This window comes from Prionailurus viverrinus, chromosome B4 (genome assembly GCF_022837055.1).
Source record: "Prionailurus viverrinus isolate Anna chromosome B4, UM_Priviv_1.0, whole genome shotgun sequence".
In the NCBI taxonomy this organism is placed as follows: Eukaryota; Metazoa; Chordata; class Mammalia; order Carnivora; family Felidae; genus Prionailurus; species Prionailurus viverrinus.
The window spans coordinates 56,218,802-57,372,234 of record NC_062567.1 but is presented as its reverse complement, the minus strand read 5'-3'; the positions used below and the strand labels follow the sequence as shown (position 1 = coordinate 57,372,234).

The 1,153,433-nt window shown below is 38.7% G+C and overlaps 8 protein-coding genes, 1 long non-coding RNA gene, 1 other non-coding gene and 3 pseudogenes across 27 annotated transcripts; 5 read left to right on the top strand and 8 right to left on the bottom strand.

Annotated features, from left to right (window-relative positions):
* Positions 1–39,499: 39,499 nt before the first annotated feature.
* Positions 39,500–39,611, bottom strand: LOC125171390 (U6 spliceosomal RNA). Its single transcript, XR_007154307.1, has one exon. It is a non-coding gene; the product is annotated as a U6 spliceosomal RNA (small nuclear RNA).
* Positions 39,612–40,022: 411 nt separating this feature from the next.
* On the bottom strand, positions 40,023–49,218 carry MED21 (mediator complex subunit 21). Of its 2 annotated transcripts, XM_047867821.1 has the most exons (4): positions 49,134–49,218; positions 44,523–44,637; positions 43,873–43,973; positions 40,023–42,961 (listed from the first exon to the last, which is right to left on the bottom strand). In XM_047867821.1, exons 1-4 carry the CDS (start codon positions 49,173–49,175, stop codon positions 42,785–42,787), a joined length of 435 nt encoding a protein of 144 aa, XP_047723777.1. In that variant the 5' UTR covers positions 49,176–49,218; the 3' UTR covers positions 40,023–42,784. The 2 variants fall into 2 exon arrangements, with proteins under 2 accessions (XP_047723777.1, XP_047723778.1); XM_047867822.1 differs by lacking the exon at positions 40,023–42,961 and having other exon boundaries at positions 43,922–43,989.
* Positions 49,219–56,330: 7,112 nt separating this feature from the next.
* Positions 56,331–106,688, top strand: TM7SF3 (transmembrane 7 superfamily member 3). Of its 3 annotated transcripts, none has more exons than XM_047864801.1 (14): positions 56,331–56,576; positions 65,857–66,011; positions 69,269–69,419; positions 71,878–71,998; positions 72,760–72,931; positions 77,162–77,339; positions 83,112–83,198; positions 84,989–85,069; positions 85,699–85,851; positions 88,802–88,899; positions 89,483–89,645; positions 90,925–91,248; positions 93,194–93,308; positions 105,872–106,688. In XM_047864801.1, exons 1-12 carry the CDS (start codon positions 56,486–56,488, stop codon positions 91,185–91,187), a joined length of 1,713 nt encoding a protein of 570 aa, XP_047720757.1. In that variant the 5' UTR covers positions 56,331–56,485; the 3' UTR covers positions 91,188–91,248; positions 93,194–93,308; positions 105,872–106,688. The 3 variants fall into 3 exon arrangements, with proteins under 3 accessions (XP_047720757.1, XP_047720756.1, XP_047720754.1); XM_047864800.1 differs by having other exon boundaries at positions 90,925–91,306; XM_047864798.1 differs by having other exon boundaries at positions 90,925–92,622.
* FGFR1OP2 (FGFR1 oncogene partner 2) lies at positions 99,874–135,208 on the bottom strand. 4 transcript variants are annotated; one of them, XM_047864803.1, is made up of 7 exons: positions 135,011–135,208; positions 112,448–112,596; positions 109,817–109,934; positions 108,346–108,488; positions 105,853–105,966; positions 103,241–103,354; positions 99,874–101,872 (listed from the first exon to the last, which is right to left on the bottom strand). In XM_047864803.1, exons 2-7 carry the CDS (start codon positions 112,580–112,582, stop codon positions 101,735–101,737), a joined length of 762 nt encoding a protein of 253 aa, XP_047720759.1. In that variant the 5' UTR covers positions 112,583–112,596; positions 135,011–135,208; the 3' UTR covers positions 99,874–101,734. The 4 variants fall into 4 exon arrangements, 3 of the variants coding, with proteins under 3 accessions (XP_047720759.1, XP_047720758.1, XP_047720760.1); XM_047864802.1 differs by having other exon boundaries at positions 134,937–135,206; XM_047864804.1 differs by lacking the exon at positions 105,853–105,966 and having other exon boundaries at positions 134,937–135,202.
* A 113-nt stretch (positions 135,209–135,321) lies between these two features.
* INTS13 (integrator complex subunit 13) lies at positions 135,322–161,869 on the top strand. Of its 3 annotated transcripts, XM_047864795.1 has the most exons (18): positions 135,325–135,508; positions 135,793–135,898; positions 136,857–137,092; positions 139,017–139,091; positions 142,701–142,903; positions 143,270–143,350; positions 144,083–144,173; positions 145,630–145,758; positions 147,157–147,241; positions 149,730–149,819; positions 150,232–150,339; positions 151,415–151,593; positions 152,696–152,866; positions 153,108–153,262; positions 153,622–153,852; positions 155,635–155,774; positions 160,663–160,798; positions 161,568–161,868. In XM_047864795.1, exons 3-18 carry the CDS (start codon positions 136,868–136,870, stop codon positions 161,605–161,607), a joined length of 2,139 nt encoding a protein of 712 aa, XP_047720751.1. In that variant the 5' UTR covers positions 135,325–135,508; positions 135,793–135,898; positions 136,857–136,867; the 3' UTR covers positions 161,608–161,868. The 3 variants fall into 3 exon arrangements, with proteins under 3 accessions (XP_047720753.1, XP_047720751.1, XP_047720752.1); XM_047864796.1 differs by having other exon boundaries at positions 135,327–135,898; positions 150,250–150,339; positions 161,568–161,867; XM_047864797.1 differs by lacking the exon at positions 160,663–160,798 and having other exon boundaries at positions 135,322–135,898; positions 161,568–161,869.
* A 30,741-nt stretch (positions 161,870–192,610) lies between these two features.
* On the bottom strand, positions 192,611–234,358 carry LOC125169553 (uncharacterized). Its single transcript, XR_007153724.1, has 3 exons — positions 233,931–234,358; positions 233,684–233,820; positions 192,611–192,691 (listed from the first exon to the last, which is right to left on the bottom strand). It is a non-coding gene; the product is annotated as an uncharacterized LOC125169553 (long non-coding RNA).
* LOC125169551 (60S ribosomal protein L26-like) lies at positions 208,198–208,625 on the top strand (annotated as a pseudogene).
* ITPR2 (inositol 1,4,5-trisphosphate receptor type 2) lies at positions 231,655–747,325 on the top strand. 4 transcript variants are annotated; one of them, XM_047864958.1, is made up of 57 exons: positions 231,655–231,745; positions 281,780–281,850; positions 345,954–346,069; positions 346,860–346,946; positions 348,913–349,071; positions 354,961–355,059; positions 355,342–355,425; positions 355,725–355,871; positions 358,881–358,976; positions 374,953–374,997; positions 385,228–385,379; positions 388,735–388,834; positions 389,801–389,961; positions 398,197–398,338; positions 400,608–400,769; positions 405,394–405,566; positions 406,550–406,669; positions 407,028–407,213; positions 408,337–408,588; positions 409,816–409,960; positions 411,414–411,564; positions 432,832–433,025; positions 436,838–436,967; positions 439,184–439,241; positions 440,741–440,906; positions 441,905–442,078; positions 462,932–463,021; positions 463,139–463,264; positions 467,365–467,487; positions 468,118–468,318; positions 470,416–470,667; positions 474,304–474,429; positions 487,680–487,808; positions 489,260–489,380; positions 505,624–505,814; positions 511,485–511,627; positions 516,903–517,011; positions 576,753–576,861; positions 577,589–577,776; positions 583,618–583,801; positions 584,484–584,740; positions 587,327–587,527; positions 590,475–590,585; positions 595,232–595,327; positions 597,623–597,745; positions 631,358–631,465; positions 638,810–639,002; positions 642,551–642,676; positions 655,925–656,100; positions 664,073–664,237; positions 667,660–667,855; positions 672,778–672,870; positions 683,427–683,557; positions 684,881–685,046; positions 697,380–697,540; positions 742,461–742,622; positions 743,358–747,325. In XM_047864958.1, the coding sequence occupies exons 3-57, from the start codon at positions 345,977–345,979 to the stop codon at positions 743,442–743,444; spliced, it is 7,920 nt and encodes a 2,639-aa protein (XP_047720914.1). In that variant the 5' UTR covers positions 231,655–231,745; positions 281,780–281,850; positions 345,954–345,976; the 3' UTR covers positions 743,445–747,325. The 4 variants fall into 4 exon arrangements, with proteins under 4 accessions (XP_047720914.1, XP_047720913.1, XP_047720912.1 ...); XM_047864957.1 differs by lacking the exon at positions 231,655–231,745 and adding an exon at positions 236,457–236,977 and having other exon boundaries at positions 683,430–683,557; XM_047864956.1 differs by lacking the exon at positions 231,655–231,745 and adding an exon at positions 236,457–236,977.
* LOC125169552 (non-histone chromosomal protein HMG-14-like) lies at positions 287,984–288,291 on the bottom strand (annotated as a pseudogene).
* A 75,315-nt stretch (positions 747,326–822,640) lies between the features above and the next one.
* On the bottom strand, positions 822,641–897,537 carry SSPN (sarcospan). 5 transcript variants are annotated; one of them, XM_047868104.1, is made up of 3 exons: positions 897,400–897,537; positions 833,992–834,078; positions 822,641–827,092 (listed from the first exon to the last, which is right to left on the bottom strand). In XM_047868104.1, the coding sequence occupies exons 2-3, from the start codon at positions 834,046–834,048 to the stop codon at positions 826,727–826,729; spliced, it is 423 nt and encodes a 140-aa protein (XP_047724060.1). In that variant the 5' UTR covers positions 834,049–834,078; positions 897,400–897,537; the 3' UTR covers positions 822,641–826,726. The 5 variants fall into 5 exon arrangements, with proteins under 5 accessions (XP_047724060.1, XP_047724056.1, XP_047724059.1 ...); XM_047868100.1 differs by lacking the exon at positions 897,400–897,537 and adding an exon at positions 860,385–860,898; XM_047868103.1 differs by lacking the exon at positions 897,400–897,537 and adding an exon at positions 860,006–860,260.
* A 36,412-nt stretch (positions 897,538–933,949) lies between these two features.
* On the top strand, positions 933,950–939,127 carry BHLHE41 (basic helix-loop-helix family member e41). Its single transcript, XM_047865732.1, has 5 exons — positions 933,950–934,843; positions 934,988–935,051; positions 935,373–935,480; positions 935,809–935,920; positions 936,359–939,127. The coding sequence occupies exons 1-5, from the start codon at positions 934,782–934,784 to the stop codon at positions 937,465–937,467; spliced, it is 1,455 nt and encodes a 484-aa protein (XP_047721688.1). The 5' UTR covers positions 933,950–934,781; the 3' UTR covers positions 937,468–939,127.
* A 39,869-nt stretch (positions 939,128–978,996) lies between these two features.
* Positions 978,997–1,097,526, bottom strand: RASSF8 (Ras association domain family member 8). 3 transcript variants are annotated; one of them, XM_047865738.1, is made up of 5 exons: positions 1,097,402–1,097,526; positions 996,965–997,171; positions 985,940–986,829; positions 983,702–983,846; positions 978,997–983,093 (listed from the first exon to the last, which is right to left on the bottom strand). In XM_047865738.1, exons 2-5 carry the CDS (start codon positions 997,065–997,067, stop codon positions 982,972–982,974), a joined length of 1,260 nt encoding a protein of 419 aa, XP_047721694.1. In that variant the 5' UTR covers positions 997,068–997,171; positions 1,097,402–1,097,526; the 3' UTR covers positions 978,997–982,971. The 3 variants fall into 3 exon arrangements, with proteins under 3 accessions (XP_047721694.1, XP_047721693.1, XP_047721695.1); XM_047865737.1 differs by lacking the exon at positions 1,097,402–1,097,526 and adding an exon at positions 1,000,278–1,000,352; XM_047865739.1 differs by lacking the exon at positions 1,097,402–1,097,526 and adding an exon at positions 987,325–987,412 and having other exon boundaries at positions 996,965–997,061.
* Positions 1,047,169–1,048,751, bottom strand: LOC125169882 (SIN3-HDAC complex-associated factor-like; annotated as a pseudogene).
* Positions 1,097,527–1,153,433: the final 55,907 nt, after the last annotated feature.

Here is a 1,153,433-nt window from a genome sequence, read left to right as displayed (position 1 = left end):
ATGCTCCAATACTGCCATGAAATAGAGGAGCCAAAATATTGATACTTATCTAACTTATTCCATTTTTAGCAGAATTCTTAAAAACAGCGCCATGTCTTTCTGCCTCCAAGATAGGCCACCTGCAAATATTTCCTTTAAATTGCCAGGTTCTTATGTTCCTGGCATGATCGGTTTGTTCCTGAAAGAGATAGCTTCCTACATTGTATCTCCAAGAATAAATGTTCTTCTCTCAAACAAATCAGGTTGAGGCTATCATTTAAAATAGAATTTAATAATTATTAAATCAATAATTAATGCATTATATTAGCTAAGCCTGATTTTTTTTTAAATCTTAGATGAATTATTAACAATCATTAACAATGATGATGTGGCAAAACACAAAACACACACTATACGCTGAGGGTGTGGGAAAACAGACATTTTCATATGTTGCTGGTAGAAATATCAATCGATGAAACTTTTCACAGACAGCAATCTGGCAATATCTACAGAAATTAAAATGCATTTCCGGATGACTCAGGTGATTCGCTGCAGCATTGTTTTGTAACAGCAAAAGATTGCAGTCTAGCTATCCATCAATAAGATACACACAAGGCAAACTTTTAAAAGATTGAGAAAGCTCTATCAGTGACATGGAATGGTATCTAAACTACATGTGTGAGTGTGTGTGTGTGTGTGTGTGTGTGTGTGTGTGTGTGTGCGTGCACTGCGGTGGGCTGGTTGCTGTTCAACCGCCAGTTCTCCAAGTGTGGTTCCATGAACATCAGTTGACAAGGAAGATGAAAGTCAAACAATGAAGATGAATTCTGAAGCTTCACTGGTTTATCAATGAAGTGAGTGACTTTTTTTTTTTCAAATTGGAAGATAGTTTCAAATACTGAAAGAATATTTCCTCAATTTTTTGTTGTATTCACAAGGATAAACTTTTAGGTTTCATTAACATTTTATCATCATTTTCTATCTGAATTCTAGACAATCAATGAAATAAAAAATTAAGTCCTGATTTGTATCAGTTGCTGATTTCTATGGGGGGAAATGCTCCCCCAATGGCCAACTCCAAGCCAGAAATGGGACATCACTGAATACACGGTGGGAAGAGATGAACATGCCTATGTGAACATCATTATGTAGTATTTCCGCCACATAGATTACCTTTTTTTTTATTACCTTTATTACCTTTTTTTTTTCAGTAGTGGCCCTGTTTAGTAACCAGCTCGCAAAATTCCTGAAAAATGTAACAATTGGCTCTCATTTACTTATGAGATGGCACCATACCAATTAGGTGTACAAATGCACACAATTAGGCTGTCCCACCAGGAAGAAAAAAAACACATTTGGATGAAAATCTGAAGAAAATGCAATGTAGAGACTTTTTAAAAGGTATGAGCAAGGTTAAGGAACACAAAAAGATGCTGATAAATCTGTGAGTATACCAAAAGATGTTGAATTTTACACTTCAAGTGGGTGAAGTACATGGTATATAAATTATATCTCAATCAAGCTGTTTCTAAAAAAGAGAGAGGTGCTGAGGCTCCCAGGGACTAGAGGTGGCAGGAAGCCATTACCATTCCCATGTCTTATGGGGCAAGAGAAGGGGATAGTTTTACCAGAGCCCTGTGAGAGATAAGGACCCAGCAGAAGGGCTTCCAGCAAGAGCTATAGTTTTGGAGGGACTCAGCCACCACCTCAGCTGTACCTCAAAAACAGAGGAAACTGGGGGTATGGAGAATAGCCCAACTTTCCACTTACCTGTCCTTCAGTCTCCTACTGGTGCCTCACATTGGCCAAACTCAACTGGGAGTCAGAGAGTTAGGGAACATGGCTGATCTATTCATAGGGGTCAATTCCCTAGAGCTCAGAGCAGATCCATAAGGGTTAGACAATGGATCTGAGGGCAAATGGGAAATGGACACACACACACACACACATTTACTAACAAAGTATATTTGTTAATATTGGTTGGCTTCAGTGAAGGAGAAATATAGAAAGACATAGACTTTTCACTCTAACATTTGTAGCTTTTGAATTTTGGGCCATGTGACTATATTACCTATTTTGAAAAGTAAATAACATGTAAGTTAACAATGACAATAAACGAAAAAGCGAGTAAGTCTGTTAGTCATTCAGGCAGTTCACAAGTCACTTGATTCTTCTATCCTTCTGAGCGCACGATGGGATGGCAGTACCCTATCCCTGCTGAAGTTGGATGTGGCTACATGCCTTGCTTGAAGAATGGAATATGAGCACAACCAATGTGTGTCACACTCAGGCAGGAGCTTTAAGAGCCAGAGTATGTATTGCCACCTTCTCTTTCTCCCACCTCATAAGTCATGGAAGCAGCTACCAAGACAGAACCAGCACTAGCCAGAGTCCATAATGTGTAGGAGGTAGACACCCTTCCTTCTGCCACCACCACACTGGCTTTGGACATGTAGCATGAGTGAGAATTTGTTACTTTGAATTACCAAGATTATGGGATTGTTTTTTGGCATAGCATAAACTTAGTCTATCTTCACTGACACAAGATGGAACCAGATGGCTCCTGGCATTATTTCCAAATCAAAAATATGTGATTTTTAAAAATAGTTGCATTTACCCTCTTGTATTAAAAACAACACACATATTTATACACATGAAAATACCACTGTTTGCAATGACAATATGTATATTAATTTGGGAATATTGATGCTAAGCTTACATTTGGCAATTTATATACCAAAACCTCAAAAGTACATACGGTTAGGCCAAACAATTCTAACTTTATGAATTAATGTGAATGTAATAAAAATAACAATGGCTAAATTTTATTGAACAGTTATGCACAAGGCACTATTCTAAGTACTCTGCATAAACGGATTGAGAATGCTCATAGTAATCCTGTGATGTATGACCTATTATTATTACTCCACTTTTACACAAAGAGACTGAGCCTGGGAGAAGTTGAACAACTTGTTAAAAATTATATAACTAATGAGTAGAGTATCGAGGATTTAAATTCATCAGCCTGACTCTGATGCCTGTGCTTTCAACCATTATGATATACAGCTACTTCTTTTTTTTTAATTTAATTTATTTTTTTAATTTACATTCAAGTAAGTTAGCATATAGTGCAACAATTTCAGGAGTAGATTCCTTAATGCCCCTTACCCATTTGGCCCCCCTCCCTCCCACAACCCCTCCAGTAACCCTCTGTTTGTTCTCCATATTTAGAGTCTCTTATGTTTTGTCCCCCTCCCTGTATTCATATTATTTTTGCTTCCCTTCCCTTATGTTCATCTGCTTTGTATCTTAAAGTCCTCATATGAGTGAAGTCATATGATGATTACTTCTTCTTTTTTTTTAAAAAAATTTCCCCTTTATTTCTTCTTTGACCTACATATTTCTTAATTTCCAAACGTATGTCTTTTTCTAGTAATCTTTATTTCCAACTTTCTTGAGGAATAACTGACATACATATTGTACATATTTTAAGTGGACAACATGATGATTTTATATATATATATATATATATATATATATATATATATATATCATAGAATGATTGCCAAGATTGAGATAATTAACACTTCCATCACCTCACACAGTTAACACTTTTTTTTTTTTAACGGTGACAATGCTTAAGATCTACTCTCAGCAACTTTCAAATACAGATCATCATCAGCTTATAATGGGATTATGTCCTGATAAACCCATTGTAAGTTGAAAATACCACACAACTCAAAACTGCATTTAATACACCTAACTTATCGAACATCACAACTTAGCCTAGCCTACCTTAAATGTGCTCAGAACACTTACACTAGCCTGCAGTTGGACTAATCATCTAACACAAAGCCTATTTGATAACAAAGCGTTGAATATCTCATGAAATGTATTGATACTGTACTGAAAGTGAAAAACAGAAAGGTTGTACGGATGCTGATCATCAGTGTATCGGCTGCTGCTGCCCAGCATCACGAGAGAGGATCATACTGCATATCACTAACCTAGGAAAAGGGAAAAGATCCAAATGCAAACTCTGAAGTGTGGTTTCCACTGACTATGTATGGCTGTCACACCACCATAAAGTCGAAAAATCATAGGTCGAACCATACTAAGTTGGGGACGATCTGTACACAATACCACGTTATTAACTGTAGTCACCATGCTACAGAACTTCAGAACTTCGTCGTTTTATAACTGAAAGTTTGTGCCCTTTGACTTACATCTCCCCATTTTTCCCCTCTCCCCAACTCCTGGCAACCTGTTTCTGTGAAATCAACTTTCTCTTTACAGTCCGCATGTAAGTGATACCATACCTATTGCTACTTCGTAAATAGCTTTAAGGATGTAAAGTATAGCACTGCTTTAGAATAACAAAACGGGGAAACAAATCTAATGTCCAAATGTGAGAGGGTATTGAATCAATTGTGGTAGGTCTATGTGATAGAATGCCATCCTCCTACAGCCATTCTTTTTTAAATCACAAAGAGGAAAAGACATCTGCAATATATAAAATAAGAATGAATTTCAAAATCGTGTTCTTTTTTTTAATCTTTATTTTGAGAGAGAGAGAGTGTGCACACACACACATGTGTGAGTGGGGGAGGGACAGAGAGAGAGGGGGACAGAGAATCCCAAAGAGTTTCCACGCTGTGAGTGTGGAGCCCAACATGGGGCTCAAACCCACAAATCATGAGAACGTGACCTGAGCCGAAATCAAGAGTTGGACACTTAACTGACTGAGGCACCCAGGTACCACTGTGCTATTTTTTTTTAAGTATATGCATAGAGAACAATCTAGAAAGCTTAGTAGTAGATCTGGGTAGTAGCTCTTAACATGAGTTTTCCTAAGCGCCTACATGTATTTTATGATTTTCCACACCATGATAAAGCCTAACATTAAAAGTACCACACTGAGCTCACACAGTAGATCCTGAAACAAGAGCTTGCATGCAGTTACTTCAGTTAGTAAGCGACCCCAGGGAACAGGAGTAGGGATGTGGAAGAGTGAAATTGGATGGAAGGAAAGCCAAATCAAAGATGTGTTTGTGTCATAAAGCTGACCACCACTGTGGGAAACTACAGTGTTTTCTCTAGAAATCTCTCTAAAGAGCCAGGTACAATAGACCTCACCAGAAGGACACAAGGCAGGAGGATTTATCCACAGTTCCCTCCCCCATTGTTCAAGGGCATGGGGTCCCTCCTATACCCAGTCTGCACATTTGCCAGAAGGCATCCCACCGGCCACAGCAGAGGAGCGTGGGGCAGAAAGCCAGTGCTAAGCCCAACAGCTGGATGAGGTGCTAGAAGGACACTCAAGTGGAAAAAGGTAAATTGAGATGATGAACACTGGGGTAAAAAAGAGGAGGACCTTACATAGCCTTGTATAAAGTGTAGAGATTGAAACACCAGCTTCAAGTCATGACTCTCCTTAATTAGAATGTGGTGAGACCCAGGGCGCCTTGGTGGCTCAGTCAGTTAAGTGTCTGACTCTGGCTCAGTTCATGATCTCACAGTTGAGCTAAAGTAAAGGGTAGGTTACGCCTCATTCACTTCCTACCTGTAAGAAAGAAGTACAATGGGGCACCTGGGTGGCTCAGTCAGTTAAACATCTGACTTCAGTTCAGGTCATGATCTCACAGTCTGTGGGTTCGAGCCCCGTGTCAGGTTCTGTGCTGACAGCTCAGAGCCTGGAGCCTGCTTCGGATTCTGTGTCACCTTCTCTCTCTGCCCCTCCCCTGCTCTCTCTCTCTCTCTCTCTCTCTCTCCCCCTGTCTCTCAAAAATAGATAAACATTAAAAAATTAAAAAAAAAAAAAAAAAGAAGAAGCACATTGGGGCACCTGGGTGGCTCAGTCAGTTAAGCATCCGACTTTGGCTCAGGGCATGATCTCATGTTTTGTGAGTTCAAGTTCTATGTGGGGCTCTGTGCTGACAGTGCGGAGCCTGCTTGGGATTCTTGCTCTCTGCCTCTCTCTGCCCCTTCCCTGCTCGTGCTTTCTCTCTTTCTCAAAATAAATATAGACAAAAACAAACAAACAAATAAACGAAGCGCATCCCTTTCTAGGCCTCTTTAGGCTCTGCTTGCAGAATATTCCATGCTGAGGCACACTGCTTCAAGCCACTTATAAGGTGGCTGGAAACTGGAAAGTTTCTAGCTTTAGAGTAGAGCTCAGGACAAGAGAGGGCCCTGCAGCTGGTCCAGTTTTCAGGAGAAGCAGCCTTGCTGCTTGGGTCATAAGAACCAGCGGGTCCTATGGTGGCGGGGATACCTGTGGAAGAAGGGAGGTCATGTCAGCTGTTTGGCAAGTCGCAGCGGGAGGACTGCGGCACAGACATCTAGGGTTCTCAAAGCAGAGCTGTGCCATTTGTCGCAAAGAAACATAGATCACTGAAAGTGCAGCTCCTGGAAGGCTACCCCGCCTTGATGTAGTTCAAGTACCTCCCTTTAGGTCATCAAGTGACCGTGGGGCTGCAAGTGCCCATCACGAGCTGGATGCTCTCAGATCCCCAAGTTATAAGGTGAGGTGGGCCTGGTGACAATATATCAAAGGGGAGCTGGAGACTGTGCTTGAGGAAATACAGAAAACACAGATCAGCTGCATGAAAGATGACCCCCCGGATCTCAGGATCCCCGTGCTGTGTACTGACTGACATCTCTCCCTCGTGGTGGTTTCCCAAGACCGCCTAACAAAAGAAGAATAACCCAAACTTGGTTCACAGATGGATCTGCTTGGTGAGGTGGGTACAGGTTGACAATGGACTGCCCACATTTTCATTCAGGGGTGGCCTTAAAAGACAGCAGCGAAGGCAAACCCTCCGAATGGGCAGACCGCTTGAAAAAAAAATTAAATTGTCTTTGTACACATTCACTTATTAACTCATAAATGTGTATTACTTCCACCCACAAGATACATAGAGGGCTTAAAAATAACACTTGTCTGTTTCAATTAGCTGGATTTAAACTGCATCGCCAACCATAAAAATTGAGTATTTAGCTATTATTACAGGTTGCGCCTACTATTCAAAAGTAGAGCATTCCTAGGATACCTAGGATACCTAGGAATGCTAGGTAAGCCGAAAAGGCAGAAAGCAAAGAACCAATTACCATTAACTCCTATGGAAAATTTTTTGAGCATTCTCAGACCCCCAAAATAACCTCCCTTACACGTTTCTGATACCCTAAGACACATCCTGCTAACAGATGCACAAAACAAATCAAGATAAAGGCTCATGCTCCCAGACACCGTTCAAAGCTCTGGCAGCTTGATGCTGAGTGTCGTTCCAGGGAAGGAGCCTGGTGGACTCCCTGCTGCTGGCTGCAAAACAAATGCCAAACACGATATTTGCTTTTTGCCTTTTTTCATAAAAGCAAAACTCATCTTCGGCTTTTTTTCAGTAAGCAAAAACAGGTGCCAATGTAGGTCTTTTGCAAAAGTGAAGGAATGTAATGCGAACTTTCAAAAAGCAAAGGATACCTATATGAACATTGTTAATAAGACAGAATAGAAGGGGAAGATTTCCAAGACCATATGGAGAAGATGCATGGGAAATAATTGGCTTTTTGAAAATTCTATTCTTATTGCATCAGCAGTGGGAGATCTGGTAAACGTTAGCAAAAGAACAAGGAGGCAAATTGAAAGAGCAGAAGGATAACGGGATTTTAAAACCAGACAAACGTGGCTTTGAGTCAAGGCTCTGCCAATGACTGAATGATTTTGGATAGGTTATTTAATCTCTCTGAACCTCTGTTTCCTTTTTTGTGAAACAAGGTTGATGATACTTTAACTAGGCTTTAACTATATTTCTGCCAAGTACTGTCGTGCAGCCTGTGAACTGCACAAAAGTATCTAGGGAAGAGGTGACAAGGGGCTGACATCCCACTTGGGTTCAGATCACCAGGAACGTCGTACCATGCTCAGGTGCCTATTTCTAATTTTCACATCGCCCCCTGTAGGCTACCTCATCCCTGCCTGTTGTCAGGATTTAAATGAGATAACATATACACAACGGGTAGTAAGTAGTAATCAATGATACCTGGTATTGTATTCTGTTGTCTCCAAGTCCATCGGTTACTGAAAGCCTAAAGTAAAGATAGAAGTCAGAACCTAATCCACGCATGATCAAGATGGTCACAAAAGGAAGGCCACATCTCTGACAAAACTTGTTTCCTCCCATAGACTCTATTTTTTTTTCCTTTTTAAAATTTTTTATTTATTTTTGAGAGAGAGCACAAGCTGGGAAGGGGCAGAGAGAGCGAGAGACAGAGGATCCAAAGCAGACCCCACGCTGACAGTGCCGATGCGGGACTCAAACTCACAAACCACAAGATCACGACCTGAGCTGGAGTTGGATGCTCAACTGACTGAGCCACCCAGGAGCCCTTTCCTCCAATAGACTCTAAAAGCCACAAGGGCTGGAACCTATCCTACTCACCCCTAGATGTTGTAGATGTTTCCGGCACCTGAGAGAAGACTGTGTTTTCTATCAGTTTTGAGGCCATGTGCAGAATAAATCTAGGTTGACATTCAGAGTATGTTGCTTCAACTGTCTCAAATTTAGAGAGAGAATCCTGAAGTAATGACAAACCAAGCAAGTGACAGCCCCATGAATTCTCTAAGCTCATCTCTTTGTCATGTTTACCATGTAATCAACCTGTCTTCTGGCCGGGTAGAAATGAAACTAAACCACACATTTATGTTATGTTGATCAGGCTTACATCTGATCGTTTAGAGTTTTCCAGCTGACTCTTGCTGTCACTTCACTTTCTCTGAAGCTTGCTGAACTATTTGGTTGGTGAAGGCAACTGCAAGAATGGGTAAAACTGCCTGTAGAAATGTTTCTGTTGGGGAAGAACCCTCTTCTGGTCCTATCCAGACTGCTCCCCCTTCTTGGCTCTGCGAAGGAGAACAGTGTGGCACTGTTAGCCGCACAGTGAGGTTCCAGGAAGTCCTCTTGGGTGATAAAGAGGAGATGCAGTAAGATAGTATGGAAACCAAGTCTTCCCCTAAATAAAACTTCCAGTAGAATCCAGCAAAATATTTTCAGGTCATCAAATGTATTTTTCCTGCAGGTGCCTCTGATTTAGTGTAAGTGATCTGAAATAGCTCTAAAATATGATTTGGGGACACCTGGGTGGGTGGCTCAGTAGGTTAAGCACCAACATTGGCTCAGGTCATGATCTCACGGTTCATGGGTTCAAGCCCTGCACTGGGCCCTGTGATGACAGCTCAGAGCCTGGAGCCTGCTTCCAATTCTGTGTCTCCCTCTCTCTCTGCCCCTCCCCAGCTTGTGCTCTCTCAAAAATAAATAAATTAACTTTAAAAATTTTTTAAAAATGCATGGTATGATGCGATTTATTCTGTTTGTGCTCCCTCCACGGTTCCACAGCCTGGTTGAATTCCTCTCTTCCTCCTACTTCACCACTGGCTAGCCTTATTAACTTGTCAGAATTAAATTTTACACATTGTGCTGACAGTTTTAAACATCATTGAGAACTCCAGGCCCTGTAGCTATAATAGCAAAAAGGAGCTGCCACAAGCTTCCCCATAGAAGGGCAGAGTCGGTGAAGATCAGAAGGAGTCTTTGTTCTTCCTAGAACAACTAATCCCTCGTGCTAAATTTGCCTTGCATGCAATCCAAGAGACTTGAAAAATTCTGTTCTTTGAGCATTTCTTCAGTTGCTTCTCACATGTTTCACTGTCACAGTGGGCCAAGCCTGTTATTGATTTTAGTTGCCTGTTTTGAGGTGCTTTTAGGATAGACTATTTTTAATTAATTAATTTTTTAATGTTTATTTATTTTTGAGAGAGAGAGAGAGAGAGAGAGAGAGTGGGGGAGGGGCAGAGAGAGAGGGAGACACAGAATCCAAAGCAGGCTCCAGGCTCTGAGCTGTCAGCACAGAGCCTGATGCAAGACTCGAACCCACGACCATGAGATCATGACCTGAGCTGAAGTCGGACGCTTAAGTGACTGAGCCATCCAGGCGGCCCTAGGATAGACGACTTTTAAGTTAATCTTCATATTCACTAACTTTGATGGAAAACAAGCAGTATGATGTTGTCATTTCTCTATGAGGACAGGATTTCTTAGAATTGATTATATTAAAGCCTAAAATAGCCAAGTTTGGGGGCATTTAAAAGAGCACATCTCTATAAATGCAGTTGAAAAGTCTTTTCTCATTAAATTATATTAACTCGATTTACTTCGCGGCAAAATGGTGAAAGGATGAAGGAAAAAGTTACATTCTGCATAACTGTTTTGGAAAGCTGCATTATAAAATCATGAAAGATTTAAAGAAAGGGTGATACAAATTTTTTTCAGATAAGCTTTTCCACTTTTGGTCCTAACAAAATAAGTGAGGCCTGTCGTTCTGGTCCTGATCCAAGAAGTTCTAGGTTCCTTCAATTACAAAAATATTGAGCAACATTCACCCCACTTTCAGATCCTTCCCAATGCTCACCAATTCTCTCTCTGGGAGATTCCCGTGCTAATTAACCCTTTAAACTCCGTTTCTCAGATAACCCAAATGACAACAGAGGGAGGCCTTGTAAGGGGACAGTTCACAGCACACACCCCGGGGCCAGATTAGCTCTACCATTTACTACCTGTGTAACACTGGACAAGTTGCTTAAGCTCTCTGGGCCTCATGTTCCCACCTGTAAAATGCAGACAGTAACTGTATGTACCGAATAGAACTATTAGAGGGATTCAAATGAGGTCATCATTTAGAATAGGACCTGCAGTACCATATGAGTGTTGCTAACTAAAATGTTATCTAACAAAGTCTAATCCTGACTTAATTTTAGCTCTAAAATCAGAAGTATTTTTACCCATAAATCCAGTGGAAAAAAATTGTTAGTAATTTTTAATGTCTTTTATATAAAACACACATACATATAACATATCTAATAAGTATCTGCATCATGGATTATAAACAAACTAGATGTCTAACAATAAGCAAGTTGTTAAAATATCAAAATAATTTTTAATTTTTGATGAAATACAAATTTATTTTCAATATGTGCTTAAGTATAAAAGAATGGTTACATAAAAATAATATGTATTATGATTCTACTTTTTAACTGAAACAATACATATCATATAAGAATGCAAAAAAAAAAGTCTGAACAGAACACACACCAAAATGTTCATAGTGGTTATTTCTGGGTGATGAAATGATGTTTTTTTTTTTTTTTCAAAATCTGTATCTTCTAAGTTATCTCCAAGAATATTCATTACTTATGAACAAAGGGAAACTAAAAATTAATAAAAATACAGTCTTATGGTTGTGGAAATTTATATTTTCTGTGTGAGAGCCTCTATGAAAAATGAAGAAATGTATTAAATTCTTCTAATTCAATATAATCACAGCTTCCATAAACATCAAATTTAGTGAGGAGATTTTTTTTTTTATCCCATTCCCTTAGATACCTTAAGGCAATGAAAGGTATTTTCAACAATCTTGCATTTTATCAGCTTGGATATTTTAATCATTTATTCTCACTTTTATCTTCATTAGTTATAGATAACTAGTTTTATATTAGCTTATTTAGTATAACCAAACCTTTAAAACAACTCATGATGCTAAATTTGGGGACCGAAGTAGAAATCCTATGAATAATATAATTTTAATTAAGTTTCTACAATCTAGCAGAAAACAGAAATGAAAAGTTTCTAGGCATTATTAAGGAGGCAAGATCGATGACTACTTAATTGGCTACATTTTCCAAGAGCCAGAGAGGAAGTTAAATATACCACCTTACCGGTACTATCATTAGGGAGATTTTGTTAAATCACTTTTGATTTGCCCTTCTTCAAGTGTGACTTTGCTTCTCAATCTCAGTTGTTTTTTCCAGATTCATCTGTGATCCTTGTGTTTCTTCCTCCAATCTCCTTTCTAAAGTGTTCAACAGATTCTTAAGTCAAATCCTTGTGAAAATGCCAACTGCTTGTTTGTCTTTACCCACATAGGGATTGTCTTTCTCTCTCACACCAAGAACCTAAAACCTAAAAGTCACAATAAATCAGTACCTTGGGGAACTTATAAGTCAATATATTTTAATTTGAGGGAAGTCAGACTTAAGGAATATGAGTTGATTTTTGTTCTTTGACAAAACTGTGAAACCAATTTGTGCCTCACTGAATCAACCCACTAATTCACACACTTTTTTTAAAGTGTATTTATTTATATTGAGAGGGAAAGAGAGCGAGAGAGAGAGGGAGGGAGCACAAGGTATGGGGGAAAGAAAGAGAATCCCATACAAGCTCCACATGGTCAGCGCAGAACCCGATGCGGGGTCCAAACTCATGAACCATGAGATCATGACCTGAGCTGAAATTAAGAGTCGGACACTAAGCCAACTGAGCCACCCAGGCACCCCTACCTAATTTGCACACCTTTTTAAAACACCAGAAAGTTATTCCAACCTTGCTAACTCAGCAACTAACCTCTCTAGCTATCTTACTTCTTTTGTCCCTCTGGGGAATTCCCCACTGGACTGTTGAAAACTTTCTACCTTACTTCTTCCCTCGAATATGTTCTCAGATTTAGGAAGAAAAGACAATTTCTGAAAAGAAGATGACCCAGTTTTCCAGAGTGAATAAAAATTTTCATCTGCAGTGGAAATCTTATAGTATTTTCCCCCAAAGCTATAAGATGGTGGGACTAGGAGTACTTTTTTTTTTTAATTTAGAAAGTATAAAAAATGTCAAAACTCTTACTTAGAATATCTACCAAGGGGCACCTGGCAGGCTCAGTTGGTAGAACATGCAACTCTTGATCTTGGGGCTATAGTTTCGAGCTGCACATTGGGTATAGACTACTTAAAAATAAAATTTAAAAAAATCTATCAAGAATCAATAAAGAGGGGTGCCTGGGTACTTCAGTCGGTAAGCATGCGACTTCCGCTCAGATAGCGGTCTCACAGTTTGTGGGTTCCAGCCGATGTCGGGCTCTGTGCTGACAGCTCAGAGCCTGGAGCCTGCTTCAGATTCTGACCCTCCTCTGCTCACACTCTGTCTCTCTCTCTCTCTCAAAAATAAATAAACGTTAAAAAAATTTTTTTTAAAGAATCAATAAAGAAAGCACAGAAAACTACAAAGAATTTTTTAAAAAATTAAGGCAGGGGTGCCTGGGCGGCTCAGTCAGTTAAGCATCCAACTTTTGACTGCAACTCAGGTCATGATCTCAAGGTGGGTCCTGAGATCAAGCCCCACAATGGGCTCCATGCTGAGTGTGGATTCTCTCCCTCCCCCTCCCTTTGCCCTTTCCCTACTTGCATATGTGCTTGCTCTCTCAAAACATAAATAAAAATAAATTAAAAAAAATTAAAGCAAAGCCTCTTTCTCTTATCTAATTTCTCTATTTACTGAAAGTTTCAATAAGCCTTTCTATTTCAAAGCTTATAGTATAGTAAAGACAGTGTGTTAACCTGTGATAGTAAGTTAGGAAAATATTTTACTCAATAAAGCAGATAGAAAAACACTTAAAGCTCAAAATAGAAAGTTTTAAACTTCTTTAATCTATATAAGAAATTTATCAGATTTTTCTGGAAAGCTAAGAGTTTTTCATATTCATTTGAATATGCTGTTATCCTCAAATTTATTGGCTCTTTATCTCCTGCTGCTAAATCTACAAGAAATATCTTTAAAATAATTTTTATAGTGCCTAAAAAGTTGACTCCAACTTTCCTCCTGCCTCCTCCTGTCTGCCACTCCCAGGAATCCATTCTAATTGCTTATGTGACCGGTTGTTCATTTATGCATTTATTTATTTATTCAGTAAACATTTGAGTGCTTACTATGTTTTAGTCACTTAGTTTGGTTCTCAGATGCCACAGTGAACACAAGTAGACACAGCCTCTGTTCTGACAGAGCTGAGGCTCAAATGAGACATTCAGATATTAGTCAGATAATCACACTAATGGAGGTATAATTATGAACTGAGGTTCATGTTCTAAGCGGAAAAAAAAAGAACACAATCCTACAGAGTGCAAACTAGGATCCTCACCTAGACTGGAGGAACAGGTAAAGCTTCTGAGGAAACAAACAACACATCAAGAACCGAAATTGGCTGGACCTATAACCCAAGATTTAATCTCTTTTCATAGTAACCTTGTGGTAAGTCACACAAACAGCCTATCTATTAATTATAAGATGAGCAGAACAAAATTTCATCTTGACCCTTTCCCCACCAAAAAGTATTCCTTCACATCTGATAAGAAATACTTATCATTGCTCATCTAAACATATATTTTAGAGGTCTGTTCCCACCCCCGGGTATTTCCATAAATCATCTAAGTGAGAAAAAAGAGTGGAAAAAGAACCCAGCATTTCCCCACCATTTTGCTTCTCTGTCATGTGAATTATCCTTTTGAAATATTTTTCATATAAACAAAGATGTTTCATGGAATATTATTTGAAATCTCTTCCATAAATATTGCTTTTATAGAGTCCTAATTTATTCTTTTTAGCTCCCCTTCAGAAATCTGTAACTCTAGATCAAACTACTCCTTGCCTATGTTTCATTTAATGGAGCATTGCTAGATAATTTTTATTTCCAATTGTTGCTTTGTCATTTATTTTGAATCATTGTAAAGAAGATATGTCTTATATCAAACCTTCCCGTGGGTGCCTGGGTGGCTCAGTCAGTTGAACATCCAACTCTTGATTTCAGCTCAAGTTCATGAGTTCAAGCCCCAGGCTTTGTCAGAGCAGAGCCTGCTTGAGATTCTCTCTCTCCTTCTCTCCCTGTCTCTCTCTCTCTTTCAAAATAAATAAGTAAACTTTTAAAAAAAAATTCCTAAAACTCCAAATATATTTGGTCACTTTCCATTTGGTTGTTTTTATATGTTGCTTTTTTCAGTTTGCTCTTATTACAAAGTTAACACATGAACAGTAGAGAAGAGATAGTTTTTCAGTAGTAAAATAAAATGAAAATTGACCAGCCCTGAGCCAGAGATAATTTCTATTAATATTTTGCCACATGTCTACATCTATTCATATACAATTCACCATATTTCCTCAAAATTTTCATAAAGTGGTTAAGGAAAATGACAGAATTTCCCCCTCAACTATAATTAATGATCTATTTCCATCTTTTGTCAAATACAAATTGTATAAACATTTATGGAGTAGCCACTGTGTGCCTATTACAGAAATGGTATGATTCCTTCCTAAAGCTGCCAAAGGAGTAGTATTGACACCAGGTTAAAAAATATACAAAGGTTTGTCTTTATTTCAATTATTTTACTCTATTTCTACTAAATTCTATTAGGGTTTTCCTCTAACTCACAAATTTCATCTTTTTGCTATTAACACAGCATTTCAATCTACAGAAATCACTAGGAATCCTGGTTTGATTATCTGTCATTTTAGCTAACCACCCCCCCCCCCACTTTTGTGTCACCAATGAATTTGAAAGTAATTTCATCTAAGCCTTAAATTGTTAATAAAAATATCAAACCATTGACAGGATATAAGAAGACTGACTATAAGAGAAAGGACAAGGGGCGCCTGGGTGTCGCAGTCGGTTAAGCGTCCGACTTCAGCCAGGTCACGATCTCACGGTCCGTGAGTTCGAGCCCCGCGTCAGGCTCTGGGCTGATGGCTCAGAGCCTGGAGCCTGTTTCCGATTCTGTGTCTCCCTCTCTCTCTGCCCCTCCCCCGTTCATGCTCTGTCTCTCTCTGTCCCAAAAATAAATAAACGTTGAAAAAAAAATTTTTTTTTTAAAGAGAAAGGACAAGAGCAAAATGGCTCACCAACCCCCCCCCCCCCCACACACACACACACTCCAGTGAAAAAGACAACAGGAGAAAAAATATAAGGAGACCATGGATGCAGAAAAGCCTCTTTCTGGATGCACAGCTAGAGTCCAGCATAAGAGAACGGAGGGAACCAAAGCCACATCGCCTATCAAAAGCAGTATATACACATGGTGAGAAAAGGTGGAAGAATAGGGAACCCACTTCAAACAAATCTGCACAAATCTTTGACAGTATTCAAGGGAGGGCTATGTAGGACTGTAAAAAGTTGCATGCAAGTTTGCCTGGAACCCTACGATAAAAATACATTCTTTTCACGGCCAGTTAGAAGATAGAAGACTGGTTGCTAACGTTTGAATCTGTGTGTGCACTAGCTTCCATGGCACCTGTGTGCAAATTAGAAAAGATGACACAGGCCCACGCAGGGGCTTAGCGCTTGGCGAGGAGAGCACAGGTTGGACTCACACTCATCCTGTTAGCCAAGTGTGTCCCTGTGCACCCCTCACAGTGTGGTTTGCTGGGGCTCTACAAACCCCATTTCAGCTTTGCCGGAGGAGTCTTTGCTAGGCTCCGACAACAGGGGGCGCTGGAGGGAGACTGAAAGGCTGGAGGAGGAAGAGACTTGTTCCTTCTTGTGTGCTTCCTGTTTGCTGTGGTTCTTGCTGTATGAACGCTTCCTCACCAAGAGGAAATTAGATCTAGTTTGCGGTTTTCGCAACATTAGCAGAGCTGGTTGAATCGTGCCGTCTCAGGGACGCCACGCACGAGACCCTAACTCAGAGGTCAGTCCCAGCCCCATGAGGCACCTCTTCCAAACTCGCCACCTGAGCAGCACCTGCGTCTTCACAGGACTGGGTTTCGGCTCCACAGGGCCTCTCCTCCAAGTGTCTATGTTTTAGTAATTGCAACCTCTTGACTTTGTTCCCTCAACCCCGAGGTAATTAACAGTTTATTGCAGTTGCTACCACAGTGATACGTTAGATTCCTTTTTACCTTTATAGTTACCAAGGACAATTTTACACTAGTTGTCAGTACTTTCTATTAAATTCTTTCTGTCAAATACCAGAACCCTGTCTGGTACAAAGAGGAAGATGAATTAGAGTAATAAACCTTCACAATCTACAGTATGGTGTCCTTCAGGCATTATCATGAACTGTCCTAACAGCCAAAGTACACAAAAAAGGGGGAAACTTTCCATCAGCCTCTTAAATTGGGAATTATTATCATAATTAAAGCTATAATGCAAGAAAGAACTAGCTGGCTTAGTTGACAGGCCTTTCTCAGGGACTCCTGGTTGGAGAGTGATAAAACCCACCCTACATGTTTTTATTTTATTTTTTTATTTTTTAGATTAAATACAACTTATTGTCAAATTGGTTTCCATACGACACCCAGTGCTCATCCCAACAGATGCCCTCCTCAATGCCCATCTCCCACTTTCCCCTCTCCCTCCCACCCCCCATCCACCCTCAGTTTGTTCTCAGTATTTAAGAGTCTCTTATGGTTTGCCTCCCACCCTACATCTTTTTAAAGGGAATACATTCCACAGGGTATTTACCGCCCCCCCCCAAAAAAAGAAAACACTAATTTGAAAAGATATATGCACTCCTATGCTTATTGAAATGTTATTTACAAGAGCCAAATTATGGAAGCAGCCCAAGTGTCCATCACAAATGGATGGATAAAGAAGAGGTGGTGTGTATGTGTGTGTCATGGAATATTATTCAGCCTTGAAGAATGAAATCTGCCGTTTGCAACAACATGGTTGGATCTAGAGAGTGTGATGCTAAGCACAATAAGACACAGAAAGACAACTACCATATGATTCACTCATATGTAGAATCTAAGAAAGAAAACAAACAAAGGGAGGGAAAGAGACAAACCAAAAAATACACTCTTAAATATGGAGAACAATGACAACAAAACATAGAGAACAGATGGTCACCAGAGGGGAGGGAGGGGGGGGATGGGTGAAATAGGTGTAGGGGATTAAGAGTACACTTATCTGATGAGCAGAGAGTAATATATAAAACTGTTGAAGCGCTATAGTGTACACCTGAAACTAATATAACACTGTTAACCATGCTGAATTACAATTTTAAAAATGAAAAATAAAGGGGATATATTCATCACACATAGGTCACTCTGCAGTAACAAACAGCTCTTCAATTAGCAATGGCTTACAACAATAAATCTTTACCTATCTTGGAGGTTTTCTGGCAGCTGCTGCTCTGTTCCATGGCTGTGCTCCAAATGTCTCCTTCATCTGGGGACGTGGGCCAAAGGTGTTGCCCCTATCCTTGTCTCTTGGCAGAGTGAAGAGGGCAAAAGTGGAACCATGCAATGGCTGGTAAGGCTGCCGCTTGGAAAGGGCGAAAGTCACCCCACTTACATTCTGCTGGTCGGAGCAAGGCATAGGATCAAACCCGCTCTCAGGTGTGGCAATTCGGGTAAACGGTTAACAAAATGTTTTCCCTGCTGCTTAAGAATTTGACCTTTATTCAACTCACTAGCTCTGTTCCCCTGGAGCTCCAGATTAGACCACTGTATTAACAGTATTGCTCAGCAACATCGCTCATGATAAAAATGATCTCTGAGTAGAAGTTGCATCTGTGCTGGGAGGAACTGTAAATGCCCTATAGATACCTGCTGGCGGCTGTCTAGCGTCCAGCTTCCCTGAGTGTGGTGACTGTTTCACTGGGCATGACTTTGTGGTGACTTAGAAGCTCTGTTTCTGAAGTCGTTACAAGAGATTGACTCCTGTGGGGAACAAGACTCTAAGAGTGATTCCTGCACCTGCCCCAGATGGAGCTTGTCAGCATTTGAGCTGTTCCTGGGCAGCTGTGTGATTTGATGTCCCACAGAAGAGGGACATCTGATGTGCATATTCTCTCATAGTGAAGCACTACAAAGATGTTATGTTCTTCTTAGTGGGAGAGAGGCAAATGAATAGAAGCAATAATAAAATCTACATAGGGGATTCTCCTACAGGCCCCTGGTACGTTTCTGCAGACAGTAGAGAGATCGAGAACTACTCATCAACAGAGGAAAAAGGAAAGAAATAGGTGTGTGGCTGAGATGCCTGAATCTGCTGTTTACTTCTTATAACTTAAGTGAGTGAGCACCAAAATCCTCATCTATGAACTTATTATTTTTCAGTCCTTTTTACTAAAAAGAAAAAAAAAAACAACTGGAACTCAAGCAAAAACAGTGGACTTATTTGTTCATGTAATTGAAAAGGGCAGGGATGGAGCTGTAATCTAATGAACTTGAGTCTCCAGGACTCTCTCTTAGTCCCTATCTCTAATTTTTTCAGCTTCTCGGCTTCATTCTATCCTACTCCAGAAAGGATTTCTTCACATGACAGAGCTGATGACAACTCTGGCTCACTTTCTTACAGTGAGCATGTATCTTTTTTTAAGTTAATGATTTCATTTAAAAATACAGTGGGGTGATCTAGTTATCTTGTCTTTTTTTTTCATTTTTTAAAAATGTTTTTTTATTTTATCACAGAGTGTGAGCAGGGGGTGTGGTAGAGAAAGAGGGAGACACAGAATCCAAAGCAGGCTCCAGGCTCTGAATTGTCAGTACAGAGCCCAGCACAAGGCTTAAACCCACGAACCGTGAGATCATGACCTGAGCCAAAGTTGGCACTTAACCTACTGAGCCACCCAGGCACCCCGTATCTTACCTGCCTTAATTGGATTGAGCTTTCTTTGTAGGCTGATTGTTTTTCAATTTACAGATCAAAGACAATCCTTCTTGCTAGAGAAGCCAGAGGGAAAGTAGAAATTGTGTAAACTGATAGTCATAAAGTTCTACATATGGTAGGGACCATAATGATCATGTCGTCCACAAGTTCTGCCTTAATCTAACATTATATTGTCCTTCCCAGGATCTGGCCTATCTTTCACTTGTTCTTGTTCAGATCATGACTTAAAAGTCTCTTTTTATTAAGAATATTCACAAACTAATTCTTATTCTGGACTTTAATCTCTGCCTTGGATTGGGTTTTCTGGAAATAGTTTCTGAGGATTTTCATACAGGTTGTTGCCGAACAGTGATCTCAGGAGATACAGCTGTAAGGAAGTAAAGAAAGAAGGATTAGGCAGTGAGAGAAGTGGTCATAACTGAAGCCTCAGGATTCTACAGGCTGCTCTGGAGCTGGACTGGTTCTTAGAATTATTCCAAACTGGAGCAAGGTGTTTTGTTTTGTTTTGTTTTGTTTTGTTTTGTTTTGTTTTTTATTCCTGCATCACCCACACCTGGGAGGGCTGTAAACTTGGGTCCCATCAGTCCCCTGCAGCCAAGGGCAATTTCAAATGAGGGATACACCTGTGAACCAAAGCAGCCAGTATTCCCAGCTGCTTGGAAAGAAGTACATTGGCCCCAAAGATGGGGTCCTGGTGGGGAACATAATACCTACATTCTTTCTTTTTAAATTTTTTAATGTCTGTTTATTTTTGAGAGAGGGGAGAGGGGCAATGGGAGAAGGGGTCAGAGGATCCAAAACAGGCTCCGTGCTGACAGCAAAGAGCCCGATGCAGGGCTCGAACTCATGAACCATGAAATCATGACCGGAGCCAAAGTCTGATACTTGATGTACTGAGCCACCCAGGTGCCCCAATACCTACATTCTTCTTACAGATACATTTACTGGGACAGGGTCCCTTCTTTTTATTCTTCTACTTGTTCTTCTACTTTAGGGAGCACCTTATCCCAGCCATCCCTTTATACGTCTCTCCTACTTTTTTTTAATTACTCACATTTATGCAATTATTAGTTTTGAATTTTCTTTTTTTTCCCCCTTTACATATCGTGTTTCTTTGAATCTTTGTAAACCTGTTTTTCTAAACATATCAATTCTTATAGAATGTAATTATGTCATATAACTTTCTCCCACATAACCAATCTTTCCTTTCTTGCTTGTTAGAAACAAGTTAGAATATTAGTTTTCCCTTTGATTTTCTCTGCTTTTAAAGAATATTTCAGAGTTCTTGGCTACAAACAGAGAAAATACATCTAATCCAGTTAAGGAGAAAAAGAATTCTTGGAAGGGTTAAAGGTCACACAGTAGGCAAGAAGGCTAGAAAGACAGACGTGGGCAGGAATGGAGGTGGACAAAGCACAGCCAAGATCCTGCAATAAGAGTCATCTGTGTAGAATCCTCTTCTGGCACTGACCCTGCTGGAGAGTCACAGCTGTGCTGCTGGCACCTGCCACCTCTGGACACTTACCCTCATCCCTGGAATTCATGGCACCTCTGTAGATAAAGTGACTACGCTGACATTACTAGAATTAACTGTTAACCAGAAAGACTATCGTTCCCTTTCAGCTTCCATGTTATGAATCAGAGCCCTCCATTCCTTATTTCTTCCTTGTGATTCTCCCCACCAAAAAAGATGTCCATGTACTGGGGGACCAAAACAATAAATGACCTATAGAACAATATCCAAGAAAGGTAAGGATTTGTCAGTGCTATTCCTTGAGTACAATTTTCAGAATGTTGGTGTATTTTTTTTTAATGTTTATTTATTTTTGAGAGAGAGAGAGAGAGAGTAGGGAGGGAGAGAGAGAGAGTAGGGAGGGAGAGAGAGAGAGAGGGAGAGAGTCCCAAGCAGGATCCCTGCTGTCAGCACAGAGCTGGACATGGGACTCAAACCCAAGATCTGTGAGATCATGACCTGAGCCGGTATCAAGAGTCGGACGCTTAACTGACTGAGCCACCCAGGCACCCCACCCAGAATGTTGGTATATTTGTACTGTTACTTACCACTCTAATTCGTCCCTCTGCATGTTTATATTAGGAAAGCATCTTTTATGTAGTCTACCTTCCTATGTCCTCGGTATACTCCAACAACAATAGCATTTTTGTTTGTCCCTGTTTTTCATCCTAGTCTGAGGTCCTCGTTTTAGATGTGAAAAATATGTTCGGGGTGGGAGGGAACAGACTAAGGTCTTTAGTCATGTAAAATTGAGAAGCACTGCAAACCTTAATTCCCTTTTGAAAAATGTCAAAGCACAGTAACATATTAAAGGTTTGGGGAAATTCTGTAAAGAAATGGATTTAATTATAAGTCAGCTTCAACCACTGTTACCAGAGTATTGTTATAATTGTTTGTTGGCTCAACTCCACGCCATCCTCCTTTCTGTATCTCAGGGGCTGGGAACCTAGACACCACATTTCCCAGACTCTCTCATCAGCTGGTTTCTGATTAGGGGTGACCCTGGAGGTCCTGGCCAGAGCTTAGAAAGCAGGAGGATGAGAGGAGCCCTTACTTTCCTTCTTCTGCCCTGGCGTGGGCGGCCGCAGTGGCAAGCCATTCCAGCCAGCTGCAGATCACTGTAATGGTGGCTCAGTTGTGGCAACAGTGGCAGGGGACAATTACCAGCTCAGCGGCAGCCTCAGCAAGTCTATCAGTACAGGCGGACCGTGGCTTCCGGGATCCTGAACCACCAGTGGGACTCCTGGCTTCCTGCAAGGTAGAGGCTGCAGTGATTCCAGCACAGCGGTGGGGACAGCGGTGCTCCAGAAGCCTCAGCAGCACAGCACTCAGGGGAGCTGGGCAGCACCTCTTTCCCTTTCGCTCCTCTGACCTTAGGGGTTGGCAGCTTCCCGTGGTTCTGTGGTTCTTGTTATCCGGGTAGCATCCTTTCCCCTCTGCCCCTGCAGCCCCTCTAACACTTGTGCAAACAATTCTCTGCGTTCAAGACTAAAGGTTGGAAACGCCTAGAGTTGTTTCTATTGTGATGAGTAGACACAGAAAGATACACACATGGGATTTTCCTCCCAGAAAGCATAACAGCTTTTATGACTATAGTATTCCCCCTGACATAGTTTAGAAAATGCAAACAGCCCAAATCCTCTCTACCTTTCTTCTTCCATTTTCTAGTTGTTGCTTTTTTCTGTAAATACTTTGTTGATGCTGTTATTCCTTATATTTTTTTATGTGTACTTCTGACCCAAGAATTACTTAAATCCCATATTGCATTCCCATGTTTCACCAAAGAATTCTTATTGATACCTATAAGATCAAATGTCAAGTTTGTTTTGTTCACCATCATTCTGTTTACTGAATCAGATACAACTCTCAACCAACTTATTCATTTACTTTTGAGATAACTCACATACAGTTAAGTGCATGTTTAATCTTATATAATATTAATATATTATTAATATACTTGTAAGTGTAATCTTAAATGTACAGCTTGATGTTTATATAAATATGTATATATACATGCATATATATACATACAACCCATTCTTTTTTTTATATGAAATTTATTGTCAAATTGGTTTCCATACAACACCCAGTGCTCATCCCAAAAGTACAACCCATTCTTAAACATATGAACTTAAGATTTAGAACATTTCCAGCATCCCAGAAGGCTTCCTCATGCCACGGTAAATACTCCATTAAAAATAATGAGCATTCTGAACTCTATCACAGATTAGTTCTGCTTGTTTTGAATTTCATATAGATATTATATAGTACATATTCCTTTATCTCTGGCTTCTTTCAGTATTTTATATGTGAGTTTCATGCATTTAATGGATATAGTAGTTTGTTCATTTTTATTGGCTTATTATTATTATTGTACCACTTTACCATTCATTCACAATTTATTCATCCATTCAACTCACAACGGACATTTGAGTTCTTACCAGGTTGGAGCTATTACAAATAATGCTTCTATGAACATTCTTATTATACACATCTTTTGATGGTTATAAGTACTCTTGTCTGTTGGGTCATATTCAAAAGTGAAACTGCTGGATCACAATGTTTGCCTTTAAAAAATACTGCCAAAAGAATTTTCAAAGTGGTTGTACAAATTTGCATTCCATTCAGCAATATATGAGAGTTCCATTTGTTTCACATTCTCACCAAACCTTGGTGTTGACATTCTGGAATTTCATCCTTGGTATTTCATTATAGTTTATATTTGCTTTCTTCATATTTAAGCATGAGTAGCCTTTACACTTACTGGCTATGTGGCTACCTTCTTTCTGTGAGGTATAAATTTCTGCTAATTTTCAAATATTGGAGGGTTTTTTGGTTTTTTTTTTTAAATCATTGTGGGAGTTTTTATATAATCTAGGATGAGTCCTTTGTCAGATACATGTACTGGAAATATCTTTTCCTAGTCTATCGTTTATATTTCCACTTGATTCCATATTTTGATAAATAGAAATTCTTCATTTTAATGATATAACTTGTTAATCTTCTCTATTATGGACAGTATATTTTCTGTCCTGTCCTGTTTGAGGGATTTTTGTCTACACCAAAGTCGTGAGGATATTTTCTTATATTTTCTTGAAAAGCTTTATTTGGGACACATTCAGGTCTTTGATCATTTCAAAGTCATATTTTAGGTAGAGATGAGAGCTAATTTTTTCTATATAGATATCCAGTGGTTCTGGCACCATTTATTGAAATGACCATCCTTTCCCCTACAGAATGAATTGCAATGGGCTCTTGATTGTAAACCATGTGACTATATATACATAGATCTATTCTAAATCCAGCAATTTGCCTACTTACCCCAATATTACACTGTCTTATTTTAGCTTTAAAGTCATTCCTGAGGGATGCCTAGGTGCCTTGGTCTGTTGGGTATCTGGCTTCGGTTGGGGTCCGTGGGTTCGAGCCCCATGTCGGGCTCTGTGCTGACAGCTCAGGGCCTGGAGCTTGCTTTGGATTCTGTGTCTCCCTCTCTCTCTGCCCCTCCCCCACTCACACTCTGTCTCTCAAAATGAATAAATGTTTATATATATATAATTAAAATAAATAATGTTATTCTTGATATATGATAGTTTTAAGTTCCAGTCTTTCACCTCCATGATTGACTTCTACATTCTTGGCCCACTGCATTTCCATATATGTTTTTTCAGAGAAAGTCTCCAGTCCAAATTAACATAATTATTGAAATGCTCAGATTTAACTGTACCTTGTTTCCACTGTTTTTTTTATTTGTCCATCGGTTTTTATTGCTTTATTTCTCCTTTCTTGCCTTGTCTTGTATCATACTATTATTATTCCATTTTTTCCCTTCTGTTAGCTTTTTTTAAAACAGCTTCATTGAGATAACAATTTATACACTATGCAATTGACCTACTGAAAGTATACAATTTAGTGGCTGTTAGTATATTCAAAAAGATGTGCATCTATCACTACAATCAATCTTACATTTTCATTACCTCAAAAAGAAATCCTATACCCCTCAGCCATCACCTTCCAATCACCATATCCTCCTGCCCTAGGCGACCACTAATCTACTTTCTGTCTCTATAGATTTGCCTATTTTGGACAGTTCATATAAATGTTTGGGAACATGCACCCAATGGGTATCAATGTGGTATTATCTGAGTGTAAGTATGTGTGTTAATATGTGTGTTTGCATATGTGTGTAAGAGACTAAGAAGGAAAAGGGAGATGTTCTGAAAAACACATAAAGTGAGGAAAAAATGGGAAGAAATTAAAAATGAGGAAAGAGTAAGATTTAATATATATATTTTTCATTTATTCATTTAAATTCAAGTTAGTTAACATACAGTGTAGTATTGGTTTCAGGAGCAGAACCCAGTGATTCATCCACTTACATATAACATCCGGTACTCATCCCAACAAGTACCCTCCTTAATGTCCATCACCCATCTCGCCCATTCCCCAACTCATCTCCCTCCAGCAACCCTCCGTTTGTTCTCTGTATTTAAGAGTCTCCTATGGTTTGCCTCCCTCTCTGTTTTTATCTTATTTTATTCTGTCTTCCCTTCCCTCTGTTCATCTGTTTTGTTTTTTAAATTCCATATATGAGTGAAATTATATGATATTTGTCTTTCTCTGACTGAACTACTTCACTTAGCATTAATACCCTCTACTTCCATCCACATCGTTGCAAATGGCAAGATTTCATTCTTTTTGATGGCCAAGTAATATTTTATTGTATATATACACCACATCTTCTAGATCCATTCATCAGTCAGTGGACATTTGGTCTCTTTCCTTTATTTGGCTATTGTTGATAGTGCTGCTGTAAACATAGGGGTGCATGTGCCCCCTTCAAATCAGCATTTTTTTTATCCTTCAGATAAATACTTAGTAGTGGAATTTCTGGGTCATAAGACTTTATTTTATTTTTTTGAGCATGGATCTTAAAGATCAGATTTATAAGTAAGGATACTGAGTTACATGTCCTTGGTGAAGCCCATTAAGAGAAACTAACATTTCACCAATGAACCAACACTCCTAAGTGTAGAAGTTTTGGTTCTCAAATATGCACTGATGAAAGACTATACATAGTTTAGCACTGTAATAAGAGTCAACAAGCTGAAACCAGTTTATCCCTTCAGAGCACTTCAAAGGAAAGGTGTACCTCAGACACTCCTATTCTTTTTTCTAGAAGGTAAATAAAAATGACTAATGTAACTGGTGATACAAAGCCTATATTTTTCTTAAACGAACAAAAAAAGACTTCATAAGAATTTTGAGTGTTAATATAAATGCTACATTTATTATTCATATCAACCACATCATTCTGTAAGGTAGGTCGTTATTCTTATTTTATAGAGATAGTATCTGAGACACAGAGTAGCAATGTAACTTAATCAAAGTCACATGGCTTGTAAGCGATATAACCAGGGTTCAAAATCCCTAGGCTAGGGATTATGTCTAGACTGGAGCCTAGGCTCCAAATCATTATGTCTTGTGTCTTCCAAATAGTAAAGAGTTTTTCAAAGGTCTTTCAACCAGGAAGTTCTTGCAGCAATAATCAGGAAACTACCTAGTAAGATTCTACCTTTCCTAAACTCAACTTAGGCCTATTGAACCTAAAGCCCATGCTTCTGATAGTTTCAGTGGCTGCATCTAATTTCCAGCAAAATCGTGGGAGTAAAATTCAATGCTCAGTCACCATATAAGTCCTGCATTCTGCATGGTATGCTTTAGCTGGCAACCTAATTCCTTTGTTTTGATTTAGCCAAACTGAAAAAAAGGCTGACATTGAACTTGCATCTCAAATCTGAGAAAGTCTTTCTGAATTCCTATGTATCAACCATTGTTAGAAATACTAAGGACAAATCAAGGGAATTAAATTTAATCCCTCTTATAAATATAGAGAGCCTCAGCCAGGGTTAGGGAGAAATCTCTCCCAGCAGGGCTCTGAGGAAGGATAGAAATTTACTGTACTGTTCTACATTATTTGCTGAAGCATGGACAATAAGCCATCATCTGAAAGGGCATACTATGTCAGGGTTAAGCTTAACTCACTACTAAAATTAAAGTACATATTCAGTCTCTTACTGGATCTTTTCTTTGGAAAGCACTTGTTTTCAATAAGCAATTTCTTCATTGTGGGTTGGGAACCATAACTTCAACATCATAGATATGACCATGGTATCTAGGTATTTTCTTAAGTTTCTAGCTGTGGAAAAAGAAAATTGTAATGTAAGATGAATTTTCCAATTTTAGCCAGTTCTGGGTCTGAAACCATAAACATGATGAATATAAATAGTATGTATAACTGATAAGGAAATGCTTCACTTTCACCCACAGCAGGGTTACGTGACTTAGAATGTTTATCCATATTGTCAGAAAATAGCAAGCCATAACAGACCTCAACTACAAGAGAAGAGGGTAAAAAGAAAAATGTAACCACTAATTGTTGTTATCTATCCCATCACTATCTGATGTGAGCATTTTCTCTTTTTACCTCTACCCTTAACCAATCATAGCAAACTAAAGGAAAGCATGCTGTCTTATCTTTCTTTGGAGACTGCAGTTCTCACACTTTTGGGTCACAAGTCTCCTTTATGCTCTGAAAAATTATTGGGGATTTATGGGGCATCTGGCTGGCTCAGTCCATTAAGCATCCGACTTCGGCTCAGGTCATGATCTCACGGTTTGTGGGTACATGCCCCGCATCGGGCTCAGTGTGGATAGCTCAGAGCCTGGAGCTTGCTTCAGATTCTGTGTCTTCTCTCTCTCTGTCCCTCCCCCACTCATGCTCTGTCTCTCTCTCAAAATATAAATAAACATTAAGAAGAGTTTAAAAAAAATATATTAGTGAGGATTCCAAAGAACTCTTGGTCATGTAGATTATATCCATTAAAACTGAGAAATTGGTAAAGTATGGATTTATTATGCAATAAAAATAATAAACTCATATGTAAATATGAATAGAGATTTTATGGAAATTAACCATATTTTCCAAGACAAAAAAATAATTAGAACAGAAAGATTTTGAAATCTGGATTGTCATAGCTGTTTCTGCATTCAAACTATTCTGGTATGCCATTTTGATTGAAATATGTGAAGAAAATCTGGATATGCAATTTGAACAAGGAAGAGTATGTTAATTGCCTTTTCAGATAATTATGGATATTCTTCTTTGAGACTGTACTAAGAATCAATAAGTGGCAGTTTATTAAAAGTCAGTTTCCATGTGGAATCCAAAATCATTATCAATGAACTTTGTTAACCGCCTTACTTTAAAATCCATTGCATTTCAAATGATATTTTACCCACAGATTATTTTGTAACATCAAACTTTGGCCATTTGGGGGAAATTCGGTTTGCTGAGCTACTCGGATCTTCCATATATTAACACATTTCATTAAACAGTCTTTTAAAAGTCACAATGGTTAAATCACCACTGATCTCATCAGAAAGACATCAGAAAAATATTTAAGTATTGGGAGGCTGTCAAGCACATGGGGAAGATACAAGCTTTCCAGAATTCTTTCTGGATTTTCACTGGAAAATCCAGATTTTATCATTGGTAACAAATGCTGTCAGTTGTGTTCCTTGAAGTGACAGGATTCCTTGATTCATTTTTGGGACACTCTCTCAAGTTACCTAAGTCTGAAAAACCATCGTTTGTCTCTCGGTCATCAGTAAGTGATGTTCCCTGGAAAAAGCAGCTAGTAGAGCTCACGAGTCAAAAAAATTGCACAAGTTCTTTTTCCTTGATACAACCTTAGTATTTGGATATGTGGCAGAAGTGTTGTATGTGTGCTTTGAGATTTTTTTGTCCTACAGAATAATAAAAAGATATACGCTCGAGGGTCAAGATTTAATGAAATTAATTTTTACTGCTTCGTGAAGGGCATTCTTACATGAAATAGGCTTATTTGTGTTCCTGTGAGTGTAAGACAGTAAAGAACATCATGACCAGTTTGATTCATGCTAAGGCTCCGGCAGTTTTATCCACCATTTCTTTTGCCCCGTCAGTACAAATGCCAATAGAGTGGAAAAGCAAGTAATGTCAGCATTATTATGAAAACAGTTTCGACTTTTCAGACCCAGGGGTCCGTGGGTCACACTTTAAAAACTGTTCTCTAATAATAATATAGTAGATTAACTCCTGGATTAAAAATACCACTTTCTAGGTTTTTGTCTTGAGAGGAGGACTGCCCTAGAAAAATAATTTGACTAAACGTTGCCATTGAGATGACCTGATATTTACTTAAGTATATGGGTTGTTTCATCATCACATAGGTCTGTGATCCCCAAACTTTTTATTTTATTTTTTTTAATGCTTATTTTTTTGAGGGAGAAAGAAAGAGAGACAGAGAGACAGAGCATGAGTGGGAGAGGGGCAGAGAGAGGGAGACACAGAATCCGAAGCAGGCCCCAGGCTCTGAGCTGTCAGCACAGAGCCCGACGTGAGGCTCGAACCCATGACTGTGATATCATGACCTGAGCTGAAGTCGGACGCTTAACCGACCGAGCCATCCAGGTGCTCTTATGATCCACAAACTTTTTAATTGGACACCCCATCCAAGCAATAATGAGCTGATATCCCTGGTATAAGCATATTTATTTCTTTATAAAGTACATAGATAGTACCATAGTAATACATTTTATACATTATAGGTCACACCTCCAAAGATAGATATTTTGAAAGGATGAGATACAAATTAAACACTGTTCTTAAATGTTTTATTTTATTGTAAATAAAACACTTCTTTGCCTTCACCAAAGAGATTTTAGTAAGAGAAATGTAACTGAATAGCTTTGTTTCTGTAAAATTTGGTTTGGTACTGTGGGATAAAGTGATATGAAGTTCCGGTTACAAATTTTGACTCAAAGAATTATGAGTCAAATTGAAGGGTTAGCTACATTTACTAAATCAGTCCATCAACCTATTATAAAAATATTTTTACATTTGTGTAGTAGATTTATCTCCCTAGATATCAATAAGTTGTTCTTGCAAACATTAAGTTTGTTAATGTCATATTTGAAACAACTGGGTCCAAAAGGAACCTTTTGGAAGATTTAAAAATAGACTGAATAGTTTTTTTTTTAGAGATATTTTAAGTGTTTAGGTAGCATTATTTTATAGATGACAAAGATCATTTTTTGGCAAAAAAAGAATCCTATAATGATATAAATATTTTCAAACATCTATTATCAAAATGTCTTACACGTTTGCACAATGTCTTAATGTATACAAATGTCTTATATAGAGGAGTTTCTTTGAAAATGCAGATACATATTTTTACTCATTGTTAAATGTTCCAATGACAGATTAAATGTGGTTTTCTGTGTGTTTATTTTGTTTCTCATTCTTATTTCCACACAACCACTTTGAAAGCAGTTTTGCAGATTGTTTTAAAAAGTTAAATATACCCTTGTTAAATGATCCATCCATTGTTATCCTAGGTATTTACCCAAGAGAAATGAAAGCATATGTCCATACAACCACTTGTACATAAATGTTCATAGCACTATTTGTGTTGGACAAAAATTGGAAAAAATCTAAATGTCCATCAACAGAAGCATTGGTAAACTGTGGTATATCCATACAATAGAATAAGATGCAGCAGTAAAAAGGAATGAACTGTTGATACATGCTGCAACACGGATGTATCTCAAAGTAATCATGCTAAGTGAAAGAAACCATCCAAAATACATACTGTATGATTCCATTTAGATAAAACTGTAGGAAATACAAACTAATCTATAGTGACAGAAAACAGATTAGTGGTTGCCTGGGCACAGGAAATAGTAACAGGGAGGCGATGAAGGAAGGAATCTTGAAGGGGCATGAGGAAACTTTTGGGAGTTATTACTACCATACATCTACTAGAATAGCTAAAGTTAAAAGACTTTGCTAAGTGTTGGTGAAGGTGTGGAACAACTGGAATTCTCATACATTGCCTTGAAAAATAGTTTGGCAGCTTCTTAAGAAGTTAGATATATACCTAACAAATACTCCAGCCATTCCATTCCTAGATATTTACTCAAGAAAAATAAAAACATGTTGTACAGGGTTGCCTGCGTGGCTCAGTCGGTTAAGCATCCCACCTCAGCTCAGGTCATGATCTTGCAGTTCATGAGTTGAGCCCCACGTCCGGCTCTGACAGCTCAGAGCTTGGAGTCCACTTTGGATTCTGTGTCTCCCTCTCTCTCTCTGTCCTTCCCCCACTCATGGTCTGCCTGTCTGTCTCTCTCTTTCTCTCAAAAAAATAAATATTAAAAATAAATTTAAATAAATAAATAAATAAATAAAACATGTCCATACAAAGATTTGTATATAGCAGCTGCGTTCATAAAAACCCAAACCTAGAAACAGCCCAAATATTCATCAGCAGGTGAGAGAATAAACACATTTGGTATATCCATTAAATGGAATACTATCCAACAGTAAAAAAGAATGGATTACTGATAAACTCAGCAACCTGTGCAATCTCAAAATCATTATACCGAATGAAAGAAACCAGAGAAAAAAGAGTACATACTGTATGATTCCATTTATATAAACTTCTAGAAAATACAAACTAATCTATAGTGACTAAAAACAGATCAAAAGTCACCTGAGGATAGAGGTAGAAGGAGGGATAGATTGAAAAGATGCAGGAGAAAACTTCTGGAGCTTATGGAAATCTTATCTTGACTTGGATAATGGTTTTATGAGTGTATGTGTATGTGAACACTTATCATCCTCCCCAAGTACAGTTTATTATCATCAATTGTGCGTGAATAACTTTGTAAAAAAAATAATAGAAGAAGAAGAAGAAGAAGAAGAAGAAGAAGAAGAAGAAGAAGAAAAAGAAGAACTGGAATATGATGGTTGTTGCTAAGTGCTATCGATCAATGCATTGAGAGAAAAAATGAAAGGCTAAAGGTATTAATTACCAATATAAGGCAAAGCGTGAAAGCCAGAAGGCTTCCTTGGTAGTGGACACTCAGCTCTTATATTCTAAAGGCAGAAAAAGATAAGAATTGATTTCTTATTTGATTCTTGACTCAGGCAAGTCAGGGCATTGATGGGGAAGGAATGACCCTAAGATTTGGAATGGGGGCTTTGTGGTCAAAGCACTCGAAAATCTTAAATCCTCAGATTCTTCTGGGTCTGCACACAAGGGACCTACTCCTCCCTATTGAAGGCCAGCTCTACCTACTCCCTGGAAAATGATGCAGAATGTCTGCTTTGCAAGACACATGCCATCCCCATCCACATCTGTCCAGTATATACCCATACCTCATGTCCCAGCTACCATATAATAAACTAGAGTCAATGACAATATAACACCTGAGGAGGTGCTAGGCCTGCTGAGGAGGAAAAAGTGCTGTAGGACCTAACTAAGGTGTACTGGCGGGAGCCGAGAAAATATGTATTGAACTGGGACATGACAGGAGGGTACAGGATCAAGAACATAAACATAGGGGCACCTGAGTGGCTGAGTCATTTAAGCGTCTGACTCCTGATTTCATCTCAGGTTATGATCTCACAGTTTGTGAGTTCAAGCCCTGCATCTGGATCTGCGCTGACAGTGCGGAGCCTGCCTGGGATTCTCCTTCTCTCCCTCTCTCTCTCTCTGCCCCTCCCCCTCACACGCGCTCTGTCAAAATAAATGAATAAAACTAAAAAAAGAAGATAGAACATAAAGTTGGACAAGAAAGGATTTATCAATATAGGATCATTCTCCTGTCCTAGAACATTTAACATCTGTTTAACAACTGTCTCATAAAATTCCTAAAAATATAACAGTCAGTTCTTATAAGAGCTGATAAAAGTGAGCACGTCACAGCTAGCACGCTGGTGGCTAAGGATGATGGTAGGGACACTAGCACCAAACTGGGCTACCTGTTAGAATGGGAATGAAATGATCTCTACAAAGTAGGGGCCATGTGACAGTGCTTAACTCTCAGAAGCAAGATGAGCTCAATTATAATGAGCTGCAAAGTCAGGGTAGCTCACAATGGGGACCCTGACTCAGAGAGCTATGGAGGTCTTTAAGGGCAAGAAAAATGGTCAGCAATGCTCAATCAATAAAATCAAAAGAAACCAAGATGGATGATGAAACTCCTGAGAGCATCTGCCTCAATAGAAAGTCCTGGTCTCTCCCCTATTTCCAAACCTGAGCCCCCTTTTAGGTTCACAATACCACAGCAAATGTTTATGATAATTCTCCCAGACTTACCCAAAGGGACCCGTGGGCATTTTCTCAGGTCACTGTATACAAGGGAAAGAGAAATACCAAGGCATTTTGAGGAACATTGGCTCTAGGATCTAATTTGACATTAATACCAGAGGATCCAAAACATTATTATGGTTCCCCTCTTGGGGAAGTTAATAATAAGTAATAAATGGTGTCCTGGCCAAGATCTCATAGTAGGTCCATTGGTTCCATGACTCATCCAGTGATCATTTTCCGGGTCACTAAACTTTACAGTTAGCAGAATTCCCACATTAGTTTCTTTCTTTTTTTTTTTTTTAATATTATTTATTTTGGGGAGAGTGCAAGTGGGGGAGGGGCAGAGAGAGGGAAACAGAGGATCTGAAGCGGGCTCTGCACTGACAGGCTGACAGCAGCAAGCCCGACGCGGGGCTCAAACTCATGAACTGCAATATCATGACCTGACACTGACTGAGCCACCCAGGTGTCCTCCATGTTAGTTTTTAGCCCATAGCATAAGAGCTATGGAAGTGGAAAAAGCCAAGTGGAAGCTCTGAAACTGTCCCTCTCACTCCACCTTGGCCAAGATAATACATTTTTTTAAATTCAATATTATGAATAAAAGCATATATTGTGAAAATTTGAAAAAATATTATGTCACTATAAATATTGTAAATAAAATACAGTGTTGCCTGGAACAATGGCAGAAATTGAAGCTACCCTGAAAGACATAAAAGATACAGGGACTGTGATTCCCATTATATCCCTATATAATTCACTAGTCTGGCTCCTACAAACACCATAAATGTCCTAGAGGATGATGCTGACTACTGAACATGTATAAACTCATTTACTCTTGATGACAATCCCATGAGGTAATTAGTAATATTACCCCTGTTTTACAGTTGTGCTGAGACACAGGTAACGTGCCTAAGATCACACAACTGATGAGTGGCCATGTTTAAGCAGTTTTTACATTGCTTTTCCATACAGCGTTGCCCTTCAGGTATCATGTAAAAGATTTCTGATGTGTGGCCTGTCTAACACACACACACACACACACACACACACACACAAACATGCACATAAAAGATAATTTACCATCCAGAATAAGTGCTCAAGTACCTTCCTTTGTGGTTAAAGCTAGTACTTAATCCATGATGAGCCATGAAGTTGTGTCCCTGCCCTTTTGTTTTCAGGTGAAAATAAACAACATTTGTTCATCACATTCAAATTATTAACACCAGGAGGACACTAGCTTTGAGTGGATTCCAGGGGAATCCTAATTTGTGGCTACCGCTACCCAACTAGTTAATCCCCATATATCCCTCTGGGTCACAAAACATCCCATCCAACTACTTCATGAATAGAACCAAAAGTCAGGGTCAAACTGCCCTCTTGTGGTGAAAGATTGCTATCTGTTTGGTCTCAGAAGATCCAACCTGCAGCATCAGTGCCTTAATGGAGTTTTCCTACCACCTGAGGCCTTTCTTGAGCAACCAGAAGGGAAAAGAAAAGAAAATCCCAAATAGGCAGAGACAGGATGAGAAGCAGGGACATGGTAACAGGAAGCTCATCTCTCTAAAGTCTACCTACTGTTGAACTTTTGAGGAATATGGAGGACAGAACGTTAGTCCTTCCACGTGGAGGAAGATTGAACAGCCTCTTCCAGCAATAGGTAAGAGCAAACCGGTTTTGCCTAAATTCAAACACAGATGAAACAATATACTATTTTGCTTAAAACTGGGCTGATTTATACCCTATTATTGAAAACATGACCTTTAAATATAGTTTGCATTATTGTTTTATTAAATACATATCTCCCAGTTCAAGAATACTATTACATTACCTTAAGAGTTCCTCTGTGCCCTTCCAAACGGCATTCCTTTCCCACCAGAGAGTAATCACTGTCCTAAATTTTACCTTTGGAATCTCCTTTTCTTTAGGTTATATAAACATACATTTATAGGCTTGCCCTGAACGTGTAGCTCTGGTCAAGAATACATGGAAACCCATGGACCACATATCCAAATGTATAACATTTATAAATCAAGCTAGCAAAGCATTAAATTAAAAAATAAGTATGTTTTGTCTTTCTGCCTTGAAAAGTGAACCTTCCTAAAGACCTAGAAAGCCAGATGCAAATTTCTCTGATTACTAATGAGGTGGAGCATTTTTTACTTCTTTATTGGCCATTTATCTACTATGAAATGACTGTTTTGTAGTTTTTCTAATGCATTATTCATCTTTTTCCAATTGATTCTTATTAATTCATAGGAGGGCTTTACATAGTCTAGATACTAACCCTTTGTGCAGTTACAGATTATGCAAATAACTGCTTCCAAGTTGGGCTTGCATTTTCTCTTTATGGAGTCTTCTGATGAACAGAAGTTCTAAATTTTAATGCAGTTGAGTTTAACCTTTCCTAAATGAGTTAATATTTGTAAGTTTGAAACAGTGTCTGACACATATTGCTTACTGTAATTTTTGTGTTATTTTCCTTTATGATGTGAACTTTTCATATCTATTTTTAAAAATTCCTATCTTGACATCATAAAAATATTTTCCTTATAATGTCTTCAAAAAATTTTGTCCTTCACAAATGTTTTCAATCTACCTGACATGGATTTTTTTAAATAATGGTTTTATTAACATATAATTCACATACTATAAAATTAATCTTTTTACAGTATACAATTCAGTGTCTTTAGTATATTCACAGAGCTGTCATGACTATTTAACTCTAGACCATTTTCATCACCCCAAAAAGAAACCCCATAGGCAATGACTTTAATATACGGCATACATATAACCAATGTTCTACACCAGTTTATTCTTTCCTCCAGTGATTTGTAACATTACCTTTGTCACAAATCAGATTTTCCTATGTGTGTGGATTTCTGTTAGATATCTCTGTTCTCTTCCATTGGTCTGTTTGTCCATCCCTGTACTAATATATGCTGTCTTAATTATTATTAAAGCAAGCTCTGTCCTTATGTTATCTTTTCTCATAAGTATCTTGATTTCTGTTGACATTTTGTACTTCCACATAAATTTTAGAAATAACTTGTCAATTTCTGCAGAAATCTCAATTGAAAACCTAGTTAAAATTGTATTAAACCTATAAACCTGTTGAGGAAAATTGACATATTTACAATATTGACTCTTCTGTTCCATAAAGATGGTATTACTTTATTTCTTTAGGTTTTTAAAAAATACTTTAAAATTGTTTTCAATTTTTTCCTTAATTTTTGTTCTATTTCTCCCAAATGTCTTACATTTTAGTTGTATCTTATTCCTTGAAACATCATTTTTTATACTATGGAAAAAATGTTATGTTTATTTCTGAGAGAGTGGGCGCGTGTGCATGCATGCAAGCAAGTGGGGAGGGGCAGAAAGAGAGGGAGAGAGAGAGAGAGAATCCCAAGCAGGCCCCATGCTGTCAATGCAGAGCATGACTCGGGTCTCAGACTCATGAATTGTGAGATCATGACCTGAGCCGAAATCAAGAGTTGGATGCTTAACCAAGTGAGCCACCCAGGCACCCTGGAAGATGGTATCAGAAGGTATTTTTTTCTACCATTTGTTGCTGTTGTATTGCACATCGTTTTCATGTCTAACAACCCTTCCAAAATACATCTATGGAATCTTCTTGGGTTTTCTACAGGTATTATTTTATCTTTAAATAAGAGTTTTGTTTCCTTTTCTCCCCATCTTATAATTTTTATTTCCTTTTCATGCTTAGATGCATTGATTAGGACTATCAGCACAAAGATGAGTAGTTATGTTTATAGCAATCATCCTTGTCTTGTTCTCAAACTTAAAGAGAATGCATCTGACCTTTCAATATGATGTTCACTGTATTTTGTACCCTTTATATTTTAAAATTCTTTTGTGAGGATCTCTTCTGCACCGCTGGTGGGAATGCAAACTGGTGTAACCACTCTGGAAAAAAGTATGACGTTTTAATAAAAAATCAAAAATAGAACTACCCTATAACCCAGCAGTTGCATTACTAGGTATTTATCCAAGGGATACAGGTATGCTGTTTTGAAAGCGCACATGCACCCCAATGTTTATAACATCGACAATAGCCAAAGTATGGAAAGAGCCCAAATGTCCACTGACAGATGAATAGGTAAAGAAGATGTGGTATATACACATACAATAGAGTATTACTCAGCAATCAAAAAGAATGAAATCTTGCCATTTGCAACTACATAGATGGAACTAGAGGGTATTATGCTAAACAAAATTAGTCAGAGCAAGACAAGTATCATATGACTTCACTCATATGAGGAATTTAAGATACAAAACAGATGAACATAAGGGAAGGGAACCAAAAATAATATAAAAACAGGGAGGTGGACAAAACATAAGAGACTCTTAAATACAGAGAACAAACAGAGGGTTGCTGGAGGGATTGTGGGAGGATGGATGGGCTAAATGGGTAAGGAGCATTAAGGAAGACACTTGGGATGAGCACTGGGTGAGCGGATGAATCACTGGAATCCACTCCTGAAATCATTGTTGCACTATATGCTAACTTGGATGCAAATTTTTAAAATAAATAAAATAAATAAATAAATAAATAAATATTCTTTTGTTTCTCCTTTGCAAAAAGTTTTTTCATAAATAGATGTTGGATTTTATCAAATGCTTTTCCCGTGTCAAGTTACACGATCATACAATTCTGATTTTAATCTACTGTGACAAATTACAATTTTTGATCAAATCAAAGATTTCACCAATTATAAAGCATACCATTACGTGTTCCAATAAGGAAGGAAAAAACAACTATCCATTGAATATTCCAATTTAAGATACAATTAAGAAAAACAATGGTGGGCATTTTAGAATTCATAAAAATACAAAGTAATTTATAAAGATAAAACTGCCATGTATCCCTGGGGTTAAACATAGATGTGTGATACGTTCAATTTTTTAATATCTAATGGCTTTTAATTTGCTAATATTTTTGCATATTCATGATTGAGATTGGTTTTAATTTTTACTTCTGTACTTTCCATGAGATTTTGGTGATGAGCTTTTATGTGAAACTGGCATTTTTCTCACTGAATGTTTAACAAAACCCACTAATAAAACTCTCTGGGCTTGGTGCTTTATTCATGGGGAAGAGTTTTGACTATTAACTGAATTTTTTAAAGGTTATATGACCATGATTTATATATCTCGCTGAGCCTATTTGCTACACTACTTTTTTCTAGGTCCTTTTATCAAAACTTTTCAAATTCATTAGCACATAACATTATTCAAATTTTTTCAATATTTTAAAATCAAGGCATAGGACTTTAACAGTTCTTATTGTTTACATCATCTTTTTTTCTAATCAAACTTGCCTAAGTTGTCAATTTTATTACTCTTTTTAAAAAAATGTTTATTATTTTGAGAGAGATAGGGCTAGCAGGGAAGGGAAAGAGAGGAAGAGAGAGAATCCCAGGCAGGCACCATGCTGTCAGCCTAGAGCCTGATGTGGGGCCTGATCTCACAAACTGTGAGATAATGACATGAGCTCAAGAGTTGGTTGCTTAACTAACTGAGCCACCCAGGTGCCCTGATTTTATCACTCTTTGAAGCCCAACTTTGGGCTTTCCTTATTTTCTCATGGTATGGTTCTTAATTTCTTCTGTTGCCTTTATTATGTCCTTCTTTCAGTTGGAAGCTTAGCTCATGAATTTTCAGCCTCTTCTTTCCTAATATAAGCAAGGAAGGTAATACTTGCATTTTCTCCTAAATGCTTAGAAGATGCCACAAGTTTTTTTTTCTTTCTCTTCCTTTTCTTTTTAACAGCACTAAGTACTTTTTTTTTATATATATATAGAACTTAATAATTAACGAAAAATGACTTCCATTCTCATGGCATGGCACTTTTATACAAGAACTTAATAAAAGAAAAAAATTGAGAAGCTCTTGCTGTGAAAAAAGAATAATGCTGCTGCTCTGAAGGGATGAAATGTACTCTAGCGGCCTGGTTCCAACTGCTAACCGCTTTCCTCATTGACATTTTCTAGAATGAGAAGCATGATGCTGTGCATACACTCATTCAAAGATGTTGGAGTCCTTAACAAAGCTCCTTCGGTATCCATCACTATTAACCCCATTTCCCATTACACGATGTTTTCCTCCTCCTGTAACTGTGCCTATCAATAGCTTCCTAGAGTTTCTTTGTATTCTCTAGTGTCACACTGTAGATAACCAGTCCAAATTGCCCAAAGCGAAAGGGTTATCAGTGCAAAAGCCATTATAGGTTTGTCAGGTTTACGAAGACCTCTGGATTCACAGCTCCTATTAAGGTTGCTGTGCAGACCCCTGAGCCTTGGGTTTCGAAAGTCTTTCTCTTTGGGTGGTTCCTTTTTACGCGTCATCCTTGCACAGGGGCCGTGCTGATCTTCTCTGTATCATTCCAATGTTAGTATATGTGCTGCCAAAGTGAGCACTGGGTGGTTCCTTTTTAAAGCAGGGAGGCTCAGGTGCTAAAGAACATCTTGACTAATGATGATTCATTACCTGCCATGAGGTCACCTCCCCTGTGTGCCTGCTCCGCTCCCCACAAGTTTCTATATGTAATATTTTCATTAAGTTCCGAATTATGTCCTAACCTCCGCTATAATTTCCTCTTTCATCTGAGTTATTTACACCTCACAGGGTTGGGTTTTTAATATTTATTATTTTCTTTATATTTTTTATCCTAACTATACACATAGATGTTCTGATAGCTTTTTTATTACTTCACAGTGAATGAGTGCCTCAGTCCCCTTTGCCCCAGCCTTAGTCTCCAGGGCTGTTATGAGAGTAGATGAGGTTTTGTCCTACACAGGTGAGTGGTGTTAAGTAAAAACAAATCCAGATTTAGGTACAGAAAGACTTTATTGGAAAAGATTATCGAAATAAGGAGAATGCTCTGACCATAAGATCTGCAATTGTCTCAAAGATCAGGTGGAACAGAGCTTTTTATAGAAAGGAGTATATAAACAATGAATGAAGGAGATAAGCAGGTGACATAATGGGACAGTTGATCAGGGAAAGTCTTTTAGTGATCACTTAATTTGTGCGAGGTGTCACTCAGGAGAGACTATTCCACATCCAGTGCAGGCTCAAGCTGAGGGTGGATTAAAATTCAGGGGCTTATGCGGGGAGAAGCCTAAAGTTTGATCAAGTCATTAGAGGGTATTTTGTCCAGATTGGTCTTTGGGAACAAAGAGATCAACTAACCATTTATGAGACAAAGAATGGGAATTTGGAGATCTGGGTCTAGCTTCGTCACAGGTGAACAAAGTCATATGGGAAAAGATGGTTCTTTGCAATAAGCCATTGCCTGGAATAAAATAGGAAGGAGGAACCAAGCTGCTAACTGTTTTCTAGGAGCACAGCGTTCATTAAATTGTCGGTAGCCAGGTTACCCACAGGCAAAAGACAGGGAGATGGGTTGGGCACTGTTTTACATGTCACACAACTACCTCTCTACCTTTAGCCATGTCCTGAATGGGAGTATCTTTTCTGGCATTGGTGTGGGGAATGACAAGTGTACAGGGTGTCTACTCCAATAATACATTCATAGAAGCCGTGACCACAGTGTTACCAGGACAGCCTCAAAGTTATATTTAGCCCTAAAGTTATATTTAACTTCCTCACTGGTTACTTTGCCTAGACCCAAGGTTGAACTTGTGTGTCCCTTCTCCCCAGTAGACCAGGTATGACAGTAACTTGGGCACCCATATCCAACAAAGCCATGAAAGTTTGTGTCCCTCCTTTCCTTTAGTTCTCCGGAAAATTCCAACAGGGATATTGGGTCTAAGGTCCTTTTGGAAGAGAGAGACCATGGCCCCATCTTTAAGAATTTTTCTCCTTAAAACAACTTAGATCTGGGTAGAAGGGAAAGGTAGGCAGGAACCAGGAGATGAAAGACACAGACACCCATTGTTTTTTGTCCTCCCAAAGCCATGTGCTGGACAGCAAAATCATCACTGCCCATACCCCCATTTCAACTTCGAGGACTTCTTATCCAACAGCCATGTCCACAAAATGATGGCCAAGAGAAGCTGCTATATACAGTCTTTATGAATTATTCCATACATTCTTTATAAATAGTTCAATACGTGCATTGTCATTTTTCTATAACACCTTAAATGGTAAAAACAGGCAATTTCAAAAAAAAATTTCTCTCAGGTAAGGATAAATAATAGTCTACCAGCTTACGGCTAGAACTTTTCATACTTCTCTCTCTGGGTTAATTGTATTGAATAGGGTTCAGTACTTTGAATATTACTTTGTGAGTTCCTTATCTTCTATCTCATGCTAGTGTCTAAAAGTAAAATGATTTTAAGTGATGCCAGAGAGAATAAACCTAACATTTTATATATTTATTAGTATGGAGAACATTTAACTTTAAAAATTAATGACTCTATAAATTTTACTTTAGAGTTAAAATGTGCCTCTAAGCAGTATTTTTCAAGAACTGTGGAAGAGCTTGATTATGATGGGAATGACAAGCAGAATCTGAGACTACTGTTCTTGCACTTTCTTAAACTCAGGATAGTAACGGACTGTAGGAAATGGAGCTCAGGATATTCTGAAAAATGTAGCCTCAGGAGACAGAACCAGTTACAATGTGGAAACATTTCAACTCCAGCTTTCTAGTAGAAATAATCAGTAGGTTCAAGGAGAACCAAAAGTTGGATGCATCATCATACTTGGTAATACTGACACAAATGTTAGCAATAACAAAGTAAGGTGGGATGCATAAAATGATAAAGTAACTAATGTAGTAGAATTATGTTCTTGTCAGATTAGAACACAGGAATAAAGGTTGACAGGTTAACAAGTCAGAACCAGGACCTTCAGATACATAAAAAGGAAGAGAAGGAACTGATGACTCAGGGAACATACTTCACCACACAAATTAGGAAGGAAAAAGCAGGTCAAAAGCTATGAAAAAGGATAGTTCAGGATGAAGAAAAATGTTGTCATAATAGCATGGGAATTCTACAGAGAAGACAATTTCTTAGTAGAAACACATGTGGAGATGAACTAGAATGGGTATGAGGTTCCAGAAAATGAGGAATGTTTCCATAAAAGTGATCTAATCTCTCATCCAGCCACATGCTTCTTAAAAGAAACATGGCTTCAGAAACTTTCCTGGCCCAAGCTCCAAATGTATATAATGTCATCTCTGAAGAGGCAGAAGGGCATCAGTTTAAATTGAAATGTCCCATATCTCTGCACTTACCACCTCTCCTCTGGCTTAAGGGATATTTTGATTTGTAAAAAGACTGTAGAAATTTGATAAGAATAAAGATAGAAATGTCACAATAGAATTTTAAAGTACATCTGTTTAATTATAACCATTAATGCAATATCTGCCTCAATAATTTAATTCTGATAATAAAAAAATGATAGTATAATGATGGTTTAAAGCTGGTTCAATTCCAATTTTTAGAGGCTTATTTATCAAGAGTGAAAATAGAAGACTATTAAAAAATAGCTAAAAAGTTAACGTGTCCTAGTGCTTAATGTTTCTGTAACTGTTGGTAAGGCTTACATCTAAATTTGATGCAAAATTCTTAATGGCACTGAAATAGTTCTTTTCTCAGACACAGGGTACATACTGGTACTATGAGTCTGGAAGAGACTGGCTATGGGTACCACTCCTTGTCTTCAGCTGTGACTGCGCAATATCAGCAAGTGCACTTTGTATCTTTTCCAGAAGCATGTCCCCTCGATAAACAACATCCTCCAGACATGTAGCAGCTTCGTGGTTTTCTTCTTCCAGCTTATACAAGCTAGCAGCCTTTGTAAGACACAAATTTAAAATCTTTTGAGAGAAAAACTTGTAGTGAAAGCTAAGAAGGTAAAAAAAACAACAACAACAACAACAAAACTGTAGAAGTATTTACATTTAAATCTGGATGACTCTGCAACCATTATGATAGATTTTTTTGGTGGCAGAAATTCTAAAATCAGATAACTTTTAAGAGTTTTCCCTGTATGAATTATTTAAGAGAATGAAATTTTCAAATCTCCAGATGTCTACATGTGACTCTCTCCCATACTGCTTTGGGACACTACTATGCTATTCCACACCCAGAATGCCACCCTCCTCTTATTCTCTGCTAGGAAAAGAGCCAAATAGAGGAAAACAGGAAGTTTCCTTACAACTCAAAATTAGACAACTATATGTATTCAGCAAGGTCTTTAACAGACTGCAATACTTCACAATCAACAAAAGTTCCATTTTAAAATTTAATCTCGGGGCACAGGTGGCTGAGCTCATCCAAACTTCGGCTCAGGTCATGATCTCATGGTTTGTGGGTTCGAGCCCTGCATCAGCTCTCTGCTGTGTCAGCACACAGCACAGCTTGCTTCAGACCCTCTGTCTCCCTCCCTCTCTCTGCCCCTCCCCTGATCATGCTCTCTCTCTCTCTCCCTCTCTTGAAAATAAACATTAAAAAACATAAATAAACATAAAAAAAAATTAATCTTAAGGAAACTTTGAATATTATAACAAAAAATGTTAAATCTCCTTTGGGGCACTTGGTTGGATCAGTCAGAGCAGCATGTGACTCTTGATCTCAGGGTCATGAGTTCAAGCCCCACACTGGGTACAGAGGTTACTTTAAAAAATAAATCTTAAAAAAAAATCTATCACCTTTAATTGAAATTCTCTACTAGCAAATTTCTGAAAGGAAAAGAGATTTTTACCTGTAATGCAGCTGTAGATTCTTCACTGGGTAATGAATCTATCAAAACATCAATGTCTTTTGCTGTTCGTGCAATCAGTGCCGCAAAAAGCTGGGCATATTCTAAAGAAAGATATTACTAATTTAGAGTATTAGGGAATCTCAAGTTTTCAGACACAGAAACTAAATTCAAGGCTAATAAAACCAGGAAATTTCATAAACTTTTTCTGTACTGGGCTTCAAATGATTAAATTTTAACACACCAATCCTGTTACATATTTGAGAATTAGCTTTACTATTAACTCAAATTGGCAATTAAACATAATCATTTCATTTTTTAGGACAATATGCCAGTCACTTGAATGAAGGAATCTGTAAGTGGGATGCCTTCTTTATGAAGGTCCCTCAAGTGAAATCCAGGTAAAATCACACACATTCATTTCTAAAGGAGTAACCATCTGTTATTTGACATGAACAGAAATATGAGATGTAATATAAATCGACTCTAACAAATTCATTTATTTTATAACAAAATTTGCAGTAATATTCTCAAACAACCAGATTTTAAGAAAGCCATAATGAAGCTATATTTCTCAATAAGTTTAACTTTAAAGGATCACAATATATGAGGGTCAAACTAAGAGAAGCCAAGAAAATCTATAATCTATTTACCTTCTGTAGGATTAGCTGGCTGATCTTTGTTAATTGCTGTCTGAATATTACTAAAAGAGGCAGGAGGGCCACACTGCTGCAACACTCCAATGGCATTACAAAACTGATCTGCAAGCTTGAAGCCAAAGAAAATGTATCAGCGTTAGAAAGGATTTATCAGTTTTAAAGACTGTGACTGGTAATAGCAACAAAAATAAGTTTCTATAATAACGATCTCTAAACAAGGGAATAAAACAGGAACAATTTTGGATAAAATTAGCCAGTTATTTACAATGATTCAATGTTTTAATCACACAAAGAAACTAGGTTTGGTGTCAATGTAGTTGAAACAGATAAAAAGAAACACAAAATAATCTTTCTTTTCTTCCCAAGGTAGTAGAATGATAAGAGAAATATACACCAATATTTGTTACAAGCATAAATAAGGACTTTCTTGGGCAGTGGTGGGAAACAGCAAATTTGACTGGCAAATATCTAAGTATGGCCGTAGGACAAATTTTAAAATGTGTGACTCATATAAAGTATATGATCCCTTTTTTGAGACTAAAGTAGGTACAAGTATAAAGAAATAGCAGGAAAAATACTTCACCTTAAGAAGTCTTAAGGTCATTGATGGATGAATGGATAAAGAAATTGTGGTACACACACAAACAGGAACACTATTTGTTCATTAAAAAAAAAAGGGAAATCTTGCCATTTGCAACATGAATTGACCTTGAGGGCACTACGCTAAGTGAAATAAGTCAGAGAAAAAAAAATATTACATGATCTTAGTTATATATGGAATCTAAACAAAGCAAAAACTGAGCTCATACACAGAGGACAGACGGAGGTGGGGGTGAAGGTGAGCAAAATAAGGGAAGGGGGTCAAAAGGTATGAACTTCCAGTTATAAAATAAGTTAAGATGTATAGTATGGTGACTACAGTTAATACTGTACTGTATATTTGAAAGTTGCTAATCTTAGAAATTCTCATCACAAGAAAAAAATTTAACTTTGTAACTACATATGGTGACATGTTAACTAAACTAATTGTGATCATTTCACAATACACACAAATACCATTATGTTGTACACCTGAAGCTAATGTTGTATGTCAATTATACCTCAATTAAAAAAAAAAAAAAAAAGGCTATCCCTTAAGTATTCAGAAATGTTTTTCTCCATGACTCAAGTTGTAAACTCCCAGTGTTCTAAAAGTATTCCTCAACTTTTCAGGACCAAGAATACCAATTCCTCACTATCTCCAAACTTAAGACTCCTATCTTCCCCCACCAACTTCCCTCAATAGTCCTGACCTTTTGAACCTCAATTCCTTTTTTTGTTAATGTTTATTTGAGAAAGCGCGTAAGCGGGGGAGGGGCAGACAGAGGGGGGAACAGAGGATCCAAAGCCGCCTCTGTGCTGACAAGCAGGGAGCTGATGCGGGGCTCTAACTCCCCAACCGTGAGGTTATCACCTGAGCTCAACAGACTAAGCCACACAGGTGCCACCTGAACCTCAATTCCTTACTTCCAATCAGCGAATGGCCATTTCCACTAAGTTTCTCTACCATTATTTAAATGACCAAATCTAGGGCGCCTGGGTGGCGCAGTCGGTTAAGCGTCCGACTGCAGCCAGGTCACGATCTCGCGGTCCGGGAGTTCGAGCCCCGCGTCGGGCTCTGGGCTGATGGCTCAGAGCCTGGAGCCTGTTTCCGATTCTGTGTCTCCCTCTCTCTCTGCCCCTCCCCCGTTCATGCTCTGTCTCTCTCTGTCCCAAAAATAAATAAACGTTGAAAAAAAAAATTTTAAATAAATAAATGACCAAACTTGGGGTGCCTGGGTGGCTCAGTCAGTTGAGTGTCTGACTTCAGCTCAGGTCATGATCTCCGGGTACATGAGTTCGAACCCCGCATCGGGCTCACTGCTGTCAGTACACAGCCTGCTTCTAATCTTTGGTTCCCCTTTCTCTCTGCCCCTCCCCAGCTTGTGCACTCCCAAAAATAAATAAAAATCAAAAAAAAAAAAAAAAAGAAAAAAAGAAAGAAAGCATTAAAAAAAAAAAGGCCAGAGCCCCAAATCAACTGTTTCCTTTGTTTAATATCTAATTTGCATTAAGAATCTCCTAGTTAGCCAGTCTAATTTCAGACTCTTAGGTTCCCTTCATCTTCAAGTCTTTCTGTTACTATTTCCCTTTTCCTTCTATCATTGCTGCTGCCTTAGTTCAGTCAATTATCTCACATCAGTACTGTTACAACAGTCTCATTGTTTTCTGCTTCACTATGTTATTTTACCCTGCTTAAAAATTTTGAGCTCATCCCAGCATGGCCTTTAAGATTCATCTCCAACGATTCAGGCTGTTTCAAAGCTTTCAATAATCGAAGTCATCTCTACTTATTCATTTTCTACTACTCCTTCATATATGCCTAACTAGTGATAAATTCACTCCGGACTATACTGTTTTTCTCACGTTTTACTACTTGTAATGGAGCCATAGTAAGGGCTCAGAAACTGTACAAATGTGGATTCTAATTCTGGTTCTAGCAACCTGAATAGGGCTTATTTTCCATTTTTAAATTAGGGACATTCTCACATTACAACACTGTTTTGCAGAATAGAGAAGATGCACCTACACAAAATTATTCAACACAGTGGCTATCTCTTCTGTCCGTCAAAAGCTCTCAAGATCCACTGATTAAACAAATTTTTGTCAAAAATCCACTCTATGACAACCGCTGTATATAAACATTGTAGCGATACAGTAAACAAGAGACGTAGTTTCTGCCCTCACAGAGTTCTCAGAGTGTAAAACATATGTTATTTTAATAATAATTATTGGGGCGCCTGGGTGGCTCGGTCGGTTAAGCATCCGACTTCGGCTCAGGTCACGATCTCGCGGTCCGTGGGTTCGAGCCCCGCGTCGGGCTCTGTGCTGACAGCTCAGAGCCTGGAGCCTGTTTCGGATTCTGTGTCTCGCTCTCTCTGTGACCCTCCCCTGTTCATGCTCTGTCTCCCTCTGTCTCAAAAATAAATAAACGTTAAAAAATTTAAAAAAAAAATAATTATTATTCAGATCAATGCTAATCTCTTAGCTATTTAGCTCATATCACTCTTCCAACTTTCAGCTTAAGACACTTGATTCATTATAAATACCTAATCACATGCTACTTTTGCATTATCTAAATGTCTCTTGAGTATCTGACATCTTTCTAATTAGGCTGTAAACTCCTTAAGGAGTCTTTCTTTGTAAACAAGTGCTTGCATACATAGTAGGCGTTCACACTAGTTAACCTAGAGGTTTCTCTCCAAAATCCAATTATCAGCATGCCTACCCTGGAGTTAAGGCCATATTCACTTTGCCCTATCATCTTTCCAGTTATAAGACATGCATGAATATGCAACATTTCTCCTAAAATAACATTTCTACCCAGCAGCATCGTTGCAATTGGGTTTTCAAAAGCTTCAGAGTAATATCTCCCAGAGGGACGCTGGCCGGCAGCCCAGACAAGTCACCGTAAAGTAGAATTTATCCTGGTGAATTCATCAACATTTAGGGGCTGGCCCTCTCAGTCCTAAAAGGTCTCATTTTACGCACTAGTAGACCAGTTCCTCACAAGCAGATTCACACCCCTGACGTGTACAAAGATTGATGGAGTTAAGAATAATCCCAAGTTCTTAGCTTCCAGTGTGGACAAAACTGGCAAAGGACCAGACACTTTGAAAATCCAGTCAACATATCATCTCTACACAGACAGTTTACCTGGGACATCAAATTATAAATAGAATGCCAATGAGAAATAGAACTACCGATGAGAAATTGTTTAACTCTTAACGGCAACGAGTATACGAATCCTGTAGTTTGCATATTCAGTACTTGCCAGTTAGGCACAATAGGAAAAATAATCAGAAGGATCAAAGTAAAGGGGATGATTTGGCCCTTAACAGGAAGTAGGCTTTTTGAGACACATTAAAGATGACTTAAATAAATCGGAACCTATCCAAGGACTAGAAGATTCACTTTCATAAAGATGTCAGTTTCCCCCAAACTAATTTACGCTAGGGAGTCGCCAAGAGATGGAATCAGACTCTTTGTCCATAGGAAGCAACTAAGATAAAACAAAACTTCTCACGTCACCATCACTCCCCCTTCAATCTGAAAAGTCCTCGCGAAGGAATACTCTTGGCTGACATTTAACGAAAAAGATCCATAAATCAAGAGCACTGGTTTTCCTCCGCGGCTCAAAACTGGTAAGAGAAAAAGAAGCTTCTGCGGCTTTGTCCCCTTTCCCCCGAAAGACAAGTGATCTCGTAAGCAGTGCTGACAATAAAAGAAAACTGCTCCCAGAGAACAGGACAGGGCCGTGACGCCTAAGTGTCCTGGTACAGAGATGCTCTACTTTTCAGGCGAAAGAGGCTGCTTGCTTCCTCCCTCAGCCCTCCGCAACGCCGGCAGCCGCCCTCAAACCTCCCAGAACGCCTCGCCGCCTCACGCCGTCGCCACCGGCGCTTTTTGCGGAAGCCCTGCCTCAGTTCGCTCCCCACTAGCGGGGTTGTTTTTCAGGCCCCTTTTGCTCTCTTGCTTCACCTTAGGAAAGGAGAAGACAGAGACTAAGAGACCCAAATTGCTCACCGAGTTCACCGCGTCCTGCAGCTGTGTGAGGCGATCCGCCATGTTCCTCCCGTGAGCTAAGGAGGCTAATGCAGCTGCTCGTCCGCGATTGGGCAACTTCAGGACGCGTCGGGCCAATCACGGGGCAGAATTCTTGGAAGGGGTGGAGTCGAGAGGAACCCCACGCCCCACGAAGAGGGAGGGCGGGACTTTCCTGAGACTTTAGTTAGGCTACCTCCAGCCGCGGAGGAGCTCTGCCCCGAGCGGTTTGAGTAATTTCATCATTGTTCCGAGTCCGTTCGTTTTTGGGTCCAACATACTGTTCTCGAGGCTTTGGGGTTTTAGACACTTTGGAGAGATTGTTAGATTCTGCGGTTTTAAAAGTAATTTTCCTTATCCTCCCTTGTGTTCATTTTAAGGCATTGCCTTGAATACTTGCGTTAAGTTGCTTTGGTTTTCCAGGTGGACCACACAATACATGTACACAGCAGGCAACTCAAAAATATTTGGGGGGTCGCGATACCGATTTTAACTTCAAAAAAATCCAAATTAAAATTCACCAGGCCATCTTGGCTGCGTTAGGGTGCCTTCTCTGTTGCTTTGGGGGGGGGGGGGGGAGCGAGCGCTACCTAAGTTGGAGACTGGGTGCGTGCTTTAATTCTCAGTGTGGGTGTGCTGGGTGAGCTGACACACATGGGCTGGAAAGCGTCCGAAACAATTAAATACTAAATCGAGCTGTATTGACTGTGTTGGAAGAGTATGGATGGAAAGGGAAGGTTTCCATGGGCAAAGGTGAGGCGGAAGAGGAGCATTTGGAGTTAAGAGGTAAGGTTTGACTGTAGATAACTAATAAGCACCTCGTTCGTGTGACAGAGAGAAACAGAAGGTTAGTAGAGTGGAGAGTGGAGGTTCCTGGAAAACAAGCCTTACGTGTAGGTAGAGCAGGGGCAATTTTTAAACAGATACGGTATGCAATTTAGACTTAGCCTCGACATCTATTGAGGGTTTAGGTGTGAAGGAAGGTAGTAGAAACTTGGTATCTGGGAAGCCTGGCTGGCTGAGTCCGAGTGTGTGTGACTCTTTATTTTTGTTTTTTAATGTTTATTAAGTTTTGAGAGAGAGGCACACACAGTGCAAGCCTGGGAGGGGCAGAGAGAGAGGGAGACACAGGTTCCGAAGAAGGCTCCAGGCTCTGAGCTCTCCGCACAGCTGACACCACCAACCCTGAGATCACTACTTGAGCCAAAGTCCAACGCTTAACCGACTGAGCCCCCAGGGGGCCCCATGTGTGACTCTTAATATCCGGGTTCTGAATTTGAACCCCATGTTGGGTGTAGAGATTACTTAAAGAAAGACAGAGAGAAACTTGGTATCTAAGAAAAGTTGTAGCCTGAGGATAGTCTGGCAACAAGTGAGCCTGGAATCAGCAAATGACTGGTATGTGGACTTGAGACAACCTCATACACCTTCCTTCTTGGGCTGATTGTTCCTGATTACCCTACTGGAGTTGGGAGAGGGTAGGGGAAATTATACGTTGAGAACTCAGCTTGTTGGATTTACCCCAACCCTAGCTGGGATGCTCTACTTCTGCTTCACCACTACTTCTCCTCAATCCCCAATCTACATACCTGCTGGGACCTAATTAGGAACCTCTCCAGGTAAGGCACTTCCCCCCATAATGGGATTACAAGAGATAACTCTAATTTGTTTTAATTGTAATGTAGGATATTCTTGTGACTGAACTTTTCTTCTCACCCTCAGTTGAGAGTGTACCTTATTGAATGCTTGCCATGTACCAAGAAGTATGTTAGGTGCTAGGTTTGAATAAGCCAGGGGCTCATTAGGAGGAGGGCTTTGAAATTACAATAATGAAATGGGTTGGACCTAGACTAGGTTATTAACTCTGATGAGAGAAGAAGAAAGGCTCGTTTTGAAGGAAATATTAACATGGGTTGGTGCCTGGTTAGATAATAGAGGGATGAATGAAAGAGCCCATAAAGGAGAATACTGTTTTGTGGCCTGATTGAAGAAAACCTGGGCACCCACGGCAGAGGAACCACTTCAAGACAACTCATGTTGTGACTCAGTTATTGTCCTGTCATTATCTTCCTTACAGATTTTCAGTAGCTCCATAGAGACCTCAGGTTGATGTACAGCCATCTTGGCTTGGTTTTCAAGGTTCACTGTAATCTGTCTTTAGCAAACAAATCCAGCCTCCTCTCCCAATAATATTGTGTGAAGTAATCAGATTATTCATCCACAGTCCCTGAACCCTTGGCTTTCCTGGACTCTGTAAGCCTTTTCCGGCCATGGACACCTTTAAGAATCAGATGAAAGCTATGGACCCTTTCCTCAGACCAGGCTCGAAATTTTTCATACATTTTAAAGGGGTTTATGAATCCCTTGAAGCTGTGGACTTCAGGGAAAAAAAAAAACCCACCTTCCAAAAGCACTCCTTTGTATCTAGTTCAGGATTGCTCAACAGCAGCACTATTGACATTTTAGGCTGGAATATTTTTTCTGGAATGCTATCCTGCCCATTGTAGAATGTTTAGCATCATCACTGTCCTCTACCCATGAAGTGACAACAGCAAACTCCCCTTCCAATTGTGACAATACAAAATATCTCCAGATATTCCCAAATGTCTCCTGTGGGGCAAAATTTCCGCCAGTTGAGAGCTACTAGTCTACCTCTTTCCTTGTTGTTTACCTTTGTCAAAACAATTTCTTTGCCATCATTTAATTTATACTCTATCTTTTAAAGTTTTACCATTTTCATGTACAATTTAAGAATTACTGGAGTTCACATGGATGTCTCCTTTTTCCATTTTATGATTTTTACACTTTTTCATATGCTTTTTCATTTGCTTTTCTTGCATCCCCAACTGATTATATGGTTTGAAGAGTAGAAACCCAGTATTACATATTAAGTTTATTTATTTATTTTTTTAGTAATCTCTACACCCAATATGGGGCCCAAACTCACAACCCCAGGATCAAGAGTCCATGCTCTTCCAACTTAGCCAGGCACCCCAAGCTTCATATTATTAAAAGTTTCAAACCTATACAAAAGTAGGATAGTAAGGTGGACACGAATGTACTCATCACCCAGCTTCAATTATCAACTCATAGCCAGTCTTGCGGTAAGTACTTTGATTTTTTTTTAAATCTGTAGTGACTCCCTATTTTTTCAGAAAAAAAAATCTTTAACAACTCTTTAACTTAACATACTAGACTCTTAACTACCTTCATTACCTACTCAGTCACAATTTATTAAACATCTAAAACATTCCAAGCACTGGGCTGAAATACTATCAATAAACATTTAGTATACTAGACTCCCTTCGTCCCCTTGTTGACCATCCACTCACCTTGTTTTAAACATTTCTGTTTTTTTAGAAAAACTTTCTGGAAACCTACACTAAGTTAATTGCTCCCAATCTTCATCACAATTGTTCCTTATACTTTTGTTATTGCACATGGCATATTGAGGTGTAATTATTCATTTTTTAAAAGTTTATTTATTTATTTATTTATTTATTTATTTATTTAGAGAGCCGTGTGTGCACCTGTGTGTGTGTGTGTGTGTGTGTGTGTGTGCATGAATGCATGCATGCATGCCTGAGTGGGGGAGGGACAGAAAGAGAGGAGAGAGAGAATCCTAAGCAGGCTCCATATTATCATAGCAGAGCCCAGTTTGGGGCTTGAACTCACGAACCATGAGATCATGACCTGAGCCAAAACCAAGAGTCAGACTGAGCCCTCTAAGCCACTCAGGTGCCCCGAGGTGTGATTATTCATACATCACTAACTCACTACCATGAGCTCCTTGTGAACAGGAAGCATTTTAATTTTCTCTGTGTTTCCAATACCTAGCACCCAGCATTTAGCATGGCACATAGAAGCCAATGAATGCATATTTGCAGACTAAATGAATAAATTTTCTAGCATAATAATTTCCATGTAATAGTTACTAAGTAAACATTTATTGGATTATATTTAATAAACACTGTCAAAACAATGTAACCCACAGAAACAAAAAAGTTGTTAAAAGAGTTGAGCAAGTTTCACAGAATGCCTTTTCTGCCTTTCCCCTGGAGCCCTGTTCCCATCTCTATCCAAGATCTTGGGTTTTCTAAAAAAAAAATCTAGGATAAGTTGCTTTTCTTCCTTCCTTTTCTAAATTTTAAGCAGACTTTAAGGCTCTAGTTATCTGTATTTGGGGTTTGGGAATCTTCTCAGTTTTTGCATTTTCTTTCAATTCGTGGCATGAGAATCTTACCTGCAAAGCTCCTGAGCCAATTTGATTCATAGCTTTCCAGTGGAACTCTGACAAGAGCAAGGAACCTCAGCCAATATTTTTCTCAAGCTGTCACAGTATTTCAGGGCCAAGGTAATAAAGCCCTCTTCTGATTGCTGACACATCTGTCATCAGCTGTCCTCTGCAGGCAAAGGGAACTGCTATGCAAAGGTATGAAGGGGAGACAATGAATGGGGTTAGTTCAGGAAACTGAAATTAATTCAGTGGCTAACATAGAGGAATTAAATGTAATTGCAGCACGAACCTGGAGAGGTGGACAGGAACTACATCATGAAAACCATTGTGTCCTACTCAGGAAGGTGGACTGTTATCCCGAATGCTTTTATAAGAAAATCTTTAAAATTATACATATCTTTTAAAAATTAAAATTTTTTATTCAAAGCAATACCTGTTCAATGTTGAATTTTTTACAAAGTGCAGAAATGTGGAAAAATTATTCTTAATCCATTCACTCAGAGATAACTATTTTAAACATTTAGATATGTTGGGGTGCCTGGGTGGCTCAGTCAGTTAAGTGTCTGACTCGTGAGTTAGGCTACGGTCATGGCCTCACAGTTCATGGGTTCAAACCCCAAATCGGGCTCTGCACTGACAATATGGAGCCTGCTTGGGATTCTTTCTCTCTCCCTCTCTCTCTCTTCTTCTCCCTGTTCGTTCATGTTCTCTCTCTCTCAAGATAAATAAATAAATTTAAGAATAGTAAACAGATACGTTTTTATAAACATTTAGATATGTGTATATAAACATGAATAAAAAGAAAACAAGACAAAGCTCATACTACATATATTTATTGCTTTGTAACTTGCATTTTCATAAATACTTCACAATCAGTTGTCTTCTAAAACATGATTTTTGAGAAACATTTTTTTTTTCTTTGAGAGAGAGCACATGCTTTCGTGTGGGAAAGGGGTAGAGGGAGAGAGAGAATCCCAAGCAGGCTCCATGCTCAGTAGGGAGCCTGACACAGGTCCATCTCACAATAGTGAGATCATGACCTGGGCCAAAATCAAGAGTCAGACACTCAAGTGACTGAGCCACCCCAGGGACTTTTTTGTTGTTGTTGTTTATTTAACTTTTTTTTAACTTAACTTTTTTTAACTTTTAACTTTTTTTAAATTTAACTTTTTTTAAATGTTTATTTATTTTGGGGAGAGCATGAGCAGGGGAGGAGGAGAGAGAGAGGGAGACACAGGCTCCAAAGCAGGCTCCAGGCTTCTAGCCATCTGCACAGAGCCCAGGGGCAGGGCTTGAACTCACAAACCGCAAAATCATGACCTGAGCCCAAGAGGTCGGAGGCTAACTAACTGAGCCACCCAGGTGCCTCCCCCTCTCCAATTTAAATTTTTAAGTAGCCAAATCTACCAGTCTTTTCCTTTATTGTTTCCTCCTTTGCTTTTTTTTTGTTTGTTTGTTTAGAAAGTTCCTCCCCTGAGGAGGCACCTGGGTGGTGACCCAGTCCATTGAGCATCTGACTCTTGATTTTGGCTCAGGTCAAGATTTCACGGTTTGTGAGTTAAGCCAGGCTTTGCACTCAGAATGCTGAGCCTGCTAGGGATTCTCCCTCTCCCCTCTCTCTCTGCTCCTCTCCTCACTTTTGCGCACGAGTGCTCCTTCTCTCTCTCAAAATAAATAAATACACTTAAAAAAATTTCCTCCCCTGAATGCTTCTAACCACTTCCTGTTTGGTGCCTTCAGATTCAAATAGATTCTTGCTTAAATAAACTCTTTGGGAAAAAAAAAAGGTTCCCTCCATTCTGAGATCAAGTTTTTTTGTTTTTGTTTTTGTTTTTTTTAAAGCATTTTTTTCTTCTAACTCCCTTATGGTTTTATTTAATACTTCAGGATTTCATTTTGATAGGGTGAGAGAGGGTTCTAATCCTGCCTCCCCAATAGGGTGCAGTTAATAAATTATCAGTTTATTAAATCCATCCTTTGATTCAAATGCTACCCTTATAATAATTATCATCCTGAGATTTCATCTGTTGAGGGTTACAGGAATGAGAGCGTTTGGGGCAGTGAACAAACACCATAGGGATAGACAGTGCCACCAAAGTTATGAACATTTGGACCAGGAAGAGGGAAAACGGGAAAAAATGTTGTGCCTGTTTGGATTATGGTGATTGCTGTAGGTTTTTAATTTAGTAGTGGAATAATCGAATATGTATTTTTCAAGAAAGTTGCCCATTAAAATATCTAAATGAAAAATTTGAAGAGCAGGCAAGAGAAAACAGAGCAATCTTCCCCCAAATAACTGCGTCTATAAACGTAATTCCACAATCAGCTCACGAGCCATCTGTCACATGGACTACTGTACTTTAAACATTGCTCATATATAAAATTTGGGAGAGGAAGTTGGGTTATTTCGAGGATATTTCGCTTAGAGAAAATGAAACTTTATTTTTAAATGTGGTGCTCATCACTAATGTACTAATCCGTGCACAAATTCAAGTCCTTCCTGCATTTTCATACTAACGTCAGCCTGAACAACTAAGGGAAACCCCATTGTTTGTGCGTCTTGAGCACCGGATTCCTTCCTGTTTTCCCTTTTTGGAAACGGCAGTTAAACACGGGAACAGGAGCCCGGAGACGTTAGCCCGCAACAGAAAGTTATTTTTTACTCTAACGGCGGTTTTCGTAACCGGGAAAGATACAAAAGTGCGAAGTGCAGGTTACACCACAGAACTTCCCCGGGTTTCCTCTACTCCCCACTCGCGCGCGGGCAAGTCGGGACTCGCGGGGTGCGCGGCGCTCAGCGACGCCGCCGGGCGCCGGGAGGAGGCGCGCGCCGGCTGGAAACGCCCCTCGGTCTCCGCCGGCCGTGGAGGGTACCCGCGGCGGTGACGTAAGGGGGGCGGGGAGAGGCGCTGTATGGGGCTGCGAGGTTTTTGCCGGAACAGGAAACCTCTCCGCGGGTGGAGGCGTGCGGCTGGCGTTGCACGCAGGCGCTACGGGGCTGGCAGGTGTGCGGCGTGTGCACCTCGAAAGTGATGGAACTCGGCGCGAGCGCCCCCGGGTAGCGCCGGTGAGGCTGCGGGGCCTGGCCCGGGCAGCCATGGGTCTCCTTCGCCTGCTGGTTCTGGCGATGCTGGCGTCCAAACCCGGTGTGACCGGTGGAGCCGAGGCCGTCGGGAACGCCAGCGAGGGTAAGGTCATGGGCGCCTCACTTCTGCAACCCAAAGTTGGGTTTGCATTTCTTGCAAGGTCGCAGCCCTCTTCGTGGTCTGTCCGTCTAGCAGGGCAGTTGGTGAGTTCAGACCCGGTGGGAATGGATCAGGGTCCTTTCCTGCAGAAGGAAACTCGATGCGATGCTAAGGAGGCCTCACCGTTAACCTCCTAATTTAGGCTGGGCAAATGGGGAGAGGTAAGTAACTCTCCTGTTCAGACACGTTTTTATCTCCCTTTGAGAGAAGCCATGTTTGTAAGTTTAATTTAATACATTAAAACACCTCTGCTCTCCAGTGGTATATCTGAGCCCTTGGACAGCGAGGTTTGGTGCAGAACTAAGGGCTCTATGAATGATGTTCCTCCAAGCTGCAGAGGTTTTTTACACTCCAAAATCTGGATGCTTTCACATTGGTTAGGCTCTGCGGAGTGTGAAAGGAAAAGTAAACCCAGAATGGGACTTTGGATGGTAGGGCATGTGTTTGGTGAATAGCTCGTGGTTTGTTAATATAAACCGTAAAAAAAGCACTAATTGTGCTAGGCTGATGGTAATCATGTGCTTTTCCGTGAGGTTAATCACATTCTTTTATTTTGAGCTTAAGAGACCAGTTGCAGTTTTGAACCAGTGTATTTTCTGAATAGTGTGGTTGTGTTCCTCACTGCTCATGTTTGGAAAGCTCTTGTGCAAACTGAATCGTAGAATCGCTGCAGAGGACTTAAGGCCAGAGCTGAAAAGGGCCGTTATATTTTTGCAGAAAAAATAGCCTTGTTAATAATACGGCACTAGCGTTCACCACGTGCTGTATGTGCCAGGTGCTTTCCATGGCATTGTAATTTAATCCTCACAACCCCAGGAGGTAAATTACTCCTCCTTGCTTGGCAGAGGATGAAGCTGAGGCCCTGGGTTTTGCTTAATACACAGGTGAACAATTGCTAGGGGCACAGGTGATATTTGAACCCAAGTGTGTCTTGCTGCAGTTTTAATTTGCATGGCCCTTCCACTTCAACAAAGCTGCCCTCCAATAAGAATATTCTGTTTAGTATGGTACTTTACCCTTAATTCTGTGAATTCTCATTCCTCAGAATAGCCTTATGAGGCAGGTAATGGAGATGGTATCTCCATTTTAACAGGTGGAGAATTTGAGAGATTGAATTTGTACTTGATCAAGGCTCCTGAGTCAGGAGGGCTGTGATCCACATCTTTTTCTAGTTCTGTACTTTTGTATTTAATACCTATGTTTGTGTTATCCGTAGTGCTAAATTTAAGGTAGCAGGCCATTTGTATACTTAGTTGAAAATGATCTCTTTTAAAAGGTGTGAAAGGTAGTATGTACATTTCTGTGTGTCCTTTCAGCTTCTGGGGCTAATGAAAATTCATAAGACATAAATGAAAAATGGCGAGGGGCAGTTGAATGCCAACCAACTTAAGTATCTGAACTGGTTTTTTTTTTTTTTTTTTAATAGTTCATCTGAAGAGAATTATGACAACTAAGCTTTCACAGATCTAGAATTTGTGTCAAAGCACAGAGAGGTAAATTTTAGTAAAAAAAAAAAATAGAGTTGGATAACTTTAAGGTTTGAGTTTAGGATCTGATTGGGAAAGGAAAGGAGAAGATTAGGATTAGGCAGCTATTTTTAGAAAGAAATTATTAGAAAGAAGAATTACCCTGGGTAAGAATGGAGGGGGCATATGAACAATAGAAAAGAGTGCCTGACTGTGGGTTAGTTAGATGGCAGAAAACATCTTTGGCAGAAAAAGCCGAGCCATTGTTTTTGAGAGGAGAGCCTTGGCCTGAGTGCTCTGTCTCCATGTTAGCCATTTGTCTGTAATATCGTTTGATGTGCTGTCTTTTTCCTTCCCACTCCCAAAGTCATAAGATCTAATTATGCCTCATAAAATGTTGCTAGCGAATCCTTTTCCAGATGGCTTAGAGGAGAAGTTAAGTTCCTGTTAACTTATTCAGGATATATTTTGGATACATGTCTGTCTTTGAGTAGAAATTAAATGCATTTTCTGCCAGACTGTATTGTTAAAGTCTTGATTTTCAGTATTTTTCTTTGTCACTCCGTGGAAGTCTCTTTCTCACTTTGATGCTTACGCTGGACATGTATAGTTTATTGGTAGGGCCAAATTGAATGTCTGATGTCTTTTTCTTTTTTTTCTAAATAAGATGAGCTTCTGAAATACTGGAAAGCTTATGGAAGTTAATAACAATATTTTATTGTGTAGCATTGGACAGCTTGAAATTGTTTTCCCTATGTGTTTTATACTTTCAGCAGCCAAATGATGTATGCAGTATGTGACCTCCATTTTGCCATGGGGAAACTGAGGCCCAGAGGAAGTAAATTACTTTCCTGAGGACATAAATCATATGCCATTTATTGTGTGCCAAATATGTGACTGGTACTGTACTAGGCACAAGAATGTCAAATAAAACAAAGCCCTGCATAGCCAAGAATCAAACCACAAATGGTTTGGTGAATATGCAATCTTCTATAAAAATTGTGAAATGGCAATTAGATTGCCAAGGTAACACAAAGGATTTTCACACAGAAGTTAGGTTAAAGATAACTAAGAATAGGAAAAAAAAAATTATCTTTTCCTAATTCATCAAACATTGTGTTAGGAGTCCTCAGACCTGAATGAACATTAGAATCACTTGGAGAACTTTTTAAAAAGGCAGATTGGTGATTAGGCAACTAGAAATTAAAATTTAAAAGAAAAAATGAATTTCCAGTAGCATCAGGAAATATGGGGATATTTAGGGATAGTTATAATGGAATATGTAAAGATCTCTACAGAAAAAAACCATACAACATTCTTGAGATAAATTGAGAAGCTAAGTAGAGGGATATCTCAGATTCATAAATTAGAAAATTTTGTGTTATAAAGGTATCATTTCTCCTTAATACCTTCGTTGCCATCCCAAATTCCCAGCAATTTTTTTTTTGTGTGTGGAAATTGACAAACTGCTTTCTGAAATTTATATGGAAATGAAAAATGGCCAAAAATAGTCAAGATAATCTTGAAGAGAAAGAACAAATTTGGGGGCAGAAATTAAAACAAGGTAATATTGGTGTTAGGAGAAACAAATAGACCACTGGAATACAAGTCAGAGTCCAGAAACAAACCAACAAATGTGGTGACTTATGTGAAAAGTCGGATTGCAGAGTAGTAGGGAAATGCCGGTATTTTCAGTAAAGGTTGCTGTGTCAACTGGGTATACATATCGAAACATGAACCTGTTAACCCCCTGCCTTATACCACATATAAAAATCAATTTTAGACTTATTTTTTAAATTTTAGATTGATTTTAGACTTAAATATCAAAGGTAAAACAAAGGTGTAGAAGTTAACATGGGGAATATAGCTTTACAGTCTTAGAATATGTTGGCAAAGATTGGGTTAGAATGACACAAAAAGGACTAAGCATAAGAGAAAAACCCAAGAAATTGGACTACATTAAAATTAAATCTCCTGTTAATGTAAAGGTAGCAACTTACAAGAATGGGAGCTTTACCCATGATGTATAAAGAACTAAAATTCAATCAGGACAGTCTGATTTTTAAAATGGACAAAAGTCTTGGGGTGCCTGTGTGGCTCAGTCGGTTGAGCCTCCAACTTCAGCTCAGGTCATGATCTCACGGTTTGTGGGTTCAAGCCCCACGTTGGGCTCTGTGCTGACAGCTTGGAGCCTGGACCCTGCTTTGGATTCTGTGTCTCCCTCTTTTTCTGCCCTCCCCTGTATGCTCTCTCTCTCTCTCTCAAAAATAAATAAAACGTTAAAAAAATTGTTTTACATAAATAAAACGGACGAAAGTCTTGAACACAGACCCTTTTACAAAGAGAATATCTAATGGCCAATAAGCAAACCAAAATGTTCTTAACCTCTTTAGTAGGAAAATGCAAATTGAAATCACAGTGATATACCACTGTGCACCCAGAAGAGATACAGATGATACCAAGTGTTGGTGAGACTATTGGGCAGCCAGAATACTCTTCCACAGGTTGATGGAGTGTGAATTGGCAAAACCATGCGGTGTAACTCTTTGGTAGTATCTACTAAAGCAGAGCATAAGTATACCCTATTACCTGATGATTCTACTCTTATGATCTACCCAATAGAAATATGATCTACCCAATAGAAATGCGTACATATGTGTACCAAAAGACATACAAAAAAATGTATGGAGTTCATTTTATAATTCATAACTCCAAACTAGAAATAATCCAAATGTTGATTACAGAAAAATAGATAAGTAAATTGTGGTTTATTCCTTTCAAGAAGTATATAACAATGAGAATGAATAAATCGTGGTTACTTGTAGTAGCTTAGATGAATTTCACAGATGGTATTGATTTTTAAAAAGCTAGAAAGAAAAGAATTCATCCTGTATGATTCCACCTAATTTCAGAAACAGACAAAGCCCATCAATTTGTTTGAAGTTAGGATCACAGTACCTCTGGGCCGGAGGGAAGGCTTAGTGATAGAAACGGGCCACAAGACCTCTAAGATGGTAGAATGCTGTTTCTTCACCTGGCAGTGTAAACTATGTGCGCTTCTCTTTATGTTATTTCTTTTCTTTCTTTTTTTTTTTTTAATGTTTATTATTTTGAGAGAGAGAGAACACACACACACATGCAGGGGAGGGGCAGAGAGAGAGGGAGAGAGAATCCTAAGCAGGCTCTGAACTGTCAGTACAGAGCCTGACATGGGGCTTGAACCCATGAACTGAACCCTGAGATCATGACCTGAGCCAGTATCAAGAGTCAGACACTTAACCAGCTGAGCAGCCCAGGTGCCCCTGTATGTATATTATTTCAATAAATGTTTTTTAACTGACACTTGGACCCTAATCCCTTGGATTTTTATTTAACTGGTCTGGATAGGGGCTTAGGCAGCAATAGTTTTTAAAAAGCACCTCCAGATGATTGTAATACACAGCCAGGGTGGATAACCACTGTATGAGAATTTCCTTCTAATAAGGACACCTTAGGAGTGCTATAGAAAATTTGAGAGCGTGCAAAGAAAAAATTATTTACAATACACCCTCAGAGGCACCTCCTTTTAATACCCCTACGTATTTTGTCAAGTGATCAGTTATTTAAATTATGAATGCAGTGTCTCCTTTGTTATCTGGCATCTGCCTGGTTCTTGCTACCGGTATTTGATTAGGGAAAGAGGGTGAGTGAGATGTCATCTTTTCATAACTTTTGGAAATCCAGGAAGTAATATATGAAAGTTGTAACCAGGTGTTTTTATTGAAGTCAGAAGCAGAGACTGTAACTTAATGTTATGGTCCTGATCATTATATATTTTCACATGGGCTGTTTGTTTTCTTTCTGATTTTCTTAATGAGAACAAGACTTCTTAGGTAATTTAACCATTGAAGATCAAAGGCGATCTGTTAACACTGTCACAGCAAAAACCTCAAATAGGTTTTACTGCCTGATATGTGTATATGCTTTCTAGAAGACTCTTTCACAAAAACAACTATTATTTTCTATTTATGCTGGAATGGTAACAGCCTATATGTTCATCAGTAGGGGATTTGTTGAATAATTAATGGTTACATACAGAATGGAATATTATATAACTTTTAAAATGGTAAAGCTAGTGGGAATGCCTGCTGGTACAGCCACTCTGGAAAACAGTATGGAGGTTCCTCAAAAAACTAAAAATAGAACTATCCTATGACCCAGCAATTGCACTCCTAGGCATTTATCCAAGGGATACAGGTGTGCTGTTTCAAAGAAACACATGCACCCCAGTGTTTATAGCAGAGCTATCCACAATAGCCAAAGTATGGAAAGAGCCCAAATGTCCATCAATGGATGAATGGATAAAGAAGGTATGGTATATATATACTATGGAGTATTACTCAGCAATCAAAAAGAACGAAATCTTGTCATTTGCAACTACGTGGATGGAATTAGAGGGTATTATGCTAAGTGAAATTAGAGAAAAGTATCATATGACTTCACTTATATGAGGACTTGAAGAAACAAAACAGATGAACATAAGGAAAGGGAAACAAAAATAATATAAAAACAGGGAGGGGGACAAAACAGAAGAGACTCAAAAATATAGAGAACGACAGAGGGTTACTGGAGGGGTTGTGGGAGGGGGAATAGGCTAAATGCGAAGGGGCACTAAGGAATCTCCTGGCATCATTGTTGCACCATATGCTAGCTAATTTGGATGTAAATTAAAAATAAAAATAAAATGGTAAAACTAGAATTATTTGTATTGATGTTCAGAGATAAGTATGTCCTATTAAATGGGCTGTATCAGACATATTTATATTTCTTCTTCCATCTATGTAGATAGAAAGATTACATGATATCTAAGTCCTAAAAGATGTATATCAGTGTGTTAATAGTGATTATTTTTGCACAGTATACTTGGATGGAGGTATTGATTTTCTCTACATTTCTTACCTTTCTATAATAAGGGTTATATATTGTCTGGACAAATATTACCAATTTACAGGAAAAACAAAATGAGTGACAAGAGTGTTGAGAGTGTCATCATTTTGTCTGGGGTGTGTTCCTGTTTTATAAATTTGAGATGAAGTGTTGAGGTAGAACCTGTGTTTTGAGTGCCATCAAGAATGGAAATTTAAAAAAAAAAAAAAGGAAGTTTTTCAAATTGTGCAGTTTCTTTCTGATAAGAACCTCTCACTGTCACTACAGAAATTTGATAAACAGTGATATGTGTGAAGAAACGAAAAATCACTTAATATGTATTCATATACTCACAAGGATACCTACTTTCAATACCCCTATTTACTTTAAGTTACCAACTGTTTAATTATGTATTTCAATTTCTGTGGTCCTGTCTTTCCTTACTGCCTTTTAAAGCACTGAAAACTTTGGTTTTCCAAGTCTTTCTGAGTTGTGATTTATTTTCACCCCTGTGTGATAGGTTAAGGGAAGGCTAAGAAAAGCTTGACACAGGACTTCACTAGGTGGTATCTTTAATCTCTTCCAGGGCTTCTAAAGGTTCTGCATAGAGTCTTGATTCAAGGCCTGTGTAAGGGGAGATAGACACAGATTATCAAAACCATTTCTAAGATATACTTAGGGGCAAATTTAGTGACAATTACAGAAATCTTGGGTAACCTTTACAAATTTACTTGTACCAGTTTTGGTCACAGTACCAAGTAGGTGAGCAGGTAGTCCATAAGTACTTCATAAATATTTGTCAGAGAAAATGGGGAAGAAAAGGGAAAAACTAAAACAAAACAAATACAAAGACTGGAAATATTACTAGAAGAGGCAGGATGGTAAATGAGCTGAGTGCTACACCTGACGCTACTATAACACTGTTATGTTAACCACACTGGAGTTAAAAGAAATGCAAAGTGAAAAATGAATTGAGTGCTTTGGACAGATAGTTAAATGATGGAAATCCAATTAATTCCTGGGAAAACAAACGTACTGTTTTTAGTTTGACAGGCTAGAATTTGTGGACATTTTTAAGACTTGGAAGACAGGATAGATGGGACCAAAATACATTACATGCAATGTTTTTAGGGCCACTTACTGAGATCCGCTTAATTTTATGTATAATTTGGTTTCCTGATAAAATAATCATGATGATGGGAAGGCCTGGAAAATGTAAAAAATTTTTTCTTGTTTCCCTTTATAAAAAGGAAAACAAAAAACTCTCTCACATTTTCTAGACTTTCCTACCCAGATTTTGTTAAATACGTCCTGATATTTTTACCTGTATTCTGGCTGGAGTTTTGTTCTACATAAAATGTAAAATGTGTTTCTAGTAACATAAATAGAAGGAAATATACCATCTTCATTTGTCATTGTTACCAGTATTAAAATTTTCTCTGGGGTTTTAGAAATTAAATCATAACTACAAATAGCTTTTTTTCTATCACTTATAAAAATTTATGAAGGTAGGGGCGCCTGGGTGGCGCAGTCGGTTAAGTGTCCGACTTCAGCCAGGTCACGATCTCACGGTCTGCGAGTTCGAGCCCCGCGTCAGGCTCTGGGCTGATGGCTCAGAGCCTGGAGCCTGTTTCCGATTCTGTGTCTCCCTCTCTCTCTGCCCCTCCCCCGTTCATGCTCTGTCTCTCTCTGTCCCAAAAATAAATAAACGTTGAAAAAAAAAATTAAAAAAAAAAGTTATGAAGGTAATATAATGGCATCAGTGGAATTTGGGGAATTTATGGAGAGTAACCTTTGATCTCATCGTAGGATTCTTTGTATGTTCTGTTCAGCTTTTTTGGTTAGCCATTGTTAGTCTTTTTTTTTAATCATCCAGAAGTAGTACTTGTATTAAAAAAAAAAATGTTGAAAATTAGCCCATTTGGGAAATGGTACATAAAAATGGGTTTGAAGTTATTTAATGTCTGGGGTATTCTCCTTTGCCACCCACTGACTTTAATTTCCTTTTAAAATAAAACCGTTCCACTATGGAATGCTAGTGACCTATAATCTGTCTCACCAACTCTTTCATCTTTATTAAATTTAAATCTTTTTTTCTACTTTATTTATTTTTATAGTTTATTTTTTTGAGAGAGAGAGCACAAGTGGGGGGAAGGACAGAGGGAGAGTGAGGGAGAGTCACAAGCAGGGTCCCTGCTCAGCACAGAGCCCAACACAGGGCTCAATCCTAAGACCCTGGGATCATGATCTGAGTTGAAATCAGGAGTCGGATGCTTGGCCGACTGACTGAGCCACCCAGGCATTCCAAGTTCTGTTTTTAACCTCAGTGTATTCATAGTTGTTAGTACCTCCTCAAGGTTAAACCTTAAATTCGGGGGCCCTTGTTTTTTAATTTTTTAGTTTTTTGAATTTTTTTAAAAGTAAACTCTGTACCACAAAAGGCTTGATCAGGACAATCAGAAGTCTCATGCTTTACTGACTGAGCCAGCCAGGTGCCCCCCAGGGCTCTATTTTGAATAATTATTATCGCTGCTGCAGTGGGAGATTTTTCTGGGTTCGAGGAGCTGGACACCTTGGGCATTCTTGAACTCCTCAGACATCCTAAGCACTCTAAGTATTGCTCACATCTTTTGAAACACCTCTCTTCCATTTTCTCAGTTCCACCATTTACTAGCTGCTTCCCCTCTTTAAGCCAATTTGTCCTCATCGGTAAAATAGGAGTAGTAATATTATTTATCTCCCCAGGTTTTTTGAGAATTAAAATAAGCAATGCATGTATGTTTACGTATGTGATTTCTACAAATTGATATTACAGGTTCAGATGTTACAATGAAATGTTTCTCCCATTGCAGGTCTTCTTGAATTTTCTGTAGGGAAGTTTAGATACTTCGAGCTCAACAGGCCCTTTCCAGAGGATGCCATTTTGCGTCATATTTCCAGCAATGTGTCTTTTCTTATTTTCCAAATACACTCACAGTATCAGAATACAACAATTTCTTTTTCTAAGGTAAGTACAGAGAGTTATTTCTTAAACACCATATTTGAGGGTATTGTATTTAGTATAAAGAGAATTGCATTCCTCTTTATGTTTAACTTTATGCCCTTAAAAGAAAAAAATCAAGATTGGATCCAGTCAACTTAGTGATTTAGACTGGCTAAGAGGCATGTGTCTGTGTGTCTTGGGCCTTTTTTTTTTTTAAAAATTTTTTTTTAATGTTTATTTATCTTTGAGAGATAGAGACAGAGTACAAGAGGGGGAGAGGCAGAGAGGGAGAGAGGGACACAGAATCCAAAGCAGGCGCCAGGCTCTGAGCTGTCAGCACAGAGCCCGATGCGGGGCTTGAACTCATGAACTGTGAGATCGTGACCTGAACTGAATTCAGAGGCTTAACCGACTGAGCCACCTAGGGGCCCCATCTTGGGCCTTTCTTGAGTGTGGTGACCTCTGACTTAAAGAGGGTGTGGGAGAGTGCTGAATTTGGGGGGAAGGGTGGGCTCTGCCAGATGTCTCCTATCTGCATGTGATTTCTCACCTTTTCTTATGCTCTTGGGTCCTTGATGATTTTTACCTCTGAATACGTTTTAATGGGTTTCCGTCATTGTGCAGCCATTTAGTGTTTACTAAGATTACTAAGACACTTGTAGGTTCAACTTTATTCTTTGGAATCTCACAGAAACAAAAGAAGCCCAACACCCAGGTCATCTAGCCTAGTGCTGTGCTTCCAGGAGCATTTAAGACTCTATTTCAGAGATCATCACTAAACCCTTTAACCTCAGCCTCACCTTTGGGAAGTGTTTCAGATGCCCTAGATTAGCTTAACTCATTAAGGAACTGCCATTTACATTAACCTTTTATAAATCTATTTTTATTCAGCCTATATGATCCCCTTGCGCTAATAAATGCATTTCAGCGTGTATGAAGTCATGCTGCTTTTTATTCGTCCTAAGCCTATCTATTGTTATAAGCCTATCTTTTAATATTCTGAAATTTGCTAAACTAAGTGGTCTTAGTCCAATTCATATATATTCTGTAGGCATTGGTCATACTACCTTTCATACTAAATATTTGGTATACTTGCATTCTTTTCCCTGCCATAAAGGTTTTGAGATAGTGCATTTGGTAGTTTAATAGACTAGAAATGAAAGAGTTTGATCAAGGAGAAGAAGGAATAAACTATATAAATTGCAAGAGTTAATGGTGTTTATGACCCCCACTCAGATTTTGCCAGAGCAGAGATCAGAGCTTGTTAAATGTTTTAACTTTCTTAGAAGGAAAAATCACGCCAGTTCCTCAGGGAAACCAAGTTTTTTTTTCTGGCACTAAAATCCAAAGGAAACTTCCTATTCAGGCCCTTTCATAGGAGACATAGTAAAATGCTACACAGATGATTTCTTTAATAACATCAGAGCAAAGACAACATTTGAAAGAAGAGAAAGGATTGAGAAAAAAGGGATTTACTTTTTTTTGCATGCTTACTAGGGGCTAAGTTGATGATTCTTAAGCCCTTCTGGGGCCATGGACTTTGAATCCACTGAAATCTCTGGACCCTCTACCCAGCAAAACATGGATACATTTGTATAATTTCATGGGCACCTCTGGAAATTCATTGGGCCTCTGCGGCTCCTAGTTAGGAACCCCTGTGTTTGGTTTCCGTGTAATTAATTCTCACAACAGCTCAACAAAGTAGTCTTAATGCATGTTTTTACGTTTGAGGAAACAGCTTGGACAAAGGAATATCCACATAACTATGTGACTGAAGTGGCCTGAATGAACAGCATGTTGGGCCTCCGTTTTTATGTAGTGCAGATTTTAGTTATCCTGAATTATAATCATCTTCCTTTCTTGGATGGGCCATAGTTGTCACTCTATTTATACTCCTGAGAAACTGATGACCAGAATTGCACATAGCACTAAAGATGAGTGGTCCGTGTGAAGAGAATAGTGTCTGTTTCCAATACCCTTCCAGAGGAATTGTGGCACTTTGGGTTGTGTTAGGTCATCAGAGCAGGTGGTTCTTTGAAACTGTTGACTCTGCAGTTCCTCAATTAGTATTTGAGTCATTTTCCCTTAGGCTTGTCAAGCTGAAACCCATCTGACGCTTTTTCCTCGCTTTTTCTTAGCTTTAAGAAAACACTCTGAATCTACTACCTCTTAACTTAGTATTTTGTTATTCAAAAAGCTTTCCAGATTGTTGGGGTGAAGGGATGGAGTTAGGGATTGGTTGAGTGGAAGAATAAGGAGGATAATCCTGATTGTGATGATGGTTCCACAAGTGTCTATGTATATCAGTACTTACATAGCATTTTATTTACTTATTTAGGCTTATTTATTTTGAGAGAGAGATAGCATGAGTAGATGAGGGGCAGAGAGAGATAGACGGAGAATCCCAGACAGGCTCCGCTCTATCAGCACAGAGACTGAAGCAGGACTTGAACTCCTGAAATCATGACCTGAGATCATGACCTGATCCAAAGTCGGATGCTTAACCAACTGAGCCACCCAGGCGTCCCTATAGTATTCTTTATGTGTAGTTTATAATATATCAGTTATAGCTCATTTTATTTAAAAAACTTTCCAGTTTAGGGACAGTGCTCATCTTTTTGTCTTTGTAGTGATAGTTAATTTGTATATTGGACCTACGAGATGGAGGCTGGCTCACTGGCCCGCTTCATATCACAAATCTAAACCTGAGTCCACTTGCACTTCTCCTGTCAGATAAACCTAGCATGCTAGTCACAGTGCTACAACTCTGCTTTAGCTAGCTAGCTTTAGGAAATAGGACCTGCTAGCCTTTATAAGGAAATCCCTGACGTCCTAGCCAAAGTGAGCTATAAAACTCACTTTTGCCCCCAGTGCCTCAGGAACAGTGCTCCACTGCTTGTAAGGCACTGTTCTCCCCCAGTCTGTGGGTTGTTTTTCCTTGAATAAAGGACAGCAAACTCTCTACTGAATTGTTTTTTCTTTTGACAGTAGTCTTAGTACTTCACATAGGAAATCTTAATTTGGGGAATTGAAAAACTTGAGAATTTCACTGTGCATCTGCTATTCCTATCAAAGGTCATATACTTCAATAGTTCTTCCATGTGTACGTGTGTGCACCCATATATAGACATGAAAAGAATTCTTTAATTATATAAGGAAGGTCTGTGTTTGTTCTCGTTTTGAGAAAGTTTGAAATAGGACATGCATACTAGATCAAGTCTGGAATTTAAATATTTTGCTCAACTCCTTATTCATGATGATTCTTTTTTACCTTATTGCAGACTCTCCTTCCCAATACCTCAGGGACAGGCACTGACAAAGGACTGGTTTTCATTCTTAGACCAGAGCAGAGTATGTGCACTTTGTATTTGCAGACTTTAGATGCTGAGCCTGTCCAAAACATGGCCATTCCACTCTCCTATTCAGAAAGAGGTAACCTTCCTGTTTTCGACTTTCTATTTACTCTCCAGATTGTGGAACTTTTTCATGAAAATTCAGGGGAAACTATAATCCTTTTAAAAGTGTTTATTGCAAGTACAGTATATTGGATCAAAGATTTTAACAGCAAAGGAATCAGAGCATGATGATTGAAAGCCCAGGTAGGGGCATAGGAGAATGTAGTCATTAATTAAAAAAAAAAAAAAAATTTAAGGAGCCCTTGAAAAAGCATTAACAGAAAGGCAAGGTACAGTCCTTAACACTTTACCTGATTATTCCAGGCAGAGGAAGGCATGGGAGAAGAATGGAGAGTATTTAGAGAATGGCAGAATATTGGGTGTGGCTGGAGCCAGAGTGTGAAGGGCTTTGTGTACAATTTAAGGTTTACATTCTATTCTGAAGGAGCATTGCGCTTTTAAGCAGAGGAATGATCTGTATTTCAGCTATCAGAAAATTAACTCTAGAAGCAGTGTGGGGAGTATTTGGAGAGGGCATAGCAGAGTCAAGACTCAGCATACCTTTAAGCGCTCAAAGTGAGAAGGTGTTTGGAAAGTAGCACTGATAAGACACAATGACCAGTGGTTATGGATTATGAAAAGGAGGAACATAGGCGTCCCATTTGGCTAGCTGGGAGATAGTGATGCAAAATAGGTAGGGTTGAGATAGAGTTGTGATGCTGGATTGGTTTAGGTGATAAGGATGGGGTAGTTGTGACTACAGTTAGGGACACTGTGAATCTGAGATGCTTACAGGACATCTGGATGGAAGGGCATAGTAGGGAGTTTAAGGGTATGGAGTGGAGCGCTGAGGTTAGATGTCCAACTAAAAGGTTCTTAGTAAAAGCCAGAGAAGTGAGTAAGATTGTCTAGGCATGTACTTAGAGACTTATCTGGAAAACATAATAGCAGATACTTTCAAGGTGCCTACCACATGTCGGGCACTGTTTCGGGAGATGCTCACTGCTGAGGAATAAGCATAAGACTAAAGAGGAGTCAAGGAAGTGACTGAAAGTGTCCATATGATAGCGCAGTGAAGAGTCAGCAGTGGCCTTTAATGACACTCATTTTAGTGGCACAATGGGGATGAAAACTAGATTACAGTGCTTGAGGAGTGAAGGTGAGGTGAGGAAATTTCGACCACTCCTTGTGTTATATGTAGCAAAGGGTAATTTATTTAGAAAAGGAAAACCAGAGCCTTTGACTTTTTATCGAGGACAGCGTATAAAGAAAAATCACGAACAGTACGGCTTCAGTTCCAATCCGTATCCTTTTCTCGGGTGTGGTAAGGATTTGTAAACGCAGGAAAAGGAGAGTATGAAAGAAGAGCAATGTTGAAACATAGGCACACGTTCAGTTTCTCCATTACAGAACTGGCCAGGGGAAGTCAACCACCAGAATTCCATCAGTTTACGGAAACCAGGACCCAACCATGGGAGTGATTGATCGGATGAGTGTGTGAAATTGAGATCTTGTAGATCTTGAACTTGGTTTACCTTGATCTGTCTTTTCTCAACTTTTCCATTTGAGTCCACCATATACAGTTCTTCGTATAGAGTTGAGCTCATCAAGTGACTTGTTTAAGTTTTGTCATGCTTAAGGGCATGAATAGGATTCCTAATGAGAAAAAAAGAGCTGTTTTAGCCACATTATTAATGTAAATGGAATACCCAAAATTTGTATTTAATTAAATATCCAAATGCTATTCTGATATGTGATCTTGTGAGTCTTTTATTTTTACTACTTTATATACACAGACTGTTTCAGCACTGAGGATGACATCATCTTTCTTCCTGTTGAAAGAAGCATGTGAAAAGTGGACACCCCTTTCTTTATTACCGTGGAGTTCCTTTTCTCTTTGGCAGTGTTTTTTCCCCTTTATCCCTGGGTTCTTAAGCTCTTTTTGTGGATTCGTAGATTCTCAAAATCTAACAAAAACCTCTCTCCTTAGGACATGCACACATTCGACACTTGGCATACAATTTCAGGGTGTTCTTGGGACCTCTGGGGCCCATTCTTGGATACCAGCTCAAGAATATCTGTTTCCAGACCTTTTCAACTCTAGAGCAGGGGTTGGCAAACATAGACCATGAGCCAAATCCAGCGTCTGCATGTTTTGTACATAAAGTCTTACTAGAAATGGCCGTGTTTACCTACGTTACTGCCTATGGCTGCTTTCGTGCCATGAGGGCAGGGTTCAGTAGTTGCCACAGAAACTGCCAGGTGTGTGAAACCTGAAATGTTCCCAATCACACCCTTTACAGAAATTGCTTGCTAACCTCAATTAACTTTTCCTTCTTTAATCTCAGTTCATGTGGTAGTGTAAAACCAGAAGCTCTATTATATTTATTTAGCTTCTATATGGGAAGTCCTTATAAGAGTAGAGTTCTGGTTTTCTGAGTATGATTTGAATATATAAGAATTCTATGTTGAGTAACTTACTTTTTTTCATCCAGATCCTATCCCTGGAGGCTGTAATTTGGAGTTTGATTTAGACATTGATCCCAACATTTACTTGGAGTATAATTTCTTTGAGACAACTATTAAATTTGCCCCAGCAAACCTTGGCTATGCAAGGTATGTCTATTTCCTGTCTCCTAAAACTGCTTTTAGGACATACATGGTCAGCTACTATGTAGATTCGGTAAACTCTCAAAATTCATGGTTCTCTTTAGTAAACTTGAATTGTTCACTTTTTCTTTTTTCAGAATGGAGGTAATTTAAGCATTGTAAGTAATACTTCAAGCTGTCACAATTAACATTGGCCCCTTCCATTCTTAGGAAGAGCCAGGTGTTGAGTCTCTATTGTGAGCTTAGACGTACATTTAGTTTCTGTAAAGAGTTTTGAATATGGAAAGCATTCTGAAGCCATGAAACACCCGTATCTTTTTGTAAAGATTTTATTATTTTAATTAAAACTCTGCCTTAGTTTGTACTTTAATAGTAATGATAGCTAACATTGAGTAACATTTGAATGCTGTTTGTGCATCATCCATAGTGCTGAATGCTGTATCTTCTTGTCCATTTAATCCTAACAGTTTTATTAAGAAGAGGTGGTGTTTTTATTTTATAGAGTGGTTCCCTAAGGGTTATGTAGATTTAGTGACATGCCCACATACACATAGCTAACAAGTGGCGAAGCTGACATTTCACTCCAGGCCTGACTGACATTATTAGCATCTGGTTATTTAGCCATACTGCCTCTCAGTATGTTACTTTTCTTCACAATGCCAAAATTGGAATCGATGCAGAAGTTTGAAATTTGAGCTTTTGGTTCCTTTTATAAATGGGACATGCACCACAAGAGATTGATGTTCAATTTTGTTGGTTGACTTTAGAGGCACAAATCCTCCGCCATGTGACATTGGGATGGAACGGGACTCTAGGTGGAGGTTGCTGTATGATGTCTATCAGTATTTTCTGCCTGAGAATGACCTCACCGAAGAGGGGTTGCTGAAGCATCTGCAGAGGATGGCCGAGGTGCCTCAGGTGAAGGCCAATGCTATCAAGGTAAATCTGGTTCTTAATTTGTGTGGGCCAGATTTGTAAGAGCTGGGAAGGGGAGAAGCTTCCTGGAGCTTACTTCTTTACTGTGTCCTTGGTCTTTCTGGGATTCTCACTTTATTATCTTTTATTTCATTATTGTCTTGTTAGTGATATCCCAGAGTAATGTTGGCTTTTGAGGAAGTGCTTTAAATTGTATTACATTTTGGGGCGCCTGGGTGGCTCAGCCGGTTAAGCCTCTGACTTCGGCTCAGGTCATCATCTCAGGGTTCGTGAGTTAGAGACCCACGTTGGGCTCTGTACTGACAGCTCACAGCCTGGAGCCTGCTTTAGATTATGTGTCTCCATCTCTCTCTGCCCCTCTCCCACTCACATTCTGTCTCTCAAAAATGAATGTTAAAAAACTTTTGGCAAGTGTAAAAGTTACAGTGTTTTGGCAAAAGACAATGAGAAACTGTTTAAGGGTGTACATATTGTCATTAATATATATATATATTTTTTTTTAAGGTTTATTTATTTATTTTGAGAGAGTGTGAAAGCATGAGTAGAGGAGGGGCAGAGAGAATTCCAAGCAGGCTCCGCACTGTCAGCACAGAGCCTGACTCAGGGCTCGAACCCTCGCAGACTGAGATAATGACGTGAGCTGAAACCAAGAGTTGCACCCTTAACTGACTGAGCCACCTGGGTGCCCACACGTTGTCATTAATATTTAAACCCAAACTCAAAGCCTCTAACTTGGAGCAAAAGTTTTCTCTGACCTTTTGAACCCCTGTAAACTCTTGGTATACCAAGTGTAGGGTACCGACCCCCAGCAGCATTGGCATCACCTGGGAGTTTGTTAGAATTACAGACTCCTCAGCTCTACCCAGGACCGACTGAATCAAAATTTGAGTTTTGAGGTCCCGAGGTGATTCCTATGCATATTAAAATTTGAGATTCATGCTATAGATCATTTTTGTGGAGGGCAGGATTTATGTCTTAAAAGGTACCTGAAAGCAGTGTAACCTACAGGTTCATCCTTCAGTCTAATGGTTAATGGGTAGAGTTTTTATAGACTGCTCTGATTCTTCCCAGAGGGCTGATAGGTTACAGATTAGGTAGAAAGAAGTGACTGAAACAGAGAATACGTGATTAGCCCAGGGGCCTCAGTCTGTTGAAGAGCAAGATCTCATTTTGTTGCCATGTCACCTAGGATGTCATGGTCGCATGCTAAGAAGGAGCCTTATACAAGAAAACTCACTGTGCTTATTCACAAATTTGGAAGGTCTTTTGGATAAGTTTACCAGTTGTCTTTTTACATAGAAAATTTTGAAGATTGTTTGTATTCTCATGAAGAATACAAGAATTCATGTAAGAGGAGCTTTTTAGGTTACTTTTTAACTTTAAGTTAAGAGTTAGAATATTGTATGCCAGAGTTGAAGGAAACCCTCTGTGACTAATGAGGACATGTGTGAAAAACTGGAGACTTTGAAGAGGTTTATACTGGCCAACTTTGGGACAATTCAGTCATCAAAAAGAATAATGATTGCTTATAAGTTTTGAATAAAAACAAGACCACACTGATATTAAGAAAGAAAAAAAAAAGAGGGGCACCTGGGTGGCTCAGTCGGTTAAGCCTCTGACTTTGGCTCAGGTCATGAACTTGTGGTTTACGGGTTTGAGCCTTGCTTCGGGCTCTGTGCTGACAGTTCAGAGCCTGGAGCCTGCTTCGGATTCTGTGTCTCCCTCTCTCTCTGCCCCTCCCTCCTCATGCTCTGTCTCTCTCTCCTTCAAAAATAAATAAACATCAAAAAAACTATTTTTTTTTAAAAGAAAAAAAGGAAAGAAAAAGAAAACTCGTCAGTTGCTATCATTGGAGAAGATTCTTCTACCAAATTACTCTGGAAATTGATACAGGGAAGGAATTTACACTGCCTTTTGTAAAAGAGGAACTGAAATTCATCCTAGTTGATGAGAGAAAGCTCTTTACTGAATAATGCTGGCCAATATATGTAGAAGGAGTATTAGGATTAGAAAATCACCTTTCTTTGAACCCTAGTGAAATAATTCAGGCAAGGATCATCAGATGAAAGATTGTTGGGGAACAGGATATTCTCAGGATGCCTAAATAGCATGCTGAGATTAATTCTAATTGCCAAAGGGAAAAGTACTTTTGAAATGGAATGATCTGAGGGTCTCCATCTTATCCATGTGGTCAGTTAGATTCACTGATGGCAGGTTGGCTTGCGTTATATGCTCATACGGCACAGTCTGACATCATCACCATCATCTATAAAGTATTCTAGCAAAATATGTTTAACTGAATTCAGTCCATTGTAATTCCTGCTTGCAGAAAATACATGGGATAAAAGAATAAGTGGGATACTTTGAGCACAATCTGACAAATCCAGATTGTGGAATGTTCAGTAAGACAACTGTTCTTGTTTCGTTTTTTTTTTTTTTTTTTTTTTTTTTTTTTTTTTTTTTTTTTTAGATTTTATTTTTAAGTAATCTCTACACCCAATGTAGGACTTGAATTTACAATACTGAGGTCAAGAGTCGCATGCTGGGGCACCTGGACAGCTCAGTCCATTGAGCATTCAACTCTTGGTTTCTGCTTAGGTCATGATCTCACAGTTCGTGAGTTCGAGCTCTGTATTGGGCTCTGCGCTGACAACATAGAGGCTTCTTGGGATTCTCTCTCTCCTTCTCTCTCTGACTCTCTCTCTCTGTTTCAAAATGGATAAATAAACTTAAAAAAAACAAAAAAAGGAGTCGCATGCTTTACCAACTGAGCCAGTCAGATGCCCCTATAAGACAACTGTTCTTAGATCTCCTTAAAGGTCATTGGATGGGTGGGAGGGAGTGATGGGAAGGATGATCCTAGATTGGAGATAAACACCATGCATAAAATGGTTGGATTTTGGTTAAGCGGTGGGGAACAGCTTTAAAAGACATATGGGGAAATCTGAATATGGACTGTGCATTAGATTATAAGAGATTATTGATTTTCTTAGGTGAGCAAAGGCATTAGGGATTTATAGAATACCCTCGCACTTAGTGCCTTGCTACTCAGAGTGTAGATGAATGGGTAGCATTGACATCACCTGAAGAGTGCTAGAAAAGTGGGCCCTCTCTCGGGTGCCTCCTCTGACCAACAGAATCAGAATCTGAATTATAGCAAGTTCTACCAGTGATTTACAGGCACATTAGGTTTGAGAAACACTGTTTTAGAGTGTGCACATTGAAGCATTTAGGAGTGAAATGTTGTATCTGTAACTTACTGTAAAATGGTTCAGCAGGAAAAAGAGGAAGAAGGAGGGAGGAATAAAAAAAGAAATACAAAACATTAACAATTGTTAAATATAAGTGGTGGTATATATAGTTCATTCATTTTATTCTTTCAACATTTCTATAAGGTTGAATTATTCATAATAAAAAATTTGGGGGTAGGAGGTAATGTTAACATTTTGTTGAACTTGACCAGTCCTTTGCCAGAAACATATTTTTGAAGGCTAAGCAATATTTTTAAACAGAAGTTTTCTAAGAGGCTTGTAATTATTCCTGAAACTCTAATATTAAATGTTTTAACTTTTATTAGCAGGAACATATTTGTGTATTCTGGCCATGTAGGGCCTTTGTTTCTTCTGTTACATATATCTAAAAACATATATCTTCTGTTACCTATCTAAAAATTAACAAGCTTTAAAAGGGAGTTTTTGAAGTGAAAGACTACTGCATAATACAACTATGTGGAATGCTTTCTTACTGCAGAGTCCGTTAGACAAAAATAATTGGTCCTGTGAGATGTTAGTAAACACTTGTCTATGACAGTTCTATAGCTAGTAGCAATAGCTAACATTTGTTGAACACTAACTCTGTGTCAAGCATTGTGCTGAGTATGAAGAGAAGAAGGACTAGTGAGCAGAATAAATCTGGCTCTTGCCCTTGTGTTTATAATCTAGCATATGAGAAAAAAATTTTCAGTTTTGTCCTAGTGTTTACACTTTTACTTACATCGTTGACATTTGATGCTATACAAAAACTTTAGAAGCATTTTGTGTAAGAACTTCCTTATAGTAGCATGTATATAAACTGTGTAGGACAATCTTTTGACAGAGCTAAATGGGTCGGTATGTATTTTAAGCAAGAATTATAACTTAATATTACAATTTAATATCACATGTAGGTGGGATTATAATAGCACAGCTTTTTTAAAAAATCTGAACACTAATCACAGATTATTTTTGGCTTCAGGTGGTTACCCTCACAGCTAATGATAAGACAACTGTTTCCTTCTCCTCCCTCCGAGGACAAGGTGTCATTTATAACGTTGTTGTTCGGGATCCATTTCTAAATACATCTGCTGCTTATGTTCCTGCTCATACATATGCTTGCAGCTTTGTGGCCGTGGAGGGTAATTGTTCTTCCCTTGGTGAGTATATGGATTTAAACTTTGAAATTTCTTCTTCGACTTTGCAGGTTTATGTCAACCAATACAGAACATAAGAATATTAAAAAGTGCTTTTGTCTAGTCTTCATTCAGTAGATGCCTTTTGAGCCCCTACATTATTCCATCTGTTTCTAGGCACAGGTATATATACAGCAGTGAACAAAACAGACAAGACACCTGCTCTTTCGGAGCTTATGTTCCAGCAGGGGAGATGAGCCAGACAAGATAAATTTGTAAAATACACATCATGTGAGAAACTGATGAGCACTAAGAAGTGAAAATTACATAGGGAAGGTAGATAACAAGTGGCAGTGAGGGGGGAATTTTGAGAGAGATGGCCAGGGAAGCCCATGGTGGGGAGCTAACCATGGAGTAGAGACCCGAGGCGAGGCAGGGAACCACACATATGTCTGAGCAATACTGCCAGGCAGAGGGAACAAAGGTCCTCAGATAGGAGCCTTCTCGGTGTGTTTGAAGAACTTCTGTGAGAACAGTGGCTGGAGGAGACTGGGGAGGGTGAAAGGTGCAGCCACGTAGGTCACAGTACGGGAGTCAGCTTCTGTTCAGAGTGAAATGGAAAGGCTTTGGAGGTTTTGAGCAGGGAATGCCATGATCCGACTCCTATTTTGACGGTATCACTCGGCTGCTTTTTTGAGAAAAGTCAGGGCAAGATCAGAAATGGAGATTGATTAGCAGGCCATGGTAATACAGATGAGAGAGGATGGTGGTTTAAGATAGAATGGTGGCATTGAGGGGTTGCAAGATCGTGCGTGTGTGTATTTAACATTTTATTCTGAAATAGTTTCACAGAAAAGATGAAGAAATACTAAGAATTACTGCATAATCTTCACCCAGATTCCTCAGAATGTTAACGTTGTCATGCTATTTGCTTTGTAACTCTCTGTAGTGCGCTCATGTGCACATACATTACCTTTCCCTGTGAGCTGTTTGAGAGGAAATTGCAGACATGAATACCTTTTTCCCTTAAATTTTATTTTCTTATGTAAGCATAGTAAAAAGATCAAATTCACAAAATTGACAGTAATTCACATCACTGTTATTTAATATTACAGACGCTACCAAATTTCACTAGTCATTCCACTAATTGCCTTTATTTTAAAAAATGTGATCACATGTTGCATTTAACTGATATGTCTCTTTAGTCTTCTGTAATCTGGAATGATTACTTAGTCTCATTTTGTCTTTCAAGACCTTGACCTATGTGATCTTGCGGTTCGTGAGTTCAAGCCCTACATCAGGCTCTGCACTGACAGTACGGAGCCTATTTGGGTTCTCCCTCTCCCTCGCTCTCTGTTCCTCCCCTGCTTGCGCGCACTCTCTTTTTCTCTCTTTCAAAATAAGTAACCTAAAAAAAAAAAAAAAAGTCCTTGACCTTTTTGAGGAGTAGGTGCTATTTTTTTCTTTTTTTAGAAGATCATCAGTTGGGGTTTGTCTCATGTTTCCTCGTGATTAAATTCACAGTTTGCATTTTTGGCAGGAATACAAAGAAGTGATGTTGTGTCCCACTCAGGAGGCACTTTATATCTATTTGTCCCATTACCGGTGGTGGTAACATTGAATATTTGGTTAGTGGTGTCTGCCAGGTTTCTCCTTTGTAAAGTAACTGTTTTCCTTTTAAGTATTTTTAGGCAGGACTCTGAATGCAGCTAGATATCCCCTTCTTCAATTCTCCCTTGCTAGGTTTAGCATCCCATGATCTTTGCCTGAAACGTTCATTACTCAGTGGTTGCCAAATGGCAATTTTCTAATTTCATCAATTTTCATAGTTATTAGTTGGCATTCTGTTGTAAGGAAAAGCTTTCTTTTCTCCCCTATTTAATTTATGTATTTGTATACAAGAACCCATGGATTCTTAATTCTCTGGATTATAATCTATCACTATCGTTATTTTCATGTTCAGATTGTCCCAGAGTTGACCCATGAGTGGCTGCATGTAGTTTGAAATAGTGAGTTAGTAGTAGTTGCTGGTGGGTTAGATGAGGCGGTTGAAGAGAGGTGAAAAGGATGACTGCCGTTTTAACCCCGAGCAACTAGAGAGCTAGGGCTGCCATTCACGGAGGCAGGAAAGACTGTTGGAGGAGCAGGTTTGGGAGGATGTATCAGGAGTTCAGTTTTGGACACGTTCAGTTTGAGAACCTTAGGAGGCATTCAAATGGACATGTTGGATTGACAGTTGGTTATATGTATGCTGGAATTCAGGGGAGAGGTTTGGGCTGGAGATTACCTTGGAAGTCATCAGCTTAATAGATGGCATTTAAGGCCATGGACTAAGTGGCATTACCTGTGGAGTGAGAATGTAGAAAAGGAACGGAGTCTAAGGATACTAGGCACTCCAGTGTTTGGAGGTCGGGAAATTAGGAACTGAAAAATGACCGTTGGATTTAGCAATGTGGAGGCTGTTGGTTGGAGCTGTTTCATTGGAGTGCTAGGGTAAGCCTTACCAGAGTATGCTCAAGAACAAATAGGAGGAAAGAAATTGGAGAAGAGTCCAAATAGCACTATCAAAGAATTTTGCTCTAAAGAATGAAGTCTCTCCACTGTGTTTGGGGATCAGGGCTTCCTCTCCTCTGCTGGAGCTGTATCACATCCCACCCAGTCTTCCACAACCATGCTCAGGATCCTGGAGAGATACAGTGTCGGAGACCCAGGCAGATGTAAATTTTGTGTTTTCACTGATAGACTTAATCTCATCTGCATTCCTCTACTCCCCTTCCCTTGAGCCCTTCCATACTAGAGGCCCTCCTAATCAGAGCCTCTCTCTCCTGGGTCTCAGTCTGTTGTGTTAGCCTAAGAAGGAGAGCTCTGATCCTATTACTCCAACCTAGGGTTGACCCCTCCTAGTAACATTGGTCCAGTTGTTGCTTTCATTTTCAAGCTCCATGTATGTGAGGATGTCCTTCCTGAGCTTGAATAGGGAGGAAGTATCCACATTGCCTTTTTTTTTTTTTTTAATGTTTGTTTATTTTTGAGAGAGATAGAGTGCAAGTGGAGGGGCAGAGAGAGTGAGACATAGAATCTGAAGTGGGCTTTGCGCTGATGGCAGAGAGTCCGATGTGGGACTCAAACTTGCAAACCATCAGATCATGACTTGAGCCCAAGTCAGATACTCAACCGCCCGAGACACCCAGGTGCCCCCACATTGCCTTTTAATTAAGACCTTGGCCTGTGTATCATAACCTAGAGTGATACTGTGATGATTGAAGACCCTCTACACTTGGACTGTCTTCCATTCTCCCCATCCATTCACTCCTTTGTCTGCACTGCCCCCAAAAGTGCCCATTTCGCCTCTCGTGTTGTTTCTAGGGTCTACCTGTTATGAAACCTTCTGCTGTCTGGTTTTACCTGGATGTTTTTTTCTGTCCTTTCCTGGTACTGTGTGATAGGGGGTTCTGTTTAGTTTCTCTCTGCTGCCTAATATCGTGGAGGAATATCTAACTGTGGGTGTCAGGTTTTATTGGGGAAGCAGATCTTTCTAACCTTGATGATTATACTTACTGGAAACTGCCACTACATTTTATTTAAAAAAGAATTATCCCAGCAATCTCCATGTTTGTGGTATAAAAATTAAGTCATAGAACAGCATTCAACCACGGGTCTGAAATAAGCAGAACAGGGCATTTTATCTTTTGTTTCATCTCTTTTGGGTGCTTTGTTCTCAGAAACACTGCTGTGTGGGTATGTATCATACCCTGCAAATTCTGGCTTGTGTTTCTTTCTTAAATGTAGCTCTTCATGGTATTTGCATCTGAGCACCCTTAAGTGTTTTATGTGTTTTGATCTGTGGCAGGTTAAAACATTTTTCACATGAAATTGTACAGGTGTTTTCATCTTTAGTTCAGGGGTTATTTTCTTGTGTTTATCTCACAAGGAGTCATGACGGTGAATTTAGTGAGTGCATTTTTCTGTTTAGTAAGCTGTATCTTTCAGTTCATGTTATTTATAAGTTGGTGCCTATTAAGGACCATGAGATTTGGGATTCTTTGGCATCATGAAGCATATTGTGCTTTATTGTTAGAGTGCTTCAATTTTTTTCAAAAGCGGTATGTGTAATGAAGATGGGCAGTAATTTGTTCATGTGCGATATATAGTGTAATGCCTGTTCTTTTATTTTAATGTGAGTTTTGGTTAAATTTTTTTGTTACGATGAGCTTCAAAGAACCTTCCTATACCACTTTTTCAGCCTTAACAGTTTTGATTCATGGCTATTATTTTGTTTCAGCTATATGCACACCTGGGTCTCCGTCTCCCAGCCCTCCGTTATTATTTTTTTAAAGATTTTATTTTTTAGTTTAATTTGCTATTATTATTTTCTAATGTTTTTATGTTTTAAGAGAGTGGAAGTGGGGGAATGGCAGAGAGAGGGGAACAGAGGATCCGAAGTGGGCTGTATGCTGACAGGCTGACAATACAGTGCTCCATGTGGGGCTTGAAATCTCGAACCACTTGATCATGACCTGAGCTGAAGTCAGGTGCTCAACCTATTGAGCCACCAAGGCACCCCAAAGGTTTTTTTTTAAGTAATCTCTACACCGAATGTAGGGCCTGAACTCACAACTCTGAGATCAAGAGTCACATGCTCTACTGACTGAGCCAGCCAGGCACCCCTGGCCCTCCTTTATTATTGGATTTTCTTTTAATAGCAAATTCCTGGCTGTCCTTTTCCTCACAGAATTTCTGTGTGTGTGTATGTGTGTCTCTTCAAGATAAGTGCCGTTTTTGGGGCGCCTGGGTGACTCAGTCGGATTGGCGTTCGACTTCAGCTCAGGTCACGATCTCACGGTCCGCGAGTTCGAGCCCCGCATCGGGCTGTGGGCTGATGGCTCAAAGCCTGGAGCCTGCTTCCGATTCTGTGTCTCCCTCTCTCTCTGCCCCTCCCCCGTTCATGCTGTGTCTCTCTCTGTCTCAAAAAAAAAAAAAAAAAAAAGTGCCCTTTTTAAAAAGTAATAGCCACAGTATCACCAACATAAGTTTCAGTGAAAAATTTTGAAGATAATTTTTTAATAGCATCAGATTAACAGCCAGTATTTGCATTTTCCCAATCATCCCAATTGTTTTTCAGGTTTTTTAAAATTTAAATTAGGTTTCACATGAGGCCTATATATCATATTTAGTTGATGTGTCTTAAAAAAATTTTATTTTATTTTACATTTATTTATTTTTGAGAGACAGAGCACAAGTTGGGGAGGGACTGAGAGAGAAGGAGACACAGAATCCTAAGCAGGCTCCCCAGGCTCTGAGCCGTCAGCACAGAGCCTGATGTGGGGCTCGAACCCACAAACCGCGAGATCATGACCTGAGCCGAAGTCGGACGCTTACCTGACTGAGCCACCCAGGCGCCCCTTGAAGTGTCTTTTAAATCTCTTTTTATCCCTAGTTCTCCCCCTTGTTGCCCTCCTTTTTTCTTGTAGTTTGTGAAGAAACAGAACTATTAGTTGCGTGTGTGCGTGCACGCTCACACACAAGAGCCCAAGAATATGTCACAATAGAGCTTACATACCTCGTCAGGAAGCATGTATTGTCTGGTTCCTCTTTTGGTTATAGCAGTAGCATTGGTCTTCATTGCCCACATAAAATAATTGGTTAGGGCTGGCAAGGGTATTTTTAAAGTAAGTTTATAATATATATATGTGTGAAATAAATTATTGTCAGTTCACTTTGCTTTTTTCGTGATGCTTTGTCCTAATACCAGGATCAAACTGGATCTATTATCCACTAAATTTTTGTTTCTTTTAGGAAGAGTGTCAACCAAAGTGTTCTTCACCCTTTTTGCCCTGCTTGGTCTCTTCATTTGTTTCTTTGGACACAGATTCTGGAAAACAGGTATTTTGCTATAGTTGCTAATTTTCAGGCGCTGTGGTCTTTTTTGCTTAAATTCTGCTAGGAGATTTATGACCTCTAAGTAGATTAAGTAACTGCTTATCTCCAACTGTCTTCATAGATTTGTGACTGGGGTTCTTTCAGTAAAGATTTTACTTAGTTGCTGTGCTTTTTAATTTTTTCTCTTAATGATGGAGTATAACTTCCTCTTCTTAGGAGAGAAACAAGATTGGATTTGCGCAGCAAACTTCTTCAATTGCTAGCTAGGTCAGATAGCCAACTAAAAATAACTGGTTGGAAATCAGGACATCTGTGTAAGAATATGTGGATTTTGGTATTGGTGGTTGACGATGTTTCCTATGAATCATGCTGCAGGTCTGTGGTATATTATATGTAGATTGAAATGTCTGCTTAGTCCAGGAGGTTGAGACTGCAAACAGGAACTCCCACAATCTCCTCGGTGAAAACCATTCAGGGAGCGAAATACCATAGTTCCTCCCCTTCCCCCATCTGTGGGGCATACTTTCCAAGACCCCTACTGGATGCCTGAAACTACTGACAGTACTTGGACCCTATATATACTATGTTTCTTCCTGTAATACATACCTATGATAAAGGTTAATTTATAAATCGGGCACAGTAAGAAATTAACAACAATAATGCAATAGAATAATTATGGCAATATGCTGTAATAAAAGTTATGTCAGTGTGGTCCCCCTCTCTCAAAATATCTTCTTGTCCTGCACTCACCTTCTTGTGCTGATGTGAGATGATAAAATGCCTGTACGATGAGATGATGTGAGTTGTATGATGTAGGTAGGAATTGGCACACAGTGAGCTTTAGGCTACTGTTGACCTTTTGGTGAACCTCAGGAGGAGGATCATCTGTTTCCGGACCACGGGGTAACCGAAGCCGTGAAAAGAGTATCCACGGATAAGGGGGGAATGACTGTATACGTTATGCTTGCTGAATTGATTTGAATTTTTGGGCTGCCTTTTATGTAACAATGTTTTCAATTACTAAAAAAAAAAATCCTAATTTAATTCATTAACAAGGGGTATACTGGAGCATCAAGGGAAGAGTGAAAATAATCCTGATCTCAAACTCTTTAAACTTGCTTTAATAAATTACCAATTAAAATATGCATTTCTTTCTCAATTACTATATTTTTTCTTGATTGAGAAGAAAATATTGTGAAGAATGTTTCATTCCTCAAAGTATAGAATGCTTCTGTAACAAAGAATTTAATTTTTAAGCCCCAGGCAAGGTCCCAGATATATTACTAGGTATTTTAGTGGGTGAAGACAGTGATTAATTATTCATCCTGGACAAAAAAGGATGAATTAAAGGAAGGTATAAAGGTCACTTTTTGCTTTAGAAGAGTTTGTTATTTTGCTTTATCTTTTTATTTTTGCTCATGTAACAAATTGAGTGTGATGAGATTCAGATCAGATACAATGACAAAAGTATACTGTTCTTGTTTTCAGTGGGAACTATGAGGATGTTAGAATGAGCTATGAAATTAACAGTTAACAACTTACCAGCTGAAACTGACCTCTATGCAAGAGCGTATCCAATAGTTAGTACTTTAATATCGCATTCATTTTAATATGATTTCTAAATTTTTCTTATCTTTCAGGTAATTATTTCTTTCCTCTAAATGTCCTAATATCTGTAAATTCTGGGAGCTGAAGCATATATTTGTAGGTTAGAAATTTAAATTGCACTGTAAAAAAAAATACGTAACCATAGCTTGTATTTTTTTTTTTTTTTTCTGGTGGTTTGCTACTAGAATTGTTTTTCATAGGCTTTATCTTCATGGGACTCTTCTTCTACATACTGATTACAAGACTGACACTTGTTAAATATGATGGTAAGTGAAAATAATACAGTTTCATTGGAAAGGTGTTGTGTTCACACTCCCCCTTTCTTTGTGTAGTTTGACCAGTATTGTGTGTGCTATTACGTGTGTAAATAATGGGCCACCCATAATGGAGACATCTTTTCTAAACTACTTATTTAGACCTTCTCCTCTGGGTTTTTAATCTGCATGGTGAATTCCTTGGTACTTAGGGAAATGAAGGGCCATGTTGATTATAAACCTGTGTTCTAGCTCTGTAGTGTATTGAAGATACGAGATTTATAACCATCAAAAATATTAAGATTTTCTTTACCTTAAAACAAAACCCGGCCATGTCTCATTGAACAGAATGCTTGTCCCCCGTTCTTCCTTAGCCCCTGTTTATAGATTGTGCCAAGCCACACCTGTCACGTGTCCTGGGAGGTATAGTTCACCTGCTGGTTCCCATGGCTCAGGCCAGCCCCTCCCTGGACAACAACATCCCCCCCGCCCCCCCGCCGCCATGCTGGTGTCATGTCACCCCCTCAGTACCTGGCCTACAGGAAGGCTAAGGTTGGCTCTGGTGATGGTGTTGTGTATTTGAAGCATGTGGTAGGAAAAGTCACCTCTGGTCAAACAGTTCATCTTCTTCTTCTGTGCAGTTCGTCTGATTCTGACAGCCGTCGCTGGAAGCGTTGGTGGGATTTTCTTGGTAGCTGCTTGGTGGCGATTTGGAATCCTCCTGCTCTGCATGCTGTGTGTTGGATTAGTGTTGGGCTTCCTCGTCTCCTCAGTGATGTTCTTCGCTTTCCTGGGTAGGAGATATGTAATGTTTTGTGTGTTCAGTTTTTTGTTTGAAAGACCTTTATTTGGGCTCTCTAGGTACAACTACTGCATCTCAGGGACTCGGGGCCTTACCTGTAGAGCTCTGGAAATTTGTTTTGTTTTAATGTTTTTATTTTTGAGAAAGAGACCGAGCATGAGCAGGGGAGGTACAGAGAGAGAGAGAGGGAGACACAGAATCCGAGGCAGGCTCCAGGCTCTGAGCTGTCCGCACAGAGCCTGATGTGGGGCTTAAACTCAAGAACCATGAGCTCATGACCTGAGCCGAAGTCGGACGCTTAAGCGACTCAGCCACCCAGGCACCCTGAGTTCTGGAAATTTGTATCTGTGATGTGGCACTCTAGGGAGTACCAGTACACCGTGAATCTTAAGGAGAAGCTCCGTTTATCCCACAGATGAATTGGGCGTGGCTCTGTTGGAGCTGAGTTGGGAACCTGGTGCTTTGTTCCTGGTTTTCATTTCCACCGTCTGCCAAACCCCAGATATTCTAATGTACCTACTGTCCTCTAGGTCAGTAGCACAGGGATGGTGTCGGAGATTTTTTTTTCTTAAAGTAATTCAGTTTCTGTCAATTTTTAGAATGTGGTTAACTTTTCTAAGTTAACTTTCTTTTGTAGGGGAGGAAAAATTTCCTTTTTATCCTTCTAAGGTTCTTTGGCTGGTAAAATAATTAAATTGACATAAGATAGATTAATAAGAGAAAAACAAATTTAATTTTGTATATACAGGAGACCCAGAAAAATATGAGACCCAAAGGCAGGCAGTTTCAGACCTCTGTGTCATATGGAGCTAAGAAATGGGGTAAGCGTGCAGGGTTTCAGATGGTGGGGGTTGGGGGTGCAATTCAGCAAGAAGACAAGAAGATAAGAGGAGCAGACATTTGGTAATCAGAGGTTTGCCCTGCTAGGCAGTTAAGTCTTTCAGAGAAAATAGTTATCTCTGTTAATTGTTCTCTCCCTGGGCCAGGATCCATATTTACATTCTTTTAGGCAGTTAAGGAAGCAATAAAAGTTTTTCCTGACCCTGCTGGGTCTTGAGTGCCTTCAGCTCAAAATAATCCACATGCCTGAGTGGCACATTCTACTGCCCTTTGTGGTTGCATAATAACTTACATTTCCTGATTGTTGTCAAAAATGCAGAAAAAAAAAAGGAGTATTTATATTTTAAGGTACTCTTTTAGGCTATTTCCTTCTTGTGATAATGTTCTTATATATATCAACCTCAGCTTAAAGTTAATTTAGTTCTTGTGTATATCTTATATATATCAACCTCAGATTAAAGTTGATGGAAATGTTAGATATAAGAATATAAGAGGCTGTCACCTCTTAAGAATGCATGATATGACAGAGTGTGGTTGCTCTCTGAAGACTTTTTTTCCCCCGAGACCAGAAAGAATTGACAACCTGTGTGTTTACTGACTATTCCAAGTCCCTTTGTTCTGATTTTAGCAAACCTATGAGTTCATTCCCACAGGCCCCCTTGCAGGTAGCAATATATGTAAAAAAACTAGATACCTTTATATATAAAAACTAGATAGTCTGATGCTCAATAGCAATGTTTAGATTTGCCTAAAGGACAGATTCACAGGGAGGTTTGTTGAAAATGCGTATTCAGGGCCCTATTCTAAAGCACTAAATCAACTACTTAATAAGCTCCCTTCCCTTGTTTTGTTAATGGTTGGAGGGATGATTGGTTAGAATTTTTAATAGTTAATGTGTTTGTTTATGAACTGACTCATTGCTGAAAGACAAGATCAGTGTCTCCAGTGGATGCAAAGTCCTATTTTTAAGCATTAAAATTTTAAACATTTCTAAGCATTAAAATTTAAAAAATTTTTAGGCATTAAAATTTTAGTTGGCGGCTAACTTCTCAGATCTAATTAAATTGCTACTGTTTTCACCTTATTATGTAGCCAGCAAAGAGCTTATACTCTGAAAGGGTCAGTCTTCACATACTGGCATCACGACTACTGTTTTCAATCCCTGGATTCCTTGACTTTTTTTTTTTTTAAGCTGCATGTGTATTTTGTGAAGGTTAATAGTGTTAAACTACAGAATATGACCCATAAATCCACCTCACTGCAGCACGTTACAGTTCGCTTTCTCAGAATGTATGGTCCCAAGGTCCGATCTTACTATGGAACTCCCCCTCTCCTGGGATTTATGGGTCTTAAGATATGGGGCCACTTCCAGTTGGGCTGAATGATGGTGTCAGTATCAGTATCAGATAATTGTCCAGCTTATATCCTCGCCTCTAAACTTAATTTATAAATAGGAGTTCTAATATATTCTTCCTGGGTCACCCCAGGTGTGCTGCATGTTGGAGAAGGGTTCAGTAGGAGTGCGGTCAGTGGTTAGCTCCTATCTTTCCTGATACGTGAGGAGTCACATCTTCTAGTCTGCAGTGGCTGGACAGGAAATGCATTGATGGTAAAAATCTAGTAAAAGGATTTTGCTGTTCATTTTGGGTGGGATTTCATACAGTTATCTCTGAATGCCATTTACTTGCACTTTTTACTTTGCAGTACAAAATCACAGAATGATAGAAGCATAGAGCAAGAGAGGATGGTTTGAACTACAAAATAGTTCAATCTTCTTATCTTATGGGTTAGGAATGTGAGGCCCAGCATCACAGCTAGTGAATGGAAGAGTTTAGACTCATCCAGCCTCTTCTGCATTTCCCTGGGAATAAATGCATAGCATTTACCTGCTTGATCCCACCCCTTGACCTTCTAAGACACATCCTTCAAAGGAGATTGTATTGGCCATTAAATCAAAAAAGTCAGAATTCATTTCAAAATGCCAGCCTATGCCTTGGTTGTTACAATAAACTTTCCTTGTGTGTCTGTGTTCAGATGTTGAGAAGATGAAATTGAACTTGGTAAACCTGTTGTTAACTCTTGATTTCTTCTTGCTTTTTCAGGGAACCTAAAGATTTTTCATGATGATGGTGTGTTCTGGGTGACCTTCTCCTGCATAGCTGTCCTCATTCCAGTAGTTTTCATGGGCTGCTTAAGAATAGTGAGTGTTTCATCAATGAGATTCATTCACTATATTGTCCCGGGCCTTCACTTGCTCACGTGTTGCATCATTTTGCATGTTTTATTTACTGGGGAGAGCTGTAGGACAATCTTCATGAGATGATTAATTTTAAATAGCCTCATTACTGTGAAAGCAGGAGAAGTTCTGATTATAATGATCACAGAGTGTTTTTCATCAAGTGGAGTAGGCAGGTCCCCACCGTCCATATGCTTTGGACAGTGGGAGCAGAGAGGTTGGGCTCACTATAATTCACAACCTGGTGGGTGCTTAGTTTCAGCGGTCTCTCCAAAGAAGCATTCTTTGTGTAATTAGACTTTGTTGCTGAGGTTCTTTCACAGGGAAGACATTTTCTATAAGGTTCTGTTTTGAGAACTCACTATGGGTTTCGAAGGTGGTTTTCAGTTTAACCTGCCAGGTAGCCTTTATTCAGCTCTGAGACTTGATCCCATTTCATGGGCCCTGAGGGAGAAGTGATTCCCTGTGATTGAGGCCAGTAATGAGGCATAGAAACAATTTCTTGTTCTACCAGTGGCCATGCCTAAACTCTTGCACTCTTCCACAGCTGAACATACTGACTTGTGGACTCATTGGCTCCTACTCGGTGGTCTTGGCCTTTGACAGTTACTTGTACACAAGCCTTTCTCATATCACTCTGAATGTACTCAAGAGAGCACTCAACATGGATTTCCACAGAGCTTTCACAAATGTGCCTTTTCAAACTAATGGTAAGACTAAATCCAAGAACTGGAGTGACAGTCAAATAAGAATATTGGCCTGCCTGTGCCAACAAGGGCACTTGGTAACTCAATTGAAAGAAGGCTAACTAGACAAAAGGAGGAAACCCACGCCCTACAAATGCTATTAGAGCCTTCCGTTAATGATAACTTATGATCCACAGGAGCAAATCATTTAAATTTGTAAGTGGTGGAAGTTCACACTTCTAAAAATCTACTGAGTGAATTTTGTTAAGAAATTTCCCAACCAGGATTACTTGGTTACCTGGTCAGATTCCCAGTTGGGAGAAAAATTCTGAGAACAAAACTGTTTGGCACCTTACAGATTGGGGTGGGATGAGGGATGAGAACGACAGCCTGATTTTTAAAGTTATTCCCTTGTTTCCCTCCTTTAAAGAAGCATGTAATTTGCTAATTGAAAGTGAAAAAGTGATTTTCAGTCTAGAAGTGTTACCATTTCCACAGTTGTAAGATTCTATCTGTTAAAGGTTTTCCATTAACTTTTTGAGGAAGAGAAAATGACTAAACTAAGTATTCATAGTGAGTGTAAGATATATTGGTTTCAGAAATGTTAAAATATGGAAGATGGAAAAGCATATCTTAGCGTTGGAAAATATTTAAGCACAATCGTGATTGCAATATCTTTACCTCTATTATGCTGAGCCTGCCCTCATTGGATAGGAGGTTGATGGTTAGAGACCTCAAAATCCATGTTGTCTTGGAAATTTTACATACAAGATGGTATTTTGCCAAGCCTTGTACTGGAAGCTCAGTTACAGTGTGTTGACTCTCTCCATGCATTTCTAAATCCACCCTATGAGTGTGGTGGGGCCCAATATTGAGTGGAATGGGAAAAAAGAGAGCAAGGTGGCATCTCCTGTTCCATGGTGTATGTTCGTGAGGTGTATCTTGATGACTGCCTTCTCCCCACCCCACCTGCAGAAAAACACAACAAACAACTATGCCTGTGGACATTGGTCATAAAATGTTGGAGTTCCAAGGATCCAAGCAACTGATTCCTTTACAGCCTGTCTGGACTTTGAAATGCCATCATAGAAATTCCTATTTTAAAATGTAAAACCGTAGCTTCCTTATTTATTCCTTGGTTTGTAAATGAGGAGATAATACATGTTTGGTCGAACTCACCAAAAAGTCTTAATTGTACTGAGAAAGAATGGCACAGATTTAAACTATGAGAAGTTAAATGTTAAGAGCTGTGTTAGGTATTTAAGAGACAAGAGTTCAAACTGCTTTTCTGTTGTTCTTTTAGACTTTATTATCCTGGCAGTATGGGGGATGCTTGCTGTGAGTGGAATCACGTTACAGATTCGAAGAGAAAGAGGGCGACCATTTTTTCCTCCCCACCCATACAAGTTATGGAAGCGAGAGAGAGAGCGCAGAGTAACAAACATCCTGGACCCTAGCTACCACATCCCTCCATTGAGAGAGAGGCTTTATGGCCGAATAGCCCAGATCAAAGAGCTCTTCCAGAAGGAACAGCCAGCCGGAGAGAGAACACCCCTGCTTCTGTAGATGCCAAAGGGGGTTGGTCATTGTGGTCTCAAAGCACTGCCCAGGCGTTGCCTCAGCTTTGGTGTGTATGCCCAGCCTGCTGCAGCAGTCTCCGGTGCAACTCTGATAAGAACAGAGGCGTATGTATGTGTGCTTTGCACAGTTTCACGGTGTCCTTATTGATGTGTTATCAAAAGGTACCCTTCTTTTGTTTAATTGTGGTAAAACACACATTTACGATCTCAATCATAAAGTATATAAGTTCAGTAGGCACTTTGTTTTTGTCCTTTATTGCTTACAATGCTAATTTAAATACTAAATTATGTACGTTATTTGAAAATAGGGTGATTTACATAGATCAGATATGGATATAACGGCCTCGGGTTTTTTCTTTAAAGGCCTTTTAAAATAGTGTTGACCTCTGATCTCTAAAATGTGTTTGAATTTTTTTTTTTAAGGAAACCAATTGGCACCTACCTTAATCTGTAGTCCCTTTAGTAAGGAAACCTTTTAACATTTGCATTTTTTAGTTGTTTCTGCTAAATTGGTTGTTATTAGGATTGATGTAAAAATAGTGTCAAAAATTTTCTCTTTTGTGTGAAGACTTTGTACCATCTGTATTTTAGTGATGAGGAGGGAGGGGGTCAAAAAGGATTAAAGAATTTAAAGGAGCTACTTTTAATCAGGTTCTTGGATTCTGTAAGGAAAGTTCCTTCCATTTTGACCCTCCCCCCGCCCCGCCCCAAGCAAGCACCTCGATGCCCTGGGCTGCGTACCCACTCCTCATGGCATCTGGTTCTGCCTTGGATCGGAAGCTGGTGACTCTGACACAATGAGTAACGGTGAGGGTAGTTGTGGTGGTTGCATACGCATTTGTGAGTTAACCACTATTTAAACGATGCTGCTTTTAAGAGTTTTTTCACAGCACGACAGATTTTTGGAGTTTTAGGTAACGAAAATTTTCAGCTTTTGCATTTGTTTTGGAAAGGCTGAAACATAAAACTAAACATACAGAAAGCGAAAACATACAAAGCTAATCATTTTTGCATTGCAGAATTACACACAGGTGTTTACTATTATGTAACCCTCACTGTTTATATAACTTCAGTAACACTTGAATTTTTTTTTTAATTACTGTAGGGATTGTGGCTTCTGCCATATCTTTGTACATTCTGACAAGTTATATGGAATGTTTGGGAGTTATTTTCTGTACCATCAAAATGTACTGCCACTGAAGACTGTAAAGACAGAGGACACTTTTTTGGAGGATTGAGACAAATTACTTAAAAAATTTTCTTAATTTGTGAGTCATAAAATGCCAGTTTGTATCATTTTTTTAAATAATAAATACCTATTTTGAAGAAAAATGCTAAAAAGTCTCATGATTAACAGATTTTTTTTTTCTCACCAACTGTATTTGTACTGTAGCAGTGAAGACATGACAGAAGTGTCATAGGTATAAAATTACTTAATCTGGAGAATTAAATCTTTATTTAAAAAATTTGGTTTAAGCCTAAGCGAAATACTAGGAAATGAAGGAAATCTGCAGCAGTGTGTTAAATTTATATCCCTTGTTAGGAGGAAAGCTGACGTCTTTGGTAGGCTGATTTGTGTTGGTTATTAGCACTTCAGGTTTGTGTAACTGAAGAAAGGTAGTAGTATTACCAGAAAATTAGTTACACTATTCCTTAAATGTTTTGGTTCTGACCAGTCTGTTAGAGGTTAGCTACCAGGTTGCTAAATCACAGCAGCTAACTCGTGTGATGGATCAGTAGATCTATAGAAGGTTGGGATAGAAAATTGATTCTTCCAAGGAAATTGCTATACTGTTAGACCAGAAACAGACTTTAGAGATCATCTTACTTGGTCCCTTATTTTATAACTGAGTAAATTCTTGACCAAGGAGTCAATTATATGGATATTTATCAATAACTGTGCCCAGATCAAAATTTGGGATACCTGATTCCCTATACAAATGTGCTTTATGCCCTATCATGATGAAAATGTAAGTCACTAATTATTTTCAGCTCTCTTCTGCTGGTGGATTGGTGACAACACAGTGAGAAGGCAGCCTTCTGCAAGAAGAGGAAAAAGGCCTCAGTGGAACCCAACCTTGAACTTGGACTTCCAGCCTCCAGAATGGTGAGAAAATAAATTTCTGTTGTTTATGGCACCCAGTCCGTGATATGTTATGGCAGCCCTAGCAAACTAATACCCTTTATAAATCATTTCACCCTGAATGTTGATTGGAAGACCTCTGGGCAGTTTGGCCACTGTGTTTGTGAGGACCATTCTATGAAACTGAGATACAGAGGGGCTCAAGTTAGTGGAAATTTGGGCTTACCGAGGGACTACCATATAGTCATTACATGGGAGGTTGGCAGGTCTGGATCAAGCTACATCAGTATTAATAGGCAAAATAAAGAAAATACGTACAATGATAGTCGTTTTTACTTGGCTCTCACCCTTTACTCATTTAAATAAATATGAGTTAAATTCCTAAATGTCAGGCCTTGCCTTGGGCACTAGGAAGAAGATGGCAAAATATTCCGGCATGGTGCCTATCTCAGGGCTTAGAGTGTGAGGAGACAGGTATACTTCAATAGTTATACAGAGGAGGTATGGTAGGCAGTGAAATTTTTGATGGAGTAGGGGGTAGAATCGGGATGCCAGGGAAGAATTCCTTGAAATGACATTTAAGCTGAGACTTGGAGGATGAGTAGGAGTAACAAAACCACAAGGAGGCAGAGTGCATTCCATGTACTGTGGTTAAAGGCATAAAGAAAAGCTTCAAGGCCTTCTCTTCTCTACGGAGAGCCTCCAGTGGAGTCTCTCCCCGCTGTATGCCCAGCCAGTCCTTACAGCCCTTCACATTGGTGCTTGGTGAGGTGGGTGCTTGGTGGGGTCAGCTCTCCCATTCTCAGCTTTTGGCATTTTGATCCAGGAAGGAGGTTGTCAGTGTTGTTGTTTTTTTGTTTTTTAAAATTTTTTTAAATGTTTGTTTATTTTTGAGAGACAGAGACAGAGCATGAGCAGGGGAGGAGCAGAGAGAGAGGGAGACACAGAATCTGAAGCAGGTTCCAGGCTCTGAGCTGTCAGCACAGAGCCCAACGCGGGGCTCAAATTCATGAATTGTGAGATGAGCCCAAGTCAGACACTTAACCCACTGAGCCACCCAGGTGCCCCAGTGTTGTGTTTTTTTTTAAATTCAGATATAATTGACATAATGTGTAAGTTTAAGGTACAGTATGTTGATTTGATACAATTATTTATTAAATATTACTCTATGATTATTCCTACAATATGATTACCCTATGATTAATATCGTAGAGTTAGTTTGCATCTCTATTGTGTCACATAATTATTCTTTTTGTGAAAGCAATTAAAATCTAGTCTCTTGGCAACCTTGAAGTTCATAATACAGTATTGATGACTATAATCCCTAGTGCACTTGGGCTCCAGAATTTGTCTACTAATTTCCTTAAATAACGTTTCTCCAATTCTCCCACGCCCACCTGCTGGTATCCACCATCCTCTGTTACTAGGAATTTGGGTTTTTTGGATTTCACATATAAGTGTTATCATCTAGTGTTTGTCGTTCTCTGACTTCCCTCACTTGGTATAATGTCCTCCAAGTCTATCCTTGTTGTTGCACATGGCAGGATTTCTTTCTTTTTTTTTTTTACCACCGAATAATATTCAATTGTATATATAAGCCACATCTTTATCCATTCATCCGTTGATGGCCACTTAGGATGTTTCCCTGTCTTCGCTGTTGTGAATAATGCTGCAATAAGCATGGGAGTTACATTTTTTCAAGATCCTGCTTTTCATTTCCTTTGGATATATACCCAGGAGTGGGATTATTGGATCATATGGTAGTTGTTTTCATTGTCCATCTTCCTCGTTAAATTTGGACTATACTACAAAACTGCCCAGAGCATACCTTGTCTTTTTATTTACCTTTCTTATTTCCTTCCAAGACCCTAGAATTTAGCAATTGTTCCCTGGCAGGTGGGTCAGAACACTTGGGTGACCCACAAAAGCCATAGTCCTCAAAATCTTTCCTTCTGTTTCCAGAGTCTTATTAACGTACCTGTATACAAGTATAATATACCTGACTCCATTGCTCCCCAAGGGTGAATTCCTTCTTTTGGAAGGAGATTGAAGAATGGCCACAATTACTTTTTTACTTTGAAGTTTTTAAGGGCTAAACAGCTTATTCACCTGAGGTTCACGGCTCCTTCTGCTAATAGATTTTCTACTGTCCAGAGTGGCTTGTACGTGCTCTGCCCTGCCTGAACTTGTGGTGGGCGCACTGGGAAAAGCATGGATGAGTGTTTGGGAGCTTTAAGGAAGGAGATAGAAGATCCAAAAAGGATGCAGACGGAAGAAGCAATTGAGACACATTAAGTGTGCTTTTGCTCCCCAGTTCTCCATGGGCTGTGTTTTCAGCAATTGAACTGGACCTCAACATGTTTTTTAAACTAGCTGTCTCCTTTGGAGAGACCATCCATATATCAAAATTCCTGAAAACTGAAATACATTGTATTGCTAGGGCTGGGCCTGGGGTTCTAGAGGACTGTTTTCATGGACAGGATTAAAGGCTTTTTTCTGAAAAAAGTCTCTCATCCTATTAATGCCTGAAGGTTTTTCAACATAGGACAGTCTTCCATTTCACCAGTAGAGCTACTCTTCTTCCAGATCAGCTCTCCCTCCTGAATTACTTCAATTGTATATCCCAGTGACTTTCCACTGAATGTTGTTAACCTCTTGTATTCTGTATGTCTAGAGTCTACATGACTGGATATAAAAACCTTATAATCTTTGAGATAGGTCTTTTTTTACCCTTCAAATTTTTATTTAAATTTCAGTTAGAGATAGGTCTTAAACATATTCTAGAAGAAGTTCACATTTGAGGAATGCATTCACTTGATCTCACATCAGCTTTTGATTTGATAGCACTGTGCACTTGCCCACTGAGTGGTCCTGAAATTGGAGATGCAGCTGATAAATCCTTGGCATTTTAAAGTAGCCAAGGGCCAGCCCTATTCATCTTGAAATGTATATACAGACAAAAGCAGTGTGCTGAGGCTTGGGGTTATTGCAGAAACACTGATTCTAACCAGCTTTGTTACTTTAAAAAAAAAATTTTTTTTTTAACGTTTATTTATTTTTGAAACAGAGACAGAGCATGAACAGGGGAGGGTCAGAGAGAGAGGGAGACACAGAATCTGAAACAGGCTCCAGGCTCTGAGCTGTCAGCACAGAGCCTGACGCGGGGCTCGAACTCACGGACCGCAAGATCACGACCTGAGCCGAAGTCGGCTGCTTAACGGACTGAGCCACCCAGATGCCCCAGCTTTGTTAGTTTTATAGAAAGCCCAAATGTAGCCTTCCTAGCAGTATCTGATACTCAAGAAGTGTATATCCTGTGTTTCAAGATCAGGATATTTTTATTCCGGGTCCAGTTCTACCTACTGATACTGATTTCAGTATAGTGAATTTTCTGCAGGCTTTAGTTTTTCCAAAGCAGTGGGTTTACTCTTTTCCTTTTGCTCATATGGGAAAAAAAACTTGTGAGGGATAGCATTAAATGAAAAAAAATTGAGGAACCAAGGTGTAAGATTCCAATTATGTGTATTTGTGTGTAAATATGTTTAAAAACATTTATAGGGAAGTTTTTCTGATTCAGAAGAAACTTCTAATTACCCCTGGGAAGACACAGATTGTAGGAAGAAGTTGACTTACTTTAAACTGTAATATTTTCTGTATGGTAGATTTTTAACCGTCTACATTTTTTCCTTTATGTGAAAGATCTCAAAAAGGAACATAACCTAACCAACTTCTGAGAATTTATACACCAGAAATCACAGTACATAAATTATGCACATGAGTTAATGAAGCATTTTAATTTTATTTTTGAGAGAGAGAGAGCACAAATGGGGGAGGGACAGAGAGAGAGGGAGACACAGAATCCGAAGCAGGCTCCAGGCTCCGAGCTGTCAGCACAGAGCCTGTCTTGGGGCTCGAACCCACAGACTATGAGATCATGACCTTAGCCAAAGTTGGATGCTATACCGACTGAGCCACCCAAGCGCCCCTGGGTGCATTGTTTTAACAGAAATTTCAAACAGTCTGAATATCCATCAGAAGAAAGAGTTGAGTAAATTATGATACATCTATACAAAGATAGTCACAAAAAAACTGGTTTGCAGGCAACAGAAAACTAACTGGCTAGTGTATGTAAAACAGAGTTAGTTGGAAGTATACTGATGTTATTTGCTTCTGGACATTTCCCCCTATGCATTTTATTTATTTATTTTTTAAATGTTTACTTTTTGTGAGAGAGCACAAGCAAGAGAGGGGCAGAGAGAGGAGACATAGAATCCGAAGTAGGCTCCAGGCCCTGAGCTCTTAGCACAGAGCCTGATGCAGGGCTCAAACTCAAGAACTGCGAGATCATGACCTGAACCGAAGTTGGATGCTTAACCGACTGAGCCACCCAGGCACCCCACCCGCTATGCAGTTTTTACATGGTTGTAATTACATCTGCAGTATAGCATTCAGGTTTTTATTATGTAAATTTAGTTATTTTTTTGTTCCTGTTGCTAGAATCTTTAAGCCACAGTATATATAAACTGCTTTGGGTAGATATTGATAGTAAATTAGTAATCTGGAAGTAAATTATTTCCTTATTGTATGATACTTAGGTTTAATTTGCTCACTCTAACACTATCATAATGTGGCTTTAACCAGGGGAAGCAGTAGAGATGGTGAGAGATGATAGGATTCTGATATATTTAGAAGGGAGGGGGGTCAATAGGATTTGCTGATGAATTGGATGCAAGATAGAAAAAGTGGAGTCAAAGATGCCAGGAAGGTTTTTGGCCTTGGCAGCTGAAAAGATGGAGTTGTCACCATCTCAGATAGGGAAGCATATGGAGAGGCCTGGGGGGAAGACTGCTTGGAGCATGTTAAGTCTGAGATCTCTGATAGTTATAGTTGGAAGAGTCCAGAGTTCATGAGAGCTGTAAATTTGGGAGTCATCAGCAATACAGGTGGTATTTAAAGTCATGAGACTGGGTGAGATCACCAAGGAACTGAGCAGGAATAAGGACTGAGCCCTGGGGCTTAAAGTCAGAAGAAAGGGACAGAGGAGGCTGAGAGGCAGCCACTGATGTAAAAAGAAAGCCCCTTCAAATTTCAATTAGAGATTATTCTTCATTGATATTTCACTAAAAAATGAACTCCTATTTTACTCTGTCAAAAAAGGTAGTGATCACCAAAAAGCGAGTTACGGATCTGTGATCTTCCGGTCATTGAGGCAGTTTAGAAATAGAAAATTTTGGAAGTCACCTTGATATTAAAGAATACCAATATGAGCAGAAAACACTCTGTGAGGTTGTGTAGAACTGATTTTTTAGAGTTGTATTTCCACTATAAAAAGCATGTAGTGGATAGATGATAAATAGATCATTGTTTTCTAGGGCTGCTGTAACAAATTACTACAGGTAGGGTGGCTTAGCAGAAATTTATTCTCTCACAGTTCTGAAAAATCAGGAAGGCCAGAAGTCTAATGTCACGCAGGGCTGGCCCCTTCTGGAGGTTCTGAGGGATGATTCAATTCATACCCCTCTCCTAGCTTCTGTTGGCACCTTAGGGCTCTGCAGCTTGCATAACTCTCTGCCTCTGTCTTCATATAGCTTTCTCCTTATGCCTGTTTCAAATATCCTTCTCTCTTATAAGGACACCGGTCACTGGATATAGGGCCCATCCTAAATTCAAGATGATCTAATTCCAAGATCCTTAAATCTGCAAAAACTATTAAAAATGTGGTCAGTATGGGACACCTGGGTGGCTCAGTCCGTTAAGTCTCTGACTCTTGATTTCGGCTCAGGTCATGATTTCATGGTTCCTGAGTTTGAGCCCCGTGTCGGGTTCTGCCCTGGCAGCCTGGAGTCTGCTTAAGATTATCTCTCCCTGTCTCTCTGCCCCTCCCTGCCTCACAGGCACATGCACTCTCCCTCTTTCTCTCCAATAAACTTAAAAAAAATATATGGTTGGGGTGCCTGGGTGGCTTAGTTAAGTATCTGACTTCAGCTCAGTTTGTGAGTTTGAGCCCCGCATTGGGCTCTATGCTGACAGTGCAGAGCCTGCTTGGAATTCTCTCTCTCCTTCTCTATCTGCCCCTACCTCCCCCACTTCTCTCTCAAAAATAAAAATAAACTTTGAAAAGATATATATATATATATATATATATATATATATATATATATATATGCCACATTCACAGGTACAGGAGGTTAGCACTTGGATGTGCCTTTGCAGGGACACTTTGTAAAAAAAAATTTTATACTGATTTTTGACAGGGAGGGGCATAGAGAGGGGGAGAGAATCCCAAGCAGGCTCGATGCCCAGTGTGGAGCCTGACTCGAGGCTCAATTCTCTTGACTGTGAGACCATGACCTGAGCCCATATCAAGAGTTGGATGCTGAGCCACCCAGGTGCCCCTGCAGCAGGGACACTCTTAAATCCACCACATATGATTATAAAAAGGTTTGCTGGATCAGCAATAAGTTGCTGGCCAATTCCTAAGAAATACAGATAGAAGTTGTTGCTAAGTACTAGTTTTGTGGTAAGAGATGAAATGCCAGAAAAATAAACTGTATGTAAGCATTGTTCTCACATTAACTTGGAGACCATATCAATTTCAACCACTCATCTTTATTGATAAAATAGGCTCCTATGCAGTATACACACTCAGACATAAATTTAAGGTTCTGCTTAAAAACAAAAAATAGATGGAAAACTGTTGCTATGTAACAAAGTAAATGTCTTTAAACGCCAAGATCTTAAAATTATATCCAAGTAAGAAGACCAAGAATAAATTAACTTGTTTATAAAAAAATAGTTATCAAGAAACATTTTATAATAGAGCTGCCTCAATGAATTGCCTCAGACTTCATCTCAACTGTGTATTTTTTTTAATTCTGACTTGGGCTAAAAACTGTATGAATGAATGTGCCACCAAATTAACAGATTCTTTACCCCAAACCAACAGAAAAGGTTAAAAATAAAAACTGTCATTTATAAAATATCAATTAAGGCCTCTGAAAGAAGGAATCTATTCAGTGTTTGGGCCATTAGCCCTTTTCAATCAGCCACATCAGCCCCACTTACTCCAAACTTAATATACAAAAATTCCAAAGTGAAAAGTAGTTTTGAATTTTACCAATATATGAAATTATACACAAAAGCTACCATGTGAATATTTCTTTAACAAATTACATACCCAAAAGTAGAATTTTCTATTGTGCTAATTTTAATATAAATTAGTATATTTAATCATATTTGATATTTTTATCCTTCTATAATCATAAAATAAGAAAAATTTAGATTTCAATTGATGTTAAAGTACATTTCTTTTTCTAGTGGCTTTTAAAAATTTACATACTGGATATAGATTTTGTAAAAAAAAAAAAAACAAAAAACAAAAAACAAATACTTATAAATCTACAGATTTCCTCTCACCCCCACCCCCACCCTTTGACTGATAGAGTATAAGAAAAATCTTACAGGTTATGAGGACCAGAAAACAAATTTTATTTTGAAATTTTAATTTACTTTCTGTATTTCTTAAGAATACTTTTAAAAAAGGGTTCAATGAGGCAGAGGAATCCCCAATTTACTTTGACATTACCATACCTAGCTTGCTATATCAAACATTGCAACTCTGTTAGCTAAAAGAACTACCTAATATCCTTAAAGATCAACCAGAGAAGAGAAAAATCTCATCTTCATTATTTAGAACCAAAACTTAAATCTCTCAAAGGAGTAGTTTAACCTACTAATATGTCTCTTATAAGATCTTTCTTAGAAAGTAATATTCTTTCTCTTTCATTCCTGAAATGATATTTCATATACTTAAACTTATGGATAATTGTTAGTGGAGTATTTTAATTATGGCAAATCAGCTAAAATTAAATTAACTTTTGTTTATGGTGCATTTGAAACATTCCTACAGTCTTGCAAACTGAATTTTCTTTGACCAAAATTTACAGTAATGGGAAGGTAGACAGGCGACCATTAAAGCTGAAATCTCACAGTACATAAGCTATTTGTTATATCTGACACCAAACAGGGAGGAGAAATAACATTTAATATGACAGTCTTCCATTCACAAAACTGTGCCAAGATGTGTATTTTAAAATTTGGATAATGTTATGAATTCCCGAACATTTATTGGGAATATTCATGTTTATCCAAGTATCAGCCAGAATAGCAACAGTACTACTATTAGGTTCAGCAGTCACTCAAAAAATCTTTAGTTTGTTCCCCAATTAACAAAGTTTCTATTTTTTAATTATATTTTGGAATAAAATCTACAACCATTAATTCTGCATTTTTGCCAGCGTAAGAATGTCATTGCCAGTGCACTGTACATACTATAGAAAAAAAATAAAGGGTTGCTTGAGATGGATTTTTCTGTTAATTCACTCATGTCAGTAGGCCAGTCCCAGTGACCATTTGGAGCCTTGCAGGAAGCTCACAGACTTACAGGGTCTTCAGCTCTTCCTCAGACTCAGGTCACTATTGGTCACTAATGCTGACAAAGATGAACTTTCAGACACATCATCTTTCCTAAGGTTCAGAAATGATTCTCGAGTTATTTGCAGGATCTCTCTCAAGCCTTTGTTTTCTTGCTAAAAGAAGGCAAACAAAAAGATGTAGTCACCAAGATAGCTACAAAAATACAAACCTATCTTAAGCCAAACGTAAGAAGGTATGACAAAAAGTTTTATAATTGGCAGAGCAGAAATAGACTAAATGAATATACAAAGTTGAAAACTTGAATCCAGAGAACACTTTTTTAAAGAGGTAGGAACTGTGCTCCTTTTCCATCAGGTCAAAGCCGCCTTATTTATGCAGCTGTAACTGTAAATGGAACCTCAGAAACGGCCTCATTTTATAATCACAGTATAGACGAGGAAAAGTAACATCTAGATTTATATCGATATAAACACAAGGCCAATGATGAGAACCTCTTAGGACTTTAGTTAGTACCTTTACTACTTTCCATGTTAGCATGGAATACAGGAAAGGTTTGGTTTTCCTCACTGGAATTTGAAAGCAGTGGGGCTGGTTGAGTAGATCTGAGATTTTTCAAGAAGGATAGTTAGGTGGGCAAATGGAGCACTGATAAACAACTCTTTTTCTTCTAGATTAGTTACTGTAAGAATTTGCAGACATTTAACAACTACTTTGTTCTCAGTCTTACTTTCTACGTTTCAATGGTATAAAGCAAGGATCAGCAAACTACAGCCTGGCTTGAGGCCTGTTATTGTAAATTAAACTTCACTGAACATAGGTAAACTGAATATTTTTTTGTGTGTATGGCTGCTTTTGTGTTACAATGACAGAGTTGAGTAGCACAGAGTTGAGTAACACAGAATGTCTGGTTTGCAAAAAAATATTTTCTGTCTGGTCCTTTACTGAAAAAGTTTGCTAAGCCCTGTTTTAAAGAATGAGAGAACACTATGCTTAGAGACTGAAATCACTTTTGGCCCTCTATAACCAGTATCTCCACCATCATTTCAAAAAGAAGCTTTTAAAGTATAAAAGTCTACTGATTTGAACTATTCAACAATAACTTATGCTTTCACTACCACACAATAAAAGACAGAAAAGCTTTTATATTCCACAGAAAAATACGAATGCCCAAAGAATATTTGTAGATTAAAATAATTGTCCCTGCATCACCATGATCTCCAATAGAAATAAAGAAATTTTTTAAATTACTAAGTTAAAAGGCATATTCACCCAGTAACAGGAACACATAGGATCAAAAAATGTCAATTTGCTCAAATACTGCTATAAGTTATACTGATCCTAGACTCTTGTATTACTATTGAAATAGTCTTGCATTATATACCCATATAACCAATATCCAGGTTAAGAAAGAGAACATTACTAGTTTTCCCGAGATGTATGTATTTATTTAAATGGGATGTATTTTCTGGCATAAATCTTCATGTGGACAGTTTTCACCCAATTTACAATTTAAAACTTACTTCAAGTTGAAATATTCGTTCCTGTTCCTTGCAGCCCTGTTGCTCATCAATTTCAATGGCTTTCCTCATTACTGCTGCCATTTCTGTTATCTGATCAACATGTGCTTGTAATTCCTGAAAAAAAGATGGGAGTTGCAAATCAGTGAAATAACTGTTTTTACTTTTGGATACTCTCTTTAAAAAAAAAAAAATCTGCTTTGCCACTTAATATGAATGTAATATTCTTACATTGCCATTTAACATGAATGTAATATATCAAACACATTTATAAGAAAGTTGACTGACCATGAATGTGCTTTTGAAATCAGATTTCTGTTAGGACTATAAATAAGGATAAGCAGCATAATTACAACTAAACCCACTAGCAAGAAGAGTGCTATTTCACATTCCTCTTACCACAAATGATCAACAACCTTTCCTTTTTTTGTACCTACACCTACTAAAGTAATGGGAAAGACAAAAATTTTTGACACATTCAATCTCTTTATCTCTAAAGTCTTGATGATTTATAAATCTTTATTATCTATGCCTAAACATTGATCTCAATCCAACCTACACTTGATCTTAGCCAAAAGGCCAAGAAGCGATGATCTCAATCCAACCTAAAACTTTTCCAGGTAATAATCCTCCTTGAGAGCAGGAACTGTATCTTGTTTATATTTGCCTGTGTTTGGTACATAACAGATCAGATAATAAATACTAAGTAAAATGAACATAAGTCTGCTTTTAAGTATTAAAATATTAAATGGCCTTCTTTGCAAACTGTTCAAAATATAATTTAGGTATAAAATAGATATCCACATTTATTTGGTACAGCAAGTAGATAAGTTTTTTCCAATCTTGTGGTATTCATTTTTGCACACCCATGATGTGCCAGGCACTGTGCTAGGCAATAGGAATACGAAGCCTATTAAGACATGTTTCCTGCTTTCAAGGAGCTTCTAGTCAGGTGAAAGAGACAGACACAAGGTTTAAAAACCAGCAGAAACTTAAGAATAATCATTTCTCAACAAACAGCTTCTATAGACCATTGTTCACTGGCAGTTGAGGGTGACTTTATTATATTAAGGTCAAAACTCAAGTATAAGAACTCAAAAGTGCCTTGAAAGCTTGTCTCTTAAATAGCCGTATATACCCTATTTGTAAAAAGGATTTGAAGGCGACCCCCAAAACCTATAAAACTAGTAAACTGTGAAAGAAATATGGAGAACAAACAGTATCTTTAGCAAACCACACAATATCTTCTAGCCAACAAAAATGCAAGTCCTTGTATTATTTTAATGGAAAAACCTATACAATGCTAGTATGCAAAAGGCGGCAAAATAAAAGGACTAACCTACCCTATCCAATATGATGCTACATAAATGTCAATTAAAATTAAACACCTTTTAAAAAGTTAACAATTCAGCTCCTCAGTTGCATTAGTGACACTTCAAGTGCTCACTAGCCACATGTGGCTGGTGGCTTCCATACTGAACAGCACAGATAACATTTCCATCATTTCAGAAAGTGCTATTGGACAGTCCTGGATTAGATTATGGTAGGAAGAATAGTGTCAAGACAAACATTTGTCATATTCTGAAACAGTTTTTTGAAAACGATTAAATCCCCTCCCTCTGGAAAGGGAGCATAATGTTTAAAAGCAAGTTAAATACAGATAACTACAGCAGCAGATTAAGGATAATGAAAAAATTCTGAACACCAACACTTTTTTCAGCTTATCATTTACTGTCCTTTTAGGTTAAAAGACGGTACAGGAAGGAAATAATTCTTTGCCTTTAAAATGGAAGAAAACAAGATTCCACTAATTTTTTCAGGACAGAGCCTGTTCTAATAAAATCATGAAACAAAACAAAATCCCAAGACTTCAAACAGAGTAGTATTTTTCTAGACCCAGTTCATGGATAGCTCATTTATTACAATAAAATTTTTAGGGAAGCATCATAGACCTTTTAATGAACACAAGAGGCTAAGACCTGTGTTTTCGAAACAGTCTTAAAGGCACAAAGTGTCAGTAACATAATCCTTGAATTGTCAGTGATATAATCCTTGAAATGCTCATTTTTAACTCTTGTTTAGGTTTATTCAACTTTGCTCAGTCAAGACTTGCCACAATTAAAACAAAGTTAAGACAAGATAGTGTATGCTATTAAATCATTAACACCTAAACAAAGGCATGTTTAGGTAACTGTGACCTCAAACTGAAGGACTACTAACCATCAGAAATCTGAATTAAAATAGTTTGAGCAAAATTTTTATGGAATTAGATTAAAATGACTGCCAAGAAAACATCTTTGATGTTCCCAAAGAGGGTAATTGTTTAAAGACTACTAAAATTTTGCAGCGATAAAATGAAAAGCTGGCTTGAACAACCTTTAAAGCCTGCAATTACCTAACAGGCTGTGTATGATACAATACACAGAGAAATGACAGATTTAAAGTTTCTACACTGAATGTTTTTGCGTGGCTATCAAAAGCACAGCATTTTTAAAAAGCAAGTTCATTTATTTGTTGATTTAAACTGGCAGGAAAATTCAATGTAAAAGAACGTTTTAAATGGACCTCCCCCCTTCCATCCACACCCCAAAAGTTGACTGTTTTATTTAGTGTACATTCTGATTTGCTTCCAAGTGCCTCCTCTCCAGTCCATGTTGAGATGCTTCAAAGATGTGTCGAGATGCATCAAGGAAGAATCCTTCGGAGCTGTTACGATGTACCATGTCAATCTGTAGTATAGAGTCATTATAATGTTAATACGGATATTATCCGTAATTTAAAAACTGATGAGTGTTAGTTCATGCGTGTTAGCCAACTGTTTGAAATGTTTGTTTTTTTAAGATTTCCAAAAAGGCATCTGTTCAAAAATAACGTAAAAATGAGTATTTGGATAAAAATGAGTTCTTCTCAAACCTTTTACTGATTTTTAAATCTGTGCTCAAAAACTTCTAAGTGAGGGAGAAATTCTGTATCACGGTGGTTTCAAAATGGTCTCACGCCAAAATGCTGTTATGTGTAACTCTGTTAATCTAAATGTGTTATAAAATTTTTTTGTGTTTAGGCTTATCAGAGTGTCAATACCTAAACACATCCTGGAATCTTTTATTTCTGCACCTTTATCACACAAGTGTCTCTGCTCACCCACTTCTGCTTGTTGACACTTCCCCCCCTCTAATAATTAACTCAAGGCTGGATTTAGATGGGATTTTTCTTCCTTTCTTGACACCTTTCCAGATTCTCCTCATGAGAACTAATCTTACTTCCACTCATATTCCCATATTAAATGATATCTCTATTTTAGGATTCATCACATCCTATCTTATATTCAATATGTTTCTATCTATCTCCCTTTACACTGTAAGCTCCTATGGCAAAGTAATGGAACATATGTATTTATTCATCTTATGATTAATAACTAAGCCAGTGCAAGTGTTAATAAATGTTTATTTGAGTTGAAGTGTCTCCTTTTTGGGAAAAATCAAAATCACAAACATTAATATGTATTAGTTAGAATTAACAACAAGTAACTGAACAGTCATTTTATGGAAGGTAAGGATCAGCACTTAGATGAATTCAATCTCCATAGTAAAAAAGGATGGTTTACAGCTATCTTAAGAAATGTTTAACTTCACGGATTAATGAAATTGCTCCAGTGAATGGCAAAATCTTACGTGTTTTAGAAAACATTTGCTTCTGGCATAGTTGCTACCAGACAACTTAGCAACCTGCAGTATCTTATGCTAAACACTTTTTGGTCAGAGTATTCCCTTTAGATCTTAAAAAATTTCTTAGGTTTTAAACACTAGGGGCTTTTGGAATTTCTCAAGATTATACCAATAATTTAAATCAATTTAAATTTATTTTACCAATAATTTAAATCAATTCATCTTTGTACCTTTAAAAGAAACAGTCAAGTTATACAATTAAATTTAAATGTTTTTATAATGATCTCTAACAATAGATAAATTTATGTTCAAAAGATTGCCACTTAAACATCCAAGGTTATTCCCCTTCAGTTAGAAGATGAATAGTGTAATTAGATAACATTAAACGCTTATTTATTAATCTATTTTACTATTGACACAAGAAGTATCTATTACTAACTTCCTTAATAATGTAAAGTTGTCACACAAAGATTTACTAGATATTTAATTTTAATAGAATAATAACTTAAAAATACCCACAAGCACTAAGATGGAAGAATTAAGAATTATCTTAAGGACTCTAAAATGTATTTCAATAATTGAGAAAGATGAAAACATGTCTTAAAACAGTATTTCTTAAATGTTAGTTATAACTAATAGTTAGCTCACCATTATCCAATACAGATAATAGCTAGAAATCACAGTATTCTAATATTTTTATTTCACACCAGCAGTTAAAACTCAGTTTAAAATGTAAAATGTAAATAGGAAAGGATTATTCTACTTGTCTTTATAGCAGTTGCTAACAAACACAGGGACATACAAAAAGGAAACACACAGGGATGTCAATAAGTAAAATGAGCAGAGGGAAGACACAAATTCTAACCAGCTGGGCTCTGTCTCTAAAAATGGTGCTAACTGATCTGCGCCTCGGGGCAGCAGGGGGCAAAATTTTAAGATGCTGGTTCTTTTCCTCCCCAGCCGCCCAGGTTTTTTTCCATCATACTCAGTATTATTTATAATCTGGATGAAGTAGCCTCATTCAGTAAATAGTGTTAAGAAATCTACCTTTAGCTGGTTTCAGATTTCTGAAATGTTTTCAACATTTCAATTTTTGTTTTTGCAACAAATGTCAACACACATATTAGAAGAAATATTTCTTAAAAGCAGATAACCTTACAGAATAATTTTGAATTGAATACACTTACCTTTAACTTCCCAAATAAAATTTATTTTTGAAAGTATGTTAAAGCTATTAGGGGACAAAAGGAGTTAGGAGGATAATCAAAATATGTAACAAGTAATGAAAAAAATAAGGAAAAGCAGAAAATTTCAGAAAGATGAAGTATTCAGTATCATGTTAGATACCTGTGATTTAACAACAGCAAAAAAAAAAAAATCTCACCACAAGTTAACTGATTTGTGCTTCTTTTCATTTCAAATTATGTTTATAAAATGGATTACCTTGGAGTGCTGCTCTTTTAACTTCGTTATTATACCTGGATCATCTTTTTTGCTAGCCATTAGCAGTCTAAACATTTGCTCTCGATACTTGCTCATTATAAGTTCCAAGGCAGACTGATGTTCTTCCAGAGATGTACGCAATTCTATCAAGAACAACAAGAATAACAGTATATTTTACTGAAACTTGAGTTAAAGATGTACAAAATAGTCTCTTCCCAATTACATTTATCAAAAAAGCAACTTTATAAAGAGGGTATTTTGGCAAGAAAACATATGAAAAAATCCTGCCATAAAGAAATAAAGGATACCAAATAGAGTCCTTTATTAGTTTTTTGAATAACCATTTAAAACTAATTTTTATAGAATCATTTCAACAAACATTTACTGAATAACAAATACCAGATAATGCTGTATATTAGGAACTCCCAAAAGGCCATGGAGTGCACAGTCTAGTCGAGAAAGCCAATACATAAATAATTATAATACAGTGTATAAAGTACAGAATAGAGCTGTACCCAAATATATATGAGAGAAGTCTGTGAGGAAAAAGTGGTGAAAGCTTTACATTACTGAGATTAATTTGCATTTCTTAGCTGAAAAATAAAGGAAAAGACATTCTGAATAGGGAGGCATGACAGTGGATGCTGTGTTGAGGGACTAGTTCAGGATGGCAAGAAAAAAGGTTTCATGGAGAAGAGAGGTATGGGAAAAATAAAAAAAGGCTTAGAGTTAATTTTGAAGGCTTTTGGATAAGGAAATAAGTATACAGTGAAGGTTCTAAAGCAAAAGAATAGCATGATCAGATATATCTTTGAAAAATTAATCTGATGCCTGTGTTGAAGATAGACTGAAGGGGAAAAGAGACTGCAATCAGGGAGACCAATGAGGACAGTTCAGGGACGTGATTATGAACGCCTAAGCAAGAAGCCAAAGCAGTGGGACCACAGAGAAAGAAAGGGAATTATTTCATAGGTAACAACAATGGTACAAACTGGATATTGAGGGTGAAAACCTAAGATGACTCCAAGCAAGGTAGACACTCATATATAGGAAAGGGATAAAAACTAATACATAGATTTTAGACATATGGACCAGAAATAAGATTAGTAACAGAGAGTAAATTTAGCTGGCCATTGCCCCACTGGTTCCAAATTAATAGTCCAATTGTAAATTAAAGCTCTCTTTTAACTAAATGTAACTAATTTTAACTATAATCCAATGCACTATCCTCTTCAAAGTGTAGATTTTATGGTATGTGGATGAGAGTAACAAATAATAGTAAACAGTAACAAAAGAACTTGTGCAAAAGAAATGAAAAAAATTTTTTAAACTCCTTTATTTTCAAGGCATTTGATGAGCCACTTAGTAACTTAATTCATTATAACATTCCTGGTTCTTAACTCTAGTGGTCAAACTCCGTTGTTTTTACAATCATATGTTCACTGGAATGAAGTGATTATATATATCTTACCTTTGTTCTCTTGTTGCAATTCTCTGATTTGTCTGTTTTCTTGCTGGATTCCCATAACTAATGTGGACCGTGGCCGATGCCTTGCAACTTCATTAAGTTCTTGAATTTCTTCCTGATACTAATGAAAAGATTAAAAAAGAACATGTGGGGAGAAAATATTTGAAAATATATTTCTGAGATATATATCTGATGAGGGTTTAATATCCAGAATATATAAAGAACTCTTAAAACTCTCAACAATAAGAAGACCACCCAATTAAGAGATGGGCAAATAAGATAAGTTCTGGGGATCTGATGTATAGCATGGTGACTATAGTTAATAATATTGTATTCTATGGTTAGAAATTAATAAGAGTAGATCTTAAATGTTCTCATCACACACACATACATGGTAATTATGTGAGGCGATGGAGGTGTTAACCTTACTGTGGTAATCACTTTGCAATACATATGTGTATCAAATCATCTTGTACACCCTAAGCTTACACAATGTTGTATGTCAATTCTATCTCAGTAAAGCTGGGGAAAAAATGGGCAAGGGGTCTGAAGAGACAATTCTCTAAAGAAGGTATACAAATGGCCAATAAGCACATAAAAAGATGCTTAATATTATTAGTCATTAGAGAAATGCAATTCAATATAACAGTGAGATACAACTTCACAACCACTAGGATGATCTTAATCAAAAAGTCAAATAACAAGTGTTAGAATGTGGAGAAACTATTATATTGTTGATTGGAATGTAAAATGGTGTAGCTGCTTTGGAAAACAGTCTGGCAGATCTTCAAAAAGTTAAACACAGCTATTATATGACCCATCCATTCTACCCCCAGGTATATACCCAAGATAACTAGAAATATATGTTTATACAGAAACATACACAAATATTCATAGCAGTATTATTTATAATAGCCCCGAAATAGAAACAATCCAAATGTCCATCAACTGATGGACACAATACACTATATCCTTATATGATGGAATATTAAGTCAGCAATTAAAAGGAAAAAAAAACTGATATATGCTACAACATGAACTACAAAAACATTTTAAAAAGTCACAAAAAAGCCACATATAGAACATTTACATGAAATGTCCCAAATAGACAAATCCATAGAGATAGAAAGATTAGTTGCCAGAGGAAAGGGAAAGCCAAGGGAGTGGCTGCTAACAGAGGTGGACTTTGGGGGGTGATGGGAAGTTCTGGAATTAGACAGTGATCATGGTAGCACAACCTGTGAATGTACTAAAATCCAATGAACTATACCTTTGAAAAGGGTACCTTTTATTTACGGGTATTGTGAATTATATCTCAATAATAATAGTAAAAGAACATGGGCAAAAGAAATGAAAAAATTTTTAATGTGAATCTAACTTTAAAACTGTACTCCTTTATATTCAAGGCATTTTATTCTTTTTAATTTTTTAAGTTTATTTATTTTCTTAATAAAGAAACAGTGACAGAGACAGAGACTGTGTGAGTGCGGGGAGGGGCAGAGAGAGGGAGAGGGAGACAGAGAATCCCAAATAGGCTCCACACTGTCAGCGCAGAGCCCCATGTGGGGCTCAAACTCTCAAAACCATGAGATCATGACCTGAGCCGAAACCTAGAGTCAGACACTTAACGGACTGAGCCACCCAGGCGCCCCTATATTCAAGGCATTTTAATGTTCCACTTAGTAATGTATTAATTATAACATTCTTGGTTTTTAACTTTAGTTGTCAAACTCTTTTGTTTTTACAGCTCAATACCAGATATGTTTACTGGAATGCATGAGTCAAACTGGATAGTTAGGGAGATAGGTAATCTGTTTAGGGCAACAAAACAAGTAAATTTGCTCCATTATTTCTAGTAGCTTTGTTAAAAGCATACTCCCAGGATTGCTTCCTTTTACAAAGTGGATGAGTTTCACAAGAGTAGGCTATGAATATACATCTCCCCTGATTTCCATCATAATAGCAGAGATTTTATATTTCTCTTAGAGTTGAAAATTTTTATCATAAGGCTTAAAATGATAGTTGAACTCCATGGACCACTGGAAAATTCTTATATGCAAGTTCTTATATAAAAGAATAAGAAGTGAAGCCCTTTTCATTTCTTCTTTTATTGATAGCATTAAATGAAAAACAAGGTAGTAAGTACAAATTCAACAACTGCCTAATGTATAAATCAGATACTGCCTTACATCATTTTCAAAAACTATTTCATTGTTAAATAACATCACTAAGTACTTTTACAGAGAAGAATATGAACATTACATTATAAAAATATGAGAGAGAAAAGTATGTGTCACTATTAGTAAAAGTTATTATTTGGTGTTTGTCATATATATATGAACCTAATATATTCATATATTTTCTAAACTCCAATGTGCAACTCTGTCAGAAAAACAAGTGATCAAATCTACAGTTTTTAGAGTATACATGCATATATCCTGTCACCTGGATGTGACAAAATTATATGATAATGTAAAGTAAAATTAAAACAGAAGTCAAGCTACTTTTAAATTCTATTGAACATTAAAAAATACCTAAATACTAATTAGGCAGAAATTTATGATTCAAGCAATACATAAATGTCTAGGACTGCTTTTTAAAAAAAGAATCAACAAGAAAGAAGAAAAATCAAACCTGCTTCATTGCTTCTACCCGCTTGTTAAGAGCTGTGGTTTGCTCAATCAGAGATTCTGCTGCATCATCATGATCTCTCAATCTTTCAACAAGAGCTTTAGCATCAGCAAGTGCCTTCTCAATTGTGCAACTCATTTCTAAAGGAATACCTATAAAATTAAAATCAAGATTCAAAACAAAGCCAGCATACCATTTTATTATTTTAGGTTCATGTTAACATAGATATGCTTCTTAAGCTACAATTGTTATAGGACTGTTCATGGGGAGAAAAAAACATCTAAGAACCCTTGCAGTTTTGCTTCTGTTAGGATGGCATAAGCTTGAAAGTGAATTTATAATAGTAAAAAAATTGAAGCATATATAAATGATTTGCAGAAATAATCAGAATGTATTTAAAACACCCTGAATCTATGGTGGGGAAAAGCAGCACAAATCAAGTGAATACATTTTATATTGTATAAAAATTGTGCTTTTGGGGCACCTGGCTGGCTCAGCTGGTAGAGCATGCGACTCTTGATCTTGGGGTTTTTTTTATTTTTTTTATTTTTTATTTTTTTTAAATTTTTTTTTTTTCAACGTTTATTTATTTTTGGGACAGAGAGAGACAGAGCATGAACGGGGGAGGGGCAGAGAGAGAGGGAGACACAGAATCGGAAACAGGCTCCAGGCTCTGAGCCATCAGCCCAGAGCCTGACGCGGGGCTCGAACTCACGGACTGCGAGATCATGACCTGGCTGAAGTCGGACGCTTAACCGACTGCGCCACCCAGGCGCCCCGATCTTGGGGTTTTAAGTTCAAGTTCCATGTTTAGGTGTAGAGATTACTGAAAAATAAAATCTTTTTATTTTTATTTTTTTAAATGTTTTTATTTATTTTTGAGAGAGAGAGAGCATGAGCAGGGGAGGAACAGAGAGAGAAGGAGACACAGGCTCCAGGCTCTGAGCTGTCAGCACAGAGCCCGACGGGGGGCTCGAACTCATAAACAGCGAGATTCTGACCTGAGCCGAGGTCAGATGCTTAACCAACCCAGGTGCCCCAAAATAAAATCTTTAATAAAAAAAAATTTGTGCTCTTCATGAGGGCGCTCTCTCATCTTGTTATTTGTGAAAAAGGTCACTTTATTAGTCTATATTCTGTGGTTCATGATTCTCAGTCACTAACTAGGAGATCCTTCCTAGCCTCTGCTTAGTTAGGTGACCTGAGACCCCATTCACAACACACACTGACCAGCCAAAGTTGTCTCTTATGTGTCATGCTACGTCAAAGTGTCCTTCTTTTGGAGGAACTACTTCTTATAGGAACTATTATAATGCTAACTCTTGCACTTTCCTTAGTAATTAAAAAAAATGTATTACTTAGAGCACCAGCCATTATCAGAAATTTTTGATATGTTAAAATCAATAAATATTTAAGAGGAGCTCAAAATATTAGGAGACAAAATATGAAACAGTTAGTTAGCTTCATCATTTGGTATGCAGTGACCTCAAAACAAATTTTAATTCTAAAATAATCTCTCTCAAAAATGTAAACATTCTGAAACTTACCATCTTTTTGTTTGTTTGTTTATTTGTTTTGAGAATGACAGAGACAGACAGGCCACAAACTGGGGGTGGGCAGAGAGAGGGAGAGAGAGAATCCCAGGCAGGCTCTGTGCTGATCTCATGAACTGTGAGATCATGATCTGCGCTGAAATCAAGAGTTGGGCACACAACCAACTAAGCTACCCAGGTGCCCCTGAAACTTACTATCTTCAAATTTTCTCTTTATACTAAGTTTTACCTTACCTTCTATATGAGCCATACTCTCTTCAGGGTTTTCTCAAAAAGTAAAATCACACTATAAAATTACTAGGCCAGAAGCCAGCTCTATAAGTTAAAACTCTCATATGGATCCCAGTTAACGGCTATAATTAAGGATTTCATCAACTTTAGGAAGACAGAAATTTGCTACAGAATGTGACTGTTAGAGTCTACTGTACTAGTTCAAACCTGAATAATAGGATTCAATTAGAATAAATTAAAGGGTAAAACTGCCAATTTACAAAATCTTCAATATGTGACTAGACATTTCTAGAGAGCTTCCAAAATTAAACAAGCTGGAAATTAATACAACTTCTAGCTCCCCAGATAAAACAACCAAAAGATTTGTCTTCTAAGATTTGAGAGGTTTAGCAAAAGGTACTTGAAAAAATGAGAAGCAAAAGGGTCATTAGTTATCAATGTCCCATACTAGCTAAAACACAGAAGGACAACTATCCAGTGTCTATCTAAGATACTGCTTCTAGGAAAACATTAGCATCCAACAATGTCCTGTCGTTTCTCCAAACTTTTTAAGAGAATTACCAAATGCTATAGATGGATAATAATACAGATTTCCTGGGGCGCCTGGGTGGCGCAGTCGGTTAAGCGTCCGACTTCAGCCAGGTCACGATCTCGCGGTGAGTTCGAGCCCTGCGTCAGGCTCTGGGCTGATGGCTTGGAGCCTGGAGCCTGGAGCCTGTTTCCGATTCTGTGCCTCCCTCTCTCTCTCTGCCCCTCCCCCGTTCATGCTCTGTCTCTCTCTGTCCCAAAAATAAATAAAAAACGTTGAAAAAAAAATAACACAGATTTCCTTTCATATTTAAGTCACCATATCTGCCATTAACTCCACTACCATGAAACACTAGATCCTTCAGAGTAAAAGTTTCAAGTTATTTAAACCTTTAAACCTTACCAATAAACCCACAAAAATAAACAGAACAAAACAAACAGGGAGGGAGAAGAGGGGACAAACTGACTTATATTTGATAGCTTGACACTACCTAAAATAGACAACACACAATAAAAATACTATACAACCTAACATTCTATGTATGTACTAGTATACATACATATGTAAGTATAGAACTACTTTAAAGTGTGTTATAAGCTAAGTTCTTTGACCACAAGTCCTTATGCAGGGGCCTCAGATAAAACAATAAAATCATAAATCTATGGAGAAGTTCAAAGATTCCATCACAGACACGCAAAATCTGGTCTGACATTCCAAAAAGAAACATGGGATGATCAAGGTGTAAAATCTATAAAGATAAGAGCTGCCACAATCAGAATGGTGACTTGATAGCACCAGATGAAACCTCAAATGGACTCTAGAAACTCCATGAAACATCTCATTCCAATAGGAAAAAACTGGCCACAGTATTCAGAACATGGATAGAAAATTTTTTTGGATAGCATAAGATATGGCCCAGTGCATGCTTTATTTGTAGATAAATCTGGAAGATTTTTATTTTTTTTTAATTAAAAAAATTATTTTAGGTTTATTTATTTTTGGGAGAGAGACAGAAAGAGTGGGAGAGGGGCAGAGAGAGAGAGGGAGAGAGAGAATCCCAAGCAGGCTCTGCACTGTCAGCACAGAGTCTGATGTGGGGTTTGAACTCACAAAGCATGAGATCATGACCTGACCTGAAACCAATAGATGGACGCTTAACCGACTGAGCCACCCAGGTGCCCCTGGAAAAATATTAAAGACGAAATGAGGACTAAAACCATTCCTAAAGGATTTTGTTTTTAACATCTCCCAGTGGATTTTATAAGGTTGTCTCTCTATGCTCTAGGAATATGTAACATTCATTAATATACTAGAATATTTATTTTATGAGTGGATTGAAAAAGCTCTCTGCTGAAAAGACATAATAGTAACAGAAGTTAAAATACTATTATAGTTTGTATTTCCTATCAACTACATTCTAACTTGTCAATCAAGTAATATGGAAACAAAAGCAAAAAGTAACATGGAAACATTTAGCTGGAACAGTTATTTATGAGCTTAAATTATGCAACACTTTGTCTCTTCCTCAGAAATCTTCCTGTCTTCATCATTTTCAGGCCTCAGCAAAACACAAACAGGATAAATCCAAGTAGGTCTAAGCTGAGACACATCATAATCAAATTTCTGAAAACTAAAAACAAAAAAAAATTCTTGAAAACAGTAAGAGACAGATGATACTTATAAAGAACCAACAATTTGAAGGACTATCAATCTTTCATCAGAATCAGGATGGCCAGAAGCCAAAATGATTGAAACTGAAAGTGGAACACTTAAAATACAGAAAGAACAGAACTGTCACCCCAGAATTCTATACCCAGCAAAAATACCATTCACATATGAAAGTGAGATAAAAACCATTTTCAGAAGAGAACAAATTCATTTCTAATAGATTTGTTCTAAAGGAAATTCTTCAGAGAGAAGCAAAATGGTATCAGAAGGCAAATTAGAGCATCAGGAAAAAAGGAGAACAGAAATAGGCAAATACAGTGATCTATTTCTGAGTGTTTTAAATGTCTTATGTTTGAGGGGGCGCCTGGGTGGCTCAGTCAGTTGAGCGTCCGACTTTGGCTCAGGTCATGATCTACTGGTTCCTGAGTTTGAGTCCCACATCGGGCTCTGTGCTGACAGCTCAGAGCCTGGAGGCTGCTTCAGATTCTGCATCTCCCTCTCTCTCTCTCTGCCCCTCCCCCGCTCATGCTCTGTCTCTCTCTGCCTCTCAAAAAATAAACGTAATAAAAAAAATTTTTTTTTTTTTTAACGTTTATTTATTTTTGGGACAGAGAGAGACAGAGCATGAACGGGGGAGGGGCAGAGAGAGAGGGAGACACAGAATCGGAAACAGGCTCCAGGCTCTGAGCCATCAGCCCAGAGCCCGATGCGGGGCTCGAACTCACGGACCGCGAGATCGTGACCTGGCTGAAGTCGGACGCTCAACCGACTGCGCCACCCAGGCGCCCCCCAAAAAAAAATTTTTTTTAAATAAAATGTCTTATGTTTGAAAACAAGAACTATGACTTTTACCTGATAGAATTTTCAATTTATGTAGATATAATATATAACTATGACATAAAAGTGGAAGGGTAAATGGACCTATAAAGTGAAAAGATTTCAACATGTCACTTGAAATTATTAAATGTTGGGGTGCTTGGGTGGCTCAGCTGGCTAATCATCCAACTCTTAATTTCGGCTCAGGTCACAATCTCATGATTCATGGGACTGAGCCCCGCACTTGACAATGTGGGCCTGCTAGTATGTTATTAGTTATATGTGTATGTATGTGTGTATATGTGTATATATATATATATATAAATATATATATATATACATACACGTATATATGTATAGATACATATATATGTATACGTATGTGTACATACATATACACACATACATACACACACACACACATATATACATACATATATATACACACACATATATATAAAATTCCTAGCAAAACCTCTTGAAAAACTGTACAGAGATAATAGTCAAAATCACAAGAGATGAATTAAAATAAAGGAACAAAATATTGAAGGAACAAACAAAATAAATCATAAGATGTTGGATCTAAATCCAACCATATTTATAATTACACTACATGTAAATGTTATAAACACACTAATTAAAGACATTATCAGAATGAATTAAAAAACAGGACCCAGGGTGGGGAACCAAGATGGTGGAGTACGAGAATCTTCAGCTCACCCTGTCCCCTGAGCACACCAAGACAACAGTCACATCTGTACAACTAACTCTAAAAACAACCTGAAGACTGGCAGAACACACCTTACACAGTTAATGGTAGAGAGGTAGGAAAGGTAGGAGAGCTCTGGTTGGGAACCAACCCCCTGACAAGACAAACCACAAATGGGAGGGACACCACAAGCATGGAAGAGTATCAGACCCCACCCCAGGCATCTCAGGCACTGGGGACATGCACTGTGAAGACAAATTCCCATTAACATCTGGCTATGAGAACCAATGGGGCTTAACTTCTGGAGCTTTTAAAATCAGTAGAGTTTAACTCTGGGGACTTTAAAAATCAGTTGGCTTAACAAAAGAGGTGGAGGGCAATAGGAAACTGGTCCCTGCCCTTAAAGAGCAAGCATCACAAATAATTCAGGCACAGGAGCAACAGTTTGAAAAGTGCCTGGGGTATATGTGAAGGAGACTTATTTACTAATTTCAGGACATGTGCTGAAAGAGCAGGAATCTTCAGAGATTACTCCAAGAAAAAATTGATGGTGGGGGCCACTTCCCTTCCCTTGCCTAGCCTAGATAGCCAGACACCTGCGGGAACCAGCACCAACACTCTCCACACTTGCTAGCACTGCATGCCCTGCCCCCACATTCCCCTGCCACCTACCTGTTCCAACCCACCCATCTTGGCACACATCCCTCTAAAGAGACTCCCGCTCCTCCATATCCTGCAAGCAGCCCGGGCAGGGAATGGTGCCATTCCAAAGAAACTCCTGCACTGTGGAGGGGAAAGATAATCTCACATACCAGCTGGCTCTAAGAGTTCTAGAGCCGAACCTCTTAGCAGGCTGTACAGGAAGAGTACTCTGCCATATGGTGCACCTGCAAGTGCAGCCAGAGGTGGAATATAGACACCTAGTCTTGACTGCTGGCCCCAGGCCCCCCAAAAAGCTGCTGTGGGCTCTGCAGGGAGAAGGCCCTGCCTTTTGCTGTACCAACATAGAGAGGCTAATTGCAGACAGGTAGCCTGACTGCTGACCCTGCCACCCATGAGCCAACTGGGCCTCACACAGGCTCCTCAACAACTCAGGGACTAAACCCTGCCCAGTGTGCCCACAGTAGGCTTTGCAGTCAACTGGGCTGAAGGCTCAGTCACAACAGGAAGACATATACAGCCCATATAGGACACTGCTGGAATACCTGATTCTGTTGACCTGGGGGCATTATACTATAGGGCACCACAGGACCTCTTTGACACAAGGTCACTACTTTCAAGAAGTCGTAGCTGACCTAATACACAGAAACAATCACGGAGAGTTAGACAAAACATAGTCAGAGGACTATGTCTCAGATGAAAGAACGGGACAAAATCACAGCAGAAGAGCTAAATGAAACTGAGATAAGCAATATGCCTGATAAAGAATTCCAAGTAATGGTCATAAAGATACTCACTGAACTTAAGAAAGAGTGAATGAATTCATGAGAACTTTAAGGAAGAGATGAAGAACCAGCAAGGGATGAATAATTCAGTAAGAGAAACAAAAAAACACACTTGAGGTAATCAAGGGATTAGGGGAGGCAGAAGAATGGATTAGTGATCTAGGAGACACAGTAATGGAAAGCAACCAAGCTGAACATCAAAAAGAAAAAGGAATAAAAAATGAGAATAGGTTAAGGGAATGCAGTGACACCATCAAGCATAATAACCTTTGCAATACAGAGATCCCAGAAGGGGAAAAGAAAAAAGGAGAGAAAACCTATTTGAAGAACTAATAGCTGAAAACTTCCCTAATCTGGGAAGTAAACAGACTTGCAAATCCACGAAGCACCAAGAGCCTCCAACAATATTAGTTCAAGGAGGTCCACACAGACAGGTAATGATTAAAATGGCTAAAAGTAATGATAAAGAATTTTAAAAACAGCAAGAGAAAAGAAAGCAGCTACATACAAGGGAAGCCCTCTTGTAAGACCATAAGCTGATTTTTCAGCAGAAACTTTGCAGGTCAGAAGGGGGTGGTATGATATATTCAAAGTGCTGAAAGGAAAAAACCCTGCAAACAAGTATACTCCACTCAGTAAAGTTATCTTTAGAATAGAGAGGTAAAGTTTCCCAACAAAAGTTCAAGGAATACATCGCCACCAAACCAGCCTTACAAAGTATGCTAAAGGGAATTCTGAGTGGAAGAGAAAGCCCTAACTAGAAATAAGAAAATTAAGAAAGGAAATTATTTCACAGGTGAAAACAAGTATGCAATAAAGGTAGTAGATAAATCACTTATAAAACAAGTATGGAGGTTAAAATACAGTAATAGAAAAATCAATTATGTCTATAAAAATCCAAAGATACACAAAATAAAAAGATGCAAAATATGACATCATATACATAAAACGTGATGGGGAAGTAACAATTTAGTGCTTTTAATGTGTTTAAACTTAAGTGACCATTAACTTACAACTGACTGCTACACACATAAATTTTATATGTGGACTTAATGGTAACCACAAATCAAAAACGTATTAATACACACACACAATAAAGAGAAAAGAATCCAAGCATAACACCAAAGAAAGCCACCAAGCCATAAGGGATGAGAGCAAGAGACAAAGAAAGGAACAAAGAAGAACTACAAAAATAACTAAAAAACAATTAACAAAATGGCATTAAATACATACCTATCAATAATTACTTTAAACATAAATAAACTCCAATAAAAAAAAAATTGGGGCAACTTAATGGATAAAGAAACAAGACCCATCTAAATGCTGCCTACAAGAGACTTACTTCAGACCTAAAGACATATACAGACTGAAAGGACTGGAAAAACACATACCATACAAATAGAAGCCAAAAACAAAACCAAAAACAAGCCAGGGTGGGGCACCTGGGTGGCTCAGTCACTTAAGAGTTTGACTTTGGCTCAGGTCATTATCTCGCAGCTTGTGAGTCTGAGCCCCAAGTGGGGCTCTCTGCTGTTGGTGCAGAGCCCACTTCAGATCCTCTGTCTCCCTCTCTCTGCCCCTCCCTCACTTGCAAATTCTCTCAAAAATAAACAAACATTAAAAAAAAAAAAAAACCAAAAAACAAAAAAAGCAAGCCAGGGTGGCAATCCTACAAGACAAAATACTTTATTTTTAATTTTTTTTAAGATTTTAAGTAATCTCTACACCCAACATGGGGCTCAACCCTGAGATCAAAATTCTCATGCTCTACTGACTGAGACAGCCAGGCACCCCAGACAAGATAGATATTGAAGCACAGACTGTAGCAAGAAACAAAGAAAAGCACTATATAAAAATAAAGAGATCAATCCATCAGGAGAATATAACAACAGTAAATATCTCTGCGTCCAACACAGGAGTACCAAAATACATAAAACAATTATTAATAAACATAAAGGGAGAAATGGACAGCAATACAATAATAGTAGGGGACTCTAACACCCCACCTATATCAATTGATAAATAATCTAGACAGAAAATCAACAAGGAAACAATGGCTTTGCATGACATATTAGACCAGACAAACCTAACAGATACATATAGAACACTGTAATCCAAAAGAGCAGAATACACATTCTTTTCAAGTGCACACAGAACATACTCCAGTATAGATCACATATTAAGCAGTAAAACAAGTCTCAATAAATTTAAGAAGACTGAAATCATATCGAGCATCTTTTTTCAACCACAACTGTGTATGAAACTAGAAGAAATTTGGAAATGCCACAAATATATGGATGCTAAACAACATGCTACTACAAATGACTGGGTCAACCAAGAAATCAGAGAGGAAATAAGAAAATACATGGAGACAAACGAAAATGAAAACACAATGGTTCAAAATATTTGGGATGCAGCAAAAGCAGTTTTAAGAGGGAAATTTATTGTGATACAGCTCTACCATAAGAAACAAGAAAAATCTCAAACAACCTAACTTTACACCTTAAAGAGCTAGAAAAAGAACAAACTAGCAGAAGCCTATCTGCACTGCAAAGGAAACAATCCACAAAACTAAAAGGCAACCGACAGAATGGGAAAAGATATTTGCAAACGACATATCAGACAAAGGGCTAGTATCCAAAATCTATAAAGAACTCACCAAACTCCACACCTGAGAAACAAATAATCCAGTGAAGAAATGGGCAGAAGACATGAATAGACACGTCTCTAAAAAAGACATCCAGATGGCCAACAGGCACATGAAAAGATGCTCAATGTCACTCCTCACCAGGGAAATACAAATCAAAACCACATTCAGATATCACCTCACGCCTGTCAGAGTGGCCAAAATGAACAAATCATGAGACTATAGATGCTGGAGAGGATGTGGAGAAACGGGAACCCTCTTGCACTGTTGGTGGGAATGCAAACTGGTGCAGCCACTCTGGAAAACAGTGTGGAGGTTCCTCAAAAAATTAAAAATAGACCTACCCTATGACCCAGCAATAGCATTGCTAGGAATTTACCCAAGGGATACAGGAGTGCTGATGCATAGGGGCACTTGTACCCCAATGTTTATAGCAGCACTTTCAACAATAGCCAAATTATGGAAAGAGCCTAAATGTCCACCAACTGATGAATGGATAGAGAAGTTGTGGTTTATATACACAATGGAATACTACTTGGCAATGAGAAAGAATGAAATATGGCCTTTGGTAGCAACATGGATAGAACTGGAGGGTGTTATGCTAAGTGAAATAAGTCATACAGAGAAAGACAGATACCATAACCATATGTTTTTACTCTTATGTGGATCCTGAGAAACTTAATAGAAGACCATGGGGGAGGGGAAGGGGGAAAAAAGTTACAGAGAGGGAAGGAGGCAAACCATAAGAGACTCTTAAAAACTGAGAATAAACTGAGGGTTGATGGGGGGGGGGGGGGAAGTGGGTGATGGGCATTGAGGAGGGCACCTGTTGGGATGAGCACTGGGTGTTGTATGGAAACCAATTTGACAATAAATTTCATATAAAAAAAAAAACTAGCAGAAACCTTAAGCTAGCAGAAGGGAGAAAATAATAAAGATTAGAGCAGAAATAAATGAAATAAAAGTTAAAAAAAATAAATAAGATCAAGGAAACCAGAAACTGGTTCTTTGGAAAGATCAATAAAACTGATAAATCTCTGGCCAGACTCATCAAGAGAAAAAAGAAGACTCAAAAAAAAAAAAAAAAATCAGAAATGAAGGAGGAGAAACAACCAACACCATAGAAATACAAAAGATTCTAAGAGAAAATTATGAAAAATCATGTGCCAACAAATTGGACAACCTATAAGAAATGGATAAATTCTTAGAAACGTAAAATCATCCAAAAGTGAACCAGGAAGAAATAGAAAATCTGAACAGACCAATTATTAGTAATGAAATTGAATCAGTAATCAAAAAACTCCCAACAAAGTCCAGAACCAGAAGGCTCCACAGGTGAATTCTACCAAACATTTAAAGAGTTAATACCTATTCTTCTTAAACTATTCAAAAAAAAAATGGAAGATGAAGGAAAACTTTGAGATTTATTCTAGGATGCCAGCATTACCCTGATACCAAAACCAAAGACCCCACAAAAAAAGAAAACTACAGGTCAATATTTCTGTTGAACAGAGAGATGCAAGAACCCTCAATAAACTATTAGCAGACCTCATTCAATAATATACTTAAAAAAAAATCATTCAACAGGATCAAGTAGAATTTATTCAAAGGATGCAAGGGTGGTTCAATATTTGCAAGTCAATCAATATGATACTTCACATTAAATAAGAAAAATGATAAAAACGATATGATCATCTCAATGGATGCAGAAAAAGCATTTGACAAAATACATCAATTCATGATAAAAAGTGTCAACGAAGTAATTTTAGAGAAAACATGCTTCAACATAATAAAGGTCATATATGAGAAACCCATAGCTAACATTAAATGATGAAAAACAGAGCTTTTCTTTAAGATCCGGAACAAGACCAGGATATCCACTGTCACCATTTTTATTCAACACGGTACTAAAAGCTCCAGATGAAACAGTCAGATAAGAAAAAGAAATAGGGTGCCTGGGTGGCTCAGTTGATTGAGTGTCTGGCTTCGGCTCAGGTCATGATCTCGCAGTTTGTGGGTTCAAGCCCACATCGGGCTCTGTGCTGACATCTCAGACCCTGGAGTCTGCTTCAGATTCTGTGTCTCCCTCTTTCTGCCCCTCCCCTGCTCACACTCTCTCTCTCAAAAATAAATAAACATTTAAAAAAGTTAAAAAAAAAAAAGAAAAAGAAATAAAAGGCATCCGAATTGGTAAGGAAAAAGTAAAACTGTCACTATGCACAGATGACATGATACTATATACAGAAAACCCTAATGACTCCACCAAAAAACTATTAGAATAAATGAATTCAGTAAAGTTGCAGGATACAAAATTAATACATAGAAATCTGTTACATTACTATACACTGATGAGGAGCAGAAAGAGAAATCAAGAAAACAATCCCATTTATAATTACAGTAGCAACAGTAAAATACCTAGGAATGAAATTAACCAAGGAGGTGAAAGATCTGTACTCTGAAAATTATAAAATATTGATGAAATAAATTAAAGATGACACAAACAAATGAAAAGATATTCCATACTCATGGATTGGAAAAATTAATATTGTTAAAATGTCCATACTACCCAAAGCAATCTACAGATTCAAAGCAATCCCTAACAAAATACTAACAACATTTGTCACAGAACTAAAATAAACCTAAAATTTATATAGAACTGCAAAAGACACTGAATAGCTAAGGCAATCTTGAGAAAGAACAAAGCAGGAGGTATCACAATCCCAGATTTCAAGATAGAATACAAAGTTCTAGTAATCAAAACAGTATGGTACTGGCACAAAACAAGACACAGAACAACAGAACAAAATAGCCCAGAAACAAGTCCATTATTTACATACCAATTAATTTATGGCAAAGGAGGCAAAAATATACAATGGGGGAAAAGAAAGTCTCTTCAATAAACGGTACTGGGAAAACTGGACAGCTATATGCAAAAGAATGAAATTGGACCATTTTATTAACACCATGCACAAAAATAAACTCAAACTGGATTAATAACTTAAACGTGAGACCCAAAACCATAAAACTCCTACAAGAAAACACAGGTAGCAATCTCTTTCACATCAGCCATAGCCACGTTCTTCTAGATGGGTCTCCTCACGCAAGATAAACAAAAGGAAAATTAAGCTACTGGGGTTAACACCAAACTAAAAAGCTTTTGCTTACTGGATGAAACCATCAACAAAACAAAAAGACAACCTACTGAATGAGAGAAGATATTTGTAATGACATATCTGATAGGGGGTTAATATATCCAAAATATAAAGAACTTACACAACACCAAAAAACCCACAAATACTCCAATTTGAAAATGGCAAAGAACCTCAGTGAACATTTTGCCAAAGACGACATAAAGATGGCCAACAGACCCATGAAAAAGTGCTCAAAACCACTATCATCAAGGCAATGCAAATCAAAACCACAGTAAGTAATCACTTCACATGTCACAATGGCTAGGAAAAAAAAAAAAAGACACAAAATAAGAAGTGTTGGGAAGGATGTGGAGAAAAAGTACATGCATTGTTGGTGAGAATGTAAATTAGTGCAGCCACTGTATAAAACAGTATACAAGTTCCTCAAAAAATTAAAAACAGATCTATTATATGATCCATTAATCCTCCTATTGGGTATTTACCCAAAGAAAACAAAAATATTAATTTGAAAATGTATGTGCAGCCCTATGTTTCTAGTAGCACGTTTCTAATAACCAGGAGATGGAAGCAACCTAAGTGTCCATCAACAGAAGAATGGATAAAGATGTGGTATATACATAAAATGGAGTATTACTCAGCCATAAGAATGAGATCTTGCCATTTGTGACAACATGGATGGACATACAGAATATTATGCTGAGTGAAGTAAGTCACATAGAGAATGACAAATATTGTATGATTTCACTTACATGTGGAATCTAAAAAAACAAAAGAAAAACTAACAAAACAAATTAAAAAAAACCAGACTCTTAAATACAGAGAACTGGTGGTTGCCAGAGGGAAGATGGGTTGGGGGATGGGTAAAATAGATAAGATTAAGACGGACAAGCTTCCACTTATAAGTCACAGAGACAAAAACTACAGCATAGGGAATATATTCAATATTGTAATAATATATGGTGACAGATGGGGACTATATTTTTCATGGTAAGCACTGAGTAATGTACGGAATTGTCAAATCAGTATGCTGTACACCAGAAACTAATATAACGTTGCAAATTAATTATAATTCAATAAAAAAAATAAAGAAAAAGGGAAAAGAAAAAGCAGAAGATAGAAATTAAAAAAACAAAATCAGAACCCAACTGTAAATAGTCTATAGAAACTTACTTCCAATATGATATAGGTAAGTTAAAAGTAAAAGTACAGAAAAAGGTATACTATTCAAACACTAATCAAAATAAAGTCAGAGTGTTAATAAGCACAGGAAAAGACGCTCAACATGATTGGCTATCAGGCAAATGCAAATCAAAACTACAATGAGATGTTTCACACCCACTAGGATGGTTGTAATAAACAAGACAAATAATAAGATTTTGCTAGCATATAGAGAATTTCTTTCTCAGTAATCGATAGAATTTGTACACAGAAAATCAGCAAGCATACAAAAGACATGAACAAACACCATCAATGGGGTGGACTGAATTAATATTTATAAAATAAGTATCAACAGAATACATATTATTTTTAAGTGTGCACAGGATCTTCACTAGGATAGATCTTATCCTAGATAACAAAACAAACCTTAACAAATGAAAAAGAACTGCAATCATATAAATTATGTTCCATGGCCATAATGAAATTAAACTAAAATAAATAACAAAGAGATAAGAAAATCCAAAATTAACACACAAGTAACTCAGGGGGAAAAAAAAAAAACTTTGGAAATCAGAAACTTTCATCTAAATAAACATGAAAATACAAGGTATCAAAAAATTTTTCATGTATGTGTAACAGTATTTTGAAGGAAATTTGTAGCATTAAATTCTTTTATTAGAAAATTGAAAATATCTCAGGGGCGTCTGGGTGGCCCAGTCAGTTTAGTGTCTGACTTCGGCTCAGGTCATGATCCCACAGTCTGTGAGTTTGAGCCCCATGTCAGGCTTTGTGCTGACAGCTCAGAGCCTGGAACCTGCTTTGGATTCTGGGTCTCCCTCTCTCTTCTCCCCTCCTTCTCTCATGCTCTGTCTTGCTCTCTCTCAAAATTCAACATTAAAAAAACAAAAAACAATTTAAAAATAGCTCAAATCAACTACCTAAGCCTCAAACTATGAAACCAGGAAAAGAGCAAAATCAACTCTAAAGTAAATAGAAAGAAGGAAATAATAAAAGAGCAGAAATCAATGAAATTGAAAACAGGAAAGCAATAGAGAAAAACCAATGAAACCAAAACCTAGTTCTTTGAAAAAGCAAATGAAGTGGATAAACCTCCAGCAAAACTGATGAAGGGACAAATAAAAATAAAAGAGAAGATATAAATTACTGATGTCAGGAATGAAAAAAAGGGTATCAGGTCAGATTCCTAACTCATTAAAAGGACAGGTGAATACAATAATAAATTCTGCACACATGAATTGGATAATTTAGACAAAATGGATTAATTCCCTAAAACCACAAACTACATAGTCACACAAGAGGAAACAGGTAACTATTAATAGTCCTGTAACTATTCCATAATAGTCCTATAACTATTAAAGAAATTAAATTTGTAGTTAAAAATATTCTACAAAAAATCACTATTTGGATGGTTTTAATGGCAAATTCTACCAAACATATAAAGAAATAATACCAATGTTATGCGACCTCTTTGAGAAAATGTAAGAAAATAGTTCCAAACTCATAAAATGATGCCAGCAGTACTTTGAAACCAACACCAGACTCACTTCAGAGAGAGAGAGACAGAGAACCACAAACCAATGTCCCTCATAAACATAAATGTAAAAATTCTCAAGAAAATACTGGCAGATCAAATCAGCAACATATAGAAAGAATAATACACCATAAGCAAGTAAGGTTTATCCCTGAAATCAAGTTTGTTTCTACATTTCAATATTAACCAATGTAATCCACCATTAATAAACAAAAACAAGGGGCGCCTGGGTGGCTCAGTCGGTTAAGCGGCCGACTTCGGCTCAGGTCATGATCTCGTGGTCCGTGAGTTCGAGCCCCGCGTGGGGCTCTGTGCTGACAGCTCAGAGCCCGGAGCCTGTTTCAGATTCTGTGTCTCCCTCTCTCTGACCCTCCCCTGTTCATGCTCTGTCGCTCTCTGTCTCAAAAAAATAAACGTTAAAAAAAATTTAAAAAAAAAAACAAAAAAAACACTTCTTCATACTAATTGGTGCATTTGAAAAAAAACAAAAAAACAAAACAACAAATTCTCTGCAATAAAAACTCTCTGCAAATAGAAATAGAAGGGGATTGCTTCAAATTGACAAAGGCGTTTTCTTTCTTTTTTTTTTTTTTAATTTTTTTTTAATTTTTGAGATAGAGACAGAGAGAGACAGAACACCAGCAGTGAAGGGGCAGAGAGAAAGGGAGACACAGAATCTGAAACAAGCTCCAGGCTCTGAGCTATCAGCACAGAGCCTGAAATGGGGGCTCAAACTCAGGAACTGTGAGATCATGACCTGAGCCGAAGCTGACACTTAACCAACTGAGTCACCAAGGCACCCGCCCCCTTTATTTGAATTTTTTAATGTTTATTTAAGGGGCATTTTCAATATAGCCAATATCATACTTAAGTGAAAGACTGAATGTTTTCTGTAAAGTCAGGAACAAGGATGTCCCCAAACACCACTCCTATTCAATATCATACTGGTGTCATTAAGAAATAAAAGACATATAGATTGGAAAAAAATAAAACTGTTATTAGCAGCCAACATGTAGTCTATGTAAAAAAAACCCCAAAGAATCCAAAAAAGAACTCCTGTATCTAACATGTGACTTTAGCAATGTCACAAGATACAAGATCAATGTGCAAAAAAAAAAAAAAAAAAAAGAAAAGAAAATCCATGGTTTTTCTATTTGTTAGCACTGAACAAGTCGAAACCAAAATTTAAAAAATACATTTATAATAGTTCAAAAAATGAAAGTTTGGGGTATAAATCTAAAAAAACATACAGAGTAAGTACACTGATAACTACAAAACGCTAATGAAAGAAACCAAAAAGGGCCTAAATAAGTGGAGACACACTGTGTTCATAAACTGGAAACTCAACATACTAGGATGTCAATTTTCCCCAACTGATCTGTAGATTTAATGCAATCTCCAATCAAAATCACAGTAGGCCTTTTGGTAGAAATTGACAAGCTAATTCTAAGATTTCTATGAAAATGCAAAGAAACTAGAATAGCCAAAATAATTCTGAAAACAAAGTTGGAGAAATCATACCACCAAATTTTAGGACTTACTATAAAGTTACAGCAATCAAGACAGCATGGTATTGGCAGAGACAGAACAGAGGTCGGAAATAAGCCCACAGAAACATGGTCAACTGATTTTAGAAAAAGGTACACAGATACTTCAAAGGGACAGTCTTGTCAACAAATGGTGTTAGAAGACCGGACAGCCATATGCCAAAAAATTAATCCCAACATAATTCTTACACTTTACCCAAAAATCAACTCAAAGTGGACCACAGATGTAAATGTAAAATGAAAAGCAGAGAAAAATCACTGTGACCTGGGTTAGGCAAAGATTTTTCACACATGATACCAAATGATTGATTCATAAAAGAAAAATTTAATAAACTAGACTTCATCAAAACTAGAAACGTTTGCTCCGGGAAACGCACTGTTAGGACAGTCTGAAAAGACAAGCTACAGAATGTGAGGCAAAATTTGCAAATCACATATCTGACAAAGGACTTTATCCAGAATACTTTAAAAAGTCTCAAAACTAACAGTAAGAATATGATCCATTTTTTAAAAAGTTTATTTATTTTGAGAGAGAGGGAGAGAAACAGACTGCGGGAACAGGTAGGTGAGGGGCAGAGAGAGAAGTGCAGAGCCTGACATGGGACTCGATTCCATGAACCGTCAGATCATGACCTGAGCTGAAATCAAGAGTCGGACGCTTAACTGACTGAGCAACTCAGGCGCCCTGAAAATGATCCAATTTTTAAAATGAGCAAAAGACTTTAACACTTAATCAAAAGATATATAAATGGCAAATAAGCACATGAAAATATATTCAAAGTCATTAGCCGTTAGAGAAATGCAATTAAGACTACAATGAGATCCACTACACCCCAAATAAAATGGCTAAGATAAGTACTGACATTCCAAGTGCTGACAAGGATGCGGTGTGACTGGAACTATCCTATAATGCTGGTGAAAATGCAAAATGATATGGCTAGTTCAGAAAATGGTTTGGCAGTTTCTTACCAAGTTAACCATATAGCTGCCACATGACCTAACAGTACTACTTCTGGGTATTTAGTGTAGAGAAATGAGTGGAAAAACTGTACTGTAGTACAGCAGTCATATGAAATGAGGTACTGATACAATACAGATGAATCTCAAAGGCGTTATGCTGACTGAAAGAAGATAGTCTCAACAGGTTATATAATGTTTCCAATTATCTGGCACTGCCTAAAGGACAAAGCTATCGTGCATTCCCTGTCCCCAAGGTTTTGTCTTTGTCATGAATTCTTCTGGTGGCTATATGCATGTGTGGCAGAAGGAAGGTATCTGTTTATATTTCCTTTTTCTTATGGGGACAACTAGTTGTCCCAGTCTCATTTATTGTATTGTACATTCTTCCGCCACTGAATTTTTTTCTATTGAAATATATTTGACATATAACGTTATGTAAGTTTAAGGTGTACAACATGTTGACTTGATACATTTATATACTGTAATATGATTGCCATTATAATGATAATTAGCATCTCTATGTCACATAATCACTTCTTTCTTGTGGAAAGAAGTACCCCCACTCATTTTAATGCCACACATATTGTATGTTTTCTCAATAAATGTATGGGTATGTTTCTGAGTTCTCTATTCTACCTCTGGGTCTTTTTCTTTATCTATCTCTACCACAATACCACGCTGCCTATACTGTTAACAGTTGTAAAATACACCCTTACTATCTGATATAGAAAGTTACCCTTTTCTTCTTCAAAACTGTTTACCTATTCTTAGCCTTCTCTTCAACCTAATTCAACCTTCTCTCCAACTAAATGGACATCCAGAGCACTCTAGATCAAATTCAAACCATTGGTAGATGTCTGAACTCAAAGAATCCTACCTTATCTTCTTTCGGTCACCAGGACAAATGTTATTCCCATTTCATCAATGAGGAAACGCAAGGAGCCAAGCTAGTACCAGAAATAGAATTTCTGATCCTGAGTTTAGTGCTTTACACAGGAGCCAACGTGGATCCTCAGGACTCTGTTTACTTTTAGCCATGTAAAAACCACCTGTCTCCCCGGGTGGAAAAACAATGCAAATTCCCTGACCATGCTTCACCAATGGGACTTCCAAGATATTACAAAAACTGAGTATCAAGCCAGCAATAGAAAATAAACTAGGCTGTAAGTGAAGAAAAGACCAAAAAAAAAAAAAAAACCCAAAAACCAAAACCCACAAAATTTCAACTATTTTCCCTTATGATTAATAAAAGCCTAGCATCCATTTTAATTGGGCATCACAGTTAATTATAAAATCAATTAATGTTTACTGACAGGTTTTTCAAAATTAAAATTAACATCCACTTTAAAAAAATCTCTAGGTTGCATAATGAAATACTGTCAAAATCAGTTATAGTTAAAATATGTTTTATAACTACAAAAATATACCTATTCAGAGAAAGGAATTATAAACATCAGATAATTGAAAGCATAATTTTATTAACACTTTAGAAAAATAGTGACACAGGGTTTCTAAGAATCCGCATGTTCATTTCCTGTATGTGAAACAACAGAAGTTTAAAATAGTTTATAACATGCATTTACTTTGCCAACTTTTTTGAAAATCATTGTGCTTTCTCCCCCTCTTTTGGCTGGTAAGTGGAGTGGGAAGAAGATTGTTTTTCCAAACTCTCTAACAAGTTTTAAATATTTAAAAATAGACTCCAGTAAAAAAAGAGAGTATTTTCAATTTATCTGCCTATCTTTATAGTGCTTGTCATAACTGGTCACAGTGCACTTACATTATTTTCCATAGGTAGGCCCAATTTACAGGTGGAATTTTTCTAAAGTGTGTTTTTCCCTGCCTGCATTAGCCACATTCTCGCCCACTTTGCCACCCAAAGATGTTGGCAGACTCCTGGCAGAGGTTTCGGAACATTCTGCTGCTGATAAAAAAGAAACCACCACCCACTCAAAATACCAACTGCCAGCTGTTCAGTTTTACATTTTGGTTAAGAAAAATTTAAAGAAATTCAAGTCACTCTTCTTTCTCTTTCATCCACAAATCCACTATCCCATAGCTGGACCTACACAGAAATATCATGACTACTGACACACCATAAATTTCTTTAAATATGCTTTTTTTAATGTTTGTTTATTTTTGAGAGACAAAGAGACAGAGACAGAGATAGAGAGAGACCGTATGCACATGCAAGTGGGGCAGGGGCAGAGAGAGAGGGGGCAGAGGATCCGAAGTGGGCTCTGTGCTGACAACAGTGAACGTACATGGGGCTCGAACTCATGAACCGTGAGATCATGACCTGAGCTGAAGTGGGACACTCAACTGACTAAGCCACCCAGGTGCCTCTGTCCTTAAATATTAACAACCTAGTTTAAATTTTATTGGATTGTTCAGGCATACTAACTGTATTAATTAGTACATAATGTTAACAGATACATATGAAACCAGAAAAATAAAAAAGCATAGTTGTGGCTTCCTTAGAAACTTTTAATCTAAAGAAATCAAGAAAGAGTGCATGTAAATTACATATAAAAATAAGCATCTTTTATCGACAATATATTTCTGCATTTGAAAGAGTAGAAAATTTTTTATGGTCTTTGAAAATGATGGAATGAACACGTTTGAAGCTTTATGAAGAAGATAAATTTGTTTTTAATGTTTATTTAATTTGAGAGAGAGAGCGCAAGCAGTGGGGGAGCCAGAGAGAGAGGGAAACAGAGAATCCCAAGCAGGTTCTGTGATAGCAGTGCAGAACCTGACACAGGGCTGGAACTCACGACCACGAGATCTCATGATCTCATGATCACGAGATCATGACCTGAGTCGAAATCAAGAGTCTGACGCTTAACCAACTGAGCAACCCAGGCACCCCTGAAGAAGATAAAATTTTAAAATTGGAAGAACAGGATTTAAAAGGACATAGGAGAATTTTTTTTACCTTAGAATTGTAGCTAAATATAAGTTGCATATACGTGGAGGTTCAAACAGGTATGACAAGTCAAGGAACTAACCTAATCTAAACTGGTTATTTATAACCTATGGGCCAAGGAGTCATTGGAAGTTACATGGATGTACACGCACCCAGTACAATCTGTGGTCTAAAATAATTTGCTCACCCACTTATTTCTCTATTTTTCAAATATAGACAGATACTAGTAAAATAAAATAGCAAATCACTTAAAAGGTTAGTTTTTTTTTCCCATTATGCATAATCTCAACCAACAAATACTAAAAGTACAATTACTTCTGTGTTAGGAGTACAGTTTCTCATGTTCAAAACGGATCAGGGGCCTTTAACATACAAGGTTCCTTCTGGCTATTTAAGGGCACTAAGGACTTCTATGATTAATTTTTAGAACTTGTATTTACAAGTATACATATTTACAAATGTGTACACACATGATGCCTGCTATGTACATCCAAATAATGCCTGCTATACCCCCAGGCATTGGACCAGCTTTTGTTACAAAGATGAATAAGACAGGATTCCAGACTCAAGCTCAAATTGATACAGATACATGAACAAATAATACAACCTAATAAATACTGCAGAGCTGTTTCAAGTGCCCTGGGAGCACAATGGCATTATTAATGTCACCTGGGGGAGTATGAGAAAGCAAGGATCTATGAATTCGGTCTTGACAGGTGGGGCATGGGGTGGAGAAGAAGAGTTAGCATTCTAAACAGATGGTACAGCACACACAAAGGCAGAGTTGTGAAAAGTGCATGACATGTTTGGGGAAAAACAGTTCTCTAGTATGAGTGGATATCGAGGAATTTGGAGGAGAAGTAAGAGGAGAGGAAAAAGATAAAATGAATTGGGATAGATAGTAAAAGGCCCTAAATGATATGCCTCACAATTAAGACTTAATTCCATCAGCAATATGGTTACTGACAAAGTTTAAGGACTGACATAAACGGATTTCAGAATAACTGTATGGAAGGATGAAGGTGGAGAAACTACTGGGGGAGGGTGGGTAACTGCAATAATTCTGGAGGAAGAAATAATACAGTTCAGTGCAAGTGGAAATGCAGAATCAGGGACAAAGGTTTCTAGTTTGGACAGAGGGATGGATACTGGTACCATTATGAGAGATGGGATACATTGGAAAGGAAGAAAACCAGGAAAAGAGTAGTATTCCTGAGAGGGCAGTTTTTCAAGAGACAAGAAATGGTTATAGGCATGATATATCCTGCAAAGCGGTAAACTCAAAACCGAAAGGGTCCCTCTTCCCTCCTCTCAATGGTCAGCACCCAGGTGGGTTTAGGCAGGAAGAAAAAAGAAACGGAAGATGCGTCCACACAGGGTTAGGGCCAAAGCTTCAAGAAACTTTCCGCACCTGAGACCCGGAAAGAGGAGCTCACAACTGAGGCCGGGAAAAGGAAGGAGCGGGTAACCAGCGCAGGGAAGCGGCTAGGGACAGGGGGCAAGCAGTTCAAGAGGTGGAAAGCACCAGAGCGGCCCAGGGGAAGGAAACTTCCGACTCCCTTTGCCCGCTCATGTCCCTGGATTTATTCCACTTACTCTGGTCTCAATCCCTCGCAGCCGTCAACAGTGGCGTTAGGACTCAAAGCCTCTGCTAACAGGGACCTACGCACCCAAGGGAAGAGACTCCGCTCGTCTGTTCACCTTCTTCAGCGAGCAGACTCAGGACCCAGCAGAGACCATCAGTGGAGATGCGGATGGAGGGGTCAGCGGAGCTCAGCCCCATCACTGGCCGGAGGTAAACCTCCGCGGACCGCCTCGGACCTGCACGCTCAGAGGACCCAAACCTCGCGAGATTTCCTTCCTCACGTTACGGTGGGGGCAAAGCCAGAGATTTATTTGCGGGTCTTTGCAGACATGCGCGAGAGGTGGAGGCGGTTCCCTTCTACGTCCCTCCCTATTAATCTACTCAGGCTTTCGCTTGGCTTCTCGCAAAGTGTCGCGAGTTTTGACAGGGGAAGCCGGCCTGGGTGGAGAAACCGAGAAAGGGAGGCCGGGTGGAGGCCTGGTGGGAGGGCCTTGCTTTAAGAGAGCGTGGCTGGCTTAGGCGGTGCTGTGGTTGGTACTTCGCTGTTGTGGAGTCTCTATGGTCGCCCGGATCAATCTTCCCAGTGGGTTATTGGGAAAATTAGCCGGTAGAAAATCTTGAGCGTCGGAGGCATATTTTTCTTGGCTCCGCCCTCTTCCTGTTCTGCGAGCTGGGCGTCTGGCCCACCGAGGGGGAAGGGCAGCTTGGCGGGGCTGTGGAAGAGGGCTTTGCGCACGCGCGAGTCCGAGTGTGTGAGTGTTTGTGTTCACGCGCACGCGCGCGCGTTCTTGCATTTAGGAAGCCTGGGAAGGACCGGTGTGCTAGGAGATGAGCGGGGAAAGCATAGTTCCCTGTCTTTGGTACTAGACACTCCTGACTGTGCGCTGACCCTCCCCACCCAGCCAGCAGCCTTTTCCAGAGAGGCTGTGGTCCATAGCCTCTGTTCGTTTTCACTGCAGGACCAGGCACGAAAGTAAGCAAACCTCGATCCTGAGGTCTTCCCTATTCACTCACCTTGTACTTTCCACCCCCCACTCTCCAGCAGAATGTGACTAGGTTTCTCAAAGAAGAGTTTGCATGAAGGGGAAATGTGTTTGAAAGCAGAAGAAAATAGCTAGATCGTAAAAAGTCAGTTCGGTTTGATGAACACTTTGCTTACCATGTGCTTTTTGAATGTGGATTGTCTATTCAGTATAAGGTTTTATTTAGCGAAGCAAGGGAGTTTTTATAAGAAAAAGTTTAAAAGTTTCTCCTCTCCAGCTCTGTGAATGGTAGCAACTAAGTTTTCTGTTCTACATGGTAAATTACCATGGTGTTTCAAATACTAAGGGGGAAGAGTTTGAATTTGGGGTCTTTATCCTAATGCGAAGACCCGATATGCAGTTGTCTTAGGAGATGTTTTTTATATTTGGGGCTTTCCTTTTGCTGTCACTCCCCTTTCCTGTTAATTCTGGCTCCCCTCATCCTTTTTCAGAAGTCTTAAGACTTTTTGGAGGGAAGCCCAAAACTACTGACTTGGGTTAGTTTGGGGGGTTGTGTGTGATGTGAATTAGGAAGAATCATTAGAAGTGTATTTGAAGAGGATTTATCATTTGTTATGTTTGGTATTATGGAAGGCAGTCGACCACAGTTATTTGTAAGCATTTTTTCCTGACAATTTTAAGTTCATTCAAAAAGCAAAATTTTGTATGGACTGCAATTTTGCCTGTGACTGATAGAGTGACAGCTTAATATGGTGTAGCTTATCCCTCGAATTGATAGCTACTTTCTAGTCATGACCTCATTAAATCTTGTTGGATAAATTTCTTTGAATACTGATTATTCATGTTCCCTACCAAATCTTTTTGAGGAAAAGACACTAATTAGGAACAATTTAAGGATATTAAATGTCATGTATAAGACATTTGGCTAATATATTTTATCCCTTACAGGTTAAAACAAAATGAAGATTTTTTCTGAATCTCATAAAACAGTATTTGTTGTAGATCACTGCCCTTACATGGCAGAATCATGCAGACAGCATGTCGAGTTTGATATGCTGGTGAAGAATAGGACCCAAGGAATCATCCCTTTGGCCCCCATATCTAAATCCTTGTGGACTTGCTCAGTAGAATCTTCCATGGAATATTGTAGAATAATGTATGATATATTTCCTTTCAAAAAGCTGGTGAGTGTGAAGTACAAGAAAAATCATGATTTGGGGGGATGGACTTAACTGCCTGTTACATTTTTTAATATAAGAATTTACTATAGATTTAACTTGAAACTGTTTACTACTTTAAAAATGTGGTATTTAGAACTCTTCTTTGCAGTTAATATGTTATGTATGTTTAATTAGGGCCAATAACCATCGTAACAGCTAACAGTTATGGTGCGTTTACACATACCAGTCATATCCAAAGTATTTCATATATATTAATTCCATTAATTCTCACAACAGTCCTATAAGGTAGCTACTCTAATTACTGGGACAATATTCGAAGTATATAATAACCCGAATAGAACAGGCACTGACCATTGAGAGCTATTGCTGGCCTAAGCAGAAAGGATGTGGGCTGTGGGCAATGTCAGATTGTGTTGGTGTGTACGATCTGAATATCAGCCGTGTTTATTATTGCCATGTTGGAGATGTAGAAACTGAGGTAAAGACAGGAAAGTTGTCCTGAGTCACACAGCTAGTTAGACACAGAACCAGAATTTGAACCTAAACAGGCTGGCTGCTCATAGTGTTAGTGAATGCACACTAAACTGCTGCAGGATTTGGCTGTTAGAAAGAAATGCTCTTAAGAATGCTAAGAGGAATTTGTTTTTATCCACAAGAAGAGAGATTGAAGATTGATAGATTCCAGATATGAAAATTACCTTCAGGTTTCATCATTTCAGCTATTTTATTTTGGGAGAGTCATTTGGTTAGCCACAAGTGGATGATTTGCTTTGTCTCATTTGGAGCAGCCTAGGCTGGGACCTAGCCAGTTCTTAGACTGGCACAGGCAGGGCAGTAACAGTAAGGCTGAACATAGAGAATCTATATATTCAGATATATTCCAAATTAAATGTAAGTTGTTTTTAGTCCTTCAGTAAATTGTGCATCATGTAGGGTAAAAAAATACGAAAGGGAGGATAACTAGTCATTTAGGGTGCAGGCTTTGGTTCAAATTCTGGCTTCATCAGCTACCACAGTGTGACCTTGATCATATTGCTTAATTTCTCCAAGTCTGGTTCTTCCCATGTAAGCATAACACCTACTTCCTATGATGTAAGATTTCAATGAGATAATGTAACTGAAGTGGCTAGTAAAGTGTCCCTGTCAGGTAAGGCTTAGGAGAGAAGGCTACTTATCACATTTATTAGGGGTGCAAAACTAGTATTTCATGGATGGTAGGAAAAAAGATCATGGATTAGATGATATAGTCCAGAGGAAAGAAAGAATCTCACCCTCCTCCAAAAGAACATTCGTCATTTTATGTATTTTCTAATATATCCTTACTAGCATTATCATCTTCTGTGGTAGTGTTTTTTTGGTTTGCATTGAAGTCCAAATGCACTATTTTGACTTTCAATGCCTTTTGTGATATGGCTACTGCTTATTTCTCTGAGCTTTCCCCCCACCCCTTTGCCTGTTCTGACCTTTTCATCCTTTTGAGGCCTTTGCGTTTTCTGTACCAGGAATTCTCTATCCCCAGCTCTATTGATGGCTGTTTTCTTTTGGTCATTTTGGATTCCCCCCAATTGCCACTATAGACCACCCAACCTAAAGTATCTAACCAATTTCTTTTTCATAGCATTTGTCACTCCCTGAAATAATCTTGTGCATTTGTTTGTTTGTATTCTTCCCATACTGCCCTCTGTCTTACCACTACCCACAAACCCCTGACTTTCCCCACATTGTGAGTGATACAACTTTCATTCTTCACTGTATTTCCAAATCCCCAGTGCCGAGGATAGCACCTGGCAGATACTAGGCATTCTAGAACTATAAAGTGAATGAATGAATCAGCAAACCAGTTCTAGGAACTGCATATTATTTTAAATATGATGTGATTTCAGTGGAATTGGATGTGAATACTAATTCTGTCTTTGAAATCTATCAGGTGAATTTCATTGTGAGTGACTCTGGAGCACATGTTTTAAATTCTTGGACTCAAGAAGACCAAAATTTGCAGGAGGTATGGTTAGGTTTTGAGCTGTGGCCATTTTTGAAAATTATCTGAATGTGGTAATACTTTCTTGAAAGATGATTTAAAAGATTTTTTTTTATCACTATAGTATTTGCACATAGTTTTAAAACAACTACTACTAAAGTAAAGCCAGCTATCTTCATTCCAGTCTTTCCCCAATTCCTAGAAGCAAACTTTCAACTCTAACTCATCTAGTATTTACTTCCATATTTCAAAATAACAAATTTTTACTGCTATTGATAGAATTCTCAATTTAAACTTTATTTTTTTATCATTATTGTTAGTGAGGAATTAACTTTTATATTCTCTGCCACCCATGCCCCTCTACCTCCCTTCTGCCGTTCCTTCATTTTCTCAGTGTTGTTATGTCAGAATTTTTGTTAATTTAAAATTGCATATTTGCATTATAATATCTATATAAAGTGTTACTGCTAAGCTAAGTAGTATATGTGGTTATTTCATTTCTCTCTCTTTTTAGGTTTTATTGAGGTATCATATAGCACTGTATAAGTTTAAGGTCTGAAACATAATGATTTGTCTTACATATTATTTCCTTTCTTGTGTGACTCTTTGTTTATTCTTACAATTTATCATTTCCTTCTTAATTGCTCAATTTTATGTATATCTGTTGCTGCTTTTCCTCATGTTTCTACAAAACTTCCCAATATTTTGATCAGAAATGTAACAGCTTCGTTTTTTTGTCTTGAAAAACTTCTTGGAGCAGTCTTTTGCTCCAGTTTTAGCTGGCCACTTAATAGGCCTGGTGCTTCTTAAACATTATTTGTCTAAGGATATTGGGTTTGTGGTAGCTTATGTTCTTTGCTATTGTTGGTTGGATGGAAGACTTCAGTTTACTGGTTTCTTTACTGATGAAGATGTATCTGAGAGACAGACATTAGTGAAATTTTTGAATACATTGTTTGAATTATTTCATGTTAAAATTCTTTGTTAATGGATGGTCTTCAGTGGAGATAATCCCATGTTGTAAATGTGTTTTAAGCGGAACATTTTTAAAGAAAATGTGTTTATCCCAGTGTTTGGTCTTAAAATGTTGTGATTAGTATCATCATGTATGTAAACATATCTAACCCTTTATTCTTTTGAGGTAACTCACTCAAGCAGCAGGCTTTTATTGGTTTGGCTTTGCATTTATATCACTCCAGAATGTTCTTTATTCTTTTTTTTTTTAACTTGAAAAAGTAATATTAAGGATTCTGTACATTCTCCTTGCATTTTCTTTTTGAAATGGCATGTGTTTTGCTTTACTTCTTTCAAGAGGTACTGTGAAAGAAGCTTGAAGTCTCTCTGTCATGTATGAAAAAAAAATCAGTACAAATTGGCATAGGTTTTCCTTACTTCACCTCTGCAGTGCAGTAAAAGTTGTGCATCTCATAATGGAACATATACCAATTATAAGAGAATTGCTACTTCTCTCTGCTTTCTGAATGTGAAGACACATTGTATCACACTGATTGTTTTTAAGTCCTGAACAGAAGGGGAAACTCCAGTCTAGTTCGGAAGGCAACTGTATAGCAGCTCACTGGTGTTTAAGATTATATGAAATAATTGACATGTTGTATAAATTATATATAAGCTTGCTTGTGTTAACACATTTAATGTTTAGCTTTGGTTATCCATGTCACACCTTTCCCTAGTTATTGTCAACAATCATGAGTAACAAGTGGAAGAGATCAAAGACAAATTTGGGGGCTAGAAGGATTTTAGATGTCTTTTGCTTCGACTCCTTCATTGTGCAGGTGAAGGAATGGAGCCCACAGGGGCTATATGTTGTTTGACTTCTATACCTGGGTCCAGGGCTCTTTCTGTTATAGCACATAACTCTATCCTACACATCTTAAATTTTATCACCAAAAATTGTCAGATTTCAGGAGTTTGGGTCTGATTTTTGTTGGCTAAATTAAATCAAGTTTGCAAGTATTATACTAATGTGGGACAGGTTATATTAGTATTTTCACTTTTAGGTTAGGAGGAATTGACCAGGGTCACACAGCATTAAAAGGCAGAGCCAGAGTTTTAACCCATCTCTGTCTGACCTTAAAAGTTAAACTTGCTTTCTGCTACTTTCTTCAGGACCACAGAATTCCTCCCCTATAAAGCTACTTTTTATTGAGCTTCTCCTATGTACCAGAGACTTTATATAGTCGTTTATACACAGTCTTTTTTCTTTCTTTTCTGGTTACTTATTATGAATAGGTAATACCTATATAGTTTAGAAGTAAAATTTACATACATACACATGTACATATGTACACTTCCACATACATGTTTGTGTTAGTAAACGGGAAAACTTTCCAACTCATCCCCTGTCTCAATGAGTGTGCTGGACCCTGCTTACACCAACTTTGCATTCGGTGAATCTTGACATCTCCCATGGTGGGGGTATTTTATGTAACCATAGATACTGGCAAACACTACAGATTAGGGCTTTCCCCACACTTTGGGGAACTGATTTACTAGCACATCACTATTTATCTCCACCACTATTAGTTTTTCATGGCTCATTCCAGAGTGTCTTTATGCATATACAAAGCAAAGTCCTTCCATTTTGTTCCTTTTCAAGATTGTTTCGGTCATTTTCAGTCCCTTGCAATTCCATATGAATTTTAGAACCACCTTGTCCATTTCTACAAAGCAGTCGGCTGGGATTGTGACACAGATTATGTTTAATCTGTAGTTCAGTTTGAGTAATGTTGCAATTTTAACAATATTATGTCTTCCAACTCATGAACATGGGATGTTTTATATCATTTAGATCTTTAATTTCTTTCAGTGATGTTTTGTAGTTCTCAAGAGTTATAAAATTTGCATTTCTTTTGTTGATTTTATTCCAAAGTATTTTATTTTTTTGATGCTATTATATTAGAATTGTTTCCTTTATTTTTGGATTGTCCATTGCAAGTGTGTAGCAATACAATTTGTGTTTGTGTATTGATCATGTATCCTGCAACTTGCTGGACTTATTATTTCTAACAGTTTTTTAGTGGATTCCATTTGACTTTCTACATACAACATCACGTCATCTGTGATATAGAGATAATTTTACTTCTGGCTCCTTCTATTTCTTTTTCTTAATTGCCCTGGCTAGACCCACCAATACAGTGTAAAATAGAAGTGATGAGAGTGGACATCCTTCTTCTGTTCCTAATCTTAGAGAGAACATGTACAGGCTTTACTATGAAGCATGGTGTTATCTGTAGGTTTTCTTAGATGCTATTTTCTGCTTGAGGAGTTTCCTTCTATTTGTAGTTTGTTGAGTATTTTCATCATAAAAGGGTCTTGGATTTTATGAAATGCTTTTTCTGTGTTTATGGAGATGACCGTGTGATTTTTAAAAATTGTGTTGGTATTGACATTAATTAATTTTTGGATGTTAAGTCAACTTTGCATTCCTGGGATAAGTCCCACTTTGTCATGGTGTATAATTCTTTTCATATGTTGCTGGATTTGGTTTGCTAGTATTTGTTGAGGATATTTGTGTCCATATTTTTAAGGTACGCTGGTCTGTAGTTTTCCTGTGATGTCTTTGTCTGACTTGTACATACTCTTGTCAACATAATTATTTTCCCTTTTACTTAGCTAATGGCAGCATTAGCTGCTGTTGGGCCTCCTAATCCACGAGCAGATCCAGAATGCTGCAGCATTCTGCATGGTCTCGTTGCAGCAGTGGAAACCCTGTGTAAAATTACAGAATACCAACATGAGGCTCGTACTCTACTAATGGAAAATGCAGAACGTGTTGGAAATAGAGGACGAATAATTTGCATTACTAATGCAAAAAGGTGAGACATTAATCACAGTAATTCTTTCACTGAGGGAATTTTAATGTCTTGTTGCAGTTTTTACTTAAAAAAACAGGACAGCATGTTAGCGGTTAAGCATATCTCAGGTGGTCTAATACTGAAGCTGTATTTATCCAGTTCTTAAATAGTCATTTCAGTGAAAGCTGCTTAGATTGTCATCATATGGGTTAATCTGACTTTTTCTCACTAGTTTTTCAGCTGGCTGTTTGGTATTGTGAATGAGCATACTGAAGACTGTCCTCACTGAAGTAATTTTAAGTGCCTATAACAAGATACTAGAGCTAAATAGTGTGTTTAATTTTTTCTCTTACTGTTTATTTAAGTTTGTTCTTTTTTATGCCATAGTGATAGTCATGTGCGAATGCTTGAGGACTGTGTCCAGGAAACAATTCACGAGCATAACAAGCTTGCTGCAAATTCAGATCAGTGAGTATAATCATAAGTGAAATACATATTCCATTTTATAGTCATGTATTTCATTATAATTACTCCAATAATTTCAATAGTAATTGGTAGTATTCCCTTTAATTCTCTACTGGCTCTACTAGGTAGTCAAAAAATGTTTATTTGATATTTATGTAGGGAAAACAAAAATAGCTAACAGTTAATGAATCTAGGTTAAGGGTGTATGGGTATTCATTGCATAGTACTTTTCCTTTAGCTTTTCTGTAGGTTTGGAAGTTTCAAAATAAAAATTTTTCAAAAATTAAAAACATTTTCAAAATAAAAGACTTCTAGCATTGAAAATCCTATGTTCTTAGAAATAACCATTTATAGGTAATGGTTAGGATTGCCTGATTTTGTCCTTAAGAATCATTAGTAAAAAAAAAAAAAGGGAAACAAATGTGTAATATATTCATTTTATCTGTGGTAGTATGGAAAATTTTCCTGATTATAGGACATTTTCCTTTATTCTGTTTTTCAAACATACAAGAAAGTATCATGTGCATTTGAATTAAATTCATATATTTACTAAATGTCCATACAAGTACAGCAATTAAACAGTTTTTCTAAATATTTAGCTTTTGTGTTAGTTAACAATAGTATCTGATTATAGAGATGCACTGTTTTAGTATATTAAACTCTTAATAGTCTACCTACCTGGTTTCTTTACATACTATGTGTTTTTAGATTCTAAGTGAAAAGTTTCTCTTTAAGTCTCATGCAGATTCAGAAGTGTGAACTGGTCTTGATCCATACTTACGCAGTTGGTGAAGACAGCCTTGTGTCTGATCGTCCTAAAAAGGAGGTAAGTGCAGAAGTAATGGAAGAAAAGATCATTGTCATTTATTAATAATAAATGCTGAGAAGGGTTAGCATAAAAATAATCACATTGCCAACATTTTCTGCCAAGAAGATATTTAGAGTTCGCAAAGCCATCTCTGTGGCAAAACACCTAGTTGTGTTCTTCATGTTATAATTGTAGATTTTAAAGTGTTTTCTGTTTTGCTTGCCTATTGAAGTTTAATTAAATGTGTTGCAAAACCATACATAGTGTGTATTGATGCTAAAATTTCAATTACTGTAATGGATTTCATTTGCTTTAATAACTTTTTATTGTATAAAAATCTTTTTTTCCTCATTAGAGGAGTAATACACTTCTTAACAAAAATAGACTCTAATAACAAATTAATTTTACCTATCCAGAGGATAAAAAGCTAAAGCTAACTTTTAATCTTGCTTTTACTTTTTAAATAAATTTGAACAATTTTAAAGGAAAAAATGGGTCTGTTGATTTTCAAATGGATTTGCATCATGTAGTATTCTCCCATCAGTGGTCTGTGTTTAGAAATATAGATGTGTATATTTATATAATTAAATATGTATGTTCTTACGTTCTGTTTTTTCTCTTAGCCTTAGTTAATATAAACAGGTGAAGTATTACCTTAGTCTGAATGTTTTGTAGTTAACTGGTATTTTTAGGTCTTTAGCTCTTTCATTGTGTTTTTAGGTGGTTTCCAGTGTAAACCCCTTTTCTGTTAACTTTTTTCTGCCTCTTTCGATAACATGGCAGTATGTTGGCTTTCTTTGTAATAACTAAACATTTATTTGTGACAGATGTTATAATAAGTATGATAGGTAGTATATACAAATTATATATAAGATATATGTGTACATACACTTTATCTTGCCATAAAGTAACTTTTGGCTGCCTGATCGCATTTATTCGTGATGAAATATGTTTGTGGCAGTTCTCGTATTCTTTATAATAAGCAGTTTTATCTGCAGGTGTTTTTCCTCTCCATAAAATTACTTATTTACTACAGTATTTCTGTGGGCCATTTCAAATCCATTTTGCATATAGATAAATAGAAGTAAAAATTCTAAGTTAAAATAAATATTTGAATCGAAGACTTGCACTCTGAGTGTCAAGAGGAAAAGGACTTTGCCTGTTTACTGCTGTATCCTCTAATAGCTCATGTAGTTTCTGGCATACAATGTAGTAAGGTCTGCTTAGTACCTGTCTGTTGAATGAATAAATACATGAACATTTCTTGCTAAAGTAATAATCATAGTTAATTTATGGGCTTTTTTACTTGTTCCAAATTCCAAAAACTAAAAATATTTAATATTTATAGACTGAAGTAAAATATTTGACACCAGGTCACAATGTATTAACGTTGGTTTTTTTTTTCTTCATATATATATACATATATATATATATATATATATGTATATACATATGTATATTTTTTTTTTGGTAGTTATCCCCTGTTTTAACCAGTGAAGTTCATAGTGTTCGTGCAGGACGGCATCTTGCTACCAAGTTAAATATTTTGGTACAGCAACATTTTGACTTGGCTTCAACTACTATTACAAATATTCCAATGAAGGTAGGCAGTACTTTTTCTTGCTATTTTGAAAGTTCTGGTATGCTTTTTAAATATTTGTTTGACATGTATTATTTATTTTGATTGGACCTTAACTTTTTCTCCCCATATCATATTTTCTGTTTTGCTAGCCCACATTCAGTGTCTTTGACCAGGTCAGTACATAGTGAAAAGCAACAAAAAGGATCACAGAACAAAATTCTGTAGTTTTCTTTCTCGTAAGAGTACTATATATCAGCTTTTTGTTTTTAATTATGTTCTCATTATTTTCATCAAAATACAATCTCTATCTTAAATGATTATTTTTTCTGTGATTCTTTTCCTGATGGTTATGTTATTAGATTTTACTTTGTGCATTCTAGTGGATCTTTTATTTCCTGTATTTTTGTTCTTGCTCATCTAGTATGAAGGTGTTTGTAACTAATAGGCCTGACTATAGAAAAAATAGCTCATAGTTTTTAAAAAGTTTATTATACTCTAGCTGAAAAACCAAAGATGTAAGTTTTATGATTTTACTAATGGGTTTTCTTAGGAATCTGTTGGTACCTGTTTATTTCCATTATGTCATCATTAAGTTGTCTAGGACAAGCACAGTTTTAAGTCCAATTTCATTGTTTTGCCACCATATGATGAACACTGAATTTCATGAGAAGTATAATCTATTCATTATTAATTACCTCCTTATAAAATGGCTGGCTCTTTAATAGAAATTGTAGCCTTATCTAATAGAACGGTTTGGATGCAGAAATTATCAAGTAAAATAGCGTAATATATTTTAATATGTGTAATTTCATGAGGTACAAGAAAAATACTCTGAGGGTGACAGATACCTCGTTTTTTAAATTTGATCATATTTGTGTGCGACTGGTGTGACCCTTTCTTCAATCTTTGTCTTTTCCCTGTAAACTGATGTTATTGAAGTTCTTATTTACTATTTAGTGAAAACAAGTTACTAAACTTGTTTATTAGTCTGTATTTACTATTTTATATAACTGGTGTTGCTAATGTCCTGTAGGTATTTAAAGATGCTATTTCCTCCTTTAAACAACTATTTCACTTTGAGTTTGTATAAGCTACTTCAGTTGTATTTATAAAATGTATTGGCAAGACAATGCATTTAGAGAAAAAAAACTCTAAAATTCTGGAAGAGTCATTTATGTTAATTCTGATGTAAGAAAAATCATTAAATACTTTATTACTTCTATATAGCTAGTAGTTTTATAGAGTTCATATTGCGTTGGAAAATTATTGCATCTTTAAATAGATTACTGAGCAAACTGTCCCAATATTATAGCTAATTATTGTTGGGTATATTTTATCTCACTTTAAGCAAAAAGCAAAGTGAATAATAACTTCATTATTTTGAAAATAAAACTAAATTATTTTAAATTTTACTTTAAGGAAGAACAACATGCTAATACATCTGCCAATTATGATGTGGAACTACTTCATCACAAAGATGCACATGTGGATTTCCTGAAAAGTGGTAAGAAAAGGACATTGAAAAGTTTTATTCTGTAAGATCTAACCTATGAAAGCATACTAACAACTTTCAGAAGTTTGTCAGTAAACAGACCTGATTGGCTGTAGTCCACCTCTTTCCACACTGATTCCACAATACTGTCTACTAATGGCCATGGAACTAGTGTTCTGTAGAATTTACTTTGGGAAACACTAGCCTCCTGGAACAAATACTGAGATAGCCGGTACAGTCATGTCATAGTTTCTCTTTTGCAAGCAAATCACCTTGGGAAAGCAAGAGGAACAAGAACTGACTTGAAAGAGTGATAGAGTTCCAACTTTCTTGCCAACTGATAAAGATCAGTTGTTCTGAAATCTAAATTTGTTGTTTTCTTCTAAAAATTATTCGAGTCAGTAGGTCTCATCACCAATATCATGATTTCTGCAACTCTATTAGCATAACTTGGGAGAAGGCTCTGGAGTTAGTAGATCAGAGTTTTAGCTAAAGCTTTGCCACCAGTTAGCAAGATCTGTATGTTTCTAGACTTGAGTTTGCACACTTTAATAAAATAAAGATGCTGGATTAGATGAACTAATAATCCATCCATTCCTAAAAAATTCAGTGAAATTGCCTTTAAGTTTTGACATTTGATTAAATCCTTTCTGATGTTTTCTCTGTAAGTTGATGCTATCAGAGAATTAAATGGTTAACTTTGATAATGTTTTATACATCTTTTTTGAAGTTAGTATCCATCAACCAGTCGTAACATTTGTTCAGTGTATAAGAAATCTTGAAATTAATCTAATACAAATTTGTAATGTGAAAAAAACTATTAAGATAAACAGATGTATTAATGTTTAACAAAGGAATGTAAAGAACTTGTTTTTGAAAATATGGTGTGTGGAAATTATATCACTAACTGAGTTAATACCAACTTTTAAAATATTTTAAAACAAAAAAATGTTAAGAATATCCTTTGTGACACAAAATATTTCTCTAAGATAGTAATTGACATGTTGTCTATGTGACACAAGAGAACCATTTGTAAATGCTGTAGTAGCACTATGAATAGGGTGCTGTGGGATCACGAGGGTTGCATGTGATTATGCCTCCGTGACTTAGGCAAGCTTTACAGAGATGACATTAGAGCTGGACTTGGATGAGTAGGCTTACGCTTTAGCTCAGATAGCTTCTGTAAACTGTAGACCTGTATCCTCTACTGCCTAATTATATCTGTTAGGTGTCTCTCCGGCAGAGACATTCCCAGAACAACTCTCAACATTCCCTCTCAACATTCCCAGAACAACTTAGGAGCCTGCCCCCCGAACTGGTCTTCTACTGTCCCCTCTCTTAGTGAATGGCCCTATTGTCTACCCAGTTGTTTAAGGCAGAAACCTCAGTCATCTTTGAGACATCTCTGTATCATTCTTCATATCTAGGCCATCATCACATTTTCTTGATTTTACCTATTAAGTGTCTCCCAAATACATTCATACAACTGCATCTCTACTGCCGTTACCATCTCCCTGATCCAGCCTATTATTTTCTTATCTACTATTCCTTAGTAGCCCCTTAAAATGGTGTGTCTCCTCTTGACCTGTGAGCTAGAATAGCTTTCAGAATGCTAATCCTGACCATGTTCCCTTAGCTTAAAACCCTTTATTGTTTTTGTTACCCTTTGGATAAAGACCCAACTGTTTAAATGTCTTACCAGTCCCTGCATTGCCTGGCCTGTCCTCCTTTCCATTTTCCTCTCACAACGTACTCCTGTTTCAGTGCATAGGCCAGAAACTTCATGCTCCTTCCTGTCACAGTATCTTGACATTTGCTGTTTTTTCCTTGCTCAAATGTTCTTTCCTTCATTTCTTTAATTTCTCCTTATCCTTTGACAACTGAAACTAGTTTTTTCACTTCTCAAAGAAACCTTTCCTGGTGTTGTAGATTAGGTCAGATCTCTGTGTATAGATGCTCATGGTACTGTACACATCTCCTTCTTGTCAACTTTATAGTCCTCACTTATTCATTATTATTTTCTTAACATCTGTTCACTCTGTTTTACTATAGACTCCATTGAGGCAAAACATGCCCATTGTTACATCTTTTTATATTTATTTTCTAGATCCCTCATTTTATGGTTCTCCTCATAAATTCATTAGGATTCAGTTCATTTTAGATTCCTGACACTTTCTTTGAGTATTTGACCATATTATGATTTCATGGTGTCAGAGGAGAACAGTTGTATATTATTAAAATAAACAAAAATTTTTGCTGTTGACTTTCAGTGCAGTGACTGAAATGATTAATGAGAAATTTGAAGATAATTGAATATTTGTTTTAATCAGAGCAAATATCTAAACTCCTTTTGGTATTATTCTAGGATACTTTATAGAATTGATGTTCTCCCAGAGGTGTTTTCTCCTATAGAGTTTAAACTGTTTTGGAAGTCTTACTTAAGTAAATGATTTGAAGTTTGTGATCTATTTTGTAATGTCTCTCTGGCTTATTTTTAAAGGTGATACTCACATAGGTGGCAGCAGTAGAGAAGGCTCGTTTAAAGAAACGATAACATTAAAGTGGTGCACACCCAGGACAAATAACATTGGTAGGTATTTTAAGGAAATTGAAATAGGGGTGCCTGGGTGACACAGTTGGTGAAGTGTCCAACTCTTGGTTTCGGCTCAGGTCGTGGTTTCACGGTTTGTGAGTTCGAGCCCCTCATTGGACTCTGCACTGGCAGTGCGGATCCTGCTTGGGATTCTCTGTCTCCCCTTGTTCTCTTTCCCTCCCTAACTCATGGTCTCTCTCTCTCTCTCTCTCAAAATAAACTTAAAAAAAGAAGAAAAGAAAGGAAAAAAGAAAAAGGAAAGGTTAAATCAAGAGGTTCTAAAAGTGGGTATATGTAGGGATCATTAGTTTATTTTTGAATTTATGTTTTTCATTGTTTTAGGGGCTCAATGAACATTTTCCCCCTCTTTTAATTGTGGAAATAATTCCTTTATATTCTTTCAAATCAGTGTTTTCTCCCATTTCAGAATTACACTATTGCACTGGCGCTTATCGAATTTCACCTGTAGACGTAAATAGCAGACCTTCCTCCTGCCTTACTAATTTTCTTCTAAATGGTAATTTTCAACATTTAATTGTTTGGGCTGAAAATATTACAAGTGAAGTTATTAGTAAGGATATGTGAAAATCTGTACTCTGGAAAGCTCTTTTAAGATAACCCAGAACTGTTTTATCTTCGAAAACTCTTCTAAAGTTACCTAATTGTAAATACCCCTTTAGCAATTTTATTAATGTTTAAAAAAAATAAGATAACTTTATGTTTTCCATATTGTCATAAAAAGTTTTATTTAAATATTTTTAAGTATTTTTAATTTTAAAATTTGGCTGTTAGAGTCTAAGTTGATTTTTTTGGTAGAATAATACAGACTATTTACCCTGGCCTGTTAAATTTTAAATTGCAAAGTATATATAGACCTCTTTTTGCACACTGTACCTTAATCATAAATAAACATTGCATTTTCAGTATTATGCCATATGATTCTTACCTATATGACTCTTAAGTCTGTGGTTTCCTTGTGTGAAAATTACAAAAAAAACCACATTGGAGTCCATTTACTAAATTTAAATTCTTAATAGCTTCTCCAGTTGATTCTTCTGATTAGGTTTGAAACCACTGATGTGATGGGTCAAATTTAAGCAAAATTTGATTTTAAGACTGTGTAACGTGTAGATTAAATAACCTTTGGTCATGTGAAATAGAAAGTAGTTATGGTAACTGTGCTGATAAGGAGGTATTGTGCAAGTACATTGAGACTTTGCTTTCTCCCCCAAATGTTGTGTAGCTTTGATAGCTAGAGAGTTATCCAGCAGTTGTCTCACTGTTCTTCTTGATGTCCAGGAGAAAGATTGTATGTACTTGTAATGTATAAAGAATGTAACCAAACATTGTACCAGAGACCACTATACTTACTTTGGAAAACTGTACAACTATGTAAGCTTTGAGTGACCAAGAGAAAGCTAAGGCTAGAATTCAGACTTTTAGGACTTGAAATGCAGATATACTGAATTAGCTATGCTGCTTAAAATATGAGGTTTAATAAATAAAATGAAAAATTTAGACATAAATAATGAGGAAAAAAATAACAGCCTATATGAGCTTCATCACTGATAGAGTAATCTTGCTTTTGACAGGTCGTTCTGTTTTATTGGAGCAACCACGAAAGTCAGGTTCCAAAGTCATTAGTCATATGCTTAGTAGCCATGGAGGAGAGATTTTTTTGCATGTCCTTAGCAGTTCTCGATCCATTCTAGAAGATCCACCTTCAATTAGTGAGGGATGTGGAGGCAGAGTTACAGACTACCGGATCACAGTAAGATTCTAATACTTATAAATTTTATGTTTTGAGCCTGCCACCATTCAGTAAATATTTATTAAATGCTTATTACATGCTAAGCTCTGTGACAAAATGGGGTTTGGAGAAGTTCATGACTTATTATTTTAATTAGGTGACTTTCCGGCAATACTTGCTCAAAAGAACTATTTATCACTATGTGGTCTTCATTATGTATTCAGTGTATATCGAGAAGTATATGGGTAGCATTGACACCTGGAATTATAGGAAAGAATGGAAATTGACTTGAATATTTCAGGTGGAAGTTTACCTTGTAGTAACTTAATGGCAAATAAAAATGGTTCAATGTTTGGATTGCTACTTTGAAATAATACTGAATTTTTGTTATTTAAAGATATATACAAAGAAATTGTGTCTATTTTGGGTAGAAATCCTGTTCTCATTTTAATTTTTCAGTTCCCCTCCTCTTTTATATATTTAGTACTTTATGGTTGTCTACTTTGAGGTGGTGGTGGAAATTAAATGTGATTGATATATAGGAATGTACTTGGTAAATCACAGAAGTGTTACAGACTGTAGGTAATTATTTTTGATTAGGCTTTTCTTTATTATTTTTATATCTTTTTAATAAGGAGAAAATAAGTATTCTTTGCAGAAAATTTAGAGAATATAGATATCTTTTTTTAATCAAAAACAATAGCTGTAAATTACCTATAATTCCATCATTCATAGATAACCACTGTTAACATTTTGATGTTATGTCAAGGTAATTTTTAAATAAGCATTGGTATTCTAAGATGATTAACTTCTTCCTTTATCTGTAGATGATATAAAAGAGTTAAATTATAGAAGTGAAGAAAAATGAGTGTTCTTGGTTTTTAAAAAGTAGAAAGAACCATGAATGCATTGATGTTTGAGCCTTTCTTCCATCTCCATTGTAATAAAGGCTGATAGACTTCATGTTCAAAAAGATGGGGAGAATTAGTAAGGGAACTGTTAGAGAAAATACTTTGTTGCATATCACAGGAGAGAAGGCATCAGGGCAACAGACTATTACATGTAATCCATACTGAAACATTAGAAAATAGTTTCTAATTTTATTTTATTTGGTTATCATTAGGATTTTGGTGAATTTATGAGGGAAAACAGATTAACTCCTTTTCTAGACCCCAGATATAAAATCGATGGAAGTCTTGAGATCCCTTTGGAACGAGCAAAAGATCAGTTAGAAAAACACACCCGTTACTGGCCTATGATTATTTCACAAACCACCATTTTTAACATGCAAGCGGTAAGTATTAAATAGTTTTCAACCTTTCTTTTTGATTAGTTCTATGTTTTTTACAGATAATCATTTCTCAAGCAAAGAATGAAATATATGAGTTTGCTACAGTTAAATAGAAAATTGAAATGATGAATATAGGTTATCTCAGTATGGTGATGTTTAAAATCAATTGAAGTTCTCCCTAGATGCTTTGATATTTGTTTTTCAAGACAGATTTTCTTTTTATTTCTTAAAAAAATTCTAACAGGTAGTTCCATTAGCCAGTGTTATTGTGAAAGAATCTTTGACAGAAGAAGATGTGTTAAACTGTCAAAAAACAATATACAACTTAGTTGATATGGAAAGAAAAAATGATCCTCTACCTATTTCCACAGTTGGTACGAGAGGAAAAGGGCCTAAAAGGTAGCTTTTTTCCCTTGCTTTCTCTATATATCACATTCACTTGATGCAGACTGTTTTTTAAGCTAACTTATTTCATATTGTAATTTATATGATTGAAGGTATATGTGTGTGTGTGTGTGTGTGTGTGTGTGTGTGTGTGTGTGTATACATAAGTGTTCATATGTATGTGATTGAGATGAAATGATATAAAATCTAAAATAGCAGAATCGGGTACATTATAACTTAGAATTACACCACTGTCTAAGAAGAAAGAGTCTGTGTTTAATGATTCCTTTTACTTTATTTTACCAGTAGCAAGTGATACTTCAATATTATTTAAAGAGTATTTCTAAAAACGTCATTTTCAATATTTACTTCAGAGATGAACAGTACCGTATCATGTGGAATGAGTTAGAAACCCTTGTCAGAGCTCATATCAACAACTCAGAGAAACATCAAAGAGTGTTGGAATGTCTGATGGCATGTAGAAGCAAACCCCCAGAAGAAGAAGAACGAAAGAAACGAGGAAGAAAGAGAGAGGACAAAGAGGACAAATCAGAGAAAGCAGTGAAAGATTATGAACAGGAGAAATCTTGGCAAGATTCGGAGAGGTGACTTGTTGATAATGTAGGACCGTGGTGCCTTTTGGCACATCACATGCTGCACGTAGCACATTCAAACATTCATGTAATAGTAGTTCACTTAATGTGTATTTGTTTCATTATCTAACTGTAATTTTTTCATTCTTAAAATCTGAAATATCCTGGGCTTAAGAATTACAGGGATTTTTTTTGTTTGTTTTTTTGCTCTTAGGGGCAAAGGTAGTGTTGAATTTTTTAACGAACTTCTGCAAATCATAACATACCATATTTGATATCAGTATTTGCTTTATGTGTTATGAATATCAAAGACATGGTTTCATTTGTTCAATAAATACTGAGTGCCTGTGATGTGTCAGGCATTTGGTATTAGATCCTTGCCCTGGAAGAACGTACAGTGGTTGTGATAGAGACAGGCATGTAGGTCATGGGTTACAGCAAAGGGTGGAAGAGCTGCTATAAAAATAGGCACAGGATATCCTTGGGAGCACAGAGGAAGAACATAGTCTTACTTCTGAAACCCTTCCTCAGTAATACACTCTTTCCTTAGTTTGTGATTTGTACGGTTATATCATAAAAAGTAGGAAAGTCTTCGAAATGAAAGAATCATAACATTTCAGCTGGCTTTGTCTTCTACCTCTTTGCCAGTAATCAGCAAAAAACCAGGTAAATATTATAATGGCAATGTTAGTAAGGTCCTTAGAAACAAAACAGTTTACTGTGGAAAATTTCAAACATATACAGTAACAGAACAAATGGCTACTCATTTATTTTTAACAGTTCATGGCAGATCTCATTTCATATCTGTCCACAACCACTCACCTCACCAGCACCACCGCTATGCCTCCCACATGGGAATATTTTGAAGCTAATTCTAGAAATCCTATCATTTCATCCAAAAATAAGTAGAACATTTTATTCTCTTTGACAGTAGAAGTTCATTTCTTTCTGAGGGCTACTGAACTTCTGAAACAGAATCAGCTCACTTTAAGAAGAGTGGGGGGAAATATTCTCTTTCAGACACCACCGATCTTTATATATGTTGAAAGTGTTTCTGTTCTCTGATGAAACTCAAAATGAGCTTGGAGTTAAGTTCTTAATTTGTGGAATGTAAATACATTTCCACAGCACATAAATTAGGGCACAAATAGTACATTTTTTAATCTTATCTGTAATTTGAAAGAGTATTTTGTCCATATTTGTAAAAATTAAAACTGACATTTCTTCCAAAGATCACATTTCTGACCTCTTTAATTTTAACTTCTTAAATTTTCTCCCATTTTTTTCATATTTTACAGCCAACTATATTACTGAATTATTAAATTATGATGATGAAGGAAAAGGGAAATCTGTGTTTAATTCAGTCAGTTCTCTTACCTGATTTTAGGTTGAGATTTGTATTTTCATTAGTTTCTAGGTTTACTTTGTGAGAGCAGCTATCTTTTACTAAAAGCAATATACGAAGTCTAATTATTGAGCCATTTAGAGTTCTAAAAATTTAAACTATGGAGCGTCTGTCTGGGTGGCTCAGTCGGTTAAGCATCTGACTTCAGCTCAGGTCATGATCTCGTGGTTTGTGAGTTCGAGCCCTGCATTGGGTTCTGTGCTGACAGTTCAGAGCCTGGAGCCTGCTTCAGATTCTGTGTCTCCCTCTCTCTCTTGTCCCTCCCCTGCTTGTGCTCTCTCTCTTGTCTCTTAAAAAAATGAATAAACGTTAAAAAATTTAAAAAACATAAAAAATAATAAAACCAGTAAAATTTAAACTTTAGATTTTATTGTGTGTCCCTCTAACAGATTAAAAGGAATCTTGGAACGTGGAAAAGAAGAGTTGGCTGAAGCTGAGATCATTAAAGATTCACCCGATTCCCCAGAACCTCCAAACAAAAAGCCCCTTGTGGAGATGGATGAAGCTCCACCAGTAGAAAAATCAAAAGGTAGGGTAGAGCTGTGGGGGTAGCTGTGTTTATAAACAGTTTTCCAGTTTAGTTCTGTTTTCTGCGGTGTCATTTAATGTTGTTGCCTATATGAGGAAGAGCTACTAACTGTTCCCGGATGTTGTTGAGGAGGTTCTGTTTACAGCCTTGGAAAATGCAGGCAGTGAATTTATTTCTTGACATTAATGAAAAAATAGTGTCATACCTTCATTAATGAAGCCTGTGGAAAATAAGTACTTTCACTACAAAGTCTGTGTTTTAAGAAATTTTAATTCTGTAAACTTGAATTCATTTATGTTCCTGACTCTATACTAAGTGTGCTGGGTTTAATGAAGACAGATTTCTTTTCCCTAAACTGCTTACTGAACTTAAGGAAAGCTCTTACATTACCCATCTATAAAGTGGTATCAGTGAGTTTCAGTAAAGGTATTATAAATAATATTTTCACTGTAAAAAAAAAACTCATAATGTTTTCATTTCATTTTATCTCTTATTTATAGACTGAAATGCTTCATTTCTTCTTGAAGGAATTTTGGGTAGCAGAGCTGTGAATTGGGTTTGGGAGCTCCTGAAATCATTGTAGGCTTTAGTTGTCTTGAAGATAAACTAGATTTAGGCCTTTTAGGATAAATGGCAAATAGATAAAAGGATTGTTTGGTTTCTTGCCACTATGCCTCTCCTAAGCAGTAAGACCCAGGGGCTGGCCATATTGCACTTATTGGCATTTCATCCTAGAGAGAAGCCTTGTTTGTTTTTATATACTCCTTCTGGGGGGAGGGAGGGAGGGAGAGAGGGGGAGAGAAAGAGAGAGAGAGAGAGAGAGAGAGAGAGAGAGAGAGAGAGAGACAGACAGTGTGTGTATGTGTGTGTATGTATGTATGTGTATATATATACACACGCTATATATATAGTGATACATGTAAAATATTCTCCTTTCACTGATTTCTTTGGAGCCAGAGATAAGAGCGATCTTATCATATTTGCTTTCAAGCATTTGCCAGGGTTCCTGGAAAGTAAATAAATGTCTTGATAAATTGTTCTATTTTTCATAGGCCAAAATATGCCACTGTTGATTAGGATGAGAGATTTAGGTTTAATCTAAACAATGCATTAATGTTGCTTGTAAAATAGAACTCCAGAAATTATTTATTAGTGGCAAAAAGTTGCAAGCAACCAAAACACTGTTAGGAAGAAAATAACTAAATGATGGTGTGTCCATAGGGCAGAATTTATATAGCCCAAGAATAATTATTGCTACAAATGCCCACTGTTTCCTCTTGCTAATGCTAATGTTCCCTCTTTCCCCTTTATTCCAGTGTATCATTCAGATTTCAGCTTAAGCAAGTCTTTTTTCAGGAAGGACTTCCTTGATCTCTGTTCACAATTAAGTTAGGTGCTTCCATTGCACCCCAGGATTGCACTGGAGTAGCACTTAGAGTCCTGCATTGACATTGCTTATTGACATCTTGCCTCAGCTACTAATTGGAAACATTTTAAAGGATGGGCTTTTTATTTTTTAAGTAGGCTCCATATCCAGCCTGGAGTTTGAACTCATGACCCCGAGCTCAAAAGTCTCATGCTCTACTGGGGTACCTGGGTGGCCTCAGTCGGTTGAGCTTCTGACTTTGGCTCAGGTCACAATCTCGTGGTTCGTAGGTTTGAGCCCTGTGTCAGGATCTGTGCTGACAGCTCAGAGCCTGGAGCCTGCTTCGGATTCTGTGTCTACCTCTCAGTCTGCCCCTCCCCTGCTCACGAGCTCTCTCTCAAAAAAAAAAAAAAAAAAAAAAAAAAAAGCTCATGCTCTACCAACAAAGCTAGCCAAGTGCCCCAATGCTGGGATTTTTAAAAATTTACTCTTAATATCACTACCACTCAATGCAGTCCTGGCCCATAGTAGAAGTTCAATTATTATTTGTTGAATGAATAAATGAACGAATGAGGTAAAGAAAAAAAAACAGGCTACAAAACCATATATACCATTATCTCCATTTTGTTTAAAAAAAAAAGTTCATATCCACGCATACACTTGCTTGTCACTTTAAATTAAATAGATCCCTGATGCTTCACACACTGGAAACACTATATAGAGTGGCCCAGATGAAAAGCAACTTGGTTTCAAACAGAAACCATGTCTCTTTTGAGCAGCAGCTTATACAGGCCTTTTATTATATACTTCAGTTTCATCTGTTTTGGAAAATGACTTCCCAGGACTGTCCAAAGTGAATTTTGTGCCTGATACATACTCTACATATAAGGTTGGGCTATTCCAAACATGCTTTCTGGATTGGATGAAAATCTGTTCAGCTTTTTGTACAATGCAATAGCAGAAAAACCAAAGTATAGTTTTATTGATATAGATTGCCATTGGAAAAAAACTAGAATATTTATAGGTGTTAGAGCAGTGGTATTATGGATGATTTTATTTTCTCCTTTATGTGTTGTCTAAATTTTAACTAATGAACATGTATTAGTTTTATAGTGAGAAAAAGTATTTTTGTTCATTCAGTTTTGGAAAATGTATATGCAGTAATTTTAACTTTTTTTGGCGTGCAATTCTGTGAATTTAGACAATGTATATAGTTGTATGTCAGTTGCACCACAGTCACGGTATAAAACCATTCTGACACCCCCAGAGATTCTCTAGTACTGCTCCTTTGTAAGCACCCTATACTTCCCTTGTCCCCAATCCCTCATAATGGTTGATGTGTTTTCCTTCCTATGATCTTGCCTTTTTCAGAATGCCATTTAAAGTGAAATCTTAAAGTATGCTGCCTTTTGAGGTGGACTTATTTGATAAAGCATAATGCATTTGCGATTCATCTGTGTTGTGTGTTTGTCCATAGTTTTTTTTATTCCATTGTATGTGACTAGCTTTATTAGAATCTCATTTTTCCAAACTGGCTGATCATTGTGCACCAGAAATTAGTGAGAGTTCTGGTGGTTCTGTATCCCCAACAGTACTTGCTGGATTTTTTTCTTCTCTGATAGGTATAAAGTCGTTTTTCAGTGTGGGTTTAATTTCTATTTCCCTTATGACTGATGATGGTAAGCTTTTTTTCATTTGCTTATTTTCCATCTGTATATATTTTTCTGCTAGAAGGTTCATTCAGGTATTGTAGTTATATCTAAATTGGACTGTTTAAGAGTTTTTTCCTTAGATTTTGAGAATTCTTTATTTTTTCTGGATATAAATGCTTTGTTGGATATGTGGTTTGCAAATGTTTTCTCCTAGTCTGGTTTGTGTTTCTAACAGTGACTTGCAGAACAGAAGTTTCTAATTTTGATGAGGTCCAATATATCAAAACTTTTTTTATGGTTGTACTTTTGGTGTTATCTATAAGAAATCTCTGCATTCCCCAAACTCACAGAGGTTTTTTCCTACATATTCTTTTATAAGTTCTGTACTTAGATTTTACATTTAGGCCATGAACCATTTTGAGTTCATTTTTTTATTTTTTCCATATGGTAGAAGATATGAGTCAGTGTTCCCTTTTTTTTGTGTATGCAGTGTCCCAATTGTTCTGGCAGCATTTGTTGAAAAGACTGTTTTTTCTTCATTGAATTGCCTTTGTATCTTTATCAGAAATCAATTAATTTGATAAGTGGAAGTCTATTTCTGTTTTTGCTTTAATTGTTTTAATTTTATTTATTTTTAAGAGAGAGAGAGAGGAGGAGGAGGGGCAGAGATAGAGGGAGACACAGAATCTGAAGCAGGGACCAGGCTCTGAGCTGTCAGCACAGAGCCCGATGCAGGGTTTGAACTCATGAACTGTGAGATCATAACCTGAGCTGAAGTCAGATGCTTAACTGACTGAGCCACCCAGGCACCCGTTTTTGTTTTTTTAATGTTCTATTGATCTGTGTATCTGTTGTTTTGCCAATACAATACTGTCATGATCACTATAAGCAGAATCTTAAAATGAGGTAGTAAGTCTTCTTTTTTCTACTTTTCAAAATTGTTTTAGCTGTGCCAGTGCTTTCTCTTTTCATACTGTGCTGAAGAGATAACATAGCAAGCTTGAAGCTGTTATCTTTAACAGAGCCTGCTTGCAAGTTTGGCCCTTGTTTGGCATCTGACAACTTGGCTTTTAAAACATTCCCTAAATGATGAAGTTATTTTGTCTTACATCTGAGGTGAACACTTACTTTCCACCTAGGAGTATGGAATTTTGGTAATTGTAGTTTGGCAGAGGATGCATTTGTGACCAGTTCTTAATAAAAACCCAGGACTCTGAGTCTCAAATGGGCTTTCCTGGAAGAAATATTGTATATCCATGGCTGCATGTTTGCTGCTGGAGGGAGTATGCACTTGGGGTTACCCCTCACTCTAGGGAGAGAGCATGGAAAGCCTGCAAGTGGATTCTTTTGCCCTTTGCTTAGTGTATCTTTTGCTCTTACTGATCTGGCTGTGTATCCTTATTGTGTTGCTGCAGTGATTCTTGGTTGTGACTATAACTTGGCTTAGTTAATTGAATCCTTCCAGCAAATCACCAAACTAGTAGCTGGTCTTGGGGACCCCTAAACATTTAGAATAAGGAAAAGATTATATTGCTTTAATGATATAAAATTAGCGATGGTAAATTAAAGGTAAAATTTTTTAATTTGTAAATTTGGGGGCTGCCTGAGTGGCTCAGTCAGTTAAGCATCTGACTTCGGCTCAGGTCATGATCTCATGGTTCATGGGTTCAAGCCCCACATCGGGCTCTGTGCTGACAGTTCAGAGCCCACTACAGACCTTCTGTTTCCCTCTCTCTCTGCCCCTCCCCTGCTCACACTTTGTCTCTCTCTCTCTCTCTCTCTCTCTCAAATACATTTTTTTTTTAATTTGTAAATTTTGAGGTAATGAATTATTACACCTTTTTCCTCTTCTTTCACACTGTAACACCAGGGCCAGTGTCCTTATTATCCCTGTGGAGTAATAGAATCAATACTGCCAATTCCAGAAAACATCAGGAGTTTGCTGGACGTTTGAACTCTGTTAATAACAGAGCTGAATTGTATCAACATCTTAAAGAGGAAAATGGGTTTGTATTATTTATTGTAGAAATTGGTTTTGTGAATTGCTTTAAGTTAAAAGTAATAAACGTTGCTTGTTTGTCGTGTTCAGTAATTTTTTATTACTAATGTAATGAGTTGATATGTGTTACCTCTAAAGAGAAAACATCTACTTCCTTCGGTTCTTGGTACTTAATAAAAGACTTGATTACGTTGATCATAACCTTGAAAATATATATTCCTCAGAGCATTTCATTGCTCAGTAAGCATCATAGAGGGAAAATTGGGGAACACTTGATATACAACACTGAACCTGTATAAAATAATGGGGGAGAAAAACTTTCCTGTTAAGTAATACAGTATTAGGAATATTGACTTTAATTGAACAAGTCTCAAGTCTGATTATTTTAATATCCTTTTTGGAAGACCTCTTGAAAATGTATTGGTAAAGGAGTTTCTTTACTAGAATAGGGGAAAAGGAAGTAAATTTTTGACTAAATGGTAGAGGTTTTTTTCCTTAGCTTTAAGTTTGAGGAGGTATCATGAAAAAAGTAGCCTTTGAAATGAAACCTTGGGAAGGGGACTTACTTCCTCTAAGCTTCAGTGCGCATCCGTCTGTGGAACCAGGAACGTAAGAGTAGCAGAAGAATCCTAACTGTAGTCCTTTTCTAAAGGACGGATGTTCTTTTGTCCTGTGAATATATAAACAGTTTAATTTTGTGTGAAAGTTGGAGAAAAAATATGGGCAATTATTGAATGTTTTATTTTAGCAACTCATTTTTCTCTTCTGTTTTTCAGAATGGAGACAACAGAAAATGGCAAAGCCAGCCGGCAGTGAAGAATGACTTGAGGAACTAAAATTTACTATATTGCATACATATTTTGGGCAGAATTTGATATAAGTACTTTTACAGCAAGATTGTATAGTTATAGTTGCCTGGACTGGTTTTTACATTTTTAAAATATTTCAACTGACTTTATCTTTTTTGTATTAATTGTAAAATTGGCACATATATCAAAAATATACATTTGAAATTTGTCCTCCCAAATCACACAAATTTATTTTATGGTAAACAATGTTCCCTCTGGAAATGTTTTTTAAAAAATTCTTAGGCTTCTCTTTGCCAAATAAAAACTATTAAAATTTCTGAAATGTAAAATATTGGAGTATTCTTTTAGAAAAGAGTTGATTTAATGACTAACGATTTTTAGAAATTAAAATTATCAGGATTTAGGTGAGATTTGCAATGTTTAACATAAAATATTTCCTATTAGTTTGCAACATATACAGTGCTTTCCCAAAAAACAATGTTGTTTTTATTTTATATTTTACTTTAAATTATTTTGTGTATGCATTGACCATTTAAAGGCAGAACTTTTAGGTAGTTGGTATAAATTTATATTTACCCATTTAAATAATGTTGCATTTTTTTTCTGCTAAAAAGTGTACTGTCCATTGGCTTTTCGTATTGAAAGAGAAGCATAAAGATTACTTCATAGACTTAGAAGAAAGGAAAGTTACTGGGTTATTGGTGTTTACCCCTGAATAGCATCTTGGTCTCCTTACATCTCAGAAGTGTCATGGTTATATGGCATATGTTTGGTGAGTCTTCTTGTGCTTCTTCACCTGGAGGCTTATAACATGCTACAAGAAACATGTTATTCCAGTGTTAAATGCTAATTCTAGGCTTGTCATTTTTCCCTGAGTGTTGAGTAGAGGACGGAGAAAGCTTTATTTAAACCTACAGGTCAGTATTTTCTGTTAAAATGACTGGTGTTTAAACAAGGGTTAGGTGGGCTCCCTTGTCAAGGCAGTGAAATTTATATCGCTCTCTTTTGTCAACTACTGTCTTGGTCTCAGCCCTTCCATAGGTCCTCTCCTCTAGACTCGAGCTGTCTTTATCCTTACCATTGTGTGTAAATACACACTTACACAAATCCTACACAAACATGACCAGGCCTGGTTAGCACTTCAAAGATTTAAGGAGCTGTAAACCCAATCCTGAATACATTCTGTTTGGGTTCTGATCTTTTTGTGTTTTATTCTTGATACCCAGATTTCAACTTGTACCCACTTGGGGACCCTGGTTTCTTTCTTTCTTTCTTTTTTTTTTAAATTTTTAAATGTTTATTATTTATTTTTGAGAGAGAGCATGAGTGGGGGAGGAGCAGAGAGAGACACACACACAGAATCTAAAGCAGGCTCCAGGCTCTGAGCTGTCAGCACAGAGCCTGACACTGGGCTCAAACCTGTGAACCGTGAGATCATGATCCAAGCTGAAGTTAGATGCTTAATTGACTGAGCCACCCAGGTGCCCCACAAAGAGATTTTTTTTTTCTTTTTTTTTTTCAACGTTTATTTATTTTTGGGACAGAGAGAGACAGAGCATGAACGGGCGAGGGGCAGAGAGAGAGGGAGACACAGAATCGGAAACAGGCTCCAGGCTCTGAGCCATCAGCCCAGAGCCTGACGCGGGGCTCGAACTCACAGACCGCAAGATCATGACCTGGCTGAAGTCGGACGCTTAACCGACTGCGCCACCCAGGCGCCCCGAGATTTTTTAATGTTTGTTTATTTTTGAGAGAGAGAGACAGAGATAGAGCATGAGTGGGGGAGGGGCCAAGAGAGATGGAGACACAGAATCCAAAGCAGGCTCCAGGTCCTGAGCTGTCAGCACAGAGCCCAACAGGGGGCTTGAACTCATGAGCCGTGAGATCATGACCTGAGCAGAAGTCAGACGCTTAACTGACTGAGCCACCCAGGTGACCCCCTGGTTTATTTCTTGATCCTAAAATCTTTCTCCACAATGTACCCTCAAAGACTGGGATCCTTTTTTACTCTCAATTTATGCTTCTCCCTTTCCAATGTGCAAAGGCCATGCTACCTGTTGACACTCTTATCTATATTGCAGTCTCCTTTTTTTTTTTTTTAATTATTTATTTTGAGAGACTATAATCAAGGGAGAGAGAGATTGGAGCATTGAGTCCATTGACATTTAGAGTGAGTACTGAAAGATATGAATTTATTGCCATTATGATGCTTGTAGAGTTGGAGTTTCTGGTGGTGTTCTCTGGTCCTTTCTATCTTTTCTCCCCTCAGAGAGTTCCCCTTAAAATTTCTTGCAGGGCTGGTTTAGTGGTCACAAACTCCTTTAATTTTTGTTTGTCTGGGAAACTTTTTATCTCTATTTTGAATGACAGACTTGCTGGATAAAGATTTCTTGGCTGCGTATTTTTCTGATTCAGCACATTGAATATATCCTGCCACTCCTTTTTGGCCTGCCAAGTTTCTGTGGATGGGTCTGCTGCTAACCTGATCTGTCTTCCCTTGCAGGTTAGGGACTTTTTTTCCCTTGATGCTTTCATGATTCTCTCCTTGCCTGAGTATTTTGTGAATTTGACGATGATATGCCTTGTTGATGGTCGGTTTTTGTTGAATCTAATGGGAGTTCTCTGTGCTTCCTGGATTTTGATGTCTGTGTCTTTCCCCAGGTTAGGAAAGTTTTCCACTATGATTTGCTCACATAACCCTTCTACTTCTATTTCTCTCTCTTCCTCTTCTGGGACCCCTATGATTCTGATGTTGTTCCTTTTTAATGAGTCACTGATTTCTCTAATTCTTAAATCATGCTCTTTTGCCTTAATCTCCCTCTTTTTTTTCTGTTTCATTATTCTCTATAAGTTTGTCCTCTATATCACTGATCCTCTGCCTCATCCATCCTTGCCACTGTGGCATCCATCCGTGATTTCAGCCCAGTTATAGCATTTTTTATATCATTCTGACTAGTTTTTACTTCTTTTTTCTCTGCAGAAAGGGATTCTAATCTACTTTTGACCCCAGCTAGTATTCTTATTACCGTGATTCTAAATTCTGGTTCAGAAATCTTGCTTGTATCTGTGTTGGTTAAATCCCTGGCTGTCATTTCTTTGTGCTCTTTCTTTTGGGGTGAATTCCTTTGTTTTGTCATTTTGAAGGGATAAAAGGAATTAATGAGGTAGAAAAATTAAAATTAAATTTAAAAAAGTTAAAAATTAAAAATTAAACACACAAATCGAATAAATGATGCTAGAACCTAGGTGTGTTTTGTTCTGGGTGTTGGAAGTGGTTTGACAGATTAGAGAAAAAAAGGGTGGGGGGGAATCATTTGAGAGTTTGAAAAAATGAATACACTGAAGTAGACTAAAATGAGATGATGGGAGTAAAATAGAATTTGGAAAAATTTACACAAAAGTAAAGAATATAGAAAAAAATTAAAAATGTTTGTAATAGAAATTTAAAGTAAAAATGAAGTTTTTCTGCATTCAAGAAAGAAAAGAAATGAAAAAAAGGAAATCGTTTGAAAATTTGAAAAAGTGAATACGCTGAAGTAGACTAAAATAAAATGATGGAAGTAAAATAGAATTTGAAAAAATTTACACAAAAGTAAAACCATAGTAAAAAAATTAAAATATTTTTAATAAAAATTGAAAATAAAAATGAATTTTCTGTTTTCAAGAAAAAGTGAAAAAGAAAAAAAAAAGAAAATTGAATAGATGGACCTGCTAATAGATTGAAATAGGACTGAAATTACTTTGTTTTCCCCTAGAAGTCAGACTATGAAGCACTCTATAGTACATAAACTAAGTAGGCAGTGAGACTTGTGTTCTTGAAGAGTGAGGTTGGCCTAGTTGGGTGGGGCTCAGTGTAACATCTCCGCTCTCCACTAGATGGCGCTGCTCGCCTACTGAGGTGGATTGTTGTGTCGCTCATAGGTGTGTATGTGCATGCTCAGGAGCAGTGAAAATGGTGTCACCCAGTCTCTAGTATCGGAACTCTGTTCTCCCTGATCAAAAATCATGCACCTGTCCTCTGTCTTCAGCTTTCGTCCACTCCCTGCTTTTTCACTGTGTGTGACCAGGCCCCAGGCAGTACCTCTCTCCTGAGTTTTGTCTCAAATGTGGCTGTTTTCCCCATCCCCTTACTTCTGAAGGACTGCGGCTTTGACCTGTTCTTCCCCTCTGTGGGAGGGTCTTACCGACCAATGGCCGAATAAACAATGGCCAAATGTTGGCTGCACCCGGGAACGCTTGCTGGACCCTGCTGCTGCCGGTGCCTGAGACCACGGCCATGTGCCAGCCTGCCCCAGAAAAAATTCCCAAGATAGTGTAGCAGCAGCATTTCAGGGATTATGGAAAATCACAACACACATCTGGCACCTGGCTTCACCCTTAACGACCTTGTTCCAGCACCAGTGAATGTGGCCGTTTTCTGGGGTCTACTGGGACCAGGTGGCTTCAACAGTCTCTACCAAATGGCCTTCCAGCAGTGGAACCGCTTTTTCCCGTGTGGCCCGAGAACCTCCTGGACCCCACTCTGTTCCTGGGGATTCGCCCTTCCCACCAGAGCACCGCCAGGTATCGAGCTGTGGAGTTGCAGACTTTGCACTCCCCTTGTTTACAGTCTTAATGGAATTTAAACCCTCTCCTTTCTCCTTTCTCCCTTGTTAGTTTAGTTCCTGCAGCTGTTTCCAATATTCCACTTTCTCTCCAGCTGCTTTTGGGGAGGGGTGCTTTTCCCGTATTCTACCCCTCTCCCCAGTCTCCATCCTCTCTCTGCTTGCAAAAGTGGGTCCCTGTCTGCTGCAGCTTCTTACTCCCCAAGTTCACCTCTCTGTGCTGCATACCTGCTGAATTCTGTGGTTCAGGTTGTGCAGATTGTTGTGTTAATTCTCCAATCAGTTTTCTAGGTGTATAGGATGGTTTAGTGATGGTCTGGCTGTATTTCATGGACGCAAGACACACAAAAAACTTCCATGCTATTCTGCCATCTTGACTCCTCGAGAAGGGGAGAGAGAGAATCCCAAACAGGTTCTGTGCTGTCAGCGAGGAGCCTGATGTGGGGCTCAGACTCATGAGTTGCAAGATCATGACCTGAGCTGAAATCAAAAGTCAGACGCTTAACTGATTGAGCCACCCAGGTGCCCCTGCCATTTCCATTTTTAGATACTACATATGAACTGTTGTTATGCTCTACTATGGTGGGTGGGGGGATATTTCTATGGCTGCATTTAGAACTACTCTGCCAGTAGCTTTCTATAGATAGCTAGTGAATACATGCAAAAAGTTGGCTCAAATGTGGAGGCCAAAGAGAGATCACAAACAAGCTTTCAAGCCACTTCTGGAAAAATGAGAGAGACTGACAGCACTCTGCCTGGTGCATTGCAGGATCCAGAGAAGGCATGCAAGCTTAAAATTTTTGCCACAAGAGGGAGCAAGAAGTGTGGAACAGATGTACCATAGAAGGTCTGAAATAGCCTCAGAATCTGGGAAGGCTGACAGTATCTATCACTCTTTTAAAGGCAGTTAGTAAAGATTGGAGGAGTTGACAGCTACTTCAACAGCAAACAAAGTCAGCAATGCAAAAGTTTAAGGCACATGAACAATCAAAGTAAGATGACCATAATCTTTCAGTAACTGAACCCAAAGACATATGATTTACCCAACAAAGAATTCAAAATGGCTATTTTAAGAAAACTCCATGAGTTGTAAGAAAACAGACAATTCAACAATATCAGAAAAACCATATATGAACAAAATGAGAAGTATAACAAAGAAAAATCATTAATGAAACATTCTGGAGATACAGAATTCAATAGATGAAAATGTGATAGCATCAACAACAGGAGATCAATCAGAAGAAAGTGTCTAAGAGAGAAGACAGGGACTTTGAAATTATCCAGTCAGCGGAGAATGAAGAAAAAAGAATGAAAGGGTGAAGAAAGCCTAGGTGGTCTGTGGGATGCCATCTAAAGAATCAATTTGTGAATTATTGGAATTCCAGAAAGAGGAGAGGGAGGGGGACAACAAGCTTATTTAAAAATATAATGGCTGACATACAGAGAAAGACAGATACCATATGGTTTCACTCTTATGTGGATCCTGAGAAACTTAACAGAAACCCATGGGGGAGGGGAAGGAAAAAAAAAAAAAAAGAGGTTACAGTGGGAGAGAGCCAAAGCATAAGAGACTCTTAAAAACTGAGAACAAACTGAGGGTTGATGGGGGGTGGGAGGGAGGAGAGGGTGGGTGATGGGTATTGAGGAGGGCACCTTTTGGGATGAGCACTGGGTGTTGTATGGAAACTAATTTGACAATAAATTTCATATATTAAAAAAAATAAAATAAAAATAAAAATATAATGGCTGAGAACTTCCCAAACCTGATAGGAAATTTGGATATGCAAGTTCATGATGCTCATAAGTCACCAAGCAAAATTAACTTAAAGAGATCTTCTCCAAGATACATTATACTAAAACTCTAAAAAAGTCAAAAACAGAAACTGAAAAGGAGCAAGAGAAAAAAAAAAAAGGCTTGTAACTTTCAAGTTAACTCCCATAAGTCTTTCTCAGCAGAAACCTTATAGGCTGGAAGAGAGTGAGATCTATCAGGAGTGCTGAAAGAAAAAACAAAAATTGCCAAACAGGAATACACTGTGGCAAAGCTGTCCTTCAGAAATGAAGGAGAAGTAAAGAATTTTCCCAAACAAAAGTTGAGGGAATTCATCACAAAGTTGAGGGAATTCATAAGGCACTAGACCTGCCTTATGAAAAATGCTGAAAGGAGTTCTTCAAGCTGAAATGAAAGGATGCTAATTAGTAACATGAAAATATGTAACACTGGGAAAGGAAAGTATATAATCAAATTCAGAATATTCTAATACTATAATATGATGGAGTGTTAACATTAGTATAAAACTTAAAGGTCAAGAATATTAAAAATAACTATAGCTACAATAATATGTTAATGAATACAAAAAGAGGTAAATTGTGTCATCAAAACCAAAAGGGGGAGGAGTAAAAGCATAGAGATGTATGTGATTGGAGTTATTGTCAGTGTAAAATACACTGATATACATATATTTTATGTAAGCTTCATAATACCCACAAAGTGAAAACCTATGGTACATTCACAAAAGAGAAGAGAATCAAAGCAAACCACTACAGAAAATCATCATTTCTCAAAGGAAGGCAGCAAGAGAGGAAGAAAAGAATGCAAAAACTACGAAACAGCCAGAAAACAATAGTATGACATTAGTAAGTCCTTACCTATCAACACTCTAAATGTAAATGGATTGAATTCTCCAATCAGAAGACATAGAGTGGCTAGATGGATTAAAAAACAAGACCCAATTATATGTTGCCTAACAGAGACTTACTTCAGCTTTAAAGACACACAAAGGTTCATCAGTGAAAGGATGGAAAGAGATATCCGATACAAATAGAAACCAAAAGAGAGCAGGTAGCGATACTTATATCAGACAAAATAGACTAAGCCAAAAACAGTACCAAAAGACAAGGGAGTTTATTGCATAATGATAAAGGGGTCAATTCATCAAGAAGATATAACAATCTTAAATACATATGCACTCCAAATCAACCTAAACATATTAAGCACGTACTAAGTGGCCAGAAGGGAGAAATAACAATACAATAACAGTAGGGTATTTCAATTTCCAAATTTCAACAATGGACAAAACTGACTGGATGGAAAGGAAACATTTGACTGGAACTATATTCTAAACCAAATGCACCAGCAGACATATATAGAACATTACATCCAAGAGCAGCAGAATATACATTCTTCTTAAGCCACATGGAACATTCTCTGGGATAGAGCACATGATAGGTCACAAAACAAATCTTAACAAATTTGAGAAGGTTGAAATCATGCAACATGTATTATTTTGACCACCATGTTGTGAAACTGAAATCAATATCAAAAGGAATATTGGAAAATTTACAAATATGTGGAAATTAACACATCCCTGAACAACCAATGGGTCAAAGACGTCAAAAGAGAAATAAAACAATATCTTGAAACAAATGAAAATGTAAACACAACATACACAAACTTATGCTATTATGCAAAAGAGGGAAGTTTGCAGTGATAAACATCTGCATTAAGAAAAAAAAGATGTCAAAAAAACAATCTAATTTTACACCTCATGGAACTAGAAAAAGGAGAACAATTGTAGTCCAAAGTTAGCAGAAAGATCAGAGCAGAAATAAGTGAAATAGAGGTGAGAAAAACAATAGAATCAACAAAACTCAAAACTGGTTTATTAAAAACAAAAAATGGACAAATCTTTAGCTACATTAAGAAAATAAGACTCAAATAAAATTATAAATGAAAGGAGACATTACAGTTGATATTACAGAAATACAAAGGATAAATAAGAGACTACTATGAACAATTATATGCCAATAAATTGGATGACCTAGAAGAGATGGGTAGATCCCTAGAACCATATAATGTACCAAGACTGAATCATGAAAAAATAGAAAATCCGAGCAGACCAGTAACAAGGAAATTGAATCAGTAATAAAAAACCTCCCAACAAAGAAAAGCCCAGAACTAGATGGTTTCACTAGTGAATTCTACCAAAGGTTTAAAGAAGTAATGCAAATCCTTCTCAAACTCTTCCAAAAAAATGAAGAAGAGAGAACACTCCCAAACTCTTTCTATGAGGCCCCCTTATCCTCATGCTAAGGCCAGATAAAAACACTATAAAAAAAAACTACATCTGATGAATATAGATAGAAATTCTCAACAAAATATTAACACAATATTAGCCAATAAAATACAACAGTATATTCAGAAAAGGATTATTTTTACACGATGATCAAGTCAGGTTTATCCCTGGGATGCAAAAATGGTTCGATATACACAAATCAATAAATGTGATACATGACCTTAATAGTGTGAAAGATAAAAATCACCTCAATAGATGTAAAATAGCATTTGACAAAATAAAACATCGTTTCATGACAAAAATGCTCAACAAATTGTGTATAGAAGGAATGTATCTCAACATAGTTAAGGCCATATATGACAAACCCACCACTAACGTATTTAATGGTGAAAGGTCCAGAGCTTTTCCTTTAAGTTAGGACCAAGATAAGTGTACCCACTCTCATCACTCATTCAACATAGTACTGGAAGTCCTAGCCAGATAAATCAAGCAAGAAAAAGAGATAAAAGGTACCCAAATCAGAAAAGAAAGAAGCAAAATTGTCTTTGTTTGCAGACGATATTATCTTATATATAGAAAATCCTGAAGATTCCACCCAAAATCTTGCTGGAACTAATCAAGAATTCAGTAAAGTTTCAGGATAAAAAAATCAACATACAGAAATCAGTTACATTTCTGTACACTAACAGTAAAATGTCTGAAAAGTAAATAAAACAACCCCATTTACTGTAGCATCAAAAAGAATACAATACTTAGGAATAAATTAACCTAGGAGGTGAAAGTTCTATGCACTGAAAACTATAATACATTGATGAAAGAAATTGAAAAAGATACAAAAAATGGAAACATATCTCGTGTTCATGGGTTGGAAGAATTAACAATTTTAATATGTCCATACTACATAAAGCCATCTATGGATTCAATGCAATCCCTACGAAATTCCAATGGTGAAAAGTTTATTTTCACCGAAATAAAACAGTTTGTATTATTTGTATGGAACCACAAAAGATCTTGAGTAGCCAAATCAATCTTGAGGAAGAACAGAACTGGAGACCTCACGTTTCCTGATTTCAAACTACACTACAAACCTATTTAGTCAAAACAGTATAGTTGTTGCCATAAAAATAGACACATGGACCAATAGAACAGAATTGAGAGCTCAGAAATAAATCCTCACAGATATGGTCAACTAATATTGTAAAAGGGAGCCAAGAGTACTCAATGGGGAAAGCCTAGTCTCTTTAATAAATGATGTTTAGAAAAAGTGGATATCCACGTGCAGAAGAATGACATTGGCCCCCTACCTCATGAAATCTAACTTGTAATGGATTTCAGACTTAAACATAAACCTGAAGCCATAGAACACCACACAAAAGAAGGGAAAAAATTCCTTGACATTAGTCTTAGCAATGATTTTTTTGATATGATCACCAAAGCACAAGCAATAAACACAAAAATACAAATACAAAAACAAACAAAAAAAACCAAACAAGTGGGATTGTATCAATCTAAAAAAGCTTCTACACAGCAAAAGAAACAATAAAATGCAAAGGCACCTTACAGAATGGGAAAAAAATATTTGCAAACCATAGATTTGATAAGGAGTTAATAAGAAATATAAAGACCTCAGAAAAATAGCAAAGAGAGACTGAACAGATATTTTTCCACAGAAGACATACGTATGACCAACAGTACATGAAAAGGTGCTCAACATCGCTAATCACCAGGGAAATGCAAGCCAAAACCTCAATCAGACATCACTCACAACTGTTAGAATGCCTATCCTTAAAAAGACAAAAGTTAGTAAGTATTGAAGAAGATGTGGAGAAAATGCAACCCTTATAAATCTGTTGGTGGGAGTGTAAATTGGTGCAGCCATGGTAGAAAACAATATGGAGGTTCTAAAACATTAAAAATATAGCTACCATATGATCCAGCAATCCAATTCTGGGTATGTATCCAAAAGAAATAAAAACCTAATCTTGAAGAGATATCTGCACTCCCATGTTCAGTGCAGCATTATTCACAATAGCAAAGATATGGAAACAACCTAAGTGTCCATCAATGGATGAATGGATAAAGTAGATATGTTATTTATATATAATAAAATATTAGTCGTGAGAATGAAGGAAATTCTGCCATTTGAGATAACATGGATGGGCCTTGTGGGCATTATGCTAAGTGAAATAAGTAGGACAGAGAATGGTAAATACTGCATGATATGTTTTACATCTCCATAGAGAATGGAAGGGCTGGGGCTTGGTGGGAAATAGGGAAATGCTGGTCAAAGGATACAGACTTTTCAAGTTATAAGACTGGAATAAGTTCTGGGAATCTAATGCACAGCATTGTGATTATAATTAGTAATACTGTGTATTATATACTTGAAAGTTGCTGAGAGAGTAGATATTAAATGTTCTCACCACAAAAGAGAAATGGTATTTATGTGATGTGATAGAGATGATAGCTAATGCTATGGTGGTAATCATTTTGCAATATATATATATGCATTAAATCAAGTGTACACTTTAAATTTACCCAATATTTTATGTCAATTATATTTCCTTTTTTAAATAATATTTTAAAAATGTTTATTTATTTTTGAGAGAGAAAGAGAGAGAGACAGAGCACGGGTGTGGGAGGGGCAGAGAGAGATGGAGACACAGAATCAGAAGCAGGCTCCAGGCTCTAAGCTGTCAGCACAGAGCCCGACATGGGACTGGAACTCATGAGCTGCGAGATCATGACCTGGGCCAAAGTCAGATGCTTAACCCACTGAGTCACCCAGGCGTCCCTATGTCAAATATATTTCAATAAAGGTGGGAAAAAGATGCTACCAACTTAAATCTCCCTTAGTTTTGTAATCATAGTGTAAGACACAATATTCACAATCCTCTTATCACATGATATGTTTGACAAAAATATTACAGTCATAAATATTGTGAGATTTTACCCCACAAAGTTCCATTTTATTTGAATATTGTTCAAAATCACCATATGGCTATGCACAAACATCATTATAACTTAATATAGCATAGACTTTTTAATGTGTGGATTGCTTGACATTGATGCTTCATGTAAGTGTTAAGAATCAACCTGAACAATACAACAGCTTAGTTTTGGAGGAAGGTCACCAAGTGTTTGAATTCTTGAATATCGCTCTGTATTCCTGACTTTATGGTACACTTAGGTGCCCTTAGTTGAGGAAAAAACAGTCTATGGTATTTTGTTCAAGATTGTTTTATGAAGCACTGAGTTATTTGCCTTGTTATTACTGGCACATTTCAATTAAAGTTACTAGTACAATTGCACCTATGTAGAGAACAAAAGTGTCCAGATGCTAATTTTGTTATGGACATGTTGCTAACGTGAGCAAATCTAGAAATTTCCATAATATTGTGAAGATTTGAAGGATTAGATTTAATTTAGGAGACTCTGGGATCTCCATTTATACTTATCAAGTTTTATTCCATTTATCTCTATTTCCATAATTAAAATGAACATATTCTACTGAACCATATGAAATTGCCATTTTTATTTAAAAAACATAACTGAATATTGGCAATTTAATATGCTTCACTACATATATTTGTCTTTATATCTTGTCTGAATATTCAACAGAAACTATAAATGTAGGAAGTTGTGAATACTGAAATAATTTCCTTCTAGTGAAAGGTGAAAACTTAATTTAGTGTCTGCTTAGAAGTGTTATTTGTAACATTTTATTTTTTTTAATGCTTATTTATTTTTGAGACAGGGAGAGGGAGACAGAGCATGAGCAAGAGAGGGAGGGCAGAGAGAGGGAGACACAGAATCCAAAGCAGGATCCAGGCTCTGAGCTGTCAGCACAGACGAGGGACTCAAACTCACAAACTGTGAGGTTGTGACTTGAACCCAAGTCTGACACTTAACTGTCTGAGCCACCCAGGCGCCCCTTATTTGTAACATTTTAAATTAATTCCATTGTTGCTCTGAGTCAATTGAAAATGAAAAGCTCTAAGGGAGAAAAAGTGATATTGAGTTAAAATGCCCCTATAATTTCTTCCTTTGTAAGAAATGGGATAATAGTGAACTTATTTAAATTAGAATATTAAAAGGAGGGGGGAAATATTGTCCTTATTTAAAAACTGGCATCATATTACATTTATGTACTTACCAAGTTCAAGGACAGTCATTGTGGATCATGTTTAAAGGGGTAGAAGAGAAGGAAAAATAAAGGTCAGCGTGGTAGAAATAAAGAAATGTCATAGGACCTGTAGAGATGTTCAGAAGGCTGAAGTCTAAGAGAAGGTCAGCCAAAGGATACGTCAGCCAAGATGCTGACAATTACTTCCAAAAAACCATTTCCATGGAATGGTAGAAGTAGAAAGTACATTGCAGCTATTGAGTTATTACTTGAAGGAAGTTAGAAGTAGGGGATGTAAGTGTGGTCAGCTGTTTCAGAGGCATTGTAACAAAAGTATCCTTGCCTGTTATGAGAGAACAGAATTGAGGGAAGGTTTGTTATTTTTTGGTAGACTTAAAATCAATATGATGAGTTTGTTAGCATGCTAAAGGTAAAAATAAAATGGAGAAATAAATATTTAATAATTCTTTGCTCATATATAGTAAAACTTTAACCTATTATAGAATTTATTATTTAGTGTTAAATTATTTGTGTCTTTGTGCTGAAGATTGTAATGATTGACTTGAGTTGGCAATCGATGGCATTTTTCACATTGGGAGATGCTGTTGCCACTGGTGCAATTTCTTTTCTTAATGGATGAGTCCTTACATGATTTGTTTATGGCAGTGGTGGCCTGGGGAGATAAATTTGCAATTGGCCATCAAAGCTTGCAAGGCAAAATAAGTGATTAGAGTGAACTGGTAGTGTGTTAATACAATTAACACAGAGGATAAAATTATTTATTGCTCATTCTCTGGCAATTTGATTCATCAATTGTTTATTTTACCTAATTTCTGTATCAATTAGCCCTGTTTCTTATGCAGTTGTTGATGTGTGTGGATTTCTCATAACATTACTTACTTTTCCTCTGGCTAATGATTCCATTTCATAATGTAACAGGAGCTGATATTTTGGAGGCTGGGAGAATGGTGACTCTTGTTTCTGTGGCCGGGATTACATTTTCTCTGTAAGGCTGACTCTGGGAAGACAGTGGTACCCCTCTCCCTCACTGAGGGGAAGGCAGAGCTTCATACCCATTAGAGGTGGCTTTCAAGGCCTTAATACCTTGAAGATATCTTAAGGCCTTAGTATCACTTACTAAATTTCCCCCTTGAAATACCTGGGACAGAGGTAAAAGAAAAGTCTTCTATTTCTTACAGGAATGGTAAGCTACACTTTCTGCTGTTACCAGTCAGTATACATACACTTACCAACAGAGCCAGAAAGATATTTCTAATCTAGGGGCTATTTTCTATGCTAATTGAAGCAAGAATGCTGTTTTCAATTAATGACCCACTGCCTCCAGAATCAGGCAGATCCCACTATATGTCATGTTCTCTGTTGTGCTAATTTTGTATTCTGGTAACATACCATATGCAAAGTTTGGATGGACATTTCTATCAGGCCTCCCTCTGTAGGTTAAAGGTCACTTCCTGGATTTTTCTGTTAGGACACCATTTCAGAACACTGCCATTGGCTAAACATAAAGCACTGTTATACCAGGATGTAATAGTAGACCCTGGTCTCAGGGTCATTAATACAATTTGTTCAGGGTCAGTGCAATTTAGATAGTCAGTGAGTTTAGCCAAAACAAAAAACCCCCCAAAAAACCCAAAAAAAACCCCAAAAAACCAAAAACACCCCAACCAAACAAACAAAAAACAAAAAACCAACCCTCTCTCTTTTCTTTACAAATGGGTAGAAACTGTTTTTTGTGCATGGAGTGTTTAACTGTGGCAGGGAGTATTTCTGGGCAGGTTCAGTTCAATGGTGAAAAGCATCTGAGCAGCCAGGGCCCCAGAATCTGGCATGAAGAATCAATTCCTGAGGGAAACAATGAAAATCCATTCAAAGGGGGGTATCCATGTAGTATTTGATGAGAAGCATTAAATTGCAGCCAGCTGTCTGGGCCTGAAGGATATTCATTTGCTGATTTTATGGCAAGTATCAAGTGAGCTGAGTTGCCATCTTCCAGATCATAAGATCATAAAATGTGTCATGAAGGATTGGGAAATGAAGTCTGTGCCCAATAGTTGATGTTATCAATTGAATTGGATGAACAACTTTTGGAAATGTGTTGGTTTGACCTAGAAGGAGCACACAAGAACCCAATTTCAACAAATATCAACAAATACCAGTCTTCATTTAAATGTTGAAGGATGTCTTGATGATTGACTTGCTTCACCATATTCATTTTTGACCTGCTTTGCATAGGAAAGTGGGAATGCATCTATTGATATTCAGTAGATATATGTGTGCATTAGTAGGCCACCTTGTGTTTGGGTACCACATAAGTAGCCCCAGAGATGAGTGAAAGAGACTGACTTCTTTCATCTCTGTTTTTAGCCTTTGATTTGGGATACTGCCTCCATCTATTTTTTTTTTTCAACGTTTATTTATTTTTGGGACAGAGAGAGACAGAGCATGAACGGGGGAGGGGCAGAGAGAGAGGGAGACACAGAATCGGAAACAGGCTCCAGGCTCCCAGCCATCAGCCCAGAGCCTGACGCGGGGCTCGAACTCACGGACCGCGAGATCGTGACCTGGCTGAAGTCAGACGCTTAACGGACTGCGCCACCCAGGCGCCCCTGCCTCCATCTATTCAAGACTCAGTTTCATTCATCTCAAGCTCGGTCAGACCTTCTTCTACCATTTTCTTTCTCCCTCTTCTCTTCCCTCTTCTTTCCTTCTTAATCTTTCCTCATAATCAGTTAATAGATTTTGCATTTTGGCTTGAGGCTGCTTTAATATATTCATAGAATTTGTTAGTTTCCAAATTTCTTAATTCTTTCAGTCTTAAATTAAGTATGAAGAAAATCTTGAAATTAGTTCATCAAGTAACCAAATCTGGGCTGGGGGCAGCGGGCCCAAATTCCCAAACTGATTTTGTGTGTGTGTGTGTGTGTGTGTGTGTGTGGTTAAGAGCTCAATGGGGAAATTTTTTTTTAATGTTTATTTATTTTTGGAGAGAGAGAGAGAGACAGAGTGTAAGCAGGGGAGGCGCAGAGAGGGAGACACAAAACCTGAAGCAGGCTCCAGGCTCTGAGCTGTCAGCACAGAGCCTAATGTGAGGCTCGAACCAATGAACCATGAGATCATGACCTGAGCAGAAGTCAGACACTTAACCAACTGAGTCATCCAGGCTCCCCTAAATGGGCAATTTTTTTAAAGTTCAGCATATAAAAGTCATATAATTGAACAAAGATGTAGAAATGAGCTAGTGCTTGCTGTAATTAACTAAATTAAGACATTTAATTTCAAAGAAGCTGGAGAGAAACTGAAGCTCAGCATTGACATGGTGTGGGGTTGTCTGAGAAGGAAGTTGGAGTGACTTATTATCAGAAAAATGGGGATATGCTGCAATACAACAAGGGTAGGTTGCTTTAGATACTGTGGGTAGCTGAGGTGCCTGGGTGGCTCAGTTGGTTGAGCATCCAACTTTGGCTCAGGTCATGATCTCACAGCTCGTGAGTTCGAGCCCTGCACAGGCTTCTGTGCCTGGATCCTGCTTTGGATTCTGTGTCTCCTTCTCTCTCTCTGCCCCTCCCCTGCTTGCTCTCTGTCTCTCTCTGTCTCTCAGATAATGAAATAAAATAAAAAATGTTAGATATTGTGGGTAGCACCAAGTTGGCAAGATGCGGAGTGTCATGCTACCAGAAAAAGAATACTGAATCTAGAAGAGAGAATAGGGCACTCACTTGATGAACAAAAAGACTTTTTTTAAAGTGAGACCTGAGCATTGCTGCATGTTTCATGAGACTAGTTAACAGTATATGTTCTGACTCCTAGGGAGATGACTTCAAACAGGCTCAGGTTTCATTAGCCTTACCATTCCTTGATAATAGAAATGCTTACCTGGGTGTGACATGTCCTCAGGTTTTTGAGATTCAGAGTGGAGAGCACATGTTGCCAGAATCTTTCTTGCTTGAAGCAATTCATATTTATTGAAAGACAAACTGGTTGCACCTTGTCTAAATAATGTTTCTGGAAACTCTGTAGTGAATCCAGATAAAATGGTGAGCATCTATTTAATTGAGATGCTTACTTCAAACATAGTAAATCCCCCAGAATTAAATATTGCCCATGAAAGTTACCATACAAGTAGGTTTTCATATGAAACAAGTTCTAAGAAAATCATTCTGATGTGGATTATCTTAATCCAGGGATAACAGCTTGTATATCATAAACATTCACCATATACTAGGCATTCTGCTAAGTGAATATTTTATTTTATCTTCACAATAAAGATACTAGTATAACTGTTATCCTCACTGTATAAATGATTAAAATGAAATAATAAAATTAAGTAACTATCCAAGGTCATACACATAGTATATTATAGAGCTAGATTTTGAACTCCTGTCTGACTATATATACTGAATTCTTAATCACAGTACTGCAGGTGTTAACAGTATTTCATGAGACAGAAGCTAAATGAAAAATGATGGTCTTAACTTTACCAATAGAAATTGAGTTTGTTAGCAAGGATTTATCTGTGATGGACCATAAGGTTGCAATGTCTTATGATTAGTGTCTTTCTGAAATAATTTAGGAATGATAATAAGTAGACAGAGCATAGTGTAAGTGATAGCTTGAAGTTCCTTACAGGATTGTGAAACTTTGATATATCTGAATATTGTATTTAATTTGTATAGGGCATAAGATAATACTGTATTTGTTTGTTGATTTCTTATGTAGTATATTCTTATTTTTTTTCCTCCTGAAAATGCCTATGTTCCTTGTAGAAATATTGGACAATACAGAAAATATATGGAAAAGGACGTTAAAAACTCATAATTTCACTGCAGTTAACATTTAGGTACTCTATTTTAATCTTAATATTTTAACCAACATTTGCTGGTTACTGCTTGTTACTATAAAGATTCACTGAAAAATAGAGCAAATAGAAAATTAACCAACTGCTACAAACTTGCCTTGTATACTGTTAATGTCATAAGAGGTCTCATATCTTTTTTAATGTTTATTTATTTTTGGGAGAGAGCACAACTGGGGGAAGGGCAGAGAGAGGGAGACAGAGGATCCAAAGCAGGCTCCGTGCTGACAGCAAAGAACCTGATGTGGGACTCCAACTCAGGAACTACAAGATCATGACCTGAGCCAAAGTTGGACACTTAACAGACTGGCCACCCAGGTGCCCCAGTAGTCCCATATCTTGCTGTCAATACGTTTTTGGAGTTGTGTGGGTGATTTAACACCATTTCAGTAGAATCCAGGTTAAACACCATGTTGCCTGGCAAAGGTTTGCTAGTTCTTAAAAATTTGCTGTGAGCTAAATATTCTCTGCCTGAGTACCAGTGAGTAAGAACATGCATTATAATCTTTGAGCTCATACCTTCTGGTACCTAGAGGACTTTGCAAGTTTGGGAAGCTCAGAAAGGAAGGAAACAGATAAATCATGTAACTGAGTAAATGATGAGGTCTCCTTAGAATAAGGTTGGGTTTTCATAATCACATCACATGTCGAGTCAGATGTGCCATCCCCTACAAAGTTTGTGTTTACGCTCATGCCAAGAGGTAAAATTGTTTCCATAGGAATGGGGAATGAATGAATCTGGTGACAAACTGTAGGAGTCTCAGACATATGTTTATGCTCATGAAGATGCTTTTTGTTTTAGCTGACTTGACAGGTGCAACTGGCTGAACTCAAGGGGAAAATGCGAGGCTGCCAATGTCTCCCTTGCTGATGCTGAAAGAGTCAAGAAACTAAGATGACTGTACAGATCTTTCCAGGTAGGCTGGAACAGGGCCACTCCAGTTGCTGAGAAATGTTGTCATTGAAGATAGTCCTTCTGAAAGTGTGGCTCTATTTTGCATTACTTCCTGAGAGATAGAGGACCCAAGAAAAATGAGGGTACTTGGAGAAGGCAAATAGGGCTTGTGAATGCCAAGCTTGATTAATCGATTCTGAGACAAGGTCAGATAAAACAGGAGGCTTTTGTACTTTTATTCTGTGGATCAGGGTGTGCTCCTTTATTGCCTATTCTATAAAGTCTAGTTTTTTTTTTTAAAATAACATTGACACTGTGGAAGTTCTACTCTGAAGGAAGTCGACATTTGTGAGTGAAGTAGCTATTAATAGAAGGAATAACCTTCTAGGTTTGTTGTCAAGGTCATTTCCTTTAAGAGATTTTGTGACACCAACATGTGTAGTGGGCTTTTAATCTCCACGTACCTTAGTGTATTTAGAATAAGGTCAGGATCAGGGTTAGGAGCAAACTGTCTTAAGGGAGCAAATAAACTAGGAATTGATGATGCCTCATCTTCAGGGATCTAGTGAAGCAGAGAAAGGTGGATAATAAAACAGAAAGGCTTGCTTAGTTTTGTTGACATTTCAGTTGACCCCACTGATGTGATTGAGATAGCCCCTGTCTCAGTCTTCTTTGAGATTTGTAAAGTAATATCCAGACTTCTATCTTAAAATATAAGATACTTAGAGGAAGCATGATATTGAAAAACTTGTATTAGCTCAGGCAGTAATGTAGAAACCTCATATTCCACAGTCTCTGCTAACCAGTGGAATTCTAAAGAGTGACCTTATAAAGGAAAGGCATGCCTACGATCTTCAGCCAAGACTGGAGGTTTCCACAGGTGCTTGTTTATCTTGCTTGTGAATGGGCTCATAGTCACTAAGGAAAGATCCAAGTGAAATAGTCTGCCAGTGCGTATACCAAAAAAGAGACGCTCTTGAACACCAAGACTTTCAGTAGCTGGTTTAACAGTAATTTCAGCTATAATGGTGGAAAACTCCCTTGAGTCTCCTTGAGTCCTAACGCTGAAGATTTAAAAGAATAACACAGCATGGGTTATTGCTTTATTAGCAATCCCTTAATTTTATGTAGTTCTTCAGAGTATCCATAGTATTCTCACATACATCATCTCATTGCTACCTCCGATAACGAGGAGGGAAGGAATGGCAATTATTATAATCCTTAGTTTGTGGTTGAAGAACTCATTCAAAGTGGCTAATTAAAATGCCCAAAGACACAGAGTAAGAGCCTGATCCACATTTCAGGTGTTCTGACTTCAAACTGGAAGGTAGGGATTTTAGTGGAAAAGTTGTGGGTTTTGGAGTTAGAAAGTTTATAAGTTCAGTTTGTCACTTAGACTAGTTATATGCTTTTGAGTTATTTAACTGATCTGAGCCTCAGTTTTTTTTCAATATATGAAATTTATTGTCAAATTGGTTTCCATACAACACCCAGTGCTCATCCCAAAAGGTGCCCTCCTCACTACCCATCACCCACCCTGAGCCTCAGTTTTTAAAAATAAAATAGGTAAAATAACATTTTCCTTGCAGACATATTTTGAATGTTAATTGATATAAGGTAATTTGCCAGTTTCCTGGCACCCAGATAAGACCTTTACTTTACTGTGCCTTTCCTGTTCCTTTCTTTCCTTTTCCCTTTCCCGGGACCTTTCTTATCTTTCTCCTCCCTGTTTTCTTCCCTGTGTCCTTCTCTTCACCTGACTTGTGTCTTTTCTCCCTTGCACCCTTCCTTTTAGCTTTCTGTATCCTCTTCTTTCCATCCTTCCCTTCACTTTGCTTTGCTATATTTCTTTTCATTTTTATTAAAATTTTTTTTTCAAGTTTGTTTTTGGGGGTGGGGGGGTGGGGAGAGGGCGCAGAGAGAGAGGGAGACACAGAATCTGAAACAGGCTCCAGGCTCTGAGCTGTCAGCACAGAGCCTGATGTGAGGCTCAAACTCTAAACGGTGAGATCATGACCTGGGCTGAAGTTGGACACCCAACTGACTGAGCCACCCAGGTGCCCCTATGTTATATTTCTTTATCTCATATTTTTTGCATCTAGACCAACAGGGGATCTCCTTTTAGATGGCAGTACTGGTTAGTGGTCACTGAAGTTACTAAATGTGTTGTCTCTCTCTCTTTTTTTTAATGTTTATTTATTTATTTTGAGAGAGACAGAGACAGAGACAGAGACAGAGAGAGAGAGTATGTGCATGCATGTGAGCGGGAGGAGGGGCAGAGAGAGAATCCCATGGACTGTGAGATCATGACCTCAGCTGAAATCAAGAGTCAGATGCTTAACCACTCTAGCCAACCAGATGCTTCGCTCAGTGTGGTTTTTTAAGTAGAAGCGCCCATGGTTGGGTTTCAGTTCAGAGTTGAGTCATGATGCTGACGTCTAGAAGATCTTGGCTATGCTGAGTGGAAATTCAAGCAATGACTCTCACAGATCCCAAAAGCCTTTGAGGGGGGGATAGCACCAGTTTAATACTGAAATGAGCAGGCTTGCTAAACCAAAAGATTAAGTATAAAAAAGTGTAAAAATTATTCTAGATCTTTTAAGAATAGGAACATGTTATTTATTTTTAGAGTCGAATGAATGGATTACATTTGTGATGCATTCTTAAGGCTTCCATTTCCTCCCTTCATCTCCAAGACTTACAAACATGGTAACTGTTATGGAGCCCACAAACCTTGTAAGGTCCAGGCTCTGCTAACCTCTCCAGCCTCATTTCCTGCCACTCCCCAACTTGTGCTGTGTTCCAGCAATACCAAAGTTTATGTGGTTTCCTAAACACACAAGGTTTGTTGTAACTGTTGGTTTTTGTACCGATTCAACAGGTCCATACCTGTAAATCATCCCAGTGGTTTTTGTAACCATGAAACAAGTCCTTCTTTGAACCTAGAGTGTCTTTCCTCCTTTTCCAGTTAGCTAGCTGCTTCAACTTTAAAAATCCATCATGGGCATTACTTCATCCAAAAAGTTTTTGCCAGAATCCTTCCCCAAATTGAACTAAGCTACTAACTTAGCCTCTATATCTAATATATGGTGCTGTAACTGCACGCATTACTCTATATTCTAATTTTTTAGTTATCATTTTTTACATTTTTGCATACCCTTCTGGACTATTAGACTGAGTTCCTTAGTGGCAGTTTATTCATATTATCTCCTACTCCTAGTTCAGGGATCTGGCAAATAGTGGGCACTCACCAAATCCTTATCTAATGAATGAATAAATAAATGAAAAAAAAAACAATGAAAAAAAGATGCAATAATATATGTGGAAGCACTTTACAAATTGTGAGTTGCTATGTCGGAGTTAGTGTTATTGGCCTGAACTATAATCTTCATAGTTTTGCATAAAAATCCTTTTAGAAATTAAAAGCAACTTTGCAGAGATAAGCTTCAAAAATTTAGATTAAGTGGAATAGCAAATGACATGGTTATTTCCACATTGGAAAATTATTTGAAGAAAATAAAAAATAATTGAAATGTAGAACTTTTTTAAATCTATTTTTCATAGATACTGCATGAGCACAATATAAAATTCACAGTGTATTTTAAAAAAATGTTTATTTTTGAGAGGGTCAGGGAGGGACAGAAAGAGAGGCAGACAGAAGATCTGAAGTGGGTTCTTTGCTGACGGCAGCAACTCCAATTTGGGGCCCGAACTCACGAACCATGAAATCATGACTCGAGCTGAAGTCGGGCACTTAACTGACTGAGCCACCCAGGCGCTCCTCATAGTGTACTTTTTTAACCCCCTCACATTGGTTGCCCAACTTCCAGTTTCTCTCCCTTACTGCTACCATAATATTGAGACATATTCTGTGCTTATAAGGCATGCATGTATACAGGACACTGCCTTTTGAAAGAGAAAAAGAGAAATGACTGCTTTCAATTAATGCATGGTTCCTGAGTGTAAAGTGAAATGACATGAAAAATAAAAGTTAAGTTCTCAAGATTTCATTTATTTCAGGAGGTTGTTTTCCAATTCCATAAATTTCCACAATAAACTTTGCTTTAAGATTCCAGTGAAATGTCTCTTCTTCTTCTCATTTGTGATGGTCTTCTGTTCCTCACTCTTTCTCTAATCTAAGATTTTACTTCTCCAAAGCCTGCCTGGTTCTTTTGACTAAGTCCATAAGGTGAGCACCACATGGAGCTGCCCTGCTACTTTTGAATGAAGACACTTGCCCATTTGGAGAAGAAAACAAGCTTTCTCCCCCTACTTCATTCCTAGCCAGCACATGAAGGGTAAAGATGATGGGGGCTATTTATGTTCACTAGAAACAAAGATCTCCAGACACCAGCACCACTATTTGATGATCTCTTCCGTCATCTTCTAAAGGCAGTCCTTGCAAGGTCTCCGTAGGAGAACCAAATTCCAGCCATCTTGGAAGTTCGATGCTATGAACGAGTGTAACCTGTTCAATTACACGTGAAACAGTGTCTGAACTTCCCAATAGGAAGAGGTTTTAAACTTGCTTGCTCTGTCCCTCTGGCAGAGCCTTGGTACCAAGAGTTAAAGGTCTATATTGAGGTCTTTGTCAAGTTTAATCATAAACACAGTTTTTTTAAACCCTAAAAACAAACATTCTTTCATCTTAGGCTTATAAAGTCCTTAAGAAAAAACACAAACTTTGAGTACAAATCACAAAATAATCATCAAACTCATTAAAATACTTTGCTAAAGGGGTGCCTGGGTGGCTCATCAGTGAAGCGTCTGACTTTGGCTCAGGTCATGATCTCAAAGTTTGTAGGTTCAATCCCCCTGTTGGGCTCTGTGCTGACAGCTCAGAGTCTGGAGCCTGCTTCGGATTCTGTGTCATCCTCTCTCTCTGTGCCTCCTCTGCTTGCACTCTCTCTCTCAAAAATAAATAAATATTTAAAAAAATTAAAAAAAAAATCTTGGCTAAGTATTTCACCAAAAAAAGTTTTTAAAATTACCATATATATATATATATATAATACAATATAGTAATTATATATATAACTATATATTATATGTAATATATATGACATATATAACTATATATAGTTAACTAGCAACTAGTTAATATGACTAACAATTAAGATGTGTCAAAAAATGCTGTATTCTATTAAATTAGAATGTTGAATTATTTTTCTTCTCAGACTGGTTTCCTCATAGTAGATTGTTATTTATCAGCCTTTAAAAATAGTTTAATTTTCTTAGTGCTCTGAGACACCTACATATAAATTATTAAAGGGATCAAGTTGGAAAATTTTTGCCCTATTTATTTTTAGTATCTATAAAGAAACAATGCTGAGCAGATAAGTAAGAGCTACTTAGATGCTTACCTGAAATTGACTCGTTTTCCCTTGGAAGGCATATGGAGAAATTGGATGATTATCCAATAATAGCAACTGCATCTGGCATGCCAAGAAGAACTCAGATCTCTTCATATGAAGGGTGCCCAGTCACAGTCAGCATATTCATGGACACAGATGTCACAACCGGCACAAGATTTGGTATCACTGAAACTCTTCTGATCCAACCGAGGAACAAATGGGTACCGGCATTGTTTTCCACACCTTTCTTGCTGGTGTCCATTGCCTTGGTATAGTTAACTCCAGTTGGGTAACTGGATTTCACTGTACTGAACTTCAGACCATTGCAAAACAAAAGCAGCAACATTGGAGTTCAACCCATGCATACTTCTTGGGAAGGGGGAAATAGATTTTATCTATCTTCAGAGAAATATTTAAGGTTTAGAATCGCTTTGTTTTTATATATCATTCACATCAATTAATGGAGAATTAAAATAAAAATTCTACTATCTCAAAACATTGACTGCTCTGTGGTGACTGTCAGAGGAGTAAGAGAGGGAGACTACTGACGCATTCTGATGTAGCATTCACTTTGCACTGCTTCCTGTCATGACCTCCATCCAGCTCTGCCCTAAGATTAATACGGGACTCTTAAAAGAATGAATTAATGTAACAATACAGTAAAAACAAAACAAAACAAAACAAAACAGAAACACAAAACAACAACAACAACAAAAATCCCTTTTTAGAGACAGCTTTATCCCATTTTCATCCCTGTAATAGACACCAGCATCTCCGTCCCTCTTTTGGTCATAACACTCTCCCTTTGGGAAAATTTCCCTCTCCCACCTTATGATGATCTGATATAGCTGTCAATCAGAGTGACTCAGCTCTGTGGCCAAAGGGGTGAGCGACTGACTCAGGCTTGGTCAATCATGATACTCAGTGCCTCTTGCCACAGGGAAAGACCAGGTTTGGGTAGGAGACCTGGGCTTGGTTTACCAGAATCTTTTCCTGTTTTCTGGGATTTTATACGGAAATGCTGGGACATAAAACCTCTCACTTTGCTCTAGAGTTGCTATGTCAACCTTCAGCTACCTACCCTACTCCTTCCACTCCCCCTCCCTCTCAATCCTCTCTCAGCACCCCAGTCCAGCTCAGAACAGCTCAGTTGTATACAGGCACTCTTGAAAATGTCAAAGAATCCATGGTGCAAGCCACCAATTTATTCCTCTTCAGTTCCTATATCTATTCTGTGCTAATGGATTGCTGTTTATAGCATTTCTTTATTATGGTGAGCACAATGCCAGTAGAGGGTATGGGAGAGATGCTGCAGGAAGAAGGAGGCTTCTGGTGTCAGTGCGCTATGATTTTCTTTGTTAAACTCCTGCTTAAAGGTGCATCAATGTTGTGTAGAGGGGGATATCTGGAGACACTCTGCACCAGCCATACACCATCCCTTGGTGATCTTGCAGTGAGGTCCAGGCCAAATTGACCACTTCACGACTCTTTGACATCAACACTGGATTGTTCCAGACCTCCTGTCAGCAGTGGCAGCTGGACTCTCTCTGTGCACCATCCGACCAGCCTTGGCTCATCTGTGCCCTAGAGGGTTGTTGCCCACAGTCTAGTAGCTGTGGACCAGCTTTGGCTCAGGCAACCCAGCAAACTTCCTTGCTATTCCATGGGGGTAACCATACCTTCTCTAATGAGGTCTAAAACCCAGGCTTGGGAGTGGGCCTTCCTCCAAGTTTTCCCTTCCTTGGACACTCTCCAACAGCCTAGGTATCCTTTTGAGTTCTCTCTACATCTTTTTTTTTTTAAACTTAGTTTTTAACTTATTACTTTTTATTTTCTTAGAGAGAGAGCATGCGAAGACAAGAGGGAGAGAAGGGTGGAGGGAGAGAGAGAGAGGGAGAATCTCAAGCAGGCTCCATGCTCAGCGAGGAGCCCAACGGAAGGCTTGATTCCAGGCCCCTGAGGTCACGACCTGAGCCAAATCAAGAATTGGATACTCAACCGAGTCACCCAGACTCCCCTCTTTTTACATCTTTTAAAGTAGTTACTCTCCTATTCTAGTTTAATAATAACTCTTTATATATAACCTCCTCTGTTCAAATTAGTGTGTTTTCTATTTCCCGATTAGATCCAGACTGATTAACCTGTACTTTGTTTTTTAATTTTTACTGAATCCAGTTGATTTTTTTTTAAAGCAAGTTTTATACCCAACATGGGGCTTGAACTCACAACCCCGAGATCAAGAGTTGCATGCTATATTGACTGAGCCAGGCAGGCACTCCCTAGCCTGTTATTCCTTTTTTTTTTTTTTTAATTTTTTTAATATTTATTTATTTTTGAGAGAAAGGGCCAAGTGTGTGCAGGGGAGGGGCAGAGAGAGAGAGGGAGATACAAAATCTGAAGCAGGCCCCAACCCCAAGCTGTCAGCAGAGCCTGAAGCGAAGCTCGAACTCACGAACTGTGAGATCATGACCTGAGCCCAGGCTCAACCGACTGAGCCACCCAGGCGTCCCTAGCCGGTTATTCTTAGTACTACTTTTAGTTTCTGTAATTGGTTTGGCTCTTTTTTTTTTTACCTCTACTTTGTTAATGTTTATATTATTATTCTACCTCTGTAAAATGGGAGAAGCATTGCCTGCCCTACGTGTTATCATGCATAAGAGAGAGTTTGTAAATTATAAAGTGATATTTTATGTTTGTTTTGTTTATTATCTAACAGTGCTTCTTTATCTTCCTGGGTTTTCTTTCTCCTCACCCTCTGTCTGAACATTTTTAGGAGTTCTTAACTTTTGCCTTCCCCCTATACCCTTGCTTCCTATAGCTTCATCTCCATCTCCTGCTGGAACTCTGGGTGCGTATCTCCATTAATACCACCAGTTATTCTCCACTGTCTAGATGCTGGAAGATAATGTCCTAAATGTTAAATTTGACATTCAAGGCCTCGTTCATTCAACATACACGAAGGCCTGTAATATGCAAGGCACTGTTCCAGATGCTGGACATACAGAAGTAAATAAGGTAGACAAAATGCCTAATTTATGGAGTTCATATTCCACGATTTCACCATAATCTATCCTTTCAGACTTATCTCCCTTCCTTAACTTGTGCCCCACAGGAATGTGAACATCTCGTGGTTAATTTCCTGCCCCTCTATCAAGTATCATACTTGAAATTATTTCCATCTTCTCTGTCCATCCAAACCCTATGCTTTCTTCAAGACCGGTTTAAACCTATCCATGAATCACTAGACACTTCTTATAATAGTTCGTGACTTTTCCCCATAGCAACTTATCTGAGAGATCAAATATGTTCTTTTGTAACAGTGGCTCAGTATGCATCTATTCTCAATGGGTGAAGAAAGAGTTTGTACCAGAACCTCAGCATATGGATGTGGGGACCTGTATACTCTGAAGAATCTCCTTAGCCATAGAGGAATATAATTCCTTTCCAAAGGAGAATGACTGGTCTAACCTTATGCTTCTCCATTAAATGTGTGCTGTTTTTAAACCATTTCATTATTCAAATTATTTTCTTTTAATTTTATTTTCTTTAATTTACATCCAAATTAGTTAGCATATAGTGCAACAATGATTTCAGGAGTAGATTCCTTAGTGCCCCTTACGTATTTAGCCCATCCCTCCTCCCACAACCCCTCCAGTAACCCTCAGTTTGTTCTCCATATTTATGAGTCTCTAATGCTTTGTCTCCCTCCCTGTTTTTATATTGTTTTTGCTTCCCTTGCTTTATGTTCATCTGTTTTGTCTCTTAAAGTCCTCATATGAATGAAGTCATATGATATTTGTCTTTCTCTGACTGACTCATTTCACTTAGCATAATACCCTCCAGTTCCATTGGCGTAGTTGCAAATGGCAAGATTTCATTGTTTTTGATTGCCAAGTAATACTCCATTGTATATATATATACTGCTTCTTCTTTATCCATTCATCCATCAATGGACATTTGGGCTCTTTCCATACTTTGGCTGTTGTCGATAGTGCTGCTATAAACATTGGGGTGCATGTGTCCCTTCAAAACAGCACACCTGTATCCCTTGGATAAATACCTAGTAGTGCAATTGCTGGGTCGTATGTAGGGTAGTTCTATTTTTAGTTTTTTGAGGAATCTTTATACTGTTTTCCAGAGTGGCTGTACCAGCTTGCATTCCCACCAACAATACAAAAGAGAACCTCTTTCTCCGCATCCTCCCCAACATCTGTTGTTGCCTGAGTTGTTAATGTGAGCCATTCTGACAGGTATGAGGTGGTATCTCATTGTGGTTTTGATTTGTGCTTCCCTGATGATGAGTGAAGTTGAGCATTTTTTCATGTGTCCTTTGGCCATCTGGATGTCTTCTTTGGAGAAGTGTCTATTCATGTCTTTTGCCCATTTCTTCACTGGATTATTTGTTTTTTGGATGTTGAGTTTGATAAGTTCTTTATAGATTTTGGATACTAACCCTTTATCTGATATGTCGTTTGCAAATATCTTCTCCCACTCCATCGGTTGCCTTTTAGTTTTGCTGATTGTTTCCTTTGCCGTGCAGAAGCTTTTTATTTTGATGAGGTCCCAGTAGTTTATTTTTGCTTTTGTTTCCCTTGCCTCTGGAGATGTGTTGAGTAAGAAGTTCCTGTGGCCAATATCAAAGAGGTTTTTGCCTGCTTTCTCCTCAAGGATTTTGATGGCTTCCTGTCTTACGTTTAGATCTTTCATCCATTTTGAGTTTATTTTTGTGTATGGTGTAAGAAAGTGGTCCAGGTTCATTCTTCTGCATGTCGCTGTCCCGTTTCCCCAGCACCACTTGCTGAAGAGACTGTCTTTATTCCATTGGATATGCTTTCCTGCTTTGTCAAAGATTAGTTGCCCGTACATTTTGTAGGTCCATTTCTGCATTCTCTATTTTTTCCCATTGATCTGAGTGTCTGTTCTTGTGCCAGTACCATACTGTCTTGATGATTACAGCTTTGCAGTATAGCTTGAAGCCTGGGATTGTGATGACTCCCGCTTTGGTTTTATTTTTCAAGAGTGCTTTGGCTATTCGGGGTCTTTTCTGGTTCCGTACAAATTTTAGGATTAATTGTTTTAGCTCTGTGAAGAATGCTGGTCTTATTTTGATAGGGATTGCATTGAATATGTAGATCACTTTTGGGTAGTATCGACATTTGAACAAGATTTGTTCTTCCTATCCAGGAGCATGGAATCTTTTTCCATTTTTTTATGCCTTCCTCAATTTCTTTCATAAGCCTTCTATAGTTTTCAGTGTATAGATTTTTCATCTCTTTGGTTAGATTTATTCCTAGGTATTTTATGGTTTTTGGTGCAACTGTAAATGGGATTGATTCCTTGATTTCTCTTTCTGTTGCTTCATTGTCAGTGTATAGGAATGCAACCAATTTCTGTGCATTGATTTTATATCCTGCCACTTTGCTGTAGTCATGAATCAATTCTAGCAGTTTTTTGGTGGAATCTTTTGGGCTTTCCATATAGAATATCATGTCATCTGCGATGAGTGAAAGTTTGATTTCCTCCTGGCTGATTTGGATGCCTTTTATTTCTTTGTGTTGTCTGATTGCAGAGGCTAAGACTTCCAAGACTATGTTGAATAACAGTGGTGAGAGTGGACATCTCTGTCTTGTTCCTGACCTTAGGGGGAAAGCTCTCAGTTTTTCCCCATTGAGAATGATATTAGTGTTGGATCGTTCATATATGGCTTTTATGATCTTGAGGTTTGATCGTTCTACCCCTACTTTCTTGAGGGTTTTTATCAAGAAATGATGCTGTATTTTGTCAAATGCTTTCTCTGCATCTGTTGAGAGGATCATATGGTTCTTGTCCTTTCTTTTATTGATGTGATGAATCACATTATTTGTTTTGCGGATATTGAACCAGCCCTGCTTCCCAGGTATAAATCCGACTTGGTCGTGGTGAATAATTTTCTTAATGTATTGTTGGAGCCAGTTGGCTAATATCTTGTTGAGGATTTTTGCCACCGTGTTCATCAGGGAAATTGGTCTATAGTTCTCCTTTTTAGTGGGGTCTCTGTCTGGTTTTGGAATCGAGGTAATGCTGGTTTCATAGAAAGAGTTTGGAAGTTTTCCTTCCATTTTTATTTTTTGGAACAGCTTCAAGAGAACAGGTGTTAACTCTTCCTTAAATGTTTGGTAGAATTCCCCTGGAATCAGTATTCAAATTCTTTTGCCTCATCTCTTTAAATAAATGGTAACGCATGAGAAAGAAGTCAGTGGGTCTACTACTTCTTGACAGTCGTCCTTGCCCACAATTCATGGTTGTGTGTACAGATGGTCCCCAACTTACGATGGTTTGACTTACAATGGTTCAACTTTATGAAGGTTTGAAAGCCATATGCAGTCAGTAGAAACCATACTTTGAGGGGCTCCTGGGTGGCTCAGTTGGTTAAGCGTCTGACTCTTGATTTCAGCTCAGGTGGTGATCACATGATTTATGAGTTTGAGCCCAGCATTGGGGTCTGTGCTAATGGTGTGGAGCCTGCTTGGGATCCCCTCTCTCCCTCTCTCTCTGCCCTTCCCCTGCTTGTGCGCTATCTCTGTCTCTCTCAAAATAAATAAATAAACTTAAAAAAAAAAAAAAAAGAAACCATAGTTTGAATTTAGAATCTGGATCTTTTCCCAGGCTATGCAGTGTGACCCTGTCTCATGATTTCAGAAAGCAGCAGCCGCAGGTCCCAGTCATGAGGGTAAACAACTGCTTCACTTATGCAACCACTCATACCCGTACAACCATTTCAGTGCAAGACACAATACATTACATGAGACAGTCAACACTTTATTATGAAATGGGCTTTGTATTAGATGATTTTGCCCAACTGTAGGTTAATGTAAGTGTTCCAATCACGTTTAAGGTGGGCTAGGCTAAGCTACGACGTAAGGCAGGTTAAATGTATTAAATGCACTTTTGACGTATAATCTTTTCAAGTTACAATGGGTTTGTCAGGTCATAACCCCATTATAAATCGAGGAAAATCTGTATTACACACAGAATGTCAAGAAATGTTGAAATGATTATTGGTTTTATTTATAAATTGCAAATACATATATGTTTGTATATTACTCACCTTAACAACTATTGCCAATGCTCTCCATATTTCCTCCAAAGGATTCCTGGGCCCATTCCTTCCTTGGTCTTGTGCACTAAATTTCAGAGGAAAAAATCAAGGTTACACTTGAGTATAAGAGTTAAAGCTATAAAACTTCTAGAGAAAACTTAGGGAACACCTTTATGACCTTGCATTAGGCAAAGAATTTTTAAATAGGATACAAAAAGCACATAATTACTAAAATGGCTAAAAAAATTTAAGTTGACAATACCAAGTGCTGACAATGATGTGGCAAAATTGGAACTCTCATACATTGCTCATGGAGTTGCAAAATGGCACAGGCAATTTGAAAAATACACTGACAGTTTCTTACAAAGCTAATCACATACTTACAGAATTTTTCAAGCATATAGCTTATTATTATTATTAGTGGCAATATAATAATACAGAACTCTGAATTTGAAGCTACCTTAAAGATTAACATGTTGCTTTTCAATGAGACAATCTTACAGTACCTCTTACTGTATTTTTTCTGCATTTAAATCGCCACCTAGCTGTCTCTTTTTCACCTCATTTGTCTCCTGTAAAGAAACATTCCCATTCTTTAAGCCTTTTAGTTACTTATCTTATATCCTCTTTAATTTCTCCTACATTCTTTCAGATGAGGAGAGAAAAAGTCGACACTAAGGAAAGGTTTCATCTTGTCTAAATATAAAAAGACCATTTCAGTAAGATGATTACTAGGGAAAGAATGTAATAAAGTACTAGCAACATGTTTGAAGCTGCCTTTGGAAAATTAGCCACCCCTGCCCTTTCCCCCTGTCTGCTGGGGCTCTGAGGTTCGTCTTTGAACTCCCTGTGAATACAATGATGGTGCCAGGAAGGAATGAAAGGGAATGTGCATCTGGAAAAATTGCCATTTGCTTCACTGTAGCATCTTGGAGATAATGACCCAAGAAAGTCAGAATCCATCATTCTGATGAGTCTGGGAAATAGAAATCTCCCTCCAGTCGACAGTTTGTACTCTTCTCGTTAGGTATTTAAAATTGTAATACAGAATAGGTCAGTCAGAGAAAGACAAATACCATATGATTTCATTCAGATGTGGAGTTTAAGAAACAAAACAAATGAGCAAAGGGAGAGAGAGAGAGAGAGAGAGACAAACCAAGAAATAGACTCTTATTTTTTTAATGTTTATTTATTCTTGAGACAGAGACAGAGTGTGAACGGGGGAGGGGCAGAGAGAGAGGGAGACACAGAATCTGAAACAGGCTCCAGGCTCTGAGCTGTCAGCACAGAGCCTAACGCAGGGCTCGAAGGCACGAACTGTGAGATCATGACCTGAGCCGAAGTCGGACACTTAACCGACTGAGCCACCCAGGCGCCCCGTCCAAGAAACAGACTCTTAATTACAGAGAACAAACTGATGGTTACCAGAGGGGAGGGGGTGGGGGGATGGGTGAAATTGGTGATGGGGATTAAGGCATGCACTTGATGAGCCCCGGATGATGTATGCAATTGTCAAATCACTATATTGTACACCTGAAACAAACATAACACTGTGTGTTAAATATACCAGATTCAAAATTTTTAAAAAATTAGGTTTTACCCAAAGAATGGTAAATGGAAAGTGGTAGAACATTTTCAAATTGGAGGGAGTTAGATCTGGGTTCTTGTCCCTAATGCAATTAACCAGCTGGGACACCTAGGGAAAATCATTTCATTTCTCCGGGTTTCAGATTTTCAGTTGTTAAGTGAAGAAGGGTCAGACTCAAAACTCCCTATGGTCCCTTTCAGGTCTTGCATTTCATGAGTTAGAGATGTCATGAACATTACTAGAGTGAATTGTTCTCCTTTGTGGCAATCTTAAGAGCATTAACAGAAGTAACTACTCTTGCTTACTTGGGTCTCAAGAGGGAAGCACTTCAGTGACTCAAGAGGGTTGAAGAGATGGAACACTTCAAATTCCATTTTATCACACACACTCTTAAAGAAATCCTGAAACGGGGCACCTGGGTGGCTCGGTTGAGCGACTGACTTTGGCTCAGGTTATGATCTCACGGTCCGTGAGTTCGAGCCCTGGGTCAGGCTCTGTGCTGACAGCTCAGAGTCTGGAGCCTGCTTTGGATTCTTTGTCTCCCTCTTTCTCTACCCCTCCCCAACTCATGCTCTGTCTCTCTGTGTCTCAGAAATAAATAAATATTAAAAAAAATTATATCAAGAAATCTTGAAACAGATTAGTGGATAGCTTGTGAATATGCAATTGGGTCACTTACAAAGTTACTGTCCATTTAAATATGTAGGAACTTCGGTGGGTTCCCCCCCCCCCACCTCTATTTTCTGAAACAAGTGATAGTAATTATAATTTAAGAAAGGTAGGTGTTGCCAGAGTTTAAGATTCTGTATTCTTTTTGGTGAACAAGATGATCAAAGAAGTAAACAATAGGGTCACCTGGGTGGCTCAGTCGGTTAGACATCCAACTTCGGCTCAGGTCATGATCTCACAGTTCATGAGTTCAAGCCCCACATCAGGCTCTGTGCTGACAGCTCAGAGCCTGGAACTTCAGATTCTGTGTCTCCCTCTTCTCTGCCCCTCCCTCACTCATGCTCTATCTCTCAAAAATAAATAAACATTAAAATTTTTTTAATATTAAAAAAATTAAAAAAAAAACAGAAGTAAACAATAGAAGATGATCCCATACTTCCAAAATCTTGATCTTAAGGTACTTTTTCCAAAAGAAAAGGACACTTTCTATGCAAGATATAAAAACCATGCCATTACAAAATCTATGGCTAGAGAATTCATGATGTTTTGAACTTCTAAAGTTTAGAGTTTGCTTCTTTTTCTTCCCTGAGTGCCTCAGCAGCACATACCTGCATGCAGCATTGCCTAGTAACTGTTTATTTATGGTGACTGTGGGGGTCATTTCTTTCTAGCTTAATCTCAAAACTAGAAAATTCGGAGACAAGACAGTGAATGATTTATTTCATTGATTATCAGTTTGGTTTCCATTGATTTTCAAACTTTCTGCATTCTTACATTTTTGGAGTACCAGCTTTAAGCAGCTGAAGTTTTATTTTTATTTTTTTAAGGTAGGCACCACACCAGGTTTGAGCTCACCACCCTGAGATCAAGAGTCGCATGCTCTCTTGAGTCAGCCAGGTGCCCCTAGATAGCTGGATTTTTAAAAATCTAGTCTGACATTTGCCTTCTTTTAATGGAAAAAATCAATACATTTTCATTTATTGTGGTTATTGAAATATTCGGATTATAGCTCTTTGTGTGACCTTTTCTGCCTCCCCTCCTCATATTGTTGCCTTTCAAATTCATGCAGTTTTCCTTTCCTCTTATTTGATTTTTTTCACGTATACTAACTCAAAAGTAATATACTCTGTGTTTTTTTTTAATATACTCTGTTTTTTATTTTTGTGGTTATTCCGACTATTTTAATGGAATAGTCATCAGAGTTTAGTTATTCAGTATTTTTACTTTAAAAAAATGCAAGGCCCTTAGAATGTTTTAATTCTGACCACCCTTCACTATTTATAAGTTACTATCACAGTGTTTGAGGCCAATTATTACCACTGACTTTTATTACATTACGACCAATGTTATCAGTTATTACAAACAGTCACTGATGTCCTGATGTCTTTGAGCACCATTTCTTTTGCAACTGAGTCCTTCCTCTGAAACTCCTTCAGTGAGTTCTTTTGGTAGCAAAGTGTTTCGGTTTTTATTTGTCTGAAAATGTATTTTAATTCTCCCTAGTTCTTCAAGGGTATAGACTAATAGATTGACAGCTGTTTTATCAAAGCCTATCAAAGATATTATTCCACTATTTTCTGGCCTCCATCATTGCTGTTGAAAAGTTGGGTGTTGGCCTAATTGGTATTTCATTGTGAGTAATTATTATTCCATTGTGGGTAATGTGTCTTCTCTCTGCATGTCTTTTTATCTTTTGCTGTTTGCAGCTGTAACTAGGTACAGACTTTTTTCCCTCTCATTTTGCTTTTTAGTTTGGTTTATTTTTACCAGACCTGTGTCTTTTAACAATTCTGTGAAGTTAGAGAGAGAGAACGAGAGAGAGAGAGAAAGAGAAAGAGAGAGAGAGAGAGAGAGAGAGAGAGAGAGAGAGAATCCCAAGCAGGCTCCATGCTCAGCTCAGAGACCCATGCGGGGCTGAATCCCATGGCCCTGGGATCATGACCTGAGCTGAAATCAAGAGTCACACGCTCAGCCAACTGAGCCATCCAGGTGCCTCTCTTTTGATCTTTTTATCAATTCAATTTTTGACTTCTAGAAATTTTATTTGCTTCCTTTAAAAATCTTTTCGTGCATCTCTAGAGTCTCATGTTCTTTCCTCATATTTTGAGTCTTCACTTCTATTCCTTTAAACATATTAGATATAGTTATTTTATATTCTGTGCCTGATAGTTCCAACATCAGAAGACTTTTGGGATCTTTTTTCCCTGTTGTTTCTGCCATCTCTTATTCATGGCGCCTTGCTTCCTTATATTTTGCAATATTCAACTGAGTTATTCCTTTTCCTTGGATATTTATCTATGCAAATTTTTGAGGCCTGGATTTTATTTTCTTTTGCTAGACATCTAAGGAACAATATCACCAGTATGAATAACATTTTTTGCTTAACTTTGTTTTTTTTGTTTGTTTGTTTTGTTTTTTGTATTTTTGGATCACAGTGACAATATGAATTCAGGCTGGAGGTCCCAGGGAGAGTCAGTCTGTTACTTGCTGTCAGAGAGTGCTTTGACTTGGTTTAAAGGTCTGAATATTTCTTACTTTCCTGCATCTCAGGAGTTTTAAAAGATATTTTTATCCAACATTTTATTTATTTTATTGGGAGAGTCATTTACAGCATCTAATCTGCCATATGGGATAGTCTGGATATGGAATAGTCTTATAAAATTCCAAGTTGATGCAATTTATTTTTGTCAGTAGCATTTCTTTTTTAAGACGAGGAGCCAAATGAAGAAAAAGCCACACAATTTGGACCAAGTTTTGCAGAATGAATAACTGAGAATTTATCACCAGGTAAAAGAGACTGTGGCTCTAACTCTGTGACCTCCATGGCACATAGAATATGACACTTGCCAGCTTTCAGGATTCACTATCCTTAAGGTCTATAACCATTGACTTTGAAATGTGAAATGTGAGTTTTAAAAGAGACTTGGATGAAATTCCTCATAGTAACTTAATGTTAATAAACAAGTTGTGTTGACTTCAGTGTAAGATCTACTCTGGGAGTGGTTCCTACCTGATATTGGATAGAAAGGAAGGCATAAAGTCCCACTGATGGATGTAACCAGCTGTGCTGTGCTGACCCCCAGAGAAAACATTTCTCTTTGCCTTCTTTTTTTCCCTTTTGACTTGATCAGTTACCCTGTAGTCAGAAACAGGTATTGTTTTCTGAGAATATTTCTAGAAAATAGTTCTTAATGCCAATAGCAAGATGGTAAACACTGTGTCCTAGAAAAAGATAGAGGACTGTATCCTGTTTCTCCCTCCATGCAACACAATGAAACCTGCTGTAGTAAGAGTTCCTTGACCAAAGGAATTAAAAGAAGTAAGCCCTATACTCAGCTGATGCTTTATGTAGCCAATGTAGATCATGATTTCTTCCAGCTTAAAAATGTTTCATGTCTTTGATTTACTGCAGGCTGCTAAAGGAAATTTCCATTATCTCTGACAAAGCAGTAGCTGAATGTGGCCTCCTCACTATAGGGAGGGTAGCTCATGGGCAGTGATGGCACCCTGCCTCCCCCAGGTCCTGATCAGGAAATCTAGAATGCTGGTCAGAGAGACCACTCACGCCGTTCAGAGTGCCGGTATAAAAATCTCACAAGCAGCAAATGGGTGAAGGGGAATGGGAGATACAGGCTTCAGGTTGTAGAATGAATAAGTCATAGGAATAAGAGGCACCATATAAGGAGTATAGTCAATGATATTGTAATAACAATGTATTGGCTAGAGGGTAGCCACCCTTGTGGTGAGCTTAGCATGAAGTCTAAACTTGTGCAATCACCATGTAGTATACCTGAAACTAATGTTACATTGTGCGTCAACTATGCTCAAAGACAAAATCTCAAGTAGCAGCTTATTCACTGACTGAGTTCCCACTGTGGTCTGGCATTGTTGCCACGGATGCGAGAGTGAGCAAAACAATCCCATCTGTGCCATCCGTAGGGACAGTTCACCGTCGTCCTCTGGTGGGGGACAGATGAAAAAAGACAATTCCATTATTAGAGTTTAATGAGGGCCTGCATAGGAGAGGTAGAAACTGCTATCTAAAGTGTCTCTATGTCCACTTTGTTGGTTTCACATTGAGCTTTTCAGCCCGAATTGTAATACATGTCACAACAGAGCATATAAAATGGCACACTGGAAATTATCTCCCTAACATAAAAGAGACATGGGTGGTGGGGGAGGGTGGGGTGGGAAAGGGAGCAAGGAATGATGTGATGATGAAAATACTATAATCACTTGACCCTTTTTGACCTTTCAGAGAAGTCTTAAATATGTTAACATCAAGGGAGGCCGCTCAATAAGTGAAACATTGGTACATTTGTCTGACATAAAGTGGGAAAAGGAAGTAAAGAAAACTTTTAGTTTGGAACTAAGGAATCAAATTTTAGTATATTTCCATGTTCACAAAAGTCTTATTTTTAAAATTAATTCCTTATGTAAAGAATATTTTTAAGGCGATGAAAATAACCCTGTATGATATCATAATGCTGAACACATGTAATGCTGAACACATGTCATTATACATTTGTCCAAACCCAGAGAATATGCAACACCAACAGTGAACCCTAATGTAAATGAGGGACTTTGGGTGACTATGATGTGTCAATATTGGCTCATCAATATAACGAATGCATCGCTCTGAGAGGGGAGGGGCTGTTGTGATGGGGCACACTATGCATGTGTAGGTGCCGGAAGTATATGTGAAATCTGTACCTCCCTCTCAATTTTGCTGCAAACCTAAAGCTGTTTTAAAAATAAAGTTTTGATTCAAAAAAAGGATACTTTCCATCTTGGATGTGAGCTCTGAGCACCCCCTCTTTATAATACAGCCATGTAAGGAAATATACACTACAGACTAAAAAGCGCATCAATACACAGGCTCCTTAGCACTCAAGAATGTTGGGAGTTTTCTTAGGGATAATAGTTAGGTAAAGCTTAGCAGTCTTGCTGGAGCATTAAGACCATTTTATCTCCTTCAGAAGCCAACCCTGAGTGCTGGCTTATGGCACCAGAGGCCCCCCTACACGCACCTTGTAATTGGGTTCTTGCTGCTTGCCAGTACCTGGACTTCCCTGTGTTCTCTCTGCTTGAGCTCTGGGCATAAAACCAGAGTTTGATAGTTAAGTATTTTGGCGACTGTCTCCCTGGTGACTGTGGTTGGAAATAATCTTTGACCTTTCCTCTATTGTTTATAGTGAAAACCTGACTCCAGGCTTACAAGCTTTCTTCTGCACTTTCCTGGAAAAGCAAGGTTGCCATATTTTCTCTTGGGCCCTGGCCATCTGGCCCACTCGCCATGCATTGTTTTCTTGGAGCAGGAGATCAGGGCAACCACCATTCTCCGGAGGGGAAGCAGGTGAAGGGAGGTGGGGGAGTGGGAAAGCCTAGTTAAGGAATATTGTGAGCACAATGCTTGCCAGGATAGCCTGGTATGATGAGAAATCTTTACTTTTTCATATCTTCTACCATATTCTTCTGCTCTGTGTGCCTTTCTCATCACTAGTCCTATCTAAAATTTTGACACTTAATTTCTCTTACTGAGAAAACAAGTCTGTATTTAGTTAAAATCATCACATTATTGAGAGACCTAAGTTTCAAGTACCTGGCCCTTTGCTTCACACTGTCAGGTCACAAGGTTAAGTTGTCTTAACAAATGGGACATAAAAGAGGGTTTTCATGAGTCCTAGGAAAATGAAATGTTATTTCTTAGGATACAGACTTAGGATATTTCTTAGGATATGGGATGTTGTGTGCAAACTCTGGGTGCTGGTGATAGTCGATGTGAGTGGAAGTGAGTTAGGCATCAAGGAAAGGAGGGATATTACATAAAAGGACATACTCAGCCTATCTCATACATTTTGCTTAGGGCAAAATTAGCACCCATCACTTCGCATACATTTACCCAGAGGTAATTTTCCTACTTACCAGCAGGAGAGTGTAGCATATGGTAGTCAGGTGATTGCAGTTTTTTTTTTTTTTTAATTTATTTATTTGTTTTTAAAGAGACAGTGTGAGCTAGGTTAGGGGCAGAGAGAGAGGGGAGAGAGAATCCCGAGCAGGCTCCACCCTGTCAGTGCAGAGCTTGACATGGGGCTCGGTCTCACGAACCGTGAAATCATGACCTGAGCCAAAATCAAGAGTTGGATGCTTAGCTGACTGAGCCGCTCAGGAACCCCAGGTGATTGCATTTTGAAGTCTCCTTATTAAGTAGGAAAACCAACTGGCTGTTCAGCATTAATTTGGGGACCTTCGTTTTGCACGTAACCTTTGAACAAGATGAAACTTCATGCGGATTTTTATTGGTAGTTTAAATAGCTTGTTAGACTTTTATTTTTTTTTAAAGTAAACTCTACCCCCAAAATGGGGCTTGAACCCACGATCCCAAGATCAAGAGTTGCAAGTTCTATTGACTGAGCCAGCTAGGCACCTCAAGATTTTTATGGTTGTTGTTGATTCCATGACAGGTTCAATTTTCACTAAGTTAAAAAGGTATTCATTCCTGATTTCCCCCCCCCCCCTTTTTTTTTTCTGTTTGGTTTCTAGTTGGCTGGTTTCAGTTTTTAAACTTACCTTCAGGCACATTTGTCCAGTCATGTGAAGTTCCAGGTAAGCATGGCTTCTTCCACAGGAATCAAATCTGGCCCTTTTCTGTATCCCTACATCCAAATCCTACTGGTTCTACTTTCAAAATATAATATATTCCTGAATCAAGTATGTCAACATTACCATCTTAGTCCAAAACGCCATACCTATTTCCTAGACCATTGAACTAACCTTGAAACAGGTTTCTTGTCCTTTGCTTCCCACCCACCCAGCTGTCAGGTTGAGCTACTGAGTCTCCAAAGGTTCAAATGATAATTTTTTTTTCAAAGCACTCATCTTGGTGGTCATCCCCCTTCCCCCAATTACTTTTTGCCTTATCTGGATGGTCATCCTTGGGTCATCCCCTGACAAGTGATGCATGGAAACTAGAGATTGCATCATGTAAGAACAAATTGCTGCTGTGGAGTGTAGAGTTATGAAAAGAATATTCTAGTTCATGTTTTTTTGCAAAGGATTTTTGCAAAGGATTTCACCAATAAGGGACTCTCCCCTTAAAAACTTATGCTTCAAAATAAACAAATTCCAGGACAAAAGTTTAAGGTGATCAAAGACTCCCAAGGGTATAAGCAGAAGGTCACATAACTTATGAGGAAGAAGGTCCAGGAATTATCAGGCAAAGATAGACTTGGGGCTATATAAACTAATACGATGACTTCAATAAATATGGTAGCATTAAATACAGGGTCAGGTTGAAAAGAACATTTGTCTTAAAGGAATTTCTTTTCTTCCTCTAGATTTCTTTTTGCAGGCTTCAAGTGCTGTTCCCTTCTCCAGCCGATCTCAAGTATGACTGTATGCATTACATCTATAACTGTAGCAAAATGAATGCCAGTCTGCAAACTCCACTGTGTCAGAAATCTACATTTATTTTTTTTTTATAATCTAATTTCTGTTTTCAGCCCTCATTCCTCCAATGCAGCAGAAGTTAATCTCTGCTAAATTGGGCTAAACTGAGGATTTCCTACCACCCTTCCTAGAGTTGCCTCTAATTTCTGGAGGATGTTCCAAGTGACAAGAAGTGGGGCATGGGGGATGTCGGTCGGGTTTGAAGCTGGCCTCTGGCCATCATCTGTCCATGCTGGCTGGCATCCACTGTGATGGCCAACAAGGGGAACATAATACCTCCACCCCCTGCGGCTCCCACAGGGACTACACCCTCTTAGCTATCTGTTGGCCACACCTGATGGTCGTTTCTCTTTTAGGCCATTCTTGCTCTTTCCCTTTGATCTGAGAACACACAAACCCATCTGGAGCTTCAGTAATTCCCCCCACTTGAGTGGGTGGGGGAGAAGGGGAGGGGACAGCCCCTGTTCAGAGGCTACATTAGCACTATGCTCTGACTTCTTTCTAGCATGTCTCCTTTCCCCACACCTGGGAAAGCTTTGTGTAATCTTGGGTGAGAACTCATTCTCTAAATTACCAAGTAAACTTCTATATCTTATTTATGCCCTGCATATTTTCCCATTGTCCTTGGGGCCTGAAGTTTGAAGACTTAAAAGCCAAAAGAAAATCATTTTTCCTCTGCTGTTAACCTCTTCTGCCTGGGGGTAACAAAACTCAGAATAATCTATCTGCTGTTTGAAAGAGGGTAAGAATGAAGAAGTGGAGAAAATATTAGGGGAAAACATTGACTAATACTTTAGTATTAGTGGTATCCTACCTCATACTGATCAATTCCCTAAACAGAGGTAGCTGGAATAGCCTCTGAAACAAAGACTAAATGTTTGGATGTATGCTGATACATATAAGCTCTAATAAAATACATAGGAGCTCGTAAGAAAAAATATTATTTGTAACAAATGGAAATTATTGAGGATATAATTAGATTACATGGGGTCCATCTGCTATCATCTGACCTTGGAACCTTAGGTTAATTGCTTTACCTTTTAAAAAAATTTTTTTAAATGTTTATTTATTTTTGAGAAACACACAGAGAGAGCAAGAGAGAGAGAGAGAGCATGAGTCAGGGAGGGGCAGAGAGAGAGGGAGACACAGAATCTGAAGCAGGCTCCAGGCTCTGTCAGCACAGAGCCTGATATGGCGCTCAAACTCATGAACCGTGAAATCATGACCTGAACCGAAGTCAGAGGCTTAACCGACTGAGCCACCCAGGTGCCCCGATTGCTTCAACTTCTAAGCATGGCTTTTCTCATTTGTAAAGTGGAATAATAACTCTACTTCACAAGTTTTTAGTAAGATTTAAATTACATTAAATAACCAAGATGATGCATGATAGTCACTCAGTAAATGCTTGTTCTTTCATTCATCCATCCATTCGTGTGTTCATCCTTTCTTTCATCAGGTATACATGCCTTACTCCTGTAATAGTAAGGCTATAGACACTGTTAAAAACTTTTTGCAATATGAACAAACACCTGTTGGGTAAAGGGTGTGACTCTGACCTGGCCATTTGTCTCGACCGTAATAGACATATGCCCCAAGTAAGATCAGTGAAGGTAAGCCATAAATTCACTATTCCCACGGGTCTGATGCACAATACTCATGACCAGGATCTTCTATTGCCCCTAATGGTTTCTAGTAAATGAGCTTTGTGCAGAAATAATACCTTTCATGACCAAGAGCCTTTAACTGTGCTATTGTAGACAATAGCATCCCCCTCACCTCTTCTCTGAGTGTTACCAATGACATTTTCCTGGCTTCACGTAAAGAGTTGAATAGGATAAAATCTTACGCACAGAGCAGAATTCATAACTATTATTTTTGTTTTAATTGACGTATAGTTTTCATACAATAAAATGAACAGATCTTAAGTATTCAATTCAGTGAGTTTGGCAATTCCATACACCCATTCAGCGACCACCCAAAATAAGAAGTTAACATTTTCATCACCCCCAAAATGACCCTCATGCTCCTTTCTAGTCAATCCCCATTATGGCAGAATTTTTAATTGTAAAATCTCCCAAATGTTCTTAGGGATGTCTTCTACTTAACATTTGTACTCTCACAACTCTCTTCCATTGGAAGTAAACTAATGAGAGGCTTGCATGCATCCTATCAATATTCAGAACTATTCTATGTGGTAGGAACTATTACTTCTTCTATTTTACACATGAGAAAACTGAAGCTTAATGAGATAGAATAATTTACCCAAAGGCCAAACAGCTCTTACTTCCTCAAGGTCTCCACATCTCTTACTCTCAGATCTGGGACTTGAACTCAGATTGGGCTGATTCTAGAACCTGACTTGTAAATCACTATGCTAAAGAGCAGATCCGTCCTGAGGTGTAGCTAACAATTGCAACTTTCCTGGATTGGGATTCTGTGCATCTGTTATTTTGACAAAAGGAGAAAAAGTAAGTTGGTTGATTTAATACTTTCCATTTCTTTCATGAGATCCTTATAAGCTCTGTTACTCTTTCATTAACTTGTGCCTGCAAGATTTGTACCAGTTGACTGTTAAGAACCATGATAGAGATCATCATGATGATGACGGTTATGAAGGAAAACATTTTTGAACACTGACTATGTGGCAGGTGCTATGTAAAACACTGCCTCTAAATTTCTTGATTTAGTTCTCCTAATGACTTTCAGGGTAGGATCTGTTATTAGCAGTTTTACAAACTAAAAATTTGCAGCTTAGAGAGCCTGAGTGACTTTGCCCAGTCCTGCACAGTGAGAAAGGGGTAGAGCTCACTCTGAATCTTGTCAGGCTGGCCTGAATGCCTGTATCTCATCCACTGCTGAAAACAGCCTGTTAATCCTCTATGTATGTCCTCAGTCTTGTTAATAAAGAATGGTCTTGGTTCCTGCCTGAACTGGATTTCACCAGTATAAATATGTGAGTGTGAACTCTGCCAGCTGGCTCGCTTTTAGATAAGATTCTGTTAGTCCCAAACACTTAGCTCCACCTGTCTTCAGAAACTTGGAAAACAGCTGGCCGTTGGCCAAATTGTGAGGTAGATGAAATTTATCTTAGGCATTTGATCCTCCTCTGCACTCTGCCCATCCCCTCTGAGTATCCTGTCAAACAAAGACTCTTCTTTCAATTCCTGGAGCCCAAGTCTTTCCAGAATTACTGAGTCCTTCAGCCTCTGTCTGTTAATGTGTTCAGACCCTCTGATATGCCTCTGACTCCTCCCCTGCCCCAGCCTGTTGATTTTCCCGTCCGTAGCTGAACAAATTTTATTCAAGCTTTCCCACCCAAGCCTGTGCTAATGTCCTCCTGGAGGGTTGGTGAAGGACCTCCAGATGCCTGAGGCTTTCTAGAGCTAGGACCCCTATTTATTTTGGCAACCTTGGTGGTGTGGCTCCCAGGACTGATTGGAAAGGAAGACAAGGCAGCTTTAGTGGTAACAACAGCCAATCATATAGCATTGAATCTAAATACTTAATATGTTGTAATTTATTTAATCCTTACAAGAGTCCTATGAGGTCTTAGTCAAGGCTCCAGCAAGAAAGAGGAGGCACACACAGATGGAATTCTGAAGAGAATTGAAAGCAGAAACTATTTGCAGATGTGTAGGCAGATTTAAGGGAATCAGTCAGGGATATTGAAGCACCCAGAAAACTAGCTGCCTTCAGAAGCTGTTCCCACTCACGGGCTGAAAAGGGGAGCAAGGAAATGGTGTAACTAGGGCCTGATGAGGAGCTATTCTAGGAAGAGCTATTTTGAGAAACTGTCTGCAGTCATGGAGAGATGTGGCCAGAGCCTTGGTGGTGTGACCAAGGTGGTGTGGCCTTGGTGGCCATCTCTTGGGGTGAGATGGCAGGTGAAGTGAATAGTTTGGGGTCGATGAGGTGTTGAGGTAACAAACACTCTCATGTTCCCTTCCATCTTCCAATTTCCCTGTGGCTGAAACAACTAGAAGCCTGACATCAAGGGAATCTCAGTGATATAGGATTGAAGTATCAGTCACCATGGGGCTCAGTATGGGGCAAAAGGACAGAGAATAACACGTCCATGAAGAAGCTGTGGCACAGAGAGATTAAGCAACCTGTCTTAAGTCACACAATTAGGAAGTGGCAGAACCAGGATCTGAACTGAGGTTGTCACATCTGATCTGGTGTGGAGGGGTTCTCCCACACTTACATAGTGTCTTACAGTTTTCCCAAATGCCTCCGGGAAAGAAAGATTTTAGAAGGCTTATGCAGAAGTTATTTTGGAGCAGGTACCCCAATCATATTATTCCTACTGAATTGGGATCAATTCTAGGATCAGGCATTTGGTACTCAATAATGGATGGCACTGTTGGAATGAATCTGGGCCAACCATGGAAACTCACATGGGTCTTATGTCACTGGCCACAGAGAGGAGCCCCTATTACAGAGAAAAAGTTCCATTCATCTGTTCAAAATGTCCCTGTACACAACAGACCTCTGGAAGAAATGACTTCATGACAGATACAGGTAACACTAGTAGGCCTTGACCAGTTCAGTGGGTTAATGACAACTAACATGGTCAAGTTTATGAAACAGAAAGATCATGAAATAGTAAGTTTGTGAGAAAACCGCTGATAAGATGGGGAGAATCATTCTGCCTCAACATAGGAGAAACTGAGACTTGTGGTTTCTGTGTGAGAGAAGCCAGTACTCAATTTGAACTTCTGAAAAAAAAAGAAAGAAAGAAAGAAAGAAAGAAAGAAAGAAAGAAAGAAAGAAAGAAAGAAAAAGCCACCCACCTGGGTTGAACCCAATCAAGGCAGACCAAATGATAGAAAATACAATCATTGTGTGGAGATATTTCCTGTGAAATGAGAGGACGAGGTATGGAAAAGCACTCTTGTGAAAAAGAAAAGTCAAAGAAATGAAATGATTAGAACACATCTTTTCATATTAAAGAAGGAAAGCTCTAATGATAGCCTTTTATAGTTTATTATCTTATTTCTAATTAAGTTTTTGTTTTCTCCTTTGTAAAATTAGGCAGTGAGCTGACACTTTTTATATAAACCAGACAACGGCTTCTGTGAAGGAAAATGGTGAGGCTGGAAAGAGAGTGGAGGCCCAAGATGATGCACCAGAGAGTAAGAAAAATACCATACCAATATTTCTTGTGTAATTTAGCAACAAAAATGTGTAGCATGTAATAGGATACTGAGGCTTCGCATTATTGCTGTAATTTGAGAAGCAAAGTGGTCTTACCAACCTAGCAGTCCTATGATAGGACTTACTGTGAAAAGTAAGTGACGTGCACTCAGCTTTTGATCAACTGAATATTATATGCCTAGAGAATGCTCTTTTCTACTAGACATTTTTCTCTCCTACCCTTTGTTCAAAGAGTGTTCTCTTAAAATTCTTTCCTATTAAATTATTTCAAATGTGGACATTGGCTTTAGGGAAGAAATTTTCATTATTTGTCAAAAGGGTATAATTTAATTGGCTTAACAGTCTTTCTAGAAGTTAGCAATTTCCAGGAGTTGGTTATTAACAATGTTTATTATACAGTAGGGTTTCAGATTACAGTTGGTTTGTTACAAGCCGTAAATACTGGAGGCATACTATATATAAATAGACATGCATACATGAGGAATGCACTCCCTATCTTCCTTTCCTCTGGACTCCAGATTTGTTGGGATTCTGTGGGACTGACCACGTGGGGGTAGAGACCATAAAAATTTGTCAGAAGGGATCCATTTGAGCAATGATATCAGGAAAGGAGAGTCAAAAAGGTATATAGTCTAATGTACATGTATCTAATCCTCCCAAGGGCTGGGAGTTTACTTTTGCATTTAAAAGTAAAGAAAGTAAAAATTAAGGAAGTGCTGGAGGCTCAAATGAAGTTCAATCCCTTTGTGGCTTCTGACCAGAGCAAGAACTATAAAAGGCATTTCGACATACCTTCCCACATGCACAGGAAGATTATGCCTTCCCCTCTCTCCAAAGAGCTGAGACAGAAGTACAACATTTGATCCATGCCCATCTGAAAGGATGATGAAGTACAGGTTGAGTGAGGACACTACAAAGGTCAGCAAATTGGCAAAGTAGTCCAGGCTTACAGGAGGAAATAGGTCATCTACCCTGGTGAGAGAAGGTGAATGTCACAGCTGTCCATGTGGACATTCACCCTGGCAAGGTAGTTATCACTAGACCAAAACTGGACAAAGATGCCAAAAAGATCCTTGAACGTGAAGCCAAATCTCACCATGTAGGAAAGGGAAAGGGCAACTATGAGGAAGAAACAATTGAGAAGATGCAGGAATAAAGTAATGTGATATATGACTTTAAATAAAAACTTAAAATGAAAAAAAATTTAAGAATGTGATAAGAATACCACCATCCAATTTGTAAAATAAAAGATTAAATTGAATAATGTCCTTAATGATCCTAGAACTGGTTTACCTTTAAAATACTATTTAAGCCAAGGGCATTTGTTCACAATTAATACATACAGGAAGTGGCCATGAGTATGGTCTGTTACCATTCAGAAATAAAGTATGATCAACATCGTTTTCCTATCAGATTTATATATAGTGGTGTGGTTAATGGGATAGAGAAGAAAAAAAAAGGAGATTAAAAGTAAGCTTTGTCTCTCCTCTTTCATACTTTGGGAGGGAGGGAAAAAATAGTTTGCTGAGCTTTCACAATACATCATCTACCTGTTAACTGTCCTCAAGTTAGGGTGGAAAGGCAGTTATCCTTCATGGGGGAGGGGTGGATAACTGCTAACCTACAGACTGTAATTTTACAATAGCATTCCCCTGTAGGACTTCTTTGCTTGCTAGTAAAACTGGGTTTCCACAAGGCGCACCCACTCTTTTCATTCACCCAGTATCCTCTGCTAGAATCTGGGACCCATCATTGGGAACCACATGTCTCCTGGCACCAACCCATCCTCAACAGATAGCTGCCTTCCCACCCTGCAGTCCACACTCCTTCCTGTGCTCTCTGTGCTCCGCTTGCCTGAGTCCTCTTTGACCTAGATAACCGGACTCTTCAGAGAAGATGACACCCAGCATGAGGGATGAATGTTGCCAAATGTAGGCAATTTTAAAATATGTCAGTGTTAGATTAAAGACACTAATACTAGAAAATCAACATTTGCACTTCTCAATTCAGTATTAACTTCTCATTTATCTCTACATATCATGATTTCAATGAATGTAACTTCAGCCAAGTCAGGATGCTGAGCAAATGACATATTTAACAGAGAATAAAATGTTATAAGCAGCTTCATGACTGTCTTGATATGGAATCCCATCTGTCAAATGAAAATATTGTAATTACATTTGCAAGTCATTGTATTTTGCTCTATCTAGTCATCTCATTTTTATTTATTTTTATTTTAGAGAGAGGAAGAGAGAGTGGGAGAGAGAGAGAGAGAGAGAGAGAGAGAGAGAGAGAGAGAATGAATCTCAAGCAGGCTCCATGCCCCGTTTTATTCCATGACCCTGGGATCATGACCTGATCTGAAATCAAGAGTTGGATGCTTAACTGACTGAGCCACCCAGGCACCCCTTATCTAGTCATCTCCTTATTACTCTCTGCTTTCCCTCTCACCTCCACAAACCCTTCAAAAATAATGGTTACTTTTATTGAGTCTTTTATTTGCCAGAAGCTATGTACTCACTTTGTACATGTACTGCCTCGTGTAATCCTCACAACAAACCTAGGAGATGATAACTCTTTTCCTCCCATTTTGTAGGTGACAAAAATGAGTTAGGGAGGTCCACTTTCCTAAGGGCACACGACTGGTAAGAAGAGAAGAGGGCTTAGGTCTCAGAGGATCAGGTTCTACAGCCCAGGTCCTCAATCATTCACCTGAAGTATTTCTCTGCAGAGTGTGCACTAGGTTGTGCTGCAAGAATGGTTTGGCTTGTTCTCATCTTTGCTCCCATGCATGCTGACTTATAAATAGGGCTGTTGGCCTAAGGGTTCATACCCGTGTCTTCTTCTCTTGCCTGCTTTATGTCCCGATTCCTGTCTATAGCCCTTGTCTTCTCCCTGTGGGCACACCATCTGATTCCACGGTATTCTGAGCTCTATATGAGAGGAAGCCCAGCTAGCTGGTGAGTGCACCACTCACCGTCCCCACCTGTCCAGATATTTGAATCTGTAGGAAATCTCATGTCAGCCAGAGGTACAGGGAAAAAGAAAAGACTGGGTCTTCTGGATCCAAGTATTCTCTGTAGATATTGGAAAAGGGGCTAGCTCTCTAAGTTACAAGGCCCCTTTGGATTGTCTATGATGTGTGGCTTTCAAAATTCTTGACCACAGCTTACCATAAGGGATATATTTCTATTGCAAATCACAACATGTAAATTTACATACAGAAAACTGAAACAAAATGTCGTAAAAACACTTTACTATATGGGATGTGCTCTGAAAGTTTCTATTCTGTTTATTTTTTTAAACGATGCCGGTCCAGATCCAGCAAACTGATTTATAACCCATTAAAAAGTTATCACTGGCAGCTTGAAACATAGCACAATAAAGAAGTATCTTTAACTCAACGTACACGGAGTATTCACTAATAATAGATTTAGGCTAAAAATGATTAATTCCCTGATTATCCACAATAAATTTTGCAAGTTATTTGTGTTCTCCTCTGTTTCCTATCCTTGCTGGAGATTAAAATGCCAGGAAGGGGAGCATCATGGGAGAAACATGTGAAGTTAGACCTATGGGCACTGAGAAGGTGTTTGTACACAAAAAAGATAATGGCCTTTTCTGAATGCCAGCTAAGATTACCTCTACACAGTTACCATCCTTTAAAATACTAATATTTGGTCAGTTGCATGTTGGGAACAATTGAAAAAAATTTAATGTGGTCTAGGTCTTAGGGAATTATTGTTAATTGTATTAGGCTGTGCTAATGGTATTGTGTTCATGTAGAAAAATATCCTTTCTAAATGTTTATAGTAACAGATTTATATATGTCATGATGTCTATCATTTATCTTTTTAAAAAATATATTTATTTATTTATTTTTGAGAGAGAGCGAGTGAGAGAGCGAGTGTGAGTGGGGGAGGGGCAGAGGGCGAGAAAGAATCCCAAGCGGGCTCCATGCCAGCACGGAACTCAAAGACCTGGGTCCCACGACCCTGGGATCATGACCTGAGCCAAAATCAAGAATAGGATGCTCAACCAACTGAGTTACCCAGCCACCCCAGAGTTTTTAAAAATAGGTACATTCACTGCCATTTTCGTGTTACTTCAAATTCTGGCTTTCTTCCCCAATCTGCCTGTTCCTACTTACTTTTCAGAATCCTCGGGTAGCTGTTCCATGCCTGCTTTTCAGGTTTTATAGCTGCACACAGTGGGAGACACGGGTTGCATGCTAGCTCCATCTATCCCAGAACCAGAACCATGATGCTAATTTTTTTTTTTGACATCTAACTCTTGGTAGGTCCGTGGGGGTTTCTCTCTGCCTCTTCTTTCTTCTTCATTCTCAGCAACTGGAGTTTTAATTGCAGAGGGGACTGGAGAAGTGGGCGTGACAAAGGTAGCATCTGCTGCAGCTGCCACTGGCTGAGGTATATTGCTACTTCTCTCCCTGCCCATCCCCAGGCTTTTTTTTGGTGTTCAAGTTTTTGTGAAGATAAATGATAGGGGTGCCTGGGTGGCTCAGTTGGTGGAGCGTCATGCTTGGTTTTGGCTCAGGTCGTGATCTCATGGTTCATGAGTTCGAGCCCCCCCATCTGGCTCTGTGCTGACAGTGTGGAGCCTGCTTGGGAGTCTCTCTCTCTCCCTCTCTTTTTCTCTCCCCTTCACCACCACTTGCACTCACTCTCTCTCTAAAATAAAATTTAAAAAAAAAGCAAAAAAACAAAACAAACAAACAAACAAACAAACAAAAACAACAACTCTGCACTGCCCAGGCATGATTCAAGTCTATTTGAAACTGGGATGTGGACATCGTTGTGGACAGAGTGAGAGCTCCAGAAGTCTCTAGTTCAGGCACAAGGAGCAAGAGAGAGGATAGGCAAAGAGTTTCTAGTTGCAAAACCAAAAGCACCATCTTTAAAAGAAAAGCTTTGCTAATTGTATTTTATCAAATGTAAAAGGTTTGCTTTGTGAAAGACATTTTTAAGGAATGAAAAGACAAGGAACAGACAGGGGAAAATTTTGTAAATCACGTATGTATCTAGAACATTAGAAAGAACTCTGAAAATTAATCATAAGGAAATAAACGGTCCCTTTCCAAAAAAATTGGACAAAAGACTTGAACAGATACTTCATCTAATATGTATATGGGTATCGTTTTTAAAAGATAAGCAATGTGCAGACATTTTGTTATCTTTCTTAATATTAAGAAAGAATTTTTAAGTATTTACACCCATCAAACCGAGGTCTATAAATGCATTGTTGTCCAGGCAAAATTCTTGATTACATTAGGAAACTAGTGACTTATGAGCACCTAGAAAAGAAAGCTGGGGTCACCAGAAACCAGCACAGATACACAAAGAGCAAGTTCGTGGGACTTCATCTTTGATAGAATTACTGTCAGAAGGGTATGAATCAATTCAAGGTTTGTGAAAGTCTCATGAATTGGATACAATTGAAAAATGTAGGTGGAGGGAAATATAACAAAGTCATTGATAAATGATGATTTCTAAAATCTGGAGGGAGGTACATCTCTCTTGCCCTTTTCCTTTGTCCTCCCCTAATAGATATTTTGATTGGTGATTTGATTAATGATAGAGAAAAAAATGATAATAAAACCATCAGTACATTCCATGATGATAGAAGGATTATGGGCACTTGGGTATCACGGTCAGGTTTTGATACATTTTTTAAAAATGTTTATTTATTTTTGAGAGAGAGAGAGAGAGAGAGAGAGAGAGAGAGAGAGAGAGCGAGCATGAGCAGGGGACGGGCAGAGAGAGATGGAGATACAGAATCCGAAGCAGGCTCCAGGCTCTGAGCTGTCAGCACAGAGCCTGACACGGAGCTCGAGCTTGGGAATGGTGAGATCGTGACCTGAGCCGAACTCGGACGCTTAAATGACTGAGCCACCCAGGTGCTCCTTAATACATTTTTGATAGTTGAAAGGAAGAGATGAAGCAAGCAAAATAAAATTGATGTAAACAATTGCTAAGGTTTTGTTTTTATATTCATAAAATCAATCATATAAATGTAACATGGAGTTTTGCTATAGTATTTATGAACAAGACCTATATTAACTTAAGCTAAATATGAGTGTATTGGTTTCCTATTTCTGTTCTATAATATTGTCACAAATTGAGTGGCTTAAAAGAATGCAAATTTATTCTCTTATAGTTACGGAGGTCCGCAGTCTAAAATGATTCAGCAGGGCCACATTTCTTTTGGGGGCTCTAGGAGAGAATTTGTTCCCTTGCCTATTTTAGCTCTTTAGAGGCTGCCCACACTACTTGGTCTGTGGCCCTGCGTCACTCTGACCACTGCTTCTCTTGTCATATCTTCTTCTCTTACTCTGGCCCTCCTGCCTCCTTCTTGTAAGAACGCTTGATATTACATTGAACCACCCAGATAATCCAGAATAATTTCCCCTTTTCAAGATCCTTAACTAATGGCACCTGCAAAGTTCTTTGGCCATGTAAGGTAACGTATTCACAGACTCCAGGGGTAGGACATGGATATCTTTAAAGAACCATTATTCAGCATGCCGCAATGAGTCAATAGTGTGACATTATCACCAAAAGTTTTGGATCATTAGATGCATTAACATTTTGAATAGAATATCATTCTGATAATATGTAATAAATATATTAGTTATATAGCAAGCAATAAACATAATACTTCAAAGGAAAAATTATAGGTTCACTCTACTCTTCCTTATCAGAAAAGATCCTTGGATAATTGTATCCAGCTCTGAACAGCACACTTGAAAATATAATCAAACAGGGCACAATCAAAGAGATATTCTGAAAGAACATAAGAAGGAGGAAATAGAAATAAGAACAAGAATTATTTACTAGAGAAAAGAAGTCAGGACAGTGTATGATCTCTGTCTTCTCTCTTTGAGGGGATACCATACAGAATAAACATCAGAGTTGTGAAAACCTTTAAAAGGGCAAACTCAGGGGTTTACCCCTGGGTGGCTCAGTTGGTTAAGCATCCAACTTTGGCTCATGTCATGATCTCGCAGTTCTGGAGTTTGAGCCCTGCATCCGGCTCTGTGCTGACAGCTTGGAGCCTGCTTCAGGTTTTGTGTCTTCCTCTCTTTCTGCCCCTCCCCTGCTTGCATTCTCTCTCTCTCTCTCTCTCTCTCTCTCTCTCTCTCTCTCTCTCAGAAATAAATAAAATCAAAAAAATTAAAAATAAATAAAAGGGCAAACTCAGAGGCACATCAGGGAAATGAGTTAAGTTCAATAGAAGGAAGAGCTGTCCAGCATGCAATGGGTGCCCTACAGAGCTACTGAGTTCTTTCACTGGAGACTTCCATGCGTAAAATCCTGATGATTTATATAAAAGCAATGCAAACATATGGAGAGTCCTGAGCCAGAAGAATTGCAATGCCCCTCCCACATATCAAGTTCCTGTGATTCCAATGACTAAACGTCTGTCCCTTCTTGAGGAAAGAAAAGAGAAATAGCAGGAGCAGGAGAACCAGTGAGCAGATAAGGGCTTTGTAAGGGTCTGAATGGCCTGTTTTCATGACTGACAGATTTATGATGGAATAATTTCCTCTGTTTGTCCTGTAATGAGTGTTTGTACCTTGGGTTGGCGGCAAACGCCTTGCCCTGTGAACATTTCCAGCTGGATTTCAAAGAAAGGAAATGGTTTTGCTTAAGTGACAGTTAACAGAATTCCTGTTGATTAATTTTTTTCCTTATTGTTTTCAGTGCAGCAAATAGGTAGCTATTTGTTTCAAAGTAATAAACCTAAAGTCTTATAATTTTAAAAGTTTACATTTAGTTTATTTACACAGCATATGATTTCCTTGATGCCTGAACCTTACATAGATTTTTAAAAAATGTTTATTTATTTATTTTTTGGGAGGGAGAGGGAGGGGCAGGGGCTGAGAGAGAGAGTGAGAGAGAGAATCCCAAGCAGGCTCCATGCTGTCAGCACAGAGTCTATCGTGGGGCTGGATCCCACAAACAGCAACGTCATGACCTGAGCCAAAATGAAGAGTTGGACACTTAGCGACTGAGCCATTCAGGCGTTCCTTCCTACATAGATTTTTACATTATGAACAGAGAAAAATGAAATATGAACCCAGCTGCATCCTAGCAACCCTCTCATAGCAAGCGTTACATCCTGTCAATCTTTTCATTTTCCATTCTGCAAATAAGAATTTTCTTGGTAAGCGCCTCTCTCGCCCTCTCACTCTCTTGGTTTCACACATTTCCCTGTGTCTTTTAGCTTCTCCTTTTCTTCTGCTTCTCCCTCTTCCTCACCCCAGTTTGCTAAGAAAAAAGGAATCAGATGGTGTTCCCTCATCTTCCTGTGAGCAAACCAATGACACTCCTATTTCTGTGCCCAACACCTTCCTCTTTCCTTCCGTGTCAATGAAAGTGTCCTTCCTCCTCCCCCTGCTCCTTCTCCTCCACATCCTGATTATTTTATTTGAAAAGGACTTTTCAGTAAAGATAAAAGGAGAGCTAAATTCTGTGTTTATGAAGAATTAGGGGCTGTCATGGTAGAAAGGAACAGGCCATATACGAACAATAAATGTGAGCTAGGCTTATTTTCGCTCCCATAAAAAGAGAAAAATAAAACGATTTCAGAATTCTTACTGTGCCCTCTAAAAATTGGTTGCATTCAGCTTGAGACAATCAGTGCACGAGCATTTATTGCCCTTTTACCTCATGTACAATAAACAGTTTCATTTTTTTTTAACAAAATTAAAAAAAAATTTTTCTACTATTTATTTATGAGAGAGAGAGAGAGGGAGAGCAGGGGAGGGGCAGAGAGAGAGAGAGAGAGAGGGAGACACAGAATCAAAGCAGGCTCCAGGCTCCACGCTGTCAGCTCAGAGCCTGACATCAGGCTCAAACTCACAGACGGCAAGATCATGACCTGAGCCCAAGGTGGATGCTTAACCCACTGAGTCACCCAGGCACCCCTAAACAGTTTCATGTTTAAAGGCAGATGTCTTGGAACTTGGGTACAGTGATCACAAGCGCTCAATTGTGCCTTCATGACAGTCATGAGCTTATCCATTTCCTGAGTCTCCTCAGAGTTCTTTTCATTTTTTTAATCAGATATTTACATATTTGTATGTGAAACTTTTCTCCTGAGATGAAGTTCTGCATTTGTTACTGGCTGGATAAGCAATTAGTGGGCATTACATGAAAAAATATTACTGTGTTATGTTCTTTAAGAGATTGTTAGGAAATAACTGGCCTTAGAGAGTATCATTCTACTACCTTTCTGACATACCTTCCCACAGGACAATTTGGTTTATTTTTCTGAGAGTTTGTCACGACCTTGAACATTAGGAGATAATGTCTCTTATAGCAATTTTTTCTCTTCCTCCCCACCTCTCTCCAATCCATCATCAAGTCCTTTGACTCCACCTTTAATCTAATTTTAAATGATTCCACTTTTCTTCATGTCTACCACAACTAGAGGTCACACCAATATTGCTTTTTACCTGGACCTTACTTTTTACCTTAGCCTTCTCACTAGTGTTCCTATATCATTTCTTGATCCCCTTGACTCCTTTTTTCATACAGCAGCCTGAGCAATCTTGTGTCAAATGCTGCTGGCCAGTCAACTGAAAGTTGTCTATTAGACAAACAAGTCTGGATGTCTAGGCAGATGGATGTAGACTTTGGAATCCATCTTGGAGTGGAAAACTTGTGAGTAAAGGTAGACTGATAAGAGGTTCAATGTCTGTGCCCTGGGGTCCTCCTTTGTTTAGCTGTTCGGGATACAAGAAGGAGCCAATAAAGTTTGAGAAGCAGGCGATGAAATGTAAGGTACGTCAGGAGAGTATGGTGTCCTGGAAGCCAAATGGAAAAAATATATCAAACAGAAGGGAGTGATTAACTGTGTACAATGCTGCTGATAGGGCAAGAAAGATGAAGACAGAAGATCATTGATTTAGCATCATGGAGGTCACAGGTGATTTTGACAAGAGTGGCTTCAGTGGATTAATGGGGAAAAGCCAAAGGGCTCCAGGAATTAATGGGAGGAGAAAAATTTAAGGCGGAAAATATGCACAACTGTTCGGAAGATTTTCTGTAAGGAGTGAGTTCATAACAAGAGGACAGAAGGCACAGGAAATGACATAGATGCGTTGGCAGGTGCTTTCGGAAGCTTTGTTTATTTATTTATTTTTATTTTTTATTATTTTTTTTAAAGTTTTTATTTATTTTTGGGACAGAGAGAGACAGAGCATGAACGGGGGAGGGGCAGAGAGAGAGGGAGACACAGAATCGGAAACAGGCTCCAGGCTCTGAGCCATCAGCCCAGAGCCCGACGCGGGGCTCGAACTCACGGACCGCGAGATCGTGACCTGGCTGAAGTCGGACGCTTAACCGACTGTGCCACCCAGGCGCCCCTCGGAAGCTTTGTTTAAATTGCTTCTATTCTCTCATTGAAATAAGTGGCAAGGCTATCAGCAGGATGGAAGTAAGGTTTGGGCAGGAGCTGTTGGCATTTGGAGAAAGAGCAGAAGGTTTGAAGTAGTCATCTAGAAGACTGGAGGAACGAACGGATTCAGAGAGCATGTTATGACTGCCACATTCCCTCAAGGTCCAGTAGTTATGTATTTAGAATGAGACGGTCAGTGTAGTCTTACGTTTTTCTCTTGTACTGTACATCAGCAGTGCAGGTAGAGAGCAAGCTGAGCGTTGGCTTTGGCCAGGATTGGAGTTTTACTAGGTGAATAACACAAAAAGAGATGATGAGGAGAGTTGAGAATAGTGCATGGAAATGGTTATAACGATCAGTTCTGATCCAACTGAGTAAGACAGGAAAGTAGGACCGGTGAGAGGCAGGTTACCATGGATTCGTGGTGGGTCAGTGTGATTATGGGGATTTAAAGCTGTAGTTAGTTAGAAAGATAGGAAGTAGATGGCAGTAAGGGAGTAAGCTGCTTAAGAGTGATATTGTGGGGGGCACCTGGGTGGGTCAGTTGGTTAAGCATCCGACTTCGGCTCAGGTCATGATCTCATGGCTTGTGAGCTCAAGCCCCACATTGGGCTCTGTGCTGACAGCTGAGAGCCCGGGGCCTGCTTCAGATTGTGTATCCTTCTCTCTCTGTCCCTCCCCCACTCATGCACTATCTCTCTCTCTCTCTCTCTCTCTCTCTCTCTCAAATAGAAATAAAAACATTAAAAAACATTAAAAAAGGAATGATATTGTAGGTTGTAATCATTGGTAATGATAGGACTGATGGCATGCTTATAGAGTGAGCAGTTGAAGCGAAGAAGAGGACTTGGGGTGAATTAAGTTGGAAGCCAGGATGTGAGAAAGACCATTTACATACATATTGAAAGTATTATGAGTTATGACCAGAGAAGTGTTAGCAAAAGTAACAATGAGCCCAGAGGTAAATCTGCAAGGAATTGAGAAGTATAACTCAGGGGCTTGGTAATGACTGTGACAAGGATGATTAATGCATATTTATGGCCTGATGAGATAGAATATTCTAACCTGGGAGCCACAGGACAGTAAAACTAAAACCATAATGCTAGAATGTAATAGATCTCATAAAAGAGGTACAAAGTGCTGACAGTCGTTCTCAAATGTTAGCAAATATTCTGATACTTGTTAAATGATTTGTTAAAATACAGATTGCTGCCTCCCCTCCCCAAGTTCCTGCTGCAATAGATCTGGGATAGGGTCCAACAATTTGCATTTCTAACAAGTTCCGATGTCTAGGGGCCACATTTCAAGAACTGATCTGCTATGAAAATTCAGAAGAGGGATGGATTGCTTCTGGCTGCAGAGATCAAAGGTTCATGAAGCATATTCTTTATTTCTCTGCAAATGCTCAGAAACAACAGAGTTTGGCATCATCAAATACCGTACATTGACTAATAAGCAGAGAAGTCATATTTTGGGGGCCCCCATATTTACTTACGCTGCAAATCAGAGATGCAGAGGAAATGTAGTTCCTTTATTTCTCTAAAACTTCACTGTATCATATCATTGTACATCTTAAACTTATACAATGTTTTATGTCAATTATATCTCAAAAAAAAAAAAAAAAAAAAAAAAAAAGCTAAAAAGAGCAGCTCCTGGCTGGCTCAGTTGGTAGAATAGGTGACTCTTGGTCTCAGGGTCACGAGTTCAACTCCACACTGGGGATAGAGGTTACTTGTAAAATAAAAATAAAAAAAGCTAAAAAGAAAAATAAAACTTAATTGTCTAAAGCTGATCTGATCTTCATCAACACTCCACCTGCTGGATGACTAGGACAAAGCTGACTTCTGTCCATTTCTGTTGAAAATTTGATCCAGTTACATACATTTAAATAATCTCTTTAGGTACATGTCAAATGTTTGGCCTTTTAGATTTCACCTGGCAGGATGTGGTTTTGTGACCTTGTGGCTTTGGGGGGAGGGTTTCCTTGTTCTGTATTCTGGCTTCTCTGTTCTCTGTGGTAATGTTTCTTGTCTGCCAGGTTGCTGCTGGCTCTGTTGGCATTCTTGACTGAGGTCTGTAACTCATCGTAACTCACTTAGCTTGACTGGATCTCATTGGTTCTCCTTGACTGACTTGGCATCATCTTGCTCACTACAGTTCCCTCCGAGTTTCTGCCCTGTTCTCTATCTGGCCACTAGCCTAGTGGATTATGGATCATCTCACCCTTCACCAGAGCGGAAAGTGATTTGTACAGTGGCCCTGTAGCAGCCCCACTGCATCTCAGCTCACATGCCTTCACATTCTTACCTTTAGAATCAGCACTTTGGGCTTCCATCTATACCACATGGACTAGAAACTCTGGGACCTGCTCTCAAACTTTCTTCTCTGTCCATTTCCACGGGATTGCTATTTTTTCTCTGCCATGACATACTGCTCTCCCATTAGTGTGGCTGACAATTGCTTGAGAGACAGCCTCCTTTTGGAGCCCTAACTGGAAGCAGGGCAAAACCCCTTGTCTGTCCTCAGTGCCACCCTCAAACTGGCCAGTGAGACTTCTTCCCTCCTCCAGTTTCTAAACAGTGAGATTCAGAGTATATCACCTCCCTCGTCTCCTTTCTTTTCCATCCCTGTATTTCTTGCATCCTGAGATACATTGTCTTCCTCCCTCCATTATTACCCCTCTTAAAGTCTCCTCTTTCTTTCCCTTATATTCCTTTTGCATTTCTTTCTCTTTCTATAAGTTTTAAGTGTATGTAATTTAAAAAATTTCCGCTTTTGTCTTCTTTAGAACTGATAAAACACATCTGTTAAGTATCAAGATATATCATCAGAATAGTATTTAATTGTAAGAAATTCACACACAGAAAACATTATGAATCTATTTCAATTTGGGATAAATGATGGAAACAGATAATAAAACATGTTTGGCTTTTATATATAGAAAATACTGTTTATACAGATGTTCAACTTTTTTGGTTAGCCACTTTATTGACCTAATATTTACATGTAAATATATATAAACATATACATTATATATACATATGTATTCATATATAATATATATAATATTTATATATTATATATAATGTATATATATGTGTGTGTGTGTATATATATATATATATATATTTTTTTTTTTTTTTGTAGTAAGCTCTATGCTGAACATGGGGCTTGAACTCATGACCCCAAGATTGAATCACACGTTCCATCGACTGAGCCAGCCAAGCACCCCTAATATATTTTTAATGTAAAAATATTTGACATCCCTTAATTGTAATTTAAACTATGACATCTGCCTTTTTATCCTTGAGAGTCTCTATAATTAATAATTATCTTAACAATATATGTTTCTAGGATTTTTTAAATGTATGCTTTGGCGGGCACGTGCCATTATGCATATTGTTCATGGGTGACAATATATGGTTTGATTTTTCTCCCTCAGAGCACCAATTTTCTAAACTCTCATCCTTCTGTCAAATGATTTCTTTCTTTCTTTTTTTAATGTTTATTCATTTTTCAGAGAGAGAGAAAGAGAGAGAGACACACACACACAGGGAGTGGGGGAGGAACAAAGGGAGAGGGAGATACAGAATCCAAAGCAGGTTCCAGGCTCTGAGCTGTCAGCACAGAGCCTGACTCAGGGCTCAAACTCACAAATTGTGAGATCATGACCTGAGCTGAAGTCGGGATGTTTAACCAATTGAGCCACCCAGGCAACCCCCTTAAATTATTTCTTAATAACATACGTGACAAAATATCCCTATCAGAGGTAAGTGACAGTCGAAGAAGCTCACGAGCTTAGTTTTTATTGTGAAGTTAAAATATAATCCAGTTTAACTGAAAATTTAACATTTTGTCCAGAAAATAAAGAGGAAAATAGCAACTTGTGTGGGGGAGATTTCATCTGCCTCTCAGTGGGTGTAGTTCCTGAGAAGGGAATTGTTCATATACTCCTCCCTCTGTTTGACTGACCTCATAACTTGGACGCTGAGTGTATGACAGTTCTTGATTAGATTCTAATGTTTAAAGGGTAATTTTTTCCTACTTCATTCAAATTTTACCTTGATTCTGATTTTAGAATTCCATCTGCAAGCATGATGAACTGGAGCATAAAATTCACAAGATATTTAATATCAGTGTTTTCCTTTTTCTTAATGCCTATCCAATTTTATATGGCTTACAAAAACAGGTGGCACTTTCTAATGGATATTTACGTCAAAGTTTTTGAGGGCAGAAACAGTTTCTGGAATAACTACGTGCATAGTTCCTGGCACATAGTAGGTGGTTAATAAAGATTTGTGGAATAAATAAAATGCTAGTATGTCCCTTTAACTTTGAATAAATGGTTATATTTAAAGCATTTAAGGGGCACCTGGGTGTCTCAAGTGGTTAAGCATCTGATCATAACTCAGGTCATGATTTTGTGGTTCATGAGTTTGAGCCCCACGTCCGGTTCTGTGCTGACAGCCCAGAGCCTGGAGTCTGCTTCAGATTCTGTGTCTCCCTCTCTCTTTCTCTACCCCACTCGTGCTCTGGCTCTTGCTGTCTCAAAAATAAATAAACATTAAAAAAAATAAAGCATCTAAAGTGTTCATGTCTACTTGCTTTTTAAGGATATTTTTAGGTGAATACAACACAATTAGTTTGTTTCCAAACCCTGTCTTATTGGTTCCAGGTTGACCTAGTCGTGGATGACAAGAGCACAGAGAGACTGAGTTTGGGGGAAAAAAAAAAGAGGCTGATATTTCCATCAATTTGGTGGAAGAAATGGGTAATTACCCAGAAGTGGAGCAACATGAAAGCATCTAATGCAACGTAAACCTTCACAGGGCTCTTGAGAAAGGACAAAAGCTCTATTGGAAATAAACATGAATGGTGCTGGTGGATGATGTCACTTGGATTGGTGGGCTATGTTGCAGCAGGGGTCAGAGTAGAGAAAATGAGATCTCCTCTCTCCCCATATCCCTGTCTTTGGTCTAAGAATAGGGCTGACAACACGAAAGTCTGTGAAGGAAAAAAAGGTCATGTAAATGTTAAGTCGGAAGAAAATTCTAATGACTGCAAGACAGATGATAAAACCCTAAGAATGTAAACTTAATGTAGACTTGTAATACAGCTGCTGAAAAACCAACATGGTACAAATTTTCATGGGCATGTGTATGCCTGTGTATTTGAGGAGACGGCATAATATTAAAATACTAAGGTATTAGTATTAGACATATGGGAAGGATATTTCAAATGCTGTGGGAATGGAAGAATTGTAACCTGTGAGTAAATTAGCATGTTCATCAGAAGTAAACAGAACAGATGCTGTTAACAAATTTTCCTAAACTTTCTACCACTGCTCCTTGGCCAGCCTCTGGTCCTACCCACTGCCATTTATACATTCTCTCAGAAATTCTATAATGCAAAGACAGACTCTTAAACAGTCTACAAGGAAGTGAGCATGTGTTCAAAACTTGGTGTTGTGATAGCATAGTTTACATACAAACATGGGTAAGAAGTGACGTCTTAGGCAGGTGTCCATCCTTTCCAGGAAATGAAAGTCAGAGTGAAGCAGCTGTGATGGGTTAGTATTTGAAGGCAAACAGTGTTCTGTAGTGTAAACTTCACTTCTACAGGAAAGATACTAGATTAGATTAGTTCAAGTGTCTTAAAGCATTCTTAAGAGCGATACAATCTGATTGAGCTGAGTTTAGGCCCACATATTTGAATATCTGTACGAGGTTCCCATTGAAAAGAGTTTAGCATTTTATCTATCAATATTTCTGTGTCATTTATTGCAAGGTGTATTCAATATCATGCCTGTTCCAGTTTGATAAGCAGAGATTGCAGTGGAGATCATGGCTTAGCCCAAGGCCCATAGCTAAGGCAAAAAAATGGGAACAAGTTTAGTGGCAATACTTTCCTGGAACATGGTACCCAGAAATAAGCAGACTCCAAACACTGATAAGGTTGTTATGGACAACGGCATTCCGGTCTTAAATCCATTTCTGCCAAGAAGGGTGGATTAAAATTCTACAGGCTTCTTGAATTTTCACTTGGCACCTTTCTCTACTGAGATGTTCAGAAAGATGACAGAAGACTGGCCCAGCAAAAACTGAGTTACTTAAATGCTTTGAAGCTATGTGCTCTACTAATGACCTCACTACATAGAACATGATCAACATTTTCTTGAAAGTGTGCATTAATAGGAAAAGATTAATTAAAACACCACAATCAAAAGTTTCCAAGCATGTATGCTGCACAACCGAATCTGATAATTTCATCTTCTACTGTCCTGCCTTCACTCTGCTGTGTTAACTTAGACTTTGTTTGAAAAATCTTTCTCATGAGGCACCTGGGTGGCTCAGTTGGTTAAGCATTCGACTTTGCCTCAGATCATGATCTCACAGTTGGTGAGTTTGAGCCCCATGTCGGGCTCTGTGCTGACAGCTGAGCCTGGAGCCTGTTTTGGATTCTGTGTCTCCCTCTCTCTGCCCCTCCCCCGCTCACACTCTGTCTCTCTCTCTCTCTCAAAAATAAATGAACATTAAAAAATTTAAAAAAAAGAAAAATCTTTCTCATAATTTCTTCTTTCGAATTTTTCAACTTAAAAGCAGATGTCATTTATTTCTGTGTTTTTATTTTCCATTTAAAAGGTAACATATACTCTCTAAAACATTAGAAAAGTAAAAAAATATTACCCATAGTTTTATCATGCAAGTCTTTTTTGTTGTTGTTTATTTTTCCTACATTTTAGTGACCATACTCAGTATGAACTTTTATCTTGCTTTTATTTTTTATTTATTTTTATTTATTTTTAATTTTTTTTAATGTTTATTTTTGAGAGAGAGAGAGACAGAGTGCAAGCTGGGGAGGGGCAGAGAGAGGGAGACACAGAATCTGAAGCAGGCTCCAGCTGTGAGTTTTCAGCACAGAGCCTGACGCAGGACTCGAACTCACAAACTGTGAGATCATGACCTGAGCTGAAGTCGGACACTTAACTTACTGAGCCACCCAGGCGCCCTTATTTTTTTTTAAATGTTTATATATTTATTGAGAGAGAGAGAGAGCAGGGGCGGGGCAGAGAGAAAAGGAGAGAGAATCTCAAACAGGTTCTGTGCTATCAGTGCAGAGTCTGACCCAGGGCTTGATCTCATGAATCATGAGATCATAACCTGAGCAGAAATTAAGAATCAGATACTCAACTGACTGAGCCACCCAGGTGCCTTTATCCTGCTTTTAAAGTCATGATATAAGTCGTTTTATATATTATTACATATTCTTAATAAGAATTATTGGCTACATATTATGTCAGCTGCTACAGCTTACATTTGCTATTGTGCAATATTTACCACCAAGGTTTATTATTATTCATATTATGATAAACACAATTGTGAATAAAGTATGTTTCAAATATAGGATTATACCCTTAGGATATATTCAGTAGTTCCATTTTTCCATTTAAAATGGTTGTAGAAGATATGAGATTGGCTGTTTCAATATCAGCATTGGTTACTATAATAAAAAATATTTTGCTAATCTGATACATGAGAAATGATATCTCACTATTATATTACTTTAATTTCTTTCCTATAATCAATCTTTTGCATATAACAATTGTTGCAAAGTTTTCTCATTTTGTTGTCTACTTTTTAATTTTATTAGAGTTTTGACATAAAAATTAAAAGTTGTATGACGCACTTACTTGATATATTGCTTTATATTTTTATATTAAGGCATATGTATTTCTAAATTAAGAAATCACTTATTCATAGAGTGCTAAATTTAAATTAAATTTTGGGGGGATATTTTAGAAATATTGAGTAATAATATATTCACCTGAACAATTACTTATTTACTTAATTGATTTAGAGACAGAGAGAGAGAGAGAGAGCAGGGGAGAGGCAGAGAGGAAGAAAGAGAATCCCAATTTGGAACCCAATGTGGCCTCTATCTCAGGAACTGTGAGATCATGACCTGAGCCCAAACCAAGGGTTGGTTGCTTAACCCACTGAGTCACCCAGGCACCCGCACCTAAATTTATTTTTATCTTAACATATTATGTGATATCCTAAAACTGTACGAAACTGGTATTCTCCATATAAGTAAATAATCACCTCAACATTATTTCTTGAGTAATCTTATGCTTTCTCATTGCTTTTTGATGCTTCCTTTATCATATATCTAATTCTTACAAATAATCAGGCCTGAAGACTGTGGCCATGTGCCTGCCTGCACACGTAGCTGGTACAGCACTGCCACCCCAGCCTACCCCCCTCCCTTTCCCCATCTTCTAAGGAGTCTGCTCTGAGACTGGTTAAGTGCAAGTCACATTTCCAGAAGCAGGCCTCAGGAGGCCCAAGCTTCTGACCTCTCTGAAGTTTACTCCTTTGGTGCTTTGTAAATGTGCCTATCATTTAAATAAACACTCATCTTGCTCCTCTTAGTCCTTCAGATATTTACTTGGCCCACATACCACCAAATGACTTAAAAACACTGAAAAGCCCATGGAAAGATCCCATTTCCAGAGCATTTGCCCTAAGCAGATCATGGAATGGAGTCAGCATGACCGGGATTCAAGAGTATTTCCTGCACTAATGACTTCAGCACTGTATGTGGGTGTGAGGGGATATGCAAGAGAAGTACAGGACAGAGCTCTTGCCTTGAGCAAACCAATGTTTTGGTGGGGTAACCAGGAGGTATATGCCTGAAATAATGCACACAGCAAGCCCACAGAACTACAATTCCTACCATATACACTTAAGAGAGGAAACCAAGGCAAACTTGGGGAAGAGGCCAGGGGTGGGAAAAAAGACTTCTGAGTATCTTCCCTGGTTTTGCCCTTATCTGAATTATGGTGCTATCTTCTCTTTTCTCTCCATGCATCTTAATAATTGGGGGATCTTGGATAGATTCCTTAGTTTCTCTAAGTCTCAGTTTCTTCAGCTATAAAATGGGGATGGGGAGCCTGGGTGGCTCAGTCGGTTAAGCATCCGACTTCAGCTCAAGTCATGATCTTGAGATTTGTGGGTTTGAGCCCCATGTCAGGCTCTCTGCTACCTGTGCAGACCCCACTGTTGATTCTCTGCCCCCTCTCTCTCAAAAATAAACATTTAAAAAATGGGGTTAATAATAGCGATTATCTCCTGGAGGTTATTACATATTGTATGAAGAGTGCTCCGCACAGAGATTCAAACATGAATGTTGTTAATATATGTTAGTTTCCTTCCTCACAGTCTATATCTTTCCCCTCTACCAAGACTTGTTCTCAAATCTTTTATTCCCATGGACATTTACTATTGGTGAGTTTAGCCTTATTTGTCTGTTGCCCTTCATCAAGACAGTTTAAAATACTGAAGTAATCATTTAAGAGCAACTGCTCAGAAATCCTGGGGGATCTTAGCACCTGGACTACAGTTTAAGAAGTCTCTCTTAATTTGCATGTTAGGACCTTAACAGGGCAAGCTGCCCTTCTTATGATCACCAGAAGTTTGTAAGAGGTGAGGGATGGTCAAAGTTTGGAGTATATCTTCCCCATTATCACCCAGGGGACTGCAAGCATGACAGCGTTCTCTGGTGTCAGATGGCTGTTTTCCGTATGGGTTTTATCTGCTCCCTTCCGTGAAGAGATAAAAGCTGTCAGCTTGTAGAAGGCAGAGGTCCCATGTGACATTTTTGGGTGGTTTTGTAACACCAGGCTGGAAATTTAGCCACTTCTCTTTCTTTTGGTCTCAAAACTTGTTTTCCCTATTATGTCTGAAATTTTCCTGTTAAAAATTAGATTTTTTTCTCTTATAGACTTTAAAAAAAATCCAAATCTCCCTGAAAGAGATCAAAATTTCAATAGTTATCAAGCATTTACTACTGTTTACTGAAGGGACTGATGTGTAAATGAAAGAGCTGTTGACTCAGAGTCTCTGGAGACAGGCTAGTGCTGGCTCAGTCACTAGTGCGTCCTCTTGAATGGGTCACAATATCTCTGGTACTTGGTTTTCTTATGACCTTCAGTATTGCTTTTCTCTCAGATAATGATAATCACAAAAATAATTAGCATTTATTGAGCACTTACTTTGTGGCAGGTAATGTGCCAAGCCCTTTAAGTGTATTTTCTAATTTAAACCTCACAAGGAGTATAGGAGGTGGGCACCATTATTTCCCTCATTTTATAGTTAAGGAAAATGAAACCTTGGTGATTATTCTTTTGGTAAAGACTGGCAAAAGGCTAATTAAAACTAAAATCAGTTCTATGTGATGTTGCATTCTTAAAAATTTTGGTATAGAGGTATGAGATCCTTTGAAGTGATTGATAAATGCTATCCTGATATATAGATGGAAGCATGAAATTATATTTAGGAAGAATCATTGTAAATTGAAGTAGGCAAGATTTGAAATATCCATATATTTTTCTTTAAAATTTCCATTCTTCTTTGTTATCAGAACGAGGCCATGAGCAATTCAACGGCAAGTAGTGTAAATACCTCTAAGAGCTATGACCCTATCAAATAAGTTGGAAGTTTAATAGGATGCTAATTTGGGAGTCTCATTGGAGGCATCAAAATACAATGAGACCAAGATGCAAATTTTAAAAGAAAATATTTGAAAACTGGGGCTATAATGCTTAAAAACCCTGCCCCCAGACCAAAGATATAAAACAGTTGAGCTGTTGGAGATAAGAGAGAATTTTGTGATGGCAAGTGCTTTGTAGTGAGTTGTGTCTGTGTTCTGTCCTGCCCCACCTCAGTGCATGGGAGAGGACCTGGGTGTGGAGGGGAGAAGGTGGTGGTTGACACTCACATCTAGTCTAGTGGGAGGAACTTCAAAGGCTCCACTTGGGGAGCTTGCTGTTTGGCCTCTGCAGGTAGGGAAATAAAGTAGACTGATGTCACACTCCAGCTTTGGAAACAGAGAGGTTAAGGGTCAGGAGATGGGCTGGACGGCATTCTTGGCAGGAAAATCAGACTTGCTGCTGCTTTGAGTTTGGCCTGCATTTCCAGAGTTTTCCCAGGCTAACAGATTGTTTCTTATGAACCATACCTTAAAAAGAGATCTGGTTTGAGATTATTCCTAAACTCCTATCCTACACACTGTCTTTGACAGTGGTTAAAATTAATATCATCACAAGGGTGGCAGATGGTACCTGGGGAAGAAGACATCATCACTTATATAGTATTCTGACTGAAAATGCTTAACTTCATCTAATTATGAAGACATGCAAGACAAATCCAAATTTAGGAATATCCTACAAATAAAGGGCCTGTATTCTTAAAAAATGGCAATGTCACTAAAGACAAAGGATGGCTGAGGAATTGGTACAGATGAAAAGAGACTAAGGAGATTTGACAACTAAATGCTGCATGTGATTCCGAATGGGGTTCTGTGCCGGAGGAATAAACTGCTTTAAAGAACACCATTTGGACAATGGATACATTGGAATATGGGTAAAAGATTAAAGTTTTAGATCAATGTTACATTTTCTGAACTTGATTGTTGTACTCTGAATATACAGTAGTTCCCCCCTTATCCCTGGTTTCATTTTCCATGATGATTTCAGTTACCCATGGTCAACTGTAGTTTAGAAGCAGATGGTCTTCCTGAAAAATCACCAGAAGGTCAGTAGCCCGACACTACATCACTATGCCTATGTCATTCACCTCACTTCATCTCATCACATAGGCATTTGTCATGTCACATCATCACAAGAAGAAAAAGTGTAAGTATGGTATGATAAGGTATTTTGTGAGAAAGATGCCATATTCACATAAATTTATTACAATATATTATTATAATTGGTCTTTTATTATTAGTCATTGTTCATGTCTCACTGTGCCTAACTTATAAATTAAACTTTATCATAGGTATGTATGTATGTATGTATATGGAAAAACATAGCATATATAGGGTGTGGTAATATCTGTGGCTTTAAGCATCCACTGGGGGTCTTGGAATGTATAAGGGGGGACTAGTGTGTAAGAGAATCTCTTTGTTCTTAGAAATACATGAATTATTAAGATGTACATGGGTATGATGTATTCAACCTACATTCAAATAATTCTGAAAATAAATTGTGTGTGTGTGTGTGTGTGTGTGTGTGTGTGTGTAGAGCACGACAATGATAAACAGACATGACAAATTATAAAAATGCTGATTTGGGGTCAAAGTTGTGTACTCTCCGTGTAACTTTTCTGTGTTTGAGATTCTTTTGAAATAAAAATGAGGGGCTCCTGGGTGGCTCAGTTGGTTGAGTGTCTGACTTTGGCTCAGGTCATGATCTCACAGTTTGTGGGTTTGAGCCCCACGTTGGGCTCTCTGCTGTCAGCATGGAGCCTGCTTCAGATCCTCTGTTCCCCTCTCTCTCTGCCCCTCCCAGCTCACTTCCTCTCTCTCTCAAAAATAATAAACATTAAAAAAAAAAAAAGAAAGAAAAATAAGACATTTTTTTCAGCAAGGCCTCCCATTAGTGAATGCTTGTTTCAACCTTGCCTCCTACCTGTGGCCACATACAGTTCCCCTTTCAGAAATGCTAGTAAGCTCCACCCCAGACCTGCTAAATCAGAATCTCTGGGGATGAGGCCCAGGGATCTGTGTTTTAACTCTCCAGATGGTTATACACACTAAAGTTTGAGAAACACTGGTTTAGACTACTCAGGAACCATGTTTGGAATTGGGGTGTGGTGTTAATTCAGGCTGTTGGACATGGGAGAAAGGTGATAGATATTTGGATGGTGACCACAGGATCTAGCTCACAACAGTGGGTGAGGATAGTTATGAGATTCTCTTTCTATATTCTCCCCAATACCATCCACTATCGTTTTCCAGCTTATATCTGGAGATCTCAAGTACACAAGCATTTTTTAGCCCCAAATTTCCCAGCAGGAAGTATAAATGCCTAATTTATATTTATTAGAGAATAAATCCATAGATTCTCCATAGAAAATATAATTGATTATGGTGAGCTGGAAGAGTTGCCCATTTTCAGCTTAGTGAGGTAGTGAGGGGTCATAGAGCTTTTTTCTTGTCTCCGTGGAGGATATTTTGGAAGGGAACGAGTAAGGAGTGGTAGTACTCATGAGACAAGGAGCTCTGACCATGAATCTCCTAATTGGAGGCAGCTTGGTACTTGGTATGTCAGACTTGTTGATCTGTCTGAAAAAGGAAAGGGGATTGGAAAGAAATGGAAAAATTGATGGGATGGGGGGGGGACAGTGGAGCATCTTATATGGCCACTCTGGTGCAGTAAGGATGCCTGCCTGAGTCTGGGGCTGGCAGGGCCCAGTGCCAAAGAAAATGTGGAACCTCTTGTTCAAAAATAAGAATTTCAAGATGGTGCCAGCAAAACATCAAACCAAGCTTGGGACCCTTCTAAGTACTGGACAACGTGCTACAGCACAGCTCGTACAACCATAAGGCAGACCCTGCCTGAATCTCCCCTGGTCAAAAGGAGGCCACACTTGCTATAATTCCACCCAAGAGTGTGGTCTCCCTTTGGGTATACTGTCAGTGATGGAGCTAAGGGGGTTTGCAAGAAGTCAGGCCAGGGACAGCACTCCCACTTCAAAGAAGTGTGCACTGAAGAAATCCTTCAGAGCTACTAAAAACATCACTCATGTGCCCAACAGAGAGCTAACATTTGACATCTACCTAAGTGCAACCAGTCAGTGTTGACCAGACAAACAATAGTCAAGAGGATCTGAGATCACGCACCCAGGTCAGAATGATATGTTTGCCCATTTCATCCTGATCCTGCTTCCCTATCCCAACAGGGAAGGAGCTCCAATGCACGGACAGGAGTAAAGGAATTAATGGCTGCCTCATTTATCTAAGGAAGTCTGGAAGAGATGAGACCAACATTTTAAACTGATCTGGAGTGGGGTATGTGTGTAATGTTTAATAACTGAAAATAACTAAATCCAAGGACTGTCCTTGAAATATCATTAAGGAATAGAACATATAGATTTGATTGTTGCAAGGGAGTTATTTAAAAACCAATATTTTATTTGTACCTCATTGAGGCGACTGCTCAATAAACGGTTACATATTAAAAATTATATTTAGGGGCGCCTGAGTGGCTCAGTAGGTTAAGTGTCCAACTTTGGCTCAGGTCATGATCTTGGAATCTGTGAGTTTGAGCCCTGCATGGAGCTCTTTGCTGACAGCTCTGAGCCTACAGCCTGCTTCAGATTCTGTGTCTCCATCTCTCTCTGCCCCTGCCTCTCTTTCTCTCTTTCTCTCTCAATCCCTCTCAAAAATAAATAAACATTTTAAAAAATTAAAAATAATTATATTTAGTACAAGACAGGGGAATGAAGAAAGCTATTCATGAAAGACTCAGTTGATGGATCATGGATAATAATCCCTTTCACTTCTAGTCTTGAACTGAGGATATCCATGTGAAGAGTGAATATAAATCACCCTGAAAAGATCTCTGATGGAAGAACATTATACTGGACACTTATTTTTTAATACAATCAATCTTTTGGGAGTAAACATTTTAAATATTATACTATGCTCTCTTTATGACCTCTCCTATAGATTTTTTAGGGCAGTGATGACTGGGCCTTTGCTAAAGTGATTCACAGTCTTAGCACAGGAGACTCTTTGAATGCCATTTGGCTGAATTGATGTTTGTGACATCTACTATTGATCCTATCAGGGGTAATAAAAATACTTAAGCATTACAAAAATTCCACATCAATTATTTATTGCTACATTTATGTATCTACTATTTATTGAAGCTCTAAATGAGGACTGCTAAGCCCCATAAAGGCTAAAGCATGAATTAGACACTGATCTCATTCTCAAGATGCTTCTAGTTTGGTAAGGCTCAAGTGTATGGAAATAACAAGAAGGCAAGGTGGAAAGTGTTGAATGGTACCTTAAAAAGGATGTGACCTTAGACTCCTGCCCTGAGCTCTGAGTTCTAGAAGGCCCTATTCTGGACCAAGGAGACATGCCCACCAGCAGCCTGAGATTCCTCCCACTTTTAGAATATGTTCTGGGTATCTGACATCCCAGCCCTTATTGATCTTCCCAAGTGTAGACTGCACATCTGGGGTGTGCTGGGGTGGCCCAAGGAGTGGCCAAGGAATGACTACCTGTAGGGACTATCGGTGGGAAGACTTGGAAATGTGGGCCAATTCTCCCTGTACCACCTGTAACAGTTTATTACCTTAAATTGCAACTTTTAATGTTTAGACTATGTTGCAAGGGTCTCCAATTACTCTTGCCCTGGAGGCCCACAAATGTTATGGGTAGGGTGGCCTGGCTATGGAAATTCATGAAGAGCAAGAACTTGACCTTGGAAGTATCTGGGAAGTTTCACTGGGGAGGTAGAGCTTGAACAGGCAGAGCTGGGAGAAGGGAAGGAGGAAGAGGAATTTCTGACAGAGGGGAACATCACACTCAAAGACATGGAACTGAAAGTGTCAGTTTGTATGTGGGGAATCTAGCTTTCCATGAGGACATCAGGAGTGGAAGAGTAGAAACAAAGGAGACCAGATCATACACTACCCAGAATGCTAGGACATGGTGAAGTGTCTCGTATTCTCAGCACAGGAGATCCATTTACATGGATTGATGTTCATGACATCTAATATTCACTCCAGTAGGGTTAGGGTCTTTGAAAATCTTTATGTAGACAATGGGGTGTCATTGTAAGTGTGAAAAGTTTTGATCAGATCAACTTTGTAAAGAGAGAGTGCTGGCTTGCCATGAGGTTGGTGAGCAAGGATGGGGGCAAGATAAAAAGAAAATGTATTTGAGATAATGGAAGAGGAAGAAAGAGGTAGAGAAAGGAATAAGACTTGGTACCTGGATTCTAAAGAGGTTGGTGAAGCCATTTGATGAAAAAGATGATTTCTACAGGTGCCTCGCTGGCTCAGTCAGTACAGCATGCAACTCCTGATCTCTGGTGGGGAGTTCCAGTCCCACATTGGGGGTAGAGTTTACTTTAAAAAAAAGAAAAGAAAAAGGTGATTTCTATTTGAAGCTGGACATTTTTTACTTTGCATAGTTAGTCAGATGGTAGTAAGGAATTAAGTATTGTGTATTACCCTACCTGGGATTTCACTGAATTCTTTTTAGTCATACGCTGACACCTTTTTTCCAGTCCGGGCAGTTAGATATGAGGATACCCTTGCCCAAAGTAGGTGTCTGGTGGGACCAAGAGGACAAGGTCAAGTTAAAGAAAAGAAACACTGAACACAAGTGTAAGTGTGAAGAATGATTTTTCAGTGAGTCTCTTTTAAACTTATCTGGTTTTCCTCTCCGTTCCCCCCAACCTGCGACATTTTTTCCCACTGACTTTTGTAACAGCTTTATTGAGATATAATTCATATACCACAACTCACGCATTTAAAGTGCACAATTCAATAGGTTTTAATAGTCATAGAGTTGTGCAACCATCACCACAATCTATTTTAGAACATTTTCGTCTCCCCAAAAAGAAATCCTGTGCCCTTTACTTACCTACTCCAAGCCCTAGGTAACCACTAACCTACTTTTTATCTCCACAGATTTGTGTACTCTGGACATTTTGTATAAACAGAATAATATATGATCCCAATGTCTGGTTTTTTTCACTTAGCAAAATCTTCTTAAGGTTCATTTATGTTGTAGCATGAATCACTACTTCATTCCTTTTCATGGCCAAATAATGTTCCCTTGTGTTTATCTACTCATCGGTTGATGGTCATTTGGGAAATTTCCTCTTTGGGGTTTTATCAATAAAACCACTATGAGTATTTGGGTAAAGGTTTTGTGTACATATAAGTTTTCATTTCTCTTGGATATATACTTAGAGATGGAAATGTTGGGTTAAATAGAAACTCTGTGTTCAACTTTTTGAGGAAGTCCTAAACTGTTTTTCAAAGTGTTGCGCCATTTTACATTTGCACTAGGAGTGTCTGAAGGTTCCAAAATCCAAGGAAAAACATTTGTGACTTTGACCAATAATTGAACATCCATTAAATGTATGGCAGAGGGCTGTGCAACATAGAGAGTGATAGATAGATTGTCATATACAAATCCCCTGGATAAACAGAAACCTCTGTTTCTTTTAATAGTTCATGTTTAATGCCTTGGAGGCCCCAAACAGTAACATCATTTGTGTAGACAGAGGAGGATTTCTATCATATAGGAGGCATTTCTAAGTTGCTAAGTACCCTTTTCCAAAGGAGAACGCAGACATAAAGAGATCTGTCAGCTGCATGGTAGGACAATGACTGGGTCCAGTTTATCTCAACACTTACAGGCCTTGTGCTAGCATTTCCTGGATTCTGGGTCTAACACTCTATTGTCTTCTTTCCTGCAGGCTTTCTAAACACACATATTTGAACATTAAGCTTATTTTTCTTTCATATTCCATTGTATGACCATAAGTCTCAACCAAAACCATCCATGAATTGTAAGACATCTCTGACCTATAATTTAAGCTTTGGTCAGTTGCACAGTTTGAAATACACCACTCTGCATGTCCTGAGCTCCTCTGCCTTTCTGTAAACCCGGCTCTGTGAAGATTCCTCGGGTTGCAGTTCTTTGATTGGGTTGCTAGTGTCCTAAACGAATTTGCCTTCTCCAGGTCTCCCAGAAAAATAGAGCAAAAGGCTTCTAAAATGATATGATGAGGGGTACAAACACAACAGAGGAGTGGAAAGGCGTCCGGACACCACTTTCATTTGTCACCGCTGGAGCTTTAAGGGTCAGCAGACGTCGTCTGGGAGATGGTGACGGTGGGCTCCCGAGGTGGAAGGTTAAACCTTGGGTTGGGGTTAACGAAGTGCAGGAGGCGTGGCTTGGAGACTTAAGAGAAGGTTCACCTCCACAGGTTGGCCATAAAAACTGCTAGCTCCTCAAGTGATGTTTACGTCCATTGAAGTTCGCACCCACCTGGACATCAGCTGACAGGTCAGGTTTCACTAACTCCGTATACTTGAGACAAAAACCCAAACTACATACTCCAAATAGAGACAGAGCCTCCCTTCCCTCCCTCCATCCTTCCCTTTCCTCCTTCCCTGCTTCCTTCCTTCCTTCTCCTTCTCTTTCCTCTATTTTCTTTATTATGTATTTATTTTCTATTTCTATTCCACACCCTCCACCCCCCACTTCACCTTCTTCTCCCTACGTCGGCAAATTACCCTCCCCCACCCCACCGACCCGACCCCGGCTCCACCTTTTCATCTCCTGGCGTTTAGCAGGCTCACTCCACCGCGCGCGACCCCCGCGCCGGTCAGGCCAATTCTCACCCTCCCTGCTCCCTTAAAAGCCCAGGGAAAACGTCTTGGCCCCACCATCATGCACTTTCCCGGGAGGGGACTGTCGCACCCCAGGCCCATAAGCTCCAGGGCGGCTATGCACCTCCCTTTTCCTCGCTCTGGAGGCCCCCGCCGCCCCTCTAGCGCCAGAGGCTCACCGCAGCGCGCCGCTTCCCGGGCGGCCCGGCCTCCCCAGATTCGCCCCGCCCCGTTCCAGCTCCGCCCCCGGCCGCAGCTCGCTGATTGGCCTTCCACCTCCTTTCCCCGGGCTCCTCTCCTCCCCTCAGCCCAATGGGCATCGCCACCTGGTCCAAAAATTCCCCCAAGGGGACCGAGGGGCTCTGCCACCACTAGCTCCTGCAGGGCGGCGGGGACCGCCGCGGTGGGGCGCAGAACGAGGAGGGGACCCGGAGCGGGGGAGCGGAGGAGGCGGGAGGAGGAGCAGAGGTGTTGGAGAGAAAAGTTCTGAAAGGAACAGGAAACCTGCCGGGGAAGCGGCGGCTGCGGCTCTCGGGCCCCTCCGCCCCCCAGGGCTGCGCACGTCGCGGGGCGTCCGCCGCAGCGGCTTCGCTCCGGGCCGGCTTCCCCGGCGCGGGGGCAGGGCTGAGCCACGACACTCGGTCACTCAGGCCGTGCCCTTCGCTGCCGCTGTCGGCGCTGCAGCTGTGCGCTCCGTTCCGCCTCTGCCGCGGCGGCTCCCCGGAGAGGGCGGCGAGGGCGCAGGGAAGAGGAGGGACGTCTACTTTGGAGCATGAAGCAGCATGTCTGATAAAATGTCCAGCTTCCTCTACATAGGGGACATCGTGTCCCTGTACGCGGAGGGCTCGGTCAACGGCTTCATCAGCACCCTGGGGTAAGCCGGGGACGCGGGCTGCGCAGCGTCCGCGCTCTCTCTCCTGAACCATCCCCGCCCCTGCTCGCGCCGCCGCGTCCCCCTGCTCCCGCCCGGGGGGTGGCCGGGCCGTGCGGCTGGGTCTGTGCGCCCGCGGACAGCGCCGGGCGCTCGGCTCGCTCGCAGGAAGCTGCCCGGAGAGGCAAGACTTTCTCAGCAACTTCGTAATCTCAAGCTCAGAGACGCATCAAAAAAGGAGGAAGTGATTCAAAAGCCCCGAGACAGGCCCTGCGAAGAAGTCTTCCCTAGCTTCTCCAAGGGTTGTTTTCGTTAAATGTGTTTGTTTTTCCGAAAAGGTAGAACAATACTGCACCTCTCCCGGTCTTGGCGAGCGACCACCCCCAAGCCCCTGTCTCTCAGGGCAGTCGATAAAAGTCCGTGGCCTTGGACATGAAACTCAGGCGACGTGGTGAGCCAAAGTGTGGCTTTGCCCCTGCGGGGGTTGCTCACCGTCTCGTCTTCTCTGAAGTAATTTCCTTTCGGCTTTGCCAAACCGGGACTTGCCGTCAGGGGTAGCCCAGGGATGATGACTGCAGCTCTGTGACCCTTAGACGTCTCTGAGGGCCTCCTGGTTCTAGAACGCAGACCTGCTTTTCCCCTGTCCCGGGCCTTGGCCCACTGAAATCCTGAACTTCTCCTGGAACTCAGCCAAGTGCAGGGCTCTTGAGATTCGAGCTGACTTATGAATGGGGGAAATAGCTATATAAACATAACATGTGCTAGTTGGTTAAATAGGACTTCCTTGATGACTAGTATTTTCTCTCTGTCCTGATTGTGAATACCAGTTAGCAGTTTAAATATGCACGCGGCAATGTGTTTTCATGCGCACGCATTTTTTTTTTTTTTTAAATTTTTATTACCTTGCGGCCTCAGTACTTCAGACTGCCCACTCTTTAGGATTTCAGGCTGCAGAACTGGTGTTTCCACTCCTGGCCGGTCACTGTTAGGTTTTAGGGCACATGACTTAACATGCAGTGTCCTTGGACCGTGACTGTGAGCCATATTATAACGGAGTGGGTGCCTACTCGACCGAGGTCGTGGAAGTCACCAGTACTTACACAGTTTGTGTTGTGCATCTCCCCCGTAGGTGAAGGAAGGGAGGTAGATATAATTGATTCCCTTTTAGGTCAATGTTAATCGTGAAACTGAAATGGGTAAGAAAAAGTATCAGTGGCCAGTGTGTATGTTGGGTTTGTAACTCATGAGCTACCATTTGTTCCTGACAGAATTCACAGTACAAGGACATTTTTGTGCCCCAGCACCATTTTGCAGATGAACTCTGTTGCACTTCACCTTTCCCCACCATAGACTCACTCTCTGGGTGGTGGGTAAGCAGGAAGGGCTCCAGGGCCAAAATGCTTAGGGTCAAATCCTGGCTTCTCCATGTGTGAATCTTATGTCTGTGGGATGGGCAAGTTACAAAATTGCTCTGTATCTCAGTTTCCTCATGTCTAAAGTTGGGAAGAATGATGGTTTCTACCTCACAGGGCTTTGGTGAGGAAGAAGTGAGTTAATATATGTAAAGTGCTTAGCACAGTACCTGGCACATAGTGAGCACTTATGTGTCAGCTATTGTAATTAGCACTACCTTGGTTCCTGTGAACAATAGTTAACACTGGTAGACAAAATGATAAAAAAAAAAAGGAGTAGGAATAGAGTATAAAGCCTAGACAAACAAAAGGCCATGTGTTTGTAGTGTCTCATTCAGCAAAGGTATGTGTTTATGTATCTATACACATAAAGAGTTATAGGTGGTAAATCAGGAAGCTGCTGCTTCAGCAGTTGTGGACTCTGTCCTGCTCATTATAGAGATCAGGGAACTCAGGGGAAGAGAAATGAGGTGACTTACCTAAGAAACAGAGGATATTAATGCCAAAAGCTGGAACTGTAACCCCGTCTCCAGATTCCCAGCCGAGTGTGTGTTTCTTTGGCGACATATCATAATCTTTAAGCCTTGAGAAAAAGAAAGCTCTCGACCTTTAATGTAGTGTATGTTTGTGAAAATATTTATTTGTATCCAAATTTCTCGCTGGTGTTTTGAAAGTTGCATTTCTACAGAACATGTGTAGTATTATTTTTCTGTTAACAAATTGAGTCTTGTTGAGGTTAATATGACAAGACCTCTGTGTAGCTCGATTCTGAGGTGAAGAAGGATCTTCAGAAAAGCTGCCCTTGGTGCAGCTTGGTGCTTTGATTGGATATTCTTTTTCTCTAACCTGTGGAGCTAAAAATTTGGCTTAAAGTTTCTGATTTCTGTTTTAGCCCTTTATCCATTTGACACTTTCGATAGCATGATGGCTTTTCAAATTCAGCTTAAGAGAGTAGTTAATGAGAATTTAGTGGATAAGCATTTCAAGGTAATTCTTGGTAAAGATAGTCATCTGCAAACAGATTTTGTCTGATTTGAACATTTAGTGTGTAAGGAAGTTTTGGAGGATATGCATTATTATCATTTTGCTTTGGGGAAGTTTTGCAATAAGGTAATGAATTTTTCTGTTAAAAAACCGATCAGTTTCATTCTCGAAGAGTTTAGCAGGCTCCTCTTAGAGATACTTCCTACTGGAAATGTGGGAGGAATTTTCTTAGGCTCTGTGACTGAGCTTCCAAGTTTGATTTCTCAGTGTGAGAAATTAGAATGCCCCAGTTGCAAAGATTTGCATTTCCTCTTTTTTCTCCAGTTATCCTTTAACCAGTACGTACCTGATGTTTCTGAATCCCAAATTTTTGCTGACTGAGGTATTTTTCTCCCAGCTTGTGTAGGTGCAAAAGGGGCCAGTTTGTATTTTGTAACTTAATTTTTCATCTAAACATCTATTTAAGAAACACTTATATTGATTTAAGGAAAACTGCTTTAAATCCTGTAGAATGAAGATGGTGAATATATTTTAAACAAACAAATTTCTGGCTAATGGTACATTTTAGGGTTATAGTTTTTTTTTTTTAAAGGAAGGGAGGGAATTTTGGGACCTTTTCTATTTTCTTTATCCTGAGCCTCACTTCCCTGGTTATTGCCACATCTGACACTTCATATTTCTGAATATGATATCACCTTGAGTATGATATCAAGGTCAATATCACCTTGACCAGTGATTAGGTACCATCCAGTGGGAATGAGCATAGCAGGACTTCCAGGGTGGGTGGGATAGAATCAGTAAAAAGGTATTTAACTCCTTCATTGTCTATTCTCCATATGGTTGAAAGGTTAGTAAATGACACATGTGCATATGAGTGTGTGTGTGTGTGTGTGTGTGTGTGTGTGTGTGTGTGTCTATATATGTATAAGTGATTGCTGCTTTTGGCTTGAGGTTTCTTCGCAGGATCTACCAAGAGTCAACACCCACTAGTTAAAGTCTCAGCAAACTATCAGATGACACTCATTGATGCCGTGACTACAGAGCATCATAATAATCTCTTAACCAGAGTGACAAAAAACTGGGGCCCTTATCTTTACTTGCTGCTTGATTTTTGGCCAATTCAGTGAACTTTTCAGTACCTTTGTTTCCATGTTCAATGATGGACGTTAGGTAGGGTGATGGCATGTCACACAGTTTATAATTCTACCTTAATTCCTTGGATGAATAAAACTGTAAATGCATACCTTTTATTGTTCCCAATTATAGTCCCTTGACTTTCCCTTCCTGATCTTTTTCTCTGTTTAATGTTTTTGGTATTTAAATATTTGCAGATTTGTTTTATTATTATCTTTTCTTCTGTCATTGAATTATGCTACTTTTATTACAGTTTTAAGATTGTTTCCCTTACTAGGACTGTCTGATCAGTGAAGAAAGAGTCAAGTAGATGAAGCAAGGCATGGTTACAGTCAACTTCTATTTTAGAATAATTTGCAGATTATCTTTACTCTTTCCAACAGAACCCTTCCAAGTTAACAGCCAGTATTTCCTGCTGTAACTAGCTGTATAAACTTAGCTTTGTTTTGGGTGAGGCATATGCTATTTTGATAAAAAACATCTAAAAATCCATTGAATATTTGCATGCATGTTCAGTGGAGAGGAAGAAGACAGTATAATCTTGAAAACTTAGCTGTTTTGGAAAATCTAAGGGTTAGTAGTGTCATGTTATGGAACTTGAAATCTGCTCAGGTACAAAGACAGTTTCTCAAGTGGTGAACATAAAGTCTATTTTAAGCTAAAGTGGACTGTTTCTTAAACTTAGAAGTCATTCCATAAATGACTTCTCTTTTAGCTTTTAGACCCTCTCTTGTGGATAGCTCAGTCAGGTAAACAACCATCCCTCCTCAAATGCCTGGCTTGGCTCTGATAGACTGAAACTCACAGCCAACTGCTTGATCTTTTTCTAGGTTTAACAGAAGCTTATTTTATTTTATTTTATTTTATTTTATTTTATTTTATTTTTTGCATAGGTAACACATTTCATAATCACTTTGTCCTCTTGGAACTGTCCTTGTACAGATGGTACAAGGGTAACTTATAGAATATAGACAGAATACTATAGACTCATAATTTAAAACTGAAATTCCAGGCAATGGGTGTGTCTTCATATACAAATATAGAAGAAGAAGTAACAGTGGACATCTATGACAAATTTATGGCATAGTAACAGAATGAATTTTACTCCTTTTTTATTAACACCGGATCTTGGTAACCGATCATCAGATTATAATGAGAAGTGTAACTTTAATGATCATTCATTCATTCATTCATTCAATGGATAAAACTCTGCTTTTCAAATGTATTGATGCCTTTTTTTTTTTTTTGTGGTTATCTTTCCACTCCCATGCAGATTTAGACTGGAAAGTTTTCAATATATGCCTTCAGAAAACCATAATTCTACTTGAAAAATACAAAACAACATACATGGGAAATAGTGACAGAAAATAGAACAGCATATTAGCAGTTATGGCACCACATGGTGAATGGATAGGTGATTTCCATTTTCATTTTTGTATCTCCTATGTTTCCCAGGTTCTATATATGTTTCTGTAATTAAACATCTATTACTGATACAGTTGGGAAAGCTAGCCAAAGTGAAAGTGATGTTTTGAAAGAGTCTTCAGTTTCTTATTACTGTTAGTCGACAGTATTTATCTTAAAAAGCATAAATAAAGCATTGTACTGGTCATGGTCTGCAAGAAAACTACAGACGAGGAAACTGCATGCTACTGAAATAGATGGTCTTATGTTTACTGTAAACCCAACTTGTTCCTAGCTATTATTGGTATTTTAAAATGTATTATGGGAAAATGTTTGACCAGTAATGCTGAGCAGTTATGAATGATTGATTTAACTTATACAGTAAATAAATAGTTTGTTTTATTTTAGAAGTCTGTTTATACATGTAAGAAGTAAGTACTTTAGCATGGCCGACTTGTTCATGTTCATAATCTTAGTAGTCACAATGAAACTTTTATTTCCTGAGTCAGCTTCTATAGGTGATAGTTTGTGAAGGATTTCTTTTTGTGTAGGTATGATTGAAATATTTTTCTTAAGTATCTTTGAAATGGATGATTAGCTCTCTCAAAATTCAAATCACTCATTGGTTAACAATGGCTGTTTTATAGTTTATACTAACACACACCCACAGAAATCCAACCTTGAATAAGAATAAATTAAATTAGGAGGCTATTTACAAAAAAGTTTAATCATAAAATTGAAAATGTGTCTACATCACGCATCAAGTCCATGTAACTTTCCTTGTGAGGTGGTTTATGCTGGAACATGCTGCAGATGGAATCATTAATTCACTCAACAAATATTTAATGAGCCCTGACTATGTGCTTGGGATACAGTGTGAAGATATGCTGGATCTTATGTAGTTTGTGGATTCCTTTGAGAAGTTGGCTAAGACCTATGAGAGAGTATATGTATTTGACATCTTCTTTGCTCTCAGTGCTATAAATGCCACAGGGTAAAGAACTGTCATTTTAATCTTTGTATGCTTAGCACCTCAAACAGTTCCTGTTTAATAAATGTTTGTGAAGTCAGCGTAGTAACTATTTAGTGATGGAGGTGAGACTGATATTGAATAACCACAACATAAGGCAATTCTTTTCAAATGTCATAAAGATGATTAAAAACAGTATTGTAAAGAAGTCAGAAGAAGATTCTGTTGCTTCTTGCTGGTATGATCTCGGTGCGGGGAGGGGGCGCTTCGAGGAGGAGGTCGTATTTAAGCTGAACTTTGAAAGATCATTAGGATGGATATTTGTCTCAAATCTGTACCCATAATTTGAGCACATATTATTTTTTTATTTTAGAGAGAAAGAGAGAGAGAGGGCACGGGTGGGGGAGAGGGGCAGCCGGAGAGAGAGAATCTTAAGCAGGCTCCGCACTGAGCGTGGAGCCAGACACGGGGCTCAGTCCTATAACCCTGGGATCATGGCCTGAGCTGAAATCAAGAGTTGGATGCTTAACTGACTGAGCCACCCAGGTGCCCCTTGATATATATTTCTGATGTTTTTTTTTTCTTCATTTAAAAAGAGGCTTGGTGAAATTTTACTGTCAATTTTTGATAGCTCCAAAAAAGGAAGCAAACAATTGGATATTTTTGAGATATGAAAAGATAGAAGACATGATCTAAGAAGATATTTTGTGCTAATTTCCAAATATGAGAAGTTTAAGTTTGGCTCAGATCCTCTGAGTTGTTTAGACTGCCTTCAATCTTTGTCACATACACTGAATTTACTGAGACCCGAGATAATGAGGGCATGTTATAAAGAAGAAACTTGGGAATTATTTGGGGGAATTTATACAATGCTTCCAGCTTCTTAGGATATTATATATTGTGCTCGCTTCGGCAGCACATATACTAAAAATAGGATATTATATATTTACTCCTTTCCCCTTATTTTTCCTTGTCCCCACTGTTTCATAGTTTTTCTTCAGGAATCATGAACCTAATTAGAGTCTTACAGATCCCTGGAAATTTAGGCAATAAGGACAACTTTTTATCTAACATAGTTCTAAATTTCTTGGGATGCAAAAAAAAATAGTTTTGTTTTTTGTTTTTTGTTTTTTTGCTTCATACTGCCTATGACTGTTCAATACACACACAGACACACATTCACACTTGGTATAGAATACCTTTCTGGTAGGTATGAAGCCCTCTTTTTTTTGATGCATTTATAGATAACCATGAATGTGGGGAAAGGCTTAGGAAGTGAGCAAAGCATACTCTGAATACATGTCTAAATTCTTAGAATTCAAATGTGTTATTGAGATTCTATTAGTAAGATATTTGATCTCCTATTAAAATATCCTCATAAAAATTTCTTTGTGAAAATTACAAAATGCTAGACTTTTATTATATATTAGTTACCCAAAACAATTCCTCAACAGAGTCCTAGAGAAAACTGAAGTTTTTAATTAAGTAATTTCCTGGATATCTAGCCCTCTAAGACCTTGTGGTAGTGACTAATTTTGAAACAATCACTAAAGGCAGACACTGCTACTCTCCACATGTTATTGAAAAGAGGATTCATCAAATTATGTAGGGAATTACATGGATCATCAGAGCTAAATAGAGCACAAACAGAACCGACAGAAACAAAAAAATAAAACTGGACCATAAAGTCATTGATTGACTTTTCTACTGGCAAATCAAAGCGTATTCAGGTTTTTCCTGCTATTTGAAAGTTTACTTTATGCCATTTTGCTTTACAAACGACCTACATTAATAGCTAATTTTCATTAATTGAAAGAAATCCGAAGAGAATTTTTGCTTTTGTGTTATGGTAATTGCTTCTTTGTTTTCTGCCATTTTGGCTTGCAAAAGCTTTCATAGGAATGCTCTACTTTCCAATAGTGGGGTGGGGAGGAGACCTGTTTTTGTACACATTTCTGAGCCTAAAGTGATCTCCAATTCATGTTCCAACTCACATTTAGTTAAATTATTTACAAACCTTGTATTGAATTGTCTTGGATCCTCTTGAAAAGAATCTATCGGTATCCTTTGCTATTCTCATTCTTATGATCTGATCTCAAAAGCCCAAAAGATTTGGAAAGCAAAAGATACTTGCATATCATTTTCCCACATGGATAAAGCTTAGGAATCAAAAGTCTATATTATATTAGAAGTAAGGTTCTTTTGTTTGTGAGGAACAGAAACCATCTCTGGCTAGCTTAAGCAAAGAAGGAAATGTTAATTATAAGGATACTGGAGGAGCTCCAAGAAATTGAATGATGAGCTCAACAACTGAGCAGTAAGCAGGCAAAAACCCAGGGCTGCTGTGGGAATCTTAATAGCAGAAACTTCTCTCTGGGTTCTCCGTTTACATGACCTGGATCCACCAGCAATTCCTATACTTTGCATCTTCTTAAATTTCAGAATGTTGAGTGATGGAGTTTGTCTCCACTCAGATTATTCATTAAGGTGCATGAACAATGCCAGGTTTGATTATCACGGAAATCACTGAGCAGAGGTGTCTGATTTCTGCTGGCTTCTGGGCAGTGTGGTATGGGGAGAGAGCTAAGGGGATTGTGAGCTTAGATCACTACTTTGTAGGTAAATAGTAACTTCCTAAGTGCCTTTCTAAATAAATTGTGGTAAAATACATATAACATAAAACTTGCCATGGTAACCATTTTAAGTATAAAATTCAGTGGCGTTAATCATATTTACAATGTTGTGCAGCCATCACCACTATCCATTTTCAGATTTTTCATCATCCCAGACAGAAAGTCTGTACTCTTTAGATAATCACTTTCCCCACTTCCCCTCTGTGACTCCTAGTCTACTTTCTGTCTCTATGAATTTACCTATTCCAGGTGCCTCACATAAATGGAATCATACAATATTTGTCCTTTTGTGTCTGGGCTTATTTTACTAACTATAATGTCTTCAAGCATCATCCATATTGTAGCATGTACCAGTACTCCGTTCCATTTTATCACCGAATAATATCCTATTGGAAGGATTTAGCATGTGTGTTTATCTCTTCATCCGTTGATGGTTATTTGGGGTTGATTCCATTTTTAATTGTTATGAATGACACTGCCATGAATATTCATGCACATGTTTTTGTGTGGATATATATATATTTTGTGTGGATATATATTTTTCATTCTTTTGGGTATATATCTAACAATGGAATTGGGGGGTCATATGGTAACCTCTTTCACATTTTGCCTCAGCCTTTCCTATTCTTATCTTGCTCTACCCTTTTACCTCCCTACTATCTTATTATATACAATATAATTTACTATTTAATGTACCCATTGTTTATCATATGTCTATGAACTCTTTGAAGGTGGGGATCTTTTTGTTTTGTCAATGAGTATCTCAAGTGCTTGGCTCAATAAATATTTATTGAATTAGAATATATATATTCTCAGGGTACCTGGGTGGTTCAGCTGGTCAAGCATCTGACTCTTGAATTGGGCTCAGGTCATGATCTCAGTGTTGTGGGATTGAGACTGCATCAGGCTCCGTGCTGAGTGTGGACCCTTCTTAAGATTCTCTCTCCTTCTCTCTCTGTTTCCTCTCTCCACCCCTCCTTCCCTGTCCCAAGCCGCTTGTGTGCACACTCTCTCTAGAATAATAAAAAAAGAGAATGTATGTATTGTCAAATCTCTAAGTAGCTGTTAACATCAGTCCTTCTCTGGAAAGAAATCAATATAATTGTTCTTATTAAATGTTTTGAGAATCTATATAGGTAATTCTTTTGAAACACATGAAAGTTGCCATTAGTTTTATGGTGCCATTAAACCTCACTATAATAGGGAGTTCAATAATCTCTTGGGTTATATCTCTGCACCTACTTAGCCCAACATGTGATAAATCCTATAGTCTAGAAAAAGTAATGTGTATAGCCTTGTTTAATAGCCACATGAAAGAAAAGTTGATATTTCAGAAAGTTCGATTTTGTTTTTAATGTGTGCAAAGGGTGAATTTATCATCTCTTTCTCTTTGTGGATAGTATATGATATATCCAGGGAGACATTTTGGCAAAAAAAGTTTAGTTGGGAATAATTTGCTAATGTGAAACTGGAGAATAGTTGGAGAATTTATAGAACTTAAGAAAAATAGAATGACAACTTGTAATTTTTATTTTTGAAATTTAAGGATAAGTGTCTGGAAAATTTAAAAAGTAAGACAATGTCATTCTATTTCCTTTAGTTCTAATGTGCCATGATCTTCTATGATAGGTGTTTAAAATGTAATATTTTTAGAAAAGTACATTTGAGATGAAAGATACAAAACATGATCAGTTTTGCTTCATTTCTGTGACATCCACATTAATTCAGTGGAAGTACATCACACCAATTAAAGACAGTGACTTAAAAAATATATTATACAAATCATCAACACAGTTACATTAGGTATCCAAAAGAAGTTAATGATTTAAGGACTAGCTACTTGTGTTTGGCTAAAGTGTTCAAGGTCATTGCTGATATCAGGGACAAAACTACTTAAACATTTGCATTTCAAGTAGATTTTTGGCTTCAACCATGTTTTCAAAGAGGGTAATTTCAAACCTGGTTTGTTAAAATAGGCAGGAAATGTAAAGAAAGGAATTTTGTTGTTTTAAGGACTCTATGCTTGTGGCTAGGAATGGTAAATATTATGACACTTTTAAATCAAATTAAGCCTCATTGTCAATGAAAGTGTTATTTATTTAAAACTTTACCAAATTAATCCATTTCTAGGATTAAGAACAAATGAAAATAGAGCCTCTATTTACCTTTCTTCACTATTTACCTGGCAGGACGTGATTTAATACTTGAGTTCTAATTCTAAATTCATGTGAAGAATGAGCCTCCTTTCCCAATCAGTACAAATGAAGTCATTGTTATCTGTTAGGGTGAAACCAAGTGCTTATTTCCAGTCTTAGCTGCTAAAGAATCTCTCAGAAAGGCTTTTAAAAATATTATCAAATTGCAAGTATAATAACACTTTGTTAATTATTGAAGAATCTGAATAAAGAATTGTTTAGATAAATTGTCATGTAGGACCTTTGAGAGGCAGTAATTACCTTGGCATATAAAGTTATACTATGACAGTTTTCTAAAGAGTGTGGGGCACCTGGGTGGCTCAGTCAGTTGAGCATCTGACTTCAGCTCAGGTCATGATCTCACGGTTTGTGGATTTGAGCCCCGTGTCGGGCTCTTTGCTGACAGCTCAGAGCCTGGAGCCTGCTTCGGATTCTGTGTCAGTCTCTCTGCTCCTTCCCCACTCATGCTCTGCCTCTCTCTCCTTCAAAAATAAATAAACATTAAAACAATTTTTTTAAAGAGAAGATCAACATTCATATTGCACTTTTTTTTTCAAAATGGAATTATAATTAATATGATAAACTCTAAAGAATTGATGCCAACTGCATCATTTAGTTTGAGACCAATTTAACTTAGCAAAATACATTTTAATTTCAGTTTCAATGTCAGAGACTGCTAGTTATTCTCTCAAATTCATTTTTCCTTTCTTCCTTTTTATTTATTTATTTAATAGAATTTATTGTGAAATTGGTTTCCATACTATTTTCTTTTCTTCCATACTAACAGAAGTATTTTAGTTTGTGGGTGCCTAGAGTAAAGACCATATTTCCCAGCCTCCCTTTCAGCCAGGGTGGTGATGGACTATACTTGGAGGTCGGGCCTTTAAAGAAGGCTTTTATTGGCCTCCTCCCCACCCCACCGCCTTCAGTTAATTGCAATATGAGCAGGTAAGAAACCATCTTGAATCATGGTGATAGAGCATCTATAAATGAACCTGTTCTCTGGATATCCTCAAATCCTGGCTTGACTATATTCTAACAGATGATGAAACTGGATAGGCACACAAAGGCCAGATCATATTCCCCGTTAGGTAATGTGAAGCCATTGAAGGATTTTTAAGCAGGATAGTGAAATGATCAGGTTTTGCTGTAGGGGGATCAGACAGTGGTAAAGAGCAAGAATAGAATAAGGTTGGAAATGGTAGACATGGGAGGAATCAGGGTCATATGTAAGGCAGCCTGAGCCAGGCAGCTGTGCTGGGGATGAAAAGTAGCTTATCATAGAATCACTGAAGGGACAGTATCTCTGGTTAGTGTTTCACTTACCAGACCTAAAAAGTTTCATAGATTAAAATATTCATTGTGACTTTTGAGGCTTTATTTTAAGAATGAAACACATGGGGTGCTGGGTGGCTCAGTCAGTTAGGCGTCCGACTTCAGCTCAGGTAATGATCTCAAGCCTTGTTGAGTTCAAGCCCTGTGTCTGGCTCTGTGCTGACAGCTGAGAGCCTGGAACCTTCTTCGGATTGTGTTTCCCTCGCTCTCAGCCCTTCCCCTGCTCCCCCTGCCCATGCTCTGTGTCTCTTTGTCTCTCAAAAATAAATAAACATTGAAAAAAAAATTTAGAAATTTCTTTAAAAAAAAAAAACGAAACATATAGAAAGAAGTTTCTGTTTCATTTGCTTATGTTTGGATAAAATGTCATGAAGCCCAGCACAACCTCACGCTTTTTGGGGCTCTGAGATCCAAGCCTCATCTTGTTCCATGCTTTCCTCTGCTGGCTCTCTGCTTCAGGCACAATGCTTCCCTCCTCCTCCCCCTTTTTTTAGGTGCACAAACATTCTGAGCTTCCTCTTACCACAGGGCCTTTTCACACATTTTCTTCTCTGTCTGGTAGGTTTCTTCACTTAACCTCATGCCTTTCACCTAATTTATACCTATTCATTATTCAGATTTCAGCTCAGTGACCCATCTGCAGTAAACTTTTCCTGATCTCCCAGACTGTGTGAGTTCCCTTTCTATATGCTCATACAGCACCATACTTTTTTTTTTTTCTTTTTTCCTTCAGAGAGTTTATCACAGCTATAGTTTTAATTTTACTTAAGGTTACTCTGTAAGGGCAGAGACCATGTCTGGTTTTGTTCACAATCATGTTCCTAATGCTTCACACAGTATTTGTCGGATAGTAGGTACTCAGGAAATTTTGTGTTTGATTCAGACAAACGTGGTTTCAAATCACACTGTACCTCTTGGTATTACCTTAAGAAGGACTTAACACCTGAAACCTCAATTTCTTTATCTGTAGAGTGGGATTATTGCCTAGTTTATACTATTGTGATAAGATTAATGGCAATTAACATATGTGGAACACTTAGTAAGAATCAAACCCTTAGCATCAGGTGCCTAAATTAAATAGGGTAGAAACCATAAATATTCAAAAAATCAACATGAGTCTCCTTTTGGAAGCTTGGTTGACTTCAGAGTACATCGATGTTGAAAGTTCTGCTGTATTATGTTTATAAAATTTTGCAGTAAAACAATTTAAGCTGGTGTTTGTTTAGTAGGCTGTTCAAAGGCACGATGCCTTATCTATTATTTATTTTGGTTTTGGCTTTTTTTTCTTCCTTACTTTGATAATGCACGTCACTAAATTGCAAGCACCTACATTTATCTTTTATTAGTGATTTGATGCCTGCTATCTTTTTGATGTAATGGGAACACCTGAAGTGTACCAACATTAGTAATAACCTTAGAATTGCTTGGCATATATATGTGTACATATATATGCCATATATATGTATATATATATATGGCATATATATGTATATATAGATGGCATATATATGTATATATAGATGGCATATATATGTATATATATGGCATATATATGTATATATATATGGCATATGTATGGCATATATATGGCATATATATGGCATATATATATATATATATATATACACCCTGTCTTCCTTGACTAGAATTTTCAAGTCTTGTTACATTTTATTTGTTTGTTTGTTTATTTATTTATTTATTTATTTATTTATTTATTTATTTATTTTTAAATTCTTAATTTAAGTAGGCTCCACACCCAACGTGGAGCTTGAACTCACCAACCTGAGATCAAGAGTCCTAGGCTCCACCAACTGAGCCAGCCAGGCACCCCAAGTCTTGTTACATTTTAAAGACAACATATTATTTTAGTTGCTAATATTTCTTCCCTGGTAGAACATAGTGGTAAAAGGAAACAATTTTGTTTAATTTATTGAAACAAAAACAAATGTTTGCTTTGGAGCCATGAGAATAGAGGTTTTGCACAACTTTTCTCTGGACAGCTGGTGCTACTATACTTCTCTAGTCTCCTATGGGCCAAGATCTCCTAATGAACTTCCATGAATGGTTGAGGGATTAGCAAAAACTGCTATCTAATTTGGATAATTAATCAATTCACAAATAAACAAATATGCCTAGGATAATCTTGTTAAATTTTGAACAGTGACTAATCAAATTTTGATGGCCTCTTATCTTGGGAATACTAACGATTTTTAGACAAAATCATGGGGGTCTGAAAGGCATAGAGAGTGTCTCTTATATATACCAAACAAACAAAAAAAATGATGCAGACTGTAGCCTTCTTTTAGATATGCCATAAAAGGAGATTTTACTATTTACTGGAATCAATATATATATATACACACACAAACTATTGAAGAATCCTTATAAATTAAAGCATTAAAAAACACTTATACCCTCCACTTTATTTTTTTTAACTTTTAAAATATTTATTTATTTTTGAGAGAGAGAGAGAGAGAGAGAGAGAGAGAGAGAGAGCATGAGCAGTGGAGGGGCAGAGAGAGAGGGAGACACAGAATCCAAAGCAGGCTCCAGGCTGTGAGCTGTCAGCACAGAGCCTGATGTGGGGCTCGAACTCACGAGCTGTGAGATCATGACCTGATCTAAAGTCGAACAGTGAACCAACTGGGCAGGTGCCCCATACCCTCCCACTTTATAAACTCTTGTTTGAAAGTTTCTCCCCGATGCTTCCTTGTAGCTAACATAAATTCCTTATGTTGCAGTTTGTATTCGTTTGCTATTTCTAGACTAGAGTCATGGCTGAGAGCTCAAAAATGTCACATTCCTTGTTATGATAGAACTAGTGAGTTTGAAGACGCTTTATTAATCAGGCTGGTTTTTTATTGAAAGAAACAGAAGACCTGGTTGGAACAATTGTCAGCAGAGAACTTTGTAATCAAGGTAACTGAAGGGTCTAGTCATAGGTTTGTTACAGACTCCTTCCCTTGATTCCATTGTGTCTGGAGTGTTCCATCCTCAGGCAAGCCTCTACCTATGGTGACTGCCTGGCTGCTAGTAGCTTCTGCCTCACAGTACCCTATCCTCTTAGCCCAGAGCTGAAAAGAGTGCCTCATTTCCATGAACTCCAGAAGTGTGCAGTTGTCACTGTTGCAGGGACTAGGATAATGGTCCCATCTTTGGCCAAACACTGTGGCCAGGGAATGAGATGCTCTGCTTACAGGGATGATACCATCATGCCCTGGGTGGGAGAAGAGCCCATCTCTGTTATTCTGTCAGGGTTCTGTTGCCAGAGAAAGGCAGTGGGTCCTGGAAAGGCAAAGACAACACGTGTCCACTGCAGCCAAATAGGATTCTCTTACCCTCCAGGAAGCCACATTTCCTATGTCCTTCCAATCAGGTTTTCAACTGTGAAGACTTTAATTATGTTTGGTGTTGATAGAAGACTATTTCTGTTTCCAGTTTATTACTTTGGGATTTAAACAATTTTTTTTAAATGTTTGTTTATTTTTGAGAGAGAGAGAGGGAGAGACAGACACAGAGACACAGAGACACAGAGCATGAGCAGGGAAGGGGCAGAGAGAGAGAGGGAAACACAGAATCCGAAACAGGCTCCAGGCTCTGAGCTGTTAGCACAGAGCTCAATGCAGGGCTCAAACGCTGGGACAGTGAGATCATGCCCTGAGCTGAAGTCGGAGGCTTAACTGACCGAACCACTCAGGTGCCTCAACTTTGGGGCTTTTTAATGCTAGCACTGTTTCAGATGGAGTTTACTTTCTGATGAAAAGGAGAATTACGTGAGTACTTTTACATGCCATACTAAAGCCTCAGGTCTGGTCTGGTCTAAACTTCCTTGGCATCAGCTCTTGAAGGAAAGAACTCTGAGGAAATCAAGTGTCACGGTGAGAGGTCAAAGAGGGAAGACAGCAGTTTATTGTATCTAAATGTACCTAAATGTACCTAAATGATACCTTAACAATGTTGTTACAAAATAAAGAGGGAGTTTATGAAGCAGACTTTTCAAAGTAAGTACCTTATTCACAAGCACATGAATCAACATGCTTTGATAAATGAATCTCATCATGAAAGTATATGCATTAGAATCTCTATTTCTTAAAGTGAATTTTATTGTGAGTGTATCTGCTTTTAATGTAGGTAGTATTTGTTTAGGTACAAGTAGCTTATCCGCTTTATGAAATAATTGCATCACGTCATGTATACACACATTAATTATTATGGTGGAGATGTATACAGAGCAGGGTGTAATATAGGCAGGATTTAAAATACAAATTTTGAAGGGTGCCTGGGTGCCTTTGTCGGTTAAGCATCAGACTCTTGATTTTTGGCTCAGGTCATGATCTCATGGGTTTGTGAGTTTGACCCCCTGTCCGAGCCTGCTTGGGATTCCCTCTCTCCCTTTTTCTCTCCCACTCTCTCTGCCCCTCCCCAACTTGTGCTTGCTCTCTCGTGCTCTCTCTGTCTCTAAAAATAAAAATAAACTTAAAAATAAAATACAAAGTTTGAAATTAAAAAATCATTAGCTTAGATCTCAAAAATTAGAAAATTTTGTTGTTAAAATACTTTCAAATAAAAATTTCTCCTGTAAAACCAATATATTTTGTGCCAGAGCTAGATATGAATTATGACTCTTAATTGATATGTAATATTGAAATGTGCTCTTTGGGTAATCTTTTCAGAAATAGCACAGTAAAATTTTCTAACTTTTTAAAAAAATGTTTTTTACATTTATTTATTTATTTTTGAGAGATGGAGAGAGAGCACAAGTGGGGGAGGGGCAGAGAAAGGGGGGCACAGAATCTGAAGCAAGCTCCAGGCTCTGAGCTGTCAGCATAGAGCCCGACACGGGACTCGAACTCACAAACTGTGAGATCATGACCTGAGCTGAAGTCGGATGCTCAACTGACGGAACCACCCAGGTGCCCCCCCAAATTTTCTAACTCTTAAAAGTTAGTGTCTTCAACTCATTTTTTCCTTCCTATTTTAATATTTAAAATTGGGGTCCACTTTGAACTCCTGAAGAAATTGGTTGGTTATGATATAATTATCTAGAAATCATGTTTAATTTCAAAGTTGAGTCAAACCATTAAATAGATGTTTGACAATGAACTTTTAAAGGCAATGTGTGTTTTGGAAAGAGCTGTTTAAATGCTTAGGTTTGAATTCTAGTCTACCTTGAAGAGGTTCTGAGAACTTGGGCAAATTATTTAATGTCTGAATTTACTTCTCCATCTTTAAATGAGGAGAACTAATTATACTTGTCCTCTGTTCCTCAGTGGTTCTTTGGGGGGTACGAAATGATGTTATACCTGTGTGAATATTTGAAAAGCTATACTGATACATGCCAGATGTTTTAAAAATTTGTACTAAAATTTTTTTCAATTTATTATTTATTTATTATTTTGAGCCAAACAAAAGCCATCTGGTGCTGGATTTATTTATTTATTTGTCTGTCTACTTAAAATTTTATTTAAACCCAAGTTAGTTAACATATAATGTAATAATGGTTTCAAGAGTAGAATTTTGTATTTTTTTAAAATGATAAACTCATAAGGACATCACCTAAACCTACTTACTGAATTGAATCATATTACACATTTAAATATCAGTGGCTTCTTTTTCCAGATTTGCTATAATTTAAGAAGACACAAAACATTTCCCCTGTAGGAGTGATACAAAAAAAAATAATGTTGAGTTAGTTACATAATCTAGTAATTTCTTGATTTATTTTGTGTTTATTGATGAGGGAACATATTCAGAGAAGAGAAATAATTTATTTTAGTTATGTGTGTGTGTGTGTGTGTGTATAATTACATATATGTAATATGTGTGTGTATACATGCCATATACATATGCCATATATATAATTACATATCTTGTTTTAGGCAGTGGTTTTAAAAATTTTTTTTTAACGTTTATTTATTTTTGAGACAGAGAGAGACAGAGCATGAACGGGGGAGGGTCAGAGAGAGAGAGGGAGACACAGAATGTGAAGCAGGCTCCAGGCTCTGAGCTGTCAGCACAGAGCCTGATGCGGGGCTCGAACTCACAGACCGCGAGATCATGACCTGAGCCGAAGTCGGAGGCTTAACCGACTGAGCCACCCAGGCGCCCCTAGGCAGTGGTTTTAAAACTACACTCCAAACATCATCTGACTATGATTCAACAGTCATGGTTTTTGGAGTGTCATTAAGGTATACCTTTTTTTTTTTTTTTTTTTTTTTGAACAAAACATGAGAGAGGGAGAGCAGATGCGGATTTAGGGTTTGTTGATTGTTAAAAAAAAAAAAAATACTTGGTCAGGCTGTTTCTTCTAGCTCCAGCATTCAGTGAAGTTTAAAGGGTGACATACTCCACACAATTATGTGTGTAAATTAAAGTATCCATAAATTAAAAGCAATGTAATATTGAAGGAGGGAAAATAAAACACTTCCTATCACATCCTTTCTTTTCCTGTTTTTAAATTCCAAGCTCTTTAGAGAAAACTTTTGCTACTTAGCAGTTGGTTCTTCAGGCCATGTTTGGAATGCTAATGAGTCTGGCCTAGTAACAGCCCCAGCACTGCCAAGTTGTTGGAATTTAGATGTTTTTCCAGTCATGGAAGAGGCTTTTGATTGGTGTATGAAAGGAAGGGAAGACTGAACATCCCTTGGTGCTGTGCTTGGAGAAGGGGAGAATTAAAGAGGGTGGACAAGGGGAAAATGGCGTTCCGGCTCTCTTAAATGTAGAGAGAACTCAGTGGTTTAGAATATTGAATAAAGCAAGTGACCAAAGAGATGTCATTTCACTAATTTCAAGTTGAAATATAGGACACCGTGGGGGAAAGAAAGCTCTAAGGATTTCTGGAGACCATTTACTGTAGGGACTATCCATAAAAATTGCTTCGTGAGAGGAAACTGAAAAAGGAACAGGGGTTCTTTTGGTAATACTAAATCTCGGTTCAGAGTGAATCCTGTGCCTTTCACAGACCTTCTTCTGACAGGCTAAGTGAGACCATGAAGGTTTTTTATTCTTTATGATTTAGGATAATTTCTTCTTATCCTAGCAGGAGATGACACCATCCTGCATGGATGTGGCCTCTCAGTGACAAAGCCCTCTGTGTACAACCCAGCAACAACACACAGTTGAAGAATTGTTTGTCTCCTAATGGATGTATTTATTTTTTTCATGTAATTTGTTATTATGTACAGCATTATGACTTAATGTGCAAATTTAGAAGAGCTTTAAAAATGAAAAGCTGAAAGCTTGTATTGGTTTGTGGGAGAGAGTGAGTATATTACTAAATCTACATGTGTTCCGGGGCGCCTGGGTGGCGCAGTCGGTTAAGCGTCCGACTTCAGCCAGGTTACGATCTCGCGGTCCGTGAGTTCGAGCCCTGTGTCAGGCTCTGGGCTGATGGCTTGGAGCCTGGAGCCAGTTTCCGATTCTGTGTCTCCCTCTCTCTCTGCCCCTCCCCCGTTCATGCTCTGTCTTTCTCTGTCCCCAAAATAAATAAAAAACGTTGAAAAAAAAAATCTACATGTGTTCCTTATAGCATGTCCCATAAGTTTGGTTGACCCTGGAGGTTTGTCTTTTTCTTCTTGATTAGGAGTTTGGGTGGAAGCCATAAGTTTGACAAGATAATTGGACCCTAAACACAGTTCCTCAAAAAGACAACCTAAAAAATATTTTGGGTAAGTTTAAAGCTCAACATTGTAGAAGAGAAAGGATGAGATAAACATATGTAGATTAATAAGAGCACGTGCTACCAAAAGACAAATACCTGGTTTTATTCCTGGGGCAAAATGGCTGCTGCTGACATTGCTCTTCTCTCATCTCTCCCAGGAGGCAAGGAAGTCGTGCTATCTGGGAGGGAGTTGGGAAGACTTTACCAAAATGTAAAGTCTTACGAAAATACACATGAGATTGTGTATCCCCAGGGAGATACCTTTTGTTGAAGAGTGAAGGTAGTGGGTACATGGTAAATATGAATCAGTGAATATCTGGGCAGGATAAAAAAAAATCATTGCAGACATTTGATTACTTGGTCTTTAGTTTCACTCACCAAAATGGCGGGAGCTTGAGAAAGAAGTTGTTTTGCCTTGAAAAGGAATCTGCTTTTGGTAGTCTAGGAGTAGGAGAGGCCAGAATAAAAGCTACCAAATCACATTCTTAGGGGAAGTTTTTGTGAGAAAATAGTCACAATGAGCCAACTGCTGTTTAAACATCTTCAGAAGACCATTTTTGAGTAAGGGAAAGCAGTGACCCTGGTTCCTGTTTTTCTTTTCTTTTCTTTCTTAACCAGACAAGAATCTGATCAATATCAGTTTAGTAAAAATCAATTTTGCAGATGAAAAGGATATACCTTTCCTTTTGGGTCCAGGAAGAGCAAGGGTGAAACAGCCTATATATATGCTTCAAAAGGAATTAGAAAGTAGGTACTGAGATACTCCCATCCATTCAAATGATGGGCAGAATGTAGAAGATGATAGCTTTCTTGAGCTTGTCTTTGTTGGTTTTTTTCATTCATACTATTATTTGTTCTTATTTTTTAAATATAATTCATTGTCTAATTGGCTAACATACAGTGTGTAAAGTGTGCTCTTGGTTTTTGGGGTAGATTCCTGCGATTCATCACTTATATACAACACCCAGTGCTCATCCCAACAAGTGTCCTCCTCAATGCCCATCACCCATCCTCCCCTCTCCCCCACCTCCCCATCAACCTTCAGTTTGTTCTCTGTATTTAAAGTGTCTTATGGTTTGCCTCCCTCCCTTTCTGTTTGTAACTAGTTTTTTTTCCCTTCCCTTCCCCCATGCTTCTGTTAAGTTTCTCAGGATCCACATATGAGTGAAAACATTATATCTGTTCTTCTCTTGAGCTTGTCTTTGTAAAATTATTTTCCTCTGATTTAAAATTATAAAGATGAAGATTATAACTTCAAGAGAATATTTTTCATATTAATTTCCCCTATGACTTTTCAGAGTTATTGACATTTTGCATGTTGCAACTTGATTGCTCTTTACTTCTATTAAATTATAATATAGAAACTTTCAAATTACATTGCTAAGGGAAAAAAATAAAGTTGGCTATTGATAGCAACATTTGTAAGCTGGGCCCTTTAAAACTTCATGGTAGGGGGAAATCCTCCTTTTGAGGAGTTCTTTGCTTCCCATTAATTTAAAAAAAAATCACTGAACTATATGTTGACCACAAACAGCATCCTAAGAAGATAAGACTATATGTGTTATATATAGGAGAGTCTCTAAATCCTCTTCTCTATTCAGCCCTTGAAGTGCTAATATTTGAGATGCTCTCCAGCATATTAGGGGTTAAGGCAGTCAGCTATTAGCTATTAGTTTTGTTTCCATAGAAAAAAGGAATTATTAAAGGAGTTAGCTTCATAATATATTTTAAAGGATAGTGATATTTCTGGGAAATGTCTGTTAAATAATGTGTGTCTTCTTTGAACAAAACTATGTAAGGTTAAAGGATAAGAATTTCCATAAAAACTTCAAGACATCTTGACTCTAAGGTATGCTTATGTTCTAAGAGTTTTCCTTAATCTTTGGGAATCGTATGTCACTTTGAGAATCTGAGGAAATTTATGTTGCAACTTTAATGTTTATTTTTGAGAGAGAAGGTGAGAGAGAGAGAGAGCGAGAGCGAGCACGAGAGGGGCAGGGGCAGAGAGAGAGGAAAACACAGAATCTGAAGCAGGCTCCAGGCTCTGAGCTGTCAGCACAGAGCCTGATACGGGGCTCGAACTCATGAACCGTGAGATCATGACCTGAGCTGAAGTCAGATGCTGTACTGACTGAGCCACTCAGGTGCCCCTATGTTGCAACTTTAAATGAGTATACAAAGACACAAGAGTTTACCCATGTTTGAGGGCATTCAAGACTCCCTGAAGATCACCCGTTGGATTGTTGGACCCAAGTTTGGCAGCCCTTGTCCTAATGTGCAATAATGGCTCTTACATTAAACTGTAAGCTTTGCGTTTGGTTTGTATAACACTCTGTTATTTCCTCAGTGCCCAAAACAGTGCCTGGCTCAAAGTCAATGAATATTTGTTGAATGAATCAGTGACAAAATGGACATTTTAAATTTTGGACTTATTTGGTATGTGGCTAACATAATTTGGATTTTCTGGTTGCTTATACTTTACCAGTTCTGTACTCTATGAGACCTTCATTTACTTCTTTTGCAAGGGATATAAACCCATTTAGTTTAAGTGCAATAGGAGCTTTTGGTTTGCATTACTGGGGAGTCCACGAGGAGGGTCTGGCTTCAGGTTCAGCTGGGACCAAGTGTTCAGTTGAAGGGACCAAGGAGTCAATTGAGGAGACCAGGATTTTATTTTTCTTTCTTAACTTCTTCCCTTCTTGTAGGACTTACTCTCTGGCAGACTTTTTCTTTTCTTTCTTTCAAGTTTATTTATTTTGAGAGAGAGAGAGAGAGAGAGAGAGAGAGAGAGAGAGAGAGAGAGAGAGAGAGAAGCTCATGTGGGGAAAGGGCAAAGAGGGAGAGAAAATCCCAAGCAGGCTCCATGCTGTCAGCGCAGAGCTCAATGCAGGGCTCGAACCCAGGAACTGAGAGAGCATGACCTGAGCTGAAATCAAGAGTTGGATTTTTAACTGGCTGAGCCACCCAGGTGCCCCTGGAAGAATTTTTCCATTCATAGTGAGGAAAAATGATTTCTGGCAGTTCTAGGCCTACACTTTCTCTCATAATGCTTGATTTTAGAAGGAGGTAGAACCCTCCCTTTTCCTTTCATTGTTCATATCTGCTTCTGTAGAGGCACTTTGGCCTTGCTTGGGCTGTCTCATACCCTAGGTCTCATACCCTCCCTTGGGTGGTAGAGGGATCCCATTGTTACTTAACTGTACCATGTTAAGAATTACTAGGTGGGAAAGGGAAGTTTCTAAAAGGTTAAGAGGCAGAATAAAACATAACAGATGTCTAAGGCACACTTCATATATGATAGTTTAATTTAAGGTGGATATTGTGGTCTTAGGATGTCAGTGGTTCATTGAGTGTCTTTTACTGAGCAGCTGGCTTTCTGGATGTTATCATCGAAGACACTTATGCCCTCAAAGGAATCGCTTCTGCAAGCACTTCTCTTGCAGAATTTTTGATAATTAAGAGAATAAATACCAACATTTGTGTAAAAGGAGGAAAAACTTGGAGAGCATAATAGGAATCTAGTGAAACCTATCATAAGGCTGCTTTCTTCAGACTGCAGAGGCTGAATTTGGATTTACCAGATGTGATATCAAGTCTGGCTTTGGCTTTTCACTTTCCCTGTGGTCCCTCCAGCAGGACATTAGTATGGACTGGGCATACTGTGCTTGGCAGGGCTCATAAATGGCACCAGTGCAGGTTGACTTTGAGTAGGAAGGACATACTTTGAAATGTACAGATATTGGGGCGCCTGGGTGGTGCAGTCGGTTAGGCGTCCGACTTCAGCCAGGTCACGGTCTCGCGGTCCGTGAGTTCGAGCCCCGCGACAGGCTCTGGGCTGATGGCTCAGAGCCTGGAGCCTGTTTCCGATTCTGTGTCTCCCTCTCTCTCTGCCCCTCCCCCGTTCATGTTCTGTCTCTCTCTGTCCCAAAAATAAATAAACGTTGAAAAAAAAAATTGAAATGTACAGGTATTGTTGAAATAGTTTTCTAAGTATTTTATCACAGGAGAAAGCATTCAATATCAATGACCAAGATTCCAAGTGACTGCAATTTCAAGTATTCTTTACTATGTATTTCATTTGATATTGGTTTTCTGATAATTCATATATTTTTTTCTTTGAAAAGAAGATGAATATTTTTTTGATGATTATCATGAAAGTTTGAGAATATCACTTAAGATTTAAATACATTCAAAACTTAAAGACATATTAGGGGCGCCTGGGTGGCGCAGTCGGTTAAGCGTCCGACTTCAGCCAGGTCACGATCTCGCCGTCCGTGAGTTCGAGCCCCGCATCGGGCTCTGGGATGGCTCAGAGCCTGGAGCCTGTTTCCGATTCTGTGTCTCCCTCTCTCTCTGCCCCTCCCCCGTTCATGCTCTGTCTCTCTCTGTCCCAAAAATAAATAAACGTTGAAAAAAAAAATTAAAAAAAAAACAAAAAAACAAAACTTAAAGACATATTAGGGTAAGTTAAGATGGCTTAATATTTATTTATTTATTTATTTATTTATTTATTTTTGTTTATTTATTTTTGGGACAGAGAGAGACAGAACATGAACGGGGGAGGGGCAGAGAGAGAGGGAGACACAGAATCGGAAACAGGCTCCAGGCTCTGAGCCATCAGCCCAGAGCCTGACGTGGGGCTCGAACTCACGGACCGCGAGATCGTGACCTGGCTGAAGTCGGATGCTTAACTGACTGCGCCACCCAGGCACCCCAAGATGGCTTAATATTTAAAGGCATAATGTCCTTGGGGCACCTGGGTGGCTCCATCAGGTAAGGGTTTGACTCTTGGTTTTGGCACAGTTGGTGGGATCAAGCCCTGTATCAGGCTATGTAATGACAGTGTGGAGCTTGCTTGAGATTCTGTCTCTCCCTCTGGCCTCTGCCTCTTCCCTGCTCACACTCTTTCTCTCTCTCTCTCAAAATAAATAAAAAACATAAAAAAAATAAAGGCATAATGCTCTTAATTTTTTTGTTTGGTCCATTGTGGACCCATGCTAAGCAGGAGACCATTAGTTTCTTGACAGAGTGGTAATTTTTGAAACTTAGATCTCTAATATGCTCAGATTCTCACCCTGGACTGTTTTTCATGTTCAGTAACTAAATGTGAACTTTTTGGCGAATATTTCCACAACTTTCTTCCTTTTTTTTTTTTCTTGAAGTCCCAGTTAGATTTGGTTAGAATCTCGTGTGATACCTGACACACAGTAAGTGGTCAGTTTTATGTGTTTAATGAAAGGATGAGTGAATATAAATTAATGTGTAACCGTGTGCCTCATGAGCAACAGGTCTATGTTATTTTTCCCATTAAAGATCATATTTGAATAACAAGAAGTTGGGTAGATTTTAGATTTACTGAATTAAATTTGTAATAATTATGTGTTTGCTCTGTGCCAGACGCTGCTAGTTTTTTAGCTTTGAAGGTCTTAACTGCACCTTATTTATGCAAATACTATATTACCATGTGTACTTCCACTGTAAAACCAATATGGTAGGCCTTAAAGAGAGAATAGCTATTTACATCTCTTTTGAATTTCCCTGCTGTTCTTTTTAGTCAGAGTATTGATAGTTTGTATGGAACACATTTATGGCTCTTTAATTTTCTCACCAGGATTGCTGTGCTAGTCTCTAAAGCGGGCTCCCTACTATCTTCCTTATTCCTACTAGTCTGTGCTGAACTCAGCCACCAGTGAGATCTTTTCAGAATCAAGTCAGATTACACTGGCCTTTCTCCGCCCCAAACCTTCGAGTGGCTTCTGTGTCACTTGGAGAAAAAGTTGGAGACTACCATGATGTAGGAGGCCTTATGAGAACTGGCCTTCCATTCCTTGGCCTTTCTGACCTTTCCAATAGCTCACTTTCCTCCTCACGGCCATCAGCCACATTGTCTTCCTTGCAGCCCTTGAACACCCCAAACATACTCCCACTGGAAAGTGTGAACTGGCTGCTCCCTCTGCCTGGAATGCTGCTCTCCTAGATACCTTCCTCGTGTCTTTTTTTTTTTTTTTATGTTTATTTATTTTTGAGAGAGAGAGGGAGAGAGAGAGAGAGAGAGAGAGAGAGTGCAGGGGAGGGGCAGAGAGAGAGAGAGAGGGAGACACAGAATCCGAAGCAGGCTCCAGGGTCTGAGCTGTCAGCCAAGAGCCCAACACGGGGCTCGAACTCATGAACAACAAGATCATGACCTGAGCTGAAGTCAGATGCTCAACTGACTGAGCCACCCAGGTGCCCCTCTCATGTCCTTCAAGGCTTTTAGCATGTTTTACCTTTCCTCTTTTTCTATCACATGTATCCATTAGCACATTATAAAATTTATGTATTTGTTACTGTTTATTGTTTATTATTGGTCCACTCCCCACTACCCCCTGTGAGAGTGCTGGTTTTGTTTGCTCTCAGAACGGTGCTTGGCATGTACTAGCTACTAAATATTTGTAGAATGAATGAATGAAGAGATTTCCTGATGATGGGATTTAAATAAATTTTTTCTGAAGTGATTACTGGTGAACTTCTTTCAACAGTTGGTGGTAATAATAGTAATGATGATGAAAGCAAATAATTATTGAGTGTATACTCTGTGCTGGATGTTTATAATAAATATCGTTAATGGTGATGATGATGATGATGATGATGATGATGATGGTTGCTAACCTTTATTAAATGTTAACTTTGTACCAGGTATTTTGCATTATCAGCTCAGTTAATTTTCAAATCAATTCTATGAAATTAATACTAATATTATCTAAATTTTATACTTAGGCCAGAGGAATAACTTTCCAACATCACATGGTATGAAATAGATATAACTGTGATAGTAGAATCTCAAAAGAAAACATATATTGTTAAATTTATCATTACCCCATTTTTGTCCTGTTCCAGCAGAAGTCAATATGTCTCTGGGAACTTTTATTTGTGGTTATGATGATCGCTGTCTGAAGAATTAGTATTAGAGTTAAAAATATACTTGTATTTAGAGATAAGCTCATTGCCTAGGATTGATTACAATTTTTTAAAAATTATAATTTATTGGGGCACCTGGGTGGCTCAGTCAGTTGAGCCCGACTTCGGCTCAGGTCATGATCTCACCGTTTGTGAGTTCAAGCCCCCGCGTCGGGCTATGTGCTGACAGCTCGGAGCCTGGAGCCTGCTTTGGATTTTTTATCTCCATCTCTCAGCCCCTCCACTGCTCATGCTCTGTGTCTCTCTGTCTCTCAACAATAAACAAATGTTAAAAAATATTAAAAAGAATATAATTTACTGTACAAATTTTAACTTAAGAGTACTACTATTTTTGCCTCCAGGGATTGGATTTTTTTTTTTTTTTTTTGGTCTAACCTGGAAACAAGGTAAATAATTTAACAATGCATGTATGTATAACTTTCTTTTTTTCTGGCTATCAGACTTTTCTGCTGGTTTTTGTTTACCTTTGATTTTGTCCTCAGTTGGTTCTGCTTTCAGAGGTCCTGTGGGTTGCTTCATTATTTTCAGGTTAAGGATTCATTTACTCTCTCCCACTGAGTCTCTGCCTTTTAATTAAAACACTCCAGAAGAGGGGCTATCTATCATTTCAGCCACAATTAGACCCTTGCCAGTAACACATGTAAGTCTAGGATTATTTTCTTCCTGCACAGAAATGGCTTAAAAGAGAGTCTTATATCCATTGATTCCATCCATACTAATTATAAGTGTTTTAAAATGACATCTGTGTTTTGGGGCACCTGGGTGGCTCAGTCAGTTCAGTTTCCAACTCTTGATTTCAGCTCATGTCATGATCTCACGGTTCTTGGGGTTGAGCCCCACATCACACTCTGTGCTAACATCTAGGAGCTTGTTTGGGACTCTGTCTCTCTCTCTTTCTCTCCCTCTCTCTCTCTCTTTGCCTCTCCCCCACTGGTGTGCTCTTTCTCCCTCTCAAAATAAATAAACTTAAAAAAAATCAAATGACATCTGTGTTTTTTAAAAAACTCATATTTATTCACATTTGGCTACCATTAATGAAATGTTGGAAGCTATGTCTCTGGGAGTTTTTTTTTTTTTTTTTAAGAGTTTTGAACTCTTCCCTTTTCTGGTAGTTCTTAGAAATGTACTGGTTCCTTATTGACTCAAAACAAGAGTCATGTGCTGGTAATTTTAACAAGGTAATTGTTATACTCTCCAACTTTCTGGAAAAAAAAATCTAGTTTCTCATGCCGGAATCATTGTGGGAATTGGTTTACAGTTGCCAGAGGTTTTTCCGGCCAGGGAACTTCTCTTGCCAACTGTTTCTTCCTAGGTATATTTCTCTTTTATGTGTGATTAGCCAGGAAGTGGTAGTTGGATCCCATAGTCCTCTCCTTTTGGAGAAGGTGGCATACGTAAAGGAACAGGGAAGAGGCATGTCCTTGCAGCAGTAAAGCTTAATCACCAATTGCATTGCGCTCTGAAGATTTCCAAGGAAATACTTTTGGCTTACTTATGTTCTTATGTTTTGCTTAGGAGTTCTTACTGATTGGCTTACTTTTTAGGTCTCTTTTAGCCATCCACTTTTAGAATGTATAATTAAATGTTACTTTATGATTTTCTGAGGGGGTGAGCCAAGGATAAACAGTTAGTTGTATCATCACATATTTATTTCATCTTTCCTCTCTGTGATCTTTCTGCTATATCATCATCAGCCTCATCCATCTTTTGCAATTTGGTTTATTCACCTGCTTGATTCATTAAAGTATCCATTCATTCATTCAATTGTTTTTTTGTGTACTGACTACATGCTAGTCCCTGTGCTAGTATTGAGGATATAAAGATTAAAAATCGACTGCATGGGTGCCTGGCTAGCTTAGTAAGTGGAGCATGCAACTCTTGATCTCGGGGTCATGAGTTCGAGCCTCATGTTGGGTGGAGATTACTTATACAAACAAACAAACAAACAAATAAACAAACTTAAAAGTATATATTCCTGTAATCCTCGAAGAGCTCATTGTTTATAGCAATAAATATCATCTTGAAAGGGTGCATATCAAATGTGGTGGGACAATAGAAGGAGACCCCAAGCCTCTGGAGGACAGGTGAGTATGGACTTTTTAGCTAAACATAAGTGCAATATGAACCAAGAGAATAATATTTTTAAAAACCTGTAAATTTAGGGTGTATTTTAGAAATATAGGAGAAATATGAAAACTACATATAGTAATATGAAAACAGTTGAGGGACCTGGTATAATAATGTTCCATATATTTTTAAAAGAAAATACTTCAGTTACTGGGTTTTATATATTTCCACGAGTAGTTATATGTTTTATATATGCCCATTAGATTGGCTTGTTATTTATCAGTTTCAAGGCATATATTCTTACCAAATTTTGTCTGTTGGCCCTATCAGTAATTGAGAAGTGTGTTGAAATCTCTCACTATAATAATGTCTTTGTTAATTGCTGCCTGTAGTCTATAAATTTTGTTTTATATAATTTGAGGCAATTACATATAAATTTAGAATTGTTATACCTTCTTAGCGAACTGAAACCATTATCTAATGTCCCTATTTATCCTGAATAAGCTTTTTTTTAAAATTCTATTTTTCCGATGGCATCACTGCGACCACAGCTTTCTTTTGATTAGCATTTTTCTGTTATGTCTTTTTCTATCCTTATGTTTCAGGATGACTCTTATAATTATGTAGGATTTGGTTGGATTTTTTCCATCCAATCTGAAAATCTGCTTTTTGGGGGGAATATATGACTTTTAAACAATAAGTTAAAGTTTTAAATTTATTATGATTATTGTTGACTTATTTCTACCCTCTTACTTTGTGCCTTGTAGTAATCATAACTTTTCCCTGATTTTTCCTTTTCTTAATTTTTTGGGATGGATTGAAGTTTTGCTTCTTTTTCTTTTTATTCCATTCTTCCCTTTCTATTCCTTCTATTTATGTGCTCTGTTTCTGTTGTTTCAGTAGTTTTTATTTTTAAAAATTATACATAATTAAGGAAGTGTAAAGTTAATTGATATTTTAACTTTTAACTGTGTACAATTCAGAACCATGGGACTGACTTTTCAATTTTGATCACTTGCTTTCTGCTTATATGCAGTTGTTCAGTATTTTAGTGCTGTTCTTTTTTAAACTCACATGTTGGTCATTATTATTCTTTTATACCAATGATTTTTGTGTAGATTTGTTCATGTTTAACAGTTTTTTCTTTATTCTAATGAGTTGTATTTTTTTTTAATAAGACAATATTCCTTCTCCCTGAAGTATAAACCCAATAGCTTTTTAAGTGAAAGTCTGTTAGTAGTAAATTCTTAGTTTTTGTCTATATAGTAATGCTTTGATATTACCCTTGTTCTCAAAAGTTAACTTTGCTGGATACACACAGTTTTTTTTTTTAAGTTTTATTTATTTTCAAGAGAGGGAGAGAGACAGAGCATGAGCAGGGGAGGGGCAGAGAGAGGGGGAGACACAGCACCTGAAGTAGACTCCAGACTCCGAGATTTCAGCCCGGAGCCCGATGAGGGACTCAAACTCATGAACCATGAGATCATGACCTGAGCTGAAGTCACATGCTCGACTGACTGAACCACCCAGATGCCCATGGGTACACACAGTTTTAACTTGAGAGCTAAATTTTCTCATAGCATTTGAAGAAATGATTCAAGTCTTCTGGCTTGTAGTGTAGATTCTGAGAAGCTTGCAGGCTAACAGGTTGTGTTTTCTGCATCTGTGGATTCATATCTTTGACTAGCTCTGGACGTTTTCTCAGCCATTGTCTCTTTGAATATTGCTTCCCTTTCATTCTCTATAGCCTCTCCTTCCCGGATGTGAATTATATATGCATGATAAGATTCTCATCCTACTTTTATGTTTCTTAACCCCTCTTTCATACCTTCTCTGTCCATCTTGCCCTCTGTTTCATTTTGAGCAATTCTTATGATTTATCTTCCAATCTTCCAGGTTATTCATTGGCTGTGTCTAATTTACTGTTTTAAACTCGCCTACTTATTTCAACAATTATGTTTCATTAAAAAAATTTTTTTTTAATGTTTATTTACTTTTGAGAGAGAAAGAGAAACAGAGCACGAGTAGGGAAGGAGCAGAGAGAGAGGGAGACACAGAATCTGAAGCAGGCTCCAGGCTCTGAGCTGTCAGCACAGAGCCTGATGTGGGGCTCGAACTCATGAACCATGAGAGAATGACCTGAGCCAAAGTCGGACACTTAGCCGACTGAGCCACCCAGGTGCCCCATGCTTCATTTTTAGACATTCTTTATCAGATCTGTCTAGTCATTTTTGATTGCCCTTACTCTTTTCTCTCTCTCCTTTTAAATATCTTTTTGTCTTAAAATGTTCATAATAGTTATCTTCTATTTTTTAGTTGATAATTATAATACCTATTGTTTTTGCTGATGCATGTATAACAATTTTTGCCCTGTCTTATTAGTGATTTTTAAAATATTTGATTTGAATCATATTTTAAAATATTTAAAAATATTTCTTTGAATTTAATCTGCAGTATAACAACTATAAACTCTGGACAAACCAGGTGGCAAAAACTCAGAAAGGAATGTCAATCTGGTAAAAGTAAACATCTGGACCTGAATTTTGCCTCATGAGCCGCTTTTATCAGTGCCAATGATTTTCTAGCTCTTGGCAGATGATTGAGAACTGATAGTATTAAGGTCAACTCAGCATCACTAAATAATTGACCTCAATTGGTAGAGATGCTCATCCATATCCTGAGAAAGGCATTTTGCAAATGCTTTGATTTCTATGAGAACAGTAATAGGCAGACTAGGAGAAAATGCTGCATAAACTGACTGATGATATTACTGAATTCGAACAGGGCAAGGAGGCAGGGTAGAGAGGATCAAGAAAAGGAACTTATTAGATGCAGAAGGAAGATCTGAAAAGAAAAAGTCATGATTTCTTTCTTTGCTGGATTAGGGCTTTAAGCTTTCAAAATATATGGAGAAATCCTTTCTGAAATCATGGTCAGATAGATACACATGTTTCTCTTTGAAAGGCAACGTGTAACCTAGTATTTCCCCATTCTCTCCCCCACCCCCATTTCATCAGCCATCTATACTCTGAAAATGATGGCTTCTTGCAGTGATTTCTAAAAAGGTTAATATGTGCAAGACATTATTGCCTTTGAAGTCCACATGATACCTTTTTAAAAGGTCTGTAAGCCACTCAGGCTGTGATGGCACTGATCAAAAAATTTAAGCACAAGGTTTCCATGTGCTTTTTAGGGTTTCCATGCAGTAGTACTTCAAAATCTAGTGTTTATGCTATAATTTATATGTGATTTAGTTTGATTTAATCTTTCATGGAAAAATAACTGTAAACATTTTAAAGACGTAAGAGCAAGCACAATTTCAACTTTGGAAGGAACCAGTTTTAGAAATATCAGCAGCAACGAACCTATGTATGATGGAAGCGTTGCTATATAAAATTAAACATTCTTAAAATATTTGTGTCAGTAGAAAATGTTATTGTAGTAAGTCCTCTGAAAGGGGAAAATAAAGAAATAAAAGGGGAAGACAATGTTAAATTTTCTTGGTTTAATTTTTAGCAACCTCACATTTCAAATGGCAAACAAAAGTAAAATCAGTTCTTGTCATCATAGACAGGCAAAATAGGAATATAGCTGTGAGTGCATTTGGTATGTTGCATATGTTTTGCATTTACAAGGTAGAACACTTTTTGAAAAATATTTATTTTTGAGAGAGACAGACAGGGCAGAGAGGATGCAGAGAGAAGGAGACAGGATCCTAAGTGGGCCCTGCGCCAACAGCAGAGAGCCCAAGGTAGGGTTCAAACTCATGAACCTTGAAATTGATAGGGAAAAATTATGTTATAAGATGGCCGATGGGACTGATAAGGAAATTCCAGTCGCCGCCTGAAGATTCTCCTTCCAGGTTCTTCTTCCTGCCCCGCTTGCCGTGTGCCCCAAATTGCCACTAATGCAGAAGTAACAGACTATAAATTGTCCCCCATGCTTACGCTCCGGGGCTCAGAACTCTGGAGAGCGATCTCCTCGGAGCCTGCTGGTGTGAAATAAACCTCCGGACTTCCAAGATGTCCCAGTGCCCTTGGTTCTTCTGCTGGGTGATCCAGGCCAGGTTCTGTAACAAGATCATGACCTGAGCAGAAGTCAGATGCTTAACTGACTCAGGTGTCCCCAGGTAGAACACTTTTTGGCAGAAAGTTTTGGCAATGTTTTTTTCCCCTCTTTGCATGATTTTAATTGTTTATGGCTTTGTGCAGGGATAAGTCCGCAGGACCTATCAGATATAAGGTATTGGACATTTGTAGAATTTCCTTTTCATTTTCCCTGATTTATGAGACAAATTAATAGGCATACAAACAAGAATAGGTTGGTTCCTTACTTGAGCAACTTGAGTACTGTAAGTAAAAAATGTCCATATTACTAATGATAAGTCTTAAGATTTTATGATACCGAGCTCAGTATGATATGGCTCAGTTGTTTAAGTGTTGGACTGTTGATATCTGCTCAGGTCATGATCTCATGGTTTGTGAGATCCAACCTCATGTTGGGCAGAGCCTGCTTGGGATTCTCTCTCTCTCCCCCTCCCCTGCTCTGTCTCTTCCCCCCCCCCCCCCAAAAAAAAAAGAGTTTACAATACCATGTTCTAAGACAATGAGTGAACAGAACAAGATTGCATACTGGTACTTTGCTTGGAATGAGAAAATAATGCATAAGCTTAAAAAAATTGATACTAAACAGCTAAATGTTCACATTACAGTTTGTAAAACATTAAACATGGCAGAATTTGCTATTGAAGAATGATACCACAAGCCAAACCTAGTTACAAAATAGGAGGAATGAAAAAGCTACAGGAATGGAAGGAACTTGTGAGGTCACAACTGCTCCATTTAAAAAGTAAGGCCCAGAGAGGTTAAATGACCAGTGTAAACACAGCTGCTTTTGTACTGGCAGACCAAGTATTAAAACTTAGTTGTTTGTTTTTGTTTTTTTTTTTAATCCCCTTCTGTTCTAGTGCTGCTTCTAAATGAAGGTGAAAGAGGCAGGTGAATGTGTGCTGGCATTAGGGGGCTGTGGTGATGGCTGGTGGTGGGAAGGTGTGGAAAGGGGGGACAGTTTAGGTAAGAAGCCAGAGGATTACATAATTTAAGAGAGAAATTGATATGGCCAGCAAAGTGAATCCAGAGTTGGGGATAAAGTTATTTGTGGTAAAGTTCTCGAAGTACTTTAAGGGCAATTCCATCATGCTTATGAACCTAGCCACAATCCTAACCCCCATTCTTAGTAAACATTTAAAATAATATCCATTGTGGATTCCCCACTTCCCCTTTCTCCCCTAAATTCATTTTGTTTAAATGTGCTTCAGAGTCATTTCATTAGAAATGAACTGTATCACTTAGTGGTATAAGGATCAGATATTTGTGGTAGGCAAATATCAGGAAAATAAAAAACTTATTTTACTAAGTTTCAAACTAGGAATAGTTTCTTTCATGGTTTCTAAAGGAAAAAGATAGTGACTATTAACTTTAAAAATTAAGACAATTATCAGCAAAATTGAGTTTATTTGAGAATTGAGATTTGGATCATGCAAGCTGTGGCAGAGCCCTAGGCAAGTCCAACAAACGAAGGGGAGGACCATTATTTTATGGAGAAGGAGGAGGAAGTTGGGAGGGGTTGTCTTGATGAAAGTCCAGTGGAGAAAAGTATGAATCCAGGGTGATGATGGTTTCTCATTAGCTGAGTTGAAGGGTAGTTGATTTCTTACAGGAGATGCAGTGTCTTTCCTTGCTGGGGCCTGTAACTGATGATTCTTCCTATTGATGGTTTTATGTTGGGGTCTATAATTGACAATTCTTCGTGTAATTGACCTTGAGTGTCCCCTTCCTATCCTCCTTCCTATCCTCCCTACTCCACTTTTGTGAGATTTCCCTTTACTCACATGACTAACATATTTTACCCATTATGTGGCATTTTCTTTGCAGTTGGAATAACAAGGGACTGGAGATCAAAGAATAATTTGCTTTCTTTTGGAAATCTTTAAAAAGATTTGATAGCATGTATTTTTATACAATAATTTACTTATACCCCATGCATGTTTCTCAAATATCTGTTGTTTAGTATTGCCTATTTATGCCTTCTATACAAATGGAAATAATATGGCATTCATTAGTTTGGGACTTGCTTTTTCTTAAGCTCAACTTTATGTCTTTGAGATATTCAATGTTGTTGCATACAGCTGCAGTTTATTCACTTTTAAAATAGGTTATCTATTGTATGAAATTGTTCATTTAGTCATAATTTATTTATCCATGCTACTGTTGATGGACATGTTTTTCTCCACTTTTTGCTATCACAAACAATGCTGCCTCAAACACATTTGTACATATCTTCAGATGCATGTTTGCAAGGTTTCTCTAGGGGGATATATATATCCAATTAAAATTTAGCTCACATATATTTTTGATTCACATTTATATGTAAAATCATTCAAAGTAGCTATTGAAATCTCTTTACAGAGATATCTTGAAAGGTCTAATAGTTGAGTAATTTTTTTTTTTATGAATTAGAATGAACAAATAACTTACAGTTAAGATCTTTTGAAGAGAAGATATGAAGGATAATGGGTTTTATGATAGATGAGTTTCAGTGACAGGTTGAGCATTTTGTTTTTTTTTTGTTTTTTTGCTTTTGTTTTTTTGTTTGTTTGTTTATTTATTTATTTATTTTTTTTGTGTGTGAAATTTATTGACAAATTGGTTTCCATACAACACCCAGTGCTCATCCCAAAAGGTGCCCTCCTCAATACCCATCACCCACCCTCTCCTCCCTCCCACCCCCCATCAACCCTCAGTTTGTTCTCAGTTTTTAACAGTCTCTTATGCTTTGGCTCTCTCCCACTCTAACCTCTTTTTTTTTTTTTTTTCCTTCCCCTCCCCCATGGGTTCCTGTTAAGTTTCTCATGATCCACATAAGAGTGAAACCATATGGTATCTGTCTTTCTCTGTATGGCTTATTTCACTTAGCATCACACTCTCCAGTTCCACCCATGTTGCTACAAAAGGCCATATTTCATTTTTTCTCATTGCCACGTAATATTCCATTGTGTATATAAACCACAATTTCTTTATCCATTCATCAGTTGATGGACATTTAGGCTCTTTCCATAATTTGGCTATTGTTGAGAGTGCTGCTATAAACATTGGGGTACAAGTGGCCTTATGCATCAGTACTCCTGTATCCCTTGGATAAATTCCTAGCAGTGCTATTGCTGGGTCATAGGGTAGGTCTATTTTTAATTTTCTGAGGAACCTCCACACTGCTTTCCAGAGCGGCTGCACCAATTTGCATTCCCACCAACAGTGCAAGAGGGTTCCCGTTTCTCCACATCCTCTCCAGCATCTATAGTCTCCTGATTTGTTCATTTTGGCCACTCTGACTGGCGTGAGGTGATACCTGAGTGTGGTTTTGATTTGCATTTCCCTGATAAGGAGCGACGCTGAACATCTTTTCATGTGCCTGTTGGCCATCCGGATGTCTTCTTTAGAGAAGTGTCTATTCATGTTTTCTGCCCATTTCTTCACTGGGTTGTTTGTTTTTCGGGTGTGGAGTTTGGTGAGCTCTTTATAGATTTTGGATACTAGCCCTTTGTCCGATATGTCATTTGCAAATATCTTTTCCCATTCCGTTGGTTGCCTTTTAGTTTTGTTGGTTGTTTCCTTTGCTGTGCAGAAGCTTTTTATCTTCATAAGGTCCCAGTAATTCACTTTTGCTTTTAATTCCCTTGCCTTTGGGGATGTGTCGAGGAAGAGATTGCTACGGCTGAGGTCAGAGAGGTCTTTTCCTGCTTTCTCCTCTAAAGTTTTGATGGTTTCCTGTCTCACATTCAGGTCCTTTATCCATTTTGAGTTTATTTTTGTGAATGGTGTGAGAAAGTGGTCTAGTTTCAACCTTCTGCATGTTGCTGTCCAGTTCTCCCAGCACCATTTGTTAAAGAGGCTGTCTTTTTTCCATTGGATGTTCTTTCCTGCTTTGTCAAAGATGAGTTGGCCATACGTTTGTGGGTCTAGTTCTGGGGTTTCTATTCTATTCCATTGGTCTGTGTGTCTGTTTTGGTGCCAATACCATGCTGTTTTGATGATGACAGCTTTGTAGTAGAGGCTAAAGTCTGGGATTATGATGCCTCCTGCTTTGGTCTTCTTCTTCAAAATTCCTTTGGCTATTCGGGGCCTTTTGTGGTTCCATATGAATTTTAGGATTGCTTGTTCTAGTTTCGAGAAGAATGCTGGTGCAATTTTGATTGGGATTGCATTGAATGTGTAGATAGCTTTGGGTAGTATTGACATTTTGACAATATTTATTTTTCCAATCCATGAGCAGGGAATGTCTTTCCATTTCTTTAAATCTTCTTCAATTTCCTTCATAAGCTTTCTATAGTTTTCAGCATACAGATCGTTTACATCTTTGGTTAGATTTATTCCTAGGTATTTTATGCTGCTTGGTGCAAATGTGAATGGGATCAGTTTCTTTATTTGTCTTTCTGTTGCTTCATTGTTAGTGTATAAGAATGCAACTGATTTCTGTACATTGATTTTGTATCCTGCAACTTTGCTGAATTCCTGTATCAGTTCTAGCAGACTTTTGGTGGAGTCTATCGGAATTTCCATGTATAATATCATGTCATCTGCAAAAAGCGAAAGCTTGACTTCATCTTTGCCAATTTTGATGCCTTTGATTTCCTTTTGTTGTCTGATTGCTGATGCTAGAACTTCCAGCACTATGTTAAACAACAGCGGTGAGAGTGGGCATCCCTGACGTGTTCCTGATCTCAGGGAAAAAGCTCTCAGTTTTTCCCCGTTGAGGATGATGTTAGCTGTGGGCTTTTCATAAATGGCTTTTATGATCTTTAAGTATGTTCCTTCTATCCCGACTTTCTCAAGGATTTTTATTAAGAAAGGGTGCTGGGTTTTGTCAAAGGCCTTTTCTGCATCGAGTGACAGGATCATATGGTTCTTCTCTTTTTTTTTTGTTAATGTGATGTATCACGTTGATTGATTTGCGAATGTTGAACCAGCCCTGCATCCCAGGAATGAATCCCACTTGATCATGGTGAATAATTCTTTTTATATGCCATTGAATTCGATTTGCTAGTATCTTATTGAGAATTTTTGCATCCATATTCATCAGGGATATTGGCCCGTAGTTCTCTTTTTTTACTGGGTCTCTGTCTGGTTTAGGAATCAAAGTAATCCTGGCTTCATAGAATGAGTCTGGAAGTTTTCCTTCCCTTTCTATTTCTTGGAATAGCTTGAGAAGGATAGGTATTATCTCTGCTTTAAACGTCTGGTAGAACTCCCCTGGGAAGCCATCTGGTCCTGGACTCTTATTTGTTGGGAGATTTTTGATAACCGATTCAATTTCTTCGCTGGTTATGGGTCTGTTCAAGCTTTCTATTTCCTCCTGATTGAGTTTTGGAAGAGTGTGGGTGTTCAGGAATTTGTCCATTTCTTCCAGGTTGTCCAATTTGTTGGCATATAAGTTTTCATAGTATTCCCTGATAATTGTTTGTATCTCTGAGGGATTGGTTGTAATAATTCCATTTTCATTCATGATTTTATCTATTTGGGTCATCTCCCTTTTCTTTTTGAGAAGCCTGGCTAGAGGTTTGTCAATTTTGTTTATTTTTTCAAAAAACCAACTCTTGGTTTCGTTGATCTGCTCTACAGTTTTTTTAGATTCTATATTGTTTATTTCTGCTCTGATCTTTATTATTTCTCTTCTTCTGCTGGGTTTAGGCTGCCTTTGCTGTTCTGCTTCTAGTTCCTTTAGGTGTGCTGTTAGATTTTCTATTTGGGATTTTTCTTGTTTCTTGAGATAGGCCTGGATTGCAATGTATTTTCCTCTCAGGACTGCCTTTGCTGCGTCCCAAAGCATTTGGATTGTTGTATTTTCATTTTCGTTTGTTTCCATATATTTTTTAATTTCTTCTCTAATTGCCTGGTTGACCCACTCATTCGTTAGTAGGGTGTTCTTTAGCCTCCATGCTTTTGGAGGTTTTCCAGACTTTTTTCTGTGGTTGATTTCAAGCTTCATAGCATTGTGGTCTGAAAGTATGCATGGTATAATTTCAATTCTTGTAAACTTATGAAGGGCTGTTTTGTGACCCAGTATATGATTTATCTTGGAGAATGTTCCATGTGCACTCGAGAAGAAAGTATATTCTGTTGCTTTGGGATGCAGAGTTCTAAATATATCTGTCAAGTCCACCTGATCCAATGTCTCATTCAGGGCCCTTGTTTCTTTATTGACCGTGTGTCTAGATGATCTATCCATTTCTGTAAGTGGGGTGTTAAAGTCCCCTGCAATGACCACATTCTTATCAATAAGGTTGCTTATGTTTATGAGTAATTGTTTTATATATTTGGGGGCTCCGGTATACGGCGCATAGACATTTATAATTGTTAGCTCTTCCTGATGGATAGACCCTGTAACTATTATATAATGTCCTTCTTCATCTCTTGTTACAGCCTTTAATTTAAAGTCTAGTTTGTCTGATATAAGTATGGCTACTCCAGCTTTCTTTTGGCTTCCAGTCGCATGATAAATAGTTCTCCATCCCCTCACTCTCAATCTAAAGGTGTCCTCAGGTCTAAAATGAGTCTCTTGTAGACAGCAAATAGATGGGTCTTGTTTTTTTATCCATTCTGATACCCTATGTCTTTTGGTTGGCGCATTTAATCCATTTACATTCAGTGTTATTATAGAAAGATACAGGTTTAGAGTCATTGTGATGTCTGTATGTTTTATGCTTGTAGTGATGTCTCTGGGACTTTGTCTCACAGGGTCCCCCTTAGGATCTCTTGTAGGGCTGGTTTAGTGGTGACAAATTCCTTCAGTTTTTGTTTGTTTGGGAAGACCTTAATCTCTCCTTCTATTCTAAATGACAGACTTGCTGGATAAAGGATTCTCAGCTGCATATTTTTTCTGTCTAGCACCCTAAAAATCTCGTGCCAATTCTTTCTGGCCTGCCAAGTTTCAAAAGAGAGATCAGTCACGAGTCTTATAGGTCTCCCTTTATATGTGAGGGCACGTTTACCCCTTGCTGCTTTCAGAATTTTCTCTTTATCCTTGTATTTTGCCAGTTTCACTATGATATGTCGTGCAGAAGATCGATTCAAGTTACGTCTGAAGGGAGTTCTCTGTGCCTCTTGGATTTCAATGCCTTTTTCCTTCCCCAGTTCAGGGAAGTTCTCAGCTATGATTTCTTCAAGTACCCCTTCAGCACCTTTCCCTCTCTCTTCCTCCTCTGGGATACCAATTATGCGTATATTATTTCTTTTTAGTGTATCACTTAGTTCTCTAATTTTCCCCTCATACTCCTGGATTTTTTTATCTCTCTTTTTCTCAGCTTCCTCTTTTTCCATAACTTTATCTTCTAGTTCACCTATTCTCTCCTCTGCCTCTTCCATCCGAGCCGTGGTGGTTTCCATTTTGTTATGCATTTCGTTTAAAGCGTTTTTCAGCTCCTCGTGACTGTTCCTTAGTCCCTTGATCTCTGTAGCAAGAGATTCTCTGCTGTCCTGTATACTGTTTTCAAGCCCAGCGATTAATTTTATGACTATTATTCTAAATTCACTTTCTGTTATATTATTTAAATCCTTTTTGATCAGCTCATTAGCTGTTGTTATTTCCTGGAGATTCTTCTGAGGGGAATTCTTCCGCTTGGTCATTTTGGATAGTCCCTGGCGTGGTGAGAACCTGCAGGGCACTTCCCCTGTGCTGTGGTGTATAACTGGAGTTGGTGGGCGGGGCCACAGTCCGATCTGATGTCTGCCCCCAGCCCACCGCTGGGGCCACAGTCAGACTGGTGTGTGCCTTCTCTTCCCCTCTCCTAGGGGCGGGATTCACTGTGGGGTGGTGTGGCTCGTCTGGGCTACTTGCACCCTGCCAGGCTTGTGATGCTGGGGATCTGGCGTATTAGCTGGGGTGGGTAGGCAAGGTGCACGGGGGCAGGAGGGGCAGGCTTAGATGGCTTCTCCTTAGGTGATTCACTTCAGGAGGGGCCCTGTGGCAGCGGGAGGGAGTCAGATCCGCTGCCGGAGGTTTGGCCCCGCGAAGCGCAGAGTTGGGTGTTTGCGCGGAGCGAGCAAGTTCCTTGGCAGGAAGTGGTTCTCTTTGGGATTTTGGCTGGGGGATGGGCGGGGAGATGGCGCTGGCGAGCGCCTTTGTTCCCCACCAAACTGAGCTCTGTTGTCAGGGGGCTCAGCAGCTCTCCCTCTGGTTGTCCTCCAGCCTTCCCGCTTTCCGAGCAGAGCTGTTAACTTATGACCTCCCAGACGCTAAGTCGCGCTTGCTGTCGGAACACAGTCCGCCTGGCCCCTCCGCTTTTGCAAGCCAGACTCGGGGGCTCTGCTTGGCCGGCGAGCCGCCCCTCCGCCCCGGCTCCCTCCCGCCAGTCCGTGGAGCGCGCACAGCCTCGCCGCCCTTCCTACCCTCTTCTGTGGGCCTCTCGTCTGCGTTTGCCTCCGGCGACTCCTTTCTGCTAATCCTCTGGCGGTTTTCTGGGTTATTTAGGCAGGTGTAGATGGAATCTAAGTGATCAGCAGGACGTGCGGTGAGCCCAGCGTCCTCCTAAGCCACCATCTTCAACTTATCCTCCAGGTTGAGCATTTTGGACTAGCTCTGTAATTGCCTGATTTGGACATGAGGAGAATTAATACAGCCCACTGAAAAGTACACTGATATATTGGGTTGGAAGGGGCTATATGAGATATAGTTTTTCAGAACAGGCTATCTTGGCCCTTTTCAGGATTTGGTATTTTCGATAATTTTCAGAAACACATCTGGATGGGAAATGTTTCCCACCCTTCCTTACATCTACTTTTAGGCAACTGTTTGTTGGTTCCAGTTAAATTTGACATACCAAAAATAACGTCATTGACTTATTCGGTGATTCAAAAAGTCATCCAGTCATCTACTCAATTAATAATTATTTAGCACCTTTCACATTTGAGGTCTAATGCTTAAAGTTGGGCATATTATGGTGAGCAAAACAGATGGACCGACTCTCTTGGGACTTATAATTTATAGCATTAGAGACATATATATAAGTAAAAAATTATGATGGAGTGTGATAAGTTTTATTGACAGAGGGTAGCCTAGACTACTATGAGAGTGAAGAATAGGTACTCCTGACCCATTTAAGGAAGGTGAGAGTTTTTTTTTTAAGTTTATTCATTTATTTTGAGAGAGAGAACTAAAGAGTTGGGCGGGGGGAGGAGCAGAGAGGGAGGAGAGAGAGAATCTCAAGCAAGCTCTGCTGTCAGCATCAGCACAGAGCCCACTGTGGGTCTTGAACTCACAAACCGTGAGATCGTGGCCTGAGTAGAAACAAGAGTCAGACGCTTAACTGACTGGGCCACCCAGATGCCCTGAGAGATTTTTTTAAAAGTATAGATTCTTGGTCCTGATCCCCAGAAATTTGGTTCTGTAGATCTGGACCAAAGAAACTTGTTGTTGTATTATGTTGTATTATGATGATGAAGATGATGATGATTTAACTCCACACACAATCCAGCCAATTAGCCAAATTTAGAAAATACTGTGTGTGAGTGATTAAAATGGGCACTGATCATGGCAGGGTCTCTTAAATGAACTAGCTAAGGATGGAATGGATGGTTTTTAGATAATTTCTGCTCAGAGGCCAAAGGTTGATCTTTGTATTTATCCCTATTCAGTTGTAAATTCCTGTCTTAGGTTGTAAAAGTTAACTGCCCCAGTGGTGGGTGGGAGGGACTACCTGTACTGATAGTACACACACGGAAAGGACCTGGAATTGTTGGTTAGCTATAAACCCAATGAGAGTCAAAGGTGGGCCTGTCTGCCATGGAAGCTGCCAGGATTTTAGGACACATAACTAACTGTAAGCTTAGTATTAGAGAGAAGTGGGGAAGGGTCCTCTAGGGAGGATTCGTTGGAGAACACATCTGGACTCATGTGGGTAGTTTCTAGGTTCATGTGTAAGGGGCATGTTGACAGTTGAGGTGTATGAGAGGATATTGATCTCCTTGATAAATATCCCTACGGAAAAGAATTAGAGAGAAATAGTTTCATTCATCCCAGAATAAGAAAACTTAGTCTACATCATTCCAGAAGAAAGAACTGGGACTAAAAAGGGAAAGTTATTTGGGAAGTAAGTCTCATTTATTCATCGACTCATTTATTCATATAACAAATATTTAGTATCTACTGTAACTCATTCCCAAAGTTGCCAAAGATATACTAGTAAACAAGATGGATTCAGTTCCTGACTTCATGAAGTTGCAATTTATTAGAAGATCCAGACAATTAAGCAAGCAGTTTAATGAAAATGTGATGAAAAGTATGGTAATGGGAAAGCCAGGATGCTATTTCCCCTCCATGTAAAACACCTTTGTGATATTAATACTATCAGAAAGATGGTAAATGATGAATACTCTGACCTTGGAGATAACTTAAGAAGAGGCTGTTGGGGGGTAATGAAGAAGTTTTGCCAATAGCTACCATTAAAATCCTGTGTAACTTTTAGCATCAATGATTGTATATGGCTTTGTAACAGATTCACACTTCCTTGCTTTTTCCCCCATTCCTATCCTGTCCTTCCCTTTCTTCCATTCTCACTTGCAGTTATTTAAGTCTGTATGATGAAATGATTTTGTGATTTTCACAGATGTTTGTATATAAGGAACAGGGCCAATTCTTAGAACTGAAATCATTCATAATTATTATGTTTTAATCTGGGCTATCATGTAATGGATAGGCATAGTGTTTATGTAAATGCACTGTGATCTGATTTATAGCTTCAGTTTTTCCCATTCCTCTTGATGATTAATGAATGCAGATGGGGACTCTTAGTGGGCATTATAGTGGAAGCCTATATATCTGGGGAATCGGGTGTGCACAAAGAATGAGTAGAATGTCAATGCTGTTTTTCATAGAACTTTTATGTGTTCTAGATAAGATTATGGTTGTTTTGATCATTATGTTTTGAATTCTTAACATGTCTTAAGTAATTAGAAAAGCTGACCTTTAATTCACAGCATTAAAAAAAATTAAATATTATGTTGTGACATTCTCAGGACTCTATGAGCCTTTCATATTTAGTGTTATAGGCTGAACTTGGATACTGTGAAGGTTTGGGTTTGCTTTCTCTTGACCCAATGTGACTTCCTGTTTCTAAGAAAAACAGTTTTAAAGACTTTTAAAAGGAATATCTTGCATGCTTGGCAGCTCTTGTAAAACCACATGTTAGTATACCAGTGTAAATGAAGTATATTATTTAAAGAAAGAAATATCAAAGAACCATATTGCTCGACCAAATTGGCATTTTGTTTTGTGGAAATTGGATGCCATAGAACAATCTGGTGATTTAGGAAGTGTCTGCTTTTGGTAACCAGATAAATCAGGAACCAAAAGTTTCATTTTGATTTGGTTAATCATCCTAAGTCAAGGGGACACGAGTCACAAATTGGGGTTTACTCTGTGCTGGAGTTGATGCAAAGTAGTGATTCTGGTTATAATGGTTTTTTGTTTGTTGCAACTTGGTCACCTACTTTGAAATGAATTCATAAATTTAGTAAATTACATGCATTCTCACAATATCCTGGAAAAAATCCAGTTATTCCTACCACTTAGTCAATGAAGAAAATGAACGTTCGTGAAGAAGCTTTGATAGTTAGATAATTCTCTTTGATCAGGATGTTCATGTCTCCTGGCTTTCAAGTCCTGTGCCTGAGAGCTTCTTTCTCTTGGTATTGTCCTAGAAGTTGGCTTCTCATAAATATTTAATAGGCATTAAGTATGATTTTGTAACTACAAAGATGATTTATTCATTTGGTTAATATTCATCGAGTACCTAGTATGTATCAAGGTCTCTTCTAGAAGCAGTCTGTATGGTAAGGAATAAGGCCGGCAAGGCCTAAATCTTTTTATAAATTTATGATTGTAAAAAACCTTCATGGTGGAAAATGGTATTAAAACTCTTTGTAAATATTTATACAATGGCCACATGCAGTCTGTGCTGTATGAACATGACGATGTTAACGATGTAAACACGCTTTTCTTCTAGGTTGGTGGATGACAGATGTGTGGTGCACCCGGAGGCGGGAGACCTTGCCAACCCTCCCAAGAAATTCAGAGGTAAGAAATAAATTTTTAACATATTTAAGATATATATATTTATAAAAATATATTTTGATTATGTGGCCAAAGGGCATGGGATCATTTTTTTTGTCTTAAAATAAATCATGCTAAAACTTTATTTAATGTGAAACTGTCATATATAAATATGTCCACTGAAAATTTTTTCAAAAATTTCTTCATTGTTTCTCTTCTTTTATACGTAGGAGGATTTACATTGGAAGAAGAGTTTCAATTTTTGTTTTGCTGGACAGTAGTTTATCTGTTGAAAGGAAATCTTGGTAATTAACTCTGAAAGGCTACTTTTCAAACCAATAAATACAGCCGAATATTTATTTGTGAGACATGCTGTAAATGTTAGCGTTTCATGATCAACTCTTCAGTGTAGCTTTGTAAAGTCTATAGCTGGGTGACAGTGATTTGTTAGCTCAGCTTTTAAAATGTCACTTTGGATGGCATGTAATAACTCATGATTGTCTTAGAACTCCTTTCTAAGTATAATTTTTGTGTTAGCTTGGTAATATATCAACTGAGACATTGGTCATAATAGGAGACCAGTTGTAACTTGACTGTTATGAGGGAAGGATTAATGGAATCTGCAGAGAATCATAGACAAACCAAAACCAATAATTACAAGCTTCTCAAATCAACTTCATAGTTTGTGTGTACTTACAATAATAAAAATAACTTTGAAGGACCACTCACTTTGAACACACTGTGTAAGCATTCCTTCTCATAATGGTGAAAAGCAGCTTTCATAGGGGATAAAAATCTGGAGAGAGAGAGAGTGGAAGGGATTCCCCAGATCCCCAGACCCAAGTCAGGGTGTGCTGCTTCCTACGCTGGGGAAGGATGTGTTTAACATTTGACAGGTATTTCCCTTGTTTCACTCCTTGTGATAGACACTTTACATCCAAGTCTCATTATAAGAATATATATTTCATTTTATCCAAACTCAGAATGTTGTGGGGGGCACCTGGGTGGCTCAGTTGGTTGAGCATCCCACTTTGGCTCCGGTCGTGATCTCATGGTTCATGGGTTCGAGCCCCGTGTTGGGCTCTGGGCTGACAGTTCAGAGCCCGGAGCCTGCTTCAGATTCTGTGTCTCCCTCTCTCTCTGCCCCTCCCCTGTTTGCACTTTGTATCTCTCTCAAAAATAAATAAACGTTAAACTCAGAATGTTGTGGAGAGAGTGACAAAAACAATAGATAATTTTTGAGTTAAATTGGTCACTTTGAATAAGAAATCCAGACTTTTCTCTATGTGGAGATATTAACATAAAACAGGCTGTGGAAGATACACTGCCCATTGGAAGCACCATAAAACTACGTACTAGGGACCCTCCCCTAGCCCTGGGCAGCGGACGTGTTCTCTCCACCGTCCTCACTGAGGATGGACTTATGATAAAACTACGCTGAAGGAGAGTCAGCAGTGCATCAGGTGAGTAGAGTGGTAGCACATTAAAGATAAAAAGAAAAATTTTCAGGGCAAACTGGGACAACAAATCTGTGTTTGTAACAGGAAAAAGCATGGGGTTCAGGTTTTGACTGTACTGCTCACTGGCTGTGTCATTGTAAGTAGGTCACCTAACCGCTTTGAGCCTCAAAGGACATTTGTCATTGGCTGATGGGAGCAGGGGTGGGTAATAACAAGAACAATGCCCACCACACAGAGCTTTCTGAGGCCTAAATCTTTCCAGAGAATAAATGTAAAGTGTTTTAAATCATTACAGAAATGAGAGCTAACTTGTAATAGAAAGGCATCATGTATTTCCTTTTAACGTATTTGACTCTGCTCTTAGATTGTAACCTCTTTAGGGACAGGATTCTACTCTTTTCTTTTTGTGTTTTCCAGACATTTGTCCATACTAGACATCCAAAAAATAGCCATTAGATGCTTTTGGATGAGACACCCAAACTCTCCCTGGGGCCAAGTGACAAAACTTGGTTCCTGGGACTGCTCCACACTTCACTGCCACGAGATTGGATAGTCTTACTCCTCTGTTGGTAAGGGGGTGGGGGATTCCTCTTTCACAGATAACCTTCAGGGTTTGTGGCCACCTTTTTTTTCTTTTCCTTTTTCCCAGTGAAGTGAATTGCTTTAAAGCATTAAGATTATTTTAGTGTATGTGAAGGAACACCATGGTAACACTCTGTACCCGGTAGGTAATTATATACAGATGCTTGGTGTCATTATTCAGCGGGCGCTGGCTCAAAGTATGAATCACTCAGGTGCTCTAGCCCGCCCCTGGAAGGCTGGCTTTTCCCGTAATCTGATACTTTAGGTCATTGTCCTTACTAGTTTGCTCTTATTTTCTATCTTATTCCATTCATCATTGGAGAAGGAGGCCCCCCCCCCCTTTTTTTTATTGGGGATTTAGGGTTTCCTTTTATCTTAAAGCTCTGACTCTTTTCCGATGATTCTTGGAACTCTGTCATGGCAGAGCCGTGGAGGAGAATTCCGAGTTGGGCTTGCCTCTGCCTTGGTCTCCAGACTACTCAGAAGCTACAAGTAGGCCTTGTTGTCCCAGATGTCATGTTTTTCGGCATAACTTGTCCTCTTATAGCTCTTGCATTTCACCGTTCTCTGCCTGTGGTGTATTTCCCTGTGCCCTCTGGCTTTAAAAACTATCGCTTTTTCATAGATTTGCCGCCCAGCATCACCACCCCTGCATTTCCAGACTCCTCTGCCAAGTTTCCAGAGCACCCTCCCTTATTGTTACTTTTTAGATAAGGCGAAGAAACAATAGCATATCACAGTTCCGCTACACCTCAGTTCCTCTCGCCTCAGCCACACAAATGATATTCTCAAATTAATTTGGAAAGATTTTTGTTTTTCACAGTCTGTTATTTGTTCAAGTGAATCATATGGTTTTAGAGCTTCTAGGCAATTAGAAGTTAATCTACTGCAACTCCCCCAGTGTTTGGAATGAGGAGGCAAAGTTCCAAAAAGGTTAAAATGATTCTCTCCAATACACACAATTATACAATGAAATATTCTTTTGACTATGTCACATTGCCTCACATATGAACAGAGGAAGCTGAATTTTAGCAAATAACTTCCCAAGGGCTATTTAAAACCCGATTGATAGCTATTTTTCAGTACACCACACAATCAGACTAATACTAACAGAAGCACAGTGGCTTTCTCTTGTGAGTGCAAAATTCCTTTCATGGTCAAATATTGTCTATTTTCTTAAAAGATAAACTTTAAACTTTGGAATAAATTCAGAAGTACAGAGGAGTTGTAAAAGCAGCATAGAGAGTTCCTTTTCATCCAGTTTCCCCTTAGGTTAGCATCTTACATCACCAGGGTGCATTTGGTTATGCTAAGAAATTACTATTTGTACATTATTATTGACTAAATTTGAGACTTCCTTTGGATTTCACGAGTTTTTTGGCTACTTTCCTCTCCTCATTCGTGATTGCATTCAAGATCCCACAGGGTATTTAGTTATCATGCTCTTTAATCTAATCTGGTCTGTGACATTTTCTGTCTTTCCTCATTTTTCATGACCTTGATACTTTTGAAGAATGCTGGCCAGGTATTTTGTAGAATGTCCCTCATTTGGGGTCTGCCTAATGTTTTTGTCATGATTAGACTGGCGTCAAGTTTGAGAAGAATACCACTGAGCTTCACTGCCCTTCTTGCAACATATCAGGGACACAAAATATCAACATGTTTGATCACTGGTCCTGGTTTTTTGATATACAATTTAATCCTCCTTTATACTAAATTATGGCAGTTATTTTTGTTGAATTTATATTCTTTTGGTTTTCCTTTTTTTTTTTTTTTTCCTAGTTCTTTTATATACTTCTGTCCCTACCCCTAACCCCTACTCTGTAGAAAGCTCTTCTCTGATGTGGATTTTTCTTAAAGTCTTTGCTCTACTGATACATGTACATTTTATTTTGGAAGGAGAAGCTAATATAAATCAAGGCAAAAGAGGCTGTGTGTCCTTTTATTACCATCAGGGTGATAAGATATAGAAGTAATAGAGGGGTGCCTGGGTGGCTCAGTCGGTTAAGTGTCTGACTTCACCTCAGGTCATGATTCCATGGTCTGTGACTTTGAGCCCTGCATCAGGCTCTGTGCTGACAGCTCAGAGCCTGGAGCCTGCTTTGGATTCTGTGTCTCCCGCTCACTGCTCCCCACCCCCTCTCGCTCACATTCTCTCTCTCTCTCTCAAAGATAAATAAACATTAAAAAAATTGAAAAAAAAAGAAGTAATAGAGAACCCAGGAAGCCACCCCCTTCCCCAGAGGGACTGAGGGAAGAGAAGATGGCCCCTTCTTCTGGTTGATTAGATACTCCCCAGGGTTGGCCTTGGCCCACTTGGTCTTGCAATTTTCAGCTCTTGAGATCTGTGCTCATTTGACATGTGACTGTTTCATAATCTACCATGCCTATCAAGTGGACACATCTAGCAAGCACAAAGTCATTCTGAAGCAGTCAGAATGCTTCCGGAATTAGAGCTAAAATAGAGAAATCTGCTCTGTTGTGCAACACTAACATAGGTAGTGAAAAGTCAGGGACTTGGGAGAAGATCGACAAGATTATTTCTTCAACTCAATTCCTTTTCTTCACATAATTCAAGGAAGTCTCTTTGAAGGCTGGGACTGTCACCTTTTGCCTCCAGTCATGGAGGTTACACACACAAGTGCTTAAGTGAGAAAGCCATCTTGCAAGGAAGTATCTTTGGATTTTTGTGTAGTTGACCATGTCAGCCTTGCGTAACACAGTGATTCACCAGTGTGAGCCAGTTTAACGATTGCTGTGTTGGATTTCTTCAGAATTAGGGTTAGTGTAATTACTTGATGATGACTGAAACAATTTCAGATTTGAAATAACATTGGTTGAGCATTTAAACCATGCTACGCTGTGCTTGGGGCTTCCTATGCATGATTATGTGGTAATTACAATAACCCTATAAAGTGGAAATTGTTGCTCTTCCCAGTTTTGCAGTTGACAGAGTCAAGTACAAAGAAGTTATGCTGCTGTCTTAATGTCACTGATTCCAGAGCTGTTTGTTTTGAATCACTATACCATACCGTGTACTGAACTATGCCCTCCTATAAGTTTTAGTTGTTGGTTCTAAAAAGCCACACAGATTAAATCTAATTCCTCTTCCACAGAACAGCCCTTTTAAATATTTGTTTAGAATGATCATGTTTCTGCAGATTTTTCCTCCTGCAGGCTTAATTTTTAAAAAATCTTTCGCCTGTGGCCAGTCACAAAGTCTTCAGTCATTTCTCCAGTTTTCATTATACTGTCTTGTTCGTTTTCTGGTTGGGCTTCTATTTGTCGGTGTAATTCTTTTTTTTTTTTTTTTCTTTCATAAGTGAGTTTTTATTGGTTGTTCTGAGGATCAGTACAGATGATTCAATTTGTACACAATGCTTAATGTATGTACCAAAAATCTAAAAAATCATGTAGTTGTGATTCTTTTCCAAAAGTTATTCCAGTGACCTTCCAGCTTAAAATTTGGAGGCAGATTTTCCTTAGCAGTACATCAAGTACCAATATCTTCAAATGTTGATATGCTGTTGCATTGTTAAGCCCCCTTGATTCACAATTTAATATCATATATACTACATACTCAATGTTCAATCTTGCACAACATATTAACAAAGTTGCTAGGAAATTGGACTACCACCACCAAGATGTTACAGAATGCACAAAATTCTGACAGGAGAGAGCTAAGATCAAGGAAACAATTCTACCAAAAACAACATGGGAATACAAGTAATTTAAAATGTTCAAGACATTAAACGCACAACCGACTCTAAATTGCCTTTTAGTATGTTTGGTATTATAGGATATAAAAACTACCCCATATGTGGAATGTTAAGCTGGCACCTAAGACGATCACAGCCTCCGTATTTTCTATTTTCTGGTTGTACAACCCCACTATTTTCTGGTTGTACCAAAAAATAAACACCCGGCAAGTGATTTCACCTCTTCAAAAAAAGCATTTACACTTAAAAAAATGGGATGAGGTGGGATCTCCTCCTTCTTAAAAATGTTTCTAGAGCTACTAAAAAACTTGTATTTACAAAATAACTGATAAAAATATTCCTCTGGGTTGTACAAGAAGGGAGACAGTGAACACCGATAAGACCTGGGATATGATATTAATCAGACTTGGCTTCTCTCTCTCCTGCTTCCTCAGAGGCTGCACTCTCCTCGTTTTCAGTTTCTCTGTTTTCTGCAGGCAAGTCTTCTTTCGTGTCTTGGTGAGCCCCTTCAGCCTGTTTTCCCTTTGCTCCCCCTTTCCCCTTTGTTTGCACTTATTGTCTGAAGATTTATCCTTTCCCCGCTGCCGCCTTTTTCGGCTTCGCTTCCACTTTTGTAGGAGCAGGTTGAGCTGACAACCTCGCCCACCTCCTCTTGGGCTCCTCCTTCCCGCCCCCTTGTCGGAGCTGACCTCCCTCTTGGGCATCCTGGTGGTGAGACTGGCGTGCGCAGGTGCCTGCTGGCTGCCCGTGCCCAGAGTTCAGGAAGCCCAGCTGCCTGGCCACTGCCAGAGGTGCTGCAACCCCCGGTCAGTGTAATTCTTGGTGGTTGTAGAAAGAAGAGAACGTAGTACATTTGGGTGCAGTATTATGCGACTCTTATTTTGGGATACTGTGCTTGTGGCCCAAGAGTCCTGGGCAGGATCCCTAACTCACCTCCAGCTGTTAGTCAACCTAGATTCCTGATGTGTTTTCATTTGCATCTCTAATCCTCATTTTCCTCCTCCTGTGCTGTATAATTGGTACTTTGGTACCAAGCAGAGAATCTGTTACATTTCATCTTATTAGCATTGATTGGCTCATTATTCTAGCCTGCCACTCATTCTGACTCCCTCTCTCTCTCTCTCTGATCTTAACTCTTATCCAAATTATTTATTCAAACTCCCAGGCTTATGACACCTGGAAATTCGTTAAGTTGGTTCAAGGTAAATGTGTGATCCATGTGTTATTCCAGTATTTTTGAATATCTCTGAGAAGTAGATTAGGAATGTGTATGTCAGCGTCCCTACAAATCAGACCTTGGAAGGCGTGGATGGAGGTAGTCATTTTGGGAGGTGATCTCTTGAAGCACGGATAATGGAGTGGGGGAGAGTGAGCCTAAAGAAAGAAAAGGCAACAAATTGTTCATGAATGTCCACCACTGTGGCAACCAGAGCTCAGTGCTTCTGGGGTCCTCTGAGACTCCATGGGGACCATGCCTCAGAATCTCCTACCCACGACAGAAAGTCTGGGGCCAACTTCTATCCTCTGTGGGTTACGGGTTGGCCCTCTTCCACAGCACACTTCTGGGCTGCTCCTCTTTGAAGCTGAGCAAGGTCTCCAAGTATCAGGGAAAGCTCTCAGAAAGGAGATGGAGGGGTTCGAGGTTGGAGGCTGCTGGCATGCTGGGAACTGTCCACTGCAGTTGTCAGTGAGCTTGGGCCTGAAGACAGTCACATCACTTGTGCCTGCTCGGAAGTTGCACCCGTTTCCTTACTTGAAAGACCCGCAGTTAGACTATAAACTGTATGAGGGTAAATACTATGTTAGCCTTGCATTCTGGGGAATTGCCAAGATCAAGAACAGTGCTTTGCATATTGTCAGTGCCGAATGAATTTTCGTTGAATTAATGAATGAAGTTCTAAAAAAAATTATAATTCTTAAAAGCAATATAATTTCAGATGCTGGTTTTGGGGTCTTAACGCTACCCAGTGTGCAACAAAATTGCTGGCTGATGAGTTGTTTTAAAATAAAACCATGGGCAGCATCTGGATAGCTCAGTCGGTTAAGCCCCTAACTCTTGGTTTTGGCTCAGGTCATGATCTCATGGTTCTGGAGTTCAAGTCCTGCATTTGACTCTGCACTGACAGTGTGGAACCTGCTTGGGATTCTCTCTCTCTGTCCCTCCCCCACTTGTGCACTCTCTCAAAATAAATAAATAAAAACTTTACATAAAATATGTAAAGCAATGTGTAGACCTGTTGTCTTTTTTTTTTTTTTTTTTTTTTTACCATTTATTCATTTTTGAGAGATAGAGAAAGAAAGAGTCCGAGCGGGGTAAGGGCAGAGAGAGAGGGAGACACAGAATCCGAAGCAGGCTCCAGGCTCTGAGCTGTCAGCACAGAGCCTGATGCAGGCTTGACCGCAAGACCATGACCTGAGCCAAAGTCGGATGCTTAACCAGCTGAACTACTCAAGCACCCCTATTTCGTTATAGTCTTAAATTCTACTCTAAATTTAAGTTCATTGGTATCAAGTGTGCATTCTAACATATAAATCTGTAGGGTGAATAGCAGAAGATGAAAACTTCTATGTGTATCGAGTGACTTTTTTAGCATTTTATACTTTCCTGCTACACAAAGAAGTTTAGAAAAGTCCAATGGATTTCCAAACCAACATTACATGCTTTATACAAAAAAATCTTTAAAATTCTCTAGTCGAATGTTACTGTTGTGCTGATCATGTGTCATTATGGTATGTCATCATAGTAAGAACCTTCTGCGGATAATATTAAACTCCAGGAGGCAGTGGAAATTGGATACTAAGTTTACTCTTCTCAGGGAGGTTTCGGAGAAAGCCTAAAGGGTGAAATGAAAAGAGACTGCCTCTTTGCTTCTTCTGTTGGAGCTAGTCAGGGTTGTAAAAGTGTTCACACTTTAAAATCCTTCAGTCTCTGTTGGAGGAATTTGCTGTGGTTCTGAATGGTCAAACCAGATGCTTTGGAAGCCTCACAAATTGGTATGTAGGGCAGCACTCCCACAATTATTGTATATCTAAGATATATACGGTACGTGAGCTTTGATTTGTGGCTTTATGTTGTGAAGTTTAATTCCCTCCCTTCAGAAGTGAGGGACAGACAATGAACACTTGTAATGTGTGTGTTTAATGGCGTTAGGACCACTGTCTTTCTAGTGGGACTCGCCCACTTGCTAATCGTGTATTGATGGGCCAATTTCCTGTGCTGCTAGCTCTTGTGTAAAAATCTCTCTTCTAATATTGGGTATGCAGTTGGTTGTGTGTCTAACTTCCTTATAAATACTGAATAAATGCCCTTTGTGAGAATTTTAATAGCCACGACTATACTCTTTCTAAGAATAGGAAGTCCTAAATGTTGGATTTCTTACCTTTGAGGGCTTAAGGTAGCCGTTATCCATGTTACCTTGTTTAATTCTTTTTTTTTTCTTTTTTTCAATATTTATTTATTTTTGGGACAGAGAGAGACAGAGCATGAACGGGGGAGGGGCAGAGAGAGAGGGAGACACAGAATCGGAAACAGGCTCCAGGCTCTGAGCCATCAGCTCAGAGCCCGACGCGGGGCTCGAACTCACGGACCGCGAGATCGTGACCTGAGCTGAAGTCGGACGCTTAACCGACTGCGCCACCCAGGCGCCCCAACCTTGTTTAATTCTTAATAGTGCCATTCTACAAACGTGGAAGCCACTCTTCAGAGAAGTAAAGTCACCTGCTCAAGGTCACACAGTTACTAGGTGGTGAGGCAAGTTTCTTTGAAGCTAGTATTCTTCAATACTGTCAGATCTTGGGATATGTTTGGTAGAGATTTATTCAATATCCACTGTGCTCAGTGCAGTGTGTGAACTTGTTGCTACAGTTCAAGCCAGTCAGAAATGAATGCTGCTCTCAAGGAATTTATAATCTAATGAGGGAGATAAGATGTATTGGTAAACAATTATAGCACAAGGTAGAAAGTGATAAAGGCTAAATAAAAAGGTGTGGTGATGGTATTGCAGGAGGATGGAAATTGTAATTTCCTGTTTTGAGAGGTGAGGAAAGCTTCTTAATTAAGATAGCATTTGACTTGTAGGTTAAAAAATGGGTACCCATGGGGGAGGCACATCCAGGTTTTCAGGCTGAGTATGAACCTCTTCATGAAAGTAGTTCCTGGGTAATAATAGTTGGTATGCAAAGCTAAATTGCATGTCTTCTTAAAACAGTGACGGAATGCTTGGCATTCTTTCAAATATAATGCCGAGATGAAAGCACTAAGCCATTATCCCAGTAAATGTGGTTTTCTAGAAGATAAGCTAATGATAATTACATGTGACCAAGCCTATTGTACTGCCACCCCGGCTGCTGATCACAAACATTTATTTAGTTTTTACTCTATATTAGGTAATGTTCGAAATGCTTCACATTCTACAAATCCATTTAATCTTTACACAACCCTAAGAGATAAGTATGATTATTGAAATATTATTACCTGCATGAGTTAGGTAGGTGCTAGGCCAGAAATAAAACAACAGCAGCAGCAACAACACCAAAAACCAATGGCTTACCTAAGATAGAAGTAATTGGAGAAGGCCATGTGAAGACAGAGACAGAGCATGCAGTTACGTTGCTACAAGCCAAGGAATACCTTGGGCCACCAGAAGCTGGAAGAGACAAGACAGTATTATTTCCTAGAGCCCTCAGAGGGAATATGGCTCTGTCGACACCTTGACTTTGGACTTATGGCCTTCAGAACTCCACGAGAATAAATTTCTGTTTTAGCCACCAAGTTTGTAGTCATTTATGGCAACCACAGGAAGCTTATACATATGGCCACATCTTGCCACAAGGAGACTGAGGAATGTGGTGGTTAGTGGGCTGGCCCCATGCCTACCTAAACTCAAGAGTTCTATTACCAAAAGGAAGAAGAGAGGGTTGCCTGGGTGGCTCAGTCGGTTAAGCATCCGACTTCGGCTCAGGTCATGATCTCGCAGTTTGTGAGTTCGAGCCCCGCATCGGGCTCTGTGCTGACAGCTCAGAGCCTGGAGCCTGCTTTGGATTCTGTGTCTCCCACTCTCTGCTCCTCCCCCACTCATGTTTGCACTCTCTCTCTCTCAGAAATAAACATTAAAACAAAATTTTAAAAAGGAAGAAGAAAATGGGTATTGGGGGTGAGGGGTAATATTCTCTGGCACATCTCATTTTATAGCTGAGGAAATTGAAGTATGGAGAAGTTATGTAACTTGTTCAAGGTTTTCCAATGGAAAGGAAGCAAAGCTTTGATTGAAATCCTGACCCTTCACCATTAACTACATTGCTTTGAAGCCCAAGGGGCTTCAGAAGCACAGAGAAGAGGATTTTAAGTGGCTTAGGAATTCAGAGGAAGAATGGAGGTGAGCTAGAGCTGTGGAAGAATGGGTGGTTGTTAGCTAGCTGGAAAGGAGGGGGTTTGAGGAGAAAGAGGCATTTCTGGCTGAGGTGCAGAGGTGTGCAGCGGCATGACCCATTTGTGTTTGTGGCTTTTAAGAATGTTTAAAGCTTAGGAGAATGTGGAAGAGTGGCAGAGATGAGCCGGGAGGAAGGTCAGATGCCTCACGGCCTTGTATGTCGCACTGAGGCATTTGATATTTATGTTAAGACAGTGGAGGACTATTAAAGAATTTTAAGCCAGCCTGAGACGTGATCAGAATTGAAATTTTGAAAGACTCTTCTTTTACATGGGGAGGTTGGAAATACAGGATGGGATATCAACCAGGAGACTGTTAAAATAGTTCAGAAAATTTGATAATGGACTAAGCTCGTGGCTATGGATGGCAAGAAAGAGATGTTTTTGACCATATTAGGACTTGATAACCTATTATATGTGGGAGTGGGGTAGGAGGTGGTGAGGGAGAGCATGTGTCCCAGAATTCTCCGAGGCTTCAGATTTTGGCAGTGTGGTAGATATTAGTAGCATGTATTGAGATATGGAATACAAAATAAATTACCTGATAGAGGAGGGTAATTATGTAAGTTCTTTCCTTCTTACTTCAAAACACCCACAAACCGAGTAGCTCACACAGCATCCATTTGTTTAACGCATGAATCTGCAGGTTCGTTGGCTGATTCTTTTGCTCTGAGCTGGCATGGCTGGTTTCTGCTGAACTGGCTCGTGTATCTGCAGGTATTTGACATCTGGATGGTCCAGAATGGCTTCCTTCACATATCTGCCAGTGGATAGGTTGTTGATGGGGGTGGCTGAACCCCCATCTTATTACCTGGAGAGACAGTTCAGATTCTTCACCTAGGGATAGTGTGACAACAGCAAGAAAGGGAAAACATCAGTGCTCATCAGTGTTCAAACCTCTGCTTGTGTTACATTTGCTAATGTGATACGGCTAAGTTCAGATGCAAAGAATGGAGACATTGGCTGTGCCTTTTGAGAGGTGGAGGTGCAAAGTCACCTGCAACGGGACCCGCATATAGGGATGGGAAGAATGTAGGACCTTTTTGCAGTTTACCACAGTACTGAACTTGGTTCTGGAATCCTTTCTGCCAGAGAGGTAGATTTAGAAGATTGCTGGATATATTGATCTGAAGGCTCAGGAGACAAATCTTGATGGAAAAATAGAGATTTGAAATTTATTAAGATATGGATAGCATTTTAAAGCTGTGGGAGTGAAAAGCAAAGGGGACCCTAACTGGAATCTCTGGCAATAGCAACATATAAGGTGCCACAAGAAAACATCACAGTATCGAGAGCCACCATGAAATACCACTATAAAAATGGCTAAAATTAAAAAAAAATACAGAAAATACCAAGTGTTGACAAGGATGCAGATCAACTAGGACTGTTGTACATTGCTGGTGGTGTATAAGACACTACAGCCATTTTGAGGGTTTATTTATTTTTGGGAGAGAGAGAGAGAGAGAATGAATGAATAAGCAGGGCATGGGAAGAGAGAGAAGGGGAGACAGAGAATCCAAAGCAGGTTTTGTGCTCAGTGCAGAAGGTCAGATGTGGGACTTGAACTCAATGAACCGCAAGGTCATGATCTGAGCCAAAGTCGGTCGTTTAACCATCTGAGCCAACCAGGCTCGCCTAGCCATTTTGGAAAAGAGTTTGGCAGTTTCTTATAAGGTTAAACGTGTACATACCATATGACCTCCAACTTTCACTCTTGAGTATGAACTAAAAGCAATGACAAATTAAGTTCACACGAAGATTTGTACATGAATGTTTGTAGCAAAAACCGGAAACAATAAAAATGACAACTGGTCTTGGATAACCAATACATGCAATGGTATATCCACATAATGGAACATTATTCAGTAGTAAAACGGAATGAAGGACTGATATGCCCAACAACACAGATGAATCTCAAAAGTGTTATCTAAATAAAAGAAGCCAGTTTCAAATGGCTACATAATATATGACTGCATTAATATGCCATTCTGCAAAAGGCTGAGTCAGGAGGGATGGATTTAGCCAGTTAAAGATAGGATGGACCTGAGGTAGTTAAAAGTTCTGTTGACCCAGAAGTACTCTCTTGACTTCACTGAAAAAAAAAAAAAAGTCTCCCCATTCAACACTTGTGTGACTTTTTTTTTTTTTAACCTCTAAGGTTGGCTGTGTGGGAAGATAGAGAAAGATCTTATTCATTCAGAACTCTTTGTCCTTGGTGAGGTCTTCAGATATTCATATGATACAGTATTAATTTGGGGGAAATGAATGATCTTTACGATAATTTATTTTAATCACTTTTATAGGATGTTTGCTCTTCTAAATGATATGGAGGGTTGGAGGTTTTCTACCTGTGCTATACCTACTATAAACTTTGTATTCCTGAGGAAAATAATCCAATTTTATTATTCTAGTGGAGTTCCCTATGGGAAATGCTTGCTTTCTTTCTTTCTTTCTTTCTTTCTTTCTTTCTTTCTTTTATGTTTATTTTTGAGAGAGAGAGAGACAGAATGTGGGTGGGGGAGGGACAGAGAGAGAGGGAGACACAGACTCTGAAGCAGGCTCCAGGCTCTGAGCTGTCAGCATAGAGCTCAATGAGGGGCTCAAGCTCAGGAACCATGAGATCATGACCAGAGTCGAAGTCAGATGCTTAACTGACTCGGCTACCCAGGTGCCCCGGGAAATGCTTTCTTTTTATAATGTAGTTTCCAGGAATACATTATGGTAAGAAGCATGGGCTGTTTGTAGAACTGAAACCATGGCCACTCAAAAACTCTTCAGTGAAGTAAATGGTGGTGACTTTTAAACCATTTCTCTTATTTTTTCTCATCTTGTCATGTAGTAGGCATATAGAAAGTCATGTTAAAAAGTCAAATCACTTCAATTTTCTCATGCTCTATAGCATAAAGTATCTACATGTGGGAGAATGTTGTACACATATTTATCAAGTGGAAATATGTGTGAATTAAGATTGTACGTCTATGGTTAATGGTAGGTGGGCCTTGTTTCATCTCTGATGAGTATTAAATAAATTAATAGAAGTTATATTTTGTTTATGAAAGTCTCTGTGTATCTTCACAAAACTCACTAATCATTAACCTATTCAAGCTACTACTCAGATAAAAGATTGATTTGTACATTGTGTATTCAAGTTCAAGTAAACTGCCTTTCCTTCCCAGGTGTTGATTTAGTGAGTGAGCCATTTAAAGATCTTTTCTGATCAGGTGCGGTTGTTTACATTTTGTGGTTTTCAAAGTAAATACAGTAATTTCAGAATAAAGCAAAGAGGTGCTGGCGGGTGGCATTGTTTGTTTTACAAATACTTGGAAGTAGTTTGGAAACTTGGTGTTTTAGAGGATAAAGTAGGTAAAAATCTAAGAAAACAGCCCTCCACAGTAGAGATCCAGCCTCGCTTGGCAATGCACCACTCACTCACCCTTGTTCTTCCTGAGCCTTGCTTGCCCTTTTACAACTGGAGACCCCTACAAAGAGAGATACATGCCCTGAAAAGGAAAGTGGTGGGTCCCCAGGAACTCACTGAGGCTTGGTACTTGTTTAATGTCTTGCTACATGACTGACTGCTGTGTGTGTGCACATATGTGTGTGTGTGTGTGTGTGTGTGTGTGTGTGTGTGTGTGTGTGAATCTTCCACTGGATGGATTTAGAAGTGGTTAAACTTAAATTCACACAGGCTCTCAAGGGCCATGCGGAACTGGAAGATAATAGGCTTATCTAGAGAGTGTCCTATCTTGAAAGCATAGATAGCTTTCTATGATAGCATAGATACCTTGAAAGCTTTTAAACTAGCATTTTCTAAATGCTAGAAGTTTCAGCTCCTGTTCAGAAACAGGACTGTGGAACTTGTCCTTTTGAGTCTATATAGATGTATTGCATAAAGCACAAGTGCAGCTATCATTGTTGTAAGAAGCTTCATAGTTATGCAACTTTCTTTCTGATTGTATCTGCGTAATTAAATACCTGCATGTGGGCAAATATTGGAAGGAAGGGAGTTAAACAAAGTTAATTGTGTGGCAAGGTTGGGAGTTACGTTCTGTAATGTTATCATATGAAAGAAAAAAATCCCATACACAAATGTCATGTTGAAAAAAAGTGTGATTGTCCAGTGGGAAAATGCAATATTTTGACTTAAGACATTAACAATGGAAGTCCTTTAAGCCCTATTTCTTTCTCACCTTAGTTTCTTTCTATATATTTGGCCAGCATTGTTAGTAAAATTAAAGGCTGGTATCGCTATTGGTTGGCTTACACATACGTAAGCCACGAGAACAAGATAGTTCCCTGCTTTCTTCCTAACCCAACAGATGGACAGCACTGTTCTAGAGGCTTCTTTGGCTGTATTGTCAATCCTTCCTTGCCCTCCTAAATAAAATTTCTTAACAATCTGAAATTCAGGGTTTCATCATTTAAATAGCCTAGAAACACTTAGTTGAATAAAACCTTTGGGACTTGGAAACTGATCACTTTTTACAGAGAAAGCAAAGGCAATCAGGAGCACTTCCTGCATGTGCGCTGTGAGTCGTGCCATCATGGTGTATGGCAACCAGACAAGCTGAAGACAGTCCCCTGTGGTTGCCACAGGCCATAAGAGATGGTCAACGCACTGTGTGCATCGGGTAACACAAGAAGTTGAAAGACAAAGGCCTTCTTGTGGTTCTGTAGGTTAGGGGTCCCCCAGATCCTTTCAGGATGGTCTGCAGGATCAAACTTTTTTCATAATGAGGCTACACACTATTTGCCTTTTTCATTCTTACTCTTTCTTGAGTGTGTAGTGGAGTTTTCTGGAAGCTACATGAAGTGTGGTGGTGTCACGTCTTGGTTGGCTAATGACATATGTGTTTGTGTTTTATTGTGTTGTGAGTTGCTCAGTTTTAATTTGTCATATGGTGAATATAGGCAGAAAAAGGAAATATCTTTGGGGTTCTCCATAATTTTTGAGTGTAAAGAGGTCTCGGTACCAACACGTTTGAGAACTCTGCTAAAAGAACAATCAGGTAGCATAAGTTGGAGTAAATATCACTGAGCTGTGGGAAAAGGCATGTGTTAAAAGCAGTGGATCTGCAGGGAATAGGCAAGAACTGTGGTCAGGAAAAGTAATTAGAAATGAGGATGCCCGCAGGTGTACCAAAGAGGCAGAACAAAATGAGGGGATGGGAGAAATAGCTATTTTCTGTGAGCTTTTCCAGGTTCAGCTTTGTGTCCCTAGCACTGTGCTTACAGGAGGATAGGCCTGTGATGAATATCTGTGAAAGGGTGAACTTTTCAGTATAAAGATGTAGAACCAAATAAAAATTTGAGAAACATATGAGGCACAGTGTTTATCACAGTAATACTTTTAGTAGAGGGAAGAATATACAAAAGGAGGAAAAAGATTTACACATCATATGTGTCCTAAGTGGGAATTTAATGTTTTCAAGTAGTATTTAATGACATTAGAGGATATGAACTGGGAAAAAGGCTTATTGTGAAACTGTATATGTATATATACACAGTTCATATAAATACATTTCTAGTTACCTAAAATATGATATGACTGTATAAGTGTATATTTTGGTGAATGTATCTGTGTACCTGTCTCTGTAAGGATATACACCAAAATGATAAACATGGTTAACCTTGGGGCATGAAAAGAGGTGGGTTTTTTTCCTTTATGCTCTTTAGATTTTTCCAATTTTTTTTCAGTGATCATATATCAGTTTTATATTCAGAAAAACCCAAGTTAAAAAAATTTTTTTTAATGTTTATTTATTTTGAGGGAGAGAGAGACAGTGTGTGAACAGGGGAGGGTCAGAGAGAGAGGGAGATACAGAATCTGAAGAAGGCTCCAGGCTCCGAGCCGACAGCACAGAGCCCGATGTGGGGCTCGAACTCGTGAACCACGAGATCATGACCTGAGCCAAAGTTAGATGCTTAACCAACTGAGCCACCCAGGTGCCCCAGAAAAACCCAAGTTTTTTATACACAAACATATACACACAGTTTTTTAGGCCACTAGGAAAGAAAAAACTAGAGTTTCATATCACGATAGCTTTCTGTCCCAGGCTTAGAACTTTTTAAATTTCTTCACTGGTTATGTGAATTCAAGCAATCACTTCAAAACTGAATCCAACAATAAATGAAAAAAGTCATTCACCGCGATCAAGTGGGATTTATTCCTGGGATACAAGCATGGAATTTACAAATCAATCAGTATGATACATCACATTAACAAGAGAAAGGGTAAAAAACCATATGGTCATTTCAATAGATGCAGAAAAGGCATTTGACAAAGTTCAACATCCATTCATGATAAAAACCCTCAACAAAGTAGGTTTAGAGAGAACACTCCTCAATATAATAAAGGCCATATGTGAAAAACTCACACCCAACATCATACTCAGTGGTGAAAAACTGAGAACTTTCCTCTTAAGATCAGGAATGAGACAAAGATATTCACTGTCACCACTTTTATTCCACATAGTAGTAGAAGTCTAACCAAAGCACTCAGACAGGAAAAAGAAATAAAAGCATCCAAATTGGTAAGGAAGAAGTAAACTTTCACTATTTGCTGATAATGTGATACTATATATAGAAAACCCTAAAGACTCCACCAAAAAAATACTAGAACTGACAAAAAGAATTCAGTAAAAAAATACAAAATCAATGTACAGAAATTCATTGTATTTCTATATACTAATAGTGAAGTAGCAGAAAGAAATTAATAAAACAATCCCATTTATAATTGCATCAAAATAATAAAATACCTAGAAATAAACTTAACCAAAGGTGAAAGATCTGTACTTTGAAAACTACAAAACACTGATGGAAGAAATGGAAGATGACACAAACAAATAGAAAGATATTCCATGCTCATGGGTTGGAAGAACCAATATTATCAAAATATCATACTACCCAAAGTAATCTACAGATTTAATGCAATCCCTATCAAAATACCAACAGCATTTTTTCACAGAACTAGAACAAATCATCTTAAAATTTGTATGGAATCGTAGAAGACCTCAAATGGCCAAAGCAATCTTGAAAAAGATGAATAAAACTAGAGGTATCACAATCTCAAATTTCAAGTTATACTATAAAGCTGTAGTAATCAAAACAGAATGGTACTGGCACAAAGAGAGACACATAGATTAATGGAACAGAATAGAGAGCCCAGAAAAACCCCACAATTATATTGTCAATTAGTCTTCAACAAAGGAGGCAAGAATGTGCAATTGGAAAGAGTCTCTTCAACAAGTGGTGCTGGGAAAACTGGAAAGCTGCACGCAAAAGAATGAAACCAGACCACTTTCTCACACTATACACAAAAATAAACTCAAAATGGATTAAAGACCTAAATGTGAGACCTGAAATCATAAAAATCTTAGAAGAGAGCACAAGCAGTAATTTTTCTGGCATCAGCTGTAGTGACATTTTTTCTAGATATATCTCCTGAGGCAAGGGAAACAAAAGCAAAAATAAACTCTTGGGACATCAAAATAGAAAGCTGCAAAGCAAAGGAAATGGTCGACAAAACTAAAAGAGAACCTACTGAATGGGAGAAGATATTGGCAAACAACATATCCAATAAAGGGTTAGTATCCAAAGTCTGTAAATACCTTAAACAACTCAACACCAAAAAGACCCCCCCCAAAAAAAAAAATGGGCAGGAGACATAAACAGACATTTTTCCAAAGAAAACATACAGTTGGCCACCAGACACATGAAAAGATGCTCTGCATCACTCATCATTAGGGAAATGAAAATCAAAACCACAATGAGATATCAGCTCACATCTGTCAGAATGGCTAAAATCAAAAACACAAGAAATAACAAGCATTGGTGCAGATGTGGAGAAAAAGGAACTCTCTTTCATTGTTGGTGGGAATGCAAATTGGTGGAGCCATTGTGGAAAAAAGTATGGAGGTTCCTTAAAAATTAAAAATAGAACCCCCCTATGGCTCAGTAATTGTCCTACTAGGTATTTACTTCAAAAATACACAAACACTGATTCAAAGGGATACAGGCACCCCCTATGTTTATTGCAGCATTATTTATAAATAGTCAAGATGTGGAAGCAACCTAAGTGTCCATTGATAGATGGATGGATAAAGAAGATGTGGTATATGTGTGTATATACATACATATAATAAGATACTATTCAGCCATAAAAAAAAGAATGAAATCTTGTCATTTACTGCATGGAGAGAGCTAAAGAATATAATGCTAAGCAAAATAAGTCAGTCAGAGAAAAGTAAATACCATATGATTTCACTCAGATGTGAAATTTAAGAAACAAAGGAACAAAGGAAAAAAGAGAAAGAAAAACCAAGAAACAGATTCTTTTTCTTTTTTGGAGTTTATTTATTTTAAGAGAGAGAGAGGGGGAGAGAGAGAGAGCGCCCGTGGGAAAGGGGTAAGGGGCAGAGAGAAAAATCCCAAGCAGGCTCCATGCTGTCAGCACAGAGCTTAACGTAGGGTTCGATCTCACAAACTGTGAGATTATGACCTGAGTCGACTAAGAGTCAGATGCTTAAACCAGCTGAACCACCCAGGTGCCCCATGATTCTTAACTATAAAGAACAAAGTGATGGTTACCAGAGGGGAGGTGGGTGGGGAGATAGGGGAGATAGGGGATGGAGATTAAAGAATGCACTTACTTATCATGGTAAAACAAATAAAATAAAATAAAATGATAAAAAAGTGAAAGGACCATACACAAAAACTAACTCAAAGAGCATCATAGAGTTAAATTAAACTTTTAGAGGCAAACATAGGAGTAAACTTTTGTGACCTTGGGTTATTTACTGATTTCTTAGTTATTGGACCAAAAGCACAAGCAACAAAAGAAAAAAATAGATAAACTGGACTTCATCAAAATTAGAAACTTTTGTGCCTCAAAGGACAATCAAGGAAGTGAAAAGACAACTCACAGCCTGGGAGAAAATATTTGCACATCATGTATCTGAAAAGGGACTTGTATGTAGAATATATAAAGAACACTTTCAACTCAATAATAAAAAGATAAATAACCCAATTAAAAAATAGACAAAGAATATGAATAGATATTTCTTCAAAAAAAAAAGGTTTAAAAATGGTCAGAAGCACAGGAAAAGGTGCTAAACATCATTAGTCATCAGGGAAATGCAAATAAAACCCACAACTATCAGTTCACACTTGCAAGGATGGCTGTAATAAAAAATGCAGATAATAACATGTGCTGGTGAGGATGTGGAGATATTTGAACCCTCATCCACTGCTGGTGGGAATATGAAATGGTGCCTGACTTTGGAAAACAATCCAGAAATTCCCCAGAAATCTAAAATAGAGTTAGTATGTGACCTAGCCAAACCCTCTACTGTCTACCATCTACCACCTAGGTATATGCCCAAGAGACATGACAACATGTCCACATAAAAAACTGGCACACCAATGTTCGTAGCAGCATTATTTATAATAGCCCAAAGTGGAAACAACCCAAATGCCCATCAAGTGATGAATGGGTAAACACAACATGATATATCCCTTCAGTGGAACATTATTTAGCCATAAATGTAATGAAGTACTTATCCATGTTATAACACGGGTCAATTTTGAAAGCATTATGCTAAATGAAATAAGCCAGTCACCAAAGAACACATACTGTAGCATTCTATTTATATGAAATGTCTAGAATAGGACAAATATGTAGAGACAGGAAGTAGATCAGTGATTGCCTAGGGATAGGGGAAGAGGACATAAGGTTGATGGTGTTGAGTGCAAGATTACTTCTTGAGGTGATAAAAATGTTCTAAAATTAGTTTATGGGGATGTTAACCCAACTTTATGAATATACCAAAACCACTGAATTACAGACTTTAAAGGAATGAACTTAATGGTATGTAAATTATATATCAATAAAACTGTTATAAAGGCAAATGGTATGGAGTCAACCTGTGATAAAGTGCTAAAATTCACAAATAATTACCAAGTTGAAACAACTTGGTGTTTCATTATGTCTGTCTAGCCAGCCAAAATATGTAAAAATTACAAGCTCTAAGAAAGGCTATGTCCAAAAAAAGAGAGAGGAGCTTTGTGGAAATAGGTACTGAAGGAGAATGTATAAAGTGATGCAGACTTTCTGAAACACTGTCAAATGAACCAGATATACTTTATAAGGCTTTGCCAAGGGAGGAGAATAGGGAATAACCAGGAAGCAAAGAGTTCTGATCTTAAATGTTAAATAATAAAGTACCATCTCTACCTGCTCATGAATGAGTACAAGTTCAATGATGAACTATCTCATAAAAAGTATTACCAACTCATAAAATGTATAATTTAACTTTGTTGAGTCTGTACAGGATGGGGAAAATTTGAAGCCAATTTTAACGTGTGTCCCATAGAAGATACTGGCTATTTTGTTGCATTTTCACACAACATTCTTGGGTATTGCTTAAGTTCTACTTACATAAAAATTGTTGCAGGTTAGTTCAGTCAGTTTCCTTATGGTCTGATTTGACAGCAGATCTAGATGGAAAGGCATGATAATCTTAGTCAAAACTTCTGTTCCCCTTGGGTCTTAAGAGTAGTCCAGAAGTGGCCAAAGAATTTGCAGAAAAAATTTAAAATGATACTCCTCATGATAGCTACAAAGGGAAAACAGTATGCAGCAATTTAGGAATGGGTTAGTAAATGGCGAAATGTCAACGTCATTGCAAAGAAATAGGTGTACTTTTCAATACATGTTCATGGGTATACATTTCCCCTACTAAAGTAAAAGCTTTACAAAGGGAGAAAGTCTAACTGTGTTGTTCGTCTTTCATCCCTAGCAAATATCTTAGTGCTTGGCATATACTGGGTACTCAGTAACTGATTAATATGTAAGTCTGGAATACTTTATTTTTTGTTAATAGTTTTTCTATATGTGTGAAGTAGTTCATCATTAAAAATTAAAAGCAAAGCAAAAAACAATGTGCCTACCCTTATTGTTACTATGTAACATTTTGTTTTGAATAAGGATTCAAAGAGGATACATTGCCTTATGTTTTGAAATATTTTCCTTTATGTTTGTTAGTAGATCTCAAGTAAAAAAAAAGTGTTAGTATTATGGGAAAAATAAGAGCCACACATCCTTTCTGTCATCCTAGAATATTAGCGGCTACTATTTGGTGCAGATCTTTGCTGTTCAGTCAGAGTATCCCAATCCAGAATCCACAATCCAGGGCCCATGATTAGTTTTTCTGCTTTCTGTTGGAAGGGCCGATTGATTGTGTTAGGATCATTTTACAGTTGAAACAAATGTTCCTGAGGAGGAAGAAAGCAAGAGGACAAAGGTAACTGCTTCTCCTGCTTGATAATCATCACTTGTTGGAGAAGCAGAAAGGAAAGGAGAAAGACAGGAGCTGCCAGTCTTAGACCGGCCATCACTTTTCCTCCTGTTTGTCTCCTACCTGCAATTGTTTTTGCCACACTTTGGGCTTTGCCACCTACAAAGGACTCACTTCAGACCCTGGGAACGTTTTCCAAGGACTGTTTAGGCTAATTCCATTTTTCTTAAGGCTTAATAAGTTTGTGTTCTGCTTTTTTCATTTAATTTTATGAGTACTTTCCCATATTGCTGGAAATTCTTAGAAGTATCATTTATCTTTGAAGTCACCATACCCTTACTTAAAAAAAAAAAAAAAAACTTCTATTGTGAAGTAAAGCATGCATTCAAAAATGTAATGTATATACCTTTTTGTGTATGTATATAGATACATGCGTGTGTATTAGGATATAAATTATATAGATATAGTAATAGAACTAACTGGGCAGAGTCCCCAAAGTAGCCCTGCTCTTTTTTTTTCTTTTTAATTTTTTTTTTCTCGACGTTTTTATTTATTTTTGAGACAGAGAGAGACAGAGCATGAACGGGGGAGGGGCAGAGAGAGAGGGAGACACAGAATCGGAAGCAGGCTCCAGGCTCTGAGCCATCAGCCCAGAGCCTGACGCGGGGCTCGAACTCCCGGACCGCGAGATCGTGACCTGGCTGAAGTCAGACGCTTAACCGACTGTGCCACCCAGGCGCCCCTCTTTTTTTTTTTTAATAGGTACCATTTTCAGAGCAGTTTTAGCTTCATAGCAAAATTGAAAGCAAAGTACAGAGATGTCCCACATATGCATATCCTCCCCCATTGTCAACACCCGCTACCAAGAGTGATACATTTATTACAATTCATGAACCTACATTGACACATCATTATCACAAGGTCCACACTTTACACTAAGGTTCACTGTTGCTGGTGTGTGTTCTTTATACATTTATATACAAATGTATAAATGTGTATCTACCAGTATAGTATCACACAGAGTAGTTTCAGTGCCCTAAAAAATCTTCTGTGCTCCACCTGTTCATCCTTCCCTCCTTTCTAATCCATCAACCCCTGATACTTTTCCACCTAGTTTTATTGAGATATAATTGACACACAACATTGTATTAGTTTAAGGTGTACAATATAATGAACTGATATAAATATGTATATATATCTAAACTAATTAGTATATATATATGTGTGTGTGTGTGTGTATAACTAATTAGTTTAGTTAACATCCATTACCTCACAGAGTTGCAATTTTTTTTTTCTTATGGTGAGACCTTTTTTTGTGAAGATTTTATTGTTTTAGGTAATCTCGACATCCAAAGTGGGGTTCGAACTTATAACCCTGAGATAAAGGGTCACGTACTCCACCAACTGAGCCAGTCAGGTGCCCCTCTTGTGACGAGAACCTTTTTTTAAAATATTTTTTTTAAAGTTTATTTATTTTTAGAGAGGCAGAGAGTGAGCAGGGGTGGGTCAGAGAGAGTGAGGGAGAGAGAAAATCACAAGCAGATTCTGCAGGGTCAGTGCAGAGCCTGATGTGGGGCTTGAAGCCACGATCTGAAACCAGATCATGACCTGAGCTGAAATCAAGAGTCATATGCTAACTGACTGAGCCACGAGGCACCCCATGATGAGAACTTTTAAGATTTACTTTTTTAACAACTTTCAAAAATACAATGGAGTATTGTTAACTTTGGTCATCATGCTGTACATTACACTTACAGAACTTATTTATCTTATTACTGGAAGTTTGTATCTGTATTCTTCTTTCCCCCATGCCCCTAACCCAGCCACCACTAATCTGTTTTTTGTTTCTGTGGGCTCAAGTTTTTTAGATTCCACATGTAAGTGAGATCATACAGCATTTGTTTTTCTCTGGCTGATTTACTTCACTTAGTGTAATGTCCTCAAGGTCCATCCTTGCTATCACAAATGGCAAGATTTCCTTCCTTTTTAATGGCTTAATAATATTCCATTATGCTCCATTTCTTTTTTTTAATATATATATGAAATTTATTGACAAATTGGTTTCCATACAACACCCAGTGCTCATCCCAAAGGTGCCCTCCTCAATACCCAGCACCCACCCTCTCCTCCCTCCCACCCCCCATCAACCCTCAGTTTGTTCTCAGTTAAAAAAAATTTTTTTTTCAACGTTTATTTATTTTCTTTGGGACAGAGAGAGACAGAGCATGAACGGGGGAGGGGCAGAGAGAGAGGGAGACACAGAATCGGAAGCAGGCTCCAGGCTCTGAGCCATCAGCCCAGACCCTGACGCGCGGCTGGAACTCACGGAGCGCGAGATCGTGACCTGGCTGAAGTCGGACGCTCAACCGACTGCGCCACCCAGGCGCCCCTGTTCTCAGTTTTTAACAGTCTCTTATGCTTTGGCTCTCTCCCACTCTAACCTCTTTTTTTTTTTTTTCTTCCCCTCCCCCATGGGTTCCTGTTAAGTTTCTCAGGATCCACATAAGAGTGAAAACATATGGTATCTGTCTTTCTCTGTATGGCTTATTTCACTTAGCATCACACTCTCTAGTTCCATCCACGTTGCTACAAAAGGCCATATTTCATTTTTTCTCATTGCCACGTAGTATTCCATTGTGTATATAAACCACAATTTCTTTATCCATTCATCAGTTGATGGACATTTAGGCTCTTTCCATAATTTGGCTATTGTTGAGAGTGCTGCTATGAACATAGGGGTACAAGTGCCCCTATGCATCTGTACTCCTGTATCCCTTGGATAAATTCCTAGCAGTGCTATTGCTCGGTCATAGGGTAGGTCTACTTTTAATTTTCTGAGGAACCTCCACACTGCTTTCCAGAGCGGCTGCACCAATTTGCATTCCCACCAACAGTGCAGGAGGGTTCCCGTTTCTCCACATCCTCTCCAGCATCTATAGTCTCCTGATTTGTTCATTTTGGCCACTCTGACTGGCATGAGGTGATACCTGAGTGTGGTTTTGATTTGTATTTCCCTGATAAGGAGCGACGCTGAACATCTTTTCATGTGCCTGTTGGCCATCCGGATGTCTTCTTTAGAGAAGTGTCTATTCATGTTTTCTGCCCATTTCTTCACTGGGTTATTTGTTTTTCGGGTGTGGAGTTTGGTGAGCTCTTTATAGATTTTGGATACTAGCCCTTTGTCCGATATGTCATTTGCGAATATCTTTTCCCATTCCGTTGGTTGCCTTTTAGTTTTGTTGGTTGTTTCCTTTTCTGTGCAGAAGCTTTTTATCTTCATAAGGTCCCAGTAATTCACTTTTGCTTTTAATTCCCTTGCCTTTGGGGATGTGTCGAGGAAGAGATTGCTACGGCTGAGGTCAGAGAGGTCTTTTCCTGCTTTCTCCTCTAAGGTTTTGATGGTTTCCTGTCTCACATTCAGGTCCTTTATCCATTTTGAGTTTATTTTTGTGAATGGTGTGAGAAAGTGGTCTAGTTTCAACCTTCTGCATGTTGCTGTCCAGTTCTCCCAGCACCATTTGTTAAAGAGGCTGTCTTTTTTCCATTGGATGTTCTTTCCTGCTTTGTCAAAGATGAGTTGGCCATACGTTTGTGGGTCTAGTTCTGGGGTTTCTATTCTATTCCATTGGTCTATGTGTCTGTTTTGGTGCCAATACCATGCTGTCTTGATGATGACAGCTTTGTAGTAGAGGCTAAAGTCTGGGATTGTGATGCCTCCTGCTTTGGTCTTCTTCTTCAAAATTCCTTTGGCTATTCGGGGCCTTTTGTGGTTCCATATGAATTTTAGGATTGCTTGTTCTAGTTTCGAGAAGAATGCTGGTGCAATTTTGATTGGGATTGCATTGAATGTGTAGATAGCTTTGGGTAGTATTGACATTTTGACAATATTTATTTTTCCAATCCATGAGCAGGGAATGTCTTTCCATTTCTTTAAATCTTCTTCAATTTCCTTCATAAGCTTTCTATAGTTTTCAGCATACAGATCCTTTACATCTTTGGTTAGATTTATTCCTAGGTATTTTATGCTGCTTGGTGCAATTGTGAATGGGATCAGTTTCTTTATTTGTCTTTCTGTTGCTTCATTGTTAGTGTATAAGAATGCAACTGATTTCTGTACATTGATTTTGTATCCTGCAACCTTGCTGAATTCCTGTATCAGTTCTAGCAGACTTTTGGTGGAGTCTATCGGATTTTCCATGTATAATATCATGTCATCTGCAAAAAGCGAAAGCTTGACTTCATCTTTGCCAATTTTGATGCCTTTGATTTCCTTTTGTTGTCTGATTGCTGATGTTAGAACTTCCAGCACTATGTTAAACAACAGCGGTGAGAGTGGGCATCCCTGTTGTGTTCCTGATCTCAGGGAAAAAGCTCTCAGTTTTTCCCCGTTGAGTATGATGTTAGCTGTGGGCTTTTCATAAATGGCTTTTATGATCTTTAAGTATGTTCCTTCTATCCCGACTTTCTCAAGGGTTTTTATTAAGAAAGGGTGCTGGATTTTGTCAAAGGCCTTTTCTGCATCGAGTGACAGGATCATATGGTTCTTCTCTTTTTTTTTTTTTGTTAATGTGATGTATCACGTTGATTGATTTGCGAATGTTGAACCAGCCCTGCATCCCAGGAATGAATCCCACTTGATCATGGTGAATAATTCTTTTTATATGCCGTTGAATTCGATTTGCTAGTATCTTATTGAGAATTTTTGCATCCATATTCATCAGGCATATTGGCCTGTAGTTCTCTTTTTTTACTGGGTCTCTGTCTGGTTTAGGGATCAAAGTAATACTGGCTTCATAGAATGAGTCTGGAAGTTTTCCTTCCCTTTCTATTTCTTGGAATAGCTTGAGAAGGATAGGTATTATCTCTGCTTTAAACGTCTGGTAGAACTCCCCTGGGAAGCCATCTGGTCCTGGACTCTTATTTGTTGGGAGATTTTTGATAACCGATTCAATTTCTTCGCTGGTTATGGGTCTGTTCAAGCTTTCTATTTCCTCCTGATTGAGTTTTGGAAGCATGTGGGTGTTCAGGAATTTGTCCATTTCTTCCAGGTTGTCCAATTTGTTGGCATATAAGTTTTCATAGTATTCCCTGATAATTGTTTGTATCTCTGAGGGATTGGTTGTAATAATTCCATTTTCATTCATGATTTTATCTATTTGGGTCATCTCCCTTTTCTTTTTGAGAAGCCTGGCTAGAGGTTTGTCAATTTTGTTTATTTTTTCAAAAAACCAACTCTTGGTTTCGTTGATCTGCTCTACAGTTTTTTTAGATTCTATATTGTTTATTTCTGCTCTGATCTTTATTATTTCTCTTCTTCTGCTGGGTTTAGGCTGCCTTTGCTGTTCTGCTTCTAGTTCCTTTAGGTGTGCTGTTAGATTTTCTATTTGGGATTTTTCTTGTTTCTTGAGATAGGCCTGGATGGCAATGTATTTTCCTCTCAGGACTGCCTTTACTGCGTCCCAAAGCGTTTGGATTGTTGTATTTTCATTTTCGTTTGTTTCCATATATTTTTTAATTTCTTCTCTAATTGCCTGGTTGACCCACTCATTGTTTAGTAGGGTATTCTTTAACCTCCATGCTTTTGGAGGTTTTCCAGACTTTTTTCTGTGGTTGATTTCAAGCTTCATAGCATTGTGGTCTGAAAGTATGCATGGTATAATTTCAATTCTTGTAAACTTATGAAGGGCTGTTTTGTGACCCAGTATATGATCTATCTTGGAGAATGTTCCATGTGCACTCGAGAAGAAAGTATATTCTGTTGCTTTGGGATGCAGAGTTCTAAATATATCTGTCAAGTCCATCTGATCCAATGTCTCATTCAGGGCCCTTGTTTCTTTATTGACCGTGTGTCTAGATGATCTATCCATTTCTGTAAGTGGGGTGTTAAAGTCCCCTGCAATGACCACATTCTTATCAATAAGGTTGCTTATGTTTATGAGTAATTGTTTTATATATTTGGGGGCTCCGGTATTCGGCGCATAGACATTTATAATTGTTAGCTCTTCCTGATGGATAGACCCTGTAACTATTATATAATGTCCTTCTTCATCTCTTGTTACAGCCTTTAATTGAAAGTCTAGTTTGTCTGATATAAGTATGGCTACTCCAGCTTTCTTTTGGCTTCCAGTCGCATGATAAATAGTTCTCCATCCCCTCACTCTCAATCTAAAGGTGTCCTCAGGTCTAAAATGAGTCTCTTGTAGACAGCAAATAGATGGGTCTTGTTTTTTTATCCATTCTGATACCCTATGTCTTTTGGTTGGCGCATTTAATCCATTTACATTCAGTGTTATTATAGAAAGATACGGGTTTAGAGTCATTGTGATGTCTGTATGTTTTATGCTTGTAGTGATGTCTCTGGGACTTTGTCTCACAGGGTCCCCCTTAGGATCTCTTGTAGGGCTGGTTTAGTGGTGACAAATTCGTTCAGTTTTTGTTTGGGAAGACCTTTATCTCTCCTTCTATTCTAAATGACAGACTTGCTGGATAAAGGATTCTTGGCTGCATATTTTTTCTGTCTAGCACCCTGAAAATCTCGTGCCAATTCTTTCTGGCCTGCCAAGTTTCAAAAGAGAGATCAGTCACGAGTCTTATAGGTCTCCCTTTATATATGAGGGCACGTTTACCCCTTGCTGCTTTCAGAATTTTCTCTTTATCCTTGTATTTTGCCAGTTTCACTATGATATGTCGTGCAGAAGATCGATTCAAGTTACGTCTGAAGGGAGTTCTCTGTGCCTTTGGATTTCAATGCTTTTTTCCTTCCCCAGTTCAGGGAAGTTCTCAGCTATGATTTCTTCAAGTACCCCTTCAGCACCTTTCCCTCTCTCTTCCTCCTCTGGGATACCAATTATGCGTATATTATTTCTTTTTAGTGTATCACTTAGTTCTCTAATTTTCCCCTCATACTCCTGGGTTTTTTTATCTCTCTTTTTCTCAGCTTCCTCTTTTTCCATAACTTTATCTTCTAGTTCACCTATTCTCTCCTCTGCCTCTTCCATCCGAGCCGTGGTGGTTTCCATTTTGTTATGCATTTCGTTTAAAGCGTTTTTCAGCTCCTCGTGACTGTTCCTTAGTCCCTTGATCTCTGTAGCAAGAGATTCTCTGCTGTCCTGTATACTGTTTTCAAGCCCAGAGATTAATTTTATGACTATTATTCTAAATTCACCTTCTGTTATATTATTTAAATCCTTTTTGATCAGCTCATTAGCTGTTGTTATTTCCTGGAGATTCTTCTGAGGGGAATTCTTCCGCTTGGTCATTTTGGATAGTCCCTGGTGTGGTGAGGACCTGCAGGGCACTTCCCCTGTGCTGTGGTGTATAACTGGAGTTGGTGGGCGGGGCCGCAGTGAGACCTGATGTCTGCCCCCAGCCCACCGCTGGGGCCACAGTCAGACTGGTGTGTGCCTTCTCTTCCCCTCTCCTAGGGGCGGGATTCACTGTGGGGTGGCATGGCCCGTCTGGGCTACTTGCACACTGCCAGGCTTGTGATGCTGGGGATCTGGCGTATTAGCTGGGGTGGGTAGGCAAGGTGCACGGCGGCAGGGGGGGCAGGCTTAGCTCGCTTCTCCTTAGGTGATCCACTTCAGGAGGGGCCCCTCTTCTGTGGGCCTCTCGTCTGCGCTTGGGTCTGGCGACTCCGTTCTGCTAATCCTCTGGGGGTTTTCTGGGTTATTTAGGCAGGTGTAGGTGGAATCTAAGTGATCAGCAGGACATGCGGTGAGCCCAGCGTCCTCCTACGCCGCCATCTTCCCCGCTCCATTTCAATAATACTCCATTGTATGTGATATATACCACATTTTTAATCCATTCATCTGTTGACAGACACATAGGTTGTTTCCATTTCTTGAATATTATAAATAATGCAGTGCCTGGGAGTGCAGATATCTCTTAAAGATAGTGATTTTGTTTCCTACACATATATATCCAGAAGTGGGATTGTTGGATCACAAATGGTAGTTGTATTTGTAATTTTTTGAGGTACCTACACACTTTTTTACAGAGTGGCTGCACCACTTTACATTCCCAGCAATGGTGCACAGTGGTTCCCTTATGTCATCATCCTCACCAGCACTTGTCATTGTTTATGTTTTTCATGATAGCCATTCTAACAGGTGTGAGGTGATATCTCGCTGTGGTTTTGATTTGCATTTCCCTGATGACTAGTGATGTGGAGCACCTTTTCATGTACCTGCTGGCCATTCACATGTCTTCTGTGGGAAAATGCCTATTCAGATTCTCTGCTCATTTTTTTAATCAGGTTGATTTTTTTTCTCTTTATTTTTGCTATGGAGTTATATGAGTTTTTTAAATATAGTTTGGATATTCATCTCTTGTCAGGTATGTGATTTGCAAATTTTTCTCTCATTCTAGCCTTTTATCCTTTACTTTTTCCAGTTTTGCCTTTTCCAGAATGCCATGTAATTGAAATCATGCAGTATATAGCCTTTTCAGACTGACTTCTTTTGCTTAGTATGTCTGCATTTAAGGTTCCTCCATGTCTTTACATGGCTTGAGGGCTTATTTCTTTTTAGTGCTGAATAATAGTCCATTGTCTGGATGTCCCAGTTTCTTTATCCATTCATCTACTGAAGGACATATTGGTTACTTCTAAATGTTGGCAATTATGAACAGAGCTGCCATAGACAGGGTGCAGGTTTTATGTGGGCAAAGATTTTTGGCTCATTTGGATAAATACCAAGGAGCATGATTTCTGGATCAGATGTTAAGAGTACATTTAGTTTTGTAAGAAACCACCAGATGGTCTTTTAAAGTGGCTGTACTGTTTTGCATTCTCACCAGCAGTGAATGAAGAGTTCCTGTTGCTCCACAGTCTTGCCAGCATTGGATTTTGGGTGTTTTCATAGGCATGTAGTTGTATCTCGTTGTTTTAATTTGCACTTCCTTAATTTCATAAAATGTTGACCATCCTTTCATTTGGTTATAATGTGAATCTTTTTTGGTGAGGTGTCTGTTTAGGTCTTTTGCCCAGTTTTTGATTGGGTTGTTTGCTTTCTTATTGTTGAGTTTTATGAGTTCTTTGTGTACTTTGGATAGTAGTCCCTTACCAGGTATGCTTTTTTTTTTTTTTTTTTGCAATACTTTCTTTTACTCTGTAGTTTGTCTCCCATTCTCCTGACAGTATCTTTTGCACAGCAGAAGTTTTTATTTATTTAAAAAAATTTTTTTTAATGTTTATTTATTTTTGAGACAGAGACAGAGCATGAACAGGAGAGGGGCAGAGAGAGAGGGAGACACAGAATTTGAAACAGGCTCCAGGCTCTGAGCTGTCAGCACAGAGCCCGATGCGGGGCTCGAACTCACGGACCGTGAGATCATGACCTGAGCCGAAGTCGGACGCTTAACCAACTGAGCCACCCAGGCGCCCCAGAAGTTTTTATTTTCATGAATTTTGGCTTATCAATTCTTTGTTTCATGGATTGTGCCTTTGGTATTGTACCTAAAAAGTTATCACTTATCACTATACCCAATGTCATCTGAGTTTTCTCCTACACTGTCTTCTAGGAGTTTTAAAGTTTTGCGTTTTACATTTAGGTCTGTGTTCCATTTTTGTGAAGGGTGTAACTTTTGTGAAGGATGTAGGGTCTGTGTCTGGATGTTTTCCCCCTGCATGTGGATCTTCCAGCACCATTTGTTGAAAAGACTGTCTTTTCTCCTTGTATTGCTTCTGCTCCCTTGTCAAAGATACAATGGACTGTAATCGTGTGGGTCTATTTCTGGGCTTTCTAGTTTGTTCCATTGATCAATTTTTCTTTTTCTTTTTTAAATTTGTTTTGTTATGTTTATTTCTTTTGAGAAAGAGAGAGAGTGTGTGAGCAGGGGAGGGGCAGAGAGAGAGGGAGACACAGAATCTGAAGCAGGCTCTAGGCTCTGAGATGTCAGCACAGAGCCCGATGGGGCTCGAACTCACAAGTGTGAGGTCATGACCTGAGCCGAAGTCGGATGCCCAACCACCTGAGCCACCCAGGTGCCCCCATTGATCGATTTTTCTGTTTTTCACGAATATACTGTCTTGATTATGTAGTTTTATAATAAGTCTTGAAAGTTGGTTAGCCCCCCCCCCCCTTTTTTTTTCACTAAGGACAAATTGAGCTGAAGGAGGGAAGGTGGACACCAAAATTTCACCTTTTGTATAGTAGAGGCTAGGTATGGAGGTTAGGCTTTAAATATTTTGGCCCAGTGGGTGTGCCAATTCTGAATTTAGAATCAGGCAGAACTCTCTACCCAGTCAGAGGCAGCATTCAGGTAATCAGGAAGCCTCTTTGCTTCCCCAGGCACATGTAAACACAAGGGTGGAAAAATGCCACAGTTTCACTGTCCAACTTGGAAGCAGTCCAAGTGGGGAGGATAGTCTTTACTAATGGTGCTATTAGAAAAACAGCAATACCAGTGCTTTGCAGCGAGTTTAAGAACTAGAACCTACCAGTACCTCAGAAACTCCCTTTGTGCCCCTGACTTTACTGTGCCCCCTTTTTTTCTCCCTCAAAGGCAACTGCTATCCTGACTTCTGTGTTAACCATTCCTGCTCTTTTGTCCTGTTATTTATGATGTATGCATGCATTTCTGAGTTAAATGTACATGTCTCATTGTTTTCTGGGTCCATGAACTTGGATGTAAAACATTTACATGTTTATTTTCACTTGCCTTTTTTTGTCATGAGTTGCATTATTTTTGCTGGTTCATTGCCTTTAATTATGAGTGGAGGTAATCAAACATTAGTCTGAGAAAAGGTCCAAGGGCTTTACTAGATTGCCAGAGGCCCATAGCACCTTCTTGCTAGGGTATTTCCCTAGGAATAGGATTGCCGGATCTCAGAAAACATGTTTTTACACCATTGCTAGGAAACCGGCAGACTCCACATTCTGTTCTTTCTCACCCAGATTCCTCATCTATCACAGAACACAGATAATGTGAGTGACTGTTTTCTCAGTTCTCTAAAAGATGTGATGTAATTAGTCCATTCTAGATGCAGAGGAGAGAGGTTAAAGTGTTATATACGATGAATTCCTTAGAGTGTTAGGGCTCACTTCTCTCCTGGAACCGCAGTTGTGGCATTCTGTTTTTGATGGGCATCTTCTTTTTCCTGCGTTGGTGTAATGTAGTCAGACTAATTGAGGGTTTGACCCTGGCTCTGCCACTTACTGGGAACGTGACTTTGGGGTTTACTTAATCCCACTCTGTCTCACTATACACCCTGTAAAATGACGGTGATATAGACATCCTGGGGTTATTTGAAAATTAAATAAAATCGTTTGTGTAAAGTAACTAGCATGGTTACTGGCAAAGGTGGGATCACGGAGGGTTGTTTTCTTCCTCACCTCATCCCCTAATATTATATTATAAGGAATCAGAGATGCAGATATTAAGATAAAGTCAAGATTGCCTTCTTTTCTTCCTTGAGGTGCTGACAATTAATTTCATATTTGATATTTCGATGTAATCATATTTGATTCTGGTGACTTCCATCTTGTTATGGGTTTCCTTAGCTCAGACTTTGCGTGGGCTTGGTGGAAGTTAACAGTAGCAGAGATTAACAGTAATCTCGGGAAGCTCTAGAAAAGATGGTGTGGAAGTCACATACTTTGCCTCTGGGCTTGCCAAAAGCTGCTGTTCCCGTGTCTTGTGCACTGTCCTTTAGTCTTGCTTCACTACCCGTAATTATGCGCTAGTCTTTGAAGGCATTGTTCTCACCTTTCATTAGGTCGCTTGTGTGTGCCAACTCATAGTATCAGTAATTTTGTACTTCATTTGTCTAGATTTGGTTGATGTTTGCAAAGCTAGTGTAATTTCCTTAGGTAAGATATAATTTGCAACAGAATGGCACCTCATGATTTAAATAGCAGCTGTTGAGGGAAGGCAGACAGTTACAAACTACTGTTTCTGTCCCTTTGACAAAGAGCTGTGCTGTGATGAAATGAATAATGTATTTTAGAACATACCTGGGTTTGCTACTGTGTCTTGATTTTACACGGACAAAAGGTAAAAAACCCTCCTCATTTGAATTTGTTTTCAAATGTAATACAAGTTAGATTTCTGTGAGGGGATTTTGAAAGAATATCTGTCTTGTCACTAAGAGAAGGAAGTTCTTTCTGCTAGTTCATGTAATGGATATGGCCCATTACCTACTTCTTAGGATGGGTATTTCATTCAAAAGGTGAGAATTTATATGCCTGCATCATTCATTGACTTGTCAAGTATTTACTGAACCTTTTTAAGTAGTAGGTACTTTGATAGACATTGGAGATGTTATTACAAAATAATACAGATACTGTTTCTGCCTTCATGGTGCAAATGGCCTACGATGCCCAGAGTTTAAGTCTGGCCTCTGAGCCTCGATCCCAGAGAAGACCATGTGTAGAGTTGGAGGTGGTCCATAGAGTATAAATAACCTGTTGTTGGAAAAACTATAGATTTTGTAAATATTTCCTTTGATATTTTCCTTGGCATTTAATAAGAAAGTTAAAAAGAATGTTGACTGAGGGGTGCCTGGGTGACTCAGTCAGTTAAGCGTCCGACTTCGGCTCAGGTCATGATCTCGTGGCTTGTGAGTTTGAGCCCCACATCAGGCTCTGTGCTGACAGCTCGGAGCCTGAGCCTGCTTCGAATTCTGTGTCTCCCTCTCTCTCTGCCCCTCTCCCACTCATGCTGTGTGTCTCTCTCAAAAATAAATAAACATAAAAAAAATGTTGGCTGATTTCATTTGAGCTCAGGAGAATATAGAAAATCCATGTGTCCAGTTCAAAAGATGGGTATGTAGGTTCAGTGGAACCTGAAACTCAAAAGGATAGTCCAGCTACTGGATCAGATATCCTGCTATCCCTGGAGCTCTTCTTCACAGTCTGGTCTGTGAGGACTTAGACATCCTCTTTTCCAACAAGAGGCTTTATACTCTGGACTTGTGTCTTTTAACAGAAACGTTACAGAGCTGGATTTTTTAAGAGCCATCGTGGCTAGAAAGACTGGGAAAAGGCTAGTGTTAAGGTGGGGAATACTTTTTTCTTCATTAAGGGTAATTGATCTGGACAAATTAATCAAGTAAGGGCTAATTGCAAGGCAAAAACAACAAGCAAAGGGGGGAATATAATGTGGACTAACGTTAGTAATCATCTATTATGTACTAGATGGTATTTGGTTATTTCTAAATTTTCATGGTCAATTTATGTATATTTTTTAATTTTTTAAATGTTTACTTGAGAGACAGAGAGAGAGCAAGTGCGGGGGGTGGGGGGGAGACAGAGACAGAGACACGGAATCCGAATCAGGCTTCAGGCTCTGAGCTGTCAGCACAGAGCCCAATGTGGGGCTCGAACTCACAAACTGTGCATGAGATCATGACGTGAGCCGAAGTCAGATGTTTAACTGACTGAGCCACCCAGGTGCCCACATGTTTTTTTTTAAAAAAATTAATGTTTATTTATTTTTGAGAGAGAGAGAGTGGTCAGCTGGTATTTTTAAATTGAGAAAAGAAGGTATCAATGTATATTTATGGATATTTAAAATATAGATTTACATATTGTGTGTAGTTAATGAAGAAAGAAGATTAGAAGTGGGAGATAAAAAGTAAGGAAGGTAGGAAGAGGATGAAGAAAAGACTGACTCTCCATGACGTAAGGAAAGAGATGGAACAGAAAGCCATATGGAAGGGAAAGGAGACAATAGGAGAGGTTCTCACCTGGGCTGTTAATTTGGGCAGTTTTCTTCAGAATCAAATTTTAGTAACTGCCATTGTCCTTTGGATTCTGATTAAGACACAAGCAATTATTCTTAATACTTCCAGAACTGTCTTTGAATTTCTACAAATTCTCAAGTAGGAGAGTCTAAGCAGCCGGCTCCTACCCTCACTTTCCCATCTTCCACATTCTAAAGAAGTATTTAAAATTTTTTTTTAACGTTTATTTATTATTTTTGAGAGAGAGAGAGGGAGAGCGCAAGTAGGGAAGGTTCAGAGAGACGGAGACACAGAATCTGAAGCAGGCTCCAGGCTCCGAGCTGTCAGCACAGAGCCCAACATGGGGCTGAAACCCATGAACTATGAGATCATAACCCGAGCTGAAGTCGGATGCTTAACCAACTGAGCCACCCAGGCGCCCCTCAAAGAAGTATTTTTTTTAAGGACTCTGCCTAAAGCATTATCACAACATAGTGTACTTCCTGAGGGTCTCATAAAATCAGAGATGAATTTGGATCAGATAGAGAAAGAAGAACAGTTGAATTAAAGAAATATTTTCATGTATTTGGAAAGTTATTATGCATATAATAACTAGTCACTATCTCAAATGAGGCTGTAATAGGAGAAAGTAGCTTAGCCATTGTAGGCAAAAAGCACTTTATTACTAAAAAAAGAGTGCTGTTGAAATTAAAATGAGTTTTTAGATGTCTAAATTGAAATCTTTTAAACTATTTTTAAAAAGGAGACTATTCACCCATCGTAGTTAATTATTAATCCTGCTTATGCCTCCAGACTGTTAGAAGGTAAACTGAGGCACATTAAAAATTTGAAGTTTATATGGGCAAATATCAATTGGAATTGGGCAGTAGTAAACCAGGAGTGTTCCAACGACAGAAGCTAGGGGTGAGGTTTTTATAGAGAAGGTGCAGAAGCAAAGCAATGATTTGATTGTTTAATATTTTACAGTGTTGTGCAATTTGGGAAAGCCTGGTTGGCTGTTTGTGATTGGTTTCACTTTCTTGGATTCCCAGGCATTGACTCTGACTTGGGTATTGGTTTGCTTCTGTAGGCTACCAAGACACTGGAGCCCACTCAGTCTCATGGCCTCCCTGTCTGTGTCAAGACTATAGACACATAACTCTGTAATTCAGTGGGATTATGCATGTGGTAAAAATAATTTCATGTCTGGCTTTAAAATCATGTTATTTTGTAGTGTTGGTTGAGGACCTTTAGAGCTTCTAGTATAAGATGATGCTTTTGATATTTCACACTCAGCTTATTTGAGCTGATGGGAGTTTGTTGTTAGAGCGTGTAATAGAGGAGTGAGGGACAACGTGAATCAGTCTGGGTCACCACCACCTGTGCCTCATGGCTGCAACCTTGGCTATAGTAGCTTGAAATTAGTCCTCATGATGCCAGTGACTGTGGGAAATGTCCCCTCAGAAGTGGGTGTCTGTTGCTCTGAATTCTAGGGCAGTGGTCTCTCAACAGTTTGATCGTATGTCGCATCAGAAAAAAGTGAGTGAAATGGATCTGTGTTGACTTACAGATTATGTGTTTATTACTCTAATACAGATTTGTATATACTATTGAACCTACACAAAAATAAAATTTAAAATAGAAGATAAAAAAATGTAAATTTTATTTCTAGCATTTTCTTCCACACTCTACTACTCTCTTTGGGTGATCTTCTGGAATGTGCATACCATTTCTGGAACCTTCTGCTCTGGTGTTTAGCCATTAAGATGACTCAGCTATTTTCGTTGCCTGGAAGATATTAACTAGCTGCATGATCTTGAGCAGATATCCAAACTTAACTTATTTGTAAAGTGGGAAGCGATTATAGCCGTCTCATAGAATTGCTTTGGAGATTAAAGGCAACAAGGTATCTAAAGTTGTTGGCGCAGTGTCTGAAATATTAACTACTTTTCCTGATGTCATTGACAAGTTGTTTTTCCAATTCTGTCTTACCTCTTCTGTTCATTCATGATTACCTACCAACTTTCCTTTTGCCTCAGGATTTTTGCTTACTGCATTCACTCTATGTGTTTCTGCTGGCTTTCTTCTCTCATGTGCAGAGACAGGATCTGTTTGGGCTCATTGTTTATAACCACATGTCCCATTTTTTTCAGAGGCAATCCTGGTTTTCACCTATTGTCCCAGTGTAATTACAGGGGTTCTTTTAACTTTAAAGGTGTCCTGGTTTGGAAATAAAATAAAACACATGGTCACCCTATTTATTAATCAGTCACCATCAAGTATAGTGGACCTCTGTGAGGCAGATCTCTTAAATGAAGGCCACCTAGTTGGCACTGTACAGCCTAGAGATGGTTCTCTTCAGATGAGGTGTAAATCTCTAGTTTACTCTAGATGTTACCCAAAGAGAAGGGTTCCATAATTTACTGTCTATGAGGAGATGACAAGGGGAGTGGTGAATGTGACATACCCTTAGAGAGATGTCTAGTGTCAGAGCTAACTATAAATATATTTAAAGATATATTACTTTATGGAAGGGCAGGGATGTTGGAGTCTATAGCCATGATGACTGTCTACCCAGATTGCAAAATGAAAATCAAGCATTTATTGGGTATTGAGCTTGGAAATCTAACTGTGCAACCTAAAGCTCAACATTATGGTAAATATTTTCCAAACTGAGATTAAGTTCTTTTGATTTGGAATGAAACGTGCTATTATGTAAGGTCACTCTCAAGTTCATAATAGGAGTTAGAAATAGGTTATCTTATTCTTCACCAGGCTCTCTAGGAGGAGCAGGATCGTTTCTTGTTTTCTAATGGTTCATGTTGTCTCGCTCCATATTTTACCCCTGTTGGACATCCAGCAGGTATTAATTAGCAATTGTGAAGGTTATTCTAGCAGTGCAGGGTGGGGGAGAAGATACATGATTAATAAATTATGTACATCTTGGGGTGCTTGGGTGGCTCAGTTGGTTGAGCATCTGACTTTAGCTCAGGTCATGATCTCGTGGCTGGTGAGTTTGAGCCCTGCATCGGGCTCTGTGCTGACAGCACAGAGTCTGGAGCCTGCTTCAGATACTGTGTCTCCCTCTCTCTGTGCTCCTTCTTGGCTCACACTCTGTCTCTCTTTCTCTCTCTCTCTAAAATAAACATTAAAAAAATAAATTATGTACATCTTCATCTTCAAGTGATTCCTATAACTGTGTTTCTGAGTCATAGTACTTAAAATGATTAGTGATTTAGGGAGTCATAGAGGACAGATGTCATAATAAAGAAAATGAGATTTTTGGTGTTTATTCCTTCTTTGATGACATATATGGGAATTGATAACATATGAAGCTGATGGACAAATTAACTTTGGCATTCCCTGAGATCTGTAGGCTTGGTTTCCAAAAATGAACATAATACTTGGTTGTGATTCTTAGAATCCTTAAAATCCTGGTACAATATTTAAAAGCAAGGGCCTTTATTTTCTCTCATAGAATCAAGAGCAGGCCGTGAATGTAGTGGGATGTAATCAGTATCTCATTGTTTCTTGAGGAGGAAAAAAAACAGGGATTGTAACTGTGTGATTACTACACTTAGAAAATCTGTTATGACTAAAATATGGCTCTAATTCAGATTTTTCCACCAATGCTTGACATCTTAAATAATGAAATAAACCGTAACTTTTCCTTCAGAAATCTTTATGCATACTATGCCTGAATGATCGCTGCTTTGGATCACAGTCCATTTTTAATTTCCTGACCAGGACATTTATAAGTCAATGCCAGCTAGTCATGAGTTCAGTTTCTTCCTCAAGTTTCCTATCTTTAAACTGAGGAGTAGACATAATTACCCATAAAAACCTTATAGGGAATCAAGCTAATACTGTTGGAGAAGGGCTGGGTTTATGTGAGTGCTGTGTTATACCCTACAGTCAGATCCCAGCAATGAATTTCACTTCTTTTTGTACCTCAACATGTACTTAAAAGAATGAATTTCCCCAGGTTTTGCCCCTTCCCTTCACATTCCTTTACTTCAATTTTTTGAATTTCATCTGTTCCTGTGGTTTAAATAATTATCTTTGTGCTAATAGTGTCTAAAATTTGTATTTTGAGCTACTTACGATTTTCCCGGCCTATGCAGTGACTCATCACACACATGGATTTCCCGAGGAAAATGATATTTCAGAATCCCAAGCATTCTTTTGCAATTTAAAAAATAACTTACCTAAATATCAAGGAATGGCCATCATTATTACCACTAAAATTAAAAGGAAGGTCTTCTCTCCTGTGGAAAATGGGATACCCCAGTGGATATGTTCTGCAGGCAGTTTGGAAGTCATGCTACTGAAGTTTTAGTGAGAAGATGGTTTGGAGATAATACATCTAAAATTCAGGTCGGAACAAATGTGAAAACAATGAGAAATGATGATCTCTTTGTAATATTATAGCATTAATTGAGTGTTTTAATTAGGGAAGGCTTCCCAGAGAAGGTATTTTCTTCAGCGACTCGAACTGGTGGAAAGCTGATATGCTGAATTATTCAGATGATAGACTAACACACATAAGTCTCTTATGAAGGCAAAAGAAGCTATGGGTTTGTGGCAGGTGTTTTCTGGCCTGGAATAGGCAATCTTCTGGAGGATAATAAGGAAGGTTGGTGAAGTAATGACACGAGACAGGCGACTTGATGGAAGACACTCAAGCAGAGGTAAATACATTTCCATTTGATGCAGAGTTCTTGAACAGGAGAGTATGTTAAAAGCAGCGTTGGAAGAAATTCACCCAGTGGTCTTGAGACTGAACTGGAAGAGGAGATGTGAATGATGGAGAGTCCGGCACAAACATGGTTGGTAGGTTGTCCTCCCGAGAGGTGGTGAGCTGTGCATTTCAGCGCAATTTAGAAAATGGACAATGGTCGCTATGAAAGTGAAACAAGAGACATATCCAAAAAACCTTATGGAATTTGATTAGTCAAAACTGCATACTATTTGAATGAATAGCATTCATTCAAACAGAGGAGTTGAAGATGTTTTAAAGCATATATTAGGTTTGAGATGTATTAAATTACCAAATTTGAACTTCTTTTTTTTAGACTTAAAAATTTTTAGTTTTAAAAAAGTTAACATGTGCACAAAAGGAAACTGAAAAACACAAGAAGTAAAGAACAAAGTCATCCATAATCACAAGCAGTTTACAGTTTGATTTCTAGGTCCCATGTGTGTATCTACACAACTAAGCATTTTAATGTAATTAAGCTCATATGTTTATGTATCATGCTTTTTTACACACCATGAATATTTACCATTTCAAAGTCCCAAAACTATGAGTATTTTGATAACCAAGAATACACTACGCCAACTCCATCTGAAAGAAAAAAAATGTAATCCTGCCTTTCTTGGTGACAAAAATTTCATAGAAGACAACAGGCCTCTAGATAAAGATTTTGGCAGAGTTACAGTTAAAATACTGCATTCCCGGGGTGCCTGGGTGGCTCAGTTGGTGAGGTGTCCTACTTTGGCCCAGGTCATGATCTCGCAGTTCATGAGCTCAAGCCCCACATTGGGCTCTGAGCTGTCAGCACCAGGCTTTCGTGTAGTGGGCATTTAGTTAATATGTAAAATGATCAATCATCAATATCACAATAATAAAGGCAGTTTAGCATTTAAATTCTCTTGCAGGAAATGCATATGGATTTATGGTAGAGGATGTGAGTCTAAATCACATGGATTTTTATTCATTATAACAATGCTATTGAGTTCAGCTAAACACGTATTTGAGGAGATATTTGAAAAGTTGACTAAGCTTTCAAGGCATTAAAGCAGTAGCAGAAGTTGGGGCACCTGGGTGGCTCAGTCATTTGAGTGTCTGAGTTCAGCTCAGGTCATGATCTCACAGTTCATGAGCTCGAGCCCTGCGCAGGGCTCTGTGCTGACAGCTCAGAGCCTGGAGCCTGCTTCGGATTCTGTGTCTGCCCCTCCCCTGCTTCCACTCTGTCTCCCCAGAATAAATAAATATTTTAAAATGATACTGCATTCCCTACTGTTCAACTAAAAATGAGACATAAAGTAACTGAGTACACAAAGTACAATGCTTCTAATAGAATTCATTATCCAAACTATAAAATATAAGCAAGGAGGTATGTTTCCACTGAATCACTTCATGTATTCCTATGGCACTGACAAAGAGATGCACATACATACATTAGCGGTTATTATTATTGGAATGTAGACATGAACACACCTGCATGCATCTCTCCCATCGTACTTCCTCCTGCCCCTCTGCTAGCAGGCTAATGCGAAAGTCCTGACGTATGTTTCTCAGAGACAGCTTAACACTTCCATGCCCAAGATGCTTCCTTCCTATCAATTAAAACAAAAAGAAACTTATAAATTGGTTAATTCACTAGCTATGCATTGTATGATACATTGTCACTTTAGGACATCCAGAAAGCTTAGGTGTTACAAAATAATGGACCTTTGGGCGCCTGGGTGGCTCATCTGTTGAGCGTCTGACTTTGGCTCAGGTCAAGATCTCGCCGTATGTGGGTTTGAGTCTCCTGGCTTGTGAGTTTGAGCCCCACATCGGGCTCTGTGCTGACAGCTCAGAGCCTGGAGCCTGCTTTGGATTCTCTGCCCCTCCCCTGCTCAAGTTCTGTCTGTCTCTCTCAAAAATAAATAAACATTAAAAAAATTTACAAAATAATGAACCTTGTCCACAGCAAACGCAGGTACTTCATAAAAGTGCACATACAGACCTCTAGTTATTACATAAAACTGTCTTCTAGATGTGGAGATACTAACAGAAAGAAAGCCCTTCCCTCACCCCTCCTCTGCTCCCTCCACCATTTCAGTGACTAAGTAAGTACAGGACTACATCCAGCTCCAAGAAGTGGTTTAACAGACACTCCCAGTACAGCCCTTCCTAGAAACTAACAAAAGGGCTTTTATAAAGGGATTATTTTACTACCTCTACTTTTAATATACTTTGGGCATTAGGACTTGTTTCTCCTTTAACACACAGTATTATTAACTAAAATGCACCTACAGAACAATGATTAGACAATCTAAATTTGTCTAAAGACTCATGGGCACAGAACCCTTCTCTCCTCACTTCCCCCGCCCCAAGTGAACAGTCACCACACTCTTTAGCACATCAGGTTCTACACATCCATTCCCCAAATACAACCATTCCTGTAAGTTAACAGAATAGTTAAGGGGGTTGTTATTTTAATTCTCTACTTCTAACACGTTCTTCACTTTCAAACATCTAGAAGACTAGACATTTCAAGTAAGGATTTACCAAATTTGAACTTCTTAAATCTACCAAAGTGGTAGTTTTATATGGTTTCTTGTATACACAACTAGTTGGAGGTGACTACTCTAAAAATGGGTAATGGCATCAGTAAGGAACCAAGAATTGGAAGGGTAGCAATATTACCAATTATGTGAAGACAAAGATTTCAAGTGATTGTAGGTGTTTTTAGAGCTCTGAGCTGGGAGTGGGGTAAATTGTAGAATCAAGAACTAACTAAATGCAAATTTCATGAATAATTTTTCTTTGGAATTTTAAATTTACTAACTGAAATTTACTAACTGAAAATTTAGTAGAGAAACTTTGGAAGATTGGTTACCTCTTTGGACAGTTTGGTCCTGACCTGGGCAACTGCTCAGTTTTGAATTATTTGGCTATTTAGCAAGAAAAAGTAATTTTGTGAATTTGAAAGGGAGCCTGGAAACATGTTTTTCTCACTTTTATAATTTTCCAATGTAGCCACAAAGATAATTAGACATAAGTTAACTAAGAAACTAAAAGTAATTCTGTCTCTGTCTCTGTCTGTCTGTCAGTTGGTCTCACACACACACACACACACACACACACACTCACACACACACACACACACACACACACACACACACACTCTGAGAAGAAAACACTTGAAATCTTTGAAGAAAAAGGCAGGTACATACAACAATGCACTGTTTGTTTATTGAGATATAATTGGCATACAACATTATATTGGTTTAAGATGTGCAACGTAATGATTTGGAATTTGTATATATTGTGAAATGATCACCCCAATAAGTCTAGTTAACATAAGTCACCATATTTTTTTGTTGTGATGAGAGCTTTTAAGGTCTACTCTCTTCGCAACCCGCAAGTATACAATACAGTATTGTGTCACCATGCTGTAGATTATATCCCAATGACTTATTTATTTTAAATTGGAAGTTGGTACCTTTTGACTCCTTCACTTGTTTTGCCCAGCCCCAGCCCCCTGCCTCTGACAACTACCAATCTGTTCTTTGTATCTATGAGCCTGTTTTTTTTTTATTTTGTTTTAGATTCCACATATATAAGAGATAATATGGTATTTGTCTTTTTTCTGTCTGATTTAGTTCCCTTCTCATAATGCCCTCAAAATCCATCCATGTTGTTACAAAAGGCAAGATTTCATTCTTTTTTGTGGCTAACTAATATTCCACTGTGTGTGTGTGTATGTGTGTGTGTGTGTGTGTGTGTACCACATTTTATTTATCCATTCATCTGTTGATGGACACTTAAGTTGTTTCCATACTTTGGCTCTTGTAAATAATGTTGCAATGAACATGGGGGTACGTGTATCTTTTTGAGTTAGTGTTTTTGGTTCTTTGGATAAATACTCAGAAGTGGAAATGCTGGATTATACAATAGCTCTATCTTTACTTTTTTGTGGAAACTCCATGCTGTTTTACATAGTGGCTGCACCAATATACATTCCTACCAGCAGTGCACAAGGGTGCCCTTTACTCCATGTCCTCGCCAACTCTTATTTCTTGTCTTTTTGAAGTAGCCATTCTAACAGGTGTGAGGTGATATCTCGGTGAACAATGCACTGTTTTGAAATACTCAACTTGGCTGAATTGCCTTGACAGTCCTCTTCTTTTCTCCATGTAGATCTTATTGGTGAGTGTAAATTCATAAATGGCCCATGTTTACTCCAGTAATAAAGAATGTAACAGCATTGCCAGATTAAGTTTGTGACGTTCTCAGCAAACCAAGGTAGTGTGAGTCTGGAGGAAATCTCCTATAGACTGCTTTGAAAAGGATGTGTCACTAGCCCAGCCAGCTCTCCAAGGAGGCATGCCACGCTAAATAGGACCAAATAGCAGTGAAGGAAAGGTTACATGTTTTTGAGTGGCAAATTGTCAGGTTATTTCTTCCCATTTCCTATTCAAACTCACGTCCAGTGCTTCCTAAATAGCACAGAAACACTAGCCCTGTCTTCTCTAAGCTCAGCCAATGTGGGGTATGGGGCTAAGTAGAATGAGCTCATTCTCCAGGTTCCCTCCATTTGCATGCATATTTTATTGGGTCTTCAAAGAAGCAGCTCATGAAAAGCCATGCAAGTGTGTGTGTGTGTGTGTGTGTGTGTGTGTGTGTGTGTGTGTGTGACAGAGAGGAGAGAGGGGAGAGGGAGAGAGAGAGAGAGAGAGAGAGATAGATTCTATTTTGAGCGGTTTGTGCTCACTTAGGGTGAATGGGGTGTGATGTTTCATATTTAATCCCACTCTGTGTTTCCCCATGGTTAGGTATTATTAGTTTTTTCAGAAGAAATGTAATGCCCAGTCTCTGATTTTGAGGGAGTTGGGAAATAAGTTGGGGAGATAAGCATCTATGTACAAAATAAAGAACAGCAAAAACCAGCTGTAATCATTATTGGGTAGTAAGTATTCTAGGGGTCTGAGGAGGAATTTTTTTTGTGTGTGTGATGTGATTTAGTCATGAAGCCTTCTTGGAAGAATGAGGTTTATGTTTTAGAATTAAATTTCAATTAAGTTAGCATTTATTGAATATCTACTGTGGCAGTCTCAGTAATGGAACTAAATTGTGAATTATGAGTGAAAAAAACAGTCGAGTGTGATTGTTTTTGTATAGTTCAGGTAGAAGCATCTAAATGCTTTTTTCTAATTGTGTTCCACAAAACAACATTATGATGGCCATATTATTGTTATTTCCCCCCTTCTTAAAGCAAATATTTCTTAATTTTTGCTTGGTTCACTTGTGTTTTTCCTGTAGACTTCTCCACCTTCTCTAAGTGAAGATTTTGTGACTGCATTTCTTCTTTCTCGAGCCCTGGCAAGTCCCTCACGGGTGATTCTTCAAGCAGTGTGAGTCAGCTGTCTTGGTAGCAATTGTTCTAACGAGCCGATAGTTCAACTTTGCAGTTTTGGGCTCTCGAAAAATAATCCTGTACCATTTTCCGGATCATTAGCCTATCCAGAATTTCTGCCTCAAATACACTTTTATGTCTGTGGTGCCGAGGATTGCTTTCACCTTCTGCCTGGATTCAGTCACACAGAGTGGGAACATCACGATGTGTGATCCTTAGAAGTGCAATCAAAACTGTGCATCAGTGGAACCAGCTCATATTTAGTGAAGTCACATCTGCTTTGTGTCTGTGTTTGTTCAGGGATAAAAGGAAAGAAGCACCAAGGCTCCTTTATGCTCTCATGTTTTCATCTAGCAGGCAGGGAGCGCGGGAGGTCTGTTGTTCGTCATTCCTGGATAAGATCAAAGCCCGCCTGTTCTGGCAAAGCCGTTGCTAATCTGCAGGCAGGATAGGCCTCTATGACCCTTGAGAACGTTTATAATGCTGCTACCTGGGAAACATCTCTCCCTGCTTGCGAAACAGTCTAGCTGAAAAAAGTTGCACCTACCATCGTTTGCCTGATTTTCACAGACAACTTATTCTGATAATTTATAAGTGAATAACATTTTGCCTGAAAATGATTTTTCTCCATACTCACATTTTCCTTTTGAAAGATCGTAGTAACCACTTTCTTAATAAAGCCAAGGAGATGGTAAGATACTCAAGAAAGAACATATTTCCTTTTGCTTTATTGCTTTTCTCATACTTTTTAGGCATCTCATGAATAGGACCCAGTAAACTGCGGGCTCCTGTGACTGTGTCCTATACCTCCTATTCGGTCAAAATAATTCATATTTAGGACAAAAAAATGCAGATTGTACCAAAGTTTGTGGGATTTTATTCAACATCCAGGAATGAATGTAACTAACATCATGCATTTCTTTTACTCAGTTATTCATGTGTGTGTTCACTCATGTAGGAAACATCCTTTGAGTGCTAAGTGCCAGGCACCCATCGCATGGTGCTGTGCAATGTAGGAAAGTAAAGCAACATAACAGAGTGTGGCTGGAAGGGGTTGCTGTTTTCGCAGTGGCAGGGGGGGCCTTGCTGATGTTCCAGCGGAGGCCTGAGTAGGAGAGAGAGTCAACTCTGCAGACATCATGGGGAAAAGGCAGAGGCAGAGGGAGCATCCAGGTCAGAGGTCCTGCGTAAGTGTCCGTAATAGCACTCAGGTGGGGGGGCTGGGGTGAGCTAGTGAGTGGCCCCGAGGGTAGCAAATGAAGTCAGGAAGGTTGTCAGGGGTGGCAGAGGCCAGGGGCCTGTGTCTGGGTTTGAGCAGAAACGGACCGGACCTGACTTGTGTTTTAATAGACTCACTCCCGCTGCTGTGTGGAGAGTTAGTTAACAGGCAGAGGGGCAGGCATGGAAACACGGAGACGGGGTAGGAGGATTTCGCCATAGCCAGGGGAGAAATTATGGCAGTCTGAGTTAGGCTGAGGAGTCGGTGAGAAATCAGATTCTAGATATATTTTAAAGGTAGGCCTTACAGGGATTTTATTATGTGGAACTTGAGGTACAAGAGAGGGGATGCATACAAGGCTGGCTCTCGAGTTTGCAATCAAGGCGCCTGTTCAGCACTCTGCCCGTGTGATTTATGTTGTTGCATGAGGAGCAGTTTGTTCTTTTTCATTACTGTTTTAAGATTCCGTTGTATGAACGTATCACAATTTATCCATTCTCTAATTGATGATCATTTGAGTAGTTTCCAGTTTGGGGGCTATGGTGAATAATACTGCTGTGAACATCCTTTAGGTGTCTTTTGGTGGGCAAAAGCAGTTATATCCCTTGGGTAGAAGTGGAGTTGTGGTTTTGTTCTTTCTGTCTTTCCACATCATTCTGGCACGCTTGCTTACATTGGTGCTGGGAGCTCCTGTGGCTTCTTGCGGACCTGCTCTAGGAATTCTTCTCTACCTGAGCACACACTTGGGACTGACTCCCTTTTTCTGTTCCCTCTCCAGCATCTTGTAACAATCTTCTCTTTCTTCTGTTGATTAACAAGGCAGAGTTTAGCTCGTGCCTGCCTACAACTCACTATGTTTATACAGTTACCAGCAGGGGAGCTTAACATGATTTACATTGGTACATTTCCTTACTGTAGTGGTTGCTACAGGCTTTTGAGGGGTCTACATCTCCCCCTCTCACAATGTGATAAAAGCTATAGGCCCTCTGATAGAAAATGCCCCTGTGAACACACACACTTTTTCTTTATATTTTTTCTTACACTTTTGGGGGATTTGTGGTCCTCCAGGAAACTGTGGGTCCATGGTGCATAGATTAAGACTCTTCTCTGTTTTGTAATGCCTTAAAGATGTGTCAGTACTTCCGTTTACCCTGACTCTTTAAGATCTTCTGCTCTGAGCTGTCCCTGTCAAAAGAAGTAGACATACAAATGACCATATATGCATAGATATAAAACTGATTAATACAGAGAGTCTAACCTATCTGGCAAAAGACATAAGAATTATTAGCAGTTAGAAAAGTCGTTGTAATGATTGTGGAGTCCTCATTCTTTTCAGTTCTGTGACCATTTGAGAAGTTTCCTAACTGTGTCCTTCACCACTCTTGTTAAACTGCGTGACTAGAGATTCAAAGAAATAAAATGCAGTTCAGCTGGACCCTCCCAGGCTGAGAGGGCCTTGCCTTGGCCTCAGGGACAGCTGGCATGCGGTTGGGACGTGCACGCCTCCTGTTCCCTCCCTCACCAGGAACCTGCCCCTCCTCAGCCTGGGTGCGTTTCCTGTCTCGTATTTTCTTAGTGGGTGAGTGGTTGGGTGCTACTGCATCAGAGTTCGTGGAAAAGAATGGAAGAGAACATGTGTGCACTAAATGAAACACACAATTAAATAGTCCATGATAAATTTGATCCTTTTCTTGGAAAAATGAACATTTTTTTCTTTAAAAACTTACTGGTTTGAGATGTTTTACAAAAGTGACAGGAAAGTACAAGGTGAAGATCATTTCCCTTCTGCAATGCCCATTGACGTTTTGCAAGGAGAGCCACTGTTACCCATTTACCTTCCCAGGGTTTTTATCAAGCATGGAAAAGCACGTTGTGGATCTGTTTGTTTTTGCTGGACTGGGATCACATTACACCGTGCTGTGCGGCTTCTGTCTTCCACCTTGTAGGGTAGCACAGGCATGCTTTTGTGCATGGGCTGTGTTGGTGCTGGGTCAACTTCCTCTTACTTTGTCTTCCTTTCCTAGTGCGCTGGTTTTCTTTTCCTTGTTTTTAAAGTAACAAGCTGGTACCCTAGCATTCAAAGTTGACCACACAGTACTTTTTTATACCTGTGAACTCTTGGATTTTAACATATTTGATGTGCTTTAGTTCAATTCAGTCTTTAGTCTGGATGCTTCGATAGTCTCATCTTTGTTCGGTGTCAGCCTTCCCAAGTCTTTTTTGACGTGACTCAGTGGTCTGAGCTGAATTCCTCACTTTCACATATGAGAAGGTATTCTAGCCTATTCGTTTCCCCAGGTTAAAGTTAAATTTTGGAAACAAGGCTCAATTTTACTTTGTGCTTTGTTTAGGAAAATTTGTCTCACTAGGCTTAACCAGATCTATCTGCTGCAAGACTGGGTGTGCCTTATCAGTCAATCATCAAATATTTTTGAGAGCGGCCATGTGCGGGGAAGCCAGCTAAATCCTGTTATGGTAGCAAACAAGTCACCCTCGTCTTCTTGCTGCCGTACCCAGCAAACCAGAATGCAAACAACAAAAAGGAGTTCCTACTATTCCTTTAACATTTATCTTAAATTTTTTTAAATGTTTTTATTTATTTTTGAGACAGAGAGAGACAGAGTATGAGCAGGGGAGGGGCAGAAAGAGAGGGAGACACAGAATCTGAAGCAGGCTCCAGGCTCTGAGCTGTCAGCACAGAGCCCGACATGGGGCTTGAACCCAGGGACCGTGAGATCATGACCTGAGCTGAAGTCGGACACTTAACCAACTGAGCCACCCAGGCGCCCCTGCTTTAACATTTATCTTAAGAATATTTTTGGGAAACCACCGATCCATGGAAAGGTATGCGATTGAAAGCCATATACAAATACAGTAATTTATTTACTTTTTTTTTAGTTTTATTGTACAATAATTTACATACAATAAAATCCACCCATTTTAAGTGCTCAGTTCAGTGAGTTTTGGTACATGCCTACAGTCATGCATCCAACACTACAATCAGTCTTCCATTACCACAAAAAGTGTCCTCTCTTTGTAGTCATTCTTTGTCCCCACCCCATTTGCAGGCGACCCCTGATCTTTTGGATGCTATAGTTTTGCCTTTTCTAGAATTTCTGATAAATGGAAATTTGTGTCTACCTTCTTTCACTTAGTAGGATGCTTTTGAGACATCTCTGTGCTGTTGCATGTATCAGAAGTTTTTTGTTTTTTTGTTTTTTGTTGTTTTTTGTTTTTTGCTGAGTAGTATTCCATTGTTGAGTTATATCATCACATTTACATTTACAGTTGGGTTGTCCCCTCTGCCCCCCACTTTTTGGGCTGTTATGAATGATGCTGAGATGAGCATTGCATACAAGGCTTTGTGTGGACATATGTTTTAATTCCCTTGAGTAGATACCTGGGAATAGGGTATTTTAAGTATATGTTTAACTTTTCAAGAAATTACCAGTATGTTTTTCAAAGTATTTGAACTATTTTACATTCATCCCACAAATGAAGGTAAGAATGTATATGTGCATCAGATATCGGGGGTCCAGCTGCCCCACATCCTCCCCCACATGTGGTGGTGTTGTTCTTTTTAATTGTAGCCTTCTGAGCAGGCATGTAGTAATATGCATTGGGGTTTTGTTTATTTTTTTTTAAGTTTATTTATTTATTTTGAAAGAGCACAGGAAAGTGCACGAGTGGGGGAGGGGCAGAGAGAGAGGGAGAGAGAGAGAATCCTAAGCAGGCTCCATGCAGTCCCAATGTGGGGCTTGATCTCATGAAACTCGAGATCATGACCTTAGCCAAAACCAAGAGTGGGACACTTAACTGACTGAGCCACCCAGGCACCCCTGTAACTGAGGTGTTAATTTGCATTTTCCTAATGACCAGAGATGTTGAGCATCTTTTTATGTGCTTGTTGGCCTTCCATATGTCTTTCCTTTGTGGTGTCTATTCATGTTTTATTGGGTTGTATGTATTCTTTATTGAGTTGTAAGAGTACTTTCTATATTCTGAATCCAAGTCCTCTGGTAGATGTATGTTATGCTTTTGCAACTTAGTTTTAAGTTCAAATTTTTAAAAATTTTATTTATTTTTGAGAGAGGGAGAGAGAAAGAGAGAGAGAGACAGAATAAGCAGGGGAGAAGCAGAGAGTGAGGGAGACACAGAATCTGAAGCAGGATCCAGGCTCAGAGCTGTCAGTGCAGAGCCTGATGGGGGGCTTGAACTCACAAACTGTGAGATCATGACCTGGCCCAGAGTTGGACACTTAACTGACTGAGCCACCCAGGTGCCCCTTAAATTCAATTTTGATAAGAAATGTTCAATTCATCTACATTTTTATTTGAAATTCAAAAGATATAATCTTATCTGAACAAAATCTAGTACATTTTAAGCACAATTTTATAATCATGCAAGGGAGAAAGGAAGAAAAGAGGAGTAATGAGAAAGTTCAGAGAAGAAATAAAGGAAATATTGGAGAAAGAGTGAAATAAGAGAGTAAAAAGGAAGAAAATGATTAGGAAAAGGGAAGAACTTGATAAAACAGACAAACAAAAAAGATGGAATGAGAGAGATCCTAAGACATGGAGGAAGAGAACAACACACACACTTGAAGTTATGGAGGAAAAAGGAGAAATAGATATGAAAGGAGAAGACAAAAAAATGCAGGGAGAAGGAAACGCCACAAGTGTTTCTTCTAGTTCCCTTGTCTTGCCTCCTGCATCAGCTAATGTGATAGCTCATCTCTTGCTTCCGACTTCTCATGTTCAGCCTGTTTTCTGGAAGTCTCACTTTTCCTCACACCTCCCAATTCTTCAATATTTTGCTATTCCAGCTTCCAGACAAGCAAAATAGCTGGGTTGTGTGTGTCCCTTCCATCTCCAGAGTATAAAAGCACACACAGACTCTGAAGTTAGGTGTTTGGCTTTGAATCGTAGCTCTGCCATTTGCTAACTCTGTGATCCTGGGCAGCACCTAACTTCATGCTCCACTGTAGAGTGGGCATGGTAGCACCACCTGTCTCCAGTTTTTCTATGAAGATGAAAGAATCCATGGGAAGCTCTTACCATGGTGCTCGGTTATTGAATGTTAACTGCTAGTGGTGCATGTGAGTGTGTGTCTGTGTGTGTGTGTGTGTGTGTGTGTGCACGTGCACATGTGTGTGTTGGGAGAGGAGGTGTTTCTTGGTCATCATTCCTTCTACCTTTGGTTCTTTGTTCATCTTCTTTTAATCGGGGAGTACCTTACCAAATTAAAATATTAAAAAAAAATTTTTTTTAACGTTTTTATTTATTTTTGAGACAGAGAGAGACAGAGCATGAACGGGGGAGGGGCAGAGAGAGAGGGAGACACAGAATGGGAAGCAGGCTCCAGGCTCCGAGCCATCAGCCCAGAGCCCGACGCGGGGCTCGAACTCACGGACCGCGAGATCGTGACCTGAGCTGAAGTCGGCTGCTTAACCAACTGAGCCACCCAGGTGCTCCACCAAATTAAAATATTTAAGTGACAGACTATCACAACAAACATCATGCTTCTGGAACTCCAAGATATAAACACAACTGTGTTTACACATCTGGAATGTAAAGTTGGAAATAATAATAATGGATATTTATATAGTGCTTTAACTTGGAGCATTTTACCCTAGTACTGACAGATATTTAGTACATGACTTACAGGATCCAGGGCCAGAATTTCCTGGTCTCTGTAATAGGGAGAAGCCCAACAAAACCATGGTGTGATAAACATAGCTGAGCAAAGTGAGAGGTCCGAGTCCGAGATTTTTATCCATAAATACTGGACATGAACCCTACCCTTTCATGCCAGTCACCCCTGCCACAATTGCCATCATATTAAACAGAAGGTAGTATTTGGAAGGGGATCCTTCCTGATGCAAGATCCCTCCTGTAGCATTTCTCATCTGCCTCTGCCTGGACGTTATTATAAACGTTTATGTGCCTATGATTAATTTGTGTTTTTTAGACTTTTCTGATTGCTAGCAATGTTTTCCTTACATTTACTTTTTTAAAAAAAATGTTTATTTATTTATTTTGAGAGAGAGCTAGAGAGAGCAAGAGCAGGATAGAGTTAGAGAGAGAGGGAGACAGAGAATCCTAAGCAGACTCTGCTGTCAGCACAGAGCCCCATGTGGAGCTCGATTTCACGAACCATGAAATCATGACCTGAGACAGAATCAGGAGCTGGAGGCTTAACCAACTTAGCCACCCAGGCATGCCTCCCTACACTTATAAATATACTTACACATTTAGAAATTTTTCTTTGGTTCTGGATCAATATGGAGCAAAAAATCTTCCTTCTTTTACATGTAGACCATCAGCTGTAAAAGTGAGATTATGCCTACTCTTTGTTTTCTCTCTTAGACAACATTTCCTAGTTCCTACCATTGTCCTCAGAGGACATGACTTCTGTATCTTGCTTGCCTTCCCATTTGCCTAACTTTGGACACAGGTAATTTGTTACACATTTTAAGTGGCATCTATAATTCAGCCTAATATTCTGTCTGAGTACAATTGCGCCCAACAACGTTCCTACTTCTTCTGGTTGCGATCCCATTCGTCTGTAAGTCAGCTTAAAATGGCTGCATCAGCTTTCAGCCGCTACATCACCGTGTTCATTTGCTGTATTTGGATTGATCATATACTTTGTCATGTAAGCTTTGAGACACTTTGCTACCAGGCACTAAGCTATCCGGACACTTTGAGAGTGCAAGGGCACACAATTAATAATTAGGCTCAGGCAACAGGCATAAACCAGAGTCGTCTTGGGTGGGGATGTATGGTCACTGTAATTATATTAACTTGAACTGAAGCCTAAGGTCTAGGCCTTTTGTTTTGTTTTTTTTTGTTTTTGTTTTTGTTTTTTTTCCCTGCTAATAACGCTTTGGCTCTCTTCTATCATGCACTTAAGCAGTTGAAGGTTTTTGAACATAAATGCAAAACTTTATACTTAGGCTTGTTTACAGTTTAATTGTGTTGATGTTTGCCCTTGTAGAGATGATAAAATCTAGATTTTTATCTGTCCAATTAGCTATTGCTTCCCAATCTGCATCATCTGAAAATCTGATAAACTTTCCTGTATATTCTTCCCAGCCATTGGTAATGACAAAGGTGCCTTCCTCACGCCTGTAGCATCAATCCACCTCAACCTCAGGTAGCTATCAGGCTCCAGCCCTAAACTGAGAGCCAAGATCTTAGCTGTTCTCTTCTCAGGTATTTGCATGTTAATACGAGACAAAAAAGACCGTTAAACCTTTCAGAACAGAAAGAATAGATTCTAATGGTTGTTTCTCTGGTATCTTGGCAGGAGTTTCCTTCTGCAGATTCTGAGCATTTTCCATATACCAGATAATAGGTGCTGAATGCGGTTAGATGCAAACATAGTAACTAATACAGGATAGGTGCTCTAGTAAAGGCAGAGGTTAAGCAGAGTAGAGGTAAAAAAGAGGAAGACAGGGGCATCTGCCTGTTCTGTTGTAATTGCTTATATAAAAATTTGAAATGGCAATTAATAAAAGGATAGTTTTTGTGGATTTCAGAAGCCATTCATAGAGCAAAAAAACATTCCTTTGGTGGTCTCCTCTCCTCTTGACCACAGGATTTCTTTCTGTCTGTCTGTCTCTCTCCCTATTATATATACAATATATCCATTATAAGTACATTATATATCTATATAATGTAGATATTATACATTTGTATTAACTTATATAATACATATACATGTAATTTGTATTTATAGAATGCATATAGATACAAATGCATTTGTATATATATAATATATATATTTTTGAATTTTCAGTTGTTAACTCTAACTTGTGCACGTATGTACTCCTTTAGAATATTGACTTTAAATACTTTTTGTTGCATCTGTCAGTGAGAAATACATTTCACATTGTAAGCCAGCACATACATGTGCGCACACACACACACACTCACACACATGAACACACACACACACAACAGAAACAAGTTCCTCAAAAGAATACTTGCTATTTACAGTGTCCTTCCCTTCCCTTCCCTTCCCTTCCCTTCCCTTCCCTTCCCTTCCCTTCCCTTCCTGTTCCCTTGCCTTCCTGTTCCCTTCCCTTCCTGTTCCCTTCCCTTCCCGTTCCCTTCCCTTCCCGTTCCCTTCCTGTTCCCTTCCTGTTCCGTTCCATCTCACTTCATTCAAAAAGAGCTGGTTGAAGCCATGTAAATTGATTTCAAACCTGGTTTGCACAATTACAGTTTGTAAAACACTGTTGTAAACTTATTGTCCATTCTTGTCTTCTAAATTGTCTATAGAAGTAGATGCTTTTATCATGGTAGTAGTCAATAGAAAGTTGGTCTCACTTGGGCATAAATCAGCAATGATAATGATGACTAGGACTCCATCTGTTTGTTCATATGGACAAATCACTGCCCACAAAAGACTTAGTACAATGAAGTGATTTTGTTTTAGGTTTTTCCATATGAGAATAGCAGTTAATTCAGTACCTAGACAACAAACAGCAAACAAATTCTTTCATCTTTTTTTAAAATAAATTTTTTGGTACTTCTAGAAGTTCTGTATCTCTTGGAATATGGAACCAGGGAAAGCTAGACTATCATATTTTGTGTTTGGAGAAATACAGAGTGCCTTCTGTTACATTGTGGTGGGCTTTGGAGACAGATTGGTGTGGATTAAATCTAAAAACTAGTTTTGAGACTTGAGGATAGATACCTAAAATGTGCCAAGTTTTTCTTCATTCATAAAACTAATGTTTACCTCAAAAGGTTTTTAGGAGAATTAGGGGCGCCTGGGTGGCTCAGTCAGTTAAGCATCTGACTCTTGATTTTGGCTCAGGGCCTGATCTCATGGTGGTGAGATGAGCCCCACGTAGGGCTCTGTGCTGACAGTGTGGAACCTGCTCCGGATTCACTCTCTGCCCCTCCCATGCTTGCATGTGCATGCAGGAGTGCTCTCTCTCTCTCTCTCTCTCTCTCTCTCTCTCTCTCTCTCTCTCAAAATAAATAAATAAACCTTATGATTATTTTTTTTAAGTTTATTTATTTTGAGAGAGAGAGAGAGCAGGGGCAGAGAGAGAGAGAGAGAGATGGAGAGAGAGACTCTCAAGCAGGCTCCTCACTGTCAACGCAGAGCCCCATGTGGGGCTTGACCCCATGAACCATGAGATCATGACCTGAGCCTAAATCAAGAGTCAGGTGCTTAATCGACTGAGCCACCCAAGCATCCCTACAGGTGTGAGGAAGCCATCTTTGTCATTACCAATGGCTGGGAAGAATATACAAGAAAGTTTATCAGATTTTCAGATGATGCAGATTGGGAAGCAATAGCTAATTAGGAGAATTAGGAGAATTAAATGAGGAAACGTATGAGATAACCTCTGATATATAAGAGGTACTATAGAAATATACACATAAATCAGAATACAAATAAACATATAAAACTTTATATATAAAACTATTGTATAAATCTATATTCTATTTGCATATACATATACACACATTTATGTATGTATAAATTCACTTCTTTTTTTTTTTCAGACTTAATATTCGTGTAATTGGGTTCATAAACTTGCATTTAGATTTCTGAGTCAGTCTGTTTTTGACAGTCTTGATTATCAGGGTTAATATGACACTTTGAGAATGGGATAATTGATTTAAAATTAAACATTATGATTTTCTGATAGAAATTCCACTTATTTGTAGTATAATGGTTTACTTAGTGTTAAAATTTAAGCCTTGACTAGAACGAAAATCAGCATTGATGCATTTGAATTTTATTTTTTCTCCACTCCAAATGAAGCAACATAGCAGTTTCATTTGTTTTTGTGTATTTACCCATTAATGTATGAATCAAGTGATTAATGTTTTTGAGGCTAACATTCCTATTGATGTTTTAACAATTATTTAATTACATATGCCTAAATGGCATATTTCCATGTTCATTAGTTTCTTTTGAAGTATTACAACTGTTGTAAACATACTTATATATCTTCATAACATTTCTCTAGACATTGTATTATGTTGTAAGACTACGGTAAGAAGGAGACTGAGACACATCTCAATCTCTGACCACTGCACATACTTGCTAAATGCATTAATAAATGCTTTAACAAGTCAACCTTTAATTGGCTGGAATCACATCTATTGTGAAGAAGTATTCTTAGCATTTGGTAATAAGAATGGAATTTTTTGAGGACATTGTATGTAATAATTAAACCAAAGATGAGCTAGAGATGTCAGATGGATTCTGTCTTCACATATTTAGGGCTATTGTGTTGAAGCCATATTAGATTTGTTCTTTTTCTTTTTAAATTTTTTTAACGTTTATTCATTTTTGAGAGACAGAGAGAGACAGAGCACGAGTGGGGGAGGGGCAGAGAGAGAGAGGGAGACACAGAATCCGAAACAGGCTCCAGGCTCTGAGCTGTCAGCACAGAGCCTGATGCGGGGCTCAAACTCACAAACCGTGAGATCATGACCTGAGCTGAAGTCAGATGCTTGCCAGACTGAGCCACCCAGGCGCCCCAGATTAGATTTGTTCTAATTGGCCTCGAAGTGTATGCGTACAATTATAACAGCTTTTCAAGTGAGACAAATTTTGCCTCTGTATGACAAACCTGCTACCAAATGGTGTCATCACACGGTGAGACAGACATTGAATTGGGTTCAGATGATCTCCAAATTCCAGCTTGATTCCTTACCAACTTTGTTGTCTTAAGACAGATCTTAGGATGTGCGTTCAACCACACATAGGATGCTTGGATGCCTTCCCTGGTGACTGTTTGGCCTCTTGGTGGTAGGGATGGTGAGACCACACTTGGTTTGCTCATTACAGTTTGCTCGGTTTCCCTCTCTGGGATTGGGGAGAAACAATCCAGGTTAACTCTCAGTGTCTCAAATAATCTTTACCACCGATGTTTAGGACTCTGTATAGTGTACAAAGTGTGGGCGAACTTGTTCACATTTATAATTTATTTTGGTCTAGAGATTTTATCATGAATGACCTAGGTAACTCACTCTGAGTTTTTGCTTCTTTATCTGAGAGAAGGAAAAGGTCAGATTTTATCTGAAGCCCCTTGGAGTACTGACATTTCAGCAGTGTACAAGCCTTCAACTTCAAAAGGCTGTTTCTCTCTCTCTTCAATAGTAAAATAGCTGACTTTTGCCTAGAGGAAGTTATTCTGCATTTTCATGGTGATAAACTTTAATGTTTGCTAACACCTCTAATAAATTTTCTCTGGCCTTCCTAACGTTCTAGAGTATACTTTCTCTCTTACATACCTTCTCTACACTTGGGTTAGGCCATGATCAAGGGAGGTAGATGCTTGGTTTGAAATTTCCACTCCTAAGCAAAACAAAACAACACTCCTTTTAAAAACACACTCTAAGCATAATTTTGTACAAACACTGTATTTCAGGATACTTTCTAAGAGAAACTGAAAGACAAAAGAAAGCTATAGTTACATTTTCAGCTAATGAATGTGTACCTGTCTTCCGATCAACTCTGAATCCTAATTACTAGCGTCCAATGGCCCCTTGTGTGCCTCTCCTGTACCCTAGGGAGAGTTTTCTTACTACTTTCCATTTTATCATTGGGAAGGTCCCATAATATTCATTGCACTCTGTTGCATCCTGTTTATATCATAAAGAGAAAAAGGAAAACTATAGAGCCCTCCCTCCCCACCTTTCTCCACGTGGAAATAATAAACCCCTTGGCAACCATGTTCCCTGTAATCAGTATGAGGTAATTTTACAAGCTGCCATGAAAGAGCCATTTGTTGAATGCCTGCTTTGTGATAGGCATTTGCTGATGGTTTAATATGTCTTGCGTCATTTAAATCTTACAACATGTTTCAGAGGGAAGAGAAATGAAACAAAGTTTTCTTTTCACTATTACCAAAGGAAGTTGCTGGCCATTACATAACTTAAACTTTGCCTTTAGTAGCCCCAAATGGAGTACTATAGATAGTTTCTGGCGGGTGCAGAAACTGCCTTAGGTACAAATATTTTAGAAAGTGCGTTTACAGATACAAAGCAAAACATTTCAAAGCTATTTAGATAGGTGTTGTAAGTGGAGGTTTAGACCGTTTTCCTGCAAGATTTACGTGGAATCGTGTGGGAAAGTTACTTTTTTGGTATCCACGTTATGTGCTCCATGCTTTCCATATTTTGTAGTGGAGAAACCGCTAGAATTTATAAGCATCCTAATGCTGCCAGATCTTTCAGTTTAAAGCGAACACTTCCGGGGTATTTAATTTCCTTCTTCCAGAGTTGTAAAAAAAAAAAAGTTCTAATTCTAAGGCATTGTCCTTATAATATTGCCTAACTGAATATATCATGATTTGTTGGATTACTAACATTTCCTGAACTCTATAATTTTGCAAAATTATTTGCCTTAGGTCTTCAGGTTAAGCTTTTTAAAAAATTTAACTCAGATGACTTCCTTTTATTTGTGCTTTTAGTGTTTCTCCATGAGGCAAAACTTTCCCTTTTAAAAATTATTCCTTGAGTCTCGAAATGCTGAAGTGAATGTTGTCAACTAATTCCCAAACGACACTGAGCCACTTTTTAATTGGAAAACCCCCAGAAAACTTTTTCTTATGTATGTTTGAATTTAGAGAATGAGCAGACCAAGGAATACTAGAGAGCAGGGTGTGGAGGGGGCAGATGAGAGAGGGCGGCTCTGAAATAGCGGGATTCCTATCCTGGAGGAGGAAGAATGTGGGAGGTCTGTTCAAAGGCTCCGCCCTTGCTGGTGGTAGGGCTTATACCTGCATATGGTAAGAGGCATTGCATGGTAATACAGGTTACCTCCTCTGCTCACTGCCGTCCTATTTCAGGGAGTTCAAGAATTTTATACAATTACACACTGTGGCAGCTCTTAAACCACAGGTGCATACACTTGTGAGTTGAGCATTTCTGGTTTGTGTTCAGGTTTAGTCCGAGACCTGTACTTCTTGTTGCTCTTTGCTGGGAGCTCTGCGAGGGTTTAGTCATCTCTTAATCTCAGTGAAGCTGTTGCTGAATGAATGAAGCAATGAAGCAATATTAATAATAATATCTTACATTTATAAGAAGGCTTTAAAATTCACAGAGTGCTTTCACACGGATTTTCTTTCTGTGACTCTCAGCAGTCCTGTGAATTAGGTGTGGCACATATTATTAACACTTTTATTATGCAATCAATTTAGAATCGGACAAAATATGTGACTAGCCCAAGACCAGTAGATTTTTTATGTTTCCCAAAAGAGGAAGAGAGAATTAAACACACACACACACACACACACACACCCATCATGATCACTATCACCACCATCAACAAGAAAAGCATTTGTACAGAAGTCTGTGTATGCCCTACATTCTTTCCCATCAACCAAAATAGTCCTGAGATACTGGTTCCCACACAGAAACAGATTGGTTATTTATTTACTGTAGTATGAAATGAGATGTGATCCGTGGGAGGCTGCTGAGGATGACCACGGAACCAAAGCCCTGAAAGAGGAAAGAGCTTTGGAAATCAGAGCGTTTGAAGTTGCATCTCAGACACAGTGGGTGGCAGCTCGTTCATCTGGCCACCTTCACTTTCTCTCCTTCTCACCTCTCCCCACCCCACATCTCATAGGTTATTAAGCTTGTTGCTTCTGCTGCTTTCTCTGAAAGCTGTGGCTATCCCCCAGCTACCATGCAGCCCAAATTCAGAGCGCTGGCAGGGAGCTTTCTGCTGGTCTCCTCGCCTCTTGTTCACATCATCTTTCACATGCTGTAAGAGCTTAAAATCCTGTAAGAGTTTGACATTTTCCCGGGGATAAAGTCCATTCTCCTAATCCAGCACGTAGGACTCCACAGACCATGACTTCACCAAACGCTCCATTCTCATTTCACGGCCTGGGCTGTGGTTTTCCTGTATACTTAGCAGGTCCTTTGGTGCTCTCCTTCTTTGTCTTTGTACTGGCAGTTGGCTCTGTTTGGCATGCCCCCCACACCCGTGCATTTGAGCCCCCTTGCCGCTGTGCTGAATTGGTGTTGGTTCTTTCAACCATGCCTTGCATCTTCTCCTTTGGGTGACTATCCTGACCTCCTTGGTGAGGTTGGCCACGTGCAACTTTGTGCCTCATGGTACCTTCTCTTGAGCTCCATTGTGAAACTTCCAACACATGGTAGACGCCTGTCTCATCCACGAGACTGTGAATGTTTGGGGACAGGACCTGATTCTTAGCACCTAGCAACACAGACAGACCAGTAAACATGGTTTGGCTGAATGTTTGGCTTCGTTTTACAATAACCTCAGCCACAACAATCAGGACCACGGCACACACGGTCTGTTTGCTAGTTACCCAAAGATACCGCTAATTAGGAATGCTACTGAAGTGATCTAGAATTTAGTGAAAATATTTTTTTCACTCAGAGGACCATTTCCTAATGAACTTAATTAGGAATCTGACGTAATGGAGAGGAACATAATTTTTCTCTTTTCATGCATGGGTGGAATCAGAAGTATAGACTGCAGATTATGGAGTCAGTTCCACTTGAATATGGATTTGTGTTTTTGCTGCACTAAAACAATGTGGAATTCAGTCACTTGCCTACTACAGGATAGTCCGAATAGTCTGCTGCATTAAATTGGGAACATTGTTTTGGTGGTAACCGTGAACAGCTTCCATACTGGTGCTTGAAAAAAATTGTATATTCTCTTTGTAGTTACTAATATGTGGAGAATATATTTTTAGGGCTTATAAAATATGTTGCCAAGGGAAACAGTTTTCAGGTCTAGTTATTTGGTGTTCATACGCATGTACCAAGTGGTAATATCTGTATCATACTGTAATTGTCATGGTCTCTCAGCCTACTTTTAGTGGTGCCTTTTAGAAGGTGTCTGTTTCTTGCTATGTATAAGATATTTACTCATCCACATCAGTAACTTTTACACCAGAAAATTAACAATTAGTTTTCTGTAGCCTGTTTGTATATGGAAGGTGAGGACAATCAGTAGAATTTGTGTTTATGATTACAAGCTATAGAAAAAGTCATTATGTTTTAATGTTTATTTATTTATTTTGAGAGACAGAGAGAGAGAGAGAGAGAGAGAGAGAATCCCAAGCAGCCCCACTTCCAGTATGGAGCCTGATGTGGGACTCTATCCCACAAACCTTTGTGAGATCATGACCTGAGCCGAAATCAAGAGTTGGATGCTTAACCAACTGAACCACCCAGGCGCCCCTACAATCATATTTCTTGATAATTTATGCCAGTAGAACTATAAGAGAGATTTGAAAAGAGATCAAGTCCATTATTTAATTTTATAATTATTTTATTTTATTTTTTTTTAATATATGAAATTTATTGTTAAATTGGTTTCCATACAACACCCAGTGCTCATCCCAAAAGGTGCCCTCCTCAATACCCATCACCCACCCTCCCCTCCCTCCCAGCCCCCATCAGCCCTCAGTTTGTTCTTAGTTTTTAAGAGTCTATTATGCTTTGGCTCTCTCCCACTCTTACCTCTTTTTTTTTTTTTTTTCCTTCCCCTCCCCCATGGGTTCCTGTTAAGTTTCTCAGGATCCACATAAGAGTGAACACATATGGTATCTGTCTTTCTCTGTATGGCCAATTTTATAATTATTTTAATAGAGAATAATAGAATGAGTATATATATAGTCAAGAATGTAGCTAAAGTAGGTATTTGAGTTGACAGAATTTTATTTTTGTGATACATATTTAAAAAATGAGAGTGACCTTAAATATTCACACATCAACCAAAATAATGTACATTTATCATATTGAGTTAATACAATTTTTTGTGAAAAAAATGAAGGTAATGTTTGGATTTTCTGTATCACTATGCCTTTATCATAGAATATTGGGAGTTGATCTTTATTATAGATTGTAGTCCATTTCACAAACATACAAAATCATCAGTGATGGAAGAATGGTTTACTCAAATTTCCAATTTCCTCATTAAAAAGAAAAAAATGTTTCGCTTTTTGTCTCCGAGATGTCACCAGCTATATTATTCCACTATGATTTCCTATCTTGATATTTAGTAGTCGAGTTAGAACTATAATCCTGGTTTAGTTTTTTTTTTTTGTTTGTTTGTTTTTGCTTTGTTTTTCCCTTATAACACACTGCGTCTCAGAGTTCCATGCCATGTTCACCCCAGGTATGTGGAAACTTGGGGAATGGATGGCTGAAATGGGTTTTGTTGTTATTGATTGTTTCTACTTCTTGCATCACTTTGGCTGTCAAAGATACATACCATGAATGAATAATTAATGGTGCAAGGTCAGGTAAGGCAGTGAAAATCACTAATCTCATCCTCTTCACTTTCTAACACCAGGTACCCCATTATAATTAAGAAGTATCTTATAATGTAATGATTACATTGACTTGGTTTTTAAATAAATCACGCTAGCTATGGTGCCTTTTAAAAAACCAAAACTAATGAAGAAGAAGGTATTTTAACAGTCTAAATAATTATTTAGAAAGAATGTTATAGGGGGAGTTTGAGTTGATTGGGAGATAGGCTTAATCTTTCTACTCAGGGATTGCAAGATTCCAATGCTAGGCTCAAAGGAAAATCTAAGAAATGCTGGTTGCCTTAGTCACAGTGTTTTTGTTTGTTGCTTTGTCATAGACTGCCTCTTTAAGGTGTGCCCTATGAACCGATATTCTGCCCAGAAACAATATTGGAAAGCTAAGCAAGCCAAACAGGGGAACCACACAGAGGCAGCCTTGCTGAAGAAATTACAGGTAAGGGCCAGGTTGCCATTTGTCTAGTTGAGGCTAGACCAAGAACAGCAATAACAAGTGATCTGTTTTGTATCTTAGTGATTTCACTTAATGCACAGAGATTTTAGAATAGAGGTAGCAGCACACTGAAAGTGGAAGAGACTTAAGTTACAGGGTGTGACCACTGATTTCCTGGCATGTAGCTAATATATTCCTGCTATTTTTTAGGGTGTGCCAGACTAATTCAAAGATTCACATCAAACTGGAAACCATTCAGAATCTCTGTAGGAGTATCAGATCCAGTTATATTTTACTTGGCATCGTACCTAATTTTTTTCCTGAAAGACTAGAAAAAGAACTGAAAGTCTGTTGCTTCTGGGTTGGGCTGAATGTAAATTTGATAGAACTTAAATTGTGTGTTATTAAAATTCCTGTTACTTTTGAAGTTGAAACTATTTTGAGACTTTTGAAATTCACCTACTGTTTCTATATTCTGTTTGGTTTGTCTAACAATATTCCTTCTGAAGCTAATTGTAGAAGACCAAAGAGCCTGGTACTTTTCTGAAATTTCCAACATAGAAGCATCCCAAGATATTTTTGGCCACATTTCAGCATTACCATGAGAGAATGATCATACTATATTATAATCATTTAATTGTTGGTTCCCTGCCCCCAGCACTAAGAGTAGAGCAATCAGCCTAATTCATTCATGGTTATAGTCTTTGTTCCTAAAATGACCCTTGTTTCTTTGTCAACTATTGTACTCTGTTTACTATGTTTCCATGATGAATATTTGCTAACCATTTTCCAGCATGCTGCAGAACTGGAACAAAAACAAAATGAATCAGAGAATAAGAAACTGTTGGGAGAAATTGTGAAATACAGTAATGTTATACAAGTAAGTCTCTTTACTTTCTTTAAAAAAAGGTGAATATTTTACGGGTAATTTGTGTCTGTTAGGAATGCCAAGCTGCATTAAAATTTGGGGATACAACAATTTGTTCTTTGATGGGAATTATGGATATTGTGTGATATTTTCAGTTGATGTTCAGCATAGTATTCTGTATGTTCGCAAATAAGTCTGGTGAGCATACACATAGGAAGTGTACTTATCTAGGTGTAGGTACAGGGTATTCCACCAAAAGGAGGAAGATAGGGAAACATACTTTCTAAAGGTCTATAGTAAAACCCTCCTTTAGAATTAGTGGGACTAACATGTAACATATGAAGCTTTATCTTTGCATTTGGTAGAGAGAGGAGTGTTCATGTTGTACTTTCAGATGGAAATTATCTTTGAGTTGTTATTAAAAGATTTATTTCAATGAGTTGCACCACTGATTTATCTCAGCTGCATTCCTCTCCTGTGCTTCACTTAGATCTTTCAGCTCTTTACTCGCTATTTGTTAATATGCCCCACCTTATTCCAAAAAGAATGCATTTTTTAAAATACATACCACGTACACTAAAATGAAATAAATAAGGCGACTGGGTCAAAGAGAAGATAGTGCTTATATGAATAAGGTGACGTCAGGGGGAGGCATGTTTATAAATACCATGTTTTGAAGGCTGGCTAGAAGCCTTTTTGTTGCTGACCTTGCTGTATGGAAAGCAATATATTATAGCCCTCACATAGGAAGTCCTTACCATAGAACTAAGTCCAGGTTCTAGAAGCACACATGTTCCCAGGAAGAAGACCAGAGAAGTATTCCTCCAATGAGCCCTCATAAAGAGGACACTGCTTCATATAGTAAGCACTAGCCTTAACAACTTATTACAGAAAACACTACAATGAGGTGTTTCATAGAGCTGTTTTAAAAAATAATATCGCCTGATGTTTTGTATTTGGCCAACGGCAAAATACCAGTGTTCAGGACTGTCCAAGCGGCCCTCTGCTGGGACAAGATGAGAGTGCCTGAATCTGCAGCTCCCCTAATGTAGGACTTTATCTAATGAACGATGATACAATACCTGTGGCATGGGTGGGTTGCATGTCCCTTGAGAAATCCTCCCTAAATAGAGTTTTTCTTAACCAAGTTTTGATCAGAATTAAGTGCCAGCAAGTTGTTTCTTGTCAAGAACCTGAAGTGCAAATGTTAGCATTACCAGCTAGGGGCCAAGCTATGTGCTCTAAAAAGGTGGATTCCAAAGGAGTGGGGCTGGACCATGAGGGTTTCATCAGTTCATGAGATAATTTCTTTCTTATATTGTGGATATTAAAATTACCATTCTGTTTTGGAATGATTGTAATAATAGACAGGAAGGTTGTTTGTTTTAGCTTTCCTACTCCGTAGAATACGGTCTTGGAGAGGTTTTGCAAATGGCACCCAAAAAGTCTGAGAAATGGCACATCCATGCTCATCTGAGAAGGGAGTAGGATCAGTGACCAGGGATTATTGAGGATGCAAAGCCTGCCTGTTCACACAGGAAGAAGTAGGGCTGTCCTTGGCAGGGATGGTTAATAACACTAAGTGGTTTGGTGCATTATTTTAGTTTCTTGGTTATTTTTTTCGTGTATTCTGTTGTGTCTGTGCAAGAATTGAAAAAATGTTTGGAATTTCCTGGTCTCCTTTGGGACGCTTGGTTTTATCCTATTATTTATCAGTAGATAAAAATGGTTCAGAGGTATCCTCTGGTTTGATTTCTCCATGTGCCCAGTTCATAGGGGACGGGGGGTGGAGGTGAAGAGGAACCCGAAGAAAGTCAGCTTGGAAATTCGATGGTGAGTGTGAAGTTTAAAAAGACCTCTTTTGTTTGACTGGCACCCCAAGTGGTGTTATGTGGGCTCAAGATATAGGTACAAACATACACATGTAATTAACAGAGGATATCAAAGAATAAAGGTGATAATGTCTTTTTCCCTACAGCTGCTACATATAAAAAGCAACAAGTATCTGACTGTCAACAAGAGATTACCTGCTTTATTGGAGAAGAACGCCATGCGTGTGTCCTTGGATGCTGCCGGAAATGAAGGGTCTTGGTTTTATATTCATCCCTTCTGGAAGCTGAGAAGCGAGGGTGACAATGTATGTAAAAATAAAATTAAGAGAGAAACAGTATGTTCATAAAGACAATAATTCTTAATAAGTGAAAGACTCCAGGTAGCACAAAGAAATGATACATAGTTTTCAATCGACACGTTATTTTTATGGTCGTACGTTTAATAGATTAAAAGTATTTATTTACAGTGCAAATTATGCTTGGGAATCATGAAAAGACAAAATTCAAATTAATTAAAAATCATCTTCCAGTTGGAATTCATGTGAAAGAATTTAAGTAATGTTAACATTGGCCGAACCTTTCAAAGGGTAGAGTTTGCTTCCTTTCTTAATCAGGAGGGAGCATGGTTGTAAGGAGAAAGCTATGCTTAGGAAATGTTGTTTATCCCTTTGAATTAATAGAGTAACAATGCATTATGCCAGTATTTCATTTATTGGCTCTATGGTCAGCTGTTTACAGTCTATACATCTTAAAGATGCATAATGTATGAGGAGCTATAGGTGGGCGCTTGTTGATGACAGTATTGAAAATACATTTTGGAATACATGTATGTCATATCATGTAGATTTTAGCAGCTGCTAAAGTATTTTCTGCTAGAAAATTTATAGAGTAGGGAAAATAAAAATTATGTGAAATGGGTCAATACATTGTTATTTATTTTCATTTGTAATAAATGAAGTAGCAAGTGACAGTCCCTAGCACATGGGGGATGCTCCATAAATGCTGAATAACTTTTTATGAATAGAATACTTTGCAAATATTGGGTCAGGTGATCAAGAAAATAGTTGTGATTTAAAAAAAATTAACATAAAATCCAAGCAATATAAAAATATAATTATTCTGATAGTTTTCTCAGTGCTTCGATTACATTTTAAATATGTTTTGGATATTTCTTATCCTAGAAATGTCCTCTTTTATAGTGAATCTTTTTTTTCTGGTGAATTTTGAAATATACATTCAATTCCACAGGATGCAAGCTTCATGGTTTAATTTGGTTAATAAATTATCTGATGATACCCTCTTTAGGTAAGGTTTGGGAGACACATGGCATGCAGGAATGTAGTGCACTTTAAGTCTTGTGTTGGAGTCCTTAAAAAAATAAGTCCTACATGTTTATTTTTTGGCATCAAGTGATGTGTGCTGTGAGCATGATATATATCTTAACTTCAGTAGGTAGTTAATTACAATCAACTCTCAATTATTTAGGGACTGACTATGTAGTTTATGAACAACCTATGTCTTTTGGTGCCCTTTCTTGTAATGCTTGCTTCCCTCTCTGGTCTCCCACTGAGTAGTGTCCCTGGCTGTAGATGGTCGGTGAAAATCAAACTGTGAAAAAAGCAAAACCTGAGCTCAAGTTCTGAGGGAATATGAGGAAATGATTGGATAAATTAGGGCCTTTAGATTCACTGTGGATTTTATTAATTCATTTTGTTTACTTATTCATTCTGTCTATTCCTCTCCTTGCTCCCAGATGCCTTTATAGGATCAACTGAGAGTTGAATGTAATGAACTATTTCAAATAATTAGTTGTCCTGGGGTGGGGGGAACCTACCACCCAAACACTCCATTTTGGTAAAATGGACAATGTAATTGTTAAGTGCAATATAGAAATCCTCCTTATATAGATGTGCTCCATAAAGCATGGCTAAAACAACCTTCCACATTGCTTTTTGCTGTAACAGCTCATTGTTTTTGCTCACCACTATGTAGCTATTGTGTGTGATTAAGGTTGCTGTGAAAACATAAGCACACTCATAGTCCTCTGTTTGCCGCTTAAATGTATAGCAATGCTCATTTTCTTCCCCAGGAATAGGTGGCATTCCCTAGCAATAAGTATCGTTCTAAAATTCTAAAATGTAGGAAATACTATCATGTCGTAGTAAGTGATTTAATTATTACTGATTTTTCTTAAAAGTGTATTAAGCTAAGAAGAAATTGAAAGGTTCAAAGGACTTTTAAAATTATACTCTACCATTTAGCAAGTAGTAAGTTGTGATTTAGGTTGTAAGTATCCAATAAGATGTTCGGTGACTGAAATGAAACTTAAGAACGAGGCTGATGAGGGGCGCCTGGGTGGCTCAGTTGTTTGAGCTTTTGATTTCAGCTCAGGTCATGATCTCACAGTTTGTAAGTTTGAGCCCCACGTTGGGTTCACTGCTGTACTCTCTCTCTGTCTCTCTCTCTAAAAATTAAACAAACATTAAAAAAAGAAAAAATGAGGCTGATGATAGTCTGGGGAGAAAAATGCTCATATCCTCAAAAATGAGCGGTTTCTATCATTTAAGAACACTTATGCCATATCTTACAGAATTGTCAGTTGGATGGGTTTTGGGGGAAAAGAGATTCAAGGACCCCTCAACTTTCAGCTGTATAGAAGCTCTTCCTTGCTGTTGAATAGTTAGAAAGTCATTGGGGATAGCAGAGTATGTAAATATTTCATTTTCATTTATTTTCCCAAGATTCAGTGTTTGTTTTTTTAATTTTCAACTTTGATCTAAGAAGTTATTACTTCTTAACCTTGATGGTAGATTTTAAAAAGGAGAAAAGCCCAGATCTTCCTCCAGTCAAGAGAAAAATTCAACTCTTAGGGTAAGAGCCTCTTCAAATAGCAAGTAGATTTTGCTATTTTGCAAAACTAGGTCTCTTGGAATTCTAGCAAAGGTAGGACTAGATCCCTGGTGTTTTGGTTTTTATTGCAGTGTTCTTTTCACCAGGCCAGGTGCCACTTCAAAAGAAGGGTAGCTGTCAGTGGCACTGTATTGCTCTTTATTTGCAGTAAAATCTCAACTTGAATCTTACATGACTGTTGCTTAGAACCAACAGAAGTGCTTTTGAAATTGGAATTTTTAAAAGATGATTTTGTACTAGGGTGAGTGTGTCACGGCAGAAAATGATTGCAACCTCAAGTTCTGTATTAAATACATAGCATCTGGGAAGGCATCTGACCACATTGGTGGATCAGCCCCAAGTTCCATATTTACCACTTTATTCAATTAGGTGTAAGTTCCCCAAGAACAGGGATTATTTCTCACATGTTTGTATTCTTTTTGGCACCCCTTACTGTTCTTTTTATTTCTTTTGATTAGTATCTTGTCCATTTCATTTTCAAGTTGTTTTTTTGTTTTGTTTTGTTTTTGTTTTGTTTCAGCTTGGTTACTCAAAGTCACCATTGTCAAGAACAAGACAGAGGACTTGGAAATCAGTGAATTGATGTTAGATTCTCTTTGTGAATACCATTCTTATGAAACCTTGGTGCTTGGAACATTTTGGCTATATGGCTGGTCTCTAAAAAATATACAGTATAAGGGGCGCCTGGGTGGCTTGGTTGGTTGGGCGTCTGACTTCGGCTCAGGTCATGATTTCACGGTCCTTGAGTTCGAGCCCCACAGCGGGCTCTGTGCTGACAGCTCTGTGTCTCCCTCTCTCTCTGCTCCTCCCCAGTTCATGCTCTGTCTCTCTCTGTCTCAAAAATAAATAAACGTTAAAAAAAATTAAAAAAAATATACAGTATAAGACTTTATGGGTGGTGTTTTGAAATAAATAGAACATATGGATTGACCCAAAGCTTACAGAAAAGTACACTAAAATAGTAAGACTTAGGTCAGTGGATATAGGTGCAAACAAAAATATTCTTTTAATTGAAAAGACACAGCTGAAATATATCATTATATTTAGTAGCTTATTGACTAATATTTATATGATGCAGATGAGAATGACATTGTAAACCAAATCCAGTTGTTCCTTAAGAAATTGGAAGATCAGACACAGCACTGGCAAGATGTGTATTAAATCCCAGTATTCGTAGTATGGATGATGATGCGGACTTCTGTCCGGCTCTTGAGAGTTAGAGCCACTTTGATGTCATGTGCAGTAAGAAGTGTGTGTGTGTGTGTGTGTGTGTGTGTGTGTGTGTGTGTGTGTGAGTTGTAGAAGGGGATGCTGGAAATATGTTTATGTCATGTTGGCTTTTGTATGTTTTTGTTTATTTAATTTTTAAAACTACTTACCAATTTTGGTTCACAGATAGAAAGCAATATAAAGATGTTTCACTTAAAGTCTCTTACCCTTTTTTCCATCTCCCCAGTTTTTGCCCCCTGCACCACAGTTAACCTCTGGAAAGATTTCTTATGCATGTACTTTTACTCCTTCCCTCTGCTTTTAACACAAATAGAGCCCACTCTGTTTCCTCACCCTCTCACTTAACACCTTTTCTTGGTGGTGTTCCCTTATCTGTGCATAGAGAGCTTCTACAGTGGCTTTTGTGAGTTAGGCACCAGCACCTGACTGATGATGACTTGAAAGGCGGGTGATGAACAGAGACCAATTCTAGAAGCTACTTCTGCAAACTAAGAACAACTACCCTTCACTCGAATAGTGAACTTGAAGCTCCTCTATTTGAATCTCCAGATATAGTTTGTGACAGCAGTACTATGTGTAAATGTAGACTCCTGTATATAACCCACAAAATCTTAATTTATATTGGAAATATGAAATTATGTTCCTGAAAGTCTTGGTCTAGGTTAAGATACAGGAAGAAGTTTTGTTTATTCTTATTTTCTGAGTCCTGATTTGCTTTTCAGTCTTCTCTCAAATTAATGTATTCTCATATTCAGTTGGTACAAAATATGCAAAGAGAGGTATTGTTTTTCATTTCTGAGATGGTAAGAAATTTCATATGAGAATTAAGAGTATAGGTCCTACAATAATAAGTCTTCTAATGGATTGTCACAAGAGAGACTTTAATAATTCCAAAATTAAACTGTTCATTATCATTAAGAAAACATAACTTTATTTCCCACAATTTGAATTATGAATATAAATTCTTTAAAAAAATTTTTTTTACATTTATTTATTTTTGAGAGACAGAGAGAGACAGAGCACAATCAGGGGAGGGGCGGGGGGGATGGACACAGAATGCAAAGCAGGCTTCAGGCTCTGAGCTGTCAGCACAGAGCCCAATGCGGGGCTGGAACCCTCTAACCACGAGATCATGATCTGAGCCGAAGTCGGACGCTTAACTGACTGAGCCACTCAGGCGCTCCTATGAATAGAAATTCTTGAGGGTAAATTGGTCATCATTAATGATAACATAGATGAAAAATCAACTTAGACTTACTTCTCTAGAGCATTTCTACCAAAACCAATTAAAAAATATTATGTATATTTTAATTAGTTTTTTAAGTGATCTCTACTCCCAACATGGGACTCAAACTTATGACCTGAGATCAAGGGTTGCGTGCTCTACCGACTGAGCCAGCCAGTCAGTAGAGTCAGTTTTTTAGCTTTTTTTTTTTTTGACTTAAAAATGAATACCAAGTTTAAAGAACAATATTAGTTTGGGATGTTTAAGATAAAAGTCAACCAGGTGCTTAAGGACCAAACAATAAACATATTTCTACCAGGTCATACCTAATTGTGCATTTCCTGAATCCAGATGGCATTAGAATGTTTAATAGATTTCTGAGATTATGGGAAGGATCAAATTTCACAGACTTGTTTTTAATTCCCTAGATAATACATGGATGACATTTTCTCCTCGCACTTGAAGTGGTTCAAATATTTAGGCAGATTGTTTGTGGCGGATGTATTCACTCTCTTTGGTGTAAACATGGCAAGAACCTCGTGTTGAGGTGAATTGTCCTATTTATCGACATTAAAAAAAGTTCTTACTGAAATAGGAGACTAATAAGAAAAGGATCTACACTGGCTTTATGAATCCAGGCTGATAGGCATTATGAACATGATTACATGATCATTAATCAGAAGACATTTTACCTCAAGGAGAAAAAGAATTGAACTAAGATTTGTGTGTTAGGTCAATAATGAGGACTTCTGTGCAGTTGTTTTGAGCTTCAAATGGAGCACCACAGATTCACTCAGTGTCATGGTTGCAACTTATTTCTGATTCCTAGATTGTCGTAGGCGACAAAGTTGTTTTGATGCCCGTGAATGCAGGACAACCACTGCATGCCAGCAACATAGAGCTTCTGGATAATCCAGGGTGTAAAGAGGTAAGTTCAGGTGGAAAGAAAATGAATTTTATATTCATTGTGAGAGAAAAAAAAGTCATGTAGCTTCATTTATTGTTTTCATGAGCATAACCCCAGTTATAGTAATTAATATTCTTAAGATCCACGTAGATTATGATTGCTAGTTTTGGATGGTATTTGTATTGAGGTACATACCTCATTGTCCAAAGTTATCTTTTTTCTCTCTTTTTACCGTTTGGAGGAATAATTTCTGGTATAAAACAGAATGCATAGTTTTATAACTTAACATTTCTTCATTAATAGGTGAATGCTGTTAATTGCAACACGAGCTGGAAAATCACTTTATTTATGAAATATAGTTCCTATCGAGAGGATGTACTAAAAGGAGTAAGTATGTGCTACATGGAACATTTGCCAGAAGAACTGAAGGTAGTCTTACTGAAATTCTACATGCGAAACCTGTGTATTCACTAGTATTCATACTTCAGAAGATGGTTATAGACCTTAATACTCACACTGAGTGTTTCATTGAGTTTTCCTCTTTTTGGAACATATAAATAATCATTAAAAGGCAAGTAACTAGCAGAAGGGTACAGAGTATAAAAACCAGAAAGAGACATCTGCTTCATATGTCTATTTGTTCAGAATTTTCTTGGAAATACAGTTTTATTTTCCTGTTTTCCTAGGGTGATGTTGTTAGATTGTTTCATGCAGAACAAGAGAAGTTTCTGACTTGTGACGAATATGAGAAAAAACAACACATTTTCCTTCGTACAACCTTGCGTCAATCAGCCACTTCTGCTACTAGTTCTAAAGCACTCTGGGAAATAGAGGTGTGTAAATATTTTTGGATGTTAGTAAGTATTTATATAAAAAATATATAAATTTACTAGTAAATCAGATTTACTAGGCTGATTATTTTATTATTATAGGCATCATTTGTGATAAGTTGATAAAAGAGTAATATTTGTGAACTAACTTGTCCTCCTCATTACTATGATCAGTTTGAATTCTTACTACTTTCTTTACCTATTCTCTCTGGTGCATCTCTCTCTCTCTCTCCCTCTCTCTCTCTCTCTCACATCTAATAAGAGCATATATAGATGTTGCTTTTTAAAAATCCATTGGGAAATGTTGTGAAGATTGATCAGACTGCAGGCAATGTGCCTCAAATGGCACTGGAGTTAAGACTGGAATATGACAACTCACTTTAAGTGAAGATAGATATCAGAACCGCACAGTAACTGAGAAGAACATTTATGTCTTCAGGGGATGCCATTTTTATGGGAACGAGGAGACCCATAGTTAAGAATTCATCCATCCTTTAAAAAGTCATTGCCAGTATGACAGAGTAATTAAGAATTGTAAGGTATGGATTTTTCTTTAAAGGATCTTTCTATACCATGGAGGAGATAAGATAGATGTAATTATTCATGAACGAGCCAACATTTGATAAGTTCGATCCTGATGTAATGGACATCTAAGGCTATAGCAGTGATTTGCAATCATTTTAAACCCATCACTCCCCTTTTACAGCATATATTTTGTGGCACTTCCTTTAATAGCTTAAAATAGAATTCATAGGTAATATTATTTATAGATTTTCATGATTAAAAATTGATAAAATGCCTAAATTTCAAAACAAAGAAGAAAAGGAAAATGATTTGTAATAAAATAATATGTATTTCAACATGTAAATAATTGCTTTAGAAGGTATAATATTTGTACGTATCTTGAATAAACGCATTTGGACTTGAAAGAAGTGGTAGGAGATGAGGATCTGAAGACATTCTATGCAAGTACAGGAAAATGAACGAGCAGGGGCAAATGTGGGCCCTTGAATTATATCTCGTGTTAGAAGAAGTAATAACAGAACATACTTATTTTTCACATGATGAAAAAAAGAGGGAAGTAACCCTGCTGAAAGAGGGGTAACGGCACACATTACAGACTATTGAAACAGAAAATGAGGAAGTATTATGTTTATTCCAGTGAGCTGACCCTTAATTATAATGGTAACATCAAAATAATTCTGTAGGCTTGGTTTGGATAATTCTGCCATGGTTTAGAATAGAGATGAAATTGTACAACAAACATATTTCCTATCTTTATTTTTATTATTTCAAAATTGTTTTTAAAGTTTATTTATTTTGGGAGAGAGAGAAAGAGAGAAGCTCTATTCTACTTTTCTCTGCTTTCTGTTCCAGTGGAATGACTCCAGAACCCTGTTGATGAGGCTTCCTACCCCTGTGATACAGTGGATCACTTAGAAGGCTGTGACTTGCAGGATTTTTGTATCTTGGCCAATGCCTGATGATGCCAAGAGCAGCCTTGCAAAATCATTGTGATAAATGATGACACTCTGTATCTCCAAATTGTCCTTTAGGGAGCTATACGAGCATTGCTAGATGCACTACTGTATAGGATAGGAATTCTTAGTCTGCGATCTGTGGTGAGCTTCAAGTTATTTGTTAACCTCCAGCAATTGTGTGCAAAATCTGTGTATGTATGTGAGACAGCCGATAGACTTGAGCATTCTCAAAGGTATCAATGTCTTTGTCAAAGGAGTTAGAGTATAGCCAGTGTGATTTGTAAAGGATTTGTGGAAGAAGTTTGAGAACTTAGCCTTTTAGGATGGGTAGGTTTTTGATCACAGGGAGAGTGTTTTTAAGACTTCATCCACTTTGAAGTATTTTCATAATTATTATCTTACTTGAGCTATCAGAGTAGGGGATTCCTAGATGCCGGAGTCTAGCAAAAAATATTAGAAAGTTCTGTATAGCAGCACACAGAATTTGAGGCTGGGGGCAGGAGTCTAAGTATGGTCAGTATTAACAAAAAGAAGGTAACCTGTTGGGGGAGAATAATGAAAAGTTCTCCTGGTACTTAATCTTCAAAACAGTCTTATGAATTAAAATCATTTGGACATGATGAAACTGGCTTGAAGATGTTCAGTTGCTTGCTGTGATCATACCCTAGTAATTGGCAGAGCTGGGGCTCAAACACAGTCATCTTCAGACTGTAAAGCCTAGGATTTGCTGCTGTGCATCAGGTCACCTGGCGTAAGCAGCTGCTTCAGAGCACCTTCTTTTGTACTCACGGAGCCTGGTGGCTCAGCATCTGGGCCAGTTCCTGGCTCAGCCAGTTCCTAGGACAGATATGAAAGGACATGGTATTAGTAAAAAAGCATCCACGGATAGGGCCAAGAATTAAGTTAGTTGAGAAAGCTCCAGGTCTTGGCATTTGTGGTTCTCTCTACCTGGAATGATATCTTCCAATCTCTCTACGTGACTGTTTATTCTTACCCTGCGGGTTTCAGCCACCATGTCATCTCTGAGTGGCCTGTGCTAATCACTACATCTCAAGAAGAAGCCTTCCCTACCTCCTCTGTCATGCGCTCTGTTTATTTTCTCCTAGCACTTGCCAAATCTTATGTATTAAAAGCTCTAGTCTTACTCATTGCTGTGTCCTATTGTCTAGAAGAGTACTTGGTGCATAGTAAGCTTTTAATAGGATTTGTTGAAAGAATATTTGAGTAACAAATGGGGAAAAACCCCACAGCGTTTCCAGTTTTGGCCTGGGAAACCTGTCTTTTGGAGTAAGGCTGTATTTGCACAGTTAAGGCATGAGCATCATGCATGCATACAGTGAGTTAACTGTTAGGTCTCTTGCTCATTTGTGGGGGAATTTTGTTTTTCTGCCACATTGTCCTCTTATGAAAACATATTAGATTTGACAAGTTAGTATTAACAGGCGAGCACTTTGTGTAAAATGTTGGCATTTGCTTGCCAGCAACATGAGTATCTTTTAGCCTTTATCGTTGTTGCTCTTTTTGTCTGTAGGTAGTTCATCATGACCCTTGCCGTGGCGGTGCTGGACAATGGAACAGCTTGTTCAGATTTAAACACCTTGCAACTGGGAACTATTTAGCTGCAGAGGTAAGTCTAATAGATAGAGTACTATTAAATCTCTGACTCCGGATAGTGACATAAGCAGTTAGGCTCTCCAAACATTGCTATATTTGTAGGAACAGTCATGATACAAAATTTGACCATTGCCTATTATGATCTGGGCTGGCATATAAATTATTCTTAATATGTAAATATTAGTTGAAGCCTTTAAATAATCTTTGTCTTAAAAATTAAAACAACAGTAACAACAGAACACTGGTTGGTTTCCTTTAAGGTCAAGGGCAAGAGAGTATCTATTCAGTCTAAACTTTTGTATTTAGCTTCATTCTTTCAGAATGTCTGCATTGGAGACGTGATCAATTCATTTTTGGTGTAGTAGAGCCTTGATTGTTTCAGGCCGTTTTCACAGAAACTGGTTTTACTGGCTTTTATTGTTCAAACTGTTGGAGAGGAAAGGCATTTCTTCCTGAGACACTGAACAGTCCTAAAACTGCTAATAAAAATGGTAACAACAAATAAGGTCCTTCCTTTCTTCACTACAAGCATGTTGACAATCAGGTAGATAGGAAGAGTGGGAAGAAGCAACAGCTTAGATGTTTTAGAAATGATTTAATTAAAGTTTGGCTATAAAATGCAAAAATAATTTTGAAGATACTAGTTTTTTTAGATGTATGAAAATATCCATCCATTCTACTCCCCTCAAGTCTGTTTCTGTTTTTCAATTTAGAGTTTCTTCTGGGATTCTAAACCAGAATTTGGCCTTAGAAATTTTTAGTATGACTTATCTAACTTGTGGTTTCGGATGTGAGGGAAGATAAGGAAGTGGGGACGCAGAAGTGATGAGAAAAAGGTATGGGAAACAGGAAGTTTCCGTAAATGTGCTGACCCCTGTGTAAACCAGCACCCGACACCATTACCCTTTACATCCTATTAATCTGTGGTAATTTTCTTCATAGTACTTACCACTCTCTGACTTATGGTACATTTTATTTTTTTGGCATTCTCTGTCAGAATGTATGCTCTCTGAAGGCAGGGGGGTTTATTTTTTTATTTTTATTTTTTTTACTTTATTTTTATTTTCTACATCACCACTGTGTCCCCAGCATCTAGGGCAATGCCTGGAACTTAGAGAGCATTTGATGACTATTTCTTGAATGAATGAATGAATGAATGAATACAAAGAAGCTATTCAGGCTTCTGTAAGCTTAGAGGATAGGAAGAAGATTTGGGGATTTGTATTTGAGAGGAATTTGGAGCCATATTTGGGCAAATTAATCTCTCTAAGCTCTAATTTCTTCCTCTGTAAAATGGGGATAATCACAACATTCATAGAATACAAGTATTAAGAGAATTAAATAGGGTAAAGGGCTTGGCATAATGTGTGCCTCATGGTGGGCATCTGGTAAGTGGTGCCGGCATGATTAATTTCATTATGAGAAAATTTACTATATAAAATTTACTATATATTTATACTATTTACTATAGTAAATAGTATAAATATAAATACTTTTATTATTGATGAATCTGTTCAAATAAATTAAATATAGCTTTGCCGTTTATGGGCTGTTTACACCTTGAATGTTTTGAAGTAACTTTGTTGAAAAGTAATGCTTTGATGTAAAATTAAACAGTAAGGTGGAGAATCTCGTCTAAAATAAGAATTAGAAAAGTCTATGGGATGTCCTTTAAAAGATAAGAAATTTGTATTAAAATTCTCTTGGATCTGGTGTTAGTGACTCTTCTCCATAATTCAGCTTTCAGTCAATGGCTGTTGTAACTATGGACATTCTCTAGAAAGCTGACATGATTAAACATTATTAGTTTTCTTAGTTAATTTCTACAGTTAAAACTTGTATCATTGATAATTCAAATGACTAGATTATTGAAAATTAAATTGTTTATTAACTTTAATGAAGATCTAAGACCTCAATACATAAAGTAGTCCATTAAAAATTGAAAAATAGAAAGCAGCTCATTCCTTGAAAATAATTTGAAAGCCTCTTTTCATTCTATCTCTAGAGGATATGACTTTAAATGCCAGATACTATACTGTCCATTAAAGATTCTGGTGTACTTGTAGGATCTCTGCTTTGACCTTTAATACTTGAGATAGCACTTTTTTTTTTTTTTTAGGAGAAGGTGAGAGAAGGAGAATTAAGCATTAAATACATATCTGAAAATTGAAAAGCAGGAATTTATTGTCTACCGATTTTAACAGAATGGGTGCTTCTGTGTAGTATTCTAACTCAAAAGAAGAATCTTAGCTTTAGAATATTGGCATCCATAGGTTGGGGTTTTATATTTCATATGTCAGCTCAGGTCAGAAAAGGTCCTGGTACAGTCACATCTCAGCACGCTTGTCATATGGTGTGAAAGTGTCTTCAGGTGTGGCAAAAGCACATTTATTATAGTCACTATGACTTGATAAAAACATTGATTTCCAGTTCTAATTCCACAGCAGATGGATATAGCCTCTGACAACAGTTAAAAAACAATGTTGGGGCAGCTGGGTGGCTCAGTTGGTTAAGCATCCGACTTTGGCTCAGGTCATGATCTCACGGTTTGTGAGTTCGAGCCCCACGTTGGGCTCCGTGCTGACAGCTCAGAGCCTGGAGTCTGCCTCAGATTCTGTCTCCCTCCCCCCCCCTCTCTTTCCCTCTGTCTCCTCCCCACCCCATCACTTGCACTCTTTCTCACTGTCAAAAATAAATAAATAAATAAGTAAATACATATTTAAAAAAAGAAGAAAAAACAATGCTTATCCTTTTTATCATTTTGCTTTTTAAAAATGCCCAGGTCTTTAATTTCAAATCATTATTCATGTCATTGAGGTATGGTAAGGAGCTCCTAGCATGTGGATTTGTAACTCCTAGCCTTATTTATTTTGTTTAATTAGACCCTTACTTATAGGAGAGAAAGGGCTCTATGGCTTTTATTTATTTTGCTGTTTCAGTTTCATCTTTAATATCTAGATACTACTTAAACAATAAGATACACATAATAGGATGTTGAAAATGCAGGAGTTGGGAATAATTATTTTTGGAATTCATAGCAGCAACAGACATTCTCTTTAAGATGTCATACTGTCTTTAACATATACTTTTTAAGTGCCTGATAAATGCATAGCATGGTAGAGGATGCTGCAGATAGGAAAGGAAGCAGAGGAGAAAATCTCTGCCCTCAAAGAATTGACCTTCTAGTTTGGAACACAGTGTACAATAAATGGCCACAGGATGGTCAGAGGCAGGATCATGTCAGTCAGGTGGAGTTGTGAGGTAAGCCAAAGGAGGCTCTTGTTTGGGGCAAACTTTTCCCTGGTTCTCCAAGAAAGTAATAGACACAGGTTGGTAGAGAAGCAGAAGGACAATCAAGGAGGCACAGACAGGGTTGTGGAATGTTCCACATCATCAGCAGACAATGTAAAAAGGGAGGCTTGGCTCAAGGAGAGAGGTTCTAAAAGGAATTATTGAGTGACAGATCCCTTTGCTTGAAGATTTTGATTGAAAGGTTTGGATTTGATGTAACTAGTAATAGGAATAATGATTCAAGTAGTTACCTTAGAGGCTGGGGATGGACACCTATTTGCAAACATTTGGTAGACACCAGTGATGTCACTAGAAAACTCAATTTCCACCCTCAGGGAGCTCTGAGTACAGTGTGATAAGTGTATTGTAGCAATAGGAATAGTGACGTGCTGACAGGGAAGCACTAAGGTGCCGAGGAGGTACAAGGAATGGTGAAGAGGCTAGAGGAGGAGCTGCCTGATGGATGAGTAAGGCAGGTGGGCAAGGAGAGTGTGCAGGCGGCGAGGACAGCTTTTGCACAGGCAAGGAGGTGTGTGGTATTCTACAAACTAGTTTTATATGGATAATACATATGTGTATCACACACAGGATTTGTGTGAGTTTGGACGTGGTGCTAGAAGGTTGGGGGGGGGGCAGAAATGTAGGAAGCTGATTTTTTTCAGGCCGTATATATTAAGTTAAGGAGAATTGGTTTTATTTTATTTTATTTAAAAAAATTTTTTTTTCAACGTTTATTTATTTTTAAGACAGAGAGAGACAGAGCATGAACGGGGGAGGGGCAGAGAGAGAGGGAGACACAGAATCGGAAGCAGGCTCCAGGCTCTGAGCCATCAGCCCAGAGCCTGACGCCGGGCTCGAACTCACGGGCCGCGAGATCATGACCTGGCTGAAGTCGGACGCTTAACCAACTGCGCCACCCAGGCGCCCCGGTTTTATTTTAAAAGTAAAGAGCAGTGTTCTAAATAAATTTGTGTTTAAAGATGACCACTCTAGTGTTGCATTGTCCAATGCGGTAGTCGCTAGCCACATGTTGGCTATTTAAATTAAAATAAGTACTATTAAAATTAAAAAGCCAGTTTGTCAGTTACACTAGCCACATTTCAAGGGGCTCAATAAGCACATGATATTGGGTAGCACAAATACAGAACATTTTCCATCATCACAGGGAAAGTTCCAGTGGATAGAACTACTCTGGAGCGTTTTTAAAAAATTTTAATGTTTATTTATTTTTGAGAGAGAGACAGAGTGCGAGGGGAGGGGAAGGCAGAGAGAGAGGGAGACAGAGGATACAAAGCGGGCTCTGGGCTGACAGCAGAGAGCCAGACACGGAGCTCAAACTTGAGATCCATGAGATCATGACCTGAGCCCAAGTGGGATGCTTAACTGACTGAGCCCCCCAGGCGCCCTACTCTGGAGCCTTTGTAAAGCAGCTGGAAGGGATTGCCTGAGAGGCAGGGAGCCCAGATAGGAGAGAAAGATCTGATACCATCAGGGTATTTTGAGGATTTGAACCAAGGGGGTGACATTGGTAATGGCAAGAAGGCGAAGGGGAGAATACATTTTTAGGACATTGGAAGCAATGGAAAAAATGGTAATCCATGGAATGTTAGGGGTTAAGGAGTAGGATTCTGGCTTTGGAGAACTGGCGACGTCATTCACCAATTTAGGGAACATGGGAAAGGGTGCAGTGTTGATGAGGAAAATAATCCATTCACTTTTGACTATGTCTAATTGGAAGTGCTCTAAAGTATACAGGTGAAAATGCCTGATAGGGACAGTGTTCGCATCTTCTGGAAGTTTGGGGACTGGTGCACCTGGAGAAGTAGATGTAGTCATCGTCAGCATGGGTGTGATCATCAGGGAGTATGAGGAGAGTGAGGAGATGTTTGAAGGTGGAACTGTGGGGAATGCCAGTTTTTAAAGGATGGGCAGCAGATTGGGAGCCTGAGAAGTCACGGAAGCAACTGGAAGGTCAAATGGGCTGAATCACAATGTCAAGCAAGGGAAGATAGGCTTTCAAGAAGGAGGGAGTGCTACCGAAAAGGTCAGGAACAAAATGTATTTACAGCATTTGGCAAGAACACAGTCATCTGTGGTTGAGAGCATTTTCGGTGGAGACTGGAATCCGGGGTGGGGGGTTTGGGGAGAGGAATGACAAGGGAGCCAGGAAGCGGAAGGAAAGGTGAACTGAGTTTTCGTATCATGGCCGTGCAGGAGAAGCAGTAATAAAGGGAAAGCAAGTCCTACTAGACAGGTTTTTAAAGGTCTATTTAAAAAAAATTAGATGAGAAGGGAACTGTTTTTACATTATAGGGAAGTTCCTATTACAGGAGCAGGATTTGGCAGTGAAAAGGCTCTTTTCCCTCATCCTTTCCATTCTCAACACACATATTGATAATTTGAAATATTACTTTTTAATGTGCTTGAGGCATTTCTGGCAAATTGGATTATGTAATTCTTGAATTGCCTTTGACTATATGGTGTTTATATTGGCCAGTGTGGCAAAGACAGCCTAGTGTAGTGGGGGAAAAAATCCCATGTATACTGCTCACAGTCTCTCTGACTTTAAGCAAATATTTGACCTCTCTGAACATCGGTTGCCTTGTGTGTAAAAAAGATGATTGTATATATTACATGGGATTCTTTTGGGATTAAAGATGATATGGAATGTTTAGCACTTTGCACATAAAATGTATTCAATAAGTATTAAGTCCCTTTCCTTCCATTGAGAAGGAGGGGACAAAAAATGTGGAGTAGCATTGTTTATTATTACTATCACTACTCCTACTATTATTGATTGTAATTTTTTTCCAGAACTGGTATTTCTTTGTAAGTCAGATGACTGAATGGGGGGAAGTTTAGGGGCTCACCACGGGATGCCTTGCGCCTAGAACGGAGTCTGATATTTAATTTATATTTAGTAAACACTAGATAACCTAAAGGATCAATCAGAGAGAGAGATTGAAGGTCTGCATCCAATCATTTCACTTTACAGAAGAAGGGACCCAGGCTCTGAGAGGCGATTTACTTTGTCCAAAGTTAAAAAAAAAACAACAAACAAAACAAAACAAAAAACAAGATAATGATGGTCTTTGGGCTCAATGCTAGACTTGCATTGCTTCATCTATACCAGTGGTTCTCACCAGTGGTCATCCTGTCCCCCAGGGCGTATTTGGCAATGTCTGGAGACATTTTTATTGTCAGAACTGGTGAGAGGGAGCTACTGGCATCTAGTGGGTAGAGGCTGGGGATGCAGGGAAACATCTTGTAATGCCTAGGATGGCCCCCACCACAAAGAATTATCTGGCCCCAAATGCCAATAGTGCCAATGGTGAGAAGCCTTGACCTATGTCTTACCAACATTACACAGGCATTTATGGACTGCCCACTGGGTGGAAGCACTATTTTGATGTTGTGAAGAAAACAAAGGTTATTAACCATTGGTCCTTATCATTGGGTGTTTACAGTGTAGAGGAGAATGATATGAATTCAGTCACTGGGACATCTCCTGTGCATACGCATCTGAGACAACTGATTTTGTGTAATGTTAAAATTATTGACATCCATAGATGACCATGTTAAATCTCACAGGGAGTTTAAAGGGCTGCAACCTTAAATCTAAGCACAAATGAAGAAAAAAAAAAGAAAAACCTCAAAATTTTACTTAAACATATACTTCCTAAACATGATATTCTGTTTTAACTTCCAGGGTGGCCAAGTTTTTCAGAAAAATGTCAGTAAGGCGATTGCTTGTATAGAAATGAAGGGGACACTATCCAAAGGAAATTAGACCATTTCATATGCTGAGGCTTCCGTAGTTTAATTATAGAGACAAAGCACATAAACTGCAAGCTATTTAAGAATAGCAATAGGGGTGCCTGTGTGGCTTAGTTGGTTAAGCGTCTGACTTTGGCCCAGGTCATGATCTCACAGCTTGTGAGTTTGAGCCCGGCGTCAGGCCTTGTGCTGACAGCTTGGAGCCTGGAGCCTGCTTCGGATTCTGTGTCTCCCTCTCTCTCTGCCCCTCCCCAGCTCATGCTTGCATTCTGTGTCTGTCAAAAAATAAATAAACTTAAAAAAAAATAAAAAAGAATAGCAATACAAATGTAACGCTATTTTGTTTTGGATAATTCAAAATTTATTTTTGAGAAATAGCCAATGCTAGAAACTCATGGACAAAATGTGGAACAAAGTATTTAATTGTGAATTAGATAATGAAGCCAATTGTGGCTTTGTCAGATACTGTGTTACAGTACATTTACAGTACCATATTGTTAGGTCTTCCTGTGATGTCAGTTTCCATGGGGCCAAACAAGAAATAAGGTAACATGAGGGGAAGGAAGGTGAACAGCCATGTATGTTTGCATTTGCATTTAATGCACAGCACAATTATAAGCACACTCATTGACATTTGCCCTAGATCCTTTACTCGTGTCAATAAACACCAATGTCTCCTTATTGGTACAGGAGAGTTCACAACCATATCAATGGTCAATGGGGGAGAAGGTAATTTTATCATATTTTGAATGGGATGATATGAGAGCCTCAGTAAATAGTTCCTCCATAGTCAAGGGAGCAATTATAAATCAAGTATCACAATTTCTGATCTGCTGCTTCTCCATTTTCTTTCTTTGGATATTATTAAAGCAACAATGATCCTTTCCAGAACAAGATAGATTGGGTAGTGCAAATAATTTTACTTGTTAAAGATTTTGTAATTGCCCTTTCAAAGACAACTAGCTTACTTGTTTGTAGATAGGCCAGACTTCCACCAGGTGGCAGTAAACACTTATTTCCTGACTATACAACTGACTTTGGATTTAATTAATTAGTTAAAAACTTAGTACTCTAGAACCTGTCCATCATCATAGAACCTTATGAATCTCAGGGCTATAGTTTTAAATATCCCTATGTTTAGTTTGCCATCAACTGTATCAGCCACAGTTTATGAAAAGGGCCTGGTTTGTATGTTTGTGTGTGTAGGCATATATATAAATAAGGACAGTAGAAGAATATATATACCAGACCCTATACACACACGCATAACTGTTATATGTCAAAATGCAAATCATGCCTGGCACATGTTAGCATCCAATAAAGATTATTTTTCCCTTCTTTTCTTTTCTAGACTTGTCAGTCAGAATAATAGATTGTCTCTGAAATGCCAGTCATTGGAAAGAAGAAGATAGATAATTATTTAAAAATACACAAGTGATGATTTTAATGTTACATATAATAAAAGTTGATCAAAACACATTTCATCATAAAACAAGTAACCTTTTTGTTTTAAGAAAATGAACGTGTATTAGAAGTGTTGTGTCCAGTTGGTGTTGTGTTCCATGGAAAGTTGTGGTTGTCTTTCACTTGATTGTGGTACCATCGTGGCTTTCACTGCCCATGTGTTTATGATAGTTCTGTGTCTCTCTCTCTTTCTCTGCCACTTTTCTATTCTGACTTGTGTCATGCTTTGCTTGACTTCTTTGTAGCCTCTTTGGCCATTTAAATGAGAGCTCCCTTCAAAGGTTTAGTACTGGGTGTTTTTGTTCTTCATATCCTCTCTCTGTCACTCACTCCCTTGGCTTTACTGGGCCATGAATTTGATCTCAGTTGACCCACTGCCATTGAAACTCAATAACTATATCCAAGATTGAATTGTTTCCCCATAAAACAGTGCAGCTTTCTTAGTTAAGTGTTAGAAACTTGAAAGTGATGACAAACATATTTTTCTCTCTCAGTTTACACATTCAGATTCTACTGACTCTGGCTCTGTAAAATCTTCTGCGTCTGCTTTTTCCTTTCCATTTCAGCATGATTATTTCTGTCAGGGCTTTGCTGCCTCTCACTTGAACCACCGCACTTGGTTACTTTCCCTCTTCCATCCTTTGTCTCCATCTCCTACTAACCATGGCCAATGAGGATTTTTAATGCAATGTTTCAGCAAACATTTCCCCAGTGATATGCAAAATCTTTCTGAAGATGTGAACCCATTAGCCTATGGTTTAATGGCCCCATTGGTCTGGGCTGGCTTGGATCCCATCCCTCCTCGTTATGGAGGCAGGAGAGAAGTAACATGCTATAGTAAGTAAAGGATGTAGCTTTGGAATGGTCAGACCTCTGCTCCCAGTGACCCTGCCACTCACCAGTGGTGTGACTTTGCACAGAGGACTTCACTTGATGTGCCCCAGGGGGCTCATCTGTAAAGTGGGGGTGAAGAGTCCATTCTACTATGATGATTATAAGGGGAAATGAATTAACCTTTAAAAGGATATAAAAAGTATTCCATAAGTGACATTTATAGGTCTTCTCTGAACAAGTCTTATTTTTTACCCATGTGGCGTTATCTTCCCTGCATTTCCTGTCTTCTTCACTCCTCTCCTTCTCTGCAAGTTAAATTTCTACCCATCCTTCAAGGCTTATCTCAGATGCTCCGTTCTCCATGAATAATTCTTCAATAAATTTGCCCACCACGGATCCCTCCTTCTTCTGACCTATATTATTTATAAATTATTCATTCTTATCTTATATCTCTTGTCACATTCTATTTTATATTACAGCTAGCTGTATTTATGTCTTATTTTCCCTCTTAGATTGTAAGGTCTTGTGGTCAGGGACCACATTCTTTTTGTCTTTGCTAAAATACCATATGCCACAATGTTTTGCCCATTATAGATATTCTATTAATATTTATTGAATAAATGATTGAATAGCACATTAGGTCTCTCTCTCTCCAATGCCAGATTTATAATTTATTTTTTAACATAAGGAAATATTTCCTTTAACGTCCTAAAAGATTCAGGAATCTTCACATGACCATGTCTTTTTTCTTCTTCTTTCTATTAGAAATAATCTTTTTTTGGTTCATCCTTAGTCTAATTACTTTAATAATTACTGCTATTATTTCATTTAGAGAAGGAAAGCATCAGTATAACTAAAACATCCATTAAAGCATATATTTATTTGGTCTTCAGTTAATACTGATAAATTTATATAGTCATAGATATATTTGGGTGGCTTCTCCTCCTTTTTCTCTTTCTTCCCCTCTGCTTCCTCCTCTTTCTCCTCATTATTATTATCCTTTAATGAATTTACTGAAGCAATAACTCCATATTAGTTATTGGAGAGACACAAAGATGAGGCAAAATCTAACTGACCTATCACTATCTTTAGTATTGTTGCCAAAGACTCGAGTTACAAAATTTAATGACATATAATTAGTATGATTAGGCTTTGGTCATAGACTTTTCTCATTTTACCTATGAGGACCCTGAATTCCAAGGTGGCAAGGTTGGCTGAGTGACCTTTTCTTTTTTTTTTTTTTTTTTAAATTTTTTTTTTTCAACGTTTATTTATTTTTGGGACAGAGAGAGACAGAGCATGAACGGGGGAGGGGCAGAGAGAGAGGGAGACACAGAATCGGAAGCAGGCTCCAGGCTCTGAGCCATCAGCCCAGAGCCTGACGCGGGGCTCGAACTCACGGACCGCGAGATCGTGACCTGGCTGAAGTCGGACGCTTAACTGCGCCACCCAGGCGCCCCTGAGTGACCTTTTCTATAAAGCTCATGGGTGTGTCTTCACAGAGCAGAGTCTGAAATTTAGTTCCCAGACTTCCCTTAGGGATTATAACTGGGTGACCCAAAGTGGATGAAAAATGTGAAGACTGAATTTCAGAAAGTCTTGGTGATAGAATATAACTTATATTTCAGAGGGCATATGTGATTGTGTGTTTGACTTAGGTATGTTACTTCCTGTTCCTGTACACATTTTAGTTAGGCTACATCATGGTTCCAGTATGAATTTCCGTCACAGTGTCTGTGGTGAACTACTGCAATGCTTAGTGAATAAAAACTTGGATCACAAGATATATCCATGTTTAAACATGTTGCATATCTTTTGGAAGTAACTTAGCTATCATTTTAGTATGCACAGTTTTTTAATTTGAAAAAACATCTGAATTCTTCAAATTGACAACAAATTAAAAAATACAAAACAGTGATACTTGGCTAAAACAGCCAGGTAAACCCCTCCCGGGCACTATGCTGGAAGTGCCATCACTACCAAGTAAAAGTGTGTCTTTTTGTGTTTGATTAATCAGTAGACAGGGGGCCAGTTAATTCACTATCTTTTTGGCTTTCTACCTTTCACTCTTGGATTCCAAAAGCAAGAATAATCCCATTTTGGGATTAATTCTTTTATTTGTAATTCAAGGGAATTTAAGGAGCCTGAGAAATGTGTCTCCATAGAAGAAGAAAGTTCAGCCTCAAATCTCCCCAATTGCTGGCCTAGCACTAACAGGCAACTTGTAACTGGATTCCCATTTTCTTACCCCCTCCCTTGCCTCCCACTGTTAGTCAGTTCTAAAACCTGAGAGACTGCAGTCATGTGACTCTTGGCTGGCTTCTGCTTTCTATCCATTCCTCTACCTTGGACCCTCTCCCCCACACTTCCTGATTTGTTTAACCACAGTTTAGTTTTATCTGATCTTAGATTTCATATAAATGGAGTCATATGAGTGGCTTCTTCTACTTACAACATTTTTAAGAATATATAATTGACATAACTTATATTAGTTTACATGTACAACACAATGATTTGGTATATGTATATATCGTGAAATGATTACTACAGTTAAGTCTAGATAACATCCATCACCATACATAATTATAAAAATTTTTTTTCTTGGATGAGAGCTTTTAAGATCTATTCTCTTGGCAACTTTCAAATATGTAATACAGTCTTGTTAACTATAGTCGCCATGCTAGGCATTATATCCTCACGACTTACTTTCTTGTAAGTGGCGTTTGTACCTTTTGATAGCCTTCACCCATTTCACCCAGTCCCCATGTCCCACCTCTGGCAACCCACCAATCTGTTCTCTATGTATGAGCTCAGTTGGTTTTAGATTCCACATGTAAGTGAGATCTTATGGTATTTACTTTCTGTGACTTATTTCAATGTTGTCAAGGCCCATCCCTATCATTGCAAATGACAGGATTTCATTCCTTTTTATAGCTGAACAGTATCCCATCGCATATATATTTTTGAGATCCATCCTTGTTGTTATATCTGTAGCTCATCACGTTTATTGCTGAGTAGTACTCCATTGTTTGAATATTCCACCTTTTATTTATCCATTCTCCTATTATATGGTAAGTATTTTTGTCTAAACCTAATTTCTGGCCATCTTTTATGTCCCAACTGTTGTTTTATGTTTTGTCTCCCCTGCTCATTGTCCTCAAATGAATGTGTCAGGTGTTTTAGTTGATTTTCGTGGGGTATGGTAACCTCTATAGACATAGTTTGTCAGCCGAGCAAAACTTTATTTTGTATTATCTTTGATTATTGCTTGTGTATTCTGTTAATTTTCTCTTTCCCTTTTCAGGGCGCTGGTTATCTGTTAATTGATATGCCCTTCTCTGATCCTCCATGGCTGTTTTCTTTTTCCTAATTTTTTTTTTTTAAAAAATTTTTTTTTTCAACGTTTATTTATTTTTGGGACAGAGAGAGACAGAGCATGAACGGGGGAGGGGCAGAGAGAGAGGGAGACACAGAATCGGAAACAGGCTCCAGGCTCTGAGCCATCAGCCCAGAGCCTGACGCGGGGCTCGAACTCACGGACCACGAGATGGTGACCTGGCTGAAGTCGGACGCTTAACCGACTGTGCCACCCAGGCGCCCCTCTTTTTCCTAATTTTTAATTCTTTATATCTTTCCTCTGTATTGAGAGATGCCTGTTTATTTTTTTTTTAATCCCTCATTTGCTATAGCATTTTTATTGCTGTCAACATGGAGTTTAATTTTGTATTCACTTTTCATTTTTAGTGAAATCTTTCTTAATTTCTTTTTATAATTCTTTATATTTAATATTATTATTTACGTAATTAATTCTGTGTTATATTTTAGCTTGTTGTGTAGTTTGTTGTCTTTACGTAGAGGAAATGTTTACTTATGCTTTCTTGAATATGCCAAACCATTTCCTGAAAATTTATTTTGCATTATACCATAGAAAATATTCAGAAAGGCTCTGTAAAAAGAATTTCCCCTTCTAACATGCTTTTTTTTTTTAAATTTTTTTTTCAACATTTTTAATTTATTTTTGGGACAGAGAGAGACAGAGCATGAACGGGGGAGGGGCAGAGAGAGAGGGAGACACAGAATCGGAAACAGGCTCCAGGCTCCGAGCCATCAGCCCAGAGCCCGACGCGGGGCTCGAACTCACGGGCTGCGAGATCGTGACCTGGCTGAAGTCGGAGGCTTAACCGACTGCGCCACCCAGGCGCCCCTCTAACATGCTTTTTAATCAGTCCCATGTTGTTGTTTTTTTTTCCTTCCTTCCTTATTATCCTCAGCAAGTGGACTCTGTGCAGAGCCAGATGGATTGAGTAGATGGTCTTTTTATTCTATTTTTTATTTATTTTATTTTTGCTTTAATTTTAATTTAATTTTATTTTAAGTTTATTTATTTTTGAGAGAGAGAGAGAGCATGCATGAGTGGGGAGGGGCAGAGAGAGAGAGAGAGAGAGAGAGAGAGAGAGGAGAGGGAGAGGATCCCAAGCAGGCTCTGTGCTGTCAGCCCGGAGCTCAATGTGGGGCTTGAATTCATGAACTGTGAGATTATGACCTGGGCTGAAACCAAGAGTCGGATGCTTAACCAACTGGACCATTCAGGTGCCCCTTTTCATTCTATTTAAAAAAATATCTTTTTAAATTTTTATTCATTTTTGAGAGACAGAGAGAGAAGGAGGCAGGGAGAGAGATCACGAGCCGGGGAGGGGCAGAGAGAGAGGGAGACGAAGAATCTGAAGCAGGCTCCAGGCTCTGAGCTGTCGGCACAGCTGTGAGATCATGACCTGAGCCGAAGTCGGACGCTCAACCGACTGAATCACCCAGGTGCCCCTATTCTATTTTCGAAAATTCTCAATCTTTTTCAGTCTTCAGCTGAAGGACCGACTGAAGGACACACTGCAGTGCGGGTCTCAGGCCCAGCAGATGGCGACTCTGTGTCCCTGGTTTCTCCTGCACTTGCTTCTCTCTCCTATTCTCTATTTCTACAGTGTTAGGCAGTGTGATTCCCACATACAAAGCACAAAGCCACAGCTCTTTCTCTTCTCTTTCTTCAGGCAGTGCTTCTCAGAAAGCCCTCGGCTATCATCTGTTCCCTTGACTTTCTGTCCATTTGTTTTCTGAGCTTTGTTGCATCTCGATGGTCATGGAAAGACAGAGGTAGTGGGACAGTGGATGGGAGTCTGGGGAGACCAGTCTCTGCTCAGTCTAACAATGGCTCCTCAGCGGTAGACACTTCTGTGTAGGTTTTTGGCGGGCAAACACTTGGGGTCTCTGAGTGGATGGACAAACCATGGGAACCACAGCATGTATCTTACTTGTGTTCACAAGGCTGTTAGCTTGAAGCGAGGTTGAAGAATGCCAGGAGATAAAAACTGGAGAGGTATCTGCTTCTCCTCCAGCATCGACTGTTTTGTAATTGCTGGCAATTCATGGTAGATTTGGGTTTAGGTTGTTTTTCAGTCTTCGTTTTTGATGGGATTGAGATTTTTTTTGCTTTGCTTTGCTTTCTTCTTGATCTTTTTCAGCACCTTCATTGATATTTGGTACTAAGTAGAGAGGACATTCCTCAGAGCCACTAGCCAAGTGTCATTCTGAGAAAGACTCTTGATCTTACATTTTAAATGGTGACTTTATTTTTTTTAAGTTTTTAAAATTTATTTATTTTGAGAGAGAGAGAGAGAGAGAACTGGGTGGGAGGCAGAGAGAGAGAGACAGAGAGAGAAAATCTCAAGCAGGTTCCCTGCCACCAGCACAGAGCCCGACGCGGGTCTCAAACCCATGGTCCGTGAGATCATGACCTGAGCTGAGACCAGGAGTTGGCCACTTAAGTGACTGAGCCCCTTAAATGGAGACTTTATGTGGTTACATGTTACATACACTAACATATTCATATTGAAGGGTTAAAATCGAGTGAACAACTCATTATTTAAATAAAAACACCTTACAAGTCTGTTGTTTTACAAATTATGAGCTGGTTATTTCAGTACAATGCAGACATCCTTTTGGGACTGTGTCATCAGGTGGGAGTCAGGAGGGATGGATTCCAGCCAGTTGTTCACACCTCCAGTCAGGAGGTATGGATTCCAGCCAGCCGGAAATATGTGGATTAACACTCAGCATTTCTAAAACTCATCAACCTCAATGGAATGACCCCTAAACCCCACAATACTCATTCAATAGCCCTCATATCCAACATATATATCTGGTATATGGTCTTTTGCTTGATTTTCTTTTCTTATGTATAGAGCACGTGGAGCATGATCTCGGATCATTGTTAAGACTTTCCTTTGGTCTAATTTGAAAAACAGAGTTGTTGGTTAGTGGGAGATTTTGTGGTGGGCAAAATGATGAACTCTTTTGAAGGCTTCCTCAGAGGGTGTGAGATCGTCAGCTCTCACTTATGCAAAGATGTCAACTGTGCTAATATAAACAAAAGCCATAAACTTGGCATTTTAGCTCATGTCTCCTGCAGGTAGAACTTGAAGGTAATGTTTTAAATTGTAATATTTAGTGATGGTTTCTTTCTTAGGCTTTTTTAAATATTGAGTTTAGTTAAGGATACAATAGTGAATTGAAGATCATTGGTCTTGTTAATGTGCTGTTAATAGCAATTCAAAACTGTTTTTTTTTTTTAGCTTAATCCTGATTATCGAGATGCTCAAAATGAAGGAAAAACTGTGGTGAGTGGAATTGTTTTTTCCCCAACAAATTCCAAAAATATTGTGCATATTTTATATGAACAAATTGAAAAGTTAATAGAAAATTTGAAGACTAGGGATTCTGAGAGATTCTCTGACTAGAGGCTATGAATCACAGATAATAAGTAAAAGATGATGTACTGACATTATAAATAGATGTCTGGTAATAGGTATTTAGGGGGATTTCTGGCAACTTGGAGGCCATTTATGATGGAGCACTGATGGCCATGGGCATCTGGGAGGTATGGTGGGTCTGGGTTTACTTTTCATAAGTGCATAGAAATTAGGAAAGACAAATTGAATTATGGTATGATGACAGTACAAGGGCACAATGGGACAATCTTTTCTGATTAAAAATAATTTGGGTTCTATTTACGGGGAGAAATTGAGGCATCAAACAACTATATGACTGATTTTTCTGATATTATGAAGCATGCCACTCAAAAAACATCTCAATCTTATTTAAAAGCCAATTTTCATTAAGATATTTATTATTATTCAGCTTGCTTTTCCATCACCGTTGTAAAGAAGATGATGTTACGAGGACAGTAGGACTTAATTCAATAGAAAGTTCTGAAATTCAGGACAATTTGGTGTGATGCAGACAAAACCTGGTTGGTGGGCTGGATAGAAAGGTGTATCTATATAGCTATATGTATTTTCAGCAATTTAGCTAGATATTTGGATGTAAAATAGACACAGTGTATAATTTAATTTTCTTAGGAATTTGGCAATCTCTTTTGGAATTGCTAAGAATGATTACTACAGCATTCAAAATTCCACCTTTTGACAGAATGAGTTGAAATGTTTAATCGAAATGACTACTGTCTTTGCACTGGCCCTCAGCTTTATGTTTTATGAGGATGTTGATATGAGGGAGGTGAATCAAATCAGAATTTCTGGACCTGAGTCAATCCTGTTTGACTTCTTTCTCCATCTGACTATCAGGTTTACAACAGAAGTGAAACTGAAGTATCAGGTCTTTGGCCCAACGAGAACTTTAATTTGTGTCAAAATGTCCTTAAACATAGAAGTAGGCTTATTAAATGGTTTGGATCATTTATTTATAATTCAATTTTCTCCCCCTGTGTGGATTCTTTTCTCCTTGGTTTTCAAAAGCTAGCCCAGGATTGTTGGGTTCTTCTTTCCCCATGATTTAGAAAACGCCATCCATAACCATGTTTAAAAGCTGAGTCTTTGGTTCTGACTATAAGCTGGTCGATGGTCTCTTGCCAATGACTGCCAGGAACACACCAGTTCTTAAATGGGGTTAATTGCACATTGCATTTACATCCAAGGGAACTGTGGGGCCTCTCAGAGGGTGCTAGAAAGAAACTATGGTAGGAATTGGGCTTGTACAAGATGACTTGGGGAGGATTTAAAGAAGTGGGGCTCACTGTGGATAAGAATGCTGGCAGGAGGAGGAAGTATCTTAATACATTTTTATCTATAGGGAGGGTAGATGAGAGCCAGGCTAACGCTGTGAGTGCTAAAGAAGAAGCACTCATTTTAGCTAGGGGAAAGGGATATCGAATCATTTTTATGGCTTGGACAACATTGACATGTTGTCAGTATTCAGATATGATTATGGAGCAGTGTTGTTTTGACGTGATCCATCCCGGGCATGGAGCGGCCTTGTCTGATGTTGGTGTTCTGTGAAATCATTCACGTTCGCAGGAGGACACCGTGGCCTGGCTGTGAGAGTCAGGGTGCCCTTGGCAGCACTGAGCCTGCCCGATCACACCAGGCCAGCTGTCGGATGTCAGGAGTTGCCTTTCTCTTTCTCAAGGTCTTTTTTTATGAGATTCTATGTGACTTCTTCAGCCAAGGGAGTTCTGCTTCTAGCACCACTGTTAACCTGTACGGCCTTGGACATGTAAGATAGCCTTCCTGAGACTCCATTTCCCACCTGACTAATGGGATGAGGATGCTTGCCCTACATACGTCACCTCTGTGCCGTGAGGTTAAAATTCAATCAGATAAAGGGAAACTTTTTGAATAAAAGATATTTGTAGGCTAAAAATGTACGTTGTTTCGATTAAAAGGGCATTGCATCAAACTTCGAATTGTGCAGTTGAATTACATCTCTTTCAGCTTATCTCCTTTCAGCTACATGCTGTTTGGTGATGCTTCTGATGCTTCTGGGCAGGGCTGAGTGGGAGAGAGAGAGTATGAGTGATAGAGTATGAAAGTTTATGGAGCAGCACAGAAAATACAGGTAATGAATCCATGGTGAAGTTTGCTGTTTGCGCCCATCAAGCTTTTAGTTAGACTTCGTAGATTTGTTTCCTTCTATATTCTGAGATGCAAATTCTTCATTCACCTCTGAAGGTGAGAAAGAGTAGTTTTCTGTGAAGCAGTTGCTACCAGCAGCACTTTAATTGCATCTGACACAGGTGGGTCTGCTTTGCTGTGGAAGTTTACGACTGGATCTCGTCTGCCATCTCAGAGAGATGTCCAACTGGAGACATTTGATTTCATCTTTCTTCTATCCTTAATCCCTAGCTTGAAAGTAAATAAAACTGAAGATATGGAACACTAAAGCTAACAATATGGCTTCTCATGTTATAGACCATTTGCCACCTAGCAATAATTATGTTTCTGTCTAGAAAAGAAAACAAAGGAGCAGTTAGAGCTTAGCCTGTGAAAAACGAAATCAATTTCCCCAAACAGAATGCTATCTCACCCCAGATCTGGGTTCCAGTAATGCTGAGTTCACTGTGACCATGCTAATTATTTTCTTTCCAAATTTTCCCTTATGTCGTCTATTTAATATCCAGTTAATATTTTTTCCTGTAATTTAGAAACCTTTATCAAAATGTTGCCTTCCATTTTTGAAGTTTCAAAGGTTAATGCATGGTGCCACTGAAATGCGGCGGTGTGTGTCAGAGCTCCCATTAAGACCCAAATTGCTGTATTTATTCTACAAAGGAGCCTATTATTTCCAATCTTACAAATGTACAGCATCCACAGGGACCCTGTAAACATTGGAACTGTGTCAAGCCCAGCTGGGAACCTGACAGTCATTAGTTCCTTCTTGAAAGGCTGCATCTTTTCAAATGGCTCTTTGAAGGGGATTTTTTTTTTTTTTGGAATAACACCACCCATTTTCACATTACCGTATTGATGTGGAATGTGATCTGATTTTTCAAGGGAGTGTCTTTTGTCGATGCTGGGGTCTCTCAATTTCAGCAATATTGATATATTGGCCCAGAAAATTATTTGTTGTGGGGGGGCTGTCCTTTACATTGTAAGATGTTTAGCAGATCTGTGGACTCTGTGTATTAGATACCAGGAGTGGTCTCCCCTGCCCCCAGTTGTGGCAACTAAAGATGCTCCTGGAAATTGCCAAATGACCCCCGCTGTGGTCCAAACTCTCTGCCTGTTGAGAACCACGTCTTTGTGCACAGACACACATAAATAGCAATATTCTAGGAACCATGATGCTTAGCTGAAATGTATTTGAAAATTCTGTCTCATAGACTTTTTTTGGGGGTGGGGGACCAGATTATGAACAAAGACCCCCACATTTCCATGAGTTTTTACTCTATATTCATCAATGGTAAGGTGATAAAGAAAAGAAAGGAAAAAGAGTCCTCATAGGAAATAGTTTAAGAGTAACAGATTTTTAAGGAACCATGCAAGAGAAGTGTCTGCAGCTTTAAATGGCAGGGTTGTGTCTGTTACATAAAGTCAGCAGTGAGAGCCCTGGAGAGTCTGACCAAGAACACAGATGCCTGCACATCATTATGCTTCCTTGGCCGTGGCCGCACACAGGTCTGCATCAGCCCTGAAAATGCATACATTATTTCTTACAGAATGTCTCTGGCTCCTAACAACAGATTGCAACGTGATGTCTCTGCTAAAAATTCGATGACTCACAAATGAGTCAACAGAGAAGGTGTTCCAGGAGGCTAACTGCTGTGTCTCCACTGGCAGCCCTAGGACCGGAGGGAGAAGCCGGGTGAACCATTAGTTTACTCGACTGGCTTCTCCTAAGGGGATTTTCTACTTGTAGAACCGAGATTCTGTGTGCCTTTTCTTCCAAGTAAAACTGCTAGTTTTATAAGAGCCCAGCAGACTAGGTTAACATCCCGAGGCTCTGCATTACCTGAATTGAGAATATTTTGGATACCTAGCTGATATTAAATCTAACACCTGTCTAAGCTCTGTTGTACCTTACATGTATTTTCGTGACACAAGAGGGAGGGCATTGCGCTTCTGTAATTCTGTATAGGGAACTAGTGTTTTTGTGCCTTTTTTCTTACTTAAAAAAGAGGTGGGTTTATAAACAAAAGCTACAGGCACACAATTTTGAACAGAACTGCCTTCATATTGTAGAAATATAATATTGATTTTTATAGATCTTATTGATCTATAGATCTCATCTTTCAGTCTTATAGATTGAAACCTGATCCATACATTTAAAAGATTGCATACTTATAACTCATTATTCATGTATTATTTTCTACAGATTTTGAGGGGCTGCCTTGAACTGTTTATGAAGGAGAATATGTTAAGCAAATTATCAGAGTGCAAGACATAAAAAGCAGAATGTATGGCATTGCTTTAAAAACTGCTATGCATGTTAGAAGTTCTTTTCACACATAAACAATTGTTATGCTACTTATAAATGGAGTTTATCTATGTTATGCTATGTTTATCTGTTATGCTACTTATAAATATATATAAGTAATATAAATAAATATAAATAAATATAAATATAAAAAAATAATACTATGTTATGCTACTTATAAATATGCTGCTTATAAATATCTATGTTATCGGTGGAGTTTATCTATGTCATGCTACTTATAAATGGAGTTTATCTCCCCCCCGCCCCAGGAACCTATACCTTTAGGGGTATAGTTGTACATTCCACTTATACTATGTAATTAAAACTAAACCACAGGTCTTAAATAGTATGAATAATACAGAGTGACCTCTTTTAATTAGCCCTAATCAAGGTTTTTCTATGTCTGGCAAAAATTTTATTGTTCATTATAAGAGTGTCAAAATAGAGAAGTCCCTGACTACTCTTGTTTGGAGCCCCCAGAGAGGTATACTAAAGGGGGTGTGGTAGGAGGGCAATCTAGGAACCTGGATCGGCTTTCTTTTTGTAAGTCTTGAAAATTAGTTTTATGAACATTCCAAAAGGAGAGTGTATGCACTAGGATTTGACTTATATTAAATGAACTCACAAGTGACTGATGTATAAACCTCCATGCCACCTTCCAGTTGCTAAGTAAATAAATATAAATCTTTTGGTTAGTTAGTGTATTTTCTTTGAAGGGAAAATCCATAGCAAAAGCTAAGTTATAATTGGAAGATTGGTGTGCAAGAGGCTCAGAAAATTAGATGACAAATATTCTTTTTAGGGATATGGTATTCCACCAAAAAGACAGGAATATTCATTTTTTGCATCTCTGCTGGCAGTGATGAGAGAAACTGTTCAATTTTGTTCATTGAATCTCTGCTTATTTAGGTTACATGATCAACTTGTAGTAATAAAGACTTTCTTCAAACATGGCTCAATATAATTGATTAAAATTTATTTTCCTTAATTAAAGTCATATTTTAATTGTGTCTTTCTGATAAAACACTGAAACCACTTGTTGCACTTGTTCTCAAATCCCTTTGCTTCCACATTGAAAGAATCCTTTGGATTATTTCTACAAATGACTGATCTTGTCCGTTGTTTCCGTGTTCCTATGTTATGAGGCAGTCTTCTCTCACATGTATTAATTAACATTCATTATGTTGGTGGTTTTCTCTTTTGGCTGTAATAGCATTATAGAGTATAGAAAAAAGCTCTTGTGATATTTCTTTGTGATTGTAATGCTCCTGGTCTGTTTCTCCCCAAGTTTGCATCTTATGAGGACATAATTAAAACAAACTTCCTTTTATTTCCTTTAGAGTTATCACTTCTTGTGTCACCATTCCAGGGAAAACTGCTTCTTTGCCACCCATGTCTCAGTATAACACCTGGGTTTTCCTGTTGAGCTACATGGCAGTCATCAGAGAAACAGCCTATTTCTGACTTCCTGCTTCCCTCCCTCCCTCCCTCCCTTCCCCCCTTCCTTCCCCCTCTCCCTCTCTTTTTCCCTTCTCTTCCTTGTTCCTTTCCCCTCCCTCCCTCCTTCTCTTTCACAACTTTGTCGATATGTAATTCACATACCATAAAGCTCTCCTATTTAAAAAATGTAAATCAGTGGTTTTTTTAAATACATTCACAGAGCTCCAAAACTATAGCCAGTATCTAATTCTGTAACATTTTTATTATCTACCAAAGAAATCCTATATCCATTATCAGTTGCTCCCCATCCTCCCCTCCCCAGACCCTGGTAGCCATGAATGTACTCTCTCTATGGATTTGCCTTAGCTGGACATTTCATATATGGGCTCATACAATATATGACTTTTTGTGTCTGGCTTCTTTCACTTAGCATAATGTTTTCAAGGTTCATGCATGTTGTAGCATGTATCTGTACTTCATTCCTTTTTATGACCAAATAATATTCCATTGTGTGCATATGCCACATTTTGTTCATCCTTTCATTATTTGATGGGCATTTGGATTGTTTCCATATCTTGACTTTTATAAATTCTGCTGTGACCATTCATGGACAGGTTTTGGTGTGGAAATGTATTTTCATTTTTCTTGGATAGCTACCTACAGTTAGAATTGTTGGTCATACATTTAACATTTTGATGAGCTGCCACACTCTTCTTAAATAGCCACACCATTTTATGTTCCCTCAGCAATATACGTACTGTTACAATTTCTCCACAGTCTCACTAACACTTGCTATTGTCTGTCTCTTTGATTATAGCTATCCTAGTGTGTTTTACTAATTAGTAATGATGTTGAGCATCATTGCATGTGCTTATTGGCCATTTCAATATCTTCTATGGAGAAATGTCTATTCAAAACTTTTGCTCAATTTAAAAAAATTTTTTATTTAATTTATTTTTAAAATTTACATCCAAATTAGTTAGCATATAGTGCAATAATGATTTCAGGAGTAGATTCCTTAATGCCCCTTACCGATTTAGCCCATCCCCCCTCCCACAATCCCTCCAGCAACCCTCTGTTTGTTCTCCATATTTAAGAGTCTCTTATGTTTTTGTCCCCCTCCCTACTTTTATATTGTTTTTGCTTCCCTTCCCTTATATTCATCTGTTTTGTCTCTTAAAGTCCTCATATGAGTGAAGTCATATGATATTTTTGTCTTTCTCTGACTGATTAATTTTGCTTAGCATAATACCCTCTAGTTCCATCCACATAGTTGCAAATGGAAAGATTTCATTCTTTTTGATTGCCGAGTAATACTCCATTGAATATATAGCACATCTTCTTTATTCATTCATCCATCGATGGACATTTGGACTCTTTCCATACTTTGGCTATTGTTGATAGTGCTGCTATAAACATTGGGGTGAGTGTGTCCCTTCAAAGCAGCACACCTGTCTCCCTTGGATAAATACCTAGTAGTGCAATTGCTGGGTTGTAGAATAGTTCTATTTTTAATTTTTTGAGGAGCCTCCATTCTTTTCCAGAGTGGCTGCACCAGTTTGCATTCCCACCAACAATGCAAAAGAGATCCTCTTTCTCCACATCCTCGCCAACATTTGTTGTTGCCTGAGTTGTTAATTTTAGCTATTCTGACAGGTGTGAGGTGGTATCTCATTGTGGTTTTGAATTGTATTTCCCTGATGATGAGTGATGTTGAGCATTTTTTCATGTGTCTGTTGGCCATCTGGATGTCTTCTTTGGAGAAGTGTCTATTCATGTCTTTTGCCCATTTCTTCACTGGATTATTTGTTTTTCAGGTGTTGAGTTTGGTATGTTCTTTATAGATTTTTGATACTAACCCTTTATCTGATATGTTATTTGCACATATCTTCTCCAATTTTGTTGGTTGCCTTTTAGTTTTGCTGATTGTTTTCTTCCCTGTAGACTTTTGCTCCATTTTTAATTGGGTTATCTTTTTTTTAAATTTAACGTTTATTTGTTTATTTTGAGAGAGAGAGAGAGAGAGAGAGCCGGGAGGGGCAGAGAGAGAGGGAGGGAGAATCCCAAGCAGACTCTGTGCTGTCAATACAGAGCCCTACATGGAGCTCGAACCCACAGACTGTGAGATCATGACCTGAGCTGAAATCAAGAGTTGGACTCTTAACCAGGCACCCCTATTTAGGTACTCTTGAGTTGTAACTGTTCTTTATGTTCTTTATATATTCTAGGTATAATCCCCTTATCAGCTATATGACTTACAAATATTTGCTCTCATCCTGCTTTTTTCTTTTTTAAACAGACACTATTTTTAAGAGCAGTTTTAGGTTCATGGCAAAATTCAGTGGAACGTACACGTTCCCATATGCTCTCTGCCACCACACAATCACAGCCTCCCCCACTATCAACACTTGGCACCTGAGTGGTACCTTTGTTACACTGCTCAACATACTTTAATGTATTATTATCACCCTGAGTCCATAGTTTACATTGGGTTCACTCTTGGCCTTGTACATTGTATGAGTTTTGATAAAAGGAGCCACCATTTGACATGTATTCACTACACATACATGTATCCACATTTATCAGACGGGATAGTTTCACTGCCCTAAAACTCCTCTGTGCTCTGCCTTTTCATTCCTTTCTCCCCCCTACTGTCTGGCAGCTATTGGTCTTTTTATTGTTTCCATAGTTTTGCCTTTTTTGGAATGTCATGCAGTTGGAATCATACAGTAGGTAGCCTTTTCAGTTTGGCTTCTTTGTTTGGCAATATACATTTAAGGCTGTGTCATGTCTTTGTGGCTTGATAGTTCATTTCTTTTTAGCACTGAATAATATCCCACTGTTTGGATGTCCCATATTTTGTTTATCCATTTGCCTACTTATAATGTACAGTAAGTTTTAAGTATGCTTTTTCCTGATTAATAAACATAGTTTGTGCTTACTGAGTAGAAGCAACTAATATGGGGGGTCAAACTACCTGGGGAGAGTTTGCCAGACCCCTGCCTTCGTTCAACTCTGAATTGTGGTCTCTGTGGAAGACATATAAGTCAAAGATGACAGGAGCTACCAGGTGCTTCTGGGCTATGTGGGATTTAACAGCTCACAGCCCTGCTCCTGCTGAGGAACCCTGGTGATTCCTCTGCCCGTTCACATTCAGTGGTGCTACCGATTTGCACACCATTTACAGAAGACATCAGAATGAAACCACAAGGGAAATAATATTCACAATCTTGGGATGGAACTTTGAGTGAATGTTTTGGAATGATCAGCTGTAATATCTCATTGTCATAGTGGCCATTAAATAACCGCGTGTCATTGGGCACGGCCTGCTTTCATTTGCCTTTGGAACACCACTTCTCTTGTCCACTTTTGTTCAACTTCCTGTGACAGTACAGTGATACTCTTTCTCTTCTCTCATTTTTGAATTGTTTCTTTTGATAAATATGTATACTTATAGGATGCGTGTAATTACCAAGCTTCTATTACATTTGCTCTATCACATTTTGGTTTCTTGTGCCTCATCATAGTCTTCCACAGGGATTGAGACTTGGTTTAAGTAGAAATATGTAATTACCATTCTTGTGTGGCCACTTGCTTAAGAGAGGGTGTACTAGAAATGTTGACTGAGTTTCACATCATTGTGAAGACTTCTTTTGTGAAGATCCCACTTTATTTCACTTGATATGCCACGATAGTATGTTTGCAGATTTAATGGAACAAGTTGATGAACTGAATGGGAATATTGCTGTTGCTTCCTTTTCTCTTCAGGATAATGTCCCAGTTATGTTTTGGAAATTAGTCAGGAACTTTGAAACACTACCAGGTTGACTCTTTAGTTTTTGAAATCTGGATGATTCAACATACTATGTCTTGTCTGTTCGTCTTAAATGTGGAATGGTTAAAACTACTCTGTAACTAGGTTTAAGACAAGGTAAGGGAGCACAACTCTTATGAATGTTAGTGCGTTGGTTATTTGCCCAGATCAGGCCTTCCCTCCATGAATGTGTGACTTATCACTTGGTAATAATTACCTCTAAGATTATGAGGCTTCACCTGCCCTTTTTGGATGATGTAAAACAGACATCTCTATAATCCAATGAAGAGACGCTGTTCACATTTAAATCCCACCTTCTGATTCATTGAAGAGTTTAGGAAGAAACCTGACAAAAGTAGGTAACTTTGTGCCTCTTCAACAGAGAGATGGAGATCTTCCAACTTCAAAGAAGAAACGCCAGGCAGGGGAAAAGATCATGTACACTTTAGTCTCAGTACCCCATGGAAATGATATTGCATCCCTCTTTGAACTGGATGCCACAACTCTTCAGAGAGCTGACTGCCTGGTCCCAAGGTAAAAACAATTATATGTATACGGCTAAATAAAAACATTTCTTTGAGTGATTGTAATGGGAGATAAGGAATGAAAATACAACGTTAATGGAACTTTTGTGATATCAGTGGAGTAAGCATAAGTGAACTAGTGTGTAAAAATCATGCTTCTCTTGTGAGAAGATTAACATAGTTTGTTTTATTATAATATAATAATTATTTAATTATTTAATTATATAATTAATTATATAATTAATTATAATATAATAATTATTATAATAATTAAAATGTGCAGGACCGAAGAAACTGTGAAAAATTCATGACGATAATTTATTCTTATTACTGGTATGGCCTTTGCTTTCTAACATGAAAAATAATCTAGGGGAATTTCTATTAATACTTACATCATTTATTTCTGTCAAATTTCAGATTTCATTCATTCATTCATTCATTCATTCATTCATCCATGTGTTCATTTCTTTAGTCATTCAGTCAACAAACCTTTACTGAACTTAACAGACATTGCCCTTGACACTGGGAAGTGAACAGTGAACAAACTGGTTCTATACTTAATTTCAAATGAGGAATAGAGACAATAGAAAAATAAGCATAAAATACCAGAGCAGGTAATAAAACTGCTTTGAAAAAAAACTGCAGAGTTGTATTAGGTATTAGTGTTCAGAAATGGCCTCTCTAATTTAGGACATTTGGGACCTAAGTGAGAGAGGGATGGGGAAGTGGAATTGGTAATGAGGTAGCCAGAACATAAGGTAAGAGAATGTCTTACCTTCTTTTTTTTAAGTATTCTTTTTTTAAATGTTTATTCATATTTTGAGAGAGAGAGAGAGAGAGAGAGAGAGAGAGAGAGAACACAAGCAAGGGAGGAGCAGAGAGGGAGGGAGACACAGATATCAAAGCAGGCTCCAGGCTCTAAGCTGTTAGCACAGAGCCAGACGTGGGGCTTGAACCCACAGACTGTGAGATCATGACCTGAGTTGAAGTAGGACACTTAACCAATTCAGCTACCCAGGAGCCCCTGTGCTATTTTACAGTTTTGAAAATCAGTCTCTATTGCACCTGCCTTTATGAATGAACAAAGTCATGATGCTGATTGAGCCTCTCTCTTTCCTGGAGCCCCTTGGCATTTTATTTGGGTCTTATTGGTCTTAATGCTTTTTGCCTCCTGTTGTAGGATTTATTTATGTCTTATATTTCCTACTTAACTCTCAGCAGCTTGGAGGCAGGGAACTTATCACAATGCTTTTGTTTTAGCAGGTATTTTATACATATTTGTTAAGGAAATGATAATAATAAAAGGTCACTAAGATGATAATGTTTGAGTTGGATCAAGTTCTAGCTGTCCTTTCTCAGTATTCCCTCACAGTTCATACACAGTTGGTTCTGTTTTTTTTCCCGGTACACTGAAATAGCAAATACCGAGCCATTGCTCCTAGAAGACATGAAGGATTAGGTTCCTATGAGCCTCTGGTCACAATATTTTCATCAGTCAATAACACATAATCTTGTGCTGTGTGTATTTTTGTTTAAAGACACCTTATTTTTTTTTTTTAATTTTTTTTTTCAACATTTATTTATTTTTGGGACAGAGAGAGACAGAGCATGAACAGGGCCGGGGCAGAGAGAGAGGGAGACACAGAATCGGAAACAGGCTCCAGGCTCCAAGCCATCCGCCCAGAGCCTGACGCGGGGCTCGAACTCACGGACCGCGAGATCGTGACCTGGCTGAAGTCGGACGATTAACCGACTGCGCCACCCAGGCGCCCCGAAGACACCTTATTTTTTTTTATCTATTGTTGAATCATTAACGTTAAACTAACAGTCATCAGCACCGTATCATGCCTGAATGAAGCTTATCTAACATAAGTATTTTCTCCATAAGGCACATCACAGTCTTGTCCTTAGGAACACTGGACAGCACTGCAGCACTATGCCTGAGGCTGTTTTAAACAGCAGACTCATCAACAAAAAGCACAGAAATCTGGAAAAACATGGCACTGGATAGATCATGAAAAGGATGCTTATTTATAGTTGGAGCAGAAACGAGATGGCAGAGTGTTGCCTTGTTCAGCCTCACTGGAAATGTGCACAGTGGGGACTCAAATTTTTTGCGATTCTGTTCATGTCCAAGAATGATTGTAAAAATGCCCTGACTATTGGTTTTGGGGTTACAAATACATTTTAGGGAATAGGTGAATTCACAAGTGCAGAATCCATAAATAATGAAGATTGGCTGTATATACTTTTTTTTTCTTCCTAAGGCCACTACTGTATTTTTTTAATTATTATTTTAAAATATAATTTATAGTCAAATTGGTTTCCATACAACACCCAGTGCTAATCCCAAGTGCCCTCCTCCATGCCCATCACCCACTTTTCCCTCTCCCCCAACCCCCATCAACCCTCAGTTTGTTCTCAGTCCTTAAGAATCTCTTATGGTTTGCCTCCCTCCCTCTCTAACTTTTTTTTCCCTTTCCTTCCCCTCCCCCATGGTCTTCTGTTAAGTTTCCCAAGATCCACATATGAGTGAAAACATATGGTATCTGTCTTTCTCTGTATGATTTATTTCACTTAGCATAATACCCTCCGGTTCCATCCACGTTGCTACAAATGGCCAGATTTCATTCTTTCTCATTGCCAAGTAGTGTTCCATTGTATATATAAACCACAACTTTTTTTTTTTTTTTACTTTTTTCATATTTATTTTCAAAAGTTAACATGTTGTTAGAGATGCGATGGAAGAGGCATGGGGATACAGAAGGGTACTAACGTGCTGATGTTTTCCCTTTTGCAAGCTAACAACTGACCCACCCTAACAGAAAAGATGAAGGTTAAAAGAAGAAATCTACTTGTCAACTTTGACCAAGTTCTACATGAACAGTTGCCCCCAAAATCATAATGAGAGTCTCTCACTGAAAGAATACTTTTGCACGCAAATGATTACACTACAGAAACTACGATCAGATAGCTGTGTTAACTGACATGGCCACTCAGTCAGTGGTTCTCAAATCAGCATTGCCTGGAGAGGCAGCTAAAATATTCATTGTTGGCCCTACGTTTGGAGTTTCTGATTCAGTGAACTGGGATGAAAGCCTCAGAATTTGTATTTCTAACAAGTGCCCAGGTGATGCTGTTACCACTGGTCCAGGGACCACACTTTGAGAACCACTGGTCTAGGTAATAATACCACATGTTTCGAAGTAGTCTTTGGTTCAGAACGTTTTCCTTAAACCAGACTGACATATACTTGAGTCAACTAGTCTTTAATATAGTCATATCATGTATGAAACTGTTAAATATGTTAATATATAAGTGTGCTAATTTTTAATCATCTGTTTTTTGTATTGTTTTGCTTTTAGGAACTCATATGTTCGGTTAAGGCATTTATGTACCAACACGTGGGTAACAAGTACCAGTATCCCCATAGACACAGATGAAGAGAGGCCTGTTATGTTAAAGGTAAATGTTTTTAAGAATTGTTTGATGTTTTTTAAAGTTTATTTATTTTGAGAGAGACAGAGACAATGTGAGCAGGGGAGGGGCAGAGAGAGAGAGGAGACAGAGAGAGAATCCCAAGGAGGCTCCGTGCTGCCGGCCCAGAGCCCAATGCAGGGCTGGAATCCACAAAGCCGTGAGATCGTGACCTGAGCTGAAGCCAACAGTTGGGTGCTTACCCGACTGAGTCACCCAGGCACCCTATGAGAATTGTTTAATTTTTAGACAAATGTTGTATGATTAGGATCAGGGGGTGATTGACATGTCCCTTACAATGTGTCCTTACCAATATTAGAGATTATTACAAGTCATTTCCTCAAGTATTCATTTTGCCAGTTGCTTAGGTAGCTGAACTAAGTGGCTTGGCTGCAGTGGGGCTGTGATTCAGGAGGATGCTAGCAAAGATACCAAAAGCGTGGGAGCAGCATGTAGAAAGGGGAGAAGATTCCAAGAGTACATTGTCTCTATTCTGTTGACACTGAAGCAAAGGACAAGTGTGCAAGGATGTGTTTCTAGTGGGCTTTGGGAACAAGGCAGGAATGGGCATGGAAAATCTGTGTGTCCCTTCAGTCTTTCATAGTGGATGATGCAAGTGGGAATTATTGTATTTGGATGATCTATTCCTGTCTTGTATTTCTTTTTTTAAAGTATTTATTTATTTGTTTTAGAGAGGGGGGTGAGAGTGGCAGAGGGAGAGGGAGAGAGAATCCCAGGCAGGCTCCACGCTCAGCATGGAGCCCCATGCAGGGCTCTATCTCATGACCTTGAGGTCATGACCTGAGAGGAAATCAGGAGTCAGACGCTTAACCGACTGAGCTACCCAGAAGCCCCTGTCTTATATTTCTTAAACAATATTAAGATGTGTTAGTACCAGAAAAATATTGCAGATTTTAAAAAACAACTAATCTTAGTGTAAAAAACACATTGCAGATTGGAACTTGCCAAACAAAAGAAGATAAAGAAGCATTTGCCATTGTGTCTGTCCCGCTGTCTGAGGTCCGAGACTTAGACTTTGCCAATGATGCAAATAAAGTGCTGGCGACCACAGTTAAAAAGCTGGAAAATGGTACAATAACTCAGAATGAAAGGAGGTTAGTAATTTTGTTAAATGGCTCTTAAGTCATCAAGAGTCAGTTGTCAACTCTTGTGGTAAGCCTCAAGTGAATGAATGGCTTTAAGGGGATATTTAGAATGGTCTCCCTAGCGGCACACCTGCTTCTGAATGAGTGGATCATGGTGAGCGAATGAAAATGGGGACTTTAAAATCTGGTCGAATATTCACTTTTTTCCATTTTAGCTGGGCTTGGAGTTATTTATTTATTGAAAAAAATTTTTTTAACATTTATTTATTTTTGAGACAGAGACAGAGCATGAACGGGGGAGGGTCAGAGAGAGAGGGAGACACAGAATCCGAAACAGGCTCCAGGCTCTGAGCTGTCAGCACAGAGCCCAAAGGCGGGGCTTGAACTCATGGACTGTGAGATCATGACCTGAGCTAAAGTCGGACGCTCAACCGACTGAGCCACCCAGCCGCCCTGCTTGGAGTTGTTTTTTTGCTTGCTGATCTTTCCTTTTAAATGTTTCATAAAAAACTCGTAATACTTTTGTTGGGCTTCATTTAATATTTGTATTTAAGAGTTCTAAAAGTCCTAAAAGAAGTTTTATGTTTTTCTATTCTTATTTATGCAAGACACGTTCGTCTGTTCAGGTACCATGAAATAAATATGCCAGGACATAATCTGCAGGGTGCAGCACTCTGCCCTTATAACTCCCGCAGAGAACCTGGATCCTCGATTCTTCAGCTCTGGTTCTGGAAATGGTTGAGAAAGAGAATGATCCTGATAGCTCTCAATGATATCATTCCTATTTTGTGTTGGTACTGTAAACATATTTTATGTACTCCTTCAAACAGTCCTGAGATGGACATTATTCTCATTTTACATAAGTGGGGGATTCGATCATGTGTTGTTTTGTTTTTGAATTTTTTAAAATGTTTTATTTATTTCTGTGAGATAGAGGGAGAGTGGGGGAGGGACATGGGGGGTGGGCAGAAGATCCAAAGTGGGCTCTGTACTGAGAGCAGCAAGCCTGATGTGGGGCTCGAAGTCACGAGCTCTGGGATCATGACCTGAGCTGAAGTTGGAGGTTCAACCGACTGAACCACCCGAATGCCCCCAGTCGTGTGCGTTTTTCAAGTCTCTGTGTTTTCAGTGCTCCAGAACACAAGCCTTTTTTATATATTCCCCCCTTGATGATCTGCTACATACCTTTACATTTGAACAAGAGAAAGCTTTTTACCAATTTCGCAGGCATTCATATATTGGAGCTCTCAGGACTGGGATGACCAGGACTGACCGGGGATGAGGGATCGTGCATTTTTATTGTTCCTGCTTCTTTCCCCACTGTTTTACAGTGAGAAAGATCAGAGCAAAGAGAAATATGCTTGAGAAATATGAAGTTGCAATTATTGATCTTAATTTAGTAATTTTAGAAAAGTCATCTCCTATCACAATTCACTCAAAGCTGCCTGTCAATACAATGGAACTTCTTGGCATAGTTGAGTGTTTTTATATTATTTTCTCTGTTTTAGAATTCAATATAAAATTCTATCTGAAAATACCCTCACAACTCTGACTTTTTTTCTCTCTGGAGAATGAAGTTATTATTAGATCTTCTCTTACTCAAAACCAGAAAGAATGATACAAGGTCAAAGGGGAGGTGTTAGAATATTGCAGATCTAGCTCAAAATGCCCGTGTTGTTTGAATTCTCTCTCATGGCTTCCCCTTTACTTGCCCCAGGAATGGGCTCTGGAGGCACAAGCTCCTGTGTTATGCCCCAAGATCCTCAATCTCAGATAGTTTTCAGTGGAGTTTCTGATCTTATTGTGCATAGTTGCACCAACAAAATAGAGAGTCTTGGGGACGTGGTGGGGGTGGGAGAGGAGGGAAAGTGGAGGTGGGGTTAACTGCTTTTCAGTTAGTGATGCATGTAGTCACAAACCAGAATTTCTGTACCATGTGTTAGTTTTGAGGGTACAGAAAAAGATGTGGGGTTCCTCAGCAGCATTTACAGTTTGGCGATATAATTAATTCATATTTATTGAGCTCCTGGCATATGCCTGGCCCTGGGCCAGGCAGCATGCACATGCACTGATAATGTGATAGTCAACAGCACAGAACTACGGCCGCGTCTTCACTCTGTTTACTGGTTTGAGGTTGGTTCCGAGTCCCCAGGATGGAAGGAAGCTCAGTATCTAGAATAGTGGTCATCCCACATGGGATCACCGGATCAGATATCCTTGGGTTTTTGTTTGTTTCTTTGTTTCAGATCAGATACCTTTGTCATTCAAAGTTAACATCTTCCTTAGCAACATCATTTTTCCTTAACTTTTACTTGCCTGATAGTAAAGTCGCCACACTGGCTGCCTTTTGGTTAGTGTTTCTCTGGTGCTTCTTTTTGAGTATCAATTTATTTCAGATTTCCTGGTCATTTTGTTTTAGTGATGTGTCTTGTGAGCGGCAGAGAGCTAGATTTTTATTTTATTTTATTTTATTTTATTTTATTTTATTTTATTTTATTTTATTTATTTTTTTGAGAGCTAGATTTTAAAAATCTAATCTGATCTCTTTCTTTTCTCCCTCTACTTGTGCAGTTTGTTCTCTCAGTCCTCAGATCACTTTCTTGGCTGCTCAGAATGATTTGGTATTTATCTAGCTATGTTCGAGGCATGAGACAAGCATAGGGTCCCCCTACTACTCCACCGTCTTAACTCCTCACCTAATCTGATCCCTTTTGTCTGGAGCCTTCATCTTCCGGTATTTCACCAAAAAGACCAACACAAAGGGAAAGAGTTGAGGCACGGCTGTGTGCTCTCAGGTCTCTTAGAAACCTGGAGTGCTTCCTTCAGCCACATATATGAGAATCGGCAAGAAAGATGATAGTGTAGACATCAGGGGAATTGGCTCTGTTTAAAAAGGAACACCCCACAGATGTTACCATGGCAAAACTGGAAGAGTCTACAGTGTTACCCAGCATGCTGTTGACGTTGTTGTAAACAAACAAGTTAAGCACAAGATTCTTGCCAAGAGATTTAATGTACCTATTGAGCATATGAAGCACTCAAAGAGCAGAGATAGCTTCCTGAAGGGTGTGAAGGAAAATGATCAGACTAAGAAGGAAGAGGAAGAGATAGATACTTGGGTTCAACCGAACCACATGCTGCTCCACCCAGAGAAGACACGCTTTGTGAGAAGCAATGGGGAAGAGTCTGCGCTGATGGAACCCATTCCCTGTGAATCCGTGGCATGATATGTGTCAAAAAAAAAAGACCTCAAGACTGCAAAAATAATTACAAAAATGGAATCTGATCATCTTTCAATTATTTCGTATTTAATAAATGTTTGGGTTTATTCTATCTTCTTTTTCTTAATGTAGCTTTTTTTTTGTCTGTTCCCTCTCTTCTTTCTGTTAGGTTGATAAAGCTGGTATTTTTTCCTCATTTTTTCTTTTCCTCTACTGGTTTAGAAGCTTTAGGTCCTATTGCTGTTCTCTAGCAATTGCATTATTACTATTCTTGCCATACATTTTAGCTGCATATTCTTTCTTATAAAATTTGAAGTTATTAAATCTTTCTTCTTCTCACGGGAGTAAAGTACCTCAGAATGGTTTAATTATGCACTGATATTCTCCTTCTCATCTTTCTTGGAATATTTGTCTAGAATCATAGTTCTGTGTTCATCCTTTTCATTAAAAATTTTTTTTCTAATAGTTGATATCTACAAAGGAGTAAATGTGTCAGATAAATTATGATGTACCCCCTTTTTTATTAAAAGTTTTAATTCCTAAAAATTATTTTTACTATGAATTGTATTTCTTGTTATCTTTTACTTCTTCAGCTTGCTTTTATTTCTTGCTTCTCATGTCTTCTCTCTGGGCTCACTTTTCTTTTTGCTGAAATTTATTCTTTAAAACATTTGGTTAGGGTCTGTGGGTTATAAATCTCAGTTTTTAAATATATGAAAAAATCTTTGTTTTACTTCCACTCTTACGTGCTACTTTATGTGTTAGAATTTTAGCTTGGCAGTTATTTTCCTTTAGTAAAGTTATAATGTAATGATTTTCTGACATATTTTGTTGCCATTAAGAAGTTTTTTGCTGAAAGAATTGTTACCTTATTGGCCATTTTTCCTTTACTTTTTGGTAATTTTCTAGACTTTTTCTTTGTCTATGATGTCCTGAAGTTTTACTATGATGTGTTTACAAGGAAATTGAGAAAAATTTAATGTTTCTTTATTTTAGAGAGAGGGAGAGAGAGACAGAGAGAGAGAGAGAGCAACAGAGAGAGAAAGAAAGAAAGGCAGAGAGAGGGAGACACAGTCTTCAAAGCAGGCTGTAGGCTCTGAGCTGTCAGCAGAGAGCCCGACATGGCACTCACACTCATGAACCGTGAGATCATGACCTGAGCCAAAGTCAGACCCTTCACCAACTGAGCCACCCAGGTGCTCCTACAAGGAAATTTTTTAACACACTTTTAAAACTTGAAGTGGAGTCGGTGTACAACATTATATTAGTTTTGGGTTTACAACCTAACTGTTTGATATTTGTGTTTATTGTGAAATCGTCACCATGATAAGTCTAGTTAACATCTGTCACCATACAGAGTCACAACATTTTTTTTCTTGTATTGAGAACTTTAAGGATTTACTCTCGCAACAACTTTCACATACAGTATTATTAACTGTCACCACTATGCTGTACATTACACACCCAGGGCTTATTTGTTTTATAACTGAAAGTCTGTACCTTTTGACTTCCTTCACCCATCTCACAGCCCACTACCCTTCACCTCTGGCCACGACCAATCTGTTCTCTGTGTCTGTGAATTTATGTTTAATTATTATTATTATTTTTTTACATAAGGAAGTTTTATTTTCGTTTTTCCCACCTGATATTTAAGGTATGCTTTTAGTCTGTATACTTAGATCTTCCTTTAATTCTGAAAAGTTTTCTGGTGTTTTCTTTCAGATGTTACTTCTTTACCTTTTCCCTCTCTTGTCTCTTTTGGAACTCCTATTAAATGCATGTTGGATCCTCTTAATTCATCCTCTTTATCTTTTCACTTTCCTTTTATCATTTGCCTTTTTATATCTCTCTGTGCTGCTTTCTGCATTGATTTTTTATATTGTCTTATAAATCAATAATTTTTCTTTGTGTATAGAATAGTTTACCTTTGTGAATTAGATTTTTGTTGAAATGATTATATTTTTTTTCTCAGATTTCTGTTGGTTCTGTTGTGTTCATTTGTATCTGCCTTTTTAAGATATTTTTGTCTCTTTTGTATATAATTGCTTTCTTTATCTCTTTAAAAAATTTTTTTTACATTTATTCATTTTTGAGAGACAGAGAGAGACAGAGCACAAGGGGGGAAGGGCAGAGAGAGAGGGAGACACAGAATCTGAAGCAGGCTCCAGGCTCCCAGCTATCAGCATAGAGCCTGACACAGGGCTCAAAATCACAGACCGCGAGATCATGACCTGAGCCGAAGTCGGATGCACAACCGACTGAGCCACCCAGGCGCCCCATCTTTCTTTATCTCTTTGGTGATTGAAAAGACTTATTTAAAAGTTATTTTGAAATTGTTCTGTTACCTGCATTTTGTTGGTAATGAATCGACCTCTTGATTTTTTGCGTGTGATGGGACTGGCCTTCTTTATGTCCATTTTCCTCACGTGCTTTGGAATTTGAATATGCAGGCTCTTCTTAAGTGGCTGGTTTTTGCTTTTCCTTTCTCTACTTTTGCTGATCTCCTTTGTCAGTCTTATGGTTGAGAACAGAGTTCCCCGTCCTATGGTAATTTGAGGCTTCAGCTGTTGACCTCACAGGTAGCTAGGTCCAGTCTTTCTGTGAGTTTCCTACCGCACAGCCAGAGCTGAAAAGGGGCCACCCAAGTTTTAAGGTTCTCTTCAAAGGTGGAAAATTCCTACTTTAATACCTGCTTTCAGATCTTGAACTTAGTTTCCTGCTCTGTGCTTCCAGTCCCAGTTATCATGCGGGGATTGAGCATTATCCTTGCTTATCGCTGTGTCTCTCTTAGTTTGTTCCTAATCCACAAAGTGTTTTGTTTTTTTAGATATGTCTTTTAAAAACTATATCTTATTTATCGTTGCTGCATATGACAAAGCCACACAGAAAGTTTTTAGTATAAGCAAATTAATAAAATGGGGTGAATTAGTAGGACCAAACCACTTCTCAGTAAAGAATTGGAGTTTGATGGGGCGCCTGGGTGGCTTAGTCGGTTGAGCATCCGACTTTGGCTCAGGTCATTATCTCACGGCTCGTGAGTTCGAGCCCCGTGTCGGGCTCTGTGCTGACAGCTCAGAGCCTGGAGCCTGCTTTGGATTCTGTGTCTCCATCTCTCTTGGCCCCTCCCCCACTCATGCTCTATCTCTGTCTCTCTCTCTCAAAAATAAATAAACATTCAAAAAAATTAAAAAAAAAAGAATTGGAGTTTGATCTAACCTGAGAAAACCCAGTTGCTTACCACAGATGGGGTGCTGGAGGTGAAAAGGGAGAAAAAGAGTTTCAACAGTTTTGAGGTCAGAAGAGAAGACTGGTTTTCTTGCCTTCCATTGCCCCATCATCAGAGGAGTCACGCTGTGCAAGCAGGGTTAATGTATAATGATTTTCAATTAAGACTTAATTGTCTTCATCATCATTCCATTAATTGTCACCAATTCAGGCCACCTGGAAGACTTTAAAACAGAACGATTTGTAGTTGCCCCAAACTTGTGCTTTCTTAGATATCTAAACATCTGAATACACTTAATCTGAAACAGAGGAGGAAAAGAATATTAATAATTTTAAAAAGAAAATACATATATTTATGCTTTTCAAAAGAAATTAACACCACATTTCAATGCACATGAATCATATTTTACATTTCTCTGATTGTCCTCAGAGCTTATGTGAGTGAATCTTATCAGGCACATTTTCGAAAAGAAACAGTTTGGGTTCAAATTTAACATAGGTACACCAAGAGCATAGAATCCCTGAAATTTTGGAGTGGAATTTATGATTTGGGAAGTATGCTGAAATTTGCCTGTAGGTGGCTAAATTCTGGATTCTGGGTATGTTCATTTGACTCTATGAAAGTACATTCTCTTTCAGGAGGTACATCTGGAGATAGGATCAAATTCTTCTTAACTAAATACATTCTATACTTTTTTGGAATTGTTGATCTCTTATACTATAGTTTTCTTATTAATGTGATCATGATTGGGCATGCTAATAATAGTGAATGATTATGCTCATGTGTATGGATAATATATATGTATGTATATTTGCTGGACAAAATTTTTCAAAAATTAAAACAAATTTAAAAATTCACGTAGAAAATGACGAAGAACAGGCAGAGGAAGGAGGAAGAAGAAAGCTAAGGGAGGAAGGGTTTTTTTTTTTTAAATTTTTTTTTTCAACGTTTATTTATTTTTGGGACAGAGAGAGACAGAGCATGAATGGGGGAGGGGCAGAGAGAGAGGGAGACACAGAATCGGAAACAGGCTCCAGGCTCTGAGCCATCAGCCCAGAGCCTGACGCAGGGCTCGAACTCATGGACCGCGAGATCGTGACCTGGCTGAAGTCGGACGCTTAACCGACTGCGCCACCCAGGCGTCCCGGGAGGAAGGGTTTTTAAGACATATTAGGTTCTGAATGCCACTGAAGTTCAAATAATAGTTAAAATAATAACCAAAATGTAGAGTTAAAGGTGAACATTAATATATGATTTTAGAGTGCCGTGATTTTTGTAGATCAGGTAATAGTTTGAGAACAGTTTAAAACATCTGATTGCTTGCTCTGACTCTGTTCATACATCATTTAAGTGTTTCCTATTCTGTTCATTGGAAATGCAGAAGTATGGTGAAGATTGGAAATGTAGTTTGAGTCAATAGTAGAAAAAGGATTTGAATTTAGAAATTTAGAAATTGAGCCGTTAAGCAGAAATGCTCTTCTTTGCTAGTCAGTTCTAGAAAATGATCTGGTGGTGTTAGCCTATCAACTTATCTTCTGTTTGGGCTCACGTGGCTTTATGTCATAATTGTCTTTGCAAATACTTGATTAGAACTGGAAGCAGGAGTGGGGGCTGGAGGAGCTGGAGAAGGCATGGTCTTTATAAAGATTTAGGTAAATGTTAACTGAATTAGATATATTGTTGATTAAAGAATTTTTATTATAAAATGTTCTCAATGTTCCAGTGTTTCAGTCCTCAGTACTTATTAAAAAATATTTTCCAAAATTTGAGTAAAGTTTCTTTTTCACTTTATGGTAGGTTTGTAACCAAATTATTAGAAGACCTCATCTTCTTTGTGGCTGATGTACTTAATAACGGACAAGAAGTTTTGGATGTCGTTATCATTAAGCCAAACCGAGAACGTCAAAAGTTAATGAGGGAACAAAACATACTGGCACAGGTGAATGTTTTCATGTACTAAATTTGCACATTGAATTGTTTTGAATTATAGCATCAGGAAAGTCCTTGTGTTAGTTATCTATTACTGTGTAACAAATTACCCCAAGACATTGTGGCTGAAAATAACAGATAGTAGTCTCACAGTTTCTGTGGATTAGGAATCTGGGAGTGGCTTGGGTGGGTGGTTCTTGCTCAGGGTCTTTCACAAGACCGCAGTCAAGGTGCTGGCTTGGGCTGCAGTCATCTCTGGCTTGAATGGGACAGGATTTCACTTCCCAGCTCACTCACACAGGCCTCTCTGTAGACACCGACCTCTCCATAGCATCTTGCTTTCCTTAGAAATGAGGGATGCAAGAGAGAACAAGAGAGCGCACCCAGATAGAAGCCACAGACTTTTTTATAACTGAATCTGATATGAGTCAGTAAATCCAGCCCATAGTCAAGGAGACAGGATTGCGTAAGACTGTGGATTTCAGGAGGCAGGGATCACCATGGCCATCTTAGAGACATCCTTCTGCAGACCTCTCAGAAAACCTACAGTGTCAGACTATCTCCAGAAAATGTGCTGGGATAATCTTCTAGGTAGAATCTACAGGATAACTTTGGAAATGCTATCTCCGTCTACTTTCTACTTCTGTCCCTCTCTTCCTTAAGAAAGTAGGGAAGTCTACTCATCAGCTCACAAATGCTCTGTATAATATTCTAGGTTTTTTTTCCCCTGGCAGTCTAGATCTACTCCTATACTGTGTCCTTCTGAAATTGTTTTATAACACACCAGTAAATTAATTCACTTCCTGATAATATGCATATATGGGCATACCTACCGTTATGTGTTTCTTTCAATTCAGTTAATTGCTGTATAAAGTAATGGGCTCCTGCATTAATTGTGAACTCAAGGAAGATATTTAAAAAATTAAAAAACATGTTATTAATATACATGTTCTTGTGGAGTTGGGAAAGGAAAACAGTAGACACATTGCCAATTAATATTCTATAGCTGATTGTCTAAAAATGTAAAATCAACATTTCTCTCAAAGAAAATAAAGGTTGCAAATATAATGAGACAAAGGCTTTTCTGACATTAGCATTCTTTTGTATAAAACATTTGATTTCAAGGACTTTTAGGACTTTGAATAATTTATTAATATTACGTCAACCAACATGTCTAATAGTTTATTTCAGTCTTTAAATTTTTTTAAATGTTTATGTATTTTTGAGAGAGAGAGAGACAGAGAATGAGCAGGGGAGGGGCAAAGAGAGAGGGAGACAAAGAATTTGAAGAGCCTGTACAGACACAGGCTCTGGGCTCTGAACTGTCAGCACAGAGCCCAATGTGGGGCTCGAACTCATGAACCATAAGGTCATAACCTGAGCCGAAGTCAGACAAAAACTGACTAAGTCACTCAGGAGCCCTGTTTATTTCAGTATTTTAAATAGAAAATTCAAGGTTTAGTGAATATAAAATTATTGAGGTAACTTTAATTTGTATTATATTTTATGAACTACAAAAGATGATTCCTTTCCATTTTGCTTTCTTGTATTAATGCTCATGCTCTTGTGTAGGTGCTCTTTCATAATTTACTCATACTACCAGCTCATCCCTAGGTGACCTTACCTGCTGTCCTGCTGCCTAAAAGAGTTATATTCCTTAATGTTTATTAAATATTTCCCAGCTGCTATCCTTTGTTATAATGCTGGTCACTGGTCATCACCAGTTGCCTGTGAAGTGCCTTATTTGTTGGAATACTGATATATCCATGCTTTGGTGACATCTTAATGTACCAGGAACAATAGATAAACTCTTTTGGAAAGAGGTTTAGAAGTAATATTTGGAACTAAAATTCTGATGTCAATTTCAGATGAAAAGTAAATGTTTTCTTTATATTATTTTGATTTTAGAAAGTTATAGAACACAATAGAAGTAATTGTAAAGCCATAGAAATTGAACTATCTTTTAGTTTACTTGAATATGTTTGTGTAACTTGGTACATCCCAACATCTTTCTATTTCTTATTTTATAAAATATAATTTCTAAACAGAATTAAGTGTTTTATTTAAATGTTCTTTGTCAATTTAAGGAATCCTTTTCATGGTATTTTTTTCTTTTCTTAATGTGTTGTTTCTGTATTCTAAGTCTTTTTTTTTTCCTTTACATTAATTCTGCTCAAATATTGCAAAAGTGGTTTTGAGTCATTGTGTTTATTTGTAAAACATGAACCTCCATTCATCAGAATAGATGGTTGTTTTTTGTTTTTTTCTCCCCCTGATAGGTATTTGGGATTCTTAAAGCACCCTTTAAGGAGAAAGCAGGAGAAGGCTCAATGTTGAGACTTGAAGATCTGGGGGACCAAAGATACGCTCCTTATAAGTACATGCTGAGGCTGTGTTACCGCGTGCTCAGACATTCGCAGCAGGACTACAGGAAAAATCAGGTCAGAGGTGGCTTGCATCTTTGCCTCTATTTAACATTTCAAGTATGGGCAAGGGTCTTTGGTTACTGTTCTAAACTACATAACATAGGAATGGGAATTTCTGCTCTGCAATGAAATGTTTTATGTTGGCCACACAAAAAAATGACCTGTAAGTATTTTTGTGATGACATATTTATTCTTCCATGTACAGTTAGAACCTTTGGGGGAAGATACCTGAAGTCTTTGGGCATGGTATTAGCTTTTGCTAGGCAGGAGACATGCTGGATGTGTTATGTAAAGAGGTGGGAGACATTTCTTGACATTTCTTGACATGTGAGGTTCTGGATCATCATGTGTAGGCCAAAGAGTTCTGTGTCTGGTGGTGAAGATATGGTATGTATGTCTGAAACATGAGGGAGAGGCAAAGAGGGGACATGAGAGAGAAAAGATGGCATGGGAATTCAGGAGAGGGGAGCCCAGGAAGGGTGTTTGGAGAAGGAAGCATTTGAGGAGGATGACAATCATTTTCCTAAACTGTATCGGAACAGGCTTTTAGTGAAGAATGCTAGCAAGGGCACTTTCGTCCTAAGATGGTTCTAACTATGGAGAACAGGAAACCTGGACTATTGCCAATGGCAAGTTTCCAATGGCAAATGAAATTAAAGTGTCATTTTTATCTTTAAAAAAGTGTTTATTATTTTTGAGAGAGAGCGTGTGAGGGGAAGGGACAGAGAAAGAAGAGAGAGCATCCCAGGCTCCGTGCCATCAGCACAGAGCCCTACATGGGGCTCAAACTCATGAAATGCGAGATCGTGACCTGAACCGGAATCAAGAGTCTGACACTTAACTGAATGAGCCACCCAAGTGCCCCAAGTATCATTTTTATCTTAAAAATACAAAATATTTTGCATTTATATATAATATATATAAATATATAAATAAATGTATATAATAATATACATTTGTGTAATATAAAATTGTTTAAAATCATTATTTTATAAATTAGCATCCCATGTTTCTCTTAGCCAGTTTGAGAGAAAACTGATTAGTTTGTGAGAGGGCTGGTAAGGCAGGTCAGACTGAGCCACGTAGGCCCAGGATGTCAGGCCTAGAAGGTAGTGGTTACTTGGGAATAGTCAGTGGTATTTATTGAGTGTTTACTTACCAGGCTCAGTTCTAAGCACTTTTCACAACTTAACTCAGGTGATACTGAGTTAAGATGAGGAACTGAGGCTACATGGAGGTTAAATAAGTTACCAAAGATTATATAGTGTTATGACTGGAGCCAGTATTCAAACCTAGGCTCTTAGTCATCACACTATGGCCTCTTAGTAGTTTGAAACTTTCTTGGTGAGAACAAAGAATTTGCTTTATAAAAAATGTTAAAATACATTGGGTTTGAAATTCTATTTCAAGTTTGAGAAGAAGTCTAAAAAGAATATGTAAAACAAACTAGAACATAAGTAATATGGCAAAGAGCAAAAGAGTGAGGGAGGGGATAATATAAACAAGTCCTTAAATACTTTTGAATATAATCCCAGTTATAAACAGCCTTCTTTCCAATTGGAAATACTGCCATCAGATTTATTTTCCCCAGCTTCATTCCTTTAAGATGGCAAGATAAAGTAGGTAGAGTCCTTCCTACTTTGGTGGAAAAAAATTAAGTTCCAGAACATTAAATGATGGACCTTCAGCACTCAGAGAGTCTATGTCCCAGAAGCTACTCAATATTAAGGATCATGTTATTCTGTGAAGATCTGGGGTGGAAATGGGGGCTTAGAGGTTGCTCAGTGTATTCTACCTGGCCTCCTTTCTCTTCTTGCATCTGGAAATATCTACTTTGCTAGGTAGGCCACCACTCCACACACAGGTGCTGTGTTGTGTTAGAGAGACGTCATTTACTGAAAAATCACCAGGTTTACAGAGTTTATCTGATGCTCTGAGTCCCATAGGTCCACAATATCCACCAATCTTGACTGTGCTTAGCCTTTGGAAAGGTCTCAGGGACCTTCTTTCTATAGTACTGCCCTATGCTTCATTGTCAGATCTCCTTGGCTTTGTTTGTTCAGATAGTCCCCAGTAGATTCCCTGGGTGGCATATCTTTTTTTTTTTTTTTAATTTTTAACGTTTATTTTTGAGACAGAGAGAGACAGAGCATGAATAGGGGGAGGGTCAGAGAGAGAGGGAGACACAGAATCGGAAGCAGGCTCCAGGCTCCGAGCCATCAGCACAGAGCCCGATGCGGGGCTCGAACCCGTGAACCACGAGATCATGACCTGAGCCGAAGTCAGACACTTAACCGACTGAGCCACCCAGGCGCCCCCCTGGGTGGCATATCTTAACTGATGTCCTTTCTTCGTCTGGCACACAAATTTTATCTCAACTCCTGTTAGTCTTAGCTGAAGACTCATGCCTAGTGTGCTGAGGTATGTGCAATTTCTCCTCTGAAAACACTCATCCGCCTGATAAGTGGAACCCCCCCCCCCTCAAATTCTATGTCTATAATTATTCCTCTTCTTTGTTCTTAGTTCACCCTACCCAGGTGTATCACTTCTCCAAGTAAATGTTTATTCACTTTAGGTGACCTACTTTCTGGGTTTCTTTAGAGCATATGACTGTGGGGGAACACTCTTTTTCTCTTTTGGGATGTCTCCCCAAGATGTAGTTCATTGAGGTGACAAAAGAATAAATGTCCAGCATTTACTGAGGGTTAGATTTTATTTTCCCTCATGTTCTCATGCATGCTCCAATTCAGTCTCAGTGATAGATGCATAAGATTTTTTCTCATTTCTTTTGAATTAAAAATGCTTTTATTAAGCATAGAGCAGCTTTCTGATGTTTTTAGAACATAATTTTAAAATACAGGTAGAAATACTTTCTAATTTTTGCATAATTATCTTATTTTCCTTTATCCTAATCTATATTGTATAGAGTCTTAATAGGGAGCTCTTTTGTGACTTAGTGTTAACCCAAGTCTTTAATGTTGAGTGTCTGTTTATTATTATTTATAGAATATGGTGACAACCTCTAAATTGATCTGATTTATCAACATCTTGATCTATTTATCAAACATCTTGGAGGTTTGCCTTATACTAGAGTATGATTACAGCAGTCATAAAAGTGTATAAATCAATACATGTCTTTAAAATGATATACCAACAGAACATTTACTTTACTTAACTGGCTACCCAATATGAAGCTATCATTTTGAAAGGCCACAAAATTGCTGCCTAGAATATAATTAGATTTGTCCAATGTGTATCATTTTCAAGGAATAGATAGGTTCCTGTAAATTTTACCTAAGGCAAAAAAAACCCCACACCCCACTTTCTAATCAATAAATTTTCCCATCATAGAACCAGAGGTACATCCCCAAGGAGAATCCCCCCCCCCCAAGAAATTGGAAGTGAGAACTTTGGATTGTGGAAGGAGTTAGTTAAACTTACTGGGTCTATTTATGGTTGTGTGGGATTCTTACTTGTACCCAGAATGTGGGACATGAGCAATGGCGGCTTGGAATATAGGAGAGTCAGTGTGAAGCATGAGAAGCAGATTAAATAATGCATGATTGAAACTCCCAATGGCCTTTTCCTGCTCTTAGAGTAACATTTTTGTCCTTTACCGGGGCTCAAGGACCAACCTCTCCAACTTCAGCTCTAGCTTTCTCCATAGTTACTAGTCTGTAGCTACCATGGCCACCTTTGTTTATAGAACATGAAGAGCATGGTTCTACTGCCTAGATGGCTTCTCTCCCCATGACTGTCTCCTTTTTATCATTCCCATCTTTTCCATCCCAGCTCAAATATCATTTCCTCAGCGCCTACCCCATCTGAGGTTGTCACCTTTCCCCATGCCTCTATTTTCTTTCACTTATTAACATTTAAAAGGATCATATTTATTGGCTCATTTACTGCCTTTTTGCACACTGGGATATAAGCTCCAGGAGAACTCATCTATCTTGTTTACCACCATATGCCTAATCTCTCAAATAGCCTAGAATATAGTAGGCTTCCAAGAAATATTTATTGGATGAATGATCTGGTCCATAAAGTGACTGATTAATCATATTATCTTGTTTGGTAGCTTTTTAAGATAAAAAATGGTATGGAATTTCATCACTGTTTTAAAGAGAAGAATTAACAAATTGGCATATGTGCAAAAAAAGAAATCACCACAAGTCTGCCTGGCGTCTTCATGTAACAGTATAGATCTCATGCCTCATAAACAAAGTATCAGAGAGTCATTTTCTTTCTATTATTTGATACAGTCAGTTATGACTTTTTGTGAGGTAGAAGAAAGGCCTCTGTTAGGCTGGTAAAACCTTTAGTTACCACGTCATAAGAAATTGTTATTTTAACTAGGCTTATGTTTATTTTTCCCACTTATACTTTCAGAACGTAAGCACGCGTGTTAAACATTTTTGGTATATAATTTTCTGTTACAATTTAAGTCAGGCATATGTTCATATGTTTTTATTTCCTTTCTCAAAAAGCCATATTTACTGAGGGATTATTGTTTCTCTTTTGACAATACATTTGAGTGAGTTTTCTGTTATGAATACATTAATCCATGTTGCCGACTCTAATAGAATCTGTTATTTCTAAGCTGCCTGCAGTACATTCTGACAGTCTTTCTTCTTTGCAGGAATATATTGCTAAGAATTTCTGTGTCATGCAGTCCCAGATTGGCTATGATATTTTGGCAGAAGATACCATCACAGCTTTGTTGCACAACAACAGAAAACTACTAGAGAAACATATCACAGCAAAAGAAATAGAAACATTTGTCAGTTTACTCAGGAGAAATCGCGAGCCAAGGTTTGAAGTGGTTCATGCAGTGTTCTTTACTAGTGGGGACAGTGCTTTATTTTTGCTTTTTGGAAAAGAGTTTTTGCTTTATTTTTAGAATGTGGTAAAAGTTGGAGTTGTTTCACACCATTAGCTTTCATGGACAAAATTATGTTGAGCTTGCTGTTATAATAATCATGTATCACAGACTTATTACCTCGTAGGAGATGGAAACCTTTTATAGACACAGTTAAATATAAATGACTTTCATTCTCATCACTTATGTTTGTATAGTACTTATAGTTTTTCAAAATGTATTCGTGTACATTGTCTTATGTAAGTCCTCACACAATCCCGTGAGGTTTGCTGTTTATCTATGGTCAGCCACATTTGAGAGATGAGAAAATAGAAGCCTACATCGTAACTTGCCCAAGAATACCCCAATAGTGAGAAATACTATATTACTATTACATATTTAAAATATAGTAATATTTCTCACTATTGGGGTATTACATCCAATTCAGTTTCTATTGATCCATGCTGCTTTATGTGGGAGAAGTGAATGCAGAAACATCAAGCACATTGACAGCTTTCTTTACTAAGTAGTGCAGCAAATAAATGTTAAAAGGTAGAAATGGGGCTTTGACTCACAGAATTAGCTTTCATCTGCTTTTGTTTTGTTATCCAATTCTTGGATAGTGCATTTTAGGGGAGATAAATAATTTTCTAAATGTAATAAGTCACAGTGCTCTGGGATGAATATCACCAAATAAGTAGAAGCAAACTTATATCCTTTTTTGAAACAAGGTTTGTATTAAACACAAATAATTGGATGTTTAGTTTGTTTCTAATGATGCAATAGATAAGCAACACATTAAAAAATGTTGCATGGAGATAATATTAAAAATAGATAGAAAAAGTTATTTTCATTATATCCCCGACCATATTTTTATTGTGATATTTTATGAAATGTGTTTTCTTACTGTTCAACTTATTTTTTTTTCTTTTGCCAGGTTTTTGGATTATTTATCAGATCTGTGTGTGTCTAATACTACTGCTATACCTGTAACTCAAGAACTCATCTGTAAATTTATGTTGAGCCCAGGCAATGCAGACATTCTCATTCAAACTAAGTAAGCAGGGGAGGAATCTTTTTCTGTTCATCATTTGTAAGCATTATAGCTCCTTGTCATATTTGTGAGTGAAATATTGTGAAATATTTGTCATATTTCTTTTTTTTATGTTTATTTAGTTTTGAGAGAGAGAGAGAGAGAGGATGAGTGGGAAAGGGGCAGAGAGAGAGGGAGACACAGAATCCGAAGCAGGCTCCAGGCTCTGAGCTGTCAGCACAGAGCCCGATGCAGGGCTTGAACTCACGAACCGTGAGATCATGATCTGAGCCGAAGTCGGATGCTTAACCGACTGAGCCACCCAGGCACGCCCCTGTCAGTGAGCTTCTTAATAGATTTTGTATGTATAATTTATTTCAAGGCTGGTCTCAATGCAAGTAGACAACCCCCTGGAGAGCTCCATCCTTTCAGATGACATTGATGATGAAGAAGTTTGGCTCTACTGGATTGACAGCAACAAGGAACCTCACGGCAAAGCTATCAGACACCTTGCACAAGAAGCGAAAGAGGGCACCAAAGCTGATTTGGAAGTTCTTACCTATTACAGGTAAAGAATCATCATAAATGTCAATCTTACATATTCATTGAGAGAAGATTCTCTGAAACCTCCGGAAGTCATATATCTAGGAAGAGGAAATTTAAAAAATCCTGTCAAAGCTAAGGTAGTGAAAATACATAATATTACTTAAAATATTCAAAATAAAAGTCAATATCTGTGTTTTCCACCTACACCACTTGCAGTTTTCTGATTTTTCACTAATTTCGAATTGGTGTAATTTCCCCCATTACTGATTGGAGTGGGTGCAGATGTGAGACATGTTGGGACCCCAGTGTTGGACTTGAGAGATGGTACTTAGCTGGGTGTGCTGATCCAGCCGCAGAGGTGGCCTCGGAGAAAGTTAGCCGGTGGGAGTGTGATTGTGTTTATGAATACATGGGGACCTAGGGCTGGAGAGAAACTGGTATCTTTGGTTATGAAAGTTCACTGGAAACAGGTCACAGCAGAAGTTGCGATGGTAGTTCCCGGTGGTCAGTATCTTGGGAGCAAGAACTTAGCTGGTATCTTTGAGTGGAAGGTATAGAAACCCCGGCAGATGCCCTGGGGAAAAGTTAGGCCCAAATGGCAGGAATCTGAGAAAGGCAGAGCATGCTTCGTGTTCCCTGGTTTCTACAGGTATCGATCGCAACAAAGCCAAGGCTAATTCTTGATCTCGGAGGCTGACGAATCCAAGCCTAACTGATGCCATCTGGATTGGTCACATTTGGTTTGGGAAGTGAGTGGATCTAAGGTTAGAATGTAGATAATAGAGCCAGGGCCGAGTGGGACTGGGAAGGCGAGAGGTGGTTTCACGTGAGCCGTTATCCATAGCCTTCAAGCTTAGTGTATTTGTAATCCTAGGAAACCAAAAATGGACAGCCTAATGATACTTTCCATCAGACACATGTTGCTGGAACAAGTAACAGAAATTGTAACTTGAACAGGCGTAGAGACAATTTCTTGTATTTGTTGTCATTTGATCACTTACCACCAAAAAAATTTGACTCCAGTGTGACAGACCCTTGGAAGTTTCGGTGTCATAAAAGTAGATAGGAGACACTGACTGATACTGTGCTGTTTAAGAACTTTTTCAAGATAAGACAAATAATGTAATATGCTTAATATTTTTAAGGTACCAGCTAAACCTCTTTGCAAGGATGTGCTTAGATCGCCAGTATCTGGCCATAAACCAGATTTCTACGCAGCTCTCTGTCGATTTGATCCTGCGGTGTGTGTCAGATGAGAGCCTGCCATTTGACCTCCGAGCATCTTTTTGTCGCCTCATGCTCCACATGCACGTTGACCGGGATCCCCAGGAGTCTGTGGTACCTGTTCGTTATGCCAGGCTCTGGACAGAAATCCCCACAAAGATCACAATTCATGAGTATGTTTGGAAAAATTTCTTGAGGACTTTAAATTTAGTAGATGAACTTGAAATCAAATGTCTTCAATTTTGAAATGAAGTATATGGAAGGGCATTTCTGTGCTCAAACTCAGGTTTTGGTCTTTTTTGTTTTTACTGTTTTATTATCTATCTATCTATCTATCTATCTATCTATTTATTTTAGAGAGAGAGAGTGTGAGAGGGGGCGAGGGGCAGAGGGAGAGAGAGAGAATCTTAAGCATGGGCTCCATGCTCAGTGTGGGGCCCATGCCCTGAGCTAAAGTCAAGAGTTGGAGCTCAATTGGCTGGGCCACCCAGGCACTCCTATTCTTTTACTATTTTTTAAAATTTTATTTTAATTCCAGTTAGTTACCATACAATGTAATATTAATTTCAGGAGTATAATATGGTGATTCAACACTTCCATACAATACCCAGTGCTCCTTAATCCCCATCACCTATTTAGCTCATTCCCAGGTTGTTAGTCTTTCAAATGCAAATAAGATACTCTTTTGCAGAGTGGCTGGGTGGCACAGAAAACCACCAGACTCTTGATTTTGGCTCAGGTCATGATATCTTGGTCTGTGAGTTTGAACCCTACATCAGGCTTTGTGCTGAAGGTGCTGAGCCTGCTTGGGTTTCTCTATCTCTCTCCCTGTCTCTCTCTGTTCCTCCCTAAATTGCACGTGCAAGCACACGTGGGTGCTCTCGCTCTCTCTCTCAAAAACAAATAAATAAATTTTTAAAAATAAAATAAAAAATGCTGTTTTTGGAGAGGAAAATGACAGCTCTTTTTTTAAAATTTATTGATTTATTTTTGGAGAGAGAGAGGGAGCAGGGGAGGGGCAGAGAGAGAGAGAGAGAGAGAGAGAGAGAGAGACCCAAGCAGGCTGTGCACTGTTAGCTCAGAGTCCAATGTGGGGCTTGAACTCACTAACCGTGGAATCATGACCTGAGATGAAGTCAAGAGTCAGATGCTTAACCCACTGAGCCACCCACGTGCCCCCAACTCTTGATAATAGAAACATTATTTTAGAAACCAATAAACAAATCATATTTATGATAGGAGTAACATTGTTTTAAGTGTTTAGTATTATGGTAGAAACATCTAGAAAGGTAACTAAGTTACCTAAACTTCAGAAGCCAGGAGGTTAAAGTATATATATTTTCCTGTTTTAAATGATTTCAGTCAATTTAACTTGCTTCATATTCATCCTGCCTTCCCAGATATGATTCTATAACAGACTCTTCCAGAAATGATATGAAGAGGAAATTTGCACTGACAATGGAATTTGTTGAAGAATACTTGAAAGAAGTTGTAAATCAGCCCTTTCCTTTTGGGGATAAAGAAAAAAACAAACTGACATTTGAGGTATTTTATAAAAACAATTCATTTGTGAGGTTATTCAGTTTTTTCTGTGAAAAGGTAGATACATTGAGCATCAAAGATTTTTTTCCCTCTAATATTTAGGATGTCTTGGTAATTGGGTAGTTTAGTTGATGAAGGTATGATCCCTCTGCCATGGATTAAAAGATAGATTTGATGCTTTAATTATACCTGAAGTGCAATACAAAATATTTTAGTTACAATTATCTGTTATGTACTATTTTCCTGGATTTTGGAGGGGGGTCGTTCATTTATGTAAACTTTGTTGCATTTAATGAACAAAGACAGTTTGCATACATTGTAATTTGTTTGGATACATCCCCCCCCACCCCCGACTCATGGAAATGAAATTTTTAGCCTCATTAAACTGAATTGAAATACCTTTGGTTTTAATATCATTTGGGGAATATAGTGACAAAACGAGAGAATAGATGCCATTACTTGATAACCTGGTGTATTAGGCATCTACTGGTATGTAACAGATTACCCCCAAACTTAGCCCAAAGGAACAAGCATTTATTATCTCACAGTTTCTATGGGTCAGGAATCTGGAAATGCATGATTAGGTAGTTCTGGCTCAGGGACTCTTATGAAGTGTAATCAAGCTGTTGACGGGGGTTGCAGTTATCTGGGGCTGGGTGATCTGCTGCTAAGCTCACTTATGTGTTTCTTGGTGGCCCTACCTCCTTGCTGGCTATTTACCAGACACTTCATCTTCTTGCCATGTGGGCCTTTCCATAGGCTGCCTGTGTCCTTATGGCATGGCACTCAGAGCAAGCCATTAGAGAGAGAGAGAGAGAGCCCAAGATGGAAGTTTCAATCTTCTATAACTTAATCTTGGAAGTAGCGTGCTATCACTTCTGCCATATTCTGTTGGTCACACAGACCATCCTTGGTGCAATGTGAAAGGAGACCATAGCTTGGGGACCATCTGGAAACTGTCATACCTAGATTGCCTTATAGTATCTAGAAAGCCACAAAGCAGCATAGGGACATATATTTCTGGACAAATTCATGGATAATATCCATTTATTAAAGTAACTCATTAATATAACCATTTATTAAGTGATATCCTACTGACTTAAATAGGTTAATATTTAGTTAAGTAAACCATTCCAGTGTAAATTTCTTTAAACACCTTGATACACCTAAAATCTTCTCTTCTTGAATTCCTTACTGGCTGTTGACCACATGCCTCATCTTGTCATGTTGGGTTTTGATAGAGATGACAAACTGGCCCTATTTAGATTTAATCATAAGCTTGAATAAATCAGAGTTCAGTGGTTGCTTTTGTAGGCATTTTAATTCCTAGGTGTTAAAGAATTAGAAAGTTTAGAAACACCTGCGCTAATTGAGATGCTATAAAAAAAAACCAATGTTAATTTCAGTTTCTAATGTTTTTTGTTTCTTTTCCACCCCCCTCCCTTTCTTTATTAAGGTGGTCCACTTGGCTCGGAATCTTATATACTTTGGATTTTATAGCTTCAGTGAATTGCTAAGGCTAACAAGAACACTCCTGGCTATCCTAGATATTGTACAGGTCCCCATGTCGTCGTATTTTGAAAGATTGAGCAAATTTCAAGATGGAGGTAAGAATGTTTAAGAAAAGTTATAATCTCTTTGGAGGTAAGGTGAAAACATCTACAGAGAAGTGGTTATTAACATGTACCTGCTAGTGTATGTGTACACATGAAAATTGATCCTATGATAGGACTGAGTGCTAATAGGCTGGATTTCTAAACATTCTTCTCTGTTTTTAAGTTAAAGCTTTGAAAGAAAAATTTATAGATCAATGAGTTCTGTCTTTGGCAACTAATATTACGGCTAATCTACTAGTGAAAATATTACGTATTAAAGAATCAAAAACATCTTAATATTTGTGATCAGTTTGGTATGTGTCATATGCTGGCTATGCTTCATAGCAGGGAATAGAAATGTACAAAGAATCGGAACAGTAATGGTTGTGCCAGAGAAGCACTGAATGCAAAACCAGTGTGGGAGGCAGTATAGAGAATGGGTTTTTGAGTTAGAGTGCTGTATTCAAATCCTGCCTTTGCCATTTGTTAACTTAGGCAAGGTACTTCTCTTAAGAGTTTATTTTTTTTCTTGTCTGAGATATGAAGATGATAGCAACAGTATCTTCCTCGCAGTTTCCTTGTGAGATTTAGTGAATGTCTACGATATATTCAAGGTACTTCCAACAGTGCCTGTTTCCTAACTCAATTAAAAAATCTTTTGATGGTGATTAGCTTAGGTTGGATACCTTGCAAACACAGAGGTAGAGAATTGCTTGCAGGCAGTATATTGAAGAGTGCATTCAGGATATACATCTGCAAGGAAGTGAGGAAGGTAGGACTGGGCAGATGGAGGAGCTGATCCACCGTGTAGGTACATCTTGCAAATCAGCTCATCCTATAGGGAGCCCTAGAGCAGGGCTGGCCCTTTGTAGTTGTCACAGATTAAGGCAAAGGTGCTGAGTTTTGTGTTTTTGCATTAGCCAGCCACTGACTGATGGTTTTATCATGAAGTGGGGAGTATACCCTTGGGTAAGGTAGTTCCCTTTGGCCAGGGGTCACTCTTAGTGAGAGGCATAGTGGGAAGTCAGCACCATGATGTTCAACAACTGGGGGAATAGGTGCCTAAGCTCTGAAGAAGGGACATGGGTGGAGCACAGTGTGGCCACTATAGTGTCCACTACAGGATTAAAAAAGTGAAACCAGAAATGTAATTTCAGACATAAGGAAGAAATATCTGGTTAAGATTATAAATGAAGAACTTGCAGGTAGCTGAAGTAATTAATTGCTGCTACCTAAATCTCAAGAATCTCTACATCTTCCAAAAATCTGTAGAGATCAATAAGAAGCAAATTAAACCACATAAATCCCTCACCTTCAGCAGAACAAGAAGAAAGAGGACAATACAAACTTTAGGTGCAAGTAGAAAAGTAGCATCAGTTTTCAGTATAGCTCTCTCCCAGGTTCTCACTGCAAGCCTTTGTAGACAGTTAGGAGGTTCTGGAAAACCTGGGCTGAAGAGACAAGAAGGGATTGTGTGCAAATCACCCTCAGAAAGAGAAAGTCTATGCTAAATGTGAAAATACTGACAGAAAATCTAGGTGGATAAGAGCACTGAGTAAAGATGAAGGGACTTAACAGTACATAGGTAGAAATTGTGGAAATGCAATGCCTCTCAGGAAGAGGAGGGTTAATGTTTATCCCTAGGGATGAAGGAGAGGCACCCTTTAGAATCTTGTTGGTGAAAGGAAAAATAAAAAGGTGGCAAAATCCTGAATACCAGAAGCTAAAAGAAAACCACAAAATTGAAGGAAATGTGCATAATTCCTTTCCATTGCCCCCCACCAAGAGCCAAACTTTAAAGAAATTGCACTTCACCACTCTGACAGGAGAGGGTGATCTTGAACTAAAGATTACATGAACTAGCTCACATTGTCAACCTTGTCCAAGAAATGCAGATATGAAGTTGGTCCTCCTCTATATGAAACTGTTGTAAGAGTAAAATAGAATAAAAAATCAAAACATATCAGTTGATGGAAATTCTTCTCTGAAAAACAACCATAAAAGATAAAAAAAATTATAACACGAGACTCTAAAGTGAAATTACTATCTTAAACATTGGGATGTGAAAAATACCTTGAATCATACATTCAAAAACTAATGTTAGAAATAGACCAAAAAACTAGGAAGAAATGAAATGAAAGTTTATTGGATCTGGGAAAGAAATAGAATAAAATATAGACTTTATTTTTTTTAGAATTACAGACTAAATTATATTATCAAAAGAGTAGATTAGAATGAAAGTGTAATATGAACCATTGAACAAAGGCAGGAAAACAATGATGAGAATGTCAGTGATATGGAGAAACAAGTAAAAAGAGTCAGAGAGAAAGTGGATGAAATGGAAGAAAGGCAAAGAAGAGCTATCGTATGAATAATTGGAGCTCCTTTGAAGAAGAAAAAGAAAACCATTGAGCAGAACTTGTATTTAAAATTACAATCCAAGGGGCGCCTGGGTGGCGCAGTTGGTTAAGCGTCCGACTTCAGCCAGGTCACGATCTCGCGGTCCGCGAGTTCGAGCCCCGCGTCAGGCTCTGGGCTGATGGCTCAGAGCCTGGAGCCTGTTTCCGATTCTGTGTCTCCCTCTCTCTCGGCCCCTCCCCCATTCATGCTCTGTCTCTCTCTGTCCCAAAAATAAATAAACGTTGAAAAAAAAAAATTTAAAAAAAAAATAAAATAAAATAAAATTACAATCCAAGAGAACATTTTGTAAATAAAAGATAACCTAAGTCCTACATGGTGAAATTGTCCAGAATGGTGATTTCTAAGACATAGCATGATAGAATTATTATGTATAGTGTATATTCAGAGAGAGTCATGGTGTATGGGTGGAGGCACTATGAAAACAAATGGAGAAAAAATGAGAATGTATATAAGTGTTCTATTCTGTTCTTGCATCTTTTATATATAATCTTGAAATTTTATAAAAATAAAAGTCTATGGACAATATCTGAATGAAAGCAAAGGAAAAGCCAAGAACAGCAATGGTATATCAAAGAGCAGGGACATGCTAATAGACTATTCTGTTTCTGTTTCCTGAATCTCATCAGTGAGAGGGTTCTCTTAACAGTCCCAGAGGGTACATAGGAGTTGAGATATTGTGTTAAAGATATTTCTTGGTGTGATGCTTTTATAATCTTCAGTTTACTCTGAACTAAACTAGTCTTAAAATGTTAGAAATTGATCTTGCCTGTTGGTCCCGGTGCTCACAGTCTGCTTTTAGAGTATTACCATAAAGAAAAGTAGTTTTTGTCTTCTCAAAATTTGATAATATCTTGTTTGCACTTTTCACTGTCATATCCAGGTCTACCCTGTAGGAGGCATTTTTTAAGTTTATTTATTTATTTTGAGAGAGAGAGAGAGAGAGAGAGAGAGAGAGAGAGAGAGAAAATCCCAAGCAGGCTCTGCACTGTCAGCACACAGCCCAGTGTGGGGCCAGAACCCATGAACTGTGAGATCATGACCTGAGCTGAAATCAAGAGTCAGATGCCTAACTGGCTGAGCCACCCAGGCACCACTAAGATGCATTTTTTACTTTTTAAAATTGTTTCTAATCCTCATATTTTCTCATGGGCTCCACCCATCTCTGGATATCTTCATCATTCTTTCAGCAATCTGAGAACCATTGGTTAATTTTTTCAACAGGAATTTATTGAGTTACTATTGTATGCCAGACACTGTTTTACACACTGGAACTAAAGAAGATAAAGTCCTTAGCCACAAGGAGGACAATTAATAAATACAGGGGCAGAGTCCCTCCCTTCTCTGTACTGGGGGAAACAGATAATAAACAAATGAATATATACTGTTACATCAGCTAATGTTGTGAAGAAAAATAAAGTAGGCCAATATGGAGAGTGGAGTAAGTGGGGAGGATGGTAGAAGTGACTGAACAACCTCTGACATTTGAGCAGAGGCCCATGTATGTCATGGAGGTCAGCCCTGAGGCAGAATATGCTTGACATGTGGGAGGAGCAGCAGGAAGGCCATTTTGGCTGAAGTAAAATGAGAAGGAGGAAAATAGTAGGACAGAAAGTTGGAGAAGCCTGGATTGTTGAGCCTTGCAGACCTGTGAATCTGAATTTTGTTGAGTCTGTTAGGCAATTTTTGGAGGGATTTGAGAAGGGATTGATATTATCTGATAATTTTGGCTGCTGAGTAGAGAACAGAGAATACTGATGTGGACATAGTGGTAGGAAGACCATACTAAGAAGCTGTCGGGGAATTGGGTAATGGTGACGAACTAGGAGAGTAGTGGTAGACAAGGGGAGAAGTGGATGAATTGGGAATTTTACAGTCTTAACTGATAGGACTTGGATGTGGAAAGAGAAAGACAGTCAGAGATTATTCCTAGGTTTGAATTAACATCCAAGTAGAGAGGTTGTGTCAACAGCTGGGTATATGAATGAAACTTTAGGGTAATGTCGGGGTAGGAAATATAAATGGGAGAATTAATGCATAGAAATCATTCAAAATATCAGACTGAATAAGATCAGTTACAGAGTGATTATTGATCGGGAGGAAATGAGATCTAAAGATTGACTCCTGGAACCCTCCAACATTGAGCTATGAAATAGAGGAAGTGTCAGCAAAAGAGACTGGGGCAGAGACGCCAGTGAATAAAGAATACCAGGAGAATGTAATATCTTGGAAGCCAAGTAAAAAGTAGCACTAGATAATTTTAATTATTTGTTGGCTCATCTACATATATTTTCTAGGTAACTAATATTCATTGAGTACTCTATATGCTAAGTGGTTTTACATGGATTACCTTCCATGTAGTGTGACATTATTTTACTCCATTATTAAAATATGAAACACGACAATTTTACTCAGTATTAAAATAGATTCACAATAGTTTTTGTGAGCCAATTATAATTCTCTAAGAAAGTTCATTATGTATTGATGGGAAATATCTCTGTATACATACTGCGTCAACCAAGACTCAGAGGTTTCTTCCTTTTGAGACTGGTGTGTCAAGTAGCATAATGTCTCTTCATTTGGGGAAATACATTTTCCTAATTTGTGGAAAGGAGTTTGTGGATTTTGGCTAGGTTTTTGAACTCTGAAAGAATGTGCTTATCCCCTTACTAGTAAATACCCAAGAGTTCTGTTATCCTAGTTTTTGGTGTACTGAAATTAATTTGAATTTAAGGACCATAGTTTCAAGATTCCTTCTCTTGATATCTGCAAATCAGAGGGTAAATTATTTTTTTATACATTCCTATGATTTGGTATCTAATGTAATCTGCGAGAAAACAGAGTTTGTTGTTAAGCATGATTTGATCACAATTATGATTGAATTATAGATGATACCTCTGAGAGACATTGTTATGCTGTGCTTTCTTCCTTCCACTAGGAAGGACTAGAAGTCCTTCCCAAAGAATCATTTTTCCTTTTACTAATGTTCAACGTTTATTTTATGTTAACTTGCATTATTAGCTTTTTAGAAAGTTTTGTTTTAAAGTTCCAATATAGAAAAGCATATTCAGGGAGATTAATTAACTTGCCCAAGATGTGCTAGTAAGTTAGCAGCATTGCTAAGAGTTAAAGCATAAGAAAGTAGTTTTCCTGTTGTTTGTACCACTTGATTATGTATTAGTTCAGAGAGCTAATATTTTAAACAATTGTTACTGAGGTTAAATCTTCGGTTCATAAATTTTTTTAAGTAAACACTTTGTGTGGGATCTTATAAATATGGATATTTATAAGGTAAGTAAACAAAATATAGAGTTTAAAATGAAAGGAAATTGAGACAAAGCAATGTCATGTGCCTCTAGATGTGATGCATTAAGAAGGACGTAGCATCACCTAGTAAGTGTCCATGACAAAAATTCAGAATCTCCAGCTAATCACGAAGAATTATGAGACAAATACAAATTGTGGGATATTTTATGAAACAATTGGCTTGGACTTTTCAAAATGTCCATGTCATGAAAGATAAAGAAAGGCTAAGAAACTGTTCCAGATTAACAGGTGACTAAAAAGAAATGACAACTAGATACAATATGTGATTCTGGATCAGGGAAACTATCACTTACAGAAGATACTATTGTCACAATTGGTGAGATTGGAATCTGAATTGTACGTTAGGTTGTGGCAGTGGATCAGATTTCCCGAATTTTATAATTGTACTGTGGTTATGTAAGAGGATGTACTTGTTTTTACCAAATAAAAGGTCAAGAAAGGAGAATAAAAAGGTCATGGTGTGTGGAACTAACTCTTAAAGGGTGTAGGAAAGATACGTAAGATATATGTAAAGAGAGAGAGAGGGTGGGAAAGGATGCAAATATGGCTGGCTGAGTTTGTGACTCGCATAAAACTGGTCAGAAGATATTATAGGAGTTCTTTGTATTATTTTTGCAATTCTTCCCATATTTTGGAAGTGTTTCAAAACAACAAGTTAATGACTGAAATAATTAGCCAAGTAGGAAAATGATTTATTGTATTTAAGATGACACTTCAAACTTAAAGTATTATCTGGCATCTCTACTAGGAAGTGTGTTATTATAGCTGAGTTCTATTAGACTATAAATTCCTAACAAAAGTTCTGTTAGACTCTATAAATTCTTAATAAAAAAAGCAAGAGAGAACACATTTCTGGAATCTCCAAATGTGGAGACAGGATTTTCAGGCCTGGGAAAAATTCCTGTGGTATAGGATGAGACAGAGGTTGATGCCAGAGAGGAAATCCCAGACTACAGAAAGTACCTGGGGGGAAAAAAATAACTGTTAGTTTAAAGGACAACTCATGGGAGCCATAGCATTGTGGCCACATTACAATACTCAGTGTATCATCATCTTGGCTTTTATACTTAAATGATATGGATTATATTTTCCTATTTTAGTGAAACCTTATTCAATTGGAAGTCATTTGCAAAGCAAGCTTTTTAAAAACAGGAAGTAATTTTATAAGCATTGTTGCTAGATGAACCAGTTCCTTTAAGTATGTGATAATAGTTTTCTTTTCTCATACCATGTCTGGAAAATTTTGTGCAATAGAACTGGGTCTTTTTTTTTTTTATCCTTCTGATCTCCTTACAACTTACTAATTCTGCTCCAGCACAGTTGCGATTGGACATTCAGGGAAATGTGTTTGGTAGCAGTTTGGCAGGTCAGACCCAGGGGAGCGGAGGAAGAGGTGTGTCCAGAAGGAAAGGGCTTTCAGTTCCTGGAGTTCCATTTCTTGCCGGCCTCAGTGGCACCTGACTTAAGGAGGGTGTGCATGCACAGTGTGCAGTATTCTTTTTTTTTTTTTAAATCCTGTAGGTTTAGATGTCGGTAATTAGTGTTTGAGGCGATGGGGATGGCTGGCTAGAAAAGTGGCAATCCCAGAAGTTGTCCTCTTTGGGGTCCTGGGTAACAGCCCACCTCTGTGCTGCTGTGAGTTGTCGTCACGCTGGAGTTGGTTGGGGGTCTGAATGTAGCTCCCAGGCCGTGTTGCCCAACAACACAGTGGTTTTCAGTTGGCACGCTCAGCAGAAGTGGCTAGGCTCAGAAGCAACTTTTCATTTGTGTGCCCTAGAGGTGGCCTGCTCAGAAAATTATGCAGGTGTCCCCACATGGAGGCGCTGGGAGCCAGCACTGCCCTGGCCTGTGCTGTCATGAATTAGAAGATCCTAACCTTCAGAGCCATCAATCCAATACTCTTCATTGGCTATGCACTCACTTAAGAAAACAAATACTGTTTTCAAACAAATGTATTCGCTCCCAGCAGGCTATGTTGTTGAGTCAATTTGCTTTGCCTAATACCTATCATTTGCTCTCAGTGATTTAAAGTGCACAGGCACCATTCAGTGTAATTGATCTTTTGGGTGGAAGGATTATGTCAAGCAGTGCTGTTTTTTGTCACGTATACAAGTTAAAAGCAAATGCATATGCTGGCTGATAAGTCAGATATTTTCAATATACTTTTGAAAGTACATTTTACTTACTTATTTATTTATTTATTTATTTATTTAAACTACATTCTATTTAAAAATTATACTTTTTTTTCTCTTTATGCTTACGGAAGGATGTACAATCCAAGGATTGATACTACTGTTAATTAAGATCACTTTTTGTGGCAGGGTGGGTGTATTTTGTTCTCCTAGAGAGTCATTAAATTTGGGAAGACATGTGAATACGACTTACATTCTTCTAATGAACATTACATGTTAGCTCTGAGCGGTGAGGGTAAGTCTCATCTCCATTGAACAGGGTACAGAATGTGATACAGTCTGGGGATGGTTTGGGTCTAACTCCTTATTTAGTGATCTGGCCAGTATCCTTCCATGCGTCTGTTTGTTGTTTGAATGGAACTGGGGTTCAAATTTCAACTTCCAACAGGGAGCAAGAAAGTCTTATCCATGGAATATGATGCAGGCCTAGTTAGGGCATCTAGGCCGCCACCATCATTTCTTTTCACGGTTGTCTCCCCGTCCTTGAACTCACCATAGTTTGAAAAGGCGGTATATCAGAAAAGTATCAAAAGACCAAACCAGAGCTGAACAGTTTCTTTTAATCTTCTGTCATTTTGCTTTTTTACAACTTCAAATTCTTGGGAGTTTCCATGGTCAAGCCCCAAAATGTGGGCCAGTCCCTAATCAGTAACCAGATAATCTCTTTTTTTGGCATATGTGTTATAATGTTAAAAATGGGAAATCACTAAAAAAGTCAAATGGAGAATTCCATTTGCTCTTAGGATTTCCTTTCTTTTGAGGCTTCAGGCTCGGAGCTAAAGTGCCTTTGGTTTCAGAGAATAAGAAACAGATAACCACAATGCCCTGAAATTACCTTTCTGCCCTAAAAGGGTTGGAGCTGCACTGGGTGAGTTACAGCCCTGTGGACCCAACCCAGGGTAGGGAAGAGATAAGACGACAGGCTGGAAGAGGCACTTGGCATATATGTCTGTCTGGGGGCACCCCTTTGCCTCAGGAGATTTGGGGAAGAGAGTAAGAGCAAGCTAACTCTCCGCCTAGCGGCAAAGAACCAGCCTTTTTCTTCAGTTTAACTTTTGCTTTGTCTTGGCAGGGACTCTACACGATCCACCTTGAAATGCTTTTTCTGGCAGCATAGTTGCTGTTAAAAAGAAAGGAAACTGAGATGGGAGGTGGAGCAGAAACATTTTTTACTATTGTGATATGGGTGGGAAAGGAAGAGAATATTTGCCGGCAGAATATCTGCCAGAAAATACTTTCTTCCTTTATGAAATTAGATTAGTCTAACTGTGATCTTTACGGTCTCTTTCAGTTCAAAACTGTGATTCTTTGAAGATTAGTGTGTAACTCTCATTCACTCACTGAATGGTGTCTTTTTAAAGTGTGTTGCAAAAACGCTCCTGTGAGCCAATATCCATGAAGCATATCTCCTGGTTAATAGCTGTGATTCCTCTTTGTGAAGACAGCAGCTAGAATGCATTGAAACCAGAAGCCTTTGTTCACTTCAGATTTTGAGTGGATCACAAAAAAAGCAAGTAAGCAAGCCAGAAAGGATTTCCCTGGGTGCGGGTGAGGCTGAGGACGTATATATGGGGAGCTGGGAGTGAGGATGAACAGAAACGAGGTTTAGTACGAAGACCGTAACTGAAGAGCAAGTACCTAAGGTACAAGGCAGCTTTCATTGTAAAGACTCATTCACATGTTCCTTCATCTTCTTTTAATTTCTCATCTGATTGAGTTCTTTCCAGGTCTCTATTAAGATTTGTTTGCAGGGGAGTTCAGAGTACTCAGAAGTGTTAGCAAGGTTTACCTGTAGGGGGAAGGTACCACAGTTTCCATTTGTCATCTGCAAATCTCTTGCAGTGATTTCTGAACTTATGTTTTCCCGATACCATTCTGCCTCTCTGTATTCTCCTTTGGATGGCCTTCTTCTTTGACCTGTCTTCCCTCATCTCTGCTTTCAGTGATGTCTCTTTAGTTCACATCATCTGTCTTATCTCCAGTGTGTATCTTGTTCCTCATACCTCCCTACTTCCTGTATGCTGTTCTCTTCTGCCTACTTCTTTTCGTGTGAACCATGTGTTTCTAGTAAAGGAACCCTTCGACTTGAACAAGAGTCAGAGACGTGCAGTCCTATTCACGGTGCTAGGTTTTCCCTTGTCCCTTTGTGTGCATGTATACCGTGTCCGATGAGCATGTTATCATAATGCCTTGAGATTCTTCCACTAATTTTTAAATAAGAACAACGGCAACAGCAATGATGCCAGTGTCCCTGAACCTCTGGAGTTACTCATTGCTGGTTATGTTCCCCAGGAAGCAGGCCCTGAACTGGAGATTAGCATGAAGGTTTACTAGCTTAATCGTAGGATCAACACCAGTGCAATGGAAGGGGAAGAAGTAGGACTGGGCAAAGGGAGAAATTAGGTTGTGATGCAGACCTAGTGGGAAGCTCTGGAATGAGGGGAGAGGTCTGCTGTTGGGACGTCCTTCCAGAATTGTCTCCTATTGGAATGAGGGTGGGGGCTGAGCCTTTATGCCTGCATGGGCTGCCCTGGAATGGGTGTGTGGCCTTGCTTGAGGGGGCACTCTTCGACTAGTCAGTCCCCATAGAGGGCTGACATTTGAGGGCTGTCCTCCAAGTAGCAGAGGCAGTATACTGTCCTTCATCCCTGAAAGGGCATCTGGGCAAGACCATCACAGAGTCCACCATAGGTATCTCCCAGAAAAGTACCATGATTGGAAAATTTGTAGGTCAAGATTAAGATCTCATAGGAAATACAGATTAGGAAGAAAAATAAAAATGATTATGATCTTCTAGGAAATAGAGATTAGGGAGAAAAGTAAAAACATTAAAGCATTTAAATGTACAACAAAGGTCTCGATATGAAAAAAAAAATTTCTAGAAGCTGCCTACTTCCAAATGCCCCAGAAGCACAAGCATCAGAAACCTGTTCTGGGAAGCAAGTCTTTTCTGGAATCATCTTCTTCAGATATGAAGGAGGATTTCTGTGACATTCTGATTCTGAGGCTGGTTCTCCCATGGCTTTGCACTATGCTGACTACACCTCTGAGTTCTTTCTGGCGTAATGTACAATGTCTTATACTCCCTGTACCTGCCCCCCTTGGCTTTAAGCTTTTATAAGTTTTAGAAAAGGTGCCTGTAACTGACCAGTTTTCTCTTAGTTATCAATAAAGCCTAAAAGGACTTTTTCCCCTTCTGGGCTTAATCCTCTTTATAAATGTCGAAAAAGTTTCAAACAGATGATCTATGTGAGATCATGTTCCTTTTAAAAATCAAATGCATGTTTAAAAATAGGTAGAGAATAACTATGTGATATGTCTACTGTATACTGAGTTTCTACCATGTGCCAGGCCACACATTGGCAAAAGATTACTATAAAGGGATACTTATTATTTATATTCAACATTTAGCACACCTCTAGATCTTTTGCATACTTTTACTTTTAATCCATATTGGCCTCCAGCAATTAGGTATCATGATCACTATTTTGTCCGGGAAATAGGATCATAGAAGGGTAAATACTTTGCCTACGATCATACAGCTTGTAGCTTACTGAGCCAAATTTTGAATTCAGGTTTCTTTTCTTCACTTCCTTAAAAATACCCTACAGCCCTACAGTTGATGTTCTTTCTGTTATTATTACACAACTTTCTATTTAGATGACTTCTTCATCTGCAGGGACTTCGTTTTCTACTTTTTCCAAGTTTCCCAAGAAAGTTCAGAACTAAACAGTAGGTGTTTACTAAAGAGTTTCAATTTCACTTGAAGGGATTTTACAGGTCACATCAAGAAAACTTTTTAAAATCGATAATCATCCCGTCATGAATGGTTGGCTTGTCTCTGAAACAAAGTTTTAATCACAAGTCTTAAAAGTTTTACCACTTAAATTTCTCTTGAAGCTCGATGTTCCTCTTCACTTCCTGCAATAAATTCTGACTGATCTCCCTGACTCCATTTTTGGGCCTTCTTCCCTCCCTCCCCCAATCCAGTATGAGGATCCTTCTAAATCACATATTCTATCTTTTTTACTAGCTCTCATCATCTCTGGAGAGTAACTCAGTTCCTTAAGTTGGTGCCCAAAGGTCTTCACAATCTGCACCAGAAATCTCTAGCTCTGTCTCTTGCTGTTTCCCCAGTAATTCTAAACACTTTTATTCTCTTAGACACATTTCTACATTTCATATATACTTTCATAACTCACTTATCATTAGGATGGGTGTATGCAAGTGCCATGCCTTATATAAAATATGCATGCATTTGGAGGACAAAGGTTTTTAGAGATCCAAATATTCCAAATATATATTTGTGTCTTTCTTTTGTTCATTTCTGTAATTATTTTTTTAAGTCTTCTTTTCCTAGTAGACTTATAAAAGGCTCATGACTCTTAGATTTACTACTTGGATTATTCTATAATTATCATAATTCAGATTTATTGACTGAGAGAAGCAAGGTGGAGAGAAAAACTGTGAAAACAGATTCTATTTCTGGTTCTCTAAGCTTATTCGTACCGTGTATAATATACTATTATACACATACTAGGCTTTCAAAAATATCTATTGAGTGAAACGCATTTGATGAATGCATGCAAATTACATGTTTTATATAAATATGTAAGTATTTGAATGTCAAAAATATTTGTTAGACCATGACATTCCAAATATATGATTGTTTTCTTTTATTACTTATGAACTTCTAGTTTGGCTTTTCAAACTTCCAGTGAAAGAGAGAACATGACAAATGCCAGTTCATGTTAAAATACTTCCTGAGATTTTATTTTAGCAGTTTTAATGATTAATGTTATGCTTTTTCAGTGCCCTCTGATGCACCATCTTAATAGAGTAATATGATTGAAATATTCACTTGCTAACTGTATAAGTTAATAAATTTCAGAAGGACTTAATGGGTATGATGTATGCATAATTTACATAGTACAGCAAGTCACGAAGTACCTGTGTAACTTCCTTTTGGTTCTCAATCAGATGTTAGTCACATAAAGTTATAATACATAAAATTATTTTTGTTAAACTTCATAATTAATTGACCTAGTAGAGGCAGAAGACTCACATTCTGTGTTTGTCTGTGTTTCTGTGGGATTTGTCAGAAACAAAGGCATGATCTGTAGGTTTTCAGGGTTTTGGTTTCCTAAAGGTGTCAGCTAAAAAGTGACTCTGAAGGTCTCTGGAGTTACCTAGGAGTGATATGAATGACTCCTGGCACCCAGGATGACTACTAACATTACCATATTGAGTTAATAGGACAGAATCAATACCGAGGGATGCCCTCACAAATAACGAGAATGACTAAAGAGGACTACGTTGTCCACACCTCTTCTCTACTCCAACTATTTCCTCTAATTATAAATATAGTTTGAACCTCAGAGTCTGATGCCTCAGTGTTAATACACTGGCTTCCCCAGTTCTCTCAATATCTGCTGAAGAGAGTCCACCAGGGATCTACAATAAAGTGCATTATTGGCACCCAAACATAAATTTATAGAATGTTTGCATATAAAAGGACTGTTGAAATCATCTAAAAAATATATGAACTTCAAATCTTCATATAACATCTATTACAAGTGGTCATCTAGGATCTCCTTGGCCACTTGAGTGACCAAGATTTTGTTGCTGCAGAAGGCAAGTCTTTCTTCTTTCCAAGAACTCCAGTTATTCTCGTATGTTGGATTATCCTGAATATACCTCCCTCTAACTTCCAACAAGCAGTCCTTCTTTGTTACCTGGAGCCACATTGAAATTGAACATGGCTTCCACATGTCAGTTCTCTCTGCATTTGAAAATGGCCAGGGTGTTTCCTGAGCATCTCCTCCTCTCTGTGTCATCACCTGCAGTTTCTTTAACTATTTCTCTTATGATTCAATTATCACTGGTCACTGGCCTGACCAGCGTAGAGGCAAGGACAGTTATTTTCTCATTCATTCTGAACACTTTACTTTTGTAATGCAGTCTAGGTGAAATGGGTATTTTGGGTAATAGTGACACAGAATAGATTCCCATGGAACTTGAACACAACTCAAGTTCGAATTTGTGCTCTGACACATCACATTTTTTTTTCATCATATGCTTCAGTTGGCTTTATTTACATCAATGTACAGGGCATTTTATATGTTGGTTTTAGCATATGTTTTCAACCTGTTGATGTAGTTTGGGGATTTGATGGAATCATTCACCATATTAGCTATCCTTTCTTGTTTCATGCTACCTTTACATTTAAGAAACGTGCTATCTCTGACTTCAGCAATCACCAACAAAAATACTTACCTGGTCGAGGCAACAGTAGAGCGGCAAGGAACTAGAGACCCTTCTGTACTTTAACAATGATTAATTTACTCGTACTGTTTGGTTACAATCATTTAACTATAATCATACCTATTATTAAATGTATGTATCTACGGTGTGATGAATCAGAAGAGTGGTTGCTCTTGATGGTGGTGGGGGAATGTAGAGGAGATGAACCAGAGAAAGGCACAAAGGAGCTTCTGGGGGTAATGGGAATGTTTGGTATCTGAATGACATGTGGCTTAGATAGGTGTATGCTCTTCTTCAGCAGAACTGTGGAAACCTTTCATTTAAGATCTGTGCATTTCATTGTCTTTAAATTGTATCTCGCTTGTACAACAGTGTGTAAATTCATTTATTGCTTGGATCACCAATTATTAACAATTAAAGTCAGTTTTGCAAATTAAAATCTTGAGGTTTGGAATATCAAAATGACTTTGTCAGTATTTGACAGTGATGAAATCCAAAGTAGGATGTAGAACTCAACCACTGTTTTGTATGAGTTGCCTTTTAAATTCATCCTTTGAATAACACTTCTTTAGGGTGTGGGTGGGATGGGAAATAATTTTCTTTTGAGCAGTCGACTTGATATTCAAAAAAAGATGGATAATAACATTACTATATTTTGGGAACATATTTTCAATAGGTTTTGCTTTGCTCTAATTCTAAGGTCTTGGAAATCTGTAAATGGGTTATCAACATGCTATATTCAGTGAGTGTTTATTTAGAATGGAGAAAATTAGGTGTCATATTGTCTATTTTGTTCACTGAGTATTCTTTACATACCACTTCTCTGAAGGACTTCTCCTTTCCAAGGTGATATTGTGTGACAATCATGCCATAGTGTAAGAAATTATGAGCGATGATTATGTGATGGAACCACATGTTCATTAATAGAATGGTGGCCACGATAATAGAACATGACGCAAAGTAGAATGGCTGTTTTTCAGAGATATAACAAAAGTGCACAAATGTCCTCCACTTTTCATTATGAGCTAATATCTTACAATTACCTGATACTTTTTATTCTTCATGACTTTTTTGCACGTGTTATATAATCTTATTCTCACACGACTTGGAACATATTTTGTTAGGATTAAGATCGTGTACATAGGATGGTGAAATAATTTGAGAAAGATCACAGTAAGCTGTCAGCAGCACAGAGCCCAACACGGGGCTCAAACTCACAAACCATGAGATCATGATCTGACAAACTCTCAACAGACCTAGCCACCCAGTTGCCGCACCCAGGCCCAGTGCCTGCTTGGGATTCTGTGTCTCCCTCTCTCTCTGCCCTTCCCCCACTTGTGCACGCTCTCTCTCTCTCTCTTTCTCTCTCTCTCAAAAAAATATTAAAAGAAGTTTATAAAAACAATAAATACGTTCTGAACAAGAGCTATCCTTAAAATTAAATTGTGCAATAAAAATAAAATGCTACGAGTAGTGCGTGGCCCATTATGTACAATAAAAACTCGTTGGATAAATTCACTTGAGGATAATGTGACCAAGTTTATTATATGATTGATAGTAATTCCACATATTTAGTGCACAGTTTTAACTAGAATCTTTGCTTTCTGGGGGTGCCTGGCTGGCTCAGTCAGTAGAGCATGTAACTCTTAATCTCAGGGTGGTGCGTTCAAGCCCCGTGTTGGGCATTGAGCCTACTTAAAAAAAACCCAACAATATTAAAAGAAGAATCTTTGCTTTCTGCATTTGGTAGGTTTTCTGAGTTCTAGTATAAAATGTTTGGAAACTTGTAAGGTGATGGGCTATTAGCAAAGCATCATGGTATTGGGGAAAAAGCTGCATGTTGTTACTGGTTGACCTCTATCAGAAGCTTAACCACTTTCTGCTTGAGTAAAGTGGGATGGGTCCCCCAAGCCCCCACTCTACTAGGATATATTTGGCCCAACAAAGTACATGGGATGTATTTGCCCTTGATAAGGGCAGATTTTATTATTTCCCTTATCTCACTGATATCTATTTCATTACTTCCTTTCTTTTTAATGGAAAAGTTTTTAAGTAACATGAAATTATGTGTACTTTTTGAAAAAATTTAGAAAATTTAGGAAAGTATAAAGGAAAGCAAGCAAAAACTTACCTTAATAAAGATGGGCTATTTCTAATGTAATAAGATCCAATTTTTAAAGTAAAAATGTCAATCTCATTTTTAATAACTCATTTATCAAATCTTTTTTTCTTTTATTAGTGCATTAATCTAGCAAACAGTGATTGAATGACTGCTGTGTGTCAGGTACTATTCCAGGAGTTGGAGATAGAGCAGTAAACTAGGCAGAATCTTTGTTTTCATGGAGCTTATGTTTTTCTGAGGGAGGTATACAATAAACACATAAACAAATATAAAATATGATGTGAGATGGTGATAATGCCCCATGACTGAAATGTAAAGCAGGTATGTGGGTTCAGAATGATGGCAGTCCTTTTTCAGAGAGAGAGTGGCCAGGAGAAGTCTATCTGAGGATGTGACGTTGTACCTGAAATCATAAAGGTGTGAGAAAGCAAGTTAAGTGAGCATCTGGTTAAGGGAACTCTAAGCGCAGGAACAGTAAATTCCCATCAGGTCCAGCACAAAGCCTAAAAACCTGACAGAGACTGGATATCTAGCTCTCTACAATACCATGATCTAACTTTGATATCATGGTACCCATTATTCTGCTTGTATCCCTAGCTTAATTAAGGCTTTCATCTTATGTTAATCTTTTTGGGTTGGTTTTTGTTTTTGTTTTTTTTTTGCATGTGTAAAAGTCCTTTTATAACCAAACCCTCAACCACTGGGAGGAAGCACTGCTCCAGAGAATGTTCAAAATAGAAAACTGCTCCAATTCTAAAGTGTGGGCGTCTAGCAGCAAGTAGAGGTTTATAAGAGGCTGCTGAGCAGGGAGGGAAGATTTCCTGAGTCATGTCTTTATGGTTTAATATCATTCTGTTTCAAATCAATTATGATAAGAGCAGATGCATTTTTTCAAATTCAACTATGAAAGTATGTTTCAGGGAAGTAAGAATGGTTTTTTTGGGTTATCCATATTTTTGGCTTTTATTATAAAATGCTGAGCTGACTTTAGTAGTCACAGAGCAATTAAATTGCCGTGAAAATTATTCCCAGACTCTTCTAATCAAATATTTCATTTATCTCTTATAAATGCTGAGAAGATCCCAGAAATGCCTTTTTGAAATCTAAACAAATTCAAATTACTGTTTCTAGTCTTATGTATCTAAAAGAGAATAGTATTTCTAATAGAAAAAGATAATAAATAAAGATGATTTTAAATAAAATACCAATAGGTATAAAGTTAATTTCAACCAAGTTATACTTTCTAGAAAATCACCTAACTCTCAATGATTGTTGAGCTCAGTAGTGCTCACCAGCAGTAACATGACTTCAGAATAGGTAAAATTAAATCATGGTCAGCACAGCTTTAGTGTTATGTAGATTTCATATTGCGTTTTATTTCTCTGGAATTGGTAATGGAAACTTGACTCATTAGAACAATCAGAAAAACAAAGAAACAAACAGTGTGTTCTCAGTCCACCCCCAGTCACCATTCGCATTATGCATTTAGCATACCTGTCTTACTTTCAAGTTTTTCTCTTGAGGGAATTAGGATTAGTAAAACTATCTGTACAATCATAAAATAAAAGAACCTGAAAAATCCATCTGCTTTCCTTCCTTCCTTCCTTCCTTCCTTCCTTCCTTCCTTCCTTCCTTCCTTCCTTCTCTTTCTTTCTTTCTTTCTTTCTTTCTTTCTTTCTTTCTAATGTTTATTTATTTATTTCAAGAGAGAGCACACACAGTTTAGGGGCAGAGAGAGATGGAGAGACAGAATCCCAAGCAAGTTCCATGATGTCAGTGCAGAGCCCCACACAGGGCTCGATCTCATGACCATGACATCATGACCTGAACCTAAATCAAGAGTCTGACACTGCACCACCCAGGCGTCCTCATCTGCTTTTATTTCTAAGCAACTCCTTCTTTCTTCTTTTTGCTTAACAAACATGAAACCCATTTTTTCAAACCATCTCAACACCCTTTATACATAAGTCTAAATTCTGGCTGCTGGGTTAAAATGAAAGACATAGAAAAGCTGGACTTTTAGGGGTTAGTTTGTCCACAGGATTTATAGGATAATAAAGTAGCTTTTCCACTGAAAACTTCTTAGTAGTATTAACTAATTATAGTTGAGAAGAGAAATGGTAACATTTCTTCTTTGGCAGCATTGAAAACTGATGGCCTGTGACTTATCTCAATAGTCTAGAATCAGAAATTTGTGGAAAAATGGATACTTGGGAGCCTTGCACATCTGTGATTTATGTGGCATTTGATTATAGTTTTCCAAGCTGTGATAGTTCACAATTTAAGCACTTCTCATCACCACCAAGCAACTCCAGAAAATATAGCATCTTTTAATTTGAGACCTCTCAGTTGGCCATACATGGAGATGTCAGGAGAGTTTTGTGGTGACCACGTGCCACAGGCATCTAAGGATATGGTAGAACCGGAATGAACCCGTCCATGTCACTGACAACATGTGTTATGTATTATTATGGTTCTGGTCTCTAGATTTTAATTTCTTGGTGACAGGATCTATATTTGGGGAAAAAGAATTGTCTGGGCTAACTTTCTGTGTAATAATCGTTTGGATTAAATGATTATTTTCCATGCAAATCTAAATAAGATGCAGAGACTGTGGGTGCCAAGGATTTCTGTGTGAATCAGGGGGTAGGAATAACAAAGGAGGCTGTTCTGTGTTAGTGGTAAGAAAGCATCTCTTGGAGGCTAACACATATACATACTCGAATCAAGAATCAGGTAAATGTACTGGTTAAATGGTGGTCACCTGAAACCATTGCCAACAATCAGATGTGCAACCCTGCAGTCCACGTGGCAAATATGGGGGGCGGGGGTTGGCAGAAGTCAACTGCTCTGATTGCTTGAGAACCGCAGACAATGCAGCAATCTTCTCCTTGAAGTTGTTCTGGTAGAAAATAGGCCTCTTTCAAATCCGTGGTCTCAATCCTGTCCAAACCTGGAAGTTACCTTTCACATATATTTTTTCTTATTGCCTGCCTGCTTTTTGGTTTATTCAAACAGCAGTCAAAGAAAAGGTTATAGACTCTCAGAATGAAAACCAAACTTAACTTCTGCCTGGAAAATGCCACTCAAGAAAAAAAATATTGTTACTTATTTGCCACCTCACAAGTGTACTATTTGAGCACTACCCTTTACTATATGTATTTTTTTCATATATGGATAAGATAATAAGTTTTAAAAGGGATTTCACTTTTCACAGTGATTACTAGTGGCTTGATGATAATTGCAGGTTGGTCTGCACAAGACCATCAAGAGTTTTTGGGGGTCATCCTTTAAATATTTTCCTTTACTTTATTGGTTTGCCTTCCAATCAGGTAGATATTCCAACAGATTATACTCTTCAATTAGAGCTGAGAGTTTTATCTCATCCCATCTTATTTCCATTTCCCTTTCTCCTGGTGTACGTGTGTGTGTGTGTGTGTGTGTGTGTGTGTGTGTGTGTGTGTGTGTGTATTTATTTATTCCCTGGTGTATACCCTAAGACTCTTAGGGAAAGGAAAATTATTTGCTAGATTCTTAGGCCTTTGCCTGAGGCAAAGTTCCATGAACATACACAAAGTAAAGACCACTGTTTTGAAAGAAAAGTAGACAATTGTTCTTTTGAATCCTTCCTGCCTATTGTAGGAACTGAGAAGTGAGAAACAGCAGTCAGGCTGGAGAAAATAAATTGGAGCAGTGTCAGGAGGTTGCTTTGGTACAGCTGCTCATGCTCAGTGAAGGAATGAGTGTACATGCAATTTTACTGGAGGACAAATGAATGAGAAGTCAAACACAGAAGATGTAGAAAGAGGATGATGCCTTTTTGAAAATGATAATTTAAAAGAAAATTTTAATGCTTATTTATTTTTGAGAGAGAGAGAGAGAGAGAGAGACAGAGTGTGAGCAGTGGGAGGGGCAGAGACAGGGAGACACAGAATCTGAAGCAGGCTCCAGACTCTGAGCTGTCAGCACAGAGCCCGACACGGGGCTTGAACCCACAGACTGTGAGATCATGACCTGAGCCAAAGTCGGACACTTAACTGACTGAGCCACCCAGATGTCCTGAAAATGATCATGTTTGTCAATAAATTGTTTTTGTGATTACCTCAAACATAATTGCTTTTTGTGGATTTTGAATAATGATTTTTTTATTCAAATGGGTTGAAGGAATGGGAAGTGTATCGGCAAATACATGCTTCTTCCCCAGATGAAACTGTTTTTTTCTTTCTTTTTTTTTTTTTAACTTTTTTTTTCAACGTTTATTTATTTTTGGGACAGAGAGAGACAGAGCATGAACGGGGGAGGGGCAGAGAGAGAGGGAGACACAGAATCGGAAACAGGCTCCAGGCTCTGAGCCATCAGCCCAGAGCCTGACGCGGGGCTCGAACTCCCGGACCGCAAGATCGTGACCTGGCTGAAGTCGGACGCTTAACCGACTGTGCCACCCAGGCGCCCAGAAACTGTCTTTTTCTTAAAATGAGGTTATAACAATCCTCCTCACAAGTATTATGAAAACAAAGCTATGAAGTCCTTGGTTTGAGAGTAGGATTAGGATGCTAGTCACCACTTACATGTTTTCATGTAACTCATTTATTGTAGGGTTCTTTCACATTATTATAAAAGTTAGAGCTTATTGGTGTGACAGTTGAGAGGACTTACTGTGTCCCAGAAGGACCTGCCTTGGATGTTATCAGAGCTACCACAACTCATCCTTGGTACCTCATTTGAAAGCATTTTCTGAGAAAAGTAAACTTTCATTTTTAAAATCTGTCAGTTTGAAATGCGTCTGTCAGGACCTTCCCTATGTCTGTAAGGAAAGAGCCAGAACAGTGTTGATGCTATTCTTTCTTATCTCATTACTTTTCCTGTCATGTTTCCAGTCTGGTTTTGACCAACTGGATATTACATCTGTTTCCCCAGGTGTTGTGTGTATTGAGTTAAGGGCTTTTCTTTTGCTAGGAAACAATGTCATGAGAACCATCCATGGGGTGGGAGAGATGATGACCCAAATGGTACTCAGTAGAGGCTCTATCTTCCCCATGAGTGTGCCTGATGTTCAGCCCAGCATCCACCCCAGCAAGCAAGGAAGCCCTGTAGAGCCTGAGGACGTGACCGTGATGGACACCAAACTGAAGATTATTGAGATTTTACAGGTATGCTGCATAATGGAAGCAAAGTGACAAATACCTAATTGAGCTTCTTGGTTTAACTTTCTTACAGACTTTGTTCCACATCACTGTGGAAATATTCTGAAATGCTATTGATCTAATTTATTTCCTTTAAGTTAATGACACTATTTAACATATTAATTACATTTGTTCATTTCCATTAAATGTATTAATGGTGATATCTAACAATTGTGGAGTGCTTTGAGGTTGACAAAACCTCTTTCATATGCATTTTCTCATTTAGTATTGACCCTGATTTCATTTTACCTTCATTTAAGGATTTCAGAGCAGGCAAACTTGAGATTGAATTCTAACTCTATTTCTATTTTTAATTGAATTGGATATGTAATTCTGGGTATCCAGGTTTATCACTGTAGCAAGAAACTGAAATAAAATTTTATTTATTATTAGCAAAATGTTAATAATTGGTTTTTGTATTTTATATAAGTGACTATCTTTGTGCTTTTGAGGCTAGGAATAATATATATATTTAAAATTAACATAGTCTAATACCTAGCTCTGTGAATTTAAAGGAGATAAATTATTATTTTATTCCCCCTGGTTTAGTGAATAAATTCCCTATTACTATAGCTGTGAATTCTTATATATTTTTTTAAGTTTGGAAAGTAGTTTTATGATACTTTAATTATAGCATTTATTCCAGATTTGGAGAATGGAGCCTGGAGTTTTCAAGGGTCTATTAAGATTCTGGATACAATTTACTAGGTCTTTCATCATAATTTAATGTAGACTGAACTACCAGAAGTGGGTTAGTAGTCCTGGAAGGGTCTGTACATTTTTATTTAAAGTAATTAGATTTATAATCATAAAGGGTTTCACATTTCCTCCAGGAATTCCAAAGGCTGAATCCTGAGAAATATTGGCAGGCCTCCCAACCCTGTGTTCATGACCCTGAAAAATCACTTAGTTCTCCTCTTCTTAAACTGAGAAAGGTAGTGATCACCTGACCTGCGGATCTAATGGGCCCATAGCTTAACATCATCCTACTCACTGGACAACCTGTAAAATATGTGACCTCATTTTAGCCCCAGTTACAGAAGATCAGCGTTTGAAAAACATTCTCTAACAGCTCAAAAATGATGAGATGGAGATACTACTGCGGTGGGACAGATTAGGGCTGACCTTTCTTTGTTGCCTCTTTCGGGCTTTTAATGTATTTCTTGTTGAAACTCTTTCCTCACTCTGATTTTTGTGTTCCGTGTCTGGGTCTGCTTCACTCTGTCTGCGTTCCTATGTGCTGCTCTTGAATACGTTTCTTTCTTAGAACACCTCTTCAAGAATTTCTTTGTAGCTACATTCCTTCCGCAAGTCTCCTGCTTCCTGCCAGTTCTTCCTCCTCACAGGGTCTTCCTATCTTTTCCCCATATTTTATGTATCTCTCTTTTTATTTCTCTCTCTCATTCTCTCTCTCTATCTTTGGCCCTCTCTCAACTATCTTTCTCTGCATTTGTTTTTATTCTTCCCTTTGCCCCTTTCCTACCTTCCATTTATGTTTCACAATTAAATATATTGGAAGATGAAAGTTTTTACTTTGGTTCTATTTATAAATAAAAATCTAGGGGTGCTGGGATGGCTCAGTGGGTTAAGCGTCCAACTCTTGGTTTCGGCTCAGGTCACTATCTCATGGTTCGTGATTTCGAGCACTGCGTCGGGCTCTGTGTTTACACTGCAGAGCCTGTTTGGGATTCTCTGTCTCATACTCTCTCTGCTCCTCTCTTGCTCACTCCCTTTCTCTCTCTTTCAAAATAAATAAACATTTAAAAAAATAAAATAAAATACAAGTCTATGGAGCACTAATCTTCAACGAAAATGTAATGTGTTTCACCAATTAGTGTCTTATTAATTTGTTCTTTACGTAGTTTTTTTTTTTAAACCCTTCCTTTCAAGCACCTGCAATCAGTTTCTGTCCCCACCCTTCTGCTCAAGGCTACCAAATCCAATGGCCCCCTCTCAGCCTGTTTTCCCACAATCTGTCCCCTGTTTTGAAATCCCCCTAACTAGAATCCATTCAACCTGTATGTATTTTAGCACTCACCACATGCTCGTAAAAGAGACTCTTTGGTGTTTGTTACCCTTCTATGTTATATGCTCTTCAAAGGCAGGTCTTATATCCTTGGCAACTTTTTTGTACCCTCAGGTACCTTTCTTAGTACCTGGCTTAGCAAATGTTTATTGACATGAAGCATGTTTGTTGCCCATAAGGAGCATAGACAGCTAGCAGAGGAGAGAGAGAGAGACAGAGACAGAGAGACAGAGAATAAATAATAGATGTATTAGGTAGCCAAGAGACAGATAGGTGTAAATAATGGGTTGGGTGAGCAAAAAAGAGAACAGTTGGTTTGGATTGGGGAACCAGGGAAATCTTCTTTAGAAAAGGGATTTAAACTGGATCTTGGAGGGTATCTCAAAGGCTAGTTGTTCTGGGTGGAAGAGAATTTTCAAGGTAAAGTGGACACTGAACAATTGTGAGAAGGCAAGAAAGAAATATCCAGTGCTATTGGAACAGAGCAGTGTGAGAGGGAGAATGCAAGAAGGGAGGGGGGAAGGACCAGGGAGGGAGGGGTGTGATACAGGAGTCACAGAAATGGTAGGAGATCAGGTCAGATGGTACCATACATGTCCATTATTGTTTACTGTCCAAACGAGGCTCTTTTGAGAGTGTAGGGGGCACTAATAGTAATTTTACTGCAACAAAAGCTTAAACGAGGCTTATTTCAGGCAAGCTGGGATGGAAGGGAGCCTCGTATTAAACCACTTCTTTATTGTTTCCCTTCTCCACTCAGAAATCTGTAGCACATACTTGTTCTTTCTCTGATCTCCACTGAAGTCTGTGCAGCCTGATTTAGTTCTTGACACTTTTTTAACGTTTTTATTTATTTTTGAGAGACAGAGAAAGACAGAGCATAAGCAGGGGAGGGGCAGAGAAGGAGACATAGAATCTGAAGCAGGCTCCAGGTTCTGAGCTGTCAGCACAGAGCCCGACACAGAGCTTGAATTCACGAACTGTGAAATCATGACCTGAGCCGAAGTTGGATGCTTAACCGACTGAGCCATCCAGGCGCCCCTCGATAATTTTCTAATTATGTTAACCATGCTATATTTTGTTTTCCCAATTCAGGCATAGGCTTCTTGAGAGCAGGGGTTTCAAGTGTTTGCATTCTTCATAGTACCCAGCACAGGCAGGAACCTTATTGTCTTATTCTCCTAGTGTCTCTCAACGTGTTAGTTAAGGAGGCAAGGTCAACAACACAATCCAAGGGAAAGCAAGCACCAATGAAGCTAATCTATGGTATATTTGGATGCTGCTTCCTCAGCTGTCCTTTTGTAGCCTAGATCCCAAACTGATTGTGGTAGAGCCAGAATCCACACTATAGTACCTGGAAGTTTAGCCTCTCTGTGCGTGAATGAAAATCACAGCACCAGCAGTCTCCTCCCAGAGCCAATGTTACCTCCGCAAAATGCTCAGTGAAATAGTCATCATTACCTCTTCATCCAGACTCATTGGATACCTTGGTCTGGAATATTCAGAGTAATCACGGGGGAATCGTTTTCTTTTTCCTAAAAAACTGCTTTGGGATTTTACTGACATTGGCTAATGGAAATGCATCACTCTTGTTAGCTTTATGGCTGATGAGCATGTATGCAACTGGAGTCTTAAGAGCTGAGATTTGTACTTAGTTCGTGTGAAGTGTTAATAGTTATGTTGTTCTTGGTGTAATGAACTGTCGTTTTAAACATGATGCTAATAAAATTATGTTTTTAATGCTCTTTTTTAGTTTATCCTGAGTGTCAGACTGGATTATAGGATCTCATATATGCTGTCAATATATAAGAAGGAATTTGGAGAGAACAGTGAAAATGCTGAAGCATCTGCCAGTGGCTCTCCAGATACATTACTACCATCAGGTACCTCCTTTGTGACAATATTTACCCCGTAGCATTCATATTTTAAGACACAGTAATATTTCTAGGAGACACAAATGCAGAAACCATATCCACCAATGACATGAAGGAACTGAGACAGAGCCTAGAACGTCTTGGAGGATGTTTGCAGTTACTTGGTGCTAAGTCCTCAGAATGCAGTTAATTTTGTAGCCTTCACAATTCGATGAGGGAGAGGTACTGTTTATGTGCCACTTTACAGATAAGAAAACCGAGATCAGATGGGTTAAATTACTGGCTAAAGGTCACGAAAGTAGTGGAGGAGGGATTCCCTCAGAGGTCTCTCCAGTTTCAGGGCCTGAATCTTGTAAGCACCATACCGTGTTGGTGAAAGTCCAAGGGAGACTTTTTTGCTTGATCAAAGAGCAGTGTGAAATGTAGCTTTCGGGAAGAAAGGTGATTTTTAGGAAGCTGTTGCCCAGCTCAAGAACAAAGACATGGTATCTCCCAAAGGTCTGAATGAGGGTGGTGATGTGTGTGTGTGCGTGCACTTACTTTGCATGGTTATGAACTGGTACCGTATGTCAATTTTTCACATTTAAAAATGTAAGAATGAAAACCACTCTTATCTCTGTGTGTAGGAGCATAGTGAAGAAAGAGCGTAAGAATTACTGTAAAAATTTTGTGACTGTAGAGAATACCTTATGAAACCTAAGAAATACTACATTTCCATGTTTCTGAATAGGTCAGGCCAGTAACAGCAGTCTAGAAACTACTGTATTAAAGATTTAGCCAGGTGACTGAATTCTTTTTCTGAGTATCAGATTTGTGTACAAATATGAACTGTTCTTCTAATCGCAACCAGTATGAAAGTGTCAGGGAACCTCCTCTTTTTTCCCTGTCATTCGATTTGGCAGGAATGATTCCGTGATTGTAAGTGTGTAGTTAAAATGAGTGGTAGACCGGGGTGCCTGGGTGGCTCAATCGGTTAAGCGTCCGACTTCAGCTCAGGTCATGATCTCGCGGTCCGTGAGTTCGAGCCCCGCGTCGGGCTCTGTGCTGATGGCTCAGAGCCTGGAGCCTGCTTCTGATTCTGTGTCTCCCTCTCTCTCTGCCCCTCCCCCGTTCATGCTCTGTCTCTCTCTGTCTCAAAAATAAATAAACGTTAAAAAAAAATTAAAAAAAAATGAGTGGTAGACCAATGTCCTGCTCTCCGACTCCTTAGAACCATCCAGAAGGCAGCATGCCTCTGTAGATGGGTTAAGTTTGCCTACGTGAGAAGTCACTTCTGGTACATTTGCAACAGTATTGTTTTTATGTTTCCCAGAAGTATAGAACTCCAGAGGGCCATTTCCAGGAGTCACGTGGCTGAACCAGAGAGCCTAGCTGGCGGTTGCATTGACAGTATCATAAAAATTATTGGCTTTCAGAAGCCAGACTTCTGAAAATAGAAGCTCCAAGTGTCAGTAAAGTATGGGAGGGAACCCTCAGAAAACCAGTTCTTTCTGATTTACCTGATCTCTTTCATTGGTTGAGCCTGGAAGAGAGAGCTTTCTGGGGAGAATTCTTTTTCCTTTTTTCTTTCTTTCTTTCTTTCTTTCTTTCTTTCTTTCTTTCTTTCTCTGCTTTGTTTTGTGCTTTGGAGATGAGAAATAAATAATGTACTTATTTAAATGTGTTATTTTAAGAAAGATATCTTCAAAATATTGGTGGTGAGGACGGGTAAGGAATCATGATTGGTTCACATAAAAAAAATTAATGTCCCATAAGAAGAAGGGATGGAATTGTAGAAGAGGAGCATGTCTGAAAGGACCATGTTGTTTGGAAATACCGTAACAGTTACAAGGTTCATTACTGCTATATTTTGATTCTTCAAAAAACATATTTAAAAAATGTCCTTCCACGTCATCATCCAGTTAAATTATATGTGTGTGTGTGTGTGTGTGTGTGTGTGTGTGTGTAGCTGATGCATATATATATGTTTATACAGGTGATGCAACTTTGTAAATGGTGCTTTCTGATCTAAATATATCTTTGTAGCAATATATGTTTCAAAATGTAAACTTTGTTTAAAACATTGATATGTAAGTGAAATTATATTGCGGCTTTTTAAACTGTTGACTTTTCCTGGCAGGAAGGAATGAAGGCAAAATATTTTTAGGCGTGCTAATATCAATATAAATATTGTGACTCCTAATTATGATAAGATAAAGAATGGATTTTACCCTTTGTCTTTGTAGCGATTGTTCCTGATATAGATGAAATCGCAGCTCAGGCAGAAACGATGTTTGCTGGAAGGTATAGTAACACATCTGTGGCTTTATCTTGTGAATACGATTTTTGCTTAGAATTTTATTGATACTTTGCTATTGTTTACCTCCCGATATTTATTTAATTTTAGATCCTTTATTGTTGGCAACATAATTTCTGCCAGAAATGAAGCTGCTAATTTACTGTAGAAGAAGAAAGCCTAGCTTTTCTTTTAGGTAGGCCAGGGGGAAAAAGACAAGAGAGATGAGATCAGTGTATTGAACTTTTCCCTGAATTCTTTTTGCTTTTCTTCCCTCAAATAATGACAGCACGCGAATGCCCTTTAAGTCCCCTGGTATCAGTAGCGCTGTGTCTTGCAAAACATCGCTTGCCTGAATCTAAAAAAAATTTGAGGCAAGGAAGTAACTTCTTTCAATGTTATCATTAACTATTTGTGAGAAATAAAGCTATTTGCTGCCTGTTGGAAATATCCATGATTAAAGAAAACATGCCTCTGGCATGGCTACCCTCCTTTGTTACTGGGAGCCCCGACGTTTATTGTTTTAAAGTTGCTTCTTTCCTTTTCAGAAATGAAAACTAATAGCAGTAAAAAAGAAAAGTAAAGGAAAAAAAAATGAACCTGAAATGTCTAAGCTACAACTTACTGAGTTTCTAGCATTCATTTCTGTTATAGGTTTGCCATGAGAAACTAAACAAATTTCACACTAAGCCCTTTGTTGCATTTTCTTTGGTTAGAAAGACAAACAAGAATGAAGAATCAGGGGAACCAAAAAGGATTTTTATCTCTAGTGAACATTTGGTTTAGCTTTGTTTTCATGTTGTTTTGGTGGATTTTGTTGTTGTTATTATTGTGTTTTCCTATTCAAGTATTTCATTATTCCCGAGAAGAGATAGATAATAAATCAGTGTATAATTTTTCACCTTGAAATAAATGGACCTCTTCCTCCAGTGCGGTCTTGCCCAGTGCCTGAGTATAGCAAATACCCAGAGCAGCTCTGGTGATTGTGTCCACATGTGTGTGTGTGGGTGTACACCCTTGTCCTTCTCCCAGCTGTCACTACCTGTCGTGGAGGGGTCTCTAGGGTTCTGGGGAAAGTCAGCTGTTGCTGTACATCCCTCCTAGTATCTCTTCTCAGTACTAGAGTCGAGATTTTTTGGATCGATTTAGATTTCTAGCCTTTGTCTATGTCGAAGTGAGCAACTCATCCTGGTCGGCCTCGTACCTTCCCAGTACGAGCTCTGAAAAGTCTTCCGTTCTGGGAACCCCCCTCCATCTCGGACATATTTGGAGGGTTGGTCACCCCTGCTTTTCGTGGACACATACACAGGCTTTTCTTTGTGCTTTGTTTCTTGATCAGTTACATGAGGGGGGAAGAAAAGTGTAAAATTATTTTGCTTTTTATTTTCCAGTTTTTTGGGGAGGAAAGGAATATATAGCTCTGAGAATGTATACATAATTTGAATACCACTTATGAATAGATTTTATGTAAATATAAGCTATTGTAGAATTATTGTTGGTTTTATAGAAAGGAGAAAAATCCAGTTCAACTTGATGATGAAGGAGGCAGGACATTTTTACGGGTCCTCATTCATCTGATCATGCACGACTACCCGCCTCTGCTATCAGGGGCCCTGCAACTACTGTTCAAGCACTTTAGCCAGAGAGCCGAAGTTTTACAGGCATTTAAACAGGTAAGATTGAGTAGCCCCTCAATGGTGCCAGAGCGGAAGCTCCGAAAATGTTGTCTGTAACATCCAACCTGACCTCATGGTTGCAGAGTTAATGAGACTGTGAGGCTTTTCCTGGAGATGCTTTCTATTTTTAAAGATAGATGTGGCCTTGTCTTAAGCCAAGACATGATCTATTTTAGAAAGAGTTCCCCATGAGTGATTTTCAGTTAATATCTTTAATGTAAATGACAGGCACAAAGATTTAGGAAGGTGCTGGGGGGTAATACCATATTAGGAATCTTATTGCCAGCTATTATTTTGGCCCCAGACTTTACTGATAAATTTGGATAGGACAAAATGTATACAGGTGAAAGAAAGGAACTGTTTTGGATCTAATCTTTTTCTTTGTCATCTGAATGACATCAATCTTGAGACTATTCATGAATAATACCTAAGTGCTTACATGTGTTTCACTAATATTTATTTTATTTAATAAAGGGCTGATCTTCATTAGGAAGTTTTATAAGAATCTATTAAAATATGAAATAATTCCAAGACTAAACAAATAGACATAATAATGCATATATTTGGATATGTCATATAATACACATAAATTATAATAAAATCAAAGTTTATACCATGAGGTTTAGACTGTATCAGAATTTTCTTCCATTTATTTTTGTATTTCTACCTCTTTTCAATCACATAGACTCTTGGAGAAATAAACTTTAGCAGTGAAACTAGAGTTGAGGTATCTTTTATTTTACATTACTCCTTAGCACTTTGCTAGGACTCACTTTTTAAAAATTTATAATTCTTTATATATTGGCTTAGTGTTCACAGATACCTCCAGGTAAGTTTTCATGCTCAATATACATCTAAAATATCCACAAATATTCTAGAAACATGAAACTTCAACTGAGGAACAGCTTAAAAGACCTGGGATTTTTGACATAATTGAAATAGGAATGAAGGAATTTCCTTAAGTACATTAAGGGTTCAGAGTTTTCTGTTTCCAGGTGCAATTGCTGGTGTCCAATCAAGATGTAGATAACTACAAGCAGATCAAGGCGGATCTAGACCAGCTTCGACTCACTGTAGAAAAATCTGAGTTATGGGTTGAGAAGAGCAGCAGCTATGAGAATGGAGAAATGGGTGAAAGTCAAGTAAAAGGTGGTGAAGAGCCAATTGAGGTTCGTTTGCAATATATTTTTGGAAATAATGGTTTTTCAATTTCTTAAGTCATATGCCATCTAGCCAAAGTTGTTCATAAAGAAAAATTTTATTCTGAGTAATACTGCATCAACTTTTTATTTGCCAAATCAGTTAACTCCCTACACCTGTATTTTGGAATTAGTTCTCTCCAATTGCTATCACTTCTTAGCTCATTTGCCCACTTTTTCACTCTCTCTCCTTTTCACGATACATCCGACAGTCCAGGAATCAGGACAATAGGATGGAGTGAGATGGACAAAGAAGGAGTGGGTCGTAAGCATAGACTTGAATAAAGAGGTGAAGTTATGTCACCACCATTCACTGTGGCTGTTTACTGCCAACCTGTAACTTATTCCTTTCTTTATTGCATATCCTTATATAATACATAAAAATAGCTAACTGGAACAATCTGCTTTAGTGACAGCATGAAAATAGCAAAATTCTGCATTTGCTCTAAAGAGTGGTAAGATGGTGGTCCTATGTCTTCTGTTGTATAGGTTTTAGTTTTCAGTGGGTTAATTAGTTGCTGTTTTCACATTTCACTAAATACTAAATAACCATCTAAATTTTTTAAAACTGTATTTTAATGGTAACACTTAGCAGACCGATGCCAACATCATAATTGATAAGATATTATTTCTTAAATGCCTATCTAGTGTTTTATTTAGTTGTTTTTTAATCTGTAGGAATGTAGACTATTTAGGTAGGGTTTGCCTACCACAGCTTCTCTGTTTGTTGGAATACCCAAAGTATTGTGTAGTGAAAGGTGAAGATGGAATGGGAAATAATTTGAGTCCTCAACATGTGGAAAGGGAAGTTCCTCTGGTGGGTTCCTTGTCTCAGGACTACTTACCACTAATCTGCACAAAACTTTTGACTGAATCTGTTAGCACCTTTTTCTATGATTTTATAATGGAAGTTACTGGAATGTAGAATTTCTACTCCATATAAATTTCTTTCATGACCAGATTTGTTGTTGTTGTTGAAGTAGAGTTCTTCCATAGCATATTTAAGAAATAAGAGGACATTTCGTATTTATTTAGTACCTGCTATACATCAAGTCTTAAAGCAGACATTTTCATATACGGTATCTCATTTTGTATGTTACAACAAACTTTGGAGAGAGTTAGATCACATTTCTAAGGATGAGTCAGCTGGAGCTCAGAAAACCCAAGGATTTTGTCACTATTAGGCAGCTCTGCGTGACTCAGCTGAGATTTTAACCTGGGTCTTTCTGATGGTACATTCCAGGCTCTTTAATGTAAGACTGCACTTTCTGATATAATACTTAAAGGTAATAAGAGATGTATTATGCTTTCACAAGGTTGGAATACCTCTTCCTTTTGCAAATACATAATTTGTACATGTTCTGGAGAATAAACAAAACGTTGCTTCCCCTTCCAGAACATTGGATTTTTAAAGAACAGCTCTAAACCAGAGATAAAAGCATTATGCTCTTTGTAAAAGTTTGCAAAAAATCAGTTAAGAGTATAGGTGAGATGTTCCATGAAAGATGTGAGTCACTGGTCTGAAGTTTAAGTTCCTAATTACTGAAAGAAGTAGAGAAAGACCCTCTATCGTAGTGAATATCCATGGTACCCCCTTCTCAGTTTAATAAGCAATGTTTTGATGTAAGAAAGGAGAAGGTGTTTGATTGAGGATGCCTTCAAAATAAAACTGCATTCCGTGTGGTTATAAATCTATTTTTCTAGGGATTTCAGACGAATATAAGTCATGAAGCTGGAATTTATTTATTTATTTGTTGAGTACAGGATTTATCAGTTCAGAAAATGGTGATAATTTTAGGCACTTGAAGCAGGAAGTGATTTAATACAAGCAGTTGTATTTTTGAAAAGTCTGGAGGCGTACGCTTCGGAGGCTGCCCCTGGACTATTGATTTCAAGGTCAAACAGTCGTAGCTACGATTCAGAGGTCAAGAAGCTTCTTTGGTTGCTGCCGACACTGCTGCTCCAGCGCCACTGACTCACACCTGAAAAAACATGTGAACAGATAATGGAACACTCCCGTCTATCAGGATTTTCTTCTCAGCCCTTACAGACACAGAAAGATGGCCTTGAATGCATAGGGCATTGAGAGCATGGGTTTTGAGGTCAGATACCCTAGAATTTGTCACCAAGTATACGTGTGACTTTGGGCAACTTATTTTAATTCCCTAAGTGTTTTTTTAATAGTCTATTCAGTGGACACAATAATGGCACTTAGCTCATGGAAATACTGTGAAGATTAAGTGAGCAAGCTGTGCACAAGGTGTGTCAGTGAATAGGACTCCGGTGGGAAAATATAAACAATAAGGTGACATGTTATCTACCAACACGTCAAGAAGTAAGGCTCCAGCTTTAATTCATTCATTTCTCAGTGTGGTAATTATTCACAAATAGACTTAATTTTGAGACTGGTCTTTTCATGGTTGCATCATGGCAGCAGCGTCCTAGACATTATGCCCCTGCGTGACAACACCAGGAAGGGGTATCTATGATTTTCATGCATTTCTGAGTCTCCTGTTTAGGAGCAAGAAAACCTTTTCCAGGCATCCCTTAGTAGGTTCTATCTCATGTCTACTTGACCAAAGCAGGGCACATGTTTACCTCTAAACCAATGGATTACAAGATTAATTCAGACTAAGTAATAGATGATCCTCAATCTCCAGGATACCCTCCCCTAAATTACAGTGGGAAAGGATAGATAGTAGAACAAAAATGAAATCTACTATCAAGAAAGAACAACCGACAGCATCTGCCAAAGTCAGTAGTCAGTGAATGCTTCTTATAATTATTATTGGTTTTTATGTACAGCATATCGTGCTGTTGACTATGATGGATATCGAATTATGAAATCTTAGGGTTAAAATATACTCATAGGGGTATCAAGTCCAATTCCTGTGTGATATTTATTTTCTCTCTGAATACCTCACATGAGATATTTCTTAAAACCAAACCACCCTTCTGTGATGGCAAATTCAGTAGCTCTTGAGGTAGCACATTCTACTGAAATGAACACGTAGTTTAAGAAATAGAATATTACCAGTAAGGAGTCCCTGCAGTCCCTCCCCATATCCCAGAAGAAATCATTCTCATGAGTTTATGATTATTCCCTTGCTTTTCTTAATGGTTTTATCACACATATTTGTATTTCTGGAACATGGGGCATTTGGGTGGCTCAGTTGTTTCAGTGTCTGACTCTTGATTTCAGCTCAGGTCATGATCTCATAATCTATGAGTTGGAGCCCTACATGGGGCTCCACACTGGGCATGAAGCCTGCTTGAGATTCTCTTTCTGCCCCTCCCCTTTTCATGCACACACACAAACTCCCTCTCAAAAAATAAATAAAACAAAAAAATATGAAAAATATTTCATTTAGTCTGTTTTGGGTATATTTTTGTCCTCCATCCTTGTTTATATATAGCTGTAACCCATTGATTTTTTTCTAATATATATTAGAATGCGCATTACATTTTATGCACATGTTTATCTAGTTAACTGTTGGTGGACATTTTCATTCTTTAAAGTTCTAGCGTTTTTAAAGAAAATTTGCTACCAAAAGAAATGCTATTTTGAAAACTTTTGTATGTCACCCGATGCACATGTTTAAGAGACTCTTCCAATTAAAGACTTAGATGTGAGACCTGAAACTATAAAAATCTTACAGGAAAACACAGGCAGTAATTTCTTTGACATTGGCTGTAGATATTTTTCTACATATGTCTCCTAAAACAAGGAAACAAAAGCAAAAATAAACTACTGGGATTATATCAAAATAAAGGCTTATATTTATTTTTTAAATGCTTTTATATTTACTTTTATTTGAGAGAGAGAGAGAGAGAGAGAGAGAGAGAGAGAGAGAGAGAGAGAATGAGCAGGGGAGACGGGCAGAAGGAGAGAGAGAGAATATTAAGTAGGCTCAGTGTAGAGCCCAACATGGTGCTCAATCCCACGACCCTGGGATCATGACCTGAGCTGAAATCAAGAACTCAGACACTCAACCAACTGAGCTACCCAGGTGCTCCCAAATAAAAAGCTTTTAAATGGCACAGGAAACCATCAACAAAACACAAAGGCAACCTACTGAATGGAAAATATTTGCAAATGATATATCTGTTAAGAGGCTAATATCCAAAATACATAAAGAACTTATACAACTCAGCACCAAAAAAACTGAATAATCCAATTAAAGGTGGGCAGAGGACCAGGGTGCCTGGGCAGCTAAGTCAGTTGTGCATCTGACTCTTGATTTTGGCTCAGGTCATGATCCCAGGGTCATGGGATTGAACCCCATGTCCGACTTTGTGCTGAGCATGGAGCCTGCTTAAGATTCTCTCTTCCTCTCTCTCTCCATCCCCCTCCCTCTCTCTCTCCCTTGTCCCTTCCTCCTTCTCGTACTCTTTCTCTCTCTCTAAATAAAAAAGAAATCTACTTAAAAAATGGGCAGAGAACATAAGTAGACATTTTTCCAAAGAAGACATACAGATGAACAGCATGATAAGATGCTCAACATCACTTATCATCAGGGAAATGCAATTTGAAACCACAATGAGATATTGCCTTACATGTGTCAAAATAGCCAAAAATCAAAAAGACAAGAAATAAGTGTTGACAAGGATGTGGAGAAAAAGGAACCCTTGTGAACTGTTGGTAGCAATGTTAATTGGTACAGCCACTGTGGAAAACAGTATGGAGGTTCCTCAAGAAATTAAAAATAAAAATACCATATAATCCAATCATTGCACCAGTGGGTATTTACCCAATGAAAATTAAAACACTAATTCAAAAAGATATATACAATATATGCACCCTTACTTTTATTGCAGCATTATTTACAGTAGCCATGATGTGGACGCAACCTAAGTGTCCATTGATAGATGAATAGATACAAAGATGTGGTGTATGTATGTGTACACACACACACACACACACACACACACACACACGAATATTACACAGCCAAAAAAAAGAATGAGATTGTGCCATTTGCAACAGCATGGATGGACTTAGCATTATGCCAAGTGAAATAGGTTGGACTGAGAAAGATAAAAACCACATGATTTCATTCATATGTGGAATCTAAAATAAAACCAATGAACACACAAACAAAAAGCAGAATCAGATCTGTAAGTACAGAGAATAAACTGAGGGAGAAAGAGGGGATGGGCAAAATGGATGAAGGATAGGAGATCTAGGTTTCCAGTTAGGGAAGGAATAAGTCACCGGAATAAAAGGCATAGTACAGGGGATATAGTCAATGATAATGTAATAGTGTGGTGTGGTGACAGATGGTAGCTACACTTGGTATCATAATATAGAGAGAAGTTGAATCGCTATGTTGCACACGTAAACTGATGTAACATTGTGTGTCAACTATCCTCAAATTAAAAAAAATTAAAAAAGAGACTTCAGGATATATATTTAGGTGTAAAACATCTAGTGCGTTTATTTTTACCAAATAATGCCAGTTGTTTTCCAAAGACCGAGTGACACTCCCTCCAGCAATATATGAGAGTTCCTTATCCTCATAACTGCTGGTTTTTACGCTTTTTCCATTTCTGACAATTGGGTGCATTGACACATTTTCTCTGTTGTGATTTTGCTGGCATTACTCATGAGGTTGAGCCTATTTTCATATGCTTATTGGCCATTTCACTTCCACTTCCATTTTAGATTAGGTTAAATTTTGTATGGGCAAGTTAGGTCCTACCAATCCATGTATACCTACTACTGAGGCTAAAAATATTTAAAAAAATTTTTTTTTAGTATTTATTTATTTTTGAGAGAGAGACAGAGTGCGAGCGGGAGAGGGCAGAGAGAGAGGGAGACACAGAATCTGAAGACACAGAATCTCCAGGCTCTGAGCTGTCAGCACAGAGCCCAACGCAGGGCTCGAACTCACGGACTGAGAGATCATGACCTGAGCCGAAGTTGGACGCTTAACTGACTGAGCCACCCAGGCGCCCCAAGGCTAAAAATATTTTTGACTGCAAGTCATGATTATCCTATCCTATAAGTTCAAACTTGCATACAATCTTTTCATCTGTTATTTCTTTTTCTCTTACTTTGTTGTATTGGTAAGATTTTTCCAGTATAATGTTGAAAAGATAATGTCTTGCTATCCTTGTCTTGCTTCTGATCTTTAAGGGAATAATTTTAATATTTCACTGTTGAACATAATGTTTATTATCCATTTGTTTTGTAGATACCCTTTATCAATTATAGAGATCCCCTTCTATTTCTAGTTTGCTAATTTTTACCATGAATGGTTATTGGCTTTAATTAAATACGGTGTAAACATTTATCAAGATTATGTTCTTTTTCTGTAATCTTAATCTGCTAATTTTTAAAAAGTTTTCATTGAAGTTCTAGTTACTTAACATATAGTGTAATGTTAGTTTCAGGTGCACGATATAGTGATTCGACACTTCCATACATCAGCCAGTGCTTATCACAAGTGCACTCCTTCATCCCCATCACCTATTTCACCCATCCTCCCCTAACCTGCTAATTTTTTAAAAAAATGTTTATTTTTATTTATTTTGAGAGAGAAAGAGAGCACAAGGGGGAGGGGCAGAAAGAGAGGAGAGAGAGAATCCCAAGCAGGCTCCCTGCTGTCAGCGCAGACCCCGCTGTGGGGCTTGTGGGGTTTGATCTCACAAACCATGAGATCATGACCTGAGCCAAAATCAAGAGTCGAATGCTTAATTGACTGAGCCACCCAGGCACTGCTAATTTTAATAGCATGACTCATAAATAGAGCTTCTACCATAGTAACCTTGCATTCTAAAATAAATATATCTTGGTGATAATTTTTACATTGCTAGATCCAGTTTGCTAAGATTTTGTTTAGGATTTAACATCTATGTTGTCAGTGAGACTGGCCTGTAATTTTCCTTCCTTGTACTGTTCCTGTCAAGTGTCACTAGCAAGGTTAGACTGATATCATAATAAAGTGAGTTGCAAGATCTAATCCTTTCTGTGCATATGATTAGATATCTATTCCATAAATGTTTTTAAAAATATTTTTTATAGTTTATTTATTTTGAGAGAGAGAGCGAGCATGAGTGAGAGGGAGGCAGAGAGAGAAGGATAGAGAGAGAATTCCAAGCAGGCTCCACGCTGTCAGCATGGATCCTGATGTGGGGCTTGAACTCACAAACCATGAGATCATGACCTGAGCTGAGGTCAGACACTTAACTGACTGAGCCCTATTCTGTAAATGTTTGACAAAGCTTATCTGTGAATCTGCCTCGGCCTTGGATTTAGTTTGTGGGAAGATTTTAACTACTGATTCAATTTCTTTAATGGATATAAATTAATTCAAATTTTCTATTTTGGGTCAGTTTGTTTTATTTTTCTGGCCATATGCTTTCGTTTTCAAATTTATTGGCCTAAATTTATTGATATTCTTTCATTATCTTTTAACATTTCTTCTATCTCTTTAGCTTCAGACCCCTTTTTTATTCCTGATATTGTTTACTTGTGTTAAATTTTTCTTTTGCCCCTTTTGATTTCACTATTTGTGTTGTATACTTCTGTGGGTTCTGACAAACGTACAATGTCATGTGTCATCTTACCAGCATTGCACATATTTTGATCATCCTTTTTAGTGAATCCATTTTTGGCTTTGTTGAGCTTTTGGTTTGTTATTTTGTTATATTTATTCTGCTATAACCTTTTATGTTTCAGATTTTAAAAAATTTAATGGTATAATTTCCTTCTAAGGAACTGCATTCCACAAATTTTGACAAATGCCATTTATATTATTGTTCAATATTAGATATTTTAAAATTTCCATTATGACTTCTTCTTTCTCCCAGAATTACTTGGAAATGAGTTCTTAAATTTCCAAATGTCTAGACGAAATTTATCCCTTTTTGTTATTGAATTCTTAATTAATTAACTTGTGGCAAGAGAACGTGGTTCTGATGCCATCAGTTATCCAAAATTTGTTGAGACTTGCTTTTTGGCCTATTATATACCATCAGGTTTTGTAAATGTTTTATGTGGGCTTGAGACGAATGTGAACAGGCATAGGGTTCCTTGTATATGGGTAGTAAGTCAAGCTTATTGTGTTTAAAATTTTTCTTAATGTTTATTTTTGAGAGACAGAGAAAGACAGAGTGTGAGTGGGGGAAGGGCAGAGAGAGAGAGGGAGACACAGAATCCAAAGCAAGCTCCAGGTTCGGGGCTGTCAGCACAGAGCCACTGTAGGGCTTGAACTCACGCACCATGAGATCATGACCTGAGCTGAAGTCGGACGCTTAACCAACCCAGCCACCCAGGTGCCCCAAGCTTCTTGTGTTTGAATCATTTATCTACTTACTAATATTTTTGTTTTCTTGACATATCCATAATTGAGAGAGATTTGTTGACATTTCCACTACAATAGTATGTTTATGAATTTTTTCCTGTAGTTTTATTAATTTTTACTTTGTATGTTTTAAGGCTATTTTTGTTTGCTTGGTTTTCTTCCACTTAACTTTTTAAAAAAATTTGTGTATAGTTGACATGTTTTAAAAACTTTTTTAATGTTTATGTGTTTATTTTGAGGGAGAGAGAGAGAGTCCATGCACACAAGCAGGAGAGGACAGAGAGAGAAGGAGAGAGAGAATCCCAAGCAGACTCTGTAGTGTCAGTGCAGAGCCTGATGTGGGGCTTGAACTCACAAACCATGAGATCATGACCTGAGCCGAAATCAAGAGTCAGACACTTAACCAACTGAGCCACCTAGGTGCCCCTAGTTGACATGTTTTAAGGCTATTTTATTTGATGCCTATACATTTAAAATTAGTTTTTTCTGGGAAAACACCATTTATCGGTTGAAAGATATTTTCTCCCACTTCTGATGATAATATTTCATGTCTTCAGGCTTCCGTTGGTACTGTTGAAAAGTTGCTGTCTGTTGAATAGTGGTGCTTTAATTCTGAAACTGATTAAGTGTATGTTAAAATTTATGATTGCTTCAATATCTGTTAATTTCCTTTTCATGTTTTCCCTACCTGGGACTTTGTGCTGAATTGGAATAATTTTTTTAGACTCATATAAGTCGCTCTTTAAATATGTCTTATCTGCAGTCCACCTACTGAGTTTGTAACTTCAGTCATTATATTTTTTCATACTTGCAATTTGATTTTTAAAACAATCCTTTTGGTCATTTTTGATCATCTTTTGTTGCTTGCTAATTTTTGTGATTCCATATGGCTATTTTTTAGACTGTGTATAATAATTCCAGGATCAGAATACCTTGGGTATTTTTTTATGATTCTCACTCATGTTGCCTGTTTCCTCATATATTTGGTCATCTTTGATTATGAGCTCATACCTTTTTTTTTTAATAGACTTTTTTAGAGCAGTTTTAGATTTAGAGAAAAACTGTGCACAGAGTACAGTAAATTCCCATATACTTCCCCCATGGTCATATTGTCATTAATATGGCACATTTATTCTTCGATAAGCCAATATGGATACATTACTATTAATTAAAGCCCATAAGTTTACTTTAGGTTTTACTATTTATATTGTACAATTCTATGGCTTTTGACAAATGCAAAACGTCACACATGGTATCACACGGAATAGCTTCACTGCCCTAAAAATCCTCTGTGCTCCACCTGTTTGTTCTTCCCTTGTGAAACCCCGAGTCCGGGAAACCACCGATCTCTTTACTGTCTTTATTTTTTTGCCTTCTCCAGAATGTCGTATGGTTGGAATCGCACAACATACGGTTTTTGGAGACTGGCTTCTTTCATTTAGCAGTACACATTTGAGGTTCTTTTATGCCCTTTTGTAACTTGCTAGCTCATTTCTTTTTATCACTGAATAACACCCCATTGTTGGATTGACAACAGTTTATCCATTCACCTATTGAAGGACATCTTGGTTGCTTCCAGTTTGGGGCAGTTACGAATCATGCTGCTGTCAACATTCGAGTGTGGGATTTGAGCTCTTATGTTTTCGACTTCGGGCATGGAGGTTGAAATTGGGCATATTTTCCTCCTGAATATTTGTATTTGTGATTGCCTTGACCTGATGCCAGGGGTCGCTGCTGGCGTGAGACCACGATGCTTTCTTCTCCCACATCTGTCTGAAGGCAGGAGTCTCAGGTTTAGTTCTCCAAATTTGACACTTGTTAGAACTGACTTCATCTATGTTGCTAGCATTGGCATTTACCTTCAGGAAACCTTATCATGTTGCCTTGAAGCTTAGAGTTCTGATTTGGTTTCAGGTTACTTCTTTACTTTTCTTCCTTTCTTTTTTTTTTTTTCCCCAGTAGATGGAAGATGGGGTTTTGGAGTTCTCCTTTTCTGTGAGCCCAGAAATGTACTTCAAATAGGTTCTTTATCTAGGATGTAGCTGTTTTGTAATAGGAGGGTTATTTGCAGTTTTAAGTTTGCTACTCTTGCAGGAGTCCATGGGAATGTGTTTACTTAGATATTTAGTAATTTAAAAAATTTATTATGAACTCATATCCTATGGAACTTTATATGTGTAATTCCTCTGAGGGTTATGTTTAATCTAGAGAAAATTTCATTTGCTTCTGTGAGGCACTTTAGGTTGCTTTATTTTTTGTAACTGTATTAAATAATCTTTTTGGCTTTGGACCTTTGAGGGCCCTTTAATAGTGGGAATTCTAGTCACAAATCTTTTTTTTTTTTATAACTTTTTTAAATGTTTTATTTATTTTTGAGACAGAGAGAGACAGAGCATGAGCAGGGGAAGGACAGAGAGAGAGGGAGACACAGAATCTGAAATAGGCTCCAGGCTCTGAGCTGTCAGCACAGAGCCAGATGCAGGGCTCAAACTCACAAACTGTGAGATCATGACCTGAGCTGAAGTTCGATGCCCAACCTACTGAGCCACTCAGGTGCCCCTCTAGTCACAAATCTTAAGTGAAAATGGGCTTGTCTTTGTATGCAGGAGCTCAGGAGAATTCTTTTTTTTTTTTGGTTTTGACCAAGCCAAGGCTAAGTCAGGTATCCCTTTGTTCTTCTTTGGGCCACATCTTTTCCTGGTTTATTATTCTGGATATCTCCTCTAAGGATTCCTGGTTTGAAGGCAGGGTCTCTAATCAGAACTCCTGTCTTCCTTGGGATTCAGGCTTTGTTTGCTTTCCATTGTGTGAGTGAGACATATTTAAACTCAGTCTCCAGGTTATAAGACATGGACAGATGCCCTGAGGGCCAGTCCTGTTTGAATCCAGTGGTTGACTACTGCTTGGAAATTTTGATGAATTTTTATGTTTTCTGGCCTCTATTTACTTCCTTTTTTTAATTTTTACTAAAAAAGGATTTTTTTTTCCAAAATGGGATATTTAAAAGGTTTTATCTATCACTTTTAGATGTTGTACTTGGAGGGGTTTCTCCACACTTCTGCTTTGTCATATTGGACAGTTCTTAAGTTTTCTTTAAACTCTTCAAACTCTTCTTTATTTTGAGACCATACATTTGTCCTTTTAATATCTGTTTACTGATGTAGGTTTGAGGCAATGTGGACCATATCTGAACTGTCTCTGTTGGATTACTGTTGTGCCTCTCTAGAGCAAAATCCTTCTTTTGAACATTCTGCTTAAAGTGTAATTTCAATTTCTTCCCCATCATGCCTATGTAAGCCTTTGTACACACCTAAACTTCTCATTTCCCTCCTTGAAATTCAATATCTGCAATCAGAACTAATGTTCAAGATATGGCTCTTGTCCTCAAAGAACGAACGTGTGCAAAACAGTGTGACAAAATGCATGATTAAATACTGAACTGTGCTTGTAAAAATGAGGGAGGAGTCACCGTGGGCCTGAGGACTTGGAGAAGGCTACACTATTTTCAAGGGTTGGGAACACTTAATTAGCTAATAGATTAAAGAATAGTAGCAAGAGAAGCAGAGTTCAACAGGAATAAGTGGTCTGTATTTGAAGTGTCTGGAAACCGGGAGCCTCTGAAAATTCTTGGGTTCGGAGGTGAGTATACTATCTTGGAAAGTTTAGTCTGGCAGAACAAGGGACTAAAGGTGGGGACCAAGTAGGAGCCTCTTGCTTAAATTGAGGTGTGAGGTTATACACGTATGAATTAGGGCAGCAGGGGTAGAAATATATATACATAGGTGGGTAGATTGCAAAGACAGGAGAGTTTTGCATTTATAATAGACTAATACAAGGAGAAAAAAGTGAGAAACTACAAAGTTACTAACATACACAGCCAAATAAGCTATGCTTTGCAATGAACCGACTGTCAAAGCTCGTGACAATTTATTGTCAACAGGGTGAAATATGTCACAATATCAATGGAAACAGCCAGTAGCAGGCAGCATGCACTCTAGCAGGCCAAAACAGATAATAATCCTTTGTTGTTCAGTAAATCTTTACAAAGGCTCTAAACACAGAATGATTAGCATTGTTTTAAAATGGCTCATAAGGGTCTTTGTGCCTGCTTAGATATCAGAAGACCAGATAACATTAATGTGATTCTTTATTTTTAAACGTGGTTCTTCATCTTAGTAATAAAAAATGTTTCTTATAACATAACATAAAAGGTGTTTTTTTTTCTTAATGGTAAGACACCTTTACCTTGGGCAAGAAATGTGAATTGACAATCCATCTACTAATACTAACAAATCTCAGCATATGATCCCAAACTCTCCTATTATTGTAGTTGATTCTCTTATAAATAGGGCAGAGGATGGGGTGGATTTGGTCCTTAGCAGCTATGAGTTTTATTACCTGTTGTATGTTATATTTTCTTTTATTAAACTTATTTTCCAGGGCATTAGAAGACTATACTCTCCTTGTTGAAAGATTAAAGGCTAGAATAGAACAAGTTGCCAAATATCAGTAGTATTACTAATTCATCACATTCAAATATGTGTCGAATTCTAAACATAGGAAAGAGGGATTAATTCAGAAAAACATATTCAAAGGGGTTAAGTCAGGATTGCCCTTCACATCCATGCATTCTAGATTTATATCTGCCCATTTAATTTCATAATTTTCTATTCTTTTAATGGATGTGTAATGTAAGGAACAGAATTAACTGAAAAATATCCCTGGATTTCCAGACAACAAGCTGGCTGGACTGTTTTGGAGGTCAGAGTAGGGAGTGTGGGAGGCAGTGTCTTCTCTTTTGAGTGTCTGTACCCAGTTCAGCTTCTGATGGGCAGAACTATGGCTTCCAGTCCTCAGCCAGAACTGTCCAATCTCTATGGACTCCTAGGTGGTGTTCCTGATACATTCCTATAAACAGTGGGCGCCTAAATCCAGACAGCCTAGTGCCCAAGATGTTAGTGTGCACCTTCATTGGTAGATTTGCTCTCACACTTGCCCCATAAGAAGTTACTACAAGGTGGAGTAGGAGCAGTTGCTCAGAAATCTAGACCCATGCTGCTGTTTGGGATAGTACCCAGCCCCTACGGGGGGTGATGGAAGGATGGGGGACACGTGCCTTTCTTGCTGACACTTGGCTTGTGCTTTCCCCCTTGCCCAATAAAACTATTCTTTCTCTATGCTAAGGGATGCTATGGAGTCATCCTGGGCATGTGGTAACCGCAGAGGAGTGCATGTGGTGTGAGAGACATTATTCCTCACTTTATCTCTATGATTATTTTAAACATAAGTCCTTGAAGATTTTGCATTTCACTGAGAATGATACACTCTCATTATTAAGGATTTTTGTTCTCTTAGCATCAACTTTCCTCATAGGTATTTGAATTTTCATTTGCAGATTTATCTTAGTGAGAGAATGAATTTAAATCCTTCCTGTCTTCTCTCCTTCCTTTTTCTCCCTTCCCTCCATTGTTTTTTCTCTATTTCTCTCTGGGCACACCTTTCTCATCTCATGGTTTTTCTATTACCTCCATATGCTATTATTCTTTAAAAGCAAAAACTGGTTTCCATTCTTTGCCTACTGCTTCTGATCTTTTTTCTCTGATAAGCAAGGAGGCAAGGAGGCAGATCCCTCTAGAAGGATATCTTGAAAGAAAATTGTGCTTTTCCAAGTGCTAGTACTTTGATTCTGCACAGCAGGAAAATAGTTCTACATAAACTTTGTTTCTTCAGCAAAACTTCTGATTGACTAACTCTTGACAAAAGCAATGGGTACAATTTCTAACCTTCATGGCTTGGTACAGATGGAGTCCATGTGCTTTAGACAGAACCTTCCTACATGTCCTGCCCAATGAAGGACACTGTGGCATTTGCATTAAGAACTTTTGTCCATTGATTTCAGGGCATGCTTTCCTGAATTTTCCTTTTCTGGAATTTGTTTTCTTATCTCCATTTTTAGAATTTTGCCACAGACCTTGTTGTATATTTATTTCATTTGTTTATATAACATTACATATCCTGTCTTTGCCTCTGAGCAAATGCTACTGAAGGTGATTACTTAGGTGAGTGCCACAAAAATAAGTCCTTTCACAAGATACCCATCCAAAAATGAATTTTTGGTTTTGAGCCAAATGCTACTTTTATACATCCTCATTCCATTTGGTTATAATGCAAATTCTTGAATGTAATGCTTACATCCCCTGAGTTTGTTTCTTTGAATTACTTCTACTATAAGAGTCTTTTCCCTTCTTGTCTTTTGGCCTACATTTAAAATTAATGCTGTTTTAGGATAAACTTAGTATTTCCCTTCTTGTTATAGAGAACAGTTCTTGTCTTGCTATTTTTTTTTCACTTTGCCATTTGTTCGCAATTTCATGTAAGTTGTTAGTGAGAATTCTAAGTTTTTATATGGTTTCTTTTCCTCAGCAAGTAGCTTATAAGAATATGATAGAAGTTGATTCATTCACATTAGAGCAGATGTCATTGGACCAGGCACTAACATTTCTGTAACGCTTGCTTGCTAAAGAGTGAGTCTAAAAGAAGGTGCTGATGGCTTTCCTTTGCATTCTGTGTGTACATCCCCCTTCTCACAGCTACATCAGGGAGTGTTGTGATATGATTGTTTCTAGGGAAGCTTCTTTTACACAGCATCTCAGGTATCAGACACAGTCTCTAAGGACTCTATTATATTGCTGTTTTCATTTCCTGTACTGTGCTTTGTTATTCTGTGTCACCCTGTTGACAAAAGGGTTGCCTGTCCTTTCTATGTTTTATATCACTGGTGAGGATTATATTAAAAAGTATTATAGTATAAATACAGTATTGTAAAAAGTGTTATATATTGCTATACTGTAATGGGTTCCTGATGCATTTTTATGAAAACAACTATGAATTTACATTGAAAAGACCTGTCATCCATTTATTCCCTGTTTTCCTAAATTCCCTCCAGTGCCCTCTAGTGGAACACCCTCTTTTGGTACCTTATTTATCAGAGATATAGATGGCCAAGGAGATTTGGGATGTTTTCTAGGACATCTGATTAAACATCATCAAATACTAATTAAAATGCTGTCAAATGAGTCCATATTGTATTTGTCTTGGGACAAAGGGAAAGGAAATGGGTTTGGGGTAAGGTTAGGAATATGTTTTTACCCTCTAGAAGGGAAAGTATTTGGATTTGAGTTGAAGGAAGTCTGAAGGGAAGTTATCTGCCAGTGATGGTGGACACCATCTCTTCTGCAAACTGTAGATCTTGGGCCAAGTCTTCAAGCAGCCTTACATGTCAACCAGAAGCAGAAACTGTCAACCATGACCCCATAATTGTCCAAATTAGCTTTACATCCAAGGTCAGATACGTAGATCTAGAGTGATTTTAGGGATCTGCAACCCTCTAGAAGTCTTCCTAAATGACTGGTATATGACATTACTCTTAGATGGGAGGGAGAAAAAAATGCCATCCCACAGTGAGGTTATCATTCAGTTGTCTGAGGAAGGTGACGTATATTATGAAGGGCTTTAAACTAAACTATAATAAAAAATATTGATTATTAGATTTTTTTCCCCATGCTTTGGAAGAATCTGGGAAGGGAGAAGGAAGGCATTTGACTTCTGAAGTTGGGAGGATGGTGACTGGTAAATGATGCCACTGATTCAGTTGAATAATGGTTACAGGAAGAGAAGGCTAGGGATACAGATGGTGAGCAGAATGCTTTGCAGTCTTGCTGACTTGACAACATTGCTGAGGAAGGACATCCTGTAACTTCACTGGGGTGGGAACAAAGAGAAGACATGCACTGAGCTATTTTAATAATGCAGCTGCAGATGCAGGCAGTTCTACATAGTAGGATTTGGAAGGTTTTTGTTGTTGTTGTTGTTGTTGTTGTTGTTGTTGTTGTTGTTGTTTTACAAGCATGATTGCCCTTGTGGAAATTAAGGAGCCAGATTCCCATTAACTAGTGCCAATATTTAACTCATCATATAGTTCATATAAAATTATTTCCCTTTATGATTTTTGCTATTGATATAAAAGCATTTCCTTGACTGATGCAAGATAAATTTTGGGGGTTAGCTCTATTCAGAACCAGTATTTGTTTAAGTATTCACTCTTTGAGTCTCTGCCTAGAACCTTGCTCTCCATCCAATTCCTAGACTCTTCTAGAAATGTCTAGATCCTTCTAGACTATTCTTGCTATATTGTTTCTGAATGTACTGCTTTATGTTACAGTGTATGCTATGCAATTAAAAATCTACCTTCCTCTATAAAATCACTGAATTAAGCAGTTTCCCATATTCCATTAGAGGAAATAAATTCAAATTCTTCTAGATGATAGGAAATAATTATAGTAAAGTGCAAATACTTTTGGAGAGCCATTTTTATTTTTCATCACTGTTGCCAAAAGGGTAATTGGGGTATCTACTATGCGCATGGCTCTGTTCTTAATGTGAGCCTACTTAGCTTTGGGGCTCTGCATAAGTTACATTTCTACCTTTTGTAGCTTACTAATATTTTGTTTACTAGAATGAAGGCAGGGATTTGTAGAGTTGGCCACTAACCTAAGATCAACGTTATATAGGATTTAAAATGTATAATCAATTTCTGCCCTTTCTGGAGGAAAACTTTTGGAATACCTTGACTTAGAGCATTTTGGCATCAAAATTAAAAAACTCAAATGTGACTGTAATTATACAATTTCCATGTTTTTTAAATTCCCCTGATCTGCTTTGGAATCATCCAGATGTTCTCTGGGTTAATATTTTTGTTCCATTTAATTACACTGAATTATTTTCTGAAATTAAAAGGGGTTGATTTTGAATTCTCTAGTGCTGCCTCCTTTTGTTGACTGCTGGCAATTTTAAATTAAAATAATTATTCTTCATAATTCCCATACTTAGGGAGTTTAGCATTGTCTGTGTCTTCTCCCAGGCTGAACTAAAGAGCATAGATTTGTAATGTAGTACATTTTGCCTGAGATTACTTTTCTTAAAACAAGACAGCTGCTTTTCCTTCAGGTCATTGTTTGAAAAAATAGACTTAAATATACCTGCCAAAGCTTTGCCAGTATTTTCAACTGATTTTTTTTTTTATTATAAAGGTGACATATATCAGAAAGATCTCCTTTCCACCCTAGGAGATTTGTCATTCTTTACTCTTGTAATATCTTAATCCTAGTTTGTAGTACAAACTTGGTTGTCTTTTTTTTTTTTTTTTTCCAACGTTTATTTATTTTTGGGACAGAGAGAGACAGAGCATGAACGGGGGAGGGGCAGAGAGAGAGGGAGACACAGAATCGGAAACAGGCTCCAGGCTCCGAGCCATCAGCCCAGAGCCTGACGCGGGGCTTGAACTCACGGACCGCGAGATCGTGACCTGGCTGAAGTCGGACGCTTAACCGACTGCGCCACCCAGGCGCCCCAAACTTGGTTGTCTTTAATTTTCTTCTCTTCCAGAAAAAAAAAAGAACATGGCCTTTTAAAAATTCAGCCTCCACGTTTAAGAGACAAAAGAAATTTAATTATATTTCTAGCTTTCGCAATTTCAATTTCTCATCAATAGTTTTTGCTATCAAATAGAAACTCTGTCTCATTCTCTGACCTCCTGTCTTTTTCTATCTAAATGGTTTCCATTCATATCAGCAGTTGGGCTCCTTCCCTCTTCTGCACTGGCTTCACTTACATATATAGCTTCACACTTCCTCCTACAACTTTTTAGGATTTAGTTAGTGACGTCTTGTAGACAGTCTCTCTCGCATTCTTTTTTCTCTTTTATTTACCTGTGGTGGAGGTTGGACTGCTCTCCTTTCCCTCCTGGTACCTATCTATTCTAGGATAGATAGACAGGTGATACCATCCTACAATCCAACAGCAACCTTGTGAATGCTTTTGTTCCCTATCCGTTACTTTCTCAATTATAATACTATTGAGTGAAAGAGATAAGGTGGTCAGAAAGGTAGAAAGTAATCTTGAAGACTATCGCGGCATGATAAAGAAAAGAGAGTGGGGTTTAAAGAAAATGGTAGTGAACTACAGAATCAAATGCTAAAGAAAGTTTTGGTAATTATGAGTCATTGGCACACAAAGCAATTTTAGTACAGTGTGGTAGAGAGTATTCTTTTCTTTAAAAAAGTTTTTTTAAGTTTATTTATTTAGAGAGAGAGCAAGCAGGAGAGGGGCAGAGAGAGATAGAGAGAAAGAGAATTCCAAGCAGGCCCCACACCATCAGCATGGAGCCTGATGTGGGGCTCGAACCCCCGAACCGTGAGATGGTGACCTGAGCCGAAACCAAGAGTCTGGAGCTTAATGGACTGAGCTACCCAGGCGTCCCTTATTTTGGAAATGTAGTAGGGGCCATAATCTGAGATGCATGACTTCTTCCAAGGATGGGCATATCACTTAAAAATGGTAGTTTAGCCTCAACTTAGCCATATTTTTAAAGAGGTGAGAATGAATCAGTAGAGAGTAGAAACTGCTCACGCACAGGAAACAGAGATGAAGCAGGGAGAGGAGGCAGGGGAGATGGAATTTTTAAAAGCCATGCATGAGAAGTTTTGTTTTGTTTTTGTTTTTTCCTCTGAGACCCAGCAGGGAAGATAGGTTTGTAGATGGTACTGGAATTTGCAGATGGAAAAGAGGAGATGTTCATAGCCTCTGTAAAATGGTAAGAGAGGTTATTTGCTAAGGTTGGCATTCAGATTGGGAACCTCCATCTTGGGCAATATTTGCCTGACAAAAGCAAAGGTGAATACAAGGTTTACTAAGGCGTGGTGATGGGTCTGCACTGGTAGAGTCACTCCCCTACTTGAAGCCTTTCATCAAAATTCTTTTTTTTTTTAATGTTTATTTATTTTTGAGAGAGAGAGAGATAGAGAGAGAGAGAGAGAGAGAGAGACCGAGCCAGGGAGTGTGGGGGAGGGGCAGAGAGAGAGGGAGACACAGAATCCGAAGCAAACTCCAGTTTCTGAGCTGACAGCACAGTGCCTGATGTGGGGCTTGAACCCAGGAACCATGAAATCATGGCCTGAGCTGAAGTTGGATGCTTAACCAACTGAGCCACCCAGGCACCCCATCATCAGAATTCTTTGACCAGCACACAAAGGTTTGTCTGTTTGTTTGTTTCTTTTCTTTCTTTGTTTGCATTAATTTTGTGATTTGTCATGGAGACGGCTTTGGACAACAGCTGGAGACAAATGAAATTACATTGGCTGGCTTTGCATATGTTTGTCACTTCTTTTCCCTGGGTTTAGATTGGGGGTCCCCTCTAACTGTGAACCCAACACCATCAATATAGTCAGGAGTTCAATGTGTTGTTTGACACAAGTTGGATGTGACATTCATCCCAGTGCCATTTTGTATGTGTTGTAAATCAGGAAGGTAATCAGGCGCCACTCTACTAATTGGTCTCTCTACAGGATGCACGGACAGTTCTTGCCTTTCTCTATACACTATTCTGTGTGTTCTTTCTGCAGAGCCCTTTGGCTGCAGTGACCTCTTCACTTAACAAGTGCTCCTCTACCTCCACACATCTCTCATACTTCAATAAGTTTCATCTTTCAAGACCTTGGCTTCAACTTGACCTCCTTCATAAAGCTGTCTAAAGCTATGGTTTTTCTCCCTTTCCCTCTCTGAATAGTGAATTCTGCTCAGTTCAAATCTTTATTTTCATGTTTTCCCAGTTTTCCTAATTAGACTGTACTGTTCATGTGGGAAGGACCACATATTCTATTTCTTTTCGATCCGTTCATCTTTGTCTGTTACCAGGCATGTGTGAAGTCTTAATAAATGTTCACTTATTAAATTATTTGTGACATATTTTATTTTTCTTTAATGATTACGAGAGTTGATATTTAAAATATGTCACTCCCTATCTTTGTGTTTTTATTGTACTGCTACAAATAATTGTTGCCACAATGAAATATTTTGGTGTTTTGGGACCGCTTAGGAAGCTTTATTAATTTATTAATTTAGAATATTATTTTTAATTTAAATTTTATTTTCCTTTCTTCATTTTCATGGTTTTTTACATGCTTTGCTGGCCCCAAGTCATGACTCTTAAGGATGTCATGGTAACCTGGCAGAGAATTCTTGGGTTAAAGTGTTCTTTCCTTCCATTCCTGCAGTGTTTTTCAGCTGTTATGATATGATTCTTCACTCTTTTTTTCCCTGCAGTTTATCCCTGATGACGAAATTACACATTTTATGCCCTGGATTTTTACTATTCTTTCTCCTATAGGCAACATAAAGCAATGATATATCTGATATGTTTAGCATAAGGAAATACACTGATAATATTATGTGTATTATCTTTTCCTTTTTAACTTAACTCTTTAATTATCAGTAATACTGTTTATCTTGTAATTTGGTGGTTATTTGGAAATAGTAATATGCATGACTCTTTCAAACCAAGGAACTTTTTATGGGATAAAAAAGTACAAAGGAAACATTTAAGAACATTTTATAATATACTCATTATTTATTACAAAGTTATATATGGGATAAAAATGCATACTTGTGTTTGTTTTAGGAATCAAGCATTTTAAGTCCAGTGCAGGATGGAACAAGGAAGCCTCAGATTGACAGCAATAGGGGTAATAACTACCGGATCGTGAAGGAGGTCAGCAGATGTCCACCATTTTTATATGGGCTTATGTTTGCATGGCAAATAATTTGTGCTTGTGTATCATATTTAATATTATATCTTTTATATTTAATGCTTTTCCTCTTTTTCAAGATTTTGATTAGACTAAGTAAACTCTGTGTACAGAATAAAAAGTGTCGGAATCAACATCAACGATTACTGAAAAATATGGGAGCCCATTCGGTGGTGTTGGATCTTCTGCAGATACCCTATGAAAAGGTTAGTTCTTAGTTACTTAAAAATTTTTTTTTACAAAAGTGAATTACTGGGACCTTATGAAGATAAAAAGCTTCTGCACAGCAAAGGAAACAACCAACAAAACTAAAAGGCAACCAACGGAATGGGAAAAGATATTCGCAAATGACATATCGGACAAAGGGCTAGTATCCAAAATCTATAAAGAGCTCACCAAACTCCACACCCGAAAAACAAATAACCCAGTGAAGAAATGGGCAGAAAACATGAATAGACACTTCTCTAAAGAAGACATCCGGATGGCCAACAGGCACATGAAAAGATGTTCAGCGTCGCTCCTTATCAGGGAAATACAAATCAAAACCACACTCAGGTATCACCTCACGCCAGTCAGAGTGGCCAAAATGAACAAATCAGGAGACTATAGATGCTGGAGAGGATGTGGAGAAACGGGAACCCTCTTGCACTGTTGGTGGGAATGCAAATTGGTGCAGCCGCTCTGGAAAGCAGTGTGGAGGTTCCTCAGAAAATTAAAAATAGACCTACCCTATGACCCAGCAATAGCACTGCTAGGAATTTACCCAAGGGATACAGGAGTACTGATGCATAGGGCCACTTGTACCCCAATGTTCATAGCAGCACTCTCAACAATAGCCAAATTATGGAAAGAGCCTAAATGTCCATCAACTGATGAATGGATAAAGAAATTGTGGTTTATATACACAATGGAATATTACGTGGCAATGAGAAAAAATGAAATATGGCCTTTTGTAGCAACGTGGATGGAACTGGAGAGTGTGATGCTAAGTGAAATAAGCCATACAGAGAAAGACAGATACCATATGGTTTCACTCTTATGTGGATCCTGAGAAACTTAACAGGAACCCATGGGGGAGGGGAAGGAAAAAAAAAAAAAAGAGGTTAGAATGGGAGAGAGCCAAAGCATAAGAGACTGTTAAAAACTGAGAACAAACTGAGGGTTGATGGGGGGTGGGAGGGAGGAGAGGGTGGGTGATGGGTATTGAGGAGGGCACCTTTTGGGATGAGCACTGGGTGTTGTATGGAAACCAATTTGTCAATAAATTTCATAAAAAAAAATAAAAAATAAAGGCAATATTAGAGTAGAAGCCAAAATTTTTTTTTTTAATTTTGATATGATCTGCTATCATATATAGCAAAGTTACAAGAATTTTTTTCCCTGAACTACTTGAAAGTAAGTTGCCGATCTGATCAGCCCTGAGCCCTTTAGCGTGTGCTTCCTACAGAAAGGACATTCTTCTTTCTACATAACCACACAACAACCTTCCAGGTCAGGAAAGAGCATGACACTTTACTGCCACTTAAGCCTCAGTCACTGGTCACATTTTTCTCATCATCTGAAATGTGTCCTGTGTGACAAAAAGGTCCACTTGAGAAACAGGTGCTGTTTGGAGCTCCTATGACATTGACACTTTTGAAGACAGACCAGCTCTTTTGAAAACTGTTCCTTAATTTGGGCCAGCTAATGTTTCCTCATGATTAGATTCAGTTATGCATCTTTGGCAGGAACATAACAAGTGAGGCTACATTCTTCCCACCACTTCCTATCAGGAGGTGCATGATTCTGATTTTGATCCCATTACTGATGGTGTTTACTTTGATCACTTGATTAAGGCGGTGCCTGCCAGGATTCTCCACTGTGAAGCACTCATTTTCCCTTGGTAATTAATAAGTATTTTGTGGAGAGGTGCTCTGAAACTAAGCAAATACACCATTCTTCATCAAACTTTCAATTTATTTATTCACTTATTTATTATGATCAGTATAAACTTGTGGATGCTCTTTATTCAGTAGGTTATTCTAGGCTTCTCTAATTATCTATTTGATTCTCAAATTGTCCCCAGTCTGCCCACTGGGACTCCTCTGAATTAGCTTCTCTGTCCTCTAACATGCCACATCATTCTTTGAATAGTTTCTTGCTTTTTGCACCTTAAAACGTTCCAAGGTCACCTTGCATTTTTCTTGTTCCAGCTCTGGAGTCGGCCATTTCTTTAAGTGGCCCTGCTTCTGTTTGGGGAAGTATGTGTTTAGAAGCAAAGTTCTGAAAATTAAGTGTACTTACTGCTTTTGGGGTTTTGTCCCTCTAGGCTCTCTAAATAGACAAATCCAGGGAACATACGTGTGTATTGAAACAGTTACCCATGTCAATACTTTGTAATAGCTAATCTTCCATCACTGCTATTGCCTACTACTCCATGTGGACACCCTCCACACCTCAGGCTCTGACAACCCCCCACGCCAGGGTGGATGCCCCTTTATCTCTCAAGCACCGCCATGCCCTGCCAGGCCTTTCCTGGTGCATATGTTCTCCTGACTTGAACTTTCACTCCATATGTAGGCTTGCTCCCCTATTCAGCTTACTTTTTAACAGGTAAGCTTATAAATTCTATCATTCCTTGGGTGGCATAATTCATTCAATGCATAGAATGCAATACAAGATTTATTGAAAGGCAACAAAAGGTATTAAATCCTCAGCATTTATTATCCAAATTATTTCATCTTTGATATTGTAACATGGGCATTGGACATGTGATCAAGTCCCTTTTTCTAATAACATAACTGTAGCATTCAGTATTTTACTACTATGCTATGTTTATAGATTGATTTGTTCAGTTTTAAGAGCTGCCTTGTTCAGAAACATAAAAAGAATAAGATGAGAGTTTCAAAGAAATGTCAGATACGGTAGTTCTGGCTCTGGTGTTCTATACTGGCCAGCTTTTCAGTGGGAATTGGGTATTCCTGTGGCTGAAGTCCCTTTGATGTCTTTCATCTATCCCTGGATTACACAAGTGAAGGAAAGTGTTAGTAGATTTTGAATTAAAATTTTCTATTTTTCAGTTAGGAATGAAGTTTTTTTGTTTTATTTATTCTCCAGTTAAGTATGAGGAAATGGGTCTATTAATGATCGTAGGCTGTTTAGTTAGTTATAGATAGCATAAACTGTAGACTCTTAGATTAGGAAAAACAGAAAACATTAAATTATTTATTAAAACTACTACTGAAAATATGAGTACATTATGTTTCTCTGACACTGCCTACGTGACAGATCGGATAATCAACTACCCAGAAAAAACTTAGGTGGTTCCAGTGATATTGTTGAAAGACCACTTTTGAGAAGAGAACTTTGTATTCTTTGTGAATTTCGAGACTTCATTTCTTATTGAGATTCCTATAAGTGAATGATAGTGTTGTGGGACTTTGGAAAATGACAGTAAATAAGGAAAATAACTTATGAGTACATGTGTTAAGATAGAGGGGGACCCAAAAAAGACTGGGGAAGGGAGGGGGTCAGAGAGCAAAGAGGAACAGGAAAACAAAGAGATGGAAATAAGAGACAAAGTACGTAGCAAAAAGGTGAGGGCAGAGAGCAGGGGAGGGGGAAGTAGAGTTGAGATGAGGTCAGAAATATATATAAATAGAAATTTATGGGTGGGAATGGAGGAAAAGTGAGTGGAGAGAAGAAAGAGAGTAGGGACAAGGCAAGAGGATGAGAGATGACGGATGCTGGGAAAAACAGTAGGAAGGGAAGAGTTTGGGAAGGAGAAGAATCTAGAAGGTGGGAAAGAGGAGGAAGCAAGAAAAAGGAATATCCAGATACCTGGAAGTACTGGGAAAGAGAGCAAGTCCAAGAGAATGGAGGGGTAAGAGGGATTTGGGGTAAAGCGGAGAGGAGGGAATCAGAGAGGTCAAGGGGCCAGAGAGAAAGGAAGGCAGGACAGTGAGCCGTGGGCACAGAGGCAGGGGAGGAAGATGCAGCTGTAGGCAGACTTGGGTGAAGGTAGTGAACAAGCAGGAAGGCTGGGGACCAACTAAAACAAAGAGGGGTTGAGACTGTGGAACAGAACAGGTAATAGAAGGAGAAATAAAGAGAAGGTAAGAAACATCTAGAAGATGGTGGAGGTGGGGGGTGGTAACAGTGAGGTAACCCGGAGAGGTGTAGAAACAGCAAGAGCACAGAGGAGGGGGAGCATAGAACAGTGGCAGAGAGGAAAAAGAATACATGTGGGAAAGAAGGTTCTTTTTCATAATATTTGGTATTATGGTATGTTTGTTTCTTCATATCATTGCTACTCTCTCGCTTACAGAATGACGAAAAGATGAATGAAGTGATGCATCTGGCCCACACATTCCTGCAGAATTTCTGTCGGGGAAATCCACAGAACCAAGTTCTCCTTCACAAACATCTCAATTTGTTTTTAACTCCTGGTGTAAGTATTTTAGTGACTTCTAATATTTATAGAAAAGTGCCCGTCAAATTTGTTTTAGCAGCATTGATGAATGGAATTTTATTAGCCTTTGCCACCTTATTTTTTCCTCGTAGGGGTTCTCTCCCTAAAAGTGAATATGTTTTATTTCCATTAATGAAACATTTACAGACACTTGAAATATTACATGAATTTTACCTGAAAGTGACAACTTCCTTTATATGTATATAGTTTAATGTTAGGGAAAAAATATAGTAGAACAAAGATCTAACTGCAATGCCCTGAGTGAGATAAATATGGAAAACTCGAAGGTAGAGTTAACTCTGTAAAATGCGTGTTGGCGGATCCTGGGGAAGAGCTAACTTTGAGTAATAATTAATCTCAAGAATACCATTGCCAACATGCTGACCTTTATGACAATCAACTCCTTCTTCCAACTAAATTCCTTTGTGAGCTCAGTTTTCTTTTAATGGTGAATGATCTCACTGCATTTTGTAGAAGACTTGCACAGGAAACCCACTATGGCTTTGCATAAAGTAGAAAACTGATCACAAGCAGGGAAATTAGCCTAAGTAGAGTAAAATAGAAAATTGATCATGTCAGAATTACAAGGGCACATTCCTCTCTGGTTAGCTCCTTGAAGCAGAAACCATGCGGCACATCTTCATGAACAATTACCATCTCTGCAATGAGATCAGCGAGAGGGTAGTACAACACTTTGTGCACTGCATTGAGACACATGGCCGCCACGTGGAGTACCTGAGGTTTTTGCAAACGATTGTAAAAGCAGATGGCAAATATGTGAAGAAATGCCAGGATATGGTAATGACAGAGGTATGTTCTCAGTTTGCATTTTAAGCAGCTTCCCAGAAATAATGGGCTCAAGTAGGTGTTTTCTGTGAATGTATAGTGTAGAAAACCCCCCACAATCAAGGTTTGGAAAACAATTGAATCCTGATGACTTCAGCAACAAATATATTTTGTTTAAATCTAGTGAAGGAACATAATGTATGTTGATTTTATAATTTTCCAAGAGTTTATTTTTCTTTTTGATCCTTAATGAATTTATGTATTTTAAATGGCAAAATTGTAGGAAATGTTATAATTTAGAAGGGAAGCGATACATTTTATATTTAAAATTTTTTCTTTTTTTTTTTTTTTATTTTTTTTCAATGTTTTTTATTTATTTTTGGGACAGAGAGACAGAGCATGAACGGGGGAGGGGCAGAGAGAGAGGGAGACACAGAATCGGAAACAGGCTCCAGGCTCGGAGCCATCAGCCCAGAGCCTGACGCGGGGCTCGAACTCACGGACCGCGAGATCGTGACCTGGCTGAAGTCGGACGCTTAACCGACCGCGCCACCCAGGCGCCCCTAAAATTTTTTCAATATGTAACAACAATGGTTTAAACTTTGCTTTCCCACTGCCTTTTGATACTCTGTTCCTCAAATATAGAATGGATATTCTCTGCTACCATTTGTAGAAAGGTTTGAAGGGAGTTAAATTAATTAATAGAAATTATCCATTAGTGATTTATTATAGGTAGAACCGTAGGCATTTAGAGTAAGTTGAAAATTTAAGAAACTCAAATTGTTGAAGTACCTCATTTATTTTGCCCTCTTCATTGTGATGTTTGACATTGAGTGAGGTTTATGCAATGAATAAGTTACTCACCAGGAACCAAGTGGTACTTTGGAGAAATTGAGCCCATTTGGGTAAATCATTTCTCTGTGACCTAATGGTTCTCTAAAGGCCTATATGGATTAAGGCTGCTTTCAACCATGGCGACTAAACAGTCACATAATAGATTATATTGATATGAGGGGATTTTCATAATTATATACTTTAAACTTGGGAATGGGGGGGAGACTTCTATATTGACACGATGTGATCCCTCCTGCCCCATAGAAATCTTAAAATTAATTCAGCCTAAAGCCTTAAATTTTTTTATATTTATTTATTTATTTTGAGAGGGGGTGGGGGGAAGGGGCAGAGAGAGAGAGGGAGACCCCAATCCAAAGCAGGCTCCAGGCTCTGAGCTGTCAGCACAGAGCCTGATGTGGGGCTCAAACCTGTGAACCATGACATCATGACCTGAGCTGAAGTTGGACGCTTAACCGAGTGAGCCACCCAGGTTCCCCTCTCTTTCTTTTTTTAAGTGTTCTTTTTCTCTCATCTCTACTTTTACCTCCATTCCCTATTGCTGCCCATGACACATGGAACTTCCAGATTCTTGTTGAGCTGCATTTGGCTCAAAGTACTTGCTTTTTGTTTGTTTGTTTGTTTATTTTTGAGCAAGAGAAAGAGTGCGAGTGGGGGAGGGGCAGAGAGAGAGGGAGACACAGAATCAGAAGCAGGCTTCAGGCTCTGAGCTGTCAGTGCAGAGTCTGATGCGGGGCTCTAACCCACGAACTGTGAGATCATGACCTGAGCCGAAGTCAGACGCTTAACAAATTGAGCCACCCAGGTGCCCCAAGATACTTGCCTTTTTATTCTGTCACTATTGAAGGGAGTGGAGATATTTTATTCTGTTTTAGTAAGATTAGACTTATGAGATTTCTCATGTCTTTGGCAACGGCATCTTCTATTTGAAGTAGAGGAAAGTAAGTTTATTCAAATATTTTGCAGGTTCAATTTCAGGGGGTAACTCACTGGTGAATGATTAACTATCATCCATGTCATTTAATTCTTGTCCCTATCCATCCTCCCCATATCTCCCTGGCTGGTTTTGATAGTATTCATAGATAATCACTTGGCGCATGACCAGGATCTTTTTACTACTCTGTCTTGGTATAGTTATGCTTTTGCAACATTATTTGTGTTTTTACAAAGAGATGCATGTATTTCCAGATAGACCAAGCCTTTAGAAATAACTGCACAGATGAACATTCGATTTGGACTGCTATGTAGATTTTCTCATTATCGTTTCAGTTGATAAATGGGGGTGAAGATGTGCTGATATTTTACAATGATAGAGCCTCATTTCCCATCCTTCTCCATATGATGTGTTCAGAGAGAGACCGAGGGGATGAGAGTGGCCCCTTAGCTTACCACATCACGCTGGTGGAGTTGCTGGCAGCATGTACAGAGGGGAAAAATGTCTACACTGAAATCAAGTGCAATTCCCTTCTGCCCTTGGACGACATAGTAAGGGTGGTGACCCATGATGACTGCATCCCTGAGGTAAGCCTGGCAAAAGCTTAGCAGCCATGGAATTGTTATTAATATAAAGTCCATAAGTGCCGAAGTCCCCATACTATTTATAACGAGATAACGTATTTAGTCAAGAAATTGTACTCAGCTATGTAATTAGAAAAATTTAAAAGGGCATAAAAAGTTTACTTTTTTAGTTCCACAAGAAGCTATGAAAGATGATACATTTTTCAAAGTAGAGACTGTTGGTTTACTGGGAGCTACTATAAGAGTCTCTTAAATTCTAAGTATGTCAATATGGTAAAACAGATTTACTTGTAACCTGTGGTCTGTTCTTGAGAATGTAATAAATGCTCCATAAATAATTCACAGTCATCAATAGGAGAGGCCAGGATGGTGCAGCAGTATCATCTATTAGACTCTGTAGGTTTACCTTGCTTTATGGAATAAATGCATTCATGGAAATATGGACATGCATTTTGCTTTATTCACACATCTGTTTTTTGCTCTCTGTCCTTCTTTGGCTGATAATAGGGAAAAAAACTTGTTAAAAACTGGTTGTCTGCCAACAGGATTAATGAGGCTTCCAGGAATGTATATTGCAATAATTTCTTTTTTTTCTACTGTTGTATTGCTGCAAAGTTCATTAATGTGTGATGCATTAAATATGATATAAGTCCAAACATTTTTTTTTTAAGAATCAGGTTGTAGCAAAAAGTTTATGAAGAAGAATAACAAACAGTGCCCTGCTCGTCCCATCCACCTTTTTCCCTTCCTTTTTCAATTCTTCCCTCCCGTCCTTCCAATCAGTTTTACTTTTTATTTTTAATTTATTTTTTAAATTTACATCCCAGTTAGTAAGCATATAATGCATCAATGATTTCAGGAGTAGATTCCTTAATGCCCCTTACCCATTTAGCCCATCCCCCCCCCCCCCGACAACCCCTCCAGTAACCCTCTGTTCTTCATATTTAAGAGTCTCTTATGTTTTGTCCCCCTCCCTGTTTTTATATTATTTTTGCTTCTCTTCCCTTGTGTTCATCTGTTCTGTATCCTAAAGTCCTCATATGAGTGAAGTCATACTATATTTGTCTTTCTCTGACTGACTAATTTCACTTAGCATAATACCCTCTAGTTCCATCCACATAGTTGCAAATGGCAAGATTTCATTCTGTTTGATTGCCAAGTAATACTCCATTGTATATATACATACCACTCCTTCGTTATCCATTCATCCATCGATGGGCACTTGGTCTCTTTCCATACTTTGGCCATTGTTGATAGTGCTGCTCTAAACATTGGGGTGCATGTGTCCCTTCGAAATAGCATCCCTGTCTCCTTTAGTAAATCCAAACATTTTAAGTCAGAGTGACTTAAGAATGTGTTAGATTAACTTCCCTACTTCCAACTAGTGCTATGTAGTGATGAACTTAAAAATATATTTTTGTGAAATTTTGTGGAATTGTTGACACTTCATATGAAAGGTACTTCATGCTTTGATTAGTTTGAAAGAAGATGGCAAAGAAAGGAAGCATAGTGTAGTGCTTAAATTCATGGCTTCTGTCTTTATTTGAGGCCTGATGCTGACTGTGCTTCTTCCCACATGCAGTTCTTTCTGACCACACCACTCTGACCTCTTATATTCACCTACCTTGCTCCTCTTCATCCTTCTTGATTCAAGCATTACTTCTTTAAGGAATACTTCCCTGGCCTCCCATAGTAGATAGAGTCTATACGAGTCTACAATTTGAAATTTGGCCTTTGGATTTTGTTAACACATGTCTATAGCCTTCACATCCTTTCTCAAGATTATAAGTTTGATGAAAATAGCAACTAGGTTGTTTCTATTTACCATTATATTGTCTGGACCTAAGTCTATACTTAATAAATATGTTGTGAGGGGCACCTGTGTGGCTCAGTTGGTTGAGTGTCCAACTCTTGATTTTGGCTCAGGTCATGATCTCACGGTTTGTGAGATGGAGTCTTGTGAAGGGCTCAGTGCTGACAGTACAGAGCCTGCCTGAGATTCCCTTTCTCTCTGCCCCTCCCCAGATCATTTTCTCTCTCAAAGTAAATAAATAACATTTAAAAAATATGTGTTTTGAGTGAATGAATGAATGAAAGAATGAGTCAGAATCCTGGATCCGTTACTTCTAGCTGTGTGACTGATTCCAACAGGTTACTTAACCTTTCTGATCTTCAATTTCCACAACTTTATTTTATTTTGTTTTGTTTATTTTACTAATGTAAGTAATCTCTGCACCCAGCATGGGGCTTGAATTCATGACCTGAGATCAAGAGTCGCATGCTCTTCTGACTGAGCCAGCTAGGTGCCCCAATTTCCACAACTTTTAAGTGAAACAAGGATAGTATATATCTGAGAGGATTGTTGGAGGATTAAATTAAGTAAGATATTACTTACAAAATGCTGAAGGTGTTTGGCATGCAGCAAACCATGGATAAATATACGCTGCTGTCAAGATGATTATGATAATGCACTGAATGGTTCTGATGTCTCCTTTCCTATAATCAGTTCTCGACACAGGCACCCTGTCACTGAAGGTTTGTTTTTGACCAGAGTCAAGTAGAGATAAGCGCTGAAGGCATGAAAGCTGGCTCTGTATTCCTTATGGTTCTAAGTTGGATTCAATGAATCCTTGAAATTGTTTATATGATTTTGTATTTTATATGCATTTTTGAGGGAGGTTTATAGCACACATCACATTTTCATCAAAAAGAAAGAAAGAAAAGAAAAGAAAAACTACTGCCCTACACACTTTAGAAGCACTGTATGTTGGTGAGATTCAGTCCTTTTTGAGGCATTTTGTTAAGTATGGAAAATAATTTTACTACATCTTAAAATAATGTAATTTTTTGTAAGCTGTGAGCCTGTTTCTTCTCAGAAATAGTAATTTAAATATTTCTGAATGGCAATAACATATTATTTAATGAATACATTTAAACATTATATTAGAACCCTCTTCATTTCAAAATATAGAGACCTATCTTAAATGGTTTAAATAAAAAAAAGGGAATTTTATTGGCTCTTGTATTTGGAAATTTGAAGGATAGTTCTTCTGGTGGGTCAAGATATTCAAACAATGTCAGAATTCTTCCATCTCTTGGTCCCTTTTCCTTTGTGGTTTTGCATCGTTCTCCTGAGCTTGTTTGACCTCCACATGTCTGGAGAAGATGGCTGCTTGGAATTCAGGTTTACCTTGTTCTACTTTAGTAATAAGACTGAGAGAGAGAGAGAGAGAGAGAGAGAGAGAGAGAGAGAGAGAGATGGAGGGGAGGGGGAATGACAGAGATGGAGAGAAAGACAGAGAAAGAGAAATGGGGAGGGAGAGGAAAGAAGACAGGGAAAGGGATCACATTTGACTCTCAGTGTCTCAGGTACAATAGACTTGGTTTAAGTCAAGTGTACTTTTGCACACCAATCACCGGGCCCAGGGGAACAGGCTCCTAGGTCATGTGTTTACCCTGGGCCAGGGGCTGGAGTGGTTTAGTAAAAGAAGGGAAATGAGAATGCTTTCTAGGTAGAAACAAAACATGCTATAATCCACGATAGTCACTCAGATAGATTTCACTTAACTTGTCGTAATTGGCATTTGAAAATGAACAATCAAAAAAACAAACTTTCTTTTGTATTTGAAACTTGCACAGGTTAAGATTGCTTATGTGAATTTCGTTAATCACTGTTATGTGGACACAGAAGTGGAAATGAAAGAAATCTACACAAGTAACCACATTTGGAAGTTATTTGAGAACTTCTTGGTGGATATGGCAAGGGTGAGTTACACTTCCATCATTAAGTAGTACTGCATGTTTAGTTCGGCTGTTGGTATATATTTTGACAAGGTGGTATCAAAGATCTGGATGAAAACTTGGAATTAAACTCGCCAACTTTGGATGTAATCCATTACATTAAAAAAGTTGTGATTGCATTTCACAAGATTGTGACATTTAATGAGTTCATATGCACAAAATACCCAGTATAGTGTGTGTAGCAACAAAGAGTTCGTTTTTACTTTTAAAACTGACTATATCATTTTGTTATGAAATGGAATTTTAGTGGCATTTTTACAGTGGTTAGGAAGATATTGGCAGAGGTCAATTTGTATTCAACCTCTTAACATGGGTGCAATTATGAACCATAGACGGAAGAGATCTTGGGAAGCCTTGACCCATGCTTTCAGACAGACAGGTACTTGACCAGACTACCCAGGGCTTAGCATTGCTCAGTGTTGCCTATTCAGAATTTTCTTTGGGAGAGTGCTCCAGTAATTGAATCATCTGGTATTTTCACTTGTCAGTCAAAATATCTCTTGCTTTTTACTGAGTCCATTTCCTCTCGTTTGACTTTTGGTGGGGATTGGAGAGGACATGTGGAGCTGGTTGACATTTTCTAGATATTGTCCAGCATATGGTTTTGAGTAAAACTGAGTAAATGAATGCACAACTGAAGAAAGGAAGGAAGGAATCTTCTTTATAGACAGCACTTAATTTCATTTAGTTTATCTTAGGCCCTCCCCCGCATTTTGGCATGTTGAATTGTCAAAACATACAGGTTCTATTATGTTAGTATTTTTTGATCTTCTCTAGTTTTCCTTTGAAGTTATGGGATATAATGTTCAAAGAGTTGCACTAATAGAAGATAGTATATAGATAATCCCTCGAACTATGATGACTTATGGTGGACTGGCCCAGTGCTTTGGCTCTCTGCATTCCTGAGTGCTTTATGCCTCATTTAGATATATTTAGAGGAGAGGGATTAGTGAGGTCCATATTTCCACTGTCTTATAAGAATGGATGCTGACTGTTATCCACTAGCTAACTGCCTCCATACAACCCTTTCTGGAAGGAGAGAAGACAAAGGGGGTATGATAAAACATCGAGACAGACTCAGACATCTGAGAGTAATCTTGGAAAATAAAATAAATCATTATTATTCCAGTCCAGGAACTCTTTTATTTAGTCAGAGTTTGCAGGTGAAGGGTGCTTGTTTTACCTTGGATGTGGTGTGGGATGAGCCCACTCTACTATGTTCAAGCACATGTGGAGTAAGGCAGTTCCGATTTGACTTCATTTCTATAGAATGAAAAGCCACTCATTACCTTTGTCAGGTAAACCAGCACCTGTGGAGAAATCATCTTGTTTTACACAGGACTTTCGTACCATTCATATTTACCCCTGTGTCCTAGAGAAAGCCCTTGTGTCTGATCGGCTGCAAGTATCTCTAGAGACCTTGAAGTAAAGGATGGTTTATATGCCGATGACTGAGCTTTAAAACTGCACGTGCAGGAAGATATTAAAGAGATTATAGACTGATTTGCAGAGTTGCACAGTGCCACGGACTAAAGATAAGCTTGAAAAGACCAAGGTCACATTCTAGGTGGCATGAACTGCAAAGCTAAAAGGATTTTTATTTTTTAAACCATAGAAAGCTGATGGTAACTGCCACTGGTTATGCCACCTTGGAAACACCCTTTTCATTGATGTGTTCGTAAGGCTAAGACCTATATATTCTTTTTTTGTTTGTGTGTTTTCAAAGCATGTGCCTGCTAGGAAAGATTTTCATTTTAACTATTTTGAGTAAGTAGACAATTAATGTTATTTGTTATAAAGCCTTGAGGGGAGTTTTGAGATCTTTTTAGTTGATTCACTCATTCTGTCTAACCACAACAGCTTATCTATATTGCAAAAAGCATTGTTTTTTTTTTTTTTTACCTTCTTGTTTTCCTCTTATTTATATTTTAAAACAGCAGCTGTCTTATCCCCTCACCAAGAACGACAAAGACTCACCCTTCCTATTTCAGGAAAGGGACAGGAAACCTGACTTTTCCATAACTGGGCTCTTTCTCCTCTTGAAGAAAAATTAAGGAGCCACCTCATACTCAAATTCAAACACAAAAATTTGTTAAAATAAGGAGAATGTGGCCTTCTAGGCAAATTTTTAGTTGAGTAGATCAGTAGTTCTTAAGCTTCGGTGAGCATCAGAATTACCTGAAGAGTTTGTTAAAGCACAGATTACTGAGCTCTACCCCAGAGTTTCTGATTCAGTAGATGTGAGTCTTTTCATTTTTAACAAGTTCCCAGGTGATGCTGAAGCTGCTGGTCCAGGGGCCATACTTTGGGAACCATTGCAGTAGAATATAGTAGTGTAAGAGTAGGTACTTTAGAGGCATTAGGCAGACCAAAGTTCAAGTCCAGATTCTGCCTCTTCCCAGCTCAGTTCCCTTGAGCAAAGTACTTACTCCTCTGACTCTGAGTTTCCATATTTGTAAAATGAATACAATAACACATTCCTCATAGGGTTACCAGGAGGATTCAATGTGATAATGTATATAAGGCTCTTAGCACATGTGTGGCACTTACTAAGAGTGCTGGTAACATCATCTATTCCATCCAAATTATGGCAACATCACTGAGATTGTTATAAGGTTATATGTAGCCTTTACAGCAATTGCAACAATCTTCCTCAATACCTATACCAAATAGTAATGTTGAGGATGACCAAAAGGAAGACCATGCAGTGCAGGCGAGAGCCAGAAACCATGCCCATGAAGCAGGACATGCACAATACTGGCTTGACATAGAGATGGGCTAAATTCAGATGTTCCCATAAAGTGATGAAGTCCTAGAGCAGCTGATTCGCATCAGTGAGAAATGGTGGAGGGAATCTGGAGGGAAAGTATGTGGCAACTTGGGCCTAAAGAATCATAGGATCTTAAAGTTGGAAGAGACTGGCAGTCGTATAGTTCACAGTCTTCAGCACCTGCCTGTGTATTTCCAGTAACAATGATCTCACTATTTTTTTTTTTTTTTGAGACAACTGGTTTCATTATTGCATAACTTTAATTGTTAAAGCCAATAAGATTAATTTGCTAGCGTGGGGTGACTTGCCTCGCTAGGAGCAAGAGCTGGGAAGTCTGCTGTGGCCTAATCCAGTGCTTTTTCCCTAACAGCTCCTCAGATTTGTTATGACAGCTCATGTCTTTCAGTGGTGCCTCTTCTGGTATGGTTTCTGGGCTCCTTACTCTTTTAGATACACTTTTGGGTTCTCTCTAATTTGTCAGTGTTTTAAAAGTATGACATTTGGACTGGAACCCAGTGTTTCAGGCAAGGTCCGGCCAGCACAAGGCAGATGACTATTTTAGTAGAAGTTTGGAGAACAATCTTATTTAAAAGGCAAATGAAATGAAATATTAATATGGAGAGGCATTCATACCACCTTCCACCTTTCTTTTCATGTTTCTCTGGAGTCATTTGTACCAGGTTCTTTTTGTTTGCTCTTGGGTAAATCTCTCTAAAGAGTCTTATTTTTTTTTTCAACGTTTATTTATTTTTGGGACAGAGAGAGACAGAGTATGAACGGGGGAAGGGCAGAGAGAGAGGGAGACACAGAATCGGAAACAGGCTCCAGGCTCTGAGCCATCAGCCCAGAGCCCGACGCGGGGCTCGAACTCACGGACCACAAGATCGTGACCTGGCTGAAGTCGGACGCTTAACCGACTGCGCCACCCAGGCGCCCCAAGAGTCTTATTTTTTTAAAAAATATTTATTTATTTATTTACTTACTTATTTATTTATTTATTTAAGAGCGTGAGCAGGGGCGATGGGAAGGGGGCGGAGAGAGCATGGAGCCTGACATGGGGCTCGATTCTTTGACCCTGGGATCATGGCCTGAGCTGAAATCAAGAGTTGGATGCTCAACCAACTGAGCCACCCAGGGACCCCTAAAGACTCTTTATTAATGTCCTTCATATTCCTGTTTTCACCCCCTTGTCTTTTATCTTGCTAAGACCCATATAAGAAAATCTTTTTGAAAGACCATTTTTAATAAACTGGTGCTATGTTTCACATACTTAATTCCATTCTGATTTCCTGACAGCATCCGTGTTATGTAAAGACACCATATTTAGGCAGGCAGCAAAGGCATTAGACTCATGAAAAGCTGTTCCACTGTCTTTCACAGCATGTAGTAGCAGCTCACTTTGGTCTATGTTCCAGTGGGCTAAAATTGGCATTCGTAGGGCAGAAGTACTTTCCTTTGCAGAGTCAGGGGATTTGAGTCATTATTAGAAAGCACCTTAAGAGGAGTGGACTATGGTCAATGTTAGCTTCAGAGTGTAGTTTTTTCTTCTGAAGAAGTTTCCAATTTTGCTATTAATTTCAAGATTTTTGTAATGACCAATGGTACTCTAAGTGACATGTTGGCAGAATGAAATTAGACCAAGAAATAACTTAGAGGTGCATCTAATGTAGTGTCATGTCATTGTCCCATCAGTCACTGCTTAACAGGACAAATTGGAGTATTTTATTTTCAAATAGTGAGCCATTCCTGCCTGTTACTTAGCTTACTGAATAGGTCGGAAGTAGGAGTAAAGGCGGAATTTATATGCGCTTTGAACCACACTTTGCAAATTCTCTAATTTGACAGAATTGAGTAAGTTTTCTTTGCTTGATGATTTGATTCTAGAGTTTTTTTGTTTTTTGTTTTTGGTTTTTTTTTTACTTTCTTAAGTTGAAGGAGCCATTGACAAGTCTTATTTTAAAGGGTTCCTTTTGTCTGGCCTTATTAGCTAGTATTGCAGGGAAGTGAAGAGTAGAAAGACTCTATAAACCTTATCCTTTGTGCGGCACTTTTCCTTCAGTTGTGATTCTATTTTTCCCCTCAACTTTCAGGCCAAGTTATATTGGTGGTGTGTCCACATGGAATGAATACTTGTTTGGCTATTGTTGATTGATGGTTGCTTGGTCCCTGTGCTGCATTCTACTTTCTGGTCTTCAGATCATTAACAGCATTTATCATAGTTGATAAATTCCTTCCTGACATACTTCTTCACTTGACCTTCAAGATATCATTTCCATTCTCTTAGCCTCCCTCTTTATTGCCCACTCTTTCTCAAGTTTAAAAAAAATTTTTTTAAGTATTTATTTATTTATTTATTTAAAAAAAAATTTTTTTTCAACGTTTATTTATTTTTGGGACAGAGAGAGACAGAGCATGAACAGGGGAGGGGCAGAGAGAGAGGGAGACACAGAATTGGAAACAGGCTCCAGGCTCCGAGCCATTAGCCCAGAGCCCGACGCGGGGCTCGAACTCACGGACCGCAAGATCGTGACCTGGCTGAAGTCGGACGCTTAACCGACTGCGCCACCCAGGCGCCCCAAGTTTTTATTTATTTTTGAGAGAGCATTTGGCTTTGGCTCAAAGTACTTTTTAATTTTTTTAGTGTTATTTATTTTTGAGAGAGAGAGAGAGAGAGAGAGAGAGAGTGTGTTGTGAAATGGAGGGTGGGGAACAGAGAGAGGGAGACACAGAATCTGACGCAGGCTCCAGGCTCCGAGCTATCAGCACAGAGCCTGATGCTGGGCTCGAACTCACAAACCGTGAGATTGAGACCTGAGCTGAAGTCGGATGCTTAATTGACTGAGCCATCCAGGCACAACTTTCTTAAGTTTTTTTTTCTCTTTCCTCCGAATCTTTCCAGCTTCTAAATATTGGAATGTGCCAGACTCAAACTTTGGACTTACTCCCTTCTATTTACAATCACTTGCTTGCTGATCTCATCATTCTCCTGTCTTTAATACCAGACTGATTTAATACCTTCTCCTGATGTCTAGTCTCCAACTGCCCGTATGACATCTCCTCTTGGCCCTAACCTCATTTACCCCTATGTCCCACTAAAAGTTAATTCCTTCTCAAGTCTTTTGCATCTCATTAAATGGCAATTCCATGATTCATTCTAGGCATTCAAGCAAAAAATCTTGGTGTTATCTGTAAGTTTTGTTTTCTTATACTCTAAATCCATTCCTTGAGCAAATTCTCCAAACTCTAAAATATTCAAAACATGACTACTTCTGAACAGTTCTTCACTACCACCTTTCTCCAAGATTAACTCTTGTCTGGATTATTGCAGTAACCTCATCACCTGTTTCCATGCTTTCATGCTTGCCCTCTTTCTTCATCTATTCTCTGTACAACAGCCATAATGACTAAAAAGGAGAAGAAGAAGAATGTTGGCTCAGGTCACTCCTCTGCTTAGATTCCTCTGAACGTAAAATGTCTACATGATTTGGCTATTCCCCTGTTTCCCCTGTGTCCACTTAATTTGGCCTAGCTCTCTGTTCCATCTACTGGCCATCTTGCTGCTCCTCAAATATGCCAAACACACCTTTCTGTCTGCCTGGGATGCACTGGTCTTCCAGGTATCTTCAAGACCTCTTTCATGTTCCTACTTAAAGTCTTCCAAGAGCCCTTCACTTACTACCTTCTGTATAGCAGCTTCTTCCCTCTTCTCCCCCCTTCACTTGCTCCAGTTTTCTTCATAGAACTTATCTCCATATGACATTTTTATATGCATTTGTATTTTTTTCCAACTGAAACAAACAATGGGAAGGGGTTTTGTTTGGTTCATTGCTGCACACCTGACCTAGAACATGTTCTCACACATAGTAGATAGTATGTATTTGTGGAATAAATAAATAGATGTCCACTGAGGTGAAAAATATTAAAGAGATGAATTAGAAAACAAAATAAGTGTAGTCTTAGCATAGAATTAAATCAATGTATCAATGGAATGAAATAAATAGGCATAAACAGATTTTACATATGTAAGATATTGATATGTAATAAAGAAATTGTTACCCAAGAGTAGGGAAGTGATTAGTTACTTTCAGGGATGAGCAAACTTTTTCTGTAAATGGCAAGGTAGTTAATATTTCAGCTTTTGAGCCCATTATCACAACAGCTATAGCAATTACTAAAGGGAAAGGAGCCACAGACAATATGTAAATGAATGGATATGGCTAAATTTGCCCCTTAGGCTATAGTTTGCTTACCGCTAGATTATTAAAGTAATAATAGGAGCTACATTAAGGTAGTGATTCTTATATATTTAATTCATCGATAGACCTCAGGTACATAGAACATTCTTGGCATGGAATAGGCACTCAACAAAAATCATTGATTTGAACTAAATCAGAATGACATTTGAGGACACTGGCGATGTGGGGTGAAATGAACTCCGCTCCTAACCTAAATCATACATTGGCACAAATTGCAATTAGATTAAGATTTTAGAGATAATGTGGAACAATAAAAATGGATGGAAATATAGGTGGATATTTATCTGTCTTTAGATGAGAAAGTTCTTTTTAAGCATAAAAGCAGTGAATGAGAAGAGCTAAGGAAAATAATAGACTTTTCACTATTTGAAAGTTTCAAATTTAAGGACATAAATACATCACGTGCATAAATAAAAAAAATAAAAATAGAAAAAGTTACTAAATATTTTTAAAAAGGCATAAGTGATCTTTACATAAAGAACTTTTATGTATAGGTAAGAAAAGCACTCAAAATCTGATAATGAAATGGTCAAGACCCAGGCATTCATGATTTATAGAGGAGGAAATGCAAGTGAACCCCTGAAAAAAATAGTCAACTGCTAATAATTTTTTAAAAAAACAAAGAAAAATAAGATCCAGTCTCTAACTATCAAAGTTGTAAGGGCAAAAAGATAAAAGTAAAGAGATAATGTTAAATGTTGGTTCACATACTTTGCTGATGAGAATGTAAATTTATGTCGTCTTTCTGAAAAGCATTTTGGTAATACATTAAAAGAAACCTTCATACCTTTTTAATGTGTCAAATAATTTACCTTCCAAGAATCTGTCCTTGGGAAATAATTAGAAATGATATCAAAGATTTATGGTCAAAGAAGTTCAACATGCTTTTATAATAGTAGATAGTCGGAAATAGTTTCAAATTTTAATAATAGAGAAATAGTTCAATAAATTATGATATATCTATAAGATTGATGTTATGGAGTCATTGAGATTATTTTTCGAGGATTTTTAATAACGTGGAAAGGTGCTAATGGTTCAATGATGAGTATAAAAAGAATACAAAACTGGTTATCTAGAATAATTTCAGTTATGTAAAATGTACATGGTAGAGAACAAGGATTATAAGAGAGGATTGTAAGAGGCTAATCATGGTTTTATCTAGATTTTTGTATTATGGATAATTTTTTCTTTCCACTTTGTGCTTTTCTGTATTTTTTTCAGGGTTCATACAATCAATACATACTGATATTAAGAAAAATATTATGTTTTTAAAAGATGAATTTAGAATTCTGAGAAAGCCAAGTGAGTGTACGAAACGATGCCTCACCTAAAAAGGATGTGTAAAAAGCAAATGTTTGGAGGTTTTGGCCTCATGAGTGAAGGAATGCAAATGCAAATAAAAATGTGCCATGACCTCAGCTATGCAAAGGAACATGTTTACTGTGAATGAGGAATACAAAAACAATCCTTAGGACTTGTATTCCTTAGTGTCTGTGATCACAATTATGTTACTGACACTAGAGTTGCTCTGTCCTACAGGGTAGCAACTTGCCACATCTAAAATTAAATTTTAATTGGGTAAAATTAAATCAAATAGAAAATCCCGTTCCTCAGTAGCAAGAGCCACCTTTCAAGTGCTCAATAAGCATGTGCATGGGACATCGCAGAAACAGATCCATCATTGCAGAAAGTCCTAATGGACAGTGCTACTCTAGCATATAATAATGTATTTAACCCCATCTGTCATCTTTGGAAGAGTAGCAGTCACTTTCAGAGCCAAAGGGAGAAGGGACATTCTATATGCAAGGGGAGAAATGTTAGACATAATTATGTCTAGAAATATTGTTTAATATTTGTTTTTCAGCAAATGATTTTATACCTACCATGTGCTGAGGGTCTGCATGTGCAGTGGTGAGCAAGTTAGACTAGTTTCTGGTGTGAAGGGACTTATATTCTACTGGTGAAGACAGATTTTCACTTGCTCTTTCCCCCAGAAACCTCCAGGCCTGTTTCCTCCCTCCCTTCAGTTTTTTATTAAAATGTCACCTTATCCAGAGAGGTTCCCCAAGCAAGTTATATAAAATAGTAATCCTCAATTGTGCCCATTCATCCTGCAGCATGAAAAAGGAGCTTGTACTCCTCCCTGTACAGCCTGACCTTCTTTATTTTTCTCTAGAGTCTTCTATCTGCTCTATTTTCCACTTATATTATGTATTTATTAGTTTGTCTGTTGTGTGTCTTTCCTGGTTAGAAGAAAGGCTCTTCTAGATTAGGGACTTTATTTTGTTTGGTTCACTGTTCTAACTCCTAATCCAATCTTTAGCTTCCATTTAAATAATAATAGTTTAATAATTTAAACAGATAACTTGAAAATAATAATAGATGGAGTTTGGGATTGTTTTAATATTTTATTTTACAAATATTTAAAAAATAATGACACATGGAATATACCAGAGATATTTAAATAGTGATTAGTGACACGTGCTATAAGACAAACCTCAAGCAACCTAAGAATGAGACAACAAATTGCTATTCAGTAAGTTTTTGGAGGACAGTTAGATATCAAAATGGGAAAAATTGATCACAATCCATAAGTCAGGTCACTACAACAGCAAACTGCTAGATAGTGTGAAGAGTTAATGGGAGTCAAAATGTGTACAGGGATGGAGAAAGCCTAGTAAAAAACTAGAGCAAAATGTATAGCATATCCTTTTCTTTTGTGGAAGGGAGTTTTTCCTTCTTTATATTAAATAAATAGAAATAATCTAAATAAAAAATTCTCAGAATTCTGAATGCTAAGAATTATTTGAAACAACGAAATGTAATGGAATGAACATTCTAAATAAAAAATCAGAATGTGAGAATATATGTGAAATGACAATCAAAAACGGCTTACTATGAAAAATATGTTAAAATGATATATACTGTATCAGTCATTATCCAGGTCTTATTTAAAGTGGTTAGAGGATTTGGATCATCTGTACATGACAAAATAGGCATGAAATGATCACATGGGAAGTGCCAGGCCTCATTAGCAATGTCAGAAACACAAAATAACTTTTAGGTGTCATTAAATGGGCAAAATAATGATAATTTACTGGTAGAACAGTCAGTTTCAGCAGGAACCAGATGGCATACTCCAGGAGATGCGGGCAGTGTGTAAAGGACTGAGAAGGCCCGGGGTAGCACCCAGGAATTGGGAACAATGCAAAGCTGTTTGCACCCAGGCCTGGAGGGGCAAGGGCAGTGCCATTGTTACTGGAGGCACTGCAGAAGGGCTCAATAGGAGCTGTCCCCAGAGATGCAGACATTGCTAAAGCCTTTGTGAGGAGGAGCTGGGGCTGGAGGCAGAGGCCTGGCAGGCACCTGACTTCCTTCTCTTCCACTCTGTTCTCCTGCTGGTGCCCCGTATCAGTTGAAACCAACCGGAGCCTAAACACAAGAGCTGGTTGGTACTAATGGGGGAACAAAAAGGTTGTTGATAGCATTGTAAATTTATTAATTTAGAGGATCAGCTCACGAACAGTACAAAACGATCTATATATCCTCATCTGGTGATTCTTCTTTTGGTGGAATGTACCCCAAAAATCTGGAAGTAAAAATAATAATTTTGCACAATTCTTTATGGTTGCAAAAAATTTTTAGGGAAATCACACAAAAGACCAGCAAGAAGGAAATAACCAAGAAAATAAGAAAATGATTTGTATTTTTGGTTATATATACCTCAATTTATTCCCCAAATGGATTAAGGCATGATGGTGCATTAAAATGATGGAATAAATATAACCTTTTAAAGTGTTTCAAGAATGACGTGGGATGTGCCTTATAGGAAATAATGGTATGTGAATAATCTGTGCAAATAGATTGAAACTTTGAAAATACATGAATTACACATAAAAGTTAATTTAATGTGATATCAGTTTTTGAATCATTTCCAATCTTTCCTCCAATTAGAATGAGGCAGTAGAAAGAGGTAAAAGGACAGAGAAATACTGTTATATTTTGGGTTCTTTTTTTTCCTGGAAAGTTTTAAAGAATTTTCATAAGAAAAGTGGCTTCTTACATCTCTTCACTATCCTGATATTATAATGTAGGATGCAAGGTTCTAGAGGTACAAAAATTTTATCATTCATATGGGGCAGAAGAAATATCTTGAAAATTTATTTGAATTTCTGGTTCAAATGCATTGAGGAATAGATTCAGATAGTTCTGTAAACCCAGACTTTTCATTACCCAGGATTTTGAGGAAAGTCTTTGCATAGAAATAGATTACTTTTACTAATCCACTGACTAAAGCAAATTTCTGAGAGGCTCTTTAGCAAATGTCTAGTTGCAGGCAATTCAATGTGATACTATAATAGCTCTGGAGAGCCCCACACTATTGTGTGAAATGTCACTGGATTTGGAAGAAGGTTATTTGGGCTGGTGATAATAGAAGTGGTCAGCTACTTCTTCAACTTTAATATATTTTTATCTTACAAATCAGAAAATTTCAGTATAAAAGCCAGTGCTGGGAAGAAACTAAATGAAATAAATCCTACTTCATGTCCATCATGGGAAAACTAATTTTATATTAGTTCTGGGACCACATTCGATTTTAGTCTTGATGTTCCACAAGTATAGCCTAACCCAACGTTAACCTTAAATAGTGTAAGAGTCTTTTTATTCTTTCTTATTCTTTCATTTTTAAAATTAATTGATTCATTCATTTCCCAAATATTTACTGACCATGTTGTTTATGTCAGGCATTATGTTATATGCTGGAACACTAACCAAAAGATTACATAATTTAACATAATTTATTTCCTTTAATTGCACTGTTCTCTGCAATAACTGTGAATTAATTCTAATGCAACCCTGTCAGGTAGTTGACACTTAATAGATGAGGGAAAAATGAAGTGCCCTGATGGGAAATGACCTAGAAGGAAAACAATCCCTGTGCTCTTTCTTTTACCTCCACTCGGCAAATACTGTTATTTTTCAAACCAAAACACTGGGACACACGTTTCAGAAAGGAATTTTTCTCTTTCGTGAACTTATTTGTGTGAAAGGTTTTAAAGCAATATCAAATTAGATTATACTTCCTTGTTCTTTTGATTAATCACCTTACTGAAAAGAAAAAAATGATGTAGAAATTTGGATTGTGTAAGAACATCTGGAACATCTGGCCACCATATTTCCCCACCATCACTGTGTGAGTATTTAAATGCTGTTACTCTGCCTCAGGTTCTCACACCCTATGCTTTCCCCCTCCCACTTTTTTCTTCTTCTTTTTTTAATATGAAATTTATTGTCACATTGGTTTCCATACAACACCCAGTGCTCATCCCAACAGGTGCCATCCTCAATACCCATCAGCCACCCTCCCCTACTTCTTTTTATCTTCAAGTTTATTTTTGTTACCCAGCTTTTTTTCATTTGTTTTTAATCATGTATCTTCGCTTTTGCAATTTGTCTCCCCTGACATACTTGGAAATTTGTAGTTTGTGTTACAAATGACCAATTTCTGCCTCATTTAATCACATAGAGCAGGGCAGGAACCAGGCCTATGTTCTTTTTTGATATATCCTTAGCACGTGTATTATCTCTTCTTGCTTAGCTTACATGAAGAAGGAAGCATACAAAGGCACACTTCCATGCTTCCCAGTTAATCTATGGATGAAAAGGTCAAAAGTGTTGGAAAGAGTTTTATCTTTTTTTAGCTTTCTATTTTCCTTGCCAAATATTTTCTCTTGGCATCTCCAATTTGGGCCAGGTATTATAGGTGAAAATATGTAGAGATATAAACCACCATTAATCACATTCACCCCTTTCTTATAATGACTGTTTCCTCTTTGATTCGCTCACATTGTGTACAAGGGTGTCTTCCAGCAAAGCCAAGCTTGGGGACAGAGGGAGAAGGTTGGTGTGCAAGAGTGTGTAGGAGCAGAGCAGGAGGAAGGGGCTGGGGTCTATGAAAGAACTCTGGTCCAAGGATGAAATGACAACCAAACTTAAAGGAACAGCTACAGTAGAATGATAAAATTTTAATAGATTTTAGGTAGAAATGTGTCTGTTTAAAACAACTTTCAAAAGCACAAGAAATGTTATAAACAACAATTTCAGAGCAATTTCTACAAGGTCTCATTATTGAGTTAGCATTCAAAGATGTGATAGGACGTATTGAGTTGTTCTATTTTTCTCTCCAGGTTTGCAACACAACCACAGACAGGAAACACGCAGACATCTTCTTGGAGAAGTGTGTTACCGAGTCAATAATGAACATCGTGAGCGGCTTCTTTAATTCCCCATTTTCAGACAACAGTACCAGCCTCCAGGTAACGTAAACAAATACAAAAGCGTTCTGTCTCATGATTTACTTCCCTCGTTTGAGTAAGAAAAAAGTTTAATCTAACCAGGAAGTCATTTCTCACACTTCTGAAGGTTATTTTTCTCTCATATTTTTTATTATTATGCCCCTGAGTTTACCAAACTTTATTTTAAATAAAAAGGCCCCATCTTCTATCTTCAAATTGAATTATTCCTTCTCCCTCTAAGCATAATAGGAATATTCATTTCAGTATATTGGCCGTGTGCCAAATAGTGCAATGAACAGTTCTTTAAATGAATAGGCATTCTGACTCAATAATTCCACTTTAGTAATTTATCCTGAAAGAATTAGCAGGAATTTATATACTAAGATTTTCATTCAAGCATTTATAGTACTTAAAAATTGATATCAACCTTAAATGTCCATGAATAGAGGAATAGCTAAATAAATTATGGTGTGTCTGTAGGGTGGCTTATTACATAGCAATTGAAAATCATGTTTTAAAAGAAATATTTATGACTAAGGGAAATGATTATGAAGTAATATGAAGTGAAACAGGCCCCAGAATTGCAATATAGGATCATCCAAATCTGAGTGTGTTAAGAATATGGGTGCATGTATACACAGAAAAACTCAGGGAGTAAATATCTTCAAAATCTTGATATTGATTATCTCTACATGGTAGGATTATTGGTGATTTTCATTTCTGTGGTTCCCAAATATGCTACATTGATTGTGTATTACTTTTATAAAAATACCATTTCAGGAGTGGTGGGTTGCTAAGTCGGTTAAGCGTCCGACTTCCACTCAGGTCATGATCTCACGGTTTGTGAATTTGAGCCCCATGTCGGGCTCTGTGCTGACAGATCAGAGCCTGGAGCCTGCTTCAGATTCTGTGTCTCCTTCTCTCTCTGCTCCTCCCCCACTCACACTCTGTCTCTCTTTCAAAAATAAATCAACATTAAAAAAAATTTTTTTTAATTCCATTTCAATTATACTTTCTTTAGGGGAAACTTTGAAACTATTAGAACCATATGAAATTGTTTTTGTAGGTCAAAATTATTATCTCCTGTACTTTCATGTCATATGAAACCAAAGTATACAATCAATCAAACAAGCAAACCCAAAACACCTCCTCTATTTATACTTGGAAATAAACCAGAGATTATTAAAGTAAATACTTAAATTCATGTCATTGGCTTCAAGAAATGCCAATTTCTTTCTGATTAAGAATATAGTTAAAATGCAAATAATTGGTTTTCTATAGAGTCTGGCATGGTGCCTGTCACGAGCTGGGTATATAATAAATATTTGTTGAATGAGATATTCTGTGAATGGCACTGACACTCAAAAAGACCTGATCATAGTTTATTTTGATGAACATTTTTGATAATGCATAAATGCTATGTCAGGAGCATTAATGGTTTAATGGTCTATTTGCATACTTTCCATTTTCAGACACATCAGCCAGTTTTTATTCAGCTGCTTCAATCTGCCTTCAGGATTTACAATTGCACCTGGCCAAATCCAGCACAGAAATCATCTGTGGAGTCTTGTATCAGAACTTTGGCTGAAGTGGGTAAGTCAGAATGTCAGGCCTTACTTATTTTTACATTTTGTTAAAGAAATTGGGCTTTTGGCTAGTAGGCAATACAAGCAGCTTTCCAGTTTGCAATTTAATAAGAAAGCAGGTATGGGAAAGAGCAATGAGCAGCAAACAGGTCTGAATGTTGCATACTTTTGGGGAGGGGAATATAATTATTCTATTTCTTTTTTTCCAAAATTTAAAATGTATTTATTTATTTTTAATTCTTGTATTTCTAAACTTAAATTTAATATTGTATATGACACTAACATAGCTCCAGAAGATTTTACAGAAAGGAGTTTAGTTTGTTACCTCACATCTCATTATAGAATTGTTTCCTCTGTTAAGTAGCCTGACATCTGAATACCTTCATAGAGCAGTGGGACCTTTTAAGGGTTTTGGTTTTCCAACATTGTTTGAAATCCATCAGTATTTACTAAGGTTCTGTTGTATATAGAAGCCTTCAGAAATTACAAATGAAATGGAAGGTGAGAGGATTACAGCTAAGGGAAGGTTAGTAGATTTTAGAGAGAGTTTCTCATAAATTCCTATTTTCTCTCTTTCTTTCTTTCTTTCTTTCTTTCTTTCTTTCTTTCTTTCTTTCTTCCTCTTCCTCTCCCTCCTTCTTCCTTCCTTCCCTCCTTCCTTCCTTCCTTCCCTCCCTCCCTCCCTCCCTCCCTTCCTCCCTCCTCCCTCTTCTTTCTTTCTTTCTTTCTTTCTTTCTTTCTTTCTCTCTCTCTCTTTCTCTTTCTGTTTCTCTTTCTCTTCCTCCCTCCTTCCTTCCTTCCTTCTTTCCTTCCTTCCTTCCTCTTTCTTTCTTTCTTTCTTTCTTTCTTTCTTTCTTTCTTTCTTTCTTTCTGTTAAGAGAAATACTGGACTTAAAAATCAGATGAGCTTGAGCACTGTCTCAACTACTGGTGGTTCTGCAGGCATTGGGAAGGGTAACTTACAGTGTATGTCATCACCGCTGACATTTCTTGAGCAGTCACCTTGTGCATTGCTAAGCAATTTACTTGCATTGTCTCATTTAATGCCTAGATAGGTTCTTTGTTTATTTACATTTTACACTTGGGAAAAACACAACTATCTAGATTAGGTAACTTGACTAGGGTTAGTTATAGTGTATGCTCAGTAAGTATTTGATAAACAAATAAATGATTTACTAATTAATGACCATCTAAATTTTGTCTTTCCTCTATCCGCAAATTGACCTAAGTGACTGTATATTAACAAGATTTAATGACTGCTCAATTTTAATTTGAATAAATAAACTAAGATAACCTAAGAGGATCAATTTTAAAATTTTAGAACTAAGGAACTAATAGAGTTCATCTCAGTTATTTATTATAAATAAGTAGTAAACTTGATAGATTTTCTATATGCCAAAACGAAACAGACTACACTGTGTAAAATGCATTATTCACACTAACAATAAAAATATTAAATACTTAAGAGAAAAGTTATTAACAAGAAACATGAGAGAATAGTATACTATATAATTCTATATACTATATATAATATATAATGCTATATTGAGGGCTATGAAAATGTATGATAAATAGAGAGCTTTACTATTATTGGATTTAAAACTTCCTTTTCTAGGGATGCTGGCTCTCCTCACATAACTGATAAGCGTAATGCTTCAACACTCAGGAACCCTCCTCCACACACATCGTTCCTCCTCACAGCCTACTTGCACTTAGGTACCACATGCGAGGCCAGACCCCACAATGGTGTGTCCCCTGGCAGCCTGGCCTCTGATGCCCTTCTATGAAGGGACCCTCTTTACTTCCTGTGGGTGCCCACAGTCTACCTCGAGCTGCCGAGGGACCTTCTTTCCACCAGCGTGGTCCCTGACTCTGTGCTGGTCACTCCTTCGCATGCATACGCTCATCACCTTTGATACCCTGTGCCAGGCTGTCCCTGAGCATTGACACGCTCCTCACCCCTCCAAGTTCTGATTCTCCACCCCTGGCAGCCTCCCACACAGGCACCTCTGCTTCCTTTTGACTCAGAAGCTCTGGATCACGTCAGGTCTGTGTGCCCTTCTTGCCTAGTGCAGACACTTAACTTTGCTCTGCTCCTCCTACAGATTCTAGGAATGAATCCTTTAAGAACAGAAAGGAAGAAATGAGGGACGAGGCCATAATATAAAGAAGGACACAAAAGAGAATTCTTACTTTAAAAAGACACACGTAACAAAATGTCCAGAAGGATATAAGTAAAATATTAACACTGATGATCTCTGAGTGGTGAAATTATAGATGTATCTGGTTCTGTTGTTCATGCTTTAGTATAACTTCTTAGTTTTTAATAATATACTTTTAAGCTATAATGAACCATTACCAAAAGCATTTTTATTTGGATGAAATCGTCTGGGAAATATTCTAGTCATTAAAAGATAAAATCCAAAGGAAAAGCAAAGCAATAAGATGATGCTATTTTTTTTTTTTACATAGGAATACATTGTCTTAGCTGCCAAGTATGTTTCTATATTTTACATTTTAAGGCAGCCTGCCTTCTTCTTCCTTCTTTCTCTCTCTGTCCTCCTCCTCTTCCACCTCCTTTTTCTTCTCATCCATCTTGTCCTCCTCCTCTTCCTCCCTCAGTATTTAGCAAATGCAATGGAGGAAAAATACCGGTTGGCCCTACACAGAATGTGGAAAGTGTGCTGTTCATACAGTTAAAAATTGAGATGAAGAGGGACGCCTGGGTGGCTCAGTAGGTTGAGCATCCAACTCTTGGCTTTGGCTCAGGTCATGATCTCCCGGTTCCTCAGACTGAGCCCCAAGTTGGGCTCTGTGCAGACAGCATGGAGCCTGCTTGGGATTCTCTGTCCCTCCCTTTGTCTCTGCCCCTCTCCTGCTCTCTCTCTCCCTCTCTCTCTCTGTCTCAAAATAAATAAATAAACTTAAAGAAAATTGAGATGAAGAACTTTGAACCGTGAGACCCCACGCCATGCTTTCCATCTGAGTTCTGACATCAGTGGTATTTCTTGTGCAGTCAAACCAGTTCTTGCATAACAGGATGGCCCAGTGTTGGAGATTTAAAATAGTCACCAGCACCATATTAGTCTAAAGATCTCTTTTTTTTTTCTAAGTTATAAGATTTCATTTTCTATCAATCCTCTACTGGCTTGAACCTTATGATTTAGCAGAATATTTTAGTGACTTTTTGTATGCTATAAAGACATGGGTGATAAAGAGTCTAAAAATTAATTATACCTAAGTCTGTAATCAAGGTAGGTTTGGAAGGGTGATGCTTTGGTGTAAAATCTCAGTTTTATCTTTGTGAGAAGGCATGTTTTCTTTCTCTTCCTCATTTGTCCTTTCCACTCGAGCAGTTATGAAGCTCTGAAAACTTTATCTCTATTGTCCCTCTGCATCTGTAGCTCTCCTCCATTCCTTTCCATTAAAGCCTTGACTTCCTTTCTGGACCACTGTAGCAATGCAATGTTCTCACCTGTCTTTCTTTACTTAAATAAATCTGCTACCAGAGTAATCTTCTTGAAGTGAAATTCTCTCTGTTGGTTTATAAACAGTAACAACAAAGTCCCCGGCCTTCAGCACCATCCCTTTGTCTAACAAACTGAGAACAGATTTCTTTCCTTTTTTAAAAAAGTTTATTTTGAGGGAGGAGGGGCAGAGTGAGAGGGAGAAAGAGAATCTCAAGCAGGTTCCATGCAGTCAGCACTGAGCCCAACTCGGGGCTCAATCTCATGAACCGTGAGATCATGACCTGAGCTGAAACTAAGAGTCGGACACTTCCCACGCAGGTACCTGTGAGCACAGATTTCTTACTGTAACATTCATGGTCTCTAGAGCACAGCCCTACCTTACCTTTCTGACTGCCTTGCCCGCTGGTTCCCACACAACTCATGTGACAGCAGACTCAATTATTAGGCCCTAGCCTTGCTCACGCTCTAACTTACTTTCTGTATTTCTGTCTGGTTCTTTTTCTTTTTCTCTCCAGTTTCCACCATTGCCACTTGTCAGCATCTTTCCCATTATTCAAAATGTTTTGTTCTAATTTCTCCATAAAAGCCATTCTTAACTCCCATATCTAGAGCTGAGCTTATCCCCCTTTGACCACTCACACTTTTCTTATGGTCTTTATTTGATCATAGTTTAGCTCATCCTAAGTCATAACCTTATTTCCCCTCTTAGACTTTGAGGGACAATTATTATGAAGTGCCGACCACAAAAACATTGATAAAAAACTATTGTCTGGGATTAAGAAGGTAGAAAGCAAAGTCTGCTTTGTGATAGTGAGACCACATCTCTTTTTGCTTGGGCATGGATGCTGTTCATAGAAAAACATACTCAAAATGGAAGGTGTTCAGAAGTGAGCCTCCACAGTAGTAAAGTGATCTAAACGCAACTTACTTGAATGGTGATTGCAAACATTTGAACTATTTAGACAAAGAAGAGAAATCTGAGGGTGAACATAAGAATCTTTTGACATTTGAAGGTGATAAGGAACTTCTTTTACAGGGACAGGGTTATAACTAACTTGTGTCAGCTACAAGAGGCAGATTTTTGTCCTAATATAAAGGATAACTATTTTACAGTTGGTACTCTTTTAAAACCTTAGGGGTCACATTTGATTTTTCTATGTTGTTCAGGCTCTATTGGCTCCATTTCCAAAATATATCTTTTTTCTTTTCCTTGTGTGACACTCTTGTCCAAATTCACCTTCATGAATCCCTCACCCCCTGTCTCACTACCATCCATTCCCTGCACAGCGGTTAGAACAATCTTAAAATGTACGTCAAGTCGTTATCACTCACCTTCTCTCCACTGCACTTGAAACTTGTATTCCTTACCGTGGCTTAGAAAGCCCTTTATCGTCTGAGCCTTGTCTTCTTTTTCTACCTTTCCTTCACTCCTCGCCCAATTCTGCTGGTCCACCCACACTGGCTTTCCTTCTGTTTCTAATCTACACCAGGTTTGTTCTCATCTCAGGGCATTTTCACACGCCATTTCTTCCGTCTGGATCCTCTCCCTCGGCATCCCCCCACCTCGGCCCGATTCTCATATGCTCAGAATGTAAGTTCTCGGTGAAATGTTCCAGAACATTCCATAGACAGTGTCCCACCTTCTTCCTGCTCCTTATCCTATTCTATTATTTTATTTTCCTCTTAGAACTTAACACTGTTTGAAAGCATCTTGTTTGTTTATTTATTTTTCCTTCTTGTTGTCTGCTTCTCTCATTAGAATGTAAACTATGAAAGCAGGGACTTTGCCTTATTCACTGACTGGTAGGTCCTGAAAGCGTCTGGATGATCAGGTTAATGAGTGTTTGTTGACTGACAGTAATTCACGGGCTAGGAATTTTGCAGATAGTGAAATTTAGGCTTAGAAAGGTTAAATAACTTGTCCAATTAATAAGTAGTTGAGTTGGGTTTAAAATCCAGGTTTCTCTGAGTATGAACTGTATGCCATACTGTGTTCCCCCAGAAGTCCTATCTTAGGAAGCCCTAAAAAATAAACTAGAACTTGGCAGTTTGGCTTGCTGAGTAGGGATTTACCTGAAATTTTACAACTCAGGTGCAAAATCATTTTTGTGCTTCACCAACCCTTTAAGAATGCAAAGAGGTGCTACAATTTAACACAATTCATATATGTAAGAATTTGTAATATTGGAGAGAACAAAGAGGATACATATTTAAGAAAAAGTCAAGAGAACACTGTTTTTATAAAGCAAATGTCCAGTGCATTTATAAGTTGGTAAACACACTCCTGTAATGCAAATATGTATTACAGATCTTCCTTGACTTATGATGGGGTTACATCCTATAAACACCTCCTAACTTGAAAATATCATAAATCAAAAATACACTTAATACAACCTAACCTACCAAACATCAAAACTTAGCCTAGGCTGCCTTAAATGTGTGCAGAACACTTACATTAGCCTACAGTTGGGAAATCATCCAACACAAAGCTCTTATTCTTTAATAAAGTGCCAAATATCTCATGTATTTATTGAATATTATCCTGAAATTGAAAAACAGAATGGTTGCATGGGTGCAGGGCCCTCATGATCACGTGGCTGGCTGGGAGCTGTGGCTCACTGCCACCTGCCTAGCATTGTGAGAGAGGATTTTACTGCATATCACTAGCCTGGGAAAAGGGAAAAGATCCAAATTCAAAATTCGAAGTACGATTTTTCTACTGAATGTGTCCCGCTTTTGCACTATCGTAAAGTTGAAAAATTGGTAAGTCAGACCACCATAGCTCAAGAACTTTCTGTGTAGTTACATTTACATAACACTTTGCAATTTGTAATGTGCTCTCAAGTACATAAACTCAACTCATTTATTACCAAAAATTCTTAGTTCTCTTCATTATTTGTACATTAGATACAAAAAGTAGTAAAAGACAAGAGCACTTCCTTCATTAGTGCTTATGCTGCTGAGAGCAGTATTTATTGAGTGTTGGACGGTGTGGTAAACCTTATGATGTGGACATAATTCTTACCCCATCTCATGATGGGGATGTGAGTTCAGCAAGGTGAGGCAGCTTGCCCAAGGTCACACAGGTACATGAGGACAGAGCCAGGATCTTCAATGCTGACACGTGCTACCAGGCATTTGTGATGCCCCACTGTCAAATCAGTTTCAACAAGCATTATTTGTTTTATGCCTTTAAGACACAAAATGTAGATCAAAATGGTAATTTAAGCTGTACATGAAACGAATGCATACAGCTTTCAAATAACTTAAAAAGAATGTAAGGAGATTGTGAGTTAAGTTAGTAAGGGTTTGGAGGAAGTCCTTATAGAAAAAAGAGTGCTTCCTATCATTTGTTTGTCTCTCTTTCCTTCATGAATACTCCAGAAATATGCTACGGTTTTATCAGTTACTATCAAATGTGTTGAGGCCTTGATCAGTTGTGCGTTCCTTATGTCATGTTCGGTTTTTCTGATAGAACTTCATAAGCATTTAAAGTTGAAGCTGTGATCAGTTGTGAATGTACCATGTATATCATATTAGGTTTATCTGAATAAACTTCCTAATCTTTTAAAAGCTGAGGTGCTTTTGAATGATTTGTATCTGCAGAAATTACTGGTAGTTACCTCCATTGCTACACTTTTTCCCAAGTTATGTGGAATTTGAAATTGATAGGAAGATACAGGGTCTTAAATGGTAATAAATGCAAATTCCCAGGTAATGTCATAGGCAGGGGGCAGAGGGCTACCTGGAATAAGATATAAATATCTCTATCATTCTCTCCTCAGTGAGGTAAGTTAAGGCTGGTTTAGGAGCAAGTATGGATGGAGATCTCTGGAATAAATGCACACTATAAATGCACTGAGATTTGAGAAATGATAGGGCCATTAAGGCCAGGGAAAGTTTTTTTTGTTTTTGTTTTTTATGTTTTTAAATGTTTATTTTAGTCTTGAGAGAGACAGAGCTTGACCGGGGGAGAAGCAGAGAGAGGGGGGGGGATATGGAATCCAAAGCAGGCTCCAGGCTCTGAGCTGTCAGCACAGAGCTTGACACGGGACTCAAACCCACAAACCATGAGATCATGACCTGAGCTGAAGTTGGACACTCAGCCGACTGAGCCACCCAGGCGCCCTAAGGCCATGTACAGTTTTAAATGCACTTGGTCAGTGCCTGTTCCTCAGTTTACTCTTTTACATAAAACACAATAGCACATGTTAGAAGTACTTTGAGAAAAAGCATCCAAAAATTGCTTCCATATTATTTCACTTAAAAAAGAATTTTGTTCCATGTGTTTCATAATCTTCAAATGATTTGGGGGGGATTAATGTTGGGTACTTTGTTGGCAACAGAATCTTTTTTCCAAATGGAAATTCTGTAAAATATCTTCTACAAATGGTTTGAATAATGAACATCAATCTTCAAGCCAATTTTGCCCCAAAAATTTGAACATGTAGAAAATAGTAACTGAGAAGAGAAATTCAGTCTCTATTAAACAAACAAATCCATTTTAATCTACCTATGATATTGTAGTTGACTGTGTGATGAGTTTGACATAATGCACTCCTGTAATTCTGATTTTTCAAATTGTCATTATTACTTTTTAAAAATTAAATCTGAATAAGTTACAAGATGGGACAAAATCTTAAAAAATTTTTCACATATTCATTGATTATTTGGATTTATAATGACTGTTCATTATCTGCAATGTTATTATTTTAGTTGTTTGGAAAAACAATCTTTCAAACTATTTCCTGTCTTCAATGAATTTCTAGTACATTGGGAGTAAACAACATGTACAGAGATCACAAAGCAGAATAAGTATCTTAACTAGCAGTGCTAAGTATCCTATCTGTTACAAAATTTTAGAGCCTGAGATAGATAGTGCCTGGAGCCTCTGTAGGTACTCAGTGAATATTTATTACATGAATAAAATAAATGGATGAATACACGTAAATGAATGAATATCCTACTCTTGTCATTGGCTGCATAAGATCTTATTATGGGCCTATATTCTAATTTATTTAAGCCCATTGCTGGATATTTATTTTGTTTCAAATTATTTTGCATATGAGGAAGAAGCAGGTAAATACCTAGGAGTAGGGTTTCTGGGTTATTTATTTTTTATTCATTTATTTAGTTAGTTTCATGTTTTTATTTAAATCCAGTTAGTTAACATACAGTGTAATATTAGTTTCAGGTGTAGAATTTACTGACTCATCCCTTCCATACAAAACCTGTGCTCATCACATGTGCCCTCCTAGCCCATCACCTATTTAGCCCATCCCCCTACCCACCTCCCCTTCAGGGAATCTTCAGTTTTTTCTGGGTATTTTAATTTTGACAGACACTGTCCTCTGTAGAGATTGTTTAATTTACATATCACCAGTGATGTAGGAGAGCATCTTCCTCCTCGATAGCATGTCGTTGCCAAATTCTTAGATCTTTGCCAATCTTAACATGTCATTATAGATAATTACAAATATTGTTATAGAAGATATCATTCTAAATAACAGTATTGTTATATATGTGTTTCTCTTTTTATGAATGAGGAAAAAAATCTGTCCGTATGATGGAGTCCTTGTTATTTCCTTTTCTGTGGACTTACTTGTGTTTTGCCCACTTTCCCTAAAGGTTTTTTTTTTTAATCTTAATACTTTCTCAATCATTATAACCCTTTTATTTATTAAGAAAATATGTTCTTTGCCTATAAGTAACATTTTAAAAAAGTTTTTCATTTGTCATTTGAATTTTTATTTTGTTTTATTTTTTTGGCATGCAGAAATTTAGTTTCTTTCAGGCTTTTTAGGTTTTCTTTCATCTTCAGAATGGCCTTGATCAGACTGAGGTTTTTTTTTTTGTTTTTAATTCCCATTGAGAATTTTCATGATTTTGGTTTTTCTGTCTGTCTGTTTGTGTTCTTGGTGTGGCTGTTTACAATTTCAAGCTGTCTGGAATATATTATGTTATAAGGTAGAAGGTATGGAGTCAACTTTATTTTTTCCAGATGATCAGTCAGGTGTGCCAATACTAGTTATTGCATAACCCATAAAATTATAAAATTATTCAATTTGGGCATTAATTGAGTGTATGTTGAGTGCCAAACAGGAAAGATGCATTTTGTATCTTTAATGTTCTTCACATTTAACAGCACTTGTGCTTCAATAGAGACTTACCCTGGATATTATGACATGATACAGAAAAGACACCACACTGCCCACCCCATCACACCTTCTTTGTGGGCCAACTGTTGTGGTTCTTGTGGGCCCACACTGTGAGGCTAGACAACCAACCAAGTGTTCTAATTAGTGCTGATTCTTTCTGTTGCCTTTCTTTCCCCCAACCTGTCAGTTTATCTCTCTAAGCATTTTTTTCCATGGCACCCATCACTGCAATATGTGTGTTCTCAGAGATTTTGTTCTGGCAGACACCATCAGTGATTTTGTCTAATTAAAAATTTTCACACAATAGGCAATATTTAATGAATAATAATTAGAAGTAGATTTCGATTATATCTTAAGATCACTGCAAAGACTAGTCATATCCAGAGAATTTTCAGAATTTATAAGCCTAATTAGTAGGTTAGCCGAATCATCAAAATACCTGTGAGTCAAGATAGCTCATTTTAGAGAACTAGCTATTGCTAGGCAGAGCTCTACAAAAGATAAATGTATTAATAACAACCCATCCTTTCTACCATTAGTTTTTTTAAGAACTCCATATACTTACTCTCTGACAAAATATCATTAACAAGGTATGATCCCAATTGCATTCTAATTCAGAAGAGAAATAGGAGGATTTCTTTTTTAAATGTTTTAAACTTTAACGTGACTCATTCCATTAAAGCACACAGTTGGAGTTAATGCTATAGGCCAGAAGAGTGACTGGCTGTAGTAAATTCATTAGTTCTCCCTTAATGAGAGAGAGAGGGGGGCAGTGAACAGCCAGTAATCCAAAATACAGCCTAGTTCACATGTCGATATACTGTACTATTCATACCATAATTTCCCTAATTTAATAAAAGTAAGATGAGTTTGGATTATTTTTTTGGCTGCATTCTAGTTTTTTAGGTTTTTGTAAGCCTTTTCTTTTTCTAGTCACAATTTTCTTTTCTGCTTTAATTTTTAAATAATATATGGAAAGCTAATTAGCATTGTCAGCTTTGCTTTTGAATTACTATTTATAATATTTTGACAGTATAGAGAATCTATTTCAGGCCATATCTTTAAAAGGATTCATCTTTTTACAATTGCTTGAAAAATTTTTATCATTATCTCCACAGCTGACTTATTTTAACTCAAATTCTCTTTTCCCCAGTTGCATAGTTAATTTTCTTTTATTACTTAAAAATTGTGATCTAGCCCTCGGCTAGAGTTAACCTTAGGCATGACAAAGTAGTGTATTTTACTCAGTTAATCTATAATGTACAATTTGTGCTAAGATAGGAGACTAGAAAAATACCAATGAAAGTAGTACAATTTGAGGAAAACAAGCAAACAAAAACCCCTTTCGGCAAAGTCTGGGCCAGTGAATTCTCCTGAAGCTGGTGTGTCCATGCTGTTGGTCGTGGTGGAATAGTGGCCGCAACATCTGGGGTGGGTGAGAGTCTCCTGAGATGGCTAATTAGAAGCCTGCCCTGCTGAGACGAATAGAAGTGCTGTCACTGGACTGCATCTCCACTGGTGTCATTAGAAAAATATTCATTGAGGGGCACCTGGGTGGCTCAGTAAGGTTGAGCGTCCGACTTTAGCTCAGGTCCTCCTCATCTAGCAGTTCACGAGTTCAAGCCACGCATGGGGCTCTGTGCTGACAGCTCAGAGCCTGGAGCCTGCTTCAGATTCTGTGTCTCCCTCTCTGCTCCTCCCTGGCTTGTGTGCTCTCTCTCTCTCTCTCTCTCTTTCTCTCCCAAAAATAAATAAATAAATATTTTTAAAAAAGAAAAATATTCATTAAATACTTCTTTGTGTACATTCTATTCACAGCAACAGCACTTCCTTGATGGTCAGTTGTACCTAATGTACCTGATTCCTAAAGGGGAGATACATCCCAATCCCCTCCTCTATTTTTTTTTTAAATGTTAGTGTAAACTTGGCTATGATATATTTTGAGGAACATTGAAGTTTATCAATTTTTATTTTTTTGTTGTTTAGAAAAGAACATAGAACAGTATTGTCTTCTGTTTGACTTTCGGATGTTTAGAGCAAGCCCAGCTTATTTGTGAAGGAGCCAGAAAAGGAAGAAAGTCTCGCCAGGGCTTGATCGTGGTGCAGGACTGAGTATTTACACAAATATGTGCAGCTTGGCGGTGTCGAGGCCGTCTGTCCTTCAGATGGAACAGGAGTGAGGTTGCTCTGCTGTGTGTGATGGACATAAACAGCGACATTGTATGCTTTGGAAAAAGGACGTTTATAATGAATATCGGGAAAACATTCACTAGGGAAATCTGGGCAGTGGTACAATTAATTGTTTAGGGTTGCCTTAGAGCTTTATTATTTCCTTAAACTTCAGCTAGAGCTCTTGTTTAAATCGGTAACTTTTTATATTGGTAGCTAAAATTACCTGTTTTCAAAGAAGTTTCAAAGTATCTCTCAAGTTCAGAGAATTTTCAACAGCATAACTAGTATTATTGCTGCTTCCATTATATGAAGGAAGCCGTATTCTCTCTGTCTCTCTTTATTCTTTCTTTCCTACTTCCATTCATTTAAAAAAGTCTTCCAGGGACTATCACAATATTTTTTTAAAAATTTTCTAAATGTTTATTCTTTTTTTTTTTTTTTTGAGAGAGAGAGAGAGAGAGAGAGAGAAAGAGAGAGAGAGAGAACAAGTGGGGGAGGGGCAGAGAGAGGGAGACAAAGAAACTAAAGCAGACTCCAGGCTTCAAGCTATTGGCACAGAGCCTGATGTGGGGGCTCGAACCCATGGACTGTGAGATTATGACCTGAGCCCAAGTTGGATGCTCAACTGACTGAGCAACCCAGGTGCCCCAATCACAATAACTTTAAATAATATCCTTACATCTCTGTATCTTGATTTAACAGCTGTAAATAATGTCCATATCTCCACGCTGAAAAATGAGGAACTTAACATGTTGACTTTGTTTTTATTTCTTCTCTCCCACTCTATGTTCTAACTATTGTTAAGTAGATTATTGCTTTTACATCGTTATGATTTATGGAATTTGTATTCTATTTGGAAATATAATGAAATATTTTATAGGGTGATAAAATTTAAAAATCAGTGATCAGACCTTACAATATTATGAGATGTAAATATTTTTCACTCTGTAACCATTAGAGACAAGGATGTCATGTAATGATATTGAAACTTTTCCAACTGGAAGGAAATTTCCAGCCATTAATGTCTAATGGATCTTCTTTCATTTGTGTCTTGCTTTATTCTCTTCTTCAGGTTCATACTCAGTTGCCATGATTTCTGATATTCACACTGACATTTTCTTGGATTCCTGTCTCTCTTTTTTTTTTTAATGATTTTCATAGCTGGTTTTGAGAAAAATTTCTGAGACATGTTCTGAAATGTTTTTATTTGAGTATCACTTTTGATTTTCAGTTTAGATGGGTATAAACTCTTAGTTTCAAAGTTTGTTGTCCATTAGCTCTTAAAGGTATAGTACTACTGATTCTAGTCTTCAATATTGATGGTGAGAAGTTTGGTGCCAGTATTTTTTTCTGTAGGAATCCTATTTTTTTTTCCCCTAGGAGTTCTTGCCATTTTCTCTTGGCTATTGGCATTTATATTACTTTCATAGGGCCACCATAACAAATTTCCAGAACTAGGTGGCTTACAATAATAGAAATGTACTATTTCACAGTTTTGGAGGCGGAAATTCTAATCAAGATGTGAGTGGCACCATACTCTCTGAGACTTCATACCTTTCTCTTAGCTTCCAGTGTTCTTGGCAGCCCTTGGCATTCCTTGAGTTGAAGCTGTGTACATCCAATCTCTGCTTTCATCTTCACGTGGCATTCTTCTGTGTGTGTGTGTGTGTGTGTGTGTGTGTGTGTCCCTTACCCCTTTCTTATAAAGACACCAGTTGTATTGGATAAGGGCCCACCCTAATTTAGTATTACTTTATCTTAACTTGATTACATTTGCAAAGACCCTATTTCCAAATAAAATCACATTTACAGGTACCTATGATTTAGACTTAAATATTCTTGGGAGGCACAATTCAACCCACGATAGCATTGTCAGTTTTTACCAGAATATGGTCAATATGCTTGCTTATTTAATCCTTTTAACACACAGTGGGCCCTTTCAGTCTGAAGACACAGGTCTTTCTTCAGATCAGGTAAATTGTCATTTATTATTTTCTTTTTTTTAAATTTTTTTTTAATGTTTATTTATTTTTGAGACAGAGAGAGACAGAGCATGAATGGGGGAGGGGCAGAGAGGGAGACACAGAATCGGAAGCAGGCTCCAGGCTCTGAGCCATCAGCCCAGAGCCTGACGCGGGGCTCAAACTCACGAACCATGAGATCGTGACCTGAGCTGAAGTCGGACGCTCAACCGACTGAGCCACCCAGGTGCCCCTTATTATTTTCTTAATAATTTTTTCCCTTCCTTTGTCTCTTACGTTTTTTGATGAAACTTATACATTTTAGATATTTGACTTCCTGGATGACTCTTTCTGTTTCATACTCTCTCTGTTTTATTCTCCCTTTTCATCTTTTATGCTTTATGTTCTAGAAGATTCTTTGACATTCCCAGATTATGAACTTGGTATTTATTCTTATTCTCTTCTTTTTCAGCCAGTTTGAAATCTTTATATGTGCAACTATATTTTTATTTCCAAGATTTCTTTATTTTTCTGATTTGCTAATTTCTCACATTTTGCTAATTTGCTAATGCTCACATTTTCCGAGGATGATAATTAGAATTATTTAAATATTTTTTGTACTTCCTTGAATCATTTATGTTTTTTACTGGGGCCAGTTATTCTTTTTTTTTTAAGTTTATTTATTTATTTTTGAGAGAGAGACAGAGAGAGGGTAAGAGAGAATGTCAAGCAGGCTCTGCACTGTCAGCATGGAGCCTATATGGGGCTCCAACTCACAAACCATGAGATCATGACCTGAGCCAAAACCAAGAGTCAGACATTTAACCAACTGAGCCACCCAGACCCCCCATAGGGCCAGTTATTCTTAATGATGATAGTTTTCCCTGTGATTCTTGGTGGTGTGTTCATGGTTATAAAGGTCTTTAATGACTACATGGGCTCCACTTCAGTTTTGAGGGATTTCTCTACTAGCATTTCCTGTATAAATGACAGGTCTGACCCAGAGTTCTGGGTGAGGGGCTGAATAAATGATACAAGCTTTCCTTTGGAGTGTGTGTGTGTGTGTGTGTGTGTGTGTGTGTGTGTGAAGCAGAAGACCAGCTGAGAATACTGACAAGTGTTAAAATAGGAGAGCTTTGCTCAGGGGTTAGAGTCTTTTGTATATTTTCTCTTTTTGCTGGAGCTGCCTCTTCTCTCTTCCCTATTCACTCCTTATTTGATGAAGATCTTTGGAGTTACTTCAAGCCCTGTTCTGCTTCTCTGTCAAGTCCCGACACCTTCATTTGGCATTCTTTCCAGACAGGTATTTTGCTTTCATGAGAAAACATTTCTGCAGTTCCCTAACTTTATCCTCTGGATAAAAATTGCTGCTGCTAACCTCTCTGCTTATGCTAGTGAGAGGGAGGAGGGCCTTGGCTTCCCAGTGGTTCACATACTATGCTTTAATGAGTTGCCCTGATGACTCCCCTGTACCCCATTACCACTCTTGGTGTTCGTTCACTATATTCTGAGGAAGACCTGTTCTAACTCTTAGCTCTTGTAGAGCGGTGTATATTCTCTCCTTTTCTGAGGGACCAGTCATATCTTCATTCTGCTTGTAAAAATGCCTCAACATTTCTGTTTTCCTTATGGCAAGTATTCTCATTTTTTAGTACTGTAACGTAAGTGTGATGAAATACACATTTCAGTGAATTTTGGGAAGAAGGACATGTACCACGTGCCCTCTTCAAATGCAAATTTTTAAATACTCTTCAAGTTTTTATTTTTTTTCTTCAGATGTTTCACTAGCTGGAATTCTGCATGAGTGCTCATGTGTGTGCATACACACATGCACATCAGTTGTACTAATGAGCGGACTGGCAGGATTTTATCATGTGTTTTGTGTCTCCTTTCGTATTTTCCTTGGCAGTTGGGAAAGTACAAATTTTCATGGTTGTTATACACTGTTTTTCTATATTGATGCTCTATGAAGTTCATTTCAAACATTAATCATCAAGAAATCAAATAAGTTCTTGAATGTTTAATGAGCCCAGTTTAATAATCGGTCATGAGAATTGAAATACTTTCAGGTTAAATGCTTTTGTACTTATAGAAAAGAATTTAATGGCAGAGTTTAAAGATTTGATTTTTTTCTTTTTTTCCTAGTTTTACTTAAATGTAATTGACATCTTATATTGGTTTAGGGTATACAACATAATGACTTAATATATGCATATATTGCAAAATGATTACCACAATAAATTTAGTTAACATTCATCACCTTAGGTACTTAGAATGTTTTTCTTGTATAAGAACTTTTAATATTTATTCTCTTTAACAAATTTCAAATATATGATACAGTATTGTTAACTATAGTCACCATACTGTTCATTACATCACAGAACTTATATTTTTTTCTTTTTTATTCTATGCTTATAAGACCATTTTAGTAATGTGTAAGAAGCTTTAGTCAGATTAAGAGAAAAATATTTTAAATCTTTCTTTTTCAGCAAAGAATCGCGGGATTGCCATTCCAGTGGATTTGGACAGCCAAGTGAATACTCTTTTCCTGAAGAGCCATTCTAATATGGTGCAGAGAGCAGCTATGGGTTGGAGACTATCTGCTCGCTCTGGACCACGTTTTAAGGAAGCTCTTGGAGGGCCTGCTTGGGATTATAGAAACATCATTGAAAAGTTACAGGTACAATAATAGCATGCAATGGCTTACTATTTTCTAAATTATAATTTTTAATATATGTAGTAACACAAATAAAATATGGTTAGAAATGTCAAAATCTAATTGGGGACCAGGCTTTACTTTACAGTTCTCTACCAATACTACTCTTTTCAATTTTTATTAATGTTTGTTTATTTATTTATTTATTTATTTATTTATTAATATAATTTGTTGTCAAGTTGGCTAACACACAGTGTATACAGTGTGCTTTTGGTTTTGGGGGTATCTTTGTTTTTGAGAGTGAAAGAGAGACAGAGCATGAGCATGGGAGGGGAGACACAGAATCCAAAGCAGGCTCCAGGCTTTGAGCTGTCAGCACAGAGCCCAACACGGGGGTTTGAACTCACAAACCGTGAGATCATGACCTGAGCTGAAGTTGGACACTTAACCAACTGAGCCACTCAGGCGCCCAATACTATTCTTTTTAAAAACAAAGCTCCTATGTAAAAGTTGTTTAGTTATTATTATTTTTTCAATATATGAAATTTATTGTCAAATTGGTTTCCATACAACACCCAGTGCTCATCCCAAAAGGTGCCCTCCTCAATACCCATCACCCACCCTCTGTTTAGTTATTTTTAGTGAGTATGTATTACTTAATGTGTTTGATAGTATAGTAATGAGTTTTAATATCAAAACAATACCATAATAATAAGATTTGGAGAAATAAGTTACCATAAATTCTCATGTAATAAATTAAATATTCATAACCTTGTTTCAGTTTATCTCTTAGTATTCTCTTCTAGTCCTATTGGTAAAAATGATGTAACCACCTTTAGTCCCAAATTTTTTACATAGTATCCCAATCCTGTGTTTGGCCTGGACATTCTGGGGACATCAAGTAAAGAGAGACATTACATTCATTTACTCAGGCTGCCGTCACAAAATACCACAGACTGGGTGGTTTAAGCAACAGAAATTTATTTTATCATAGTTCTGGAGCTAGAAGCCCAAGTTCAAGGTGTGGGCCCAAGTTCAAGGTTTCTTTCCTTCTGAATCCCCTCTCCTTGACCGGGTGGCCACCTGGTCACTGTGTCTTCCTGTGGTCATTCTTCTGTGCGTGTACATGTCTGTATCCTAATCGCTTCTTGTTGTAAGGACATCAGTCATATTGGATTAAAGCCTACCCATATGAATTCATTTTACCTTAATTACCTCTTTAAAGGCCCTATATACAATAATAGTCACATTCTGAAGTACTTCAACATATGAGTTTTGTTAGGGAGACACAATTCAACCCATAACAGAAATCTTCCCACCCACATAATTGTAGACGATTTCATGGAGTCAATTAGGGTATGGTTTAAGGAAATTGTTTGGCTTGGAGAATAGTCAAGACATGAACTGGAATAAATATTGCAAGAGGTCACATGTAGAATAATTGGTAGAGGTCCAGAGTTTTAATAGCTGAGTGTTATATGTGATTAAAAAGACAAGTTAGACTTAGTATGAAAAGCTTGAAGGCTATGAGTCATTAAAAATTTGGTGGAAATGTCATTGTAAGTGATTAAACAGTTACTAGTTTTCAGGAAAGAATTATCAGGAAGAGACTAGAAGAGGACAGATTAGTTAAGAATCACTAAATATCTCAGCCAGGTGGTGGTATGAATGAAATGAAGAAAAAGGCCTTACATCCAATAATGAAAGCAGGGTCAACAGACCTGGTGGCTCCTAGATGGAGATAAGAGAGAGACAGTGAGAGGCATATAAGAGGCACTGCTGTTTGGAAACCGGGTGATATTATTAAGACTTTTTATTGTAGCAGGGAAGGAAAGAATACAGTAAAAGGAGGTTGGCTATGTTCATTGATAATATGCTGAATCACGTTAACAGATTGTGAAATGTATGGGAAATTAAGTCTATATTTGGAGATATTAGTTGGAGCAAGGACAGCAGATGGTGTTGCTAAAAGAGAGAATATAGTGATAGGAAAAACAAAGAACATCTTGTAAGAGGCCAGGGTGGCAGAATGGCCAAGTAAGAGAGACAAATGGCAGGGTCAAAAAGGAGAGGAGTCAGGTTCGTGAGAGCCAAATGAGTAGAACGTTTCAGAGAGAGATGGACAGAAGTGTTAGCCAGCATAGAGAAGGAGTGCCTTGGACTTCTTTTGGAACACTCACTGGCATTCATTAAATAAATATGTCTTTGGTGAAAACAATACCAGCTACTGTGTGCTGGAGATAGAGCTGTGGGCTCTGTGCTCTCATGGAAGGTCTGTCCTCACCCATTACATGGATGCTTTAATGTTAGGTAATTAAAACTATGAGGGGCACCTGGGTGCCTCTGTCAGCTCAGCATCTGACTCTTGATCTTGGCTCAGGGCATGATCTCAAGGTTCATGAGATAGAGCCCCACGTTGGGCTCTGCACTGACAACAAGGACCCTGCTTGGAATTCTTCCTCTCCCTCTCTCTCTGCCCCTCCACCACTCGTGTGTACGCACACATGTGCTCTCTCTCTCTCTCTCTCAAAATAAATAAATAAACATTAAAAAAATGCTATGAATAAAATAAAGCATGGTAACAACATGGTGAAGAAATACTGGGAGAAAGATCTTTTAGCAGGGAACTCTACTCTGTTGAGGTGACATTTGAATTGAGATTCGAATTAATGAAGAGGAATAATCTATTCAAAGATTTGAGGACAGAGATTTTTATTGGGAGAAAATAGTAAATTCAAACGTATTTAGACCGGAATGAATTTGGCAGTTTTGAGGAACCAAGAGAAGCCCATTGGGGTGGAAGTTTAGTGAGCAAAGGAAGAGAGGATTATGAAATTAGGAACTCAGTCATGTAGAGACTTGCTTGGTAAGGCATTTGGATTTTATTCTAAGTGAGATGGCAAATCATTGGAGATTTTTCAGTAGAGGATAAGCATGACATGATTTACTTACTGGATTTTGAGAGATAAATAGATTATAGGGTCCAGACATGGAAGCAGTGAGTCTCTTGCATTAATTCAGGCAAAGGATGATGGCAGTGTGGCTTAAGTGGATAGTGATAGTAGTGAAGAGAGGTAGATGAATTTTGGATATGTTTGGTTGTAAGGCCAGCAGGACTTGGTAGATGGGTGGATGAGTTGTGGGGTGTTGGAAAGAATAGAGGATATGATATGATTGAATCATTTGCTAAGATAGGAATGGAGAATTACAATCAGGGATTCTTTTGGGGGGATTTTAAGTGCGAGATACCTGTTTACATATCCACGTGGGTTTGTCAAACAGGCAGTTGAATAGGAGTCCAGAGTGGACATCTTGGCAAGATGTCCATGCAGGAAATATAAATGTGGGATGTTCAAGCACATATAGGATATTAAAACCATGGACTTGGATGAGATCCCTCATAAGAAACGACCAGGAGCTACTGGGAGTTGGCGGTGGAAAATAGAGAAAGTATGATGTCACAGAAGCCAAGAGCAGAAAGTGTTTGACAGAGTAGAAGCAAGTGTGTAAAATGCTTAGCAGTGGTTGGGTAAGATGAGGACAGCAAAATAAACACTGGGTTTATTAATAGGGTGATGATTGCAGCTAACTGGTACTCCACAGTAATGATTACAAACATATATCAAGGAATAAAAAGAGGCCAGTATGTGTTAGAGGAGGTTCTACATACTTACCTTTAATTCTCCCGGCAAACCCATGTGATTGGGAGTATAATTATCTCGACTTTTAATATGGGGGAATAACAAGTTAGAGAGATTACATATTGGCCCATGATCAAAATAAACGATGAAGACAGAATTCACATCATAGGAACCTGAGCACAATTTGTTTAGTAAATAAAATGAAGAGAGGTAATCTGAAAAATAGGCACCTTTTAGTGACATTTTATTAAATATGGTTATAGTTGATAAGCAGATTTTCTTCCCACCTTATATAATATCTAGTTTCCGATTTATGTTATTTCCTTCCTGGTAGTTTCTTTTACCTGTCGTCAGAATTTTCTCAGAAAGCTTATTAGAATAGTTGAAGTAGAAATGGTCATTTTTGCTAAAAAGGAAACAAAGAATCCAGCAAGAATTAACTCCCGAAACCTAGACATAAGAAATGAAGAGAGGTGGTACCCCCATCTGTGCTGCTATAGCTGAAAGTAACAAAAAGCAATTGACACCAGTTTTCTGCTTAACAAAATATGTCACAGGTATGGGTGAAATTACTCCTGAAACCATCATTACACTATATGTTCACTAACTTGGAATTAAATAAAAATAAATAAATAAAAGGAAAAATAATATTGCTTTATGTGAGAAGATTTTTTTTTGTCTTTTAACACAGTTATTTTAAAAACAAAAAAGGGATGCATTAGTCATTAAAGAATGTTCAGTAAATTGTCATTGCCCACAGACCATTTTAGAAACATGTCGGTGCGAATGCATTCAGCTATAACTAACGTGATTTTAACTAAAAGTGGCTTAAACAATAAAAAAAATACATCATTCCACATAGCAAGGAATCTGGAGTTGGGACTCTTCCTGCATTGGTTAATTTAGTAGCTCGATAGATCCAGGCACTGACACTGTTGGTCTGTTGGCTTTCAGCTTAAGGCTGGTCTCCAAAGGTCTTATGAGGGCTGCCTCACATTTTGGGTTCACATTCTCAAGCTGTCTTGAGAGCCTTAGGTAGTTTCCAAAGAGTATGCCCCTTCCTCCCCTAACACACACCACCGTCTCTGCTTAGCAAGCCTCACCAGATGTCCTGTTATCCAGGACTGTGTCACATAATCATGCTTAGACTAATCACTGGGAGGGGAACTGGAATGACCATTATTGGCTTATACTAATCAACTATGACCCTAGGCTGTGGGGCCTCATCTCCCTGAGGACGTTGCTCCCTAATTGAGAAACAACATGGGAATTCTGTTAGCAAGAAGGATGAAGAAAAGCTCTTGGTTAGGTGACCAGTAATGTCTATCAAAAAATGTAATTTGAGGGGCATTTGGGTGGCTCAGTCAGTTGAGTGTCTGACTTTTGATTTGGGCTCAGGTCATGATCTCATGGTCGTTGGATCATGCCCCACGTCAGGCTCTGCACTGGGCATGGAGACTGCTTGAGATTCTCTCCCTCCTTCTCCCTTTGCCCTTCTCCCTGCCTGTGTGCTCTCTCTCTAGAAAAATTGAAAAAAAAGTAATTTGAAATAGTATTAAATGTCATCAAATCCCTGTGAAGTGCTAATACTGCTTCAAATATCATATCAAGGAATTTCCCTGTTGGAAGATATGGTTAGTTCCAGATGATCAGAAACACATAGAGAATCTTTTTATTTTTTAGCTGTTCCTCAAAAAATATCCCACTTTAGCCTAATTTGCTGAATACCTACCGGGTCTCTGTTAAAATCCTAGATACTATAGGGCTCATCACAGTGGCTTTACTGACTTTTCACTTTGTATATATATCCTTAGAAATCATCTACCTACCCACCCTTCTCTTATCTTGTAAATGAAAAAGGTGGCCCAAGCAGTACTCATATAGAAAAGCAGACTGTACTTAAAGCACAGACTTTTGATGCCATGGGAAGGTAGGGTGCATCTCTGAAATTCCAAGTCTCATTTCTGGTTAGTATTCTTAGGCCTGTCATATCTTAAAAGTATGAAGTCTGATTTAGATCTTCACATGGGTTCTCTTGTGCTTTATTTCTCAGGATGTTGTGGCCTCCTTGGAACAACAGTTCAACCCAATGATGCAGGCTGAGTTCTCGGTGTTGGTTGATGTGTTGTATAGTCCAGAACTACTGTTCCCTGAGGGGAGTGATGCAAGAATAAGATGTGGTGCTTTCATGTCCAAGTAAGTGTGTACAATCTGAGATTCTGCTTGTGTTACCAAAATAAGACGGCCTCTAACACATTTCTGCTTTTTACTCTGCTGGTACATAATGATAGTCCACAGAGTACGTGAAAGGTCTGAAATGCATGTTAAAATGTACTTCCAAAATAATTAACTTGATTCAGTTGAAATTTCTCTTTGATGAAGGTCAAGTTATATTTTGTTGAAATTTCCTGAAAATGAAATGTGTCATTATTGGGCACAAAATTTCACATGCAATTGTTTTTTTGGTTCTAATTCCTCGCTATAACCATATGGGGTGACCTTCCAAAAGATTCCTGTTTCAACTCACTTATTTTCTTTAACAGAGAGGAAGGAAGGGGAACTAGCATTTATTGAGGTCTTACTGTGTGCATCATTGTCCTCCGTGTGCTTACCTCTTGTATCATCTATCTGCACGAACACTCTGAGAGATTGACGACTCAGCCTCATTTTAGTGGTGAGAAGGCTGAGGCATGCTTCAGATGAAGAGCTGTGACGTCTCGGCCCAGCACTCGGCCATGCTGCCTTGATCTTCCTCATCTGCAGCCCTCTCATTTACTTGTTTCTCTCAGCATTTTTTGTGGAATTGTCAGATCTAGTATAGCTGATGTGTTTATCCTAGAATATTTCCATTTTTGTGGTAAATGAGCAATTCTCAAGGAAGAGCTGCAAGTTCTGACAGAAAATGTAACCAGCTCCAGAAAAAAAAGAGACATATCATAATGCTGAGGGCGCTCATTGAGTAATTCACTCACGACAGCCTGTCAGGTGTACTTGGTCTTCTTGGGAAGAGTATTTTGATGGACAGTCGGAGGAGGCTGCCAACCCCTTGACCATTATCCATCACAGCTAATTCCTGTGTCATTGAGGACATTGCTCAAAGAGGTCTCAAAACCCCCTCTGTTGACTGTGATGCACTGAGGCAGAAATGGAAGGACTGGGGGACACAAGAAATGTGTTCTTGCTTTTTCCAATTAAAGCTGGGATTTGCAGAGAGAAAACAAGATATGGGATGAGAAGAACTGACTACAGGAATCATGTTGAATGGGTGGTATTTCTGTATTATGGCCTGAATCATGGATTCTTGGCTCTAGACCCTCTCTGTCTTATAGGGACTGGAAAGAATGTGTTTGTCTGGACACTTGCCAGTCTCCTAACAAGAATTTTTAAATGAAGAGGTCCAGAGTATCTGCAAAACTGATGACTGTGGAAGCCATTAGAAAAAAAATTCAGTAGAGATATTGGGTAGTAATTCAATATAAAAAATAGGGCCTTTGGGAAATATCCTTTACCTCCTGTGAATGTATATCAATGCATAGAATATTAATTAGAAAGTGGTTAATAAAAATATAAAAAATAAAAAGTGGGTAATAAATGAGAATTTTAACTCCAGGAAATTAATATGATACTACAGATATATCCCAGAATGTTGATAATCTAGAACAGGACTGGCAACCACTGGCTTCAGGGTACACTGGTCCTTTTGATCATTTTTACAAATAAAGTTTTTTGAAACATAGCTACACACTTTCATTTACATATTGTCTGTGTGGCTATCATACCAGTGTCAGCTGGTGGCCACAGAGGTTGTATATACGGCCCACACAGCCTAATCGTTTACTCTTTGGCTCTTGAGGAAAAAAGTTGGCTGGCTCAGTGTCAAGAATGAGGCTGTCAATACAATCGTTACGAACTACACATAGCTATTCAAGTTAAAATTTAAGTTAATAAAAATAAAAATAAAATATTCAGTTCCTCAGTCACATTTGCCACATTTTAAGTGCTTAATAGCCATATGTAGCTAGTAGCCAACAAATTTATAGCACAGATATGCAACATTTCAATTATTGCAGAAAATGTTATGTTGGATGGCACCAGTCTAGATCTTAAAGATATACATCTATGAAAAGATGATATAAAGTTAACTCAAAATGCCAAAAAAATATTGACCCGTGCTGCAAATGTGCTGAAAGCAAATCCGTTGCAACACCAGGTATCTAAAAGGAGAGAAACAGAGCAAAATAATAGTGGGAACATATTACAGATAATACACCGAGATGGGAAAAAAATGTCACATACTTTAGTGGTTAGAGAAGAGATTTTTGTGTTATTATGATTTTAGTATGGCCAGCGACTTGGGAATATCTGTTTTCTGCTCTAGTGATTATCCTACCCTTTCCCTAACTCTGTGAAGAACCAAGGGTTTTATTTGCAAGGATATCTAATGAAATTAGAATCCAACTTTATTAATAGCTATGCAAGAGCCCTTGTATTACTGTGCAGAGCTCTCTGGTAAAGCTTAGCTAGAGAATACAGCTTAGGTCCAAGGCCTTAGTGGGGCTTCTGACTTGCTCAAATGAATTTCATTCTTGGAACATGTTGACTCAGATGGGTCTGCTGGAGAATGTGAGGGATAGATCCCAGGAAAGAACCCAAATGCACATGTCTATTTTGTCATATGGAGAGAGAAGAGAATAAAGAGAGAACAGGTCAATGTGGGTGTTAACCTTTAAGGCATCTGGTTACAATATTCAAATCACCACTTACTCCTCCCTTATGAAGGATAATCTCAGTGTTTGTCACAATGTGGGATGTGTTTCACTTATGAGTTTAAAAATTAATTTAGAAAGAGAGGCAGCCACTAATTTAAAAAATGAATTAGGGGAAGATATAAAAATCAGAGTTCATCTCATATAGTAAAAGTAACTTTTGTGTTAGTTTAATACACCTGTATTTATATGGTGAGTTGTTTCATGAAATTTATTTTTGTATAGATCATAGACAAAAATATTAGAAGGCCATGGATTTTACTCAACCAAACATTATGTAATGGGCAAATACCTTGTATAAACCCCTAGAAGATGGTATTCACCCTTATGCTTGCTATTTGCAAATCGTTAGTAAATTAAGTATTTATCTAAGAGGAGTTAAATAAAATTAAAATAGTCTGAGAGAAAAAAATAAAAAGAAATTGACAATGCCCACCAAAACTATTTTAATGGATTCAAAGACTACTACATGAAAGAAAAGACCAAATAACAGAAGTTTCAGGAAGGCAGATATTTTCCTTGCAAGGAGAACTCTAGAAGAATTATTCTGCCTGCTGAGCCTGACCGTGTGGATCTAGAACACCTTGTCCGAGTTCACATGTCTAAGAGGAAATCACTTTTCCTTTCCTGCATGCTATTCCTTCAGCATGACCTAGGTATCATTGAAAAGTATTGCTGTCCATCTGTTCACCCAGTCTATAAATTTCAGGTGTCTATGATCTGCCCTTCCTCCTCTTCTTCTATTTCCCATTTGTCATTACTTACCAAGTCCCGGCTATTTTATTTCTCTATTACTTCTTGCATCATAACCCCATCACATGCCCTGTTCACCCCTGGCCTTGTTCTCACTCTTCCATGTTGTCTTTCACATGTGGGCAGGGCCATTCAGGTCCTTGATAATGGTGGTTCCCTATTTTCTATAGAGTAAAGTCCACTGTTTAGCATAATATTCCCAGTTCCTTCTTTTCAGATGCATGTCTTACCCTGTCTTCTTTCATGTCTTCATGTGTCACCTGGCAGTTGGAGTACTTATCATTTCCTGGACATGATGGTCAGCTTTCTGCCTCTGCCCTTTGTTCATATTGTGCCCTTTGGAAGGATGCCTTCCCTCCCCACCTTTCTCTGCCAGGTGAAATCTTCATTGTTAGAAGTTACTCTTCACTGAAACCTCTGATCAGCCCTAGGAAACTCCCCCAACAGAACGTAATCATTTCTTTGTCTAGTTTATGGTATTTGTCATTACCTGTGTTGTAACACTTATATCATATAGAGGTGGCTGTGTGGGGACTCTCTTCACAGTAACTCTGAGACTCAAGAGATTAGTAAATGCATGGTGTCACCACAGAATGGTGCTTCAGAATCTTGGCTCTGTAGTCAGATGGACGTGGGTCTATTTCCAGATCCCACCACTTAATGATTGTGTAACTGCAGGCAAGTTGCTTTATCTCTCTGGACCTCTGTTTTCTCTTGAGCCCGATAATAGAACGTGTAGCACTGTTGTGAGGGTGAACTGAGAGAATCCATGGGAAGTCCTCGTACTTCACCTTGACGCCTGATAACCACTTACTAGGTATTATCTAGTGAAAGCTCACTTTTCCTCAGGGTTTCCCCATGGTACTCCTGTTATGTCACTGAAATGGGACCATTACATTATGTTTGACATCATTTTGTTTTTCTAGGAAGACATATCTCACAGGGTCATTGTAGGAACCAGCTTTTTAAGAGTTATATATGTTAAACTATAACTAGTGATTATAAACATTTTGCTTGGTTTTGAGTTCTTGAGGATGGTATATAGCTGTGATCCTCAAACTCTTCTCCTGAGAGGACACCAGTGCAAAGGTTACCACTACAAAATTAGAGTTTTTGCCCAACTTATAGTAAAATAGTCAATGGAGGGGAACCTGGGTGGCTCAATCAGTTGAGCATCTGACTCTTGATTTTAGCTCAGGTCATGATCCCAGGGTCATGGGATTGAGCCCTGCATCAGGATCCATGTTAAACATGGAGCCTACTTAAGGTTCTCTCTCTCTCTCTCTCTCTCTCTCTCTCCCTCTCCCTCTCCCTCTCTCTCTCCCCCTCCCCCTCTCCCGTCCCTCTCTAAAATAAAAAAATAAAAAATAAATAAATGGATAGACTGTCTTGATGTTACTTTGTTGTTGTTTTCTGCTTCTAATTACAAAACCGCTGATTTCTACCAAGTCCTAGCAGTGAAAAATAGCACATTATTATTATTAATGCAAATTGGAAAGCAGCCCATTATGCTAAGGTTGCAATGTTGTATACTGCTACAGCACCTGTATCATTAAGGTAACACAGTACAGAGAAAATAATATAGTACAACATAATGAAATGTAATATGCTACAAATACTCATATTTCTCTACTACTCAAATTGCTTTAGTTCATACGATGGGATTAAACATCATCAGTGTCTCATTGTCTTTTAGAGTATTGTGTCCCACTAAAAGTACGCTACTTGAATAAATTTAAAAGCACTGAGATATACCACCTATAAAACAAAGGATGGTTTGTAATACAAAGTTTATGAGCTTAAGTGTAATTTTAAAAAGTTTTTAAAACAGGTATCTTGTTTACTTCATATTTTCAAATAATAGTGTGATGTTTTTTTCCCTCTAGTATATGTTAGTATATAGCTCAAAGAGAAATCACTGTTGTATTTAAGGTTTCATGTTTTGCTTTCAGGTTGATTAATCATACAAAGAAACTGATGGAGAAGGAAGAAAAGTTGTGCATTAAAATTCTCCAGACTTTACGAGAAATGCTAGAGAAGAAAGACAGCTTTGTGGAAGAGGTAATATGGTTTTAATGTTTAGTATTTGAAAATCAAGTAAAATTTCTAGAATACTGTAACCAATGAATTACACAGGCTATGATACGATTGCTTGTATTACGTACTGATGGCATGTGTACTTAGATGAATTAGATAATCTCAGTTTTTATGGCATTCGTCTTTCGTGTCTGCTTTGAATTGAGAAAAAAAAACAACTAAGATTAGAATGGCTAAGTATTTGGGTTATTTGTTTTATTATATTTTATCTTGAATATGTGTATTTTTCTCATGTAGACCAATGACCTTTTTTACAATGAACAACTGAGATTCATGATTAAAATTTCGTATAAAGTTCTGCTGAGTATTGAAATGGCCCATGCACTTGGGCACATGTTGATCTTTTATTGTAAATAATTGTCTGTTCCATTTTCTATAATGTTATGCCAGGTATTATAAAATAATACTATTTTTTATAAGCGAAATAGTATGTTTCTATTCTTACCTGTATTAAGTATTGCACAAATGATTCTCAGGGAGTAGAACTTAGAGATAATAATTGTCATTCTGTTATTAAAAATGACAGCTCAGGTGCTCATTAGGAGATAGCTAGCAGCATGTTTAATACCCAAGGTGATACACTTAAGTATAAAATATAAATCCAGGGGAGGTTTTTTTTGTTTTGTTTTTTTTTTTTTAAGCTAGCTACCTATACCTATAACTCTTAGGTATCAAACAAAATGTGTACATGTTCCTTAATAACTTTTGGTATGATTCCATAAATACTCATCATCTGATCTATTTAAAATTGGAAGAATTTATTTATTAATTTATGTATATGCTATCTAATTCCATAAAGATCATACGGTAGTTTTTTGTTGTTGTTGTTGTCGTTTTTAACTTAATCCATAGAAAATAAATGTAATGGCATCTTGGGTGTTCATTGAAGGGGTATAACTTCAAAATACTCCATTTGAATCAGAGGCTTGCTTTATACCCAAAATGATTCTTGCTTTGCATTAATTCTCTTCATCATTTCATCTATCTTTGGGAAGCAAATTATGGAAATAAAGGTTGTTAGTGCTATTTTGGCAAATGCTTCTATGACCTAGGACCCAAGAAAAATGCTCATAGGTCTGAGTTTTTGGCATACTTGTAAAAAATGGTAAATTTCAGACTTCCTTGTTGTCTTTTTCCAGTTCCTTAAAATATTGCTATAGATGGTTTGATTTTGACTGAAGTACTAGATCCTAAATAGAAAAATGGGGTCAATATAAATTTTTGACAGAGGAGTGAGGTTTACGGTAATAGTAACTTGTGGTTAACAGGAGATACATGATAAGAGTTGCACTTTTATGTAACAGATTATTATTGAACTGTTCTCAAGGAAAATAAGAAAGAAATCAAAGAAGATTTTACTTTGACTAGTCAAGAGTATTTGAGTGTATCTCCCAAACCACCCTAGAATAAATCATGCTGGCGCCTGTTCCTCCTTTCCATTCCCACTGCTCTCACTGGTTCAGGCTTTCACTATCCCTTGCCTACAAGACTCCAGTAGTCTGCCTCTCTGAGACAGAGCTGGAAGGGAGGCAGAGATGCTGTTTTCAAAAGTCCAAGAGGCGCCATTGACATATTATGTGAATGGCACCACCAGGACATAGCCTTTAGGGAAGAGTTAAGATGAGAAAGGCTAGTTGGGCTTATTCACTCAGTCATTTAACACATATACTGTGAGCCATATTAAATACTGGTTATTGTGCCTGGGCACTGGGGATAAGGAGATGAGTGACACAGCTTGCCAAGAGCCACTGCACATGCCACAGCTCACATGCTAGACGACTCCTGGAAGAGTCTGCAGAGATCATAAAAGCCTTTCAGAAACTTTCAGGGGCTCTGCACTGCTTTCATATTCCAGACTCTCTCTTATGTCCCTAGTGCTTTCTCCCCCCACCCTTCCTCATCCATTTACCTCCAGAAATCTGTGTTAATGTGTGCCTGACATGTCTTATCCTGCACTGAACATTTGGAATCATGTATTGCTAAAATCCAGACAAACCTCAATAACTCCTAGTGATATTTTTGTGGAGGAGCTCTGATGGGTGGTACTTATCAGTTGTTCCAGTCAGCGATGATGACTTTCTCAATAGAATTACCAAAATACATTGTGCCTCTCTTTTATGACACTTCAGGCTATTTCTGAGTATGTAGCCCAAGTATTTATAAATAATGTCATTGAGACCCAGAGATGTTATGTGATTTGCCTGAGGTCACACAGCAACTTCCAGACCAGGACTTAAATTAGCTCAATTATTTGTGTCAGTGGAGGGGAGTTAAATGATTCACCACTCTGGGTGAAATGACTCTCGCGATAGATTCAGAAAATGATCAAAACTATTATTTTACATTCATTGTGTGCTCTCAGAAAAAAAAAAAGACTGATTATCGGTAGCAGGATCATAGGCTGTTTTCATGATTGTATTAGTTTTCCATTTACCAAAAATTTAGTGGTTTAAAATCACACAAGTTTATTACTTTATAGTTTGGGAGGTCAAAAGTCTGAAATCAAGGTATTGGCAGGGATACATTCTATCTGGAGACTGTAAGGGAGAATTTCTTTCTTTGCCTTTTCTAGTTTCTAGAGCCTTCTGCATTCCTTGGCTTGTGACTCAGTCCTCCATCTTCAAAGCCAGCAACGTTGCATCTTCCAACCTCCCCGGCCCCCAACCACCACCACGTGCTCTCTCTCAGACACACACATTCCATTGTCATATCTCCTTCTCTTACTTGACCCTTCTGCCTCCCTCTTATACTTAGGCTTATATCGGACCCACCTAGATAATCCAGTATACGCCCCCTATCTTAAGATTCTTAATCACATCTGCAAAATCCTCTTGCCATGTAGCATATTCACTGGTTCTGGAGGTTAGGACATAGACACATTTGTGGAGGGCCACCATTCACTATATCACAATGATTCTTTTACTGACAGTGAGAAATGACATGTAGTACGTAGATGGAGTGTTTACTTGTGGCTGATTAAAATTTCTGGGTAGGACAGTATAAATGTAAATGAATGTAACAAAAAATGCTTTGAATTTATAGCCCTTTGCTGTTTTCAAAGTATTTTAAGATACTTTGCTACCTTTGGACAGCTCTAGGAAATACGTGGGGCTGGTGGTGTTATCTCCACATATGTAATGTGGAGACACTCGGAATGGTGTGAAGTCACAGAGGGTACCTAATATCTTGTCTAATATCTGGATTTCTACCATCAACTGTTTTTCTACTATCTGTGTATCAAAGCATTTCCAAAAGATCTCTCAGAAGTCAAAACAGCAAATTCATACCAGGGTTTTTCACACTAGCTATCCTAATACAGGTTTCCTCTGCTATCCCAAAGTGGAATGTTCTCTAAAACCTTTCATAGGCCAAAATGGTGTAAAACAAATAAGCAATTACAATTAATTAATCGATTTTAAATGTTTATTTATTTTCAGACAGACAGACAGAGAGAGAGAGAGAGAGAGAGAGAGAGAGCAGAAGAGGGGCAGAAAAAAAAAGGGAGAGAGAGATTCCCCCACAGGCTCAACACTCAGTATAGAGCCCAACGCGGGGCTCAGTCTCACAATCTTGAGATCATGACCTGAGCCGAAATCAAGAGTCAGATGCTGAACTGACTGAGCCACCCAGGCACCCCTGCACCATTAATTTATATGGAAATTTTTTATGCATTCCTAGGCCTAAAATATAGTCTCTCTAAGGCTTTTCTAATACCTCAGGGCACACCTTGCTAATGAATGCACAGAATAAATAAAAACAAAGCACAGGTGCTCACAGACACAACTCAAAATTCTGGTGACTTCATGTTGCGACGCTGAGTGTGGTTCCCAGGGAAGGAGCTTGGTGGGGCCATTCCCACTGCTTGAGGTCCCTGCTGCCTCTATAAGAGCTGTCCAGCTCTCCGGCAAAGCAAATGTTGAATGCCTTTTTTGCTTTTGCCTTTTGTTGTAGAAGTGAAAATCTTCAGAGTTCTTTCAGTTAGCAAAAACAGGTACTAATATAGGTTTTTTATAAATGCGAAGTGATGTGCCATGAACTTGCAAAAAGTGCAGAGATACATTTGAGACTCCACCTGTTTAAATTTAAAACCTTAAAAAAAAATCACCATTTACATTTATGTTTCTTTGGTCTCTGATATCCGAAGTTGTGTCTGTTTGTGTAGCTGATAAAATTAAAATAAAATAGAACAATGAAGCACAAATTTACTTCATGGTTGAGTTTGATGCCCTTTGAAGCAATTTCCAAATTTAAGATCTCAGTTTTCTGATTTTATTTGCCTTCTCTGTATCATATATTTAAAAAAATTTTTTTAAATGTTTATTTACTTTTGAGAGAGGAAGAGAGACAAAGCACGAGTGGGGAAGGGGCAGAGAGAGAGTGAGACACAGAATCCGAAGCAGGCTCCAAGCTTTGCGCTGACAGCAGAGAGCCTGATGTGGGGCTTGAACTCATGAACTATGAGATCATACCCGAACCAAAAGTGAATGCTTAACTGACTGAGCCACCTAGGCGCCCCAATTCTCTGTATGATATATTAAGTAGAATCATCATGTAATTACATTTTATGTGGTATTTAGTCAATTATTTAAAAACATTTATAATTTATAATACTATGATTGCAATTCCTAGATGAATTTTACTTAGTATTCTTCCTTGTTTCATGTTTCTTAGTTTGTGCCAAAAATTTGAGAAATAAGATGGGCAATAGCTTGAAGATTTCCAATAGACTATTATAAGTAGAGGAAAATTTAATTTTCTGTTATGTGTGTCTCTGTGTGAATCATCTAGTGATCATACATGTACCATATGTTATAGTATAAATTATAGTACTTATTTTTATTGAAGGATAAAACATGAAAATTATATATAAAAAGTCCTTAAAGGGAAAAATTACTAGAGTTTTATAAAAATTCCATGTAAGTATTGTTTGTTTAGGTGATTCTGGTAGGAAAGCAAAAAACAAAGTACAAAGGATATAATTCTAACAACCTTGAAATCCCTTTGGGATTGGTCATGTTTGGAAGCATTTTACAGGTAACTACAGCTGGTATATTTATTTGCATTAAAAAATATGTAGGGGTGCATGAGTGGCTCAGTTGGTTCAACATCCAACTTGTTTTTTTCTCAGGTCATGATCTCACAGTTTGTGGCTTCAAGCCCTGCATCAGGCTCAGTGCTGACAGTGTGGAGCCTACTTGGGATTCTTTCTCTGCCCCTCCCCCACTCACACGGGCATTCTCTCTCTCTCTCTCTCTCTCTCTCAAAATAAATAAATAAAACATTTAAAAAATAAAAATGTATGTTGACAATCTGGGGAGAGAAGCAAGAGAAGGAATGTTTTAAAATGGATTTAGGGCAGTGAGATTTCAAATGTTCTCTATCCTTTAAGCCATTTTGTCCCACTCTTATCTGTATGACCTCTCTACCACAAAAAAAAGACATAACTTGATAGCATATGTGTGCTGTTGAACAGAGAAGTGTAATTATAGCACCACACCATTATTTTGCATATTTTTTAAATGTTTATTTATTTATGTTGGGGGGAGGGGCAGAGAGAGGAAGAGAGAATCCCAAGCAGCCTCCATCCGCTGATAGCACAGAGATTGATGCAAGGCTCAATCTCATGAACCATGAGATCATGACCTGAGCCAAAATCGAGTCGGATGCTCAACTGACAGAGCCAGCCAGGCACCCCTGTTTTATGTATTTAAAGACATTTCAGGGTCTATACCCGAGTAAGCATTTACCTGAGGTGGTAATGGAGATACAAGCTTTTGTGGGTTGGATAGAGGTGAGCTGATGAGGGGGAGCAGGAAACAAGAAGGACTTTGTTCAGAGGATTGGTTTAGTTTAAAGATTTTTTTTCTTCATCTTACACTCTTTAGTATACATGTCCATTAAGATTTATAGAGCATTACAAATTATTCCTCTCATAAAAAATATATAAATCATAAATATAGATGTCTATAAGCTCTGATCCTAAATATATAACATGTAGCTTCTGTAGTTTAGAACTGGAAAAGATAACGAGTCCTGAAAGTATTTGCTGATAGCCTGTGGAACTGGTAAAGTTACTTTACTTGGGCGGCAGTCAGAGAAGTTGACCTATGTGGAATGCCAGTCATAATTTCCCCTGAGAATATATTGCTATCTACTCATAAATTACACTGACATACATATAATCTACAGGACAACAAAGATATTTTAGTCAAATTCAATATTCTTAAAATGTTCGGGTTAAAATGCCAGTATCCTTGGAATTAATAGAAACTTCCTCTATAATAGCTATGGAGTGGTTTTAACCACTGGCTTTTATAAATGGGAGCAGCCCAGCATTTATCAGGAGCTTACTGTGTATCAGATCCTGTTCCTGATCCTTTGTATGTATTATCTTATTTTCATCTTCAAGCCCATGTTATAGGAGGTCCTCTTACCTCCCTTTCACTAGTGAGGAAACAGGTATGGAGGATAAGGTCACACATCCAACAGGCGGAAGAGAGCTGGTAAACCAGCCCAGACATTTTGGCTCCTGAGCTCACACTCTTAATCAGTATATTGGAGCCACACAGGTTATATGACTTATAATCATAACATTTTATTTTCTCAGATATTCAGCTAAATAAAATGAGTTCTTTGATTTTATTCTTGATAAAATTTGCATACATATATACTGGAAAGCATAAGCCTTTTATTCAGTGAGCTGCTAAGGAAGAGGCTTGAGATTTCAGACCAAGTTGATTGGGAACAGTTTATGACACAATAGCTGTGGGGTTTTTCGGGTTTTATTGTTACAGCCCTACAGATCAGTATCAGAGCTCCCCACATCCCACCCTGTGATCATGGTCTGAGTTGTTAGTACCCTGAATATTAGATTTAAAAGTTCTAAACAGTGCTTTATAAGATGACCATCATAGGCAGCCCCTTGCGGAAATGTGGCATTCAACAAACAGCACAGCATCTAATTGAGAGCTGTGATCTTTACCAATGCCCAGGTGGGGTAGGTGGTATTTACACATTGAACAATAATGGCAGATAGTGGCTTCTTGATTTAAAAGTTGGTATCTGGAGTGATATGGAATAAAGGTCTTTAAGAAATGTTGCCTTCAATTATTTTTAAGATACCTTCCATCATTTTTTTTTAACTCTAAAATTTACTGTCAGCTGAGTTAACAAGAATTTATTCTTTCCCTCAGCAGGAAAAAAATCATTGTAACTAATCTTTTATTTCATATTTTGAGGAGCAGCAAAAAAAAGAATAAGGAATTATACCAAGGAGCTTACCTCCTACTTCAAATATGCAGACCTGTCAGTCTCGGCAGTAATCACATTGTTGCAAATTTATAAATTGTATCAAGCTACTCTTATCATAAGAGTCTGTGCAGAATCATTCACCTTCTACGCACATACTAATTTTACTCTCTAGCAGGCAAATAAACAAATTTAAGTAGAATTGCTATACAGAGTGCACAATAGCTTAAGAATTTGATAATAACTGTTTTGCTAGGGGAAAATAAATTTCAGTTTTAGGTATCAGCTGTGTTTTGTAGACTTTCTTACTAAATACATTTTAGAGGTGAATGCAACTTTTTTTTGCAATGTTCTAATGCTGTTTTAAACTATGTACATACAAGAAGTGATGTTGCACACATACTATTCTGTCTTAATCATTCGTATGTTGGGAGTGTGTGTGTTATTTAAATATAGATAACTAGATGGTTGGAAATATGAAAATATGTTGATGTCTCCTTAAAATAAGAGATCTTTTTAAGAACATAATTAATATACTCTTTCACTTTGGAATCTTGATTATATTTTCATCTAGGCAATGATCATTAAGATGGACATAAAAGCAATAATTGTTTATAGAAATTTACTTCTTTCAATTGCTGAGCTGGCTGGTGACTGGTTAAGCTATGAAATTGCTAAGTTTACCCAATTATAGTCATTATAACCTCATTGTTGCAAAAATTTATAAAATTCTTTTTTTTTAAATTTTTAAATGTTTATTTATTTTTGAGAGACAGAGCATGAGTGGGGGAGGAGCAGAGAGAGAGGGAGACACAGAATCTGAAGCAGGCTTCAGGCTCTAAGCTGTCAGCACAGAGCCTGATGCAGAGCTCGAACCCACAAACCATGAGATCATGGCCTGAGCCGAAGTCAGATGCTTAACCGACTGAGCCACCCAGGCGCCCCTAAAAAATTTATAAAATTCTTAATTACACCTTGTCTTTACTTTTCTGTTTTAAAATCTGACAGCATTTCCTCAGTAGTTTTTGAGATATGCTGTGATTCTGTAGGGATAAATGACTAAAATATGATGAAAACATTATCAGTACTCAAAATTTAGCCAACCATTCATTGCTTCTAGTAAGTGTAAGACATTTGGTAGTTAATGATTGTAGATGAAAAATGGTATTGTGATTAAAGAAAAGAAAGAAGAACAAAAAGAAAAACACATGAAAATTAATATATTATGAAACTATGATGCTAGTTCTTTCCACCTAAATCTAAGTTAAACAAATTTTCAGGAAGCATTCCATGATTGGTTTCTTATAACTCCATGTTATTCTAGTTTATGAACATTTCAGCTCTTATAAAATCCTATTTGTCTTATTAGCATAGAACCTTTATTATCATGCTTTATGAAGGTTTTTTTTCTTTATGTTGTTATTTTAAATAAACTAGAAACTCCTCGATAGGCATATCTATCTTATTCATCTAGCCTATGTATAAGATGTATAAGATGAAGAAATGTCCAGAAGGCCTTGAGTGCTGAGATTCTTTGAGGGTATGGTTGTGTATCTCTCTTCAGTCCCACTCCATTCTCCATAAAGTGTTGTACTTATTGAGGGCAGAGACTGGTGATCTTATTCACTGGGGTATTCCCATTGTCTGGCATTGTTCTCTGCACAGAGTCGTTGCTCAATAAATGTTCATGGACTGACTTATTTGCACATGGTAGCAATAAATGTTATTGACTACTGCAAGAACAATGCATTGATCTTCACTAGTGGTATCCAAGGAGTAGCTTCTAGAATTATCACTTCAAGTTTCACTTTACATCTCTTTGTAGCCCAGGAAATAGATTTCTTAATAGTTGGCATGCAGAGTTGGGCCAGCAGTGGACAGAGCAATGGCAGAGAGGGCCAATGAGGAGATTATCTTGCAGCAAGCACTATGTTGGAGTGGCTGTGACATCCTTGTTGCTGTCTGACTTGGAAAGCAAAAGGAGGAGTGGATGCAGGGTCCCCAGACCCTGCACAGTAATGATGGAAGCTCAGCCAAGGGAGGCTGGAGCTAAAGAAGGATGCCCAGATCTGGAGGCAAGCAAATGGAAGGAAGGCTCCAGCCACTGTGCTTCTCTTTCAGGAAGGGCTGAAAGGGACCCAGAAAGAACTAGCAAGCGACTCAGGCTGCAGAAGAAGCACGAAAAGCCCCCTGGAAAACCAGGGGAATATGGGAGCAACTGGGGCTCTGGAGAGAGGCTGAGGCCCAGTCATCCAAACCGGGACATTGAGTGAGTTTAGCTAGAGTAATTAGCTGCAATGTCCAGCTGTGATCTCGAGTAGCATCAGGATCTCCTGCCACGGGGAAAGTTGGTATTTGGCGCTGCTCTGTGTTGTTCCTATCGTAAGGAAGAAAAGGGACATAGAAAGGTTGTGGAGCAGATTGGGCCTGATACATGTTACCTTTTCTATCAGTACGTTTATTTCTGGACTCCTATTTGAACAGGTCCTCAGAGACGGGGTGTGTGTGTGTGTGTGTGTGTGTGTGTGTGTGTGTGTGTGTATAATCTGTATGTGAGGTACTAAAGCTACATTATTATTATTGATGTTGTTGTTACTTAAGTTTGCTGACTGTGCATCTCTAGGGAAGCTATTTGCAAAGCAACAATGTGTGTGCTCTTGGATCCCCACTGTAACTCTCAGAGATAGGAAAGTAATTTTTAATCTCCATTTTATAGGAAGACCAAGGCTCAGAAGGTACAATGATCTAGTAAGAACCATACTGTTAGTAACTGATGGAACAGGGATGTGAATCAAGGTTTTCTGAGTCTACTCTACATGTGATGCTTCTCCACATGGCAGAGAATTAAGTAATGCTGGGGAAAATCAATTATAACTTAAATTTGCTTTTACCTTTTGAAACCACCATCTGAGGCTTTTACTTCTTTTATAGGAGTTTGAATCTGAGGGCTCAAGAAATCTTAAAATAAAAATATTAAAAAAGGAAATGTATTCTTATCAACTTTTAGGTACATGCTCTAAGTAATAGTAACAGCTAACCCTTGTATGGTGTTTACTATGTTATAAAAGCCAGTTGCTTGCATAAATACTTTACAATGTTACTTCATTGAACTCTCATTAACAACACATTGAGGAAATTGTAGCACAGAAAAGTTAAGGATCTTGATCAAAGTCACACAGAAAAAAAGAAAAACGGATGAAAACTGGGCATCTGGCTCCAGGGCTGGTGTTTACCATCACTATGTCAGACTGTCTTCATTCTATCCTGGTATCAATTTGCAAAGCTGTAGGGCCGTCACCCGTGGCTTTCAAAGGAAAATGATTTTCCTGTTTAAAATAACACCCAAAAACCTTAAGATATTTCTTCTTGTGTGTAATGATTTTGAACATCTACTGTTTACTGATTTTTTCAGGGTAGGCTTGGTTTCTGCACATGCTGTCTGGTGCTTGAAAATGAAACAACACACAACATTTTGAATACTTGCAGATTGCTCAGCGCAACTGTTGGGTTTCTCTTTACTTAGTTGTTCCTGACCGTTGGCTGAATTTCTAAATAAAATGCAAATTATAGACTATACTAGTTCTTCTGTTCTGGAATAGGGAAAACCAACATGATATGTTAATGAACACAACATAGCACCTTGGTATAATGAGTTGGTGGCACGAAATCCAAATGAGAGCATGTGGCGATGAGAGTGTAGCAATCAGGGAAGTACTTGCCGAAAGGTGAGTGGCAACCAGCAATAATCTCACACTTGGGCACACCTTTGAGAAGGGTGCTTGCTTTAGGCTTCTCACTACCTACCACCATGGTGTGTAGTCATTTATTCATCTATATGTTCAATGAATAGGCTGCACTGTGTGCAGACTGGCTGAGTCCCTCATCGCCTTGATAGAGTTAGATACGACCTCTGGCTGCTACTCGTTGCTCACTCTCTTGAGAGAAGCGGCTGGTATCGATTCTACCATGCTTTTACCCATCGGTGCACAAAGGGTAAGCACAAAATCCTTCCAGGCCTAGCCCCAGTGGATATTGGACACTGCTCCGACCCTGCCATTTCTGTCCTCCTCAGTCTCTCAGACTCTTCTTCTCCTGCTCTGTCCTATTCAGGAAATGCTCCTGTGTCCTGAACTTCTTCAACTGGTCCTTCCACCTTCTTGCTTTAAACGAAGACTCACTCTCCATGAAGGCCTCCTCGCCTTCTCAGCAGCTCTGTCAAAGAGTGTTTCTTTCTTATGTGAAGAGACTTGATGTCCCTGTTGCTTCTCCTTGTTCCTTATAGCCTGATTCCTCTGCCCTCTTAAAGTCCAAAACTCCTTTGAGGTTAAGCCTCTCTCACTGTATCACCTCGGCATCTGCCAACATCCTGGGCCTTCCCTCTCCCCCACCCAGGACTTTGGAACCTGGCTCACATTCTGTGTTTTGGTTTCCAGACCTGCTATCATCAGACGGGACTTTAGTTCTCATGGGCTGTGTTTCCCACATGCTGGCTGCTTCTGACCTTCTCTTCTCCATGTCCATCACCCACATCTTCTGTAACACCTTGAAGTTTTCATCACCAAGAACTGCTTCTTTTCCACCATAGCCAATCCAGGCATCCCACTGGCTGACCTTTACTTTCTCCCGTTCAGCGTCCTTGTTTGCACCCATTATGACTATCCTTTTACCTAGTCAGATCCACTGACCCCTCTGAGTTCCCAGTTGCTCAGTTTGCTCCCTTCTTCTGCTTATTAAGCCTAGATTTCATAGTCACAAGTCCAGCTCTGGAACAGCTGTTTAAGACCAGGCAGTAACAGAGAGTCCCAACAAAACAGCATGGGTGAGGGGAGGAATTGTTTTTCGTAAGAGAATCAGAATGTGGTTGCCAAAAGATAGTAGAAAGGATGCTGGGGGGCCAAGACACAACCAATGACCCCACCAATTTCTTCTGCAGTTTCTTCCTGACAGATTGAGTTATTTAGATTATTTGAGTTATTTGGCTCATTTTCTGTTCATGTTCCACGTCAACCATGTATGCCACTTCTTTCCAAATGAAACCAGAAATCTTGGCTCGAAGGTCCCATACAAAAAAAGCTTCTCTACTCCACTATATACACAGGCACTCTGTGTTCTCCAAAATTGAAATGACTGAGGATATCTTTTCTCAAGGCTGAGAAAACATATGGACGAGAGTATGCTACTTCTCATAGTCTGCAGCCTTTTGACAAGACATCTGCTACAACATTTTTTGTTCTTGCATCATGGACTGTTGTTTGCCAATTGTTTTCATAAATATTAATCCTTGAAATCTTGACTGACATATAAGTTGTTCCTTTTTGGTTTCTTTTCTTCTTTATATGCACCATCTTTAAATAATTGTGTCACAATATAATAAACAAGGATTTTCTTATGAAAAATGCCTATTTTAAAACTGGAAGCTAAAATATCTAATTAAAAAACTTGTGTTTTCTCTCTTCTTCTTCTTCTTCTTCTTCTTCTTCTTCTTCTTCTCTCTCTCTCTCTCTCTTTTTACATTTGAATTCTCCTTGCTTTTCCTTTACTTAACTGAGTGATTTATTGCTGTTGGAATACTGCTTCTGCATTAATGTTGTAGTCTTTCACTTCAGCTCTTAGAAGTACCTCAGGAAGACATTTAAACTTAACTTCCCCAAGCACGTGATTGATTTAGTCCCAAGGTAGTTGACTATTCCTTCTTAGTCTGATATTAGGAGCGCTAGAGCTAGGTCAGGATTTTGAACTGGACTATGAATCGCCTAGTAAATATGTTTACTAGTGGCAGTCAAAGCATGTTAATTTCTACTCCTATGTTTGCATGAGGAGATAACTGAAAAGTCTGCGATGGAGGATACAATGAGCACTTTCCACTGAGCACACTTGCCACTGTTGACAAAATTTTATTGTTCTCTGCCATGCTCCAAGTAGCACATATAAAGAACTGTAAGTGCTATGTGCAGCTGTGTGGGGGCCCCTTTTTATTATGCATGGTATTTCCTGATTTATTTTACTATTACCTCTAAGAATCAGTAATTCAGCACAGTTTAAATTGTTTCAATTATTGGTCAATTAATAAATCAACTGAAAAAGCAAAATCCTTTCCTATAGATACTTGGTTGTAAGGCCTGTTAGCATAGTCATGTGCGTGAAGCCATGGACACCAAACACATCTGGTGCTTAGTTTGGAGGGAAGTTTATTTGAAAACGATGCCGTTGGATCTTCTGTCCTCAGTGAACTACCTTTTCAACATTGAATTCATCTTTGTCTTTACAAATACATTACAAGGTCTCTTTACAAGATCTTGAGAGGAATGCTTCATGGTCAGGTTTTCATAAGAGGCTTAGTTGTTTTTATTCATTTTTGTTTTAAATTAAGAGCACTCCATTATCAAAGGAGAGTTAATAAACTGGAAACTATAGTCGCTTATCAATGTGTGATGAAATTGTTTTGTCCTCGGCTCCATCTAGAATCCTTTAAAATTATATTTAGAGTAGAAGAGATTTTCATATTGTGCTATCTCTAGAGGCTCTGTCAGGGATTGGGAATGTATCTCACAGTTGAGATCAAGCACAGTTTCCTCTGAGGTCTATTGGCAAGAGTCAGCTCTCTCCTACATCTGCCATTTTCTGAGAATAAAATGAGATTCACATGTTTGCATACCATCTTGCTAATCCTTGCCAGGGATACTTTCTGGAAAGAGCATACTGAATATTTCTGCTGTGCCTCTATTTTAGGGAGAAAAGAGAATCTCACAAAAATTGGGAGCTGTTCCGGGATTGGGCCAGAAGTTGAGGAGTAGATGCAGGGCTCATTCCAGGGAGGCTGCTGCTGGGGCAGCTAGTGATTCCATGCAGGTAGGAGGATGGAGGTGTTGAGCCCTGTTCCGCCATGTCAGAGATTAGCACCAGAGAGAGGATTATTTGCAGAGAAGCCTGGCCTCACTTGCATGGTTTCTGTCAATGACCAATACCTACTGAGTGTTATATCACACTCTGTGGTAAGACACAAAGGAATGAAATGATACTGCCTGTATTCGTTTTCTGTGGCTGTCATAACAATGAACCACAGACTGGTAAACAACAGAAATAAGCTGTTTGGGAGCTCTGGAAGCTAGATGTCCAAGATCCAGATGCCAGCAGGGTTGGCTCCTTATGAGGGAAGAATGTGTTCCAGGCTTCTCTCCTTGTTTCTAGTTGGCCGTCTTCTCCCTGTGTCTTCATGTGGTCTTCCCTCTGTACGTTTTTCTGTGTCCAAATGTCGTCTTCCTATAAGGACACCAGTCATAGTGGATTAGGACCCACCCTAATGACCTCATTTCAATTTAATTACCTCTTCAAAGTCTGTCTCCAAATACGATTCTGTTCTTTGGTAACAGGATTTAGGACTTCAACATGAAGTTTTGGGTGATGCAATTCAGCCCGTAATACCACTTCAGTCTTTCATCTACTCATAGATAAGACATGTGCAAATGTTTTCTGTGTGCTTCTCCTGTGCTCATTTTGTTGAGGGCAGTTAAATGCCCTGAGCAGATGGCTGGCATCCACAGAGATTGAGGCAGTTACTTCTAAACTTTATTATTTAAGTCAGTCTAAACCAATACAGAAACATAGAACAGTGATTTTGCTTTTCTCTTATTTATAACTTAGACTGATGTTAAAAGAAAACAGTTGATTGGCATAAAAACTCCGGGGGCACCCGGGTGCCTGGGTGGCTCAGTTGGTTGAGTATCCAACTTCGACTCAGGTTATGATCTCATGGTTCGTGGGTTAAGCCCCACATCAGGCTCTGCACTGGCAGTTTGGAGCCTGCTTGGGATTCTCTCTCTCTCTCTCTCTCTCTCTCTCTCTCTCTTCCTCTCTCTCTGCCCCTCCTCCACTTGGGCTCTCTCTTTCAAAATAAATAAATAAAAACTTAAAAAAAAAGCTCCAGTGACACCGAGAAGTACATGGGTAGATGTTTGAGAATAAAACTGAAACATGTAGATCTGACTGGTTTTGAAAACAAAAAATGGGAACATTTGATAAAAGTTTAATTTTAGTATTTGTGACATTCTTCAGCTTTGGGCCATCTCTCAATAGCATAGTCCAGTTTATTTTCTGAGCACTTTTCACAAGTGTGTCAGCACAGTCATGAAAAATGGCAAGTTTCAGATACGATCTTCGGAGTTTCTGTATTTTTACAAGTCGAGTTAAAAAAATTATTCTGGGCTACTGTTTTGGCAATTTATCATTGTATTTCTCTCAGAGCAAAATATACACTTAAAATCGTTCACTAAAAAATGTACCTTTTCTGGAGGAGGGCTTCGTCTATTTACAAATATTTGTAAACTATACATGCACAATTTTACTATTTAGTTTACTAAGTGACCAGTTTTTAAAATGGTTGTTTCTGGGACACCCGGGTGGCTCAGTTGGTTATACATCCAACTTTAGCTTGTGTTATAATCTCCTGCTTCGTGAGTTCGAGCCCCACATTGGGCTCTGTGCTGACAGCTCAGAGCCTGGAGCCTGCTTTGGATTCTGTCTCTTCCTCTCTCTCTGCCCTTCCCCTGCTTATGCTCTCTCTCTCTCTCTCTCTCTCTCTCTCTCTCTCTCTCTCCCTTCCTCCCTCCCTCCCTCCCTCTCTCTCAAAAATAAATAAATAAACATTAAAAAAAGTTATTTCTAATACCCACATAAGGCTAAAGTGAATTTTAAAAGAAACGTGGCACAAACAGGGACACTACTTTAAGCCTTGTCTCAATGCCTTATTCTTTGCACCTGTATGTGGGAGATAACAAAATAATAAGTTCTCATTATTTTAAGAAAGAAAATGACTTGGGGCGCCTGGGTGGCGCAGTCGGTTAAGCATCCGACTGCAGCCAGGTCACGATCTCGCGGTCCGTGAGTTCGAGCCCCACATCAGGCTCTGGGCTGATGGCTCAGAGCCTGGAGCCTGTTTCCGATTCTGTGTCTCCCTCTCTCTCTGCCCCTCCCCCGTTCATGCTCTGTCTCTCTCTGTCCCAGAAGTAAATAAACGTTGAAAAAAAATTTGAAGAAAGAAAATGACTCAAGTTACAGGGCTAATTACTTTTGTAAATCCTGGTTTATAGAATATTTTTCTGTTATTTTAAGGTACCATTGCTTTATTTTCTTAGGTGCAAAATTTTCCTGCTTCTTATATGTTTTAACTAGTTCTCTCATACCAACAAAACTAGGACAATCAGCGTCAGAAAAAGAGAGTTCAGGATACATTCCAGACTAATTCCTTCCGTCCTCCAACAAGTGACTATTTGCATAGCCAAGTTAAGATTATTGATCATTTGTGTTTTGATGCAGGTATCATCTTTCCCATGAGATTTTAAGTCATTGGTTACTTCACTAGTTTCTCGAGGAAAGGGAATTTCATGGGTCGTTCAGACATACGCTTATGTAAATGCAGTAAATGTGAGACATAGAACTTGGTAGCAGGAAATCAATGGTGTGAGAAAATACCACCTGTTAAAAATGAGACTGAAGTTCATTATTCTGGAAGTGGAGAGTCCGTTGAAGCCATATAAGAATAATAATCATCAGAGTATTGTTAGAGATGTATCACGAAGCCAAGGGGAGTGGAAAAATCCAGAAGCAGTTTTAAAAACCAGTATTTCTCTAAATTTGGTTTTTACTTCAAGTTGATACACATGACCAGTATGTGGTAAATGGTTAGAAGCAGGTTACAGAATTTAACGTGAAAATCATTTGTTGGATTTTATAGTTCAGTGTTGGCATTTTCTGTGCATTTATTGAAATGTCTTACACACTTCATGCTCTGGAGTGTTACACATGTTTGTAGTTCACATTCGCCTCAGATATTTCAGTGAGCAGAATACAATAAGGAAAATTAGGAAAGCCCAATGAATATTTATGATGATCGAAGGGAGCCACACACAGAAATGAAGTTGCTTGCTTCCCAGACATCTATCTTTCATTTTATTCTTAAGGGTATTTAACAAAAAAAAACAATTTGTTGCCATCGATTTATTTTACCAAATATACTAAGATTTCAGTGGCTATATCCAAACCTAAAAATGTTGATAGTTCAACACTAAAAGTAGGTTTAAATTGAATCATAAAATGTTTACTCTTAAAAGGCTCATTTTTGGCTTTTATCTATCATCATCAGCTCTTTGTTGGATGTAATTTTTATGATTTCATATTTATAAATTGGATGGCATTCATTTGGAGAACCCAAAATGAGAAAATAAAATATTCCTGGAAAGACGTATTCTTTTTTTTCTCTGAATATATTGTTGTAGTCCCATGTAGATAAACTACAGTGTTTGACAAGGCTACATACCTGTAGCCTTTCTATCCAGAACTATATTCTTACCATTTAAGAACCTAGTAGGGGGGTATTTAAGGTTGAGATCGACCCCAGAGATTCCCACACCCAGTACAGTTCCTGACTTAGGGAGGAGAAGGCAGGAGACATTGTGTGTGGAGGTTCTCGCTGTGTGGATTCCTGTTGTTCTTGGCCCCTATAGGCGGGCTAAAGAATAAGAGTCCTCCTACATTTACTCCTGAACAATCAAGAAAGAAAAAAGTCTCCAGGATTAATGGTGAAAATGATCCTCAGCAAATAATATCATCAGAAGATTATTAACATTTGGCAACACAAAAATGAAGTTTCCATCACATAACCATGAACACAAAAGAATGACCCAAATAATTTCAAGTATTCTGTGGCCTCTGTGTCTTTGTTTTTGTAAGGACTTCAGAACTACAAATTCCAGAACAAATGATTGGGAAATTAGCTGGTATTCTGACCCCATATGAATGAGAAAACAAAGTATCATCTATGGATTCTCGACTATACAATACTATTAAGCATTAACTTAATCAACCTGACTCTGTACACAGACCAAATATGGCATTTAAGGTAACCTTGTACAATGTGAACAGCACTGGTCTGGGACATAGGGGCTCTCTCTGTATCATTACTAGCTGTGGGATCTTAGGCCCCTTGGCTCTCACCTGCTTTACCCATCAAGTTAAATGAAAAACCCAAACTGAACCAGATATCTTCTGAGGTCCCTTCTCTCATGTTTCTCTGACTTTCCTTCTGTTTTCTGGATTTAGATTCTGAATGTGACTAAACAATAAATAAAATTCTATTCAGAAGTAGCAGAGGGTAGACTTAAGCTTCCCCCCCCCCCAATCATAATAAAAATTTTATTAAGCTGCTCCCCAAGATTATAATAAAAATTATAATAAAAATTTATAGAGATATTTAATCCTCATGATAGCTGTATCAGATAGATGTTATTCAATCTCCATTTTATAAGCGACAGAACTGAAGTATAGAGATGTTAAGTCATTTGCCTCAGGTTGCACAGACAGGCCTAGGTGACCCAGCTGGGATTAGAACCCAGGCAGCATGGTTCATAGGATCTTTGCTCTTTAATACTAAGTTACTCTGATGCCTGTCTTTGAGCAAAAGCAGGGGAAGGAGAAAAGTGATAGGGGTTTGTGTTTCATGTGAGCTGTTAAGGCAATGTCTCTTTGACACGTAATATTTGAGGAAGGTATTAATAGAAAGATGAGTCAAAAATGACTCTAACGAGTGTGGACCAAATAACTGGAAGAATGGAGGTGCCATTTATTGTGAAGGAGAAGACCATGGGAAGAGCCTTACTTACCTTGTGCCCCTGGTGCTCAGCACAGCGAATAGGTATATTATGGAACTGAACCGGTTCAGTGCAGAATTATTCCTTCTCCTGCCAGGCTTCCTCAAATGAATACAGAAAGCTAAGGCAATGAATTCTAGCCAAGACACCACGTCCCCTTTACAAGGTATTTTGAGCATGCAAGTGGCAGCAACATCAAAAGGGAAAATACAGTTTTAGTTTGGAGGGAGATAGACTTTCATGAGTGGCGAACCTGAATTTAAGATAGGTATGTAACAAAAAGTTTCACTCTTCTACAATGTGTTGAGTGATTTTGAGCAGGATTTCGGGGACTGGTGAGGAAATGTTATTCCAGTACAGCTTCTTTCTTGGGGCTTTCATAAGGATGGACATTGTTATAATAAGTGACTAAGGAAGAATTTGGAAGAGGATGATAGGATAGACACTATTTCCTGCGATATGTGCAGTGTTCCTAGAACAGGCAAATGTGTTGGATCCTATGATTAGCTTTGTAGCTTCCAAAGAAAGTTCAACACCCGGTATAGCTCTAATTCAAGCTACTGTTAGTATTAGGGCTTTGGGAAGCTCTTTGAGTCACGTCCCTCTCCCAGGATTTGGAACAGTTGAGAGACAGGAACCATTCAGATCAAAGTCAGAATGTAGCTTAATACCCTCAGTGTCCAACTGGAAAACATAGTTGAGATCTGTGGATGTTTTTGGTGGTATTTTGCCCCAACTCAGGAACAACCCCACGTTCCCCCAAAGGGACAAGACTCTAAGACTATGGCAGAGAGTGGTCCAGAATTCACATGCTCTTGTGGTCGGAAAAGAAACTTGGGAAAGGTGTTCCTAAGCATCCCTTCATTCCTTCTTTCCAACTCGCTAATCACATAAAGTACTTCCCTTTTTCAGGGGAGTGAGTGACTGAGTGGGTGGGCAGAGAGAGGTTAGAATGTCACTAATTGGAGTCCTTCCCCTGTGACATATGAGGTGAGGAACTTCTCCATTTACCTTTCCCTATCAGGAGCTTTTCTCATTACATAGAGTTCCATTGCCTTTCTCCATGCTAAGTTCACATTTTTATGAGAGACACTGTATATGTATATTATTTACTTTGTACTATAGGAGCAGTAGGTCTTAGCTTTTTCCCATAGAAACCTTGATCAATAACAAGTCATTTGTCACACCTCACTATGTGCTTCTGCTAAGCCATGTGTAATTGTCAGTTTTATTGACAATCGTTTCTTTTCTCTGTGAGCTTGAGAACCACTAGCATAAGGCATGTTTCAGTAAAGACTGGCTCAAGAAAAATTGTTTTTTTCAAACTTTTTAAAAATGTTTATTTATTTTGAGAGAGAGAGAGAGAGAGAGGGAGAAAGAGATTGAGAATGTGAGCGGGGGAGGGACAGAGAGAGAGGGAGACACAGAATCTGAAGCAGGCTCTAGGCTCCGAGCTGTCAGCACAGAGCCTGATGTGGGGCCCAAACCCACGAGCTGTGAGATCATGACCTGAGCCAAAGTCAGAAGCTTAACTGACTGAGCCACCCAGGCACCCCAAGAAAACTTCTTTAAAATGAATATTTGGAATTTATTTTCCCAAAAGTTTGCCAGTATACCTGAATTGAAAGGCATTTGCTTTCCATTCCCCAAATGCTGAGTATTAAACTATATCAGAACCATATTGGCTGGTGGTGCAGTGTTTAATAGAATTTTCAAAATTGGATGCCACTGTTAAAACATTATACTCTTCATCATTAACAACAAACATTTATCAGAGCCTCTTTCATACCAAATACAATATCAAGTTCTGAGCCAACAGGAAGCAGCAATTAACTGTCCACAGATGTTTGTGCTGCGGTATAGAATGCATGCCATGTGAGTCCGTGTAAAAAATAAATAATATGTTAGGCCTGTGCTATTTGCTAAGTGAATTATATAGGTGTTAGAGGCAGAATGTGATGTCATGCACCAAAGACATTTTTGACAGATTTGGAATGTGTATAAGCCCTTTCTTAGGAATTATTCATAAAGCTTGAGACACTAGAAATGAGTGTTACTGTTACCTTTTTAGAAATTGATCATCATGGGCTTTTTGGTCCTAGGAAATTTCAGGATGGGATAGAATTTTAGATGGTCCTCAAATATCCCAAGGACGAGCTGTTTGTGTGCCCTCCTCACATCCCCCTGAATTCCTCTGATTAATGAATAGCATCCCCCTCCTCCAAGCTGCTCAATCAGAACCTTAAGTGTCATTCTTGGTTCCTCTTTATCTCCCACCCCACATGGCAAATGCACCAGCAAGTCCCAATGATTCTGCCTATAAATGTTTCTCGAACACACCCAGCTGCCTGTCTGCCCTGCTGTCCCCTGGCCTAAGCCTGTTATCCTGAACGAAGACATCATCATCTCCTGCGTGGACTATCCCATGATCTCCTAATTCATCTCCCTGCTTCCAGTGTTTGTAACCTCCAACCCATTATTTCTATAGACTTAGAGTCATAAATCATAAATCACATTATGTCATTCCCCTGTTAAAACCCTTTGATGTTTTTCTATTGCTCTTTAAAAGAAAATCCACATTTCTTTTTTTTTTTTAATTTTTTTTAATGTTTGTTTTTGAGAGAGAGAGAGAGAGAGAGCGAGCAAGCGTGGGGGAAGGGCAGACAGTGAGGGAGACACAGAATCCGAAGCAGGCTCCAGGCTCTGAGCTGTCAGCACAGAGCCCGATGAGGGGCTCAAACTTGTAAACTGTGAGATCATGACCTGAGCCGAAGTTGGATGCTTAATGGACTGAGCCACCCAGGCGCCCCCAAAATTCACATCTCTTGCCAGAATAAACAAGGCCCTGTGTGACCTAGTTTGTGCCATCTTTTTAACTTCTCTCCCTTATTTTCCTAGAGTGTAGCCACAATGGTATCCTTTCTGTTCCTCAAACAAGATAATCTCTTTCCATTTAGCGGCTTTTTGTTTGCCATTCCTTCTGTCTGGAATGCTGTTCCTCTGCCTACTTGTGCACCTGACTCCTTTTATCCTTCAGATATCAGCTCAAGTATCACATGCTCAGCTCAAATGCCTTTCTTGACAACTCTATCTAACAGAACTTTTTTCCATTTGTTCTTTATTACAACACCCTGTTCATTATTTTTCACAGCACATTTTAGAATCTGGTTTCATTTTTTGTTCTTGTTTACTTGTTTGTTGTTTGTTTTCCTCAGGAGGCCTGCAACTCCAGGAAGGTAAGAACCTTGTCTTTGTATTTATTACTGAATCTGCTGTGCATTATCACAGTCTTAGATTACTCAGTAGTTGTTTGTAAAATGAATAAAGAAGGCAGCCTGCGTAAGCAGAGGAGAAAGAAAGGCCACACCAGGCTGGGTGGGTGCAAGTAAAGGGCTGGAGACAGTGTAGCATCTTAGCAGTAGCAGTGGGGTCCTCCTGCCTTGGGGCCGGGGAAGCCTAGCAGGGATTAGCAGTGGTGGCTGGGGTTGGAGTTTGGGGCCTGGGGCTGGGCTAGAATGGCTGAAAGTGAGAGTGTCAATGGTGAGTGTGAATTGTGTTCAAAGAAGGAAACAAGAGGTTAATAGCAGAAGAACCATAAGCAGCAGGTCCGATAGGGTGAGTTCAGGTTGTAGAGAGAAGATACCAGAGAACATTAGGAGTAGGGCATGGTATAGAAGACAAGAGAATAAATGCAAAATAATTCAGGCTGTGGTTTGTGAACAAATCGTCCGTAGCGCTGTTTGAGAGTAATCCTGTTTATGTGGTGCAGAGTTTTATTTTGTTAATGCTAGGATATAAATTTGGAAAGTAAAACTAACTTGTAGAAGGTCTTAACATCAAAGCTGTGGGAGTAGAATTTACCTTTCAGTCAACTTGAGGCCACTGAGAAAGAGTTTTAATCAGGGAGTGACTCTTTAGAGTTAATCCTGCGGGTACCATTGGTGAGAAATGCTGTGAGCTGAGAGGTCAGGTCGGAGAGGATTGTTGCGGTCCAGCTGAGAGCTTAGGAGATGTATTTCTAAGGCCTTTCATTTAAAAGGATGGACTTTTTATGTCGGACATGGATCCCAAACTAAAAACTACTCAAAGGAACTTATTATGCAGTGAAGGGAATGAGGACCTGGGCTTTGGGGAGCTTTATGAATAGAAAAATTGGCACAAACATAGAAGTATCTCTTCTTTGCCATTCCTTGCCTTCCATGTTTGCACTCTCTTCACCCTAGAGATAGTTGTGTTTTGCCTTGAAATCTTTTGAAATTTCCTTTTCCTGTCTCTGAGGAGATTGGTGGACAAAGCCTGTAAAGCTGGGCTGCAATATTACAATACGTCTGTAGGTGTCACCGTCTCACAAACGCTTTTTCCCAGTCTTAGAATTTCTCAAGTACACAGCTTTAAATTATATAAAATAATGTTTTATTGTATCCCACATATTTTGAGTTCTCCACAGTCGTAACTATTTATTCAGGTCACAGGAAATCAACTTTTTTTCTTAATCTAGCTACTTAAAATAACAGTCACATTTTATGCAGGGTGATACTTTTATACAATTGATAGCCTGCTTAATTTTAGCTACTGTAATGTTACATTATTTATTTTTATAATGTTTTAATATTGGTAGAGCTATAGACACATCCTAGAACCAGAAAAAGTATCGTTTCTATACTTTGTTTTCATTTTTATTCTCTCCATGTAGCATTTCTACCATCACAGAAAGTTCTATTAGAACTGGCATAGAATTTCTATTGGCCCTGGCATAGATTAAACTTATCTCATTCATAAAAAAAATGCAGATATTACTCTGTGTCTGGGTTCAGGATCTTACACACAGATATGCTTAAAAAATTAAAATATGGCTAGGAACTTATTTTCTTAGTACATTTTATTCTTAGTTTTAGAGATTTGTTTTATATTAGGTCACAGGTTAGTAATAAAATGGAAAGAAGGCAAAGGTTAAATGCCTAGGTGTATATAATAGCTCAATATTTATTTATTTATTTATTTACTTACTTACTTATTTATACAATGGAGTATTACTCAGCCATTAAAAAGAATGAAATCTTGCCATTTGTAATGACATGGATGGAGCTAGAGAGTATTAATGCTAAGGGAAATAAGAGTTAGAGAAAGACAAATACCATGATTTCACTCATATGTGGAATTTAAGATACAAAACAGATGAGCGTAGTGGAGGAAAAAAAAGAGAGGGAAACCAGGAAACAGACTCTTAACGACAGAGAAGAAACTGAGGGTTACTGGAGGGGATGTGGACAGAGGGATGGGTTAAATGGGTGATGGGGATTAAGGAGGGCACTTGTGATGAGCACTGGGTGTTGTCTGTAAGTGATGAATCAGTAAATTCTACACCTGAAACTAATATTACACTTTATGTTAACTAACTGGAATTTAAATAAAAGTATGAAAAAATAGCTCTATTATTTATAAATCTAATAGCATTACTTGAAAATTACTTACTATTTTAAAACGCATATTAATATTACTCAATACTTTAAAAATGCATGTTCTAATTGATCCTTGGATATAAAATGATGAGAATACAAGCCTAGGAACCCCCGTGGCTCATGTTGAGGAATAGACGACTCATGTGAGACAATTGGTCAGACTCTATGTAGTGTGCTAAAAATGTTATTCGCCTGCCTTCCCCATTTGAAAATTCATTTGAAATGGCAGAGATAACGTATATCCTTAGTGTCTAGGAAAGGCACACTGTTTTCCTTTACCTTCACACTTTATTTCTGGCCACCAAATGTGTGAGTTTCTTCCCCATCGACTAATTCTCCATCACAAGCCAGGTGTCCTTCAGTGTAACTCAGTTCTGCACTATGTGGAGTGTCAAACCACACAGGCTAAAGGCTCGGACCCACAAGGCTGCTCCCCTCTTTCAGATGCCAATCATAAGTCTAGGTCATCACCTGTGCTTCTGAACAACCAGCTATAAACCTGAGGTTCTCAGGACCCCCTCCTCAGGTCCGATAATTTGCCACTGTGGCTCACAGAACTCAGGAAAAACAGTTCACTTATTAAATTACAAGTGTATTGTGAAAAGATACAACTCAGGAATAGCCAGATGAAAGGGCCACATCGGGCAAGGTGGATGGGAAGGGGAGTGGTGCTTCCATGCCCTCTCTGGACACACCACCCTCCCAGTACCGCCACATGTTCACCAGCCTGGAAGCTTTCTAGACGCATACTTCGGGGATTTTTATGGAAGCTTCATCGTGTAGGCACAATCAATTGTTAAGTCCATTTCCGGTCCCTCTCCCCTCTCCGGAGAATGAGGCATGGGGGCTGAGAGTTCCAAACTTCTGATCATGAGTTAGTCTCTATGGTGACCAACCCTCATCCAGCAGCCCACCAAGAGTCGCCTCATTAGAATGAAAGATGCTTCTGTCACTCAGGAAATTGCAAGGGATTTAGGAGCTCTGTGTTAGATGCTCCTATCATTCAGGAAATTACAAGAGTTTTAGGGGCTTCTTGTTAGGAACCAGGGTCGAAGACCAAATATTAGCAGGGAGACAGAAGCCCTTATACGTATTTCTTAGTATTCCCCATATGGTTGTTTGGAAAGTACAGTAGAATATTTGATATGTGCTTTCTCTGTGGCTTGCTTAGAAGCTGCAGCGTTCTATGTGTCTTTTATCCTGGTAAATCTTGTGTGCTGAATGACTGGTTCTAATGAACTGTTTCTACCAGTAGGGAAATGGTCCCTGTTTTATTTGCTGCTATGAAAGTCTCAAAACATGTGACTGTCCATGTGAACACTCTGTGCAGATTAAAACTGCAGGGCATGATTGGAGGAGACACAAACTGCCAAGCCACCGAGGCGGCTAAGAAGGCGTCCTCTGCCAACGACAGCATGGGCTTATGTAACGCCTGCAGTGTCTGGCACTGTGTTCCACTGGAGACACATCACGTGTTGTGCAATGCTCTTGGCCCTGAAATTCAATTAGATTGCTTTGAACGATCCGTGAGTCTGCATGAGATAAGCTTTTACTGCTCCACACTAGAAAGCAAATGGGTTGATTAGCTGCACATAAATTGATAAATTGCCATTGTAATTCGAGCAAGGATATTTGCATTATATGTACATCGTCATGCCACGGAGGAGCAGAATTTAAGCATTATGTAACCTGGAAAGATAATGGGGCAGAAAAACTCAACTGTCACGACTAGAGAAAAAAATATTTTCTTACAGACACTTAGCAATAGTTTTTTGTTGTTGTTATTTGTTTTTATAGGTTTTGCCATTGTTTGGGGGAATCTGCTTAATGGCTGCCGGTGGTTTTTTTTAATGCCGTGATCTGTGAATGAGAGTAAAGAAATTGACAGAGTGATAATTTTGGTGGGGGGAAGGAACTTCTATTAGAATGGATTTTCAATAGTTCAAATAGCCTTTTAATACTGAGCAGATTTACTTTCATTGCGAACTTATAGTTGATCAATTTAAAGAATTGGGAACCATCAGAAATTAACCTCATATTGTTTGACTGAGATCTTTTGAGATCTTTTCACAATAGGAGATCTGGATGGAGGAGAGAAGGTAATAGTAAGTGTTGGGATATTGAGATCTTGGGAAGAATTTGAGGGTTATTGTCATATTAAGGGCTTTAAAGAGACACTGGGAAACCACCAAAATCAATGATGTGAGTTTGACTTTCCTCCTTCTACCCCCATTTTCCTCCAAATAGGATTTAAGGTTTTTACCAAAAGCCCTGGTAAGAAGTTGATGTTCATTAGAATCATTAGGGACTCTGAGTTGAAGCCTAAGGCCCTGAAATATTATACAGAGAGCTTCCCTTCTGTTATATCGATGGGGATTAGGTGTACAGTTCCTTTGTGATTTTAGGTGAAGAGGGCTTGAACTGTAGCAAAACCAGTGCTATTTTGTTTTCTCCTTATTGGAAAAAGGCTTTTATTTCTGTCTCTTGAAAACCTTTTCAGGACACAAATTTGCTCAACATAACCTTATATGCTGACTTTTAATCTAAGTGGGCTATTCACGAGTGGGTTTTTTTCCTATTGAGTCATATTAAATCCCAGATTTTAACAGGTTTTTATTTTAGTGGATTATCTAAATTTTGTGAGATTTAACAGGCACGTGTATTTACCATTCATTAATTTTTCTGTCTGCAGTAGATGCTATTGAAAAACAGATTTATAAAGAGGTACGGTGAGCTGCCAGAGTCACAGTGCAAGGAGGTGACTGGATAGGGTTCCACAGCAGATTGTAAGCTTTTCATCCCATTATAATAATGGCCCCCAAATGCAGTTCCAGGGACTGATACCAGGCTAGCCCATATTTCAAGGAAATTCTATTGTATTATGCCTGGAATAAAGGCCTGGGAATCTGTCATTTTTAAAAAGCTTTCCAGATGATCCTGATGTAAGATCAGAATTGGTAGCTACTTCATGTCCAATATTCTGGACTGTAGAGATTGCATTAGAACATCTCTATTTATGCTGTACTTCACATATATTTTTTCTGTTCATCCTCCTTATATATAAATATATAATCTCCATATATACAATACCTATAAACTCAAACTCAAACCAAACTGTAAAAATATAGTTCAGCCTTTTTTGTTTCTTTGTAAAACTTTAGTAAAAATATATTTTTATAGAATAGACATGAAATATTCTGTGGCTAGCATAGCAGTTTTTAATAGTTGAAAGAATATAGTGGGAAATGTAATTCAATAATGACATCTGCTATAAAAAGGCTAGTCTCTAGGTCTTAAATTGATGCCAGCTGGTGTAACTTTGTTAATGAATGAATTCAGAGTTGGTTTAATGAGTTGGTGATAGAGGGATGGCTCGTTATCGTCAGTGAATATAACTTGCTGATGCTTCTTTAGAAAATAATAAAAAGGGACTAGTTCATCCCCTACCCTACCATAATTGAGTCTCCCCCCACCCCCACCTTTTCCTGTTTGCTTGTTTAAAACATGATATATAATCCATCACTGCTGAAGCTGGGGCTCCATGAACATCTTTCTTTTCTTTACCTCCCTTCCCCGCCCCTGCCGTCTTTTCGCGAAGATCACCTTGTTTTGTACCACAAACATGTGTTTTAAAGGGGAATGTCTTCCAAGGCCAAATTAAGTCTGTGAACCTACATGTTTCATGACCAAAGTATCATGGCTCAGGCTTTGAATAGACTCCAGAGGGGGCTCTGAATGCACACAATGAATCTGAAAAATTTTGACAGTTCTAAGTTAATAAGCAGGGTACAGATAACTTTGCAGAACACGCACTTTCGAGAAACACATTCTTAATGCTTCAACTGTCATAGTGCATTTACCAAGTGTATGACTAGCAGTTAAGGCTTTTTTTTTGCTTTAATTTTATTATTTACATAATACCAGTATTACATAATAAGTAGCAATAATTTTTCATGTGTTGTACTTATAAAAATAAATAATAATAAAGTGTTATGGTTTTGTGAACCTCAGTCATGAGTGAATAAATTTTTCTTTGCAAATGAACCAAATATTAATGTCAGCTTTGCATAACTACTGAAAATGCACTGCCTCGCCAAAATGTCTTCAGGTAATAAAACAAGTGAAATCAGCATTATACAGGTTGGTTAGGTGGGGTTTCTTCCTGAGGATTTATACCATATAAAGGAAGCTACTGAAGGGCAGACTCTGGGTCTTCAATGTATTTTCTTTCACAGTAGCTAACATTGCAACATTAATATGATGAAGTTCGGCCCAGTATATAATTTATCAAGGTACTCCAAAAAGAAACAAATTTCGTTCCTTATGTAAATGAATTCTCCCCAGCACCTGAATTGTTCTGCTATGATTTTTAAAAGTTCTGTCAGCCTATAGAAGATCCATTCCTATGAATACCTAATCAAATTCATAATAGTATGTGCTTAAAAAATAAAAAGAAAGATTTGCTTGTTATACTGGTCAGGTTTGAGTGAGGAACAGAATAAACACAAGTTATTTTAACAGATTATTTAATATAAAGAATTGCTAACTGGGAATTGAAGAAAGGAAAGAGAAAACTAAAGTGTCACACAGATAGCAAATTTAATAAGCAGCTATGACCTCTAGGGCTGGAGTCAAGGGAAGAGATTGGAATTACTAAAACGTTAACAATGCGGAAGAGGGGACCTGTGTGGCTGGATGCAGACTTCTGAGATCTCCAGCAAAAGCCAAGTGCAGATGTTTCTTAGGGAAAGGCACAACAGAAAAACTACATACTGGGTTAACTAACGAGCTATGGCAGGAACCACCCCTGCCAGAATAATGTATGGCTGGAATGCAACTCATAGGAACAGGAAGTAAAACCAGGAAGTCAACAGGAAGCTCAACAGAAGCAGGCAAGAAATAACAAGTGTCTTCTTCCAGCCTTGCAGCTCCCCTTTCATGCCTTGCCTGCAGTCAGTCACCAAAGAAGAAATGTGATTTATAGAATTCCAACCCCACCATCACAAGGGCCTTGTTGGAGCTGAGAGTCAATAGCTTAATAACTGGCATGCTCAAGTGTCTTTGAGAATCTTAAGAAAATTTTCTCCAAGTATTTTAAATTTTTAGGTAATATACCACATGGTACAAAAATATAAAGAGAATAGTTTGTCTCTCACCGTCATGGCCCTTAGGAACTTCCCACCCTGCCACCCACCTCCACCTAGATAATCACCGCGGTTAGTTTCTTATACATACACAAGCAAACATAAATATATAATCTTATCTTCCTAATCATATTAGTTATCATACCCCTATTATGCACCTTGCTCTTTTTACTTAACCATATATCTTGTTGATCTTGCTGTATCAGTACGCAGAGAGCGTCTTTGTGTTTTTAAATTTCATTACCTAAACACATCCTTTTACTGTTTTCATAGGTTTTCACTTTATTCTCTTTGGTGTTCATAGGATAACATGACATCATCTGCAAATACTGATAGTTTCCAAATTTTCTATCTCTAAAATCATTTGTCTCTGCTAATTGTTTTGGCTTGTACATCTAACGCAATGTTAAATATTAATGGTAATAGTGAACATCTTTGTCTCTTTCCGGCCTTATTGGGAGTGCTTCTAATATATCCCATTAAGCATGATGCTGGATTTGGGGATAAGAGAAATATATTTTATTTTGTTAAGGAAGTATCCATTTGTTGAGATTATTTTTTAAAATCAGAAATGATGTTGAATTTTGACAAATGGCTTTTCAACATCTATCAAGCACGACCATATGACTTTTCTTTTTACACCTAATATACTATGCAATATATTTCCTTACATATCCTACATTGTTAATAGATTTTCTAATGTTTCTAATATTGAGCTTTGTATTCCTGGAACAAAGTCCAATGGGTCATGGAATTTGCACACACACACACACACACACACACACACACACACACACACACACTATAAGAAGGGTGTAGGGATTCATGATTGTTAATCACTATTTGTCAGGGTTTTATATCAGTTTTACTTGTTTCATAAGAAGAATTTGGAAGATTTTCTTGTTTTCCTCTGCTCTGAACCAGTTAAAGAACATTGGAATGAACTCTCCTTTAGTTTGGTAGAATTTCCCTGTGAAACTATCTGTGCTTTGTACTTCTTGGGTGTTTAGCTCTTTGATAGTTTCCTCTGTTGGAAACGGTCCTTTGAGATTTTCTGTGTCATTTTGGCTCAATTTTAGAAATTATATTTTCTAGAAAATTATTCGTTTCGGCTTTCAAGAAAATTTTTATATGGAGATGTGAAAACTATGTTTTCACATAGAGAATCTTATGATCATTTATATGTTTTTTGTTTGTTTCTTTGGTTATTGCCCCTTTGCAGTGTACTCCTTAGTGGTTTAGTGTTTTAGTTTCTTTCTTTACTGGGTTGCCTGATGGTTAATATTTTTCTTTTTTTTCCCAAAAGGCAAGTTTTCAAAAATTTATTAGTGCTATTTACTTTCTTTTTTTTTTTTTTTGTTCTGAACAGAGACTATTTATTTCTTTCAAGGGTGTTTCCTCTAAAACCTTTCGTTTTTATTTTATTTTTTATTTTTTAAAATTTGCATCCAAATTAGTTAGCATATAGCGAAACAATGATTTCAGGAGTAGATTCCTTAAAGAAAATGTGGTATATACACACACACACACACACACACACACACACACACACACAATGGAGTATTACTTGGCAATCAAAAGAATGAAATCTTGCCATTTGCAACTATGTGGATGGAACTAGAGGGTATTATGCTAAGTGAAATGAGTCAGTCAGAGAAAGACAAAAATCATATGACTTCACTCATATGAGGACTTTAAGAGACAAAACAGATGAACATAAGGAAAGGGAAACAAAAATAATATTTACTTTCTTTTGTAACACATTACATTGTACTTCTATATTTAAAAATTTATCTGGCTTAAATTTTTGCTGTTTTTAATTTTTGAATATGACATTTAATTCACTTTTAATTGCTATAAATGTTTAAGGCTCTGGAGTTTTCTCCCTGCACTACTTTAGCTATCTCCTATAGTCTTCTTTCTATATAGGAATTTATTTATTGTTGTGTCCTAGAAATTCTGAAATTTAGTTTGAATTTTCTCTGGCCCAAAAGTTGTTTAAGGAGAGTTTATTATTTTCCAGACACAAGGGATTTAATTTTTTTTTATTATTGAATTATAGTTGACTTACAGTGTTATATTAGATTCACATGTACAACACAGGGATTCAACATTTCTACACATTACTCAATACTTTCATATCCTTTTTATATATTTTTCTGTTGATACAACCAGCAATTTACAGGAGGTCTTTGAAGTTCCCAAAGCTCTTTCCTTTTCTGCCATCACAAAGATAGGACATAGCCTATAAATATGGCTGCTCTCTTGATTCCTGTTCAGCTGTAGTGTCTCTGCATTTCTGACATTGCCTTTCCTCACCCCCATTCTGACTTCTAGTGATACAATATGGAATGGAGCTTTTGTACTTCTGGTGGGCTTCTTAACTTCAGGACATCTCACTTTGCCTTTCCTTTCTGGTGCTGCTGCTGGGCCATGTTACCTCTGTTATTGTTTCCTCTCTTGGCTTTGTCCTACATGGTTTCTGCCTGATGGCTGCTGACATGGGCAGCAGGCCTCACATGTCCTCTGTAGTCTTCAGATTATATCTGTCTTTTCCTTCTACTGAAAATGGAATTTTCAGGGTTTCATTTTATTCTCCTTGTTGATTTGATTGATTTCCATGGAAGTAGAATGATGATAAATTAATTAGCCATGCATACACTGGAAGTCACTATGTGCTTTTAAAGAATAGCATTTTCGTATTAGGGCTTTGATAGTTTACACTGGTAATACAGTAATTACAGCAGGTGCTGTACAAATGTCGAAGCAAAATAATGTTCAGACTGCCCCAAAAAAGTCACTGTGGAAAATGAGAGAGATGCTACTTTTCTCTTTCTTTGCCTCTCCTTTCCTTAAAAACAAACAAACAAACAAATCCAAAAACTTTAGTATTGAAATTTGATGGTAGTATTTGGGTAGTGCAGGAAGATTATTTTCATTAATAAATGATACAAAGCTTTTGGGATTTTTGAGTTATTTTTACCCCTGCAGTTTCCTTTTTTTTTTTTTAACCCATAAGTTCTTTTTTTCTCTTTCTCTTATTCTCCTGCTAGTACTGGAGCAAATTGGTTCAATCTGAGTAAGATTTTATGGTCCCTTTTCACTGTTCTTATAAATGTCTTCTTACTTTTGACAGTGCAGAATATGTTACTGAGTCCTGGGGTAGAAATTAATTTGTATATTTGTTAAACTTTTCCTTGTTTAGGAGAATAGTTTTCTACCATCTTACTTTTAGTTAATAGGAAAATACACAGACCTGTCCCGTTTGAAGGCTATTTTTTTTCAGTCTGTTGTTATAAATCCAGACACTGGTAGATAATTATATTTTGCCTGAAGAATTAATCATAGTTTCAAGGCAAGTTTTAATTGATAAAATAAAAAATTTAAGGTCAGATGTTCATTAAATCTTATTCCTTTTTGGTGATTGTTAGTAACCAAGGTTAAACTAGGTTGGATTAAGATGAAAAGTAAAGCTTTAAAATGGATTTCCCTTTAAAATATAGTTCTCAGCAACACTCAGAAAATAAATGAACTGAAGTCAGTGTTCCAACCGTATAACTATGCATACAGTGGCAAGTTACTGGAGCTGGCAATTTCCAAATGATAGTAGCTGGTTATATAAGTCACCCAAGATGGCTTAATGTACTATTATTTCCAGACAGAATTGGAAATAACACGTGCCAAGGCAACAGGCAGTCAGACGAAAACATAACAATTTACTTTCCAATAATTATCATCACCTCTAGCCAGGCTGGAACTTGATTGATCCAGTACAGAAGAATATCTTTTGTATGGATTTATTTCAAGGTCCAAAAACATCATGACTGCAGTAAATATTCCTGTAAATCATTTTCTGGACTTTATTAGAAGAAATGGCAATAATCACTTCATTCCTTCTGTATCAAACTAAACTGATACGAACTCCAGCCACCATGATCCATCCATTCATTTGTCCTTTTCTCTCTTTGCTTCACTCTTTCTTTTTTCCTCTCTCTCATTTAAAAAAAAATTACAGTTAACTAGAAGCTTTTTATATGAGGGTTGATTATACTAAGGAATTTAGCTCGTATTTCTTCCATAGTGGGTAGAATCATAAAAAAACTAAAAACAAAATCTTGCTTCATATTGTGCATAAGTATCACATTGTTCTTGGGATATAAAGTTAATTGAGGGATTTCTGAGCACTTTCAGAGGCGTATTAATCCTTAAGCTATCACCGTGGAAGGAAAATATTTTCAGAGGTTCAAAGGCAGGACAAATGAAAATGGACAAATGACAAGGTTGGTGGAAAATAGCTGAAAGCTAGTTTGAAACAGTTGATAATGTACATGTGGCCTACAGTCAGGTGATTTTCCTTCTGAGTAGCTTTTATGATCTAAACTGGATCTATTCAGGGACAGCTACAGGGGAAAGAGAGAAAGGGAATGTGTGCGTGTGTGTGTGTGTGTGTGTGTGTGTGTGTGTGTGTGTGTGTGTGTGAATTGTAGTACTGGAGATTGAGAGATCATGGAAAAATTGGCTAGCAGAGATCAGGCAAAGATATGGGAAAGAGGGAATGCTGTGACAAGTTAAGGGACACCTGGAGAGACTCCCGTGTTAATGAAATTGTATTCCCAGATGACTTTTCACGGCAGCTTTGTGACTAGCTTGTGCTCAGAGTCCGAAGTTCTCCAGACAGCAGTGGGTCTGGACAAAATACTTTAGGAAGAGTCACAACCGAAGCTGCCCAGGACAAGACTGGCGATTGCCCATCCCGACTGACCCTCACTAGCTTATATTGTTTATGGTAGCACTAGGTAATGAAACGTAAACCTGGGAACCTCTGGGGCTTAATCTAATAAAAGCTTACTTACATTAGTGTTAGAAAAGTTAAAATCCCAACGTGAGCGTTCCCGCTGGGCAGCTCTCCCCCCTACTAAGCTCCCCTAGCAATTTGGAGCCCTAGGTTCCGTTTTGGGGGTCTGCATCTTCCTAGGCTGCCTTTACCTTTTTGCATCAGACTGCAAAGAACGCAAGATTCCCACGTGGGCCAGATTCGTGTCACTTCTGCTCACCTTCAGTTTGTTCATCCTCAGTCACGTGGCCCCACCTGACTGCACAGAAGGCTGGGCCGTGTAGTCTAGTTGTATGCAGAGGGAGAGGATTTGGTGAACAGCTGGCCAGCCTCTGCCTCCTCTGGCAGTACACCAGAGTGTTTGTCTTTTACTCTCTTGTGTTGGTAATGACAAATTTTACAGGGCAGGGATATCTGATGGTATCTTTTAACCATGGATTTTTGCCAAAAAAAATGTTATGTTTTCTGGAAGGAACAGCTATACTAAGATTCTTTTTGCAGGCAGTTAAAAGGTTAGCATCATGGCAGTGTCATAATGAATCTTAATTCTGACTTAAGCAGAGGATTTTAAAATGTAGGATGGAAATGGCTTTCACAAACCTGAGAAATCCCCTGGGCATAAATGCAGCACACTGTGCTTTACGATGATACTGCAGAGTGCCTTCCTGCAAAGTGTCTGCTCAGATGCTTCAGAGTTAATAATTGGTTCCCTTCTCTGTTCACTGAGAGGTAAGACAAGGGCAGAGGGATGTTTTCAGTGGAGGTTTGAAAGAGGTGAAGGGTAACTGAGGCAGAGAGGTACCAGGAGCTTCTTCCAGATGACAGAAGTTGCAAAGCACGGGAGGTTAGTGCCGAGAATGGCAAGGCTGTGTGCAAAGGCATCCAGGAAGTCAGAGGTCAGAGCTAAAGACACTGATGAAGTCTAAAGGGTCAGAGTGGAAGACAGAGAGGGCTTGGGCTTCAAGACTTCATCTTCAGCTAGAGTGGACATGTGGAAATTCCCTTCCGCCCTACCATCCTCCGGTTGTTTGTACGTTGGTCCCACACATGTCCCAAACGTGGCCACACAGATGTTTGTATGTTGGTCCCACAAGTGCTTCCAAGTGATTATTTTCTGTCCAACAGGGGCCAAAATAGGATGGATAGTATTTATTTCATAGTATGACTTTTTAGATGATTTTGAAAACAGGAATCTGATTCTAAGGACATTTTCTCGTTAGGAAGTCATAAAAATGATAGAAAACAGAGGTGTTTGGAAATAGAGAAAAAGGGATGAGACAGAACATACTTACAAAAAATTATTGAATGTCTGCTAAGTACTGGAGATGTGTTGCTAAACAATCTAATATACCCCCATAGAGTTGAGGGGTTAGTGAGAAAGTCAGGTACCAACCGAAATGAACAAGGATTGACTAGTTTCTCTTTTTTTTTTGTTTTTTGTTTTGTTTTGTTTTTGTTTTGTTTTGTTTGAGAGAGAGAGAATGAGAGAGGGCATGCACATGAGCAGGGGAGGGGCAGGGGGAGAGGGATAGAGACAACCTTAAGCTGGCTCCCTGCTTGGCAGAAGCCCAAGCACTGGGCTGGATCTCGTGACCATGATGTCATGACCTGACCCAAACTCAAGAGTTGGTTGCTTAACTGACTGAGCCACCCTGGTGACTTTACTTAATTACTTTGAAGGAGAAGTCCTGAGTGCTGTAAGAGTGTGTCCCTGGAGGCTAGGGCAGAAATATCCAGAAGATGGTTTTCCCAAGAAGGTGACATGGAAGCTGAGACCTGAAAGATGTGGGTCTTTGGAGAAAGCAGGAAGAGCCTTGCAATGGTGCACAGTGGGGGGGTGGGGGAGGGGACAGGGAGGAACAGGTTTCAAGGCCACCGCACTGCTGATGGGGTGATACTCTTCTACCTTTAAAACAATTAGACACATGGAAGCAAAAGGGACTGACGGAAGAATTTGGTTACAGTTCAGGTAAAAAGCAACTGAGAAAACAGGAAGAATTTGAGTGAATCGAAATGATAGTGAATAAGAAGTAGGGGAAGAGAGTTGACAACAGTAAAGAAAACTTGATTAGAGCAGAGTTCTATTTAATATAGTTATTTCTCTAGAGAATGTTCTTTTTGCATTTTTCTGCTACTAATTCCTCTCCCCAATACTTTCAATGAACATTTTCTAATTTTTCACATGATTGTCTTTAACATTGAATTAAAACAAATACATACTTCTCAAAAATATTTGCGAACAGAATAACACAGTTGACTCTTGCTGCTAAGCTAGGTGATATCTTAGTTTGCTATGAGCATTGAATGAAATATGTCAAATTGTCCTTATACATAACCAAATACAGTAAAACCCTGGATTGTGAGTAACTTGTTCAGTGAGTGTTCCACAAGACCAGCATTTCTAATAAATTTTAACTTGATAAACGAGCCATGTCTTGCAATAGGAGTAGTTCCTGACGCCGAATGTCACATGATCACATCTGAGCCAATGGTTCATGAAATTCACTTTGATATACAAGTGCTTTGGATTACAAGCATGTTTCTGAAATGAATTATGCTCGCAAGTCAAGATTTTACTATATTGGTTTAATTTGGTTCAAATTTACTGATTCATTTGTCTCCTTTGTTAAAACAAGTTGTGTCCTTTTCCCTCATTTATGCTGGAGCTCATGTAATGACTGGACTAAGTGGTCCATAGAAAACAGCTACATTTCCACGCATGCTGATTATCTCGTGAGTTCTGGGAATAAATCCCAACTCGATTGCCTAATAGTGGAAGAGATTTGGGGACATGGAAAAAGCTAATGCTATAACTTTCTTGTTCTTCCTTCTCTAACCTGTTAACGGTATGAACAAACAGGTGTGTGGTCAGGTCTTCTCAACAAAGTGGTGTGGGAAATATCTCCTTTTCTTATGGAAACTACATGTATTTTTCTTATGCTTTATTTTGTCTGATTCAAAAATGGTTCGTTAATAACACTGTGGCTTTTATGCTACATCTGGAAGATATGTAGTCTTATTTCATGGGAAGGAGCAAAAGGATGGTGGGCGGAGTAACCTGGTTGTAATTACAGTGTACATTTATTTGGAAAGATCAGCATATTAGTATGCAGTGGCCAGATTAATTAAACTCAGCTGGGATAATTCAATCTAGTTGGTTCCTATAAAAGCTAAACATCTTTAAAACTCTTGAGGTTTGCTGTAAACCTTATGATGATAGAAGCATTTTGAATCTCTCTCTCTCTCTCCTATGAATTATAAAGCAACTTAAAAACCAGCTTTTTAAAAATTTTGGCTCCCTCTCCCCTAAAAATATCCCCTATCTACTTGTCAACAAAATAGATTCTAACATCTTTATCAGGAAGATTAGTATTTTTTTGTTAATGTATTTTTGAAGCATAGTTTTTGTGAAGTTGTTTATAATTTTTAGTTTCTACACCTCCAGCAATGTGAGGTATCCATGGAAACTGTCTAGCCTATATTCAGTGCACTGGACTGCCTTCCCACACAGGTCAAGACACAAATAATCCTAGGTACTAGCTCGATTTTGGTGCCTTAGCCATTAGGCAGTTTTAACAAGAAATTGGCTTCTAATTGACACATACATTTTCATTTTTAATTAGCAGTTTGAGCCTCTACATTTTACTAACAGATGTAACATTCAAAACATGTGCCATTGTAATACATCTGTTGTACAGATGCATTTAACGGAAGGGACTTTGTGGCAAATAGTATTAATGCCTCAGCTGCCTAGCAAAAATTTGGACAGAACTGACATTATTTTCTTTAAGATGTGTTTTTAGAAAATACTTGAAAGAGTCAATCTTCTCAACCAATCTAATGGATTTTCTTTTAAAAAAATTTTTTTTTCAACGTTTATTTATTTTTGGGACAGAGAGAGACAGAGCATGAATGGGGGAGGGGCAGAGAGAGAGGGAGACACAGAATCGGAAACAGGCTCCAGGCTCTGAGCCATCAGCCCAGAGCCCGACGCGGGGCTCGAACTCACGGACCGCTTAACCAACTGCGCCACCCAGGCGCCCCTCTAATGGATTTTCTATTTCTATAACAGCTTTTTTGAGATATTCACACACTGTAAAATTCACCCTGCTGAAGTATCCAGTTCACTGGTTTTTAGTATATTCACAGATTTGCAGACAATGCTAATTTTAGAACATTTTCATTACTCCAGAAAGAAACCCGATACCCATTGGGAATCACTCTCCACTTTCCCAACCCTAACTCCTGGCTACCACTAATCTACTTTCTTTTTTATTTATTTATTTATTTATTTATTTATTTATTTATTTTTTTAAATTTTTGGGACAGAGAGAGACAGAGCATGAACGGGGGAGGGGCAGAGAGAGAGGGTGACACAGACTCGGAAACAGGCTCCAGGCTCCAGGCTCCAAGCCATCAGCCCAGAGCCCGACGCGGGGCTCGAACTCACGGACCGTGAGATCGTGACCTGGCTGAAGTCGGACGCTTAACCGACTGCACCACCCAGGCGCCCTAATCTACTTTCTATCTCAATGGATTCTCCTCTTGTAGAAATCTCATGTAAATGCAATAATAAAATATGTGATCTTGACTGCGGCCCCGCCCACCAACTCCAGGTATACACCACAGCACAGGGGAAGTGCCCTGCAGGTCCTCACCACGCCAGGGACTATCCAAAATGACCAAGCGGAAGAACTCCCCTCAGAAGAATCTCCAGGAAATAACAACAGCTAATGAGCTGATCAAAAAGGATTTAAATAATATAACAGAAAGTGAATTTAGAATAATAGTCATAAAATTAATCGCTGGGCTTGGAAACAGTATACAGGACAGCAGAGAATCTCTTGCTACAGAGATCAAGGGACTAAGGAACAGTCACGAGGAGCTGAAAAATGCTTTAAACGAAATGCATAACAAAATGGAAACCACCACAGCTCGGCTTGAAGAGGCAGAGGAGAGAATAGGTGAACTAGAAGATAAAGTTATGGAAAAAGAGGAAGCTGAGAAAAAGAGAGATAAAAAAATCCAGGAGTATGAGGGGAAAATTAGAGAATTAAGTGATACACTAAAAAGAAATAATATACGCATAATTGGTATCCCAGAGGAGGAAGAGAGAGGGAAAGGTGCTGAAGGGGTCCTTGAAGAAATAATAGCTGAGAACTTCCCTGAACTGGGGAAGGAAAAAGGCATTGAAATCCAAGAGGCACAGAGAACTCCCTTCAGACAGAACTTGAATCGATCTTCTGCACGACATATCATAGTGAAACTGGCAAAATACAAGGATAAAGAGAAAATTCTGAAAGCAGCAAGGGGTAAACGTGCCCTCACATATAAAGGGAGACCTATAAGACTCGTGACCGATCTCTCTTTTGAAACTTGGCAGGCCAGAAAGAATTGGCACGAGATTTTCAGGGTGCTAGACAGAAAAAATATGCAGCCGAGAATCCTTTATCCAACAAGTCTGTCATTTAGAATAGAAGGAGAGATTAAGGTCTTCCCAAACAAACAAAAACTGAAGGAATTTGTCACCACTAAACCAGCCCTACAAGAGATCCTAAGGGGGACCTGTGAGACAAAGTCCCAGAGACATCACTATAAGCATAAAACATACAGACATCACAATGACTCTAAACCTGTATCTTTCTATAATAACACTGAATGTAAATGGATTAAATGCGCCAACCAAAAGACATAGGGTATCAGAATGGATAAAAAAACAAGACCCATCTATTTGCTGTCTACAAGAGACTCATTTTAGACCTGAGGACACCTTTAGATTGAGAGTGAGGGGATGGAGAACTATTTATCATGCGACTGGAAGCCAAAAGAAAGCTGGAGTAGCCATACTTATATCAGACAAACTAGACTTTCAATTAAAGGCTGTAACAAGAGATGAAGAAGGACATTATATAATAGTTACAGGGTCTATCCATCAGGAAGAGCTAACAATTATAAATGTCTATGCACCGAATACCGGAGCCCCCAAATATATAAAACAATTACTCATAAACATAAGCAACCTTATTGATAAGAATGTGGTCATTGCAGGGGACTTTAATACACCACTTACAGAAATGGATAGATCATCTAGACACACGGTCAATAAAGAAACAAGGGCCCTGAATGAGACATTGGATCAGATGGACTTGACAGATATATTTAGAACTCTGCATCCCAAAGCAACAGAATATACTTTCTTCTCGAGTGCACATGGAACATTCTCCAAGATAGATCATATACTGGGTCACAAAACAGCCCTTCATAAGTTTACAAGAATTGAAATTATACCATGCATACTTTCAGACCACAATGCTATGAAGCTTGAAATCAACCACAGAAAAAAGTCTGGAAAACCTCCAAAAGCATGGAGGTTAAAGAACACCCTACTAACAAATGAGTGGGTCAACCAGGCAATTAGAGAAGAAATTAAAAAATATATGGAAACAAACGAAAATGAAAATACAACAATCCAAACGCTTTGGGACGCAGCAAAGGCAGTCCTGAGAGGAAAATACATTGCAATCCAGGCCTATCTCAAGAAACAAGAAAAATCCCAAATAGAAAATCTAACAGCACACCTAAAGGAACTAGAAGCAGAACAGCAAAGGCAGCCTAAGCCCAGCAGAAGAAGAGAAATAATAAAGATCAGAGCAGAAATAAACAATATAGAAACTAAAAAAACTGTAGAGCAGATCAACGAAACCAAGAGTTGGTTTTTTGAAAAAATAAACAAAATTGACAAACCTCTAGCCAGGCTTCTCAAAAAGAAAAGGGAGATGACCCAAATAGATAAAATCTTGAATGAAAATGGAATTATTACAACCAATCCCTCAGAGATACAAACAATTATCAGGGAATACTATGAAAACTTATATGCCAACAAATTGGACAACCTGGAAGAAATGGACAAATTCCTGAACACCCACACTCTTCCAAAACTCAATCAGGAGGAAATAGAAAGCTTGAACAGACCCATAACCAGCGAAGAAATTGAATCGGTTATCAAAAATCTCCCAACAAATAAGAGTCCAGGACCAGATGGCTTCCCAGGGGAGTTCTACCAGACGTTTAAAGCAGAGATAATACCTATCCTTCTCAAGCTATTCCAAGAAATAGAAAGGGAAGGAAAACTTCCAGACTCATTCTATGAAGCCAGTATTACTCTGATTCCTAAACCAGACAGAGACCCAGTAAAAAAAGAGAACTACAGGCCAATATCCCTGATGAATATGGATGCAAAAATTCTCAATAAGATACTAGCAAATCGAATTCAACGGCATATAAAAAGAATTATTCACCATGATCAAGTGGGATTCATTCCTGGGATGCAGGGCTGGTTCAACATTCGCAAATCAATCAACGTGATACATCACATTAACAAAAAAAAAAAGAGAAGAACCATATGATCCTGTCAATCGATGCAGAAAAGGCCTTCGACAAAATCCAGCACCCTTTCTTAATAAAAACCCTTGAGAAAGTCGGGATAGAAGGAACATACTTAAAGATCATAAAAGCCATTTATGAAAAGCCCACAGCTAACATCATCCTCAACGGGGAAAAACTGAAAGCTTTTTCCCTGAGATCAGGAACACGACAAGGATGCCCACTCTCACCGCTGTTGTTTAACATAGTGCTGGAAGTTCTAGCATCAGCAATCAGACAACAAAAGGAAATCAAAGGCATCAAAATTGGCAAAGATGAAGTCAAGCTTTCGCTTTTTGCAGATGACATGATATTATACATGGAAAATCCGATAGACTCCACCAAAAGTCTGCTAGAACTGATACAGGAATTCAGCAAAGTTGCAGGATACAAAATCAATGTACAGAAATCAGTTGCATTCTTATACACTAACAATGAAGCAACAGAAAGACAAATAAAGAAACTGATCCCATTCACAATTGCACCAAGAAGCATAAAATACCTAGGAATAAATCTAACCAAAGATGTAAAGGATCTGTATGCTGAAAACTATAGAAAGCTTATGAAGGAAATTGAAGAAGATTTAAAGAAATGGAAAGACATTCCCTGCTCATGGATTGGAAAAATAAATATTGTCAAAATGTCAATACTACCCAAAGCTATCTACACATTCAATGCAATCCCAATCAAAATTGCACCAGCATTCTTCTCGAAACTAGAACAAGCAATCCTAAAATTCATATGGAACCACAAAAGGCCCCGAATAGCCAAAGGAATTTTGAAGAAGAAGACCAAAGCAGGAGGCATCAAAATCCCAGACTTTAGCCTCTACTACAAAGCTGTCATCATCAAGACAGCATGGTATTGGCACCAAAACAGACACATAGACCAATGGAATAGAATAGAAACCCCAGAACTAGACCCACAAACGTATGGCCAACTCATCTTTGACAAAGCAGGAAAGAACATCCAATGGAAAAAAGACAGGCTCTTTAACAAATGGTGCTGGGAGAACTGGACAGCAACATGCAGAAGGTTGAAACTAGACCACTTTCTCACACCATTTACAAAAATAAACTCAAAATGGATAAAGGACCTAAATGTGAGACAGGAAACCATCAAAACCTTAGAGGAGAAAGCAGGAAAAGACCTCTCTGACCTCAGCCGTAGCAATCTCTTCCTCGACACATCCCCAAAGGCAAGGGAATTAAAAGCAAAAGTGAATTACTGGGACCTTATGAAGATAAAAAGCTTCTGCACAGCAAAGGAAACAACCAACAAAACTAAAAGGCAACCAACGGAATGGGAAAAGATATTCGCAAATGACATATCGGACAAAGGGCTAGTATCCAAAATCTATAAAGAGCTCACCAAACTCCACACCCGAAAAACAAATAACCCAGTGAAGCAATGGGCAGAAAACATGAATAGACACTTCTCTAAAGAAGACATCCGGATGGCCAACAGGCACATGAAAAGATGTTCAGCGTCGCTCCTTATCAGGGAAATACAAATCAAAACCACACTCAGGTATCACCTCACGCCAGTCAGAGTGGCCAAAATGAACAAATCAGGAGACTATAGATGCTGGAGAGGATGTGGAGAAACGGGAACCCTCTTGCACTCTGGTGGGAATGCAAATTGGTGCAGCCGCTCTGGAAAGCAGTGTGGAGGTTCCTCAGAAAATTAAAAATAGACCTACCCTATGACCCAGCAATAGCACTGCTAGGAATTTATCCAAGGGATACAGGAGCACTGATGCATAGGGCCACTTGTACCCCAATGTTCATAGCAGCACTCTCAACAATAGCCAGATTATGGAAAGAGCCTAAATGTCCATCAACTGATGAATGGATAAAGAAATTGTGGTTTATATACACAATGGAATATTACATGGCAATGAGAAAAAATGAAATATGGCCTTTCGTAGCAACGTGGATGGAACTGGAGAGTGTGATGCTAAGTGAAATAAGCCATACAGAGAAAGACAGATACCATATGGTTTCACTCTTATGTGGATCCTGAGAAACTGAACAGGAACCCATGGGGGAGGGGAAGGAAAAAAAAAAAAGAGGTTAGAATGGGAGAGAGCCAAAGCATAAGAGACTGTTAAAAACTGAGAACAAACTGAGGGTTGATGGGGGGTGGGAGGGAGGAGAGGGTGGGTGATGGGTATTGAGGAGGGCACCTTTTGGGATGAGCACTGGGTGTTGTATGGAAACCAATTTGTCAATAAATTTCAGAAAAAAAATATGTGATCTTTTATAACTGCCTTCTTCCACTGAGAGCAATATTTTCAAGGCTCATCTATGTTGTAACATGAATCAGTACTTCATTCCCTTTTTGTGGCCAAATAATATTCCATTGTATGGTATACCACATTTTATGTACCCATTTAGCATTTGATGGACATTTGGGTTGTTTCTAATTTTCAGCTATTAAGAATACTGCCTCCATTAACTTTCATGTACAAGTCTTTGTGCGGACGTATCTTTTTATTTCTCTTTTGTATAGCCCCATGACTCACCCTCTCCCTCCTTTCTCTCTCTCTCTCTCTCTCTCTCTCTCTCCCTCTCCCTCTCTTTCAAGAGTTGCTAGGTCACATGATAACTGTTCAATTTTTAGGGATTGTAAAATAGTTTTCCAAAGTGGTTGTACCATTTAATATTTCAATCAACAATGTATAAGGGTCCCTATTTTTCTACATCCACAGACTTGTTATTGTCTCTCTTTTTTATCTTAATCATCCTAGCAGATATGCAGGGGTATGAAGGGGCAGGTTTTTTTTTAAGGAGAGCAATTTAGTATTGTTCAAACTTCTAAATTAATTAAATGCATTTATATTACTTATTTACTTATCCATTGCTCTTGATTTGTAAGTAAATATACCTCTTATCTCTATCCATACTGTTGTTTTCTTTACTAATCTTTTTTTTTTTTAATTTTTTTTTCAACGTTTATTTATTTTTGGGACAGAGAGAGACAGAGCATGAACGGGGGAGGGGCAGAGAGAGAGGGAGACACAGAATCGGAAACAGGCTCCAGGCTCTGAGCCATCAGCCCAGAGCCCGACGCGGGGCTCGAACTCACGGACCGCGAGATCGTGACCTGGCTGAAGTCGGACGCTCAACCGACTGCGCCACCCAGGCACCCCTTCTTTACTAATCTTAATGCGGGCCTGACTCAACATATGACATCAAAACTTAAGTTGGTGCTAAATTGAAGTATCGTATAGAATGTGGAGCAATGAACAAAGGCAAACATTGAAAACAAATAGTTTGATTAAAAAACTAATTTCTAAATTTCTGGCTTAATTTAATCTTGCTTTATGTGAACTGAAAAATGGGTATGTTAGTGATGCCACCTGCTCTGAACCTTAGTTGTTTCCAGTGTCAGATTAAATCCATTCAATATAATATATCTTCCAATTCTAATCTGCCATCAGTTCTGTTGCTGGAAAGATAAAGAGCACTGCCAATTGAGCTATAACACCCTATTGATTTTGGAGTGACCTGTCTTTCAGAAATGTTAAAACGTGGAGAAAAAATGTGTGTTACAATCATTGAGATTGAGGGGCGCCTGGGTGGCTCAGTCACTTAAGTGTCTGACTTTGGTTCAGGTCATGATCTCACTGTTTGTGAGTTCAAGTCCTGTGTCGGGCTCTGTGCTGACAGCTCAGAGCCTGGAGCCTGCTTCCGATTCTGTATCTCCCTCTCTCTCTGGCCCTCTCCCGCTTGTACTCTGTCTCTCTCTCTCAAAAATGAATAAACATTAAAAATTTTTTTTAAAAAGAATCATTGAGATTGAAATATAATAGAGAAGGAGGTGTGATGTGCACTTCTTGCCCCCCTGCCCCCTGCCTTGGAGGCAACCCAGTCATCTATGCTTACCTATACCCAGGGGAAAAAACAAGACTTTTAACAATTCAAGACTAGATAAATACCTTTTAAAAATATGCATTAATATCTAGGAATTTAAAAAAATGGTATATTACCCAGACCACACACAGGAAAAGTGGAGAGAGGTAGTTGTTAGTTTAGGGGTGTGAGATCATCAACCTATGGTTCACTGAAATGATTCTTTCCCCTCTCCTCTTCAATGTACTAATTAAAAATAGCTGGATGTTTACCTCAAATCATATTTATTAAAGTGTGTAAGTTTTCTTTTCAGCCCAAGGATGCTTTGTTTTGTTTCTTTCAGAAGCCAACATCAGCAGACGATTCATAAGCTTGTGAAAATTGTGTTTATAATGCAGATGCCTGGCACCTCAGCTTTACCAAGAAACTACCTTTTCATAACAACAAGTGTGCTTTGCATGTTATCGAAAATAATGTATTACCTTTTTAGTACCTGGATTCTAGTTACAGTCTTAGATATATAAGGTAGTGTAATATCTGCTGGGGTATATGCCAGAGGGAATCCAAATGATTTTAAAAACAGTGTTTAAAAGACCATGATAAACCTACTCAAGGACTTTCTGAAAAAGTCTGCTCCTGAGTTAGGCATATGGCCTTTAATCAGCTCAGATAGCTTTAGGTTTGTTTGAATTAATACCTCTTTTTTTTTGGAAGGGGTGGGTAATAATTGTATTGGTACTCTGAAACGTTGATGAATATTTAAGAAATTCCTAGTTTCCACTAGCTCTAAATCATTATCTCATAGTTTTTCACTGTGAAATTCTTTGAAAATTATGATTAACATGGCACACAATGAGGAGCTCATGGGGGAAGGTACTAGATATTAAAGCAGTCAAAATATATGGTCTCATGGACAATTTGATGCAGGAAATGATCAAAATCAGGTCTACATATTTTTTTAATGTCATAACAACAAACACTAAAGAACGAAAATGATTTTCATTTTATGAGGGAAAAGTGAAATAAAAGAATTATCTTTAACTTTATCCTGCATTAAAATTATGACACACTAGGAGCGCCTGGGTGGCTCAGTTGTTTAAGCTTCCAACTTCAGCTCAGGTCATGATCTCATGGTTTGTGGGTTCAAGCCAGGTGTCGGACTCTGTGCTGACAGCGCAGAACCTGGAGCCTACTTTGGTTTCTGTTTCTTCCTCTCTCTCTCTGCCCCTCCCCCACTCGTGCTCTGTCTCTCTCTCAAAAATAAATAGACATTAAAAAAATAAAATAAATAAAATTATGACACACCCAAACATAATATCTTAAAAAGACAATAGTGGCTTTGTATATTTTGAAATGACATAGTCACATAATACTAGAAATTATGTCGCTAAGTCACAGCCTTGTGTGTGATCAAGGTGGTTTCTATGTTTGTCAATAAAACATAAAAAATCCTATTCCCATAGACATATTGTAACAAAGAAGGCCTTGAACTAGTCTCTTGGCATATTAATGTGTTCTTTTGCCTTAGGTCATATCTGTGACCATTAGTTCATATTTTACCTTCTGACAATTCAAAGAAATTGCTCATCTTTATTTTTAAGTGTTTTCTAACATTTTGCTTATTGGATTCTAACATAATTTCCTTCTTTCAGCCATAGAACCATAGTTAATGAACTTATACACTAAAAATATTTAGTTTGCAAGTAACATTGAATGCATCTCAAATATTTGCCGAAGTTATAAGACATGATATACAATGTATATCACAGCCTTTAAATAGGTGGCACTCAGCACCAAATTTTGTTGGTAAACGTGGTGATCTCTAATGCAGAATCATTTCTTCATACACTTACTCAAAATTATTTATTGAGTAGTTAATGTGCCAAGTTTTGCATAGATCTTAGAGTCACTGATCAGCAAATAAAGAAGAAAAAGGCAGTCCCTATCCTTGTGGTGTTTACAGTCCAGTACAAAGATACTGAGATCATTCAAAGATTGCAATAAATACATATATAACTCAAACACATGGTGAAGCATGTGGTGTTTGAGGGGATTGAATGAGAGCTGACTTGGTGCAGTTGGAGAGGATGACCCTGATATGGATGAGCTGAGACCTAAAGTTGAGTGGGAGTTAAGTAAGCAAAGTTGGGAGTATTGGTGTTGAGGGGTTGGGCACTGAAAGCATGACTGGAGAAAGGGAACATTATCTGCTAATGTCCTGAGGCAGAAGGGAACATGGTGAGACGCTAAATGGCTTGTGTGGCGGGAGGAAGATGTGGATTGGTTGAGAAAACAATGTGGATAATGGTTCAAGATTTGTGGGTGTTGTATCCTGGATCCTCGCCTAAGCCATGTGATGGATCGTGGTCAGTATTCAGGGGGGTGAAAAGCAACAGAACATCAAATGTAGGAAGCTATCGCCATTTTGAGGTTCAATATTTTTTGAGTATTTTCTTTTAATAGGATGTTGAATTTATTTGAAATAATAGGTACATCATCATTTTTAATTGTAAAGCATAGTAATATAATGAAGAGCCATGAACCCCTCAGCCAAGTGAAGAATGAAAAAATTATCAATACCTTGTATCTGCCTATGTACTCTGGCTTCCCTTCCAGAGACAACAGGTAGCTCACATTTTAATACCACACTAGGACTTGCTTTTTCCCCTTTCTCTGAATATTATGTTTCTAAGATTCATCAAGGTGGTTGTGTATTGCTGTGAGACTCTGGTTCATTCATGTTTACATTGTATAATATTCTGCTCTGGGAATACACCACAATTTATTGATCCATTTTCCTGTCAGTAGGTATTTGGGTTGATTTGTTTGTTTGTTTTTGTGTTGTTGTTGTCATTGTATTTGCTATCAATGCTTGTATGAATGCCTGTGATGTGGTACTTATATAAAATGCCAGCTCAATTCTTTTGTTCACTTTTCTACTGGATTATTTTTTTCATTGATTTGTAAGCATTATTCATATATTCATATACAGTAAAACCTCGGTTTGCGAGCAAAATTCATTCTGGAAACATGTTTGTAATCCAAAGCACTCATGTATCAAAACGAATTTCAAGAACCATTGGCTCAGTTGTGATCATGTGACATTCTGCATTGTATACTCCTATTGCAAGACATCGCTCATTTATCAAGTTAAAATTTATTAGACATGTTTGCTCCTCTTGGGGAACACTCACAGAACAAGCTACTCGCAATCCAGGGTTTTACTGCATTCTGAATTTTAGTTCTCTGTTGTTTCAAAAGCCTCTGAATACTGAGTGCAAAATGAATTAGAGGGGCACCAAGTGAATATAAGGAGAATAGTTAGGAAGTATACCCTTTCTTAATGAACGATTATTGCATGATAATTTTATAAATGTATTTAATAACCTTCTTATATTTCTCATGTTAAAAATGAATATCAGGAACATGGAACATTGGTTTTCCTACTGACGGTACTTTAAGAAAAGTTGGTCTGAATTGGCTTCTGATGAATTCCACTTTGTGCATGCAGTAGGGATGATTGAAACCTACGCACGTGTAGGTGTTGTTTTTATGAAAAAAACCTACTGATCAAATTGGCTCTGAAGTAATATTCTTCAGAATTAATGCTGTTTTCATTTTCCTTCTCTTAAAAACTTGTGGAAGGTCAGATCTGGATATAGATATGAGTGGGTAAAGCTATTTCTGTCTTCATGGCACTGGGCATTGTAATGTCCTGTACATGCTGTGAGTTTGACAAGTCTTATTTTCCTGTAAACATTAAAAAATATTATAATAACTGTTTACTTAGCACCTATTATAGATTAAGGACTTAAAGCTTTTCATATATACTTTACATATAGCCCTGTGGTATGGATATTATTATTCACAGATAGGGAAATTGAGTCTCAGGGCAGTTAAATAAAGTTCTTGAGATTGCAAAGCCAGTGGCAGAACCTGGATCCAAACCAACTGCATTGGTCTCCAAGACATCATCTTTTCTACTAAGTATACAGGCTTTTCATTTCCAGAGTTTCATAAACTAAATTTATTACGTGTCAAGCTGTGTATATAAATATTATCTCATTTAATTCTCAAGATCTTCCTTTGAAATTGTGCTATGCAGAGCTCCTCATCATTCCAGCAGCTCCATAAACATTTCTCTCCTACCTGAGGAACTTCTAAATATATTCTGAATTTGTTAAAATTTGGCTTTCTTTTGTCAAAATATTGACAAAATATTCCTCCCTTCTAAAGACAATTTCTTTCATTGTATATGGGAAAAGAGATGAGTCCCCCGCCCTCCCCCCTCCTTACTCTGTGTGTGTTCAGGGGAGTGGGGGAGGATTCTCTACAATGTTGTTCCCTTGACAACTTCAAGGTCATGTCTTCCTCACACTGCCCTGTGGGCCAACACTCTCTTGGTTATGATCAGTAGTTCACAGCTTGGAGCTCATAGATGGCACGGGAACATGAGACTTTAGAGAAACAGGCAGGTCTATGCAACGCTGAAGAGTGCTGGTCTTCTGTGTCTTTCTGTACTGTTTCTTACCTCTTGTGATACCAGCTTGCAAAGTGGTACGCATATATCAATCTTTACTAAATAGTTGTGGAAATATAACAGGAATCACAGCAGGTGAGGATTGAATTTTTTTTGTTTTTTTAATGTTTTATTTATTTTTGAGAGAGAGAGAGAGAGACAGAATATGAGTGGGGGAGGTGCAGAGAGAGGGAGACACAGTATCCATGAAGCAGGCTCCAGACTTTGAGCTGTCAGCACAGAACCCGACGCAGGGCTTGAACCCGTGAACCAGGACCTGAGCCAAAGTTGGATGCTAAACCAACTGAGCCACCCAAGTGCCCCACAGCATGTGAGGATTTAAAACAGCAAGCTAAATAGGAGCCTTCTCATTATTCGAGAGGAAACCTCTCCCATTGTACTTCATATTGTTATTCAGATCCGAGTTGGTTCTCTCATTTATTCTCATCTCTTCCCACTCCTGCTTTGTCCTCTCATTTTCTCTGGGACCTCCCATAAACTGAGTCTGTTATTGAACTACATACCTCACCGTATTATCCCTCAGGGACATAGTCTTTGCAGAAGCTTTGAAATGACCACTTGAAATTCCATTTTTCCCAACCTTTGGTGTGAGAGCACATGCTTGCATTGGCAGCATATCGATTCCATTTTTCCAGAAACAAATAGCACTCAGTAGGTTTCCACACTATGTACCTAGGGATTATGGGCTTAGTGTTAGTGGTTGTGCGCACTTCCATTTGAGTGTAATTTTATGAGGTAGTGACTTATGACGTGTGAATCTGGTAGTTGGACTTCAATAGTGAAATGGTAGCTAAAACTTACCTGTTTATTTCTTGTTTATTTACCCTTCTTTCAACGCTTTATGTTCTGCAGATCAGATAAAGACTGCTTACGCAGAACACTAACCAATCACAAGCAGAAAAAAAAAAATCCATTCTCCAGTACTAAGGGTGAGGGATTGCATATGTTCTCAAACTCTGAATTTAAGCAGACCCTATATTTAAATTGCTGAGGTGTTTGAGTCCATTGAGTTTGATATCAGTCAGCGTGCTTCTTGGAAATCAAATACCGAGAGGCTTTTATTATACCCCAAGAAAAGAAATAGTTTCCTTTTTTCCTCGCTATTTATGGGGTACAGGCCATCCCCTAACACAGCCTTTTCAGCAACCCTGTTTGCTGAGAGGCTAGGTTTTTTGATCATCCTGGAGTGATGACCGAAGTCATTTTTAGCTTCAGCATCATCATCAAATGTTTACATATGATTTACTGTTTAAATGTTTAAATTTCACAAATGGAATCAAATGGTCTGGTGAGGATTATTTATATTGAAAAACAGTGCCATGTGTCTTAACTCTACATATTTGGGAATTCTTTCAGCATATGCTGCCGAAGTTTTTGCCCCCTTCCCTTTCCTAACAGTTCCTGACATGTGGTAGAAATGCAGGATGTTCTTACAATGAATAAGAAAAAAAAAAAAAAGGAAAGAAGATAGAAGTATATTGTCACAGTGGTGTATGAATAATTTGTTTTAACATTTTCCAGTCTTTTTTATAAGCCCTTCTCCTAGAATTGTTGAGACATCCATATGTTTTTCAAGATTACAATGATTATGTTGTTATATTGATGAAGAGCATTTTGTGGATGTATATAATAACTACTCCTGTTGAAGTTTGTGTGTTTCATCTTGAGAAAGCTGGGAAGAAGCATCCAGGGTAGGAATGGCCTTCACTGCTTGGAGTCAGGGACTAAGAAATTCAAACCATTAGACAGCTAGATTATAGGAGACTGGCCACATTTTTCCCAAAGGAGTTCCTTGAAGATGTAGTTGATTATAATGATGGACCTAATGTAATTCCAATTAGGGTACAGCTATTGCAAGAATGTATTTGAAATTAAAAATGTACCTTTTTACCCCTGGGAATTCAAGTGAGGAAAAATATCTAAGCGGACATGCTATCATTAAACAAAAAGGTTAGGGAAATATCAATTAGGCTAAACCAGGTTTAATGTTAAAAAGGGTCTACGTGGAGTCTACAGGTACATACAATAACGCCCTTACAGATCTCATCCACACTGATCAGTAGCTAAGTGATAGTCTTTGAGGGAAAACCCTAAATTAAGCATCTCCAGTTTGCAGTTGTCATTACCTTTCGAATTTCCAACGGAGGACTTGTTTTCGAGGATTCCGGTTGTGGTTGTCATGGTTTGATGGTGTCTTCATTATATTTTCCACAGTGGAAAAAATATTACTTCAATGTGTCATTTTTCCAAGGGAAAGGGAACACATGTGGATTCAGTACCTCAAATATCATGTCCTTGAACTTTTCACTCTTAAAGCTATTAACCTATTATGGCAAACAGTGTTGTGCTTTCTGGAAAATCAAAGAAAATCCTTGGTCCTTTCTAAGACTAGTAAACTTTTGTTATTCTTTCTACCCATGAAAAGCAATAATTTCTAAGCTTAATTTTTGATACACTGGAGTTGGTGCAACAGGAAGTGGCCAGGAAAAAAACGGTCCTCCCAGATATTCACAAACTGTCAGCATGATTGCTCTGGCCACAAAAGATGTCTTTTTATGGAGATGTTTTGTTGTAATTTCAGAAGGTGGTTGTTAGTTATCTTGGCTCCATTACATTTAGCACATCTGGGATGTGTTCACATGAAGACATTGGCTAAAAGCTGTGTCTTGTGGCCTGGAATTGACTCTGATATTGAAAAGACTGGAAAGGACATTTCTTGCTAGTTGGCCTCATCCAGCAAGGACACCTTCCATGGGAAGCCCAGTCAGGAATTCATTTTGGAATTGAAGAGTGAGTATAATAGAAGTCAAACTTCTCAATTGTTGTAGAATTCTTTTCAAAATGGCTTAATGTGCTTTTCGTTCTTTCCCGAATTTCTGCCTTGACAGTTATAGCTCCATGGCACCAGAATTTACAACCCTGGCACCAGAATTTCTGCCAGTAATTCTAAAATTAATTTATTGGAGTTAAAGGAATTTGTGGAAATGACTGTCATCTGAATTATCACCACTGTAACCCATCACCGATAGTGCAGGCCACTAAGGATACCCTAAGACAAGTGTGAACACAGGACTTGCCTTGATCCTCAAGTCAGAATTTGGTGTTTGGCAGAAGAAATCAGTTGTGCTCGACTCGTCATGTAGCAATATCGGGAGTTTTCAAAGCTTAAACGAGGATAACTAAGACAAACAATAGAGTCCCATTCATCTGCACCTATTCTTGTTCAGTTTTAGTGCCGAAGTTTGTGTCTGTTGAAAACCATGGAGTTGGAGCCACAGTAGAGTTTTTCCACTTTAGTTGGACTTCTAGAAAGGTCCATTTTATATAGTGCAGTGTACACATATTAGCTCACACAGACAGAATTCCAAGGACTGGTTAATAGTGGACAAATTAGGATTTTCAGGTAGTTTATCATTTATTATTTTTGCTCTTCCGTTAGTGGATATAGAAACTTTTTCACTTACATGGGAAGGTTTGGTATAAAGTGAGAAAGTCTGTACAAAAGCACTTTGTAAATTGAACACTGTTGTGTGATCTGGATAATATCAATACTGGCAGCAATAGCATTAGCTCTGCACAACTTACGTCGCACCTACTATGTGCTGGGAACTATTCTGAGTATCTCATAAGTTTTTACCTATTTAATCATCACAGAAACCCATAGAGGATAAGCATTATGACTATTCCATTTGACAGTTATGGGACTGAGGGCCAGGGGGATGGAATAACTTGCTTAAGGTCCCCCAGTTGATATGTGGCATGAAGAGAATTGGAACCCAGGCAGTGTGGCTCCAGAGTTAAGAACAGGGATAGAGGAAGTCCTTTCCTCCTTCCATGGCATTCTGAATATTACATAGTTAGAAAATGGATGCTGTTGACAAGGCTGGAATTGGATAAGAAAGATTTAAAAAAACCAAATTACTCATTTGATTTTGATGTTTATGAATCTGACAAATATCTGTGATTTTATTTTATCTTTCCAAAGAAAATTTAGGAATAATAGCAAATATGAGGCTTGTCTTAATTTGATGTGACACACTTCTACTCTGTAGTTGGTTTTGAACAGCTTTATTCTTCTCGCAATATAAAGGGCATTTTTAAAAACAAAGGATAAAATGCAGCTTTCTATTCTCCTTTTTTAAAAAGATACACCATTGTTTTATCTTTTGGTTGGGTTCTTGGAATAATGTGGCTAAAAGGCTCTCTTACATAGACTAAAAAGAGAGCTAGTTCACAAGGACCCAGGAGCTCTGTTTACAGCAGGTTCTCTTCCAGACGGTGACACGGACTTGAGTGATTTTAAGAAAAACAAGCCTGCATTTTCATGTTTTTCAGCTTTATTTATTGTAGGTGGGCCAACTGTACCTTACAGAGTTTGAGTGAGAAGCAGTACATTGGCCTGTAGAGGTGAGAAGCATGGTTACTATAACAAACTGAGCTACCCTTTATAGAAATTTAGTACTTAAGTAAAAATATTCTCATATTTTTCTTCCCAACATACAACTATAGCTCCATAGTTAATGGGTCTCAAAGCTCTCTTAGAACATCTCCTTCTGCTATAATAAGATGCACAGCAAAAGCCTATTTGACTTCAAAGAAATATTTTATTTTGTTTTCCCTTTCCTTTTGGAAAGATTATTATTTTTTGGGGGGGGGGGGCTGATGAAATTAGTTCAACTCAAAAGGCTTTCTCTTAATAGAAAAAAGAGACAGACTCTTTTTTTCCTTATGTATTCTCTAGGTTCTCTATTTCTTCCGAGACTGGGCATCACCTTTACTCACTATAATATTATATGAAAAAGTCTTAAAGGAAGAAAACATGAAATAGGGAACAATGGCAAATGTCTGTGTGCTAAAATTTTAATTATCGATAAATAAAAGTCACTCTAAGGATAAAGAACTCCAGACACTCTAAGTGTCTATTAAAATTCTTGGCACTGTGACATTTAGGACATATTTGCTGTGCATCAACTATGCACAGAACAGCTTTGCGCTGATGATTGTATGGTTAGTAGAGGAGATTTGCATATAAAGCCTCTTCAAAGTCAAGCCTCTTCAAAGTTTTATATGCTTCCACAGGGCCTAATATATGTGCCTATTATGGTACTGACCTTATTGTAAACACTTTGAGTGGAAGATTACATATTATTCACTTAGAATAGTGTCTAGGAGTACCTGGGTGACTCAGTAGGTTAAGTGTCCCACTCTTGATTTTGGCTCAGGTGAATCGTGAGGTTGAGCCCTGTGCTGGTGCTGGGGCTGTGCTGATAATGCAGAGCCAGTTTGGGATTCTCTCTCTCTCCCTCTCTCTCTGCCCCTCCCTTGCTCGTACACTCTCTGTCTCTCTCAAAAATAAATAAACTTAAAAAAAAAAGAATAGTGTCTAAAACAGAGTAGGTACTTAATGAATATCTGTAGAATGAAGAGGGGGGATAGGTGGTATCCATAAGGTGGAAGAAAAGAATATGACATATGAGAAAGCAGAAAGACTGAGAAAACTGTGGTTGAGAAATCTTCATATAGGTCAGTTCAGTTAAAATATTATGTGCGAAGACACCATTGGAAGCTACACCTGGAAAGATAGAGTAGGTAGGGTTTCACAAATCATTGCCAAGATAAGGGGTTAGTAGATGATCTCTTAGGTTTGGGGCCTTAAATGATCAACATGGTTCTGATGTAAAAATAAATTGAAATTGAAAGGAAAACAGGTTTAAGAAAGGACAGTAAGTGATGTTGAACATCTTTTCATGTGTCTGTTGGCCATATGTATGTCTTCTTTGGAAAAATGTCTGTTTAGGTCCTCTGCCCATTTTTTAATCGGGTTGTTTGTTTTTTCTTGGTGTTGAGTTGTAGAAGTTCTTTATATAGTTTGGATATTAACCTTTTATTGGATATATCATTTACAAATATCTTCTCCCATTCAGTAGGTTACCTTTTTGTTTTGTTGATAGTTTATTTTCCTGCTTAAGAGCCTTTTATTCTGGAGTAGTCCCAATAATTTATTTCATTTTTATTTCTCTTGCGTGAAGTGACATGTCTAGAAAAATGTTTCTACAGCTAATGTCAAAGGTATTATTGCCTATGTTTTCTTCTAGGAGTGTTATAGTTTCAGATCTCACATTTAGATCTGTAATCCATTTTGAGGTTTTTTTTGTATGTAGTGTAAGAAAGTGGTCCAGTTTCATTCATTTGCATGTAGCTGTCCAGTTTTCCCAGCACCGTTTTTTAAGAGACTGTCTTTTTCCCATTTTATCTTACTGCCTCCTTTTTAATAGATTAATTGACCATATGTGCATGGGTTCATTTCTGGGATCTCCTATGTGTCTGTTTTTGTTCTTTAGTACCACACTATTTTGATTGCCAAAGCTTTGCGGTATAACTTGATATCTGGAATTGTGATACCTCTAGCTTTGATTTCCTTTCTCAACATTGCTTTGGATATTTGGGGTCTTTTATGGGTCTGTACAAATTTTAGGATTATTTGTTTTAGTTCTGTGAAAAATGTTATTGGTATTTTGATAGGGATTGCCTTAAATCTTTAGATTGTACTACTCATCAGGGAAATGCAAATTAAAACCATGAGATACCAGTTTACACCTGTCAGAATGGCTAAAATCAAAATTACAAGAAATAAAAAGTGTTGGCAAGAATGTGGAGAAAAAGGAATCCTTGTACACTGCTGGTGGGAATGAAAACTGGTATAGCCACTGTGGAAAACAGTATAGAGGTTTCTCAAAACATAAAAGTAAGTTTTTATATGATCCAGTGATTGAACTCGTGAGTATTTACCCAAAGAAAACAAAAACACTAGTTTGAAAAAATACATGCACCCCTATGTTTATTGCAGCATTGTTTACAATAGCTAAGAGGGGAGCCTGGGTGGGTCGGTCAGTTAAGAATCTGACTCTTGATTTAGGCTCAGGTTGTGATCTCACAGTGTGTGAGTTCAAGTCCCACATTGGGTTCTGTGCTGACAGTGCAGATCATGCTTGGGATTCTTTGTCTTCCCCTCTCTATCCCTGCTCTCTCTCTATCTTTCAAAAATAAAGAATCTTAAAAAAAGACTATGAAAGAAAACAAGGAGTACAATAGCCAAGATATAGAAGCAACCCAAGTGTCCATGGATAGATAGATGAATGAATGGATAAAGAGGTGATATATATATATATATATATATATATATATATATATATATACACACACACACACACACACACAATGGAGTATTACTAAACCATACAATAGAATGAGATTGTGCCATTTGACCAACATGGATGGGCCTAGAGGGTATAATGATAAGTGATAAATCAGTTGGAGAAAGACAAATACCATATGATTTCACTCATATCTGGAATTTAAGAAACAAAACAAATGAACAAGCAAACAAAGGAAAAAAGAGACAAACAGAGAAACAGACTCTTAAAGCAAACTTGTGGTCCCCAGAGGGGAAGTGGGTGGGGGATGGGTGAAATAGTTAGGGGGAATTAAGAATGTACTCATCTTGATGAGCATGGAGTAATATATAGAATTAGCGAATCACTATATTGTACACTTGAAACTAATATATTTTGTTAATTATACTTCAAGAAAAAAAAGAATAAAAAAGAGGAGGTCATTCCATTGTGACAAATTGAGTTTGAGGTGCCAGTAGAAACTCCAGATGAAGATAAGGAAATCTAAGTGGAAACAGGATGAAAAGCTTAGGGGAGCCAGGTCGAGCTGGAGGAAAGACATTTGGCAGTCAGACTGCAGAAGTGGTTATGCAACCAGGGATCAGATAAATTTGCTGACAGGGAGAGGGAAGGCGAGGAGAGCAGCAGGACAAGAGAGCTGAGGATGAAACCTCAGAGCATGAGAAGGAGGTCTAACCAGAGCAAGAGAGAGAGGAAACGGTGAGGGCCACGTGTCAAAGTGTCACAGCATTGGAAGGTGTGCCTGGGGAGTGGCCCTGGGTACCGTGTGTGGAAATGGCCTGGGCGACTCCGTCAAGCATTGAGTTCAGCTCTTTGCCGTACCACCTGTTAGCTGCACAATCTACATCCGGTTACCTGAGCTCTTGGGCCCCAGTGTTCTTACCCGCAAGATGGGACTAACACCTCAGTAGTTGCTGTGTTTAGTTTTTAAAAGTATTCTTTAATAAAACCTTAAAATCACTTGTCTATTGAAATAATAAGACCAATAAAATGGAAGATCTGGAGTTATCTGTATGTCTTATGTACATCAAGGAACTATATTGCAAAACATTGTATTTTTTTTTTTTGTTTATTTATTTGTTTTGAGAGAGAGAGCACATAAGCCAGGGAGGAGCAGAGAGACAGGGAGAGAGAGAATCCCAAGCAGATGGAGCCCTATGCAGGGACTCGATCTCAGGAACCATGAGATCATAACTTGAGCCAAAATTAAGAGTTGGTCATTTAAACGATTGAGTCACCCAGGTACACCAGCAAAATATAGTATTTTATTTTTTTATTTTAATTTTTTTAAAGAGAAAGAGAGGGAGAGCATGATTTGGAGAGAGGGGCAGAGAGAGAGAAAGAGAGAGAGAGAGAGAGAGAGAAAATCTTAAGGAGGCTCCACACTCAGTGCAGAGCCCAAAGTGGGGCTCAATGTGGTGCTCAATCCCACAACCCTGGGATACTGACCTGAGCTGAAGAGCATCGAGAATCGGATGCTCAACTGACTGAGCCACCCAGGTGCCCCAAAATATAGTATTTTTAAAATGTCTTGTAATCAGTATAACATTGAAGACTTAGGAACTTCTGAATTACATATTTTATAAAGGAATACACTTGTCTTTTGCCCGTCAGTTTCTGAATAAAGCCCTTGGAATTTAAATATATTCACTCTGTCTTATCAAGCTTAATTTTTTGAGCACCTGTTGTATACCCAGCACTTTCCTAGCTCTATTTACCAATCTCCTCTTAAATAGGGCTTTTGGTTTCCAATTCTCAGGGTGTTTATTAAACTGTGTCTTCTTTAGGCATCACTAATATTCTTTTTTTTTTTTCAACGTTTATTTATTTTTGGGACAGAGAGAGACAGAGCATGAACGGGGGAGGGGCAGAGAGAGAGGGAGACACAGAATCGGAAACAGGCTCCAGGCTCTGAGCCATCAGCCCAGAGCCCGACGCGGGGCTCGAACTCACGGACCGCGAGATCGTGACCTGGCTGAAGTCGGACGCTTAACCGACTGCGCCACCCAGGCACCCCAAGCATCACTAATATTCTTAACAACACTAGGACCCTCAGCCTTTGAGGCAATCTTAAATTTATAGTGCATAGATTTTCTTAGTACAATCTGTTGTGATTTTCTCAGTACATTTTGTGGAAAGTACTCTAGTTTGTTCTTTATTTCTGGGAGAAGCAAAATCATTATTATTTTCTTAGGAAGCATTTGCAAATTTTCATCTCGGAAAATATTATGCTATATAAAATTAATTCTTCCATATCAACATCATTGATAAAATGCATCTTGAGTGGGCATTTTAATGTACTGCTACTTTCCCTTTTCATTAGAAAGAGAAACAATAAGAAACACTTTTCTTATCCCTTTTATTAGGGTAACACATTAAGAAAAATACTCCTGAATCGCTACTTTAAAGGAGACTATGGAGTGGGTATCAATGGACACCTCTCTGGAACCTACAGCAAATCTGCACAAGGGGGAGGTAAGACTGATCATTTGCCCCTCGTTCTAGGATTCTAGTCACGTGTCTTTCTGCTGGTGCTATGCTGGTATTTAACTTAAAATAGCATAAATATAAAAAATTCACTTGAAAAGCACTATCAAAAGACCTTTGTCCAAAATTTTGCATTCATAAAACAAATGATTTGAACATCAGGACTAGTTTTGCTCTTTGACTCTGGAAAATAGTAAACAATGTCATAATTTCTTAATATTTAAATTAAGGACAAAAATAAAGCTAGTTTTCTTTTTCTAAAAGCATTTCTTATTAAGAAAAAACATTTAATTCTAGGTGTCATACATTTAATAGAAAGCTATGTTTTTACAAACTTTTGACATTTTTTAAACCCAAGCCCCTATTATATTTAACGGGGAAGGGAAAAAATTCCAATGATAAATATTCCTTTTAAAAAAATTTTAATGTTTATTTAGTTTTGAGAGAGAGAGAAAGAGAGAGAATGTGAGCTGGCAAGGGGCAGAGAGAGAAGAGGACACAGAATCTGAAACAGGCTCCAGGCTCTGAGCTGTCATGTCCGCACAGAGCCTGACACAGGGCTTGAACCCGCCAACTGTGAGATCATGACCTGAACCGAAGTTGGACACTTAGGCGCCCTCAATGATAAATATTTTTAAGGTCTAAGAATTCAAAAATGTTACGTACTAATAGTGTCTGTAATTAAGTTTTACTTATTTATTTTTGCTGATCACAGGGAGCTTTTCGGGACAAGATTCAGATAAGATGGGGATATCAATGTCAGACATTCAGTGTCTACTGGACAAAGAAGGTGCATCTGAACTTGTCATTGATGTTATAGTGAACACCAAAAATGACAGAATTTTTTCAGAAGGAATTTTACTTGGCATTGCCTTGCTCGAAGGAGGAAATACACAAACTCAGGTATCTGTTTATCATGATGAGCGTTATGTTGGTTATTTGTATTTCTTATTTACTTGTCATAGAAACCAAGGAAAGTAATGTCTTTTTCTCTTACCTTCTCATGACTATCTTAAAAAAAACCTAGCAACTTTCATATTTTCCTTATAAATTTATTTGATTTACTGTAGAAACTACAGACCTTCACAAATTATTCAGTGAAGCTAAACATTCCTCAGAAGCATCCTTTCTAACATCATACCAGAAATTCTGATTTGTTGAGGGGAACTTTCAGCAGAGAAAAACAACATTTTGATTCATCTAAGAATTAAATGTAAAAATAGATAGATTCATTCAATGAGCTAATATATATAAACACCTCACACAGTATTTGGCATCAATCAGGTTTTAGTAACATTGACCACCCCTATCAGCACATCACCTTCCATTTACTTTTCTAGAAGTTTAGAATAGCACCTTTACTCGATGCCCCAAATCTCCCAGTGCTTATTACCCTGATCCCTCTGAGTAAGTGAATTCTCACTGGTCCAGGGAGAGAAGAACAATTTCATTCATTCATTTACCCTAGGAGAGGAGAGTTGAAAGCTGTTACCATCTGCATGCAGGGATCATCAGCCACGCTTTCTCAAAAAGCACACACTTCACTTTGAAACTCTTACCAGTTGCCCCTGGGCTCCTGCACTCCCAAAGGCAGAACACACTGGGTGAGCCGGAGGACAGTGCTGGCGAGTGTTCCCAGAGAACACACATCTTCCTCCTTGTCCTGCCACTCACTAAACCTGCTCTTTCCAGGTTTGTCTCGATTGGAGAAGGAAGCTATGCTTACAGCTAATTGGAAATTGCAGAATCAACCTTTCCTATTCATGGCAAATAGAAACCCTATCTAATTGAAAGCCAGGATATTTTCCTTTATTAATCCACTAAATGCAATGAACAACAGAAGTTTCACTATATCTAATAGCAGGTGGCTTTAGGAATAAAGGCCTCATGAGCAACAGATGTCACGGTGACCAAAAAGCATCTCCCAAACGCCGATCCCTCTTAGTCGAAAAACAAATTTTGAAAAGTCTTGTGGTGGTGAAGCTTCAGCACAAATTCCTCTGAGGGACGTTGGGGAAAGTGGGTGGTGGAGGGATTTGTGTGGGTTTTCTTGGAAGTAGTCTTGTCTTCCACAACCAGATATTCAGTTGGGACTTTCTAAAGAAATTGTCTAGGCAACTACATAATATGAGATGTAGATTATCCAGACAGTAGTGAAAGATTTTTTTTTTTTTGCATCTCAAGATAGAAGCAATCCTTGCCAATAAAGTATCTTCTAGATTCCTGTTATTGGACCACATAGGGTCATCAGATGAGATCATCTTTCACCCTCCATACATATGTACGTCTATTTATGGCCTCATATTGCCGCAGAATAACCCAGCTTCTGTCAGAAGCTTCCTGATCTACTTTAAGATTCTTGACAAGTTCCCTGAACCCTCAAATACCTTTTAGTCCCTTTTCACATGATGTTTCTGTGGCAGTTGTCACTGGTGACTTTTTCTTTGTTTTTGAAACCTTTTCAGCTTAGGTCTTGGGACACCACCACTCTCTTCTCACCTCCTGCCATTTCTTCTTAGCCTTCTGTGTAAGCTCTTCTTTCTTGATTTACCTAACTGTTGAATCTTGATGTCTCCCAAGTTTCTTTGGGCTCTCCTCTGTTTATTTTGCTTGTTCCTTCAGCCTGACCTCATTCATTTCTGCATCTTTAACTTCCATTCGATGCTGATGATTCCCCACTCTGTGCACCAATAGACTCTACATCCAGCTATCTTCCAGAAATATCTTGTGGGATGTCCCACAGGTACCTTAAACTCAACGTGTCCCACACTGAATCCACTCTGATTCTCCATCCACCCACTTCTCCTCTTACTTTGCCTCCCTCAGTGACTGGCAGTCCATCCACATGGATATCTGGCCAGAAGTTGAAAACCCACCTTGACCTCAGCCTACTCATCCTCACTCCCTTCCTGAACATCTCATTGAAGGCCAATCTCTGTGATTCTGCCCTGTTAACATGTCTCATACCCACACTCTGCTTTCCATCTCTCCATATCCAGCCCTCATTATCCATCCTTCTTATCTTTTCCTGGGCCATGGTGTCTTTCAGGAGGTATCCCTGATCCCAGTTCTGTGCTTCTCCAAATCATTCTACACTTTGCCTCCAAAGCTATCTTTCCAAAAAACATGTTTTTCTTCTGCTTAAAATCAGTCACTTGCCCTATAAAGGCAAACTCCCTAACAAAGTCCATAAGATCTTCATGATTTAATCTCTTTACATTTTCCCATTTTCCTTTCTTATCCCACCTCCTCCCTCCTCTGTCCTGTCTCCTGCACACCAGCTATACTAAGCTCTTCATCGTTCCTCATATGTGTCGTGTTATTTCTCTTACGTTGTTTTCTCCTCCAGGAGGACCCAACTCATGAGCTTCTCTTGGAAGCCTTCTCTGATCCCACGTCCCCCTGGGCAGAATTGTCCAGTGGTTACTATATGCACCTGCTGTATCCTGCACATGCCTTCAGTGGCATTTTTTTGCCACTTTATTGTGCCTTTTCATGTGTGCACCAGGCTCTAACAAACTATGAGTCCTTAAAAAAATTGAGACCCCATGTGGTTCATCTTTGGATCCCTTGTGTCGGACACCATGTCTGGCCCAGTAAATGTTCAGGAGTGATGGCTGTATGAATGAATGGTTTGAATCAAATTCTACCCCCTTCACAAAATCTTCCTTATCTGGCATGGGCCTTGACAACCACTCCTTTATCCGAGCTCCCATAACACTTGTTTCCTTAATATTTATTTGGCACTCTTCCTGTGCTACTTTGTTTTGTTGTTATTTGTACGACATTTTGCCTCTCCAATTAAATTTCATCTTTCTTAAAGTAGATCATGTCCTGTCTCTGACATTTGTGTGCTTTATCGCCATTCAGCAATATTTGTTGATGAAAAGCATTAAATTATTTTTGTATATGAAAGCCTTTTTTAAAGATGGGTTATGACAATGTCATTTACCAGCCATCCCTTTTTTAGGTTTGTCACTTAACTATATCACGGTGTAACCCAGAGAGCAACTGTGTGCTTCTGTCTCTAAAAGGTCTCACTGAGGTCAACTTGAATCCTGTTCCTTGCCCTTTAGCAGTCTAAAATCCACTCCTCCCCAAGACTCCTGGCAGTCCCCAGAGGGTTTTACATTGTCACGGTGCCCTTAGGCACTAGTGACTTGACACTCCTACGTCTATAGTACTGGGGTAGGAATCTGATTCCCCTCCTTACTTTATACCCTCCTAGCTACATAAGCCAATTTATGTGTTTAATGTACATTATTGAAGATTGGTTGAAGGGGAGGATAGGAGAGGTATTTCTATTTTAATTTCAAACTGAACACCAATAACAACAATGAAGATAATACCTACTAAGTACCAGGCACTGTTCTTAGTGCTTTATATGTACTAACTTGGTTAATTCTCACAACAGCTGGTGGGGTAACATATATCATCTCATTTTACCAAAGAAGAATTTGAGATAGACAGTCTAAGCTCCTTACCAAGCTCACATGGCTAGTTATAGGGAGAGTCAGGACTCGAACCCATGTGGACTGGCTCCAGGATTGGTGCTCTTAACCACTATAAACATCTCCTTTCTGAAATAACCTTCTACTTCCTGAATCCTGGTAAATTTTGCTGGCTGATTCACCCTGCGCCATTATCCTAAGCTTACTTCATCTCTAGCTCCTCACTTCATGTTCCTTCTCTGCCTTCCTTCTTCTACTCTTCCCCATCCTTCTTGAGGGGAAAGTCTTTCCTCTCCCATATAGATCTGTTGGTCCATCATCCTTGGTTCCTGAAAAAAGCCTCAAGAGTTTCCCCTTATACTCTCAAACTTATGGAAACAGTTTCCTAATCAAAAACCATATCTTTTACAAGTGAAATCCTTATGCTGCCTGCTGAGATTATATATGTATATATAAAACATACTTTTTATTTTTATTAAAGACACACTGTTCAGCTTTGTAATGCCCTGGTTTTAAAAAGGTGTAGTCTACATAAATGACCAATTATTTTGAGCTTAAGAGGTTACTTTGTAAATTTAATGATTTAGAGACAGAGAATCTAGATTGAAATCCTAGCTTTACCGCTTACTAGTTATGTAATGTTGGGCAAGTCATTTACCTTTACTAAACTTTATCTTATTGATCTATAAAATGGAAATAAGATTACTCTCTATCATACAGTTGTGTTGAAAGTATCAATGAGATCATGTATTTCAAGGAACTAAATAAATTATAAAATTTTGCTTTAATAGAGCCACAAATTTCCTATAACTTCCTCATTAATATATTGGGAACTCCTTTCACCTTCTAACCTGGTTATATTGAAAATATTAGGATTTAAGCATCAGCTTAATTTGTGGGACCGTAGAGGTCTGTAAATGCTGCGTTTATCCTTTGAATTAATGGAACCAGTGTGACTGTTTCCCTGTAGTTGCTATGGTTACTGTGGCTTTTTGTCCTGCTTTCTTGAGGGTTTGCTAGCCTCCTGCTTAGAGCTTCCACCTTTTAGGTATGAAGGCGACTCCTAAGGCTTCATAAATTGCTCTTTACTCGTACATTGTTCACATTGAAAATTGCAGGACAGACATCCATTTCAAGACTTGATGTCATTAGTTTTACCTGCAAGTCCCAGGACCTATGGGTCATGGTTCTAAGCATTCTTTTAAGAAAGCCTATGTACAGGAGCCAAGCTCACCAGAATTAGTTGTTTCCATTTGCTGGATTATGGTTCATTGTACTTGATTAGGTAGTCATTACTTTTCATGTTTTCTTCACACTATCTCTCATTAAGGTTATATAACTTTCTTTCCATCAGTATAGTTACTAGAATTCTTTTCTTTTTTCTTTTTTTTTTTTTTTTTTTACTTTATTTCAGATTCTATTTTCTCTGGTACATATCACCTTTCCCATCTCCTACCTCTTCTGGATACTGCCATAAGTCACTAAGCAGACAGTGATTAGATAGATATTCTCAAGGCTTAGTATTTCTACCTCTCACTAAGACATATTTTATCATTGTTTTGGTGTTGAGCTCTTTCTACATCATTATTCACTCTTAAAGCAGAATCCATTTTATGCATCTTAGGGCAGGCTTGTCCTAGACCCCATGCAAAGCAGTGTAGCTAATGAAGTACCAAAAAAACTTAGGGCCTATCTATCAGTGGGTTCCTGTGAGTGAGGCTGCCATGGTAACACATTCTAAATTAAATGTACTATAATTTAGATAAAGAGAAAAATAACTCTTTGTAACTCTGCGTAAACCCGCATTTAGACAGCATGATCATTGGATTAGTGGCTGTTTTCCACTCTAGGTGACACACTCATGAAGGGAGGGATTGTGGTGGCTTTTCCTTTTTGTTCTATGCCTCGTAGTAGCAAGGGCCTGGCACGTAGTAGGCACTCAATAAATATGTGTTGAATCAAGACATGAGTTTACAATATTATAAAAATCAAGGCACTCTTTGCATACAACTTCTTACAGTGCACTTATAAATTTTTAAAATAAAATAATCACTAAGGTGAATTAAATAACAGGAAAAAATATTGGATTTTACTGGAAAGTGCTAAGCAAACACAAGTTATTATTAGTATATGTTAAATAGTACAGGAGACTGGCAAAGGCTGCTAATTTATGAAATAATGGGCAGCACATGAAATGTGTGCTTTTATTCATAATGTTTATATTTATTTCAAGCAAGAAAGCACTATTTTTCTCCCCTTGGGTGTTGATATCTTAAAATATGCTTTCTTGCAGTACTCCTTCTACCAGCAATTACATGAACAAAAAAAGTCAGAAAAATTCTTCAAAGTTCTGTATGACCGAATGAAGGCTGCTCAGAAAGAGATAAGATCAACAGTGACCGTTAATACCATAGACTTAGGTAACAAAAAAAGGGATGATGACAATGAATTGATGACATCTGGTCCACGAATGAGAGGTAAAGAGATAGTTGAGTACTTGGGGGAATAGAGAAAAAAGAAGGTCACACCACCTTTAGATGTCACTTACCTTCATCTCAATATCCCATCTGTGGTTCTGTGTATGGAGCTCCATCCTTAAAATCCTATGGCCACAGGGCTGACCTTGAAACAGCTTTGCAGGACCAAATTCAAACAAGGCATTATTAACGCAAAGGAACAAGCAACATTGAAAAGTTTGACTTCATTGTGGAAGGCATGGTAAAGAGCAACTGCCCAAACCTTTTGAGTATTCATGAAACCCAAATTTTAAGAATAGGAGTTACAGCACCTTACTCTAAGGAAAGATTCTTGGTATTTGGAATAACAAAGTCATCAGTGAACTTAATACAAATCATATAAACATAACATTTTGAAGTTTGCCATATTTTCCTCCACCTTCTTGTATTCAAGAATTCTCATATTTTATATTTATCAGAAAGACACGAGCCCTTCTGAAATTGGCTGAACATTTAGATTTTTTTTTTAATGTCCTGTGCAAATTTAATTCTGTAGTTGCTAGATTATTTTGGGAGAAATTGTTGCACCTCTTGTCAAATGTTTTTTTATTCAGTTGTTAGAGTATTTGGGTAACTGGTTGTCTTGTTTTTTAATTGGCAAAAGAAGCTAATTCAGAAATCTAAGAGTACTGTTTTATTTCAGTAAGAGATTCATCATTACTTTTAAAAGAGGGAATGAAAGGGCAATTAACAGAAGCTTCTTCGGCAACCTCCAAAGCGTATTGTGCATACCGAAGAGAAATGGATCCAGAAATCGACATGATGTGTGCAGGATCCGAAGCAGGAAATGCCGAGGAAAAGTCTGCCGAGGAAGTAACCATGAGTCCTGCAATTGCCATCATGCAGCCCATACTGAGGTTTCTGCAGTTGCTGTGCGAGAATCACAATCGGGAGCTGCAGGTATTTGTTCTATTTTGTGTAATAGTTGAGAATACAGCCTGTGATTGTAGGTAACTAAATTCCAATGAAACTAATGTGTAGTTCTGGAGAGATAATCAATAAAACCAATGGTGCTCTTCTGAGTCGGGAAGAAACTTTTGCATCTAAGTGAAGGAAAATGAAGGGAAAATTCCTTTATGTGTGAAAAATCAGGCTTGTACAGTATCATCCTTTGTATCCTCAATTCACATCTGTTTAGCCTCAGCATTCTCTATTCCTAATATTCTGGTATTTGTTGAGTAAGGTCACATTTGCCTCAACTATACCTCTCATGGTTTTGTAGATACAGGGGCTTTCATCATTTCCAAATCAGTTCATGTATCTTTTTTTTTTTCAATTCATATATCTTGAGTGAAGATACACAGAGTATATTTATGTCTTCATTAGAGACAGTTAATATACAAGAGGATTTTTTAGGACAGTAAAGGTTGATACCTTTGTAGATGAATATGATCCCGGTCTTACATCTTCTTTGGTACATTTTTCTTTGTCAAGTAGGTGCTTAGGAATTTTCGCCTCTTGTTTTTTTCGTTGTTGGTGCACACTGCTTATGTCACTGTGGCATAATTACATGAAAGGTGCAATAGTCTCTAACAGCATATGTCCAGGATTAGAGAGAGCAGAGTTTGAAGTTGTGTTCTCTAGTAAGAGCCTACAGTGCAGGTGTTGTGAGTTGGTAAGAGATAGTGGATTCATGTAAATTGCATTAAATATCCTTCAAGGAGAGGAGAAGCTCAGGAATTAATAAGTGGTAGAAGCTATGAGTCTTGTGGACCACATCGTGGAGAGGGCTGCTGCAGACCTGGGCCAGGCAGAGACCAGCGTATTACTTCCAGAGGGAAGATACTGGATATATGCCTACATACTTAAGCTGATCCACTTGGTCTGTCCATGTAGCAGATAGATACATAGTATCTGATCAAATATTTTTCTTACTGGAGTGTGGGATCAAACAGTTTGGAAAATGCTACTTATAAAAAAAAAACCTTTGTTTTAATAGGACAAATGGTAGACTTACTCACAATAGCTAATATATAGAATTGCCCCAATGTCCATCAACAGATAGGTATACAAAATGTGGTATATGGGTGCAATGGAATACTGTTCAACCTTACCAAGGAAGAAAATTATGACGTAGGCTACAACATGTATCACCCTTGAGATATTATGCCAAGTGACATGAAATCAGTCACATAAAGACAAATACTGTGTGATTCTATTTATATGACATATTTAGAGTAGTCAAAATGACAGAGACAGAAAGTAGAGTAGTGGTTGCCAGGGGGAGGGGGAGGGGAGAATGAGAAGTTAATAGGTATAGAGTTTCAGTTTTACAAGATGAAAAGAGGTTTGGAAATGGATGATGGTGATGGCAGCTCAACATTATGAATCTATTTAATACCACTGAACTATACACTTAAAAATGTTTAAAATGGTAGATTTTATATCTATTTTGCCACAATAAAAAAGTGGGAAAAAATCACACACAAAAAAACCCTAAACAAAGATAAGTGGTTGGAATAAATTCAAATAAGTAAATTAAATAAAATCAATAAAAATAAATAATAAATAAAATAAAAATAAAACCTTCCCTCTCTGCCTCCCCTTTCACTGGGTTTACTCCCCCAAAGAAATTACGTTAACAGTTATACTTCCTTCGAGAAATTTCTACGTACATAGAAGCATATTGATCTGTACATGTAAACTTAAAAAAAAAACTAGATTATATAATGTTCTTCGAGTTACTTTTTTCATTTAGTAATACATCTTATTACGAAATTATTACTAGACTGTGTTTATATCAGTATATATTGAAGTACCTCATTTTTATAGCTTTGCAGTATTCCAGTGTTTAGATGTACTATTATTTGTTAAACCAGTTGCATTATGATAGGTATGGTATGGTTTCCAGTTTTTGCTATTAATAAGCAGTGTACAAGGAACCTCTTTGTAGTCTTATGTGCATGTATTATATATATACATATATGTTACCATATATATATATGGTACATAATATATATATATATATATATATATATATATATATATATAAAATATGGTAACTTAGGAAGTGGAATTGTATGTTAACTGAAAATTTTAATAGGTGCTTCTAACTTGCCCTCCATAACGGTTGTATCATCCACTGTTTGAAGCTGCACTGTTTACAAGGGATCGTTTACTTGAAAATTTGATTGCTTCCTTCCCTAAAGAACTTCTTTCTAGTTTCTTTTTCCCTTCTCCTTTTCCTACTACTTCTTTGTTTGTTTCTTTTTGCCTTGTCCATATAGTTTGAAGATAATGACACTGAGAAATGTTTGTTATGAACTATACTGAGAAATTTAGATTCTTGAGGAAAAACTTAAGAGTCTTTTTCTTAAACCCAGGGGAAATTTAATAAATGTGAACACTTTCTTATAAAAAGCAATTCCATTCCACATTGCCATGGGGGTATTTTTGAGTTAGAAAAACACACATAGTGAGAGAGCTGAAAACAATTAGCACAGTGATTTCTTTTAACCCCTCAGGTATATTTTCTTTTGCCTTCAGAACTTCTTGAGGAATCAAAACAACAAAACAAATTATAACCTTGTCTGTGAGACCCTTCAGTTTTTGGACTGCATTTGTGGAAGTACCACCGGTGGCCTGGGCCTATTGGGTCTCTACATCAATGAGAAGAATGTAGTGCTGGTCAACCAGACTCTGGAGAGCTTGACGGAGTATTGCCAGGGCCCATGCCATGAAAATCAGGTAACCATGAAAGCAGTTCTTCACGCAAAAGTATTCATGACTAATTAGCAAAAGGCTCAAATTGGTGAAGGAGCCAACCTTTGTCTACATTTAAAAGGTCTTTCTTCTTGCTTTGCCAGATATTTTTACTTTTCTCACAAAACATACAAAGACTGAATTATAGACTAGCAAATACTATGCCATATTTTTATTTAATTTCATTGTAAAAGAAATTTCCCGTGAAAATGTTCCAGATAAAAATCAGACCTACCAAAAAGAGTAAAATGCATTTCTTCATCGTTGCTCAGTTTTCATCTTCAATGATTCTTTTCCAGGATTTGTAGAACACACTCCCTTTGGCTCCTTCCACTGCACTGCAGTGGGAAGTATATATTATCTCCTTTATATTCACAAAATTATGAAATAGGTCTTGCTCCCATTTGTGGATGAATAGGCTCTGACTCAGAGGTTAAGTGATGTTCTATTGTCTCAGAGTGACAGAATCAGTAAATTGTAGAGCTGTTCCTAAAACTCGGGATTTTGATGGAGTCTAAAAAGAGTGTGCTTTTGACTGTATTACCTTTTCCGGGGTGAAATTTTACCTCTCTCTTCCAGAATGTTTGCCTGATTCCATTTTCTTGGATATCAAGGACACATTGTGGGAGTAGAAGATAGGACACTTGAACTAGTAAAGGGAGGGGAGCCACCCCAGAGTTTATTAATTGACCATTCACATCCACTTAATTATGGGGCTACCATCGCAAGCATGGATTCACCCTGAAAGAAAAAGTTTTCGGGTTGTAAACGTCTTTGGCAATAAATTTTAAAGTAGCCATTAGGACCAAACATCAGTGCATAACGTAGAAAGAAGTGTGAAAAAAACTGCTGCTTTTCTATTGCAAACTATATGACATATGCACAAAAAATGCATAAACATGTGCACACACATATGCATACATACAGAGGTATGTAGAATAAAAACTCAACAATTGCTGACATAAAGAATTTGTTATGAGGATACTCTTCTTCCCTCTGCAATGCACATGTTCCCTGATAAAGGACTTTTCAGATTTTGCCCTGGATTTTCCTGGATTGTATTTCAGTCTCCTAGGGTAATGATACAAGAAAACTTAACTATTGATTTAAAGTTAAGGAAAAATATATAGATTTAGAGATTTGGTTTTGTTGTTGGTGAAAACATGTATACCTGTAATGCCAAACACATATTCCCCACTTCTGGTCTTATAAATGGATGAAGTTGTGTTTTAAAAATCATTTATTGGGGCGCCTGGGTGGCTCGGTCGGTTAAGCATCCGACTTCAGCTCAGGTCACGATCTCACGGTCCGTGAGTTCGAGCCCCGCGTCGGGCTCTGGACTGGTGGCTCAGGGCCTGGAGCCTGCTTCCGATTCTGTGTCTTCTTCTCTCTCTGCCCCTCCCCCATTCATGCTCTTTCTCTCTCTGTCTCAAAAATAAATAAAAACGTTAAAAAAAATTTTTAAAAATCATTTATTAAGTCAGGTAAGCTCTAAAAGTAAAAACTAATAATAAAATAACATAATAAAACAATATAAGTAATAATAATGAACATGAATCCCATATCTAAAAATATACTTACTTTGAACCCCGTGCTCTGAAAATGTGTGCGAGAAAAGAAGGTTGCCAGAAAATTCCAGAAATGATCTGCAAATCGATTCCCTCTAAGTCTAGCAAGTGTTTTAATGATCAGAACCTCAGGAAATGTAGAAGATGAATAGAGGACACCTTTCCTTTGTGTCATGGGAGTAAAAAAATTTTGTGCAAAAGGAGAAATGAAGCCCATTCTGAAAAATAGCAGTCATTCCAGAGTTACCTTGATTTTACTCTGGCTCATTTAACTCACCCGAGTTTCCATTTTTCAACCCCCTTGACTGGGTGCTGCATTATAACATGTAATTCCACAAACTCCAACCCACAGGTTTCTGTTTTTCAAGTTCTATAAGTTGAATTAAGTTCAGAATCGGGGCACAGTAGACCTTAACTTCAAAATACTGATATTTATCTCTCAGGATGTTTTATAAACTTTCCCCAAGTAAGGTCCCTCTCTAAATCACTCAGGTTTAAGGAATCTGCAACTTTTCATTAGCCATCATCATGGACAGGATGTCCCCAGAACATTGGAAGGCACCTGTATGCCTTGTCTGCTGCCACCCAGCATGTGTAGCAACATCATTTGTGACTCACTGAGTACTAAGTACCAGCTAAATTGGTATGCTACATCAGTGCCAATAACATTGACTTGCAGACTTTAGGCATATCATGAACACTGCTTTCATAAATGGGAATATTCTCTTAGCCAGGAGAGATCAGGTCTTAAAATTCTGAATTTAAGACACTCCTCTATTGGAGGGAATATTGGAATTTGTTGGTTGAAAGAGTTTTTAACTTAATTTTTGAAATTCTTTGAAAGTCTATAAAAGTGGTTCATTTTAAAAGATACCTGGGGTCCCTGGGTGAGTTCATAACAATACATAGAGTGCTCCTATTGGGTGAGTTCAGTTGGTTAAGCGTGCCTCTTGATTTTGGCTCAGGTCATGATCCCACAGTTGTGAGATCAAGTCCGGCACCAGGCTCTATGCTTACAACATGGAGTCTGCTTGGGATTCTCTCTCTCCCTCTCTCTTCTCCTCTTCCATTCACTCTCTCTTTCTGTCTCTCAAAATAAATAAATAAACATGTTAAAAATAAAAGACACCTGTTACACACGGTCTCTTTCAGTGTTCTGCATTCAAAGCCATTTAATCAAAACTAATCAATTAAAAGATTCTATATTAAAGAACAAAGGAAACTTAAATCCTTGACTTCAAAGTTAAATCTTAATTATATTTTAAAGGTCAAAAAAACTAAGGTGACTGTTATTTTATGTTAGATAATTTCTAGTGCTTTTATGTTGTAAATAAAATATTGTTTACAAACATTTTGCTTTCTAGACGTGTATTGCTACTCATGAATCCAATGGGATTGATATCATCATTGCTTTGATTCTAAATGACATAAACCCTCTTGGTAAATATCGAATGGATCTGGTGCTCCAACTAAAGGTAGAGTAAATCCACTATGCGGGGGGGCGGGGATAGGTAGTGACATGTTCTATATAAAACTTGCTTTCTGAATTGACTCTGAATCTTCAAATAGCTCTTGTAAAACCCCAGATATTATCCTATTTTCAGCTAATGACTTGACAGAAAGGAATAGCAAAAGCACAATGTGCACTAAATTCCTAATGAAATGTCCAACAAGCTTCGAGATAATGTTTGGCTAGAGGGTACTTTACTGAAAGGTCTTTTAAGTAGCTACTTTGTTTCACTACTTCCCTTTGTTTTTATTTTACATTTTTTATTATATAGAGGAAGATAAGGTGTTAAAAATTCATCATGCCATATATTTTTTAATTCATCTTGACTACAGAATTCTATCTAGCAAGTCACAATGAATTAGACTATTTAAAAAAGGGCTGCATTCTAGTTTTATGGCTCTCTTCTTTCTAAAAGTTGTTTTCTTTTAAATCAGAATCTTATTTTTTCCCCAAATACTGTGAGCTATTTTCACACTCCCTTTGAGAAGCTGCCTTAACTTAAGCTGTGCACATACTTCCCAGCAGTTACATTTATCAGAGATCAGGAAGAAAATGGCATTTTAAAAAATTTCATCAAGTTTTTGTTCAAATGGAAATAGACAAATGAATATACACAAGAAGCTATATAAATCCCAAATCCAAAGGCATGATATTCAATACAGATGAATTATTAAAGACCACATTATTGTGTTTAGTGTTAAAGAGGTAAAAAAAAATTGGTTGAATACAATTTTTCTGTAAAGACAGGTCTATCCAATATCACAGCAAATATAATTAAGTAAAACTTTGTGTAGGTAAATTTATGGCTAGGGAGAATAGGAATGACATTTTTATAATTTTGTTTCTTTTTTATTAAAAAAATTTTTAAACATTTTTATTTATTTTTGAGACACAGAGAGACAGAGCATGAGCAGAGGGAGGGGCAGAGAGAGAGAGAGGGAGACACAGAATCCCTAACAGGCTCCCCAGGCTCTGGGCTGTCAGCACAGAGCCCGAGGCAGGGCTTGAACCCATGAACCATGAGATCATGACCTGAGCCGAAGTCGGATGCTTAACTGACTGAGCCACCCAGGCACCCCCATAATTTTGTTTCTAAATATAGATTTAGATATATAATGGAATCATATGTTGTGCTATGTGAAGACTGTGCTAAGAGCTCCTAATAAGCAAATATTTCTTTTCATAGACGAGATGAATTTGTATTTTTTTCACTGTTTTCATTGGCAATATGTATAAGCCTTCAGTCTTTCTGTTCATAGAATAGAATGAAGATGATCCTTACATAGATTAAACTTGTATCCTTTTCTTCGTTAACATCATGCTTTAGTTAATGAAGCCAAGCTAGGACCATGTGACGGATAGCTTAGGTTGAGTTACAAGAAAAATGTTTATTTCATCTTACATTCATCTTTTTTTTTAACGTTTATTTATTTTTGAGACAGAGAGAGACAGAGCATGAACGGGGGAGGGTCAGAGAGAGGGAGACACAGAATCTGAAACAGGCTCCAGGCTCTGAGCTGTCAGCACAGAGCCTGACGCGGGGCTCGAACTCACGGACCGTGAGATCATGACCTGAGCCGAAGTTGGACCCTTAACCGACTGAGCCACCCAGGCGCCCCTTACATTCATCTTTAATCATAATTCATAAAAAAAAACAACATACAGAAGCCTTGACCTTTGGCTTTTAAAGTCCTTTATTGGCCTAAAAACTCATTTTTAATTGATATAACTTAATGGAGGGAAATACTGAGTGATTCATCGATTAGAACAAAGTATAGGCGTATAGATTATTTACAAATCCAGACCTATTAAAAAACTAAATGATGGGGTATTACTTAACCATATATAAATATTTTTATCTATTCAAATGAAAATGCTTTTTTGATAAAGGATTATTTAAAATTTCACTTATGTTACTAGGCACTATTATGTGTATCTTTTCAAAATATGACAGTTGGCTAAATCAAGATATGTATAAAATACCAAAGGGATGGATTTAACTTGAAATATTTAAAATATAGTCTTCTACTTAAAGAACAAGGCATATATACCTTTCGAAACAATCTATGAAGCTTTATGTATAATGGCCAATATGAGAACAATGTTTTTAAAGCAGAGCAATACAAAGTGACAAATTTTAGGGGGCTTCCATGGGTAGAATGCTTTTAATTATAAATTCTCCATAACATTATAGAGTATGCCATAGCAAAAATGCTAAATTAAGTTTTATTTTATATTAGTCATTCTTAAATTTAATTGCTTAATTATTTATAATTTTAACTGTACTTAATTCTATAGACTCATTTACTATATAGGTTTATGAATTTTTTATTCATATGTCTTATCCTTTCATTTTTAATTCATATTTCATAGCTGATCTGTGACTGTAAAGTGTTGAATTTGTAAATAGGTAGCTTTTGTTGTTTTTTTTTTTTTTATAAAGGTCCCTAGCTCCCTTTGGAAGAAAATCTTCTGTTAACACTGACACGCACATTTGATTTCTTAGTGTATGTAGGCTCTTGTACTTTCAATTTGATTCAGATTTCTGTAGGTCATTTACAAGATTTCTATTCTTCCAACATAGTATAAAAAGAAGATTGGTTGGAAAAAATATCATCTTGCCAATGGTATTCTGAAATTGGATGTATTTTTAAGCTATTATGTACTGGGCCTGCTAAGTAAGGTTCATTAGAGAATACTGTGAGTGTTACCAAGGTTTTAGCTTTAAATTCTGTGGGGTCAGTTCAGATTGGTCTGAGGATTTCAGCTCCACTAATCCTGGAACCTTATTTTTTTTAGGTACGTTGTTTGTATAGGATGCTAGATTATAAAAATGGATTTTTAGGATTTAGTACCAATGCTTAAAAATTGAAAATGGAACAGAAAAAAAATAATGCCACTTCCCTTACAAAATTCTAAAGCTTTTTCAGGACATTGCTACCATCATCATCAGACATCATTGCTACTAATATTAGTCATTTAAAGACAGTCTTTAGGCTGTACTCGTGAAAGAAAAAAGTGGAGAGAATTTAGTATTAAACTACTCAATAAAATTAATTTGTATAAAATTAACAAAACTTATGTAGTAAATGTCTGCATACATCAAGCAACTGATTCAGTTCAAGTTTTTATCCCGTAAGATGTTAATTCTGACTCACTGAGAAACATCTTAAAGCCATTTGACTCTACTTCTCTTGTGCTCCTATCAAAGATTGTGTGTGGAGGTTGAGATTTTTATCTAAATAAATATTGCAAAAACACTGTAGAAATATCTCCCAGGTGGTTTTTATCATTTCACAGGTGGCCACAATTCTGGAGCGGTGCTATTGAAAACAGTGTAAAGAAACATCTTCCCACATGTTGAGGATATTGTGCTTTGTGTAATAAGACTTTCTGTAATTCTTTGGATCATAAATCAACTATATCAGAAACATTTTTGGAATCCATAGGTTAAATGTTTGAGAATACATATTTATAAACCAAATTGGAACATTAAAGACAACATAAACTATTTTTAGTCTCTATTAAACAAAATTAGAAAATATTATTCTTCAACAACCCAGATGATAAACATGATGCATATATATGCCATATAGTGAGACGAATAAACTATTATCAATAAATTTATATTTTACTTCTAACTTGTGAATTTAGAATTTTAGATTAATTCTCAGCAATTATTGCTTAAATTTATTTAAAGTTTTGGTATGCTAATATGCTAACATGTTACAAACTATTACACTAAATTCTTTGAATTATATACCATTTCTATAAAATACATCGTTCACCTTACTGTCATTTTTTAAAATTGTTTTAAATGTTTATTTTTGAGAGAAAAATAGAGAGAGCAGGGGAGGGGCAGAGAGAGAGGGAGACACAGAATCCAAAGCAGGCTGCAGGCTCTGCACTGTCAGCACAGAGCCCAATGCAGGGCTTGAACCACGAACCATGAGATCATGACCTGAGCTGAAGTCAGATGTTTAACCGACTGAGCCACCCAGGCACCCCTCACCTTACTTTCTTATTAAAATGGCATCATGGCAATGCCTATTTAGAAAATAGTGAAGGAAAATATTATATTTTAATGCATTACGTACAAAGTCAATTTTGTATTTAAAACACCCTTTCACTTATATTTAAAATATTCTTTGTAACATAGCTCTCATGATTCATTATTTTTATTTCGTGTTGACAATGAAGTAAAGCATTCTATTTAATTTATTTTTTGTTATTATTTATTTATTTATTTATTTATTTATTTATTTATTTATTGAGAGAGCATATGTGTGTGCACATGTGCAGGTGAGCAGGGGAGAGGCAGAAGGAGAGGGAGAGAGAGAATCTTAAGCAGGTTTCATGCTCGGTGGATTCCATGACTGTGAGATCATGACCTGAGCCCAAATCAAGAGTTGGATGCTAAACTGACCGAGCCACCCAGGTGCCCCTAAAACATTCTATTTTAAAATGTTAGTTAGCCAAATGAAATTAGCAGTTTAAAATTGTGTTTGTTTTTTAAAAAATGCTCCTGGTAATGTCAATCAAAACAAATGCAGGGATTGTTAATCCATGAAATAGACTTTTCATGTGCATTAACTAAATCTGTATCTCTAGAACAATGCCTCCAAGCTTTTGCTGGCCATCATGGAAAGCAGACACGACAGTGAGAATGCAGAAAGAATTCTTTTTAACATGAGACCCAGGGAACTGGTAAGAAAACTTTTGAAACTGTGCTAATAGTGTGAATCCAAAAAGGGACAAATTTGTAGTATGCATGTCATGAAACAAGTCTAGTGGCTTTCACTGCTCTACCAGGCATGATGGCACATCACAACCTACCTTTAAGAGTAACTCAGGAGGTCCCATGATGCAAAAGGCCTTTGTGATTTGGGTCCTTACTTCATTGGTTTTATCCACTCTAAGCACTTTTCTTTTATTTTAAGTTTATTTATTTTGAATGAGAGAAACAGATAGAGAGTGCATGAACAGGAGAGGTACAGAGAGAGAGAGGGAGAGAGAGAATCCCAAGCAGGCTCCATGCTGTCAGTGCACAGCCCAATGTGGGGCTCAATCTCACAAACTGTGAGTTCATGACCAAGCCACAACCAAGAGTTGGACAGTTAACTGGCCGAGCCACCCAGACGCTCCTCTAAGTACTTTTCTTAATCAAACTGTCACAGTCTATTAAACTATCTGCAAATTCTTTTTGCCAGAAAAAAAAGCAAGTTTTCTTTAGTTTGTGTATTGGAATATTTGAGAAAGGTATGTGAAAAATGTTTGTACTCCTCGAAAATTTTATTTATATCTCTTTCTGAACAATAAGAATAAAACCAATTCCTTCTGTGCTTGTTTGTATCATTGAAATGTTACACCATGCTTGGCCTAAAGAAAATTATCTGAAGACTTGACTGGGGATTCCACAGAGATCATTAGTGTGTCTTCTTATTGTAGAAGTTATATTTTCCTCCTCGCTTGTAACATAAAAATTATGAAGTAATATCAGCATGCTTTAAAAGCACTGGGCTTCTTTTTTTTTTTAAATTTTAATTCCAGTATATTTAACATACAGCATTATTTTAGTTCCAGGTGCACAATATAGTGATTGAACAATTCCATGCATCATCCAGGGCTGTTCACGACATGTACCCTCCTTAATCCCCACCATCTATTTCACCGCCCCTCCCCCCCCCCATCATCTCACTTCTGGTAACCATAAGTTTGTTCTCTATAGTTAAGAGTCTGTTTCTTGGTTTGCCTCTCCCTTTTTGTCCTTGAAAGCATGGGGTTTCAAAAGCATTGCTCTCTCTTTAATAGTGAGGAATAAAGTTGAGGAGGGCAGATAAAAATGTAAGATACAGTTTTATTTAACATATATTTACTGAGAGCCTCATATCTGTAGGTAGTGGACTAAGAGGACCAAGACATTCTCTATTTTTATGGTTAAATGGGGCTAAGAGTTACATGTTCATTCAACAGCAGCAATGTACAATAGCCCTCTGCCTACAACACCTTATTCTCAACATCCACTTCCTTCTTGTGGCCCCCCATCAGTCTCTTGCCTGAGTTCATGTCCCTACTGTGTGCTCACTAGGTGCCTCACACTTAGTGCTGCTGTAGAACTGTTGTGTTCACCTCTTGATGTACTGACTCTCCCGCCGGACAGTAAGTTCCTTGAGAGCATATACTGTGTTGTACCCACTGTTGGGTCCTCAGTACAGAGGACAACGTCCAGCACCATTTGTCCCTGTACCTAGTGGAAGCTTAATAAATAACGGATGTGTCTCAGGGTTCTAGAGTTGCCTAATTCATTGGAACTTTGGCATTGTCAGTATTCAAACATCAAAGCAAAAATGTTCAAGGAAGACAGAAAATATTGTTTGTGTTTATTTAAATAAAGATGATTTCTAAGGCCATTTTCATTTATAGTTCTTTCGTAGTTTTCAAGTCTTTGGAAGTGTTCCAGTTTTTAAAATTTTTTTATTTAAAAAAAATTTTTTGGGGGGCGCCTGGGTGGCTCAGTCGGTTAAGCGGCCGACTTTGGCTCAGGTCACGATCTCACAGTCCGTGAGTTCAAGCCCCACGTCAGGCTCTGGGCTGACCGCTCAGAGCCTGGAGCCTGTTTCAGATTCTGTGTCTCCCTCTCTCTCTGACCCTCCCCCGTTCATGCTCTGTCTCTCTCTGTCTTAAAAATAAACGTTAAAAAAAATAAAATAAAAAAATAAAAAATAAATAAATAAAAATTTTTTTAATGTTTATTTATTTTTGAGACAGTGGGAGACAGAACGCTAGTGGGGGAGGGGCATAGAGAGGGGGAGACAAAGAATCTGAAACAGGCTCAAGCCCATGATGCAGGGCTCAAACCCACGAACTGTGAGATCATGACCTGAGCTGAAGTCGGACGCTTAACCGACTGAGCCACCCAGGTGCCCCAGAAGTGTTCCAGTTTTTCATTATACCTCATAGACAACGTAAAATGCCTGTTCTTCCTATTTGTTTTTTTGATAGGTGGATGTGATGAAGAACGCCTATAACCAAGGATTGGAATGTGACCATGGGGATGATGATGGAGGAGATGACGGTGTTTCCCCAAAAGACGTTGGACACAATATCTATATTCTGGCCCATCAGGTATCACATTTTATGTCCAATATTATTTTGTTAATCTTAACAGTTGTGTTTTGTGCCATGGCTTGTTATATTTTCATGTTCTGGTCCCTTCATTTCTTCAGCACCTGCCCCCTTGTTCTGGGCCAAGGAGAAGGAAATGCTCTCAGAATGCCCAGTTGTGTTCCGGGAGTTATGCTAGGGGCTGATCTACAAGAAAATGATACTTGCCACCAAAAACTGCTGGGCCAGGAGGGAGGAAACAGTCCCAGGTCAGAGCCTGAAAAATAGGAAAACCATGGCAACTAATGGAAGTTTGAAGGAGAGAGGAGGAGAGGCTGAGAAGATAGAGAGTGTGAAGGAAGGGGGTGTGTTCAGGTCTAATCAGGATAAACCTTGAGGATGGCTTTTGGCCTCTTAGAGTTGTAGGTCGGCATGTTTCATACAGAAGCTGTAAGTATTAGCCTGTAATTAGTTTCCATTGGACTTCTAACAGATATTAGGCTAAATTTTAAATTCTTTTAGAGGAACCATTTTCATTTTATAGTACCTCATGAAAATAGGTGCTTAGTAAGTGTTGTTTGATGAATTTAATTTTATTAACATGAAGATCAACTTGAAATTTGCATCTTCTAACACAGATGTGTTTAAAAGTTAAAAATATTGAATGCACAATGCCAATTTGATTTTTTCCGTAGTAGCTTCTTCTTCTTCTTTTTTTTTTTTTTTTTTTTACAGGTTAAAGTCCAAACTTTTGGACTTTCCCAGTCTTTCTCTCCAGTCATTTTCTCACATTGTCAACCTCTCCCTCTTCCTTCTTCCCATACATCTTAACAGTTAATTGAACAGACATTGGTAGATATAAAGTAAGATCCTGAGTACATTTATTTATTTTTACTTTTTTTATTTTTCCAGTTTTATTGAGATATAATTGACATATACAGCACTATGTAAGTTTAAGGTGTTGAAAGGTTGCTCTTTAGACACTTCTTGCCCTTCTCTTCTTTGTATAACTATCTAATATACGTAAACTTGAGTATAACTTTTACAAAAGATTCTGGGAAGGTGTCACATTCTAGGATATATTAGCAAAAGAGGTTGCTCTGTTTTTTTTTTTTTAATACATTTCAATCACTGACAAGATTTTTGGGTCTCTCATAGTATATCAAAATGCATATATAGAATGGAAACAGGTAAGGGCAGATAGATTATAGCTAGAAAGACAAAAGAGAATTTTAGGTATTGAAGGATGAAGGACAGAATGAAGGGCAAGTTGAAGGAAGTAGAACACAGAGGTTTAGGATGTGGAAAAGGTGTTTTTGAGAGAAAGAGAAATTCAGATGATAGAATTGAGTCAGTCTAGAAAAGCAGTGACTAAAGATTGAATGTGAATGGAAAGAAAAAAAATCACAGGCTGAGAATGAAAATCAAATTGGCTACTAGAATGAATAGAGAAACCTGATGGCCCAACATGGACATGGGCAAGGAGTTATTTCACAAGCTGTAGCATGGTGGAAGGAAAAGAACAAGGAAGAATGGGCCAGAGTGAGCAGTGAAAATTTTAGAAGAAGGAAGTAGAGGAGTCCAGCCACCCATGTGCTCTTGACTGAAGGCTAATTTTGCTCTGTCTGGAGAGGCTGTCCCCTCTGCCCGAGTGAGCAGTTACACGAACAAGTCCTGACCTTGCAGCCTTTCAATGGGAAATGAACAACCAGACCAGCTAAGGCAGCCTTGGAACCAGTAGAATGGCAGATGTTTGAACAAATCACCCAGATCCATGAAGAGGAGGTTTAAAAATGCAGCCTCAGATTACCAGTATAATGTGTGTAATAGTAAAAATGTCAAGGTCAAGAAGAGACTTTTCTAGGTCAGTTCATTTTTAAGCAGACTAAGTATAAGAGTAGAGAATACAAATTTTAAAAACAGGCTATGGGGGATGTTGAAAAGAATGAAGAATGAGAATAAAGAATGCAAGAGCTAGTCACAGATTGAAAGGTAATGACACAAAATACAAACAACTTAAAAGCGAAGATGGTGCAAGGGTCAATGGTCTTGATGGATTTAAGTTTATGACAGCTCTTGAAGAGAATAGCTTAGATTCAAAAATTATGGTAGAGTTGTCCAAAAGTGGGAGTTCGGAAGTAGTAAAAAAAAAAAAAAGGGAAGAAGGGGATAAAAACAACTTACTGAAACAAAGAGATAAAATTACAGATGTGAAAATGGCTTGCATGGATATGTAGAGGTTTCTCAATTTCACAAAACCAAAACGTTGAAAAAGCAATAGTTTGCAGAACCAGGATGGTACAGTGTGGATATACATAAATGAAGCCAGATTTCAGGAAGAGGGAGTACATCAGAGGGGTAAAGGGAAGGAGATTCTGAATTGCTGAACACTCTAAGCCTTGTGATTAATTTTTTTTTAATGTTTATTTCTTTTTGAGACAGGGAGAGACAGAGCATGAACGGGGGAGGGTCAGAGAGAGAGGGAGACACAGAATCTGAAACAGGCTCCAGGCTCTGAGCCATCAGCCCAGAGCCCGACGCGGGGCTTGAACTCACGGACCGCGAGATCGTGACCTGAGCCGAAGTCGGCCGCTTAACCGACTGAGCCACCCAGGCGCCCCTCTAAGCCTTGTGATTAAATTGTTAGGAGTAAATATGAAATGAGAGTCCATGCACATTCTTCTAGGAACTCAAAACGGGGTAGGAATGGCAAAATACATGAAACGGGGTATGTGCAACTGACACTGTCGGGTTACGCAACTGTCCTCTTATTTAGTTACAGTGACGCAGAACATTGTTACCTTATTACTTTTAAATGCATTCTCTTGGGTGACTCTTCCCACCATCTTTTAATGAAAAATTCAGTTTTCACTCATAGAAGAGAATCCTCTGTGCTCTTTTGATCTTTCCACAAGTGACTCCTTCAGCTTTCTCTAGGCTTGGATGTTATATCTGGTTAAGTGCATTATGAATCTGTTACCCAAACAGCTCCCTCACCGAAGCACAAATGGAAAGAGCAGGGGGTGTATACTTGGCTTCAGGAGGAGCCATGTAGCTGTGCTCCAAGGGTTTGGTGGAGCCCAGGTTTCAGTGCTTTCATTGTGGACATGGAATTATTTGCCTCCTGAACACTGATGACCATGCAGATTGGTTTCTGCCTTTGCACAGTTCAGTAATTCTAAAACCAAGGTTCAACTTCCTCCTTGTTTTACTATAATCATCTTTTGTACAGACAGTTTATTTTGGTGCACTGAGACTTTCAATTTTTGTTGTTATTCTTTTCATGGTAGTGAGGTAGTTCTGCTTTTCTGCCATGACATCCTTTTTGGCCCTTCCTGTGGTTGGTGTTACAAGAAACAAATAATGCTTCTTGTAAGTGTCTTGTCTGATCTACATAATACTATAAATACATCAAAAAGGGAATTTCTTAAGTTCTAATACTATGGTGTGTGCAGAGAATTTCCTTAAAATTCAGCTATGTGTCCTTTTTGATTTTCTGTCTTCCACATGTTCTCCTTACGCATTTCTGTCTCTTCTTTCTGCTGTGGTCTTGTTCTTTTATATTTTGCTTTCTTCCTGTTCCTTCTCCCATTTATTCCTCTCTTTCTATAGAATAGTCACTACCTGCAATCTAGGACATTCTTCAGTGCTTTGTATATGTTTAACTTGTATTAAACCATATTGCTTTTCTGACCCCATGTAGCAATTTCTGTTTTTTGTGTCTGAAAATTTTTTTTATTTTATTTTCCCCCAAACCTTATTGAGATATAATTGACACATAACACTGTATAAGTTTAAGGTGTATAATGTGTTGATTTGTCACATTTGTGTGTTGCAAAATGATTACCACCAACCATTAGCTTCATCTCATTGCATCATTATTTCTTATTTGCTGGGAATATTTAAGGTATACTCTCTTGGCAACATTCAAGTATATGATACAGTATTATTAGCTATATTCACCACTCTATACATTAGATCCCTGGAACTTGTTAATCTTATAACTGTGCATTTGTATCCTTTGACCAACATCTTCTTATTTTTCCCACCCCCAACCCCTGGCAACCATACTTACACTGTCTCTATGAGTTCCATATTTTTAGATTCCACATGTAAGAGATCATATGATATTTGTCTTTCTCTGACTTATGTAACTGAGCATAATGCCCTCAGGGTCCATCCAGGTTGTTGCAAACGGCAAGATTTCCTTCTTTCTTAGAGCTAAATAGTACTCCATTGTGTAAATATATACACCACCACCTATATTGTTTCCATATCTTGGCTATTGTAAATAATGCTGCAGTAAACATGCGAGACCTTCTATTTTAATACCTACCAGAACTAAGATTTATATGGAGAAACTTCTGTCTCATGAGGCAAGAAAGAATGGATCATTATAACTGGCTATATGAAATTATTTTTAAAATATAGGTTTTAAAAGTTTTAGTAAGCATTTCCCTATGTCACTAAATGGTCTTTGAAAACATAATTTTAATGTGTGCATAATCATTCATCATTTGAATGTACCATAATTTATTTAATCACTCCTATTGTTGGACATTTAGATTTCTAATGTGTTGGTATTATAAATTATGCTATGATTAACATCCTCATACATTAATCTTTGTCTGCTACACTGATTACTTCCCTAGGATAAGTTCCAAGAAGTTTAATTACTAGGTCACAGGATAGGAACTATTTTATGGTTCTTGATGCATATCATAAAATTGTTTTTCACAATGTGTGATGGTATTAATTTTACTGAATCCTAAAATTACTACCGTTTAAAAAAATATTTGCCAAACTTACAGTGTTTGGAACATAGTGACCACTCCGCAAATATTTGTTAAATGAGTTAATCAATTATAGATGAAAGGGGAGCTCATTAAAAAAAATTTAGTTAACATTTATTCATTTTTGAGAGACAGAGAGAGACAGAGCATGAGCAGGGGAGAGGCAGAGGGAAAGAGGGAGACACAGAATCCAAAGCAGGCTCCAGGCTCTGAGCCGTCAGCATAGAGCCCCATGCAGGGCTTGAACTTACAAACCGTGAGACCGTGAACTGAGCCAAAGTCGGACGTTTAAGCGACTGAGCCACCCAGGTGCCCCGAAAGGGAATCTCATTTTAATTCACATCTTTTGGATTATAAATAAAATGGACTATCTTTTAATGCTATTTGATATTTCTGTTTTCTGTGAATTATTTGAAAATGTGTTTATCCATTCTTCTGACAGCATCCATTTTTTGTTAGTGAATTTTAATTAGCAGTAACAAATCTTAGTCATAGTAGTTATATCTACTTTTTCCTGATTAATTTGCTTTTTAATGTTTTTTTTAAACGTTTATTTATTTTTGAGACACAGAGAGACAGAGCATGAACAGGAGAGGGTCAGAGAGAGGGAGACACAGAATCTGAAACAGGCTCCAGGCTCTGAGCTGTCAGCACAGAGCCCGACGTGGGGCTCGAACTCACGGACCGCGAGATCATGACCTGAGCTGCTTTTTAATGTTTTAATGATAGGTTTCTTCTGCCACGTTGAGATCTCTTAAACACTCACCTAGATTTTCTTCTGGTATATAATGAATTCAGTTTTGTATTTGATTATATAATCTTTCCATGTCATAATGCAGAAATAATAAAAAAGTAAGTTCTGATGCTAAGTTATCTCTGAAGACACAGTCTCAGATTTAGTAGTAACAGCAGTCCATGAGGACAGGGTTTATAGGAGTCATGTGAGTGTGATGTAGAGCATGGGTCACAGAGACAGCTTTAGCAGAAGAGGTCAGGGCCAAATCCAGACCACCTTCAGGGTCAGATGGGGCATGTGACTGAGTGCTGAGGGAGCAGGTGAGGCTGGGACAGTCTGGTGATCTTCGCCCAAAGCAGGCAACCATTACTCACCTTTGCTGACTTTCCAATTGGAATTGTAGGCCCTAGATTTCCACTTCTTTCAACATTTCAACAGAAACCTGAATTTTGAAATTTTTGAAAAATGTAAAATCTTTTAATTTTTAAATTTGACAACTCATTCAGTATTTAAAAAAAAAAAACACGAGCAGTCCAAACAAAGCTCGCCAGCAAGTGGAACGTAGCCCATGAGCCATAGTTTGCCACTTATGGAAAAGAGGATCCAAATTTCTCATTTATTCGTCATTCAATTGCATGGATTTCTTGCGTGCTTACTTGATGGCAGGCACTGTGCTAGATGGTAGGAGTACAGCAGTGGAAACTAAGAGATCAGCTCTCAGGGAATTTACATTCTGACTGGGAGCAATGAAGAGTAGAGAAACCAGAAAGACAGGAGAGTGTGATATAAGCTCTGTGGTGAATGAGAACAGGGTGTGATGAAAGACAGTGGTGAAATGCCATTGTAGATTGGGGATCAGGAGGGTTTTCTCTGAGGAGCTGAAATTGAAGCTAGCTCTAAGTGAGAAAGCTAATGCCAGCGGTATGAAATGGGGAGGGTGGGGGACATCCCAGAGCAGAGAGTGGCTTGAAAGTGGCAATGAGCTTGGCGTGTTTAGAGGGACAGAAGATCTGTGAGGCTAGACCCTCAACCAGCTGTTAGCACTCAAATATTGTAATAATCACATACAGTGCACCTAAGTCTCCTTTATTATAAGATAGTCATTCAAGAATATTCATTGAGCACCTCTTACATTAGGCATCGTTTCAGTTGCTAAAATGGAAAGATGAATAAAGATGCCATCAAGGAGCTCGCAGTTAAGAGCTCGCAGCTCTAACAGGGCGATAGATAAATCATAATTTAATATGCTTTTGTTAAAATGGAAGCATGCACAAAATACATTTTCCCTAGGAGTCAGGAGAGGGTTCATGGAAGAGGCAACACTTGAACTGAATCTTGAAGGATAGATAAAGGGGGAAGACATTCCATCAGAGGCAACAAGTTCTGCAAAAATGCGCCATAGATATTTTAGAGGAAGGAACTTCTTTGGGGAAAATTGGTAGGGCTCTTGTGTGATAGCTGCTCATGTCTTTATAAGAAATGAATTGTAATCATTTGAATTAAATCAACATCTTTGATAACTGTGAAGACCTTGATTATAGGCGTTTAACAAATGTATGAATGAATGAATGAAAAATGAATAAACGAATGAATTAATGACTAAGACATGATGTACTCTAAAACGTCAGTGTTTATAATTTCAGTATTATAATTAAAAAGCTGAATAAATGTAATTTCTTGTTATCATCATCATCCTTATCATGATCAAAACTAATGATAAATGTTTCCACTGGAATATAAATTCTGTGTGCACAGGCAGTATTTTTTTTCTCATCCTGTGCCAGCTACACCTTAGCATATAGCACATACTCAAAATGAGTTTGGGGGAATAATTTCTTGCAAAAATGCATGCAGGCTGATATTATTATTATGTAATACAGGTACTATGTAGGATTAATAGAAATAATCCTACCAAACTGGTATTAGCTTTCTGGGAGCCAAGATCTTATTCAACTTTTATGGAGTTTTTAATTCTGTAGATCACCCTTTACCAATCATATCAGCAAACTCTACATAGATAGACACAGCCCTATAATATTTTCCAGGCACTTTTATTACTTTTGTTCATGATGCCACCTCAGAACTAATAAAATATCTCCTTCTCTTAAAACTCATTTTAGTACTACATTAGTTTTTCTAAGGTTTCAAATTGAGATGGACTTACCCCATTTCTTAGATGAATCCAACCAACAATGATCTTCTCTTTGTATTGAATTCCTACAGCTGTAATGTTCACCCCAAACTGCATACATACTTTCATAATAGCCTATGCTGTATATCATCCTAGAATTGTTCTTTGTTTCATATGTATAGGTCTTGGCTACTTAATTAGTAGTAGATTCTCCAAATCGGGGCACCCATGAGGCCTCATTTTAAAAAGTGAAAGGAAACTTTCCACAAAGAAAAATATCTTGGAGGAAAATACTTGACATATTAGATTTAAATCCTTTAATGGGCACCTACATATCTTTCACCAAGCAACAAAGACTCTTTGGATTACTTCCACTTACATGACCTCTCAAATTCATGGTTAATGGGAGTAATAAAAAATGCAATCCAGGAAATGGATTGAAATTGGACTCTCTAATTGTTAGTTTGGTGTAAGGATCATGAAGCCAAGTTCAGTGGAAGCAATTATTTTTCTGCTTAACATTTCACGTTTGGTAGATATATATTTATTTCTGAGTGACATAATTGTTATGTTACAACATCAATCTGAATTCTAGCAACTTAGAAAGCCTTTGCCATATCTTGGCTCCTTCTTATGTCTGCTCTGATTTCAACCATATCCACTGAATTCAAAGTCTAATAGGAAAGCTGGAGATATCAGGCAGGGGTGCTTCTATATGTATTTTTTTTTCCATGCAGAAAAGTACATAGCATTTCCTAACATATTTTAAATGCTTGGATTGTTACACTGTCCCCAATAGAAGACAGCATTTCTTTCCTTTCAGGAGAGAGAGAACGAATGGTAGGAATAGTCATCATGTTTCAAGGACTAGGGTTCTTAAATTTTTTTTTTAAGTTTATTTATTTACTATGAGAGAGAGCGAAAGTGCTAGTCAGGAAGGGCCTGAGAGAAATAGATAATCCCAAGCAGTCTCTGGACTGTCAGTGCAAAGCCCAAACTGGGGCTCGAATTCACGAACCTCTTGATCATGACCTGAGCCAAAGTTGGAAGCTCAACCAACTGAACCACCCAGGCGCCCCTTAAATCTTTTTTATTTTAATTAAAAAAATTTTTTAATGTTTTATTTATTTTTGAGAGAGAGAGACAGAGAGAGACGGAGCGTGAGCAGGGGAGGGGCAGAGAGAGAGGGAGACACAGAATCTGAAGCAGGCTCCAGGCTCTGAGCCATCAGCACAGAGCCCAACGCAGGGCTCAAACTCACAAACAGTGAGATCATAACCTGAGCTGAAGTCGGACGCTTAACCGACTGAGCCACCCAGACCCAGGCGCCCCTTTTTAAAAATTTTTTAATGTTTATTTATTCTTGAGAGAGAGCGAGAGTGGGGGAGGGGCAAAGAGAGAGGGAGACACAGAATCGCAAGCAGGCTCCAAGGTCTGAATGACAGCACAGAGCCTGACGTGGGGCTTGAACTCATAAGCTGTGAGATCTTGACCTGAGCCAAAGTTGGACACACAACCAACTGAGCCACCCAGGCACCCCAAATCTTTTTTTTTAATGTTTATTTATTTTTGAGAGAGAGAGAGAGAGAGAGAGGCAAAGAAAGAGGGAGACAGAGGATCCAAAGCGGCCTCTGCACTAACAGTGAGCCTGTTGTGGGACTTGAACTGGTGAACCTTGAGATTATGACCTGAATAAGATCTTGACCTGAATGAGATTATGACCTGAGCTGAAGTCAAATTTAACTGACTGAGCCACCTAGGTGCCCCTCAAGGACTAGGATTCTTAATGTTACATTATGCTGAAGGAATTTGCTGGATGTCCTGATAGTCCTCATTAATCCATTTTCTTTTCCTTAAGTATTTGACCTCAGAGCTGCAATTGCTTGAGCTATATTCATTTTAAGGGATGCGCATATACATACTCTAAGTAGCTAAATTTTAATTTATACTGAAGTGGAATGAAATGTATATATTACTCAGACTACTTAAAATGTTTTCCTTAGAGACTTCGCCACTCACCTCTTTGCAATTTCTATTTTGTTATGTTAATATATAGTAATCAGCATTGCTTTGTTTATTTGTAGAAACAGAAGGATGGGTTTGTAATTGGATACATAACTTCCATCTTTAATATCTTTGAAGGGTTTTAACTGATTTACAATTACTTCATCTTTATTATTGCTTGTAGTGCAGAAAGTGGAAAACACAGCTGGGCTTTTCAGCTCACAGAGGCACTTGTAACTCAGTAATATGTTGGCTAGAATATTATACAAATAGCTTAGTTGTTATTCACCCTCCATTTTCTCCATTAGCTGATTACGTCACTCAACTTCTCTGACTTTACCTTTCTTGTCTATAAAAATCTGAGGGGTATCCATCAACTGTGTTTCCAGAGTAAACTTTCAGAGACTTTTATGGACACTTAGAGAATAGTTGGACCATGATGGCTCTTTTACCGGATTAGATTATGTTTTAAATAATGTAACAGAGAAACTAACCAGCTACTGGATATTTATGTATTTATTTATACCTTTCCTACTCACGAAAGGAATCTGAGGTCAAGTAAGAAATGCACTTGTATAATTAGACTGTTAGAATTCAAGATCAAAAGCCCTGAAAAGGAAAAGGAATCTAAGTATGCTAAGGGTCTTGGCTGATATTCTTACTGCTTATCAGTAGGACTCTGAGCTTCTTGGTAACCAAGAGTGAAAAATCATGTGCAATACAATTAACATCTATACAGTTCGTTAATGGCCAACTTTTTTCTGGTATTTAATTCTAAAAGAAAACTGTGTAAGGGCATAGGACAGCATGGTAGATGGTGTTTTCTAAGCAGTTCTACAGAACACACCAGATTTTATACAAGTGCACAGAGCTGTTTTTCAGTCTTCGGGGATGAATAATGTTCAGCACTTCTGAGTTACAATCAAAGGTGAGTATAAATAAACTGGAAGTATTTACAGTACAATAGTCATTGTGAAAGTAGATATGTAAGGTCACTTCGTAGAGAGACTTCGATAATGTAGAAACTTTCCAATATGTAAACTTAGTAGAAAAAAACCTTTTCTAATGTCAAGAGATTATTTTACTAAAATCGCAGAAAATGGACTAACCTTAATTGCCCAGCTACATGAAGAAAAACTATTGTTAAGTCTTGGCAACAGATATGTAGACATATAAGCAACTGAAGGAACTTTGCCTGAGAACTTAACATAATTGTAAGTTTTCTTTTCTAAAAGAAATTCTTTTCTAAAAAAAAAAAATTCAGGATCAACTATTTTCCCCCTACCAAAAGATATTTTTCTGTGTTGCCTTCACAAAGCAGTCTGAGGTAATAAAATACATGATTATTAACTAATGCTACTTTGAACATTAATTATTCTGTGTTTCTTGGCAACCAAGGCAAAGAGAAATACTTGTTACATGATTCATATATAATGCAAAAAAAACAACAACAAAAAGCCACTCCTGTTGATTATTAGTGTAGCACAAAATTTCTTTGCACTTAATTTTAAGAGGAATTCATTGAGGGAACCCTCATGTAGTAATATTAATTTTTGGTGGTGTGACAGAGGTTGGGATTAGCAGGCTGTTCTCACTAGTATAATTTGGGGAAAAAAATGCCTCTCAGACACCAAATTTAAAAAAATAAATAAAAATATTGTTGTATCCTGTTGCCATATATTCTCTGTAGTAAAAAAAGTAAGCACATTTTCAATTAAAATTCTAATGTAATATAAAGGTTGAAAATTTTTTCGATCAACAGCCCATGCGTCCGGCATCTACATGGAGCCTGGTGCACAGGAAGTGCTCCGTAGACATTAAGTCTCATCAGAATTCCTTTTATAACTTTCCCCAGCTAAATTCATTCTTAATTCATTCTTTATTCAGTGCATATTTACTGGTTACCTGCTGTAACCAGGCTCTGTTCCGTGCTCGGGATAAAGTAGTGAGCAGACAGACGAAAATCCCTCCCCTCAATGAGCTTGCATTCTCATGGGGATAGGTCTCTCCTTGTTGACTACATCATTTGCTCCTTTTGGGGGCAGATAATCTACAGGTATCATTTGTGCCATGGACATGAAGATTAAGGTGTGGAAATGAGATATAGTCTCTACCCTCATGAAATTTACCATTCGTTACAGGGAGACATAAAAACAATCACAGTGTGGCAGCTCCTGTAGAATATGTATATCTGGGGTGCCCTGGGGTGTCAGGTTAGGAGTGGGCCTCGGAAAGTGAGCTGGTGGCAGAGACAGGGGAAGAGCCAGAGGAATAGAGAGAGAACAATTTCTTTCTATACTCGATCATTCCATCATTTGCTCAGCATTCAAGCATGAAAATCTGCTTCTCTAAAGCCCCTAGTCCACTGGGCCATTACTCTGCTCCCTTTTATACCAAAACTTCTCAAAAGATTGTACACAATTGCTATCTCCAATTCTTCTCTTTCTCTTCTCTCTGGAATCCATCCCTGCCAGGCTTTCATCCTCAGCATGACACCAAAACAGCTCATGGTGAGGTCACCAGTGACTGCCGTCTTGTCACATCTAATTTGTTCTCATCCCTCATCTTATCTAGCCTGTCACTAACATTTGACACAGTGGGTCACTCTCTTCTTTTTGAAATGATTCCTCCACTTAGCTTTCACACAGCACAGTTTCCTGGTCTTTCTGCTTCCTTATTGGCCCTTCTCAATTTCACTTACTGGTTCCTATTGCTCTCTCCTGCTTCTGTCAGAAGTGTTCTAGTCAGTGTGTTCTAGGACTCATTCCATGGATCTCTTGTCTCCTCAATTGACACTCACTTCCCGAGATAATCTCATTCAGTCACGTGACTTTAAACACCAGCTGTACCACAATAAGTCCCAAATTTATATCTTCGGCGTGGGCCTCTCTTCTGAACACCGGACTGGTACATCCAACTGCTTGTTTGAGATCTGCATCTAAATGTCTTTTTAGGCATCTCACACTTTACATATCCATAATGGAACTCTAGATTTCCCAGTTTTTCTAACTCTGATGCAAATCCAGGCACTGTGACTCCAGAACCTGAGCTCCTTATCATTACTTTACCCCGTCTGTTCCTGGGTGTTCCCATTGCACACTGTGTTTACATCTACCAGTGAATTATTGTGGCCTATTTAGTTGTTTGTCTTCTCTTCTGGACTCCGAATTCAGTAAAAGCGGGTGTTATGTATTATTCATGAATGTGTTGCGAAACGCATAATACTTGTGTGTGATATGACAAATACTCTTGATTGATTAAGTGGATGAGTGACTATTACAGTCAACAAGTGAGCGCCATAGATGACTTAAAAGGAAATAGCTAATCTTGGCTGGAGTTACTGCAATGGGCTTTGTGGAGGGGCTGATATTTCAGATGAATCTTACATATGGATGAGTTTTAGATAGGCAGAAAAAAAGTGAGGAGGGGGGCTTCTCCATCATAGGGAAAGAATGAGCATGAGTAGAGGAAATATTCACCATAATATGTATGCGGAGGTTAAATGCTCTGGGACATTACGTTAAAGGGACAGAGGAAACAGTGTGGTGCCGATGTGAGAAGTAGCAGTCGAGGGCACATCTTAGCAAATTCTAGAGGGCTTTAAGTACCAAAAAATAATTCAGTGTAAATATATATTGAAATGTGACATAGCATAAATTTCTGCTAAACTGCTCCTTAGGGTACTTAGTTCTTCTTTATGGTGCCATAAAATTAATGAGATATTAATGATTTTGTAGAATGCTGAAACAATAACACAAAAACAAATGGCACAGAAATCTGCTTTAGAAGGTATCCACTGACTCAAAAGTATTATTACAAGTCTTAAAAAGATCTTTTAATGATTGTACTTTTATTCATGCACTAATTCATACCCTGACATTATTAAGCAAGTGTTTAAAGATAAATCAATTAAAAATGAACCCATGAGAAAATATAATTAGTAAACACATGAGCCAGTATAAAAACATTGACATCAAAGCACTAAGTAATATTCTGGGCCTGCATGTTTATACATGTGCTTGCATGTATCTGCCTATGCATATTGATTAACTTGTTTTTCTAGCTAAAACATAAATGTAAGAAAGATAAACTATACAGCTAACACTTTATCCTGAAGACGCATTGTAGAAGTATAAGACAGGATGCCATGAGAGAGATCCAAATAATACCTTTTAGTCAGTAGATCCAGTTCTAGAACATATTAAGCTAGTGTATGAAAACAATTCTCTTCTGATTTAAGAGCTGAGAGACTCATATAGGGATGTGAGTCTTACTAGTAATGCAGTGAGCTTGCTCAGCACTTGTGTTTTGTGGCTATTGGTACATTCTGAATTTCAGAATTACTTACAGAGGCACAGAAAAATGACAGACCATTATAACAAAATCATTCTGGAAGATAAACTGTTGGGCTAAAAAGTCAAGTTTCAGAAGGGGAAATAGTTATCCTCGGCCAGACCAAAAAAGTCCCCCTTCTACGTCACAACCAAGTAGTTATATGAAATTATACAGCGGGGGAAATTTCTGGAAAGTCCCTTGTTAAGATTTATGTTATTGATAAAATAGAATCATTTTTAGACATATAAAATTGGTTGGTTCAAAACCTAGCTTCTAGAAACCTATGTATGTGTGTGTCTATTTCTCTATGTTTCTATCATTTTAACATCTTGTCAGGTATGAGACCTGCAAACCATAAATGTGTGTTACATTTATAAAGAGTTTGCCGACATTTTGCAAAGGGTCCCATAGTAAATATTTTGGGCTGTCTCTGCTGTAGATACTCAACTTTGCCATTCGACTGTAAAAACAGTCATAGAGAATACGTAAACAAATGAGCATGGCTGTGTTAAAGTGAAACTTCACTTAAAAAAACAACAGGTGGCAAGTCCGATTTGACCCATGAGCTGTAGTTTTCCAAACCCTGCTTTAGATGATTTTTACAATCTTCACAGTCAAAAAGTTTCCCGTGTGTCCCACATTTGAAGTGTCTTTATGCACAGGGCGCCTGGGTGACTCAGTCAGTTAAGTGTCCGACTTTGGCTCAGGTCATGATCTCGTGGTTTGTGAGTTTGAGCCCCACGTCAGGTTCTGTGCTGACAGCTGGGAGCCTGGAGCCTGCTTCAGATTCTGTGTCTCCCTCTCTCTCTGCCCCTCCCCTGCTCATGTTCTGTCTCTCTCTGTCTCTCAATAATAAATAAAAATGTGAAAAACATTGAAGTATCTTTTTTTTTAACGTTTATTTATTTTTGAGACAGAGAGAGACAGAGCATGAACGGGGGAGGGTCAGAGAGAGAGGGAGACACAGAATCTGAAACAGGCCCCAGGCTCTGAGCTGTCAGCACAGAACCCGACACGGGGCTCGAACTCACAGACTGTGAGATCATGACCCGAGCTGAAGTCAGACGCTCAACCGACTGAGCCACCCAGGTGCCCCAAACATTGAAGTATCTTTATGCAGAAGAATCAATAGGTCATGTGTTTGTAAGTATTTTTCATGTTTATATTTATAATGTTTAATTCATTTTGTATGTGAGTGTAATACACACACACACACACACACACACAGACATAGAGTTTCTGACTGGATAAAAGAGAGCACACTGGCCATTCTTTCCTCCCATTGCTATGACTCTGATTTCAGTGTTGTGTGAACAGTGAGAGTTTGATCATAAATGAGAATTGACTAAGCAATCAATGGGGCAGACATAAGTTCATTCATCAAATTGAGCAAATGAATGAATCAAGTATGAAACAGGAGTATGAATCAAGTAGCAGAAGCAGAAGAGGGGGACAGGAAGGCAGAAACAATTGGAATGAGAGAGAATTAGGGGTCAAACTGGAAGAAACTTAGCTGGGGGAAAAGGTAGTTTTCTGTTTGCATCTGATATACAACTTGGGACAAACTGTGTGTTAAAGTTGAGGTCAAAAGCAGTGGTTCTCAAATTGTAGTGTGCCTCAAATCCTGGACCCCATCCCCAGAGACTTTGAGTCGGTCTGGGTCAGAGCCCCAAATTGCTTTTTTACAATACATCCTGGATATTTTTACTCAAGTTGTCTGCAGGCCAAAATTTTCAAAAAAGCTACTCCAGACTTTCTCCCTCCTCAGCTTCCTTCCCTAATTGTCTGAGAGCCTGATCACCTGATCCAGATACAGCTATTTCATTTCATTCCCTTCCTTCTACTTTTGTGCTTTCCACCTTCCAGATATCAGGCTAATTTGATTATCACCTAACTTTCGTTTCTGTTAAACCACGCTTTCTCAGAAATTATAGGAATTGATCTTTGCTATTTTATAATAGGAAGAGACCTTTTAAAAACTTGCACCAAAACAAATGAAAACCATAACTCTTTTGTAGGCATCTATTCCTTGGTCCTATAAGGCAATGTGAGAATTCCGAGACTCCTACTGCTTTATGTATAAAGTCTCTAATGGCCAAATATGAAGAGAAGGCCAGAATGTCAGGCAAAAGAGGGAGAGAGACACAGATGAGGCTGAGAGGTAGGCAGGTGGGGTCAGGTCTGGAGGGTGTGTAGATCTTGGCAAGGAGAAGCCATCACCACCTCCTTAACCCAAGCACTGCTGCATCCCTGGCCAATTTAATGAGTGGGAAAGGTATGAGGAGAGTGGGAATCATGTGTGAGTCTTGGATAACTCCCAGGTACAGAGTTGGTGGGTGAGTAGATGACGGTGCATTTCACAAGATTGGAAATAGAAAAGGCTTGGAGGTACAGTGTGGAGAGGAGAAGCCTGGTTCTAGATCTTTGGTATCTGAGAACCTAGGGGACATTAGGTTGGAGGTGTACAACATGCAGTTGATTACATGTACTTGATTCTCAGAAAAGAGAGCCAGGCTTGGAACATCGATGTACAGAGACGTTAGTATAGATACTGTTGGAAATGGTGGGTGTAGTTGAGATTTCCCAGGAAGAGCCACTGGAAAGAGAGGGGTAAACCATCAAGAACAGAACCCTGAGGGCATCTGGGTAGCTCCACCAGATCCAACTTCAGCTCAGGTCACGATCTCACCATTGGTGAGTTCGAGCCCCTCATCAGGCTCTGTGCTGACAGCTCAGAACCTGCAGCCTGCTTTGGATTCTGTGTCTCTCTCCCTCTCTCTCCCTCCCCTGCTCACACTCTTTCTCTCAAAAATAAATAAACATTTAAAAAATGTTCAAAAAAGAAGAGAATGGAACTCTGAGTAATATCACACTTTAAAAGAAAGGAGGAGGAGAAACCTGCAGAAATGGGTTGAGAATGAGTGGTCTGAAGAACGGGATATGAACGTGAGGTAGGACACAGACTCACAAAGGGGAGGCACCAAAGAATTCAACACACAAGGTGCAGCCATAAATCTGATTCCAGGATTTGGCACTCAGCAGGTCACCAACAGTCTTACCAAGAGCAATCCACACTGAGTGCTGGGGGCCCCAAATGGGCAGCAGCAAACAGAGGAGGCTGAATGATTACTACCTAAAAAGTAGATACACTCCAAAGTGTACATTAGAGTCAAAGGAACAATGATTCAAAGCACCTCAGCCAAAATGTCCCATTCTGACCCCAATCTTATGCAGAACAGAAGTGAAATATTAGTTCTAAAACATGGAGGGGAGGGAAAACAAGATATAAACAATGGTGCCATTACAATTCACTGTTGTCCCGCTGAGCAACTTTACTGATAACCCTCAATACACTACAGTTACTCTTCAGAAGAAGTGGTGTGTGTTTGCAGGTATGTGTTTGGTTTAAAACGTCCTCCAAGATGTCCTAAGGCTCCTCGTATTTATCCTTGCTTTCCTTTCAGCTTCGCGGCCTTACCAAAAAACAGTATCTGTAAAGGGCCAATAGGAAATACTCACAGGTTCCAGTTTGCAAAAGCACATCTTGTTCTGTCAGACGGGGATTTGTTTTAGCTTGTACCCACCCTGGGTGGTGCTTCATGGCTCTCATCTGGTAAGACGTGCTCTGGGATCGCAGCAACAGTGCTAATGAAATGTCAGTGGGCTTGGGAGCTGCAGTGAGGCCTTCCTGCTCTGACTGCTGAGACGGAGGCAGGAAGGAGAGGAGCATCAACCCTCCTGAAACTCATTAGGGTAAGGTAGGGCTCGAATTCAGACAGCGTCAGCATCAGGCTCTAAATGGATGCTGCAAGAGGGCCCACAAATGAGCTCCAAAAGGAATAAACAGCATACCTCTTTATAGTTTTAACAGAAAACAATTTATTAGGGCAAGGTTTCCTTGCAATTGTTCCCCTCCATCGCCCCTAATTTTATTGACTGCATCACAGATTCTAGAAGTGCCTCATATTTAACTTGTTTTTATTTTATTTTATTTTATTTTTTTAAAAATTTTTTTCAACGTTTATTTATTTTTGGGACAGAGAGAGACAGAGCATGAACGGGGGAGGGGCAGAGAGAGAGGGAGACACAGAATCGGAAACAGGCTCCAGGCTCTGAGCTGTCAGCACAGAGCCTGACGCGGGGCTCGAACTCACGGACCGCGAGATCGTGACCTGGCTGAAGTCGGACGCTTAACCGACTGCGCCACCCAGGCGCCCCTTTAACTTGTTTTTAAAGTTGATCACTCCCACATGTTCCACATTGACACAAACTGAGGAGAAGTTTTCCAAAGCAATAAATTGAACACACATATCAGGAAAAGATCAATGCTTTGGTGTTGGTGGTGACAGGCAGCCAGGCCCTTGCTAGCTTCCTCCGAAGGCCCTGACATTCTCCTTTCTTCTATGTGGCAATCTGAGCCCACTGTGGCACAGGGAAGCTAAGTCTTGAAGTCCTCATCTGTCCCTCCCGAGAGTTACTGTGAGCTCTCTTTCTAGTGAGTGGCATGGTTCTTTAACCAGTTATCAAGCTAGAAAGCTGGCTTTCGTCTTGACCCTTCCATGGGTGCCATCCAGAGAGCACATGCCCTCGGTTCTACCTCCTGAATGTCACTGGGATCCTCCCCACTTCTTACTCTTTCTGCATTTCCTCCTCTTGGCCATCCTCGTTTCTTGCCTGGACAACTGCAGCAGCCTCTTGTTTCTTTACCTCTGGTTAGGTTCCTTTCAGTCACTTTCCACAGGGAAGTAAAAGGGATTATTCTCAAAAGTGTCTGTCTCTTCATTAAACACTTCAGGAGCTTCCAATAGAACAGAGTATGCACCCACTGGCATGACTTAGGAGACATTTTAACGTCATGTTCCTGATTACTCTTCCTTCTTTCTATTATGTTAGCTCACATTTAGCAACATCTTACTTTGTATGAGGTGCGGTGTCTCATCTAATCATCTCCTAGGTAAATATTAAAAAGCACTGTTATTAACCTCATTTTGCTGAAGAAGAAAGTGAAGCTCAGTGAGGCTGTTACTTTGTCCACGATGCTTGATTAACAAGTGGGATAGAAAGAATTTGAACCCAAGTCTCTCCAGAGCCCGTGATGCTAACTATGCAGTCCTACTTCCTAGCCATCTCTGGCATCATCCCTCTTCTTGCACTATATGTTTCAGAATCTGCCCACATTCCTCACCACCACCTAGTCCCAAACTGCCATCTCTCACTGGGATTATTGCAATGAGCGTCTGTTCTCCCTGCTTCCATTCACCTGTGCCTGCCTTTATGTCTTCTCTAACACAGCGACAGCACTAGCCCTTAAATAGAGTATGTCATCTGTCTGCTCATAACTTCCCAATATCCAATTTCTGAGTAAAACTCAAATCTTGGCATTGGCCTCAAAAGCCTCTCAATATGACCTGGCCCCTTTTCCCCCTTCACCCATCTCTCTGGCTACCTTCCTCCTTACCTGCTCAAGCCACACGGGTCTCATGGCTGTGCTTTGAAGTCAAGAAGTATTGCTTTGTGTTGTTGAATTTACTGTTTCTTCTCCCTTTTAACTTTCTGCTAAACCCTTCTGATCATTTGATTTAAAATGGTAACTTCCTGGGGGTGCCTCAGTTGGTTAAGCATCCATCTCTTGGTCTCAGCTCACGTCTTGATCTTGGGGTCATGAGTTGGAGCCTTGCCTTGGGCTCCTTGCTGGGCATTGGCCTGCTTAAAAATAAATAAAATAAAATAAAATAAAATAAAATAAAATAAAATAAAATAAAATAAAATGGCAACTTCCATTGCCCGGTGCTCCTTACTCCCGTCCTCTGCTTTATTTGTTTCTTAGCATTTGCTCATTTGTTTGTGTCTTCTCCATTACCAGAAAGTCAATCCATGAAGGCTGAAGATTTGACTGTCTTGTTCACTTTTATAACTCCATTTCCTGGGGAATCACTGGGCACACATCAGGGGTTCATGAACTATTTTAGAACGAGAATACAAGACATACACCCATCATTGTATTTGCTCATGATTGCTTAAGTTATAAGGAAAACTTCTTTTGTTATTTTGGATTGGGATTATGAGTCCTTTGTTGTATAAAAATTGCATATAACATGCTTTATGGATCTAACAATTTTATGTTCCATTTATAGATAATTCGTGACCTCATCATATAGTACCAAAGAAGCTTATAACACAGGCAGTAACTGTCTATAGCATCTATGTTTGTGATCAATACCTGTACCCTTAAATGTCTTTTCTACCAGCTAGCTGTATAATTTTCTGAGAAAGGAGAACAGGATTTCCTAAATGAGTTTGTCTCTAAATTGTATTTCCTCCCTTCTTTTCATGCCCTCCTTTGTATTTTCATTTACAACCTGGGCAATTTAACTTCTGAATGACTAGATAGCATTTAAAAGGGTGTTGGATGTCACAGAATGAACAAGTAACAAAATACATCTGTTCAAAATTCTTTGTCTCTTTTCACTTTGATTCAAGTGATCTGTATCCTTACTTAGAGTTGAAATTCACCTTGCCACCTCATTTCCTCCTTTATTAGGTTTGCCTTTGAAATGCAGAAGTTCACTTGAGCAATAATTCTCTCACTTTTGAGAACCACTCTAACAAAAGCTGACCTTTTTTTTAAGCAGCTGTTGATTAGACAGTTAAACATCGAGGCAGCACTCGCATGATAGTTCTCAGTCTGATGTAACTTGGAAATAGAAAGCTATAACAACCTGAGGTTGAAATGCTTTCAAGCAATTGAGCTTAAAGTTCCTGAAAATTATCTTGTAGGGCTTCTTCTCAATTCCCCACATTCCACCCCCCACCCCTCCCCCCACCCCCGATTTTACATCTGGCTAATTTGCGCACTTCAGATTGGATTCCTGAGCACACTGGCAGTGTGAGAACTGTTGTGGAACTCATCATTATCATTCCAAGCCTTTAATTAACCCACTTGAAAGTGGCTTTGTCATGTCTCTGAGCAACAGAAAAACAATTGACTCATTCTTAGAATAGGTGTATCATAGGGGAGAGTAATGAGTAATACTGTGCTCTTCACTAAAGCCTCATCGGTCCAGGAGCATAAGGAACATTAAGAACACAGATCCTCCAGTAATTCTCTTTGATACAATAGTGTAGGTATTACTGTTTTCTCACAGCTAGGTAAATTAGACATAAAAAGGTCAAGTGATTTGTACGTGTTCCCATGAAAGGTCAGTGGCAGAACCAGAGGTAATCCCTCAGTGTGAATGATAAGACCACTCTCTCCAACAATTGCTTTGAGAGCGAGGACCCTAATGTTTTTTTCAGTCAACCGCAAGACCTATTTTGATATGGTCAGAGGTCTCAAAAAGATGCTTCTTTTCACCTCTTTGTGCTTGCCTTGGAAAAAAAGAACCACTAGAAACAGTGAAAGAATTAGAATGCTTTTGAAGAGATAAGGGACAGTATAATTCTTATTTTCTTTATGTTGTAAGTAAATGACTAATCACTTTATTCCATAAATAAGAACTAAAATATCTTTCACATTTACAAATTGTAATTCAACATTTCATAAAAATCAATCTCCTCTGCAAAATTAGAAACATATACCATTAAAAATTGGTCAGACAGGAACATTCTATGCCATCCATCCATTCAATAAATATTTATTAAGGACCTGTTCGGTACTGGGCACTATTCTGGAGGCATGGGATACAACAGTGAACACAAAATTCCTGTCATCCTGAAACTTATAGTTTAGGTGAGGGAGACACACTAAAATCAAATAAATAGCATTTCACACTCGCATATCATCATCTGAATTGTCACAGAGAAGGATCCTTGTGTTCTGCTGTTCCTATCCAGATCACATTTGAAAAATCACTCGGGAGGGAACGCGGATGGGAAATATCCAACACACTGATTTGTAAATGCTTGATGGAGCTACTAAAGTAGTCTTATCCTCTCATCTCTGGATCTGAAGAAATAAATACATTACTTCTTTATAGGAATAGTAAGACCCAGAAATTTCGAAGACTTATCTTTATGATCATCAGAAAGAAATAGAGTCTGGATGAACATCTGTCTTTCATCAATTCTACGGAACAAAAATAAAAACTACAAGTGTACATCATTTGGGGGTTTCCTAGAGATTAGTTGCTACTTTCTCTTTTTATTAATGTTTATTTGTGTTTTGTATAATCACATGAAACATGGAGAATTGGTTTCGTTTTTTGCTTCTCACCCCCAAATATTTTATCCGTTTTGAATAGGACACTACAACAATGATTAATGTAGAATATTTTTGTGAAATACTGATTTCAGATAAGATGACCTACTTACTATTTTCATGTAGTCTTTTTCATGTAGTTTTAGTCATTCAGAAAATATTGATGTATATTCTTACTATGATATCAGAAGCAATTAAGCATGATACTTCATTAAATTTTGCATGAAAAATATAAAATGACAGGTATTTTTTTTCTAAAAATGAAAAGTTTTTTTTATAAAATTCTAATATATATAGCTTTTGAAGTATTGAAGTAAAAGAAAGTATGACCTGTTCTGGTTGAGCAAAATCAAACTCAAGAATAAGTTTGACTTAAGTAATTGTAGGGGAAAAGTTTGTTTTAGAAGGTAATTTTGTTCATCTACTCTTTTCATGAAAATAAGCATAGAAACTAATTTTATAAACTAATATGTGTACTATATATTTTGATAAATATTATATAAAGCTCCTTATTAGCAATTTTTTTTACTTGAATGGGGTTCTAGTACAGAAATATTTTTAAAAGTGTAAAATGACCTCAGAAATTAAAGCTATGAGTGATAAATGACCAATATTTATTTATTTGCTTGGTTTTTTACTTATTTACTTATTTATTTATTTATTTACTTATAATTTATTTTTCTTTCAAGTTTTTATTTAAATTCCAGTTAGTTAACATATAGTATAACATTGGTTTTCAGGAGTAGAATTTAGCAATTCATCACTTACATATAACACCCAGTGCTCATCACAAGTGCCCTCCTTAATGCCCATCACCCATTTAGCCCATCCCCCTACCCAGCACCCCTCCATCAACCCTCAATTTATTCTCTATCCTTAAGAGTTTATGGTTTGCCTCCCTCTCTTTTTTTTTCCCTTTCATTTCCTTACGTTCATCTGTTTCGTTGCTTCAATTCTACATATGAGTGAAATCATATAGTAGATAAATGACCAATTTTTAAAAGCTAAATGCAATACTTTTCATATGTCTGATCTCAGTTACAATTGAAAAAAAATTGTTCAGGAAATTACTGTTATTAAGAGTATCTAATATTGTTTACATTTTTCTTGTAGGGAAGGGAAAAAAAAAACTCCTTTAAAAACTGTTCCTTCTTTAGTTTTAGATTTAAATGGAAAGTGGATTCCTGTCCAGTATTTAAATTGGTCCTGGTGGTAAAATTTCCTCTCCAAGAGGACAGTGGTTCTTAAATGTAGTCAGGATTGAAATCACCCGGTGCGGGCTTGCTAAAGTGGTTGCTGGGCCCCACCCACAGAGTTTCGGATTCTAAAGGGCCCTGAGGCAGTACCTAGGAATTTGGGTTTCTGAGGAGTTCCCAGGTGATGCTGATGCAGCTGGTTCAGGAACCACATTTTGAGAACCACTCCATTAGGATGAAATTCAGCAATCACTAGGAAAGCTGGAGTTTTCATAGCAACACTTTGAATGCTTTATGTCAAAACCATAGTGCAAATATAACCTACTACCTTAAATCATTTAAAAATGCATTGTTGCTGGTGGGCCATTTATGTCCGGGGTTTTTCTTTCCTACTTTGCCTTGCTTTGAAGTTTGAGCTATCAAGCATATCTTCATTATAATAACGAAAGGTCTTTTATTGATTTTACTGTGATTTTAGACAGACCCTAATGAATAGGAGTCCAGACCATCTGAAAATTGAGCGTTTTTTTTGGGGGGGGGGCAGGGGTTGTCCGTTTGGTTGGTTGGTTTTGGTGAATTTCTTGTCATTTTGTCCATCTTTGTCTTAGTTTGGCCACAATGGAAAAAATAAACTTTTCTAAGAACCGTAAAGAATTTATTTTGGATATTGGATGAATAAAACCTATATATTTTTTTATAACTCCTTTTATAAACATGCTCCTTTATCAACTCCTTTGATAAAGTATAGAGTAATGTTGGCATTCTAGGCTCCTTTAGTCCTGTAGGAGGAGGGAAGGAACCAGGTCATTACTTCCCTATGGTTGTAGGTATTAGGAAACAGTCCTGAGATCTCATGCTTTCCTTTGTGTCTGAGGTCATTGGTCTGGCAGTCCACCCGTCCTCCACAACTGCCTCTCAAGGTGCTCAGGGGTTTGTGTCGTCTCTTTCCCAGGCTTACTGATTTGTATTTCCCAGAGTGACACTCCCTCTGTTCACCTTCCTCTCCATTGCTATGCTTTCCTCTTGGCCATGCTTTCTTTGAGGCATTCTCTGGTTTTTTTGTGTGTGTGTGTTTTTTAAACTTTATTAATTTATTTTGAGAGAGAGAGAGAGAATGTGTGTGTGCAAGAGCAGGGGAGAGGCAGAGAGAGAGAGAGAGAGAGAGAGAATCCCAGGCAGGCTCCAGGCTGTCAGAACAGAGCCCGATGCAGGGCTCCATCTCACGAACCACAAGATCATGACCTGAGCTGAAATCGAGATGGTTAATTGACTGGCCCACCCAGGCGCCCCTGAGGCATGCTCTTCAGATTCTTTTGAAAGTCCAGAAAAATAAACATTAGGTCTTTCTCTTTCCCCTCTAGTTAAAATCCAAATTCTGCAAGACATTATGGACAACCATGCTTGACTAGGGAACAAGAAAGTCTGGGAAGGAGAAAAAAGAACTAGCATTAACTTTAAGAAAGACAGGTTTTCCAGCTAATCCATTTCTTTACACTCTTTGGTGGAGAATCAGTACTTTCGTCTGCTTCCCATAGCCTTTTCTATAATACTATATAGATATTGTATACATAATATCAAACCCATGTCTGTAATACTCGTCCACATTTTCTCCCCTCACCCCCAACTCTCTAATGTGCTCACCCTTCTGGAAATGCCACCATTTCTGCATCTTTCACTATTTAACCTCAGATTTAATTTGAAAATTACTGGGGGGGGGGGGTTCCTTCAGCCTTGATTTACTGATTGAAGTAGAGAGCAAGTGATCCTCTCTTTTAGAAATGCCAGAAGTTTATATGCTTACAAAGGGTCTAAGTGCACATACCCCAGCCACAGTGAATATTTTCTTGCTCAGTTCAGTCTCACACAGTTCAGTCTCATGTGAGAAAGCCTTTTCTTCTTAACATGAGTTTGACCCTACTCCGAACACAATCATAATCCTGGTATCAATGTTCTAGAGGGACAGTTATTTCTTCTTTGGGTTATTTTCTTTATAAGAGACTTTGTAGTACTGAGAGCAGCTCTGGACTGTTGGCACCATTCTCAAATGGTTTCTCTCTATCCCCCAATTCTTTTTCTAATAGAAGGGGAAAAGAATAAGAAGATCTTAGTTTATCATGTCAAAATTAAGAGAAAAATTCCTTAATGGCTTGCATTTGTATTAGCTTCTGCTATAGATTGAATGTTTGTGCCACCCACCACCCCCAAATTCATATACTGAATCCCAACGTCCAGTGCAATGGTGTTTGGAATTTTTGCCTTTGAGAGGTGATTAGGTCATGGTGGTAGAGCCCTCATGAATGGGATTAATGCCCTTATACCAGAGACCTGAAAGATCCCTTGCCTTTTCCACCAATGAGGCTTTAGTGAAAAGACGCCTGTCTATGAGGAAGTGAGCTCTCCCCAGACACCAAATCTGCTGGTGCTTTTTCCCTTCAACTTCCCAGCCTCTAGAAGTGTGAGAAGTAAATCTGTATGATATATAAGCCATCCAGGCCCTGGTATTTCTGTTTAGCATCCCAAACAGACTGATACAGCATGCTAAGGCTGCTGTACCAAATTACCACAATTTTGAATTTTTTTTAAGTTTGTTTATTTATTTTGAGAGAGACACAGACAGCACGAGTGGAGGAAGGGCAGCTAGAGAGGGAGAGAGAGAGAGAGAATCCCAAGCAGGCTCCGTGCTGCCAGCACTGAGCCCAATGTGGGGCTTGAACCCACGAAGCTGTGAGATCATGACCTGAGCTGAAACCAAGAGTCGGACGCTTAACCGATGGAGCCACCCAGGCGCCCCCAATTACCACAATTCTGATAGTCTAAAATGGCAGACATTTATTCGCTTCCAGTTCTGGGGGCTGCAAGTCCTAAATGAAGGTATTGGCAGAGCCATGCTTTCCCTGAAAGCTCTAAGGTAGGGTCCTCACCTGCGTCTTCTTTGCTTCTGCTGGTAACAGCAACCCTTGGTGCTGTTGGCCTTGTATCAGTCCTTGTCTCCTGTTATTACATGGCATTCTCCCTATGTGTCTGTGTCTGTGTCCAAATTTCCCTCTTCTTACAAGGACACTAGTCTTTGCATTAGGACCCACCTTCATCCAGTATGACCTCATCTTAACTGAATACATCTGCAAAGACCCTATATTCAAGTAAGATCACACTCACAGCTATTGGAGGTTAGGACTTGAGTATGTCTTTTTGGTGGACACAGTTCAACCTTCGATAGTATTCTCTGCTCAAACTCCTACATGGGTATTTAGTATGATTGCACCTTCCAGACCTGTCTCTCTCTGCCCATCTTCTGTGACTTTCTTCATGCAGGTCCCCATCTCCCCTAAGAATGGCTTCCTCATGACATCCTCACCTCCCCCTTCCTGCCTATGGACATTTTATCCATTCTTTAAAACCTTTATCAGATGCATTTTTTACATGATTTTTTTCCTAGTGCTACCACCAAATGTGATCTCTTGCATTCCTGCCCATATTTTCCTTCATATTAATTACATTTCTATAATTATTTTCATTCCTCCAACTAGAAAGTAGATTGCTTAAAGAAAGAGAATAAGTCTTACTTATCTCTATAATCCCACAGTAGTGTTTTTTGCTTTCTACATAAAAGAAACACCAAATCAGAGAAAGATACATGTTTTGAAAACAGGTTTGTGTATTTTAAGCATGTTAGAAAAGGTAAACACCTTAGTTTATATTCTCCTGCTGATTTCTCTCTGCTTCTAACAGGAAGAGTGTTTGCTATAAAAGCATTGTACAATTATTAACGTAAACGTACAAGCCAATTATTCTGACTTCAGGCTCCAGAGCACTTTGTGATCTTTGGAAAGGCAGTTGCTCTGTCAGTTTTACCAATTAATACAAGTGGAACTCGCATGAAAAAAATCACATGAGAAGTGCCAAAGAATAATTATTGTTGAATATCATTCAAGTGCAATTGCTTGATTTTTTTTTTTTACTCCATCCTTATTTGGACCCAAACTGAAATGAATCAGAATTCTAATGATAGGAAGATAAATGTGAATGGTTTAATAAGGGATGCTGCTAAAAATAAAAAGCCTAAATCTGTCATCTTTATTCCCTAATCTTGGATTTAAAAAGCTGCACAGTGTTACTTAAAGACTTAGCTGTAGGTTATATATGTTTGTGTATATGGTACTTATGAGTGTGTATGTATTTTATGTATATGCACAAAGTTTTATTCCTGTTTAAAGTTGTATATGTACTTAAATTGCAAATATGTCATGACTAGTAATGAAGTGCATGATTTTCCTTCCCCCCCCAACACATAATGAAACATCTCTCTGCTTTCAAGGGAGTCTTTCCTTGTGGGAGTTATGTCTTTATTCTTTTATAAGGCTAACTGCCAATGTTTTGATTTCTTTCTCCCTGATACATATATGCATATATCTGCCCATGTATTACATTGCATTTTTTAAAACTTTAATATTATGAAAGGGATAAATTATCTCAGGCTAGTTTTTCCATTTGTAGTAATGAGCTAATAAGAGTTTTTTATTGGTAAAATTCTTTCATCACCATTTACCAAGCAGGTATGGCGAATGTAGGCATCATGTCCACGCCATGTATAAAACGATTGCTACAATTTCACCTAATAAAGACTGTTGTGGATTGTAAGTATTTCTAGGTCCCAGAGATTTTCTAACTATAACATTATTCCTTTTTAGTATTCAGTGATGATGCCCATGTTCAGATTCTCATTATTAGTAACATTGATGGATGGTTGGTTTTCCAGACCATGTTGTAGAGTGACATCAGGTAATTTCAAATACTGTTGTGAGGGTCTCTGTGAGCTAAAGTTATATATCATAAGATGACTGTCCTTGTATGTCTTCATTAACTCTTTTCAGGTTTTTAATTAAGATTTAAATTACATTTCTCATTGTGATGGATCTCCACAGATGTGCTATACTTGTCTAGAAACTTACCGTGGTTTTTTTTTTTTTTTTCACATTTGGTTTCCAAAGCACATGATATTAAATGATGCTGTTGCTTCTTTGAATTCTGGGGTTGTTTTTCTTTATTCGTGTCATATAAAAAAGTATGTGGCAGGGAATGGTAAAGAAAATTGGCTAAAGAGCCCATCACTAAGAAAATACTGATGTTTGTGATTGGCAGCATGGTCATTCTGGGTAACATTTTTAATAGGAGGGCATATAGAGGGGACTAAATCTTTTAAAAAAAACCCAAAACTATTGAGCATATGTTAATTGGTCTCTGAGAATTTATACTGTGCTTCTAGTACACCGTAAACTTGAACCAGAGAGCTCTGTATCGATACCAGTTATTTTCACATGTTTTAGAATCATTGAGATATTATTTACTTTTGTATTTTGTTTATATAATAGGGATGCTATCCTTGCTTCACAGGGTTCAAGCCCACATTTATTGAGTATTCAGGTCCTTCTTCTCCAAATAGCTTACAATACAGCAGAAGAGGTATAAGTACATGAATTAACTATGAAATAAGAACAGAATATTAAAATATTTTATTTCTACAAACCCTGGGAATTCTACCATCATCTGATGTCTAACTATATTTCTTTGGCCTTTGTATTTTATCAAGGAGGAAACAGAGAGATAATTCATTGAGATTTAAGAGTTTTTGCCCAATAAATACATAATAAATGTTATTCACTAACTTGTTTCTTTAGCAAATATCTATTGTGTCTATTTGGTGTACCAAGTTCTGTTTTTGGCTCTGAGAATGTAGAGGTCAAGACAAGGTCCTTTTCCTTGGAGAGACATAATATTAACTAAGATACAATATGAGAAATTTTGCTATCTAGGTATGTTACAGGGCACCATCTGAACACAGAACAAGCAAGAACAAACTAGGCTACTTAGTCAGGAAAGGCTCTCAGTCACAAAATAATGTAAAAGATATCCAGGCAGCAAAAAAATGGTGCAGGTATTTCTATTTTGTTTTTTCTTATTCTATATTTTTAATTTTCCAATATATGTGTAGATTACATATATAATTATGAATAAATTTTATTTTAAATGTTTGAACATGTGAGAGAGGCCTCCACATCTTATTTTTTTTAAGTGTCTTTGAGAGTGCCATTATCTTCAATAAAACAAGAAAATGTAGAATCATCTCATTAACACTGCAGGAAAGAGAGAAGTCCTGCTGTTTCTGTTAAGTAGTACATACTAAATGAAAATTATCTGTATAGATTTGTACTATTCATTATATCACATAAAATGGCATTGTTGATTTCTTAAAATCATTATGTTAATTTTAACACTATAAAGTAACTATAAAGAAGTAAAAGTTTTTAATAAATAAATTTATAAGAAATTATTCAAATTAATGTCTTACATTGGAAAGCTATCCTTTGTTTATGATTTAAGAGTTCTGATATTTATATTTAATTTATTAAACAAATATGTATTGAATATCTACTATGTGCCAGACACTGTTCTAAGCCTTGGAAATATAACAGTGAACAAAATGGATGAAGATCTCTGTTCTCTAAGAACATAAGCTTACTCTGTTGTGGCAGGGATAGTTAATGAAGAGATTGATAATAAAATATGGTATGTCAGATCATAGTATGCTATGGGGAAAAATAAAGGAGGAAATGTTGTTGGATGTATTAGGAAAGATGGACGAGTTCATTATTCAAAGCATGTTTATTGATAAGCCAGTATTTGAAAGGAGTCCTGAAGAAGGTGAGGAAGCAAACCATGCAGGTGTCTAGAGGAAGAGGATCCAGAAAGGGAACACCTACAAAGCCTTGAGATGGATACACGCTTCTCAGGTTGAAGGAACAGTCAGGAGCCCCGAAGGGCTGGGATGTTGGGGAGGTACCAGAACAGTAATGCGAAAGGTGTAACAAGGCCAGATTCTATTGGCCTCGTTGGCCATGGTGAAGACTTGGCTCTAACTCTAACTGAGATGGCAGCCATTGGAGGGTTTTGAGTCGAAGAGGCATGATTGTACCAAAAAGATGACTCTGGCTCCTGGGTTAAGGCTAAACTCTGGGAGACCAGGGTGACTCAGGGAGACCAGTTAAAGGCTATTGCAATATTCCGGGTGAGAGAAGATGGTGGCTCAGGGCAGTGTGGTGATAGAGATCAGATGATAGATACATGGTTACACCTAAAACCTGATCATTACTAGTCACTGCTCCCTGCCCCCCATCAGTGAGTTCCACTTTAAGTATCTCAGTCTGGCTTGCCTTTTCTAACTAGTACTTTCTTCTAGCACTTCAACTGCAACACATTTTTTAAAAGACATTAGAAGCTACAATTCATTGATCCTACCACCTTTCCATTGTCCCTCTTGGCTTCATTACCTTTGTAATTCAGCTTAGCTTCCATGGGCCCATTGAAAGTCCTAGCATGGACTCTTAATTTCCACATATCTCTTTTTGGTGTGTTGTTGACCTTGTCCTGAAACACCACAAATCCCATTATTTACAATTCTGTCTACTTATGCCTGGACCCAGACAGCTGAACCTCACTGGAGAAAAACACACAAACATGCTTACTGACCTTGCTTTCACCATCACAGAAAGGGAGCTCTTAGGACTTCCTGACAATCCTACTACATTTTCCAAGTGTGTTCACTTTCCCTAGCTCACCATCTCATATCTTCTCTTCCTCAAATTTCCAACACCTCCTTTCTCATCCTCATTATCAGCTTCCTACTACACTGAGAAAATAAAAGTAACCAGGAAAAAACCCAAAACTTTTCTGTGTTCCCATCATCAAAACTAACACCCTCCTGAATCTGCGCCCATAGCTCTGCTGTCAGTATGGTTGAATTTGTTTCTATCTAAGGCAAAAACCTTCCACTTACATCTTAGATTATTCCATTCTCACCTAGTCAAGATGTTGCTTTAGCAAACGTTCCAGCTCTCTCAAAATTAAACGAACATGATGTTACAATTCTCATCTTTAAAAATACCTCCCTTTTGCCTTATCCATTTGTCTAGCTACCACCCTGTCTCTTGGCTCCCCCTTATAGTGGTGCTTTTCAAGAGTTGCCTATACTCATTGTTTATACTTCTTATCCACGCATTCTTACTGCAACTTATTACATTAGGCTTTGGTGTCCACCATTCTCTGAAACTGTTGCTGTCGAGGTTATCAGTGACTTTTAACTGTCACTTCCTGGTCATCATTTGATTCAACTGTCATCAACTTTTGACACAAATGATCACTCCCTCCATCCTGAAGTTCTTTCTTCATTTGGCTGCCAGGACCCCTGATTTCACTAGTTTTGTTCCAACCTCCCTGGTGCAAATTTCTCAGTCTTCTTTTCTGATTCCCCTCCTCTTCCTAAATTCTATTGGTGTTCTTTGGATCTCTTTTCTCTGTCTGAGCTCACTTTTAGGTCATCTCATTAGGCTCATGATTTTAAGTATGACACATATACTGATGATACCTCAGTACATAGTTCCATTCCCGAACTCTGCACAGAACTCTTGATAAACACGTCCATCCAACAGCCTGCTCATCGTCTCCTTTTGCATGATATATAAAGTTTCATGTGTCCAAAATTAAGATCTTGATTTTCTCTCCCTAAATATGCTCCTTCTGCATTTTTCCTTAGTTACTGGAATTTCTAAGCCTTCAGTTGCTCAGGTCTATACCGTTGGGGTCCATCCTAACTCCTTCATGCCCTAGATGCAAACGGTAAACAAGTCATGCCAATTTTACTGTCAACAAACTTCTTAAAACATATGCTAATGTGCCTAAATGATTATAATAATTCTATCCTTTGAAACATATTTAGAATTTTAGAAGCACCTATAAGTCACAACAAATTTCATGACTACAGTTTGTAATAAAAATCTGTATAATTCACATTTAGTCAAGAATGAAATGTAAATGGTTTTCTTGAGTGAATTATAAATATCCCTGAAAGCCAATCTAAAATAATAGCTTTGGAAATGATTTGCTTTAGAGCAGCATCAATGGAATGAATATTTAATTTACCACGTTACCACTTACAAGTATAATGTTTATGAGGTTTTATAGGTCCTGGATTATTGTTTAAAATTTATCTCCATTCTTAATAATCACAATTTGAGTTAACATCTTAAGAATAGTACAAAGACTTATTTATTGCTCTGTAAGTTGATAAGAATACTATGAAACCATACTGCTTGAGTTCAATACTGGCTCTATCATTTTCTAGAGACATTATCATGGGCAACTCCCTTAAATGCTCTGTGCCTCAGTTTCCTTATCTGTAAAATGGTGATAATACGAGTGCCTACTTTAGGATTTCCTAGAAGGATCAAATGAGACCATGCACTTAAGTGTTTAGGATTAGTGGCTGGCACAGGGTAAGAGATAGGAATGGTGCCAGGAATAAGAATTATATGTGGATTCTTTTTACTAGAAGCCCTCAGGAAACTTGAGGCATAAGTAGAATACCTGAAAGGTTAAAGACATTGCAGGGTTTCAGGAATTGTTCAAGACAATCATAAAAGTGATATGTGAAGGCATCATGTATTAGTTATTTACAACATGAGAGAACTGGCAACAAATGTCATAGACATTCAAATGGGAGAGAAAGATTACTTCTATCAACAGAAGTTTAAGACAATTTGTGGTGAAATTTTTATTCTGTAAATGCCATTTCCACTCCTAATAAAACTGAGAAAAGTATGAATTCTGACATATGAATATTCAGAAGCATAGGACTTTAGTACAAACTGCTAATGTAGAGAGCTTTGATTAGATTCCATAAGAGAAATTCCTCTGAAATATAAATACCTATTTATTTGTGTATATAGAAGCTGCCATTTATATTGGTACTGTTACCTACTGAAATATCGCACTGCTGATCAAGTTGTTTTAGATATGCATGTATTTTAAATCTATTATAGGGAGTATCAGTTATATATCTCTGCGGGTGTTTCTTCTTCCTGGCTCAATTATACATTTATCTAAGATATAAATTTAATCAACAGATAGTAAGTGAACACCTACTCTGGGAGAGACACGGTCTTCTCATGAGAGGAACATATATATTGCCAAACAAAAAAATGTAAAATTGATATGGTAATAACAGCTGATCCTTATAGTTTCATTATTTATAGCTTTCCAATGGACATGATTTACAGAAGTGTAATTAATCACCGTTAACCCCAGAACTGTGAAGCTATGTGTACAAGTGGACAAAGTAATTTCAAAGTTTAATCCCAGGAAAGGGGGAAAAAGAGACCTAAATCCTTTTCCCTTCTCTTTCCCTCTAGTTGGCCCGTCACAACAAACTCTTACAACAGATGCTCAAACCAGGATCAGATCCAGATGATGGGGATGAAGCGTTAAAATATTATGCCAATCACACTGCACAGATTGAGGTAACCATCAATTATTTCTTGAAAGGGATCAACTGTGAAAATATATGTTCACTTTCTATTTCAGGACATTTTCATAATTGTTTCCTAGAACAATGAAGCAGAATTGAAAAATATAAACTGGAAAAGTATATATCAAAGGATAAGATGTGAAGAGTCATCTATAAGAAATCGAGGTGCATATCTTTCAAAGCAGTCTTTGATTTTGGCAGATAAAGCAGTCTTTAGTTTTTGGCCAGAACTATATCTAAATTTTCTTTTGTAATTAATGTGACTTTTGTTTTACTTTGGTCATAGAAGCAATCATTGCAGAGCAGTGGTGTTTTCATGAAAAGATTATTATAATAGAAGTATCATTCAAGAAAAGCATGCTCGATAAAAACTCTAAATGGCTAATTAAAAGAGATCTCTGTGTAAGACAGTGTTCAAAAGTATGGAAGGCGCTATAAAGTTTTCATATTGATAGCATAAACTTGGAATGATTTATAGCAGTTTCCATTTTCAGTACGCAGCAATTGATGCCCTACCCCCTAAATGAAACATTATTTAATAGCTGGTGGCAACTCAGAAGGTGGAGGTCAACATGGACTTATCATTATGTGTTGTGAGACCCATCTGGCTGTCATTTACTAGCTATGGTATCATTTTGACACTAGTTGGCAGAGCTAATCAGGCAGAAGTGAGCAGAGTAGTTGACGCTTGTCACTTGTAATTTACATTCATACATTTATTCACTTTGGCAGGTATTTTTTTAGTTTTCAGCAGAATGCATGATGGGTAACACTGCTATTAACTCTCAGGGTATATTATCACTACACCTTGCTGTTTCCTATTGCCAAACATTTGGCATAATGAGCATTATTACCTCATATCACAGGATGGATCTCTTGCTCACGTTTATAGACATGAATAATACTGCAGCCTTGGTGGGAGACTTGACCCTGGTAGAACCCATGAGCTGGACCAGAAGCAGAAACATTCTTTATTGCATCAGGTACTTAGAGACAGAGAGGCTGGCCAAGTCAGGAAGCTGAGGAAGTTGATACAAATTTATCACCAAACCACTTAGGTTCTGAGGAAGGTCCCAGAAGTCACAGTACAAAGCTACAGGATTAGAAGAGGTAGGAATAGTAGGTGGGCTGGGTGGGTCAGAGGAAGGGTCCAGTTAATACCTGTGTGAGAGATGGCAGCTATCATTTGAGGTTGGATTTTTACTGGTTTCCCAGCAATGAGGAGGTATTTCACTGCAAATACACAACTTTAGTAATTTGTTAGCAGATCACTTACTCTCCATCACATACAGAAGATAATTCTGTGTAATAAGTGCATAAACAAAGGGCGAAGGAAATGTAGAGAAAACAGCAATTAACTGTGCCCGGGGAGTTTCAGGATGGATTTTACAGACAGTTGCCAAAAAAATATATTAAAGATTGAGTAGAAGTTTCTTCATTAAAGATTGGGCACAGAATTTCAGATAGAAGTAAATGAAAGAAAGATGTGAAAGAACATATGAGTGGGGGTGTCTCTTTTCAAAAGAACAACTGTGAAAGATGATGGTATTGAAGATGACTACACTGGAGAAAAACATTGTGTGTGTGTGTGTGTGTGTGTGTGTGTGTTTGTGTGTGCGCGCATGCGTGTGTGCACGTCTCTGTGTGTGTAGGATATTTATAATGCTCCTTATAAAATGTGATCACCTAAGGAAAAGGGCATGGAAAAGGACACCCCTGGGCTTCTGGTCTGAATAAATAAGCAGAACTGGTGTTGTGCATTGGGGGCCTAGCTCTGAGACCCCAGAGAAAGGAAGACCATTTGTTGGTTCTTGGATAAATAGAACTTGAGGTGACTTTGAGGCATGCATGAAGTTGGGTACAGAAGTCCAGGGTTCAAAGGAACAGTCTGGACTGATGATCTAACTTATACATGTTGACCAGTCCTCATGCTCATTGGAAGACCAGCTCATATGCCCTACGCAGAGAGGCCTCTCACCCTTCTATCAGGCATTCATTGGTTTCATCCCACTGCACCTCCCACAACAGTTTGATCATGCTGTTAAATATATCATATTGGAATATGTGTGTTATGTATCACTTGTCCCTTCCTTGAGGCAGGGCCCATTCTTGATCATCTCTATATTTCCAAAATTGACACTGTGCCTGGAGCACCACCATAATAATGATTATTGTTGAAAATAATAGGTTTTCTAAAGTTATAGACTGAAAGACACTGGGAAATTTGAAGGACCTTGTGGGTCACCCATCCAAAGGGAAATTATTCTGTAATGATCCTGCTTCCACTTCCAATTCTTCCTGTGATAGAGATCTCACTACTTCAGAAGGAAACAGATCCAATTTTGAACAATTTGAATAATTAGAAAGTTATTTTTTTATAAAGAGTGCACATCAGCCCACTTTAATGTTTACCCAGTGTTCAGAACATTTGCTCCTCCGTCAGCATGATAGCTTGGCTGTACCATTTGAAGACCCATGATGATCACTAAGCTATAGGCTCCTATAGATTGGGATTCATGATGTTTTTTCACTTTGAATTCCCCAGAGCTCCTTACCTAAGGAGTGAATAGTAATTTGTTGAATAAATATATTGAAAACATTATCCATTTTGGCTTTTTACAGTTAATACATCCCCCTTGTCTGCAGCAATCCCTCTAGTTTGTAGGTGCCCCCTTGTAAAATGTGACAACCAGAATCAAACATAGCATTTCATAAAGGACTGAATAGTTTGGTTTGTAATAAATAAGGCTCTATTTATTTTTCAAAATTAATTTTAATTTTAATTTTTAATTTAAATTTTTAAAAAGTCAAAAGCAATGCACCCATTTTTCCCACATCCTGTCCCCTGACTCTGGCAACCACCAATCTATTGTCTGTATCTATGTATATCTATTGTATGTATCTATTTATATTCAGAGTCCACATATAAGAGAGATCATGTGCTATTTGTCTTTCTCTACCTGACTTTTTTCATTTATATGAATAATATAAATGGACCCTTGAGGTCCATTCATTTGCTGTCATAAATGGTGAGATTTTATTATTCTTTATGGCAAATATTCCTCTGTGTATATATACCACCATTTTCTTTACCCATTCATCCATTGACAGGTTGTTTCCATAATCCGACTATTGTAAATAGTGTTGCAGTGAACATGGGGGTGCAGATATTTTTCAAATTAGTATTTTTGTTTATTTTGGATAAATATGCAAAAGTGGAATTGCTGGATCACATAGTAGTTCCAATTTTAATTTTTGAGGAACTTCCATATTGTTTTCTACAGTGGCCACACCAATTTACATTTCCACCAACAGTGCACAAAGGTTCCCTTTTCTCCACATCTTCACCAATACTTAATATTTCTAGTCTTTTTGATAATAGTCATTCTAACATGTGTGAGATGATATCACATTGTGGTTTTGATTTGAAGTTTCTTGATGATGAATGATGTAGGGCATCTTTTCATGTATTTATTGCGCATTTGTCTATCTTCTTCAGAAAATTATCTATTCAGATCTTCTGCCCATTTTTTAATCAGATTGGGTTTTTCCGCTATTGAGTTGTATGAATTCTTTATATAGTTTGGCTATTAGCCCCTTATTGGATATTTGATTTGCGTATATTTTCTCCCATTCAGTAACTTGCTTTTTCACTTTGTTGATGGTTTCCTTTGATGTGCAAAAGTTTTTTAGTTTGATGTAGTCCCACTTGTTTATTTTTGCTTTTGTTGCCTTAGCTTTTGTCATGTGATTTAAATCATCATCTTCAAGACCTATGTCAAGGAACTCACTACCTGTTTTCTTCTAAGACTTTTTGTGGTTTCAAGTCTTCTGTTTAAGTTTTGATCATTTTGAGTTAATTTTTGTGTACTGTGTAAGGTAGTGGTCCAGTTTCATTCTTTTGCATGTAGCTGTCCAATTTTCCAAACCATTTACTGAAGAGACTGTCCTTTCCTCATTTTGTGTCCTTGGTTCCTTCATGGTTAACTAATTGACCACATATGGATGGATTTATTTCTGGGCTCTCTATTGTGTTCCATTCATCTGTGTTTCTGTTTTTATGCCAATACCACACTGTTTCATTACTATAGCTTTGTAATACTATTTGAAATCAGGGAGTGTAATTTCTGTCTGTAACTTGCTTTGGCTATCTGGCGTCTTCAGTGGTTCCATACAAATTTTGAGACTGTTCCTTTTTTGTTAGGAGTGTTTGTTCCATTTGAAAAATGTCATGGAAATTTTGACAGGGATTGCATTGAATCTGTATATTGCTTAGGGTAGTATGGATATTTTAAAACTTTTAGTTTTTCCAAACAATGAGTGTGAAATATTTTTCCATTTATTTGTGCCTTCTTCAATTTCTTTCATTGGTGTCTTACAGTTTTTAATATATAGATCTTTTAGCTCCTTGATTAAATTTATTTCTAGGTATTGGAGAGAGAGAGAGAGAGAGAGAGAGAGAGAGTGAGCACACAAGTGGGGGAGAGGAGCAGAGGGAGACAGACAGAGAGAGAATATCTTAAGCAGGCTTTATGCTCAGTGCAGAACTCCATGTGGGGCTTGATCCCATGACCCTGGGATCATGACCTCAGCCAAAATCTAGAGTTGGATGCTCAAATGACTGAGCCACCTAGGAGCCACTGTTGTGTTCTTTTTGATGAAATTCTGAATGAGGTTGTTTTCTTTATTTCTCTTTCTGATAGTTCATTATTAGTGTATAGCAATACAACAGAGTTTTGTGTATTAATTTTTGTGTCTTGCCACTTTACTGAATTTGTTTAGTATTCCTAACACTTTTTTGTTGGAGTATTTAGGGTTTTCTATACCTAATATCATGTCCTCTAGATATAGTGACCATTTAACTTCTTTTTTTCCAATTTGGATGTCTTTTATTTTGTTTTCTTGTCTAATTGCTCTGGTTAGGACTTCTAATATTATGTTGAATAAAAGTGATATGTGTCTTGAGAACCAGAACAGGGCAGGGTTACCTAGTGAGCAAAAAGTGTGATGGGACAAAACAGAAGAATTAATGTTGATTTCAACACATCATTGTCTTGGTACTGATCTTAGAGGAGGAACTTTCAGCTTTGCACTGTTGGTATATTATGATAGCTGTGTGACTTTGTCAGGTATGGCTTTTATGTTGAGATATGTTCCCTCTATACCCACTTTGTTGAAAGTTTTTACCATAAATGGTTGTTGAACTTTCTCAAATGCTTTTTCTGCATCTGTTGAACTGATTATATGATTTTAATGTTTTATTTTGTTACTGTACTACATCACATTGACTGATTTGTGGATGTTGAACATCCCTTGCGTCCCTGGAGTATATCCCACTTGATCATGGTATATAGACACTATTTCTTAAATGCATCCTGAGAATTTTTTTTTATGGTTTTATACTTTGGGATCAAGCAAAAAAAAAACATTTTTTCCCCCTGCAATATAAATAGGTCCAATTTTTCTTTTGTACAATTGACTTCTTTAACCTGTGTTTGGGAATTTTATTTACTGCTACTAAATTTCATTCTGTGTGTGTATTTTTTTCATTTTTTAATGTTTATTTATTTTTGAGAAAGAGACAGAGACAGAGACAGAGACAGAGCATGAATAGGGGAGGGGCAGCAAGAGTGGGAGACACAAAATCTGAAACAGGCTCTATGCTGTGAACTGTCAGCACAGAGTCGACATGGGGCTCAAAGCCACGAACTGTGAGATCATGACCTGAGCCAAAGTCGGATGCTTAACCGACTGAGCCACCCAGGTGCCCCTTTTTTGTGTGTTTATATGATAGCATTCTAGCATTTAGTTTGCATATTTACATATCATTTAGGATAGCTTATATTACAAGTAACAGAACACCAGATTGACCATTGTTTGAACAATAAAAATATTTGATTATCCCACATAAAATGAAGTCTGTAGGTACCGGTAGTTCTACAATTGATTCAATAACTCAGTGATGTCTTCAGACATGCAGGCCTTTCCTATCTTACTTTGTGTCTTCCTTATTATGCTGGTGATATCTCACCTCAAGGTTGCAAAAGGGCTGCCAGAGTTTTAGGCATCATGCCCTTCTATTACCTTTTGTTCTAAGTGGGAAGAAAAAGAATACAGGCCAAAACAAGAGTTTTTTGTATTTTGTATTTAGTTTTTTGGCTTTATTATTTTGTTTCTTTCATGTGACTCTCTGTTTTTTCAGGAAGCAAAATCTTTCCTGATTCCCTCTCTCCTGCCACCAGGATATTTCTACTTATGCCTCATTTCCTGGAACTAGGTCACATGCTTGCCCCACTATACCAGCCTGTGGTGAAGGGGAGTAGTAGGGTGGCCTTTCTGGCTTAGACCAATCCTGATTCATTCTTGAGGGATAAGCAGAGTATATAAACATGTACCTTGAGATTTAGTCTAAACAAATCCCTGTTGCATGGTGAATTCGTATGAAAATATTCAGCTGGTTTTTGTTTTGTTTAGTCTAACATTAAACTGTCACAAGTACCAAATAAGACAAGTTGAAAATAAGGAGTACTTACATCTAGTTATATATTTAAATGGATATTATACCTACAAAAATTTGTTTTGCCATGAGTAGGAAACATTTTAATGATATAAAGCACCTTTTCTATAGAACTCAGGGCACATCACATTGAGTATGTCATTTGGTCTCCAACAGATGTTTTTAGGAAGAACAAGCTAAGAATAAGATGCAGATATACCAAGTGCTGTGTTCAAGGTTATGCAGCCAATCACTTAGTTCTTAATTCTCTGATGTAACTCATGAAAATTAAAAATGGGTGACAGAGGTTTAATGTTAGTCCAGAAAGAATAAAGATTTGGGGTTTTGTTATTTATAGCATAGTATTTATGATACAGTCATCAGTTAGTTTTTCTTTTTTTATTATTTTTTAATATTCATTTATTATTTATTATTCATTTATTATTTTTTTAATGTTCATTTACTTTTGAGAGAGAGAGAGAGAGACCTAGTGTGAGTGGGACAGGGGCAGAGAGAGAGGGAGACACAGAATCTGAAGCAGGCTTCAGGCTATGAGCTGTCCACCCAGAGCCCGACATGGGCTTGAACTCACAAACTGTGAGATCATGACCTGAGCCAAAGTCGGATGCTTAACCGACTGAGCCACCCAGGTGTCCCTAATTTTTCTTAAAGACAACAATGAAAAGTAGTACACTAAAGGATTATTCTAGGGATTTCATGCTGGCATGTTTTTTCAAACTTAATTAATAAAATATCATTCATAAACTCATGCTAAAAACACAAAATAGTCTAAGACTGAAGTGTCCAAAAGCTAAAGCAAATGCACATTAATATTTTCAGATTGTTCGGCATGATAGGACAATGGAACAAATAGTTTTTCCTGTCCCCAATATATGTGAATACCTTACGCGAGAATCCAAGAGCCGTGTGTTCAACACAACTGAAAGGGATGAACAAGGAAGTAAAGTGAATGACTTTTTCCAGCAAACTGAAGATCTCTACAATGAAATGAAGTGGCAGAAGAAAATCAGGAGTAAGTACAATAAACTAAAATGGTTAGTTTTGAGCATAATGGTAGATAAATTGGTACCTTAGGATACATAACAGGATTCATTTAAATTTTTTTTTTACAGCTTATTTATTTATCCTGAGCGAGAGTGTGAGTAGAGCAGGGACAGAGAGAGAGGTAGAGAGAGAATCCCAAGTAGGCTTTATGCTGTTAGTGCAGAGTCTGACACAGGGCTTGATCTCGCAAACCTTGAGATCATGACCTGAGTGCAAACCAAGACTTGGATGCTTAACTGACTGAGCCACCCAGGCATCCCTAAATCGGCTTTTAATTTCTTGCCATTTGATGGTACTCAAATCACTTATAGGCTTAAGAATATAATCTCAGTCCACACCTGAGTGAGAGCTGAGACACCTGTGGCTTAACAGAAACAGAAGACTACATTAGATCATCTTTTAGTGCTGATCCTGTAGTTTTATAAATATTATGAAATGCAAGCTTGCAGCTGTACGTTTCAACTGCTGAACAGCTGCAAGTCTGCTGTCCTTGAATGGGCTCTGACTGGCCTTAACGATCAGTGAATGGGATGGAGAGACATCGGCACCAGTATGCTTGTCCTGTCTTATCTTAAGATCCTATGAGTGAGTAGATTGTTTAATGTTTTCTTGAAAGTCATTCTTTCTTTCAAAATATCTTTACCTTGCCAAGTCAGACTAAAAATTCTGTGACACTTGTATAAAAATAAAGCAATGTTATAATTTTACAGTTAAAAATTAATATAATGCAGGAGCGCCTGGGTAGCTCAGTCACTTGAGCATCGTTCTTGATTTCAGCCTACGTCATAATCTCATAGTTGTGAAACTGTAACTTGTGTTGGGCTCCACACTAAGTGTGGAGCCTGCTTGAGATTCTCTTTCTCTGCCTTGCCTCTGCCCCTCCCCTCCCCCAAATTAATATAATACAGTTTCCATTACTTACATCACAGCAGTCAACTCTATATGGAAATATTGAGTTTTAAAATTTTTTAATTCTTTTTTTAAAGTTTATTTATTTGGGGGGTAGGGTCAGAGTGAGAGGGGCAGAAGATCTGAAGTGGATTCTGTGCACAGCAGAGAACCTGATGTGGGACTTGAAATCACAAACCTTGAGAACCATGAGAACCTGAGCTGAAGTTGGACACTTAACCAACTGAGCCACTGAGGCACACCTAAAATTTCAAAATTTTAAAGTTTATAATACACTTTAGTTTGCTTCCCCAGATAAGGGATATCATGAGTTTTTAACAAAAATTAGTAGGGGGAAACTCTAGATTAGGTCTTTCCTATCCTTGGGGGATGTTTTCCAGACCAGCAGGCATATGTTCTCAATACCTCCATTCAACAGTGTTTCATCATTCCAGTTTCCCAGGAACTTTACTGAGTGTGGTTTATGGATTTGAGTGGAGCTTGTGACCTACCATCTTTGGCTATAAGATTATGGTATGCACTGTTAGGCTTTCTTATCAGAATATTTGAAAAATAAAGAAATGACTCTCCCTTAGCATTTTGCCATATAGAACCTTATGGAATTCAGAGAAAATTTAGGGTGTCTAGAACACATACATGAAAATTCAACAATTTTATTTGGGACATTGGAAAAGCACACATTTTATCCCTGACTAAACTAAGTTGAATAATGAACTATTGCTTGTGGGGTTTGTTCTTTTTTGGATAAATATTTTATCAGTTATTAAAAAACAAATCTTAAAATGAATTTCAATGTACATCTTACATTTAAAGTTCGGAAGCAACTTATTATGACGTTATAGATAGAAATGATTCATTGGATATACTACAAATGTATGTATCAACATCTTCTATTTTGTCTTAATGTTCAACTTTTCATTTTTTTAAGTTTATTTATTTTGGGGGGGGGGAGAGCATGTGAGGGGGGAAAGGCAGAGAGAGAGGGAGGGAGAGAATCCCAAACAGGCTCCATGCTGCCAGCATAGAGCCCAGTGTGGGGCTCGACCTCAAGAACCATGAGATCATGACTTGAACCAAAGTCAAGAGTTGGGCACTTAACCAACTGAGTCATCTGGGTGCCCCAATATTCTGCTTTTTGAAAAGAAGACTCCTAATAAAAATGATGGAGATGCAGATGTTTACAATTTAAGATACATCAGTCAATTAAATACCATAGCAAATCATAGCCTGTTTCAGTGTTGGGATGCTTTATTCCAAGAGAAGGAAAACAACATATACTGAAGGGAAGTGCAGTTTATAAGTGAGCAGCAGATCCCAGATTGGAATTCACAGAACATAATTTGAAAAGTTTATAATTTCTCTTTGAAACTTGATGTTCCTTTCTCCCTCATGTAACTCCAATATTTTAGATGTGATGTTTAGATAGTAACAGTTAGAGAATGGACAAACTCTGAAAAAGTCACGTGGTCAAATTTGTATGCATTTCATATTTGTTCGGTTATTTAGGAGACGTAGATTTAGTAGATGCACCTACTAATTCATTTCTGAAGATAAATACAGAATCTCATTTCTGAAAATATTCAGTAAAGCCTCTCCCACTTATTAGTACTTCCTATTGTATCTTTCATGTTTTTCTGCCATTAAAAACCCAAGTTCTTAGGAAGTATTAAGGTTTAAAACTTAGATATTGTAAGGGGTGCCTGAGTGGTTCAGTTGGTTAAGCATCCAACTGTTGATTTCAGCTCAGGTCATGATGTCACAGTTCATGGGATTGATCCCACATTCATGGGATTCTCTCTTTTCCTCTCTTTTTGCCCTTCCCCCCAATCGTTCTCTCTTTCTCTCTCTCTCTCTCTCTCAAAAATAAATAAAACTTAGATATTATAAATCATGAGTTCCCAGTAAGCAGTATTATACCATGCTATTAAGGTTCAGAATTTCAGGTAACTTTGGGTCATAGGAATATTCATCAGACATGAGTCTGGTTTGGGGTTTTTTTTTCCTTTTCCTTTTCCTTTTCCTTTTCCTTTTCCTTTTCCTTTTCCTTTTCTTTTCTTTTCTTTTCTTTTCTCTTCTCTTCTTCTTTTTCTTCTTCTTCTTTTCTTCTTTTCTTCTTCTTCTTCTTCTTCTTCTTCTTCTTCTTCATCTTCTTCATCTTCTTCTTCTTTTGACTGTAAGGCATGGGAGTGGGACCAATTAATCAATATTACTGACTTACAAAGTGATAGTGATACATACTGTTCTGTTAAGGGGGACCCCAGGCATCCACTAACCTGTCTTTCCCCTAATCTGCTCTAGGAATGTGTCAGAGGGAATTATTACAGAATCACCTTTTCTGACAATGTTTAGCAATTGCAAAATTACCCACCCCTTTATAATGGCTTGGGTGTAAATTGGCTGAAGAATAAAGAAGGAATCAAATAGAAAACTCCCTTATGGTACTGATTATAAACTTTCTTAAATAAGTCATTTTGGATGTTTATTTAAATGTGCTTTTATACTACTTTACAAAAACACAATTTAGTAAAATGTTGTTTCAGTAGGGTTCTTGTGTTGAGATCAAAATTAATTCTTCTGTTTTGTCCCATCACACTTTTTGCTCACTAGGTAACCCTGCCCTGTTCTGGTTCTCAAGGCATATATCCCTGTGGGGGAGCATTTCCTTCAACTTGGCTGTGTTCATCAATTTAGCTGTGGCTCTCTTCTACCCATTTGGGGATGATGGAGATGAAGGCAAGTGCTTGTCTTTCTTTAAATGATAAATATTTTAAAGTTCTAAAAATAATACTCTTAAAAATACATCCCTTAACTATTTAGAGCTTCAAAATAATAATAAGTTAATTCTTGTTACATAAACTTTTCTGTATTCATTGGAAGTAGACAATGGTGGTAAGTAGATTAGGCAGAAAACAATGGTCAATAGAAATGTTAGTTTTCCAAAACCTCATATACAGAAGAACTATTAGAGGTATGCTAGACCGGCAAACAAAGCAATGAAAAAGAATTATTATTTCTACCTGATTAGTCTTACTGAAAGCATTTTAAATATGGTATCATCTTAATTATATACATATATGGGAAAATGAGAGGTTTCTGCAAAAATATCCATTGTGATTACCTTAAATGGTGGAATTTGTAATTTGCCCTCTTCCTTGCTTTTTGTTTTATTTTAGTTTTTGATAGTGAACACACATGGACTCTGAAAAAAAATTTTTTTAATGTACAGCATAGAGCAGAATATGATCATAGAGAATATCTCACATTCTCAGATTAGAAGCTAATTCTTGTTTCCAATCTAGGACTTGTCTACATGATGACTGACTGAAATTAATATTATTAAACTAACAATAAATGAAGTTTTACAAAAGCAAAGATAAGAGATATCTCATTTTACATGAAATGGGAAGTAGAAGTGGAATATGCTGAAGGGTGGGACTGTGGAAAGTAAGTTTTGTTTAAGTCTGGCAAAGTGCATGGGAAAATATGTTGCAGGCTTTGGATACATTCGGTAAATAGCTCTGAAATGTGTGTGGAGAGAATGGATTGAAGGAAAAGATGAGAAACATTAACAAACAAGAACCACAAAGTGCTTTTATATTTCACCTGTTCATAGAATTATTGTAAGAATTGAATGAGATGCTATATAGGTAAAGCATTTGGAACAGTACCTGGCAAGCATTCCATGAAGCTTAGTTGTTGTTGATGTCACTGTTGTTAAATATTAGCACAACAAAGGGAAGCCCAGTGAAAATAATAGTACAATGAGAGCAACAGGTATTTAAGCCGATTTCAGATGAACTGAAAGTGAGCATGAAGGGAAATGAGAATCCAGGACTAATTTGCCATTTCAAAGCTCTCTTACAGTTAATAGACATCAAAATCCAAACCTTTAGGTATAATTTGAATGCCTTTTAAAAAAAGTTTGATATTTTAGAAGGCATGCTTGTACTGAAAGAAGAATACTCAACAGTGGAGCAGATGGGTGAGGAGTGAAAGAGAAAACATAGCAAATATTTGGCCATCCGTTGTGGGAAGTTGCAAATACACCAGGAAGTGGAAACAGCTTTCTTTTCACTGTTTAGTCTTATTTAGTGATGACAGCCCTCTTGGCAGAGAAGAATGTAACTCTCGTAAGAAGAGAAGTCCAGCATGAAATGATAAATTGGTATCATCTGCACACAGAACGTTGAGAGTAGGTTGTAGAGTCTCAGTTAATAGAAGCATAAGGTCTTAGATATGGAAGCAATTCTGGAAATCCTCTGATATCAAATCCTCATTTGACAGATAAAGAGATGGAATCCCAGAGAGGCTAAAAAATGGTAGACCTTAGTAGAAAGTTAACTCCTTTGTTTCCAATCCAGGACTTTTCTACATAGATAATTGGGTTGGGAGCATAGAGATAACAGGAAGATGACAAATCTTCATATAGAAGATTATTTTTTCTGAGTTCCATTCTATGGTATCCCTTACTTGACCACTAGAGCCAATGTATATAGCCTCTGCTGCCACCTATTGTACATGAAATATAATGGTAATGGGCAATGCCACCCCTCTAGACATCTATTTTTTACTCATTCAGGAGAAAGTAAAATATCTGATACATTTTTGATACTTGCCTAGTAACAGTTATAGCAGTAATATTTATATAATAATAATAGCAGCTGATGTTGTTTACTATTTAGCTGGGGTCAAGCAGAATGCTAAACACTTCACATACATAATTTCATTGACTCTTCCTGACAATCTTATAAAGCAAGCACTTCATCTTTATGGATGAAGATCTGAGGCTTAAGAAGATTTGCCCAATAATTCAGGAGAGGAGTCCATAAATATGTATTTTTTAACAAGCTCCCAAGGTATTGCTGATGCAGCTGGTCATTGAGCAAGAGTTTGAAACCACACGTATAGTACAGTTTGGAGTAAGGCTTCAGCGTCAGAAAGAAATAGGACTAACAAAAACACGACTGAAAAACATGGTGCCTCATCATCATGTGAAGATGCAGATTTTACTCTTCCAAAAGGACTGGGTAATAGTTAATACTAGTAACCATGGTGGAGGCTCAATCTTAGGTGTCCGTGTCGAGTGAGGGGCACTGATGCTAAGAGAGAAGAGAAGGCTTGAGCTGCCATTTTGGCAATATGGAATCCCAAGGTCATGTTTGGCTAACCTAATTACAGTTCTGGATGAGTTATTTAATTATAATTCTATGAATAAAGTTAAAATTTTGGTCAGGATTAGCTCAGTCTTTAACCTTCAGTTGTATACTATGCGTAGCTAGGAAGACTGAGAAAACAAAGTCAAAACTGAGAAGCGTACTTGGACATCAGAACTGTCTGGAGAAGGATAATCCTGTGCTGGACATGCAAGTTCTCTAATGCTGGATTTTGTCAGACATAGTTTGGGTGACTACTTGCCAAGAGCACTTGGAGGTGATTTAAAGGTAGATTAGTTGAGCATTAACATTCCTTCCACAAAGTACATGAAAATGATGGAGACATGTCAAAGAACACAAGATCCAACTTGCAAAGCTTCCCAGTGACCACATCTGCAGAAATTTTGAGGAAAAAAAAATATATTGACAATAATACATAATAACCCATGGAATAAAATGAGAATCTAGGAGTCTATATGGATCATGAGAAAAGAAAGCTCCTCACAATAGTATTCCAATTAATAAAAGTAGAAGGAGGGGCACCTGGGTGGCTCAGTCGGTTAAGCTTCCAACTCTTGATTTTGACTCAGGTCATGATCTCGTGGTTTGTGAGTTCAAGCTCTGTGTTGGGTTCTGTGATGACAGGGCAGAGCCTGCTTGGAAATCTCTCTCCCTCTCTCTCTGTCCCCACCCCATTTTTGCTTTGCTCTCTGTCTTTCAAAATAAACTTTAAAAAAAAGCATTAAAAGAAAAATTAAAAATAAATGTAGAAGGAATGATGGATATAGACTATCACCATTTAGAATATCACCATTTGGCAAACAATACCGTAGTAAGAATCATCAATTAAATATTAGTACTACATTTAATGGATGCTAAAATTCATAGGTAAATATTAGACGAAAACGCATAATGAGACACAGGATATTGACATAGTCTCAAAGTGTTTTACCCCAACATACTTATTCATTACGAGAGGAGAAAGAATAACTTTAATTTGGAGAAATCACTTTAAATGATCAGCGTTAATGTCACCAGTAATGAGATGTCAATAACAAGTATCTCTTGATATGATCCACTGACAAGGACATGGCAGTATTAGCCAAAAATACATAAACTGAGGAAATTTTAGACAAACCCCAAATTAGGGACATTCTTCAAAATAATTGGTTAGTAATCTTTAAGCTTATGAAAGATAAAGATAGAGGAACGTTTCAAATTAATAGAGACTAAACTGATATAACATGTGATCCTGGTCCAGATAAAGAATACTAATTGGGCAACTGATAAATTTTGAATAAGGCCTATAGATTAGATAAAAGTGATATATCATAATAAAGTACCTAGGAATAAACTTAACCAAGGAGGTGAAAGACCTGTACTCTGAACAATATAAAACACTGATGAAAGAAACTGGAAATGACACAAAGAAATGGAAAGATATTCCATGCTCACAGACTGAAAGAACCAATATTGTTAAAATGTCCATACTACCCAAAGCAATCTACAGATTTAATGCAATCCCTATCAAAAGACCAACATCATGTTTTACAGAACTAGAACAAATAGTCCTAAAATTTTATAGGACGACGAAAGTGGTGGAATATCCAAAGCCGCACAAAGCTGGAGGCATCACAATCCCAGATTTCTATTATACTACAAAGCTGTATAATCAAAACAGTATGGTCTAGCACATACACACACAAAAAGGCACATATATCAGTGGAACGGAATAGAGAGCCTAGAAATAAACCCTTGCATTCATGGTCAATTAATCTTTGACAAAGGAGACAAGAATATGCAATGGGAAAAAGATAGTCTCTTCAACAAACGGTGCTCGGAAAACTGGACAGCCACATGCAGAAGAATGAAACTACACCACTTCCTTACGCTGTCACAAAAATAAACTCAAGATGGATTAAAGATCTAAATGAGAGACCTGAAACTGTAACAGTCCTAGAAGAAAACATAGACAGCAATCTTTTTGACATCAGCCATAGAGATATTTTTCTAGATCTGTCTCCTCAGGCAAGGGAAACAAAAGCAAAGTTAAACTATTGAGACTACTCCAAAATAAAAAGCTTTTTCACAGCAAAAGGAAACCATCAACAAAACCAAAAGGCAACCTACTGAATGGGAGAAGATATTTGCAAATATCCAATAAAGGGTTAATATCCCTTAATAAATGTATTCAAAAACTCAAAATATATTGATTTATATTATCAAGGTATATAAGCAATTCAACACTCCCCCTAAAAAAATCAATCAGCAGACATATGAAAAGATGCTCAACATCACTCATCATCAGGGAAATGCAAATTAAAACCACAATTAGATATCACCTTACACAGGCCAGAATGGCTAAAATCAAAACAATCAGAAGTAGCAAGTGTTGGTGACGATGTGGAGATAAAGGAACCCTTGTGCGCTGTTGGTGGGAATGCAAACTTGTGCAGTCACTGTGGAAAATAGTATGGAGGTTCCTCAAAAAGTTAAAAATAGAGTTAAAATAGAATAATTCAACTACTGAGTATTTATCCTGAGAAAATGAACATACTAATTTAAAAAGATATGGACATCCCTATGTTTATTATAGCACTATTTACAATAGCCAAGATATGGAAGTGAACCCATGTTTAACCAAAAATGAATGGTCAAGTGAAATAAGTCAGTCAGAAAAGACAAATACAGTATAATTTCACTCATCTGTGGAATTTGAGAAACAAAATAAGTGAACAAACAAAGAAAAAAACAGACAAAAAGACTCTTAAATACTGAGAATAAACTGGTGGCTTCCAGAGAGGAGGTGGGTGGGGAATGAGTGAAATGGAGAAAAAGAATTAAGAGGACATTTATCTTGATAAGCACTGAAAAATGTATAGAATTGTTAAATCATTTCATTGTTCACCTGGAACTAATATAACACTGCATGTTAATTATACTTCAATTTAAAAAAGAAAAGATAAATAAAAATAAAAAATGGTGTATTGCATTAATTTCTTGATATTCATGACTGTAATATGGTTATGTAAGATGGAATCCACGTGAGGGGGATATAGTAATTTTGCATTATATTTGCAGCTGTTATGTAAATCTGAAAGTGTTTTGGAATGAAAAGTAAAAAAAGAAAAAATAAATATGAGGATTCTGTCCAACTCTAAAGTCCCTGGATTCTGGGTATAGACATTGATCGTGAAATCACCTGGGAAATCCTGGGCCAAAAAAAAAAAAAGGGCTTTGGTCATAATGAGCCACTTTTCCCAACCCCACACCCTACTACAGGCTGTTCCAGAGTCATTGTGGCCACTGTGGCAGTGAGGACAGGGATGCTGACAGAGGCAATGGGCTGTGTAAGCTTTCTCCAACCATGTTTTCCAGCCTGATCACACATGAACTGGGAATTACTGGTGTTTATATATCTAGTGTACTGTTGGATTGTAATATTAACTGAGAGTGCATTGTCTCCCTTCAACCATAGTAGTGGTGTATAATAATTAACAGAAGGGTCACCTGGGTGGCCCAGTGAGTTAAGCAGCCAACTCTTGATTTCGGCTCTGGTCATGATCTCATGGTTCCTGAGATAGAGCCCTACTTTGGAAGATTCTCTCTCTCCCCCCTTGCCTGCTGCCCCTTCCCATGTGCACACTTTCTTTCTCAAAAAAGTTTTTGAGAATAAAATAAATAGAATAAATATAAAAGAAGTAATTAAAGGGAGGTACTTAAGGGGAAGGTGATTCTCAGGGGATCAGCTTAGTGCACTCTCTCCCCAAATCCTGCTATAGATCATTGCCTTTCATTGCCAGACTTTGAAGAGCTCAGTTCGAATTTTTTTGTTTGTTTGTTTGGGGGAATATTATGCAGTAGCTTTTATTTATTCAACTATAAAAACTATGGCAATTTTTTTGATGGGTAACACTTTAGAGTAACACTATATTGCTATACATTTAGTTGAGGATCAGATTGGATTCAGGAACAAGTGAAAACAATAACAAAAATCTTCAAACATTGAAACAAAGAAATACTTTTTTTCTCCCCTTTAATTAAATGCTACTTTCCCATAGGGTTCCCTAGACTGGTTTGCAGTCTAAGGTGATAGGAAACAAGGCTTTGGGCATTCTCAAGAGACTGCAGGTTAAGCTATGGTGCCAAGCAGGAGACTGAAACCCTAATCTGAGTGTTAATCTTGGGCATGTTCTGAGAACAGAGGCAGATTCTCAAATGTTGCCTAGTGTTCTTTCCTCTGAACCAATTATATTTTCCCTTCTCTGGCTAATTCAGTGCAGTAACAATCCTGTCACTACCTTTCCTGGTTATGTGGAGGGAACCTGACAGGAATGTGTGGCTTCTGACTGGAGAGACAATGGACTAGCTTTGATCTATCTCCTCCCGAACAGTGAGGAGTTGCTGAGGAAGGCCTCTTTGGGCAACTGAAAGGTCCTGTGTCTTGGAATAAACATTTCTTACCCTTGGGAAATGGAGGACCTCTCAGCGTGAAGCTGTGAGCTCTTAAAGGCAGCTCCACTTGACCGCTCTCCTCTGTCCCACACGATTCAACTTGGTAACTGGGCTGTAGGAAACTTTGTTAGATGTAAAAACAAAAAGAAGTTAACACAGGTCGCTTTTTATGCCATTCTAAATATTTTGGGTTTTTTCTCTCATTTCCTCTTTATCATTTTTGGAGAGGAAGCCCTTTTTTCCCCTTGACCTTTCCCAATGGTATGGATTGATTTTGATTGGTCATTTCCACCAGGAATCATAGATGACTGATGCGGGTTTAGGAAGGGTGAGCTCACTTTACATTTATTCAGGAATGCAAGGTTTATTTGTATGCCTATTGGTTTTGGTTTTGGCTTCTTTGTTTGGTTGATTGGTTTATTTATTTAACATATGCCTCTCTAAAAAGGAAACTTGTACCCAGAGTTGAGTAATGAGGTTATGGCTGCAGCTGTTGGTGCTAGAGAATATCCTAGATGTCCATCCAGAAGCTGAACATTTGCCATGCCAACTGCCCCTGCCCAGTTTGGAAAAGGCAGACTAATTAGTGGAGAAAATTGCTGCTATGGGAATTTCTTATATCCAGAGAACATGTTTTTTTTCCTAAATCAGTTTCAAATTTAGAGTGCAATTTGTTTTTCCCTCCAGTGCTTTGTGTTAAAGAAAGTTAAGTTCTTCAAGGTGATTTTAATTCATTCAATTTAATAGCAACCATTGATGAAGTGTGCCTATATGCCAGGCACTGTACTAGGCCCTAAAGACACGGAGGTTGGTAAAACTGTCCTTGCCCTCAAGGAGTTTATGGTCTAATTAAGGGACGAAGAAATGAGTAAGGCACAATAGTGAAGACCACCCATGGATTTATGGCTGGATGTCTACTTTAGCTGGAATGAGGTGGGAGAAACAGGAAAGTCTTAGGAGGTTACATGGAAGGCAGAGAAATGGAGAGAGACTTGAGGTAAGAAGCAGCATGTTCTGTACAGTAAGCTATAAACGAGTTACTATGAAGTGGATAAGATACTCCCATTATGTGAATTGAATTGAGGTCGCCAAGTTTGCTGTTTGAATTTTCTCCCATAAAGGACAAACTTCGTACTTTTTAAGACTTAAAAATATGTAGAGTGAAATTTTAAAAAAATTCCATTATTAAAGTAACAATGCTTATAATAGAAAATTTATACAAATATAAAATATTAAGAAGAGTCACCCCTCCCACGTTTAGTGGGTAAAAACTGTCTTTGACAATTTGTACTGTACTGTTGTCAGAGTTTAAATTTATTACTATTTTTTCATTAAATCTTCAGCCTGAGGCCAATGTGACCATTCTTACAGAATATGATTGCACCTATTGACAATTGGCGATACTGCCATTTTAAGTAACTTTTAAGTTTATTAACTTCACAAATATGTATCTAGCATTAAACTATGTGCAAGGTACTACATTAGATGCTCTTTGAGTTCTTTCTACAAAGGGATCAAATGCCCAGTTTTTTTAAATATAATTTATTGTCAAATTGGCTTACATACGACACCCAGTGCTCGTCCCAACAAGTGACCTCCTCAATGCCCATCGTCCACTTTCCCCTCTCCCCCACCCCCCATAACCCTTGGTTTGTTCTCTGTATTTAAGAGTCTCATGGTTTGCCTCCCTTCCTCTCTGTTTGTAACTATTTTTTCCCCTTCCCTTGCCCCATGGCCTTCGGTTAAGTTTCTCAAGATCCACATAGGAGTGAAAACATATATCTGTCTTTCTCTGACTGACTTACTTCACTCAGCATAATACCGTCCAGTTCCATCCATGTTGCTGCAAATGGCATGATTTCATTCTTTCTCATTGCCAAGTAGTATTCCATCGTATACATAAATCACATCTTCTTTATCCATTCATCAGTTGATGGACATTTAGGCTCTTTCCATAATTTGGCTGTTGTTGAAAGTGCTGCTATAAACATTGGGGTGCAAGTGCCCCTATGCATCAGCAGTCCTGTATCCCTTGTGTAAATTCCTAGTACTGCTATTGCTGGGTCATAGGGTAGTTCTATTTTTAATTTTTTTTGAGGAACCTCCACACTGTTTTCCAGAGCAGCTGCACCAGTTTGCATTCCCACAAACAGTGCAAGAGGGTTCCCATTTCTCCATATCCTCGCCAGCATCTATGGTTTCCTGAGTTGTTCATTTTAGCCACTCTGACCAGTGTGAGGTGGTATCTCAGTGTGGCTTTGATTTGTCTTTCCCTGATGATGAGTGACATTGAGTATCGTTTCATGTGTCTGTTGGCCATCTGGATGTCTTCTTTGGAAAAATGTCTATTCATGTCTTCTGCCCATTTCTTCACTGGATTATTTGTGTTTTGTGTGTAGAGTTCAGTGAGTTCTTTATAGATTTTGGATACTAGCCCTTTATCTGATATGTCATTTGCAAATATCTTTTCCCATTTCATTGGTTGCCTTTTAGTTTTGTTGATTGTTTCCTTTGCAGTGCAGAAGCTTTTTATCTTCATGAGGTCCCAATAGTTCATTTTTGCTTTTAATTCCCTTGCCTTTAGAGATGTGTGGAGTAAGAAATTGCTGTGGCTGAGGACAAAGAGGTTGTTGCCTGCTTTCTCCTCTAGTGCTTTGATGGTTTCCTGTCTCACATTGAGGTCTTTCATTCGTTTTGAGTTTCTTTTTGTGTATGGTATAAGAAAGTGGTCTAGTTTCATTCTTTTTTTAAAATTTTTTTTAATGTTTATTTATTTTTGAGACAGAGAGAGACAGAGCATGAGCAGGGAAGGGGCAGAGAGAGAGAGACACACAGAATGTGAAGCAGGCTCCAGGCTCCGAGCTGTCAGCACAGAGCCCGACGCGGGGCTCGAACTCACGAACTGTGAGATCATGACCTGAGCCGAAGTTGGACACTTAACCGACTGAGCCACCCAGGCGCCCCTAGTTTCATTCTTCTACATGTTGCTGTCCAGTTCTCCCAGCATCATTTGCTAAAGAGACTGTCTTTTTTCCATTGGATACTCTTTCCTGCTTTCTCAAAGATTAGTTGGCCATACATTTGGGGATCCGATTCCAGGTTTTCTATTCTATTCCATTGGTCAATGTGTCTGTTTTTGTGCCAATACCATACTGTCTTGATGATTACAGCTTTGTAGTAGAGGCCAAAGTCTGGGATTGTGATGCCCCCACTTCGGTTTTCTTCAGTATTAGTTTGGCTATTCGGTGTCTTTTGTGGTTCCATACAAATTTTAGGATTGCTTGTTCTAGCTTCGAGAAGAATGCTGGTGCAATTTTGATTGAGATTGCATTGAGTGTGTAGATTGCTTTGGGTAGTATTGACATTTTAACAATATTTATTCTTCCAATCTGTGAGCATGGAATGTTTTTCCATTTCTTTGTATCTTCTTCAATTTCCTTCATAAACTTTCTATAGTTTTCAACATACAGATCTTTTGCATCTTTGGTTAGGTTTATTCCTAGGTATTTTATGGCTCTTGGTGCCGTTGTGAATGGGACCAGTTTCTTTCTCATTCTGTTGCTTCATTATTGGTATATAAAAATGTAATTCATATCTGTTTGTTGATTTTGCACCCTGCAACTTTGCGGAATTCATGTATCAGTTCTAGCAGTCTTTTGGTGGTCAAATGTCCAGTTTTAAGTGCATGGTTACAATTTCTTGTTTAATCAGGGCTCCTGGGTGGCTCAGACAATTAAATGTTGACTCTTGATTTGGGCTTAGGTCATGATCTCACAGTTTGGTTTGTGGGATCAAGGCCCTGCATTGGGTTCATGCTGACAGCGTGGAGCCTGCTTGGGATTCTCTCTCTTCCTCTGTCTCTTCCCCTCTCCCACTCAGGGCATGTGCTTCTTGCTCTCGCTGTCTCTCTCTCAAAACAAACAAACAAACAAACAAACAAACAAACAAACTTAAAAACACACACACAATAATTTCTTATTTAGTCTAGGGGAAATCTTGGCAGGCCAGATACTGTCTAGGAAAGAATAGTCAAGATGTGTTTAGCCTATCAGGCATTAATAACAATGAGCAGTGTAACTATTAGTGTCAACACTAGGATTTTTAAAATAAGAATGTCATGGGGTGCCTGTGTGGCTCAGTTAAGCGTCCAGCTATTGATTTCTGCTCAGGTCATGATGTCATGGTTCATGAGTTTAAGCCCTGGTTTGGGCTCTGCACAAACAATGTGGAGCCTGCTTGGGATTGTCTGTCTCCCTCTCTCTTCTCTCTCTCTCTCTCTCTCTCTCTCTCTCTCAAAAATAAATAAATAAACATTTAAAAATAATAAAATAAGAATGTTGCACCAAGCCACTGCTTGTGAATTATACTGAAGAGTCCAGTGACTGGCTGAAAGTTGTTAAATGAACATAGATATTGGCAGTTTTAGTAAACTTAAGAGTGAAGCTTCACAACTAGCAAATTTTTAACCAGAGACTTAGTTATGGACTCAAAATGAGCTCACAGATTATGTTTTTGTTTATTCATTTAATCAATGAATATTTACTCATTGCTGCATGCCACATTTGTGATAGGCCCAGAGATCACTCTTACAAAGCTAACATTCTGACAGAGTCCAAATAAGAATGAGAGAAAGTTGAAGGCGCTATGGTCTCCATGGATCTTTGAGATCTGTGAAGCTAGGGTTGTTGGTGGTCAGGCTATGTTTTGGTAGACATAAAGTGTGAATCAGCCAACATAGTAATAAACATGAATTGGGTACCCATTTTGTTAGCATTGCCAGAAGATGGGAATTAGGCTAATTTCCAGAGAATTGTATCCCCTCTTCTTTCCCCATCTTCAAAGTCATGTAATCAGATCATAAATATGGTGAGGAGCTTAGATCAGCTCTCTCTTCCCAAATTTCTTTCATCACTGTTTGTTTGAGGCAACATGATATATAATAAACACTGAAAAAAAAACCAGCTAATGCTGTTTACTTCCTGACTTGTTTTGTTTTGTTTTTTAATGTCTAACAGACTCTTCCTACCTATTTTTGATCTATTAGCACTCACTATGAACTAAAGGCTTACACAGAATTCATTGAAGGAATTCAAATAATCCCAGGGTGTCAGTGATAATACAGAAACTCTACACACCAAAGCACTTGTGGTGTTTTGCATGCAGAAGTGAATTTTATAAATAATGAAACTGGCCAAAAGAAATAACTAGTGGAAAATCTCCATTTTGTTGTTTCCCCTGTGACTTCATTAGCCAATAGACCCGTGTTTGAGGTCCTATGGCTGATCTAATCAGCCCAAGAATGTAGCCCCTTACTTTACTTCTGCAAATCCAGCACCCCCAACCTTCACCCAGGGATTCCTCGAATCCACATAGTGAGTACAAATATCAATGAATTGTACTTTTTTAAAAAGGAAATATATTTTTTAAACTTGTTTTGGGTAATTTCTAAAGAAATTTTGTTTGTAATGGCGTTCATTTTTTTAAGTGTTTGGCCACTTTTGTTTTCTGAGGCTTTAAATAGCTCACCATCTTTTTAGAACTTGAGCTGCGTCTCAGAACATACATTCATACACACATATACACATTCGTACACATATATACACATGTATGTGTTAACAGTTAAAGCTTATGTCTATTTTATTAAAGACTGGATATTTTACATTCTTTTTTTTTAATGTTTATTTATTTTTTGAGAGAGAGAGAGAGACAGAGTGTGAGCAGGGGAGGAACAGAGAAAGAGGGAGACACAGAATCTGAAGCAGGCGCCAGGCTCTGAGCTGCCAGCACAGACCCCGACACGGGGCTCAAACCCACGAACCATGAGATTATGATCTGAGCTGAAGTTGGATGCTTAACTGACTCAGCCACCCAGGTGCTGCTAAAGACTGGATATTTTACATTCTGAATCCTTTAGAAGAATCTATAATATAGAAGCTTCATAACAATAGAAGAAAGCAAGGTATGAGTTCAGTGAAAAAAATACTTGGTTTCATATGATGTAGCTGCACACTTAATAGTCATTAATCCTAAATTTTGAATTAAGGTTCCCAAAGGAGCTACATCTAGCAGAAGAAGTATTTAACCGATAACTCTCATAGGAGAGAAAGATGAACAATTCTCTGACTTAATGGAAGGAACATTAACTAGGGAGTATTTAAACATCCTGAAAATAATCACAAACTTTCTGGAAATGTAATAATGAGGGATGTGTTCAGAGACATTGCCTCTAAATATATAGTGTGTAGAGTGGGTTGTTATGAAATTCAGTGTCTTATGGCTTGACTTGCTATTGTTATATAAGGTGGAGTGGCAAAGAGTTTTACATTTTCTACTTTTGTCCTCAGTAAAAATAAACTTCTTCCACATTTTACAGGTACGCTTTCCCCGTTGTTCTCAGTTCTACTTTGGATAGCAGTTGCAATCTGCACATCGATGCTGTTTTTCTTCTCCAAGCCTGTGGGTATTCGGCCATTTCTTGTGTCAGTAATGCTCAGATCAATATATACAATAGGTCTTGGGCCTACATTAATACTTCTTGGTGCAGCTAATGTAAGTACTTTACTTAGCTTTGTCCTATTATAAATTAATTAAAAATGTACTAACTGTAAAAGTGTAACTATATATTTTAACTCATGTATGCATAGTAAATTCTTATGTGTTGTGAATCCAAATTAATGCGAGTTTAATTTGTACATTCTTAATTTTGAGGAGAAAAAAATGACAAGTAAAAATTTGATATAGTTAAGAAGGTGGCATTTGAGGCGTGACCCAGTTCTGCAAACAATGTAATCCAATCCAGTTTTAATGCCTTCTATACCCAAAGCTATTGACAAAAATGCTTCTGAGCCACTGTTAACATCCTAAAGTGACTTCTAAATCACCCAAGAAAGATTAAATTATATTTAGTAGAATTTTAGAAGTAAGTACCTTTTATAAAATGATGAAAGAAAAAAGGATTGCTATATGAGAAAATACGAAATTGGTCTCTTTTTATGTGAACAAAACCTATAAACTTGTGAAATACAGATGAAATTAATATTTTTTTCACTAAATTTTAAAATATTAGAACAAAGGAGCACATTTCAAAACCTCTGTTAGGTAGGTTTAGAATAAGTAAGCCAGAGTACTATTATATAGCAATATGTATAGCATTATTATTGTATAGCAATAATGTATAGCATTAATGTATACAATTATTAGCATATTATTGTATACATTAGCATATATATTATATATGTATATATATGTATATATTAGCATATACAAATAGCAATAATTGTACTCAAGAGATAAAATTTTAAAGGGATTAGACAGCTTTCTACATGGTATATCCATAAAGGAATATTAAGAAAAGGGCAAATCCTCAGGTTAATGAAAGAAAAAATGTTCGGGGCGCCTAGGTGGCTCAGTCGGTTAAGCGGCTGACTTCGGCTCAGGTCATGATCTCGCGGTCCGTGAGTTCAAGCCCTGCGTCGGACTCTGTGCTGACCGCTCAGAGCCTGGAGCCTGTTTCCGATTCTGTGCCTCCCTCTCTCTGACCCTCCCCCGTTCATGCTCTGTCTCTCTCTGTCTCAAAAATAAATAAATGTTAAAAAAAAATTTTTTTTTAAATAAAAAAATAAAAAAAAAAAGAAAGAAAAAATGTTCAATTAGTATATTGCTAATATGTCTGCTGAATACCTGAAGCGCTGTCTATATCTTGTACTGTGTTTCTAACATAATGTCCTATATTCTGGTATCTGCATAAATGACTTATCTCCCCTACTACATTATACATTTCTTATGGATAATGATTGACCATTCAGTGTCTTGGATTGTCATTGGTACTAACAAATATTTCTTTAATGAATTAACTAATGAGTGAGTGAATGAATGAGTGAAAAATTATCTTTGTATTCTTCTACATTTACAGTGCCTTGTACATAAAATACATGGCAAGTATTTACTGAAAATGAATAAATGAAATAGTCAACCAAACTTTTGAGAATTATAAAGCTGAGATAGAATGACCAAGTCTGTGTTTCTGACCATTAGCATATTACACTTCTTTGAAGGTTCAACATGGTATATATGACAGGTCCCAGTTAGAACATTCAGGCAACCAAATTACCAGTTATTCCTCAATCACTGTCAATAAAGGGAAGTTTACTGTAAATGCAAAGAGATCTATCAGTGAAGAATTCTGTCAAGTACCAAATATACGATTCCTAAGCTTTTTGAGGGCAGGGGTTGTCATGTTCATGGTATAATCCTTCCCTCGTCACTCCCTCATTCCCAACTCCATTTTTCTCCCACTTCATGCCTACTACTTAAACATTCAAAAATTATTTACTTGAACTGAACTTGTACTTTTAATGTTTTGAAAATAAGCTAATTTTGCAATATTGCCAACCAAGCTAATTGAAGAATCTTCATGGATTTATCTAAAATTTTCTAAATTGGGGTGCTTGGGTGGCTCAGTCAATTGAGTGACCGATTTTGGCTCAGGTCATGATCTCGGCGTTTCCGAGTTCGAGCCCCACGTCGGGCTCTCTGCTGACAGCTCAGAGCCTGGAGCCTGCTTTGGATTCTGTGTCTCCCTCTCTCTCTCTCTGCCCCTTCCCCACTCATGCTCTGTCTTTCTCTCTCAAAAATAAATAAACATTAAAAAAATTAAAAAAAATAAAATTTTCTAAATCTATTAGAAAACTTGAATTAAGGAATTCTGGCTTATTATTTTAAAAAAATACATTCAATTTTGAGCCAGATTATTTGAAGAAGCAAATAATATTCATAAAATGGCAGCTGGTCTTCAATAAGACATTAATTCAAGAAAGAGAATCTAAGTTTGATAAGTTGAAATAATAGCTAGCTAGAGTTGGGCCAGAAAAAAACAAGCATTTATTGGGCCTCTGTTATCTGATAGACATTGAAAACACCAAGAAGTGGAGAATGTGGTTCTTGCCATACAGAAGCTTCAAGAACATATAAAGAGATAAGGAAAAACATTTTAATGTCTATTGTGGAAACCAAAAACATTTGGAATTATTTTTCCTTTCCCCCTTGGGGACAGGTTAAAAAGATGATTTCTGCCTAAGGTTTGGTGAGAATAGTTTCATTACAGGAAATGACAATTCATATAAGAGGCAAGTATTGTACTTTAATTTCTTCATGGGGAGAAAATACATGGAAATGTATCTTTCTTATTAACTGTATGAATCTGTGAGTACTCTTCTATTTCTCACAGCATAAAAAATCCATTTGCACACCCCCTGAATGGTACATTATAATTTGGTAGTTCAGGGTATTTTGACAAAGAAAATAATCAACTTTAATTTGAAACAAACAAACTGGATAGAATAATTGTGATTTTGATAATATTGATAGAAGTTTTATCTATAGTTTTGATACTGTACAGATTAATAAAATGTTTTAGCCAATAATCATTCACCTTAACTTTTAACATAACAAGCTTCTTACTGTGCTTTACCATTTCCCAGGAGGCAGGAAAACAATTCAAACATTAATCAGTCCTGTTTTGTAACTTAGGATTTAATATATTTATTTACTTAATTGGTACTTAAAAGTTTGCATTGTGTAACAGGTAAAACTAGAAGTGCTAAAATTATAAGTATCAGAAGTAGGGAGAAACAAAAGCAAATATCTACCTGACAGTTATGCCTTAATGAGAATCAGAATTCGAGATAGGCAGATCAAGCCTCTGAGTGTAATTTTTCTCATCAGTGAAATGAAGATATTAAAGCTTAGTCTTCACGCACCACTTGTTGAAAGGATGAATGTGAAGATTTAGAACAGGACAGTAACAGTGATGCTATAATACCAAAAAAGGCTACCATTTATCAAGCTCCTAATATGTGAAGTGCTATTTAATTGTAAAACATTGGTACCATAATCATAAAAGTAATTGTGTTTCGGTTCACAGAGAGTTATTTGTTTCTGACTCAGTGTCTTTCATAATGTTAAGCAAATGTAGACCGTCACTTTTCTGGAACAGGAAACAAGTGGAAGGAAAAACCTCAATGTATGTTCTGAGCATTTAATATTATCAGTTTCTGTTTATTATGATGCTCCATTTTTATCATCTTCACTCATTTCTAAAATCAAAGTTTTGTTTAGATTGCAACTAATTTCTCTGTCTTGTCACAAGGGTTCTCTCAATGTATAAGATGTTTCAAAAAATTCAGGTGTTTTTCTCTTAAAACGCATACCTTATAACCCAGTACAGTTTACTTCTCATTGTCTACGTTGTAATGGAAATTAACATATTGTTTTGGTAAATATAAACACACATTTTATAAATTTTGGATCACCTAATATTTCTATACTACTAATAATGATAATATTCCCAGTCATATGGATGCTATATAATGTATTTAACCGTTCCACTAATTTTTATTATTTACATTTTTAGATATTTTTTTCTAATAATGCAGTAAATACCTGTGTAAGATCTTTTAATATCTTCTAAATACTCTTATGTACAATGTTATTTTCTTCTGTAGTAGTGCCTGGAAATGTGTAATTTATTTAGGGCACTTGTAAATTATTTGCCTTTCTACAGTTATTTGTAAGGTGAAAGTGTTTCCTTCTGCTGAAACTTGGTCTTGCCATTTTGCAGACAGGAGAGACAGGTGGAGTTTAGCAGATAGCTGTCTATTAGCAATAAGCCACAATTTTCAAATTTAGTAGTGTCATGCCCTTAGTTACTTATCTGCAGATAGTTTCCTGGTAGGGCTCATGTTACTGCTATAATGTCGAGCCCACCATATGTTCATTTAACATATATAAATTCAATTATATATTCTGAGTCAAAGCATTCTCTCTCTCTCTCTCTCTCTCTCTCTCTCTCTCTCTCTCTCACACACACACACACACACACACACAGCCTGTGTTTCATATAATATGGTCACTAAATGCTCATAACTAATTCTGATATTCAGTTGTAGTAGTAGAAAACTGCTTCAGTTGCTGGAGGAAGGACTAGCATGTGTTGAATTTATTAAAAGACAGTATAGTTTACACCACCCTTGTTTATGATACTGTTTTGTCAGCAATTTAAAAGATTTACAGGGTGATATTGACTACCTGAAAATTTTCCTATGCTTTGACCATACAACCGTATCCTGTGTAAGATGTAACACTACTGAAATGGAGATTTTTGAATCAAATCGCATCAGTTTTAGTAAGGATGATGGTTGATGACAATATAGTAATGTAGTTAATATGTAGTTCAATAAATTCAATTTTACTTTTCAATAAATAGTAGATGGCCTTTTTCAGCAGGGGCGGGGGGATGCTATAGTTTATTCCTGGAAAATAAGTTATTGTTTTCCCCTAGGCACAACGTAAGATGGGGATAGAATTCCTGATCAGGGACATAGAACCAAATAAGACAAAAAGGATAACATAAAGGCAGCTATAAATTTCTGTAATCACATAGAACAGTAAAATTTAAAGGACATCCCATAGAATTCTAGACCGTCGAGGCACCTTAAGGATTATTCACTTCCAGGCATTTCATTTTAGAAATGAGTATACAGAATCCGACAGAGACCAGGAAGATTTACTAAAGCAACTGGTGGCAGAGCCAAGAATGGACCCCAGATGGTCCAACTTGTAGTCCAGTGTCTTTCTATTCTGCTGCACTGTTAAAAATCCTGCAAAGACATATCAGTGAATTATGAAGCATATATGAAAACAGTACTGTACTATATAATTAATTTACCCAATTAAAATTAATGAACTTGATTCACTCTACATTAATTAACAAATGGACATTAATTTTGTTTTTGCTTTTAGAAAACCTATTGGTAAATCATTTTTCAAAAGGCCACACAGAAAGCTTACATTGATGCTGTTTCCCTACCTGACCGCCTGCTTTTCCCCCACCATCACGCGAGTCACCTTATCCTCAACAAAATGTACAGTGAAAGGCAATTTTGAAGAATAGATGGAAAATGTTAAAAATATGTGGGACAGTTGTGGTCATTTAGATTAGTATGCTGATTCAAGAGTCTTCTCAGCACCAATTCAGAAGGGGCTGGTCTTTTAACCACCTTGTCAAGTTTCCACTCCCTCTCTTTATCATTGCCCACACGGACCCTTGCCTCAGAAACGAAGATTGCCTAGGTAACGGTATTGACAAATGAAGGACTAGTTAGACAACATCAAGCGAGTCATGGCATGAAAAGGGAGAATAAGTTTTGTAATTTCTTCGTTACTATAAATATTCCCAACTTTCATGGAAATGCTCTATAAAAACAATGTATACATTTCAGGGTCACGGTGCAGGAAAAAACAGAGTTCAACTTCTTTCCTACCCACATCACTTATTCTCATACTTATTTCTCCTTGGTATGAACAAAGGACAATTTCCTTCCTTCTGATCTCCACAGAAATAGATGGATGTCACTGCCAATATCAACTCCACTCTAGTTTGAGACGTAGTCAAGAGAACAGGGACATATCCATCAACACCAAACTCTAGATCAAAGTTCAAGGAAAATAAAAATCAACCTGTAAACAAAGAAGGCAAACCTTTATTTTTCATGCAAAAGTAGCAGTGGCTTTTTTAGGCAGAAATAAGGCTTTTGCATTATTTGAGAACTGAAGTGTATCGCTTTGAGAACTTGAATTCAATGTGTTTTTTTTCCTCAGTGTATAGATTTATAAATAGTTTTCCTGCATCATTTTTTAATGATCCAGTTTAGGGACAATTTGTCTTGAACATATCCACCCTTCTGAAAAGTCATAATTCCAGGTTTTAACTTTATTTTTTACAGAACTTATTATTTCTTTTTTGTATTGATAAACTATAGTGGGTGAATCAAGGCAAATAATTTGAACTTAAATAGCCATTCAAAACAATTTAAAGAGTAAAACATTAAACATTACTTCACCTAGACATTCTGTATTTCACCATCTTCATGGTTGTTTATTGTCAAATAGCACACTTATCTGAACACCTTGTATATATTTCCTGTATATATTTGTATATATTCCCTGAGTTTTTTAAATGATGACTTTTTATAATATTAAACTTTTGGATAATAATCATAAAGACATCCATTATACTGTAACAATGCTTAATAATAAAGATCTGATGATGAAATACTAAAATAATGAAGTACAACTTTCTGCTTGACATTCAAGTTCTCAAAAAGACGATGGAAGAACTGATAATACTGATTATTGAAAAGATAGTTAATTAGCATGGTGAAATTTTAGGGAAGGTTGAACTTCTATGCTATTGATTCAGTTTGACTGTTAACACATTTCTCATTTTGTCTGTATTGATTTGGACTTCAGAAAGTTGAAGGAAAAGGTTTTTCCCATCTCTTAAATTTCACTTCTGCCTCAAAGTGTTATGCTCCTTCTTATGTTATTTAAAATCATTCCATAAGGCAATTTTTTAAATATATAATATAGCTAAAGTCAACAATGTTGCGAAAAAGCAACGTGTTTTCCCTAACTTAAGTTTGGACTAGAAAGACAAATATGATGCCATCAGATAACTTGAAGAACTCAGGAAACAATTTGGAAGAACTGAAATTTGAAATCTATAATTCTTTCCATGACGACTAAGAGGCAGAATTGGCTCTTTAGTTTATAAATAAAGCAGTGACTCCAGAACCAAATATATGACACTAAGTTTACGATAACTGTGTTCTTTGGAAGTCACCACACAAATCACTGTTATTGCCAAAGAATCTCAGTGTAAATTTCTATATTCCAAAGTTACACCGCAAAAGACAATTTTAAATAGTTTAAACACAAATACATAGCACCAAGCATAATAAACACTCCAAAATATCTAATGAATAATTACTTCACATGGAGCTTAGAAAATATATGCATACATTATATTTATTTTAACCTAACTGCATAAGTATATTTATATTTTCATGTATTTAAATTAAATTCAAGAATCACCTTTAATGGCTTGCTTTTTAAAAATAATATTCAGTAGAGAAAGTCTAGGCTAAAAAAATCAAGGATAGATCTTTTCTGGATATTTTCAGAGAAGATACTTTTCTGTTACATACCCAATATAATAAAAATATTACATATATTATTTTTAATATGGAAAATATGATGAGTAGTATTTACAGCATCGTTGTACTAAGTGTTTCAAATGCATTATGAATTGTTTAATACTCTGAAGAGGTCTATGCGGTGGGAGTTCCTTTACTCCAATTCTTCCGAAGAAACAGTCCAGGCCTGCAGCTGCATGGCCAGGGTGCGACAGGGGTGAGACAGCCAGGGTTTAAATTCAGGTCTGCCTCGATTGTCCAGCTGGGGCTCTTCATCATCCTCATTTTCCCTGGAACTGCAGACAATACAACTTTTGTGTGTATTACGTTTACATGCAGATTTGTAAGCAGTGCTGAAAAATCACCAAATAAAAAAATGAGAAAAGAAAACCACAGAACTCGTGAATAATAGGTTTTGCCAATGACTGCTATTTTTGTGAGTTTCCAGATAAATAAGACAGTAAAATCTAATCTTTTCCTCCCTGTAGCTTTGTAATAAAATAGTGTTTCTGGTGAGTTTTGTGGGAAATCGTGGCACTTTCACCCGAGGCTACCGAGCGGTCATCCTGGATATGGCCTTTCTCTACCACGTGGCGTATGTCCTGGTTTGCATGCTGGGCCTCTTTGTCCATGAATTCTTCTATAGCTTCCTGGTGAGTACTTCTCCGTGTGGACAATCAATGCTGAAAAAATACACAATGCTGCCTCTTCCTTTGATTTTTTTTTTTTTTTTAAAGCAGGGCCTGACATTTAGGACAAATTATGTTATTTTTAGAACTTCCTAGAAAAAGTGTGAATTATTATTATTTTTAATCTTTTCCTCTGAGAAACCACATAGGTGGTGGAATTCTTTATTTCCTCTCTGAGAAGTCACTAACGACCCCACTGCTTGACCCAGGCTTCATATAGCAGCTGCTTTTGGTTTCGGCCAAATCCTTACTTCGCTTTACATTTAGAGAGTCTCGAACAGCGTGTAGGGGGAAAGTATGGGGATATATTTTCATAGTACTGGAATCATTGCATTTTGTTTACAACAACAAATATTATTGTGACTTTAGAATGGCGTATACATAAAATGAGGGAGAAACTGCCAACCTAGTAAAAAAAAACATAACGAGTTGTTTTAAGTCTTCATTTCAGATTTAATGTGCCATTGTTGCTAAGCTTATCTCCATGTATCTAACTCATTAAATGGATTTGCAGCTTTCTTCTAGAGGTCTGTTTTTTGTTTTTCATGTTATCCATTTTACTTCCTATATATAGACTGTTTGATAGCCATAAACTAGGAGAGGAGACAGTATAAATATGTGATAATATTTTGAAACCTAAAACACTACCAGGTTAACATCACGATGTCATGGGAGAAATTTATTTATATCTCCCACCCATGGCTGGCATGCAGTGGAGAGCACTAGCCAGTAAAATAATTCCTGAAACCTAAGGTAAAGATCTAAAAACATTAGGATGGCCCTGTTTGCTTGGGTCATGAGGAACAAATCCATTGCCTACTGCTTTCCTGTTTTCTAGCAAACCCATGTAGGAAGACTGAAAAGAGGCACATTTTCTATTGACTCTCAAAGAACCCCAGTGATACAAAACTATCTTCTAGGTAGTTAAGTTAGATTACTCAACAGTCAAAAGTAGATTTTTTTCTGTTCCAGGGATCCAAATGAATTCCCTTTCTGCTCTAATTTTCCGTAAAGAATCCACTTTTTAAAACATGCCTGTGATATATAAAGTCTTATTATACTCAGCACTTTTACCGGACTGTGATATATAACAAACATTCTGTAATGTTTTTGTGCTTCAACCCTTCTCGTCTATAAAATCGATAGGGAGAGGATGATAGACTCGTACTATCAAGATTCATTAAAGAGATAATATAAAAAAACATGTGAAATGATGTATGTGAATCTTTATGTTTTCCAAGAAAAGGCATTTGACAAAATGAAGGTGTATTTGAATTATTATATTAGCTATTGATAGTAATGTTACTTTTAATTTACGTTACTTAACCTTATTTTCCAATTGTATTTTCCTCTTGTCTTTTATCTTTCAAATCTTACAATACTGATGCTAATTTGTTTTCACTGGGTTGTTTGTGAAAACGATACTATCCATTTTTAAAAGTTTGTTTATTTATTTATTATTTATTTATTTAGAGAACGAGAGTGAGAGCAAGAGAGAGGCAGAGAGAGAGGGAGAGAGAGAGAATCCCATGTGGGGCTCTATCTCACAAACTATGAGATCATGACCTGGGCAAAATCGAGAGTCAGACACTTAACTGACTAGGCCACCCAGGCGCCCCAAGGATATTGTCCATTTTGATGTTTAGAGTACTAGGAGGAAATTATAATGGACGTGATGCCAAAATAGCATTTAAGTATTTTTTAAAATATGTATTGTATTTTAAAAAATACATGAATATGTATTCCTAGTTACATCCAAAAATACCAATACTTTATCCAAAATAATAAAAGCCATTTTTCTTTCAGATATAAATAGAAAGAACCATCAACCTGCCCTATGTCAATACCTTTTTTGCCTTCCCAAGATTCCGATTCCATGGGAATGGAATGGGGCCCAGAAATAAGCATTTTTTAGTAAGCATCCCATGGGCTTCTGAAAGTGATAAACTTTTAGAAACCATTCAGAAGTGACCTAGAGTCCATTGCCAGACCTTTTCTTTAAGCCACTATTGAGTTAAAGTAAAGGAAAATCTCCTTTATGTCAATGACATGCTTAAGTAAGTTAAGTCAGAGTGTCGATAATTTGGAAGTTGAATTTGCATTAGTTAATTTTGTCTGTACTGAAGAACATTGACTTTATTTCTGGAAGTTTCTGCTCTCTCCAGAAGATAAGCAGATAGCAAAATATTTAAACACTTTTTTTTATGTATGATCATGATAAAATATCAACTTCCTAAGGTGAACATATAAGGTAATATCTTTATGGCAATTATTTGCAAGACTAGAATTAAATTGGAAAGTAAGTATATAACCCTCAGTACTCAGAAAAACAGAGTATAAACAAGGCCCTGGTGTTTCCGAAGGGATTTGTGACACTAGTAATGGATCATTTCAACCAGTTCAGAAATTCTAATCAGTGCCTTCAGAGAGCAAGAGACAAACCTTAATTATTCCAACTTCCAAAATAGTATTCATCTCCAAACAGATATTTATGCCTTTTTAAGTGAATGTTAATTTATTGCTTTTAACCCGCTTTTGATAATATAACATGTACTTGCTAATGTATAATTTCAACTTAATAATAGAGCAATAAATAAAATTGCTCTGGGTGTGGACTCCAGACAGCAAACACATACCTAGGTTCTTGACCAGTGCATAGATTCTCTACTACTAAACACAAAATGGATAATAACCCATTAGAGGAAGTGGAAATTTAACAAATTGTATATTATAGTTTTGCTTATACTTCTGTTTCCAAATGTACATACTAAAATAATAGGTTTTGTCTTTGTTATGTCCCTGTAGCCAGGAAACGCATTTCCCTTCCTCAAATATTTTTAAATTTCCTATCTTTTCTATGGCAGCAGCCTCATCAAATTGTTCTGGTGGTTTCTCCTCTAATCCTTCGATTAAACAATACATTTAATGAATCTGTCAATTATTCATCACTTAGGCAAATGTAATTCAGCATTCTCACCTTAGCCATTTTACGTATTCCAGAAGCAACTGCAGAACATCAGTAAGACTAAAAATAAGGAATAAGTAACTAAGTTGGTTAAGTATAGTATTATAATTTTTCTAAATTCAAATGTGACACTCTGCTATTTCTGTATCTTACAAAATTAAAGTTATGTTGGTTATGAAACCAACACACATTATGTGCACATTATATACTGTTTTAGAGTTATCTTTATTGAAAAACAGTTTATTAATACATTCCAACTGTAGAAGAAACATATATTTTGGTGCACCTTTAAGGTATCACTTAGATTGTTATTTTTTCGCAGACAAACTAAAATGGCTTGCATTTGTATCCATAATTACCTTTACGTTTATTCAGCTTTTGCTGCATTGCATTTTTTTCTTGTTTTGTTTTATGTTTGTAGCTGTTTGATTTGGTGTACAGAGAAGAGACTCTGCTCAATGTCATAAAGAGTGTCACACGGAATGGCCGCTCCATTATTCTAACTGCAGTCCTGGCTCTCATCCTTGTCTACCTGTTTTCCATTATTGGGTTCCTTTTTCTGAAGGATGACTTCACAATGGAAGTGGATAGGCTGAAAAACAGAACTCCCGCTACAGGTATTGCTATGACCCCCAAATGAGCTTCCTCTCGTGGCAGACATGACTTGTACACAGCTTAAGAGCATTACAGATAAACACTAATGGAGGAAATGTTTCCTTGAAAACATGTTCTTGTTCACTGAGAGCTCATGAATGTCCAATACTCCTCAGCAGTTTTTTAGCCATCAATGTGTATAGAGAAACCCTGATATAAGAAACAGCATCTGGGCTCAGTTTCAGTGAGAAAGTTTCAACAATGCTAACTATTTTCCAGAAGACAGTCAACAAATTCAGTGTAGGAGGATGGCTTTGGAATCTTTTCTTCCTCTTTTTTCCTGTCTCCCCTCAAGAACAACATCTAGTATCATTCACAACCATTATTCCACATATGTTTGCTCACAGTACATCATATTATACTTAAATAATTGAAAATGATAAATGTTTTGATTTGGAAACCATCAGGAAGTAAGAAATTTGGTATTGAAAAAATGCTCAACATGCTGTCGTTAAGGAGCTCAATTCACCAGTACGTGGCTATCACAATTTCTGTACAGTATTTATTTCTGTTTTCTGACTGGTTAGACATCATCCACTTAGACTTACTGTGATTCTTGTGGTGATAGGGCTTATTCTTTCCATCTTACTTTGAATTTTTATTTATCATGCTTTCTAATGGTTTCTTTTTTCCCCCTTTCCTACCTTTTGTTGTTTGGGTTAAATTTCTTTGTTACTCTTTTTCCTCCTCTCCTGCTTTGCTGGATACAAATCATAGTTCTGCACTTTGCTGTTTGTTTCTCTGGGTGATTCTGCTGCCTATGAGTTGTAGAGAATGGAAACCACAAAATGACTCTCCCCTCAAGCCATTAAATTTAAAGGTATGACATAATTAGTGGTGACTTATAAACAATATTCTTTCTTGCCTTTAACAAACATTTCTTGATTATTAAATTGATGACAGATGGTAGTTTCTTTCTTAGAATATGGGATAATTAGGTGATGTTTAGATCTGTTATTAAGTCTGAGTGATCAAAGCACAGAATAGAAATGTCATATACATAGATTGAAAATTATTAAACTGGAGACTGAATTTCATACCTAGGTATTCATCTTTATTCAGAGGAACGTGAAATATTTTGTTACTGTCTTTCCTGTTCTCCCATAAATGTTACTTGTTCCAGAATTTTACAGGCATATATATTTATTTATTTATTTATTTTAATTTTTTTTTCAACGTTTATTTATTTTTGGGACAGAGAGAGAGAGCATGAACGGGGGAGGGGCAGAGAGAGAGGGAGACACAGAATCGGAAACAGGCTCCAGGCTCTGAGCCATCAGCCCAGAGACTGACGCGGGGCTCGAACTCCCGGACCGCGAGATCATGACCTGGCTGAAGTCGGACGCTTAACCGACTGCGCCACCCAGGCGCCCCAACAGGCATATATATTTAAAGAAAGAGCTCATATTTGTAAGTAGCCTCCCAGACTCCCCCAAAACTATCTGTGAATCATAAACAAAAATCTTCGGGTTTTAATTATTTCTTATGTACCAGGCATGATCACAATGAGTTACTCAGTACAGGGAGAGTCTGAAGCTGAAGCAATCACAATCCCTGAATCCAAATGTATACAATAGTTATTGTTTTCTGACTCTAGTCATAAATATTTTTGTGTTATTAAAAAGGATGTTAGTGACATTATGAACGTATCTTCCTTAGAAATATAAAAAGGGGCGCTTCGGTGGCTCAGTTGGTTAAGTGTCTGACTTCAGCTCAGGTCATGATCTCGCGGTTCATGGGTTCAACCCCCAGGTTAGTCTCCGTGCTGACAGCTCAGAGCCTGGAGCCTGCTTCACATTCTGTGTGTCTCCCTCTCTCTCTGCCCCTCCCCCACTCATGCTCTGTCTTTCAGAAATGAATAAAAGTTAAAATTTTTTTTATTTTTATTTTTTTATTTTTATTTTTCTAATTTTTAATGTTTATTTATTTTTGAGAGAGATACAGAGCATGAACGGGGGGGGGGGGGAAGGCAGAGAGAGAGGGAGACACAGAATCCAAATCACGCTCCAGGCTCTGAGCTGTCAGCACAGAGTCCTACGTGGGGCTTGAACTCACAAACCGTGAGATCATGACCTGAGCCAAAGTTGGATCCTAACTGACTGAGCCACCCAGGTGCCCCAGAAAATAAAAATTTTTTTAAAGAAATATAAAAATATCTTTCCTTTTTTTCTTACAAAATAGGCAGCATTAGACCTAAAATGTCAAGATCTTTATTAAAAAATGTGCATATTTAGGGGCGCCTGGATGGCTCAGTCAGTTGGGCGTCCGACTTCGGCTCAGGTCATGATCTCACTATCTGTGAGGTCGAACCCCGCGTCGGGCTCTGTGCTGTCGAGGCCTGGAGCCTGCTTCGGATTCTGTGTCTCCCTCTCTCTCTGCCCCTCCCCCACTCATGCTCTGTCTATCAAAAAGTGAATAAAAGTTAAAATTTTTTTTAAAAAATGTGCATATTTACATGAAAAACTGTTAAATAAGAGAAAGCATTTGCAAATACTATGAAAATCTAGTATACGAGAAGTTAAACTCTTGACTCTTCATAGATTGAGAATGTTTGTTGCATAAGGCTGAGAGTGAATACGATATTGTGCCCTGAGGAAAGTGCCTTTATTTTCATAATATTTTTAATTACTTAATTTGTAACACCATCTGTCTATTGATAAATAGCATCAAGTTTGTTTTTTCAAGTACCAAACACTATTTGCTCCCAAAGTTGAGTGAAAGCTTATTGAGGATAACCTGCCTAGGTAGCAAGTGAAATCTGGAGGGCAGACATGTGCAGTTGTTCAGGGGGTAGGAAATAGTCATGGGAAAGCCAGGAGGTAGGAACAAGGAGGGAAGGTTGGGAGTTCTAGAGCTTGCGGCAGAGCATTGCAGACACATAGGAGAGTGGAGGATGGATAATTTGCAAATGGCATCGGGAATTTAGGAAAACGCAGATCCTACCTCTGTCGCTGGGTCCCGCGCTCCACAGAGGAAGCAGCTGCCACTTGACGGGGTTGAGGGGGCCCATGTCTTAGAAAAGCCCAAGGAGTTGGAGAGAAGGATCTGTTGACAAGCAGAGATTACAGTGTTTCTCACGTGTTCTTTCTTCCCCCTTCTCAGTGCTGCCCTCTGGCTTCCCACCCTCATTTCCTCTCACCCAGGAGACTAGGAACCTCTTAGTGGCTTTCCCACCTGCAGCCCCTTCTTCCCGCCCAATTCATTCATTGTAACCTCCGGTTGATTCGGTGTCTCATTGATTCAAAAACTGCTCGATCTGCACTGGCTGTGAGATGCTTGGTTTAAAACAATAGCCTGGATGCTCAGGTCCCTCTGCTCCCATGTCTGTGCCCTCGCTGGTCTCTGTGCCTTTTGTCATACAAACTGCACCAGGAATCCCGCCCACCCCCCCATCTTTCTATGTGTGAATCCCATGTCTTTAGATTGATCCTTCTCCAAAACGCTTTCTGTTTGTTTGTCTGCTTGTTTGTTTGTTGCTAGAATTCACGTCTCTCTCATAATGCACTCCATTACGTTAACTGTACTTTACTTCCTCCACTCAAGTGTAATCCTGTCTTTGCCTCTCAGTATTCCCGAATTATCAGGTCTCTGAGGCCTCGACTCTGGGCCCTCAGAGCCTGGCATGGAGCCAATAAATATTAAGTAAGAGAATGGCCACCAGGACACATTCAGAAACCCCATCTCTCTCCTTCTCTGACCACCAGAAACCCTCTCCAGCACCAGGTGGTGCACCTGCCCTTTCCCTGGAGCTTGCCCCAGTCAAGGGGCAAGGAAAGGTGGAGGTGAATGTGTGACCTCCCTTCCCTGAGTGGACTCTGTCTTTCTCAGCTCCAAGGCTTGGGTTGCAGGCAACCCCAGGCCTGGTCCGTCCCCCAATCATGTGTCCTAACTTCAGCTCCTGTTTGTCACTTCTGCCCTCATCTCATCAGAGAACCAGGATAACTTGGTGTGATGTTGCTCTGATATGCACTTGAGTATTTCTTCAACCCTTTGTATATACAAATGAACTTACTCCTGCCCCTCCCTCTCACGGACTTTGATGACTGTTTGAAAAATCGGTTTGAAGAGAGGGAGGGAGGCAAACCACAAGAGACTCTTAAATACAGAGAACAAACCGAGGGTTATGGGGGGTGGGGGAGAGGATAAAGTGGGTGATGGGCATTGAGGCAGGCACCTGTTGGGATGAGCACTGGGTGTTGTATGGAAACCAATTTGACAATAAATTATATTAAATTTTTTTTCAAAAAAAGAAAAATTGGTTTGAGAAGTATAAACCTCTTTACTTTGTATTTGTCACTAACAACAAAAAAATTTTCTTATAAAGCTTCTCTCGCACAGATAGGAAGTTTACCATTTTCTGTTCCATTCTGGCTGGGGAGATAGGCCAAGCAGATGGATCCTTGGGAACTAAGGGAGAAAAGAAAGATTCCCCCCACCCCCCGACTGTACTGTTAGAACTGCCATGACCTGAAAGTCTCTACCTGCTATAGGGACTGACCAGTGGCTTAGAATCCGGGAAACCAACTGCTTTGGGGAAAATGTGTTCTGTCATTCCAAGTCTGAATCCTGAATGCATTTGGCCATGGAAACATTGTTGTACATGGTGGTTCAGGTCTGCATTATTATTAATACTTTATCTTTGCCACTTCAAAAAGGTATAAAAGGCTTTTAGTGGGTTGGCTTGTGAACTTACTCCCTATTTATAAAATGCCTTCAATACACAAAACTGTGTTCAGAGTTCCAAACCAAGTTCCTAAAAGACTTTAGGATCACAGCTAAGTTGAGGTAGTAGTGATTTTTATTTATACACCTTTGTAACTATATGTTCATTTCTTGTCATTTGCGTATTTGTCTCTATACCATATTCTAATTTGTGTGTTCTCAGGGAGTAGTGAAGTTCCTACTATGACTTTAACTTCAATGATGGGAACATGTGAAAAGGACAACTGCTCACCCACAATACCAGCTTCGAATACAGGTCTGTAAAAAGGACCCCAGAACAGTACAAACCTGATACTTTGTAGTTATGTTTATTACTGCTAAGGGAGTTGCTCTAAGAATTTCGTGGTGGGTTGAAATAGAATCATGGAGGGTAAAAGAACCAAAAAGTTTCAAACTAGAGAAAGGATTCCCATATCTGTCATTTTGTATCCCCACCCCATTCCTTATATTATTCGTATTCTTGAGAATTTATCAGATTTACCTTGTGGTACCTGCTGCTAAAAATACTATTACCAAATTGCAAACCCATACCACACTTGACACCCTTTTAAATATATAGCCTTTAACAGAGAACTGGAAACGCACAGGCTTAGAACTCAAAAGACTTGGTATAATCCTGGACTTCCCACTTTCTAGCTCTCTGTCTTAGATATGTTATACAAATTTCCTGGACTTTGTTCACATGGTTTGCCCAAAGTGGGAAGGGGTGAGGGACCAGACAGACAGACAGAGAGAATATGATACTTTCCTTGCTTCCAAAGGAGCAAATGGGAACCATGCTCATAAAAAGAATTTTTGAAACTCTAAATTGTTCTCAATGGTTTGGAAACTATGGCATATGTGAAATTTAATGAACTGTAGAAGGAATTAGTGATCTCTTTCCAGAAGCAGCAGTGATTTAGGGAGTATATATCTTTAAATATTTGAAGAGCTTTATATATAAAAAAGGAGTGGATCCAGTCTGTATTACATCTATGAAAGGCAACAGTGGACTCAGGGGAGATGATGGAAGGAAGAGTTAAGCACAGTGTGAGGACAGAGTCCCCCTTTTCCATCTGGGAGCACACTGTTTTTCCGATCATAATGATAGGGGCTTCTTTCCTAAATTGCCTTTTTCCTTGAGATGTTGGATTGTTGCATGAGGAAAAATGGATATGCCCTTTGGCGAATGAAATGTTTCAACCTTTATGACCTAAGGGGAGAAATAAACACATGTACATTCCATCCTAATGTCTCAGTCATCGAGGGAACTGTGAGCAACTGCCTCCCAGGCTTCTTTCCTCCCCTAAGTCCTGGCTACTGGGCTAAGGCTTGCAAACAACAAACTAGCTCATTCCATGCTTGTGCAGCTTTACTGTGCTCTGCAATTTCTAAAATCCTGGTACATGCATCCTCCAGTCTAAACATTTCCAATTTCTTCAGCCTTCCCTACATATTACAGCAGTGACTTTTGATGTAACACTCCAAGGCAAGAAGCTGAGTGGTGTTATCTTATTCTGGATAGTGGAGTTGGGAATCACACCATACCCTTGACCCAGATTTGGCTGACTCTTGGCTAACATGCCATTCTTCACTGGTTCAGCTGTTAAACCATAAATGCCTATCCTGTACTCATGTAATCGGGAGTTTGGAATTTCAAGCATAAAACGGTGCATTTATTTTTACTTATTTCTGCCACCCATAATCCAAGGCCATCTCAGTTTGTCTTGGAAATAGACAACGAGTTGTTTTGCCTGGTTGAACTCTAGGTTTCCAGCACCTTCTAGTTCTAACCTGTCACAGGGCTCATGATATCTTTATGGATCCTGATTCTGTTAAGCAATATGTTCATTCTCTCTTATGTCATCCTCAAGTTGATAAGCTGTAGAACAGGGATTGGCAAACTATGGCCCGTGGGGAAATCTGATTTGCCACCTTTTTTTGTACAGTCCTTGGGCTAGGACTAGTTGTAACATTTTTAAAAAGTATTTTCTTTAAAGAAAAAGATGCAATGGAGGCTTTATGTCACCCACAAAGCCTATAACATTTCCCATCTGCCTCTTTGAAAAACAAAATTGCCCACCTCTGCAAAGGAAGATTTTCATTAAAAGTGCTAGAAATGTTACATAGGACAGTGCTAAGCTCAAAATCTTTAGCATGCTACTAGAAACATGCTTTCAGACTGACATAGTCATGTTCTGTGCAATTCTTCAGCCACAGAGAACTCCCTCTTAAATAAACTATCAGTGAGCCCATGTTTCTCTATCTTTAAAAGAAAAATCATGAGACTCCTCAGAGTCTCCTTGCCAAATCCCAGACACATGTCTGCCACATCCCCAATTTGAGGTTAGTGTGAACCCATGCTGGTTTCTCTTGACGCCTCCTTCTTCCCACATCATCCTTTCAATGATCCATTTTGGTATGTTATCTTGGGGATCAGCATCAGGCTTATTTGTCAGCAGTTTGCTGAATCTATCACAATCTCAAATTCAGGTCTATAAATGCTCCTCTCTTCTTATTATTCATGATTTAAAAAGAAATATCATAGGGGCGCCTGGGTGGCCCAGTGGGTTGAGCATCCGACTTCGGCTCAGGTCATGATCTCACGGTCCGTGGGTTCGAGCCCCGTGTCGGGCTCTGTGCTGACAGCTCAGAGCCTGGAGCCTGTTTCAGATTCTGTGTCTCCCTCTCTCTGACCCTCCCCCGTTCATGCTCTGTTTCTCTCTGTCCCCAAAATAAACAAATGTTAAAAAAGTTTTAAAAAAATAAATAAAAAATAAATAAAAAGAAATATCATAGCTATTTTAAAAACTTGGGCATAGTTTAAGTAGCTGTGTTAAAACTAAATAGCTCTTAGGATCTTTACCCCATCTTGAACTTCAATCTATTGTCACTAGAACTTGTTATCTTCTTTTCAATACAGCCTTCTTTCTCCTTAACAGTGTGAAAAGTAATAGGTTAAAAAATTTACTTTCTTTTTAGCACAAATATTCTAACAACAGTGTCCCAAGTATATAGTGACTCAATTCCTGCCTTGCTCCTCTGTCTCTGAATATTACCTTAAAATTATTTCCTTTATGTTAAAGCAAATATACGTTAACTATAGTTTGATTTTAAGAAAAGAGTGTTACTTTGCCAGTGAACCAAACACAAAGCCAGCATTCTTCCTGCCAGAGACTATAAAGATGGCAGACCCAGGGGCCCAGCCCAGTGGCTGAGCTAGTGATGCTCATCCCCAGCATGGGAGCCAGAAGCTCCTAAGACTCGGGGAAATAGCTGCCAGAGGCTCTTGTCCTGGAGTCAGATCTTCCTGCTCTTATGTGCTGTGAGCGTGTCCAGGATGTGGCTGCCCAGCTCTGTACAATCTTACAAATTGTAGGCTTTATACAATTGTCATTGATAACCAACGAGGCATTCTATTGTAATTGTTTTATGTGCTGTTACTGATTGTGAGATTTTGATCTTAACGTTTTAGAAAAAGTGAATATTTTTATAAAACCAGAAATTCATTAAGCCGATTCAGTACACATGATGATGATATTATTAATTATATAGTCAATAATTATATATTTATATATAATTATTAATAATTAATAAAACCTTAATAATTAATTAATTATTATCATTATAAAACCTTATTCATTCCTGCATATAGCAATACTTGTTGAGCCTGTACTACTGGCCAGCCACCATGTTAGGTGTTCAAGACATAGTATTGAATAGACAAACGTGATCCTAGTCCTTATGGAACTTATAAAACACTGAGGGGGGGAGGCCTAAAAAGTCATAAAATATGGTGAGTCCTACAAGCGGTGCTATGATAGATAATCACAAGAGAGTTTGGCTGTAGGTAGAGCAAACAGAAAGGCCTTTCTGAGGAGGGATTATTTAAATTGAGACTTGGAGCATGAAAAGGAGCCAATCACACCAAGAGGTAGTGCAAGTACATTCTAGGCACAGGGAACAGCATGGGTGAGGGCCCTGAGGCATGTCAAGGGTGTAGATAGACGCTCTTAATTATCCTCACTTTTTTTTTTTTTTTTTTTTTACGTAAAAAACACTGAAGGACACAAACTCTAAGTAAGGTCACAATAGCTCATAGACTAAGCTAGATCTCCAGTTCCAGGGCCTGTCCTCCAGTCTTCTAAGTTTTATTGTCTTCTAGTTAAAGGATTAACTGGGAGGAATGCTAGGGACGTCTGATGAATAGAGGCCAGGGATTCTGCTAAACATCCTACAATGCATAGGACAGCCCCCCTCAGCAAAGAACTATCCAGCCCAAAATATGAATGGTGTTGAGGTTGAGAAACTCTGTTCCATCACAAAGTCCATTTGGATATTGATTTACAACTCTGAATACAAACTCATAAAAGGCTTCTCATAAAAACCTCTACAACCTGTGACTCACCTCATATATTACCCAAAGAAGAGAACTTCCCTTTTCTGGATAGACAGATGGGGACAATTCTTCCTGGCTTATAACGCCAGAAGCAAAGTCTCCATTTATTTAGGCTCCACCTGCACTGGGAGCAGGGAAAGGCAGGTATGATTTTGCAGGGAAGCTCCCAGAGAATGGAGATGAGGACAGCAGAGGAATGTCAGCCCCAGAGGGTGACAGGAACACTGTTGGGAGCCAGAGCTGATGGCAATCATTCCTAAATCAGTCTTTAAAACTGCAGGAATGCCTGTATTAATGCGTCTACCCTTTCCCCTGTGCCCGTTTTGCGTTTGGCACGGTTAAGTGATAAAATTCATTGGGCTGAAAAGTCCACAGATTTGATCCTCTAGCCCTTGGCCACATGTATTTACTGCAGAAGTGAATAAAAGCCAGAACCTTGTGTTTGCTGTGCACCATGTGCCACTGAGATTTAAAAATAACTTTTCTATGTCTACTATCAGAATTAAATTTTAATTTGCAAACCCTAGTGTGCATTTGTGACGGCCTTGGTTTGTTACCTTGTGGACAGCAGGTCCGTGTTACAAAAGGCCCAGACACATACACAGTAGCAGAATAACAAGCCTTGTGGTGACTGGGAAGCCCAGCGGCCGGTCCCCGAGGAAGCTCCAGCAGATGCCGGTAGGGTCATTGTCCCAGGAGCCGCACATTCGCACGGTAACTGGCAACCAACTGTGGTCGGAAAAAAAAATAAAAAGAACTTCTATTTCATTTGCTGCAGACCTACCTGAATTCTTAGACAAATATAATCACCAAAGAAACACCAGAAAAATTTAATAACTGATTTTCTAGAAAGGTTAGGGCTTTTTTAGGCAATTTACAAAACACAGTTACAAGTATTTTCCAAGGAAAGGTCATTTGAATATACAGAAAAGGGAGGAAGTTCACAGATTTCTCACACTGATGAGTAATTCAAATGTAATATGTTTTGGTATTTTACTTTAATGAAAGAGACTGAGGAATAGCAGAAACCAATCAGCCTTAGTGCCAGTCTATGTCTTGGCTTCCCACTGGGGGCCCCACGTTTTAAGTCTCTCTTTCTAGTTAAAATTTTTAAAAAAGAATTTCCATAATGAAGCGATTGTAGTTAAAGTTTAAAACTAACAAACAAGAAATTTTCAATTGCACTCAGGCTTTCAGATATATATCTTAGTGATAATCTGTTGTTTCTAAAAAAATCATTAAAAATGGATAATTTAATTATCAAAACAGAAAAAAATAGTCTTATTAACAGCTCTTAATTCAAGCATGCCCAATATTTGAAACAATTTATAGACTAACACCTCGGATTGGAGCCAATCGAATATATTTTTATTCATTTCTTCATATAAAACACTTGAATTTCTTTTATGAATTAAGAAAAACCACTTTATTTTACTAATACTCAACTGAAAAGGAGGATAATTTTACCCCATATTGTTCAAGTATAAAGTTTGTTATATTAAAACTATAATGTTGTATAAGATTTTGTAGCCCTCTATCACCAATAATGAAATTATGATACCTACATTTGTTGCCCCCCATGTGCCAAGTGATGTTCTCAGTTTCTTACAGGTATATATTTAGCTTTTTTAAGTGTGTCCACATGACCCATCTATTTCCATGAATTCTTTACTTTTGCCTGCACACAAGCATGTGTTGTCACTTCTTTTTTTTTCCATAAAGCCTATTTATTTATTTATCTATCTATCTCTCTATGTATCTATCCATTTACTTAGAACAGGGGAGGGGCAGAAGGAGAGGGAGAGAGAATCTCAAGCAGGCTCTGCACTGCCAGCACAGAGCCTCAACATGGGGCTCAAACTTGTGAGATCATGACCTGAGCCAAAATCAAGAGTTGAATGCTCAACTGGCTGAGCTACCCAGGTGCCCCTGTGCTGTCACTTCTTTTATAACTGCCTGTTTTCATCATTACCCCCTCGCCACCGTTAGCTAGATTATTGTTCTTGCATTTGAAATCTCCTTGCTACCATCTGTTTGAACCTACTCTGCTCTCTGTTATCCCCACAAACTAATCCATCTCCTTCCTTTCAGGACCAAAGTTTCCTATAAAACAATTGACCTACCCTCTCTCCTTGATTTCTGCATCAACCGTCTTCTGTTTCATTGTCTACCATCTTCCTGTTGTTTCCTGATGACCTAAATGTTCAATCCAGTGACCTTTTCTTGCTTCTCATTGCCTTTGACTCTTCTGTAATTTTTACACTTTTTTGTGCCTTCTCCATCTTTAAATTATTTTCTTCCTGAATTTAAGGTCACATTACTCTCCCAGCTGTCTTGTGCTCTGTAGCTTTTAAAAATGTTTTCTGGGGTGCCTGAGTGGCTTGGTCAGTTAAGCATCCGACTTCGACTTAGGTCATGATCTCGCAATTCCTGGGTTTGAGCCCCACGTCAGGCTCTATGCTGACAGCTCAGAGCCTGGAGCCTGCTTCGGATTCTGTGTCTCCCTCTTTCTCTGCCCCTCTCCTGCTTGTGCTCTGTGTCTCTCTCTCAAAAATAAACAAACATTTAACAAATTTAAAAATGTTTGCTCATCTTCTCATTCTACACACACAGAAATCATCTGAAATTCTTTCTTTGTCTTCATCATAACACCTTACATCCAGCTCCCCCTTCTCAGTTGTCGATTTCTGTGGTTTAATGGGACCATCCATTCCCAAGTAAGCTCTGGCTGGAAGCTTCAGTAGGATGTGTAACATTGCCTTCTCCCTCATGCCTAGGGTCATGGCACCTCCTATTCATCCATACTTTTCATTCTCATGGCCATCACCCTGTTGAGGCTCATCACACATTATGCCTCCTATCTGGTCTTTCTACCTCCAGGCATTCTCTTCTCTTCAATTCACCTACTGTATCACCACTAGACTGCTTACCAGAAATCACTGCTTTGGGTATTTTTTCCCCTACCCCAATGCATGATTTTCTTGATACTCCGTTGCCTGCCAAATAAAACCCAAACTCACAGAGAGCCCCCAGTTTCTCTCCCCAGAATTATCTTCCACTCCTCTACATACTGGTTTATTTGATCTTCTATCTGCATCATATAGGTGAATGTTTTTCTACCTCTTGGGCTCTGTGGCCATACTATGTGAATGCCTCTCTGCTACTGTTTTAATCCATCGAATATTCAAGGCAAACTCAGAGGCTACAGTCATTAGAGGGACTCCCCTCTCATTACCCTAGTATTAAGTGTTCTTCCTCTATTCTGATTTCTTTGTATCACTTCTGTGGCTTTAAACACATGTGAATTTGCCTTATTATTTAAGTAAATATTCTATCTCATACTGTTTCATCAGCTAGTTGATAAACCACCTTGCCCCGATTTAAAGTTCTCCAGTGGCTCCTCTTGGCTTTCAGACAAAGTTGAAACCCTTTATCTGGGTGTTCGAGTCTCTCCATAATAAACAGGCCCCTTCCTGTTTTTCTTCTCATACTTGCCTACACGCACCAAAGGCCCGGTCATTACAATACACCTGCGGTTCCAAAAGCACCTCATATGCGTGCATGCCTGTTGACCTTTGCTCATCCCACTTTCTCTGCCTGGAATGTCTTACTTTGCTGATATTACTAGCCAGGCAATATCTCTTTCAATATTCAACTCAGGTGCCACATCCTTCAAGATGCTGTCCCCAATGCCCCCCATCCTGTGAGATGCATACCACCCTGCCTGAACATTGCATTGTCTTTGTTCACCTGCTGACCCACCTTTCCTAGGAAGCCACAAATCTCCTAGGGACCCCCACATTCTGCTCTCCCCACCTGTATACCCGGCACCTAGCACAGGGTCTGTCGAGGTAGTGAGATGAGGCAGATTTGGCATAGAGAAGGCAAGGTGGTTATGTAGGTAGGTCTCCACAAGGTGGCATTTACTTAGGTGAATTTACTATGACTCAGGGCCTGGCTTTCAGCCTGAAGGCCTGGGAACTTGGCTTAACATATTGTGAATAAATCCATCTCACAAAGATAGAGCCTTATTAAAACCAAGCTCTTGGAGGCTGCTATATAAAACTAGCATGCCTCTGCACCGGATATTATGGAGTGAATATCAATTGTTGTCATTGAGCTGACCTGGGCATTCTCCCCCTGTTTATACGCCACACAGATGGTCAGTACTCTCATTATATATATTTGCAGCCAATGAATTTTATTTCACAATGGCTAATCATGTGAATTGTGTGTGTATTTTACTAGCTCACCTGTGACAGAATGAACAACCTCATTCTTAAATTCTTGGGGAGAGATGGGAGGACTTTCATGTGGCTTCTATGTACTGACCAATCTGACACATATTAAGTCATTAGTAAGCACTTATGTGACATGACCAGGTAGTTTCTGGTTAAATATATGAACCCAGATCCCTCCATTAAATATAAGGTTGCTTTGATTGAAAGTCTAACCATAGCAAAGTAGCATATAGACCTATTCCATATGACCTCATTACTGGAAAACCATATTTCTCTTTTTAAAATTCCTTTAATTCCCTTATACATTTCTATTTTTTCCTCATGTTTATTTATTTATTTTGAGGAAGAGTGGAAAGAGAGAGAGCAGGGGATTAGCAGAGAGAGAGGGAGAGAGAGAATCCCAAGCAGGTTCCATGCTGTGAGCACAGAGCCTGATACTCATTCTCACAAACCATGAGATCCTGATCCAAGCTGGAATCCAGATTTGGACACTTAGGTGAAGGGGCCACCCAGGTGCCCCCTCTCATGCGTTTCTAACCAGTTTTCTTTATGGTCTTCCTAGCCATCACATTAGAACCCACCTTCAGGTGTCAGAGACCTAACTAGCATGTTGCACGCTGAGATTTCTCTGTCTGATTTGTCTCTTCCTCTGCGAGCCTCACCTCTTCCCCATTTCTCCTTCCTCCAAAAGCAGTTTTATTTCTTCTAATTTCTCAATCAGAATGTACCTCAAGGCTCACCTCTAAGGCAAGTGGTCTGGCTCAGAATCTGCTGCTAGCTTTGAAGCTGAGCTTGATACTTGCCCATCTCTGACTTCAGCTTTCCTCTCGAGGTATATGTTTATGTTTTAAAAAGAAACAGCTCTGAATAAGGTGAAAATATTGGGATCCCCTATCCATGTGAAGTTAAAGTCAGTTCACAAGAGGAAGATCAGGCTTTTTGTAACAAAGTACCAAACAGGCTGTTGGTTGGATCATGTAGACAAAATTAGACTTTCTTTCTTTTTTTTTCCTCTGGTTGCTTCCATACTCCTGCTTTGACATACACACTGTGGCCACACAATTCCAAAAGCCAATGCCTTTATGGTTCTTTAACCTTGTAACAAGAAAAATACGTTTCTGCTCACTTACCAATTTTAGAAAATCCTGATTCTAATATCCAATTTAGTATGAACTTTTCACTATTTTAAATGCCTGGGAAATAATTACCAAGTCTGGTAACTTCACCTTTAAACAAAATAAGACCAGAAATTTTTCTGTCACATTGTATCTTTTCTGTCTCCCCATCTCTTCCTAAATATTTTCACATAAGTACATTCCCATGTAATAAATTGTTCACATAAATACATTGTGATTCTTGTCCATAGCTCAATGCTCAACATTAAAAGAGCTTAGGGGCACCTGGGTAGCTCAGTCAGTTAAGCATCCAACTCTTGGTTTTGGCTCAGGTTGTGAGATCGAGCCCTGCGTCAGCCTCCACACTGAGCATGGAGCCTGCTTAAGATTCTGTCTCCCCTTCTCTCCCTCCCCCTCCTCCACTCGTGTGTGTGTACGTGTGTGTGTGTACACTATCTCTCTCTCTCTAAAATAAAAAAATATATAAATAAAATAGCTTAGATGCTTAGCTAAAGTAATGAAATGATATCTGCCCTAATTTTTAAGCACCTACTAGGTGTATGCTAATCTCTGTGCAGTGTTTTACATACCCTAAATATAAGGTTCTGAAGGGTTTCACCCTTAATCAGACCTCCCCATTTTATAGATGAGGATATTGAGGTCAAGTGACTGCTCAAGTCTCAGTACTGGGACAGAGTAGAATTTGAAGCCACACCCATGTAACTGCCTTCACATGTCCCTTCACCTGCAATATCTTTGCCTCCTGGGTGAGCTGTTTTCCTGAGCTCTTACCACAGCCTCCCCACACAACACAGTGCACAAGGCATACTAGCTTTCTTATAATTTGTACTTTTCATCCTGTGATTTTTCACCGATGGAAGAAGACAAATATTTCAGAATCCCATTGCGTGACCTTCTCAGTCTGTGTCAGTCACGTGCTGCAACATTTAATGCATGTTGTGTGATCTCAAAAAATTGTGTCGTGGCACAATTATAATGAAATTGAGATTCGGAAGTAGACGATAGCATATTTAAAAACATGAGCTTGCTGCGGTGTTTAATTTGTGTGTTTTCATAGCAGATGAAGAGTATGAAGATGGAATTGAAAGGACGTGTGACACGCTCCTTATGTGCATTGTCACTGTCCTGAACCAGGGTCTCAGGAATGGCGGCGGCGTGGGAGATGTTCTGAGAAGGCCATCGAAAGATGTAAGCTGGAGAAAAAAACATTTTTTCAAGGAGAATATAATCATTTTTTAGAATTTATTTATTTATTTTGAGGGAGAGAGACAGCACACGAGCACGAGCAGGGGAGGAGCAGAGAGAGGGAGAAAGAATCCCAAGCAGACTCCACACTGTCAGCGCTGAGCCCCACGGGGGGCTCCAGCTCAGGAACTGTGAGATCATGACCTGAGCTGAAACCAGGAGTTGGACACTTAACCAATTGAGCCACCCAGGCCCCCCTGAACATAATCATTTTTTTAAAACCTTCTTAATAGCATTTACAGTATTGTTTTTGTTTTCAGGATACCATATCATGTTGTTTGTTTTCAAAGTATAATGGTGGCCATTAAAACCAATTCAGTGTATGCTAGAATTACACAGAAATAGCTAATGTACTAAAAAAATCTATGTATGTCGTGAAAAGTTTCCAAATTTGAACTGTGTATTGTATTACAGCAATGAGATCATGCCTACAAACTTCATACAGGAGTTAATTGTTACATAAATAACAGAAACTATGGTGCTCCTTGTCTATCAGTCTTCTCAGGCATGAAGATTTTACTCTTTGTCTCTGAATAGTAATGGCCACCATTATTTATCCATGATGAACATAAAATTTGAACAAATTCTAACATGATTTCATATATTAAAATGGCAAGGCTTAAAATTTTCTCATTAGCTACAAAACTCTCAAGCGCCAGGCTGGAGACATAAAAAAAAAATCTCAGTTCTCCAACAGGCCAGCTGTAGCATATTGTCGGTTCATCTAATGGTGCCTCATCTATGAAACAGCTGGATTAGAATCTCTAATGTGTGTTTTTATACTGTCCATCAAAGAGAAGTAATCTGGAGCTGTGTGTCCTTGACCCTATAAGGCCAAGAACAAAATCTACTCTAGAAACTGACAAATCCTTCTCAGCTCCCTAATCACTGACTTTTGGAATGGCTACTTGTCTGCTTTTCGTGTAGCTTCTGGGATAGGGTCCCAATGTGCCAAAATGCAGTTAGCAGAATCATACAGGGAAGTGGTTTTTAAGAAAAGGTACGTGTCTGATTGTTGGGAGGGGTAGAAGTCCTAGAGAATACAAGGGCTTCTGGGAAACAGATGTGACGTTTATTTCACGACACTTAAGGAAAAGAATATGAAGATAGAAAGTGTGTGTCATTTTTTTTCCAACTTGGAGTACCATTTGTATTTATTCAGGAAACATTAATTGAATATATTCTCCATGTTAGACAATATGCCAAATCAACTTGCCTTGAAAATGTGTATATATATTGATATACTTTTAAAATATCCTATTTCAGGAGCCCTTGTTTGCTGCCCGAGTGGTATATGACCTTCTTTTTTATTTCATTGTTATCATCATCGTTCTTAACTTGATTTTTGGTGTTATCATTGATACTTTTGCTGATCTCAGAAGTGAAAAACAGAAAAAGGAAGAAATTCTAAAGACAACATGTTTCATCTGTGGTAAGTGTTCTCAGAATACTAAAATAATAGATGAAGAAACTGTCCAGGAGGAAGGAGGGGCTAGAGTGATTTTTATTTGTCATGCTTTGGGAAAAATAATTTCAAAATGAAAGCTGGACAAAAACTATGTAACCAAGGATTGGACTAGGGTTCTCTGCTTCCAGAAATAGATAGATGAATTATATCTCAAAGCTATCTTGTCATTATTTCTGCAATTTGTATGATTCTCTGACTGTAGAATGTGTTGCAAAAGGTTACACCAACTGGCAAACAGATTTTTAATCACAATAACATATTGATTAAATGACAGAATGATTTTTATTTTATTTTGTTAGATTGTGAATCCACAGATGATTTTTCTAGCAGCTTGAACTTTTATTCACTGACTAACTTCTCTCAGTTTTTCGTCTGTCTCTCTCTCTCTCTCTCTCTCTCTCTCTCTCTCACACACACACACACACACACACACACACACACACACCACACTTCACACCTCATACTCTCCTCTCCTTCTCCCACTGTTAGCTTTCTCAGACTCATCCAACTTTCTCCTTGCCTCATCATTCCTTTTGGCTCTACCCTATTCTCGATATACCACAGCCCTTTCTGGCTTTGGTTGTCTCTGTAGCTGGCCTAGCACCCTGGAATCCTTCCCCCTCCTTGAATAATCACCAAGTCCAGGTTACCTTCACCATCTTTTTTACCATGCTGAGCTGAAGAATCTTTTGCTTAAAGTCACAAAACAAGAGTGAAGGCTTCACTACAACATTATCCTCTATAACTCCAATTGGGCCTTCAATAAATCCCATTTCCTCCTTGGTTCACCTTTTGTCAACTATCTCATTCTCCTCAGTGGATCTTCCAAACCTTTCCAACATTCCTCTAACACTTGGAGGTGTACCAAATAATGAACTGTAACAATGAACTGTCTTCCAAGGAAACAAACATGAATTGGACATGCCTGTCTTCAGGGTATTCACAGTCTGTTGTGGAGTGCAAACACAATAAGTATCATGGCTATTTAACATTTAAGCAAAAATGAACTATTGGGACCTCATGAAGATAAAAAGCTTCTGTACAGCAAAGGAAACAATCAACAAAACTAAAAGGCAACCAACGGAATGGGAAAAGATATTTGCAAATGACATATCGGACAAAGGGCTAGTATCCAAAATCTATAAAGAGCTCACCAAACTCCACACCCAAAAAACAAATAACCCAGTGAAGAAATGGGCAGAAAACATGAATAGACACTTCTCTAAAGAAGACATCCGGATGGCCAGCAGGCACATGAAAGATGCTCAACGTCGTTCCTCATCAGGGAAATACAAATCAAAACCACACTCAGGTATCACCTCACACCAGTCAGAGTGGCTAAAATGAACAAAACAGAAGACTATAGATGCTGGAGAGGATGTGGAGAAACGGGAACCCTGCTGCACTGTTGGTGGAAATGCAAACTGGTGCAGCCGCTCTGGAAAACAGTGTGGAGGTTCCTCAAAAAATTAAAAATAGACCTACCCTATGACACAGCAGTAGCACTGCTAGGAATTTACCCAAGGGATACAGGAGTATTGATGCATAGGGGCACTTGTACCCCAATGTTTATAGTAGCACTCTCAACAATAGCCAAATTATGGAAAGAGCCTAAATGCCCATCAACTGATGAATGGATAAAGAAATTGTGGTTTATATACACAATGGAGTACTACGTGGCAATGAGAAAGAATGAAATATGGCCTTTTGTAGCAACATGGATGGAACTGGACAGTGTTGTGCTAAGTGAAATAAGTCATACAGAGAAGGACAGACTCCATATGTTTTCACTCCATATGTGGATCCTGAGAAACTTAACAGAAGACCATGGGGGAGGGGAAGAAAAAAAAATGGTTAGAGAGGGAGGGAGCCAAAACATAAGAGACTCCTAAAAACTGAGAACAAACTGAGGCTTTATGGGGGGTGGGAGGGAGGGGTGGGTGGGTAATGAGTATTGAGAGCACCTGTTGGGATGAGCACTGGGTGTTATATGGAAGCCAATGTGACAATAAATTTCATAATAAAAAAAATTAAAAAAAAACACTTTCAGAGACATAATAGAGAAGCTCACAGGTTGTTATACCCCTTCAGGTTGTGGTAAGGGACAGTCAAGAAAGAGTCAGGAAAGGCTTCAAGGAGAAATGGTCGCTGAGCTGATGGTAAAAAATGGAGGGTAATTAGTCGTATTAAAATGGGTAGAAGTAGAGTGACCAGCATAAGAACAGGCATGGAGGATAAGAACAGCACAATGAAAGTCTTCAGTTACTCTAAGGAGCTCAGTGTTTCTGGAGCATGAATTTTGGAGCAGGGCATGTCCAAGGAAGAGATTCGCCAGATCATGTGGGGCCTTTTATGTTAAAAAAAAACTTAGACTTTATCCTGTAGACTTATAGAGGATGCTGAATCATTAAAGAATTTAAGTAGAGGAATACAGGCTCTAATTTTTGTTTTAGAGCAATAGGGCAGCTATGAGAGGTTGTTTGTTAGGACGTAGTCCACGTGAAAAGTAATGAAACCGTGATGTAGGAGACTTAGGGTGGCAGTATTAAAGGTAGAGGACTGGGTCATGAAATATTTAGGGACAGAATTTTTAAATCTCAGTGGTTAGAAATGGATATGAAAGATAGTTGGGTGTCTGGGTGGATGGTAGTACCAACAGTTGAGTTTAAGAAGAAAAGAAGAAGAAGAATTTAGAGAGGAATATGCTGAGTTTGGCTTCAGAAATACTGAAATTGCAGCATACATTGAACACCCCAGTGGGACACACCCAGCACAGAGGTCAACATAGGTCTGAGCCTCAGAGAATGAGTCTGCACTAGAGACAGCAGTTGGGGAATCTTCAGTCTGTGTGTGGAGCAGAAGTGTGGAGAAAGGCTTCTGAGGGGGGAAGAGAAGAAGATGGGTTAGCGTGGGAAACATTAGCACTGAAGAGTTAAGAGAGAAAGAGGAACACACACACACACACACACACACACACACGCTCACACACAAATCTGTCCAGTCAGAATGGTGTGAGGAGAACCAGGAATGTGTGGCATGTGGACATGAGGGGAGGGTGCATCCTTGGGAAGACAGAGACTGATTATCAACTATTTCAAAGCAGAGAAGGCCAGAGACATATTAACTGAAGTAGAGCCTTTGGTGACTCAAGATAAAGATGGAGAACTTTCCACAAGGATAAGTTGCACAATGCTGAAGGGAGACTTGCTGGAAGGAAATGAGGCAGCAAAAAGAGTCTTGTCTTTCTAGATCTAAATTAGATGGAGAGAAGCAAGATTGGGATGGAGCCAAGGAAGATATTGTACAATAATTTGGGGGATTTAGGGAAGAGAAATGTTGTATGGAAGCATGAGTCCCATGGGGGAAAAGAAGATGCTGCCCTTGAAAATCTCTCTTTGTGTCACAGGATCTTGCTTTGACAGTGATTCATGTAAACCCTTTTCTTCATGATCATAATATCTATTATGTCAGTATTCAACTTTGGAAGAAAGGGTTCTTTGGAAGAATGTATCAGTAAGAATCGAGCCTCATTTGAGGATGTGATCCTATCTCCTGTATTCTAACAAGAAACATGAATAGCAAAACAAGTCCATCACTTAACCACTATTTCTGCTCCTCTAAACTTTCCCTTTGCTGTCAAAATTCTCTTTGGTTTTTCACAGTTATTAAAGAAACCTATAACCTATACACTCCTTAAAACATCACAATAACCCTCATCACAAAATTGAATGTTTTTCTCAACTCTCCCCATTAATTTCCTGCTGACCTTTTCTTCTGCCTTGGATTGTTCATTCTTTGGTTCCATCACAAGGCCCAATGTTTTTTTCCAACCACTGGATAAGCAGTTCTGACTTTATCATTGACTTCTTGTCTCTTCTCTCTGCCCTCCTCTTTAATACCACCTTTATGCAGATTACTGCCAAATGTGCAACCACAGCTCCAACCTCTCTCCAGGCTTTTGTCCTTTGTTTTCAATTATTGACTGACATCTATGCAGGCATGACTTCCTGGCAGCCAAATTTACCATGTCTAAAAACCAGTGCATCCCGACTGCTCATCGTCTTCCTCTGACCTACCATTTTATCCTGACCTCCACATTGCAGCTGATGATATCCCATGGTGCCTTCAGTTATCTGGGCTGGGAGCTTCTCCATCGTTTTTAACATCTCCTTTTTCCCATTCTAGGTGCACTAGTTACCATGTGCTAATGAATCTGCTCTCCCAGTCTCAGTCTCTTTCTTCCACACATTCCACAGCCACACCTTGATTTTGCAGGCTCACCTTGGCTCACATCCCAAAATATCCTGCTCAATGCTGCCAGATTAATTTTTCCAGTGTGAATTCATCATTTTCTTACTCAAAAGGCTATCAATAGCATGGCACAGTCTGTAACTCTAATATTCCAAATTTTCTGGCCTGTGAGGTGCTCCACAATCAGCCTCCTTCTTTTTTTGCCCACCTTTTCACCCAATGTTCTCCTGTTTATAGCTCAACTTCCAGCCTAACTGCATTACTCATCTTTAATGTAGAGACTCTCAGTTATAGTATTTCCATTTGGAATGCCCAAACTCCTTAGCTATTGAACTCCAACCCTCTGTCTTGTCTAAGACCAGCTCTAATGCCATTATTCTGTGAATCCTTCTCTGGTTTCACTAACCAGCAGCAAGTCCTCACATCACACTTTGCTCCATGGTACTCTATGTATTTTGTCTCTTGTCATATCTCTCTTGGATGCTATGCACTGTCATATCATAGAAAGGGCATGGACTTTATAGTTAAGTAGGCACACTGGTTCCACATCTTGGATATGTGATCTTGGCCAAGTTTCCTTTAACCTTGAACTATTGTTCCCTCATCTGGAAAGTGGGGAATATAATGCCATCTTGTGGGGTTTGGGGAGTATAATTGAGATCACATATATCAAAATTCCTAGTTCAATGCTTAACTGAGTAAGCCTTCAATGCACATTAATTTCCCTTCTCTAAGAGATCCAGATTCATGCCTTATTTATTTTTATGCTTCCATAGTATGTATTGGGGACCATTCATCAATATTTGCTGAATGACTATTCAATAAATCAGCCCAAATTAACATTATCTCTATTTTTTAAAAAATTTTCTTTATGTTTATTTTTGAGAGAGAGGAAGAGACAGAGAGCAAGCAAAGAAAGGGCAGAGAGAGAGGGAGACACAGAATCCAAAGCAGGGTTCAGGCTCTGAGCTGTCAGCACAGAGCCTGATGTAGGACTCAAATGCACAAACTATGAGGCCATGACCTGAGCCAAAGTCGGATGCTTAACCAACTGAGCCAGCCAGGCACCCCACATTATCTCTATATTTATGTGACTTATAACCTACAAAAGGAAGATAAAGTGGGTAAATACTAAACTGACATATACTGCAGACAAAAAACCTGAGTGCAACAATTCCAAGTTATTAAATTTTGTCACATTCAGGGTATTGTTTCTGTGGCATCTGCATTTCCACGGAGATATTGGGTCATCTATCAGGAGGCATAAGGAGATACTAGATCAACATGGTCTATTTTCCAGAAGCTTCACATTTATTCTAAAATTTGAGAGGCCATTTAAGTACTTTAACCTAAGAATAAATGTAAAGAGTATTTTTTTTAATGTTTATTTATTTTTGAGAGAGAGGCAGAGAGAGAAAGGGACAGCATGAGCAGGGGAGGGACAGAGAGAGATGGAGACACAGAATCCGAAGCCGGCTCCAAGCTCTGTGCTGGCAGCATGGAGCCCGACGCAGGACTTGAACTCACAAGCTGTGAAATCATGACGTGAGCTGAAGTTGGACACTCAACCAACTGAGCCACCCAGGCACCCCAAGAGTATTTTCTATATTAGAACAAATAGAATGCTACAAAGTAAAACAAATTTAATGTGAACATTTAAAATCATGTAGAATTAAAGAAAAATTTGCAAAGTAATCTCAGGCACTTTCAGCTATTAATCCCTGTGACCTCAGTAGCATAAAGGCTCTCTGCTCTCTGCCCTCAAAGAAACTTTAGCAGAAATGTGTGAAAAGCATTATGATAATGTATATCTAGATATGCATCTGTTCCTGGAATTGCTTACCGTATGTAAGATCTAACATGTACCGTATACATTATAAGAACTTAGTTACAAGAATGATTTAAACAGTTGGGATATTTGGGGTTGTACCAGTAGGCTATGATATAGTTATTACTTGGTAAATGATTCTTAGAAGAGGTGGGTGTTAAACTGTGATCCAAAGAGGGATATAGTATCGAACAACAGAGGAGAAAATCTCCACAGTAGGAGAGAATCGGCTCCGGGACAACACATACCAAGTGACACCCAAGTAGCAACAGAGGAGGAAGTAGGTTCTGCGACAGGCGAAGAGAGCAGATGGGACATTCCTAGCCTTGAAGGCAATGACCAGATGTGTGAGCATTATAACTCAGAAAACAATTGCTAGTGATCCAGAAGGCGGTCATGATAGGGTGATGATGAGCAGATGCCAGAGCTGGGGCAGTAAGCACAGGAACAAATTGGCACTGATATCCATATTAGTTATTAATTTTGAATTACCAGTGGCTGAAAATCCAGTGAGAGGGAGATGTTGACAGAGCAGATGTGACAAAATAACAGAATGGAGAAAGGATTGATGAGAATCTGGTGCCTAGAATTAAAGATCTTTCTAGGTGATTTCATAGGAGATAAAGGCTGCACTGTCAGAGAGGGGCAATGTGTTCTTCTCTCAGTATATTGGTTCTTTATTTGTACTTACACACTAAGGTCATTTATGCATTTATTTGTTCAGTGATTACTTATTGAGTGTCTACTATGTGCCACGATATTGCAGTGAGCACAACTGGACAAAATGTACTGCCATCATGGAGCTTATTTTCCAGCATACATAGAATGCATGATGCCAAGGGCTATGCAGAAAATAAAGCTGAGAAGAGGAATAGACAGGCACACCTGGGTGGTGGGTGGGTATGTGCCCTCACCTTAGTCATATTGTGTGGGAAATACGACATAGGTATTCTGAAACATTTGTGTTGAGCACACAAAGTACCTCTTATCCTTCCTTTCTTTTTGCCTTGTTCATCTCTTCCAATACCGTGGCTTTCATTGTTAATTTTATGTCATTTATCCTTGAACTAGTATATTTACACCTTGACATCTCTGTTCAGAGTTTCTAGCTTCAGACCTAGCAGCCCAACACCGGTTGTTCGACAGGCATCGTAAACTCAACACACCCCAAAGCAAACATATCTTCCCCCTGTCTTTTCTTTCTCTTTTTTTTCCTCTTGCTGTGGTGATATTACCATAAATTCAGTCATTCAGGTCAGACTTTAGGGTCATGCTTGATGCTTCTAAGTCTATACCTCTAATTGGACATCAAGCCCTCTTAAATTTTCATTCCAAAACTTCTCTTTACTCTCTCTGTCTTATTCATTTTTCAGTTACTCTGTTAATGTTAGTTGAATGCTACTGTTTTCCAGATACTATGCCTGGTGCTGATAAAAATAAGTCAGACGGTACAGTGCTAGAGGCTAAGATAGAAATAGACAAATTTTCATAACAATGTCATGGGCACAGGGAGGATCCACTAGCTGGTTGTGCCTTGTGAGAGTCAGTGGTGGCAGTAGTTAAGCTGGGTCTTGAAGAAGGGTAGGAGGTAGGAAAGGGAGGAGATGGAGGCATAGAATTTTCAAAGGACTTGGTTTGTTTGGAGAATGGCGAGAAAGTCAGAGTCGCTCTAAGAAATGTGCACAGGGTGGATTGTCACAGCATGAGTCCGAGGATGACTTCAAGTTCCCTGGTTGACAAAGACTTCATTAACAGAGGTGAAGAAGAGCGTGACATGCCCATAAGCTACCCAGCACGATTTACCCAGTAGGCAGCTGGAAATAGAACCTCAAATTGGGAAGAAAGGTCAGCACTGGGGATACCTCACCAGTATGATGCCGGTTGAAACCATGGGAATGGCCGATAAAGTTTAGCGAGCAAGAACCACTGAAGATGAAAGAGAAGCAGTTCCCCTCTTTTACACCTCTCACTGCCCTAGTCCCCTGGTCTCCCCACCCTCAGCCTCTTCTCTCAGTCTTCCCCTAAATCCTACCACACAAAGTTACCTGATGCACAGCTCTGAACATGCTGGTCTCCACTCAGAGGCCTTCAGAATAAAGTGCAGTCTCCATTGCTTTGTGCTTAAAGCTCTTCACGCTTTGTGCCAAATGCACCATTTCATCTTCCTTTCCAAATGTTCCCTTCAGAGGAGTTGATGCTCCCCCAAACAGGGGATCCACTTTTACCTCTAGCTTTGCCCCGCCATTTCCTCCACCCAGGAGGCAAAAGAACATGGCTTTACAGCCAGAAAGTTTTTATTTAAACACTGACTGACTTTTCCACTACCGAGAGGCATCAACTTGAGCAATTCACCAAATTCCTCTGAATCTGTTTCCTCATGTGCTAAAAGGTCAGATTGGATTACTGTAATTACCAGAGCATATTTACACATCTTTACATTGTTGTCAGCACAAATAGGTGCTCAATAAAAATTAGGTGGCTTTTATTACCATTCATCTCTTTTCCACTTGCCATAATCCTGTTTCAAGGCTAGACATTTAAAGCTTTACACCTCTTTTAAACCTTTTAAAATGTACCTAGTCACAATTCATTTTGTCCTCTTCTGTGCTTCCTTGGCAATTTATCACCACTTCAGGATATAACACAAGTTTTCTGTTTCCTCTACCATATTACAGATTAATTGATAGTAGTCACATTATTTTTATAGCCCTATGTACCTTGCAACAGGAAGGTAATTGTTTGAACTGAATTCTGGGAACATCTACTTTAACATTCTCTCTCTCTCTCTCTGTACCTCTTTTGAGATACATGCCTTACAACTCACCCATTTAAAGTATACAAGTCTGTGGGTTTTAGTATATATATTCAGAGTCAGGCATCCATCATCACAATTAATTTTAGAACATTTTCCTTGCTCTCAAAAGAAACTTCACACCCCTTAGCCCTCACCACCATCCCCCACCCCCAACCTTTCCTCCTCCTCAGTTCTCGGCAACCACTGATCTACTTTCTGTCTCTGAAGATTTGCCTGTCCTGGACATTTTACATAAATGGAATCATATAATATGTGGCCTTCTGTGACCTGCTTCTTTTATTTAATATGATGTTTTCAAGATTCATGTTGTAACATGTATCACTACTTCATTCCTTTTTATTGCAGAAAATTCCATTGTACGATATGCCACATTTTATTTATCTTTTCATTAGTTGATGAATGTTTGGATTACTTCTACTTTTTAGCTATTACGAATAATGCTGCTGTGAACATTCATGTACTAGTTATTGTGTGGAAATATGTTTTTATTTCTTCTGGTTAGGTGCTTCAAGTGGAATTTCTGGGTCATATGGTAACTCTATGTTTAACCTTTTGAGGAGTTGCCAAACTGTATACTACTTGACAATGAAAAAGAATGAAATCTTGCCATTTGCAACAACGTGGATGGAACTGGAGGGTATTATGCTAAGTGAAATAAGTCAGAGAAAGACAGATATCATATGTTTGCACTCATGTGTGGAATTTGATAAACTTAACAGAAGACCACGGGGGGAAGGGAAAGGGAAAAAATAGTTTCAAACAGAGAGGGAGGCAAACCATAAGAGACTCTTAAATACAGAGAACAAACTGAGGGTTGATGGGGGGCAGGAAGGGGAAAATGGGTGATGGGCACTGAGGAGGGCACTTGTTGGAATGAGCACTGAGTATTGTATGTAAGTGATGAATCATGAGAATCTACTCCCGAAGCCAAGAGCACACTGTATGCACTTACATTAGCTAACTTGACAATAAATTATATTTTAAAAATATGTAAAAAATAAAGTGCTTTAGGAAATAAAAATTAAAATTGAAATTAAAATTAAAATTAAGTTGCATTATTTTAGATTCCCACCAGCAGGGTATGAGGGCTCCAGTTCATCCACATCATCACCAAGATTTGTTATTAATCTGTTTTTGATTATAGTCACCCAAGTGGAATAACATTTTATTAGTGAAATATTCTTAATTCATTCAATAAATATTGTGTTCAGTGCTGGCGATAATATCACCAGACACCAATCTAAGCTATTAGGACTGTTGGTGAAGAAAAAAAGACAAATATATCTGCTCATAGACACACAATAAATAATAAACATAATAAGTTCTTATCTGAGTTCCTGGATAAATTTGCATTCCTTTCTTTTGTGCTGATTAACAAGCAGGCTTTTTCTGGCACCATCATTTTTACCTCTTTATCTTAGACTTGTGGTCCGGTTTAATTTCACAACTTTGATATGGCTGTGTTCAGTCTGCTAGGAGGTGATAAGCACTCTAGGAAAAAGAGGATAAAAGAAAAAGAGTGATTGAGGGTGTTGGCAAAAGGGAAGGGACAGGTTGTAGGATTAAATAGGGTGATCAAGTTAAGCAACACGGAGAAGGTGAGATTTGAGCAGAAGGTGAGCAAGTTCATCAAAGAGACATCAGAGGAAAGAGCTCTGTGGGTAGAAGAAGCCACCAGTCCAGGAGCCCTGAAGCAGGAGTCTGCATGCAAGGAACAAGGAGGCCAGTGTGGCTGCATAAGAGTTAGCAAGGGAGAGGAGAGTAAGAGACAAGGTTAGAGAGGCTATAGGGCATAATCATTTCCAGTTTAGCAAGTAGATATTACATGGGATATACTAATACTCAACAATTGTTCATTATTTATATGAAATTAAAACTTGGCATCAACCCAGCATTCTGTATTTTATCTGGCAACCCTACTCATAGGCCATTGTAAGGCCTTTGACCTTTACTTTGAGTTGGAAAAGAACCACTGCAGGGCTTTGAACAGAAGAGAGACACATTCTACTTAGGCTTTTGAAGTATCGCTGTGGCTGCTGTGTTGGGAATAGGACAACACAGAGAGTTAAAGTGAAAACGGGGAGGCCTGGGAGGCGAATGCAGCTGTCCCAGTGAGAGATGATGAAGGCTCAGATAAGAGAGGAGGCTGTGGAGGTGGGGAGGAGTGGCCAGATTCCAGATCTATGTTGAGGGTAGATCCAAAAGAATTTCAACATGAATTGGATATGGATGAGAGAAAGAGAGGATTCAAGGATGACTCCTCAGTTGGCTTGAACGACTGGAAGCCTGGAGTTGCCATGGAATGAAGAGGCAGACTGTGGGTGGAGTAGTTTTGGGGAAGAGTATGGATTTTATTTGGGTCATGCTGAGCTGATGATGGGTCAAATAAGATGAGGCGTCACCATTGGCCTCATCTAATTTTATGGTATTTTCCATTAAAGTGTCCAATAAGGTAATATAAAAGGTCACCCTTTCACTAGGGATAGATTTTTTTTTTTTACTTATTGTATGTTATATCTTATTATTTAAAGAGTCTTCTTCATGCCTGAATGGCTTAAAAAAAAATGCTTACAAAAGAAGAGCCAGGATTGGAATCCAATTTCCTAGTTTCTTCTCCAGTATCTGAACTGCAAAACCAGACTGAATCCCAACATCCCATTTTATTTGGCGATCTGACTCATTTTTCCATAGATGTTTTTCTTCATCTCCATTCACTTTCTTTCATCTACTCTTCAGCCCTTGAAAGAAAAGATTCTTGCTATGCAGAAGCCTCCTCAGTGTCCTTCCAGCAGTTGAAAATCTGCCCTGGATATTGAACAGACCATCCCCTCCTCAAAATGCCAGGAACACAGTAGTCTAAAGGCTGGATAAGTCAGAGTCCTTATTGCACTCAGAGCAAAGATCACCGTGGACGTTGGCTTGCCCTTCACTGATTACAAGTGGTTTTCAAGATGACTCTCTCAGCTGACTTTCCCCTTTTTACCCAAGTTCCTGGATAAAATACCTTTTTTTCCTGTCCTGATTAGCAAGCATGCCTTTTATTGCACAATCATTTTTACTTCTTCTGCTTAGACTTGTGGTCCAGTTTCATTGGACAGTTTTGATATGACTATATTTTAAATTATCTTCCAATGTTACATCTATAACAGGACCGCACATTTCTAAGGACCCATTGGGCAGGGGGTGGAGGAGGCTGGAGAATGTTAGTTGAGAAGAAATCTATAAACTATGGCCTTTTTTTCTGAGGTCTTGTGTACTGTGTTGTTTTTAATCATAACATTCTAAATTGGCACACTCACAGAAAGCATTTTCTCCACATAATTATTATGTTTTGTTTTTATGCTGGGAAGCGCATGCTGATTAAATGACAAATCACATACATTGTGTTTTCTGTGTCTTGCAGGACTTGAGAGGGACAAGTTTGATAACAAAACTGTTTCATTTGAGGAACACATCAAGTCAGAACACAACATGTGGCATTATTTGTACTTCCTAGTCCTGGTGAAGGTTAAAGACCCCACTGAATACACTGGGCCTGAAAGTTATGTGGCTCAAATGATTGTGGTGAGTGATCAGAGCATTTTAACCCATGACTATGTTGCATTTTGTATACTTTCCCCTTCTCTACCCTACCCTTCTCCCAAAATGGAAAAGTTCTCCCAATCATTTGGTTAACTACCAAATAGGACTGTCAATCACTGAAGAATCCTCAGGCTAGCTAACTCACTGGTTTCCAATGGACTTCTTGGTTATATAAACCAAATCTAAGTCTCCAGGGCACAGATGATATTTACTGAAGAATTCTCTCTGCAGTGAATAGTACCATCTCAGTCATGTCCGTCATCTCCTGACCTCATGTCTTTGCTAATGTCTCAATTCCCCAAGTCTGGAACTTTCCCATTGGCAAATATGAACAGAAGATTCACGCTTTAAGAAATTCTTTGAATTTCAGAAATCAAGAGTTTAAGAAATTTAACCGTGTTTGAGAAGAGTATGACATTTGATCTCAATGGGAGAACACTGTCTTCCTGTCTATACAATTTGGATTGTCAGTAACGATTGGTACTGATTCTGCCATACTAAGTTGCTTATAACTCCTCATTAAGATCAGTAGCAGAGGCTGTTGTTGTCCATGGTTTGGAGTTCCTTCTGTTTCACAGAAGATTAAAACTAAGTGGTTTAAAAAGAAGCCTAAGTTACAACTTAAGGGTATCATGACACATGTTTAGTATTATTGCATCCAATATAAATTCATGTATTCTTATAATAAACATGGCCATATGTTGGATTTTTTTTCTCAAAAATATTCTTACAAGATAGTGTTCACTATTTGAGAATGAGGCTTTAGAAGAGTCATGACCCTCCTTGCTGCCCAGTCCCAAGGATAGCATTTAGGAAACACCAGTTCCAAAGCTTCAGAGAACCAAGTGACAGTGACTCTGTGTCCGTCCTTCTGGGAGCTGGTCATGCACATAGGAAGACATATACTGCAGTAGAGGGAGCAACCAAAGAGCATGTTTGGAGGGTAACATCCTAATAACTACAAGTAAATATTGCAGTAATTTGTCTTACCTGACAATATTTATGTGTCATAGCAGAGCTACATGTAAATTGAATTTTTATTGTTCAGCATTTTTCATGTTTTCTCCTTTTTGACTTACATCCTCCTATAAGTTGTTTCATGTGCATAGTAGTTTGCATCCTATTATGATGTCATTCTTTATGTGACAATGGACAGAACCTAATATTGTTTCTTTTTCTCCATGTTTCCTTTTCTGCACTCTCTCCCTTCTACATTAGGGGGAAAAAGCTAATCAGTTTGAAGATAGGCATTCATAATCATTATTTATACATTCTTGATCTTGAGATGCTCGAGACCATCAATGTGAAATATTTTGTGTCTGTTTACTGGAGAAAAGACATGTACAGCATTAAGTTTATATATATATTTTTAATGTTCATTCATTTTTGAGAGACAGAGAGAGACAGAGCATGAGCAGGGAAGGGGCAGAGAGAGAGGGAGACACAGAATCTGAAGAAGGCTCCAGGCTCTGAGCTGTCAGCACAGAGCCCGACGCAGGGCTCGAACCCACAAACTGTGAGATCATGGCTTGAGCTGAAGTCAGATGCTCAACTGACTGAGCCACCCAGGTGCCCCACATATAGAGCATTAAGTTTAAAATGCAACCTCACATTGCTGTATGTTATCAAAATTTGAGTAAATATAATTAGTATATATTTACTGGGCATCCACTCTGTCCCTTGGACTAAAAGATTTTGGGGAATACACTGAAGAGTCTGACACATTCCTTCTCTGCCAAGGAATTTAGAGCTTAATAAGAGGGGGAAGAGAATAACAAACCAAAAGTAGAACAGGCCAAGTTCCTCAAGGGTGGAACAAATGAAAATCTGTAAAGGCTTAAAGATATAGAGTGATATCCAACTGGGAGGTGGTAGAAGGGAGAGTGTGCGTGTGTGTGGGTGTGGGTGTGGGTGTGTTGGGGGGCAGTCCATCAGACAGAGTAGGATTTGTGCAGATTGGGAGTGTCTGATGGATTGAGTTCCTGTAAGAGAACTTACTGTAAGTAACTGCTGTAAGAGGGAGCATCTGGCACAAATGCATACAGGTGGAATTTGGGGGACACCGGCCCAGTTTCAGTGGCACAGAGTCAACTTGTAATGAAGCTCTGAGAGATATTATAAGGAAAGTAGATTGGACTTTTGAGTAGTAAGTGTCCGTTTGGGCCATCATTTCATTAGGAATGGGAAGGCACTGGAGGGTTTCACTACAGGAATGATGTGGCCTAGAACAGTCATCAGGCAGTGGTGCATAGGCTGGTTGGGAGAGGGGAAAGATGAAATCAGAGGTGCTATCTGGCAATTGATGAGATTAGGGTGGGGGCCAATATGAGCCCAAGACACCTGACATTGTGAGACTGGTCACTGGGAGAAAGGTGGTGTATCAGTTTCAGAAGGTCTTGCGCAAGATCAGAAGCTGGTCAGAAAAGAACACTTTTGATTTTAAAATGATACTAGAAGCTAAGTCATAAATTAGGAGGGACAGGGTAGTAACAACATGAGCCTTAGAGCCCAAAAGATCTGGGCTTAAGCCTTAGTTCTGTCACTTATTTGCTGTGTGGTCTGCGATATCTTGGGCAAATCTTTGAACCTACCATAGAAGGCTTCTGTCTTCTCATCCAAAAGGGAGAAAATTGCTGTGACATCAGTGAGATGATATGTTAAACATGGCTAGCATACTGGAGGTACTCGGTAATTGACAGTCTTCACTGTGACTGTCCACATGGAGTAACAGTTGAAGCCATCAAATTAGAGAGAAATGAGAGAAGGGAGACTGTGTAGAGAGAAAGGCAGAGAAAGCCAGAGACAGGACATGCGAGATCCCCCATTCAGGAATAAAGAAGAAAGACACATAAAATATGTAGGAAGACAATAAAAAGGGCAAAAGGAGAACCAGGAAGCGGAGTATGTCAAAAGGCAAGAGACAAGCCTTGCAATGTCAATTTCAACAGCATCAGTTGCTGTAGAGAGGCCATAAAGAAGAGACAGGTCAGACAGAGCTTTGGGGGTTTGTAATAAGGAAATCACAGGTGGCTTTTACCATAAAACAGTGTTGACCTCTGTTAAGCCTTAACATTAAAATCAGCATTTGGCCAGGCACTTGTACCTGAATTTTTAAGTGCCCACACACTTATCCATGTTTCTGCCCATCCTATTCCATCAGCTCTCTCCAGAACCGTGATGGGAGGGAGGAGAGCTCATAAACTCATTCCAGTCTGAACTCTCTCATTCTCATCCAAGCAGGGCACATCCAAGACAACAGGCACTGTTTCTGAATTTCAATGGCCAGGAGAAGGAAGAGTGAAATTATTAAGCTCAGTACTGATGGAAACAAAAAGTCATTTGCACCAAAGAGTGTTCACTTACTGGAATAGCCTTTCTGGAAAAGTTCAAAAAATCTGTAGCCAATGAACCCAATATAGAAAATCTGTGACTCTAAGCTCTGTGGAGATTATGGCCTTGAAATCCTGATCTACCGAGAGAGAGAGAGAAAGAGAGAGAAGAGAGAGAGATTTTAGAGCACACAGCAAGTTGAATCACATCTATAACTCAATTCAAACTCTATATCTTTTCTGTCTCCAAGCCAGAGGTAACTACTTTTAATAGTTTGGTAGGAAACCTTCCAGACATTTTCCTACCACCTTTATTTTTGTCCTTAAAAATAGCTTCATTTACCGAGCTGATTTAAGTGCTTGTTTATCAGCAGAACTTTAAAGCTTTAAATTCTTCATAATTGATGTAGCTCTTACCCTCAAGTGTTTATGCAAAAGAAAATGAGGAAGTTCCTCATATTCACCAGACAACTCATATGAATTCTACCACACTGCTTAAGTACATCTGATTTGTACTCTGGGACCCTCAGGAAGTTCCTCCTTCCTTTTGGTGACATGAGGAAAGCAAGAATATAACAGAGGGCGGCAAACCACAAGAGACTTAAATACGGGGAACAAACTGAAGGTGGACGGGGGTGGGGGAAGAGGGAAAATGGGTGATGGGCATTGAGGAGGGCACTTGTTGGGATGAGCACTGGGTGTTGTATGTAAGCCAATTTGACAATTAATTATATTAAAAAAAGAACATAACATTTTGGGGGATATTTCTCCCTTCCATGTATAGTTTGTCACCTTTAGTGCTTCACTTTATTACTATGTCAATAAGGAATATTTATATCAATATACATTAAAACATACATTGTAAATACATTTATTTCTAAAGGTTAGAATCTAAATATACCTGTTCCTCTACATCCACCCAGTGATAGGCTCAAGACTCTGAAATATGAAAAGAAATTTAAACCTTCCTTGCCCTTGCCTTCAGATGTGACACAATAAGTTGTTTGAGTCTCACCACTGTCTGAGTATCTGAGTGAACACAAAGCATCTTCTGGGATATAGTTAGGGGAGATGTGAGTTGATCAAGGTATCGGAGGAATATATTTTCTCTCAGCAAGCGAGCCCTCATTTTTGATAAGAGAATTGATATTTTGAGCTAGTATTTATGGGGAACAGAAAATGAGAAGAGAAAAGGAAGGACCATGCTGGAAAGTAAAAGTAATGAAAGGGAACCCAATAGACTGGAGGGAAGGGTATAAAAGGATAAATCCTCCAGCCTGTACTAGTAATGGCCTTTGAGCATCACTAAGCCCTTTTGCTTCTCCCATTACCCAGAGGATGATGACTGAGGAGGAACAAACAAAATAGAGATCATTAGAAAAAATGCCCAAGGCTTTTAGATGTTTCTCTAACATTTTGAGGACATTTTCAGATTTTCAGTGTTCATTTGCTGAGATATGACAGGGGCCTTTGGGGATATTTAGTACTTAATTTGGCAAATAGCGGGATCAAAACCGCAGGTATCTGTGAGAGGGGTATTGTGCATGTTCAGAGAACTACTGCCTTGCCAGTGTGCTCTGCTGTACTGGGCTGCAACCAAGACCCTGGCTGGCCACCCCCCATGAGCATGGGTTTTTGAGATCACTTTCTCATTTTAGTACATGGCACTCTTACACTCTTCCACTGACTTGACTCTTAACTAAAAACTGTTTCCGGCTAGCATGGAGATGTCAGCTAGGACAATTGAACTCATGCTTTTGTTAACATAATAATTGCTTTGACACTAAAAACAGTTAAGTTTCTTGAAGGCCACAAGCGGGAATAGAGTAGCCCTTGGTTCTTTGTAATAGCAGGGCAGGTAATAATATCTGTAATATGCCTTAAAGTCAATTTCATGAACAGTGAGTGCTTCCTATATCCTAACAGCAGTGTATGGGTTTGATACATAAGGATAAGTAAGAAATAGTCTCTTTCCCCCAGGAAGCTCAAAATGTTTAGGGAGTGAATAATAAAGTAACAAGTCAATTAACAAATGAATGGTTTCTTCTTAGCCCTCTGGTTGTGGTACATAATTTACAGAAAGATACACCAAAAGAGCTGCAAGGAGTTTGGAACGTGAATTTCTCATTAGTCAAATGTCATCTTTCCCCTCTTTAAATCAGAAGACAAAGATGCAGCAGGAAGGCTTAGGCCACTGGAACCAAGTATGATGAATGATCCAAGTATGATTAGAAATCACATGGCTGATGAGAGAGAAAAGACGATTTAGTCGCCTCTTGCAGTGTTTCTCAAACCCGGTTCCTCCCACACGGGCATGTGCTCAGAAGTGTGCCTGAGGCTGCTCTCCTGGCAGAGGGGGAGGCATGCACAGTGGAAGGTTTTGCAATGTAACTCATACTTAAGAATAAATTCTTCCAGGGGCACCTGGGTGGCTCAGTCAGTTAAGCGTCTGACTTCAGTTCAGGTCATGATCTCACCGCTTGTGAGCTAGACCAGCGTCAGGCTCTGTGTCAGATTCTGTGTCTCTGTCTCTCTCTGCCCCGCCCCTCTCACACTGTCTCTCTCTCTCTCTCAAAAATAAATAAACATTAAAAAAAAAAAGAATAAATTCTTCTTGGGGCGCCTGGGTGGCTTATTCGTTAAGCTTCCAACTTCGGCTCAGGTCATAATCTCATGGGTAAGGCTCTGTGCTGACGGCTCAGAGGCTGGAGCCTGCTTCTTGTTCTGTGTCTCCCTCTCTCTCTGCCCCTCCCCTGCTCTCTCTCAAACATAAATAAACATTAAAAAAAAAAAAGAATGAATTCTTCCTTACAATAATCTATTGAGACTTCAGAAAGAGGGATGGTCCTTTCAGTGAGATAGGAAAGAAATCTCTCTAGTCACCCATTAGTAACAATTTTCCAGATGTTGTCTTCTGTGTCTAGATCTCAAAATCAGTCTTGTTTATTGTTAAGCCACATTTTGAGCAGTAACTGTTGGAGGGGGAGATGTTTGGGCTCATGAAAGACATCGAATCTTCTAGGATTTGTATGCAAACCTCCTGCGTTAGCACCATTTGCCAACCTAATTTCTGCATTATTATTATGTGTCATAACTATGAAATTATATGTTCTGATTCTATTGTTTCCAATTTATGCTAATTGTGTAATTGGATCTAATTAAGCCAATTATGTAACTGCTCAATCTTTAAAACCTATTTTAAAGACTTTAGAACTTCATAAGACACTGCTAAAAATGTTTACATTTCAGAACAAACCAAGGGGGTCTCTGCAGCTCAGAATGCACAATTAAGAAGTAAGTATGCATATTGAGGGAGACACCACCTTCACTTTCCATATTTTAAGTCCAGACACGTGTCTTCAATTTAAGAGGGGTCCTTTTCAGTTCCCAACTCTGGATTTCATTTGTCATTGTGGGGTCTACCCTCTACATTATTCTAATTTTTGATTTAGTAGTCATATGTAATATCCATGAGTTACCACATTTTTGTGCATGTTAACATCTTTCTTGTCTTCTTTTTAGTTTGTAAAATAGAGATAGAAATGGTAAGTACTTAACAGTGTGGCTATCCTTAGGGTCATCATCTCAAAGATTCTTCTCAGTGCTAGAAGTGAGGGTGAAGAATTTGGGCCAAATCGTGTTTAAATGAGATTCATGGATGGGAGTGGGATGGGGAATCAAGACGAGAGCAAGACGCTGACTCGAGATAACATTGACTCCTTCCTGAATGGATCAGAAATTGAAACTGCTGGTGTCCAGGAGATAGTTCTGCAAGTTCAAAAAGCCAAAAAATTGTTTTGTTAGTTTTCCTAATTAGCGTGGAGGAGAAGCTCAGTGTGAGGGAATCAGCCTAGGTAATAGATTCTGAAGTTTGACTTCTTAGGATTTCCATTTACAAGATTGGTGACTTGACCTCCTCCCCACCCCAAACTTCACTTTACCCATCAATGAAATAAGTGCAGTCAGCCAGTCAGCGCTCAGAATAAAACCTGCTGAATGTGGCTGGATCCGGGAAGCCTCCTGCTGAGCAGGACCTTGTCCCTGTCCCTGTCCCTGTGGTTTCTGCATCCTGGAGAGAAGGGAGAGGCAGGGATCCCAAGGGAAGCACCTGGGCAGAGAAGGCTGCAGGGTCATAGGGAGAGAGGGGGATTTGGAGGTTGGGACAGTGGCTAATTTGGCAACTAGGAAATATTACAATGGTTTTAGCAACCAGTACAGCCATATCTATGCGTACTAGATAAATGTGGGCCCTGGACATAATAAGACTTTCTTTGCAGAGTTGCTGTAAGAACCAAATAAAATCATGCGTACTGACAGTACTCCTACAATATAACTGACATTTGATGAGGGGCTGACTGTGAGCCAGGTGCTGTGCTATGTGTTTGACACGGAATCTCTTCTGAGGCCCTGTAACAATCCTAGGTAGCACTCTGCTAATAGTGTCCCCATTCTGCACATGAGGAAGCAGGCTTAGAGAGGACTGATTACTTGCCCAAAGTTGCACTGCCAGTGGAAAAGCACACTGCGTCTGTAATGTGCCCGACACATACAAGTGGTCAATAAATACTGTGTTATTATCTGATGCTGTGTGGTGCATAAAGCTAGGAGCCGTGGTTCCTTTGAGAGCGAGCCAGGCCGGCTGCACCCAGCACCCCCAAGGAGTGGGCCTCGTGCTCTGCAGAGGGGGGACTATAAACATTCAGTTCAGGGCAGGGAGTAGACCTGGCCAGGGAGACAGGAAGTCAGCTGACATCCCTACAATTGCAGGAAGGCCTGAGAGGAATTCAAATGGGAAAAATGTACCCGTTCAGAGCGGGTTGGCAACTGCAAGCTTCCTACAGCGATTAGAAGTACTGCAATTACAATTATTACAATTGCAGGCAAGAAAGACAGAGGCTGCAGGATATTTCAATTTAATTTGGCAAGAATTTTCCAGGAGCGCTGTACACAGGTGCTGATCGAAACAAGAATAAAACATCGTCACTGCCCTCACAGAACCACACCGTCATGGAAAAGACGGCTACATCCACTAGAAACTATAGTGCAAATCCGAACTCTAGTAAGAGGTATAATGTACATACAAACACAGCATCTGGAGAAATCTTAAATTATACGGTTACCCCCCTGCTTAAAACCCTTCAGTGGTACTTAGTATAAAATCCAAACTCTTTCCCGTGGCCCCTTATACCATCTGGCCCCAGTCTGCTTCATTCCACTTTCCTCAGCCAACTATAATTCAACCACATTGGTCCTTTTCTTTTTCTTGGAAATTCACACTTCTTCCCTGGTCAGAGCCTTGGCACGGGGGTGCCTTCTCTTTGCAGTTGCTGTTGCTAATGCTTTCCATGCCTGGCACCTTTCCTGACACCCCTGTTCCAATTACTTCTGTCCTGTCACCCTTTAGAGCACCTATATTAATCTGACCCTAGAATTGTTTTTACACTTATTGATGTGTTTATTCCTCTCCACTACGACTTCAGCATTTCAGATCACTATCAGTGATCTGATTTGATCACTGCACACAAATTCCCAGCACCTAAATTAAGGCCCAGCACACCATAGGTACTCAGCATAGATTAATTGAACAGAATGAATAAGACGTGGAGCCACAGGAGCCCTGAGGACAGGACAGGTCTTTCTGGACAAAAGAACTAGGGGCAGTTGCACAGAGAAGATTATGAGGGGAGTTGGGCCTTGCAAAGGATTTTGACAGAAGGGGAATATATTCCAGGCAAGGTGTGTATCTTAAAGGGAAAGTGTGAACAGTCAAGAAGAAAGGAATCTAAGTGTATATGTCCTAGCAGCTTTGCATGTTATTTAATTATACCCATTTTATGTACACCGAGGCTCAGCGAAGCTCATTACTTATCCAAGGTGCTCGGCAAATAAATGTTTGAACCAGGACCCAAATACAAATTTTTCTGGGGCCAATGTCTATGATTTTACCTTTCTCTGTGCTTCACCTACTGAAGAATGAGGCAAAACTTAACGAAGACCAAATATGTGTAAGTCAAGTATTGGAGAAAAAGTAGGAAAAAGCCCAAAACCAAAAGACATCCTTTGGAAGGAGAAAAGTCTTCTCCAATATTTTAAGGAATTATAATTCTTAGTCCTTCAGCTGCAATAGTTGAAGTAAGATATAAAATGCCTTTAAAAAAAGCAGACCAGTAAAGTACTTCCCATTGGTGAATGGTTTGTTCATTTAACAAGCACAGGCTGAGTGCTTACTTGCTCCAGGTGCTGGGCTGCTTAGGGTTCAAGGTTTAGCTTCCCTCAGGAGGCTTTGGTGAAATCTAGGAGACAAAGAAATCTACTTACTAAAGGAGAGGTGATGGCTCTGTGCAGTGGTAGAGCCTGCCATGGGTATGGAGGGAAGGGAGGCTTCATAAGGTCATGCCAGATGCTCAACTAAGTCAGGTAAATGAGAATGGAACAGTTGAGTCTGTCTAGAGAAAGAGTGGGGCTAACCATGGGGCACCAGGAGCCAGATCACAAGGGCATGGTGTGCTTGGAAATCTTTACTTGATCCCGAAAGCTAAAGGAAGCCTTTCAGGGATATTAAACCAAAGAGACATGGACAGATGTGTATTTTAGAAAGCATGTTCCATGGAACAACAAGAAATAGAGACAGGGGGCTATCCTGGAGCAAGAAGAAGAATCGGCAGAAAGGGTTCATTCCCCAGTAACAATCATGAAAGCTGCTATAAAAGGCCACTGGAGATTGAGAAGAAATGATAGATGTGAAAGGATGCGGGCGGAGCATTTACTGAAGGTGAGGGGAATGTGGTTTAGGTCTCTGGCCCTGGATAGTTAGGGGTGGTGGGTGGAGCAGTGGGGCTCAACCTAAATCATCAGGGGTCCACAGGAGTAAGTTGAAGAAATGTGATAATCTCAGTGTACCTGATAGTATCCAAGTGCCTAGGTCCAATTTGGGTCTCCAAGTGCATTATGACCAACAAGAAGCTGAATAAAAGAGTCTGGAATTCTGGAGAGAAGTCTAAAATGGACAATCCACTAGAAAAGATAAAGTGTTGCAAAGATAAGATTTCAGTCTTTTTTATTCACTAAGGTGTCCCAGGAGCATAGAACAGTGCCTGGTATATAGTAGATACTCAATTAAGATTTATTAAATGAGTATAAATATTTATTAAGTCACTAGAGAATACATGATACATGACATTTCGGACTGGGACAAAGCTATCCAAGGGAAATTATATATAGTGAGTAAATTAGAAAAAAAAAAAAAACATGCCCTTAGACTAAAAGATACAGCGCATAACCATTAATCAACACTAATAACTAATGATGATGCTGATAATAATATCAAGAGTCTTACCAATAGATTTTACTTAACAAAAAATAGACCCAGAAAGGAGAAAATGATTTTCCTAGGACTCTGAAAGAGGATTTTGACTTCTCATCCATCAGCCAGTGAACATAGAAGTCAGTTTTTTGGATATTTTGTGACCCAACATTGATTAATAAGTTTTAATATGGAATTATGCTGCAAACCCAAATGTTTACAGCAAAACGATTTGTATTTTGTTCAGTGCCTCTTTGAAATAGAGGCCCATCCTAAGTCATTTATTTTGAACTTAAAGGGATGTTCACATCTCTGATTCTCATAACCTTAATAAAAGGATTTCTTCCCACTGTGCTGAAGAAAGTTCTTGTTTCCCAGTCCTAGTCATTACTGTAAGATCTTGTTCAATTCTCCACTGGCTTTCTGGAATAATCATGTCCACATTGTTAGGACTGATACATTTTATTCAGAAATTCTGGCTTTCTTCCAGAGAGTAAAGATACCAGCAAAATGTAAGTTGTGGGAATGAGAGCTGTGTACCGTAAAGCCACCATGAATTCTGTCTAGTGGTTTTAATAGACTTGCATAGCCCATGCCATATCATGAGTAATTAGCTGAGATGGTAATTAAGTTGAAAGACTGCTCTTGGGTTAGGTAAGGTTATCAGGCAAGTTAATTGCCATCAGATTTTGGACTAGTTTTAGCTAAGGGAATTCCTGAAAAATTGCTGAACTTTACAAAAGTGATTCAATACTTGTATGTCAAAGATTAGTTATTTAATGTCATGTTCGTGGAGTCTGTTGCTCGTTTGGGGGATTTAGAGAGCAAAGAGTTTTGAAATAATGGCATCTGAGGTAGATTACCCCAGCTCTCTGAGTCTATTTCCTCATCTGTAAATGAATGTAAGTAAGATTCTTGATGGTTTAAACAAAGTTCCATATATCCTAGTGCCTTACATGATGTCTGGTTCAGGGTTATTGCTCTATAATATTTAAATGGTCCTTCCACTTTACTTAAAATATTTAGCTACTCACTATGGCTAAATGTAAATACTAATTTGCAGATTCAGAGTATTCTTAAGCCTTTTAGTGTTCAAATGCATTACTGATTCTGCATAGTGATCCTCTTACAGGTTAAACAACGGTCAACTTTTATTTGTTCGATGAACACTTACTACCTACCATGTCCCAGGCACTGTGCTAGCTCCTGGGAAGGGGGACAGAGGACATCAGAACAGATGTGGCCTGTCACAGAGTTTCCTGTTCAGAGCAGAAGACAGATCCTAAAAAGTCACCACAGTTTACATGGTTAAATGAGCGTTACCACCAGGACAGAGTGGGCAGGGGAACCTTCCTGTCTCATGGTCTGACTCAAACTGAAGTCCATTTGGTGCCTGTTTCTTTGTTAACCCAAACGTCAAGAGCTCACTTAACTATTTTAATTGCTGGAACCATTGATGAATCCATTTAAGTTTTACAAGCTATTTTAGGACAGAGAGTATGGTGAGATACTGTCAGGAATGTGCCCGAGAGCACACGAGGACATTGTGAAAGGGAGTAGTAGGAGTTGTCATTGAGTCAGAACAAAGATTGTATAAGAACAGATTTTACCTCAGTTACTGACATGTTCACCTCGGGGAATGAGAAGGGCAAGCTTTGCCTTTTTCTTGGCTCTGTGATGGGAGCAACAAAGGAAGTCTATTTCATTTTCCAAAGAGTACCTTTTAAGCTTCTTCAGGTAAAGAACTTGCAGTCATGTAATCACCTTTTTCATTTCTTTCAGCATTTGAAAAAGTTCCAGTATAAAGCACACACATTTTACTTTAGAACGAATATTCTAGCTCTCTAAGTTTCCTTCTGCATTGGTGTTCTACTGTCATTTTGAACTCTTAAGAAAGGTTTCAAGGTGTTTATGTTGCTCAGAGATTATTGATTAGCATTTCAAATGCAACTGACATAAAAACACCAGGTCACCAGAATCTGAAATACAAAAATAGCTGAATTTAAGGGTGGTTTATTTGCAGAGGTGCCTGTAACTTTACAAAGAGATAATTGCCCAGGGTTTTCTTCTAGCTATCTGGTGCCGAGTTGTGATATAAAGGTCCTTGGCCCTGGTTCTACCTGTGACTTAGAAGAGGTTTGACTACCATGTACATCAGTTTTTCATTGATAATGAGAGTCTGAATGGTTTCCAAAGTCTCTTCTGTCTTAGTTCAAAAGTTCTGACAACTCGAATATCTTAAAGAATTTCTATATCAAATTTTGAGTATGTTACTCTTTGTTTTATATTACAAATGAGAAGTAATTGTAGCAGGAGTTTTGGAGTGGTCAGAATTTGACTATTTCCATTGTATTCACTGGGAGGATATATATGAATTGACCCCTTCCCTAGCCCTGGCTGGAGTTTGTTAAATCCCCAGGGTCTACTGTTCACATGATTACACCTCCTTGCGACAGCCATCTCTGTAAGACAACACCGATTAAGGCACCAGATCATGAATTTTCCTCTAAGACCTGAAGCCTAAATGCTCGGAGAGAAAATTAAACTGTGATTCTGGCAGAGGTTGAGAAATTTCGTCTCGGGCTGCACCTGTGCTTCAGGGCCTCAGAGAATTTGTTTCCTGAGCTGAGGGCCTCATACTATGCAGGACTCCTAAAGCCAGTTTGAAAATATCATTTTAAAGGACAAAGACTTAGTGCTGACAGATAAATAATAAGGAAATTCATTTTATGGGGGACTGTAAAATTGCTTCTTACTTGAGAGTATCATGTTTTCCTCACTTTGTTTTCTTGTGCCTGAGTAACCAAGAATAAAGTCAGAGGCAGGTGTGTTGAAAGGGAATTGGTGGAGGGGTGTTTTGTGCATGAGAGAGATAGCATGGCTGAGTGCTTTAGACGTAGACTGGGGACTTTCAGAGCCTTGGGCAGGTGACTTAACCTTCCTATGTCTCAGCTTCTTCATCCATAAAATGGGTGAATATCTCTGCATATAGGCTTTTTATGAAGATTAAACAAGTTAATATTTATACAGTATCTGACATGTGGTAATGTTATATTCAATTTTAAAGCATGTATAAGTGTTTGAGGATCAGAATAGCATTTCAGAGCTCAAAAATGATTATTTATTCAACAACTTTTATTTAGTGCCTATAATATCTGTAGCAATGGGTTAGATATGGTAGGGAGCACAAATGAGACAAATAAATTCTCTGCTTCACAAATCTAGGGCCTAACTGGTAGAGCATGATAGATCATCCTGAAAGTTGGATGATAACACCAGGCAGCGACATTTCATGAACTAAAGATGAGGGGCTAGCCTGCAGATTGAGGAGAAGACACTGTGTACGAAAGAAAGCAGCAGATTTGAGTAACTGATAGACCCACCCCCAGGATTAAGATGGGGCTAAATGGTAGCAGTAGTTAATTGCTCAAGGTAAGAAGTTTCTGCTTGAGCCCACCAACAAAAGAGAGACATTGATGACTTTCAAGTAGAGGGATCATATGATTTTTTAAGTGGGATTTTTTTTATGAATTATCAAATAGTTTGTAGTAAAATGTAGTAAAAGGACAAGAGGCTGGAGGAAGGAAAACCAGTGGCCAACACACTACTGGAAAATGTGATGGAAGAAACCTGTAACAGAAAGCAAGGGATGTCTGGATTTGACCGAGAGCAAGGATGGGCTGTTGTCCTCTTTCCGCCACCATGAACCAGGTGGGACCACCCCCTCCCTGTCCCCAGCCTTCGTGGCTTTCGTTCTGAGGTTTCCAATTCTGCCAACTTGTCTTCCACTCTTCTCTTCACCTGGAATGCTTATCTTCAGAAATTAAAATCCTCCTTTCCTGCCCAACCCAACTAAAGAAGACCCCGGGCCCTCTATGAGTATCTTGTCATATCTTACCCAAAATCTGCACCACTATCTGAAATTATTTCCCTGTGAATTCATGTATCTACTTTTATAAAATGTCTTTGTTTCCTTGGGTTCTGGACTCTTGACTGTCCTTGTCACTGTTCCCAGTAGCTAGTCTAGAATAGCCTCTGGAATAAAAAGGCTCTCAGCAAATGTTTGTTGAATTGAATGCATGATATAACTAATCTCTGATGTTTGTCCACACTAATTTTTAACTCCCTAATTCCGTGTGCAAGATAAAATAAGAAAAATGTTTACTGACAGTGCCTTTAGGAGAAAGGAAAGGAAGGCTAAGGCTTTGAGTTTGGGCGACTAGAAGAATACTTTTATTGACTGAAATATCAGTAGTTATTCTTCCCCCAAAACATTCAGAGAAATAGTGACTTTGGTCGCTAGTCCATTCCATGTATTGGGACCCTGGGCAATGATTCCATTGGTCCTTGGAAATAACAACACTGGATTTAGGAGTGAAGACTGATCAAAACTGAAGATAGAGGTTTTGAAATGGTATGTAAGACACATGTTCACTAACTGAAATAACAAATGTCTGTTTATGTAAAACTATCAGTAGAGCTATTGATATTTGAATGAAAGTTCCACATGCAGGGAAACACACTAAAGGAAAATGGCGAGAGATTTTAGCATGGTAAATCAATTTTAACATGTAATATTTACATGGATTTGCTCACTGTTCATGACAGAGGGGTAGTGGGACTAAAATGCTCCCTTCCCATTATAACTGGACCCTGGATGAATCATTCTCCCCAGGTCCATTCTGTCCTGCACAGCGGCGGTAACTGGAGATGCTATACTGACACCAACTATTGTTGTGCAGTGCCATCCTGGCATTAGCAGTACTGCCCTCACTCTGCTCTCATTGGACAGAAGCTCAACCCAAGAATAAGATTTGCAATACCATTCTGATGCTCATCACCCAGAGTTAGCTCAGATCACACAAGTTAGATGGAATAGTCTCTAGCAAGACTGCCCTTACTTCAGATGCCAATGGCACTTTGGGTGTCCTCAGGCCCCCAGCACTTCTGAACAACTGGCTTCACATGCAGGGTTTCCATGACTCCTTCAGGTTTGAGAATTCACTAGAATGACATACAATCTGCAGAGAAGTGCTATACTCCAATTACAGTTTTATAAGAAAGGACATAGATCAGGAATAGCCAAATGAAGAGACATATGGGGTGCGACGTAGGCGGGTTTCAAACAGAGCTTCTGTGCCCCTTCTAAGTGGAACAGGGCCCATCGTCCTCCAGGCACAGCAATGTGCTCACCGTCAGGAAGCTCTACTGAGTTCCCATGCCCAGAGTTTTCACTGGACTTTCATGACATAGGCACAATTGACTTAATCATTTGCCACAATACTGAACTTGGTCTCTAGCCCCATTCCCCTTCCTGGAGCCTGGGCTAACTCAAAGCCCCAACGCTCTAATCACAGGTGCTCTGACCAGTGACTAGCCCCCATCCTGAGGTGTCTCCTCCCTTAACAGAAGCTCAGGTGTGATCCAGGGGGCTCATGAATAACAAAGACACTTCTAGCAGTAGAAAATTCCCAAGGGTTTTAGAACCTCCCTCACTAGAATCACGGGCAAATACCAGTCATATGTTTTATTAGGCAGTAGATGTAGTCCCCATTTTCTGCACATGCACATGTTGCTTTTTTTTAAGCACTTAATCTGAAAGAAGTTTTAAATCTTAACCGAAGGTTAGACTTCCTCATTCTTCTCTCTCTTATATGCAACATACACTTCGTCAAAATATCTCCTCTACCTACAGTATCCAGTGAAACAGATATGAATCTACTGCTTCTTGAGACTTGTACCACTCTCGTCCAAATAACCTTCAACTCTGACCTGAACTGCTACAAGTGCCATGAAGCTGGCCTTTCTGCGTCTATACTTGTCCCTCTACTGAATATCTCTCAGAGAACAAAGTGATAACTTTGAAAATGTAAATCAGAATATGGCACTCCTCTGCTCAGAACCCTCCACTGGCTTCTTAGTACATAGAGTAAAATGCAGACTTCTTGTCCAGGCTTGTATGCTTTGACACCTGCTGTCCTCTGCCCCTCCCTCACTCACTGGCTCCAGCCATATTGGCCTTGCTGTTTCTATAATAAGTCAGGCTTGTTTCCACCTGAGGACCTTTATATTTGTTCTTCTCTCACTCTGCAACATTATGCTTATCTTTCAGATCCTGCATCACTCTGCTTAAATGCTACTACCTCAGAGAGGCTTTCTCTGGTCACCTTTTCTAAAGGGGCCCCTTCTCTCCACTTTATTATTCTTAATCCTCTTATGCCGCTTTCTTATTTTCCCAAAACACTTACTGCAGTCTGACATTATGTTGTATATTTTTTATTGTGTGTCTCTCTTATTTGAATGTAATCTGCATTATAACAACAACTTTGTTTCATTCATTGTTCTATCATCAGGACTTAGAACAGTGGTTGGCACTTACTAGATGCTTAGCAAATATTTGCTGATTGAATGGATGGCTGAATGAACAAAGAAATGAACAAGAAATAAGTAATGACATCCCCTTAGTGACTTAGTTTAACTTCCTGATAATGCAGATGATGACTAGAAGACAAAAATTTGTAGTAAGAAAAGCACAGGTATTTGACTGAATTTACATCCCAGTGTGGCTACTCCCTAGCTATGTGACTTTGGGTAATTTGCTTAACCTCTCTGCCTCAATGTCCTCATCTGTTAAAAAAGAAAAGATAGTACTGTCTACCTTGACTCTTAAAACTATTTGAAGACCTCCAGTAATGAAGAGCTTCCTCCCATTCATCATAACCCTTTAGTCTACACACATTCAAGTGGAACCTCTGATCAGAGGACCTAATAGATCTAAAATCGACCTCTTGTACATAGAAGACTGAGTTAGAAATTAAGCCACACAAGAGAGCTTATCCAGGTTATTTAACCTCCTCTTGCTTTCTTTTGTGAAAAACAAAGGGGTTGAATTCAGTCTACCAAATCTATTAAAACACCCTTCGAGCTCTGATACTCTCTGGCTTTAAAAATCAAAACCACGAGTCTGGATGGACTTGGAAGCCAAAGGTTTCTAGGAGGATCATATACCAACCTTATAATCTGCTCATTCAAGTGGGCACCAAGCAGTCCTACAGTGTCAACTAAATTTAATTCACAGGACATAACTCATCACTGAAAATCACCATTTGGTTGGCTATAATTAGGTTGCCAGCTCTGGTCTGTACAGGGAAATGGCAAAGAAAATGGAGGTGAAGCTGGAGTCAGATTTAGATCAACAACCCATGTCAGCCATCTCTTTTCTTTCTTACTCTTTGTCTAATCAAGCACTACCTAAGAAGTAATAGTAATTAGCTTCTATCATTAGTGAAAGACAGGGCACTAAGGCAAATTGGGTAGAAACATGAGTGAACACATGTAAATGTAATTTCTCCATCTGGCAACATGCAACTTTTTTGATCTATTCAAATCAGAGTAACATAGTGAGTATTCCCAGAATAAATAATTTATTTCTACTGCTCGATTGCTCTCTCTTGGTTTTTCCAAGTATGGGTCTTAGTTTGTTTCTATTGCCAGATTTCTTTTCTTCATATAAATTCATTGTTTCATTAATCTTCCAAACTGGCCTTACGAATTTTTGTCAGATTTTTATGTTCCTTTGCAAGCCTGCTTTGTGAAACCTTATCCTTTCCTATCTTCATCTTTTCATCTCTCTCTTGTTCTCAGTAGTTTGGAGAATGTGAATGTGATAGGAGCTAAGATTACATCACCTTTAATAAAGGAGAAAATATATTGAGTATGTAGAAATCAGGTGAGCTTATAGAGAAAGAAATCAATCAGGTTGGCAAATTGCATCTATGGGATAAAGTGCAAAATGCTTGTTTCATGCAGTATTTATTGACCAAGTTTGTGGAGAAGATGGTTAAAACATATATGGAATAGTAAGGAGTCATTTTGTTCAATTTAAATGACATTGATATTATTTTTACATTATGAAATCTTTCAATATTTCCAACAATCCTTGATGTAGTATTTTACACAGTTGCTTCAAAGAGCTTTCAGAAATAAACATATGTGTATAACATTGTAAATTGGGTTCATCCAATCTGTTTATAATAGAAGCCTCTAGTCACTCCACAAAATTCAGTAGATCAATTATTGCATTATAGCTTGGAAATTTGGGGGAAGTTGAGGTTTTGAGTAATCCTTAAAGACCATGGTTAACTGTCATTGCTTTTAATCAATCCCAGTTCAGATGGCATATAAGTGTTCTTCTGTAGGACAAAGTTGTCTTGTTATGTTCTTTTGTTCACCATGGAAAAGAAGTCATAATGTTGGTTTTATAGAGCCAGAAAATTTATTCTTCCCGAATTAGCAAAGGTGATAAAATCACTTTTCTTTCCTTATGGCTATTGGAGCTACCAATACAGGCATCCTTTCTAGAAGTGACCGCTCAATAGATTGTCTTTATTGCTATTTCTCAAAAGCAAACATTCAAGCAAAGTACACCCTCCCAGATCAAGTGAATGCAACCCTCTGATGATGACCATGAATGGGGGTATACAACAGAAAGAGGGGTGTTCTTGAAAAAATTTGCATTCTCTTTCATCTTTTTATCCTAAAAGAAACCCTAAAACAATGGTGAAGAATAATATGGTAGATTGTGTTTGAGTTACTGCAACAACTAAAGAATGTGTTTATTTTGAAGATAGAGCAAAAATTGGACTGTAGTTGGGAGACTCTCGATAAAGACATCTCTGCTAATGAAAGCCATAAACATAACCCAAAGCTACTTTTTGTAAAATATATCTCTAGTAAACATCAAAATACCAAACTAAAATTAGCAAAAGGAATTGTCGACAAGGCTTTATTAAAAAACAGTTGCAACAGGGTGTGAAATTATAGTTAAAGCTCACATAGCCCTTCATTCCTTACTTGCAGTTTTAGTTAGATTTTCTTATTTCCCCTGCCTGTTGCTGTAATTAGCCATTAAGCTAACAGAAACTACATTTTCTACATCACACAGAAATGTCTTTAGAGTTTGCAAAAAGAACAAGGAAAGCAAGCTAACCTGTTTCATGAAGAGACCAACTAATGTAGGAAAATGAGACCAACTAGGAAAAAGAGACAACTAATGTAGGATTGTTGCATAATCACTGAAAACCTGTCAGCAAGCACAAGAGGATATTTAACTGGTAATTAATTTAAAACAGATTTCTCTTGTGTCCTTTTAAAGACATCCTATGTATATTTTTACTTTCTAGTTTAAAATAATTTATAGTATTCGTGGTAAATTGGACAATGTGCAAGAATAATACTCTATCACCCCAAAATACTCACATCAGAAATGGTTTCTGTTTGGGCACCAGCTCTGGGACCAGTGTTGGTGAAAGGGTTTCCCCTTGCACACTCACTGACTCTTAATGCCTGAACACCTCAGCTGCTCTCATCATTTGACACTGTCTTAAGCAGATAAAGTTGTTTTTAAGATGCATCCTGTTTAAACCCTTTAAATGATAGATTTTTTAAAAAAAATTTTTTTTAATATTTATTTTTGAGACAGAGAGAGACAGAGCATGAATGGGGGAGGGTCAGAGAGAGGGAGACACAGAATCTGAAACAGGCTCCAGGCTCTGAGCTGTCAGCACAGAGCCTGACGCGGGGCTCGAACTCACGGACCGCGAGATCATGACCTGAGCCGAAGTCGGCCGCTCAACCGACTGAGCCACCCAGGCGCCCCAATGATAGATTTTTTTAAATTAAAACATGGTATGTTTTAAGTAGTATGCAAATATTTTCCACAGTTTATTTCCTACAGAGAACATTTTCTTTTATGCTCCTTACCTTCTAGAGTAATGCACAGATGAACAAACTTATTTTAAGATTTAAAACTGTAAACTCATATATGTCATGGTACACAAGCATGAACAATTTCAAGTTTCAACTGTGTCGTGTGTACTTAATGAAAATTCTGATCTATGACTTTGAACTCCTGTGTCTTGGGAATACAAATATGTCAAGGAAAAAAATAACAGCTTCCAAAAGGAAAAAAAGGTTCTCATAATTAAGATTGCAGGAGTCATTTCTTGAATCCTCGCATGTTTGGGGAATGTGCAATGCCCTACTCTTATATCAAGAATATCGTTAGGCACTCAGGCTATGGGAATTACTAAGCCTTAGATTTAATTTTCACTCTTTCGAGCTGCCTTTGTTCGTTTGCCTTTCTTCAGGTCCTCTGTGTTCAGGCATGAAAACTCTCTGACTTGCTTAGAGTTTCCAGTTTAACCTTGCCACTAAACCCTGAAATAAAACCGTGGCTTGCTTTTGTACTCTGGCTGAGCCAGCATGATTCCAATGAGCTTCATTTCACAATTCATGTTCATCGCTGTCATTCCCAAATTATACGAGCTGTGGTCAGAACAGTGCTCTGCTAGAAATGCTTTATCTTGGGTCAGATGGGAATACAGTGATAGCAGTATTATCCCAGTATTCTGTCACCTGGGGAGGCTGGCCAACCACAGATCACCAGGTGGTTTTTCCAGAGACAGAGTTTCAGACACACTTTCTTATGTGATAAAGTTCTAGATCCTGTGCTAAACTAAATTTTGCAATCTCAGATACTTGATGCCATCAGAGGACACAGAATGAATTGAGGTGGGAACACACTAATCAGAGTCAAGAGGCAGAAATGTGGATAAATCAGAATGCCTGTGCATTGATTTAACAAGATAAATTATAATTTCCAAGTGGAACAGACATGAATGATGGCTGGTCAGTGTTTTTTTCCCCCGGGAGGAGCCAGATTATAATCAGAAGGTTGCTTAATGAGCAGAGGTTTGGAGCAAAGGGAGTTAGCTGGTTGCATGATTTGAATGCTTAGTGGATCAGACTAAAATAAGCTGCTGCACACTGCTATAGACTAGAGTTTAATCCCGTGTGTGAGCTCTGCCTATACCACTTACCAGCTCTGTGACCTTGTGAAACAATCACTCCATGTGCCGGTTTGCTTCTCTTGAAGTGAGTCAGGACTAGCACCTATCTTAGGGTTATTGTGAAAGTACATTCTTCTGTTATTCATTTTCACCCTCTTATTAAACACTTACCATGTGCTGGGTATTATTTTAGGCACTGAGGAGTGGCAGTAAACAGAACAGACAAGAATCCCTACCCTCATGAAGTTTATGTTCCAATAGCAGGTAATCAAAAAGGCTGCTAGATAATGATGGATGCTACAGAGAAAAACAAAGCGGGGAAGGGAAAAAACCAGGACAGTGGAGTTCCTTTAAATACACAAAAAATTTTAATGTAAATATGATGGCACCGGGCCATCATATTTTTTATTCTAACTTACTGTTATTACTACTACTTTCATTTCATCTTCCATGAGGAGCAGGTGGAGCCTAGCCAGATATCCCCGGGAGAGTGCTGGGCACACAAACCAGTTCTGTTGCCTTCTGCCTTATTTTTTCCTAGCGAACTGCCTTCCTCCTGACTGATGTAGTTGCTTTTAGATGTGTTAATCCCATTGATTAATTCATTGTTGGGTTTTTCTTTGCTGAAAGACATTTTATCTGTAAGGTGTCATTATACACATTGCATTTATCTTGAGTTTTTAGGGCTAACTTCAAGCATTTTAGAGGTGTCTATACTTAAGAGCAGTATGTAGGACTCTCTTCTAAAGTATGATCATGAAAAGGATTCTAATACTTCACAATCTCAAGAAAGGGTCTTGGGACCTGGAAATCAGAAGCCTCTATTCCAGTTCTGACTTTCTCATTATCTCTGTGACACTGGTTAGGCAATGACAGCTGCACCTTAATTTTCTCTCCTGTGTCTTGGGGACACGTGGGACTGCCCTTCACAGGGTTTATGAGAGAACAGAATGAAAGAATAAATATGGAAGAGCAATGAACTATCTAAAGTATTATGTGATTGAAATAGTACCAATTTTCATGTTATTAATCGTTTCTCCTCTACTTTTCCTTTCATATCTATTCTGATTTTTTGCCCACAAACCTAAGTAGGAGTTGAGATGACAAAGCCTGAGCTTTAGAGATTCTAAGGGCTGCAAAGAACTAGTCCTATCTCCCAGTCCAGCTCAGGAATCCCTCTCCTAAGGGAAGATCAGAGAACAAAAGTGACTCACCCAAGATCATCTGCCAGGAGGCTCCCTATCTTTTGCCCTCCCAATTATGCATTCTTCAAGTACATTGCAGAGAGTGATTACACAGAGTGTAAGTGATTACAGAGGGTGAGATGCTAAGCAGGATACAAGCAAAGGTAGCTGTCAGTGAAGTTGGGTGTCTCCATAATGATAGGGCTTTAATGTTATACCACGAGACCAAAGAGTTTAGATGAGATAGATTTAGATAAGTTAGAAAGTGATGGTGTTTGAGCGAAAGAGCAGCCCATGATGATGGTTTTAAGGCCCCTGGCAGCACTATGGTAAAGGAAAAGGGTGTGATATGAGAGATGTAATAAAAACCAATTATAAGTCATCAGTGACTAACCAGCAGGTGGGGAGTGATGACGGTAAAAGTCTATCCACATTGTTGCATGTGCTCATCCATCTCCAGATGTCTGAGCACTTGCTGGGCTGCGCATGCCAGCCAATAAGCAGAAAAAAAATCTAAGTGGTCTTTACGCGTATGTGATAGTAGGGCAACCTGGAAGGACATTTTCTAAAATGTTATGATGGCCTTTACGTTTCAGAAGCACTATGTAAATCGTTTTCTTTTTTGATAAAGAACACATCCTTGTGAGCTCAGGGCTGATCTTCAGCCCAGACTGGAGATAAATTGCCAGTGGCCAGCTCTGGGGCAGAACGCGTCCAGTGCTGTCGACGAGCTAGGCCAGGTAGGCTGCTCTACACCCTCTGGTGACATGTGGCTACAGGTAATTCCAGCCTCTTTAATGGCGCTCTAGCACTTTGACCCCAGCTGGAAGCCTGGGAATGCCGTGCCCTCCAGCCCCTGGATTCCAAGCCACTTGGAAGCTGGGCATATCAGAAACATCTCATTGCCTCGCTCCAGCGGTGTACTTATTGTACTTATTACAGTGTACTTATTACAGTGGAATTCTATGCAGTGAGGCAGTGATACTGTGACTCAGGGAATAAGCTCAGGAGACTCTGTATTAAAAGTGGGATCTAGCTGGTAGGAAGTTTACACTGCACATTGCATCAGCTGCTTTCGTCCTATAAAATTTGACTTTGCAATAAAATGGTTGTCAGTATAAATAAGATTTTTCTAAATTAGCTGCCTGACCTGATAGAACACATCGAAATAATCTCTCTCTCACTTTTTACACTAGGCATGTCTTTGGAATGTTGCATATAAATGTATTTTGTATTGAAAATTGATTCATGCTTTTAATGCATCTAGGGAAAATGTTACTTTAAAAAATCCTATGGTTATTCCTTTAGGAAAGAAGCCTTTTGAAATGAATAGCAAATAGTGTATTTGGGGTTCTTTTATAAATGTCACATTAGCCTAAAGACACCTGTTATCTTAAGTTAAAATAATTAGATTACCTTTTTTCCAGAAGTAGTTGGTAGTTGTGCACAATCTAAACTAATACAATCAGCATTATATAGTGGTATTACCAAATCATTCCCCACATTTTCAACAAACTAAAAAAGAGTTATGAAGCAGTGGGATGGGGGAGGGTAACAAAGATGACTCTGAAGAACAAAAATGTGTGAAAATTGTTAAATCTCACAGGATACATAAACCATGACCAGAGATGTAAATCATAGCCAAATACCTTAAGTAATATTGAATAGATGTTGCTATAATTCCAATAGAAAGTGCCATTTCCAACCCAACACAATTGTGAGACTATTGGTAGCCTTCTTTTAAATTCTAAATAAGGACCCAGATTCCAAAAAATTATTAAGCTTTGGGGTGAACAACTATAATATCTTTTAAAAATACTTATGACTGTCACACAAAGATGTGATCAAATTACATTAAAATCTTAATAGAAAGAAAAGTATATTTCATATCTGCCCAGTGACATTTATAGGGTGTAGCAGAACATCTATTGGTGAGCTAAGGATAAATTTGAGTTCAACAGGACCTTGGAAGTCTTGGCTACTAAAACTGGCAAAATCATCAATTTTCCATTCCTGGTGATAAATTTTAAGTCCAAATAAATCTTGTTTGTCAGGGCATTAAAAAGTCTTGTCAGCTCCAAAGTTAAGTAGGCATGCATTCGCTGGCAGTAGACTGAAGCCGCAAACTGGGCGAAAGTGCAGACATCCCCTATAATCTAATTTTTAAGTGCAAAGTTATGGCGAAGACAAAAATGGCTTCAAGGGCAAGGTTTCTTTAACACAATTCATCGCATGCCCATGGGCTTTGGGACCAGGCAAAGCTAAAGGTCAGTATCATTTCTCCAAAACGGTGGGCCTTGGAGAGAGGTGACAAAGAGGCCAGAACAGGAGAGGGTAGAGATAAACCTGATGTGTGGAAGAGGTTCTCTGCATCCTGTTGGGTAAGATAAAGAAAAGGGAGGAAGTAAAAGAGGATTAATAGTGTGTTTAGTAAAATGCAGAAGGGCTAAAACACCCTGGAAAAAAAGCTTCACAGCTTTCTCTCAGAGTAACAGTCCAGATACACAAATGGGTCAGCTCTGACTGTGTGGGCACCACCCCCTAGGAAACCTGACCACAGGCTGCTCTTGCAAAGAAACTGAGAAAAAAAAAAACAGAATTTTCCCATTCTGGGGTGGTGTGCCCGTGATTTTCAAGTAGTCGACTTTGAAAGCCAAGTTGACTTGAGGAATTTACGTTTTCGAAAGTGGACGCTTGGTACTTGGGGATATGGAAGAAATGAATGGGCTCCTCATTCGCACAAGGTTACTAAGCCTTGAGGTGGGGCACAGTGGGGGGAAACCCCTCTGAAACTCCCGAATAGCAACTGACGTGGGAAAATTTAAAACCTCGCGTCAGGGTGACTCCTTGCTCTTATCCCTGAAAACCTGTTGACTTCAGGAAGTCGTAGTCCCCTGAGGCCAGTTACAGATGACTCTTTCCACTCTCTGTCCTCTTTGCCCCTAACCTTATGTCCCCACGTGCTACACCCACACTGCCCTGCCCCAACTCTCATCCCGTTCTCCCCCCACCAAAAGCATGTTATGCATGTTGTTCTCTGTTTCCCCATGAGAGAAAGGCATTGCCCTAGTTCCTCTCCATCATTTTATCAAATCCTGATAGAAATCCTAAAAGATAAGCATTATTATCTGCATCTTCAGGGAAAGAAACTTAAATAATAATCTTCTCTGATCACACACCTAATGAGAGGCAAACCTGGGATTCAGACAGAGATTGGGCTGCCTCCAAAATCCTTCCCTTTTTATTTTTTTAATGTTTATTTATTTTTGAGAGAGACAGAGAAAGACAGAGAGGGAGAGAAAGTGTGCACAAGTCCAGGGGAGGCACAGAGAAAGAGGGAGACATAGGATCTGAAGCAGGCTCCAGGCTTCACGCCGACAGCAGTGAGCCCCATGTGTGGCTCGAACTCATGAACCATGCAATCATGACCTAAGCCAAAGTCAGACACTCAACCAACTGAGCCACCAAGTTGCCTCCGAACCTTTCCCTTTTAAATCACAACTTACTTGGGGAGCCTGGGTGGCTCACTTGGCTAAAAGTCCAGCTCTTGATTTTGGCTAAGGTCATGAACTCACAGTTCGTGAGATCAAGCCCCTCATCAGGCTCTGTGCTGTTGGCACAAAGCCTGCTTAGGATTCTCTCTCCCTCACTCTCTCTCTGCCTCTCCCCATGCTGGTGCTCTGTCAAGGGAGTAAGTGAGTAAGCCATGGAAAGATTTAGAACCTGAAAGAGCCAGTCTCTGACAGGAATGGGCTGGACAAGAGGAGGACCAGCAGGACAACAAAGGGCGACCAAGGATGTGAGAAGGGAGAGGGATAGACAGGATCATGCCAGGCCCCCCAGTCTAGGAAAGGAGTTTAGACTTTATACTAGGAAAATTTATTCTAAAAAATGTATCAGTGCTTTTACTTTTGGGTTCAACGTTAATTATGTGTAGTACACAAAATTCACTCCTGACAAGGAAATGGGTAGAACATACTAAATAGTTTAATCCACAGAACATTCACAAGCTGGTCGATTTTCAATTGCTCCTGACCCCAAAGGCAGGATGGGTAGGGGGTAAAGAGAGAACTTATTTAAGATTGCAATCCAACAGCATCCTTTTGACTTCATTCTTTTGCCCTAAACACACCCTGCGTATTTCCTTCTGCCTTACGTGGTTGTATCTGAGTGTGTATATAGCTACAGGTCTCTGGGTATGTTCTGTCTTCTGTAGCTCTTCTCTTTACAACACTAAAATCGAATGTCAACTATGTCTAAATTTCAAGCCAGCAACAGCAGATGCCCACCTAGCCCACTTATCTAGACTGGCTGCTCTGCAGCCCCTTCACCATCACTACCATGGCACCCTGCCCCTTCTTGCCACCAGCAGCCGATAGCCATAGGGCCCACAACCAGAGACAGTGAACAGGGTTGGTGCCCATTCTAACACATACGTATTCCATTTTAGCCCCAACTAGGAGTACTGCAGCTTAACTCTGGCACTAACCACTGAGAGCCAGTGTCAACCTCGTAAGTTAGAGGATGTGATCCCCAACAAGAATGCCCTTACTTCAGACACCAACCACACTTTGGGTGTCCCCAGGTCATCTGCATTCCTAATGGACTAGATGTGAATTCAGAGATTCTCACCATCCCTACAGGTTCAATGATTCACAAGACCAAGACCCAGAACTCAGGAAAACATTATATTCACAATTACAGTTCTATTACAAAGGATATAAACCAGGAGGACCAGCCAAATGAAGAGATGGATGGGACAAAGTTTGGGGGGAGCTTCCATGCCCTCTCCTCATAGAATCCAGATGTGTCACTCTCCCTGCACATCAGTGTGTTTACCAACCAAGAAGTTCCAGTGTTTGGGGTTTTTATTAGGTGTTTTTTACATAAGCCTGATTTGTTGAGTCATGGGCAACATGATTGAACTCAATCTTCAGCCTCCTTCCCCTCCCCCGAGGTCAGGTGAGCCCCAAGTCCCAACCTTTTAATCATGTGCACTTGGTCTTTTGGTGACTATCCCCTATCCTAAAGCTGGTAGGGTGTGATCCAAGGGGCTTGTGAAGAACAAAGACATTTCTATCATTTGGGAAAATTCCAAGGGCTTGGAGTATCCCGATAGGGACCAGGGACAAAGACCGGTCTGATCCCTTAGTATACAACACTGTCCCAGCCAGGAGACTGATGGATCTGGGAATGGGCGAGTCAACAGTGGGAGGAGGGCAGCAGAGGTAGAAGGAAACTGGAGGAGAAATGTAAGGTTAGGAGTAGCTTGTGCTGCTATGGGTGCCATAAACGTGTGTGTGTGTGTGTGTGTGTGTGTGTGTGTGTGTGTGTGGTTTCAACTCTCAAGATGTGCACCATCTAATTGAGGGGTCAAGATATATACTTAAATCAGGAAGCCATTTCAAAGTCAGCCAATATTGATCGTAAAATGTCTCAGGGCAGCATCTGAGTCCTCAACAGCACCATGTACCTGTATACAATAGCCAATCATAACCAAGCATTACATGATTTCATCTGACTGGCTCCATCATGTGTCTGAAACAAGTTTTACATGTAAAAATTGCTTTAGTATCTGTTTGAATTTTTTAGTCTTCTCTCAGATTGACTCTGTAAAAACAAATAATCAGGGAAATGTTTCAAAAAGGGAAACATGGATAAAATGCATCAAACCTGAATAACCTACTTTTAAAAATTGAGGACTTTGTTTATGAAACTGCACAAACATTAGGTATACAGCACCTACTGTGGGATCAGCCATTGTTTCCATGTTGCATTTGTGTAAAACTGCTTTCTGGCTCATGGCTGCAATTCCTGTTCACCAAAACTCTGTGCCTTTTGTGACTTGGCATTGTGTAATTATAATTAGCCAGGAGCCATTATCCAAAAGGAACCACCATCCTCTGAAGTTACAGTATATTATATTCTTCTTTCAGCCTCGCTTGCGTTCCAGGCAGCCCATAGCTCTGCTTCATCTGTTGTAATCCCTCTTGTTCATCCTACCTGAAATTACCTTACTTCTTTTCACCATGTAACAGCTGCTTGGCACGGTTGTGTGTCATCACCTATGGCTGCTGTTCCTCACTGTGTTCAAGACGACATGGTCCATTGACTCAGCTAGTCAGCAGTTGATGCATTGAGGGCCATGGTGAAATTCATTTTAAGCTGTGTGCCATTCTGTAGTTGGTCCAAGTCCCAGAGCCAGCTAGACAGTGGTCACAGCTATACTCTTGAAAGCTATCCTCTAACTGGGAGTTCATTCCCATTTTGACATCATACCTGCTTGCTCCTATCCCAGAAGAGCATATTGATTTAGACCTAATTCATATGTTTTAAATTCAGCATCATTCAATCCACATGATGTCCTATTTGAAGAATCTAGTGAAGAAATTTTAGCTCTTTGATGCTAATGAAAAAGTTTGGCCTCGGAATAAGATTTGTGCAACCTGGTACACCATCTTGGTCCAACTTTGAATTTACTGTTAGGTCTGTGTTATGTTAACGCAAAAGAACCACTCCAGATCTTTATCCTGACCATGCCCTAGCTCTTTGGTGATGGACTTTTGAAACAATTCAGAGGCTGGTAAAGAGACCAGCAATGATAAAGTCTAAGGGAAAAAATTGGATTTTCTAAAAAGGAAAATCAAGGAGAAATTTCAAGGAATGTTAGCATACATCCATTTTATTTTTTTATTTTTGTAAGCTTATTTATTTTGAGAGAGAGAGAGCATGAGTTGGGAAGGGACAGAAAAAATCCCAAGCAGTCTCCGTGCTATCAGTATGGAACTCACCTCAGGGCTTGATCTCATGAACCATGAGATCTTGACCTGAGCCAAAATCAAGAGTCAGGCACTCAACCAACTGAGCCACCCAGGAGCCCTAATATACATCCATTTTATAAGGGGAAAAAAAGAGAGATGGGACATAATGAAATGAGAGTGGCAAATATGGACCACTTCCATGAGAAATGTGTCAAAACGCATTTCTATAGGCAACTTACAATGACCAGAATAATTAACGACTTCCTAGCTGATTGTACCTCAAAATGGTCCTCAGCAATTTACATACATAAAAGAAATTTTCAATCTATAAGAGGCCACTCAGATACTGTTACAGAATTCTTTCATTCTCCTAACTAATTGGTCCAGATACCATAAGTGATAGTTCAGGTTTTAATGGAACCTAGAGGGACCATAGTTTTGACTGTAATGGTCCAGGTTATGCCCCTGTCTCTGCATTATTTTTAATAACATTCCTTTCATGCTCAGATGTATCCCTATTTAGACAACAAATTGTGTGATTATCCCATCAGTGTGTAACATGAGTACAATTAAGGATTTTCATTAAGTTTCATCCAATGACTAGTGATGTTAAAGTATCACTGGTTAGGTCTTGAGTTATCTGGAGTGGTTGCTACCAAACTTTAGTACACCTCAGAATCACCCAGAGGGTTGTTAAAAGACACATCAGGGGGCCCCAACCTTAGAGTTTCTGATTCTGCAGGACTGGGGGTAAGGCCTGGGAACTTGCATTTCTAACCATTGCCCAATTAGTGCTGATGCTGCTAGCCCAGAGGAGACAACACTTTTTAGACCACCAGCTCTTTTCCTCTGCTTGGGGAGCATTTGGAAGACAAAGGGAAAGACTTAAATATAGCCCCAAAGTTAAAAGAACAATTTGAGAAAATGTCTTAATGTGAGGGACTAGTAAAAGAACATCAGCTGGTGAGCAGGCCAGCTACAAACTTAGTATAATCCAATTACACTGGTTAAAGCTCTGTAGTTATGATAACCACAGGGTGCACTCTGCACTGAGCTGTGCTGGTTGGTTTTGAGATTTGGTGACCATTCATTAGCATGTTCTCAAGGAACAAAAAGAATATTCTTTGTTGTTGCTGTTGCTGTTGTTGTTGTTGCTGTTATTGTTATTACTATTATTGTCCCAAAGGAGGAATTTAAGTAGTATTTTAGAAGATTTACCCATTTCTTTGTGTGACACAAACATATGTGCTCCATACACACACATAGGAGAAAAAAGGCAATGCAGTTCACACAGTAGTCGGTGCAGTTATGACAGATTTTAATTTCATTTGTTGTTACATTTGACTCTGGTGTTAAAAGATTTGGGGAAATTGTTTTTCTCTAGATACAGTATTTTCCGTATAGATATTTTGCATTGACCATATAGACATTCTTCGAGACACTGTATAGAAATTACAGACACATATTCTCTGAACTCTACATATAAATCTATTATTATTAATTCTACTAGTTAGTCACATAAAACAGAGGTGAATATGATGATTGTATTTGAGAGAAATATCGGAGGAGTCCTATCAAAATATCAGATATCAGATAAGACTTGGAAAACGTTTCTGAGTGACCTTTTAGAAGGAAATTTATCAACTTGTAGATTAACTGAAACAGGCACTAAATCAAATTATCATTTTTATGATTAAAGCACAAAACAATTGTTATTTGAACCTCAGCATGGCTTGAAACCCCAAACTGTCTCTTAAGATTGCTTCTAGAAGATGAACACATAATGATATCCAGACAGACTCTAATCATAAAGTTTGGGCAGACCCCTCCCTAAGAGTCTAGCCCCCAAATGCTCAGATTTCTCTTTCTCTAGGTCACTCTGAGTCTGCTGCCAGCACAAGCTACTTAGCATTTTCCCAACCATATTGGATATATAAACTGCACTTTTTGTTTTTATTGTTGAGATTTTTTAGTTTTAAAAACAGGATGATCTTGATGTAAATATGCTTTTCATTATCATAATTGAGGAGAGTAATATCCAAAGTACTTATGTAAATACAGAATAACAAAGATTCAGAAAGAAGATTATTAAACCCTGAATCCAGTCAACAAAAGTAAATTCAAATCATGGCATATTTTAAGGTCAAGAGTCTTTTTTTAAGTTTTTTATTTTTAATTCTAGTATAGTTAACATACAGCGTTCCATTAGTCTCAGGTGTATGATATAGTGATTCAACAATTCTATGCATTAGTCACTGCTCATCATGATTAAGTGTACTCTTTAAGAAAAGGAGTGTCTTTGGTATATTAGGACACTTCCACTGTCATGCTGGTTCTGCCATGATCATCTGGTATGTCACTTTGGATCAGTGGTTTAAGTTAAACTATCCTTAAGGATTCCCTCATCTCTTTTAGTAAAGGACATAATCCAGTAGTGTGATTTTTAATGTGCAACAACCACTTCTGGTTGTAACGGGAAAACCCTGATGGTAGCATTTGCCCCTTTCCATGGTGTCAATACTCCCACTGTGGCTGATCTCAAGCTACCAACACGGTATCACTGAATATAGTTGTTGGAACACAATGGCATGACCCAGTTCTCTTCTCCGGGGGAAGAGCCCTGAGGTTCTGGCCCAGTAATTCATTTAAAGTCTGGACTATCCAGTCTGTTTGCTCACATTAATCATGCTAATGAGAGATTTCGAGCTCTGTGAATGCAATCTTATCCTGCAAGAGATGGTGCTGTCAAGTATACATTTTCAAACACCCATTTACTGACTTCGAAGCCCTCTTGGCTGACGTTATTCCGGTAGCCCCGTTCCTACCACTCTTGCCAAAGCCACCATTAATGCCCACCTGGAGACAGTGTCTCCCAATGAGAGTCTCTACCATGTCCATTCTCCATGTAGCAGCCAAAGTTTTATTGTATTTGTGTGTGTGTGTACACGAATGTATGTGTGTATGTATTTTTGCTGTAAACCAGGAATTGCCATTCATCTGTTGGGAGCCAAAATCCTCCTGTATCTCCCTCTGTATACAGGGCTGTCCATAACTCATGCCTGTTCACATCTGGCTTCTTACCTCCTACCACTCTCTGTGTCTCACGTGGTGCCTCACTCTTGTTACACAAATCTTTCTTTTCTTCAAACACACCAGCATTGTTTTCATCCCTGGGACCTTTGCATTATGATTTCCTCTGCTTGAAACTCTGTCCCCTCATTTCTGTGTAAAGCTATTTCCTTCTTGTCCATCAGACATCATCTCCCCACAGCAGCCTTCATGGTCTGCCCAGGTGACAGTAAGGGCCTCTTCCCCAAGATTGACGGGGATGTCCACTCTCATCACTGTTGTTCAACATAGTACTGGAAGTCTTAGCCTTAGCAATTAGACAACAAAAGGAAATAAAAGGCATACAAATTGGCAAAGAAGAAGTCAAGCTTTCACCAAGATAATCTTCAAGCCATCATTTTCTTCATAGTATTTATCCCTATCTGAATTTGTTTCATTTATCTTTATTTATTGTCATCTCCCCACCCTTCCATCAGTCATCTCCTATTAGAATATAAGCTCGAAAAGGTCAAGGACTCTTTCTGAGCTGTTTACTGTTTTAGCCAGTACCTGGAACAGTATTTACTACCTTGTAGGTGCTCATTAAATATATGTTGAAGAAAAAGAAAAAAAAGGATTTTTGATTTGGATTAGTAAAGAACAAAAAGAAAGAGAAATAGTTTGTACTAATAATATATCTTATTGAAAAAATCAGGTTACTTGCTTACCTATATTCATTAGTACCATATGCAACAACTCCTAATCAGCTATTCATTTTACAAACAATATGTGACACGTGCCCATGTCATACAGGTTCTGTCAAATGGAAGGTATAAGAATAAATCAGAAGTGGATAACCAAAAGTTCATAAGCTAAGCAGTTCATAAATTTGTCCTCTGTGTAATTGATGGCCCCATAAGCAATAATACCATAAACAGTATCCAAATTAGAAAGGAAGAAGTAAAACTATCACTATTTACAGATGATATGATGTTATATATAGAAAATTTTAAAGATGCCATCAAAAAACTGTTAGAACAAATAAAATTCAGAAAAGTTTCAGGATACAAAATCAGTACATAAAATTCTGTTGTGTTTCTGTACACTGATAATGAACTATCAGAGAGAAATTTTAAAAAATCCCATTTGCAATTGCATCAAAAAGAATAAATTTAACCAAGGAGATAATGAACACTACAAGACATTAATGAAAGAAATGGAAGCAATCACAAATAAATGGAAAGATACTCCGTGCTCACAGATTAGAAGAATGAATACTATTAAAACATCCAGGGGCGCCTGGGTGGCTTGGTCGGTTAAGCGTCCGACTTCGGCTCAGGTCATGATCTCACGGTCCGTGAGTTCGAGCCCCGTGTCGGGCTCTGTGCTGACAGCTCAGAGCCTGGAGCCTGTTTCAGATTCTGTGTCTCCCTCTCTCTCTGCTCTTCCCCTGTTCATGCTCTGTCTCTCTCTGTCTCAAAAATAAATAAAGGTTAAAAAAAATTTTTTTTTAAAAAAACATCCATATTGCCCAAAGCAATCTAGAGATTCAGTGCAATCCCTATTAACATTCCAATGGCAGTTTTCACAGATATAGAACAAATAGTCTTAAAATTTGAATGGAATTACACAAAAAAATTCCCAAATAGCCCAAGCAATCTTGAGAAAAAATAACAAAGCTGGAGGCATCACACTCCCTGATTTCAAACTATATTACAAAGCTATAGTAATTAAAACAGTATAGCACTGGCATAAAAACAAACACATGAATCAACGGAATGGAAGAAAGAGTCCAGAAATAAGCCCATGCATATATGGTCAATTAATTTGCAACACAGGAGCCAAGAATATATAATGGGTAAAGGACAGTCTCTTCAGTAAATGGTTTTGGAAAAAATTGGACAGCTACATGCAAGAGAATGAAACTGGATCACTACTTTACAACACACACACACACACACACACACACACACACACACGGGGGGGGGGGAGAGACCACACATACACATATGCAATGAAATTTTATTCAGCCATAAAAAAGAGTGAAACCATAGTGACAACATGGATGGACCTCAAGGGCATTATGCTAAATGAAGTCAGTCAGAGAGAGAAATACAGAATGATCCTTCTTTTGTGTGGAACCAAAAGGAAAAAAACACATGAGCTTATAGATACAGAAAAGAGGTTGGTGATTGCCAGGGGCAGGGAGAGGGGAGACGAGATAAATAAAAATATAAAATAACTGAAGCATCAGGCATGGTTGGATGCAGGATGTGAAAATAATTCATGAAAAATGAAGATCAGGGCGCCTGGGTGGCTAAGTCAGTTAAGCGTCTGACTTTGGCTCAGGTCATGATCTCACAGCTTGTGGGTTCGAGCCCCGCATCTGTGCTGTCAGCACAGAGCCTGGAGACTGCTTCAGATTCTGTCTCCCTCTCACTCTCTGCCCCTCCCCCAATCATACTCTGTGTCTCTTTCTTTATCAAAAATAAATAAAGATTAAAAAAGAAAGAAAAGAAAAATGAAGATCAGATACCAGCTAGGTAATGAAAATTGCTAGCTGTCTTCTCCTTGGTAGAGATTTCAGCCTAAAATCATATGCCAAATGCAGCTTATCCCTGACTCCTCCACTGATGAGAACTATAGAGGTGCCACAGAGGTTTAACCTCTGGCGTGAGCAAGGTGGCTCCCACCAGGCTTTCATGGCTTGTTCATTTACTAACCATTGACCACTTTACTAGACAATTACCAAATATTCCCATTAGCATACCCAGTGCTTGAGCTAGAGGAATGAGTAAGGCAGACAAAATTCCTGCCTTCATGGGGTTCATATTTTAGCAGAGCCAATAGACATGGCATGCAATAAATCAGTATATTATATGGTGTGTTAGAAGGTGACTCCTGCTATGGAGAACAAATAAACATGGGTGAAGGGGATGAGAAAGCCACGCGTCAGAGGATTGTCCATGACAAAGTCAAAGAAACACAACTTTGAGGAAGGTGAAGACAGATAATGTGAGGAATTTCAGAGGGACTGAGACCTGACATTTGTTTTGTGTCCCCTTGCTAATTGAAAGAGGTTCATCCAGGACTAAGTGAGGGCCTAGGGGGTGGCCCAGAAAAAAATTGGAGAGAGAGTAACCTGGAAGTGGTATAGATAAAACAAGATTAGTTGTAAATTAACAATCATTGAAACTAGATGATGGGTATAGTCTAGTCACCAAACTTAATATTTGGAATTTTCCATGATAAAGAAAGGCATAAGAATATTTATTATGAATCTTTTCCAGGATCATTAAATAATATAAGGGCTCTATAGCTCACTGTACTGTGATGTGTCGTAATACATTTGATCATTGACCACTTTGTTGACACTTAAACTATTCCCCATTTGTTGCTATTACCACTAACACTGATCAAACTCTTCTACGTGATTCTTTGGGTCCATCCATGATTATTATTAATTCCATAAAAATTAATATCATAATTATTATCTAATTATATGCTACTGAATATAATTATTATGTCATAATTAATTTGCTGTATGACTTGGAGAAGGCCCTCAGCCTTTATTCTGGACAAAATTGGCCAGTGTTAAGTAGCACTTGGCCCTGTTAATTTCTTGAAGCTTGTATCAGCCAGGGTTCCTCACTGCAAACAATAGCAACTGACTCAGGAAACCTCAGGGAGAAAAGGAATCTGTGAGGGAGGCCGGGAAGGAGGGAAGGATAGGGAACAGGAATGGGAAGCAAGGTACGTTCTCAGGGGCCGAGGTCTCTGCTCACAGTCCAGCCTGTTGTCCGTGATGAGACCAGCCACTAGCCACCACGGGCACAAAGCTAAACTGATGGGATCTCATCACACCTGTATCCTCACCTGTTTTTCAGGTCACCACCCAGAGCCCTGCTCTTCAAACACTGGTGCATTTTCAGGTTACCTGGTTAGGCGGACTTTGAAGATCACAGTTCTCTCAACCTCCTAAATAGCCAAGGCCCACCATCTGGCATGCAGACCCCCCCTAGGGAATGACTTTCTGGTCAGCCTGGTGCATTGCAGTGCCTCCTGCCCATTGCAGGAGAACAGTCCCGGTTACCGGCTACCTTTACCACTACCTACTGCCTCCACCAGTCTGGAAATGTCTGATGACAGAAATCTTGACCCATGAGTCTTTGAAACTCCAGAGCCTAACACTCTTCCTAACATGCTTCTGTAAAAGTTTGTGGAACTGTTTTGACCCTCTTTTCCATCAAGGAGGTCCATGCTCCCCTGCTTCACCCTGGCTCCCTGAGGTGAGGAAGCCACAGAGAGAGGGGACTTCATGCTTCCACCCCTGCAGAGGCTGGAGCCTGTGAGGCCGTGATGCAGTGCTGAGCATCCCTGCTACCCCCGCTCCCTCCACCCCCCCCCCCCCCCCCCCGCTCACCCTGCACTGGCCACAGGTCATGCCCACTCCCACCTCAGCTATGCTGCATAGGAAACGGGGCGGGGGGGGGGGGGCTGTAGAATTGGACCAGCTTCCAGTCCCTCCCAGCTGTCACTTTTTGATTCCAAACCTGCAGCCCTGCTGGGACAAACAACCCTGTTAAGTCATTTTCACAAGCACACACCTCTCCTTCACTGGACCTTTTTCTCTCCCTGCCTTCCGGAGCAGTGACTACTTCCTGGCAGGCTCCCAGGCCAGCAGCCCCCTTCCCATCTACATCCTGGAGATGATGCCATGGAAGGGGGTCAGGCAGGAGCAGAGCAGCGAAAGCAGTGGTTGTTGCTCACTGAGCATCTGTTAGGTGCCTTACACAGGCACAAGATAAGGGCCCCACACCTGTACACGTATGGCCCCAGCGGTCCAAGGATACTTCATGTTTGTATAGGGCTTTGTAATGTTCCAACCACTGTCACGTACATAATGCAAGCCTGATATCTGAGCATTTAGATTTTAAACATATTTGAACATCTGACAATGACACTCTAAAGAGATTTTGTTGTTTTGCCAAATCATTCGATACAGATTTGCTTTGGGTAACTAACACATTTAAAACTTTTCAAACCGCACAAATTTGGTACTCTACGTTACATTTGTCAGAACCCGTCAGTTGCAGAGGAAGAATTTAGGGAGATACAGATACAGAATAAACAGAGAGCCACAGAAGGAAGATACAGTTAATAAGGACAGGCAAACGAATCTTCCAGTCCCGTAACATGTTATTTTTCTAAATTTGTCCAATCCAGGAATAGTATTGTAACTTCAAAGGATACAGCTACATCTTTTCTGTCACCTTCAGTTCCTAAAGCTTGTCAGACAAGTGTATATTTTCCAGCTCACGCTTCCTTCTTCTGAACCCCCATGAGAACCAGCCTTTTTGTTGCCTACATTGAGCAATGTTTGTCATATCCAGGTGGGATATTCAAGACTGGGAATGAGACTAGAAACCCAGATGCCAGTGTCCTGGGTGTCCCTTAAGTTTTTGAGGTAATGCCTACCCTGCCATCGAGGTCACCATGTTGCTGAGAGGGTGAGAAGCGCCCCACGCTGCTACGTCATTAAGCTGAGACTGGCATGGAGTACTTGAAGCACTCCCCCGTAACCAAAATGATTACTTCCACTTCAGAAAGAATCCTTGTTCCAGGTTGTTTTTGTAGGTCTGAAGTTCCAGGAAAGCAGCAATGGTGCCTTTCCCTCGGGGACCTTCCGACTTACTTCCAGTAAGTCAGTAGTATTTGCATTGCTAGTGTTCCTTTGGAGAGCCATTTCTGCTGACATCTTCAAACCAGAAGGCAAAGAGAGGAATGCAGGGGGTCATACTGAGGCTTTGGGGAAATGGTTACACTTGTCAGCTTAGGAGCCATCGTAAATGATTGCAGATCGGAAAATGCAGTATAAACATGAGGCTTAGAAGAGAGAGAGAGATGGGAAGAAGCAAGACCTTAGCAAACATGGTCTTGGGACAGCACATTCAGCAGAGAAAGTGGAAACAGGGCTGTATGAGATGATTTATTGGTACCCCGTCATAATACAATACAGTACATGGTATGTTCAGTGTGTTACCCCTCGTTAGCAGTATTTTAGAGCACTCAGCAAATCGCTGTGAATGTCAAGCGTTGATGCATTGTCATCAAGTATCTGCATATGGATCTGATGCCCTCCCTAAAGAATTTGTGTTTCTCACATTCAATAAGTAAGCCTTTAGCAGGCTTCAGAGGCAACCAAGGGGTGCAAGTTATTATATTCTCACTGTAGTCCGTTTTCCTTGGCAATGTCAGAAGCTAAGCACTGACCACTCTGTTAGATGTAGAGAAATAGTCCTGTGTATTGAAAGGAACATGAGATTTCCAGTAGCACAGGGTGGAGGCCAAAGCCTGGCCCAGCCACTTTCCGTCTGTGTGACCTCGAGCAAGTAACTGATCCTTTTCCTGCCTCAGTGTTGTTGTCTGTAAAACGGGCATGGTAACAATCTCTAACTTATGGAATTGTTGTGGTTATTGGCCATAGCATGGCTAAAGTGCCTGACACTTGCTAGGCAGCCAACAAGTGGGATCTATAACTATGTTGTGGATAGAATATACCCTTGCTTTCTATTCAGTTTACCAGCTAGCAACTTTTAATGTGTACCTAGTAGAGCTAAAAACACATAAGGCAACTTCACCAAAACTTGGCTCACTGAAATCAGTCACATTACTTCTTCTTCTTCTTCTTCTTCTTCTTCTTTAGTTTATTTATTTTTTGACAGAGAGAGAGAGAGGCAGAGAGAATCCCAAGCAGGCTCCACACCATCAGTGCAGAGCCCGTGAGATCAGCTCACGAACCGTGAGATCATGACCTAAGTCGAAATCAAGAGTAGGACAGTTAACTGACTGAGCCACCCAGGGGCCGCTCACATTACTTCTTAATCTCACTAGGATGTGGAGAGAAATCATCACAATCTTACATGTCCTTGAGTCTGTGGCCGATTAAGCGTCAACGGGGATAGATTATATAAAATCTATCCCAGTACGTAATGTGGAGAAGCTTGTCCAGAAGGGGCAATCAAGTGCAGGGACATCTGCCACTGTATATAAGTCCTCAAGGAAACCTAAACTTTCTAGGTTTCAGCCTGGGAAACTATAATATGCTGAGCTTGGGTTATGTGGTTTCAAGGTTGCGTCTAGCTGAAATGTTTCTGTTTGCTCACTTGGCGAGCTCAGGGCTTGTCTCAGCACTTTGAGTTGTAAAGCTTTCCTTGAATTCCTAGCTCACAGAGTGCTGAGCCGGAGGGGACATAGAGATGACCTGGGGTATCATTCTAGTCTTACAGATGAGGAAACTGGGACTCAGAGAGTAAGGCCCCCCTCCCTTTGTATCACAGAGCTGGCTTGGGGCTGAGCTAAAACCAAAACCAGGTGTTCTGAGTCTTAGGTCAGTGCTCTTTCCATTATACCACATTGCCTCTTTCACACAAATGGGGCTATCACTCTGAAGAACTAAATGTAAGAATAGCACAGCAAGCCTTGAGGGACACTGACACCCTAATCATGTTATTGAATAACTACACAATTAAATAAGTCCAATGGCTCTGACTGTTGGAAGTACTATTTTGAAAGATTCTTACATTTCTAGTCACCTAGAAAGATTCATTATTTTTAGAATGTAGGGATAGCTAGAGGGTGGGGGCTGGCATGCTCCTCGAGTCCTTTCTCAGAGACGTGACTAGTTCATTTCTGAGCTTTGCATTTTAGAACCCTCAAGAAGCTCTGAGTTTCCACTCGCCCAGTTACCAAGTTCATACATTGTAACCACAGAATCTAAAAGTTGATCTGCGACTTCTCTGACTTTATGCTACCCTGTGGTCAAATATTTTCATTCCTGGTGAAAGAAGGAAATGATTTCATATTGACTAACAAAAGTCAACATGGGAATGTACTAATCATGTGCATGATCACAAGATGTACATAGCACATATGAGTAACTGAGAAGTAACGAATCAAGTCAAGCTGCTTTGTTAGATGGCGGACACATTACAAGTTAGCGCAGTAAGGAAGTGGTGTCCTGTTCCGTGTGTCTGTCCTGCGGCTCTGGCTCAGGTGAAAATCCAGAGTCTCACCCTCCTTGGTCCGAGCCTTCCATGGAAGCTGCTCTATCTGCCATTAGAGCAGAGAGAGGGACCTTAGGGTCCACTTTTGACGAAAAAGCTTATGCAGGATTTACTCTGAGAACACTATTGTACTTGAGTTATTTTGGTGAATAAAAAATGTACTTCCCTCATTAATTTGAAGAAACATCAGTTGTGAAAACTATTTTTAAAAGACTGGCTTTAGTTGTAAAAAGAGGACAGAAAACAATTTAACTTGGTTATTTTTTCAGTTTTAGTGAGAGATGTAAACCACTTAAGTCGGGCTCCTTAAAAATTAAGAAAAAGGTCCACAAAGCATTCAATATTGAAAAAAGTCTTAATCACACATGATTTTTTAGTTTCAGTTTATGGTCAGTTGATGTAGACAGGAAGGCTAGAATGAAACAACAATCACAGAAGTGGGAGAGAATAGATGGAGACACAAGCACCCAGACAAAAATGGAGAAAGATACAAGCAGCAAGAGAAAGAAAGGAGGAGGACCAGAAGGGGATTCGAAACGAACAGCTTCCTGGGACTCCGAGAAAGGAGCACAGGGCCTGTAAGCACGAGCTGTCTGTGGCTTTCATCAGCATTTGGCTGAAGCCTTACTCTCCACCTGGAGTACCAGCTCCACAAACACGGGGACCATGAGGCTCTCGCTTACCATGGTTTCGCCAGTGCCCAACACAGACATGGTCAACATAGGAAGAATTAATGAATGAATGGATGGACAAAACAACAGGTGAAGAAAGAGAGTGTAGGGAGAGGGAGTCCCGGCCCCGGGACACCTGTGAGAGGATTTGTTCGAAGGTGGCTTCACAGAGTCTCACCTATGTTCTCTAAAGATGTTCTGCAGTCTGCTAAGCCTCGGAGCAATGGTGTGCTTCTGTTTCGGAAACTTTCTGGAAGTTGATGCTTCCACCATCCCGACCCTGGGTATCGCCATTTCAGCTGGGACCTTCTCGCTCCAGGCCCAGCCGTCTGAGGCTCTCCAGCCCTCTGGCCCATCAGCTGCCCCTTCCCCTGCCCTGAAACCCTGTCATGGTACAGACCACCTCTCGCATCCCAGAATGCCACCTTCTTGGCTCTCCCAAGACCGCCCCTTGTCTTTTAGCCCACTTGGTGGCAGCTGCCTCTTTCCCCAACCCCTCCGTACTGAAGGCCCTGCAAGAGGGTCAGCAGACTGGGTTTCCCTTCACTGAGAAGCCATCACATCTTCACCTTCACATGAAAATGTCCTTTTTCAAGCCTTTCCCGTCACTGCCTTCTAGTAGCTCCTGGTCACATCTGGGACCAGATTTTGGCCCTTGGCCACCCACAGCCACTTCATCCACCCAACTAGTGACCTCCTTCAGGATGACCTCGGGGACTTTGCACACAATTCATCCTAAAGATCAGCCCCTGCAAATCCAGCAATTTCAAAAAAATGTAGTAAAATACACATAATATAAAATTTACCAGTTTAACCCTTTTAAGCATACAGTTTCACAGCATTAAGTACATTCCCATTGTTATGCAACTGTCACTATGTCCCTCTGCAGAGAATTTGCATCTTCCCCAACTAAAACTCTATATCCATTAAATACTAACTCCCCCCAGTTTGCTGATACTCTAGCAGGTTTAAAGCACTCTCATCCTAAAATCTTCATTTCCTGAAGTCGTTCTACATTCAGAATCTTTTTTTTAATTTTTTTTTCATGTTTATTTATTTTTGAGACAGAGAGAGACAGAGCATGAACGGGGGAGGGTCAGAGAGAGAAGGAGACACGGAATCCAAAGCAGGCTCCAGGCTCTGAGCTGTCAGCGCAGAGCCCAATGCGGGGCTCGAACTCACGGACCATGAGATCATGACCTGAGCCGAAGTCAGACGCTTAACCGACTGAGCCACCCAGGCGGCCCTACATTCAGAATCTTAAATGTTATCGTTCCACCTTCTGTCTTGCCAAGAGAGCTGCCTCGTGGCAGACAGGTCTGGGTTGGGGTCCCAGCTAAGCCATTTGCTAACCTCAGTTTCCTCATCTATAAAGCTCCAACAGTAGATGATACTGCAGAGAATATAGATATTAAATAATAAGAGAACTGAAGTTAAGGGGATTGTTGAAAGGACTGAGTGCTTATAGAGCAGTTGGGCCCAGGTCCGTTCTTCTCCATCCTGCCTACCAGGCCACACACTGATGTCCCTCACTCTAGCCAGCCTCTCGCTGACATTTATAGCTTCCCTATACCTTTGTCTTTCTGATACTGGACACACCATCCTGTATCAGTCTGGCTCTCTGCCTCAGATGCACATCCACCCGGGCTGTTGGTAAACAATGGTTTTTGTGGGGGTCACAGTCTGCTAGGCCATCCATCCTGCCCTACAAGCACGGAATGGGCCTGCATTTGGCTCTTCTTCCTGTTTCCCACAATAGCTACTCCAAACCTTTCCCCTTCGGGCCATCTTCCTACCCCGCCACTACTCCAGGTGTTATTGTTCATCTTATTTGTCTCCAGTGACCAGGGTTCTTAAACTATGGTCCACACAGGAATCCTGTACATCCCCAAAGAGGTTCTGATTTGGAAAGAGGTAGTGGGATTGAAATCTGCAATGTTAACAAGCAACCCCAGAGGATTTTGATGTGCATAATGCACAGTCTCCTTTTCACGGAAGCCTGTCCTAAACCAGAAGCCCCTTGGAGCAGACATATTGTCTTATCTGATTTTCACCTCTAAATCCTGGGCGATAGATAGATGTTCGAAGGATCGCTTGAATGAATGTGGCTGTCACTGTGCGCTCCAGTATGTTACCATTCTCCTTTGAAATGCTAATTAGCTACAGCTGTGTAAATTCAGTTTAAAACTTTTTGATATGTTTATCTTTAATTTTTTATCTGTCCTTTCATTATATTGGGGGTAGGGAACTATAAAGAACTTGCTGTTTTCCCAATAGTGACAATAGCTACAAAGTGGTAGACGAGACGGAAACAGAAGGGCAGAGATAAGTTGAACCTTTCCTCAGGCGGGGAAAGTACTTTTTTGACCCTCATTCTAGTGATTGGCCAGGCAGAAGTCCTGGCAGCCACTGAGGTGGGCTTTTCTAAAGTGGAAGTGATCTTAAGCAGGAAGATCACTGCCAGGGATGTTGGGAGAAGGTTACCTGGAGAAACAGGTAGGTGAATCGCAATGCAGGTTGGCATACCCAGTTGGTGGTAGAAAGAAAGGCTCACCTGGCTTCAGATCCTAGCTCGGCCATTGCCTAGCTCGTCCGATGGGTGTTAAATTGTTGGGGCGGCTCATCTGTAAAGTGGGGACAAATATGATTTACCTTGCAAGCTCTTTTGAGCATTGAAAAGTGTAATCTAAGTAATGTGCAGTGATTCTATGACGTTAAGCAAGCGAGTTGTCAAGAGAGCTGGGCATCTGGTTAACTACTCGTTTCTGCAGCAGTAGAGGGCTGCACACATACTCACACCCCTACACCCAGTCTGCCTAGAAAAACAGAAGTGGTACCAGCTATTGCCCTCTGGGGAAGTGTAACTCTGAAACCTCATCCTCACTGTAATAAAATGTTTCCAGAGGGAGCAGACAGAACAACCCAGGGCCATGCCCTTCCACTTCCCTCTTGCCTGAGTGGAGCTCAGAGCCCGTCTTGGGGAAGTGGGGGGTAAACCAGTTCAGCATGGGTGGCTGGAACCGAAACATTTCTTTTACCACCCTCCTATCCTGTCACCCCTCTCTCTCCTGTGCCGGGGGAGGAGAAACAGCTTATGCCTACAGTACCCACACGTACTTGGATCTGTTGTCCTCAGTCTCGTGACCCTACCTCATCATTCGTCAGGATTCACTGAATGCCCTCTGGGATTGGGGTGCTGTTCTAAATGCTTTATCTGGGACCTTTGTGGGAGCCTGTAGGAAGTTGGAGCCAATATTTAAAATCTTCCCCCAGCTCATGAAAACCAATGTTTAACCCTCACTTCATTCCCACCAGCAGGCCTGGCCAGAAAGAGTAACTTTTGCTTTGAATACTAAGAAACTTTGATCTAAATGTTAATACTGGGGCGCCTGGGTGGCTCAGTTGGTTAAGCATCTGACTCTTGGTTTCACCTACTGTCATGATCTCATGGTTTCAGGAGTTTGAGCCCCACGCCCGGCTCCACACTGACAGTGCAGAGCCTGCTCGGGATTCTCTGCCTCCCTCTCTCTCTGCCCCTCCCCTACTGGTGCTGTCTCCATGTCTCTCAAAATAAATAAATAAACTTAAAAAAATAAATGTTAACACTAATGAACACCCATAAACCTTCTTTACAGAACTGTAGGCTCCCTTCCATCACTCCTTTGTTCTTGAACACGTATTTGCTTTTAGGAGAAGAATTTAGACTGGTTTCCTCGGATGCGAGCCATGTCCCTCGTCAGCAATGAAGGTGACAGCGAGCAAAATGAGATTCGGAACCTGCAGGAGAAGTTGGAATCCACCATGAGTCTGGTCAAACAGCTGTCTGGTCAGCTAGCAGAGCTCAAGGAGCAGGTCAGTGTGCTCAGGGAGCCGGGGCTAGAGCTGGGTGGGCTCGAATCATTCACCACCATTGAGTGAAGGGCAGTGAGGGGAGTGCGAGGAGACCTGGACACTCCTGGGGGCCAGATTGTTATTCACAGGGAACTGTAAATTCCAACGAGGAACGCTCACACTGTGCTGTATGAACCACATCCCCGCAAGTAGAGGCTTCCGTTTGTCCCATTACCACCTGTGTGCCCCTTCTGCACCCACGGAAGTGGGGGAGAGGAGTAAACGCCAAAATACAAGGGCCTCTTTGCACTTTTTGATAGAAACTGGTATTTTGTGCCATCCTAGCCATTACTAAATACATCAGAACGGCAGATCATCTTCAGAATCTGTCATTTCAATGCTATAATCAACCCTTTCATCGTGTAAAATTATTAGTGGTAGTAAAAATACTATCAAAAGTAACTGTGGTAGCTATTAAAAAGACTAGGCTGATGGTGACGATTGTCTGACAAGCAAAGAGCCGCTCTAAAAGAACCATGGTTCCTGTTTTTAACCACAGAGAGGGGTTTGCTTATTTTCTGCTTGTGGAAATTCACTTAAAAAAAAACATTTTCCCTTTTTTAAAGGTAAATAGATTCTATATGATGCCAGATGCAGACTGTAGGTGCTTGGGAAATTTACCCCCAAGTTGTGCAGCCCACCAGCACTGGGGAAAAGCGAGAAAATGAGCTGAACACACTCTCTCTTTTCCCCCAGATGACAGAACAAAGGAAGAATAAGCAGAGACTGGGCTTTCTCGGATCAAACACACCCCATGTGAATCATCACATGCCACCACACTGATACCATGGGGGGGAAGCCGTGACTAGCCTTTCATCAGTGTCCTGCCTGATCACTGAATAAAGAACTGAGATGGAGGGGAGTGAACAGTGCCTATTGTTGAAAGTTAAAAACAACCAAGTGCCAAGATGTGGAGTGGTTTAGCTCTGAGAACAATTTATAACTGTTTTCATGGTTGAGGAGACCAAACTTAAAAGCTAGAAAGCACACATCACGCATTCTTAATGTAACTCCAAGTAGCTTGCTCACATGGAAGCAGAGGGGACGGGAGGCAGGGTGGAAAGGGGGGGGGGGTGGCGCAGAGAGAAGAACTACCTTTTGCTAAATCAACAAGGGAAGCTGTTTTGTCTTAAATACTGACTGCAACCTTCATCGTGGTTGGTTGGGACTTCTTTCTTTTAATCATGGCATAGAAGCTAGTGATACAGGCATTCAGACTCTGGGGGCTGCATTTTACTAAGGAAAATAATGGAAAAGATTAAAAATGAGGGTTGCAAAGAAAAATGTTAATGCTTCCAAACCGTAGCTGTCACGGGGTTATTCTCTTATCTATCACATGCGACACAATGTATTTACAGCTCCACGAACATCGTCCTTTGGAGCTTCCGCCCCTCATGCTGACAGCACAACTGAGATGTGGTTGCTTTCTCCGAGATTCGGAGGGGCTCTGTCGATGTGGAGCACAAAAGGGGATTTTCATATAACCTGCTCAAAATGTGTTTTACGTCATGTATAGTGTAAGCTTTTTAAAGACTGGGGGAAGTAAAAGCTGACAGGAAGCCCCAGGGAGGAATTTTTGTGAACCTATGTATGCTATTAAAATATATTGAGAATAATAAATGCAAGTGCTTAAAGGTGACAGGGAATATTGAGAAACTTATGATGGTCACATTTCCTTTTATAAATAAGGAGTAAAAGCTTTTGATTCATGTTTGCTGTGCTTAAGGAACTGAGTGGTTTTATTTATCCTATTTCTGCAGTTAGGAAAAAAAAAACTAAGAAATTTATTGAATGCCCAAGAAAATGCAGCATTTCAATTGCACGTTTTAAACTGTATCAGTAAGAGCTTTTCAACATGTAGAAAGATAATAATCTCTTCCCCAAATTGTTTCTATGTTAAATTATGCAACCAGGATTTGTGGAGAGAGAAAATAACCTGCCATGCTCGTAATATTTTTTGAGACTATATATTTAGAATGTTAAAGCAAACTGACCGTAATGAAAGCGCAGGACACCAGACTCTGGGAGATGCTTTGCAGGTTGATCTCTGGTCCCTGCCTCCATAGGAAGAAACAATTCTCTCCAGAGTCTTTAAACTCTCAAGTTTTTACCGCCAAGGTTTAAGGTCTGGATGGGGTTTGCTATGACCATTTTGAAGCCTTTGAATGGTTGTCATTTAAACTATTGGCTCTTAAAATTCTCAAATCATGGTCTGGGTAGATCATAAAGGATTCCTGAACCAATCCTTCTTCCACAATGTTAAAATGTAGATTTGGAGAGAAGCTGTTAAAACCCAGAGCAGCAATTTTTTAGCTGAATCTACTGGTACCTCCCATCCCTCACCCCAGTACTTCCTCATGTTAAGAATTCTTTACTGTGACACCATAGTATTTTCCCTTACCAGTCACTGAAGGACCATGATCCAAAAATACCAAGAAATTGGGATATCTATCTGCATGCAGCACAGAACTTTGAGCCTAGTAGGCATTCAACAGGTGTATGAGAAATTCCACTGACGCTCAATTACCCTTAATTCTTTATTAAAACTTTAAACTATATCACATACTTGATTTTTTTAAATGGCGTCACCAAAGCCAAAGTAGACCAAAGCAGCCATTGTTTTAATCCAAGACCATCATTGTTATAACAGTATTAAATGAAAGTACACTTTAAAATATTTTAATGAGACAGTGTGCAGGTGGGGAGAAGTGGAGAAAATTGGTAAGGATTGACCATACTCTGGTGTGGAAACCCATCTCTTTTTGAACACGAAATAAAATATTTTTGATGTCCGAACATCAGGAGAATAGATTAATTTGTACAGATGAGAGCAACCTGTTTTTCATGGGATGAACTATCTCTTCTTTTCTGGGACTGTGATAGGTCTTTTTTATAGTGAATAAATCATTGGGTAGATAACTGCCATCAACAAATGGCCTAAGGTCTCCAAACAGTGTTAGTGGCAGCTCACCATTTCACAGATCTTTTCCCATGGGGAGTATCCAAAAGAGAATGCAACTAACAAGACTCTTGTTCAAAATTGAAATATTTCTCAGTTGTGTTTTCTCTCCTGCCTAAAATCTTGGAGATTGTAGAGCAAAAGAAATAAAAACAAGCAAACAAAGAAGGCACTTTCCAGGCTCTTAAAGTCATGATGTTGCAAGAAGATAATGGGAAACTTGACATGGTAGAAGTTTATATTTGTTATGTATATGTTTGTTAATGCAACTGGAATATTTGACCTAGGCAAGTATCAGTTAACATTTTAATATTTATATAGTGACATTAAAATGAACACAATAATCATTGATTTTGATGTTAAGGGAAATGTTTTACTCTTTAGTTATTAAAATGCATATTAGTTTAACAAGATCAATTTCTTCTGAATATAATTTTTAATTTCAAAAGGATTTTATTCCCTTGCATGCTACATTGTGAGGCCCAAGAGTTTAATGAAAGTATGTTTCCTAAGTTATAATATCATTTTAGGTAAGAAAATGTTTGTATCATATAAGACTATAATATTAATAAATAAATTATATACATGTAAAAATTATTTTTTCTACCCCTTGAGAAAGTTCATTTAGAAAGGGCTTATTTTCTTGCTTATTGAAATTCCTCTGTTGATGACAAAGATACAGTTTCTAGTAGTTTATTGATTATATCAGGAAGATATTTTGTTCAAGTCAGAACTAATCATGTGTGTATTTCCATATTCTCAGCTCACAATGCATTGTTTTGATGTCTTTTTTTTATAGTTGTTTTATTATCCTATAGTTTTATAGTTATTACATACTAGGGTTGAGCTGAGTGGAGAGGTTTGTGGTCTTAAGATTTGGTCAGGGAAGGTGGAGATGGATCTTCACTATAATCAGGGAAAAGGAGTAAATGATAGATAATAGGAAGAAAAGGGGTGGCCCTGGAGACTGGGGGGCGGGGGAGGGGAAAGTAAGTAAATATTGTACAGGCATAATGATATAACAGATTACAGGCTCAAGAGATCACACTTAAACATGCATGGAACAATGCTTGGTGGAAAAGCAGCTGTTAAGAGGCATAGTCCCTCAGCTGTTCTTAAACTGTTACGGAATAGTGAATCGACATATTCTGACCCACAGACTAGCTCCGATACATACGACACATGATACGCTTCGAAACAGAGTGGAGCGAACACACGTGCCTATAGGAGCCAGGCAAGTCACTAAAACGCGTGACATTATGGGGTGTACAACATTTGTAGCGAGTGGGGAGGCTACGGTGAACTCTCTCTTTGCAAAATTTGACAACCATTTCCAGTACTTAGAAAATGCCTGAGGCCATTTGAAGCCCTCTGGTCACTCATTGGCTATCTCTAAAATAATTGTTGGTAAAACCATAGCATTTAGTAGAAGAAAACACAATGCCAAAACCAAGCAGAGGAGCTAATGTGCGTGGGAAACTGGAGACACCGGAAAACAAAACCAACTGTCATCTCTGAACTGGAGTGTTTTCATGGACTTGAATAGTTTATAAAATTATCGTACCAGTACTTCTCATATCATCACCAATAGACTTTTTTCCTGCTGTAGAGTATTACTATTTCTGCCTCAAATAGTATGATTCTAATAGAATATGTCAAGACCAGATAATTTATAAATTATTATTAATAAATGGGATTTATACAACTTTTTTGTGTGTGACACTTTAAGTGCTTTTTTTTTCATTTCTTACCGTTTTCCTAAATAATGTATCAGTATGAAAGTCATTATTGCTGCTTTACATAGCAAGACATGAAGGGCAAAAAATTGGGTGAGTTGAACCACACTGCACTAATCCAAATGGAACATTTTGCCCAACATTTGTTGGGAGTTGGCTAAATCCCCAACTGGCCAACACCTACTGGCATACGTATACTGAGTCTGGTGCCTCTGAGATGGGCTAAGTGGACACAGGCTGTTCAGTCATCGAGCATTTCCTGGTGCTTCGCAATGATAGTTCCCCTCAGAAGAGAACGAAGCATGCAACAGCTGAAATCAAAATGAGTTGCATGAATCACATGCAAACCGTGAATGGAATTCTTTGCTCATGTGGGCATTTTCCAGTATGCCACAGTTCCTTGAAGCAGTGTGGCAAGAATTGTTTTGTTTTGCTTGGAATCAGAGGAAAGGTTGGGGGAAGGGACTTGGACAATGAGTTCCTCTTCCAGTAAGAATAATTGGCACGAAGGGCAGGAGTTTGCCTGTGGAGGGAGCGTGATGGACGTCTACAAGTCACCCTGCCTTTGGTCAGCCACGGTGCTTTGAGGAAGTCCTGGGAAAGCCTCATCTACTTGACACAACTGTAGGCCAGAAGTCTGTGTACCTTAGCCTCCCTTCTGTCTTTTCTCAATAGCAGAGCTGCTGGGACATTATATGGAATCGGCCACATGACAAAGAAACACAGAAACCCAACTTTATGCAGGTAGAAAATCTATAGGAACAGAGATTAGTCGTTGAGCACAGTTGGACTCAATTCAACAGAAATTTCTCCTTTTTCTTTTTTTTCTTACACTTCAATGTGGATTTCCCCTAGAATAGCCTGTTCCCCTTTAATGCTGGTCCTGGGGATAAAGTCACCTCCTGAGAGAATTATCTCCTCACAGCTGTGGAAACGTGGATACAGGTGTGGATTTCTTTTGCAATCCACTGCAACACATCCCTCCAAAGTCCCACCCCTACCGCCACCCCATCACATCTATTTGCTTAGGAAAAAGTGCCTGAGCTGCTCCCTGTTCTAATAACCGCTTTTAGTTTGAGTTTATAATTGTCTTCACTTTGGACAATTGTATCTGCCTTTCTATATGCCATAACCTGGTACTTCTTTTTCAACGTGGATAAAATGTTTCTTCATGATCCTGCTCTTCTTGGCAGTATATTGAAATAAAAATTCTGTAAATATAATAGCTTAGAGTTAGACCCTACTTTGTAAAAAAAAATTAATATACTTCATATCAATTACAGTTTTTATCAGAGAAGCAAAACCATCATGACTGAGATTTATTTTAGGGATTTGACCTCATGCAGTTGTAGTGAAGAACTCTACAGAAGGCTGGTTCTTTTGCATCCGGTCGTGAGTCTGAAGTCACTAAGTCAGTAGGGCTGGCAGTCAAAAAGAAAAGCTGGGTATGAAGCAGAAAAAGAACAAGGACAAACTGGAAGCCACGGGAACAAACTAAAATTTGCATCTAGCTCTTGCCACCAAACTCCGTAGCCCATGTGACCAAAAAAGAAGTTGGCATTCTTCTAATTGGAGCTGTGTGTGCATGTGACCCAGGACTCAGAGAAGCTGAAGGAGTCTGATGGGGGCTGGAGAGGTGTGGACTGGCTGTTGCCACACACCAGCAAGGTGTGCCAGGAGATCAGGCTGTTCCTCTTCCTTCTGAACTTGAGGGCTGTTGCTTCACTTCATCTACCACATCTTGTGAAAGAATTTCCTGAGTTCAAAATCAACCTGTAATCCTATGAGAAAGGGAATTCTGGGAAACATAGTTCCAGCCAAGCTAGATTGACACAGTATATAGCCACCCCACTGGAATAGACCTAGAGTGATGTTCCTTTTCTACTGAACACATATTAGACACATTCCCAGCACCAATTGCAGTTGAGCAGGAAATACATGAGTAGTCCTGACCAATGGATTGTGAGTGATTGACAAGCTGAGGCAGTAAAAAATCCCTGCACAACTTCCAGTTCCCTCCTCACCACATCAATTATGGAAACCAAAATGGAAGCAGCCTGACTCCCTGAGTCACCTCTTTGAAGGGAACTACCCTGAAGAGCCTTGACAGGCAGAGCAGAACTGGTGTGAATGAGAAATAAACTTTCGTGTGTTAAGCCATTGAAATTAAAGGAGTTTTGGTTGTTAAATAACTAATGTGGGTATGTGTGATTGTTACTGCAGCATAACCCAGACTACCTGACTAATACAGATATATGTATTATATATGCATTTTTGGCACCAGAAAATACACTTTGGGATGTACCCAGGAAAAATATAAAGAAACATCTATATATACAAAATAGTCATCATATCATTATTTATAATTCAAAAACTATATGCAGTCCAAAGTCCAGTAATTTGGGTGTGTAAAAATTTATATTTCAGTCATAGAATGGAATGTTATGAAATCTATGAGAGGTATGTAAACTGAGGCAATGTTGTAAAACAGGATAAACTTTACAATATTTTTTAATGTTTATTTATTTTTGAGAGAGAGACAGAGCATGAGTGGGAGAGGAGCACAGAGAGAGGGAGACACAGAATCCAAAGGAGGCTCCAGGCTCTGAGGTGTCAGCACAGAGCCCGACGTGTGGCTCAAACCCATGAACCATGAGATCACGACCTAAGCTGAAGCCAGACGCTTAACCGACTGAGCCACCCAGCCACCCCAAAACAGGATAAACTTTAAAAATAGCTACAAATTATATGTACACCATCAACTATATAAAAACATGTTTCTCAAAAAGGCATGAACAAAATATACTATAATGATATTTGTTTCAAAATAATTATATGATTATACATTATTCTCCTTTGCCTTTATTTTCTAAATTTTTAAAACTGCTTTTATAGTTCAATAATTTTTTAAAAGGAAATAAAAGTCGTATGATATCCAGCAAGTTTTCCCAAACTCATTTAAATTTTTATAAGATAACTGGAATTGTAGATGAAACGAATACCATCACCACCACTTATATTGATTTCATAAAGACATTTAAGAAAAGTTGCATGAACTTGTTATGATGAGCACTGGGTGTTGTATGTAAGTAATGACTCACTGAAATCTACTCCCGAAACCAATATTACACTGTATGTTAACTAACTGGAATTTAAATAAAAATTTGAAAAGTTGCATGATATTCCCGTAGATGAGGTAGAAAAATATGTCTTAGAAGAGAGTAGGGTTCTACAAATCCCCTATGCAAGTGAATGATTTTACTTAATGTGAGGTTAGAGTAAAATATCCTTGGTTTATTTAGGATGTCAGCCCTTGGCCTTTTCTTTACCAACATTTATTCAATGTCTGGAATAAAGAAATAGATGGCAAATTATAAAATGTGGAGATGACATAAAGTTGGGGAGTAGAGTGAACGTGATGGATGACAGTAACAATATTGTCAGAAAACTGTTACAATGAACAAAGCTATTCTGATGAACTTTAACTCGGATACATGTAAAGTTTAACTTCAAAAAGCTCAGGTGAATAAATATATGATAGAGTAGACAATCGTTCATGTAAAAACAAAACCATCCATGAAATTCTGAATAACATCTAGCTTCACATTCATATATTAATTTACTTCAATGTATGTTTATTTAGTGCTTACTATATTTAAGGACAATTGCCAGAGTCCAGACAAGATATGATGAGGGTTTTATCTCAAAGAGTAAGCACTGGAAGTCGAAAGAGGGGCTGGTTATAATATTCAAAAGGGAAAATCTACAGAATTTGGGGCTTAGTTGGGTAAAGAATGAGGAAAAAAGGAGGAATCCAGAATGATTCCTTGGCTTTAGGCTTGATGAATGGGAAAACAGTGATGTTGTCCATTGAGATAGGAAATACTGGAGGAGTAGGCTGTAGGAGAGTATAAGATGGGTTCATTATTGGACATACTAAGTTTTAGTTCTTTGAGACATCAGGAAAAAAGATTTGTTAGATAGTTGGATATAGAGGTTTAGGGTCCATGAAAGAAATCAAGGCTAGAGAGAAAAGATCTAAAAGTCATCAAGACAGCCATACATGGAGGTGAGAGAAAAGGAATAAATGAATGCTAAAAGACTGTAGACATTAAGAAGAGAAGATCAAAGATATATTCCCAAAGAAAATCAAGCAAGTGAAGCCAAAAAAGAAAAATAGAAAAAAATCAGCAAGTGTAAGAACAAAGAGAAATGAGGTTTCAGAAGTCAAGAGAGGAGTTTCAAAACTCCTCAAGAGAGGAACTTCCTAACAAATGTGCTCATATCCTCTCAGAGCCTCATCTATCCCTTCCTAACTTTCTACTCATAAACATATAAAAAGTAGAGGGTAACACCACACCCAATAATATAATATGAAAACAAAATACCATAATCATACAGAAACTAGGTAACTTAATACCATTACTAAAGCTAAGAAAAGTCTAGTAAGGAATTTTTCTAACTGCATCTGGGCCACGGGTTAGGCATTCCAATCTCAGAATCAGTCTGTTGACAGCCTAGCGTAAGAAACTAGGAGAAAAATTTGACATGCTCTCACAGCTTGTCTCTAATTCCATCTTCATCTGAGGAAGAGGTGACCATCCCCTTTTACAGGAGAACTGTGTTCTGAGTCAGTCAGTTCTTATGTCAACCTTCTATTCCCTTCCATACTCCCCAGATCTTCTTATTCTACCTCTAGAGGTAAACTTCTCGTTTATGACACTGCAAGAAATAGAATGAGGTGGCTGAGAAGCGAGGTTCATCTTGGCACATCTAGTCAGTGGAGGAAAAGTGGTATGAGCCTGGACAGGAAGGTTGCCGGCAGTAATGCTTACTGGACGTTGTGATTCTCCACATATATTAAATAAGAAAGAATGCACTGCATCTGACTCTAGAATCGGTGCAGAGGGAAAGCATTTCTGCTTCTTCAAGGATTGTTTTCTGGACAGTGCAATTTGGGCTGCCAGCTGTGCACATCAACCTGCTCAAGCCAGAGAAGTAGAGTGGGAGTAAAGAAAATGACCTTCTATCAAAAGGAACTCATCCTCTCATTCTTCCAGCATTACTGACTGGAGGGCATCTAGGAAGATAACACATAGCATCGGCTCAGTGTAGCATGGAAGGCCCCAAGCAACCATGTCTCAGTCATGCTCTCAAGTCAACCTTCACATTGTAGAGATATAGCTGAATGCTGAACTAGAAAGATGCCAGGGAGCCTCCCCTGCATCTGAACTTTTAAATTTAGCTACGTGAAGAACTACAAATAAGTATAAGGTCAGGATATTTGAAATGAGAAGCATTTTGCCATCATCAGTTCAGATTTGCTTCCTAATTGTAGGCTTCAATGTTCTGGCTTCAAGATCTATGATAATTTACCTGTGGGTTTTTTTTTTCCTTAACAGTTTCAATATTGTTCTAATGGTTTGACACATACACTGTGGTATGTCCCTTATGTTGGCTTAAAGCAATACAGCAATATTGTGTGTATACACACAGATAGATAAACACACGTAACAAGTGTACTATTCTACAAACTGTTGAGACTGACTTGGCACCATGCTCAATTTTATTTCTCTCGTGTCTCCTTTAAAGACCCTGGGCTGGCTCAGTGAATGAGCTATGGGGGCAGCCAATCCAACGGTGTGATGGCTGAGTCTGTGAAGGCTGTACTTATGGCTGAGTGGCCGGACTCCACTGTCTCCTGATTAGAAATGCCTGCTTTCATTAGTCACTTCTTTAAATTAATAATACTTTTGCTGTGTGTGGAGAATGGAGGGATAAAGTAGTAGACACATGACTTCAGAACACACCCTGTAAAAAAGCACTGATTGGAAGAGAAAAAGGACCATGGCATTCTGACATTTTCCCGTTAGGTCATCATATTGGCTAAAGGTCAGTGACACATCCCTAAGTGAATTAATACATTGATTGCCAACTTTGTGCCTAATACTGTACTCTAGGTAGAGAGTGGCAGGCAGGAATGAAGAAAAAATAAAAAGACATGATCTGTCTTAAAAGAACTTGACAGTCACTAAGGGATAATGATACATAGACAACTGCAAAGCCAGGTGGTAAGTGTGATAGGAGAAGTAGACTGTGGAGCCCAGAATAAGGATCATGGAGGAGAAAGGAGAGTTTGCAGAGGGAGATTCACATTTCAACTAATACTACTAGCGGCTAACATTCCCGAGCGTGCACTAAAGGTCACTAAAAGCTGCACATGTATTAAATCATTTAATCCTCATACAACCCTATGAAGTAAGTATTATAATAATCTCTACTTTAAAGAGGATGAAGACGAAGCACAGGGAAGTCAAGCAACTTGCCAAAAGTAACACAGCCTATAAGATCTCAACCTAGACAGTCTGCTTCTGAAATCCATACTCTTAACCCACACGCAACCATGTGCACTGATAAACAAATAGAAGATCTAGGGCAAATAATGTTCCGGGAGAGATGGGGATGTAGCGTTGTGGTTTAATAGTTAAAGAAAGAAACAAGAGAGGTAGACGTGGGAAGAAAGCTAGGCAGCTCTCAGAAGATGAAGATCCAGGAAAAATGCTTGAAGGATAGGAGGTAGTGCTTCTTCATACATTTATTGATCCATCAGGCATCTGCCAGGGTCAGATACTGTTGCGGGCACTGAGCGAGGCGCTGGAGATACAACAATAAATCAAACACCAACGCTGTTCTTACAAAGCTCACGTTTCAGGAGTAAGACGGTCCAGAATGTATTTGAGCCCAATGTAGCACATACTATGGTCAAAGTACAGAGGGTGCCATGGGAGCTTAAAAGAAGAAGATCCAAAGTGTTGAGATGGCACAGAAAAAAATGACATTTGAACAACTGAATGGGAAGTTAGAAATGGTCAAGAAAGGAATCAGGGAGAATGGGCATTCAAAGTTACAGGCAGTGTACAGGCAAACAGAGAGAAAAGAAGAAAAAAATGAACCTTGTTCATGGAATGGCCAAAGTCACAATGGCTGGTATGTCATGGGGGAGTAGTAAGAGTCAGGTTATGAAACTGGTCCATGTTGCTAAACTAGGGAAAAAATGGGGGGGGGTGGCAGGGACAGGTAGCAAAAGCTTCTATATAGGAAGCAGAACATGATCATGTTTAGTTTGGGGAATATAACTAGAGGCAGAATGAGGATGGATTGGAGAAGAAGAAGCTATAGACACGAAGGTCAGTTCAGTTAGGAGAACAGAAGGCTTGTACCAGGGTGGTTATCAGTCTGACAAAGAAGTGTGGCCAGACCCGAGAGATGCCCATGAGGTAAGGGTCCGGGATTTTAGACCGACAAGGGGAGAATTACTGAGGATTATCTTAAGGTTCTAATTTGAGAAAAAGGGTAGATGTCCATTAGCCGAGAATTCATAACAGTGGATATGTTTGTGATCTGTTGAGTTTGAGGAATCTGCACGGCACCTAGAGGAATATTATCATAGACTCTATAATTGCTGAGGCAAAACGATATCATCATTGTGATTGCCTAACTCTTTATTTTCAGTACCAGATAGCTTTACTGTAAAGACACTAGTAATGGATAGTAAATATTCAGCAACCGAATCAGTTTCCTGAACATTATAAATGAAGAGGCGATCATCCCCATGTACTATGATTTCAGTTAGAAACACTCAAAACTTGTATCAAGTTTTACAGTGCTTTGACATCTTATTTTTTTTTATTTTTTAAATTTTTAAAATTAGTTTTTTTTTTTTTTTTTGAGAGGCAGAGAGAGAGAGCGTGTGGGGGAAGGGCAGAGAGGGAGACACAGAATCGGAAGCAGGCTCCAGGCTCTGAGCTGTCAGCACAGAGCCTGACCCGGGCCCGAACTCACGAACCCATGAGATCATGACCTGAGCCGAAGTCGGACGCTCAACCGACTGAGCCACCCAGGCACCCTGACATATCTTATTTTTAAACCTGCCCCTGCCCCAATAATCCTAAAGGTCTGTATTTAATATTTGTCCAAGGCAATATTGAATATCCTTCCAATTTTACCGATGAGGAATCGAAGTCAGTTGCCTTAATGATCACCCAGCAAGAAGCAGAGCGAAGACTGAACCACCTTCTTCTACCTTTTCCTGTGGAAAAGATCATCTTCATGAGCCTGCAAATCTCACTAAAGTCAAAACTGCTCTTATTAATTCTTGTGATCTTGATGCTTATCACAATGCCCAGCATACGATAGCATTGAATCACTGGATTTATTCATTTGTGGAGGGGTGCCACACATCTACCCTGCCAGAATTCTTTACTTTGATAAATAACATGACTACATTCCGGAGTAAATATTTTCATGGAAATGAAAAATTAAAGGTATTAGTTAAGCAGGCGTTACCTCATGTGAAGTAGCTTGGGGGAGTGGGCAGATTCCATTAGCTAAAATAATGCATATGGGAGAATTAATGCTTTAAAGAGCATATATTAAAAGAAGTATTTCCATGCAAACTAATTAATTTCTCCAACTGCTGGCATGAAGACCCTTTCCTGAAACCCACCTGAGCAAGTGTCTTCATTGCTTACTTTCCAAGGGTGTGTGTCTACACATCAGCTCTCCTTGCCTCCTCTGCCTGCTTCTCTCTATTTTATTATGTGACATTTTCATTGAGCTATTGAAATTGGATGTGTCAGACATATTAAAAGCAATGGCAGTTGTGGTAAGTGAGTTGATATATTTTAAAATAAACCAAGAGGGCCATGTGGATGTCAGGGGAATAAATTGCTCTGTTTAGCAACAAGTGATTTATTTAACTACTCTAGACGGGGTCCGAGGGATGCCAAGCTGCATACATTTTGGGAAAAGCTGAGCTATTTTCTCAGAAATCTCTCATGTGGGACCAAAATAAAAGCAGGAGAAGTTTATGAGAAAATTAATTAAATTCTTGATTTGGGAATGACCCTAAGGAATGGATTTTATTTCCCATGTGCTACAAGATCGACCTCTTAGCATTTCTGAAGGTGAGACACGTTCTAGAAGCATCAGGTGTTAGCACTGACCCAGACTTCACGGGCTTCCCTCAAACCGCAGCCGCAGTGTTTTTCCCTCGCTTGCCTGGGAGGGCAAAGCGTGGGGTTTCTAACCAAGCGCATGGCGAGCGAAAAGGCACAAGTCTGGGATTTCACTCTTTCTTGCTCTCACCTTCAGCCTTGCTAGACACAAGGTAACCCATCTACGTGCATTGATTAGAATCTAAAGTTGCAAAACTACAGCGGCCTCTAAAAGCACCACAAGGGTCCAGATTTGCATCCCGGTTCTGCCACTTACTCTCGGGGAGACCGGGAACAGGGTTCTGGTCTTTCTGTTCCTCGTGTTTCTCATTCACAGATGCAGACAAGGAACAGTACCCATCACATAAAATTGATGTGACGTTATGAGTTACGGCAACTGAGAGAGGGCGAGCCGTAATTGTTTCTTCTCTTCTCTTGATCATTTCCTCTCAATTGGTTCATTCCCCTCAGTGTACACACAGACTGTCACAGCTTCCTTGAACAAGAATCCTTGATGCGACATCCTCCTCCGGTTTTGACCTTATTCATTTTCTCCCACGTACATCAAACTCCTGTGGGGGGAAAAAGTGTGCATTTGCTCTTTGATCCACCCCAGGCAGACATTTATCTCTGTGATTCCAGTGAAACTGTTCATCAAAATCATCAGTGACCTCCATCTTGTCTAATCTGAAGGTCAATTCTAAAGGTCCCTCTCATGGGACACAACTTTTCAGCAGCATTAGACCCATTCTCGACTCCTTCATTCTGAAACACAGCTCTTTCTTGGTTCTGTCCCTCCTGCATACGCCCGACTTTCTTAGACTCCTTTTGCAGGCGCTTCTTCACTGGAGAACTCTGAGATTCAGCCACTGAGCTCTTCTCTCCTTTTTCTACACTCCTCAGATGATTTCAACTAGTCTCACGCTAGCTACAGCTGTAGATTTAGATACACTCCCAAATTGATACCTCCAGTCCCATTTCCCCTGGAATCCCCCGAACTCCAACTCATATTTCATGTTTCCACTTGGATGAATAATAGGCCTCTCTTAACATAGTCAACCCTTATTGTTGCTGAATTCCATATTTGCGAATTTGCCTATTTGCTAAAAGTGATTTGTGACACCCAAATCAACACCCCTGGTACTTTCACAGTCATTTGCAGATGTGCGAAGAGCTGCAAAAAACACATTCTAGCTGAGGTTGAACGTGACAACACACTGCCTTCTTGTTTCAGCTCTTATAAGTAAGCATCCTTTTGTGATCTATTTAATGCCACCTTCTTCCCATTTTTGTGCTTTTTGATGGTGACTTCACTGTTTAAAATGGTTCTGAAGCATTGCCTCAAAGTGCTGTCTAGTGTTCCTCAGTGCAAGAAGGCTGCGATGTGCCTTATGGAGAAATATGTGTGTTAGGTAAGTTTCATTCAGACATGAATTCTAATGCTGTTGGCCATGAGTTCAATGGCAATGAGTGAACAATATATATTAAGGTGTCATTAAAGCATATGTAAAGCAGATCATGTATTGATCAGTTGACAAAAAGAAAAAAAATTGCCACCAGGGGCTCATGGGAAGCTCACCCTCTATTTCCCCTAGGAGTAATGGTTCAGTATTCACTGATGCAGTGTTCATGGTGACATTATAGGACATAACTCTTGTGAATAATGAGAGTTGACTATATATCCAAAACTTAACAGTGAATCCCTCTCATCCCATTCCTTTTATTTTTAATTCTTTTTTTAATGTTTATTTATTTTTGAGAGGCAGAGAGAGAGCACGCGTGAGCAGGGGAGGGACAGACAGAGAGGGAGACACAGAATCCAAAGCAGGCTCTAGGCTCTGAGCTTCCAATGCAGAGCCCGATATGGGGCTCGAACTCGCCAACTGTGAGATCATGACCTGAGCAGAAGTCGTCAGTTTAACCGACTGAGCGGCCCAGACACCCCTAACCCCATTCTTATGTCAGAAAACTTCATTCTTCCGGTTGCTCGGGACAGTTTCCTTCGTTACCGGTTCCTCTTACCTCCCACGTGCATTACATCAGCCGGTCCTTTTGTATCTTCCTTTGAAATTGCTCCACCTCTTACACCCTTACTGCTTGAAGCCAGGTGCAAACCATGGTCACACTAACAATAACAGTAGCGACCTTATTGGCTATCTTGATCCCATCTACAGCCACGCCCACCCCCAAACCCACAGATACGTTATATCATGTCACTCTGCTGAGACTCCTCCCATGGCTTCTCACCTTATTCAGAGCAATAGCCAAAATCCTCACCATGGCCTTCGGCTACACTGTTTTCTTTGCTGACCCTCTAACACATCACGATGTGTCTCAGCTCAAAGTCTTGCACTTGCTCTCTTCTCTATTCCAAGCATTTATCCTGCAAGAATTCACATGGCTCACTTCCCCACTGTCTTTGTGTCTGTCCTCAGTTTACAAGAGAAAGCTCCACCAGGGACTCCTTATAAAATTGCACATCCCTTATTCCCTATCCCCTTATCTTGCCTTATTTTTCATCATGAGTTAGTATCCAATATATTCTATATATTTCCTCTCAATAGAGGAATTGTTTCCTCTCCATAGAATGTAAACTTTTTGAGGGCAAGGTGAGGACATTATCTGTTATGTTCACTGCCATTTCCCCAGTGCCTGAAATAGTACCTGACACAAAGTACATGCTAAATAGAGTTTATCAGTAATCTGATTGATTCTTCTATTTCTTTTATGTGAAATGGAGATAATATTACCCCTATTTCACACTGTGATGTATCTGTAACAATGTTAAAATTTATTTTAGACTGCCTTTTCTGCTTACTCCCATGCCTCTGGGCCATCTTCAACAAGTCTGCTCAGAGAAGGCACATGCTCACTGTTGACCTAAGCAAGGCAAATGATGCACTATATCCCAAAGCCTGATATCAAGAATGTTGAGATTACCTACTGCCCCTGCCTCTTGGCTTTGGTAAGGGGGATTAAGAATGACTGAGTTGCTTTAGAAAATATCTTGAAAGCTGTATAGGGGATGAGCTTTGTCTCATAAATTGCCTGTTTTCTTTCCCATATGAATTATGGAGGAAACAACTTTCTTCTCAAAGGAAGATGTGCCATTTGAAAAAATTTTTTCCCATGCAGGATGCACCACAGTGAGATCACCATCCAGCCAACCGTGGTAATGTGACTCAGGAAATTCATGCAGATTGAATGCTTGAAAACATTAACTGCATGATTCCCAGGTGTAGGGCCCTTACCAAGGTTGTTTGCTTAATTTTGAAAGAAATGTTTCCCTGGGAACATACTTCCTGGTGAACAGGGTCACCTGTTGCTTAATATATATTAAATAGATACAGAGTAAACCATGGGCTCCTGTAGGGGAATTAGCTGCTTAGGCAAACTCACTCTTCAGTCTTAATCAGCAAGCCAGAATTTCAGGGCAGAGTCAGGGCTGGAAGCCACGTGCATTTGGAGATCTAAGAAACCACCCACAGAGCCATCATTCTTCCAGGCTGTCTCCTTAAACAAAAATCCCACTCTGTTCCCAGGCCAATGAGGCTCTAGGGCTGGAATTGCTCAAGCCATGGTTCTCAGGCTTGTCACTATATTTGCTTCATAGGTATGCATATAGGTTGGCTTGATACACAACAGTCCAAGTTAATAGAGACCTGGGAAATTGATATTTATTGCAAAATGAACACATGGTCGTTGCAAAAATTTCAGAGCATACAGGAAGAATCATGAATTAAAGAGGGACTCACAATTCTAAGAGTCAGACACCAAACACTCTTAACAATTTAGTGTATATCCTTCTAGTCACTTGTCTGTACGTGTGGAAGTATATGTAGTTTTATAAAAGTCAGATTATTCTAACAACGTTGTTTAATAATTCTTTTCTACTTACTAGGCTATTGAGGACATTTTCCAGATCATTATTCTGTCACAGTGATTTTTTTTTGAATGGTTGTCTAGCCTTCCAACATATGAATGTGTTGTATTTTATTTTAAAACACTTTACAGTTTAAAATTTAGATAATTTCCATTTTTCAATATTAAAAATACCTGTGTGATGAACTTTGTTGACTATACATAGTGATGTGTATCTCTGATTATTTTCAAAGAATAAATTCACTCAAGTGAAATCATACGATCAAAAAGCATGAATATTTCTAAGCCTTCAAAAAGTTTTTGCCAATTTATATTCCTACTCGCAGACCATGAAAGGGTCTCTCTTCCAGAGGTGGCTTTTAGATGTGACTATTCTGGGAGTCTCTCTTAGGGTCCCCTGCCCCTGAGACAGCTAACCTGCACCCCCGGAAGCTGCCCCAGGGCAGCCGTGTGCAGAAAGCTGTCTCTGCGCCTCAGGGCCTTCCGCGCCACGTTTACTCATCTCTACAGCTGGGCCAGCTGAAGCATGTGGAGGTCAGGTGATGTGTGTGGGGTCATGCAGACAGTGGTGACTCAGCCAAATCGGCTCCAGCTCCTGAACCTTGCTCAGATCACAAGGCTGAAAGCACTCACTTCCCTGAGGCCCATTATTCCCAAATCATTAAAAGAGGCCACTTACACTTGAGTTTGTGGGTGTTAAGTTCTGGAATGACTGGTTCAGCCCCATGACTTTGCTAATTGGTGACACTAAATGCTATATAATCCTGCCATCTTTTTCCTTTTTGGAACGAATCAGATAATGATTTATAGAGTTTCCCTTCACAACATAATTTGCAATGAAACTATGTAATGGATGTATCCGGGTGTCTATCTGAGATTTTCAGACTCAGATAACTGCTGAACCGGATCAAAACAAAAATCCTAATTCATTATGACTTATACATAAAGTCCAAGCTATAAAAACAAACAAATGAACAAAACGCTGGTGACCCAGATGAAGGCTTCTTGTCTACATCATCCATTATTCAACAAACTGAATTAAAGTCAAAGGACCCAGAATCAGCCAACCTAATAAGACTGAGTCTCTGCAGGTGTTTGGGCCAATATGGTGAATGACTATAGCTGTTCCATGATGGGTCTGTGCTTCCAGTGGTTCACTATCCCTGGATTACTCCCTGGAATGGTGCCTATGAGTTCAGTGCCCTCCTTGGACATTGTGTTTTGTTCTGACACTTAGCCACACATAGTAGGAGTTAAAGCTCAGATGCCCTCTTAGGTACCACTACCACTTGCACTTGCACAAGTGGAAAGAGAAAGGGGTAGAGCACTGAGCCATCCACACAATGGGGGGATGACTCCTGGCTCTTTCCCTAGGAGGGTAGATCACTTACATCCTTTGCATTAACAGATGAGCTTAATGTATTATTATGTGTGTAATGTATTAAAATAAAATAAACACACTGAAGCTGTACTATAACTGCCACATTTATTTAGCTACATGTATAAATACACAAACATGTACCCCTGCTGACCCCAAACTGGGATCCAGGGGGTTGTTTATAGAACCAGGAACCAGGAACTCCTTTCATGAGTTTGGGTTTCAGGACGGCTTTGGCTTTTACCCAAAGGATGATGATGGCATTTGGTGAGGAATTCCTGAGACAGAGAGCAAGCTGGGAGGGATGAGGACAGTGGAGGGATGGCATGGTATTTGGTTCCTTCAGGAGCTTTGAGAGTGCTTTTGAGCCCTGAAGACAAGAGGGATTCCAGTCACTTCTACTCAGCACTGCTCTGACATTATGGAGGTCAGTAGATTTGGGACTCTGAGCTTGGACCATGGTGACACTCATGACAGATCCTGCCCGCAATGGTATGAGTGAGGTTCCTTCAAAAGGTGTTGAGAATAGAGAACACTAAATGGGGGAGGGGCAAGAAAAAGAACTGGGCAAAACCCACATGCGGTTGTATCCAATAGACTGACCCCAGTTCCTGTGAAAGAGCTTTGGGGACTCACAGAAATCTTAGGGTCAGAGAGATTTTAAAAAGGCCTGGAAGGTAGGTTAGGGCCAGAAACAGGAAGCCTAGTAATAAATGCTAATGTATTCATCATACCAAAGCCCTCCATTTTAATGCACCAATCCTTTATTGCTTGGTATTAAGATAGTTTCCAGTTTTTCGTTATTAAAAATAACACTGATGGGGCGCCTGGGTGGCGCAGTTGGTTAAGCGTCCGACTTCAGCCAGGTCACGATCTCGCGGTCCGTGAGTTCGAGCCCCGCGTCAGGCTCTGGGTTGATGGCTCAGAGCCTGGAGCCTGTTTCCGATTCTGTGTCTCCCTCTCTCTCTGCCCCTCCCCTGTTCATGCTCTGTCTCTCTCTGTCCCAAAAATAAATAAACGTTGAAAAAAAATTTAAAAAAAAATAACACTGATGAACATCCTTAAATATGAATATTTGTCTAATTTTTATTCATGAGAGCAGTTTCAGATTCATGGAAAAATTGAGAGAAGGTACAGAGAATTTCCAGATACCCCCTATTCCCACAGATACGTAGCCACCTCTGTTATCAACATCCCCAACCACAGTGTTACATTTGTTACAATGAACCTACGGTGACACATCCTGATCACCCAAATTCCATAGTTTGCCTTAGGGTTCACTCTTGGTGATGTACATTCTATGGGTTTGGACAAATTTTTAATGACATCAATCAACCATTATAACAACATACAGAGTAGTTTCACTTCCTTAAAAAAATCTCTGTGTTCTGTGTATTCATCCCCTCTCTATCCCTACCCCTGGCAACCACTAATCTTTTTACTATTTCCATAGGTTTGCTTGTAGTAGTCAGGTTTCTCCAGAGAAACAGAGCCAGGAGAGTATAGATTATATATAGATAGATATAGATACAGATATAGATGATTGATTATGAGGAATTGTCTCACATGATTATGGAGGCTAAGAAGTCCCACAGTTTGCCATCTGCAAGCTGATGATCCAAGAAAGCTGGTGATGTAATTCAGTCTGAGTCCAGAGACCTGAGAACCAGTGGAATTGATAGTGTACATCCCAAAGGGCCAGAGAATACGAGATGAGATATCCCAGCTCAATAAGCGGAAGCAAAAAGGGGAGAATTCCTCCTTCCTGCAACTTTCATTCTATTCAGTCCTTCAGTGGATCGGATAATGCTTACACACAGACAACCTACTTTACAAGTCGACCAATTCAAACGTTGAGCCCGTGAAGAAGCACCTTCACAGGCTCACCCAGAAATGTCTAATCTTGGAATACTGTGGCCAGTCAAGTTGAAACATAAAATCAATCATCACATGCCTTTTTCAAACGGTTATTTATTCTATTCCATTGATCCATTTGTCTATTCTTTTGCAATCACCACACTGTCTTGATTACTATAGCTTTACAGCACGTCCTAAAGTTAAGTAGTGTCATTCTTCAAACTTTGTACTTCAATATTGTGTTGGCTATCCTGGGTCTTTTGCCTCTCCATATATACTGTAGAATAAGTTTGTAAGTAGCACAGAATAATTTGCTGGATTTTAATTGGTAGTGCATTCAATCCATAAATCCAGTTGAGGTGAACTGATATTTTACCTGTTTTAAGTTTTCCTATCCATGATCATGAAATCTCTCTTTATTTTTTAGTTCTTCTTTGATATCTTTTATCAGAGTTTTATAGTTTTCCTCATATAGGTTTATACATATTTTGTGAGAGATACGTAAGCATTTAATTTGGGGGAGTGCTAATATAAATTATATTCTTTTTTTTTTACTTCAGGTATTTATTTAAATTCCAGTTAGTTAACCTACAGTGTAATATTAGTTTCAGGTGTAAATTTAGTGAGTCATCATTTACATACAACACCCAGGGCTCATTGCAACAAGTGCCCTCCTCAATACCCATCCTCCATTTAACCCATGCTCCCACCCACCTCCCCTCTAGTGACCTTCAGTTTTTTCTCTGTAGTTAAGAGTCTGTTTTCTGGTTTACCTCTCTCTTATCGCCCCCCCTCATATTCACCTGTTTTGTTTCTTGAATTCCACATATGAGTAAAATCATATGGTATTTGTCTTTCTCTGACCGACTTATTTTGTTTCACATTAATACTCTAGCTCCATCCACATCATTGCAAATAGCAAGATTTCATTCTTTTTTATGGGTAGTATTCCATTATGTATTTGAATAGACGTTTTTCCAAAGACATTGAGATGGCTAACAGACACATGAAAAGATGCTCAACATTAGTTATCATCAAGGAAATACAAATCAAACTTACAATGAGATATCACCTCACACCTCTCAGAATGGCTAAAATTAACAACACAGGAAATAACAGATGTTGATGAGGATGCAGAGAAAAGGGAACCCTCTTATACTGTTGGTGGGAATGCAAACTGGTGCAGCCACTCTGAAAAACAGTATGGAGGTTCCTCACAAAGTTAAAAATAGAACTACCCTATGGCCCACAAATTGCACTACTAGGTATTTACCAAAAGGATACAAAAGTACTGATTCAAAGTGACATATGCACCTCAATGTTTATAGCAGCATTATCGACAATAGCCAAATTATGGAAAGTGCACAAATGTCCATTGACTAATGAATAGACAAAGAACACGTGGTATATACATACAATGATATTGTGTTTCTAATTTCAAAATCCATTTGTTTATTGCAAGTACATAGGAAAGCAATGAATCTTTGTATATCAACCTTGTATCCTGCAACCTTGCTGTAATTGTTTCTTAGTTCTAGGAGCTTTCTTTTTTCTTTTCTTTTCTTTTCTTTTCTTTTCTTTTCTTCTCTTTCCTTTCCTTTCCTTTCTTTTCTTTTTTGTCAATTCTTTTAGATTTTCTATGTAGACAATCATGTAATCTCTGAACAAAGACAGTTTTATTTCTTCTTTCCCAACCTGCATACTTTTATTTCCTTTTCTTCTCTTATTGCATTAGCTAGGATTTCCAGGACAATGTTGGCAAGTAGTGAGAGTGGACATTTTTGTCTTATTTCTGATCTTAAGGAGAAGCTTCAAGTTTCTTACCATTAAAGATGATATTAGCTGTAGGTTTTTTGTAGTTATTTTTATCAGGTTGAGGAAGTTCCCCCTCTATTCCTAGTTTACTGAGAGTTTTTATCATGAATAGGTGTTGGATTTTGTCAAACGCTTTTTCTATGTCTATATGATCGTGTGACTTGTCTTTTTCAGCTTGTTGATATGAAGAATAACATTAATTGATTTTCAAATATTGAACAAGCTTCGTATATCTGGGATAAATCCTATTTTCTCATAGTTTGTTTAATTATTTTCTTTTTACACATTGTTGGATTTAATATGCAGATATTTTCTTGAAGATTTTTGCATCTGTGTTTTTGAGAGATAATGGTTTGTAGTTTTCTTTTCTTATAATGTTTCTCTGATTTGGTATTAGAGTAATGCTGACCTCATAGAATGAGTTAGGAAATCCTCCTTTTGTTTATCTCTAAATTTTTGGTAGAATTTACCAGTGAATTCATCTGGACCTGGCACTTTCTGTTTTGAAAAGTTTTTAACTATTGATTCCATTTATTTGATATAGTCCTATTCAGATTTTCTATTTCTGCTTGTGTGCATTTTGACAGGTTGTGCCTTTCAAGGAATTGGTCCATTTCATTTAGGTTATCAAATTTGTGTCCATAGAATTGTTTATATCATTCCTTTATGATGGATGCTTTTTCATTTCTGATATTATTAATTTATGTCCTCTCTTTTTTCTCAGTTAGCCTGTCTAGGGAGGTATTGATTTTATCAGTCTTTTCTAAGAACCATCTTTTTGTTTCATTGTTTTTCTCTATTGATTTCCTCTTTTCAACTTAATTGATTTTTGTAGATCAGTTGAAAGTGCAAATTTGAAGAAGACAAACCCTATAAGATTTTGAGTCTTGATTCCAAAGTTTCAGATTCTTAAGGGTAGGTCCAAAGAACATAGTGGGTGAAGACAAGGGCTTGGGGTTAGCATGATGGACACAGCAAAATGCCAAATGGATAGAGGAGCCTAAGATGAGGGGGGCAATATTATAATAGCTGACCATGTAGCCCAAACTGAATGAAGCATCAAGAGAAGTTAGAAGGTCTCCCATGTGCTGTTGTGGTAGAAAGAATGATAAGTAATTGAAGCTAAAATAATAGTAGAAGAGGACTTTTAGTTCTTATGAGTGAATGTAAGAAATAATAGATGACGAGGTTGCAATATAAACAATGAAAGGATTAATTTGAGAACTCAGTTGGGAAATGTACAAAGAGAACCAGGATATAGCTATGTGGGTGGAACCTGGTATGGCCTGGAGATGAAGGCCAGTAAAGCCATAAAAGGCAAGAGGATGTAAGGTCAGTAAGTTGCCATAATCATTGTCATTAAGAAGCTTTTAGTAAAGGCTGGAATAATCAAGTTTGAATTTTAGGTTTTGTACCAAACAAGCTGATAGATGCCATATCTGGCCACTAGAAATTTATCATCTGAAACCCCTGGGAAGAAATGAAAACTAATTTCTCCATTTCTGGAGGATACACCTCACTTGCTTTTTCCAAATTGAGAGGAACCAGGAGATTGTTTCAGTGACAAGTTATTGTCTAAAATGCTAAAATATGTTGAAATCTACTTTGGTAGACTGAAGGTCAGAATACATTTTTTTAAAAACAGACATTGAATGGCTTCTTCTTTCACTTTCTGCCACAGTGTCTGCTAGGCAAGGAAAATGACTCATTAATAAATTTAGCACTAGAGGTCTGACTCATTCAGAAACCTCCTAACAACCACCTCACCCAATCTTACTATACTTTAGCTAATGATATTCTCCAGCTTAGGCTGTCAGAATTATGCCTCACACATGGGTAATGGGTTTTATAGTTGTACTAGAAGTAGGCTAGTAGTAATAATTTCATTTTAGTGATGTAGAAGCCGATCTAAGTGAATCACCTTAGGCTAGACATTGAATAGGGTGTGAAACTACAGTTCTTCCTCAGCAGTGTCCATAGCAAAACACTTAGCCCTAGATCAGCCACTCCAGGTGATGATTTGAGGTCTAAATCCAGTGACTATACAGAAATAACTTCTACCAAATTTGAAGAAGTGATAGCATATCTGCTAATGAACAACTTGAGCGCAGGAAGAATTTCTTATCCAGATTTATATTTTCTGTACCTAATACAGAGATAAGTAATAAGTATTCAAAAACATGTTTGTCAAATGAATGAATGAATGAATGAAATATCTTAAATATCAATTTTTGTGATCACTGTCCTTCCTGAGAATATAATAAAATGCATGCTTTGTAGCTAAGGCAAATGTAGTTGTCAGCAGTGAGATGTATTCAAATGCAAGTATCAAGGCTGAAAAGATCTATCGCCCTATATAATTTGCAGTCTCTTTGGTCTCACTTTCTTGATCAGGGTTTGATGCTAATATCCAGGTAGTTCCTGGGGCAGAGGTAGGGAAGGAGCACAACATGATGCCAAACTGACCTCTAGCTTTCTGGGCTTAAGGTCTCCAAAGTCTTATATTTTTGTGTTTACGGTCAGAAGCTTGGAAATCTCAGTAGCATCCTCTATAGCACTAGAAAGAGAATGTAGGTGAATCTCAGAGAAGTCAAATCCAATCAATAAATATTTACAGACACATCTACACCTACAATAAATATTTACTGACACATTTGGGGGTTACAAAATTTAAGATATAGGTTTTATCCTAAAGTGTTTGCGATCTACATCGGGGGCAAAAGGTATAAAAAATGTGAAAAGGTGACAATACAAGGTACAAATAGCAGTTCAAGATAATAAACACCATAAATGACTATGCAGCATTTATCTTTCCTCTTCTTGATTCCTACCAGGAGTCCAAATTTACTCAAGTATCCACTCCTCCCAGGGGATAGAGAAGATGGATCTCTCCCCAGACCAAGTGATAGTCCTAATGAGTAAGGGCTAGTAACACGTGACATTCCCTGTGCAACTGCTACTGGTTCAGCAGTAGGCACGTGACCAATGCTGGCTCAAGCCAACTGACAGAAACAATAGCCACTGCTCAGGGAGAGGGTTCCCACTGTATGCTGCTAGAAGAAGGTGGCCCTGGATACTTTTGGTAGCCATCTTATGGCCATGAAGAAACCAGATATGGGATGGCAGAGTGGAGAAAACTTGGGTCACCAATGATGCATTTAAGTCCCTAAATCAACCTTGGAGTCTGTCCTAACTCAGAGTTTCCTGCTACATGAGATGATAAATTTCTTACTGCTTAAGTTGGCTTGGTGGGGGATTTGTTTCCAAAAGAATCTCAAGGAGACAATGACCAATTGCCAAATGCGTGGGCAGATAATAATGACTGTGAGAGTCCAGAATGGGGAGAGTTCACATCAGGCTAGAGTGGTCAGGACAGCATTCAGAGAAGCAGAGGCTTTAAAAATGAATAGAATTTGTACAGAAGGAGAGGCAGGAGAAAGGCATTCCAGACAAAAACCAGAAGATGAAAGGAATTTGAGGAACAATAAAGGAATAGAGAGTGCAAAGTGAGGAAGGAAAGGTCAGATCATATTTTAGAAGACCTTGAAGAGCAAGTTCAAGTACCTGGGACTCTGCTATTTAGGCACTAAGGCTTCAATAAAGAGTTTTGAACAAGCAAATTATCTGTTCCTGCCTGAGCATTTGAAGTCAGGTCCATCCAGCACGCATTATACTCCTGCTGGGCTATAACAACAAGTTTCAAACATTAGTGGGTATTTTAAGCAAATGGCCCACACCACTGCCCTTTCCCCCTGACCTACCTCCACTTTGATCTCATCTCTCTGGCTCCACACTCATGTCTCTGGGATCCTGACTTGGATCCTGTGTCTTTGGCTTCTGCAGATTAGTCTCTCATCCTGCTCACCCCGTTGCCTAGTCTTTGTTTCTTCTCTCATAAACTCTAGGGTAGCAGGCCTTTCTGCAGTGGAACCCCACTATGTTCTTATTGGATACTTTACTTCCTCATAGGCTAATCTCCATCCAAGGTACTCGGGAGACAAGAATGGAGGAAAGGTTAGGATAGGAAATGACAGAAGCAGGCCAAATATGGCTGTGCTCATGGTCTGAACCAAGATTGTTTTAAGGGAAGTCACACAAGTAGTTAATATATATGGTATGCAAAGAGTGCTTAGAAGTTGACCAGAACAATATGAACAACCCAATTGAAAAATGAGTTAATGGCTAACCAACATGAAAAAAGTGTTCAAATTCCTTAAAATTATGGGACCACAAATTAAAGAAACAATAAAATATCACTTTACTGATACCTGTTACTCTGGCAAAAGTTAGAAAGAGCTGTACTACTTATTGCTGGTGGGAATGTAGAAAGAAGTGGACTTTTACACCTTACTCGAGGAAATATGAAGATTTACAGCCTTATTGGTGAGGGCAAAATGGCAACATCTCTTAAAATTAAAAATACATCTAGCCTTCAATCCAACAATCCACTTCACTCCACTCCTGTGGATAGACATAGAAACAGCAATACAAAAGATATAAGTACACTTATATATTGCAATTCTACTTGTATGAGGGAGGAAGCTGGAAAAAAAAAAGAGAATACTCATCAAAGAAAGGAGTGAATAAATTACAGAATATTATGTAGCCATTATAGTCGATTAGTACTCTGCCCGTTGACATGGAGGGATTTACATGGGGAATACAATGCCTCAGATTTATCTCCTGCTTACTAAACGCAAGGTACAGTTCTAAGTGCTTCACATGTGTTAACTTACTGATCCTCATAATAATCCTGTGAACTAGGTATTATTATAGAAAAGTTAAGTAATTGTTCAAGAAGGCAATTAGTAAGTGGCAAAGCTAGGATTTGAACCCATAGAGGTGTGGAGCTGCTGAAATCAGTGGATTGAGGAGACTAAGAGAGGAAATCCAATTTAAAAAAAAGAAAAGTATCGGACTTTACTTACTAAATAAATCAGGTATGACACAGTAGAATTTATGCATTACAAAACTATACAGTTGTGTATGTAAAGAAACTTGGTCTTTTAAAAATGAGAAGGCATAGAATCATAGAATGTTAGAGTTGGGAGAAAATAGAAGAATCATGTAACACAATCACCTATCTGAAGCCTGAGATCCCTCCATAATATACCAGTAGTTGGAAGATATACCAGGATGACAAATTCAATGCTTTTAATTAATTAATTAATTAATTAGTCAGGTAGTCCCTATTTTATTTGGATCTTTGGTTTTTATCAGTTTTTGTCTATCATTTGGTTTTCATACAGAATAATCATATTTTTTCTTCCACAAAAAGCCTGTCAAATATTTTAGAAGAGATATCATATTCTACGTAGACATTCCTTTCTCCAAATGCCTAGTTCCTTCAACATGATTTTGAATTTCCATTATTTCTTACAAATATCATCTGGTTTGTTTATATCTCTCTTCTTTCTTTCCTTCTTTCTTTCTTTCATTCATTCTTTCTCTCTCTCTTTCTTTCTTTTATTGAGAGAGAGAGAGAGAGCCCAAGTGAGGGAGAGGCAGAGAGAGAGAGAGAGAAAGAGAATCCCACACAGGCTCTGCACTGTCAGTGTGGAGCGAAAGTGGGGCTCAAGCTCACCGGATGTGGGCCTCAAACTCATGAACTGAACAGTGAGATCATAACCTAAGCAGAAGTAGGGTGTTTGACTGAGCTGCCCAGGCACCCCTGTATCTCTTTTTAAGCATGGTGCTCACAGTTGGATGTGGCTGGGACACATGGTGACCGTTCAAGATTCTGACCCCATGTTGATGCAAACTAAGGTAATGTTAGTTTTAGTAATGACCCAACCATGCTTTTGGTTCTAAATGAGCTTACTGCCAACTAAAACCACTGTCTTTTTCACTACAAAGTTCTGTTACATACACTTTACATCAACAATTGTTTTTCAGATACAAGTGACATTGTAGAGTGATATTTAGAGAGACTGACCTAGTTTGAATCTTGGATCCATCATATCCTTCAAGAGAGTCAATTATTTTGTCTAACCTCAGTTTCTTCAACCGTAAGGTAAGTATAAAAATTCAACTTACAGAGTTGTTTTAAGGATTAGAAATAAGGTATATAAATGTTAATCCATGTAAGTACACAATAAAAAAAAGTTACTTTTTTCTAGTAATTGCCATTGGTAGATTTAGCTCACCATACCAACCTTTGGCATCCATTTGGGATTGAGATAGCTTCTTTTGTTAACCCTTCACCCCTGCTTTCTGTCAACTGCCACCAATAACATCTTCTGATTGACTAATCTTCATCCTTCAAGTAAGGTAAGCAATTTTTTATTTTTCTATCTGATTATCTTTTTCTTTAGTAGTCCTTAGGCTATTTTGGAAGAGAAAGAAGGTAACTTCTTTCTTTTTTTATGCCCTTTTTTTTTTTAATTTGAGAGAGAGAGCATGAGCAGGGGAGAGGAGCAGAGGGACAGAAAGAGAGAATCTCAAGCAGGCTCCATGCACAGTGCAGAGCCTGCCATGGGGTTTGACACGGGGTTCGATCCCACAACACTGGGATCATGACCTGAGCCAAAATCAAGTCAGACACTCAACCAACTGAGCCACCCAGGTGCCCCAGTAGCTTCTTTCTTGAAGTCAGAACACTTACCTATTTCCAATAGTATTTTATTTTTTTACAATTCCACAAAATTTACCACTAGTGGATTCACTGATCTCATGAACCAGGAGAATTAAGCTCATCTAGAGTAGTTAAGGGAATTAGACCATTTTCTCTCAAAATTCCTATCAACTTCACTTTCACCAAGACATTCTTCCTTATTAAAGTATAAGCTCCCTCTGTCTCTTCCTCCACTTAGTGATTGATAATTCTGTCAGCAAAGTAAGGCAAGAATTTGTCAGATGCTCCGCTTTGAGCCAAATGAGACCCCTTGCAGATGCCCTCCTGGCTGGAGAAGGTTTCTGAGCTGTGTTGCGATCTGGGTCAGGAAAGTATCCTCTCTGCCAGCTGGCCCCAACTGTGGTCTCCTTAAAACTACCCATATGCGTATCTGGTGTTCTCATCCTCAAATGTATACATTTCTACACAGGCATACAGGTAAACTGTATCCCCTCCTACAGGGCTAGATATTCTTATATATATATATATATATATATATATATATATACACACACACACACACACACACACACAGAATCCAAAGCAGGCTCTTAGCTGTCAGCACAGAGCCTGATGTGGGGCTTGAACTCATGGACTGTGAGATCATGACCTGTGCCAAAGTCCAATGCTTAACTGACTGAGCCACCCAGGTGCCCCAGGGCTAGATCTTTTTAAATCTTTTGAACCTAGAAAATTTTCATTCTCCATTATCCTCCCTCATGTGCCCACTTCCCTGCAGAGTCAGCTTAAATTTCACCATTAGAAAAACTCACAAGCATCTTAAATATCTTGCTCTTTTTTTCCCCATTGTATTTACTTGGTTAAACTCTGGTCCTGATTACATCCTACACTGTGCCTGCCTCCTTCCATCTTATAATATTGCTGGGAAAAAAAATCACAGAACCATATTGAGTAGTCTCACTTTAGGTTTAAATACTTTCCTTTAAATTTAAGACCAAAGACCTCAAATGAACTCATAGCACTGCTTGGTACTTCCTATTTATTTCTCTAGTAGTTGATTTGCCACTCTCCTAGCTGATGTTTTCATATAAGTCCTCACTCCTTCAATACTCAACAACTCCTTCCCTTTCCTGCTGACCTTCTAGATACTAATGCTCCTTCTGTTCCTTTGTGTTTGTTGTTGCTCTGCCTTGGGGGCTCTCTTGCACTCCACCTTCTTAACTTCTTAACTTCATGATTTACTCCTTCATTTTATTTATGTTTTTGTTCAAGCCTTCCCTAAACACCTGAGCTAAGAGGGCACCCTCCATCACCAACTCTCTTTTTCTCTTCATATTACTTCTTTCTACCTGAGTTATTATTCATAAATATATGTATCCCCACACATATGGTAGATACATGCCATTGGTAAATTTAACTTACTGTACCAATATTTGGGGACCAGAGGTATAGGGACAGGAAGCATACATATATGTATAGCTATATATTCATATGTACACACACACACACACACACACACACACACACATACAGTTGACCCTTAAACAATATGGCTTTGAATTGCATGAGTCCACTCACACATGGACTTTTTTCAATAAATACAGTACACTACTGTAAATATATTTTCTCCTCCTTATGATTTTATTAAGTAACATTTTTTCTCTAGCTTACTTTATTATAAGAATACAGTTATAATACATACAACAGAGATAATATATGTTAACCAATTGTTTACATTATCATTAAGGCTTCTAGTCAACAGTAAGCTATTAGTAGTTAAGTTCTGGGGTAGTCAAAAGTTGTATGTGGATTTTCGACTGCATGGAGTGTTAGGGGTCCCACCCCCTGGATTGTTCAAGGGTCAACTGTATATATATATATATATATATATATATATATATATACGCATATATATATACTACTCTTACCATAATTTTTTCTTTCTTAAAAATTTTCACTTGCATAATTTCCATATGCATATTCTTAATTTTTTTCTGGATGCTCCATCACATAACCATCCATAATATCTGCCTTATTGAATTTGGATACCTGTCTCCCAAGCCCCCTATACTGCTGTTCCAAAGTGTAAATGTTGCTCTCAATTTAGGTCGTGTAGTGAGTATCCTAAGTCTTCTCTCTACTCTTCTCCTAAGTTGAATCCACTCTTTTCTAGATAATATGTTTTATTCTTTCTCGGTTTACTTCTTTGTGCTGGGACACATCTTCTGGGAACTAGGATTTCTAGACTCACAGAGCCCAGAGTTATGAGAACAAGAAGACTAAATTTCCTAGAAGGGTCACTGGGAGGGATGATAAGAATTACCACTCTTATTTCCCTTTCTCCCCTTGTTTCCTAGACCCATTTATTCTTCCTATAGGAGGCACAACACATTATAATGGTCATTGATTTATGGAAGCTCTTCTTAGCAAGCATTTTCCATGATAATTAAGCTCTAATGCCCCAGTATATCCATTATATTAAATGAATTAGCTTTCTTCCTAAGAGTCTAAAATAGTATTAGCTATGGACTATCTTTGGGAAAATTGAAAAAATAGACAATTTTTGGTATGGTCTAAATCTCTCATGGAATTCTGATTAAGAAAGCCTGAGATATATAATATACCCTAGAGGATGATATCTATACAAGGTACTATCTCCAAACAGGCACTGTACTTTCAAAAGACCCTTTTGTCACTCTGTCAGGGTAGTATCTTCTTGGTAACACAGTATGTGATAAGACCAGTAGATATTATGGCCATATGTCCAATGCCACATCTTTTTTTTTGTTATAAAGAAGTGGTTCTCAAACATTCATGTACATTAGATTTATTGGAAGGCATATTAAAACATAGATTTCTGGGCCTTAGCTCAGTTGCATCTCTAATAAGTTCCCAAGTAATGATGAAGGTACTGATCCAGGGACCACACTTTGAGAACCACTGCTGTAAAGTGACTTCTTTGGTCCAATGTATTGTCATGCAAGATCCCAAGTCAATGGCTCAAATGTTCTATGAGCCTTTGGATAGCAGTACGGGTTGAAGCCCTAGGACAAACAAATTTCATACCCATATGTGCCACTGTCCTTTCTAGGTGGAAGGGTCCAATGTAATCAACTTGCCATCAAGTGGCTGGTTGATCTCAGGGGATTGTATCTTACCAGCATTGGTTCTATTGATGGCAGATTGGACATTAGGCAGAGGGAGTATCTAGAGCAGGCTTGGTGAGTACAAGCCCATGCTGTTGAGCCCATGAATATCCTCCAATCATGCTACCATTGTATCACATTCATAATCTCATTGTGTCAGCACTCAAGTGGTTGATGACAGAGGTTTGCTGATGTCAACTGGCTAAGTCATTCTGATTAATATTTTAGTATTTTGTGGTTGATGCTATTTGATATGTAGATAAAATGTGAAACAAAGATTTTTACATTTCATGTTCAACTCCCATAAGTCTATCCATGTTATCTTCTTGAATATGCTGAGACTTTATCCTCTGTTATATAATGATCTTTGTTTATCTCATGATTAAGGAGGCAATTCATCAAGAAGATATAATTTAAAAAACATATGCATCCAGCATTGAAGCGCCTAAATATGTAAAACAAATATTAATAGAATTGAAAGAATAAATAAGCATACAGTGATAGTTGGGGACTTTAATACCCCATTGTCAATAATAGATAGATTATTCAGACAGAGAATCAGTAGGAATTATTGGGTTTGGACAACACTAAAAACCAAATATACTAAACATATATACAGAAAATTCTATCCAATAACAACAGAACACATGTTCTTCCCAAGCACAAAGAACATTTTCTAGAATAGATCATATATTATGTCACAAAACAAGTCTCAGTTGTCTTTGAAAATCTAACTTGACATGAATAAGTATAGCTACCTCTGTTTTCTTCTGGTTACCATTTGCTTGGAATATCTTTTTCCATCTCTTCACTTTCAGCCTATGTGTGCCCTTAAAGCTAAAGTGTAAGCAGTATATTATTGGATCTTGTTTTTTTTAATCCTTTCAGCCACTGTATGTCTTTTGATTAAGGAATTTATTCCAATTAAATTTAAAGTAATTATTGATAGGTAAAGACTTACTATTACCATTTTATTAATTGTTTTATGACTATTTTGTATTTCTATTATTAATTTCTTCCCCTCTTGCTGTCTTCTTTTGTGATTTGATAATTTTTTTGTGGTTGTATGTTTCGATATAATCTTTTTTCGTGTCTACTACAGATTGTTCCTTTGGGTTACCATGAGGCTTAGATAAAAATCTTGTAGTTACAGCATCTTATTTTAAGCTAACAACTTAACTTTGACAGCATACAGAAAAACTATACTTTTACTTCTCCCTCTTCCTCACATTTTAGGTTACTGATGTTACAGTTTACGTCTTTTTTATATTGTGTATCCACTAACAAATTATTATAGCTATGGCTATTTTTTGTTTGTTTGTTTGTTTTAAAAACAAACAAGCTATGTTTGTTTTTAACTTTTAAGCTAGAATTGTAAGCGATTTACACATCACCATTACAACATTAGAGAATCTGGCTTTGACTTTATACTTACTTTTACTGGTGAGCTTTACACATTCATATGTTTTTGTGCTGTTAATTAGCATTCTTTCAGCTTGAAAAACACCCTTAAACATTTTTTTCTAAAGGTCTAGTGGTGATGAACTCCCTCAGCGTTTGTGTGTTTCGGAAAGCCTTTATCTTCCCTTCATTTGTTAAGGACAGCTTTGCTACGTATAGTATTTTTGGTTGACAGGATTTTTTTCAGTATTGTGAATATATCATCCTATTCTCTTCTGGCATGAAAACTTTCTGCTGAGAAATCCACTGATAGTCTTGTTGGGGTCTGAAGGCTTCCTTTTGCACTTAAAAAGAAATCAAAATTCCTCATCATTGCTCTCAAATATCTACATGATCAGGCCCTATCTACCTTTCCAACCTCACTGTTTCCCACTCCCCACCCCCTTTATTATCCTCCAGCTTTTCTAGCTTATTTTTGGTTTGAAACTTTTCAGGTGGACTCCCCCCTCGCGGCCATTGCTGATGTGGTTCCCTCTACTTGGATCACTCTGTCCCCATTCCTTTACATTGTGGGTCCATCTCTCGGCACTTTATTCAAATGATGTACCCACAGAGTGCCCATTCTCACTACCTCCAATCCAAAGTTAACTGTTCATCTCACTACATCTCCACTGCCAGTTCTCAATCTTTATTACCTTTTCATCATAGTAAAAATCACTATATGAAATGTTCTTATTTATTTAATTGCTATCCTGTTTATGTTTTGCCTCTCACCCTCCCATTTGTTAGTGAGCTGCATCATTTAAAGGCTCTTGTCTCTCTCATTCAGTGCTCTATCCTCAGCACCCTAATAAAGTAGGCACTCAATTCATATTTGATGAATAAGCAATGACTCAGTAAGAAACATTACCTGATTCTTGAGTCCCATTCTACCCAATTTTATTTACATGTATAAAATTAAGCCCAATGATGTATTTATGGCCCAGGTTTAGGCCTTCTAAGAAACTATCCTTCACTAATCACCTCCTAAGCAAATACATTCACCAGTTTCAATAATGCTTAGCAACCTAGAGAAGACCACAACCTACTTCTTGAACCGTCACTATAAACCACTCTGGGATCAAATTCACAACCTATTCCTTTCTCTCTTCCTCCTGGCCTCTTGTTTTATTCCACAGCTATGGTGTGCATTTGCTCTAAAGTTTCCTCAAGCCCTAGTGACAGAGGACTGATATCTGCATCATCATCTCCAGCTCCACTGTGAATTCCCCATGGTCTGTGTGCACTGATATTGAAGCCTTCTCCCCATCACACTTGTGACTCACTATGCTCTTTCCCACTCTATTGTTTCTTTACATGTTTCTACCTGCTAACCTTCCACGGTAACTGTTTTCACATGTTTGGGACTATTTTTCTTCCTCCTCCACTATACTGACTTAAAAGCCTCTGGTTCTGCCAATCTAGCCTCTAGGCAGACACTCCTTTTGTGCATGTGAAATGTGAACCACTCATGGCCAAGAACCTAGTATTCTAGCATCTTAAGCGAATGGGCCCCAAATCCAAATCCAGTTCATCATCACGGTCTGGGTAGGCAGTCATTGATCTCTTAGCTCTTTCTCTTCTATCTGAAATCTATACTCTCAGCAGAATTGAGTGATAAAAACAGCACCTGTGCACCCAACTAATTTTTTGTTGTTGTTCAAGGGTTTGTATTCTCTATAGACTCTTTCCTAAGAGCCTCTGGTTTTCTCTGTTTTGAGACTCAAATGCTGCCTATTTTCTCTGCAATAGCCAGATTTCCTGTGAACAGGTCTGGACTTTGAGCATCTGTTTATAATCAGTTCTGACATAGGCCAATAATTTCTTTGCCGCCATACTCCTATATACCTCAGAGATCTTTCCAAAAGATATACCAGCCCTATTCGTGCTTTAAAATATAGTTCTCTATAGAGTTGAAATTCCAGAGTCAGGAGATCTGCATACCCCACATGAAGGAGAATGAGCAGGTGAGGGAAAAAAAGATGATAGAGGAAAATGAATCTAGTTCTCAAGCAGGAATTATGATGCCCATGGACTATCTGGGAAACTTTAAAAATCTCCAAATGGAAGTGGAGGAATTAATGAGGTCACCTCATGTTGTACTTTTTTGCCTTTTATTGCATACCATAAACTTTTCAGAATAACCCGCCTATGAATTAAAAATTTTGTTGGAATATCGCCCACATTTAAGTTATAGACACAATATTAAACAATAACTACTAGGAAATAAGAACATCAAGGTCTTTTCCAAATTGATTAATCAGCTCATTTTGTATTAGTTTGTTTATGTAATTATTAATGCAGTTAATGTTTTAGGCCACAAGGCTATAGCATAAAGTGCTTAAAGAAACAAGTGGTTCAAAACAGCCACCACCAGGAGAATAGAATCCAACAGCATCATGGGGTTTAGAATCAGAACTCGGTTCAAATGCCATTCAATCAGTTGAGTCTGTAACATTCAAACTCCCTGAACTTTCCCATACTCATACATAAAGACATAAGTGAAGACTCCTTTCTGGATTGTTCTGAGGATTTAATGACACACCCGCAGGAAAGCACTAGTGCAATACCTGACACCTGACCACTCAATGTTTGTTTACTCATCTTCCTACCAGATGACCATTCCAAACTCTGAGGTTTTAAACCCCATACAAATAAATATTAGACATTCAGAGCTATGTCCCTTTAAAAAGTAGAAGGAAATAGCTTTGTTCCACCTCCTTAAAGGACATTGGTTAAAACAACCCTTCAATACCTACTCAGTTGTTTTTAGAAAGGAAAATCTCAAGATTTTTCTACCAGGGGGATGTTTAATATTGGAATACAGGGAGTCTCATGGTATCTATGTCTCAGCCCAGTGAAGCTTTCAGTTCAGAATTCAAACCAGAAAAATCTTAATCCTATCAAAAGCGTATGTACATGGAACAGAAGCAATAGAAGTGGATGAATCAAAATTCGATAAGGGTAGAAAACACAGCTACACTGAGGGACAGTGTTCATTTGTTTAATGATGAAGTCCTGGACTTTCATATCAAATCTCACCCCATGTCCTTAGCTTGATTTAGGTGATTTGTCTACATCAATGTAGAGTAAAATGCAAAACTATGGTTCTCATGTCCTATTACGGGCTCAGTCATTCTCAACAAAATATTTTGTTGTCTTTGTGAAGTTAAAGAAACCCTCAAACGAAGGAAGAACAAAACCATGGCCAAGGCCAGTGTACCTTGTTTCCTTTCCTGTTCCCGTGGCAGACATCACACCATGGCACTCATTCCCAAAGACCTTGAATGTGGTCTCAGAATTGCAGCCAAGAGAGTGGAGTCCAGGACAGGTAAAGGCAGACTAACAGCTGTGATGACAAGTCTTGTGTCTGTCTAGGTGTACTATGTGCCATGTTGGCCATGAGACATGAGAAAAAACATACTCTATCAAGTGATGTCAATATGTATTTGCCATTGATTGACTCCAAAGAACTTGCTTCTCTTTTGCTACTCATTTGGCTTGGACTTTTGACCTCAACTCTTTGGCTATCACTGGCTTTGTTCCTGCTATTTTGAATGCCCTATGTGGCACACACCTCTGCTTCCTCCCTGGCACACACTTAGCTCCAGACCACACTTCAGATGCTCAGTCGGTGCTCTGTTGCTCACTGAACATAGGTCTCTAGGACTTTCCCAGCAACCAACTGCTTTTTGCTACTCCTACTGGGCAGAGCCTGCTGTGGCCTTAGCAGGCAGCCACTCTGAGCTGTCCTCACCGGGTCTGATTAACCTAGTTCTGGGAAGCTGCTCTGTGGGGTCCATTCTTGCCTGCCCTGGCCTTGTCCAGCCTTGGCACTGGAGGGGTCTTCACAGCCCACATCTTTCCTCAAGGGACAGCCTGTACCTGAGTCAGCCCAAGCCAAAAAGGCAGCCTCCTCTTCCTTTTCTGGATTTGTGGTTCACTCATTATTCCTCAACCCTACCACAGCTGCCTTGGCAGCAACACACCCTAAGGCCTGCTGGGAAAATTCCACACTCTGATTTGGCACCTGCTCCTGGTAGCAGGCAGGCCTGAACTGCTGGAAGAACACAGGCATGATGAATTAGATATTGAACTGATTGAAGCAACAGTGGAGTCTCTTTACATAAAAGTGGCCTGCAAAGCGGAATTAAGAAAATGACTTCTTTTCTTTCTTCTGTTAGCAATAAATCCCCTCACCCCAGGACAGCCTCAGCTTGGCAGGTTGACGCCCAGATGATTTCTGATGGCCTACGTGCCGACCGCAAGGCAAGCTTAAGCACTGCCAATTCAGCCCCCACAGAGAATCCCTTCTCTGGGGATGAGAGGTGCTGTTCCAAACCCCAGTGTGCTGGAATGCGTCCACCCTATCCCTTGCATGCAGCTCCAGTGAACAGTGGTCAGCCGAATCAGGATTGCTAAGGGATGGCCTGTCTGTGCAGGAAATGTTAGTCCTTGCTCTGAAATCTGAAACATGAAGAGAAATTTGGCCATGGGAGAGCTGTAGTTCCAAAACTGATAAAAATGGTCCAAAATCTTGCTCTGTCATATGCTTGGTTACACCAATCCTCAGGATGGCAAATGAGCTTCCATCTTAATTATAGCTGGGGAAAGGATGCATAGAAATTTCTTTGACTTCTGTTTTATTCTGTCTGTCCATTACAGATAGCTGCTTCCAAAAGGAGGAAAGAAGAAGAAGAGACATAAATAACACTCCATGGACTGTCTCATTTGCTCTGGAAAATCTCCTAAAAGGTAGCATTGCTCCTCATGCTTCTGGGCATGTGTGGGTCACATGCTGGGAGCCAGGAAGTGACTCCAGACTCCCGCTGTGGTAATGCCCAACCAGGCAGCTAGGGAAGGATAGTAGGCAGCACAGACATAAGCTTTGGCAAACCAGTGTTGACCTCAGGGTTATGTCTGTGACTAGAAATTACATGAGGAGAGAACTCTCAGTTTCCCTCCGTGGGAGAAGGATGGTACAAGAGAGGGAAGGGTAGAATGATTATAATGCCTTCAAGATGTCCAGAAGGGGGAAAACCCCTTAGACAATGAAGAGAAGGAAGCCACTGTCAGCCTCCGTCACGCTGGAAGCATCAGGATTCCTTGATCCCGGAATCAAGGGGGCACCTCAATTCCTGTTTGGCACATGATGGATTTCCAGTGCCAAATATCCTGACCAAGGCATTTTGTGACAAGGAGAAAGGAGATGAATAAATGGGTCAAACCCCACTGGAGACTGTCTCCTGGGAAAAAGCCAAAGAACTGAGTTACTCTGTTTCCCTGTAGTCTGAGAATCCTCACACTACAAGGCAGGGAGCCCAAGCCTCACACAACTGCATAGGCAATAAGGTGCCAGAGAACCTGGCCAGAATGCTGTTTTGCTGTGCAGAGAAAGTGATTGCATCCTGCCAGGAAGTATGGGACTCCTGTCAGTGAGGATATCAGCAGAAGAGATATAGAACTCACCCCCAAGAGGCAGAGATGTGGGATGTCTATGAAAGTGAGGTGGAAATGCAGCTGGAGCAGTTTGAAGGCAAATATGGCTGCAAATGCAGCTGCCCTCAGCAGGCTCATGGAGAAACGAACCAAAGCCTCTGAGGGCAAATGAAGCAAGGAGATGTGCGGGGATTTGGCACCCCCCACCCCACTTCCCTGCCACCTCCCAGCCTCATGCGGTTCTCATGTGCCAGCAGAGGCTCTTGGATCCATGTGAAATCTGCTCCCACTGGTGTTGGAGGTGGGCCATGCGCCCGGATGCCCTATGAATCACCTGCAGCAGGAGGAGATCATCTCTCTCCCATCTGCTGTCCCTGTTCTCAGCCTCCAAATAGAGCTGGCAGCTGGGAATCGGCCAGAGGACCTCAGCCCTCTCCCCCTTTCCCACCCTGCCCACTGGAAGTGAGAGGGCCCAGTCAGCTAACCTTTGTTCTCTCTGACTGTCCAGAGTGGGACCATCGTAGCTGCTAAAGATGCCCGGCAAATGCAACTGTTTGTGAGTGACGTTGGAATGTGTCCTTTGGAATCAAGAAGTGTAGAGTCTGTCTGGGAACACTGGGACCAGCACTTCATGCATCGGGGAGCCTCCTCCGCCCTCCTGATTGGCTGGGAACATGGCACAGGCCAGGCCATCTAAAGGAGCCTATTTTTGGTTTTTGTTTGTTTTCTTTTGTTTTTAGCTGCTTGGGAGGGGGAGACTAAGAAGCAAACTCCTGTTGTGCTTTTGCTTCTATTCATATTCTTCAACCTGACCACATTTATTTAGAGAATGGTATAACCTGAAAGGTACCAGGGACCTCAAGGGGTCTTCTGGCCTGGTCTCTTGCTTCCAGGAAGTCTGTAATATGAAACCATTCAAGACAGAAAAGACATAATTTTAGCAGCAAAGGTTTTTCCTCCCTGCCACCTCCAGCATCTGCCAGATGCCCTGAAAATTTCACAGATGAAAGTTGCTCTATTAAAAATATGTACTCAAACTAATTTATAATTGCAATTTATAGTGGAGGCTAGGATTGAATTCTTAAAAAAAAAACACCTTATTTATTGCCTAGTATATACCAGTCACCAATGAAACTGAGGTCTAGGGAGACTTATTAACTTCCCTGTAGACATAGCTAGTAAGTCGGAGGATTAAAGTTTGAATCCACACCTCCTCGGTCCCAGTCCAGTGCTCTTACCATAATACCACAAGGAAAGGAAGGAAATGAGAAGTTTGAGTTTTAAAATTTTAATTATGGAATTTCTTTTAAACAATATAGTTTGAAGTAAATGTATTTCTGACTTCACAAAAAATACCTTTGCCGGTAAAATTCATAGGAGACCTAAAATGTAACCTAAATGTAATCTATAATATAATCTAAAACTTAAGAAAGCAATGTTTCACAAACAAGGTGAGCATGGTCTTGATAATGTGGTCTTATTTTGCTTAGCAAAACCCTTTCTCTTGGCCACTCCCATCTTAATGAGTATGAAACCAAATGAGTGGAATCCCAAGTAAGGACACATCCTGGAGAATAAGGTTCATGGCCTCTCCTATGATGAGGTAGGCTTGCTTGCTATATGGCCACTTGATCCAATGACAAACTTCCTTCAAAAATTAGAAAGCATTTAGAATTTTTGCTGTTGTAACTTTTGAGAGATGCAGTCAAGGGCTCTTTGCCAGTTCTTTCTCAGCACACCTCCTACCCCAGAGCTGGCAAATTAGGGGAAAGTAAGCTGGTACTCACCTATCCTCCACCCATGGCAGTCATGGCTAATTTGGCACGGCACTCTTTCCCACTGACCTTTCGTGTGACTCAGAATTCTTAACCCAGCACCTAAGACATAAGTTGTCAACAGAAGGAACCAACATGTGAATGGACATCCAGTTGCCAACATGCTTTTCCTTGCTTCTTTTGACTCAGAAGGATGCTGGTAGCTCCCACTGTTCTGTTCAGTTTGCTCCTTTTCATTCAACTATGGCAAGGTCACATATCTTCTTACACCCAGATCTATAGATATAATATAGTTTCATATTCTGCTACAGCTGCTCTTATCACCCTTATCAGACAATGGGGAAGAGACAAGGAAGAGTTCTGCACTTCAGACCAGCTTGCCTCAACCTTTTATGTGCGTATGAATGAATCACCTAGGGATCTGGTTAAAATGAAGATTCTGATCCATCATATCTGAAGTGGGTCCTGAGTTTTGCATTTCTAAGGAACTCCTAGCTAAAGCTGTTGATTTGGGGCCCATACTTGAGTAGTAAGGCTTTTAGACATGACAATCAACTTAGTCATGTATTATATTTTAGTATTAGTATTATAATTTAAATAGTCTCTTTATGTAATTTTGTAGTCTCTCTTACATAAAATACTTAATTCTTTCAGAGTTCTGTCTCCTTCCCCACAGGAATAGTGTCTGGGTATTTGGGGAAGAAGTATGTATTAAGTGACCTCATGGTGGAATGGGGAGATGGTATTTATGAGCCTACTTGGAACCCTCTGGACCATACCTAGACCTAGTGGCTGGTCTGGGCTGCTTTATGAGCTGGTGGCCACTAAGGTTTAACTGGTCTCTTCTCTAGACCTGATGGTGCTGACATTTTCAGAAACTGATCTGATAAACTGATCTTGCAAAGATATTATACATGACATTGATTTCCTGTGTCAGTGAATCTCCTGTGGCAGAGAATCAGTGAGCATCTAGAGAATTGTAAGCAAGATGGAAGACTAAAGTTTGGGACCAGAGGGTTCAATGGCTCTGAAATCACCGGTGGCTACCTAGGGATAAGACCGCACTGAAATGTACAATGTCTCCAAGCCTTAGTTTCTTTTGCTATAAATCGTGTCCATACCAGAGGGGTTTTGCCCTGCACAACCCATACTTTTAGTGCCCTCCATAACTACAAGAGGCATAGTGAATCTGCTTTTGGTTTTACTTCAATCTAAGTAAAACCTGAAATCTGTTGAAGTAAGAATATGGGAGATGACATCAAGTAAGCCTAAGAATCCTAAACCCCAAGTCTTGAGAATTCCAGAACAAGGTCAAACTTAATGACAAGTGACTCTCCCTAAGTACGATTTAGTCATCTTTTCACCCATCTATCTCGCCAGAAACATTTGTTAAGCATTTAAATGTGCCACATGCAAAATAGTACACTAGGTATGAGTCAAACATTTAAGGTAACCAAACATATATAAAGTTCAGGGTCACAATTCAGAAACACAAATTTTGTTGCCTTAATTTGCAAAAGGAATGTAGCATAATTTTGTTCGCACAAAAAAACCTTTTTCAGAGTGGTCTTGACTTAAGTTTTGTTGAAAGCCCTTTTAAGTAACACTCTAAAGAGTCCCTGACATTTTCTCGGGATACTGCAAACCATGGCTTTTAGAATGCTCTACAGATTGCCACTGAGAGCTCCCATTAACTTGCAAATCCACTTGACTATCAAAAGCGAAATGAGGATAGGAGCCAAAGTCTTGTAAATAGAAAGAGGTCATTATTACACTGATGGAACCAAGTTGCCCAAGCCTTTCCACCAGACTAATGAATTCTCCCAGTCCCTTTTCACTTTGGAAAGAAGGAGCAGACAGACTGGGTGACTTGCCCAAGGCCACAGAATGTACTACCACCAGGATTTGTAATGAGACATATAGTTCCTGGCTTTCAGGACCTTGCCTTCACACCCCTACCTCTATTTGGTTACAGGGGTTAGTCTGAAGACAAAAAGAAATGAATTAGAAAGTGTCATTTAGGGGCACCTGGGTGGCTTAGTCAGTTAAGCATCCAACTTCGGCTCAGGTCATGATCTTGTGGTTTGTGAGTTTGAGCCCTGCGTCGGGCTCTGTGCTGACAGCCCAGAGCCTGGAGCCTGCTTCAGATTCTGTGTCTCCCTCTCGTGTTCTGCCTCTCCCCCTCTTGTGTTCTATGTCTCTCTCCCCAAAATAAATAAACATTAAAAAAAACAAGGTATCATTTTGCTGTTATTTTTATAGCCCTATTGTAGATGACATCTGCCCCTTGTGAATTTGCTCACTAGACAAGGAAAGCCAAGGATTTTATTACTCAGACAGCGAATAAAGCCTGGTCACCAGTCCTGGAATTGATGGGAGGCCTGCCAGTCCTTGAGTCTTTGGAAAGGGAATGCTGATAGGCCTTGCTTGCAGCCTTGTCTTGGCCTGAGCCAATCATGTCAGGAGACTTAGCCCTCTACATGGAATAGGAAATTAACTCATGACATCAGTAGTCCCAGTGTTGAAGGTATGAGTATGTGAATGACCAAGTTTATCTCACCCCTAGTATCCCTTTCTCTTCCAAAATGATGATCCACTTTACAGAATGGAAATGAGTTGTTTTCCCTAGCCCCCTCATAATGCACTAAGATGGGAAGATAGTTCTAAGCCTCAAATTCCTTAGCTGACTGTTGCTAAATCCCAGAACTTGGAGTCAAAGGGCACTTGCATGCAGTCAAAGGGCACTTATTTTTCAGCCAGTCAGCACCTGGCTGAATCTGGGCCTACAATCAACAGTCCAACAGAAGCCATGGTACTTTTTACCTCCTTGCACATCACTCAGGGTCTGAAACTCCCTTTGTTAGCTTAGCATGAGGGATGGCTTCCCACTGGCACTTATGTGAACCACACTTAACATTCTAACCCATTAAAAGCCCACTGGACCCTATGCATCGGGCCCATGACTAAGCTAGCTGGGGTTAGCCTCTGTAGGTAGATTGCTTCTCTTTCACCTAAACCTTCACCTTAGCTTTCTCATTCTCCCCACCAGTGTAAGTTTTGGCAACTTTAGAAAGGTGCCCATACCCAGTGTGATAAGGTCAATAAGGGGCAAGGTGCAGGTCTGTGTAAGAGAAACTGTAGGAGTAGTCCAGGGGTTGGCAGAGTGAGTTACATAGGCTCTGTTCCCAGATCTACCTATCGGCTGCCTGGAGAAATGGCCGTAATTACCCTGATAAATATAACATGCACATTACCACTCTTTGCTGGAGAACCTGCCCTATATCCCATGCTTTAGAAGTCCCTGCTCTTATGCTGACCCAGGTGAGTGAGAGTCAACAAGTCTGAGAAGACATGCCTACCCAGGGCCCTGGAATTCCTGTCCAAACAGTTCAAGGTCCATTTTTAAGACCTGCATGGGGGTCTCTTCTCCAGACTCATCCCTGACTAGTGGACAATGAGTGTTATGTGCGGAGGCAGGTGGTGGAGATTGGGGGTTGTGCTCAAGGGGGTTGGGGTCTCCACACACACATGCATGAGGCCCCTCCTGATGTGACTTAGAGCTTCCCTGAATACTCCAGGCCAAGGGCCCATGCAGCCCAGGGCATGAGAAATCCCCAAACCTTCCTTTCTGGAACACTTTTCTACTTCCATCTACTAGGTCAGCTCATGAATTCTCATGGGTTCAAATACCAGCTTTATGCTAATGACATCTTAATTTATATTTGTATCCACTGAGCTCTAGAGTATCCACCTGATATGCCTGCTTAAATAAATCAGATATCTCAAATTTAACATGGTTAAAACAGATTTCTTGATTTTTCCCCCGCAAGATATTTTGCTCCCATCTCCAAGCTTCCTCACCTCAGTAAACGGTGTCACTATCCACCCAGTTGGTGAATCTGAAGGACCTAGAAGCACAAACTAGAAGATCCTAGGAGGATCTCTGCCTCTTACCCCACATCAAATCTATTGGCAAATTCTATTGGTTCTACCTCAAATCTCTTTCTTCTCTCCCTTTCCACTGCCATCCCTTTGGCTCAGGCCACCATCATCTCCTGTTAGACAAGCGAAGTAACTTCCTAACTGGTTTTTCTACTTCCACTCTTGACCTCCTACAGTCTATTTTCCCCAGAGTGACAAAAGTGCTCTTCTGTCCATATAAATTAGATCATGCCTGTTTGCTGGGTAAAAGGGGGAAATGGCTTCTCTCAGCCTTATGGATGTGGCCCTCACCTGCCTCTCCATCCTTATCTCATGCCTCCCTCCTTCTCTGTTGCGGTCTAGTCGGGCTGGCCCTTCACTTCCTTCAAGCCCTAGGCTTTTCTACATCTTGTATGGCCAACAACACCTCATTGTGAGGTCTCAGCTTAAATGTCTCCTGCCCAGAGGGCCTCTCTTGAGCAGTCCCACTAAAAACTGATCTGCCCAACCTCCACATTGATTCTCCTTCTCAGCCCGTTGTTTCTCCGTTCATAGCACTTACTGTACTTGAAATGATTATTTTAAATGATATATTTTCTAATCTATCCTACCAGAATATAAGATTTAAAAGACAGGGCGATCTCTGCCTGTTTCTTCGCTCTGTCCACTGTGCCTAGGGCAGTGCGAGGCACATAGCACTGGGGAAGCATCTGATGTATGTATAATGAAGACTGGGGCAGGATTGGTGGGTGTGGTAGACACATAAGTAAGAATAACATTAAGGTCCCTCAGAGACCCAGACCTCATCATTTTTCCACACTCCAAAGAGTCAACCGCCAATGTTTCAAGTTCCCTTTTCTCCTGATCACTGATGTTGGTTTCTAGATCCTCTGTATTTGCCCTCAGAGGGCCCCTTCTAATCTGTTTCTATAGAAAGCATTTAAGACCCTGGCTAAAGCTTAAGCTAAGAACTTCCACTGGGCCTCAGCTATTGAGAGAAATCAGGTCCTACCCTGAGAGTGACAGGTTACAGCTCCGCTCATGGGGGCAACCCCGTCCTCAGAGAGCCCTGTGGGGTTGCTTGGGCACAGAGATTACAGAGAGCCTCTCTGTTTGGGGTGGGTTTTCTTTGCTTTGTTTTCTTGTGTGCTCAGTGGCTTGTTCCTAACTGGCGGCCAATCACCGCACTGCCAGATGGTGCGAAAGATTTACCGGAATTTCATTTTCAAATAAACCACAAGCTTGGATGAGCTAATGTTGTTCCACATAAAAAAGCCACAAAACTGGACAAATTAGAGTTGTTTCAAGAAAAGAAACTTGTCCAAGCCATCAGCTCTGCCCTTCTCAAAGGGCTCTGATAGCTGCTGCATTAAGACACGGGGGCTGGGGTCATTCTCGTGTGAGGCCACCACACCAAAGGATGGGTGGGGAGGGAGCACCCCCCATCCCTTACTGCTGACTCCACAGAATAACTTGGAAGTGCCGTGGGGAATTTCATTCTTCCGTGGAACTGAATTGTCTCTCTCAAGTTTGTCTCGGTTACACCAAGAGCCCAAGGATGACAAAGGCCTCTTCCAGTCCGTTGGAAATGGCTGCAGTTTCCCTTCAAATACAGACTGCCTGTGAGCTTTCCTGGACAGCAGGTCACCTGATGGCTACTCAGCAGGGACAGGAAGGCAGATGACTTATACACCACATGGAGAGGGGCTAACCCTCCGCAGTAATGGCTGAGTAGTAATAGTCTGGTAGACATGATACTTCCAAGATCAGAACCCCAGATCTGAACCCCAGTTGTGGGATCATGGGCAGGTTGCATGCCTCTGAACCATACTGTTTTCTCGTCCTTAGGATGGAGAAAATAATATTTAGCCAACATGGCCATCTTAATTGTAAAATTAAGGTGAATGGCCTTTGACTGTACCTGACACATATAGTGAGTGCTCCCTAAATGTGGCTGCTATGTGGGGCGATGAGGAGGAGGATGATGTCAGCTGTGTGGCTGCCTCCTCATCCTACAGCACTCAGAGCCAGTCCCAGAGGTGGTGCGTCATCTGCTTCCTGTGGTCAGCTGAGCTGAACAAGATACTATGGAGTAAATCAAGCCAGGAAATCAATCAATATAACTGAGGCCAAAAGAGCCCTTCTTAAAGAATCTAAAGATCTGCTTTCTCTTTTATCCTTTCTTTTCTCAACCAAACTCCAGAGTAGGCCCCTTCTGAACTTTGCGTTAAGTTAGAATTCTATGAACTCACCTCCCTTTGGAAATTTTATGTCCTAAATAAATGTAGGAATACTCTAAAAGGGGTGTCTGTGATCTGGGGGTTGGAACTTCATTTTGCTATACGGCATAAAGAAACCTGGAACTTATTTGAGCAGAGATTCAGGTTTATGGGCTAGATAATATAATAAAAACCCAAATAGCTACCATCTATTGTACTTTCCAAGCCAAACAACTTTATATACTTCATTCTATTGAATCTTCACTATAAACCTATATTTCCCCCCATTTTACGGATGGAAATGCTAAAGGAAATCTCCACTAGTTGTAAAAAGGCCATTATCTGCTTGACCATCAGAACTGCTCCTGCTAGTCTAACTCACTAACATATTTTGGGGTAGAAATCCCTGGAGACGAAGAGTATGCTAACATTAAATAATGAGAGTCATGGTAATGATACTGTTAAAATCACTATCGTTATCACTAATGAAGGTTTAAAAAAACGTTCAGGATACTTTATATGTTCTACCTCAGACCTCACAACCACCCTATGAGGTAGACACTCTCAGTGCCTCCATTTTACAGATGAAGGAACCAAGAAGAGAAGCTAATTGTATGTCAAAGTCACATGGCTGGCAGTTGGTAGCAGAACTGGGATTCAAACCCAGGCAGTTTGACCTTGACCTTTAGATGCTGCTTCTCCGAAGCAGAGCTCTCAGCCTCCCGAGCTTTGTGCACTGAGGAAAATGTTCCCTACATTGTTCTTTAAGCAAGACACCCTGAAATTCTTGCAGCATCCTTTACAACATCAGGTAGAACCACCAGCTGCATGAGAGACACCCGCATGTGCATGAAGATTTGGGTTGTGATTTGCTAAAGAGGGACAATGGACGGCTATGACATCTTTTTTTTTTAAGTTTTTTTTTTTGTTGTTTATTTTTGAGAGAAAGAGAGACAGAATGCAAGTGGAGTAGGGGCAGAGAGAGGAACACACAGAATCCAAAGCAGACTCCAGGCTCTGAACTGTCAGCACAGAGCCCAATGCAGGGCTCAAACTCACAAACCCCAAGATCACGACCTGAGCTGAAGTCGGACACTTAACCAACTGAACCACTGAGGCACCCAGAGGTGGCTATATTCCTTGCCATGCATTTTGAAAAGCATCACAGGGGATAGGGAAGAAGGTTATAAGAAATTGTTTGCTGATGTGAAAAGTCTGTAAAGTTTGACTGCATTTCTTAGAAGAGGGACAGATAATTTCTGGTTCATTTTCGCACAGGGCTTAATTTCGTTTTCTTGAGATTCTGTTTGTTTGCTTAACTCAGAACATGATGAAATGTAGAATAGCTTAATTTTTTATGTCTGGCTGAAACCGAACCTTTTAACTTCTCAGTTGATATAAATAGGCACCCCCCCCCCCAACATATCAGACTCGTTTCATTTCTGAGAATTAAAATAAGGTTTGGAGAAAGCTCTATTCGTTCTGCAGCTCCTGTCTTCACCTCGACACTCCTGGATCCTGACTGGGGCCTGGAAAAAGGCTGCAACTGCCCAAGATAGGAAAACCCCTGTCAGGCCAGCCACAGGCCTAAATAAACAGTGACTCTCCTCACAGACTGCCCAGCTAAGCTTCAAATGTCCCTAAAGTTCCCTTCAGCAGCTTGACACGTGAGCCCTCTGGGGGCCTGCATTTCAGAACTTTCTGTGGTGCTTTCCCTTCCCAGGGCAGGCACCCCCGGGCACTGACTCAGTGCTTATCATTCTTTACTAGAAGTTCCGGATGAAGCAATGCAGGGGAGAAATTCACTGTTTCTACTCCCTAAATCTGACCATGACTCATTATTCAGCAAACACCAAATGGTTCCACATCCTCCTCCCAAGAAGGAGGCACAGAGCCCGTTACATAAGCAGCGGTCGACAGCTGCTCTTGGGTAATTGAAAGTGAAGCCTTTCTGACTGGAAACCCTGCTGGGAGTGACATGACTCTTTCTTCACCCCATGATACTAATCTTTATGAGGGGAGAAACCGCTCCAGGAGAAGGCCCCCGAACCTGGGTGTGCTGCAGGGGTTTGTTTTTTGCACAGTAGGCCTGATGTTTGAAATAGCTTGTATTTTCTGCCTTGTTAAAACGCAGCCCCTCCACGGTGTTTCTGATCTTATCTCTTGATGAGCTGGAGCAGAGCTTCGTGAGGCAGACTCTCCCTGGGCACGCTCAGCAGAGAAGGAAGCATGGCGTGGGGTTTCAATGCCCAGGGACCCACCCAAGAAGGACCACCCAAGAATGATCATCTTTGGGGGAGGAAGGATTCGCAAAGGCTGTTTTTGTGTAATAAGCTCAGCACTGTGATCAGAGAAAATAGAGTTGAATTGCAAAGGAGACAGTTGTTTCTGGTTCAGGGAGAGAAGTGATTTTAAATTGCTCTTCGAAAGAAACAGAGGGGTTAGACGAGATCATCTCTGGGCTCAGTAATCCTGTCTTCTTTCCTAGCCTGCAATGCCAGGGAATTACTTTTGAGTAGTGGCCAAACAAATTCTGAAAATCCATTTCTGGAATTTGCTTCACACAGAGAAGGCCTGCTTATAAATGCCACAGGAAGTACAAACTGATGAGAAGGAGGCTATCTTTTTTTAATGCCACCCCTAGGAGGTTGGGGTGTGTGTATACCCGGCTCCTCACGCAAGACCACAACCCTCCTTAGTTGGGCCTCACTGTCTGCCTGGGCTGAGTTGGGAAGGGCTCCTAGGGAAGGACTTGTGGGAGAGGGAGCATATCAGCATGAGCTTGGCAATGTTGCAGTCCTCAAGGGGAATGATCCAGGAAACATCCCCAACATCACAGAGAAATTAGATCCTGAGAAGGCTGGCCTAAAGCGCTCAGGAAGACCAGCAACTTTGGGGCATTTTGGTAAGAAATGGAGATGGAATGATGTTGAGTTATCCAAATGTGGTATGTCGCCGTGAAAAGGGAATTGTCTTGAGGTTCTCAGCCTTCCCAAACGTCAGAGAAGTGGTATTATAAGCTGAATTGTGTCCCCCTCCATTTGTGTGTGGAAGTCCTAACCCTTAGGATCACAGAATGTGACTGTACTTGGTGATAGGACCTTTAAAGAGAAAATTAAGTTAAAATGAGGTCAGAAGTTGGGCCCTAATCCAATACGACTGGTCTTCTTATAAGAAGAGATGATTAGGACATACACACCTGTAGAAGGAAGACCACGTGAGACACAGGGAGAAGACAGGCATCTGCAGGCCAAGGAGAAAGGCCTCAGAAGAAACCAACTGTGTTGACACCTTGATCTTGGACTTCCAGCCTTCAGAGTTGTGAGACACTAAATTTCTGTTAAGTTCCCCGGCCTATGGTAGTTTGTTGTGGTAACCCTAGCAGACTGCCACATGGTGACCCTGCAGTTCCCCTAGACTTGGAGACCTTGGCTTTTCTTTGTAGCTCAAAGACGGACCTCTTATGTACTGTTCTCAGAAGACAAGCTAGGGCATGCAGAGAGAGAGGGCTTCCTTACGCTATTACAATCCCTGAGCATGAATGGAACTGTGAAGACCAAGTTTCAAGGCTCTTTGAGCAAAACGCAAAGGCCCATAGGCCTGGTGAGGAGAAGCATAAGTCTTCCAAAGGCCCCGATAAGGAAATACAATTATGTGGGCTTTTTAGGCCATGACATTTTGACCAGCACCATCTGAATAGACTGTGCTCAACCTACAAAGCATCTTCCCTGAGCCCCAGTTTACCACCACATTCACCTGGAGCCTGGCCAGGACTTCAGAAGCCCCTACTCAGTCAAGAAACTGCCAAAGGAGTGCTTTATCCATGCACCTCGAGCCTATCAAGGGAGACTAATTTTAGACGTTGGCTGAGAGGGTCTCAGTCGACCCTTGAGGAACGAATCCTGCCTGATGCACAATACTAGATAGTCGGCTATTAACTTTGGTAGAGCTCAGTTTTGTGTTCTGTTTCCTGTGAGGCACGTATTGGACACCAGCATCAGCAGGATAAGAGCCTGAAGGATTAATGACTGGATCCCTCTCCCCACCCCCACTGTATCAATTGCTTCAGTTTTATCTTTTCTAACCTTCCAGAAATCTGATATTTTAACTAAATATCCTAGCTTTGCCTTCTCCCTCCCCCTCTCTCTCTTCCTTTCCTTTCCTTTCCTTTCCTTTCCTTTCCCTTCCCCTTCCTTCCCTTTTTTTCTTTCTTTCTTTCTTCTTTCTTTCATCTATTTTAATTAAATGTTCTTTGGTTCCTGGCAAAGCTAACCTCAACTGTTAACGTTCCGGTGTGGGCAGACAAGTTGGAGTTCAAGCTGCCCTTCAAAGTTGCATCAGTGCCTTGTCCCTTCTACAACACCCACACGAAGAAGAGGACAATAGGGCGCTGTGAGCCAGTGTCTCAGGACAGTTTCTCAGAACCACTCCCCCCTAACACTACTCTTCCCGCCGCGGGGGCTCTCAGGTATGGGTGGGATCTGACGGAAGCTGGTAACCTCATCATTTAATCCAAGACAAAAATTAGAGCTGCATTAAGAAGAAAACAGAGCACAAAGAGCATCTTAGCACCTGCTGCAATTCAGAGCTGAAGTGTATTTTAGAGAAAAAAATTAAACCCTGAACCCATAGGTAACCACTAAATCCTGACATAAATGCCTCATAAACTTGGAACTTCCAACACAGCCCTGAGAATGCCACTCTCTCCCACGCACTGACGGCAGGCCTGGCCCTCTGCCAGGGAGTTCAGTTGCAAAGCTGGAAACTCCCTGACTTAAAACAATGTCTGGGTGTTTTCTGCTTCATAGGACCTCTGAAGGAGGGTAAAATTTTAATATTTGTTGTTTAATTTGACTTCTCTTACTTTCTGTGCCTATGTGTTTCATTCACCTTCATTATCATGCCTGTTAGGAATGTGCCAGCCAGAAAAGGAGGGGCTATAAATAACCCAAGGAAACAAATGAAGAGATCGCTTCAGGTTCATTGTCCATTGCGGAGCAGTGTGCTTGGGTACTGCATAGGATAAGCCCACTTCAAAAAAAATAAGACATAGTCCCTGGTTCCCAGGAGTTTACAGGCCAAGGAGTCCAGATAGAAGAGCAATCATCCCGTTAGATACTGATTTCTAAAACTCATGTCCTTTTGATTCTTCACCTTCTTCTCTCCTTTCATTGTCCCACCCCTTCATCTATCCCTTTCCCTCTTCCTCTTCCTTTACTGGAATAGAGGTGAGAACACATAGCTTATCTTCTATTGCTCTTAAGGTCAAGGACAGAAGGAAGTGACTTGGAGATGTCTTTGAAGTAATCTCCCCTATCCAATCCAACTTCTCTTTGTTGAAGTTTTTAGGAGTGGAATGTGAACAAAGAAAACAAGTGGATGCAGGAACACCTCATCAAAAAGTATTCACTAGCAGGGAAGAATATCATGAATGCACAAGTGGTAAATCACATAATTTACATATGAAAGAGGGCCCTGGGCACTCCAAGGGGCACCTTCCGTGAGCCCCAGTTTACACCCTCACCCACCTGGAGCCTGGCCAGGACTTCAGAAGCCCCTGCTCAGTCAAGAAACTGCCAAAGGAGTGGTTTACCTTACAGATAAGGAACAGGAGACCCAGGAAAGTTGGAGATGTGTTCAAGGAGAGAGAGTAATCAGCAAAGGGTCTAAGACTTTGGTTTTTCTACTTCTAAGTCAATTCTCCTTCTCTAGGTAAATGTCCCCCTAGATGCCAAACAAACATATATGATTGGGGAGGCCATCCATGGGCCTAATACTACCCCACACTTACCATCACCTTCACCTGCAAGTTCTTTCCTCTTCTCCCATCACATTAAATGAAACTGCCCAGGGATGGCATTTTAAGGTGTTATCTGTCAGTTACGTGTCCATGTACATGAGTAATGGGAGGAGGGTGGAACAAAGGCAACACTGAGCCCTGAGTGCTGACCTGCCTCCACTGATCGGGTGGCCTTGAACAACGCATTTAGCAGAATAATCTAGACCAGTGCTGTCCAATAGAATTATAACATGAGCCCGGAATGTGAGCCACCTGTGTAATTTCGAATTTTTTAATGTTGTGTTTAAAAAGGTAAAATGAAACAGGTGGGATTCATTTTAATGATACATTTTATTGAAACTAGACTATCTAAAATATTATCATTTCAACCTGTCATCAATAAAAATGTATTAGTGAGATATTTTAAATTCTTTTTTTTTAGTACGATGTGTTTGGAATGCTGTGTTTATTTTGTACTTGAAGCACATTTCAGTTCAGACTAGCTATTCCAAATGCTCCCTGGCCACATGACTAGTGACTACCATATTGGACAGGGCAGATTTAGATCTGTTTTATCATCTGTAAAAAGAAAGGATAAGACTATCAAACTGTCTTTGCTTAGATTCCTAGGAATTCTTAAGAGGTGCCTCAAGGACTGTGTGTGTGTGTGTGTGTGTATGATAGATTTGGGAAGGGTGGAGATGGCCAGCTTTGGATCATCTACTTCCCACTTCGTGCCAAATACTTCCAGAATTAACTGGAAGTATTTAAATCTTGGACATTGGTGTGAGATTTTGTTGGGAGAAGAGTGTCCATGGCTAAATAAATACACTAAAAACCCTTGCACACCATAACCTGCAAGTTGTACCAAGAGCCCTAGCCCAGCTTCTGGAGTTATGGAAAGAAGAGTAAACAGTCACCTGCCAAGACAGAAAAAAGGCCAGATGACAAGCATGGGAGTCAGCCCGCCCTGCAGCTGGTTGCAAAAGACATATGGCCCCATAGTTGTGGCCTGTAAACCAGTGGGTCAGGCATAGGCTGACTCCTTTCCACCTGGTCAAGTTAATAGATAACAATTCCTGTTATCGGCTGGGCCTTTGTCTGGTGGGGCTGTTCTGGAGCCCTAACCTTTTCCCTAGGCCAGAGTGTCTGGAATCTGGGCTGAGTGATACACAGAAGTCTCAGAAGACAATGGACAACAGAACTTTGTCTCTCTTGCTCCTGAAGCATCCTACCTTGTGGATACTCTGCCCACAGGGGCTCCATAGGTGGCTCCAAGAATTCTTCTTGCTCTTGTCATTTAAACATAGAAGAAAATACACACAATAGCAAAACAGCTGTAATATTCAAACAGCTATATCAGCAAAGGATGCAGTGTTGGAGGATATCATTAAATCCAGCTTCAAGGCCAGCAGCCAGTACACCCACTCACTTCCCAGGCCCAAGCCAGTATGAGATGAAGCTCACGGTTGCAGTGCTCTAAAACCCAAGTGCTCAAGAAATTCATACATTTTGGTTAGATTACTATCCTTCATTTAATGAGTTATGAAGTAGCCCCACTGAGTTCAGTTAGACATACGGTCCTCACCCTTCTGGAACTTCTTAAATATTATGATAAAATGAAGATGTTCTCCTCATCTGTTTTCTAAGGATTCCCAGAGTGTTAGGAAGCTAGAAAAGAGCAAAATGTATAGCAGTCCCTGACATTTTTACATTACCAAGGAGATAATTAAAAACATAGCCTGGAAAGGATATTTCTACAAAAAATTAAAAATAGAACTACCATATGATCCTGTAATTCTACTGGGTATTTATCTAAAGGAAATGAAAATACTAACTGGAAAAGATACCCGCAGCCCCATGTTGATTTCAGCATTATTTACAATAGCCAAGACATGGAAACAAGTATCCATCAACAGATGAGTGGATTTAAAACCTGTGGCATAAATATATACAGTGGAATACTATTCAGTCATAAAAAGGAAAGAAATCCTGCCATTTGTGACCAGGATAGATGTTATGGCATCAAGCTAAGTGAAATACATCAGACAGAGAAAGATAAATACCATATGATCTTAATTACGTGCAGAACCATAAACAAAACAAAACAAAATGAAAGCAAAAACTCCGAGCTCACAGACACAGAAAACAGCTTGGTGGTTGCCTGAGATGGGGGTTGGAGGTGGGTGAAATAAGTGAATGTGGTCAAAAGGTATGAATTTCCAATTTTAAAATAAATAAGTTCTGGGAATGTAATGTACAGCATTAATATTACTGTACTATATATTTGAAGGTTGCTAAAAGAGTAGATACTACAAGTCCTCATCATAAGAAAAACATTTTTGTAACTATGTGTGGTAATGGATGTTAAGGAGACTTATTGTGATGGTCATTTTACAATATGTGCATATATCAAATCTTTATTACCATAATGTTATATGTCAGTTATATCTCAATTTTCATAAAAGGTGAGGGCTAGTCCCAAATCCATCCCTGAAAACAAATGAACAAAAATAACTTAAAATAAAGATGTTTCCAGGGGCACCTGGGTGGCTCAGTCGGTTAAGCATCCAACTTTGGCTCAGGTTATGATCTCCCGGTTCGTGAATTTGAGCCCTGCATCAAGCTCTGTGCTAACAGCTCAGGGCCTGGAGCCTGCTTCAGATTCTCTCTCTCTCTCTCTCTCTCTTTCTCCCTCTCTCTCTTCTCCTCCCCCACTCGCATTTTGTCTCTCTCTCTCTGTCAAAAATAAATAAACATTAAAAAAAGTTTTTTTAAATAAACTGTTTCTAAGAAGAAAAGATAGAAAGAGTGTACATTCTCCACTCTCCTCCAATCTCCAACACTCTTCCAACTCTTGGCCATTCAGTTCCCTCTCATTAGGGGTATTTGGATCTTTGGGCTGAGCATAAACAGGAATCCTCAGAAAGAAAGCTCTGGATGTTTCTCCGGGTACAAGGGAAGATACCACCTAAGTGTCTAGCAGCATACAAATAATAATCAGTCTTTGAATGAGCAAGACACTGTGCTGCACATGTACTATGGGGCATTGCTTTATTTAATTTTACAACAACCTTCATCAGTCCCCCATGATTTATAAAGAATGAATTGTTTTAGTGAGGGTCAGACACTTGCCCAGTATTACAAAGTGGGATGTGATAGAACTGGGACTCTAACTCAAGCTTAGAGGCCCATGTACCTTATGTGTACCATTCCCTTGCCACCCTTAGGATGATGCAATGCATTTTTATTTTTTTTTCTGAGATTTTTTTTTAATGTTTATTTATTTGAGAGAGAGAGAGCACAAACAGGGGTGGGGCAGAGAGAGAGGGGGACAGAGGATCCAAGGATCCAAGTAGGCTCTGTGCTGACAGCAGAGAGCCTGATACGGGGCTTGAACTCACAAACATGAGATCATAACCTGAGCCGGAGTCAGACGCTTAACTAACTGAGCCAACCAGGCACCCCTGCAATGCATTTTTAAAAAATAAAATTCTATAGAAATTCATTGGTCATAATAGTAGAGGAGAGAACAAGTAAGTATGTTCCTGCTTGTTAGTTATTAATTTGAAAGGGGGTATTAATTAATTACTTAGAGATGCTAGACACCAAGAAGAACCCCATGATTGTAACTAATTATTAGTCTAGAACAACTCCTTATCTCCTGTAGGAAGCCCCTTTCTAAGAACGAGTGTCTTTCCTCACCCCACCTCCTTAACTCTTGCCAAGGGCCTGGACTTATGTCTTACTTCTATAGGGAAAAAAAAAAGTGGACAAGTGGTTTGATGAATTATTTTTCTAATATGTGGATTTAATTATATTAAATCTTGAAAAGTTTTTCAAATGAATTACACTCAGTTCTACATGTCACAATTTGCTTCTTTGGGGGAAAAAAAAAGAAAACTGAAGTGAAATTTAGACTTTCCAGAAAAATAGAGTACACACATCATGATCTGAGGAATCTTACTCTCAGCCATCTGAAAACTCAGGTTCTGACACAAATGCATTATCCAAGGGGTGCCTGGGAGGCTCAGCCAGTTAAGTCTCTGACTTCAGCTCAGGTCATGATCCCACCATTTGTGAGTTCAAGCCCCGTGTCAGGCTCTGTGCTGACGATGGCTCACAGCCTGGAGCCTACTTCTGATTCTGTGTCTCCCTCTCTCTTGCCCCTCCCCTGCTTGCACTCTGTCTCTCTCTCCCTCAAAAATAAATAAACATTAAAAAAATTAAAAAATAAAAACAAATGCATTATCCGAGAAAACCAACTGAAAAGCACCGGGGCTTCTAAGTATTTGCATTTTAAATTTTTTTTTTTTTCAATGTTTATTTATTTTTGGGACAGAGAAAGACAGAGCATGAACGGGGGAGGGGCAGAGAGAGGGAGACACAGAATCGGAAACAGGCTCCAGGCTCTGAGCCATCAGCCCAGAGCCCGACGCGGGGCTCGAACTCACGGACCGCGAGATCGTGACCTGGCTGAAGTCGGATGCCTAACCGACTGCGCCACCCAGGCGCCCCAGTATTTGCATTTTAATAGGGGCCTCTTGAAGACCAAACTTTTCTAAACACAAATAATGAAATTGTAATGATGGAAGGACTGTTGGCTGTTTTGGATAATAGTCCTCATTTCCTTAGAAGTTCATTTCACACCTTTGCTCTCCTTAAAAGTCCAATACTTCTTCCGAGCTTCTCTTTCAGCCCATGACCTTTTTCCAGTCACTGCAAAAACAGAAGCAATCAGAACTTCCAGACAGCCAACCACGTCTCTCACATATATATGGGGGTAGAGATATCCTTGTCTGTTCTCCATTTGCTGAGGGTGAACTGTCTGTGCGTCTAAGTCCAAGCCCTGTATGTTACCATCTTCTTTTATCAGCTCATTAACATCCCTTCATCTCTTCTTTCCTGTAGCAATATTTTTTTTTCCTTTTCTACTGGTCCATTTCCCCCCAGCATACAAATATGCTGCTATTTCTCCCATATTTAAAACAAAGCAAAACAAATGAAACACAAGTCCCACTCTTGACCCCATACTCTTCCATGACTGCTGCTGTATTTCTCTATTACTCTTTACAGCAAACACCTAGGAAAAGTTCTCTTTATTTATCATTTCTTATTCTCCTCCTCTAGCTTTATCTTGAACCTGTTGCATTCAAACTTCCACTTCTTAAAACAGTTCTTTTCCAGGTAACCAAAAAATAAATTATCAGTTCTCTCTTCCTTGACCAATCTGGTATTCAACACAGTTGCTTGCTCCCTCCTCCTTCCAACACTTCCTTCGCTTGGCTTCCAGCATGCCAAGCCCCTTGGCCATTTTTCTGTCTTCTTTGATAGTTCGTCTTTGTGTCCCCATTCTTAAATACTGGATGGCCCCTAGCATGATCCTTGGTCTTCTTCTCTTCCAAATCTATACTCCCTTAGAGATTGCCTCTAATTGCACCATTTAAAGTATTTTTACACAGAGGACCACTCTCCTTAACTCCAGACTTGTGTGACCAACCACCTGCTTGATGCCTTCACACAGTTGTTTTGGTCTCATCAACCGTAACATATCAGTTTGAACCTGCTCTTCACATGGTCTTCCCTCTCTCAGTAAACGACAGCTTCATCCTTCCAGCTTCTCAGAGCCAAACCTTGAAGGCAGGAAGTGAGAACAAAAATAGTAGCTATCTCCTAGGGCTCTTGCAAAGATTAAATGAGTCAATATTTGTCAAGATCTTGGAACAGCCCCTGACATATAATTAGTACTATATAAACTTCAGTTAAGTGATTAAAATTAATAATCATCTTTGGCTCTTCTCATTCTCTCACACCTTGTATCTAATCATCAGCTAATCTTGTTAGCTCTTCCTTAGAAATATATACAAAATATGGCCACTTCTCATCTTCTCCATTGCTAACCCTGATTTAAGCCATTCTCACCTCTTGCCTGGATTATTAATATGTGTCTTAACTGGTCTCCCGGCTTCTGCCTCTGCCTTACTATAGTCAATCTCAACACAGCAACTAGAGTAATCCCTTTACAACCGAAGTCAGAGTGTCATTTCTTTGCTCAAGATCCTTCAGTAGCTTCTATTTCACTCAGAGTAAAACCAAAAGACCTTAAAATGCCCTGCAAGTCCCTTCATGCTCTACAAGCCAGATCACGTCTACTTCTCCAAACTTATCTCTGCCACATACCCCTTCCACACTGTGCTACTCCCACATGCTTGCCCTTCTTGCTCATATATTAATATACCAAGAATGCTCCTGCCTAAAATCATCTGTATATTCTGCTTTCTCTCTGCCTTGGTTGCTTTCTCAAGTTAGCTGCATGATTCCCTCCCTCATTTCTTTCTGATGTGCTTAATGTCATCTTGTTAGAAAAGCTTTGGCCATCCACTCCACATACAATGGTAACTGCCATCTCCACTGTTCCCAATTCCCCCCTTTCCCGCTTTTCAGGGTTTTGCAAAGCCCTTACCTACTAAAAATCAGCAGTTATTTGTTTATTTCTTTTCTTCAACTACAGTGTAAACCCCATGAGGGCAGGAACTTTGTTTTGTATACTGCTGTATCTCCAATAACTCCAAGAAGAGTGTTTGGCACAGAGCAGACTTTCAATAAATGCTGGTTGAAGAATTAATGAATGAAGCCCTAAATTTAGCCCAAGGAACTCACATTTTGGAAAAAATTCTGTAACATGAGATCCTTCATATTCAACTTTTGCTGAGGAAAAGGAAAAGATTTATTCTATGAATGTGAGTTAACCTTGTCCAATTACATCTAGTAAAGGGACTCTTTGGCTTGTGACTACTCAAGTAAAAAATGGCCTGTTTACATGATGAGTTTCCCTCTTTCAAACTACCCTGGTGTAGGAACAAAGCTATAAGTGTCAAAAGTACCACCTCGTGGATGAAGGGCACAGCATGAGCAAAGGCACAGACATGAAAAAGTGGATACCAAAAGCTGCTTTGGTGGAAACAGAGTGGATAAAACAGAATAAATTGTGGCAAGAACATGTAGCAACTTGAGTGCCAGGCTATAGATTGTATAGTCCATGGAACATGGTTAACTTTTTAAAGTTCATTGAATAAATTACTAAAAATTGATTGAGAATCTTGATGAGTTATGTTCCAAAGACAACATAATAAAGATACTCTTCTTGCCTATAGTGGTTTCTACTGATAAGAATTAAACATGTTAGAACTTTTTCATTTTTTACAATAGCTATACTGAGGTATGATTTACATGTAATAAAATTTACCTACTGTTGGGGCGCCTGGCTGGTTCAGTCGGAGGAGTGTGCTACTATTGATCTCGGGGTTGTGAGTTTGAGCCCCACATTGGGTGTAGAGATTACTTAAATAAAGAAAGAAACTTAAAAAAAATTACCTACTGTAAATACACAATTAAATGATTATAGCAAATTAAGAGATATAGCAAGCATCACCACATCCACAGATTGAAAAAATTAGGTTCTTAGTTTGTTAAGAGCTTTAATCATGAATGGATGCCATGTTTTGTCAGATGCTTTTTCTGTATCCACTGAGATGATCAGGGGCTGTTTGTATTTTAGGTTTATTTTCAGATCTTAACCCCAACTTTGCATTCTTAGGCTAAATCCTACTTTATCTTAATTGTATATATTACTGGATTCAGTCAGTATGCTAAAATAGTGTTAATAATGATGATTACATTTGTGCTCATGGAGGTTATTATTGGTCTGCAGTTTTCTTTTGATGTCTTTGACTTTGGTATCAGGGTAATACTGGTAATACTCGTAAAATGAACCGGGAGTATTCCTTCCTCTACTTTCTGAAAGATTTTGTGAAAAACTGGTATTATTTCTGTACATACTAGATAGAATTCACCAGTGAAACTCTCTGGCCTGAACTTGCCTGTGCGGGAAGATTATTAATTACTAATTTCATTTTTTTATTTGTTATAGATCTGTTCCAATTTTCTATTTCTTCCTGAGTCAATTTTGGAAATTTGTGACTTTCTAGGAATTTGTTTATCTCATCTAAGCTGTCTAAGTTATTGGCATACAGTTATTCACAATATTCCCTTATAACCCTTCTCAGTTTCCAGAGGGTTAGTAGTGACATCCTCCATTTCATCCCGATTTTGGTAATTTGCGTCTTCTTTTTGCCCTCATCAGTCTCCATAAATGTCAACTTTCCTGATCATTAAAAAAAAATTGTTTCCAGGGGCATCTAAGTGGCTCAGTTTGTTGAGCGTCCGACTTCAGCTCAGGTCATGATCTCCCAGTTGACGAATTGGAGCCCCGCGTCAGGCTGTGCTGACAGCCTGGAGCCTGGAGCCTGCTTCGGATTCTGTGCGTCTCTCTCTCTCTGCCTCTCCCCCGCTCATGCTCTGTCTCTCTCTGTCTCAAAAATAAAGATAAACATTAAAAAAATAAAAATAAATTGTTTCCATTGCTTCTCTCTATTGTCCTTGTATTTTTTTTATTCATGGACTTCTACTCTAATATTTATTACTTACATTTTTCTATTTATTTGGGGTTTTGCTCACTTTTCCTAATTTCTTTTTTTTTTAATTTTTTTTTCAACGTTTATTTATTTATTTGGGACAGAGAGAGACAGAGTATGAACGGGGGAGGGGCAGAGAGAGAGGGAGACACAGAATCGGAAACAGGCTCCAGGCTCGGAGCCATCAGCCCATAGCCTGACGCGGGGCTCGAACTCACGGACCGCGAGATCATGACCTGGCTGAAGTCGGACGCTTAACCGACTGCGCCACCCAGGCGCCCCTCTTTTCCTAATTTCTTAAAGTGAAAGCTTAGGTTATTGATTTGAAGCCTTTCTTCTTTACTAATATATGTATTTAAATTCCCCTCAAAACACTACATTAGCTAAATTAGTAGCTTCTTAAATTTTGATGTGTTATATTTTACTTTCATTCAATTAAACTATTTTCTAATTTTCGAATTGCATTTTTAAATTTCCCAATATTTGGGAATTTTCCAGATCTCTCTTTGTTATTGATTTCTAGTTCTGTTGGAGAGCATACTTTGTATGACCTTAACCCTTTCAAAAGTATTGAGACTTGTTTTAGGTTCCAGCATATGGATGATCCTGATCTAACCATGTGTGCTTGAAAGAATGTACATTGTGCAGTTGTTGGGCAGAATGTCTTCATATGTAAGTTGGGTTGAGTTGGTTGATAGTGTTGTCAAGTCTTCCACATTCTTGCTAAGTTTTTGTCTAGTATTTCTTTTTTTTAATGTTTATTCATTTTTGATATATATGTATGTATATACATGCATAGAGAGAGAGAGAGAGAGAGAGCATGAGTGGAGGAAGGGCAGAGAGGGGGACAGCCCAAAGCAGCCTCTGCGCTGACTGCAGAAAGCCCAATGCAGGGCTCGAACTCACAAAACAACGAGATCTTTTTTTTTTAATTTTTTTTAAATGTTTATTTATTATTGAGAGACAGAGAGACACAGAGCATGAGCAGGGGAGGGGCAGAGACAGGGTGAGACACAGAATCTGAAACAGGCTCCAGGCTCTGAGCTGTCAGCACAGAGCCCGACGCGGGGCTCAAACCCACGAACCGTGAGATCATGACCTAAGCTGAAGTCGGTTGCCTAACCAACTGGGCCACCCAGGCGCCCCAACGAGATCTTTACCTGAGCCAGAGTCGGATGTTTAACCAACTGAGCCACCCAGGTGCCTCTTGTCTAGTACTTCTATCAATTATTGAGAATAAGGTTTTGAAATCTCCAACCTTGGTTATTGAGTTGTCTAATCTTTTTTTCAATTTTATCAGATTTTATTTCATGCAGTTTGAGACTCTATTATTAGGTGCATTTACATATTATATTTTCCTGATGAAGTGACATGGAAGTCTCTTCATTTTCCATTTTTAACATTATATTGTCCTGACTCTTAGCTGTTGCCTCAAATTCCTTACAACTCAAATAGAATTAATAATATCTATCATATTAGATTGTGTAACAATTAATAAGTACAGTGGAAAATCTTTAGCACATCGCTAGGCATGTAGCAGGTACTCAATAAATATTAAGCCCCTTCCCATTTTCCCTTTTTTCATGTTATGGGAGTGGGTACAGAGTTGTCTTTGAAAACAATTTTAAAAATTGTTTTTAATGTTTATTTTTGAGAGAGAGAAAACAAGCGGGGGGGGGGTGGGGGGACACATAGAATCGGAAGCAGGATCCAGGCTCTGAGCCATCAGCACAGACCCCGACACGGGGCTTGAACCCACAAACTGTGAGATTGTGACCTAAGCTGAAGTCGGACGCTCATCCAACTGAGCCACCCAGGCACTCCTGAAAACTATTCTGACAAGGGCAACTGCTAGCATTACTTTTGTTTCTAGTAAATATTGTTAGACTCAATAGAAAAGTGGAACAAAGGGCATTAAGAAAGCTGGGAGCTGGGAGCATGGCTTTATTTTTCATCACTGCAAGCTGCTAGAGAGTAAATAGTATAATACTTTATTAGTTTCTGTATAGTTTCTGCACACTATATCTCTCAATAAATATGCAATCAATGTAGCAAACTTTCTTGGGCAACTTATAAGGTATCTAAGCCTTGCTAGAGGTAGCTCTCTTTAGGTGGTAAATCTAAAAGAACAAAGGGGGAAGTGTTTGCCATATAAATTAAGAAAATTGAAAATTAAAATTAAATAGCAGTTATCCATATAGGGGAAGGGAACGTTTTTGAAGGAGGAGAAGTAGAAGGGGAAAGAAGAGTGAGGGCTTTTGGATTCTGGCGATGCATTTTTTAAAAATCTGTGTTTGTTATCTGTGAAACACTTTTTTGTTAATGATTAAACTGGACATTTACATTTTACATGCTTTTTATTACTGTTTTATATTCCAGAATTTATAAGTTAAAAATAAATAATTTTCTTCAAATGAGTTAAGTGCTAAGAGGGTGATTAGCTATAGTTCTTGACTAATAATGATTATAGCTCCCATTTATTTTATTTTTTTTCAATATATGAAGTTTATTGTCAAATTGGTTTCCATACAACACCCAGTGCTCATCCCAAAAGGTGCCCTCCTCAATACCCATCACCCACCCTCCCCTCCCTCCCACCCCCCATCAACCCTCAGTTTGTTCTCAGTTTTTAAGAGTCTCTTATGCTTTGGCTCTCTCCCACTCTAACCTCTTTTTTTTTTTCCTTCCCCTCCCCCATGGGTTTCTGTTAAGTTTCTCAGGATCCACATAAGAGTGAAAACATATGGTATCTGTCTTTCTCTGTGTGGCTTATTTCACTTAGCATCCAGTTCCATCCACGTTGCTACAAAGGGCCATATTTCATTCTTTCTCATTGCCACGTAGTACTCCATTGTGTATATAAACCACAATTTCTTTATCCATTCATCAGTTGATGGACATTTAGGCTCTTTCCACAATTTGGCTATTGTTGAGAGTGCTTATAGCTCCCATTTAGTAAAAGTTTACCATGTAACAGGTGGAGCTCATTTAATCTGTCATGTACAGAATTATCAGCAATGTACTATTGTCATCATTCCGAAGATGAGGACACCAGGGCTCTGAAAAGTTCATCATTTGCCTCAACTCCCACAAAAAGGACGTGGTATAGGTAGGATTAGGCTTCAGGAGTGTCTGATTTCAAAGATGACCCTCTGCCTCAGGCAACCACTACCAATATGTGATTGTCATACCAACAGAATTTTCCAGGAAAATGTACTTTATGTGCTATTTTTGGTTTATTTTTACTGACAAATAGAAAAAAGTGTTCAAGTATTTACCATAAAACCCCAGTTAGACCATTATTTCACAGCTTTAAGAAGTAGTCCAGATTAGAGCTGAGAAATACCCCTGAAGAGAAAGTAGATTTTTATCAAATTTTTTGACTTATTAAAATACTGGGTCATTTTGAGGTATTGTGAAAAATAATTTTTCATCAAAGATGAGAAAATGAATAATAAGAAAGCCATTGTCCAATACAAAGTAAAGTAAAATACGACAAATTTTGAGAAACTGATGATGTATATATAAGAAAAAAAAATAGTATCCACTTGACCTTGATGCTAGGAACATTTTCCTTCAGATAGTCCAGAAGTTATCACATGGGGCCTGCAGATAAGGATATTTCACACTAACACACAATTTGGCACTGCTGTGAACAATACTTAGTCCTACTTATGTAAATGCAATTTGTTGGTTTTCAATTTTTAGAATAAATATATTCAAATCACAAAAATGTAAACATAGTAATAAAAATAGCAATACTTCTTGAATGCTGATGAAGAAGATGATGATGTGCTGATCACACTTGTAAGCACTTAACATGCACTGACTTGTTTATTCCCCACAATAACACTGAGGTGGGCGCTATTTTTCTGTCTCTATAGTATGGATGAGGATTCAGGTATAGAGAGATTACTTACCCAAACTTAATATGCTGATGTTAAGTAGGACCAGGTTCAAATGTGCCCAACCTGCTACAGACCCCATTCTCATACGACGCCTCTAGTACTGGGATAGAACAGAATATAAACATCATTAACCTTGAAAATGTGAAAATAAATGCACTGTTGATAAAAACCGCAATTCAGGAAAACAGAGGTGATATTAAGGAAATAGTAAGGGTGACTATATCCTTATCTTGCTTGGTTAGTATATTAGTTTTCCACGGCTGTCTTAACAATACCCATTTACATTTTTTGAAGGTCAGAAGCCTTGGTCTGAAATCTGTTTCACCACATAAAACCAAGGTGTCACTAAGGCTGCATTCCTCCTGACGCTCAAGGAAGAAACCTATTCTTTGCCTCTTCCAGCTCTACTGGCCGTTGGCATTCCTTGGCTTGTGGCCCCCCTTCACACCGTTCTCTGCCTCAGTGGTCACGCTGCTTTCTCCTCTTCTGTGTCAATATCCCTCTGTCACTCTTATGAGAAAAATGTGATTAAATTAGGGTCTGCCCAGATAACCCAGGATAACCTCCCCATCTCAAAATTCTTAATTTAATCATATCTGCAAAGTCCTTTTTTGCTGTATAAAGTGACATTCACAGGATCCAGGAATTAGAAGTGGATATCCTTGGGAGTCAATATTCAGTCTCTCATACTTTCATTCTTTAGATTCTTAATCACTGAGCTAACTTCCCAATGTCTATTCAAATGAAGGAACTGTCTCTGAGGTAAAAATAAAATGTTTAAATCTAATTGATTTAGGGCTCTGGAATCACTATCAAAGTAAAACAGGCTGGCAGAAAGTATCCACATTTTTCAGAGTTATGTAGTTTGCTTAATTATAGTAGCTTCTCTTACTATTTTATATATACTCCATCTTATTTAGTATTTGACCTCTGGTTTTTTTACTCTTTTAAAACATTTTGTCTTCCATTATGCCTTTAAGTCACCAGGGGATAAATATGATGAGCTAAATAAAAACATATCTACATGTAACTTATGTTTTCATTTATTCTTTGTTAGTAGCTACTCTGCTCAAGTCCATCAATTTTCTACAGACATTAACTTTGTTTTAAAAAAAGGTATTTGTTTCACTTTTGTACATATTTTGTGGGTATGCATTCTCTGTTTACTTGTAGTCTGAAGAATGCCTCTAATCACTAGGTGTTTAAAACTCCATCCTTTGACAAAAATAATATTATGTAATTTTAGCCATGTTAGACATAATCACAGAGTTCATAATAAAAATTATGTCCCCTTTCCCTCATATTTTCCTTTCCTGTTCTTAAAATTCTTGAAAGGAAAGAAAGAAAGAAATAAAGAGAGGAAGGAAGAAAATGTAAGCCAAATAGAAAAGGAATATTTGAAGGAGCTTCATAGGTCAACACCCCAAAACATTTATTTGTCCAAGCTCTTTCATTGACTGGATCTTCCAGGGTGGTTCCAATGTCCTGGAACAAAGAGAGACCATCGTGGTTAAACAAGTGGCTAAAACTGAAGGTTCTCGTCTGGATCTCAGAGGGAGACCTGGTATTCTGTGCAAATATGGATAAACCACGCACTTGTAAACTACCGGTTATTGGTTTCTTTAACATTTTTTAATGTTTTTTTAAATTTTTTTTTAATTTTTGAGACAGAGAGCATGAGCAGGGGAGGGGCAGAGAGAGACACATAGAATCTGAAGCAGGCTCCAGGCTCTGAGCTGTCAGCACAGAGCCCGACATGGGGCTCAAACCCACAAACTGTGAGACCATAACCTGAGCCGAAGTTGGATGCTTAACCGACTGAGCCACCCAGGTGCCCCTGGTTATTGGTTTCTTAAACCAAGTCATGCCTTCTCTAATGGGTAAGTCCTGCAGACTTAGTGAGAAAGATAACCAGCTTTCTCTTCCCTGCTCTGTCTCTGTTCTAGTTAATTCAAAATGTCTTAAGAGTTAGTTGGCTTTGAAAGGTCAATGTCGAGCATGACCTGCGTGGATGATGTTGTTTCATTTTGGGTATTAATTTCATAAAAGGGCTTTAAGAAAACACTTGCCTTATTTTCCAACCTAGCCCTTCCTTTTGCATTGCTGACATTGTTCATCCTTCTTTTTTTTTTTAATTTATTTATTTATTTTGAGGAAGAGAGAGGGTGCATGCATGAGTGGGAGAGGGGCACAGAGAGGGAAAGAGAATCCCAAGCAGGCTCTGAGCTGTCAGTGCAGAGCCTGATGTGGGGCTTGATCCCACAAACCAGGAGATCATGACCTGAGCTGAGCTCAGTGGTCAGATGCCTACTCAACTGAACCATGCAGACACACCCTGAAATTGTTTGCCCGTCTAAATATCAAATCTGAAGTGGCATGCAATTATAAAAATGTAAAATATTTTCACAACCCAAACTCAATTTCCACCCTAGCCACATACCTTCCCTGTGTTTGTATGTAAGTACCTATGTATATGGAAATGGGAAACGGGGTAAACATCATGTCACTCCACTGCTTACAAACACTCCAGTGGCTCCCGAACTCTTCCTGTGGCCTACAAGCCACTCTGTGATCTGACCCCAGCTTACCTATCTGGTCACAGCCTGTCCCTCCAATACCATTATTAAGTTGCCTTTGTCTTCTCTCTGTTCTCCTGGTCACCTAACTTTATCCCTGGGCATTAATCCTTGCTGTCACTTCTGACTGGCTTTTTACCCAGGTCATTGCATGCCTCGCTGCTTCCATTACTGAGGTCCCAGATCAAATGGCATGTCCCAAAAGATGACTTCCCTTATCATCCCAGTATCACCCTGCCCCTTTACTCTCTCCAATAAGACTATTCTTCAGAATACTCACCACTACCTAAAATGTTCTGTTCATGTACTTATATTTTCATTGTCTGTTTTTCCCACATGAATGTAAGATTTACTGATCCCTATACATCCAGCTCCTAAAACAAGGACTATCACAAAGTAGGTATTCGATAAATGTGCATTGGAGTATTGAATTTTTTCCATTCCCTTCCCTTCTTCACTTCCTTGTTTTTTATCCTGTGGCCAAGAGGTACAGGTGTTCTGGAGAAGCTCAGAACATTCATGGCTCCAGTTATAACAAAAGGTATCTCATGGCGAACATCAGGGAAGGGCTTAGAGTGCTAGGATCTTGAACACTGGGGGATTTGGAGGTGAATGTTAATACCTGCCCCTCCACCCAATATATGCCCACCCACTCACACCAATCTCAGCTGGTCTCTCTTCTTGGTCACTTCTTCCCCAAAAGACTCTTGCAATATGGAGTACATAAATAATTTAATGATCCAGGTGCTATGGCCATTTCTAATAGCTTCGGGACGGCATGAATAAGCAAGCTGGAAAGATGGCACGCACTTCTACAGCCTTTTAACAAATGCCCTGCCCTGTTCCCGCCCTGGAAGGGGCTGCTTTGCTGAGTCACTCTTGTAAGGCCAGGCAGAGGAGACAGCTGCAGGGACAGCCTCCTTTCTGGAGCTGTGTATTCCTTGTCTTAGAGGGGGAGAGCTGAAATGGAAACTTCTAGCTAAAGGGGATTGGAAGAGGGGGAGCAGGGACAGCAGTGGTCCTGTCTTTCTGCCCTTGGCTAAATTACTTTTATTATTGCTCAATTCAAGTTAGGTTAAAAGCAGACAGATTGTCTTCTTACTTTTTTTCCCCCTTTCAGTAAGTTTCCAAAAGTCTAAAAACTGATATAATTTAAAGTTAATGAAAAGAAAGTTCAGCAGCTGCATCGTATTTCATGCCATTCTTTTCTTCTCAGTCTGGCCTCCCCCAGCCCCCGCAGCCTTCTGTTGTGTTGCCAAGGGCACCGCACCGAGCAGAGGAGCCTACTCCGAGGCCATGGAAGCCTTCCCCACAGCTCGTTTCCCATTAGCCTCTCACTGCGCAGAAGATAAGTGGGAGTCGAGTCCTTTTCTCAAATTGGGCAGGTGAAGACTATTTCTAATTGTTCTGGTGACATGACCAAGGTCATGGTGCTTATTCCTGTTTTACCTACAGACGCCAAGTCCCATGTTTTTAGCTTTAAGCTTGCATATTTGATTCCTCCCTGAAATGCAATGAGAAGGAATGATTCCTGAGCGCTTTGGAAGGACTTACGAAATTCGCCAGATTCCCCAGTCATTGTGTCTGTGTTGCCTGTAGTGTTGGTGATTGTACAAAAGACACAGATAAAAAAAAAATCCGGAAGCGGGGGAAAGTTTTTGTGCAGCATGATTCCGTTAGCCTTGTCAGAGACTCCCAGATCACTGTTTTTCTTTCCAGATTACTATGGCCTTCAGAATTTATCGGTATCAGGTTAATTAATTGCTGTTGGAAATTCTCTTCAAAATCCCTCTCTACTTTTCCCTTGAGTGCTGGTAATTATGTGATACCTCCTGAGTGGTCCACTGCAACCCTACTAAAGGCAAAAGGATTGGGGTGCCTGTGTGGCTCAGTAGGTTAAGCATACGACTCCTGATTTCAGCTCCGGTCATGATCTCACCGTTCGTGAGATGGAGCCCCCTGTCAGGCTCTGCGCTGACAGCACAGAGCCTGTTTGGGATCCTCTGTCTCCCTCTCTCTCTGTTCCTTCCCCATGCACACATGCGTGCGTGTTCACGTGCACTCTCTCTCAAAATAAATAAACTTTTTTTAAAAAGACAAAAGGATTGACACAACATTGGAAAGATTAATGATCTGATGAAGAAATGTCTGTCTCATTACTTCTACCCTGAAATTTTCATGCAGCCAGAAGGGCTGGCTCTCAAGTCCTGCTGCTCTTTAAAAGCACTAGGATGTATCTCCCCCAAAGACAAATCCAGCTTTGAAATGGACATCACCCAAGGCACAGGAAAGTGACCAGCAAGGATCCTCCAATGCTTATTGGCGATAGGAGCATTTGGAACAGAGTCTGTAAGTCATCCTGCATTTGAAGACATGGGTTGGGTGGGACTGTGGTTCCTGCTGCAGATCGGGTGCTACAACAGGAAAACCTGGTTCCTACCACTTAGAGAGAGGCTGATTAGAGCAGCCAGAGACCAGACTTTAATCTCGTGAAGGCTACCAGAAAGCTCTCTAAAAAGCACATTCTGGGAACTGCTATTTTGATAGTATGCATTAATAACCATTTGAATGTATGTATTAATAACCATACACCTAAGCTGGGATTAGGTATAGGAAAAAGGATTTTCCACTGTCAACTCAAGCCATAACTGTGTTGTTCTCCCTAGTACCTGGTCAAATATAATAAAACAATTCCCCTCCTCTTCTATCTTTGGCCCAGATTTTCAGATGGGCTTGGAAGCAGGTTTGGTAATACATAATGATAACAATAAGCATAGATTATGGCCTTAGAATGTTCCAGGCCCTTTTTCCAGCACATTACAGATATGAAGTCATATTACTCTCATTTTGTGAACGAAGTTAAGGAATGTGTCCAAGAGTCTATAGCTAGTAAGTGGTAGCAAAACCTAGACTTGTACCCCAGGTAATCTGATTGTTTCCAGAGCCTGTTTTTAACCAAGCTAGACGGGAAGCTCCCTCGGGGATTCCAGTCACCAATGTCATACAACCACCACCATAGGCAGGCTCTCAAAAAAAGAGGCTACTTTGGCCATCCCCTCAGTGTTTCTTACACTTATTCTTCTTCAAACTCTTGGGTCACTGTGAATCACCTTTTTCATTCTACTGTTTCCATTCCTTCAGGGTCACTGAGGTTGAGAGAGGATGAGTAAACTTTGTTTAATTTCTTTTTATTTTATTTTATTTAATTTTATTCTAAAGAAGCATAGAAGAAATGTCCTGGAACACACTAGCAATATGAATGTGGGGTTTGTGCCCTGCCCCACACCTTTCCTAGCCTCCACAAGAAGAGTGAGCAGGGATTTTCAACTTGTTGAAATAAGAGCGTGTGTAATTGCAGATCCCAATCAAACAGTAAAATATCTCAATTTATATGGCAGAGTAAAGAAAGAAATTAGGAATAAAAGCTTGTGCCAGTTTAAAGCCAAATATTTACATTAAAAAGGAAAAAGAGAGAGAGAGAGAGAGCGAGAAACAGAGTCACATGAGCTTAAACAAGTCACTGACCCTCATCTGGACTCAGTTGACCCTCATCTGGCCTGTTTGTTCTTTTATAAAATAAAGGAATTGGATAAGGATTCCTTCCAGCTCTAATACAATGACTTTAAGATGAGAAATAAATATTAAGGGAAAAGTTTAGGAGTAAACTAAAAGATTGTAAAACATTTTTCCCCTTTTTATATTTTCCTTATAACTAAAGCAAATGTAATAAATAACTTTTCATTGTAAATAGCAAGACTCAGAATTTAAAACTTAAGAGCAGAAAAACATTTCTCCCTTTTGCTGTATGTCAAGACCCATGACTGCATTTGGAGACAAATGCACAGACATTGAGCGTGGATGGGAGTATAATCTGAGGGTGGAAGAGAAATATGATCTCTAAAAAACATTTAAAAATCTAATAATTTCACTCAAAAACCCACCTGACGCTTAATTCCTCTTACAAAAGAGTAAGGAAGCTTCAGTAAATCCCAGGTTTCCACGCAACCCTGATGCTTGTCTTGAAGTACATAATGTGTTTAGTCACTCTGACCTTCTGACTCTTTTTCATCCAGAACTGCTTTTGTGTTATAGGAGGAAAGAATACAAAGCTCTGCAGGCAGATATCCAAAGGCTTTTATGCTAATGTCTCCTTGGTCCCTCCTCCTCCCCCAGTGCCCCCTCCCCCAAAATGTCCTTGCAGCGTTTCTTTCTCAGCATGAAAAAAAAAAAAAAAAGCAGAGGAAGAGAATAAACTTGGGGCAGAAGGGGAGGTGGTTTGGAGTTAAGTGTGGTGTGGGCCACGTCTCTCTTTTGACGTCAGAGTTCTACGACTGTCAAAGCAATGGATGTGGCTTGGAGTGTCTGCTCCTGGTCAGATGAGATCCCATTACATTTCGCCTTAAGGCAAGAAAGTCACCTCTCCTCCAACAGGATAGTTTGCTCATGCCTGTATTTAATTTCTATTTTTAATTCACAGGCATGCTGTGAATCTAAATCTCATCTATCTTAGCTCTTCAGAGTACCCAAGATGTCAATTTATAGAACTCTGCATTTAGGTTTGGACAGAGGAGGCTTGCATTTTGAGCCCACTTCTGGGGCCAGCCCAAGGGGCCTCTGGCCCCAGGCAGTGTGGCCTGGTGAGAGCAGCTTTGAAAAGTCTTCTGCAAACTTTTTCTCTTGGATTCCAGTACTGACCTTGGCTATTTGGACATGGATCCATAAAATTCAAGGATCCCAATTTGCTATCAACCACTTTATTTTCACACAGAGGTCCCTACCAGGACTTTGCCAAAATCCAACCCCTACATGGAGCCTGAGTCACTTGCACTGGGCAAGGGTTCAGCTCGTGGATGGTAGGAAGAAAATGACTCTACCAGCTAGATTTGAAGTCATAATGTATCTGCAAAAACACTTAATTCATAAACTGCCAGGGTCTCCAAAGCAGAAATGGTGGGTTTGCCTTTCCCAGTGTGCCTTGTCCACTACTCAAACCTCTTTGTTACTTTCTCACTCCCTTAAAGGCTACGTGAAGTAATTGCTACAACCTGGAGTCACCCATATCAATGAGAGTAGGGAAGAGGCCCACAGGATGGTTCTGGGCCCTTAAAAGACTTACTCTGGCCCAGGTCAGTGAGCCTCAGGGCTCCCAGATGCCAGGACTTTGACGCCCTGCTCCAGTTTGTCAACTGAGTAGAAATCATGGTAGAGAAAAAAATATAAGAAAATTATCTGTATCGTACTTCCCATGTTTACATGAGGCAGAGGGATTGCTGTTTTGTACTTAGGCTTTAGAATACAAAGGCTATTAATTTGTGTGTTTCTTTAAAGTGCTTCACTCTAGAAATTTTAGAGGCTACCAGTTTTCCTGGTTTCCTGATATGCCACTGAATTTCAATTTGCTGACAGTTTATACTCAAAACCAACCACTTACATAGCACTGATCATAGGAACTGTTCTAAATCCATTACAGATAACCATCCATTTATTCATTCACTATTCACAAATACCCTATGATTATCCTTCAGACAAAGAAACTAAGACAGGAAGGCACAGAAAGAGTAGGTTGTTTGCCCAAGGCCATATTAGAATTCAAGATTCAAGAATGGTTCCAAAACCAGACTCTTATAGGCCATAATATATGGACTCTCAAATATATATATCGACACTGAATTCAAAGGGTCCTTAAAATATCATTCAGAGATTTCCCAAGTCCAGTTAAAGAGGACTGTGTTTTTGCATAATATTTTCATGTGTGTGCTTAAGATATGTAGTCCATTATTAAATAATTTTAATTTAAATTTTATTTTTATTGCTAACTTGAAGTGATAATTGATATTTCAATTTGATTTTCTACATTCCCTTAATTTCCCTATTTTTGACTCTGTCTCCAAAATTCTTAAGCCAGAAGTATTTCTAGACATAGAAGAGGCAAAGGGACATGTTAGAAAAGACAGCAACACAATTAGAAGTCTGTTGGTTTGGTAAGTCCCCATGAATTCCAGTTGGAAGAATTCTTTTTTCTTATAGCTTTTAGGTTGGGTTTGAATGAAGCCATTCTAGGAAAAGAGTTGTGTACTATTTTATTAATAACCTTTAGATAAAATTGTTTAATATTCTATTGAGATAGGTATTCTACAAGTTGGTAATTTCTCCATACTTTACACATTCGTCATTAGGAATTTCTCCTTAATGTCTATTCTAAATCTTTCCTACATAGCAAGTTAGCATTTAAAAGAAAAATGGATTTGTAATAACACTTCCATGAGCTATGTTGTTCTTACAGTATAAAGAGTCCCTGCCCATTTTTGAATGCATATTGTATTCAGATAAAATGGAAACTTTCCAATTTTTTCATTTGAGAGGGACTTGAACTCCACCTTGTTTCCTGGAAATGGGATACCAAAGATTTATTCTTATGCTTATTATTTCAAAGCTGGAGTGGTTTCCCATATCTTGTCCTGTAATGTAAGCAAGCAGCTTCTGCAAGAAGCTTGGGCTTTAGAGCTCCTTGTAGAAATCACTCTTGAACAGAATGGAAGCTCCCTTGTACTTTCAGCTTTTTCTAAATCAGTGAGCTGGACAGGATGAGATATAGCCACATGTGCCACAAAACTCAGCGCAGCAAAATTTCTTACATGCCAGTTTGGCTGCTGCTGTTCTGAGATCCGTGCATGGCACTTGGCAGATTGGTACGTGATACTGAGGCCTTAAGGGACGTGGCAGGGGCAGCCATAGCAAGGGGAGATGGGCTCTCACCTTTTCTCTCCATGCCACTCAGGTATGCTCCACGTGGTGGATGGAGATGGCTGCACTTCAGCAAGTTCAGGGTCCCTTTCTGAAAGCTTTGCTGAAGACTCACATGTCACTGAGCAGGGAAAGAAATGTGCCTCCACCTGAAACTAATCACATAGCTGGTCCCAGATGAAAAAAAAAATGTCTGCTGCAGAAAGAAATAAGTAAGAGTCTTTAGGGATCCTTCAAAGATGGAGAGATCCATGGGGAAGAGAGTAGGCTGGAGAAGGCTGGCCCCCAACTCTCTCCAGCTTCTCTCCCCAGAGCTGCTCTGGCAGCAAAACCAGATGGAAATGTCACCTAATGCAGAGTGTTTTATTCATCCTTGTCTACACCCCTGCCTTATACAGTGAAAACTCCTTGGCAACACCATGCAGACAGAGGTTCTTTTCATTTTTAATTGAATCCTAAGAGGTATATTTTTTTCTAGAGGTGCCAGCTTAAGTAATTACTAGAATTCCCAACTGGGCTAATCAGAGATTCATAGAAAATAAAGACAGAGGAGAAGACCTTACCCAGTGGGTTTCTGTATTCTGCTTAGAAGGCTCTTGCAGTCCAGGGTGGTGATCACAGTTCTTGGCATTGTGGACTGTTAACAGGAGCCTTGAAATAAATCCCTGCCCAGTGAGGTAAGAGAAACTGATTTCCCTGCCTGAGTATCTCTCCTCTGGTGACCAGACACCTTCCACTTTCATCAGCTGTTTATCAAAATCAGATTAGTAAAAGGATCATCAGATCAGAATTGTTTATGCCTGTCTCAATCTTGAATTACAAATGACTTTCACGTGGTGCTCGAGCAAAGCGCTGTGACCTATAGATAAACAAGGCTTTGTATTTCCTGTACCTTGCACTGAACTTAGCATTCCCCCAAAGACAAGAGTCATTAAGTCTCGTTGTTGATGATTGATCTAAGATAGGTGAGGCTTGCTCCATGGGGGCTGTGAGGATGTGGGTAATAGATTCTATCTTTGCGATAAGTTGTAAGTCACTAATGGGTTATTTTGAGCTCTCCCAAGTGGAAGACAATGGAGCATTTAGTAGGTTGTACGGTTACGTAAGACATCTCTTTCCAAACAAAGAGGAGGCAGGATACCCAGCCAAAGGACTGAGCACAGGAGGCTGTGTGGTCTGGTGGTTCCAGGGAGAGATGTGGGGCCAGAGCTTCCTGGGTTCAGCTACCAGCCGAGACTCTGACTCAGGGGGAGCAGAGCCAAGTCTCTTGGCTTGAGGCAGATAGACTGTAAAACCCAGGAGAGACAAAACCACGAGTCTGTGCTCAAGGACTCTAGGGGAAAAGCACATTTTGGAAATTAAAAAAAAAAAAAATCACCCTGTTTAGTTATAATTTGGGACTTTTTCAACGAGAAATGAACATTTTTATTGCTTATTGCCTGACACGTCCTCTTCTGGGCAGCAATGTGAAGCCAAGCCAAGTCTCTGAGGGTGTTCTGTGTGGGATGAATAGAGAAGCCTGGGGGTCTGCAAAAAGTCAGTCAACCCTGGTGAGTTGTCACAAGTAATGCTCAGGGAGCTGGGCACTGGGGGCAAAGAGGTTCTGCATGAATTCTTACCCTTTTTTTTTTTCCCCACTCATTGTGCCTTCCACAGTAAAATGCCCTCTGAAATTGTGGGAGGAAAAACCTCTTCCCTTAGACTTCTGGAAGCTTCCCTGCAACTAGTTTGAGCAGAGATTTGCTCAGCTGTAACTAGCGGCCTGTTCAGCTGCAGACCCACACAGGTTCCCCAGCCACAGCCAGAGCCGAGGCTAGTGGGAAATGTTCTCCAAGTCCCACCAGCTCTGCAACTATGATGCTGCTGGTCAGACAGAGTAGGTGGCTACCTACATGGCTGAGTTTGAAAGACTACTGGGCAGGTCTCCCTGCCCTGGCATCATGCCTCATTTATCTGGAACTGAAGCTTCCTGATCTTTAGGAATATCCTATTCAAATGAAAACAATATTTATAGGGACCTCTGTATTTTAAGGTTTTAACCCCCGGGCATTTGAGTTAGGATACCTGAGTCGATTGAGTGTCATAGAAATGGGACAGGGGATGGGAGGGGGAAAGCTGTAGAATGAGGTGGGGGAGGGGCAGCAGTCTCTTCTCTGGAAGAGTAGAGAATGACCTTGTTGGTCATTTTATCCCCAACTGTCCAAAGCAATTTTATTTAAAAAATTTTTTTAAATGTTTACTTATTTTTGAAAGAGGGAGAGAGAGAGAAAGTGCCAGTAGGAGAAGGGCGGAGAGAGAGAGAGGGAGACACAGAATCCGAAACAGGCTCCAGGCTCTGAGCTGTCAGCACAGAGCCCGTCGCAGGGCTCGAACTCACAAACCTCGAGATGATGACCTGAGCCAAAGTCACACGCTTAACTGACTGAGCAACCCAGGCACCCTTGTCCAAAGCAATTTTAATATCTGATGGTGGGTGGGTGTGAGGGTCGCACCAAGATGGCTGCTCCTACTCTAACCCAGGCGAGGCCAACTAGAATCCAGGGTTTCACTTGTGGTCACTTCATCCAGACCCCAAACATACTTATGGTATCATTCCTCCCTGCATTTGCCTGAGTGCATGTTCCCAGCCGTTAGTTTAATAGCCATGTTCAGCGTCCGTGGTCCTAAGCTTCTGTATATTGAAACAATCTCTCTCTCTTTTCAATTGTATAGTCACTTTTGTTGCAATTGAGAAAAAAAAATTAATAAAAACTTAAAAGTCTACTCGTGCCCATAAAGATACCTGATGGATCATTGGTTATTTTGTAAGTGTACATGAATTCTATCCTGAGTGAAAGAGAATTAAAAATGATCCATTGAGGCGATTGACAACTTTAGTCACATAATTTTAAGACTCTATTGCCTGTATCTCTGCTAATTCACTGTGTCCAGCACACCACTTTCAAGCCTGTTGGTGACTGGGTCACCAACAGTCCATTAAAACATGCGTAGGAAGATGTAGGGAGACCAGTTGGGAGTGGATTGCACGAGATGGCAGTCATCTTCTCTGGCCACAGCCTCCTGTGGTCCTTGCGAGTCACCGTCTTGCCCTCTACAATCGTACCTGGCCGGGCAGAGACAACACAGTGTGGGCTTCTGAGAAAAGGCGGCTGGGTAGAAAGAGGAAGCAGGGCACCCCATCCAGAGAGAGATATAGTCCTAAATCTCCAGGTTCAGAGACCCCCAAACTGCCCACAGATATCTTCTCGTCCAGCTCCCTCATCAGGCATTAGCCAAGCCTCCTCCACAATTCCTGCCAGCAGCAGGGAGGCTCACCTTCTTCTCCAGCCGACTTCCTGTTCAAAGGGGCAGGGTGTGCCACAGGAGACTCTCCAGGCCTCCACATCCCTCCTGCCCCAGTCAGAGAGCCTTGTTGAACACAAGGCTTCATGTCTCTGTGGAAATCTGGATCATGGCCCCGTATCTGCTTTTTCCCAAGAATAACAGATGAGCATATGTCCCGTGTGCCTCTGATTAAAGGATCTTTCTCGTGACCTTCCCAAACAACAACAAAAGAGATTTCCTCTCAGATCCTATGCTTTGAAAGGGATCAAGAAACATAGGTAAATATTTGTTGGAAAGAAATGAAAGAATGAGTTGCTGTCTTCAAGATGGCACCCCCATACATTAGTTTCATTTTTATTTGCTTACAGTCTGAATTTTAAAAATAAAATAGCCGATATTAATCCTGTACTTCATAAAGATGAGTCTGTCAAACAAAAAAATAATTTAATATAAATATAATAACTTATGAGCTATAAAGATAGATAGACTCTATCAAGGGAAAAAGTATATTTCTGGCCGTATAATTTCAATAACTTGCCACAAATTTAAAGATTTATATGAGTGTTTTCATATCCAATATGGAGAATGAAGCTCCGGTTGGTATTTGCTGACTACGCTCAAAACTAGACGTTTTTATGATTCTTGAATGAGAATCAGCGACCCACAGAGTGAAGCATATCAAAGGTGGTTGGTGGTTGGTTTTTAAATAAATGAGGGGTTGTACATCACAACCTAAAATACAGGGGACTGATAATGTACCAGAGCTCAATGAAGCTTCATTTGAAAATGTTGGGGTTAAACACACTTCTATCAAAATAATTCAAAGTGACATGAAAATCAGAAGAAATGCCTCAGCTTCTAGGTCTTCCTGAAGGAAGGAACCGAGAAAAGATGGCCACAATTGGGAAACATCCAGATGCATAAACCAACAAATAGGGATCCCGCCAGCCCATAATTCTGTGCACTATCATCAATAAGAGTTGGTGCTATCTTATTTTAAAAGTGGAATTTCTGAGGTGCCTTGGTGGCTCAGTCAGTTCAGCATCCAACTCTTGATCTCATCTCAGGTCTTGATTTCAGGGTCACGAGTCCACACTGAGTGTGGAGCCTAATAAAAAAAAAAAAAAGGAGAATTTCTGCTGGAGGCTCCTTTGATAATGTTCCTGGTTTATAAAAGAGGGAGTCACCAATGGGGTTAGAAAGCAGAGCCATTTTTCCAATTGGATATGGGGACTGGAGCCTGCATCGATGAGAAGCATCACAGGCTTGCAGAACCCAGCTAAGGATGGAAGAATCCAAATGTCTACTAAGCCTCTTGGAGCCAGTTACTTTGCTAAGTGCTATTTCGTGTAACCTTCCCCATGATACTGTGAGGCAGTTATGTTTTTCTCCACTGTACGAACGAGGAAGCTAAACATGAAATGGTGTGTCTAAAGTCACACAGCCGGAAAGTGGCAGTCAGATTTCCACCCCCTGAGACCTGCAGCCCTAACACTAAGGATAGGAAATCCACCTCAGAGAGTGTATGCTAAGTCATTATTCCTTTCTTTTCACATTCTACAAGCCTTTCTAACTAAATTAAACAGAAGGAACCACCACATTTTACAGTATAATCAACTATTTAAATTGCCTCAGAGTTCATAAGGAGTCCCTGCATTCAGATTTGAAATGGAATTAGGCCATGTGTTTTTCCATATAATTAAATGTAGGATATGATTGAATGTGCAGCACTCAAACGTGTGTTCCTTTCTCTAGGCCAAGCTTTACTTGACATTAATAGATATAAATTAAGAATCAGCATTCCAAGTACTTTTTGCAAGATCTTTTTTCAGCTCAGGCCTGGGGAGCGTTTATAACCTTGACTTCCACAGTGGGTGCAGGTACCAAAATAGAGACAGTCCCTGAATAAAGGAGTCAAAATGAGTATTAGTTCTCATCTATTCCAAAACCTAATTTTGGAAGTAAACACTAACCTGAGAGGTTTTTCTGTACACAAGTTCACGTGTAACGTACTGCAAAGCACATCCAAACACGGTGTTTTCAGAGATTATGAAAATTTTATTAACAAAGAAAATCTGCACATATGCATCTCCTTTAAAAATCACCACTTCATACCTGTAGAAAGCACTTTGTTTTCTATTCACTATTTCATCAATGGCAGGAAAATGAAATCACAACACCAAAATGCAGACCGATATTTCTGAAGGGGATAATCATTTGAGATAATCAAGAAGATAATCGAGAAAATCAGAAGAAAAGAATTAAGGTATTCATTGCCCAGGCTGAAACACTGAGCCTCCATCGAAACAAATGTTTCCACCACAAGTCAGTATATTAGGCCATCAGCTCTTTTTAACACTGTCCTGAATATTCAGTGTACATCTAAAATCATGACAGAGTTCTCTGAGTATAGTAAAAACTGATAGCCAGCATGATTTACAGAAATTAACGGCTCCATGGCAATAGTTGAGAGGTAATTACTAGAAAATGTGAAGGTATGTTTTGTGACAGGATAGGATTGGTTTTCAGGGCACCTTCTCAGTTTGTTTCTGGTTAAATAACTGCTCCACTGTTGTCCTTCAGAATCTTCCTTGGATAACCTCTACCCCACCTTTTACTAAAAATCTATAAACATATTCCAGATACAATGCATGCAAGAGGAGAAGTACAAGAATATTAAGAGATTCTGATGTCCTGCCCGTGAACAGAAAACACACACATAATGGGCTCTCGCTGTCAGAACACATGGCTATTGCAGCTGGAAACCCCTCCAAAGAGATCATATAGACAGACGTTTAATTCAAAGAGGGGAAAAAAGTCAGGCCTGTTACTTGACTACAGTTTCTAGGGCCTGGTGTAGCTATATTTTTAGGCTTGGCTCCAAGGAGCTGCCTCCACAAATTTGGACAGAGCGAGGGAGGCACAGATGGTGGTCACGTGAAGGCACAGACCGATCGGGTGGGCTTGGTTACAAAGTCTGTACATTTAGGCTGCTGTATTCCTCCTATTTCAAGTACTGCCAAGTCCCAGCAGTTTCCACTCTTTCCAAAGTCTTGATTCATTTAATTCTCCTGAAGGAGGTGGAAGAGGAGGAGGATTGCGCAAATCTTACTGTTTTATGGTTTAGAAGAGACAGTCACCATCTTGGCTCCTTGTCAGATTTTAAATGTAACATTTTGCTAAGTGTAAAGCTGTGTCTCTGTTCCTTTTCTGTTGCCGGTTATTGTAACTTCAATATTTGCAAAACACAACCTCAAAATACTTTAAATCCAGCGTAAAGCAGTTTGTTATTCATGCAACACAATTCTTACATGTATCAATACTCAGTGAGTTCACAGCACAGGAATCTTTTCTTGGTTTCTTTCCTTCTTTATTTATTTGTTCCTTCCTTCACTTATGATTATTTTTTTCCTTTGGAGATTTAAGAATGATTTAATTACATACATAATTATATATATATATATATATATATGTATATATCCTGATTATTATCAAACTTACTGTCTCATCCTTTTCTGGTTGCATTATTTAGAAAAAGAAACACATAAGCTAAAGTTATTCTACCATGTGAAATACCCTGTGAATTGTTTGTAAAACATTGAGCACCTTAGTGATGTGTAGACTTTTAATTTTCTAATATAAAACCGGTAGTGTTTGCTATAAAAAGGAATTCAGGGTGTGCTTCTAGTGGTGCCTGATTCATAGCAATTAGCATTAAATCATCAGTTTCTCTCTCTTTACAGAACAGCCTACAATATTTCAGATTCTCTGTCATTTTCTTCTTTATGTCAAAAACTGTCCAAATCAGAATGGATTCAGTTATTGTTTGTTTTTTTTTTTTTTCAGGTCATCATCCGGATGCTTGGTGTTCTCTCGATATAGTTTTTGCATGTAATCCAACCTCTGCTCCAGAGTCTTTTTTTTTTTTAATTTTTTTTTTCAACGTTTATTTACTTTTTGGGACAGAGAGAGACAGAGCATGAACGGGGGAGGGGCAGAGAGAGAGGGAGACACAGAATCGGAAACAGGCTCCAGGCTCCGAGCCATCAGCGCAGAGCCTGACGCGGGGCTCGAACTCACGGACCGCGAGATCGTGACCTGGCTGAAGTCGGACGCTTAACCGACTGCGCCACCCAGGCGCCCCATTATCCACTAAGTGTGAGTTCTTGGCCTGAGCTGGTGTGTAGGAAGGCCATTTTTTAAGCAAGTCAATACATTAAAAAAAAAGGTTTTAACATCTGTTAATCAGGTGTTTTATCTGGAGGACATAAAAGCTTTTTACAATTCTCCAACTAACTGACTTAATGTTTTCCCTTTTATTTGGATATTTATATTGTGTAGAAATTGACACTGTCATCACAACCAATGGAATTGTTCAACTATTTTCTAAGGCAAACAAGAAAATGATTTTCTTTTAGGGTAGAATTTCATGACTAGCAGAGTATATCAATAGGCAATGTGGAGAGGCAAATTCATCTCAATTATTATCTTGAATTTCTGATTTCAATAGAGCATGCTAAGAGAGAAAGATCTTGATAACATTAATGCTGCATGCATTTGCATTCTGAGCTCCTTCCTTAAAATATTGGTATTGTTCAGAACCAAGTAAGAGAGAAAAGACTCCCACCCCAGCGTGCCTGTGCTTTTTTAAGTCACAGTAACTTAAAAACAAAACAAAATAAAAATTACCTTCCAAGTCAATGGGCATATGCTCAAATAAGGACATCAAGACATTAGTTTAAGTCTCTAGGTTGACTGGATATAAATATCAATAATAGGATTGCATATCAGATGCACTTTTGTGAATGGAACACTTCGGCATTACCCAGTCTTCCTCAAAAGTACTTAGCTGCCAAGAGAGATACTTTATAACGTATCACAAATGTGCTATTTGTATAAACATTTCCCATTGCAAATGCTCTTGTTTTTGTTTAAATGAGTATTTTTAACCTGAGCTATTAATAAAAAATTTTTTTTCTTCTCCTTTGTAAAGCTTGGCTTTCAGAAGAAAGAATCTTTAAGCCTCCTCTCTTGTGAGAGTAATTTCTCCTAATGCCGATGGTGCTACATAAGTACAGACAGGGCTCATTAAGTAGGCTTCTGAGCATAATTATAATTAACAATTAGGTAGAAATTAGTTTTAATGATTTGTTTTAGATGGTAGAATAGAAGCATAATGTAATTATTTTTAAGCCTTCTACATCATTAAGAATACAACTACCACCAACTTTCAATTATTGAGAAGCAGACAATCATCCAAAGTATTTAGTAAGTGATCTACTTACAGAGCCAAACTAAGGGAGCTGAAGAGAAAAGGCCTCCACCCCAGCCCAGGTGCTGATAATTATTTAGCCTTTGCAAAGTCTCTTCCTTTTCTACTCTGACCCTTGAAGCTGTTTCATGCCTTGAAGACATCTCTACCAGGGAAAATCCAGAGAGTCAACCTAGTTGCTCAGCTCTCCCCCCTTTCTCCAAGGCATAGTGAAAGGAATGGGGGGAGGTGGGAAGTTCTGGAAACGACTGCAAAATTTAGCAAGTGGTCCTGAAATGCCAACGCACACTATAAACTGAACAGGAAAGAGGATTATATAAATAATGAATAAAATGAGTACAGGTTTTCCCCGCTATCCGAAAGTTTGCTCTACGCCGTTTTGCTTTAGGAAATATCTACATTAGCACCCATTTTCGCCAACCGAAAGAAATCTGAAGATTTCTGCTTCTACAAAACAGTGCTTTCGCTTTATGCCATTTCGGTTCACAGAAGTTTTCATGGGAATGCTCTATGTTCAGAAAGCGGGGGTGGGGGTAATCTGTACTAAGAAATAAACTCCAACCTGCAAAAATAAATGTATGCCATTCCTTCCCCGTTCAGTGTTCTTTTAATGTCTTAAAGTCAATTTGGATCTTATTTTCCCTGTAAGAATTTTTAAAAATACTATAGAAACCTGAAGAAATGCTCTTATTTCCTGAAAAATAGAAAAATATTCATTTACAACAGTGAATATTAGTTATTGTCAAAAGTTTTTTTTCTTCCTTTCTTCCTCTTCTTTCTCTTTTTCCTTTTCCTTTTTTGACCCCAGCTAGTCAGTGTGCTGTTTTCTCTCCCACCTTTGAGCGAGTATGTTAGACCTTTTGCTGCTGGCCTTCGGAAGCTGTCAGGGAGCACATTCGGACACCCACGTAAAAGACCTGGTACCTGTGTTTCCACATGACAAAACAGGCCACCAAGCACACAAGGCTGCAGACCAAGTTAAGAATCATTTGGATGAGTAAGAACAGTTTGAACGTGCCGGTGATGCTGGTACAGTCAGTCACATCCCTGTACACAAAGGTCCTGCTGAGCGGCTCTGAGGAGGGCAGTTTGCACTGACAGGCGTCGAGTGCTGTTCCACAGGTAAACTGTGTGAGCTGCGAATAGTGGTGGGCAGCGAAGGCCACGGCCAGCACGCAGACCATCAAGCCCAGGGCACTCAGCAGAAAGTACAAGAGCTGCAAGAAAGCAGAAGAAAACCTTGCCAGTTACAAAGCACAGTGGGTGACTATTGACAAAACTCATTAATAAAAGCTGGTCTTTTTCTTCTCTGGCAGGAAGCTCCCTGAAGGATGGGGCTGTTGTCTTTTCAGTAACGGAGTACTCGTGACATAGGAATGGTTCCATGTTGATTTGTTAGTGAAGCAATCCGTAAGCCCTGATCGTATTTTTATTTGCCATGTGGATGCGGAGTGCTTTGCATACACCAAGCCAACAATATTAGCTTGATGGTGGATACTTGTATATGGATGTAGCAAACTTTAGATGAATCCCAAACATGAGAGCCGTCCCTGAAAGACATGCCATGATTGTTTTGACCTCAAAAGCTGCTCATATGAAGATTGCAGAAAGGCTAGAAGGTAAATGAAAGGCTAGAAGGCAATGAAAACGCTGTATTGGCCAAAATTGGCAGTGATCGATCAACTAGCAACACAGGTTAATAAAAATGACCGTGGTCAATATAGTGGTTGCCAACCTGTGTCCAGAAATGCCAGAAGCCCCAGTAAGAGGTTGCTAGAAAAAAAAATTATGGTTCCAGAAGGTAGACGACTTGATGTCAGCTTCCTCACCTACAAGTGTCAACCCAAGTCCACCTCTAACCATCTAGTTCCTGAGTACAAAAATTAACTCTAAATGGCTCCTCAGCTGCTGAGGCTCTGAACACGTTGGCCTGTGTGATAGCCTTGTGATGGAAAAGTCTGGTTCAAGTTCCAACTCTGCTGCTAAAGAACCATGGAATCCCCGAACAAGACATTTAGCCTACACCTGAAATATGTTGATCAAAAATTGTGAGTGCTTGTTGACACAGTCACAACATAAACCATGTTACTTGACAAGAAGTGTTCTTGGGATTGTACTCACCTACTGGAAATGTTTCTGGTCCCACCTACTGAGGCTCTAGATGAGGAACAGAGTCCTCAACTGTCAGGACTAGTGTACTGAACCAAGTTCCTAATGTGAGATGTACATTACCATAGTCCAATGTTGTTTGTAGGGCAGTTCTCATGAATGTGAACTCCCCAAAGTAAGATTAGTTCTACTCATGTCCAGGGCTAGATTAAAGCAGCTCTGAAAAGATTATGCACTCTCTCTACTTCCAATGATATGTAGTTTAAAATAAAAACATATAGCCAAGATTATAAAATATGTGTACAAAAGTCCTCCAAATGAGTTATTCTCCACATGGTGACAATTTCAAGTGTTTTCAAGTCTTAAATATAGAATACTTAAAAATGTATTTTTTTCTTCTTGAATGTGGTGTGTGTGTGTGTGTGTGTGTGTGTGTGTGCTGGTGCCTTATCCATGTGTCTAGTTTGCTTGAAAGCTTGACTAAGGGCACAGGAAGAGAGTGGAACTGGTTATAGCCACTTTGTCTTAACATGGCTGCAAAGCCAAGGAGTGCATGGATTCTTTGCATGTCCTCATCAAAGATATCATAAACACACACAATAATCTTTTTCAAATCTCTTGAAGAATTGCCAGATGGAACTCAAGTTTTTTCATCCATGAAACAGGTAATTGAAACATCTTATATCTCAGGGACATAACAAGGATAACTTTTTTTTATTGTAATTTTTGGGGTTTTTTTTTAATGTTTATTTATTCTTTTTTTTTTTTAATTTTTTTTTCAACGTTTATTTATTTTTGGGACAGAGAGAGACAGAGCATGAACGGGGGAGGGGCAGAGAGAGAGGGAGACACAGAATTGGAAACAGGCTCCAGGCTCTGAGCCATCAGCCCAGAGCCCGACGCGGGGCTCGAACTCACGGACCGTGAGATCGTGACCTGGCTGAAGTCGGACGCCTAACCGACTGCGCCACCCAGGCGCCCCGATGTTTATTTATTCTTGAGAGAGAGAAAGAGAGAGAGAGAGCGCGCATGAGGGGGGTGAGGGGCAGAGAGAAGGAGACACAGAATCCAAAGCAGGCTCCAGGCTCTGAGCTCTCAGCACAGAGCCTGATGTAGTGGGGCTCGAACCCATGAACTGAGGGATCATGACCTGAGTCAAAGTCAGACGTTTAACTGACTGAGCCACCCAAGCGCTCCAACAAGGATAACTTCTATTCAATGTGTTTAGTCCTCCCTTGGAGGAAGGGAAGCAGATAAATACAAGGGGCACCATTAAAACATTTAAAAAGGAAATATTTAATTTGTGAAATTGAACACATACCCTAAATTTTTGTGACCATATTTCCTGCAAAAACTATAGTGCTTAGGCTAAAATGTAGGAGTTTTTTATTTTTGTGGGAACATTGGAGCAGAATATTTGAAATATTCTGGGTTGTTATGAAATATTCAGGCCTGACGATTGACTTCAAACTCCTGATACCAAGAGCCAAATTAAATCGTGCTGGTGGTGTTGTACATGTGTACCTACTGTAACTGTGTTTCCAGTGCAGGCAGCATGGACCTGGGAGCTATTTGCTTTGGGAACATGGGTACATTGGTGACTTTACCAGGAGGGAAGGCCCAAATTAAAGGGGTAATTTCCCACCTGAGAGTCATCTGCTTAGCAGAATGGCCCCAATTGGAGTTTTCTCTGCACATTTTATTGCCATCAATGGCTGGAACTGAGGAAGTCTTGTAATAACCCTCCCACCTCCAACACACACACACATCCTTAGCAGATTTCTATAACATTCATTGGGACACTATCTTGAGGCAATGACAATAATCCCTCCTTCAGTCTGTAAATAATTCGAATGGCTGCAAAAATATTATTCTCTCACACAATCATGAAAACCCATTTGCTGAAATGAGAATTTTGCCTGTTTTTTTTTAAATGTTTATTCTGTTTTTGAGAGAGAAAGAAAGAGCACAAGCAGAGAAGACGCAGAGAGAGAGGGAGACACAATCCGAAGCAGGCTCCAGGCTCTGAGCTGTCAGCACAGAGCTGGAAGTGAGGCTTGAACCCACGAACTAGGAGACCATGACCTGAGCCGAAGTCAAAGGGCTTAATCAAAGCCAATCAACTGAGCCACCCAGGTACCCCAAAATTTTGCCTATTTTTAAAAGATCTCCTTTTGGCTTAGATATTGGAAGATGTGCTCAAGACATTTAACAAGTGTACAAGCCGAGTGATGGTTATGAGCATAAATAGGGGAGCCAGACTGCCCGCTTTCAAGCCTGATTCTCCCCTTCTTAGCTGTGGGCCTGGAGCAAATTAATCATTCCCCTGCACACCTATGTTACTTCACCTTTAAACTTGGAATGATGATCATAATAGCCCTATGGTCATAGGCTTATTATAAGGATCAAAAGAGTTGATATCTGTGAAGGGCTTAGAGCTGCCTCTAGTACATAGCAGCACTGTTTAAGTATTTGTGAAATCAACAAACAAATTACTAGAGATGGAAAGAGCTGCCAGTTCTCAAGACTCTTAGGATATCAACTTTACGGGCTTTGTCTTATTCTCTGTCATGTGGGAGTAACAATCCAGGCTTGGCTTGTAGAAAAGATGTAAACATTTACACAGACACAGGGATTGCTCAATTTTAAGTGAGCAACTTAAATATGCTGGGAGCCCAAACAAAAGCCTTGCCCCTTAGCTCCTTGAATATGAATACACTTTCATTGGTGCCTAGCTCACACATTGTGATCCTGCATCTCCCACTCGGAAAGCATCAGGCCAAGTAAACAGGAGTGAACCACAGAATCAAATTTCTTATCCATGCGAAGACATAAATGTATACTTGATCCCCCAGGCCTGCGGGCTACATCTGCAACGCTGTAGCATTTCCCCAACCGCTCCCCCTCCCCCCCTTCACGGGCTTTTAATCCATCTGACAGCAACAAGCTTCTGGGTTAGAATCTGTAATTTAAAATCAAGTGGCTTGTTTTACCTACGCGGCACGAATAAACTATCAATGAAAGTGTTTACGATGACCTTGGGAATGCGAGCAAATATATCTTGATAAAAGCCTGGCTCGGGACGCATTTGTCTTGCCGGTGTCAGCCCGTGTGTCTGGCGCTCGGCAGCGGGCGGGGGCGCCGAGGCCCCCGGAGCTTATGTAACAGCGGCGCCCAGGCGCGGCTCCGCTCGCTCGCTGCCTCTAATTGGTACCCGGCTGCGGCTTCAACGCTCCGTGACTTTGGAAGGAGGGCGGTTCGGCTTCGATTTAATTACCTTCCCGGGTGGCAGGGGTGGTGAGGCTCGGCTGCCGCTCGCCGCGCAGGAGGGGGCGGCAGCAGCAGCCCAGGGGCCTTCGCGCTGTGGGCACGAGGCGAGGGCGCCTTAAATGCCCTCCTGGGGAATGTGCCCGGGAGTGTTTGCAAGCACATGAACCGGACACGTTTCTGCAAATAACCAAGGTGAGCCCCGAGAAAACAGGGCCACGGGGAAAGGCAGGCGGCCCAATCGGAGGCCGAATGGCCCGCCAAGGCCGCGGGCAGAGCCCCGGGAGAAAGAAAGAATGCGCCGGTGGTGTCGCGGGCCTGCCAGAGAGCGGACTGCGCTAGCCTCAGATGAAAAGACAAGTCCCGTGGCTATTGTCTCCAAGAAAAAGGGAGGGCGTGTGTGTGTGTGTGTGTGTGTGTGTGTGCGCGCGCGCGCGCGTGCTCAGGCTGCAGAGAGACGCAGTTAGCACCCCCTGACTGGTTGCCCTGGCCATCTGGGTCTTCCAACAGGAGAGAAAAAATCTTCAGCAAAGCTTAGGCCAGGGTATCCATACGCAGGCACTAAAATGCGGTAAGGCTAAGTGAGAAACACATCATGAAGATCCATTTCGCTCCTCCCCCCCACCCCCCATCCAATGGTGTGGAAACACAAGGAAAGTCTGCTGTAACCTGTTGTGCCTTTGGAAAACCTGGAGATTGACTGAAGCTCATTTTAGACCTGAAGATAATGTAGCGGGCACCTTAGAGAGCTGGCAGCAAGCATCACTAAAGGTCACATTCAGGAGAAGAGAAAAGTGCCTCCGTATTTGTCAATGTCTGTCACAGGTGGAAAAAAAAAAAAAAAGGTGGCTAATGAGATCTTCCTAGTAGGGAATTCTCAACCTGGCTGACATTGGCAGTGACTTTTTTATTTTATTTTTGCCCTTGCTCCTTATTTCAAGTGCAGATGTTGAGGTGGCTTTGGGGGGCTCTGCTGGGTCATCTGGAGGGGAAACGAGGTCATTTCACATAAGCTGATGAACCTAGTGTAGAGCACTTTTTACCTAGTGAAAGAGGTCCCTGTAATTTAACAGGCCATTTCTTATTAGGCTTCCAGGGTTTTTTGTTTTTTGTTTTTTTTAATTCATCACTAAGCCTTATTGTGTTTAGTGAGACCTCTACAAAAACAGTAAACATGGACTGATGTCTGCTCTCTCTGGCCTTCTTTAAGGAACACCTTCAGACAGAAAAATTGAAATTTCCAAATGTAGGTATATCCACCAAATTCTGTCGGTTTTTTTTTTTAAGAATCCATTATTTTTTTTAGTTTACTTATTTATTTTTTGAGAGAGAGAGAGAGCAGGGGAGGGGCAGAAAAAGAGGGAGAGAGAATTCCAAGCAGGCTCTGCACTATCAGCACAGAGCCTGATGTGGGGCTTGAACTCACCAACTGTGAGATCATGACCTGAGCGGAAGTTGGGCACTTAACTGACTGAGCCACCCAGATACCCCCATTATGTTTTTAATCAGAAAAGTTATGTCTAACTATTGGAGAACATTTCAGAATTAAAGAAGACACTACAAAATGCAGCTATCCTCCCACTACTCACAGATAACCATTTTTTCTATGCACTGAGAGCTATTTTTTTTTTAATTTCTGTAGGATCACACCATAGATTTTGTGTAGCCAGCTTTTTTTTGACTAGTTAATATAATGTGAGCACTTTTATTCCATTATTACCCTTTTACAACATGATTTAAATATATATACATATAATATAAGCACTTTGCTTTTTTATGTCAACCACTTCAACCATACTAGAATAAAAAACATCTTTTCTGCCTGTTTGTAATTTCTAAATAATAGAATTGACTTACTCTTATGCACTATGCTTTCTTGTGAACAAAGAAGTATCTAATTGTTATGTGCTTGGTTATGAAGAAAAAGTAAACAGTGTGAGTAGACCAAAAAAAAAAAAAAATACCCAACAAACGAATATTACAGAAAACATTTTGTTGTCTGCTACAAGTGGTTGAAAGAAAATGTAGGAATTTGATTTCTCCTAGCTCTGATTGCTGGGTTGGGTTTTTATCTCCCTGAACTCTAAAAGGGTGTGTCTATGTTTCCCTTTGGACTAGATTCTACTGTGCAGTGAAAATGCTGTGTACTTGAATGGGCTCTGACCGAATGCACTGTCCTTAATGGAGAAAAAAATCACATGCACGTGAAAGACACACACACACACACACACACACACACACGTTAAACCATGCATATCCTACCCACCTACCTCCTCCCCACCCAATACCCTCAGGCTCTTGGCACAGATCATTTGGATGCACCCAATGTACTTTTTTTGTCTCAGTGATCCCACCTACAAGAGGAAATACACTTAGACTGCTTCCATATTAAAATATTCTAAAAACCCCAAGATATGGAAGTGGACAGTAATAGAGACACCTTTTCCCTGGCCAAGTGTTTTGCTGAACTGATGAATTTTCAAAATTCTTTGTAAGGGCATTGAAGGACAGACTTTATGTGATCTATGCCAACTTAGTGCATGGAAATTAAGACTTTAAAAAAAAGACCAGCATTACCTTTGGGGTCTGGATGAATGCCCTCCTAAAACATTTTTTTGGCCTGCCTAAAAATGCAACTTCTAGTATAATCTGATATGCAACCCTTTAAAAATCATTCTTTTATTTTGTACTTGTGTTTTTCCCCCCACGTGATGATAAAAGAGAAAAAATAACAACTTACTTTCATAACAAACTGGATACATGTCCGTTCGTCAACTTGATATGAGACACAAAGCATAAACAAACCAAGATACGCCACTAGGCAGACCTGCAATGGAGAACATGGACGGAAGGATGTTATCAGGGCAAGTCGTGCATTCTAATGACATCAATCTCAGTGTCTTTCACCAATAACATCCTTGTTATCCAGGTGCTCATTCCATTTACTTATCTTTATGTGTTATTTTTCTCTCGGCTCGAGGAACAGAGTTTTTTAAAATAGTAAAATCAATTTGTTTCAATTTAGCCAGTATTTATTAAGTCCTTTTGATGTGCCAGGTGCTATGCAAGGTCCTTTCGCGTGTACAATGATGAATAAAACCTCCTCAGCCTCAATAAGTGTACGGTCCAGTCTAGGCCAAGATAAGTGGACATGCTATTCTAAGGCAGGGCATTACATGTCAAATGCTATTCAGAGAAGTACAAAAAGAGGAAAAAAAACAACATTGAGTTGGGCAATTTAAAAAGACTTCACTAAAGAGGTGGATTTGAAATGGTCCTTGAAAAGGATGATGATAATAATAATGATGATCGCTAACATTTACTGACTACTTACTTTGTGCTGGCCATCTTCTAAGGGCTTTGTATGGATTTCCTCTGCAATCATCACAAAACCCCATGAAGCAGGTGCTGTTATGATCCTCATGTTATAAATGAGGAAACAGAAGCACAAAGCTAGTAAATAATGAAACCAGCACTCAAACCAGGTGGTTTGGGTGAAATAGCACAAGCAATAGCACAGAGGTAGGATGGCACAATTGTGGGGGGAGAGTAGCAAACATACACCCGCAGTCGAAATAACAAGACATAGAGCAGAAAGGTAAGTTAAAAATCTAGGGATACAGGATTGATTTCATAAGCAGTGGGACTCCCGTGAAAATTTTTAATCAGACAAATGACATGATTCAAGGCATCACGTTTCAGGAAAATGAGCAGTGGTGTTGGGTGGGTTGGCATCCAACCCACATCAGGATTGTTATTTTACTAATCTAAGCAGAATTAATATATCAGGTGGGCCGGAGCTGAGATGACACAAAGTCAGGGAAAGAGGCAGAGAGGAAAGGTGTGGTCCTAGCAGAATCTGTATGTCTTGGCTATTGCATGCTGATAGGAGGACACTGGCAAGGGAGAAACAGTAAGTGATCCCCACGTGTCTGAGTGTCCATGAAGGAAAGAAAGTGACGTGTATGGCTGAGAGGACGCTGGGAAGAGGAATGACAACTTTGAGACAAAAGATACTCGACTGCTTTGTCAAACCAGATTTTCTTTTTTAGTGCCCTGAAGTTTTGCAAATGTGATTTAGAGTTTCTAATCAAAGTGTATCTGTTCACAATTTTGGAAACATTAAAATGTTGCTAAGTTGTACTTTAGGATAGAAACCCTAAGCAACAGAATCGCATCTTCTGCTAAGCACGGTTTTCCTAGAGACGGATGTTTGAAGGGTAGCTGAGTGTCACCTAGTAAGCCATTAAATGACTGGTTTGGTAATAATTTCTACCCCTAGGGCTAGCTTTACACCACAGGGTAGCAGAACTGTTTACTTACAACATCAACATAGCATTTTAGGGTAATGCCTCTATCCTAGTCTCTCCTTGTTTACATAATCAGTAACTTGCTTGTGCCCCCGTGGGTTCTCAAATTGAGCGCTGTTCAGGTTTCTACTGGGCCGTGATGCCAAAAGCCAGACCTTCCTTTAGTGCCGGCTCTTCCATCATTTGGACTGGCTGATAAATTAATAGTAAGTAACATTCCCAGCACAGGGATATAGCATTAAAATACAGGAGCATGGCACAGGCTGGAGAGATCTGGGTAGAACACAAAGCAGGTAGGACCCAGGGAGGCAACTTTTCAGCAGAGGACCGGCAGATGCAGAGTAATGATACTTAAGTTATTTGTGCAGACCACAACATGACTGACATTTCCAAGTCAGGGATGAACTTCTTTCCAAAGTTCATTTTTAAAAGTTAGGTAGAAGTTTGATAAGACCTGTAGGGACTTACTATGTATTGTCACATTAAGAATTTACACAACTGAAACAATGGAAGAAAGACCTCCTTTTTTGTTCATTTGCAGCAAACCAGATGGAGGCTCCTCAACTTGCTTCTGTGAGGATTGTTAAATCCTGAAGCACGTGCCTATACGCCCTTGTTAGTGTTTGTTTGCAGGTGCATGCACAGGGTTGGGCTCTCTCCCACGTGGCTATCTTTGTCCCTAGAGGCTCTTGTGAAGCTGGCACTTGCCAAGACTCCTCTCTTTGTCTTTATGAGAGACACATTCCAGCAATCAGGCCTAACTGGACCCGCATCTTAAAAATCTGCCTCTGTGCCTTGCTTGAACAAATTTTCCCACGTTAGTAGTATCTACTCCTTTGTAGCTTTCATTAGGCCAGTTTCCAGCAAGAAGGTGCCCAGGAACATATGACCTCATTCTAGGGCATTTCTCATGGTCAACTGACAGAACTCTTTTGAGGACATACACTAGCCAGACCCTTTGCACAGCTCTGGGAACCGAGAGGTGAAAAGATAGAGTCTCAGCCTTCAAGGAGCTCTCTCTCTCAGTCCAGTGGGGAAAGAGAGCACAGTGAAGTTAGAATACCATCTAAGTACTAGGACCTCATCTTCCATAATACACAGGAGGGGTGATTAACCCAAAGGCAACTAGGGGAAACTTCCTGAAGGGAGATGGATTTGGAAGGATAAGCAGAAACTAGTTAGGAGATGGATGTGAGGAAGGGTCAAGAAAGTACCAGTAGGTGCAAAGGCATGCAGAAGTGCAGAGTAAACATCGAGGACTCCCATAGCTCCAGTGCAGAGGATAAGAGAAGGCACAAGAAGTGCTTACAGAGATGGCCAGGAGGTAGGTCACAAAGGACTTTTGTTTCCATCTAGGGCGTTTGAAGCGGAGGGATGGTATGATCTACTTTGCCCTTGAGAATGGTCCTTCAGGCTGTGAAGAATGCACTGGGAAGGGAAGACCGGCTAGGAGGCCATTGTGCATCTATGGAGAAATGATGAGTGCCTGAGCTCAGCTAGCAGTGGGGAGAGAGAGTGGGTGTGTTTGAGTGACACGAGGGAGGCAGAATCCTTGGGCCCTAAATAAAGACCAGATGTGAAGGCTGCTGGGGTCGGAGGGGTCAGGAAGGTGCTCAGCCACCTGACTTGAGCTGCCAGGTGGATGGTGTTGATATTTGAGGAGACACAAGATACAAGAGGAAGAGCAGAATGGGAGTGGAAAACGAAGATGCCCACATGGATTCAAAGCTCACTGCAGGGGCCTAGAGCTCAGGAAGGAGGTCTGAGCTGCAGATAAACACTTGTTAGTCATCAGCATATGTGAAGTAATTGAAGCCATTAGAAATGCTAGACCATGCAGAAAGAGTCTAGTGAAAACAGAAAAGAGCCAAGTTACCCAATTATGCAGAATTTTTGACTCTTTTGAACAGAAAGCATCTTAAATATACTTCTTATAATCTTGGTTTTATTTCATAACATGTCTAAATATTATGAAACTGATTACCCTCTTGGATTTTTGGATTTCACTTTGAGATCTTTGTATAGCACATTTGCTATGGAACCTGGATAAACTCAACACATTTTAATTTCTTAGCCTTGTGCTAGGGCTCAGTGGGTTCCAGGAGGGGGGACTTCTTTTTCTTACAGATCTGCACGTTAGAACAATACTTCTGTATCAGAGGGTTTATTGGTGTTCAGCACCTTTTAGAAGAGTAGCATTTATCGAAACTTAAAACTGAAAGTTTTGTGGCCATGGGGAGGTAATCAGATTTCTCACGCCAGACTAAGGGTCTTGTTTCCTGAGCTGGCAGGACATGGACGCTCCAGGAAGACAGGGTGTTCTGACTTCCCAGGCAGGGAGGAGGAGCTCATGTTAATGAGAGACCCGCCAGGTCTATCTGGAACAACATTCCTGGATTCTGGGCCAGAGCTTCCATTAGATTTGGTGAGGTGAGCCTCATGGAACAGGAAAAAAGCAGTTATGTAAGGTTTTCAATAAGGCACTCATTGGACCAGACACCCAGGCCTGGGGTGGACAGGTGGTGTCACTGAGCACAAAGCCAAATAAGAGTGGGGTAGCATCGGGGAAAGTAGTGTAGAGAGGGCAGCGAGGCTTTAAGAACTTGTCCAGTCAGTTCATATACAGATGGAGAATTATGCTAATAAGAAAAGCTTGGAATGAGTTTTTTTTCAATGGGAACAAAAGACAACTACTATCATCTTAAATCCATTTTTGGATGCACGTGTCTACAATTTGTTTTCTCTTTAGTGTAAAGAGAAAACCGAAGTGCTAAATTCCACCTTCTGTCTAAAGATATTCTTTGTCTGCTTAGAGTGAAGGCTGCATTCTCTCTTGTGGGTTAGAAAGTTAAACAGAGATGAAATGTTCTCTGAATGTTAGATCCATTTCTAGATGGATGAGTCCTGAGTCCTGTCACACACTGTTTCTGTTTTTGTTATTTGGCCCTATTGTACCTGCAGTGGTGCTCTTTAAGGGTTGGCATTATGAATAAAAGGTGAGTGCTGGACCAGTGTCTTGGAGATTTACCTAGACATCATTTTTTTTCCTTTTCATTCCGGCACAGCTAGAAGATCCCACTCGAAAACATTTTGTGAGAACGTGAATTATTGGTATTTACTTCTCCCCATGTCATACATGTTTATATTCTGGTCTTGTGACATTCACACAGCCTCCAATTTATTTGTTTTCTTCTTTTTGTTGTTGACAGAGCTGCTTGACAGGGCTATCTGGGGAATACAACCTTCCCCTGTCAAATGCCTTTCAAGGTTTCTCTCCTCCTTCCACCCCCACCCTCTCATTTGTGGACCTGAAATGTGACTCTATTCCTGTAAGTTAATCAACTTTCACCTTTATATTCTGTCAATATAGTAACAAGATGAACTCTCTTCTCATGTTTGCACAGACAATTGATCAACAAGAGATGTAGCAGAACTGTAAATATTTCTCTGGATATTTCTTAAGAGAATTTCTTGTGGATTTTCATCTATTTAATAGGATTTAAGGTCAAATATTAGAAATCACTTTCAACAAATGATAAACATATTGCAATCTGTCAACTGAATGCAGTCTCACCCAGGAGAATTGTTGATTAACACATGGTGTGTCTGGGATTTAAATAATATATAAAAGAACATTTCATGAGCATCTATTAAGAGATGTTTATTGGATCAAGATTTCAGAAAGATGGGAGAGAATATTTTAGCATAACTTAAGCATTTTTTAAATTTTTTTTTTATTAAAAAAAATTTTTTTTTCAACGTTTATTTATTTTTGGGACAGAGAGAGACAGAGCATGAATGGGGGAGGGGCAGAGAGAGAGGGAGACACAGAATCGGAAACAGGCTCCAGGCTCTGAGCCATCAGCCCAGAGCCTGACGCAGGGCTCGAACTCACGGACCGCGAGATCGTGACCTGGCTGAAGTCGGACGCTCAACCGACTGCGCCACCCAGGCGCCCCTAACTTAAGCATTTTTACTGGATTGTCATTGCCACGGCCTTATGGTAAGACAAAGTCGAAGCCGGTGGTTCAGAATTACTTAGAGGACTTGGTAAAAACTGGCCCAGTCCCCAGAATTTCTTATCCAATTAGTCTGTAGTGGAGACCAAAAATTTGCATTTTTAACAAATTCCTGGGTAATGCTGGTGTTGCTTTTGCTGCTAGTCCTGAAGCCACACTTTCAGAACAGGTAGTTTAAGCTAAAAACATAGTCTTCTAAATGCTAACACCTGGTCTGGGGTTTATCTGAAAGTTTGAGGTCTAGAGTGATACACTGACAAGTGGGGTTTCATATAGAAGAGCTGTTTATTATAAGTAATAATGAGATATAATAACAATAATTTTCTCATAAGGAAGTTTAGTCTTTTCTGTCGTAGGAATCCTTAAAATTGAAGGGAAAACCCTTCATTGCTATCAACATGAAGTCACTGAACACAGAGTTGGGAAGAGATGTGCGCAGTCAGCTGTCACAAGCCCACCAGGAATGCTGTAGCACACTCCTGCATCTCTACCACATTTTCTGCCTTTTCTCAGCCCCTTCTCTTACAGAAGCATCTGCTTCCCAAGTGGGATTCATCTGTAACTAAAGGGCAAAGTTTGGCACATTATTCCTTCCTAGTTATTTGGAATCCCTGAAACCAGCCTGCAGAATCACATAAAAAGATGCAAGGGAGGGAGAGATCCAGAGAGCAATCCTAATACTCATTTCCTGAGTGGAAATGGAGTAAGAACTGGTACAATGTAATCTTTCAGATCTTTCTATTAATGGTTGTCCTAATCTAGGTATTACTCCCCACTGAGGTTAGTGCAACAACCTTTATTGAGGTAGATACTGGGAGTATAAAGAAGAATAAGATACGGTCTTTGCCCTTTAGAAATTTACAGTTTAATCCCTACTTTGTTGAAGAAGTGAGGCATAGGAAAATTAATTACCATGGGTAATGCCGTTTGATCAGTTTTGGCCAGGCGGGAAAATGAACAGTCAATAGTAGCTCATACAAATCCCTCCTTACTGTGTACTCATTGAAACCCTTTCTAAACGTAAGGGACATTGAATCAACTGTGTGGTTTTTTTTCCTCCTGTGTATTAGTTTTTAAAGACAATAAAGTTTTTGGTGCTAAATAGGACTTAAATATGGTGGAACTGTGAGGTTATTCCCTCCCCACATTTATTATTATAATTAGTTATTATTTTAAATTACATTTTGGGGTAAACGGACTCAAAAATACTCCTCCTAAACAGATGAGGTAAGAAAGGTGAAAAAAACTCTTGAAAGCATGAAACATTAATTAACAGTTCATTCAACAAGTGGTAACTGCTTTTTAGTTCTGTTACAATCAACTAGGAAACTGTACGTGTAATTAAATGCTGCACAGTGGGAAAATGTGGGCTAGAGTTGATGCTTGACTCTATTATTTTTGTAGCTATATGATCTTGAACAAAGCTCATTCTTCATAGCCTCAGTTTCCTTATCTATGAAATAGAGACAACAAAGCCTTCTTTTGATGGTTAATTCAAAGATTAATGATAATGTAAATAAGGCGCCTACAATAATGCTTAAGAAATAACGGGAGAAACACTGGCAGTAATTATTATAATAATTATTATTGCAAGTCACTCATATGTTTATTAGAGCAGATCAAATTTAGAGCGTATTTAAGGGCTCACAAATGAATTACCAATTAACCACGTTTAAAACTGATAACACATACACTGTGTTGGTTACAACTGCCACACAGTCTACTCTGTATTAGTGGATACCGGTGAATATATTCCATAATCTTTACATTTACATAAGAAAAGCTAATTACCAAGCCTAAATGGTTAGACATTTTAATGCTAATTTTGAGCACTTTTACGTGCCAGGCATTAAATTAAGCACTCTACGTAAATGATCCCATTTGGTCTTCATGAAAATCCTATGAAGTAGTCACTATCATCAGCCCCATTTCCTAGATGAGGGAACTAACGCTCAAAAAGGTTTTATGCTCAAGGTCACAGAGCAAAGATAGAGCTGCTGGCTGCACCAGAGTACAGAGCCTGGCTCTTAACCATCGCCCAGCCTGGCCACCTCTATGGAGGAATCTGGACAGCACTGTAAACAAAGTGAGAGCTGCAGATATTTAGAGAACATTCCATTATCTGCTCCTCTTCCATGCTGAATGGTGTGAAGTACCACTCCAGAGGCATAGTGGGGAGAAGTCTTTGAGATTGCAAATGACTGTCCAAGCCAGGAGAAGGTGACACAGTCTTTAAGACTCAGCCTCTTCATGGATAACATAGAGAAAAGAACACTTTATAATTTGTTTTAAGGATCATGAATGATGTGCCTGCAATTGCAGTAGGTATTGTTTTTTCTCCATCTCATGGGACCTCAAACTGTGCCAGTATAACTTACTCTGAAACTTGAGCTGAAATGAATAATACATATAAATGTAGCCCTCTATCACATCTTAGAAATAATCTCATTCTGTTCATTTAACAAATATTCGTTCTGTACCTACCACGTGCCAGGTACTCTTTGAGGATCTGGAGATACTTCAGTAAATAGAAGAGACCAAAATCACAGTGACCATAAACAAATGCCTTAGTAGATACATCCTATGTCAGTCATAGAGGAGCCATGGAGAACATAGGACTTAACATCATTGCTTCTTTTTCCCATAAACAGGACATTTAGTAATTAGCAAAATGCAGATAAGTCCTCAAAGCAGTATGTTCCCTCTCAAAAACTGAACTGGTAATGCCCACTGATCCCTTAAAAAAAAGACGATTGACTCACGGCTTTTTCTCATGAGAACCTTGCTGGGTCTGTTATTCCAACAACATGTATCCGCTCTAAGTTATCTAAGACCTAACAGGCTCCAAAAAAGATAACCTATACATGCCTGCAGGAAAGGGGCAACAGAGGGTAACTATATAAAGTTTTACAGCAAAATGGTCCACGTACGTAAAGACAGAGACAGAGGCCATATATCTTAGCTCTGTATCTGACAGACCTGGGTTCAAAACCCACCTCCACCACATTCTAGCTTTTTGTCCTGGACAGGTTAACTTCCTCAAGCTTCTGTACCATCATCACTTGTGGGATGATCAACAATGCCCACTTCAGAAACTGTTGTAAGGATTATGTGTGACAGGAGAGGTGAAAGACGTAACACAATACCCAGCATGTATGTAGCAGTCAATATACATGTGTCAAATAAATAAACAAATCTATTCATTTAGTGACTCGGGCTACTTTAGCTCTCATAGCAAGGGCCCACTTTTCAAAAATCTTTCCAGTAGTGTTGACATAAATAGTTTGCAAATACCTAAGAGTTATAAAGTTCATTTTCTGCTTCTTTTGCCTTCTGCATCAAAACTATTTATTCTCTACTACCCAGGAAATTCCAATCTTGGTAACCATGCTGAGCTGCATATGTTTCTCTGATTACACTATTATGGTTTTACAAAGACAAGCATTTAATTTCTGAAAAACTACTGTCCAGCTAAAAATATTTTCTGTCCAAAGCAGATCCAAGATTAGTATTACCTTTTAAAAAAAAGAAAGAAAGAGGGGCGCCTGGGTGGCGCAGTCGGTTGAGCGTCCGACTTCAGCCAGGTCACGATCTCGCGGTCCGGGAGTTCGAGCCCCGCATCAGGCTCTGGGCTGATGGCTCAGAGCCTGGAGCCTGTTTCCGATTCTGTGTCTCCCTCTCTCTCTGCCCCTCCCCCGTTCATGCTCTGTCTCTCTCTGTCCCAAAAATAAATAAACGTTGAAAAAAAAATTAAAAAAAAAAAAGAAAGAAAGAAAGAAAAAGCATAATTGGGGGCATCTGGGTGGCTCAGTCGGTCAAGCGTCTAACTTCAGCTCAGGTCATGATCTCACGGTTTGTGTGGTCAAGCCCCACATAGGGCTCTGTGCTGACAGCTCAGAGCCTGGAGCCTGCTTCGGATTCTGTGCCTCCCTCTCTCTTTCTGCCCCTCCCCTGCTCGCACTCTGTCTCTGTCTCTGTCTCAAAAATAAACATAAAAAATAAAGTATAATTGTTTTAGCCAAACTTAGTGCACAGATACTAATGGGAAATTCCAAAAGTGATATAAATATAAAGATTCAAAATCAACCAAAGAGTTTATGGCAGTATTAAATATCAAGATGCAAGAGAAAGCTGTAACCATCTGTCTCTAAACACTACAAATATTAATGTACAGGCATTAAAACCCAGATTATTATAAATTTGAAAAAAAATTTCTTGGTTTTTATTAAACCAAGTATGAAGTAGTAGCTTCTTTTCCACTTAAAACAAAACTATAGCTAGCAACAACTTTTTATGTCTAGCAACTTTTGCTAAGGAGAATTTTCTTTGGCTCATCATACATCAGGAAGGGAGTCAATGCCTTTTCATTTGCCTTAGGAATCTCCAAACCCAGAGTTTCACTGTTTTACTCTTTTCATTTTTGTTTTTTTCCTTAGAGTAAAAATAGTCAATGGACAGCATTAGTCAAGAAATACTCTTGTAATAAAGGACTAAATTCTGCTTACCCTGGTTAGAGTTTGGGTTACAACACACACTGTCATGTATGCATTTCCCCATCCTCCTGTGGGGGTTGGGGGGAACAATTTGCAATATTTGCTTTGCAAAGACAACCTAAGAGATTAGTTTTAAAAGAAGCTCGGTAGATGGGGTGCCTGGGTGGCTCAGTCAGTTAAGTGTCTGACTCGATTTCAGCTCAGGTCATGATCCAGGTCAAAATCTCTCTGTGAAAAGGCAATTCTAGATAACCAGTTCTATCACAGAAAATTATTTCTTTTCAGAGTCTAAAGACAAATGACACTTGCTCCATCACACCTGAGTTTAGCCCATCTGTAATATGCACTCAGTCTTTTTCTCCCCTTTATTATTATATTTGACTGAGGAATTGATACTTGACAAGTCCATGTCTGAATTACTGTAAATATATGTATAGACTTTTCATATATGGTGTGCAACGATACTGAAATTGAATCAAAATAAATAATTTATGTGGTAATGGATTGAGTTGAAAAACAAAGCAGGCCTTTCATCACCGAGAACTTGGCTCAATCTAGATTTCTTTGGAAAATAACTTGTAGAAACAAGATTTCTAAGAAGTAATGAGGCCATTCTAAAGGCAATCATTGCTCATGTAATCATCAGTGATGAGACAGATTCACCTTCTCTGTTGCGATAAAAGCTCTCATTGGTTGGTGAAGAAGTAGGGAATAGTAAAGAGCAGTTACATACCAGGCTGAAATCTTTCCCATGGTAGGATATATCCTTTATAATTCAAAGTGGTGGCTTCCTTTATAATGATTTCAAACTATCCAATTGCAAGAAATATATATATATGTACATATATATATAATTATGTATATTTACATATATCGTATATATTTGTATATAATATACATACATATATATATCTTTAATTTTCCTAGCCAGTGCTGCCTTGTAATTGCATTTCTGTGTAGTTTAGCCACATCTGTTGTGCCAGCACAGAAAGAGCAGAAAGGAAAATGTGCCTGTCAAGTGACTGCCTTATTTCTCAGCACACATTGTGCTTTGCAGATGTTCACTTGTAGCTCATTTGTTGCTTTATAAGATAACAGAAAACTATCCTGACGGAACTGATAAAAAGGAATTGAAATTTGTGATCAGCAGCTGGATGAAGGGAGCATGAATCCCCCAAATCCTATGGATATAGTGTGCTTTCCTTGATGTCCCTGCCAATTTAAGTCTGGAAAGCTAGGGAAATCTTTGAGAGATGTGCCAGCATGAAATTGCTACAATTCACAAGTTCCAAAAACCTTGCCTAAAGATTATTGCAAATAGCTCATTTTAGACCAGTGAATCTCACAACTGAGTGTTGTATCAACACAGAGAAAACAGAAGACAAATCCAACAACTATCCTAATGTATGACTTATCATGGAAACATTCAAGTAGAATCCCTTTGGTTTGGGTCTTATTTTAGTATTCTAACAGATTCGTGTATCTATGTTAACATTCATATTTGATAGTAACTACTGGGAATTTTTGCAATTACATCCTCAAAAAACTAAACGAGCACAAACAACAGAATCGTGAAGCAATAAAGTTGGTTGTGGATGAAAACTAGGTTTAGGACATGAGTTGTGCCTTTCACCTAAAATGCCCTTTTACTTTTCCATCCCCCTTGGTATAGTACTTCTCCTTTAATTATTTTGAATCCAGTAATAATCATTCTTCAAACCCTGCTCAAAAATCTCCTCTACCCAGACAGAGTATGTTTCGTGCATTACTTACTTTATATATTTGCTCATTTATTCCGTAAAACAATGCAATAAGTAAAAAATACTACTCCGTCTTATAGAAAATTGTGACTGAGAGAGGTTAAGAAATCTGCAAGTTGATCCAAAGACTTTTTTAAACATCAGGAGGTTTTATTTCTGCATAATATTAAAGCCTAACTTATATGAAACTCTTCTAGCTGTGAAATACATTAAAATGCTCTGAGCTTCTACAGGCTAAGAGATGGAGCTAAGACCGTGGCGTAAAGGTAGGCCCCTCAAATGGCTACGCCCTTACATGACTCAAAAATAACGAACCCACTGGCACTGGAAGTCATCAAGAAAACTGTTGTCTTGGCTGATGGTGGAGGTGGAGGTGGAGGTTTTGAGAAAGTAACATGAAAGCTGTCCTGCAAAAAGAAAACTTGATTTTTTTCAACAAAAAATTGTGAGGAGGAGAGAAAGAGGAAGGCGAGGGGTGAGAGAGAGAGACATGATATAAAAGAGAAAGGGTAAGTCTTTGAATAAAGGAAACATAAGAAATATATAAACTAATTGCAATGTATAGATCTTATTGGGATCCTGATTCTGACACTGAAGAAATATTCATGAGTTAATCGTGGATATTTGAGCACTGATTTGATTCTATTAAGAAATTGTTAACTTGTTAGGGATGATTAGTATTTTGATTATTTTTAGTCTTCATCTTTTGACTTACATATGAAGTATTTATGGATGAAATGATATAATATCTGGGATTTACTTCAAAATAAACCAATATGTGGTGTGTGGGTGTGGAGTTTCAGAGCATATAAATGAAGCAAGATTGATCATGAGTTAATAATTATTGAAGCTGGGTGATGGGAACACAGGTGTCTATTATAATATTTGATCTACTTTTTTTGTATGCTTGAAACTTTCCATAATAAATAGGTTAAGGAAAAAAAAGTGGCTCATAATAGCACTGGGACACCTGGCAAGAGAAACCATCTTGAAGGGTTACACCCTCAAATAGGCCACCGCAAATTATTACATATAAAGAAAGCCTCTTGGAAAATGAACTCACAAACCAACTATAGCAATCCCATAAACAATCAATTCATTAGTGAAGGCCGGCACTGTATGCATTAAGTTTATGTGTGCACACAAAGATACACACTCTCTCTCTAAGAATTAAACTTTGTGAATTTCAAATAATGGAACTAAAGACAGAGCCTATAGAAAAAGTACATTTGGGGCACCTGGGTGGTGCAATCGGTTGAGCGACTGACTGACTTCAGCTGAGGTCATGATCTCAAGGTTCGTGAGTTCGAGCCCCACATCAGGCTCACCGCTGTCAGTGCGGAGCCACTTTGTATCCTCTGTGCCTCCTTCTCTCTGCCTCTCCCCCACTCGTGCTCTCCCTCTCTCTCTCTCTCTCTCAAAATTAAATTAAAAAAAAAAAGCACACTCAAAATAACTGAAACCATGAAAGAAGAAACTGAAAACGTGAATAAAGAACAGGGCACTTAAAAAAACACCAGGGATCTATTAAAAAATAAAACATCAATGAAAACAAAAGAGAAGTTCTAGAATGAAAAAAAAATCATTGGAATTAAAAACTCTATGTAGTAGATTAAACTCAACTGAAAAGGGGAATAGTGAACTAGAAGATAGATCTGAAAGGAATAACCCAAAATACAGAACAGGAGATAGACAGGAAATGTAGCAGAGAGGGTAAGAAACATGAAGACAAAATAGGAGGTCCAAACATATCTCTAATAGTAGTTTCAAATGGAGAGACTAAAGAGAGAGAGAGAGAGAGAGAGAGAGAGAGAGAGAGAGATTATTTGAAATAAATAAATATTTTCAAATATTTAAAATATTCAGAAATGTTTTCCAGAATTGATGAAAACGCAAAAATCTTAGATCCAGGAAACATAACAAGTCTCCAACAGGACAAACAGAAAGAAAATCCACATTTGGACACACTCTAGCTAAACTGTAGAACATCAGATAAATGGGGAGTGATTCTTTGCTCACGTAGAGAAAGTACATGAATCAATCAAATGAAAGTACCAAAAGGATTTTTCTTGAAACTTCAAAAGAAGCCAGTTCTCACATATATATGGAAAAGAATGTGGCTAAGTCTCACCAAGACAATTTTGAGAAATAAGACGGGACTGGGGATGGGTAGAGGGGAGCTGCTTATGCTACCGTCTTCATCACAAGGGGCACTGTAGCGCTGTTAATTGAAACATTGTGGTACCGGCATAGTGAATGACAAATAAAATGATGAAATTTTTTTTTTTTTTTTTTTTTTTTGAATTCACCAGAAAGATATAATTTTATTTTTATTTTTTTTTTTATTTTTTTTTATTTTTTTTAATTTTTTATGAAATTTATTGACAAATTGGTTTCCATACAACACCCAGTGCTCATCCCAAAAGGTGCCCTCCTCAATACCCATCACCCACCCTCCCCTCCCTCCCACCCTCCATCAACCCTCAGTTCTCGGTTAAAATGATGAAATTAAAGAGACTTACGGACACAATTCTCAATCTAATACGGGAACTTGATAGATGATAAATGGCCATAGCATTTCAGTTCGGAAAGGATCAATTATTCACTAAATAGTACTGAAACAATTAATCATTTGTATGAGAAAAATTGGACACTACCTCACATCTCATGCAAAAAAGTTAGAACACATAGGTTAAAGATATAAATACGAAAGCAAACCTTCAACATTTTTGGAACACAGTCTGGAAAAATGTCTTTGTGACCTGGAGTAGAGAGAGACTTAACATATATCAAAGCACATACCATAAAAAAATATTGAGGGGCGCCTGGGTGGCACAGTCGGTTAAGCGTCTGACTTCAGCCAGGTCACGATCTCACGGTCCGTGAGTTCGAGCCCCGCATCAGGCTCTGGGCTGATGGCTCAGAGCCTGGAGCCTGTTTCCGATTCTGTGTCTCCCTCTCTCTCTGCCCCTCCCCTGTTCATGCTCTGTCTCTCTCTGTCCCAAAAATAAATAAAAAACGTTGAAAAAAAATAAAAAAAATATTGATAAATATAGGTATGTTAAAATTAAACCTTATTCACAACAAAGGCACCATAAACAAGGATAAAAGACATGGTACCAAAAAGAGAAGATATTCCAGTAGCTAAAACACAAAGGTTAAATAACAAAGAAAAGAAATTCTATAAATCAATGAGTAAGAGACAACTCATAGAAAATATCTGTTGAGTAAACAAACACTAGAAAACAAATAAAATGGCCAGTAAACATTAAAATACATTCAACTACCGTAGTAATCAGAAAAACATAAATTAAAACAAGATATTGCATGGGGGTGCCTAGGTGGCTTAGTCAGTTGAACAACCACATCTTGATCTCAGCTCAGGTCTTGATCTCATGGTCATGAGTTCAAGCCCCACAGTGAGCTCCATGCTGGATGTGAAGCCTACTTAAAACAAAACAAAACCCAAGATACTGCACACAAATAAGATAGGTAAAAATTTTAATGGTCTGACAGTAACTAACGTTAACAAGTTGTAGATTGGTGGGAATTCTAATTTACTGCTGGTGGGAGTATAAATTCATACACCTGTGGCTGTGTGGCCCTGATTTGGCGATAGCTAGTAAGTTGAAGATGTCTATATCTTATAATCCAATAATTCAATTCCTAGGAATGTGCCCTAAAGAATCTTTGAAATACATGCATAGGGAGCCATGGAAAAGAATGTCCATTGCAACACTTTGTAATTGCAAAAAAAAAAAAAAAAAAAAAAAATCAGTTTTGAAAATAACCTAATATCTCATCAACAGGAGAATAAATAAATTGTTGTCTATTCATATAATGAAATATAGCATAGCAAAAGTGAATGAATGGTATCTATGTACTATTATAAATTAATCTCAAAAATAATTTTGAGCAAAAATGATGTTATGTCACCATTTATATAAAATTTAAAACATAAAACACAATTATTGATTGTGGTTATACACATATATGAAAGTATGAAAACACACATAGGCGTGATAAATATCAAATTCAGGAGAGTAGATAACTCAGGAGAAGGAGGGTGGGGTCGGAGAATATGACTAAGAAAAGAAACAGGTGATGTCAATGTATTGTAATGTTTTCTTTCTTAAAAAAAAACTAAGACAATTAATGAGAAAATATTCAAATGATAAACCAAGTGATTGTCTTACTATACTCTATATGCCATTATATGCGTGAAAGTTTTCGTAATTAAAAAATAATCATAGAATTGCATAGAGCCTCTTGTACTTATTTAAACCCACACAAAAATGAAAATAAGGAGCAAAATAAAAAATTTTTGGAAATGGTTACAAATTGATAGAGCTAGGATTCTACCCACATTTGTTTCATTCCAAAGCTGATGCCCATTCTGTAATTTCAGACCCCCTCTCCTTGACTTTTCTGATCCTCTCTGGGCAGGGTTCATCACAGCCTCCACTGTGCTATCTTCATCAGGGTACCACTCTTGCACTAGGGTTTTTAAATTGTATTGTAGCTGGTTGTACGTGTGTCCTCTCCTGGACACTGAGCTCCTGCTGGCACTGTCCCTGGCATATGGAAAGACCAAGGCAGCCTAAGAGGTGAAGCCTTTATTAGGAAGTATCTTTCTTATATAGGCTTTTGTTTCTGTTCTTACCCACCACCTAACTCACTCTCTTGGTGGTTTATCAGAAACGAATTGCCAATATATTCAATATACACCTGCGTTTGCAAAACTAACCATTTTCAAAGAATGTAAGAGAAACAAAGTTTGTGTTCTAGCATCTTCCATTAATCAACAGGAGGGACAGAACTGCTACATATTTGTGGGAAAAGTTAACAACCTATACTTCATTTGTTTCACTCTGGGATTTTTCAAGTCCTCAGAAGGGAAAGGAATCTTATAAATGTGGATTTTGCCTACTCCTGTGGTATAGTTTTAGGCTGGATTTTATTACTCAGCCATAATTAAGTAGGTTCTCAAATTAGGTCCCACTTTAGAAATGATTGCAGAAATAATTCTATATTGACACCTCTGGGTTCATATATCTGAAATAGTACAATAAATAAAAAGTTATGAAATAATACAGTATATAGAAATTATACAGTAAATCAATATAAATTCAATTATATAACCTTGTAACAAGAGTGTAAATGAGACCATTCTGTTCAACCTCCAAAAAATATTATCAAGTGGGTTTTCTAATTGAGAGCACGTTAAAAAAAAAAACAGGCTATAATGTAACATTACGTGATATATAGTAATATTATTTCTCCTTTGTAAAGTGTTTTGTCCTTTTCAAAATGAAGAGGTCAGTGTCCCCAAGCAGCCTGCAGCCTCACTAGCATTTCTCCTGTTCCCTTCCATGGCAACATGGGTTAGCTAGACACTGAGCTTTTTGTGATGTGTGTGAGGACAGGCAGAAGGGAACGAGGCCTCAGGGAGGTCTCGAGGTGGAAAAATTTGTGACGCACTAGATTCGGCGACTGAATGAGAATTATTTATTGAGGGTTCTCTAACACAATAGTTACGGTCACCCTGTGTTCATCTAAAAAAAAATCTATTTGGTCTCAGAGCCCTTAACTCAGATCAAAACGCTTTAATAGGCGTCCCAAACTACTTGTTCACGAAAAGACTGTGAAGCAAAGCCAGCCTGCGTGGGTTTGATCCTTCTGTTCCAGAATCTGACTAGCTGACTGCAGGAGAGAAACGCATAAACTTAGTGAACGTGTAACCTGTAAAGTAAAATGGTTGCATTCTGCCATTCATCTATATCCAGTCCTGGAGAAAGTATTTTCCATCGATTACAATGTCTTCACCTTATGGAGACCCGATCTGCTTTTTCATTGCCTTAGACGCTCCACCCTTTCCCTGAGAGAGGGATGGAAACTCCGGATTCTCCCTAAGTGAGCAGCACGTTCTGCTCTCCAACAGAAATGATGAAGACTAAACTGCTATTTCCCTTATCTTGGAAAAGGCCTCCTTCCTTCATAGCGTTCCTGGCACAGCTAAATGTGAGATAAGATTCAGCCTGAGCCTAATGGCCTGATAGGTGTGCCACACCTGATACTTTAGAAGGAAGCTGGTGTTATTTATTTTTTTTGCCCCTAGTAATACAGCCAAAATTCTCTCCCTAGTCAGGGTCTAGTTAGCACATTAGCAATCCCCCCTCTTTTCTTGTCACCTGTCATTATCTTCCGCACAAGAGAGAGGCCTTGATAATAACCTATCTTAAAGGGTTTTTTACTGGCTCGTTACAATGAATGCTGAATCAAACACTTTCAAAACAACAGTTGAGTGGGATGCCACTAAAACAGCATCCTTGATGTTTCTTGCAGCCAGGGCAGAGAGCTGCTCATTTCTGCAACAATAGAAGCAGGCCCCACCAGAACTTCAGCAGCATCTGAGAATGCTGTTTGTGAGCAAACACTTTGCTTTCCAGTGTCCAGTCACTTACTGGCTTTTTGCCGGCACCCAGGGAACACAGCGCTGGAACACGCCCATGGCAGTGAGGCAGGGGACGTGGCTCTAGCAAGGTTAGAATGGTGTCAACTTCAAATAGGCTCCAAGATCAAAGCTGAGATATTGCAGGGGGGCCCTGGAACAAGGACCGTGCCTTGTGTGTGCTCCTAACCTGGGCCTGGGACTGGACCAACTATTGAAAGGAGGCATACCGGACAGTTCGAGGTAGTCTACTCTCACCTTTCCCTCTGGGGTGGTTTGGGTTGTGCAGCACTTGATAAAGAAATGCAGAGCCTAGTTTAGGATTTCTAAGCTAGACACATAGGATCCTATGAGAAGGTATGTCAAGGTATCCCCCCTGGGTGGGGTGGATCTACTAAGAAGACACAGGCTCCTAGACTGTTACATCAGGAGACCCAAGGTGGAAACATCTCCCTGGTTTTATCCTGACCTGTTCCATAGAACAAACACTGATAATCTGGTAATTTTCAGAACCATCGTCAAAAATGAAAACAACAGGGGCACCTGGGTGGCTCAGTTGGTTGAGCGTCCAACTTGTCTCAGGTCATGCCGATCTCATGGATCGTGGGTTCCAGCCCCATGTCAGGCTCTGTGCTGACAGCTCAGAGCCTGGAGCCTGCTTTGGATTCTGTGTTTCCCTCTCTCTCTGCCTCTCCCCAGCTCACTCTCTGTCTCTGTCTCTGTCTCTTTCAAAAATAAATAAACATTTTTAAAAATTTTTTAAAAAGAAAAAAAAAATGAAAACAACAGCTGCATAGTATAAAGACCTGAGAGGTGACTTCCCTTGGGTTCTAGAAACACCGAGCATGAGTTCACTGCCCATCAGAGGACAATGACCAATGCTCAGCCAACCACCCTCATTTCCTTGCCTCTGAAGCCAAGGTGTCATTTCGCTAGATCCTGCTACCAAGTCACTCCTGGGACAGAAAAGAAAGGCAGAGATTTACTAAACAGTGATTCCTAAGCTTTAAAGAGCTGGTGGCAAATGAAATGCTTAAGCTACCCTGAGAATTGTAGGCACTGGCTGAATCTACTGCACTTGACTTCTACAGAAATTTGACAAAAAAGCAGCAATCTGTAAACGCAGTAAAAACAACCTCCTCCATATGTCTCACTCCTGGCATGCGCACAGAGCCACACCACCCTGTTGCACCACCACATAACAGTTTACTGGCTCAGAATTCTCATCAGAAACATTCAGACTTCTGTCTGTTCCAGTGGCAGTCATAGGGCCATTATGAATAAGCTGGCAAATGAGATTAAAAAACACGGAGGTGCTTGTATGAACTTTGATCCTTCACTGAAAGTGCTATCCGCTGAATTATGTCCTCCCCAAATTCCTATGTTTAAGCCCCAAGGGGACTGAATTTGGAGATAGGGCTTTTAGGAAGTAATTAAGGTTACGTGAAGTCATAAGGGTGAGGTCCTAATCCAATAGGACTGGTGGTCTTATAAGAGGAAGAGAGAGAGAGAGAGAGAGAAAGATCTTTTTCTCTCTCCAGGCACAGGCACAGGCACAGGCACAGAGGGAAGCTTATGGAAGCAGACAGTGAGAAAGCTGCCGTCTGCAAGCCAGGAAGAGAGACCTGACCAGAGGCTGCTGGAGCAGACTAAGACAGAAAGAACAATGTGTTTTGGTTATTGCCATACATGTAGGTATACACATATGAATGTTAAAATTAACCAGGATGATCCAGTGAGCTGCATTGCTCAGGCATCTGCTACTCCTGCCAAGTTTTATCTCAATACACTGAGATGTGAGGTGGCATCCAAAACATCTGAAAGAGGATGTGCCTCTGAAATAAGCTTTTATATAGTTTGTGTTATAAACACTGTTACCAACATCCACTTTAAAAAAAAAAAAAAAAAACTTCACCTTGAGCTTATGAACTCATAGTAATAAACCTGGACTTAAATATTCACAGCGAGAAATAACTAGCGTTAAAATATGACATCATGAGTTCCCATCCAGCTCTAGCTGCTGATGGGCCCTTTTGATCAGCATTTCTCTAGTTTGCCAGGATCTAGGCCCTAAAAATGAACTGTAGCTTGCAACAAAATGATATCTAATTAAAGTTTAATGACTAGATTCCATTCCTTTCCTCCAGCAACACAGATATATGTATAGTGAGCTCTTCACAGAGCCTTTAATGTTGATGCTAACCCTTTAGGGTGAAACACTGGTAGGTGGACCCAGTTATAGAATACCCTTTGTAGAAATGCAAAGACAAGGCTAAAGGCAAGAGAAAAACTAGAAAACATCCACTTACTCAGAACAAATTCAAAGTGGATTATCATACTGGCAAACTACAAAACTCTTGGACTAAATTGGGGAAACCTATGCCATTGCTTTCTGTGTATAAGGAAGACATCAGCATTCAGCCACGTCAATCCTAATTTGTCCTCATTTATTCTACTTAAAGAAATGTGAAATAAGTCAAACGACCTCTTTTTCCTCTTTTTTTAATCCTGTAGTTATTTTATAACACAGAATTAAACATCTCAGTAATGCTAAGTTAGTGTATCCTGGATATTTCTGGAACCTAGGAGCCCAAAATGCAGGAATAACACATTCCTTATTATTACCTCATCGTTCTTCAAAGTGTTATCAATAAACTTAAATTGGTACTGTAAAACACAACTATATATCATGCCTCAAACCATGGTTTAAAAAATGTGTTTTCACAAGTTTAAGCAGAAGCTATGATAACGGGAAGTGTGGGATAGACAGAGTTCAATTCAACACTGATTGGGTACCCGTCTTGTGTCTAGGGATATGCTACGTAGGAGTCCCATGGACATGCGCCATACTTAAAAAGAATAAACTGCTTTATTTTTATTTGATTACCCCCCAAATCCTATGCACTAGTATTTCTGCCATAAAAAATAAAACCAAATGATGACTGATACCTCAAAAGTTTCCAGAGGGTAAATTTCTAAGTTGAATATATCCACACTACAGGATTTAAAAATATCAGGACCGATCACTTCTCCTCCTTATTTTAAAAACAGAAAGAAGATCCAGGGATAACTTCCTCATTAAATACGTACCTCCTTGGCCTTCACATGTGTGGCTTAGTATGAGGCTAGCTGCAGACTTGAAAGTATATTTCTCCTAATGATTCTGTCCAATCTTAACCTTCCTTATTCTTTATTCTAAGATCCTTTCAGGAAACAGGTCACCAAATTCTCAAATATTCCATTATTTTCATATACTTATTAAAATTAATTTATTTTGCCAAATTAATTCAGTGGTATTCCATTTTTCATACTTACTAGGAGAACGTCACATACCTATAAGATAATTTTCCTACCATTATTTATTATATACACTCAGTGGAAACAGAGTTAGGCCATGTAATTATCATTCCTCAGTTTCTAACAATCCTATGACAGTTGCTATAATAAAAATTATTTCCCAGTGGTGCCAGAGGTACAACATTAGATCTTGGAAGCATATCAAGTTCCAATGTGAAAAACAATGTATTATTATGTAATGTTTTCTTAAAACATAATTTCAGATTAAATTTCTCAAATGTCAATATACTTAAATGGAAAACTGACACCATTTTTAGTTTCTTGATTTTTTTCAGGGTCTGTCCAAAATCCAAATGCCAAACCTTCCTCACCTTCAGTTTCCCCTATAACCAAGATCAAATCATTTAGCCAAATCACCATGTCTCAGTTTTTCTACTTATAAATTATGGATAATATTATCTGTTCCTTACTTGCTATATGTCATATACCTACTTGTACATTTCAGGATCTATCCTGTTTTAAAATAAATAACCACCTAATTTTTCATTCCATTAAGCAAGGGTTAAAAATAGATTTTAAAAATCCAAATACACCTGCATTTTGAATTCCTTAGAGTAAGCTAACATATGAAAACTGCTATTGAAATTCTTGACAGGACTTTTAATCATTCCAGATTCATACGCTGAGTTTTATGAATGACATTAAAGAAAAGAAATATTCTTCCCTCCATTTTAAGCCCTTTCCTTAAACTTTCCAATGTGATTAATGTGGTATATATCTCAGGGTTTTTATTCTATCTGAGTGTGGTATGGGTACAATGGAGAAAGTGTGAGGAAAGCTAAAAACCACAATAATGCAAATTCCCACTTTCCTTGGGAATATTCCCTACCAGGGCCAAGAGACTAACAAATACTATGCATCCCCATTGGGGATGAGAGGCAAGAGTTTGCTCTTAAATTGACTTCGGGGTAGAGATGCCAAAGCAAATAAATCACCATAAGTGAAATACTTTGAAAGGTAAATGGGCTTTAAAAATATTTGTGTAGGTTAAATTTTCTAATCGGAAGTATTCATTACTGTCAGATGTGATAAGGGCACATGTCCATCAGGATCTCTAGAGATCTCCTCCTGGTATATGATTTATTATTTTTATCCCAATGCCTAGCACAGCAGACACCTCCAACAAATGTTACTGAATGAAGAAAAATAAGCCAAAGTTCAAACATGTTACACTTCACTGAAGCCAAATTATGTTCATTTGAGTAAGAAGTTAAGTAAAGGCCTCAAAGTTCTTAGATCCCTTCAATGCATATGTGTGTTTTTTTTTTTTTTTTTATCAATAAGGATTCTGGAATGATGAACACACCTGAATGCCTATTTGACCCAACTACTCAAGCCATTAGTAGAATAAAATGCAGAGCAAAATTTTATTTCCTAGGATTCCCTGCCTCTAGCCAAGTTCATCCTCAAAGACCCTGTTTCACTTTGTATTGTCATTGTGATGTGACTTACAACCCTCCAACCATTTATAAAGAATTTTGAGAGAAGAATGGCACTTTTACAGGTTACATAGTCTCAATAGTGGCTCCATTCCATTTTTTTCCTTTACAGGAATCTTTTGTAACTGAAGTAAAAATACTTCAGTCATCTCTCTGATGGAAGATGAGGAAAGTCACATTTATGGGTAGGTAAGAAATGACCTATTTGTTTTCCTAAAATTCCACTGGACATAAATCTCTGATCATAGATCGACAGACTTCAGTTTATAACCAGAAGTTCACCAAATATTCATCAAGTTACCCAGACATCGGTCAATGAGAAGTCACCTGAGTGGATTCACTTACCTACCCAGATTCAACGATGAGAATGGCAGTCGCCAAATCCTAAAGTAATACGATAGTAACCTTTGTAAAATGAAGTAAGTACTATATGGTAAGAGGAGATGCAACCAGTATAAAGAGAAACAGAAGAGTGAAGCATTAAAGCTGTTGATGGGGTGGGTGTACAGTCTGGGTGCCCTGCTTGAATGCAGCCTAAATTATAGAAGTGGGTTTGACTTTGCCTCAGCCCCAGGGATTGACCTGTATTGCTTTGGTCTAGCAGATATCCTAAAGTGTGCAAATGTTTCAGTATTTCCTGGAGGATATCCCAGACCACAATCACTCCATATCCCTAGGGAAAATGACCCTGAGGAGGTCTTTTTCCTCCAAGTTAATTGTTATAAACCTCCAGAGAGATCTAGAAAGTACTGACTAATCTAATACCATAAGATTGCTCACAGTAACTTGGCTATGAACAGAGAAATTTTGAGAATCAAATTGACATCTCCTTCAGGGTTCAACTGGTCTAGGAAATGTAGCAAGTCTAAAATAACTGTTCCACAAGACTGGAGATAAAATAGAGCCGCTTCTAATTTGAAAAGTGATTCCCACTACCAGTGATTGCTTCTCTGATTGCTAATAAAAAGAGCTAATTCACTCCTGAATGCTTACCACTAGCCAGCACTGCTCTAAGTATTAGGACTTGTATTCATTTATGTAATTCTCACGACAACCCTAAGAGGTAGGAATTATTGTTACCATTCTGATTTCAACGAAGAAATGGAAGCCTAGAGAGATCAAATAACTTGCCCCAAGTTATTTAGCAAATAATGGCCAAGTTGGGGCTCAGTACCAGGAGCAGTGTTTACACTTTTGCCTCCCTGTCTTTTCCCTTCCCTGAAAGTCTGGACGAGTGCCCGTGACCAGCCACACACAGGGAGATGAGGCTCATAAGCACGGTGTCTGTGGGAGCCCGGGACTCTGGCCCAGCCGGGATGAGAGTTTCTCCTCGCCTAACTCCAGGAGACCCTCCTCAACTTGTCTCAGGGCATCTCCACTGACTGCTTTTTTCTCTATAGATTCTCTGTTGAAAGAAAGCCTAAGATTACAGGTATCATCAGGCCTACACACTACGAGGAAACTTCAAATGGATCCTAGATTATAAACCGGAAAACTAGAAAGAACAGAGACCTGGCCGTATACAATGTTCTTTGTATCACACCCAGGGAGCTTCCAAGGCAATTAGGAGCATGTGATGCTTCTAATAGGAGCCCATGAAACTTCAGAATTGCACGATTCGCATGGCCGTGCCTTAAACATCGGGATGCTTTTTTCGCGTCTAATTTGGTTTTTTAGTGCTGAGCTTTTTAAAGTTGAAATAGACAAAGGATAGAAAACACACTTACAAATGACATCAAAACCACTGAATGAAGGAGCCTCATTCCTTCTTTCTTTTAATTCGCCTAGCCTTAAAGGACAGACTTTTTCCCCTGAGTTGGTTGACAGTCACTTAGGTGACTAAAATACCCAGTATATCTTAGTGAAAAGCTATTTTTAAAATTACTTGATTTAGAAAACTCCAATCATGATAATTTCATGGGAATTTGTAGTACACAAATTAGAAGTTTTAAATTACTCTGCAAGAATTTGTGAGTTCAAATAATCTTAATTAGGAAATACCTGCATCGATGCATATTTATTAGGTGTTTTTAACATCTGTCCCTGTCCCTGATACAAAATTATGTTGAGGGTGGTTTTATGAGTTCTAGTTCCTGTGGTCAGTAATAGCAGTCATGACGCAGTATGAAACTAGGAGCCAGAAGTATCCATTCTGGTGTCGCCTGGCTGTGCCACTTTTAATCTCTGGGCCTAGAGATTGTCACTTCGCTTCTCTTAGCCTGCTTCCTCCTGTCCAAAGAAGGGTGACAGTTCCCACCTCAAAGTGTTGTTTCACGGATGAAAGAAAAGACTGAACGTGAAAGAGATCTGAGTAAGCCTCAAGGCACTCTAACAATATTAAAATCACAAACTAAATGTGGCAGCGTGGCTCACTGAGGAAAGTGCAGGTGTGGTCTCGCGCAAGAAGGAATCAACTTGGCTGATTTGCCAACTCATGACTCCGGGTGAGTCTGCCCTCGGTTTTCTCATCTGAGAAATGAAATGATAGTAAGTGTCTCAGAAGGATGACGTGGGGATTAGAAATAAAGTACGGAAGGCCCCTTGCAGGACAGGCAACACTAGGTGCTCAGTAAATGGCACCCATTTCACATCAAAGAATCCATTTAATTAAGCCAAGTATGCTGTGCGTTCCAACACTCAGTCACAACAGCTGACCAGTGTTCTGCTTAGAACAGTACATCCATTAGCAGAGTCCCAAATATACTTCTGCGGCAGCCAGCCCCTGGGTTTATCCTATTTAGACTCCAGTAGAGTGAGGCTGTGCTTGCTGTATTCACAGATCCTGCCTTAAAACATTTCTTTATAAAACTTACTACTCATGAAATCTCAAATGTAAAAATATAAAAGTAATAAAATCAATACGACCCAACGTGGCAACCCCAAACGCAGGCTTTCTCCAAACCTGCTTTTACGAGATGAACTTACTTCGCTTTCTGTTACTTATCTAGAGACAAGGGTGGGGTCCGGGGGACCAGGATGAGGACAAAGCCGAAGTGAATCTGCTGTTGTTATCGAGAATGTCCACCTTAACCAAAATAAGCAGCCTCTGACTCGCCTCGCCAGCTCCAGAACGTCAAAGGCAGGCCCGTCGGAGCAAGAAGCGGAAGAGGGGCACGAGTCTCACCGCGCCCAGCCTTGCCCCCAGGCACACCGAGTGTGGCAGGCACCAGTCACCAAGCAGAGCGCGAGTTAGAGGAGTGGAGCTGGGGAAGGGCGCATGCAGTTGGGTTAGTCTGGACTCGACCATGCTGCTGTGCATTCCTGTTTGGCAAACGCGCTTAGGCAAAACAGACTTGATGCTTACAATGATCCCAGCCCAAAATGGAGTGTCTCTGACTAGCAGGGAGGAGCTGATGCTCGCCATGAGAAAGCCCAGCACGGTCACGGCGATGCCCAGGGCCAGCTGCAGCAGCGCGAGCAGCAGCGGGAACCGGCAGCCGCAGCACGTCCGGGCCTCCTCCTCCCCGCACTCCTTGGGGGCCCTTTTGCCCGTCTTCGGCCCCATGTCGTCGGGTCCGGCGGCGTCCGCGGCCGGCCCCCCCTGCCTGCGCTGGCCGCGGGGCTGCTTGTCCTTGCCCATGGCCGCTGCGTGGGTGGGTGGGTGCGTGTGCAGCGCGCTGGGCCCCGGAGCGCGGCGCTGGGCGGGCTGAGCCTGCCCTGGTATTCGAATTACGGAGGCTGAACAAATATGGAAAACATTTGGAGCCGACTCGCCGAGCCTCCAAAGGCCACCGGGAGCCCCGCCGCAGAGGGGGAGTCAAGGGGGGTCGCCAACTGCCAACGCGCCGGGACGCAGCGCCTGCTGGGCCCGCGAGCAGGGTTTGTCAATCGCCCTGGGCAGTCAGCGCGGGTCCCTTGGCCTTGTAAACCCTGTGCACTTTAGACAGGCTGCGCGCGCGCGCGCGCGCGTGTGTGTGTGTGTGTGTGTGTGTGTGTGTGTGTGGTGTGACCGTTTTCCTCACTCAAAACCCCAGGATTTTTTTTTTTTTTGGTTTTGTTTTTATTTTCTGAGAGGTGCAATGCAAGGTGATGAATGTTTAATCATTTGAGTTTAATTAATAGGCAGTTTAATCCAAACTAGGCATTGCTAGGCTCCAAGCTGTGAAGTCATTTCCAGAAGTTAAATTGTTCTTATTTTCCAACAAAGAAACAGGTTCTTCTCTTTCTTTGTAAGTTCTGCAATCTGGCTGACAAATAAAGGCACTTTTCCCGTTGAAGTAGGTGCTTTTAAAAGCACTGTTTATGGAGATGCTGGACTAATACACTCTCCCGAATGCATTTGGTGTTAAAACTTCTTTCAGTCATCTATATGGACTTCCCAATTAGTCTTCACTAATTTCCACATCAGTGCCTAGGGAGCTTGGTCACGGACAGTTCAACTCCGTCTCCATTTGGGGTATTTTTAAAAAATGTTTTATTTATTATTGAGACACAGAGCGTGAGCAGGGGAGGGGTAGAGAGAGGGGGAGACACAGAATCAGAAGCAGGCTCCAGGCTCTGAGCTGTCAGCACAGAGCCCAATTCGGGGCTTGAACTCTCCGACCATGAGATCATGACCTGAGTGGAAGTCGGTAGCTTAACCAACTGAGCCACCCAGGTGCCCTCCATTTGGGGTATTTTTAAAGCATCTACCCTGTGCTACAACATAAGAATGTTCAAGATAGATTCAGTCCCAGCCCAAAGTCACAGAACAAATCAATAAAACAGATGATTCTTATTCCTGCATATCTCTACTCAGTAGCACTTAGAGAAAATTTCAGTGAAACCGCTAAGAAATGCTCCCACCACTTTGGAGTATTTATATCTACTTTGGGATGGTCTTCGTAACATTCGGAAAGCTGTATTAAAAAAAATAAATGATGTTGGTATGCTGCTAGGATAGATAAAGTCTACTCCTAGATTGCTCCCTATCAGCTAAAGAAAGTCTAACTCCCCGCTTTGTTTTCTTAGAATTATAAACTAATCATCATCAACTCTCCTTGTAAACTGTCAAGTCCCAAAAAGGTACCTTTGAAGTATAAAATATATTCATACTTATTTTATAAACTTCAGTGCTTTCTTATACCTTCCTTCTGGATCAGTGAGAAAAATATGATCCAAGGAATAAAGGCAGTAGCCCCAAAAGCAGAATCCACACCACACAGCCCAGAAGCAGTTCTTAGAAACAGTGCTCTCTCACAAGAGGAACTCAGGGGCTAAGGCAAGGTCATTGTCAACTTTGGGACGTCTACAGGGCTAGCATCTCTAGTGAGAACAGACCAAAAAAAAAGGTGGTGTTACACCAAGGTACCTGAGAACAACCCAAATGACAAAACTGTACATGGTTTTTCTACATAAAATGGTAAATGTTTTTTAAGAAGCTAATTGATCACACAGAATTAATTATTTGTTGTTATGAATAATATAGATACCAATTACTCAGTACCTTCTCTATGTCAAGTACATGGCAGGTGCTTTACATACTTGCCAGTTACTCCTCACAACCACCTTATAATTATAGTTTGCACTTTTAAATATGAAAAAAAATTAATATCAAAATTATCAAGTAACCAGATTATTAAGCCACTCACCTAGTTAGTTAGGGATGGAGGTGAGGGAAGCCAAATGGTAACTCTTGTGGATTACTTATTTTATTATTTCCTATAGGCAAACAAGTGGACTGTGTAAATCATTTGTGATATTTAAAAAAAAATTAATGTTTATTTTTGAGAGAGAGAGAGAGACAGAGCACAAGTGGGGGAAGGGCACAGAGAGGGAGACACAGAATACGAAGCAAGTTCCAGGCTCTGAGCTGTCAGCACAGAGCCTGATGTGGGGCTCAAACTCACAAACTGTGACATCAGGACCTGACCAAAGTCAGATGCTTAACCAACAACCACCCAGGTGTCCCTCATTTGTGATTTTAAACAGTTTAATGGTCATAGGTAGTATTTTATCCATCATGGAATTAGCTGTTAGCGTTGAACCTAAGGCTATTTGAGTACTTTACAAAAATATCTTGATTCACCACCATGATATATACAATAGTTAATGGAAACTGTTATTTCTATTATTAACTTGTGACTAGACACAGGCTCTATTTGCTGACCATATGGCTATGCTGTCTTAGAAATAAAATCTTCTTCAAAACTTTAAATTAGATGTAAGTTAGAATAGTTAAAATAATAGGATATTCCTGTAGGTTTGTCTTACAAGTTTCAGAACCAGTGTGGCTTACATTCATAAGCCAGTTGTACATAAATTCTTATAATAACGGCTTCCTTTTAATCGCTTCGCAGAGACAAGTTACAAATGAAACCAGCAGCAGTGAATAATAGCCTAGATGAATTGTAATCCTTCTAGTCTGATTACAACCACTGACTTCAATTTCCAGCTTCCAGTGAAGGAAACAGCGATACAGGGAACCATACGCCTGCTCAAATCCCCAACTGTTTGGTTGAATCTGTGTTTGAGGAGGCCTGGTCTATAACCATGAGATGATGGTGGTGAGAATGGCATTTTGACTTACTGATATGGGGAAGTAGAAACAAAGAAGAGGGTGGGAAAAGTGGTCAAAAGGTTAGTGATAAAGAATAATCAAGGCTACAATGGAATCAGAGGGTCGTTAAGAATGCGACAAGGAAAGTTCTTCCTTTATTTGACATGTCCTTTCCACTGAGAAAAATCACCATTTCCAGCTCACCACATCGTTTAACAGAAACGAACAGGGTGTTTTTAGTATTCATAAATTTGAATGTCTCTGTTTTATAGGTTAAGCAATAACCTTTTCAGATATTTATATTACTGGGAAGAAAGGCAAAGTAGAAACAAAGTGTCTTCAGATACTCTCCTGGCTGCTCTTAGAACTCAAAACTAACAGAGTGTAAAGTAGAAATTGCAGGACAGAAGTTGATACACCATTTGACTTTATTTTGATCCTCTGGGGAAAGTAACAAAATTAAGCTTAGTATCTTTGCTGTGTCCCCAATTCCACATTATTGTGAAGTATTTATGCCTCAGAAGTTCAGAACTGGGAAGATAATAACTCTTTTTGTAACTAGTATCATTAACAAAATGTCCTTAGGAAATCCAAATAGGAATATCTTTTTTTTTTTAAGTTTATTTATTTTGAGGGAGAGAGAGAGCACATGCACACACAAGGAGGGGAGAGGCAGAGAGAAGGAGAGACAGAATCCCAAGCAGGTACTGCACCATCCCGCAGAGCCTGATGAGGGGTTCAAAGTTGCAAACCGTGAGATCATGACCTGAGCTGAGATCAAGAGGAGGACACTTAACCGACTGCATCACCCAGGTGCCCCTAGAAAAAATCTTTAAACCAAAGTATTTCTGAAAACATGAGATGAGATTTACCAAGAACAAAAGAGATTTCATAGAAAAATTATTACAGTTCCAAGGTCTGCATTGAGTGTCTTTAATGTGTAGTTAAATATATCAAAGAATTCACTTAGATTTTTAAAGTTTATTTATTTATTTTGAGAGAGAGAAAGAACATACACCAGCACATATGAGTGGGGGAGGGGCAGAGAGAGGGAGAGACATAATCCCAAACAGGCTCTGTACTATTGTTGCAGAGCCCCAATTCCAGGTTTGAACCCACAAACCCTGAGATCATGACCTGAGCCAAGATCAAGAGTCAGACGCTTTACCGACTGAGCCACACAGGCACCCCTTTATTTCTTTTTTTTTAAGTTTCTATTAGATTTGATTTAAAGAAGTATCAAATACTCCCCAGAGAGCAACTGAAAACTCATGTATGATATGCAGTACCATTGGCCCCTACATAAAATGACTACAGGTATTGCTGATATGTCTGTGTGTGCATGTGTATTTGTTCTGTGTACAAGAAATTTTAAAAACTCCCATTTTTTTCTATTCTCTTTTTTTCTATGTCATTAATTTTCAGTATATCTTTTGGTTCATTTTTTTTTTCAAAAAATTGACCCATCTGTGATTTTTTTCATTGCAGTTTATATTTTCAGGTTAAATGTTATATGGGCAGTATACTCTTTATGGTCAACAGAAGACTTCTAACTTTCTCATTCCATAGAGAGTCTGGAGAGATGATAACTATCATTTTCTAATGCATTCCACCTCTTTGATGTTATTTATAATGATATCAAATTTTTCTACATATAATTTTTTCCATGTAATTCTGATGTTGTCACTGCCTATGATCAAGAAGAAATAACTAAGTGTATTTTACATAAGAGTACAGGGAGAATGGTTGTGGTGCATTCATACAATGGAATACCACTTGACAATAAGAAGGAATGAACTATTCACTGTATGTTAATTATGCTTCAATTAAACTCTTTTTAAAAAAGAGGGAATGAACTATTCTGTAAGCAATGACCTGAATGAATTTCACTAGGAGTGTACTGAAAGAAACCAGATAGAAAATAATATGCCCTGCATAATTCTATTTGTATAAAAAAATTATAAAGGCAAAACTAATCTTTGATTATTGAATTTAAAAAATGATTATGGAGTTGGCAACAGAATATCCTCTAGGCCTATCCATGTTGTCACAAATGGCAAGATTTCATTCTCTTTTTTTGGCTGAGTAATATACCCTTATAATGTAATATATATACCACATCTTCTTTATCCATTCATCTAACCATGGATACTTAGGTTGCTCTCATATCTTAGTTATTGTAAACAATGATGCAATAAAGAGCAGTGCATGTATCTTTTTGAATTAGTGTTTTTGTTTTCTTTGGGTAAATACTCAGTAGTGAAATTACTGGATTATATGGTATTTCTATCTTTAATTTTTTGAGAAACCATACTGTTTTCCACAGTGGCTGCACCAATTTACATTCCCACCAACAGTGCACAAGGATGCCTTTTTCTCCACATCCTTGCCAACACTTGTTATTTATTGTCTTTTTGATAATAGCCATCCTAACAGGTGTTAAAGTGATATCTCCCGGTGGTTTCGATTTGCATTCCCCTGATGATTAGTGATGTTGAGCATCTTTTCATGGTTCTATTTGCCATCTCTGTGTGTCTTCTTTGGGAAAATGTCTATTCAGATCTTCTGCCCATTTTTAAATCAGATTTTTTCTAGTATTTAGAGTAGTATAACTTCCCTATATATTTTGGATATTAGACAGTTGGAGTTTTTAAAATTCAAATTAGCTTATCAAACTCTCTTAATTTCTCTCCTGCCTTTCTGGCTCCTCTGTATTAATTATTTATTGCTGCATAATAAATCACCCCAAAACTTAGTGGTTTGAAACAACAATAATTATTTATTATTTCATAGTTTCTGTTGGTCTAATATTAAAATAAGGAACAGCAGGGATGGTTTGTTTCCTCATGTTATCTGGGGTCTCAGTTGGAAGCCTTGAAGACTGGGGTCTGGGATCATCTGAAGTTTTGACGGAAGCAGAAGGTTCTGGTTTCAATGTGGCTCACTCCTCCAGCTGCCAAGTTTGTTCCTCCCCCTATGGCCTCTCCACTCACTGGCCTCTCCACAGGGCTGTTTGAATATCCTGACAACATGGTGACTGGCTTCAACCAGAACAAGAGATTCAGAAACTGAAGGAACAAGGTAAAAGCTACCCTTTTCATGACCCAGCAACAAAAGTCACATAGTAACTCTTGAGTTACATTCTTTAGGAGAGATTCACTAAGTCCAGCCCACACTCAAGGGGAGAGGAATTAAGAGCCTTCTATTAAAAGGAAGAGTATCAAAGTATCAAATAGTATCAAAGACATATTTTAAAACCACCACACTCACCTTCTCAAGTTTCTTCATGGACTGTATTTCTTTTGCTGAACTCCTAAATGTTGGTATTCTGTCTCCTTACACTATACGTTCTATGGGTTCACTGAAGATTCCCAAATGTAAAGAGCCCAGACTTCTGTGCTTAGTTCTAGGTCTGCAAATGTAAATACCTATTCACATCTCCATTTGAGTGTCCCAAAGGTACCCCAAACTCATTCGCTCCTTGAACTCTATAAAGAATCAAGCAAGGTAAACATAAAATGTACATAGACTCTAGTGGCAAGATGGCCATTGATTGCCCTTGCCAAGAGCAGCCCCATATAGTAGTTTCAAGATTTTAGTGAGTGGGAAGGGACAAAGGGGAAAAGCATGTAGAAATAAATCTACAGAAAAGCTTAGCTGTGAAGGGAAGGAAAAAGAAAAAGCTGTAGCTAAAGGGAAAATATAAAGTTGAAGAAAAGTTTGCCTCTTTTTTTTTTTTTTTTTTTTTTTTGGTTAATTGATCAGATAACTTCCTTGAGGCAAGAGACTTAGTCAGATGGAAATTCCCTTCATAGGCTGAGATATGAGGAAAGAATGTAGAACTGAAGGGAATGCAGTTAAATTTGCAGGGATGGAAAGAAGGCATTTCAGAGACTTCATGTCTTCTGGCCTCTTCCAGGATACATATACAATGAATGTAATATCAAATATTCTTCTTCTAAATGATGCAGATTTTAGATAGAGAGCCATTCTACTTCCACATCCTATCTCACAGCATATTTTATCACGATATCTAATTATAAATACATTTCATAAAACTACATCATTTTCTGAAAAATTTCTCTAAAAGAATAAAAACATAATTTTCTGTAAAATTACAAAAAATAATAATAATGTCTGAAATGTGTATCTGTATCTTTATGGGTTACAAAGTTCTGTCACATATTATCTCTAAATCTCATCAAAATCCGGTGAAGTCAGAATTTCTTCAGAGTGGTTAAATGATTTGCTCAAGGCTATATTTTTTTCCTTCTTACTCTAAGACCGGCGTTCTTTCGATATATTTTAGCTATATGAATTGGATTGTGTTAGATTTATTGATACACATTTAATGTATAGCTTGATGAGTTTTATTGCATAAAGAAATTGAATTAGTACATTGATGTTAACATACATGTTAAACATATGTGTTAAGGGCTATGCTCCCAATTCCAATGCGTAGGTTTTTCCCCATACCACCGAGCAATTCTCCAACACCAGCTGGGTATGCTACGTTTCAATCCAATTCTGACTGTATTTACCCAGAGACAGCATTGATTGATTCCACAGGTTAAGGGCTCAGCCCCACTAAAACTAAGACTGGCCCAACTTCAGATGCTGTTACCTGTGCTTCTGACTTATTGGCTATGAACAGAGGATTCCATGATCCTCTCCTTGGATTTGATTAATTGGCCAGAGTGGCTACAGAACTCAGGAAACTACTTTATTCACTAGATTACTGGTTTACTACAAATGATATGAAAGGATACTAGTCAACAGCCGGGTGAAGTGATCCACAGGGCAAGGTCCATAGCAAAGGAGCTTCTGTCCTTACAGAGTCTGGGGCCTGGCTCAGTGGCATGAAAAAGATTCCAGTTCACCAACGAATCCTATCCCTTTGGGGTTTTGTGGAGGCTTCATTACATAGCCATGGCTGATTAATTCATTGATTACTGGTGACTGATTCAACCTCCAGTCCCTCTCATCCCTGGAGGTCAGGGGGTGGGACTGGAACTTCCAAACCTCGAATCACATGGCTGCTTCTTCTGGCAGCTAGTCCACATCCTTAGGTTTAGTCCCAATATCATCTCATTAATATAAAAAAAGACATCTTTATCACTCTCATCCCTTAGGAAACTCTGAGGATTTTAGGAGCTTTGTGCCAGAAATGAGACAAAAATCAAATATATATTTCTTCTAAATCACAGTGTCACCAGGGCATACAGTGCTTCGTACACAACAATCCCTGCCAATTCCCAGAGTAGCATGGACAGATGCTGTCTAGAGTCTAGGCCATAAGCACTATGAGGGTAGAAACCATGCTTTCCTTTTTTTTAATTTAATTTTTTTTATTTTTAAGTAATGTTTACACCCAACATGGGGCTCAAAATCACAACCCTGAGATCAAGAGTCGCACACTCCACCGACTGAGCCAGCCAGGTGTTCCCTGCGTTCCTAATCACCATCAGTCCTATAGTACTCAGCACAGCCCATAGAACTTTGTATGGTTTTAGTAAATATTTATAGATCCTAAATAGTTATGCTGTTTTAATGCAATCCATCTAGATTCAGGTGTTTCTGGTGTAACAGTATTTCTTTAAAATTCTTGAATTGCATATTTTGTTTGTCCATTTTTAAGAGTTGTCTTTAGGAATAACTCAAATGGACACTGGATGAATTATAATCAGGATTTCTAAATAATAACATTTAAAACACCACAAAGTCGGGGTGCCTGGGTGGCTTGGTCAGTTAACCGTCCGACTTCAGCTCAGGTCATGATCTCACAGTTTTGTGGGTTAGAGCCCTGAATCGGGCTCTGTGCTGACAGCTTGGAGCCTGGAGCCCGCTTTGGATTCTGTGTTTCCCTCTCTCTCTCTGTCCCTACCCTACTCGTGCTCTGTCTCTTTCTGTCTCTCAAAAATAAATAAATATTAAAAAGTATTTTAAAAAACCACCACAAAGTCATTTTAAATATCCTATGTTGTTACAAGCAAACTATAATTTTCATTCTGACCACAAATCTTCCTCCTTAGTTAGAATAACTGAGTCATTGTCTGACTCTATGACAGACCAACATCTTTTATCCTTTTCAGAATCTGCAGGTTTCTGTAGACTTATGACTCCCTGCGTTTGGTTCCATATCCAGTCATCACCACCTTTAAAGACATCTTTGGCCATAAGACAAATCCATGCCAGCCATGTTCTCTTTCTCCTACAGTTCTTCTATGAATTCTCTCACCTTTATATAGCTCTGAATGCAAACACTGGACTCAGACTGCCTGAGTTCCAATCTCAGCTCTAAGTCTTAGTAACTATGTGATGAAAACATGAGAACCGTTCCCTGGCATGGATAACTAAGCAATAATTGTTAGCTCTTATCCTAGCTCTGCCATATTTTCTTACTCACTTTTCCTTTCCTATGCACTATCTTTCTTTGCCATTTCTCTTTGGCATGTCCTCATGGTTTCCCCTCTCACATTCTCCACAGAAGAGTAACCCTCACTGTCCTTCTCTTACACTCACTGCCTGATCTCTCTCAAGTTTTGCTACCAAATTAGTGCTTGGCTTCACAATAAAATTTTATTTTTCCTCACCACCACCCACTGTACTCTCACCCAAATCAGTAATTGGCACTTTTCCAGAATGATCTCCAGAAAAAGATGATTCAGCCCCTTCTCTTCTACTGCCTTAAAGCTCTCTCCTCTGAACTTTGACCCCACCCACTGCCTCAAGGAAGTGACTGTACTCAAATATCTGACACTCACCCCAATCATAAAAGGGCTACCGTTTTATTTATAATCTTGTGCTATGCACCTTGTGAAGGTAACATCAGATTAGGAAGGAAACTCACACTTGGCTTCCCCAATTGATTTCAAATTATTTCACAGAAGCTACTGAATTGCTGGCACTTCAGAAACAATGTTTTGATAATCTAACATTAAGTGAGATGAGATAAATCATGATAGAAAAAAGTTTACACTTCTCAAATGTTCGACTCCCTATAAGATCATGGTATGGTGGATGACACTGGTTTTGTGGCCTAAAATCCCTTTTGATGTTGGGGAATGGCCTCTCACCCATCCCCATATGGTCTTGTGGGACTTCTGCCCATCCCCTGACCACAGGAATTGGCCTCTGGCCCTAGTCTAGCCAATCGTAGTACCTCTGCTCCTACGCTGGCATTAAGGGTCAGGAACATGAAAGACGAAGGCAAAACAGAGTAAGTGAGAATCCTTCCATGAAGCATGAGACAAGAATGCTGGGGTGGGGTGCAATCCTCTCGCTCTCTCTTTTTTTTTTTTTTTGGAATGGAGGTTGTCAGTTGTAGGGTATCTTTCGCACAAAGGGAGGGAATCTTTCTGTAACAGGTAAGAACAAGACCAATGAACAAGGAGAAACAGAGATGAGAGAAGAGAGAGACAGAGAATTTGACAACATTCTCTGAGCCTCAGAAAACAACTGTGCCTGAAGCAAGTTCCCTGAGTGTCCTAAGGCAGAGATTGTCTTATTTGCCACTGCACCATCAATTCTCAGCACATACTAGGTGCTCAATCAGTATTTGTTGAATAGCTAAATAAATAAACAAGTCAAAAGATATCCCTTTTGTTTAAAAGTGAGTTATTTCCCTTGAAACTGAAGGTATCCTAACTATGCACCCACCTAGGTGAACTTCAGCATTGCCCATGAATACCCCATCTCTGAAATAACAGACCTACAGTAGTGTAAGAAAAACATATAGAAATGGCAAGTGAGAAGTGCGTTCATTTCCAAAAAGACAGGAATGTTAAAATAACACATTTTTCCCCTGTCAAACTGTGTAGAAAAGTATGAAGCCATTGTAGGATAGGATAGACATTTTATAAAGTGCCCATTTACGACACTTTCACAATTTGGCATGTGGGGAAATGCCAAGTGCTATTTTACAATCTATACCACCTTTAGCTTATTTGTACAAATAAAGCACCATGCTCAATTAGTTAATTACACCTAAAGCTTTTGTTGCTCTTTAATTAGCCTAAATCTTAAAATTAAGTAACATGTTAACAGATACTTGCATGCTGGTGTTTAGTCAAGAATGAAGGTCAGAATCACCTGAAGAGTATTTAAGACATGTTGGGGTTTTTTTCCCCAAATTCCAGATTTAGTTATATTTGGGCTGGACTCTAGGCATTTAGTATGTGTGGGATGTACCCTCATGCTTAAGTCTCACTCTATAAACCTGTCGAGGACACACCCAGACTAAGCTCAACACCCTTGTCATACCTTAAGGCAATTCCCTTCCCAAAGGCTAACTGTAACTATATCAATTTATTTCTTCTTGGTGCCTCTTTCTCAGTAGTGAGCTGCCTGTACAACATTCATTCTTGCCTTCATTCCACCAACATTTATTGAGTGTCTAAAATTGTCAAGTAACCCAGTAGGCATGATGGTAAAAAGGTAGGAACCCATTCAACTGGAGAGAGACACATATACCAGAAAAGTATAACAAAGTGTACATGTGTGAGAAGGGGATTGTGTGTCAGGTGTAGCAAGGCACAAAGGGCCAAGTGACTACTACAATGTGTCACAATCTAGGGCACACAGAATGTGTAGTTGGGAAATGTGTGGCATAGCAGAGTGATCATTCATGCCTTGTGGTTATTTATCCATGAGGTAACTCTGAAATGTATCAGGTTGGACCTGTTGGTTCATGAAATCCTGTCACTCATCCAGCAGCTCCTTCCCTACACCTAGGTCTTGGAGACTAACCCTCCTAGTTTCCCTTTTTTTTTTGCCCCTCCGCCCCAAGGTAGTAAGGGTATAATCAGACCAGGACAAGGTATTGGGGGGGGGGGCGGTGACTGACTAAATACCCAACTATATTGCTGGTCCTGGAGGACGGCCCTCCCTCAGCTCTGCTGAATACCAAGAACCAAGGTCTTGCTGGAATTCTTGACTCCCATGCCTGTCAATCATTTGCAACATCTATTTTTCACTTAGTCATACTTTTTGTCCATAAGCCATCTGCAATATACATTTCATACATCACGTAAGTGGTGAGAAAGAGCATTTTTTCTCAATATCATGTATTTCAAAATTCATGCATTATTTTAAATCTTGTTACTAAAAGCCTAACATTCCATATTTCAAATCAAAATAATTTTATCTTTTTGTACATCCTGTTTAGAGAGAGTAGGGGAAACAACATAAGAGAAAAGGGAAAAATGTGAAACATTTATTGAAGCAAGTTGCTTGGGGTTTAATAAGAATGAAACTGGCACCTAGAAAAAACTCATCGAAATGTTCAAAGCAATTCCTTTGGGGGCAGTGAGACATACATGATATTTGTCCCGTCTTCCTATTTTTGTGTTGTCCTCTAATGGGCACATTACACTGTGATATCACCAACCAAACAACAAAAACAAATTTAAAAAAAAGAAACACTTAGTTTTTAAGAGAAACTCACTTCCATCATTCTACAGGCTGCATTTCATTTTTGCTCTCTTCCTCTTTATGAGATAAAATATTTCCATTTTATTTACTAATGTTTATAATGCTCTTTCTTCTGTGGATACCCATCTAGAAGAAAAATGAACAAAGCCACTAAATGTTCTACGTTTTGACCGTTGATGGTCTTTGGCCAGGTGTGCAGCTTCTATTCCCTCTCAAAGTCCCAGCTGACTTGTCACTATTCTCCAGCATCCAAAGGAAGAGTTCACATCCGTGGTCACAGGTCAGATGTTTGTTCTGTAAACACAAGGTTTACTCTATGTAAAGGTCTGTCTTAAGCCCACGCTCCCTGTGAAGATTTTCCTCCCTCTCCATGCCATTCAACTATTTCTTTTTTTGAACTCCTACAACATTATGTGTATTATGTAATTTTGTAAGTTGTTTACAAGATCCTACAGTCTGCATTTGCTTTACATGACAGTCTTCACTCATAAAGCATTATTGGTTACCTACTTTGTGCTAAGAACTACGTTAGCACTAAATAACGAACAAGATGGGTTACAGAAGAGAGTGTAATAAATAACAGCAATTTATAAATATGCACAGTGCTTTGCAAATCCAGAAAGGGGATACCTTCGTCTTTGCTCATGCAGATTGCTTTTTGCAGGCTATGGAGCAGCAATCTTCCTTGTTCCCCCCTAGTCCTTGGCCAACACCCTCAGGAAATTGTTATGGGCTGATCAGAAGGACAAGCTTGTTTGTTGTTCCTCTCCTCGAGTTTTCATTCACAAGTGAAGGTAGCAGGCTGAGGTGGGGGCTATTTCTTTGGGAAGCTCATAGTCCCCTGATGCTCCTATTTGAAGACAGGTTCCTTTATTTCAGTTTCTTCCTTCCACATGGTCATCTAGAGTACAGTATAATTTGGGATGCTGACCAGGAGTTGTGACGAGGCCCTGGATGGGTGGCTAGCCTAGGCTTTGTGATCCAGCTCAGAATCATATTGCAGCCTATGATGGTGTCTGAGTCCAAAGTCCAGCTAGCAACTTAGCACCTTCTTTATGCACTCATATCCCTTAGGAAACTCATGAGGGAGGGTGGCTTTGATTTGGAATAGATCTAAGTATTCTGAACACCCCTTTCATAATACCATCAACATCCTCCCCAATTTCTAACTTTGGCCATTTAGGATAGAGATTAGGTCTTAAATTTATTTTATAGTCTCCTAAACAACAAACACACAACCAGATATGTAGTAGATGCCCAATTTAAAAAAATCACAACTTAGTAGATGGAGAAATTCTCTCTGGACCAGATGTTCATATACTAATTGAATTTAGTTTCAATTATAAGATGCTGCTTAAGTGGGGCATTTGGGTGGCTCAGTTGGTTGAGTACCCAACTCTTGACTTCAGCTCAGCTCATGATCCCAGGGTCACGGGATTGAGCCCCATAACGAGAGATTCTCTCTCTCTCTTTCCCTCTTCCCATCTCTCCCTGCTCCCATGCTGTCTCTCCCTCTCTCTCTAAAAATAAACAAATAAAATATTTGTTTAAATAATATACTTCTAAGATAATATTTTTAAAGAAAGTTTTATGGGGGAAAAAGATAGGTATAATATACTAAGGTAAAGGTAACAATTTCTAAAAGTAAAGGGGTTATAATCAGTTAGTGGTTCTGAATACCATCTGTGTATCAGAATAACCCACACTGTTGTTCTTTTTAAATACCTATGACTTAGACCTTTCTCTAGAGATTCTAATTCAGGAAGTGAATTTGGCATACAGCATTTGTAGTTTTCAAAGGCTCTATAGATGATCTTGATACATGACTAGGAATGTAAGATGTTGTCTCAAATTAAAAAAGAAGGATAAAGTCCAGGCACCAACTAATTCATCTGAAATAACTCTGATCCTTCACCCTTGTGAATTAAAAGAGTTAAACTTTTACTTAGTAAAGCTATAGTTGCTCAAACATTTGGAACTTTTATTTGGGACATTCAATCAAAGATGTTTTAAAAACCAATCAAGATAATTATCCTTATTACTTAATCATTGTATAAACCTAACCTGTTAATTTTATTTTGCCAAAGATTTATCACCAACTTAGGACAGAAATTTAGAGTCAGAGGTAATTACCTCATCCCTCCACTCCTGTATGGAGTTTCCTACAGTGAATGCTCAATAAGCCTCTCTTGGATGAAAAATGAATGAATGAATGAATGAATGAATGAATGAATGATTCCACTACCTCATTTTTACAGATGAGGCTCAGATTGTGTCACCTGCCTGTGGTGTCACTCCTTGCTGATGACCTGATGGCCGTGTTGGGATTCAAAATCAGGTTAGCTCACTCTTTGTACTCAACTCCTCCCATCCTGCCACGTGCTTTACTCAACTCCAAACAGCTGTTGTTTGGAGACTGCTATCAGCTGCCATATAGAATATTAAAACTAATGTACCACACAGGGTTTAAAAACAATTCTCAAAAAATAATTAATAAAAATACTTGTTGCAACAGCAACACTATGTGAGTGGAATGCCTTCCAAAGTGACTATTTTAAAAGGGACATATTTATTTTTACATGTAAGTTCTGGTTTCTTAAAACTCAGTCTTTGATTTCCTATCTCTAAAAATTGCACAGTGTTACCCTCCACTTATAGGTGTTCCAATGAGAGGCATTAATGAGACAGGTTTAGTTTACTTTGTATTTTCCTTTGGCCATTATGTCACTGGACAAGTCTGGCTCTGATCATCCTACAGAGCAAAAAGAAAAAAAAAGTAACTAAACTTTGATCCGTAATTGAAGTCTCTGTTGTCACAATCATACATGTTGAGATAAGACTGCCAGATTACCTCCCTAATTGCCTTTTGGAAACCTGTAGAACTAAGAGAAATTGTGGTTTTAAAACACATTCTTACCACACCTTCTTTTTAAGCCACCATCAAGGAAAAAATTATAACAATAAGACAGAGTAAGGGGGTTACCATCGTTATTGATCTCCTTTCCACAGTCAGAAATGTTGGAGTAGGACTTTGGTCCTAAATAATAATTCTGTTTTACAACGTAAGTTTTGCTGCTATCTTGTCTTCAGAGAGAAGATAGCACAGAATTCAGGTAAAGAAGTGGATAAAATGAGTTTTCTGAACTATATGGAGAACAGTTTCTTTGGAAAAGGAACAACAACAACAACAACAAAAAGAGTACCAAACTCTAAGAAAGGAAAAAGATTTCCACAGAGATCACAGTCTTTCTTACTGATATGACCAAAGTGATAAAGAAAATAGATCCTCTTTAAACAAAAGTAACACTCGTGTGAGATTCTGTGCAGTGTCAGAAAATCATTCTGCTTTCTGTGAAGCTTGTTCCTGGTCCTCGAACAATACGGTATCTTCCCTGGATTACAGCCACGCTGGCAAGCATGATTGTGGGTACATCTCAATGGACTGGTAGCCAGTAGGGGTTGTTTCCCCCTTGGAGATGTTTAGTTCTTCCCTTCCAGAGCTATAAACCCTGCCACATAGCTCTCACTGTTACTCTTACCCTCCGTATATTCAATTCCTGCAAACAAGATTTACTCCACGTCTTAGCCTGGAGCTGAACCCAACTGTTGTTGAGTCACTAACTATGTGCAGGATGTGGTGTGATTCTTGAGAAGATGAAAAGACAAAAATCTGATGTCCTCTCCATTCCTCTCAAAAGATCTCAAGGCACCTTTCAAGTTTGTGCGTATCTTAAAATAATGTTTGTTTCACTCCAGACTGTATCTCTGGACTAAAAATGCTTACTTATTAAACTGTGAACGTCAAGCTAAATTTTAGATTGGGGTGCTAGGGGGGATATACGCTGTGTGCCCAGAAAGCCCAGGGGACAGTTAAGTGAGAAAACAATCGAGTTTCTTAAATTTAGTGGTTGGGTTTACATTCTGTAGGATGAGATTATGTACGTGAGGTACAAATGGTGGGGCTTTTGGGGCTAGTGTGGGAGGTGAAGCAAAAAGTCCCTTCCTTCGTTGTCACCTCTGACTAGGTTCTGCAAGCACCCTAGTGTCTAAAGGTGTCGGGACACTCTGTTCATCGTGTCAAGAAAAGACATTTCGCCGCTACGTGCACAATCGTGTGAATGAATATTCAGCACCTCCAACTCAGATTCACGGCTAATGATCTACATTCTGTATCTTCAAGGGCCAATTGTGCGGCCTCCTTCTTGCCTGCTGCCTTTCTTTTTTAGCAGTTTCATTATTTGTTCACACCTCCAGGAGAAGAAGTGGAGAAAGAAGATGAAATAGAAATTCACCAACTTTTTTCAACTACATCCTTAATCTTACCAAGTTCTCTGCTTGCAAGAGGGCTGTGGGAGAGCCAGGAGCTTGGAGGGCAGAAGGCTTCTGCTGTGCCATCAGAAACACGCCCTCACCCCAGGACAGACGGTGTCCTCGGCAAGCGCCTCAGTGAATGTTTTACCGTGGCACTGCAAAAAACAAACTCGCAAATAATAAAAGCCTGGCTAAAGTCAGGACCCAACCTATCTGAAGGTTTCAGTCACCCAAGAGCTAGGTGTGAGCAGAGACTGCAACACCGTGTGTGTGTTGGGGGGGGGGGGGGTGTGTGTCAAGATCCCACAGAGGGAGGGTACACCTAGATTGGAGCTGTTGCCTTCTTCAACAGGTAGCCCTAAACCAAGAAGGAGGAAACTTAGTCTGCTTGTTCTTGATGACTTTCATATAGTTTTCTGGCACCATTTTGGAGGGTGTCTTAGAGCCATTGAGAACTGGGGCCATATGGTAAAGCCAGTATTTCTGGTGCCATATGGGTGCAGTCATGAGAAACTGAAAAAACGCCCATGCGGAGGGCATTTTTTGTTTACTGGTGACGGTTTAAGGAACATCGTGGAGTAGAGGAGGTTGCTCTTGACGTGGGGTCCCCCTCGCTTTTGAATACTCCTCTGTCTTGGTGGTCCTGTGTCACCTGCTACCACTCCCCATGCCACAGTGCCTGACTCCTGTCCCCCAGAAAAATAGGAAGGGTAACCCAGCGGCATGAGTGAAATCCAGTCCACATGTTACAAGCTTAATCTCTTCCACCCCTTCCCATGGTCCCCAGTATAAATGTACAAAACCCTCAGCATGACTTCTGGCTGGCCCATTCATTCTTCCCCTCTCCTCTCTGTCCTGTCTCCAGCCATACTAGGGTTATGTCCTTCCTCAAGCACTGCTTCCTTCTTCTTCTTCTTCTTCTTGTTTAATTTTTAAGGGCAATTTGGTACATTTGTTCATTTTTTTAATGTTTACTTATTTTTAAGACAGAGAGACAGAGCATGAGTGGGGAAGGGGCAAAGAGAGAGAGACACACAGAATTGGAAGCAGGCTCCAGGCTCTGAGCTGTCAGCACAGAGCTCAACGACCTGAGTCAAAGTTGGACGCTCAACCGACTGAGCCACTCAGGGACCCCAAGCACCGTTTCCTTCTTGCTGCAGGGCTTTTGAACAAACATTCCATTCTCTGTACCCAGACCATTCTTTCCCCCACTCCCCCAGCTATCTCCCAGGAGGCCTGCCTTGATCCTCTGGCCTTAGTCAGTCAGCTCTGCCCCTCAAGCCCTTTCCTAGAGCACCTGTGTTGCTGCTTTAGAAGTCCCTATGCCATCACCGGTTCTTCACGTGATGTCGTGTTCCCTCCTCCACTATAAGCCATTGTGTCTGTGAGCTCTTGACATGAACTTGTTTATTGCCTCATCCCCAGCACAGAGTCTGGCCCACAGCAAATGCCAAATAAATATTTGATGACTGAATGATTCAATGAATTAATCTAGCCCAGATATCTACACTAATATCATATCTTTGGAGAACCTAATATCTTTAAACTTGTAAGAAGGCTTTCAGGTTTTTACCCCAGACCAGCTGCTCCCACTGAGGGAACAGACCAGAGGCCACACTTGCAGGAGAAGAGACCGCGGCAGAGGCTGTGAACTCAGGGCGCATCTGAGCTTCTTGTGTTTCAGCAGCTGAGACTTTTGCCTACATCTGAGCCAGATGACTCTGTTCCTTTTTCCTCTCCTCTCTCCCTAACCCCTCCATATTTCTGTCCCAAATATTTCAACTGAGGAATTCATAATTTTTTTAAGTTTATGTTATTTGTTTGAGAGAGACAGAGACAGCACGAGTGGGGAAGAGGCAGAGAGAGAGGGAGAGAGGCGGAATCCCAAGCAAGCTCTGCGCTGGCAGCGACGTGAGGCCCTAACCCATAAAACCGTGAGATTGTGACCTGAGCCGAAACCAAGAGTCAGACACTTAACCAACTGAGCCACCCAGGCGCCCCTCATCTGAGGAATTCAGATTCCATTTTACCGTGCTCATTAATTTCCTTTCCTTCCCCACTCCTCCCACTTAAGCTGGATTTCACCCTATATCTGGGCAGTCATTATTCCATCAGCCAAGCAAAGACAGCCCTTCCTAATTTGCCCCATTCTGTACTTGAGGTTTTTGTCCTTATCATGATTGTTCACACTTAGGTAACACTTAACATATACTATGCACACATGTACTTGCACAAATGCACACGTATTTCATCTTTACCACAACAATATTTCTATTATTTCTATTCTTTGGATGAGGAAACGGAGGCAAAGAAAAGTAAAGCTACTTGCCCAAAGTTGCCAGCTAGAGACAGGGTTTAAACTCCACCGTCTATGCTCTTAACTACCACACTTCAGTGTTTCTCATGTATTAGAGATGTCTATTCTTGCCCTCACCGCATCATTTTCCGCAGGAGGTCTCATAGAGCCTACCGAGTGAACATCAAAGCCTGCGACCTTGCATTGCATGGCCTCAAATAATTAAACACCTGCTAAATAGCTGGCCTAAGATATTTGATCCATAAGTCAGCCAGTGAACTAAGATTTGGGGTCTTTTTATAATTATACTTTAGACCAATCAGATTCTTCTCTGGAAAGCCTGGAATTGAGAAATGAGCAAAAAGATCCGGCAACAGTGCATGTCACAGATGACCTGCCCTGATATTCAGGATATATATAGAACTGGATGGCACCACATTGGGTCTTGTGCAAGATGAGGAAGTAGAAAGCTGGCCGAAGCAGAAGAGCACAGCAGATAGCCAGAGAAACCATGTGGCACTTCAGATTTGGAGAGACTACTTCCAGTTCTTAATCTTTCTTGTTCCCAGTTTTGGGGATTTCTGTTTCTTATGACCAAAAGATTTATGACTAGAACCCACTGCCCCAAGACTTATGGTCCCTAAGGAGCCTAGTCAGCTCTTCCAGGTGAGAAGAGAAGAAAACAAGGGGCTCCTTGATAAGAAGAGAAACTACAGGTGGTGTGGTGTGGGTTTAAGTCATGTGTGATCCCTGGGAAGCTTCTATCACTTTCACAGCCCCTCCTCCAGGACGATCCCAGCTGTCTACTGGGTACCATGACTGCTCAAGGCTGAGCACCTGTAAGGGTTGAGAACTGAGACAAAGGTATCCAACAGTATGGCATTTATCTGAGTTTCTAGAGACATGTAGCAACCAATCAAATATGCCAGGGTTTCAAGAGCATAGGCTCGAATAGCAAGCCACTTAAAAATAAAATCTGGGTTCCGTAATTCTCAGAGATTTGCTGAGAGACAAGAACAATACTAACATGATGATGCCATTAACATAATGTTTTATGCTTCACAAAGCCCTTTTACTTAAATTATCTCATTGGATCCTTGCCACAACCCCATATCCATTCAGTCTCTCGGCTTTGCTAATTTTATATTTTGAACTTAAAAAAATTCTATCTCCCCCTGTTCTTATATTCTCATTCTTTTAAGGATAAAATCCAACATGAGTAGCTTTGTAAAGTCACACTAAGAAATTTGGGCTTTATTCTTAAGGTAATGAAAAGCTATGGCCAAGATTTTAGCAGGCAAGAAATGTGTTTAGAGTCATATTTTGAAGACACCACCCGGTTATAGTGTGGATAATGGACTGACAGAGGGAAAGAATGGAGGCAGGGATATCAGGAAGGAGGCTGCTGTACGAATCCATCAGAGAGACGATGGTGATTTGAACAAAGCAGTAGAATTGGGGATGAGGACGGAAAGAAAATTAACGCCCAAGTATCTGACTTAACCAACTCAGGGGTTAAGTGTTTCCATGATAGAAGATAAAGTAGCTACTTCCAAAGAATATTTAGATCATTCAACGTCAAGTATTTTTGGACGAATATCTACTTTTATGTTGCACAAGCACCCAAGAATACAAGAATAGAAGCAATAAAGAAGAATTTTGATAATGAAGATACTGAGTTGAGTTGTCCAGCGATGTTCAGCTTCCTTCCAACTGCATGAGGAAAGGGACATAACCAAATCCAGGATGCTGGCTTTAAATATACTACTTGAACATCCTTGTCTAGAGTTTGTCTTCATTTCAGGATTAAATTTAGCAGAACTTTGATACAAATATAAGAATTTAGAGAGCCTCATAAAAGGGATAGGCCCATCATTCATCGACTCCCTTCCATTTATTACCAAATGTGATTCATATAACCCAATATTCTACGAACAATCTAATGATTATGAATCTTCTATCTATAAATTGAAAGACAGAGAGACTGAATAAATTATTTCATTAGAGTAATGCAGGTTAAAATACCTAACTGAAGAGAGAGAAAGAAACCAAAAACTAAAAGAATTTCTACATCTGAAGCATATTTTACAATTTAAGAAATTAAAAATACATTTTTATGCTCAGAATATGATTCACTTAAAACAGCCATGAAATTACAGCTTTGGTAATTTTTTAATTTTGAGAAATAAGCTCTGAGATTTATATCAAATTGTATTTCGCATAATAACTAATGGTTCAAGTAAACTGCATCTTTGAAATTATGTTTCAAAGTCTGAGGCATCACCTCAGCCTTTCTGTATAGTTGTCTAAGACAGCTGGACGGGCTATGCTGCTTATCAGTATGATTGTCGTTACTGCTTTTAAAAACATTCCCATAAAGATCACAAAAAATAAAATGGTAAGAGAATGAAAAGACAAGCCATAGATTAGGAGAAAATGTTTACAAATCACATACTAATAAAAGACTTGTAGGGGCGCCTGGGTGGCGCAGTCGGTTAAGCGTCCGACTTCAGCCAGGTCACGATCTCGCGGTCCGGGAGTTCGAGCCCCGCGTCGGGCTCTGGGCTGATGGCTCAGAGCCTGGAGCCTGTTTCCGATTCTGTGTCTCCCTCTCTCTCTGCCCCTCCCCCATTCATGCTCTGTCTCTCTCTGTCCCAAAAATAAATAAACGTTGAAAAAAAAAAATTAAAAAAAAAAAAAAAAAAAAGACTTGTGCCCAGAATATATAAAGAATTATCAAATTCAAAAATAAGAATAAAAAAATAACCCAATGAAAATGGGTAAGGGGAGCCTGGATGGCTCAGTCAGTTAAGCGTCCGACTTCAGCTCAGGTCATGATCTCCCAGTTAGTAAGTTCGAGCCCCGTGCAGCACTCTGTGATGACAGCTCAGAGCCTACTTCAGATTCTATCTCCCTCTCTGCCCCTCCCCCACTCACACTCTATCTCTCTCTGTCTCTCAAAAATGATAAACATTGAAAAAATTTTTTAATAACAAAAATAATAAAAATAAATAGGTAAAAGATTTGGATAGACATGTCAAAAAAGAAGGTATATGGATGGCAAATAAGCACCTATAAGTACCATAAGGATAACAAGTAAATAAGTAGGGGCATCTGGGTGGCTCAGTAGGTTAAGTATCCAGCTCTTGATTTTGGCTCAGGTCATGATCTCCTGTTTCATGGGATCCAGCCCCATATCAAGCTCTATGCTCACAGCGTGGAGCCTGCTTGGAATTCTCTCTCTTTCCTTCTCTCTCTGCCCCTTCCCTGCTTGCTCTCTCTCTCTCTCTCTCTCTCAAAATAAATAAATAAATAAATAAATATATTTTTTTAAAGTAAGTATACCATTAGTCATTTGGGAAATAAATTAATCAAATAATTAATTAAATAATTATAATCGATTAAGTAACTCAAACTAATCTTATTAATTTAAACTAGTAAATTACAACCACAATGTAAGAGAGAGAGAATTCCAAGCAGGCTCCACGCTGTGAGCATAGAGCTTGATGTGGGGCTGGATCCCATGAAACAGGAGATCATGACCTGAGCCAATGAGCTACCATTACATGCCCATTAGAATGGCTAAATTCAAGAACCTGAGCATTCCAAGTAATGGTGAGAATGTGGAGGAACTGGAACTCTCACCCACTGCTCGTAGGCATCCAAAATAGCAGCAGCACAAGAGAGTACAAGCTTCTTGAAAAGTTAAATATAAACCTGCCATACGACCCAGCCCAAAAGAAATGAAAGCCTGTATCCACACAAAAGCATGTATGCAAATGTTCTTAGCAACTTTATTTGTAATAGCCTTAAAGTGGAAAGCACCACACGACAGAACTGCGGAATAGTTACTCCGTGAGAAAAAAGCCAGACAGAAAAAGCACAGATGGTGCCATGAAATCCTAGAAAATGAAAACTAATCTAGAGCAGTAGAAGACAGACCACTGGTTTCCTGGAGATGGTGGCAGAGATAGAAGGAATGGATTACAAAGGGACAGAAGAAAATTTTGGAGGGTGATGAATTTGTTATCTTGATTGTGGTGATGGTTTCATAGGTATATACATATGTCAAGCTTATTAAATTGTATACTTTAAGTATGGGCAGGTTATTGTATGTCAATCATACTTCAATAAAGCTGTTAAAAAATGGGGAAAAAATAAGTAGATGTGGTCAGTATTTGTAGGTTAAGTGGAACCTGAAGAACAATCAATATTTAACCAAGATGGTATTTAAAGATCAGATGTGTATAATAAGGTAGTGATGATGCCCTAAAAGCATGAATTTGACCTTCAAATAACGTTTAACATTTTTCATGGGTACCGCAAGGAAGTACCCTGATTTATTTCTACTTCATCTTTACTAGGTTGTAAACAAGGTGAATTTATTTTCTTGCTGACCAGTGAAAGCCTGGCCATTTCCTCCCTAGGATGCTTTTAACCATGAGAGCCTGTCCATGTTCTAGAATGTTCCACTAAAAGAAATTTGTAAACTTAATATGGAAATCACATGAATTGAGTATTTAATTTGAGTTTTTGAGATAGTTGCAAATGAATTTTGTCTACCAGTTTTATGGTATCACATAAATCTTCATTTCTTCATTCATCCTTGAAGACATCACTTAAGTTTAATCATACCCCTACATGAACCACAGTCAACATAATAATGAAAAGAAATAAGAAAAATAATCAGGACAATATATTTTAATGTACTGAGATTTCACTTCCAAATCTCCTGAAACAAAAAATTTGAGGATACAATAGCTAGTGCATCAATCCTTAAAACATTTTTTTAAGAGAAATTACCACAGGCTTCTGATATAATGATTCAGCATGTGATTTATCGATCCTCCTTCCCAAAACCCTACCAAAATGGCCATAAAGGAGTAAAAAGGGTAGAAAAAAAAAAAAGCTTGTAAAAGTAAAGAGAAAGGGAAGGGAATTATAAGCATGTTAAAGAGATCAACAATATCTGAACATGGGGAAGAGGAAGGAAGCATGTTGACAGGAGAAGCAGTCTTGATTATTCCCAAAAAAGAGGGTTCCAGAGTCAGCGTTCCAAGTATAGCCCTGGGAAGGACAAAGGGCAAAGTTCAGAGGTGACTTGAAAACTGGGGACTTAATTAAACCTCTCTTCATAGAGCAGTTGCACGCATCTTCTCTGTCTCTATCTGCGCTTTTCAATGTAGAATAACATTTACATGCCAACCTGACATTTGGCCCCATCCTCTACAGAGATGAAACAAATAGAGATTCCTATGATGGCAGCTCACTAGGGGCTAAAGTCTCCCCAATTCCGGAAGCTGAACATCACCCAGAAGCCTTGCAGTCATTATATCCTGTCCCATTGTCTAAGTATGAACAAGCAATCAAAGATTACAGAATGTATAAGTAAAATGAAAAATGCAGCCGGAACCCTTCTCCTTCAAGTGGCACAAAGATCTCACCTGGCTTTGAGCCTGTAGAGAAGAACACGCAGTGAACAGTATTTACAAAGTCATAACGATGCAAACAAACTGATAGTTCAATGAACACATAGACAAGATACAGGAAAAATAATTTGATACCGCATAAAATGTAATAACAGTGAGAAGGGTACACTGTCAGAAATAGGGAAGCAGAAGAGAAGTGAAGATGGAGGGCAAGTTAATAAAGCTATATCCTGTTGTTTTATAGGGTAGGGTCAAGAGACTGTCTAAAGAGATATTAGAGTAATAAAGGAAGAAAATGTAGTGGGGCAGCAAGTAGAGGCCTAATTATCTTATTCATATTTAAAATGATATATGAGTAGAGCACCTGGGTGGCTCGGTGAAGTGTCTGACTTCAGCTCAGGACATGATCTCACGGTTCATGGGATGGAGCCCACATCCGGCTCTGTGCTGGCAGCTCAAAGCCTGGAGCTGCTTCAGATTCTGTGTCTCCCTCTCTCTCTCTGCCCCACCCCCCTTTCACTCTCTCTCTCTGAAAAATAAATTTAAAAAAAATTTAAATCTGTAAGATGATATATCAGGGATAATACAAATAAACTGTATCTTCATCTTTCACAACATGGACCTTTTATTTATTTATTTATTTATTTATTTATTTATTTATTTATTTATTTATTTAAATATATGAAATTTATTGTCAAATTGGTTTCCATACAACACCCAGTGCTCATCCCAAAAGATGCCCTCTTCAATGCCCATCACCTACCCTCCTCTCCCTCCCACCCCCCCATCAACCCTCAGTTTGTTCTCAGTTTTTAAGAGTCTCTTATGCTTTGGTTCTCTCCCACTCTAACCTCTTTTTTTTTTCCTTCCCCTTCTCCATGGGTTTCTGTTAAGTTTCTCAGGATCCACATAAGAGTGAAAACATATGGTATCTGTCTTTCTCTATAACATGGACCTTTTAGACACCATCTAATATTGCTAATCAAGAAATGGAGGAGTAAGCTACTCCTACTTAGAGTAGTGATGGTCACTACCTAGAAAGGTGAAAGCAGCAAGGTAATAGGACATATATTTACCTCCAGGGAATGGAAGTGATGAGCTAAAGGCCAGGAGACCTTTTCCCCACCAAAAACAAAAACAAAAACAAAAACAAAACGAAAAATAACAAACCTCTGGAATGTTTAGATTTTTTACCATACACTTGAGTTATTTTCACACACATTTAAAAATTTCTAAGGTGAATGTATATACTTCACACCAAAACAAGCAGGATCTATCACCCACCAAATGTAATGAGTGACTCTCCTGACTTGGGCAATTTTATATATGTTATCTCATTTGATCTACACCCAGAGGGTGGGTAGGGGTGGTTATCTTCTTGTTTCAGTGAGAAACCAGACCAGGTGTATTTAGATGGCTCTGAGCAAACAGGTGGGTGAGAGGCAGAGGTGAGGCCAGAGCGAGAACCTTCTGATGTCAAACTCCAGTGTTCTTTCCTCTGTGTCCACGATCCCCAGAAGTTTGATTTTAGCATTTCTTTATACCCCCCCAATTAAGAAGCCCAAAGATATTGTGTTTGTATAGATCATATCTACTGATATTTACTGTATTAAAAGTTAAAATTGAGATCTTTAAAATATTTAGTTATTAATCCATTTAAAAACAAGACCAAAAACCCATATGGTAACATAAATATTTGAAAAAAATAACTATGGTTTCCAAAACAAAAAAAAAGTAGTGAAAGCAGGAGCATTACCTCAAATATTTTTGTAAATCTCTGGATTGGCAGAAGACAGTGGGATTCTCATGACTGCTGATGCATTCACTGTGTTGGGAAAGCACACATCAAGTTGCCCCTGGCGAGATTCCATTGCACACGTAACAAGGGCAAATAATATCTTAGCAAAATTAAGAAAAACAGTTTTGACTTTGTAAGCTCCCTGAAAGGGTTCCAGGGACTTCCAGTGGTCTCCAGACTACACTTTGGATTCCACTCCTTCAGGAAGCTTTCCTTGATCTCCCCAGAATGAAGTCAAATCACTTTCATTGTTGTTCCCATGGTTCATTCCTGGAACCTCAGGTTAGTCCTAATTTTACTGTTTGTATAATATTTGTTAACAAATCCATGTCCTCTACTAACCCCAAAACTTACCTGTGTTCCAGTCCCCACCTAGCACCTACTACAATAGTATATACCTAGGAAATACTCAATAAATGTGGAATAAATCAATAAATGAAGCCCAGTAATGTACCACAGCAACTAAGGAACAATAGTATAATCTACAGTGTTCTGATAGAGAAATAGAAAAACCAAACTAGAATAGAGTGACACTGTTAAAACAGGAGCTTGTAAATTAAGCCAATGGGTTTGAATCTCGTCTCTGTCCCTTACTAGCTGTAGGACTTTTACAAGATACGTTATCTACATCTGAGTTTCCTTATGTGTAAAAGGTTAAAAATAATAGCTACTTGTAGAGTCACTGTGATGATGAAATGTGATAAGTTATACAAAGTAATTAAATTGCATACAATGCTTGACAAATGATGAGCACTTAAACATTTACTATTACTTCTGTCATTGGATGGGCAAAGCTAGCACTCCCTCAGTCTCCGCCATTTGACTAAGAAGTGGGGCTAAAATAGGGAGAAAACACCTACCTCAAAAGAGGAACCGCTCAATAAGCATCCATTCAATGAATTCCAAAACATAAAATATCAGATACTGAATTGAAGCAAATTTCCTCTAGCTGACTTGGAATTAGCAAATCATAGACCGCACGGAAAAATTAGAGTAATGACAATAGATGATTAAAGAATAAGAGGTGAAGCATACAACTCAGGGATGTTTGTATAGATTTTTTTACAGTGCTTCATTACTTTGCAAGTATTTCAATAGTGGTAATCAATCCAATTGTTTGGATCTTAGTAAATACATGAAGACTCTTAAAATAGCACTATCTTCTGAAGTCGGCTTTAATATCATTGGAGAAAGATGGTCTAATAATAGCTTAGGACAGTTCTTACTTTCAGCAAATGGAAATAATGCCATGCATTTTGAAGACAAGTTTCTTAGTTCAGCTTTATCCTATACCTATTGAGTTACACTAAGAATAATTTATTGCAGTCAATCCTCATTTGACTCCTAATTTTAACATTGTGTAGAAGTGCTGAATAGTCACTCACATCGTAGACACTCAGTTGTAGCTTCTTTATTTTTACTAGAAGCTTCTTTATTTTACTCTTCAGATTCTCAGATTGCCTCATAAGCCCCCATGTTTTGGGGGAGTTGGAGAATATAGGGGGTGGCCGGTGGATACATATTTTGTTTCATCTGCAGATGTTAATCCTGTCCAATTGTTTGGACCCTCTCTTCAGAAAACCCAGCTTCTGCTTGGATGACTTCAGGTAAGTGCTCAGGCATTCAAAGGTTGGCTCCCTTCTCTGTTTCTCTCTAGGAAAGCTTCTGGGTATAGGGAAGGGGACTGAGGCTTCTGCATCCTTATTGAAGCTTAGGGGAGATGCAGGGGGGCTGCTCCTTGGACTGGTGACAAGTTCTATCTGACCTTTGAAGATGAAAACTTAGTTCCCAGCACTGAAGTTGGTGGTGTAGGTCATTTGCCTCTAATTCTTCACAGCCTTTAGCCTCTCCTTTCTGTCTCTAAGTCTACAAAATCTTTCTGCACCCCTGGCACTCCTCACAGAGTGCGCGTCGCCTTTTAGGTCACATATGTGGGTAGGAGGAACCAGTTGTTCACTCTTGACCCACATTGTGCTGCTGCCCTCATGCAGCTGCTATCTCCCTGCTGCCATCTTGGATATGCATCAAGCCAAAGGCTGGAACTTTTGGGGGCAGGGGGGAACCACAGCCTCTTGCACACCACCAGAAAAGTAAGGCATTAGTCCAAATGCTTTTCAACCTTCCACATACCCATCTGAACATTTCTAAAACCTTACTTGCTGAGCTTTCAACCTCACATGGGAGATAGAGTTGAGAATTGGATATTTGATCTCTTCAAACTCCTGTCATACTTCTCTTGGGCCAGAAGGGGCAGGATTCATCCTTTCTATTTCGTCTACATCATATCTTCTTGCCTCCTTTATCAGCCAACCTCATAGCTTAGCTGCCTTGAAGGGAAGGGTTCTACATTACTCACTCTGTTAGAAAATCTATGATTTGAATTCTCATGGCTTATTCTTATCAGTTAAAGAAATTTAGAAAACTTTCTTTTCAGGCAAAGTTAACAATTGTTATCTTTTTGAAAATCCTATTTTGATGTCAGAGGCTACATACTAACCCTCCCTATATTTCTTAACCTTTGGTATTTATTTTTCTTTGTTGTTTTTTCTTTTTATTTAATTAATATTTTTTAAATTGTGTGTGTGTGTGTATTTAAGTAAGCTCTCCATTCACTGTGGGGACTGAACTCTAGATCAAGAGTTGCACGTGCTATGGACTGAGCCATTCAGATGTCCCCTAAATACTAACCCTTCCTAGCCTTTCATATTCCTTCCATAACCTTCCTAATTCCTTTCTCAAGGCAAATGGTGCTTCTGGAAGAAAAAGGAAAATCCATGAGAAAAATCTCAATATATTTCAAAAATAACCCCCATTACAACTGATTGTTTTTACTCCAAATTCAGGCAATTTTAATAGAGAGCCTTAATTTGCATATTAGCTGAGAGTCTTCCAAATGCTTTTAAAAGGTTGAAACAAAGAGCAAAATTGGTTAGTAGAGAGTAGCATCAATTCTTCAGGAGTTTCAAAACTAAAGAAATGCTTGCTGAACATAGCAATGCTTTTCAAGAGTTCCCCTGGAATGCCATAATTCCAATCAGCTAACTAGATAGTTGATGTTGGATGACCCACCATTACCTTAAATTATTTTTTTCAAAACAAGGCTCATAATCTTTCTCTTAAAAAAAATCTGGCCTGCTTTCTTTATCTTTTAATCTTGTTAATGATACTATATTTCTCCCAACATGACAATCATCTTCAACAAATTTCATTCAAATCACATTTGCTACATGAATGGCAGGGGCTGTGTTAGCCATTGTAACATGTCTAGGGCACAAATTCTGCTCTCAGGCAAATGTCTATATAATGCCCCCTATCTAATCAATCACTGAGTCATATAGATTTGTCCTTTGAAAATGTATCTTGTGTTTTCCTCTTGCCTCTTGTTCCTTTCTTCTACTGTCACTGTATCCTCATATCTGAATCACAGCCATGGTAGTTTGATGTCCCTCTCCCTCCAGGCCACCAACTCCCTGCTTCCCAGAACACAACACTATCTTCAGTTATTTCTTCACCCCAATATCGTTGGTGCCCAATAAATACTTATTAGATTTAATTCAGTCTTCCATTCCCTACATAGGTATCTCTGATCAGCCTAAGAACTGTATCCAAAGGCAATGAGAGAGGACCTTCCCTGATGTCAATGTTACTTCATTCATGTGAAACAACTATCAATGATTGCCTACTATTCCCACTGGGTCATCACTGCCCTTGACAGCCTCAGGACACTGGGCTGAGTGGCTCACTCTTTGGATCATTCTGGTATTTTTTAAACTCTTTTTCTTAATCTTTTTTATGGATGCCTTATGCACATAACAATTTCTTAATGCCTTTCATTGTTCAGTGCTAGTCACACATTTAATCCTAATATGTTGCCTTTGCTATTAATTTCATCCCTATATGTCTTGAAATATTGAAAAAGAAATATTAATAAATGGTGATGCTATATATTACTTGAAACACTGAAATGTAATATAATTAATGGTCATTTTTCTGACTAGGGGGAGGGAGAAAGAAACCGGGTATTCAGTATCCAGGCTCCAAAACCAATTCCACTTCAGAAAAACTCTCACTTCAGCCTTGCTCTGGTGTGAGTGTGTAGGTCATTGTGAAGGACACAGAATACCAATTAAATCTCCTCAGAGAAAGAGTTGGGTTTGCTCAGATGGCACAACGGTTCGTAAATATGCTTGTTTTATCTTTATTGAACGGAAGGACAGGCTTTCATACTTCCTGGTTCCCTGAGTTGGTGGAGGTAGAAAACAGAGAAGTTTTTAAAGGGGGTCCTGCTCTTTTCTTTTATAAAGAGAAAAGTGGTAAAAGAGGAGATATAGGCAGAAATTGCTGGAGCAGAACAAGCCACAGTCCCTAGTGTCAGGGGTCCTCTGCGAGCCCCACCGGGCAGTTTCAGTCTTGCAGAGAGCTGGTTTTCACCCTGTCGAGCACTCTGATGTTTCCCTCAATCTTTTCTGAGATTTTTAATATGTAAGTAACATAAACATCATACAGAAAAAAAAAGAGAGAGAGAAGAAAAATAACAAAATTGATCACTTTTACTCAATCACTATAAACACTTTCTAGCTTGTTTTTTCCCTCTCATGTATAAGGCATATGTCTCAATAATATTCTAGCCCCCAATATACATTTATTGGATAACTTAATTAATGGACAAATTAAAGGCTAGAATCATACAGGTATACACAAGTTGGTGTTCTGGTTTTTACCCACATTAACTGACGGAAGCCTTTTATTTTTTTGATATTGGTAGATAATCATTGCCTTTATTTTTAGTGGTTTTGAAAATTTCTGTTGAGTGGATATGCCACAATTTACTATTAAAACCTATATATTTGGGGAACATTTATATTTTTACAATTTTTCTATTATAGATAACACTGCGATGATGAGCTTATTACACGTTTTGTGGGCCACTTCGTTTGGATAGATTCTCTAGATCAGGGGTGAGCAAACGTTTCCTGCAAAGGGCCAGATAGCAAATATTTGCTATACCTTCAACCTTATTTTTGATTGTTAGTAAAAGAGCAGCTCCTATGGTCTTTGTTTCAGCCACTCACCTCTGCTGAGGTAGTGCAGAAGCAGTTATAATCAATGCACAAATGAATGAGCACATCTATGTTCAAATCAAACTTTATATATGTGCAATCAAACTTAAATTTTTTCCACTTTTAATGGGTCATGAAATGTCATCTTTTCTGACTTTGTTCCAATCATGTAAAAAATATAAAAACCATCCTTAGCCCATAAGAGGTACAAAAGTAAAAAGCAGCCTAGACATGGCCAGCTGGCCTATAGTTTGCTCTAGAGTCTAGGGATTACTGGGCCAAAGGATGCACGATCAGCCAGGTTTTTGCTGGTAATTTTAACAGTTACCCTCAACTGTATTCCTTGGTTGTTAAACTTCTCATTGGGCGACTTAAATAGGCAGTGTTTTCCTCCTGGATTACATAATTATTAAGACCTACCTTCTGCAGTTTATTACCTCTGGACAGTAACCATTTTCTTAAATCGATTTAGAGTGACAAGGCTGTACGAGGGGTCATCTGCCTTGGCCACCTGAAGCAAGCAAAGCTCTAGTTTAAAAGGTGTCCAGAAGGGGCACTCCAAGATTTCATCATCTAACCTTTATCTTCCCTATTCAAACACATTTCATTCTAATTCTTCAGTTGAGCCTGAGAACACCTGGCCAGCTGCCACCTTCAAACACAAAGACAATTATTAAGGTAATCCCTCTGCATTTCTTTCTCTCTCCTGGGTTGATAATGAGGAACAAGAACTATTTCCTTTTGTGGATTGTGAAACTGAAGAATAAAAATTCCTTTTCTCTGATTGGATGGTAACTCAGAAAAAAAGGAAAACCATGTTCCCTGCCTCTAGGGCTAACTGTCATGATCATAAATTAATATTTATTAAACATCTTCTGGTTGCATTCCACTGTGTGAGGCACAACAGCAATTAGTCCCATTCATTACTGTACATTTTTAAATTTTTTTCAATTTATTAAATTGTATCCTGGATGATTAGATTGCTTCAGGCCATAAGTACAAAATTGAAAATATTAAATTAGGATACATATAACAAAGAGGCAGTTAAAACACAGTGCATTAAAATGTCAGCTTTACAGCTCTTATTCTCAAAATCTAGAAGGGGCAGGTTTACAAGGCATTTTGAAGGCCAGAGGACTTGGTCAGACCAAGAAGGGCAGCGAACTCTCCAGCTCTCTGTAGATGCAGATCAGGGCCCAAGATTTCTGGGAGCTTATCTCATCTCCCAGAGCTTTTCTAAATCACTTCTTTCTTTTAAGATACAAAGAAAGTACACCTACCATTTTTATTCCAACTGGAAGTTAAGGATCTTTCAAATAAAAATACTCAACTCTTCTTTATATTCTCTCCCTTGCTCTAAATATTTTTAAGGGGATTTTTGTATAAACCAGGCAATAAACTAAATACAAAGAAAAGAGTCATTTCTCTTTGTGAGAATGTCAAAGGAGTTAAGGCCAAGGTTACTCATGGCTAAGGGTGACTAATGGATAGAGTGGTATTCCACCGAAATCCGTCCAGGGAGGAGAGTTACAAGGGGATTTGCTCGTCTTTATCCTCACAAATGAAAGAAAAATCATATGTGGGTCTAGTAAATATGTGACTTGGTCTAAATCACATGGGGCTGTTAATAAATACTGCAGAGAAAAGAGGTCAATTTGGGGTGCCTGGATGGCTCAGGAAGTTAAGCGTCTGACTCTTGATTTTGGCTCAGGTCATGATCTCATGGTTCGTGAGATGGAGCCCGCATCAGGGACTGAGCTTGCTTGAGATTCTGTCTCCTTCTCTCTCTCTGCTCCTCCCCACCTCAAAATAAATAAATAAACTTTAATAAAAAAAGAGATCGGGGCGCCTGGGTGGCTCAGTCAGTTGAGCGTCAGACTTCAGCTCAGGTCATGATCTCGTGGTTCGTGAGTTCGAGCCCCGCATCGGGCTCTGGTGCTGACAGCTCCGAGCCTGGAGCCTGCTTCAGATGTGTCAACCCCTTTCTCTCTGCTCCACCCCTGCTTGTGCTCTGTCTCTTTCTGTCTTTCAAAAATGAGTAAACATTAAAAAAAAATTAAATGTGAACATAATCTTTAAAAAAAAAGAGAGATCCATTCAAAATAGTTTTGACTCTTAAAAACTCTATAGATTTAATAGGAACACACCTAATAAGATGAAATTTAAAGTGACAAATGTAAAAGGATATACCTAAAGTGAAAAGAAAAGTCAACAAAGAACACAAATGCAATATAGGAAAGGACTGGTTAGGCCTCCATATCCTAGAAAGGCAGTTTGGGCTGATATTTGACAATGAGCTGAATTAAATCAATAATGGAATGTCACTGGAAGATGAGCCAATATAAATTTAGGATATCTTGACGTCTGCCATCCTGTCATAGGTTTATGTATATAAAAAAATCATTCTGTGTTAAACCCAAAAAGCATGATTCTGAAACAATGCCTAAGAACCAGTTGGAGATGCTTTAAAAGTAAGACGCTAGAACCCATTACTGTAAATATGATAGTAATTTCTTGAGAAGGATCTCAAGAATCTGTGTCTGCAAGCTTGTGCCATGATTCACATGCAGGTTGGTCTCTGGACCACACTTTGAGGAACACTACTCTAGAAAGTGATTAATTCTTTTCTGTCACTGTCTGAAGTTCAAGTACCTATTCTTGGTAGGTGGCATTGGCATGACTTTCAACTGAGTGACCTACTCACTGGGCTTTGTACAGACCGGAGGAATGAGAGTAGCCCCATTCATGCTTAGGCCACCTGCTTCTGTTTTTTATTTCTTTAAAAATATAACTCTTCGTTAAAACAACTGCTTAAATGATATACACTATGATTTGAATATTTCTCTCTCCTCTGAGTTTCTTGAAAGCAGAGACTGGTTTTGTTCACCCTGATGGTCTTAGTGCTGAGCACAAGGGAGTTCAATTATATTTGTTTGTGGGATGTTAGGCACAACGATTTATCAATGTTATAAGATATATATATATATATATATATATATATATATATATATATATATAGCATATCTGCATTTAAAGAAATATAAATCTGTGAGTAACAGAGATTCCCACTTAAAGTCAAGCTTTGTCACTATGAATGGAAAAACTTTCTCTCACTTATTTTTGTGCTTAATATTCACCCAATTCTACCTGCTCTGGCCAAGGGCTTCAGAGCCATTTCAGATTACCTTAACAGTTGGTTACAATTTGCCATAGAGAAGGTACTAATCCCCTTCTTAAGAACAATACTATGTGTCACTCTCCTCCCCACACTTAACCTTTAGTCCATTCAGGTCTAAACTTGCCCTCTATTAAGACTGCTCTCAGTGTCTCCATGCTGTGATGCCATGAGCGTATTTACATTCTAAGTTCCAAAGGGCCCAGGCCTCAGGATTTCTTGTTCTGTTGGTTAGCAGTCTCTCTCTCTCTCTCTTTCCCTCTCTCCCTCTGTCTGTCTGTCTGTCTGTCTGTCTCTCTCTCTCTCTCACACACACACACACACACACACACACACTGAAGTACACAGTATTTGCTTCTGCCTAATCCTCTTCTTCTAACCTCCTTTGTTCACTCTAGTTAAACATCCTCCTACTCACTTAACTTCATTTGGATGTTACTGTGTATAATTTTTTTCAAATAACATTAACTCATCTTCCCAAGCTCTCAGATCATTTTTGTAGTATCTTCATAGGATTTCTTCTTCTGTCATGAATATTTTACTATTTAAACCAAGCAAAACTCTGGTTATACAGTGGTTGTCTCATAAGGCAATCCTTGTTCACCACTTTTTTTTAAAATTTAAATGTTTTATCATTTTATTTATTTATTTATTTTTACCTGATTTTATTAATAATTTATTTATTTTTTATGTTTTAATTTACATCCAAGTTAGTTAGCATTAGCGCAACAGTGATTTCAGGAGTAGATTCCTTAATGCTCCTTACCCATTTAGCCCATCCTCCCCTCCCATAACCACTCCAGCAACCCTCTGTTTGTTCTCTGTATTTAAGAGTCTCTTATGTTTTGTCCCCCCTCCCTGTTTTTATACTATTTTTGCTTCCCTTCCCTTATGTTCATCTGTTTTGTATCTTAAAGTCCTCATATGAGTGAAGTCATATGATATTTGTCTTTTTCTGACTAATTTCACTCAGCATAATACCCTCTAGTTCCATCCATGTAGTTGCAAATGGCAAGATTTCATTCATTTTGATTTCTGAGTAATACCCTTGTTCACCACTTTAAGCTAAGCTTTAGTGAACTGTTGCATAGAGCAAAATATGTACCACCTTTTGAAACCTATTCATTAAAGTAACATGTTTTCAGAAAAAAACATATTCCCTATGAAAAATTAATGATATTGGAGCTGTTTCATCCATAGACCAGAATGCTGAGGGATTCGCTTTACTTTTTTCAGCTCTATGAAGGGCTTTTGGGAAAGAGGTGCCTGGTTACCAGTTATCCCTGTCTACAGAGAATAAATAAGAAACTCAGGGCTTAAGCTAAAGCAGGAGAACCACAAGTTTCACAGCAGGAGGAATTCAGCTGCGACCATTGACTGAGGATGAGAATAGCAAGGGGGCTAGAAACTTTGGATTTTCTACTTGCCTAAAAGCAGGACCTGGCTGACAGGTTCTCATGAAGCCCTACTGAACTGGAATAATCATAGAAAGAAAGAACAGCTATATGGATGAATGTGGATGTGATTTTTCTCAAGTTAAAAGAAAAAGGATCTTTTGATGTTGTTTGCATCCAAGATAAACAAATGGGATACCAACGGGTGCTCAAAGAACGAATGAAGTAATGAATGAAAGGACTGGTGAGCATCTGGCTCCATGCTGACAGTGCGGAGGCTGCTTGGGATTCCCTCTCTCTCTCTCTCTCTCTCTCAAACTAAATAAATAAACTTGAAAGAAAGAAAGAAAGAAAGAAAGAAAGAAAGAAAGAAAGAGCCAGTGTCTGTTACACAGAAGGATGAAAAAGGTGTGGGCAAACTAATACGCACCAAAAACATGCATTTATTCACTCATTCATTCAACAGTATATACTGGGTACCTACCACATGCCAAATACTGTTCTAGTACTTACAAAAGAATAAAACAAATGTGCTCCTTGTGTAGTTTACATGCTATTAGTGGGACACTAATAATAAATGAAAAATACAGTAAATAAGTAAATCATAAAGTATGTTAAGAAGTGATAAGTGCTGAGAAGGAAAGATTGCAGATTAAGAGAGAGCAGGGTCATTGAGCAGGGGGTGGAGGGGTCTGTTCTAGGTCAAGTGGAAGCAGAGGCCTTAAGGCACAAGGAACTTGATGGGTTCAAGGAGCTGCATGGAGGCCATGTGGCTGGAAGGGGGTGAGGGAAGAGAAACAGGAGAGGGGATTAGAGGGAAGGGGGTGTGAATGGATCATGAAGGGCTTGTTCAAGACTTTGAATATTTACTGTGAGTAAATGGGAGCCATGGCAAGGTTTTAGGCAGAGGAGTGACAGGAGATGACTTTAAGTTTAGAATACTCACTCAGGCTGCCGTGTTGGGAATAGGTTGAAGAAGGGAAGGGCAGGAACAGAGACACCTTCACGAGGGTCTTGCAGTAAGACGAGAGTTGAGGATGGCTCTGACTGGGGTGGCAGCAGTGGAGGTAGTAAGTGAGCAGGAAGCAGGGTGATGGCAGGTTATAAATAAGGAAGAAAGACAGTTCAAGAGCTGCCACAGAGCAGTTGTACCTATAAAGGAAGAATTCACACATTCCTTTTTTCATCAAGGAAACAAAATAAACCACTGTGTGTTTATATTGTTTACGCTGAATATTGCTGCTTGCATAATTTCTCAAAATGACTGACAACATGGGATGAGCACTGGGTGTTGTATGGAAACCAATTTGACAATAAATTTCATATATTGAAAAAAAAAATGACTGACAACACCTAATGTAAAGATGCTTTTGCTCCAGCAGCTATTGTAAAATAGAGTAATTTCTCTTACAACCTAATGCACTGATGTTATTTATGTGTTTAGATTACAGTGATTACTTGAGTCTGCGGACAAAGTAAACTGACTTAAAAAATAAAGTGAAAGCACACCTGAAAGTGAAAGATCATTGGAGGGGCAAAGGTAAACGAGGAATATAGAACAAGTGTCCATTGGTACACAAAATAATTTTTCTGTTTTCTTTACCTTGATCAAATATTGAGTATGGACTGTCTCAGACCAAGACATGTGCTAAGTTGTTGCATTCTCTCTTTCAAAATAGAATTCCCCCTCCCCTCTGCTGCCTGGATCCTCCATCACCTCCTGTTCCATCCCAGGCCAGACCTAGTTTCAGCTTCCCAACCCTTCCACACGTCTCAAACCTCTGTAGCGAGATTTCCTGGAAGTGCTGCAGGGAAGGGCTTCACTCAGAGCTAGAGAATCCTCTACAAATATTCATCAGGGGACATATCTCATAGCCACCTCCCTTCAACACTTAGACCCTGACAGAGGGATCTGTTCTCTAGCAAGCAATCGTGAGCAGGGGCAGTCCATTCAGTGAACAGTTACTGTGTTCCAGGCACTGTGCTGGGTACTGAGAATACCACTCAGGGAAGTATCTGTGCTGCGGACACGTTTAGAAAATGTGTTTTTCTCATTGAACCATCTGTCTCTTTGTAAATTCTGCCTCCATCTGGGATTCTGTCATCTGGACGGGAATACTTACAGACTGTGTCTATTCCTGTTTCCATATATTAGCCCTTTCTGTGTTTGTAGACATGACCATCCTCATGAATGGGTACAGAATGGACCCTGCTTCTTCAAACATGAACCACCTGGAACAGCAACTGAAACCATCCAGATAGACAGAGCCAAAGGTGGCTCAGCTGGGCATGAGCCCCTGCACTGTTCCACCTGCCCCAAGGGATCCCTGCCGGAGGGCATACAACCATCTTGACACCTGGGACACAATAATCCCCCCAGTCTTCCTCTGGTGGCCAATCTCTAGCCTGGTCATGTTGCCTAGGTTTCTGTGCTGCCTAGGCCAGTTTCCTCATTTTAAACACACATTGTTTACAGTATTAGCAAAACTCCTACCTGAAAGCAGAGACTCTAATGCAGTAGGGTCTTTGGACGCAGAGTTAGCTTTGGGACTTCTCTGCTGTCCTACAAGACCCATGCCCCAAGCCAGGGCATGTCCCAGCAGGGTCATACCTTTCAGGCCTATTGTCCTCTGTCAGTCTGTCTGTCACACCCCATGGATTGGTTCTGCACTCCAGCTAGCACCACTTCCCTTTCCCATCCATTATGATCTGGCCTGGGATTAGGTAGAGCAGTGGGGCAGAATCGTTTTTCCTGACCCCTAGATAGTCAGCTGGCAGCTGTGTCCATGAGAAGTCTTTATTAAAGGCAGTAGAGCAGGGCACCTGGGTGGCTTAGTTGATCAAGCGTCTGACTCTTGATTTCAGCTCAGGTCATGATCTCACGGTTCGTGAGAAGGAGCCCCCTGTCAGGCTCTGTACTCGCAGTGCAGAGCCTGCTTGGGATTCTCTCTCTCTCTCTCTCTCTCTCTCTCTCTCTCTCTCTCCAAATAAATAAACTTTTTTTTTTAAGGCAATAGGGCAAAGGAGAGTGTGGCCCAAACTAGTTCCTGACAATCTATCCTTGCTCCTATCTATTGAAATGGCCCCAGATACCTTCCTCTATGCCTCTGAGCTTGATCACACTGGATCACACTGGCAGCAGTGGGGGCCAGGCTGGGGGGTCAATATCATGCCCAAGGCATGAGAATATCTCACAACCCTTGGCTTTAAAGAGGCTACTGTGTGGCTGTGGGCAAATCAGAGTTGAAGATACAAAAACCTTGTTCCAATCGTCAGCTTTTAGGGCAGTCCTCCCTGCCGGGATTCCTCAGCTCTGTTTTTTTTGGAAACCACCAATTCAGCCTCCTTTAGCCAGGACCTTATCTGTTCTGGTCATAAAAAAGTGCCTTTCAGAGTCAGGGAGCACAGTTAGAAGGGCTTCCTGCAGACCTTGTGATGCCTCTGTCGCTCCGAACCTGAAGGAGCTGTGACCAAGCTGCCAAACCTTCTTTATCATGACCCTCTTGTCTGAGGCTGTCAGATGTGGCCAGAAAGGTTATGTCTGTTTCCAGAACCTGGGCAGGGTGGGCTCACACATGGCCACATCCTAGGGAGGAGGAGACCCAGAGCAGAAGGGAGAAGGATGTACAAATAGGGGAGAATTAAAAAAGAAATAAGGAAGTCAGAAAAAGGGAGGAAAGAGAGAGAAGGAAAGAAAAGAAAGAAGGAAAAAAAAAGAAGTAAGGGAGGGAAGAAGGAGGGAAGAAAGGAAGGAAGGACAGCAAGGTGGGGAAGATTCTAGAGATCTCCCACATCGAGCTACTAATTAATATCCTTCTTGTTTCTTCTGTTGTATTAAAACAAACATGTTTTCCACCTTCTAAAACAAAACCTATTCTCTATTTCTAGTTGTCCTGGATGTGACATTTTGAGCAAAGAAAAAAGATGACCTACCCCTTTAAGATGACCTTATCACAGATCAGAAGGTAGATAATGAGATTTGTGTGCTCTTTCTTGTAAAAATGCCTTGGATCCTGAATAAAATGTGTTAAAAGGCGAAATAAGCTCATTGCCCATCTGCACTCAGGAAATAGCTGTTTTCTTCATGAAGAGCCTTCCATAGTAGTCAAAGGCATTGATTTTTGTCTTGTGATGTGGGGTTGCCATGCTGTTACTGAGCCACTTAGTCTTATCAATAATTGGGGAATATTTATTTTATCCAAGTGGAATGGAGCAGGGGAATAGATAGCCATGAAGTGTCTAGAGACATTCAGCAGTGAACTTCAAAGTCACCGTGACCCTGATTTCTAGTGTCTTCTATTCACCCTAGTCCAGAAATCGGTGGTGAGAGGTGGCATTCTCCAGATTTCCTTAAAGGAAAAGCAAAATTAGTAATCTGAACAGCTCAAGAGTATCAGCATGGCATTGATAATTGTGAGTATATTCAATATGAATTTTTGTGGGCCAAAATAAGTTGATTCCATTCTGAATGGGCCAAAGTTAATTCACTCGATTTTGCTCAGACACACTTAGGTGTGAAACAAGGACTCCAGGGTCTGGGAGTGAGGGTGTATTTCCCAGCAGTCAGCTTACCTCCATGAATGACATTGAGCTGGTCATCAAAGAACTGCTTTCCAGAGGATCATTGTATCCTGGACAGCAGCAAACAAAAGGGCTCGCAGTAAAATCCCGCAATCACTTTGTGAAGTCAGCATTCACCTTTGTTAATTATTAGCCAATACAAGGTTAAGGTTCTATATAAAGCTGCACCTGGAAAGCACTAGCACAACCAAAACCTGCACTAGCAAGACTGAGCCGAATGTCATCCTCATCTGGAAAGTAGGGGTTGTTTTATTAAAAACTAGAGAATTTCTCAAATGATCTACCTGAATAGCACAAAGAGCCCTGCTCAAAAATATTTCCCCCATTATCTGATATCCCAAGTTCGCCATTGGAAATGTATTTCGTTCAGTGATAATGGCGCAGCAGTAAGCACACTAGAGTCAAAGTCAGGCATCAAGACTCTAAAAGTCAGCTACCACAGGCCAGTCCTCACACTCTACGGGCTGCAGTTTCCTTATATGCAAAGTGGTGATAATAAAACCTCTACCAGCTTCAGAGGGTTGTTTTTCATACCCACCTAGGTGTCTCTGTATCCTATATCATAACCATACTTCCTGCCAACCACAGTTAGGGCGTCTTCCTGAGCTACCCTGTATCTATGCCTTTTTTAAATTATTGTTTTCTGTAAAGCACCTGTTGCAGCCAGCAGTATGCCAATTGTCCAGAATCTCTTTCTTGTCACAGCTTGGGGTTTCTCCAAATCACATGTTTCAGCACCATTGAACATTTCATGTGACCACCGATGGAAGAGTTTCTGTTGGCCTTTCTGAGCCACTGGGTTGCTTTGTTTTTCACTCAAAGCCTTTCAGAGGGACCTCTTTGGCCAAAGGAAAAACAGGTGGTGTGAGCCTAATCATCACCCTATGGTCCTCCCTTTCTCATTTCCTTTTTTTGGCTTTCTAGTCATGTTTTATTTGCATTTCTAGCCCACCATTCGAAGGAGATGCCATTTCTGCTCTCTCACACCCACTGTGAGCACTTCCTTTCCCAAGGCAGCTGCTTGAGTGGAAATGCTGTGGGCTTTCTAGTGCTGCTGACAGCGGTTCTAATCCTGGCTCTGGTATTTACCAACTAAGTGATGAACAACGGTCTGCATTTCTAGCTCCTCATCTGTGTAAAAGGAAATCATGCCTATTTCAAAGGGTTCTCGGGTGATAAGAGATTATATATATGTGGCTGAGTCTTCAACATGCTCAATAAATACTAATCTCCTTATTCCTTTATAAATGCTTTCCTCTTTTTATTTGCTGTGTCTTACTTTCATTAGAAGATTCTTTAACATCAAAGTTCTTTGTACCTTTCCTTCCCAATCTTCCTCACTTCCTCAGCCCTTTGGGCACAATTGCTCAATTGTCAAACACATGAGCTTTTGTCTCAGAGACCCCTAGATGCAAACCTCAGATCCCCTTCCTCCTTGCCCCATCACCGTAGTCACCCACTTACCCTGTTCAGTGGAGCCAACCATCATCTCAGAGGTTGCTCTGATTCCATGTGATGGGAGATGTAAAAAGCCTGCCATAGTGGGTTTCAGGTGTGATACATAGTCACTAATGTTAGCTTTATTCTTTGTCCTCCTGATTCATTATTAAATCTTGCTCTTTCCTTTGCATTCATCATGAATGATTTGCCTTCATGTTCTTCTAACCTCAAATTTCCTCTTTCAGATGAACTCTTCCCCCTTCTGCCAAATTACTCTCTCGCCTACACACATATTACAAAACCATTCAAGGGGCATCAGTCTATTATTGTGCCAGAGCACACTTTCTTAAGTGGATTTTTATTCCTTTTGAGGTCTTAAAGTTGTAAGCTCCAGCCATTTAAGGATAAAGCCTGGGCCATTTTATATTGTCAAAGGCTTATCTCTCATTTTGTTTCTCTTCCCACAACACAATACTATCCCCTTTATTTCAGGTACCTGCTTCCGTCCTTTTCTTCTGTGGTCTTCTCTTTCATATTCATGATTACTTCTTCTTTAATTTTCACCCCTTTATCTACTGTTTCACCTTCCCCAATCCAGACCAGTAACTCTAACTCATGGTTCACTCGCTAATATATGATCTACCCAATATAAGAAACAGATGTTACCCAGTGGCTTTGCTTTATATGATGAATACACTGGTCATTAGTTCAAAATCAGTCAACGGCCAAGTTCTTCCAATTCATGTTCTTAGAACATGGTTTAGCACTTTTTTTTTTCTCTAAAGAGTAGATATTTAGTGAAGAGTAATTTGATAGAGATACAGATATAATACCCAGTAAAATTTCCCATCTAACCTAGGTTCCATAGATTGTTTTCTCTGTTATACCGTCATGCCCAACTTCCTCACTGCACACCTTGCATCACAGTGCCCCAGCCTCTAGGCCCAACCCTACTTCTGGCCCAAGACCAGCAATGAATCTGCTACTAGATCCAATCCTACTCTGCTGTAGACATACTTCTGTCCCTTAATCTGCTTGCTGATAATATGCAAACAAAAAGCACTCTACAAGAGTCATATCTACAGCTTCCAGTAATTTAACTCATGGTAGGTACCAGGTTCTGAGCTAAAATTACATATCCTATCTCAGTTAATCCTCATAGTAACCCATTTTATTTCCATTTTACAGATTGGAAAACTCAGAGAGGGTAAGTAGCTACCTTTAACCAGTCATTTAACTTGTGTCTGGACCTGAAGCCAGACCTGGCTTTGAAAAAGCCTGCCCTCTTTTTGCTCAGTGCTTCCTTGGGAGGAATTGGTGAAGGAAGGAAGGGAGATTATTTAAAATGTCTGGCCTCTGGAACTGCACAGAACTTCACCAAGGCCTTGCTTTCTAGGATTTTGGATACAAAATATGCAATGGTAAGAAAGACAAGCAATCTATCCTCCAAAAGCCCATAGCAGAATGAAGAAACTTGGTTTTCCACATCAACAGAGGGTGAGGTGCAGAAAATCTTCAGGAACCCTTCCATCTTTTGACATATCAGGGATCTAAATGAAAAATGAAACATATGGGAATGGGCCTTTCTAAATCACCTTCTTGAACAACTGCTCATGTTTAAGATAGGTGAGCTCAAGATAAGGTTTTGCCATAGATGACGTATCTGCTCTAAATACAACCACTAAAAAAGCAAAGGTTGGAAGTCTTCCTGAGACAATTCTAAGTTATTCCACTAAAGGTAATCATCACTGAGCTTCCTCATTAAGGAGAACAAAGGTGTCCAAGGCGCCGGACTCCCAAGCATCAGGCTGCTTCCAAAATCCCAAGATCATCATTTTGTGTCTGGGCTCATTCATCGCTATGGGTAGAAACTACTAACTCTCACAACTTAGACTTCACTACTGAAGCAGAGCTCAGCCATAGCATTACTCACAATTGAGACCACAGAGACATCAGCTACTTGGCGCTCAGGGAAGGACCAGGACTCAGAATTCATAGAAGTCCTGTGGTATGTTACAAGAGTCAAGGAATCCCCCCATCTACATGAAAGGCCATGTTTTTACAATCATGCTGATGACAAGCCTCTCTGATAATTTTTTCTAAAAATAAATCAAAGCTCAGAATGGTGTCACTACCAGTTCTTGCATTTACTCATTTATACACACATTCATTCAAAAAATACCAGGCACCATTCTAGGTGATGGAACACAGTACTGCACAAATCATTCAAGGTCACTGCTCTCCAGTGGAGGAAACAGGAAAAAAATGCACAGACAAATAAATGCACAAAGTACTTAGTACAACAAACATCTTAATAACAATAATAATAACAATGATAATAGTATCAGCAGTAAACTTATATACTATTTAATATGATCCAGGTAACATTCAAAATAGTTTACACATATTGATTCATTTTATTTTTACAACCCCATGAAGGCAGTATTACAGATACTTCTATTTAACAAATAATAAAACTGAGGCATAAAAAGCTAAGGAATTTGCCTGAATTTGTGAGAATAATGTAATGTGACAGAGAGGTGATGTGGGGAGTTGGGGTACTTTAGATTAAAAAAGCTAGGTAAGACTCTCCTACAACATTGTATTAGTCAGAGTTCTCCAAAGAAACAGAACCAGCAGGGGAAATGACAGATGGTAGATGATAGATAGATAGATAGATAGATAGATAGATAGATATTTATGATTAGGTATTGGCTCATGCAATTATGAAGGCTGAGAAATCTCATGATCTGCCATCTGCAAGCCAGAGACCCAGAAAAGCCAATGGTATAGTTCAAAGGCCTGAGAGCCAGAAAGCCAGTCCAAGTCTGAAGGCCTGAGAACCAGGAGCCAAAAGCAGGAGAATAATTGATGTCCCGGCTCCAGCAGTCAGGCAAAGATGGAATTCCTCTAGCTTTTCATTCCATTCAGGTCCTGAAAGGATTGGATGATGCCCACTCACATTGGGGAGGGCCATCTGTTTCACTCAGTCAACCAGTTCAAATGCAAATCTCTTTTGGAAACACCCTCACAGACACAGCCAGAAATAATGGCTAACTAGATATCGGAGCATCCCAAGGCCCAGTCAAGTTGACACAAACTTAACTAATCCAAGTCCGTTTCTTGTCAACCTGGCAGCACTCACCTCTTCTTAAACCATACTTAATTTCCCAATAAAGAAAATAACAAGATTATAATTTCACCTAACATGTAACTATCCTGCCTACCACTGAGAACACTCTAACCTCTTTTGAGAGGAGGTACAGTTTTTGAATGATGTTATTCTTCTCCTTGATATCTTGTACCTTAAATACTGTGATGTAAAATTCATAATACTTAAATACTATGATATAAAGTCAATACATCTTATATTACACAATAAGGGAATAAGAGGAAAGAAAGCAAAAATATTTGACACATACACACATACAAATGTATTCATAAAAAATTAAGGAGGAAATGCTTATTGTAGTAACGTTCCTCATTTCTGCAAATGGTCACACGGTCGTAGGTGCTAACATTCAGTCCATAACATTCCTCAAGGGAAACCAACCTCTCCTTCATGCAAGGGGCTTTGTCTCCAGTCTGGGAATTGATTAAGGGACCATGACTCTGTTTTTATGGTTCAGGTTAGACTCTGGTTCACTTGACCTAGGACTTTTCTGTTTATACTGACCAAATGAGAATTTAGTAGGCTTCCTATTTATTTGATTTCTTGGAATATCGTGATCAACTAGCAGACTCCATAGGTCTGCATGAGTCACTATTCTGAATGTGTTTGATTTCACTGTCCATTACAGTAGCCATGCTCACCTTGCCCTTGCTATTGAGTGCCACCACTTGGCCCAGCAACCCTGGGATCCAATTACCCCCATCCTATTCAGGTTTCCCAATTTGGTGGTTGCAGTTCCCACTGTGAGGTCTCACCTACAGGGAGTAATTACAGAGCTCTTGAGGGACGTCAGGACTCCCCTCACAAATGTATTTCTCACAGTACTGGGGGTAAAGTAGGTCTTCTGGACCCTCCCAATGTGGGGAAGGAGGTCTTAAATGACAAATCCAAACTCTCTAACATTCCAACCTCCCTAAGCCTTTCAGTCCTTTCCTCTACATTAAACCAAGGCAGGTTGGGCAATTTCAGTTCACTGTGGGCCACTTTTTGATCTGCGTGTGAGCCAACTAACCAAACAAATTGTTAGAGCCCTTTGTAACTCCCCGACTACAACATTAAATGCAGAGTCTCTGTTAGTGAGCCCACCTCAATAAACCTGGCTTGATCCAACCTTATTTGCCTTTCTCCATTATTCTACACTCTTAGTACCCATTCACACATATGTTCCCTGGATTTCTGTCTATATAAATTAGAAAATTCAAAAATTAAAAAAAATTTTTTTTTAACATTTATTTATTTTTGAGATAGGGAGAGACAGAGCATGAACGGGGGAGGGTCAGAGAAAGAGGGAGACACAGAATCTGAAACAGGCTCCAGGCTCTGTCATCACAGAGCCCGACGCGGGGCTCAAACTCACGGACCGTGAGATCATGACCCGAGCCGAAGTCGGACGCTTAACCAACTGAGCCACCTAAGCGCCCCGAAAATTCAAAAATTTTTAAACGTTTATTTATTTTTGAGAGAGAGAGAGAGAGAGAGAGAGAGAGAGAGAGAGCTAGATGGGGAGGGGCAAAGAGAGAGAGGGAGGCACAGAATCTGAAGTAGGCTCCAGGCTCTGAGCTGTCAGCACAGAGCCTGGCATGGGGCTCAAACTCATGGACAGTGAGATCATGACATGAGCTGAAGTCAGATACTTAACCAACTGAGCCACCAGGTGCCCCTAAATTAGAAAATTCAAATAGTTCTTTGGGATTGTAGAGTACTTCCTTATGGGTCTCATTTTGTACCTCACCTTTAGGGCCCTACTGAGACTTGAGTCTAGTTATAGGTCTAGAAACAAAAAGGAGTGGTTGAGGTGGGTCCTGAGGAGAAGCAGCAATGTCTTGCATGGCAATTGCTTCAGGAAATGCCATTATAGTTTCTCAGACATCACACAGTTAATCCCCTCAGCTGGAAGTGGAAAGGCCAGTACCCCTGGAGGATGCTGTTGTCTCTTGGGGTGAAGACACCATTTCTGCTGGGAGCAAGGAAGTTACTTCCAATGGAGTAAGGAGACCACTTTCACGTAGGGTAGGGAGATCTCTTACACTAGCAAAGAGGACCCATCAGAATTTAGGGGCTCACTGTCCCCAATTTCATCAGGGTCTTCCTCTGTGTCCCCATCCCAACTTATATGATCTGCTTATTTCCCAGTCAATGCCCTTACTTTTACAGTACACACCTTCCAAAGGTGGCAGTTCAACATACGTTGTAATTGCGCCAGTCACAGGATGAGATTCTGCATTGGATTTTCAGCAATCTCAGCCCTGCATCTACTGGAGATAAGGATCTCCTTCAGGGCTCAAACAGAAGCCTTCAGGTCATTTATACAGTGCTTGAGCTGGGAATTCCAAATCTCTGAGCTCATCCTCTTCTTTTGCTACTTTGTTCAGAGACATTAGGAGATGCCCACCACCAATGTCACTATATTCAATAGTTTTCCAAAAATGTTAAAAAGTACCACATACACAATCATTCAACTGCTTGCTTCTTACAAGTGGTTGATTAGGAGTATTCAGTGCAGATATTTTGCAGATCTCTATTACAAGTTCACTCCATGAACTACCAGTGCTCTCTTTACTACTAGAAATAAAGTCATTAATATCATTAAATCTAAACAGATTAGAAAGCCAATTCAACTTACTTTGCTTTTTTGCTCCATTCAGGCCCTTCAAGGATTGGATAATGCTTACTCACCTTGGGAAAGGCAATATACTTTGCCCAGTCAACCATTTCAAAAGCTGATCTCTTTGGAAACACCCACATACACACCCAGAAATAATATTTAACCAGATGTCTGGGTATCCTATAGTCCAGTCAAGTTGACAAATAAAATTAACCACCACAAGGATCTTTCACTGAAACCTAATGAGAAGGAGTCAGCCCTGGAATGTTGTGACGAAAGAGCATTCCTAGAAAAGGGAACAAAAGCCAATGTCCTGAGATTCCTATGAAGTAGATATGTTTTAGGAAAAGCAGAAAGCCAGTGTGGCGGCACATAGTGCTTGAGCAGGACAATGGGCAAGATGAAGCTATAAGGGAAGCTACAGGTAGATGATACAGGGTTTTATTGGGCCTGGTAAAAGTTTGAGTTTTCTTCGAAGGACAACGGGGAAACGTTGAAAAGTTTAAGATGGGGAGTGATGTGATGTGATGCACATTTTAAAAATATGATCTGGCTTCTGTGTGGGGAACAGACTATAGACACATTAGTAGTGGAGGCAGAGGGAGCATTTAGGGGGCTATTTGCAGGAACACAACTGAGAGGCGATGTGATGAATAATCTGATAGTAGGGAGGTGAGTGATTCAAGATACACTGTAGAGTCAACATAGTTTGCTGTTGGACTGAAGGGGAGTGATAAAGGAATTAAAGAGACCATTTATTAAAAAAAAAAAAGAGAGATCATTTATGATTACTATGGTTTGGGTCTACCATAGTGTCTTGTGAGAGTCAATTGTTAAATTCTTAGGAAGCTTGCAAGCCAGTTGTCCAACATAGCCATTATTAATAATTAAATTATTTAAATTTATTATTAAGTAAATTATATTTTTAAAAAAGGTAACAAATACTCAAAACTCATCACTTCCCAATTATTTTACTACATGTTTATTATTTGCAATCTGGAAGTTATTTATGGCTACGTCTCCATTTGCTGGAAATATTACATAATGGGGAGCTACTGCATATCTTTTCTACATTCAGTGACATCACATTGGTAGCTTGAGATCAGCTGTGGTGGCAGCATTTACACCATGGAGATTGCAAATGCTTCAATCAGGGCTTGACTTATTGTGTGGTCGGCTGTCTAGACTTAAGAAAACAATGGGGGAAATGTTAATAACGCAAATCAGATTTAAAAGTATATTGTGTCTGCAGACGCTAAATTTCGAGTAGCAGAAAATATTGAGAAGATAGTCTGCCAGGATTCAAAAGTATTATATGGGGCACCTGGGTGGCTCAGTTGGTTAAGCGTCCAACTTCAGCTCAGGTCATGATTTCGTGGTCCATGGATTCAAGGCCTGTGTTGGGCTCTCTGCTGACAGCTGGGAGCATTGAACCTGCTTCAGATTCTGTGTCTTCCTCTCTCTCTGCTCCTTCCCTGCTTGTGCTCTGTCTCTCTCTCCTCTCTCAAAAATAAACGTTAAAACAAAAAATTTAAAAGAAAGTATTATCTGATGCAGCACCTCTTCCTCTTCGCTCTTTCCTTCAGTCTTGGAAACAAACATCTCCCAGAAACAATGGTTAAATTGCTGCACTGGGTGGGGAAAAAAAACAAAAACAAAAACAAAATCTAGCTTTTTTTTTTTTTTTTTTTTCCCCCATCTTCTACCAGACAGGCGCATACAAGGAAGATTAGATCAGGTACAGACACAATTTTTAAAAAATGTTTATTTTCGTAGCTATGAGTGCAATATGTTATTTGAATTGGCAGTCATACTATAAGGAATTTATAATAGATCCCCTGGGGCCAGAGGGGCACTGTAAGCATGCTGAAGGCTGGATGTTGTCATGCCCAGACAAGTTCGATGCTTGGTGTGAGCTAAACTGCAAGCTGTAAGGGGACAAAGGAGCTTAGTCTGTTTGTTCACAGAGGGGTCCTGAGAACTTTCAATACTGCCTGACACGCACCAAGCATTTAAAAAGTATGTGCTGATGGGGCCCCTGCGTGGCTTAGTTGGTTAAGTGTCCGACTTCGGCTCAGGTCATGATCTCATGGTTTGCGGGTTCAAGACCCACATCAGGCTCTGTGCTGACAGCTCAGAGCCTGGAGCCTGCTTCAGATTCTGTGTCTCCCTCTCTCTCTGCCCCTCTCCCCTCATGCTATGTTTCTCTCTATCTCTTAAAAAAATAAATATTAAAAAAAAATTTTTTTAATTGTGATAGTGAAACATTTATGTGAAAAAGTATCTCCAGACAGAAGCTTTGAGATCCAATTGAGGATTTTAAAAAGCAGTCATGTGGGTTAACAGCAAGAGAAAAAGTAACACAATGTGTGTGTGACTATTTTTTCATGATTGAGAAGAGATCTAAGAAGGAAATAATGCCAATACTGATCTAAATATCCCAGAATGAACTTTATTCCCTTCATTTTTCCTCATTGCTCTTTTCTAGCATCTCCAAAAAGATTCAGTAATGTTTGATGGTTTTGCTTGGGTATTTTAACAAAAGCTGATCTCATACTGGCATTATAACATGATTATTTTTCCAAAAAAAAAACAAAACCTGTTCAAAAGACTAGCAGGGCACTTAAGTGTTCTCTGAGAGAAAGAACAGTCATGGGATTCTTAAAATAATCACTAGATCCTTTATTTCTAAGTTCCACCTGAAAACCCCACTAAGATTTGCCTTTCCAGTGCCTGAAAAGCAATGTAGTTTTTCTGTATCTCAGAAACTTCTGGAAATGATTGTTACAACAAATAATTTCTCAACCACTGTTCACACTGGCCAATGAATAGCATTCTTGGGTTCTCTAGTGACCAGAGCCAAACAAGTGACTTCAGGCTTCAAAATCCCAGGAGTGATTTTGGCCTGGCTCTGACTTTCCCAGAGGCAAAATTATCCTCATGCAGAATACATCACAAATCCCAATGATGACTGCCTGTTCCTAGGTTTTAAGAGGGATCTAAACAACAACAACAACAACAACAACAACAAAAGCCTTATGTGTCTTCCCAAATCCACTAGCACTCATAGTATTGGACTTTATGCTCATTTATTACAAAGTATTCTCAGCTCTGAGGTCTCAAAGATCTCCTGTAATGCATTTTTTAGTAGGTAAGTGCATTATAATGATGCAGAGGACTCTCCAAATTAAAATCGTACAGAGACTTGCACAAAAAGAAAAAAATAGGACTTTTCATTTGGTTTTTATTTTTTAAAGGACACTTGTAAACAAGGCTTTTTGAAGTATATTTAAAGTATATGTATAGGGCAAAGAAATAACTTAGTCATTCCTGGGAAAATCAATTAGCTTAAGTGAAAAAAACTAATAAACCAGTTTCATAGCATCAGTATGGAAAACTATAACTGATAAATAGACCAACTTTATCAAGTATGAGGTTGCCATTTTGGGGAGGGTGTCACATAGACATTATCAAAAGCATTCACTGAAATGTGTTGTTCAGCATTAGGGTATTTAACTGTGTGACTGTGTGATGTTGCTGTAACAGTTTGTATCAAGTATAATGTGTGTGAGCTGGGTAGGCAAAACTAAGCACCCCAGAGTTAAATCCACTTTTTACTCTCTCCAAAGTGCTTTTTTTTCTTATGGCTAATACAAGTTTGTCCTTGAGCCCTTCCTGACACAATCAAGAAGCAGCTATAAACCATGGATGCCCCAGGTTAAGACAGTGCTCAGTCGGCCGGAATTGTCTTCCAGTCTGAGACAGTATACCATATAGCATAGTTATGTGCCCATGTTTCTTCCTACACTTGAGAAGATGGGAGAAGTACTGACCTTGAGAGTATATGTATCCAAATACAGGGGGATTTAAATTCAAAAACCTCTTTTTAAAAACTTCCGTTGCAGTACATATGGACTGCATATAGGCATAGCTATATATATTACCTTTGTAATGGTACGGTAATTGACTAATGAGTTATCACATTATTTGTTAAAAAGATTACAACATAAGTCCCACATGGAGTACTATATTTCCAAAGTATTATCGTTGTTACCATTGCTGTTGCTGACTTGTTGTAGCCAGCAACATGTATTGAGGGGACAATTTTATGTGCCAGACAAGTACATTTACTGGCTTGTTCAATTTTCATGTGAAACTTACGAGCTGTATGTGATTATCAACAAAAGAGAGATGAGGAAAATGAGGCTAAGAAATGTTAAGAAACTTGTCCAAGGTTAGAGCAAGAAAAAGGTGAAGCTGGGCTTCAAGTCTGGTGTTGGGTCTCTGTGAAGCCTATTTTTCATGCTAAAATAAAATGAGTTCAATATTGAAATCACTAAGGGTGAAGTTTGATCTTTCTTTGATGATTTAGAAAATAATCTCTATTGTCATAGTACCTCTGAATCACCAGTCTGGTCACTAATTACCACACAGAAGATGGCTAAAAAATTCAAAGCAATAAGATTTCCAACCATGAGAATTATGAATGAGTAAATTTTTACTGGACGTTCATAAATGCAGATACACAAATAAATAGACACAGGACTTTGGAGGTGGGATTTATAAACTGTGTCACATCTATAGCTGATTTGAAAATAGTTTTTACACATCAGGGGAGTAAGCCCTGTATTCATCAATTTATAGTAAGTGCTTCTCCACATAAGACAAACGTTGGGGAAGAAATATCTCCCATTGCTTTAAAATCCAAGATGGCTTAGTGTGCCTGGGTGGCTCAGTTGGTTAAGTGTCTGACTTCAGCTCAGGTCATGATCTCTTGGTCTGTGAGTTCAAGCTCCGCATCAGGCTCTGTGCTAACAGCTAGAAGCCTGGAGCCTGCTTGAGATCCTGTGTGTGTCTCTCTCTGTGTCCCTTCCCACTTGTGCTGTCTCTCAAAAATACATAAATGTCAAAAAAAATTTCTCTAGTCCAAGATGGCTTGAAGTTTTTGCTAATTGCAAACCTTGAGGAAGAACAAAGAGAAGTTCTGATTAAAAAAAAAAAAAAAAAAGATGTGCAGGCAGGCACTTGCATGGGGCACCCAGCAGGTCTGAATGTGTAACAATGAAATGAGATAAGAACTGTAATTGCACTAAGATTAGCCAGTAATGATCGGGTAGACATAGCATTTTGTCCACTGTGATTTCTGTAAAATCCTCATTTATTTTCAAGACATTTCTGAATGGAAATGTCACATGGCACAACTGAGAGAATCTCATAATGATAAAGTAAGTTTTTCTCAAAAAGAAAAATTCATGTTACAATCTCTTGAGTTCATGTTTTCCCTTGATGCAGGCATAGTTTTAGAAAACCATGCTTGAAACAAGGTGGAATTGAGTTAAGTGTTATAGAATGCAAGATGTCAAAAGTGCAAAACCTTAAGTAGAGAAACTATAGCTTTCTCCGACCCCTGCATTTTCCACTTACATCCAGTCTGTAGATCAGCATATCATGTTGGGCAATTTTTAATAAACACACAAGCCCACAATATTCATATTTATCTCACAATGTCAGTTCCAACACATTCAACAAAATTATTCACTGCCTACATTTCATTCAGATTGACTTAAGGTCTCCTCTCCATCAGTGCTCAGAACAAAAACACAAGCTAGGTAGCATCTCAACCGTATTCACTTCCCAGCAGCATAAACCTAGGCCATTGCACCTAATTAGAATCTGGGGAAGAAGTCAGGTGAGTCCAGAATAGCCTCAAGGTAAGGCTGAGATACATAAAACCACCGACAGACCCTGACACTCCATGAGTAACAAGGAGAGTGGTCAGAGAATGGAAAAATAACCAGGGCCAGATCACAGAGGTCCTTAAGAAGTGCACAGTGTTAAGTTATGGGCTATTACCCTCAGATAAGATTTTTGAGTCCCTCCCTTGACAGAAATTCATATAACAGAATTCCAAACCATAAAATAAATGTACCAATTATGAAATGAAGACTTTGCTTCATTATATAAACAGTAAGATGTATTCTAAAGCTCCAGAAAGTTCTCTTAGATACAATGTTTCTAAAAAGAAGATTCTATCAGTGAAAGACAGGTATGAATGCACCCCACCCCCTTAGATACATTTTGAGAGCCTTCCAGTAAGCCCACAAATTACAGCAACCTAACCATCTACCCATAGGGTCCATGGCTGTGCAGAACTTTACCTCATGATGGAAGGGGACAGATCATTGAGAGGCAAGCACTTGCTGCCTTAAAAGCCTTCCACTGTCAGGCTTGCTGAGGAAGAATGGGGAGAAAAAAGAAGTGTTTCATCACTTATAGCTTGTCTTTGGTCATGAAGAGTTTATGAGGTTGCATTAAGTAGCATTTGAATAGCACCTCCACACTTTTTTTGTCATGTGTAAATATTATTACTTTATCTTTTTCATATCTAGCTACATTGTTTATTGCTTTATTACACACATTACAGGATTTCTTGGCTGAACTAAGGCTCAGACATATATATTTCCAGAAAATGGAATTCTGCAAAACCCCTATCTCCACCTATCCAGTTGTATTGACTAATTTGTCTACGTGTCGAAGAGCATCCTTGGAAAGATTGTTGAATCCTACCCACCCAAAATCTTGCAGGACATTAATCCTCACTATCGGTCACGTTTTAGAACTTGTAGGATAAACTTGCACTGCACATTGAAGTTTTACTCTTGTAATATTATTTCAACTTCTAGTTTATAAGACGTATGTATTTTAAATACTACTCTTGAGGTCAAATCAATCGATCTTAAACATTTAAAGTTTATTGAGCTTATTGCCAGTAAATAGAGATCATGAATTCACACGCCTCACTCTGACATTTATGTCTTCTGCTAAAATATCCCTTATAGTGTGGACAAATTGTGACCCTCATATACTTCTGGTGGGAATGCAAAATAGTGCAGCCACTTTGGAAAGCAGTCTGGCCGTTCAATTACCATAAGCACCAGCAATTCAAGTCTTAGGTATACAACCAAAAGAACTGAAAGTATGTGTTAACATAAATATACCTACATGAATGTTCACAGCAGCATTATTCATAATAGCTCAAATGTCCATCAACCGATGAAGAGATAAATAACCACATAGTGGAATATTATTCAGCCATAAAAGGGAGTGAAGTGTTGATACACAAGAAGCAGTCTTGAAAACATTATGCTAGGTAAAAGAAGCCAGACACAAAGGGCAACATATTGTATGATCCCATTTATATGAGATGTCCAGAATAGGCAAATCCATAGGGACAGGAAGAAGATGGGTGGTTGCCTAGGGCTAGAGGGGAGGGAAGTAGGGGGCAGTGGGGGAGTAGGGGGCACTGATAATGGGCCAAGGGGTTTATTTTTCGGACGATGAAAATGGTCTAAATTTGATTGTGGTGATAGTTGCACAACTCTGAATATACTAAAGACTACACACCGTAAATTAATTATACACTGATTTTACAGTGTGTAAATTATATCTAAATAAAACTGTTATTTTAAAAACTTAGAAACAGTACGTTTGTCCTAACTCTCCACATGGTTTTAAAAGTTAGTAGTTGTGTGTAGAGAGGGTGAGTTTCCTATTAGTACCAAAATTAAGGAGAATCTGTACTTTGAGGAATTATGCAGACAACTAAGTCAACTGATATCAAAGAATCCCTCCTGGGTGGTGCAATCTACCAGCATCAAGGTCCCCTACACCTCTTAAATGGAAATGGTCCCAACAGAGGTCGGAATGAGACTGAGGGGGCCCCAGGAAGTCACCAAGTTAGAGCTAATGAACTTAGAGCACAGGTAACTAGTACAATCATACATCTGCATATGCAATGGAAAGTGATACCCGAATCCATCCCATCCCAGTGTGTCCACCAAGGTAGTCTGTGTACTCTGGAGTAGCAGTAGTTAGAAGGAGCTAACTCAGGGCAGAGGGGCCTGAGGCAGCGTTTCAGTTTTATCTTCAGGGAGTGAGTACTCATCTCCACCAGTACCCAATCCAGGACTATGGTGGTGGCACTGTTCCCGCTAATATGAGGAGTTTCATGAACAAGTCCAGGACTGTGGGATCCCACAGCAGGGAGTGAAAGCCAAGACCACGTCTTGGGTACTTAGAGGCATCCTGAGCATTCCCAGAATCCTCAGTGCACAGAGGCTCTGTACAAGATGGAACTTCCTGCTATCTGCTACGTGAGAGCTCATAGCCATCAGGGTATGAATGCTAATGTCATGAGTGTAGTGGGCACCACTGTTTTTCACCTGTTCTTTGATATAGATCCGACCTCCTCTCCAACCATAAGGGCAGAGCTGTTACTGAGGCTAATGGGTCAGAGCCCCTCACCGGTCCTTCCAGGACATAGAAACTAATCAAATATCCTCAAAGGAGCCAGTCAGAGTCCTTTCCCAGTCTTTCTTGAACTGAAACCGAAGGATTAACCTTCTTTCTGGTACAAATCTAAAGATGTGCCTATGCTATAGCAGCCCTCCCCACCCACCTGCCCCCCTACACACCTGAGTCTTAGCCTCAGGGAAGAAACTGGCTTGAGAGAATAAAGCTAATTTGCAGAGAGACTTTAGAGATGGAGGGAATGAGGTCCCATGATGTTCACATCCACACTCACCATGCCCTCCCTTCAGTTGCTTATGCAAACCAATAATCTCCTTAGCTGCATCAGCTAATTTGGTTTCTGTCACTTGCAGTGGGGTGACTCCTGAATAATACAGTGGTGTTCTCTGGTTGATGAAGTCTGAGATATTCCTATTACCAAAATGTAGATATGACAAGAATTTGACAGATGTGTAAATTCTAGTTTTTCTCAATAAACAGGAAAAAAAAAGACTATATGCAATTCATCAAATGGGGATTTGGGTAGTTGGAGTCTCACATTATTAGAATTCTTTTTTTTCTTTAATAATATAGTAAGATAATCATTTAAATTTGTTGTATCATTCAATTAATTGGAATATTAGTTAAAAACATATAAATATGGCACTAGAGAAGTGATTATACACAGCAAGTTTATCATTATGTTTCATAACCTGAAAAAGTGAACTTAAAAATGAGTAGTTTGTTATACTACATTAGCACAGAGGAAGAGTGACCAACATTATTTTTAATAGGAATTTGGACCCTGAATAATATAATCACAGACCGTAGAAATGGAGAGATTTAGATCCATTTCACCTGTCAGACACTTGCCCCATTCTATAAAGCCATTCCTTTAACAAATATTTACTGAGCTCGGGATCTATGGTGAAGGCCAGCAGTAAACAAAAACAGCAAAGCCTCTACCTTCTGGAACTTGTATCTGCCCCCATTGCAATAATTGATACAAGTTGTATCCTATTCACTGCCTCCTCTTGTTGTGTATTTGCTACAGAATAAATGGGAAAAGTGAGCTCTGTTCTTTATAGGCTCACAGTCCAACACAGACATAATTTATATGTTATATGTTACAATTTTAACAGGCTAGTGAGAGCCAAGACCATTCATTACATAGTGAAGAACCAGGAAGAACTGGCTATTGCTACTAGAACTGCAGTAACAATATCTCTTAAAAGTTTGCCTACTTCAGCACTTAAAACCTCTTTGGGGTCTTTTACTCCATTACATTCATTTGTGCCTGCCTTAGATCATGGTGGCCAGTATTTGTTTTTTGTGCTATAGTATCCCATAGCAAAATTCTGCATTCTAAATATCTTACTGAATGAAATTGATCTTATTTTAGTATTTGTTTAAACCAGCAAGTCTTTGTGTTAAGATAAGTAACAAAAATGCAACTATTTGTTTCACATGCAACTCTGTCACCTATTTATTTCTAACCATCAAAATGCACAGCAGATTGTGGGCACTTAAATTACCAAAGCCTCTCTGCAGGTCTCTGAGGTGCCCTTCCTGCACCTGACTTGCCTTGACACAATTTTCTATATATTGTCAACTGACAGGCTGGAGCTCTAGAGAAGCAGTAGATTCCCATGGAATCTACCTCTAAAATATTCCTCACATCACCCCACCATTCTCCATCTTCACTGCCACTGCCCTAGGGTCTTTTTCTTGACAATGGCCACATCCTCCCAATCGGTGTCCTCTGCTTCAATTGATTCTCAATAGATAGTATCATCAGAATGAATTTTCTATGATGCAAAACTGACACGGCTTACAAACTTTCACGGCCCCCTAATTGCCACCTGGATGAATTAAAAATCTCTTGGTAGCTCGTGTCAAGTCTTCTGCGGTAAGGCGTTTTCTTACCTTTCACTTTAGGCTCCGAAGGTAACCAAACCACCTGCAGTTCCCATGTTACCTTTCCTTTTACACCTTTGTGCCTGCCCTTGCTCCCCCTGCCACATCCTCTGCCTGACAATCCACCTGCTCCTTTTTACCCAGCTTTTGCTTTCCTAGTTTCTCCCCAGGAATCTTGCCAGTAGTCATTCCTCTGGAAAGCCTACTAAGGTCCTTTTCCCATGGGTGCCCATAGCATCTCACAGGAACTGCTTTCAAAGCAGCCACTACACTGTTCCATCATCACTGCTTTTTTCATCTTCTCTCTCACAGAATGTGTGTACCCTGAGGCAAGGCACCGTGTTTTCATTCATTTTTTTCAATAAGTATTCATTGAGTGTTTACTGAGTGAACATGATAGACTAGGTCCCTGATTTTATGACGTTTATATTTTGACAGTATGTGTCTGGTGGGAAGGGAGGTACAGAGACAATAAACGAAAGATAAAGACAATTTCAGATCCTGATAAAAAGCTATTCAGAAAAAACACAGATTGGAAGCGACTCGGGGATGGTGCTTTTTTGAGGAGGTTTCAGAAATCCAAATGATGAACAGCCAGCTCTGTGAAGATCTCAGGAAGAAAGTTATAGGCGAAGGAAGAGCTGGTACAGAAGCCCTAAGGAAGGGTCCACCTTGTTGTGCAGACAAAAGTGCAGATGACCAGAGCGCAGTGACCAGTGGGGAGACTGACAGGTGATGAGATCATAGAGACTGACAGAAGCAGATCTGGGAGGGTCTTGCTATTGCATCGGTTTCCTGTTGCAGCTGTAACAAATTGTCACAAATTTCGTGGTTCAGACAACATGATTTTATTATCTTACGGCTCTCTAAGTCAGAAGTCTGGCATGGGTCTCACTGGGCTACAGCCTAGGGATTGGCAGACCTGCATTCCTTTCTGGGGGCCCTAGAGAAGGATCCCTCCCCTTGCCTTGTCTGGTTTTTACAGGCTGCTCTTATTCCTTGGATTTTGTCCCCCTCCCTTTGTCTTCAAAGCCAGCAATGTTGCGTCTCCCTGATCATTCTGTAGTTACATCTCCCTCTGACTCTCTTCCACCTCCTTATTCCATTTTCAAGAACTCTTGTGATTACACTGGGCCCATGTGAACAACCTACCTATCTCAAAGTCCTTAACTGACTCACATCCTTTCGCCATGTAAGGAAACATTTAGTCACAGATCCCAGGGATTGGGACATGAACATCTTTGGGGGCCCATTATTCTGCCTACCACAAACATGGCAAGACATTGGACCTTATTCGAATTAAAATAAATAACTGCTAGAGAGATTTTAAACAAAAAAAGCGACATGAGCTGGGTTATATTTTTCAGAGTTGATTCTTCATACTCTGTGTATGGAAAAGTAGAGGCAAGAAGACCCAGTAGGCGTCTCTCCATAGTCCCCATGAGAGACAGTGGGTTTGATGAGGAAGATAGCAGTGAAGATGCTGCAAACTGTCCAGATTCAGGAAAGATACTGGTATAGAAAAGACAGAAATTGTTGATGGACTGGGTGTTGAAAATATGAAAGAGAAGGACCAAGGTTGGGTCTTAAATTTGGGGCTCAAACCACTGGTGTATGGTGGTGCCATTGACAGAGCATATGGTGAAGAACAGAGGAAGAGTAGACGGCCCTGGGGCAGAAGGTGAACCTTAAGATGTGTCAAGCTGGAATGGCCATGTCAACTTTAGGATAACCATTAGATATCCCAGGGGAGCCATCAAGTAGGCTGTTGGATTTACAGGTCTGGAGCTTGCAGCTGAAAATAAATTCAGGAGTCATCAGCATAACGATGATATTAGAGCCATAAGCCTAGATGAGATCATTCGGGGAGGAAAGGCTGATACAAAAGAGAGCAACAGCACATCCTGGAAGGCACAAATATTGACAGGCCTTATTGATATTTATAGTCCTAGCACTTAGTCCTGGCACAGAGTGGCCCCTCAATAAATTGTTGATGACAGGATGAATTCTGGGACTAGCCATTATTAAAAATTAAGTTATGTAAACTTATGACTAAATAGATTATATTAACAACAAAGGTGGTTAATATTCAAAAACTTGTCACTTCCTGGTAACTTTAATACATTTTTCTATTACCTATTCTCTTGAGATAGTTATGTCTTCTGTAGCTTACCAACTCCATTTTCAGTGCTGCTTTATGACTAATGTACAGTTGATCGCAGTGGGAGTACCGATGCCATGGAAATTGGCAAATGCTACAAATTAGAGCCTGATTTATTATTTTGTCAATTGTTAGACTCAAGAAAGTAATAGAGAAATTTTAATCACATAGATTGGACTTAAAAATGTGTCATGTCTATAGTCATGATATTGTGAATAGCACAAAAAAATGAGGAAATCTTTTTCTAGTATGTGAAAATTATTATCTGATTTAGGGAGGAAGTTGCTCCCATCACTGATGAATGAGGTTCAAACAAATGTCTTTATTGTTTCAATTTCACTTTCCTCAACATAAATAAAAATACCTAACATTCATGTCAGAATTATACTTATGAATTAATCACAACCATAGGCTGGCAAGGGATAAAAGATACGGCAAAAATCAATAAAAGTGTTCAGCGAGAATCAATTGGCTATATGGAATTTTTAGGAGCAATATATATTTTATTATTATGTTTAAATGGTTGCTGTGCTACACATCCTTTACAATAATAAAATGTATAATAAACTACACACACACACACACACACACACACACACACACATACACACACACACATTTCTCCCAGAGGACCAGTTAAACATTTGCCAGTACACCACTGCTCATATCCAAACCTAACATACATATGATATGATATGCAGTATTAAAATTATTATATTACTATCCATTTATGGGAAGTCATTAAATATTCATAGCAAATTCATGATCAGTATTTTAAAATGTTGATAAGTTATGTCATTTGGGTTCCAGTAAAATTAAAATGGATCTGTCAAGTATCATAAAACCCAGTGAGGTTGATGGCTACAGTTTCTCTTTATTTGCCTGAATTTATGCTTGATAATTGATACTTTTTTTCCTTCCTACATAGATACTGAGCATCATAGACACCTTAGGAAAAGAACAAACTAAAAACCTGTCTTGGCTTTCTTAAAAGAATTATCTGCTGATTAGCTAGTATTTGGACCAGATTAAAACATCTAGACTTTCACTGTGCAATATGACCGCCACTGACCACATGTATCAATTTAAACTTAAATTGGTTAAAAGTAAATAAAATGAGAAATTTAGGGCCTTAATTAAACTAACCACATTTCAAGTGTTCAATAACCACACACAACTAGTGGTTACCATATTAAGCAGCACAGATTATAGGACTTTTCCATCATCACAAAAAGTTCTATTAGCATCAATCCAGAAAATGCCTTCCATATAAAAGATGATCCACAATGATTAACTGAGTGATCAGAATTTATCCAATTTTTTTTTAAAAATGAAAAGTCAAAGGAATCAAGAACTTATTTTTCAGGAGAAAAGAAACCACCAATAATTGCACACGTGGATATATTTAGGTACTTAGTATTCAAGGTGGGCACTAACATTACTTGGGTATCTCCTTGGTGGCAGGCATAATATTAATCACCTTCACAACGGATACATAATTTCCTCACTGAATAAGTGAGGACACTGAGGCTCGTAGAAGTTCAATACCTTGCCTTTTGCACTCAGGCAAACAGGCAGTCACAAAGCTTAACTTTCTGGTCAGAGTTTCAGATGTTCCTTCCGTATGGCGAACCCTCTCTTCTCTAAACAGAATCATGGATGGTAAATGGGAATGTTCAACTTTTCTTTGGATATTGGGGAAGCCACCGGGTAAAGGCAGTAAAGTAAGAGATCATGGGCATCGGCCAGGCAGTCACAGTGCCTGCTTGGAATCCTGGCTCGGCCTGACTTGGACAAATTACTTCCTCTTGTACCTCAGTTTCCTCCTTTTATGAATGGCATTATCACAGTACCTAACATAAAGAGTTTGGGGCAATTAAATGAGTTAATATTTGCAAAACATGGGGCGCCTGGTTGGTTAAGTGTCCAACTCTTGATTTCAGCTCAGGTCATAATCTCACGGTTTGTGAGACTGAGCCCTGAGACCAACTCTGCGCTGATGGGGTGGAGCCTGCCTGGGATTCTCTGTCCCCCCTCTCTGCCTCCCTCATGCTTGCTCTCTCACTTTCTCAAAATAAATATGTAAAAAATATTTGTAAAACACTAAAACAGAGCAGAGCATGGCATGAAGTAACTACAATAAAAGCACTTTCTGTTAGGATAGATGGCACAGAGAGGAAATAAGTCAACATGTCTCCCATGGCCTGATAACAACATTTGAAACTTAATTCATCCCTGTCATTCATTTAAAACCTGAGTAGTCTTTAACTTATCACAGAGCAAGGGCTGACAGCATCTCCTCCTATTCGTGCACAAATGTGGAACTGACTAGCCTCTCAGGAGAGCTGGCTGAAGGATATGTTTTAAAATCATAGGGTTGTGGCTGGTATTACCCATTTCCAGCTGGCACATGAAATATAACCATATCTCATTCATGGAAAATCACATTCACAGGTCTGCCCTCTGTTTTATTATTCTTCGCCTATTAGTAAAGGATAATTGAAAGCAATACATTTACCTCTTGAACTTAAAATATGTTACTTAAACTGTCAATTAGTTTCAAACCACAGTCCATGATATCCACCACTTGGATCAGGCAGCTGATCAATCATCGGAGAAACAATAGCTACCACTTACTGCTCGCCTGCTGTGCCTCAGGTGTTCCGCACTGTCACGAGCCCATACAACAACCAGTCAGAGGTAGACACTATCCCTGCTTTGCACTTGCAGAAACTGACTCATTAATAACTTGCCTAAGGTCACACAGCTAGTCAGAGGGAAACAGCATTTGAACCCAGGTCTTCTTAACTTAGAGCCAGAACCCACATCACTCTGCCACTGTAAGCAGGAACATGAAATAATATGAAACGGGACAGAAATATGGGATGGGTTCCAGAAAAATCATCAGCATAGCTATCCAGAATCACAACAGACTCAGAATTGTATCTGTTGGATGACCACCGACAATGCAGGAGTGCTGAGCAGGTGTGAACTCAGACCCAGGCCTACTGATGGCTTGCTACCACCAGGGCTATGTTCCATAAGTGCAGGCTTATCTTGCAACTGCATGCTTAAGAAAATCAACGCTTTCTGTCCAAATACATTATTAGAAAAATGGGACCTCTGTTTTCGCAAATCTTAAGTGCCAGGAATAATGCAAAGTTGATTTGTGGATGAGGGTCGAAGTTGTCCTCCCCATATTTCCAGCCTATCAGGGCAAGACTGACCACCCCAAAGAGAATTCCCCCACATCAGTAGGGTCTCATCCCAAGTTGGTCACTACCTCCCGTCTTGTTCCAGCTCTCCTTTGTCTGCACTGACCTCTCACTTCTTGTCTCCTCTGTGCCTACCAGCTTGGCATTCTGATGGAGTGGCTTCCTGGATCTCAACACTCCTACTTTGTTCCACAGTCTGAGGTTTGACTCCTACATCCTGGCACAGTGCTTGTTTCTTTCTGCACTCCTGGTAACCAAGCTCTTTGGCACTGCCCCGGGACCCCCTCCTTGGATCCACTTAGCCCAGCAGACCTGTAAATATGGCTTGTCACGCCGAACTCTGCACCTCCTCCCCACCCTTGGCCTCTGAGAACCATCCCCCGAATGTCACCTCGCCGATCCATGGTCACTGGAGCACCTGTGGAATTCAGCTGGACCAGCTTCAACCCCTAAAGTCTCTCTGCCTTGGTCATGCATGCTGTGAAAGGAAGTAGGATTCTGAGACTGGGAAACACCAACTCACCACAGCCATTAGGGAGCACACTGGCAGAGCTGATTGCCTTCTGGTCACAGAACGTGTCCACCCTGGCACAGTGACCGGCAGCAGTTCCAGAGTTCTACCCCCAACAGAACTGCCTGCCATGCCACTCAAAGCCCTGCCAGGCTCCTGGGTTTCCTGCTACATCAGGAGCACTTTATGGTCCTTCATGTTGTCTGCTTCCTAGTCTTCACATGCCTACTGAGGCCAAGAAAGAAATTCACAGTGCCCCAAGTGGAGTGACGGTGCTCCTGCCCATAAGAGCCACATCACTATATGAAAGTCCTAGTGGGGGGAAGGGAAGGTAGGAGCCAACACTATATCCTCACTTCCAGCAGGTCTGAGGACTCTTCAAATGCTATGTGGCTGGGTTGTAACTTGTCACTCAAGCCCTCTCCTGGAACAAGGCTTCAGTTCATAGATGATTTGGTGGAGCACTTGCAGGAGGTCATTCAAAAAACAGTTGAGTTTCTATTCTGTGTTCAGTTCTGTCCTGGGCATTGGAGACACAGCAGTAAACAATTCAGGTGTCTGTCCCTGGAGGGGCTTACAAACTAGTGTGGAATGTGGAATACAAACATTGAAAAGTCTTATGAGTCTTTCCAACAGTATAAATGTTATCAAAGACAATTACAAGGTACAAAGGAACTTGCAGAAGGAGACAAGTCTAATCCAGGAGCTCAGAGAGAGCTTGCTGGAGAAACTGAAATTTTGATTTTTTAATGTTATTTATTTTGACAGAGAGAGTGAGAGAGAGAAAGAGAGACAGAGAGAGAGAGAGAGAGAGGGAGAGAGAATCCCAAGTAGGCTCCTGCTCAGCACAGAGCCTAATGAGAGACTCAATCTCTTGAACTGTGAGATCATGACCTGAGCCAAAATCAAGAGTTGGACACTTAACTGATTGAGCCACCCAGGTGCCCCCAAAGGGTTTTGATCAAGGGAATGGCATGGACAGAAAGATCACTCTGGTCATAACTTAAAAGTGAATTAGGTGTGGTGGAGGGGGAAAGTGGGCGTACCTAGTGTGTATGGAGTGTGAGATGTCAGTTGTCAACTCAGCACCAGTACCACTGCCTTCTACACCTGGCTCTCATCCCAGGCAAGAAGCTTGGGAATGACATTTTCCACTATCCCTTGCCTGCAGGGTTCCAGCTTAGACTGTGCCAATAAGAGGCCCTTGTGCAAGATGTGGAAAGTGGAAAAGACACAGTGGATTCCTTCAGTGGCGGCTGTGTGCACGTGAGGCTCACAGAGTCTGCCAGGCAAGCTCCTGCAGGTCAGCCTCCTCAGCAAGGCAGGCAGCTGAGCTCAGTGGCATCCAGGTTTTCATTAAACTTCTGACTGTCAACATTTGCTGGAAGTCAGCAGCAGTTTCTCCCAGGCTTGATTACCCCAGCTTATGTATCCAAAGGTTATGTACGCTTCTAATCCCCCCTGTTAAGTCCCTCCTACCTGAAATATTTGAAGTGGTTTCTGTTTTCCTTACTAAGCTCCAACTGTTAGGAAGGTAAGTTCTTGCAGTAGTTGGGGTGAGAGATTAGGGGGGCTTGGCCCACAGTGCAGGCAGTGAGGATGGGGAAAAGGATGGATTCAATGTATATTTAAGAAGCAGAATCTATAGGACATTGTTATTAACTAAATGGAGGGAGTGAGAGAGATGAAGGGGCCAAAAATGACCACTGAGATTTTGGTTTTACGGTCAGGCAATCTTGCTAACTTTGCCAACTGGTCCGTATAGCTGGGAAGGGATGTGGACATCAGACCTCCCCAAGTTGCTAACCCAGCCTGGCCCCTTTCCAGATTGAAAGGCCGAGACCAAAAATGAACAAAAGAGATTGACAGCATGATGGTGAAAAAGATGTGCCCTTTTGCGGGATGTAAAAATCTACCCTGGAGGTTATGAGCCACTGTAATGAGTTATCATCTTTTTCAAAACTGCTCTAGCCAGCTCTGGAGCAGATGAAATTAATTAAGCCAGGCTGTGTCCAAATTTCAACCTAAAAGGGAATTTTTGGGGCAATGACCCAGCAGCTGGGGTCAGGGTGAGGGCTGAGGACTGGGATGGAACAGGAGCTACTTATCAGGGACTTCAGAGGTGTGGAGCACCAAGGATGAAAACCAAATGTTAATCCACAGGGCAAAGTTCAAAGAGAGAAAGTTCAAACACTAAGCCAAAAGGAGAGAAGGTCACAATACAGGTGATAGAAGATGACAGAATCACAGACTGCAGATCAAGAGCACATAAAGTGAAGTTGTATGTACTTGCAGAGGATGCTGTTGAAGGAGCATTCCCACCAACATCAGGGAGTTTGGCCAAACCAGGGGAGGGTAATGATGGTCTAGACAGTTTACAGGAGCAGGGCAGACAGCATTTTCTTTGCATACAGGAATGTTTTGATTACAGGAGAACAGGGGCTTACCCATAGACTGAGGCCACTGACTACACTTTCTGTAGTGATTTCTAAACTGTGTTACTAGAGAAGCATAGTTGTAAGTGTATCTCAAATGCACCAAAGAGGAGGCATCTGAGTACTACCTTGGGAACAGGAAATGGCTTTAGGATAACCACTTAGCTTCCTTAGTGATCTCTCCTCTTAGAGAAATTTTGATCTATTGGATTGGAAGGTCGTTGAAGGCAAGGTTCAATATTGAATCCTCAGTGCCCATCACAATGCACAGCATCTATAAGCACAGTAAATATTCCAGTGGACTAACCACAACTCTCATCCACACATCTGTCTGCGGGGAGATACACCCAGAATTCCAACTCAAATGTCAGGACACCACTGCACAAGATCAAGAATGCCTCACCCCACCCTCTTCCCCTTGTCTCAGCAATTATAACCAGCCTCTGCTGATGGCTCCTGTGACCTGGGGGGGCTTTACCAAGAAAGGTAGAAGGTTTGGGTGGGGTATCCCCCTGAGGGCTGAGAGGAGAAGGTGGTTGTTAGAACCCTAGACCAGATAGTGACAACAGGAACCTCAGGCCTTAGATTCCCTATTTGCTACGTGGCAATGACAAGTTACCTAAAGTCTCTAAACTTGAGTTTGTCCATCTGCAAAGTGGAGTTCATGGTGCCTAGATCAAAGAGTCCAGAGAACTAAATAAGGTTCGTAGGACAAGTGTCTGAATACCTGGGCATACGAAAGTGCTCCAGAGCTGTATTCTCTTACAGGGTTCACTTTTCAATTCCAGCCTTTGAGATTGGTCCCTCTGTTCCCATTCTATTGCACTCACCTCCCTCTTCTCTCCTCCCTCATCTACGCTGAAGCTATTGTGGCCTACAACAGTATGGTTTGAAGTAGATGAAGAGTAAAATCCTGGCTCCATGCAGGTGGAAACTATCAGAGAGTGCATTTCTGCTGGGGGTTGTCTTGTTCCACCCAAATGCCAGGGGCAGAAGGCAGAGCTATGGAGACAGAACAACCAGAGGACAGATGCCACTACATAAAAGGGAAGACAATCATTTCCCAGAAAACATGCATGCACAATTTGCATTCTATGGGAAGAAGAGCAAACCCCGTTAAATTCCCTCCCTAAGCAGATTTCTGTAATTATTAGGACTTAAGAATACAGATGTTAAAAAGCATGTGCTTAAGGAGTTAGTTAAGCTTATACAATTGCAGATGGAAAGGCTGAAAATTTTCTGAAATTGGTATTAAGTACCCTCATACAATAAAGGGACATTGCCAACACATATGGCATAGAAGAGAAAAAAGATCCACTGATGAAAAAAAAAAAAAAAAAGAGGACCTGAACCAGCCATTTATTTTAATCAGACCACCTCAGAGATGACTCATGCCAACTGAATATCCATTCTCTGCTCCCTCTGTACTAGAAGAACCCCTACATTGGTGGGGGATCCTCAACTAGAAAACTCTATTTCTAGCACTCCTGTAATAGGATTTGACATAGATATAAGCAGAAGTTATTGGGTGGAAATTATAAGAAAAGCTCTTTATAGGAGGTTTTCTCAGTTACGAGGCACCATTTTGTCCTCCCCTGCAGGAGCACCAGCAGCTATATTATGACCATGAGGAAGTCCTGAGGATGGATGGAAGCTGGTGGAGAGTGGAGCAGAAAAGCAGAAGTCTGGGCTGCTCACAGCACTGTTACAACTTCATGTTACCTCTGGACTCTTTTCCTCCATGCTTCATTTATGTGACAGAAAAAGAAACCCCTAATATGTTTAAGCTGTTTCTTTTAATCAAATGCAGCTCTTAACTGATACTCACATCTAAACTAGATTTCCATCAGTTTCCTTGTCAATGAGGATTATAAGTTAATATCAGAACCTTATTACTTTTTGGGTAATTAGATACGCATTATTGCTTTAAGTTAACTATTGAATAACATTTACCAGTAGTTCTAAGTGCAGATTAAATCGTCCTTAGCTAGTCTTTCTGGTACTTTATAAAGTACCAGAGTCTCTTAGCATATAGCTCTCTGCACTGGGCAGACACCATATGAAATCAGTATTCAAGGATCACACCTATAATGGACAGATGAGATAAATGGTTGTTTAGTATATCCTATTCCTATTTGTGTCCCACAATGCATAAATATGAATCTCTTTGAGAACTTTGTACAGTTTTCATCAACAGTAACAAGGGGGGGGGGGGATGAGTCAACAGACCCCATGTTCATGTAGTCTCTCTGCATTCCACTATCCAGCTAGTCCAGGAGAATCCAGAGGAAGGTAGGAATCACTTTGTGGAAATTCTTAAGGACTTGTCATGTGCTCCTCACTCCAGTTTTCCAGGCCTAATAGGTATTGTAAGCACAGGGGCACCTGGAGAGACGAGCCAGATACTTAGGGAGAGGAGAGCCAGGGAGCTCCCCCCTGTACTTGTAGGCTTTAGTTGTCTCTCTCCTAGCTGTTTTTTGTATGTAAGAACTTCAGGAATCTGAAGCATATATTAAATTCAGTAACACCTACACGAATGTTTGTGATAATCACATGAATACAGAAACACAAATCATTTCAGCAGCAATAGAATTCATTTCTTCCACTTCATATTATCTGCTCCTTGGTGCTATGCAAAGACTAATAGTTTACAAACTCCTCAAGCAGTGTTAACACACATATAAAACGTGATTCATGTGTATATTTACAACCACAGACACATTAATTGGTAGTCTACAGTAAGTTCTTTACAAATTAAACAGACTCTTGTGCTGTTCTTGCTAATTCGCTGAGTTCCGAACTGCAAAACCCAACCTTCTATTCTGGGATATGAAATCCGGTACCTTCACAAAAGAGCATTATCAATATTTAAAAGTTATATTTAGCTTCTGGTGAGTAGCACTGGGGTTTCCCTCCCTTTTAAGATCCTTCTATGTGGTGGCCTTCTTTCCGTGCTGTGCCTGACAACACTAACTTTTTGTAGCTAAGAGCAATGTGCAAGCCCAGAGAAAGGACTCCAGGGGAAGCTTTCACTTATGCCTAATCTATCATCCCACTCTGTCTGCTCCCCCGCCTCCTTCATTTTAGCATCAACCCTAAACTTTCCAATGTTTATGAACTCTGCTTGGTGGGACGTATTTCCCTTTTTGATGTAAAATGATACAGAGTGACTATACATTTTTGTCCACCACCCAAAACAGAGGTGATTAAGAAAGGCATCTGCCCACCTAATGGGGCATTACAGCCCATCAGGCAAGAAGGCTCATACCCTTGGGCAGATCTGGGGTCTTTCCAGCTATTAGAGATGGATGCTTAGTTTGAATCAAACTGGGAGTCCCATAACACCATAGTCATCTTCCAGGAGAGTGGTAGGTCTTACAGAATCCTAAAGGCAGAAAACCTCTCTTCTCTATGGAAACTTTAATTCTCTCAGGAGAGTTTAGTTTCTGTTGGAAATCCAAGACTTTGCAAGTAAGCATGATAAGACCTTCCAAAGTCGCAAGGTGAATATAATGAGTGTAGCCCTTTGAATACTTACATGGGGATAGGGGGAAGGGTGGGAACTGGGGTAAGTGTTCCCTTTCATTAGCGTCTCCATAGGTAGTGATTCCCTACTTAACCAAAGGAAAGCAATGCAAGCAGCCTCCCCTCCACCTATTAAAAGGACAAGGATGGGTATCTTTAACTGAAAGCAAGCCATCACAAAATTCTTTAATTATAGGCTCAAAGGGGTTTCGAGCTCATCTTGTATCTCCTTGGTTTTCAGCAGGACAGCATTAAATCTTCCTAAAAAGATAAGACTCAACCTATTTTTAAACATACCCAAAGAGGGCATTCTAGTCTTTTGTTCCTTTGTTAGGGGACTTTTTTTTTTTTTTTTTTTTTTTTTTTTGTCCTTTCTAACCTCACCACAGGTGAACTTTTGCTATTACTAACCTGAAGCCTTCACATTAGAGTTTGGCTTGGTTTGCTCAGTGGAAATGGTGAACAGCTGGTCACCATTAGCCTTGTCTATACTGTACTTCTTTGTGTCCATCAGTCTGAAATTATAACAATTAATTAGGATATTTGGGTTTAAATCAATAAATTTGGAGTAGTGCCAAATGAATCACTCACTGAACACAGACTGCCATCCTTCTTTTCCTCATACCTTGCTTTCTCAATCCCAAAGCTAACATCTCTCCCTTCCCTATCTCTCTTCCAACACTGTCCCCACCCCCACTCCAACAAATGTGCATACTGACACTGGTAAATTTTTTTGTTAACTTTCTTAAAGTTTTTATTTATTTATTTTTGAGAGAGAGCAGGAGAGGGGCACAGAGAGAGGGAGAGACAGCAAATCCCAAGCAGGCTCCGCACTGTGAATGCAGAGCCCGATGCCAGTCTCGAACTCCCAAACCGTGAGATCATGACCTGAGCCGAAAACAAGAGTTGGAGGCTTAGCTTTACCCACTGAGCTACCCAGGCACCCTGACACTGGTAAATTTTTAAAAACATCCTTTAAACAGCCAATCAACATTCCCTATTGGTCCTATTACCCCAACAAGGGGTAATAATAGTTAAGAGCACAGACTTTGGAGCCCACTTGTGCTTATATCCTGGGTCTGGGAGCATAGGCACATTTTTGAAATCTCTCTACATATCTATTTTCTCATCTGTAGAATGGAGACAATAATAGTATCTACCTGACAAGGTTGTGGGAAAAATTAATGAGTTCATACATTAAAAGCCCCTTAGTGTAGTTTCTGGTTCTCTAATTGTAAATGCCACATAGTTGTTAGCTATTGTTATACCCTCCTTGCAGCAAATATTAAACTATGTCTCCTATTCCAGAAGGTGAGAATCTGAGAAGAGGAGTAGGACTCAGGTTTTAAAGGAAGTGGATAAGCAAGAAGAGTTATCAAGGTGAATGGTTAAAGAAAAAAAAAGGCCAATAAGAGATAAAAGAAAAACTGTAAAGAAGGAGAAAAAACAGATATTTTGTGGGGAAAAGGTAGGCAGAGAAAGACATAAGGGAAAAGAAAAGAAAAAGGGAAATGAGTAAAATGGTGGGCGTTGAAAGGAAAGACAGAAGAAACGGAAAACTGAGAATAACAAAGGAAACCAAAAATTAGAAATGACTGCATTCACAGTTTGGGCTGGGTATCAGAAAGAGAAAGGAATGGAAGAGAAAACAAAAATGTGTACAGAAGTAGGGAAGCTTGGGACAGGATGATGGGGAGAGGAGATCAAAGTAATAACACAAAAGGCTTCATTTGCAGTAACAGGCTTCTATGTCTTCAAATTATGAGAAGTGTACATCCAAAATTAACACACCCATGATCCACTAGTCTTCTTTCCCTTTCCCTCCTGTTCTCCCCCCCCCCCCCGCCCTTTTCCTCCTGTTCTAAGTTGCTTCAGAGTCCTCCCCAGAATTAGTCCCTAAGGTTTGCCCTAGTCAGACGTCTGCCTTGTGTCTTGTCTGCTCTACCAACAAGGCCAAGATGAAGTGATCCAGTCTTTATTTTATTTTCACTAAATACTCCAGCTATGCTTTTCAAGTGAAAATTTAGCTGTGGAGCAAATATTTATACCCTCTTCCTACTTCAAACATTTACAAACCTATAAGGGGAGGTTTCATCTTAAAGGCATCCTCCCCAACCACTCCCCAACCCCCGTTTTTTGGCCAATTTAGAACAAGAGGATAGCACTGCAAGGATACGCCGCTCTTAGTGCATCAAATTGCCCTCCCCATTAAAGAGAATTAACTACCCAATGACTTGGAAACAAGAGAGAGATTGGATGGAGGTTTAAGATAAAGGCAGTATTTAAACATTATTTAAGTGTTATCATTATAAAAATTATCTGTTTGATGCAAACTACGTCCGCCTATTTGAGGAAGTCGAGAGACCTTAAAGGGCTCTCTACACAGATGAAGTGGACAGACCGCGAGCGTCTCCTCTTGCCGGGGTGAGCCTGGGCCGCCGCCGCCGCAGCCGCGGGAGTCACGAAGCCAGACGCGGCGCGTCTCCGCCCAGGACTCTGGAGACTGCAGCAGCGCGCGCGGCGGCCGCGGCCCGGGCGGCTCCTGGAGGCTGGGAGGAGACGCGACTCCCGCAGACACGTGACCTCCTCCCAGCCGCCGCTTCCCGCGACCCAGATCCGTCCCCGGAACCCGCGCTCTGCGGGGCGGGCCGGGGCCGGGGCCGGGGGTAGAGGTGGGGGTAGGGGGGGGGGGGCGACGACACGTAGCGACGGCCCGGGTCCCTGCTGCGCCCGGGTGCGTGCGCTTTCGCCGTACTTCTCCCCTTGGTTCACGTGCCGTTGGCAGTGATGAAGGTTTTGGGGATAACCCAGAATGTGAATCTTAGCTTGCTGCAGGAAGGAAAGACCTTTGGTTTTATGTCTTTCTACTTATATAAGAGAGATCAACATATATTCTCTCTATCCAACCCCAGCAGAGCAGAGTAGCGGCAGCAGCGGGGCGGGAGCCCTGGGAGTCCCGTAGGACGAGCTTGCCCCTGGCCTCCAAGGCCCCTGGCCGCCCGCTGCGTCGGGCGGCGTGGGCAGTGCGCATCTCCGGGCACCTCTCGGTAACTCTCGATAGCAGTGAGTCATGCTCCCGGGATGGCTCTGGGGATAGGTAACCCGGCTCGTGCTGGCTTGTGCTTCCCAGCACCCGGCGCCGCCGCTCCAGGGCGAGCGCGCGCGCGCGCACGGGTTCCCCGCGCAGTGATGTGGCAGCAGCGGCAGGTCGGATCACGTTGCTGGCCCTGTGCTGGTACCCGTTTGAGACAGGATTAAGGAGGGAGGCTTTGGAGGTGCCAGCGGTAGTAAACGTGGGTTCTGCACACTCCCAGCGTCGCTTATCCCGGGGCGGGGGGGGCGTGGGGAGGAGAAGCACGCAGCACCACCCGAGGCGATGAGGGGCGACGGAGTTTAGCTGGCGAGTGATAAAGCTGCATTGCTTTTCCGCCGTAGCCCCTCTCGTCCTCTCCTCCCCCCTCTCTCCCGCCGCGTTCCTCTGGGAGCACCAGAGGCCCCAAACGTCGTCATCTGCTTCTGTGATTAGTGGCACCGCAATTCCGGCTGCTGCGGGAAGTTTGGGTGGCCCAGGGACACCGTGTCGCCGAAAGACACTTGGATTGCGACATTCTGACCCAGTGACTACATTTCCATTTATCTTAAATCCTTCAGGGAGCGGATTTCAAGTTGCCCCATTAGGGGGCAACCTCCAACCTGGGCCAGCCCGCCCCCCCCCCCCGCCCCCCAGGCCACTGAGCGGTGAGCAAACAAGTCTCCAAATTTTCCTTCGGGACTGAAGTTTACCCACCGCGAATTCTCTTTCTCTTTCCTTTCTCTGGTCCAAACCAACAGCGCAGTCGGTGGCGAAGCAAAAAGCCACGTTCACGTTCCTGCACCGTAATGACGGGCGAATTGAAGGAGTAGCATTTCCAAGCCCAGGGAGCCCTGGCTGCCCCGCACCCCCGGCGTCCCCTCCCCCTCCCCCAGCTGCCTGCAACGCCTTTGGGAAGATGAATAGCTTGGCTGAAGTTGTTTTTCCTTTCCGGTGGCCCTGATCAGGTGTCCCCGCCCCCTCCTGCCGTTCGCCCTCCCTCGCAGCCTGCTCCCGACACCCCCCCGTCCCGGCCCGGCCCCTCCTCCCCCGCCCCCCTCCGGGCTGGACCGCGGATGGTACGTTCCGCACGTGAGCTGGGTGCTGGTCTGGCCGGCGACGCGCGTGCCCTGTGGCCAAACACTGCCCGGAGTGAGAGCAAACTACCAGCGCAGTGGGGCCGGCGCGAGTGTGCGTGCGTGTGTGTGCGTGTGTGCGAGAGAGCGAGCGCGGTGGGAGGGGGGGGGGGAACCAACTGCTTCACACTTTCAACACTGCACTGAAGAAGGGAGAGAGAGAGAGACTGGAGACGCACAGATCCCCCCAAGATCTCCCAAAGCTATCGTCCCACAGATTATAAAACAGAACCCCAAAAATCGAAACAGAGGAAACGGACAGCGGTTGAACATGGACGAAGGAATTCCTCATTTGCAAGAGAGACAGTTACTGGAACATAGAGATTTTATAGGGTAAGGTGCACGCACCCTTGCGAATATCTGTCTAGGCTTCAGTTTGATTTTTTTTTTTTTTTCCTTCTCCAGAAAGTGGTATGGAGCGGGCAAGGGCAGTGCCCCTCCCCGAATGGGTGCCTGATGCTGATTTCTGTTTTGCAGACTGGACTATTCCTCTTTGTATATGTGTAAGCCCAAAAGGAGCATGAAGCGAGACGATAGCAAGGTAAGTGTAAGTTTCCGATGTTTCCCCATAACCTGCCTGGATAGTTAATTAGGGCCATTGATTTCACAGCGAAGCTCTGCCCGCAAATATATTCCAGCCCTTGAGCTTCCCCAACTGTGAATTTTAAGTGGTTTGCTGGATACTCTCAGGGGGAGATTAAACATCATACCTGAATTCAAATTGCATTTCAGAACAGTCCAAAGGAAAAGCTTTCTTGGCATAGTTTATCACATAATATGGGGGTTTTGGGGAGGGGTATTGTTTTATCCAATAAATGTTTAGCTTATTGTTTTCTCTTTTCCATGATTGTCGTATATTAAGGATACCTACAAATTACCGCACAGATTAATAGAAAAGAAAAGAAGAGATCGAATTAATGAATGCATTGCTCAGCTGAAAGATTTACTGCCTGAACATCTGAAGTTGACAGTAAGATGTACATTTTCATTCTTTGCTGCTCTCCAAGGGCGTGTTAATAGCTTGGTACTACTCCCAGAGATACAAGAATAAATGTAAATATCATATGCCTTACGACTTGGGCTGTAGTGTAGAGTTTCCCACAAACTCAAGAGTAGGTGCTCACAACTGAAGGCAAGAAATCATTTATAACTCGTCTTCTGGAAAGCTCAAGAAGTATAGGAATAGTACTTCTTTTAAAGTGTTTGCTTAAGTTGCTGTGCTGAGTGGAGAGCCGATTGAGCCAAATGTGTGTTTTTAAGTAACCAAAGTGCCCCCTTTCTCTTTTGCACCACTGCAGACTCTGGGGCATCTGGAGAAAGCGGTAGTATTGGAATTAACTTTGAAACACTTAAAAGCTTTAACAGCCTTAACCGAGCAGCAGCATCAGAAGATAATTGCTTTACAGAATGGTAAGTCAGTTCAGGGAGGCCAACCCACCCTGATGAAGCCGGGTAGCCCACAGAGGGGCAGTGTTAGGACTCTTCCCCCACCCCCTCCTCCTTCCTTGGGCCCATGGGCGCAGTCTCATTTGTTAAATTGCTTATACTTTCCCTTCATTGGAAAGTGCCCATTTCCCGAAGCATCCTAGAGGCTTTCAGCAGAACTCAGATTTTTATTTAAAGTGGCGGTTGCGCTCTCCACTTTGGTTTTTCATCTGGGAGTAGAGCGCCCCCCTGCTCCCCCCCCCCTCCCCGGCAACCAGTGGATTATATCACCCGAATACAGAGGAAAAACCGAGATCACTTTAGTCAATGTAGGGCCCACGTGATAAGCAGATGTTTTAACGTCGGTATTTTTCTTCTTGCCTCCATTCCTCTGCCCCCACCCCCACCCCTTCCTCATCCTAGGGGAGCGATCTCTGAAATCGCCCATTCAGTCCGACTTGGATGCGTTCCACTCCGGATTTCAAACATGCGCCAAAGAAGTCTTGCAATACCTCTCCCGGTTTGAGAGCTGGACGCCCAGGGAGCAGCGGTGTGTCCAGCTGATCAACCACTTGCACGCCGTGGCCACCCAGTTCTTGCCCACCCCTCAGCTGTTGACTCAACAGGTTCCTCTGAGCAAAGGCACTGGCGCGCCCTCGGCCGCCGCCCCCGCAGGGTCTGCGGCCGCCCCCTGCCTGGAGCGCGCCGGGCAGAAGCTTGAGCCCCTCGCCCACTGCGTCCCGGTCATCCAGCGGACTCAGCCCAGCGCCGAGCTCGCCGCCGAGAACGACACGGACACCGACAGCGGCTACGGCGGCGAGGCCGAGGCTCGGCCGGACCGCGAGAAGGGCAAAGGCGCCGGGGCGAGCCGCGTCACTATCAAGCAGGAGCCCCCCGGGGAGGACTCGCCGGCGCCCAAGAGGATGAAGCTGGATTCCCGCGGCGGCGGCGGCCTGGGGGGCGGCGCGGCGGCGGCGGCGGCCGCGCTCCTGGGGCCCGACCCGGCCGCCGCGGCAGCGCTGCTGAGACCCGACGCCGCCCTGCTCAGCTCGCTGGTGGCTTTCGGCGGAGGCGGGGGCGCGCCCTTCGCGCAGCCCGCGGCCGCCGCGGCCGCCGCGGCCCCCTTCTGCCTGCCCTTCTACTTCCTCTCGCCTTCGGCGGCCGCCGCCTACGTGCAGCCCTTCCTGGACAAGAGCGGCCTGGAGAAGTACCTGTATCCGGCGGCGGCCGCCGCCCCGTTCCCACTACTGTACCCCGGCATCCCCGCGCCGGCAGCCGCCGCCGCCGCCGCCGCTGCGGCCGCCGCCGCCGCCGCCTTCCCCTGCCTGTCCTCGGTGTTGTCGCCCCCTCCCGAGAAGGCCGGCGCCGCCGCCGCGACCCTCCTGCCGCACGAGGTGGCGCCCCCTGGGGCGCTGCACCCCCCGCACCCGCACGGCCGCACCCACCTGTCCTTCGCTGGCGCCCGTGAGCCCGGGAACCCGGAGAGCTCTGCTCAGGAAGATCCCTCGCAGCCAGGAAAGGAGACCCCCTGAATCCTCGCCCTCTTTCTTAGACAGGACGAGGGTTCACGCGGAATAATAATATTAATAAGTTAAAACACCCTTAACGTTTTTAAGGGAGGAAGTGTAATAGATGCACGACAGGCTTTTAAAACAACAACAACAACACAGGTGTTTTGTGTACATTTGGAGTTCCTGTTTTGCTCATCCCTCACCACCCCACCCTCCGCACACTAACATCCTTTTCTTCCCCCACCGGCTCTAAAAGATCCTCTGCGGTATTGATACTTTATTCTTTAAAGAATTTCCCCCCAAATAAGTTTTGCCTTCCTTTAGGCCATGTTCCATTGTTTTTTTAAATACAGAACCTAATTCTGGAGGAAGTGAGAAGGGTCTGCTGTGTGGGTGAGCTAATTGAACCAGGGGAGGAGCAAGGTGGCCCAGGAGTTGACCTGAAAGGCAGGTAGGCAGTTGTTACCTGCCTGCCTCATTTGTGTCCTGCCTGCTTCAGGAGGCTTTCCACAAACAGTGAGGACCTTTTAGAACTGAATTGACTCTTCAGTATTTTATAATGTTCAGCTTTTTAAAAGGTATATATTTTTCAAAGAGGAAGAAGTGAGGATGCAGTCACTTGCGTTGCAGCCTATTCTGAAGTGGTTTGAATGGTATCCCTTAGTAACTTGCTCTTGTTTAAAGAGACACGGAGTTGGGCCATTGTCAGAACTAAGTCAGGGAAGGAGATGGATGAGGAAGGCCGGAATCATTCTTGGTACATTTACTAGCACTTTATTGAGAAATTGACCGTGAATCAATTGACTTGTCTTAATTTCATATATATATATATATATATATATATATATATATATATATATATCTGTATCTATCTATCTATAGATATATACAAACACATATGTGTATATATATAGATATATATAGATATATATATTGCATCTATTCCCACCTTGTCATTATTTAATCCACCAGGTTCCTAAGTTTTTATAATATTGCTGTAAAAAAACAAAAAGGAATGTGCACTGAACTTAAAAACAAAAAAGAAAACAAGTCCAAGATGATTTATCCTATATTCTTTCTGTTAAATAACAAAAGTGGAGAAAAGCATTAAACTGGTCAGTTTTGAGTGGAAATGCTGTAAAGATGTGGAATGAAGCCCTGTGTGGCCTTCCTATCTCCAAGTCTATGTATTTTCTGGAGACCAAACCAGATACCAGATAATCACAAAGAAAAGCTTTTTTTAATAAGGCTTAAACCAAGACCTTGTCTAGATATTTTTAGTTTGTTGCCAAGGTAGCACTGTGAGAAATCTCACTTGAATGTTATGTAAGGGGTGAGACACAACAGTCTGACTATAAGTGAAGAAAATATCTGGGTCTTTTAGTCAGTTTGGTGCATTTGCTGCTGCTGTTGCTACTGTTTGCCTCAAACGCTGTGTTTAAACAACGTTAAACTCTTAGCCTACAAGGTGGCTCTTATGTACATAGTTGTTAATACATCCAATTAATGATGTCTGACATGCTATTTTTGTAGGGAGAAACTATGTGCTAATGATATTTTGAGTTAAATATCTTTTGGGGAGGATTTGCTGAAAAGTTGCACTTTTGTTACAATGCTTATGCTTGGTACAAGCTTATGCTGTCTTAAATTATTAAAAAAAATAAATACTGTCTGCAAGAAACCAGCTGGTTTAGAAAGTTTTAGTATGTGAAGATAAACTAGAAACTATCTTTATATTCTAGTATTTTCAGCACTCCATAAATTCTATTACCTAAATATTGCCACACTATTTTGTGATTTTAAAATTCTTACTAAGGAATAAAAACTTTAATATACGACATGAGATTGTCTAATAATTAAAAAGACATACTGCTCAATTAGTTTTAAGATATCTATGAATTTAGGGATGAAAGCTATTAATGTTCTAAGATAAAGAACTTTGTCATTGGCTTGATATCACACGTTTCCAATTTCTTGCAAGCCTCCAGGCTCTCGCTGTGTCTACCTACTTATTTCCAGTGTATCTCAATGAAAAGTGCAAAAGAAAAACCTACCAATCACTTGCGTGGTCTGTTAATGTCAGACCCAATTTGCTAATGTTTTTACGATTGATGAATTTTTCATTTCTCATCTTGACACCAGATAGGCCTGGTGTTTCTCCAGTATAAACACACTGTCATATAGGAGAGCTTAATTTCTCCATATATTTTTAGCTCTTTAATCTTTATAAAATAATTTTACTGTGGAACTTCATCATAGAATTCAAGGAAAAGAAATAATTATCTTTAGACTTGTCTCAAATTCATAATCAAATTTGTGATTTACTATAAACTGTGTGAAGGATTGTCAATTTTTAGTTTCAGTAATGTTCTTCACAAACCTTTTGATTTTTGAAAGGTGTTGAAAGAATAGTCAAAATTTATGAGATGTAGAAAAAGTGCTCCCTCTGCTGACTTACGGCAAAGAAACTCCAAGTCATTGAATGTGGAGTCAAAGGAATCTCAGAGATCAGTTTGTCCAGCCCCCTGCATTTTATAATATGAGGGAAATGAAGCCCAAAGATATCATATATCCTCCTAAGATCAAACTGCTAGCTGGAGGTATCACAAGAGGCCTGAACTATTGTATCCCCCCAGTCAGTAAACTACCTCCCACTGGAAGTATCTTCAATCACATAAACTGAAATTGACTGGGTAGCATTCGTGAACCATCATAAATAAACCACAAGAACAAAGGAAATAAAAATGACCATTAGGAAACCAGGTAGGATTTTTGAGCACCATAATTTATCGAACTTTAGAAAGATAATGTCTATACCAGAATAATGGGATAAAGTAGCATTTTAAATATTTTGAGCTATATTTTAATGTCCTATTGTAATCATACTACTTTCAGAACCAAAAATGATGCAGAGTAAATCAGAGAACAGTAAAATGTTTTTGCATTTGTATAATTTTGGTATAATAGAGTAAAAAACCTTAGTGTTGGGCCAGATTTTATAGGTCAGTCCAAATGTCTATATACTTATATGGTAATATAAAGTTAGTGAGGACAGCTGCACAATAATATTGTCTATATGGCATCTGAAAATTACTATTTTCGTAATTGATTTATTTTATGAATTAAAACACTAGAGGAATAACTCCAGTAATAATTTACCAAGGATGGTCCTGTACCTGCAGTGGTGAAATTTAACCCAAAATGTTTTGTAGTATATGTGATTTTTCAGTCTAAGACAGACATGAATCTTGAGTTAGTAATGCTTTTATACATATAGTATTATGCCACTTAATTTCATGTACATATGTATTTCTCAGCAAACTTCATATTGAATTGATAAGTGGCCTTTCCCCCGACAAAGAGCTAAGGCACTAGAAACTACATTTTAATAGCTATTTAAAGTATGACTGGAGTTTTAGTTGCTATCATTATGAAAATTATTTTTCATTTAGTTCACTGTTATTGGCCATGCAGGCCATAAGTTTGGTTATTGCTCATCAACTGAGATTGGTTCAAAAGTATGTAAAAGAAGGCCTCAGCCAATTTCTGAATATGTCACAGGTCAATTTTGAACCTCTCCAAGGAAGGTGATTGCCGGTTGAGATCCTTGGAAGACAAGGCTGGGCAAACAGACTAAGGCCTTTTCCTTTAAAGAGAAATGAACAGAGGCCTCGTGAACCAATTAAGGCTGTTATAATGCCAAAACCTGGCTGTACTATTGTGATAATAGTATTTTACTTCAATCTGATGTTTTTCTCGTTAAACAAAATCTATTGGACCCTCAGATCAATACTTACTGTTCTGTGTTGTTTTGTGTAAGTTCAAAATGGATATACAGTGCATATTAAAGTCCAATGTAAGTTCTAGTTTTTCACATAATTTAATAGGAGATTGACAAGGAAAATTATCACATATTTCTTGTGATTAGGATGAGATTTATACTAAAAAGCATGTGCAGCATGTGCTTAAAAATAGGCTCCTAGAAAGGAGTTGGACATTTGTCTTAAAATTGGGTTTCTTTCCCTACTTCAGTGATTACCATATTGAAAACCCCAAACAAATGTAAAACTATACCTTTTTCAAAGTTGATATTTTAAAATTATGAACTTAGTGATACCCAATTTATCTGGCTTCAAGGAATGACACGTGCCCCATGAAACAATGATTCAGAAAACTGAAGGTTCTATGTTTAAGTTTATTCGTTTATCTTTTCTTTTTTTCCTTAACATTTTAGTGAAAAGCTTCCTAAAAGATATTACACAGGTCCTCTATACTGTCTTATACACGTCTTAGAAATAAATACCCTATCCATAGTTATCCATTCTCCATAATTCAGGGTCACCCTTATAAATACCACTTTTGCACTATGCATGTCATCTGGGAGTACTAGCATCTGCGCTAAATACTTTCTGAGTTCTTATATCTGCTTTTTATAGGTTTGTCAATCTCTTTACTCACGATCAGGCTGCCAGCTGTCACTTCTTGATGTGTCAGAGTCCTTGCCTCTAACTCTTATCTAATTTGCTATCTCTGACTTACTGAGACCTGGGAAACCATTCGACAAAAACCACACCCATTTGAAATGTGCCTAAAATTAGAATAAATAGGCTCTAATAGAAGTACCTAGGACCACTTTTCTAAACTGTGTGAGCTTATAGAATCAGTAACATGTTTCTCCCCTAACGCTTTTTTCTTCATTTCTTTTACTTTTCACATTCTTGGCAATGTTCCTATCAGAACACTTATGCAAAAGCCTCAGATATTTTATATATTTTTTGATCATCTTATTAAGTAAAAAAGCAGCTTGCTAATAGCTTTATTCCACAGCTAACCACAAAATAATGACATTTTCATGCCAGAAACAAATTATTTTATCTGATGAACATTTCTTTCTCTCAGACTGATAGGAGTAGAGCACCAAGGGTCATTAGTAAAAACTGATTCAGCATTTTGATTCATGGATGACCCTGGCCCTGCTTCTGCTGTGTAATCACCCCCACCTCTGGGTTTTAGAAATCTTGAGTGGCACATCCAGCAAAAACATTCTGAGGAACTGGCAGGGAGGTGTGTGGGCCCAGATGCTGCCTCTGAACTTAGACACACCCATTGGAGAGCTTCTGGTAAGAGGTTTCAGACTTCCTACTGATTGCAACACACTCCTTATCTCAGTGAGCCTATAGATTGAACAAACGGTGGGCCTGGGGATACAGGCATCTGGTTTGACCCTACCATATGTAAGGTGCTGTGACAGTGCAGGAGAATCAAAGATTAATAATCTCTGAAGATCTCAAAGTCTAGTGGGAGTGACAAACCAACACTAAAAGAACTTAATGCAACATAGTAGGTGCTATAAAGAGGCAAATACTAGGGAGTGATGGCTGCTACCTTCATCTGAGTAAGTCTGAGACAGCCTAGAGTAGTAGTAGCTGGTTTTCACAGAACGAGCAGGTGAATGAGTCCATGGGGCTCTCTCCAAGAAGGTTCTGATATACTCTTGTCCTGTGCTGAGTACCAGGAGTTTAATTGGCTATATTTGACTAAGGTCTGAGCAAGGATTTCCTAATTTCTTAGTCTCTTTAGAACCTGACTGCTGTACTCTCTCACCATCATCTCCTCTTGAGGACCTGAACCATGAGCTGGGACTGAGTGGTCATAACATTTCCTACTGCAAAAGAGAACATTCATTGCATGATAATCTCTAATGCAGCAGAGGGGTAAAAACCTAGTACCTCATAAGCAGCTCTGTCTCACCTCAACTGTTGATCTTTCTTACAGAAGAAACTAAGGGTGACTTCTTTCCCTTCACGTGAGGGCGTGATGATCCATGTTCTCCACTCAGCACCGGAGAGTGGGAAATGAGAGAGATAGAGAGCAGTCCTAAAGGGAAACAAGGATTCCTTAGGTCTATTTTTCAAAACATCCAGGAGGAAGCTGAGGCAAACAACTAGTCCAAGGTCATGTAGCTCAGTAAGTAGCAGAATGAGGACTGGAACCAGATTTTTTGGTTCTGAGTCCACTGCTCTTTAAGCTATTACCCCATAGCAATAGTAATGAGGAGGGGAAAGCCTGACTTTTGCTCATGACATGAGTGGAGCTAGTCCACGTGAGGTCCTAACAGGCAAGAATATATAGTTGGTGGTGGAGAAGGAAAGATGGCCAGGCAATCCCTTCCCAAAAACATGGAATAGAGCATGCAATAATTGAAGATAGAGAAATTCTGGAGACACAATAGTCAAGGTCCTTTACAAAGAACCATACAGTTTTGCTGTCTACTAAATTTGGAGACATCCAGAAATGTGTCCTCCTTTGTTTGGAAGTCCCCACATGATCTGGTGAGAGCTCCACCTTTGCCTCTACGCCTCCTACCTACGTGGTCTGGTTGAACTCTAAAGATTCTCCATGGAAGAAGGGATCAAAGCAAACTACGAATCTGGACAAAAGGAACATTTAGATTTGAGGAAGTAGGAAAGAGGGCGATTTGCTACAGTTTTTACATGGGGTATTTTTAGGATGTTGTATACTTTAGCTACAGTTTCAATTTGAAGCCTTTTACATATTGCTATGCACATGTGTATACCTAGAATATCAAATGTTTCACAACGAGGTATTCAGTATCCACCACCCAGCCCTGTAATAAACTTTGATTCCATATGCAGCTTTACAGGTTCAGTATTGCGTTTAGAAAATTAGTTTCCATGGGGCGCCTGGGTGGCTCAGTCGGTTAAGCCTGCGACTTCAGCTCAGGTCATAATCTCGCAGTCCTGAGTTTGGCCCACGACCGGCTCTGTGCTGAGGGCTCCCAGGCTGGAGCCTGTTTCAGATTCTGTGTCTCCCTCTCTCTCTGCCCCTCCCCCGCTCACGCTCTGTCTCTGAAAACTGAATAAACCCTAAAAAGAAAAAAAACAATTAAAAAGAAAAAGAAAAGTAGTTTTCACAGGGGAACTCCACCCTGGATCCTGTTCCTGCAGACTTTCTGTTACTTAGGGTAATCAGAAAATTCCTTTATAATATGACATTTTAAAGACACTGGCTTCTCTTTCCATACTACCTTAAGCAGGGCTCGGTTTTCGAGAATGTATTATGTTGAACGAAACTCATCTGCGGAGCTATAACGCAGCTGGGTGATCCGCACGTGACCCAACAGGTGAAGAAACCGGACTATACGCCTGCATCCCTGGAGAGCAATGTGGGCACGATGAAGGAGCCATTTCTGAGGTCTGTGTTTGGAACGCACTCATTTAAACACTGGTAAGCCAACTCTAGCTCCTTAAATCTCCCTACGAGCGCTTCTTGGTGGAGAATTAAAGAGGGGAGGGGAGGGGGGAATAATATCATCAGCCTTGAGATCTTCAAGGAGCCCTAGGATTGGAAAGAGAGAAGCATTCTTAGGTTGCCTAGCGATAAATCTGACGATGATATCATTCTCCCGGAGGCCGGCCTCCCCCTCCGGTCCCCTCCCGGCCGGCTTTCCTTCCCCACCCCCCCTCCCCCTCCCACGCCGGGGTTCAAAGTACAGCCGTGCGGGGTAAAGGAGCAGGAGCCGGACGCGGCGCTGTCACGTGTGTCCGCACATGCCCGGGCGCACGCTGCGCGGCACGTGAGAGGGGGCGGGGCGGGGGCGGGGAGGCGCCTGCTCGCGACTTTCCGCGCGTGCGCTCTGGACCCCGCGCCCACCACCGCCTAGACGCGGCCTCCGGGAGCGGGTGGCCAGCTGGCTGGCGGGGTGGAGGGCTCGCGGGGCCGCGGGCGGGGCGGCCGGGTGGGGTTGAGGACGCACCCTCCCAACAGCTGCGACACAGTCTTCCCTGCTGAGTCTGAGCGGGCCGGCCCTAGGTAGTCATTCCTCCCGAATTAAAGCTGGCTCTGACTCCGGGCTCCTCGAACCGTTCTGACACAGCAGTTTCCGTGCAGCCCTTCTGGGCGCGGGTTAGAGGAAGGTCGACAGCCGCCTAGGGAGGGCCTTGGGGCGGAGACTTCAAGCCTGGGCTGGCCGGGGGAAGTGACAGGTCGGGAGAGGGGGACGGGGATGGGGGAGGGAGGTGGCTGACACACCCGGCGGCGCCGGGTCTGGGGCCAGACCCTGTCCTGCCCTGGTCCCAGGGCCACGTCCTCCTGGAGAAACCCCGGGCGGTCGGTGGGAGACCTGAGCAAACCCGGCGTCGCTGTTACCGGCTGGTGGAGTCGTTGTAGCTTTCAGTAGTCTCAGTTTTACAAATTGAATTCCCACTGATTAACTAGGGGATTTAGTTAATTATGATAAAATTTATTGGGACTTTCTATGAAAGGTTTAAAGTAAGTGATTTTGTGGCAGTAACGGATTCTGCATGGTGCAGTAAAGTGAAGGAAATTAATGTAGTCAGTGGCTGAAAGATGTTTTTTTTTTTAATTAAAAAATATTTACAAGTCGATTCAGAAAAAATGATCAAATCTCACACTCACTTTTCGAAGTGATCACCATATTTGATTTTTGTAAAACTCCTAGAAACATGCATGCTTGTAAATGATCTAATATCAGTAATTAGCGTGGAGGAATTTGGAATTCATGATGCCCTTTAGATAACCGAGAATACCCCGCAGTGTAACAAAAGTAGGGAAGCACCATTACCTCCTGCAACTATGTTTTTGGTCTTGTGATGGAAAGCGATCTCCAACGTTGCCAGTAATATTTGGACAGGTCAGGTGCCAGTATTTGCAAAGACATCATAGAGCGGTTGTGCAGCGTCAGGTGGAAAGGGTACAGTGAGTGCCACCCTGGAGACAGACTGCTATAAGCTAACAGACATTCACAAAGCACAAGACGACTTCATTGTTGTCCCCTTTTTAATAATATGTATGAATAATGTCCTGGACAGCTTAGTTATTAATAATATCCAGAAAGTTTAAAAAGCAAAGATAGACTTCAAATATGCACTCAACAAATTTATATTGAGCCCTCACTATGTGCCAAGCATTGGGGATATAGCAGTGATCCATACTGACAAATTCATCACCCATCATGGTGCTCAAAACCTGTAATAAAGCCTCACAAGTTGTCAGGCACTTGCCAATCGATTATTACTGCTACAACCAGTGATCAATACCCCTCTGCACCGGATTCTTTTTCACTTGGCACTTGCCAGGTGAAAGGACTACATCTCCTGTCTCATCAGTGCCCATATCCTTTCTCCTATTTCTTTTCCCCTTCTCCCACCCCCTTTGGATCCATACTTGTCTAGTCTTCTAAGAGGGTAAGTTTGATCCTTACCCAGAATATTTGTACTTGCTCATCCATCTGCCTGCAACATTCAGCCCCAGATGTCTGGATAGCTAATTCCAGCCCCAACCCCCACCTTTTTATAGATCTCTGTTCAAATGCCACTTCTTGAGAGAGGCCCTATCTGAGCAGCCCAAAGGCAATATATAAAATACCAGTTCCCCCTATCATTCTTTACTTTTATTCTACTTTTTTTTTCACAGTGTGTATCACCCCTGACATAGTGTGTGTGCATACTGGTATATATGTCTACACACAACACACACACACGTAATTTGTTTATTGCTTGTCTGTCTCATTAGAATGAACAGGGACTTTGTTTTGTTCATTCCTGTTTGTCCATTGCCAAGAATGGTACCTGGCAGTAAATAGGTAACTATTTGCCTTTTATAAATAAACATGTATCAATTCTCAATAAATATTTGCTGGATGAATGAGTGAACATCTCTGGCAAGTGCTTTAGCTTGATTGTCTCACCAAAGACCATAGCACAGGCCCTCTCAAAGTGTCTTTTCATATTATGAATCCATTTTCTCAACACTTACTAAGCACCTGCTATGTTCCAGGTACTGTGTGCCATGGAGATGTCAGCAAGGAGTCAAAGGCAGTTAATGTCCTATAATTGTAAATGGGAAAAGAGTGTGGTCTGGAAGCTGATTGAATTTTGTTGTCACAACAAAATGATAACATATGTTATTAAAGCATTAAGATACAGCATTAAAGCATTAATTGAGTTCCCCTAACAAGATAATTAATGTCAATTTAATCTTATTCTAAATGATTGCAATTTATTGTGTTAAAAAATTATTTGCTTAACTGAAATACCTTCTTTGAAATTAAAATATATTCTGATAACTTCTCCACCTCCTGAGTCAAAGAGAACAAGCTACAATAGCCCTGTAGTAGAAGGAGTAAATTTCAAAACAGGGTGTATCTCAGCTCTCAGATCGCTCTTGAACCTGTGTAGAACTGAGTGAGAGCCTCTGAATTCCACCCATGATGGAATACACAACACATATGACTAGGGCTTGATGATCCCGGATGCTTTAGCTCTTCACTGGCTCTTCCAGGTGTGGTAACCTTTGTTCCTTGGTGAATGAGTGTCTTCAAGGCAAGAGCTAGTATCATCTATTTATCAGTGTGTGCTCAGCACCAAGCACAATACCTGGCACACAGTAAGCACTCAATAAATGGCTGTTGAAATCCAAATCCTCCTCTCCATTCCCACAATCACTGTTCTAGTTCCAAGCTTTATCATCTCTCACCTGCATTATTGCAAGAATCTGCTCAGTGGCCTTTGTCCAGTCTTCCTTTCCCCATGCACAGGCCACACTGCCAGGAAATCCTATACAAGGGACTCCCCACTACAGGAAGTGAAGCCTACAGGCATGAAGGCTTAAACCTTCCCTTCTCGTTTCACCCCCCTTTATTCTAGCTCCTCTCCTGTTTTCCCCAACCAGAAATGGGCATGTAGTGCCCTAGCTGCACTCAACTACCACGGGTCCCCGAATATGCTTTCTACTCTCAAATGTTTGTCTTTGAGTAGAATAGCCTTTATTTGGAGGCCTCCTACTCATGCTTCAACACACAGCTCAAATTAAATCTCCTCTGTGAAAACTTCCAAAACTATGGTAGTCAAAACTTAACCTCACCCACTCCTTTGCTTTCTGTTCTCTTAGCCCTTTCTTTAAATCTCCACTTGGGTGTTTAAAATCTTATTTTACAAACGTGTGTGTGTGTGCAAGAAGTGAGGTGTGTTCTTGTTTTCTGTCATTAGTTGAAACTTCAAGCTACCTCCCCAAAGGCTGGTGGAAAACAATCCTGTCACTGTGAGCTCTCCTATTCCTACCCACTTCAGGATTTCACAAGGACCTGGGATACCATGATTACAGAGGAAGAACCCCTTTATTTTCAGACTGTCCTAGATAACTGTCATGTCCCTGCATGCTGCCTGGTATCCCTAGCTTCTCTGGGTTTTTCTAGGTAGGAATCTTTGCCAAGGATGGGTGAGCTACACCTTAGGAGCATTGGGTCCCCATTCTCCTCTGTGTCTTTGACACAATAAAGAAACTGCAGAACTGCGACCCCACAGGCCTTAATGCTTCTTCCTCTACTTCTTCCTCCTAACATCCCTCCAACTTGAGAGAGGTTCTAGAGACAGGCAGTTCACCTACATTAGTCGTGTTGGCTAAGTGTAAGACCATAGGGAACCGAAGGGACCCCAGGGAACTGGGGGTTGTAACCTCTTAAAAGAGGCAGACATTACTCAGTTCCAACTAATTGTTATCAGATGAAAATGCTGCCTAGCATCGCCAGGTCATCCGGTTTTTCCAGGAGAGGCTGGAATCTACATTTTAAGGTAAAATCTACTTTCAAATGTTTCCAACTATTTTTTAAAAACTTCAGAAACACTGTTCATTACAAATGAGGCATACCTGTAAAAGTATTAGTCTGGAGAAGGTCACTTCAAGACCTCTGTTTTAGAAGAAGCCTGGCAGGAGGCTTTCCTTCAAGCATTTAACCCCAAACGTCCCTGACACAAATAGCCCCGAAGTCATTCTTGAACATAGGTAGAGGAGAAAATGCAATGACAGTAGACACAGATTAATGTCTCAATAAATTACCCTGTCACACTGGGACTCTTCACATTTTCTTGTAAGTAATTGTGTGTGTCTCCCACAGCTGGTCACCCACACCCCCGTCACTCATGCTGGCACCACCTCCAGCCTCCACTTGGCGCTTGGCCCTGGCTGCTGTGTGTCAGACTGTTTACTTGTTCTTAGCTCCTTCTTGAGTTTCTTTAATGACCCTCCCAGACCTCTGTCTCCCATTTACCTCAAGGCCTCTGCTTGCCTCCAAACTCTCAGGAAAACCCCCACTTCATCAAGAGAATTCAGCCGATCCAGCATAATATCCCCAAACTCTCTACTCTTCCTACCTACCTACCCACACCCTCCCACACCCTCACTTCCCTTCCTACCACTGCAGAGGGTAAGGTGGCCCTCCTACTCAGAGCCAGCCCTTCTATTTGCATCAGCGGTAGCACATCAAAACTATTTTTTAAAGCTCTGCCATCCTTTCCGTGCAGTGAGTCTGGATCTCTGTTAAGGGAGTTCTGTTACTAACTCATCATTGTATTCCTGGAACCTAGCAAACTACTAGGGACAGGGCAGATGCCCACTAAACATATATTAAATAAATGCCTTTTTTTTTTTTTTATCAGGGGGCCGTACCACAGTTCCTAAACAATTGTCTAGAGGCGTAAGACTGCTGCCGACACCTGATGCTTTGTAGGTGGTTCATCTAGAGAAAGTAGTTTCCCCTGACTCTGAACGTGGGCTAAATTTGGAGGAGATAATCCAGGAGGGAACGTAGCTGGCAGGCGAGGGAGTTTCTCCTGGGTCAGGTTGGTGCCATCCAGCTGTGAGTTTGCTGTATTAATACCTCCTATCTGTCTTCTCTGATTACTGCTGGTGAGGCTCTCCTTTGGCACTTGCTGAGGGGAGCAAAGGGGAAGCCTCCGTGACCAAGGTCTCACATTGCTCTCTATCCACTAAGGTTCCACCTGAAGACACCACTGCTTCACCAGCAGAGTGTTTCTTGGGGAAAGACAATAAGCACCAAGACTTCTTACTCCTTGTTACATTTCAAAACAGTTTTTCTCTTCTCTTTTCCTCTAACTTGCCACCTTTTAATTTTTTAAATATTCCGGTGGTATATTTATGTAAATCATCTAATTATATTTCTCTTTAATCCCACTCTCATGTTGTAAACAAGTATCTCATATCCTATTTTATATCTTCCTTATTAAGCTGTTGGCTTTCAGTCTTTTCTTATTTTGAGTTTTATCCATTTACAATTATTTTAGAACTGACTTCATTTTTATTTTAATTTTAGAAACTACTTTAACCTTCTCGTTTCCTTTTGAATTTTATTTTCTTTCTCTAACCTTCCTTCAGCTTATTTTATAGCCGATGTTGTACTTTTGTCTTACGAGTTTTTATAACCCTCCTGGTTTAAAATCTTGCCTTATTGTTTCTTTGAGATTTTCTTATTTCTCAGTTTTCAGCTTTTAATTGGTTATAAGTCTTTCAGAATCCTTTAGCATCACATTTTAATCTTTAGTTTCTCTTCCCTTTCTTTTTTGACACTATAACTTTATTATCTTTTTTCTTATTTATTATGTCAATTAATCATGACCTTTTTTTTTTTAATTTTTTTTAACGTTTATTTATTTTTGAGACAGAGAGAGACAGAGCATGAACGGGGGAGGGTCAGAGAGAGGGAGACACAGAATCTGAAACAGGCTCCAGGCTCTGAGCTGTCAGCACAGAGCCCGACTCGGGGCTTGAACTCACTGACCGTGAGATCATGACCTGAGCTGAAGTCGGCCGCTTAACCGACTGAGCCACCCAGGCGCCCCAATCATGACCTTTAAGAAACACATTGAAATTAGGAAAATTTCTCTGCCCTTGACCCCCTTCTTACCAGCCATTATTGTAAGTACGTTTTGTTTTTGTTTTTGTTTTTGTTTTTTTTTGCATTTATGTTGTTTTTTGACATAGGATTTCATGCAATCTTTATTTTTATATTGTATATTTTAAAATCTATGGTCTAATTGTTTTAAGAAATTTCATTTGGTTGCAAGGAACAAACTAATTCCAGTTACCTCAACTGATGATTATTTTATTGTAGGAATGAATGTGTGAAAGGGGAAACAGAAATCTCAGTTACTATGCAGGCCAGGTATTGTGCCAATCCTATGGGAAATTCTCAGGAAGAGTTGGAACTGATGTGGTTTTGGGCCTCACAGGCACTAAAACAAACAAAAGCTCAGAAACAAATGCAGTGTCAGTGTGGGAATCTTTATTCTCTACTTTGTTAATACGTGTGACAAAACTAAATCTGGATTTCAAAGATTGAAAAGAGAATCACATGGACATCCAGGAAGAAGAATCCAGCCACCCAAAAGTGGGGGAAAAGTTAAGTTGAGATAACTCTAGATTCTTCCATAGCAATATTCTGTACAGAAGACACAGGAGTAAGGCTTATACCTTTACTATTCAGAAGTGTGATTCATGAACCAGCAGCATTGGTATCACTTAGGAGCTTATGAGCAATGCAGAATCTCAGTGCCATTTCATATCTACTGAATCAGAGTCTGTATGTGGCCAGATTTTTAGGTGATTCCCGTACATCTTAGATTCTGAGGAAACAAAAGTGTGATACAATTGTTAAAGGCCCACCCAAGGAGTCTATAGTATAGAGACAACAAATTCTCAAATCTGAAGGAATAAAGTAGTGATTCTCACTCAACCCAGGTGATTCCCTTGACCCTTGTTTACAGCTTCCTTTGGTCTTTTTTCTCCCCCACCTCTCCCAGGAGAGCATGCTAATGTAATTTCTCTGAGATTGGAAATATTCACTTTTCTGCACATTAGAACCATCTGAGATTTTTAAAAAATACTGTTGCATGGATCATACTCTTAGAGAGCCTGATTGAATTGGTCTGGGATAATAGCCCAAGTCAGTAGTTTCTCACATCCTCTCAAGGTCATTGCAATAGGCAGCCAAGGTTGAGAATCATTGACTCAAGGGAAAACAAACCCATGAGCCCTCCTCAAAAGAACTACTGAAAGATGGATACCAGACAACCAAGAAATGAATCAAAATAAAGAGCTTAGGAATGAAGAGGCTGCAGTGAGAAGTCATTATTTAATTGATTTAAAAATAAAACTACAGTCAAATAACTTGGCATTTTGGTTACAGAATATAATGGTTGGAGCTCTCAGGAGGCAAGTATGCTATTGTCTACCCCCTAAATTTCTGTTGATGTTGGGTGACGTCTCTCACCAAATCCATTATTTTTTTAGTTTTATGTTATTAGTTCTCAGAGTTTCACACAGTGTTGTTCCTCCACGTCCCTCCTTCTGCTCACTTTACTGCTGGCAAGCTTTTCCTCAGCTAGGAGGCTTGACAGTGACAATGGTGACTCACCTTGCCAGTCTGCTCTCACGCTGAGTTTCTAGAAGAGAGCCAGAGATATGAAATAGGAGAAGACCAGGGAAAGCCTAATGATACTGGATCAGAATTTGAAGTATCAGTATAAACTCATGATTATATTTATATAAATTGCAAAGCTCCTGCCTCTCAGGGGCCTTGCCTTTCAGATTCCAGTGCTTCATTTGTCCCAAACTCTGATCTTTTCCTCTGCAGCTCAGAGGGACTGCCCTTCTCTGCTTGGATTCCAGATCACTACATTGCAATCAGGAAATTTTCCCCAGGCAGGGAATCATGTTCTTCATGAGGTTCACCTCTTATATTTCCCTGCCTTCAGGGATGGATTGCAGTCTTGCATTGCCTGCTCTGCCTTGTGTTGCTTATTCTCCAGTGTCTGAAAATACTTGCCTCAGACATTGTGTCTAATCTTATAGCTGAGACAAGAGAGCTAGTACCAGATACTCCGTCATAGACAAAAGCAGAAATGCTGGGCTACATATTCGACAACAGTATTTCATTAATGTTAAAGTTCCTGAAATTGATCATTATATTGATCATGAAAGAATTCCTTGACTATGGGTTATGGAAGCACTCCTTGTTCTTAGACTACATGCTGAAAATCTTGGGATAGAGGATTACGTTGTCTACGATTTACCCGCGAATGGTTCAGTGAAAAGAATAATAATTTGAATAGCAGTAATATGTATTTTGTAGATGGAGCAAGAGAAAGAAATTAATAAGGTATATACGGAAAATGCTATCAGTGATGAATCTAGATGAAATGTATGTGTGGGTTTATCACACTGCTTTGTATCCTTCTCAGAAGTTTGAAATGTTTTCAAAATAAATAGTAAACAAAACATTCCTTGGATGTGGACTGGACTTAGTGATTCACATCCAAAGTTAGAGTTTGGAAAGAAAAAAATACGTAACTTTACAATGAAGAAACCTGGCAAACACCACTTTACCCAAGTGATTAAGGCTAATATCACCAGTGGTAAGTCATGTAGATATCATGTACCCGCTGATTTGTGATAAGGTTTTCTCGCTCAACATTTATAACCCAAATTAAGAATTAATGAGTATCTTTAAATACACCTTTCTTAAATACCTTTCCAAATTGGGTAAATATTGGCCATTTCATTTTGTGTCTACCTAGCTTAAGTAGAATCCATCTCTAGAGAAATGATCATGTGTGTTCATTTATCAATTTTATTATAATTTTATAGTCCAGAGGAATATATGACATTTGTATAAAACAGTGACTTTTTAAGTGTAGTTCTGCTTTAATCCAAATGCCAGTATTACTGAATTAATGTCATTCATAACATTTGAATGACATTTAGGATATCTTTATTTGAAATAATATTTAAAATATTACATTTACATACATTTTAAAATATACACATATATACTTCCTGTCATTAAGAAAGGAAGGAAGAAGGAAGTTTTCATTAAAAAAAATATATTTGACTTCTCTGGGATCATTCCATCCCAGTTAGAAGGCAATAAGAGGAGTGTGGGCTTTGGAGATTGACTATCTGGGTTCATCTGTTGGGTTTAGGAGTGCCTTCATCATAGGGTATTGTGAGTATTGACACACATGTATGCATTACATATGGGCAAATTTTGCTCACAGAGTAGAGGTCAATAGGGAGCTATACAAGCCTGGCACACAACAACAAATTTTGGAAAATATTAGTTACCTCATGTTTGTCCATTATTTTTAGATCTTGTTTACTCAAGTCAAAGAATCATTAGACTGGTGGCCCTTTGGGTAAAGTGTCCTCCCTACTCCAGTCGGCTCTGACTATGAGAAAAGGTCACACATATCTAGCATAGCTGCCCCCCCAGCATCAACTGCTGGGATCAGAGGAGTTTTCATTAGAGGCCTTGGGCTTAGGAAGGATGGTCACTGACACATATAATACTTGAGGTACGTGTTGCATTTTGTTTTAGGTAAACTGATCACAGGAAAAGGTGGATAATCCTGAATTAGGTTTTTAAACAAAGTTATTTGTTCTCTTCCTGGATAACTCTACTAAATTGTCATGATTTTAAACATGGTTAATATTCCCCCCCAAAGATATTCATGCCCTAATCCCTGAATCCTGTGAGTATGTTACCTTTCATTGCAAAAGAAGCTTTGCAGATGTAATATGATGAGATTATCCTGGATTAACCAGGTATGCCCAATCTAATCACATAAAATATTAAAAGTGGAGAGTCTTTTCTGGTTCAGTGAAAGAAAAGAGAAAAAAGAAGAAAAAGGAAAGCCTTGAAGTAGGAGAGGGACTTAACCTGTCATTGCTGGCTTTGAAGACGGAGGCAGGGGGCCATGCTAAAGGATGTGAGAAGCCTCTAGAAGTGGGGAAAAGGCCCTTAACTGAAAGCCAGCAAGGAAACAGGGTCTTCTACAATCACAAGGACCTAAATTCTGTCAACAACCCAAATGAGTAGGAAATGGATCCTCCCCTAGAACCTTCAGAAGGAGCACAGACCACCAACACCATGATTTGAGTTGAGTGCTACTCATACTGAGCTTCCAACCAACAAAATGATAGATAATAAATTTGTGTTGTTTTAAGTCACTATGTTTTTGGTAATTTGTTATAGAAGCCAAATTAAATGAATACAATAGACCTCATTGAGAAGGTAAAATTCCAGCAAAGGCTTGAAGGAAGTGAGAGAGGGAGCCACGAAGAAACTTGGAGGGAGAGCATTCAGGGGCAGGGAGCAGCAAGTACAAGGGACTTGAGTTAGGAACCCGTGCAGCATGTCTGAGGGACAGCAAGGAGGCCAGCATGCCTCATAGAGAGTGAGCAAGGAGGAGGATGATAGGAGATAACCTCAGATCAGAGGGCTTGCCTTCTCTGTTGTGAAATCAGGCTGACTGCACTTCCTACCTGAATTTAGAGAAAGATAACCATCTTGACCTTTTCCTGATTGAGAAATTAGGCCCCGGCCACTCCAAACTACCCAATTCCATTTGTCTGAGTGGTAGTTTGGAGCACCCTCGTTGTTTGGTGCGCCTCATTTTCATGTCAGTGAGGGCTCATTCTTGTACAGTTGACCTGGCTAGAAATCCCCAGGTTGCCCAATTTCAGGGAACTGGTTATCAGGCTTGATGAGTTGGTTTGTCACGGTCGTGGCCACTTTGAAAGTCAGTGTCGTTTTATCCCTTTATCACCAGTAAACTCTGACACCTGCCTATGGAGGCTAGGTTTCCTTTCCTGGAGAGTTGGCTGTGGTCAGAACCCTGATGTGCTGGTTTTCCTCACAGGATTTGGCATCAGTCTGCAAGACATCTCAAAATTTTAATACTCAAAATTCCCCTCCTCACATTCATGGCTTCAGTCATTTTATCTTTCTGGCTGTTAGGAAATATGTATTTTGACAGAGGTAAATGTGAATTGCTCAACTTTACGTCTGTCAAGCTCCAAAGCACTATTATCAGGCATCCAAGGCCATGTTTCAGGAATCTTTTTCATTCAATTTTGGTCTAGGTCTACAATAAATTGTATGTGATTTGTCTTAACAATAACAGTTTCTGCCCAAGGCATGTTTGGGTGGTTTGGAGTGTATGATACCCCTCTCCTCTCCCAGTGGGAGAATATGTGCACTCTAGCTCACACAGAAGACAAAGTGATTAAGCCAGAATAGGGGGAAAAAAAAAGCCTGCTAATTAGTATTTTTGAATTTTTCCCCAAAGTCTCCATTTAGGATACTTCTGATATACGTGCATTTCTCCTCCTCCTCCTTCCTCCTCCTCCTCCTTCTTCTTTTTTAAGTAACCCCTCCCCCACCATGGGGCTCAAACTCATGACCCTGAGATCAAGAGTCTCATGCTCTATCGACTGAGCCAGCCAGGCACCCCATACTTACTTTTCTTAATCCTGCTCATGAAATTATGTTGATTGTATTGATGTCCAGTGTGGATTATTGGGCTTTATTTAATTATTAATCTGGGTATTCCCAGTACCTAGTACCATGCCTCACATTCAGTAAGTATTTTAAAAATTCATTCATTCACCCATCACTCATTCACTCATAAAATTAATGGCCCTTCTAAACTTTTTGTTTCTACTATCAGAAATAGGTAAAATTTGGTGGTACTGACAGCTTATTCTGTAGTTGAGGAAAAAGTAGTGTTACCTTTTATTTCATGGAGTGAAAAAAATTTTTTTTAAGTTTATTTATTTACTTTGAGTGAGAAAGAGTGAATGCCCGTGTGTGTGTGTGCCGGGGAGGAGCAGAGAGAGAGAGGTAGAGAAAGAATCTCAAGCATGCTCTGAACTGTCAGCATGGAGCCTGACATGGGGCTCTATCCTCTGAACCTTGAGATCATGACCTGAGCCCAAATCAAGAGTCGGACACTCAACTGACCGAGCCACCCAGGTGCCCCAAAAATATTCTTGAGGAAGTTTTATCTCATGACAACAATATACTCTATTTTTATTATAAATTGACAACAAATTAAGTAGAGAAAGTTAAATAAATTTTATAATTGAACCTAAAGGGATTAATTGATTAAACATTTTATTTTATAACTGAAAAAAACAAAAACAAAAGCCAGTTCTCTAGATGAACAGATTCAGTACCTCTGTAGTGGGGAAAATGTGGTACAATGGGTGTGAGGTAACTGATCCCAGTAACTCGCTTCTACCTTTAGTCTTGAGGCCTCCTCCAAATGATTGCAGGTATCACCACACTCACAAAACTTGTTCAGGATGCCTGCCAGCGTTTTGAGACCCAGCAGCACAGCGTCTCAAGACCAGCTCATGGGAGTAATCTTTGACAGAGATCTATAACAGGTTATTTCCTTTCTCACACAGAACAATGTCCTATTGATTCAGCTACCTTCCCTTCACCAGGCCCTCTGAAATCTGTAATAAGTAACAGGTTATTAGATAAAAGTAATGGAGTAAGCCTGGAAATGCCATTTTCTCCAAAATTCAGAGATGTTTGTCCTCCAGAGGGAAGGAAGGTTCTCATCTTGTGGTGGTCCTCTAGCTCTTGGCATTCGGGACGATTAGTATTTGCTTATTAATCTAGGGGGGATTTACATAGGGTATTGACATGTTACTTTAAGGATATTGCTTAAATCTAAAAGTGCTCTCTTGAAAACTCATCTTCAACAGAAAAGACATTACCAGATTATACAAGTCCTACATACCATCTAGAGAAAGGGAGTAGAGCCCTCAAATGTACAGATACAGTCATCAGGATGCAGAATTAGATGATACTTCTAATTCTATTCATGTAAAAGCATTGTCTGGGGAGATAGCAAAGACAAGAATAGACTGAGGTCCTGACCTCAGAATCTTTCCTCTTCCGTGGGGTGCTCAACATAGCTTATCCCATTCTTTTTGAACACTCTACCTGTAAATTCTACTTAGATTTAAAGACCAGGGATGCCTCCACTAGCTAATTGTGTAAATTTGGGAAAATCAGTTACACATCGTTTTGTCTGTTTCCTTATCTACATGATGGAGAGTATGGTGCTGTCATGGAGAGGCCCACGAGGGTTTGGAGCCTCCTGAGTGTTAAAACACTAAACATTTATCATAATTGGTTCCATGGAGGTAGTCTAGCATAGAGGTCGGGAGCGTGGGATTTAGAGTGAGGCAGCCTGGTGTGTCAGTTATCAGCATTGTGACCTTAAGTGTTACTTGTCTAAATCTATGTTTCCCTTCCCTATCCCTAAAGGGGACAGATTTAGGGAGATAGGATCGTTCTGAGGACTAAATGACATAATCTAAAATCTTTGCATTTCTTCCTGGGTGGTTTGGTAGTTATGCAATGCTGTGGGAAGACGGACGCAGCTTCCAGCCGGTGTAATAGGCATGCCCCAGCTGCATTTGGCCCTTTCTGGGGCTGCAGAGCTGCCCAGAGACCCAGAACCCATCCCCATGCAGTGTATTCTGAGAAGATGCCTCCTGTGAAGTGCAGTGGCTCTGCCTTTCCTGCTCCCCCCACCCCACAATTCCACCAACCTTTAGCCACCTGATAGGTTGTAAAACTAGTTTTCCTGGTGTCTTGCCACCTAATCAGTTCTCACGTGAGGTTTTTTTTTTTCTTTTTCTTTTTTCTGGGTCAGAGGATCATGAGTTCTCGGGTTCACTGGGCTCAGAGTCTACAGCCACCTATCAGGAAGTTGCTTCGCTTATGAGATAATTCAGAATTTCTTCAGGAACTTCAATCTGTTGCTGGATAACAAACTCGAAATTGAAATCTGCACAGATTTTCTATTTTTCTAACTAGAACAACTGAATACAGCTTAGTCAGGAACACCCTAGGATTCCTCGGCTCTCAAACACTCAATTACATTTGGATTCTTTGGCATCTCTCACATCTGGAGCCCTGAAGTTCTAAGCAAGTCATGTCACGTGACTGTCTAGCCAGGTCAAGATGGCCCTTCCTAAATTAAGCAGTTGTTTCCACTAACAGCCTTTGTTTCTGGTTTTGGAAAAGAGATAATGATTATGCTGTCTGCTAGGTGCCTCTTACTATAAATGTTGGGCACTGTTCTAAGCACATAATATGTACTAATTCATTTAATACGGTGCTACAATATAAGGAACCCTAGGCACTGAGAAGTCAGGTGACTTGCTCCTAGTCAGGTAGCCTGTTGCCTTTGTCTATTCCACACTTGATTTTAGCAATCGGCCAGAGGAAAGAAGAAAGCTCCTTAATAACATTTGCTTCTAATAATTACAAAGGACTATTTCTTTCTATTACTAAATTTACTATAGAGTTTTGTTGCAGCCATACAAAAGAGCTTTAAAAAATACACTAATCTCACAGTCATGTAATTCTAATTCTTAAAAAAAAATGTATATTTGGGTCAAATATAATAAGAGTCTCACCCTTTTATCACATTTTAACTTTTTAAAAAATTTGCTGTATCTCTTATCATGTGGTATTTTTTAAGATTTAGCTTGATTTTTTTTCTTGCAATTCTATTCTGATTTGGTTTATTGGGACCTAACCTGCCTATAATGGATGGATACATATTAAAATGTTTCCAAAATATCCAGTTAAAAATTTTACCCAGTCAATTGCTTTGCAACCTATTGTAATATCCTTTTTAAATCCCTGTTGGGGGACACCTAGGTGGCTCAGTCAGTTAAGCATCTGACTTCGGCTCAGGTTTTTATGATCTCACCGTCTGTGAGTTTGAGCCCTGTTGGGCTCTGTGCTGACAGCTAGACAGCCTGGAACCTGCTTTGGATTGTGTCCCCTTCTCTCTCTGCCCCTCCCTGCTCCTACTCTCTCTCTCTCTCAAAAATAAATACACATTAAAAAAAAATTTTTTTAAAGCCCAATTTATTTGTTTCCAGAAAGAGATTTTCCTTAGGGTAGCAATGATTTGGGGGCTATTTGGACACAGTCTGTTTATTAGCAAAATGCTTTACACCTAGTACAGTATTTAGTAATACTTCCTGAATGAAACAATATGTACTTTTGACAATGCTATATTTATATCCATATCATATAAGAATGCTCAACTTTCAACTGCCTATTTAGTTAATTTTAATAGAATAAAATTTTCATCACAGGCTAGCTACTAACCATTTCTTGTTACTGCCCATTTCCTTCTGTGCAAGTGGCAGGAATAGGGTGGGGAAAAGGAATGGTGAGGTAGCTGCATGTGGGAGGAAAACCCCTAGAGCCTTGGCTTTTGAACGTATGAGACCAAAAGCCCCTTTTATGACAAATATTTTGTTTTGTTCCTTTACTACTCTGAAATGAAATCCATAGAAAATATAGTCTATAAGACACATAATTAAAATTATACACACACACACACACACGCACGCCCACACACACATACAATGCCTTAACTGCAATACAAAGGAAAAATGAAAGGGAAGAAATATATATTTAAATATGGAAATGCACAGATACAGCTATACTGAAAAACATAATGAGGTGGTCATATGCCTACACTGATTATGAGTACGCTGGAATTTAAGTGATGCAGGAAAATCTTCAACTTGATTCTTCTTTTTAGATATGACATTTTTATTTATTTATTTATTTATTTTTAAATTTCTATTTGGATTTTATTTATTTATCTATTTATTTTTTAATATATGAAATTTATTGTCAAATTGGTTTCCATACAACACCCAGTGCTCATCCCAAAAGATGCCCTCTTCAATGCCCATCACCTACTCTCCCCTCCCTCCCACCCCCCATCAACCCTCAGTTTGTTCTCAGTTTTTAAGAGTCTCTTATGCTTTGGCTCTCTCCCACTCTAACCTCTTTTTTTTTTTTTCCTTCCCCTCCCCCATGGGTTTCTGTTAAGTTTATCAGGATCCACATAAGAGTGAAAACATATGGTATCTGTCTTTTTCTGTATGGCTTATTTCACTTAGCTTCACACTCTCTAGTTCCATCCACGTTGCTACAAAGGGCCATATTTCATTCTTTCTCATTGCCACGTAGTACTCCATTGTGTATATAAACCACAATTTCTTTATCCATTCATCAGTTGATGGACATTTAGGCTTTTTCCACAATTTGCCTATTGTTGAGAGTGCTGCTATAAACATTGGGGTACAAGTGCCCCTATGCATCAGTACTCCTGTATCCCTTGGGTAAATTCCTAGCAGTGTTATTGCTGGGTCATAGGGTAGGTCTATTTTTAATTTTTTGAGGAACCTCCACACTTTTTTCCAAAGTGGCTGCACCAGTTTGCATTTTTTAAATGTTTATTTACATTTGAGAGAGAGAGAGAGAGAGCGCGCACGCACACAAGAAGGGGAGGGGCAGAGGGGGTGGGGAATCCTAAGCAGGCTCTGCACTGTCAGTGCAGAGCCCGAGGTGGGGCTTGAACTCAAGAACCATGAGACATGAGCTGAAATCAAGATTCAGTCACTTAACCGACTGAACCACCCAGGTGCCTGAAAAAGGTATATTTAAACAAGCACTTAGAACCACCATGAATCAAGAGCTACAAAGGAGGACTGTTGCCAGTGTGTTCTATTGGTGACTCGGGTCTACCAGGTGCTGCTGGTGCCACGATCCTCAGAGATGGTTACAACTCTTGGTCAAGTTCTGAATTAAATAAAGCACAATTTTCCCTTGACTTACCTGGTACTTATATTCCAGAACACTGAATTTTTTTTTTCAACGTTTATTTATTTTTGGGTCAGAGAGAGACAGCATGAACGGGGGAGGGGCAGAGAGAGAGGGAGACGCAGAATCGGAAACAGGCTCCAGGCTCTGAGCCATCAGCCCAGAGCCTGACGCGGGGCTCGAACTCATGGACCGCGAGATCGTGACCTGGCTGAAGTCAGACGCTTAACCGACTGCGCCACCCAGGCGCCCCCAGAACACTGAATTTTATTAAAACCATGCTACAAGTGATTTGTGCTCATACGTAAAACAGACTTAGTTTCTAAGAAACAGAAGATTTTCATCTGTAAAATTAAGGCAGGACATATGCATTGTAGGAGTTATTGTCCCTGACTCTCCCACTATACTAAAAGGACGTAGTGCCTCCATTCCCTGGGACTACCAGAAATACCCCTGCAAAGTTCTAAATGCCCCTACTGGATAGAACTGCCTCTATTGAGAAGCACTGCCCTGGACGTTTGTGATAAGCTGGGATAAAAGGAACTCTTTAAAAATTAAGTCTTTCCAGAGAGTCAAATTCACAACAGTGGTTTCTTAACCTATTGTTTCATAGAACTTTCAATCCACTTTTTACAAAATTTTCGTTTAGAAAATCTTGTGGCAGCCAGTGAATGCAATACTGCAAGCTATGTTTGAGCCAGCTCATCTGTAGGGCAATGCTTTTCTCACCTTAATGCTAACTGAATGGCTTTCCATTTTTTGGCAAATATAGTGATCTTTGCAAATTTTTTCCTTTAAAAGATGGACTTTTAGGTTCTTGTTCTGTTCAGGACATTCTGATTCCTCAACAATTCCAGCCAAGTTGAGTGACTGAGTGTAGATTTTGTAAGTGGTTTTCTAAACTTTTGGCTTGGCAGTTTGCCTCTGAAATCTGTACATGCTTCATGATTACAAATTGTTATCACTTGATAGCTGCTACATGGGCTCAGTGAAATGAATTTTTCCTTTTGATCAAATCCATAGTAGATAAAAATGTCCAATTACTACCAAGTTGTACAGAGAAACTAAGTTTAAAATGATCTTTCAGACTGTTACTTCTCACTTTAGAAATGAGTCACAGAGTGTGAACAGATAAAAACACGTTCACTGCTACTTCATTTTTGGCAGAGAAACACCTCAAGTCCGTGTAAGAAGCCCATCGTCTTTCAGAAACAATGCAGCAGAGCAAACCAACATAGAGATAAACAACAGACTTCTTAGGTGGTCAGTATCTCTTCATTCCCTCAGTCTCTTCAAGTAAGGAATCAGGAATCCTGGGCTGTGGAGGCCCAGAGGGCTGGCAGACGGTAGCTGCTGCCCCCTAGTGTTGCGCTCATTGTTACTGCAGACTTCGGATTGACAAATGCATTAGAAATAAAGGTGCTCTGTTTAAATGATGCAGATAATGGGGAACTTTTTAGTATACCATTCCCTCGGAATGAGTAACTATAACACTTTTTTTTTGGTAACTTCCTGAAGAAATAGTCATTTAAATAGTTTCCTGTCACTGGTTCAAGTTTGACTTTCTCATCATTTTCTGCTTTTCCTGTCGAGGCTGGCTACATAATTTGCAGTGCCCAAGCTAAATGAAAATGTGGGTCTAAGAATCAGGAAAAGGGTGCCATTAAAGGTACAAAAATGCCTTTTCCTTTATTCTGCAATCTCTCGCTTGACTTGTCATGGTGTTTTTTAATTTGCTATTTAAGTTGTCGTTCTAAAGTAAAGAACAATTTAAGATCTTAATTACCAAAATGAATTTTATCATTTCTCTTTATATTGTGCAATGCAAATTGTAAGTGCAACCATCAGAACAAATTTAATTGTATCAAGTGCAAATATAACTTGTACTGAAATTACACAATGTATATTTTGTACCTCATACATGCATATGTATTTTGTTCTTCCCATAACAGTGGAAATACTGAACAAAGGTACTTCAATTGTTTTTATTTCACTTCATGATTCATGCACATTCAACCAACACCCTCTGCCTTTGGCTTGCTGATGAGTAAATAAGAACTTAAAGGAAAAGGGGCTTATGGATTGTCTTATTTTTCCTTTTTCTTCTATGCCAAATATGCACAGTAAGTGGTTGGCTAAGTAACATGAGTAAGAAAGGATATTATAGGATTTCTTGGTCATTTGTGTTTCTTAGAACACCAGTGGCTTCTAGCTGCATTAGAAGAAATTATGGTAAAAGAAAAGGATGACCTCCCAGGGCTCTCAGTGCTCCCATTTAGACAGAACACACTTACTTATCTTGCACTTTCTTTGAGTCTTGCTGAAGTCCTTCGCATTGTGGGTCCCAGACTTCTGTGTTCATGGGACACTGTGATGCCCTATGTGGAGGGGGAGGTGAGGAGTAATGGACATGCTTGGTGAGTGGATCTCCTCTGCTCACACGCACATTCCATTGTGCCAGCTGACATCACTTACAAAACACAAGTTCAAAACCAGAATTACTAAGTACTTCATGACAGTGACAGCAGAGCATTAAAGCAAGCCCAGGGCCCTTCTGTGTGCTGCGCGGGGGGGGGGGGGGGGGGGGGGGGCTGTGTGGCTGCACAGATTGAATACCCATGAATCTAGCCATGTGTAACCTTAATCAGTTCTGCAAAATTACAACCAAAATCTGTTTTGCTTGTGTGAATTTCCAACAGTTCTGAATGGGAATGTACAATTTAGACTCTGGAAGAATGTGGAGGGATTTTTCTTAGTATACAACCGCTGGCCAACAGGTACTCCTGCCCGGGACAGCTAAATGGGACTCTGTGGCTGGAGCCACATGTTAGGGCAGTGGCCTCTGGACTACCGTGATTTGCAGTCTGGTTTGTGTTCAGGCCTATAGTTTCAAAGTGAGGATAAAGATTACTAATGTAGGAATCACGAAAGAATGTTCAACAGCTAATGGGGGCATATCTAAGAGACTAGAAGGATATTTGCTGTAGAGCAATCAGAAAAAGTCTTCCTGACTCCTCAGCATAACCATGTGACAAGAGGCAAAATTAACTTCACTTTTAAAACTTCATAGTATTTAAAAATAGACAAGTGCTAGGGTTTCTTCAGCTTAACCTTTCAAAAGGGGTGGCTAAATCCTTTCAAAAGGGGTAGGTAAATAAGCCTGGCAGGAGCACTGAATTTTAGCTGAAAATTTATAAATGAATGCATCAAAGATTCAATCAGAACACATGTGTTCTGGGTGTGCCATGCTTAAAGCACATACCCAGAGGGAAAACAGAAGGGGGCGTCCAGAGGCAGAAGGCAGAGTTTCTGCCAACCAGGACCCAACTGTAGCCATGACATTATCAGAAAGTAGTATAAGGTCCAAATAAAAGAATTTTTACTAGTCTAGAAATGAAATTTTATTTTACTCAATTTAGACACAGATTTCTTACAGACATATCTCACTTTCTTGCCTACACAAAGGGTATCTTGAATCTGATTTGATTTTTTTTTCTAGATGGCCAACATGCATTGGCATTATTAGAATTTTAAAATTATTTCTTCTTCTCCCCTCTTTCTCCTCCTCTGATAAATTTTCTTTTTCTTGTTTTCTTCCCTGGGTGTAGGGTTATTAGCTGAATAATCAGTGTATCTGTTTCTACCAGACCTTCTACTCTCCATTTCTTCACTTGCTGCCTCTGATCTGCTGAGGCTGGAACACCAGTTAATGAAATTTGCATCCATGTAAAGCTCTTTATTCCTTTGTGGAGATCCATATTTCCAACTGGTATCATTCTCTGTCCAAAGGACTTCCTTTAACATTTCTCATAGTGCAGGTCTTCTGGTGAAGAATTCTTTCAACTTTATTTCACATTTATTTTGAAAGATAATAACAATCATCCAGAGATGGGATTTATTTTTGAATGTAGGTGCCCCTGTTTTAAAGTGAGTTTTTATTCCACTGCTCTTGTGGCCTTGACCCATTAGTCTACTGCCATAGATAAATAGAATGACTGGATAGATATTTAGTTTTCCTCCAATGGAAGCTTTCCTACAATGGAAGTTTTCTTACAGTGGAAGATTCCATGGGTTTTGCTTCATTTCTGCTAGTCTTTATGAAGAAGTAAAGTCCCGAGTCTTAATTATTGAAGGCATTATACAATTGAACTTTATATCTAAACCACAGGCCTATAAGAAAGTGAAATCTTAGAATCATGAATTCCAATCACTGTCCCAAGTCTACAATTTTTTTTTTTTGTTTTTGTTTTACAGATAGAGAAGCTGAGGCAATTGGTAGGAATTAAGTTCATTTGCCAACCATGTACACAGCAGAAGCCATATTCAGTGTATGAAGATCATGTTCCTCTGCCTTAGATTATTTGTTCATGTCAGTAGCTTTTCAGTATGATTTCCCTGAAGTCAGTTTTGGGACACAGCAGGAATGGTGAGGAGTTGGCAGGAGCGCATTAACTTCTAGACATATAGGAACATCTTCTCTTAGCCTTAGTTTACAAGGTCCAGCGTTTGTCTATTTTTGTATTTGTAGCACATAGCAGAATGCCTGACTCATAGTAGGTACTTACTCAATAAGTTTATTGTTGGATGATAGAGATTATTAATTATTATCCCTGGCTAAAACACTGATGCTGGAAACAAAAGAATCTACAGAGTGAAGAAACATTGAATTTAAAAATAATTTGGAAAGAAAACACTCTTGGGCACCTGGGTGGCTCAGTTGGTTAAGCATCTGACTCTTAGTTGCAGCTCAGGTCATGATCTTGCGGTTTCATGGGTTCAAGCCCTGCGCTGGGCTCTGTGCTGGCAGTGGACCCTGCTTGGGATTCTCTGTCTCCCTCTCTCTCTGCCCCTCCTCTACTCATGCTGTCTCTGTCTCTTGTCTCTCTCGAAATACATAAACAAAAAAAAAAAAAAAAGAAAGAAAAAAAAAAGAAAAGAAACCACTCTTAAAATTTAAAACCATGACCACAATGACTGTGTCATTTTTTTTCTCAAAAGATCTAGTGTAAAATCATCAATGTCTGTTTAAAGGATATAGCTAATGCAACAGAGGCCATTAAAAGGCACAAAAGATAAGGTAGGAAATAAAACTAATTTATATGACCTTTTAGAAAGGCGATAAATATTAGCAGAGAAGGGTGACCCAGGTGTATGCATAAGGTGATTAATTTTCAGAGCCGGAAGAAAACTTGGGAATCATGCTGGTCAACCCTTTAATTTTACAAAAGATAACACTAAAGACCAGCGGGGTGAAATGGCTTTTCAAGGCATTACAGTAAATAACAGAAAATTAGGCCTAGAACCCAGCTCATTTCTCACGACAATGCTTTCTGCTCTTCATCTCAGCCTGCTCGAAACGTTTTCCTTGCAGTATGAAGGATCAAATCAAAATACAGACTAAAATATATGGTAGGGATCCAGAACAAAGGAAAAACAAAAAGGGATTTGGTTTTATATGCCAAGAGATTTTTGAAGTAAGTTAAAATCGGAATACTAATATCTGTATCAGACCTTCCCTCCAAATTTGAAACTCTTTCAAGCACCAGAGGTTTTTAATGTAGATAGATTTTTGTGTGTGTGTGTGTGAAATTCAGTAGCATGAAAACAAATCTCCAACTTTAAACGGATGGGAATTTGTGGGGGTAATTACAGGTAATATGCACAGTGTCACAAGATCAAGCTCTGGCTTTGTAAAGACTGTAAAAGCATTCTGGATACAACAAAGCCAAAATAGAGTCCTCCTGCAGAGGGCACCGGATGACCAGGCAGGGAGCACACAGCTGTGGTTCAGTGCATCACCCTGGTAGGGGAGACCCATTTTAGTCACGCTCTGATAGAAAACTGGAGAATGCCGGTGGCAACTGGAGAAGAAGGAAAGATGCCGAGTCAGGCTTTAACTGTGTGTTCCATGTGGGCAAACTTTCAGACTCCACACACATTCTCTGCACTGTGGGCTGGTTTGGGGAAAGTTAGGTTTTTTTTTTTTTTTTTTTTAAGTCAAAAAACTGTGAACAGAGGCTGAGGAAAGTCTTTTGAGGATGTATTTTCTCTGCGTTGTGATAAATAGAACAAACAAGTAAAAGACTCATTAAAAAGTACTTTGAGCCATTCAGATTTTGAGAACTTGCTTTGATGACATTATAAGGTGAAGAAAGATAGTTCTTCAAATGGAAGTAATTTCCATTTGGGCAGGACTGTGTTTATTCTGCTTATCTTAAATCAGAGGTGTTAAGCCTAATGGATTTTAAGGAAATAATTCAGTGAGAGGGAGCTGTGAGCATGGAAGGGTGGGGGAGGTAGGCAGATACAGCAGATGGAGTGGACATGTTGAGGAGTGTAGCTCTGGGCAAGACAAAGGAATGGAGCAAAGGACACCTGGGCTCTGGAAATGGACCTACAGCTTGGCATGGTGGATCAAGGGCTGACCTCAGATTATATAACCCAAGTATCTGGGCCAGAGATAAAATTGCTGCATTAAGGATGAGAGATGATCCCACATCGAGTCCACTGGAGAAATACAAATACCATGTATTTCTAATTTGAGTGTTTGCATACTGGCATCCAAGATATAGATGAAGGTGAATGAGAGAGGAGAAGTCATGGTTCTGAATATTTCACTATGCTCCTCCACATGAGGGCAAGGGCCATATATGCTAAGACCTTCTGCAAACAGGCAGACTTCTTTCAAGCAGGTTCCGAGTTCATATTCATAAAGTATATACTGAGCACTGGCAAGCACGCGGAGAAAGGGCAAGTGAGGAGGGACCGGGTGTGCGGCAATGTACCCTCAGCTCTGCGTCTGCTTCTCCCTCATCACTTCCTCCTGCACCAGTGCTACTGCCAGGAGGCTGAAGTCCAGGAGAGACACGAGGAGGCCACCCAAAGTGGACGATGGGTATGCTGTGGAGCCAGTGAGAACGCATCCATGATTTTGTTATCTCACTTGTTAGCGATTTGACTTCCTTAATGAGACTTCATCTTCTCATAAGCAAGATGAAATACATTAATTAGCTTTTCCTTCAATTAATATTTATTGAATGCATACCATATGCCATGTGCTGGAAATAGAGGGGTAACAAAACAGGCAGTGTAGTAAAAATGGACATTAAATAACCAGACAAACCAGTCTCTATGATAACTGCTGTGATAGTAAGTCAAGGATGCTATTAGCACATAATAGGTGAACCTAAAGAGTGGGAAAGGGGGAGGAAAGGGGAAATGTTAGGTCAAGTTTTTTAGCTGAAACCTATAGGGCAGATGTGAAGATTGACAACACAAGGGGCTCTTCATGCAGGTTCAGCCTTTAAGAGCAACAGGCAGCCTAATATACAAGGACACTGTCGTGAGCATGTGGGAGGAGGTAAGTTTTAGCCAGAGGAGGCTCTGTCAAGCCACACTGATTGGGAAGACTGGATCTCCGTCTTGTGTGTTAGGAGTTAGTGACCTCTTTTCAGTCTGCCTCCCTCTTACCAATTGTCTTCCCTGGCTGTCCATATTGTGGACAATGTTCGGTAACAAACTTCAAAAAGATTAAATTGAGAAATTTAGTAGCTGCTGTATTTGTGATTCATGTTCTTAATCTTCATGACTTTTGGACATTTTAATATATACTGTCTTTGTTACACATCATTGATTGTGGGGGCCAGAGCTGGAAAACAGTGAGGAATCATCTCATCTCATCTCTTCATATTACAGAAGTGGAAACTGAGGCCCAGAGAAAGTCAATGACTTGCCCAATGTCATATGGCTATTACGAAATAGAGATGGTGTTAGAACTGAGTCTCCAGGCTCATCTGCATTTTCTACCCTTATGCTTGTTTTTCCTTTAATAAGTATCTGACAGAGTCAGGAAATGGGAAATTCAAGAAAACATAATCGTAACCTATTAGACACCATTTTCAATAAAATCTCTCTGAAATGAAGCAACTCTGGCAATAGAGGGTAAAGGAAATGAAAAAGGCATCACATTTGTTCTTTTTCCTAATTACATACAACGTCAGTCAATTATCGGCACTTTCCCTACCCTCCTTCTTTGCCCCACTTTGGAAGCACAAGCCCCTGGACTTCTATAATTCAGGAAAAAAGGAGTGGCTTGGTTCCCAGCCTTTGTTGAGGGTGAAGCATTTGAAGGTAGCCAGCTCTGGTGCTGACCTCCACACACACAGCCATGCCCCCCAGCAGAGCTCAGCACTGTGGTGATGCCACAGAGACTATGCAGATGGCTCTGATGCCTAGAACTTTCACCCCCTCCTTCAGTCCTGGGCAATCTCATCTCCAGCTGTGATGTTACTCCCCTACTGAGCTGTTGCCCCTCAGGTCCAATCCAGCCTATTCCTTTTTTTTTTTTTTTTTTTTCTTTTTGCCTGTTACCATTAAACCATAAAGATTATTTGCAGGGCCATTTACTCCCATTTCAAAATTCTCTTCACTTAGCCCAAATCACTCACATACAAAAAGCAATTTGCCATCCTAAGAGGTAAAAAGAGTCCAGATGTCTGGATCTTTTCTCCTTTCAGGGCATGGAGGTCAGAGGAGCAGAGAAAGGGAATGCTGTTAATATTGTCTAGAAAATCTGGAGTTGCTAAAAACAAAAACACTAAAAACTAAAAGACATTGGTTACTTTCATCCTCATCCCACCCCATTACCTAAGTAGAATTCTGTTTGGACAAATGTTCCATCCACCTGCTTGTTGGCAATGACCCTTCTGACATTTTCAGCTTCTGATTCCTCATGGTCCCCTTCTCTGGTCTCCTGTGTGTTGGCCTTATAAATGCAGAGGTTCCTCCAGCTCCTGTCCTTGCCCTTCTTCTTGGTGTACTTCAGCACTTCTCCAAGTTGAATGTACTTATAAATAATGTGGCATCTCGCTGAAGCACAAATTCAAATTCATTAAGTCCAGAGTGGGGCCTGAGACTCTAAATTTCTAACCAGTTCTTGTGACACTGAGGCTGCTAAGTACCAGATGTTTATCCTTCTGAGAAAATTTATTTCTTCATTTAAAAACATATTTGAATGTTTTTAAGGGGGTTTTCCTGCTGTGTTTTCAACTATTGCCTCGGTGAGGTTTCTATATGTCTATCTTCAGCTTTATTTCCTTCTCAAGCTTCAGACCTTCATATTCAAATACTTTCTGGATCCTATCAGCATCTTGACAGGACAAGTGCAAAACCTGACTCACCATCCTCTAAACAGCTCCTTCCTGGTGGATCCCACTTACATTAAAAATATCACAAAGTAGGGGTGCCTAGGTGGCTCAATTGGTTAAGCATCCAGCTTCGGCTTAGGTCATGATCTCATGGTTTATGGGTCCGAGCCGCGCGTAGGGCTCTGTGCTGACAGCTCAGGGCCTAGAGCCTGCTTTAGAATCTATCTCCCTCTCTCTCTGCCCATCCCCCGCTCATGCTCTGTCTCTCTCTGTCTCTCAATAAATAAAACATTAAAAAAAAATTTAAAAAGATATCACAAAGTGGTAGAATTTCAGAATAATGTCCACCAGCTCCCCAATGCCCTAAATGGATCCCCAAAACATGCCAAATGTTTGTTGATTTGGAAAAATCAAGGATATAACTTTGAGGCAATAGCAAATGAAAGAAAGTGAAAACCTGGTTTGGAAGCACTCTCTCATATTTGCTTGTGCCATAAAAGAAACTGCCAAGGCAGCAAGCCACTATGGTTAGATATGAACTGGTTCCTGTGCAACAGATTTTCAAGAACTTGCCCGGACTCCATTTGAAGTTCCATTTACCACATTGCAGAGGGAAGCCCTCCATGAGTATTTGCTCAGAGAAGACCCCGTAAAGAGCTGATCCTCTGTTTTCTCTAAATCTCATAAATTTTGTGTGAGCTCTTGGTAGGAGAGATATGGTCAAATAGCAATAGCAATAAAGCAATTCCAGTGGTTACCTTTAGATGAATACCGGAGAGTTTGTGTACAATGGTACACAAAAAAGAAAGGTTTTTATTTGGCTATTGCATGTATTATAATATAAATACTGTGTATATATAACATAAAGCACATATTTATATACATATATAGATCTATATGTATACATATGCATATGTATATATATACACACACACACACACACACACATATATACCTACATACTGTGATGGTTAATTTTTATGTGTCAATGTGACAGGGACTTAAGCCAGATGACAGGCTTTGGAATTTTTCTATGCCATTGTTTGAGTAATCTCTCTGTATCTGTTCTTGGATGGCAGAGTCTAGGAATTGTCCATTCAGGTCCACCTGGGGTTTCTTCACGGGCTATGCTAGATATATTTTCAGGGCAAAATGGCGACACAAGGTGAAAAGTTGTCACTGCTATTTATCAGAGAATTTGGTAGGGATGGAAGATCAGGGAAGTTTTCATAAAAGTGTAACATTTATGCAGATCTATTACAACTGCTTCCCAGGGGGTGTCCCCAATACCGATCTCTTCCTGCTGCAGCCCAATAACTGCAACATTGCCACAGTAAGCTTTCTAAAAATTAAGTCTAATCTTAAGGCGCCTTTGAATTCATTTGGCTCTCCACTACCCACCTGATGAAATTCAAAGTTCTTCATAGTATGGTTCCATCTCCCTCCTTACCTTCCACCCTACTCAGTGTGCACTCTAATTTTCCACAAGCCCCCAAATGTCTGTATTAGGAGTCTCTACACAATGTGTCTCTGAAACCTTTCCTGGGAGTCCATGGAACTCAAATTACAGTTCCCTTCCATAAACATAGACTGTAACATTGATCATCATATGGCAGAGTACCTTAAAATGGCTTGTTTTTGTTTAATATCTTGGAACTGAAAAACATCTATCTTTTAAGTTATAAAGCTGCATTAAATTTGGGAGGGATGCCTAGCAAAATACAGCATTGTTAGATATAAAACTATTCCTTTAGCCACTATTTTGAAAAATAGAGGTCAAATGTAAGTCTATGCATAGAAGGACATTTTACTTCTGAATTTAAATTTGGAAAGGATTAAGAGTAATTAAATTCAGATTTCAAACTTTTAAAATATCTTTAAAATATCTTTTCCCTTCACTTACTTAGATTTGAGAGGATTGATCGAACGAATAATTGGGAGGAGTTAACTGGCTTATAGCCAGAAAGAGGCCTATGCATTCTGAGTCAGTTGCTTGGAAACAGAGAGCCAGACTCCACAGGCTTCTCAGGCAGCTTCTGCCTTTCTCACAGAAGCCTAACGGGGGCTATAGAGCCTAGATACCTCCTCTTCATTTTTGCAGGTGTGCTGGCACCACTTCTATGTGTTTACTCCAACATCACCTTTTAAGAGAGGCCTCAGGCAACCTCTATAAAACTGCAATTTTTTCCCCAACTTCTGGTACTTCCTATTGCTTTTACTGCTTTGTTATTTTTCTCTTTAGCTCTTTTCACAATAAAAAAAAAATGCTAATATATTTGGGGCACCTGGGTGGCTCAGATGGTTAAGCATCTGACTTTGCTTTTGGCTCAGGTCGTCATCTCATCACAGTTTTTGAGTTCAAGCCCCACTTCAGGCTCTGTGCTGACAGCTCACGGAGCCTGCTTGGGATTCCGTTTCTCTCTCTCTTCCTGCTCCTACCCGCTTGCTCTCTGTATCTCTCTCAAAATAAATAAAAGTAAAAATCTAAAAAAAACTACATATTTTACTTCTTTGTTCTTCTGTCTTTCCTTCTAGCATATTAAGCTCCAAGTGAACAGGGATTTTGGCCTTTTTGTTCACTGCTGTATCTCTAGTGCCTACCACATAGTAGGCATTCAGTAAGTATGAGTGAAAGCCTATTCACTCTTCAAGAGCCCATTTCAGGAGTCTAAACCCCCTCCATGGTGCCTTTCCTGATTTTCCCACTCACCTCCTGTATGCTCCTATAGTACTCTGTCTTTGACCAAAGTATCATCATTATCTATCTGACATTAAAGCTCACATCTTCCTTCTGGAATTTATTACTTTCAAAGTGTTTAGAGATGATAAGTATTTTGATAAACTAAAATTCTGCATATGCATCCTAAAACTCAACCACACATACAAGTTGGGAAAGATTTCACTGACAGCAGGAAAAGAGCTTTGGCAAACTATCAATCAGTCCAATGACTTATTTTTCTTTGCACATTAAAAATTTATTTTTGTTTTTTTAACATATTAATGATTTCAGCAATAGAATTTAGTGATTCATCACCTACATGTAACACCCAATGCTCAACCCAACAAGCGTCCTCCTTAATGCCCATCTCCCGTTTAGCCTATCCCCCCCACCCAACACCCCACCAGCAACCCTCAGTTTGTTCCCTGTATTTAAGAGTCTCTTATGGTTTGTCTCCCTGTTTTATTTTTGCTTCCCTTCGCCTATGTTCATCTGTTTTGTGTCTTAAATTCCTCATATGACTGAAGTCATATGATATTTGTCTTCCTCTAAGTTTGCTTAGCATAATATCCTCTAGTTCCATTCATGTAGTTGCAAATGGCAAGATTTCATTCTTTTTAATTGCTGAGTAATACTCCGTGTGTGTGTATGTATGTATATATATATATACATATATATGTGTGTGTGTGTGTATGTATATACACACACACACACATATATATGTATATATATATATATATGCGTGTGTGTATATATATATATACACACGCATATATATATATATACCACATCCTCTTTATCCATTCATCCATCGATGGACATTTGGGCTCTTTCCATACTTTGGCTATTGTCGATAGTGCTGCTATAAAATATTGGGGTGCATGTACTTCTTTGAATCAGCATTTTTGTATCCTTTGAATAAGGATAGTAGTAGTGCAATTGCTGAGTTGTAGGGCAGTTCTATTTTTAATTTTTTGAGGAACCTCCATACTGTTTCTCAGAGTGGTTGTACCAGTTTGCATTCCCACCAGCAGTGCAAAAGGGTTCCTCTTTCTCTTATCCTCACCAACATCTGTTGTTGTCTGAGTTGTTAATGTTAGTCATTCTGACTGGTGTGAGGTGGTATCTCATGGTGGTTTTGATTTGTATTTCCCTGATGATGAGTGATGTTGAACATTTTTTCATGTTGCAGCTGTCCATCTGGATGTCTTCTTTGGAAAAGTGTCTAGTCATGTCTTTTGCCCATTTCTTAACTGGATTATTTGTTTTTTGGGTGTTGAGTTTGATAAGTTCTTTATAGATTTTGGATACTAACCCTTTATCTGATATGTCATTTGCAAATATCTTCTCCCATTCTGTCGGTTGCCTTTTAGTTTGGCTGATTGTTGTCTTTGCTGTGCAGAAGCTTTTTATCTTGATGAGGTCCCAATAGTTTGTTTTTACTTTTGTTTCCCTTGCCTCTGGAGACATGGGGTCAAAGAGGTTGTTGCCTGTTTTCTTTTCTGGGATTTTGATGGCTTCCTGTCTTACATTTAAGTCTTTCATCCATTTTGTTTCTTTTTGTGTATGGTGTAAGAAAGTGGCTCCAGGTTCAGTCTTCTGCATGTTGCATGTTCCCAACACCATTTGCTGAAGAGACTGTCTTTTCCATTGATATTCTCTTCTGCTTTGTCAAAGAGTAGTTGGCCATATGTTTGTGGGTCCATTTCTGGGTTCTCTATTCTGTTCCATTAATCTATGTGTCTGTTTTTGTGCCAGTACCATACTGTCTTGATGATTACAGCTTTGTAATAAAGTTTGAAGTCTGGAATGGTGATGCCTCCAGTTTTGGTTTTCCTTTTCCAACATTACTTTCGCTATTTGGGGTCTCTTCTGGTTGCATACAAATTTTAGAATTGTTTGTTCTAGCTCTGTGAAGAATGCTGGTGTTATTTTGATAGATATTGCATTGAATATGTAGATTGCTTTGGGTAGTATTGACATTTTAACAGTATTTGTTCTTCCAATCCATGAGCATGGAATATTTTTCCATTCTTTGGTGTCTCCTTCAATTTCTCTCATAAGCTCTCTATAGGTTTCAGTGTATACATTTTTCACCTCTTTGGTTAGATTTATTCCTAGGTATTTTATGTTTTTTGGTGCAATTGTAAATGGGATTGATTCTTTGATTTCTCTTTCCACTACTTCATTATTGGTGTATAGAAATGTAACCGGTTTCTGTACATTGATTTCATATCCTGTGACATTGCTGAATTCATGTATCAGTTCTAGCAGTTTTTTGGTGGAATATTTTGGGTTTTCCACATAAGAGTATCATGTCATCTGCAAAGAGTGAACGTTTGACTTCCTTCTTGCTGATTTGGATGCCTTTTATTTTTTTGTGTTGTCTGATTGCTGAGGGTAGGAATTCCAACACTATGTTGAATAGCAGTGGTGATGGACATCCCTGTCGTGTTCCTGACCTTAGGGGGAAAGCTCTGTTTCTCCCCATTGAGGATGATATTATCTGTGGGTCTTTTGTATATGGCCTTTATGATCTTGAGGTATTATCCTTCTATCCCTACATTCTTGAGCATTTTTAGCAAGAAAGGATGCTGTATTTTGTCAAGTGCTTTTTCTGCATCTATTGAGAAGATCATGAGGTTCTTATACTTTCTTTTATTAATGTGATGTATCACATTGATTGATTTGTAGATATTGAACCAGCTCTCCATCCCAGGAATAAAGCTCACTAGATTATGGTGAATAATTCTTTTAATGTACTGTTGGATCTGGTTTGCTAGTAAGTTCAATGATTTAATAGCGAGGGGAGGTTCACAAAAAACTTAATACCAATAAAATAAACCATTTAATTTTAGTTTTAGGCTGCACAATGAATCAAGTTCTTGTGTTGACCTGATAAAATCACAAATGGAATTTTGTGATTAGTTCTGGCTGCCACATTCAAGAGTGTCTACAGCATGTTCAAAAGAGAGGAGACTGGAAATTAGTCTTAAAGGTAGTCCTTAAAGGTTCTAATGCAGGCTGGGTTTAGTAGGGATGTTATGTTATGGTATGGAAGATGGTCACAGCTCAGTGACTGCCACAACTGGCACTGTCTTGGCTTAGTGGGTGGCTCCTGGTGAGCATCTTGCTCAAGTTCCTGCTCTCCCCAGCCTCTGTTTGCATGCTACCTGTTGCCACACAGCATTTTAGCTCACCGTGTTCTTTGGTTACAGTGTCACTGTAACATACAGTGTTGTATGTTAAAGCATACAACAAATCACTGATTTGTTGTATGCTTTAAAAAAATCATTTGTTACTTAGGTATTCCAATCATTTATTTGATTTTCACACTGCTAGCAGTTGCAGGAAACTTGTAAATATTGGCTTGGCATAGACAGAGACAAGTTTGTATTGTCCACCCTCTTCACTTACTTTCACTTTGGACCATGGTCAGACCCTTCTAACGTCTTGGACACATATTCATGGCAGATGAATAAAAGTGGACTATATAGAACACAAAGTAATGCTGGGAAAACAGGATTCCAACATACCAGATGAGGAGACTGATGGTTACATCTGGTGCTACAGAGAGAGAGAGCTTTTCCCCAAATCCACACCATCCTCACAGGAAAGGCTGCATGGGCTCTATATAAGGGGGAGGTTCATTGGAAGATCACTTCTCAAGTACATATTCTTCAGGTCTCTATTCTCTCTTCCCTTCCTCCTCTCCCAATCTTTCACCCCCAGCACACAGAACAGAGTATCTGTGACTACTCATCATTACGAAACTCACAGCACCATTACTACCAGCCATTTAAGGCTGTGTGTAGCTGTCAAACACTTGGAGTTTCCTGGATTCCTTTATTTTGCCCCCACCATTTGAACACCATATCCTTTTGCTACTGTTTACTTAGAATGTCTATAACTTGTTTGGTTCTCTTCTTCCTGGCACAAAGTAGGTGCTCAATAAACATCTGTTATCAAATAAAGCCCAAATTCTTACTTTCTTAGTTCAAGTTACTATTACCTCTGCCTGAGACTCCTGGAGACACCTCAAGTGGTCTTTCTTGCTTTCAGGCCTGACCTTCTCCAGTCAGTCCTCCACAATGCCAGCAAGGATGATCTTCTTAATATGCTAGTCTGATCATTTCACTGCCATGCCAAACTCCTTCATAGCTCTAAGGATAAAGTCCTTCCTTACCATGGCAACCAAAGCCCTTCAGGATGCAGACGACCTTCCCTCTTAGCCCTCCAGACCTTTTCACTGTGGTCACAGCCCCACAGGCTCTACATCTTCCCATCTGTAAGTCTGTGCCAGATAACCTTCCCCAGTTTATATTCTCTTCTCCAGGGTGTGCCAACACTCTGGACCAGAGCTAAGCCCTTCTGGTGCATTTCCATGGCACTCTATCCTTGTTCCTTTAACGGTGATCATTAGACTGTAACCTCCTTGAGGTGCAAAGCAAATCATACTAATTTCAGTACAATGTCTGACCAACAATAAGGCTCATGAAATGGCAACAGACGGCGAGAATGTGTCCAGCAAGTTTCTGCTTGTTTTAATAGCTAGGACTCTGCTGGCCCTTCCTAAGAGGCAGCACAAATAGGTGAAGTGGGCAGCAGGTGAAGAATCAAGTGAAGAAAGGTTATTTCTTGCTCTGCCATTAACAAAAACAAACGTCTATAGAGGAGCACATGATAATTAAGATTTTTAAATTCCCTCAAAGTAGGCCAAAAATAATTTGTATTTTGCATTATTTTGTTAATAATTTGCCATTGTTTTTTAACATACTATTGTTCATATGTATAATTTCTTGGTCAAGATATAATTTATACAGAATATAAAAATGACAATTTATGTACTTTCACATTAAAAACAGAAACTGACCATTATAAAGCTTGTGTAGTTTATCATGGAATATAGAAAAGTACTTTGGTATCAGAAAGGTCTAAGTTCAAGTGCCCTGTAAGTTACTCATTAGTTGTATGATTTGGAGGAGTTTCCCTGCATGGCTCAATGTGTCTCCTATTATTGTACTGGGTACATAGTAGGTATTTAATTGTTCCCCTCATTTATGGTTTTAAAGAAATCTGAGAATACAGAGGTTCATTAAGATACAATTTTTTCCTTTTGCTTTTGAAATAAAAGGGAGGCATTAATTTCTTAAGTAAGTTTCACTTGGATAAAACAGCTACCTTATCTAGCAATTGGTAATTCTTTTAACATTACTTTCAGAGAAATGTAATTTTATGTCACGGTTATGCAGACCTTTTCTCTTTAGTATCTTTTAAAGAAAATAAACTCATATTTTGAAATATTAAACACATAAGAAACAAACCAGCAACTGTAATGCCCCAATGAATCCTGAAAATTTATTACTTGGGAGAATATCAGATACTGATCCTTTGTTTTACAGCTCATGATAATAATCAGAAAATATACATTTTGAAATGAAAGTAAAAAAAAAAAAGAATTACATATAATACATATTACAGATATTTTATTGGTACATAAGCAAAGCAGTACTAAAAGCATATTTATGTGTCCACAGTAGTGAACGTGGCAATTATCTGTTTAAAGCTGCAGCAACTCAAATCCTCCTTGGGTCAATACCAAAAGACAGATTGGAAATATATTTAGGGCTATCACCATGTCTGGCTGTAAACCTATTTTTTAATCTTTCCCTCCCCCCATATATATATGTATATACTTTATTGCCTTTATATTTCTGCTGGTTTAATATAATTAGTATACTAAATAGTTATCTGCATGTATTTGGTTTCTAAAAATATATAAAATGCATTGGAATAGAGCTCCTGCAGCTTTCAAGCAGTCACTGTCCTGGCATAGAAAGCTTATTCTGGAAACGTAAAGCAGCAATACTGAATAAATAGTGATTGTTTTGTCTTCTCCACACAGCTGATGGCCTTCACCCAAAACTTAAAAATACTGTAGCAAATAGTATAAACATGCAAAAAAATGGACATAATGTAAAAGTAATACTTATGAGCTAAATTTTAATACAATATGGATTAATAAAGACAACTTTAGGTAGAAGAGGGATGTGAACAAAGCACTGTTATATACATATAAATTAAGGCCCAATTTTTCAAAGGCAATGCACACAGGGAAATGCCCATCTGCCCACATCCTTTGGACACCTGAAATCAAGAGTTTTTGCCTTTTCCGTATTATTTCCTCAATCCATTATTATAGTTCTAACTTGGAAAGATGTTCACAGAAATGGCTTTAAATGAAGTTTCTTTACTCTAAAGACCATTTTTCTCTTATTCACAAAGAAAATGTTCTTTTAATGCAGGTACAAAATTTATTTATGCTCTGGAAGCAAGTGTTTTGTTCTTGAACACTGTTAATAATCACACTTCACACCATAAATTCTGCATCTTTACTGTTTTAGCTCTAGTTTATGATTTATTTGAACTATGGGAATTGATGATTATCAGGGATGACTGAGGGAATTAAATAGGTAACTACTATTAATACTAACCAAAGTCTCACATATCAATTCCCTGTGCATCAGGACAAAACAAAACAAAACAAAACAAAACAAAACATGCTACTCAACCAAAATATCTCATAAGGGAAAAAAAAAGGACTGAGGCAACCAACTATGGATCATTCTCTGAAGACGCTAGACATTCTAAAGGGTCAAATATACCAGTGCTATTTCAAATTGTTCCTTGGTAAGAAAAAAATATCTTCTAATGTACTTAATACAGGAAATCCTAATAAAACAACAACTTAAAGTATAATAATAATAAAAACCTTATAATCTAGTTTAGTATTTAGAACCTGAATATTCCCCCAGATGCAAAATTTTATATTTGGTATTTTTTGTATATCATTGCCCACTGCCCCCCTCCGAAATGTATCCAAAAGATGTGGCACTTAATCTAACTCATCTATATTCACAATAGATAAAAATGATCAGGAATAGACTACAATATTTTTAAGATGTTCTAGGGAAATGAGTTTTCTTTCTTCTATTTTAAAAAAAGACTTAGAAAATATTTCTTAGAGATGTTCTTCCAGAAGTAATATAACTGATTAAAAAGTATAGCTGCTCAATGTATTTATCAAATTCACATTTATATATTCTTCTCACCTAGGAAATAGTATTTCTATCTATAATTAGGTACATAAAGATTACCTGGCATTTGAAAATTCAGATAAAGTTGTCACAATGCTGCCAGTCTTTCTTTAAAGTTATTAGGTTAATGCTGATAATAATTTACAACAATTAAGTTGGATATTGACTTCGTGTTTTTGATGGCACACCAAGGCATCTTTGCAATTACAAACTGCAAAGTTTAATATATCTTCAGTTTAACATTTTGATTTAAATAGGATGTGATCAATTTATAAAAATGTTTTTCTTTGTGAATAAGATCTTAATTTCTCTGAACAACAATAACAAAATGACTCTTGGTATAGGATGGAACCCTTTAAAAATAAGGCATATATTGGGCATACATAAATCATTGCTGTCACAAAATCTACAAATTATTTTGATTTTTTTAATTCTCCTAATTTTTAAATATATGTAGATATGAAATAACTATTATAAATTGAGAGCAAATGTGTACAGACTGTAGTTATTTAGGTAAGAATAACTTATTTATCAAGTTATTTGCAAAATAGTATAATGGCACAGTCAACTTGATAACTCCAAGAACCCAAAGAAAATAATATCTTTAGTTGAGGTCTGCCATTTAGCTGGACTAGAAAAGGCAACTCTGCATTATTACTTTCAGTTCTCTAGAAGCTTCTATATATTTTCATAGCCATTCTTAAAAGTTTTCATTGGAAACCTAAATGCAGCATTCTCAGCATTCATTAAACCAAAAATAAGTCAAATGTGTTAAAACATCCAAAGTTGCCCTCATGCATAAGATATAACTTACATCTTTTTATTGTTACCATGGCATTAATATACTAATCCACTTTTACTTTGTTGCATGTAATACAGAGAATATATTTTCCTCAGAATTAAAAACTACTTTAAATTTCAGTTTAAAGTCTTAATTATACTGTACCAAATTTTGATCAGAGGGAATGTAAAAATGGCTAAATGGTATCTGACCACATCCATCCAGATATTACTTGTGAATCTTAGTTAAGTCACCACTCATGGGAGAGGTGTTGACTCATTTTTGGTTTTATAAATAGAGAAAAATATATGTACAAATGGAGACTCATGTCCTACATGTAAAAGTCAAGCTCAAAAATGGGGAAAAAAAAAAAGATTAACTTAATTTCCTTTGCAAAAAGTACCTAACTCCAACATACTTTCTCTCTAAGCGATTGGAGAACTGGCAATAGTTCATAAAGTACAGAGTAAATTATGTGCAAGCAAAAGCTTGCCCATGGGTGCTTACACCAACAGATCATACATATGAAGTGGGTCATTTTAAAAATGTATCACTTAAAGTAACCTTTCTGAAGCAGACCCACCAGGTATCTCTAACTTATGTATTATGGCAACTCTTGAGGACCCATGAGATTAAAGTGATTAAGGCAGGGCAGAAACAAAACACATAATGTATCAGGAAACCCCACACCTGTTTGGATAGTCAACAGTTACATTTTTGTTTGTTAAAGATACAATTAACCTCATGAAAATATTTCTATTCTGCTATGTGGTCATTCATGTACTGGAAATATTGTAAAGAAAAGATTAAAGTCCAAATTAAAAAGAAAACCTGAATGACTGGATCTAATTAAGCAATGGTTAGGACAGGTACACAAAATAAATACAAGTGGGTTCTTAAGGACTTAGTTTTGATGGTGGAGCACCCTATGACACCTGTAGAGCTGTAAATTGGCAATGTATGGATGGAGTCTGGCAACATGCACACAGTCATAATCACACCATATATAATGTAATTAGGTCACAGGATAAGTATTAATAAAAAATATTAAAACGTCAACATTTACCCATTAATCGATTATATGGAATAAATTAAACTAAGCCAGTCACGTATTTCTCTTCACTCTTGTCATGGTTTTATTTATGTATACACACAGTATAATACTTTCCTAATGCTCTCAAAATGCTACAAATAAAAATGAAGGCTTTGCATTACAGCTGCTGGACAAAAACGTCAACACTGTTGATGTGTGAAAACACAGTTTCTTTGTTCTTTAGCATCAGTGCACAGGGTATGGCTCCAAGTGGTATGCAATTTAGGACAGAAAAAAGATACGGTGGCTTGTGAAATATATCCTCTGTTCATCATTGGCACAAATCAAAGAAGGAATTTTCACTGTCCTTGGTACCTTCATTGGGTCTCTCCCCTGAAGACAGATAATGTTATACATATATGCCTTCAGGATTAAAACCAGATGAGATAGGATTCTGTAGAATACGGAGATTACTGGGGAGCTGCCGAGATGAACCGGGCCGCTTCAGGGACCCGGACTGGAATGGTGCCTCTACATAGAAAACAAAGAAAGCCATTTTGTGGACTCAGCAACTCGAAGGACTTAGCAACGTGAAAAATTAGAATTTTTCCTGCCTGAAGAGCCAACTAACATTACACTGTAAAACTGTAGTCCCCCGTGGGGTCTGGGGTATGAGGAGAAGGCTAAGTCTTCTTGACCCTCTCAGTGATAAAAACAGTTTTCAGTGGTTTCAACAGTTAATGATCTTTGTAAAAAGGTGAGCATTTTGCTTCTCTTTCTTGGTTGTTCGGATGATACATATCTTTTAAATATCGGCACAAATTAATAATAAAGACTTTTAGGAGAGGAGGAAGGGGTGTCAGGAACAGAAGCTAAAATTTGACTCATACATCAGGAAAAAGTTTCTTAAAGAAGCAGTTTAAAACAAATGACAGAAGATTTGGGGATTACATGCTTTTCTAAGTAAATTAAATAACCTAAATATTATTGATTTTCCCCAGAAACAGGACGTACATCAATTTTTTTTTAAGTGGCCCAAGCTTTGAGTGGCAGGTTAACGTTTTAACTGAATGCGAGTAGTTTATTCAAAGTTAACCAGTGAGAATAAAGGGAAAAGAGCAGATTTCTCAACACCTTACCCCTTTCTATGTCTGCATGTGAGGCCTCTACTTCGATGGGCTCCGCTGGCAAAACGGTAACTTTTGTCCCTGTCTGTTGGATAAACTGCTGGAGATTGACTTGACGCAGCTCTTTAGTCAACTGCTCCAGTTCTTGTTCTTTGTCCTAGATGGAAGTTAAAATTTTTCTTTTTATTGGAGGAGTCACTATTGGCCAGCTAAAGACATCCTGGTGATAGTCCATCTGCTTGTGGGGGCTGTGTGTGCGATACTTGCTTGCACAAGAACACAGTCAACAAATCTGTGTTAAATTTGCTAAAAAGAGGCTAAAAAGAGGTCATTTTTGTTCTGTGGCACAGGCCAAAAAGTAAGCAAATAAAGGACAAGAGCTTCTTTAGTCTGTCCTTTTAAATGTGATGCTTTCCTCTGTTAGGAATTCACTATACACCTGATGAAATAAATCTATGTCTATAGACTTTCATCAATAAATACCGGTTACCATCCATCCCAGTGTTTATAGCAATGTTGCTATAAGCTGTTCACAAATAAATTTCCCTATTATTTACTTCAAAACCGACTGTAAAATTCATAGTCATTTGGTCTGTGAGACTCAGAAAAGTTCTTGTATTTGGTGGACTGTTCAAGTGTTCATGGGATCCGTTATTGAGATTTATATTAGAGCATGAGGAAAGCAAAGTTCCCACAAGATTTTCACTGTGGGGTTCTTAATTAAATCCTTGGCAAAGACAGATCTGAGAACCGAAGATCTTTAAAGAAAGGAGATCAAGTTTGGACAGCCAGAAAGCTCAAAAAACAAGGAAAGGCATTGATGAAGTTCTCTTTCTCTCCTTTACTGCACTATAGGGAAAAGTGGCAAGGACTCATCCAGGTTGAGTCTGTTTGATGAACCTGGCAGGGGTAGGGGAGAGATACCAGAAATGAGTGGTTGCTTCCTCCACTTACTTTGAGCGTAGCAGGTACTTGGAGATATGTTAGTTTGATTATGAAATATTTTTCAATGGGTGGTGAGATTTACTAGTAATGGCTGTCAAGAATTAGTGTTTCCTGTAGATAATAGCAAAGGCAACACAACTTCCAATTGTACCCTTTTTAAGGGTCAAAGTGAATCCAAATAGTAGAATACTGACAAATCAGAGGTTAACAACTTTCACTGCATGAGAAATTCTCAATTGTCAAAATTTTGGTGGCAGTTTTCTCTCTCACTATGGTTAGTGGCACAGAAAGGAAATCATGAAAGTTCTTTCTGAAAGCTCAGCTTTCTCTGCTGATAAAACTGTTGATATTCCAGTTGAGAAATTCTTCTCAAACTTCCACGTGCGTAGGCACTATCTGGACACCTTATTACAAATATAGATTCTGAATTTTTAACAAATGTGTCCTGAACTGCATGGATCACTCTGAATAGCAAGCTTCTTAACCAGCACTGATCAATAATACAGCAACCACTAGACATGTGCCAGAGAGCATTTGAAATGTGGCCAAATGTAACAAAAATCAGAAATGTGAATTTATGTACTATTTAAGCTTTTATTTAATATTAATATTTAATATTTTAACTATTATTTATTTTTAATACCTCTTTTGTAATTCTCCTAACATTATCACATTTTCTTTTCAAGAACGGGTGTCTAAGAAATTTAAGTTGAGTAATCAGCACCTAATGGCAAAATATAAATATTCTTGTATGTGAACCAGAGAGTGGAAAATCAGAGAGGAACCTCTGTGTCCCTCTCCTCAGGAAAGCAAAGGAGAGTAAGTAATGTGGAGAGAAGGGAACTATTTACATCTCAAGAAAGATGGGGTTAGCAACAATGGAGAAGAAATAAATAAGCAGTTAACTAGCCACGCAGTCCCTGGCAAACCAATCTGCAGTAATCTCTTTTGCACTGGATTCCTTATCTCTAAAAGGAGTGAAGGTCAGATTCACTATCTCATCATTAGTGTCCATTCCAGCTCCGAGGTTCTATTCTCTGTATCCAATTACCTAATGTTACAACTGACACACAGTAAGAAACCTGTTGCCATGGAACAAGGATCAGTGTGGCTTTAGCACTCATCTCTGTTTTGGTCTCACATCTTAGCTTTGTCGTAAGTCACAGAAATTCTAAGAAACTTATAAGCCAAGATAGCTTTCTAACTTTCAATATAAGAGAAAATGGACAATCATTAAAGAAAATGCCAAGAATATATTAATTCTTTTAAACAGACGAAACATCCTTTTTGTAAAAATGTTCTTACCTGTAATCGTTTGGTGGCTTGTCCAAGAGATCTCTCTACAGCTTTAATGCCATTTTCCAGCCTCAGACTCTGTTGGCCTTGAATGTCAATTTCTCCTTTGACCTTACCAATCTTTCCTTTAACCTCTTCTTCATTGATTTGTGCCTCCTGAACTTCCCGTTGTAATTTTTCTGCTTCAAGACCACTTTCCATAGTCTGGATCTGAGCCAAATAGTCCTTTAATTTGCTCTCACATTCTGTTATTTTCTGTCTTATTTCTTGAAGTTGATCCTTCAGCTGTTTTTCATTTTCCTGTTCAATCTGCAATTCATTTTCCCAAAATTCTTCCTCTTCAATTTCTACATCATTTCTTTTGATCTTTTGCTCCAGGCGGACAATTTCCTCTTCAAGGTTAGAATTATACTTTTGCTCCCAAAACTGTATTTCGATTTCATTTGATTCTAGCTCTTTCTCAATGGATTGAAGCTTCTCTGTCTGTAACCGAATCAGCTTCTTTAACTCATCTGCTGTTGTTTTGCAGTTATTCAGCACCTTTTGCTTAAATTCGGTTTCTTTACCCTTTCCAAAAATGTCCATTAATCCTTTGGCACCTCCTGTAAATGTTAATGATTTCCTTTTAGGTTCTCTCCTTTTGATTGATTTGTCAATCTGAGGCCTCAGTTTGGCTAAAGGGGGCAAACTCTGCCTGTATAAAGTTCTTTCAGGAATTCGAGCCACACTGTCTGAAGTGGGTCGCTCACTAAGAGATGGCCCAGTTCGACGTAAAATTAGCTGTACATCACTAGCATACTGCCCCCATTTGTTTAAGGATATGATAGGATTTTCATGAGGCGCTAAGTGTCTTTCAGTATCTCTCCATTTTTCTATAAGAGTGTACCTTCCAGTTCGACCTAGATAAAAAAGATAATAACAAACTGTCAAAGTGGCATATGCAATAGCTAAAATAATGCTACAGAGGACACTATTTAATAAATGTGTCTTCTTGATTAGCATCAAAGTCTAGTCCATGCTGCTTTTAAAACTTCCCTTGAAGATATGTTAACAGCATAAAATTATGGGATGTGAATTACATATATCCTTCAGATTTGCTTAGAAATTGAACACTTTAAAACTCAGGGAGACTTTTATGCTCTTGTTAAATGCCTGATTCCCTAGACCTTCCTGTGTGGGACAAGACTTCTAGATAAAACAAAGGATGACAGGAGAATGCCCCACTGGAAGCCATGAGGGCCTGGTCGCAGGAACTAGGTAGAACTTCAAAACTGGAATAAATTTCCTCTTTGTGAATTCCTATGCTTTCTCTGCACATTAGAACTTGGGAAGGTTAGAGGCCCATTTTCCTCCTGAAAGGAGATATTGAGCCAGTGAACAACATGCTACTTAGCTAAGAGGTGGCCGTACAGGTCTTTCCTCTGTTTCTGCATAAGGGCTTGGCCATCCCATAGCTCACACTGCTGGTATCTTTCTGCACACCTGTGGCAAATAAAAATCACTTCAGTGAAAACAAGTCTTCAAAATAATTTTGTAAAAAAATAGGAGTTGAAAGAGAAGCCTTCTACAGTTTTGATAGTTGTAGCTTAGAAGCCGATTAAAAAAAATTTTTTTAAGGCAAAAATATTAAAAAAAAACAGTAATAAAATCATATATAAATAGAAATACTGAACCTAACTAGTAATTACAGAAGATAAAATTTCAGAAGACAGTATAATATCATTAAATTGAACACAGTTCCTAAACATTTTCATTTAAGGTAGGTAGGTCAGATGGATATTTTGTTAAAAATATCCACTACATACCTGAAACTAATATAAATGTTACATGTCAATTACATCTCAATAAAAAAGCATCCATTACTACTTAACATTATTACAAGGAAGAAAAAAACTGATCCTGGCACCTAGTAATTATAATACTGGTCCATACAGCTACTGATTTATCTTCTTTTTGAATTTCATGAGCTTCTGAACCAGTAGTAGTTATTTTCTCAGTTACTAGGTCAATAAATTAAGATCTGGATATACATATTCCTATGTATATGAGTAGCCATGTATGCAGTGTAGAGTTAGTACACAAAGAATGATACTGCTTTAAACATATGCATATATTCTCCTTTAAGGACACTGAATCTTGGGTACAGCTGCAAAGTTGAAGCTTGGGAGGCAAACAGACTGGAGTTTTAATCCCAGGTTTTGTTTTTTTGTTTTTTTTCTTGAGAGAGACAGACACAGAGTCAGAGAAGGGAAGGGGGAGGGAGAGGGAGAGGGAGAATGTTAACAGGTTTCACACCCAACATGGAGCCCAACACGGGGCTCCATCTCACCACCATAAGGTCATGACCTGAGCTAAAATCCAGAGTCTGAGGCTTAATAGATTGAGCCACTCAGGCACCTCAGTCCTATGTTTTAATTGCCTACTGGATAAATAGCATAACCTCACTTCTAAAATAGAGACCGTAGCAGTATGTCACAGGTTCTGGGAGTCAGAGTCAGACATAGTAAGCACCTACAACACTGCCTGGCCCATGGCAGGCATTCAGTACATGGTAGCCATTATTAATTTTAAACATTGTTAGTCACATAACAAAAGGGTTGACCAGAGACCTCTTAAAAATGATGTGACATGACAATAATCTGACTTAAAAATCCTTCAGCACCTTTCAACAACTCTCAACTATACAGAGCTGGAAAGAGCAAAAAGGCTCTGGAGTCAGAAGGCCTGTGTTCAAGTTTGGCTCTGCCAGCTACTTAAATGATCTGCGTGATGCATTAAATTTCCTTTGGCTTCAGTTTCCCCATCTAAAGGGTGAGAATAGTATTTTCTTACTGATACTGTTGTGAGTCAAATGAGATGTGAAATATAAATTTTTTTTTCTTAAATTCAAAAGTTCTATACAAATATTAGTTGTTACTATTATCAAAATGCCTGGGCAAACAAGGGGAATGAAGAAGAAAGCCTTAGTACAGTCGATTGGCTTCTTGGAGTAAAAACGTTTCTAGTGACTTTCAGGTTAAAAGTTGCTGTAATTACTCCAAGAGAAACCACATGACAAATCTGCAAGGCTAAAACTGTTCCACGTGTACTCACTGCTTCAAAGATCACAGCACTCTGTGTTCTTGGCTTTCCTGCCTGTCAACTACTTTTAGAATCTCACTCTTATCTGGAGCTCTGTGTCCTCATAAGTAATGTGAGGGGTTAGACTAGATCAGCAGAGCCCTCTCTAATTCTACCAGGCCAATGAAGCATCTTGAAAAAGAAAACAGAATCATTACATTATACAAGTTATATTAACAATTTTAAAGACCCTAATTTAGTCATAATTAAATACGAAGCTAATTTTTCCAATGCTTAATGGTACTGCTGCCCTACGAGAATGTCTTGGTAGAAGATTATTTAGAATTACTTTTAATGCCAGTTTTCCCTTTTTTGTTAAATAATGCATATTTAGTGCAGTTAGACAAAAAGAAAAAAAATTTATCCAGTAATATAAAAAAGCTTTTATAAAAGGTAAATTAATAGCTTTGATTTTATTATAAAAATTGGGTTTTAGATAGGTTATGTAACAGTTAAATCCCATAATAATTATTTTTAATACCATACTTGGCAAGACCCTAAAGATCCTATTTCATTTGGATAGATTCAAATTCCTCCTGCAAAACTCCTTTCAATGCATTTTATTAAACGGATACACTGAGTTGTACCTTGCATTCCATCTTGATGTACCCCTAAAACTAACAAAAAGGAGTATCTACCTACCTACCTACCTACCTACCTACCTACCTACCTACCTGTAGCATTTGTAGATTAGGCTGTTGTGGCTATTTAGAAATGTGTGCCACAATAATGAATGGTAAATAAAATACTGATTGTACTTTTGGATAGATGAAGCAATTGAGTGTATTCCCAGTATTGTATTAACTTCATATAATAAGGAAAATCACATGGAGAGGCTTTAATGCATTAGTGGAATCTCACTGGATGATTGACATAAATTAAAAGGAAATAGGATAATAGATTCTTCTCATCTAAGTTAAAGCAGAATAGTATGTAATATGAAGTTTTTGAAAATATACACCAAAACTCAAATATTCAAATATGAGTCACTCAGAAACATTATGCCCTTATTTCAACCACTCAACAACATTGTGTAAATCATTTTTACACAATTTTAGAAAATTTCTAGAGAAATTTTTGGCTCTAGAGAGCCAAATAACAAAATCATGATTGAAAAGTCACATCTTGTTATTTAGTCAACAAGTACATATAGAACATCAAATACCTGTCAGAAATAGTGTCAGGCCCTAGGGATATAAATTCTATTGAACACCTTGATCATCAACCCTCTTTGTAAGTTTTAGCTTTAGCTGACATTTGGTTTTTTCTTCAGTTTCAAATCCTTCTTACCCCCAAAATGAATACTATACATTATTCAAAAAAACATGACAGAGAGTTGCATTCATCACTTATGAATTTAATGCTAACAAATCTTCCTGTTTCTGGATATATTAGAAGTGATGTCAGTAAACTTATTCTTTATCATGAATCCTACCGCCCTGAATTTTTCCAATAACAGATACTTTTTGCTCCTTGAGCTATATAAACATTTTGGATTCTTATATAGACTCTAGTTAACATAACCAATCATTCTCATAATGACTTAGAATTCTTACAAGGAACATCTCTGTAAAAGAAATTGCATTGTATCATTTTATAGTCTGTTAAATGCTTTTGATGCTGACATACACACACACACACACACACACACACATATATAAAACAAAGATATATAAAATATATAAAAATATATTTTACACACAGGCTTAATTGGTTTTGTGAAATAAGCAGTATAGATATGATCCTCAACTTTTCAGTGAAGAAATCAAAGCTTAAAAAATTTAAAGCAATTTATCAATTACATACAACTACTCTGCAAATTTGTCAATGGATTTTCTATAAGTCCTAAGTGTAGCTATTAAGATAATTTTAACCATAGAGTATTTAATTTATAATGACAGTGATATAATGTAAATATCTCTGAATATAACCTGTTGGTCAGCTATAGACAACCCAGAGTTAAGTCATTCACAGTATATTTTCCCACAGTGTTGATGAGAATATCATGTAATCTATTTATCGTGTAATCACAGAATCACTGCACATTAATTTAGGAACTATTTAGTATTATATGATGAGTTTATTACTATTAAAAAATAATAAAACCATTAAATTTATTGATTTCATAATGATTTACATTTATTATGCCTCTATTTGCTAGGCACTGTGTTGCTTACTTTGCATAAATACTATTAATCAAAATAAGAGGTAACATTTATCACTATAGACCAGTAATATTTGGGGGGACTTTTTGTTAATGTAGCATAATCTAACCCATCCTGACTGATGCATGCTATGAATTACATGTATTTACATTCATTAAAATAATCTTTTATGGATGTAGAAAATATAGAAAGTACTTAGAATTATGAATGATTACACTATTGTTATAAATATCAAAACTGTAAAAGATAATCTTGGCTACATAAAAGCAGTATAATTTACTATTAAGGACTTTTATTTCTTGTTTCAGTATAATTCAATCAATAACTATACTTTCTAACAGATGTCCACTGAGATTATAGGGGGTATAACCAAAACAGTATACAAGAAGTTAAGAGCAAGGTTCTTGAATTAAGACTACTAGTTTGAATCCCAGTTACCCTCTTACTAGCTCTAGGAGCTTGGGCAAGTTATCTGGTATCTCTGTGCCTTAGCTTGATCATATATAGAGATAATAGATGATCCTCATAAGACTTGCGAGATTAAGTGGAAAATTTAATTCACAACCCAGTAAATGAAAAATAAGACTTTAAAACTATCAAGAATTATGGAGAGTGAAATCTTTAAACTTATCTAGAGGTACATAAAAGGAGTGTGTATAGTGATTACTTCTAGGAGGCAAGATTGTGAGTGATTTTTAAAATTTTCTTTGTATCTTTTCTGAATTTCAAAAAGTCTATAATGAATACATCTGTAAAATGGGTAAATTTGTAAATTTCTAAAATTGATAATTTATGCATGAAATTAATAAGAGTTAAATGTGAGAACATAAAATATTATTTTCCTTATCTTCTAAAGGATCATATACTCTTAGAAATGGATAGGGCATTAGGTGGTCACCTAGTTCAGCCTGTAATTTATAGAAAACTTTAAAAAATTCATTCAGTTATTCACAAATATGTATTGAGTGTCTACTACTTAGGCATGGCTTTAAGCTATGAGAATAGGCAATAACAAAACAGTAGCAGGCAATATACAGCACACAAATAAATGTAGGTCTACTGTCCATTATCCAACAGCTTTAAGGCCAGATATGCTGAAACTTCAGAACTTTTTGGATTTTAGAAAGGTAACATGGTGCTATCCCTATAGGTCTATAATCAAACATATTACAGTTTATGAAGTAAAATGTATCAACATTCATATCAAATGGAATAAATATAAATTAAAAACAGCCTCATATTGAATCAGAACAGTTTTTAGCACCAGATGAGCTCAAGACATTCCAAGTGTGGCTAACAAATGAAGTATGATAAATTTAAGGCTTTCAGAAATGTTTAGATTTAAAAATGTGTATATGGTCTATATATGTGGCCTATAGGTAATATGTCAGGAGAGGTGAGTGCTATAGAGAAAATTAGAGTATGGCAGATAAAGAGTATGTGAGTGTATGTGCATGTGTGTATGGATATGTGGTCAGGGACATCTTTTGTGGGAAGATATTTAAGCAGAGATCCAAGGGAACGAATTTTGAAGATATCTGGGTGCAGAGTATTCTCAGCAGAGAAAAGAACAGAGGCAAAGACTGAGGCAGAAATATCTTTGGTATAAGTAAAGGGACAATCAAAAGTAAGTGGTAGAGAATGAAGTCAGATTGGTGAGGGGGTAAAGTAGAGATTCATTAGTGTCTTGAAGACCACTGTATGGACTTACACACACACACACACACACACACACACACACACACGCACACACACAATGGAATATTACTCAAAAACAAGAATGAAATCTTGCCATGTGCAACAGCATGGAGCTGCAAAGTATTATGCTAAGGGAAATAAGTCAGTCAATGAAAGACAAATACCATATGATTTTACTCATATGTGGAATGTAAGAAATAAAACAAAGGAGCATGGAGGATGAGGGAGGGGCAAACCAAGAAACAGACTCTTAAGTATAGAGAACAAAGTGATGGTTACCAGAGGGGAGGTGGGTGGAGGGGAGGTAATGAAGCTTAAGGAGGGCACTTGATGATGAGCAACAAGTGTTGTATGTAAGTGTGAAATCACTAAATTGTATGCGTGAAACTAATATTATACTGTATGTTAACTAACTGGAATTTAAATAGAAACTTAAAAAAAAAAGTATTACTTTAAAAGAAATATGGGATGCCTGGGTGGCTCAGTCAGTTGGGCATCCAACTCCTGATGTCGGCTCAGGTCATGATCTCATGGTTTGTGGGATCCAGTCTTGCACTGGGGTCTGTGCTGACAGTGTGGAGCCTGCTTGGGATTCTCTGTCTCCCTCTCTCTCTGACCCTCCTCCACTTGTGCTCTCTCTTTCTCTGTCTCAAAATAAACAAACATTAAATAAAAGAAATTTGTTAAGAATAGGCTGGAGGGGACCAAGATGATGCAGGGAGATGAGTTGGAAGACTACAGCAAAAACCTAAGTGAGAAATGATGGTGGCTTACATCAAGTTGTTAACAGTGACTGTGAAGAGAAACAAGATTCTGCATGTATACTGAAGGTAGTACAGGTAGGATTTGTTACTGGATTAGTTGTAAGATATTAGAACAACAACAAAAAAGATCACATAATAGTTTTCGGTCTAATCAATTAAAAGAAAAGAGATTTCATTTGTTGAGATAAAGAGAAAGAAGAAATTTGTGGGTGGGCAGCAGCGGAGAAACAGACTTGGGTTCTCTCATTTGAAGTTTGAGATACCAGTTAGTCGTCTTCTAGAACAGTTTACTACAATACCCATTAACCACTAGCCACATTTAAATTTTAATTAAAAATTCATTTCCTCAGTTATACTAGCCACATTTCAAGTACTCAGTAGCTGCATGTGGCTAGTGGTTACTATACTGCATAGCACAGATACAGACCATTATTATCCTTGCAGAAAGTTCTACGGGACACCACTGTTTTAGAAACTATGTTTTATTGAATACTTACTTTAGGCAAAGCAATGGTGTAAGAAGAATAAACAAGCAGGATCCCTACTGTAGGGGGACTTCCAGAGAAAAGAAGTGTTGAATAGTTAAATTAGAATTCAGTATAAAATGTGCTTGTTTGAAAACTGATCTCGTGGGGCAAACTATATGAAACAAGGCTTCTTAGGAACAGTTCACTCCACCTTGGACCCCAGCCCCATCAATTTGTTTATATTAAATGCTAACTCTGGCCCCAGTTGAAGGAGATATAGGAATAAGATCATTAGAAGTGGGAACAGAGAAAAATTCTAAATCTTTAGTACTTCAAATGGTACCAGGCAACAAAGGAGTGTGAATCAGAAAACTTTTCCCTCAGTCTCCTTGATTTCTTCCTCTTTTCCTCTCTAATCTTTTGTTAGCCATACTTTACTTAAGTTCTAAGCTACTTGAGGGCAGAAATACATTCTTTTCATATTTTGGGAATATTGTAAAAGCAAATGCATTTTCTGGACTATAACTTGAAACAGGCTTTCTGTTTCACATACAGATTTGAGAAGCAGTTTGGATTGTGAAATAATGGCATTTCTGGGATAGTTTATGAGAAAAACAAGATAAAATATCTGAAATTGGGACTGTTTCAGAAAGCCCAAGATGTATACAGTGACCAAACACACAGCACGCTGCAGGACAGTTTATCCATCTCTTGCCAATTAAATGTTTCAGAGTTATGTTTTTATTTTGTTATTCTGTCTCATTATTCCACCACTTAGATATAACCTGTCAAGGTAGTCACAGATCAGAGTAGAAAGGATTTCTTTCTATACTATTAGATGCATTCAACATCTTTTACCAATTTATGTTCTATTTTCAGCTATTTTCTAATTTGACTCAATTGATTAGCAGCACCAAGTCAAAAAATGTTTGCTGCCATATATATTTGCAAATTACCAAGTTGTGTAAATATTTTTGTGTCCTGATGGTTTCCTGAAAGTAATTTTAGTTATTCAGAGAATTTCAATAATCCCTAATCAAGAATATATCTATGGTGTTTCCATCCCATGAGGCAAATGTGTGGGTTTGAACCCATGAAGGTATTCTACAAGTTGCTTCAGTATACATTTTTTAGAAGCATCTGCAGTTTTCTCATTCAGTACATACTCCGCTAACAGGATACCTAAACTTTTACTGTGTTAAACCATAGAGTTTCTGGGACTGTATGTCACAGAATTAATTTTCCCCAATTGATAAACCCCTTATTGTTTCTTATAGTGGAAATAAGGTCAAAATAATACTATAAAACTTTCACTTAGTGTTTAAACTTTGAATGCCAATAACCCACATTACAAGACGGATAAATATTTAAGTATGTATCAAAAGCGCACTGCATCTGAAGCTGAGAAAATCTTATGGCACAAGAGAAACAAGGATCAACAGTCCTCGGCTGGTTGCCAGTTGAGTCATCTCTCAGATGAATTCTGAATTTAATGAAGTATTTATGATACAGGAAAAGAGTTGTTTGGCCAAGTCTGGAGAAATATAAAACCTCTATATTCAAGTCATCAACTTTTCAAAACGGTCTGGACTGAGTTACCGAGAAAGCAAAAATGGGGGTAGATTTTAGTTAAAACTTCTTTCTGGCTTGTTCACAAACAGGTACATTACACTGTTTAGTTCAAATTGATGAACACACACCTGGTATATCTGGGCATTTTCCCTTTGAAATTCTGTGTAGAAAATGTGACTATCATATGATATGGACAGATGCAGCTTACTGCACTCCTTAGCCACCCTGTAAAATATACTCATTTTCTTTTAAAACACTGCCCATGGCTTTTTTTTAAAAATATTTATTTATTTTTGAGAGACAGAGAGACACAGAGTGCAAGTGGGGGAGGGACAGAGAGAGATGGAGACACAGAATCTGAAGCAGGCTCCAGGCTCCAAGCTGTGAGCGCAGAGCCCGACACGGGGCTCAAACTACTCACGAAGTGTGAGATCATGACCAGAGCCGAAGTTGGATGCTTAACTGACTGAGCCACCCAGGTGCCCCTTATTTTTATTTTTTAAAAATGTTTATTATTGAGAGAGAGAATGAGAACACATGTGAGCGGGGGAGGGGCAGAGAGAGAAGGTGAGAGAGAATCTCAAGCTTAATCTCATGAGTTGTGAGATCACGAGCTGAGCTGAAATGAAGAGTCAAATGCTTAACTGACTGAGCCACCCCAGGCACCCCTGAATTTTTTATTTTAAAGAGAGAGCACACAAGCAAAGAGAGAGAGAGCGAGAGAGAGAGGGAGAGACAGAGAATCTTAAGCAGGCTCTATGCTCTGCATGGAGCCTTGATGCGGGGCTCTATCACATGACCCTGGGATCATGACCTGAGCCGGTATCAGGAGTTGGATGCTCAAATGACTGAGCCACCGGCACCCCAATGTTTTTCTTTTCAAAAAGTAGTCAGAATAAACAGTAAATAGGATCTTTTCCTAATGAGGGGTCTGGGAACTAGGAATCTATGTTTTGGCTCAAGAAAACATCTTTAGTTCCAGAAATCATTGTTTAGGATAAACAATAAGAGAACAGAGACAGTGCAGACTCTGGACTCAAGATCAGTAAATCTGGGAGAAGCCAGAAGACAAGTGTCTTTACAGATTTATTTAAGCATGGGGAACTGTAATAAGTAAAAGTGTGCTCTCGAGTTGTATTATGGAACCAAATAAAAAACTAGAAATCTATATTTAATACAAAAAAAAACCCCAAACAACAACAGGAAGGATAAACCACTTTGTCTCAGACTCTCAGAGAGTTCACTTACCTATCGCTTGAGCTAAGGCTATTACAACCTCCTGGCAAGTTGTAACTTCGGTGACCCCACAAACAATCCTCTGAACTCCATCCACCCATACTTTAAGTTCCATGGTGCACCAGCCAGTCACCCAAGGGCCCTGAGACTGGTCATCAAGGTGTCAGGTCATGTCGCTGGCTATGGAAATGTGAGGAAGGCAGAGTCTTGTGTAGTCAGCTAAAAAGAGGAAAAAACATTTTTAATAAAATGAGTCTTAAAATTTCTTAAGTATTATGCAAAATAAATTTTAATATCTCATAATCCTACTACCATTAATGACCAAGTACTTACTTATTTCACAGAAGTGAATTCAGCAGCATGAATACAACTATAGCCACCTATTCATGACATTATTTCATATTAGTACAATTTTCATAATTATAATTTTATTTATTTATTTGAGAGCGAGCGAGCGATCAAGTAGGGGAGGGGCAGAGAGAGGGAGAGAGAATTCCAAGAATGCTCCATGCTGTCAGTGCAGAGCCTGACATGGACTTGATCCCATGAACCATGAGATCATGACCTGAGCCAAGATCAAGAGTTGGATGCTAAATGGATTGAGCCACCCACATGCCCCATATAATTGTAATTTTAATCATAAAGTAACTCTTCTTTGGGTAAAGAAATCCTACTTACTGGACCAAGCCCTATTGCTCAACATAGAAGCAATTTATTAAAAACACGTAAGCTATTTTAAAAAAAATATCTCATTAGGATCACTTCTGAGGTTAAAAAAAGATGTTTGTCATTTTTTGAATAATAACTGAACCAGTTTCCACAGCCCTGCCAGCATTTGTAAATGTATCTTCAGAACTCCACTGTATTCCTTTGTTTCATGTGAACCTTGCCTCCCTCTCTTCCCAAAAGGACTGAGAGTGTTGCTTTTACCACAGAAATTCTAACACTAACCATAGTATAATGCATAGGTGTGCAGAAAATATTAGTTGATGGAAATTAATTCTTTTACTTAAGGCTGGCAACTTCCCCGTATATGAACTGCTTGACTTTGTCTTATTTATTTCACTGGGATTTGATAATATTCTTAAATTACAAGTTATTCTAATAATATAAATCTCAATTTTTGTTGTATTTGTGGTGTTTCCTCATTGTTTTTTTTTGTTTGTTTAGTTGCATTTATTCATATGCCATGCAGAAATTTTCACACTCTCCTACAATCAAACCAAATGTCTTGATTCTTGTATTGATTAGAATGTTATTAGCTTGCTAAAAATCAATTGCACACAATTCTTTTTCCTGTAGGGTTTTAAAATCCCAGTTCTTCCTGTGTTAAATCTTTAATCAATCTATGATTTGTTCATTGTCCTATGATCTTCCTGTTTTTTGTTGGTTTCTTTGAAAAGAATATTAAAGTTTATGAGATGTAATAAACATTGATTTAATTAATTAAAAAAATATTTAAATTTATTTAAAGGTTGACAATGGAACTAGTGTTTCAGCATTAATGACTTATTGAAAAGCTTATTTAAAAAAAAACCACTCAAATTAAAAAAAAAAAAAAAAGAAAGGAGCATAATTTTTAGGGGCGCCTGGGTGGCGCAGTCGGTTGAGCGTCTGACTTCAGCCAGGTCACGATCTCGCGGTCCGTGAGTTCGAGCCCCGCGTCGGGCTCTGGGCTGATGGCTCAGAGCCTGGAGCCTGTTTCCGATTCTGTGTCTCCCTCTCTCTCTGCCCCTCCCCCGTTCATGCTCTGTCTCTCTCTGTCCCAAAATAAATAAACGTTGAAAAAAAAAATTAAAAAAACAAAAAAACAAAAAAAAAAACCACTAAAAACTTTTCTAGTAAAACAGCATTTGTTATAAACAGTAACACAGTCCTTATGCATTTTCTTAAAGGACCTAAGATAGTTCTAGGCCACCTGGGTAGATGAGTCAGAACATATGTGAGCGAAGGCAAATAAGCTTATTTGCTTTCTCTAGGGAAGGTGCAAAAATACTTTTTGTCATCCTGAAAACAAGGGAAAGGACTGACAGTTTCCCAGCGTGTTACTTCAGCTCCTTCTGCCTACGCTGCAGTACAGAGGTGGTTTCATCAACCCTCTCTACACCCAGATAAAGGGCTATTTGCCTCTGACAAGCTAAATTGCCATAACTGTGTTCCTTAGTTATGAAATCTCATGAAATGGTGAAGTTTCTGGGTGGAGAAAAGGGCTCCAAAGCCAGAGAAATGTAAGAAATTCTACAAATAAAGTTAAACAAGTTTCTTTACAGTTAGACCACTCTGAGCATTTAATAGGCTGATGTATAGTTGAAATTTCAAATGAGAATTTCAAATATGCTACTGTCCCCAATCCATTTAAAGACCATTTGATGAAAGGAAAAAGAATTCTGACTTTAAAACAAGATATTTTTCGTTTTCTGCCAGACGCTCTACTTATTAAAAATAGAATACATATTATTCTTTCTTGGAATATAGTTAAGATTAAAAAATTGGCCCAACATTAAGATATTGTATTAAATTAATATAAAAAATTAAATTACTTTATTAAATAAAAAGCTGAATTTAAAAAACTAAACTGAATTAAAATCTATTTAATACCTAGTCCATTATTTTTCATTAAAATATCTTACACTTGGGGAACCTTGCAAGGAAGACAGCAGATCTCATTAAAGGCCTCCTCCCCCCAAAGAAACCTGTCATTTAAAAGAAACTTATGAGGTTCATTTTTAAGTTCTACAAAGGTTTTAGTACACTACCACATATTTTCCTATCTTGAATTATCATTGTTTGCCTCAAACTTTTAATCATTAAGAGAATACACATGAACAAAGAACACATGTACATCTACTAAATATTACAGAGTATAGTAACATTGTGGGAAAACACTGAGCATAAATAATACTGCTTAGTTTATATAAACTTGCAGGTATTTATCCTCTTGATCAGAGACTTCCTACCACGGCTTATCACAGAGAAGACCAGCATCTGCATTTTTTACACTACTAATATTCTCTTTCAAACTTAAATCCTTAAGGAGGGTAAAAAAAAATGCCTTAATAGATCATGTGGCCCCAAATTTTATTTCTAACAGGGCTTTGGTTTTTAGAATATGGCTTCTGTCCAGTTTGGGCTGTACTAACAATCATCCCTAGTTTCCCTAAAAATCATGGTGTTATTCATGGAAGTCATCTGTAGAATCTGTCCCTCTCTAAGCCCTTAGGTACTCCCTTCCAGGATCTGCAACCCTGTTCTATCCTTCAGAGTCTAATTCCTATGGCTCTGTTCCCAGTCCCAGAACTAGACTAGAAGGAAAATAAAGTCCTACACTGTAGGTGCGTTTTGTAGATTGGTCATCCTTGGAACTAAGGACTCGAGAAGCTAAAGGGCTTTGGCATCTCAGCTGGAATGTGGAATACATTTTTCCATGGAAACAATGATGTAGGTAGAAGTAAGGTTCTACTGCAAAAGTATTCTTATATTATAGTTCAGTTATGGTTTCCACTATAAGGTTTCTATATTCAAACCATGATTTTAATTTTTATAATGAAGAACTAGGTTTATTCAGTAACAAGCTACGGGGAACAAAGTGTTCTTTAGTTAAAAACCATTTACTGTCTTGAAAGCCTATTGGAATTAAGCACCTGCATTTGTGGAGACATATTCCTCCAAGACCAGTACTTTAATAAAGCAATTTCAGTCAATCCTCATTATTTGTGGGTTCCTTATTTGTGAATTCATCCACTCACTAAATTTGTAACCCCCAAATCAATATTTATGGCACTTTCACAGTCATTCACAGACATGTATACAGCAGTGGAAAATGCAGAGAGGCAATACTCTGCCTTCTTGTTTCAGCTTTCATAACATCAATAAGTTATCTTTTCTCAGTGTTTTTAGTGCCATGTTTTGGCATTTTTATGGTGTTTGTTGGCGATTTCATTGCTGAAAATGGCTCCCAAACACAGTGCAGACGCTATCTAGTGTTCCTAAATGCAAGAAGGTTGTGATGTGACTTACGAAGAAAATATGTTATTAGATAGGTTTGGTTTGGGGGTGAGTTATAGTGCTATTGGTTGTGAGCTCAATGTTAATGAATCAACAATAAATATCAAATAAGGTTATCTTTCAAGAGAAAAACACACAAAACAAGGTGATGTCTTGATCAGCGGACAAAACTGTTGTGACCAAAGGCTCTCACAAATAAGTGCTGACTGCATATTTAAAAATGGTGTAAGTTCCTTGTGATGGCTACCATTGAGCTACTGAGCAAATTCCTTTACTCCCTGGACACTAGACACAAACATACAAGCAAGCTTATTGCCAATTTTATCATTTCTTTCATGTCCAGTTTTTGGTTACTGCATATTAAAGCATTCTTTATAGAAACATCATACAGATAAAATGAGTTATAATAAAATCTTTACAATCAAACTAGCTACTTTAAATAAAATACTAATGCTACGCACTAGTTTTTTTGGCATCATACAGAAAGAGATTCTGCACAGTGAACATGGTATATCCTGAATAATACTTATTGGAATCAATAATAAGATATCCAAATTCTCTTTTGTATAGAAAACTAGTGAAAAAATAAAAACTAAAGGGACTTTAACTTTAGATTACCTTATTCTAAAACTGATTTGATGTGGGAATTATGAAGTTATGTAGAACAACTCTACAAACTAAAAAAGGATTAACTTTTTAATGCTCAAATGGTTTTGAGGTAAGGAAAAAAATAGGTACATATTGCCTGTGGGTGATGGGAAAGTAACATAAATTAAAAAAAAAAAGAAAAACAACCTGGATAACATGAGAGGATGAAGCACAATGTGGGTGGAGAAGGAGAAGAGTGAAAACAGATTAGGAAGGAAGGCGGTGGGTAAGAAAACAGATTTTGGTAGGTACAGGTAACAGGTTCTGGTAAATTGCATCAGAATCCAGTCATAGGTTATCTGCCCCTGAACTGCAGTGTTCAGGTGATGCATGTTTTATAACACTCTGGTTCTGTATTTTGGAAATACAGTTAAATGTTCAGTTGCTTTCAGAAAACCCATTATTTTGCTATAACACAGTTCTGGAAATGGTGTCACAGAGAGTAGGTTGTCATAAAAAGTACAAAATGTTAAAAGTGGGCACTGAGGAAGATGACCTTAGTGATATCAATAAGATCCTTCCCAAATGAAATATTGAGAACAATAGTCCTGTGCACGCACCATAAGGAAATAAGGTTCCCCAGTTAACAATTTTGGGAAACATTTCAAAATACAGTGTGGGAGACAATGTGCGGCAAGATATCCCACAGTAGAGAAACTGGTTAAACTTTGTTAAACTAGTAGTACTCAGTGACTCAGCATGGAGGGTGAGAGAGTGGAAAAGAGGCATAATGCCTATAAAATATCCCACTGAACTACAGGATACAAAATTACCAACTTTTGAAGATATGCTGTATGTAAAATGAGATTTCTGTTAGCCTTTTAATGTATTTTGAAACACCCAGAAGTGGTGACGGATACAACTATATTGTAGGAATAATATAGAACAAATGAGAAAATTTAATAGCTTTTCTCTTTCTCTTATATGAAAAGTCTTAATTGCCATGATTAAGCCATCTCTTCTAAAGATAGGTTTTATATTTTTCTCTTTAGAAAAGTCATAGGATTTTTTCTTTGATATTACATTTTTAAAAAATCACAATGATAAGCAATAGTTGCATATTAATTATTACATCCAGCAAACCCATGCTCTTCCTTCTACTATTCATTATCCTCAGGTCACAACATTTAAACACATGCAGTGATTTAACATTTTCCAGATTTAACATGTTCAAGTGACAGTTCCGCAACTATGGCAAGGAATGGCCTGAGTACCTACCATCTGGTAAGCACAGTGTATGGTTTCTCATTTATTCCTCACAATACGAGTGAGTTAGGTACCATTAGTCTCATTTTAAGTGAATCTCAGTTTAAATAATTCTCTCAAGGTCACAAACCTAGGAATAGGGGCATATATTCAAAATTGGGATGAATGAAGAAACTAAAGCATGAATAAGGCAGGCCTCTCTAGAAGGATTCAATGTATTCAAATAAATGCTTTTAAAATGTCCTAAGTTACACTAAGAAATCTCATCTATCATCACCTAGAAATTTATTTTTGTCAGTAAGCAAGGATCAGACAACATGTGCATACTGTCCATTTTAGGAGAAAGTAAAGAGTAAACCAACTAAATCATGTTAAGAAACTACAGTTTTAATTCAGAGAACCTATGACAAATAAATACACAAGTCAGCAAAGCGAGTGTCTCATGATTAGGTTCATTTTCAGCACTAACAAATTATTCCTTCAGCTTTTGAAAATTATATCCAGATTTACTTACAGAGTCCAAAATAAATATGTCTGCATATTTGTGATAATTTTTAACTCTTTCCTTAAATACAAAGCAAAGCTTCAGAGATTTCTGGCATTTTTTTTTTTAAGTTCACACCATTAAAAACTACTTTTTGGAAAAAGCCATTTTTCCCCCCAAGGTAACACTGATTAGTGGAAACAGCATGCACCAAGGTTCAAATCCTGAGTCAATTACTTACTGTGTGACTTAAGTCAAGATGCATAACTTTTCAAGAGGCATTTGTGAGAAATGACATGTCTTTTTAAAATGGACTTAGTGCAGGGCTTGGCACAAAGTATGAATTCAACAAAAGTTAGTTATGGAAATAAATATAGCTTTCAGAAGTTAGAAACTTTTTTACTATATTATAATATTGTAAGTTATTATACTTATTAATATAAAAGTTTCAGAAATACTATCATTTTAATAAGAGCATCTAAAAATAAAGACATTTTAGGTTATTATACCATATACTTAAGAGCAGCCAACATTCTCAAAGTTTTTAGATAGAGATTAGAAATGATAATTGGGATTAGCATCCATTTTAGGAAATTTCAACTGCATCTGGTATAAGCAAGATACAAATCAAGTTAAAATTACTGGAACAGAAATATTGATTTTGCTATTAAGAACTACTTTTTATTTTCTTAAAAAACAAACTTTTAAAATAACTATAGCTAGTAACTTTAGTTTTTTATTTAGCATCAAATTTAGTGGTATAAGAGCCATTACCTTCAGTTGAGTTTCCTATTCCAAACCCACCTCCAGAAAGCTTATTGGCAATTATATTTTTCTAAATCATATATAATGTTAAACTGATAATCTATGACTTTGGTATCTCCTATACCCAGAGATGTTAAGCAAATGTTCATAAAAGAATATCAAGAAACTTTTGGGAGTATGATACTTCACCAACCTTATTTCTGAACTAAGAATTTGGGTAAACTTTGATCTGTTAATTAAAACTCTAAGCAGGAACACAGGATTTCTATGTAAGAATTATAACTTGGAGAGGAAGCAAAATCTTTGTAATTGCTCATTTTAGAAAATAAAGAGATGTGTTTCTAGTAATTAAGGTTAGTCACAAAAGCAAGCTCTGCTTCAGGATAGTAATTCCTTCTACCAGTCTAACATACCGACACTACCAGAAAGTCATTTCTTGCCTATTCCCTACAAAATGGTTACCATTTGTAAAATCATTCTAATAATCCATGAAACACAAGGCCATGTTTATTAGACTGAATTCTTCTTTGACTTCTGGTTGACAGAACACTACTAAATCAAGTGTTTTGCTTGGGAATTTAACTTGGAACATCACAGCCTGAAAAGGATCACAAGAGAAGACGCTAGGGAGCTATTGTGGTGGCATGAGACAATGACCACTTGGTAGGTATGTAGGAATATCATAATAGTGATGGAGATGAACTTAGACCAACACACAGAAACAATCCAGTTCAAGTCCTCCAATGGCCCCTATAGCCATCATTGTAAGCCAATTTATGGTTGTCACAGTCTCTCTAGTGGTAGTAGCCCTGAGTGAACTTTAACTGGAATGTCACCATTCCACACAAGTGCCACTAAAATGTCAGCACATGCACCTTCTTTTATTCCTTCCTTTCTACCATTCTACCTTTGCCATATTCTTCTTCCCAAGTCACAAGACAGCCAACAACACCACAAAATACATTTGGCTCTACTTGGTAAAACTTATAACAAGGAAGGTGTAGATTCCATGCACTGGAGAAATCAGAGAGGGATAGGCACATGATGGTATTTTCTCTCATTTCATAGAGTTCACTGAAACCAAATGGATAAGATATCTTGTCTTTCAGAGCTAGCAACTCACTGGCCATCAACTAGTGTAATCATTTATCTGAACACAAAAGGCTGGGGGCTGGCCAATTACATCATTTGATCAAGGTCACATGAATAGATGTTAGGCAATATTTGGAATAATATTAGTTTGAAAACTGAAATTAAATATATTTACATATACTGAAATAAATTAAATGTCCAGTATAGAAGATGTTTAAGGAGTTGCTCCTATAAAACACTCTAGTTAAAATAGTCAGACCAGGGGCAACTGGGTGGCTCAGTCAGTTAAGCGTCTGACTTTTGGTTTTGGCTCAGGTCACGATCTCACGGTTTGGGAGTTTGAGCCCTGCACTGGGTTCTGCACTAATAGCATGGAGCCTTCTTGGGATCCTTTCTCTCCCTCTCTCTGCCCCTTCCCTGGCCATGCTCTATTTCTCACTCTCAAAATAGATATATACACTTAAAAAAATAATTATAAACAAAATAGACCATAAAATGGTGGTTACCATTGATATAACAGAAGTATGAAAAAATATGTGTTGTCTGTTCTTGCTAATTTTGTTAAATGTTTATGGAAGGTGAAACAGTAGAGGTCCTTGAAACTTGCTTTTACTAGGACAAAATCTCCTAAGAAATATAAAAAATAATATACCACTGGGTTCCATTTCTTGCTGAAGTAATATAAACAAGAAACATAAAAAGCCATCTGTTTTGTAATTATATCTTCTGTTAGGATCCCAGTCTACTTTGAGGCCCTTTAGAGGTAGTTGGAGGCATGTGTGCAGTGTCAAGATCTGTGATGGCTTAATTCCTGTTAGAGCTCTCAGCCTGGGATGAGGGGTCACACTCTCAAAACTCTTAATGTAAAAGCCCTAAACTCTGGCATCAATTAAATCATGCCTTTTACTATATGTGCTATTTCATGGCTTTCACTCATAATCATTAGAAAACATTGCAGTGAACAAGGCTATAATGTATTTCTAAAAAAATTACTGAAGGAAAGGAGGAGTTAAGTAGTAGGAGGAGGATCTGAAGCTTGTTTGGTCCCTTGAACTAAGCTAGATAAATACCAATTCATTCTGAATGCCCAAGAAGGCGATCTAAGGACTGACAGAACTGCACAACTAGAGAGACAGAGAAGAGGGGAATCATGGAAGGCAGGAGGTGCAGAGATGTGATTTGGAAAAGAAGTGGATTGTGGGTGCTACAGAAAGGAGGGATCCTTGGTCACAGAGAAAGGTGAGAGAGAGAGGAGTGCACAGGGGATCACACAAGGAGGAATGTTTCCCCAAACCCACTGACTAGGAAAATAAGAGGGGCTGATTTTCATGAGTTTTTACAACCAAAGACTGGAGTTGCAGAGGTCCACGGTATGGCAGGTGTGGAGCCCAGTGTACACTGCAGTGCTCCTGTGGAGAAGGAGGGCAGATAATCCAGAGGCAGATGGAAGTGTGATCTGAGATCTCCTGGGACACATTGGGAGAGACAGTTCCCCCTTTCTGGAGCACATCTGAGAGAGGTGGCATTGCTTCTATGGGTACAAAGGAGCTGGCGGGTACCATTTATCTCTCCCCGCCGTCAGCATAAACTAACTTCAGTAATCAGCACAGTGTCAACAGTGGCGGTGTAAACTACCAACACCAGGCCCTCCCCACCCCCATGCTCTGCAGGTGCTGCTTTGCTCAGGTAAGTGTGTCAGAACCAGTGCAGCGGGCCCCACCCACAGAAGACCAGCACAACCCTCCCCCTCCAACCCCCTGCATGCACCAAGTCTACTGACAATTAGAGTTCTGCAAAGCTTCAACTCTAGTATAAAATACCATCAGGTCTCTTTTAACAAGCAGACCAGACTACACCTAGATAAAATTTGCCACACTCTGGACAAGGTTGAAACACTCCCCGCTGCAGGTAAGGAGAAACTCTGTAGAGGAGTGACGTGAGGGAAACAGCAGCTAAAACACAGCAGCAGAGTGCACATAGCATACACCAGAGACACTTCCTAAAACACCAGGCCCTGGACAGTATATGGCCTCTTCTTTATAAAGCCATTACTCTCAGGAGCAGGAAACATAACAGGCTTTCCTAAGACACAGAAAAGGAAGACAGAAACAGACAAAATGCCAAGATGGAAGAATTTATCCCCCCAAAAAAGAACAAGAAAAGGTCACAGCTAGGGGTCTAATTGAAACACATATAAGTAATATGCTTGATCCAGGATTTAAAGCATTGATCATAAGGATACTAGCTGGGTTTGAGAAAAACATAGAACACCAGAGAGTCCCTTACCACAGACTAAAAACTAGTCAGGCCAAAATAAAAAAAATGCTATAACCAAGATATGAAACCAACTGGATGTAATGACCACAAGGATGGAAGAAGCAGAGGAACAAATAAGTGATATAGAGGACAAAATTATGGAAAATAATTAAGCTGAAAAAAAGAAGGAAAGAAACATATTGGATCCCAAATGCAGACTTAGAGAACTCAGTGACTCCATAAACATTCATATCATAGGAGTCCCAGAAGAAGAGAGGGAAAAAAAGGCAGAAGGTTTATTTAAGCAAATTATACCTGAAAACTTCCCTAATCTGAGAAAGGAAACAGACATCCAAATCCAGGAGGCACAGAGAACTCTTAACAAAATCAACAAAAGCAGGCCAACACCAAGACATACCTTAGTAAAATTTGCAAAATACAGGTAAGGAAAAAATCCTAAAAGTAGCAGGACAAAAGAAATCCCTTAACTTACAAGGGAAGACAAATAAGGTTTGCAGCAGATCTGTCCACAGAAACTTGGCAGACCAAAACGGAGTGGCATGTGCTGAATTCAACTGTGCTGAATGGGAAAAATATGCAGCCAAGAATACTCTATCCAGCAAGGCTGTCATTTTAGGATACAAGGAGAGATAAAAGGAGTTTCCCAGACAAATAAAAAACTCCTGAAAACTTGGTGACATTTTAAATGTAGATGTGAGTGCAAACAGATTTGTGATATTTCTCCTTGAGCAAATGCACTTTAGTACCTTCACTGTAAACCAACCCTTCAAATAACACAAATAACAGACAAATAAAAAACTCCTGAAAACTTGGTGACATTTTAAATGTAGATGTGAGTGCAAACAGATTTGTGATATTTCTCCTTGAGCAAATGCACTTTAGTACCTTCACTGTAAACCAACCCTTCAAATAACACAATAACACAATAACCCTTTGTTATAACACAAGAATAATAATAAATAGCTACCTCAGCTCTTACTTTGTGATAGATGAAAAGTTAACTGTTATATTTAATCCTTTTAATAACCATCTATATCTCTATATGATATGAATTATTATGATACAAATGAAGAAATGGAGGTATAGAGAAATTAGGAACTTGCCCAGACTCACTCAGCCAGTAAGTAGAAGATCCACTCTGATAATGCTTGTAACTACTAAAAAGTTACTTATATTTATGAAATAAAGTTATTAGTAAAGTTTTCCAGGACTCTGTAATCACCAGTCTTGGCTCAGGAGAGAAAGTAATCAAGTGGATGTGACCATGGGACATATAAATTCCAATACGACTAAGTTGAGTGATATATTTAGCCTAATCATTGCCATAGAGCTGAGAAGAAGCAAGGAGCTAATATTCAATAATAATCAGACTTAGTAAGGAATACATGACCCCTGAGATTCCCACCAGAAACTGCTCCTCTGATACCTCCCTTGTCTCAGTGAAGCAGGAATAGAGCTTGGGTCTAAATCCAAATGTTATTAGACCTCCAAAGTCTAGATCCTTTCTACTACAACAAACTGTCTGCAAGGCAAAATCATTTTTCTTCTCCACATCTGAATAGATACTGGCTACTTCATTAGTGATTTTTATCCATTTGAGTGACAAAATTATGCTGTGACTTTATGGTCATCATTCAGGTATAAAGAATCTATTTCCTGAATTTAGTATTAATGACGTTCTGTGATAAAACCCAATGTTTTACTTAATAGGGGATAAAAACAAATTTATTTTTTATTCATGAAGCCAAGATCACTACAGACTTCTCGTTATGTTTTCATAAATACTGAGCCCATCAATTCCGACAAGTAAGCCCATTTTTATACTTACAATGAAATAAGTATAAACTTTTCAACAGAACATTGTTTTGACTTACAGTTACAATGGTGACTTCAAATAGCCAAAATTTATATGTCAAAACATGTTCCTCTGAAGGTACAGGAAATTAGTATTTCTAAGCTAAATTAGAATGTAAACATTTGAAAGCCAAAATAAAAGAATTTTGGGAGGAAATACTAATGAAATAAATATATAAAATTAAAGAAAACGTGAGTGCCTGACTCCTGGCTCAAAGTAGTTGCCAGACTATAAAATTTGCACTAAATTCAATTTTAAGATTTAATTAACACAGTATATAAAGTGCAACAGTTCAAATGTTTTCCAAAATTTCATTACTATTCTTACTCAGTTGGTGAAGTACTAAATGCTTTAAGACTACAGAGGCCTGAAATTGTATTTGGCAAAACTAAACATGCATGATCCCTAAGAATCTTTGTTAAAGTGGACTATTTAAATTCAAAAATTTAAAAAGTATGAACAGGGGTACCTGAGTGGCTCAGTTGGTTAAGCCTCCGACTCTTGATTTCAGGTCAGGTCATGATCTCACGGTTCGTGGGTTTGAGTCCCACATATCTCTTTCTTTCCCTGTCTCTGCTCCTCCTGTGCTCTCTCAAAATAAATAAATAAACTTTACATGTAAAAAAGTATAAATAATATGAAAAGACAGTTTTCCCATAATCTTTAAAAGTCAAGAAGAGGGGCACTTGGGTGACTCAGTTTGTTGAACACCTGACTATTGACTTCAGTTGAGGTCATGATCTCACAATTCATGAGATCCAGCCCTGTAGCAGATTCTGTGCTATCAGAGCCTGTATGTTTTTTCTCTCCCTGTCCCTCTCCTCCTCCCCCACTCATGCATGCGCATGTGCACATGCTGTCTCAAAAAAAAAAAAGATAAGAAAAAAGAGTCAAGAAGAATTTTGCTTTTTGTAGAAGACAATCTAAGCCAATTAAATAATTAAATCCCTAGATGATATCCAAAAATAGGTACATGTTTTGGTTATATTTTAGTAAGTAATAGGTATTTTCCTTCATAGCAAAAATTTAATACCGAGGTTATTCAGTGTACCCATAATGCTATTGTTCCAAAGTACCATACTTTATTTCTTACATTATCTTTAGTTTCCATTCTCTTTAAAGAAGTATTATGTGCTGCTCTGCATTCATTTGGGGAAGTTTTGGAGTTCAAATAATCTATGAAGTATTGCATTGTTTGAGGGGGCATTCAGTCTTATTGGAGAAGACAGATGCTAAATCTGAGATGTGTGCTATGACATATTGGGGCAAAAGGCATGGTATTTATTATAAATATGATCATTGATGTTGACTAAAGTGGTATTCTACTTGACAATATTCTATTTAAAGAATTGGGCTTAGGCCTAGTCCCTGCCCTTTACTGAAACTAATGGTGCTAGGTGAGGATGGGTGTGACCTGTCAGTCAGTAGGCAGACTGAATGAGGAAAGCTATACACCTAACCTAGAGCACATGAATTAATATAAATGGCTCAATTAATATAAATGGCTCAATATAAGGCACAGCAACTAAAGCAATTAACTGTTAAAAATCCCAAAACACTTTCCAAATTAAACAAGGGGTGGGGATGGGGGGTAGAAACTTAAGTTTTTGTTATGTTTAAATAAATTTATTTACATTTCATTAGTACATCTGATTTCTACAATGTGTTTACATTTCATCAACTCCTATATTTTTAGAGTAAAATGAAAAGCTCAAGTACTGCTAATCTAGCAGTTACCTTGGCAAAGTCCCTTGTAGAACTATCACCCAATGGAATGAAATGCGTCAAAAAATATGGCCAAGGATTACTCCAGTAGTGATGCTACGATGAATATTACACTACATTGTAAAATTCCTAAATATTGTATATCTCAAGGTAATACCTATGAAAGGAATACTACTGTTCTAATCTACAATTTGTGGCTTCCATGTGATCTTAAATATTTAATTGAAATAATTTTATGGCTATTAATTTTTAAATGCTCAGTGAAAGGAAGTGTGCAAGTAAAAGAGTAGATAGAAAAATAACTGCACAAATAATGCCTAATGTTTAGAAATGAAAAAAATATCAGTGTAGTATAAAATTCTGCTGACAGGGCTCTTTCTCAACACCTTATCACTTTAAGCAAAGCTTTTCCCTCCCTAAAAACAGATTAATCAAAATAGGCCAAATGTCTCCAGTTAAAAAGAAAGACATGCTCCACCCTACACACTCAGAGAGTTTTAATAAAAAGAATGTAAGGAATTTAATGAAATCAAAACAAAGGAATTGATAAAGTAAACAGTACGGACTTCTCAAGCCATTTTCAGATTCCGGTTTATAAATGACCTATCTAAATAACTTATCTAAGATTATGAAGACAAATAGACCCAGAGATAGACCTGTGGCTAATATTCTTTTCCATTTCAAAGCTTGGGAATACACAGAGTGAACACAACATATGGTCTTTTCCAAAGTGTTCTTTCAAATACATTGTATTCTCTGTAAACAAGTTCTTAAATTACTATGTTTAGCTTATTTAGGTGCAGAAAAGATAAACTAATCTTTTCTGTAACTATATTATTTAAGAAAAGAATTAAATAAACATGTACTTCATTTTATTATTAAAACTAGACCCTAAAAGTTCCAAAATATTTACAATAACTAGCAATTCATATTCTCAATATGATTTTGCCATAAACAAAAAGTTTTTAAGTTTTGGATATTTTGAATTTGTAAGAGCAATATTTCTGTAGAGCTGTTCAGCAAAACTAGAAATCTGCATCTGGAACTGAGAAGACAGATCCAACAACATCACAGTATCAGAAAGGTGACATAAAGCCATAAAACACACTCAAGTATACTCTATGCCCTTAAATAGTATCTCCTTAGCATTATTGTACACATTTATATCAGGCTGTCCTGTACTTCCATTGTTAAGACTGATCTAGATTTGCAAATTTGTATTTTAATGTATGTATATGTGTATATATGTGTATACAAACATATTCATACACATACATGTGTGTGCATGTGCATGGATGGACACACACACACACACACACACACACACACACACACACAAACCTTCTAATTCCTTAACTATATTTTAAACTAGAAGTCAGAATTCGTTTCCTTTATAACAGCTAATGTTGTGAACAATGTGCAGGCTCATTACATTGATAACAACTGTTTAAGTTATACAATCATCCAATGTCAAAGCCAGGAAATCGATGCATTTATGATTGCCTAAATTTCTACAAATCCATAATGATATTACTCCAACTGAGCTCCCAAAGAAGTGAAAGAGTATAGACCTTTGAAGAACAAACTAAACAATGAAATACTCTAAAAGCTGTACATATGAAAACAAATTTAAGAAATGTCAAAAAACTCATGACTTGTGTTTTAATGTGATGGTAAGCAACATATTCAGGGAAAAAGATTAAGTAAATTATTAAACTTTAGACTATGAAAAAAATCTCAGAGACTAAAACCTACATGTGACCAATATTAATATATTAAATTCATGTTAGTTCTATATAAATATATTCAGTGCTCAGAAAATAAGAAGTCTCAGTATAATGAAGAGTCAGCAGTTACCTTACTAATAAAACAGGAATCAAGGATTCAAGGCCTAACATATTTACTATTTAAAAGCCAGTAGATTTAATGTCTAAAACCTGCAGAGGTGGGGGGAGGGGCAGAGAAAGGGAATGAAGAAGGGCATTCAGGAGGTTTCAGCACAGTAACCTGGGACAGTAGTTTTTACAGTCAAGAGGTATCTATAGCTAGTTAACTTAAACGTTAATAGAAGTATAATTTGAACTTTTGGAAAGTTTTTCCATTGCTCAAAATTCACCTAGAAGTGTCAGAATGACTAAGAGAATGAAATTTTTCATTTTTTAAATTCAAGTCCAAGGAACCAATTATTTGTGCCTAGCTACTGAACCAGAAATCTTATGTTAAGGAGATTAAACAATGTCCTAATTTCCTTTTTTAAAAATCAAAACACCAATATATTTAAAGTTATGATTCAAAAACTAAAAAGCAAAAACATTGATATTATTACCAAAATCAAAGCAAAAAGCTACTGTTCAAATGAATCAAATACTCATGAGGATGAGGATGATGCAAGGCCAGAAAATGAAATAATGATTTAATTTTAAATACATCATGTATTGACAAGCGCTAGATAATTTATGAAGTTAGGCAAGCAGTTATCATTTTATAATCCATATAATCTATATTCTCTAACTATATCTCTATAATTTATAATCTATAATACTATCATTTTATAATACTCCCCCCCTCCCACTACCAAAAACAAAACAAAACACCAAATAGTTGAGGTTAGTAGAGTTCAAGAGTTCAAGAGTTAAGGTTAAAAGAGTTAGGTAAAGAACTCAGGTCTCTAATCTTGAGTCCTCTCACACCCAGACTCAACAGAGTGTAGACTGAAATTAGGACTACACCAACTCAGACCCCTAACAGCCTCCCAGATTTATTATAAGTGAACTATCTGCAGCAGATAAAGAGGCCACCTTCCACCTGCCTAAGCAAAACCAAGGAATGGAGATTGTTTTATCTACTTCACAAAACTAATTCTGATGATGATTTCTTTGGAGATGCCATGAAAGTCACCTTAAGAACTCACCTTCTGATTCTCCCTATTTAAGAGTCTCTTATGTTTTGTCCCCCTCCCTGTTTTTATATTATTTTTGCTTCCCTTTCCTTGTGTTCATCTGTTGTGTCTTAAGGTCCTCATATGAATTAAGTCCTGATATTTGTCTTTCTCTAATTTTGCTTAGCATAATACCCTCTAGTTCCATCCATGTAGTTGCAAATGGCAAGATTTCATTCTTTTTGGTTGCCAAGTAATACTCCATTGTATATATATATACCACATTTTCTTTATCTATTCATCCATCGATGGACATTTGGGTTCTTCCCATACTTTGGCTATTGTTGATAGTGCTGCTATAAACATTGGCGTGCATGTGTCCCTTTGAAACAGCATACCTGTATCCTTGGATAAATACCTAGCAGTGCAACTGCTAGGTCGTAGAGTAGTTCTATTTTTAATTTTTTGAGGAACCTCCATAATGTTTTCCAGAGTGGCTGCACCAGCTTGCATTCCCACCAACAATGCAAAAGAGATCCTCTTTCTCCTCATCCTCGCCAACATCTGTTGTTGCCTGAGTTGTTGATGTTAGCCATTCTGACAGGTGTAAGGTGGTATCTCATTGTGGTTTTGATTTGTATTTCCCTGATGATGAGTGATGTTGAGCATTTTTTATGTGTCGGTTGGCCATCTGGATGTCTCCTTTGGAGAAATGTCTATTCACGTCTTTTGCCCATTTCTTCACTGTATTATGTTTTTTTGGGTGCTGAGTTTGATAAGTTCTTTAAGATTTTGGATACTAACCCTTTATCTGATATGTCATTTTAAATATGGAGAACACAGGGTTACTGGAGGGGTGGTGCGAAGGGGGATGGGCTAAATGGGTAAGGGACATTAAGGAATCTACTCCTGAAACCACTGTTGCACCATATGCTAACTAACTTGGATGTAAATTAAAAAAATATGATAAAAAAAAATTCACCTTCTGAGCCTGACCACAAGCAGTATGTTAAATTTCATAAGAGGAGGCTCAATGAAACCCACAGCTTTGGATCAGTTCCCTGCCCAATCATGAGGAACAACCACGATATCCCTTCCAGTTATGATTCTAATGCTTCACATTGTGAGTGCCAGTAGAATATATAAATATATTCTAATTTCCATACATAGATATTTAAATATGTATATACACACATATATGTACACACACACGTGTATATATATATATATATATATATATATATATATGTATATGTATATTTTAAAAGACAACTCAAAAACAAACTTGAAAAATATAAACATTTTCTAGGAAAAAAAGAAAAAGTCCTACAATTACGTAGGAAGAATAAACATCTGGGACTGTTCCACAAAGCTCTAAGTAGAAAGGACTGACACAGACCTGAGTGACAGGAAGGATTTGTCTTTGAAAACAAAGGAGTAATTTATCAGGCCAATAAATTCATTGTGAAGACACTAAAGTCAAATTAAATAAAACCAACAAGAGACAAAGCAATGTCCTAGTTTTGTGCACTGGGAGCTGAGGCTTCACTAAGCACTAATTATATCTGGTTGGAAATGAAGCAAATTAAATATGCTCCCTTTTAAATGGTGTTTTTTTTTTAAACAAGAATTTTAAAGAATAAAGCATTTTAAATTATTTTCCCAAATTAATCTTGGGAGTTAGCGAGTAGGTTATGCAAGTGACTTTTTTTCTAATGTGCCCTGGGTAACAATGATGAAGGTGTACATTGAAGATACACTTAAAAGCCAAATATCTAGTTTTATATTTTTGTGGTTTCCAACATGCCTCAGAAGCTTGGGTTCTAAACGCAGAGTATAAAAACAAACAAGTAAGCATGAAGGATCTGTGGTGCTCATAATTGAGAAGGTAAAATACTTTTAGGAAACTATCAAAACCACATTATTTCAGCTTATTTATCTTTGTGGTCTTTACTGTATTTTTTTTTTTTTTTTTACTTCTAGTCAGTTCTATTTCCAAAGCAGCTGAGATGTTCTCCTTTGAGACTTTGATCTTGAAACAAACTTTCACTCTAAAAAATAGGTATAAAACAGCAGAGAAAACATTACAAAGAGAACAAAATATTTTATTACAGTGGTATTAGTTCATCCAAAGCATATACACCACATATAATCTGTGTGCCAAATCCAGAGGTTTACAATCACCATCCGATATGATAACTGATGATGGAGGTATGTACAAGGTAGAAAGACAATAATACACTAGGAGGAGGTGAGATCTTAAGCATATATATATCATAGGCATTGTTCAAGCTCAGTCCCGGAATTGAGCTGAGCTTGGTTTAATACATATCTGCTCTTCTCTCTTTTTTTAAGAAAAACTTTAAGTTGTTTCACATTCCGGATGGCTGGAACATTATTTTCCTTTAGACTCTGACTCTTGGGCAACAAGCATGTTGTGGTGACCTTTAGGGACCAACTCTTGGTTTCAGGACCCTGCTACCCCTCTGAAGCTCTTTCCCCTGCATCCCATTCGTGAATCTCTTTGTGTGCATGTGAACACAGGTGTGCACACACCTCCCCCCTCCAATGTAGAAGGGTCCACTGAAGTAGTCGTGGTGGTCCATCAGCCATAAAAAAGGCAATCCATGCTATGACATATATTTGCTTTTGAAAACACTTACCTAAATTTAGTGCTAATCTGAATAAACTACAAGTGTTACAAGTCTAATAAAACTTTCAGTCTTAAAAGTCTAACAAGAACAAACAAGAAAATTATTAATAAAATACAATTTGGTCACAAAATTTAAAAAAATGGGATGAAGATTTTGACAAAAGGCAGAATAAAATGGGATACTGGTAGTAAAACATTTTAATCTCTACCCTATTTCTAAAACTACCTCCAAAAAGTATATAAAACACAAAAATTATACAAAATAACATATACAATTTTAAATTTATTTGTAAAGAGTTCACTTTTATAAGAGCATATACCAAAGAGGATAAGGAGTGGGCACTGGCAGCGATCCACTGGAAAGTATTTTATAACTGATATTATTTAATTTGAGATGTTGAAATTGTTTCTTGTCTTTGTTTCCTTTTTATTTTGCTGCCTATTAAAAGGGAATTTAACAAACTCTGGGGAAAACAATGCTAGGCTAAAATGAATTCTGCATCTCTTAACTAGTCTGTTTAGTTTGCTGTACTTCAAAGCTATATTTATAACTCATTGAAATCTACATGCTTTATCACAGGCTCAACTGCTTCTTCCCTTTTTTGTTTTAGGAGAATCTCCCATCTACTTTCCTGCAGTACTTCTTTAGTAGCAGTTACATGCATCTGAAAGGATATAGATCCAAAGCCCTTGAAAAGATCTATAGATCATCTAGGTCAGGGACTCTCCATTTGGTCTCCAGCCCTAATACCAGAGAAACAGGACACATATCTTTCATGAACACACTGGTCAGCTGGAAGAGTCATAGCAATGGCTGGGGTATGGGGATGAGAAAGATATGTCAACATCCCTGAGTCCACAGGGGCAGGGTGAAATACTCCCATGCCCTATCTAGGATTTTATCGCTCTTAATTTCTGAAATTAAAACTTTTTTTTTTTAAGTGGGAATGATCAAACAAATAATCATCTTAGAAAAAAAACCTTTTTTTTTTTTTTTTTTTCTGGCAGGCTAAGTAACTCTTAGTCCTTATCCTCCAGCATTTACTATCCATATTTCAATTAAGGGAACACTGTAGAACTTCCTGCTTCCTACTTCCTTACAAAATGCAGGGGTGAAGAGGGAGAAAACCAAACAAGGTTGGGATAAGGTCCAAATACAGCAAAATTATTTATTATATCTTTTCCACATAATCTATGTATTAAAATCTATGATACTAATTCTTAATTGTTTTTAAAGCCCATCTAACTAAAAAATACCATATAGCAGATTTATAAGCTGCAGAGTTCTTCCAATTGGTTTGTTTTACCTTTCTGGATATTTTCTTTTTATTGCAACCTTTGGTTTTAATTTCCTTTTTTTTAAATGTTTATTTATTTTTGAGAGAGTGCGCGTACACACACGCGTTGGAGAGGGGCAGAGAGAGAGGGAGACACAGAGTCTGAAGCAGCCTCCATCCAGGCTCTGAGCTGTCAGCATAGAGCCTGACATGGGGCTCCAACCCATGATCCATGAGATCATGATCTGAGCAGAAGTCAGACGCTTAACCAACTGAGGCACCCAGGTGCCCCTAATTTCTATGTGCATTAGCTGCTATGGAATATATCTTATTTTTGAGATTTATGAAGATTACTCCAGTATTTCCCTATAAATTTTAATGGACATTTTCCCAACTGCCCAATACTACTGATAAAAATTATAACTTCTAAGGGTAAGGTTAATAAACTTCTTCTCTAGGCTGTACTAAGGCACTGACCCCTCTTCTGTGGGCATTACTCTCTAGCTAGTTTTACTCTTGCATAATTAAGTTGTATGGTCTAGTGACAGTCCCTATCTTTATAGGGGGCTAAGAATAATATCACCTGGGCTAGAACTTATTTATACACTTAAAATTTCTTTTTCAAGAAATCCATAACCATCCATAACTTCATTCCTTTAACCATAAGCAGTCTCAACAGCAGACATCATGACAATCTCTTCATTTTAGCTTCTTTTCTCAGTTTAAATCCATCCAAAAGCAACCTAGTTCATTTCTGCATGAATTTATCCACTCAACAATACTATATTCCTGGGCCTCTTCTGCTTAAATCCATGAATGTTCCTCACTGACTTTAGGATAAACTTCCTACCATTGTCCACCTCAGTCCGGCCCGTTCCTCAACTATACTTCCTTTTGTGAGGTAGTCATATCTCTCTGCCCCACCAAGTACTGTTTTCTCTACTTAGAACATCCTCCTCCTTCTTACCCACTGCCCCCAGGAATCAGCTGGTCTCAGTTTGATGAGATAGTGGTAGAAAAGACACATCAACAGAAGCCACGAGCTTCCTCTATGTCAGCCACATATACTAACTAAAAATAACGCAAAATGAGTAGAGGCTCTGAAAGGTTAATGGACTAGATACAACTAGTATAACATGAGACAAGGATTTTAATTGAGTCTGACTCCAGTCCTTACTCTTAATCTTTACCCAGAGGGTGGGAAAGCCCACAGGGACCAGGCAGGTTTGCATATTAAATGCAAAGAAACAGTTTTCCATGGACAAAGAAACATGCTTAAACACACACACGGCCATAAGTTTCTTTCTTTCTATGAAGATGATTTTATTCAGTTTCATCTTATGTCTATCATAAAAAATCAATAGCACTTCATGTTATTAATTTTCTAAAACAAAACCTGGATAATTATATTAATGTCAATTTCATAGATAAATCATGTATACTCTCTTGAAAATTTTAATGTGCTTTTTAGGATGAAAGAGTGAGATAATAACCTTACTATGCATGAAGGAGGAATGTAGTGGAAATCTATAAAAAGATATAGCATAGTTCACTGTTCTTGTCATTTTCTATTATAAAAATAAAAAATGCCATAAGCAAATTGGTATCTGTTGTGACCTAAAAGATCACAAGTTTTACTTAGAGTTTCAATATTTACATGAGCAGGTATCAGATTCTTTTGATCAAAGGAGTTCCAACAAATTCTGTAATGGCTTAAAAGCTGAACCACATAATTTTGGTAAGAATTTGATCTCCAATTGATCCTAAGTCTCCTTATAGAGTATCTGGGGTCAAACTGAACTCATTAACAACATTTACACTGTCCTTACTTTTTATTTTTTCAGTATATGTGCTACCAAGGTGAGAAGAACACTGTCCTTACTTTTTGCCTTAGAAGAAAAGTCACAATCCAAGGATGGCTGAAGTATGTGATATAATGTATTCAGTTCCTAACACATGTGTGCTTTAAAATAAATTCACACACATAAATTGCTCTCTGTAGTACATCTGTGGGTAAGAAGTTCCCTTAACTGGTTATGTAATACTTTAGGTTAGGTAGTAAAAGATCCCAAATGTTTACCCTAACAGCTTTTGTAGACACACAAGATTAATGTTAGACACGTAATCACTGGTTTTGGAACAGGGCCAAAGTGTGTACACATGCTGTTTAATTATGTTGGCACCCCAGGCATTTCAAATATCAACAGAATTTCTCAGTTGATATTCCTATTACTAATCCTACTTTAAATAACTATAGAAGGGTAAAGAAAACTGGGCATTTCACATGTTAATGAAATCTATCTAACTCCTTTGACTTTCAATAGATTTGGAGGTTTTATGGCTTTAAACATATCTTAGGCTATAAAGAACAGGTAAATAAGATATAAAAATTGCACGGAAATATTTTGTTCAAAATTCTTTGCTGCACACAAGTGTAGCAATTTCCACATCCTTTTTTGTTATTGTCCTCCCTTCTAAAAATCCATGTGTCCCAAGGGAACCTTTGATTAAGCCATGGAAGTTTCCCATGAGTCCTACAACTTGACTTTGGGTTTCTACACCAAACAGTGCAAGAAGTTTGTTTTGAATGAACATTCCAAAGTTCCTTACCTAGATGAGTTTCAGAAACCTGCTGAGAATCTAACTGCATACAGACATAGTAGAATTGTTTTTATATTTAATGACTCAAATTTCTCCTACTCCTCTTTAGGAAAAATTAAGCAACAACATACATATTTCCACAAATTTTCCAAAAAGATATTTAAAAGTTTTTAAATTTTTTTAATGTTTATTTATTTTGAGAGCGTGTGAGCACCAGTGAGGGAGGGGCAGAGGGAGAGGGAGAGAAAGAATACCAAGCAGGCTCAGCACTGTCAGCATAGAGCCTGACGTGAGGCTCAAACCCACAAACCTGGAGATCATGACCTGAGCTGAAGTAGGTTTATCCAACTGAGCCACTCAGACGCCCCACAAGTTTTTTTTAAATGTTTATTTATTTTTGAGAGAGAGAGAGAAAGAGAAAGAGAGAGAGAGGGAGAGAGAGAGAGGGAGAGAGACAGAGGGAGAGAGAGAGAGGGAGAGAGACAGAGGGAGAGAGACAGAGGGAGAGAAGGGAAGACGGGGAGAGGGGGGGGGAGAAGGAGAGGGAGAGGGAGAGGGGGAGGGAGAGGGAAAGGCAGAGAGGGAGACACAGAATCGGAAACAGGCTCCATGCTCTGAGCTGTCAGCACAGAGCCCTATGTGGGGCTCGAACTCACAAACTGTGAGGTCATGCCCTGAGAAGAAGTGGACACTTAACTGACAGAGCCACCCAAGTGCCCCATATTTAAAAGTTTTATATGTGACAATAAATGAGTAAATCATCACAAAAATAGATGAGCTTGGCCAATAAAGCTACAGACTATCTTAAGAGGAAGGATCTTCTCAAGGGGAAGCAAACTCAATGGAAAAATTCCTAAATCCAGAAGTTTTCCAGCCATAAAATTTCCAAACTTCCCAAAACCATATGTTCGTCACTAGCTCTGCTAGGATATGGGAAGTTTCCTTCCTATGCTGCAGGCTGCTGATATCATGCACCTAAGTTTGAACTAAACACACAGAAACGTACATTTCATTAAAATAGCATGTGATGATGAGAAACTTAAGATATTTTGGTAAATTTATTCGGAATGCATTTATAAGTAAAACATATAGGTCAGATCAAACCACTGAATTTCACTGACTTCTGAATTTCACTGAATAAGGAGTATTTTCAGACTTCTTGAATTTCACTGAATAAGGAGTATTTTCAATAATGATAGGAATAGCTGTGGCTTTACATGTACAGTTGATGTTGAAATCTCTATTAAACCCTCTTCTCTCAAGCTCTCCCACCCTGACTCTGATCACTCAGATTCCACTTAACAAGCCACTTTCAGAAGCAGACACTCATTTTCCAGTTCTCTATTTTAAAATATCTCAATCAACTGCCATTTTCACTGCCAATAGTTCAAAACCCTTATTATTATACAGAATATTTGTATTTTGCACCATCATCTCCATGGTACTGATACTTTGCAAAAACATGTTTGTGATCATTGAGTAACTAGTATGTTCTTTGTATAACCAACTATAGAATATCTGTATTGTTTTATCACTATAGGACACTTAAATACTATGTCCCGATAGGAAAAAAATATACCAAAATCATACATGCTTGTGAAATTTAAGATATCTCAGGTTATCAATAGAATAGTGGTTAATGGTCCAAGAATAATTAAGCATAGTCTGGCTTTTGGTAGTACTGTTTTCTTTATGCCATAGTTTGGATATATTTTGTGACACACAATTAACCTTGAAAACTTGTACAGTATGTGAGAAAAAAATGCTTTTTGCATTCTTTGCTTCAGACATTAATCTGGGACTGCTTATTAATTAAAATGTAATTTTGGGAAAAAAGAAGTTCAAAGACACGTAATTGGTTTAAAAAGCAGTTAAATATAATTTATTAGAATAATACACTTTTCTACTACATTAGAGTAACACGGTAATTTTTGTTTCATACTAAACACCTCAGCAAAAATGCCTGTGGATTAGTAATAGCTCTGCAGAGCATCACAGGCTGTAAAAATGCATGATAGACGCAAACTCAATACTGGATTACAAAAGAATAGAATCCATCATATCTAGATAAGTGTTTTTAAAAAGTCATTCTATTGAACTTCACAGAAAGTTCTTTGAAAACAAGTAGAATTCTGTGGAATAGATTAATTTCTGCTTCTTATACTCTCCCTACTCAGGATTATAAAGCATGAGAATATAGATTTACTGTCACAGAAACAATTTTTTCTTTTCTCCACAATAAAGCATTCTTTTGATCATGGGGAAAAATTACTAAATTATTTTATTATTAAACCCACCCACATTAATCATGATAGCATTTATCAATTACATTTCAGAAAAACAATGGATTAAAATCAGTTTTGATGGGGTGCCTGGGTGGCTCAGTCAGTTAAGTGTCTGACTTCAGCTCAGGTCATATCTCACAGTTCATGGGTTTGAGCCCTGTGTTAGGCTCTGTACTGACAGCTCAGAGCCTGAAGCCTGCTTCTGATTCTGTGTCTCCCTCTCTCTCTACCCCCTCCCTCACTCACGCTCTGTCTCTCTCAAAAAGTAAATAAACATTAAAATTTTTTTAAATCAATTTTGAGAAAATTTAGACATTCTATAGTATAAATTGTGCCCAAGATACTTTTATTTCTTTGCTTCATTTTTATTTTAAAATTAATTTTTACCATTTTTATAGTATGCATCTTTGTGAGTTGCCCTAAATCCTTTTTAAACAAAGTGGGACACAAATTAACCAAATCAGTGAAGATTGATATGAAAACAAAATGGACAATTCAGCTGCCATTTAGTGACAGACTAAACAAGTAAAGGACAAATATCTCTGAGGAAGCAACTGAATTAAATATTGGTTAAAGGGTTGGTTCAAAGATAAACAGTAGCCTTGAGTATGAATCAGACAGCATAGTTGGAGATTGATAGGTTCTTTAACCAGTAGGTAAAACTTTTTTTCTAATTAGAATAATCACTAAAAACTATAATTTAAATAGAAAAGTTTTAAGTTTTAGTACCAAGGAGACAGTCTCGTTAAGAAAATACAATTACATTAATATATCAATTAATTTTAATTGTTAATGTTATTATAGCTATGTAATATATTATGCTATATAACTATATTAAGAAATTAATAATACTTCATTATTAATAATATTATATATATAATTTTTAGATATATTTACATCAATAATTAAATTAATATATTTTATTAAGAAATATTTTAGATCTTGAATTAAGGTCAATTATGAATTCACAGAGCACAGCTCTGAGTAACAAAAGATGCAGGATTTAAACATGGTGGCAGAAGATACTGATTTACTTGGAATGAGCACATGGAGCATTACAAACAGTGGCAAAACATGAACATATATACACACAATTTGAGCAGAGATGAGATAATTAAAGCTTTAAGTCTCTTGAATTTGGGGCTTTTTGTTTTAGCCACCAGAGGTCACCCTTCCCCAGAGAGATGAAAAGCAGGGTTTGTGAAACACCACTTATTGTGTGTTTGTTACAAGGATATAAAAAACAACAAAAACAAACAATGCATGTGTTTGCAATTTTATCTCCCCACCCAAACTGAGAAGGGACCCTCCTCCTCCATCTTTACCCTTAATGCTGACATACAGGTAATGGAGAACAGGAAAACTGAAAACAGCCTGAGAGGCTAAAATGATCAATGTTAACAGCTGAATCAAGCAGTGAGGGGTAGGTGAAGGGGAATAGGCGATGGAGTTTCTTGAAGAAGAGAGATTTGTGAACAGGTACTTGTGAGAGATAATGGAGGAAACTGGATGAAATTTCAGTTTCAAGAATTTTTACTGTGTATTGTACTACAAATCTAAGCATTCCTGGACATTTTTCAGCTAAAGACTGCAGTAAAGATTTATACTGCTTTTTAAATTAGTTTTGCATGTCAAAATTAACTTTTGTGTGCCAAATCTGGCTTTAAGGAAAAAGTAAATTAGCCAGGGCTTCTTCAGGGGTCAGCATATATATTTACAATTAAAGAGACCCTTAATTTATCATAGTGTCTTACACAAAGTATGTAAACCTTCTTCACCACTCACGCCATCCTCATATAAGAAGGCGTGGAAAACCCAAAGTTTCAATCTCTTTTGTTCCTATTACATTAGGTAAGATAGGGCCCAATTCTCTCCATTTACTGTAAGCCACAGGTAGAAGTAAAATTCAAGGGGTAAAGCAGGTTATTTCATATATGTAGATTAAAGCAGCCAAGAGACAGTTCAGCATAGACCCTTATGATTATATTATAATTTAGAACTTTCTAAAACACAATCTTTCTTATTGTTAAAGTAGCACCAAAGGAAATCCCAAAGCAAAGGTCACTTAGCAGGCCAGTGAAAGTCCTTAGAAGTTTGTAAAATACTTCTTTAGAAAACTGTTTTGTATTTTCAACATATTAGCAAATAAGGCTATTGCACATCATTGCATCTTTTAGATATATAGCAACTTTCTTTTCCAACTACAAAGGTAAAATATGTTCATTATAGAATATTCAGTAAATGGACAATGGCTCTAGGAAAACAAAATCGACTATGATCCCACAGAATATGGGAAAAAGAATACAGTTCTGAGTGAAATATATTTTTAAGACATTAAAATTTACACATAGCTTCAAATTCTTAAAATTCATCTCCATTTACCTCACAAACGCCACTGTAATATGTCCTCCCTTTACCAATGAAATACTTCCAACAAGTTCACCAAGAATCTCATGTTTGGAGGGCCATATCTTTATACTCCATTTATTCTTTCTTTGTACCTTTTTTGATGTTCTACAGCATTGGCACTACTGACCAAACTGTTGTTTGCAAACACCCTCCTGACCTGATTTCTTACATCCCACTCTCCATGGCTTTTCCCAGTCATCTGGCCATTCTCTAGGAGTCATCATTATGAGCTCTTCTTTTTCATGTCAACATTAACTACTGATTTCCTGTCTCTGTCCTCTATGCCACTTATTTACACCTTTTCCCTAAGTGAGCAAAGTCATTCTCGCGGTATCAATTATTAGCTACATGTTGACAGGCAGTAACACACAACAGATGCTCAATGAATGTTTAATTTTATTAATGGCTTAATGAATTTCAAATCTAATCTCCAAGAAGTTCTTAGCTCCAAGACCAGAACCACCCAGCTGATGTCTCTTATCCACTATAGCTAGAATAGCAATTGGCTGACTAACTGCAAAAATGGATTAAGCAGTCAATCATAAAAACACATTTAACTTTAATCAAACAAACGTTCAATCATTTGCCAGTATTTTTTGAATCAAGATCACTATATAATGATAATGGGTCAATTTACTAGGAAGACGTAATAATTATACGGAAATCATGGCATCCAAATATATGAAGCAAACATTGACAGAAATGGGAGAAACAGCAATACAATAATAGGGAACTTCAATACCCACTTTCAACAATGGATGGATCATACAGAGCAGATCAATAAAAAAACAAAACTTGAACACTATTGCCCAAATAGATCTAGAAGACAAATTCAGAACATTCTAACCAACAACAGGAGAAAATGTATTCTTCTTAAGTGCACATGAAACATTCTCCAGGACAGATCACGTTAAGTCACAAAAATGTTAGCAAATTTAAGATTGAAATTATAGTATCTTTTTTTTAAAGTTTATTTATTTATTTATTTATTTTGAGACAGACTTGCTGGGGGCGGGGGGAGAGGAGGGAGAAGCAGAGAGAGACAGAGAGACAATATCTCAAGCAGGCTTCACACTGTCAGCAGAGCCTGATGAGGGACTTGAACTCATAACCCTGAGATCATGACCTGAGCCAAATCAAGAATCAGATGCTTAACTGACTAAGTCACCCAGGCGCCCTAGTAAGTGTCATTTCTAACCACAATAGAATTAACCTAGATATCAATAAGAGAAAGAAAACTGGAAAATCCACAAATATATGGAAATTAAATAAAACACTTTTAAAAAAATGTTTATTTACTTTTAGAGAGAAAGAGAGCGAGAGAGAGCACAAGAGGGTAAGGGGCAGAGAGAGAGAGGAAGGCAGAGGATCTGAAGGAGGCTCTGTGCTGAAAGTACAGAGCCAGAAGCAGGGCTGGAAGTCATGAATCGTGAGATCCTGACCTGAGCCAAAGTGAGACGTTTAACTGACTGAGCCACCCAGGTTCCCCTAAATAAAGCTCTTGAACAACCTGTGGGTCAACAAGCAAGAAAGAAATGAGAAAATATCTTGAGACAAATGAAAACACAATATATCAAAATTTATGGATGCAGCAAAAATAGTACTAACAGGGTTGTTTATATCAATGAACATCTATATTAAAAAAAGAAAGATCTCAAACAGCCTAATTTTACATCTCAAAGAACTAGATGAATAACCTAGGTGCAAAATTAGCAGAAACAAGGGAATAATAAACATTAAAGCAGAAATAAAAGAAATAGAGAACAGAAAAAAATTTTAAATCAAAATACTTTAAAAAAAATTTTTTTTTTAACATTTATTTATTTTTGAGACACAGAGAGACAGAGCATGAACAGGGGAGGGGCAGAGAGAGAGGGAGACACAGAATCTGAAACAGGCTCCAGGCTCTGAGCTGTCAGCAAAGAGCCCGACGTGGGGCTCGAACTCACGGACCGCGAGATCGTGACCTGGCTGAAGTCGGACGCTTAACCGACTGCGCCACCCAGGCGCCCCTCAAAATACTTTTTAAAGATTAACAAAACTGACAATTTTTTTGCTAGACTAAGCAAAAAAGAGATTAGACTCAAAGTTAGATATTAAAGAAGAGACATTACAACTGATACCAAAGAAATACAAAGAATGAAAGAGTATTATACACAATAACAGACTAACAAATTGGACAATTTAGAAGAAATGGGTACGTTCCTAGAAATATACAACCTACTGAGACTGAATCATGGAGAAACAGAAAATCCAAACAGACCAATTGATTAAAGATTGGTCTTTAATCAAACAGTAGTCAAAGACTGAATCGGTAATCAAATTAAATCAGTAATCAAAAATCTCCCAACAACGAAAACCCAAGGACCAGATGGTTTGAGCGGTATAATTGTATCAAATACTTAAAGAAGAATTAGTGACAATTCTTCTCAGACTCTTTCAAAAAACTGAAGAACAGGGAGCACATCCAAATTCATTTATGAGGATAGCATTACCTTGTTATCAAAGTGAGACAAAATCAGTACAAGAAAAGAAAATTATGGCCAATATCCCTGATGAACACAGATGCAAATATCCTCAACAACAAACTAGCAAACCAAATTCAAAAGCACATTAAAAGGATCATACATCATGACCAAGTGGGATTTATCCCTGGTATGCCAAGATGGTTCATAATACAAAAATCAATTAATATGACATCCCACATTAGCAAAATGAAGGATAAAAAAATCATGTGATCATCTCAATAGATGTAAAAAAACATCTGACAAAATTAAATACCCTGTCATATTAAAACTATCAGCAAACTAGGAATCAAAAGAAAATACCTCAACTTATAAAGGTTGTACATGAAAAGCCCCATTTAATAACATTCTCAACAGTTAAAAGTTGAAAGCTTTTCCTCTAAAATCAGGAATTAAGGCAAGGATTCTTACTCTTGCCACTTCTATTCAACATAGGCTTGGAATGGTCTAGCTAGATGATTAGGCAAAAAAAAAAAAAAAAAAAAGCATCCAAATTGGGAAGGGAGAGACAAAATTATCTGTTTGCAGATGATACGATCTTATATGTAGAAACTCCTAAAGAATCCACACATATACACATAGGTACTGTTAGAACTAACAAATGAATTCATAAAATTTCAGGACACAAAATCACAACACAAAAATCAGTTGTCTCTATATACTAATAAGAAACTACCTGAAAAAGAAATAAAAAAATAAACCCATTTACAGTAGCATCAAAATGAATAAAATACTTAGGAATAAGCTAAACAAGGAGGTGAAAGACTTGTACATTGAGAACAACAAAACACTGATGGAAGAAATTAAAGAATATACAAACAAGTGGAAAGAGACCCCATATTCATGTATTGCCAAGCTTAGTATTGTTAAAATGTCTAGCCCATCAAAAGCGATCTTCAAATGCAATGCATTCCCTATCAATATCCTGACAGTTTTTATAGAAACAGAGGAAACAATCCTAAAATTCACATGGAACAACAATGACCACAGAGAGCAAAAAGAATCTTAAAAAAGAAGAACAGGGGCACCTGGGTGGCTCAGTTGGTTAAATGTCCAATTTGGGCTTAGATCATGGTCTCGTGGTTCGTGAGTTCGAACCCTGGGTTGGGCTCTGTGCTGGCAGCTCAGAGCCTGGAGCCTGCTTCAGATTCTGTGCCTCCCTCTTTCTCTGCCCCTCCCCTGCTCACACTCTGTCTCTCAAGAATAAATAAACATTAAAAAAAGTTGAGAAAAAAAAAAAGAAGAACAAAGCCAAAGGATTAAAGACTTAAATGTAAGACCTAAAACTGTTAAAACTCCTAGATGATAACCTAAGGACAAAGTGTGACATTAGGCTTGGCAATAATTTCTTGGATATGACATCACAATTACAGGCAACAAAAGCAAAAATAGACACAGAGGAGTACATTAAAAAAAATCTTCTGCAGAATAAAAGAAAATGTCAACAGGGTGAAAAGCAACCTACAGAATGGGAGAAAATATTTGCAAACTACGTACAAGGATTTAACATCCAAAATATATAAGGAGCTCTCAGAACTCAGAAAAAAAGAAAAAGCCAGAAAAAGCAAAGAGAAAAACAAAACTAATAACCAAAGTTAAAAATGGGCAAAAGACCTGAATAGATATTTTCCTAAAGATGACATACAAATGGCCAACATCATGATATATGAATAATGCTCAACATCACTGGTCAACAGGGAAACAAATATCAAAACTAGATGGAGGTATCACCTCACATCTGTTAGGATGGCTATTGCATAAAACAAACAGCAGAAAATAAGTGCTAGTGAGGATGTGGAGAAACTGGAGCTCTTGTGCACTGTTGGTGGGTGCACTATTGTAAATAAAAACAGTATGGAGATTCCTCCAAAAATTAAAAATAGAACTACCATATGATCCAGCAATCCCAATTTACATATTTACCCAAAATAACTAAAATCAGGATCCCAAAGAGACATCTGCACTTCCATGTCCATTGCAGCATTATGCACAATAGCCAACACTTGGAAACAAATGTCCAGGAATGGATTAATGCATAAAGAAAATGTATACACATGCAACTATTACTCTGCCATAAAAAAGAAAAAAAATCCTGTCATGCTACAAAGTGGATGAACCTGGAGGACATTATGTTCATAAAATCATCAGGGAATGCCAGTGTCATGTTAGCAAAACTTTGTCTTTTTTTTTTTAATCTCTGGTAAGATATCTGCCCAGATCTTTGGCTCAACTAATTGCTGGCTGATTGCTCTAATGTTTTAAACAGTGCTTTGGGCATAAGTTGTTTCACAGTCTGATCCAGTTAAATTTGGGCATCGGTAGTTTTTCTGGCTAGTCTTTGAGGTTTGTTCTGACCTCTTCTTAGCTCTTTGCCCAGTTCTCTTTTGTGAACAAGATGGCCTATGGGTTAGCTTTTTGCTGCTCTTACTTGCTTAAGAGATCTCCATTGTTTTTGAGAGCACCATTAGGTTTTTGTTTCCCCATACTCCATTTCAAGTAAAATGAGTTCCTTCTGGGAGAACTTAGGTACTACTCTCTGTTCTAATGGACTACCTCTTCCCCTAGGCAAAATCATGGAGCCACTGGCCCAGGGGCTGAGTGGGGGCAGTAGCCTCTGGTCTTCTTGGGCTTGCCTCGCTCTGTATGAAACTTCTGTTTTTCAAGCAAGGTAGAATGTGGGCAATTGTGCCCCAGTATTCCAGGTCTGCCACATCTGGAATAGAGTCTCCATAATATCAGTGGGGGCTGGGAGGAGGAAGGGAACCTTTGACATCTTGGCTGTACTCACCAGGAATTTAGCCTCTATAATTTAAAGTTGGAGGGGATGAGAAATGCCGGTAGTCTGCCCTCCTCATAAGACATGGTATCTTTTCACTGGGAGATGAAAGAGAGAATACCTGTTTTCTTAGCCACACCTGTTGACAGTCCAGCTATTATAAAACTGAGCTGTTGGAAGTGGCGTAGGGCAGGAACTCGTCATTACTTAACTGCCTTACTGGCTGCCCCTATCAAGTACTAGCAGGTTTTCCTGGATAAATGTTTCTTCAGTTGGTGCAAACCTATAGAACAATACCCAGTGACTTTAATTTTTTAAAAATAGTTCCCACTAGTTATGCTTGTTTTGCTGTGAAGCAGATCACAGAGCTTCTGGAAATGGAGCCTCTCTTCAGTATCTATACCTTAAGTGAAGGAAGAATGAAATAGTTTTTGAAGTAATCAGGTGAACCACTTCCTTAGATTTTAAAATTTTTATTGCAGTATGTTTTAAAAAGACAAAAAAACTAAGTAACATATGTTGCACACTTTAAAACATGCTGGGTGTTGTTTTGAGGGATTAAAAATAATACACACTTAGTCCTCTATAAGGTGCATAGTTTGTTTTATTATCCTCATTTTATTGATGTGAACAGAGGCCCAAAAAGCTTTAGTAATTTGCCCAAGGTCACACATTTAAGAAGTGGAAAAGCAGGGATTAAAGACATGTAAATTTGCTCCACAGACTGTATTTTTTAATTTTACTTTTCTTTTCCTCTAAACAGATACCTACTTAAAATTTAGTTCATAATTTTAAATTTTAAATCATGTTTTTACATAGTATATGGTAATCATATTTTTACCTTAAATATTCTTTGAAAACAGTTTCTAATTAGCACCATAATTTTGTTCCAAATTGCCAAATTTCCTTCACTTTCATAGCAGTGTATGATAGTATCTGTCTTATCTAGTGACCATCACTACATACAATATTTTCTTTTAAAAAAATAGCTATCAATCTCTAAAATATTTTCTCATATGGTTGATTTATCTTTTATTTACATTTTATTTTTATATTTGCTTCATTACTAAGTGTCTTAGTTTGGGCTGTTAAAACAAAAGAGCACAGATTAGATGGTTTAAAAAACCATTTATTTCTCCCAGTTCTGCAGTCTGGGAGGTCCAAGATCAAGTTGCCAGCAGATCTGGTGTCTAATGAAGGCCCACTTCCTGGTTTGCAGACAGCCACCTGATCTCTTTTTATGAGTGAACTGATCCTATCATATAGGCTCCTGACTTCATCCCAACCTAATTACCTCCCAAAGGTTCCACCTCCAGATATCATCATCACGTTGGAGTTAGTAATTAATTCAACATAAGAATTTTAGGGAGAAACAAAGATTCAGTCCATGCACTAAGTGAATTAGTTTCCTGGAACTGCTATAACATATTACCACAAACCGCTTGGTATGAAAGAACAAAAACTGTTCTCGCACAGTTCTGGGGGCCAGAAATCCAAAACTCAGTTTTGATTTTGCACCAAAATCAAAGTATCACTAGGGCCATGCATACATCACTGGTTCTAGTACAGAATTCTTTCTTTGCTTCTTCAAGCTTCTGGAATGCTCCAGGTATCTTGGCTTGTGACCACATCACTCCAATCTCTCTGCCTCCATGGTCCGACTGCTTCATCATCTTCTGTCTCAAAAACTCCCTCTGCCTCTCTCTTATATTATTGCATTAGGGCCCTCCCAGATAATCCAGGAAAAAGATTTAACATACTTATTTCTTTTGTCATTTAAGGGAATATTCACTCTTATCATGTAAGGTGACAAGTGAGATTCTTATGTTCATTTTCTTCCTGTTACATCTTAGACAAATGTCATAAAGCTGCAAATTTTAAGCTTACAGCCCTGAGGCACTTTCAAAGATATAATTTAAAAAACATTTTCAAACAATGGATATCTAGAAAATTAAATTCCCTCTTATACATTTTTTTTCAACATTTATTTATTCTTGGGACAGAGAGAGACAGAGCATGAACGGGGGAGGGGCAGAGAGAGAGGGAGACACAGAATCGGAAACAGGCTCCAGGCTCTGAGCCATCAGCCCAGAGCCCGACGCGGGGCTCGAACTCATGGACCGCGAGATCGTGACTTGGCTGAAGTCGGACGCTTAACCGACTGCGCCACCCAGGCGCCCCTAAATTCCCTCTTATAAAAGAATTCTCTAAAACATCAAAGTTAAAAATGTGGCATTAAGATAATCAGTAGATTTATACCTCATCCAAACATTCCTTTGAAGAACAATAACTCATTGCCCTTCTGCAAAATGGTAAATCTTTTCCTACATTCAGGAATGTTTTTACAATTCAAAATATCTTATAAACTCAATTTAAAAATACACACACACATACACTCTTCTACATCAGTGAGGCATGAAGACCATTTATATTATTTATTTAGTCTACTCTAGGAGGTAAAAAGTTTGGATTTTGGTGCACCAAAGCTATTACCAGGAGTTATGAGTACAAAGTAAGGAGACATTTTTCTTTAATATAGAATTTCATACTTCACGTGCTGATGGGTACTGTACCCATTAGGGAAGGCAATTTGGGAAATATATACTTACTCATAATTTGCAACTTCTCAAATGGTATTTGTAATTCTTCTTTTAAAAATTTCTTCTGCATCAGTTTATTATACTCCAAAAAGTCTTATTTTTAATGGCCATATTTTCTAAGTATCAGTAGTATTCCTGAACTCACTCATAATTATTATTCACTGAAACTGAGACAGTTACCTCTTATTTTTAAAAATAAAATATGCTAATAGGCCATGTTTTTGTTATTATTAAAATTATTTTAATTATATAATCTTACTATGTTTAATTATTTAAATATATATTAAATTATATTAAGATTATTTTAAAAGAATAATGCTGGCACACTGTAATCTGTAACCAATTTTGACAAGCAGACATGTTGGTCTTACTGGAGACATTCACCAGTGGATAGTTATGACCACTGCAGTCCAGCCCTCCAGTCGTCTTTGTGCAGTCTACCCCAAGCCACCTCCTATAAATGTTTCAATGATAGCACACTACCGCTATGGCCAAACCAAGCCAGGTAGAAGACAACGGTCTCTACCGTGATGTAGACAGCTCCAGGTTCACCAGAGTTGAGTTCAACTCTTGAGAAGGCTTATTGAGCAAATTTGGACATATCTACTGAAGCCACACATGAACTAGTTATTCTATGTAACTGACTACACAGGGGCCAACATTAGTCATCAGGTCTGGGGCCAGACTGAATTTTCCAAATGCAGTGAAAGGCTCTTCTGACAGGGTAGATCAATATCCTTGACTTAGCCCTGTATCCATTCAATATCACTTTTCCTCTGGAAGTGGCATGTTTACAACCAGGGCAACACAGTTTTACCTACAGATACTTTCTGCTACTTCTCCCACAGGACCTACATAATTTCTGGTCAGTAATTTCAAGTTTCAAATAATTTTAAGTGTTTAGTTTGCATACATTTTTTTAAAAATTTTTTTTCAACGTTTATTTATTTTTGGGACAGAGAGAGACAGAGCATGAACGGGGGAGGGGCAGAGAGAGAGGGAGACACAGAATCGGAAACAGGCTCCAGGCTCTGAGCCATCAGCCCAGAGCCCGACGCGGGGCTCGAACTCACGGACCGCGAGATCGTGACCTGGCTGAAGTCGGACGCTTAACCGACTGCGCCATCCAGGTGCCCCTAGTTTGCATACATTTTTAATATTCTCTAAGAAATTAAAATCATGTTCTCTGTTTGGCTACTAATGCTGGGATCCATATTTGGTTTTATAAATTTTTTTTTTAGTTTTATTATTATTTATTTTTTTAGTAATTTCTATACCCCACCTGGGGCTCAAATTCATGACCCTGATAATCACATGCTCCTCCAAATGAGCCAGCCAGGTGCCCTTTTTTCTTGTTTTTAGTCTAGCTTGTTTTTGTTTTTGTTTTTAGCTCATGAGTTTTGTCAATAAGAAATATTAAAGCAGAATGTCATAAAATTTCAATCTAGTTAGTAACGTCAAGAATTTTAAAATTAAAAAATGGATTTGTTAAGCAAATAACAAGCTTCTACAGCTATTTCAAAAATACTTTTAATCAAGAATAAATTCTTCACAGGTGGCTGCCAACCCCTGTATAACATTTATGTGGATGTTTATAGTGTAATGAATATGGGTCAGAAGCATGATGAAATGAAACAATGCTTTTTAAAAAATAATAAAAATTAGCTTTTATAGTGACAAATTCTTAAGGAGCAGATGTGCACTAATTATAAAGGATTAATACATTTCACTAGACGTTAAGTAAACTGATATGCCTGACAATTCACATGCCTCTTACATTTTAGTAGAAATGACATCAGGCTATCTCACAGACATGGGAAAGAGAAAATGTTTTTTGTCATGATCTTGCAGGTTGTGTTGGTTATTAAATTATTGCCTCTCAGCTCTAAATTCTTCCCTTTGGCCCACTCTGAAAATGGATCTGGCGCCTTAAGTAGGTTTTCTTGGACAACCGCACCACGTGGAATTTTGTCAAGAGAGGGCACTGGAGAGACACACTAGAGAGGGCAAGAGGAAAGGGTTTTGTTTCCTGGTAGCTCCCCCAGTGCCCAGATCCTACAAGTGTAGAGAGGTCAGCAGAACCAGCAGCTTTCCCAGCACTGGCTTTGGGTGATTTTATACCGGAGTGCCTGTGGTAAGATGCATCCTCAGCAAGTTCCAGGGGGGTTGGATTCTGGGTAAGTTCCATCAACAAGGCACCACACTGACTTTTCTGCAGAGAGCCACAGCCAGGCCTTGTGCAACAAACTCTGAATCTCAGTCCCATGGGGCCTCTTCTTTGGATACTCAATCTCAGTTTTAGGGTAGTGGCTATTAAGATCATATTATATCTGCTATTCCTATATTCCACAGAATTCTCTTTACCTCGTATCAATCTCTCACTTCATATTCCCTGCCATATTTACAGTCCTCTATTAATTTTTCACTGTTCAAAGGACCATATCTTTCCTCTCTCTTGACTGGGCCCAGATTTGTTCAGCAATGGAAAGCACTATTTTTCTAATTCTTCTTTGTGTACCTTAGAATAAATACACTTACTAACAATGAACAATACTGATATAATAAAGACAAAAACAATCAGAAAAAAGCTTTTCTGTTAAAATACTTTACTTACCTAATCCTATATGGAATTTCACTCCCATATGAAAAACCAGAGAAAAACAAGTAAGAATGTTCTCATTTACTATTACGTATCTACAGGGGAAACATTCCAGTTGAAAATACTAAAACTGTGAAGCTAAAGCTTGCATAAAAAAAGAAAACTTGCCTGGTTTGTGCATAGCAGAGAAATAAAGAATCAAGTCAATTTTACAAATCACTAGAAATGAAAAGAAAAAGGAAAGGTCTTTAAAAGGGAATTAGTCAACTAATGAATGAACTTCAGATAACATTTTAATTATCTATCCTGTCATGTTAAAGTAAGTAAAAAAATACAAATGAACATTTATGTAAAAGGACAAATACAAATCAAATAGCATGAAGAAAAAGGGGAAGAAGAAAATATTTTCACACCTTTTAAATGGGCTGACATAGACAACTGTCAGCAAACGACTTTAAAAGCAACTTAAATTCTGAAAATTATTTTTTATATTTTATATTTATAACTAGCTAAAAACAACTTTCTCACTCAATATAAAAACTGTATAGAACTTTAAACTTTATTTATAAAGCTCTTTCTCATAGGTCCTTATATTTAGATAACAACATCAATAAAAAAGATCCCTCCTATAATGAACTATCAGAAAGAGAAATTAAGAAACCAATCCCATTTACAATTGTGTCAAAAGGAATAAAATACCTAAGAATAAATTTAACCAAGGAGGGGAATATCTGTATACTGAAAACTATAAGACACTGATAACAAAAATTAAAGACAAATAGATGGAAAGACATTCTATATTCGTGGATTGGAAGAATATTGTCAAAATGACCGTACTACCCAAAATGATCTATTAATTCAATGCAATCCCTATCAAAATACCAATGGCATTTTTCACAGAAATAGAACAAACAATCCTAAAACTTGTCTGAAAACAAAAAAGATCCCAAATAGCCAAAGCAATCTTGAGAAAGAACAAAGCTAGAGACATGCTCCTTGATTTCAAACTAGATTACAAAGGTACAGTAATCAGAACAGTATAGTACTGGAATAAAAACAGACACATGGATCAATGGAACAGGAAAGAGAGCCCAGAACTGAACCAATGCATATGTGGTCAATTAACCACAATTAACAAAGGAGTCAAGAATATACAATGGGGAAAGGAGAGTCTCTTCCATAAATGGTGTTGGGAAAACTGGACTGGACAGTCACATGCAAAAGAGTATTTTATACTATACCACAAAAAAAAAAAAAACAAACCCAAAAACCTCAAAATAGATTAAAAAAAGAACTCTAAATATCTTGTACTATACAAAACCAACCAACCAACCAACAAACCTTCAAAATGGATTAAAAACTTGAATGGAAGGGGCACCTGGGTGGCTCAGTCAGTTGAGTGTCTGACTTCGGCTCAGGTCATGATCTCACAGTTCATGAGTTCAAGCCCTGCGTCAGGCTCCGTGCTGACAGCTGGGAGCCTGGAGCCTGCTTAGGATTCTGTGTCTCCCTCTCTCTGTACCACTCCCCACCCCCCCACCCCCAAACACACACTTGTGCCCTGTCTCTGTCTCTCTCTTTCTCAAAAATAAATAAACATTAAAAAAATTTTTCAAGAAAAAAAATTTGAATGGAAGACCTGAAACCATAAAACTTCTAGAAGAAATATAGGCAGTAAGCTCCTTGACACTGCTCTTAGAGATGATTTTTCTGGATCTGACTCCAAAAACAAAGGTAACAAAAGCAAAAATTAACAAGTGGCACTAGCTCAAACTAAAAAGCTTCTGTGAAGCAAAGGAAACCATCAATAAAATGAAAAGGCAACCTACTGCATAGGAGAAAATATCTGCAAATCATATATCTGATAAGGAGCTAATATCCAAAATATATAAAGAGCTCATAAAACTCAACAGCAAAAATACAATTGGATTAAAAAATGTGCAGATGATCTGAACAGGCATTTTTCCAAACAAGACAGACAGATAGCCAACAGATACATGAAAAGACACTCAACATCATCAACAATCAGGTAATTGAAAACCACAATGGGGGTGGTGCCTGGGTACTTTAGTTGGTTAAGCATCCGACCCTTGATTTTGGATCAGGTCATGATCTCAGGGTTCGTGAGATCGAGCCCCACATCAGGCTGTCCTGACAATGTGGAGCCTGCCTGGGATTCTCTCTCTTCCTTTCCCCTCCTTGCTCTTTCTCTCCTTCAAAATAAATTAAAAAATTAAACAAAACCCCACAACGAGCTATCACCTCACTCACGTTAGAATAGCTATCATCAGAAAGTCAAGAAATAACAAGTGTTAGCAAGGATGTGGAGAAAGGTAACTCTTGTGCACTGCTGGTAGGAATGTAAGCTGGTGCAGACACTATGGAAAACAGTATAAGTGTTCCTCAAAAAATTAAAAATGGAATTACCATATGATTCATTAATACTATTTCTGGGTATTTACCCAAAGAAAACAAAAACACTAACTAAAAAAGATACATGTACCCCCATGTTCACTGCAGTATTATTTACAATAACCAAGATATGGAAACAACCTAAGTGCTCTCCATCAATGTAAGAATGAATAAAGAAAATGTCACACACACACACACACACACACACACAGACACACACACACGGTGACATATACATAACAGAATATTGTTCAGCCATAAAAAAGAATGAAATGTGGGGTGCCTGGGTGGCTCAGTTGGTTAAGCGTCCAACTTTGGCTCATGTCATCTCACTGCTTGTGAGTTTGAGTCTCACAACAGGCTCTGTGCTGACAGCTTTGAGCCTGGAACCTGCTTCAGATTCTGTCTCTCTGTCTCTCTGCCCTTCCCCTGCTCGTGCTCTCTCTCAAATATAAAATAAAACATAAAAGAATGAAATGTTATTTGCAACAAGATGGATGGACCTTGAGGGCATTATGCTAAATGAAATAAGTTAGAGAAACAAATACTGTATGATTTCATTCATATGTGGAATTTAAAACAACAACAACAACAACAACAACAACAAGAAAAAAAGCTCACAGATACTGAGAAATGATGGGTAGCTGACAGAGGCAGGAGGCAGGGTGTGGGGTGGGTGAAATGTACTAAAGGGCTCAAAAAGTACACATTTTTGGTTATAAAATAAGTCATGGGGATGTAATGTACACCATAGTGACTACAGTTAATAATATTATATTGCATATTTGAGAGTGGCTTAGACAACAGATCTAAAAGGTTCCTTATCGTAAGAAAAAAAAATTTTAACTGTGTTATGGGAATGATTTTAACTAAACTTATTGTGGTAATTGTTTCACGATACATACAAATACAGAATTATTATGCTGTATGCCTGAAACTAATACATTATGTATCAATTATGCCTCAATAAAATATTAATACATAAAAAAACTTCCTTCTTCCTTAGAAAAGTGTTATTTTCTAGAATAAATAGCAATAATATGTAGATTAACTAAGGTAATATTACAATCAAAATCCTGGCCATGGATTTGGGAGATCTTAAAATCTTAGGTTAGGGAGAAACAAATTCTTAATCTAAAGGAACACTATACATGAAGGAAAGAAAAAGCACCAGTTAGACTTTAAAACCAGGGAGAGTCATTAGATAACCCAAAACCAAAATCTCTAACCAACCAACCAATCAAGCAAACAAACAAACAAAAAACTCCATAAGCAACCCTTAATAACTTCCAGATTTTTAAGTTTAAAACAAATGAAAATGAATGAATGTCCCATGTGTTTCAAGGGAAAACAGGCCCTTCCTGACTCTAGTTAAACAAACTCTTTAGTTGAAGGTTCTGACTCTCCAATTTTGGAGAATATGACTGCTTGACAGGCAAAATACAGGCTGAAAATAAAGATAATAGTAATTTGGTAACAAATTATAAACTCCAACTAGCCACCAGCACTTCAAAGTAACCATTAGTCAGAGTTAGTGGGGTCTGTGGTCACAGTGTTATAGAGAAGTACTGTCTTCTGTTTTTAAAGTATGAATAACTAGGACCTTATCAATAAAGAAAAAACAGAAACGTGTTATTGAGAACAAGGAGAGTTACTAAAGAAACACTATTGAGTTATTTCTCTTAATTTCATTTATTTTTCCAAAAAGCACACTCAAGTCAGCATTTCTCACAACACAATAACAGACTGTCCAGTCTCTTCAGTATTATATATTTTCTTCTCCTAACATCACTATAAAAATAAGCAAGGAAAATTTTCATTTCTTTGTAAATGGAGATAAGTAACTTAAAGTATAAGGTTACTTAACTTTAAAGATACACACAAAAGATAAAGAATTTTCCATGGCCTCACATATTAATTTGGATTAAATTATACCTCAGTCTCTTTGCTGGAAAAATATTTTGATATCAATTATTTTCTATTTCTCAGTTTTGTGCCACTATTTCAGAGGAGAAAAATGAAGAACACATTTTCTAGAAATGTGAACAGTAAAGAGCAGACAGGAATGACAATTTATTATAGCAGGTATTACTGGTCTTTGGCTTAAACATGCCAACCCTGAATCCTGTCCTAAGATGCTCTTCAACAACACTGCAGGGAGGGGAGTCCCTCATATCAAGGAGTCAAAAGACACACTGGAATGCCTATTTGATCATATGTGAAATTAAAAAAAAAAAATACTATCTTGAGTTGAAGTAGTAGTAAGGTCTGAAAGAAAAAAGGACTATAAATAAATAAGTATATAAGAAAGGTAAGTAAGTAAATAAAGCTGTAATCCTAACTGCAGCCATACACAGAGTTTCAAATTAATTTCCTGCTGACTGTATAAAAAATCTAATTTCATTATAACAAACTCTATGACCACCGTCAAAATTTGTTTATTTCAAATATCCATTCTAAAAATTTTTCAAATAAATAAATATTATAAATAAGTAAAATCAACTTGCCTTAAAATTTTTCTGACATGGAGATGACTTTCATATGCTATTTAAAATGAAAGTTATCCTGAATTCAATTCAACTGTCCACACCAATGAAGGCTTCCATAGATAAATATTGCATATTTGTTCTTCCTATCAAACAAAGCAATAGTTCACCTTATTTATTATTTCCCAAAAGCAAATTGGCCCAATTTCAACACACCACTGAAATTTCAGAGAAAGCTAATAAGACACATTTAGAGTTAAAGATAGCATGTATATTTTACCTTGCCTATTAAAAGTCTGATTGTTTGACTACAGAAGCCAAGAATGTAACGATTGCTAGAAAGGATTATCAGCTCAGCCTGAACACATACCATGTGCAATTAGCCATGTCTGCCATGGGCACATGTATGCACATATGACATATTTCATCATCCTTCATATGTAAGTTGCTGGTTAAGAACACATTTTAGTTGTCAGGCAGCACTGAATTCAAATCCTGACCCTACCACTTATTAGCTATGTGACTTGAGACAAATTACTACCTCCTTGGTGCTAAATTGGAAATAATAGGGGCGCCTGGGTGGCTCAGTCGGTTGAGCCTCCGACTTCAGCTCAGATCACGATCTCGTGGTCCGTGAGTTCGAGCCCCGCGTCGGGCTCTGGGCTGATGGCTCAGAGCCTGGAGCCTGCTTCCGATTCTGTGTCTCCCTCTCTCTCTGCCCCTCCCCCGTTCATGCTCTGTCTCTCTCTGTCTCAAAAATAAATAAATGTTAAAGTGGAAATAATAATCCTTAAATTTGTCAGAGCTAAATAACAATGAACATGAAGACTTAAATACAACCTGGCATGCAGCAATTACTTAATAAAAATAGCTATTGGTATTACTATAGGAGTTAGTTAGGGTCTATAGGACTATAAATAAAAATAAAAATAGCTTAATAAAAATAGCTATTGGTATTACTATAGGAGTTAGGGTCTTTCAGGACTCATCAGCGACTGATCATTGAACATGATCTTGAAATAGGCAGTTCTCTGCCCAAACCTGCTTGTCATAGTGAGCGAGCTTTCGCTCAGCAAGCCACTGGACACATGGCACCAGCCAGCTGTGGCTGCATCTGCAGCACTGGCAGCTCAGGCAGGGGACACGAACACAACCCCATGAAACAACAAAGGCCCACACTCTCCTATTCTTCAAACCAATGCTACAGGTCTGAGGTTTGTCCCGACAATACAGAAAAGCACCATTTACTCAGAATGAGGTTTAGAAAAATAATGGTTACAAAAATAGAACCATTTTATTCTTCTTGAGACCACTCACCTACCTATCAAGTACAGGATAAGAACTGGTAATTACACTCTTCTAAGAATTTCAGAAAAACTCTTAATCTAGGCCTACTCAACACCAGCCACATTGAAAGAAAAAAGACTTCTATCAACATGAAATCTACTTTAATGACAAAGTATACATATAACAAAAAAAAAATACCTTTAAAAATTTAAGGCTAGTTAGAAAATGCATAAGCAGGAAGAATACATAACCAGAAAGAATGAATAATATAACTAAAGAGAAACTGGGGCCTTTTATTTTATAAAAAGTAAAGTTTTCGATAACTAAATACAGTGTCAAATCTTACAGTATTTGAAATTCTAATTCTATGATTATGATTTCTAATGAACAGTCTCAGCTATTATTCCTATTACATGATTTTGCTGAGCCTGAGTGACTCTGATCAGAAAGCAATAAAATGGGAAGACACAGGATTTAAGGAGTCAGCAGACCTGGGTTCACTTATATTTTAAGTGAACGCCCTTTTAAACTCACACATTAAACTCATTTTTTTTTCAGCTGTAGAATACCTATAAGAATATTTTTCACATTAGTCTGCTGTGAGCATCACCCTAAATTCACCTATTTAAAAGTGTTTTATGAACACCAAAGTGCTGTCCCAGCAGGTGGCTATCAGCAGAGAAGCCACATTTTTCCATGCGTTTATAAAACAGACTTGGATTACTGCAAACGAGAGAAGCTGGGAGGGAAGTCCTGTGGGCACACCACATGAAGAGAACGCTGCCCCCTCTATTGAGCAGAACTGCCCAACCCCCTGACTATGAGCCTGGATCAACAAAGAACCCTGTGGATATCATGCTGCTGCCTACATGGAAATCTCACCATTTTTTTTTTTTAATTTTGGGAGATATACCTTCCTGTGTTTTGATTCTATAAATTTGGGTGGACAAAGCACAAAGATGGAACAAACTGTACCACTCTTAAAATTCACGTGGAAGGAAACATCATAGACACAGAATACTCAACAAAAAACAAATCTGGATACTAATCATAGTACTCACAAATTTTTAAAAAACTCAACGCACTTTTGTGATTAGCAAAAATGTAAACAATATATGAACACAGTGTCAAGAGTGTGTCAAGAATGATGTATTGACATGAGGCCAGATGGGAAGAAGACTTCTATTCCTCCACCTTCAGAAACACAGAAAGCTGTTTACAGCCACTGAAAAAAGGCTTATCTAGTATTCAAGCAACCAACATTCAAGTATTCATTGCCAGCTACAGTGTTATTTGGGGAAGAAGTAGAGACTCGGTTTTCTCACTTTTTAAATATTAAATGTCTGACAGCTTTTGTTAAAATCATTCGTAATATTTATTAAGTACTTACCACACACCAGGAACTATTCTAAGTGCTCTGAATGTATCAATTTATTTAGTTCTCATAATAATCTTAAAAGGTAGGCACTATTATTATCCCCACTTTTTGTAAGAGGAAATCATGGCACAGGGAAGTTACAAAACTTGCCCAAGATCACACACCTCATTAGGAGTAAGGCCAGAATCTGAATCCAGGCAGTATGCAACCAGAACTCAAACCATGAACTAATATACCCTACAATCTAATAAAATAAATAATTAAGCAGAATATATATTATACTTAATGGTTTCAAAAAAGCATTTACTAAAGGTCTACTATTTGCCAAACATGTGACAAGAAAAGCTTTAAAGACACTAGATTTAAACAAGTTGATGAATTAGTCTCTATTTATCAGTTAATTAATTATGTTCTCACATTTACTTGACTCAGCTGTTTTTGGGACTGGACGTGAAGAGGAGGCAAGGGCCTAGAAGAGTAACCACTACTAACAAAAATGATATTGCTCACGAAAAAGAGGAAAGTCTTTCTGGGAAATATTTGACTAATTTTTTGGAAAATCAGTTCTGAGGAAATTCTCAAAGGACCTCCTGATTATGTAACACTGAGTAAAGTCAAATGTCTACTATCTTCAGTGAGGACTTCTTTCCATGGGCACATGACTGTCAGCTCTCAGATATGGAAATAACACAAGCTAAACCAGCATCAGGCCTCATCCCAAAAGAAACTGCAATAAAAACTTCTGTCATCTGATAGTATTGCTCCCAGATTCATTCATAGGTGGCTGCAACTTAAGGTTTAATTTTGTAGTGAAATACCTCAAGATTTAAAATAACAGGATCATTAATCAGTTATCTTTTATTTCATTCGTAATTAGTCATGGACTTCTTGCCATTCCAGTTTTCATGGTGACCACTTTAAAATGAAGAAAACTTTCTCACTTGTAATTTCAATTGGCTTTTCCCATTCCCACACTTCTTAGTGGAAGCTCCTAAGAGCTGTCTGTGTACATCTCTCCCCACCATTCCTTCAGTTGACTCTCATTTTGTACACAAGCACATCTGCACCATCTCCACACATTTGGTCCTAAATGCTCCTCATATGAGAATCTGTCAACTCATATAGTATGGTCAAGATGGTCCGTGATTCTCTATTGTATCTTTACCGCTGTGGCTCCCTCAGAAGGGACAAACACAAGATCACATGACACAAAGCCTTGAGAATTCTCTGGGTTCTGCAGATGTTACTGTAAGTCTTTTTTTGGTTTCTGAGATACAAAGATGGATAATTCCTCAGATGACCTCAGAAGATCTTTCTCAGATCTGCACTGGGCAGAACAAGAAAGTCAATTCTTAGGACTAACAAGGTAAGTGATAACCTATCACCTTGGATTCCAAAGATGGAAGGACAAGATGGTACCAGGGCCCTTAAAACTCTTAAAAATGACAAATGTACTAAGCTAAAGTGGAACAGTTTCTATTTTTGTCTTCAAAAACAGAATGGATTCTCCCTTCTATCCCCCAGTTCCTTTTCTCCAGCCTTTTTGGTATCTAAAAGTCCTTCAAGTTGTTGGCCTAAAGGCTCCAACCAATCATTCTCTACTCTGTCTCATCACTAATTTTTCTTTTGCAGAAAAGAAGCATTTCTTTTCTTCTTTACCAAGTATTCCTCATGTTTGTTAGTTGGCAAAGTCAACCAGATATTGAGGAGAGAGAGAAGTATCAGACTAACTAAAGCACATAAATCTCCATTTGGTAATATAAGAAGAGATAATTAGGGAAAGAGTTTTCCTATTATTCCTTAAATGAACCACAGTGCCCATTCTCAGGACCAGGGGAATTAGGGGGGATGTAGCAAGCAAAGTGTGTAGGGTGCAAAATGTAAGGAGGCATCATTCTCAAGTGCCAACATTATACTTGCATGACTCTAAAAGTGAGTGCCTCCTCAGTCTGTGCCCTCATAGGTGACTCACTTTCCTTATTCTAAAATCCCTGTGCCATTTACCCACAAGTCAAAATGGTTAAGGTGGTCCCAGTGGACAAGAAGGAAAAACTTAAGCTGCACTCAGATGCTTTTTGAGAAGGAATTGGTTCTGCCTTCCCTTCTAATTTCCCACTAATTTCTAATTTAGTGTCTGGTTAAAGCCTAAACCTTTGTCTGGTGCCTGATCAACTTTACTAAACAAAAAAAAAAAAAAATGAAGAAACACCAGAGAGTGAGAAGATGATCCCAGGGCCTCAAAATCTATTATATATTAATTGACTATTCCAGAGCTATGTCATACCAGATGCTTGGACAACTAGTGGTGCAGCCATAGGCATCCCATGGCTAAGCAGCATGTCAGCCCCCTTATATCAGCTCCAGCATCATCACTATCTTCTTCAATTTTTATTGTCAATCAGAGAATACGTAAGTAGCTATATTACCCATCTTAAAACAAAAACAAAAAAAAATTTTTTTGATCCCACTTCCCCTACCAGCTATCCTCCATTTCTTGATCCCTTTTCATATTCTCACCTTCCATCTCCATTGAGCTCATTCCTGTCAGGCTCTTAACTCCCATCACTCCACCAAAACCATGGTCACCCATCATGTTTCAGCTCATCGCTAAATCTAAGAGTCAATTAATCACTCTCTCGTCCTTATACACTTTCTTCATTTGGCTTCCAGAACAGCTGCACTCTTTTGCTTTTCCTCCAATCTCATTGGTTTTCCTTCTCAATCTCTTCTCTATGCTTTTGAGAATTCCAAATCTCAATCATGGATCTTTTCCATTTATATTCACTCCCTTGGTGATTTCACTCAATTTGATCATAACTTGAAATACCATATACTTGACAATTCCCATAAAATTTCGAGCTCACACTCCTCTCTGAACTTCAGTCTCACATTCAGATGCCTACTTAGTGTTGCTACTGAGTGGTAGACATCTCAAACTCAACATGTCTTTTTTTTTTTTTATAGTTAGACTAAATTTATTCAGTACCCTAGTAAAAGTTTTGATTATAAGTACAAAACAGATTTGTAGATTTCTAATATATTAATACAAAGTGCATGACTATATACAGTACATCCTACAGGCAAAGAGGTGGAAGGGGAAGAAGAAGGCTGTGGTTGAGGTCTAGTAATAAATAAATAAATAAATAAATAAATAAATAAATAAATAAATACAGAAGTAGAGATGATCCATATTATAGTATATTCTACCACCAATACTGTAGCCAAAATGTACAAAAAAAAAAAAATTTCGGAACAACAGGAGGAAGATGATAATGGCTGGGATTCTTGTAATTCACCTCAGAGGCTATGGGAGAGCCAACCCAACTCACGGTGTAATCTGTGCATATGGTGGCTTGTAGTTTTTGCCATAAGGAAGAAATACAAAATTTTAAGTTTAGATTAAGAACTATAAAACTATATGGTGCCCGTAAAAAAGTGGCTGACTCCTTATTGTTATTTATACTATCTAATTTTTAAAATCCAGTTTTAAAAATAAGCACTGAGTCATGTTATTATGAGGTAGGCAAATGATCCTCCCTAATTATGAAAAGTCTGAACCAGTGATAGGTTATTCCTGAACGTTTAGAAAACAGGCAATGACAGTACTTTGGTTTGGGTTCAAGTACAAAGCCTTCAAATGAAGATTTTGGAATTGAAGAGCTCCGTGTTCCGGATGCATCATCTATCATCTCAATGTTCACAAAGCCTGACTAAAAGAAGTCAAACCTAAACCAGCCCACTCAGCATTAACACACACCTCTTTTCTTTTAGAATTTTACTTTAATATAGAGTGGAAAAAAAAAAAAACCCAAAACCCCAAACCCTGATAGGTTAAAACCAGTCAAACAACCACTCTACACAGACAAAACCTTCACAAAGGTCAACTGAAGTAATCCAGAGCTAAAACTGAATTGTGCAGATTTTCAACGAAGTCACCAGTCACGTAACACAAACAAAAGTCATTTATTTACACACTAGGCAAGCTCTCTAAGAAATGTGCCCCAAGAAGCATTAACCTTTGTTTTTTTGTGTGTGCCATCCTGAAGACTTGTACATTTTTGAAGATAATTTAACATTTTTAATAGAATGTGATCTCTACCATGCAGTAATGCTTTGGTTCTCTTCATTTAGGGTTGCTCATCCTAAAACTTGTCATTTCCCCAGAGGAGCTTTGATTCTGCTTTAGAAGTTTCAATATAGATTAAAATCTTTATCAAAAATGAATATGGAGGGAGGTGACAGAGGATGCAACATATACACTCAAGTTACCTCTCTGTATGTTTAGAAATTACTCCTTCAAGGTATTTGTACCAGAGAGCTTAGTCTGTCCTGTTTAATATTCAGTAGTACAGGTTTGAATCATCAGAACCTTGGCAAGACCTTAAATTATTAACAACTACCTCTTGGGGCAAGTCCACGTTACTGAGTTGTGACAAATTTATTATCATGAAGGAAAACAAGTATAGCCAGCCATCTTAAAAATGCCCCAACCACTGTTTCTCAATATAGAAAGACTAAAACTACATATGTTTATCATACAACAAATCCCATCTCTGTCCCCTGAAATTCCCCTAGATTCATTCATTAGAAGGGGATTTAAAAAAAAAAAAAGACTTAAAGAGCACTTTACAGCAGCATTCAGCTTTCCTATGAAATACTCAGCATCTTAAATATTATGTACACTTTTTTTCTTTTAGTAAGCTAGACACTGGCTTCAGAGTTTGTGGAACTGCAGGAGAAATAACAACCCATTCAAAACTATTCTAGAAAGTGTCTTTTGGCAGAATAGCAGGTATCCAAGTTAAAAATAGGAGGGTTTTGTTGCTTTGTTTTCTTTCCAAAATTTAAATCGTTTTTTTGTTCCCCTTCTACCTAAACCTCAGTCACCACTCCTGAGTGGAGATGGGCAGAGGCTCTGGCCCCTGCTCCTCCTGCTTCTCAGCAGCTGCTTTCTTATTGCTGCAGCAAGGCCTGAACAGATGTGTGTCAATGAGGACTTTTCCAAAACGGCCTTTATAGATAATCCCACAACATATTTTCTGTCTTTTCTAGTATGTGAGATCTAAAAAGGAAAACACTGGCATTCTATTAGAGCCAGGAGCCATCTCTGTATCTGAGCCATCATCTGACTGGTTACCATAACAAGGAGACTGAGCTGGGGAGGCACTTGAGGTGGTACCGTGAGCATCAGAATTGTGATGTTTAAATTCCTTCTGTAGTTTACTGATCTGGTTGCTTTTTATCCTGTTTCCAGATAGAGTTTTCACTGTCTTTGGTTTCAATGCTGTCTTCAGACTAGGTCCTGCCCTTGCATCTACCACGATTCCAGTTTTTTGTTTTTTGTGGTTTTTTTTTTGATCCTGCTGGCAGTTTTTTCCATCTTTTCAAAAACAGGACACAGGCATTACAGATGTCTCCTGAACGAGTCTCATGCAACCCAAAACATCTCTGGAAGTCCTTTCCATAGCATTTACTGTCAGTGAATCGAGAACTGGAGGACTTAGCTCTGCAAATACAGCAGCCCTCTATACTTTGGTACATCTTTGGCTTGTGAAAACCAAACATCTTTTCTTCTGGGCAATAGTCTTCCAAAATCAGCCATTCTACACACAATAACGTTCCCGAGGTCTGGAGTGCATGCCAAGCCAGCGTACCCCTTCCAACCGCTCCCTCCTCCTCAACTGCCTTTCTAGCTCAAACTCAACATGTCTTAAAAGAACTCTTAATCTTACCACCCCCCACCCAATCTGTTGCACCCATATTCATCTCAGTTCAAAGCAATTAGAATGTATCCATCTGGTTGCTTAAGCCCAAATGCCTACTGTTATCCTTGATTTCTCTATCTCACAAGCCATCATCTAATCTGCCAGGAAACCCTATTGGCTATATCTTTGTCTATGCTACCGTAATTGCTCACCTAACTGCAAAAGCCTCCTCATGAGTCTCCCTGCTTCTACACTTGTGCTTCCTCTACCCCCAAATAGGCTATTCTCAACAAAGAAGCCAGAAAGAAATAAAAGAAAAAGGATTTATAGCAGAGAGGTATGAACTTAACTATGTAAATGACAAGACTCAATGAAGTAGCTAGATGCTCACACCTTTACAGGCCTACCTTGTTTGATTGTGCTTTGCTTTACTGCACTTTGCAGATATTGTGTTTTTTACAAATTGAAGGCTTGTGGCAATCCTACAACAAGCAAGTCTTTTTTTCAACAGCATTTGCTCACTTTGTGTTTTTCTCATATTTTGGTAATTCTCAGAATACTTGAAACTTTTTCATTATTACTTTGTTATGGTGATCTGTGATAAGTGCATCATCATCATCACTGAAAACTCTGATGATGGTTAGTATTTTTTAACAAGGAAGTATTTTTAATTAAGGTATGTATGTTGTTTTTTTAGACATAATGCTATTACACACTATTAGACTACAGTGTAAATACAACTTTTATATGTACTGGAAACCAGAAAATTTAGTTCACTCACTTAATTGTCATGTTTGCTTTACTGCAGTGGTCTGGAACTGAACCTACAATATCTCTGAGGTATGTCTATGTCATAAATGCAACAGTTGTAAACGTAGGTATGTAAAGTGCAGGTACGTTGATAGGAAACTCAAATACTACAAAGGGGACTGTTGTCTGTGACATGGTTATTAAACTGGAGAACAACTCTTTTTCAACTTCTGAATTAAATATGATTTTCCCTTAATTTCCATAATAGTTGTATTCCTAGAAAATTCATTATATATTAAGACAATGCAAAAATGCTTTGTGTATACATGTAAAAAGTTATGCTCAGTTGTGGTTTTTCAATAGGAAACTGAGGGGGCCATTTTAATATCAATATGTGGAACTGTCCTGTACACTACAGGATGCCTGGCATCTCTGTTACCCATTTACTAAATGCCAATAGTATTCTTCCAATCACTGTAATAATCAACAATGCTCTGACAAATTTTCTAAACACCCCAATAATGAAATTACTCCTGCTTAGAAACACTATTCTAAAAATATAGTGTCCGATCCTACAGAATATCTTGACTCTGTAATTTCATCAAAAGAAGCATGAATGGGGCGCCTGGGGGGCTCAGTAGGCTAAGCATCCGACTCTTGATTTCGGCTCAGGTCATGATCTCACAGTTCATGGGACTGAGCCCCACGTTGTGCTCTGTGCTGACAGTGTGGAGCTTGCTTGGGATTCTCTCTCTTCCTCTTTCTCTGCTTCTCCCCAGCTCAAACTCATTCTTCTCAAAATAAACAAACTTAAAAAAAAAATGAACAACATATTGAAAAGCACAAAGTGCCATCTATCTTGAGTGTGGAAATTAAATTCATTCAGGAATATTCTGGTATATCCATTGATTCTCAGTCCAAATGGCCCCTTTGTCCTAACATGTTGATGAGCTTGGCTTTCTTGTGAGTTGGGGATGGGGTTATGACAGCCAACAATCATGCATAAATACATAATTTGAAACCTAAGGAATGCTGCTGCTATGTAAATCCACTTTGCGAGAGGGAAAACAGATGGGGGAGGTACCAATGTACAAAGAACATGGGCTGACCAGGAATCAAATGAGGTGTGTTGTAAGAGATGTATCCACCTATTTGACAGATCTTTATTTATTGGCTAGGCACTGAGACTACAAAGATGATGAGAAGAGTTTCTGCCCTAGAGGAGATGTCTAAAGGGAGCAAATCAGTCTCCAACTGGGTCTTGGTTTCTTCAAGCTCAAATCTGAATGTTCAGAGTGTTTTCCAAGAAAAAATAAAGATTTTATGTATATGCTATAGTGTAGCACAGGGAAAATACAAAATGAAGCAGGCAAGATGGTACTAGAGTTAAAATAGTCACTCATATGACATTATTTTATTTCTCACATGAGAGTGTAAATATTACTACATGAAATTACTATTTTGTTAATAGTAAATGTCATTATATTTCTACTTCTTGATATAATAAAAAGATGGAGAGTATACATTCAAACAATTCTCAGGAGCAAAATGGAATAGAAATGGCAGTTAATATCAGCATGTTTTTTTCTGAAATCATTATTTGCTGTACAAAAAAAATAGCACTTTTAATCATTTCATCCCTCACGCAATTCACATTTTGACAAGGCAAAATCTGCAAAGAATTTGCACACCAAAATTGTCTGGTGGCTACAGAGCAGCTCAGAGAATAAAATGTTAACAAAATGAATGGAATGTTAAGCTAACTGGCTGGAACCAGTATATATAGATTTTAATGTTATCTATTTATATCTAATTTTTTTAAGTGAGAAAATTTTAAAGTAGCAATATCCTTTTGAAGAATGAGGATATTGTAAATATTTAATTTCTTGAGATTATAGGAAAACCATCAAGAATAAAGAAAGTAATTTTTCTCCTTACAGAGACAGCTAAAGTTTAGGTTGTTCTAAGTCATTAACACTTCTACTTCTTTTCCAACTAGAACTTTATCTACTTATAATATTGATTCTTTCAATTACAATAAAGCCCAGAGCCCTAGAAAAGGGCTATCATTTAGAATAAGAATTCCTTTTTTTTAAATTAGTCATCTCCTTGGCATCCACATTCATATTCACACCTAGCTGTACTTGTTAATTCCCAAACACATCATGCTCCTTATATGCCTTTCTAGGCTTTGCATATGCTATTTCCCAGGCCATTTTCAAAGGCTTTCTCCCCACTCCTTAAAGACCTACTTACATTTAAACACTTAACTTAAATGGTAGCCACAAACAGCCTTCCTAAACCTTTGCACAAAGTACTTCCCATGTGCTCCCATAGCACCTTCTTCATTCCACAAAAGTGTAATTTATGACAGGACTAAAATCATTTACCACCTGTCTGTCCTCCACAGACTCTCTGTAAGCCTAAAGACCGGGAAATACCACCAAGTCTGAATACGGATTTGCTAATGAAGACAACAACTATGAAAAATAATGGTGAAAATGCTGTGATCATTTTGCAAAAGGCCCAAACCTTGAGGTCTATCTATTACTTCTTCCAGTTTTGTGTTATTAAAATTTATTTGTAAGTGATAAGAAAATCAAACTTGGTATGTATATTACCAATTATACTATTAATTTTTAAGGTTTCGGCTAGATTTTTTTTCCCAAGGAAGAAATACATCTCTACAACTGATGTGCAAAAACAAGTGCCTTTGATTCTCACCATGTATTAAATGCAAATAAATATTCATACCTGAAATATTTAAGAAAAAAATCCCCCTACTTAGATTATGTTCATCCAAAAAATAGGAAAGCACATAAGAAAAAAGCATACCACAGGAGAATTTATAGGGAAAGTGGGTGTGGTTCCCGAACACTACAATTCATGCTTTCAGTGTTAAAAAGTGATTAATTGAAGCAATATAGACCAACTCTCCACAGGAAACTGAGGAACCACATGTGCACTTGGTTATGACTACCACCTACAATGTCCAGTGGAATGAACTATAAAGATACATTAAGGTTAAGTACCTAATAACACAGCTATACACAAACTTACCCATCAGCAGAACTAAGGTAATTTGCAGAGACAGAGAAGGGAATTAACAGGTGTCCAATTTCCACATATATACAATGTTTTATCAGACTACAACTTCATTTAATCTTTCTAGTCACCCTGTGAGCTAGTTATTGTTAATCTCAGTTTAATGAGTAAGGAACTAAAGCTCAAAAAGATGAATGTGACCTCATTTGTCCTATATCCTCATTGTCTCACTCAATGACAATGACCTGTGTTCTCTGAGCATGCACCACAAATGAGGCATGCTGAGTGACCACTCATCCTGGTTTACAGTTTACATGGTTATCCCAGCATAATTAACAATAATGCCATGTTTCACTCTCCAAAGTGTGTGGTTTGAACAATTACATAGTTTCCATAAGTACAGAAGGGTGAACATCTGCTTATATAAAAATATATCTAGCCTAAGTCTGAAACAAGATCGAAGCATTTGGGCAAAACAGTACTCTTTCAATAAAATTGGTGATAATTATAATACACTGAATTTTGTACATGCTGAGACCTTTACATACACAGTTAACCCTTGAACAACACAAGTTTGAAATGTGTGGGTCCACTTTTATGTGTATTTTTTTTCCCAGTAAATACAGTATAGTACTATATAAATGCATTTTCTCTTCCTTAGGATTTTCTTAACATTTTCTTTACTCTAGCTTACTTTATTGTACAAATATAGCAGATAACACATATAAAATACAAAATGTGTGTTGATTGTTTATGTTATCAAGGCTCCCAGTAGTTCTGGAGAAGTCAGAAGTTATATGTGGATTTTCAACTGCATGGGGGCTGGCACCCCTAAACACAGCACATTAAGGATCAACTGCATAATTTAATCTTACCTAACATCCGAGTAAGAAAACTGGATTTTAGAGACTAATCAGTCAAGGTCACACAATTAATAATGGGATAAGCTGAGTTGTACTCTGACAGATGAGTCCAGATGACACGTGGCAGTTTTTGTAGCTTTTTGAGGCATCTTAAGAAGGGATGAGGTTGAAGCCAGAGTCTAGGAAGACTATCAAGATTGCCCTTCCCACAATGTGAATCTCTTTCCTCTAAGTCCCAGATCTTTGGTAGGTTCTACTAAGTGGTGTGCATGTGTTGTGTTGTGTTCTCAGAGAATCCATTAAAAAAGGAAGGTTTAACCCTGGACAAAATGAAGACTATCCATAGAGTCAAGTCAAAGACAGATGAGGGGATTCTCACTGGAGACACGAAGCCTTGAGACCTATCAAGATCATGGGGACACTTTTATAAGCTTTGAAACTGGAGATTTAAGACAAGTTTCCCTAAATTTCTAAGGAGCCAAGTATACCCTGGCTAAAATGTGAGAGAAAGGAAGAGGGAAAGAGAGAGAGCATGCAAGTTCAAGAGTTCAAGAATTGCTATAACATGGTATCGCTTAGCAATAAAAACTAAAAACTATGTTTTTCCCATCTGGTGTGAACCTGCTTAAGTTGGTGAGACTATATATTCCTGACAGCAGAAAATATGGACTCCATCCTATTCTACTTTATAACTTTCATGAGGTCTGCTTTATATAAAAGGAATTGCCTTTGTAAAATTAGAAAGAGTGTTATGGAGGATGACTGGGTAGCAGTTGGTTAACGGTTGGAGTCATGATCTCACAGTTCCAAGCCTCTGCCCCTCCCCTGCTCATGCTCCTGCGCACTCTCTCTCTCTCAAAATAAATAAATAAACTTAAAAGAAAAAAAGTGTTATGGTATCATTATTTCTTGAGTATTATCTTAGTAATACCTTAAGAACAAAAAATGATTTTGTATTTTGGCCCTGTTTAATTTTTGTATTCTTTCTACCACATTCAGGCAGATATAAGCACCATTTCAATTTGTAGGGATAGAAACCAGATCACAGAGAATGATAGTCATAGGTGCAATCAGAAGTAGACTCAATCAGAATCTCGAGTATACCAGGTAATTCCATACTAACCTTATTTTTATAAACTCAGCCAAATGGAAGAATGCACACTAACCATATTTACTGAACTCCCACCAATTCAATGAGCAGTGTGATAATCATATCTGCCTTTAAGATTATTCTGGTAATTAAAGAAGTCAACCTGTAAAGAATCTCGTGTAATACACACACACACACACACACACACACACACACACACACACACATGCACGCGCACACACACTATTACTTATTGCTGTAAGTTTAAAAAGGCATAAATAAATGTTGTATGCACATTTTCTGCAAAGATACCCAAGAAACTGTTAACAATGGTTCCTTTAGATAGAAGAAACACAATGAGGAAGAAAGGAATCTTGTTTTTCATTTTATACCTTTCTATACATTTTAAACTTAACTGTATTACTTTTTTTTAAATGAGCAATTGTTTTAAATATATGAGAACTAATGCTTTGCTAAAAGCCTCTTTTCTAGAATTTCAGATACATTGAGTCTCTGCATCTTCAGAATAAAGTTTAATAGTTTCCCGCCCATGGCCATTTGCATTTCTTACAAAGTTTAATCCCCAGCATAAATTTTTGTTGCTACTATGAACAGATATATATATATATATAAATAAATCATGATATTTACATTATTTATAATGGAATTTTACTATATTAAATATCTTGGGCATTTTTTATTATCTACAAATAATTCTGTCCTTTTCAATAATTCTCTTTTTCTGTTCTTAATATACTGGCTAAATATTTCAGAGCTATTTTAGATAGTAATGATGACAGCAAGTAAGCTGCTAATTCTAATAGGAGATAAAATTGTGTGTTTCACCATTACTAGTATTTTGGCTATTGATAACTTGATCCTTAATTTGTTTATAACACATAACTTCAGATACTTCCCATAAAATACATACAGTAAATATCTCTAAACAGTGAAATAATAGGTGATTATATTTTCCTTCACAATTTCCAGTAAATTATGTAGGTTTATTTAGGTTTTCTACATCTACCTTATATTTTTAAAACTCAATTTTGTTGATTTATGTTTTTTAAAAGATTGCCCATTTGATTCAGATTCTCATACATATGTGGAAAAGTTTCTACAAAAGTATTACCACTTTTATCTACAGATGACTACAGTTATATTCAACAGCTGCTAATTTTGTCTATTATTTTTTACTATTAGACTAGCTACAAACTCTTCCCATTTATTTTCCAAGTTTCCTAAAATGAATGGACACATACACCTTTATCTCCTTATTTCTCCTAATGTTCCTTGCTTAAGGAGAATGTTTCTAACTCTAAATTATGGGTCGGTTAGTCATCAGTATCTTGCAGAAGGCAAGAGTGAAGCAAAACCTAAAAAAGCTTTCTCTTTAAAAACAACATTATACTGTCCTTTGTGAAAGACAGCATATCTAACAATAATGCCTGGATACAAATTTCTCAAAGTAAACTTATTCTAATAAAAATGATATCTCCTCCTTTTTATTTAAATACATTCATGCTTAAGAATACAAGATACCATAAATATATTAAAAATCTGATATTAGGAAAATCCTAACATTCCCAGATCAGAGTTCCATGAAAACCATTTTCCAATACTCTTAATATTAAAATTTGCATGTTAACAAATGTGTGTGGCAATGTGTTCAAATCCTCATCAACTTCTCTTTTTCTTTTCATATTTCATTAAGTAACCATTATATTGAACCTATCTTGTCATCCGAAATGGTTAGTTTGAGATACATTACCAGAAAATGCCAAGTTTAAATATAAACAGTTAACTTTTCATTTCTACTCTACCAGGCAAGTTTCAAAGTGTTAAAAAATGCAAGCTGCTACTCATCTTCTAAAAACAGAAAGCGAATAATTAGATCACAATTGATGGCTCTTTTCTCAGAGGGGAAAAAAATGATGAATGCAACTGGAATGTTTATTGTCACTGAAATTCTTCAGGCCTGGATTCCAAGTATCGGTCTTGATGCAAGTTACTATGACAACTTAAATTACAGAAAATGTCCCCCCTTCTTCTACCAAGTTTTTTTTTTTTTTTTTTGCCAAAAGATCATTTCAAGTCTCCTAAACTCTGCGTGTATAAATTACCTGTAACAACAATAAACATCTCTTTAACAAGTTTTATTTAGAAATGCCCCCACCTAAACCGTTAAAACCAAGTATAAGCATATAAAAAATAAATTCCACTAAATCTACGTGGGACAGAAAACCTAACCTGAAAACATGAACACACACACACACACACACACACACACACACACACACAGCTTAAAATGTAAAATGTTGAGAGTATTTTGAAACTATTCCCCACTACCAGAGGCACAAAATATTACCACCATAAGCTTCATTACAGAAACTATAGGAAATTATTTACAGGGCAGTTTTGAAAGAAGATTATAGAGCTAAGTCCTGTTTATCATTCTTTTCCCTCCATTAATGCTTTTTACAGGAAGGTACCAGAAAAGGGGGATGGGAGAAGAATGCTGTCTTATCTGGAACAGAAAGAGAAGAAAATAAATTATCTGTAATGTCTTATTCTGTTTTACATAATCTGTCTTTTTTACATAAAATATGAGTTTTAAAGTTTCTTCTTACACAGCCTCAAATTTAAAACCTAGGAAAGATGCCTTGTGATAAATAAAATGTGAATTATTCTCTATCATTCGCTAAAAGAATAATGGCTCACGAGAAACTACATCATTGTGGAGAAAATGTAATTTAGTAGAAATAGTCTGATTGCAAGACATTAAAAATTTAAAGTCACTCCACAAAAAAATATTTAAGGTAGTTTCACAGTGTAGCAACACTGAAAATTCAAAGCTGGTTTTGTTGCCAGAAAGTTAATATGACTAAAATTAGATGCTACATTCAGAAAGGCTTAGGGAACTCAGATACCCTCTTTCTATGAGTAAACTGGTTTACTTCAGCAGCCAGCAAAAGGCAAAAAAGTTTTATCTATTACTATAACACATCCAGAAACCCCTCATTTATTTAAAACAGATAAAACTTCATTTGAAAAAAGAAAACAAGGCAGTATGCTAAGGGAATCTTTTTGCACTTGAAGTCAAAAATCAAAGACTGTTAATTCCTAGTATAGTAAGCATTTGAGAAGAAATAGCAAAAAATTAACTCTTTATCTGCAAAGTTGAATCAAGTCCTACATCTTCTACATGTGTAACTACCAGCGTTCTAAAAGAAACAAAATAACTGAAGCATTCAAACCCAAGTGTACACAATATCTAAACATTAAATCTGAACCATAGTTCCTCTTCCTATAACTTATATATAAATCCTCCCAAACAAAACATAATTAATGTAAATAAAAGAAAGATTTACAGAATAGCTTCATCAGTGATGAAAGCTAAACCTAAAATTTAAGTGATAACATAATTATGGAGAGAACTGTAGTAAGTTAGACTACATAATACGTTTTATTCCTTATACTTATTTTTAGATCACATGACACATAGCAGGGATAAGCTAGAATTTTTCAGCTTCTGATATGGATATAACAAAACTGTCCAATGAGAATCTGACTATCTTTTACTTTCAGCACGTGTGGCCTGCTTGTCATGGATTTTGCTAATGCCACAAGCAATGCGAGAGTCTGTAGGAGAAAAACTGAACCAGTGAGGATAAGGACTTGTGTTTTTAGGAATTCATTTCCCTCCAAATATTCTAGCAATTACTACAACGCTCTAAGGTTATTTTTATTTCAGGGATGGATTAATTTATGTTAACACCTTTGAAGATACATCATTAAGGCAAAAAAGCAAGCACGTAACTTTTGCAAAATAAGAGACTAAGGAATTTATGAAACAGCATGCCGGTTGGTGCCCTTAAAGAGTTAATTCACCTTGTAAAATGTGGACAATTTACTCACAAGTGATTCACATACTACAAACAAGGTCAAATTATTTTCCCTTCTGAGACCAATGAAGCACTTTAATGTTTCAAGAGGCGATACACATCAAGCACACAAAAAGCAAGTGAAAATTAATTTAGTTGTATATTCTCACTTTAAGAGACTTTGTGAACCCCCTTTAATGAAGACAATTACAGTACTTAAGAGATGGAAGCTCAAACTATAAGCTATTTCAAACTTATCAAGACCTTCTAATCTTCACTGTTAGAAATACTTCTCTGCTGTAAAACAGACCATCGATTAATGAATGGATAAAGAAGGTGTGGTGGGTATGTGTGTGTATATATAAAATGTGTGTACACACACACACACACACACAAACAGAATGTTATTCAGCCACAGAAAAGAATGAAATCTTGCTATTTGTGACAACATGCACAGAGCCACAGAGTATTATGCTAATTGAAGTAAATCAGTCAGAGAAAGACAAATACCCTATGATTTTATTCATATGTGGAATTTAAGAAACAAAACAAACAAGCAAAGGGAAAAAATATGAGAGAGAGAGAGGGAGAGAGAGAGAGATAGAGAGACAAAGTAAGAAACAGACTATAGAGAACAAACTGATGGTCACCAGAGGGGAGGAGGATAGGGGGACAGGTGAAATAGGTGATGGGGATTAAAGAGTGCACGTGTCTTGAAGAGCACAGGGTGAAGTACGGAAGTGTTGAATTACTATATTGTGCCTCCCAAACTAATAGAACACTGTATGCTAACTAATTGAAATTAAAATAAAAACTGAAAATAAAAATGAATAAATAAATAAAAGAGGCTGCCAATTTAAAGCACGAGTAGAATAACGCTCAGAAAGCCTAAGTGGTGACACACCAACCTGCAAAAAATTTGCTTCAGACTCCACGTTTGAAATCTAAAGCATGGTTCATAATGCTAGTAGTGTCACCCCAAATTTGGACCTAGGATTTATGGTACACTGGCAAGGAAATACTAGTGCTAACTACCCTTTATACTTATCTAAATACAGGACTTAATAAGTAATGATTCTTAGGAGTTCACCAGTGAACACAACCTCTGAAAGTCTCCCCCAATTTTGAAAAATTGTTTTTAAAATGTCACTTTAAGTGATATTTTTCTAGGATATATGAAAGGAGTACAAATTTTCAGACTCACCTTAGGGCGCTGGAGTCCCCAAGTGGGAGGAGTGTTGAGGTAGTCTTGAGGAAGAGTGGAGCACCAGACAGGTATTCTAGGAGGAACTACACAGGCACCTGAAAAGGTACACAGTGTTCTTACAGTCCTGGCTAATTTTTATCTTAAAAATGCTAAATCACCCCATTTTAACTTCTAATTATCCAAGAACAAAATACATAAGCCCTTAGCTTCAAACAGTTTTCCGAAGAACAATTTTTCCTCCCCTCTCCAACCTTCTCCTTTCCTCATTTGAACTGCGGTATTTGTGGGGTGGGTTTGTGTTCTGTTTGATCTCAATTAGCGTTTTTGTGCCATTGAAAAAGAAATCTCAGCTCTTTCTCAAAAAGGTCATTTGATGGGCCCATGGTGTTCTAGGAAAGACTTTGTGCCCTCTTTCTCCTGACCAAAGCTGACTGCAACACCACAATAATTTATTGAGAGCAGTTTAGCAGTTAGACATTTGGAAAACTGCCAAAAGCCAGCACCTAAAAGTGATGTTGAGGGAGAAATTTCAGGTTTTCAGTCTTCAAAAATAAAAACAAAAACACGCCACACTTTTCCTTAGGGAGTATAAATTATTACCACTAGCTAACCCAAGAAAGAGGGTAACTTGGCACCAGTTCTTTTGCCCATTCTATTGCCTAATGCTGTGAGAATGTGAAACTCTGCCATTAGTTATAAAGAAAGCCTAAGAAATTTGGCCACAAGGCGGGAATTGACGCAATTCAGATGTCTGCCACATTCAGACTCTGCCCTTAACAGATGTTTCTGCATTTATTTATAGAAAGGTTTACTTTAATAACAAGACCATCTTCCATCAACCATTTTCTTTTCACACTAAAGTACTTCATGAATAAAAACTATCACCAAAAAAGTTACAATCCTTAAATTCTTAGTTATGAAATAATATGAAATGTCAAATTAGAAATAGTATAAGGAAAATGAACCCAAATACGATGCAAGCTATCAGAAAATATATAAATTTCAAACATAATTGAGGAAGGGATAAGTTACTTCAAAATTTCCCCTTCCATAGCTGGGTTCTCCCTGAAAGGCTATATAACCCTGAATGGAAACACTGTCTTTCAGTCTGTTTGCTACACTAACATTTCATGCAACTTAATAGTTGTTATAAAATACCATCCATTTCTGGATTATTTTTTAATAGTGTTATAGCTGTAGTGCAAAGGTGCATTAGTGCATGCTTCTAAGTTTTAAAAGAAAAAGAGGGAAGCATTCACATGAAAATTCTTTCTAATGAAAATAAATAAGCCTTAAGAAAACTAGATATCAAAGAATTCCTGTCTCGTCATTTTATGTTAGATGGGTTAGAGCCTTCTGGCTTCAACTAGACCTAACTACCTCCTAAAGAAGCTAAAAAGCTAAAAGAAAGACACAAATTGGAGTCTCGTGTGTCTTGGTAAAAGAGTCTGTCCATGGAACATGTCATCCAAAAAGCAATGAAGGGTCAGCCCTGTTGGGAGAGAGTATTGGAAGATGAATTAAAAGACATGTGAGAAAGACTAAATAGACTAAGCACTCTAATTCCCACCCTTGGGCCTAGAAGCTATCTAGAAGTCAGCCTGGTTGGCAAAGGGATTCTTATTTATCTAAGTCAAAAATCTCATTTCTTACCCATCTTTTCTTCTTTAAAGCCTCATCTCTCTTTTTAGTTTTGTTTTCAAAAAAAACTTTTGAAAGTGGGAAGTTGGCAGTTAAGGAGTTTCTAAAATTGACATAATCATTATCCTCTTTTATCCATAAAATAAGGTTATCAAGACTAGAGCCAGACATTTAAAGGCCAAGAGATTATGGTGCCTATTTCCTCATATGTAATTCAAAATGATACTTAGATATACGCTAACATTAAAATCTCTCCTTCTTAGATTTTTATAATTGCAAAATTCTGGATGAGTCAAGGTTCTTTAGATTAAGATGGGAAGTGTCCTAGTCCTGCCAGGGTCCCGGGAATGTGCTTGGGATGCCTATGGGAAATGCCAAACCTGACAAGAAGGGCCAGGTTCTGGTATACTTGTACTCACCTCTCTAGTCTCCTGCGTGGCCTCAACCCTCTCCCCATTGATTACTATAACCATCCTAACTACTCAACCCATTGCCCAAACCACTTTAAAAACAAACAAACAAAGAAATAAAAGAGCAAATCCTATCATTCTACTGTTTTTAAAACCTCCACAAAAAAGTCCAAATTTTTTTGTTTGGCCTGTCATTATGGTGACAATTTCTTCCTAACCATAAATATGGACATAAGATCTAGCAATCTGAAGACAGCAAGAAATTTGATATTTAAACAGATAATCTCAGAAAATTTACAATGTATTGGGGCTCCACCTGAGACTTCATATCCTTGCATGCCACTGTCTAAACTCATTTCTAGTCGTTCCCTTGAAGCTACCACATGACATGCCCCAGCCTTACTCCTGCTCAGCTCCTCAGGCTCCAGCTCTACTGCATGCTGGCATCTCATCCCTGGGCTCCACCAATCTTCTGTGCTGACCAAACTCCAACTTACCCTCCAAGAAACAACTCAATCATCTCACATTCTCTGGAAATCTTCCCTCATCCAAACTGATCATTCCAGGAATTCTGGCTGGCTAAGAGCACTCACTGGTAGTGTTTCCTAAATCCCTACAACCCTATGAGGAAGGTAAGTTGTAAAAAGGGAATAATCAGAAAACTAAAGAATAGAAAGGTTGAATAAGTGGTCCAAGGTCAGATAGCTAATAAATAAGAGAGCTGGAAATTGAACTCAGGCAGATTGACTTCAGAGCCCATGTTCTTCAACAACTGACCTCATCATCTGTAGTATGTACCTCTGTTATAGTATTTGGCATAATTATAATGAAATGTTTGCCTTTCCTTGAGCACAGAGACATTTTGCATTGCTATCTGTATTCATATTGCCTAGCACATAAGAGGTGCTCAGTAAATGTCTGTTGAGGGCTTGATGAATTCAGAGTTTTACAGAATGGCAACAGGTTATTCAGTGGTGCTGAGCTTATCACCAATGAAAGTCCTGCCTTGCTAAATGATTTCTTTTACCTAGAATTCTCCTATGACTACATGTTTGAAAATAGGTATCTGTTATATAAGTAATTGAAATGAACCAATAACCAATGTATACCAACACATGCAATTTGGAGCAAAAGATGTAAAAACTGAAAACCTCTACACCCCAATTTATATTATTTTTGATAAAATTAAAATTAAGGCTATTTGAACATTCACTGGACACTTGCACATATTAGATTAGACATTCTCCTGGTTTGGTAGCCAGCGCCTAAGATAGCCCCTAAAGATCCTTCCTGGTCTTCATATCCTTGCGTATTCTCCTCCAACTATGAGGAGAGTTAATTTGTATAGCCAGAAGGGTATCATGGAAATGATGTGTGACTTCCAGGCTAGGTCACAAAAGATGATGCAGCTTCTATCCTGCCCTTTGATCATTTGCTCATGTTATGCAGATGGTCAAGTAGCCCTATGGAAAGGTCCACATGGTAAGAAACAGGTTTCCTGGCAACAACCAGCTCAAATTTGCCAGGTATGTGAGCAAACCACCTTGGAAATAGATCTTTCAGCCCCAGTAAAGCCTTCACACAGACTACTTATAACATGAGATGGCGTCTAGACTGCAATCTCATGTAAGATTCTGAGCCAGAGCCACCCACCTAGGACATTCCTGGATTCCTGATCCAAAGAATCTAGTGAGATAAAAAACAAACATTTATTGTTTTACATCCCTATGTTCAAGGCAACTTGTTATGCAGCAATAGATAACTAATATATATCTATTGTCACTTACACAGCCTTTATTCAGTTTATAAGAATGCAAATGGAAATTACTGATAACAAATGAACACAGTATCAGGTTATCGCAATTCCTATACACTGAACAAAACCAAAATAGAATGATTAAGAACAACTCAAGTGCAAAATAAATTCCTAAGAGATGTTGCCTTTTTCCTTTCCTTCCTTTTTTTATTTATTTATTTATTTATTTTTTTAATAGGTGAAATGAAGCATGCAGGCCTTTCATTTGCTTGTAGGTTATCCCTTAATGACTACTGGTTAATTGCTGGGTATATTCCCTTCTTCTAAATTAGGCCCACCAAATGAATAATCAGTGGACAACAGTCAGAAAAGAGGTTGCTACTCTGGTTGTTCAAGTCTTATAGGTCATATAGGAAAAATTCTAAAGGTTTTAGAGGAAGCTACTCTCTACTCTGTGACTTCAAGACACTAAAAAGTTAAAAAAGTACATTTTTTTATTGGAAAGGGAAAAATCCATCTAAATATTCAACTATATTCAACTATAAATATTCAATTATAAATAGACTGCAACAGCACATTTTTATAAGTGATATCTCTTTGTATACACAAAATAAATTAAAACTATAAATATTATGCAAATTTGAAATTCTCCTGAATTTTTAGTTTTTCTAATAAAAGAGGGTAGGAACATACAATTTTTTTTTCTTCTTTGACACCAAAACTCCTAGACATCCTGCATCTGTGAACATAATTCAGTTCTACTACAAGAAATACAGTTATTAAGAAAAGTATCTTAGGTTTCTAACATTTAATATAAAATGTTAAAATAAAATTATTACAGAAACAATAAAGGTGAAGTAAATCCATTAGGATGCTATAAGCTATATTAGTTTGCAGAGCAGAGAATTATTTATATAATCAACATCTACCAAGCTCTTAATATATTTAAAATATAGTAGGGATTATAAATGTGAATAAGATAAGGGTTTTTTTCCACTTATTGTGCAATATTTGTGAGATATAACTAATATACAGTAATAATAATACCAAATAGATGTTTTGGAAGCACCAAAAAAAATGTAAAAAAAGCTACAGCTGAGTTCATATCCTGGATATTTAGGAAGCCTTTGTGAAATGTCATTATACTTGCATATGACTAAAAATTTTTTGAGCTTTTTCATGTTAATATGTTATAATTCCCATTATACAGATGGCAAAGCGGAGGCTCAGAAAGATTAAGTGACTTGATCTGAACCAAGTTTCTGCCTTTTAAAGAAGGAATGGTAGACACTCAGAAAATAAGTGCCAGGCAACACTCAATGCATAATTCAGAAGCTGTTCACTACACTGGGAAGGTAAATCCTACAGTCCCCATTTTACAGATGAGGACACTAAGACCTTAGAAGATCTGGTACCTTTCCAGATTCACATGGCTAGTAAATGGCAGAGCCCTGATTTGAACTTAAGTGTACCTGATTTGAAAGATCCTTCTTTTTTCTCCCAGACTCCCATCCCAGGTTAGTTCTCCTAACCCGTGCTGCTCCCAGTAAGTGTTCACATTCTTTATTGCACCTTCCCTTTCTGGCCTAATAAACTGATCCATAAACCACAGGAATTGAAATCCATCCTTGTTAGTCTTATGATTTGTTATTAAATGTCACACAGGAAATCAGAAGAGTTACAAAGGAGGAGAAGGAGAAGACAAAAGACATGATCAATTAGTTTTTAAACAGCCAAGCAATCACTTTTGCTTAGAGAAGTTTGAAAAATGCATTTCATAAACTTTGCTAGAGAAGCTATCCAATGATTGCTTGGATAGGGTCTCCCTCTCCTAGCTAACACTTAACCTACACACCAGAGTTGTTTTCAGATCAACTGCAGAGTTTAACAAGCATTCATCAAATTATCTAGTTGTCCTAACTGAAGCTCTATTATTCCAATCTGAGTTGGCCAAAAAAGCCACTGTTAAATGCATATAAAGAACAAACATAACCATGCTAACAGAAGCTATGTTTCCCTGTAGAACACACATCAGACAAATGTGATACTGGGACGTCTTAAAGAGTTGCATTAAGCAAGCACTGAGAAAGAAACAGCATGATCTTGGTGTGGTTCCGTGATCAGGACAGCACATGTGGCCTGGTGTTTGAGAAAACATCAAACTGATGGAAATGTTAGGAGGGAAAAAGACCTGAAGAACAGAAAAGGAAGTGGACTTTTTCTGCAAAGCTGTCTTTACTGTTGCTCAGAAAGTACAAGGCTCTTTTGGAGGCACAGTGAGTTTGCAGAAGAATTTAGGTGGGACAGATAATACCTGTCAAAGAGCTGCTTTGTAAAGAACAGGAAAAATTGAAAGAACTTAACTAGTTTTTTATTTAAATGAATTACAAAAGGTAATGAGCTGGTGAAGTTGACAGCTCCTTCAGCAGATAGCTTCTCTAAACATACCAAAAGGATTCTTTGGAGGTTTCCACCCTGTTTTGTGTTATTTGTTAGACCTACTCCCCTACTGTACAATGGAATCCTGTCTCACTTCTTCTTTATAGGCCCAGCACCTAGCACAGAATCTGGCACACTCAATCAATGAGGATGAGAGGAAGGCCAGGAAGAGGATCTTGATAAAGCAGGAATTTGACATGCTATTTCCTGAGGTGGCATGCAGGCAGCTAGCGGATAGAAATTTTTCTTTTCTTTCTCTCCCAACGAGGATGGATTGGTTGGAAGGTAGGAGGGCTATTTAAAAACAATTTTTTTTAATGTTTATTCATTTTTGAGAGAGAAAGAGAGACAGAGCACAAACAGGGGAAGGGCAGAGAGAGAGGGAGACACAGAAACTGAAGCAGGCTCCAGGCTTTGAGCCATAGGCACAGAGCCTGACGCAGGGCTCAAACCCATGAACTACAAGATCATGACCTGAGCTGGAGTCAGATGCTCAACCGACTGAGCCACCCAAGCACCCCGGAGGGCTATTTTTTAAATCAAAGAAAAATAATGTAATTAAAAAGTAAACTTGTGGTTTTGTTTTTGTATTAACACAAATGAAATCCCAAATATTGATTTCAGCCACCAGTCCCCAATTACCCTGGAAATTTTTTAAAATACCACAGATTGCTCTAGTTAACTTCTTCTCAGCTTATCAGATTTGATTATCCAGCTTTATTTCTGTAAATTTAGCATATGTTCAATACTGCTACCAGGCAACAAGAAAAATCCCTAGATTACTTATAAAGACCTGACAATTCTGACTGAAAGGTTGTCCACAGATGTTCTAAACTTTCTCTCATTTTTCTTCTAACAGTCTTAGAACTAATTTTTAAAAACCCTACCATAAAGAAGGGTATGTTCAAATGTGACGGATTCATTTTTAAAATAACACTAATCGGGGCGCCTGGGTGGCGCAGTCGGTTAAGCGTCCGACTTCAGCCAGGTCACGATCTCGCGGTCTGTGAGTTCGAGCCCCGCGTCGGGCTCTGGGCTGATGGCTCGGAGCCTGGAGCCTGTTTCCAATTCTGTGTCTCCCTCTCTCTCTGCCTCTCCCCCGTTCATGCTCTGTCTCTCTCTGTCCCAAAAATAAATAAACATTGAAAAAAAAAATTTTTTTAAATAACACTAATTGATTTTAAGTGACAATGATTTCTATTCTCTCCTTTTAAAATAGGAGTTGATAGAAAATTTTTAGCATGTTTTTTAAAAACGCAAAACACAGAGATCAAAGAATATCCTCCTATTAAATTTGACAATCACTATAGCATTTGGCATGCTCAGATGTTTCAAACAATTATCTAATTTCCTAAATTGAACAGTTTCATCATATATGCTAATCTTGAATAAATGTCCTCATTTCGGTTCAAAGAAGAGCATTAAGCAATAAAGCTATCTTAAGCTGAAGAAAAGAGTATCTTTATGTTTAAACACTATTTAAGCCAGGAACTTATGATTATTATTACACTTTACCTATTTCTGAGATCTTATCATTTCCTGCCTTAGTGCCTTAGGGAAGGGAAGTCCTTGGATCATTTCTAGAATTATAGTCTCTACAGTTTTGGTGTCTTCTTTTCCCTTACTGAGACCATTATGATATTGACTATAATGCTGTGTTAATAATGTTCACTTTGGCTCCAGGGAATCAAAAGGAAGTTAAGTTAGTTCACATGCTGTATTGTGGATTTGGGTCAGTGTGCCATGTTCCAGTTCATACCATTCACTGTCTAATAATGACTCTAAAAATCAAGAGACCTCTCCTGACCCCAGGTACAGGAAAAATGGCAAAAACATACAAGAGCCAATGTGTAAGAATAAATAAGAGAGAAAACAGGATAAGGAAGGGAAAATGATTAAAGGAAACAGAAGTGGCAGAAGAAGTGGGGGGTGGGGAAGGGGGGAAGTAAGTAAATACGAACCTGGCCAGAGTTATGAAAAGCCAATGACTGGGAAATGATAGGTCAGATACAAGAGAAACACACAGAGGAAGCCAACAGAAGTCTAATCCCTGCACAATTCAGAGAGAAACTGGGCAAGGAGGAGCAGCCATTAGATGCCTTAATAGAAAAGGCAAACAGCCCTGGCATGATGTGGACGCTGGTGACAGCCTACCAGTCCCCAAAAGGCACACGGAACCCACAGTCTTGATGGTCCAGTCAACCCAAGAAATGTGAGATGATTCATATTGTATGAAATTGAGGCTTCAAAGAGAAAACTGGCTTTATCCTCCACAGTTCTGGAGGTAGTACATACGAGAGCAAACACCCTAATCCCAGTTCGGATGTGAAGTGCATTTGGGACACTCACAACCTCCCTGAGCCTCAATTTCTCATCTGCAGAGCAAAGCTCTTAGAAATCAGTGTACCTGTTATGTCTTTTAGTAACTGCATCATAATCAACATCTCTATGCCCCTGGAAGATGAAGGATCTTGGAAGAAGACGAACTGATGAATGCAAATCATCAAGGCCACTATCACCTTCTGGATGGGGCAGAACCCAACTTGGGATGTTGGGGATACCAGACTGGACATAACTATTTCACCTCTTTAAGACTGATGGCAGGCTCTGCTACGAGGTCACTGAGACCAAGAGAGTTGCTTGCTACAAGCCAGAGTCCGGAAAAATATTTCTGTAAACACTTCATTTTAATCACTTTCTATGTGCTAAGCCACTGTTTCATGTACTGTATACATTAATTCATTTACTTTTCATAACAATCCCATAAAATAAGGATTTTCCTCATTTCCTGATAAGGCAAATAACTCATAATCCAGTTCACCCTGCTAGCAAATGGCAGATTCTGTGTATATATGAATAGTCTGTGCTCCTAACCACTCCACAACACTGCCTCTAGCCAGGACCCTGCAGCTTGCTCTCCTGACAGGAAGGCCTTCTTTCCAAAGAGTGATTTTAATCACCTCTCCTTGAATTTCACATCTGTAAGATGGAGATAAGACCACTTCCTTCCCAAAGGAATAGAATATTTTTATGTGACAATGCCCAAGAAACATATGAAAAGATGCTGTACATCATACATCATCAGGGAAATGCAAATTAAAACAATGAGATACTACTACACACCTGTTAAAATGGCCAAAATCTGGAACACTGACAACATAAAATGCAACAGGAATTCTCATTCACTGCAGGTGGGAAAGCAAAATGATAGCTACTCTGAAAGACAATTTGGTGGTTTCTAACAAAACTAAACATACTCCCTGCTGGCAGGATCTACCTATCATGCACCTTTGTATTTACTCAAAGGAGCTGAAAATTTATGTCCACACAGAAACCTGCATAGCAACTTAATTTATAACTCCCAAAACTTGGAAGCAAATAGATGTTCTTCAGTAGGTAAATGAATAAATACACTGTGGTATATCCAGACAATGGAATATTATTCAGAGCTAAAAATTAGCTATCAACCATGAAACGACATGGAGGAAAGGTAAATGCGTATGAGCAAGTGGAAGAGAAGCCAATCTGAAGAGGCTACAAACTATGATTCCAACTATTTGACATTCACTCAAAAAAAGGCAAAAGTATAGAGACAGTAAGAAGATTAGTGGTTGCCATGGGTTGGGGGAGAGAGAGGAACGAAAAGGTAGAGCATAGAGAATTTTTAGGGCAGGGCAACCACTCTATAATCTAATGGTAGATGCATATCCTGGTGCATTTATCCCAACACACAGAGGATACAACACCAAAAGTGAACTGTGAACTACCGACTTTGGGTGATAGTGATATGTGGATGCAGGTTCATTAACTGTAACAAATGTATCACCCTGGTGGGGCATGTTGATAATGGGGAAGGCTATGCATGTGTGGGGTATATGGAAAATCTTGGTAAGTTCCTCTTAATTTTGCTGCAAAGCTAAGACTGCTCTAAAAAAATTAAAGTCTTAAAAAAATGCCTAACAACAGCTGGCACATTGTAGATCCTCAACAATTGCTAACTTATACCTTTACCTCCAGAGATCATTATACCTAGATAAAGGTTACCATTTATTTGCCCAACCTTCCACGTTTATGTCCAACTAAGGCCCTGGTCAGACAAACTGGCTCCCTGCATAGCCAAAGACAGAGCAATGCTAGGACTGAGTTTGCTTTTCCTCCAAAAGACACCAAACCAAATTACCCAGATGCACCTCCCTTCCATGGATACTACCTGAATCTAAAGATGCTTTCAGGAGCTATGGATAGCACAGGGCTTGTCTGAAGCCAGTAATGAAAGGTCCCATTTCTGAGCTATTACTTGGTATATTACAACATGCCACATAAGGCCTACAGTTCTAGCATTTGACAGAAAAAACAATACAATTGTAGACATTTTTTAGAACTCATTTCTGCATGGTGCAGCAGAAGTATATTACCCTGAGACTTAACAGAGCACAGTTCACTTCCCACATCCACTAGCTAATGGATCAGGGAAATCAAAACTGCCCCATGCTCAAAATTCACATGATTTTCATCTAAAAAATGAAAGGCTCAAGACCAGGTTTATATCATTACTCTGGATGTTTTCCTCTGGACACATTCCAGTTTGTTAAAGTCCATAAAATCTGGCACCCCAAACTAAAAATGTCTTTCTAAAGATGGTCTGATCAGCATAAAAGATTTATTATCTGTGTTGATCCTGCCTTGGCTTTTTTATTAAGTTATTTTCATTTAATGCTCAATATATAAAGAATTCTAAGGGAATAAACGTGTGTGCCACAACCAGTTTTAAGAAAAAAACCCCAAATTACTAACACCTCTGAAGCCCCTTTTGACTCTTCCTAACCCACTCCCTAATCCTCCACTTAGAGGTGAAACTCTCTTAAATGCTGTGTGTACTCATCTTTAGAAAAATAATTCAATTACATGTTTGTATCCCCAAATGATTACTAGCTTGCCCAAATTTCTGAACTTCATATAAATGGTATCATACCACATATAATCTTTTGCACCTTGCTTTTTTTTTCTACTCAGTGTGATGTTGCTGCTTGGATCGGTGCTCTATGCATTTCCAAAGCTGCAGAAAAGGTTTGCGCGCACAGGTGTGGGCTGAGGCTGGCTGTTTCCTGGCAGCATCCACTCTGATGGGGTGGTACCCATGTTGCACTTACTGGTCATTCATCATGTTATCACCTTAGTCCTACAGTAATCCACTATGTGTATAAAACACACCACAGATATGTTTTCTACAACTGATGGTTTTCTTCCAGGTGTTTTGGAATGGGCCACATGAAGCACTACGAACATCGGTGGATAAATGCTGGGCTGCAGGGTATGAATATTTTCAACTTTATTAAAATCAGTTTTCTTCAGAACTGTGGTCATAACCTATTGTGTGTGGTTCATAAAATTTCCTGGGTTGGATCCAACTTTTGTTTTTAAATGAAAAAGAACAAATTAGAAAGGAAAAATAATAGAGAATATTACTCTTAGGAGGATACAATCAGTTTCTTAAAACTCTGACTTAAATTATACACGTGTTACATGCACACACACATCAGTAAATGAATTTCTTACTGTGGGTCACAGTCAGAAAGCTCAGAACTGTTCTCCAGTTGATTAATTCTTTCTTTGGCTATGTCTAATTTACCACTAAGCCTGTTTGCTGATTTTAAAATTCCAAGTAAATATTTAAATTTTCAAAGCTCTATCTAGTATTTTCAGACCTCCTTTGTCATTTTTATATTCACTTGCTATTTACTAACATTTTTAACATTCCCATTTCTTTAACACAAAGCTACTTTACATTCTCTGTCTGATAACTGTATCTTAGATCACTACATGTCTAATTCTATCATCTACTACTCTGGCTGGTTCTATTCATGATGCTTTGTTTACTTGTCTGTTTTATAATTTTGATTATGAGTTGAAATTTCTTGAAATTATATTTTTTGAACTCTTTGAGACCTACACTGAAGAAAGATTCCTCGAGAAGGAATCTGCACTTGCTTCTGCTTTCTAAAAACACTTAACAACTATTTGTCTTTTTTGAACTACCTAAGTAGGTCTAAATTAGGACTAAAAGCCTGCATGAACGCTATTTGCTATGAAATATTAGGCAGTTTTCCTTAGAGTTGCTAGGGACTGGGAGAAGATCAGGGGGAAAAGTTAGCTCTGGTTTAACACCACACAATGAAAGTAGTCTTTACAGGGTTCCAGACTGATGTGGAGACATCTCGTAAAGTTTTTCTCCCTCACATAGGCTCTAGGCTTTGTCTCCTATCTCCAAGTAAATCACAGCTCACATCTGCTGGATTCAACAAGTGTTCATATATTGGCCGTTTCACCTACCTCATGGAGTTGCTTTTACTTTCGGCCCAAAGTTTCCCTCTCACCGTTTAAAGACACAATTATGTAACTTATCTAGCACTTTTAGTTTGTGGTAGAAAAGAAGTTGAGCATATTTAGTCTCACATACCAAGAAATCAAAGGTAGCATTAATTTTTTTAAAGGCCATTACTTCCTGTTATTTTTCATAGGAGGTATGTTGAGATGTTTCCTCATTCCTGTACTTATGTAACTGTTATTTTTTAATCTAAATGCAGAAATTCATAATCCATTAAATTTAGTCCTTTTATGGTTCAGCCATTGTTTTAAGACATTAAAATCATTCTGAATTCACAATCTGTCATTTTTAGATTTTTATCTACATCTTCAAATTTTTTTCATTTACGAACCTGATTAACATGACTTCATTATATTTATTCCAAGTTGAAAAGATGTAGAACATGGTATCACTCATATATCATCACATATATATATATAATTATAAAACATAATTTCTTAAAAAAAATTGATACATCAGGAAAGTAGCACCCAGTATGTTAAATTTCATGCAATAAAAGATATTTGCTTGGATATGTGCTTATATAAAATTAAAGTTTTATTACCTTTACCTAAGTGTCACTGAAGGATGATTATGGATACTTTTGGTATACATCCTTGAAATGGGGATTGCTATGCCTCCCTCACACACCACAAATTAAATCTGATACAGATATAAGAGTAGGTTAAAATTAAGAAGGATGGCTTTGAAAACTATGATATAGATATAATCAATCATGGTTTAAATGTTGCTGACAAGTAAAACCATGACAGCAATAGCAAAGATCCTTCAGGGAGGGCTGAGAGAGTAACAGTGAGGTGAAGACTGGTTTATCCTTTGCTTCAGTGATTAATTTTCCAAGAAGCAACAAGGTCATTCAGCATACCTGGCTCATTCCAAGTCTATGAGAAAGGGACTAACAGCTAAAGAACATATTAACATTATATAAGGTAACTATTTAATTTATCATCCTGGACTAAAGGTCCTTTAATTATTCCAGAACAAGAGTGAACCAGGACTGATCCAGTAAGTCAGGATATGTTGTCACCCTAGCAATATACCTCCTCCTTTTTAAATAAAGCAACTGCCTCAGTATCTCCTTAAACTGCTCATAAAAGTACACATCCATTGTCAATTTTCTACTGAACAAAATCTAAATTTATGGGATAATATGCTAATAATGTCTTTTAATACATCCCTCACAAATATTATGTTTAATATATTTGTTAAAACAGGCAGTTTGATATCCTTAATTCTTAAAATGAAGGTTTTAAAGGAATTTAAATTATCTAAAAAATTCACTGAATTGAAATATCTCGTTCCATGAATTTTTAAAAATTAGCTTAGATTTAAATTATTCTTGCAATGAGACTATTTCGACAATCTGACATCTACGTCCCCTGTAATTCAAAAATTAAAATTAGTGCATTTATAACGACTCCTTGCCCAGACGAGGCCTGCTCAGTAGCTGGCTGAGGCTAATCAGGTAACCAAGACATCCTTTCCCACAGGCCTAAGAACTTAGTACTACCCCTACCCTACTCTCACCAGCTAACAAAGACACTGATACAATTTAAAGCACAAATTCACCTTCCATTTTGTTTGGCTAACATGGTGTTTTGATGTTTTTAAAAAGGTGGAAATGACCCAAAATATCCAGATATATGGCTTCTCTGAAAAAAAGCCTGAATATAAGCCAAACATTTCCTAAGGGCAGTAATCAACTTGAGCAGAGCAGGTGACCACCCCTTTAGGTAAGGCATACTCTAACTTGTCACAGTCCTAACCACTCATCCTTTATACCAACCCCACCTCACCTCTTAATGCCATCTGAATGACTGCTGTAATGAGTTTGTAAACCTTGCCAAAAAGCATCTGAAAAAAAGAGACACCCCATATACATAGAAGGCTAACATATCCAAGACAAGGGCATCGCATATCCACAGCCTCAGGGGTTCCAGAACAAGAACCTCCAACACCACACACGTGAGTCTGCTGAATGATTCATCTGTCTCATCTCTCATTCTTTTGTTCACTTCCATGCCCTCCCTCATATCTGCTTTTTCTCCTTATGTTGGCCTCTTTCTTCTCAGACCAGCTCTTCCTACTGGCTGCTTAACTTTCTGTAGTTTAAAAAATCTCTCCAAACCTGTTTTCTCATTTTTTCAAATTTTTTTTTAATGCTTATTTATTTATTTGAGAGAGAGAAAGAAAGAGAGAGTGAGAGAGCGCGAGCACAAGCTGGGTGGAGCAGAGAGAGAGGGAGACACAGAATCCAAAACAGGCTCCAGGTTCTGAGTTGTCAGTACAGAGCCCAACACAGGACTTGAACTCACAAACTGCAAGATCATGACCTGAACCAAACTTGGATGCTTAACTGACTGGGCCAGCCAGGCGCCCCTATTTTCTCATTTGTAAAATGAGCAAATTTACCTTGCAGAATTGTAAGATTAAACAAAAATGTGGGTAAAGGACCTAGCACAGCCTCTGCACCTACAATGTTCACTTAGTGCATGGTTGTTCTTACTATTTTTAGGGCAACGGCCCTCCCCACCCCAACCCCCCCCCCGCCAAAAAAAAAACCCAGAGTGAGCCAGTGCAATAAAACAACTTCATGAAATTGAGTTTTTAAAAAGTTATAATGTGCTTGCTTTTAAAAAACAGGTAACAAAACTATACATAAAGAAGACATAATAAACTCAGCTATATCATATAATCACTTAATGGAGACAGGGCACCTGTGTAATAGAAGGGACGTTACTCAGAAGAATCCTGCAACATTTCCAGAATTCCTTCTTTCCTAATTTTCCTTGTTCTCCTCATTTGGAGAACAGCTTCATTTCTTCTAAGGTGCTTTTAATGAAAGCACAAGAATGATTATGAAAGGTCTTTCCCACCCCATACACAAAGCATAGTAGTTACTACACTTTTTTTAATTACTCTTTTTCTAAAGAGAACATTGCATATAATTGTATTATAAATGTTACAGCACAATGACCCACCTAACCAAAACAAATAACAAAATATTCACATTTGTGAGTTAAATACCTTGTTAGGACAAACCCATTGCAGACTTTTAAAGACACAGCATATTCGCTTAAATCAGTTTTTAACCATATGGGAAGAGTACTTAGAAAATTTGATGGAAACAAAGAAGCAGACCTAAGGATGAAATCCAGCTTCCTGTACCTAAATTTTTTAAACCACCACTCTAAATTTTGCCACTGCGAACCTCAGTTTAAGAGTTACCTTCTCCGGGGCGCCTGGGTGGCGCAGTCGGTTAAGCGTCCGACTTCAGCCAGGTCACGATCTCGCGGTCCGTGAGTTCGAGCCCCGCGTCAGGCTCTGGGCTGATGGCTCGGAGCCTGGAGCCTGTTTCTGATTCTGTGTCTCCCTCTCTCTCTGCCCCTCCCCCGTTCATGCTCTGTCTCTCTCTGTCCCAAAAATAAATAAACGTTGAAAAAAAAATTTAAAAAAAAAAAAAAAAGAGTTACCTTCTCCAACAGACCTATCTTGATTCCTCTCTCCTTCCTCCAACAATTAAAAGCCGGCCACAGTCTTCCTGTGTCCTGACTCTACCTGCGACACACTATCACAGAAATGAAAACACTCCATGTGTCATTGAGCCATCTACCCTACTATTCTTGTAAAAATTCCTCTAGGGTAGGAAGTGTCTCTGTGTCCCCATCACCCAACAAAGCACCTAAACTCTCCTTTATGGCAAAGCTTCAGCATGGAATGGTAGTTAAAATCAATAGTGGTGTAGCCACTTTTGGGTTAGAATCCTAGCTCTGCCTCACTCTTCCTACCCATGTAAGTTTGGGTAAATTATTCTGTGCCTGAGTTTTTGTGTAGGTAAAATGGGGATAAAAATGTGTATAGACTCAATAAGACTCAATACTGCTGGTTATTTCTGCTGGTTATTGAGACTTTTCCCCTTTGCATTCAGGGAAGGTACTGCTCTCACCTTTTCTCTCTGGCTTCTCCTCTTGCCTAGGCCAGCTGTTGCAGCTTCTCACTATTTAACTCTTACTCTACACCTGCTTCTAGGACAAGCTTATCTATTAATTGGTCTTCAACTACTACCACTTATGGGAAAGCAGAGTGTATAATTCAATAAGCTTTTATATTTGGGGGATACAGACCATATAGAGATTAGATTTAAATTTAGAAAAAAATATTTGCATGTCACATCCTCACATTTATTCCATACATAATATATTCCAACCTATCCCAAAAACCATCTACATTAAGTTTAGCTACCAAACTGCACCTATTGCATGCTTGAGTATGTAAATATTTGCATAGCATTCACCAGACTATAGCTTGTTTTAAGTGTATGTATGTATGGGTGGGTGTCAAAACCCTAGCCTTACCTCAGTAATGCAAATCTTTAAATTTTTAGTTCTCATTTCTTCCCAGAAAACTACACCTGAAATTCACTTAGTCTTTGGGCTGTATAAAGATGATACATATATACACACAAATAGTCACTAAACAGATACCATGCACACATGCCTATTCATGCTGCATTGATGTGGGCAAAAATAACATCACCACAAACTCACTCTCCACATTTTGTTAAGACTTCTATAAGCAAATTAATGTGCCTGCTAACTTCTTTATTAAACAGAATACACAAATAGTGTAACTTGCCTAGACATCTCAAAAGTCTAGATGTGTTTCAGTATCTGCAATTTACTTTTTGAGCCATTTTAGCATACAGGCTGTGATTTGTGACACTTTTTAGGTTAGGCAATAACTTTGATAGTAGTAGGAATGCACTGTCCAGAGTGGAATCAGAAAGCCCATACTTTAGCAGTGGTTATAAGAGACAAATGCTTTGGGGACACTGCTCATTACCTACTGGATGGATTTTCTTCAGTGTATTCAGCAGCTTGCTAATTATAAGTAGCCTGATGAATATTAGAAATAGAATCATATTGATGAAATTAAAGGATTCAAGTATGTATGGCTTGTTAAAATGTTTCAGAGATACTTCCACCCTGCAGTAAACAAAGAATCTGGTGAAGCCTGGAACCCCTCATGACAAGTAAAAGACCAAGTATCTCTCCTCTGCCACGCTGCTGTCTGCTTTAAGTAAATGTTCCTTGCAAGGTGTGTCAGAACGCCTAAAAACACAAAGATTTGAGCCTTCATCAAGCTTATACACCAGGCTGTATTAACAATTTTTTTATATTTGCCAGTAAATGTTTATCTAAAAATTATCTGTATGTGTAGTTTAATCAAAATTTGCTTTCATTATAACCCAGTAGTAATGTTATAAGAGACCAAGAATTTCTCACTTGCTTCAAGCTTCTTTGCTAGATACCATTATCTACCTAATCTCCCAAATAAGACACCTAGGAAGGTGGGCAGGACCAAATTGTGGAAGAATGGTGTAAATATCTGTTACATTAGACAACGTAGTCTATGACTTCACTTTGCATGGACAATGTGAATGATGCCCAGTGTACCATTCTTACAGGTTTTCTGGAACAATCAAATGATTTAAAAGATGTGAAAATGATCAGAAAACTACAAGACACCATAATTATGTCCAATATTTTGAAGTTAAAGAATGCTGGTCTTGTCCTGCCTCCTGAATGTTTGTTTAATCTATGTGCCTGTTTTTAAGGCCCTCATTCTGTTGCTCCTGAACCCCTCCCCACCAAACACAGGTACGTACACAGGTTTCAGTCAAAGGTCTAAAACATTTTGGACCGGAAATAAGCAACATTTATTATTTAACAATTAATATCATTAACATAATCACATATAGTACACACATAATTAATATAGAATTAAATAATAATAAATTTAGAAACTAGGAAACATAGAGGTTTGTGACTGCCACTGTAAATGCTTTTATTAGACAGGTGAGGTTAGCCAGTCTGACTTCCAGATACATAAGGATATTATATTTAGGCCAGTCCCAGTCATTTAGGAGCTTAAAAATAACTTGATTTGACCTTAGAATTGAACAAAATGTTCCAGATCAGCTCACTCTATCAGAAGCTCAGAAGCCTCTACATATTCAATGACAATCTATTGTTTTTTTTTTTTTTAATAGAATGTTAGAAGAGTTCCATCTTTATTTCTAAGATAGGTCTGAAACTTACTGTCATTACTATAATGCCATCAAATTACATTCACTCAGTGCTGATAAGCAAGTCCTTACTTTTGTTTGTGTTCTGTGCCTTTGTTGTTGGACTTGGGAAAAGCCTCCATCTCCCACACTCCCTCAGATGGAAGGCCGAGGACAGACTGATGAGTTTATACCTGATCCTACTACTAACAACAGGAAGCCTAGGAGGTCTCATGACCTCGTCCCATATCCTAACACTATGTGACCTTCCATTGCTGTTCTTCAGAGACTGCTCTTCTGAATATGGTACAGCCTCCCAGTCTCTCCAGTGTCAACACCACCACGTCTCTATAGGAATTCTATAGGTTTAGTGTTTGATGTCAGTGGTCCTTAATTATAAAGATAGTATTTTTGCCAATACTATAGCTGCTTACAACCTAGATAATCTCAATTATGGTTTTAAAAGGCCAACTTTGTTGCTTTTGGCACAAAGAATTCTAAAGGAAGATCCTCAATTTTTTTTTTTTACAAATATTTTAAGTTGTGCACTTAACTTGGTAAGTCCTATTGCTTTAAAATGACTCACAAAATTAATATACTTTGTTAGCTTGCTGAATATTTGAAGGATGAAAACAATTTTCCTGCTAACTATATGAAATTAAGAATAAAAACTCCAATGATTTAGGCATATTATTTCCAGAAAAAAAAATCAAAATGATTTGTTGAATGAAAAAGGTTTACCAAGAAGTTAGACTGTTCCTATAAAAAATAATAAATAAGATGATTATAGGCAAACTCCCATATAAGCCAGTTAGTTTCTCTCTGTGTAATGATTACAGATGTAACTCATAATCTCAGCCATTTCAAAATATCACACGCAACAGGTATAAACCCATGCAAGCACCTCGCTGATGCCATAACAACATGGCTGACGTGCATTCCTTGCTAGTCGGAATCACTCATGGAAGGCCATGGTATAATGACTCAATGGAAGGAACCCTGGACCAAACAGGGTCATAAAATCACTGTTTCTAATTTCATCTTCAAGTCTCACCACTGAATGATCTTGGGCTATACATTTAGGCTTTCTGAGCTGATTTCTCTAACTATAAGCTGTCTGATCTATTTCCAAAAACTGTTAAGTATCAGATTATATAATGGACACAAAAATAGTTGAAAAACTGAACAGTGTGCTGCAAAAATCTATGGCAAGGAGAACCAACACCAAAGGATTAGCTGCTGACTATGAAAACATCCTAAGATTCTAGACCAAAATCACAATTTCCTTGGTAATCTGTACAAAACCAGAAGAGTCTCTGTCAGATGGTGTCAGGACTAGGCAAATTACACTGGGCTTGTTCTGAACATAGCAAATGGAAGGGAGAACTAGAGACAGTGGCAGCCTGAGTTGGAGAGGAAGATCAGTAGAAGACTTGATCTTAAAACCTTACCGCCTTGGAATAAAGTTCAAATTCCTCAGTGCAGTATGTAAGACCTCCAACACCTGGCCCCAGCCACAAAGTCCCATTGCCCTCTACTCCCAGCAGTACACTCCAGACTGAGTGACTCTAGACACGGTGCTACCTCCCAACCATACTCTGCACATCTATATTCTGGGCTAGTCTCCACCATGGTCCTCAGGCTGGGGTGGCCTCTTTCCAGTTCCCCAATCACCTTGCCCCACATTTACACCACTGTCCCCCAGTCATATTTCTTTTGGTCTTTTCAGTCCTTGATTACACTGTCATCGTCGTCTTCTTTTGAGAGAGAGAGAGAGAGAGAGAGAGAGAGAGAGAGAGAGGAAGGAAGGAAGGAAGGAAAGAAGGAAGGAAGGAAGGAAGGAAGGAAGGAAGGAAGGAAGGAAGGAATGGAGGGAGGGAATCCCAAGCAGGCTCCACACCCAGTCTGAAGCCCAATGCGGGGCCAATCCCAAGACCCTGAGATCATGAGCCAAGCGGAAATCAAGAGTCTGGTCACTTAACTGACTGAGCTACTCAGGCACCCTGATTACGTGGTCTTCTAAATACATTCCTCAGCTTCCCATAGTTCTAAGTAACAAGCCCATCCTCTTTTCTTTTGCTATTATCTTTAATCCTCTTTCTTTTGCTATTATCTTTATTTCCATAATAGGACTTTTGAAAATTCAAGTTTTGCTTCACTAACTAGACGGTAAGCTTCTTGAAAGGCAGGGGCCATTTCTCATCCTTGTAATACCATCCACCACAAGTATAATTCCTTCAACATAATGTGTGCTTCATAAATGTTTGTGGAGTATTCACGAGGTGATCTAAATACACTGTAATAAAAGACACTGAGCAGTACTCTAAGCCCCAGTTAATTCTAAAGCAATCTCTAAATTTCTTCCTAATGTAAAATCTAAAGAAGTAAAAATCTTAATTCAGAACAGAAATAGAAAAACTGTTTCTCATAACCAATCATGCTATCAACAGAAACTTAAACTAATTTTAGGACAATGTGCTATCCTTCCCCAACCCCAACCCCTGGGTTGCAAGAGGAGTCGGGGAGTGGGGGTCCCTACCTCAGTTCCTGCCATTCCCCTACTCCATTGTACACATCTAACTTTAAGAAATATCAAAACTACTGTACTTTTCCAACAGACCATGTTCTCCCTTATGTACTATTCCCAGGGGGGTGTCTATCATTTCCTCAGTATGGAGTGTCCTCCTAGAAAATGCCTTTCTTCCTCAAGTCTTCGCTCAAGAGTGAATTTTCCTCTTAAACCTTCCCTGATTTCTTTCGGCAGACTCAGAAACACCTTTCCAGAAACACTCACTTCCAATCCCACCTTAAGAACCCACATCTCCATTTTATCTGTTATCACATTCCAAAAATTATTTCTTTAAATACCTGGCCCAGATACAAACTACCTGGAAGATAAGACTGGTTCTCTTTGTTTTTGCATATCCAGCTGGTAGGCACTCAATAGATACTGTGTGAATGGATTAAAACTGAGCAAAGGAACCAACATCATTTATCTACAAATAGCTAACCTTCCAGGTACTGGGCTCAGAAACTAGTGCTCACCTATCCCTATATTTGGAGGCGTCAGAAAAAACTCAGAGTGCATTCCCAGAAGTTTTCACTGTACCTGAGTATTACTCTCATAGAAACAATGCTATCCATGAATACAGTTCCAGGCTGACACATCAAGCCCTATTTTATTTGAAGGATCTAAAATAGTTAAAACTAGTTGATTTTAGGACTCTCAGAACTAGAAAACATGTTAGTAAAAGATACCTACCTGCCTGTTCTGTGGACCTTTGTGGGCTAGACTAAAATCTTAGCCCTCCCTTTTAGTGCAAATATGCTTGGAAAAAGACAATCTAAGTTCCAAATCACTGTGGACTTCTATAATACACATTTTAAATCAGAGGTTCCCTTTAAACAGTGTTCTCTTTGTAGATTAGACATCGTACTTCTCATGTGTCAGTGGCTTTCTTTCTTCCTCCTTCCTTTTTCTGTTTTTTCCTCCTCCACTTTTATAATAAAGATTCACCTTAATGGTAGCCCAGATAAATCATAATCTTCTGGAGGAAAAACTTACTATATTCACATTTATGCTCCAACCTCAGCTGGGCCCTCAACACTGCTGCATTCTTCCTGCATTCCCCCTTGGGTCCCCTAGCTCCCTGAGTACTTAAGGGCTGCCTGCCCCAAAGCTTCTTTGCTTTGCACAAACTAATACGTCAAAGCCACGTGCTTTTGCTTACAAAGAACCCTCAGCCCTCACTTCATAGAGACAATGGGAACTGGACATGAGTTTCCTCCTTGCACATCCACCCTCTCTAACTCCAGTTTTTAAATGAAGGACCTCACCACCTAGCAGACTCACAGACTCATGATCTCCAGCTAACCCTTATGCCTAGTTTATAAGGAAGATATCATACCTAATTGACCAATGGATGAGAAAACTGAGGAACAAAGAATTAAAGAGTGTGTCCACAGTCTGATAACTACTAAATGACAAAACAGAATCTGGCTGTCTTGATACTGAGTTCATATTGCACTGCACATCTGTTTCTAAATAGCCACAATTTATTTTCTCAATTCTCCTTCATACGTTCCATGGTCTAGCTGAATTGGGTAACTGAATCTACGCAGGCACAAATAAACTTGACTTTGCATCTCTGAAAAAACAAATGTAATCTTTTTCTGATTATAAATACATGCTCATTATAGCAAATTTTAGAAAACACAAAAGAGCATGATTAAAAGTCATCCATAATAAGTAATAAACATAAACAACCTAAAAAACTATACACAATATGGGTGAATCACATATGCTGAGTGTGAGAAATTAAGACACAAAAGAGTACATGTTGTATTATTACATTTCTGGAAGGAACAAAAACAGTCAAAACTCTGGAATGTCACTGAAAGTTAAGAGCACAGGGGGGCTTGTGGGAATGCTGATAATGTTCTATTTCTTAATCTAGGCATTTGTTGCATGGATAGGTTCAGTGTGTAAAAAACTCACTGAAGTGTATATTTATGATATGTATTGTATATGTGTAATACACACACATAGATACACACACACATATAATATACTTGAAGTCAGATGCAGTGTATATATTTTGGTTTATTTTCTTCCTGGTGCTTTTCTTCCTCCTAGATGCCTGGTTAAAAAAAAAAAGTTGTCTATATATGTTTATATTCTGATATTTCCCCCTACAATAAAGCATATGCTTTACCCAAATTACTAGAAATTCTTTATAAATATTTTTAATGGCTATCTAACAGTATATCTGGAAGCTGTGCCACCATTTACTTAACCAGTGCCCTGTAATCAAACATTTAGATGTTTCCAATTATTATTATAAAATTGCCATAGCAAATATGTTTACCTTTAAGTCATTTAGCCACTCTCTCCTCATACTCTGCTTAATATATTTATAATATATATAACATACTCTGCCATATGTAATTATTTATATATTTACTGCATCCTCATTGCTCAATAAGCTTCCACAGACTACATCACCTCTCCTCATATCATCTACAAAATCCTACTGTTGACCATGGTAGTTGCTACTTGTTGAAGTGTTTTCAAAAGCCAAGTAAAATATCCATTCCTACCAACCCAAATTTCAGTATCACCTCAGTCATCCATATAACATGAATGTTTTAGTCGTCTATATTTTAAACTCTTTGTTTAGTCTACACAACTACATACTTAGAAGAAGTTTAGTATGGTTCCCCTTGAGGATATAAATACTAGCTAGCAAATGAATTCATTCAACAACTAACAGTTCCATGCTCTACGAATCCAAGGAGAATCAGACAAGTTCCTGCCATTAAAGAGATTGTAGTTGATGGATAATTAAATATGGATCTCACTTTCAAGGAGATCTACAATCTAGCAAGTGACACGAAACACATCCTGACCTCCCTACTCCTGAGCTTTTGTATCACAATTGCCAAGATGGGGACATATACTGGCTCCAAAGCCAAACTCTGAAAACTCTGCCTTGGGTGGGCACCTTCCTGTTTATTAGTCTGTGGATGAATGTGTTTGCTATATTTAAAATATGTTTTAAAGTATTTTAAAAAAACATTATTAACCCTATCATTATCTCACGATGAAAAGCTACAGTACATGTCTAATGTACTAATAAAAAAGACACAAAATTATGGCAGAAACAAAAGGATAACTAATAAAAATAGCTGAGAGTGGTAAAAAATATTTTTCTTTTTTTTTCCTTTTGTATATGGAACCCTGAAGGATAAAGGATGAATGGGGCTGAGGGTGAAACAGGCTAATCTATACCTATTAACCTAGCAGTAATAATCAGCCAGAACAGAGAAGATAGATCTTCAGAAGTTTTTCCATTTTGAATATACAACAGGATGATCAGTGTTAAAAATGGAAACTTGGCCCAAAGTTAGTTCAGGAGGCCAGGAAATTGTTCTAGAACAGAAAGGCTGAGTACAGCCAAAACTGAACCCACTGAGGCTCCTGTAATTCAAGAGGTAAGGAGTGAAGTTGGACTCCAAGGGCTACTAAGGGGCTCCCCCGGGCTCCAAAGAGACCATAAAGGACCCATCTGCCTCAAGGGATTTTTAATGTAGACAAAGCTGCTCCACTTCAGAAAAAGATGCCCCACTGAACATCCAGCAGCAAGGGCATAACTGGTTACAAAGCTTCAAAGAACCAACTTACACTCCTTGAACTGTACTGGGGGACTGCAAGCTTAGTCTTCTTAGTCACTTTGAACCTGTGAATAAATGAGCTTAAGAAGAGCCTCTTAGAAGCTCATCTGTTTGAAATAGAGAGCTTCTGAAATTACAGCACAAAGAAAGAAGAGAAATATGCATGCATATGATATATAAGGAAGGCAAGATGGACTTCTAAGTGAGCGAGCACGTCCTTCAGGAAGAGAGGATAGCCAAGCTTGGTTTTAAAGCTATAAAGTATGGGTAAGAAAGAGACTGAACTATTTTTTCATGTGGCCAAATAGCATATTTAGATGTTGCAGCATCAATGCATAAAACAGCTTATTAGTTTGGTCCTACTAGAGGCCAGCACAGAAAGACAGGTGAGGGAGGAGAGCTGGTGGGCAGCCAAGAAGGGAGGCAGGACAGCCTCCTGAACAGCCCAAGACCGGGAACTAGCGCCAGATTTCAGAGATCCTGTATGCAACCCTGCAGGCATTGACAGAGCTGAGTTTTTAGCAAGTCAGTGACACAGTGAGATTTCTGTATCCAAGCAGTCATCTGCTGATATGTGGAAGATGGGTCTCAGGTGGGAAGACCAGCAAAGTGGCAGCAATCTAAATCAGAGATGCTAAATTAGAGTAGTGTATGAAGGGGAAATGGAAAAAAAAAATTCCTCAGCTGTCCAGGAGGTAAAAGCAGAACTAGATGAATTAGTCAAGGTGAAGTGGCACAAAAAAGGCAAGATTAAGAATAAGGTGGATGATGGTGCCACAAACCCAGGTGGGAAATACAGGAAGAAGTTAGAAGACATGTTGATCCTGAGGAAGTGTTGCATGGTTCAGTAGAGAAGGGTCTAGAAGTCAAAGCACAGAACATTAAAGGAACAGATTTGAAAGTCCACCACCATACAGGGCAGAATAAAAACCATGAAGGTGGGTAAGACCACCCATAACAGGAATTCTTGCATTCTGAGGATATGAACCCTTTTGAGAACTTGATTAAAATTCTTACCACTACCCCACTCACTAAAATGTATATAAACAAACATTTTGGAAAAAATACTTGGTAGCTTATAGGCCCCCTGCTACCCACACAGGACCACAGGTTAGGAAATCCTAGGCCAGGGGACAGGTAGGAGAGGTGGGAAGAAGGTCTAAAGCAGCATTTCTCTACAAGGTAGCTACCGGCAAATTGCAGAAGACATATCTTCATCATGCATGATATTGAGCTCTCACTGAACACAAGAAATATCCACAACTTCATCTCTGTGACAGCCAAAAAGGGCTCCCACATATTTCCAAACACTACTACCCTTTCTGAGAACCCTTGGTCAAAAGGGAGAAGAGGAAGGAGCAAAGAAGACTGAGCCAGAAAGATCAGAGATGGGAGGAAAAGCAGATGTATTCCTGAGCCAATAAGTCATCCTTATTTCCAAAATACACCCACAATGTGACCCTGTTCCCCACCTTCACAACTAGCACCTCAACTAAGCCATTCCTTGCATGAATTATTGCAATCATCTCCTAATTGGTTTTCTTTTTTCCTTTTCCTTCCTTCCTATTGAGCCACCATGCTGTATATTACATTTCCAGGACTTACGTATCTTATAAGCACAAGTTTGTACCTTTTGACCCCCTTCAACCATTTCAACCACCCCCACTCCCCGCCTTTGGCAACCACTAATCTTTTCTCTGTATCTTTGAGTCAGGTGTTTTTTTTTTTTCTTTAGATTATGCATATAAGTGAGATCATCCAGTATTTGTCTTTCTCTGTTTATTTCACTTAGCATAATGCTTTCAAGGTCTGTCCTTTCAAGGTTTGCCATGTTGTCACAAATGGCAAAACTCCTTTTTTTCTGGCTGAATCATATTCCATATGCTACATTTTCTTTATCCATCCATTGACTGATAAACACTTAGGTTGTTTCCATGTTTAGGCTTTCTGCTTCTATTCTAAATTCCTCTTGACAAGACCTGGAAGCACAGGGAGCCTTTTCTATTTTACTGATTTTATTTAACAAGCATTTTTATAATACTATCTGCCATGCTTTGTTCTTTATAAATATTAACTCATTTCATCCTCATAACAACACTGTGAGATAGAGATCATTCGTATTCCCATTTTACCAATGGGGCACAGAGAAGCTACAGAACTACTACAAGGTCACAGAGCCAGTTAAGTTTAGGGCTGGGATTTTAACTTAAGCAGCCAGCTCCACAGTTCATCCTCTCACCTACTACTCCGTGCTACTCTCCAATTCATTCATTCCTCTCTTCAAGATCCTCAACTGTCTTCTCACTCAAGAGTAAAACCCAAGATCCTTGTCACAGCCAATAAGGGGCCTGGTATATAGGCCCCACTGCCTCATCTCCTGCTATTGTCCCATGCCCTGGCCCCACTCCCAGCCTCACTGATCTGGAGACAACTGTATGTACCTGCTTCAGTGCCTAGGCATTCAATGTTTCCTTTGTGTAGAGTGCTCTTCCTCCAGACAGCTGCAGAGTTATGTCCTTCGCTTCATTAAGTTTTCTACTGAAATGTGTTCTCATGAGTGAGGACTTCCTGCCTATCCAATATCATGTAACACCTCCACTCCCAACCCCAGCATTTTCAATTTCTCTAACTTGTTATATTTTTTCCTCTGATGCATTTATCATCATATAAAGAATGTAAAATTACTCATTATCTAACTTCTTCCATGCAGCACTTTCTATGAGAGCAGTGTTGTGTGTTTTGTTGTCATTTTTGAATAAATAAATGAACAAAGAAAGAGCGCTGACAAGGAAGCCGAGGAGAAGTGTGGAGACACAGGAAGATAGCTCAACAGTGCAAACACGCTACAAAAAGCTTCTGTTATATTAGAAGTAAGAAGTTTCCATTGATTTTGGCAATTAAGAAATTGGTGCTGTGGCAAAATGGTTCTAAGAAATGCACCTGGCTGAGGAGTGAGTAGTAGAAGCATTAAGCACAGACACCTCCTCAAAGAAGTTGGCTGAGAAAGGAGACAGAAGTAGACAGGAGGTGTAGCAATGTCAAGAGAGATTTGAGCATATTCTTTCCAGGCTAAGGATAAGAAGAGAAGGAAAGATGAGACTGAAATCCAATAGGGAGAAAGGATTACTAATGGAGAATAGCCTAGAGGGCAGCCAACTCCAGACTGCGAGGGGTGAGGAGGATGTCACCCACGTTAACTAGCAAACACTCTTCTCCCACCTTTCTATCATCTACACTGACAGTGTTCTCTCCTCAGACCACTTGCCTAGACAGACTGTGGAGCACCTGTCTTCTCCAAAGAGCACTGGGGCCTGTTCAGACTCCTGTTCAGTTGGCTCCAAAGAGCACTGGGGCCTGTTCAGTTGAGAGAGAATGAGTATCCACAGCTTAACTGGAGTTGGGTAAGGGAGAAAGGCACTAACTCTTCACTGAGACATTTCATTTACATTCATTACCATATATGGACACATACAAACATCACTTTTATTCCAAAACACCCCTGAGTGATGAAATAGTAGCCCCATTTAAAGGAAACTTGAGAAGGGGTGAGCTTTATAACTTCTCCAAGGTTACCCAGTCCCAGCCAGGTTTTTAACTGAAGTGAGCAGTCTTTCCAATATACACCATATGTCATGACTCAACAATAGGAGAAGAGACAGACCATCAAAACTAGGAAAATTAAAATGGAAGGTGTAATCTAGGTTGAGAGATTTTCAAAGAGAGAAAACAAGTAATTTTCATTAACAGTAAAGTTAATTAAAATTTACAGGGGTAAGTTGTGCATGTCCCACCACCAGACTTTATTATAATACATAGCCAATAACAAAAAGAGAAATAAAGGGAGAAGAAATGTTTGCGTAGGAAAGGTTTACATAAAGGCTACAGTAAGGAAACTAGAAATTTTACTAAACATGACAAAAACACATTCATTGTCCAGAATAGGATTTAGTTGCTTTTCCTTTAGTTTGTTTTATCCAGGTATGAATGTCAACTGATATAATAAAAAGAGATATAAAGGACAACTCATTTCCTACAAAAATGCAAACAACTCAGTAAAGAAATAATAGTCTTTTTAACAAATAGTGGTGAAACAATTAGATTGCCATATGCCGAAAATCAACTCTACCCAAAACTTACTCAATAAAAAAAAAAAAAAATTAACTCAATAGACTAAACACCTTAATACCCTACCAAAGATAGAGATACGGCAAATAAGCATATAAAAAGATGCCCCACATAATAAGTCTTCAGCGAAATATAAATTAAAACAACAATGTAATATTAGAATGGCTGACACTGACAACAAAAACAAAACACTGACAACACCAAATGCTGTTAAGGATGTGGAAGGGCAGGAACTCTCATTCACTGAGGGTGGGAATGCAAAATGGTACACCACTTGGGAAACGTGGCAATTTCTTATAAAACCAAACATACCCTTAACACATGACCCTAAAATTGTGTTCTTTTGTATTTATCCAAAGGAGTTGAAAACTATGCCCATACAGAAACCTGCACATGGACGCTTCTTGCAGCTTTATTTATAATTGCCAAAAGTTGGACACAGATGTGTCTGTCAGTAGGTGAATGGATAAACAGACTGTGGTACATCCAGATAATGAAATATTATTCAGGGCTAAAACGAGCTATCAAACTATGAAAAGACATGGAGAAAACATAAATGCGTATTAGTAAATGAAAGGACCTATCTGAAAAGGCTACATACCATATGATTCCAACTATATGACATTCAGGAAAAGGGATAACTATGGAGACAGTAAAAAGATCATAGTGGTTTCCAGGGATTAGGAGAGGGAGAAATGAATAGGCAGAGTACAGAGGATTTTTAGAGCAGTGCAACTACTCTGTGGGATGCTATAATGATGAATATGTGTCATTATAAATTTGCCTAAACACACAGTACTTAGAACACTTAGAGTGAGTGAACCCTAACATAAACCATGGACTTTGGGTTATAATGATGTGTCAATCAATGTAGGTTCAACTACAATAAATGCACCATTCTGGTGGGGAATACTGTAATGGAGGAAGCTATGCATGTGTGGGGACAGGGAGTATATGGGAAATCTCTGTACCTTCTCCTCAGTTTTGTTGTGAACCTAAAATTGCTCTAAAAAGTAAAGTCTATTTTAAAAATATAACTTCAAATAGGTGATATACTTCAATGTAAAACCTAAAACTATAAAAATTCTAGAAGAAAATCAGAAAACTTTTAGAAGACAATCTATGTGAACTTAGCTTAGGCAAAGGTTCTTAAAAAGGACACCAAAAGCACAATATATAAGAGAACAAAATCATAAGCTGGACTTCATCAAAATTAAAAACCTTTTCTCTTCAAAAGTCACTGTGAAAATGAAAGTGTAAGCCACAAACTGGGAGAAAATCTTTGCAAAACATATACTGGATGAAGGATTTTTCAAAATATATAATGAACTCTCAAAATTCAACAATTAAAAAAACAATCAACCCAATAAAAACGTGGGCAAAACACTTGAACAAACACTTCATCAAAGAAGATACAAACATAGCAAAAAATACATTAAAAGGTGTTTAACACCACTAGTCATTAGGGAAATGGTAAATTAAAATAAAAATGAAATACTGCTGATAACTAAAATTAAAAAAGACTAATCATACTAATTGTTGGGAAGGAAGTGAAGGAACTAGCATGCTTATACACTGCTGGTAGGAAAATAAAATGGTATAATCACTCTGGAAAACAGTTTGGCAGTTTCTGAAAAAGCTAAACATGTATGTCTACCATCACCCTGCCATTCTACTCCTATGTACTTACCCAAGATTAATGAAAACGTATGTCCACACAAAGATTATATGCAAATATTCACAGCAGCTTCCTTTGTAATAGCCAAAAACTGGAAACAGCCCAAATGTCCATCAATAGGTACATACATAATTTGTTGTATATACATATAATGGAACACTATTCATCAATGCTGCATACATCAACATGAATGCATCTCCAAATAATTATTCTGAGTGAAAGAAGTCAGACCAAAAAAGAATATATTACATGTTCCATTAACTTATATTCTGGAAAATGCAAACTACTCTGCAGAGACAGAGCAAAGCTGTGCTTTGTCGGGGAGGGGATGATGGATAGGGAAGGGACTGCAAATGGGAATGGGAACTTTGGGGAGGGTGATATATATATTCACTATCTTGACTGTGGTCATGATTTCATATTTATATATGTAGGTCAAAGCTTATCAAACTGTACACTTAAATGTGTGCAGTTCATTGCACGTTACTAAGCTGTTCACCTCAGCTTAGCTCACTAAAGAGGTTTAAAAAAAAAGAGAGAGGGCGCCTGGGTGGCGCAGTCGGTTAAGCGTCCGACTTCAGCCAGGTCACGATCCCGCGGTCCGTGAGTTCGAGCCCCGCGTCAGGCTCTGGGCTGATGGCTCAGAGCCTGGAGCCTGTTTTCGAGCCTGGAGCCTGTTTCCGATTCTGTGTCTCCCTCTCTCTCTGCCCCTCCCCCGTTCATGCTCTGTCTCTCTCTGTCCCAAAAATAAATAAACGTTGAAAAAAAAAAAAAAGAGAGAGAGATGGGGCACCTGGGTGACTCAGTCTGTTGAGCTTCTGACTTTGGCTGAGGACATGATCTCATGGCTCATGAGTTTAAGCCCCACATCAGGCTCTGTGCATCAGCTCAGCCTAGAGCCTGCTTCAGATTCTGGGTCTCCCTCTCTCTCTGCCCTTTCCCTGCTCACTCTGTCTTTCTCTCTCTCAAATATAAACATTAAAAAATTTTAACATAAAAAATAAAAATTAAAAAAGATATATAAAAGAAGGAAGTCATTATATACAAAAAGAAAATAAGGAAAATGTAGCACAAATAAACTAGTTTACTTTCCTGACATCTAATGGCATCAAGTATTAGAACTTGCTTCAGAAACGCCCAAATTTTACCTTAAACACTACAAATTATTCCCAACCTACCTTTCAATACTATTTCTGCAGTAGGATTTCAGAAATTATAAATCTATTCAAATATTTTAAGCAAAAATTAGAGTGATATCTTACTTTTCTGTCCAATACCTATCCATTAAAAGCACTCTAATTTTTCCACTGTATGTGCTTCTTTCTGAAAAATAATTTAATTTTAGGTGATTTTCCAATAATAAATTTACTACAATTAAGGATAAACATGATTAACCAGAAGCCAATGACCATTAACAATCGACAAGATATATCACAAACATGAATAAAAGCTGGTATTAAAGTATTACAACTCTCCTCTTGTTACAACCTGTACTCATATCTGATTGCTTATCAAAACAAAGAGTTAAAACATATGCTAAGAAAACATTTTTCTTAATGCATAGAACTTGACAGCATTGGAGTTAATTGTAATGAGCTTTGTGATATATTTGAATGTGACAAAAAAAAAAAAAAAAAACAAACAACATTGCCAAAAATAAGTCTTCTAAATCCAATAGCAAGGCTGTGAAATAAATAGGTAATAGATATTGTTGGTGCTATAAAGCTTCAGGCAACTCATTCAAGGTCACCCAAAGTAACCAGTAAGCATGTACGTATGTATGTATATATATACATACATATGCATATGCGTGTGTATATGTTAATATATATTAATATATATATATATATGTATACATATATATATATGGGGAAAAATAACTAGGACTCTCAACCATAACTTTTTTCTCCTCCATAGTAGTAGCTACTCATGGTGCAAATATCCTGGAGCACAGAGACCTACCTCAAAGACAAATCAAAGGGCATGCCCCTTTCTGGCCCCACGTCCAGTATTTTTATACAAGTAAATTCAGGTCTAAATAAATAAAAAGGTAAGGTAATGGGCTGAGCTAGAGAGGGCTTCACTATCTTGCCATGCCTTCCTAACTAGAAAAATAAAGGGTAGGGAAATGGAGGAACAACAAAAACAATTTCTTTGAGTGAAGCATGGTTCCTTTTTATGATTTTGACTGGATGAACCACTCACTGTTCTTTTGTGAGAGCACTTAGCCTCAAGCTTGGCATATAATAGGGACTTAAAAATGCTGCTGTAATCTCCCTTACTTTCCCAATCCAAGGGCATCCAGCTTCTTGCTGACAAAAACTCAGAGTCTAGACCACTTATGAGGTATAACATTTAGGAGACACCCAGAGGTTAAATGCAAACAAATAAATCGTGAAAGAACTAGAATCAACTCCTAAATTCTCTGTATACTTTATGACCTAAAGTATAAGCTACAAAATGAAAAAGGAGTTGGATTTATACTCTAAGAGTGCAAGGGAAAATTCTAAAAAGAAACTCAAGTCCTAAGAAATAAGTCAAAAGAAATGTGGGTTATTACTTAAGAATTAGAGTAGAAACATTAATACTAATGTTCTAATACTTTAGAACTATAGTGCATCAAACTAATAATTTGTAGAGAGCAACCACATGACAAAAATACTCAAAGCTTCAAAGCCAAATACCTTGGCCTCGGAAAGTCATGAGACTTTTTTGGCTAAAAGAAGGAATGCTTTAGTGAGAGAAGGAAAAAGAATTTACAGACCTCTAGGTGGCTCCAATTTTTAAATAACTACTCTGCTACCTTAACTAAATGTTCAAATGATATGTAGTTATTTATGCAAGTCACATCAACAGCTGGGAAGTACTAAACATCCTTAGAACTAGAACTCTCATCTTTCTACTAGTTTTCTCTACCTTCCTTTGAAGTCTGACACTGAGCGATCAATAGCTGCTAACATATTATCCTATGACATGTGTAAAATAATATGAACTACTAAGATTTTTTTCTTTCAGTAATCCTGTGCTGATGAAAAAAAACCATAATTACTTTAATGATGTACTTAGAAAAAGGATTATCTACAACAGAAAATCACAAGGGTAACACTAATTAAAAGGTGTCTCAATTTATTACTATGAATTTTCCACATAGCCCAAATGCATTAATTTTGCCTCATATCTGCAAAGGCTGTTTCATATTACACATTTAACACCAGCAATGAAGGAACACAGGAGAGCACCAGTCTGGCTTTTCTGTTATGAAAAGCAGAATGAACCGTGACATAGGAGGCAACCAAGACACAAATATAAAACTGACATTATCTTATTAATTATAACAAGAATCCTTTATTGAGCACCTACTAACTGTACCAGGCACTGAGTACAGACTGGTGAATAAACCGGGTATTACTTCGACCTTGAGGCTAAGAAAGAAACATTAAGTAAATAATATATAAGTTATGATACACACAAAGAAGGCAAGATGATTGTGCTATGAGGGAGAAAATAAAGAATTTCTAAATGACATGATGCTAAGGATAGGGTCTTCTCAGAGAAGACATTTATAGAGAGGATATTTGAATCCATATCCAAGGATGACAAATTACTCAAGGAGATGGTCCTAAAATAGAAAGACCAATAGCATGAGCAAGAGCCCTGATGTGAGCCTGCTGGAGAACTGAACAATGTGGCTAGCAAGAGACGAAGATTGGGGGTGGGCAGTGGCCAAACCATGCAGGACTTTATAGGTATGTTGAAGATCTCATATTATATCTGGAGAAATAAATGTGTTTTCTTAGAGCTTTGAAGACTTTAAATAGCAAGTGACATTTTTTTTTTTCTTTTTAGGCTGCTGGTAGGAAAAGAGACTGGAAGGGATACGGAGTACATGCAGAAGGCAATAGGGAAAGATAATGGTGGCCTCAAGTGGAATGGAAACATAGTGGAGATTGAAAATCAGACAGGTTTGAAAGAGATTTTTCCAGAAAAGTAAATAAAGACTTTGTGACAAACTGGTTGGGGGTGGGGAGGGGAGGTGAGAACAGAAGTGAATGTTAAACTCTAGCCTTCTGGCCTGAGCCACTTGTTGGATGGAGGGGATGAAAAACACAGGAGAAACAGGCTGAAAGGTTGGGTAATCAAGAGCTCAGTTCTTGAGAAGTGTCAGATACTGTCATGTATTGACTGAGATGTACCAGACACTATGTTAGCTATTTCACTTGTCACAGCATCCCTTTTAGGAACAGTATTCCCATTTTACACAAAGCAAACTGTAGATCATGAGGTTGAAGTAGCATGGCCAAGCTAAATCAGTTCAAAGTGACAAAGTCACTTGCTACTCAAGTCTGGTTGGCTGGCTGTGGGGTAAGCATTCTTTTCACTATACACAGTTCTTGGAAACTATGTCCATACTTCCCATTTTGAAATCTACATGGGGTTGGAGCAAGCTAGCACCCAAGGTGAGTAAACAGGTGACATGTTATTTTTTAAATCCAAGTTCTCAGGGGTGCCTGGGTGACTCAGTTGGTTCGACTGGTCCGACTTCAGCTCAGGTCATGATCTCATAGTCTGTGAGTTTGAGCCCCGCGTCGGGCTCTGTGCTGACAGCTCAGAGCCTGGAGCCTGCTTCGGATTCTGTGTTTCCCTCTCTCTCCCCCTCCTCTGCTCATGCTCTGTCTCTCTCTGTCTCAAAAATAAATAAGAACATTAAAAAAAATTAAAAAAAAATAAATCCAAGTTCTCAGATTTATGATGCATAATGTTTCCCTATCCCCTCTCCACTTCTCCCTGCAGAGTTTTGCAATGTTTTGAACACCCGCAAGATATCTAGGACCTTAATGGTTTACAATAAAGGAGCAAAGCCACTATGCCAGAAATCAACGATAATGAAAAGAGCAACAACACCCAGCAGTGAACAATATTTTTACTCACAAACCATACATGAATCAATATAAGACAGGTCAACTGAGTAAGAAATTCTGAAAAACTATTTCTCAAAATGGCTAAACCATTCAAGTAAAAAATTAATGCAAGCCACCCAGTACAGAAGGCTACAAAAGGAAGTATTGAGATTCCCATTAAACAATCAAAAACTTAAAAGGATACAATGTTAGGCAAAAAGAAAGGATACCATAACTGTAGAATTTAAAATCTGCAATTCCCAAATATCTCAACCAAATGCCAAATTCAGTAAATGTGCATGCTAAAACCTGAACATTCTTCTTTTTAACTGCTTTTCTCTGCAGCACATTGACACTTTAGCAAACTGAAATGCCTTTCCTATCTGCACAGTCTCATGATTCTCTCCCTCTCTGGGCTGATGTCCCCCTCAGCTATTGAAGCCAGAAATTAGGCTTGATTAATGAACCTAGAAAGAACTCAATGCATTACTAACAATTGTGTCTATTACTGAAAGTACCAGCTTGAGGCTCTTAAAAGGAGAGAAAATGAGGAAGGGAGAGATTTTTGAAAGGTCTTATCGCCTACATTACAAATTCTATTTTGTTAAGTCTGATCCTTCAACAGAATAATCAAATTACATTCAGTCTTCTTAAAGCTGGGTATGGTCACATGTAATTTTCACGGTTTTGGGAGATTCCCCATGGAGATAAATAAAAAGTAGCATTAATATGCCCACTAAAAGATAAACACACAAACCACCCCCACCCCCCCAATGATAGTACTACAGTGTCCTTCTGCCAGATTCTTGTGTCCACCTGCACCTCTCCCTGCAGAGATCTAGCTGGCATTCACTACTGCCTCACCCAGGCAAAGGACAGGATGCTGAAAATCCATTAAGAAAAGCTTCCCGTTTTCCAGTCCTTCAAAACAGGATCGCCAACTGCTGACAACCCAAAGATGAAAGAAAAAAAAAAAAAAAAGAAAGAAAGACGGCGGGGGGGGGGGGGGGGGAGGAGGACTACCTGAGGCCTTCTACCAGAATGAGGGGTTAATCCAATCGGCAGAAAAGCTGAGCTCTATACCTTTTTAAAGGTCCTTTCTAGTGACACAACAGATCTAACGAAGAATTGCTGAGCCACATCATACTGGAAAATTTGTAAATGTTCCTCCTCGCTGTTACCAGGCTGGAAGAATTCTTTTTAATGCAATGCTGTGATGCACTGACACAGCTAACCTGATGGGTTTCACAGCTATGAAATGTGCCCTGCATCTATTTCTCTTCTAAGTCCCTAAAGACCAGGGGCAATGCTGACCCGTAATTACATTCAACGCTTGCTCTGCTCAAGATGCCATTTGATGCTGAAAAAGTAGTGGTTTAGCAACACCAGGCGGCTCTAGGATGCTAAAATAACAACGCCAACACTCAATTACGAACCCAGGTACTCGCTTGTAAGCTCTAGTGCCGCACAAGGAGCCACATTCAAAGCTCACGTCCCTTCAGGTTGAAGCTTATGATGCTTTCTGCTATGAACCCTCGCAAAGTTTCTAGTCTGCAAAATGGAATTACTTTTAAAGTCCCCTCGTCTGGACTCGCCTCTCCAGACGGGTTGGCGGCAAGGGGAAATAGGGACGGAGGACGGTTAAGCGTTCAAACAAAATTTTAAAACCTAAAAACCAATCCTGTTTTCAGAGGAGAAAGTAAGCGTTCACCAAACCGCCACCCGGCAAGCGAACATCCGATTTCCATTTGGAGAGAAAAATGTTAAAGAAGCCATACACATACATACATTTCCCTGCCCAACAAAAGTGGCCTCTAAACTCCCCTGCCAAGGACACTGGGAGGAAACAGAGAAGCAGGACACAAGCTTGTACTTCTCAGAGGCGCGTGTGCGCGGCGGGCAGAACGCGCAAAGGCGAACACAACAGGGAAAAGGTGAACCGGAGGAACTGGGAGCCAGTGGCCGCAGGGTAGAACCGGCGAAGAAACCCAAGGTGCAGACGGAGGGGTGAGGGGGCGGGGAAGGGAGAGCCCGAGGCTCCAGGAGGAGAAGGGAGGGATCCTAGACGTTGCCCAGAAATCGCAGCAGCGGAGTAAAGTTAATACTTACTCAGTTTCGCAACTGCGCCGCCCCCGCAGGCCGCCCGTCCAGGCCGGCCGGGGCGCTGAGGACGCGACGGCGTCCGAAGCTCGGCGGCCGCCCAGCTCCTGTCCCGGCCGTGCCGCCCGGCGCGCCTCCCTCCGCCGCACTCGGCGGGCCGCACGCCCCGCACCGGCTGGAGGCCCCGGCTCCCGGCGCGTCCTCTCGGCGCACCTCCCGGCCAGCGCTAGGTGAGTGTGGACGCCCCTGGCTGAGCTGCCGCGGTGTGGGAGCGCGCGGGCAGCGGCTGTGCCGCCCGCAGGAGCCGCCCCCAGCGCCGCCGCCGCTGCCGCGGGCGGTCTAGCGAGGCTCGGCGAGGAGCGGGGCGGCGAGCGTTGTGCCGGACGGTGGAGTTGGCGGCCGGCTCGCTCCCGCGGCCGGTGCCTCTGGGCTGGGGGCCGGGCTGGGGGCCGGGCCGGGCTCGGGCACCCGGGCGGCTCCGCCCCTTCGCCGGGCCGCGGGTAGAGCGCGCGAGAGGAGCGGCGCGGGGGCGCCCCCCTCGGCCGGGCGCTCGGGTTACAGCCCCGGCTCTCCGGCTTCCCCGCCCGCTCCTTGCCGGTTCACTCGCGCCGTGAGAGACATTGTAACGGAACTGGGACGCCAGCGCTGCATTGTGGGAGCTTTTAAAGCGGCGGGGAGCGCGGCGCAGCCGCTCGGGCCCACCGGGCCAAGCTCACCCCGGCGCCCCTAGCTCGGCCCCGCCGCCGCTCGCCCCACCACACACCCCCGACCGCCGAGGCCTATGGACCAGAAAAGCCAGAAATGGTGAGGTGACCAGTGCCTACTGACTCTCACAGGAGCAAAATCTTCCAGAGCTCCGGGTGAGACTTGTAAAACTGCCCTCTACGGTCATGTCGGAAAGTAGGAGGCTTATTCTGCAGACGCTTAAAAAAGAAAAAAAAGGAAAGAAAACAAAACAAAACCTTCCATCCTCCAAGGACTGGGTTTGAATTGCTTTTCATCTGGAGTGGCAGTGATTCAGCGACCCCCTTCTCAGCGGCAGGCAGTGACAGAGACAGGAGATGAAAAACACAGCGAATGAATCAGACGTGAGTAACCAAGTTTAGAAAGAGCTGGGCTCAGATTCAGAAAACTGCTCCCCCCCTTCCCTGACCCTTAAATACAGCAAATAGTCGAGGAAGAAAACCAGTGCTTTCATCTGGAAATGCAGATATGTATGTGGTTCTCCCTATCCCACCTTTTTTTTTTTTTTTTTTAAATGGCACGCAATTACTCTAGCCACTGGACAAAATTCAGTCTTTGGTCCAGGCTTGTGCTCACACATGCCCACAACTCAGCAACAGCTATTAATTTGGAGGGAGATGGAGTGAAGATAATGGTCGAGATACAAGAAAACATTCCAATTATAAAATGCCCCTTTTAATTCTCCAGACAGTTTTCTTTCTTTTTTTTTTTTAAATCAAAACAAGGATATTAAATTTGAAGCACAACTTGGTACAGCTTCTCTTACCAAAGACCTGATTTGTTTTGTTTTGAGTTTGTGTTTGTAGGTCTTTTGTTTCTTCCTCTTGTTTTTTGACCTTTAGTTATTGCACAGCTCATTAGTTCCTTTGCCTTTGAGGTGAACTGAGGAGAAAGAGAGATCAGTGAGACTCAAATTTGGCTGATAAACATTTGGAGGATTTGTGGACAAGGAGAGTTCTCTAGGATTCAAATGCAAACCCTGAGGGAATTTTATTTATGGTGATTCCTTAGGGCATGGATCCTCTTCTCAAGAGGACTTTTCCAGACTTAACGTTAACATTTCCTAAACTCTCATTCCCTTGTCAACCTTTCACTCCACTGAACAACATCAGTCACCCACCTAATTGCCAAATCTAATGGAAAAATTTAATCCGCATTTTGTTATGCCCTTTGTGGCATTTGCCAATTTTGACCTCTTCCTTCCTTGAACTTTCCTCCCCCCACCCTTTTTTGTTGTTGTTGATAGTCCTCCCTTTTTGGTGGAGGTCTTGAAACACGGGTGAGTGTTAGCTGGCAGTAGTGTGGCTATTGTTAAACTAGGATTCAGGATCTTACTGAAGGACATATCTTTTATCTTTCTGTAAGGGGAATGGAAGTAGAAGAAGAACCTTAATCTAGTTTCTGTTGGTCACCAGTTGCGTCCTGACCTCAATTTTATCACACATCCAGAGGTGAACAGTGGACAGGCTTATGACAACCGACTTTCACATGACTAGCATTTAAATCAGGATGAAGTTGACTGTGATAGTATAACCATGACCAATATTTAGGATAAACACTTACTAGGCTCCAGGTACATGATGAAGTATCCCCGCCTCCAAACCAGCGTGTGTCTTACTGATGGTGCCAGAGTCAAGTGAATTTATCTCTGTCCAGTCCTGAATCAACCCAGAAAAATCTCTTCTCTACCTCAACCCCATATGGTTAATACATTTTTTCTTCAGTGTAGAGTGCAATTTGTTTTAAGCTTTCTTAGCTATAATCACATCCCTGTTAAGCTTTCCTGAGATCATACCAAATGTCCTTGACAGGATTTTGTAAACAACTCTTATTTCTGGTTTCTAATATATTCCCCAAAAGTAATCTACCTAGAATCAGTGAGTATTCATGCACCTTAAGCCCTGTGACATAATCAGATTTGACTTTCAGGAAAATAATCTGAGAGGGTAGATTCAGAAAAGAGGAGAATCCCAAGAAAGATTTGTGAAGGGGGAGGGGGACACCATCTAGAGATATATTACTGTGTATTATTATTTTCCTATTGCTACTAAAAAAGTTACCACAAACTTAGTGGCTAAAATCAAGAATGTGTTATCTTGCAGTTCTGGAAGTCAGAAATTCTAAAGTCAAGGTGTGGGCTGTGTTCCATCTGGAGTCTCTAGGGGAGAATCCATTGCTTTGTTTTTTCTAGTTTGTAGATGCTATCTGATTTCCTTGGCTTGTGGCCTCTTCCTCCGTATTTAAGGCAATAGCATACATATCATCTTCAAATCTGTCTCTGTTCTTGTGACCTCTGCTTCATGGTTAGGGGCTATCTTTTTCTCTAAGGTAGGCAAAGAAAATAGGAATTGATGTAGATACATTTCTAGCCATATATGTTACAAACTGAATTGAACCGGATTATTTGTAGGAAGAGATGAGTGTTTTAATTATTAGTCACAGCATCATAGGGATAACTTATTTGACTGTAAAATTGCTGAAGTGGTGACCCATTAGTCCAGCTAAACCTATATCCGTCCTGGTCACTCGTGTAACTGAAACCCAAGGTGTAAACACACTCAGAAAACCAGGTTCAGATCTCCACTTTCTGGGGATAATTCCCTTTCTCTGGAAATGCCTGGCAACTCTTTTTTATGGTGTCTAGTAGACTCATATTTCCAAGTTTGAGAAACATGTGTCTAGACCAACATTTCCCAAACTGGCCTACCAGGGAACATTATCCTGTAAGATGGGATGCTGGGAAGACAGTTGCTCCATGCTTGGATATAAGGTCCATAGAACACAGTTGTGATTACAGTTTAGGCCAACCAAGAACCTTGTCAGTGGGACAGATCCATCAAGGACAGAGTGTTGGGAAATTCTTTCATGAGGAAGTCTAAGGGAGAAACAAACATTTTGTCACAACAAATAGGTATGTGTGCTGGCAGGAATAAATTATGGGCTTATGATTATAACTTATTTTTTTTATTATCTATCCCCACCTTTCCTTCTTTTTCTCTTCTTCTTTCCCTAACTGTATGTTTCACCCAGACTACTTACAGCTTCATAACCTCTCAAATGGTGGCTCAGGACCACTTCTTATTCTTTCCCACATCACCTTGAAATTGCCTGTGTACCTTTAAAAACATTTTTTTAATGTTTATTTTCTGAGAGAGAGAGAGACAGAGTGTGAGCAGGGGAGGGACAGAGAGAGAGGGAGACACAGAATCTGAAGCAGGCTCCAGGCTCCCAGGTGTCAGCACAGAGCCCAACATGGGGCTCAAACTCATGAACTGTGAGATGATGACCTGAGCCAAAGTCGGACGTTCAACCGACTGAGCCACCCAGGCGCCCCGAAATTGCCTGTTTACTTTTAGGGCCATTCCTATCCTCCCCTAACGTCACCTCTACCTGCTTTGTAAAGCCAGGGACTATGTTGTATTTATCACTGTATTCCCCATGCCTGATACAGGGCCTGGCTCAGGCTGGGAGCTCAATTAATATTAGTTGAAATAACAATTAAATGAATGAGTGACAATATAAATGGAACAAACTCTGGGCACCTGGGTGGCTCAGTCAGTTGAGCGTCTGACTTCAGCTCGGGTCATGATCTCACGGGTTCGTGAGTTCAGGCCCGGCATCAGGCTCTGTGCTAACAGCTCAGAGCCTGGAGCCTGTTTCAGATTCTGTGTCTCCTCTCTCTACCCCTTCCCCACTCATGCTCTGTCTCTCCTCTGTCTCTCAAAAATGAATAAACGTTAAAAAAAATTTTTTTTGAATAAAAAAAAATAAATGGAACAAACTCATGCCACTTACCTGTTATACTTGTCTTTATTTTATTATTATTTTTTTCAACGTTTATTTATTTTTGGGACAGAGAGAGACAAAGCATGAACGGGGGAGGGGCAGAGAGAGAGGGAGACACAGAATCGGAAACAGGCTCCAGGCTCTGAGCCATCAGCCCAGAGCCTGACGCGGGGCTGGAACTCACGGACCGCGAGATCGTGACCTGGCTGAAGTCGGACGCTTAACCGACTGCGCCACCCAGACGCCCCTATACTTGTCTTTAATTAATAAACATTTTGAAAAATGTAATAAACTGTGGTATTGTGCTAGGTTCTGAGATTATAAAAATTAATATGACATAATCTCAGCCATCCATGACCTCACAGTTCATCTAAGGAAACACATACTTAAAAAGAAAATAAGGCAGGTAATACTAGTTGCCTATCTCATTTCCTTTCTTCCTTTTGCTCTTAGTAACAGAAATCTGATTTTGTGCCCAGTGAAAAATTTCATTTCATAACCTTCCTTGCAGAAGGCAATGGTATGTGGATGGGAGGTATTGTATGGAACTCCTTATTTGTGTACCTGGTGGTAAGTTACTAGCAGGGCTGACTCAAGCCCTATGATTGCTTGGAATATGATTGATATAGCTGGAGTTACAGCAGCAATCTTGTGACATCAATACTACCTGGAAGCTCAAAGTCATATGCTAAAATTTGTACAAATGGGGTCATTTATTCAGCCTATCACTATTACTAATAAATTTGGAAGGAAAAGGAAAACAGTCACCTTTTCTTCAGTATGTATATATGGAAGGCAAGTAAATATGGTATTCTTTCCCATTCTTAATGAAAAACCTGTATACATACTGGAATAAGGTAAAGATATGTAAATATTGTGATTTATTTGACCAACATAAAGGGGCTTTTTAGAAACAAAGCACAGTTCTCAGATCTGTAGGAATTTTTAATTTCATGATATTTTCTTCTTAAAAAAAAAAAAAAAAGATTAGTTACCAAGTCATAAACAACCCCTTAAGCAACCCTCCAATAACTTGATGGGGAGGAGAGTGATGACCAGTATATTTTGTTAAGCAATGAAGTACAGTATGGAATTAAAATATAACATAAGCTATAAATGGAAATTGTAACTGGCTATACCAAAAGGAATACATGCAAATATATTCAGAAATAGTATTTAAAATATGATTGGGTCCTATTCATGTAGAAGTTTTTTGAGAGGATAATCCCATGAAAATGAAAAAGTCTTGATATTTTTTATTATAAGCTAGAAGAATGAATTTAATCAGCTGAGATTAACTATAGGGGGCTCTCTACAAGAGCCTATATTAGGATCAGTATATTGGGGGAAAACAGTGAATGCAGTACCTGGTGTTATGAGGTTGCATCTTTGTAAATACATGAAGTAAAATCTGGTCTGTCTGGACTTCTTTCAACCTGAATACTACTCACCACTCTTCCTATACTTGTGCAATACTATAATTGAGGTATATAATGATGACCCTAAAATGACTTCTGAATCATAGCAGAAAGATTAAATTATCTTCTGCTTTGCCTCCATATATTTAATTATATTTTTATTAATTGCAAGCTGGAAATTTGATCTGTTTTATAACACTGCTAGATTAACCAGAACCTGCTAATCTGGGACCCAACCATCCACAATCCAGAACTTATAGTTCATGGGAAGAAAAAACCCAACAAGTGATTAAAAGTGTAAGATTTATATGATCACAGCAAGAATAATCATTACAAATTAACTTAAAATCATCCAGCCACATTTTTAAGAATTACAACAAGTGTATTGGTTAATAATAAATGCTACATAGCTAATTTTTAAAATAGGTATAAAAATTAATGTTCTATAGTAAGAGAAAAAGTAGAGTATGAATAAATAAGTCTTCAGTTTGGATTTGATAGAATGTGGTCTGTTAGTGTCTACAAGAGAGCAGATATTAGTTATAGGCCTAGAAAAAGTATAAATTGAGTTGGGTTATATGTCCAGATTTGGTTTAGGGTCCTGTTAAGTTGCTCCTTATTTTATTTTTGGTTTTCCCAGAGATGTATTATTCTGGTGCCAATAAAGGACCTCCAATAAATACATGGAATAAGTATGTATCTGAGGTGGGGTTACATAAGTGGAGCCTGAGACAGGGATTCTGGTGCAAGTGAATTATTGGGAGCATGTCTCAGGAGAGGGGATGTGAGGGAGGTTGCATGGTGTGGGGGGAATAAAGCTAAGTAAGGATATTGTCTCAGCTGGAGACCAGCTTCAGCCTGATTCTATGGGGAATCTAAAGAAGGAATTGTGCCACAGAGTTGGCCACTTGGGGCAGGAAGCTGGCTTTTTGCACCCCATTATCAGTTACTCATTAGCTGAAGGTTGGTGGTAACTCCCAAGACAAGGCACTTTCTGTCCTCCCAAAGGTAATCTCTGAGAGGAGGGCAACTCCTAGCAGCCAACACTTACACAGTAGCTAGGGATGCAAGTACCAGTCCAAGAAGGGGATCTGGGCAGGGCACCAAGAGTATCCACTACATGTCGTATATAGGTTAGAGGCCCAGAACAACCCTTAATGATCCCATAACAACTGAAGCATACTACTAAAAGCACTACAGAGGTGAAACAACATGTGTGACCTTGTTTCTAAAGGAAAAACGTTCAGAGCACAACTAAGGATGCAAGGAACATACCTTCTTTCCTGGCATGGGCTCTCCTCTCACTTACCCTTTGTGTCAAGCAGTGGTAGTAATGGCAGCTTCAGGGACTGAGGCAAGGTGCCCAGCAGGGAAGGAACTAAGGATGTTAGAAAAATTTAGGATCAATCCAGAGAGGCTGGGATGGCAGTAGGGGACTCTTGGGTTAAGGCTTATATCTGAGGTCAACTTGCCAGTCTCCCCCTTTCTTTTCTTCCAGTGGTCCCAAAAACATATGTACCTGCTTATCTTTCCTCTATCAATCCTGTTGCTGCCCACCAGGATTTCTATATCCCTTGACCTCCTCCAGAGCCCTACTTAACTTTCTCCAAACAGCTCTTCCACCATTCCTTGTATAACAAACATCCAACTTCAGCTTCTCTGACATTTTTTAATAGTTTGACAGCTAAATACGATGGTAGGTATGGGGAAAGGGAATAAAAATCCTTCCCATGCTCTCTCCTTTCTAGATTAGCCCAATGAGCCAAGCCCAGCATGGGTGCTACAGGTGGGTCTTTGGGGAAAAACAAGCCCATGTATTTGATTCACTTGCATTTCAAGGGAGCACCCAGAAGCTGTTTTAGGAGGTGCTCGGTGAAGGTTCTGGGATGCGGTGTGGGAGTGTAAGTAGACAACTCCAGAAGAGATACAGGAGTGAGCAGGTGGTACAGGAAGAGGGACAAGGCAGTGCATACTGTTCCTCTAGAAAACTCAGGGACTTCCTTCTCTTCCCTCCTGGCCCTTTATCCCCACTCTTCCCTCTCCTGGCCCTACCTTCCACTGAAGACACCATTTTAGACTAATGAAAGATATGTTGACAACTGAGAATATGTCAGTTTGGAGCAGGAGTAGGAAGATACTGGCTACTATAGGCTCTGAAGGAAGGAAGGAAAATCATAATTTTTTTGCTAATCTGGGAACGGAAGAGACATTACTGGGGTGGAAATAAATGACTCGAAGAACTACTGATTTTGAAATTGTAAATACTCCCACTTTGGCTTGAATCAGAACATTTCCTAATACTAAAATAAGCTAGGGGTTGGGGTTGGCCTCTGGAAGTACAGTCCATGTAGATGCTGTATGGCACAGTGGAAGGTAGGAGGTGGGGCTGGTTAAGACATCAATGGTATAATCATCCCATGCCTGACATTTTCTAAGAGAGACTCTTCCCTTCCTCCTGGAGATCCCAGTTTTCCTGACCTGTATGGGTGGCAAGTCAATCCATTTAAATAAAAGAACTTTAAAAGAACTCTAATGCCCTTTTCTCAGAGATTTTGGAAAGATGCCAAGACATCTTAGGTTCAAGTCCTAACTGCTTCTTATTACCTGGGTGACCATAGTCACATTGTTCAGGGTCTTGGACCTTAGTTTTCTTATCTCAAAAATAAATAAAAATTAAAAAAAATAAGAGATAGGAGAGGAGAGAATGATAATAGTAGCACAAAAAGAGTTATTGTGATTAACTAGAATAGTGTGTGTACAACATTCAGCACAGTGCCTGGTTATGTAAGTGGTGTTATTATCTGCAGGCACGTAGGTGAGAAGGTACTTCCAGCAAAGCCAATAACTATAATTTATTGTTTCAGGATACTCTGTGCCAGGCACTGTTCTAAATGCTTCTCATATATTAACTTTTCTTTAATACAACAACTTTATCAGGTAGGTACTATTATTACACCCATTTTGTAGATTAGGAAGTCAAAGCAGAGAGAGATTAAGTAATATCCCAAGATTCCATTGTTGGATAATGGCATAGCTGGGGTTCAGACCCAGGAAGTATGGCTTCAAAATCTATAGTCTTTACCTGTACAATATGTAATCGAAGAGTGGGCAAGAATTAAAAATAGCAGAGAGAATTAAGCATAGAATTGGCACAAATTCAAGGTGAAAAGATCAGAATGGAATCACAAATTGAGATCTAGGTTAAGCAGGTTCCTTTCATCCAGAATGTGCTGAGGAGAATGGGTGGGGAGTGAAGATGGGCAGACCCCACAGCATTAAAACCTCCTCATCATGTACTGTTTATCTAGCAAAATAAGTTAGCATACTACTTTAAGATTGATAAGTTTCCAAGTCAATATATAAGCAAATCAGGAAAATAACCCACAGATAACCATGACTAAGGTAACCATGTGCATTTTAAAGGGCATTCCTGGTTGTATGTGTCTTTTACTAGGTAAAGGACCATCCTAGGAAATGACCCAGTGAGTGCTAGTTCTACTGCTTAAATCAGCTTTGTTACCCTGGGCAAGTCCTTTTACTTTCTGGGAACTCTGTAAGATAGAAGTATGAGCTGCCAATGGTTTTTGGAACCCCAGCATTGACTGGCAGATCTGGCTGCCAAGTGGGAGTCCCCTTTCCCTCTTCTTCTGTTCCCTATTTATCCCCCATGTGTATTTATTGCGAAACACTTCATTCCAGGTGGGACTGCATTGTTCTTATAGCAAGGGCTTACAAAATTACCTCCAATATCACATGTAGCTCTAACATTCTGAATATATGAATCATAAATAATTGATTCCATTGAAAGAGAGGAGACATGGCAGAATAGGCTTGTTTCTGCTTCTAATAATGACCCAAATAGCAGTTTAAAATCCAGCTAAAAAATCCAGAAAAAAAACTTTAGGTGAGGCTTTAAAATAGATTTGCACCAGAAACATAATATCAAGTCAACCTAATTCTATTACATAGTTTTTACTTTGTCCTGTGACTTCACTCTGAGCATTTTATATATCAATTTCTTAGCATTGGTTTTCAAAACAGTCATTGTCCTGTGAGGTCTATGAACCACTGGAGCTTTATAAGAAATAAATGAACAAAGAGTAGATACCCTAAGAAGAAATAGCCTCATGTTACTTGTTGCTTTTAAAACTGGGAAGTCCAAGTACTAATAGGGGTCATGACAGCATGTCAAACTGTAGAAAAACTGCACAATAATCCAGTGATTCTAGATGGAAGTAATCAATTCAGCTTTGTAGTTTCAGAGAGTAAAGAAAGGGAAATCTTTTTTCTTCTCCTCAGGGCAGAGACATTTTCTGTTTTCTGTTTTTGTGTTTTAATTTTAGCACCTTATGTTCTCTAGGGAAATGTTGGTTAAAACAAAAACTATGTACTAGAACCCAAGTGTCAGAAATTGATCAAAGATGGAGTAACATGTCAGTCTCTCTTCTCTTGTAATAAGAGTAATCATGATTGTACTGTGGGTGGGGGTGGGGTCTTTGTAGGTAAGGGTTCTAGGCCTGTCTGGTCATTTTATGCAGGAGCAAATGAGAGGGTTATTAGGAAAAAAATCTGTCACAAAAACAGACACTCAGATCAATGGAACAGAATAGAGAACCCAGAAATAGACCCACAAAATATATGGCCAACTAATCTTTGGCAAAGCAGGAAAGAATATCCAGTGGAATGAGAGTCTCTTCAGGGGCGCCTGGGTGGCTCAGTCAGTTAAGCGTCCGACTTTGGCTCAGGTCATGATCTCACGGTTTGTGAGTTCAAGCCCCACGTCGGGCTCTGTGCTGACAGCTCGGAGCCTGGAGCCTGTTTCAGATTCTGTGTCTCCCTCTCTCTCTCTGACCCTCCCCCGTTCATGCTCTGTCTCTCTCTGTCTCAAAAATAAATAAACGTTAAAAAAAAAAATTAAAAAAAAAAAAAGAGAGTCTCTTCAGCAAGTGGTACTGGGAAAACTGGACAGCGACATTGCAGAAGAATGAACCTGGACTACTTTCTTACACCATACACAAAAAGAAACTCAAAATGGATGAAAGACCTAAATGTAAGACAGGAAGCCATCAAAATCCTTGAGGAGAAAGTAGGCAAAAACCTCTTTGATCTTTCCCGCAGCAATTTCCTACTCAACACGTCTCTGGAGGCAAGAGAAACAAAAGCAAAAATGAACTACTGGGACCTCATCAAAGTAAAAAGCTTCTGCACAGCAAAGGAAACAATCAGCAAAACTAAAAGGCAACCGACAGAATGGGAGAAGATATTTGCAAACGACATATTGGATAAAGGGTTAGTATCCAAAATCTATAAAGAACTTATCAAACTCAACACCCAAAGTACAAATAATCCAGTGAAGAAATGGGCAAAAGACATGAATAGACACTTCTCCAAAGAAGACATCCAGATGGCCAACCGACACATGAAAACATGCTCAACATCACTCATCATCTGGGAAATACAAATCAAAACCACACTTAGATACCACCTCACACCTGTCAGAATGGCTAACATTAACAACTCAGGCAACAACAGATGTTGGCGAGGATGCAGAGAAAGAGGATCTCTTTTGCACTGCTGGTGGGAGCCATCCACTCTGGAAAACAGTATGGAGGTTCCTCAAAAAACTAAAAATAGAACTATCTTATGACCCAGCAATTGCACTACTAGATATTTATCCAAGGGATACAGGTATGCTATTTCAAAGGGACACTTGCACCCCCATGTTTATAGCAGCACTATCAACAATAGTGAAAGTATGGAAAGAGCCCAAATGTCCATCGATGGATGAATGGATAAAGAAGTTGTGGTATGTTTATACCACAACTTCTACATATATATATGTATATATATACGCACATATATACACACACACACACACATATACAGTGGAGTATTGGCAATCAAAAAGAATGAAATCTTGCCATTTGCAACTATGTGGATGGAACTAGAGGGTATTATGCTAGGCGAAATTAGAGAAAGACAAAAAATCATATGACTTTACTCATATGAGGACTTTAAGATACAAAACAGATGAACACAAGGGAAGGGAAGCAAAAATCATATAAAAACAGGGAGAGAGACAAAACATAAGAGACTCTTAAGTATGGGGAATGAACAGAGGGTTACTGGAGGAGTTGTGGAAAGGGAGATGGGCTAAATGGGTAAGGGGCATTAAGGAATCTATTCCTGAAATCATTGTTGCGCTATATGCTAACTTGGATGTAAATTAAAAAAATAAATGAAAGAAGAAAAAGGAAAGGAAAGGAAAAAAAAAGAAAAGAGAAAAGAAAACAAAAGAAAGATCAAGTAAAAATAAGCAAAACAAGACAAAATGGAATTAAAATTCCATACCTGGGCAATTAACACTCATTCCAGGGTGCTGTGCAACAAAGGAAACCAGTGGAGACCCTGTGGCATCATCATTCAAAGCAGGTGATTTTAATTAATCACTTCTTTCTAGTAGGCTGAAGTTGGAAAAGGAAGTGGTGATTTGGAAGAGAGACTGTTTTGCACATAACTGTTTTACTGTGAGAGCTCAAGGACATCCTTAGGATATATTTTAGAGATAGTGCAGAATTCACATGAATGATTAAAATTCAAATTTCTAAGATTGAAAGTAGACTATAGATAGATGATTCCCAAATTTAATATAGGCAGGAAAGAAGATGCGTTGGGAAGTAACAGGTTTGGAAGACCTTTGAAAGGCTTTAGGTACTGAATTATAATCCTCATAGGCCATGGACAACATCCTGGAGCTCTTTTCTCTGCTTTTAAACCTACTATCCACCAGACAGTTCAGTAGTTACTATGCAAGTAAGAGGTGCCTGCGTGAGTCTTTTTTGTTAGGTATATAAATGCACTTTTCAGAACTCTCTTCAGATACTTGAGTCTGACTGAGTGAAGACAGTTATAAGATAAGATAGAATATTTGAGAATGAAACATGTTGAAGCCTTCTAATGCTGTTTGTCTGTTTTAACTTGTTTTCTTCCTGGCTATCATAACCCCCCTTTTGAAGGCAAGAGAACTAAACACTATAGATGCTTCAGGCAAACTGAGAAGTGTGTGGATCAGCATTAGAATCAGGATGGTGGTGCTGTTTTAGGGCAATTTATTTAATCTGTTTGGGTCTCAGTTTCTGCATGTGTAAAAAGAGATGACTGTAATTAATATTTATCAAATAGAGTGGTTGAATGGTTAACTGTGTCTGACCTAGCATAGGCTGCAGTTCAAGTTCGCTATTATGCTTAATCTTTCTACTGAAACCAGAAGTTTGGGCTTGGAGGCCTGACTGTACAATGAGATGTTCTCTCACACGATGTCTTATGGTGGGATAAGGACTCAGGTGTGAGACCAGAAACCTAGCCTCTCAAGAGTGGAAAAGAGAAGACCTGATGCCCTGGTGATGAATCAGAAATGAGGACCAGTACCAGCTGCAGATTTTAGCCCCCAGGTGGGTGAATATTAGAAGAAAAGTTTCTTCCTATACTTGTTTTGTTTTTGGTCCATCCTACTGATAAACATCCTTACCAAGAACTTAACTATGGCGAATGAAAATACTGGAAAACCAGGCCTCTGAAATGTCATTGCTTTTCTTTTTTTAAATCAGTCTTTTATTTAAAATCTGAGCCTAGACCTGACGTTATTGTTGTGAGTGAGAGTTCTGTGTGGCAAGGCAGAGGCTGAGCAGGAGGGTAACATTTGAAGGCTTTTCTTAGTGTTGATTTTGAATGCCTGTTTGTCACTTTGTAAAGTTGGCTTAGGGTAGTCAGGTTGAATCGGAAAATCTTAAGAGTCACATGGCAGCTTTTTAAAAACTTTTTAGAGCTGGGCACAGAATTTCATAGACTCAACCCCCATCCAAGCAGCCTCCAGCAGAAGAAAGCAGAGCAGCTGTGAGCGATCTGTTCAGAGCAGTATTGCACAGGCATGAAGCAGTATGCTCCATCTTTAAGTAATTCAAGACTGCCAGTAAAGTTCCCTGTCATGGCACAACTGAAGCTGAAAAAATTTGAATTACAGCCTGTCGAGCTGGAAGGGATTTTAGAGCTCATCTCATCCAATCCCTTCAATTTCCAGGTGAGGAATCAAATCCAGAGATGTCTAGGGACCTGCTCAAGATAATGCAGCTAATTAGGCTCAAAGTTAAGACTCCAGGGAGAATGCAAACAAACATTTTGTATTTAACCCCGCCCCCTCCCCCCCCCCCCCCCGTCATTTCTGTCCCTTGTTTTGTCAACCTGTATCCCTCTGCAAAATAGTTAATGCAGCAGCAGGCTGGAATAAGAGAAATTTGTGAGCAAAATTGTGCCAGCATGTTTAAGATTGTATTAATATTCTCTGAAACCACAAAAACACCATTTGATTGAATAGTTTGCAACCAATTTGAGAATCTATGTTTATTTTCAAAGTGTGCTTTCATTTTCAGAAGTTAAAGAAATCTTTGTTCCATGTTCAGGCTTTAATGGCTGGGCTCCTGATGCCCATGGTGATGGTTCATTGTTGCTGATGCCACTGTTAGAACAAGTACTGTTCAAAAACAATTTGAGGCTTGGGCTTTTTGGAGGAGCTCAATGTCATGTCTTTCTGATTATAGTACGTGCAGTTGTCAAGTGAGAGAAACCAGTGTCTCTTGGTGAGTTCTGCAATCAATGGGCTTTGAGCAGTCAATCAGGCTCACAGAGAACAGCCCTTCACTGTATTTAAGACACAGGACTTACCCCAGATAAAGTTGTCTGAAATTGCCTTTTTACCTAAAATCAAGCATCTTCAGAGGTCATATTATAAGCAATAGGGGAACTATTAAGTTGTACCGGAATAGAACAGCTATCCCAAAACAAAACAAATGTGCACTTGAAAGACACAAAGAGGCTTATACTAGGTATATTTGTAAGGGTCCTGTTCAGATGTGTCTTTTCTGCCATGAAGATTCTTCTGATACACATTTTGATAGGTTTTCCTTTTCTTGATTTTAAATTATGAACTTTCCTTGTGCCAATTAAAGAAAACTGAAATAGAAGTCAGTTACTCCCTAAATTCCTCTCAGCCTGTGGACATTCTTTTTCCACACTCTGTCGCTTATACACTGCCTCTCCAAACCTGAGACCTTCTTTGCAGTAAGTAAGCAAATTCCTGGAGGTTGGACCAGAGAAAACTCTATCCCAAGTTGTTCTCATCCTTCCTCCGGAGAGATCCTGCATATGTCTGTGTTCATTCCTCTTCCTACCCTCAATTTTGTCTTTCCCTCTGCTTATCTCTTTCTTGATGTCTTCCTGTAGATGTGGAGACATGAGACTTTACCTCCCTTCCCAACTCTCACCTGATTACTTTACAGAACACTGTCCTCCTACACCTGTTTAGTATTTTCTTTCTCCCATTTTCTTCCAAAAATCTACCTGTATGCATGACTGATAAACACATTCATTTTGCTTGAGGTAAACTTTGGAGGAAAATCAAACTAAAGAGCCACTACCAGAACACTTTTGAAAGTTCACTTTGACTTTACATGAAAGTGTTCATTTCCCACTTCCCACCACATCCTTCTCTACTTAAACTTAATTTCCTTATTAAAAATATTTTTAAAAATTATTTTTAGCTAACATTCCATTTTGAGTGCCACAGGGTAGTATTGTCTTCCACTACTTTTCACTACAGATATACCACAGGAGGTAAATGAGCCCCTTTGAAATAATTTTGGAACCTGGCCATTTTTAGAACATTGTTTCTTTGAGAAAATGAATTCCCAGCTTTTAGAACATGATTTATTTTAAGTTGGGTATTTCCTCTGTGTGTTTGATAACAAAAATCTTTTTGATGTGGTAACATAAAATCAGAGGGACCTGCCTTGGTTTTTACCTTGTTGAATATTCTCATAATAGAAAAAAAATAATGTGTTTTTTATATTCTTTTATGTTTGTGTAACATTCTGGAGGCCTTGCAATGTACAGTGTTGTTTTTTACATAATTTTTAACAATCAGAGAGTCTATGGGGCTGCAGTTGCCTGCCGCTTCCGTGTTTCCCCTCTTCCTGGTGGAGAGTCTCCCTTGTAGCTCTGTGTAGCTGTGTGACTGGATACTTGCCAATGGAATATGAGTACAAGTGATTTAAGGAACTTCTACTTTATCTGCTTAAGAGGATATCCCTGGCTGGAGACTCCCTGGCTTTCCCCCTGTTTAGTCAGCTGGAATGGCGACGACCAGACCAGCCCCGCAAGCCAACTGTTGATGGCAGAGCTGCTGCCAGCCTTGGTCTCCAACGACTGACTGGAGCAGAGCTGCCCACCAAGCTGGAATGCTTATCTTGCACTGTTAACTGGGAGACAAATAAACTTCATTGTTCTTTGAACCACTGAGTTTGGGGGCTTTCTTTCTTACAGTGGCTTAGCCTACTCTATAATACTACTACAGAAATTATTTTACAAGATGTCTGTTGTAAAGTCTTTTACCTCAATATAGAGAATAATCAAACTATATAAGCAAAAAATCATTTTCTTCAGAAAACAAAGCTCTAGACATTTTCAACTGTTTTTCCTTTGATTCTGTTAGTGAATTTCTCTATACATTAATATGTTAATAAGGCTAACTTAATCTTCCATTCAGACATAAAAATCTGTTTACCAAAGTCAGATATATTTTCCAAAGAATTGTTATTTGAAAGGAGTAGTATGTTCTGGCCTTCATTACACCTGTTAAAGAAAAATAAGTAAAAGAATACCCATTTCAGAAGCACATTTCTTTGATATAGTATCCTGTGATAATCCTGTTTTAATTAGGGCCAAATTCTGCTTATGATCAAATGTATTCCTAAAAAACAAGATTCTTCAGGGTTCACTCTGTAATACAATAATGAAAAACAACATAAAGCGAGGTTAACATCATCAACTTTCCAAATAAATAAATAAATTGGACAGAGGGTAGAATCGCACACACCTGTTCATGGTTTGTTTTTTATACCTACAATTGGTATTATACTAATGGTGCTTCTTTGCTGAATATTTTTGTTTGTGCATTTGGTGGTTTGCTCTGTTTTCCTCACAAAACAATTAATTATAATTTAGGGTTTTTTGTAAAGTTCTTCCATCAGAATAGTTGTTAACAAAATAATAGAAAATATGAAAGTTAAAATAAATAGTGCCAAATTGGCCCATGGCTAAAAAACAAACATGTGGACTCTGAATGATGGAAGGGTGAATTCATTTCTCTCAATCCTAAAATTGAAGAGGTAGGAAAAGAGATTACAGAAGAATCTATGATCTCATAAAACTTATAAAAACTCAGTGAGTATTACAGTACTCTTAGTAAAACTCAGAACCCTGAGTTCTGAGAAAATAATATTCAAGTGGATAAAATAGGCATGAGCTATAGGAACATCATCCATTCTCTCTAATAGCAAATGCATCTTGCTTTTTTTTTCAAATACACTTCTCAGCTTTAACACTCTGCCAGTACCAAAATTATGATAGTTGTTATGTAGATCTTCATTACATTTATGAAAATTTCTACTTCAGCCTTACACTGACATCTGCAGAACTTTGCTTTAGTAAATATCATTGCCCCTCTTCCATCAGTTCCTGGCTGTCTGACCAAGCTGGGTAGAAACATCATAATGAGCCATCAGACTGACAAAAAAAAAAGAACACGTTTTATGGAGTGGTGGGGGGAGGGTGATGGGATGCAGTATAATACGGATTGTAGATCTGAAAAGAACCTTGATAAGTTTTCTATTTCTGTATTGGAAGATATAAACCATACATTCTAGGCAATTGACTGCTGTGTGACAAGGTATGTAGAGGCTTGGTCCAAAAAGTCTGGAGAACTGAGTTCTAATGGTGGCTTTAGTACTACTTAACTCTATGACAATCCAAGCTGGGTCTCAACTTCATTTCTGAAATAAGAATACTGTATCCATACTTGTTTTCCCCAAGCCCACTCTAAAGGAAGTCTGTACTTGCAGATATTATGCAGCATAAAGCTCTTTAGTTTAAAATAAAAATAAAGACATTTTTAAAGAGGAAATACTGTCAACAATGGGAAAGAGTAGCATAAGGCTGAGGAGCATGTGACTATGGGAATGCCTCTAAAACAGGGGTCAGCAAAGTACAGTCAGAGGGCCAAATCCAGCATGCTGCCTGTCTTTTTAAGAGCTAAGAATGACTTTTCCATTTTTAATTTTTTTAATCCAAAGAAGAGTAATATTTTATAACACATTAAAAATATATGAAATTCAAATATCAGTGTCCATAAATAAAGTTTTATTGAAACATAATCATTTATGTGTTGTGGCTGCTTTCAGACGCACCAACAACAGTTTAGTTGTCATAAAAGAGAGCATATGGCCTGTGGAGGCTGACATATATACTCTCTATCCTTTATAGAAATCGTTTTGCCAAGCCTTTCTCCAGAATATCCAAGGTAGAAATGTCCAGTGGCAGTTGGATTTACATTTTGGAATGATCCACAAGAAGCAGTAGTTTGAAAGGTGGAAGTTGATGAAGTCAAGGAAGACATTAAAGAGGTCTAGAGAAGATCATTTTTGATGAGTTGGGAGAGGAAGGAATTGGAATCCCTGAAGGAAGCAAGGAAGGCACAAATAGTGCATGGTATGTCTTCTGGAAGCCAAGCTATGGAGTTCAAGATGAGTTGGTAAGAGCAGACATGTCAGAGGATAAGGTAAACTGAATAATAAATCAATTCATTGGATATGGTGATTAGAGATCATGGTGGTCTCTAAGAAAGCAATTTTTATTAAACAATGTGGCATTAACCAGTTTTCAGGAGGTCCAGGAGCAAACAGATTTACCTTGGAAAGGAAACCAAGAAGATAACAATCTGAAGGGGTTGTAAAACCAAGGGAAGTTGACTTTTGTTTGCTTGCTTGTTCATTGTTATTCATAGGAAAGTACTGCAGAGTGTTTGTAGGCCTAACAAAAGCATCTAGGAGAGAGATGAAAAGAGGAGACAGAGACAAGGACGGAACTGAGCAAATGCCAGGAAAAGGAATGGAGGAAAGGCTGAAATGATGACTGAGTTGAATATAGAAAGAGCCAAACTCCCTATGAAGCAATAAGGAAGAAAGAAAAGAGTGGAAGCACAAAGAAAATTTGAAGGAGGAGGCAGAAAAGGATGTAATGACAAGTGGCAAGGTCACCTACATAGAATCAGGGAGCTGGGATTATGATGGGACTTTTCAGGAGGATAAACCAATAACTGTCTTGCATGAAGCTATATAAAGTCCACTGGAGGGTCTGAAAGAACTGCTGAGAAAAAACTGTTTGATATGGTTTCATAATCTTTCCCCAAAGTTTGGCAGCTTAGGTATAGAGAGGGGAAAGAAAGTTGAGATGATCAGGAGCTGCTATTAATGTGGAAGACTCAAGAAAAGTTAAGGGGTGGAATGAGTGTTCAAGAAGACAGTGTTGAAATAGCTTGTCCTGCAGTCCAGACTGGTAGTTCATGGGAAACCAGAAGGAACTTGATCAGCTAGGATTAGAAAAAAAGACTTGAGACAAATAAGACCAAAGTGCCCTTTGTATAAGACAAAGGTGGTACAAAAGACAGCAATCTTGAAGATAAAGTCAGAAAGGAGGACACCTATCATTACTACCACCAAATTTAAGATCTTGGAGTGTTGAAAATAAGATAGAACATCTGGCCATGTGGGTACTGTGAGGATCTCAGATGAAATCTGAAGATGGAATTCTAGGAATGTCTATTTTACCCAGGAAAGCCCTTGTTCCTTATGAATATTTCTTGTTCCATCCTGTGCATCTTAGGGCCCTCCCAGAAGGGTGATCAGAGACCAGACAAGTGATATCTGAGATGTTGCCAATAAGACTAGGTCACAAAGAAAGTCCTTAAGAGAATCTTAACTTGAACCTGAGGTTGAAACAGAGTAGTCCTTTGGAATGGGGCTGAACAATGACTCAACTCATTGACTTTGGCTCACTGGGCTCCCCTTCCCTCCCTTCTAGGGAAACTGAGATTGAATGAATAATAGCTGTGAAATACTCCCTTGAGAACAAGACTCCCACAAACTAATAAATACTCAATGCTCTTCATTACAATTTAAATGAATAACTAGCTTCCCCACAAAATGCCTCATACTGAATGGCATGAGAAAGAATGACATTTCTTCAAAATGTTACACATTAATACTAATTTATTATAAAATCATGGATGTCTACAAATTTTGTTGATTGAAAATTAATTTGCATAAACTTTTGAGGACTGGTGGGAGGGAAGTTAATAAATACCTGAACCAATCAATTATTTGAAGGACCTAAGCATTAGATTAAGTTTACCAAAGGGTAATTTCAAAGTATATTTAACAAATTAAATAATGATATTTTGGGGTCATTTGAAATGAAAAACACCTTTTTGTGAGTTCCCATTTCACCTCCTCCTTTTCCCCCTGGCCCCAACCAACCTTTCCTCCCCCATCCTTGCTGCCCCTAAATATTCTTTCAGAGATTTAGCAAAATTAGGAAGAAAAAGATTCACATATTCCAAAAAGCAGATAAATTTCTGGTCTTCATGACATAAGAATACTAGCTCTCCCACAGAGAAACAAATTGGATGGCAATTTTAGGATAATTGAATTGCTTGATGCTTTTCAAGTTGTTGGGAAACCAGCACTGTGAAAACCAATTTTTTTTTTTTCAGTGCTACCTGTAGTTTCCTGTGATAGGAGATTTTGTGTTTACTCATTAAAAACAAAACACAGAGCAAAGATTTACAGACTTGTGAGTAGTTTATGTTATACAGTGGCTGTGAAAATGAACATCTAGTAAACTAAATTAAAACATACTGAGTTGCCCAAATTTTCAATAAATCAGATATAATAATTAGGAGTGAATAAAAAATATGTATAAAAGAGACTTTGTAGATCTTAAATGATTTCAGGGAAAAATAGTTAAACTTTGTTTTCCTTTTTGGATGTTGATGGGGCTTTCAGGTGTGAAACATTTGATAAGGATTACAAACAAAATGGCAATCACGAAAGAGACTAATGCACAAAAAGAAAAGAGATTAGCCATGGAACTGAACAGCAACAGTATGATTTAAGCTTCTGGTTTGTTTGGTTTTTTTTAGTTTTTTTTTTTTTAATGTTTATTTTTGAGAGACAGAGTGTGAATGGGGGAAGGACAGAGAGAGACACACACACACAGAATCTGAAGCAGGCTCCAGGCTCTGGGCTGTCAGGACAGAGCCTGACATGGGGCTTGAAACCACAAACTGTGAGACCATGACCTGAGCTGAAGTTGGACACTTAACCGACTGAGCCACCCAGGTGCCTCTAGGCTTCTGGTTCTTAAACTTAAATGAGCATCAGAAGCACGTGGACAGCTTGTTAGAGTGCAAATTGTTGGGCTCCAGCCCGAGTTTCTGATTCAGTAAATCTGAGATGGGGCCTGGGAGTTTCCATTTCCAACAAATTTCCAGAAGATGCTGATGCTGCTGGTCCTGGGACCACATTTCAAGAACAAAATTTAGGTGGAATTGGGTCAATGTCTAGAGACAGGCTTAATAAGAAAGTGTTGAAGACTGAGGAGAGATAGAAGATAACTTATTGGGGGAAGTTAAAGGGAAGAAGGAATTAAGAAAATGTAGTGCTGGCTAAATTAAAATAATAGCAAGGGAAGGTAAACTTTAATTGAATGCAAAGCTCTGTGCTAGGCACTTTACATTCGCAGTCCTGCCGGGTTAAGAAATAATGATAACATCCAAAAGAGGCCCCAGAAGATGCTCAAAAACTTGACAAATATGAGTACATAACGATGACTATAGTAAAATAACTTTCCAAGGTCAACGCGGCTAAAAAGTAGTTCTGAGTTGCAGGCCACTTAAAAGATAGACAAGGAATAGGACAGATGGAGATCAGAATACCATACTTATTACTGATTAAGGCTGGAAGGGATAATATGGCTTAGGAGTGCAGCAACTGTGGATTTCCTAATACTGCAGCTCAGAAATATGCAGCCTTATCCATCAACCCAGGCCAGATGGACACATTTCCTCCTGTGGGGGTCTCCCCTTGTAAAACTTCCAGCATGGAAGAGAAGACATGAATACATGCATTCCTGTAGCCATTCCTCAAGGAAGGAGAGCATGGCAATGGTTGAGCTCTGCAAGCCGTGCTTATTCTCTTCTCAAATGTACCAATCAAATAATTTGCTCCTCATTCCCGGAGCCAGAGTGATAAAGGAGTGAAGAGGCCAGGAGTGTTATACCAGCTGAGGTCTCTTTTAATACAAGAAAATATTAGAAGACAGGCATTGCCTCCTCCTTACAGGTTGGAGAACATAGGTTAAAAGTAGACTATTTCACTTGAGGGGTGCTTGGGTGGCTCAGTTGGTTAAGTGTTTGACTTCAGCTCAGGTCATGATCTCGCAGTTTGTGTGTTTGAGCCCCATGTCAGGCTCTGTGCTGATGGCTCAGAGCCTGGAGCCTACTTTGGATTCTGTGTCTCTCTTTGCCCATCTTTCACTCACTCACTCTCCCTCTCTCTCTCTCAAAAATAAATATTCTTTTATTTTTTTATTATTATTATTTTTTAATATATGAAATTTATTGTCAAATTGGTTTCCATACAATACCCAGTGCTCATCCCAAAAGGTGCCCTCCTCAATACCCATCACCCACCCTCTCCTCCCTCCCACCCCCCATGAACCCTCAGTTTGTTCTCAGTTTTTAACAGTCTCTTATGCTTTGGCTCTCTCCCACTCTAACCTCTTTTTTTTTTTTTCCTTCCCCTCCCCCATGGGTTCCTGTTAAGTTTCTCAGGATCCACATAAGAGTGAAACCATATGGTATCTGTCTTTCTCTGTATGGCTTATTTCACTTAGCATCACACTCTCCAGTTCCATCCACGTTGCTACAAAAGGCCATATTTCATTTTTTCTCATTGCCATGTATTACAATGAAGCAACAGAAAGACAAATAAAGAAACTGATCCCATTCACAATTGCACCAAGAAGCATAAAATACCTAGGAATAAATCTAACCAAAGATGTAAAGGATCTGTATGCTGAAAACTATAGAAAGCTTATGAAGGTAATTGAAGAAGATTTAAAGAAATGGAAAGACATTCCCTGCTCATGGATTGGAAAAATAAATATTGTCAAAATGTCAATACTACCCAAAGCTATCTACACATTCAATGTAATCCCAATCAAAATTGTACCAGCATTCTTCTCGAAACTAGAACAAGCAATCCTAAAATTCATATGGAACCACAAAAGGCCCCGAATAGCCAAAGGAATTTTGAAGAAGAAGACCAAAGCAGGAGGCATCACAATATTTTTTAAAAAATTTAAAAAAACGTATACTGTTTCACTGAGAGCCTGCTTCTTGCCAGTGATTCTGTTGCTACTAGAAAAAAAAACACACCAAAAATTGAGGAGGAAGGAATGGTATTTTTTATAAAGAATCCTAGTAAGATTCATGATGAAGGAGCCACATATTGTACTTCGGTACCATGGTAACTTGAATTGCTGGCGCTCAACAACTTGTCATTGCCTCCAAGACCAAACAGTTGGAAATGGGCCTGGCAGGTGGCTGGGTTGACACTTCAAGGAAAGGCTGGCTGGTCTAAATTTCATACCTGGCTTCCCAGCCTGCTCCTCTCTCATGGTGACAATTTTGTAGCCTGAAGGCATAATAATTAGTTTTCATTTTCTGTATAACTATGTCCATTAGTTTGTCCCTTGGGTAAATGGCTCAAATTGACATTCAGGAAGGAAAAAGAAACTAAAGGACAAAGCATTCTACTCAAACAGACTGTGTGGTCAGGCTAATATTTCCAGTAGTCCAACCTGCCATGAATCCTAGCTCATCACATCATCAAAAGGCTTCCACCCCAGTTCCTGCAGAGGTTGAGAGCCTCTCCTCTTTAGTTCTGCTTCCGTGCTATCCCAATAATGTTAGATTGCACTCAGAGTTCTGTCAGTGGTACATACTTCCATATACAACAGATGAAGGGCAGGCTGTCCATCATGGATTGCTCTCACCACTTGATATTTCAATGTACTTGGGTTCAGTAGAGCACCTTCTTAGCACAGTGAGAGTTCTTTAGATCAGACTTTGTTGAAATGCCTTTGGAGGTACATTTTAAAACTGACACTTTAATTATATATCATTAATGACTGCTGCCTCCATGTATTTAAATTGAGTGCCTTCTATTCAGTTCTAAGGCCTTAAGGATTTTATCCCAAGAGGTGAAGTTTTATGTATGCAGTGTTTTTTTATTGTTGCTGTTTAAGGAAAAATGTTTGAATGCTGGCATTGCTTGCTGAGGAACCAGAGATGCACAGGAAGTCAACAAATATGAGTGATGAAGATGAATATAGGAAAACCAGCAGGAAAACAGTAGCTGAGCTGACTGAAATATAAAAATCTAGAATTGTCACACATTTTAAAAATTACTGTAAGAGTTCTACTTTTTTGGCAAACCAGAGGGTTTATATTAGTATATCATTGTACAGTTGAAATAATCAGAAAATGTAACCTGAATTCAAACCTGAACTTGAACTCAAACCTATAGTTGGTCAAAAATTTTAGCCGGAAATAGAAGAGAAACTCATAATACATCTTCTTGAAGTTCCGAACACCCATATAAAACTCTTGCCACTTGGAAAATTTGTATCTTTACGAGGATTAATTACCATAAATGTATCTTCCTAATTATTTTTTTAATATTAATAAAAGAACTTCAAGAATTTTTGTCCTAAATACTTATTGTGGTTAGTGAGTGTTCAGTGTAGTATATAAATGCTCGTTGGAATATAGAGATAGGAAAAAGTGAAGAGATCAAGCTTCTGGTCTATATTCTGCCATAAACCAGTGGTAAGATCTTGGGCAGGCTTGTTTTCTCATGTGTCAAATGCCTATTATATAGCATTCAGAGATATATTATAATGGTAAAATTAGATCATGTATATAAAGCAGTGGAAAAAGTTTAAAGCATTACAGGATTTTGGTGCACCTACTGTTAAGTGCCCAACTTTAACTCAGGTCATGATCTCACAGTTCATGGGTTCAAGCCCCACATCAGGCTCCACACTGAAGGTATGGAACCCGCTAGTGCAGAGCCTGCTTGGGATTCCCTTTCTCTCCCTCTCTCTCTTCCCCTCCCCCATTTGTGCTTTCTGTCTCTCAAAAATAAATGAACAAACTTGAAAAAAAATAAAAAAATTAAGTGTTATAGGGCTTTTAAGTAATATTATTATCATCATCATTTTGAATAGGCGAATAGCATAAATTGAGGATTAGGAAAGGTAAGGCAGAAGTGGTATATCAAAAGTGTCTCCTGATATTTGAAGGGTTGCTCCATTGATCTGGAGGACAGACTTTAAAAGATGGTAGAAATTACAGTCCAGAAGTTTTCAACATAATGTAAAAAAGAGTTGTCTTCAACAGTGGAACAGATGGACTTGTGAGAGAGTGATCCAACTGTCCATCATGGTGTGCCAGCCAAGTTCCTATACTGATTATCAGAGATGCCTTTTATGACATCAGCTGCTCTAATTTATTATTGGACCAAGAGATCTCTAAAATCCCTCCAACTTTCAGAGCCTTTGTTTCTGTGTTCATACAACAAACTAGGTAATGAATTTTGTGGCAATTGATCCCATTGACTAGAGTGATATAATTAAGTGGAAAAACATATTGAGATGTACCTTAAGGAGCATAATGTGTTCTCCAGAGAACAGTGGTGTTCCAGAAGGCCGTATGCTTAGTGGACTTTCCTTAACCCTCCTAGGACTGCCTTCACTGAACAGTACTTTACTATCATATGCCACAGACAGTTATTTGATATTAGCAACAGAAATCCAGTTGAAGATACTATATACTATATTATAGCATTTATTATTCTTTTCTTCACATGAGAAATATTTTTTGAAGTTTTAAAAAACGTTTATTTATTTTGGAGAGAGAGACAGAGCAAGCATGAGCAGGGGAGGGGCAGAGAGGGAGAGAGAGAATTCCAAGCAGGCTCTGTGCTGACAGTGCAGAGCCTGACATGGGACTCAGAGCTCAATCTCATGAACCTTGAGATCATGACCTGAGTCGAAATCAAAAGTCAGATGCTTCACCGACTAAGCTACCCGGGCACCCCAATATTTTTCGAATTTTAAATCAAGGAAAGTCTTTTCTTTTCTGAGAAACTAGGATATTTCCTTATTCCAATAACAAAGCTCTACAACTATAGTGTGCTCAGCATCCTGGCTGCCTGGAAGTTCAATACAGATTTGAAACTATCATGGCAACTCTAACAATGCTCAGAGTTTGCATGTTTATGTTATCTCCTGGTCCCTTGGTCTGAATTTTCTTTTTCTCTTATAATGTTTTAAACTGTGTTAAAATTTTTAAAAAGATAGTCATATTTTAAAAGTAGTCACTGTAGATACCTTCAGTTGATTTTTCTGAAAAGGCTTTTATGCTGTAATTTCTATAGCCAATCTTGCTCCTTCCACACATATTTTCTATATACCGGTGTCCATTCACTTGTTCCATTGGTAAATGACTCAGACAGACGTTAGGACACCTTCAGAAAGGAAAAAAGAAACTAAAGAGTAGGACCAGTGTATGCAAACATTCACCTCCCCTCTGCCACACTCGCACACAATGTAGTATTGCCTTTTTAATACAGCAGCAAATACACTGTATTTTTAATGCAGCAAATACACTGTAAAGAACACAGTAAATTATTTGCAGCTCTGAAAGCTTTCATAATCAAATAAATCTGATGATTATGTTTTTGTGGCAGATGATGCCATGTTTACCAAAAGATCAGGATGACTTATTTCCCGGTCTTCTAGAGATTAGGGAATCTATGAAATATATTACTTCACAGTCCTTAGGAAGTGTTTTACTGAAGGCCAAGAGGTTTTGGACAGTGAAGGATCTGGGATTCTTTTGATCCTAATGACAAATATTAATTTGAAGTACAAAGATTCCCAGTCTCTGCCAGTTTTTCTTTCCATCTAATTTATTCAAATTTTATTCCTGTACTCCTACCTACAATCCTTATGATAGCACTTAACCCTTTCATTAAGAAGCTTCCTTTTGCCTTTTTAAGCTCTCTTGGAGTCAACTGCTAGATTTCTGGTTTGTAATTCCGTGAAAATTCTTTTGCTTTTTCAGAAAACTCTGGAAAGCAGGCAACTTCCTTTTCACATTCAAACCTGCTGTGGATGTATCACGGAAAGTTTTTATACTCCATTTTGAATAACATATTCAAACAACTCAAATCTTTGTAAACAACTCAAATCTTTTGAAAAGTGGTTATCTTAAAACAATGAAGCAAACAGAAAAAAATCAGTGAATAAATCATTTGATCCTCTTGATTTAAATTGTACAGCAATTGGCATATAATTGAATTTTAAATTTTTGGCCTGATACCATACAGTTACCGACTCCTTGTTAATTGATTTAAACTGTTCTGACTCCAGTGTGTGTGCATTATTGCTACTTTAATATGGAAGTTGATTAAAACAAGTTGGGCCATAAAGTATACTTTGCTATTGTTGAGTTTACTTAAGAATAGAATATCTAATTTTATAGGTAATTTCCTATATTTGTCCTATTCTCAGAAAAAAATTTTTACCTTCATGATGTATTATGGTTTTTAAAATTACATGAAGTATTTTTAGGAAGTGTCAGTGAAAGGTTTACAAAAGATTTTGACACTACTTAAAATTACATCATTATAAACTATGACAATAATAAGTATAACTATGAAAAATAATTGTGTAGTTTCCTGTATTATTCTTTCTCATTTGCTTCCTGACCAAATTTGCTAATTAGCTTTGTAAATGACATTTTTAGTTGTACCCACTACTGCCATGCACCTCTGATGTGAAGACTTTCTGCCCCTATGTCTTAGAGAGATTTCATAAAAAAAATTCAGATGACTCTAATGGTGATTCAAAAACCAAACTTAGATGAGGTTAATTTTCCTTCATCAAATTGGGAGTAGGAAGGGGAGGTTGAATCCTCTCAGGGATATTTACAAACACCAAGACAGCAAGATTACATAATTAGTTTGGGTTTATTGTGATAATTTTTTTCAACTGCAAAGTTTTTAAATTACTCTTCTAAAAAAATCTTTTCCTTTGTAATTGACATATGGGGAGATACTTTGAAACTAGGTAAATAATGCTGTTTCTCATCAAACTTTTACCCATTGGTTTTATCCAATGATAAATTTCATTGATAATTTTCTACATCCGTCACTTTTTCCTATATTTATTAGTTGGCATTCCACTATAAGGAAGTATGTATGTATGTATGTATGTATGTATGTATGTATGTATGTAATTATAATGATTACGGACTCATGGTTTCTTATTCAATAGGTTACGATCCATTACTATCATCATTTATATTGATGCCCAAATTATCGTAGATTTGGTGAGTGGAAGCACCAGTGATTCTTTTGTGTCATTTTGATATACTCCATCATTTTTATAGCAATCCTTTACTTTCTTTTGAAATAAGATGTTCCACACTCATCCTGTACTTTCTCTGCCCCAGCCCTGAAATCAGCCATTTCTGTAATCAACTATATTTCCTTTTAAATGAGAATGGTACCAAGATTTGGGTGCCTAGTTATGTTCATTGCTCCTGGTATGTCATTGTTTCCAGGCCCTTTCAGAGAAAAAAAGATAGATAGATAGATAGGACTCTGATTTCACATATTGGAATGATAGCTCCAATTCTGGTCCAGCACCATAAGTTACATTATATTTCAGCACTGTCCAGTCAATACAAATACGAACCACATAGATAACTATAAATTTTCTGGTTGCCATGTTATAAAAGTAAAAAGAAACAACAGAAATTGATTTTAATAATATATTATTTAACTCAATATATCTAAAAATTTTATGATTTTGACATATAATCAACATAAAAAATTATTAATTAGATTTTTTACATATTTTGTACTGGACTCCTAATCTACTGTGTACTTGATGTTGACAGCACATCCTCAGTTTGGGCTAGCCATATTTTAAGGTTCAAAAGCCACATGTGGCTAATACCCATCATATTGGACAGCACAGTTTTAGTTTCTTTCTTTCTGTATTTGCTACCAATTCCTCTACAGTGAGAAACCTGGCTCCCATTATTTTCAAAATGCTAGAATTCTGCTCAAACCTAGAACATAGGAGGTAGCCTCAGAATGACTAACTTATACTGCCAAAAAAGGCAAACCTAATGATTAAAGCTTATGGTTGTTTTCATTTTTTTGATAAAAAATACAGAGTGAAAGCCCCAAAACTTGCATGTGCAATTCAGTTAGTTTTTTGTTTTTCATTCTTTTAAAAAAAGTTTTTATTTTAATTCCACTTAGTTAACATACAGTCTTATAGGATTTCAGGTGTATAATATAGTGATTCAACAATTCTGTATATCACCTGGCGCTCATCACAAGTGCACTCCTTCATCCGCATTACCTATTCACCCTTTCTTCCCCCCGCCTCCACCTCTCCTCTGGCAACCATAAGTTGTTTTCTATAGTTAAAGAGTCTATTTCTTGGTTTCTCTCTCGCATTCTCTTTTCCCCCATTTAGTCGTTTGTTTTGTTTCTTAAATTCCACATATGAGTGAAATCATATGGTATTTGTCTTTCTCTGACTGACTTATTTTATTTAACATTATAATCTCTCTTTCCACGTTGTTGCAACTGGCAAGATTTCATTCATTGTTATGGCTGAATAATATTCCATCGTGTGTGTGTGTGTGTGTGTGTGTGTGTGTGTGTGTGTACCACCTCTTCTTTATCCATTAATCAATTGATGGATAATTGGTCTGCCTCCACATCCTGGCTGTTGCAAATAATGCTGCTATAAACATCAGGGGCCTGTATCCCTATGAATTAGTGTTTTTTTGTATTCTTTGAATAAATACCCAGTAGTGTGATTGCTGGACCTTAGCTAGTTCTATTTTTAACTTTTTGAGGAACGTCCATACTGTTTTCCACAGTGGCTGCAGCAGTTTTCATTCCCACCAACAGTGTACAAGAATCCCTTTTTCTCCATATCCTTGTCAACACCTGTTTTTTCTTGTGTTATTGATTTTAGCCATTCTGACAGGTGTGAGGTATCACTTGTAGTTTTGATTTGCATTTCCCTGATGGTAGTGATGATGAGCATCTTTTCATGAGTCTGTTGGCCATCTTGATGTCATTTTGGAGAACTGTTTGTTCATGCCTTCCATCCATTTTTAAATTGAATTATTTGGTTTTTGGGTGTTGAGTTTTAGAAGTTCTTTATATATTTTGGATACTAACCCTTTATTCGATATGTCATTTGCAAATATCTTCTCCCATTCCATTAGTTGTCTTTTAGTTCTGTTGATTGTTTCCTTCACTGTGCAAGAACTTCTTATTTTGATGTAGTGCCAATAGTTTGTTTTTGCTTTTGTTTTCCTTGCCTCAGGACCTATCTAGAAAAAAAGTTCCTATGGCCTATGTCAGAGAAGTTACCGCCTGTGTTCTCTTCTAGAATTTTTTATGGTTTCAGGTCTAACATTTAGTTCTTTCATCCCTTTTGAGTTTATTTTTAGGTATACTGTAAAAAAAAATAGTCCAGTTTCTTTCTTTTGCATGTTGCTGTCCAGTTTTCTCAACACCATTTGTTGAAGAGACTGTCTTTTTTCCCCTATTGGATATATTCTTTCCTGCTTTGTCAAAGATTAATTGACCACATAGTTGTGGGTTTATTTCTGTTTTCTATTCTATTCTATTCTATTCTATTCTATTCTATTCTATTCTATTCTATTCATCTGCATTTTGGTATCAGTACCATACTATTTTGATCACTACAGCTTTGTAATACAACTTGACATCCAGAACTGTGATGACTCCAGCTTTGGTTTTCTTTTTCAAGGCTGCTTTGGTTATTCAAGGTGTTCTGTGGTTCCATAAAAATTTTAAGATTGTTTGTTCTAGTCCTGTGAAAAATGCTATTGATCTTTTGATAGGGATTGCATTAAATGTGTAGATTTGGTTGAGTTTTATAGACATTTTATCAATATTTGTTCTTCGAATCCCTGAGCCTGGGTGTCTTTTGATTTCTTTGTGTTCTCTTCAATTTCTTTCATCAGTGTTTTATAGTTTTCAGAGTATAGGTCTTTTACTTCTTTGGTTAGGTTTATTCCTAGATATCTTATTGTTTTGGGTGCAATTGTAAATGGGATTATTTTCTTAATTTTTCTTTCTGCTGCTTCATTATTGGTGTATAGAAATGCAACAGATTTCTGCACACTGATTTTGTATCCTGTGACTTTACTGAATTTATTTATCAGTTCTAGCAGTTTTTTAGGGGAATATTTCAAGTTTTCTAATAAAGTATCATGTTATCTACAAATGGTGAAAGTGTTATTTCTTCCTTGCCCATTTGGAAGGTTTTTATTTCTTTTTATTGTCTGGTGGCTGTGGCTAGGATTTCCAGTACTATGTTGAATAACAGTGGTGAGAGTGGACATCCTGGTGTTATTCCTGACCTTAGGGGAAAAGTTCTCAGTTTTGTCCCTTTAAGGATGATATTCATTGTGAGTTTTTCATATATGGCCTTTACTAAGTTGAGGTATATTCCCTCTAAATTAACTTTGTTGAGGATTTTTTATCATGAATGGGTGTTGTACTTTGTCAAATCCTTTTCTGTGTCTATTGAAATGATTGTGTGGTTCTTATCCTTTGTCTTATTATTATTATTTTTGAGAGAAAGAAAGAGAGAGAGAGAGAGAGCACATGAGTGGGAGAGAGGGATGGAGGGAGAGAAATCTTAAGCAGGCTCCATGCTCAGTGCAGAGCCCAATACAGGGCTCCATCCCACAACTCTGGGATCATGACCTGAGTTTAAATCAAGAGTCTGACACAACCAGCTGAACCACCTCAGTGCCCCGTCTTTTTCTCTTATTGATGTAATGTATCACATTGATTGATTTGTGAATACTGAACCACCTTTCAACCCAGGAATACATCCCACTTGATGTGAATGATTTTTTTAATGTATTGTCAGATTTGGTTTGCTAGTATTTTGTTGAGGATGTTTGTATTTGTATTCACCAGAGATTGTCCTGTAGATTTTTTTTTTTTTTGGTGGTATCTTTATCTTGTTTTGGTATCAGGGTAATGCTGGTATCATGGAATGAATTTGAATGTTTTCCTTTCTTTTCTATTTTTTTTTTTTTGCAATAGTTTGAGAAGTATAATTATTAACTCTTTTTTAAATGTTTTATGGAATTCCCTTGTGAAGCCACCTGGTCCTGAAGTTTTTTGATTTCTGATTCATTTTTTTTGCTGGTAATCAATCTGTTCAAATTTTCTATTTCTTCCTGTTTCAGTCTTGGTAGGTTATAATGTTTCTAAGAATTTATTCATTTCTTCTAGGTTGTGCAATTTGTTTCAATATAGTTTTTAATAATATTCTCTTGTTTGTATTTCTGTGGTATTGGTTATTTCTCCTTTATGATTTTGTTCATTTCTCTTTTTTTTCTTGATAACTCTGGGTAGAGGTTTTATCAGTTTTATTGATCTTTTCAAAGAACCAGCTCCTAGTTTCATTGATCTGTTCTATTGTTTTTTTAGTTTCTTTATCTTTTATTTCTGCTCTAATCTTTATTATTTCCTTCCTTCTGCTGACTTTGGGCTTCATTTATTGTTCTTTTTCTAGTTCCTTCAAGTTAGGCTGTTTAGTTGATTTTTTTTTCTTTTGCTTCTTGAGTTAGGCCTGTATTGCTCAAACTTCCCTTGCAGAACTGCTGTTGCTGTATCCCAAAGGGTTTAGACCATTGTACTTTCATTTTCATTTGTTTCCATGTACTTTTTTTTATTTCTTCTTTTATTTCCTGGCTGATTCATTCATTGTTTATTAGCATGTTTTTAACCTCCGTGTATTTGTGATCTTTCCAGATTCTTTCTTGTGGTTGACTTCTGTAGTTTCACAGTGTTGTTTGTCAGAAAGATGCATGACTTAGATCTTCCTTAATTTGTTGAGGCTTCTTTTGTGACCTAGTATGTGATCTATTCTGGAGAATGCCCCATGTGCACTTGAAAAGAATGTATATTCTGCTGTTTTCTTAGGATGGAATGTTCTGAATATATCTGTTAAACCCATATGGTCCAGTGTGCCATTCAAAGGCACTGTTTCCTTGTTGTTTTTCTGTTTGGATTATCTCTGTTCATTGATGGTTGTGGTGTGTTATAGTCCCCTACTATTATTGTATTATTATTGATTAGTTCCTTTATGTTTCTTATTAAGTGTTTTATGTATTTGGGTGCATAAATTTGGGTGCATAAATATTTACAATTGTTATATCTTCTTGTTGGATTGCCCCCTTTATTATTATTATATAGTTTTCTTCTTTGTTTCTTGTTACAGTTTGTGTTTTAAAGTCTATTTTGCCCAAGATAACTATTGCTGTTCTGCCTTTCTTTTGACATCCATTTGTATAAGTGTTTTTTCATGCTCTCACTTTCAATCTGCAGGTGTCTTCAGGTCTAAAATGAATCTCTTGTAAGCAGCATATAGATGTGTCTTGTTTTTTAACCCATTCTGTCACTGTATATATTTTGATTGGAGGAGTATTTAGTCCATTTATATTCAAAGTAATTATTGATAGCTACGTATTTATTGCCATTTTATTACCTGTTTTATGGTTGTCTCTGAAGATTTTCTCTATTTTCTTGTCTTTCTCTCTTTCATGGCTTGCTGGTTTTCCTTAGTAATATATTTGGACTTCTTTCTCTTTTTTTTTTTCACTTTATTAGTGTTTTTTTTTATTTGTGATTACCATTAGGTTTGTATATAACATCTTCTGCATATAACAGTCTTTATTAGGTTGATGGTTGCTTAAGTTTGAATCTATTCTTTACTCCTCTCCTCCCCATGTTTTAGGTATATGGGTTCATATGTTACATCCCTTTATTTTGTGAGTTTCTTGACTGATATTTTATAAAATCACTCAATTTTACTGGCTTTGTATTTCCTACATTTATATTGTCACTTTTGGTCTTTCCACTCAAAGAATCCCCTTAATATTTCTCATAGTACTGGTTTAGTGGTCTTGAATCTCTTTAGTTTTGTTTGTCCGGAAAACTCTTTATCTCATTCTACTCTTAATGATATTCTTGCTGGATAGAATATTCTGGCTGCAGATTTTCCCCATTCAGTACTTTGAATATATCATGACACTTCTTCTGGCTTGCAAAGTGTCCACTGAAAAATTCCCTGAGAGCCTTATGGGGTTTTCCGTGTATGTAACTGTCTTCCTTTGTCTTGTTGCTTTAAAATTTTTTTATCACTAGATTTTGCCATTTTAATTATAATATGTCTTGGTGTGGATCTGCTTTTGCTGATTTTTTGGGGGGTTCTCTATGTCTACTGGATCTGGTTATCTGTTTCCTTACCCAGTTTAGGGAAGTTTTCAGCTATTATTTCTTCAAGTAAATTTTCGGTTCCCTTTTCTTCTTTTTCCGGGATTCCTATAATATGAATGTTATTACATTTGATGGAGTTACTGAGTTCCCTAAGTCTATTCTCATTTTGCATAATTCTTTTTTGTCTCTTTTGTTCATCTTGATTACTTTACATTACTCTTGTCTTTTAGGTTATTAAATCGTTCCTCTGCTTCTTTCAGCCTGCTGTTCATTGCATCAAAAGGGCCTCTAATTACATTTATTGCACTCTTCATCTCTGATTCATTCTATTTTATTTCTGTGTTAAGAGTCTTGCTGATGTCTTCCACTCTTTTATCAAGTCTGGTGAGTATCCTTATGATCAATGCTTTATTTTTTAAAAAATGTTTATTTATTTATTTTTGAGAGAAAGAGAGATCATAAGTGGGGGAGGGGCAGAGAGAGAGAGAGAGAGAGAGAGAGAGAGAGAGAAACACAGAATCCAAAGCAGACCCCAGGCTCTGAGCTGACAGCAGAGAGCCTGATGCAGGGCTTGGACTTACTGTGAGATCATGACCTGGGCCAAAGTTGGACACTCAACCAACTGAGCCACTCAGGTTCTGCTTATGATCAATGCTTTAAATACTCCATCAGCCATGTTACTGTTTTGCTTAGATCTCTGTCTGTGGCCTTGTCCTATTCTTTTTTGGGAGGCAAATTCCTCTGTCTTCTCATTTTGTCTAAGTACTTGTGCCCATTTCTGTGTGTTAGTAAAGTTAGCTACATCTCCTCTTCTTGAAGGTAATGACCATATGATTAAGAGCTCCTATAGGGTTCCCTGTTCCCCAAGGCCTGGCACTTCAGGGAGTATTTCCAATGTGTGTTGTGTGTGCTCTGTGGTTTCATCCTGCCACTTTATCTTTCAGACCAGCCATCTTCAGAGGCTCTTTTTGCCTGTTGTGGGCAGTGTTTGGTCAGTGGCCTGAATGTGGTGCATTTTTACTAGGTGTGCTCTGGTCTGCTTGTGGAATGAGACCTGTTGCCACTGCTGCTGGATCTGAGGCCCTGCAGAACTCCTGGGTCGGGAGATGTGGTATTGGCAGGGTTTGTACTAGTCTTCTGGGGGTGGGCCCCCGCCATGCTTGGACTGCGGCAAGTGTGACTGGGAAAGGCAGTTTTATTGGAGTTGTGGGGGAAGGTGGTTGGTGCAGGCAAATTAGGTAGCCAATGTCAGGGCTGAGCTGGTTGCCACAGGTGGTCCTCTGCTTATGCTAGGGGCAGGCAAGGGAAATGGAGCCTTCCAGTTCCTTTGTTCCCAAAGGGGAACCCCCCAAAGGGGTATTTCCATGAATGTTGCCTCTCTGGGACACGCTCTGAGATGAGCAAACAACCTCCCACTGTGTGCTCTAGGTGCTCTTCTGATTGCTGTTTCCATGCTGCATTGTCTGTGGACTCTTTGCCCTGCTTCTCTCCAAGACTGGCACAATGCCCTCCAGGCTCTATCCCAGCCAAGCCTGCTGTCCTCAAAAACTCCAGGCTTTAAGCCCTGCTAGTTGCAAGAACTCATTGGCCCCTCTTGCTTTCCAAGCCAATTGCTATAGGGACTCATCTTCCCCATTCACTCTACCATGTACCAGCCCATCCCTCTCCCTACTCTGTGACCTCTGTTCCTTCCCCACCATAGGGGCCACTATCTGTCTCTCTCTCAAACCACATCTCCACAATTCCCACCTTCCTCAATGTGACCTCCTCTCAACCTTCAGCTGTGGAGCCTGTTCTGCCAGTCTCCAGGTTGACCTCTGGGGCACTTAAGATGATTTGATAGCCATCTAGTCACATTTGTGGGATGAGGCAAGCACAGGGTCCTCCCACCCTGCTGCCAACCCCTCAAGAAAGGAAAACCACAATTCAATGAGTTGTAATAGTGCATACACATGTGTGACCCTCATCTCTATTACTTTCAACACTCCATAAATTTCCCCTGTGCTCCTTCCTAGTCAGTGTCTTGCCCCTGCAAGAGGCAAAAACTTATCTGATCTTTTTATCACAGAGTAGATTTCTTTCTAGAATTTCACATAAATGTAATCTCAGTATTGTCCTTTATGTGTATGTCTGGCTTTTTCTCTCAGTATAATGTCTGAGATTCATCCATGTTGTTGAATGTTGATTTTTTTTTTATCACTGATTATTATTACATTGTATAAATATACATAATTTGCTTATTTCTTTCACTGTTAATAGGCATTGGAGTTGTTTCCAGTTTGAGCTAATATGAATAAAGTTGCTAATAATATATTTATTCTGGTTTCTGTTGGAAATATGATTTCATTTGTCTTGTGTAAGTACCAAGGAGTGGAATTAGGTTAGATGTAATAATTTTCTTTTATATGCTTAAATAATGTTGACATTTAATGTTATTAATTATTCCATGCTGAAACCATCAACAATACTTTTATCTGCAGTTTGGCTTTAAAAGCTAATTAATGGCATTTATATTATCATGACACTTTTTCATGGTGGGTCAAGTAGAATGGCTGAATGTAGAATGGTCCTCTTTTTAAGGCCATTAACATTGCACTCTTTCCTTCTTTTGCACTCCCTCTCTCACCTCATTCCTGCTTGAACTGGTTGTCTCCTACTCATCCTTAAGACCTCACCTCAGACTCTTCTCCTCCTAGAAGCCTGCCCTGAGCTTCCCAGTCTGGATTAGATGACCCACTAAGAACTTCATAATTTCCTCCTATCGTGATTTGTGTCACCCAGCTTTGCAAACATTGGTGTATATGTCTATCTTCTGTTTACCATTGTGAGCTCCTTGAGAACAGAATTATTTACTATTTTTCTTTGCATAACTGTTGCCTAAGCCTATTTGACATGGTAGTTCCTCACTAACTGTTGGTTGAATGAATGATTAAAAGTGAAGTAACTTACTCAAGATCCATAGTGAGTTAAAGGTAGAACAAGAATTTGAAGTTTTGTTTTTAAATTCATTGTTTTCCTCCTAATTTTCTGGGTTAGCTTATTTTTAAGCTAAGACAAAATAAAACATTCTCCAAACTTATTTTAGATAAAGAGAGAAACTAGTAAATCCCTAGAGATCAGATGTAAGTATCCCAGAGACAAGCAGTTGGGACCAGTGGTGGTATCATTAAATTCCTGTGCAAGTAGATAGTAGAATCTACGAGTTCAGAACCTTGAGAGAGCTGTGGAGCCAAGGAAGGTAAAAGGTGAGAGCAGGACCCACGGGGATAAGAATCTCTGGGGACATTGGACCCCTTCCCTAAGGCTGTTCTTTCTAATGAGGAAGGACAGAGCACTAGCATGAGTTACAAATACCAATAAGCAACAAATACCAATACAGTTTTACCCACAATCTACATTTAGGTCACTTTGTCAGATTTTTTAGTATCCATGGTAACAAGTTGATCAACTAATTCCATACCTAGATAATACTTGAGGGGAAAGAGCTGCACAATACAATAGTATTTATAGACAGACATGGTCAATAATATTATTGTCAGTCACTGTCAAACAAAACAAATTTTATTGTTGTTTTCTTCCCCAGCCATTGCTCTACGTGGTATTTCAGGCTTCATTTTAAAAACTGGAACAGTATAATGTTAGTATTCTTTAATTCCTGTTGAGACTGAAATGGAATTCTGGGGTGTTAGGAATTGCAGAATGGGGGGTTCCTGGGTGGCTCAGTCAGTTAAGCATGCAACTCTTGATTTCAGCTAAGGTCATGATCTCACAGTTTTGTGAGTTTGAGCTCTGTGTAGGGCTCTTCACTAAAAGTGCAGAGCCTGCTTGAGATTCTCCCGCACACTCTCTGTTCCTCCCCAGCTTACTCTCTCTGTCTCCATCTCAAAAATAAATAAACTTAAAAAAAACCCAAAATGATAAATATGACATCTGATCAATCCACACTCTGTCATCTGACTTTTATTTATCATATTTTTCTAGACTGCAGAAAGATCGACTAAGGCACATTAGTGAGAATGTTAATAATAATGAACCCAGTACTCCTGGGTTCAACCCAGGATGTAGTTATTTTCCTCAGAGCAGCAGCAGTAAACAGAGTGTGGACAGATGGCTAGCGAGGCAAGATTTTTTTAATTCAATCTCTCCACTATGTTTATAATAAATAACCACATGTTTTGACTATTGGACTGGTTTTTATCCTTTCTAAAAATTAAAACCTCACCCCCTAACCTTCCATTTGTTTTCTTTTCCCCTGTTGCTTGCCTTTTCCTAATTGTTCAGCCAAATTTCCTAAGCCATACTGATTATAGATTGGAATCTGATTTTATGTCTAAGATATATTTTATGATTATAAAACATTTTTAAAAATCTAATATCCAAGGACTTTTAGCAAAATTTAATTAATCCTCTTAAATTAGTGATACCACACAATGTCACAACATTAATCCCAAAAGCAAATTGTATGTTTTAATTTTTTACAAGAAAATTATTTTTCATTTCCCAAAATGACAAATAGCTTAAAACAGTGGGAAAATTGATTGGTTGCCTTCAGCAGCATTGCAAGTTAACTTGCTGATTTAAAAAATCAATTACCATTAAAGTATTGATGGAAATACCTGGTGTCTTTGTAGTTTTTTTCATCAAATTCTACAGATATGAATTATGATAATTTAAATCCTATAAATATAGTTAGTGCTATATCTAGATTAATAAATGCACAGTATTAAAGATAAATATTATTGTAATATTTATTATTTATTATTGTAATATAAATATACAATTGTAAATATTTTACGAGTAAGGATCCTGTGCTTCCTGAGTACAGAGAGATAAAATTTAGTTGAGAAGTCGCCCTTTTTGTTTGTACATATAGACATAACCCAATTTATTAGTCAAAGCTGCTTTATTTTCTCTTCTTTCAGGCTATCTTAGAAGGGGAATTATGAGTTAGGAAGCACAGAGGGGATCAACCTAAGGTAGGCCCCAGCTTTGTCTATAATCAGATTAAGTAGCATCCTCACGTTTTAATTGCCTGTTTAAGCATCTCCTTTGGTTGTTGGTAATTTGTTCCATGCCATTTAGAGGATATATTTTGTAGGGCCTGGCTTCCATGAATATCAATCATGACTTTCTTCAGATTAAGGGATGTGTTTATGAATTGGTTTGTTTGTGTATCATTGTGTGAGATGTCTGTCTGAAGACTTTATATGCAGGGGATATAGACACGAGATCCTATATAATTCAGCTGTTTTTCTTACTGTACTTTTCATTTGAGATTAATTGAAAAATTTTCCCAGTATAATCTCTTCCAATAAATAAATAATTACATTTAGATTTTTATAAAAATATCATTTTATCTACATATATTTAAGTATATATCTTTTAAAAATAAGGTCACTTTTAATAAAAAATTCTCCTTGTTATAATTCTCACACCTGAAACATTAATGACATGAATTTAAGTTTTGAAAAGTTAGAAAATAGACTGGACTATATTATCACCAATATTAAAGGAATTGCCTCTCTATATAATTGTGATTATAGTCATTGAAGAAGAATAGGGATTACACTTTTGCTCAACCTGGTAATATTCTCTGTTGTAACTCTGGTATCAAATAGAATATTTAATTCACATAATCATTATATATCTGCACTGAGAAGACAATGGGGAAAAATGGGAAGATAATTTGGAAAGAATTGTAGGGTTATTTCAAAGAAGAGTCCTACTAATAATTGAAAGTCCTCTATACCTTGATCTTATCAACCCTGTTAATTCTTAAATTTGAGTAAAACCTTATTATATATTTTCAGTGCCCTATTCCTCAGTGACTATTTCTGGAGAAGTTTACTCTGTGTGTATTATTAATCTAAAGTATTTCAAATCCTTAATGCACTTTGGTAGTTTTTTTAACTGATCTGTATTTGATTTCCTATCAAATCTACCATTGTTTATTATCCCTCTATTACATCAGATAGAAGATAGTCAGACACATCCAGATGAGTCCCATGAAGAGTACTGAAGGGCAAGAGGATAGGGTATGAAGTTGGAGGGCACATTTCAGGGATCAAATCCTAGTAGGGAACCTATCATCATAGCCCAGACAGTGAGATCAAAGTCACAACTTCAAACTCAGGACCAGACGGAGAGCAGGAATTAAGCAACAAATCAATCACAAATTTTATCTGGAAAATCTGAAATTTGAATAATACATTCTAAATAATCTATGGGTGAGAGAAGAAATCACAAGAAAATTTATCAAATATTTTGAACTGAGTGAAAATGAATATACAACATAAAAACTTGTGGGATGAAGCCAAAACAGTGTTTAGAGACAAACTTATAACGTTAAGTGCTTATATTAGACAAGAAGAAAGGTCTCAAATCAATGATCTTAAAAAAACTTGAAAAAGAAGAGCAAGTTTAGCTCAAAATAAGCAGAAGGAAGGAAATGATGGAGATAAGAGTAGAAATGACTGAAAGAGTACACAGAAAAACAATGGAGAAAAATCAATGAAATTTAAAAAAAAAAGTTTTTTTGAAAGCTTAATAAAATTGGTAAAACTTTATCCAGACTGAGCAGGAAAAAAAAGAAAAAGGAGAAAACATGGATAACCAATATTATAAAGCAAAAGGGAACCTCTCTGCAGATCCAACAAATTAAATTGTTTCTTACACATTCAATGAGTCTATCCTTATGTGGTTTCCATCAGTACCAGCATTTAAAGGGTAAGAAGAGGGGCACCTGGGTGGCTCAGTCGGTTAAGCATCCAACTTTGGCTCGGGTCATGATCTGGTGGTCTGTGAGTTCGAGCCCCGTGTTGGGCTTTGTGCTTTCAGCAGAGCCTGCTTCAGATTCTGTTTCTCCCTCTCTCTCTCTCTCTCTCTGCCCCTCCCTAGCATGCCCTCCATCTCTCTCTCTCAAAAATAAATAAACATTACAAAAATAAGGGATAAGAAAAGTATATTATAAAAACTGATATGAAATTGACAAATTCCTAAAGAGACCCAAGCCACAAAAGCTCACTGACGAAGAAATGGAGTACATGAATAGCCCTATATGTTAAAAAAATTGTATTTGTATTCAGTTAGCTGGGTCCATATTCTATCTAAAGCCACTGTGCTTTAGATAGGTGGTCAATATTGTTTAACGAAAATTCTCCTATTATTCTACCTGTTTGCCTTAAAATGTCTCTCTGAACTCATCCAACCAGTTTTATATCCCTCTGGACTTTGAGGAAAAAGTGTTCCTACTCACTGATTCCCAAATATATTTGGTTTTGTTCATGCAAACAGGATGATAGGAATAGGGTGAGTCATAGAAAACTTCACAGAGGAGATAACATTTAATTTAAATATTAAAGGATAAGGACTGTATAGCAGTTGCAGGACTATGCTAGAACACTTTTGATAGTCTTCCATAATGGCCTCCATCCAGTGGAAGGGCCACAGAAATGTATACAACAGCCTAGAATGTTTCATTTCTATACCTGGAAAGCTGTTGGAAACCAAGATTAAACAGAGACTCATTAAGTGCCCAAGAAGCATAATTTATTGGGGAAAAGGTTTATTTTCCTCTAAGGATACAAATAAACATTTGGCCAGAGCAAAATTTTGAGGAAGTTATCAGGGGATTGAAGAACAAATTCTGACATGGATAAATGACTAGCTTGGAGATCTAAAACAAAAGAAGAATTAAAAAAATTATAAATAATATAGAAGTACAAATAATGAGTACCTGGGATGAATACTAGAATTGGGTGTATTTAAATTTTTTATAGATGACTGAAAACTTCAAATTTATAAATGATATGACATTTTTCCAGATGGAAAGATGCCAGGTACACATAGAAAATATGAGGCAGTATCTCAGAGGCTAATGGACAGGAAAGTGGCAAATGAGCTTCTTTCTGACAAACATGGGGTTATCACACATTTATGTAAAAATAATTCAAGCTGTATTTATAAAATGATGAGTTTAAGTAACACTTACGAAGAGGAATTCAGGAGTTATTGTAGACTATTCCTATTCTTTTTTTAAAAGGAATTATTAAATAAATAGAAAAGGAGGAAAAAGAAGATAAAAAAAATTGTGTGTGCTTGTGAATACATTTTGTCATTAGAAATGTTCCTCCAGTTCCAACAAGTGTCACCGGGCACCATAAATTGCCTAGAAATGACCTAGTGTTACATTATACTCAAGATTCCATTAAGTTACAGAAATAAGGAGTCATCATTTTAAGAAATCCAGCAAAGAGTATCTTTGAGTCGATGGCAGTGATGAAGCACAGGTTGCAATTTGTAATTACATTTGTGAGTATAGTCCCATATTTACTTCTTCTTGATTTTAGTCAGCATGAAATAATTATGTGTTCCAGATTGGAGTGCATTCAAAGTTCCGTTTAAAAAGTTCATGGAGATTTCCCACTTTGCTCTAAGAAAAATCTGCTCTTAATGTTATGTTCCCCTCTGGCATGCCATAAATGGACACCCTAGAGATCAGAATAGCTAATAAGTAGAGCAACTTAAGAATAGCCTCTCACAAATCAAACTGGAACAAATGTGAGATCCACATAGCAGCAACCAAATATATACTTTCCCCAATCATATATCACACATTTAAGCTTTAAGTATAACCTATTAACAAATTCAGGTTTAATCCTCTCTCTGGGCTTTGGTAATAAGTTTAAGAAATGAAAATGACTTTACAGGTTCGAGAAAACTAAGTAGAATATTAAACAAGCAGTGTTTTAATCCACATTTCCTTCATGGAATATGAAAGCTTTACTTTTTCTTTGGTTTAGGCGTCATACACCTGAACATTTAGGTAAGCCTAACAATCCTTTCTAGAGTTTCTTTTAGCTTTTTTCCAGCAACTTGTACATTTATGATTTTTACATTTAAAAAATCATACTTGAAAATTGCTGTCATGGGTGCTTCTTCAGATAGATCCATGCATAGGTCAGGCAGTTAAAAATAGTGAATGTTCATGGGATAGGGTGGGACACAAGGAGCTTGAATTCATCATGACAATTACAGGTGATAAAAAATTCTTGTTTTCCTGCCCAGAATTCTAAGGGGATCTCTATTCAGTTGCCCTACCCCTTACTCCAAATTCCTTCACCTTCATATGTGAAGAGGTCTGTGTACTTCTTACAAAATTCTTGAGGTAGGAACTTGGTCTCACAGTGGTTTTGGTCTCATAGGAAACAAAGGCTGGATTTATTAAGTATGAGAACACAAACGTTCTATACGTACATGCTAAAATGCTTTCTAGTTCCATGGGTTAAATCAGGTAGTCTCTAAAAAAAACTCTCACATTTGGTCTTCAGTGCACAAAAAAAATCTCTGGTACTGAGTGACTGACCTTGTTCTGGGTGGGAGAAATACTATATCTGTATAAGTGGTTCACGTTTCTGACTTCACTCCTTACTTACATACTCAATGATCTATGATGAAATAGCTGAGCAGAGAGCATCAAACTGAGGTACTGTTGGAGTTAGGGAAATGTGCCCAGGGCTTGGAGTGACAACTGCACATCAGTCCTGGCTCAGGTGTGTGACCTGGGGAAGTTCTCTGAACCAATTTAAGTCCCCTCATTTGCAGGTAGCGGTAATATCAAACACACCTACTCCTTTGGTGGTTTTCCATGATGAAGATGGAAAATGTTGTATTTGAAAATACTTTGTAACCTGTAAACAGCCTCCTAATGCTCATTATTGTTATTGTTCCTTGTATTTGATAACAATGCCCCTGCCGTTGCTATTTTCCAGGCCAGTTTTCAGCTTGCCCTGGGATGGATTCTGAATTTTATGAAGTGGACAATGACTGGCATTTTATCACCCCATTCTTCTTTCTATGCACATGTAGCCCAGAATCACACAATGCAGAAACACTTGGAAAGCATGCAATCATTTTTTCAAGAGCTGGGACCAGGTTTCTCTTTTGCATCCTACAGTAAGCTCAGATTGCCCTTAGATTCCCTACAGTCCTGCCTTCAATCTGTTTCAACCCTTGCATGATGATAACATATCAGTTACTATCTTACAAATCATCACAATTGCAAGCATCAAATATGCAGACTAACCCTTTGTCTCCATAGATAGGAGCCAGAACTATTCAGGTCAAGACCTAGGTCCTGTTCTCTAATGTGTTCCTTTGTTTGGTAAAGAATCCTTCTCAAAGTAAGGGATCAGAGCCTAAAGGGAGAGTGCAGACCAGTGGAGTGCACAATGGAGAGCTCAGTGCCTCTGTTCTTTCTAGCTCCTTTGCCTAGGGTCATTACATCTCTGATTCTCTTTATATGGTATCCTTGCATACGTAGAGTTTTAGAGAGGCAGCTTGACACATAGTCATACTTTATATGCACACATGCTTTTACAAATACATAGATATGTACAAATGTATGAACTGTGGATTAGTATTTATTTAATCATTAAGTACATTATCTTTGCCCTCAAGGAATTTAGTATCTTAAATAATGGAGATAAATATATGCAATGGATTCAAGTACTCTGATAACCTGGATGTTATTTTTTATTTTTAAGTTTACTTATGTTTTTTTAAATTTATTTTTAAAGAGAAACAGCACGAATTGGGTAGAGAGTTGGCTAGAGGGGCAGAGAGGGAGAGAGAACCCCAAGCAGCCTCCAGGCTGTCGGTGCAGAGGCTGACATGGGGCTCAAACTCACGAAACTGTGAGATCATGACTTGAGCCAAAAACCAAGAGTCAGACACTTAACCGACTGAGCCACCCAGGCGCCGCTAACCTGGATGTTCTTAAATACAGATACACATATGAGTTATCCAGATGTGTTATGTTTTATGTTTTACTGAGTGTATACCATCTTCCAGGACTAATTTAAGCTCTTTACACGTGTTAACTCCGTTAATCCTCCCAACAAATTTATTAAGTAGATACTATATATGTGTGTGTATTTATATAGATATATGTATATACATATATGTATATTTATATTTATATATATGTATGTATATATATGTATATACACACATATGTATATGAGGTAGGTACTATTATAAAGGACAGATGCTAAGCTACACAGAGATTAAGGACTTTGTCCAAGGACCTATAACCATCAAGTGGCAAAGAGGTGAGATTCCACCTGAGAAGTTGGCTTGAGACGCCATGTGCTTAATTCCTCCACTAGACTGCTTCTATGATAAATGCAGGTTTCCAGTCAGCCTTTAGTGAGCAGATACTCACAGCATGCTGCCTCCCTGGCAGCTGTGCATGTGATTAGTGGATGGTCATGAATCTTGCCAGCAGCATGGTTCTACCATACTCTGCCCAATATTGTTGAAGGCCACTTTTGTAGGCTGAGTTTCACTGACATAGGCTCTGTGATAGAGATTTGCATGCCAAAGTGAACTGGGGAGAACTCTCAGGAACACCTATTAGGGAGTGAGGGAAAAGGGAAGAACCAGCATCCATTCAGAGTAGACAGAAGAAGACTTCAATTATGATGCAGCTTCAACAGAGGTCTCAGCAGATCCCTTGCGGAGTTCCAGAACTGGATTGGCCTTTTCTCAGTTAAGGGGAAGGCACAGGGTGTTTATACCCCCAGGTCAAGTAGTCGCTGGTTATGGGCTCCCACAGGAGAACAAGGAAGCTCCCTTTGAGGGCAATTCCTGGGGAAAGAATCAGCTGTGAGTTGTCAGGAGGCAGTTCTCCCAGTGGCAGAGGGGATGAGAGGCTCAGCCTGCAGGGGGATCTGGGCAGCTCTCCATGTATCCACTATAGACTCTCAGAGTCTTGGTGAAATGGCAGGTGCTGAAGATAGTATTTTAAGAAAGGAAGTCCTTGCTTTGTTCCTCTGCCTTGGAAAGACAGATACTGTTGTGGAAAATCACACACACACACACACACACACACACACACACACACACACACACACGATTGTCAGTGGCAAGCAGGAATGAGGAAGAGAAGGTTCACTACCCCCACCCCCCTTCCCCTCACATATCCTACTCCTTTCCATGGCTGGATTACCAAAGTTCTTGCAAAATTTGCAGGGGTGGCTCATCCAGGTGGATTAGAATATTTAGCCGCTCTGGGAGGATATGGCTAATGGGCAATCTTTCCCTTTCCCTCTCCAAGAAAATTTCTTGCCCATTCTCTGGGAAATTAAAGTAATATATTTCTCTGAATGGAAGCTAACTCTAGAAGTAAAATCCATAGCTCAGGTGAGCTTTAGATTATTCCTAGAATGGTGAAATGATAAAGTAATTAAAGCATATTTCTATAGGCCTCCTCTTTCTCAATGACATAGAATCAGTGCCCCATTTTCTCCTCCCTCTTCTCTTCTCCCCCTCACCCCACTGTGTATGTGCATACACTTGTGTGTGTTTTAGGAAAAACATGAAGATATGTTATATTTATAGCAATATCTACCAGGTATTAAAAGCCTTCTATTGCTAAATATCCCAATAACCCCACACAGTAGAAATGATACTGTTTTACAGAATGGGAAATTGTTGCTCAATGAGTTTATGTGAATTGCTCATGATCCACAGCCAGTAAGTGATAGAGCAAGTATTTGAAACACTCTGTCTAGATCCTCAATCCACACTGATTCTCTGTGAAAAGGGGTTTGAAGTATCTTGAATCTCATTTAGGGTATCTTGGGATAGATGTTTCCCTGCAAGGCAAGAACTGAGTTTAGGTGTGGATAAATAGAGCTCTACTTAGGCCCCTACCCACACTTCTCCTACAATCCACTTTATGTATCCTGTGTGTGATGGCAGGAGTTAACTCCTACAATCCACTTTATGTATCCTGTGTGTGATGCAAGAGTTAATTGCTTACACATCCCCAATAACACAAAGTCTTTATTTAACTCGAAAACATTAATAACTGGTTTTTGCCTTGTTAGAAACAGCCTCTAATCTTCCTGGTAGAAAGTGGAGAATTTTCTCTCACAGCTGTTATGGGCTTTGATTACCATATAATAGTTAACTTTTCATTTGTTTTAAGATCTTGAGTGGGAATATGCAGTGTACAATTGCATATTGCAGTAGTCCAAAGTCAAAAAGGTTTGCCTTTAAATATCATTTATAGGATTTTCCCTTTATACTTAACATTGAAGCTGGTAAACTTATCTATGGACTTAAGACTCTAAAAGCTTGTTTTTGATAGGGGCCGTGTGAAGCGAATGCCATTGCCTAAATGATTGTTCTTATGGTGAAAATGGTTGCCTTTACTGGCTTCCAATTAGAGAAGAACCCTAATCTTTGCTATGTGCTCCCAGGTCTGAAGCAGAAACAAAATAAGTGTGAGGACATCAGTCCTCATCTTGGAACAGGAATGGATAAAGATCTGTTCTCTCCCATCTCCCAAAAGCCTCCCACCAGCCTTTCTCCCACGTTCTATAAGTTTGGTCTCTCACATGCCCAGAAGACATCTTGTGGTATTTTTTTTTCTTAAACAGCACCAGGCTTTAGAAAATGAAATCAGTTGGTCAAAATAAAAACAAGTTAAGAGTGTTTGTGCAGGGTAAGGCCTTTAGTCAAAGCATTGAATTACTGAAAGATTAGCTTTATGCTGAAATACTAAATGACTGTAGAAGAAATCTGAGAAACACCATTTAATATCATTAAAGACTTGGAGAAACAGGAACTGATTCATGAGAAAAGAAAGTACAGAGGAGAAGGTTCAGTTAACTGGAGGCTTAGAGGCATGTTAGGATCTGTACTGGGGAGAAAATGGGGAAATAGAAATGTATTGGTTTTTACTGCACTGAGTGATTTTCTTGTATCAGTGGTGCATAGATGGTTAAATACTGCCTATAGGTAACTTAAGGGACTGAATTGCCAGTGTAGCTTTCTGAACTGTGATTATAGGAAGAGGAATGTATTCTGGTTATGACATTTGGTAAAGTATTACAACGAAACCTTTAGTGACAACATGATACATTAGCCAATACAGCACAACAGGACAAAAACAGTAAGTAAGGCACACTCACTGAGAAAAATGAAGCCACAGGCAGTTCTTACCACATCAGGGAGGACCTGATAAAGTACACCACAAAGAGTTATTTCATTCAGCACAAGCACCATAGGCATTGGCTGACCATTTAAGACATGAAGACGAAGGGCTATGAAATATTAATCCCACATAATTTGTTATTCTTATATTCTTATAACCTTATGAGGAAAGGTCAATATTCTACTATCATAAAACTCCTGTGCCACTGAGAGTGTTGTACAGAGTTCAACCAACAATCCCCAAGCCTGCTATAAATATGTGGTGTTTTTGAAGGAGGGAAAATTCCAGAACAGAGAGAGAGGCTATCTTACTTAAGGACTCACAGCAGAATCAGTCCAGCCAGCCACTGGTCTTTAGTACCTCCTGAATTTATGGTTTTTACTTTCCTTTCTGATCCATTGCTCATAATTTTTCTTGTAGCATGAGGAGAAATGCTTTAACCCAATCCCCATCCTTTTTTGGGGGGGTGGGGGTTCAACTCAAGTCTCATCACTTTCTTTCTCAACCACTGCAGCTCACAGATCACCTCTGCCATCTTTGAAAATCCTCAGTACTTATTGCCTACATTTTTAATGTATATACTATACATTATATATCCTATATTGCCATGAAGTTAATCTTAATTTTTAAGATATATCTGTCTTTCCTTAAATAGATGAAATAGAGATATATTTTTACTATAAAACTATTCTTATATTTTTTCTGTTGTTACCTATATTCTAACATAAGGTTGATGTTAAGATAAGCAGGCAGCAAATACATGGTAATGAGTGAATGAATGAAAGTGTATTTATTAGGAATTGCCAAGTTAGTAACAATTACCTGATAGCAATGACTTCAAAAAATAGAGGTTTATTTTCTTTCATGTAAAAAAGTCCATGTTATAATTATACAATACATAATTATACAACACATCATAATACAATACAATAATTATACAATAAAATGTGCCCAAGCTCCTTCTAGGTTTCTGTTCCACTATCCCTAGCATGCAGGTTTCCTCATGGTTGTAAAACTTCTGCTGAAGCTCTAGCCATTATATCTCAGGTTAAAGGCATGAAGAGGGAAGAAATGAGAAAGGCCCAAAGGAGCACATCTTCCAAAAGAGTCAGCTTCCTTTAAAGAGCTTTCTGGAACACCTATGCAGATGACTACTGAGTATATCTCATTTACATCTAAAAAGAGTTAGCTCTATTTTTAAGAGAGTAATCTTAGGCTATGCATATAGTATGCAAAAGAAAATCAGATTCTAGTAAAGAAGAAGGATATAGAGGAGGTAGTTACCAATGTCTGCCTACGTAGTGGTCAAAGTTGCCTCCTGATTGGGGTTCAGACCTGTAAGATTAGGTGTTTTTCCAGTATAATGCATCTGTGGGGGAAAATATATATACCTTGGAATTTAGACAAAGGAATATGAAAAGAGTATCAGTCATCCAGGATGGAATTGAAGAGTCAAGGATCTGGCAAGGTGAAGGGAGGAGTAATGGGGTCTTCCAGTAATAAAGTGAGACTGAGAGAGCTAGAGGTCTCAATGATGTTGAAAAGCTGGTATCGTGGTAAAGACGTGAAAAAGCTAGAAAGACAGGCCACTGTGGTCTGAGGATAGAACACAGGATTTAAGATTTCAGAGTCTTAGCTGTTCCAGACAGTGAGTGATAACGTTCAGGGCTTGATTTTCGAAGTAGAGCAGATCTGAAGGTCATTAGAGTAGCAAAGACTTATAAACTCTCGTGGTACAGGATCATATCTATTGAATGTGCTTTACATATTTCCTAGCTGTGCCAAGCATAGACAAATTTTCTTTTCATTGTAAAAGCAGTACAACTACATTTTGGAAAATAGAGGTGGAGAATCCTCATATTCCCACCATCTACACAACTCATGTCTGGATTGGTGTATTGCCTTCCACATGATGTACATAATTGCAACCATAGTTTACATATGATCATTGATTATTTTAATTTAACAGGATAATTTAGCATTAGAATGGAAGCATTTTTGATGTTGTAACATAGCTTTTATATAATACAAATTTTATGTAATTACAGTTATAATTATTTTCAATTTGGGGATACTCCAGATGATAGATCAAGACCATGTTTCTAAAGACCCATTAACACAGTACTCACCATAATAAATACAGGCTCAGGATTCTTAGTATGTATTTTGATTTTTGCCAATTTTAGCACATCTTTAATTCTAACTTGAACAATGAGAATTTTTCTTCATGTGTCTTTGGATCCATGCTTGCCAGGGAAGACTTCAGGGGTTCAGCAAAAAGGTAAAATAAATTCTTACTGCACTAAATCATCTAGTCTTTCAACAGACTTAAAAACCAATCTTTTCCAACAAGGAGAAAACAAGAGGGTAGAGAAATGAGAACAAATGAAATTTTATAACTTTCTTATCTTGTATGTAGGATAAGAATATATTGAGTATCTTCTCAATACACTTGTAAAAAGAAGGGCTGGTTCTGAGGGTGGAGGAAGAGCCATCTAATATAACTCTTGCACTTACAGACCTTGATCTGTACACTGAACAAACTTATGTTAATATTCCCAATTTCAAATGGTTGAGGAATGCAGTTGGCAAAAGGGAAGAGTGATGGTTGCACCATCAAAACGAGAAATCAGAATACCCTGGGTCTCTAACAGTAAGGCAAAAATGAGTCATTTCCCTCTTTATTCCTGGTAATTTAGTTGATGTTTTGCAATCCTCCTCTTTAGTTTCACAAAAATGAGGATCTTGATCTGTGATCCAGAGTATTCCAAAATTGTTATTTGAATCACTTATTATGAACCCATTGATTAATTATAATAGTTATTCTACAACATGGAAAATGCTTATATTATAATGTTTAATTAAAATGAAAGGATAGCGGGACCTGTATGGCTCACTTGGTTGGGCTTCCAGCTTTGGCTCAGGTCATGATCTTGTTGTTCAGGTTCGTAAGTTAGATCCCTACATCAGACTCACTACCGTCAGCACAGAGCTCGCTTCGGATCCTCTGTCCCCCTTGCTTTGCCCGTCCCCTCTTTGTGTTCTCTCTCTCTCTCAAAAATAAATAAACATTAAAAAATAAAGAAAGAAAATAAAAGTATGGGTGATTATATGTAAACCATGGTTGCAATTATGTACATCATATAGAAGGCAATAAACTAATCAAGACATGAGCTGTGTAGATGGTGGAAATGTGAAGATTTTTCCTATTTCCCAAAATGTACTTTTATTGTTTTTACAACAGAAAAAATGTGTGCCTTCAAATCTTTTGACATTGCTTCCCTCTGACTTATACGCCCAGAAAACTTCCTACTATGGTCAATTCACCTATTCTTTTGGGTCGCCTAAAATTGCTATGTAAACTCATACAGCCCTATGGATAGAACCCCTACAGAAGTAAATTTTCCATTTCAGGCCAAGCTCAATGCCATTTAATAATCTCAATACTTGGGGCACCTGGGTGGCTTAATCTGTTGGGTGTCCGACTTTGGCTCAGGTCATGATCTCACAGTTCATGGGTTTGAGCCCCACATTGGGCTCTGTGCTGACAGCTCAGAGCCTGGAGCCTGCTTCGGATTGTATGTCTCCCTGTCTCTCTCTCTCTCCCTCCTCTGCTCTTGCGCTGCCTCTCTCTCTAAAAATAAATAAACATTTAAAAAAATTAAAAAATAATAATAATCTCAATACTTTTCCCTGGCCTTTTCTCCCACTTATTTCCAAAAATGGCTGTTCCAAATATTTCCCATTTATATAGCCCCTTGCATGTGTATTTTCCAGGGTGCTGTCCTCAGGCCCTTCTCTTCTTTCTTTGTTCATTCTCCAGATTTAACTACCATCCATTGAATTTGTATTTCCAAATTCCACCCATCCCCTCACTCTACACATTCATTGTGCTGGGTATTTGGATGTTTGTGCTCTTGGATGGCACATGGGCATCTCAGGATCAAACTCATTATATTTGATAACCTTTAGAACATTGTTATAGTTTCTATGCTTCAGTTAATTCTTTTTTAAAACAAATGTGTTTTTTTATATATAATTTGTTGTCAAATTGGTTTCCATAAAACACACAGTGCTCATCCCAACAGGTGCCCTCCTTAATGCCCATCACCCACTTTCCCCTCTCCCCCACTCCCCATCAACCCTCAGTTTGTTCTCAGTATTTAAGAGTCTCTTATGGTTTGCCTCCTTCCCTCTCTGTAACTTTTTTTCCCCTTCCACTCCCTCCTGGTCTTCTGTTAAGTTTCTCAGCATCAACATATGAGTGAAAACATATGGTATCTGTCTTTCTCTGCCTGACTTATTTCACTTAGCATAATACTCTCCAGTTCCATCCAGGTTGCTACAAATGGCCAGATATCATGCTTTCTCAATGCAAAGTAGTATTCCATTGTATGTATAACCGCATCTTTTCTTTTCTTTTTTCTTTTCTTTTGTTTTATTTATTTTATTTTTTTATAATTCACATCCAAATTAGCATATAGTGCAACAATGATTTCAGGAGTAGATTCCTTAGTGCCCCTTACCCATTTAGCCCATTCCCCCTCCCACAACCCCTCCAGTAACCCTCTGTTTGTTCTCCATATTTATGAGTCTCTTATGTTTTGTCCCCCTCCCTGTTTTTATATTATTTTTGTTTCCCTTCCCTTATGTTCATCTATTTTGTCTCTTAAAGCCCTTGTGAAGTCATATAATATTTGTCTTTCTCTGACTGATTAATTTCACTTAGCATAATAACCTCCAATTCCATCCACGTAGTTGCAAATGGCAAGATTTCATTCTTTTTGATTGCCAAGAAATACTCCATTGTATATATATACCGCTTCTTCTTTATCCATTCATCCATCGACAGACATTTGGGCTCTTTCCATACTTTGGCAATTTTTTGATAGTGCAGTTATAAACATTGGGGGGCATGTGTCCCTTCGAAACAGCACACCTGTATCCCTTGGGTAAATACCTAGGAGTGCAGTTGCTGGGTCATAGGGTACTTCTATTTTTAGTCTTTTGAGGAACCTCCATACTATTTTCCAGAATGGCTGCACCAGCTTGCATTCCCACCAACAATGCAAAAGAGATCCTCTTTCTCTGCATCCTCGCCACCATCTGTTGTTGCCTGAGTTGTTCATGTTAGCTATTCTGACAGGTGTGAGTTGGTATCTCATTGTGGTTTTGATTTGTATTTCCCAGATGATGAGTGATGTTGAGCATGTTTTCATGTGTCGGTTGGCCATCTGGATGTCTTCTTTGGAGAAGTGTCTATTCATGTCTTTTGCCCATTTCTTTACTGGATTATTTGTTTGTTGGGTGTTGAGTTTGATAAGTTCTTTATAGATTTTGGATACTAACCCTTTATATGATATGTAATTTGCAAATATCTTCTCCCACTCTATCAGTTGCCTTTTAGTTTTGCTGATTGATTCCTTCACTGTGCAGAAGTTTTTATTTTGATGAGATCCCAATAGTTCATTTTTGCTCTTGTTTCCCTTGCCTCTGGAGACATGTAGAGTAAGAAGTTGCTGCGGCCAAGATCAAAGAGGTTTTTGCCTGCTTTCTCCTCAAGGATTTTGATGGCTTCCTGTCTTACATTGAGGTCTTTCATCCATTTTGAGTTTCTTTTTGTGTATAGTGTAAGAAAGTAGTCCAGTTTTCCCAGCACCACTTGCTGAAGAGACTGTATTTATTCCATTGGATATTCTTTCCTGCTTTGTCAAAGATTAGTTGGCCATGCTTTTGTGAGTCTGTTTCTGGGTTCTCTATTCTGTTCCATTGATCTGAGTGTCTGTTTTTGTGCCAGTACCATACTGTCTTGATGATTACAGCCTTGTGGTATAGCTTGAAGTCCGGAATTGTGATGCCTCCTGCTTTGGTTTTCCTTTTCAAGATTGCTTTGGCTCTTCAGGGTCTTTTCTGGTTCCATACAAATTTTAGGATTATTTGTTCTAGCTCTGTGAAGAATGCTGGTGTTATTTTGATAGGGATTGCATTGAATATGTAGATTGCTTTGGGTAGTATTGACATTTTAACAATATCTGTTCTTCCAATCCATGAGCATGGAATCTTTTTCCATTTTTTTGTGTCTTCTTCAATTTCTTTTATAAGCTTTCTATAGTTTTCAGTGTATAGATTTTTCACCTCTTTGGTTAGATTCATTCCTAGGTATTTTATGGGTTTTGGTGTAATTGTAAATGGGATTGATTCCTTGATTTCTCTTTCTGTTGCTTCATTATTGGTGTATAGGAATGCAACCGATTTCTGTGTGTTGATTTTATATCCTGAAACTTCTGAAGAATATGCTACCAAAGAATGAATGGGCTAACCAAGAAGTTAAAGAGGAAATTTAAGAGTACATGGAAGCCAATGAAAATGATAACACCACAACCCAAAACCTCCAAGTATTTGTTACATTTCCAAATTTTTTCTTGTGGTTCATTTCGATTTTCTTAGCGTTGTGGTCTGAAAATATGCACGGTATGATCTTGATCTTTTTGTACTTGTTGAGGGCTGATTTATGTCCCAGTATATGGTCTATTCTGGAGAACGTTCCATGTGCACTAGAGAAGAATGTATATTCTGCTGCTTTAGGATGAAATGTTATGAATATATCTGTTAAGTCCTTCTGGTCCAGTGTGTCATTCAAAGTCATTGTTTCCTTGTTGATTTTTTGATTAGATGATCTGTCCATTGTTGTGAGTGTGGTGTTGAAGTCTCCTACTATTATGGTATTACTATCAATCAGTTTCTCTATATTTGTGATTAATTGATTTATGTATTTGGGTTCTACCACATTTGGTGCATAAATGTTTACAATTATTAGGACTTCTTGGTGGATAGACCCTTTGATTATGACATAATGCCCTTCTTCATCTCTTGATACAGTCTTTATTTTAAAGTCTAGATTGTCTGATATAAGTATGGCTACTCCAGCTTTCTTCTGTTGACCATTGGCATGATAGATGGTTCTCCATCCCCTTAGTTTCAATCTGAAGGTGTCTTTAGGTCTGAAGTAGGTCTCTTGTAAACAGCATATAGATGGATCTTGTTTTCTTATCCATTCTATTACCCTATGTCTTTAATTGGAACATTGAGTCCATTGACGTTTAGAGTGAGTATTGAAAGGAATTTATTGCCATTATGATGCTTGTAGAACTGGAGTTTCTGGTAGTGTTCTCTGGTCCTTTCTAATCTTTGTTGCTTTTGGTATTTATTTATTTATTTGTTTGTTTGTTTGTTTTTTTGTTTGTTTATATGTTCATCTTGTCTCCCCTCAGAGAGTCCCTTAAAATTTCTTGCAGGGCTGGTTTAGTGGTCACAAACTCCTTTAATTTTTGTTTGTCTGGGAAACTTTTTATCTCTCCTTCTAATTTGAATGATAGCCTTGCTGGATAAAGAATTCTTGGCTGCATATTTTTCTGATTCAGCATATTGAATATATCCTGCCACTCCTTTCTGGCCTGCCAAGTTTCTGTGGATAGGTCTGCTGCAAACCTGATCCGTCTTCCCTTGTAGGTTAGGAACTTTTTTTCCCTTGCTGCTTTCATGATTCTCTCCTTTCCTGAGTATTTTGTGAATTTGACTATGACGTGCCTTGTTGATGGTTGGTCTTTGTTGAATCTAATGGGGGTCCTCTGTGCTTCCTAGATTTTGATGTCTGTGTCTTTCCCCAGGTTAGGAAAGTCTTCTCTATGATTTGCTCACATAAC

Excerpts from the sequence above, each read along its gene's own strand:
- MED21 (XM_047867821.1), bottom strand. The coding sequence starts at position 49,175 with ATGGCGGATCGCCTCACACAGCTGCAGGACGCGGTGAACTCG. Across the intron at positions 44,638-49,133 it reads TGCAGGACGCGGTGAACTCG|CTTGCAGATCAGTTTTGTAA; the intron begins GTGAGCAATTTG and ends TTTGGCTTCAAG. Across the intron at positions 43,974-44,522 it reads GCCAGCTAATCCTACAGAAG|AATATGCCCAGCTTTTTGCG; the intron begins GTAAATAGATTA and ends ATCTTTCTTTAG.
- TM7SF3 (XM_047864801.1), top strand. The coding sequence starts at position 56,486 with ATGGGTCTCCTTCGCCTGCTGGTTCTGGCGATGCTGGCGTCCAAACCC. Across the intron at positions 66,012-69,268 it reads CAACAATTTCTTTTTCTAAG|ACTCTCCTTCCCAATACCTC; the intron begins GTAAGTACAGAG and ends ACCTTATTGCAG. Across the intron at positions 83,199-84,988 it reads ACACAGATTCTGGAAAACAG|AATTGTTTTTCATAGGCTTT; the intron begins GTATTTTGCTAT and ends GTTTGCTACTAG.
- FGFR1OP2 (XM_047864803.1), bottom strand. The coding sequence starts at position 112,582 with ATGAGTTGCACAATTGAGAAGGCACTTGCTGATGCTAAAGCTCTTGTT. Across the intron at positions 109,935-112,447 it reads GGGTAGAAGCAATGAAGCAG|TATCAGGAAGAAATTCAAGA; the intron begins GTTTGATTTTTC and ends TCTTTTCATTAG. Across the intron at positions 108,489-109,816 it reads ATTGCAACAAGAGAACAAAG|AATTGCGTACATCTCTGGAA; the intron begins GTAAGATATATA and ends TGTTCTTGATAG.
- INTS13 (XM_047864795.1), top strand. The coding sequence starts at position 136,868 with ATGAAGATTTTTTCTGAATCTCATAAAACAGTATTTGTTGTAGATCAC. Across the intron at positions 137,093-139,016 it reads TATTTCCTTTCAAAAAGCTG|GTGAATTTCATTGTGAGTGA; the intron begins GTGAGTGTGAAG and ends GAAATCTATCAG. Across the intron at positions 153,853-155,634 it reads TCTTGGCAAGATTCGGAGAG|ATTAAAAGGAATCTTGGAAC; the intron begins GTGACTTGTTGA and ends TCCCTCTAACAG.
- ITPR2 (XM_047864956.1), top strand. The coding sequence starts at position 236,886 with ATGTCTGATAAAATGTCCAGCTTCCTCTACATAGGGGACATCGTGTCC. Across the intron at positions 355,060-355,341 it reads ATAATCCAGGGTGTAAAGAG|GTGAATGCTGTTAATTGCAA; the intron begins GTAAGTTCAGGT and ends CTTCATTAATAG. Across the intron at positions 584,741-587,326 it reads ATCACAATCGGGAGCTGCAG|AACTTCTTGAGGAATCAAAA; the intron begins GTATTTGTTCTA and ends TTTTGCCTTCAG.
- SSPN (XM_047868100.1), bottom strand. The coding sequence starts at position 860,660 with ATGGGCAAGGACAAGCAGCCCCGCGGCCAGCGCAGGCAGGGGGGGCCG. Across the intron at positions 834,079-860,384 it reads CATTTTGGGCTGGGATCATT|GTCTGCCTAGTGGCGTATCT; the intron begins GTAAGCATCAAG and ends TCTCCATTGCAG. Across the intron at positions 827,093-833,991 it reads GTATCCAGTTTGTTATGAAA|CTCTTGTACTTTCTGCTGAG; the intron begins GTAAGTTGTTAT and ends GCTTTCTTGCAG.
- BHLHE41 (XM_047865732.1), top strand. The coding sequence starts at position 934,782 with ATGGACGAAGGAATTCCTCATTTGCAAGAGAGACAGTTACTGGAACAT. Across the intron at positions 935,052-935,372 it reads TGAAGCGAGACGATAGCAAG|GATACCTACAAATTACCGCA; the intron begins GTAAGTGTAAGT and ends TCGTATATTAAG. Across the intron at positions 935,481-935,808 it reads CTGAACATCTGAAGTTGACA|ACTCTGGGGCATCTGGAGAA; the intron begins GTAAGATGTACA and ends GCACCACTGCAG.
- RASSF8 (XM_047865738.1), bottom strand. The coding sequence starts at position 997,067 with ATGGAACTTAAAGTATGGGTGGATGGAGTTCAGAGGATTGTTTGTGGG. Across the intron at positions 986,830-996,964 it reads AGCCTTAGCTCAAGCGATAG|GTCGAACTGGAAGGTACACT; the intron begins GTAAGTGAACTC and ends TTTTTTATCTAG. Across the intron at positions 983,094-983,701 it reads ACATGCAGACATAGAAAGGG|AGGCACCATTCCAGTCCGGG; the intron begins GTAAGGTGTTGA and ends TTTTCTATGTAG.